Source organism: Microcebus murinus, chromosome 3, assembly GCF_040939455.1.
Source record: "Microcebus murinus isolate Inina chromosome 3, M.murinus_Inina_mat1.0, whole genome shotgun sequence".
Lineage (NCBI taxonomy): Eukaryota > Metazoa > Chordata > Mammalia > Primates > Cheirogaleidae > Microcebus > Microcebus murinus.
Window position 1 is genome coordinate 98,827,660 of NC_134106.1, and position 1,153,433 is coordinate 99,981,092.

The window sequence follows — 1,153,433 nt, forward strand, 5'->3', positions numbered from 1 at the left end:
GGTTTGTGTCAATATTTACACTTGTGTGCACTTTAACAAGTGCACACCAACCCTTTGTGGTCTCTCTGACACACTGCTAGGCACGAGGGCTATAGACATAAGCATGGCAGGGCCACTTTTTCCAAATAGCTCACTGTTTAGTAAAAGAGACAGATTTTTATGCAATTAATAATAGTGCAATGTGATCATTGTTCTGCTATTTAATACACATGGTTTCCAAATTTTTATCTTTTATGTATCTGTCTTGGAGTTAATGCATTTCATGGATTTTACTAAGTTCACTTGCCTTCAGCCAAGAGCTCTCAAATCTCATGGATGCCTAGTGTTCTCTATTTAAAATACAATGAACATTTCTATCTTGCTGCAATCCACTGTGTATGTGATTTTACAAGCTTTATCCATATCCACCTTTCAATACTAAGAAGTAGTATACTCGATAGTTTCTGCTACCTCTATTAATGTATCCCACAAACATTTGCTATAGTGCAAGGTAGTATGCTTGGAGAGGTATAAATATGGATGAATGATAGTTTTTGCTCCAAAGGACTATGAGTCTAATAAAAAGTTAATAATTCATAAGAATTTGTGGTTCCAGGTGAGTGACCTGCAAGTATGTGACTCTGTGTATGTGTGTGTGTGTGTGTGTGTGTGTGTGTGTGTGTGTGTGTGTGTGTGCAATTCTTAGTTCTACTACTGCTACTTTGGTGAAGTTTGTAAGCTGACAGCTGAGTCATTTACACAAAAGGAGGGATGTGTATACGTGGGAGGGTGTGTTGTTACTTCGTGAATGACTGTGGTTGCTGAAATCAAGTACCACCTTTCTGCTTAGATTTCACAGACCTACATATCATCTAGGATTGCCAAACTGGAAAAATAATAACTAGAGTAAATTTCTTCTGGTCACATTTTCATTCCCTTTTCCTTAATCATCGTCACCCTGTGTCTGTGCTGAGCCACCCTGCCTCTGACCGGGAGCAGTCATGTGCCCTCCCTTGACCTCCAAGGACTCACAGGAATCTGATTTTCCTACTGCGTCCAGCCAGCTGCGGCTCAGGGAATTTGATACGCTCTTGGATCTTTCACAGGCTCTACTGTGGCATTTCGGAGTAGGCGCCACACAGATCCCTGCCTCCCTTGTGCCACAATATATGCAAGGACACTGCCCAAGGCATTTCAAAGACCAGCTCTGTCCCTGGGGAGGCTTGTTGTCCCCAGGAATCTGGCTACCAACAGCAAGACGAGCGCAGTGAAGAGGTAGCTCCTTGGGTTGCTTGGCCAGTGGGGCCCCAACGGTGCCTATTAGAGCTGTGCATGGCTGACAGATCAAAGTTCAAATTCGGCTGGATAATTATCTGAGATTTACATGAAAGGGGGTTTCTAAGTCTTCTCTTCTTCTTTCTCAAAGTGTTGATAATCACGCGATCCCCTCTGTACAAAGGGGAAGAAATGAAATAGTCCCTGAAATCCTGACTTATCTGTGCTATACTGGAGCTGACATCTGCTTTTTTGGCTCTCGATGATGTTTTAGGAGGCATCACAGTGGCTCCCTGTCCCTCCCTATGATTCACAAGGCCTGAGACTGAGCCTGGGAATCTGCATTTTTTAAAACTGCACCATGGTTTTCTTAGGCAGCCTAAATGGAAACTACTGATTAAAGCTTCCTCCTAACATCCCACCCTGCGATTCTATTATCTCCAGGATACAAAAATGTAAGCCTGTCATACAAGGTCAGATAAGAAGACAGGAACAGGGCCAGGCTTAGACCTCGGGTCTCCTGGCACCTCGTTGACTCTGCACCCAGCTGACTCTGACAGAGCCCAGCTCCTGCCTCCTGAGCTCCAGATGAGGAACGGCGCCTGGACCCTGCACGGGAAAGGCAGGCCGGCGCTTACAAAGCCTCCACCGGGCTCCAAAAATAACAAGTCATTGTTAAAAAGTGTAAAAGGAGAACCAGAGAAAAAAGGAGTCATGAGTTCTGGGAGTGAGATGATAAAACAATACAGATTTCTAAAAATGAAGGGAGATAAAAGAAGAATGAAACAAGGGCGGAGGGTTGAGGGGTGGGGAGTAAGCCCTTGGTGGAATCAGGTTATGAAGATTGTGAAGAACAACCATGTTCAATCTGTGAAGTAAGTTACCAGGCCTGGGCCATTGACCAAAGAAAGCAGGCTCCTGGAAAGGATGACACCCAACAGAAGGAAAGGGGGTGGGTGGCAATAAAAGTGTCCTGAAGACAGGAATGAGCTCCTGCATCCTGCCAGGTCATCCATTGCTCCTATGTTGAAAAACGTATCTATAGGTCACTGTCAAGATGACACAAGGCCAAAGATAGCAATGACGATGATGGCTAGTTATTTAACATGCCTGCTGTGCCAGGAACAATTCTCCAGCTAGCATGTTCTCCAGGCAGCAGAAATGATTTCCTACGAAGCTATGAGGCTGACACTTTAGGGCCCTGTGGTCCTGAGAGGGAGTCCTAGAAATGCTGTTCATTCGGTCATATGTTTTCTAAAATTTGCAAAGGAGCATATTTTTCTATTCTTTTTTCATGAATAATTAAGCTCTGGGCCCCACAAAACCTGTCCAACCTTGGACTTTGGTGAAGTGTTGATGGTGGTTCTGGTGCTGATGCTATCACAAAGGGGCTGCACTGTCTGAGACTGATGGCATTTTCTCTGAGTCTCACTGTTCTCATCTATAAAATGGAATGATCTTCCTTATACAGCTTTATAGTCACTCAAAGGTTCAAATTGTATCATAGTAATTGGGGAACTCCAAGAAGCATAAACCACAGTTTTTTTTGTTTTTGTTTTTTGTTTTGTTTTGTTTTTTTTTTTTGATACAGAGTCTCACTTTGTTGTCCAGGCTAGAGTGAGTGCCGTGGCGTCAGCCTAGCTCACAGCAACCTCAAACTCCTGGGCTCAAGCAATCCTCCTACCTCAGCCTCCCGAGTAGCTGGGACTACAGGCATGCGCCACCATGCCCGGCTAATTTTTTATATATATATCAGTTGGCCAATTAATTTCTTTCTATTTATAGTAGAGACGGGGTCTCGCTCTTGCTCAGGCTGGTTTTGAACTCCTGACCTTGAGCAATCCGCCCGCCTCGGCCTCCCAAGAGCTAGGATTACAGGCGTGAGCCACAGCGCCCGGCCTAAACCACAGTTTTATTTCGGGATTCACAAAACTATCAAAATCTATGCAAGTAACTATTTAGTCTCAAGTGCAAAATAATATCCTGCAATGGAGTTGTAAAATTAATATGTATGTAAAGACCTGTCATCTGTGCCTTTGGATGGGCCTGGGTCTATCTCTGAAATGGAACAAGTACTGACAAAATAGTCTTTAATATTAAAAATTATTTATCTGAAAGTGAGCAGATCCCATTGCCATCCCCCGAGATGGTCAAGTTCCTCACTTCAAAACCTATTTTACCAACCTCTCTGTGCACGAGAGGGTGCCCCTACAGAAGGAATTAGACATGAAATAGCCTGCTCCATTTGCTATATACAAACTCTTTATGGCCCAGGACCAGTGGAGAAGGCACAGCTATGACACCAGTTTCAAGTCATCAAAGCCCTTCCCACGTGGGTGGCGAGATTAATGCTGATGTTCCAACCTCACTTTGCAGAGGGAATGCCACTTGGCCTTCTCCTGTGTGGTGCTTTGATGATGAAGAAACACTCTAAAGGAAGCATCTTCCTCCCATTATGAGCCCCCTTAGTGCACAAGGTGTTTCGGTTGGCCCAGGTCCTCAGTGGTGTCCTTTCTCCTGTCTGTAGAATGTCTATCCTTGAAGGTAAGATTCAGATACCTAACTGATAAATGTTCATTTTTCCTTGTCTTCTACCTTTTCTTTCAGAAAGGTCTTCAGGCCTCCCTGATAGAATGCCAAGGATGTCTGTGCTGAGCTGAGGAGGTGAGGAGGGCACAAAGAAATAAATGGTAAATAAGAAAGAAATACAGTCTAAAACCATAAGATATCCTGAGTTCCTATAATGCAGCAGATACTTTATGCATATCTTCTCATTTAGTCTTTACTAGCAGAGCGAAGGGAAGATATTATGTGATACTTGTTTGCAGAAGAGAAATCTTAGTCTCAAATAAAGGAAGTAACTTTCCAAAAGTCAATAGCTAATGAAAGAGAAAGTCAGCATTAGACCTTGGGCTTTCAGAATCCAAAGAGCATGTACTTTTTCCTTCACAAAGCCACCTCCTTTAAGCAGAGGAAAGGAAGAAAAACAATGACAGCATTTTTCTTGCCCTCAAGATTACAAACTGGATTACACCAAGTGGAATACAATCAGATTCCAGACCCCTTAGTTTGTTTTTAATTCCACATAATCACGATGGCTGCTTTTTTCTAATCCCCCCAAAGGATGTAGTGTACATTTCTGGTTCCATGCCAATCCCGGAACCCAGGCACTGTCTGAATGCAAGAAAGTGACTCACACGCTTTGAAAAGTGCCTTGACTTACCCTGTCAGTGACTTTCAGTCATGGTTTGTTATCGAAAAGTTCTGCTCCGGGCAAGAATCTCTCAGAGTGAGGGTGGCCACTTCAACGTCTACACAAAGCTTTGGTTGTGGGTCCCCACAGCCCCCTTGTCAGAAGAGAAATGGTCACAGGTGAGGCACCATGAGGAGATCCAGACCGTTGCCAGGCACTCCAGCTGCGTTGCAGTGTTTTGAGTAGCTGGTGTTTATGAATAACAATCTAGGGGAGCATAGTTATTTGCTTTAAAGTGGAGCGTAGTGACTTTATACTGGCTTAAGGGGCAATGCCAGCCTCTGAGTTGTGTGCCGTTAGGCAATGCTAAGTGAATATTTCATGGTTACCTATACAAAATGGATTTTTCCCCCCTACTTTTATTCACCCATCCATTCATGTAATAAATATTTATCAAGCAACTACAACAATCCATGTACTATACTAGGAACATGGAAAACAAAGATGAATAAAGCATCCCCTGTGCTCTCTGTAATTTACAGTTCAGACAGGGAGATACGCATGTAAACAGAGGCATGTGGTAAAGTGTTCTGCGTATTATAGCAGCAGCATATGCAAGACTTAAATGAGAATGTGTTCTCATTTGAGGATGTGGGAAGGAGGGAGAGAAGAGTATTCAGATACATGTTGTGGGGGATGCCTTCCTTGCTAGGCAGCATTTTCAGCAGGAAAATAAGGGCTGTTGAATTAGATCAACATGAAATTAAATCTTAGTTCTAGTAACATTGAGCTATGTAATCACAACCTTGATTTCACCTCTCCAAGCCTCATCTATACAAGGAGAATGACATTATCTATGCCCACTCAGAGACTTGTGAACATTGAATGAATTAATGTTGGGCAACTGTAAAAGGATTTTTGTTGTTGTATATAATCCAGTACTTTTCCAGGGAGACAGTCCCTCTGGGTCAGACAGATGATTTTCCTAGTCACGCTGTCTGAACTTTAGTATGGGAATGTTTCCTTTTACCCATCTGAGATGTGCCAGGAACAGAGAACCCTGACCTAAAAGATTAGGAATGTGACAAACAAACATACTTTGTGACACCCAGGTACACGAGGTGGATAATGATCACCATTGTTCCCTAGAGGAATGATGATGTAGTTTACAACTTAAAAGAATGTGTTAGCCATTACCTCATGCTGTCTTTCTGGAACAATGGGAGTGTCATATATTCATATGTGGAAACCTGAACAGAAGTGAACGAATATGATTTATTTTGCAATCTTTGCTTTTTTGGACTAGTCAATTATAGTATATATTGACTGTCTTTTCAGACTTAACAACTAAACTATATATTTTCTGGTATATCTGAGAAGTTGATGCTGCTTAATAGACTTATCAACTATTCAATAAAATATAGAAGTGATGCTTATTACTACATCAGTCAAGTTTCCATAGTATAAGCAACAAAAGCTGACTCTGGCTTATTAAGAAAAGGAGTTTGTTGAAAAGTTAGTGAGTATCCCACAGAATCATTGGGCAGGCTGGGAAATCAGGCTAAAAGCTAAACTTTCGGGAGCAGGTCTGGTGAGAAAAGTAAGGAAAGCCCCTACATTGAACATTTATATGCTACTGTACTGCCCTCTTCTTGAAACTTGCAATTCTGAGAAACTTGGCTTGATTTCCACTATTAAATAGGAAGAAATTCCCCATCCCTTCCTTTATGTGTCACTACATCTTTGAGGCCTCTCATTGATAAATCCTGGATCACATGGCTGCACACTGGCTATAAGGGAAGCTAAGCTAATTTGGCCTTTTGTTTTGAGAAAGCAGACTCGACTCTATAGTATCTCTATTATGTAAGCAACTCCCAAACTTAGAGTGTGAAAAAGGTGTCATAAAACCACAAACAAGATAAATATCCATTGTAATAGTTAATTATTGTCACCATCATTATTGCTGCCTCTAGTGATTCAATATATGCATTTATTGATGCACAAGCAAGTGTGAGCTATTATGTAGAAGAATAATTAGGAGGGTAGAACCCATCCCATCAACCAGTTTTCACTTGTGAATAATAAGACATATATCTCAAATATCTAAAATCTGATTCTGTTAAAGTCATTGTAAAAGGAAGAGGTTGATGTAGGTGTGAGTATTACAAAGGGCATCATTTAACCATCTAGGAAAAGTTGAGTCTTTAAGGGCATGTTAAATTTGGTTAGGACTGTCTTCTCAATCCAAGAAATTAGAGCAAGTTTTCTTAAGCTTTAGCATGCATCAGAATTACCTGTTTTAATCAACTTGTAAAAACAGATTGCCATACCCCAAGACCAGAGTTAGTCAAGGAGGACAAGAATTAAAATTTCTAGCAAGTTCCCAGACTGTGATCTGAGGACATACTTTGAGAACCACTGAAAAACTTTATGGACTAGAGTCATGGAATAAAGAAAAATACACCAGTGGGATTCAATGGAAAAGGAGACAGCTACATGCAGATGATAATTTGTGTAAGGGCAATGTCAGGAACAAGGTTAAAAAAATAAATTTATGCCAGACATTAAGGGGTGGACTGTATTTGAATGCCCTGCAAAAGGTATGTGGAGTTAATGCTATAAGCAGGAGAAAATGCTGGAAGCCACTCAGCAATGTATTCCAAGTAACATGTAATGGAGACTTTGTTGAGCCTGATACTGTGCTAAGTGCTGAGAAAAACAGAATCAAATTCATTTTTTTCAATAAGACAAATCATTTCGTTATTCTCAAAAGAAGGGAACACCAATATAAATGTGAAGTGGGCCTTGTATGGTGACTTAGCAAAGGGGAATGAAGGACCAAAATGATCGACAGTTGAGAGAAGGATCTATAAGATGTCAAATGAGAAACCACTGCTTTTGCTACTAGTTTTCTGTGTGGGCTTAATCAACACATGGAACCTCTCTGATTTTCAAATTCATTAGTTCTTAACAAGTGATCTATAAGGATTCTGCTATCTCTAAAGGTGCATGAGTCTATGATTAGATGGCTGAAGAAGATAGATGACTCAATGGTGATTTCAACATGATAAAACTGAAAAACTGGAAGAATCGTGAATCCAATGAGAAAGATAAAAATAACATTAAGATTTTTCATATCAGCCGGGAAACACTATGACCTTGCCTCAAAGTGGAACAACAACAACAAAAACTAGTGTGTCAGAATGCCTTTGTTTAAAAAGTTACATCCAATTTTGGAGGTTAAGAATAGATAATGTATTGGGAGGCAGCAGATATGCATATAGATGAATCCTAATTCAATGCAAACCTGTTAGTTTATTTATGTTATTAATATGATACCCTAGAGGATATAAACCAATTAAAAACCCATTTCAATTATTAATTGGGTCCCCTAATTGAAGGGACATAATAAATTAATTAAAATGTCCTTAGCTCTATCCACTAAGGAAAACACCTACGCCAGGGAATGGATTGGACAAACAGATCTATATTAAACTCTTAAACTGGGCCCTATTCAACTGATAGAAAAATTAGCCTAATCCACAGGAGGAGGTGTTTGAATGAGAAAAAGAGAGCTAGAGAGAGATTTTCCACTTCATTACAGGGCTGTGGTGTCTTGGACATGCCATGTAAATATGCCAGGAGTCAGTCTACTTAATTATAATATGAAAGCCTTGAATCAAATAATTTAAAATGTTCCTCTCTTGTTCTGGCCATTATAAGTCACAATGAATACTTGAGCCAAAAATGTCAATCCTAAAATTTCCAGCAATAACTAACTATTAATCAAGCATTTACTTAGCAGACTCCAAGCATCATCTTGTGCTCCAACTAAAGAAAAAGAAGATGAAAAGATAATTCTTGATCTCAAGTAGCTCACTATTTCAGGGTGTCAGAAGGAGGTGCCGAACCTGTGAGGAAGAGGGTGAAGTACACCTTTACACAGGCTTGGAGTAAAACTACCCTGACCTCAAATCACAACTCTGAAAATGGATGGCCCACAGTTTTCTGTTTCCTGGAGAAAAAAATGGCCATCCTAACATCCCAGAGAGTAAGTATGATTATTAGATATCATAGATGTAAAGACCTGGTAGATGGTAGTACTCAATAGAAGGGCTGTATTACTTTCCCACATCCTTTCCCTATAAATCAAGATGTGAGGTCAATTCAAGGAGGTCCTTGGAGAATATCATGTTACTGAAGGAAAATGATCTTTCCTGTTGCTGTGTACTGAACTGTTAGCTATTGCTTAGAAAGCTACGAAACAACAAACGGTTTTGAAGATCAAAGTTCATTAAATCAAAAGAAGCTCTGGTTGAACATAAATTAGTATTTTTAATTTTATAACAGGTAAATATAAAATACATACCAATGAGGGTATAAAAATATGCAAATATATGTTAAAAAACCTCAATAAAAATGAGTAACATGAACACCCCTGTGTTCAAGCTTAAGAAATACCTTGAAGGCTCCATATGTCCCTCTACAAACTATTCCATCATCTTCAGAGGTAACTGAATTTTTGGTACTAATGATCCCATAAATTTGATTTACATTTTAATCACATATATATATGTAACCCTAAAGTATATATAATTTGGTTATAGCTGATTATGAATATTAAGCAAATAGAATGTTATATTACATTATATCTATTCAGTGATGACTTGTTTCTTGTATATAGAAGGTTTTTGAGACTCATCCATGTTGACATATTTAACGTTAGTTTATTCATCTTTACTATTATATAGTATTCTAATGAATCCAAAACCCCAAATTTACTTATATATCCCACTAGTGATGAACAGTTTTGGCTATTATATGTAATGTTGCCATAGATATTCTTTTACATTTTTCTTGATTATTACATGGAAGAGTTTCTCAGGAATATGTATAATAACAATGGAATTGGTGGGTCTCTAGATGTGTTGAATCTTACTAAACATGCTCAATTGTTCTCCAAATTGTTGTTTAATTTTGGACCCCACAGGGATTGCTCCACTTGTATGAAAGTAGTTGCTTATTTTCAGATGTTACAATGGTTTCCAATCTGGTAAGTTAAAAATGGTGGTTTTAATTAGTTGTTCTTTGATTATTAATGAAGTGGAGAATATTTTTATGTGATTTTGGGTTCATTTGTGTTTTTCCTATTCTGAAATCTTTTCTGTTCACATGTTTTGCCCATTTTTATATTGGTGGTCTTTTTCTTATAGAAGTTTTTTTTTAAATCTATTTCTTATACTAATCCTTTGCTGGTTGTGTGTATTGCAAATAATATTTCAGATTGTGCCTTCATTTCAATCTCTATATGATTGCTTTTGAGAAACAGAGCTGAATATAGCTATTTGTTATGGTTTGAGCATTTTTATCTTGTTTAAGAATTTTTTGAGTCTGAAAGCATAAAGATATTCTTGTATCTTCTCTTTTAAAAATGTAAAGTTAGGCTTACACATTAAATACTTGCTCTATCTGATTTTCTATTTTGTAGATGGTATTAGGTAAAAATTTATTTGTTTTTCCCCCTTTTAAATAAGCATACTATACATCATTTAATAATTCATCTGTCTCACAACACTGATATGCAATGGATGCTCTGACATATATCAGATTTCCATATATGGGTGGATACAATTCAGACCTCTCTATGCCCATAAAATATTGTCTGATTTATAAATATACATGTACATATATATCTCAATAGTAATTTTTTTTTGTCTATGTGAGTATGAATCCTCTTCTGGTTCTTGTTTAGAAATGTCTTGGCTATTATTGGCCCTTTAATCAACCATTCATATATAAGTTTATCAGAAAATTATTTTAGATTTTTTTTAAAAATTACTTTTACTTTCTAGATCACATTGGGAAGAAGTCATTTTTAATATACTGAATGTTTTTACTCATGAACATGGTGTTCCTTTTTATCTGTTTTAGATTTTATTTTCCATTTTTCTGTTAAATTCTAAAATTTTCTCCTTTAAATTCTTATATTAGCTCCCAGGTATTTGATGTGTGTGTTTCTATTTAAAACAGTACTGGAATATATAAATACAATCAAATTTTATTAATTTAATTGAGTTTGTGTATTGGTATTGTATCTGTGAAATTATATATCTAGAAAATGTCATTGATATACAGAAAAAAATCAATTTTATGTGCTGATATTTTATCAGGAAACACAGCTAAATGTTATTATTTATTCCAATAATTTGTTTGAATATTCTTTGGTTCCCTTTAGCAGGTTAAGGAGATTTATTGTTATTCTTAGTTTGCTAGGAAATTTCTTTTTATATATAACAAATTGTTGTTGAAGTATAGCACAGACTTATTTATGCCTCTATTGAAATGATTACTGCTTTTGTGGAGAATTGCATTGTAAGTTTGCTAATGTTGAGTTCTATTTTCATTTTTGAAAGCAGATTCATTATGATGTAATATCTTTTTAATGTATTTCTGGATTTGGGGTTACTAATATGTTGTCTAGTATTTTCAATTCATATTCCTAAGTAGATGAGTCTGTAATTTTCTAATTCTGCCACTTTCCAGACTTCATATTAGATTTACACTAGGCTCATAAAATAAGTTGAATATGTTCCCTATTTTATTTTCTAAAATACTTTGTATAAGATTGAAATTATCTGTTCCTTGAATTTTTGATAGAATTCACATAGAAAAAGATTTAGGCATTGTTTTCATTACAAAATGTTTTCTATCCATTAACTTCATTCGTCAGTAGTTACAGGAGAAGCCAAGTTTTTTGTTTCTTCTGCAGCAGTTTTAGTTATCTACTTCTTTGCTTTTTAATTAATAATATTATTTGCTTTTGTGCTGCATCCTCACATTGTCACTATATATATATATATATATATATATATATATATATATATGTTTTCTATATTTGACATGTTGTCTCCAATGCTTTCATTCAGTTCCATCAGACGTCCTTCTGTTCATTTCATTAGCCTTTTTCAATGAACTATCTTTTATGGTTTTAAATCCTCTATAATAGTATATATTTTTTCTATTTTATTTCTACTAGAATCACTATTATTTGTTTCATTATTCTTTCCTCGAGTTCCTCTTTCTCTTTTTCTAAATTAGGATAAATACTTAATGTGTTAACTTTCAAGCTTCCTTCTTTTCTAATTAGTACTTAAAACTATATATTAATATTGCTGTATAATTACTGTGAGATTTAACTGCAGCCACAAAATTTGGTGCACAGTATTTTATTATTATTTTTTCTAAGTACTTTTGAATTTCCATTACGATTTACTTTTTTGCCCTGAGCTTTTCAGAAGTATATTTTTAAAGTATACTTTTAGATTTCTAAGATAGATAAATTGGGGGTTATGTCTTTTTTATTTCTAGTTTAATTCAATTTGATCAAAATTTATATTTCAAATAATTTTAATTTTTAAAAAACATTTTGAGCTTTGCTTTTCAGCAAACTCCATTCATTGTTTTATAAATATTTCATTGGTTTTTAAGACATAGGAATTATAAGAATTATGAATTTATAATTGTTATTTTTTTTCATTTAGTGAAAATGAAACTATAGTTCTGTATCAATTCTCCTTATGTTTTGTAAATCTTGACTTAAAATTATTTTGCCTTCTATTAATATAGCTATATGGTCTTCTATGATTAGATTTGGATGCATAATTTTTCCGGAATTTACTTACAAATTTGCTGCATTCTCTCTTTTTTCTTTTCTTTTCTTTCTTTTTTTTTTTTTTTTTTGCTGTGTTTATTTTAAGTAGAACATAAGGGTCATTTGTTTATTTTAAGTAGAACATAAGGGTCATTTGTTAATCCAGTAAGAAAATCTTTAATTTTTACTGTATTAATTAGTCTACTAGCTTTGATTGTGGTGATCCATATATTTTGTTTTATTCCTAAGAGTAATTTATTCTGATTTATTTATCTGTTTATTTTATACCCCATTTTTTCTTTTATTGATTGATTTTGATGAGATATTTCCCCCAACATTTTATTTTTTCCTTTTAAAGTTACACGTTTGTATTCTTTTATGTTTAATCCTTGAAATTTTAAACAATACAAATAATATGAAATAAATCAGAGTGTATGAACTCTAATTACCTCTTTCCTATTTATATGTTATTGGCTATGTGGCTGAATTTTTATATTATCTGGATTTATTTTTTAAACCACTCTCATTGTGCAGTATTCTTACTCTTTTTAATAACTCACAAACTTTTTAATTTACTCACATAATTGCCTTTTTTAAATGATAACCTTAAATATCTGATTTTCCTTCTAAAACTATTTTTCTTCTTCCCAATGTACATCCTTTATTCTATGAAGTAATCCATTTTCTAAGTTTTTTGTGTGTGAAAGTGTCCTCTTTTTTGCCACTATTTTTTTGAAAACCAACTTGTGTAGAGACTGAATCTATATGACTATTAGTTTTTGTAATCCAGATCTTTAAGGTCACATTTTACTATGTTCTGACTTCCCACCCCAAGAACTCAGATTGGCTCTTATTTGTTGATGATGTTTTTCTTCTCTGTATGTTTTAAAGATCTTAGGTTTGTCTTTAGTGCATTGCAGTTTGGAAAAAAAAAATGTCTATATGTGATTTTTTAAAATTTATCTTAGTTAAGATTTGTTTTTTTCCTGAAACTAAAGACTGCTGATTTTCATCAGTTCGATAAAATGTTCAGATATTATCTCTTTAATTAGGATCTTTGCCCCATTTTCTCCATATTCTACTTCTGAAATTCTAAATAGAGATCGTCTTTTTTTAATTTTTTTATTCTTCTATGCAGATTATGTTATTCATTCAGTTATATTTTCAAGTTCTCTACTTATTTCTTAAGATTAGTCCAATTATATATGGTAAACTAATTTGCCCTGTGTGTTACAGATGTTATTCCCCAGTCTTGTTGGCTTTTTTTTCACTCGCAGTGATTTTCATACAGTTGAATTTATCATCAATTTCTTTTATGGTGTTGGTGATGTTTTCCTCATAAAAAGTATTATAAACTCCAGGTATATGTACTAAATATCCTGTTATATTTAAAAGTGTATTTAATTTTATACTTATATTTGAATCACCTAGATTTCAATTTGAATGAAATAAAGAACACTACACAAACCCAGATTTTATTTTTTCTAACTGGTAAATATATTTGAAAGTACAAATGCCTTTAATGGGTTAAGTAGATTGAGTTCCTTCAGGGTGGCAACCCCTTATCATCATTTCACACATAGAACTAACTTCTGGTTAACAAATAAGAGTTGCTTTATATATTTCGAAGTAATTTTTATAAAGTAATTAATGACTCTCACTGATGCAAAAATTAATAAACTATATCTAAATTTCTGATGTCAGAAAATATATGTAAAAAAGTAATACAGCCTAAACTATATGTAAATTATACATAACTACATACCTTTTATGCTGGAATATGGCATCATATGTTTACATATTTTATGTAATACTAATAATTGTTATATTTTATGTTCCTTTAAAAGTTTTAATAATTACTATGTTAAGTTTTCATTTTGATAACATCATCCATTCTATCATGTTTATTTACCATGTTTAATTAAATATCCTTTGATGTTGGCCATTTAGATTATTTCCAATTATTTTCATTGTAATAGATGATAGCTCATAAACTTATTTCTTTAGCTTACAACGTGCTATATGTGGCATGTGTGAGTATCCTTGTACTCATAAAGGTATGTCTCCAAAGCTAACTCTACTCCTTACTTACTGGCAAGTTACTTGACCACTCTGGGCCTCATTAGGCCAAGCTAACAGGGTTTTCATTAGGATTAAGTCAAAGAAAGAATGCTGGACTTCACCCAGTGTAGACTCAACAAATATTAATTGACCATGCTCTGAGGCTTTGTGCTTATAATAAATACATTTCAGTAGAATTATTTAGTTAAATCTATGAACAGCTAATGATTCTTGCTAAGTGTTATTATTTGACTGATAGCAACTGTCTGAATCAATGACTCACTCATATTTAGCCTGGAATTGCATAGGAAACATGAGCAACACTCACTTCACCTTTGAATAATGTAGCCCCACTTTCCCAATGGGGGAATGAGATACAGAGAGTGTAAGCAATTTTCTAAAATCACACAGCTGATAAGTGACAGAGAAATTGCAGATTTGTATCCAGATTGTCTAATTCCAGAGATCATGTACTCAATTTTATGATGCCTGAAACTTTTACAAACATCTCCCTGATACTAATTACTTCTTTTATCATGGCACATTTTAACAAGGTTTCTTAATTTAAAATTGCACAAGATATAGGGCAGCCCCTATTTTTCTTTACTAGTCATTTTCCACTTAGTCATGCAGTGCTTCAATGTTATTCATTTCACACATATATCTCTTTCCCCAGCTGATTTTAAACTTCTTTAAGTTAGACTAATTTCACATTCTTCTTTTTAATCCTCTATAACATCTCCATAGCGGATAATCAGTAAATACTTATTACCTGATATTTAGACAGTCTAAAGATATTATTTCTCTCTGAAACATTTTTCTTCTAATTAGGCATTAGAAAACACAAATTGTCACAAGAAAATGAATCCAAAGAGAAAAAGCAGTGCCTAAAGACAATGTGATATACAGAATGCTCTAGATCAGGATCTTTAGCCATTTTTTTTTTTAAAAGAATCCCACTACATTTCCCTGGAGATCTTAGAATAGAAGAGAGTATCAATGCTAGAATATTCTTGGCTAGTAATTTTCCCAGTCTTGGATGTGGATAGGTAATAATCAGCCAACCAAAAACATCTATTAATACCATGTAACACTTTATAATCTAATAGTACATCTTAATCGGTCTTACAGACCTGGTCTAAAATTTGATCCATGACTGACGTGGTGGATGTTTATATTATTGTTTCTGATTTGAGAGATGAAAGCATTACACCAAACTCAAAAGGTAGCAGGAAATACGGAAAGAAATTCAAACCAATTTTGATGATTAAATTTGCCACCAACAGGTTGAATAAACTGAAGCCACTTTCCCGATACATGGAGCTTCAGTAAAAGGTGCAGGTAGCTACCTCCCTTAACCTCACAGAGATGTTGTAAAGATTAATGTGATAATATATTAGCATTGACCCTGTAACAGGCACTTAGGAAATGGTGCTGTTACCATAATTAAAAGATTAGTTATGAGGAACACCTCTGTTCTATTCCTTCTATAGCCATCTGAGTTTTGAGAGCATACAATTATTACAAATATAAAATTGAGATATGTTTAAAGACATAAAGTATAGATATTATTTGTTCCTCAGATCAGTGATTACATCCTTACACCACTGCCACTGTGTCTAAACCCATAAAATCATACAAATACATGTGTATGAATTAACAAAACCCTAAAGTAAATCAATTATAGTTATTTATTATATTGAATCTCAAAATAGATTAACTTTCTTTGAGATACCCTTAGAAAAATTATTGGCAAGGCAAAATTGCCTAATAAATTTTATTTTTACATGTGAGGAAAACCTTTTCTCTACTGGATAGTTATTTTTTTTCAATGAACTTAAATAGTAAGGCCATCACTTAAAAAAATGAAGTAAATGAGGGTCATAAAATTTTCCCCAAGTCGGCCAACTAGGTGACTAAGTGAAAAGAACTGCCTGATACCTTTATGTGTCAGTAATTTTAATACTGTCATTGATAAAACATTGATATATACCTAATGTTGATCTACTACCAAAGTACATATGTTAGGAGCTGTGTGGTTTAATTTCAGCAACTACTCCAAGTTGGGTTGCATTCATGCTCATGTTGTATAACATAATTAAATGCTTACACATGATTTTTTTTCCCTGAAAACCAATCCACTGAGTCATCTACACTGGTTTGAAGTACACAGATATGCACACTGTTTCCTACCCTTTAACACAAGTGCCACCAGACTCTCAATACCACACCCTTCAGCCCTGTCACTCACTCTAAGATCTGAAAAGAAGAGGAAGACATGCTAGCTTCCATCAGCAGTTCCATGACAACATTCACCAACATCTTGGTTCATCGCATCTTGACTGAAGGACACAAGGGACAAAAAATGCAGGCTAGAAGGTTCCCTATGCAACAACTGAGGCAATGAAATAATGGCAACGTATTTACTCTAATTTTTCTGCTTAGATGGTTCTAATAGCATAATTCAAAGATAAGAGACAATGAAGGTTTAAGGCCAAAAACTTATCTCTGAGACTCTGCAAGTTGCCACCTGTGATGTGCAGAAGCTTTTTACATGGCCTTAATTATTTTCAAGTGAATGAACAAGAGCATTATAGAGAGACATATGACTTTGTTTCCAAGGACATTTCATCTGCTACTATGGTAAAGTTACGTCATCCACATATTCAACTCAATGCAATTTCATCATATGTATTTGAATGAAAGAGAAGGAGAAAAAGAGAGAAGCTAAAGGAAAAATGAAAAGAAATGGAGACAAAGACAAATATCCATTCAGTTGACGCTGACTATTCATCTTATACAGTCATTCAGTGTGCAAATACTCCAGAACTAGCATAAACTGGAAGTGCAGAATCTGCCTTCTGCCAGCATCCTAGTTGCCATGTGCCTCACAAAGCCTTAGCATCACATCCTATTAAATGCATTTAAAGACTTCATTTTTGAATCAGCAGGGCCTATACAAAGAAGCCAACTATTTTATCAGCAGTTCAGCTGAATACACAGTGTTCTCTTCCAATGCTGGAGGAGACACTGACTTTACTCAACTTAGTTAGAGAAGGTTTCCTACCTGCCACCTACAAAATGCAGCTTCAGGGGTAATTTAAAAATATGCAATTTCTTCTTATTTATTCTCTGACCTTATAATATAGCCCTCATATAAGTGGCATCTTCATTTACTTCCAGGTACCTTTAGTTGATATAGCCTTTTGTAGATGACAGTAGTCCAATGACAACTGATAAATGAGAAAGAGCTGTGAGAAGCTAACAGACGCAGAGGACTATGCAGAATAAGGTGTGGAGTAAACGACAAAGGGTGCAAGAGAAAGAAAAAGCAACACCACTGAGTGGAAAGCATAAAAAGGGAAGCTAACAGAAAAAAGTAGACATGAAATGAATTTTGTAGGTCTTCCAGTACCCTGGACTCGTGTAGCAAATAGAATTGTTTAAAATATACATTTTATCTGTGTCTATGGTGGTACTTTAATGTCTTAACTTGTAGTACTGAAGTTGAACTGAGGTTTCAAATACTAGTCTCTCATTAGGCTAACTGAACTCCCAACATTTAAATAATTATTGAAAGGACCCATAATTTCTCCCAAGTTGAATCATACTTTGACTAAAGGACCTCATACTTCTTACTTTATTTTGGCTTCTATTAATGAAATTATATGGGAGGCAATAGTTCATTTATGAGTAGGAAGATGTGAAAATAGTATGCACAATTGGATAGCACATAAAGAAAGAGATGGAAAATCTTGTAATATTTTCATTTTGAATTAATACGCCCATTTATTGGTGGGTACTTGGGTTGTTTCCACATTTTTGCAATTGTGAATTATGCTGCTATGAACATTCTAGTGCAGATGTCTTTTTTATAGAACGTCTTTTGTTCTTTTAGGTAGCTGACCAGTAATGGGATTGCTACATCAAATGGTAGTTCTACTTGTAGCTTTTTGAGGTATCTCCATATTACTTTCCACAGAGGTTGTACTAGTTTGCAGTCCCACCAGCAGTGTAAGAGTGTTCCTATCTCTCCGCATCCATGCCAACATTTATTGTTTTGGGACTTTTTGATAAAATCCATTCTCCTGGAGTTAAGTGATATTATTTCATTGTGGTTTTGATTTGCATTTCCCTGATGATTAGAGATGTTGAGCATTTTTTTCATATGTTTATTGGCCATTAGTCTATCTTCTTTTGAAAAGTTTCTGTTCATGTCTTTTGCCCACTTTTTAATGGGGTTGTTTGAATTTTCTTGCTGATTTTTGTGAGTTCTATATAGATTCTAGTTATCAGTCCTTTATCAGATGTGTAGCATGTGAATACTCTCTCCCATTCTGTAGGTTGTCTGTTTGCTCTCATGATAGTACTATCTTTTAAGTGTAAATATATGTTATATGCATCCTTATAAGTTAAATTTTAAAATAAAAACTTTATACAATTTGACAAAAAATTTCAATTTGAAACATTTTAATATTTTTAAATAATTTTCATGATTTTTTTGTTTGTTACAGTAATTTTTTAATTTACCATATGTTGGCCCACCCAGACAGCATCAACCAAGGATAGACTGCTTGGCTGGATCCGCTAATGCACCAGTACTGATTCTCAGTAGTGAATTTTTCCTGGATAACAAATGGTTATTTTAAAGACTGATGCAATGTCCTGGCCATTAACCAAATGCTAACTGAGAAATTAGTAAGTATCTAGAAATAGGTTACGTGGAGTTTAGAAATATACGAAAAATAAATAGCACATTTTCTTTTTTTTATAACTCAATGGAAATCAATCGGGAGGTAGGGGGAAGGAGGGATGGGTGAAAACCTACCTAAATGGGTACAGTGAACATTATCTGGGTGACAAGCACATTTATAGCCCTGATTTAAGCATTACAAAAGTGATTCTTATAACCAAAATCATTTGTACCCCCATAATAACATATTTTCTTTACCATAAGAATTTCCATTATTTTAGGGGGGAAAGCAAAGTGAAGATAGAAAAAACAGAAAATAGAAGATTACTGTCATGTTGCTGTATTATGCTTTTCTTGCCATGGGCTACAGGACTACAGGATTTCAGAAATGGGAGATCAACATGTAGGCTCCAAGATCCAGAATCAACTTCATAAAAAAGGTGGAATTTTAATTGGGCGTTGATGAAATATGAATAAGCAGTGGACTGAAGCCAGGGGTTTTCCAGACTGGGGCACATGGCTCAATAATGACAAGATGGACTGTTTATATTTTCTAACTGAAGATTAGAGGAACTATACGTAGGTATTTGGGAATATGAGAACAGAATGAAAAACAATCTAAAATTGATGTATATGACTGTTAAAATTTTTCAGCCATCTCTACCTCAAGACATCCTCAGAAATCCTCATTTTTGCTCAGAATCTAGATGGCCACAATTTCCTGATATGTGCGTGCGTGCGTGTGTGTGTGTGTGTGTGTGTGTGTGTGTGTGTGTGTAATGTGCTTGTCTCTATTTCCATATTCTCCCAGGTCTAGAATACACCAACCATTACTCTCACCTTCAACACCAGCAGGGCACAAAAGCAAATTTCTTAACACTTGATAATGAAAGGTAATTTTGTTCTTTTGTCTCCACTCCCATCCTGAATCTGAACCAGTTTTGGGGACTTGATTTTATATAACCTAAAAAATCCTATTAGTAATTTTTCCTAAAAAAAAGAGAGCATCTACTCCAGAGATAAATTATGCTATTCTTCTATAATGTAGAAAACAGCTGCACCATTTCTATTTTTTAGTGATATTTTTTTCCTATCTGTTACCTATTATTTAAGCTTGATTAGCTAAGCAAATCACTCAGGTTCAGGGGCAAGGAAGAGGTATAACAAACAAAATGCTTTAGGATGGCAAAGCTTATGTGAAGCAGGCTCTGGGCAGTGCTTGGTTAATACTTGAGGGTAAAAACAAAGCGAGCTAGCTTCTCTTTCTTTTGTTTTTTAAAATTTTTTTGTCTTTCCTCCATATTCAAAATAAACTCTGGCAAATAAAAAGAAAATCACTATATAAAAACAAGGCAATAGCACTTAAAGTGCGGAGTGGGAAAAACTGGCTACGTAGATAGCATAGTTCTATTATTTTCACAAAATATTTTGCCCTTCACTGGTGACCTTTTGCATCTGTTGCATGTGGTGCTGAGCCAAGGACATTACGAGAGTCAATGGGGATAAAGTAACAGACTCCAGTTCCCTAATGGGAAGAGAAGCCCTCATCTATGCTATGTAAGTGTGCATTCTAAAGACTTAAAAACCTGTTTGGATTTTTTGAAGCTTTTAGATTGCCCTGAAAATCACCAAACTGCCATCTTAATCTGTGCAATTAGTCTGTGTTTAGAAACCGTGTTTACAGCAGTCTTTTTGGAAAGGGAGGTCTGTGTGAGTAAATGGTTTGATTTGTCCTTTGCTGGTCTCTGGGAAGAACATTCGACAGTGAGGTTGGTTTGACAGAAGCTGTGTTAAGGGTGTTTTCCATTAATGCAGCTGCAAGATCAGGACCTGGATATAAACCCAAGAGTATAAAATATTCAGCTGCCAGCAGGCACCATACCTAGGCAGGGTCAAGCCCTAGACAGATCACACTGTGCCAAGTCCATCTGCCCCTCTCTTTGTCACTTGGATAAAATCTAGGTAAGATGAACCTTGCTGGCAGCCTTGATCAATGAAACTGGAGCACAGATATCACAATCTGTTATCAGTAGACAGAAGTGGTTTTGGGTCCAAGCCAACCTCTAAGAAGAGTCCCTGAGATTCACAGACTGATGGTAATTTTTATTAATATACTAGTGACCAGGTAGTTATACCCTTTCCCTTTTCCAAGAGCTCAGAATCACAGACTCTACTAGAGCTAGCTCTATAGTTGAGAATGAATTTGGCATGAAACTTTGGCCACCTGTTACTCTCAAGGCACAGCCAAGGAAGCAAAATGTGGGAAAAGACTAAATGTCCCTTGCCATGATAAGACCTTTCCCTATGGACAGCCCTTGACTTTCCTCATCAACAGTGACTACATCCAGCCTGCTTTGTCCATTTTTCAAAGCAGAATATCAATTTCTACTTTTTGCTCTCCTGAAAAGTCACTCTCCTCGCGATGCTGATGTGTATCCGGTGCTTGGCTGTAAATGAACAGCTTTTGCTACAGAGAAAGAAGCACTGCCTTCCACTCTTACTAAATGTCTTGGTCTGCCTCTTGGTGCACACTACTCATGATGGATGCATGTGTAAATTTAAACTGCATGTCTTTTATGAGTTGCATGCTGCTTCTCCAGCCTTTTTTATACAACATCCTCCTGCTTGCAATGAAACAATCGTATTGAGTTTTACACGGTTATTAAATCCCACATAAGACAAACTATATAGAGGCCTTTTTATGTAGCTTGAGACTCCTTCAAAATACCTCCCCCCACACACACACACTACTACCATAGACTCTACCTCCCCATTCTGTTTTCTTCTTTCTTTCTCTGATCTTGAGAGTTCTTATTCAAAACATTCTGGAGACTTCCACTTTTATTTTTATATATGCTTTTATGACTTGAATGTCTGGGAATCATTCTTTTTAACTATGGGGGAGCACATGGATGAAGGTCTGTGATGACAACATCTGTCTTTCTTAAACAGATGTTGAGATAATGCCTTGTTGTACACTTAGTATGCTGGTCAGTATAACCCAACATTCAGCCTGACAGTGAGGATCCTCTGGTGTTCTTGGGGGAAAGGCAGATATTTGATCATCTAAATTATATGCTGCCCTTAATGACAAATTTCATTTATGAATAAAATATGTAAGAATATAACAGTGTTCGTCTATTATCTACTGCAAAATTCAACTTAGTTATATGTCTTATACTCTAAATTATGTAGCATAGCATACCACTACCCGTCGTGGAACCTGTTTACAAAATGACGTTCATAGGCTCTGCATTGCCTTGAGGTATGGTTGCTTATGCAACAAGCCCAGATAAACATTCCACTATATTATGTTCTATCCTTACTAACAGTAGTCAAAGATTCCAAAAGCCTTTTTTGAGTTTAAGTTAATCCATAATTAATCATGACCTTCAAATGAAAACTTGTCTCTAGTATTCTCCTCACCAAGAAAAAACAAACAAACAAACAAACTTTCAATATTAGCCATCCTTTGCCAGCACCAGAACACTTGCAACAAGATCAACAAGTTGCACATATACTCTTACGGACAGAAGGGTCAAAGAGTTATGACTTCGATGGCAGGCTGGGAATGTGTTATCATGGAGAATGTAATTTAAGATGCCTGGGAAATATGAGGAACCAGTCTTTCCAAACTGCATACTCAGGAAAAAGAGCCTTTAGGGAGAAGTGACACTTGAACAGAAACCTGTATGAAAGGAGGGCACCAGCCATTCAAATATCTGGGGAAGAGGAAAGAAGCAGAAGGTACAGCAAACACAAAGGACATAATATGGGAATGTGCGTGGAAATAGGAAGGAGGCCAGCATTCCTGGAGGAGAGTCAGCTGGGGAGAAGATGGGAGGAAATGAGGTCAGGAAAGTAGCCAAAGGCAAGATCATGGCCTTATAGACCATTGAAAGAAAGTTGAATTTTATTCTAAATGTGGAAAGCACAAAAAATTAAAAGCAGAGGACTGACAAGTAAGGACTAAAATAATGCAATAATAATGTTATAATGCAATAAGTAAAAGCTATTTAAAAAATAAGAACCCAGAGAAGGAAATGCCTAATATTTCTTAAGATGCTAACAAAAATAAGTAAAATTGGCTTTTGGTCTTTAAGTACTTGGCTGACAAAGGAGAAAAGGCATTTCAGACTGAAGTGACACTATGTGCAGAGACAACAACTTGCACAAAAGTAGGGGTGAGAAAAGTAGCATGATGAATTGAGACAACCCTTGAAATGGTCATGGCATAAATGGTACAAAGTGAGGTTAGGATCAGATCGTCAAGGTTCCTGCCTGTCTCCCTAAGGAATCTAGACTTCGACCAGTAGGCTAGGGAACCACTGAAATATTTTAAGCAAGGAAATGATGCAACCTGAAGATAATTTTATTTTGAAGTAATGAATCTGTCAGTAGTGTGAAGAATTAATTGAAGCTTAAGGGAGTATCTGAGGTCAGAACTCCCAGTTAAGTAACTTGAAATAATCTGCATAAGAAAGAAGAAATGAACTAGGGCAATGGCAGGAAAGAGAAATATATTGGAGAGTTATTTAGAAGGAATGGTTTCAAACTAGACATGAGTGGTAAGATTGAAGGCTGTCAAGGATAATTTCTTAGCTCACGGTTTGAGGAATTCAGTCAATGGTGATATCATTACCCAAGATAGGATGAGGGATCACGTTTGAGACTAGACATTATTTTCAGATTTAATAAAACATATAATCTGTGGAATAAAGGAGACACTTAACGGAATGAAAACCTATAGAAGGTGAAAGAAAACAGGTAGAAAAGTATAGGTCTAACTATTAGCTTTGGCAAAAGGATGAGGGACAACTTATTTACAAAGTACAAAAAGATGTAATGATTGATGAGAACTTGGATAAATTAGGAGGTGGAAGGGGAAAAAATGTTAAAGAAGTTCACTCTAGATTACCTGTGTGTGTGTGTGTGTTTGTGTATTCATGTATTTGTATATGAATATGTATGAATATATACATGTGTGTATATATTAATATATACAAACATCATTTAGTATATATTACATATATATTAATATAGCAAACTATACATACATATAAAAGATTTTGTAGAAAGGGCATTGTAAAAGATACATAAAACAGGTTTAAAAAGATGGATAGACATTACATAGATGGAGAAGAATGAAAAAAATGATGCTGAAATTTCAAGCATAGGTGAGTAAAGTATGCTATTATTTGAGGAAGCTGAGGAAGCAATTTGGGCACCAGTTTATTGGTAGGAGAAGGAGAAATGATTAATTTCAGACATGTTGAATTTGAGATTATGGTAAGAACCCAACATACATATTATGTCCACTACAAAATTTAAATTATACTGTTGGAGCATAATGAGTAGTCTGAGCAAAAGGAACACACTTGGAAAAATCCTAATGATTGAAGTTATAAAATTATATGGATTATCAGTCACAAAGGTAGAAAATGGTGGAGGAGAAACCCTTGGACAGTGCCTTCCACAGACAGCAGGAAGAAAAGTTCTAGGAGTGGGATATGACTTGTCCACAGAGCCAAAAGCCATTGCCCACCAAAGAGTCTTAAAATGGCTCTAAACCGGTTAATTATTTAGGAAGGAGAAACCTTCCCTAGGAAGCAAGTGTCTTACACCTAAATAATTCTATAGCAAGAACTGATGAAAACAGGATGGAGGATGCCTGCTCATGGGAGAGTATGTTAAGAATATCACTAGGATGGACTATGCAGGACAATGCAAGCAGGAAATAGAAGTTGAGAAATTTTGAATAGGCAAGACGAGAATATGTCAGATATGTCCTGGAGACTGAGGTGGTCATAAACATTGTAAATTGCTGAATTTTGCAAGAAGACAACAAAATACAAACCTGACAATCTCTGGTAGAAGATACATTGTGTAACAGATAGAGTACATTGATCCTGCTAAAATTAATTATTTGCTTGAAAATTTCTCCAATCCAAATTTAAGTTTACAGATTCTGGAGTTCAGAAAAGACAACCAACCAGTGTTCCAGTGATGCTAACACCAAAATTTTATTCATCCACTGTCATTACCCCAATGCCACCAAGTCTCTCCGTGGTCTCTGGCAACACTGATCTGGGTTCTTGGAACATGAGTTTGTCTGGGACAACAGCCCTTGAGGAAGAAGGTTGGCTCATTCCCCAATTTGATGACTGTGAGGTCAATACGGTGGACATCTCTTGTGTCTCATTAATTCTCTATAATCTTTAAAAGGTTAGAAACATCACAGCCTTGAAAATAAGTTAACATATCTTATGAGACTCTGAAGAAAGTACACAGAACTTTTTGAAAGACAGTCCAAGTTACAGCTACTGATGAAACCCCAGTGCCATTAGGCATAGAGAATATCTCCGGCAGAGAACATGAAGAATATGCAACCATGGAAAGCTAGATTCTTTGAATTTTAAACAGAGATAAAGATAATTTGATTTGGGGCTTTATTTATTTATTTATTTATTTTGGTCTTTGACTTTAACTTGCAAGGGGTTGTTATATTTGCAGTTTTATTTCTCTTCATAAATTTATTAATGAGATAGAGTTTATGTTCAGGTTGAGATATTTCTACATTTTTAGTGTTGTAGTATTCGACTGCCCTTTTTATTTAGCCATTGTCCTATCCTAATGCTGTCATTTCATCTGATTAATGAATTTCTGATGTGCTCCATCGACAATGTGACTGGCCAAAATTTGGGGTGAGAAATAAAACAGGAAGGGAATGTTAAACTCTGGTTAAAGAGCAACCCTGAACTTTATTATATAATGTATAATTCTGAACTATTTCATAACTTTACAAGGACAGTCTACACTGGACAGTTAGGCCAAGGATAGAACCATACAAAACTTCTGGTTGCTGTTGAAGTAACAGCTTCATGATGGTGAGAGCAGAGTAATCCTGGCAGAGGCCAGACTCCCCTCACGCAGCAGATAGAACTTTGTGGGTTGTGCACAGGCTTAATGGTTAAGCTCAATGGGCTAAGTAAGAGAATACAAAGCTGGGGAGTTTTAGGGAAGATCCCATCGTGTCCACTTTTCCACTCCTGGTTTCCATTAAAAAAAAGGGGGGGGAGGGATGTGGAAAGCAAAATATTACCCTCTCTCACCTCAAAGATGCTCACATATGAATCCTGCAAACCTGTGAATGTATCACCTTACATAGCAAAAGGGACTTTTCAGGTGCGATTTACTTAAGGATCATGAAATGAGAAGATTATCCTGGATCGTTCAGGTGTGCCTAATGCAATCTCAATGAAAGAAGGAGGCAGGATAGTCAGTGCAAGCGTCAGAGAAGGAAACGTGATGGAGGAGGCAGAGTTGCAATGCTGTGGCTGGTGACTGGGTGTCGTGAATCAAGGAATGCTGGTGGCTTCAAGTGCATAAAAAAAGGCAAGAAAACACATTGTCTCCCTATATTCCTCTAGAAGGAATATAGCCCTGCTGACACCTTTATCTTAGTCCATGGTATCCATTTCAGACTTCTGACCTTCAGAATTGTAAGATGATACATTTGTTGCTTCAGCCACTAAGTTTGTGGTGATTTGTTACAGCAGCAAGACAAAACCAACACCGGATGTTTTTCCTAAAGGTTTATTGCTTCTTTCTATCCTTGCCCATACTTTCTGGGAGAAAGAATGCCTTGCTTGATTTCTATTTAGGAAGTAAAAAAAAAAAAAAAAAAATGGTTTGTCATAGCTCTTCTACTTTTCTTTTGGGGATTGTGCCTGCACAAGCCCCTCTGTGGTTCTCCATGTCATATGTCTTAGCTAGGCACGTGGGTGGTCTCAGGCTGGGTCAGCCAGTCTTCAATGTCTGGAGCTCAGAGAACAGGACCACTTGGTTATCAAACTTAGTTTTTTTTTTCAATAGTTAATATTATATTTTGATTCAACTTGCCATTTATTTCTAATTTTTCATTTTTTAAAATTGGGTGAGGAAGCGGGCTATGATTTGTTGGGTCCTCCCTCTAGGACCCAATAAATATCATATAGGAGATGGCAAAACATTACAAATATTGTAGGAAAAATTGAAACTGAGAAGGAAGACTAAGACATGCTTTTGGATTTGGTAATGAGAAATTTTATTATATTATAATATAATAATCCTGCTCAATTAAGAAGTGCTAAAAGCATTTATATTACAGTCAGACAAAAGACATGTGTATCCCCTTTCATTTTTGTTACAAAGAATTGTTCTTGAGGTTTTAGCCAACTTTATTAGACAAGAAAAATAAATTAGAGGTATAAACATTGCAAAATAATAGCCATTTCTAGATATAATTATATACCTAAAAATCCAAGAAAAATGATTTGAAATCATATTTCTTGACAATGCTAAGTAAGGCTAAGTGCTTAATAAATATTACCATTATTATTTATCATGGTTATCTCATTGTTTTTCTCCCCAAAATGTTTAATTTTACTAACATGTATCAGATATATTTTCTAAAGTTAAAACAGTGTCTGGCCCATGGTAAGCACTCCATAAATCCTTTTTTTTTTTTTTTTTTTTTTTTGAGACAGAGTCTCACTTTGTTGCCCAGGCTAGAGTGAGTGCCCGTGGTGTCAGCCTAGCTCACAGCAACCTCAAACTCCTGGGCTTAAGCAATCCTTTTGTCTCAGCCTCCCGAGTAGCTGGGACTACAGGCATGCACCACCATGCTCGGCTAATTTTTTCTATTTATATTAGTTGGCCAATTAATTTCTTTCTATTTATAATAGAGACGGGGTCTCACTCTTGCTCAGGCTGGTTTTGAACTCCTGACCTCGAGCAATCCGCCCACCTCGTCCTCCCAGAGTGCTAGGATTATAGGCAGGAGCCACCACGTCCAGCCCATAAATCCTTTTTAATAATTTTTAATGAGATTAAGTTATCACTTTTGATCTAAATAAGTCAATAAACACTACAAACAAGTTATTTTATTCATTTTTCTAAATATATAGACTTAAAATTATATTTTTTCATTGTTTTTAGAATAATTCCAGTTTTGTTGGAGAATGTCTTTTCAAGTTTTCAACCATTTGACATTTGTTCATACATGCTATATGGCCCAGCATATAGTAAATTTTGGTAAATGTTCTATGTGCGCTTGAAAATATAGCATATTCTAAAGTTCTTGGGCTCAGTGTTCTGTATTTGTTAATTAGGCCAAATATATTTCCATATATTTACTGATGTATTTTGTCTATTTGTTCTTAGTTAACAAGAGATGTATTAAAATTTCCACTATGACATATATTTCTGGATTTCCTTTTAGTTCTGTGAATTTTTATTTTATTTCATTTTATATTTTTAATCTGGTGACTGGAGCATGAAATTTTAGAACTATTATATTTTTCTGATCAATTGACCATTTTTTCAATGGAATGTCCCATTATCTCTAACGGGGTATGTTTTCATGCTAAACTTGTCTCTGTCTGATTTTTGTATAATTAAACCATAATTCTTTAAATGGTGTTTAGACAGTAGGCTTAGATTATATATGTATATGTATATTTAAGATTTTGCTATTATTGTTATCATTTTTCTTGAGATTATAACATGAATGTTTGCTTTAATATATTCTAATGTAAATTAGTACTTTCACCACTTCTAAACCAATGTAACTGCTTTAAAACACTTTAATTCCATTTTCCCTTCCAGATTTATGGGCTAATATTGTCATGCTTTAATTCTATTTGTATAACCAAGAATATTTATTGTTAGTTTAAATGGACAATATCCATTTATATTTACAAACATTTCTAGCCATTTTATTCACTTTTATTTATTCTTTGGATAATTTTTTTTCTGACTAAACACCTTTTAGTATTTCCTTTACTAAATGATTGGCGTCCAATTGGTAGCCAATTCTTTTGTTCTTTGTTTGTCTGAAAATATCTTCATTTTTTTCAAAGCTTCAATATCTGAGTATTGAATTTTAAGGTTTACAGCTATTTTCTTTCAGAAACATGAAGACATTGTTCCATTGACTTCTGTTTTCTGTTTTTCCTGTTGAGCTTTTAGTCATTTGTTATAACATTATTCCAGTGAATGGCACATGTATTCGCTGGCTTCTTTTAAGATTTTGACTTGGTTTTCAATAATGTTACTATGATATGCGTGAGTATGGGTTTCTTTGTTTTTGTTTTTTGCATTCATCCTCTTTGAGGTTTATAATTCTTTTATCTGTGAATGATATCCCTTAATACTTTTATAAGATTCTTAGCCATTAAGAATGTTAATTCTATATCAATCTTTTCCTCTTCTTCAGATTATTTCAATTACGTGTATATTAGAACTTCTCACTGTATCACGTTTATCTCTAATGGCTTTTTCTCTATTGTCCATCTATTTTTCTCTTCACACTTCAGTCTATATTTTCTTCTGACTTGTCTTCCAGTTCACTGATTTTCTCTTTAGCTATCTAATCTTCTCAAAGCATCCACTGAATTATTAATTTTAGTTATTCTATTTTAAGTTCTATAATTTTTATTTTATTTTCAATTATACTTTTCTGTTTCCTGAAAAAGTACTCCACCTTGTTATATAATTACTTGAACTGAGTAACCATAGGTTTTTTTAAGTGTATTGTCTAATAAGTTCAATCTGTACATTTCCCATGAATTTATTTTTCCCATTTTATTCTCTTGATATTACAGTATGCTCTTATCTTTCCATATATCAGTTTACATTTGATTGTCAGATATTGCATATAAAAATTATAGTAAAAATAATATTATTGATGATATTACATTCTTCATTTGATTTATATTTTCTTCTCCCTGATGCTATATATTAAGGGAAAATCATCTTAATACAGTGTGAGCTCTATCTATCTATCTAATAATACACACACATACACACTCATGTATAGCTTTAATAATCTCCTGTAGTAATATGCATGACTAGAAAGATGCTTCTATTTAATCCTGTGGCTTCTCATCCTCTACAGCACACTAAATCATACCTCCAGGAACCAAAATATCCCATTTCCAGAAGTCAGCATGGGGTTAATTGGGCAATAAGCACGTTCACCTCAAAGTGTTGCAAAGCAGTTTTATAGTTCAGAAGCAAGTATTAGAGAAATGAAAAAAGATCCAACTACTTTTTTTCTCTGTAAATATTATCATTTTCCACATCTTTTCCTTGTATTAATTGATTCAGATGTCTACATCTACCTAATTTATCTACTTCTTGCACTGACCTAGGAAGGAGAGAAAATCCTGGATTCACAGAGCCTATAAGAGAGAAATAGAATGTAAATAAAAAATTACATTAAATTGAAACATATGCTATGATAACCAATGTTAAGAAAAGTGTGGACAATCTACAAGATATCATTTGCTATATTTTACATAATGTATTAAGTTAATTCAGTTCTAGATGTTAGCACATAAATAACTGTGCCATTTTTTAAATGCTTGTAAGTATCCTCTGAATGCAAAAGGGAAAACTGAACAAAATAAATGATCTAATATGGTGATTTCCATAACAAAGGACATGTGGTTTCAGAGTATTATAATTAAATAATATTAAATCATAGACTAAAAGAGTTATTGCCTTTAAAAAGTTTTTCATTATTGATTATTTCAAGAGAAAATCTTGGTTTGATTTTTGTCAGTTTTAAGACATCTTTTCACTTGTTAATATCTTCTGTTAACAAAAAATGTGCAGACTTCCAGCTCTGAGCATTTGGCAGGCAACAGTATCTATCTAGAATTTAATAACATTGCCCTTTTCTGTTGTTTTGTTGTTATTGCATTTGTTTGAATCGTTACATTCTATTTATCACAAGTGGTACAAGTTTTCCTTTTGTGTCAGTGAATTTTTTTTCTTTCAAAGATAAAATGTTAGATAAAAAGTGAATCAATAGAAAACGTTAACTCTTAAGTTGAATTATATGAAAGTCTCAATATTCACTCATTTTTGAACTACATTATTCACAATATTATATGGTAGAATCTAATTACAATAATATATGTAGTAAGCAATAGGGTAACATTTGTGATGATGTATGGGAATGTCTGAAATATGGAAATACAGATAAAATAATGAGTACCTTTGACGGGAACTCATATAAGAAACAGTTAATGAGAAGAACCCCTTCTTTTGCCCTCTCCTTTATGTGTGCAAATCATTTTTCCTTTAACAAGGAGAGTGACACTGACTTTGATTCTAGCCTTCAAGCCAGCAGTGACCCATATACTGTCATTCTCTAATCTAGCATATTAATTCACCAGATATTGAAAAGAACTAGCAAAATTAGAGGCTGAATGCTATGCCATGGGCCATGAGCCCAAACATGACTTTAATATCTAATTGGCTGGCAAATCTAAAAGTTTGAGATTATTGAGAGAAAGGTACTTTGTAATACAAAAAAAAAGGCATTATATTCTAATCAAAACCACGATGTGAACTGAGCAAGGGGGGGGGTATTGGTTAGCAAAGTGGATCTTAATCAATTACCAAGCTTCCACAGACAAAAGCTTTATTTCTATTATAATTCAGCTGTTTAGTCTTATTGCTAGATGAGTTATATCAAGAAGTTGTAGGAGGAAATTGTTCACAACTAAAGGGCTGGCACAGAGCACAAATGAAAAAAATTCAGAGCTATCAATATATAATCTCTGAAAGTGAGATTTCAGTGCTAAAAATCAGAAAGTTATGAGATGAAAAAGAAAATTACAAATGCATTCCAAAAATGTGAGAAAATGAAAACAGAAGAGAACTTGAGGGGAAGCTTTTTAAGAGGGAAAGAATTAACTCCTCGGAGTTCTTTCTTGGTCAGAGAATTCACTCAGCCCTTTCCTGTGGCCGTGAAAATTGATGCCGTGTTACATATACATTTCAAATGTAAAATGAAGGAAGAAAATAAATAATGTGGCCACAATTTCCAAACCAAGAGAAAGAGAAAATGGAACATCATAAAACTATACAAGCAAAGAGGAAAATCAATAAAATTCAATGCAGCACATCTTCCCGCTCACTTCTAAGCACACAAAGTCCACTCATCTGGAATGCACCAGGTATAAGGTATGTGCTATAAATCTTTCAAGTCTTCAGAAATATGACCTATCATTAGAAGCCTTGAAAAATACCAGTTGGCTTCACTAATTGTGTTTTTTGCTTTCTTTCAAACCTGGGTATTGACCAGCACCCTAAGTGTTTTGTAACCATATTAGTCAGAGTTAGCAGGTAGATACTAAGGGCAGAGTTCTTAACATAAATTGCTAGCTCTCACTTTCTCATTCCTGAGTCAGAGAATATGAGAATGGGTAGTGTCTTTTACTTTTCCTCCAGGTACAGAAATCCCCTTCTTATATCAGGGCATTAAGATACCACAATGTTATTCTATCCTTGATGATTGACTGTTTTTATGCTTTCAAAATTACTGAGAAAAGTCATTCTCAGGATTGACTTCCCATCAAAATCATCTGGGAGGTTTTTATTCATGCAAATTTCTGAGCCCCACCTTCAGCCCTTCCAGTTACTTAAAAATAATGCTCCCTGGGAGTTTTCATGAATCTTTATTGTTTAAAAGTAGGATATTCTGATACAGCCAGTCATAGAAATACATTTGGGTGCCATTGTGTAAAAGTTCTCATTCCTCCATTTAATCTTTATGACAGGCAAGATTTATATATACCATTCTGCCATGTCTTTGGACAAGAAAATCTTTATAAAATATTTCCCCATTCTCCCCACCAAAGGTGTAAGAATATCCCCACCTTAATTAAACTTGCCTTTGCCAAATATTTTCTTCAAGTGTCTCATCCATTTCCCTTTAATCTCTTCCTAAATCCTAGTGTCTTATGTCTACTAAGTTTCAACATAAATATTGTACTATTTAAAATCATTCTGAAGGCTGCTTAGCCTTTAATGGCAGCACATTTCTCCTAGCCTGAATTTTTATCTAGAAAACTAGAAACATATTTCTACTATTGAGCCTCATAGGTTGACACATACACACACACACAAACAAAAAATACTTGTTTTAAAATTCTTAGCCATCAAGCATTATAGAAAAAGCAGACTATATTATTGCAAATTTCCCCAGTGGCTCATTATAAGCATTTCCTCATGCTATTTAAAGGCATTACAGAGAATTACAATAAAGTTCCAGAGTTTGGGTCAACATCCTAGCAGAGTTTACCACACTGCTCTGGTTGGCTGGAATTGTGTCTGAGGAAGATAATCTAGTGGAATGCCCTGTTGTACAGACTATGGTGATGGTGCTGTCTTGGTCACTTTTAAATTCTTGATCAAACTTGTTACTTCTATGTTACCCCTTCCTACTCATCCCTATCTTATGGATATATCATAATGGGTTCAGGATGCCAAGGCATATTTTTATTGCATGTCACAATATATGGATTCCTTGGCTAGGTAGAAAGTGACATGAGCAAGTCAGGTGGCCTAGACTCATCTCTGCTAGTGGAAAACCATATGATAACGTAGGCCTTTTATCTCTCTGATCCTCAATATATTTAGCTACCTATAGAAGGCATTAGTCAAGACAGATAGTTTTTAAACTGCTTCTCAGATATATAAAACAATATAACAAACACTCCTAAAATAGAATATTAACAAAACCAATAGCAAACTCTTTCATATTAAAAACTCTTTCTTCCCAACAGGATGGTAGCAGACGTAAACGTAATCTATCTTGAATTACTATATATCCTTCTCTTATTTGTCTTTAGAGTCTTAAAATATTTGTTTGTATCTTTAAAAATAGATATTCTTAGTTTCATACATGGTTAACATTTATATAAATAGTTTCATAAATTATATTCTTATGAGATTTGTTCTTATTTATTACTATTGCATAGATAGACCAAAATGTATATAATGTATATATTCATTCTCCTGTTGATGGATATTTGGATTGGACCCAGGTACTTCTATAAAAATTCTTATACACCTCTCTTGGTGCCCATGTATAAGAGCTTTTTAAGAAAACAAATTATATGTATAAACATTGTAGAATCTTTTTTTTTTTTTTTTTGAGACAGAGTCTCACTTTGTTGCCCAGGCTAGAGTGAGTGCCGTGGCGTCAGCCTGGCTCACAGCAACCTCAAACTCCTGGGCTTAAGCGATCCTCCTACCTCAGCCTCCCGAGTAGCTGGGACTACAGGCATGCGCCACCATGCCCGGCTAATTTTTTGTATATATATTTTTAGTTGATCAATTAATTTATTTCTATTTTTGGTAGAGACGGGGTCTCGCTCAGGCTGGTTTCGAACTCCTGACCTTGAGCAATCCGCCCGCCTTGGCCTCCCAAAGTGCTAGGATTACAGGCGTGAGCCACCACACCACGCCCAGCCAACATTGTAGAATCTTAAGATATATTCATCTTCCGTTTTATGAGGTAATGTCAAATTACCTTTAAATGTAGTTGTATCAATGCATAATCCATCTAACATTGTATGAAAATCCCTATTTTTCCAAATTGTATCAATACTTACTATTCCAGATTTTTATTTTTAAAATTTTATCTCATCTTCGCTACCACTAGCAGTTAAATAGGGTTCAATTGCAAAAGAAGACTCACAGAACCAAAATTACAATGCTTACAAATCTACATTTCATTGCAGGAAAATAATACAACATAGTAACAGATCAATGCCAAAGACTGCTTCGTGGCAAGAGGTCCAGAAATGGTAGGCATGAGTTCCGATTGTCCTTTCTCTGTGAGGGCACACTCAATACATTATTTTTTCTCAGTTGGGAAGAACTATTAATAACATGTACCTGGCACACATCAGAAACAGGGAGCCCAATACAGAGTTTTATCCCAGTCTTCTTATACATTTTGGTCACATAGGCACATTTCTTACTACATAACCAGTTCCAAAGGCAGACCTTTCTGGGTGTTTCACTGAAACCAGATGAAAATCATCACTGCCTTGTTACTAATAATAAACAATGGTGAAAAGCTATTACAAATAACCCAAACTCCTTGACCCCATGATTACAAAACCAACACTCTTAATCATATGTTTTATGCCTTGTCTGGGAATCAACTTAGGACAATACCAATCTCTCTACATCACCATTCTTATAATTTGCCATTCTTTGAAGATTAGTGGAGAAACTTACACAGTTATTGAGCAGTTGAAATTTCTTTCATATGAAATTTCTTTTCATACTTTTTGATCATTTTTTTCTCTTAAGTTTTTTTTTTTTCTTTTTCGTGTTGATTTTTAGGAGTCATTTATATATTTAGTATACTAATTCTATACAACAATCTCTTTCATCTGCAAATTCATTTGGTCATTTCTACATGATCTCTATCATTCATAGTTTTAACTTTTCTTTTATGTTCTTTTTCTCTTTGTATGTGTAATATTTCAAATGTCTTACTCTAACCCATCTTCTAATTCACTAATTCTATTCAAAATTATGTTTAATTAACTGTATTAGTTAATAATTGCTATATAAAAACCTTGCAAAACTCAATAGCTTAAATAAGTGATCATTTATTGTCATCCATAAGTATATGGATCGCCCAGGGATTGGCTGATGTGGGCTGGGCTCAGCTAGAAGCTCTGCTGATCTGAGGTATCATTTGGTCAGTTGGGGATTGGTAGATTTAGGCTTGGAAGTTCAAGTGAGATGACTCTGCTCCATGCGATCTCATGACATAGGTTTTTTTCATGATGTTGGCAGAGGCATAAGAGACCCAATGGAAACACAATAAAATCTCTTAAGGCCTGAGTTCAAAAGTGGCACCCATTATATCCATCTCAGTATATTAGGCACAGTAATCACTATGGCTGAAATCAAAGTTCAGATACACAGAAGTATACCACAACGCATGTGAAGAAACTACCAAGTCTCATGACAGATAGTGTTGATAAAAGGAATAGTGAAAAATGCAACTATCAATGCAATCTATCATATTTATACAGAGTTGTGATGATTAATTTCAAATGCCAACTTGGCTGGACCACAACTCCCAGATATTTGATCAAACATTATTTTAAATATGAGGTGAAGATTTTTTTTATGAGATTAACATTTAAATCAGTGAATTTTGAGTAAAGCAGATTACCCATCAAAATGAAGATTGGCCTCATCTAATTAGTTAAAGGATTGGACAAAAGGAAAAATTGTCTCCGGCCTATTGACTTACCCAGCACATTTTTGACTTGCCAGCCTCCATGAGCATTCTTTCAAATACATCTGTGACTCTATATACACATCCTATCTCTCTCTCTCTCTGGAGAACTCTAATACATGAGTTTTCAATTTCAATTAATTTTTTTCTTTATTGTAGAATTATTTCTGATTATTTTTCAAAATCTGCTTAATCAGTTTGGTTCTCTCTTTAAATACATATTTATTTAACTATAGTTAACATCAAACATATTTAATATATTTAACTATGTTTAACATTTAATTATATTTAAATACAGAAAGTGTATCACCATTAAATATATTTATCATTATGTATTTAAATATGTATTTATATATATTTAGCATTCATTATGCTATAATTCTGAGATCTGATGTATTTATCTGATTCTATAGATTTTTTTAATTGACCTTCATTGTGTCTTATTTCTTTTTTTACTGTGTTTTTATGCTATTGAAAACAATATGCCAAGGTGTAGATATTTAGGGGGTATTTATCTTCCTTGGTGTTCTCTAAGCTTCCTGGATGGATCTTTGTGATTTAATGTATTAACTTTGAAAACTCCTCAGACATTATTACTTCAAAAATTTCTCCTGTTCTTTTCCTCTTCTTCTAGTATTCTTACATATATTTATACCTGCTATAATTGTCCCACAGTTCTGAGAACTATCACAAGAGCAAACAGACAACCTACAGAATGGGAGAAAATATTTTGTTGCATTTTTATTATATTTTTTTCTCTTTTGCATTTAAGTTTTAGATGTTCCCATAGAACTTACTTATTCATTCTTTCCTCGACTGTTTCCAGTCTATGAGTAAGCCCTTTAAAGGCATTCTTCATTCTCCATTCTCCATTTTTGTTACAGTGCTTTTGATTTCTAGCATTTTCTTCAGACTCTTTCTTAAAGTTTCCATCTCTCTGCTGACATTATCTATCTGTTGCATGTTGCCTGCTTTTTCTATTACAATTCTTAGTATGTTAGTCATAGTTATTTTAATTTCCTGGTCCGGTAATTCCAAAATCTCTGTTATAGCTGAGTTTGGTTTTGATGCTTGCTTTGTTTTTTTAAACTGTATTTTTAGCATTTTATCATGACTTGTATTTTTTTTTACTGAAATCTAGATTTTGCATATCACATAAAAGTAATGGAGTAATTAGTCTTTTGATGTGAGGAGGTTTTGCGTTTATCTGGCTATGAGTTAGGCTGTCTTTACTATTTTGCTGTAGCTGTAGATGTCAGAAATTAAAATTTCTTCTAATGCTCTTACTTTTGTCTATTGTCATCATTGGGTTTCCCTAGTGACTCTATCTTAAATAGGAGCTGAGGCTTCTAGTTTTTTTTATTAATAGCTACAACCCACTGTTATTATACAGGAGCCTGATTGATGTGGAAAGGTGTGAGGGGAAGAGAAATAGTCTGTTATGCTATGGTTAGTCTCAGTCTTTCAGTGAGCCTGTGCCCTTGGCTGTGATCCTTAAATGCGCTTTTCCTCTTCTTTCCCCTCTCTTAGGTGAAACAGGAAATGAGACAGGAAGGCTAGACAGAGCCCCAGGTCAGTCAAGCTTCAGTAAAACCCAAGTTGATTAGGTTATGGTAAAACAGTTCCTTCTGAGGATTGAATGCAATCTTTTGTTAAGGATAAGGAATGCCCTGGACATATTTCAAAATGGTTATTTTTCTCTTTCCCCTGCCAGAAATATGATAGGAGTTTTCTCCAATCTTTATCCTGAGAACCCAGTGGGGAAGTTGGAGGCAAAACTCACAAAAGTATAGAGGCCTTCCGAAGGCTGGATCCCTGCAGCTTTTAATTCTCAAGCTAGTCCACACTGAGCCTCTGGCAACTAAGTGTTCATATGAGTACTGGTTCAAGCAAAGGATATCTGATTTGGGCACCTGCTCCATGTAAGCAGAAGGTAGTGCAATTCTTGGTATCCACCCCTCTCTCAAGGGGACAACGGTTTGCCTGTGCCTTCAATTTTCGGTGGATCTAAGAAGAGATGTAACTTTTCAATTTGTTCGCCTTTTGTGTGTATGTATGTATGCGTGGGTGTGGTAGGAACTGGAGTAATGACTTCCAAACACTATATGTGTTAGACCATTTATAATCAGTGACATGGAACAGGGAGGCCACATATCACTCATTCATCTCATAAGTGTGATTTACCAGTTTTACAACATGTGCTGGGTGAAGCACTTGTGATACTGTATTAATGAACACACAATCCCTCCTCTCAAAAATGTCACAATCTAGCAATGAAACTCACACAGAACAAGAATATATGTCACAGCACTGGGATGCAGGGATGCACAGGGACTATGGAGTTCTATGGTACCTACAGGGAATGAGTGGAGGTGGTCCTTGAGCTAGGTCTTAAAAGCTGAGAAAGAGGCTACCTGTTGTGGAGAAAAAGGATGGCATTCTAAGTAAAATGAATATTATTTGCAAATGATTACGAGTTAGTTGTTCAGAACTGTATGACAGACTTGGGCTATGGTATAGGATATGTATGGGGAAAAAGTGCCAAAAATGAGACTGAATATTATTTGGAGAGCAGAAGTCTCATATACTAAAGTTTGGTGCTTCATCCTTCAGGTAGTAGACCTGCACAGCAGCATTAAGCAGAGAAGGACATGATCATGTCTGTGTTTAAGAAAAGAGTAGTGTGGCATGAGATAGAGGGTTTTCATGTTGGAGGCCACTTAGGTGGCAGCTATGGTGATCTAGGAGACATAAAATGGTCTGAGCACAGGCAGAAGACAGTGAGGATGGAAATAAGGGGACTGATTGGAAAGACATTCACAGGCAGAAATGACAGGACTGGGTGAGTGATTATAAATGAGAGATAAGAAAATAACAGGGCAGGGCTTAAGGAAGATTTCTGGCTTGGATGGCACATTTAACAGACATAGGGGACACATAAGTGAAAGCATCGGAACACTAATTTGTTTGCAAATCTATACTAGGAAAAATTACGCAAGGATTGCTTAAACAAGCGCACAGGCTTTGCCCTCTGAAGCCTCTGCACAGCAGCTTGCTGCTCCTGTGTCATTCCTTGGAGCAGGCCCCAGGGACTCCACCCACTCTCTGCTCTCCAAAGCCGCCACCTCCAGCTCTGTCCCTGGAGGCTCCTCTCTTCTAGAGCCTTCCGGCACAGAGTGGCTGGCTGTCTCCCCAGCTTCCTCCTTCGTTCCAGTCCCCAAAGACAAGTACACATGACATTGTTTTAAAAAAGTTACTATTAATCACTACAAGGAAACAGAGAAAAGCAAGAATAACAAACGCAGAGGAATTTCAAAGCTTATGAAACCTTAACATAATTCTTTATTCCTCTCTTACAATGAGGGTAACAGGAGCCGGTCTCCGCTCTTACCCCTTCATTTGTTAACCTTTAATTGCTAAGGATCGAGCCGGGCAATATCTCCAACTCGTTCAGGCCAATCCTTTAAGAAGAAGGTATGCTGACTCCTTTCTCAGGAAAGTCCTTTTCTTTAACTAGCTGACCCGAATTCCCTCATATGTGGACATTAGTTTGGCAAATATTTATCGAACACTTGCTCTCCTTCAGGCACCGTGCTAGGCCCTGGATATACAATGGTGAAAATGACACAGTTCCTGCCCTGGGGCCCTCATCCAATAGTGGTGGAAGAACTGAATACATATGCATGTAATAGACAGTGCCCTTTTCCCAAGTGAATAGTGAATAGTGGCATCCATGGTGGCAGCGATATTTAAACATGTTTTATTTACTGCTGTTTCTCCATCGCCAAGAATAGTGCTTGGCATATAGTTGGTGCACAATATATATGCTCTGAATCGTGACAAGGACTCTGTCAAATGCAGAAAGGACTTCAAACATTTCCTCAACAAAGAACAGCTTCATTTTATGATTAAAATATTCAACAATTGCCCTCTAAAAATTATATTCTTCCTATTCATAAAACAATTGTAAAAGAGAAATTCATTTGTTAGGATTTATTTTACTTCATTTGCAGCTTCACTTGTGTTCTGTGAAGTGTTCTAAATATATCATTAGTGAATTGAACTAGTATTTATCCTGCGTATTATGGGACCTACACATGAGGGTAGGGAAGGGAGGAGAGGGAACAATTGATTTAATGACTTTAAGATATCACCAGGCTTCTTATATTGAGGTTCAGTCTGATTTGGATCCACGGTTGTGGCAGATGGTGTTTTCCAGCATTATCTACCAACACATGCACTCTCAATTCAGCATAATTTTTGCACCACTGCCATTGAGATGTGGGGTCTCAGTCCCCTCCCCTGGAATCTGGGTGATCCTATGACTGTGGCTACAAGGATGCTATGTGATTTCTAAGGCTAGGCCAGAAAGCCACATAGCTTCTGCCTCGTTCTCTTGGGGCATTCATCTCTGGAACCCTGAGACAACATATTGTCAGTCTGTCTTCAAGCCACCAAGGAACCTCAAACTTGCCTAGTCGAGAGACTACAGGGGAGGACAGACCTAAAACTATTTGAAGAGAGGGAGATGCCCATGCAGCTCCCAGCTCCTTCACCTGCAGTTGTTCTGGCACCAGGGCCCTCCTGACAGCAGCCACACAGGACTAGAGCCAGAACGACCTAGTTGGGCCTTTCTCAAATTCCTGACCCACAAAAATCTTGAAATATAATAAAATAAGTATGGTCATTTCCCCTCACTGTGTTTTCCCGTGAATTGTTACACAACAATAGGTAACTGGAACAACAGCAAATATTGAGTCATTTCTGCTCAGGACTCGCTGGTAGGTTGTATTGTTGTTTCCCTGTTGTTTCTTATTGTGTTGTTAATAGCACTCAAATATATTGTCTCTCTCTCTCTTTCTCATTTTCTTTGTTTTCTTTTCTTTTTTATTTTCTTTCCTCTCCACCTCCTCCTCCTCTTTCTTCTCCACCCACTTTTGTCAACTTTCCCTTGATCCCATGCAAATGAATTTTCTGTGTAAGTTATCCACCATAAGCTTGATATACATTCTTTAAAAAATTCAAGTTGAATTTTGAGTCTTTATATCCAAATTGATCAAGTACACAAATAACGACAACAAACTAATGCTGAATCTCCACGTCTTGCTCCAGAGAGATTATTTTGGTCCTTGACACCTTTTGCTAGGTTTTGGATGTGGTTTTCCCAAACAAAACTTATATTGAAATTTGACCCCCAGTGTGGCAATGTTGGGAGGTAGGGCCCAGTGTGAAGTGTAGCCCTCATGAATAGATGAATGTCCTCCGGGGTGTGGGGGGGTTGTGTGGGGGGGGTTGAGTCAGTTCTTGCTCCTGCAGGAATACATTAGTTTTCATGGCAGCCTGTTGCTACAAGAATCTGGCTTCCTCCATTTCTTTCTTTTGCTTCCTCTCTTCCCACATGGTCTTTTTGCACATGCTGCTTTCTGCCATGAGTCGAAGCAACATGAAATGCAGCTAATCAATCTTGAGCCTTCTGACCACCAGAATTGCGAGCAAAATAAACCTCTTTTCTTTATAAGTTGCCAAGCCTCAGGTATTATGTTATAGTGGTTATAGTGACACTAAATGAACTAAGACACCTTTCTTACATTTGATATTCCCAAGCCAACTTGATGTTCAGAGCTTACTCAGGGCAGAACTTATTTTCTCTCTCTCTCTCTCTATTATACTACTTATGTTAACAAATATTTATTCCTCATAGAAAATTTATAAAATAATGATAAACCATATGGAAAAGAAAAGGAAAAGAAGAAATAGAAGTTTCCATATTACTAACAATACACAGTTGCAAATTAAGCAATGCCTAATTTGAACTAATTTAAGAAATGCATTGGCTTATGTCACCAGATCGCAGCCCGGACAACAATAATGCTATTCTCAAGGATGACTGGATATAGGAATTGAACATGTCAAGATTTTCTCCCCATGTTCATCTCTGCTTATCTATGTGGGAAAATTTTACTTTCTCCTACATGACATGAGCTTTCTCAGACAGCTTGAGGGTGGAGTAATTTAACCACAGGCAATTTCAGGCTAAGTCTAGCATGAATGCTCATAGGTGACTTCCCAGGAAAGAACTATCTCATCCAGCTGACTCTCTGTCTTTATTTGGAAGCAGCAATCTTCAAAGGTCCTGCAAATTCCTTTCTGAGTGTCACACAACTTGACCAGCCCATATAAACCAGTTGGCATCTGTTTTGTCCCTCCGGCCACTTGCTGTTGCACTGCCAGTCAAGTGTTTGACTCTTAGGTAGATACTGGCACATGAACTCCAACTTCATCTCAACTGCCATGAAAAGGTGGGTCTCATGATGACTCTCAGTTATGTCACTAGAAGTAAAAATTCTCCCCAGCGTTGGCTGCCAAATTCACATGATGATTCAAAAGTCTCTGATATTCTTAACACATAGGATCCTCAGTTTTGGAACACAGGTTATCATCAAAAATCAATTCCAAAGTCTCTCATTTTCTGAGTTGGGGGGGAGGAAGTGCATATATTAAACATTAATTATGTATCAAATACACGCTAGTTTGCTTGAACACACTTCTCATGACTTTCCCTCAACAGTGTAAGCAGCTGCCCTACCGAATATATTCCAGGTCACCAGGATACTTCCATTCTTGGGGTGGGTCCAAGTCTCCCATTACAGCTGTTGGGGGTTTAGAGAATCAAAACATAGCATGTCTATCCCTCACCATCATTTGGAAACGTTTAAAAGATAGACACAGAACGGTGGGAAATCCATCGTTAGCCTCATTACTGAGTAAAAAATTAGATTAGCAAACCAGACTTTGATTTGCAAACAAAGAGGGTTCCTAGCTTTTTGTTCCATGCTCATTCCCTGACATCCCCTGCAGACCTAGGTTTCAGATCAGCCTAGCTGACAGATAGTGTGTTCCCACCAAGCGCATGTGAAGTCTGGGGCAATAAGAGAAGCAAAAAGAACAACTCCTTAATATTTTAGTCATTTAACGTTTTATCTTACTGTAGAAGAAACTGTGGGCTGATGATTGTTGCCATCCATGGGAAAAGGTTGAAGAAATAAAGCAGGAATCAGAAACAGGAGTATTATTCCTGTGGTGGTAACTTCACCTAAAATATGAAGAGAGTGGGATAAGTGGTTCCTTCCTTCCTGGCTGCCACAAGTACAGTGGGGATGGATGAGAGTAGTAGTCTAGACTAGTCCAGAGGTTTCTGCCCACACTAGGGGAATCCATGTTCCCTCCAGGTCACATTCAGTAACCCTAAGGTTTTCCCACGCTGATGATCAAGAATCCCATCATGCATCACTCTCTATCCTTCCTCGGGTACCACTTAAGTCCTTCACCTGGAAGCTGCTCTCTCTGTCCCCACATCTGAACTTATCTCCAAGCCCTCTCAAACCTTGTCACGTTGCCCCAGGCAACAGCGATCCATCTTCAACAAAATATCCTACCTGTATCCTCAAATTTTCTCCTGAATGCTCCTGTCCCTTTTTTTCCTAACTGAAATATAAATGTCCCCCTTAAAACTCTGCTTCTCCACATCTATGTCAATCACAAGCTAAGTTTCTTCCAATTCTACATGCATTATAACTATTAATTATTGGTGTTTTCCCCCTTCCTAACTCCCCATTGTTTCTTGTAAAGTCTTCCTTCAAAGAACTCATATTTTTTAAGTGGATATAATCATACTTCATATACCTCTGCTTTTTGGGGTTGTCAGTCATTATTTCAGTATTTCAGCCCTTCCTTCTCATTTATAGATGACCATAGACATCCCTTTACACTATCACTCACTCTCATTTTTAAAATTCTCAATATGAACAAATTTAACCAACACGTTGGTTTCTCACATCTTCTAAGTCCTTCATTCCAAAAATACCTTCTTCCACAGCACTTCAGCCCCTTATGTGACCATACTCTGAGGTTTACACTAGTAACCACACACCCCTTTTCCCCACCCCACTTGTCAGGCTCTCTCTCTAACCTAGATCTTCTTTCCTTCCAGTTAATTTTCTCTGAATGCTCATTCCAGAAATTATCTAGTGTCATTGAATTCTCTAATCCATTGACGCTATGATATTTACCCTGTCCATGACCTCCCTTCTATCCTACTTATATCCTAATTTAGCCCCATTTCCATAGTCTGGCATTATAATTATTTTTTTAAATCACTCTTAACTTCCTCGTTTGTATTTACCACTTTCATGGTCCCTGTATTATGTTTTTCTAGTCTGTGTAACAAATTACCACAAACTTTGTGGCTTAAAACAATATCCAATTATAATCTTACAGTTTCTTTAGGTCAGAAGTTTGGATATTAGAGCTGGAGTCTATGCTTAGGGTATCAACAGGTTGAAATCTAGTTGTCATCCAGCCTGTATCCTTTCCTGGAGGCTCAAATAAAAAAGAAACCAGCCATGTCAGGTTGTCCGTAGAATTCATTTTCTTTTGGTTGTAGAGTTCATAAAGCTTGTTTCATCAAAGCCATCAAAAAGAGAGGGAGAATCTCTGTTGCATTAAGTCTCTATCTTTAGGGAAGGCTAGAGGCCACTTTTAAAGAACTTAACCAATTAGGTCAGGCTCACCCAAGATAAACTCCTCTCTGATTAACTCAATTCCAGATAATTAGGGACCTTAAACAGACATCTGTAAAATCTACCAACTTTTTCCATATTCTATTGGTTGGGAGTAAATCAAGAGAAGACAATTAGACATGTGACTCATTGAGGTTCAATTTAGAGTGCATCTACATGGTCTTTGCAAAACCTCCATCCTGGTTCATGTTAGTTTAAATTCAACTCTTTCTCAACTCTACACCTGTATGCAAAAATACAAATATTATAAATAAAACAAAATACACACTTTTCTGATTGGTCACTTTTCAAATACACAATGACAAATCTCAAATGGGTATTCAACACTGATAGTATTTCCCTGGAAAAATCATTTTCACTTCTAGAAAACTATTTTTTTATTTTCTCTGCTTCTTTAAAACTCTAGATCTTCTCACTCTTCACTGTAGCTGATGACCATGCCTAGTAATTAATAAAGAACTCATCCTTCCACTGTCAAATCTACCAACTCCCCATCATCTGTACCCACTCTGTCTTCCACTCTGTCTCTATTTCCATGTAGTGCAAAACCTCCCAACTTGTATGGAATCTCTTCCCTGTGGTTCACCTCCTCACATATCTCATTATCTCCTGTAATTATCTCCCTTTATTGCTGCACCCATTTCTCCCTCTTCTTTATAAATTGCTTGTCTTGAAACACAATCTCCATGAATAAGCTTTACTGTTTTTCTGTAAATCAAAAATTATTCCAAAATAAAAAGTTTACGAGAACAATAAAAAATACCTCCTTTGTCTCCAGATTTCTTTCTGGAGACAACCTTTCAGTTCTCTGTTTCTTTCTATACCAAAATTCATTAAGAGTTGTCTCTCTTTACTCTCTGTTCATCCTCACCTCCCATTCTCTCATTTCCTCTCCCATATGGACATTTGTCATTTTATTAAGAATACTGCTGACTTTTCTTCTTACTTCAGGTAATATTCAGTACCTCAGAATTAAGTGCTTTCTTCTTCTTGAATATCTTTTTCTCTGGGATTCATAGGTACCATACTCAACTATTTTATCTCACACTTCACTGGTATCTCCTTCCTATACTCCTTTTCTGCCCCCTCAAAATGATGGAGTACCCAAGAACTCTCTCCTTGGCCCTGAGTTTTCTACCTCCCCATTTTCCCTCGGTAACTTCATCAGTTTTACAACTTTAAATATATTAACCCTCATAATGTTATGTGTGTCACAGGACATTCCTTAGAGATCCAAACCCAACATCATACTTCTTATTATCATCTCTCTTGAATGTTTAAAAGGCATCTCAAATTTCACATGACCAAAATAGAACTAGCTTTTTTCCCACCAAAATTGACTCTTTCCCGGACACTTTCTATTTCACTCAATGATAATGTCATCCACCTAGTTGCTTAGTTTAAAAACTTATAAGTTCTATCCATCTTTTCTTCCCTATTCCATATTCAAGCCACTTGCTCTTAATCAAAATATATTCAAAATATGACCACTTCTTTTTTTAAAATTGCACTTCTCTGAATACCCCTACTAAAAAGCACTATACCCTCTGTCATTTCACTATTTTTAGGGGCTGTCTTAGTTCATAGGGACTGCTATAACAAAATACCTTACACTAGGTAATTTTTAAACAAGAGAAGTGTATTTATTTATCACAGTGCTGGATGTTGGGAAGTTCAAGATCAAGATGCCAGCAGATTTGGTATCTGGTGTTGGATCTCGGCTTCATAGATAACCCCTTGTTGTTGTGTCTTCACATGGCAGAAGGAGTTGAAGTCTCCCTCAAGCCTCTTATATAGGGTATTAACCCCATTCATGAATTCAGAGCCCTCATCGCCTAATCAAATCATAAAGTCTCTACCTCCTAATACAACCACAATGGAAATTGAGCTTCAGCATTAATTTTCAGGAGACACAAACATTCAGACCATTGCAAGGGCATTCTGCATTATGTTTTTTCTTATTTATGTCTTGTGGAAGAAATGTGAGAAAAATTTTTTTCCAAGGTGAATATATAAGTTCTTTTTATAATTATTTTTTTATTTCAGTATATTACAGGGATACAAATGTTTAGGTTACATATATTGCCTTTGCCCCACCGTAGTAAGAGCTTCAAGTGTATCTATCCCCCAGAAAGTGCACACCGCACTCATTAGAGGTGTATATACTCATCCCCTCTACCCTTCTCCCATCTGCCCAACACCCGATGAATGTTACTACTATATGTGGACATAAGTGTTGATCAATTAGCACCAATTTGATGGTGAGTACATGTGGTGTTTGTTTTTTCATTCTTGGGATACTTCACTTAATAGAATGGGCTTCAGCTGTATCCAGGATAATACAAGAGGTGCTAGATCACCATTGTTTTTGTGGCTGAGTAGAGCTCCATGGTATACATATACTACATTTTATTAATCCATTCATGTATTGATGGGTGCTTGGGTTGCGTCCACATCTTTGCAATTGTAAATTGTGCTGCTATAAACATTCAAGTGCAGATGTCTTTTTTATAGAGTGATTGTTGTTCTTTTGGGTAGATGCCTAGTAATAGGATTGCTGGATCAAATAGTATTTCTACTTATAGCTCTTTGAGGTATCTCCATATTGCTTTCCACAGAATTTATACTACTTCTTTCTTTTAATTTGACTGGAGTATCTCAAATCACATGATGACTATCTTGGTTTAATCACAGATGATCATAAAATTTGTTTAATAACTATGCTGGGACAACAGGCATAAACCAGGACAGATCAAAGTACACTTGGTCATAGGTTCACTCTATTTATAGTCGCTAAATCAATGTTATATGCTAATTTTAATCCCAACAATACCAAATATATTTTGCTGTGCTTTAGTAAAATATTCTAGTTTTCCTCTTTTCTGTTTTCTCCTTTAAGGTCTTTTTTGTTTGTTTGTTTATATCTTAAATATTAACTTTTTAAAGATTTTGCTCTAAGCCTTTCTCACATAGCATCTCATCTCTAGATAATCCAATCTAATCTAATGGCATCATTTATCATCTCTGTGCAAATAATACTGAATTTTTATCTCCAACCTACCCAATTCCTATGAACTCCAAATGCATACTTGTGTATGCAAACATATGTTGGACATCAAGAAATGAACACTCCACAGATGCCTCAATAAAATCTAACATTTGAGTAATCACAGTGTACCAGGTAGTATTCTGAAATGTTTACATGTATTATCTTATTTAATTTTTATAATAACTCTGTGGGTTGGGTACTGCTATTATTGTATTAGGATTCTTCAGAAAATAGATTCAATAGGATATATACATAAATAGAAATATGTACACACACCCACAAAGATTTATTTTAAGGAATTGACTCACAAGATTATGGAGGCTGGTAAGTTCAAAATCTGCAGGGTGTGCCAATGGCTGGAGTCTCAAAGAATAGCTGATGCTCCAATTCAGTTTTAAAGGCCATCAAACTGGAGACACAAAAAAGAGCTGATGTTGCAGTCCAAGTCTCAGTGCTGTCTGCTGCTGAAGACCCTCTTCCTTGGGATATGTCAGTCTTTTGTTCTATGTAGTCCTTCAACTGTTTTGGCCCACCCACATTATGGAGGGCAACCAGCTTTCCTCAAAGCCCACCAGTTTAAACATTCATATTTTAAACAACCACACAGAAATATCCAGAAAAATGTTTGATGGAATTTCTAGGAACTTTGGCCCAACCAAGTAGACACATAAAATTAACCATCTCAATTATCTCATTACATTCTTAAATATGAAGAAACAATGTATCAAGAGATAATTCACCCAATGCCACTCAGCTAATAAATGGTGAAACCAGAGTTCAAAATCAGGCACTCTGGCTTCAGACCAATTTTCTTAATGACCCTATTATTTCACTTGTATCATTTCCAACACTAGGTTCACTATAAACCTGGGTCTCCTTCTGTGTCCAGTATGTCATTGTAAGCAATGATTTTGCACAATTGATCACATTGTTTAATTCAAAGTCACCTTTAACTACTCCCTCATATCTAGTCAATTTATTCAAACCTAACCAATTCCTATTGTTTCTACCCTCTAAATATATTTCTACAACAAATTTCCAAATCTGGTACCTTCATTGGAAGCTCTGCTTTTCCTCAGTACTATTTCTTCCATGGCAATGTTGCAGCAGAAATACCTGGTGAACTCCAAAGTCCAACTGCAGGACTTTGCATATATTATTTTCTCTGACCTGGAACATATCTCCACCCTCCTATCCCGGTACATTCATGTGTGCACGTGCACACATATACACACAACACCTGTCTAAGTCCCAGTGGTTGAATAGGCCTCAGATAGAAATCATTTTTCTCCAGTATTACTAATTTATACAATAAGAGCTGGTAAATTGGTCTCTTTAAGGGCTTTCCCAGCCTCGTGTTTTGATGCATATCATCTGTGGTCTTATTACCTGGTTCTATGGTCTAAATGTGTCCCCCAAATATCAAGTGTTAGAAACTTAATCCCAAATGCAACAGTGTTGGGAGGTGGGGCTTAATGGAAGGTGTTTGGGTCATGAGAGCTCCACCCTCATGAATAGATTAATACCACTATGAAAGAACTTGCAGGAGTAGGTTCATGCTCTGTTGCCCTTCCACCTTCTACCCCATGATGACATACCAAGAAAGCCCTTACCAGATGCCAGTGCCTTGATCTTGGACTTTCTAGCTTCCAGAACTGTAAGAAATAAATTTCTGTCCTGTATAAGTTATCAAGTTTCAGGTATTCTGTTATAGTAGCAAAAATCAACTAGGACAAAAATTGGTATTAGAGGAATGGGATGTTGCTATAACAAGTACCTAAAAATGTAGAAGCAGCTTTGGAACTGAGTATTGGGTACAGGATGGAACACTTTTGAAGTGAATGCAGGAAAAAGCCTGTGTTTCCTTGACAGAAGCATTCCGAGCAAGTCTGGTAAGGGCTCAGAAGAGGACAAGAGCTGCTGGGGAAGTCTGAAACTTCTTAGGGACTACTTAAGTGGCCATGACCGGAATGCTCATAGAGAAATGGACAGTAAAGGCCATTCTCATGAGATCTCAGATGGGAATGGGGAACAAGGTGCTGGAAACTGAGGAAAAGGCCATCCTTGTTATAAAGTGGCTAAGAACTTAGCTGAATTATGTTGGTGTCCTAGGACTTTATGGAAGGCAGAGTTTAAGTGTGATGATCTAGGATATTTGGCAGAAGGAATCTCTAAGCAGAAAAGTGTTCACAATATTGTGTGGCTTTCTCTTAATGGCTTATAGTAAAATTCAACAAGAAAGAAATAATTTAAAGACAGAGTTTATAATCTAACGGGAAACAGAAGGTAAAGATTTGAAAATCCTTCAGTCTAGCCATGTAAATAATTTAAAAAGACTCTTAGAGAGAGAATACCAAGGGTGTGGCCAATATTCTTGTGACTTTTTGATAGGAGATGAATACAGACAGACAGAAGTCAGGTGCTATTCATCAAGACTATGGAAGAATCTTCCAGGAGGGAGCCCCTTCCATCACATACTCATAGTACTAGGGTCTTTAGGGTAGAACTGTTTAAAGGGAGGGGCTTAGGGCATTCATGAGATCCCAGTACTCCCTTCTCAGGGCTGCCTTGGGTCTCTGCTCCCCACATTCCAGTACAGCTTCCCTAGATGTCCCCAGCTTTGCTCAAGTGGCCCCAGGTGCATCTAGACCACTGCTCCAAAGGGTGTGAGGGGTGAGCCTTGGGAACATCCAAGCAGTGCTCATTCTGCAGGCACACAGAGGGCATGCCCTGTGGAGGCATGGTTTCTCCACCGAGATTCCCACAGATGTCTTGGACAGCCTCAGGGCCCAGCTAGAGAGCTGGGGCAGTGATGGAGCTGTCACAGAAAGTCCACTCCTCCCCCCAGGGCAATGCTCAGCAGAATTATGAGCTTAAGGCCACTGTAGAGCCCCCACAAGGGCAATACCTACTGGAACTGTGGAAGCACAACTGCCCCTGAAACTCCATACCTGTAAAGGCACCAGCATGCAGTGCCCACCTGGGAGATCCCCAAGCATGTAACTCCAGCCCATGAGGGTGGTGATGTAGGCTGCCCTCAGCAAAGCCATGCGGGTGCAGCTGCCAGGAGCCTTGATGACCAGTCTCCACCCCAGGGTGTCCGAAATGTAGGTCATAGGGTCAAAGAAGATTATTCTCAAGCTGTGGAATTTAATGATCTTTGTCCTTTAGGTTTTGGACTTACTTGGGACCTGTTACCCCTTTCTTCTTTCCTATTGCTCTCTTTGGAATGGGAATGTTGATCTTATGCTGTCCCACCATTATATTTTGAAAGCACATAAATTGATTTCATAGGCTCACAGATGAAAGGGAATTTTCCTCAGGAAGAGTTGTGCCTTGAGTCTCGCCCATATCTGATTTAGATGAGATGTTGGACACAGACATTAAAGTTGATACTGGAACAAGTTATGACTTTTGAGGCTATTGGGAGGCAATGAATGTATTTTGCATGTGAGAAGAACATGAATTTTGGTGGCCATAGGCAGAATGCTATAGCCTGACTGTGTCCCCCAAAATTCATATGTTGGGAACTTAATCTCCAATGCAACAGTATTGGTAGGCGGGGCTTAAAGGAAGGTGTTCAGGTCATGAGGACTCTGCCCTCATGGATGGAGCAATATCGCTGTAAAAAGGGATTATTGATATGTGTTCACCCTCTCTTGCCCTTCTCCCTTCTACCATATGAGGACACAGCAAGAAAGCCCTCAAAAGATGCCAGCACTTTGATTCTGAACTTTCCTAGACTCCAGAATTGTGAGAAATATATGTATTTTCTTTATAAGTTATACAACCTTAGGAATTCTGTGATAGCAGCACAAAATGGACTAACACACCTGGTTATTTGATTTCTCCTCTACATAACATATTCCTTGAAATCCTCCACATTTGATACAGTGCCTATGTATAGCAGACACTCAATAAATACTGGTTGGGTAGATGCATCTCTGCATCTTTTTCTCTCCTATCCACCTCATCTTTCTTGAATGTGTAATACCAAACTCAGGCAAGCTATACTGAAATACAGGACCATGTTAAGATATAGCATCATGAAAAATGTATAGAAAATGCCTACTGCCTCTTAATGTTTAAAAATATACTCTGAACATTTTAGTGACCAGGTCTTGAGCCATCAGTCAACACTTTCCCACATGGAACTGATGATTAACCAGATCATTCAGGAAGATATTGAGTCTCACCTTGATAGGTGAGTAATGGACCCCCAGTGGGAACTCTATCCAAAGTGTCAACATTATCCAAGATTGCCTTAGTAGGTGGGTGGCATGAGCTGTGGAACTGGGAGTCCCCAGGCAGAAATCATGGTTTCAGTTCATATTCTGTGAGAAGAACACAGAACCAGAGTCCATGGATGAAGAGAAGAAGTAGAAGAGATGAACACAGAGTAGGTCCAAGGTTTGGTCACATGGGCAAAATTATTTTTGTTATTAGAGAACAGAGATCTAAACAGCAGCAAACTCCAGCAGTTTGGTAAAAGTGTGTCTTAATTTTATAATCATATGGCTGCCCCATGCTATGTGTAGCTATGTTGTATCAAATACCTTGGTCAGCACTTTGGAGCTACTGTTTGAGGACTAACACTGGTCACAACTGACTCAGGAAATTTTGAGCCGAGATTATCATTGATAGAGAATAGAAGGTACTAAAAGGAACAGTAGATATTTGACTTTCTTTGATGATTTTTGTCCACAGGTTATTGCTGATCAGAAATGCAATAGAAGTCATTTCTTACCGACTTTTCTATAGAGATTTCCTATTGCTAAAGCCCAGCTGACAACAGCTTTATGTAGGCACAGAACATTGTTCATTTTTTGCTTCCTTTTTTATGTTATTTCTTTAGGATACCCTCTTATCTCACCCAGGTCTACACTAAAAAATAGTGATGAAGAGCATGAGCCTTGCAGACAATGTCTGGTATCAAATCATACCCGTACCACATACAGGTGAGCTAAGCGAGCATGGGCAACTTACTCAAGCTCTCTATACCTCAGTGTCCTTCTCTGTAAAATTAAGAAAATAATAATATGTGCATATCAAGATTGTTGTGAAAATCAAGCAGTTAATATATGTAAAGTCTTAGAAGGGTACATGAAACATAATAAGCTTTGTATAGCGTGAGCTATTAGTTTTCAGAGTTAAATACACTTTCTCATGATTGAATAACACTTTGTGCATGCCTCTATCTCAGCTCTAATCACATTATATTCATCGTATTTTATTTGTATATCTACCCTGAGTCGAGAGGTCTTTGAGGGCAGGTATTATATCCTCTGTGATCTTGAGTGTATAGCACAATGCCCAATATTGACCAAGTGTGAAATGTATTACATGTTGGCGAATCACTTAATTCCCATAAGATATGTCATTTTCCTAATGTCTTCCAAAATGAAAAAAATGATAAGTCATTTAACAACTTCTTAAAATCTTGGAAAACAAATGAAGGAATACAAAATTCATTCCCAAACTCCTGGGTTCCTGCCACCAAGAGCAAAGGAGTGTGGTTCAAAATGTGATTCTGAAGTTGCTTTTGCTTTATTTAAAAAAATCTCAATGTGTTATAGTAATTAAACCACTTCATGACCTCATCGAAATTCTGTAAGGCTTAATTAATGTTTGTAAAGCCTTTTGCAAGCCTCAGATGAGAGACACCAGAAAAGCATAAGGAATCATTATTGTTATCACTGATGCCATCTTAAACGATTGCAAGCAGTTTGCTTCACCTGAATTTGCTGATTAAATCCCAGCTATGACCATGCAGAAGCACAAACAAATTATTTTCTACGGTGTAGCTCATCCTGCCTTATTTAGAAGGTTGTAGACATATAAAAATAAAGTTTTCCCATGGTATCCATTCAGGATTGGATCCAAGACCCCCTGCAGATATCAAAATCTGCAGATGCTCAAGTCCTTTATATAAAATGGCTTCGCATTTGCATATAACAGTGCACATCCTCCACTATACTTTAAATTATCTCTAGATTACCTATGATACCTAATACAATGTAAATGATTGTCATACTATATTTTTATGTGTTTTATTTTTTATTGTTGTAATGTTCTTCTTGTTTTCTTTTTTAATATTTTCCATCTATGGTTAGTTGGATCTGTAGATGCAAAACTTGAGAATACAGAAGGCTGACTGTGTATGATGTTTCCATGCAACTGTTTTTCATAGGGATGACACATAAAAATGATGATAAAGAAGAATTAAAGGCAAAAGCATGAGAGTGAGCCATGGTTCTCATCCCTTAGCTGGACCACCTGGGATCTTGCCTTTGCAAAGTATCTTCCCATGAACCTTGAAGTCAAGCAAACCTGGGCTGGAAAACTGTCTCTATAACTTACCTTCTTTGTAACTTAAGACAAATTACTTAGTATCTCTGCCTCACACACTAATATGTAAACTTTTGGAGTAGCAAGTGTTGTATCTCTCAGGTATAAGACTCTTAGTTTAGTATAGGGCCTGGCATATAGTATGTGCTCAATATATACAAATTTTAATGTATAAGTGGTTGTATAACTACTCATATAAAACAGTTAAAAAAGTATAATATCACCAGCATTTAAAAGATTGATCGCCTCTATCTTTTGAAGTGCCATCATTCTATCATCCAAAATGACTTATTTCCCAAGAGTTCTGGATAACAGGATTTTGCCGTGCTGTTTGCATGACTAACAATTCTGATTTTGAAGGGCACTCAATCATGAAGTCATATCAAAGGTTTTACCAAGATGTTCTATTTATCTATTGCTGCATAACAAACCACTTCAACAAGTAGTGGTGTAAAATATCCCTTTTATTAAGCTCACAATTTAGACAGGGTAAAGCGGGAGGTTCTATTCCCTGCTTTGTGATTACTGGTACCCCAGCTGGGATGGTTCAAATGTCTTGATTTATCTGGGGCAGTTCAACAGAGGCCATAATTCAAGGGCCTTTCTGCGATCAGCTGCATTCTTCAATTCTCCACGTTGAGTCTCCTTGGGCTGGAATATCCAAGATGGCACTTTATTTTAATTCAAAAGTTTGGTGCCTCAGATTGGGTGGCTGACACAACTAGGACTGGCAATTTATCCCTCTCTATATATACAGCTTTTCACGTCACTAGCTTGACCTTCTCTAAAAAATGGTACTCTCAAGGTTTCTTACCTGGCAACTGACTTCTTCCAGGATGAGCATTTCAAGAGATGTGGACAGAAATTACACAGGTTCTAACGACCTAGGCCTAGAAGTCCAGAACATCGCTTCTACCACATTGTGTGAATCCTGCAAGTTACTAAGAACAGCCCAGATTCACAGGGAGAATCACCTCTCTGTGGCAGGAATGGGGGAAAAAAAATCTATACATCCACTTTTTATCTTCCCCATAAGAAAAAAACAGATTTCTGCCTTAATTCTCTAGAAGTCATCAGCAAGAATTTTGTTTTGTTAGACATAATTCCTTATGCCTGATTCACTTCAGAGGTTAGAAGAGATGAGCTATAAACTTGGTTTTGTCACTTATTAACTACATGACTTTGAACACATCTCTTAATCTCACATCTTGGCTCCTCATCTATCTCAGAGAAAAATAATGCCTCTTTTATCCATATCACTGAGTCGTTGAGAAGGTGAGATAATGGAAGGAAAAGGTGACAAAAATTTAGAAAGCCTACACAACTGATAGGAATCACTGTTAGTAAAACATAGTGGGGAAGCTATAATATAATCACCAGGATTTACAAGTCTAATTAGGAAGAGTTAGTTGCCTTGTGTTCCTGAATTTATTAAGACTGAGGCGTGTAGGAATCCAAAGACCAAATAACAGTTCATTCAATCAAGAATCAGATTTCAGCCTCAGTGGTTTCTGGGTCTGATTCTTTGTGCAAAGCTCTTGCGTCTCCCACATGGGCTGTATCTCTCTCACGTGAGAAGATAAATAAGGTGGACATTTGCCATGTAAGTACCTACTAAACCATCTAACATTTTGTATCTTTTTGTCAATTTAAAGTTTCCTTGATTATGAAAATAAACTCAATCATTTGTTTATTAGGTAAAAAGAAGACCTGCAGGCTCTAATTCTTACTAACCACCATCTGGGGAAAGAAAAATATATCTGAGCAAGCCATTGAGCAAAACAATGTGGTGTAGCTATCTATGGTTCTGATCTCTAAAGCCTACATGGCTTAAAGGTGGGTTCCTGTTACATGTGGTCTTCAAAAATCTGGGTCTTCCCTATATTTTGTACTTCTGAATATGTTTAGTACTTTTTTTCAAAAAAAGTGCATTTCTGGAATTTTTTTCTAGAAAGATAGAAGTTTCCTTTAGCAATGTTTAAACATAACATTTGAACCTAGTAAGGCAATATGGTACCGAGAGAACAGCACCAGTCTAGTATATGTCTATACTGGGGATATAACTGTTTGAGCTTTCTATTGAAAACAATGAGGTCAGACTAGTTGAAATTGCTGGAATTTTCCCCTATCATGATTATTTAGTTTCGTTTTTCAAATATGTCACCATTATAAAGTCTGAAAATATATAATTAGTAACTAAGTATAATCTCAAACTCAAAACAGTGAGGTTGTCTCTGGCTAATTTCTACTGTGAAAGAACCACAGAGGCCCTGACTTGACAGAGGTTTCCAAGTAGTAAGTCTTCCTAGAATCACTTATGATCTGAGAAAAGTGGAAAATGCTAAATTTTAGTAAGCACCCAATATATAGATTATCTCAACCTCTCCTTAGTTCTTACTGCTCTTCATGCTTCAAAATGATTCTCAGATCTCTTTGCCATTAAATCCCATGTCTACTTTCTAAGTTTAAACTTCCTTTACTTTTGACAGTATTCGACCCTGGACCAGGGTCTCCTCCTAAAACTTTCATTTTCTATGATTTCTGAGACACAACCCTCCTGGTTTTCATCCTTACTGCTCTGGCATATTCTTCACAATCTCCTTTATGACATTTTCTTTTATTTCCCCATCCTTAAATGTTTAGGTAATACAACCCTTTTCTCTACACATGCTTCCTGAATGATCTCACTAATACTCAAAAACCTAATTATCATCAGTTTAACACCCAGCCAATAAATATTTATTGAGTGCATCTTGTCTTCGAGGGACTATAACCTGATTTTCTGAATCTAAATCTAAATCATCCTAGTGCTTTATACTGAGCTCCAGACATTCATCTGTAGCTGCTTACTAAATATATTCACTTGCAGATACATGACATAGTAGAACTCCAGAGTGCAGTGGCCATGGTCCATGTGAATGGTCCTCCCTGGAGTCATGCAGCTCTCTTCCTTTCTTAATGTACGACTCAAAGTCAATTTGTCCAAAATTAAACTCATCTTCCATTCCCAAAATGACCATTGCTCCTCTTGTGTTTTCTAGCTCAGTGAGTGAGACTCTAAATTGACAAGTTGTGCAATTATTCTGAGTCAATAGGATCTTTAACTTAATAAAAAGAGAGAAGAGCATCAACTTTAAAGGAATGTATAGAAGATTAAGTGAAATAATAAATGTAAAACACTCATTCTAGGATGTGGCATATATTAAGTATTCAATATTTATTACTCTCCATCCTATTAGTGTTCAAGCCAGAAACAAGAACCTTGTCATTGATTAAAAAAAGAAAATGCTTTTCAACTCCTTCAGCAAATTCAAACAAAGCTACCTATTTTTATATATTTTTTTATGTTATCAATTCAATCCATGCATTAACACTACCCATTTAAGGGTATCATCATATTTCTATTTCATCCTACTAACTGGTCTCCCTAATCTTAGCCATGCTCCCCTTCTCCATCTATCTTTTTTACCTTTTCCTCATTGAACTTTCAAAATGCTGTTAAATATCCTGCTGCTCTGTTTGACACTTGGTGCAGGCTTTCCACAGCTTTTAGGGCAAAAGTCCAAACCCCTAAGCTTGGTGCGCAGGCACCTCATGACTTGGCCCCTGTTTAGCATTCACCACCTCCCCCTTACACTCTGGTGCAGACAAACACAACTACTTTCAGTCCCTTGTCATACGCTGCTTTTACTGCTGGAAATGTCCCTCCTTCTTTCTGTAATTTACTTCTGCTTCTCTTTAGAATTGAGCTCACAGGTCATCTTTTTAAAGGAAACTTTTCCTGGACACCGAGACTGGATGAAGTGCCTGTGTTTCTTGCACCTGGCCGTGATATGAGCTCCCTGACAGCAGAAACTGCATTTCATCCACCTTAGTAATCCCAGTGCCACCCGAAAGGCTTATGCATATGCTTATGAAAGCAATGAATGAATAAATAAATGGATGAAAATTTTAGCATTCAGCTGAGTGCTATCTAGACAACGATCATAGCTGTTACATCTGAATAGAGAGGGAATTGTTCAGACCGCATGAGATTGGTGATAGTGGATTTGGGGCAGCCCAAAGCCAATTGGTGTTTCTTCCAGAGATTTTGATGGTGCTGGTCATGTCTATAGGACAATGGGAAAGCCAGACAGAAATCTTTTGTACAGATACTAATTAGCCTCTATCGGGTAACACAATCCTGAGGCAGTGTTTCTCAAACACGGCTTCAAGAATTTTGAGATGTTTTTGAAAGTTTGATATTTCATTTGGATGATAATATAAGTAAATACAATACATGATAAGAACATGCCAACTTATAACTGAACAACACAATAGTTTTCAGTGTCAGTATTAATTTTTCTATAATGCTATTTTAATTATCATATGCTAATGAAAAGAGAAAGAAAGGAAAAAAATGTTTAATATATGAATGTTGTTTTAACATAAAGCAGAAGCCAAATTACATCCAGTCTCATCAAATAAAAAAAAGAGTTCGTGATATAGTGAAAAGTAGAAATTGGTGGAGCAATTTAATACATGGTCACTTCAAAAATAAGAAAAAAAAAACTGTGCCATAGCACATCAATACCATATTCACATTATACAAATTTAGTTTCAGAAAAACAACATCATCCATCACAGTACATTAATGCCGCTATCTTTAGATATTTTTTCTGTTTTTGTTTAATTTACAAACTTACTTTTGCTTTATATTATATAATAGCTTTAAACACATAAACATGTTCTTAAATGTATAATAAAAATAACTTAGTATAATGCTAGAACCCTGAGAGATTATCTTCTTTAAAATAATTTGTAGACTATTCAGGATGGGAAAAGACTATATTAATGAAGAAAGGATCAAAGTATAATAAGACTGACTTTGGGAGTAAAAGCTTCTTTGTCAGAGTAAAGTGTTTTGCCTCTTAGCCCAACATATTCACACATACATATACACACACCACACACACCAACACATATGCACACACAAACAATGCATTACCAAGCAGCACACACACAGCTACTAACTTCCACACAAGAACACACACATTCAACACATACTTAAACATAGTACATACATAGTAGCATGCATGTGACACACATACCCATATGTATCTACATGCATCACAACCCCATGCACAAAGGAAACACATACACACACACACATACACACACACTCTCTTTCCATGAATTTATGTCTATCTGCATTTTATGAAGAAAGGGACAGGATAATGAATATAAACTGAGATTTCAGTTCATTAGAGTTTAGTACTGCAGTCTTAAGAACAAAGCCCCTGGAATTAGACTGTCAAGCTACCAACCCCAGCTCTGCCTCATCCTAGCTGAATAGCCTTGGGCACGTTCCTCACTGTTCTCATCATTAAATTGGAATGGATAGCGTGCACTTAGCTCACAAAATTGTTTAGAGAATTAAGTGCATTATTGCATGTTGAGAACTTTAACACTATGCTTGGCACATAGGAGGAAATCAATAAACAATGGCCTGCTTTGGTAAAAGTTCAGATTGATGGACAGAGAGTATTGCTTTAGATCCTCTATAAGTTGCAGCATTAAAGAAGGGTTCTTTCTTACTTTGTCTGAGAAAATGAGATAACTGGGAGTCAGTTATCTCTTCCAGTTCTTCACTACTCATATTCAATCGATAGCCAGTCTTGTTGAATTTTTCTTCCCTCTGAAACCCTCTCAGCTTGATGCATTTCTCTTCATCTCCTGTGGGCTGAGTCAAGAGGCTTATAACTGCTTCCTCCACACCCACTCTTATTTTCCCATTTACGACCAAGCAGGACTTTTGACAAAAGCAAATCTGATCATTATTCCTATAATACTTTAATGGCTTCTCATGGCTTTGAGGATAAAGCTCTGCACAGTGGAGCCCCTCTCAAACTCTCCATGCTTCCTGCTGGGTCAAGACACTCTTCTCTTTTGTGTAGCATTCTCCTACTAGAAAGCCTAACAAGAACAATGACTTGTGTATTTCTATTGTTAACTATTGTCTCCTTATCACCTACTAGAAGTCTCTGTAAATGTTGATTGGATGGATGAGCAAAACACAACACTACTTTGACAATTTCAAGCCATGGTTTACCAGCAGAGGGATGTGAAAGGGCGGTGCCCAACAGGAAAAACAGCAATGCCCAATATGGTAGGGAAGCACTCTATGGTACATCACAGTATCTGGTGAAAGTTGGTAGCGCACAGTGGTGCCATCACTCAGTGTCACTGACTGTGTGCCACTGATGGTTCACCATCAGTATATGTTAGGAGTGAATGTAATGAAATTGTCAGAGTGCCCAGTGAACATACTGGTTTCCAGTAAAGGGAAAACAGATAAAGAGAAGCAGTATTTTGTTGTTGTTGTTGTTGTTTGTTTTTAATCTTTGGTTTCTGAACATATTTCTTTGTGAATGCAAATGATATTCCTCCTGGTTCTTTTTAGCAATACATAATGAGATCATTGTAGAAAGATGAGGGGCCTGTAAAATCCAGGGGAAAAAAATGGTTGTTACATAGCTGTATCTCACTTTTTCTGTTTACAAATGAAAAAACCTGTGTTGGTCCGGTTCTCTGCCTTGGGTGCTAATGGGAAACTCTACACACATGTCACAATTTTATCCACACCCAGCATAGTCTGCCTAACTCAGGCCACAATAGGGAATGAGGATGAAGAAAATGTCCTTGGCTCATTAACTCTAGTTTTCCTTGGTGCCATGTAGACACACATGTCAAGGCAAGGTGGTTAAGGACGTCTAAAAACCTTGCTAGATTTGATATGCTGCTTACAAATTTTCTCCTATATACCTTTTTCCGGAAACGAAAGACACCAGTGGTCTCTGATAATTCAGAGCATATCCGAATGTGTTCAACTAAATAGGATATATATTCAATGAGACAAACCTTAGCTTGCTTATATGTTTGGTTCAAGTATCTCCTACACAGGTCCCCTGTCACACTAAATCCTACCATAGATGTCATCTTATATTATTACAGATATATCACTACAGATATTATCAAAAACCCAATTTTTATTAAATATGTGCACTTCTTCCATTGGCTTATATTATCTTTCCCAAACTCTTAAATCCTTATTTATTAAATATCCTCAATTCAAAGTAGTTCCAATACTCCATTCTTGAGTATTAACTTCATTTTCTCTCCAGCGTAACCTCATCCTATAAAGTAAATGACCTGATCACTAACAGTTGAATGCACTAGTTAACTCTGATATTTCAATAATTCCTCTGTGAACTTTTTGGTAAAGTGAACAATCTCTCTGTAATAGAAATGATCCTCCCCAGTTATTGTTTTATAGATTTTCAGAGACAAGAAACCTTTTTTTTTAAAATAGTGAGCAAATTGTAAATTTTCTTTTATGGATATATATACACTTATTAAATAAAAGTTAAAGTGAACATTATACATAGGTTACTCATTTGCTCAGAATTAAAATATTTTTTTCCTTAACACTAAAATAGCAAGAAAGAGATTCATTTTCTTTCTTTTGTCACTTAAGAATTATGCAGTGTTTGGGGATCGGCATTCACATTACTATAAATAAAAAAATCTTTTGTAGTTCTGTCAGATACTGACAGATACATCAGATTTTTTTTGAAACAGGAGAGTATTTGAGGATTTGCCAGGAATGAATTTGTGATGTGATCTTGGTATTTTTCACATGCTTTAACTCTTCTATAGATAATGCTGGTCCATCCATACTCATTTCATTCACTCAGCCATTTATTCCTTCATCAAAACATTTACTGTGTAATGTGTGTAACATTTACATAGTAATGTGTTAGGTATTTTTTTTTTACATTTTTATTGAGGTATGATTGACAAACAATAAACTATATATATATATATATATATATATATTTCAAAAGTGTACCATTTGATAAATTTAGACATCTATTTTTGTCTGTGAAACCAACACCACAATAAAAGTAAGGAGTATACTCATTACTCCCAAAAGCTTACGTATGCACATGTCACCCACCTCAACTCCCATCACCAGGCAACCACTGATCTCCTGTCTGTCCCTATAGATTAGTTACATTTTCTAGAGTATTATTTGAGTGGAATCATACACTATGTAGTCTTTTTTGTCTCTCTTCTTTCACTCAGCATAATTACTTTGGGATTTCTCCATGTTGTTGTGTCTATCAATAGCACAGTCCTTTTTATTGTTGACAAGTAGTTCATTGTATGAATATGCTACAATTTGTTTTATCTATTCATCAGTGATGGACATTTGAGTTAATTCTAGTTTTAAACTTTAGTAAATAAAGATCATATGAATGTTCAAGTACAAATCTTTGTATGAACTTATGCTTTCATTTCTATGGAATAATGTCTAGCAGTAGAAGGTCATATGACATATGTGTGTGTGTGTGTGTGTGTGTTTAATCTTTAAGAAAATGCAATCATTTTTCCAAACTGGTTATAGTAATTTACATTCCAAATAGAAGCGTATGAAATTTCATTTGCTCTGCATCCTCGTCAACACATGACATGGTCAGTTTGTTTTCATTTTAGCCATCTTTAGCCAATACATACGTGGTTGTATATCATGATTTTAATATGAATTTACCTAACGAATGATATTGAAAATGTTTTCATGTGCTTATTTGCCACCCCTCCTTTTTTAAACATTTTATTTATTTATTATTTGTAAGGATTTATGTACTACATGTGAAAATTTGTTACATGTATATAATATGTAGAAATAAAGTTGGGATAGTCAAGGTGTCCATTACCTTGGTACAATATACTTTTGTAAAGTATAGTCATCTATTCTTCTATCTAACATTGAACTCATTTATTCTATCTTACTGTATGTTTGTACCCTTCATCCTCTCTCCTCCCCCACACTCAAACTTCCCAGTCTCTGTTATGTCTTTCAACTCAACCACCATGTGATCAAATTTTTAGCTCCTGCGTATGAGAACATGAGATATTTGCCCTTTTTTGCCTGGCTTATTTCACTAAAAATAATGACCTTCAGTTCCATCCATGTTGCTGCAAATGACATGGCTTCTTTCTTTTTTGTGGCTGAATAGTATTCTATTGTATCTATCTGCCACATTTTCTTTATCCATTCATTCATTCATAGACACTTAGATAATGCTATAATAAATATGCAAGAGCATGTATCCATTTGATATATTGATTTCTTTTCCTTTGAGTTGATACCCAGTAGTGAAATTACTGGATTGAATGGTAATTCTATTTTTAGTTCTGTCAGAAATATCCATACTGTTTTCTATAGTGGCTGTACTATTAATAGTTTACTTTCCCTCCAATAGTATATAAATGTTCCTCCTTCTCCACATCTTCTCCAACATCCGTTATTTTTTGTCCTTTTAATAATTGCCATTCTGACGAAAGTAAGATAATATATCTCACTGGAGTTTTGGTGGTGAAGTATCTATTCAAATCTTTTTTCCTTATTTATCAGTGGGTTGTTTTTTTCTCTTATTATTAAGTTTAGAGAGTTGTTTATATAGTCTATACACCATCTTTTACTGATATATAATTGTCAAAAAGTTCTCCCAATATGTGCCTTGTCTTCATTTTCTGAACAGTGTCCTTCAAGTTCTTTAATGTTAATTAAGTCCAATACACTATTTTTTCTTTATCTGGATCATAATTTTGATGCTGTTTTTAGAAACATTTGCCTAATAAAATGTCACAAATATTTTCTCTTATGTTTTCTCCTAGAAGTGTTAAAGTTTTAATTTTTATATTTAGGCCCAAGACTCATTTTAAGTTAAGTTTTGTATATGGTACAAGGTATGGAAATTAGTTTCTTTCAATACATTAGATATTGTTCTCCAGTCTTCTCACATTGCTTACAGCAAGAAATCTACCACCATCCTTATTTGTGTTCTTATGTACATACTTGTTTTTCCTTAATAGACTTTTTAGTTTTAGATTTACAAAAAAAAAAATTGTTAAGATTGTACACAGAGTTTCTATATACTATTCACTCAGTTCCTTTGTTAACATCTTATATTAGTATGATACATTTATTATAACTATTGAACAATCATTGATACATTATTATTAACCAAAGTTAATATTTTATTCAGATCTCCTTAGTTTTTACTTAAATATCCTTTTTCTGTTTAGGGATCCCATCTTGGCTATCACATTATATTTAGTAATCACTTCTCTATAGGTTTCTGTTAGCTATGATAGTTCATATGTGTCTTTTTCTCCCCTCTGACTGATTTTAAGACTTTCCCTTTACCTTGTTTTGAGCAATTTGATTATGATATATTTTGGTGTAATTTACTCCAAGCTTTTATTTTAAATTTATTTTTAATTTTGTTTTAATACTTGGGGTTTGTTGAGCTTCATGAATCTGTTGGTTTATAATTACCTTCAAATTTAGAAAATATTAGGTCATTAATGCTAACAATTATTTTATGTGCTCCTCTTTTTCAGGGACTCAAATGAAATGTGCACTAGACTGCTTGATATTCTTTTTTTTCCATTCTTTTTTATTTATCTCTGGGTTCCTTTTAAGTAGTTTTTATTGCAGTATTTTTTGAGTCCCCCCCCCAACCACCATGGGATCTAATTTTCCATTAATCCCATCAAGTATATTTTTATCTCACACATTGTCATTTTCATCTTTAGAGTTCCATGGGAGTCTTTCTTACATATTCTACATCTCCATGTAACACTTTTAATCCTCCTTTAGTTTTGTGAACATATGGAGTACAGTTATAATAATTGTTTTATTATCCTTGTCTGCTAATGCTAACATCTGTGTCACATCTGTGTCAGTTTTAAGTGATTGATTTATCTCTTTATTATAGGTCATGTTTTTCTGCTTCTTTGCATGCCTCTTAATTTTGATTGAATGTCAGGAATTATGAATTTTATCTTGATGGGTGCTGTGTATTTTGTATATTTCAAAAAATATATTTATTTTTTGAGCTCTGTTTTAGGACACAATTTATTTATTTTGAAACAGTTTAATCCTTCCAAGTCTTTCTTTTAAGTTTTGTTAGGCAGAACCAGAGCAGTATTTTATCTAGGAATATTCTTCACTTCTGAGAAAAACTCTGGTGAGTATTCCACATAAGCCCTGGGCATGATGTTACTTATTTATTTATTTATTTTCACAATTTGTCTGTTAGAAATAGGCATTATTCCCAGCCCTGTGTGAGTGCCAGGCACTGTGCCCTCTATTGCGTCAGGAGAGTTCTTTCTCCAGTCGTGATTAGTCCCTCACGTGCATGTCTTGAGTTTTACTTTGCTGAATCCCTGAGAGGGCATCCTTTGCACATATTCAGAGTCTCTTCTCCTTGAAACTCTCTCCTCTTTGATACTCTACTTTGTGGATTCTTGCCACCTGAGTCTCCCTCCCTCAACTCTCAACTAACCCTGGCTCTTTAACTTCGATTGTCCAACAAGGCTGCCTGGGTTCCCATCTCTACCACGGTCTATAAACTCTCGCCTTGATTGGTTTCTGCCTCATTGATCACGCTGGATCCCCCTGATCTACTGTCTCTCTTTCTATTGAAGGACCCACCTGGGAGAGCCTCTTCTCTCTTCTTTCCATATTCACTTCCTGGCTGTTACCATTCAGTCTCATTTATATGCTAATGACTCACAAATTTATATCTCTAGCTTGGATATCTTGTCTAAAATACATATTTTAATGTTTAATATATTGCTTAAATGTGTATCATAAACCTAATATAGTAAGTTAATAAATCCGTAGTGGAGTCTTGATCCCATCTCAGTTAATAGTAACACCGGCCTACTCAGTCTCAAAACCGTGGAGAAATCCTTGAAAATCAGCAGTTTCCCTCATATCCTCTATGTAATACTTCAGCAAATCTGCTGATTTGATATTCAAAATATATTCAGAAACTAACAATTTTTCATCACTTCCTTTGCAAACAACATCACATCTTACCCAGTTATTATCTATTTAGAGCCTCAATGTTATCTACTTACAATGTAAAGCTGCTATTTGTACCTTCTCTAAACAGAAATATAAGTAAACTAATTGATGAGGAGCATATACAATAATAAAGTAAAAACAAATAAATTTTGTTAAGTAGATAGCAGCTAAAAGACTAATATGACTTAAGATCCAGAGATTTGACAAAACTTTTTTCCACAAGAATATGTTTGCTTCAAATATTTTGAATAAAATTTTTATATGGGGATAATATTATATTTATGGAAAAGTTACAAAAACAGTTCAGAATTAAATCTTTATACTACTTGCCCAGTTTGATTTCTCTTAAAATTACCATTTTACATTTGTCAAAACTAAGAAACCAACATTATTATTTAACTAAACTCCAAACTTTATCTGGATTTTACCAGTTTTGACATTACTCTTTTGTTTCTGGTCTAGGACCAATTCAGAATACGACATTGTATGTAGTTATTATGTCTCCTGGTCTCCTCTGGTCTGTGATATTTTCTCAGTCTTTCCTTGTTTTTCACGATGTTAACAATTTTGAAAAGTATTGGTCATGTATTTTGTAGAATGTCCCTCAAATCTAGTTTGTCTGATGTATTTCTCATGATTAGAATGGGCTTATGGGTTTTTGGAAGAGACATCACAGAGGTGAAGTACCCTCCTCATCACATTATTTCAGGGAGTACCTGATACCCACATGACATCATTGATGATATTGATCTCGATCACAGGCAGTGCTTGCCGGGATTATCCACTGTAAAGCTACTATTTTCTGCTTTCATACTCTAGTCGTTGGAAATGAGTCAGTAGGTCCAATTCACACTCATCAGTGAAAGAGTATCTACATTCTCCTATAAAAATAATTTATCTATTCTCTTACATTTTTATATTTATTCAATATTTGTTTATATTAGTATATGTATGTATGCATGTATATTTCCTTTATACTTTGGGTTATAATCAATATTACATTATTTATTTTCTTGTCTAAACTTTTCTAGCTTTGGCTGTTGGAAGCTCTTTCATATTGCTTCCTATATCCTTTGACATAATCCCACACTTGTTTTTTTTTTTTTTTTGACCAGTTTCTTTCTAGTGTTTTCTAACATTTCACTTTCAAATGAAAGAGAAAGTAATAAAAACTGAAAAATGGTTGGGTTTTTTCTAACACTATGCCCTTTATGAAAGCAAAACATTTGTCATTGGTTTCAATTACTTGCTACAGCAAGATGCCTGAGGATAGCTATTTAATTGGGTTAAGATGCTCTATTAAAGTGTTTCTCTTCAGTCTAGCTCAAGGCTGGTTGGTGCTTCTGAATTTCCCAAGGCCAATATACATAATTTCTTTGAATTTGTTATTCTATCATGGACACCAATGATATCTGCCACAAAATAAGCAAATGTGTCTAAACATGGCTTCTCTTACATTAATGTGCATATCTCTCCTTATACCTAAAATTTTTATATTCAGTTGTACTATTCTTTAGGGAAAATACGGTCCCCAAAATATTTTCATTTAGCCAATCAGAGGTGGATGGCATATGAGGCACATATAATAGATACATTATAATAGAGGATGGAAAACTGATATGTATATTTGAATATTTATAATATAAATATTTGTATGGATAGGACCACCTGAAGGTATTACATAGAAAATACAATATAATATTTAAGATTAAATTAAGTTAAAAATTAGGCTTTGTCACAGTTATTAAATTTTTTTATAAATTTAGCAGATTTGCCTTTTAACTGTTACCTATGTTAACATCACACAATAGCTTCAAAATAGACCTTTCTCCCACATCATTTTATTTAGTTAAATGCTTTGGTTAATATTAACAGTAACCAATTCCAGATGTCAACAATTAAGTTCAATCCAACAAAACATTTAGTCAGGCACTTTCCTCTGACTGAGAATAAGAAGACTTTACATAAACATGTGTACTGGATTTTTAGTCTATCTTAAGATAAAATAGTTGTGTTTAGTGACTAAACATATCATTACACAGATGCCTGATCTCCTTTTGCAGCTGTTCTTGCTGTTTCGGTTCTACATAGTCCCGTTGCTTGTCTTCCTTTCGTGTGGCATTCTGGGGGAAAATCTGCAGATGAGGGGTTCTGGCTGATTTTGTAATGTTCCTGCAAAAAGCTAAGCTTGCATTGTAATGAGGTCAGATTTCATTTCTAAGCAAGGTCACGCTCCAGGGTTGGTAGAACTCCAAGGAAAATCAAAGTGCTGACAGAAACATCTAAAAGGTGGTGATTCAGTAGGTGGCAGCCTTTCCTCCCCAGAAATCCTGATGTGAGTGGCCAGGTTTAGGCTGTCTCTCAAAGTAGATTTACAGCATGTCCTCTTTTGACCATAAGGGGTTCTATTGTAGAGGGTGTTTTTTGGGGGGGAGGGGGAGAGTGATTGTTTGCAGTTTCCCTTAGAAAACAAGGATGTTTCCTTTAATCTCTGTGTCCCAGGCAAACATAAACTCTGTATTTTTGTTTTGCTTTACCTGTAATCTCAACTTGATAAACTGAGCTAATGCTGCAGTCACATATGCTTCTGAAAACCTTTATTCTGCTTGGGAAACATCTTCTTATCTACATATGAGTTTTCTTTTTTCTGATTAGTTATGAAATTCTCAAATAGTCCCCAGAGTTGCACAGACCTCAAAATTAGCCTGCCCTGGAAAAGCTTCAAATTTTAATAACTACCAAAAATATAAATACTGATTTCTCTGCTCTTTCTTCATGAGCTTGAGAAACAGCACTCTGAGAATTCTTTATTAAAGTGGATGTCAACCAGGGTCCAGGGGATAGATTTATTAATGAATTACTCTTCCTTCCAAAATTCTTTTTTTTCCTCCTCAAGTGTAAAATTAAAGCAAAATAATAGAGCTGGTACTTTTCCATAACAAAAACCAGCATGAAGACAACATAAATGAAGATTCAGGATAAACGTTAAGCATGTATACCCCTACTTTATAAAGAACACAATGCAACTATCTCCAAAAACTATTTAGGATACTTCATTTAGATGGAATATCAGTAATGGAGAAATTGGAACTCCCTCCCTTTCCCTCTGCACTAAATAATGTGCTAGACAATGACTAATGATCTAATATTAATTGAAAAAAATATATAGTTTACCATATAACATCATTATCACACGTTATTTTTTTTCTTTTAAAAATATCCTCTTTTTTTTTTTTCTTTCCTGCTTACATTAGCCTTTTGCTGGCAATGTGACTTTGCTTTTGTTAAAATGTATAAAGAATGTCAGGTGTGACTGAACTCAGGATTTACCAAAGCAAAGGAGTGTAAGTAAATTCATTTGAGGTTCCATTAGTTCAACCTGAAAAGGTTTCCTAGTTATGATGGCTTGACATTTACTCAGTACCCACAGAATGTTGTGCAGAAAGGAAAAGAAAATCACACACACTGGGAAGCGACACAGGCACACATACGCATACGCAGACACATACACACTGTAAGGTCCCATTGAGTAGAATCAATTTGATTAGCTTCAAATAGAAATGAAAGATAAAAATTCCCCAAGAATATGATAATGATATAAACCATCTCCTTCCTCTATAATGTTGTTTAAACCCCTTGAATAGCTTCATTTAGACCCCCATGAATCCTCCCACCGATTAAGCTTTGACACACCAACCTGTGCCAACTATAAACTCTAGATATAAAATTATATGATCTGCAAATCTCCCTAAACTCCTTTGGCTCCTATTCCTAGAACAATACTGTGCTGTACATAGTATTAATTGTTTCTGATGACAGGGATAATTTTAGAGAGGACTTGGCTGCCTTTTCTGGTCTCCTTATTTGCACTTCTTTGTGACAAGTTCTGGAAGAAGCCAGGCGTAGACACTCTGAATGCTCCTGCAAAGCTAACTCACAATCTGGAGGTTATTTCCCTCGATGGGAATCCTACATTCTTTCTCTTAAATAGGTCAGAAAACGCAAAGCAAGATTTAGCCTGCATTGTTTGTGCTTGTTTCTATATGGTTTCAATCATCTTCTTAGGATCTTGTGATTTAAGGATTTCAAACAAATTTTGATTGCAAATAAGAAATAACCATAGCTGTCTGAAGCTAGAGTGGATAAAAAAAATTATATCAATGATCATATAAAAGTGTATTGGATTGTCACCTTCATACCCTCTGGAATTTTATATTCCAGCAGATTTTTCACCTATGTTTCACATTTTTGTAGTAATATGTACTCTTCTTTCTCACCAGCATGCCATTCCTACACCAAACTCCTCCATAATCTGCTTTGTCTACCAGCGAACTTTTATTCATCTTTCAAAATCCAGTGCAGACAACAACTCATTGGACTAGCTTAGTTTATTTCCCAACAATGCAAGCTGAGTTCATATCTCCTTTCCCTGTCCAGTGACCAGGCTTCATTAATTGAGTCTCCAGGGCCATACATTGCTTACTTCTGGGGGGATGATGGTTTTATATGCATGGTATCTTTGAAGGTAGACAAAGAGTTAGAACTTGCACAAGCTACCACAATGCCTACTACATAGAACCTACTTGGTAAAAATTGATTGAACTGAACTTGTCTAATGAAAACCCAGGAATTTCAACCATGAACATGCTGGAGTTTAAAAGAACTTTAAATGGGATTTAGTTCAATCTACCTAAGTAAAGATGAGTAAACTATACCCAAAGCTGTGACTCAACCAATTTATTTTCCACTGCTAGGTAGTAGCAGATTGACTTGGATTGGAACTCAGTTCTTATGTAGCCTTCTTGTCCACAGCAGCAGGCTACCTCCCAAATCCCTGAAATGAAAAGCTCCTCTTCCAATGGGAAAATATTGACTTTATAAAATCCTGACCTTGGAAAGCATCCCTATGGAGAGACTCACATTTTCTTCCAGTGTGTTGGATGACTGTGACTCTAACTAAATTGAGCAATTTTTTCATCCATTTTTGGTTCTCGGGTTAAACAGCACTTTGCACTCCTTTCTTGGTAAGATCACAGAGTTCTCTACAGGTACTAATTAGGCCTTATGACACTCCCCTGTGGAAATGATCTTATTATTATGACTAAAATGGTACTAAAGATATTTAAGGTGTTTAACCTAAAGTGAAGAAAAGGCATTCAGTAGTCCAACCCCAAGCCCCAGGTACTGAAAGCACTCCAATGCCAAGAACCTTGACAGCATGGCCTGAGGCCAACTGAGGAAGAAGAACAAGACTGTCTATGGGGTGCATCTTCAGGGAGACCACCCTCCCCACCTGGCTACACCTTCCTTTCCACTCCACTTGTAGCCCAACCTTTGGACTTTTTTCCCACAGCTTCCCTTTTACCCTTTCAGTCTCCTAACCCTCATAATTGGCTGCTTAAGACACAGACTACAATGCCTGCTGTAGGTGTTCTTTTGATCACTATTTTGTTCTGCCTTTAATTCTACAGCGTAGGGTGAAAATATATATCCTAAATCTTTTATTTATCCAAACCAACTCTGACCTACTGTACGCACCTATCCAGGTTTGCTGCCTAGAAATTTATTCTGAATGATTTAGGGCTTTTTCTTTGCCACTCAGTGCATGGGATAGTCCAAAGATTCTTTTGTAGGAAAGGCGTTGTCTCATTCAATTAAGAATGCTTATAGATAACATTAACTTTGTACCACACTGGTCTTTAATGAAATAGTCATTGATTAATTCCTCTGAGTCTCTTGAATATATAGGACACGTTTCTTCTGAGCCTACTGTGGGCATGGTAGTACTGGCTAAGTTACCATGTTTCCCCGAAAATAAGACCTACCCATAAAAAAAGAAGCCCTAGCAGGATTTCTAAGCATTTGCACAATATAAACCCTACCACGAAAATAAGACCTAGTGATGGGTGTGGCTACACAGCGTATCTGCACAACTCATGCATTTTGTCCCGGAGCAGTAAAGAAAACGAGAAGCTTTTCTCATCTGCTCCATGAGAGCTGCATTGCTCCACATGAGAGATTGGGCCCAATGGTTCTAAAGGAAATAGAGTCGCAAGAAATTCAGGATGGAATTCAGGGTTTGGAGAGTTATGATGAGGTTCCAGAACAAGACGACTTAACTATATTTGAATAAATGTAGATGGTTGTACCGTACTTAAAAAAAAATAACACATCCCCTGAAAATAAGCCCTAGGATGTCTTCTGAGAAAAAATAAATATAAGACCCTGTCTTATTTTCAGGGAAACATGGTAGGGAAACAGGGATGTTGGTCCAGCTTTTGGTCTCTGAGATCATTTAGCCTCCTTGTGATCCAAGAAGGTATCAGGGTTCTAGACGCTCCTGATATAGCTGGTCCCCAGGCAGAAGATGCGTTGCAGAAGATGGGAGAGACAAAGACAAAGGCACAAAAAGTGGGGTGAAAGGGTGCAGGGAGGTCAGGGGACCACCAGCATTGAGCCAAGTGGTACTGACAGAAGTGTAGCACCGTTTTTATTCTCTTTTTCATGTTATGGATTACGATGATTTCATGTGAAAAGCTTGTGGGTTAGCAGTAGAGCCTATAATCTAAATGGGAACAAAAAGACCAAGTACTCCTTTTTACTTTATCTAGTTCCTCATTTACTGAGACTGGAACTCAGGAGAGAGATAGGAACATTGCCTCAGGCTTAGAATAGCAAACTGCTCTTATCTGCTGGGCTGACATCCTTTGATCATTCTCCCTGCCTCAGATTACAAATACCTCCCTGCCCCAGGTCCTTTTGGGGACATCCAGGCTGTGGCCCTCAGGCTTCAAGGCGGGGTCCTGTTTGCAGACCTCCCTGATGGGTGGACTGTCCCTCTGAAGGTCTAGCTGCTTTTGTACAGTGAACTGATATGTCCACTGGTTGCACTTTGGCAAAGTCCTGTCCCACTTCTGGGGTTCTCATGTCTTGACCTTAACCCTCAACAAGAAGGGACTTTGGGAAGATCACCAGAACTCATATAACCAGTGCTTTTTACAGTGTTTTGGGAAGCTCTCTTCATCTCCTACCAGAGTTCAATTGCTTCTGCTTTGAATCCCAAGTCCTCCATTCTCTTTCCCGGGGAACACTCTGAATAACCTCTTCTGAACGGGCTATGGAAGCCGATTTTGTCCACTCTTTGGAAAGGATAGAAAATGATATCATAGGTATGGTTGTTTTCAATTATTCGTTCTTTTCCTTTTTTTCCTTCCTTCCTTTCTTTCTTCCTGCCTTCTTGCCTTTCTGCCATTTTTCTTCCCTTCCTGGTAATATCTACTCTTTTAACTCCTTCATATACCTTAATATGCATTATCAAACCTAGCTTCCAAACTGCCCTTATGCAATGCTGTTTCCTACTTCTTTAAGTGTTTCCTTTGCTCCAACAAAGACCAGCATAAATATCACCTGATTTAATCATTTAGTAACTATTTTATAATTGAGTGATTCTAAGCCCTATGGATATTTTAGCAAAAAAAAAATGCTTTAGAAAAATTTTAAATGACTAATATTGTATATATTTATGGGATGCATTGTGATATTTTGATATATACACACACACATATTGTAGAAAGATTAAATCAAGCTAATTAACATATTCATCACTTCACCTACTTATCTTTTGTAAGAAATCTACTCTTCTAGCAATTTTGAAATATATGATACATTACTATTAGCTATAGTCATCATGTTGTGCAAAAGATCATTAAAAGTTATTCCTCCTCTCTTACTGAAACTTTGTACCTGTGGTCCATCTCTCCTTTCCTGTCCTATGTCACCCCTTTCCCCTACCCCCAGACTCTGGTAATCACCCTTCTACTCCCTGCCTCTGTTATTTCAACAATTTTAGATTACACATAAAAGTGAGATCATACAGTATTCTTCTTTCTGTGCTTAGCTTATTTCACTTATCATTGTCTATCAACAGATGAATGAATAAAGAAAATATGGTACTTATATACAGAATGGAATACTATATAGCCTTATAAAATAAGATAAAAGATGTTTTTATGATGCTTATCTTCCTTGTAAAGCATACTCTGCCATTTTCCATGATTAATATTTACCTTCTTATTGTATCAATGATTCTCAATCAAGGTGTATTATTGCTACTATTGTGCTATATTTTAGTTATTGGTTTGCATATCTGTATTTTCTATAACTGAAAATTCTTGAAGGCACCACTGGTATCATTGTGTTTTTACCCCTTCCCCATTCCTTAGCATAGATCCTGGTGTATATTAGGTGATTATGAAATGCTTATTACATTTTGATTATCTCTAATCTCTTGAGCATCTACTATCCAACAGCACTATATATATAATAATTTGTTTAGCAATTATAAAGACAGATGAGACAGAATTTGATACTCTCAAAAAAACACTAACAGGGGAAGTGGAGAGTTGATGTTTAATGGGTTTCAGATCTCCAAGAAGAAAAAGTTCTGGATATTGGCTGTATATCCATAAGCATGTATTTAACACTACTGAACTGTACACTTAAAATGGTTAGAATGGTAAATTTTGTCTTATATGTATTTTATCACAATTTTTTAAAAAACTAACAGTACAGTTGAGATAATTTTTACTTAGATTTGATAGTGATATCAAATAAAAGTTGGTTCTCAGTGGTCCTCCTAGGAGATGTACCAATCTGACTGGAATCCAAGAGGGTGAAGTAAACAAAAAAATCCATCTCTTCTCAGAGATCTTGCCAACCCTATTCCTAGAAGACGAGAGTTTCTTGTGTGGAAAATCATAAGATATAAAAAGACTTGTTGTATTTTTTAATTTTCTCAAAGAAGTAATAGAGTTTGTAGGAAAGGAAATATAAGTTAATATTAGTTGAATTTGAGTTAACTCAAAGCTGGAAGGTTTTCTTAGGTGAATTTGTCTGACAGATAGTGAGACATGGAGAATATAAGGTTAGGAAACACGTCTCCATGGAAGATACTGACTGAAAATTCACTCCCAACAAGGCTCTGAACCTGATGACAGTTGTATCAAGCCTAAAAAGGAAAGAGGGCAGGAGTAAGAAATTAGAGAAACCTGAGAACTAACCTGGTAGCATAACTAAGGACATGAGAAGAAACTGAAATGTAAAAGAAGGAGACGGAGAGGAATGGTAAGAAGAAATGTATACATACTAATATGTTTTTTAATATTCTAATAATTAATGCTAGCTTTTGCTGATGTTTTATTGTTTTAAAGGTAAAGATATAATACGTAGTCTTTAACTACCAAATAGCAAGCACTAACATTTGCATGATGCTTTACAATTCACAAAGTTGTTCCTGAGAACATTCTTTTGGGGGAAAAAAATCCATTCCATTCATTTTGCAAAAAATAAACTATGACACACAGAGCTTAATTCAGCTACCAAATAAGTAAATAACAGAGACCATGTTTTCAAACACCAACTTTCCTTCTCTCTTTCTCTCTCTCTCTTTCTTTTTTTGGTAAATTCAGGTACCTTAGAGATACTGATGGCTGCTCTTGGTAGTTACATGGATAAAGTAGCCTGAATAATCAGGAAATAGGCTGTAAAAAGACCTTTTGTATTTTTTTAATTGACAAATACAAATTGTATATATGTGTGGTGTACATAATTTTTTACATGCATACATTGTGAAATGGCTGAATAAAGTTAAGTGATATAACCAACACCAGAAATATTTATCATTTTTTGTGGTGAAAATAATTAAAAATCTCCTTTCATTAATTTTCAAGTATACAACATATTTCTATTAATTATAGTCACCAAATTGTGCAATAGTTCCCTTAAACCTGTTCCTCCTATCTAACTGGGAGTTTGAATCCTTTGACCATCTTCCCAAGTCCCATCCTCTAACCCCTGGTAACCACCATTCTACTCTTAGCCTCTATGTGTTTGGCTTTTTTGGATTCCACATATGAGGTCATTCAATGTTTGTCTTTCTATGCCTGGCTTATTTCAGTTAGCACAATATCCTACAGGTTCTTCTATATTGTTATAAATAATAAGATTTCCTTCTTGGTTAATACTGAATAGTATCTTGTTGTATATATACACCATATTTTCTTTATCCATTTATCCACTGATGAACACTTAAATTGTTTCCATATCTTGGCTATTGTGAACAATGGTGCAATGAACATGGGAGTGAAGTTATCTCTTCCACATTTATCTCAGATATATACCCAGAAGTGGAATATATGTCCACTTCTGATGATCCAGCAACTGGATGATCCAGCTGGATCATATGTAGTTCTAGTTTTAATTTTTTGAGGACACTCCATAGTGTTTTAGTTCTAGTTTTAATTTTTTGAGAACACTCCATAGCGTTTTTCACAATGGCTATCCTAATTTACATTCCTATCAACGGCGTACATGGGTTCCCATCCTCCCCAACATTTATTATCTCTTATTTTGATAACAACTATATTAATAGGTGTGAGGTAATATCTCATTGTGGTTTTAATTTCTTTTTTTAATTTGTATAAAACTTTATTATTAAACTATTAAACTTTGTATTACTTTTAAAGAAACAAAATGATTTTTAAATTGGATTAACTCATTTTTTAGAGTAAATGATTAAGACATCCTAATAAGTGATAATGTTACATTCTCATTTTTTTGTAAGAGTTAAACATAATAAACATTTTAAAATATTACAGTGCTAAGAAATTACAGAATCATGTGAATGAATAATTGTTTTTTGGGTAGGTATTCAACTTTTATATTTCAAAATATTACTGGGGTACAAGTTTTTGTTACATAGATCACTTTTGCTATGTTGAAGTCAGGGATATAAGTGTGCCTATCACTCAGATAGTGTTCATTGTACCGGTTAGGAAGATTTTCACCCATCTCCTTCTCCCCTTTCTCCTCCTACTTAATTTCCAGTGAGCTTTACCTCCCTCTGTGCACGTGTGTCAACCAATTAGTTCCAATTTCATAGCAGGTACATGAGATGTTTGTTTCTCCATTCTTTCGATACTTCACTTAGGATGATGGTCTCCACTTCCATCCAAATTGGTGCAAAAGGCATGAATTCATACTTTTTATGGATGAATAGTATCCCATGGTATACATATACATCAGTAGATAGATAATCCATATAGATCAAAATAGAAAGTTCAGAATTACACCCATTTATCAGGTAAATGATAAAGATGGCACCTCAAATCAGTGGGTGTATTAGCTGCCTTGGGTTGCTGTGTTTAATGAAAAAATGTATCCAGAACTGTGTGGCTTATTGTTTCCTGGTTCTGGAATACAAAAGTTAGAAATAAAGGTGTTGGCAGGGCCATGGTCCCTCTGAAGACACTAGGGAAAGATTTGTTCTAGTCTTCTCTCCAAGCTTGTACTGGCCTCAGGCAGTCCTTGGCTTGGGGATAGTCACCTTTTCCCTGTGCCTCTTTACATAGGCTTTTCCCCTCAATTTGTATCTATTTCTGTGTCTAAATCCCCCCCCTTTTTTAGGACATCAGTCATATTGAATTAGGGCTCACTTAAATAACTTCATTTTATTCCAATTGCCTCTGTAAAGACTCTACTTCCAAAAACGGTCATGTCATGAGGTACTGAGGTTGATGTCTTTAACATTTGTTTTTAGGGGACCATAATTTAATCCATAATAGTGGGGGAGAGGGAAGGTGTTAGTAAAAATACTCATGAGGAAAAAAATCAAATCACTTCCATACTTCACATTGTATACTAGGATAAAATCTAAATGAATCAGAGGTTTAAAAGCAAAAACTGAAATGATAAATGTCTAGTAAAACACACGAGCAAATACATTTAACAACTGAGATTGAGGAACACTTATAACTTTAACACAAAATATAAAATAACAAAAGATAATATTGATTTGTTCAACTATAAAAAATGTTTTTTGCTATTATTTCAAAATATCGTGGTGGTACAAATGTACCAATTTTGTTATTCTGCATATGAGTATTTATTTTCCTGGCACTATTTATTGAAAAACCTTCCCTTTTTCCTTTGTGTGTATTTGGCATCAAAGATCAGTTGACTATATATGTGTGTATTTATTTGGGGTCTCACTATTCTGTTCCATTGCTCTATATGTCTGTTTTTGTGCCAGTTCATGCTGTTTTCATTACTAGAATATGTTGTTTATTTTGACATCAGAATGATACCTCCAGCTTTGCTCTTTTTCCTCAGAATTGCTTTGTCTATTCAGAGTCTTCATGGTTCCATAAGAATTTTAGGATTTTTGTTTCTATTTCTGCGAAAAATGTCATTGAAATGTTGATAGGGATTACATTGAATCTGTTGATAGGGATTACATTGAATCTGTAAATTGGTTTGGGCAGTATGAATTATGATTAATTATTCCAATCCAAGAACACTGGATATTTTTTCCATTTATTTGTGTGTTCTTCAATTTCTTTCATCAATGTTATATTGTTTTCATTGCACAGATGTTTCATTCCTTAGATCTATTTCTCTATATGTTATTTTTCTTGATGCTATTTTAAATAGGAGGTGTTTTTTTTTTTTCTTTATTTCTCTCTTGGATGGTTTGTTACTAATGTATAGTATGCTACTGATTTTGTTATATTGATTTTATCTCCTGCAATTTTTTTTTTGGTGACCTCTTAAGCGTTTCTATATATAAAATCATATCATCTGCAAATAGTGGTGATTTGACTTCTTTCTTTCCAATTTGGGGTGCATTTTATTTCTTTTTCTTGTCTAATTTCTCTGACTAGTACTTCTGGCACTATGTCAAATGGAAGTGGCAGGAGTGACAACCTTGCCTGTTCCTGATCTTAAGAAAAAAGCTTTCAACTTTTCATTGTAGAGTATGGTGCTTGCTATGGCTTGCTATTTATGGCCTTATTGTGTTGAGGTAACTTCTTTCTATGCATAATTTGTTCAGAATTTTTAAAACTTTTATTCTAATTTTAAAAACTATTTGATAACGTCTTGTTTTAAATATCAATTCCAAATTCTTTCCTACATATCTTTTCCTTAAAAGGTATTACATCCTAGAGAAGGGTAGAATAGCTGACTTTATGATTACTGATGACTTTGAAGAGAGAGTTGAAGAGCAGACATCTCAGCCAACTCCCAAGGAGTGTGTGTATGATATGAAAATGGAGACAGAAAATGTGCACTATTCATGTAAGCATTTCGATAGTGAAACAAAGCAGAGTTAGGCCATTTTCTCCAAAGCTATAGAATTGGATAATACTTTTTTTTTTTTTTAACATATAAAAGACTTGAGAACCTACAAGCAGAGAAGCCAACATATAAGAAGAGAAGGGAAATGCAAGAAGAAATAGAAATAGTAGATTCAGGAGGTTCTTGAGGAGACAAGAGAAAATGGAAACAGGAAGTGGTAGGATTAGCCTGAAAAATGAGGAGGGACACCCTTCTCCCAGACACAGAAGGGAAGGTCAAATTCTACCTAAACATAAAGAGAGATGTAGAGTGGGCATGGATAGCAGGGTTGTTGAAAGGAAAGAAAGAAAGAAAGAAAGAAAGAAAGAAAGAAAGAAAGAAAGAAAGAAAGAAAGAAAGAAAGAAAGAAAGAAAGAAAGAAAGAAAAGAAGGAAGAACAATTGAAATGATGTCAATTGTCCCAAATAATCTTACTCTTTTCAGAAAATAAAAAAAAAAATGATCTGAGAGTGAGGAAGAAAACAAATTTACACTGAGTTATAGGAGAGTTTTAAAAAGATTATGTTACAAACATTATACAGCACCAGCAGCAAGTGATGAATAAAATAAACTTGAAAAGTAGAATGTTGAAATAGTTAAAAATTAGTTTTTAATGGGTTCATTATTCCCAAATCTTGGTTTCTAAGTCTCATTTCCCTCTAAAAGGGAATATGATTTCTTAGAGAAATGGCTAATTCCATGGATGGGCAACAATAATACAATGTAAACTAGAATATCTTGTTGAGCCTGAAAATAAAAAGTGCTCAAAAAATAATGAGGACATATAAAAAGTACAAAGGGACCAGATTGACATGTTTTCAAGAAGGCAAATCTGAGACAATTTGAGCATCAAAATAAATAATGATGCTAATGAGTTATAATCTATTGAATAAAATAATAATACATGAACCCATACTGGTAATAAGTGAACAAATAAGCATTTGAGGAGAAAGCACAGTAGAATGCCAGCTAATAAAAGTAGAGGAAATGAAGCAGTTAGCAAAATAACCATCGTGCAATCACCATAATAATAATTAAATCGGGCAGGAATCAACAATGAACACTAAAACTAGTCTGTGAAAATTTCATGAGGAAAATAGTATATTTAAATATTTCCCCAAAAATGATTTATCAATTATAAAAAGAAAATAGTAACTAAGTGGGAAAATGTGGCAGTTGTCACTTTAATCAAGAAATCAAAGTCAAAATTACCAAAAATGGGACAAATCAACTAACACTATGTGCCTCTTGATATAATGAACTGAGAGGGACACAAAATTATGTTTATGACATCCCTGCCTAGAAATGCATACTTTTGATCTAGATATTAGAAAACTCCAGACACACCAAATTGGGGAGTATTCTACAGCATATCTGGTTTGTACCCTATAAAAATGTTAATATCATAAAAGGGAAAGAGAAGCTAAGAAAGAGTTCCAGATTAAATGAAACTAAAGCAAGGTAACAAGCAAATTAAGTGAATGATCTTATCTTGAATTCTCAATCACAAAAAAAAATCTATAAAGAATTAATTTTTAAAAATTTGAATATTGACTGTAAATAAGAGTATTTATTAATGTTAAATTTCCTGATTCTTATAATTTTACTATGATTACCTACAATAATGTCTTTGTTACGAAGTATATACCAAAGCTTTTAGATGTAGATGCTTGATGTCTGCAATTTGCTCTCAAGTGATTCAGAAAAAAAAGTATGTTTATATAGAGATGGGAAAAAAAATTATAAGGCAAATGTGGCAAAATGCTAACAATTGATGAATCAAGAGAAAGGAAATATGAGAGTTCTTAATACTATTTTTGAAACTTTCCTAAAAGTGTAAAATTATGTCAAATATAAAAAGTGAAAAACAATAAAATTTACAGCCAAACAAGTAATAAATTAGCACCAGCTAGATACCAGGCCTGGTCCAAATGCTGGACACACAGAACAATAAGACACAGTTCCTGGTTTCCAGTTGACAGGAGGAAACAGAGAGCGAACCCAGCACTCAGGACACTGTGAAATCAGCGCTAAGGTAAGAAAAGGAATGGATGGTTTTATAAACAACCCTTCAGCTGCAAGGTAAGATCAAAAGGTAGGATGGTTCATTTAATTTTCCTCCTCAAAACTTTCAGAGGGCTGTCTTTTGCCTACTGAAACAACAACAACAACAACAAAACAACAACAACTTTTAAATGTGTTAGCCCAGTGGGTTTAATCTTCTTTGCCAAGCTCAGCTGAATGTCGCCGGTGCCTGTGGATTGTGTTAGGAAGTGTTCTGAGGCCATGATGTGCACTGAGGTGCTGGGGACAACATTGCCCACAGCCTCATGGAGTTGGGGTCATGGCCGGTATCAGCCTCCTAGGGCTGCCGTAACAAAGTACCAAAAACTGTGTGGCATGAACAACAGAAAAGTATTGTCTCACAGCTCTAAAGGGCTAGGATTGAAGGTGTTGGCAGGTTGGTTCCTTCTGAGGGCTGTGAGAAAGACACTGCTTTATACCTCTTCCCTAGCTTCTGGTGGTTTGTTGGCAAGCTTTGGTGTTCCTGGACTTTCTGATGAATCACACCGATCTCCGCTTCATGTTCACATTGCATTCTTTCTCTCTGTGTGTGTAAGTCTCTCTGTCCACATTCCCCTTCTTTATAAAGTTATGGTCATATTGGGTTAAAGCCCACGTCAAAGACCTCCTGTCAGATCGTCAGCAGCGACCCTATTTCCAAATTAGGTCACGTTCATAGGTACTTGGGCTAGGATTTTTTTAGATGTTGTTTGTTCAGTCATAACCTAGAAACCAAACTCATCGGGGACAGAGTGCCTAGGGTCCCGTTTCACCTGGGTTTCTCAGACTCACATTGCTAGGCTGTAAGGTTATCCAGTGTGACTCAGCTGCTTGCTGTGCTGCCAGTTGACAGAGTCACATGGCCAATCAATCCCTCACTGCAAGGAATGTCACCATTCCTGGTTTAGTCACCTGTGTGCCGGTGAAGCAAGAGGGCCCCAAAGGTAAAATTGCAGTCACACTGATATAATTACTCAGCTGCTCTGTCCAGGTACTGGATAGCAAAAGACAGCATGCCACCAAAAAACAGACCCAATGTGACACAGAAAAACAGGTCTTAGTGGAAAATGTATCACAAGATGATAAGCAGAAAAAGTATGTGTCTTGAGTTTGATTTTTAAGCAGTGTCTGTCAAAAGCCCAGTGGCCATATGAGTAATTAGATATAGTCAAAATATATTTTAGTAATAGCATGTTTGTGTAAAGAGCAGAAGGTAGACTTTCTCATTGAGTTGACGGATGATAACCTTGAGAACGGTATAAGCCACCTTTTAGGGAAAAGAGGAAAATGCATCTCCCGTCAACAAAACAAGATACCCATGGTCTAATATAAGCTGCACAGGCAATGACATATTTATCATCCCTTTCCTGCCATCCATTCATATCTCTCCCCTTGCCTTCTTGGTGGCCTTTTGCATAATGGTAAACGATGTATCACTTACACACTCGAAACAGAAATATATACTTTTTTAATATGCAAGTCTAATGGTTCCATTTGACAAAAGAAATCCCAGTGATCTATATCGTCTCTTAAATTGATCCAACATATTGTGGCGTTCAGGCCGAGTTACTTCCTGCTAATAATTTCTTAAAAGAAAATGGAAAGACAATAGCATTAGTAAATCAAACCAAACGTGTGATTAAATGCTGCTTGAGTACCAGGCATTCATTTCAGTTGCACCAGCCCCGACTCTGTTGCAGCCCAGGCGGAGGAGGAGGAGGTCGCAAAATTTGCATGCTACAGCAAGGTGCATTATACAAATCACCCTAAATTATCGACTGCTGCGAGGGCACTGGTTGTGGGTATATAACATTCGTATATCAAAGGCAAACCTCCAGTGAGAATACACCTTGGTTTCTCATTTAAGAGAGTACACTTTGTTGCTGTAGCAATACTGGTCTTTTCCCAAATCCAATCATACTAATTTCCTTTCAGATTTTTTGAGACTTAACCATCATGGCAAACTCACGGTATTAACCTCTTAATTAAAAACTTACATTTTCTGCATTTGTCTCAACACTACAGGCAATTCTGTAGTGCCCACCTGCATAGAATTCTTGGTTTCAAAGCTGGCTTTCATTCTAAACTACAGCTTTAAATCACACTAGATCTAGTTTTTGTCTTGCCTGTGCTTCCTATCTCTGCTTGAATAATTATTCTAGCTCTTTTCAGTGTGCAGTTTGGACTACGTGTATCAGGGGTGTATCTGAATTCCACAGTGGTACCTAGGTGCTGCTGTGCGCTGTGGAGCATCTTGCTGTGAGTGACACATCCGTACATTAAGTGTCTGAACTGTCAGGAATGACAGGAGAAATGCAGGTGCTGGTGAAGTGTGAGAACTCACCGTTTCCTTCTGTGGTAGAGTGCCCTCCAATTCTTCATGTGGCTCTCTGCCTCAGGGTCTCATGGAGAAAGTCTCAATTCAGGGCGAGAAAGGCCCCTTATGTGGGACTAAAAAATATCTATTTATTCATTTATTCAACACATATATTTGTGAGTATGAAAAATGTAAGACATGTATCAATGGACATCAGTGCAAAAATTGATTTAATTATAATCCTTGGTTTATGTTCCATTGTCATTTTTTTTGCATGACCTTTTCATAATTTATTTATTTTAGTTAGATATTAAGATATCAAGCAGTTGTGAAGTCATCACCTAATATCTTACATTTACCAATTCGTTTCTACCCAGTTCCATTCCCTCTACCCCCACAAGATAATCACTACCCTAAATTTAGTGTTCCTTTGCTGTAAGTGTTTTTTTCTAACAATGTATTGTTTAGTTTTAGTTGTTTTTGAACTTTATAAGAAGGGCATCATGAAGTCTTCTTGGGATATGCTTTTTTCATTTAGAATTATGTTACTAAAATTTATTTAGTAACAGTTGCTACACAATTGATGCTCATCATTCTCAGTGGTGATGTTATATAAAGTTATATAAAGTCACTGTGAACACTGAATTAGCCAATACTAAACTATTGCTTTTAGGAGAAATATAAGGTTAGGTTCCTATGAGCCTCTGGTTACAACATTTTTGTCAGCCGATCAATACATAACCTTGCTTTATGTATGTTTCTATTTAAAGACAACTTATTTAATATGTATTGCTGACTCATTAGCATTAAACCTATGGCCAACAGTACTATCATATCTGAACAAAGCTCTCCTCACACACATATTTTCTCCCTGTGTTACATCACAGCTTTCTAATACTTAAGAACACTAGACAGCACTTCAGCATTCGTTTAGGGTCCACTTTAAATAATGAAAACACTTACAAAAGGAACAAAAGTGAGAAAAATGGTACACTAAACAAACCATCAAAAGGCTGTTTACAGTGTGAGAGCTGAAATAAAATGTCAGAGCATCTCCTTGTCCAAACTCAGCTGGGAATGTGCATGTCATAACTCAAATTTTTCACCATTCTGTGCCTGGCCACAAGCCAACCTAAAAACACCAAAAGTATTTATTTTGAGGTTATAGATAAATTTTAGCAGGTAGGGAAATTTGCAATTACAGAATTCCTGAATAATGAGGATTGAGTATAGTTCTATTTCATTCATTTTCACTGCTGTATACTCTTCCATTGTGTAAACATACCTTATTTATAATTCACTATTAAGGAACATTTAAGATATCTGTGAATTTAAAAAAAATTTTAATTTTTCATCAAACATTAATTGAACATGTTATTGAAATGATTGTGCAAGGGGGAAATGCTATTTTCTTGTGAATATAATATCTATATTAACAATGACAGGATGCCAACCTCCTTCTTCTATCAACTATTACACATATTTAACTCTTGGCTTTGTAATAGGAACAGAGGTGCATTGGAGTCAGATTCTGAAACCAGAGACAAAAGACATGTTTATTGTCCCCCATGAGTCACAAGTGTAGAGACATGTAAATGGTAACATAAAATTATAAATACTACTAATGTAGTATGGACACTACAAGACCCAGTAAAGGAAATGTTGACCTCTGCCTGAGGCTATCAGAAAAAGATTTCAAGAAGAGGTGGACATGATTGATGTTGATGTTTGACATTTAACTATACGCTAATTAGAATCCTTTTATGGTACTTTCCAATGAAAAATTAGTAAATTGCCTGGGCCTTGCTATTACTTGATTTTGAAATACAGAGAGACCTGGTTTGGCCTTTACACATGATCATTTTCCTCAATTTCATGCAGCCTTTTCTGTTGACAGTAAATAAGGGCTTTGGATGTGTGAGCTAGTTCAGCTGCTATGGGTTTTGACGAAATCGGATTTATCTTCCTCTATACTCCCTTAATCTGTTGGTTACATGCGTATTACATTTGTGCTATTTCTGAACCCAGTGGTATCAAATACCTCCCTTATCCAGTCAGTTCTTCACAGGCATGCAGACCTTGCTGCTGTAAGGCAATGGTTCTCAAAGTGTGTTTCTCAAACCAGCAGCAACACCTGGGCCCTTGTTAGAAATGTAAATTCTTGGCCCTCAACCCAGACCTGCTGAATCAGCACTCCCTGGGACAGGATTCTGCAGACTGTGATTTAAAAAGTCTTCTACCAATGCATGCTAAAGTTTGAGAACCAATGCTAGAAGAAAATCTTTATTTATTTAACTTGTCCCTGAGCACCAGGTTTTGTCAGGGCTGCAAACTGATCAAAGGGTGTATTTTGACTCTATTTTAATTATGGAATTAGGGTAAGAATTTAGGGAGTAATTGAGGAGAGGGCTACAAGTTATAAGTCACAAGCAGTAGGGTACGAATACATTACACAGGTGGTAATCAAAAGAGCCCTTAGAGAAATGAAGACATTTGCCATTGTAACCAAACCCAGATGTCTGTACCTGGAGGCAGCACTTAAGCCTGTTTCTTTTAGACCCACCCAAATGGATTTATAGATCCATGATATAAGTATCTCTGCCCATTTTTATATAAAATGTGGTCCACTGACCACTAGTATTGGCATCATCTGAAAATGTTAAGGACTAAAAACTCTTGTATCTCTTTCCCAGACTTATTGAATCAGGATCTGCTTTTGAAAAGATCCCTAGATGACCAATATGGACATGAAGTTTTGAGAAATGCTGGTCTAATCTCTTGCACATGGTATGTGGTGTTTGGTGCTCTGTATGGTGTTCTTAATTTTGAATGGATCTGCTGTAGGTCATTCAGCCCTTAGGCATTAGGCTGAAACATTCCTTATAAGAGCAAGTACTTGTCTAGCATCCACTGTGTGCCAACCCTGATTTAGACACGTAACTTATGTTGATTCATTTAAACCTCACAATGACCCTATGAAGTAGGTACTATAACTATCCAGATTTTTCGCAGAGAGGTTATGTCTCTGGCTCAAGACCATTTGGTTAATAAGTGACAGAATGAGAACCCAAATCTCACCAGTCTGGCCCCTTGTCTTATAATCCTGAGACTTTCTGGACTTTCTCCCTGATTCTTGAATGAGAAGAGAGTGACATTGTGGCTGATTAGATTTAGGAGTTGTGTTGGTATTATAAATTCTCATGCCAGAACTCATGGAAAATGAAGCTTATTCTGGACAGGGCCAGGTTATACATCCAGTGGGAACCTTTATTCCATAGTCTTCAGGATTTCTTTTGAAGGGTTTTCAATAGAGAAACACTTCTGGCCTCTTGGCTGTGGGGTGAATCTGGGATAAAGAGCTGGGCCCATATGAATTAGCTGCTTCTGAGCTCTCTTGAGATTTTCCTATCAGTAGGGAAATCCAATCTCTCTCAATATACCTGGATAAAGGGACTACCTCCATTTCGTCAAGCCTGTGGTTTTCTAGCCCTACTTAGTACTGAGAGTTAAACCCTGCAACCTTAAGAAATCTATTGTTCCCGTTTGTCTGTGCTACATCCTGCAGTCTGCCCATCATCATCAAGAACAAAGATATTTTGATCAATATCTCCTCACCCTATTCAATGGATATGGCTAAAGCAGGGAGGTAGAGGAGCTATTATATTCCCTCCTTATAGCCGTTAAGGCATATACCCAAAAGGGAGCAAAACGGCCTGTTCAGAATTTTCATAGCAAAAATGTTCAGTCATCATAATAGGTATATGTGAAATCTAATTAAATTGTTGCCATATAATGAAGTGCCTGGACTTCTGTGATATTGTACATACTCTTCCTTTCTTTCGCCTTGTCCGCCTGCAAAAGTCCTGCTCCTCTCCAGAAGTTCCCCCTGTTAGGAAGCTTTCCTAGACCTCCCTGAAAAGCATTCTGTGCTCCTCCTCTGTGTTCTCAGAGACCTGTATTGTAATACTAACTAACCCCAGGCTGAAAGGCCTTAAGGATAGGGGCACATCCTACTCTTCTTTGAAAATATAGTACTGGGCATGAAATGAACATGTACTAATTTTTTATTCAATAGGTAAATGGGTGAATGAATAACTTGGATTTGGAAGGCAAATATATTTTGAAATTAAATGGGTATAAGTACAATCTTTGCACACAAAAATAAAGAAAACTATCAGAGAAAGTCATGAAAGAATATTTGTTCTGACCTGGTAAAAAGCCCAACAACCAAACTGATATATAATTGTGCAATTTTATAATACATACAGAAATTATGGTGCATTACAGCTCAAATGTCGGAACAGTATCATGCTGATAAATTTAGGCCTTTGGCCCAATAAGCACACTCGCTGGGATAGATCATAAGGTCATAGCAGCAACTCAAGGTAGTCTTGCACTGTGGCTTAGTGCAGGGCTTTAGGGAGTTTGGTGAGATGGCCGGTGACAGTGCCTGCACTTGGCCCACAAATAGCTCTGTGGGAAAGTGCACCTCTGATATGGCCCAGGAAAGGTCAGCTCCCTCGAGCATTTTGAATTATTTTCTGAGCCCCTCCCCCCTCCTCTTGTACCAATTTGTCTTAAACTGGCACAATCAATGAAGAAAGGGTTGGTTAAGCAAATCCCTGTCTGAATTATCACAAATTTCAAATTGGCAGCGTCTGAATTAATGAGATTTTTACCCTACTTCCTTCCCTGTCCGCTCTTACAGATAAAATGTACTGTGGCAAATTTGGAGGCAGGCCAGCAGACAGCAACTAAAATGATTAAAGGTTTGACTAATATTCCCTCTGAGGAAAGGCTGAAGGAACAGAGTTTATTTAGCCTAGAGGAAAGAAAGCTGAATAAGGAATTAATAATAGTTCTCAAGTATATGAAGAAGTGTGTGAGTGACAAGAAACAGATTCTCCTTCTTCTAATGAGTCCAGAACAGGAGGAAAGAGACTGGTACAGAGGAGCGAACTGCACTTTATCCTTAGAAGGCCTTCCTGGCTGTGCAAGATTCACAACCCTGGGGACCTTTAGAGACTGCTCCCTTGAGCAGAGGTTTTCTGAGAAGGTGAAATGCTTCTTATCTCCTCCATGAAGTCATATGACGTCTTGCCTGGATGCAGGTGAGTTAGACTAAACGGCCTCTTCGTGTCTGTCCCTTCTCACCTGGTGATTGCATTTGATAAAAGGTCATCCGGTTGAATTGATTAGAAAGTTGAAATTGCACTCTTGGATCAGTGAATTTGTAAGGGAAGAGAGAACTTCCCATTCTGAGTGGTCAGTTTGAATTCCATCGCCCTGGCAGTGACCCAAAGTCACACCACGCTGCCAGCGTAGAATGGACGGACAGCAATATCCAAAGTAATAAGCCTTGTTGGCATTGCCCTGAGAGCATGCTGTCTTGCCTTTGAAAAAAAAAAATGGTTCAGGGCTGCACCAAGAACCAAACTGCAGTATCTTTTAGATTTGCCTCAGGCATTAAGGCAGTGAAGCCTGTACAACAAAGCATTGTGGTGACAGAAGAAACGAGACTGCTTAGGCTTTAACCTCTAAACCCCAGAAGCTTCAAAACAAATGCAATGGGATCAGAGTAGGGATTCCTAGGACATCAGTGTCCAAAGATAAACCTGAGGGACTTACAGTTCCCATATTGCCTTCTGAAAGATAGGATAATCGCAAACTAGAGACCCCGAGGAGCTACTATAGTAAACATAACAGCGAAAAGACTTCCTAAGAAATTCGAGAACTACCTTAGAGCAGAAGTCAAGGTGAGATTCTTGACTCCTTTCCTCTTTAAAACTCTCTCAAATTCACATCCAATTACTCATCCAGCCCTGAGCTTCTTTATTCCATCATAGCGTCTGCATGTACCCCTCTTTTGAATTCTCATTGCAATTCTCTGATTCATTTTCTTTTCAAGTTTTCACTGAATTCTTTTACGTGACTTTCTTACCAGTCAGTCTGCCTCTCTTGTTCAGCCTCAAATCACTCTACAGGATAGAGCAGATGTCCTCAAACTATGGCCCTCAGGCCACATGCGGGCCGCCTAGCACATTTATCTGGCCCTCCGGGTGTTTTTGCCATTGCTGCCTGTCCTGCTTAGCAGCCAACTCGTCCCGGGCCCACAGTACACATTCTTCAACGATCTGAGGGATAGTGAACTGTCCCCCTGTTTAAAAAGTTTGAGGACCCCTGCTAGACAGACTTTCTAAATTGCAGACCTGATCATATCACATGCTGCTTGAGGATCTTCGGTTGCTTCTCCTGCATTACAAAATAAAATATAGACTTCAAGACTTTATTACGGTGAGTCACAAAAGTTGTTTATAGGCTTTTTGGTGTCCACTTTTTAAAGCCATATTCAAGGGGATATTGCCTATCCAAAAGTCTCCCTTTGATTTGGTGTGAATAAATAATTTCCCACTCCTTTAATGAACTATGGTCTTTCAAACCTCTATGGCTTAACTCATGTTACGTGATCTGGCCAAATTCTTCTTGTCTTCCCACCCCCTCTTCCCTGCTCTCTATAGAGAAAATTTGTTTTCATATTTTCATTAAAGCATCACTTCCAATAGGAAGATTTACTAAGCTCCTCAGGGTTATTCCAGTGCTAACACTATACACTTCTATGTTCTGCTGACATAGGCTCTTTTAAAGCTAATTTTCTGTTTCTTCTGCTCAGAACCCATGCCCTCTTCCTCTGATTTTCTTTCCACATGATGTGCATCCTTGGGTGGTTTGCCATCCAGAGTGTCCTGCTTTTCCCTAGACAATTGGTGAGTTGAGATAAAGCTAGGCCAATTGAGCTTACTCTCTTGGAAATTGAGATCTTGAGTGAAGAGGTACCAGGATGGAGAATGGTCAGTGATGATTAATATCAACAGTGGCAGTCTGACAAAAACACTGATTGGTTCCTGCCTTTTATCACGGATCCCCTCTGGCTAATGTCCACTTGAAAAGCTTAGGTACTCCAATTTTCTTCAGTACTGTGAGCAACTCCATAGCCTTCAAGTATGTTTCTTTTTGAATTAAATTAGTTAGAGTTGACCTCTATTGATTATAACCAAAAAATTCTAATAGATACAACTTTCTAGGACTTATGTCTTTATTTGTCTGGCTTATATAATAGGCTGTCTTCTCTTTAAGGACAGGAGAAGGTACTAAACATTCTTATAAGCTCATCATCCAGCATAATGCCTGCCTTATAGCAGGTGCTCATAAATAAATGAACACACGGTTTACCTAATGGAATGAACATGGACAAGGACTAATCATGAATGCCAATATAAAGGAAGAATATTAGTGACATATAAAATTATCTTTGTCCTTAGCTCTATTTGGATTTAAAATATTTATCAATGATTAGGATGATGGTCCAATGACATACATATCACCTTTACAACTGGCATTTACTGAGAGGGATTGGAAATACTATATTAAGTGACAAAATCCAGTCCCAAACAGATATAAGCAGGCTAAAATGATGAGTTACATTTTGAACAGTTTTATTGAGATATAATTAATATACCATAAAATTCATTAAAATATATAATTTATAGGTTTTAGTATAATCACAAGAGTTGTGAAACCATCACCATAATATAATTTTATAACAGTTTCATCACTCCAAAATAAAACCCCATCCTCATTAGCAATCACTCCCCGTCTCCATTCCCAGGTCTATAATCACTCCTCTATTACCTGGTTCCATATATTTGCCCTGTTTTGGACACTTTACATGAAATTAAGTAATATGGAGCATTTGTCACTGGCCTGTTACACTTAGCAGAATGTTTTCAAGGTTCATGTACTTCATGCCTTCCTACTGCTGGACAATATATTCTATAATGTGTAAATACTACATTTAGTATGTTCATTTCATCAGTTGATGGGCATTTGAGTTGTTTACACTTTTTGGCAGCTATAAATAATTCTGCTGTAAATATTCATGTGAAAATGTTATGTAAATAAATTTACATTTTCCTTTTTCTTTAGTGTATACTAAAAGTGGAATTGTTGGGTCACATGGTGACTCTATGTTTAACTTTCTGGAGAACTGCCAAAATGTTTTTTAAAGTGTCTGCACCATTTTACATTCCCACCAACATCGTACAAGGGTTCCAATTTGTTCAAATCCAAATTGATTTGCATTTCCCTAATGACTAATGATGTTGAATATTTTTTCATGTTCTTATTATTCATATCTATATCTTTTTTGGAGAAATATCTATTCAAATTTTTTACAAGTTTTAAACTAGGCAGCCTTTATATTATTGAATTCTAAGAGTAATTTATATGCAATGAATAAAAGTCTCTTATCAGAAGTATGATTTGCAAATATTTTCTCCCATATTGTGAGTGGGTTTTTCACTTTTATGATGGCATCATTTGCTGCACAAATATTTTCAAATTTCCAAATTTATTTTTCGTTTCTTGCTTGTGTTTTTGGTGTCATGTTTAGGAAATCATTGTCTAACACAAGGTTATGAAGATTTGCTCTTATGTTTTCTTCTATGAGTTTTAAACTTAAATTTATGTCAATGATCCATTTTGAGTTAATTTCTGTATAGGGTGTGAGGTAGGTGTTCAGTTTTATTCTTTTGCATGTAGATATCTAGTTGTTCCACATCATTTGTTGAAAACACTGTTCTTCCCCCATTTAATTGCTGTGGTTCCTTTGTCAAAAATCAATAGTCCCAAAATGCATGAATTTATTCCTTGATTGTCAATTCTATTTATTGATCTACATGTCTATCTATATACCAGTACCATATTATTTTGACTTTGTAGCTTTGTAGTAACTTTTGAAATTGAAACGTGAGTCCTCCAACTTTGTTCTCTTTCAAGATTATTTTGGCTCTTCTGGGTCCCTTTCACTGCTATATGAATTGTTGAATGAGCTTGTAAACTTCTACAAAAATAAACAACTTGTAACTGATGAGTTTACATATAACCTATTTAAGTACGTTAAAAACCTTATCAATGGTGGATGGGCTGAGGGGGATTCAAGATACTTGTCATTTCTGGGATACCAGGGTTCTGAATATTAGCTATGTTAAATTGGAATAAAATATCTATCAAAAAGTGGCAAAAAATATTAATTACTTTAATTAAATTCTTAAAGTGGTATTTCCTTTCCCTGCTTGCTAGCACCAAGTCTATGAGCCATCTTCTTCTTTTTGTTTGTTTGTTTTCATTTTTTGAGACAAGAGACTCTCTCTATTGCTCCTGGCTAGAGTGCAGTGGCACCATTGTGGCTACTGCAACCTCAAACTTCTGGGCTCAAGCGATCCTCCTGCCTCAGTCTCCCAAGGAGCTGGAACTACAGTTGCACACCACAATGCCTGGCTAATTTTTTTTTCTATTTTTAGTAGAGATGAGAATCACTTTTCCTTAGGCTGGTCTTGAACTCATGGGCTCAAGCAATCCTACTGCCTTGGCCTCCTGGAGTGCTAGGCTTGCAAGCATGAGCCACCTCACCTGGCCTCTTTGAGCCATCTTCTTATTTGCCTATGGTTCATTATTGCCATCACCATCAAACATTAACATTTCTAGCTGATCATGGTACGGCTTGACTTCATGTTCTGATTCAAGCTAACTTAAAAGAAGAATAATAATTGTTATTACATGAGAGTGACAGGTAAGATTTCCAATCCTGAGAGGACAGAAATCATGATCTATTTCTCTTTATAGAACCAGCATGTAGCATCTAACATTTAGTGCTAGTAAGATTCTGATTTCCCAGGGTAGATCTGAGGTATGAAAGGTTGGTTTATAACAGCTCCCAAGTAGCATTTATCTACTGTTCCGCCATTGGTTGTTGTGATACCACTAAAATTTTTCTTAAAATCCTTTCTAATTTCTTTAACAACCTTTTCTGAAAAACCCGAGAACATGTCTCACAAATGGCCACAAGGACTATCTTCTTTGTATGTAAGTATCATCTGGCATTTCCCTATTGTCCAGTTCTAATTCCATGGAGAAGTGACTGAGGCTTCAAATGCATAGAGGTTGAAATGGCCCCATGGCTCTGATGACAGTGCTATCATCTCAACCCCCACCCCTACCTATTCTCAAGGCTTCCATGCCACATTCCATTGAAGTTGTCTTCTACTTTTCTCCAGGCGAGAAGTGTTAATAATAGTAATAAAGATGTTAATGCAACTATTTTTTTTTTTTTGAGACAGAGTCTCACTTTGTTGACCAGGCTAGAGTGAGTGCCATGGTGTCAGCCTAGCTCACAGCAACCTCAAACTCCTGGGCTCAAGCGATCCTACTGCCTCAGCCTCCCAAGTAGCTGGGACTACAGGCATGCACCACCATGCTCGGCTAATTTTTTGTGTATATATTTTTAGTTGGTCAGTTAATTTCTTTCTATTTTTAGTAGAGATGGGGTCTTGCTCAGGCTGGTTTCGAACTCCTGACCTTGAGCAATCTGCCCGCCTCAGCCTCCCAGAGTGCTAGGATTACAGGCGTGAGCCACCGCGCCTGGCAAATACAACTATTAGTAATAGTGATTTGTTGATTTTCATTTCTTTTGTTTTTTATTCCCATTTTTTAACTATTTTTTAAAGGACCTCTTCCATCGTTTTTGTTTAATTTCAGGAGTTTCTTTTATATTAAATATTGTTGGCTCTTGAGGTTGTGAATAACTGTTCCTAATCTATTATCTGTAATAAACTTTAGAAGTGGTTTCCTTCATTGAGCAAATATCTTTAATTTTAAGTAGTCACAATTACTAATGTTTTCCTTTATGTTTTTGCTTTTGCCATCTTGTTTAAGAAGTTCTTCATCACTCTTAAGGGACAAATATTTTCTCCAGTTTTTTCTAAGAGTTGCATGGATTTCTTTCACATTTAAATCTGTAAGTCATAAGGGGGAGAGGCTCTCTTTCTATGGTGTAAGGTGGGAATTAAGGTTTCTTTTTTTTTTCTATAAATTGAGCCAGTTTTCCTGCCTTAATGGTTTAAATCAAATTATGATATATAAATGGGTCTTATTTTAAGTTCTTTTTCCTGTTATAGCCTATTTATCTCTTCTAATTTTGGTATCAAGTTGTTCAAGGTCTTTTTTATTTGCTTTTTCTTTCTTTCCAATGTTTTTGCAATATATATTTCTACAGGGAGTTTTCTTCCATTACCTTGTTTTTTTAAAAACATTATGTGTAGCATTTTCATTTGTCTTTTAAATTTTGGAATAAATGTTTCAATTTTGTCAAAATGTTAAGTTGAAATTTTCATTAGGATTTTGTTGAATCTATTGGTAAAATTTGGAAACTATTGGCCTCTTTATAAATTAAGTAGAATTATCCAGGAACATATTATAATCTTTCTATTTGTTTTAGATCTTTTAAGTCAACTGATAAAATTTAAAGTTTCTCTATGTAAAAATATTTTGCAATCTTTGTCAGATTGTTTCCTGGATACTTTATAGTTTTATTTTTATTTGAATATTATATGTTTTATAGTATTTTTTAGATAATTATATTTGCTAAAAGGGACACTATTGATCAGATAATCTGACTATTCAGATAAATCTAATATTTTATCTTGGGAGTATGTTGGACTTTCTATATAGATAATTATCTTGTCTAAATCCTAATTTGTATTTGTTTTCTCCTAATCTTTACATTTCTTATTCTTTTCTTTTCTTTTTCTTTTTTTCTTTTTTCTTTTTGCAGCATTAGTCAGGAAGTACTATATTAAATAAGAGTGATTATAAAAGACATCATTATCTTATTGATGAAACTAAACTAATGTGGCTGAAATGTTTTCATTAAATATGAAGTTCTCGTAGGTTTAAAAGAACTTATATGACCTTTTTTAAATTAGGGAAGTTTCATTCTACCATTGATTTTCTGAGTCTATGTCAAAAATAGAGATTGAAATTTAGTAAGTGAATTTTTGAACCTATTAAAACATTTGTATGGATAAAAATATTATTTTACAGACAAAGGAATAAAGAAACTATGGAATGCATATATGTGTATGTGTGTATATGTATGTGTATATATGTATTAATGTGTGTGTATACACACACACACACACACACACACACACACACACATACAGTTGAATATTATTCAGCTTTAAAAAAGGAGATCCTGTCATTTGTGACAACATGGCTGAACCTGGAAGACATTTTGCTAAGTGAAATAAGCCAGACACAGAAAGAAGAACACTGTATGATCTCACATTTATGTAAAATCTTTTATCATAAAAGAGTCAAATATGCAGAGATGAAGCATAAAGCAATATTTATGATGATGGGGGAAGAAAATGGGGACATATAGATCAGAGGATACAAAATAGCAGATATGTAGGATGAACAAGCCTAGAAATATAATATACAACATGAGGGCTGTATTTAATAAAATTGTACTGTATTTGAGATTTTTATTAAATTAGCAGATTTTAGCTGATTTTGCCACCAAAGTATAAAAGGGGTGCGAGATGATGGATATGTTCATTTGCTTCACTATAGTAACAATTTTACTCTCTGTATCCAATAACATCATGCTGTATTCCTTAAATATATGCAATACAATTTACTTTAAAAATAAAAAATAAAATATACACTGCAAAACTATAAAATATAGTTACATGATTAGTCCTTAATGAGATGATAGATAAGATAAATCAATAAATGTTTTCTTTTGTATTCTACTTTTCCAATATATACTATCCTCATCAAAACTTGGGTGTCTTTCTCCATTTTGTTAGTTTTCTGAAAAGTCTTTTATAAGTTAGAAACCATCTATCCATTGAAAGTATCAGAGAACTCAGCTATGGAACTATTTGGACCTGAGGCATCTTTGGAGGAGAGCCTGAAATTACCATTTCAATTTCTCTAATGGTTATTGGTCTATTCAGGTTTTTATTCTTCTTGTTCCAATTCTGGCTTTTTATATTTTTATACAAATTTCTCTCTTTTTTCTACATTTCAGATCTATTAGTCTATAGTTGTTATAATAAAATTTGTATTATTTTTAAACCTCTTGTGTACATATATTCATTATATCTTTTTTATTCTATATTATGTTGATTTGTATATTCTCTTTTATTTTTATTTTTATATCAGTCTTGCCAGAAATAACCTTACCATATGAATCCTTTTAAGGAACAAAATTTTTGCTAATATTCTCCACATATTGTTGGAGTCTAAGTATTCATTCACTTATTAAATATTTATGAACACATGGAATGTGCTTGGCACTGTTCTGGGCACTCAGATATAGCAGTGAATGAAGCAGACTAAAATCTCTGCCTTCATGGAGGTTGTGTGCCTGTGCTGTTCTCTAACTACAGCTAAGAGTTTGGTTCATTCTCTTGCTTCTTTGGTTTTCTTCTGTTGGCTTTGTTCAAACTTTTCATTGGATGCTTATTATCTTTCTTCTTAAAAACGCCTTTACATTAATCACGCAATGCTAAGTCTGTTATGTTATAATTTCCTTTATGATTTATTCTCTACATACATTCTAAGATTTCAGTTAATTATGTTTAACTTATAACTATTAAAATATCATTTTAAATTTATTAATAACTGTCTTCCCCTATACATGTATAACAACTGAGAATATGCTCAGTATTCTTAGATATATACTGTCTTTACTTCTTTAGACAATATATATATATTCTTTAGACTATATATATATATTGTCTTTGCTTCTTTAGACAATAAACTTGATTGAACTATTTACTCATTTCTATTTCATATTTCATGTGCATTTCATTTACGTGTATGTACATGTATGCATCCTTCTTGCCTGAGGACTTCTCCCAAGAATATTCTCAAACAGGGCTGTGTGGGGTAAAACTAATGAGGATTGAAAATAGCTTTTTAAAAAATTTATCTTATTAAAAACATTGTTTGAATTTTTTCAAAAGTAAAAATATTGCCCCATTAGTTTTTTTGTTTGTTTGTTTGTTTGTTTGTTTGTTTGCTGTGGAGAAGATTAATATTAAATGATCTGCTCTTTTTGTCTGGAAATTTTAGTGTATTCTTTTGGCATTTTTATTCTTAGCATTCACAAATTGTCTAGGTGTGTATTTTTCTTCTCTAACTTTTCAGCACACTCTAGTAACTTTCAATTTGAGGTCTTCCATTATCCTCTAGCCTACCAAATTCTCAGCCCTTACTTCTTGAAATATGTTTTTACCTCCATTTATGTCCTTTTTTTCTCTATGGAATTTTATCATGTAAAAGTTAAAACTTCTAATTCACTTCTCCATATTCCCCAGCTCTTACTTTTTATTTTCAATATTTCTGTTCCTTCCTGTTGTCCTGTGATAGTATCCCCAAACCCTATATTCTAGACTAGCAATCTGTTTTAGCTGAATACATTTTACCATTTATCCTTTATATTGAATTTTTAATTTTAATTCCTGTCTTTTTTCCCTGTGTGCCACTTAAATCACTTTTATTAACATTTGGTTCTCCCTCTTTTCTTCCAATATCCACCCTTCTTCCTTTGATGATATGTCTTGTTACTGCAAACATCACCCCTTTAACTCACATAGCAAAATCTCTTTTCTGCCCTGTTTCCCCAGTGTGGATGACAGTGGGGTTCCCCCCACCCCTTGTCTCCATTTTCTCCTTTTATTGGTCAAAACTGTTTTCAATTTCCCCAAGATTGTGTGCATTTGTAAAGTTGCTCTTTTCTATCTAAACACTTCTCTCTCTCCTATGTAGTATTGCCAGGGAAAACTTCAGGAGAGGGACATATGCTGTATTAATTCACAATCTTGTCATGAACTCAAAATCAAGATTATTCTTTTTTATGAAGGGTAGAAAGCAGGGGAGGCAGGGAAGTTGGAGAGTGAGTCCCGGCAGGAGACCCAACCAGCTTGGTCTGTTCCATGAATGTCCCAACCATCACAACTGCCTTGGACTTGCCAAGACATTGACCATGTCTGAAGAAGATTGAAGACTTGGGGAGAGTGATATAAAAATCAAGCAACAAGGAAATAAATTTAAACAATGAATAACATTTTGACTAAGAAACTGTTATCCCCTTCCAGTGATCGATATTCTTATTTTATATCTATAAAGGCAGTGATAGAAAGATAAAAGAAAATATTCTCTGCTCTCACCTAGGCAGTCCACCCTGGAGGGTTGTCTGAGTTATGTGGATTAATCCTTAGCAGCTGGAAGCCTTCAGAGTTTGCTTTCTTCTTCCTGCTATCTTCTTTCTTTTATTTGCCTTTGTTTACACACACCCCCCAACACACACTTCTTTCACCTGAATTCCACATTACTTGAAAACCGACTATCCATTGACAGGTTGTCACTACTGATTCTGCATTTTATCCCACATTTTCTGCCACCTCATTGTGAAAAGCACCTCACCACACATTCTACAGGAATATGCAGCAAACATAGATTAATATATAGTTACTATATTATAATAAAGTATTAAACAATAGCATAGACTACTATCCTATAATAAATTGTATGTTATATGCTATAGTATATAATAATGCTAATATGTGATATATTATTCAACATTTTACAATACTGTATTATTATTCTGTATTATATAGTATAGTAAAATTTAAGGGCACCTGTTTTTCTTCTGATGAGTTTTCTAGGGGTCTTTGGATATCTGTAAATGTATAATATAGAAAAATAGTATGTGGAATTCCCAGTAGTTTTTGGATGTTAAGAGTGCTATTGTTAAAAACTGCCAGTCTTGTGTCTTCAAAGCCCAACCCAAGAATTCATTGTTTTTATGGAGTGTAAGAAAGACATAGGGAGAAAACATAGGCAGAATCAACTCTTCAGCCACCAGTATCAAGTGATTTTTACACAGGTTTTATCATGTTCTGCCAAAATGATAGATCCTTTTTTTCATGTGTTGTTGAGGCAGAAGAAAAGGCAAAAGACTGAAAAGGTATAGGTAGCCAAGGGGAGACCCTGTGCTGGATGTGGACTGGTATGTATTAATATTTGGTCTCTGTACAAGCCAGACACTTTATGAACATTATCTCATTTTATCTTCCCAACTACACTATTAGATACATGTTATTAGGAACTTTTTACAGGTGGCAAGACTCAGCTCAGTGAGGTTCAATACTGTCATGAGCAGGAATGGGGAGAGCAGAATTTCTCCAGAACCACATCTGAACATAATGTTTATACTCAGTCTACGAAGACACAAGAGCAGAGAAGAGGGGATTCTTGGTCTAGGACAAGGCTTGCTACTCAGGGTTCACCCTTGATTAAATAGGAAGCAGCCAAAGCTTACCAGTGATAACCACTGGGAACTTTACTTTTCTAGCCCTTATTTTTCCCTTGCAGTTCCTAGTCCCCCACCATATAGACATTCAGTGCTCTCAGCTTATCTGCATTTCCTATAAAAGGACCGTCTCTGATAAACTAATTCTCACTTTGATATTAGCCACAGAGTTATTTTTGGTTATTATTGCAGTTGTTTTTTGGGTGGAATGCCTTATCCAGAGAACCACAGAAAAAGAATAATTTTCTAAAAATATTTGCTATTGTTTAATTTTTAAAAAACTTATTTTTAAATGTAGAGTTTCCATTACTCGAACCGAAGAAAGTAACATATAGATATTAAATTTGTTATGAATAAAATGAAGTGAAATCTAGCCAATTATCAATGTCACATGGTCTGGTTAGCACCAGAAGGCCTAATATATGCGAACATAACAGAAAACAAGTCAAGTAGTCTTTAAAAAACATTCCCTTGGGAAAATCAAGGCAGAAATAAAGAAATCTCAAAAGTTTAGTGGGTGGATGTTTATCTTGCTAGATGCTGTCAGTAGTTTTCTGTAGCTACTTTTTGAGCTAGCTAATGTTTAATTTGAGTAACCTTGTGGAAAGAACTATTTAAGTGGCACTATCAAACAATAGTAGCAAGAAGAGAGATAAGAAGAAAGTATAAAAGGATTATTAAAGAAATGCTGGGGTTGGAATTTATCTCTCCAAACAAATCAGGGTGTGCTGGGCTTAATAGAAAAATCCTATAATGGGCTGACAGATAGGAAACTGTTATTTTCCAGAACTTAGTAGCATATCAGTGGTTTTTACTCTGTTCTGGTGGCAGGGGGGTGGGAAGGGGTGGCTATGACTTTTAGATCATTAATTTATAATATATTTCTTAGGATCCTGACTTCTTAAAAAACACTACGTAACAAAGTGGTAAAACATGAAACTGAAGGGGAGGGACAGAGGTTTGAGAATGTCCACCCTAAGCTTCTATCCATAATTTAGCTACATAGAAAGGACATCTCTTCTGATCCCTTTTGCTACCCTAATACATCTAGTGGTCTGTAACATTGGAGTTGTTTCAGGTAGCCAGAGTATAAAAAAAGAGATAGAGAGATAATAATAAATAGAGGCTGAGTTTGTCTTTCCGTGTTGCTATTATTTGTCTAGACCAGGCTCTGAGTTTAGATGCCGTAAAATTTTCAACAGGTGTTCCTTGCATTTCCTCTATCACAGAAGACATTAACATGCATGTATGAATTTTTTATTTATATAGTTGTTGAAGGTAAGGGGTTGAAGTAAAGAATTCAAGATTCCATTTGCCCAACTTTCTTGTATTTGTCTTAATAAGCAGCTGCATCTGAGGAGATTTAGAGAAGGGCTATCGGAGACAGAGTAATTTCCATTCAGGTGCTCACAGAAGAGGGAGACTGACAAGATGTACACAAAACAATCAGATTCGTGGAGTAAAATGCTATAGCTTTTAATTAGTTGAATGTTGTCTTCTCTGTGAAATAGCAGTATGAAATTTCTTGACTTTTCCAGAAAAAATAAAGGGCTAGGACAATAGTTTGAACAACTAGCTGCTGTGTATCATAATTACCTGTAAAGTTTTAAAAATTGAAATAGACTCCACTCTAGATGACATAAATCAGAATTAGAGTTTATAGATTTAATCATACTATGAGTGAAATCATGTTCTCCCTGGCCCCCCTAAAACAAGGATGTGTTGGAGTCCTAACCAGCTAGAACATGTCTTTCTTTAGTGATAAAAGCTTTACAGAGGTAAGGAAGTTAAAATCAGGTACACAATTGGTGTTGACACTATATAAAACAAAACAGCAAAAAACAGCAGTTTCCCAATTGAGGGTAAAAAACTTGTCCAAGACTATCACAGTTTTAGTAATTCAGATATATTCACACACAGAGCCACATTTTCCTCAATATACTATTCTGGGTTTGCTGGATTATTGGAAGTGGAGTTAGGACAATAAGAAAAATTGAGGTGGAGTGAAACAGTGACTAGCACGTGTAAATCCCTATAATTGAAAAATTTATAACACATTCCAGTACACAGGTTCTCTCTTGGGCCTCTTTTATATGAACATGAATCCCATTCGTAAGGACAATATCCTGATGACCTAATCACTTCACAAAAGCCCCACTTCCTAATACCATCACCTTTGGGATAAAGATTCAACATGTGAATTTTTAGGTGGGCACAGACCTTTGGACCACAGCAGGTTGTGCACTGAAAGGAATGACAAGAGTCCCACAGCCTGAGCTTGTGCCTTAATCAAAAAGGCAGGCTTCAGGTACACACCCTTTGGAAGAATGAGTATAGATTTGCTCTCCATTTATTTAGCTGAAAGGACATAGTGGTGACTCTCTTAGAACAACAGAAGTATACTGTAAAAGAGGCATCTAGAAACAGAAAACAGCCAGTAGTGCCCAGAAAGCAACTCTCTAGCTGAATAAACAAAGTTGCTTCTCTAGAAGTGCCATGATGCACACAAAGTACCATCAAGCAGCCTTACCACAAAAGGGTCAAAGGATAAATTTTCTAGAAAATTCTTTTATTTTCTTTCCTTGCACTGTAGTTCAATTCTTCACTGAAGCCTATTTCAAGCTGAGGATGGAAAAGAATCACCCAGGAGATCAACGTAAACATCACTCATATAGAACAACCTTCCTGAGCTTGCTACCATTGTATCCTTCTATTTTGCATTTTTTTTTTGGTCATACTATATAAATAACTAAAAATTTTTGCTTTAAAATTCCCCGCTGGTCTTCAAGCTGAATGTAGGCATTAACATAAATAGCTATAGGGAAAATACTCAAAATAATATGGGCTCTGGTATCAATAGAGCTGTATTTGAGCTCGAGTTCCACCACTCTTGTGCAAGATACTCAGCCTCACAGAGACTCAGTCATATCCTCTGTAAAATAAAGCTGATTGTATCTGACCTCAGAGAGTTATTAGAAGGAATGCACCAGATTACACTTGTAAAGCTTTAAGCATAGTGCTTGGCACAGTTGATCATGAGTAAAATAAACATTTACTATTATAAATAATAACAATGTATTTGAATACAACGCCAGATAATACGATAAATAAAGAGGGCTGAGAAAAGGGAAGCATGGACCTATGGCACAAAATAATACATTTCCTGTTAACCACTCCATGAGCGCAATTTATAATTGAGAGGAGGATATGGTTTGATAAAGAAATTTGTGGAATAAACAAACTTTAGTGCTCAAAAGAACTTTAGAATCAAGTATTTCTTAACTTCAGAGGATCATCAAACTAAGACACCAAAGATGCTATCTCAGTAAATTTAAGCTGCAATAACAGGTGCTGTAGACTGGGTGACTTAAACAACAAACATTTTTTCTCACAGTTCTGGAGACTAGGGAGTCTAGGATCAGAGTGCCGGTAGATTGAGTGTTTGGTGAGTGTTCTTTTCTTGGTTTCCTCACTTGAGCGGGAGTGAAAGAGAAGAATCAAACTGTCTCCTGTGCCTTCTTATGAGGGCCCTAATCTAACCAAGAGGACTCCATCCTCACAACCTAAAGTTTTCCCCAAAGCCTCACTTCCAAATACCATCACATTAGGGCTGATGAATTTTGTGGGGACAGCTGATGCTCTAACTTGTTCAAGGTCAATGATCGCCAGGCAGAGCCAGCACTAAAACGCCTTTCTTGTATCACTCTATTCCAATCTGCTAGACCTCGATTCATATTTGCTGAAGGAGTGGCTCAGTTTCTGTTTATAATTTTATACATTTATAAATTTATAAAGCTGAGACAGGACAATTAATTCCGTGTAACGTGTGCCCAGACAATTGAGTATTGGTTTGCCAAACAGCATTTCTGTCCATCAGAAAAGTTTATGTTGATGCCTGAACATATTCCAGAGACACGAAAGTAAAGCTTGAGTGTTTTAAAAGCAAACAAACCTTAGGCATGTTGTTAAAGGACACTTGCTCTGGAATGGAACTCTGGAGTGTTTAATTATCAACATGTGCCTTTCCATCCCTGGCCTATTAAATCATCTGGCCTGCTAATAATAGCCTGTTTAGCCATCAGGAGAAGATGGATGAGTTTTAGTTCCCATTTTCAAATCCAAGGGATCTGCCCTGTTTCTGAATTATCTGCAGATGAAGATTAGTCACTGAGGCATCTGTAGGTTGTGCAGAGGACACTGGAGTCTCGGCCAGCACATTTATCCTCAGCAATGTGCTCCTCCCTCTCCTTCAGGCTTCCACTGGTGGAAAAGAGACTGAAAAAGCCAAACTTAAAATGTGGGGATGGGAACCTTATTGATTAGATGCTCTTTTTAGCACCCTAAACTGAATTTAACTGCTTCCTGTGTTTAAACCATCTGCGAATAGATCACATATTTAGCTTTGCAAAGAAAGTTTTACATGTAATGTGATGCTTTCACAAAGCCAGTTGTTTCTGTGTTTGTTTGTTTGTTTGTTTTAATCGATATCCAGTGTTCTCATTATCTGTAGATATGTAACGAAATATTCCAAAACGTAGTGACCTGAAACAACGATTTACCTGGATAACGATTTTTGTGGATAAGGATTTGGGAAAGTGCTTAGACACTGCGTGTCTGGTCTCTGATCCCTGAGAAGTTAGCTAGTGTGGCAGAGCTATCGCTAAAGTATACGTCTTCAAGATAGCTCGCTCACACGGCTGGCGAATGGGTGCTGGGTTGGGTGACAGCTTGGCCTCATCTTTTGTCAGGATGATTTGGTGTGATCCAGGAGAGCCTAACCACAGGGTGTTTAGATTCCTCACAGCAGAGTAGCTGCGTTCCTAGAGTGTGAGTTCCCTGGAATAACAAGATCTAAGTGGTAAGAATTAAAAGTAGGAGTAAGAGTAAGGATCGTTAAGTGTTCTTTTGCCTGAGTGTAAGCCGCCTGACTTCTTCTGACCTAGCCCCAGAAGTCCCAGAAGGCCACTTTCACTGCATTCATTGGTCAGCCAAATTATTTAAGAAAGCTCAGATTCACAGGAATGGAAAATTAATTCTTTCTATCAATGGTAAAGTAGCAAAGATATAGCAGACATCTTTAATCTAGCACATCAAGGAAAACAAAAATTGCTGGATTTTGACACTCCTTTCACTCCCACATTATCTGATGTTTCTCAGAAGCTACGACAGATCTCCCTCCAAACATGATATTTGATAAATATTTTGTGATGCCTTGAAACAATGGTTCAATCAATCAAATTCCATTTGTTTTTCTGATGACTATTTCTTTACTTTCCTAGCCCATTCAACCACATTGATTATAATACTTCAAATGCCATTCTGGATCCTGAATAACTAATCTAGTCGGTAACAAATAATGGAAGCCTCAACAGAACATTCTTTCTGAGAGAGAGCAAGGCAGACAATGAAAAAAAAACACAATTAAAAACCACTTTCCAAGTGGTAGAACAATATTAACAATGGCAGTGCTTTTGAGATATTTAGGTGGCTTTCATGACATCCTTTCTTTTTCATGCCTCAAGGAGTAAGGGGATACAAAAAAAACAACCAGTTTTGCAGATCTTATCAGTATATCCAAAAGCAGAAATTAACTAGTAGTGAAAACCTCTTACTTTTAGCCCCTTTCATTTACATATATTTGCATATGAATACTCAACTAATTGTTTTGAAGTAACAATTAAGAGAACAATAGAAGAAACAAAGAGGGCTTGAGGCTGCAACAGACACCTGGGAGACTGTATTTAAAAAGTCTTTTACATATTTGATTTTATTTTTTAAATAAAGAGAAAGGTACCGAATCATGCACACAAAATGCTACCAAAAGAATTAAAGTGGGAGTAGATTTCTGATTTAGTGGTACTATTTTCTGATAGACACACTTCTAATTCTTACCTCTTAAATCTTGACCTTCTAATGTGTTCAGAGCCCCAGGTTCTACAGAAGGCCCTGAAGCAAATTCTGAGTTCCCCCTGGCAACCTCATAAGTTGGTACGGACTCCCCTTTAAATTAGTATTTTTTTTTTAATTTCAGAATATTAAGGGGATATAGATGCTTTAGATTATATGAATCATTTTTGTAATGTTTGAGTCCTGTCTATAGGTGAGTCCATCCCCAAATAGTATTCATATTACCCAGTTGGTTTCTTCTCCTCTTCCCTGGATTCTTTCCACTGAGTTTTTCTTCCCACCATTTACTTCTGTGCTCATCAGTTAGTTCCAGTTTAACAGTGAGTACATGTGTTATTTCTTTTCCTACTCTGTGATACTTCACTTAGGAGAATGGTCTCCAATTCCATCCAGATTGTTACAAAAGGCATTAAGTCATCTTTCTTCCTGGCTGAGTAAGTATTTCATGGTGTACATATACCACATTTTATTAATCCACTTATGAATCAATGAGCACTCAGATTGATTCCATATCTTTACAATTGTGAATTGCACCACAATAAACATTCACATGCAAGTGTCTTTTTAGTAAAATCATTTCTTTTCCTGTGGATAGATATCCTGTAGTGGAATTGCTGTATGCAATGGTAGATCATCTACTTTTGGTTCTTTGAGGAATCTCCATACTTTTTAATGGGATTGTTTTTTCTTTTATTGCTGATTTGCTTGAGTTCTTTGTAAATTCTGGTTATGAGCCCTTTATCAACTGTGTAGCTTGTGAACATTTTTTCCCCTTCTGTGAGTTGTCTATTTTCTCTTTTGATTGTTTCCTTACCTGTGCAGAAGTTGTTTACTTTAATAAAATCCCATTTATTAATTTTTGTGTTTGCTGTGGTTGCCATTGGGGTCTTTTTCATAAATTCTTTGCCTAGGCTAATATGTAGAAGAGTTTTTCCTATGTTTTCCTCTAGAATTCTTATGGTTTCATGTCTTAGGTCTAAGTCTTTTATCCACCTTGAATTAATTTTTGTGAGTAGTGAGTGATATAGGTCCTGTTTCATTATTCTGTGTGTGGCTATCCAATTTTCCAAGCACTATCTGTTAAATAGGGCTTTTTCCCCCAGTGTACATTGCTGTCTGCTTTGTCAATGAACAGTTGGCTGTAATTAGATGGTTTTATGTCTGAGTTCTCTGTTCTGTTCCTTTGATCTATGTCTCTATTATTGTACCAATACTATGCTGTTTTGGTTATTATAGCCTTGTAGCATAGTTTTAAGTTTGGTAAACTGGTATTTTTAAATAAATAGTTTAACATTGCTTTAGTGAGGAGCCTATATATATTATCACTGGGTTCAATTGGTGTTCCTTTGCTTTCGTTTGTGGTCTTGAACTTCCACTGAGCAAAAGAAATGCCCTGTATTTAACTCTTCTCATTCTACTTGCAATTTCAAACATCTATGTTGTCTTGAGCATGCTCTTTGGGTATTTACTCCCACAATTAAGTTTTTAAAAAATTTTACCTGCCTAATATTTCTCTCCTTTCTGACAATAGCACCTTAATTTTTCCCTTATTAGTGTCCTCCTAAGTATGTATATTTGGTAGATTTCTTGGAGTAACAAAATACCCAAATCTTAGTGCTATATAAAACAAAGTTTTATGTCTTGGTCATATTCTATGTAGGCTTCAGGCCAGCTAAGACTCTGCTCCCACCATGGCTCAGCTCCATCAGTTTTCTCAATTAGACTTCTAGGCTAAAGAAGCAACTTCTATTTGAAAGGTGCCATTCTCAGAGTGGAAAACAGAAGCAAGAGACTAAGTTGAACCATGAAATACTATTTAAAGATTTTATTCCAAGATGACATATACCATATTCACTCAGATTAGACTGGACAAATCTAACAGCAGTACAGGAAAGCACATGCCACCTACACAGCTGTACTGGAAGTTACAAGACAAAGGCAGGGACCTATACATTCTTAAAATGATAAGGGTGAATTATTTTGAACAATAATATTATTTGACACAATAGAAATGTACTCTCTTTAACTAGCTGCTGTCTATGCCAACACTATGGCTTAAGTCAAATACCCAGTTTTTTACTGGTGTTCTAAATTCACAAATGTAAGAATTTACCTTCAAACTATAGGGCCAAAGAAGGAAAGCTTCCCCTTCACCCTCTGAAGGCTTGCTGAAAAAAAAAAAAACCTTAGAGTAGGCATATTCACATAAGAAAAAGTCATTTAAAATTTGTTTAATATGCAAGGAGAAAATGTCACAGGAGAGTGACTATCCAAAGCTTATTTAAAAGAGAAAACCACATTCTAGTTTTATATCAGTGTACTTTTTTAAACACTTTAACAAACTCATTTAGTTTGAGCCACTTTAACCATATAAGAATTTCTATTATTCTTTTTCCTTTTTCTAACTTTTTATATCCACTTATGTCTACTGATAACATTTTTTCTCCATTAATTCAATTTGAAATAATTTTTAAATACCTCTAAAGTACACAAAGTTACTTTTCCTCCAACAAAACCCATATCTTCATGCCTCCCTTATAAACTTTCTCACCAAAAATATATCTTGCTTTTCTTGCACACTTTACATACTGAATTGATTTTTTTTATTATTTTAGTAGTTGTAATGAGTTATATTAATTAGAAATTTAATCCTTAGCAATGTAAACCAGAATTTTATAGACTGACACCATTTTATAATTTCTAGAAATATATTTCTTCATGGCAAAAATTTTTAATTAGAACAGGGGATATTTACTAACAGATCCAAATATATATATATTTTCTTTGTAATTAGAGGCCCATAATGGATAAATTTTAACCTCTTGTCAGTGTTTCAGTATTTTATCTTTTCTGGAAATAATCTAGAAATGTGATGAATACTTATTTAATTTAACTTAAGAAAACTTTAAGGGTATTAGTTGTTAAAGAGTTTTGGGGAGCCTTTTAAGTGAACATAAGCATGATTATAATTTTAAAAAGTATATTTGTGGAATTTTATCCCACTTAGAGTTACTGATTTATTTGTCCTTAACGATTATGCTTGGAAAATTTTATGAGATCTTAGCTACAGCTTAGTTATCAGTTCAAGTTGTTTTTCTATTAATTGTTTTATAATAAGTGTATGTCAGGTGGTAACCATCTAGGCAAAAACTATATGGGTATTTTACTGATGACTTAGAAGACAAAGCTGTTTCTTTTAAATCAACAACATTTAAAAAGCCTCATTTCCTAAAAATGTATCTAAGTCAAGTGAACTTTGAAACATATTTAAGTTTATTTATTTAATTTATGAGCATTAATTTTATCCCTAAGTCAATTTGATAGCATGTAGATAATATACAAATACATATATAGACATCTAGACACAATAAACAACACACACATTTATATACATGTATACATACAAAAGCCAAAGAAATTAAGGCTTTCAGTGCAAAAGAGGGCAGAGTTGCAGACCTGAGATAAGCCCACCTATAACTCTTGGGGATTCATGAGGAAGGCAGAAGACCCCAAAAAGGAGGTCAGTGGTACATTTTTGCGTTCATCAGGGAGTATTGTGGTGGCTAGAAGTCTCTTTTAGGTCTATTCACATGATAGTCAGAATGCTGATGTTTCTTCTTAGTAGTTTTCCATCCACCAACCTTCAAATGGAGAAATTAGGCATGACAAAAGTGGCCAAAGAAAGAAGGGGCAGAAGAAAAGGAAAGAAAGTGTTCTAAAGGAACAAGTTTAGAAGGGCCTTAAGTTTCCCTAAAATACTAATGAAGTTCATAGTTAGCAGGGGTTCAAGAAAAAGGAGTTCGGTCAACTGAGAAAAGAATTTATGGAAGACAGAGGATCCAAAAAATAAAAAGAAGAGAGGCCTTTAAAATACATTATAGTCTGGATGCCAGCTTTTAATTAAGCTCACTTCTAATCATAGAGGTCTTAAAAAATTATTATCAGATATTAGCCAGACAAACAGCAAACTTTCATGTTTCTTGGATTTTTCTTCCTAAAATTTGCATTAAGGAGTTTTCCTGGGGTTGGTATGAATGGGTGGACTTAGGAAGCAGTAAGCCTTCCTCTGCAACTGAGGGGCCAGGGACTGGTCTTTTCAATGGAAGGAGTGGCTGTGGAAAGAGCAGTGCCTCCCTATACCACCTAGGAGGAGCCCACTGCCCCACTCACTGCTTAGGCTACCAGCAGAGGCAGGGGGCTTATCTCTCTCATTCAGTTTGTGCCTGGCCTTGGGGGCATCCCCAACACACTCTTAAGAAAGACTGCATCAAAATTCTAATGAATGAAGAAAGACAGAAGGACAAAAGAACTTCCAGAGCCATATTGCTGTTTAGTCTTAATTAACCAGTTGTTTTCTTTCGAAATATATAATCCCATTTTTAGCTCAAGAGATAAGGCTAAACAAATAAAAAGTTTATATCACACTCTGAATATAAACCAAATTTTAATCCAAAGATGTACTTGAGTAAATGACTTAAAACCAAAATAAATAAGCACACATGTGACCAAATCCAAGAAGTGTTTTATGACTTTAAGCAAGGTTTCCCGAGAGGAAGTAAAAAGCTGAAGACTTTCCAATATCCAGACCACTTATAATGTAAACTCTAAGAAAAGATAGTTTTGCTAGCTTCAAATGGGGGAGAAACCCACATTTCTAACCAGTCAAAATTCTTAGGTCCCCCAACCCTTTGGTTGATCATCCACTCACAAAGGCCAAGCAACCAATGTTTCCCCAAAAGATGGAAAATCAAAAAAGATAAGCAGTTGATAAGACAAATAGGAAATCAAAAGCTGTTCATAGGAAGGAGAGGGTACCTAATTAAATAGGTACCCTAAAAAGTCAGGAGTCACAAAAATATAAATTCAAGCAACGGTTTACAAATAACTCAAAATAACTCTTATAAATGTTTCTCTCTTGAGCCAAGGGAATTTAAAGGGATTGGTTCCCTAACCAGGAACTGAACAAAGACAAAAAACACTAAGATTGCAAATCTTAACCACTAGATTGCAGACGGAACCACCTTTTTAGCAAATCCTATAGAAAATCTGAAGCAGAAAATTTGAGAGTTAAAGAGTTTGTTAAATCTGATTTTTTTATTTTTAATATTGCCAAGAGTTTTCAGGCTAGTATTAATAGTTATATTTCTTTTGTAATTTTTTATAGATACCCATTAGGCAGCTGTTTAAAGGAAAAATTTTCTTTTGAGTACAGCAAATTTATTTATTTCAAATGTGGCCCAGGCCAGTAAGTCTTTTTCATAGAAAGTCCCAGACAATACTAATGTTGCTAATTTTTGTTTTTTCACTCTTTTTAGGCCTTGCTATCTGTTTCTCAATTTTATTGATCTTTTCAAAGAATTAGATCTTGCTTTCATTGAATTTTTCTATTGTTTTCCTTTTTTCAAGTCATTAATTTTCTGCTCTTATGTTTATTATTTCCTTTCTCTGTTTACTTTGAGTTCATTTTGTTCTTATTTTCTAGGTTTTGTTTTATTTTGTTTTATTTTTGCTGGATGAGCCAGTGTGTTTTTCTAGGTTCTTGATGAGGAAGCTCAGATTATTGATTTGAAACCACTTTTTATTTTAAATTTTTTAATTTGTTTCTATAAATTTCCCTCTGAGTACTGCTTGAGCATTGTCTAACAAATTTTTTTTTTTTTTCTTCTTCCCAAAGTAAATTCCAAGTCTAACAAATTTTGATGGGTTATATTTTCATTTCTTTCAGTTAAAGAATACTTTATACATTTTTTCTTGAGACTCCCTTTTTGACCTATGGATTATTTACAAATATACTATTTAGTTTCCGTATGTATGGAGAGTTTTTCTGCAATCATTTTCTTATACATTTCTAGTTTGATTCCATTGCAGTCAGAGAACACACTCTGTATCATTTCAAGTAGTTTAAATGGTTAAAATGTATTTTATGGCTTTGGACACAATCTACCTTAGAACATGGTTCATGAGCCTTGAAAATAATGTGTATTCTGTGTTTGTTAGATGTTCTAAAAATATTGAGTAGATACTATCAGTTGATGGTGTTGTTGAGCTCCTGTATATCCTTGATATTTTCTGTCTAGTTTTTATATGAATTGTTGAGAGAGTGGTATTGAGGTTTCCAAGTATAATAATGGGTATATATTTTAATATTTTTTGTTTCAGTTCTATCAGTTTCTGCCTCACACATTTTCAGCTCTATTGTTTGGTACATACACATTTACAATTTCTATCTTTTTGGAGGGCTTACCATTTCATCAGTATATCATGTCCTGCTCTCCTCCTAGTAATTTTGTTTGTGCTGCAGACTACTTTATCTGCTATTAATATAGCCACTCCTGTACTACTTTGATTGTTTGCATAATATATCAGTTTTTTAACAGTTGGGTCATGTCTTATAATTTATTTTTCCTATCTTTGTCATTTAATTGGTGCAATTACACCACTGACATTCAATGTAATTGGTAATATGTTAAGCCTGTCATTTCACTTTTATTTTCTGTCTGTTCTTCTAGTTTCTCATTTCTCTGTTTTCTTTTTCCTGGCTTTCTTCAAGTAACTTTAAGTTTGTTAGAATTCTATTTTGATTTATCAGTAGTGTTTTTGAGCATAGCAAATCACTATAGGTAAGCAGCATATAAAAGTTTGTATAGCTTTTTTAGTAGTTATTCTTGGTATTACATTGTGTGTGTGTGTGCATCTTATCAAAATCTACTGATGTCATTCTTTTTTAAGTTCAAATGAATAATGAAAACATACCTTTCTTTAGTTCTCTTTGCCTTCCCTTTTTCATAATATAAATATCTTAAGTATTTTCTATACATTCATTGAGAACCACATCACACACTGTTATAAATTTTGCTTCAACTGTCAAAAAACATTAGAAAACTCAAGAGAAGGAATGGCTATTGTATTTTTCTATATTTTTCTTATCGGTTTCTTCCCTTTTCCTTGATACTACAGGGTTCTTTATCTTATACTTTCTTTATGCTTAGAGATCTTCCTTTATTCATTAATTTAGGAGAGTTTTCAGACTAAATAAATTTTTCAAGTTTTTTTCTCATTTTAAAATATCTCGATTATTCCTGAAAGTTATTTTTGGTGGGTATAGGTTTCTGGGTTGACAGTTTTTTCTTTGAGCCCTTGAAAAATATTATGCCACTTCATCTGGATTCTATCATTTTTGATGAGAAATCAGCTATTATTCTAATTGATTTTTTTTTCTAAAGGTAAGGTGTCAATTTCCTCTGGCCAGTGTCAATATTTCTTTCTTTGTCTTTAGTTTCCAAGATTTTACTTATAATGTGTCTTTGCATGGAATTGTTGTTGTATTTTTTTGTATTTGAGGTTCACTCATTATTTTGAATATAGGTTTATATATTTTGCCAAATTTTGGAAACTTTCAGTCATTATTTATTTGTGTAGTTTTTCAGCCTTGTTCTCTTTCTCTTCTTCTAGGACTCCAATGACATGAAAGTTATATCACTTATTATAGTCCCATGGGTCTCTAAGGCTCACTTCATTTTCTTGTAGTCTACTTTCTCTTTGTTATTCATATTGGGTAGCTTCTATTATCCTAGCTTCCAGTTCACTGATTATTTTATCTGCCCCATCCATTCTAGTATTGATCTCAGTCACTGACCTTTTTATTCCAGGAAATACATCATTCAGCAATAAAATTTTCATTTGGTTCTTTTTATGACTTGCAATTCTTCATTGGGACTTTCTATTTTTTAATTTGTTATAAGAGTGTTCATAATTGCTCATTAAAGCATTTTTATTACAGCTGCTTTAAAATCTTTGCAAGATAATTTTAACATCTCTGTCATGTCAATGTTGGCATATCTTGATTGTCTTTTTTTGATTCCAATATAGATCTTCCTGCTTTTTGGTATGACAAATGACTTTTGATTAAAACTTGTATATCTTTGTGTTACATGATTCTCCATCTTATTATATCTTCTTTTATAGCTGCTTTTTTTTTTTTTTTTTTTTGATATGACTGTGATGGGGAAAGGGGAGGGCACCACCTTTTGACTGCCAGGTTGGGATAGAATTCCAGATTTCCCACTCGGCCTTCATTAACACCCAAGTTGTATTAGGCACCTCATTACTTCCAAGCAGAAGTGAGAGTTCTAATTCCCATGTTGTCTCCACTGACTGCAATAAGGATGTCCTTCTTACCACTGGGTGATCGGGAAAGATCATAGTCTCCATGGATCCTCCTCTGACACCACTTGAGTGAGGAGTGGGAACATTATTGTCAGGCATGAGTAGAAGTCCAGCTTCCTGCATGTTCTGCACTGACATTGTGGGTACAGGGCTCACTATTGGCCAGCAGGGATTGCAATCCTTACTTTCTCCTGGGCCTTCTCCAACACCAGCCCATCAGGAGTATTGGCAATTCTTCTAATAGCCTCAGCTTTTGCTGGTAGGGTAGAGTCAGAATTTCAGCTAAAATGGAGCTGTTATTGTCGAGAAGTTTTCTGTCTTACTAGGCTTCCCCTTTCATTGTTTGGCTAGGTTTTCATTGAGACATCATATGTCTGTGCCAATTGGTGTTTTCAGGTTACCAGTTTCATTAGCTCTGAGTGGAGATCTATGAGGCAAAAGGAAAACCCAGGTATCTAACCACCATGCTTATTCCTTAGATCCTAAAGTTTCTTACCAGTCTACCTTCTTCTCTTTATTAGAGATATCTTATGCTTGTTTTTTATATAGTGTTTTGTATTCTTAGTTTTAGTGAGAGGGATGATGAGGGGAAAATGTCCACTCCGTCTTCTGGAAGCAGAACTCTCATTAGTGATGCTTTTTTTTTTCAAAAATTGTACTTATAGTTAATTTTTAAAAGTTTTTTCCTGAAAAAAATCACAGTCTACTTGATGGGAGATATTGCCCAGCAAGTGACAGAATCACGAAGAGAATATTTCTACTGTGGTCTGCTTATCCCAGTGAATGAATTCAAAATGTGCGTAAAATATTGGTGTCTATACAAGCCCCAGCTCTCAAAGAGCCAGGCTAATAATGTTATGTGTGCTTTCAGCTATTACACAGGGGCAGTTTTTGAACCAGACACACCCAGCACAATCTTGGGACAAATGTTAAGACCAAGAAAGAAATAGTGGTCACAGGTTGTCAGACAGACCTGGGAAGAGAACAGGCACGCCAGTAGTGTTAATCTCATGTTATCTCGCTTTATCCTGAAAACAGTCCTAGGAGTTAGGTACTATTATTGATTTCCACTTTACAAAAGAGGAAAGAGGATCTTAGGTATTAAATAATTTTTCCAAAATTTCACAGCCAATAAATGGAGGAGCCATTGTTCAAAATTTGTCTGTCTGATTCTAGTATCTAGGTTTTTAATATTATAGATCAGAAATACTCAGACGTAGTGACTAGAGAACATAGCAAAGATACCAAGTGTCACAATAATCTCTAATCCCAGAGATCCTGATATGGGGCGTGATTCAAAAAGTAGCTAGAGATTTTTAACACGCATACTGAGCCCCAGTAAATGGAATTCTAGCACAAATTCTCTGCAATTGCTGGTGGAGAATAATACTTGTAGAATCAGAAAAATAATAAGGAAGAGAAAAGCCTGAGTTCAGGGACCAGAGATAGGGTGAAGATTTCTGGACCTGTTTGAAGGGACTTGATGGAAATGTGAGGAGTGTGCATGAGGCTCAAAGGGAGAGGGGGAGACTGTCCAATTGTCTGGAAAAATGACTAATAATCAATAATCATATTGATAATGATGACTACTAGTTATTGAGTGCTGGTCATATGCCAAGGGCTATGCTAAACACTTAAATATGTTTCAGCAATTGCAACATGTAACAAAGGCTTAGGCTTGACTTAGGTGCATTGGGCTCCCTTTATCACAATGGATCACCCTAAAGAATATGCCTGGGATTCCAACAGTCAGCTCCAAAGGCTTAAGAGCCCTTGCTAGAAAAAAACAGCTTCATAAGAAATTCCTGCATAAGAGAATGGGAATTTTTATCCCCCTCCTGCCTCAAGTTAGGATTGGTCCAGAACATAGGATGCAGCTAAGGCTACAATTGAAGAGATCAGTAATCTATGAAGATTAGAAATAAAAAATTCAGGGATGAAGACTCTCACCTTCATTAGGAACACACACATTGTTCCAAATCCAAGGGTGGAAATCAGTAAAAGAGAGCATCCCTGTAATCCATCCACCCATCAACCATTCATTCATTTGTTCAGTGACTAATTACTGACTGTCTGCTCTATGCTTGGAATAATGCTAAATCCTCAAGATACAGAAAAGAACAAAACAGGCCTGATTTGTGCTTTTATTGAGCTGACTGCCTAACACAAGAGCATACATAACACAATGGATTGATTGGTTAATCACAGAGAATACATGAAATAGTAGATTGACTGCTTAAATATAGAGGTGTTCCTTGCGATAGGGGTGTCATAAAAGTGTGTAGCACAGAAACATAACCTTGCCTAGGGGAATAGAAAGCCTTTCCAGAGGAAGTGACATTTAAACTGAGTCCTTGATTTTGAGTGGGGTGAGGAGGGTCAGTGTCAAGAAAATCCCAGGCAGAGTGAATAGCTTGTGCAAAAGCCCTGAGTGGGGAAGTTACACTGCACACTGAAGAAGCCAAGAGAAGGTGGCTGCTCACCCCTGTGACCACAGAGGCAGAAGAGAATATCATAGAAGTCGAACATAGAGTACAGGCTGGTGGGCTCCCTAGGAAATATCTATGAAGTGGCCAGCTCAGTTTAGTTACTTCATGGGTGACAAGAACCTCTCTAACTCTCTGCTGCCTTTTCTGCTTTTGTACTAAGCACAAAGATCAAGGATGTGAAAGGTGCTCCTCTTATGTCTTGAAAACCTCATCTTCTCCGCAGCAGGAGTTTTCAAACAGCCCTGAGTTGGTATTTGGAGAGCGGTTCTAACTCTATCATTGTGAAGAAGTGATCTATGAGCAATGGATATTATTTCTGTGTCAACTCCTCGGGGCAGAGGCAGCTGTGCATCCTAGATCCTCATGGCCTGGTCCATGTCATCAGGTAGCTGATGAGTAGGGGGATAGAACTCTGCCAGCTACAAGCTCTAGGACCAAGTGCTAAAGGGTGTGTTTTAAGCTACTTCAAAACCTATAGGATTTTCTTTTTTCCTTTTTGAAGCTCATTACAGCACTGAGACAACTATTAGTAATCCTGCTAAAGTCTAATACCAAAGACCAGTAGAGAGGTATAATTTTCCAGCCCATTCAAGCATTCTGGTTTGCTAAAACCCTTCTCATTGTAAAACTACAAAAGGGCTTATATCGTGCATTCTTTCTCCATTTATAATTGGAATTATTTTAGTCGGATTTTTGTTTGTTTATTCGTGTAAAGGATAGGTTTCATAATTTTGATAGAGTCCCTACCAATCCCATGTAGTTAGAATAATTAAATACATAGCTTATTTCATTTATTTAACAAATATTTATGGATTCCAACTATCTGTGAGGCACACTTCTGGGTTCTAGAGATGCAGTGTAAAAGAGATCCACGAAGTTCCTGTTGATGTGGAACTCAAAATCTAAAAAGTTGAGATGATAAACAGGTAACAAAAAAAAAAAAAAGGAAAAAAAAATAAAGAGAGGATGAGAGAGGAACATTTTTAAAAAGAAAAAAGAAAGGAAGGAAGAAAGGAAGTAAGGGAGGTAAGAAGGAAGGAAAGACATTTCAGTCAGTGAAAAATTAAAATTAATGTGATAAACCCTACTTAACAGGTATTAACAACTAACTATCACTATGTAACATACTAGTCCAAAACTTAGTGGCTTAAAAGCACATTTTGTTTTATTTAAAATTGCTGTGAGTTGAGAATTCTGGAAGGATTCAGCTGGGTGGTTTGTCTTGATCCACATGGTGGCAGCTAGGACAGGAAGAGCCACTTCCAAAAACCATGTACAGGTCTAGCATCTCAGAACCTCTTTGTATATGCGAGTATGTTTCTGTCTCTCTCTCTCCTTCTCTTTCTCTTCTGTCCTCTCCCTTTCTCTTTCTGTCTGGCTTTCTCTATCCACATGGCATTTTATACTCAAGAGTCTTTCCATGTAGCTTGAGCTTCTTAAAGTATGGTGGTCAAAGGGGACAACTTGCTTGTAAATGTGAATAAAAATTGCAGGTGTCTTAAGACCAGAGAATAGGACCTGACATGGCATCACTTCTACCATCTTCTCTTGGTGTGAGCAGTCACAGAGCCCATCCAAACTCAGAAAGGTGCTATATGGAGCCCCTCATGGCGGAAGTGCCAAGGCATGCTTGGACATCCTTAATCTAACCACATGGTTCCCAACATAATGTTGAGTGATTGAGGATGATTTTCCCCAGGAGATGACATTTGAACTGAGCCCTTAATGACAAAAATAAACTAAAACTCTGAAAGCATACCATACTAGGCAGAAGGAATAGTAAGTATAAAAACTCTGAAGCATCAATAATCGGTGTATTGGAGAACACTGACAGCTAGTGTGGCTGAAGCTTGATGTTTGTTTGAGAGGGGAGCTTTAACGAGATGAGTTGTTCTTCTGGTAACTTGTTGATCTTGATATCCAAGGATTCTCCACATTGGGTGTTCTCATGCAATAATAACCTCCATTTTAATAACTTAATCTCATATAAGGTATTTCAAATAATACACAGATATCCCTTGCTGCACATGAAAACCCTTTTGTTGGCATAGTCATTTTATCACAGTCACATATTGAGCATTCTATAACAAACACTACACACAACCACAGCAAAAAACAAAATAAAGAAAATTATGAAATAAGAAATGTTAAACAAAATGTTTCTTTCCCTAGTACTAGTCTAAAAAGAATGATCTGTGTGCAACCTTCTCAATGAACTCTGGAGTATGGGCTATTCCACTGTTGAAATATTGCCATAATAATCTGTGCCCCAAATAGTTGCTTCTGTAATTAAGTATTCAAAAATGTCCAAAGTCCTTTATTTGATTTTTTTTTTTTGTCTGCCTCCAACACTGAAAAATCCAGCATTCCACAAACAGCTCATCACATGCTATCTTTTCATCTTTCAATTTAAATATCACCTCTACAGTCAGGCTTTCTTTGGTTATTTGAAGTACAACTCCCCGAATATCTCACAGAGCATCTTCTTTCTTTCTAAATACCACATGCGATTATCATACTTACCTGTTCATGGGTTTATTTTCTCTCTTCCTCTATAGATTAGAAGCTTCATGATGACAGGGAATGTAGTTGTCTTGATCATCAGTCTGTTCTTGGTGCTTATAAAATGACTGGCTTATAGTGGATGGCCAACAAATTTTCTGCATGTATGAATGAATTTTGCACTTACACCATGGAAATACAGTGAGTGGTAAGTTTACACTACCAGCTTCCAACAAGATAGTGGCAAATCCTTTCTTTTCATTGTATTCTCCTTTGATCTTTTTTTTTTCCATCGCTCTTTGACTAATGCCAGGCCCTTTGGAGTAAGATCCCAGATATGAATTCCATCTTGACAAGTTTATGCATTAGCTCATCCACCCAAATGCCAGGGATAATAGTAAATATTGGAGGTTGCTAAATAATGATAGTGCATAGTAAAAATTGGGCAGCTATAAGATTATAAAGAGACTTACATACTATTACTTATCAAATTTTCTTGTTCAATAGAATCCAAGGGGCTTGTTAAAAATATAAATTCAAGCCGGGCGCGGTGGCTCACGCCTGTAATCCTAGCACTCTGGGAGGCTGAGGCGGGCGGATTGCTTGAGGTCAGGAGTTCGAAACCAGCCTGAACAAGAGCAAGACCCCGTCTCTACTATAAAAAAAAGAGAAATTAATTGGCCAACTAATATATAAAATTAGCCGGGCATGGTGGCGCATGCCTGTAGTCCCAGCTACTCGGGAGGCTGAGGCAGAAGGATTGCTTGAGCCCAGGAGTTTGAGGTTGCTGTGAGCTAGGCTGACACCACGGCACTCACTCTAGCCTGGTCAACAAGCGAGACTCTGTCTCAAAAAAAAAAAAAAATATATATATATATATACATATATATATATATATATAAATTCATAGCAACTCACCCTCTCCCAGATCTCATGAGATTGACTCTCCAGGTGTGAAACTTAAAAACCCAGACATTTAGCAAGAACATATTTGTTACTTAGGATTAAGCAAGTTTAGAAAATAGGAGTATATTTCACACTAGAGATTTTATCCTGAAGACTCAGAGAAAGCAGTGAAAGAGAAACCATCTTTTGGAAGGATTTGCTGGTGGCTGAGTGTAGCAGTCAGGGTGGAGAGGAGGCAATGATTGGTATGATATTAGGTAGAAAAATGGAGTTGGGATTTGGCCAATGCTTAGATGTGTGGGCTGAAGCTTATGTTTGGGAAAAACCAGGTGAATAGTATTGCCTTTCTTTGAAGTAGGACCTTGAGAAAGAGGATAAAATTAAGAGCAGAGGGGTGTACATGTGCATGTGTGTGTGTGTGTGTGTGTGTGTGAGAGAGAGAGAGAGAGAGAGAGAGAGAGAGAGAGAGAGAGACAGTGAGCGAGAGGAGAGAGAGAGACAGAGAGAGATTGGTGGAGTTTAGGGGTGGGGACTTGGTCTATGAAAGAATTATGAGTTAAGTTTGGGACACATCAATTCTGCAGTGACTGTGGTACATTCAGTTCCAGTAGGAAGTTGGGAATATAAGTCAGGGTTCAAGGAAGAGATTTGGATTGGAAGTATTGATATGAAATGGTCAGCATAGAGATAATAATTGAAGTCATTAGAGTAAATGAGAGTTGGGTGTGAGATTGTATAGACAGCATAGGAAAGGAATGAAGTTAGAACTCTATGGAATTACAATATTTAAAGGACAGATAAAGGGAAAAGGATCCATGAAACAAACTAGGAAGAGGTAGAAGGGAATCCAGGGATGAATGATGTTATGGGGAAAATTAGATAGGGTCTCCAAGAGAAAAGTTATTACAGTATAAAATTTTGCCAAGGTCAAAGAAGATTAGAACTCAAAATGCTCATTTCATTTATAAATAAGGAGATCACTAATGGCATTTACTCGTGAACTTTCAATAGATAGATGACAATAGAAGTCTGATTATAATGAGCTGCAATATGTATGAAATAAAGATTCATAAATCTATGATATTCAGTTTCCTACTTATAAAATGGATACTGTAATACTTTATTTGAAGGGCAGATGTAAAGATTAAATGAGATCCCTGGCTTCTGACACAAATACTAACCACCAAGTAGATACTCCAAATATTTTGAAGAAATATTTTTTCAACATAATTAACACAAGGCCAGGGATTTCATACTAATTCAGTAGAATTTAGTTTATCTTTATTTGTTATTGGCAACTCTAAGAAGCAAGGCATTGAGTTATGACCATGGCTCAACCTCATAAACAAATGGCTATAGATTACATACTGTGGACATAGTACTCTGTAAAATATGCACATTTCAATGAATATAAGACATTGCCCTGTGTTTAATTAAAGATCAGTGAAATGAATAATATTCACCCTCAAGGGACTTATTATTAGTTAAGATTTATTAGTAGAAGTATATACATACAAATGAATGAAAGTTTTACACATCTTTAATATCAAAAAGTTTGGAGACTGGAGTTTTATCCACATTTCAGTGCATCTTCACTCTTGGGCATTATTTTATGTGCAGAGTTGGCACTCAATATTGTTTATAGGGATTAATAAATTAGTAGAGATGTTGTCTTAGTCTGTTCCTGCTGCTATAACAAAATACCACAGACTGGATAATTTATAAAGATCAGAAGTTTATTTTCTCAGAGTTCTGGAAGCTGGGAATTCCAAGATCAAGGTGCCAGCAAGTTCAGTGTTTAGTTAGGGCCCTGTCTCTACTTCCAAGATGCTGCCTTATTGCTGTGTTCTCACATAGCAGAAGATCAAAGGACAAAGAGCCCAGCTAGTTCCCTCCACCCCTTTTAAGGAACTGATGCCATCCATGAAGGTGGAGCCCCCAAGCCCAATTGCCTCTTAAAGGCCCCATTTCTTAATACTGTTGCATTGGGGATTAAGTTTCAAAATAAATTTTGGAAGAGACAAAGATATTCAAACCATAGCAGGTGATAAATTACTGTGGTACCTAGATACCAGAAAATCTATAAAGCCAAGGGTACAAAATGTAACTGCTCTTCCATTATGACTGGAGCCAGAGGGTAAGGAGTGTTTGCCATTTGTGAAACGAATGGGATATATTTTAAGATATTTCAACAGGGAGGGTACTGGTATGGGTTTGTTAATTATTTAAGCTATATCCCAAATTTAGATGGCTGATCTAATGAGGAATTTATACCCCTATGGTATCTAGCTAGCATTCTAATTAGAAAACTCATGCATCACAAAATAAGTTCTGGAGACCTACCATACAATATAGTGCCTACAGCTAACAATCTGGTATTGTATACCTAAAATTTGTCCAAAGGGTAGATCCTACCAAATTATCAATAATAACAATAAAAGAGGAAGGAGAAAACTTTGAAAGGTGTTGGATAATTTATGGCCTTGATGGTGGTGGGTGATGGTTTCATGGATGTACACTGAGCTCCAAATTCATCAAGACACATGTATTAAATATATACACCTTTTAGTTGTATACCAATCATACTCCAATAAGGCTGTTTTAAAAAAGAAAATGAATAAAATAAATATATCTAGACTTAAAGCTTAAAAACAGAAGAAAAGTCTTATTCTAGAATTGGTGTCTACCTATGCTTCAGCTCCCCCTATCTAGATTAATAACAACAATGATTATCAGGAAAAAAGTGTCAAATTAGGAATCCTGTTAAATATGATGGTTAATATTATAAATGAATTATCTTTGGTAAAATTATTCAAAATATATGAATTGGCAAAAATATTTTAGAAAAAATTTCATCATTGCCTTAACTGGGTATACAATGCAAAGAAGTCTCTATCTTATACTTTAGCGAACAATTCCTAAAAGTTTCTGGGACATGCCACCATTAGTTAGGAAGATTTTTGGTTACCTAATAACAGACCATGAAGGACACAGATTCCTTCTTCTAACCTGTTGTTACATCTGCCTAAAGTGAATGTTTCATGCAAGATGATGTGAAAGTACCTAAAAAGACATAGGGCTGGAGTTCCATCAGATTACAGACCCAATCATGTGGACTTTTAAAGCCTGCTTCCCAATAAATGTTTCTAAAAACTGAAAACAGTAGTTTATGTGAAAGATATTGGTCTGAAATTTTCTGTTATTATAACCAGATAGCAAGCTCATAGAGGATTAGCCAGCCTGGCCCTCTTCAAGCTTCTTGGTTGTCCTGTTTTTTACCAATAGGAATTTTTAAGTCGTATATGTCTAGACTGGCTCCAGGCCATGTGCATAATGTGAATACAGGTGGACTAAGACATAATGGGGATAGTTAGAAAGTCATAGTTTTCTATAATAAGCTTGCTATAATAAGCTATAATAAGCACCATAATCCAGCCTTTCTTCACTATGTTTCCTTTAGGATCACCTTTAATGCTCACAGAATGTATCTCTTGCATAGAGTTTAGGGTTCCAGAGAACATCGGTATAGAAAAACACCCATTTTTAAATGTTTTTCAAAAGCAGCTTGCGTTGTAATGTGCGCATATTAAAAATACGTATCTTAAACAATTTGACGCTAATTTTCCAAATTAATATGCAAATCTACAGTGTCTTATTCTGTGTTAGATGCAGTTATAAATGGATTTTTAACAGAAATATGACCACATATGTTATGGTACCTCATGTTTGTTTAACATTGCATCCCAAGGCCCATTTGTAAAATAGATTCTACAAAAATTGATTCTACAAAACTAAAAACTATACCCTTTAGATAAGCATATATCTATATCTATATAATGTTTATATCTATATAATTTTTAGATTATATCCCCACTCCATCTACTGGGAACACTGATTATCAATATGGAAAGAATATTTGCACTCAGAGTTTATTTCATAACATTTAGAGGATAAGCATAATGGAACATGGTTCTGAATCCTTTCGAAAAATGTTTGATTGGAGTACATGCTAATTCTCTGTCTTTAATTTTGCATATGGATAGCATGCACGGTGCCAAGGCAACTCAAAGTTTCATTTTTGTGTTAGAGAATCAATATTAGTGATTGAATAGGACAAGTTAATCTGTCTACCCAATGTTGAAATATGACTGATAAGGTAAAACTACATCTAGTTGTAGGGAACATAGATAATTTGATAGCAAAATAACTGGGATCTTGCCAACGTTATTTTTCCCCTCTTCTTCCTCAATGACATCTGGAGCAGATGCATATAAGAACTATCATGTTTCTGGAATATTCCAAGGTCATCCTTCTAGGATTTGCTTCTATTTTCTACCTTAGATGCACATTTTCTACCTTATATTCACATGGGTTTCATCTGTGGAATAATTTTTAATACAATTCGTGCCTTTTAATACAAAAATATGTAATTTAATAGGATGGAGAGGAGAGTTAATTTTTATAAGGCACTATTTCAAATTTCTCTAGTCCTATAAACTACTTCTTCATTTTGGTGGTATCCTTGACAGAGCCTGAGGTTAGCCTCTAGGAATAAATGTATATTTTTAGGGAAAAGGTTTGCATCCTCCAATGCAGATTTGCATGAAGAATTTTTTTTTTTTTTACCTGCAAAGGGATAATTTCTTAAAATGCTGCATCAAAAGTCCTTGACATAGCAGCAGATGAAAATGGTGAATGCAGGCATAGGCACAGTGGATGGCTAAATATATCTCACCTCAGTGGACTCTTTGGTATTTAGGTTTTCAGTGATCTGTTAAATGCTCTGCACATTTTAAAAGCTGTTTGCAGGCAATTCATGTAAGATGGCATACAGGCAATGCATTGGCTTTGCAAAACATGTGTATTTAACGAATTCAGTTTTGCTTCAGTTCCATCCTTTGGCATAGTGCTTGTATGTTTTTCTCTTACAGGTTTGGAAAACTTTGTTTAGTAGCTTTCCAATTTTTCCTACCAATAATAATAATAAATGCTGCCTTTTTTGGTACTCTTTTGAATGGTATTCTCATATGATTATCAGAATTCCTTTACCTACTATAGAATCCTGAATCAGCAAAATTTGCAACTTTGCTGCATACTTAAAATAGGTTTGCATGAAGCTAATATGGCATTGCCAGCCTGTGTCACTTTTTTAAAAAAAATCTGTAGGGTCTTCAGAACTTGACTGGTGTATGGAAAGAAAGAATCTATCCTCCTGAAACACTGCAGTGCCTGTTCCTTTTCTATTGCTTTGCCTCTGTGCTTCTAGAAGACATGACTAATGATTTTGCATTACAGTGACCTGGTGACTTTTCTGTGACAGATGGAAATGATGGGCTCCTGCACTAGCTCAGTCTTCACAACTGCCTGGTATTGGTTCCTTCTTTGTCATTCATGATCAAGAATCAACATTCTTTTTTTTTTTTTTTTTTTTTTGAGACAGAGTCTCACTTTGTTGCCTAGGCTAGAGTGAGTGCCGTGGCGTCAGCCTAGCTCACAGCAACCTCAAACTCCTGGCTCAAGCAATCCTGCTGCCTCAGCCTCCCAAGTAGCTGGGACTACAGGCATGCGCCACCATGCCCGGCTAATTTTTTCTATATATATTAGTTGGCCAATTAATTTGTTTCTATTTATAGTAGAGACGGGGTCTCGCTCTTGTTCAGGCTGGTTTCGAACTCCTGACCTCGAGCAATCCGCCCGCCTCGGCCTCCCAGAGAGCTAGGATTACAGGCGTGAGCCACCGCGCCCGGCAAGAATCAACATTCTTTTAGTGACTCTTACATCTCTAGATAACCCCTTTAAGACAGGCAGCTATTGGAAACTGGGAGAGGATATTGCCATGTGGTAGAAACTACAGTCTTTCTGATAAAATGGAAGAAAGCTGGGCTCAAGGCATCTGGGTAAAACAATTCAAAGACTAAAGAAAATCAAGAGCCACTCCAGAGGAGTCTTCATTTGTTTCATTTCTGAAATACCCTTTTGATACTGAATTCATAATGTTCTTCTCTCAGTAGAACTTTTCTCTACGAATCCTGGCAGCTTTGTGGTTTGTGTGTGCATGCATGCAAGTGAGTGTACACGAGTTTTTGACTTTCCATTTTGCCTCTTACTCATTGTCTCTAAACCATAAAAGTTAACACTTTGAGCTGCTTTCACAGTTTTTGTTCTTTGAAGATGGAAAGGACTACAAGGGACGGTAACCAAAAGTTGTGAATATTTACTGTTCCAGCTGTCTAACATCCATGGGTGCTTTCCAATAGCCTCTAGATTTCATTTTATGGAACTAGCCCCCCTTCACTGATTGCAGCTTTGATGGGACTATAAATCATTCACGTCCTCCATCACAGGAACTAAAGGAGTCCTTGCAGGCACTACAGGATCCTTAGAACAGGTCTTTCCTCTCCAACTCAGTATCGCCAAGGGGTAGGTTAGCATATGCCTTAAGCTCAAGCAATCAGATTCCTTCTCTTAGAACAGTGCAAGATTCAGGATCTGAAAATACGTTTGGTGTTCATTTATCCTAACTCTGGAACTCTGGTGTCCTGGCTGAATAGTCTCTTCTGCCCTGATTGTTCTTGTTCTGTGTTGAACTACATATATCTATTCTAGTTTTCTGATCTATATGTTGATTTTGTGAGCTACCCAATATCTTTCCAGTAAATATACTTTTGCTTACATGTTTCATTGTAGGTTTTTATTGTTTGCAACTAAAAACAAATACAACTTAGAGGACATATTTGCCCTATAACATTTCTGGAACAAAGTTAATTAAGTATAGACACAAGATTTGGACATAATATTTTGGACATAATTCAAAAGCTGGGACATTTATTAATACTGAATCTCCCTTTATAAGACAGCCATATAGAAATTTTCAAACAGTGATTTTATTTAGTTTTGACAAAATGTAGTAAGCACCTATAATACATCACATTCCATATGAGATTAGACATGGGAGAAAAAAACAATGAAGAAGGCACTGTTGAGCCATTTATAATCTATCCTAATAAATGAACATGTAGAGATGATTTCAAAAAACACCAAATTAGGACATTACAGTGTGTGCCACTATTTCCACTCATGTCAACTTGGACCTAATACATCTCATTATTTAGACAGAATCTACACAGACCAATGTGTTTGTCACCAATATAAACATTCATAAAAATGTGTTAGACAGTAAAATGAAGGATTTTATAATGCAATTCCCATCTCAGGCTTACATATGTGTGTTCTACTCTCCTTCCTCAAGCCTCTTGTTTTTTTTTTTTTTTTTTTTTATTTCGGCATATTATGGGGGTACAGATTTTAAGGTTTCAATAAATGCCCATTTCCACCCTCCCCCCCAAAGTCTGAGTCTCCATCATGACCATCCCCCAGATGGTGCACATCTCACTCATTATGTATGTATATACCCGCCCCCCTCCCCCCTCCCACCTGCCCAATACCCTATTACTGTAGTACCTATGTGTCCACTTAGGTGCTACTCAGTTAATACCAGTTTGCTGGAGAATATATCTGGTGCTTGTTTTTCCATTCTTGGGATACTTCACTTAGTAGTATAGGTTCCAGCTCTAACCAGGAAAATATAAGATGTGCTATATCACCATTGTTTCTTAGAGCTGAATAGTACTCCATGGTATACATATACCACATTTTATTAATCCATTCTTGGATTGATGGGCACTTGGGCTGTTTCCACAGCCTTGCAATTATGAATTGTACTGCTATAAACATTTGAGTGCAGGTGTCTTTTTTGTAGAGTGTCATTGGATCATTTGGGTAGATGCCTAGCAATGGGATTGCTGGATCAAATGGTAGATTCACTTGTATCGCTTTAAGGTATCTCCATATTGCTTTCCACAGAGGTTGAACTAGTTTGCAGTCCCACCAGCAATGCAGGAGTGTTCCTCTCTCTCCGCAACCACGCCAGCATTTATTGTTTGGAGATTTTTTGATAAAGGCCATTCTCACTGGGGTTAAGTGATATCTCATTGTGGTTTTGATTTGCATTTCCCTGATGATTAAAGATGTTGAGCATTTCTTCATATGTTTGTTGGCCATTCTTCTGTCTTCTTTAGAAAAATTTCTGTTCAAGTCCTTTGCCCACTTTTTAATGGGGTTATTTGAGTTTTTCTTCCTAATTTTCATGAGTTCTAAGTATATTCTAGTTATCAGTCCCTTATCGGATGCATAGGATGCAAAAATTTTCTCCCATTCTGTAGGTTGTCTATTTACTTTCATGACTATTTCTTTGGCTGTGCAGAAGCTTTGTAGTTTGATCATGTCCCATTTATTTATTTTTGTTGCTGCTGTGATTGCCTTTGGGGACTTCTTCATAAACTCTTTGCCAAGGCCAATGTCTAGGAGAGTGTTTCCAACTTTTTCCTCTAGAGTTCTAATAGTTTCATACCTTAGGTTTAAGTCTGTTATCCAGCGTGAGTTGGTTTTTGTGAGAGGTGAAAGGTGTGGGTCCTGTTTTAGCCTTCTACAGGTGGCTATCCAGTTTTCCCAGCACCATTTATTGAAAAGGGATTCTTTTCCCCAGCGTATGTTTTTGTGTGCTTTGTCAAAGATTAGATGGCTATATGAGGATGGTTTTATATCAGGATTCTCACATCTGTTCCACTGGTCAATATTCCTATTTTTGTGCCAATATCATATTGTTTTAATTACTACAGCTTTGTAGTACAGTTTGATATCTGGCATATTAATACCTCCCATTTTGTTTTTGTTGCCTAGAATTGCTCTTGATATTTGGGGTCTTCTTTGGTTCCATACGAAGCGTAAAATTATTTTTTCTATATCTGTGAAGAATGCTGATGGGATTTTAATAGGTATTGCATTGAATCTGTAGATCAGTTTGGGTAGTATAGACATTTTGACGATATTGAGTCTGCCGATCCACGAGCATGGTATGGATTTCCATCTGTTTACATCCTCTGCTACTTCCTTCCTCAGTGTTTCATAGTTCTCCCTGTAGAGGTCTTTTATGTCCTTGGTTAAGTATATTCCTAGATACTTTAATTTCTTTGTTGCTATTGTGAAGGGAATTGAGTCTTTGATTTGGTTCTCAATTAGATTGTTGTTGGCGTATATGAATGCCTCTGATTTCTGTGTATTGATTTTGTATCCTGAGACTTTACTAAATTCATTGATCAGTTCCAGGTGTTTCTTGGTTGAATTCTTGGGGTTTTCTAGATACAATATCATATCATCAGCAAACAGTGAAAGTTTGATCTCTTCTGCCCCTATTTGGATACCTTTGATTCCATTTTCCTGTCTGATTGCTGTAGCCAAGACTTCCAGTACTATGTTGAACAGAAGTGGAGATAGTGGGCAGCCTTGTCTGGTTCCAGTTCTAAGTGGGAATGATTTCAATTTTTCCCCATTCAGATGTTGGCTATGGGTCTGTCATATATGGCTTGTATCATTTTTAGGTATGTCCCTTCTATGCCTATTTTCTTCAGTGTTCGTATCATGAAAGGGTGTTGAATTTTGTCAAAAGCTTTTTCTGCGTCTATTGAAAGAATCATGTGGTCTTTGTTTTTGCTTCTGTTTATGTGGTGAATTGCATTTATAGATTTATGTATGTTGAACCATCCCTGCATCCCTGGAATGAAGCCCACTTGGTCGTGGTGGATTATTTTTTTGATAAGTGTCTGGATTCGGTTAGCTAAGATTTTGTTGAAAATTTTTGCATCTATATTCATTAGGGATATTGGTCTGTAGTTTTCTTTTTTTGTTGCATCCTTTTCTGGTTTTGGTATCAGAGTAATAGTCGCTTCATAAAAGGTGTCGGGGAAGTTTCCGTTCTTCTCGATGTTGTGGAATAGTTTCTGCAAGATAGGTACTAGTTCTTTGTAAGTATGGTAAAATTCAGGTGTGAAGCCATCTGGACTGAACTTTTCTTTTTAGGGAGATTTTTAAATGCTGTTTCTATTTCAGCTGTTGAGATTGGTCTGTTCAGGGAATCTATTTCTTCCTGGTTGAGCCTAGGGAGGCTGTGTGTTTCTAGAAATTTGTCCATTTCCTCCACATTTTCTAGTTTGTGTGCATAAAGATTTTTGTAGTATTCATAAATTGTATCTTGTATCTCTTTGGGATCAGTTGTGATATCTCCTTTTTTATTCCTGATGGAGCTTATTAGAGATTTCTCTTTTCTGCTTTTCGTTAGCTTAGCCAATGGTGTGTCAATTTTGTTTATTTTTTCGAAGAACCAACTTTTTGTTTTATTAATCTCCTGAATAGCTTCCCTGTTTTCAATTTCATTTAGTTCTGATTTGATCTTGTTGATTTCACTTCTTCTGCTGGGTTTGGGGTTGGTCTGTTCTTCTTTTTCCAGCTCTTTGAGTTGTTTCATTAGATTGTCTATTTGTGATCTTCTTGTCTTTTGGTTATAGGCATTTATGGAGATAAACTTTCCTCTCAGAACTGCTTTAGCTGTGTCCCAGAGGAGTTGATAACTTGTCTCTCCATTGTCGTTTTCTTCATAGAATTTTTTTATTTCTGTCTTGATTTCTTCATTTATGAAGTAGTCATTTAGTAGGAGGTTGTTTAATTTCCATGTTTTTGTGTAGAAATGTGAGTTTCTGTTAGGGTTGATTTCTAGTTTTATTCCACTGTGATCTGAGAAGGTACATGGTATGATTTCTATTTTTTTAAATTTCTTGAGATTTTCTTTGTGTCCTAGGATATGGTCAATCTTAGAGAATGTCCCGTGAGCTGATGAGAAGAACGTATATTCAGTGGATTTTGGGTAGAATGAGCTGTAGATGTCTGTCAGACTCAATTGTTCTAGAGTTTTGTTTAAGTCCATTATTTCTTTATTAATTTTCTGTTTGGAGGATCTGTCTCGTGCCGTCAGTGGGGTGTTGAAATCTCCGGCGATTATGGAGTTGCTATTAATCCATTTGCTTAGCTCCAGTAAGGTTTGCTTTATGAATCTGGGTGCACCTAAGTTGGGTGCATATATATTTAAAATTGTTATCTCTTCTTGTTAAACTGTGCCCTTCACCATTATATAATGACCCTCTTTGTCTTTCACTACTTTTGTTGGTTTAAAAACTAAATCGTCTGAAATTAGAACTGCCACACCAGCCTTCTTTTGGCTTCTATTTGCTTGGAATATTGATCTCCACCCTTTTATTTTTAGTCTATATGCATCCTTGCACGTTAGATGTGTTTCCTGAAGACAGCATATACTTGGCCTGTATTTTCTTATCCATTCAGCCAGCCTATGTCTCTTGAGTGGAGAGTTTAAGCCATTCACATTTATTGAGAGAACTGATAGGTAAGGTAGATTACTGATCATTCTGTTGGGTTGGATGTTGTTGCTATGATTTATGTCTTGAGCCATTGTAGTATCTGGCCTTTAATATCTTTGGGTTTTGGTTGTTTTTATATTCGTGGGTTATTATTATGATGTTCCGTGCGTAACGCTGTTTCAAGTACTTCTTGTAGAGCTGGTCTTGTCTTGGTGAATTCTCTGAGCCTTTGCTTGTCTGAGAATGTTTTTATTTCTGCTTCATATACGAAGCTTAGTTTTGCAGGGAATAATATTCTAGGCTGGGCATTATTTTGTTTCAAAAGAGTGAGAATGGGGCCCCAGTCTCTCCTTGCTTGTAAAGTCTCATTAGAGAAGTCTGATGTTATTCGAATTGGCTTTCCCTTGTATGTTACTTGCTTCTTTTGTCTTATAGCTCTTAGAAGGGCCTCTTTAGTTGATACTTTGGTCAGTCTGATGACTGCATGTCGTGACGTCTTCCTGTTTGCGTTGAATCTCCGAGGGGTCCTCTGAGCTTCTTGAACTTGTATATCAAGATTTTGAGCAAGGCCTGGGAAATTTTTCTCTATTATATCTTCAAACAGCTTGTCCAACCCTTGAGTGTTGTCTTCTTCCCCTTCTTATAACCCTATGGTCCTCACATTAGGTTTCTTCACATAATCCCACATCTCTTGTAGGCTTTGCTCTTTTCTCTTGTTTCTCTGCTCTATTTCTGTGACTGATTTATTTAATTGGAGGGTGTTATCTTCAAACTCTGAGATTCTTTCTTCTGTTTGATCTACCGTGTTCTTGAGACTTTCCACTGTATTTTGTAGTTCCTTGAATTGATTCTTCATTTCCAGGAGTTCGGTTACACTTTTCTTCATTGTGTCTATTTCTTTTCCCATATCCTGGAGACTTTTTGTGGTTTCTTTGTGTTGGTTATTGAGTTGTTGTTGCAGCTGGGTGAGTGTTCTTATGATCCACATACGAAATTCCTCTTCTGTCATATTGGTTGCCTGATTTCTGTTGGTGTCCGTTTCTAGGGGGCTGGTTCTCCTCTTTGGGGGTGTGTTTTCCGTTTGGTTCTTCATATTTCCTGAGTTCTTTCTCTGATTTCTTCTCATGTCGATCAGTTGTTGGTTCTTTCCTTAAGTTATTGTTTGGGTATTCACACACCTTGTTTAGTTTCTGAGGCCTTTGGTGGTGTCTGTGGGTGAAATTGGACCACTCCCTGTATATTGAGTCAGTGGGTGCCGTGGAAAGGCTGTGCAAGATGCCGTCCCTGTCAGTAGGTGGCGTTTGCTTGGAGGAACAGGCTATACTGTTGATTTTGTGTCCTGTTAACAGCTCTTGTTCTGGGCGGAGCTGGGTTGGGTAAGCCTGCCCTCAGGCCATTAGCAGGGATCAAAGTTCTGTTCTCTGCTTCCAGGGAAAGCTGTCAGGGCAGGGCTGGAACGGTCCTGCTCAGCCAGAAAGTCTGTGTGTGGGGGTGGGGCTGTCTGAGACCCGCAGTTTGGAGTGGGCCTCGCTTCTTTCCACCCTCCCCAACTCTGCAGCTACTCCTGGACCTCTGCCAGCAGGCCAGACCACAAGCCACCAGGCCTCCCTGGACTGTGATGCCGGTGGGGAGGTTCCCTGCACAGGAACACCACCTGGGTGGGGCGCACGGCCTCCTCCTGGGAGGAGGGTTGCCCTCTCTGACGCCGATCTGCCCCTAGAGGCACACAGACCTCAGTAGGCTGTTCACGTATAACCCTTCTGTGCCCTGGGCAATGCTAGCCCTCGGTGCAGGGGATCTTGTCTGCAGGTCCGACCTCTGGGTCCCAGAGTTCAAACTGTATCCCCACCAGGGAGAGGATTTCCGGTCCCAATTCACCCACAGGGAGCCCAAGCTGGGTCTGTCTCTCAGCCTCTGAGTCGGCACCGTTCTCCTGGGAACACGGTGCCAGCAGCACCTGGGAGGGCAGGCGGGTAGGGAGCTCACAGTCTGAGTTCCCCTGAGTCAGGTGTAGGGTCCCAATCGGGAAGGTCCCGTTCCCTGGAGGTGCCTCCGGCTGGTGGCTGTATTGTCTCTCTGGGCAGCCGCGGGTAGGGTCGGCGGAGGGGAGGAGGAGGCAATATGGCGCCTGCTGCGCGGCTCGGGTCTGTGCACACAAGGTGCCCGGAGGAAGTTGGGAACCTGGTGCCACGTCTGCTACAGGCTCACTGTTGGCAGGCAGCGGCGGTCTCTGGGCTGGTGTTCGCAGGTCTCTCCACCCGCTGGGGAGCCCACCAGCAATCCCAAATGCAGGGGAGGGGAAACAGAAAATCCACCTACCCTTGCCGCTGGTCTCCGGGCTGCTCCGTTGGTCTCAGCCTCCAGTTCTCCTCTGCAGCCTCCTCCCGTGGAGTCTCCCGGGGTCTCAGGTACTCCTCCTTCCGGCCCTTGTCCGCTGTATGCTCGTCTTCTTGCTTCTTTCCTCTAAATTCTGCTAGAATCTGTCTTTTTTGCAGAGACACTCTGTCTGGCGGTGTTATTCGTCCGCCATCTTCAATCTGAATTTTCAAGCCTCTTGTTTTTTAGTCCTTTCCCACAACAATCTTGGCCCATTCCCCTAACTTGCCAGTAAATATCTTCCTTAACATTTCCCCTTCTCTCACCTATATCCAATTTTTCACTCCTCAAAACTTGTTTTAACTTACCCTTCACTCTTTCCAACTAGCCAAGAATCTTCTTGTCATAGGATCCATCATACTTAGAAGACAATGAAAGAGTATGAAGAATTTTTTTTTAAAGATGATGATATCTGATTTGGATTTTATTCTTTACCTAAAATTTTCTAATTAGCATGAGTCTACACAATTTGTATATTCTTTCTGAATTTTATTTTAGCCAAACCAGCCTAGACCTACTTCCTTCTGAGGTCTGTTGTGAAGATAAACTATGTTCTTTGTGAAATATTCTATACCATGGATGTGTAAGAAAATAAAAGTCCATTTAGGTAAAAGTTTGAGATCAAAGTTAAGTTATCTTTTCTCGAAATGTCATCTATTACATGAATCATTGCATAAAACAAACCCAAGTGAGGATAAGTAAACAGCAGTGGCACCAACATTTTTATCACTAAGAATTCCAAAGCAACTATCTTTGCCTTGTGAAGTTACCTGTTCTCATATCACTGCCGAGTAATCTGATATTCTCATTCCAGAGTATTCTTGAATGGACCACATCAGATTATAATCAAGTGCTCCTACTCATCTTTTTCTGATTTTTTAGTGGAACCCAGTCTAGAAGGATGAGTTTATGGGCAGGGAGGCAAACTCACTAGGCACTAAAAATGCTGCATTATTATAAGCACTCTTCCAAACAACACACACACACAAGTACGCAAACACACTTCTGGTTTCAGAAAAACCTGCTCTACTTGGATTTTTTTTTTAGTAGCTGATTACAATAAAAAATAATGTTTCTCTTCTTTCTGAAGATTCACTCTCTTCCCAGAAGAGCTGGCTTTCTCAAGACCCAAGCAAAACTCAGCATAGGAAGTACTTAAAAGTTCAGCTGAAGATCCACTAGATTTGTAATATAGGGCTATCTCTGTGGCAACAGATATTCCCTTTCACTGTTAGCGGTTCCAAAATCTCTGAGTGACATCAGATTCTATTAAACAATTAAGTATAGGACAAAAGGGGTTTCCCCACCACTGGATTTGGTGGCAGGAGCATTAGAATCCAATGGTCAGATGAGATTTGATCATGGATCATCACATTGCCTTGTCATTGGTGTGTGTTTTAGTGATCAACTCTAAGCAATCAATTTAATCTAAAATGGGCTTCATGGAGTGTTAACAGATATTATTGTATTGAAAATATAGGCAATGTCCTTCATATCTTCACTTACCTAAGACAGTAAAAAGTGAGGCATTTATAAATCTCTAAGATAGAAATTCCATGAGAACCAGTTGCTTTATAAGAAATAATGATTACAGTAACCTATGGCCCTAATATGGGGAATAAAACAAGAAGCATTGCTTAAACTTAATCCTACATAGAAGCTCCCAGAAGGCATGTCTAAGTAGGCCAGGGCATTTTTTTCAATTACCTTGCCCCAACCTGACAGGCTCAACCTTGCCCTACATAACAGGTCTGTGTAATGCATAAGAGAACTCTGCCTTTTGTATATTTAAGTCTGGCAGCTGCACAGCCATCTATCATTTGTGCAAACAAGACTTCCAGTGCAGGATGCCAGGGAGTCATGTGAGGATAGCCCTGGCTGCTTCCTCCTCACTGTGTGACCTACCACCCCAGAGCCACCAGATCCCCTGAGGGTGTTGTCATAACTAATTGACAGAAAGCCTCAGACAGAAAATGTGGCTCCCACACGTTGAAGTCACTTACATTTGTGACTTTAAGTTCAAACAATTCAAGACTTCCCAGGTTTTCAAAGAAGGGGCACCCTGCTTTCCTGAATTTTCATTAAATGACAATATTTGAAAATATATTTTAAGCCCTTAGGGAGCATTCAGGCAAAAATCAATTTAAGAAGTAACTAAGATATGCTTCACACGCAACTCAAAGTTAGATGAAAAGGCTCGTCACTCCCTTCTTTCTCAATTCCCACTACATTCAAGTTTCTAAGTACATAGACTTGAACTTGAAGCAATCCAATGAACATGTCCAATTTAGCCAATTATTATAGTTACCTAATTTCATCAGAGATTCTGATGGTTAGAATCAGGAGAGGGTCACACTCAAAGGTTATAAGCAGCAAAATGATTTTTAAACTAGAGCTAATGCTAACACTAAAGTTTTCATTGCTTCATATTAGCAAACATGCAACACCTTCCTGTCTAGCATAAACTTTCCCAGAAAGAATAAATGTACAACATAATGAACTACCAGCACATACCCTTAAATGTGCTTAAAAAACAATAGCATGTTTTTCTGTTGTTTCCAGAATTAGCTCTGAATTAGAAAAAAATAAGTTTCACATGACAGCATGAGTCATTTTGCAGTGGTCCTCCTCCCCAACCCTCTTCCAACAAAAGGATGTACTAGGAAGAGCAGAATGATACTTACAGATCAACATGGCCAAATTGGCCTGAGAATTCGATATGAAAGTGACGGTTATGGTTATATTCAGATGATGATGCTGGCACAGCAGATATTTCACTCTATTTTTAGGCATCAAATTAGGTTTACTGAAATGAAGCTTCTTAGGCACCCCACATTCAATATATGTTACTCTTTCTGGGAAGTGTTTTCCAACCTCACTCTTTAGTTTTGGAGGGGGTGTGATAGGGAATTTTGCTGGGTTACCAACTCATACCTCTCTATACTCAGCCATTCTGGTGTCTCCAACTGCAAACAAACTAGGCTTGAATGCATTTGCTGTGTGGAATGCACTAATTAATTACATTTGCTTTACATAATTGGCATTAGGGCTTTTTGAACAAAAATGCAAATTTATGGAAATTGGTTGAAATACTTATGCAAAATAAAATAAAAATGGACCTCTAAATTATTGTAAAAAATAAGGTAGTTTTAATTGAACAGCTAAAAGATTTGTACTTCGTTATATGATTACATCTAGTAAACTTAATTTAAAAAGTAAGTTCATTTGCTTTTATCTAACTCTTCCATATCTTGCTCAGCGTTGTTGGTATAATTATCACCAATAAAGGACCAATCTTATTTTCTATCTTTTTTGCATCAAGTGTTAGTTCTGTAAACAGAAATGGAATATGTTATTCTTTTGAACAGAGCCTCGTGCATTACAAATTAGGAAGCACTGGGCCAAAGACTTGCAAAACAACCAATTATTGCTTAAAGGGGACAAGATGCAGGATCCTGCTTATGAGCTGTTTTGCAGGTGTAATGACCTTGCTATAGAACAAGACTTTCCACAAAAGATTGTTGCAAGGCAGTTATAAGGTAGATGGCCTCACAATCAATAGAATGAATATATCTGGCAATGGTGGCAAGGAATAGGTAATGTAGATGAATATGCAGTCAATGGTGCAATAAAAGCAGTATTAAGATGCTCATGACATAGGAGTGATTGCCAATAAATGGGTGCTTAATAAAAAAATGTGTTAAGAAATGTGGAATATAGATGGATAAACACTAAATGACAAGAGTGAGAAATAAAACGTTGCCAAGTTAAGCAACATAGACATTTACATACAATTAACAAGCTATTAATTATTGATGGATAACTCTCAAAATTCAAAGAGATACAACTTAATATACATTCAGCTAATCGAGAAATTAGACTGACCTCCAAACTCCAAGGATAAAAAAGTAGTTTTACAAGATTCCAACAATTATGGTAATGTTTTAGCTTTCTCACTCAGTACTTTTCTTGGTTACTGTGAGACTGGGGGTGCTCTTACTATTCTGGTGCTATTTTAGTACCTCCACTTGGGTAATTATTTCTTAAAACATCCTCAGGATTTCAGTTGAATACTTTATTCTCTTTAAGTTTCTACCATAAAATGTAATGGGAGTTTGCCTGAAACTATTTAAAGCTTGTCAGGCTCTCATCAGGAGAAGGTAGGTGAACTGATCTTTATAAATAGAGGGTTAGATCCTTACACCTTATTCCTCAAGAGTGACAAACATCTAAAGAACAAATCTTCTCTAGCAATTTGAAGTGGAGAAATGAAATTAGTAAGCCTTAAACACCATTACCTGAGATATTCAGATTTATAATGCCAAAATGGGGTTGTGATCTTATGATTTCCATCATCTGTTTTCTGTGTGATGATACATGTTTTCTTTTGTCTCTTTTGTTTTTCAGTTTGATGCATGACATGTTTATTTTGCTCCTACTCTGTACAAAATGGTACCATAATCCCTGAGAAGAAACAGAGATATAATTCATGGTTCTTGCTTTTTCACATAGACACATACAAAATAACCAGCAGGGTGTGGAAAGGGCTATAATGAAAAGAGTAAAAAATGAAGTTTAAAGATAATTAACTTAGTTATTGCTAGATGAGATATAAGACAAATCTGACTTAAAAGTGTATCTCTCGTAAATTAGTGATTGATAGCATATATTTCACTTTAACTAGTGTTATTGTAGAAGGCATTGGAATCATTATACTATATTCTCTTCCTTCCTTCTTCTTGTCTCTCTTTATTCATTATTCATCCTTAAGTTAAAATTATTTGGTTGCTCCATGTAAGATTTCTATGAGAACTATTCTTTCTCAAAACTACAAAGAGTGCAAATTTAGAAAGACATGGTAAAAACCACTGAGTTGTTCACTGTAAATGGGTAAACAGTAAGATATATAAATTAGATCCCAATAAAGCTGCTAAAAAAATTACTGAGCTAAATAGTAAATTTGTACTAATAATATCATCAAAATGATTAGAGTCTGAGCCCACTCTTTCATTCACAAAATTTGATGTTCTAACCAAGATGCAGTCATTTTCTTATGCTGATCCATGTGGCCAGCTGAGAAGGAATCAACAAAAGAACTTGAAAAGTATAAGGGAACACCAGATCTTTAGCAATGGAAACAAAGAAAAACAAAAATATTGGAAAGGAAGCCTAATGAAATCTAAGAGAAAATAGAAATCCAATTAAAGAAACAAGAAAAACAATTTAGGATATGAATAAAAATTTCACCAAAGAGATTGACATATTAAGGCAAATCCAAATGGAACTCCTAGAAATGAAAATTCATTTAAGGAAAAACAAAACATAGTGGAAAGTTTAAAAATAGACTAGACCAGGCAGAAAAAAAATCTCAGAGCTTGAAGACAACTTTTTTGTATTAAATCAGTCAGTTAAAAATAATGAACAGAGAATTAAGAGGAATGAACAAAGCTTACAAGAAATTTGGGATTATGTAAATAGCCCAAATATAAGAATCATAAGCGTACCAAAGAGAGAAGGAAAAAAAAAAAAACACACACACAAGGGCTGGAAACTACATGAGTTTATAATTGAGTAAAACTTCTGTGGTCATCCAGATACAAGAAGCTCAGCAAACTCTTGGGAGATTGATTGCAAAGAGGCCATCACCAAGACACATAGTTATCAGATTGGCCAAAGTCAACATGAAGAAGGAATTCCTGGGAACTGTAAGGCAAAAATGTCAAGTTAATTACAAAGGAAAACCCATCAGGCTGACTGCAGTCTTCTCAATTGAGACCTTACAAGCCAGAAGGGACTGGAGCCTATCTATAGTATGCTTAAACAGAACAACTGTAAGTAGAGAATTTTGTGTCCTCCAAAACTAAGTTTCATAAATGAAGGAGAACTAGTCTTCTTCAGACAAGCAAGCACTGAGTGAAGTTTTCAAGATCAGACCTGCCCTGCAGGAAATACTCAGAACTGCATTATATACATGGATCAGCACAATGGTCACACTCCAGTGTAAAACTACCCACAAGCTAAAGTTCAGAACTCAAATGAAAAATCAAATAGTATAAGAAGTAAAATAAAGTAATAAGGTACTACCCAACAGGATGAACAGAACAGCATTCCACATATCAATTCTAATATATAAATGTAAATGGTTTGAATTCACCATTCAAGAGATATAGGCTTGCTAAATGGATAAAAAAATAAAAACCAAGTACCTGCTGTCTTCAGGAAACACGTCTAACCCACAAGGACTCTTATAGACTCAAAGTCGACGGATGGAAAAATATTCCATGCAAATGGAAACCAAAGGAAGCAGGTGTAGCCATTCTCATGTCAGATAAAATTGACTTTTAAACCACAATACTAAAGAAAGACAAAGCTGGTCATTATGTAATGGTAAAGGGAGAAATTCAAAAAGAAGACATAATAATTCTAAATATTGATGCACTTAACACAGGAGCACCTAGATTCATAAAGCAAACCATATTAGATCTAGGTAGATAGAGAAAACAGCAACATTTTAATTGCCAGAATATTCAATACCCAACTGACAGAACTGGACAGACCATACAAGCAGAAAATATATAAATGAACACTGGATCTAAATGAGACTATAGAACAATTAGGCACAACAGATATCTACGAACATATTATCCAGAAATTACTGAATATACATTCTACTCATCAGCACAGGGAACATTCTCCAAGGTTGATTATATTTTAGGCCACAAAACTTGGCTCAACAAATTAAAAAAAAAATAGAAATCATACCATGTATTTTCTCAACCACAGTGAAATAAAACTAGAAATCAACTCAAAGAAAGATACCCAATTCTACAAAAAGTCATGAAAATTAAATGACCTGCTGCTTGCTGAATGATTGTTGGATGAAAGATGGAATTAAAATGGCAATTAAAAGATTCTTTTAATTCTAAATGGCAAACAGGACACAAGCTATCAAAATTTATGGGATAAAAAAAAGTTGGCCTAAGGGAAAAATTCATAGCTTTAAATGCCTACAACAAAAAGACAGAAAGATTACAATTAACAATCTAATGACACATTTCAAGGAACTAGACAAGGAAGAGCAAACAAAACAAATCCAGCATAAGAAAAGAAATAACTAAGATGAGAGCAGAACTAAACAAAATCTAAAACAAGAAAATTATACAGAAGATCAATTAAACAAAAAGTTGATTCTTTGGCCAGGCATGGTGGCTCAAGCGTGTAATCCTAGCCCTCTGGGATGCCGAAGCAGGTGAATCATTTCAGCTCAGGAGTTCAAGACCAGCCTGAGCAAGAGTTCAAGACCCCATCTCTACTAAACTAATAGAAAGAAATTAGCTGGACAACTAAAATATATATATATATATAATTAGCTGAGCATGGTGGTGCATGCCTGTAGTCCCAGCTACTCAGGAGGCTGAAGCAGTAGGATCGCTTGAGCCCAGGAGTTTGAGGTTGCTATAAGCAAGGTTGATGCCACTGCACTCTAGCCCAGGCAACAGAGTAAGTAAGACTCTGTCTCAAAAATAAATAAGTAATAAATAAATTAAAAAGTTGGTTCTTTGAAAAGATACACAAAATTGATAGACCTCTTTCTAGATTAGCCAGGAATAGAAAAAAAAGAATTCAAACAAGCTCAATCAGAAATGAAAAAGGATATATCACAACTGATACCACAGAAATATAAAATATCATCTGTGATTACTATGAAAATTTCTATGCACACAATCTCAAAAACATAGAGAAAATGGACAAATTTCTGAAAAAGCACAACCTCCCAAGACTCAATCAGGAGGAAATAGCACTCCTGAACAGACCAATAATGAGCAGCAAGATTGAAGCAGTAATAAAAAATCTTCTAACAGAGTAAAAGCCCAAGACCAGATGGATTCACAGCCAAACTTTATCAGACCTACAGAGAAGAGTTGTTACCCATTCTTCAGAAATTATTCCATAGCATTGAGAAGGAGGGACTCTTCCCCAATTAATTAATTCTAGGAAGCTGGTATCACCTGGATACCAAAGCCCAGAAAGAAAAACAACAAAACAACAAAACAAGAAAACTAGACCATTATTTCTTATGAATATAGATGCAAAAATCCTCAGTAAAATACTAAGAAATCTAATTAAACAGCATGTAAAAAAATAATCCACCATGACCAAGTGGGTTTCATCCCAGGGTTGCAAGGATTATTCAACATACATAAATCGATAAATGTGATTCACCACATAAACAGAAGAAAAAACAAAGACCATATGATCATCTCAATTGATGCAGAAAAAGTATTCAACAAAATGCAACACCTTTTTGAGATAAAAACACTCAAGAAACTAGGCATTGAGGAAACATATTTCAAAATAATAAAAGTCATATACTACAAAACCACAGCCAGCATCATACTGAGTTGGCTGTTATACAAATAATAAATGCAAATGATAGAAGAAATGTTTAAATATAGAAGATATAAAACAATTTTTCTTGCTCCACTGATTTATTCCCTTCCATATGCTCATTGGATAATTACTATAATAATTTATTTCAGTTCAAATGAGGACCACTAAATGTACAAAATAGTTATCAACATTACACAGTTATCTTTTGACTTTCAACTTGAATGTTCAGATGTTATTCAGCTACACCAACCTTATTTCTTCTCTTTTTAACCAAGTACAGCAATAGTGTTACATTTACATTGTCAAGGTTTGCAAGAGGTTTTATTAAATTCAGCAACCATAATTATACATCTAACTTTGTCTGAAGTATTGTACTAAAACCTGAAAATTAATAGTGTTTAGCTTGTAACTAGGTAGTATAAATGGATCTGTAAAAATATTAAACTACATCACTTAAAAGAGTATATTTTGTAAGTATAAATCAAATAATCTTTTCTCAATTACTTATGTTTATGGAATGATTTTTATTACTCTTATACATTTATTTGATACACATGCATTTGAATTCTTCAATACATGCATTACATTATGATTACTATATCTATTCACTGAAATAACACGATTCTCAACATGAAAAAGAAGTACAACTTTTAGAAACTTTCTCTTATGCCATAACATTTTATTTTCTTAATTTTTGGACTATGATTTAGTTTTGGATACAGTTTGATCCTAAAAATTTTAAATTAAACCATTATTACCATATACATATCATTTACTGATCAAAATCATATTTTCTCCTTATGTAAATTATCTTTTTTGGAGGTTTCCAAGTGTCTCTCATTTTATTTATTTTTTATAACAACTTAATACACTCATATAATTTGTTTTTGACAACTTGATACATTAATATAATTTTTAAACATTAAATCAGTGTAATTGAGAAATCCATCACCTTAAATATTTGTCTTTTCTTTATCGTAGAGACATTTGAACTATCCCCTGTTCACTATTTTGAATATATAATAGATTATAATAAACTATAGTCACCCTACTGATCTATTAAACTGTAGATCTTATTTTTTTTATTAAACTGTATATTTGTACCCATTAATCAACCTCTCTTCATTCCCTCTCTCCCTTTCCTCTTCCAGACTTCTATCACCAATCTATTCTCTATCTTCATGAGATTAACTTTTTTGGCTCACACATATAAGTGAGAACATGTGATTTTGACTTTGACTTTTGTGCTTGGCTTATGTCACTTAACATATTGACCTTCAGTTTTATTCATGTTGCTGTAAATGGCAGAATTTCATTCTTTTTTTGGATGAATAATATTCCATTGTGTATATATACCATATTTCTTTATCTACTCATCTATTAATGGGCATTTCAGTTGATTTCTTATTTTGACCACTGTGCATTCTGCTCCAGTAAACACAGGAGTGCAGGTATCTCTTAGATATATTGATTCCTTTTATTTTGGATATGTACCCAGTAGTGGAATTGCTGGCTCCTATGGTAATTTTCTATGTTTAATTTCTTGAGGAAGCTCCATACCGTTTTACATATTGGCTGTATTAATTTACATTCCCATCAACAATGTATGAGGGTCTTCCTTTCTCCACATCCTCATCAGTACCCATTATTGCCTGTCTTTTTTTAAAAAGCCAATATAACCAGGGTATTATGATATCTCATTGTGGTTTTGATCTTCATCTCTCTGATGATAAGTGGTATTGAGCATTTTTCTCATACACCTGTTGGCCATTTGTATGTCTTCATTTCAGAAATGTCTATTCAGAACTTTTACCTGTTTTGTAATTGGATTATTTGGGTTTTTTGGTATTGAGTTGTTTGGGTCCTTAACTGTTCCAGTTATTAATTCCTTGTCAGATAAATAGTTTGCAAATATATTCTTCCATGTTGTTGAATGTCTTTTAATTTTGTTAATTATTTTCTTTGCTGTGCAGAAGATTTTAGCTTGATGTAATCCCATTCATCTATTTAGTTGACTTTGCTTTTCTGGTCTTACACACAAAAAAAATTCTTTACCAAGACCAATGTCAGTTTTTTGGTGAAGTCTTTAGATTTTTCTAACATCATGTAATCTATGAACAAGGCAAATTTGATTTCTTCCTTTCAGATTTGGATGCACTTTATTTCTTCTCTTGTTTAATTGCTCTATCCAGTACTTTGAGTATTATGTTGATTAAAAGTGGGGAATGTGGACATCTTTGTCTTGTTCCAGATCTTAGAGCAAAGGCTTTTGATTTTTCTCCTTTGAGTATGATGTTACCTGTTGGATTGTCATATATGGCCCTTATTACTTTCAGATATATTCCTTCTATACCTTGTTTCTTGAGGGTGTTTATCGTAAAGAGATGTTAAGTTTTGTCAGATGCTTTTTCAACATCTATTAAAGTGATCATATGGTTCTCTTGGTTCTCTTAATGTGATGTATCATATTTGTTGATAAGCATGTGTTTAAACCAAGCATTTTTGCATCTCTGGGATGAATGTCCTTGATCATGATGAATGATCTTTTTAATGTGTTATTGAATCTAGTTTGCTGGTATATTTTTAATGATTTTTTTGTTTGTTTGTTTGTTTTTGAGACAGAGTCTCGCTTTGTTTCCCAGGTTAGAGTGAGTGCCGTGGCTTCAGTCTAGCTCACAGCAACCTCAAACTCCTGGGCTCAAGCGATCCTCCTGCCTCAGCCTCCCAAGTAGCTGGGACTACAGGCATGTGCCACCATGCCCGGCTAATTTTTTCTATATATATTATTTGGCCAATTAATTTCTTTCTATTTTATAGTAGAGATGGGGTCTCGCTGTTGCTAAGGCTGGTTTTGAACTCCTGACCTCGAGCAATCCACCCGCCTCGGCCTCCCAGGGTGCTAGGATTACAGGCGTGAGCCACCGCGCCCGGCTTTTTAAATGATTTTTACATCATAGATTTTTACAGTTCATCAGTGATATTGCCCTATAGTTCTATTTCTTTTTGTTGTGTGTCTGGTTTTGATATCAGAGTAATGCTGGCCTCCTAGAATGAGTTTGGAAGTATTCTCCCCTCTGCCATTTTTAAAAACAGTTTGAGTAGAATTGGTTTTAGTTCTTTAGATGTTTGTTAGAATTCAGCAGCCAAGCCATTAGGTCCTGACCTTTTCTTTGATAGGAAATATTTTATTACAGCTTTTATCTTGTTATTCATTATCGGTTTGTTGAGATTTTCTATTTCTTCTTGGTTCAATCTTGGTAGGTTGTATTTGTCCAAGAATTTATTCATTTTTTCCAATTTGTTGGCATACAGTTGTTCATAGTATTCTTTAATGATTCTTTGTATTTCTGTGGTCTCAGTTGTTATTTCTCCTTTATCATTTCTGATTTAATTTATTTGGGTCTTCACTTTTTTTCTTAGTCTAGCTAAAGGTTTATCAATTTTGTTTCTATTTTCAAAAAACTACAACCTTTTATTTCATTGATCTTTTGTATTTCTTTTTAGTCTCAATTTAATTTATTTCTGTTCTAATGTTTATTATTTCTTTACTTCTACTAATTTAGAGTTTGTTTTTTTATTTCTTTAATAGTTTCTTGAGGTATACAATTAGGTGTTTTTTTTTTAAATCTTTCTGTTTTTATGATGTAGGTATTTATTGCTGTAAAATTCCCTCTTAGTACTTCCTTTACTTTGTCCAGTAGATGTTTTATTTCAATTTTCATTTGTTTCAAAAATATTTTTAACTTACTTTATTTCCTCATTGACACATTTGTCATTCGGGAACATGTTGTTTATTTTTCATGTATTTGTGTATTTTCTAAGGTTCTTTTGTCATTTTTTTTCAGCATATTATAGGGGTATAAATGTTCAGGTTACATATATTGACTTTGGCCTGCCCAAGTCAAAGCTTCAAGTATGTCCATCCCCAGATTGTGAGCATATGTCTATGTCTTAGCATTGAAGAATTAGTTAATTATTCTTGTCTTTTCTGCCTGCCTTATTTTGGCTTACATTGGATATGTTTGCTTAGAGATTCTTTTCACTTACCTGCTGATTTTTTCTTTTTTTATTCTTCATTAGGTTTCTGCCTTCTTTTCAGCACTAGATGGCACCTTTAGTCCAGATTTGCCTTGGTTCTAGTAACTACTCAGAGAGCTGACCATCTAGGACGTTCCAATGAGTATATCCTAGTAGTGTGAGAAGAATGGCTAGAAGTTCATGCCCAGAAGAATGAACTTCCTATACTATGATGCTAGCGAAAGCCATTCTGATTTTGGATCTTCTTTTGCTGAGTTACAGAGCACAGTTTCCAAGGCTGGAGTGGTATTTTTACCTCTGTTCTTTGTCTCTGGTGGTCCTCAGGGATATTTCTCCCTTAGGCACTTCTTGTGGGTTGAGGCTGAGACAAGACTCCTGCTAGAAGTTCTATTCTCTTTCCATTTGCACAAGTTTTTTTTTTTTTCCTTTTCTTTTCTAAAATACTACTCTTTATCTTTAAAATTCAGTTACTTCACCAGTATGATTCGGTGTTGACAGTTTAAGGAAAGGAGTACTTTTTCTCATTCACAAATACAAGCTTTTCTTTACATTTCAAGATGGCTATTTTCATTGTATATTTTAATATATTTTTATGTTCCATGTGTTCTATTCTTATCTTCAGAATAAAATATTATTTTTTACATGGGTGCAATTTTGTTTTTCTGTCTTCCACACTGGATATATTTTCTATAATCATTTGATAATGTTATTCTATTCTGTTCCATTTTTGTGCAATTTCCTCAAACTCACTTGCCATATTCCTGACAGCTTTTTCTGTTGAAGTTATGTCTTATTGTTTCTTATGTGCTTTTGCTCTCTATTATGTTTTTATGGTTCTCGCACATATTGTAATTGAGCTCCATATGCTTGAATTTTATCTCTGACTTTTGTTTTATAATTTCTCCTTTAAATCCTTGTGTCTTTTGATTGACAGCCTGTTTGTATCTTTATTTGTTCTTTAAATAGATATACAAAGTCTGGTATGCTTTTGAGTCTAAGGCTAACTAGTTGGCTGAAGCCATTTAGTGTTTCCTTGGCTAACTTTATTTGTCTATAAAAATTATTTTCTTATCAACTTATATTTTTAAAAAATTAGTCCAGATGATAGTTCTAAGGGCATTGGTTGAAAAAATTTAGGGGAAATCTGAGGAATTCCTCTAAATCCACACTTCTTATATAAATTACTGATGTGCATATGGCACCAAGATTCGGCACTCAAAGTTTATATGCTTCAATTGCAGGACAAAGAATAAAGTTTTTCTATCTTTCACAAAATTACACACTATTCTCTCCCTCGCTTTGGTTCAAAGTTTATCTTTTCACTACCTAAATGGATATAAGACTCAACATTATAATATAAAAAGTCACTTTAACAAAGTGTCTAGTCCATGTGTAAAAAAGTATTGTTAAAGTATAATGTTGTTATTATTATTACTGCAATAAGCATTTGAATGATTGAAAGGAGATATTTCTTTATTGTAGCCTATAGTGATTTTCTTCTGCTCTAATTGTAAGAACTAGGAATGACATCCGAATTTCTTTTATATCATTTTGAACAAGAGTTTGTCCAACTTACTCTTGATTCCTCCAACATTGCAGACAGAGATTTGAGCAAATTCAATGTTGCCCTTGGCTAAAGGGAATAGCATGCAAAGGCCCTAAGGTGGGAGCATGATTAGTGTGTTAGATCTCAAAGAGGCAGTATGAATGGAGCAGAGGGAGGTAGGGAAGGGGGGAGTCAGGCATGCTGTGGGAAAGGGTTATTCAGGGCCTTGTAAAGGTTTTGGCATTTACTCTGAATGAGGTGGGAACCACTTAAGGGATTTTAGCAGAGGAGTGTCATCATCTGACCTATGTTTCAAAAGGATTGCTCCAGCTGGTCTTCCAAAATTAGACTGTAGAAGGGTGGAAGTGGGAAAACCAATTGGAAGGCTCTGGAACTGATCCAGGTGAGAGATGGAGGCTGCTCATACAAGAACATTTGCAGTATCAAGCATGAGAAATGGTCAGATTCTAGATATAATGTGCAGCTATAATCAAGAGAATTTTCATATGTAGTAGAAGTGAGCTATAAAAGAATGACAATAAAAAGGCATACTATTAATTTTTTAGGCCTGAGAAACTGGTAAGATTCCATTGTTATTTAACGGAGATAAGAAAGATGCTGGGTGGAATATGTGTTTTGGGATAGAAGATCAGGAGTTCAGATTGGACATGTTAAGTTATAGATTCCTTATAGACATATGTTACCTGAAATGCAACTTGGGATCCTAATGTACTGTGGTGAATAGTGTCCCTCTAAAACTTATGTCTACCTGGAACCTTTAAATGCTATCTTATTTCACAATAGGGTCTTTGTTTGTGTGTGTGTGTGTGTGTGTGTGTGTGTGTGTACATATGCTTTTATTTTTATTTTTTTTTATTTTAGCATATTATGGGGGTACAAGTGTTAAGGTTACATATATTGCCCATGCCCTCCCTCCCCCCTCAAGTAAGAGCTTCAAGTGTGTCCATCCCCCAAACATTGCATATCTTACTCGTTGTGGTTGTATATGCCCATCCCTTCCTCTCCCATCCCACCCTCATGACACCCGATAAATGTTACTCCTATATGTCCACTTAGGTGTTGATCTGTTAATACCAATTTGCTGGTGAGTACATGTGGTGCTTGTTTTTCCATTCTTGAGATACTTCACTTAGTAGAATGGGTTCCAGCTCTATCCATGAAAATACAAGAGGTGCTATATCACCATTGTTTCTTAAAGCTGAATAGTACTCCATGGTATACATATACCACATTTCATTAATACACCATGTATTGAGGGGCACTTAGGTTGTTGCCACAGCTTTGCAATTGTGAATTGTACTGCTATAAACATTCTACTGCGGGTGTCTTTATTGTAGATTATCCTTTGTTCTTTTGGGTAGATGCCCAGTAATGGGATTGCTGGATCAAATGGTAGATCTACTTGTATCACTTTAAGGTATCTCCATCTTGCTTTCCACAGAGGTTGAACTAGTTTGCAGTCCCACCAGCAGTGTAGGAGTGTTCCTCTCTCTCTGCATCCATGCCAGCATATGTTGTTTGGGGATTTTTTGATAAAGGCCATTCTAACTGGAGTTAAGTGACATCTCATTGTGGTTTTGATTTGCATTTCCCTGATGATTAAAATTATTTCACAATAGGGTCTTTGCAGATGTAAACAAATTAAGATGAGGTCATACTGCATTAGGGTGGGCCCTAAATCCAATATAAACCGTGTCCTTATAAGAAGAGGGAAATTTGGGCACAGATTCACAGAGGAGAAGGCCAAGTGAAAGCAGAGGCAAAGATTGAAGTAATTCATCTATTAATAGAAACCAAGGAATGCCAGTGATTGCTGGCAACCAACTGAAATTAGATGAGGCAAGGAAGGATCCTCTCCTAGACTCTTCAGAGAGAGCTTGGCCTTTCTGACAACTTGATTTCAGATTTCTAGCTTCTAGATCCATGAGAGAATATAAATTTCTGTTGTTATAAGTCACCCAGTTTCTGGTAGTTTGTCATGAAGCCTAGAAAACTAACACATTTAGCGAGACCTGACTGGCTCTCAGTAGTACAGAATCATCATCTCCCATATTTGAGATTCTCTAATTCTCTTCGTACAGCCATGGATCATGTTCACCCCACAGAGCAGGTGCCTAAATGGCTGCCTCCCACTGAGCTAACTATCCAAAATCCCTAGTTGGAGGGGCCACAGACTTAGTTACTCTCATAGCTAGTTTGTCACGACCTTGTCTTTATGCAGATGATTTTCTCAATATGAAATCTGTCTGAGATTTAATATCCTCATGTCTATAAGAGATGGGTACTAAGAAATACAAAGCCACCATATGATGGATTTTGGAGTTATACAGATGAGGTTAAAAAACTTGAAGAAAATGTAAGAGCTTGCTTTGTATAGTAAATACTCTGGTTCTAAAGAGAATTTTTATGTATTAAAGAGATCAGTAATTTTTTAAAAAAAATCAGTTAACATTTTCATGTTCAGATATCCTAAGTCATGGTAATTTGATTAATGATATTATATGTTAAAAATGTTAGTTCATTAAGCAATTCAATATTGCTTTTTAGGAAATGAAAACTGCCTAATTCACCTTATGTTTACAAGAAAGGTCTAGGTTCTAAAACTACAAGTGGGAGCATCTTATCCAAAAGGCCTTTCGTGTCCTCTGTTTTAAAATCCTGCATTTGAATTTGCTTATAGCTGGTAAAAAATAATGCATGCTTGTCTTTTGTCATGTGTACTCATTATTTTATCTTTTGTCATGTGTCCTCATCATTTTGAGTTACATGCAGTTGTGGAAAGAATAAAATTGGGGAAAGGACCCAGAAGCTGCAGAATTTTTTCAAGGGTCAGAAAGACAATAGGCTTTTTGGAAAAGTAATGGGGGCTTCTTACATGGTGCAGATACGTTGATGGGGTTGAGCGGAAAGCTGAGCATCTGGCTTATGAAAATTTTTGCTGTCGCTGCTGGAGCTAGTCAGCATTATATAGTTCCTTGATCACTAGGGACTTTACGATCTGTCTTAAGCTATTTGTGCACTAACAATAACTCTAACTGTTCATTCCATGATTTCTACTATTTGTAGGGGAGAAAAAGGAAATGATGTCTGAAAAATCTGAACATAAAGAGATGTTAAAATAAGGAGATTGGATGTTAAAAAAATGCAAAAGAACACCAGGAGATGCAATAAATCCAAATGGTTTTCAAAACAAGAGGAAAAAAATAGTTAACGCAAAACTGAACTGAAAGATGCAAATAAATAAGTAAATTTCTCATTCAGGATCCATTTGGAAGCTGTATTTCTTGGCAGAGTTACTGCTTATTATTTTCATGTTTCTAGTTTCCCATCTCCTTTTGTCAGTCTATTGAAAGCTTGTTAAAAGCTTATTTGCTTTTGCTGTTCCTTTGTTGTTGCTTTTGCCTTAACTTTAATGCTAAATCATGTAGAAGTAAGGTAAAAGGGAGAAAAAAAATGAACACAAATAGTCATTGTAGCAGCCTAGTTTTATGGATACTTTATATATTGATCAGCTTATGTTTTATTCAGGCTTGATGGGAGAACAATTGGGAAATAAGAAGGAATTTCTCCCTTAAATAGTAAATTGCAATGCTGATGCAAAATGTCTAAGGGTTTCCTGGAGAGACTGGTTAGATTCTGAAAGGCGCACTAACATATAAAAGAAATAACCTGTCTGTCCATGGGGATATGCCAAGAAAAACAAGAGGCTCCTACACTAATCCCCTTCTGCTTGCTTTGGAAAAGATGCAAATGTGTTTCATATGCATGTGTGTATGCTGTGTAGAGTTCTTGGAACATATTAGACCTCCAATAAATAGGTAGTAAAGATAAAGGAATTATATAAATTAAGTAATTGGTGATATTAAGTACATCAACCAACCCAATTAAAAGCTATACTGCTCCACAGAGGTTCTAATGGTTAGAACAGTTGTGTTGTCCAGATTCAAACCAAGGACCATGTGAATGCGAATCCTGTGCTCTTAGCCACTGCTCAACATGATTCCAAAGTACTAGCTGCATGGTCTTGGATGAGTAGCATAACCTTTATCAGCCTATCAGCCTCCATTTCACATACCAAGATAGGATATCTCAAGACATAGCTTTGAAAACAAAGAGTTATGATATGTATAAAGGACTTAGTGTTGTACCTGGCAGGTAATTAACATCATTGGCAATGACGACAGTATGTGTGAAGGTACAGTTGTACTAACTGCCTTCTTTTCTGTTCTCAACTACTCCTCTAACACTTTATTGATTTTCAACATACTCCAGAGAGTTTCCAAAATTATATCCATCATTGGCTGCTTTTCGCAATGCTGTCGCCACATCATGGAGGACCATCGTGCACATAGTATTTGCTCATTCACCTCTGGTAACTATTCTACCAGGCCCTGATGTCAACCTCATTGAATTCCATGTTGCACTAGGCACCACAGGGACTACAGTGAAGCCTTCCTGGCCATTTTAATCACACAGGTGGAATCCCAATAGAATAACAGTGCCTTGAATGTGGTGAGCCTATATTGAATATTTAGTTTTTTTTAAGTCTCCTGCTTTACTTTCTTCTGCTAACTACACTCTCTAGCAAAAGGCAAAGTTAGGCTCACGGGATTGTTTTTTACTTTCTTTCTTTTTTGCCCTCCAAATCTGAGTACAGACTTCAGCAGATCAAATCGAGAGATCCATTCGCCCCCGACGCTCATATCAAAAATCACAGTGATCCCAGCCAAGTTTCGTGAGGACATCAAGGAAATCTCTCACAGTGAGGTTAATTATTTTTTCAGGAATATTCTGTGATGCCTCTTTCGAGAAAATGCTATGGTGAACATTACTCTGTATTGGAATTCTAAATTAAGTTAGGACCAGTATTCTCAAAGGAATGGAAGAAAATGAACCTCTTAAAAATTAAGATTACTTTCCTCTCTCCTTTTCCAACACCACTGCCCCTACTCGAACCTGTTACACTGGTGCTAAATATAATAATGTCTTACCAGTGTGTGCTCTGAATATCTGAAAGTAATGCAGTGGTGATCCTCTTGAGTGCATTACTTTCTTTCTTTATTAATGAAAAGGTTTTTATTTGTGCCCTCTGTTATTCCCAGAAGAACAACACAAAACAAAATGGGAAACTATGATTTATCTTCTATTTGATAAAAACATCTGCAGAATAAAATGAGCCTCTTGATGCCAGAATTGTCATCAATGATGACTTTGACAAAATGAGCAATACATAATTTGCTAGCTCTCTTGCAAAGCTGAAACAGATTGTCAAATAAAACACTGGAGGAGATGCATATGGGCTGAGTAGACCAGCTTTGAATAGGAACACACGCAGGTGGTAGCTTAGTAGTGGCTCTAAGGAGGAGGACTGCCCTAATTTGGAGGGTCATTTGCATTTGAAAATTGCTCGTTACTAAATAGTGAGTATTCCCTATAGGAAAAGAGAATGGATCCTGCCAAAACTGCAGCTATTTTTGTTCCTTGGTAACTTAAATAAACCAGGAAGCTCAAGGCAAAGGAGAGTAGGTTACACTCAAGCCATCCTTTAATGATGGGCTTATAGGATACAAATCAGTAATATATGGAAAGTAAGCTTTTGAAAATCAATTGCTTTATGGTTAAAAATGAATTTTGCATCAATACAAAGCATGGAAAGTGTACTGATGGGTATACTCAATATACATTTTAACAAATGACAATCGAATGCTTTTATCAGTCTTTATCTGAAAAGTATGGCAAAACACAATTATTTTAAAACTGATTTCCTTTTTTTATTTGAATGGGCTAGAGAATTTTATTTACTCTTCATTGATACATAATAGTTGCACATATTTTGGGGGTGCATGTGATATTTTGATACCTGCATATCATGTGTCATGATCAAAACAGAGTAATTAGGATATTTATCTCCTCAAACATTTATCTTTTCTTTGCATTGGGAAGATTACAGTTCTTCTAGCTATTTGAAATATACAACAAATTATTGTTAACTATAATTCCACTACTATACTATTAAATGCTGGAATTTATTCTTTCTATCAAACTGTATTTTTACACCCCTTAGCCAGCTTCTCTTCATCCCCGTCTTCCTGTCCCTTCCCAGTCACTAGTAACCACCATTCCACACTACCTCCACGAGATCCATTTCTTTATCTCCCACATATGTTTGTCTGTCTTTGCCTGGCTTATTTCACTTAACATAATAACCTCCAATTTCATCCATGTTGCTGCAAAGAACAGGATTTTATTCCTTTTGTGGCTGAATAACATTCCATTGTGTATGAATACTACATTTTCTCTATCCATTTATCCGTTGTTAGGCACTTTGGTTGATCCCTTATCTTAGCTAGTATGACCAGTGCTGCAATAAACACGGCAGTAAAGATATCTCTTTGGTATACTAATTTCTTTCCTTTTGAATATATACCCAATAGTAAAATACCTATGTAATATGGTAGTTCTATTTTTTATATTTTTTTAGGAACCTCCATACCGTTTTCTATAATGGTTGTACTACTTTACATTCCCACCAATGGTATACAAGTGTTTCCCTTTCTCCACATCCTTGTAAGCATTTGTTACTTTTTGTCTTTTTGGTAGCCATTTAACTGGGGTAAGATGATAACTCTTTGTGGTTTTGATTTGTATTTCCCTAATGATTAGTGACATTGAGCATTTTTTCATATACCTGTTGACCATTTATATGTTTCCTTTCAAGAAATGTCTAATCAGTTCTTTTACCAATATTTCCATTGGCTTATTTTGGGGATTTTTGCTACTGAGTTGTTTGGGTTCTTCATATATTCTGATAATTGAGCCTTTGTTGGGTGGATATAATTTTCACAGGTAGGTCCTGACTGCCCAGATAGACAATGAAAGCTATTATGCCCTAAAGATTTTGGTCCTTTACCTGAAAGATCCTGCCTCTGGAAATTTCAGTTCAGTTCAGTTCTTTAATCATAAGAAAGAAGCAATGGACGCTTTGCCAAAATAGTTACATTCTTCATTAAAAATATTATTCTCCTTTAGTAAATTAATATATATTTTATTTCGTTTTTTGTCTTTTTTCTGTATATATTTTAAATAAACTTTTGATCTTAGAATACATTTCGATTTACAGAAAAGTTATGAAAATAATAGAGATGATCCCTATGTAGCCCACAACTCATTTCTCCTATTATTAATATGTTATATTAGTATGATATATGTGTCTGAATTATCAATATCAATATTTTTGTATATATATATATATATATGTTAATATATATATTTTTAGAAACAGCATCTTGCTCTGTCACCCAGACCGGTGTGATCATCATAGCGCACTGCAACTTCAAACTTCTAGACTCTAGCAATCCTGCTGCCTCAACCTCTGCTGGAGTAGGTGGGACTATAAGCATGTACCATCTTGCCTGGCTAATTTCCTGATACATTTTTATTAACTTAAATCTACACTTTATTCAGATTTTCTTAGTTTTTCCCTAAGTATAATATTTCTTCCTTAGGCTACTATCCAAGATACTGAATTACATTTAGTCATGAAGTTTCATTAGGTTCCTCTCGGTTTTAACAGTGTCACAGGCTTTCTTTGTTTCGAGTGATCATCACAGTTTTGAGGAGTACTAGTCAGATGTTTGTAGAAGGTACTTTGATTGTGGTTTGTTTGATATTTTTTCTTTTGGTCAGAGTGGGATTATGGGTTTTTAAGAAGATAATCACAAAAGTGAAGTGTCATTCTCTTCACACATATTAACAGTATATGCTATCAATGTGACTTATGTTGAGGTTAATTTTGGTCTCCTGTCCAAGATAATGTTCATCAGGTTTCTCCACTGTAAAATTCTTTCTCTCTTTCCATACATTGGTCTTTAGAAACAAGTCACTAAGTGCAGCCCACGTGCAAGGGGTGGGGAATTAAATTCCACCTACTTGAAAAAGAAGTGTCTACATCAATTTTTTGCAGTTCTTCTCTATGAGAGTGTAGTCTCTTCCATCCCATTTATTTAATTATTGGTTTATATAACTGTGTAATTATAAACATTTTTATATGTGGGATTATAATCCAATGCTATCTGTATTAGTAAGGTTTCTTCAGAGAAAGATAATCAAACACACCCCCCACACATATACATAGTTTACTTCATATATATATTAGTTTATTTTATATATAATATTATACTGCTTTTATCATTGTTATCATTATTATTGTTATTTGCTTAAGTTCTTCCAGATTTGGCTATTGGAAGGTCTTACAGTGGTCTCCCATAACCTTCTGACTTGGCACATCATTTTAGGGTATTTGTTGTAGTTGTTTTTGTTTTTGTTTTTGTATTTTTGAGAACTTCCTTACTTTCTGGCACTATAAGCAATTCAGTTTCATACTGCATACTTTATGCCACAATTCCTAATTAGCCATTTCCCCAGGCATCCTCTTACTTTTTACTGGAGAAACCAAGATCTTGCTGCTAAACATTCTCGATGCTCCTGGGGTGTTTTTGCTTCTAGACCTTCTTGGATGTCACATCAATGAAATATATGCATTTGTATAAGCATTTCCATGTATATTTCCATTATGTGCCTATATTAAGCTAAAAATGAGTTCATACTGATGTCTCTAACTCTAGCCCATTACCACTAATGATACTAGCCTTCTTTTCTTGCTTATCTCTAATCTCCACTCCAGCAATGAGAACACTGGCTCAACCATCCACCACTCATTTAGCTAATTCTTCAATTTCAGTGTACATATATAGCAGTATCATTATTGTTAACACATATCCCAAAGGGAACAGCTTTATCAACTAGAGTACACTGTTCATGTTCAGTTAATTTTGCCTTTAGTTTTATAGACTACAATCATTTCAAAGTTCAGTGGCTTCTCTTCCACCTCCACTCCCTTTAATGAGTTTATTTTGTATGTTTATAATATAGTTAGATCTTTTCTAACAATACGCAGTCCCTTTTAGTTTGTATACATTAAGGTTTGGTCTTTATGTTGTGACATTCTATGGATTTTGGCAAATGCATGATGTCATTTATCTCCCATTATAATGACACATAGAATAGTTTCACTGTCCTAAAAAAAATTCCCTGTGCTTCACCTGTTCAACCCATCCCTACTCCCCAAATCCCTAGTGATTACTGACAGAATATCATAGGAAATGAATTATATAGTACATACACTTTCAATCTCCTTTTATTGACTTAAATATGCATGTCTTGAATTTCAGTGGTTTGAATCCTCCAACTGTCATTTTCTTCAGTGTTGTGTTGATTGTTGTAGGACTTTGCCTTTTCATGCAAACTTTGGAATCAGTTTGTATATGCCTATAAAATACTTTGCTGAGATTTTTATTGGGATTGTATTGAATCTATACATGAAGTCGAGAAGAATTATCCTCTCAACAATGTCAAGACTTCCAATACGCGGTCATGAGCTACCTCTTCATTTATATGGTTCTTTGATTTATTTTGTCTATATTGTAGTTATTGATATGTGGGTCCTGTACATAATTTGTTAGAATTATTCCAAGTATTTTAAATTTTTAGAGTGACATTTTGTTTGTCAATCTCCTTGTTTATTCTGAAACTTAAGAAAGTAATTGAATATTGATGTTGTATCCTACTATCCTACAGACATTCTATACAAGCTTAATAAATTCAGGAGTTTTTTTAATTTAATTCTTTATTTTAAATAATAGATTGTTTAGGATTTTCTAGATATATCATCATGTTATCTGTAAATAAAGACAGTTTATTCATTTCCAATCTGAGTACCTTTTATTTCCTTTTCTTCTTTTATTGTAATAGGTAGGCTTCCCATATGATGATGAATAGGAGTGATAAGAGAGGACATCCTTGCCTTCTTCCCCATCATAGGGGTCTCTCATCATTATGTATGATGTTGACTGAAGTTTTTTTGTAAATATGCTTTATTAAGTTGAGGAAGTTCCTTTTATGCCTAGTTTGCTGTGTGTTTTATCATGAATAAGTGATGGATTTTTTCAAATGTCTTTTTTGTATCAATTGATATCATCATACGATTTTTTTATTAGTTTCTTGATTTGGTGAATTACACTGATTTTCAAGTTGTGAACTGGTTTTGCATCTCTGAAATAAATCACATTCCTTCATGATGCATAGTTTTTGTAAATTGTTGAGGACTTTTAAATCTATGTTTATGAGTGATATTAGTTTGTAATTTTATTTTTCTTGTACTATCTTTATTTGGTTTTGGTATTAAGGTATGCTAACTTGACAGATTTGAGTTGGGAAATAATTCCTCTGTTTCTATTTTCTGGAAGAGTTTGTAGAGAATTAGTATCATTTCTTCCTTAAATGTTTGGTATGATTCACCAGTGAAACCATGTTGCTCTAGTTCTTTCTTTTTTAGAAAGCTATTAATTATTGATTTAATATATTTAGTAGATAAAGTGCTATTCAAACAATAAAATTCTCCTTTTTTGCATTGAAGTAGTTCATATTTCTCAAGGAATTGATTCATTCATGTAAATTGTCAAATTTATGGGCATAGTATAATTTTATTATCCTTTTAATGTCCATATGATCAGTAGTGATGATATCTTTTTTATTTGTAATATTAAAAATGTGTACATTTTTCATTTTTTCTTGATTAATATTGTTAGAGGTTTATGAACTTTATTGATCTTTTTAAGAACCAGCTTTTGGTTTTGTTGATTTTTCTCTATCATTTTCCTGGTTTTCAATTTCATTGATCTCTGCTCTAGTTTGTATTGTTTCTCTTCTTCTGATTGTTTTAGGCTTAATTTGTTCTTCTTTTCCTAATGACATAACATAGGAGCTTAGATTATCAAATTTAAGATCATTATTATTTCTAATATATGTATTTGGTGCTATAAATTACAGCAGTGCTTTTTGCCCCCCCCCCACATTTTAATTATATTTCCATTTTCATTTAATTCAAAACGATGTTTAAAATTTTCTTGTGACTTCTTTAATTCAACAGTTGCTTAAAAGATTTTCAAATATTTGTGGATTTCTAGCTATTTTTCTGTTACTAATTTCTAGCATAATGCCTTTGTGGCCCAAGAGCAAACATTGTATAATTTCTATTCTCTCAATGTAAAGTGTGTCTTAAGACCCAGAATGTGAGTTTGAGAAGAATGGGTATTCTATTGTTGTTATATGAGCATTTTATAAATGCCTATTAGATCAAGTTGGTTGATAGTGCCATTCAAGGCATGTATATCCTTTCTGATGGTCTGCCTGTTCTGTCAATTAACTACAGAGAGATCCTGAATTCTCCAACTATAATCATGGATTTCTCTATTTCACTTTTTAATTCTATCAGTTTTTGCTTCATGTATTTTTATGCTTGATTATTAGATATATGCAGTTTTAGTATTTTTATGCCTCCTTGAATAATTGACTTTTCATAATTTTGTAATGCACTTATTTATCTCATATAATCTTACTGGTTCTAAAATTGGCTTTTTCTGAAATTAATATAGCTAGTCTTGCTTTTTTTAATTAGTGTGCACTATGTATCTTTTTTCTTTATTTTTAACAAATTTATGTCTTTATATTTAAAATGGGTTTCTTGTAGATAATATATAGTGGGTTTTTTAAAAATTCACTTTATTAATCTCTTATTTTATTGGTATATTTGTAACATTTATATTTAAAGTAATTTTGATATAGTTGTATTAATATATGCCATGTTTCTAACTTTTTTGTAACTTTTCCATTCATTGAACTTGTTTTTTGTTTTCCCTTCTTTATCCCTTCTCTGGTTATAATTGAGCATTTTATATGATTAGTTTTATCTCCAATCTTAGCAAATCAATTATTTTTTTTTCAAATTTATTTTAGCTATTGCCTAGAATTTACAACATATGTTTTTAACTAATAAGTCCACTTCCAAATAACACTGTAGGAGACCACATGTGGGGAAGTATCGTGCTTCCTCGAAAATAAGACAGGGTCTTATATTTATTTTTCCTCAAGAATACACCCTAGAGCTTATTTTCAGGGGATGTGTTATTTTTTTAAGTGCGGTACAACAATCTACATTTATTCAAATATAGTTAAGTCATCTTCTTCTGGAACATCATCATAATTCTCCAAACCCTGAATTATATCCTGAATTTCTTGTGACTCTATTTCCTTTAGAGCCATTGGCCCAATCTCTCATGTGGAGCAATAGAGCTCTCATGGGGCAGATGAGAAGGGCTGCTCATTTTCTTTACCACTCTGCGACGAAATGCATGGGTTGTGCAGATATGCTGCGTAGCCACGTCCATCACTAGGTCTTATTTTCGTGGTAGGGCTTATATTGCACAAATACTTAGAAATCCTGCTAGGCCTTATTTTATGGGTAGGTCTTATTTTTGGGGAAACACTGTACCTATTACAAAGTATTTCTAATTTCTCCCTCTTGTCCCTTGTAACATTGCTGTCATTCATTGCACTTATCCATATGCTATAAACACCAAATACATCATTGCTATTATTTCCTTAAACAAATAATTACCTTTTTGATCAATTGAGAGTAAAAAAAATAAATAATTTTATTTTAACTTCATTGATTACCTTTCCCACACTTTTCCTTTTGCTGAGATTCAGAAACTGATACCCAAAATTATGGCACGTTGACATGTTTAACTAAGGAAGCAGCCACAAGGTCTCTCTCTGACCTTTCCCTACCTCTATTTCTCTTTGATCCTCTTTTTCTGAAGCATCTGGAGAGATCCTTTTTGAAATTTTCTTATCTAACAAAGAAGTCTTTCCAAAAGATATGCAACTGTTTCAAGACCTCCCCCTCTTCCTAGGAATCTTATCAAACAAGTAGGATAGAGTAACCACTGGAGAAGAGAAGAGACTGGGAACTGTCACCATAACCAGACAGATTCTCCAGCTATTCCTCCAAGGGCAGCTCTGGGAGATTATCTTGGAGACTTTATCTGCATAATAAGACAATCTGTTCCTGTGCAGTTCCAATAACCTTCCAGCTACATGTAGATCCTACCAGGCTTCCAAAGAGAATCATTCCCCAAACAATGTCTGTATCCCATGTCCATATATCTGATAAACTTTGTATGTGGCTTTCATATTTATGTACATTAAAATAAATTTGTATGCCTTTTCTCTTATTAATCTGCCTTTTGTTGGTTCATATTCAGTCAACATTCATGGGAGAAACAGGAAGTTTTACCTCTACCCCTATGCTTTGCTTACATAGATTAGAGTTTCTGACCTATATTGTATAGATCTGCTGGGGCTACCATAACAAAACACCACAGACTGAGTGGCTTAATCCACAAAAATATATTTTCTCACAATTCTGAAAGCTAGAAGTCAATGATCAAGGTGCAAATTTAGTTTCTGGTGACAGCTCTCTTCTTGCCTTGTAGATGGTGAGCTTTCTGCTATATCCTCACATAGGGTGGGGAGAAGGGAAGAGAACGGAAGAGAGAAGAAGAAGAAGATGAAGAAGAGAGAGAGAGAGAGGAGAGAGAGAGCATGAATGTGAGAGTACTAGCTCTCTGGTGTCTCTCCTTATAAATACTTAGAAGGACACTAATCCTATCAGATCAGGGCCCCACCTTTATGACTTCAATTAATTTTAGTTACTTCCCTAGAGGACCTGTATCTAAATACAGTCACACTGGTGGTTAGAGGGACACAAAGATTCAGTTCATAACATATATTGTTTTTGCTATGCCTGAAGAACTTCTTTTGATAATTATTGCAGGGTAAGGTCTCTAGTGATAAATCTTCTCAGGTTTTATTATTCTGAGAAAGTTTTATTTCTCGTCTACATTTTTTTTTATTTCAGCATATTCTGGGGCTACAAATGTTTAGGTTACCTATATTGCCCTCGTGCCCCCCTCCCCCTTCAGAGCTTCAAGTGTGCACAGACAGTGCACATTGCACTCATTACGTATGTATATACCCCTCCCCTCCCCACCCGCCTATCTGCCTGACCCCTGGTGAATGTTATTAGCATATGTGCACTTACATGTTAATTGGCTAAAACCAATTTGATGGTGAGTACATATGGTGCTTATTTTTCCATTCTTGGGATACTTCACTTAGTAGAATGGGTTCCAGCTCTGTTCAGGATAATACAAGAGGTGCTATATCACCATTGTTTCTTAGAGCTGAATAGTACTCCATGGTAAACATACACCACATTTTATTAATCCACTCATGTGTTGATGGGCACTTGGGTTTTTCCACATCTTTGCAATTGTGAGTTGTGTTGCTATAAACATTAGAGTGCAGGCCGGGCGTGGTGGCTCACACCTGTAATCCTAGCACTCTGGGAGGCTGAGGTGGGAGGATTGCTCAAGGTCAGGAGTTAGAAACCAGCCTGAGCAAGAGCGAGATGCAATCTCTACTAAAAATAGAAACAAATTAATTGCCCAACTAAAAATATATAGAAAAAATTAGCCGGGCATGGTGGCGCATGCCTGTAGTCCCAGCTACTCGGGATGCTGAGGCAGAAGGATCTCTTGGGCCCAGGAGTTTGAGGTTGCTGCGAGCTAGGCTGTCGCCAGGGCTCTCTAGCCAGAGCAACCAGAGTAAGACTCTGTCCAAAAAAAAAACAAAACCAAAAAACTCCCAAAAAACACATTTGAGTTCAAATGTCTTTTTTATAGAATGTCTTTTGTTCTTTTGAGTAGATGCCCAGTAATAGGATTGCTGGATCAAATGGTAGATCTACTTGTATCTGTTTGAGGTATCTATATATTGCTTTCCACAGAAGCTGTGCTAGTTTGCAGTCCCACTAGCAGTATAGGAGTGTTCCTATCTCTCTGCATCTATGTCAACATTTATTGTTTGGGGACTTTTTGATAAAGGCCATTCTCACTGGGGATAAGTGATATCTTATCGTGTTTTAGATTTGCATTTCCGTGATGATTAGAGATGTTGAGCATTTTTTCATATGCCTCTTTACTTTTAAAGAATAATTTTGTTGAATATAAATTCTAGGTTGGTTAGTGCTTTTCTCTTTCAAAATTTTAAATATTTCATGTCACATTCTTCCTGCTTGCATTGTTAAGACAGTATTTTGGTATTTATCCTGATTTGTGTTTTCTGAGCTTCCTGGATTTGTGGCTTTGTGTTCTTCATTAATATTGAAAAGTTCTTAGATTTCATTACTTTAAACATTTTTCCGTTTTATCTTTCTTCTATTCTTATGTAAATGTTACACCTTTTGGTACCATCCCACAGTTCTTGTATATCTATTCTGCTTTTAAAATTCTTTATTCTTGCTGCATTTCAGTCTGGAAAGTTGCTATTGGTGTGTCTTCAAGATCACTGATTCTTTCTATGGCCATGTCATGTCTACTAATGTACTTACCAAAAAGCATTCTTCATTTCTGTTACAGTGTTTTTAATATCTAGTATTTCTTTTTGATTCTTTCTTCCTCATATTATCCATCTGTTCTTACATGTTGTTTACTTTTTTTTATTAGAGCCCTTACCATGTTAATTATAATCATTTCTGTCTGATAATTACAAAATCTGTGTTATATTTTAGTCTAGTTTTCATACTTACTCTGTGTCTTCAAACTGTTTTTGTTTGTTTTTGTCTTTTGACATGCCTTATAATTTTTTCTTGAAAGTTAGACATGTTGTATCAATTCAGAGGAATTGAGGTATATTGGCTGTTAGGTTGATGATTTCAACTAATCTGCCTATGAGTTGAACTGTGTTTAATGTTTGCTGTAGCTATAGATGCTAGAGGCTTCACATTCCTCTAGTGTCCTTGTTTTGGTCTTTCTTATATATTTCGTTCATTAGAGATAGTTCATATCTTGCAGCTTTTTCAGTTGTAATCCACTGTTATTATACTAGAGCCCTGTTTGTGAAGTTGCAAAGTGAGAGGAGGAACAGAGTACTTCGTAATTTTCCAATAAAATCCCATTCCTTTAATAGGCTTTCTCAGGGCTGTGAACTTTAACCCCTTTAGGGCTATGTTTCTCCTTTAGTATAGTTCTTTCACTAGCCATCTGCTTCCTTCCTTAGCTAAATTCTTCCTATTTTTTTTACAGCATTGATCCCTGTTATACTATGATACTTGCCACTTCAGGTAAGACAGGAAGACTGAAGGAGCGGGTGTGGTAGGAATTCTATTTTCCAGCAAAGCCTTTCCCCTAAAATAGGCCTTTGTATGGAGCAGGCTCTAGGTGCATCTCATAAGAATTATTCTTCCCCTCCTCTGGCCAGGGTCCTGAAGGAAGGTATCTTTCTTGGATCTTTACTATGAAAACCTGATGGATCTCCTAAAGGTAAAACCCGTAGACTCGAGGGCCCCTGCAAAGACTATGCGCCCCAGAAATGTCATACTCAAACTAGTCCACACTCACTCAGCCTCAGCAATTTCCCAAAGTTACCACTTGCTATGGTCTAAATGTCTGTGCACCTACAAAATACATATATTGAAATCTTAACACCCAAAATATGGTATTAGGAGGTGGGCTTTTGGGAGGTGACCAGATCATGAGGGCAGAGCTCTTATCAAGGGATCGGTGTCCTTATAAAAGAAGCCTGAGAGACAACCCTCATCGCTTCCACCACATGTGGAAATGGTGAGAAAGTCACATCTATGAACCAGAAAGTTGTTCCTCACCAGATACCAAATCTGCTGGTGCCCTGATCTTGGACTTCCCAGCTGCCAGAGCTATAAGAAATAAATTTATGTTGTTTATAAGCCACTCAGAATAAGGTATTTAGTTATAGGAGCCTAAATGGACCAAGACACTTCTTAAGTATTCCTACCTGTTTATGGCTCTAGGGCTTTTGTTACAAAAGCAGATACAGCCTATGTCTCTCTAAATGGACCTACCTCTAGAGATTTCTGAGTGTGGTTTGCCTTGAGGCCTCAGTTCTCTGATTGGTCCAAGCAAAATTAATTTTTTCTCAAGCTGTCCAGTTTTTTCTTATTGTAAGGATTGTGGGTGATGACATTCAAGTACTTTGTATGTCAGAGCTAAAGCCAACAGTTTATATTTTTAAAACTTTATTTAATTTTGTACATATAATTTATAGTACTTTTTTATATTAGAATTTCTGAATGACCATGTCATGGAAATTGCCTTTTTATCTTCTTCTTCAAATATATTCTTATGTGTGCATTGTTATCTAAAGATATTCTATCTTCACCAATTCACCATGAGGAAGCTTTGCTAACTTCTTTTCTATTCCTCATCTACTACATGAGTCATATCAGTTCTCCACCGAAGACTAAAGATTAAAAGATAGCAAATCTTATTTTCTTAGGACAAAAAATAGAAGTAATCAATCAGAATAATTTATGACTTAAATATAACTCCAGGTATCATTCATCAAGGGAACACACTACCTGTAATGGCCAAAATAACATGACAGGCCAAGAATAGAGTCTTCAAAATGCAAGGCACAAATTTTGTTGCCTTTTTTCTTCTTCTTCCATTCACTACTTTAACTATTTTGTGTGTGTGTGTGTGTGTGTGTTACTTTATTTATTTATTTTTTGATACTACTTTATAAATCCTGTAATTGAAAATTTAAAGTTTGGGTTAATGAATGTGTCAAAGCATAGGACAAAGTGCAACCTGGTGCTTCCTGACAATAAATGTTTAATCCTGCTTCCTTGGAGACTTCAGAAAACTCCAGCAATTGAGGAAACAAGAATATGTAACCCAGGAGTACAACTTTTTATGAACACTGTGTAGTTCATGACACACAAGGGATCTTTTAAAAACAGACATTGGTGTTCAGTAAGTTTACCCGTTGACAAATGATTGCTTTACAGTATACAATACTCCCTACAAAACTTTTACTACTATTACACAAAAGAGAAATAAAATGAGATACACCTTTTCCCCTCATCCATTTATGTATCTCTCTCATCTCTGTAACTAAGCCTAATGTTTGCTTGAGAGAGGAAAAAATAATAATTCCTAGGGAACCCTGTGCAGTGTTAATGAAATGAGCAATGAGACAAGCTAAGAAGCAGTGAATAGTTTCCCATGGAATGATCTAAGCATTGTCCTGCAGCAGAATACCCCACCCTACCCCACTCTACCCCACCCCACCCCATATTCAGCTAATCCATAACCAGTGAGACAGACACAATGATCCTTCCAAAAGAATTTTCAACCAAGCTTAATAAGCAAATCTCTCTATAAAGATGAACAAATATTCCCCATTTAATTATTGATGTTTTCCTGTGCCATCCTACTGGGAAAAATGTTCAATATGAATGCAGAAATTTACAAGTGTCCTTTCTTGCCCCTTCCCACCTCCCACCTCCACACTATGTGCCCAAAGAGAAATCCTTCCAGAGATGATATCATATGGAAATAAGAATACACCCCATTAATTACTCTCTCTAAGGAAGAGACATGTGACACATCTTACAGAATCAGCTCAAAAGAAAGAAAATCCAGAGTACTCATTATATATTTTCTCCTGACACAGCACATTAAAATTTGAAGAAAGAAAACCATCGTATCATAAAGTCAGCAAAAAAGAAAACAAAACAAGTCTCCCATTTGCACATCTCTGGCCATTTTAAAGATTATGCATAAGGCTACAAATATTGTTTTCTAGAGATCCCACATGGTATAGCAGGGGGAACACGGAATTGCTAATTAAAAACAAATTAAATCCCTGTGACTTCCAAATCCCTGTGATCATCTAAGAGTTAACCTTTCTGTTTCTCATACTTAATATGTACCTATCTCCAAAGGTTGTAGTGAGAATCTTTATGAAATAATGAAAGAAAAAACACGATAAAGGGTTGGCTGAGAAAATAACTTAGCAAATGGTTATTTTTTCGGGCAAAGATCTTTAGATCCCATAGGCAAAAGGAACCTAAAATGTATCCACAGAGCCTTAATTCCTTTTGTCACTGTAGGTTGGAAGATAGTTCCTAGAAGTATCAGCTGTTTAATCTTGTTAACAATCCTTTATGCTTCATTTGTTAAATGTTTCTTTCTCCTTCTATAGGTTTTAAAGAAGTTGCCATCTTAGATAACCATCGTTCTAGGTACATTTGGTGGGTCAAAGTTAGACCAATCAGAAAACACTATTTCCTCAGCCAAAATGACTGGACTAAGGATTAATGAGGAAATACAACCCAGGTAAGCTGGAATTTTAATTTTTCAACAGGTGTTTTCCTATAGTTGCTGGAAAGACAGAAATCCTTTCCTATCTAAAGAAAGATGAACTTGGAAATTGGGTGGAGCAGTGATGTTCTCTGGCTGAGGAGAAATTCAAGAAGGAATGAGACCGACAAGCTCAAGGAAACTACAGGGACTCCTATTCCTAGTCTCTCAAAATGACATGGTTAACCTCTTGAAAATTAGTCATTCAAGATTCAGCCCAGGTGTCTCCTCTTCTAGGAATGCTGTCATGGTTTTTCCAGTCTACATTTAAGACTCTACCCTCTGTTCTTCCATAGAACTCTGTGACTACTTCTGTCCCAATACTGACCACTTTATAATGACTTATCAATCACTCTGCCTGTCTTCACTAGTAGTCCATAAGAGTCAAGAGTGACTTTTTTCAACTTTCAATGCCCAGCACTTCTCTTAATGCTGAGCGTATCCTAGTATCTGGGACACAGACATATTGTATGATTTTTAACCAACTCTTCTGATCTTAGTTTAGTTCTTTGTTTCCTAGAAGTCTACAGCTGTGCCACAACATTTGAAATTCATCTTGATGTGTCTTTATGGTTGTTTTGATTGCTTTGGTTGAGATTTGATGATTTAAATACATCTATGGCTTTATTTTATCTTCTTTTTACTACCACCACAAGCAATCGGAAATCTTTCAGCAAAACAATCCTGGAAGAGAAAAAATATTATCTTTCAGGGAAAATATTCATATTATGGTAGAAAACCCTGTTCATCTACATATAAGTGAATTTTTTTTTAATTTTAGTAAAGAAAAAAACCACACTACTATTTGAAATTTGTCTCATTTTTTAAAAGATATCCTTTTTGTTTGTATTAACTATGAAGAATACTTCAGCTCACAAACAAAATATCACATAAACGCCAAGATTTGGAAAAAATCACAATCTTTTCACACTTTAATTAAACAGATTTTTGCTATTTACTTATTTAGCTTCTCAAGCATCCAGAGTTCTTAATTGAAGTGAAGCAAAACTAAAGTAAAATAATTTTTACTTTTCCTAAACTTTCCTCCAGGAAACAGTAACCAGAAGCCAAAGACAGAGATGTCCCCAGGCAAGAAGTGGTTTGAAAATAAATAGGAAAAGTTTCCAAGAGAGGCAGAAAAACATGGTTCTAATTGATGCTTTTCAAAGTTTTTACTAATTCTCCTCTACAAAGTAATTACCAAGTGCTTGGTACTTAACAAAGGTAGTTAACATATTGAGGTCTTGCTCTTCGATTCCAGATTCCAATTTCCAAAAAATGCCTCCAAGCCAATCCATGTTCAATACAATTGAGAGGGGATTTAGGATTGACCCCTTCTTTTAGATTGTTCATCCAGCCTCAATGTTGGGGGACAATGGGTGCAGCCCTGGCTTTAGAGCCAGGGAGACTAGTGTTTGAATCAGTTTTCACTAAGTTCAAGCTGTGATCTTCATCAAGTTTCAGTGTCCCTAAGCCTCAATTTGATTGTATGAAAACTGTAGGTAAATGATACCAACCTCTTCAGGTTGTTGTATGGAAAAATGTGATTTGTCCATAAAGTATGTAGTATAGCATATGACATAGAGTAGGTGTTCAACAAAGGTACTTGTTATTCAACAACATTAAAATATTTTCCATCTGTTTGTGCCAGGTATTGTACTGGGTAATAGTAAATAAGAGGTGAGGGTAAGTTCTTTCTCTCTGAGAGCTCACCTTCTGTAGCAGACAGAACTAGTTAACAAGTAAATTAAAGATAAGTGAATGAATGAATGAATGAGTGAATAGATAATTAAAAATCATTAAGAAAATACCATGAAGGGGAACAAAAACAACAAGAAAGATATTTGCAAGGGATAGAGAGATGATTTACATTTAAATTGAAAAGTGATAAGAATTGGGGTCTAGCCAGGAAGTCAGGTGGAGAAGAATGTTCTGGGCAGGAAGGACATATGCAAAGGCCCTGGTGTAGGAAAAGGCTTGGCTTTTAGGGAACTGAAAGGAAACTGGCATAGACAAAGCTTAGATAACAGGTAGATTTTGGGATAGGATTAGTTTAGAGAAGGGCAATTGAAACCAGGAAGCAATAGTAAGTAAGAGTTTAAATTTGATTCTGAGTGCATTGGAGAAGGAAGTCTTGAAAGATTTAAACATAAATGGAACTTGCTCTGAGTAATCTGGTATGTTTTGACTAGACTACAATAGGATAAAGGCTAAATCAGGGTAAACCAGCCAGAGGGTTAGCAAATAGTCCAATTAGAAAAGATGATAATTTGCATTAAGGTGATAGTTACGGAATCGAGGATACTTGGAGTGACACATCATATACGTTTGTCATTTATGATTTTATTATTAGTAACATCAGCTATACCACATCAAAGCACCTACATTTAGCATTGGCTCCAGCTTCCTCAAGGCTTCACTTCCTCTACTCTCTGTATTTGTTCACATCTGTCTTGCCCCGGGTAGATCCAAAGTTCCCATGAAATTGGGGGTTCCATCTCATCTGTCCTGTGTTGGATGCCAACTCTTCTCATCCCTTTATTTCTATCCTAGGAAAAAAAAACATATAACATTTGTACAACAACAACAACAAAATATGACCCAAATAAATAAATGATGAACATCACAGAGGGCAATGTGCAAATATAACAATTCTCATGAAGTTCCATTCCTTTCTAGAAAAGTATTGCAAGTCTCCTCCCTCTGAAATTTGAGATGTCCTGACATTCTTCAGAATGCTACCCATACCAATGGTGCAGAAAATTCTGCCCAATTATCTGACTCAGAAATAGTTTCTTTGAACATCCCATCATAATCAGAGTTGAGTTCTTGGCCCTAGCATTATTACTGGCCATAATTAGCTCTAGTTAAACCGACTCTGTGCATCCTGGCAGGCAGATCACCTACATCAATACTGCTACCAGCTTAAGTTTGCTCTGGGGAGACATTGTGTGAGACAGACTTTATCTTCAGGGCAAATTGCCACTGAATGCAGTTGCAGAATCCATTGCTCTGCCCAGTTCAGCTAGAACTGTATTTGATCGATGGACCTTATGGGAGAGTGTCAGAATAATAAGGACACTAATCATTTGTAACTGCGTGGCACCATTTATCCAGGGATCTCAGAGAATTTTGCCTGAGTTAATTAATTCTGACAATGCCTCTGTGAGCTAGGTAAGTGTTATTATTCCCATTTTACAGATGAGGAGACTGAGTAATGGAGAAATTAAGCAGCCTACCCAAGGTTGCTCAATAGGGAGATAAAAACTCAAAAAATACCACTGAGCCCAATCAGGCTCTGTCTGCCTTGTCAATTAAATCCCTCAGCTCATCATTACTTGCTGCTTCTTAGATGATCATGTTTTATTAATGAACACTATTAAGCAGCTGCCACATTTCACCCAAGAGGTGGCCACCTTTCAATCAAGGAAAGAGTACTTTTTGGTTTAGAGGAACTGTGGTAGCAAATGCTAAGGGAAAGTTAAACTGCCTGCTTTCCATTATATAATATCACTCACCCTCCACCCTAAATGACTTCTTGCTGGGAGAAAAAAATCTGGACAGAAACTGATAGGTTATATAGTACCTAAAGATAATTGGGGGCAATTTTTGACATAGAAGGGAAAGACATGGCAGCCAATTATTCAATAAGAGGGAATAACTTGCCTTGATGTAAAAAAAAAAAAAAAAAGGATTAAAGAAATCACAGCAAAAACTCTCGTGATGTTACATCCCAACAATAGAAAAGTTACTGAGATAAACATATGAAATATCCCACATAATGAATCTGAGGGGAGACTGAGATACTTCGAAATCCAAACAAGAATATCCAAGTCGAAATTTTTAAAGTCCTCACTTTGGTCAGAGTGTGATAAAATGTCTGTTCTTTGCAGGATTGCAGAGTTAATGGAAAGGTGAAGGGCAAAAGGGCAAAGAAGCCAAGCCCGAGACAGATGTGCAGAAAGGGAAATTTGTTTTCAAGGCCCTCCCATGACCTTTTCTTTGCTTCCTTGCACTGTAGCATGTAGCTGTGCAAGAATGTGGGCTTAGAAATAGGAACATATTTTGCTTCTTTTAGTTGAGTAACTTTGAGCAAGATTTTTAATTTTTCTTAAGATCCGTTTCCTCATCTGTAAACTTTGGGTGTTATTCATCTTGCAGGATTATAGAGAAGACAAAATGTAACAGCCTATATAAGAGTCTAGTTTAGTGCTTAACACTTAATAAACTTTCAAGAAAAGGTACTTCCCTTACCATTCAGTATGCTTGCTGGTAGATCAACAAGAACTGACCCTCCCAAATGCTGTCTCCACGTCCTGCTTTTCCCTCCTCACTACTCTTTCCTTGTACAATCCAGTCCTTTAAAATGTCCTTGAGCAGCCAATTGACCATCAGAGCCTCAGATTCTTCATCTGTTAAATGAGAATAGCAGCTTCCTCTGTCTACCTTATCTCATGAGATTACTGTAAGAAACAAACAAGAGAATAACTCAGTTTGCACTGTAAACTCTGGCATGCAATAAATTTTAAGTTTTTAAATATTGCCATTATTATTTCTTAAGGCTTAGCTGAGGGAAGAAACCTCATTTTAATTATTCACAGTAAGACATTAATGACAAAGGGTAAGTAGTTTACCCCTGTTAGGTAACATTGGTTCGTTTTAATAGATGCCTTGATTGCCTCAATACAAAATTGGAAATATTAGTGTAAATTCAAGACAAAAGAAAGAACATGGAAGGGACTTCATTTGAATGAGGGAATCCCTAAAATTACCCTCTATGTGTTTAACTTTTAAAGGAGGACTGGATTCTGGCACATTTTTTATATCTCTGGCACATCTTTTATATCTCGGAGTACTAAAAGGTGATCTTGATGGAGGAATTGTAACAGAAAGAAGTTGATCATCTGATCAGCAAATAGCCAGTATTCCCCTTCCCTGTTTTTGCTCTCAATACTGAAAAAGTTTCCCTGTATGACAACATCAATTTAAGTCCACCTACACAACCCCTCTGCTGCTCCACAGCTAAGAAGAGTTTTCTGCTGCAAGTGTTAATTGTTTTGACAAGGATATCTATCGTCTTACTTTGCCTCCATGGCTTGCTAAATGATGGAAAATATACAAAGATCTATTGTTACGCGCCCCCAGTAGGAAATGTTATGAAGAAAAGGTCTTCTTGTCACATAAAAATCCCTGCTAACTGTTTCAGAAGTAGAAAAGTAAGCTCAATACAAATACAAAATCCAAGTGCCAAAAAACTAATAAAATGATAAGAAGATCCTGGCACTGATTTTCAGTGCTTGCAATGATGTGCTAAAATATGCCAAGTCATGCTCAGGAAGAACATTAGGTTGTTCCCATAAATGGAACCTACAGATCAGCTAAGGCAATAGAGTCTAATTACTATTATTAATAATAACAAGAGTATATTAATCTCTTCTATCAGCAAGCAGGTATAATATTGACCTTTTCTTTCAAAGACAGCTCTAATGCTATTATTTACTATGCTAGGTATTTTATTCTGCAGTAATAGTTACCAAATGATTAACACAATGATGTCCTCATACTGCACTGTCAAAATTCTCTTCAATTCTGTTGGGCAGAAAGATGATCATGCCCTTCAACTAAAGAGCATAGGGGTCAACTGATAAGAAAAATAAGGTAGAAAATAAACACCAGCCTAGCTAAGATCTGCTGAAACAATGATAACCAATGACATATCTCATATTTATCCCTCCATCTCTTTTAAACATATGTTTTATGTTCTGCCAACACCACAAGCATATATTGATGATTACCCATTGATAGTAGATCCAAAATTCTCATGAGGGTTCAGGTCTGGCAAAGATAGTCTGGACCCAATAAATTTCATGCATTCTTATACATTTATTACACATTGGGACAATAAAACTTGAATATGACAACGACTTGAGAGAAAACGGCATCTGTCGTTTCAAGGGCAAGGCAATTAGAGCCAGTACATATCCTTCACATCTCTCTTTTCCTTCTAGAACAATTTGGAGGCAACATGTGCCAAGTAGCATACCTCCAAGATGGATGAAGACCAGCCCACATCAGTTTCATATGCAAGAGAAAGGATGTCCTTTTATTGTACTAAGCCACTGAGATTGTGAGAGTTTATCTCTTTTAACAGTTAGTGTTTTCCTAACATATAAGATCCCAGCATTGTCCTAACATGCTCAGTGAATTTGGGCAAGTCATTCAACCTCTTGGAGTCTATTTTCTCAAGATGAAACAAGGAATACCCTTCTGTCTAGCATTCTACAATTTGTAATGAGTTCCTTGACTATACAGGATAAAAAAAAAAACAAACAAAAAAAACCAAATAAATAGCTATTTAATTGCTCGGTTCTGTCTGTAGCTTTCTTTTACTTTACAGACAAAATATATTGATATTCTTAGAGTTTTTTTATGTCTATCTCTTCTATAGTATTTATTCCATTGTATTATCACTATTTGTTTGTGCATCTCTGTTTTTTATTTTTGCTTTTTTTCGTTTGTTTGCTTTTTGGCACAGGCCTGTGAGTACCTCTGGGGGCAGGAATTGTCTTTTTGATCACTTTATCATCAGAACCTGGGACAGTGCTTAGCAATCAATACCTTTTTTGGTTGAAATGTAATTATGAATCTTGAAAAGAAAGCTTGCAATAGCTTATCTGTGTTTCCCCTGCCACCACTGAGGAAAAATTGTCACATAGGATGTGTAAGGAGTGTCAGAGAATGGAAGTGCATACAAAGGAGGGACAGAGGCTGAAATAGAGAGAATGAAAAAGCAATTGAGAAGACTAGGGACGAGAACAGGAATAACTTATTGATGTCAAAGGGGACACAAAGAAGGTATAAGGGAGTTAAGCCAGATAACATAGTGAAAAGTTCAGGTCAGAGCACAAAGGCCATCTCTAGCAGAGCACATAATCATTTCTGAAGCAGAAAATGAAATGTGACTGAGAATTGGGAGTTCAGTGATGGGATGATCATATATCCAATATATATATATATATATATATATATATATATATATATATATTCTTTCAACCAGAGACATTGCTGGAACTTGGAGGGAATGAAAATTTGAGATCTGATGGTAGGGCGTCAACTCTCCAGATGTCTGGGGCCAGGGAATACGAGGCAGGGTGAATTGGTCAGGATACTGGTGACAGTTTCAAACATGTTTGACAAGTAGAACAAGACAGGATGATACAACTAGATGCCAAGTGGAGTATCAGGCCTCTGGTATTGTCTTAACTAATGTAATCATGGAAAGAAAACATTCTACTCTATTACTAAAAATGTCCAAACAAGGATAAGAATATCAACAAAGCAAACACTACTGTACAGCATGTCCCCAGGTTCCATAAAGGCCATTTGTTCCACGATTGGTTAGCAACTGGTCCTTACCTAAGAGCTTCCCACTGAAGTGAGGGTCCTTCCTCTTTCAATATGACATCTCCCGTCTCTGAAACTGATCTTGGATATATCATCCCCAATCTCTAGGAAAGTGACAAAGCATAGGTAAGAACACTTGACAACAGTGATCTGCCTGCCTCTTGGTCTAACCCCACCTGGACTGGGGCTGAAGCGAGCCAGACCAAGTTGCTAGCTGCATAGAACCAAGTCCAGACTGGGGATTAAATTGCAGAGTGCCAAGATCTAAAGGGCATCAGGGAGCAAAGTGTTTAGGGGGTGCTGAGAGTCAAGTATCTGGAACCCAGAAAACAGCAGCAAAGGCAAAAGTAAGAACTCAAGTCTGAAATCAGGTGACAGGTTACCACCAGAATTAGATGGGAGAGGGTGAAGATTAATAGGATAATGTTTCTACACAGGAAATTACAATTCCCAAAATGTATGCAACAAAAATGTAGACCTCAAGAAGTTCTGCCTCTATACCTCAGTTCAAATACATTATGCCCTATCTTAGCACTTGAGTTCCAAAACTTATGCCGCAGAATAATTCTCCTGTACCTAGACTCTTTCTTAGGTTCCATCTAGTATGCTTCAGCCTCCAGCTTCACCGATTGCTCTTGCTACAAGGAGGCCTTCTACAGGCTACAACTCCACTTGTGAATTTCACAAACTCAGAGGCATAAGCCTTTCAGCTTCCCTGTGTGTTATGCAGCAGGGATTGTCTAACTTCTGCCTGAGTCTCCCTCTACTGGGTGTGCCCTTATTCCCCTACCTGTTTCTTCCATGTCATCTCTGCATTAAGTTCCAGGACCCTCTTCACTTGCTCCAGAACTGCTGTGGCACTACGTTCAGAATTTCTTCCTTCAGTGCAACTAGGTTAATGTGTTGTCCTTTCTCCAGGTCCTGACCCTTAAATTTCTCAGTTTTTAGCTGATTTCCAAATTCTGATTTTGATTGCTGTAGTCCGTTGAAATTGCTAGTTGTATAGCTCAATGTGTGTGGTATTCCAACCAGTATATCTAAGCCATTAGCCTCATTTTGTCTGCTTTTCTTTCATAATTTAAACATATTTTGGGCCAGGTGTAGTGGCTCATGCCTTCAATCTCAGCAATTTGTGTTCAAGATTAGTCTGGACAACATAGGGAGACCCTGTATCTAAAAATGAAAAAATAAAAATATTAGCCAATTGTGGTTGGGTGCTTCTGTAGTCCTGTAGTCCTGGCTACTTGGGAGGCTGAGTCAGGAGTATCATTTGAGCCCAAGAATCCAAGGTTACAGTGAGCTATGGTCATGCCACTGCACTCCATCCTGGGCAACAGAGTGAGACCCTATCTCTTAAAAAAATAATTTTGCATTTAATCAAAATTAACACTATAATTTTATTTTCTTTTTTAATTTGGGAAGCCACAAGCTTCCTAATTTCTCTGCTGTCTTATTATCGAGAACTGGGTGACATATCTGGCCAAGGGGAATGATATTATGATGATTGGATTACTTCAGTCATGATGCACTTTGTGGCAGAGGTCTAAATTCCATGCAATCAAGGAACCCCCACTTACTACTTGAACAAATTCGAGTTTGATGTCAGGTAACAAATAGGAATGACTGTTGTATAGGCAATGCATAATTTCTGCCATATTTTTATTTATAACAACATCATCAAGTTAATTGAATAAGAAAAATCAACAAATTAGAGCAATCTAACATTCCAATGAAGTCTTGAATATGTCCCCTGGAAATTTCCAAGGAAAGGTCATTTAACTATCTGAAAATCTAGATGAAGAGCTGGGGCAGATATTAATTTCCCTGTCCAACATAGCAGGACAAGTCACTAAACAGTACTGAAAAATCATGAACACAGTGGAGGTGAGGACAAAAGGAAAGAGGATGACTTTCAAAAGCAAACTTGGCTCAATTCACAACTTTGCTGGGACTCATAAATGTATGACTCCGGACTGTGGCATAAAATGCTGTTTTTCTCCAATTTCCATTTTCACCTCCCTATTTTACAAAGGAATCATTAAGTTTCAATTGTACATTTGACTGCCCAGATGATGACTTTTATTCCCAGCTTCCTTTGCAGCTGAGTGTGGCCATGTTGAGTTTTATATAATAGACAGTGCAGAGAAGTGACTTGTTCAACTTCTTACGAGTGGCCTTAAAGTCAGCAGATGACCTCTTCTTCTGCTCTTCATCCTTACTCCTATTGCCTGGAATGTGGACATGATGGTAAGTAATCTTGGATAATGTAGGTGAGGGCATAACACTTGAGACAGCACAGTAACAAAACAAAAAGGGTTTAGTTCCCTGAGAGTATGGGGCCACTAAATCAGTCTGCATTGCTTATGCTCAGATTATAAATTTCTTCCTTTTTTAAGTCACTGTTATTTTGATCCTTGTTACATGAGAAGAATCGTTATCCTAATAAAACATGGGCCCTTCTCCATTTCAAATAATAGCGTTTGTAAAATTTTTATGGGTATCTAATAGCTCAAGACTAATCTTAACCTCTCTAACTCTGTAGATGGCCTCATATCTCACTTGTAGCAATTCAGGGGAACTGGCTGAAATTTTGAGCCCTCTGTCTCAGTCAGTTCAGGTTGCTATAATAGAATACTATAATGTGGGTTACTTAATCAAATAAACAAATATTTATTTCTCACAGTTCTGGAGGCTGGCAAGATCTGGAGGCTGGCAGACCCAGTGTCTGGTGAGGACATTCTTCTGGGTTTGCAAATGGTCATCTTCTCCTTGTATCCTAACATGGCTGAGAGAAAAATCATCACTTGGTGCCTCTTCTTATAAGGGCATTAATCCTTTCATGGAAACTCCATTCACCTTACCTAAATACCTCCTACAGTCCCTTGTTTCTAATACCATCACATTGAAGGTTAGGATTTTAATATAATAATGTGGGGAATCACAAATCTTCAGTCCACAAGATTCTGCCTCTTGTACCTCCACATTTATGTCCTATCTACATGGAAAATACATTCATTTCATCCAACAACTCCAACAGTCTTAATTCTTTTCAGCATTTACTCTAAAATCTAAAGTTCTAAAGTTCAAAGTTTTCACTAAATATCATCTAAATCAGATATGAGAAAGACTTGACATAGAAGTCATCCTCAGGCAAATTTCTCTCCAGCAGTGAAACTGAGACCCAAACAAGTTCTGTGTTTCCAAAATACAATGGTTGGCAGGCATAGGGCATACATTTCTATTCTGAAAGGAAGACATCAGAAAGAAGAAAGACTTGAGGAGTCTGAAGAATTTTCAAAACTCAGCCAGTCAAATGTCATGAGAATTTATGGCTTGAGAATAGCCTTCTTTGGCTCAGCTCTCAGCCTTCCAGGCCTACTGGGTGGCAATGCCACCCCCATGGCTTGGTGAGCTGGGCCTGCTCCTTCTGCCCTATTCTGTTTCTCTCTTCAAGGTTCCCCTTTGCCTCCACCTTGAAGCACAGGGTGGGAGCATCCTGGTCCTCCAAAGCCAAACAGGCAATCCCACCCTTAGAAGCCAAGGAAGAACTATCTCTTCTCCAGGGTCTGTGGGAGAGGCATCCATATTGATCTCAGAATCACCTTTGGGTCCTCCTTTTCTTTTGTTGAAGGATAGCATGTATTCACGGCCTTCCTATTGTTTTCTCTGTTTCCTTTAGTCCCAGTTGCAGTGTTTCTGCTGGCACAATCCCAACTTTATTCCTGGCTCCTGCTGAGATGGCTGTTCAGGTCCTCCTTTCATACTCCCACTCATCTTATAAAATGATCCCTCAGCCACACCCTTAAAGCTGCCTTCAGAACATCCTTTCTTATTTCTTGCAATATTCATTGGCTCAGAATTTTCTAAATCTTTAACCTTTGGGCCTTTTTTGCTTAAAAATTCCCCTTTCAAATTCTTTCTCTCCTCTTGCTTTATACTATGAGCAGTTAGGAGGAACAAAGCCACTCTTCCAACACTTTGCTTAGAAATCTCATCAGCTAAATATCCAATTTCATTGCTTGCAATTCCACCTTGCATGGAACTCTAGAACATGAACAAAATTCATCCAAGTTCTTTCTCACTTTATAACAAGAATTTCCTTTTTTTCAGTGTCCAATCACATATTCTTCATTTCTGTCTAAGATCTCACTAAAATTATCCTTATTTCTACAAACAGTCTGAACAGAATTATTTATGTGTTCTCTAAGAAAACAGAAGCTTTCTCTACAGCTGTACTCTTTTTTTTTATCTGAGCCCTTACCACCAGAATCACCTTTAAAGTTCCTTTTTAGCAATGACAGCTTTTTATAGCATGTACCTCAAACTCGTCCAGCCTCCACTTGTTACCCAGTTACAAATCTACTTCCACATTTTTAGTTATTTGTTAAAGCAGCACACCAATTCTTGGTACCAATTTCTGTTCGGTCATCCCTCTGTATCCACAGGCTCTCCATCCATGTATTCAAGCAGGTGCAGACACAAAATATTTGACAAAAAATAAAAAAAAACACAATACAACAATAAAAATAATACAAAGAAATATACAAATAGTATACCATCTTATATAGGGTGTGAGAATCTTCAAATTTTAGTATACACAGAATGTCCTAGAACCCTCCATGGATACTGAGGGACAACTGTATTGGTAAGGGTCCTCCAAAGAAACAGAACTAGTTGTGTGATATAAGTAAAGAGATTTACTTTAAGGTATTGGCTTATGTGATCATGGAGGCTAAGTCCCACAGTCTGCAAGTTGGAGACCCAGGAAAGCCAGTGGTGTAGTTTAAAACCCTGAAAGCCAGACAGCCAATGGTGTAGACTCCTGCCTGAGTCCAAACACCTGGAGCACCAAGGGCAGGAGAAGATCGATGTGACTCTAATCCTCCTCCACCTTCTTGTTCTATTCACTCCCTCAATGAATTGTGTTATGTCCACCCACATTGGGTAGGGCCTATCTGCTTTATTCAGTTCACTAAATTAAATGATAATGGTTTTCCAGAAACATCATCACAGATATCCCACAAATTATGTTTCACTACATTCTGGGCATCTCGTGACTCAGCCAAATTGACACATAAAATTAAGGATCACGTACTTCAATGCACAAATCTTTCTGCATCTATATCTGTTTTGACTTTAGAACCTCTCATCATCATAGAATAAATGTTCTCCAGGAACATACTACATTTTTTTCTCTAATATAAATAATATTAACACTACTGTTTGTGTCGTTATGTTGACATTGGCATTAATATATGTTCAGGTTCCCCAGCACTGTGTGTGTGTGTGTGTGTAGTTGGAAAGTGGGGGTGGAAGAGAGAAGCTTAACAGGGTATTTTAAGAGCATCCTCTATCTCAGAATTTGTGATTCTCATGATAAAATATCTAGGAAAATACAGAAAGAAATGAGAGTGCATAATAGACCCAGAAACTAAGATTGACAACTAATCTACTGCCAAAATCTTAAAGGAATTTCGTCTAATTATAACTTCATGGAGTGGAAAAGAGAAACACAATTGTCAGATGACATTAATACATACCTTGTCACTTGCAAGAGATCAAAACTGCCAATGTGAAGGACAATGCAAAGGCATATAAATACATTTGCCTTAGCTCATAAACACAAAATATGTGACAACTGCCAACCACAGATTGATCTCATAGCCACGGCTCTACCAAATAAAATGTTAAACACACATTCTAAAGTAGTAGTAGTGTGTGTATATACATATACACACACACACATATATTGCAAATGAAAAGGATTACACACACACACGCACGTATTCTATCCCAGATTTCTTCATTTGAACTTCACCTTCTAAATATGTTCAGGGATTACAATTTTCAGGAATGCTACAGACCCCGAGGCAGAGGAGTTAAGCTGTGGCATACTTGCATCTTATGATATAACCTCAATAGCATGAAGACATGAGAAGAGAAAAAACCCACGTAAGTGAAAGACTGAATATACCAGCAGAAAAGAACTACTCACTATGTTACATCATCTATACACACATTACTCTCTAGTCATAATAATAGTAAACATTTATTAAACATTAAATATGAAACACTAACTAGAAAGCAAGTTGCATGAATTCTAATCCTAATTCTATATTTTATAAGCTATGTGGCCTTGAACAATTTACTTAAGTTGCTGCCTCAATTTCCTCACCTGTAAAATGAGAACAAAAATGGTTGGGAAGATTCTGTGAGTTAACAGGTTTAAAGTACTTTAGTTCTATATATGTCTGATATTAGTATCAATCTTCATATGGCACAATGAGGTATGTGTTATTATGGTATTATAGTGAAAATTTCACAAATAAAGTGGGTCTTCAAGAGGTTAAATTACTCTTTTAATAATTGGTAGAGCCAGAGTGCTAATATCTTAATTACTACAGTATATTGCCTCCTCACAGCAAGTCAAAAACATCTCAAGAAAAAGGAGTCTCTCCTAAGATCAACATCGTCATTTGATAAATGACTGCTACACACCAGAAATGTTGCATTAATCCATGGCTATCAACCAACCTTCATGCTTGAGATCTAGGGCTGAGTGGAAGGGACTTATATAGTCTATCATCAACCATTGAAAGATACACTCTTATTTAAAGATAACAATACTGAAAACAGGAAAAAAAAGGTTCCTATGAAAATACTCTGCCCATTAAAAAAGGAAAAGGCAATTATGATCCAGAAAAATTACACTTTAAAAAGTCACTAAAGAAAACAGAAATTGCAGAAGTCATCTGTTTTAAAATCTCAATAGAATATAAAAAACTACAGTCTCTGAATAAAGAGAGGAAAGATGAGATTATATGAAAATAGGTTAAGATAAGAAGTGCGTTGGCTGAGAGGCAGGTAGAAATAAAAACAGAAGTTTGCCATGATAAAGAAAGGCTATAAGGAGATTAAAAAGGCAGTAATAGAATACGTTAAAAGCAATGCATTAAAAGCAATACAGAGCAACATTAACACTGCAGAATTAGTGATGATGAGTTTCAACTCCCAGAATCTGTAGAAGAAATGCAGAATGAAGAAGAAAAACTCAAAAGATGCAAACACTGATTGTAAGGATGAAGGGGAGAGAATGGTAGGTCAGGTATGGGGGATATCTGGTTTCTTAGGAGCACAAATCACAACAAAAGCAATTATTGAAGGTATGTTTGAAGAAAGATACATAGTATGTGTTTAATGAATTTGCAGATCAAAATGGATTACTTATTACGTGGGAAATGTATGACTGACTTTTTTGTTTTTAATGTGTTTATGGATCAGTGTTACTGCTTATTATATGACTATAATAGGCAAATTGAGGGAAATTGAAAAATGCAGATAAACAAGAAAATACTTTCAAAGTTGCCTACAACTCTAGCACTTGTAAATACTTTTAACTGTATACTGTATGTTATTTCAGACTCCACATTTATATTGAGATCGTTCAAACATATAAAACATGCATGATGTTTTATAACATATGTTTACTCCATAGTTGTATTATACTTTTTTTCTTCAAAAACATTTTTTTTTCACCAGGGAGAAAATTATATTCATCCTTAAAATTTTCAATCAATTGAAGAAAGTTATGAATAATAGAAAATTTTAAAATCACCCCAAATCTTATTGATCCATAAATAAACTCTGTCACCATTTTGAAGACCATTTGGTAATATATTTATCTATGCAAATGGGAACATATAAATATAGATTAGATATGAATTTTATCAGAGGTAAAAAAACACAGAAGTAGATTGAGATAGAAATAAATATGAACATTTTTTCATAAATAAATCATACATCCAATGCTATATTAACAATGAAATTTTCACTTCAGAATGAATTAGACATATTTCTATATCAATTAATATATATTTATTTTATCATGTTGATCCCATTAGTTTATCATGTATGGCAAGCTATGGTTTATTCAATGTATTTCTGCCTGATAGGCACTTAGATTATATTTAACCTCTCTGTAATTTAATTTTCTTATCTGTGTAATAGGAATAAATAGTAGTACTGTCATATTACTTTAAGGGTAAACCAAGTTAAGGGTACAGAGTTTAGAAAAGTGTTTAGTACATAGTAAGAGCTATATAAGTATTTGACATTATTTTTAATATATTTATATTATAATATATTCTTTTTTCAACTATAAACATAAGTATCTTAAAGAAAAATTCATATAGATACTTTTTACAAATTAGTTTTATTGTATTCTAAACAGGGCCAGAACCAAGTTTTGGGGAGGCTGAAAATGCCTTCTTTAAAATAAAATTAAAAATTAAGCACAAAAATATAATATCTTGGAAGGAGGTCACACAAACAAAGAATTTTACAGCTTAAGCTTTGTTAACTTCTTGTAAAAATATACCTCATTTCTGAATAAAATATTTTGAGTTTATATCTGGTCCTGTATTTTTAGACAAAATCTAGCAGAACAGGTACAGATTATATCTTCGATAAATATTGGTTTTATAGCCTAAGGAGAGTTACTAGATCAAAGACAATGAACATTTAAAATCTTGGTATAATGGGCAAACTCACCTCCCAAAATTTGTACCAATTTAAGCTTCTCTCCCAAAATGTACATGGGTGCCCATTTAACCATGCTAGGTGCTTTGTTTGGTTAAATTTTGTTTCATTTTGCCATGCTGACATTTTTAAAACATGGATTCAAATGTATCATCTTTTTAAAAGATAACTTTTAGGTTTTATGTTATGTTTAAAAAGGTCTTCTAAAAAAAAAAAAAAAAAAAAAAAAAAAAGGTCTTCTATGTTCCAAGAGGATGAAAATGGTTACCTATGTTTTCATCTCTATATTTTATGAGATCATTTTTGTACTTAAATATTTGATCCCATTAGGAGGCATTGTATGAAAAGGAATTATTTATAAATGCTGTGGTTTAGATGCTTAGTCAGTTTTTCCTCTGAAATTTTTGATTAATTCTTATTTCCTCCCATATAAAATGCCATCTATATTATGTACCTAATTTCAGCATCTGGGCAAATTAGTATCTGGATACTCCATTTTGTTTTAATGATCTATCAGGATTTCAGCTGAAATTGCTTTGGACTAATAAATTGTTAGAAGAAAATGATATTTTTACAATATTAAGCCATCCTACTCAAGAATAATATATGTCTCTCCATTTATTGGGCTCATCTTTAATGGCCTTCAGTAGACTTTTTAGGTTTCTTCATATAAATTTTGCAAATTTTTTTAAGTTTGTTCCAGAGATGCTATGATATTTGTAATTGTTGAAAATGCAATGTTTTTTCTTATGTTTCTTAGTTGGCTATTATTTGCTATCTTAAGTCAGTTTAATTTATATTTAATTTTGTAAGCTAAATTCAGCTTACATCATCAGTTTACATACATACAGGTCCCCAGCTACATTAATACATATAGCCAAGATTTGTAGTTTTTGTTATATAGCAGTATTGAAGAAATTGGTAACTGCTATATTCACCTTGATAATCGTCTGAGTAAGTTTAATACCATTTTTTTAAAAAAATTTCATTTTCTTTTGGTATCATTTTATTTATTTTTTTCTACTTTTTATGTAAACTTTTCTTACTTTTATTTTCCTATGAAATTGTATACTTTTTTTTCAGGTTTGTGCAATGTTATCTTACAATTTATTTAACATTCTTAAGATTACTTGACCTGATTTAGTTTGGGGTTTACTTACATTTTCTATCTAAAGTGTAATCATTTATGTGTTATTATGTAATGTTGCTAAGAAGTCTGTTTTTAAAAAAATCTTTATAGTAACACACTTGTTCAGTTCTTAGGAACACAAGGTTATTCTTTAATAATTTCACCAGGATATATGTTTCTGTTGGTTGATATTTTATAACAATTTTTCCTGATATCTAGTTAACCCTTTTTGCTAATATACATATTTAGATTTATTTTATTCTCTTTCTAGTTTAATTCAATGCTTAACTCAATTGACTTAATGCTTAATTTAATTGACTACTTGTAAAACTAGGTAACTCCTGGTTCCTGTACCTATTAGTTTTTTTGTTCCCACCTGTTACTTAAAGGAGGTAGTCTTTTCAACCAGCAAAGCCAAGTCAGCAACTGTACTCTCTGTTGCATTTTCTTTCTCTTTTCTCAGAATATTTTGCTATTAATATTAAGTTAGAAATCTACAATTCTTTTTCCTTTCTACATTCTTCTGGTCAATATTTTAGCATGGTCAATTGTCTTTTATCCCCTAAAAAGTAAAGACACTCCTTAGAAGCCATAATACTACTGACCCACGAGCATGGTATGGTCTTCCACCTGCTTACATCCTCTGCTATTTCCTTCTTCAGTGTTTCTGTATACCGTAGAGTACTACTACTCAACTATAAGAAACAACGGTGATATAGCACCTCTTGTATTTTCCTGGCTAGAGCTGGAACCCATTCTATTAAGTGAAGTATCCCAAGAATGGAAAAATAACCACCACATGTACTCACCAGCAAATTGGTATTAACTGATCAACACCTAAGTGGACATATAGGAATAACATTTATGGGGTGTTGGGCGGGGCAGAGGGGATGGGTATATACACACATAATGTATGAGATGTGCATTAACTAGGGGATGGACACGCTTGAAGCTCTGACTCGAGATGGGAGGGGTGCAAGGGCAATATACATAACCTTAACATTTGTACCCCCACAATATGCTGGGAAAGATAAATAAATAAATAATAATTTTAAAAAGTAAATGTTTTTTTTTTTTTAAAAAAAGAAGCCATAATACTGCTTTATTTCTCTGCTCCCTTCTACAACCTGAACTATGGAAAATGTTGGATAGTTTCTCCACTTCCCTGCCTCTCTGACATTCCTGAACCCATTCTAATAAATACTGCATTATGTCACTCCACTGAAATAGATTACACAAAGGACACAGATGACTAACATGTCCGTAAGAGCATTTTTACTTATAATACTTTTCTTCTCTCTGCCTTGTCATTGAATTGCTCTCTTTAATTGGCTATCAAAATGCTACTCATTAAAGACTCTTCTACCTCAGAAAATAGGTGTCTTTTACTATTCACCCTACTTCACTTAAAATATTTAAAATATTAAGATTATTATTTATAATAATTTATTATTATTAAAATATTGAGGTTAAGCCCTCTTTCTCTTGTCACTCTATTCTCACACTAAGAATTTTTGTTAGCATGTATGACTTCAATTGTACTTTATTTATCCATAGATCTCATATTTATATCTCAAGGTAGATAGGACTCTGTGCTGAGCTTACAGACTCTGGGCTTCCTTGACACCTTTATGTAATAATCTCAATTTCCATGTGTGTAACATAATGTTTTTTCCCATAGTCACTCTTCCCTCATTCCCTCTAAAACCCAGTCTTCCTCCATGATCTCAATCTGGGTGAATGTCACCTTTACCACATTAATTTAATATAAGTTAGCCAAAAACCTAAGAGTCTCCTTGATATATCTACCTGTTTCTCATGCCTCTAGACCCAACCAAACATTGGGTCTTGTTAATTTTTTCTTTCTATAGTCCATGCATTGTCTGAAATACTGTCTTCTCACACCAGGAAAAGTTTAAAAGCTTCTTAATAGCACATATCTTTCTTTAAACAATTTGTCACTAAAACATTGACTAGCTCTTTATACATTTATGTTGTAATTAAAAATGTGAACAAACTTTATGAAGCCTTGGATTATTTGGATATTTGACTTATCTTTAAGATTTCAACTCAGATATAAGATTCTTAGACTTAAGAAAGTTCAGGTATCCTTCTGCTACTTGTTCCTCCTCTCTATTTGCCCCTTTTAGTATTCATTATGTTATAATTTATCACACTTTTGTGATAATGTGATAATATTTATCTCTCCTATATATTGGAAACTTTATAAGGACAAAAATATTTTGCCCTCACCACTTCTCACAGTGGCTGGCATATCGTAGAGACTAAATAATATTTGCTGAATGAATAAATGAATAAAGCATACTGCCGAAGCTTACTCCAAATGATTTTAAAAGATCTGCCTAAATCAGAAGTGTAAAATTACAAAATGTAAATTTTTTCTCTGTTAATTGATAAATTATTACATTAATTTAAAGGGGACCTTAAGTGTTATACTTATTTGTTTTCTAGTTACTGATTATAAAATCTTCAAGTTAGACTAACTAGAAAAGAAAAACAAAGAATTTTTTTTTATAAATAATTGGCTCAATTATCCCTTTGAAGGTAATAAATTATATTAAACAAAAGAGCACGTCTGTGACCTATGTCTAGACCAATAGGTCAATGGGGATAAATAAATTGCAAGAAGAACTCAGATATAGAGATCTCTTAGGCAAAAGTAGGCATCAAGTTTTATTGAGCTTGATCAGACCAATTTTTATTTTTATTTTTTAAATTTCAGAATATTATGGGGGTACAAATATTTCAGTTACATGATTTGCTTTTGTGCAATTTGATTCAAAGTTGTAAGTGTGCCAACATCAAGGTAGTGTGAATTATACCAATTAGGTATGAACTTCCCCATCCCCTTCCCCCCCACCTGCTTAGTTTCTGTAAAGTTTTACTACCATATGTACACGTGGGTGTTGATCAATTAGTGTCAATTTAATAGTAAGTACCTGTGGTATTTGTTTTTCCATTATTATGATACTTTGCTTAGAAGAATGGTCTCCAGTTCTAATCAGGTTTTTACAAAAGGTATTATTAATAGTTCACCATTTTTTAATAGCCGAGTAGTACTCCATATGTATATATACATATACCACATTTTATTAATCCACTCATGTATTGATGGGCACTTGAGTTGTTTCCACAACTTTGCAATTGTGAATTGTACTGCTATAAACATCCTAGTGCAGATGTCTTTTTTATACAATGTCTTTTGTTCCTTTGGGTAGATGCTCAGTAATGGGATTGCTGGATCAAATTGTAGTTTCCTGCTTAGACCTGGAACCAGACAAACCATTCTATACAACATAATGATAGAAATCCTAGCCAGAGCAATCAGACAAGAGAAGGAAATGAAGGATATCCAACTGGGGAAAGATGAAACTATCACTCTTTGTTGATGATCTGATCTTATATCTAGAAAACTCCGAAGATTCTGCAAAGAGATTCCTAGAGTTGATAATTAAATTCATCAAAGTCTCAGGTTACAAAATCAATGTACACAAATCAGTATCATTTATATATGGTAACAACAGTCAAGCTGAGAATCAAATTAAAGACTCAATATCTTTCGGAATAATAACAAAGAAAATAAAATACCTAGGAATATATTTAACTAGGGAGGTGAAAAACCTCAAAAGGGAGAACTATGAAATGCTAATGAAGGAAATTGCAGAGGATGTAAGCAGAGGTAAGAATATATCATGCTTGTGGATTGGCAGAATCAACATTTTTAAAATGTCTATACTACCCAAAGTGATCCACATACTTAATTCAAGCCTCATTAAAATGCCAATGGCCAGGCCAATTTTTAAAGAAATTTAATTCAAATGCTATTGGGTGAAACAGGTAATCTCAAATTTTGCAATAGATATTTACCACTTCCTATTTAACTATACTTGTCTTCTTTACTTATTTAAGTGACCTATATAGACTCTGATGGCAGTTAAGTTTGTTATTTTTGTCCTTATTTCTAAAGTAATATATTATTAGAAAAAAAAATGAGCACCACAATCAGTTAGAAAATGGATTATTTTGTGAATGTTGTTAAAACGTGCTTCAGAAAATGATTTACATATTTTTATAAGGGACTAATGTATTTATTTTATATAGAAAAATTACAAACCAATAATCAAATATAAATCAACATTTAAAAAATGTTGGCATGGCATATCCACATAGAAGAATATTATATGACCATTAGGAATAATGATGTAGAAAAATGCTTAATAATTTAGGAAAGCAAAAGTATATTATCAACTCAAGAAAAAGATTAAAAACAATATGTCGCATATAATCTTTTGATTGAACAGAAAGAGAGGAGAAAGAATAGGTGGAGTAGTAATTGTCGAAGTGAGGAAGAGACAAAGGGAGAGAGGTGTAAAGAATGAAATGATGTCGAAGTGAGAGTTTCAGTCCCTTGGGGCTTTTATCAAGGTTTGGATTTACCTCTTAGAAGCATGACTTAGATCACGTTACTTGACCTGTTTGTCTTAGTTTCTTTATTTGCCAAATGGAAATGATAATAATAGAATGTCTCTTATAAGATTGTTCTGAAATCTAAGTGAATTAGTATGTATAACAAATCAGTCATACTTGTTTCCAAGACATATTTTAAAATTATAATCTGCTGTTTCAGGGTGAGAAACCGGGAATACACATGTCAAAGGGGTAGAATCTTTGGATTGTGGAATTACGTTTACCAGTTAAGGATTCATACTCTGAGCTAAACTTCTTGGGTTGTAATCCTGCCTCTGCCTGTCAAGAGCTTTCTGTTTCGGGACAAGGTATTTAACCTTTCTGTGGCAGTTGTCACATATTTCAAGTGGGATACCAATAATAACTATTTCAGGAAATTAATTTAGTTAATGAATGTTAAGTGTTCAACACAGTGCTTGGCCCCTAGTAAGAGCTTCAAGAAAGCCCCTCATATTTAAGCACTTTCTCTTTAAGGATAAAATGAGGTTTTTGACTCTATGTGTAGGGTGGATGGATAGAGAGAGTGCATACATGTATTTTAAGAATTTTAACCGGGCTATGTAGAGAACCTGAAAGGTTTAGCAAAATTTCATAATAATATAAACATTTATAAGTTCTTTTCATTTTTTTGTAAAATATTGACTTATATGACAAGTTTTCATTATAGAGTTGTCTCTCTTTCATAACACATAAAATCTTTTTTGCAGTTTGAACTTCCCTTATTGTTAAATATTTATTCATTTGCTCATTCCTCAATTCTCTGGAGAATCTTGTGACTCAAAACTCTAAGGCCCATGCGGCAGTGTTAAACATCTATGCTTCTCTACATTTTAGTTAAAAGTTTACAGTGAGAAAGTAGATATTCAGGTCTACATCTTCTATCTAAGATTTATGCGGCATCTGGAAATCATGTAGTCTGAACACAGGATGATCTCTCTGGCCATGAAAAATGTACTTTGCACTGAAGTCTGACACTAGCCTGTATAAGTTTTCCATTCTAAGGTAAGTTCTTATTAATATCATTGACATAATTCCTAGGTAAACCATAGCACAACTTTCTTATTTAATTTTTCCTGTTTTTCTGCTGGATACTACTCTGAAATCTGAAAATACAAGAGTGAATAGCATAAACAAGGCCCCCTGTTTTCAAGGTTCTTGCAAGTCAATGAGGAAAAGACAACCATACCAATAGAAAGATGAAGAGTACATATAAAGTACAAATTCCAAAAAAAAAAAAAAGTCTGAAACACATACATATTCACTTTTAAAGTAGTAAATAATAAAATAAATCCCATTTTAAAATAAAATATCATCTTTACCCATCAAATTGGACTTAACAAATAATAACAACATGAATTTTTTTGTAGAAGCAAAGAAATGAAAATAACCAAAGTATCCAAAAAGAGAGAAATGTTCAAATGAATTATGGTGTCTTCAAACAATGAAAGATTATGCAGTCCTCTGCTCTCAGGGAACATGAGATTAAGTAGTCACAGAATTCTACCCTCTGGGCATATCAATAGTAGCATTATGAATTGGATATCATTTCAGCGCATTTAAGACTGAAAGTAGAAATAGATCTTCTCAGTTAGCCACCATGAGTCACCTGATCCTATTTATAAGGCTCTTGAACACTAAATGACTCTTTGAAAACAGTCTTTTTATACCTTAAGTGCAACTTGAATCAGAAACATATATATTTTGCAGCTATTTGAATCACAAAAATGATTGAGTTTTTGTCAGTTTAAGAGGGATTATCAACTCTGCATATCATATCTGTGAAATGCCAATGGGCTCTCTTCTTCAGGATTTTTACTGAAGAAGCACACATTTTCAGATACAACTAACTTAGTTTTGCATCTCAGCTTTGACCATGCATTACCTTTTCAAATTTCTGCATTCTCTTTAGTCTATTTTACTTACCTGTATAATGGGGATTACAATGAATAGTTTTAAAGTATTGAATGGGTTCAAATTTATAGAGTATATAGAACTGTATTTGTCTCACAGTTGACATTTTAAAAATGAGCTCATTTCTTCTTTTTTCCTTTTGTTGCTGCTGTACACTAGATGGGGAGACCCAAAGATGTCTAGTTTGGGTTGGGAAATTAAATCTTCAAAAAGGAAGAGGGCAAGATGAAATCCTGGGAGTGGGGGGAGTTGTCTTTTGCAGTGGCAGAGAATGTTAGACCTGCTTCAACCAGAGATGTTACATAATATCCAAGATGTAGTTTAAACTAGTCCACAGAATATGCTGGGGCAGAGGAAGTTCCTAGTATTAAATAGTTAATGAGAATGCCAGGCAAGTGTAAGAAGACAGACAATTTGGGGCACAGATCATCTGGGTGATAGAGAATCACAATAAAGTCAGAGAAGAAATGAGAACCTAAATTTATAATTCAAATAATCTGGAATTTAAGTCAAGGATTCCAGTCTTTTTCAAAATAATCTAGAGATTCAGGCCACTGGTGACATATAATGTAATTTTAATTGATAATAATTTCAATTAAGCTACTTTTGGGGACAGGAAAAAATGGTTTTATGAAATAACATTTTCTTTTATAAAAATTGGGAAAAAATTTTTAAAGGTACATTAATGTCTTCGTCTGTTTGGGTTGCTATAGTAAAATATGATAAACTGGATAGCTTTTAAACAACAAAAATTATTTCACACAATTCTGGAGGCTGGAAAATCCCAGATAAAGGCACTTATAGGTTAGGTGTCTGATGAGTATCTGCTTCCTGGTGCATAGATAGCCAACTTCTTGTGTCCTCACATGGTTCAAGAGACAAGCAGCTCTTTGGGGCCTCTTGTATAAGGCTACTAAGCCCATTCATGAGGGCTCTCATCAACTAATCACTTCCCCCAAAGCCCCATTTCCTAACATCATCACGTTGGTGATATTTCAACATATGACTTTTAGGGGGACACAAATATTTAAACCATACCAGTTGATTTTAGAAAGAATAAAAATAAATAGCAGTACAGATGGTACACAGTTATAACCAAAGCACTAAAGGGAGTACACATGAATGTTTATAGTTTGGGAACTTCTACCCTAGTCAAAGTCAAGATTTAAAAGGTGAGTTTGTGGGATATTCCTAGCCAGCATTCAGTTAGAGCTGCCAGGCATTTATTGCTCTACAAATTACATAAATCTGACCTAGCACCCAGCATAGTATCATGCACACGATCTATTATCTACGTATCTATCTATCTGTCTATCTATTTAGAGAGATATATAGATATAATACATATTAGACATTAGTTCCTTTCTCAGACTTTTGACCCTTGCCATATTCCTTGGTATTTTAAATGCCTTCCATTGGTGATTAGACTCTCTCATCATGTCTGGCAAAAGGGCCATGGCTGATATCTAAAATAATTTTTCCCACATATTCTTCTACAATTCTTATGGTTTCATGCCTTACATCTTGAATAAAGTTTTGTGAGTGGTGAGCAATATGGATCCTGTTCAGTATTCTGCCAACTGGAGACCATTATCTTAAGTGAAATTTCTAAAGAATGGAAAAACAAACACCACATGTACTCACTATTATTGGAACTAATGAATGAGCACACCTGTTCCCAGAGGGAAGTAAAACTCAGTGGAAATTAAACAGGAGGGAGTGGGAAGAAAGGAATGAGTGTAAACCTACCTAACAGGTACAATGAACACTATCTGGGTGATGTCCACACTTAAAACTCTGACTCAAGCATTACAAAAGGGATTCATGTACCCCCATAATATGTTGAGATTTTAAAAAAAGATGGCCCATGACCACACAGACTAAATTCCATGACCTATCTTGGTCCTGACTGCCAAGGACTTGACAATTCAGAGAAGTGTCAAACTTCGTCAAAAACTTTACTAAATTGCATACTTTTCTAAACTTCTGGTAGGACATGCAATTCTCTGCTTCAATCTTAAACAGTTTACTCTGCAAGATCTTAGAGAAAATCAGTGATACTAGGATTTTTCCATTTGAAGAATAAGGAAGTCAAGTGTGCCTGAATATCTTCCATTTTAGTTGAGACCATTAAGTCCATTCCATTGAGTCACAACTGGCAAAATGATAACTACCAAGAGAGACACTATTACAGGCTGGAAATTCAATTGTGAAAAGCAAATGCTGAGATGCAGAGTTTCAACTAGCATCTGGAAAGCAAACATTCCAACATAATTAGACACATGAGCATCCCCAGAACCTAAGTAATTAGCATGACTAATGACAAGAAAGGGGCATTTAAAAATGCCGTGACCTCTAGTCAATTCAAGTGCAGAATGGCCTGCGTTTACGAAAAATACTACCCAAAACAGTAAGTTCAACAAATGTAATCAGATTATTTAAGTCTTTGTTAAGCAGAGTTCAGAGAGTTAGTATGTAGGGAAGGAACAGAGTATGTTTTGCAGATGTCTTCCACGCGACTGCAACAACAAAATATTACCGTTGTCGACTAAATGAAAAAGAAAGATGACATTCATTAATCAACTATTATGTGCTAAGCATTTTACACGGATTAAGTCATTTAATTTATTTATTTAATAAATATTTGTTGAGCATCTAACACATTGGTATAAGCCAGGGGATATCAAAGTGAAAAAGATAACTGCATCGTTTGCCTCAAGGAGTTTAGATTTCAGTGAAAGACATGACAAGTGGAATGCAGTATAATGTCAGGTATAAATAAGTACTATGAAGATAAATAAAGCAGAATAAGGATTAAGGAGTAACTGGGAAGAAAGGCAATTGCATACAGAGTAATTATAGAAGGCTATAAGAAGAAGAGCTTTTGAACTTACTATTTAAGGAAATCACATAGTAAGCCAGGTTAAAAAAAAAAAAAAAAGGAAGCTAGCAATGAGAAGGGCAGATGAACAGTCCTTAAAACAGGAATGAGCCTTGCTTGTCAAGGAAGAGCAAGGAGGCTAATATTGTTGAGCTGATGGAGCAAGCAAAGAAAGGATAAAAAAGAAACAAGGATGGTCAGGCAGAGACCAGATCACAGAGAGAGAGCTATATGTCTCAGTAGGGAATGTGGATTGTCTCATCCTCACAAAATAATCTGACGAGGGAGGCTTTCTGATCCTACATTAAAAAATGCAGAAGACTGGTTTCAAAGTTCTTAACTGTTTTAGAACATACAATTTTGAATAAAGCAGAAAGATAGATAGATTAGATAGACAGACATAGATAGAGATAGAATATTAGAACCCAGGCTTTAAGATTGCACATGCAGCCCTCATTTCACTGCATTCTGCTACCTAAATTACATCCTGAGGTCTTCAGCAGTGTGAGATACAGAACATTTATAATAATCCTCTTAAAACTTTAAAATGGGCATTTATGTAGCACAATTCTACTCAATATATAATTATCATTTCATTATCAAAACTAGGTATGAGTCCAGGAGAGTACTCTGAAGAGCAGGAAAAACTTTTAAGAGAGCCATTGCATCCAAGGAATTTTCGATCTGTGGAGAAAATATTTCAGTAACAGCTGGAACCCATTTCTGAATTCAAAGCAACTGTAGAGATGAGAGAGACACTGACGCTGGAGATAGGGCTTTGGAGGATGGTTAAGACGCTGGTTTGTGTTAGAATAGAAAATATTGCAACCCCAATGAAAATATCAACTTCATTTTCCTACTATTAAAAGGCCTTAAAAAAAAAACTTCTCTATGAAAAAATAAATAAGAAAGGGTATGAAGTAAAATTGCAAAAACAAAGAGAATACAGGGATGGAGAGCTCTACCAGATATCAAAGCACAGTATAGACGATCTTTATTAAAAGACTGTGCTGTTGATACATGATTAGATAGATAATCCAAATGAAGCGAAATGAAAGTTCAGAAGTGCACCCAAATTACAGGTGAAAATATGGTAAATGATAAAGATGACACTCCAAATCAGTGGGTGTATTAGTTTCCTAGGGCTGTTGTAAAAAATGTATCCAGAACTGTGTGGCTTAGAACAACAAAAACTTATTGTATCCTGGTTCTGGATTCCAAAGTTAGAAGTCAAGATGTTGGTAGGGCTATGATCCCTCTGAAAATGCTAGGGAAAAATCGATTCCAGCCCTCTCTAGAAGCTTCTGGTAGCCTCAGGGAGTCCTTGGATTGCAGATGACCATCTTTTACTTGTGTCTCTTTACATGGTCTTTTCACCCTCAATGTTTATCTATCTTTGGGTCTAAATTTTCCCTTTTTCATTGGAACATCAGTTATATTGAATTAGGTTCCACATAAATGACCTCATGTTATCTTAATTGTCCTGTAAAGACTCTGCTTCCAATAAAGGTCACATTGTGAGGTACTGAGGTTGATGACTTTAACATCTGTTTTTAGGGGAACACAATTTAACTCATAACAATGGGGGAGGGTATTATGTTGGGAAAAATAGATGATTGTGAAGAAAAAAATCAAATCACATCCATACTTCACACTGTATACTAGGATAAAATCTCAATGAATAAGAGGTTTAAAAGTAAAAACTGAATTTTCCAACATTTTCTTCTAACATTCTTATGGTTTCATGCCTTATATTTAAATCTTTTATCCATCTTGAATTAATTTTTGTGAGTGGTGAAAGATATAGACCCTGTTTTCTTCTTCTGCTTATACCTAACCAATTCTTCCAGCACCATTTATTGAATAGGGTTTCTTTTCCCCAGTGTATATTGTTGTCTGCTTTGTCAAAGATCAGTTGGTTGTATGTGGATAGTTTTTTATCTGGGTTCTCTGTTCTGTTCCATTGGTCTACGTCTCTAGTTTTGTGCCAATACTATGTATGCTGTTTTGGTTGCTATTACTTTGTAGTATAGTTTGAATTCTGGTAATGTGATGCCTCCAGATTTGTTCTTTTTGCTTAAGATTTCTCTGGCTTTTGAGGCTGTTTTTCAGCTCCACATTAAGTGTGAAATTATTTTTATTAGATCTAATATTAATATTAATTTGGTATTTTGACGGGTATTGCATTGACCTGTAAATCATTTTGGATAGTGTAGACATTTTAACAATGTTGTTTCTACTGACCCATGAGCATGATGTTTTTCCCTTTGTGTAACGTGCTAGTTCTTTCTTCTGTTTCATAGTTCTCTTCGTAGAGACCTTTCACCTCTTGATTAAATGCATTCCTAGGTATTTTATTTTTCTTGTGGCTATTGAGAATGGTATTGAGTCTTTGATTTGACTCTCAGTTTGACTGTTACTGGTGTATAGGAATGCTACTGATTAGTGTAAATTGATTTTGTACCCTGAGACTTATTGAACTTATTTATCAATTCCAGGAATCTCTTGGTGGAGTCTTCAGGGTTTTCTAGATAGAAAATCATATTGTCATCAAAAAGGAATAGATTGACCTCCTCTTTACCAATTTGGATACCCTTATTTATTTTTCTTGTCTGATTGCTCTGGCTAGGACTTGCAGCACTATATTGAATAGAAATGATCATAGTGGGCACTCTTATACTGTTCCAGTTATTAGTGGGAATGCTTTCAACTTTTCCCAATTTAGTATGATGTTGGCTGTGTGTTTGTCATATATGGCTTTTATAATTTTGAGCTATGTTTCCTCAATGCCTAGTGTGTTGAGGTTTTTTTATCATGAAATGTTGCTGAATTTTGTTGAATGTTTTTTCTGTATCTATTGTGATGATCATATGGTCTTGGTTTTTGTTTTTGCTTATGTGTTGAATCACATTTATTGATTTACATATGTAGAACCACCCTTGCATCCCTGATGAATTCCATGGATAGTGAATAATTTTTGGTCATGGTGGATAATTTTTTTGATGTGCTTTTGAGTTTGGTTTGCTAGTATTTTACTGAGGTTTTTGTATCTGTATTCATAGGGGATGTTGGTCTACAGTTTGTTGTTGTTGTTGTGTCCTTTTTTTGGTTTTGGTATGAAGGTGATACTGGCTTTATAGAATGAGTTGGAAAGGATTTCCTTCTTCTAGATGCTATGGATAATTTCTGCTATATGGGTACCATCTCTTCCTTGTAAGTCTGGTAATATTTAGCTGTGAATCCATCTGGTATGGGAATTTTTTGTTGGAAGCATTTGTATTACTGCTTCAATCTTGTTGCTCATTATTGGTCTGTTCAGAAGTTCTATTTCTTCCTGATTGAGTCTTCTGAAGTTGTGTGTTTCCAGGAATTTGTGCATTTCCTCTATTTTTTTGAGTTTGTGTATGTAGAGATTTTTATACTATTCAAATATGATATTTTGTATTTCTGTGGTATCAGTTGTACTATCTCCTTTTTCATTTCTGATTGAGCTTATTTGGGTGCCTTTTCTTCTATTCTTGGTTAATCAACCAAGTGGTCTATCAATTTTTTTTATCCATTCAAAGAACTGACTTTTTTTTTGATTGATCCTTTATATTTGCTGTTGCTGTTGTTGTTATTATTGTTATTCATTTCATTTAGTTCTGCTCTGATCTTAGTTATTTCTTTTATTCTGCTGGCTTTGAGTTTTGTTTTCTATTTCTTTTATGGTTCCTTGAGAAATGTCATCTTTCTGTCTTTTCAATATAGGCAAAGTTTTTCACTGTGATATTAATGATATGGCAAATGTCTTTTAATAGGGGGCTGCTTTAACAAACCATAATACACAGTGCAACACTACAAAGCCATAAAAAAGGAATGGAAATGATCTCTGTACACTGGTATGTAGAGATCTTCATGATATTCATTCAGTGAAAGAAATAAGGTCTAGAACATGATATACATTGTGATTCTTTTGTGTAATAAAGAGAAGAAATATGCATTTGTTCTTTTTTTCAAAAAGAAAGATAATAAAGATAAATCCAAAACAAGTAAAGCCATTATCATAGGGGAGATGAAAAACAGAGAGTCAGGTATTTTTAGAAAAAAAAGTTAGATTTCTCTGAATGTAGTTGTTATTTTTATATAAATGCTGATGTTTACATACTCAAAAATGAAATTAAATTTAAAAGCCAATTGCTAAGAATTGTAAATAAATTGAAGTGAATAATTGTGTATCAAGTTGATGACATAATACTAAATAATTGAATTAAAGAGATTTTAAAACACAGTACACTATTTTGACTGTACATCTTCTGTAGCCAATATTCAAAGAACAGTAAAAACTGAAAGGAAGTCTTAAAATACATTTAGTGACCTAGTTGTAGCAGTGTTAATATTATTATTTTGAAATTATTTTTTATACGTTGTAGGATAATGCAAGTAAGTAATTTTGTTAATGTTACTAGAAATTAAGCATTTTAATGTAAGAGAAAAGAAATACAAGAATATACTTGAAAAAGTAACCAATAAAAACCTGTAATAGTAAATTTGGAAATATCAGTACATAATTGTAATATTTGCTGTTAAAAATATGTATTTTATAGCCCAAAAGCAATGAGTCTAACTACCATCTAGTCTTGGTTCCAAAATATTATTCCTTAAAAAAATCAGAACACTTTGGAAGATAAGGCCAGAATACCTTTTCTGTGCCCCAAACAAGAAAGCTAACAAAGACTAATGAGTCATAACAAAATAAACAAAGAAGCAAAATAAACAGCATTTTTCATTTTGTACATCAACAAGAGAATATATGGAAATAATTGAACCGTATAAAATATTCTTAAAATGAGTTTAAATTGAACTAAAAAGATAGTGAAATAAATTAATGAAAATACATGTATATCTGCATATATATAAGATACATCTCAATAAATGTCCTAAAGAAATTAGAATGTCAATTCCTTTTTCTTAATATTGGCAATTAAAAAGAAAAGAGGTTAGCATTAATCCTTTTTTTTCTGTAGAAAGTGTACTACACGATAACCATGTAGTCATCAATGAGGTAGAGAAATTATTCTTTAAATAGGAATTCCAGTTACTAAATGTTAGAATAATGACAAAATTAGAAAATCACCATATCTTAATGTCCAGTGACATAACTGATTCAGACTATCATTGTCAATGGATGAAATAATTAGATGAAAATTTAGTGGGAATACACCCCAATGACCAGATTGCTATCACCTGAACCTACTGATCAAACTTAGTATCATGAAAGGTGGGGAAAATCAGACATTTTTAATCTCCCAGTGTAATGCAGTATAAAGCACAGCACTCAACCATGAAGTACTCCCATCAAAAAGTTGAATCTGAATCTAACCAAGAACTTACTTCCATGTATGACTACTCAGGAAATAAAAAGGGCAAGTTAAATGCCAAAAAAAAAAAAAAAAAAAAAAAAACCTCAGCAAATAAATACATCATGTGTTGCTGTCTGCATGACAACTTACCAGTTTCTGCAGCAAACAAAGGGCATGAAAATCAAAATGGAAAGGCTATACATGTGATTACAAAATTAAGAGTTGCAACAAAAAATCTAATGGTATCTTGTTTGTCTCATAAATTCAGACAAATTGTTAAAATACTTTTTTAGGTAATAAGAGGAATTTGACTAGGTACTATTGTATGATATTTAAAAATTACTTTTCCTTTTGATAGATATCATGAGGATTTCTTATCTGGTATTTTCTTAAAAATACATAAGAAAAAATTGAGAAAAAAGCAAATTTTAAGCAAATTTTAAGCAAAATTGTGATAATTGTCATTTTTCAATAGTTGGTACTTGGGAGATTACTGTATATTTTTTATCATTATAAATATATTAGAAATAGTTCATTAACTTTAAAACAAAAACAAATAAAGAAGAAACAAGGTCTCTGCTTCAAATTTTTTCCCCCTTAAACTCTTATTAATTTGTCACTTGCTTACACTATTGTTTTGTAACATGCAACCAAGAACTCTGACAATAGAACAGTGATGGCAGCAAAAGTGAAGGAAAAAAATATATACATATATAGTTTTTCAGACTGCATTTCCAGAAAGTTTTTCCCTCTGGGAAATCTCCAGACCATACATCACAGGTGTTTATATACATGATTTTATTTACAGCTGAAACATTGGGGTACAACTAATAACCAACAAAAATAGTGATCAAAATACACCATAATCTTTACATCACAAAGGATAAACCTTAATGTATGCAAATAAAAAATAATTCAGGAGGCCAAAGGATCCTAGAATGGAATGCAGAATGTGACAAAACATAATCAAATCATATTACAAGTGTATGTAACTACTTTACTGACCAGTACTCTCTAAACTATCAAAGTCACCAGAAACAAGGAAAATCAAGATAGTGTCACAATCAAAAGGAGCCTCAGGAGACATGACTACTAAATGTAATGTGGTACCTTTCCTGGGATCCTGCAACAGAAAAAGAAAATTAGGCAAAAACTGAGGAAATCTAAGTGAAGTGTTGATTTTCCTTAGTCATAATGTATCAATATTTGTTCATTAATTATAATAAATGCACCTTACTAATGTAAGATGTTAACAATATGTGAATTTTTTAGTCTATTGTCCCAGGTTTTCTGTAAACCTAAGAAATGTTCTAAAATGAAAACTGTATGTAAGAAAACAGCCCATAGTTGCATAGGTGTATATTATTTTAGAGCTAGAAGAAATGTAGAGATATTTTAATAGGATCCTATCCTCTTATTTTGTATTAAGGAAAATTGATCTCCAAAGAGGCTAATTGACATGTATCAGAGCACATAGCTCAAAACTTGCTCAGAATCATGACCATTTCACTTTATCCTGAATGATGATGCAAACTAAGATACAAGCTCAGAGTGACGTGAATCCAAATGGTTTCTTTTGAATATGTTTGAAATAATGTCTGGTCCAGTAATTCTATCCAAAAAGTTCATAAAATTACCTAAATTCTACAAAGAGTTATCAAAAATTGATGAGTCTATTGAGGTGACATTTAGTACACAGAATTCATAAGTGTTTCCAATGAATATCACCAACAGGAAAGCCAAAAGATCTCACTCATGTGGTACAACAGTTCAGTTTAATTCTTAAGGTTTTCATATGTCCAAAAGTCTCAAAACCCAGAGTTTTCAGGGTTTCAAACTAAGCAGACTTTGGGAGTTTAATTCTATTAATCAATCTTAGAAGAGACTAAAGTTAATTTAAGAAGCCATTTTATTGATTCATATGTAATGAGATAGGTGAGTATCTCATAAACCAAAACTCTGGTGTTAACGTGAACAACCTGCTCTTACTCTGTAGTAAGATCAACATGAAAAGCCATGCTATAACCGAAAGCATGCCTGGTTAGAACCAGGGCAAGGAAGTGTAAGTTGACTGATTTGAATTGTAAGTGAAATTAAACTCAGATACCCACTTAAGTCCATCTTGCCACTGAGAACTACTTCCTTAGGCAGTACTAGCAGTACACTACATCTCTGTCCCCTCGGTTCATCTCTCCCAGGGTTTGTCAACCTGGCAGCACATTAGCGTCACCTGGGGAGCTTGAAGGCCCCACCCCTAGAAGGATTGACTTGGAATCTGTGTGGGCAGGACTTAATCTTTGCCGCATTGGCCCTTGTAAATAGCTCCTCAGTTTTGTTCAATATGAAGCCACAGCTGAAAAATCAGTGATCTATAGTCCATAATCCCCACCCTTCCCCACCACACCACTTTGAAAGCCAAACTGTTTTGTTCCGGAGCTTTTATTTCAAGGAAATATACCAACTAGAATGACCATGTAAACTTCATGCTCTAGCAGACAACTGCTACCATCATAGCAACACATATGGCGATGAATTTTCATGTTCAATTCAAATAAAGCATGTCTTTATTTATATACATTTTCAGAATCACTCTATATAAGAAAGGGAATTATATTTCTGTCAGACACTTTCTTAAATCAGAACACAACTCCCTCCAGCTCTCCTGGGTCTACTGTAGGGGTAACCGTCACCGGAAATACGAGAGAGAGGTGGCAAGCAGTGAATTCAGTATTCATTAGTCGGTAAATTGTTGCATTATTACTTTGTAAAGTGTTATTATTCCTAGTTTTCTGTACTTCTAAACAGTCAATTTTTTATGCTGTTCCTTCCCTCCAATTCCCAGGGCAAGAAGTGGGGTTTGGAAGTGGCAAGAGACATTGGCTATGACTCATTCATGGGCTTGTACGTATATATTAACTTCTCCTCTTCCTCCCTGCATTACTGATGGTATATAAAAAATTTATCAGATCTTCACTTCAGCAAAAAGAGAACAAGGACACAGACAAGGGTAAAAACATAGCCTTGACAGTTTTCGTTGTTGTTTTTGTTACTAATGTTTTCTGTTTCAGTGTGAGAATAAACAGGTATGATGTTTGAAAATTAAGTTTTTAATTTTGTAAATATAAAATTACAAAATATTATTTCTTAAAATAAAAACGTTAAGTTTAACAAAATAAATATAAATTTACAATTATCATTAGTACGGAAGCATAGAAGAGGAATATAAGATTTTATAATAAAAACATAAAAGGCAGTGGTTTAGTATTACTAATTTGGCAGCTGTCCAGTATTGTTAGGCCCAACAACTAGTTAGTCTCTTTAAGTGGTTTTGTATGTTTTATTCATTACTTGTGGATTTTATGGTTTAGCATCCAAAGAACAGCTGTATTTCACCTACATCTAAATATTGGTGGCACCTTAGTCACCATCCACAATTATGTGTAATTCACTTTCACCTTTCACTTCTTACTTTCAAGTCCTTGGCTAGGAAGACGTATGCACCTGACAGCTTTTGTACATCTGGCTTCATCAAAAACATCTGCCTTCCTTTTTATACATATATCTATCCTAAATACATCTGCTTGCATCAAATGCATACAGCATTTTCCCCAGAAACACAGGTTTTCATGAAGTTTATGTTTAAAAATGTTTCAGAAATAAGATATGGAGTCTGGTTTTCCTCTACCTTTTTGCCTTTGTTTTGCTTTCAGTGTCCTTTCACGATTTAATCTCTACCCTATGCATAGTGGCTTGGAAAGTATGGTTCTCCCTTTTCCAAAACTCATTGGGAATAACTTCCATTCCAGAGCTGACATCAGAGTTTAGCTCTGAAGTTCCCAGAATCTGAGCCTAGCTATATTTCAGGACTGGAAGGAAAGAAAGAGAGAAAGAGAGAAAGAGAGATAGAGAGAAAGAGAGAAAGAGAGAAAGAGAGAAAGAGAGAAAGAGAGAAAGAGAGAAAGAAAGAAAGAAAGAAAGAAAGAAAGAAAGAAAGAAAGAAAGAAAGAAAGAAAGAAAGAAAGAAAGAAAGAAAGAAAGAGAGAAAGAGAGAGAGAAAGAGAGAGAGAGAAAGAAAGAAAGAAAGAGAAAGAAAGAAAGAAAGAAAGAAAGAAAGAAAGAAAGAAAGAAAGAAAGAAAGAAAGAAAGAAAGAAAGCAAGCAAGCAGGCAAGTAAACATACAGTATTATTGTTTCTGGATTTCTTTGTTTGCACAAGATACTCTTCCATAAGCTGGGAAAACGCCAAAGGAATATATAAAAGGAAAATATATAATCTTTAATTACTTGTAAATGTGACCTGCTTTATAGATAAAGGAAAAGGGCAAATGGAGGCTTGAGTTGTTGCAGTCGACAACCATTAAGGTGCCTGCAATGTCTATCCTACCCCCAGGCACACCTGGCACCATTCATTTTTTTTATATATATTTCATTCCAATGGATAGTTCAGAGAAGGGAAGGCAGAGCAAGCAAGCCGAGGTTACATTGTATGTACATGTACTATAGATTCATGACATGGTACTGCATGCATGCATTTGTTTTTATCTGATTTTTCTCCTTTTCGGTTTCCTCCATGCATACACACCACCATCATTGCTCCATTCCCACTGAGTTGGTTTATTTTAAAGTAATAGCAAGGCTCTGTATGAACACGTGGCTAAAATACCTTAAGAAACTTGAACACTGTTGAGGCTTAAACATGAAAGAGAAAATTTTAAAAACAATAATGAACTGCTTTGACCAATCTGTCAGTGGCAATCTCAAGAAGCTAGATACATTCCAGGCTACACCCATAATGGTTCCAGAAAAGTCCATTGAGGCAGCTAGGAGCAATTAATTCATGCAATATATTGTCTGCTCACTTCTGTCTCCCCCAGTTCTCTAAGTTTCAAGGTTTTGTAAGAGGTAAACATGCCTCAAATACTGGTGCACTTATACCTGCTGTCAGTCAGTCCAACAAAAATTCAGTCGAGTTGAACACTTTCTATTTGTCAAGCAGTGCTCCTGTGTCCATTTTTTTTTTTTTGTACTCCAAGTACCATGAAGTAGAGCACAAAAAAAAAAAAAAAAAAAAGGACACAGGCTCTGCTCTCAAGGCATTTATTGTCCAAGAGGAGAAAGTAGTCATATAAATATGTGAATTCAATATGATAAGAACTAATAAAAGAGCTGTATGCGTGAAACATTAGAGTAACACAAGGGGAGCTCTTGGCTATACCTAAGAATTCAGAAAAGAAGAGGAGATGACATACAGATGGGATGAGATTTAGGGGAATAAACATGGGAAGCCTTTTATAGGTGGAGTAAAATGAATAAAATAAGAAGCAGAATGGTAAATGTGGTTAACTTCAACATATTGAGCAGTATAAGCACTTCAACTGTAGATGATGAGGGACGGAATTAAAGCTATAGAAGTAGATTGGAGATGGTCCTGGGAGACTAAGGAATTTAGAATCATTCTGTAGATAATAAGGAGTCATTTAAAGGATTTAAAGCTTTAGATGATTTCCCAGTGTTCTGACTTGAGTGTCTAAAAAGGGGGAGGGGCAGGCATGGTGGTAGCAAGCAGCTGAAATCTCAGCCACTCAGAAGGGTGAGGCGGGAGAATTGTTTGAGCCTGGGAGTTCAAGACCAGCCTGGGCCACACAGTGAGACCTTGTCTCTAAGAATAAAGAAAGGGATGCCACTAAGGGAGAGAATCCAGGGCAAGAGCAGACAGAAGAGTGAGGAGGGGATGATGAGGTCAGCCTTCAATATGCTGAGCTGGGGCTGGGGAAGGCTGGGGAATATCCAGTTGGATTTTCTCAGCAAGTTGTCAGTTACATGTGTTTGAGGGTTGAATTAGGGTGCAGATAGAGATTCGGGAGCCATCAGCGTATCAGTGGTTATAAAAATATGAAGATGGAGAATACTGACCAATGAAAACATGTGGAAGGAAATAAGGCAGTGAGATAGGAGTGGAACCTTGGAGAACACTGTCCTTTGAGGAAAGCATATCATCCCAGAAGAGACTAGATTAGGAAGGTACTTCATTTTGAGGAATGCCCACTAGAATCACTTGTGTTGCTTTTTCAAAATGCATGTGCTCTGGTCTCACTTCTAGACTCTGCGATCCAAATCAATACCTCTTAGGTAGGGCCTGGCCATGTGTGTTTTGAAAAAGTTCCACATCGATTCTTATTCTTACTTCTAGTTAAACACTGAAGTAAACACTTTTAAAAAGTATTGACAGAAATGTCACCGGGAGGGCCCATAAAATAAAAACCAAAAAGATCCATTATACTGGCAATAGGGAGGTCATGTGGCTTCTTCTAGAATTAGAATAAATCAGTGGAAGAAAAAGAAAAGAAGGTGGATTGAGCTCAAATGTTGTATTAATTACCCACTACTACATAGCAAATTATCACAAATTTAGCAGCTTAAATGACACACACTTTTTATCTTATAGTTTCTGTGGGAATTTGGGAATAGCTTAGCTGAGTCTTCTACTCAGGGTCTCACAAGACTACAATCATGGCATCAACTGAGTGTGTTCTCATCTGGAGGCTTGAATGGAAAGAATTCATCTCCTAGCTCACTCGAGTTGTTCTGAGAATTTGTTTCTTCAAGGTTGTAAGACTGAGGCCCCAGATTCCTGCTGGTAGTCAGCTGGAGGCCACCCTCATGTTCTAGAAGTTGCCCACCACTCATTGCAGTGAAGACTTCCCCAACATGGCCACTTACTTTATAAAGCCAGCAAGAGGAGTCTCGAGAGTCTGCTCACAAAAGAGCATCTCACATAGGATCACATAGTCACAAAAGTGATATCCCCTCACCTTTTCCATATTCTACTTGGTAGAAGTAAATCACAGAAGTACATCACAAATCCTGCCTACATTCCAGGAGAGGAGGTTATATAAGGACTGAACATCAGCAGAGAGGTCATGGGGTGTGTCTTAGAATCTGCATGCCACCAGTGTCATCATTAACCATCTGTATGTTTTCGGTACCATGGTTTTATGCATTCACTATAGAAAACAGAGCAACCAGTGTAACACTTGTGGAGAAATGGAATCCATGATAGCAAATGAACTACATAGCAAATGAACTACTTCCATAGAAGTCTGTAGGTTTTCATTGCCAGCACCATCGGTCTTTTGCCTGATGTTCTTCTTGAAAGAAACAGAATAAAGTCTAGTGAGCTATCTCAAGTCTTCCTAAAGTAAGGATATTTTCCCATCTCTGTTTCTCTAAATTTCCCATCTCTCCTCTGCTCTCCTCTTCTCTTTCTCTCTCACACACACACAAACGAAACACACATGTCGCACACAGATATATTATCATATTCTTTCTCTCTTGAAATTAAGCACTCTGTAATCAATAAATCTGGTTCAATCATCAGCCCAGCCATTTCATTTATTAGCTGGCTCTTTCACTTAAATTCTTAGAAGGAGGGATGCAAAGAATACTTTACCTCAGGGGGTTATTTTGAAAGTTCAATAATATAATATGGGACATGCGCTAAGCACAATGACTGGTACTTAGGAAGCATACTGTGAATGGTATCCATGATAATGATCATATTGATAATAGTGACAATGATTATGACATCAGGCATTACAGATATAATAATGGTAGCTTCAACACATGGATTTTGCATTAATTTTATTAATTTGCCTTTGAATTAACTATTTTAGCAAGAAGGGAAGCTTATCAGATACCTGGTACGTGATGTCCTAACCCTTATCCTAATCTCAATTAAATAGGAAGTTCCAGGACAAATGACGACGAGCAAAATCAATAACTCACAGTGTGAGGTACTTGGTGTTGCTCAACAAAAGGAGTCAAATAAGGTTCAGAGTAGATTCAGCCAGTGTGGTAACTTTTGATTCTTGTTTATATTTTAAAGGAACATCGATCAATAGATTAGTCAGGAACATCACTTGTGGAAGGCAGTCCTAAAGGCAATGAAAGAGGATGCCTGGAATGCCCTGTCTTTAGGCATGTTTGATTTAACTGTCTGGGGGCACTGGGCCACTCTAAATTCACGCAAGTGAAGGAGATTACACATGTGACTAATACTATCAATTCCAAGGGAGTGCCAGGAAGGCAAGTCTGATTTGGAGGCATAGAGAAGAGAGATTACTGGTGTGACCACAGGAGTAAAAGAAACCAGGAGGGACTCATGTAGAAAGACCAAATGAGCCATTACAATGATGCTTTTGAAAGCTTTAATGGTGTGAAACAAAGTATACAGTGCAATTTTAAGTAGAAAAAGATGCAGTATTCAAAATTGTATATACAGTAAATAATTTGAAAAATATAAAATTTAGCATATCTCTACATTATACCTCCCACACATACCCCCAAGATTAGAAAAAAAGTGCCATAATTTTAATGGTTAATGGTACTTAAATGGAAGGACTAAAGATAATTGTTTTTCTCTTCTTTATCATTTTCTATTTTTCAAAAATTTCACAATGTGCATGAATTAACCATACAGCTGACCAAAAAAGAAGAAAAAAAAAGCCTGTTTCCCTGGTTTATTACAGCCACCTACTTCACCTTGCTGACTCCTAGGGCTCATTTAGCCCTTACTTAATCCAGGAAGACATCCTGATCCCAGAAATGTCAGTTAAAGGCCCTGCTCTTATTCCCATTGGATCTGTGTTTACCTCCACCGCTTGTCATATGCACTGTAATTAACTTTCTGTTTCTCTACTAGACCGTAAGCTCTGAGGACAGGCACCATGTGTAACCTCATCATTCTTGTGGAACTCATTCAGTGCTTAGAATATCTGGCACATAGTAGGGACAGAAAAATAAAAACTACAAGGAATTAATGTAAAATTTTATCTACAAAAGAAGGCATGAAAAGGTCTCACTTTAGTGTTGAGTAGAAATTGGGGTGGAATATGGTTAAGTAAAAGAAATCCAGAGGGATGATGCCTCTGAGTCAGAACACAGTGGAACTAGGGCAGGGAAGAGAATTGTTTCCTTGAAATGGTCATAGTGGGCTAAGGGCAAAGGAAGGTGGAGAAAGGCAAGTTGGAATCCTACTATGACCACTGAGGTTCAGTAATAAAGTCGTCACCGGATATGTAGGGACAAACAGACACTGTCCAGGGTTTGGAAAAAGGAATTGTCACAGCTAGGAAGAAGTAAGGAAGAAATGTTTTATCCCTGGGAATAGATAAAATTATAAGTGGCCATAGAAGGGGCACTATCTGTGCTCTAAAAAAGAAGCAGAGGTTCTCTGTTTCTCTAGAGTCCTGGAAGTGCTGTGTCATCCTCCTGCTGTCACCTGTTCCGAAGGAATGCTGGAAGCAGCTCCTGCCATTCCCAGTTGAGGTGAGCTGGGACAGGAAGGAGGACAGAAAGCCTGGGATGGGCTAATGGTTAACACAGACTTCCTCTGCCTGTCACCCACCAGGAGCCTCCAGTCCCGCCCCACTGTTTTTGAAGATACCCTGGCTTTATTTGTATTCTTTTGAAGAAATATAACCTAAGTAAATAGAGCCAAAGAGAAAAAAAAATCTCTCTTCAGGGACAGAAGAGAAAGACAATTATGTCAGTTTCTTAATTTAAAAGCTGGTTTGGATTCTGGATTCCATAAGAGGACATTTGCCTCATTGAGTTAAAGCTGCTTTAAAGATCTGAGTGTCATTGGAAATATTATGTAAAAGTCTATAGAAAATAGGCCGATCATAACTTGAGTCTTCTTATTGGCTGTGCTGTCATGAGAGTTATTACAAATCCAGTGTACCACTTCAGAAAGATTTTAATTAGAAAGGAACTGGAGAATTAGCAGGTTGTCTCTGGAACATTGAGACTAGCTTAAACAGGCCAAAGAATATGTCCTTCTCAATAAAAGATCTTGAAGAACATCCAGTGTAATAAAAAAAAAATAAAAAAGCAAAACTATTCAAAAGCATAGGATGATTAAAGAATCCACAACAAAGTACAGTGTTTGCTTCAAATTGAAAATGGACATTTTTTTCCCCTGAGTTCAACTATTTCTGGCCACTATGAGAATTAATTCTTAAATCCTAACCCCTAACCCCTAACCCTAACCCTAACCCTAACCCTAACCCTAGTAATAGTAAATCTGAATGGGAGATTGAAGGATGAATAAAATGATATTAGAATATGGAGAGAAGGGCAAATTAGCTGATCCTGAGCAGTGTGGTTCCAAATGGCTCCTGGCCATTACAAGTCCTCTTATAAACTATTAAAATTCTAAATATAGCCAATTCAAATTATAAACATAAAAGTTGATACATTATTGAAGTAATAATTCTTAATTTTAAATTTAGTCCTTATTTCAAAATATATTGCAAAGGTATAGTAATCAAAACAATGCAGCACTGGCATAGAGAAGACATACAGATCAATGGAACAGAATAGACAGCCCCAAGATAATTCCACACATATACAGTAAACTGATTTTTGACATGGGTGCCAAGAATGCACAATGGGGAAAGAATATTCTCTTCAACAAATGGTGCTGAAAAAACAGGATATCAACATGCAAAAGAACGAAATTAAACTCTTATTTTACACCATACATAAAAGTCAATACAAAATAGATAAAAGACAAGTGTAAGACCCAAAACTATAAGCCCACTAGAAGAAAAAAATAGGGAAAACCTTTATGACATTGGTCTTGGCTATGATTTTATAGTTATGATACCAAGAACAGGCAAAATTAAGCACAAGCAATAAAAACAAAAATAACCAAGTTTTAAACTTGTTATTATTGTTATTATTAATTCAATGGAAATCCATTAAATTAAGAAGCTTCTGCACAGCAAGGGAAACCATCAACAAAGTGAAAGAGCTGTCTACAGAATAGAATACAATATTTGCAAACCTGATATAGGGTTAAATAAGAACTTCTACAACTCAATAATTTTTTAAAAACTATTAACCTGATAAAGTACATGAATAGATATTTTTCCAAGGAAGATATACAAATGGCCAACATGAATAAGAAAAAATGCTCAAAGTCACTAATCATTTGAGAAATGCTAATCAAAACTACAATGAGATATTATCTCACACCTATCAGGGTGGCCGGTATAAAAAAAAAATATCAAAAGATGACATAATGTCAGTGATGATGTGGAGAAACTAGAACCTCTTGCACTATTGGTAGGAATGCAAAATAGTGCAGCAACTATGGAAAACAAATTAGAGGTTCTTCAGAAAATTAAAAATAGAACTACCATAAGATCTAGTAATCCCACTTTGGGGTTTTTATCCAAAATAATTGAAATTAGGATCTCAGAGACATATTAGCACTGCTATGTTCATTTCACCATTGATCACAATAACCAAGATGTGAAAACAACCTATCAATAAATAGCCATGACAGATGAATGGATAAGGAAAGCATGGTATATACATACAATGGAATACTACTTAGCTTTAAAAAAGAGGGAAATTCTGCAGTATGTGACAACATGGATGAACCTTGAAGATATTATGCTGAGTGACATAAGCCAGTCCCCAAAAGACAAATACTGCATGATTCCACTTATATGAGGTATCTAAAATAGTCAAATTCATAGAATCAAGGAGTGGTTTCAAAGGGCTAGAGAGAGGAGGAAATGGGAAGTTACTAATCAATGGGCATAAAGTTTTAGTCAAGTAGATGAATAAGCTCTTGAGATCTGTACATTTTATTCACAGTCAAAATAATATGTCATACACTTCAAAATTTTTAAGACAATACAATCTTAAAAAATGATATAGAAAACAAAAATACAAGTGAATTTTAAAAATGGAAAAGAAAAAATCCTCTAAGCTTCCCAGCATTGGAAAAAAAAAAGAAGAGAAAAGGGAAGGAAAATGCATCCCTGCCTCTCACACTCAGACTATGCTGGTCAGTGAAAAACTGGTAAATTGTTATTCTTGTTGAATGGTCATAGGAAACAAATGCAGAAAGGAACTTTAGAGATCATCTAACGTAATCCACGTTTGGCAGTTTACATAGCCAGGTTTCCAGATTTCAAGAAAAAGTGCTAGTCAGAATATCATTTTAGGGCACCAACTAGTTTAATCTGGCTTTGAAAAATACATTTTTCATATTGTAAAGAATAAACATCTGGTTTTAAATTATAAAAAAAAGATCATCTAGGAAACTTTCAAAATGCATAGAAAGCAGAAAGTAAAATATACCATCAATCACAATTCCACAACTCCAGTTATTGATAAGATTCCATTATTTATTTATATTTTCTTTGTAGGAATATTCCCCAAATGTATTCCCCAAACTTATATATTCTGCATTTTCTTAACAACATTTCCCATGTTATTAAAAACACCTCATAAACATTAGTTTAATTGTTGCATAATATTCCATTTCTTAGTGTAGCCTTAAGTCAGTATACTCTTTGGAAAATAATTTCTTTTTAATCACCATTAAAAATAATTTTCAACAAACTTTTTTTTTCCATTTTAACATTTTTTTTTATTTTAACAGTGGATTTAATGGATGAAAAGATACGAAACTTTTCAAACTCTGCTGCATGCAAACTTTATTTGATTTCCAACTCGTTTGGGCCAATATACAACCCCAGTAGGTAGGTATTAGAATGACAAATCTTACATCTTTTAATCTGAACATTGTAATTTTAAAAATACATTTGCTAATTTAATAGTCAAATGGAATCTCTATATTGGTTTAAATTATGTTTCCTCATTTTGCATTTCCTTGAATGTTGGTGAGCTTTGGAGGGTTATCAAGAGATATAGTAAAAGGAGTGTCAAACAGGGACCTAATTCTCATGCCTAGTGTGACCATTTATTATCTGCATGACTCTGATTGAGTCATTTAACCCCTTTAGGCCTTTTCCCTCATTCACAAAATAGAAAAATAACAATAATTGTCATAGAGTGCTGTAAAGATTAAAGTCATCATACATAAGATTGTTTTATAAAATATAAAGCTATTTACAAATCAGGGATTTTCTTAGATGTCAATACACTTTGGAAGTTTCCATGACAGTTGCCTACAAAAAGCTCATCTAAGTATTCACCTACTTTCACATAAATCCAGCATCTTCACATAAAGTATGGAAGTCCTTGCTGTTTTTCTCTATGCCTAATCTAATATTGCTGTCATCAAGTCTGATTGAAGTTAGAAATTCTTTCCTCACCTGAGAATGTAGAGGCAAATTAACATTACCTGATAGTTTAACAGGCTTACATCTACTTCTCAAGATTTTACCAGTTTCAAAACTGGGTTGCCACATTGCAAAAGAAGGAAGAGAAGTCCTACTCCTAACCTAATTGCATCTCCCTCAGGATGTTATGCATTGAGGATGTTCTCCAGGAGATCCTCCACCCAAGATTGTCTCCCTCCGTTTTCCTCAGAGTTCAGGTTAAATTACAACAACATTCATAGTACCATGCAATTAAAACATTGTAAGGGGCAGATATATAAACCAAGTCACCTCTAACAGTTACTGTGAATGCACCTTCTCTCTCCCAGTATTATATGCAAATTCAGTCAAGAGGCTCATTATGATGAGAAGGCCAGGAACTTTACTATAGCATCAGCATGAGGAAAATGGCAACAAAATACCATTTTTTTTCAGATTCTAGTATGCTTTCATTACAATAAAATTGAGAGCTCCTCAACTTCAGGATAAAGCTTGTCTGGATTAGGATGTGATCTAAAAGAGATGGGGAGCCCAGGAAGAATTCAAGTGTATTCTTGCTTTTCTATTGTTTTAGTAAGAGTGTGTATAGTTCCCAAACATTCATTTTCCAAAGGAATTAATTACAGTCCCTCCCACATCAAGGTGAGAGAGACTAGGAAAATACAGTTAAGGTTTTCCACGATGTTGTATTTTAAGAAAAAAGGTATTTGATAACCCTCCTTGTAGGAGTATTGGGGAATCCATCTAAAATATGATTTGTAAACACTGATGCTAATAGACCAAAGTGTTTCTAGGAAAATCATGTGTTCCAAAATAACATAGTCCAGGCTATAAAAGACCAACTCATATAGAAGGCAAGCATTGTTAGAGTTCTATATTCTATGTTAGCTTTTCCTAAAGAACTATGAGTAGTAATATCAGATGGTTAATAAACAGCACAAGTTCTAGAGTCAGACTACCTTGGTTCAAATGAAAGCCTCTCTATACACAAGCAGTGTGAACCTGGGAAAGATGATAAATATATAGAAGTGTAGTTTTTGTTCCTATAAAATGAGGAGAGTAATAGATTCTACATCTTAGCCTTGTCATGAGTATTAAAAGAGACAATTTGTGTAAACCAATTCCTGCAGTTCCTACTGCATGTAAAATGCTCAATTAGTACTTGTGGTATTACCGTAAGGATTAGTCCTTCAAGAATCTGAGTAGAACAAAAAGGTTTCCTTAGTTAAGTAAATTTTGTAAATCATAATAATTTCACCTTTTTAGATAGTCACAATAAAAATTAACTTTTTAAAGGCTCTGAAAAGTCTTGTGTATATTTAGCACATTTTCTAAACCTAATTAGCCACACAATTATTTTAAGCTTTTTCTGCTTTATGCTGTTAACATCTCTCCTCTCCACCCCCTTGAAATGAGTATTTAATCCATTTAGGAAGTAAAAATTTAAGTTTTCCTTTTAGATGCAGAAACCTTAAGACTTTATTACAAATGGGAAATCCCACTTCCTTGGGAGTGTAAAGCTGGTCTGGCTATAACATCTGTCCTGTCTGTGGTCCATATTTGGGATGGATGGGCATATGTTCTTCTTACATATGCTCTGAGGGAATAGCTTTCTTAGATAAAGGAGGCATTTTCTTCAGACCAGATTTATGTGGAGTTTTACTTGTTTCTAGAACTTCCACTCCATTCAGGAAACCCTAAAAGCCTCCCATGAAAGAGAGTCTACATCTCTGGGATTTTGCATGTATATCGTAAGTTACCATTGTTTAGATTGCCAAAATGAGTCTCTTTAGTCTTCTTTTGCTTTGAAAATGCCAGGTTGGACCAATGATGTTTTTTTGGTGAAGTAAGTGAATACAGCAGTGAATTGGACTAAGTCAGTTTGCAAGGTCTTTGGATGATATTGGTGATCCTGGCATAAAGAGTTTCCTCAAGGCTCTTCCCAGGGTAATCAGGGTACAGACCTGCCCTGTGGTATTCATACTTCCTACCCCTACTCCCAGGTGTAGAGGTCTCCAGATTTATTTTTATTTTTTTATTTTTTTTTTTTGAGACAGAGTCTCACTTGTTGCCCAGGCTAGAGTGAGTGCCATGGCGTCAGCCTAGCTCACAGCAACCTCAAACTCCTGGGCTCAAGCGATCCTCCTGCCTCAGCCTCCCGAGTAGCTGGGACTACAGGCATGCGCCACCATGCCCGGCTAATTTTTTCTATATATATTAGTTGGCCAATTAATTTCTTTCTATTTATAGTAGAGACGAGGTCTCGCTCTTGCTCAGGCTGGTTTCGAACTCCTGACCTAGAGCAATCCGCCCGTCTCGGCCTCCCAGAGAGCTAGGATTACAGGCGTGAGCCACCGCGCCCGGCCTTCCAGATTTATTTTGTTGTCACTTGCAGATATTGGATACTTTCTACCCTCCCTTAGACTAATCTGTAAATATGCAACATGGTGTGAGGGTGGGTGGTATCTCCTGGACATTCTTGTTCCACCTGTACACTACTGATTGCTTAGGTACAGTCCAGGCATGACTATGAGGGCCCAGGTGATCCTGTTCTATTTCTTTGCTCATAAGTTGCTAGTATCAACAAACACAAAATTACCGGAACTCTATGTCACCGATAACTAATGACATGTGGATTTACCATGTGTTCTTTGCAATTGTAAATAAAGAAAAATCATCAGAAAAGAAACTTATTGGAAAATCCCCTAGATCCACTAAGAGCAATAAACTATGACCTAAAGCAAGGGGTACTGTGATTGACCTACTTTGGATTATGTGCATCCCCAAGATCAATCAACAAGAGTCAGCATGTTGTGATGAGGTTAGGAGTATCATAGTAACCTCATGGTGGGCAAAGAGCAGTTCCAAATAAAGAAGTAGCTGGTAGAAAATCCCAGAGGTCCACTTTGGAGGAGAAACAGAACAAAAGAAGAAATTTTGGAAGTAGGTACAGGACAGATAACATAGGACTTCACGACTGAATTAGTAAATGTTAAGCGTTATCAAAGATGTCAACAAGCTTTGAACATGGCCCAAGATGGCCCAAGGCTTATTTCACTGGGCCCAGTTCTCCAGTTCAGACTCACCTTGTGCCAATCCCTCTGGTCCTTATGCTTCAGCCACATGCCAGTATAAATCCTCAAATCACCAAATTATCATTTTCCAATCTCTTTTCAGAGCTATTTTGCACACTGACCAATTATCACCTTCCCCAGGGAAGCCTCCTGGGATGACTCCAAGAATTTTCTTTGCTAGATCTTGTGACTACTTGCAACTATTTATTTGTGTGTATGTGATGATTTGTCTATGGTGTGTCTCCACCAAAAACTTCAAGCCCCTTGAAGTCAGTGCAATGCCTAGCACTCTCGGCATCCAATAAATGTTTGTAGAATGGATACATTAAAAAAAAACAACTCACATTCCAATCACTTCCTGAATACATAATGCTATTTCACACTCCCGTGCCATGTGCCCCTTTTCAGGTTCTCTGAGTGGAAACCATTAGCTCAGGTGTTATGACAACTCAGTATCCTCTCTGCTACAATTTTCCAGACTTGCCATTTCCTCTTAGACAAACAGATCTTTTCTTAATATGACCCTAATCACCCTAGGAATTCTACCAGAATGGTGAGCTATTGTACTTTATTGTAAATTATGTTTCTATGACCCACTCTCACTGTGAGTTCTTAAGACATAATAATGTGATTTTGCATCAGCAACAACTAGCAAAGTGCATGAAATATAGTAAGCATTTAATAAATATTTGTTAAATTGGTGAATAAAGTAAGAAAATAATACTTTTATCACTGAAAGGGACTACAGAGATTCCCTTATTATATAAATGAGAAAGTAGGAGTATAAAATATTGTTATTTATCTTCCAGATCATCCAGAAGGTGAACTGTGTGTTTATTTTGCCCATTATTATATCCTTAATGTTTAGCCCACTATATATGCTAAACATTAAGGATATAATGTTTAATGAATAATGCTTAAGTGTTGTAGTTTAAAATCCCATAATTAATTAGTGATAGTGCTAGAAAATAAGATATTCAAATGCCAGATTCATCTTCTATATCTCCCTGTGTGCCCCATTAGAGAGTGCAGACTGCCCTCTTGTAGCTGTTCTCAAAAGGAAGATTAAAACCTCTATGCATTTCCAACTCAATTAAATAATCTTTCTTTGACTCTGTTTCCTCCTTTTTTTCATTCTAAATTCAATCTTGCTCTCTTTAAAGACTGGCATAATCCAAACCCTCCAAAGATGCAGTTCAAATCCAAATCAAATAGTCAACCATGAGCAGCTATAGCTGTGGTTCTTGGGGTGCAAACCAGGTCAGTGAAGATTGATATAGAGCTGGCATAGAAACCCTACGTTCCCTTGTCTGTTTATAAAATACCCTCACATCTCTCAAAATTATCTCTAGCATCATGTGTTAAAATTGGTTAAATAGATTATAGCAGTTCTTTACAAGATATTTTGCAGCCATTAGAAATCTTTCAAAAAATTTTCAATGTATTGGGGAAATAGTATATAATGTTATGTGATGAATCTGGAAGAGAATTGTGTCTGCCACATGATCTCGATTTCGAGATAAATGGATAAGAAGAAAAAAATTGAATAACAACATCAAAATATTCCATGGTTTTCAAGAGTGGTAGTTTCCTAGTGACTTAAAATTTCTTCCTTCTATTTTTCTCTATTTTCCAATTTTTTTTCCAACAAGCACGTAAAACCCCTATAACCAGACAAAAGTAGTGTTGTAACATTAAATCCCAATCCACTTTCATGAAAGGAAGTGCAATTAGTCATTTGTGCATCAGTGTGGTTTTATTTTATTACTTTGCCCCCTTCAGAGGCATTTTCCCTCAGGCTCTCTTTGTCATTGTAAAATAAATGGCTTTGTCTCCAGTTAAAGGACTTCCAAAAATAAGAGAGAGAAGGATACTGTGGGACAAATTAGTATGGTGAGGAGAGTATGAAACTTTTGCAATCAGCAAAATTTAAGTTGAATCCTGAATTGCCCCTTGCTAGGAAGATGATCTTCCCCAACTTCATTGAGCTCTCTGAGATCCATTTTTTTCATTTACAAACTGTAATTGCTCATGAGGGGAAGAGATGGACACAATAAAAAGGAATAGATATGGTATGTTGAAGATTTTATGTACTGGGTTGTTTAGGTAAATTGTGAGTAAAAAGGAGGAATAACCTGGACTCCAGGTGAGTAAGAAACTACTGGAGTTTTATTTAGTGTCTATTATGTCCTGCAGTGTGCTTTGCTTTGATTATACACTGCGCTGCAATGAACTAGACTTCAGTGACAAGTTGTACAAGCAGTGTGGTAAGAGTAGTTAGCTTGGGGCAGGGAATTCAATGCTCAAATGCTTCAGGTGCCAGGTTATATAAATAGTGATCTAGATTAGGACTCAGATGGGTAGATCTTTCTTCTACATTAGTATTACTAAGGAACCTTTAAAAATGTCAGATGCCTGAGATCTTTCTCAAATCAGTGACGGGGAGGAGATGAGAGCCAAGATTCATCCTTTAAAAAAAAAACTTTTCAGGTGATTCTAATTACAGACAGGTTTTCGAACCACTGAGCTAAGCTTTACTTCTCTCCTATTTTCCTAGGAGTGGGTGGCTCCTGGCTAGCTTTCATTTTCCCATGATGTAAGGATGTCTATAGCAAGAAACTTCAACTGGAAGATGAACCTCATGGATGCTGTTTCAATAGCAACTGAGCCTACACCTGTCTATCAAGGGGGCAATAGGGAGGGTGGAGAATGGGATAAATTGGTGAGCATATACACTGTCTCAAGGAGCATCTGCTACTCACTAAGCTCATGACAGTTGTCAGACGGAATGTCCACTTAGTGCTGGAGACCTTCATCTTTTTAGAGAGAAATCAGAATTCAAGATTTTGTATTATATCTCTCAATTTTTAAATGTTCATCCAATTTTTAATAACACCTGTAGGGGCCAAAAAAAATATTCATCGGCAAGTCCAACCTTCTAGCCACTGGTTTGTGACTTTTGGCTTGACATAGAACATAAGCATCTACCACAGGACCTCTGAAGGACTACAGAAACGGGCTATTATTTTAATAAAATATACCAGCTATGAAACAAGAGTCTGCCTTCAGGCTGTTGAGGAGGTGGCTCTGGCCTTTGAACAAAAGAAACTGCACCTGCACTGATGTTGGAAGTGTTTAGTTCTTACACAAAGCCTGCTCACCTGGTTTGGTTTTGTGCCCAGAGACCTAATCCAATCCCTGCAGGGGCCATAACGATAATTCCTAACACACTAGAGGTAACATATGTAAAGTGCATATCACAGCAGCTGGACACAGAAGACATGTAGTAAATATTTACTTCCCTGTCACTTCCTGCTTTTCTGCCTTCTCTCATCTCTCCCTCTCCCTCTTTCCTTTCTTCTTGAAATCTAAACATTTGACATGTCACCTTCTGCTCCAGGGTAGCCTTGGTCAATGCAATTGATGGCTGTGCTGCTGTCATCATCTTCAGAATTTTTGAATTTGTGATTAAAACATGTATTGAGCCTCCTTTTGTCCTCTCCTCCACCCGAGATCAGTAAGTGATTCTTGCAAGGCTGGCTCTAAGGCAAATGTGCAAAATATCTATAAAGAAGGGCAATCTGGTGATAGCTATAGAAATGAAAAGTACACATCCCCTTTGAGGTGAGGATTTATCTAGGAATTTATCCTACAGATAGGCTTATCCATCTACTCAAACACATGGATTTGGAAGATTCGTTGCATCCTTTGTTATGATCTCAAAAGTTGTGAATAATCTAAATGTTTATCAAAAGGGAGTATATATTTATGCATAGTTATATATTTATCCTATGATACTCTATAGCAGAGTTTTTCAACCAGGGGATGCTCCGGGGGACATTTGGCAATGTCTAGAGACATTTTTGTCTTTCACAACTGGGGAGGTGTAACTGGCATGTAGTGGGTAGAGGACAGGGATGCTGCTAAACATCTTGCAATGCACATGACTGCCATTCAAAACAAAAATTGCCTAGCCCAAAATGTCCACAATGCCAAGATTGCAAAATCCTGGCTCTGCAGGTACTAAAGACAAAGAGGGAACCCTGCATATGCTGATAAGGAGAAATCATGAAGACATATTGTTAAGAGAAGTAAGGTACTGTTGATTCTCATTTGTGTGACTAAAAATTGAACACACACACACACACATGTGTACACATATACACACATAATATTAATATGTTTGTATACTAGTATGTTATATATGCATATGTGCTTATATATTCTGAGAATATTTCTGGGGAAATGTATTTTAAAATTTCCTAGCAATGGTTGCTTCTGGAGAATAGTTTAAAGACTGGAGATCCACCCTAACAGTTCTATCTTATGTTATATACTTCTGTGCCATTTGATGTTTTCAGTAAATCAATGTATTTCATTTCCATGTAAAAATTTGACCTTGTGCTTATTGTTGTTCTTGAGTAAAATGGGCAAAGGTAAAACAGGAGAGTGACCAAGGTGTCTCCTTTTTCTCTACCCTTCCCCTCCCTCCAAAAAGGCATCCTCCAACTTAGGATATCCATACTTTTCTCTGATCACAGTGGTCTCTCAGGAAATGCACAGCTACCAGTAATTTTTACTTTAATAAAAATTTAATTGAAATGTAAACTCTGCCAGGAAGATTTATGTTTTAAACCTTGCTTTTCAAATTCTGTTAAGTAATAAAAGATTGTGTTGCGTGTAGTGGGATTTTAAATATGAAACATTCCAAAGACAGGAAGACAATTTTTGAGCTTCTCAAATAATGCCACATATGAAAGTGTCTCCTATTTCATCTTTTTTTCCTTTAAATAGATTTTATTGTGCATATTTAAGATGTATAACATAATTTATGGGATACATACAGATAGTAAAAATATTACTATAATGAAGAAGATCAATAATATATCCATTATCTCACATGTTTACCTTTTTGTTTGTTTTTGTGTCAAGAAGAGCTAAAATCTACTCATTTAGCAAAATCCCAAATACAGTGCATTTATACTACCTGTAGTCCTCATATTTGTATATAGACATTACATGTCTAAATTATTTATCCTACATATTTGCTGCTTTGAATCATTCGACCAATATCTCCCTGCTTTCTCACCACTTCCCTGACCCTGGTAAACACAGTCTTTGTTCTTTCTGTATATTTAAGTATTATTATTATTATTTTTTTAGATTCCACAATAAGTGAAATCATGTAATATTCTTCCTTCTGTGTTGGTCTATTTCATTTAGCATAATGTCTTCTGAGTTCATCCATGTTGTGACAAATAGCAAAATCTCCTTCTTTTGTAAACTTGAATAATATTACATTGTATATATGTGCCACAATTCCTTTATCCATTTGTCCATGGACAAACACTCAGAGTATTTCCATATCTTGGCTATTGTGAATAAAGCTACAGTGAACATGGGAGAGCAGATATCTTTGCAAGGTGGTGATTTCATTTTCTTTGGGTATATGCCCAGAAGAGAAAGTACTGGGTCATATACTGTTCTATTTTTAATTTCTTTAGAAAGCTCCATAATATTTTCCATAATGGCTGTACCAATCTACATTCTCACCAACAGGTTACAAGAGTTCCCTTTTCTTCACACCTTCACCAACATTTATTATCTTTTGACTTTTTAATAATAGCCATCCTAACAGGTGCAAGGTAGTATCTTACAGTGGTTTTGATTGGCATCTCCCTTCCTCCTTGCTCTTGGGTTAAGTCTTTGAGCAATTTCTTTTTGGAATCATACCTGATTACCTGCATGTTCAGAGAAGTCAAAATTTTACAGCAGATTAGCTCAGCAATGTGTACTACAGGCTCCAGAGAAGCATGAAAATTTGGGGCTTGCTCTTTAGAGTCTTCTTTTCTTTCCAAAAGAAAGAAACCCTAAAATTAAGAACTGTATCCCTAATTCCATAAATCAATCATGACATTTTCTAGTTAACTGATAGTCATTCTGTATGACAAGAAACACTAAAAAATTGAAGTCTTGTTCTAATTGGAAAAGAAACACTCCAATACATAAATAAAGTTAACTAGAGTCTTTAAGTTCTATCAATAAATGATAAAACAATCTGAGACTGGCACAGTTTGTAATTTAAAAGAAAGTCCCAAAGGATGGAAGTGTGGGATGAGAACTAGAATCAGAGACATTAAATAACACTGACATATAAAGGGTTGTATGATTCCATCAGTATTTATGTTGTACATATTTAAAATCTTTCAAGTCAGTAAATACTTTTTTTAATAGGCTACTTCTTTACTATGTAAAATAGTCTTTTATGGATTGGCCTCTTAGTTAATATCAGTCCTTCCAATCAAGCATTCAATTGTAATACTGGCTCCTTCTCTTGAATCAGTTTTCACTAGTTGTATATTAAATATACAGCCAATACCATATAGTTATGATCTCCATCTGCAGAGTGTGATATTTTCAATGGCCCCAGCATGATTTCCTTTGGGTACTTTGAACAGATACAAAATAGGCAATAGACTATCCTGAAGCAATTATAAAGCTGGGTTGTTCAATTTTGTATGGTGAGAATTCATTTGCCTTACTCCTAACCTAACATCACTGCATATAAACGCAATAAAAACTATAGGCTCTGACTCAATCCTGGCATCACACATCAGAACATTGTATCTTATCAAAAACATTTCTCAGGCGAAATAAGCTGCATATAGTTACAGAAATGCTTCAGCCATAAATGTGATTGCCATAAAAGAATCACATTAGCAAAAGGTCTACCATTTACAGAGTCAAAAAATCCATCTAACATGCTCTCCAAAAAGAAATTTGCAGTTTCTGCTGCTCTATCCCCAAATTAAAATACTTTTCAGTTTGCCAAATACTATGGGTAGCATAACTATAATTACTTACCTCGTGTGACCACTACAATAGCCTCCTAATTGTTCTCCTTTAATGGAGAATAGCAAACCCTTCCAAACTAGCCTTGAAACTTCTGCCAGGATAATCTGTCTAAACCATAGTTTCATCTGGTCACTCTCCTGTTTAAAAGTGTGTCTCTTCTCTGTATCCTCAGGGTAAAGTCTTGGAAGATCTTCCTCAAAAAACAAAACACTTCTCATGATCTTGCTCCAGCCAGTTTTTCTAACTTCCTCCTGTAATGCTTCCACTTTTGCATTACATTTCAGCAATATCTCACCCACTGCAGTTCCCTAGGAAGTCGTGCTCCTTGATGCTCAGAGTGAGGAATTAGGGTTAAGAGAGTGAGATCCCAAGAACAGAAAAACAAGCACCACATATAAATAATGTTAATACAATGTTTTTTAAAATCAAAATTAATGTAAAATTTTGTAATGAGTAAAATATTATAGTAAATAAATATAATATTGTAAGCATCAAAAATATTTTTTATATGCTGATAATCATTCATCTTGCTTTGTATATGTGTAATGTATTTGTTAATTTTGTTAATCTTACACGTCCTTCAAGAAAGACCTCTTGAAGTAAGCTCTCTCTGATTTTTCTTTTTCCAGAAAGAACTGTGAGTTCTTTCCAAACTACCATGGTACCTTTTACACACTTCTGTTTTTGCACTTTTCACCCTGAATTTGTTTGTTTGTTTGCTTGCTTATTTCTACACAAGCTTGTGTTAGAACACATCTATAGAGACACTGTGCTTTTTCTGCCCAACATGTCTTATACAGTTTATGGAAAGCGGAATCCTAAGATAGTCCTATGATTAAGTTACATTATATGGCAAATATAAGGGGGTGTTACCCCCTTGATTAGATTACATTATAAAGCAAAGGTACGGGGATCTTACAGGCCCAAATAATAAGGCCAAATAAGTTGAAAATAATCAAAAGGGAGATTATCCTGGATGTCTTTGACTCAATCAAAGCCCTTACCAGAGGGTTTTGCTTTTCCTTGAGGTTAGAGACTATTCTGCTGGCTTTGAGGAGCAAGTTGCCATGAATTCTATGGTTGTAAGGAAATAAGAACTTCCAAAAGACTGAGTGAACTTGAAGGGGAAGCTCAATCCTCAGATGATAAAATAGCCCCAGTTAAATTCTTGACTGCAGCTTTGTTGGACCCCGAGCAAAGGACTAAGGTATTCTGGGTTCCAATCTCTGCTCAGGCAACTGACCCTCAAAAACTGTTTTAAGTTGCTATACTCATACATAATTTTTTCTGAAAATAGAAAGATAATACAGACAATATTACAGTAACTCCTCAAATAAATTCCCTGTGTACACTTTATCATTAAACCTTTGATCTGTTCTACCACATTTAGATTAATCTTTCTGAAGAAGAGCTATGATTGCATTATATTTTGCTTAAAGACCTTCATTCAGTATCTCCTTATTTCTCACAAAATAAAAAAAAAATCCATGTTTTGTATTCTTGGTGATCTTCTTCCAACCTGTCTTTCAAATACCTCTCACTACTCTACAAAAACATTACTCCAGTAAAAAGAACCATTCTCTCTTCTGACACATAGCCTAGGCAATTCTTGCCCTGTAGTTTTGTTATATCTACTAATTGTAACCTTAAAATTGATGAAAAATTTACCAATTATTTGGCTTTCAATCCTAATTCTTACCTTTTTTTTATTATTACTATTACTGAATGTGTACTTTCTCACTGTTAAAGATAATATAAGAGCTTCAAGTTAAGTTGGACAAAATGAAAGTGTTTTATCCCAATTCTCCCCTGTGAAGCCAACTGAAAACAACAAAGAACATAAAAAGAGAGTGGTAAATGCCTTTAATAATGAAATAAAAATATTTCCACCCTGTCAATTCATAAACTATAAATAATAATTGTCAAGTATTCTGAAATGTGACTAAATTGAGAAAAGAATTTGAAAACAGATAAATCCCCCTACAGAACTTAGAAAGCTAGAAGAGATCTCAATAGTTGGGTTGCTTATTCTCAGGGATGAATTTAATGAATTCTCATAAGGTGTATGATAGCACTATGAGAGCCTCAAAGAGCTTTTTTTGAAACTACAGGCACAGAGGAGAGAAGAGCCCAAATGAAGACAAGAGTACTATGTTAGTCAGGTTTGAGATATATATACATATATTCACAGTCATGCATTGCTTAACAATGAAATACATTTTGAGAAATGCATCATTAGGTGTTTCTGTTGTTGTGCAAATATCATAGAATGGCCTAGTACACATCTAGGCTATGTGGTACAGTCTATTGTTCCTAGTCTATAAACTTGTAGAGAATGTTACTGTACAGAATACTGTAGGCAACTGTAACACAATGGTAATTATTTGTGTATTTAAACATATAACAGGTGCAGTAAAATTGTGCTATAATAGATAAAATATGGTACAATGGTATAGGCCTCTTACCACGAATGGGACTAGAAATTGCTCTGGGTGAGTCAGTGAGTGAGCAGTGAGTGAATGTGAATGTCTAGGACATTACTGTGCACCATTGTAGACTTTGTAAACATTATATACTTAGGTTACCTTAAAATTTATATAAAAACCTCTTTCTTCTCAAGGAACCAACTTTTGTTTCATTGATTTTTTTCCTGTAGTACTAGTCCAACTGCTATCACTGATCTTTTGTATTTTTGTTGTTATTTGTTTGTTTCCATTTCATTTAGTTCTGCTCTGAGCTTTATTATTTGTTTTCTTCTGCTGGATTTGGATTTGGTTTACTCTTTTTTTCCTAGTTCCTTGAGATGTGACATTAGGTTGCTAATTTGTGATCTTTTTGTCTTTTTTTTTTTTTTTTTTTTTTTGAGACAGAGTCTCACTCTGTTGCCAGGACTAGAGTGCCATGGGATCAGCCTAGCTCACAGCAACCTCAGACTCCTGGGCTCAAGCAATCCTTCTGTGTCAGCCTCCCAAGTACCTGGGACTACTGGTGCCAGTACTGGTGGCATGTGCCACCATACCCAGCTAATTTTTTCTATATGTTTTTAGTTGGCTTATTAATTTCTTTCTATTTTTTTAGTAGAGACAGGGTCTCGCTCTTGCTCAGGCTGATCTCGAACTCCTGACCTTGAGCGATCTTCCTGCCTTGGCCTCCCAGAGTGCTAGGATTACAGACATGAGCCACCACACCCGGCTTCTATCTTTTTGATGTAAGCATACAAGGCTATGAACTTCCCCCTTAGGACTGCTTTTGCTGTATCCCATAGATTTTAATAGCTGTGGCCCTTGTTGTTAAGTTTGAGGAATCTTTTGATTTCCATCTTAATTTCATCATTGATCCAAGGATCATTCAGCAGCAAGTTGTTTAATAAACAAAATGGATAGACCATCCATTAACCAGAAATAGAAGAGAAATGACTCAAATAAGCTCAATCAGAAATCAAAAACAAGACATCAGAAATTAAAAAGGAGACATTACAACCAATATCATAGAAATTAAAAATATATCATTCATGAATACTATGAAAACCTCTATGCACACAAACCAGAAAAAGTAGAGGAAATGGAAAATTCCTAGAATCACACAACCTCCCAAGTCTGAAATAGGAAGAAATAGAAATCAGAAACAGACCAATAATGAACAGCAAGATTGAAGCAGTAATAAAAAATCTCCCAACCAAAAAAAAAAAAAAATGCCTTGGACCAGATGGATTCACACTCAAATTCTACCAGACCTGCAAAGAAGAACTGGTACCTATTTTACAGAAATTATTCAATAACATAAAGAAGAAGGAAATCCTCCCTAACTTATTCTATGAAGCCAGTATCAACTTGATACCAAAGCCAGGAAAGGACACAACAAAAATAGAAAACTACCAACCAATATTCCTTATGAACATAGATGCAAAATCATCAACAAAATACTAACAAATTAAATTCAATAGCATATCAAAAAGATAATTCACCATGATCAAGTGGGCTTTATCTCAGAGATACAAGAATCCTTTAACAGACACAAATCAATAAACATGATTTACCACATAAACAAAAGCAATGACAAAGATCATATGATCATCTCAATAAATGCAGAAAAAAGCATTTAATAAAATCCAGCACTGTTTCATGATAAAGAAAAAAAGCCATAATGAGTGAGATGTGCACCATCTGGGGGATAGTCATGCTGGAGACTCAGACTTGTGGGAGGAGGGGGGGAAATGGGCATTTATTGAAACCTTAAAATCTGTACCCCCATAAAAAATCTGTACCCCCCCATTTATGCTGAAATAAAAAAAAATAGAAAAAAAGCCCTCAACAAACTAGTCCTAGAACGAACAAAACTCAAAATAATAAAATCCATATATGACAAACTCACAGCCAACATCATACTGAATAAGGAAAAGTATAAAGCATTCCCCCTGAGAAATGGAACAAAAGTGCCCACTTTCATCACTTCTATTCAGCATAATAAGATGAAAAGTGAGATAGCAACATTTAGAAAGCAACAAAAGAGAAAATTAAGAACAACTTTAGTTATTAAAATTAAATTAAAAGCAGCTCTAACACCTGCACTCGAATGTTTATAGCAGCACAATTCACAATTGCAAAGCTGTGGAAACAACCCAAGTGCCCGTCAATTCATGAGTGGATTAATAAAATGTGGTATATGTATACCATGGAGTACTATTCAGCTCTAAGAAACAACGGTGATATAGCACATCTTGTATTTTCCTGGATGGAGCTGAAACCCATACTACTAAGTGAAGTATCCCAAGTATGGAAAAACAAGCACCACATAGACTCACCAGCAAACTGGTATTAACTGAGAAGCACCTAAGTGGACACATAGGTACTACAGTAATAGGGTATTGGGCAGGTGGGAGGGGGGACGGGGGCGGGTAGATACATACATAATGAGTGATATGTGCACCATCTGGGGGATGGTCATGCTTGAAGCTCAGACTTGTGGGGGGAGGAGGGGCAAGGGCATTATTTGAAACCTTAAAATTTGTACCCCCATAATATGCTGAAATTAATAAAAAGCAGCAAATATAAGAGTAGACATTGCTAAAAACACAGTCAGGGACACAGAGATAGGCTTCAGAAAATTGAACAAAATAAAATAGAAAATAATATTTTTTAAATAATCGCAGAGAAAATGATAGACCTGAAAGACAGTCAAAAGATCTATAATGAACATGGAATTATTTTATATGAAGTAAAAAGTAAACATGAAAAAGGAAAAACATTAAAAGATACAATAACAAAAAACTTTCTAAAAGTAAAAATGATCTAAATCTAAAGAATAAAAGGGAAAATTGTGCCCTAGGAAAACTTTATACATGATAAAAAAAAAAAGAAAACATAAATGATAAAGAATAAATAATAAAGGGGTTATCTAGGCAAACTATTCAATTTATGTAATTAAAGGGAAAATTCAGGCTGCCCTCAGACATTTTTTATTAAATTTAAAATTTATTGTGAAATATGAATAGCAGTGTTACATTCACCTCAGAATGAGAAAATGTAACCCAAAAGTTTTATACAAAGAGTTTTATGAGTTCTTATTGAAAAAAAAGCTGAAGTGCACTTTCCCATAAGCCAATTAATGCAAGAACTAAGCTTGAAAATAGTAACAGGTAGTAAATATATAAATGTATGTGTGTGTGTGTATATATATATATATATATATATATATATATATTAAGAAGGCTGGTCACAGTGGCTCATGCCTATAATCCTAGCACTTTGGGAGGCCAAGGGGAGGAGGATTGCTTGAGGTCAGGAGTTGGAGACCAGCCTGAACAAGAGTGTGACTTCCTTTCTACAATAAAATAGAAAAATTAGCCAGGCATGGTGGCATGTGCTTGTAGTCCCAGCTACTCATGAGTCTGAGGCTTGAAGATCACTTCTGCCCAGGCTTTTGAGGTTGCAGTGAGCAATGATGACACCAATGCATTCCAGCCAGTGAGACAGAGTAAGACCTTGTCTCAAAAAAAAAAAAAAAGATGTGGAATTGTGGAATACAATATAAATGTTATTTGTATTGCAGTGTAGAATTATTATATAACTAATAAAATCCCAAGTTGAAAAAAAGAAATTAGATTGGAGAAATTTTGCGTGCTGCTTTCCTCCTTTGTTTTAATAACTAAAAATTAATTCAGTACATAAATCAATTAATGAAAGTTTTAAAAATTAAGGGTGTCAAGTAACAAATAAGAAATCATATAATTATAAAACCAAACCAAACTTGAGGTTAGTGTAGAGAAAATAGACATGGTAGGCAGGAACTGGAAATTAACTAGTTACCTCATTTTTTTTTAATAAGAAATCAATACACATATAGAAACATATAGAAAAAGAGATTTAAATCTAATATATAAAAATTGAAAGGAAATTATTGGAAATACTAAAAAGAGCCCACAAGCTTATTAAATGATGAGAAAGAAAATTCACTAACATATCCCATTATAGAAATGTTCATTTCAGAATCACAATGTTAAGTGAATAAAAGCAAACATGATTAACATGTTCTCATTTCTGCATATCCACATTGATACATATGTATATTCATAGAAAGTTTCCAGAAGTACAACAAGTAGTGGTTAATGTTGGTACCTTTCTGGAAGGCTAAATTAATAGAAGAAACATTTTTATTTTGTAAGCTTTTGATTTGTTTGGCCATTTTATTATGAGTATGCATTACTTTTCAAAAATTAATACAAATATATTTATTATATACAATATATATAAATTACATAAATGTATACAAACTCATATTTATACATAATTACTATATGTTTATAACAATATAGACCTTCAAAGAAGAAATATAATCATATTTGTAATATAATTACATTTCTTTCATTTAAAGGAAAAAGGAAAACCAAATAATACATGGACATCAATACAAGATGATTATTATTATCTTCATGTATTTTCATGAGGTCTTGCCTCATATGCATATATTTTTCTAATATATTTTATTGTATTTTACATAGCATTTTGTATCCCATTTTTTTAAATTAACTAACATAACAAATATTTATTGAAATTATTCTGTAATCTCCATAAGCATTAATTGTGATGTCTGGAAAATATTTCCTAAAGAATTATGCCGTACTTATTTAATGACTACATCATGAGCAGTATTTAGGTTGATTTCAGTTTTTCATCATTGTAAATGATATTACAATACATTTTTGTAAAAAAGATTTTTTATAAGATTATGTAGCACATTTTTATTAAGGTAGATTCCCAGATGTGGAAGTGTATCAAAGGTTTCAGTTACAGTGATTATAGATTTTCTTTACACTATTTCCCATGGGCTAATGTAATCTCTCTCTAATCAAAGACATTCTAGTACATTGGTCTAATTTGGCACACTTGCTATCATCTATCCTTTATTACATACTGTATATATTCATATCTCATAGGTGACTAATATCCATCCAATACATGAACATGTGAAGTGGATATTATCAATGAGGGACACTCTGAGTAGGCTGTAATGACATGAAGCTAAGGGGAAGAGATTTATACTAGAGCTGTTCAGTCTGTCATACCTCTGTTTCATGTACCCCTAGTAGTACACAAAGATTCCCCAAGAGATTCTGAGTCCCCCACTTCCTTCCTTTCTTTCTTTCAGTAGTCTCCTTGGGAACTTACTTAAGGCACTGTGTAGATTTTTTTTGTTTCCACCTCCTCTGACAAAAATTACTTTCTTTTACTTTAGAAAAGAAAGAAACAGCTCTCACCAATCTAGATTCTACCTCTGGTGAGTGCTCTGGGAGCTATAAAGTTCTACGACACCAAATGAAGGGACAAATATGGGAGGAAATGCTGAAAAACTGAGTGACTCTAATGACTACATTTTTGGAAAGTCAGGTGGTTTCCAAATCTTTGCTTTCAGCAAAATTGAGGAGGACCTAATCAAGTTGTCAGCTAAGAGATTAAAAATAATTTATGATGCTAGATGACTATGTGAATTTGGGCATATATCTCCAAAGAAGATCAAAGAACTGAGTGACATTGCTCCTTCTATTCCCATCCCCTTATTTATGTGAATGTGATTTCTCAGTGCTTATATCTATAAAAACCAAAAATAGGAGCAGAACTCAGGCAGCAATTAAGTGATTCTAGTAATAAGTAATATTCATCCACAGATATATGAGAAAATGAAGGAATAAAAAGACATTTACCTCATTAGAAGATGAATATCCAATAAAATATTACTTTTATGCTTAATAATTATTAATCAAATTTGAAGAATATTATGCTATTTTGATCAATGGTGTACTTATGCCAATTACAGTAACTCAATGTAGAAGATATTTTTAACATTTAACAGTCTTACTGTTCCAGGAAACGTTTAAAAAATTAAATCTCAATTTATATACATGGTTTATTATAGAAAAGTATGTTAAGGTAATCAATAAAGTCCTTCCAAGCATAAAACATATGACATTAGGATAAAAATTTTTAGAGGAAGTAGAATAAAAATACCAGTTTGAAGAGTAAAATTAATGCTGTTATATTTAAAACCGTTCATGTATTTTAAATGAATAGTGGTGAGTATTTAATCACAGGATATTTACATTGTATTGGAAAAATTTAAAGCATGATCTAACAGTTTTATTTTTAAATGTCAATATTTGCACTATGCAGAAAATGACATATTTGAAAATGTTTAAATATATGATGAAAAATTTCAGTTGCCAACTGAAAAATGTAAAAGTGTATGTATAGTTTCGCTAAATTATTTTAGGTACATGCAAATAAAGACATCTCAAGGATACTCTAGAAGCTCCATTTATTAAACTTGATGTTTTATCATAATTATTATTACCAAGTGCCATGCACAACAAACAACCTCACCTCCCCCTTGAGCCCTACTCTGTTCCTGTGACACAACTCATAACAGAGTCACCACAAAACTCTACTCTCTTTAAGGCTCTGAAACCATCTCTGACAAGCACCAAAACAAATGAGTTAAATGGCACATATTTAACCAAGTTAACTAATAAAGTGTTAGTTTTCCATTGACATTGTCACTTTGCATCTTTAGTACAAAGGATAGCCAAGTGCATTCAAATGAGCTCAAGCCAGTTGCTAAGCCAACCATCTCCAGGAGATCTAACTACTGAACTCCCTTGTCACTCCTGCAGCTCACAGCCACAGCTATTCCAGACATTGCCTCTCAGCCTCCCAGACTACTCTACATCCAGGAAGGAGCAATGAGGTTCTTGCTGTCTTCTTTTAAACATTTAGCATTTTTCTTTTCTTCTTCTTTTTTTTTATTTTTGTTTTTTACAAAGTAAGATGTTCCAGATGTGATTTAAAATACTTCTTTTCATTTAAAAATATTCTTATGAAGACTTCTGGCTTTCCATGATTGTGGGTTATTTGGAATTTTATCCCAGGGATTTTTTATTGGTTCTGGACTCAAACAATGGCTAGGATGGTAATGAAGTTGATTTGAAAATACACATTTAACAATTAATATGGAAGACAGAGATAAGATTAGGCATACCAGGTTGTGCTCCATGTTTGTCACACAAGATAAAGCTCTATTAAGATTCGCCTCTTATAAATTGACCTCTTGGGAATTTAATGTTTTTATTCTCTCTATGAGGAGAAGGAAATAATACATTTCCTTTACAAAATGGAAACGCACTGTTTCTCAAAACTGAACACACAGTTCAACCAGGGCATAACTCTCTGGCTCCTCACATGCCTTACAAGCACACCAGATTAGAAGAAAATTATCTATAGTACAACATACCAGATTTTGATTGTTCTGCTTCCTTTCCACCTCTCCAAAATGTAGTCATTAAAAATGCAATTAAACAAGGTAATCCACTATGAAATTATAGTGATTTTTAATGTTGAATTGAAAAGATGTTTAAAGAAAAATAATGTTACCCATTTCTACCTAAGGCACACTTATAGAATTTGAACTCTCTACCTTTACAGTATAAAAAAGGCACTCATACTTTTACAAAATTATTTGTGCACTAAAACATACCAAGTGGTGTTCAAGGTATTAGAGATTCAAGATGAATAAAAAACAATCTCTCCCTTCTAAGAGCTCATAATATGTAGGGAGATAGACCTATAAATTGTGAATTTATAATTATAAACTATAAAAGGTAAATTTATAAATTGCAGTACATTAAATATTTTAGTGAGGGGAATAATAATCATCCTATACCACTGATTCTGTTCCTTCTATTAATAGTTGCTATTGTGCCAAGCACGTGACTTATTATTTTTCTTCTCCCAGCAATGCCCCAAAGTCAATCTTATTATTTATCAATACTAAAGTTGAGAAGGAAAAATGTGGTCCTTTTTACATAATAAGTATGAGATTGTAGCATAAGAGATAATACATGCATGTAAAATGCCTGGTGTAGCTGCTGATAGGTTTTATGTATTTAACAAATAGCAGACACTAATGGTTGTACTTGTAACCAAAAGTGGGGCACAGGAAACAAAGGAGATTGTAAGACAAGGCATTCTAGAAAAGGGATGCTGCAGTAACAGCTGAACTTCACATGGAGGGCCACACAGATGGTAAGGATTAAGGTATGAAATACTTTCCTCGTGAATTCCTTGAAAACATTTGCTGCTAGTTGTCCTTCTGCCTCTTTTATTGTACTTGTTTCATAGTTTTTCTTAGCAGGATTTTCTTCTTCTACTCACTAGCTAATTCTAAAATGTTTCTGGGGTTTAGTCTTCAACCCACTTTGTTCATCCTTATACTCTCTCAAAAGTAATCTCCTCCATTCCTGTGGTTTTAATGCTACCTTCATATAGATAACTCTCAAATTCATATTATCCCAAGAGTAGCATTCTCTCTAAGCTCAAGACCTATGTACCTAAAACATACTTGTTTTCTCCATTTGGATATCTCAAAATTATCCCGAAACTTGCCTGCTCAAACCGGAATGTTTGTTCTCTCCTTAACCTGGATTTTCCCCATTCATGGTCATGAAAGTTTCTGCCACTTATTGGTTTCTGATGCCACAATGGCTTCTTTTTCCCTACCCAACATCAAATCCGTTAAAATTTCTTACTGGCTCACCTCCAAAGATATATTTTGATTCTGTCTCACTTCTATCAACATCATCATCACTCGACTTGTACCACAGTGAAAGCTTCTCTCTTGGTGTTTCTGTTTAGCATAGTTTGAATGTGTTCCACAAAAGCACGTGTTAGAAACTCAATCCCTAATACAACCGTAACAAAAAAATGGAAACCTAAAGAGGTGATTAGGCCAGGGAGGCAGAGCCCTCAGGAATGAATCGACGCCATCATTATCTCCAGAGTTGGCTTCTTATTTAAAGGATATATAGCAACAAAGCCTCTCTAGATGCTGCCCCTGAATCTTGGACTTCCTACCCTCCAGAACCATGAGCCAAATGAATTTCTGTTTATTGTAAATTACCCAGTCTGCGGTATTCTGTTATGACAGTACAAAATCAAGTAAGACAGAAAATTGATAGCAGAGAGGTGGGGTGTTGCTATAAAAAATGCCTGAAGATGTAAAAACATATTTTGAACTGAGTTGGGCAGAAGCTGGAAGAGTTTGAAGGAGCAGGCTAGGAAAATGTGTATTGCTCTGAACGGAGCATGAAGGGTGATTCTGGTGAGGTCTCAGAAGAGAAGAACTGTAGAGAAAGTATGAAAGTTCTTAGGGATTATTTAAGTGGTCATGATCAGATTGGTAGAAACATGGACAGTATAGGCAATTCTGATGAGGTCTTAGATGGATATGAGGAGTATCTTATTGGAAACTGCAGCAAAGGCCATCCTTACTATGTAATCACAAAGAAGCTTGGCAGAATTGTGTCCATGTCCTCAGGCTTTATATAAGGCAGAATTTAAGAGTGGTAAACTAGGATATCTTGCAGAAGAAATTTCTAAACAAAACATTGAAGGAGCTTCATAGCTTCCTTTAACCACATACAGTATATAAGACAGAAAAAAAAATAGCTTACAGACAGCATTTATAATTAATAGGGAATCAGAATTGTAAAGATTTGGAAAATTTGTAGCCTGGACATGTAAAGAATAAAAAAAGAACTTGCAAGAGTACCACCAAGGAGCACATTGATAAAGGGGCTAGTGCGGGTAGAGGAGGCCAAGTGCTCTTCATCAAGACAATGGGAAAATGGCCCCAAAGGCACTTCAGAGATCTTGGAGGCTGCCCCTCGCATCACAGGCCTAGAGCCATTGGAGGGCAGAATGGTTTGGGGAGCCAGGGACAGGGCACTCTTCACAAGCTTGCTGCCCAGGGCCACCTTGGGACTCTACTTCCTACATTCCAGTATGGCACGTCTCAGTCACCCCAGCTGTGGTTTAAATGGTCCCAGGTGCAGCTCATGCCGCCACTCTAGCAGGTGAAAATGGTAAGCCTTGGCAACATCCAAGCAGTACTGTTGTTTCTGTAGGTTCACAGAGTACGTAAGCTGTGGAGGTTTCAGGACATGTCATACGGACTGTGAACCCAGACAGAAACTTGCCACAGGGATAGAGCCAACACAAAGAGTCCCCACTGGGGCAATGCTTAGTGGAGCCATGAGAGAGGGGTCACCCCTAAAACCCCAGAATTGTAGAGTTACATGCATGCAACTCCATCCTGGGAGAGCTGCAGGCGTGAGCCCTGCTGCAGGCTGTAAGAGCTGCTACATGGGCTGAACAGAGCAAAGCCATTGGGGCAGAGATGCCTGAGGCCTTGGTCTTCCAACCCTCACCCCAGTGTGCTGAGAAGGTGGGGCATGGAGTCAAGGAAGATTACTCTGGAGGCTTAGGTTTACTATTGGGTTTTGGACTTAAGTAGGACCTATTACCCCTTTCTTCTTACCTATACGTACCTTTTGGAACGGGAATGTCCAGCCTATGCTCGTCCCAACATTGTACTTTGGAAGTGGATAACTTGTTTAATTTCATAGGCTCACAGCTGGAGAGTAATTTACCTCAGGATCAATCATGCCTTGAGTCTCAACCATATCGATTTAGATGAGGCGTTGGTCTTTGGACCCTTTAAGTTGGTGCTGGAAGGAGTTAAGACTTTGAGACTATTGGTGTGGAATAAGTGCAATTTGCATGTGAGAAGGATATGAATTTTGGAAGCCAGGAGTGCAATACTATGGTTTGAATGTGTTCCTGCAAAGCATTTGTTGGAAACTTAATCTCCAATGCAACAGTGTTACAAAGAGATCAGACTTTTAAGAGGTCATTAAGTGAATTAAGTCAGTCTCTCTCTCTCTCTCTCTCTCTCTCTCTCTCTCTCTCTCTCTCTCTCTCTCTCCCTGTCTTGCTCTCCTACTCCCTTTCCTTTTTCCTCTCTTCCTCTCAAATTCTGCTATGGGGTGATGATGCAGCAAGAAGGCCCTCAGCAGACATCTACCCTTTGATTTTGGATTTCCCAGCATACAAAACCATGAGCCAATAATTTTCTGTTTATTAAAAATGACTCAGTTTGTAGTATTCTGTTATAGCAGCACAGTATGAACTAACACTGTGCTTTCATTCTTCTTTCCTCCCCAAACCACCCTCCATCTAACCCTACTGCTACAGCCAACACACTTTTTTAAACCATAACTCTGATCCTATCACTCTGCTTAAAACCTCCAATGGCTTCCTATGTTGTGTAAAATAAAGTCAAACTTCTTGTTGTGACCTGAATCTGAATGATGTGACTTCTGCTGACTCATTTACCTTCTCTTGTAATATCGTTCTTATGCTCTAGAGACATCAGCCTTCTTTCAGTTTCTCCTAGAGGTTAAGTTTTTTCTTCCTTAGGACATTTACACACACTTAATATTTCTGTCTGGAAACACCTTCACTCATGCTTTGCATGGCTAGTCCCTTCTCCACATTGATCTAAACTTTAAACACCATCTTCTCAGAGTGGCCTTCCCTGATTATCTTAACTAAGAAGAACACTTGATGACAACGTTTATATTAATGTTTTATCCAATCCCCTCCTCTCTCTTTACTCAATTCGCAAACACACATTTTTTTTTTACTTGTTTATTTCCTATCTACCCCACTGAAATGTAAGATCCACAAGGACTGGGATTGTCTATTTTATTCATTAAAGTATATCTAGATCCTATCAGAATGTTTGACACATAGCTGATACAAATATTTGCTAGGTGAATCAATAAAAAATGAATGTTTTGTTGAATGCATGAAGGAGGAACAGGGATAAAGTAAATATCATAAGAAAGAAATAGATATGGAAATCTGGAAAGTGAAAACCATCAAATAATTGTCTTTGATTTAATTTATATTAATTTAATTTAATTGATTTAATTTATATTTAATTGTTATTGTTTTTATTACCTTGTCATTATCCTTGGTAATGTAACTTCTGATTATTGATAAATACATGCCAAAAATGTGTCTTTTAAAAATAATTTGTTAGTGTTCTAGTGCAAGTGCATGCATACACAAGAGTCTTTATGTTAATAAGAAAACTGAGTCAACATGAATTCATGGGCTAAAAAGACTTAAAAGAAAAAGAACTGCCATACTCCACTCTCTGCCTAATGGTGAATTAATGTGTAGCGTCAGGAAAATTGTTTGACATCTGTGGGACTCAGTTCCTCCATCTGTAAAATGGGGCCTGCCTTTTAGAAAGGACTCTGAAAAATAACTAATTAGAAAGCAATCACTAATTGTTGAGAACAAAGTTGGAAATGAGGTGCCATCTGCATGTTAAGGGCTATTAATTCCAATAAAGCACAAAGGTCACTAATTTACATCTTTCTCCTTCCAGACACTCAGCCAAATGGATTTGGAGCCCTTTTGTAGAAGTCTTTATTAGGACCTTGCATTGCGCTCACAGTGTTCATTGGGGTCGGAAAGGAGAAATCAATCGTTCACAGTAATAAGTGTCCTGCAAGGCTAATGATATATTTCAACCTTATTTTTATGCAGCTCTTCAATAGTCCACAGATGATGCTTGGCAAATAACTGTCAAGATAAAAAGTTCCGTATTTTAGTAGTTTTCCTTCTGATCACCAAAGCACAATATTAGTGTGACAGCAAGCCAGTGTTCGAGATGCCCTGCTAATGGGCTGGACCCAGACAATCCTTGAGAGTCTTAGTCTCAGGAAGCTTCCTGCTCTCTCAGCCTAATTCATCCTCTGGAAATACTACTTTCAACAAGTCACTTTTCTGCATGAAGACCCACAGGTCCAGTTATCTCCGAGGTCTTGCAGAGATATTAAAAAACCAAGCAAAAAACAAAAACCCTCAACTGACATTCAGGGCTCTCCTGCATGTCAGTGATGGACATGGTGCCATCAATGATGCCCCCATTCGGATATCCTAGCTGCTCCCAAACTGAAAATTGGTTTCTGGTGCCTCACTCCATACATGCTGATGCTACTGGACATTCATTTACAGCTAAATAAAACCTTTTAAAGCCCTCTATAATAAAGGATTCACTTAGGGATCCACTTCCTAGAATTCTCTTCAACCATTCATTCATTTGATATGTGTTTATTAAGCACTTACTATCTACCAGGCCCTGGGCCCAGATCAATAGAGACAACAGACAAATTTCTGAACTCATGAAGCTTAAATACTACTGAGGAGAGACAGTCCATAATCAGACAAGATAATAGCTTGATAAATACTAAGAAGAAAAATAACAGGTGTGAAGGGGTGGCAGAGAGTAAGGAGTTGGAAGAAGAATGTTCTATATGGTGGCCATGCACAGCCTCTCTGAACAGGGAAGAATTAAGTGGAAACCTGAGTGAAGTAAAAAACAAAAATAATTAGGTGTTTATGGTGCTGAAGGAGGGGATGGAGGTGTTTTGGGGAAGGAATGTCGGGAAAAGGAAATGGGAAGGAAAAGTACCTGTATTGTTTGAGACAAAGCTTGGAGGTTCAGACGCTCTGAGTAACTCAAAATGAATAAAATGTGATATATATATATAATGTGATATATATATATATATATATATATATATACCATGGAGTACCATTCAGCTATAAGAAACAACGGTGATATAGCACCTCTTGTATTTTCCTGGATGGAGCTGGAACCCATTCTACTAAGTGAAGTATCCCAAGAATGGAAAAACAAGCACCACATGTACTCACCAGCAAATTGGTATTAACGGATCAACACCTCAGTGGACATATAGGAATAACATTTATCGTGTGTCGGGCAGGTGGGAGGGGGAGGAGGAGATGGGTACATAACAAACACAATGAGTGAGATGTGCAACGTTTGGGGGATGGTCATCCTTGAGGCTCTGACTCGAGGGGGGAGGGAGGGCATGGGCAATATGCGTAACCTTAACACTCATACCCCCATAACAAGGTAATATACACAAAAATGAGTGAACCCAGGGCAAGGAAATAAGGAGATGTAGCGGCAGGGTGTGAAGCATTTCATGCCTAGGAGATGTTTTATTGCTTGGAGGTGGGAGGGCGTGGATGGGTGTTTGGGGAGAAGGAGTGACATTTTTCCACTTAGTATTTCAGCCGTCCCTCTGATTAATTTCTCCTCCATTGAGACTGCTGTTCTGGGCTAGACAGTCCCTCCCTGCACTACCATCCAGAAAGTGCTTCCCTGTAGAAATCTGGGCCAATTGTAGAGCTCATATCCATTGTTTCTCTCCTCTGTCCTACACTGCCTGTTTTCCAATGCCTCGAGATAGTCATTTTGTACATTTTGACCTGTTTTTTTGTGTTATTTACAGCAGGAGGGCAAGTCCAGTACCAATTAAGAAGAAGCTTTAAGTGATTTGCTTTTGAAATTATTCTCTTTATAATTTGAATGTTTATAATTATGTTGTTGTCTGTTTTAAGGGGAACAGGAAGAGTTGGGAGGAAAATGTTTCAATTGTTCAGGCAACCTAGAAAAATTACAACCCCAAGAGAAATCTTATAAAAGATGTGTCCTAAGTCCAGGACACATTTGTCCTTTCTACCTACAGTGGTGGTGGTGGGGGGATACATCCGATCAGCTATTTCATTTATGCATGTGTAGGTATTGTATTGTATGCAATGTCTGCTCCAGCAAGTCTTCCTCAGTCTTTTTTGATTCAGTGCTGACACTAAAATGACTTCCAGATCACACACCCTCTGGTGTGTACATTGTCCTCTTGTTGGTGGTCAACACCGTCTTTCTTATTGTTATTTTTCACCTTAGTAGTGGATCTTGAAATAAATTTTGATTGTAAAGGGAGCACAAAGTGTTAGATGATGGAAAAATATCAAACCATGTGTCTAATACCACCAATTATTTCAAATAATGTTGGTATCAACTCATCTGCTAAATGTCCTGGGCCACAAATCCTATGCTTTCTACTCATACAAACACACATATTTTGTTTTCCTTCCCTTTGTTTTTAGCTTGCTTTCCTCAATCTACACATTATTCTTCTTTTAAGGCTCAATACATACCCAACTCCATTAACAAGACTTTCTAATTGCTAATATTTCGTGGCATGTACATTTATTGTTTGTGATATGCATTTGGCCCTTAATCATATATTCTACTCTGAAATGGGTTGTTTCATCAGATGAATCAACAGCTTTCCACCAAGCTTATGTGCTCCTTGGAGTATTTTATATTTTTATATCCTTCACAGGTCTAAAAGCTAATAATGCTCAGTAAATATTTAATGAATTGTTTAATATAATTATATGTAATTCTGTAGATCAATTAATTAGTCATCATGAATGTCTTTGTTTGGGTTGCTATAACAAAATAGCATAGAATGAGTGGCTTAAATACAACAGAAATTTATTTTGAACAGTTCTAGAAGCTGGAAAGTCCAAGATCAAGGCACTGTCAGATTTGGTGTTTGGTGAAGGCCTGCTTCCTAGTTGATAGACAGCCACTTTTTCACTGCAAATACACATGGCAGAAGGGGTAAGTGAGCTCTCTGACATCTCTTTTTTAGGGCACTAATCACATTCATGATCATCTCCCAAAGGTTCTACATCCCAAGGGTCTCACCTTCAAATACCCTAACAATTAGGGAGATGTATTTCAACATATGAATTTGAAGAGGACATAACTACTCAATTTATAAAACTGAAAATACAGGACAATTTTTAAAAGGATAAAGGCATTTAAAATATTAAAGCAAAAGACATGAAGCAATAATTCATAGAATATATATGAGTGTGTATATATAGACATGTGTGTATGTGTGTGCATACACATATATATACATATATATATATACATATATATATACATATATATATCCAACAACTCCAAAAAACTATTAGGCATTATTGGTTATCAAATAAATGCAAATGACAATGGCAATGAAATGAGTACTTTTAATTTTGAAAACAGGCAAAGATATTTTTAAGAATAACATTCAATGTTGAAGAAGTTGTAGTGAGAAAAGGACAACTTTTAACTGCTACAAGAAGTGTAAATTAGCACAACCTTTCTGAAAGTCAATTAGCAATATGTATGAAGAGCTTAAAACAATTCATATCTTTTTATTCTTTTCCTAGGAATCTACCCTATGGGAATAATCAGAGATTTGCCCAAGAAATGTATGGGAAAGTATGTTTCTCAGTATTATTCATAACAGCACATAAAAAAGCAAATATCAACCAATAAGGGAGAGGATAAATAATAGTACATATAATGAGATTTTTATGTAGCCATTAAAAATGATGTTTCCAAGAATATTTAATGGCATAGAATATGACATGAAGTGAAAAGTCAGGCTACAAATCTATATATAAAAATGTTAACAATTTTGTTAAAGTCTAACCACACAGGCAGCGAAAATAAAAAGAATAAAAGGAAAACAAAGTAGATGTACCAAATTTAAAAAAACAAACAAACAAGCAATAAGATGATCTTTTTATTTCCACATATATCAGTAATTACATTAAATGGAAATGGATGATGTTCCCTCCTCAATCTTACTCTTTCTGAATAGAAGTGCCCATTGTGGTTATCTTCTCCCCATTATTTACTATTCTTTTAGTGGCTACCATGAAATTATAACCTACATTCTTGACCTTAAATTAATAATTTTTACTGTCTCTCAGACAATGCAAGTAATAGCACTTTTAACTCTACTTTTGTATTTTGAGCTGTTATGATTCAGTAAGCACTGGTAAACATTTGGCAATCAGTTATCTGGAGAAAATGTATGCATATATACAGACTTGAGTTTACTATGTTCTTTCCTGATATAAAGGATAAGTAGCAAGAAGTGTACAAATAATAATAAAATATACAATACTTTCTATTTTAATTCCATGTAGCCAATTGATTCTTACATAATGCTTACATTGAATTTTTTCCAAACTCTTGTATCCTTATTCAAACAATGATTGTAATTGATGAATAAGTATAGTTATGACACGAATGAGTTCATCTTAGTTATATTAAATAGCATTATGAAAACGAAACAATAAAGGTAAATGTCAGAGCTTGACACATTGACGTGAACAACTTCTTTGCAAAATTGGATAATGGTTAATCTGCACAACTAACTTTTCCTTCATCACTTTCTGGACAATCAATAAAAACAATAATAAATCAAGCTCTGAGTTATAGTGTTTGCCAATTTTCTGGTGTAAATACTTCAATGGTGGCCAAATCTAAGTTACAATATGACATCACTGAATGCATGTTGGAAAGAGATGTGTTGTAGCACATCATTGTGTAATATTTCCATTATACAGATATAACAGAGTTAAATAACCTTGGGAGTATAAATATGATAAAATATAGTAAAATAATTAGGGATTAATGATATTTAAGCATTTATTTTATTTTTTTTACTATTTATTTCTCATTTAGTTATAATTTTATATAATGGAATTTTGCATAATGTTTAAAATAAGGCATTTAACAACCAGCCTTCAGAAAATTACTGAAAATTTGCTGTAAATTTGTACAAGCTGGTGCTAGCTGGCTGTGACACATGACTAGAACCTATATATACTTCAGCTCGTCAAGATATTATCGTCTTAAACAGTTATGCCTATTCAAATATTTACTGTTGTTGGTGATTTTTGTTTCTTACTACACTATCATGTGTATTATTAGAATAATTTCTCCTTTTCCTGAAGCTCTCCCTTTAATATGTATGTTAGTGACAGTTTTCCAGTAACAAAGTCTCAAAGTATTTGTCTGTATTATAGGCAGAAAAAAAGGCCCCCAAAGATGGTTACACCCTCATCCTCAGAACCTGTGCCTGCATGTGTTACTTTTCATGACCAAAGAACTTTGCAGATGCGATAAGGGCATGCTCCTTGCGATGAGGAGATTATCCTAGATTATCCAGAGGGTCCGATCAAATCACATGAGTCCGTAGAAGTGAAGCACCCTTGACAGCTTCAGGAAACCAGAGGGATGGCAGTGTGGGCAAGATTTGGCCCACCATTGCTGATTTTGAAGGTAGAGAAAGAAATATGGATGGTTTCCAGAAGCTGGAAAAGATAAGGAAATGGATTCTCTCCTAGAATCTGCAGAATGTAATGCATCCCTTCCAACACCTTGACTACAGCCCAGTAAGACTATTTGGGGGTTTCTGATTTATAGAATTATAAGATTATTAATCTGTATTATTTGTGCCACTGAATTAGTGATAATTTGTCATGGCAGCAATAGAATACTAATAAAATTTGAAATGTCTTTATTTTACCTTCATTGTTGAGGCATGTTTTTGGTGACATTTGAATTCTAGTTTGGCAATTTTTTTTTTTCAGAATTTTACTGTGAAGTGCATAGCTTCCTTTGTATTTATCCTATTTTGATTTCCCTATGTTCTTTATATCTGTGAATTAATATCTCATTGGTTTTGAAAAATGATCAGTTTCTTTTCAAAGTATTTTTGTTTGATTCTTTCTTTTATCTACTTTGGAACTTAAGTTTCAGGCATGTTAAACATCTGTATCATGTTCTAGATATCTGTTATGCTCTTTTATTGCATTTTGTATCCTTTTCTTCTTTCTGTGCCTCATATTGAATATTTCCTACTGTTCTATCTTCTCATTCTCTAATCCTATCTTCCATTCTGTTTAATATTCAGTTAAAACATCTTTTCAACTCTTCCTATCAGTTATTTTCTTTTTCAATATTATGTTTTCAATTTGATTTCTTCTCATATATTTAAGTCCTATGGCAATATTATCCTTCTGTCCATTTATTTTTAACACATTAATATTGGTCATGTTAAAGTATCTATTGGGTAATTCCAATAAATGTTTCACCCAGGTTGAATATTTTTCTATTTTCTACCTTTTTTCTGTTTGTGGTCATTTGGTTCTATTTTATAGCATTTACTTAACTGAATACTAGATAGTGCATGTGAAGAATTCTAAAGATTCTGAAGTTGTTACCTTTCAGAGAGAGTTTATTTTTCTTCTGACCAGTAGATAGAAAATAATCATAGCACTTTAATCGCTCGTGGCCATTTATTTATCCTTTGCCCTCATCCTAAGGAATAGCCCTTCTTGGCACTCAGGAAAACTTGGACTGTTTACCTAGATTTCTCTTTCTTCATTGCTCACATTCTATTTTTATCTCCTAAACACTACAAAACTACTGATTTTTTTTCTATATTTAGTTTTTTAGCCTCTTAGAACTATCTCTCTGAAATCTTGTCTCTCAAATCCTGGTTGCCTTGGTTACTCTCTATATATTTAAATAATTGTTTTTTCTTTGTATTTTATCTGGGTTTTATAGTTGCTTCTGTTGAGACGTTTAGCCCGATACCGAGTATTTCATTCAAGCCAGAAGCAAAAGTAATTAAAGGACTATGTTTTTATTTCTTATATGTACTAAAGGTTTAAGTGAATGTTGTCAAATAGTTAATAGTCAATGTGAATTGATGAAATGAATGAATTCATGACTGGAACATATTATTTATGGTTTCAAGAAAGAATTGGATATTTAGACCCCTTTACACAACACTTATTAATTTAATGAATTATGCTTTAATTTTATGCCAGCTGTTTACATTTTGGGACACTAAAAATTAATAGTTCTGTGGAAAGTATTATGGTATTATTGTTTTATATGTTGTTGAGGAACATGTTCATTAGGATAGCAGTGTTCTCTCTAGGAGGACACTCTGAAAACACAGTCATTTAGCAGCCATAATGCCAAGAATAGCTGTGCTTTGCCATATCAATTGGCCTGTTTTCACTCTGAATTTACTAGGTCATATAACCGCTCAAGGTTTTGTTTTGTTTTTCCATTTAGTTGATAGAAAGCTTAGAGGAAATTTTGCAGTCTACCCATATTATGTCCACATGATATATGATTTAGCTTTATTCCTCACTACGCTTTATGTTTCTGACATGATTTTTGTTCCTATGGCACCTACTTTGAATATTTTATTTTATTTTATGGATTTTGGGTTGTTACCTCAGATTCTTTATGGAACAAGATAGAGTACAAGTAAATTATTTGAATTTTTTACAAAGTGTTTTTTATAACATGTATTCTCTCTCAGAACTGTGCTTGGCCATGTTTACAGTGATAAGAGGGCTTTGGTAAATATGACATGTACATATATAACAGATATTTTATACTTTAAATAGCATATTTGGCATTTTATTTAGTTATTTAATATTTAAGAAAATATTAGAAGTTTTAATTAACCTTTCTACCTTTTTAACAGATGAGGAAACTAATGCATAGAATTAATTAGACAGCATGTGAATAAGTTAGAATTTAAGTCAAATATCTATATTTCAATACAATATGAGTAGAAAATAATAAATAGAAGACCTTGAATGCTTAGTACCTCTGTCTTTCTCTCTTGCTTATCAGAGTCTTCAATTAAACAGTACAAATATTTTCTTAAGTATGATAATACCATTTTATTTTAGCTTAGTACTTACAAATCCTTTCTTTGCTTATCACCACACTTTCTGTAAAATAAGAACCCTTTAATTCGCCTTTCACACATTTCTGCTTAAAGGTACACCTTCAAATGGATCAAACTTAATTGCATTGTGGCCCTTAGCTAGTTCAAATTCCTCAATCAATTCACCTCAGACTCATCTTCTTTCAAGACTAAACAACCCCATTTTTCTTAATCTCTTCTCGTATGTTCAGTAATCCCTTCCATTCCATTTATCATTTCTGTTGCCCTATGCTCTCTCCAATTTAGCTATAATGTTCTTCAAATAAGGTCCTCTATCAGATGGGCAAATGCTTAAAACTTCCCCTTCTACATTCATATTAGGCCAACTAAGAAGCTGCTCTGGTAATTTCAGTTTGCATGGTTATTATAACTCTTGAGTCTATGGAATGTTAAAGGTAATATTCTAAAGAGGTGGGAACAAATGACATTTCCTTGTGTTTAATATTTTGAGATGATATGGTGTTTTGCCTTAAAACTGAAATGGTGAGTCTTCAGAGCCAGAAGAAGGAAGTGCTTTGCCGGCAATGTGGATCTTATGATACCCATATTAAAGAGCTACTTTGTGTTATCAGGAGATAATGTCATAATCGTAAATAATTAAATATAATTCCTTTTTCCAAAATGCTCCATGACTTTTTTCGAGAGGTTATCTGTCATTACCAAGGAGATGAGTTTGACGTGTGAATTCAGGGTCTTTGTAATAATAAATCAAATTCATCATAAGACGATATACGGTTAAAAAATAAGTAAATTAACTAAGAAGCAAATGTTACCTAAAGAAGTAATGAGATGCTCTCTGAGAGAGATACTCTCTGAGACATCTCTAAGGAAAAACAAGACAAAACAAACAAAAAAATAACACTGGTATGAGAAACTTTAATTACAGAAGCCCCTGAGTGATAAACAACTACTTCCATATAAGGAGTAATTACTACCTCCAGAGCTGACCCAGAGATTCTCTGAAGGGAGTGAATGGAATTGCGTAGCTGGAGCCATATGCCATGGGCCTCTCTATGCACTGATAGAGAGGACTCATTCGGGAATGACTTGGAAGAAGTCATATGTGTTTGTGCAGAACAATCTTTCTGTTCTGTTATAAAGAGCTCAACTGGTGTATTCAGATTCTTATGGGAAAGACGCAGTGGCAAGACCGGAAGTTGGACAAAGCAGGTCACTGGTTAGATCTTGGGGGCAAGCACTCAATAGAGAGGGGCATGAAGAGCATGGCCGAGCAGTCTGAAAGGCTTGGAACGTGTGCTGCCAGGGGCGCTGAGCACTTCTGATGCATTTGGCAGTTCTGACACTTGGAAGTCAAGACAACAGTAGCTTTGTGTTGTTTAGTGGCAAGTGACAGAGTATCAATTTTACTAGTTTAAGGGGAAAAAATGATAATTTGTTGGCTCTGGTAACTGGAAATGTTGGTCATGTTCTGGTTTCAGACACAGATGGATCTACAGGAGATCAAATGGCATCCTCGGTACTCAAGTCTTTATCTACCTCCTAACTGTGCTTTCCTTTGGTGGGTCTGCAGGACCTCCACTCACAAGAGCAAGACAGCTACCAGCGGCCCCAAAGTTATATTTATATCCTATCCTCTCAGTAACTTAGCAAAAACAAGATTTCTCCCCTAATAGTCTTTTTTTTTTATTTCGGCATATTATGGGGGTACAAATGTTTAAGTTACGTGTATTGCCTTTCTCCCCCTTGCCCCCAGAGTCATAGCTTCAAGCGTGTTCATCCCCCAGTTCCCTAAAAGTCTTAAAAGAAGTCCGGAATGAGTCTCATTGATTCTTGGGTGCCCTGACTTGGGCCATTGACCATCATGGGGCCACCCCTAAGCCCACTCAAATCACCCTCTTCAGGCTAAGAGCAAGATGATAACCACCCCTCCCCCCATTGCATGTAAGGAAAGGGGCTGATTGATGTTCTCTCAGCCGGAAAATCATGGTCTTGATACCAGAAAAAGAAATGTAAGAAAACAAAAAGGAAAAGAAGACTTTAATTCACTGTAGAATTAAAAGGAAAAGAACTATTCTGAAAAACCCCAAAGGCCTATAACAAGCGAAGAGTGAAATCCTTCTCCTTATTTAAATACTGATGCATATTTCTAACCACTATGTTGCCTAAGAAATGATTAAAACATGTTTAAGAGCAAAAGTACTACTGGATGTCTTTGGTCATTTAAGGTTAGCTGTATCACTGAACAGACGTAGGGTCAGTTACTCCAGCAATCCTACAAATCACTAATGTTTCCTTCTTTGCTTACTTGTTTGTTTCTAGTAAGGCATGCAGACACTGTGCTAAGTGATTTACAAACTTTTTCCCACTTAATTCTTGAAGTGGTCCTGAGAGGCAGTAATACTGACAGCTTGTACATGTGAGAAAACTTGGCCACAGGAGGCTCACTGGCTTGCCTGTGGCTAAACAACCATTGATGGCAAAACTGGGATTAAAATACCAATTCCTTTGATGCTTTTTCTACATAAAGCCTCAACATTCCAAATTAGCAATACCATTGGAAAATCAGAGAAAGAAAACTGCAGTTTTATTGCTAAATGTTAAGCTCTTTTTGCAATAATCACGTATACTACTCCAGATCCTTGTCTTCCAGCAGTTGCTAACCCTTGCATAACCATTCGAGGAGAACCAAAGTGTACTCAGAGCTCCACAGATTTGGGTGTTGTTCAGTTTGGCAGTCATTACTGCCTCCTGGCATGTGGTTCTGAGTATGGTCAGAGAGATTGGATAGTGTAAGTTCAAAATCCATTTCAACCACTTTCTAGGTGGACCAATTCAAAGGTTTCTTTTTTTTTTTTATTATTATTTCAGCATATTATGGGGGTACAAACATTAAGTTATACACATTGCCCTTGTCTCCCTTCCCCCCTCAAGAAGGGCATAACTCTAACCCTTGCTAGGGAGAGGCAAAGATATAAAATGTAATCAAAATGTCAAGAAAAAAAGAAAAGCAAACATTTGTCGGGTGTGGGGCAGGTGGGAGGGGGAGGAGGGGATGGGTGTATACACACACATAGTGAGTGTGATGCGCACTGTTTGGGGGATGGACACACTTGAAATTCAAAGGTTTCTTAACCTCACTCTGTTTTCAATTTTCCCAAATATTATAAATGTCTGATATTTATACCTACTTCTGATAGTTATTTTGAGGACTAAATGGACTATACAAGAAAATCCCTTTCAACAGTACCTTGTGCACAAAATTTACTTGCCAAATGTAGTTTATTATTATTATTGTTGTTGCTATTATTGTTGTTGAAAGTAACTCCCTGTAACATAATTACCAAGAACCCAACAAACCAGGAAACAGATTCTATGTGTTCTGGTTAATAAAAAGGTGAATATAAAAACAGTCTTTTGTTGTTATTGAAGTTGAAATATACAAAATCAATACACACCTGGGGAACCAAAAACTATAATTCATTCTCCAGTCATCAAGAATAGATTATCAGTGAGGAAAGGAGTTGAACAACGGTATGAATAAAAGAATCAGTCATTCAAATATTATCAACTCCGTGAACTTGTCTAGTTATTTTAACTTCCTGAAAGTTCGGGTTTCACATTTGTTCATTTGCAATCATTTTTCTATGCCCAATTACTTAAGGAACCTTAAATGAAGCAATGTGAGAGTTAGTGATATATGCTAAGTGCACAACATTAATTCATATCCGCATGGATACAGGATAATCCTATAACCATAAGGTTAACTCAAATCCTCGTAGATACAGGATTCTGTCTGACTTTCCTGACCCTAAGTTGTGCTCTTTCCATTAGCACTGTGTTCCCCCCTCCAAAAAAAAAAAAAATCACTATTTTCCAGGTAAGTAAGCTGAACTTCAAAAAGCTTCTAACTTATTTAAAATATATATATATTTTTAAAAAGCTACTAAGTAACACTGAAATTCATCATTTCCTTTCTCAATTACCTATTCTAAATTTTTCTCTGTTTTGGCTAGCACATTTGACTGATGTGGGCAGTTTACTGAATGGAATGAGCCAAATTCTCATCCTTGAGCCTTGCCATAAATTCCACACAGTATCTGTTATGGACCAAATATTTGTGTCTCACCAAATTCATACGTTAAATTCTAGTGCCCAATATGGTGGTCTTTGAAGTCAGGGTCTTTGAGAGGTAATTAGGCCAAGAGGGAAAAACCCTCAAAAATGGGATTAATGCCCTTAGAAGAAAGGTTGTAGGGAGGCTCTCTGCCCCTTCTACCATGTGTGGGTGAGAAGTCAGCCATCTGTTGTTCTGGCAAGTGTATAGCAAATATAACAGCAAGTGTTAACAGCGACTGACCAGGGAGAGAACCGAGTGGCACACAGAGGGTAGGAGAATCAGCCTTTATTCCACCAGCCTTTATTCTACCGTTTTCTTGATCTCCTCCAGTTTTATACACTTGGTGGGACCAAAAAGCATCCAATCAGCAACAAGCTTTAATATCCAATCAGCAACAAGCTTTAATATCCAATCAGCAACAAGCTTTAACATACAATCAGCAGTGAGTTCAGCCATGCAGCCAGGGTTTTTCCCTGTCAATATGAAACAGGAAGCGGGCCCTCAACAGACACCAAGTCTGCAGGGCCTTGATCTTGGACTTCTCAGCCTCCAGAATTCTGAGAAATACATCTCTGTTGTTTATAAGCCACATAGTTTATGTGTTCTTGTTATAGCAGCCTGAACTAAGACTGTGTCTTTTACCAGCACTAATAACATTAATGCCTTTGAGTTAGCCGTGATCCAAACAGCAGGGTCACTTGAGTTGGAGCCTGAACCTGCTGCAGAGCCTTTTTCTGCTTTGGTCCCACTCAGATATGTCTGTCTTGCAGGTCATCCAGGACATGGGCTGGAGCAACATTCCCAAGTGTGGAATTAGCTATTTTTCTTCCTTCATCACCATCTGAGGTCAGAGAGGCAATCGTTTGTCCTTGAGTCTGGGAGGTGTGTGCCACAGCGTGTCTCAGAGCACTGAAATCCTAAAAATTTCGCTGATATATTGGTCCCCCGAATCTTCATCGTATTTATCTCCTATTCTCTTGAGGGATTGTGTCTTACTAAAGTCTCTAACACACTTGCCACTTCATGCTTGTTACTATCAATTAGCATGATGTCATTATATGATAGATAATTGTGATGGTCTGAGGTGTGTCAAGACAGTCCAGGTTTCTTCAGTCTGTATTTTGACAGAAGGTAGGAGCATTTTCACAAGGTTTGGGAGCAAGTCTATAAATGTATACTGTTAGTCTCTTTTATGTGAATGCGAACTATTTTTGATTCACACATTTAATAGGGATGGTAAAAAATAAAAAATCATTCACCACATCAACAGCTGAATACCGTGTACTTGAGGCCATTTTCATCTGCTCTCACATACGTGCTACATCTAATACTGCATCTGCAATAGGGGCACTACTCAATTGCATAGGCATTAGCCTACTTCTATCTTTCAGAATTTGCCTGCCTTTTACATGCTATAGACTGATGAATCAATGCAGATATGATAGAAACCATTATCCTTATATTCTTTAGGTCTTTAGGTGACACTAATTTCTGTCATTTTCTGATGTTTTTTCCTGTAGCTATCTTAGCAAGAGAGGGAGGCTCAGTTTCAGAGACTTCACATTTCCTTCCTCACTACAATAGTTCTTATTCCGTGAGTGTAGGGACCTATAGGGGAATATAACTACTAACTATGTCTATTCCAATTATACATTCAAGCCCTGGAACATGACCACCATATGAGTCCTTGGACCCATTGGGCAAACTGTGAACCACACCTGGACCAGAACACCATTTACTACTTGGCTGCCACATGCTTCAACTTCGCTAGGGGCACCATACGATGCTTTGGATCCCTGGAGTTCAGTGTTAACTCAAACCTTCTGTTCTTGAAATATTTGCATATATTATACTTTCTCCCTTTTGTAAATGGCTGAAAGCCCCTTTAGGAAGTATTGGGAAAACATTACTTCATACTTGCTATAGTGTTCTAGGATGCTTCCTTCTGAAGATCTGACCTTCCTTCTTTCAGTGGATTCCAGATATGAAAATTGGCCTTCAATCTAACAGCTGGTCAGAAGCTCATGACTTTTATTGGGTAGATACTGTCAGTCTCCCCATCCTCCAGTCTTGATTTCTTTTGTTAGCATAGATCACAAAGTATACATCTGGCTATGGTTTGTTTACAACATTCACAGCTCTCTGTAGGTCATGTCCTCTCTGTAGGTCATGTCCAGTCCTAGTGCTCATTGTGATAGTTATACCATCCTGGCTTTTGAGAATTAGGCAGTGCTACCTGCCCTCTTTCATTTGGGATCCCATTATTCCCAATGCTGTAAGAAGCCAGATTTTGTAACAACATCTCCCAATTTTGAGCATAGCCCTTAGAGGGCAACCATCACTCAGTTTCTCAGTGACATTGATGCTGTTCTCACCAGTGAACTCTTTATTGCTTTGGTAAACAAATGTCCCCTGGGCTTGCCCATGGAACACAATCACCCCAGTGGGTTTTTCAGGCTTACGCAGTATATCCACTCTAACACGCCCACTTCTTGGAGCATTTTGAGCTCTTCTTCCATAGTCTGCCATGAGAATTATAGTATTTCTACATCATTTAATGTGGACCATAACTTTCTCCAAGCCTCTAAGAGCCATCCTAGCAGCATGTTAGCACTGCCTCCCGTGCCCTTGCCGAGGTATTAAATCCTGTCCCCCAGAAGTACACTGAGGGCTGACATGCCATTTACAGCCAGGCTACCCTGATGTCAGACTCAGTATTGTTCTTTGATCCCTTTCCCTTATGTTAGCAAGTTTTGCCTTTTTCTAATTTACATAAGTAATAAACAGTTTAACACCCTTTTTCTTAGCTGTAATTCATATCTTTTAACCTAAGATCCTGGTATAAACGGTGGTGAATTTGGTCCAACAATGATGAAAGAACAATAGTAGGAATACTCATTTTCCTAGGTGATTTCTGTGGATTGCCCTTATATGCATACGGAAGAATACAATTAAGAAACTTTTAGCTTTATGAAATTCAATAGATTCCTCCAAATAGAATATCTGAAATAGATTAAGAGATTAATCAGTTTTATGGATTAATAAATGATTTAATAGTCATAATTATAAGTAAACAAATTATTGAGCTCAAAATCTATTTTATTGCTTTTGTTGATTGATCAATATTAACCATCTAGAGCAGTTCCTGGCACATCGTACTTTCTCAACAAATATTCATTGGATGCATGATTGTTAGAAAATAGTTATTATATGTTTGCGTATGTGTGTGTATATGTACGTATGCAGTTTTAATTTATATCATTTTAATACAAGTAAATGTATGCTGATTTTAAAATATTTAAATATTAACAATATAGGTACATATAGTAAAAGTTGTATTTTACCCTAACTCAATTTATTTAATTTCTTTGTACAAAAAGTAGTCTTTTGTGTGACAATGCCTGCGCTATGTGAAGAAGATATAATACTTAGTAAAAGCAGACTTTTCCTCAGAGTAACCACTGTTATTATACTAGTATTTACCTTCCAGATATTTTCTTATCTATTTTCCAACACACACATACACATTAACATATTAATCACACATTCTTTAATATAAATGAAATTATAGTCTACATATGATTTGGTAACAAGCATTTTAGGTTGAACTAGGGTATCACAAACTTCTATATATCATGGCAAACATAGAAAATAATAGTATTACATGATTTATCAAGATATACAGGTTATAACTTAACATATAATGGACATTTTTATTTTTAAAATACTTCTTCAATAACACTACTGTATCATGAAATAATCTTTTAATAAATTATTGGATCTAGATTGCTACATTTTTATTCAGAATTTTTATCTGTATATTTATAACTATGATGGAACAATATTTTTTAATCTTTGTTTTTAAATCTATCCTTTTCCATTGTTAATATAAGGATCATAGCAGCTTTATAGAATGACTTTGAAGCTCTACAATTTATCCTAAGATTTGGGGTAGTTTTTACACGAATGAAGGACTTATTTGCTTATGACATATTTATGATTCTCGCCTGTAAAATTGTCTTGGTTTATTCCTTTTCATGGGAGCAGGGGAGGTAGGGTGGTAGAATGAGATCTCAATTTTTCCTAAGATTTTCAGTCTGTTTAGATTATTTCCCTTCGTCGGAATGAATTTTGGTCATTTGCATTTTTCCAGAAAAATCATTCACTTCATCTTGACTTTAAAAGTCTATCTTTTAAACTTTTCTCTCTGTAGTATAAGTCAACTTTCTCACTTAAAGTGCCTTTCTTTATGATTTCTCTCCTTTTATTGTCTTGACTAGACTGCTACTGCAGCAAGCCCCTCCCTGAGTGAGAGGGCTGGCTGAGGGACAGGGTGCCTTTACTCTGGATGAAACATATTAATGTGTTCTACACTTTTTTTTTTTCCAGTTGAAATTTTTAATTAAAAAAATTAAAATACTACAATCACATGGTTAGAAAGTTACAAAATAACAATAGCATTAGTATAGAAGTAATGGTACTTGTAATGTTCATATATATTTTTTATTTCGTCATATTATGGGGGTACAAATATTGTTATATTGCCCTTGCCACCCCTCCCCCACCTTCTCCCCCACCCCGCCCCTTCCCCCACACTACCCCCACCCCGCCCCTCCCCCCCACCCCTCCCCCCACTCGCCAGTCAGAGCATCCATCACACTCATTACTAAGTATACACCACCCATCTCCTCCCCCCTCCCATCTGCCCGACACCGGCTAAATGTTTCTTTCTTTTTTTTTTTTTTTTTGACATTTTGGTTACACAATTTTAACACAGGGTGGAATTGCCTTTTCTTTTAAAATTATCATTATTATTATCATTATATCTTTCCAATACAAAGGTCTAAAATCATAACATACTTTGGTTACCAGCGCTGCCTGACACACAGCTAAGAGCTCTCACCAGGAATATTTCTTCCTTTCAGCTAAGGGTCCTATGATGCAAGATGCCTCTGTTATCCTGCAGGAGAAGTGTAGGATAGCTGGATGGACTCTTCCCCCAAGACTCCATACTTCCCGCATAATGCCCCACTGTTCGTGCTCTCTCTACACATTTATTCTGAGCTAAGCTTCCTCCTGGTCCACATTGGTAAAAACTCCTCTTGCCTTCAAAGTTATGACTTTCTCTGTTCTAATTTCTTTATTTTTTATTTTATTTTTTTACTTTTTGACAGAATCTTGCTCTGTCACCTGAGTTAGAGTGCCCTGGCGTCAGCCTACCTCAAAGCAACCTCAAACTCCTAGACTCAAGTGATCCTCCTGCCTCAGCCTCCTGGGACTACAGGTGTGCATACAGCTGGGACTACAGGTGTGCATCGTCAGGCCCTGCTAATTTTTTCTATTTTTAGTAGAGACAGGGTCTTGCTATTGCTCAGGATGGTCTCAAACTCCTGACCTCAAGTAATCCTCCCACCACAGCCTCCCAGAGTGCTAGGATTACAAGCGTGACCCACCACGCCCAGCCTCTCTGTTCTAATTTCTATGTCAATCTGATTCCATATGCTTTCTGGCTTCCAGAATTTTTCAAAGTTTCTATTTTGCTGATGACATCCCTTTCTCTTTTCCAGGTCTGTTATGAATAAATACAAGTTTTACAATATTTACCTTGTCCTTGTAGGTTGTCATGAATGGTCACTTATTCATTTTGATGAGTTAAAAAAAAAAAAAGAAAATTTTCGAGAGCTAGAAAGGTGACATTTGTATCATATTTGTTTCTTAAATAAATCTATTCGTGTGGGAATCATAAGTGATTTATAGTTGTACTTATGCAACTATGTAATTTATATGTAATTTATGAATTTATGATTATAAAGTAATTTTAGGTTGTATGTAAAGTTGTCCTTTTCCTTGCTTTTTGAAGAATCATTTTCAAAATGTTCTGTGCTATAGTAAAAACTGCCATTTTGGCAGCCTGGTATGGACTTTGTTTGGAGACAGTTATTAGAAAGCATTTCCACCACCATGCAAACAGTTCCTGATGTATGTCAGCACTCTCTGATTTTAAAGTATGAGCATCTTTCGCCACCCAGATTCCCGCTCATGATAAGTGACATGTGGACTTTTAGTGCTCCCTGCTCCAGGGACTGTCTTTCCTGCTCAGACTGTGAAGTCCTTTTAGATTTCGGCAGCATTACTCATCTTGATTATGCCACCAGTCTCTTTGATGGGAGGCTCATCCGCTTCCTTTAAGAATAAGGATGCGATTTGAGGTTTAACTTCCAACATTTAAGGCACTTAAGGTGCCAGGTCCAATTTATTTACAGCTTCTGATCGATGTCTACTTTCTTCGTGGAGCATGCACTTCGGATCCGGATTACCTCTTTTCGGTTCCCTCCCCTTTCCTATGCACATGCGAAGTCAGCACCCTTCTCTAGAACTGCCTAATTCTATAGTCATTGGTTGGTGTCTGATCTAAGCAGATCTTCGACTTTTTTATTTTTTTTGGAATTCTAATAGTCTAACTGTGGAGAGCTATTTGGAGAGCATATGCAGGAAAGATGTTAACACTAGAGCCCCTTAGGGAAATTTATTAAGGTTTTTAAAAATTCTGTTTAATCTGGTTTGGGGGCCAATAAAATATGTAAGCCAAAGTAGTTAATAGGAGGTATAAGATTTTCCCCCTTTGGCCACTATTGGTGGTGTTTTGTTTATGACTCTTGCGGTTTTTAATACAATTCTCCTAGGGAGAAAGCATGGTGCTTTGTGGCGCAACGATGCCTGGGCAGGGAGATATGTGATGTAGCCTTTAATCCTCAATCTATCAGGAGGAGCTGTCTGACCTTTGTCATCACACCTATGTGGCTGTGAGCTTCCACAGTTCAGAAAATCTTTAAGTTTCCTTTTATTTCTAAGAATCTGTTTTCTATGCTACTGATTGTGTTTTTTGTTTTATGATTAGGCTCTGAGAAAGTTATGAACATTCCCATACAAGTAAATAGACAATCATAATAATGACAAAAACAAAAATTAGAATCCGCAACTTCATTTTTCCCCCTTAGCAAGTCTGTAGTTATTCCAGTATTGTCTACAGGTATCTGATTTTATGGGAGTTCCATATTTAAACATTCATTATCAACTCATGCAATCAGACTTAAGTGCACCTAAGTACACCATCTGTCTTTTTCTTTCTCATATATTCCTCTGTAGTCACACATGGATATCTGCTATTCTAGTAGTGTCTGGAGCCTATTTAGCTGTACCAGTTACAGTGCAATCAGCAGAGAAGGCATTCCCTTCCAAGCCCTGATTTTCAGAATTTAACAGCACCAACGTTTATAATGGCTCTACCCTTAAATGTGATACATTCATACTTTAATACACAGGTGTGTATGTGTGTGTGTGTTCCCCCCCCACCCACCCAAAGCTCCAAAGGCAAAGTCTATCTTTGAAGGAACAGTTCAAAGCTTGGACCTCTTTTTTAAAACCAAAGCATGACAGAAAATGTTTTGCAAATGCAAAAGGTTTCTCTGGTCAACCTGCCCACCCATGCAAACCATTTCAAGGCTACCGTGTAGGCAGAGAATGGCTAGAAGGCTACTGGCTGTTCCACCACTATAATTCCTGAGGCAAGAGCCTGAGCCTTTGGATAGGGTTCTACAGCCGAATTATTCAAAACAGTGCCTGATCCTTGCCCATAAAGGCATCAGTTCATTTTCTACAAAGCAAAACAAAACACACCTTTTCAACACATCAGTGACATCTTGACAGCAATGGGACCCAAGTGTACAGAACACCCATCCTCAGTGGTAGGTCTTGCATTTCAGCAGCCTCCAGCATAGGAATGAATGGGACACAGGGCTAGAGTTGAGATCTCAAAAAAACACTGAATAAGATCCCGAGGATATATTCTGAGATAACCATGTATCATTGAAATAAAATTCTCCAAAGTATGTTGACTCTGGACACTCAGCCTTCTTGCTATATGTGGCCTCTTGGGATATAGATATCTAATGAAACAGGGTGGTTGTACTTTGAAGTCAGCCAGCATTCATTTTAAGTTCTACTTCTGCCACTTATTAATTATGTAGTTTTGATCAGATTCCCTAACTCTTGTTAGTCCTGGTTGGCACATAAGTGGCATGGGAATTGCAATACCCATTGTTCATAGTTGTTGGAAAGACTAATAAGACAAAACACAGTGGATATGAGTAGGTCTGCATAAATGAGAAAAGAAAAAAGTAATGATATATAGCACTGACTATATGCCAGGCTCTATTCAAATAACTTTCGTATATTATTTCAGTCAATCCTTACAACAACCAAGAGGTAGACACTATTAGTATCTCCCTTCTCTAGACAAGAGATTTGCAGTGAGGCTAATTAGTTGCCTGAGTATATTCAACTGGTTCTTACTAGAATCAAGGTTGGAACCCAGGAACTCTGCCCTCAGTCCATGGTCTCCCCTATAATATTCCTCACTGCTTCGAAGGAAGCCAAGCAGCCAGCCAACTGGCCACCCACTTTTCCTAGTGCATAAGAATGTTAAAAAATAGCATTTACTATGCCTAGCTATCCACAGCTCGGTGGGGATAACAATGCCTCTCTTGCCACAGCTGGTTGTCCAACCAGAAAAAGGCCAGCAAGTGATGATTTGTTCAAATGCATAAAATGGGACAATAAGATTTTCTCACTAGGGAATTTGAATGAGGAAATGTAGACAGAATTTGTCCCTAAGCAATGGGAATTATTAATAGCATGGAAACAAGAAAGAGGCCAGGTTAGTGAGATGAGTAATGTTAATATCAGTTTAATATGCCCACCTTGAATGCACCATGACACTTTTAAGTGCAAAAACACTGGTCTTTTTTCCTATGATATTGTTACTTCACACAAATCTCCAAAAATCTGAAATCTGAAGCATTTAAAACTTTAGACGCACACAAAGAAATTAATGGAAGCAAGTGGTATGCTGAAAGTGTTCTAACCATACCCTTTCCTTGTTTAAAAGACTTTCCAGGTACTTTGCTGATATCTTCCATTCTTCTTTCCAACAAGAGCCTCATTTCTTATACTTACAAATCATTTGCATACACGTCAAGACAAATCTGAGTTCCTAGTTACTTCTGGAGGCCCTGATGGGGTTGGCTTGGAGTGGTAGCAGGTGCCTTTAGAAGACAGCAGGAGGGTAAGGTAATGAGATTGGGAGAAAGGAGGACAGAGGCTCTCCTATACCCAATTTCTAGCTCTTTCTGTAGCCTAAGCATAGTCCTCTCCCAGTGCTGGGTTCTTTCTTATTTCCTACTTTATCTTAAGACCAGATCAATTTCTTAGGTTCTCATCACTGCCATTCCTCCAGTCCTATGAACACTGTTATTTATCTTATCAAAGGAACTATTTCCCAATAATCTTCTCTGGGGATACTATAGCCAAAAGATCGGAATAACCTTAGCCCTTTCTACGGTGGAACAGTCTAAAGGCAAAGTGTAGGCCTGTATTGCTCAACAGAGTGGCCACCAATCATATGTAGCTATTGAACACTGGAAATGTAGCTAGTCCAAATTGAGATCAGCCACAAGCCTCAGGGACATTCTGAATTTCAAATAATTTGCACAAATAAAAGAATTTTAACATTCAATATATTTATATTGATTAGCTGCTAAAAATTTTTGGAACTAGTTTAAATAAAATACACTATTAATATTAATTTCCCATGTTCCCTTTTGCTTTTTTAAATGTAGCTTCTAGAAAATTTAAAATTATATATATGGTTTGCATTATATTTATGTCAGGAAGCCCTGGTGTAGAAGATGATAGCAATCATATTTCATTTTTTTATTAAAATACCAGAATTAATACTAATGTTAATACAAGCGTTTTGAAGTTATACGGAATAAGTGCCAAAATGCTTGGATGGTCATTTTGCTTTACAGCAAACTCTGTTATGTACTATATGCAAATCAAAATTGTGAGAAATGAGTCAGCAAAAACACTGAAGAAAGAAAAATGTACAGAACAAGTAAAGGGTCAGGAACCCAAGCTGTATAAAAAACAGATGACAGAATAGAGACGAAGAAGAGAATGGCTAACAGCACGAAGTCATGACCAAAGGACAGAGGTCCTGAGCTCCAGCTCTTGAAGGTCTCACCTTGGTTCTGAGCCATCACCATCTTTCAGTTTCTGTTCTTTCTAAGGTTATGCATGTGTGGCTTCAGAGGCAAACATTATTATTATTATTGTTATTAAGCACTTTCAACATGCAAAGCACCTTTCTCCTGCTGGGGATGGAATAGTGAACAAACCAAGCAGATCTTTGCCTTTGCATAGCTTTCACTTTGGGGAAAGAAACAAATATCATAGAAGTAATCAGTATTTGAGAATAGCTAAACTAAATATAAACTCAGCTAGAAAAATTGATGTAGTGAGAACATCTCTAAAGACAATAAAACAGGTTGATGCCACAAAGGTTTTTTGTTGTTGTTTTCATTTGTTTGTATTTTTGTAGGGAGATGACTATTCCTTATTCAGGAAGTGACATTTGAGCAGAGACATGGAAGATGAGAAAGATCCAGTCATGCAAAGATTCAGGATTAAGGAGAGAAAGGCGAGAACAATTCTGGCAGGAGCTAACAGCAGGCGCAATGTTCCTAAGACAGAAAGATTTTTAGTTTGTTGGAGAAACGATGATTGGAACTGGAGGGAAGGACAGTGTGTGAGAAAACAGTAAACATTAGACATTAAACATTAGACAACACACCAGGTCATATAGGGTCCTGTATGCAATTTGGCTTTTACTCTGAATTCTGGAAAACTATTGAAGAAAGTCATGGAATTGCATGCGTGATTAGGAGTTTACTGTGATGTTTCAAGCAAAATGTGATAGAAGTTTGGATTTAAATAATCCCTGATTCTTTTGAATCATGTTATATAGGGTTGGGCCATTTTACTGATTTTGCTAAGAAATAATAATGTTCAGCTGGTTTTTTAAATGTTTCATTTTATTTTTATGAATTAAGAAGTTATATACATTCTTTAGAGCAAATTTTGAAAATACAAATAAGCACCCAAAAAAGAGAAAGAACCAGTATTTCTAACACAGAAATAAGCATAGTTGACATCTGAGAGTTCATTCTTTCATAATTTATAATGTTCAGGTGTTTGTGTGTATACAGAAATAGGATCACATGTTATATACTTTTCAGAAATATTTTTTTACTTACACTGGGGACATATCACTATATCATTAAAAATTCTCCTACAACATGACATACTGCATGGTAATTCAACTGTATGGATATTTGAGAATTGGCCTGAAACACTATAGTTAGAAATTGATTTGCTTCTAATTTATTATTTTATTATATATTTTAATAATATATATCATGATAATTACCATCCCCTTATAATTAAATATTTGTGTTCACTATTAATTATTTCCAAACAATAAATTTTAAATCATATAATAGTATCACCAGTTCAAACTATTTGCACATTTTCAAGGTTTTGATACAAATATTTTGTTTTATCCCAGACCAGCTGAACCAATTTACATTTATACTAGTAATGCATAAGAATACAAGTTTCTCAGAATTATATGGGATATAATGGATATTATAATATAAAAATTCTTTTTTTCCTATTTAGTAGGTAATTAAAAATGTATCTCATTGTTATTTTGTTTAAACTAGATGTTTTAAATTTGTATTCCTTTCTGTCTAGTAAGTTTAATTTTTTTTTTCATATTCTTCTTGGCCATTTACATTCATTATCTTACAATTGCCTATTCATATCCATTTTGTTATGGAAATGCTCACTCAGTATGGTCTTAAAGTAAATAAAAGAAGAGAGAAATGGATTTTGAGATGTTTCTGAATCATGAAATAGAGTCAGGAAAAAACATTAATTAATCAATGGCACAGCTAATATCCAAGCAATTCTTGCCAAAGTGATAGCACCAGAGACTGCAAAGGTTCCAAGAGACCTACCTACGAGAACATGGTTCAATATAAAATTTCCTTCTGTTCAATAATGTTTGCTGAGAATATTCTCAGAGGTTCCTAAAGATTTCAAAATACTATACATGTTATGTTTCACATACTGTTATTTATAGGAGGCTCTGTTTGTAACATTACCTACTCAACTTGTTCAATGTTCTCATCTCCCAGAAATAAGGCTCAAATTAAAATACCATAAATTGGAGAAACTCACATACCTAGGGAGTGAAAGAATAATGTCCTACCAAGTGCAAAAGCTAACAGGCTCTGTTTGGAGGTAGGAATTTGAAATTGGTCATTTTGTTAACAAATCAAGTGTCCCCAAGAAACTTCCTAGAATTTTTCTCATGGGTCAGAATTTTGCACTATGTCTTGATTCTTGACCATTTCTCACATAAAACAAATCATTCCATTTATGACATCGAATGCTACTCCTTTGGGCTCCAAATAAAGGACATTTACTTCACCTGAGAGTTTTATGATTGCTTTCAGACCAGAGTTAGCAGGACTCAGTAGAAAGGCTAGGTGATTGAGTCAAAAGGCTTGGACTTCTGTTCTGGCTTCTTTAGCTACTGACTTGTCTTCTTGGGTGAGCCACTTAAACAAAGTCTGTTTATTTTTCTGAAAACTATATTTATTCCAGAAAGTTGTTGTGAAGATCAAGTAAGCTCAGACATGTGAACTTATTACATAAACTCAAAAGCTGTATATGAATACAGGAGATGTTATTAGAGCTCAAGTCACCAACCCAAACATCTACAAGGGCCAGCCTGGCTTCTAAATGCATGGAAGTGGGTTATTTGGGGCTGTGAGTAACATAGTGTTTGTTCCAATTCTACAAGATTGTTGCCACTGTGGAAAAAGAGACCATTATTGCCTTACATTTCAATTTCTTCAAGAGAAAACTATAAATTCTGATTTTTATGCTTCATTCTCCATTGTAAAGTATTGACAGCTAATTAAAATATAATTTAAAATAATTTTGTTGGCCAAGTAAATCATATCTATGGACCAAAGTTGGACCATGGCTAGCTAGTCTGTAAACTGTGTTATTGTCTCTGCTTTACAGGGTTTATAATACCCTCAAACTTCCATATTTGCGTCTTTAGTTAAGAGTATTTATCGTACCGAGTGCATCAAATATAGTCCAATCTTGTAGTAACCAATTATTTGTAATTATTTCCACGATGAGGGTTTTTCCCTTCAGGTGGCCAATTACTTCCTATCAAATTATCACTGAAAACCATTATTTTCATTTCCATTTGTAGACATCTCAAGACTTTATTTTCCATTTGGTACAAGTAAATGAAAAGGAAATTATAACAGCCAACGCAATTATGACTGTGATCTTATCTGTCTGGATTGATTAGAAGTCCTTACCCTAATCACCCAAACTCTTTATTAATGTTAAGTTTATTAAAACTCAGGTTCAGATTTAGATTTTTATTAAGGATTTCATTTATTTTATCTTTTTTATTTTTATAAGATGGTAGGACATGCAGGATGTGGAAACCAAAGGAAAGTCTGGTTACCAAAGGGACCTCATCTCCCTGCAATTTGGCTCGGCCACACTGATCTCTCCTAAAGCCCTTTCTCCATTTATCAAAACTCTATCTCTGGTGAATTACAGTGAATTACGGTGGAGTGTTGCTAATTCATACTAATGACTGGAATACCCAGTGCAGATTATTGAATTCTGAGAACTAGCAAGTGAACAAAAAAGGCATTTAAAAAGTGACAATAAATTGAGGCTCCTGCATAACAAAAGTATCATTTGTTTTCTTAATTATAAGCTAGTTTTTTATTAATTAGCTTAATGTATCATTGATACTAGTATAAATTATATTCACAGAGCTTTACAACATTAAATATTAGTTAAAAGTTAGGTGCAAGTTTATTTGGCAATGAATGGAAATAAAACAGTGGCAGAATAGCAAGACAAGATGCAAATTGGTACTAAATTTACTATATTTCTACCTAATATAATATTCATCTTTTTTCTTTTCAGCCTTGGAATCTATAGTCGGTATTAAACATGCCTTTTTGATTCTCATCCAAGAAAATTGACCCAGAGAAGAGTTATTCATTGTTTAATACTCAGTCTGCTTAAAGAAATGGGAAATGGACATTCACAAGGAGTTGCCATGGTTGCCGTCCATCCAGGTATCCCATTATTCCCACAGACATTTCTAGATGAAGAACAACCATCCCCCAAACCCCCACCCTCTTTAGGAAAACAAAGGAAGAAAGACTGGGTGGAATAGAGTGAAAATAGAATTATCTCTTTTTTAAAGGCAAGTCTTGGGAAGTTCCTTATTTTGTAAGTTCCATAGAGAAAGACTGGTTTCATGCTCCTTTGAATATACCTCCTTGGATGCTGAAAGATGCCTCACATTCCTCCTCCTATTTCTTCATTTATTAGTTTAATGAATAGGCTCCAGGACAGTCCAGACCAGGGTTCACATGTGTTTTCTGCTCACACTGTGCCCACACAACTTGGCAGAACTTTACTGGCAAATAGAATCCGTCAGTAAACATGCCCTGAGTGACGGAATGCTTACGCTCTGCTCTGCCACCAAGGAGTCCATGCCACCAAGCATACGGGGTTATGGACCTTTCCTTCAGGGAGCACACGTGCTTGAAGGGAAAGAAAAATCAGCAGATGACTGTTTCTCTGATGGAGGGTAAACTCAGATTTCCATGAAAGCACAGGCTATGGGAACAGGACAGCCCATGGTGGTAAGGTCACGAAAGGCCTCCAGTGGAAAATTTTGTGCTGAACTTTGAAAATGATGAATGATTAGCTAGGTGGAGAAGGCAGAAAGTGATTAGGGAGCTTTGCATAGTTCATAGTGGAGACGGGATATAGAAGAAACTAGAAGGTAGATGGGAGGCTGTTCATAATAGGATTTGTACACCATGTGAGCTGCTTAAATTTCATTTTGTTGTCATCAGGAGCAGTGTCAAAGGAAAGGTGGACCAAAGGGGACACAACTAGTGGCAAGAGGTTCAATGAGGAGCTTGCAATACTCCACCTGAGATTTGATTGGGGACGCTTACGATCCGTTGTTGTCACTCTGCATATATTAACATTTCCTTCCCTCCTGGTCAGCAACATTTCTGGAAAACTACCCTTCCACCCACTTTTAGTTTGCACTTTGAGTGAAATGATTTCATCCTCAGCTCCAAGGGTGATTCTTAATTAGCATAAATTAATCAGCAAAGTCCAGAGTAAAGCCATAGAAATTGGATGGGAAACAGGCATGTGATTCAAGTGGAGCAAATGAGGACAAAGACTATCTGGGCTGGGGCTTCTGAGAGAAAATCGCCTTTGCGCTCTGGGAGAAATGCAGAGAGGGGCCTCCTTTCTTCCCAAACCAGGAAACATGTAAGCCAGATGCTGCTGGCTGCCATGTTGTAAACAGAAAAAAAAAATCAGACAACACTACAGAAAACAAACATAGAAAAAGAAATACATCAAACCTTACTTTAAGCCTATGCTAATTTGGGACCTTAGAGTTATGTGGAATTATAAGAGCTTTTCTCTTTTATCATTTATGCCATTTATTTTATTTTTTTTTTCCTATAATTGGACATTTCTGTCCCTGGAAGTATCTTAACTGCTGAAAACCTGGCTATAGTAATGATGGTCAGGATAAAGGTAGAGAGACAATTAGATGACTTCTTCCAGTCTCTTTGTTCTCACGTTTCCCTTTCACTCTTAGTTTATCAAGAAGATACTTACAAACAGCAAACTGATAACTGAAGAAAAATGACAAGAACATCACAAGAGTCAAATTATTCCTCCTAAGTCCCGTGACAGCTCTTCTCCCTTCCTCTGTTGCCTGCCTGTCTTTGGCTGCCAAGAATTTGCTGTTTGCTTCTCACTTCCCTCATCCAATCCACACTGAGAAGATAACGTGCCCAGCCAGCTCCAGAACACAGAGCTGGATGTCGCCACACATTTTGCCTTGAATGAAAATAACCTACCAGTGCATAGTAGCCTCTGCTATCCAGGGCTGAGAGCATATTGGGTTTGGTGATTAATTCTTCAGCCTTATGGTCCTGGGATTTCAGCTAATGGTTTTGGGGTTTTGCACAAGCCACATGCCCCTGGCTTTAAAGTTGCCACTGTGGATGAGAGCTTGTCATGTTGTATAATATTACACAGTTACTCCAAAGCAGTTTTCTGGCTAAGTGACAGCATTTGACGTGTCTCTAATATTGACAGTAGTGGTGACTTTCAAGTGTTCTATTTATGTCAGGTAGAAAGGAAGCAGAGATTTTTAAATAAAATAAACATGTGCAAAGAAAACTTCTGGTTGAGTAGATAAAATTTCAAGTACAGTCTAAATACATGTTTTGCTAATTTCTTGCCATGGACCCTTGGACAGGTTTAAAAGACTCAGTGTCTCCATCTATAAAATGGAAATAATGATAATTCCTACCTTGAAGGGCCATAATTATATTATCCAATGTGCCTGAAGTGTCTTGTGTTATGCCAGGCTCATCACAGCATTCAATAATAGTACATATATTAATTGTGATTCCTGACATTCCCATAAACCTTTTGAAGTAAATAGCTTCAACCAAGCACTTGACTCTAAGAATCATTAAAGAACATTGTTTCTAACATAAGGTTTTGATAATTCGATGGCTGGTAGCCAGGCCAAACATGTGTCTTATGAGGTAGCTAGGAAATTAAGACCTACCCTGGTGTCAAAATGTCGGCAGGATCCAAGAGGCTGATGGACTTTTGCTTGAGTCATGAAAGAATCAGAAAGTTTGTAGCAAAGACAGAAACACAAAGGATTTATGGGGAGAGGTCATGATGGAGGGCCAAGGCATGAGCGGCCAGTGAGCTTATGAGAAAGGAGAATGTAAGCGGAGTCGTCAAGTTCAGAAAGATTTACAGAGAGAAAGAATGAATGAGTTTATGGTGAGAGAAGCAGATAGACTTGGAGAGAAGCAGATATATTCACAGGGACTGAGTTACATGAATAACAAAGCATAAGGTTGAGGCCACCAACCCCTCTGGTGAGGATCTGCAACTTCCAGTAGGTCATCTGGAGGCAGCATGGTCCCAAAGGAGTCTGTATGGTGGCACTGTTAGCAATCCTGCTCTGGGATAACAGTGCTGCACTCAAACTTTGGCTCTGTCATTTACTAGCTGTGGCAACTTGAGAAAGTCACTCAGTCTTTCCATTGCTAAACAGTGGGGAAAACTCTGGGAACTACCATTAGAGCCATTATGAATATTAAATAAGTTAATGCATGTGACGAGTTTAGTGTTTTATTGGTACATAGCAGTTTTTCAGCAAATAAATATTAGCTTTTATTTAGTTGTCATCAAGTATAACATCAATAACCATGAAACTGACATATACATCGGCCCCTCAGCTCCAATATAATTCCTGTTTCCCTGATGTCCAAATGTATCATATAATTACCATCACTGCTAATCAAAAGATTCTAATTAAGTAAATATGTGTTATTTTTATCTGAAGAATGAGATGAAACAAGAGAGACAAAAAGAAAATCAAATGTTAAATACAGTAACATTTACCTTTATTTTTGTCCCAGCACTTTTTTGTGCAATTCATTCATTCATTTGTATAGTTGCTCATCCATTTATTTATTTTACAAAGATGTACTGAATTCCGACTGTGCTGAAATTTAATTTAAAAAAGGAAAACAACAACAAAAAAATGCAGTCTCTGTACTTGTGGAGTTTCAAGGTCTGTGGCAGTAAAGAAATAATGAAGGAGAATCATTTCTAAGCTGACATATAAAAATGAAAAATCTGCTTATTCCCTCACCTCATTTAGATAGTGACTCAAAGTCACCTGCTCAATGAGTTCTTGTCTACCCAATCATATTGGCCAGGGTAAGCTAGGTAACGTGGTGGTAACAAATTAACATCACATTACTGGCTTAACACAACAAATACATATTTCTTGCTCATCCTGTATTATGTGTCCAAAGTGGGTTGGTCAGGTAGGTTGTTTTCCACACAATCACTGAGGGAGCCAGGTGGGTGAGGGCTCTGCCATCTTTTGTTGGCACTGTCTGGAGTAGCCTGCCTCTGTGTGTGCAGTGGCAGAGGGAGAGTGGTTATGGAGGAGGCACACGCACTCTTAAATGCCCTGATGTCACTTTTACTACCAGCCCGTTAACCAAAACTACTAATGTGGCCCCATCCCACTGCAAGAAGCTGGACATTCTTCTAGGGCACCAGGGAGTATAGAGCAATACTAATCCTAGACTTGACCATCTCGTTTAAATTATAACTTCAACCCTAACCCTTTCTATGCCCATCTTTGCTTATGTCTCTCTTTCACCTTTATCACCATTTAACATGCCCATATGAGGCTATCTCCTCTGAATAGAATGTAAGCTGTAAGAAGGAAAGCATTCTTGTTTATATTCTACTCTGGTACATCCCCTGTACCTTAAACAATGCGTGGTACAGAGAAGACATTTCAATAAATATCTGTCATATAAATGAATAAGTAAAAGTTGTTAGTGGCAAGAGGTGGCAACATAGGTGGTGGTAAAGAGCATAAAAAAGACCCTCAGACAGGAAAGAACTTGTCTTGTTCAAGTGAGAGAAAGAAACTAGCATGGCTAGAGCAGAATGGATAAAAAGAAAATGGACCCAGTGTTAATATGCACTTTCCCTAAGGTTTGCAAGAAACATCAAAGTCAGAACTGTGATAGTCCTGGAAAACAAATACATTATTGAAACTCAGAAATACTGAAACCCTTAGCTTATATTCCCAAGGACTGACAGGAAATTGAAGAACTCAAATCCAGCCTCAGGTTATGCATTTTCTACTTTCCCATAAAAGGGACACTTTGGCTGATTCAAACCAACCTATAGCTGCCATGCAACCAGACCCATAAAGTCATTGTTACGTGACCAACTAAGAATAATATCTACAATGCCGGCTACATACCTATCATCTTAGGCAACTCCCTTTAGTAATGACTAATAGGTTCCACATGGTGATGTTCAGTTACTAAGTCCTAACAATCTATACATGTATTCCATAATATACACTAAGTAAAGCCAAAAGCTTAAATCAAAACTCAGAAGTCTGATATCAAATTAGTTGCTTGAACCTATTGAGATAAACCACTTGTTTATAAAAAAAGTGGTGAAAACTGAAAATCACTCATAATTAACATGAGTACTAAAGAGAGAAATAAAACAAAACACAAAACCAAAGAGAAAATTTCACTTTGAGACCATTCATACTTAAAGGAAATACTGCTAAGTTTTTGTAAATTCTCCAGAAGCCACAATCCAGAGACAAAAACTGAATTTGGGAACTAGTGACCACAGTTGCATTGGCCTTTGGCATTTTGGTATGTTTCATTTCTAAAACCCTTTTCAATGATTGAGAGATTCCTATGTCTTAAAGAGAGGCAATTTAGCTCCATTAGAAATGTCAAAAAGGGCCATCTGTGCTCCTTTCCTCATGGGGGCTCAGTGTGCAATGGCTGCAAACAGCAGCCTCCTTGGCAGTGTATGCAGCCTGTTGCTTGTAGGGATTGCTCTAAGGGACCTTGGAGACAGTCCCTTCCAATATGTGTGCATGTGTCAGACCTTGTGTTTCCCCATCTAGGCTCCAGACAGGTATGCGTGGTGCCTTTGGAAAGCCCCAGGGCACTGTGGCCAGGGTTCACATTGGCCAAGTCATCATTTCCATCTGCACCAAACTGCATGACAAGCAGCATGTAACTGAGACCCCACACAGAACCAAGTTCAAGTTCGCCAGCCGCCAGAAGATCCACATCTCATAGAAGTGGGGCTTTACTAAGTTTAATGCAGATGAATTTAAAGACATGGTGACTGAGAAGCGGCTCATCCCAGAAGGCTGTGGGGTCAAATACATCCTCAATCATGGCCCCCTGGACAAGTGGCAAGACCTGCACTCATGATGGCCTCCACTGTGCTATCCCCTCATTTGTGCCCACCAATAACTCCAACTTCCTGTCCAAAAAAAAAAAAATGTCAAAAAAGTAGAAGTCAAAATTCACTTCTTCAAAACTCTTTTCATAAGCATGAGACCTATGCTCATTCAATTGGATGTACCTGCTAGGGATTTCTACCAGGAAGTAGCTGAAGCACTGCAGAATCTATTCAAGTTGGCGCTGTATGGTGGAAGCAACATCCAGCGTCCATGCTCCCAAGTCAGAGGCAACAGTAGAACAATAGTAGCATTGAGCATTCAGTGTCAGTGACATCAGTACCCTTGGAATTGATGATTTCAAAGTTAAATTTCCTGCTGCTATCCTTAACATTTCCTGAGCCTCATTCTCCAGTATTTTTCTTTTTATTAAATTCTTTTTATGCTTCAATCCAACAGATTCATTTCTGTTGCTTATCACTAAGAAACTCGAGTATTACAACATTCAAATATTAATGACCAAGTGTGGATCTGGCAAGGAGGTGACAAATAAAATCTATGAAAGATTATAGAAGATAGATGATGATAGATAGATAAAGGTGATGGCTAACACTTATTAAATAATGACTATAAGCCAGGAACTTCCCTAAACACTTCAAATATTATACATTATCCAATATAATGGATTTCCATTTGCATTGAGTGCCTTTATTTCCCTGTTTTCCAGGGGAGTAATCTGAGGCTGAGAGAGAATAAGCAAAATGCCCAAGGTCACAGAGCCAGTGTGGTATATTAGGTTATTGTCCCTCAAGCATTCACCCCTTTTTGCCCCAATCAACCTTTCAGTGGGAGCACTGTGCTTCCCTGACCCACTGATGTTGGACTTGGCTGTGTTACTTGATTTGGCCTCATTGAGTGAACTACCCCTGAATTTAGGACTTGGCTGAGTGACTTGTCCCAGACAATCGTGAGTAAGTAGACTTAAGCAAAGCATGAAGTGTGCTTTGTGCACCCTTGCATGCTATCTTCACTAGTTCAAGAACATGATGCAAGCAGCCTGCTAGTATCAGAGGGATGAAAGATAAATGGAGTACATCTGAACTGAACTAATGGTCTGATGCCATGACTGGATGAGTTCAGGCTAGATCAGTTAAACCTCAGCTGTCTCGCAGATACCTGAGTAAGTAAGATTCTATTTTTTACATGCCTCTGAGTTTGGGACTGATTTGTTATTCAGCATTGTTATGGAAATAACTGACTGCTACAGCTAATAAGACATTCAACCAGGATGTAACCCAGGCAATTTGACTCTTCAACCTCCTTCCTAATTACTGTGCTATATCATCTTCCTTATGAGATCTGGAAGTTTACACTGAATGAATACAAAGTATTGGGGCATCCCAGTCCCTGACACCTCCATGGGCAGAAGAGAATGTCTTAGCTAAAAATGTCTATGGTGATGTCTCTGTCTTTTTCTGACCAGGGCCACATTTTAGTCCATTAATCTTGTTCTATATGATTTGTGTTTGTGTTTCTTTGTCCTATGCTGGTCTCCACAAAGCAATATTTCCTTGTGCCAGTGGCAACATACAAAGTACAAAGATTCTCAACCCCTTAGACAGTAATATCTCAAAGTTCTTTCTTTAACTCATGTTGCTCAGCAACAAAACCTCAATTTCCTTCCCTGAGTCTTCTGTTTCTGTCCTGAATTCCCAGTTCACAAAGCTAAGTAAAACAAGAAGTATATGAGTGAGAGCATTTTATGGATAACTTGTGGTAGTTCCTAAATATCTTTATTGACTACTCATTCTTCTAGTGATTGAGAGTTTTGTCCTCTTTGATTTAAAAAGCATATCTGTGCCAAATAGCCCCTAAAAATGATTTTCTCATTATTCAAGTACACTTTCCATCATGACTGTATCTTGTCTTGTTTCTTACAGGGTATTGCATGGCCAAAATATTGCCTTCTCTTCCCTGGTCTTGGGTATAACTCTTTCATGGCCCCTCAACCACTGCCCAGAGATTTATACCAGCACATGCACCTCTTGTCTCTTTACATTCTATTGACTTTGTGTAACCGAGGACCAGATGATTAGGTGAAGGCAGCTGACCTTGCCTGGTTGTTACCTGGAATGAGAGATTTGCAAGACACAGTTGATAATGTTAGAGCTTCAATGCTGATAATCACCAACCATTTAATATCCTGTCTTCCATATATTCATCAAAGAAGAAACTAAAAAAAATCTATAACTGGTTTGTCTCATATAAAATGGAGCTTAAAAGCATAATATTATTTATCTTTAAAGAAGAAAGGGTTTTTGATTTCCTGAAAGTAACATTTGAATGTGGTAAGAATGGGATTCTTCATGCTTCTACCTTTCAGATAATACACATGATTTATTTCCCACAAGGATATGGTAGGCTGAGCCAGATTAAATACAAGCTGATCCAGCTCCTTTCCATTAAGGAGGAACAAGCCAGAACTGAGTCCCTCCTGCTCTTGCCGTCACTTAGTCTTTGTTCATAAGGCTTCCTGCTTTCTCTCTGGACAGACTGCCTTTACCCTACAGATGCTAAGGGTATAAGAGTTGGGAAAAAGAAAATCAGATAGAACTCCCGTATGGATCAGCAGTATTGAACCTGGGCTGGTCCTAGGCAGGTGAGAAAGCTGGTCAACAAAATCCTTATCTAACTACAAATATTTACAAAGCACAGAGTATGGATACCTCGGATCCATGAAATGAAGATAAAACCACTAAGTGGCAGGATCTCTACCTCCTGCTAAGGGTACCAACTCTTTCAGACAGTGATTTGTTTAAGTAAAAGCACTTTATGGAGCCATACACAAGGTCCTAAATTTCTTGTGCTATTGAAATTATTTTAAAGACTAGGCAGAGCCTCTGAAAACACCTAGTTTGAAGGAAAGAGGTGAGTCTACTCAGTGGTGTAAATACGAAAAGAATCTGAGGCTCACAGATGCATGAAGTGTTTAAAAACAATGTCTTCCTCCACATGTGAAAAAATTGGAATAAAAGAGCCCCATATTCTTTCTAACCTTAAATCCCTAGGGCTATCATTATAAGATTATTTTAACCTTGCAGAACATCAAAACCAAATGATAAGTGAAGACAACTGAACTTGTCTGGTTGCTACCTGCAGTGGGGGAATGATGAGTAATTCTCAGAACTCAAGGATCTCAGTGGTGTCAGGTTTTGGTTTTTCCTCTAATCACCAGCCATACCATATCCTCATTTCTTATTGAAAAAAGAATTGAAATCAAAGGTAGAGGTTCAGGGTTTTAGTACCAGCTGTTACTTATTAGTCATATGACTTTGGCCAAGTCACTTAACCTTTCTATTCCTCAGTTATTCCATCTTTAATGGACATAAAACCCTTTCTCCCTTTTACCAAAAAGACCCTCCACTAACTGACACCTCTGTGAACCTTTTTAATTTTACAAGGTACTCTTAATACAGAAATTTATTTTTCTTCTGTAAACCTTCCAGAAGTTAGTTAGCAGTAATTCCTCCCACTCCAACCTCCCACTACACACTACATGGATCTGAGAACTGAGAGGCAGAGAAACGAGGGGACTTGCCAAGTGGCACAATGAGATTCATATCTCATATTCAAATTCCAAGTCCATTGTTTTTTTCTTTTACACCACAAAAGCATTTGTAAAACGTAAATGTATTTTAACATTGCGATCTGGCCTCTGAAAGAGAAACATTGGTAGAGGAAATTAAACCAAATGCCATTTTCCTGTGGCTCTGTCAAGACAGAAAACATAGTCTTGGTTGTGTGCCCACGACTAGTCCCACAGTGGCAAAGCAAAAGGAAGCTGCATGGCCCAACATAGCAGGGATACCCGAGGAGGAGGAAACAGCGGCAGCACTGCACTCCCTAGAGTTAGCAAAGTGCAGTGAGGGAGGGTTTCGGAAGACATGTTCCCAGTGGCTTCTGCACACTCATCCCTAAGTAGCAAAGCATCCAGTGTCAGGGAGTGAAACATTAGACCAAAGAGATGACCCCAGCTGGTGCCAAGGGCACACTTCATCTTGAAGAAAGGAAATTGCTGGCCTATGGGGACTGAAGCAATTCCTATAAATGAGGACTCTTAAAGAACGGCTTAGGCTGCGTGGTGGTCAAGGCCAGCCCATTTGGATCAACCCTGTCTTGCCAATGAAGTTGACAATGAACATCACAATGTTACATAATATGGGAAAGGAATAGGAGCAACGGGGAATTTGGAGAATGGGGAAAGTTAACGTTAGCCAAAGGTCAGCCAGAAAGGGGAAGGCAAGGGTCTGCCTGATCCTTCCATTGTCCCACAATTAGGCCAGGACCAGGGCGTGGCCGTGCAGGCAGCGTGAGTATGCATTCCAGGGAGGGGACCGTGCTCCACGCCTCACTCCCTACTTTTACAGGCAAGTGTGAGAAAGCAGTCCTGTCTGTGGAGAATGCACAGGCTGCTTGGCACCAGTCTGGATGTGCATGCCAGCTGTTCATAGGCATTCTCTGCACCTGGAGTCTCTAGCACCATGAGATCGCAGTTTCCCTACTGGAGGGGTGGAGGCCCTGGTCCTTGGAAAGCTGGACTTGGGCTCAGTCCCTCCCACTGGGGAAAACGCTGGGGAAGGAGGAGCTGCCCCCACTGTGTCTTTGCCTAAGCATCCCAGAGCAAGCACCCTGGGTCGCTTTCCAACAACTCGGCTTCTCTCACCACATGTGTCACTAGCCTAGTGTCTCCCAGTGTGCTGGAGAAAAAAGTAACTAGGCAAAGAGAACTGTGCAAGACTGAGGAAACTTCATCAATAGAGATCATTAATTAAAACAAAACCTGAATCTGACTTGTCTTTTTTAAAAAAATTAATTGAATGAGATGTAATTCATACTGATTTTGGGGGGTTTTGTTTTCCTGCTATTTTTAAAAAATAAATTCCAAGGCTGCATTCCATAAAGGCATTTCATTAACCAGTCAAACGTAAATGACTTAATTGATGTAGTTAAAGTGCTAACTTTGCTGATAAAAAATAAAATGACTCAGGGCAAACACACTGTCATATTGTTATTATTTAACACAGACTGCAAAGCCCTAGCACAGGAGTTGCTGCCTAGCACATAGTTAGACACGGTCCGTGTCCCAGGGGCATGCAATCCCAGCAAGGTTGTTATATGGTATTCATTGCAATTTGATGAACTTCATTTATCTAGACAGCCACTTATTTAGGATGAATTGGAACCTACTGAATCATCTTAATTCAGAGGCTTCCACTGCACCATGGGTCTGCAGCAGCTATTAAACTTGGGAAGATTCGATGGCCATGACACAATGAATGTATTATTCCTGCAGAATTATCTGGGTGTGATGAATCATCAGCTTTATGGACAGGTGTTGGCTGATACCTGCTATCACCTTTCTTCCCCTTTAGGTTTTAAGTATGATATCAGTGCTGCAGTCACTGTTACTCATCTTCCCCAATAAAGAAGTTATCTGTCACAGATGATGCTATTTCCCCAATAGCACAATCATTCAATTCTTGGGGAAAAAAAAAATCACACAGCCTGAAACCCTGGTACAAGATGAGGGTTCCCCCAGGCACTGAGTTCTCTGAAGCGATGAGTTAATGAGGAGAGAAGAGTTCTTTCTGGAACTGATACAGCCACTTTATGGCATTCTATTACTAATTGAGAGTAGGAACTCCCATAAACTATACATGGAGGATTTATTTGGGTTATTTACAAAGCCAAGGGATGGGACATACAAACAGAAAGACTTGCATATAGAATCAATCCGATTGCTGAGCAATTGTAAATTCTATTTATGGATTTAAAGGGCTTTTTCAGAGACAGGTGATATGCAAGATTTGAAAAAAAAATCTGAGGGTTGAGAGTCCCCAAATTCTTGGTAGCTCTTTAAATTCAGTACCAGAGACTCTTGTAACATAGAGAGCAAGTCTATATTGTCTTTGATGATGAAGCTTGGAGATTAGAAACTAAAAACTAAACAGCCAGGTCTTATTCCAAAAAATCGCAGCAATTTTTTATCTTTTTAGTCTTGTAGAAACAGTAAGGGCATTATATCCATCAAGATTCTCCAGAGAAAGAGAAAAAATAGGATATATACATATATTGTAGGATTTATTGTTAAGGAGTTGGCTTACTCATGATTGCGTGAGCTGGCAGGTCTGAAATCTGTAGGGCAGCCAGGCAGGCTGGAAACTCCAGTAATATTTTCTGTTACCATCATGAATCAGCATTCTCTATCTCTAGGAAAATTGTTTTCTCTCTTACGGACATCAGCTGATCGGATAAGACCCACTCACAGTACTGCTACTCCCTCTTAAAGTCAACTAGTCAACTGTAGATAATTATCACATCTGCAGAATACCTGCACAGAAACAGATGAGTGTTTGACTACACAACTGAGCACCACAGCCTAACGATTAACACATTTTTTTGTTTTGTTTTTGAGACAGAGCTTTACTCTGTAGTGCCTGGACTAGAATTCAGTGGCATCATAAGAGCTCACTGCAACCTCAAACTCCTGGACTCAAGCAATCCTCCTGCCCCAAACTCTGAAGTAGCTGGGACCACAGGTGCACATTACCACACCTGGCTAATTTTTCTATTTCTTTTGTAGAAATGGGATCTTGCTCTTACTCAGGCTGGTATGGAACTCTTGACTTCAAGTGATCCTCCTGCCTCAGCCTCCCAGAGTGCTAGGATTATAGGCGTGAGCCACCACGCCCAGTCTGCCAACCCTTGTTATAACCCAAATACTTTCTCATGAAGGGAAGTCCTGAGCACCCCACCTAGCTATATAGAGCCCTGTTGTAACAAATTCTTCTAATTCCTTTCTTAATATCATAATTCCTCAAGAAGAATTAAAAATACATTTTTTAAATAAAAAACCTATTATCTTCAAGCAAACTGTAAAAAAAATATGAGTTTTGGTGTTTAGTGAAAGAAACCACATTTAAACCTAATACAATTAACCAGGCAGCAGACTCCCAAGGCCCACCATGACCTGGACCTTTGTCATTCATTCTCCCACTTCACCTCCTGGGCCTGTCCCCTTCCTCATTCCACTCCAGCTACCTTGACCTCCAGTTTGTTCTTGGAATACTTCCACCTTGTTCCTACCTCAAGCCTTTGTACTTGTTCCCTTTGCCTGGAGCACAGTCTCCAGAGAGCTTCCCATGCCTGGATTCTTCCTATGATGCAGATATCAACTCAAATGTGACCCACAGAGATGAGCTGTCCCTGACCACGCTTCTAACCCACACTTTCCATTCCTCTCTCTAACTCACTACTCTTTAATTTTTATACAGCGCTATCTAGATTAGTTATAGATTTGCTTATCTTTCACTAGTAGAACGCCAGCTTCTAGAGAGTAGGGATCTTGTCTGTCTTGCTCATGGTGGTAACCAAGTATTTGAACATTCCAGGGCCCATAGAAGGTGTTCCTGTAATATTTGTGGAGTTAGCAATTGGAGAGACAGAACACTGGCCAGACTGTGTCAATGCGTCATTCTTCCTAATGATACTCTTCCAATTAGGTCACCATTGGGATAAGAAAGACCTGGAAAGTACTTAATCTGACTCTTCCTTCATTTAACTAAAGTGCCTTGAGCACACAACTAAGTTCCAGGTAAAGTAATAGGTGTTGTGGATACAAAAATTAAGAAAAAAAAATGAGGTCCCTGCATGCAGAGATCTCACAAAATAATACATTTGGAACAGAGGAATTTGGGGATCATGCCATACTCCTGTGATATTATTAAATATGTTTTGTATGTCATTGAGTGTGTTTTTTCTTACCTGAAATGCATTTCAAACTGATTTAAATCAGTATTTTCTAGCTTTAATGTATTTGAGCATTCACATGTGGTTCTTCGAATAGGTAGGTCTTTGACACCACATCAAAGTTACTGATAAGGAATTATAAAGATTTAAGCTAAAAATTAAAGGAAAGACAAAATGATTTGTCTTGTGTGCTACAAAACACAGTATAGAAATGAATTAGCTTACAACTTTCAAAAACATTGATCATTTGACTTTGTGCCTACTGGTTTGATGTCAGAGATGAAAAATTTCTAAAGATGTACATGATGCTTCTTCAGTTGTTCCAATTAATGACATTCAGACACTACAACTTATTTTTAGCCAGAAAGAGGATATTTAACATACCTACCTTTACTTCCTTTTTTTAATGATTCTTTATAAGAGCTTATTTTGTAGCTTAAACATGACCTGACCTCACATTTGATTTTAAAAGTGTCAGGTGACCTCCAAAACCCAGGGTCTCTATGTTGAGAAGGATCAACAACAAAACTTAGCAAAGTGTCTAATAACATCTCAAAAAAAGAATAAGAATGAAATTAAGGACACTGGATATGCATGGTGTGGTTTATGTGTTAGCTTTCTTCATGGAGAATTTTGTATTTTTAACTCAGCCAGCACAAGTTTATTAAATAAAAAAAAATCAAGTCCTATCTGATAAATCTTTCTTTATGTTCCTGCCAATATCTGTATGGGTATACCATGACCTTATTCCTTGGACTGTATCCTTCTAAACACCCGCACACACACACACACACACACACATACACACACACACATAATTAAAGGAGAATTTGAGGGCTTCTCTCTTATTTACTTCCTAGTAAATTTAGTTAGAAAATTTGCATTTAAACTGGACCTTAACATGATATTGAGAATTGTTTTCCTTTAGAGTTTATTTTCTGTCATCAAGACTGAAAGTTACAACTAGGAATATATAACTGTCACAGAACTAAAAATCAGGAGACCTTCCAAGGCTATATCACTAAAAATCTTTTACCTTGAATGAGTGTCATCACTTCCTTAACCATCAGTTTCTTCATTTGCAAATAAACACATCTTATGATATCATTTCTAATCTGCTTACTTCCAATTCTAGGTTCTACCATAAAATTTAGTTTATATATACATGTAAATATATATATATATTTATATATATATAAATATGTTTATATATATATATAAAACAGAGTTTCTTATCTTATTAAAATAAGCATAGTCAATTTTAAGCAATAGAATTTAAAATGAACCAGATTTTTTTTTTGGGTGGGGGGAATATCAGGATTGAAGCTGTAAACACATGTCAAAACATATAAAAATGGAAACTATAAATATGTGCTGTTTATTGTATGTCAACTATACCTTAAGAAAGCTCTAGGGTAAAAATGAAAAAAAAAAAAAAGAATGACACTTTAGGTTGCTATCTAAGAAGAATTAAATCAACAACATTTGGAAAGGAAAATAAGAATGATATATATTTTCATATGAGGTTTTGTTTTTGTTTTTTAAACTGCTGCTTGGACAAATACAAAGCAAAATGAGCCCTTTAACAACCACTCCTATCACACAGCACCAAGTAGCCTTGTCTACACAAATAAATGGCTTTGAGACAAAGTCCCTGCTGGTTGAATTTTGTTTACCTGTATTATTACTATTTTTTAACAACCCCTTAAATTCAGCTGGTACATAGTTATTCATCATTTTCAAAATGGCCAGTTGTTTCCACCTCCCTGCCGTCCTCCCTCCCCTCTCCAGCCTGGGTAGAAGCTGGGGCACAGAGACTCTCTGCCAGCTGGTGAGTGGAAGAAGGCAGATTTGTTTACCTGCCAACAAAGGCCTGAAATAAGCATGGTACTTAGCTCTATTGCCTCAAAGCAAAAACAACATGTTAAAAGAAAAAAAATCACTCAAACTGAAACGAAAAATAAATTTCTCTGAATTCCACTGTATTTTAATAGACTGAATTCAATGAAACCAATTAACATAGGGTCAGGCAGCTTTAGGAATAATGAGGAGAAAGGAAAAATATAGGATGTAGAGAACACGCAAGGAGAAGAAACGAAAACAGAAAAGAAAGGGGGAAATTGTAATTTGCAGTTTCAGCGTCAAAATTCATGCTTTCTTACTCTTTATTTAAAAAAAAAAAATCCTTTCTAGAATTCCCAGGCACAATCTACACCAGCATGTCAGCTCTGTAAAAACAGAAAGGAAAAGGGAGGAGTGAAGTAGCTATGCAGATATTGAAAATCAGTCTTTACTGAACATCAAGGAGATTAAAGCAAATCATTTTCCTTTACTCTGAATTATCCAGAAAATTATTTTAACGCTTTACTTTCAGTGTGTTGTAAACAGAGCTTAAGTCAAATGAAAAGCTGGTCTAGTTCTTTCTGAATCTTTTACCTCTCTGCACAACTCAGGGTAAAAAAATCTGAATTACACACATATTTGCAAATGTATGAACCTTCTATTGGAGAGCTCCATAGGGTGGTGTCCTGGAAAAGCAGGTAACACAAAAATGCTTTGTGGTATTATCTGAAATCTTGCCTAAATGGCCAGAGATATTTTAGATAAGGTTCTGCTTTCATTAACACTTGGGCACTGTTCCCTTCCCCAACACTGAAATGACATTCTAAATAGCATGTCTGAGTATTATAACTAGGTCCCAATTTCTTCCCGCTTTTTGCATCTCACATCAAAAGTAGGAAAGGCAAAGGCTGGTCTGGACAATGCTAAAGCAATGGAGAAATGCCTTTAGTTATTATTACCAGAGTAAATGAAGAAACTGCACACCAGATGGGTGTATATTATCTATCCAACTAAAAAGGTGTCTTGTTAACAGAGATAAATGGTCTGAAATGGCAGAACATTTTCTTGCAATTTTAAAAAATAATAGCAGCAATATTTCAGGGGATAATTCTGCAATTTTTTTCAAGGTTTCTGTTAAAAACCACATTTGATATTGATAGATACATTCTTAAAGTGTTCATTGGCACACTCATAAATATGTGAAGTTGAAAGGGGATTTTCTTTTTTAACCCCAACTACAAAAATCTGTCTTGGAAGTTTGAGGACATGGTGCGAATGGCCTGTAGCGTCTAGTAGGGCTGAACATGTCTCATTTATTCCTGAATCAGTGTTGCCAAAACAAAGCAGAGGCAATGTGGTATGGTGGGATATGCCAATTCCTACATTGGCGACCTCGATTGTGCCAAATAGTGTTGTGAATTCGCAGTTTTTAGATCTGTAAGATGTGGATAAAATCAACCACATGGCATTGCTTAAGAATTCTCAAAAGAACCCATAAGTGCCCGGTCTGATATATGCAAGATCCCATCTAAATATTCACTTCTCGGCCGGGCGCGGTGGCTCACGCCTGTAATCCTAGCTCTCTGGGAGGCCGAGGCGGGCGGATTGCTCAAGGTCAGGAGTTCAAAACCAGCCTGAGCAAGAGCGAGACCCCGTCTCTACTATAAATAGAAAGAAATTAATTGGCCAACTGATATGTATATAAAAAATTAGCCGGGCATGGTGGCGCATGCCTGTAGTCCCAGCTACTCGGGAGGCCGAGGCAGTAGGATCGCTCGAGCCCAGGAGTTTGAGGTTGCTGTGAGCTAGGCTGACGCCACGGCACTCACTCTAGCCTGGACAACAAAGTGAGACTCTGTCTCAAAAAAAAAAAAAAAAAAAAAAAAATATTCACTTCTCAATGAGCAATATTTGTACAAAGTATTTGATTTTTTCATCTCTCTTTACAGAAAAGAGCTTCTAGCTTTACACAACGGGAATGTTTTGTTTTCTTTTAATGTTATGGGTGCATCATTTCACTTTGGATAGAGAATAAAACAAGATCTCTGGCAAAAAATAGGTAATAAATGTTATCCCCCTTCCATAGTCCTTGGCCTAGTTAAATCTATGTTACAGGTAAACTTAAAATCCATTATGAATATGAAAACACCACCTTCATTTGCATTCAGCCATATCTGTAGGCAAAAAAAGGTTATTTACTAGAAGAAAAATACAATTAATTTCTGAGATGTTTTATTTTATTTGGAAAGCCTCCTTTCTCCAGGAACATAACAATGACTTACTGATTTATAAAGTGCTATACTTTAGAGGCAGTCAAAATACTTTTCTAACAATTACAATACTTTGTATTTCTAATCTTGGTAATACCTAGCTAGAACATAAAAACTGTCTTCGGAGAAGCTTTGGGCCTTTTTTATTTGTGTCACCTCAATTGCCCTTGTATCCACACAGGAGCCTTGATTGGGTTTTAATCTTTCCACTTAGCATTTGGTTAGTTGGTTTGTTTAATTACTAGGAGTACTGAAAGATACAACTGCCATTTGCTCATCAAGCCCAGGAAAAACCACAATGCTACATGCAATGCCTCAGGGATAAAACAGAAGATGAATATGCCTCCCCTGGAACTTGCTGCCCAACTTTATAAAGTCTGCTGTAGTGGGGCATGGTCAAAGGAGTCTCCTCCTACCTGGGGATTCAAGTCAGAGTCCCAGGTGATGGTCACATCAAGTCAAATGGCTCTTGAAAGAAAAATCAGAAAGTATCATGCATAAGACCCACACAATATCATCATTATAGTATGTTCCAGCATTTCCTCTGTTCTTCAGTTGAGAGGAAGGAGTATTTGATTTTTTCATCTCTCTTTACAGAAAAGAGCTTCTAGCTTTACACAACAGGAATGTTTTGTTTTCTTTTAATGTTATGGGTGCATCATTTCACTTTGGATAGAGAATAAAACAAGATCTCTGACAAAAAATAGGTAATAAATGTTATCAAATCAAATACTTTGTACAAATATTGCTCATTGAGAAGTGAACATTTAGATAGGATCTTGCATATATCAGTTGAGAGGAAGGAGTTTGCTTGGATTGAGAAGGCTTGTCATATAAAAAGACATAGCTCATCACAATGTGGAAGCTGAGATAAATGGTGGCGATGTCAGATTCTTCTCCCTTCATTCATTACACAAGAGATAACCTTGTGGCACCAAGTGGACCTGCAGCTTTATTCATGTAATTCAATGTGTTATTCAAGTGACTTCATCACATTAGTTCTCTGTACAGGAAAACTCTTTTACTAGGACCAGCTCCTTCTCTCCTCCATCCATGCACTGGTCACCATGTTTTTATACAGTCTCACCTCCTCCCCCATTCTGGACCAATCCCTGCACTTTCCTGAGATATTTTAAATTGCAGAGCACAGAGAGGGTGATACAGTCTCCCTCTTGTGGCCAAAGCCAAAAAATGCAAATCTTGTTTTCCATATGCCTCCCCAGAAATAGAACATGCAGTGAGAAAAATAATAATAGTAAAAAGTTGGAATGCAGATAGATACAGCCACAATCAGTGGAGGGTGGGTCTACAGCATTCAAGCCCCTGCTTCCAGTAGTCCCTGAAGCTCGGCTGGATGCCCCCCTCCTCCCCTGCTTTGGTTGTTCAACTCTACCATGATTGTGTAAGTTTGGAAATGACCTCTCTAGCCAATAGTGTGCTAGGGCTAGGTTTTTGACACTTGCCACCAAACTAATACAGTCACCAAGTATTATTGACTCAACTCAGTGTTCTCTTAAGAAAAGATGGAAGCAGGGTGATAAAAATCCTTATTATTGCTACAAATGTATAGCAGCCTTACCTTTGCAAAATACTTCATGTTGGCAGTCCAACAGACTTAATGTTCCTTCATCAGTGAAATGGTAGGAGTGAACTAGATCAGAGGGACTAAGGGAGGCCCGTGTGCCACTTGGCTTCACTGCAGTGAGTGTATGCTGATCTTGCCATTCTTTCACAGGGACTCTTAAGTTTTGCCTAAGAAGCTTTTCCAACACAGTATGCAGGAAAATAATTTACTTTTTACTCCCAGAACTTAAATGATCTCAAAATACCAGTATAATCTTCCTAACAATCTCATGAACGAGACCAGGCAAGTATCTGATTCCCATTTCACAGGTGAGAAAATTGAGGCACAGAGAAATTTATGGTTTGCATACGCCTATTCAGCTTGCTATTAACTCCCTTCCCCTGTACCCTTTCAGGTCTGGGAAGGTGGAAGGAGGACAAAAACTGTGGCTTTCCTTAAGTATAGTGAGTTTCTTTACTTGGAAAGGGGGCAGAGTGGGGCAAGCTGCTCCAATCAACGCCTTCTGTACTGTTGCATTGGAAATTATCCTCTTCTCTTCTCCATCCCTTCCTGTCTCCTAACTTATCCCATCACATCAGCACCAGCTGGCTATACCCCATAGCAGAGGAAGATGGGGCCCAGCCAATTACTGCTTCTCTGCACTAAGATGTACCCTGGTGAGCAGCACTCCCAAAGGGGTTTAACTTATGAGTGGGAAATAACAGAGACGCTAAAGGAAACTGGCTCAGAGACTCACTTTTGAACCCAAGCAGAGATGCAAATTTGGGGTCTAGGCATGCCATTTAGTCAACCATGCAAATTAGCACATGCTCACTTGCCTGGGGCCCCGAAAAAAAACTAGGAGGGGACCCACAAGGAATTCCAATCTGTTCTGTTTCTCCTTCAATTGACTTTTGGTCATGATTTGGTTGGTATTTGCTTCTGTGGATTGCTATGGCTGAAGGTGAATGTTTGTTTTCTTAACCTGGGTATCGAGAAGCAGAAAAGAAGTAAAGCAAATGAGTTAAGATTGAATGTTAATTATGGTACATTTTAGGAGCAAATTAGAAAGAAAAAGTGTACACACACAAACACTCACACACATAGGTTTGAAAGTCTTGTGCAAAATGCAATCCCAATCTAGTCAACTACTCAGTATCTAAGAATCTTTCATTTTTTCTTTTCAAGGTCATCATTTACAATCATTGCTTATGGGTGCAGGGGTTAGAGCGACTGTATTTAGTTGCAACTGTTCAAATATAGTTCTTCATGAAAGCAAGTGTCTCACTCTGACAAGGGTGTCACCCCCATGCGTTTCCTATAGCTCTAGCTGAATTGCAGCTATTAGGTGCTATTCACTTACACTTTCTCAGCAAAGATTCCATTTCCCAATTATTGGAACAGTGAGTCAAATAAAAGCAAATGCTGCTAAAGAAAACAACATGAAAAGAGTCTTTCAATATCTAAGGAAAGCTGGAGATTGATTGAAACTAAGTAGTTGGAAACACATCTCCATCCAAGCCATCAACTACAAAGGTGATTGATGGTGCTAGAGGGTGGGGATGAGGACAAGAGTGGTAGAAACTTGGAGCCCAGGCGAGGAGGAGAGAAAATTCATCCAAGTAATGAAAGAGAATTGGTATCTGGAATTTCCTCTGCAATTTAAGGCTGTCAGGCCGGCATCTTGCACATCTACCCAGATTGAACACATTGCCATTACGGAAGCAGAACTCTCTTCTAGGAGAGATTAAAGAGCTAATAGGTGAGACCAGCTGCAAGGAGCATCTGTTTTTTCATTTCAGAGCAAGAGTCCTTACAGAACTAACAAAATACAGGTTCCAGAGTTCTTAGGGAGGTGTATCCCAGGAAGAAGTTTCTATAACTTCCAATCTTTAAAGTACCCCAAGCTTAATGGATCCCCATGAATCCTTCTAAAGTGTGAGTTGTCATAGCAGTTTCACCTTCCAAAATATCGCTGTTATGGAGAGACCTGGAGAACCACAGCACCACTTTTACCTAAGATATTTCCTATCCATTGCCTTATTCTTTCCTTAAGACCTGGGGGTGTGGGGGGCGTATATTTGCAGATCTTGCATATTGGGCTACCTTGAGTAGTTGCTGCATTACTTATTTGCTAAAGGAACAGAAGACCTACTTCTTCCCAGTCATCACAGCCCAAGCAAATGGTTTGAAATGAAAACTGCCAAATATCTTGGGGTCACAGAGAAAGCTTGTGGAGTTTTCAGGAATTTCTATTAGTATGGATTGCGGAGGGTGTCAGAGAAAGAGAAGTCACTCAGGAGAATATCTGTTAAGCATCAGTAGTCTGTCGAGCAATTTAAATTCAATATCTTTTCATGATAACCCTGCAAAGAAAACCTGATTGTTCCCATTTTACTGAGAAAGCATGAGACTTGTCAAGAATCTCCAACATCCTTGCCTACAGACTTGAGTGGTGACCTCAGTTATCTTTGACTCCAAAAGCTCATGAACCACAGAAAATGCATTGACTTTTAAAGTTTTATTTCCACCACTCAGTAGCCCATTTTAAATAGCAAACACTTCTGGGATGAAGTATGGATTCCTACAAGTTAATGCATTAGAGGGGTTTCTATGGGTTAGCAGCAGTGTTTTTTAAGTATTTTTGATCATGGTGCAAATAGAAAATGAATCTTATATTATAATTCTATACACATACACCTAGTATGTATCTATGAAAGTATATTTATGACTGAAAAAACTTCATAAAACAATATTCTCTTTTATATGTGCAATGCATTCTGATATGTTCTAATGTATTTTGAGACTATGTTGGTGTGAATCCACTAGCACAGTGATCATGAGTGCTCACCATGGCACAAACCCAGCTGAGATCACATCTAAGCACAGATACTGGCCAGTTGTGTGAACTTGAAAAGCTACTTAACCTATTAATAGCAGTAATACCTCATAGGGATATTATGAGGATTACATGAATAAATATTATATAAAAAGCACTGACATAAAACTTACCCAATAACCGTTAGCTCTTATTCTGTTAGGACCTCAGCACTAAGTGATGCATAGATACATGGACTGATCACCTTTGCAATGATTGACATATAAAAGCCCTACAAAATGTTTGCTATTTGTAGTAGTATGTACTTATTATGCTTAGTAAATGCAGGACAATAGGATAGGAGTTATGGGAGCTAAAACAAAAGAAATGGGAGAATGTCTAAATAAATGAGAAAAAGAAACTGGAGCTCAAACAACATAAAGACTTCATGGAGGTAAAAATATGTCTTACATTGTGATCAGAACCTTAGCCATTGCCTTTTATAAGTTAACATAAAAAATGTGGTACCTGTATTAGTCTGTTTTCTTATATTAAACTATTTCTCTCAAACTGTAAACTCTTTTAGGACCGAGACCATGCCTATTAATCCAGCACTATATTTTCTTGTCATGTCTTTTATAAAGAAGTCACTCAAATTACTACTTACTGAATTACTTACTGAGTGGATGAGCACATCAATGGGCCAGAATTATCAATCCATGTGTCCCCATATGCTAAGGTAACTGTTCAACTTAGTAAAAAATACAGTCTCATATTAGTCATCAGTGAAGTGAACAGAGCCCCCCATCCTGACCTTTATTCACTTTGTAAAGTCATGTTCTTATCCACACAATATACATTCACTGAGTACTTGCTACATGCTTTTCCAAGCCCTAAAAGAAAAGTCAGAGTTGAAGAAATTTCACCTTTCTCTGCAAAGCACTTCATTCCAGGCCTGTGGCCTCTCTCAAGAACGCCACAGGCTCTGTGACGGGGGGCTGCCAGGGGAGGCTGTGCGCTCCAGGTCCCTAGGCTAAGAAGCTGGAAGCCGGTGAATTTCATCCACCCAAACAGAGAAAGGAGAGAAGATGAATGAAATGATATCATCAAAATCTTGTATTTATAAGGTTTTTTGGGTTTTGTTCTGCTTTGTTTTGTTTTCACTTTTATTGATCTGGGCAGCAGCACAGAGGAAACTGGCAGTAGGAGAAAAGCCCTGAAATCCAAGAGGGAAAAGACCTATGAGATTATGACACATTGTTTCCTCTTGATCTTTCCAGCTCCTCTCCATGCCCAGTTGTCATTATTCCCTTAACCACTTCTGTTAATAGAAGCACATGGAATTCTCCAGAGCATTGAGGGATCGTGATTCAAAGTAGAACGGTCCCAATTCACCTCTCCAAGTGGGAGACGGTAGAAAGAGCAAGTCCTGAGGTGGATAAGCCAATTATGTGGGATTGTTGAATACCTATTGCTTATCTAGTATTGTGCAGGGCAAAACAGAGGAGGAGAAAGTGAAGACTCCGTTCTGTTCAAGGACCTATCAAGCTTTGTTTCTAATAGGAAAGAATTGACTAAAATCTGAAAGGCATAAAACCCTGAGGGTAAAAACTTGCTCCTTATTGATCTTTGATTCCCTATTCCTAGCACACAGTAGGTAAGTGTTGGTAATTAATCAGTGAGTAGGTTAAAGTAGAATAAGCTTAACTCTTGGAGTCAGACAGACCCTGATCTCAGGTCTCTCATTTCCTAGATGTGTGATTCTGCACAACTTGCTTGATCTAAGTGGTGGCTTTTATAACTTTCTTCATCTTATCTCAAAAATAAAAACTGTAAAGATTAAGTGGATCAGAGCTAAAATATCTAGGACAGTGACTGACAAAAAGTAGCTGGTCAAGAAATGGTTATTGCCTTATGATTGCTGTTGAGATCACACCTCAGCTCACACTCAACACAGATGTCTCCCATATGAGATCTCTGGACAAAGGACTGAGCAGAGCACAGTCCCCACATCTATCCAGAAGTAGTCTATGAGATGTCCCCAATTCAAACATGCTACCCAAATTTCTCTCCCACTCACATTCTACTGATCTTAATCTCTATTCTTAGCTATTTCTGGGGGATAAACTGACCCCTGGTATTATACAAAGGTAGCCTAATTTATATCCTAGACAAGTGAACAAAAGGGCCAGCCCCACCAGAATGGGATTAGCAGGCAGACAGGTGACACTACAGGGTTAAAAACCATGAAGAAGAAAACAAGATTTACAAAAAAGACACACACTTTTGACACTTTTCTGACAATTCCAAGTTGTGAGATATACTAAGCTATATGTCTCTCCTAGGGTGAATTATTTAATCTTTCAGATCAACAGATTTGAAATTTACATGTTATCTACAAGGTTGTTGTAGAAATTACATGACATAATGTTTGATGCATTTAACACAGTTCCTGACACAGACTAATTACCCAATAGCTCATTTAATGTTCTTTCCTCCTCTACACCAGACAGTAGAACCCTACCACTGGGTGAAGCCATTTTCCTGCACAGTCATTATGCTATTCTAAAATATTTCTAAAAGTACTTTAATTTCACACTGCTTTGTTGAACATTAATATTTCTCGCCCTTTTTAATCATAAGCCTTTTTAGTTTGTGAAGAATTGATCATTTTTGTCATTGGATTCCACAAACTCTGAACTCCTGAATAGTAGCTTTCCTTTTTAAGCTAAAAAAACGTCATCAACAGCTATTACCAACTGTGGCAAAACTTATTCTTTCAAACCCTCTAGAGGGCAAGATGGCTATAATTTGCTCCTAAATTTTATCTGACTTGTGATTCCAATTTAGCCAGAATTATGAAATGTCCCTTCGAATTAAGTAAACCACAGCAGCTCTTGCACAATCTACAGGATGACAATATATCCCATTAGCTCTGCTCTACAGATTTCAATGAAATCCAGACTCATCTGTAATGGCCCCACAATTGGCACCACTGCCCTTAATCAGCACCAAGAAACTCTTTTGATGGAAAGGAGACATTAACAATCAATAGACAGTGTTAACTTTTAAAAGTGCTTCTGTCACTTGCAGATGGGAGTAGTTACTTATTGGGATGTTGACAGTTCCAAGTCGTGAATCAAGATATAAAAAAGAGAACGTTAGAGGACTGTACCACCATTTATGAGGTATCCCATGAGAAAGTAGAAGTATGATATAAGTACTATGACATTCTGTGTTCTTAAAAGGAAATAAATGGATTTAGGGGTCAAACAGTGAAGCATTTAATATCTTTCTCCAGGAAAGGTTTTCAGGCTGGTTAGTTAAAGAAGTGGCTAGTGCTCTGTTAGTGTTAGGGGAAAGGCCTGGTGCAGTGGTTCTCGTGCCCATAATCCCAGCACTTTGGGAGGCTGAGGCAGGAGGATTGCTTCAGGCCTGGAATTCAAGACCAGCCTGGGAAGCATAGTAAGACCTGTCTCTACAAAAAGTTTTTTTTCTTTTTTAAAAAAAAGTTGGCAAGGGAGGGTGGCATCCACCTATAGTACCAGCTACTTGGGAGGCTGAGGCAGGAGGACTGCTCGAGCCCTGGAGTTCGAGGTTACAGTGAGCTATGATCAAGGCACTGCACACCAGCCTAAGTGGCAGAGTGAGATCCTATCTCTTAAAGAAAAATAAAAATGAAAAGAAAAGAAAAAAGAGAGAGCAGAGAAAGGATCTCGTACATCTACTTTATGCCAAGTTGCTAAGCATTTATTATTTATATTATGTAATTCTTTCTACAACTCTACAGTATAAAGAAAATATTATCTCAATTTTAAGAATGAGTGAGCTGAGATTTATAAAGGTTCAATAACCTGTCCAAGAGCGCACAGCTACTCCACAAAGATGGAGGAATCCAGGTGGGAAGACAAATCTGTCCAGCATTAGAATCCACACTTCAGGTTGGCTCCTAGACTAAAGGTGGATAGGTAAATTGCCAGAAACATATTACCTAGAAGACAAGGTCTAGAGAGGGATGGTTTTCAATTAGATTTTGAATTCAATTCAGTTCTATATTTATTTAGTGACTTCTAGCACAGACTTCTATCAGCTGCCCAAAGGAAGGTTATATACACTAATGGTTATACCTGTGGGTTCTAGAGTCAGATTCTCTTTGTATTGAAATTTCTGCTTTGCCACTTCCTAGCTATGTAAACTCGGGAAAATGTACTTAACTCATCCTCTAAGCCCAGATTTCCTGATCTATAAAATGTATATAATAACAATTACTGTGCATAGTTTCCATGAAGATAAAACAAGATGGCATATAAAAGCAAAGTATGTTACTTGGCACAATGTGTACTCAATACATGGTAGCTATTGCCCTTAGTCTTTTATTACAAAGCTACTTTATAAGTTAATAGAATCTAAATAAAGCAGTTGAAATATTCAGTGGCGATACTATTTTTTAGAGGAAAACAGAGTGAGAGTGAACGTAACACTACTTATTCAGGAAAAGGGAAATGTTGAACTCAATCATCATACTTCATCTAGAGTTATGAGGGACACTGTAGGGAACAGGGCTATTATGTGGGCTAGCCCCATAGCACTGCGGGGAGCCATGCAGCACACAGATGCTCAGAAGGGCTGTTTCTTGCCTGTGCTAAACACATTTTTCTGTTATTATTTATTCAAAATATTGCAGGGCAAAACTTCTGCTAGAGTTTGGGACAATTAACATTGGCTAGGGAAATCTAACAAACAGCAGATGTCCAAGACCACTTTGGAGATGTGCATCATCCCCAAAATGTTATTGTATCTGATTCTCCTAGTCTTCAAAAGTCTTGTTTAGGTGCTAGACTAGGGGCATTGCACCCTTTTTAAAAAAGATAGTAGTTCATCAAGGATAGTTTTCTCAATTCTAATGGTTTTGTTGGAGGAAAAACTTGCCACTAATAGCTACAGAAATGCATAGAAGTCACTGGAAACACCCGTAACCCATATTTCCCACATCTTCTGGGCATATAATCCAGATGAGCTGAACCTGGCTCTATTTTATCCAGATGCAAGAATGCTCAGGGTCACAGCAGTGGACACAAGGCAGTGATGAGCTCCCAGAACACTGAGAGGTAGACCCTGACACTCTCACCCCCATCCAGCCCTGTCGCCTGTTAAAGATAAAACATTCACATGACCTCTCTGGCCACTAACTCTCCATTCAGTCCTGTAGCTTCATTTTCCAAGCAAAACGTATCTATGTGGACCTCTACCAAGCCAATCTATTTCTTGAAGAAGTCACTCTCATCTTCCTTGGGGACATGCTTTCTTGATGTGCGTGCAGGAAGAGGAAGAATCACTTTTGATAGATTTCACCTAAGACAAGGACAACTGAGATCAGCCTGCACTCTTCTGTCCGGGAACTTCTCCAGAGACACCCTTGACACCCATCCCTGGAACCTTCTGCACTCTTACTTCTCCCCAGCCCGAGACTGCTCCTTTCAGCCAGTGATTTCTCACCCTCTTCTGGGATTCTGTGTTTATCTTATCATTTGTCCTCCGCGCCCCTCTTCTTTGCTGCAGACATCACAAGCCTCCACCGGTTGTCAATATGCTTCCTATACTGTACCCTCTTAGCCTCTCTTCTTCCCAGTTTTGGCCTCGGCCCTTTTTTCGTAAGCTTCATTCTTATTGGCATCTTCTCCCCATGCAAACCTCTATTTGGAATCTTTCCCAAAGCAATTTTTGGTTTTTCAAAACTCTTACAGGAAGCAAGGTGAGCTTGGAAAACAAGTCTTGACATTCAAAGAATCCTATAATATTCACTCCAACTGGGTTCTTATTCCCAAGATGTTTGTCTTTCTTTTCATGTCAGCAGAAGGCTGGAGTGAAGAAAAGGAAGACACAGTATGCTTGCTGATATTGGTCTTATGAGACTGATATTTTCAAGGGAACAGCCTGTTTGTTTACAAATAAGGCCCTGGAGGCGGTTACTATTGGTGGTTGCTGTGGCAGCTTCCACACCACCATCAGCAGGGATTCGCCTCCCCCCTGTCTTTTTCTCATACCCCCTTTCCCTCTTCCCTTTGCCCAGATCCTAGTTACCAAGTAACAACAGAAAACCAAAATGTTATGTAGACCTCTGTGTCAATAGAAAAGCTCGTTTGCAGTAGTTAAACCTGTGTTTGCAGAATTAAAGTCAGCCACTTGCCTCCGTTTCTAAATACCTCGCTCTGCCAAGCCCGTGATAGATGAATCTGCTCCACATTCAATCAGTCTTTATTCTGATGATGTGCTTGACACCATACAGTCTCATAGAACATGCCAGTCCCTGCCTTTCCTGATCAGCTGATGGCTCAGATAGCCCTGCGACTGATACCAGGGCAAGTTCAGTGTGATACGGGTTGTCATGAACAAATAGTCGGCTGTCACTAGGTACAGTGCCTACTTTCTAGTGTGCCCAGGGATAAGATGAGTCAACCATCTCACTACCTAACCTTGAAGGCAGAGTCATACCATCTGACTGGCTTTATCTTCCCTGCTATTCCTTTCCAGTCCTGAATCGCAACCTAGTTAACAGCCTGGTTCTATTCATCCAGAGCAAACCTTACTTTCATACTCCTGCATCAGTAGGAACTGACCTCTTGTACTTGAGATTATAAACCTAAAGTTCACTATGCCACACCTGAATCTTTCTGTACTTCACTGCTGGGATATTGGCAACAGCTGAATTAGCCTGAAGATAGCGCAACTTGGACTGACATTAAATATACCCTGAATTTGATGCTTTGGACTCTGGATATTCATAGAAAGAACACTTATCCAGAGGCATTTGACTTCTAACACTTTTTAGTAGCTTAAGGGAATATAAGTAGAGATGCTTTAAAACAAATCACCACTTTAGTAGGTCAGAGTCCCCGGAAGCTGCACCTTTGGTGTCGTGATCTGAGCACTCTTTCCCATCACGTGGAGAAGATGGGAGGAAGGAGGAAGGTCGCAATGACTTCATGCCAGTAAAATATAATGACTAAACAATTTAAAGACAATCACAAGGACCCAGGAGGCCGGGCCTCTCAGTTTTAAATGACTGTGGACTCATTTAAGCGTTTGTTCACAGAAGGCCAAAAGTCTATGATGGATCGCACAAGTCAGAGCTAAGTAATGGTTCACCACGGTCTGGTTAATAGTTAGACAAGCTGTTCACGTTTGATTAGGCTTTTCTTTTCCATTGCTATAATTGTATGATAATTAACTCAACAGACTTACATCTCATTTGGGGGAAATATGTACATTTGGAAGTTTCAGGAATAACAGATTCCACATGCCAAGAAAAAGTCTGAAATTACACTGCAGGTCTCCCACACAGCCATAAAGATTGGACTGTAAGGTGTGTGCCTTGTGAGTTTTTGTCTCTAAAGGAGCTGGTGAGTTTCCTTAGCTCTGACTTCTTCCAAAGGCTCTAGGCACAAAAGTGCCCTACCAGACATCTGTTGATAGATTAGAATTGCCAAGTGGCAAACAGCATGAACATCTAACGTAATCTGACTCTGGAGCTCGACTGGAGATGGAACACATGAGGCTTCCCTAAAAGAAAAAAAGCATCTATTAATACAGGCACCACCCCATGATCAGGTGTTTTACATAATGAAAGGAAAATTTTTTAAAGCAGATGGCAAAGTATCAGAGTGAGTGTCCAAATTAAGTCATTTATAAATTGGCCACACTGATAACCCTGGAGATCTTTTCTCTCCTCTGACCTTCTATAAACTTTACTCTATCACACATTGCAGCTAATAATTTACAACCTCACGGCTATCCTGATTTCTAGAGTTGCTTATATCTTCAAAAAGATGGAAGACACTTTAGAGAGGGAACTCATCTTTGTTTCCTCCAAATCGCACTACTTCAATGTCAGCCCATGGTGCCTAATACATGCATAAAATCATGTCATCTTTTCTAAGAAGCCACCCTTGATCATCAGTATTGGTAAGTTGTCTCTACTCTGAAATTCTAGAGTTTTTTTTTAATTTAACTTACCAAAGCATAGTATTCATATATTAAAATTGTTTTCTCTTTCCCACTACCATTTATGGAGAGTAAGGATTGTACAAGTATAATTGTATGCCTAAACTCCAGCAACATGCCTGGTGTACAGTTTATTCTCAATGAAGAGTTTTGAATAAATAAATGATCAAACACATTTATCTTTCTTTTTTAACAAGCAGTAAGAATGATGCCAGTATCCTTGATAAACTAGGTGTGACTACCAATTTATTCTCTCTAAAACTTAGAGTTATTCTCCCTCAAAGTTGTAGCAGTCCTACCACATCAGGATTTAGAAAGCTAAACATACTCCCTTAGGATGTCAGTAATGAGCTCTCAGAATGGGGCTGGGGTGGGAGCTGGGTGAGATGGAAGAGAATGCTAAGACTTCTGAAAAGCCAGAATAATTTTGCTTGATGAGGCAGACAGCAAATGAATTAACACCAGTAACAGTGTCCATGACTAACAATGTCTCCTTTTCCGGATATCTTTGGATCATAGTCTCACTGATTGGATTGACAATCAATACAAGGTTGGTTTTCCTGTTCTTTGTCTATGGGGAAATTCTAGAGCCCTAATGTCTCTTGCTGAACGCCTCGGTTTTGGAGTAGATGAATGTTCTGAAATCACTGGATGGTATTCCCTAGTCTGCTACTACCTTGCTACTCCTGCTATCACACTGTGAATTTGTCTCTCTCCCTGTGAATATTTCCTCTCTCTTACTCACTTGCACCTTATCCCAGCAGAGAAGGTCTTCTCTTATCCCCTATCTAACTGAATATAAATCCCTCTCCCTGTTTCTCTTGAAAATACTGGGAACAGGCCGACATTTTGAACAGATATTTAAAATTACGGCAGACTGAGTACAGGCTATATAGTTCATCTTATTGAGCATATTTTTTATTTTATATATCCTAGGAAATGCAGTCAAGAGCCTTCACATCCCAAATTCCCTGCTTCTAACATAATTACATTCTTGAAAGTGTTTGGCACAGCTGTCACTACGGTTCCTCCTTCCCAGCCTGGCTGTCAGCCATGTTGCCTGAGGACGCCATGCTGCCTCTCTAGCACCCACATGTAGAACTACTTATTTATTGTATCCTTCCCAGGATAAATGGCAACAGATCTAATGACAGCATGTGCTCGTTCAAACCTTGCAGACACTTAGGGCCTTTCCATTCAGCACCTCTGTCCTGATGGAGAAACTACCTGTTGCATAAATAATTTACAAGGAGGTATATTTTACCTGTGATTCTCTTGAGTAACTTGATTCTTCCACTCTGAATTATCATCAATCCTTCACCTATCTAGAGAATTTGAAATGACTCACTAAAGGGAGCACCATTATCATTATACCCCAGGAAGTGATGCTTTACTTAACCACCTAACTGTATGGATATTATAACATACCTATAGTAAGCACGACCACTACTTTCTTGAGCTATATTTGGTTTATAGACAGGTAATGGTGCTTGCAATGTTCTAGTGATCATTCTACTGAGTTAAAGGACTATAAGTATTAAATATATGACTGCCTATAATAGTAATCATTATTCTCTCTACATTCTTGTTTATGTTTATGTTTCCCTGAAATCCAGGACTCTCTTGAAGCCAGAGATTATGTCTTTTTAAAAATTTTTCATTCCTTCTCACCAAGCACAGTTTGACACTCAGCCTTCAGTAAATGTTTGATTGATTAGCAAATGATCATGTAAATTAAATCTGATAGAAGGTAATTTTGCTTTCTATGGCTAAGATTATTTGAACTTGGATTAAGAGAAGACATAAGGAGATTCAGGTAAAGCACAGTGCACAGTGAATAAGTGTGTAAAAGTATATGGGCAGGTAGCATTGTCTTAGGAGCACAACCTTAAGGATGAAAACCCGGGTTTGAATCTTGTCCCCACCACTAAGTAGGGACACCATCGTAAGTTTATTAACTTGGCACAGTTTCCTTGTCTGAAAAAGGGGCATAAATATTTTTTCATAAGGCTGTCAATATTTAATAAAATAATGCTTATAAAGACCTTAGCACAAGCCTGGCACAGTCAGCATTCACAAAACGGAAGCTTCTGCTGTTGTCATCATGTTGTTTTCTGCCTTGTAACCACAGCAGGCAAGACACTGCCAAAGAGGCTCTTGGTTAAGAGATGCCTGAAAGTCTAAGCATATCATTGTCTGAGGCATCCGTCTACAGATAGCTGAGCTCCAGACCATGGATTAAAGTTAACTGTTAAATATCTAATCTCCAGATACATTGATAGCAGCCAAATATGGTCCCTTAAGTAGAAACAAGGGTTTCGAATGGACAGTGATGCATGGTGAACTCTGCAATGGGACCAGAATAGAAATATTATCTGACCACATAAAACCTAGGCCCCATAAGGACAAAAGGCTGTGACTCATGGCCCTATAGAGAGGTCTCATGATCAGAAAGGGACACTAAGCCCTCATTTACAGGGCAATGGCTTTATTTATAATAAGCCTCATTAGATATAGGAAGTGTTTGGAGTATTGGGCCAATCTCGGAGGAGCTACGAAGCAGAGACGGGTCAACAGAGAGCAGGACTGGCACAAAGCATCCAAAGCCTAAGGAATGACAATGGCATTAGGGTGATGGTCTGTAGCTAAAGTTGTCCTAAGAAAAATCATTTGTGGTCAGGCCCTACTCATATGACAGACACTTTGAGCGTCTATCAAATTGAAATCATGTTCAAAGTGAAGTCGCGTTTGCATGACCAACAATGCATCCATCAAAATGTACACTCCGGGCCCAGGATAAAGTGAGAAATCAGAAGTATTGTACATGATAGCATTACATGCCTGTAGCAGAAAAGCCCGAGAGAGAAAATTTTGAGAAAAATGACACAGAAAAACAAAGTTATGGACATATATCATTCCTCAGGGCTAAGTCATCCTAAAGAGGCATGTTCCAAAATGCCTTGTCCTTCCTGGGATTAGGCTTGTGAGTAGCTCCAAGAAAGAAATTGCTTCTGGGCTCAAGTAACCGAGAAACGCCACATGTTGAAGCCCTTTTAGAGAATTATATCACATTAGCATATGAATGACCTGAGAAGTCTTGTCAAAATGATGCTTATATTTATTTAACCTAACATTTCCCAATCTTCTGGGGCCACCATTGTCTTTTAATAAAATTTAATATTCTGTGAAATAACTTTAGAAAATTCTGGCCCAGGACCACTCATATTATAGTAAATACATGTTTTTGATCCTCGATTTCCTCACTTGAATCAGAGACACCAGCAACACAATGGCTGATGTGAAAGGATCAAATAGAGTACTGCATAGTAAGAAACTAGAAAATCACCTGCTATATGCTATGTGATATTTAGAAACAATGGAAGCTAACAAGAACTATTGAGAGTAATGATAGCTAAGAAGAATAATATTGCTATTAGAACCAATGTATTTTTGAAATATCAGAATACTCATATATGATGTTAGCTAATATGTTTTTCCCATGTTCCTTCTTTGAGAATGTTTGTCTTAAGCACCTCTTACTGAAGTCTCACATTGTAAAACATAGTATTAATATTAACCAGTTCTTGTTCCCTCTTAACAACAAATATTTCTGATCACTATGAATTCTCAGTTTAGTTCTTCCCCTCTGCGGTCACTCAACTCATATCCTATTTTCTTCCAAAAGCAGCACCATTCTGAGTGCAAACTGAAAACAAACAAACAAAAACCAAAAAACCAAACGTAACTTTTTAGGTTTTTTTCTTTATTCAGATTCTCAACAGGAGGGAAGAAACAGATTGAACAAAATAAAATCTTGAAACTGAAACTCGGAGAAGAATAAAAAGGAAAGACACCCGCCCAACCATACAGTCTCATAGAACATGCCAGTCCTTGCCTTTCCTGATCAGCTGATGGCTCAGATAGCCCTGCGACTGATACCAGGGCAAGTTCAGGGTGATACGGGTTGTCATGAACAAATAGTCGGCTGTCACTAGGTACAGTGCCTACTTTCTACTGTGCCCAGGGATAAGATGAGTCAACCATCTCACTGAAGTTTTTGCAGGTCTTGCAGGTTGAGTTCTAGAGGTGACACATCCCAGTGACACTGAAGTCCTTGCAGGTCTTGCAGGTTGAGTTCTAGAGGTTCAGTGCTGAGTTTGCAATAGCCCTGGGCTTCTCCTTGAACTTGAGGCTCTTAAATCCACCTGCCCTTCTGACATCTCCAGTTGGATATCAAAGCAAATTCTTTTGATTGAGCCCCCCAAATTCCTTCCCCCATAGTCATTCTGTAAATGTAGTCAATGGCAACCCAGTGTTATTGTTCAACCAGAAGCCTCGGGGTCATCTTTGGTTTCCACTCACTCTCACACACACCACTTCTAATTATGCAGCAAAGCCTGTCAAATCTATCGGTAAAATACACGCCTTTGACAACTGTGCAGGCCGCTGTTATCTATTACCCAGATCACTACACTATCTTCCTAACAGGTATATCCCTGCTTCCACCCAGTGATCCTCCTAACATGTTAGTCTTCTCGTGCATCTAATGCGAGCCTTGCGGCAGCCTCCTGGCTCACTCACAGTACTATCCACATCCTTCCTAGAGCCCCCGAGGGTCTGTGTTCCCTAACCTGCCACCCCTCCTGGTCACATCTCCGACTCTACTCTCACTCCTTTTCCCCTCCATTCATTGTCCCTGGTTCTCTTGCTCTCTCTAGAACATTCAGGAAGGCTCCCATCTCACAGTGAGGATTAAATGGTTCATACAAACAGGGAGCTCAGAGCTGTATCTTACTCACAGTAGGTCTTAATATTGTATCACTACTACTTGAAGCCCCTGTGTATTTTTTTCCTTCTGTTTATATTTTTACTACGTCATGTGCCATGGTACTATTTTATAAAGAGCAAGTAGGAATGCGCCCACCTGAGGACACGTCTTCTAACTATTCCCTCTGCCTAAATATTCTTCCACTAGAAAGCCACATGGTCTGCAGCTCCACTGCTTTCAGGTCTCTGCTAAAATCAGTTTATCCATAAGTCTCTCTCTGATGACACTGTATAAAATAGCACCCATGACACACAATGCGGTGAAAAAATAATGAGGCAAAAAAAGGTCATGGGCTTCAAATAGTTGTGAAAAAATATTAATTGAGACTTATTATAAGATATGGCTCTGGTACTTTACATGAATTGATCATTTAACCCTTACAACAGTTCTGTGAGATAGATAACATTGGCAGTTCTGCTTTTTAGATAAGAAATACATATAATTTACTAACCTGCACAAGGCCACAATGCCCAAAACGGATGAAGCCATGATTGAGCCCGTGCACTTTAAATTGACAGTCAACGTGTTTATCCACAGCACAACCTGTATGTCCTGCTGATCTTTCTATTTTAGTGCATTGAGAGTCCATCTTTCACTGACTTGGCAATGTTTTGTTGAGCACCCACTGTGTGGCATGCAGTAGGTATAGGAAAACTTAAATGGTAAGAAGTAATTTGGAGAGTTATCCAGGGCTCAGATCATACCTGGCCCTCCAAGACACTGGTTAGAACCTTAGGTGTTGTTCTAAGTGTGATGAGAAGCCACTGGAGTGATGCGGTCACATTTGCAACACGCTGGTTGCTGAGGGACAAACAGACTGTAGGGGGCAATAGCAGGAGCTGAGAGGCCAGGAAAGAGGCCATTGCTAGGTCCTAGCCCACAGGAATTGTGACACGACGGGCATGGATGAGGTCTGCCCTGGAATTGGTAAAAACCGATCAGATTCAGGGTGTATTTTAGAGGAAGGACTAAGAGGATTTGCAGATGGATTGGACATGTGTCTCCCACTTTCTTTTAAATTGCCCTGTTACAGTCCACAGTATGAACATTCCATTGCTTATTTAGTCTTTCCCTATATTTAAGGCATTCCTCTCCAGCCCTTAAAAAAAAAAAAAAATTACGAAGTGTGCTAGAACATTTGTTCATATTCATGGTATTTTATGCATGAGTGATTGTTTCTATAGGGCTATGAAGCAAAATTGCTGGGTCATAAAGTGCATGAAAGTTTAATCTTAATAGATACAGCCAAATTAAGTCCCTAAACCGGGGGTGTACCAATCAGCTTGTGCCAACTGATATTTCTTTAGTCCACTCTTTACAATGTGTTGCTAATGTGATTTCAATGTGACATTGAAAATAGGCCGTTGCCCTGTTTTTCCAGTCTGTCTGCAGATTATGCTGGGATGCAACTTCACCTGTAAACTAGTGACAAGATGGTCCTTGTTACATTGCTATCCTCCCCTTGTCTGGTAATTGCAGTGCCCAAGCAAACTCCCCCTTGCTACTGTCTTTTCTGGGCAAAGTTGAGAAATCAAAGAGAGAGAGGAGGTGTGGTGAGTTTCAAAGGAAATTGTAACTGCTGCATTAAGCTACCCTTGTAAATACCTGAATACACAGAGAGCCCTCACAAGTCCGGTTATTTCCTTGTCAGGAAAGTGTCTTTTCACGGCCTTGGTACAAGGTCAGGTAGTGCCTTCAGGGGCTGTTAAGAACAAGTTGCCCCATAATTAACTGATTTGCTACAGTACAGTAGTAAGGCATGTGTTTCCTCTAACCTTGAATATCACCCAGTACATACGTGCTCATTGACCTGTAAGTTGAGGGCTTTCAAGGAAAAGAGATAACCGTGCCCAATAATCTTTCTTACAAAGATTTCATAACCCTCTACTATCTTGCACACTCACCCGCAGATTGCCTATCACAAAAGACTGTAGACTTTCTGATAAACACTGCTTTGAATACTTTCTAAACTTTCTCCTATTAACCCTTTCAACCTCACATGCCTGGGAGCCAGGCAGGCAGGGATATATTATTCTAAGTTTACCAAGGTCAACCTGAGAAATGGAAAGGTTAATTGACTTGGCCAACATCATAAAACAAGCTACAAAGAGAACAGAATTCAAATCTCTGAAAATGTTTCCAATCTAGTCTGGGAAACGGGAAATGAACTATGTTTCTCTAACTCTGTGCTATTCTTTTCTACAATCTCATCCTCCAGGAGCAATTGTGCTTTTCAAATTTTTCTGAATTATATTTTCACATGACGGTGCACACAGTAAGTGGAACTACTTACATGAATCAGGAGAAAGGGATGATGATTTCTGTGGTCTGAGGTGACCAGCTCTGGGCTCCAGCCACCCCAGGTCCTGCCAGAGTGTCCCAAAGGATAAAGGCATCAGAATCTCTACCAACTACCATCTATTTGGAGCAAGCCAATGAGGAAACATTCTATATTCCTATAAAGCTCAACTTCATGAAAAGAATAACCTCCCTCTGCTTGAGGAAGGATATGAAAGCACTGCAGTCCCTCAAGAATTGAGATTTCGTGTATGCTGAAGGATTTTCAAGGCCTAGGCTTTGTAGTGGCTTCTGACTTGAACCATGAGAGACCAGGGCTTTAGAAGAAATAGCAAGAAACTACATAAGGATGAGTTATGGGACCATGAAAATGGCAGTGTGACAAAGAGCAGGCACCTAATGTGAAATAAATATTTTTAGGAGTTGATGACCATCTGTGTGGTGTGTTATAGGAAAAGTCAAGGATATCTTTAAGACAGTGTTTTAAAATTCTCCCTAAAGCTTCTTTCTCAATACTTCAACATATCATCTAACATCTATATAGTTATCTTCCTAACACAAAATTTAATCACATTTCCTGTGAAAGTTTTAATGCTTTCTTATCAGGCATAGGAAAAGGTCCAGATTCATTTCCTGGGAATCCAAAATCTTTCAAAGCCAGTATCCAAGAATAAACCAACTGATTCCCCTTTCTCCACTGACGATTTCAAAACTAGACCTTCAAGCCACACAAAAGGATGGTTTTTTTCTCTTCCCACATTAAAATTTTATACCTTCAAGATGGTCTTTGTTTTTTCCTTTACCTTGTTCTTTGCCTGACAAACTCCTAGTCAAGGTCTTCCTCAAATGCCACCTCCTCTCTAAGATTTTTCCCAAATCTATCAAACATCCATCACTCTCATCCTTTTCCTCCCATAGAATCTTGTAATTCCCAAATATTAACTAATGACCACTGGACGATGGAATTTCCCCCAAAAACAAATGTTAAAACTTACACTGGCATCTAGCATGGCATAATATCTGGTATATAATGTGTGCTCTACAAGTGTTTGTTAGAAGATTTGAGTAAATATATTCTTAATGTTTAACCATATTTAAGTACTACAAAAATAATGACCCTTCCATTCTTCAACATCCTACTAGAAGTTGGCCTCCGTGGTGCAGTGGACAGACTTAAAGTCACATATAATTTTGAATCTCTTGTCTGTCTTAAGACTTTAGGTGAGGTACTTAATATCTTGGGGCCTCCTCTCTCTCACCTATGAAATGAATACAATAATGCCAACTTTACAAGGTTGACATGAGGATCCAGCGTGACCCTAAGATTGGCACATTCCAGGATGTTCAGTAAACCCTTCAAGCTTTTCTTCATTGAAGCTACTCTGAAAAATAATAAAAATGCTTCTCTTACAATGCCAGTCTTCATTCACATTTAAACCTCTTGTATAAAGTGCACAAATTTACTTTTGCAGTAATTTATCCATGTGAACATAGCACATTTAAGTACATACGAATAGCTGTATTTTTATGTATATAAACCAAATTTTTGAAATAGCATCCCCAAGAAATATGTTATTGTTGCTAAATAAATACCCTTATAGCTACCATGTGTGAATGGCTAACACTGAGATAATATTATAGTAATAAACTGAGAAGTAATATAATATGGGGGGTTAGAGCCTAGCCTTAGAGTAAGAAATAAGCCTGGATTTGAATTCTGCTATGTCCCTAATAAGATAAGACTAACTTGCGATGCTTCAGTTCTTGATTATATCATGGGTATCATAAACATTATTTAACTCAGAGTTCTCACGGGATCTGAGACACTGAATGTAAAGCACTTGGCACAGCGCCTAGTGCACCGTACACTCAGTAGATGTTATTTTTATGGTTCCAATTATTACTATTATTTCTCTGGCTTTCACCCAAACATGCTAGTGATGATGTTCAGGCCCCTGATAATCTCATCCACTTTTTTCTAAGCATTCCTGTAGGGTGTCCCCCATTTACCTGTGAACATGATGTCTCAGCCTTCACCAAACAGGGCTTGTAGGACAGGGGAACAGTGGCTATGGGTAAAGAAAGAGTATGGCAGTTATACCATGAAGTTGTGTGGCTCTCTTGATTGGTTCTTTTGGTGCCAGTAGTGAAGGCATCCACCCTTCAACCCTCTGCTACCCTTCTGCCCTCACTCAGACATCTCTGGGCACTGCCACCTCACATACCTCTGCCACCTGGGCCCTGGGATTTGGTAGTTTACAACAGCTCCAAGAGACACTAGGTTCTGTGTAAAAGTGGAGCAAATACTTGGCCGCCATCTATTGAGTTACACTTGTGACAAAGGCACAAAATTGGTTTTGTCTTGTGCAGCATCTTATAGAGTTTTTAGTGTGGGAGAGGTGCAGGTTAGGGCTGTAGGTTGGAGCAGAATCTGAATGATTGACAGAGTCCTATTAGAATCACTATCATTCCCTTTCCGATAACAGCATCCGATTACTAGACACAGCCAATTTGCTTGTGTTCCTCTTCTCTTAGAAGAGAAAGTCCCTCTTGTCTGCTCCAACCCAAGTTCCATGCACGTGACTCTACACCTTTGTGTTTCTGGGAACAGAGCCCCAAATGGCCTAACACAAGCACAAAATCTCTTTGATGTCTCATCTTTTATCTTAGAAGAGAAAAACATAAGAATTTGCCATCTTCTCCATGGTGGTATGTGAATATGAAACAATGGCATTCTTCCTCTACATCTTTGAGTCCAAGTTCACAGCTTTGGCGACCCTCTGTAATACCAACCCTCCTCTAGAGAACTAATATTCCCCAGTTTGGGATCCCAGATCAAGCTTGCAATGAATGAGTTCTCTTCCAGGAGATGCCTCTTTTGTTAGTACTTGGTAGGAAAATAGATTTTTGGTGTACACGTTCCACCCATTTTTCAAACATGCCCTAACATCAATGAACACAGTTTAAGGTTAAATTTGATGCTCCATCCTTCAACAGATTTAAGCACTGCTTCAGGGCCAGCATCAAGAACCTCAAGTTTTATTCTACCGTCTGCCTGTATAGTTGCCCGTTAAATGTGAGGTTCTGTTGGCCAAACAGTCAAGAGAAGAAGGTTTGCTGTGCATGATTGTGGATGGAAACTACATTTCTTCAAAGTGTGGGCATGCACAAAGGAAGTATTTGATAAATTTGTCTTAAAGATAATGACTTGCTTGGAAGTATAGCTTTATATGAAGAAATGTTGGGTCATTCAAAGGCATTCAGGGACTTCCAGAAAATAAAACCCATTCAATTAGTTCCCTCCATGTACTTCAGCATTTAAAAGTAATGGATCCATATAAATTATTACATTCCATATTCACACCAATTAAAAATTTCTCAGATGGTTCAGTCAATGGCCCATATGTATTATAGTTCTAGCAACTCTCATCTGTTTCATAGTTGCAAGTCAACCATATGCAGTGACATAGGCTGTGCCAGAAGTACCAAAATAGTTTTTGGAAATGAACGAATGTCTCTGCATTGTGGCTCATGAAAACACCTGTTAATTATACATACAAGTTGACTCAGCCCGGCAATAGTTGAATGACACAAAGTTAAATTCTTAACTCTTGCTAAATCAAGAGCTAAACACAGTGGGCAGAGACTTAATGGAAAAGTGATAAGGTTAGGCAATGTTACCATTACTTCCAAATTCATATGGTTTTTCATAAAAACACATGGATTTCACCGTAAGCCTCTGAAACACAGAGGTTTATGGCCCTCAAGTTGATTCTGCTTATAAAGGCCAACCCACCATAAAAAGGAATGAAGTACTGATGCATGTTACACCATGGATGACTCTTGAAAATACTAGGCATAGTGAAAGAAGCCCGTCACAAAAGGCTGCATAGTATATGATTCCATTTATATGAAATCTCCTGAATAGGCAAATCCATAGAGACAGAAAGGTTAGTGACTGCCGGGACCTGGGGGAGAGGGATGGAACTGACTACAATGGGGGTACAAGATTATTTTTTGACGATAAAAAGTTCCAAATTAGATAGTGGTGGTAGTTGTATAATTCTGTGGATATTCTAAAACCCACTAAATTATAGTGGATATATTTTATGGTAAATGAATTATATCTCAACCAACCAGGATGTAGTAATAAGTAGAGCCTGAGAACAGGGAAGGATGAACCATGACAAAGAGAGCGCAAGGACTGGTCACAACCAAAACTCTCGGAAGAATTATACTGGAATTATCCTTCTGTACAAGCTTCTGGAATAAAGTCCAGAATCTTTCTTGAATCTCATCGTTTTCATTCCCAAGATCCAAAGAGTGACAGTTTTCAAGTCACTAAGATGTTTGCATTCCTTTTCTTTCTTTGTTTCTTTTCTTCCCTTCCCCTCGTCCTTCCGCTTTTCTAGTAATTTTGACTCAGGTGGAAAGGAGTCCGATTTGCTTGTGCTGTTCATTATGGAAATTGATTTGACCCTCATTTGCATCTATTTGCACCGCCATCAAGCTGATTTAGAATCCGAGGGTGGTTGCAACCTCCTCTGAAGCTGGCAGATTTGCTCTAAAAACAGAGCCCTGGAACTTTCCAACCAGCTCTGAAGAACTTGTTCTCTTGCCCTTTTGATTTCTGCACAACATGGGCAGAGTTTCAGAGAAATACAACTCGTGGTAAATGAAAGAAAGGAAACCTTTGTTGCCGTCTGCTATAAATAGCCTCCATTCCCTTGCCTTCCTTCCAAGCAGCTAGTCAACCCAGCAATCCTGGGTTGCACATCAGAAATAAATACATTGGTCTGGTGGAGCAGGTGGCCCCAGGCCAGCTTGCAGGCTGCCAAGCAGAAGCGAAGGGGTTAAATCCAATATGGCCAAAGCACAGCAATGATCCCTGGCATACTGGATCCCTGAGTTCCTCAGTAGTCTCAGGAAGCCACAAAGTGCAGAACTGCAACCCCAACCCTGGGAGCTAATGTGCCAAGGTGATAAGAACGCAGGAAAAAGCAGGCTCTGCAGGGCTTAGCTGTTCTTCCTTCTCTTCTCCCTTCCTTTACCTGACTCCACTTCACACCTGCTCTGTTTGTTCCCTCCACGTTGCAGCGGTAAACATCATCCCCAGCCCCCCTGTGCAACCCGCACCCTCTTTTACTGTCAGAATGGAAATAGCATTATTATTTATGATTGTGAAGTACTGAATTCTCATTATTAAAAAATTCACTTTATATAAAAAGGGAAGAAAGAAGGCATAAAATTTAGCTGTACTCTCACCATGTAAAGAAATTCACTGATACTTTTCAAATGCATGGTCTTCAAAATCAAAGGGAAGATTTTCTTTTTCCAAAATGAAATCTAAGAGACATTTCTAATTTTCACTTAGAAATCCATCATGTGCATCTTTCCATTTCAATAAATATAGATCTGCACTACCATTTTTAGCAATCTCTATAAATGTATCCATAATTTGGACACTTGGTCTGTTTCTTCATATATATATATATATATATGTATATATACACACAGATAATATACACATTTACAGTTTTTTTGGTATCTCCAAATTTATCCATGAGGCTCTCATTCTGTGCCCAAGTTCTTCACGTTTTCTCATTCGCACCTGACATCTGTGCCTCTCGCTGCCCCTATCTGCTCATCGAAGTCACCCATCCTAGCCCCTGTTCCTGAAGACACCATTCTATTTGATGATGACTGGAAGACAGTAAGGAATGTGAGCTAATGGGTTAATTGGTACAGTGGCCCTTATTTAGTTTCCAAGATAATTGGAACAGGAATGGGCTTTAGAAATAACCTGATGTGGCATTTCCCTAAGTTGAGGGTTCCTAAGAACTGAGGTTGGGTGTGGGGCCTAGGAGAAGTATAAAACAACCAGCTGGCCTTTACCCCAGAGATAGAAATGTGATTGGTCTGGAACGGGGTCTTGAAAGCTGTCATTTCATAAGCATTCCATGAGATTCTCCTGACTGGTCAAATTTCAGAAACCCTGATTTTATTCAATCTGTTTTATCTTTCAAATGAGGTAAAACAGAACCAAATAGATATTTGTCACATCCGCATGGTCTATTAGGGGCAGAGCTTGAGGTAGTGTCTACATTTTTCTAACCCTAAGCCTGTGAACTTTTCACTGCATTGGAGCTACTTATTCCAAGGAAAAAAAAATTATTAGAACAAAGGACTTCTGATTAGAATATTGCAGCAGAAAGAATTTTTGTCTGGTATATATTTATAATTCTGAACTTAAAGTGGACTAAAGAGAGATTGATTCTGAAACATGAAAGAGTCTTTTATTGATACTAAAGTCATATATCATGCAAATAGCTATTTACATCCTATGTGGGTGTGGGTGTGTATGTGTTTGTGTGCTTCCATGCACATACACATGGCTCTATGCTGGTCTTAGAAAAAAATAATTAAATTTAAACATGACTATAGAACCAATAATATAAGAATGGAGCCTTTGAAAAGCTATTTCCAGAATTTTCCCCAATAAAAAAAAAATACCAGTGCTAATGCAGAAAGACTGGATCTAATCAACAGCAAAGTTTACCTTTTATTTGAGTCTATCTTCATCTGTGCAGAACTGCTTCATAAGATTTTCAACTCTCATTGAAAATGTATGTAATACAGCACACGAGACAGAAATAAGAATCCTTAAATCAATATGCAATAGGGAGCTACTTACCTGGTCTGGTGGTCAATTCAGCCTTAGTATTTATATATAATGAGTATCTGACAGGATTCTTTAATTCAAGACCTTATAAAGATAACGAAAGTGGCCATTTAACATGCACTAACCTCATGGAGTAGGAACTGCTATGGAGCTTTTCCAATTTTTTAAAAGACTGTAGTTCTTCCAGTGGGTACAATTTCAGATGTTATACCCTGCTGAACATTTTGTGTTGAAGGAGAAATAGCCTTACTAGCATGGTACCTGTTAGGGGTTGAATTGTGTTCCCCCAAAGTTCATATATGAAATCCTGACTCCCTATACCTCAAAATATGACCTTATTTTGGAATACGGTAATTGTAGCTATAATTTGTTTAGTAAAATGAGGTTATACCGGTGTAAGGTAGGCCTTTACTTTGTCCTTAGACAAAGGGGAATTTGGACACAGAAGCAGACACACACAGGAAGAATGCCATGTGAAAACTGGAGTTATGCTACCATAAGTCATGAACTACCAGAATCTAGGAGAAAGGTCTGGAACAGGTCCTCTCCTGGACCCTTTAGAAAAAGCATGGTCCTGCTGGAAAGTTGGTCTTGGAATTATGGCCTCCAGGTCTGTGAGAAAATTCTTTTTTTTAAGCAACACAGTTTGTGGTTCTTTGTTACATCTGCCTAGGAAATTAATACAACATCCTTCAGAACATGATCTCTACCCAGGTGACACATTTTAAGGCAAGGACAGTGCAATGACAGGCTAATACTGATAACATTCAGTGGTTTAACCACACAAAAGCTTACTGGATTTGCAGATCATAATGCCAAAGGAGAAACACCTGCAACAGGATAGTCAGCTTGATTCCCTCGAAATAGAAGTTAATTCTTCCCCTCAGCCATTTTATGTTCCTTATGCAGTTTCACCAACAGTCAGAAAAGGTACTTCTGTACTTGCAGAGATGATTGATTCTGGATCGTTGGATTGCTACTATTAATGAATCCAAGAGGACTATGGTTGAAATACAGAATGTCCACAGGGATACCTCTTAGTACCTTCTTACCCAATGGTACTAATAAATGGAAAACTGAATCTACCCAACATCCGCCTGCAAAAGACACGATCACTAAGGATACAGATCTATGGGAATAAAGATTCAGGTCACCACTGATCCAGCCAAAGTGCTCCAGAAAGTATGAGAAGCTTGAACCAGGTGGAAGAACTTGATGGCTATGCTTGACAAATTAGGCCTCATGACCAGCTACTAAACCAGAACCAAAGCAGTTAAATGTCAAGATTATTGATGGTTTCTCATTCTCCACTAATCTATAACATGACCATTGGCTAGTATTTTACATTTTACATAGACGAATGAAGGAATTGACATCACCTCCACAATGAGATAGTAGCAATTGTGGGTGTTTGGGCTATCGGTATTTCAATAGGTAAAGGACAGTGTGGTTGCCATGGGGCTAGAGGGCTTGAGTGTACTGCAGGTAATCTCTTTGTCTCTCTGGATCTACTCACTTCTATTCTTCACTTGGCTCTTTGCCTTAGGAGGCTGACCTATGAAAGTTGCATCAGTGGACTCCCATACTCTCCCTACTGGGGGAAGCCAATGGGGAACACTGGCAAGAAGCCAAGTAAAGGGAAAAGAAAGAATTCATGCTATTTTCCTTACTCTCCCATTAAGTCATTGTGCTTGACTGGCTATATTCTCATCAGATAAGCTGGCCTATCAAGTGGTCTTCATCTCATATTTCTTCTCTTTTGGTTCTCTGCCCCTTTATGCCTAGAAATGGTAATGGGTACCCTCTGCCCACACTTCAATAGCCCCCAGTTACTGATCTCTATTCCCTGTGGTTTTCTATATCCTTGAAAGCACTTTCTCTATTAAATACTCCTCAAATTACTCGATTTGTGTATGCCATCATTTATTTGCTGGGACCCTGACAGAATAGAAACTCTTGTTTAATCATATGTATAATGTAAACAAAATTATTTAGCAAATTCAAATTATATGTAAATGAAATTCTCCTTTTAATTTCCAATTTTCTCTCCCTAAGAAGTTGATGAAAACCCCTAGCTGGCCGTGGGTGGGTGCAATCCAGTGTAGACTTTTGTTCTGTTAGCAGTGGCTATATTTGCCCAATCCTCAAGGGTGAGAACTGGGCTGCTCTTGTCCCATCACAGTCTGTACTAGGTTGTCCCTTTCTTATTCCCAGATTATTTTTATAACCACATTGATTTTTCTCAGTCAACCCTCAGCAGTTTAAAGCTCTGGTAGCTTAAATATCACTTGGACTATCTACTTCTTTATCTATGGTATTTCTAATATTTGATATCCCTCTAGTATACTTTGAATAATTCTGGCCAGGTATTATCTTTACCGTGGCAGTGGCTTCATGTCCACATCACTCCCTAAATTCTTCTTCTTCCTTCCCATCCTCTCCTCTCCTCTAAGTACTCTATAATTGCACAGAGAGGTGGTGGGAGACCATTTCATTCTCCTTCTTTTGTTGAAAGAGTAACTTTCTTATTGAGAACTAAGGTCAAAGGAGACATGTCCTATTTAGCAGTGACTTTAGCTTCTTGGCGGTGTTACTATTACACTATCATATGTGTGGTTTCAGGTGAGATAACTACAATCTTCCTGCTACTGATTTTATGTAGGAGGCTTTCACAAAGCATGCCAGCTGTTAGTAAGCCTTTTTGGCATAGAAGCCTTTTTGGCATAACAGCAGATATTTGAAGATTAAAAGAAACACTATGGCCCATGAGGTACCTCATCATCACCATCATCAACAACATTTTAAAGATACAATATTTTTGGGAAAAAACCTTTGGCTCATGTCTCAGAACCATAGACACTTGTAGGGTGGATTCCTGAGTTTCCATGATGAGCAAGACCTACTCTTTCAGAGACCATGACTCAGAGCCTGCTCTCTCCTCTTGAGTTGAAGCCATTCAACTAAACTCTACTCAATTCACTTTGATTCATTTTAATTCAAACCTGAAAATATGTATGGAACACTTTACTGTATGTGCTTGCTATCATGAGAGATTCAATGATGATAAAATCGCTATCCTTTTATTCTTAGCACTTTCGCATTCTCAATTTGACTTCCTCTTGTTGGTCACCTGTATTTTTCCCTCCTCCATGTGCCCAGGTCCTTCATGTTGGGAACTAATTGGCCAAAGCTTGTGCCCCACCCATGATTGGACTTCAGGAAACTAGAGCTCTTCTATCATTATTCTCAAAAAAAAAAAAAAAATACCCCTACTCTGTGTGCATTCCAAGCAAGACATGCTTTAATCTGTGCACTAATCTAATAAACTCATCTTCACTATTGTTTTCTAAGGTGAAATATGAGCAGTAAGAACTAACTTGATTACTTCTCCCTGGTGCATAAGTTTGTGTTTGGTTATGATGCTATAAGGCACTGGAGTACATTATTAATACAACTCAAAGTTTTAATAAAAAATAAGTTGGGAAAAAGACTCTAGGTAGGAAGGGTCCAGATGTTTTCCACTGATTTTCATCTTGCCAGTAGGGTTCTTTCTCCCACTGTTAGCACATGGAGATTCTCCTTCCAGGCCTCTTCTCAGTAAAAACCTTAAGGGATTCCGTGCTTTGCATCTGTAATTGAGAAAGTGGTTGGATCAAAGAGAACAAACTCTATGTGAAAGGTGATGCTGAGGAAAAAATAATCCAAAACCATTTACACAATTGTCCTATCATTTTCCTTACAGAGCACTTTCTTGTAGAGCTTTGTGCTCTATTTTCTCTTATGTGTATTGAGGTATATAATTTACATACAATAAGATTTATACTTTTAGGTGAACAGTTCCATGCATTTTGAGTTGTGTCAAGTTTTTGACAATTATGAATAAAGCCACTATAAACATTCACACAGAGGCTTTTGTGTAGACATGCATCTTTATTTCCCTTTGGTAAATACCAAGAAATGGATTGATGAGTTGTATGGGAAATAAATGTTTAACTTCATAAAAAACTACCAAATTGCTTTATAAAGGGCTGTACCATTTTGAATCTGTACCAGCAATGTATTAATATTGTAGTTTCTCCACATTACTGCTGACATTAAGTATTGCCACTTCTTTTTTTTATTCATTCTAATAATTATGTAGTAGTCTTTTTTTGTGGTGCTAATTTTCGTTTCCCTAATGGTTAATGTTGTTGTATTTTTTTTCGTGTGATTATTTATCATCCATATGTCTTCTCTAGTCAACTGTCAGCTCAAATATTTTATCTATTTTAGGTTACTTGTTTTATTATTATTGAGTTTTGAGAGTTCTTTATATATTCTATTAATTCTTTTCAGATATGTGCATATATGTTTCTATGTGTGTATCTTTTAATATAAACAACTTCCTTACAAATATTACAAACAAAAGAAAAGAATCAAATCTTCATTATTTCATCAGATTTTGAGTTTTATTCAACCACAATTATTATACTCCTTCTTCAATCTTTAATCTTAAAGTTTTGATCACAGGACACTTTGAAAGTTGTGTGAAAACTAAGGACCAGCATTATCTCCATAAAAATGCATATAGGTACAAAATTTTGTATTCCCTTTTAGGAGTCCACAAGGTACCTAATCCTGAAGTGGCACATGGACTATAAATCATGGATCTCAGGTTAGAAACCTATGTGCTACCCTGTTAATGCCAAATCGCATCACTGTAATTATCTGCCTTCTTTATCCTAGGTTGACCCAAGCTATTTCCTGATGCTGAGTAAATCATGCAACTGTGAAAATCAATACACAACAGATATATGTTCATCAATTTTAGCAAGTTCTGCACAAATACACAATAATTGTATCACTCAGTTTAGTTCCATGTTTAATTCCCACAGAAGCCAGTGAACAGTCACCATTTATTTACAAGTTCTCTTTCTCACCTCTATCCTTTTCTCTGTCTGCAGACGATCTTGCTACCAACCTACTTCCTAAAGAAAGAGGGAAATCAGGTGTGAATGACTTCCTCACTTCATTCAAACTCATGCATGTACTCATCCTTCCTCCCTCTAGTCTCAGAGAGAGAGAGATGACTTTCCTTCAGACGATATCAATTCTTCTGTTTGGGCTCTTGCTCCCATCCCATCCTAAACCTGTTTCAAGGAACGCCTCCTCAACCTGTATTTTTGTTTCCTTCTCAAACCACTGTTTATTTTCAAGATAAAATCATGCTTCTTTTTGCTCCATTTGAAAAAAAGGATCTTTCTCAGCCACTATGTAGCTCACTTCTCACTTTTCCTCATTCTCTACCCCATGCATCTCTCTCTCTCTCTGTCTCTCTTTTTTATACAACCAAGATTTTTTAGAAGAATATGTTACACTGGCTCTAATGACTCCATTTTTCAATCCACTATGAACTCTGTAGCATCCCCAAGACTCCATTAAAATTGATCTTTACAAGTAATAAATAACTTTACAAAGGGTCTAAATACAAAATTTGAATTGATTATTTTCAACCCTTGGGAAATATTTGATACTGTTGACTATTTCCTAAAACATATTCCCTCTTGTCTTCTACAGCAATACTCTTTCCAGACCATGCTATTAACGTCAACCCATGTGCTATGGATCTTCTTGACCTCTTCTCCAACAAAGGACCACCATGCTGGTGATCCTCAGGCCTCTCCGTTAAAACTTTTTTATTCTCAGTGTACCCAGTATTCCTGGATGACTAAACTGCATGATATTTCAGCCACCATCTACCCATAAATCAATAATTCACAACTCTTCACCTCACACCAGATAACTTTGAGGAGTTCTTCTCATAAGCCATTCACATCCAAACTGTCCCAAATAGATAGCATCATTGCTACCTTTCCCAAACTATTTTCCAGACTTAGTTCTCCATGTCTTATTTGTGTCTCTGTGGCTATTCCCACCATTTTCCTTGTTATCCAAGCAGAAACCTGAGAATCTGGATAAATTATTCTTTTACCTAAAATTCTCATTTCTGAGTAGTGATTTAGTTGCTCATACATTCATTCATGCAAGAAATACTTATTGAGTATATACCATGTGCTAGTCACTCTGCTAATAATTTGCCAGGTTGAAACAGACATTATCTTAGCTCTCAAACTGCTAACAATTTAATGTTGCAGAGGCTACATGCTATATTCAGTAAGAGCTTAAAAGAGATAGCATCTTAATAAAACCAGGGTGGAAGAGTAAGAGAGAAATTGCAAGAGGCAACCTTTCAATTGAATGATAAAGGATGCATGGTAATTAGCTAAAGAAAAGAGAAAACAATAATCCAAGAATGAACAGCATATTTCAAACCTCAGCAATATGGTTCTATCTCCTAAACCACTCATAATCCTTTCACTTTTTCTCTAGATATACTGCCAGAAACTTATATACAGCGGATCTACCATATTTCTCACACTTTTAATACAATTAAAAAGTCTCCTTAACAGGTCTCATTGGCCTTGAACATTACTGTCCTCCAATCTGTCTTCCACACTGCTGCTAGAATGATCTTTCCAAAGTACCACACTGAACATATCTCTCTGCTACCTAAAATCAATCAATAACCCCTAATTTTTTTTTATTTGCATCAAAAGACACAATGATTTCACTCCTCACTAGTCTGACAGGTTCAATGAGTTACCATCATCAGACAGTTTATTGACTATTCAGCTTACTGGATATGCCAATGTTCTCATCAACTTTTGATCCTTTGTATATGTTGGTTTCTACTTTTAGGATTCACTTCTTTCCTTCTGTTTGACTGATACTCTCTTACAAATTCATCAATTCTCAGTTATGTGGCACCTCTTTAAAGGCTCAGGTGGACTTAAGCACCATTTTTTCTATGTGCCATAGCAACTTGTGTATATAGTTATTATAACACATATATATATATTATATATATTATATATATGCAATATATATATATATTATAACACATATATATATCACATCATATTACAACTATTTACTTCTCTATTTCCCCCCAAAAATGTGGAGCTTCTTGAGGAAAAGAAAACTGTCTTATTCATCTCAATATCCTCAGTGCTCAATATAGTCCCCAGAATATTTATAGCTGTTTAAAATATTTATTGAGTGAGTATGAATGAATGAATGAGTTAATATTAGATATTTCCATTGACTAAACAGAGAAATTTCTGTTATGCAGCTAAGAACAATTCTTTCCTACAACCCTAAATAGTCAACAAATATTTAACAAGCTCTTCCTATATGGTAGGCACCATGCTAGATGTGGATGATATAAAGGTTAAAAATACAGTCCCTGCTGTCAAGGGGCTTATAGTCTATGAAGGAAAAGAGATATACAAACAGGCAACTATTTAACAGAATTGTTAAGAGATTTGATAAGGAAAATAAAGAGCATTATCAGTTTCCCAATAATCAAAGGTTTCCAGAGCAAATGAGGTTTAAGCTGAGACTGGAAGAATTGATAAGAGTATGGGATGACTATTCCAATGTTTTCGCATGAACCTAAAAAGCTCCTGGATAGCAAAGGAAACAAATAACAAAATTAAGATACAACCCACAGAAAGGAAGAAAATATTTGCAAACTATCCATCTGACAAGGGATTAATAACCAGAATATATAAGGAGCTCAAGCAACTCAATAGCAAAAAACAAATTATAATAACCAAATTAAAAATGGACAAAAGACCTGAACAGACATTTCTCAAATGATGACATACAAATGGCCAACAGGTATATAAAATAATGCTCAGCATCACTAATTATCAGAGAAATGTAAATGGAAACTACAACATGGTGATAGTATCTCAACCAAGTTAAAATGGCTTATATCAAAGACAGGCAATAACAGATGTTGGTGAGGATGTGGAGAAAGGGGAGCCCTTGTACATTGTTGGTTGGAATGAAAAATAATTCAGCCACGATGAAGAATAGTATGGAGCTTCCGCAAAAAACTAAAAATATAACTACCATATGATCCAGAAATCCCACCATTGGTTATATATCCAAAAGAAAGATAATCAATATGTCAAAGAGATACCTGCACTTCCATGTTTACTACAGCTCTATTCACAATAGCCAAAATATGGAACCAACCTAAATGCCCATCAATGGATGAATAGATAAAGAAAATGACATATTAAAAAAAATAGAACTTCTAGAAATGAAAAATCCATTTAAGAATATACAATACACAGTGGAAAGTTTTAATAATAGACTAGACAAGACAGAAGAAAAAATCCCAGATCTTGAAGGCAACACTCTTGAATTAACTCAGTCAAAAATAAACAATAAAAAATTCAGAGAAATGAACAAAGCCTACAAGAAATATACGATTATGTAAACTGGCCAAATATAAGAAAAAATATAAGCTCTGGACCAGATATATTCACTGCTAAATTTTACCAGACCCACAAAGAAGAGCTGGTACTCACACTGCAGGAATTATTCCACAACATTGAGAAGGAAGGAATCCTCCCCCAAAGCCAGTATCACCTTGATACCAAAGCTAGGAAAGGACACAGCAAAAAAATAAAACTACAGACAAATATCCCTTATGAATATAGATGGAAAAATCCTCAATAAAATTCTAGCAAAGCAAATTCAACAGCACATCAAAAAAATAATAATAATCCACCATGACCACATAGGCTTTATCCCAAGGACGCAATGATGGTTCAATATATGGAAATCAATAAATGCAATTCACCACATAAACAGAAGCAAAAACAAAGACAATATGATTATCTCCATAGATGTAGAAAAAAGCTTTTGACAAAATTCAGCACCCTTTCATGATAAAAACCCTCAACAAACTAGGCATAGAGGGAACATAGTTCGAACTTATAAAAGCCATATATGACAAACACACAGATAACCTCACACCAAATGGGGAAAAGCTGAAAGCATTCTCACAAAGAAATGGAACAAGACGAAGGTGCCCATTGTCACCACTTCTACTCAACATAGTGCTGGAAGTTCTAAGTATAGTAATCTGTCAAGAGAAAAAAAAGAAACAATACCCAATTCAGGAAAGAGGAGGTCAAACTATCCCTTTTTTCTGATGATATGATCTTATATGTAGAAAATCCCAAAGATTCCACCAAGAGACTCCTGGAAATGATAAATAAATTCAGCAAAGTCTCAGGTTACAAAATCAATGTACATAAATCAGTAGCATTCCTATACACCAATAACAGTCAAGCTGAGAGTCAATTCAAAGACTCAATATCATTCAAAATAGCTACAAAGAAAATAAAAAACCTGAAAATATACTTAAACAGAGGTGAAAGATCTCTACAAAGACAACTAGGAAATACTGAGGAAATAAATACAGATGACATAAACAAAGGGAAATATTTATAATGCTTATGGATCAGTAGAATCAACATTATTAAAATGTCCATAGTGATTTACAGATTCAATGTAATACCCATAAAAATTCCAATGTCATATTTCACAGATCCAGAAAAAATTATTCTACATTTTGTTTGGAACCAGAAAAGAGCCCAAATAGCCAAAGCAATCTTAAGAAAAGAAAAAAAAAATCTGGAGGCATCATGTTACAATTCAAACAATACTACAAGGCTATAGTAACCAAAATAGCATGGTACTGGCATAAAAATAGAGCCGTAGATCTATGAATCAGAAAGGAGAACCAAGATATGAATCCATTCTCATACTGCCATCTGATCTTTGACAAAGCAGGCAACAATATACACAGGGAAAAGAAGCCCTGTTCATTAAATGGTGCTGGGAAAATTGGATAGTCATATGCAGAAGGATGAAACAGGATCCGTATCTTCTACCACTTACAAAAAATTAATTCCAGATGGGTAAAAGACTTAGATGTAAGGCATGAAACCATAAGAATTCTAGAAGAAAATGTAGGAAAAACTCTTCTAGATATCAGCCTAGGCAAAGAATTTATGAAGAAGACCCCAATGGCAATCACAGCAACAATAAAAATAGATAAATGGAACTTTATTAAATTAAAAGGCTTCTGCATAGCTATGGAAATAATTAACAGAACAAATAAACAAGTTATAGAATGGGATAAAATATTCAAATATTCACATAAAATATTCATGCTATATATCCAATAAAGGGCTAAAAACCAGAATTTACAAAAGTCTCAAGTGAATCAGCAAGAAAAAAAACAACCCCCATAAAAAATAGGTAAAAGAAATGAACAAAAGCTTTTTCTAAAGGAGATAGACAAACGTCCAATAAACATAGAAAAAAAATGCTCAATGTCACTAATCATCAGGGAAATTCAAATTAAAACCACAGTGATATATCACCTTACCCTAGTTAGAATGGCTTTTATTAAAAAGTCCAAAAACGATAGATGCTGGCTTGGATGCAGACAGAAAGGATTACTTATACACACTGTTCATGGGACTGCAGGTTACTGTGCAAATTAGTGTATCCTCTATGAAAAACAGTATGGAGATTCCTCAAAAAACTAAAAGTAGATATACTTTTGGTCCAGCAATTGCACTACTAATTATTTACCCAAAGGAAAAGAAGTCATTTTATCAAAGGACACCTGCACTCAAATGCTTATTGTAGCACAATTCATATTTACAAAGATGTGGAATCAACCCAAGTGCCCATCAGTTCATAAATGGATTAACAAAATGTGGTATATGTATATTATGAATACTACTCAGCCATAAAACAGGATGAATTAATGCCTAATACGACAATTTGAATGGAACCGGAGACCATTCTCCTAGGTTAAGTATCCAAAAATGGAAAAACAAACACCGCACGTACTCACTATTAAATCAGAACTAACTGATGAGAACACATGTGCTCAGTGGAAAGTAAAACTCAGTAGAAATCAAGTGGGTGCAGGGGGGGAGGTGGTGATGGGCCAAAATCCACCTAACGGGTACAACAAACACTACCTGGGTGATGGGCACACTTATAGCCCTGACTCAAACATTACAAAAGTGATCTATATAACCAAAATATTTGTACCCCCATCATGTTTTCAAATTTTAAGAAAAGCCAAAACAATTTAATAAATACATAAATTCTTAAAAAGAAAGAAAATGTGCTATATATACACAATGGAATATAATTCAGCCATAAAAAGGAATTAAATCCTGTCATTTTCAACAGTTATGAATGAAACTGGAGCCTACTATGTTAAGTGAAATAAGTAAAATACCAAAAGACAAATATTGCATTTTTTACTCACATGTGGGAGCTATAAACGTGGATCTCATAAAGATAGAGAGTAGATTCATGATTATGAAGGGCCAGGAAGGAGAAGGGTGTGGGGAGGAAAACGTGGGAAAAAGTGGTAACCCACTGAATGGGGGTTACCTCAAAAATGGTAAAGTATATATCCATGATTTACCTCAATGTAAATAAGTTTAAAAAGAATTCCCTTTAAAATAAAAAAAAAAAAGGAGAGAAAATATAAGTTATGTTTAAGAAAAGCCCACTGGCTGTAGCTTGGAGAATGTATTGGAGGATAGTAGACGTGAAGGTGGAAAGATCAGAATACAGGTTTCTCCAGTCATCCGAGCAGAAGCTGACAGTGCTATCACAGGGACTGTCTACTCCACCATCCTTTAGGCAGTGCTCTGTGATGATGGATTGAGAAAAGCCCCTGTGCACCAGTGGACCTCTATCCTCTCTCCCTGGGAAATCAATGGAACAAGAGCCACAACATACTGGCAAGAAGAAGCCCCTATATCTGGCTTCATCTGGATGCTAATTTTAAGTGAGTGACGGAACCCTTTAGGAGACAAGGTATGAATTGCTTAAGCTCAGAAATGACAACAGCTTGATCATTAGGCCTGCGCCAGCCACACTGTAGAAATAAGAGCAGGCTATAGAATCCAGCATGAAACAACAACAATAAAAATATGCTCCACAAAAAACTGCTCTCGATAGTCTGCTGAATAGCAGCTGGGATGACTGGCAGTAAAATATGAGTCTTTTCAATTGGATGAAAGTTAAATTCAATAGGGAGGCAATATAATTCAAAAAAGGAGCTTCTATTCATGTACTTCCTGGTTATGAAATGGATGAAAAATGAGGCTTTTCTGGTTTTACATCACAGCCTAGTGTGGGCACCCAGGCTGAGTTCAGACTCTTCCAAGTTGCTGCTGTCATTTTGCTTTCTTAGAATCTGTCTCCAAGTCCTTCTTCCCTTAAAGAAAAAGTCACTTGTAAGGGATGGTAGAATTTCATGGTGGCAGGAATGGATTTTTCTACCATATTTTTATTTCATAATAAACCACTGCTGTCAGGAAGATCTTCTCCAAACCCCCCTCCCCAACTAGGCCCTATATTCCAATGCCTCACAGTGGAGTTTCCACTCGGCTTCACAATTGTAGGAAATTAGTTCAAGTGTAAGCCAGGCCTCCTTGATGCTCTAATACAACCCACTTTTTGCCATAAGTATTGGACCTATGTAATGAAAATGAGAAGTTCTCTTGTCCTGTATAACTAAGTATGATGATATACATTTTGTAGGCACAGGTTTTCCATAAGCTCCCAGCCACTCCATTAGAAATATGGCATGAAATCTTAACTCAGTCATATTTGCTCCAGGTGAACAGCAATATATACATTATATTACAAATTCCATATGGAAGGCCTATGGCAACTTCTGCCTAACTCTACTTCTTATATCTCTCTCCATCCCATCCACTTTTTCTCTGTCTTAATGGCTACTGCCATACATAGTTCAAACCACCACCATCTCTTGCCTGGAGACTGTAACTCACTGTCTTCCAGATTACTTTTCCTGTAAGTCTTGCCCCATCCAATCCACCCTCCATACTGTGGCCAGAATGATACTTCTACAGTGCAAAATAAATAAATCATGTCACTCCTCTACTTAACTCTAATCAAAGGCTTCCCAGTGCCATTAAAATAAAGTTTAAGTCCTTCAGAATGCCCTTTGTAGCCAGGCATCCTACCTTCCTTTTGTTCCTAATCTCTCATCCTCTTGTCCTTCCCACTTTGTGTTCCACTTAGGAAATAATGTACCTTTCTGGTTCTTGAACTTAATTTTACTCCTACTCACTGAACTCTTACTGATCATTTGTTTTTCACTTTAGATATCATTCTTGAAAGCTTTTCTACCTCTTGATAAACAACGTTAAGTACTCCTTCTCTGAGTTCACATTGTATCTTGCATCTTATTATTGTACCTATCACACTTTATCACAAGTGATGATTTAACTGTCTGATTCTCGTGCAAGACTGTAAACTTCCACATAGAGAGCTTGTCGATCTTGCTTACCATTGTATTCCCAGTGCCTAGCATAATAACTTGCACATCAATTTGTTGAATCAGTGAGTGAATGGATTGATATATAGATGGATGGATAGATGGATGGATGGATGAGGATGAGCCAGGTAGAGAGCTTGCATGGAGCATGTAAGAAAGTGAATGGAGGTTTGTATCCCTTCTACAAAATGAGGATCATTAAAAAAAAACAACCAATAACCTCATGTCATTGCTGTGAAGGTTAAATGAGATATTTATTATATATTAAGCACATAGAACTATGCCTGGCATGTTGTAAGCACTCTCCCACCCCAAAATCTCAGCTATTATTAATAGTCATAATGGCATGGTCTCAAAAATATGATTAACATTTTTTAATAGATAAAAAATTAGATAGTAATATCTAGACAAGTTCTCTCTGACATCTCTGTCCTGGCCTAACTACAAAAAGCCTTTGATATTTTTCTGACAATGCCCGACATCTGTGGCCCCAACTCATCTACATGCAGCAGGTACTAATAGACTACAGCAGGGCACTTTCTGCCCTAGGATCCAAGTTCAACCCTTATTACTACAGCTTTTTCTGCCAAATTCCTAACCTCTGAGACTCTAGACCCTGCCCGTGTTCTGAATCTATGACCCCTACTGGCTTCCCCTTGTCTTAGCTGACCTTCCAATCTTTGGTCCCTTGCCCGCCTACACTGGGGGTACTTGATTAATTGGGCTTCTGCTTCTGACCCTCCCTTGTTTGGCTTGTATCCAGGATGGGTCAATGGCTTTAAGGACAAGTCCCAGGGCAGTGCACTGTGCCAAGACACACAGGAGAGGAATGCCAGAGCCGTTGGTCTACATTAGCATAATTATTTCCTGAATCTGCTTTCTACCAATTCATACTTTGTCTCTAACCAACCTATTTTTGACCTTCTCGTTATTTTTATTACCTCTTTACAAGTGTTTCTTACAACTTGATGTCCTTTTTAAGGCTTTGATTAGCATTCTTCTAATGTGACATTTCCTTGGAAAATGTTTGGCTACTTCCCAGAATCCCCCATACCAATAAACATCCTTCTGTACTGCCCTAACTGAGGCTAAGCCAGAGGTGATATGTAAGATATTTAATACCTGGTAAGGCAGAGGCAATGAGGAATCAAAATGAACGGTTTGCAACAGGGCTGGAGGAGGCCCCTATACTTTGTCAAGTATTAATCCCTTGGTAGCAGGATTTTGGGGTATAGCCTCCTGATATGGGTAAGCAGCTACTCACCCAGCAGTATAAAAGCACTTCAATATTTAATAACCACTATAGCTATACTTTAGCAAATATTTTAACTAGCATGGTATCTTCCAACACAAGCCTGTTTTTTTTTAATTCTTTGCAATGCATTTGTCCATTAGACAAGTCCCTAAACTTAGGCAGTAGGAAACAGGATTTTTCACAATTACAGACTATGCCTACACATACACTGGCTTTTAGTTACCCCATATGGAAATTACTAGAAGCAAAATCATTTCCAAGTTTACTATATTTTTGTGGGGATGATATTTCGCTCAAGAAACCCAAACTTCAACTTTTAAGCCCATAAGCCCTTGAACCTACATGAATAAGAAGTAAATTAGGAAAATCACACATTCCTCAGGGGAGCATCTTCTCCCAAGTCTACTTCAGATGTTGCCATGAGCATCATTAGCATAAATTTCTCCTGAATCTTCCCAGATACTAGAGATCCTCCCAGAAAAGGCAGGGATGGGCAGGTTGACTTATAAAGGAATTTATTCCACTTTCAGAGACTTTCAGAGCAAAGTCTTTGCTGTTTGATGCATGTTATAGACCAATACTTTGGCCACAATTCCCATTCTTCCCTTTTCCAAGACGGTCATAATATTGTAGTTATCCTGTCCCCCCACCACCATTAAATATTGGATAAAGGGAACAGAAAGCTTGTTTTGTAGCTACTGGTCACTAAATCAGAAAATCCACATCTGGATCCAATAGTGAGGAGTGTACATCACCCAGTGATGCTGCACTTCAAGCTAGATTCTAAAACAAATGTTATGTGGGAATACTTTCTATGGAAGAGAGAGTAAGTAGACTCTGTGCAACATATATATAGGAAAAAGGATGTGTGTGGATGTCCACTAGTCTAAGAGATGGATTGTGACAGATGCTAGTGGTTGGCTAATCAATACGTACCCCCAACACATTTTTTTCTTGCTTTATCCACCACAGAGGGCAGAAAATCTAAATACGCGTTTTTCTAGTCTCCCCTGCAACCAGGGTGAGCCATATGACACACTTCTAAACAAAAAGATGTAAAAGTCACAGGTCAAATGTGAAAGCTTTTACTTTATTGATAAAAGGAGATGTCACTGACTTTTTGCCTTACCCATTTCTTTCCTGACCTAAAAGCTGGCATGCAGCTTGGTGATGTGGCATCCAGCTGATAGCCATGAGAAAAACCCCAAGAGAGATAAAGAGGTGCAAATCCTGACACTAAACAAATGTTAGCTGTAATCAATCTCCTGATTCTTCTGACATGAAAACCAGTTATTCTCATTACATTAAACCACTGACTGGGTTTGCAGTTATTTGCAGCTGAAAGCATCCTTACTAACAAAGTCCTTGGCAACATAGTTGAAGTCTTTCACATCACTGCCATAATAAAAAACAATAGTGAATTCTGCACTGCACATCTCTATGCGTTCTTAGGTCAAAATCTCTGTTTCTTCACAGTCCATGTGGGATATCTGCTATCTGCTATGAAATCTGTGAGATCTTCACAGTCCATGTGGGATATCTGCTGTATGCTATGAAATCTAGCCTCCACTGGGCAAACGATACAAGGGCCAGATGGCTATCATGGTACATTAATCTTTCCAGAAGCAAATTTTATAATATCAAATTTAGAAACCAAAAAAATATTGGAAGAAAATGGAACAAACTATCAAGTAATAACTGTTCATAAATCAACAATGAAAAAAAAATCATAGACTTTAATGCTACCACTTCCAAGTACCATGCCCACAATAGACATTGCTGCTGATGATAGCGTATTCTCCCACGGATACCACTTGATACTGGAGAATCCCTCCTAACACAAAGTCTAGGCAGCCACCACCTAGCAATTGGAACTGGCATGTAATGTGAACCCTAACTGTATTTCTTAACAACTGCATAAGTATGTTATGTAGGGATGATTCATGATTCAAACACAAATCCATGCTCACAAGGAACTGATAATATCCTTTTGTTGTTGACTGATCTGGTGTGGTGGAGGGTACTAACTGAGTGTTTCAATTTTGTTTTGTGTCCTTTTATTTCCCTTAATTCTTAGTTTCCTTTGTTATCTTCATGACGACATATTCAAGAAGACAGAACCTCATTGGATTTATTCAGAGCTCCATTATTATGATACTTGTACTCATCACAGCCAGACAACACTCATACCTTTTGCATTGATAATTGATGACTTTTATCTCTGTCCTTTTGTCTTTGTAGCTGAACATTTGAAATTTAGTCAAAATTGTGTTTACTGTTACGTATAAAAAGATGCCTCTATTACTCCTTTACAAAAGATTATTTATATTTCATTTTGGACAAACTATAGCTGTCATTGGAAAGAATATGCTTCTAGATATGGCTTTTGGAAGACTGCCTCTCCCCTGTCCAGGAAAAAGGGATCCTTGTCCGGGTAACTTTCCATTTCCTACTTTAAATCTGCCTTAAAGGACAGATAAAAAAGAGTGGGATAGTAGGAGTTAATGCTTAATGCTTTCTTGCCAGGTTCATGGAATGTACTTATTTGATCCAGGCTATATTGAAAGAATGCTAAAATATACTGCAAAAGATACCAAATAAAGAGAGATGTTATCAAGAAACTCAGGCAAATTGCTGTTTGGTGACTTGAAAAGAAAGAATTACATATGAGAAGAGCAAAGGAGAAGAAACATAGACAATAAAATATAGTTTGTAGACAACAAAATAAAGCATAAAATTAAGTTTAATGACATTTTAGAAATAAGCATATATATGTAAAAATAATTTAAGAAAAATAACCTTCTACTTAAAGCAAAACCGGAAGTAGAGTGAAAAATAAGGAAAGATTGACTTGAAATCAGCTAGTGTCAGTGAATGAGCATAGAAATCTCAGCTCCTTGTGTTAAAATGATACAATCTTGAAGAATAACTGTAAGTCTCTCATCATAGGTGACACTGTGAACCTTCCCCAAGGGAGACACCAAAAGCCTTCATGAAGCAAAGGTAGGAAACAAAGAAAGAAAGGTGTTTTGACTTTTTATTCAGCCACTGATTTATTCAAATATTTGGTGAGTGTCTACTAGTGCCAAGCACCACTCTAGCTGGTGGTATCATCAGTTAACAAAAGCCTCAAAACACTTGCCCTCTTGAATCTTACATTTCTAGTTAGGGAGAGAGATGATACAGCAATAAGAAAACAGAGGTAACATCATTCTATATTATATATTATGTACAATTAAGCCTGAGTATTCAGCAACTTCTCAGATACACAGACATGTGGTCTAATGAGATCAGCATAAGAGATAAGTCATGTGTTTGCATGTACACATCACCCTGCTTGTACTGTGAGTCAGAATCTCTTCCTATAAGAAACCATGGCTTGGTAAAAGGTAGAAGTCCAATTTCGTAATGAGGAGGTATGTTTTACTAGGCAGGCTGTTGCACTGCATATTGCACTCTCTGGCCTCAGCTTCAGTCCAAGGAGGGTTAAACCCAAGAAGAGAGGGGAGTAAAAAACAAAAGTGTAGAAACAAAACAAACAAGAAACTTCAAAGAAATTAATAACCATAATTAGGCCATTCATAGATTGCATCTTTTTCAAAGCTAAGAAAATAAATATAACAATGAGTGAAAGAATTATGTTTTTAGGCAGGGGCTTCTGTTCTAGATGATCCATCCATCCATCCATCCATCCATCCATCATCCATCCATCCATCTGTACATTCTAGAAGGAGTGAGCAACTCATGCAAAGGTACAGGCAAGTTTATCCTCAATAGGAAAGAGTTGCCCTGATATAAGTTTGCTTGCAAACTCATAGTGAAATTTCATGGCATATTCTGTAGACTTTGTCAATAGAGCTGGTTCTTAGGAAAAGATTTAGAAAAAGTGTGACATAAGCCATATTTGTATTCAGTCCAGCCTCTTTTTCTTCTTACGGTACATAGCCATATCTTTGCATTTCCCACTTAACACACAGACTTAGGTGACCGATTTCCCAAAGTGGCTGGATGTCCCTGTCCAAGATGGACAAAGTCACACCAAAATCCTAAAAAGAGAAAATTTGCTTCCTGTCAGAAATCTGACATACATTTTTTTTGTTGTTGTGCATGATGGAGAAAGATTATATAAAGCATTAAAGGAAGCCCTGGGAAATTTGTTAAATACAATCAGTCTTCATAGACATGTATCTTTAAAGTTGACTTCTTAACTTTGTTTTCTTAAGACAAATTAAATAATGACTCTGCAAAAACATTAAAGGTCTCCTTTCACTGAAAAATAAAAATAAAAACAGCAAATTACAGGACAATTCTTAGGCTCAACTTCTGTTTAGCCCACCTTGAATTCCTTTGACACACTTCCAGGTCTCCCTTCCAGCAGTAGGAGAGATTCCATAAACTAGAGATTTATAACATATGACAAGTCAACCCAGATCCTTATGAAACTAGAAATGAGTCAGCAACATTATAGCTGCTTGAAATTCAGGGCATTTCAGAATGAGGGGGAGAAATCTTCAAGAATTTCACAGAGAATGTTTTACTCCCTGAAAAATTGCTGAGAATTCTTCAGAAGCAAACTGGTGCCCGGGGTTTTATCTCCATGGCTAGGTGGTAAATGAACCAAGGCTCTGTAAGCCAGGATCGGACAGCTGACAGTAAGAATGGCCACATCATCACTGGGCTGTCTAATTGCTTCCACAAAACTTTTCCTAAAGAGTGATTAACCTTTAATGACTCTCACCCCCTTCAAGAAAACAATCTCTACTCCATAATGCAGAGTACAAGGCCCGTGATGAACTGGCTCCTGTGCAACTTCCCACGTGTCTCCTCGCAGATTTCCTACTGCTTCTCTCTGCACCCATTGCCCAAATCAGTCAAACTGAAAGCCTTGCATTGTTTTCAGTGGATCATGTTCAAGTTCTAATTATTACTGAGTTGATCCTTGATGAATTCGTAATAAATAGCAATTACCACACATAATAAAAAAGTTGTATGTATTGAGTACCTACTTATTGTTGGACATAAGTCTAGCACTGACACAGAAAATTATATTGCTAATTTTCACAAAAAAGCCTTTAAACGAAGATAATCTATTTTAGAGCTCAGGAACCTGCATTTTGAGAGGATCTATAACTTGTCCAAAGTAACATTGCTAATAAGTGGCAGAGACGAAATTTTAGCCTATGCCTGTTTGATGTCCAAGCACACTACTTCCTATGTTTCTTCCCTGAATTAACTGATCCTTGACTTTCAAGATTCACTACACTGCAACTGTACCTAGGAAGGTTTCTCCTGATGTTTTCTGCCCCTGTGGTGGAAGCAGGTTCTTCTCTTGTAATTTGAAATCAATGAAGGACACTATGACTCATTGCCTTAACACTCCTCCCTAACTTCCTTGTCTGTCTCCCCATGGAGCCTGGAACAGCAGCCTGGGGCTCATTCTTGTCAGCAGTCACATTGCCTAGCACATGGTGGGTGCTCATAAAATATTTCTCACATTTGACCTACCAGAAAAGAATGAATGATTTAAAAGATGCCACAGGACAATTCAGGGAGTAGGCAAAGGCCAGGAAGGACCTTTCTCAAGCCTTTCCCAGGTGACAACATCAGAGGCTACCTTTCTTGCTATAATAATTTGCTGCAAAAGGTAAATGGAATAACTATATGTGGCTAAAAGCCCAGAGCTCTGTTTCCTCAGCCCTCGCCATCACCCTCCCAGCCCAATTCAACTCCCAAATGATCCAGAGAAACTAAAAGACAAAATTATCGCTCTACAAGGAGGGTTATAGGGGAGCGTGGAAGGCACTGCTGAGGGCCTGTGTGAAGGGAAGTCATGATAAAGGCCATTAGGAGGTTTATTGAATTGTAACCCAGGAGAAATGTGGCTGGATCCATCGGGCTGTGGTTAGGAGACCTAGGAGCAGATTTTACAGGCCGACCTTAACTACACAATTGATTTTTCTTTTCTCACAGATCCTATAACAAGAGTGGAACAGAGAAAAGACTGGAGGCCAGCGGGGATGGAGAGAAGAGACAGCAGTTCCGGGGGGGCAAGCTGAAGAGATGATTCACTTCCTTCTTCAAGACACATGTGCTTTCTGCAGGGCGGAGGCCTGGGGAGAGAGGCCCTTCCAGGACTCTGCCATAAATGAAATGCATGCATCTGTGCGTTCTGCTAGGTTGGGAATTTCCAGGCCAAATCAGAGAACAGGTCACAGAGTCAGGGTCACAGGTGGGGAAAATGTGGTTTCCTGCTTTGTTTTCAAGGGTCCCCAGTAAGGCATAAGGCAATATTCTCTCTCTCTCTCTCTGAGTTTGATAAGGAATCACTATTGCACATAAGCACTCTACACACTTCTTTACTAGGTAGTATATATTTTCAGCCAACTAAATGTCTGACTTTCCTACTGTCCCGAGAGGACTCTGTGGGTGTTGGAGGCAGCGCTACCTTATTGAGTGCAGGAGCTCTTCCAATGTATATATGCCACTTAGTAGACAATGAAAACTCCTCCCTGGCAGTGATGATTGTCATAGATGTTGCACAGCCATTTGTACTTTCAAAAGATAACTATGATTTTTTAAAAAATATCACCTCTAGTGGTTTCTGAGCTATGAACATGATTCTCCATGATAACATTAATAAATATCAATGGGTGTGATCACACTCACGTCATAGGGAGCATGAGCACCCAGTGAGGTGATGCAGCTCCAGCATGGCAGCGCCTCAACTGAGAAGTAATCACTTCATCATTATCTGATATTATCATTTATAATATTACTATTATCCCCATTGCACAGATGAAGAAACTGAGGCTTAGAGGAGTTACATACTTGCTTAAAGTCACACAGCTAGTAATTAAAGGAGATAGGATTTGATTCCAGTTTGGCTATGGAAATAATCTACCAATGCTTCTTGACAAAACAGAAATGAGTAGAGAATCAGAGAAGCAGAGAGATCCATGTGGCTGCCTCCTTCTCTGGCTTAACTCACAGGAGAATGCCAAGAGATGCTTTCCAATAGGTTAAGTAAGGAGGGTCCGACACTATTTTGTGTGATGAGAAAGCAGTTGTTTCCTGGGCCATTTTCACCAAAGGCCTCCCTAATCATCATCTGGCAACAAATTCGCTCAAGTTTTGTTTACTGGGGAACTTGCTGTAACTCCTTGGAACTCAATTGCATTCTGACACCCTATTCATCTTCCAGCTTATTTCCCATCACTGACCCTGATCTTATTAGAAAAACCTTGGAGAATATCGGTAATGACAACTTTTCTGTTTTGTTTTTTTATGACAAGTTAGTCTAGAATTTATTTAATATCTTAAAATTGTCATTGATTGAAACTAGTAATTCTAAATGAGCAGTTTTAAACTAATGTCCCTTCTTTTCTTTCTTAATCTCTTTTTCCCTAGCCACATCCTTGATCATTTCAACGGTGTCTTCCTAAGTGGTCAACAAGCTACAAAATTGTCCAAGGAGAGAGGAAGATAGAGGGGAAACTTTTATGATAGGTTGAGCAACCCAAATCCAGATATCTGAAATCCAAAAAGCCCCAAAATCTGAAACGTTTTGAGCACTGACGTGCTCAAAAAAATTCTCATTACAGCATTTTGGATTTTTGGATTAGGGATACTTAAGGCAATAAGTATAATGTAAATATTCTAAAATCAAACAACAACAACAAAATTCAAGCACTTATGGTCCCAAGAATTTTGGATAAGGGATACTCAACCTGTAGCATGGACTCTTCACATGGGCTTGAATTTTCCCCCTTGAATCTCCTACCTAGAACAGGGCTTAGCATATAGTAGGTGCTCAAGAAATATTTAACAAATCCAAGAAGGTCATTCTCAACTAAAACTTACTATTCAGGAAATTTGAGGCTTGGATCTGAACACTTGTTTTTTTAGTGGGGCTTTTGTGAGCAAGGAAATGCCAACATGTAGATACAATGGGTGACTGCTACTCAGTGAGATTTGAAAGGCAATGAATTTTTTTGTCTACTTCAAAAAATTTCTCTCAGCAACCTTTTATTAGCTGAAATTTCCAACTGTGACTCTGCACTTAGTATCTCAGGAAGGGCACTGACTTTGGAATTAAGAGCTATTAGGCAAGATAAGTTTATTTAATTAGCTCATTGAGACCTTGAGCCCCTAAAAGGACAGAGGTAGGGCTAGTGACCTTCAATCGCAGGAGATAACCAAAGGCTGCCTGACCAAAAGAGTGGTTTCCCTGATTGCTGTCTGAACACAGAGTGGGAAGGAGAAATCCAAAGTGAAGTCCACCCGAGACCTAATGCACCAATTTAACTAGCCCTGGCTCCTGGTGTCAAATGACCAACATGTATTATATATTTGCTCCAAGGAAGCACATTTGCATGGTCCATGAGAAAAATGTAGCAGCATAAAAAATCATGGGTTTGGAGTCTGGGAAACCTGAATTTTCATTCCAGCCCCATCTCTTTTTAGCTACAAGGGCAAGTGAGTGACTTTGTGTTAACTCAATTTTCTCATCTACAGAGTGGGTATAGTTTCCCTACCATTCTCAACTGCAATAAGGCATAACTGAGACCATGAAAATGCCTACTGTAGGGTCAGGTGCGGAGAAGCCATTTAGAGGTAGTACATGATGGCTATCGTCATCGACAATAATCCTTTTGAAAGTGATTTTTATCTTTCTTAATAAAGCAAAACTTTAAAGGGGCTAGGGAAAGAGGCAACAAGTAATTGAGGAGAAACAAGAAGTGCTTATGAGGCATCTAATACATGCCAAATATTTACTCAATTATTTTTCACATACTGACACTCTACGAGAAAACAAAATTTGTATCTATGAATGTTGTCTTCTTTAACCTTTTCCCCCCTCACTTCACCATATCCCAAAGACCTAAATTCTTCAGGTTTCACAACATAGAGAAGCACTGATGAGAAAAGAAGAAACATAAAAGATAGGAAGAAGAAGGAAGTTCTATATGAACCAAATGCTTACCTGCTTGGGTGCCAAACCATGCCCTTTTATCTTAAAACTCTGAGCAGCCCTTCATGCACCACACTGCACACAGGAGGTGAACTTATAAGAACAGTAGGCCCTATATCAAAAGGAAACCTGGAGTGCCCTGCTCCTAAAAATTCCATCCTAAAATGGGTTGATCAATCATAATCACAGAGTAGCAGACTAAGGCAACATTATCTCATAATCTTGGGATATTATGGAACAGAAGAGGTTCCATCCTCCTGCTATTTTTTCATCACCTCTTCAGAGGTATTCAAATGAGTTGAGACAACTGCTTCACTTGGCATTTGGATCCATCTATTACTACTCCAGGGCTCAAGTGCTTAGTCATTTCTTAGCTCATGTCACTGCCACTTTGTTCTCGCATTTGACACTGACTCCAATAACCTTGTAGCATCTGCCCTCCCAATTCCCCTGAAAACCCTGAGCAGCCTGCTTCGATGAACGCTCCTTTGAATGTCCTTTCTTTTTTCTTTTTTTTCTTTTTCCACACACTCTCTCTCTCTTTTTTTTTTTTTTCTTTTGACAAGGAAAAGAGCTATCAGGTTTCTGGAACATTCTTGAATAGCTAATTTTTGGAGTCCTTGTCCTCACTTCTTTCCCTCTGTACCTCACTGGCATTTGCTCCAAGATCTGCTCCTTTTCAAACAACGACCTGGCACTGAGCTGAGATTTCCAAATGTTAACTCCCTGGCACCAGTCCTGTAGGTGCTGAAAGGATTTTTCCCTGATTTGCACACAAACCCTTTCATTTCAATGCATATCAGGGTCAGCTGCCTTTTTGCCTCGCCTACAAGGTGGTTTGGAGGCCATGGCCCAGAGAACAGATGAGAGAGGTCTTTATCTTCCTTTTCTGACCATCTCTCAGCCACTCTCACCTGGGCATTTGGAAACACACAGTCCTTCCAGGCTCTTGTTTATACCTGTATGGGCAGAGTCCCAGGGTCGACACTGACCTACATACTAGCTTTTCAGACTCCTTTCAGGAAGGTCTGCAGAGTTCCCCAGCAGCTTGTCTGTGCTGTTCTCATGCCCTTGCTCAGGGGAAAGCTCGTCTAAAGCTCCTATGATCGGTGAACCTTTCCTACCCGGGTGCCACCATCAAATGCGATAATCTCAGCAGAACACCAGGGGGCTGTCTATAACATCTACTCTGGATGAAGCAGTGGTCTCGCCTGCCTGACATTCATTGGTTTCCACATTTCCTGTCCGATTCTTAGAGACAGAATGTAAATGGAGCATTGTAGGATGGGGGGGGGGGGGGGAAGAAACACAGGTGAAAGCGAGAATCCATGCATCCATCACTAATCCAATCCAGTCATTCCTCTTTCACTCATTCGCTTATAAAGGTTTTCTTGATTGTTACTAACTGGAGCTGGGAAAGGTGTTGAGGATTCAAAAGTGTAATTGACACAGTCTTTGCCCTCTAAAAACCTCAAGAGTCCAGAAAAGAAAAGAAATCATTCCAATAGTGTATAAGCAGAGCCTATTACTTAAGAGAAGTAATCAAACTGTGATGAGGGCAGGTTAGGGGTTCAATAAAAGCTGCCTAAAAGAAACAGTGTCTGAGTTAAATCTTGATGGAAGCAACATTTCTATGGTGTGCCTGCTGTGGGTCAGACACAGTGACAAGTGCTAAATAAATGTGAACAAAATAAACTGTCTCTGACATCCTGGAGCTTAAATTTATGACCAGGACACAAGAGGTGTGGTTGAGGGAGGAAAAGAAGAGCTTAGAGCCTAGTTGGAAAGGACAAATATGAGTTACCAGTTACAGAATGTTCCTATGTGCTAGGTGCCACACTAAATGTATCATACTTAATCTTTACAACAACATTACGCAGCAGGTATTATTATTTGCATTTCCAAAGTAATACTACTGAAATATGGATGGTAAGCAACCTGCCTACTGTCACAGAGCTTATAAATACTGGATCTGGGATTTCATCACAGGTCTGTCTTACCTCAAAGCATGGACTCTTAATCACGATGGGAAAGATATCCACAGCTTCTCTGATGGAGAAGGTGAGTGCGGACATTCCAAGCAGGGAGAACAACAACAATTTTGAAATATAATTGAGTAGGATCTATTCCAGAAGCTACAAAGGATGCAGTAAAAGTGAAGCTGAGAGTGTGGTGAGAAGAGTCTTTGGAGAGGAGGGTGGGGGTCATTCAGAGGGAAACTTTTACTTGATGCTAAGGACTTTGCCATTGGTTGCAGGGAACTATGTGAAACCCAGAATAGGCTCTAAATAAGGGTGGGGGTGGATAAAATTAGAGTCTTTGAAGCAATGTTTTGACTGCAAATTTGAAGATATAGAAAAGTTGGCTATCAATGAAATAATGAGGATGAAAGGGCAATTTGAGGGCATTGAAAGAAATAACAATGAACGAGACTTGGTGATCAATGAGATATGGTCATGAACAGAAGGGAGGGCTAAGGAGGACTCCTGTGTTTTTGGCCAGGGCAGTTTGAGTTGACGACAATCCCTAAAGATGGGATTATAAGTAGACTTCGAGGGAATGAGATGATATGTTTAGCTTGGGACATATTGTGTTTAAATTTTGGGGGGAAACCTAAAAGGAGATGTCCAGTAGTTAGGTATCTATGAGTCTGAAGTCTGGGAGAGTTATTTGGGTTGGGGAAATAGATTTAGAAGTCATCTTCCATGGTCTTAGGAAAGTCAATGTTATTGAAGTTAATGATGCATCTTAAGGAGAACAGGCACAAAGAAAAGAAAGACGATTAAAGAAAAAAGCCAAAGGAGTGTCTGTATGAGAGACACAAGTAGTAAAGAAGAAACTAATGAAAAAGAACATAAAGGACTATCCTTACTGGCAAGGAAAAGATGAGAGGGTAATGCACAAAGGACATTTTTCCATTTTCATAGCATGTCAGAAGTGGAAGTTCTCTGCTCCCTTCACTTTACAGATGTGGCCATGGAGGCTGGACAGGTCACCCACACTGGCAAAGTACTTACAGCCAGAACTAGAACCCAGAGCTTCTGGTTCCAACCTATCCCAAGGCTTTTATTTATTTATTTTTTTGTTTTGTTGTTTTTGTTTCCCATAGTATCACTGTCTATAATAGTGTATAAGGATTAAAATAAAACTGATTAAAAAATACATCATTCTTTCGACCCCAGAGTTCACAACTTTTCATTTTTCAAAGGCATTGACCACCTTGGCCACTCATAGAAGAAGAGTGGTTTCCATTGTTTTCCAGGTTCCTTTAGATAGATTACCCCAGGAATGTCATAGCAATCCCACCAAATTGGGTTTATTTTCCCATTTTCTATTGAGGAAACTGAAGCTAAGAGATATGAAGAAACAAATGCCCTTCAGTCACATAACTAGAGTAGAGTGTTAATTCATTGTCAGATTGTCCTAATAATTTCTCATTTTGTTAACATTCTTGAGGGTTCAGTGCTGACTCCACGTGAATACTACCCATCAGAAAACATTTTGCGGGGGTGGGGGAGCTACTATTAATAATAATTACAATGGGTGTAGCTTGATTAAAAAAGCTTTGTTCTCTGTATTGGGGGACTAAGATGACTTCTAAAGTGGAGCCACAACTTTGGGGAAATTAGCAATATCTTTTAGGAAATTCCAACAATTGAGAACTAGCTCCATAGTTATTAACAACAGCCATGCTTTCTACTTTCAGAGCAAGTCTATCGCTGAGCAGGGGCCTCAGCCTCTTGTGTTGGAAATGAGTTAATGTAGTCACAATATGACATGCTATTTTTATTCCTTACCCAGATCAGCCATAGTCCAACAATACATTTCAAAGTACTGCTGATGGAGGCTCCACCTGAAACCTGTTCTCCGAGATAAGTATCTTCATCCCATTCATCGTTTCAAGAAAAAAAAAAAAAATCTTACTGCACGGCAGCATTTTCATCTGCTTTGGTTTCAGCTAGAGATAAACCATGCCTGCTGCAAACTAATTAATATAAGTCACCTGGAAAGCAGAAATTGGGATACAACAGGCTCCTCTTTCTTAATAAACAGATTGCTGGGTAAGGGATGCACATGGATGTGACAATTCATTTGGCAGTAGAAATAGCAGGAATGAGACATTTTTAGACAGATATTTGGAAGGCATGAGCAAATATCCCCAGGCTTCATCCATTTGAGCTCAGATGAGTCTTTTGCACTAAGTTTCAAGCTCCTCTAAGTCCCTAGGATCAGCAGAAATCTCTGGCCCCCCCAGGGAAGTGCCCCTAAAACAATAACCAGAATTGTTAAAATAATGGCCAACTCCTAGGAAAGCTGGCTCTGCACTCCTGTCCTCAGCCCCCTCCCCCTTGCCTAACCCAACTTCCCACTTGGGTAAAGAATCAAAAACTTGGCCTGGGTGATGTATAATCCAAGGAATCCAAAATTATAACCATGCAGCTAAGAAAGAAAAGAAAAGGATGTCTAGAAGCAAGAAGCACTAGACAACTTTCTCAGAGCTAGCCTGTATGGGGAGAAGTCAAAAAGCTCTCAGGAAAGATATCCCACGTTTTGCACAGACCAGGTGGGGCAAGCTCACTGGGACTGCCCTCAAAGGAAGAAATCACCTTTCTGCGTTTCTGTCATGGCAAAATGGTTGTGTCCTGGGCTGCTCCGTGAATGAGCCATGAGAGGAAAAATGCTACCACACAAGTATTCCTTCCACTCGATTTCTCTGAGAAGGCTTGAAGGATCATTGTCCCATCTCCAGAATCATAAATTGCCATCTTTATAGGGGCTTGAGAAGAATGATATTCCAGAAATGATTCAGAGCCAGGGAAGGTATTTGGAGATTCACTTAGGTAAACATGAAAATTCTGTCCATTTTCATTCATCCTTCCAGTCAGCCAGCCAACATCCTTACAAACTCAAAGGGCAAAATAAAGGTAAACTGATAACTTAGAATATGATATTATCAGTGCTACAATAGGCATATGTGGAAAAGACACAATAAAGAAGGAGTGAGTTCTACAAGTCTGAGGACAGATAGTGGAGAGAGATGGGTCAAGGAAAATTTTTATAGGGAAAACACTTGATCGAAGTCACTGAGAAATGGTAAGTGTCCATAAATAGATAGATTAGTAAAATCTTGAGTAATCTCAACTCCAAGAGCGATCTGGGAAAAAAGAGAGTTTCACTACTACTTTGTCCAACTACCTAATTCTACATGTCAAGGGACAGCCCAGGCAAGAGAGATCCCATGGAGTTTTCACTCTCCTTCCTCTCCTGAGTAGTGGATTTGTTGCCCTCTGTCTTGGGACTTTTCTTAGTCATATACTCATTATGTTGTGTATATCTACTAGATTGCACATTGGTTGGGACAAGGTCTCTTGTTAATTCATTTTTGCTGCTTTGGTGATGAAAAATGTCCAGGATATAGTTGGTATTTTCTCTAAAGTTTTCTGAACACTATATATGTCTACATACTTGATTAGTAGTTTCTTACAGGTAAGAACTATATGGTTTATCCTTTTGATATCTGGCATAGTGTTCAAAGTTGGGGTTTAAGAAGTGTATGATGAAACAAGGATCCCACTCGAAGCTCACTACATGTTCTTCTGAGCACCTAGTGTCACTGTACTTTCTGCCTTTCTCCAGTCAGTAAGGTCTTGGGTATCCAGATTTCTCTCATTTTCTGTCCTAATACAACTAGCTCTTGGTCTTGAAATTATCTGAGCAAGGATATGCTAGAACTAATAATAACTACAGTTTATTATTTTTTCTGGCTTAATTAAAAATATGTGCATTACCAAATGTTGAATTTCCATTAGGACTTGCGAGCTGTAACAGAGATATTTTGGAGAAAAATATCAACCCTGAACTTTTAAACTCATTGTATGGATACAGCTACCTAATCTGTAATAAGACTGATTCTGCCTTCCTTTGAGCTACACCTGACTGGTCAGTCATTATCCCTGCTGTCCTTATGGACTCAGTTCGTTCTGTATGAGTTTGTTCTTGCCAGTGGGTTGCTGGCTTATGTTCCAATGTTAAATGGTCGCAGGTAATTTGTGGTGTAACTGAAACAAAACTGGCAGCCTATATTCTAACCCAACTCTACCATTGTATGACCTGAAGCCAGAACTCCTCACCAACTGTGACCCTCAGCATCCTTGTTTGTGTCCTCTAAGACCCACATCCTGATGTTAGTCCTAACCCTTTGAGTTCATTTAATTTCTCAGAAAGAGTCCATGAAATCAATTGATATGTTATTTCACTTCATCTTCTTCTTAGATCTCCTTTATGAGTTTGTTTGGGAGAAGGAGGGGGAGGGATGACCTGGGAGGGATGTGATAATTGTCATGGATCTCATGTGACTTGTTACTCAAGAGGATGCATTAAGCTGCCAAGAGGTTCACATCCCATCTGACCCTCTCAAACAACCCATTCAATCCCAGCCCTTGACCTGATCTATATAGAGGGCTGGAAAATCCACAGCAAAAGAAAGCTATAGAAATAGAATATCATCTATATATGTGTTGGATGGTGAGGGAGATATGAAGAAGAAGGATTTGGAAGACAAGAAGGTAACATCTTTTGCCAACCAGATTTTCCTGAGGACCACTCCCTTCCTGAATTTAGACATTCATTGATTATGTACAGTGGCCCTAGAATCAGAAGGGCAACCACCCCAAGGAAAACTATGTCCTCCAAATAGACTCATAAACCAAATTCTAACCAGATTCTCCCAAAATAAAATACAATACTTTCTCCATTAAGCTCAACCTCCTTGCAACAATTCCCTTTTTACTTGGCCCATGAAATGAATCATGAAGAGATTATTTTCTGGGCAAATTGGTAGAAAAATCCTGATGCAGATAGTTCCCTTTCTGATTGCACCTGACTTCCACTTATTGAATATCACATCAAGCAGTGGTTCAGGGGTTTCCAAGGAGAGCTCAGCAAAAGAAGAAAAAGAAAAAAAAAGCCCACAAAGTTTTCAAGGTACCTACTACAAACTTATCAGATCATAGATCTAAATGTCCACACTGTATGCCTGATTTGTACATTCCAAAACAATTGGTAATTTTTTTTTCATTTTTATCTGCACGCATGAAGTGCTTTGGAATACTGAAACAATTTAGAATCATATTTAGTGTGCAACAGTTCAATTAACTTAAGTGCTGGAACATGCTCTCCAGCTGGTAACTAGTTTAATCAGTTACTATTACAAGAAAATGATTCCTTCAGTGCTGGGGCTTCCCAATGTCCTCCCTGGAGAGGGCATGGCCATGCACAGGTATGTGGAAATGGAAAGGTGAAGAGTCTGACAAAAATCTCTGGCTTAACAAAGAAGAAAAATCAAGAACCTATTCTCTTACCAAAAAATAACTACCTAGGATGGCCTTCCATTTTCTGCCATGACTTTATGCCCTTGTGTTTCCTTGGATCGACTTCAGTAAGCAAGATGAGGGTGTGGATCAAGGGTTGAAGGGTTTTAAAGCTATTGCATAAATGCACTTAACTATGAGCCAAAGTGATAAATAGGAAACGAAGATGAATACTAGGAACGCTGTGAAGAATGAATAGTTGGGACTGTTAGAGCAGCTGCCAAAGCAACTCCAAACACCTGGAAAGAAGGATTTCCTTCTGGATTATCCCAAGGCACAATTGTTCTAGTTGCATTTGCATTAAAAGGTGATACTGGAAAATTACAAAAGGATACTTATAGTAGAAAAACATTATGTAAATATTTAAAAGACACACAATAATACTGCATCTTACTTTTGGATATATGGAAATGTAGTTAAAGAAAAAAATGGATAGGAATAACGCATACTAACCATTAGAGAGTGATTACTATTGAGAGAGGAAGGGGGAAAAAGGGATGCACAAGTGATTTGTTTTAAGAGCAATCTGAAGCATATTGGGTAAAATGTTAACATCTCATAAACCTGGGTAGTAGATATACGGGGCTCAACTCTATTAGTTGATGCACTTACATGTTTATTTGAAATGTTTTCTAACTAGCACTTATAAACATTTTTAAAAAGAGTCTGTGACAGTACCTGTTTTGCAGCCATTGTTAAACCAGTCATTTCTCAAAAATTCTTTTCCCACTATGGAGATTGCAAACCCTAGACTATTTTGATTAGGTTCATAGAATTCTAGAGATCAAAGTCTATGACCAATGTCCCCTCTTCCCCACTTCATAACCTTAACTGACCTTGTTTTCACTGAGCACGGCCACTGGATAAGAGATGGGGCCCAGGTAATGCAATGTTAGAAATCGAGTCCCCTTTTCCCCTATTACTGGTGCCAGGTGCAGCAAGGACACTACCCCAAAAAGGCCATCCACAAACTAGGACTGAGAGTGTCTCGTAATCAGTGGCCACAGTAATCCTGAGACTCGACTGGAGAGAGATTGGCACTGTCGAGAGAAATCCAGATAAATACATTTGAGAAATCTTAAGAAGATCCTCTATCATGGACAGCGGATGATCAAGCTAGCAGCATAACAATGAAAAAGGAAGCATTTGGTCAGAAGGCGTCTTCTCAATGTACCTATCACTTGTCACATATCCTACCTTTAAGCCAGAAATATTTAAATAGTGCTTGGAAAACCATAAAGAGCTCTTAAATATTAATTGTGTGTGTTATTTAACTCCTCCATAGTAAGGATATACCATCTTAAGCCTCCAAACACATTTCAATGTAGGAATTTACATTTTTTGTAAAGTCAGTTAACAGTGCTTGCAAGTCAGATTGTATACCTTGGGGTCACAGCGCAATGCCATTTCTGCCCATTTAGTATGATATCTCTGACCTCAACCTTCATAGATATTGGTTATACAGCAATTTACTTTCCAGAAAACACAGTATATGTAGATAGGTTCTCAAAATAAGTGTTGTGGTGAGAGTAGCCTACTGCCACTATTAGGAAATACATATTTTGATTTTTCTCTTACTATATTGCCAGCTGGATGTAGAGTATGATCCATGCCTAGTGCCTAGTGTGGTTTCTCGTACAATAGAGGAGTTTAAAAAATGTAGAATGAATAAATGCAATATATGCAGAGCTTGGCTCCAGTCAGATGGTAACAACAAAACTGCACAACCTTTCAATAACCGATTACCTCTCACAGAAAAAAAAAAAGTTTTATTTTGAACATTAATATTTTATTCCAGAGACATTATATATGTTGCACAATAGTTGGGAAAAGTTCGGGGGTCCACTGGACTTTGCCCAAATCTGGGCAGTTATGCAGTTTCCCTAAAACTCCATTTCATCATCTGTATAATGGGAATTGTTGTATACCTATCTCATCCTTTGGTTAGGAGGGTAAATTAAGGAAATTCATGTAAACAACTAAGCAAAGTGACTAGAAGATAGTAAATCCATCATAAATGTTAGCTGATATCACCGTCATCATTGTCATTATCTTTACTGTTTTAATCATAGTCTAAATCTACTGGACTTCCACATGGAGGGCAGCTTTTCATATTTGCTTGCTTACTATGACAGGAAGACTTAACTAGTTTTAAAATAAGGATGTCAATGGAAAAGAGTCAGAGCGAGTCACATAGATACCTGAGGTCGAATTGCTGGGAAACAGAATGACCAGGTGTGTTACTGAGCACTGATTCTAGGGGAAAAAGTCCCCAAGTTGATCAAGTTTCTAAAGGGAGTTGATAAACTAAGTTTGTCGGAGAACAAAAGCAAGTAAATAATGCCTCTAAATCATTGCAGTGCCATGAAGTTACATGTCTCCTCCGTGGTTTCTAGCAGTTATGGCTTTTGAGGCGATTCAAGTTTAACCTTCAAAATGCTAAAAGTCTGTGAAGGCTCCTTGCTGCAAATGGCTACTTTGAGATGGTAAAAGTGAATCAATTGGAAGAAAAAAGGGAGGCCTTCCTCAATGTATCACTGAATGTTGAAAAGCCCTTTTTGCTGTATGCATGGAAAGTCATTTTTTATCATTCCACAAAATTAAAGCTTAAAAGTCTTCCCCCAAAACCTGGCTATGGAAATCCCCATGGGTCTCCCATCAATCTAGCAACCAGACTGTACAGGATTTTAATCAACCCTGCTGGGCAAACACCAGGCTGGTAAAGGCCAGTGGCTTATATATGACACAGAACCGCCCACACACATGGAATCAGTACGTGAGGTTCATTCTCTTCTTCTCAGTTCCACAGCCCTAGGTGCACAATTGCCTCTTTTGTGTATGTAATCTCATGGAATGAGTCGGCACAAAAGGCAAATAAGAAACCATGGGAAATCTTTGCCCAAACCTTGCTTTGTACCTGAAGTTCAAATGTGTTTGGTTAACCTTTTATTTATTCCTTCTCTTTCCTTCAGGTGACTTTTCTGGTCTTAGTCCTTGCCATGCCAGACAGTGGATCAATGGGACCCTGGCACCATGTGACAAAGAAACTCTTATGATCTGTCTATGAATTATTTCATTCATCAGGTGCATGCACTGGTACTGCCTTTGTATGGCACCACCCCTGCACTGGAAATGGAAAAATGTCAACCCAATGCACAGGTACTTCCCACCCTCTAGACATGGAAGCCAAATCATGGATGGCAAACTCCAATTTTTGCTTTCTTTCCAATTGTTTTTCCGTTGGGTAGTCTGAACTGCAATTCAGATGGCTGACCCTGGAAAAGGCAGCTTATTGAGTCAGTACCAGGATGCCTTTCCCAGGAATCCAGATAAGTGGAGGAGAATTAAGCCATGCATTAACACTTGTGATCATTAAGTTCCCTGACATGAAAGTAACACGGCCACATCACACATTGTGTGACCAGTTTACTAACTTACCCTTCCCTAGGAAGCAGAGTAATTAATCATCATTCTGTGAGAGTGTACACATATTCCCGCCAACAAATAAAGAAGTGCTTACAGAGGGCAATGCTTCTAAGCTCTATCAAACATTAGTCATACATTTGATTAAAGGATATAGCGATCAAGCTCAAAAACCTGCCTGATGGTTAAACTAAGAACAAGCACAGCCTCATTTTCTTTTAAGAATTAAGTCTTTCAAGAGCACTGTGAAGCTATGGTAGGAATAAGCAAGGGACCTGGTTGGAAGCAAAGTGAGAAAGCAATGATATGAATGAAGACAGGACTTGATTTTCAACAACACCAAAGTCAATCAAAGGAAAGTACCTGTGAATTTTCTTAAATGGCTTGCTGGAGGGTATTGTGTGGTAACTATATTACTATAGCCACTTTTTTTCATCAATTAGTATTGTTAAAGAGAGGCTTGACTACAGAGTTCCTAACAGCAGCAAAAAATAAATTTCCTCCAATTAAGTAGTCTAATAAGCTATTTAGGATTTTACCACTTAACATTCTTTCCTTCCCATTTAATTTTGGCTTTCACTTGGATGTCATCTTGTTGAAAATCCATCACAGAAAACTATGTGGAAAAAAAGAGATAATGTTGCTAAGTGCCCCTGATGTTCAAAAACGAGCATAAGCACAATATTTTTTTCTAAATCACCCTGGGATTTTTTGTAATAATTCGGCTTCTTCTTACTAGAAATTAATATATGAAAATATATGAAAATGGTCAATATGCAGATTCAAATATCACACTACCTACTTGCCTTCAGTAAGTGCTATATGCATAAATTTGAAACAATACAATATTTTAAGGTTCTTGATTATAATAATGCCTTGGTGTGCATATGTGCATGGATAATTATGTTCATTTAATTTAATCATGAGAATATTACAGGATCATTTGGTTTTCTCCTCTAAAAGTTCTCTCACTTTTTAAAATTAATTAATTCCACTCTGCCCCTTCTAGAAGTCAGCTGATGGTAAGGAATGAGTTTTGAGCTAAAACGAAATATGGCTGCTTCCCATAGGAAATATGGAGAGCAAAAGGTCATGAGAGAAGGTAGTAGCCTCTGGCCCTTAGCACACATCCTAGTCATGGAACAGTGTTAGGCTTTTCAGTAGAACCTGGTCCTCAACATACCCACATTTTATGGTTATTTCTTCCTAGGAGTTTACCAACGCTGAGAATTTGCCCAGAGGCAGTCACCTGATTACAACAGAAGAGACCTGGAGACCAGTCCATGTGACCCCACATTCCACATGCTTGAGTAGAGTGGAATTTCTGAGACTCTGCACAGTTACTGGAATCACATGGAATACATTGAAAGGAACAGGAGGTTGAGGACATTTAACTTAACCATGCACTAGAAGAACAGATAATGCCACAGTAAGTAAAAAAAAAAACAAATCACTCATTTCGAATGGAAGGGACGAAGCATGAAATGAAGGTTATTGCGTATTATCTTTCCCCCACCAAGGAAATCTTATTTCCTCTCTTTCCTTCTCACAGAAAAACTATGTTCTTTTCCCCCCAACATGTTAACAAAGACCAAGGAAAAGAAATAGGCTGCTTTGTGCCCGTCAATAGAATCTATATACCATCTTTTCCCCCAGGGATTAATTCAGCTTTTGATTAAATCTTTCTGAGATTTAAATCATGATATTACAAACCTCCAAGGATCTCCTCTATGAGTTGTGACCTTCTTTATTACTCTCTGCTGTTTGATAAAGTACAAAATTGATTTATAATGGTATATATTGTGTTTGAAAACAAGGACTAACAACTAGAATGGCAAAATATAATATTAAGTATTGTAAACAGTAAGCTTGGTTCAAACATTCTATAATTAATACTGAGTTACAACTATGTAGCTAGTAACACTAGTGTCAAGTGAGTATAATAATGTTATTAGGGCTGTAAATTCTATCCAAAGATTAGCTAAATAACCACACAGAAAAGGGAAAACTGGCAATGTTGAAAAAGAATTTCAACTCAATAACATTGTATGTAGTTTAGACAGATTTAGTTTGGAGGACTTTTGAAATTGAGACAAGCTCCTTTTAAATAAATATTCATATCAAGTGTTCATTTATTTTTGTCAGCTTAATATTGGTTTCAATAATTATTTTGCCATTAGTATCATCAAGGAGGGATGATGTTTTCAAGACAACATGAAATGAGTCCATTATCTCTATCGGGATTTCCCAGTGCCAAACTAGTGGCTGCTACTTCTGCTTCTTAAAATTCCTCCTTTTCTCTCTGCCCTCAAAGGGTAAAAAATTAACCCTCAAATGAAAACTTGCATTATTATAATGTCTCTGCTGGCTCCAGCCAGAAGATTAAAAATACCCTATGGAATTTAAGCATCAGTAGAAGACAAGTGAGGATCTGAGACGTATCTACTGAATGTCAGGAGTGCTTAATATCCACAATTGTAGGTGAATGCAATATCTGGGTGAGATAATGGTAAGTTTTTATTTTCTATTTTGATAGAATAATTGACAAATTTTATGTTAGTATAAAATAGAAATAGAACCGTAGGGAGTACTTCTTGTGTTATTTAGCAGATTTCAATGCACTATTGATAGCTCTTATCGTATTTCCAATATTTACAAATTATTTTTCTCTAGGAGAAGGAAGGGGGGCTGGGATATATTTAGCTACTTTTCCCCAGTGCAGTTTATGTTGAGTCCTGCAATGCAAGTGGTTGGAAGTGGCAACAACCATCTGAAATCTGGCATAGGGGTGGGGGGGGGCGCCCTGGATAATACATTCTGTGTCATTAGGAACATTGTCACCTATCAGGCACACTGGACATCCTGACAGCAAGACTGGTCAGCAGCTACCAGCTCATCTCATATTTAACTGATGACTCACATATGATGGGGGACTGCATTTTGCTACAAGTCTCCAAAAAATATTCAGTCCCTCCAGAGTGGAATTCCTTCTTATACTGAATATTTAGTGGGTTTCTCCCTAGAGGCAATAGCTTGTACTTAAAAATACACATTTTCCAGGGTTAAGTGCAAAAGTAGAGCTAATCCATTTGATAAAATCCCATGCCACTTTTCACCTTCAAACGTTTATTATAGAAATCACCACGTCTGCCTTTTGCCATTTGAAAGAAGACAAGGTAAGACACAGAAGGTTCACGTTACCTTAGAACTGAAATGCATCCATGAATATGGAAAAGCAGGGAGAAAGGGAGAGAGAGCCAGAGAGGAAGTAGAATAATAATAAGCAAGTAATGGGCACTGATCTGAGGAACATGCTAGGAGTTTGGGTACGATAAATAAGAAAAGCAGAAGTAGATTTGAAACATTCGTTTCCCTTTATTAGCTCAGTGAGGCTGATGTGTACTGCACATTAAAAAAAATCACAGGAATTTTCATACAATGAATAAAACCACAACAATACATGAAGAATTGGCAGGTGGAAAAAAGGCCCGGCAAGGGCTCAACTAATCGCTCACTTTCTCTCTTCAGCATAGTTCAACCAACAGTATTACACTTTCACCTACAAATCTTAAAGTAGCTCCATCAAATCAGCAGTTCACATTATTGAAAATGTCTGTCACATAGGTACAAATTTAGAATCATCACATTATATTACATGGCTATTCTAGGTCATCTATAGATCAGGTCTTAGACTACAGTGATTGAAGTTCTCGTTACAGCCATCAAAAAAGGACACATAATCATTACCTACTGTAAGCTCACGTCTAAAGGCATGAAAAGGTTTCCTTTTTTCAACTGACCCGAACATCATACCCCAATAGTGCAAATTCCCTCTCTGCTGCTTTGAATGTTGACAGCCCAACCATTGTTCTTGGAGTCGTTTAGCAAAAATTGATTTTGTTGCACTGGAAGAGTTATTTGGCTACATCTCTTTTAAAAAAAAAACAAAAACCATATTTCTAAAGCACCAGTTCAGTTACCAAAATTGTAGATGTGGTACTTACCACAGCATGAAGGCAATGGCCCACGGTCATCTAAAAATCCTACAGATCTATGCTGAAATTTGCCTCCAGTGATGATGGGGTGTATGTGTTTATTCGAAATATTCTCTCCCACAAAAACCAAAAATAAAACTAAAGAGGACACAGTTTACATTTTGATGGGCTACCCACAGTGTCTGCATACGATACAAAAGCTCCACTAATTTTGGATGCAATTTGAAGTCCACTGAGGAAAATTATCTTCATGGTAACAATATTTGTCAGGCCAGAGGGGGGATAAATTAATCCTCAACATGATATCTGTGGTATTGTCTTTTGATAAGTAAGAAAAGAAACCAAGTGTTCCACTCATGTCAACGATCCAGGGCAAAAAGGAGAATGTATTTAAAATTGGATCACAAAAATTTAAAGGCAAAATAGAGAACGCACTGGTCCTTGAACACATAATAGGATTTACTAAATATTGATTTCTTAAAAATAATTTATTGCTCTTAATAGTCTTTTTATTATTATTCTACAACAGAAGATACTCAAAATTCAGAAAGAAAGACTGTAAACTTTAGTTTGGCGTTCACACAGAGTTAAAATACCTGCATTTAACCTACAGAACAACAAGAATTAGGCGGATTAAAGATGTGTTACTGTTGTAACGCAGAACCTGTGAACAAGTTCTTTTATTTCATAGTATTTTTATTGCTTTCTATCTACTTAGAAATAAGAAGCCAAAAAATCAAGCAAGCATCCGACAGGACAGACAGTGGATTCAGTCAGAACACAATATGCTGGTGATAAATGAATGCAGCTATCAAAATTAGCTGCATTGGCCTGGGGGTGAAATCCATCTTATAAGATCGTGTAGGGTGAGAGAAAGGAAAAGAACAATTAAGTAGTAGGGATAACATGTCTCCCAAAAAAGTCATGTCAGACAAACAGTAATCAAATCTCAATTTAGAAACTTGAATACACACTCCAAACTTTACTGAATTCCATTCCCGGGACTCCACACTCAGATGAAATCCTGATGCTCAAAATGGAAGTTTTTCTGAAGTTTTTATTGAATTTAGCAGAAGCAATGTCATCAAGAACAACATCATGGTCACGTCAGAGGCCATGCTAGTGCAAGTAGAAACACTGCTTCTGCAAAAGCTGAATTTCCCAAATGAAGCACTTACACTCCAACCTGACAATTGTCATGCATCCTAGGTAGAAAATTTCCACTGGCTTTATTATTTTCATCATCTCATAATTTATAATAAATAGGCTATCTGCAACTGATAAATATGTCTCTTTAGTAAACAAAGGAATGAAATATCAGTATTTATACAGGATGCATAACTGTAAAAAATACAGATAAATACCATCATCATACTCTGCCAAGGGAAAGAGATACTGGCTTCAAAGATAGTCTTCAGACACACATTAATTATTGTAAAAATCATACTGTAATTATTACCTCAGCATTTTGTATCAAATTAAAATCACAAAAATTAAAACAAAACAGCATTTTAAAAAGATTTTTGACCTCTAGTTTCAAAACTACTGTTGATAGAGAAAATAAAAACATTTCTTAATGGTTACCCATTGAGACTTTACATAAAATCATGATATCGTCTAGAAAAATTTTAGATGAGAAAATTTCATTCCCCTAACAAATCCAGTGTATAAAACTTCAAAGAAAAACAAGCAACAAGAAAATGTGGAAAAATATCGCAGAAGTGGTTAATACCTTTAGGGACTAGGATATTTCTTGACAAGATGCTTAGATCGAAGCTCACCTAAGAAGAGATGGATGTGCGTAAAGCATCATTTTGTTGTTGTTGCACTCAACAGACACACACACTGTCTTGTTTTTTTTTTACAATCAAATATATATAAGCAGTAAGTTCAGCTTCTAAATATGTTAGTGTACAATAATTGTTTCACCTCATAATTACATTTGAATATTCTTGATTAAGAAAAATTTAGCAGTTTTGAAAAGAAGGCTGCATTTACAGTGCATAGCTGTAACAAAAAAAGAACATTGTTGTATAGTATATACATAAAATAAAAATACTCCATTTAACATCTGTAAATACTTAACTACATCAGAGAATGTAGCAATTACACTATATGAACACATCCCAGAGAGTTCTACCCAACTCTCATTAGTAATGTAACACCATGTCCGCTCTTCAGAAAGAACCGCTGAACAAGCTGCACGCTTGACCATTGACAAGGCTTTTGAAATTTGCAGTGGAAGATCAACATTTTGGACATTTACATGGGTGTCAGGATAAAGGACGAACTACAGAAACTTCAAAATGTTAGGAAAGTTTAGCATTCTGGTGCCCGCAAGTATCCTCTCCCACCCAGATTCCATGGCAAATGGAAAAAGAAAAAAAGAAAAAAGAGAGAGAGAGAGGATATTAGTTCTATGGAACCTGTGGTTTCTTCAGGATTGTCATATAATCACTACGTTACGAGAGAAAGCTTGCATCGAGTTGATTTTGCACTTTCTTACAGAACAGAGTACGGAGGCTGATGCCCGACATCAGCGGCTGTCGTTTTAGGGCGGTTTGTGGTTGGTTGGTTAGTTTTCTTTCCTTTTTAATTTATATATATATATATATTTTTTTTTCCTTTTGAATAGAATATGAACATTTTGAAGTTCTAGGTTTTAAGTGTGTCTTCATGGAACTGCTGCCATTTGAAGTGGTTTTGCCCTTGCACATTCTGGTCAGGTGCTTCCAGTCCCCACGTGCACACACATATACTTCCCCTAAACCAGGCTTGCACACGCACATGTGCACAGACACACACACACACAAGCACACACACACACACTCCAAGAGACTCCAGGGAAAGCAAAGCTGACACCCATGAATAAACATGTGCTTACTGGATATCATTCTGTCTCTTGCCTCTTCAGCAGCTGTGTTCATGTAAACCATTGTTATTGTTGTTGTTGTATTGTTGTTGTTTTGTTTTGCTTTTGTACAGAGAGTGTAAAGTAAGGAGAAATTCCTAAGTATGACTTGCAATATAGTCTGTTAGGGAAGGACGCGCTGTCCCGTGAGGTATTCACCATCCCTCTGTCATCCTCAGCCAGGGAACATGTTACCTGCGCAAGCTTCTTTGAGCTTCTTTCAGTAAACTATCAAAATCCAGAGAGTCATACTTGCTCTTGGTGGAAGCAGGGTCAAAGTCATCTGAGTTTGAATCTGAAACAAACCCAAGGCAGTTTAGATGCACACTTTGCTGATGAACATTGACTCAATCATTCCTATTCAAGTTTATCTGACTCATAACAACTTATCCAATCAATAGACTTGAAAAAAAAAAAAAAAGAATGTCCAGATTTTATTGGATATATACAGATGTACAGGCAGAGCATAGGGAGTAGTGAGATTTCAAAAACACTCACCTATTGACTCATTTTCGTTTAAACACTCCTGAGAGGTAGGCAGAGCAGACATTAATGTCTGTTTTATAGATATCCACCCTGCCCTTGGCCTGGAGTGTCAGATGACTTGCCCACGGTTCCTCAATAACTCAGATGCACAGGTAAGAGTAAAAGCGGCAACTAATTTTCCTATTCAATGGGATTAATTTCATTGAGCACAAAATCCAGTTGAGTAGGAGAGAGAATCATCAGAACTTTTCCTAATCTCCAAACTGCTGCTTTCCTTTGAGCCAGGAGGGGCATATGATCCTGTCATCTACTCCAGTACCTCCAGGGAACTTAGCAAGAGTGGTACAAACTCTCCCCGTATTGGAAGGTCAAGGGAAATGCTTCACATCCCAAGAGTATAAATTCAGAGGGGGGAAAAAATATGTAGGTATAAATAAAGCCCTGCTCTTTCTAATACCCTTAAACTAGGGCAGGTCAGCCTTTGTGCCAAGTTTCACATGCTACTTCAAATAGCCCTTAACAAAATAGATTATGTTTTAGTAATATTGAATGCAAAGTGCCATTCTGTTAAATATTTCTGATTTTTCTCCTTTGACACCTAAGGAAAAGTCAGATATTTCTGCTGGTCTTGCAAGTGAGAAAGGAGAGCTTTCAAATATAATATAAAGCCTCTTACAAAATACGTTCAATCTTTTAAAAAATTATTTGAAGGGAAAATAAAACTATTCTGGAAAATATTAACAATCCTGCTAAAATATAAGCATTCCCCTTATTTTTCTCACAGTAAGTTGCAAAATAGAAATTCTCAAAGTGACAAAAGACTGTAATACTGTTAATTACACGGAGTCATAATCGTTGCCCTCACAAGTTGTTTTGCTGAAGAGACTTCAATGCCCCAAGCTCCAGCCTGACTCCTCTCTTCCTTGAGCTTCACTCTACCTTCAGATTCTTAGATTTACAGACAATTAAATATCTTTACTTATTTTTTTCACTCATTCTTAGCATTCCTTGCCTTTACTGACTTTATTTCAGCAAGTTTTTCTAGGTAAGAAGGACAAGAAAAATTACAGTCGTAGATATAAAAAAATGGGGACAAAATGGTCAATCTTTCCTTGATAACACCTTAAATAGCCAATTCTTAAATTACACTGGCTTCGACCCTTCTCTTCTTAGCCTAATGAATGTTTTGCATGTATTACTATGGCCTCATGAGCAGCTACTCTTCAAATCAAAATCATTTTTGTAGAGACAAAAAAAGTATAGATTATTGCTAGAGATTAGCCTGAAATCAGAATTCCACTTTGATTGGAGATCAAGATGGAAGATTCTCCCACCAATGGAGTCTGTGTGATAAAAGTCAGCCTAGAACCATCAAGAACATATATATGTAATTTACTTTCTCTGGGAGAAGATTTTAAGGATATTTTACATTTCCTAACTTTTTATTATTCTAAGTGAAGCACAGAAGTTCAGTGTTTCTGTATTTTGCCTGGAAAATATTAAAAATAATGCAAAACAATAGTTCTCAAGACTTTCTTCCCTGTGAAATATACTGTTTACATGCATGCTTACTTATACAAACATACCATGGTACCGAGTAGGCAACCAAAAAAGTCTTTTGTGTTGCATTAGATATAATGTGGTTACATGGACTTTCTGAGGCAATAATATCCATTCTACTCTCTCACTAATGAAAGGATACTGAAACACAGTAAGATATCATAAAATTTTTATAGAAATATCTCAAAAAAGCCACTCTATTTTTCAAATCAAATTGTCATAATGATACTGCATTAATAGAAACAAAACACATCACATTTGTATTCTGAGCACCTGGAAAATTGTTGGCACAAAGTAGGTACTCAAATTAACATGTGTTGGATGAAAGTATTAAACACCAGAATATTATTAAAACTGTCATTAAAAATATTTGTATTGCGATCTGGGAATGATTTGCCAATGAATGGCAACAGGATATGTAAATTAAGTATATGTTCAAAATGCTGATAAAGTATTAAAATAATAAATTTTTTCAGTTAATAAAAATTAGTGAGAATGTGTCATTTACTTCATTTTTATATATTTAAGTTCCTAATCAAAATTATTGCATTCAAAATACTTAACTATCTTTCTGTTCTGATCCTATAATCCTACCTTAATTTCTGTCTTTCTTCTTTAATATTTTGTTGTTGAGGTCCTTTATAAAAATCCATTTGCTTATATGACAATAAATAGAAAGACATAGACTATAGATTCACAGAAACCAGGACTTAACTCCTGGCTTTGCCGTTAACCATGATCAAGTCATTTTAAACTCTCAGTCTTATTAAACTTGCTCATAAATAGTAGCTAGAATCATCATGTTTTACTCTAATAATATTGTAGAAACCATGAACTAGTTTCCATAGAGAAATTGGATATGTGAGCTAACTTAATTTGGGGGAGCAAATAAAAACAGAAAACAAAATTCGTTAAATTTATCTATTAGTAAAATGAAGTGACAGGTCAATTCACTGTCTTGGTAAAATTAATCTGTGTCACATCATTTATGCTTTACTCTTTTTTTTTAATTTTAGCGTATTACGGGGGTACAAGTGTTAAAGTTACTTATATTGCACATGCCCCCCTCCCCCCTCGAGTAAGAACTTCAAGCATGTCCATCCCCCAAATGCTGCACATCTTGCTCCTTGTGGTTGTATACACCCATCCCCCCTCCCCCCTCCCACCCTCCCGACACCCGATAAATGTTACTCCTATATGTCCACTTAGGTGTTGATCTGTTAATACCAATTTGCTGGTGAGTACATGTGGTGCTGGTTTTTCCATTCTTGAGATACTTCACTTAGTAGAATGGTTCTAGCTGTATCCAGGAATATACAAGAGGTGCTATATCACCGTTGTTTCTTAAAGCTGAATAGTATTCCATAGTATACATATACCACATTTTATTAATCCACTCATGAATTGATGGGCACTTGGGTTGTTTCCACAGCTTTGCAATTGTGAATTATGCTCTATAAACATTCGAGTGCAGGTATCTTTTTCATAAAGTGACTTTTGATCTTTTGGGTAGATGCTTTACTCTTGACATACATGTATACCTCAAATCCCTCAATGAAACCAGTGTATTCTCAAGCTCACCAGATTTAGTGTCCTTGCATGCCCTGAAACATTAATGTGAACTCTTCAGGGAACAAATACAGGATACATGAGAAATTTGTTAGTGTCCAAAGCTGGCCCTACAGTTGATTATTCTATTTTATTTAATTTTTTTTATTTCAAAATATTAAGGGGGTACAAATGTTTTTGTTACATGAATAGCTTTTGATAATTCTTAAGTCAGGGCTATAAGCATACCCATCACCCAAATAGTTGATTCTTTTATTTAAAAATAACTTTAAAATTTTATTAGTAACTTCTCAGTACCATTATTTTAAATTACGATCATAGACACTATTTAATAAGAACCTATGTTCTGCCAGACACTGTGCCAACAACTTCACAAACATTTAATCTTCAAAAAACAAGATCAAGTATTTCACAAATGAAGAACCTAAACCTGAAGGAGAAGTTGGACTGTTTGCCCAAGGTCCATGGTAAGCCAGGTTTCAAACCCAGGTCTGCAGGATTCCAAAGCCAGGGCTCTTTTGACTACACTGTATCTACTCTCAGAAAAAACAACCTCCTATGCCATTATAGAGCTCGAGGGGATTGGAAAAGCCCATGCTACTACCATGCACATCAAATACACTTTTCAGCAAATACAGAGTGAGCTTAGCAATGGCAAAGTTTCTATTGCTGCTGGCTAGGCAGGCAGATAACAAGAGAGGAAGCATTCTTCTTAGATATATTTCAGGGAGGCTCCGGTTCAATTTGGAAATACCATCTAATCCTCCCTCTACCAGTGATGAATCGTGATCTAAAGGCCCCTCTAGGTAGCTTATTTTAAACTGTAGATGTTTTGAGAGACTAGAAACACCCTGGCCTTCATCACCGAAGAAAATAAGTCAAATCAACTCAAGACTTCAATCTGTCTTGACTGTTTTTATCAGCCGACATTTGAACAAATGACTTGCCACGTTTTATATTTTCATCCCTGGGCCTCTGTCTTTCTACCAGTCAGCTGCCTCTCCCCTGCTTCTCACTATCTATTTAGCGTGTGGAGTGAATTATAGCATATTCCCTCTGAACAATCCACACCACCTGTATCAATTACTCTAGGAAGACATCACTTCATTGGAAAGAATGAAAAAAAAAAACAAACCTGTATTTGGTATTCATTTCTTTATTTATACCAAGCAAGAGCAAGTACAAACAGATATCTAATAATGCTGAGGAATAAATGTCTATGTTAACCTTATGATTACTGTTATAAGTGAATTTAAGATAATTATGTCATATATATAAGACATTTGCCACTTTCCTTTGTTCCTTTCTCAAATATCTTAAAGGCTTACAATACACATACTAGGTAGGGAATGTCATGTTAAGGAACACAATTAAAATTGGAAAGGAAATTAAGATGTTCATTGTACCATTATTTATAACTTCAAAAAGGTAAAAATTGAATAAATGTTTAGCTATAATGGAATGACTAAATATAATGGTACTATTCACCCAACAAAATACTGTGCAATCCTCGAATGTTTATAGCAGCACAATTCATAATTGCAAGGCTGTGGAAACAGCCCAAGTGTCCATCAATCTAAGAATGGATTAATAAAATGTGGTATATGTATACCATGGAGTACTATTCAGCTCTAAGAAACAACGGTGATATAGCACATCTTATATTTTCCTGGTTAGAACTGGAACCCATACTACTAAGTGAAGTATCCCAAGATGGAAAAACAAGCACCACATATACTCACCAGAAAACTGGTATTAGCTGAGTAGCACCTAAGTGGACACATAGGTACTACAGTAACAGGGTATTGGGGAGGGGGGAGGGGAGAGGGGGACGGGTATATACATGCATAATGAGTGACATGTGCACCATCTGAGGGATGGTCATGCTGGAGAATCAGACTTGTGGGGGGAGGGGGGAAAGGGCATTTATTGAAACCTTAAAATCTGTACCCCCATAATATGCCAAAATTAAAAAAAATACTGTGCAACCATTAAAATATGTTGATAAATTATTTTTAATCATGTGAATCACAGTAAGACATGAATTTATATGTTAATTGAAAAAAGTAGAATTTGAAAGTTTTGTATATATATTAATATATATGTATACACACATCTATATAACCTTAACAATAAAAAATAAGACATTCTGAGATGAAATACTGGAAGGCAAATTATTCAGTTGGTAATAATGATCATCTCTGGATGACAGGCTAATAAAAATTCTTCTTAATTTTTTTTTATATTTTCTAAATTTTACCCTTTGAGTCTATACAGTTTTGTAACCAAAAAACACCATAATTTTTGTATGCTTCAGTTTCCTTATCTGTGAAATAAGGATGATAATAATAATACCCACCTTCTAGGATGTTTCTGGTAACTGACTGAGAAAATGGTTACAAAGCTCCTGGCACAGTGCCTATCATATGCAAGCACTCAGCAAATAATAGGGGTTTTTTTCTATTTTGTTTTAAAGAAAGTATAGTGTGATTTAGCATATGAAATTTTATTTTACCCTCTCGTGTTATAATTTATAGACAATGATATTTCTAAGATTTTGTGAAATAATAAGGAAAAAAAGCAAGACTTTTACATATTCTATTCCATAAAACAATGATAGTGATGCTATGGTTTGTACAAAAGGATTCAGGGTAGGCACAGAAAGCAAAAGCAGATTACAAACACACATACACACACACACATGCCATAAAAACATGTAGATAACCATAATATTCATACACATAAATACTACACGTGCATACACAAAATATAATACAATACATATATAAAACAAATGTGTTGACACACATACCATCTACACACATACACGTGCACACAACACACAATACCACAAACAATACACACACAAATCATAAATACAAGCAGACACACACAATATCCACACGCAACACATGTACACATGAAAGACAATACCACACACATACACAAAACATACACAGTGATAAACACAATATCCATACACAAAACACATATGCACACATGAAACACATACATACAATACACACAAATCACGAACACATGTAGATACAACATCCACATACATACAACAAACACAAAATATAAAAGTTCAAATGTACACACATACACACAAAAAACATATGCATAGACACATACAATATCCACACACACAGAACACAGACTAATCATAAACACGTATATATACACAATATCCACATACACACTTATGACACATACATACACAAAATACAACACATATACACACACGCACGCACACATAAATGGTGTAGAACTGTAGAATTTTAGCACCTAGGCAGACAGCACAAAGAATTAATTTATGCCCTTTATTGCCAAAACCTGAGCCCCTTTCTTCTGAAACTGTCTCATACATTAAAAAAAAATCTGTATTCAAATAGTCCCCTCTAGTAAAATAAAGTGATGGCCCAACCCACGTTGCCTACGGATTATGTTTGCTCCCATTTTGAGTTCTACATTATGGATTCCTCATTCCACGTACAATAAAATCCATACCTAGGTCTGCATAGTTAGACTTGAAAAATTGCTTGCGTCCACAAAAGTACAGCTCGAAATCAGTTTCGTTCGACCTGCGCAAAGTGTATCCATTTTCAAGAGCAGCAAAAGCATCACAGGTATAACGGTAGGTAATGAAACCATAGCTGTCTCTGCAAGGGACAAAGAAGAGAAGTTCGAAGCTGGTTAAAAGCATTAGCATATAGGACTGTAACCCTTTCTACTTTGGGAGACTTCGCTGGTGCCAACGTCTGAGCCACTGCATCCATTTATCAGTGTGATTGTCCTGTCAAGCAGCTAAATACTTATTTCTGGGACAGGAAATCTCAACTAGAAAGATTAATAAATAGGGATGAAAGAAAATAAATAAGGTTCTGAACTCAACATGTCATCTGTCAAAGCACTTACACTGGCAACTCCCATCCCGGTAATCTTATGGCCATAATTTTTTACATACGTCAGCTTCTAAACAAGAAATAATCTTGAAGATTCTCACCCATCATCCCGTAGATTTACTGTGCACTCCTCAATTTCACCAAAAACTTCAAAACGGTCCCTCAGTTCTGTCCGTGTTGTGTCAGGTCTGATTTTACCAACATAAATCACTCGGCGTTCTTCCTGTGAGGGGGGAAGGAAGAAGAGACTTTTGCTAGCTCTGGAGCTGGGAAGGAAGTTGAATCTCTAGAACTATTCATGAATGTACAATCATGCAAAATGAGAACTCACAGAGGATGCCAATTAGAGCAAAACAGACTACAACTGAAGGAAAGACGACATTTGGGCCAAGTGCTACTTCCCATTGCCTCAGTAGCCTTCTCTCCTTGCTCACATGCATTCTTTCCTGCACCTCTACTCTTTTTCATCTTTCTTATCCACCTCTATTCTTCACTCAGATAAACTCTTACATGTTAGAAAAGAAATCCGGGCAAAGTAATCTCTTTTTTAATCCCTGAATAGATGAACAATATCTATTAAATATTTGAACACTTGTGACTTGATTATTAATCTTCAAAATTGGTATGAAAATGACCTGGCTTTCAAAACTATTTAATTTCTTATTAACTCAGAATCCTAATAATGAGATGTACAAATTCTGACATCCTCAAAAGAGTGGTTCTTAAAAAACTCTAGTACAAATAAAAATTACTTAGGGTGCTGGTTAAAAATGCAAAGTATTTGGGTTTATCCAACTTGCACTAAAATAAAATTGGAAGACAAGGTTCAACAACTTTCATTTTTTAACAAGCACACCCCAGTGATTCTAATGCAGGTGGTCCAAAGACAATAATTTAAGAATACAGTCTTAAAATGTAGGTCATTTTAAGCCATGGGTCTCTGAAGAATAAGAGCTAAATAAAAGAGGCTATAAATTTCACTTTGCCAATAAAGCTAGTCTTATTTTAAGAACAGAATAGAGGGGTGTGGCCTAATTTTCACAAGTGGAGTCAATAGCATCATAATCGGAAAGTCATGGGCACTTTATAACTTACAAAATATGGGAAGAATATTTTATAGCCTGAGGATAGGTTCCTTTTTTAAAAACAGGAATGTTTTCTTAATGTAAGAAGCAACCTTGTATCTGTGTTCCAAGAAGACAAGGCTAAAGGTGATGATGTCTCTCAAAATTGAGGAAAGGTTTTTAAAGAACATAAGAAGTTAATATAAAGAATGCACTGACCAACGAGTATGGATGCCTACCAAGGACAAACAAGAATGAAATGAATTTAAGGTTTGAAAGATTTAAGTCAGATTGAAGCAAGCACTAGAAAACAGAAGAATAAGGTACAGGTTTGGCTTGCCCAAGAGTTTTCTCTGGATGTACTAAGAGTCCTTGGTCTTGGATGATATAAAAAGCAAATTAGGCTGAAGACAAAATGATGCTCTGTGTTATTTACTGAACATCTTTCTTTATCATAGGCTCAGTATTTAACAAGGGACCCAGGAAAGAGTAAGCACTCAATAAGCACTTGTGAAATGTAACCCAACAATTCACAGACTCTGTATCTTCCTAGGTGATCTGGTCACCTACGCCTGCTCTTCTTTTACCACATGCAACACTCCTGTCTCTATTTTCATCAGGGAAGTAAGTTCCTCTTAGCTTCAGACTCAGAAAACCAGCTATCTACTTGACATCTCAGTTTGGCTGTGCCTTAGGCACCTCCAACTATACTAACCTTACCCAAACCGAACCCTCCTGTTTCACCCTCTTCCCGGCAGATCCGTTTCCTATGCTCTTTTATCAGTGAAGTGAACACTATCTTGCCAGTTATCCACGCACTCAGGTTTTTGTCCTGAATAACTTGCTAGGCAGTGTTCACTTCACTGATACAACGACATTGGGAAAAAAACAGCCTCCCTCTTGGTCCTCTTCACATATCCAATTATTCATTAAATCCTGATGATTTTTACCTCCTAAATCTTCTCTTTGTTCTGTCTCCTTTATTCCATCTTTCCTAAGCCACCTTTCCAAGCTGCCAGCTCTTTCTGGACTAGTATAACTGTCTCTTAATTTGCATCCCGTGTTCTTGTTTATCCTCCTCCAATCTATTCTTTCACTGAAATCACAATGATCTTTGCTGAGAAAAAACAAGAATCCAATCATGTCAATTACCATCTAACGCATTTAAATGGCTTTGTATAACTTTCGACTAAAGACCATAATCATTAAAAAGACCTAGATGGCCCTGCGTGGTCTGGAATTGTCTTCATCAAGGGCTTTATCTCCTAGTTTCATTATTTCCTTGGCTCTATTTTCCAGCCATACTGATCTTCTATCAGTCCCCAGTATAGACTGTGCTCCTTTCTCCACAAGGCCTTTGCACACACTGTTCCCCTGCTACCTGGAACATACTATTCACTACACCCCTTCAAGTCTCTCTCTTTCTCTCTCTCTTGCACACACACACAATCTACATTAAACTCAACAATCATTTTCTTTCTGAGACTTGAAAAGAGATCAAACATCCTATTAGCTGCCCTTATAGAAAACTCTATTTCTCCTTTGTAGGTCTACACTTAATTGTAATTAATGGTTTATTCATTGTTCAATGTCTTCCTCTCCAGCACAATGGAAGATTCATGAAAGTAGAGACCCTATCTGTCCTAGTCACTACTGAGGGTAACTGAAATATCACAGAGTCTTGAATATTTATTGTAAAAACAATCCATTGCTAATCAATCCTTTTTAACACTTAACCCTGTGCCTTTCTTTACATCAAGGATGCCTAAGTGTGGTTCTTATTCTCTGAGACTCTCCATGCAAAAGAGAATGAAACTTGGGTTTGGTACTTTACCAAAGGAAAAACCTTGCTCAAGTAGCTTAGCTGAGTGAATTAACAAAGCTTTGCATGATTTGTTTTCACAGGCTTAAATGTAAGAGGTAGGGAGTAGCTACGTGTTTGCAGGACTCTCACTCACAAAAATCACCTATGAAAATCAGAGATGGGACTCCATTGAAAAAGCTGGTAACACACAACTCCTCTGACAATAGCTATTGGGCCTAAATAACTGACCAGTCGAAGCACAGCAAACGGAGCAGGCTGCCTGACTGGCTTCCATGCAGATTACATGTCTCAGTTGCAGACTGTAATTGTGTTGTTACAAAGCACCCAGCACAACCCGGCAGTCGATAAGTGCAAATAGACGAGGCACAGGCTGCAGCAGCCTAGTCACACAGTTTAGCAAGGGAATCACAACACTGCATTCCATTCTATTTCCAAATCCAGCTCTAGCCAAACAGCCGAATGTGATGGGACTGTTATCCAAACTTAAACTTCCTGGCGCCTGCCTGCATGGGTGTTATGGATTTTATTTTTTTAATAGACTTTTAGGAAAGTTACTACTGTATAGAGAGAAAGGCGGGGAAATGCAGAAGAGAGAGAAAGAAATTGAGCAAAGAAATTGCTTGACTACCATTATGGGAATACACACAGCCTACGTATTCAAGGAAATTTGAAGTTAAAGCTAAAATCGACCATATGTACGCCCATATGCAGACATATTGGGATAGTCTCTGAATTGCAGCTTTACACCAAGTTGTATGCAACAATGATCCCACATAAAAGATAAACCAGAGGACCTTTTATACCGGATACTGATACATTCTGCAGTAAAAAAATAAAAGGCAAAACTTAGAGCGGAAAAACAGGAGACCAAAGAGCTGCTCCATAATCACTCACATTACCTATTTGTCTATCATTTCCTTTTAGGAAACACAGGAATGGGACCATGCCTTGCTACCTTGCAAAGATCAGAAATTGAATACATGTTGAAATTCTCATTTGAGAAAATTATTGAAGTGCTTGATTTTCCTAACACTAAAAATGAAAATAAAAAGCATCCCAACGTCTAGAAAGCAAAGACAAAAAAATCTTTCTAAGATTGGCCAACATGTCTAGCAAAGAACTGATTCTTTTAAACATGTTGCAGTTGTATTAGACAGATGAATAGATTTCATATCTTTAAAAAAAACCTTAACATTTGCAGCCAATTTTTCAAGACATTAATTTCTAAACAGGAGATGAAAGGAAAAGAAATCAAAATGCTTAATAACATTTCCAACTTCTTAAAGGCTTGGAGGAACTCTAAACCTTTGGAAACAGCTCCTTGAAAAATGATTTTCAGACCAGTTTTCACTGTTGAGGAGGATGGCACATTTATCAAATAACTTTTAGCTTCAATTTTCACAAAAGCTAGTTTGCTGATGGGGTGGATAATAAAATTCAAGATTTATGTTGCATTAACAGCTATAGTAAATCCTCATTATACCAAAACACAGGGGATAAATTAAAAAAAAAAAAAAACTGACTGAATTAACTGACTCTGCATTACCAAAATCTTTATCTACTAGAGTACAGAGCTTCCCACTTAGCAGAGGAAAACATAAAATGGTTGTTTCCCATCAAATAATAAGCTACTCCTGGTAAAAGGGGTTCGACTAAGAAAAAGACAGAAAATGGTAGCAATATTAACATTTATTGAACTCTACCCTATGCCAAGTATTATGTTTGGTGCTTCTTTATGGGTCCTCTCTCTAAAATGTCCTGCAATGCTAGGTAACAAGGAAGAGCCTAATATAATTTGCATTTTGGTTCCCTCTATATCTCCAAGTCAGAATAATGTAAAAATTCCTCCTCCTACTAGCTAAGGAAACTGTATATCAATTTCGGCAATGGAAGATTTATGTTCATTTCCAGATTAGCTACAATCTAACTTCCTCCGAAGTTCCAAAGATATAAAAACAACGGGAATGAGTGAATGATATACCTATGTGCTCCTACACATAGAAAAGGTGAGAGAAGTGGAGGGCCATGGAAAGGTACCAATGGCCAGAAAGATATATTAATATCAAAACTCTAAAAAATGCTAAAAATGTTTTTTTTTCTTGCCCTTAATATTGATTATTCTTATCTAATTTAGTAGGCATTCGATATGTGCCTACTGCTAGGGGGTGTTCTTAGGGAAGAAACAAAATTATAGCATTAAATTTCCCAAAGTTACCCCCATCGAAGCACCACCACCCAGGAACGTTCCTGCTTAGCGTGTAAGGCTGGTTAACGTGAACAAATCCAGGCTAGTCTTCTTAAGAACTAAAAGGCAAATAAAAGCTAAAATGCAAGCAAACATATTGATAAGCCAGAAAACTATAGACTAAGTATGCATAACTCCTATTTTTAAAGCATCATTGACATATAATTGATATACAAAATTTGCTCATTTTTAATGTATACATTTTGATGAGTTTGGACATATTCATACACCTTCCTAGGATACTATCATACAATCAAGCTGATCAAGGTACTTCATGTATCCATCACCTCCAAAAATTTCCTTGTGTTCTTTTCTGTTTTTTTTCCTGTTCCTTTTTTCTCTCTCTGTATGTGTGTATGTGTGTGTGTGTGTGTGTGTGTATAAGAACAATTAACATGCGATCTGTCCTCTTAACATAATTTAAAGTGCAAAATACCATATTATTAACTATAAGTACTATGTTATACAGTAGATCTCTAGAACTTACTCATCTTGCCATGAAACTTAATATTTCTAAATATTGAACTTAGAGTCCTAATATAACATACACTTACCCACATCAAATATCTCTAGAAAGCCTTGAAAAGAAAACTATTTTCTCCAGAAAGAGTAACTCTGAGAAATTCTACAACTGTTTTTCTTTCTTTTTCTTTCTTTCTTTTTTTTTTTTTCATTTGGAAGAAGTTTAAAATTATCAGTGATAATACACTGTTCCTGGCTCCTGGGCTACATACTGACCGACAGAGAAGAGAAATGAAATAGCCCAGTCACTGCCTAAGCACATCTGGTTTTGGTTTTAAGCACTGAGCCATATCATAATGTCTAGATTTGCCCTTTAAATTAACATCCCATTATCATGTTTTCTGGCAGGAAACTGTACAGATTGCAAATGGAGTTGGACTTAGAACTCCACAAGAAATTAGAGCAGTGACAGTTTAGACATTAAATACTAAACTCTGGCTTGCAGAGTCCCAATATAACCTGAGTTATTTCAAGCTATAAGACTGAGAAAGGCAGAGAGTGAATTGGTTTCTGAGAAAGAGTTTAGATGGGAATTGGAGGAAAGCAAGAATGGATACAACAGCAATATTCAACCACAATATATGATTCTGTGTTAGCAATTATTAATTACTAGTGTTCTCTTTGTTCTCTGACTTGGTGCACTCAAATTGGGCTGGATTAGGATTTTTTTTTTTTTTTTTTTTGAGACAGAGTCTCACTCTGTTGCCTGGGCTAGAGTGCCATGGTGTCAGCCTAGCTCACAGCAACCTCAAAATCCTGGGCTCAAGCAATCCTTCTGCCTCAGCCTCCCGAGTAGCTGCGACTACAGGCATGCGCCACCATGCCCGGCTAATTATATATATATATATATATATATATATATATATATATATTTTTTTTTTTTAGTTGTCCAGATAATTTCCTTCTATTTTTAGTAGAGACAGGGTCTCACTCTTGCTCAGGATGGTCTCGAACTTCTGACCTTGAGCAATCCACCCACTTCGGCCTCCCAGGGTGCTAGGATTATAGGGGTGAGCCACCGTGCCTGGCCTGGATTAGGATATTTAGAGGCATAAGCAATGCAAAGTTTACAGACCTTCTAAAGCACCAGCTTCTTAGGGAACTCAAAATAAAAGCGATACAGACAAAGGTAGAAAAGAATAATTATAAAACATCAATTATTAACATTTTTAAGATTTTTTTCATTTCCTTTTGGAGCCTGTTTTGCTAGTCCCCTAAGTATATGACTGCTTCAGTTAACACATAATCCAGCACTGCATCCAAGGCATCCCAAATGCAGTTTGCTTCTTATTTATACTTTATGGGTGTCTCAAAAATTTAAAGAAAATCACCCACCAGACAAACTTAGATAGACTGTCCTAGCTCCCTTAGCTGTTTCGTGAATGACTTTTCAAACTAATTTTGTCAAATGAGTCAAAAATCATTGCATGTATCCCTGCACCCAAGTCCATAAAAATACACTTTGCAAATGCATTATGGCAAAACAAAGCCGACCATTTGTAGGAAGGAAATCACTCAGGAAATCTTCCTGTGGGTAAACTCATTAAATATTTCCACAACGCCCTCAAGATAGATTTCAAAATCTTCAGCATGAGTTACAGGACTCTTCAGGGTCTGCCTTCCACTGAACCCTCTAGACTTATTTCTTGTCCCTCTTGTGACCCAGTGTTCTAGTTAAATGACTGGTGGTTTCTCAATATCCCTTACTCTTTTTTAGAGGCTTAGAATGAGCTCTGCCTAGAAAAGCAATGCCCAGTAGAAATATAATGCAGCATATATAATTTTAAATTTTCTAATAGCCACATTTAAAAAAGCAAAAAGAAACTGAAAATTCAATGATAATGTTTTTGGCTCAATATGTCCAAAATACATGAACTGGCCAGCCGCGGTGGCTCATGCCTATAATCCTAGCACTCTAGGAGGCTGATGGATTGCTTGAAGTCAGGAGTTCAAAACCAGCCTTAGCAAGAGCGAGATCCCCGTCTCTACTATAAATAGAAAGAAATTAATTGGCCAGCTAATATATATAGAAAAAATTAGCCGGGCATAGTGGTGCATGCCTGTAGTCCCAGCTACTCGGGAGGCTGAGGCAGCAGGATTGCTTGAGCCCAGGAGTTTGAGGTTGCTGTGAGCGAGGCTGACGCCATGGCACTCACTCTAGCCTGGGCAACAAAGCGAGACTCTGTCTTAAAAAAAAAAAATACATGAACTTGTGATTGATATAAAAAGTTAATAAGGTATTTTACACTATTTCTTTGTACGAAGTCTTCAAAATCTAATCACACAGTGCATCTTGATTCAGGCTAGCCAAATTAGCTATGTGGCTAATGGCTACCACATTGGACATTGCAGGGTAGAAAACCTTTGTTTTCTCTCCCCTCAGTATTTAGATCAATCTCACCCTCCCTGGAGATGGCCTCTGGCATTCCCAGGTCTGGGTGCCCATCCACATACTACCACAGTACCATGGTTGTACCCTTGGTATTTAATAATAGTGCTTATCATATCCTACCACCTGTTTGAGTATCTATCTGCCAGTAGATTTAGAGCTGCCTGGATACGGGGACCATGTCTTTCCTAACTTGTTTATCCCAAGCACCTGGCAAATGTTTATCACAGAAAGAACTATGATTTTCATTTATGTTAAGCAGAAATAACACATAATTGTCCAAGTGGGAATTGATACAACAGTAAGTACCAAATCTTTATTAAATACTTATTACCTGTAGGTCACTCTGTTCGTAAAAAATCTCTATGTCTTAGGCTTTTTTTAAAGATCCTTTTCAAAAACAAAGACAATCTCAAAGCCAAAATTTTCACAATAAAGGTAAAATGATTTAATATAAGCCAAGTTGACATTTGTACTATTGTTAGTCCTCTTTCAAAGAGAACCGATAGAGATTGTCTTACTCAGAGAATTAACTAAGGAACTGGTCAATATTTTTTAAACAAAGGGCAGCAGGGTGACATCTTCTTCGAAGCGCAGGCTGGTGACTCTCAAGGTGCTTTTGGTTCACCGAGGCCAATGACACGATTTGATCTATTTGAAAAGGGCCAAACTAGCAAAAAGACAAAAAGACACCTTCCTTCCTTTCTTCACTCTAGCTATGTAACTGGTACTAAATCATCTCTGGGAAGTATTAAATAAATACATGCCATTTATCTACATATTTTTGATTGAAATATTAATCTGGCTTTGGTTATAACTCTTTGTGTTTTTTCCCAAATAAGCAAATTTATCATGAAACTGTTAATCTCTCTCTGTAATGTCCTATTTTTGAGGGGAAAAAAATGAAGAATTTTATAAACTATGAGTTTGCAAATACCAAAATAACTATTTTCCTACACACTTACTCAACATGATTCTCTTTTGTAATAATTAACTGTAATGTGCCATATTAAAAGGCTTTGTAAACTATATGGCACTATATAAATGTGAGTTATTATAATTATTGAATAGGCCATTAATTAAATACAGCAATATCAGAAAAATTGAATTTTTAATTTTCATTAGTCTTTGTAAGTGTTAACTAATGATACTCTGGCAAATCTTAATATCACCGTTCATTTGAAAGTTGAGAAAAATGAGGGAAAGTGTTGTAATTTGCACACGGCTTTTGATTCAGGCTTAGGTAGATTCAAAGTTAAATGGCAGCAAATCCTCCAGAACTTTAGCCTAACTGTTCAATTACTTCTCATTTATTTCTCCTTGATTGCTTGTGATTAACAAACCTCTCATTTAACCTTTTTCCTCCAACCGGTAACTGAAGGCCAATGCTTGATTCTGATTCCATTAGTCAGCTCTTTTATATATAATAGATTTTTCAAAATTTTGTTGATGTTAGTGGGTTTTCTTAAAGGTACCCTATAAATCTAATACAGTCAAAAATTATTTCCCTAAACCTTAATTAGCGTATATGCAAGATATATGCGAAGCTGAACTTCACTGAACCAACTCAGTGGCTGGCACAGACAGGTAGCAGCTGCAGTGAATAGAAGCCACTTGATCATCCACGGCTTCCTGGAGCACCATGTTAGGAATGACCCTAAGGCTCTGCATGGGCTCAGTGGGAAAGAGTTCCATGATCGATTAGCAATGTCTGCCATGGGCATGGACTGGACATTGACAACTGGACTGCCTTGTTTTTACCATCCAAAGTCTAAGTTCATAAGAAGCAGTAGGGGGCTGGGGAAAAGTCTAGTAAGTAGCTGTTGAAAAAGACCTTCAGAGACCAGACAAGTGTAACATAACCTGGATCTTTACACGGAATGGTCAGCACGGTGTACACGTCAAGTGAATATAACACCCTCTAGTAAGTGGTGCTGAAAATCCATACAAAGTTATTGAAAAGTAGTTCATAAGAAATGTGGACGTGTCAGCTACCCAGTTAGGGTTTGACCCATCACAAGTAAGAAATGATGACTTTCTTAGCAAATCTTCCCCTACTGCCTCCTTTAAATCTAACTTGAACCCAGTCTCCTCGTGGACAACTTAATTCTCATGTCTGCCAAAAAGATAAAAACTGAAACCAAACAGTAATATGTCCTCATTTTCCACTCTGAGAAAGTAGTAACAGGAAATAGAAAGAAAAACTCATCCTGTGATCAGATGAAACCAATATCTAACCGAATAAATCTCTACTCCCTCCATTTTTCAAAACAAAAGTTGAAAACAGTAGGAAGTTCAAAGTGAAACTGTGAATGAGAAATATACTGACTTAACACTTTGTTTTCCAACAAGCAGGGTTAAGAGGGGTTGAAGACTTACTGACATTTTTAGGACAAAAGACTGAAAATGGCCTTTTCTAACAAAGACTTAGCTTTCGTTTGTTTTCTAATCTACCAAAAAAAGAAAAAGCACACAGGAAAAGCAAAAAAGAAACCCTCTTTTAAAATGAAAGTTAGCTCCGAGCTGCTTACAATTGCCTTCTGCCTCTGCCTCTCCCTTTGTTTGGCCCTTTCAGATTCCCGCTTCTCATACTCTTTGCGGTATTCTTCCCTCTTCAGCCTTTCGTGCTGATATTCCTCGTAGCTGTCATACCTGGGAAACACAACTTCATCGTTAAGTCAACCACCTCAATTTGCATGAGCAACATGAATAATAATTTGGGGCCAGGGGTGGGGCTTTCCATAACATCTTGTCATCTAAAGGAGGGGATGAAAGGAGCCGAAGGGAAATGCCATAGCTCATTACCTGGGCCTACGGCTGTAGGGCGATCTCGAACGTGATCTCACATACAAGGGAGAATTTCGGTGCGTGCGGTGTCTGTAGTGGCTTGACTCGTAGTAGTAGCAGGATCTGGGAGAGAGCAGAAAAACAAAAAGGGCATTTGTAACTGCCACTTAAACCGAGTTTATCAGCGCTACTGAACATCGGCTGGAACACCGTTATTACATAAAGCGGCGTTTTCTTTCCAGCTACTAGTGAGATTTCCCAGTGACAGTTTGTGATCATCTCGTCAGCTCAGAGGTCTGGGAATGATGTGTTCTCTCTCAGCGTCCCTTATTGATGCTAACACTGAGCACCGGATCTGGTACACTGTCAGCTTTATCTTGCGTGGATCTCAACTATCCTGGCACAGGGCAGCTCTCCAGGTAATGGAAAAAGTTAGATGAGCAAGTTTCTTACAAATTGCTCTCTCTGATCTGACTGGCTCAAGGCACGGTGTTCAGAGCTGACAGATTTAAGGGAACAGGGCGAGGGTTGTATGTGTAACAACATTCTCGTTAGTTCCAGCGTCACTGGGAGTGCAGTGGTGAGGGGATAGTCTGGCTGTGGGTTTTGATTACTTTTTTTTGAATTCCTGGGAACATCTTGTGCATTGGGTGAGAGTTTTGCCAAGGTTTACCTTGAAGAGGATCTACTGCCTGGAGACCTTGATCTTGACCTGGAATACGGTGATCGGGAACATGACCTGTGTCTAGAAAAGGACCTTGAACGAGAGCGCATCCTTTGGGGTCTTTGAGAAAATAAGGATTTGGGTGGTGACACGGAATCTCTACACGGAGAGTTAAAAGAAGAGCAAGAAGGAGACACATCGAACAATGAATAGGATTGCGTGCCATCCCAAGGGTAGCTCAGTTTATCACTTTCATCTTCGCTGTCATCAAACAGGCCATCCATGGCTAGTCCTGAATTTATAAACATAGGTAGTTTGGAGAATTGTTCATTACTGAAATCACTGTCCCTCAGTTCACTGGTCTTGTCTGCTTCGTCGTCAAAAACAGCTTGACTGGGATGACCGAAGTGCTTGTTCAGCTCGGCTCGGATTTCCTGGTCTTGGAGCTGTTTTCTGGTGCTGCAAGGAGAGACCTGCTTGCTGGCCTCCGAAGTCTCTCTCAGGTAGCACTGGTCGGAATCTGTGGAAGAACAAATCTGCCCCTGCCAATCAGAGGAGGCATCTTTATATTCTAGTTGTCTAGAGTCTTGGAACTCCTGTGATATATTAATGAGTATTTCCGCTTTGGAATTAATCGACTGACAATAGTCATGGTCACCAAACAGCCGTAGACTGGGCCGCTTGGACTTCCTTTCCTCGAGTCCGCTGGTGAGCACAGCGGACTTGCTGAGTTGTGCATACAACTCGGATTGCTCGGGCCCTTTCTTGGTGGAGTTATTGCCTTGGGTACCAGAAGACTCACTGTACCGGGGCTTCTTTGTTGGTGGCGGCACCACAGTCTTGCAAGAGGACTTCAGCTTTGGAGAAGCCCTAAAAGGGTTATCTTGGTTGGCTTTATGAGGAGGAGTTGTGGGTGGAGTTAGGCCTAAGGCAAAAAAAGGAAAAAAAAAAAAAAAAGAGAGAGAGAGAGAGAAAGAAAAGAGACAGAGATAATGTTCTTAAATGCCAAGATACGTTTTCTAACTTTTCCAAGATTTCAGACAAGGGTTCAAACTGAGTGAAGAAGAAGGAAACTAAAATCATGGCAAGACCTGAAACACTGAGTCTTCCCCTAAGCCTCTGTCATCAAGAAAAGATGGTTCTATCACAGCGAGAGCTGTGATCTTTTCTGTTTCAAACACCAATGCTAACATACCCGGCTTCCCTGAAAACACGAAGCCGTCACCCCTGGCTTGCACAGCACCAGCCATTACCAAAGGGGACGGTATAGGCTGATGTATGGAAAATTAATACAGTGAGGGTTGGCAGTCACAGAACAGCCTTGGTGGCATTTGTCTGCAAAGAACACTGAGGAGGATCCAAGCGGCTCAGGGTTCTTTGTTTAATCAAGAAAATCTACACTTGGAGCCAAGAAAGTAATAGCAACTTACAAAAAAAAAAAAAATATATATATATATATATACATATATATATATATATATATATATATATATATATATATATATATAGGATGACAGCAAATGTGGGGCAGGGTGGGAACGACATAGACAACTTCAAAGTGAGTTCTGCAAAACACGACAGACAAATGCAGAGAACCTGGAGCAACGCTATGACTTGACGTCTGTGATTCTTTGTCTCCACAGTTCATTAACTTAGTAAACCATGGCTAATGTAGGTATAATGCATTCTTGTAAGCATAACTAATACATTCTGTATAAAATATGGTTCTGCAACAGAAACCCAAGTGAACAGTAACACTAAATATCGCAGTGCCGGTGGACCATTTTATTTAGAGCGCAACATCCGCGCGGGGCGAAGAGACTGAGGGGTTGAAACGAACCCAAGCTTCGGCAGCTAACTAATTAAATAAATAAAAAGTAAAGGAAGAAAAGGGAATAGCCCTCCGCCGTTGCCTTTCTTGCTTTTCTACGGAAGGGCAGAAATTCCTTCAGAAGCCGCTGTGAGAGAGTCTATACAGCGTGGTAGTTCTCTCTGCTAAGTTTCCCCCCTGAGTAAGTCCTACTTATCCCTTTGTGTGGAGGAGGGATCACTGTGAAATGGCTCCGGAGTCCAAGGAACTTTGAAGAAGGGCAGGCTGGAGTTCAAATGACTTCATGCTTACAAGGGAGCATTTTAGTTTACAATACACTTTCTATTTAGGAGGCTGGCTGAACGCTATTCAGCAAAAAGAACTTCAAGTCTGCTAACAAGCCTGGGGTTAGACTTAAGGCAAGTTTCAAGGAAAAAAAAATCCTACCTTGCTGGAAAAAAAAAAATTATATATATTTATATATCAAGAACCAAGTAGGTCACAGAAAGCCACATGAAATTTTGATAGGAACAGGAAGATGCTACCTCTCCTACTTGACAATAGAGAGATGGAAAAAAATTAGTGCTTTCCCTAAAATGACATGCTGTACGCCAACATTTGGTAATTTTTATTATTCATAGCGAATTCTCCCTAACTGAGGGGAGAAAGGGTCCAAATATGCTAAGTGGTTTGACTGTGGAATTCCATCCCAGAAAAATTCAGAGAAACAAGGAGAGGAGGACACTGCTGTCCCTCCATGCCATGCCTGAGTCTCAGCAAAGCTCCTTTTGGTGGCAGCTGCCCTTGTATGCCTGCCCACTCTGGAAGCAAGGCTGGGTGACTCACATCACCAAATGAAACGTGGGCACACTCTCCTTTTGTTTCCTCTTTCATTGGCGAATTTGTCTTTTCCTCAATGGAATAAATTCCTATATGATCAATCGTTTCTTTTTTCCCTTTATTTCCTTTATTTTTTGCACTGCCCTAGCCATACATTCTGATTTCTAGCACACACTACCTTCAATTACCACTACAGTAAATTTAAGGATATTAATTCCCAGTAAAGAAATGGCACATTCTCAAATATTCCCCATAGGAGCCTGAGATGCTGAAAGAAATAATGATGAATAATCTTTCTTCGCTGAGTAAATACCAGTCAGATGTGTTGAACGACATAGCCCTTGAATCGGAAGAAATGACATTCACCACCCTAAAATTCAACTTCATAAATCTTTCCATGATCACCTCAATTTAGGGAATTTTTCTACTTCTCCAATAATTTACTGTCAGAATCACCCTCTTGATATCTATCACATACTGCTATATATTCTTGCTTATCTCTTTCTGAATGTGAATTATATCTTGTCTCTCCAAATAGATTATAAGGTCTTTGTGGGATGTTGCTTGGGCTTATTTGTTGCAACATTATTTTACTCATTTCTTTTTTTTTTTTTTTAATCTTTCTAGATTCTCCTTTAGTAATGGTCTCACATTTCAGCAGCCCAAGAATCACTTGGGAAACTGAGTAAACGTGTGTGATGAGATGATTCACAGACCACGTTTGGAGAACCACAGTCCTATGGTGTCTCTGCAGCACATTGCTTTGTACTCTCAGGTATCATGTTTTGACTGACATTCTCGATTTATAAAAAGAAACCCTAAACTTCAGAGACACCAAATTAGGCCACTATTAAAGAGAGACTAGTTCTAAAAATAACTCAGGTATCTAGGGATTTCAAATATAGAAATTCCTTTTAGTCTTGAAAATTTGAAACCCCTGTCCTAGCACCTAAGCTCATTATCCCTTAAATAACTGGTTCTCAAGTTCCTCTTGGGATTGGCAACACCCTGATTGTACTTTCTTTGAGTTAAAAACAAACCCTTTTACCTCTTACACATCTTAGACAGACTGTGGCCGCTTAACAGACATTCACTGAACACCTAGAATGTGCTAGATACAACACCAGACGCTGGTATTTCAGGGACTCAGCCTCCAAGGACTTCACAGTTCAATTTAATAAAGAGGCAATTCTTTCAAATTTGACATAAGCATATTTTCCTGCAGCCATGCTTAAAATTTACAGAAACACTCAGAGACCACCAAACCAATACCAGGGCTGTAAATTTCTGTTGGCACCACTTGTTGAAATGAATACTTACAGGATGAAAGACATTTTAGGATTAGTGAGGAGGTGGATGGGGAAAATAATTTAGATAATTATCTAAACTTTTTACTGTTTACTAAAACATCTTTCAATGGAGAATATCTCAGAGCAAGACAGAGAATCTCACAGATGATAAGGCTTCATATCACCAAGTGCCTGAAGGTCTGTCTCCATGTATAGTCGGGACCCAAAGCAAACCAAAACCAAACAGAAGTGCAAGGAGGATGTTTTTTTTTTTTTCTTTAAACATAGTGTCAAACTTTTAAGAGCTGCGAATGGGACAGACAACCCCTTTCTGCTGACCCTGAAATAGAGGCATTTCTCTAACCTCACATCCTCTACCCAGAACTTTTCCCCCTATGGTAGGAGGGGGTCAATACTGCATCCCTTGATGCCACTATCTTTGCTCATCTTCCCACTAATCGCCTGACTCTCGATTTCATGCCACAAACCTAAATCAACAGTATTAATGCCTCCCATAACCTCTGGATTATTTCCTGCGTGTTGATTTTCTGGGGAATGTGTACATTTTGGTGTTGACAGTACAAGGTATATTCCGTGCTCTCTCTTGAACTTAGCAGGTTTTGACAGATTTATGTGAGGACAGATGGCCATTACAGGCTGAGGGCTGACAAGAGGCAGTTCAGAGCATTGTTAACACACTTGCACAAACTCTCAGCAGTGCAGCTCGGTGCAGAATGTAATTCAGACTATAGCTTTTTTATTGCTGCCTATTTTCTTTTGTCAAAAGAGCCTGCTGTGCAGAGCAACAAATGGCTGCTATTACCCAGAATGTAATGGGTGTCAGACAAATCACGTAACACAAACAATCAAGAGTATGTAGGTCATATTTCAACAGAGCACAACCTTAGCAATATTTATGATTACTGCATTGAAATGTGCTCTATAATAAACAAGTACCTCTACATCACTCACACTTATGCACTTCTGCACAGCAAATCTGGGAGAAGTGGTACACACTCTACAGTCATCTTTTTAAATAGCACTTTTGTTTAAAAAAAAAAAATTCAAAGACAAGTTTTGTTTTGTTTTTCATTATGTGCTATAAAACGATTTTCTTTGAGGAGTTCCCTTTTGGGTTTGTTTGTTTAATTGAATGACTCTGATAAATGGTGAGGCCTCTGCTCCATTTCTCGTGCTTCACTATGCACCCAATGACTTCTGCAGGACTTTTTTTTTTTTTTTTTGGTAATGGTTTATAACATTTTACAGAATCGACCAAGAAATCTGCAACTTACTTTTGAGTTTGTTTAACAGTGGGAATTTGCTTGCATTGCATACCATTTCGGGTATTTAAGGGAAAACAATAAGGAGATGAGTTTCTAGGAGGCTTAAAAACACACCAAAATAAGAAGAGGGGCAAAGAGAGGTGTGTCATTTGTCCTACTCATGTATTTTCATGTATTTTCTTGATACCTACTTGGAGTAGGTATCAAGAGAGCATAGGGAAGGCTGATATTCACTTGCTACCACCTTTACTTCCCTTTACCGCCATAGCAAGTTGTTAAAATATTTAGTTGATAAAAGCTTCTCTGGTGCCTTCCAATCAATCCTCCACCTCCACTTCCCCAGGACTCACTGGAGCTCCACAGGGTCCAGCAACTCAAGTGTCAACCCTTGACACAGAGCAGAGAGACCGCCCCAACCTTCCTCTGGTCCCCTGGCTGGCCTCAGTCCACTGAGACTGGGACTGGTCTGCCTTTCCTGCTTTTTAAGTATTTCTCATATCAACCCTGATTACTGGGGAACAAACTGGCCTTGCAGAAAAGCTTCAGAACATTCCTATGACCTGTGCCGAATTGCCCACCTCTTACTCATGGAAGATGAAGATATCATTAAATGGCCCTCATGCACATTCTCACAGAACTGAGACAGCAGATGGAGGGAGGGAACCTGGATTTCTAGGGGTCTACCACCAAATCCCAAAGCTGATGTGGGAGAGGAAATTGCTTTGATATACTTGGTTTAAAAGAAATGAGCTAGTTCCATCTCAAGGAAAGAACACTAAAGAACAAAGGAATCATCGTTACAGACATTGGGTCAAGAAGTCTGAGATTGAAAACAGAAAATGAAGCCTATGGTTGAAATACGGAGGAAATTCCTGACAGTGAGAGTTGCCAGACACTGGAATAGGCTGTAAAGAGAATTTGTTGGGTCTCCCTTTCCTGGATTATTCAGGCACAGAAATGGATTATATGACCTGTCAAAATCACTTTCCAGTTCTCTGATGCTAAGGTTTTCCTTTTAAAACAACCAACTACTTCTCATATTTTGCTTTGGTCTATTTCCCCAAAGCTATGTCACAAACAGAAGTATATATCAAAAGGCTACAGCAAATTTATGCTGTTTGTCAATATTCCTTCCAGCAAAATGAACTTTTTAAATGGGAAGTCCAAAAAAGACAATATAAAAATTCACATAAAAGAAGTTATAAATTAATTAGTTAATGAATGTTTTGCATTTTTTAATTGCAAGTTCACTAAAGTACACTTTGAATGATTGCTGACTTAAACCTAAAGAAGAAACTAAGTGAAAATTCAATAATATCAAATCACACATTCATCATGACTAAAGCCACATGGAAAAACATATATAAATGGAGAAAAGATGCTAAGCTCTAGTTGTGTTAGGATGATAAGAATGCTCATTATTTTTCTCTTCTTAATTTTCTTAATTAGTTATAAAATAGTTTTATTGATTTTACAATGTTTACAGCAATAATAATAAAAACTGCATCTACAAATACATGACATTTTAGGGTTAGTCACTCTGATCCCTAACCAAATTCCTTCATGTCTTATGGTTAAAACCATCACCTTGTTCAGCTGACATTGCTTTGCCATCATTCCCATTTCAGAAACAAAAAAGTGTCGCACTCTGAAAATCTCCATATGCAATAGATTTAAATGCCTTCTGCCAAAAGAGCATTCTCTTTTCTCTCATCTTGCTTTACTAACAGCTATTTTGAAATCAAATTAGTTTTTACACCTGTAAAAGAGAAGAGGTTTTTTTTTTTTTTTTATCAGCCAAAATGAGCTAGTTTGGGACAAGCACAAAGAAGTCAGACCAGCTGGCAATACCTAATAAAGCAAACTTCCTATCTCATCCCTCCTGTTTCCCAAAGACACTGCAGATGGGGCGGAGGCATTATTCTGGAGGTCTTAGGATTTTGTTGACTGTTTACATTTCTACTTAAACATTTGGAAAATTTCACTAAAATTTGTGAGAGTAGAAAAAAAAAAGGAAGGCACCTGAAGGCCTCAGCCATAGCTTGATCCACTTCTGCTGCTGCTACCAAACAGATTAAGCCTGTAGACCAAGGATCAATAAATCCACAGCAGGAATGCTGCTTCTACCCTCCCCCACCCCCACCTGCTGCACCTATGGCAGGCATCACTAACTGATCGTGACGTTCCCACTGAGCACAGACTTGGCTTACAACTACTCCTCAACACAATGATCCTGGCAGCCAATACTAATCAATGACATAGACAAGTGAAATGAAGCCTGTTTAACACAACAGATGTCAATTACTATCTGTAAAATTCAGACTTCAGGAAAGAGACATAATCTCTTTTCAGACAGACCTGCTTTGAACCCAGGATGCACCAGGTACCTGGTGTCAATATGTAGCTTTGTCCTCAACAGTGAAGTGGGCAGGGAGTCAGAAAGACACGACATGGAAAGTACTTTTGAGAGAGTGTCTAACCGCTAGAATGTGCAGTAAGAGAAGGAGCTGTTGTTGAATATCAAAGAGATGATTTTTCTGCCTTATTTAGGTAAATCCCATACCCTCATCAAAAACAGTATTTGCTCAATTTTGTGGGGAAATTGATGGGAGGCGGAGGTTCTACAAAAAAGAATAAATAACTTCAGGAAGAGGAGGACAAACAGGATAGAGCAGCAAGATCAACAGAAAGGGAAGAGGTGAAGACAGCCAAAAGTTGAAAAGAAGAGAAAAGAGGCACAATGACTTCAGTGGATGAAGTCAACTCAGGATTAGTAATTAAATATCTGATATTTATTGAATACTTATATAATATACAGGCACTCGTGTTTTATCTCATTTAATCCTCACAGTGACCCAGTGAGATGTAGGTAGGTACTGTTACCATCTTCATTTGGTACATGAAAATCTTGAGTCTTGGCCAGGCATGGTGGCTCAATGCCCGTAATCCTAGCACTCTGGGAGGCTGAGGCAGGAGGATCTATTGAGGTCAGGAGTTCGAGACCAGCCTCAGCAAGAGCAAGACCCCTGTCTCTACTAAAAGTAGAAAGAAACTAGCCAGACAACTAAAAACAGAAAATATTAGCTGGGCATGGTGATACATGCCTGTAGTCCCAGCTCTTTGGCATGCTGAGGCAGGAGGATCTCTTGACCCCAGGAGTTTGAGGTGGTTGTGAGCTAGGTTGATGCCATGGCATTCTAGCCCAGGCAACAGAGTGAGACTTTGTCTCAAAAAAAAAAAAAAAAAAAAAAAACCTTGAGTCTTACAGAAGTTAAGTAAATTGACCAAGGCTATACTTTAGATGGGAGCAGATCTAGACTTTGAACTTGGGTTTGTTTTGTCTAATACCCAAGCCAAGGTTTTGAACACCTTTTCACTATGCTATGCTGTCCACTCTTAATAAATCACGATATACTACTTTTATTTGGAGCTTTGCCTCTTACAAAGTGTTTTAATTCAGATTGAACCACATGAAATTCCCTTTTTTATGTCAAAAATAGTTGAATACTAGCAATTTTATATTTCAACCTATATTTTAGTCCTTTGAGTCAGACAGTAATGTCGTTTGGTAGTTACAAACATGACTTCAACATTGAGGAAACTGAAGCCAAGAAAAGACCATAAATATAGAAAAGAGTCTCAGCAATCGACTGATCAAGGAGGAAAAGTGTGTGTTTCGTTCTGTAGTTCCTTACTGATTTCACTACCCACGTCGACTTCATTGCCATCTGAGTATCTCTTTTATTTCCTGCTTTCATGCTTCTGCTCCCTCAATATCCTCTCTCCATTCCACCCCATGCTTCAAAATCTGGTGCAAATATTTTTTTCCCCGAAGGCTCCACAAGTCAGTCTAGCTTATGGAGAGCTCAATTTCCTCCAAACTCTTTTGCACAGATCACCTTTCATTCACTAAGATGATGGCCTTAGCCTCAATGTTTCTTTCAATCCTTGAAATGCCTTTATAATTCTTTATAATGTTTTGCTCATTGTCTTTAAACTTAAAGCCATGCTACGATTTTCCCTTTGATAACTTTGTTTCTCCCCTTGTGATTCTGTAGAGGTATAATCCATGTTTGTCACATCCTCCAATCACTACTAAGCAACAATTTTTCCTGAAGATATTTAGAGGAGATGGAGAGCATAGACAGCTTGCACTGCATAGCTTTTCAAACCCAGAATATTCTACCCAAAAAAACATCTTCTCCCTCAGTCTCTCCTTACACAACTCTCCAAGCAGATTCCAAACTCCACTTTCCAGCCACCTTCAGCACCCTTCAAGTTCCTCCTCATCTCCTTGGTTTCCTATAGCTCTAAATCCATTCTCTTACATAATGCAATTTAGCTCTATCTCAGCTTCTCCAATTTATAGCCTCGCAGTTACTACCATTGCACTCAACTAAAAAACTACCCCAGGGTCTACCCTCCTTAGGACATTATAAAACATTATATCACATAAACAGTATTTTCCTTTCATGCCACTTATCAATATGTGTTGTTTTCCCAACAAACTATAAACCCACATCTTAAACACAAGAACATTTATTTAGCACCTATAAGGGCAAGCACTATGCTCCATGCTTTACATGGATTATTCTCTGTCTCTTACACTTGCTTGGGACCACCAGAACCTACTATATTGCTAGCATAGAGCAAGTATTACAAATGTGTTGATAAATCGATTTCCATTACCAAATCATCTTTCAACAATACCAAGAATAAAAGATTTAAACTATGAATATAATGCTGATTTGCTGACCAAAATAAATCCACTGTATACAATTTCTAAGATTCTTATTATTAAGTAAAAAGTATTTTTTTATAAATCTTTAACTGTCTTTCAATAAAGTAGGCTATTGACCTTTAAAAATTATAACTAAATTATTTAAAACTAAATGTCTACCAGTAAGAAGAAATGTTTAAATTTCTGTCAAGAAGAAAATAAAAATAATTGCTTTTTTATAATACCATATTATTCATAGAAGAAATGCAATGTAAAGATATGTTCATGTTCATAAATTAGAAGACACTTTAAAAGCAAAGATGCCCAATGCTGGCCAAGATGTAATAAAGTAAGTATAGCAATACAGTGCTAGTGGGATTATAAATAGAAATAAGTCTTTTGGAAAGCAATGTAGTAACATATATAGCAGATATTTATATATCCCCCAAGAGATATTTATAGATATCCCCCAATTAGATATTTATATATCCCCCAAGATATTTATATCCTCATTTTCAGAATTAATAACTATTAGGATTCTATTTTGAGAAAATAAGATTAGAAAATTTATGAACAAAGATTTTCATTGTGATGCTATTTCAAAACAGTAATACTTTAAAACAACCAAAACATGTAACAATGAGTGTATGATTAAATAAATTTTGATGTGCCTACTCAAACTAATATTATACAGTACTCTAAAAGCCTTATAATAAAAGGTTTGTGATGATACAAAAATTCCTTATTAAAATGTTAATTGAAAAATTAGGATGCAAAATAAAATATATACACACAAAAGTTATTGCAAATATATAAAAATATCCATAGAAAACAATGCTATGAATATTTTTTATCTCTTACAGCTATGAATAATTTTTTTCTTCTAGTTAATGTTTTTGACATTTTTTAGAGTAAGCTTACATTGTTTATAATCAGAGAATAATATAAAGTATTTTTTTAATGGAAAGCTTGGTATTGGTATATACAGTGGAAGCTGTCATCCCTCTCCCAGTGTAACTAATGCCCACAACATTCTGAACAATCCTAGTTAATAGATCATTTCAGATGGCTTTTACCAAGAGCCACAGTGGTATAATTTCCCAAATGAGTTAATGTCCTTTGGACTGGTGATTGAAATTATATAATATGGTAAAATATTATGTAAATGAATGAAATATGAGTATAGAAAATCATTTTTATGAAAAGACCCAATAAAGATACCTTTCTAAAAGAAGTGCTGTCAAATTAGTTATGGATGGGTGGCATTGGAAAACATTGGGGAAAAAAATCATAAAAATCTAGACTTTGGACTCAGACTGCCATACAAATGTCTTTATTCTTTTCCTTCAAAGAGGAAGAAGTAAATAGTGGATATCACCTATAACTGTGGGCCCCAACCACGGGCCCATGGACTGGTACCAGTCTGTGGCCTATTAGGAATCGGGCTGCATAGCAGGAGGTGAGCGGTGGGCAAACAAGCGAAGCTTCATCTGTACTTATAGCCACTCCCCACCACTCCCATCACCGCATACGCTTCACACCTCCTGTCAGATCAGCAACAGCATTAGATTCTCATAGGAGCTCAAGCTCTACCATGAACTGCACATACGAGGAGGCATCCAGGTTGCAGGCTCCTCATGAGAATCTAATGCCTGATGATCTGAGGTCAAGCTGAGGGGGTGATGCTAGCGCTGGGGAGCAGCTGCAAATATACATTATCATCAGCAGACTGCACAGTAAATGTAATGTGCTCGAATCATGCCCAAACCATACCCCACCCTAGGTCTATGGAAAAATTATCTTCCATGAAACCAGCCTCTGGTGCCAAAGAGGTTGGGGACCACTGATCTATGATATATCATTAGTGTGGTTTTTACAAGAAAGGTGAATGGATCAATCCTCAGCACAGTCAAGCTCAAAATAAAAGTCTCTGTCCTCTACCAAAAATCTAACATTTAAATGTATATTTATATGTTTTAAGCAAAAGTAAAATGATAAAACTATATATGCTCCAATCAACTTTTTAAATAAACTCACCAATTACTGGTCCTCACTAGTCAGATAAGAAAACTTCTTCTGCATACATTATATATACACTAAAGTTACTTCTAATCATATAAGATGTAACTTATTTAAGAAACAGTGTTGTATCTGATATATTTAAGAAATTATGTTACGTATGTGCTTATAAGGAATATTTGTGTATATGTATATAAAGATATATTTGTATATATATGTATATATGTGTGAGTCTGCACACACACACACATATATATACACACATGCACACACACACACACACCATGAAATTAACTACTCTATTGCTTGACCGAATCATGCAATCATGCAAGAGACCTTTCATGAGGAGATAATTTAGCAAACTCAAAGTGTGAAATTAAACTTAGCAACAATGACCACCATGCGTGTAGGCACCATAGTTCTGGTTGAAAGCATCTTGTTTAACTTACTGTTTCTTTATCCTTATCAGCAATAGCCAGAGCCAAGGAATTTCTTGTTCAGACATCCTAAGATTCACTTTCTGGTAGGGTTCAAGTACCTAAACCTAAAGCACTTAGTGCAAAAGCACCATTTACAACCAACTCAGATGTCTGCCTAGGAACTCTTCAGTTAGTCCAAGTTTTTAAAGCACTTCAGTATTTTTTTTTTAGTTTGTTTTTTTAAAATAAGCAACTGAAAATATTTACAGGTAGCTTCTTACCCAATTTTGTTTGTACTCTTTGGTAATTTCATTAATCACATAGAGAATACACTTTATTATCTCATATATATTTCACACACACACACACACACACACACACAGTTGCAAGGGAAATGTAAGGCTCACCTGCAGTTCCAGAGAGTTCCACACTTAAGGTTCGTTCAATAGTCTTGTTCTCAAATGGGGAACCCTTGGGGTCACTGGAAGATACGGCACATTTATAAAAACAAACTGAAATGGAGTTGCTGTAGCCAAATGTATTAGAACCCCCTTCCCTTTCTGAAAATGGTTACATTTCTTAATACTTACTTTGGTGACTCTGGGGTCAGAGGAAGAGATAAAGTTGTTGGTTTGGCTAAAGGGAAAAAAAGAAACTAATTATGAAATATTGATAGTTTTTTAGATTTATTTTCTTTCTACTATAGTCAAGTTGGAGACACAACCAGGAAACTGTAAGACTAAACTAAAGAAATCTCTGAATATTGGATCAAAGTTAGACAACGGTCCATTATGCTAAAACAAATTCCAAACAACATTTGCATCAGTAAACTATCATTTGAAAGCACATACGAAAACAGAATTTTCCCTAAAATGTACCTTCCCTGTTAAGGATACAAAATTTGCATCATACCATCAGAGAGAAATAATGTTTTCTGTTTTAATTTGGAATACAGTACACGGTTTGTTTAGACAAGAAAACAGCAGAGTAACTACATGGTGACAGAACGTTATGAATATTCAGTTGATTTTACTCCTAAAATGTATAATTTTATATCTAGCCCTGAGAATAGGTTATTTCTATGAGGCCAAAGCTCAAGCAATAACCATTCCACTCGCTGAAAATTAATTGAGAGATTATAACAAATCCTGGGCATTGACCCAGATGGCTTAAAAGGGGTTCTGATCCCCAAATCTGAGACACAACTGAAGTAAGATATCATGTATACTAGCTGAGAGATCTATACACTTGCAAAGACAGCTCACTATTTCTTTTTGTGCTTTCCTAAATCTTACCTCCTACCGGAGGCATTTCCCAATAATGAAGGGTGGAGTAAGAATCTTCTCACTCCAAAATTTCAATTGCTTCTCCATGGCAATCTTGTTTTTGAACAGAAGGAGGGGAAAATATAATGAGAAACGTACTTGGGATATACATCCATGTATTAAGTATATATATGCTTCTATATACAGAGGTAGATACCTTTATACGTATGTAGCTTTTTTCTCCTTAAAATAACTACTTTCAAGAGGTCAAAATACATAGCCATTAATGTAATGAAAATCATAGAGGTGAAACCCAAAAGATTTTTAGAATAAAGTTTCTTATTTTATGGATGAAGAAACTGAGACCCAAAGATGCTAAATGACAGAAATTTCCAGGGCCATAAAACTAGTTACTCACAGAACTGGCCAAGATTCTGTTTCCTTTCTCCTATTATCAAAAGGAATTGCATTCAACAGACTTTAAAGTAAATTAATCAACTCCAGTAATTAAGGTCCTTTGAAATGTGAAAAAACTATTTATGTCCGAATTAGCCTGAAATTAGGTACTTTACTTGGATAAATAGTATTAGCATATTTAATTTGTAGATTTAGATTTAGTTTTTAAACAAGTAAACAGTGTACCATCTATCCAATGTGCATCCAGAAATATAAAGCTCATGATGTCTTCTGCAAATTAGATACATTGATTGATTGGATTTTATATATACTGATAAATGAGCTGATTTTATATTAGTTTTTGAGTATGTCCAATGTAAAAAGTCTTTCAAAAAGAATAGTTTTATGAAAGAATTTTATCAACTTTCCTGGTACTTAACTTAATAATTAGGATAATTCATATAGGTTCTATAGAAAACATAACCAGACATGAATTATGTGCCATGTCACACAATAAATGTTTATTGAAAATCAGTCACTAGAATTCCAGTTTTAAGGAGGTAGGGTAGGCTATCTGAATTGCTCAAAGGAAGACTCCCAAAATTCTGATAACTGGGTACAGGTAAAGCCAAGGGCAATGGAAGAAGAGAAATCATCAGGAGTCATATTTAATGGAACCAAAGGCAAACAGGGCATGAGAGCCATAGGAAGGGTACAAAATGCATGCAGAATCTAATCCTTGAATAAACCCAGGCTCTCAAATCCTCCTAGGAATATTTATTTAGTTTACTGGGAGTTTAATCCACACTGTTCAGATGACTGGTGGACCAGAGACTGGCAGGGCACTTGAGGGCAGGAATATATCTTTTTCATATAGATTATGGTATTTGGGGATGTAGGAGTGAATAAATGACTACCTGGAACACCAACACATGCCAAAGGCTAGACAATCATCCTAAGGAACTGAAAAGAAGCTGACTCTGCAATGTTACGGAGTGCATACATGAAGTTCCATGAGAAAAAAAATACATTAAGAAAGGTAACTTCAGTAGATCCTTAGTTATTATCTCTAGTTATTCATATATTCTCTACTGTTTTGTTTTGAATAATAATTCAAATAATCTCTGAAGCACAGCATTTATTGGTTATTAATAGCTAGCTGTGTTTCATTTCTTTTAGGCTTTTCCTAACTATAGCATTTTTTTTTTTTTTTTGGTCAACAGACTTTGTTCTAGGATAACCCTTTTATGCCTTGCCATAGATATATGCCTTTAAAAAATCCATATAGAACTGGTCTGGTCTAAAGAATATTTCCTCGAGAGGCCTATTTAATTCTTAACTGTCATGATTTGTAAAAGTGTACAGTTATATTTATGGTAGAGTAGATTTAAAAAATAAAAAGCCCTCAAAATCAAAGAAGGGCCAACTATAAAGAAAACAAAACAAAACAAAAAACCCCAAAGAGCTTTAAAACATATGCTACCAGGCTGGGGTCACGGATTACAGGGTTTCATTGAGCTGGGGACTTTAAATTCAGCTCTAGAAAATGAATGCATGACCAGGATGAGGTGGAGAGTAGCCCCATGAATTCTTCCACTCGCTCACGCCAGCGAGCCCAGCTGGCTTCCTGCACCTGCAGCCTTCTGCACCGATGAGGCCCGCAGCACAGCGGTTCTGCTCTAGGAAAAAACTGTCACAGTGCTTGTGATGAAGACCCAATCAGGGGCAAAGAGAGCTGCAAGAGAATTGGGCCCATTTTGCTAAATATATTTTCCTAAACCGACAGAAAGCAGTGGACGGTGAATTGGATATATCTACCAGGAAAAACCTAAGTGAGAGCCAATTTAAAATATTAGAGGAATGTTCCTGAAAATCCTGGGCTAATGGTGATATAAGGATAAGGAAGGGAAATTCAATACACTAGAAAAGAAAATACTTATTCAAATCAGCAGCCACGACAGCATATCTATGTGAAATAATCATGGTTCAAAACAGGGACAGAGGCTACTCATCTGCAGCTAAAGGGGGAACTCAGGGAGACAAAAGGAAAAAAAAGAGGTAGATATTGATAACTGCTACTTTGGAATTCACCTACTTTTACTATAAGGTTGGCGGTAGAGTTAAAGTAGCTGGCATGTTTTAAGGCAACGACTACTTTCTACAAGTTCTCTTTGGGCCTCTTAGACTACAACATTTTGAGGAGGAGGAGCCAAAAAGAAAAAAAAATTATATCTTTTCTGAGAGAGGTTTTCCCCAAATCACCCTGTTCTGCTTCAGAAACATCAGCCTTCTAGCAGTCTATGGGGATAATAAAAATCAACCCAGATGTTTAGCTTAATCTAGGCAATTTTTTTTTAAATAGAAAGAAAAAGAAATCAGGAATTTCCAAATCCTTATTTACAAAATAAAATCTGTGAGCATAGCATGTGGTCTGAAAAAAAAAATGAAGAAGAAGAATGCATTTAATAATCAGGAGAGGCCACATAAATACTATTTACTACTTCTTAAGGTATATACAGCAAATCAGCAATGCCTCATTTTTTCCATTACTGAAGGAGAAAAAAATAAAAGCTCTTTAATGAATTGGTTAGCTCAGCTTGCACATAACTTCAATTATCTCAGCAATTCAGAGATTCATCTAAACCTCATGTGATGTTGCAATTCCTCCCCACCTGGCTAACATTTCAGGTGTCTTTTGGTGATTGCGAATTAGACTGCCTATCAGCTGAATAGGATATGTTCAACCTGTGTCCAAGGAAGGATTTTTTTTCCCCCCTCTGTAACAAAGTGCTGAATTCTCGTTCCACAGAGAGACACCGATGGATGGAAGCTAGAAGTTTCTGCATTCTCAGACCTTGAGCTTGCTTTCTTTGCCTAGGGCGCCCTCACCAACAGCCCGCGTTGGTCCCCAGCCTACCTTGTACATGTTGCGATTGCGATTGTGTGTGGGGCTTCTTTTTGGAGGTGCATTTGTCTCTGCTGCTGTTTCTGTTCTCTGTGGGTTTGGTGTGAGGAGGGTCATCGTTTGTGGTCAGATACTTGAGAAGCTCTGAGCAGGGACGTCTTTGTGGCTTTTGCTGTTGACAAATGCTCTTCGCTTTATTGCTCCATGAATTCTCAGTCTTAAAAACAAGGCATAAAGAAAGCTAAAATTAGTGAACTGAACCTTATCAGAATGGATATAGGTTTTCTGAAGAGATGAGATTTTCAATGAAGTGTTCAGTCTAAGTGTACTAGATCTATGAGCTGTGAATAATTGTTTGCAGAACAAGGAAAGAAAATTACATTTAAAATTCCTAAATGACATTTATGCAGCTTTTTATTTCATTTCTCCTACATTTCAATGTTCACACTCAGCAACATGTAACTAACAAGACCCTACAGCGCCTTTACTGTGAATAAAAAAAAAAAAAAATAAGCCGGTTTAAACCTTAATTTGCTGCTGAGTGCTGAAGCCCAGTACTCACAACTCTCTTAAGTACCCCTTAACGCGCCGTTTTCACTCACAGTGAATGGCAAGACAAACATTGTTTAAAACGGCCTGCTAACCGAATTATGTCATTGCCAGCATTCCATCCAATTAATGGCACAGATAGATCTTTTGCAGTGATTCCAAAAGCAATCTTACTCAGGTTAGACAGCTGGCAAAACAGTAATCCTGCATCTTAAAGTCACTCACATAGCTAATACCAGCCTATCAGCAAATTTTATTGTAGCCCAAACTGCTGCATGGATTAATAAAGTGGCCAGAAGTAACAGACAGGGGCACTTCCATTCCAAACATCCAAAGACAATGCGTAAATGAGCTCTGCCTGGTTTAAAGTAGCTCAAGTGCTGTTTTTGGAACCCTATTTCATAATCTGATTCACCATTATGAAGCAGCTGCAGGGTCCCAGATGAATGAGCGCATATAAACCTATTGTTCGTTTTACAGCTTCAAGCAAAACCCTTTGTTACTTCCCCCTTGCATTAAAAAGTTAACATTTGTACCTTAACAACTGCAGCGTTTGTTCTGATCCTGTGATTGTGGTTTGCATGGTTCTGGGTACTGAGACCGCTGCATTCATTATAACTTAGCTGAGTGTTGGCCGGTGCCAGTAAGAGCTTCTTAAGCTAGAAACATTACCAGGGAAAGGGAAAAGCAAGAAAAGTTATGCATCTTTTAAGCATGAGAATAAATTACTGAAATTTTAAACTTAAAATTAATTTATTATAATTATAAAAATTAATTCTATCACTCTTTAATTATATCACACCTTAGCACAATAGTGCTAAAGGAAACATATTTTTAATACAGTCTGAAAAAGTTTGGCATACTACCAACTATGAAATATTTTCTTTTTTTCCAATTCTATTTCTAGAATTATATGCATAAGAATAAAAATGTAAACATGTCAATTATTATATACTTCATAATGCTTAAAAATAAAAGGAAAAAAACCTAAACATCCAACCATAAGGGATTCTTAATAAATTAGACTAGGTATTATTTTCCTAAATTTTTTTTTGATAAAGCAAAATATCTTCCTAAATCAATTTCTAAATCACTACGAGGTGAGAAAAGCTGCCTTGCTAAATGAAGTCTTGGGAGTGAGGGGTGGGGAACAGATATACATTTTCCCTTCAAAAACTCAAATAAATCAAGTGACAATAAATGAAAGACTTTGTGATGCTTTAAACCATATTTCATAGCCAAGTATATAAATTTGCTGATTCAAAGAATGTTTGGGATAAAAGAGCAGCTATCACTGATATTAGAAAAGAAAAAAGGGATTTGTAAGTAGATAGAGTCCTGGCTGGTACATCAGGAGATGTAGATTCTGACTTACCAAAGCATTTACTGTCTCCTGACCTCTGTTTCTTAATTTGCCTGGAGGACTCTTAGGAAACCCCCTGTCCTGACATACAGTATGCCTCTGGGTCAACAACTCCTCCCAATTAAACAAATTGTGTATATGGAAACAATCCAGCATCAATGCAAAGAAATCAGAGTACTAGACAACAAAGCCAATGACACTGACAAACAGAGAAAGTAGAGAATAAATAACAACTATTTATGAGATATTCTCCTCTAGATCAGAAATCTCAAAATGCAAAGCAATACAAGTAGGTTCTCCATATAGTTTCATGGAGTTCTTTTAACATTTAAAAACTTAATGATATCAGAGAAACAACCTCTAAATGGCATGCCATAGCATAGTATTAGCATTTGGAGAATGGCATTCCATAATTTACACAGTGTGCTCTTAATTCAAATTTATGGCAAATGACAAATGGCTATTATAGATGAGAAGGTAAACTGTGTCTTAGAACTAATGAAATTCTGGTCAAGCACTGCATTGAAAAGAAAATTAAGTCTTCATTGCCAATCAATTCAGTCTTCATTGCCTACCATACATTTAAGTAACTTAGGTTGCAAACATGCTATTATTTTTCAATTTTTATAGAAAATATGTATCCAAACTCTTAAAATATTGCATACCCCTTCATCTACTATTTCTGTATCTAGAACTGTATCCATAAGAATAAAAATGAAAACATGTCAATTATTATACAATTCATAACAGTGAAAAACAGAAGGGAAAAAACTAAATATCCTAACATAAGGGATTGATTAAAAAATTAGAACATCACCATATGATAAAATACTGTGTAACTGTTAAATATTATGCATATATTTAAATTTTTACCAACATGTTCATGATATATCTTAAATCAAAAAGAAATTTCAATCATTTTTATATTAAAGGCTATTTGAAATCACAGGTAAATTTTAAGTCTCTTCTTTTTAGTTGTCTACATTTCGTAAGTTTTCATCCTGAACATAAATAATACTAAGAAATAAAAATACACATAAACAGCAAATGATAGTTTTAAAAAATCCAACTAACTGCAGTAAGACCACACGAAGACCTGTATTATCAACACTTTTAAACAGAGAAATCACAGAAGTTGCAACTCTGAGTGTGCTTGGGGATTGTTTTGGCATCAGTCTAAATTAAAAATCCAAACCTTATTGTTACTACATCATACCCATGCAGAGGGTAGCCAGAGGCAACTCCAATTCCTGCTAAACAGTAGGAAGGGTTCTTACTAGAGATGGCTCTTCTGCCTCCTGAGGCGGAGGGGTGCCCTCAGGCATGGAGGAGGGACTAGCCTCGTTGTCAGTGGTCACGTCTCCATCTGTCAGTGCATCAAATGAGGGCAATCCGTCTTCATCCACAGGGAGACTGTCCAGTGTCTCTGTGAGGACTGCTAGCAAGTTTGCCTCATTCTCTTCATCTATCTTCTGCAGAAACAGAAAAAAAAAAAACAAAGAGCACAAAGATGATGGGAGTGAATTGACATCAGGAGGTAGGTAACACTATTTATCAGCATAGTCTGAATCTGTTTAACCAAATGAGTAAACCGTATGTCAAATCTCACGTGCCCACTCCAGAACATGAAGATCATGGCTTTGTCCAACTGCAAACGCATTTGTGGTCCCAATCATACAATGAATGAATATCTCTAATGTACCAGTCTCTTGATTGTTGAGCTGTCCAATGTAACAATTTGTTATGTCAGTGCTTGAAACTGCTGTAGAGGACTCTGTCTTGTTCCTATTTTCCACCTGCTCATGTCTTTTTTTTCCCTAACTAAAAGAGATGAGTTAGAGACTCTCAGGGCTTGAGAGAATTTTAACCATCATCTATTTCAACTTCAGATATAGTGTTGGAATCTCTTGTACAGCATACCCTCCCCCAATGGGTTAGATAACCCTCTGTTTGAACAGCACCAGAAACTGAAACTATACTAAGAAAAACTATACACTTTCATGGTTTCAATTATAATCTCATCACTGAACACTTCCAAATAATTTATTTATTTCTCTCCCTGACATCTCTCCCAACTTTAGTCATAAATCTCTGACTGCCTACTGGACATTGCTACTCTGTAATAGCTCCCTCATCTTTAAAACTGAAACTTAGGACCTTTCACTACATAACTGCTGTTTTTTTTTTTGAGTTTGGTTTGTATAACAATTCTTCATACTTAAACTCTAGAACTACCGCAACTCCTTTTTATTTGGTCAGTCACTAAGTAGAATCTTGCTTTGTAGCGTCTCTTAAATACATTCATTTAATGCATTGGCCAGGAGTCCAACACCACTTCTGAGGGCTCCAACAAATATATTCTAACTTGTTTTCTCACCTCCTAGACTCATTTCCACCACCACAATCTTAGAAAGTGAACCTTCCATCATTCATCCCACAGGCATTTTTGAACATCTGCTCTGTGCCAGGGCCATGTGAGGTGTTGGAGACACAAAAGAGAAGCAAGACAAAACTTGCCCTGCCGGGGAACCCTCCAGTGGAAGGGAAGAACCTATATGCAATTTATTATAAAAGACAATATTTATTCCAGTACTCTGTGCAAAATGGTTCAAGGACTGCCAAGCTGGAGCTTATGCACCTTGTTTACAGGGCAATGTGTTATATTCTATGCATATTGACAACCAGTACCTGGGCTGGGCACATGGTATAGTCAGTCAATGATTACTTGCTGAATAATTCATTGATCTGCATTTATTATCAACGATATATTCTGTACAGACCACTTTCTTTTCCTTCTTTTAGCACTTCATGTTGTTTGTCCAATCCAAAGTCTTCTTTTTTAAGTTCTGTATGCTATGACATTAACAATATGGGCTAAATTATCCCACACAGATTTTATTACAAAATGCACCTAAGCTTCTGACATCTAATGAAGCCAGCAGTGCCCACACTTCCTTTCTCTCTAGCACTGAACTCCAGTTAATTGACCTGACAAAATTACAAGAATCACAGAGTAAGACAGCTAATCAGAAAATCAAATTGTATTACTAGAGAAATTAGGCAGGCCTTTATCACGTATACATTCTATTTTCACATAAAAATTGTTTTCCCTCATTACTGATCAGTCTCCATCCAGGAGTAAAACTATAGACTTCTTTCTCTTTGGGATTCAAGAGGCCAAGAAGAGCCATTTGTATTCACGGTGGACTTTAATCAGCATTTTTTACATTTGCATAACACGTTCCCATAATTCAAGTTGTTTGGGCACAATGTGGTGTGACAACTATATGGAGTTTAAGACTCTAATTCAGGAGATAAATTTTAATTCGAAGGGGTAAACTGTTAACTTCAAAATGGTACCACCTACTTACATAAATTGACCTTAGAAGGCCTTAGAATCCAAATTGCACAATTCGATAACTACAGTATATTGAACACCCCGGGGCCCTAGTTCTTCAATCTACCATTTTTCAGCTGTGTCTTTTGAAGGCCCCTGTCCATGTTATCATAATAATAAAGATACTGCAAGTATTTTCCCTTATCTTCTGCTCAGGTTCATTAACTGGTATCCAAAGATTTCAATCATTCCCATTTTAGATTCTCCCACATTTCAAAAACCAAAATTATTCTGAATAAAATTATATTTAAATTAAATATGTATTCTTTTAAGCATCTCAAAATCATGAGATTTGTATTACTATAAATATTTCCATATAATCTAATAAAATAATCCGAAAATATATCAAACACACATGCACACACAGACACACACATACATTTTTAGTAAATTGGACATTTTTTCCAGGTATCTCATTCTTAACAGGCTTATTTCACTGAAGTTCAAAATTAGCTCAAGAAAAATAGTTGAGAATGTTTACCAATAAATGGATAATTTTGTTTACTCTGATTTAAATTTTGTGTTTGGCTTTCCAGCAATACTACAAGCTGCTATTTGCTTTCAATCACATAATACAATAGTTCCTTAGCTCTATCCCTAGTGTAAACAAACTACGATAATTCCAATCAAGTCAAAATAACAAAGAACCCTTAAATTAACTAGTTTTCTCCAATTTCTTTAATAAGTCTGTGTGGATGTATACCTAATACAACGGCAGAAATATTGGAGCTTGATAATGTCATAATTAATTTATAAGATCTGATTAAGCCACCAACTATTTTAATTCTCTCTACTGGAACCACAACAGGAGGGGAGGATTTGTGGGATAAGAGATTGGCCTGGTGGAGATGTGTGTGTGTGTGTGTGTGTGTGTGTGTGTGTGTGTGTGTGTGTGTCAGTGTATTGGGGTATGTGGGTAGGACGGGCTAGTATTCAACTAGTATGTACCAGTAGGGCTATAATCATTATTTACACTCAGTGTTTATTAGAAATGATTATTAAATATTTTTATTATCATCCTTGTACTTGGGTGACTCAGAGAGATGTTCCAAGACCATTTATTTTAGCGAAGTTTTTTTCCTGCATTAAGGAAAGACAAAATGTTATTGTTTCAAAGTTTCTGTGTTTAATCACAGAAGACTGGAAAGAAATCCTGGTATTTACTGATGATACTTGTGTAACTGAAGCTCAACAGATATCCCTATACATAAAGTTGAATGGACATTGCCCCTCATTGTGGCAATTTCAATTAGTTTCATATGAGTTTCAACAATCAAATGCCCAGAGAAGGTAACGGATGTGATAAAGAGGACTCTGTTAAACAATTAATGTCACTTTTCATTATTGCTTCGGTCCCAATTTACAGAGCAAATAAATCAAAGTCACTGCAGATGAAGCACACTGGCCTACTCACACATGTCTGTTCACAGGTGACAGCGTATGGAAACACATTAGTCAGTAAAATGACATTGCAAGATAACCTTTCAAAGACTTGGCTCTGATACTGCTTTCTAATTGTTTGAAATTACTATTTTACAAAAATAGTACTTCTTAGTTCCATCCAAGTTTACAAAAGAAAAGAAAAGCAATGTAGAGAGGTGAGGAAGAAAGGGCAGATCACCAACTGGGCAGTGATCTACAGCTACACAAACTAAGCTCGGTTTTGAAGCTGGCAGCAGAGGAAGAAGGAAAGGTAGAAAACAGGCTAACAGGCATTTCCACAGTTGAGCTCCCTGGCTATCAAACAGCATTTCCCATGGTGGGTGTCAACCTTGGGTTCTCCTTACACAATGCAATTCTTCCGACCTAAATAAAGGTCTGTGTGACTGTAACACCTTATTCTCTAAGGGCCCTCCAGGAAGAAAGAAGGCACATCAATAAAAACTCACTCAAGGGGTAAAGAATTTCCAGTGACAGATAATACACAGCATTTATACTAACAACCCCAAATTTAGAATCTGCAACAATTTCTAAGCGATGCCATGTCACTAATAAATGATGGTTTGGGATAGTCAACAAAATTAGAAGGTTCATCAATGCTCTTTGAGACTGCTGGGTCCCTCTATGACCTGCACTACTCTGACAATTTAAAAGGCATAGATGAAAGAAAATAGATTCTGCCCCTACAGGTGCCCAGGCTGGCCTCAAATTACAATTCTGGACCCAGTCTAGACTATCTGGGTCTTCCTCCTCTGTGAGCAGTTGCTAAAAGAATCTTCCAACTGGTCATACATAGTGGGGCAGACAGTGCATTCAACTCACCCAAATGCACACAGAGGGTGAATAAATCCACTAAATTAAGGAGGAGATAAGGGACTCTGAGATTCTAACCAACACCTGAAAGGAGAAACACCAAGTAAAAACTGCATGTGGTATCCCAAAGATTTTTAAATGCAGGCTATTATGAAAGGACCATGCCCTGCTTATGTTAGTAATTTTTTCTGCATCTTGTAGAATTGCAATTAAACTCTGCGTCCCCAGATTCTCACACTCGCTTGATCTCTGTTTGATAAAAATAGTTTAATAGCTATTTAATCACAGCTTCATTATCTTGGCTCTCTTAATGCGAATTAGGCCAGGAAAATTCTCACTTCGTCATTATTCAAATCATCAATAAGAAGGAAACAGTGGGGTCTTCTTATCATTCATTAATCAGTTTCAGTGTCCTAGGTACTGTTTGCTGAGAGATCCATCTGTGTGAGAAGTCACTTAACCTCTCTGAGCCTCTATTTTTTCCTAAACAAAATTTCACATTATTATTTACCTAATTCCTATTATGGAATTGTTTTGTACTCATAATTAATAGAAAGAAAAAGAATTGATAAATGTCCGAGAATTCTTTAGGAAGGTGTTTATAAGCATTTCTGGTGTATGTGCCCCTCCCGGTGATTACCCATATTTGCATTTCATTCTTGGAGCATGATCTACTGCCGACTTTTAGCACTGGGCCAACTTCCTCCAAATATCCAGCATGCCCTGGGCTTCCTCCTTACCTCATCCTGCTGATTTGGAAATAGCTAATGAAGACGAAATTAACTCCTGCTTTAAGTGAGGCCTAATTAGGAAGGGAAATCTGCTAGAGTAACATCTGGTAATGTATTCTGAAGCCAAATATAAATGGCATTTTTGGATTATCCACTATTTGGGATTATATGTTCCACTGGGGCCTCACCAGGAGTTCAAATAACTAAACAGGGAAGTGACTTTTCTAATAGATTCAGGAGTTCAAGTAAGAAATACCTAGTTGATCATAGATGTCTCTTTCCAAATCTTCATAACATAAATCTCTGTACCTTGGTATCACATACAAACTGGCAAAAACTGTTTACATATACATATTAATCTTGGTTTTAATGTATAAAGTTTGAAAGAAGCTGAGTTTAAAATAAAGAAAAACTAAGCATCTTTCTGAAATGAAATTAAAAATAACAATCTAGACTAGACCACTGAAATAGAATTTGAGGTTTTTAGCTTTGTTTTCATTTAAACCATTATAATCAGGACAGACACCACTTCACTGATTGTTTATTGAACACGTGTACTGGGAATGGTCTGAGTCTTTGCCCAAGAGGTTGTTAAATATTTTGAATATCCACCTTCAAACAACTCTTTTTCCTTCTTTTGTCTCTTTCTCTCCTTAAACTCTCTACAATCCACTGCGGTTTTTCTTGCTTCTCTTACACCCAAGTGTGGGCACCAAGAACATGCCTGCCCTCCTGCTCACACACCCAACAGGAAATCCATGGCATTCCCACAGGGCACCACATACAGGTTCCTAGCTCTTACCCCATCCAGTAGGAGGAGTCCCTGAAATAACCCACTGACATTTTGTTTATCATATGGAATACAGGGGCTTTGAATGAGGTAGGGGCACTTGACAGCGAGGAAAACAATGACCTTAAGAAATCTCAAGCATAGGCGTGCAACAGAAAATTCATCCAGCCAGTAAATACTGCCTTGCATTACATTACACAGTATAAAGTACTTTTGTATCTATCCATTTCTTACAAATGCCCTGTAAGTTAGCTTATTCCTGTTTTGCTCCCAGGAAAGATAAACATACTATGTGGAGGAGGGGATGGGTATATACACACCTAATGGGTGTGGTGCACACCGTCTGGGGTACGGACACGTTTGAAGTTCTGACTCGGGTGGGACAAAGGCAACATACATAATGTAAACATCTGCATCCCCATAATATGTTGAAATAAAAAAATAAACTTTAAAAAATACTGTGTGATACTGTGTTTACTTCCTTGGATGCCAAAGTTGCTGGAATTTATTTAGGGGCTAGTAGAATGAAGACAAATTTTAATTTCACTGCCTTGGGTAAGTCCTCATGGGCATATAGGCTACTTGAAATATCATGTATGTAAATGTGCCTATGTGTACTATACCCCACAACATGCACAAGTTTATATCTCAAATGCACATATTTAAAACATAATCTATGTATATGTATATCTCAATGTCTTGCGTGCATTCTCACATATTTAACTACAGTTGAATATGTAAAAGCATACAAGCAGCACATACACTCTTCATCCCAGCTATCCGCTTTAACTGAGGAAAGTAATGATCAAAAACTGAAGATGATTTCTGCAGAAATAAAATAAAAATCAACTGGAAATAAAATGCAAGAAAAATTAAAGAATTCTCTCCACAGATATATTTAGACCTGTGGAAAGCCATTTAATTCCCATTAATACGTATGTTCCTATTTAAGCAGGCATAAAATTTATATTAATATTCACATCTGTACTTAGACTCCATTATAACTTATCAGTTTATATTGCACATTCATGAGTTAACAAGCATGTACTGAACATGTGAATTTCATTATTCTGGAGAGTTATGTGAGCCACAAGTGTAAATACTGAGGTTCAATAGAAAGGCCTAAAAAGTCCTAGTTATTATATGCAAAACGAGCTATTTCATGGATCAAAAAAAGGGATGTTTCATGTCTATTTCTCACAATGGGAGGACAGAAACCGAGTTGTGCCATCAAACGGGAGAGTTAATAGACCTGAATAGAACTGACAAGGCATCTGTTCTCAAGTTTAAACTCAGAGAGAAACTGGACACTGTGCAAAGAGGCAGGAAGTCAGGCGAATTGATCCTCATTCCACTTCCACCACTGGCTAGCTGCGTGTCCTCAACTCTGGCTGTGTGGAGTGTTCTAGAATGACAATCCTATAGGCTCCTAACTCAATATTCCATTCTCAGCACAGAAGACTAAATGATCCTGATAAAACCTAACTCATATCTTACCCTTCTTCTGACCAAACCCTCCATGGCTTCCCATATCTCTAAGAGTAAAAGCCAAAACCCTAAGAGTGACTTACTAGCCTACAATCACCAAAAAATTTATCATCTAAACTGGAACACTTTTGAGAGTGAGGGGGGATATTGCCAATAATCAATTTCTCAGGGGTTAACCCAGACTATCCCAGGCTAACTGGGGAGTGTGTTTGCCCTGCGCTAGGTCAACATCATCTGACCTTGTCAACGCCCCATTTACCTGTCTGAACCCTTCCTGATGACTCTGACCTCCTCACTTGTCTACGGGGATTCCAGACATTCTCCCGCACCACGGCCTTCACGCTTGCTGTTTTCTCTGCCTAACAGGCTCTCCTGCCAGATGGCCACATGGACAGGCTCTATGAGGTCTGTTTGATTATGGTTAAAATACTTGGTATATAGGAGATACTTAATAAAAATGAATAAGAATAACTAAAACATCTAACCAGTCCTAAGAATATGTGACTTTCATTCTTGTTGTTGTTGTTGTTGTTGTTATTGTTGTTGTTGTTATTGCCTCTGTAATCTCCACCTCCTCCCACCCCCAGTAGATTTATCTTCCTAATAATGTTTAGTTTAAGCTATGATTTAAAATTAGTTTGTATTCACTTCACATATACCAGCTGATGGGCCAGGCAAGCAGCCAATATATTCTTGTTGGAAAAAGAAATATGAACAGTTACAACTACAGAGGGACTAATTCTGAAATTAAACCCTAGGCACTGAATCTATAGGAGTGAATGTAATGCCCACCTCTTGTAAAAGAAGGGGTTTCCATGAGTCTTGTAAATGCAGAGGTTAATTTACCCCAACTCTGTTGTTTGGGAGGACACTGGAGCACATCATCAAGCAATCAGTTTACAAACGTGTTGAAAAAAGTCAAGATAATTTTGTGAAGAGAAAATCATGCCAGACAAACCTACTATCTGATCATGCAGGAGTGTCAGCTCACTAATCAAGAGAAAACGATTGATGTAATCTATCTGGACTAGAGTGAGATTCTTCATTCTATACGGCATAACACACTCATCTACAAGGTGGGAATATATTTTAATCTTAGCCAGAGGTTTTTGAAGTGTGTTCCAGGGAACCCTGGACATTAGAATAGTTGTTGTGAAGACTGATTGTAAATATTGTAATATAGGATATATTTTGTATATTTATATATAATAGTTAAATTCATAGCCAATGTAACTAATTTTTGTAGAAAGCACACTCCGAAGTGTTATTTATCTTATAAACTCAGTGGAGACCCCCCGTTATATTAACCAACCAAATTGAATCATTTTGTATTGGTTTCAGGATTAAAAAAAAAAAAAAAAAAAAAAAAAAACTTGAGACATGAGAGTGACCAGTTTAAAACCTGGAGCCACTTAAAAATATTCATTTCAGTGAAGCACAGGTTTTTTTCAATCCTCTTCAAAGCAAAATAATCAGGTGCTAAGATTGATAATAAAATGACAATCATCATCTTAAGCCCAACTTCACTTTTTTTCTGTTCATTTAAATAGTGCCATAATTCTCTTAATGTAATTTTAATAAGAAAAATAATAATTGTAAAGAGCAGGTGACCTTTGCTTAGTGCTTCCTATGTTCCTGGTGCTGAGTTAATTTCTTTACTTGCATTAGTTCATTAAAACCGCCCATTTAATAACCCTATTGTTAGCTCTAAACTCACATGCCTAATAAGAGGAGTTGGATATCAAACCAAATATAAAGTAATTGTTCTCACTACCTTACATATTTTAGGTAAGAGATTATTAAGAAAAAAAGAGAGAGTGGACATGAGCTATTTTAATTTGCCTTCATATTAGGGACTACAAAATGAGTTAGAAAGGCATATCAGTTATTTATTGACAGATGCAGTTACATGCCATGAAGCAGCGTTGGCCTTCCATGCCAAAAGAGGGGGTTGCTTTGAAATTGATTCTATTTATTGCTGGGTATTGTTCCTAGCCTGTTTGGTCCCAGGGGGTGTGATTTGCTCTTCTATTAGAGTGTTCTCCCCCTTTCCCTTCTTTTATTCATTTCCTATCCCTACCTCAAAGCCTACTTTAAGCATTATCTTTTCCATAGACGTTTTTCAACAAATCCAGCTCCTACTGACATCCCCAAGCTTCTAAATCCTTTATCAGAATAACTTGGATCCTTAGACAGAAATGCAGATTTCCAGGTCCCATTACGGACCACTAAATCAATATCCCTACATGTAGGTTCCTCAACTTCAGCACTGCTGACATTGTGAGCCACATACATAATTCTTTGTTGTAGGGGCTGCCTTGCACATTTCAGGCTGTTTAACAGTGTCCCTGGCCTCCACCCACTAGATGCCAGTAGCTCCTCTCCAGTTAGGACAACCAAAATGTCTCTAGATATTGCCAAACGTCGTCCAGAGGCAAAACTGCCCTTAGTTGGGAAAAACTGGAGAACAGTCCAGGATTCTGCAATTTTGATAAGAACCTCAGGTGATTCTGATAATCAGACAAGTTTGGCCAATTTGCTGTTTTGTGGCTGTTGAGTAGTGTCTAAAGCAAGTTGGAATTTATGATGCCATGCATGCTAGATTCATCCTCTCTAACATGTGCACTTCCAGATCTTAATAGTTATTAATGATATGTTTTATTTATTCCATGTGAATTCTTATTCCCAATATCTTACATTAATGTGCCTAGATGTTTTATAGTCTATGCTTCCCTGTTGATTACAGTGCATTGGTTATTCACTTCCTGAATTTCTTTTTATTAGTCCTGAGACATCTCAGTCTTTTTATTGACAGTCATTCTCTTTCTTCAACGTTTTCTGACCATCACCATTATCATAAAGTTCATTTTGGTTTTGTGGTCTATTTTATTATAGAGACTACATGCTAAATGATTCCTAAGGATTTTCTTCTTTATACTTACACAGAGTTCTTAAGCATTTCTAGACTTCTCAAGATTTTTTTTTTTTTTAAATCTCAAAATGGGCCACAAGGGCCTAACGTTTTTATATTCTTATGAAATAGGCAGTGAGGCAAAATATCGACTCCGAAGTTAGACTGCCTGGTTTTGGATCTTGAGTACATCATTTGCACAATGTGTGACCTTCAGCAAGTTACTTAACTTCTCTGTGTCTCAGATTTGGAAGTGTATTATCATAATACAACCTACATGGTAGGGTCGCTTTGAGAATCAACTGCGCTAACCATGCAAATCGTGCATAAAAGTGCCTGGTATATGGTGAGGGTTTACGTTTACTATCATTAATATTACCATTATTATTGCCTCCATGCACCAGACTGAGTTCAAAATAACTGAGACAAAATATGGATTGGTTGTAAAACATCCCACAATAGAGGGAAAACTTAAGGTAGACTTTGAGGTAAGGATAGGATATGAACAAATGAAGAGGAAAGGGAAGAACATTTTATATGATAAAACTGCACAATATAGAAATTGTAAGCAAGAAATCAAAATTATAATGTTAAGCACATGATTGCTCAGAAATCCTTACAATTAGTATGAAGGTCATTACCTACCAGTTACTTGTTAAGGTTGAAATACTGGTGTTAATAGGCATGGTTAGACATGATCACTCACTGCTTGTAAGTTATTGCATGGAGTGATCACCTGAAATCCTTACCAAGCTGGACTATGATACCTACACTTGACACACACGCCACTTGGGCACATACATGCAGACTTAGATCATATTAACAGTCACACATATATACATATATATTTACATGCATATTTATAAATATTATATATATATATGTCATTACTTACACACATTTATTGAGTGCCTACTATGTGCCATAACTTGTTTTCCAGGAACTTACATTTTGGTTTGGTGGTGAAAGCATGGCAGATAATAAGCCAATAAGCCCCTTCTAAATATACACAGACATAAACATTTATATATGCACACATAAATACAGAGGGAGTATATGCAGTGTATATATGTATGCATATATATAATATATACACATACAGAAAGAAAAATACACACACACACACATATATACAGAAAGAGAGGTGACATTTGAAGCAGCAAGCCATGACAGCTGGGAAAGAAACATTTAGGCAGAAAGAAAAGAGTAAGTGCAAAGGCCCCAAGGTGGGACTTGCAATGAGTAAGAAATTAATTTTTCATAGTTTGCATATAGGCATATGCAAGAGGGCGTGATAGTCAAAATATTTAATGAACATTACACATGAATGTTGATCAATCATAACAGCAGCACTAGAACTTCAGAAAGAAGGCCTCCTGCAAATAACTCACAAAGCTTTACTGTTGCAAATTAGCAAACTGTATTAATCCTAACTAGGGTTTTATAGATTGACTATGCTAAGAAACAATAATTTCCTACGATAACCTATAAGTCCTCTACAAGGTAGTACATTTTCTGCCTAAAAGAAGTGCTTAGAAGGCACCATCCCAGAGGTCAATACTATTTGTTCATAAAGAATTAGCACCACGAGATATGTGTGAAATTGTGCAGCTGCAGAATCCTGACACTTGAATCTATATGGTATATTAAGGTGGGGGATGCTAAGATACAGGTGATGTCAAATGATCTTATTACTGCAAGATCTTGGCAATAGCGTTAGAATTAGAGAAAATTGTTTCAAGGTGGTTGGGAGCTATTCAGAGGCAAGGTGTCCTCTCTGTGAGGCCATCCAGGGTGAAGGAAATAAAAGTATGCTTCATGATAATCCCCTGTGCCTTTCCTGTACTTTCCTCAAGAAACTAAGAGCCACTTAGGGTTTGGGATTGAGTCTTTGACTCTTTAAGCAACTTTCATATTCCACTAAAGCGCTCTGCACAGAGTAATGGGTTGTCAATAAATGCTTGCCAAATAAATACAATCTGAGAAGTTCATCTTTTCCATGACTTTGTATCTAAGTATTCTACATGGGTTTAGGTTTCCAATCCATCTGAGTAAGTTTGCAATCTCCTAGGATTTAGATATTGAGCTTCTCGTAATGCCAGACTGAGTGCACCCCTCATAAAGAATCTTTAAATATGTTAGACTGAATCGGTTCCAAATGCAGACTCACTCATGATTATCAGTGATTTATGTGCATATGTGGTTAAATGTACAGTAGAGTAGCATAAGACCTTGGGTTAGACAAAGTAGCAAATAACCCCAAAGGGGGCATTTTTTTAAAAGTGAGGTTGATAACAGGATTAAAAGTGCACATGTCTTTGTAACAGCATGGGAAATGACAAGAGAGTTAAAAACAATCTGGAAAAAAATTTACAAAATGATGAAAGGAAAATAAAACAAGTCATCCAATGACTTGTCATTTAATGGCTCCCATAATGACAGGATGTGGTAACATGAAAACACCAAATAGTAAGAGCTACAAAGAGTCAATGATCCAATGGGATGATTGTGGAGATGGGAAGACTGACATTCTAAGAGCTAAACAGACTTTCTTGAGGTCAATTAGTAACTGATCCAATTCCATATCTGTTTGGGCCTATTGACTCTTTCGTTTTTCTATTATACCAGGTTCCTCACCAGGAGAATAAAAGGAAATAATAGTAAAGAATTGTTCTCTTACACTTGCCATTTTTCTTCTTTAGGCCTCAGTGTTGTTTAAACATTATAAATGTGAAGTTCCGATATTCTGACCTTTATAGAAATACTGGACTATAAGTATTAATTTTCATGCCTGTGTTTTCCAAATGATCATAAGCTTCTTGGGAAAAGGAATTATGATTTTTGCATCAAAATTAGTGTCAAAAATGTCAATAAATATTTATTAAATACCCATTATGTGCCAGGCATTCTTAACAATGGAGATATAGCAATGAACAAAATAATTAAAAATCTCTGTTCTCAAGGAGCTTATTCTATTGTGGGAAGACAGATGATTGACAAAATAGATTACTGTAAACAAAATAAACAACTATGAAGAATAAATGAATGGATAAAACAATAAGAACTCTACTTGCATTTAAGAAAAGGCAAATATATTTAAAGAGCAAACTTATTTGCCAAAGCAGGGCATGAATATTTTTCTTAGAAAAAGTTTCAAACTGGGATAACTTAGAAATACTTAAATCTCTAAAACTGTTGAAAATATAATTCTTAGTACAAAAATTGAACTCAAAGCAAAGTTTCCTCTGTCTTTTACACAAAGTGAAAGATACCTGTAAATAAGTCACTTGTGCAAGGCTGTGGAAACAGCCCAAGTGCCCATCAATCCAAGAATGGATTAATAAAATGTGGTATATGTATACCATGGAGTACTATTCAGCCCTAAGAAACAATGGTGACATAGCACATCTTATATTTTCCTGGTTAGAACTGGAACCCATACTACTAAGTGAAGTATCCCAAGAATGGAAAAACAAGCACCACCAGCAAATACTCACCAGCAAACTGGTATTAACTGAGCAGCACCTAAGTGGACACATAGGTACTACAGTAATGGGGTATTGGGCATGTGGGAGGGGGCAGGTTATATACATACCTAATGAGTGAGATATGCACCGTCTGGGGGATGGTCATGCTGGAAACTCAGACTTGTGGGGGGAGGAGGGAAAAGGACATTTATTGAAACCTTAAAATCTGTACCCTCATAATATGCCAAAATAAAATATATATATATATATGTTAAAAAAAGAAGTCACTTGTGACTTTGGCTATATATTTAATCGTGTGTGCATTTGAAAAAAATTATTTACGCTTGGGCTCCACCCCAGAGCAATTAAATCAGTACCTTTGGAGGTGGGAGTTGGTATTTTTAAAAGCTCCACAGGTGAGATTGTAATGGAAGCCAGGACCAAGAATCACCTCTATGAAAGATTGAATGGTAGAGTTTTTGAGGAAAGGTGAAAACATTTGTTATGTGCTATCTTGTGGGCTGAAGCAAAGAAGTTTTGCCCATCAGTGAGAAACAGCTGCCCCGCATTAAGATGCCCCAAATCCCCCGTGTGTTCCACAGAATGTGGGTGCTTTATCTTTGCCCAGTGCACACAAAGCCTGGTCACTTTACTGGAGGGGTTTCGTTTCCCGGAGTCTCAGTTCTCTCTTCAATTACCCCCATGTCCTATTTAAGTATTTACAAGCCAATCAAATCCATCTCTTTGGTGTATAACAGGGACACCCATCAGCCTAGAGCCTAATTACAATGAATACCGCCATCACCTTGGATCCCTTCAACAACAGCAAAATCATTATAGATCATGTAAGAGTTGCCTCTGACTATAGGCTGATTAGGCTATGACAGCTGAGGTTTAATCATAAAAATACAACCAGGTGAACCCATACAGCAAAATTCTTCACAGCCATCAAAAGGATGATACAGGAATGCATTTGTTAAAATGAAACATACCCATTAAATATTATGAAATAAACCCAGAAAATTAGCACATAGTACTTGTGCAGCCCAGATCTACATGTACTGAGAAACATATGAACGAATAAACACCACAATATTATTAATACTAAGAAGTGGCTTTAAGTCAATTTGTCCTTTTCGGATCTTTCTGGGTCATGGGCAATTTTTTTACTTATAAAATAAAAATATAAAATTAAAAGGTCAAAGAGTATGTTTCTGTGTGTCATACGTGAGAAAATGGACAAGAGAAAAAACTTAAGTGTTATGAAATAATAAAGTTCAGTCCAGGTCTACACAACTTCATGGCTCTGCCCTCAAATTTGCCTTCCATGGGCCTTAATTTTTTCATCTGTAAACAGGCAGCAGTGAAATCAGCCATGGACGTCTGATAAGCTTATTAGACATAAAAATAGCAAAATAACCATGTTCTTTGAGGAAGAGTTAAGAAGCATTATATAAAAATGTAGTACTAAATATTCATGCCCCTCAGATAAGATCATTCAAACAATATTTACTGAATTTGCACTGTATTTATATAGTTGAAACTTGACTTCTACATATTTTTTTATAGCATCTAACCATAGCAAGTAGACTATAACAACCTGTATAAAGACAATGATAGCATTTGTCTGAGACTCCACAGCAAGAAATTATGATGTCCCGGAGCTAACCCTCTCCCAGAGTTCGAGTCACCTCAGCTGATACCAGTGGTTGTTTTTGTTTTGTTTTGTTTTGTTTTGAGACAGAGTCTCACTTTGTTGCCCAGGCTAGAGTGAGTGCTGTGGCGTCAGCCTAGCTCATAGCAACCTCAAACTCCTGGGTTCAAGCAATCCTGCTGCCTCAGCCTCCCAAGTAGCTGGGACTACAGGCATGCGCCACCATGCCTGGCTAATTTTTTCTATATATATATTAACTGGCCAGTTAATTTCTTTCTATTTATAGTAGAGACAGGGGTCTCGCTCTTGCTCAGGCTGGTTTCGAACTCCTGACCTCCAGCAATCCGCCTGCCTCGGCCTCCCAGAGTGCTAGGATTACAGGCGTGAGCCACTGCGCCCAGCCGGAACACCAGTGGTTGTAAACAAACTTTCCAGGTCTGTTTTTCGGGACAATGTCAGCCAGCTATAATTTGTTTAGGGGTGAAAGAGTGGATGCTATCAGTTAGAGGTGGCCCTGGAGTAGATCCATGCACAATATGAAAACATCAGGCTTTAGCAATTGATAGCAAAATAGTTTGGTGCCATTACAGTGTCAACTGCTGCTCAATTTGTCCTTGGAAGAGCATTCAATATTCCTGAAATATTAACCCAGAGACTCTCATTTTGCTGCTTATGTCCACTGTGGATATTTCCAAAGTAGTGGCGTCAAAATCTTATGGGATTTGGCCTTAGAAGAATGGGGTTCAAGTTCTAATTATATCATGTTCAGCCTGTGCCCTTGAAGAACGCATTCAGGCCCTGTGATCTCAGGACTGTCAACTGTAAAAATGCAGATAGCTGCTTCATAACATTGTGGTAAGGACTAAATGAGATATTTGGCATAAAGGGCACCGTAACGCACCATATAAATATTTCCTACTATTTCTGCAATGATGTTCCTTATATAAAATGATTTTCAAAATGTTAAACTATCAATAAAAAGGCAAAAGTTAGGAAGGAACCCTAGGAAACCTATGCCATGAGAACTTAATCTATTACATAAGATGAGCCATATCACAATCTTTAGCCCTGACTACATGGCCTTGCTACTTACATAATAAATTGAGTTTAGTATAGCTGATAAAATGCTCACAGATATTGCCTTCAATTTGGAATAGCTGAACTAGGACAAAAATGTCATTTAAAAAAAATCAAGAACCACTGAATCATAGGAAATATAAATATGGGATATATATGAAAAAGAAAATTTTATTGTGTTTGAAGATGATAAGGAAAAAATAAATTAATTCATCTTATTTAAAAATAAGACTAGGGAAAGTAGAGTCTTCTGTCAATATAACCAGTATTTTACTTAAATTCTTTATAATAAAAAAAGAGAAAGAGGTAGTAATACAGGCTTAGGCTGTGTGAAGGTCATAGCCACGTTTTATTTGGCTTTACTCATTCATTCCTTTTTTTATTCATTCATAGATTTAGAATATTTTTTTTGGATGGCACATATTTCAGGCACGTGGGGAGCACAGTGCTACACCAGCCGACACTGTCCCTCTGTCCCTGTCCTCATGATGTTTACAGAACCATGGCTGCCCAGCACACTCATCTACAATGTAATATAATTATTAATATTTAAACGTTGAAGGAAAAAATAGACTGAAAAATAAAAAAACAGAGAAAAATAAAAATTAGAAAAGGGTTTTTAGAAAGAGAATGGAATAATCCATAATTTTATTATTTTTATTATCAATTTTGTAGCTGGAAATGAAATACTCTTTTCATATTATACTGTTCGTTTGGGCTGTGGGCTTCAGAAAAGAATAACTATCCTCCAAAGATGAATTAAAGTTTTAATCACCACTCACAACTCTTCAACTGTTCTTTATTCTTAAATATTGTCAAGATCATCTTTAGGAGCTATCACTATAATAAAGCATTAGAGAAGCAAGATTTCCCTTTGAGCATCTATGACAGTGATCAGAGTAATTTTGCCATAAAAAGCCAAATGAAGACAACCACAATCTACCGGAGAACTAAAAAGTAAACTCTTGTTTTGGTAGAAAACGTCAATTTCTATTAATATAAAGTACAAACATGACAGCAAGACACGGCCTTCTTTCTAGTGAATAATATGATGGGTTACATGCTTTTTGATGATGACTTCTTTAATCTTGAGAAAATAAAATCAAACATTTCAACACAAAGGTAGGAGAAGAAAAACTCTAAGTTGACAATTAAAAGAGTGACACAATTGCAGTCATGACTGAGTTCTTGTTATGTGCAAGAGATATTTTTGAGCACTTTGCACATGCTATTGCCTTTTAGGTGTATAACAATCTTTTGAAATAGCTGTTATATTACCATTTGCACATGAGAAGACCTAGGCTTAAAGAAGTTAAGTAACTCATCAAAGGTTATGTAAACATACTGGCAGAGTGGAAAGTCAAACCCGAGTTAACCTCTTCTCAGTAACCCTAAATTTTCCAGAGTATTTTTCAGTAGCAGAATTCAAAACTCCTATACTTTCCCAGGTATAAATTTAAACCTAATTGTTGATTTTATTTTTAAGATATCTTTGAGGGGGAAAACACAGTTTACTCGATATTCTAGGGAAAAAAAAGTCCCATGTTCCCTTGCATATAATGAGTTGCTGCAGTTCAGAAGTTTCATTACATTTTGACAATTAAGTTGCTAATAAACTGAAGAACCACTAATTGCCTTATCCATCTCGCAAACTCAAGATCCAGCTAGCAAGCTAGAAGACAATTTGCAGCATTGGCCAAAATCATTCATATTTTGGAATACTCGTAGTGATTAGATTTGATTTGGGTAAATTGCATATTGTTTCTGTACTTGACATGAAGTTCTGATTGGAAACACACCCATGCACGTGCTCACACACATACACTGTTAGTAACAACATGTTGTGTTGGTGCTGACGGTATTATCAGAACCAACGATAAGATATTGTTATGCTGGGGCCAAATGCAATAGCTGTGGACCCAATATCAAAAATTTATGCTAACTGAAACCACAGAATCTTAGGAAATGCACTTCAATTTGATAGAGTATCAAAAGGTCACTCTATTCAATTTATACTTGAGGCTAAGCACAATATTGAAAAAAAATACGTGAAAGCAAATGATCTTATCAGTTGTCCAGGATTCAACAATTTACTGACAATATAAGGTAATTTACTGATCACCAAATAAATCCATTACCCGTGTTGAGCCTTGTATTTGATTCACCAAGTTCTTGCAAGGAACTTAACGCTGTGAACGCATTACTAAATATGTCAATATTACCATATTCGCTGCTCTGTTCAAGCTTCAGTAAGAGTGAATCTTTTTCTGTCCCATGTTCCACTGGTAACACTGCAGAGACTCTGAAATTTTGCTATCTGCTCTAACTTCTGCTACATGATTTGTCTAAGTACACTAAATTCAGTGCTTCTCGAACATCAATGTGTATACGAATCGCCTGAAGATCTCGTTAAGATGCAGTTTCTGGTTCAGTTAAGCTGGGTGCAGCCTGAGATTCTGAATCTCTAACAAGCTCATAGGCAATGCAGAAGTTAGTCCACAACCAGAGCCTGGGCAGCAAGGTTCTAGTTTTCTTTATCAACCCATACATTTTCACAAGTACTTATCCCCATCGTGTAGGACAGAAAACCACAAGGAATCTGCACTAGAGAGGCAAGCCACCACATTTTGAATTAAGACTTGGATGTTTATATTATTTCATCTTTCTAGTTCAAGTTGCAAACTGGAGGTGTGCAGGAGGAACAAGCCCAGGCATATGTTTCATTTGGCTAACATGGCTTTTGCCTACAAAACATTTTAAAACATTATTACATTAGTTAATGTTTATTTAGCTGGGAATTTCATTTGAAATTTCTGCTTTGTGAAAATAAATCAGGAGCTCTGAAAAGACTGGGATTTGAGGAGCAGCTAGCTGCCCGCTTTACACAGGGGCTGCTCTTCTCTGGGTCTCCACTCTCTCCTCCACCTTCCAGCCCTTACGTTGAGTTTCCGTGGCCATCCTCACAGGGCTTGTGTCCCCACCTAGCCACGCCACTCATTCACGTTCCTGCCTACCTCCCGTCAACACTGGAGTCACCTCCTCTTCTGATTGTCCTTCATAAAAATTGTTTTCCCATATTCCCACCTCCTCATTGTGGTATCTTTGATATAAAATGCTTTTCCAACTTTTATGTTCTCATAGAAATCCTAAGGTATAAGATCCTATTTGAGTTCTCCTGTCCCATGAAATACTGGTTAAGCACACCAAGGTAACTCACTCTTTTGAAGTGTTTTAGTGCCTCACACCATTATAAAACCCAGTTTTTGTCTATTCACAAGCACATTTTATCAGCCTTTATCTATATAGTAAAATAGATATGTATATGATACATGATATGCATATACATCTGCGTGTGTGTGTACCAATTATGTCAACTTTCAACTAACTAGATTGTTACTATCCTCAGGGAATTTATGATGCATTGTGGGTGGTATTTGTGGGTTAACAGGATGATCTAGATGAAATAATACCAATCGAAATTATTTGCCAGTGTGATTCTGGAGTTATGAGAGATCTCCTTTCACGGATTTTCCTTTTTGTTTAAGGGATTTGTAAAGAATTTTTTTTTTAATTAAGCATTCAGCACTTAGGATATTGGTTTTCTATATCAGAAGAAGGTTTCCATTATAGAAAGCAAAGATACAGTTGAAACTTTTAAATTCCTAAAACTTCACAGTTTGATTAAATGTAAGTACAGAGAGGGGATCTTCTTTAGTAGAAGATATTCTCTAAAATATCTTTTACTGTGGAGAAAGAGACATTTAAGACAGAAAGATGGGACAGAGAATTAAGCATGATGCAATATTTGCATTAAGGTCCTTATATTAATACTTTATGTGCTCTATGACAATGGATCAAAGGATTATTATTATTTATTAAACAAATGAAAATAAAGCCTTCCTAAATTATATCTACTATGTTGCCTCAGATCAACGGGATGCATCTTGATGAAGGAAAATGTACTAGATGAATCTCAAGTTTGGATGTCTGACGTGTTTCCATATCTGAACCTGAGAAACACTTAGCCACTATTCATTTTGGGTGGTGATAAAGAGAAGAGAAGTTTCTGTAGAAACAGAATTCTTTGCTGTACCTGAAATAATCCCCAATCTTTAATTATATTCTCACCAAGAATATTAACATAATAACAATTGCCTTATATCTCTTACCCAGAAGCATATAGAGAAATTTTATAAAATTATGAAAGCATTTAGAAAATTATTTGATAAAACAATGATTTAATATTTTTGGAGTGTCTCCCATACTCAAGTCCCCATTCAGTAAAGCACTAGATATCTAAGAACCAAACAATGAAGTAGCTAAGGGTGCATGTTCTAGAGTCAGACTACTTGAGCATGAATCCTAGCTCTGCCACTTACTAAGATCGTGTACCTTGGGCAAGCTACTAAACTTCTCCAAGACTTAGCTCCTCATCCACAGTGAAGAGAATAATAAAATACCTACCTGTCTTATAGGTTGTTGTAAACATTAAATGAATCAAAACATGGAAAGTTTTTAGAGTACTGCCTGGCACATAGAGAACTTCAATAGACCTTCAATAAATATTAAGTATTGTCTATGTTATTTTTTTTTATCCTCATAGAGTTCATAACTTAGTCACAGAAGTGAGACAGGAACAGTGAAAATATAACTAGCTCCACAAGGCTATGTGTGTATGACAAGTGTCAGATAAGTCATTGAGATACAGAGTGTTAGTTCTGAGAATGGAGAATCATTTTTAGTCTTAAATACTGTTGCCAGGAATCTAGACAAGGGATTTCTTATCAGGTCATGGAATTTTTAGCATAGTTATGTTATTTTGTTCATGGAAATCCCTTCAACAACTATTTTTAAAAGACCTCCCCTAACCTTTTGGTGTATTAAGGAATCCAGATTTCCCCTCTGACCTGGGGCATGAAGGCACATGGTGAGCACATCTAGACTACACATAAAACTTGATTATGGACCTATCCAATTACCAGAAATTTGTACAAGTTTCTAATGGCCTCCCAGCTGTGTCTGGTCTGACTGAGAGGCCAACAGTCAAATAGTCCCACAGGTTTAGCAAAGAAACATAGCTTGAGAGAAGGAATAAAAACTCTAAAAAACCAAGATGGCCTTGCCCCACAAAGACAAGTTTTATACTGAAAATAAACATTGTACTAAAATGTTTGGCTCATAGGCAAAACTCACCTTTAAAAAGTGTTTACTATTGTGTATTTTCTGGAGAGGGGTGTGTCATTTATTTTTATATTCCAAGTATTTAATATGATACTTGGAATTTGGCAGATGTTGGATAAATCCCAGATGGATGAATGAACAGATATGAAGGAAGAAAGGACACACAAGGGAAAGAAAGGCCTTTTTTCAATACAAACTAGGTTGAAATATGTTATCAACCTCTTTAGGTAATTTTTCCACCCATGTCTCCCCTAACCCCTCCTTATCTTATTTGAACCCTTCTTTGGGCACTCAAGATAAACACCTTTTAATATTCATTATATTTTCAAATAGTCATCTTTACTTCCAAATAGATGGTAAGCTGGAACATACTAGGCATTCAAAAAGCGCTTGTCAAATACATGAGAATGGTTGAGTTAACTGAGTGCTCTCCTGGGACAAGCAAGTACCTACTGTGCCTGATGCTTCTTAAAATACCTGGTGTTGTACACTGTATAATGTCGTCCAAAACTAATTTCACGTTTATTTAATGCCTTATTCTGCATTCATTTAACATATGCTTAATAAGCTTTTACTATGTTTTAGACACTGCACTGAGTAATGGTACTTGCACTAGTGACAGTCACAGACCAGACCCTCAAGTAGCTTCTCATCCAATGGGAGAGGCAGAACAGATTACAACAGGCAGATTAAGAAATCATGGGGAAAGTACAGTTGCCACAGGGTACCCGGTAGAGGCAGCTAAGCTATATTAGGGTGCTGGGGGTTGATGGTTTGGAAGAAGTGATGTTTCTTTGGAAAAGGGGAGGCTACATCGTAATAAGTAATTAGGCAAGCAAAGAGATGCATACAGGGATATGCTACAAAACAAAACAATGCAACTTAAACACAGAAAAACAGTGTTACCAGATCCAGCAAACAATAAATAGTCAATAAATAAGCATCAAATAAATGCATCATTGCACTACTGTCATAGCGTGAGAACCATCAGACATGTAACTATCACCAGGTTCAGCCACCCCAAACCAAAAGAAAGTAAGGTTTTGAAAGTTTGTTGCCATAGTTATAATACAAAGCAAAACATTTAAATCCCCTACCCCCACCCCATAGAACTCCCAAAAAATACATTAGAGCCTTACTGCCTTTCCAGAATGTGCCACCACAACCACAAAGAAAATCACACAGCAATCGTTGAAAATGTCAAATGCTAAACTCTTGCAGCCAGTATTCTGAGCAAGGATTCTCTGTGCTGACATTTTCTGTAGTGTAGGCCGCTTCTTCTTGGTTTCTTCTTACCAGGGACTCATTAGTCATTGCAAACATCGTTGACTAAATGTGGTTCACTGTATCATACAAAATGCCTTTGCTTGTTGGCTCTCAACAGCCACATCAGAGAGAGGCCCAGGCCCTGCTCAAAGCTGCAGGGCACGCCGAGAAGTCACACTGTGGCTGCTTGTCTTCCCTCCAAAGGTTACATTTCACGACAGAGATTAAACATCTTGCTCGTCCTAGGATTGCTTTTGAAAATTATGCACTAATGATAGCCACTCAAGCAAGTAGCTTAGTCATTTTCCTTTGGCCTCTGCCTAGAGCTTCCCGATTTGGTCATTTCTCCAATAAATATTTCTTAGGTGCATGGCATGTACTAAGTAGAACTATGCTAAACCCGGGGTACAGTGGCATATATTAATAAAATAGACCTGGCCCCTCCATCATGGACTTTACCTTTGAGTAATGGTACACATGGGAGCCACACTGGGGAGCCAATAAGCAGAATGTCTACTCTCTCCTCGCCACCAACAGGCCAGCACAGAGCCCAGGGGCAGGCGGTTGGGAACGCCCTCCCTGGAATTCCAATCTTGACCAGAATTCTCAGGCAGTTTTTTCCCAAGGACATTTTTGGTTTCACAGAACTATCAAAGGAAGTTCAGGGTATAGGATAGTCCTATAAATTGCCATTTATTGACTATCAATTAAGTCAATTAAGCGTTGAACTCTGCACTTCCCTTATATTATTTCTCCATATTTTATTTGAAAACTTGAAAAAAAATGAAAAGGCTAATGTTTCTTGGCAGAGACACATAAATGATTTCTCAGGGTCGGCAAACACATGTCAATATAGGATGTAATGTAACAGGTTCCTCCATAGTCTCACAGCCAGCATACCACTGGGCTCACAAAATACGCTTGTTGCTGATGCTCCATGTTTCTGGAATTGCCGTGACAATGTAAAAGGCAAAGGGTGCACACAGACCACAAAATGGAGGACTCACCTTTGGAAAATTAAAGTCCAGGATGAAATTTCACAAGCTATATTTAGTGTGTATATGTATAACATATACATATATATGTACTGATAAATATATACTTAGGTATATATTTATGTTTTTAAAGCAAAAATTAACTAAAGCCTAAGACAGCTTTTCAATTCATGGAATTTCAGAGGATAGCCACTGGGTGGTAGAATTCCCACTGTTTAGTTGGGAACAAGAACCCCATTCCTTTACTTAATGTCAAGCATGTGTGCTGATAAGGTCCCCCATCCAGCTTTAAGACCCCATAGCTATCATGGGTTATTTCTTGACTATAACAGAACCACAGTGTCCTTTCACAGAATTATTCCTTCTCCATTGGATATACACTGACAGTCGATAAGCAAAAGCCTCACTCTCTTCTTGCCCCCAGGGCTGGCAGAGAAACAGGGAGAACTTATTGAAATCTGAATCATGCTCAGAATTCCCATGCAGTTTAGTTCCCAGGCTCCAGATCTTTTAGTTGCTAACTGTAGTTCAACACCCTCTCATCAATTTCATCAGTCATGGACAGCCTGCTGCCCTTCTGCTTGAGGAAGCTAAGGTTGGTTATTTATTATTATTATTATTCTGTTGTTTGCAACCCAAGAACTCTAAATTCTAAAACCCAACTACTATGGCTAAATCCTGAGTGCGTTCTATGGAATGAAATGGTTCTTGGAAAAGGAAAGGGTTGGTTAATGTTACATTTACTATTTTTATACATGCATTTATGGATGGAAGGCAAGTGACATCACCTCCAGGCATTCATAAACGTCATATTAATTTTGTCAAGAAACATTTATTGCAAACCCACTCTGTTCCAGAAACCATGGAATGCATTTTCAATGCGTTATCTCATTTAATCTTAACAATTATCCACCAGAATGTAAGCTCCATGAAGGCAGGATATTTTACTCCCTTATTCACTATTGTATGCCTAGAAGATTTTCCCCTGTCATAGGTGATCGGTACATGTTTGCTGAAAGAATAAATAACCCTATTCGGAAGGCACTATTTTACAAACGAAGAAACGAAATCGTGGTCCCACAGCAAGTAAGTGGTGAAGCTAATATTTGACAGGCAGGCCCGTCTAACGAACGAACCCTAAGGCAGTGTAGCAAGATGGTTAGGCCCAATCCCCTAGCCATCTTGTACACTGCCTTAGGGTTCTTATGATACAAGGGAAGGATGCTAACCTCAGGCAGCTGGGGCAAGGCCCTGTGAGTCCTAGTTTCCTCTTTATTAAGCAGAGATATGGCTCTTATTTGGTTCTTGAAGGCTTAAGGTAGTCCCGTTGCATATATGAAAAATGCCATGTAAAGGTAATATGTTAAAATAAGGAATCTGTTTAATGTTCGGGAAAGGAGGAGACTGAGAGTCAATTCTCACCTTTGTCATCACTAGCTTGTGTACCAGCAAGGCTCTTAGCTCTGAGACTAAGTTCCATCCTGCAAAATATTTGCTTTTTAGTCCTTTTAGAAGGATAGGGAAAAAAAAGTGACAGCTGTATGGACTAGCTCTATGAGTTGAAATATAAGTATAAACCAATGTATTTAAATATATACTTATATAAATTAAAAGTGTAAATTTGAAAGTATATTTCATAAAGTAAAATAAATACAAATATAAAGTAAGTCAATATAAATAAAATTCATATAATGTAAATAAAAATGTATATAATGTATATAATATAAATGTATATAACCATAAATGTATATAATATAAATAAATATATTTATCAATATCAATGTAGATAATATAAATAATATATTTATAAATATAAATTAAGGTGTCATTATAATAATCTTTAACACTAGCTCACTCCTCTACATGATTCAAATGAATTATCAACTCCATAGACTTCTCAGGGAATATTTCCAGGGAATACAGTAGAAGACTAGTCAGGCATCATTTCAAAAACTGCCCTTCCTTGGGTTGCTTCTGTTAATTAGAGAAGAGTGGTATTGCTTAAAACACCAGTTCCAAAGTTAGGTCACAACACGGTTCTTAACTCAAGATGATGTGAACAGAATCAGACACAGAGCCACTGGTGAGCCATTTCAGACATAATCTTTGGCTTGTCCAATTAGCTCTAGTCTGCTTGAATGCTGAAAGTGTAAGAGAGATAGGTATCTTCAGGATCTTCTAGCAAAGGAAAGAGAAAAAGACTTCTTCAAAGAAGGAAGAAAATTTGGAGACTGCATGGAGGAACATTAACAAAAACTCAAAATATTTAAAATAAAACCCCAAGGGAGAAAGAGTTTCACTATAACCTGGTCAGTGGGGAATATTCAAATAGCACAGAAAATTCAAGATGAATGGGGATCCCAAAGAAAGACCTTTAAATTAGACGGTTAAGAAGGCTCTGAGTAGAATGGTGATTATCAGGGGCAGGGGGCAGGGAAAATAAGTGGGGGGCTAAAGGTCAACGGGTACAGAGTTGCAATTGTGTAGAACAAGTCTAGAGATCTAAGGTACCACATATGAGAACTATAAATAATATTGTCTTGTGTTCTGAAATTTGCTAGTAGAGTTGCTTTTAGGTGTTCTTACCACAAAAAAAAAGTAAATGTGTGAGGTGATGGATATGTTAATTTGCTTGACTGTAGTAATCACTTCACTATGTACATGTACATCAAAACATCATGTTCTATGCTGTAAATAAATACAATAAAAATAAATTTAAAAAAGAAGTCTCTGATGACAGCAGAGGAAGCTCCACTAATCTCAACAGCAGCAGGATAATAAGCGATGATCTTGTTTCCCCATAATCCCTCAAAAAAATGGATGGAAATATGAGACTTTTAGAAAAAAAGAAAAAAGAAGTGGGTAGCAACAGAAAAATTCTAAAAAGTCAAGGAATTCTAAATAAAGAGCATAAAGGATGGATGCAGGGAAAGGGGCAGAATCCAAATGATGTTGAAAGGAGAGAACTGGGTACCACTGGCTTGCACTCTGCCTAATAAGACTCGGTAATATTCACCTACTAACCATTGTTCTAAAGTTCCCATGGGATGACCAGGCTCCCAGGAAAAACAATAAGGCCAGGTAATACCAGTTGTATTCTTGGATATTTATCTTTATCCAATCAGCACTACAGCTGTTACCATAATACCCTGATCAATAATTTGCTACCCAAACCAGAGCACTATGACCTCTAAGTACAATATATTTCAAACTAAGGGCAAAGCCACATAACAGCCCTTTCTCAGTGTGCTGCAGTGGGAGTGGTTGTGAGCACTCTCATGTTTAGACAGCAATAAAACACTGTTTTGTAAACGTAACCAGAAATGTAAAAGAGGCACCACTTTCTCTCCAACATCAATGCACAAAAACCTGTATTATTTGAAACAAAGAATGAACAAGCTGAAATGAAATTACTGACCTATCTGAAGATTTTGATATAGTCACCAGACTCAGCCCAGCAGCTACTCAACAGATCTTGTTACCCAGGTAATTTTCCTACTCTCCTGAAAACACTTCTAGGATGGTTTACAAAATCACAAGTTATATGTCATTCATTCATTCATTCATCAGCTACTGAGTGCCTTTTGTGTACATAATTTTGAAATAGAAACTTAGGAGTTGCTAGGAGAATGCAGGAATCCAAAGAAATAAAAATCATGATCCCTGTTTATAATTTTTACTTGAGAAAATTACATGCAGTCTTATGACATGTATTTATTTGGCTCCTATTATGTGCAAGGAATTATATATGAGAAAAAGACAAATAAGGCATGATTTTACTCCTTAGTCCAGTAGCAAAGAAAGCCAAAATATTAAGAAAAAAATGCTTAGCCACAAATGCAAAATGATTTGGTGCCCAATAAGGGAAGGAGAATGATCATAGCAAGTACAATTTATAAGAAATGGTTTATTTGGGAAAATGTGCATATTTTCCATTGCATTTTAAAAGAGTCATATTCCCCACTAAACTTGTCTCTCAGGAGACTTATCCAAGAGGCATATTCTACTGAATCTAGTTTAGGAAGACGTGCCAAAGAGTGAAGTACAGGACTTCAAAGCTAAGTTTAGGGTACATTATAAATACTTTGTAATTACCTTCCTTCTCAATCAAATGCCAACAAAAACCTTAGTCAATCAGTTAACAAGTATCAACAGCATACACACTGAGGACAAAGAATATCACTAACAATTCCTTGCTTCACAACTCTAACATATGCTTTTAAGTACAATCCTCTGCAAATGAAAATGTCTACCAGCTCTATGGTCAGTAGGGCATGAGCTGATCTGTTGACCAGTCTGTGGCAGGAGGGGGTCATGCTGCTCTCCTCACTAAATAATACAAAATCTACTCGGATTAAATCAGCTCGAGGCTCTGCTAGCTGTTTAGATAGAGGTGGAATTAATCAGAGAACACTTCCTGAATTTGAGAGGTTCCTGAGATTTTTAAAATGCAGGAGGATTGAAAACAAGAAGACAGAAATAATTCCAGGCATTTGGAAAATTTGAAAGAGGCTGGGAGTAGGAGGGCATGAGCAGCTTAGCGCCTGGCAATAGAGGTATTAATTAAGAGGCAGTATAACGGAGTGGTTATGAACTTAACTTTTGGGCTAGGTAATCTTAGGTCTTCTGGTTACTTTCTGTACCTTGGCCCTGGGCAAGTTACTTATCTAAGCCTCCCTTTCTGAACTGTAAAAATGGGTTAACGCTTTCAACCCATCATGGTAATTATGAGAATTAAATGAGATTAGTAATTTATTTTTTATTTTTTTTAAATTGAAGTTTGTAAAACTGTGCTTTTTTACAGTAAAATATCATTTTTAAATGTTTAGAGCTAGTGCCTGGCACACAGAAAATACCCAAAGCTACTACAATATTATTATAGGCAAAAAAGCAGCCAAGCAAATTATTGACCTCAAAGCAAAAAATGAAAAATCTTTACTATATGGGGCAAAGGGAAGCCCTGGAATATCTTCTCCAAGTAAATGTGTCCTTTAAGGTACCTCTCTTCATCAAGCCTTCCGTGCCTTCTCCAGAGCTCCATTATCGTGATAGTTTGTTCGCAGGCTTGCTCTCAATAGCAGCCACCCCATGTGCTTTATGAGCTACACGTGTTTCATTCTGGATCCTTCCTCTTTGCTCCTACCCTGAACCACATTCTCCCCGAGTCCCTTCTTTTTAAGAACTGATCCGCAGTTCTCCAAATCACCCAAGCTTGAAACCACAGCCATTTTTCCTCCCTTTTCTCTCACCGCAGCATTGAACCAATCCCTTAATATGATGAAGGTATTATCGATTCTTTCTTTGCAAAGTCTCCTACATCTATCCCTTCCTTTAACTGTCACCGTCACCCCCTAATTCAAGCCCCATTAACTCCTGCTCAAAAACCACAACAGCTTCCTCACTGGGCCCCTGCCTGCAAGTTCTGTCCAAGGTAACTCTTCTCACAAGATGCCTCCTGATAACCTTTAAGAGTCCCTGGTCTCTAACAAACCATAGAACGTCTTCTTTCTGCTTGTCCCGACTTAACACTGCTACTTCTTATGCAAGTCGCTTAACACGCCTGGTCCACAGTTTCCCTGCTGTGAAATGAGCATGCTAGACTAAATCTCTCCTCATATTAAATTAGTACAATTCAAAGATTCTACTCACCTGTGTCTACGTTCTCTTCAGCCCAATTAGATTAGTCCTATTCCCCAATCATCTCCTGGGCTTTCCTCACTATTGTGGCTTTGCTCATACCATTGTCTCTATCCTATTCAGTTTTTTATTCCAACACCTGACATAAATCATTGCACATAGTAGGTGATAGGTGTGTGCTGAAATAATCAATTGGATGAAAGCTGATGTCTGAAATACCTATTTCTCCACCTACGGAAATTCCTCTCTATCTTCAAGATCTAGTTGAGGGGTGAGGTCCCTCTTTACCCAGGGCGTTATGGATCTCCTCCCACCTCTAAAGCTCTTAAAGTAGTTTGCTAATATCCTATCAATGATCATATTCCCTTATGCAACAACTAGTTTTTAAGTACACTGAAGACAGGGGTTAGTTCACTGACTCTTACGTAGCGTCTAGATCAGGGCTTTGTCGTTCATCCACTGTCTGATTGCATCACCTGAGAAAGTCCTGTCTCCTCATAAAGCTGTGCATCCATCCCCAAAGAAAGAGTATCTCTAAAGTTCATATACTTCTTCCGTACGTGCCACAGTTTCTGGCAAACCTCTAGGCACACAGAGCAGAAGCTGAAAAAATAACGGTTGCTTTCAAAATCTAGTACTGTCTATGTGGGCCATGAATCCTGCAGGAGTAGCAGGGAACAACAAACACTGACAGACAGGAGGGGGAGGCTGGATCACTGACGCACAAGTTGGTGACGGTTCAAAAGAAATGATAGAGGAAGATGAACATTCACCAAAAAACAAGAAGAAAATCTTTAGCAGCAGACTATACATGGAGAACAAAGGACAGAGAGACAGAGACGGTGACGCCAAGGCCTGTGGTTTGGGGAAAAAACAGCAAACTGGTTTCTGATCCCTGGGAGCACACAAACAAGAAGTTAGGCAACCCGGGGTGCACTGTACTGCAGAGTCAGCCTTGTGCTAAAGATTAACAGTCGTCTTAAAGGGGACTAAAGATCGGCAGCAAGCTCGCAAAGCACCAGACTCCTCCTTGGCAGCACGCTGCAACTGCAGGGCGACGACTGCCCGTTTACCACCAGTTCTCTGCAGAAACGGCCACCATTTGATCATTTACCAGTCAGCAGATCATCTCAGTAAAGCAAATACATCCTTGGAGAGGCCTATGTGATTGGCCAGTGTTTCTGGGGCTTTCTGATAGAAAATGCCAATATCATCTTCCTGACACTGAAGAGAAGCAGTGAGAAGCAGGAAATTTGAGTTTTGGTTAAAGGCTAACTCTTAAATTCCTAATCTGTGGGAAGACAGAGACCATGCATAAGCAACGGTAGCACCTGGCACTTGGCAGGGCTCAGGTAAAATGTCCATGAGAAGGCTGGTAATTCAAGTAGAATCAGACTCTGTAAGAAAGAAGACTTAGAGACATGGTGCCTGGCACATAGTAGGATCTCTATAAATGTCCTACACTTCCCTGACTGCCACTGTATGGGTGTGGACATCTCATTTCTGCAGTTCAGCGACAAGTCTGCTCGAGGACAGAAGCCCTGAATTAGACAACTTTTGACCATCCACTGTCCCTGGCACAGCACCTTGCACATAATAGGAGCTCTAAATACCTGGCAATTAATTGCCCCACAGGCAGCAAGTGTGGCTGAAACCCATCCCATACTGAACTGGCAAATGCAGTCTTGTGAATTTAGGTAAACCGGCCAGCCTCGGAACAATCTTAAACTTTGATCGACAGCATTGTTTCTGATGAACTGAATAGAAGCTAATGTATTGTTAAGTGTTGTAATCCACACATGTTGTTGTACGGTTTAAACTGAGACAGCTCACACCTAGACTTACACACACACACACACACACACACACACACGTGTACACATGCACCAAGAAGAAGGTAGTGAACAATAAAGAGCTGATAAAGTTGTTTGTATACACTATATAGAGACAGACAGACAAGAATTGACATAGCAATAGTCTCACACTGAGCTGTTAATATGGAAGACAGAGAGATACCAGGAAGAGCCAGCCCAGTGTTTTAAAACTGCATTTTCTTTGCTTTCTGCTTTTAAATTACACACTGCAAAGTCACTGAGGAGAAAGCTTTAAGAAAACTTTCATTTGCTATGGTACAGCTCGCCGGTCTTTCTTTGCCTAAAAAAATAAATAAATAAACCCCTGGAAACGTTTCTTTCTTCTCATAGACATTAATAATGATAGCTTGAACTGTAAAGATTTGGTTTTACTGAAGGTAATAGAGTAATGTTTATTTCCATTAGACTGGGCCTATAAAATCCTCTTTTTATAACCATGAGCCTACAATTTCAAAACAGCAAAGCTTGACATTTTGCTCTCTGACAGGCAACACTTAATATTGGGATGTTTTAAAAATCTATATGAAAAAAGCTCTTAATACAAGATAGGCCGAACATTTTCCCCGCAAATGGTTTGTTTTAGCTATCTCTCTTCCTCCCTGATGGACGAGGAAAATCAGACAGCTTATTGGCTTAGTTTGTTAGGCCAGGTTAAAGGGATGCAACGCCAAAAGACTCTTAAAGGAGCTTACCCTTGGGCTAAAAATAGCAGGCACTAGAGAATTATCTTAAATATGACCAAACTTGTTCTGTACTGTGAATGCAGATAACTGTAATATGTTTCCATTTTGGGTCATTTCAGAGCTTTTTCTTTTTCTTAGTTTGGCTTGCTGTAGCTGACTATTTAATTCATTTCTGATTCTATTTGTCACATTTGCTCTCAGAGATACAGCCTGCGGGTGTTTCACAGAGGAATCCTTCAGATTTAGCCGTGCTGCTTTTGTTAAAATCTAATGAGCTATTGGCTGCCAAGCACAATGTAGACAGGACTTGTTAGAAGGCAAATTCATGGGAAAATGCTATTAAAAACCTACTATGTGTAATTTGCTTCTTGTCTTCCTCCTAAGAGCTGGGAAGTGCAGTTTACTACATTTTATAAATAAATGAGAGGGTGTTTAACTTCTCATTTGTTGAAGACTCAGGAGTAAATAAGCTACCAACGGTTATCAATGGTCCACTCTTCTCACTCTCTTCACAGGCATTTTCCCTCCTCTGCTTGTGTCTTCATGGTACTTCATTTCTAACTTTACTAGAGAGTTCATCCCCTTATCTTATAATGACTTAAGTCTGTCTTTTCCACTAGACAATGAACAACTGAAGGGAAAATCCTGTGTCATACATATTATGTATACAATACATCTTTGTATTATGAGCACTTATATTAGTGCCTGGCATGTAGTTGTTTCTCCTTAAATAGTTGACAAATGAGTCAATTTAAGCATGAATGGAATCACTTTCTGTCCTACAGCATCCTGCATAAGAACACACTGAATTGTAACATACGAGTCGGACTGAAGTCGTGGATTTGGTAAGCTGTTCCCTTCTAACAAAGACAGCTCGCTGAGGCCCTTGCTAAAACAGCAAAGATGACCATGAACTCAATTGCACTACAGACACCAGGGGAATAAAAGAGGAATTAAGGCAAAGGGGAGCCTCTCTTTGCTATTTTAGCACCCTGGTTCCTATAACCACAGACTGTAAACGAAAGTAAGGCCCAAATCATTCACAACTTCTGAAAGGCCAAATGCCTTGAGAAATTAGCCATCTTTGCCTAGATATCTTTCTAGCCCCTGCACTTGATTCTTTCAAGAAATAAGATAACATCATACAACTATGGCATAGTAAACCTGTGCAATCACACATCGCTTTTCCACAAGAAGTAAATCCTTTTCATTGCAATTGTTAATGAGGAAACAACAACAACAACAAGAACAAAATATTTGCAAAATTTTGAAGTCTGACTCCATCAAGAACATCAGAAGAGTCCGGGACACATGAGCACAGTGTTGGAAACAGTGTGTTGGGAATCTGAGGCCATGCATTTTCATGGTACCAGCTAGTTCCTCATACAGAGGCAGACTTACTCTGATGCCCTGGAACCCCTGAAAAGTACCAATTTCTTAGCTTTTCATTGAGTATGAGAAACGTCCCCCCTTTTATAGAGAAGAGAAGTGAATAACCTACATCCTCAGTAGACATACAGCTACAGGGCCTTTTTATGCCTTTGCATGTTGGCTTAACATAGCCTCGTGTCTCCTAACTGCTGTTAAAACCACATATGTATCTTAATCTGAGCAGCAAGACTTCTCAGTAAGTTAGAAGGTAAGTTCACAGACACCCTGGCAGGCACACAACATACTGCTGTCACTGTTGGCTGTGTTTACAAACCATCTCTTGGAAAACATGCACTCAGATCTTTGATATGTCTTATTTTTAGAATGATTGGTCTGAATGGTGGGGAAGGTCATTTTATTCTCTCTCTCTCTGTGATTTTGGTAGAACCACTGTAAATCCATCCATCAACAGGCACTAGAGAGAGTATTTTATTTTATTTTATTTTATTTTTTTTTTATTTTTTTTTTTTTTTTTGAGACAGAGTCTCACTTTGTTGTCCAGGCTAGAGTGAGTGCCGTGGCGTCAGCCTAGCTCACAGCAACCTCAAACTCCTGGGCTCAAGCGATCCTCCTGCCTCAGCCTCCCGAGTAGCTGGGACTACAGGCATGCGCCACCATGCCCGGCTAATTTTTTATATACATCAGTTGGCCAATTAATTTCTTTCTATTTTATAGTAGAGACGGGGTCTCGCTCAGGCTGGTTTTGAACTCCTGACCTTGAGCAATCCGCCCGCCTCGGCCTCCCAAGAGCTAGGATTACAGGCGTGAGCCACAGCGCCCGGCCTAGAGAGAGTATTTTAATGTGCATAGTTTTGTGCTCATCACTGAGGACGTAAGGAGGTACCAGCTTCCCTTCATATAGCTTATAATACAGCATGAGGGATACAGTCCAAAACTATCACCTAGGCAGCTATACCATAATTCAGAGGCCTTAAGAGAAGGAAAAGATGCCCTTTTGCACATGTGACAACAAAAACTCGCTTTGTGCCAAAGAGGGCCACACATACCTTCCTAAATTTAGGGACTTAATAGTTTATCCTGTGCCTGGTAAAGGCTCCATCTAAACACAGACTAAAACAACTAGACTTTAAAATAGCACATTGTTACAATACCATTTATGGAAATGGAGTCTATGGAAAATCTCCTTTGGATTCTCATTCCTTAAGCCTTATTTCCTATGGCACTCAAAGGAGGACAAATCTAATTTCTGATGACCCCGACTGCACACCTTACTCTGTCCCTGCCTCTGCACTTAATTTGCAGTGACACTCTCCTTTCCACTGTGTGGCTTCAGGGAGGGCACAGAGATGGCAAAGCAGCCAGCCTTGCACAGCCTGGAATCAGCTTTTGTACCACTGGATGAAAGGGCGGGTGGAAAGGCTCACCACTGGCACAATTAATCTGGTCACTCAGGGACCATCCACTGGCTCCAGAATAGCTTGCAGGTGAGTGATGGACAGGGTCAAGTCTGTCTGGCTGTATCAGGGGCCATTATGGTAGCCATAAATAGAAAGAAAAAAAAATTGAACAAGGGGAAGAATTATTCCTGAAAGAGACATGAAGAGAGACACAAATATCTTCGTACAAAGGGCAAGTGGAAGAAAGTACCAGAAGAGCTGGGATGCTTACAGTGGTCGAGGAGGAATGCATTCTTTGAAATTGCCAAATTTGAATATTAATGAAGGATCATGGCCTAACCAGAGCTCTGAGTCCATATGGAGAAACCCAAGCTGCCTATTCTCAGGTGAAAGATGTCAGAGCCAGTCAAGAGAGTTTGGATAAAGAAAACACAGCTAGAGCATTCCCTGGGTTTCTGGGCAAAACTTAGATTTAGAGAAATCAAAATCTAATAGTCCTGTATATTATCTGAATTTTTTTATCCAAAACCAAGTAGCACGTTTTAATGATTATTTTGTAAGCCCTAGGGTTGATGATTTATTTACAAGGGTCACCAAATAAAAAGGGGGAACACAGGGGATTACTCTCAGTACCATCATTACAATTTGGTGTATTCCAAAGAAATGTTTACAAGTGAACTGTTCACTGATGGGGGGGTACTTACTGGGGGGTGGGCAGGATAAAGATGGAAAGCGATGAAGGGGAGAAGGATGGGCAGTTTCATTCTAAAGTAATGTGGGGAATTGCTTACCTAATGATAACTCTGCTAAGCTGTATTTGTTTTAACTGATGTCCCTGTAGCAAAAGAGCTTCATTGTCAAGAAAAAAAAAAAATCAGTGGTCTCTTGATTCACGAAAATTTTAACTTTCTTTTTAAGGGGGAAAGTAATCTAACATTATAGAATGAAGTTCAACATCTCACAGAGCATTTTCTTCTTTAGTGCTGCTCCATGGGAAAAACTTACAGGGGAATATCAAGACTCCAGGAAAATCTTTTAGACCTAAAACTCTGTGTGTGTGTGTGTGTGTGTGTGTGTGTGTGTGTGTGTGTGTACAGGCCTCATTTATCTCTCACATCATCAGGCCTTAATTCACATAGGCACTTGTGCAGATAAATCAAAGAAGTTGACTTGCTTAAGCACCAAACTTTTTATTAAACCATTTTAATGGAAAGATTTCAAACTTATTTACATATTTTCCCTGTCTTAAAAATTATGAGGATTGATTTCTGTAGCACTGAATGCTATTGCAAAATGACTGTAGTGAGCTTCAGAGGAATGCAGGGTTATTTGCTCTCAAACTAAATGGCCTCAGACAGTTATATTTTGAGTGTTTGTCTACTTTTTGTAGTTTTCAGTCTGGTCTCTTTGCTCAGGTGTCACTTTTCCTATGATTTCCTTGCCTCTACTATCTCATTAACTTTCTAAATCATTTCTTCTAATGTCCTATGTGCCCAGAGAACAGATAACGAGATTCATTTAAACTGTAAATAAAACGAAAGGAAGCAAGTGTTAAGTGAGGGCTGAAGAGGCTCTATCTGGGAATAAAATGCATTAAGCTTAAAGGAATTTTTCTGAATCCAGTTTGGCTTGTCAGAGACATTTTTACAAACAGTGTATTTCTTAGCTTTGTTTCAGACAATTAATAATACTAAGTTAATAATGGCCAGAGAAATGAAGTCTTCAAGTATGAATTATAAAAATAAGCACCATGATTAAGTAAAAAAAATGCATCCTGTCTACAAAATAGATATCTTCTTCTCTTTCAGCTGTAAAATATGTGGCTGAAAGTAAAATTAAACCAGAAACTAAAGGGAAAAAGTAGGATCCTTGTTTTTTTGTTTTTTTCCTATACCATAAAAGCAGCAGGGAGGTCACACAGTCTTGCTGGAGGGTGTCATCCCTTTTGCTGACTCAGAAAAGAAACACATTTGCCATTGAAAGACAAATTAAACAGGGCATGGCTTGCACTATATGGATTCCCAGACTTAGTTATCTGCCACGACCAGGCAACGTTTAGTTACCTCCAGATGCATCTAAACAAAGAACATCCGTTGCCTCTGTGTAGATAGAATATCTTTGTCAACATTTTCAGTTTGAACAAATATTGCAAAGTGGTCCATACTAGATTTGTCCCAGGAGAAACTGACAGAAATTCCTTTAGGATGGGGGCAGCCATCTTAGCTACATTGCTGGGATTGCCGGGTGATAGGATTATAGGAGCTAGACAGTGGCACTGTGACCTAATGTAACTCTCAAATCTGCTGCACGCAGAACCCTGGAATTGGGGAGCAGCAAGGGAAAGAAGTTACTTATCCTGTACAGCATAGCTGTGTTCAAATTCCTAGGCATTAGCCCAGATCTTCTCCTGTGGGAATAGGAGGTGAGCCTGTCCACCAGACAGGCACTGCCTAAGTAGGGGAAAAAAACAGGCTGAAATAGGCAGCTCAGAGGAGAGAGCAGGGTGTCCCTGCTAAGCATGGGCTGGCAAGACACAAGAGGATTCTAACATGAGAATATATCTGGACAGAATCTGAGTTGGCGGGGTTCCCTGGACACCCAGGAGAACTATGTCTGGAATATAGAAGCTCCAACTTCACATCTGAGCAAATGAGATGGCACCCAGGGAAGCTAATGCCCTCAGGCCAAGAGCCCATGGAAAAGCCAAGGGCATTCCTATAATAGAGGCACTTTTTCCCCTATGCAAGAGCCATTCAAAAGCAGAAATAAACTTCTCAGAAAGGACTGGGGAGAAGAGGAATGAAACCAGAGTATTACGGGGAATCTGAAAGAGATATAGTTGAGTACGACCCAGCAGAAGTGTAATTCTTGGTACCTCCAGAGAAAGGAGGAGAAGAGCAGATAGCATTCTTCCTGCGCAAGCATGTCTCTCCTAAGGGGGCAGGACAGCCCCTAGATAACACTACCCCGTGAAGAAGGGAGCTATCACGCAAGGGCAAAGTGTCCAGGACAGAGAAAAGCCACATACACAGCATGTCTCCAATGGGCAAAAAGCATGTCAGCCCTTCCAGCTGGACCAAAATATCATTCTCAAAGAAAAAGGTCAACAAACCTAAAATGGTACAAAATGGTTCTCATCCATAGGAGCCCCACACACGTTGCCAGGGGAACAGCACTCTGGTCACGTCAGACTTGCACACTGATTAAAGAACTTTCTGCTGACAGTTTCACTCTCTTCCCTTATGTTGGATTCCTCTTGTTTCCCATCCCCCCACCCTGGAAACCCAGTGAGCAAACTGTTGTTCTAATACACTTTGTGCAGGACATCAGTGATCCCAGGTCTCCCAATCTCAAATATCCTGTCCCACTGCCCTGCATTTGTTGGACTTTATGCTTGGGCTCTTGGTTTGGAATAGAAGGTTCTTCTAGCTAGAAGAAATGTTCTCCAGAAGAATTCTACTTCAAGGTGAAGGCATTTCTGAAGATAAGAAGTGAGAGAAGGGCAGCATTTATCTGTTATCCTGATGAGAGGATAACAGATAGGTGGAGAAAGTCCCTGCTTTGCTTTCTCTATCAGAGATCTTATCTCACTTGATTTTAAAGGTTTGTCTTCATCACTAACCATGAGCTTCACAGAGCCAGGCCTTATGTCTACTCTTAACCACAGCATCCCCGAAACTGGCAAGAAACTAAACATGCTAATAATGGTTGACAATTATTTTTTTTGATGAATGGGTAAATAACTAACTCAGTGAGAGAATAGATGAACTTTTAAAATCCACAAGCATGAAGAAATGTGAAAATGTGCAAAAGTTGGAAACCGAGAGCTTTGGCCAGTGAATTACTTCTTGTATGAGAAAATGTGACCACCCATACCCCAAGTGAAAAGGGATGAAAAGCACAGTGCTAGCAGTAGTCCTTACGAACATGTGCATTGGGCTTTAGAATATCCATAGCGCTGTCCTGAGGTGTTGGAGTTAGCAGCTTTAACAGGGCAAGTCAAAATGATTGCAGACGCAGGCTGCAATGCCTTCTTGTCTTCAGGCCATTTTAAGAAAGATGGGGAGGGTTGAACACATCTAAGAATTCCTCAAAAGTGAAAAGAGACTTGCATTGGTTTCTACCCATGCCTCCGGTGCAGAACTATCAGCCACTGTGGAAACTGGTCTCTGAATTGCTCCCTAGCCACTGGCAAGTACATTTCATTCATCCTTTCTCCTTTCAGAAGTCACAAACTCAGTTCAACAATTTTTTTTTCTGCATCTCTCTAAATTTTTCATCTCAGGAAAGTTTGAACAAAGTGTCCAGCTCTCACTATTTCCTAATGCTCTGCTAATAAATGAAGAGTTAACTGGAGTGCAAAGGCAATGAGAAAGCTTGCCAGCCTACAGTTAGAGAATTTCATGACAATTAGCACTGGTTTTTGCTACAAGAATAGAGACAGAAAAAAAAAAAACAAAAAAAAAACCTCTATAGCCCCCCCCAAAAAAAGTTTCCAAAAAGGAAAAAAAAAAAAAGCTATTCACACATGCACACATGTACAACCAAAAAAAAGCCTATAAATACTGGCTGAAAATGATACTATGGGATGACAGAAGAAACACAATTAGCATTCACCCAAGAAAAGCTAGTGCTTCAGAGGGAGGGAAGAGAAGGAACTCATCAACAGTAATATCAACTTTACAACAGCCCTGATGGTTTATCTACCCAAAGGAAGTGCTACCTCCCCACTTTTTTGTGACCCTCTCGACGATTCTGGGGGGAAAAAATGTTAGTTCAACATTATCACAAGCCAGAATATGACTCTATTTATGTGACAAGTTGACAACATACAATTTCATGCTTGTTGAACTGATCGGTGTTATATATTCACTGTGAATATTATGAAGCCACACCATTATAAATATGAAACAGTATACACTTATTCAAAATAACTCCAGCAGTGGCAATTTATAGCTTGGTTGTTTGTGTTCTTATGAAGTCCAAATGCCACCTTAAGAAGCTGCAGCTCGCGGAAGCAGATGTGCAGTGTGACTGCGACCGAAATGGATTGACGATGACCTCTGTGAAAGCAGGCCATTACATTTTGGTCTGCATGGCAGCTGACACTGGTTTGTATTTAGATATGTGGCTGTTGGGAACACTGTGTCCTTAAAGCTCTGTTTAAACATGGGCCAAGACATTTGTCTACTGCACTAATTATTTTACCACTCTTCTATGGCAAAGATCACTTTTTTTTTTTCCCTTTAAAAAAGAATGTGAGTATATATGCACACACACAGGCTCACATTCTCACCGCGCTCCATAAAGTTACAGCAAGGACTTTAAACCTTGGTCATGTCAGGTGAACGCTGGCAAGGTTTCTGGAATGCCTGCTAACAGGATTGTACCACTCTCTTGATCAGGTGCCTGGGAACAAGACAAGGCCACAAACCATCAAACCATAAGCTGTCACAGCAACTGTTTTTGGTCAGGTTTTTTTTTTTTTTTTTTTTTCCTCCTATTTCCTACCCTCCCTCCCTTTCTCTCTCTTAGCGAGCTTAAACCAATTTGCAAGTATTCGCTTCCACAAGGACAAATTTGGAATGGTGAAGAACAACACAATTTATCCAAATGTGGGAGGAAATGAAGGAGCCAGGCACCTTGCTGAAGCTAGATATCAAAAATTTGCATAAGTAGTTTCCCAACAACAGAGGTGCTATTTGGAACAAAATAAATTGCTTGTATTGTATGCAAGGGCACAAACCTTGACCAAATTTGCGGTTGCTTCCCAGCTTGTACGTTTCTAAAGTACAACCAGATAGTCCTGCTCAGAAGCTCAAGTTAGTAGCCCTCAGTAGGTAGACCTAAAAAGGTAACTGTTTATAAACTTAGAAGTCTTCAATATCTTTGTTTGACAATGAAGAAACATGAAAGCAAAATATTTGAAATATGAAATTAGTTTTCTCGAGGATTTTCTAGTAATTCTTTTGTTTAACTCTTTTGTTTCTTTGTTTAATATTAGGTAATACCCCTAGCTCTTGTTTTGAGACCTAGAGTCTGGAATCCTGGATCTTTTTTGAAACATTTTCATTAGTTAGTGTTTTGGAACTTCCTCATCCCAAGAAAGTTTGCTATCCAAAGTCTGCATCTCTTTCTACTTTTCCTGTTGGGCTAACGTGGAGGTGGTGTTGGTCTGTATGGTAAATCCAACCCATGAGATAACATAATCACATACATTCATTTCTCAGGGACCTTGGCAGCTCTTATCTCCTTGCTTTTATGATCTCTTATGAGCAGCCAGGAATAGCAATTTGCAGGCTGTTTGTAAAGCCATCTTAGTCTGAACCTAGCCTTCTCCTCCTTTATCACACAGTGATATTCTGCAGCTAAATCCCATTTGCCATAGCAAAATTTGCTCTGAGCTCCATTTTAGAATAACGTAAGTATTATCTGTGGGTATAGAACATATCAAACATGTAATGGGGACAATTATCAATTCAATGAACTATTTATTAATAGAAGGTGTTTTGTGTGCTTTGCTTAGATTTATTGATATGCTGTCCACTGTACATTGTAGCCTGAAGCTATTTAGTTCATGTTCATCAGCGTCTCTGGGAAGCAGCTCTGCCATTCACACAGTTCCGGTTCTCCTGTGTGCTTTGCTCAACTTTATTTTACCGTTATATCACCTACAACATTAAACACAATGCTCGAGTTCCATGTGTTAAATCACAATTGTTTCCTATTAAATGTTCCAAGCTACCCATTTTTATTAACAGTTACTTTATTAAATCCTTAATAACACAGATAGAATAGTTAGTTAATTTGTGTGTTGAGCCATGGATGTTAATTTGTAAACATAATAACATACTGCAATCATTTGCATAATAGCATTTTAATCTTTTTAGTAAAAGCTGTAATTCCCTACAAAGTACACTGCAGTAGAAACTAAGTGACTATTGGTAATAATACAAAAGGCCTTAAAATTCTCATCCTATTATAGTGTTGGAACATACCCAAACTGCTTCCATAATCTCTGAAATGTTACTGTTCTCTGATTTAGGTGTCTGTGTCAAGAATAAAAATGAAGTATAACTGGTAGCAGTAGACTATTTCCTAAATGTAATTTAGTATTCACTAAGCACCAGCACTTTGCAAATAGCTCTGAGGCTTTCCTTCAAAGTTCAGAGCTCCAGCTATGCATATTGTGTGAGGAACACCATGGAACTCACTCTAAGCTCGGCTGTGCTGGAGAGAAGGCTCTGATAAATCATGCTGATTTGGCACCGGGGAGGCCATCGCATGGGCCACCAGGGATTTGGCTACCGAGTCTCCTCCTCCTCGCTGCCTTCTCAGCCTGATTGCATCTCCTGGAACTGACTATTTCTGAGTAGAAGTTCTGGATAGAATGAAAAAGTAGGGGAATGCTTGAAGAAGCTACTTCAAAAACAATTTTAGGGGGGGGGGCGAAGTCTCTAGAGCCCATTAATACCAATCATAAAATGGGCCGAAAGAAAAAAGAAAAGCAGTCGCTTAAAAGTCAGGCCAAGTCATTTTACGCAAGATCTGGTTATTCATTAACCCATCTGGCTACAAACCTTGAATGAGTAACTTGCAGTAGTAATGGAGATGAGCAGGTCTACAAAATATGAGTGTTCAGAATTTGAAACTGTGCAAATGACTCGATCATTTTGGAGAGGAAAAGGCATAAAAGTATCTCTTATCATCATTTTGGGACAAATGGCTTAATGGATAAGAAGTCATTTCTCTTTGAAAACTTTTGCCCTTGCCAAGAATAAGAGTGCGTATTTCATTGTGGATCTCTCTCTGCCTCGCCTCTGCTCTCATCCTGGATGCGGGTAAGTCAGCATCTTTCCCAGCCTACAGTAAAACGCAGCGTCCTGCTCTGCAACTCAGAGCGCACAGTCTTAAAAGTAACCTCAGAGGTTAAGAAGAAGAAAAAAATAGCCCTTACGAAATTGTTTTACATCACAGGCAATTCATTTTATAAAACCCACAATAAAATTTTTCACCGCTAAAAGAATAGGCACATAATTATAGGGGCAAATTAACCTTGTTAAAAATGTGAAGTCTGGGATAGGGAATGCTGGAGGAATGAATTTGGCTCTCTGTTTAACAATGCAGTCTTTAATGTTCATCTTTTTATCTGCGTTGTGTGTTGATTTCATTCAGAGGTGAGCCATCTGCTGGGCTGTGCTTCCACGACATTGTCATATAGATAGGGGTACATGGACAAATAAACACGGCATATGGATAAGGTTACTACACAGGCACACACAGTTGCTATACAAATAGACAGTTCGTCCAATGCAGCATCCTGAAACTCAATTAATTTCTAATATCTCTGAAGTTAATCTAAAAAGCAATGATTCACTTTTTCCTGATTCTGCCCCAAGATTTCCTCCTTGTGAATTTGGGTCTCTACTTTTTTTGGTCCCAAAGATATCCAGGTAAAGTCTGTTTATTAATATGAACCACTTGCAACTCCAGGAGGTTGAGAAAGCCTAAGACAAGCCCAGAAAATGGCTCACCTTACTTCTTGGAGTACCCAGACTATCTGACATGAAATCATTGGTCCCTACCCTTAAAAAAAAAAAAAAGCACAAAATTATACTTTCTAAAATCATTATGCCTAATCAATCATCTAGATTCTCACTTTCCAAATAGCAAATGGCTAAGAACTAGATCAACTTCCTTGATAAACAGCAGCCAACCTCATCTCTTGTAGCCACAACTTGCATTAACAAAAGCTGCCATCAGGTAAGTTAGTGCTGGTGAAAGATGATCAGGTAACCTGCATCCTGTGACTTGCTATTTATTAGTAGGGGTTGACGCCAGGAGACAGAGCCCTGTGGGGCAGAACTCCTGAGCCATGTTTTTCCAATGGTCAGCATAATGGCAGGGAGGCAATAGGGTGATAAACCAGATGTTCCTAAGATAAGCTAGATGTTATCAAGTCAAAAAGTCCAAAACGGAGGTGTGTAGATGAACACACACATACACAAACAACAGTATTTAGTCTCCCTGCAAGATAAGCCGACCACGGAAGCTGAAAATTAAGCAGCACACAGACTGGGTCAGATTGTTGCTTCCTGATTTGTGACTCTCTGAGATGAACATCTAACTGATTTATGCCCAGAATTTGGAATTTTGTGGTAGACTACAAATGCAAAGATAAGTACAACATAAATTTTTAAAATACTCCATAAGTCTCCATGAGTTTCAACATTCTTCAATGTTCTTATGTTACAGCCAATTATCTCCCCACTTAAATGGCTATTATTTTCTTACTTGAAGTCTATGTTCTCGGTAAGTGTCATTACCAAGTGTGGCAAAAGTCTGGCTGTGAGCCGTAAATTTAATTTAAATGACAAGCATTTATTGATTGCAAATTGGAAATTCCAGAAATCTTTAAAAAGTGATTATTGTAAATTAACTCAATCTCTCCACATAACAAAGGAGAATTTATTCTCTCAATGATAAAATTAAGGTGAGGTTGTTTTTGCACACTTTTTTATTTTTTTCTGGTCTGTTTGTTTTGTTAAAATTCCATGAGGTTTGCCATTCATAGAAAAGTCTGTCTGACCACAGGCACAATCAGAAGCAGGAATTTGTTACCATGGAAGGCTGCAGAATTTCCTCCAAGGAGACAAGTGAGAAAAAGCAGACATCACATAAATTTGTGGATTGGGTTAAATAAGCTCTGCCCCTGAGGCCATGGGGAGATCCAGAGCCCCCTTTTAAAATGACTTACAAGTCTAAAAATGTACTCCAGCTCCTAAAGGTGAACAGAAACTTAACCTGGGATGATATCCATGAAGTCCCGATTCTCTGGAATATTTTGGAGTTGGCATTCCTTGCCATCCCCTTCTACCACTTAACTCACAGTTATCAGGGCTTATGGAATTTTCCTTCAAGGTGCTTCGAGTCTGTTCCCTCATGTCATCCCCACTGCTATCACCTTGTCCCTCTGCACCTGTGTCACATTGGGCTTGGAATGCAGCATTGCCTGCTATCTGGTTTCCCTGCCTCCTACTTGCCTATGTCTCTTACCACTGTCAGCATCCTCCTCCTTAAATACCACCTCCATTATGTTGCTTTCCTGCTAACAATCTTCAGTGCCATCCTACTTTCTACCATGTAAACTCTAAATGCTTCCAACTGGGTTCTACACGGCCCACCGTAAGTTTGTACCTGCCCTATAGACAAACTTACAACACCTACTCTGAAGTTCCCATTAGTATATATTTTACTTTGAATAAACCAAGCTCCTCACCTCTGTACCTCTCTGTGAAAACACTTGGCTCTTATTCTCTTTGCAGCTTTGGTGAATTTATTCCTGGTTTACCTTCTTAGCTAGAAACATACATACATAAACACACACACATATATATCATACACATGTATATATGCATGCATGGTCTCATAAAGTTTTCCAATTGTGAATATACAAATAATCTTATGTATATACATATATACATAAATATGAATATACAGTCTTATATTGTTTTTTAACTACTAAACATAAAAACATAATGCATATATTTGTGTGAGAGTGTGTGTGTACACACACACACACACACATACACACACATATAAATCTTGCATGGTTGGCTAATTGTTTCACATTTCTTCATTTTGCCTCCCAAACTAGTTTAAAGTTCATTAGGAAACAGACCTTCTTTTGTGCTTTGTATATAATCTTTGCATTACCTTACACAGTTCACAGCATTAATAATCCCATGATGGTCAACTCATTCATTATGCTACAAATATTTGAGTTTTGCTTTTCTGCTGTTTTCTAAGAAATTGTCTAGAAAAACGTCAGTGAATAAGACAGGCAGATTCCCTGCTCCCAAAATGCTCATGGTCTGTTGAACTGCCAAGATTTGTTATTTTAACTTTTTGATAGGTACTAATATATGCCCATTTTTGAAAAATTCAGAATATAACTGAAAGCCAAATAAAGAAATGTGAAATCTTCTGTATTCCTACCAGAATGATCAAGTGGTACTGAAAGCTTCCGCTATTCATTTCCTTGGTGCCATATAGCAAGATAATCTTAAACACAGATAGCACAAAGCCACCACTCACCCTTTTTCTCCTACAAAAGTGCACAGTCCCAGACCTGCCTGAGAGTTCCAGTAATTACCAAACATGAATGCTGGCTACAGCTGTGAGTCCGTCTCTCCCCATTAGCAAAGGCAGGCCTCAGAATGTATTATGAGTAATGACCGAGACAACTGCATTCTCCCTTGCCACCGTTCGAAAGAACCCCAAGTAGCTGCATTCAGAAGTAACAGACGAATGAATGAAAGATGCCCATTCAGTTGTACCATAGAGGCATTAAAGCAGGTGTTAAAATAAATCAGGGACAAGGTGGCCCATGGTGACCTAAAAAGGCCAATGTGCTGTTTCAACTAACCCCATGCCACCCATCTTTATACACTGCTGTGCTGTAAAAGTAGTCCTTTATTCTCTTCCTTCAAACAATGCACAAAGGCAACAGAGGGAAGGAAGTTGTGTTGCAATATTCTGAAACATAAATCTTGCTACCAGCCGGTCCAGGGACAGTATCCTGTTTTCCTTACACATGGATCAGATTCACTGGAGGCTGTGCCTATAGGCCTTGTGCCCTGTTATTTAAAGTGGCTTCTAAATCATACCCGGTCACCTGCATTTACACGTCTAAACACAGGTTGTGTGAGGAGAGATCCTTATTTGTGTGTCCAGTTACTCGACCAACATATATGGTTGCACGCTGGCACACTGTTGCCCCCACTCAGAATCCCCTCTTTCTCAAGTTGTGACATTCAACTCATTCTTTTTTATTATCGTGTTTGTGCAGGTCAATAAAAATTAAACTTAGATTCAAATGTACAGAAGAAACAAAAGAAGAGATTTCTATTTACTTCCAATGTTTAAACATTCTGCCATGCTATTACGTAGCCTTAAGTCCCACTTTCTGCTTGGATTAAAATCCAGAAAACCCATGGCCGGTTTCCAGCGGGGTCATCGACGTGTTACTTGAGTCAGGGAAAAGTGTTTAACTACTCAGTGCCTGATTTTATTCTGGGAGTTTGAGGTGCATCATGCTTGTTACGGGCAGAGCAGAGATGGCAGAGCCCGTGACTGCCTGGCTAGCTCAAGCACAAGGCCTTCTCAAATGCGATGAGGCAGGCCTTTGCAAATTGGAAGGTGAGCACAGGTGAAAAGTCCACCGTGAGAGGTTGGCTCTGGGAAAAGACTTCGGTGAAACGCTGCTTTGGTAGAAGCAATACAAAGCCGTGGTCGTGCAAGGATTATTTTGGGCCTTCTTCACAGGGGAAGACCCAATTTTAGAATTTCACTATGCTCAAAACAGCTTTCATTTCCCATTATAGAAAAGATGTCTGAGTTTAACACTAGAGGGCAAAGAGTAGAGGCGTCATCACGCTATGCAAATGCCTGCGAGGCTGCTGCTGTTTGTAACAGCATTGCCACATCTGACCCTTTGCCTAGACAAAGAAGAATGGGTTTTGTGACATCAGGGAAAACTGTTGTGGGGACTTATCTAAACAGTCGCTTTTGCTCTCTGTCACTAAAAAGAATACCTGACTTATTAGTCGTGAGGCCCCGGGCATCTCAATAATTTTACACGGCTTCTCATTTTTTATATCCCATATTGTACTGTTTTCTCTGAGAAATCAACTGATTCATCTTTAGCATTTCATACAGGGGAGTTTTGTGACTTAAAAAACCAACAACAGCGTTTTTCAACCTCAGAGCTATTGTCATTTGAGACCAGATCACCATTTGTTCTGAGAGCTGTCCTGTGCATTGTAGGATTTTGTCAGCATCTCTAGTCTCTACCCAGCAAATGCCCACAGCATCACCTTGCCGCCGGTCCTAACAATCAGACACACCTCCAGACATTGTCAAATGTCTCCTGGGGAAGGGGAAGGCAAAATTGCCTTCACTTAAGAATCATTGCTTTAAAATGACCTAATGAGATATGAAATTAAATGAACCTTGTGTTTTAGAGTGTTGAAAACAATTCTATCAGCAGTAGAACACTAGGAAAACAAAAAGGGTATCATTGCATAAATTAAGCATCTGCATGGAGATAACTGGTTGTTTAACCAAGTCTCCTGAAATCCTTACCCAGGTACCACAGCACAAAATACGGGAACAGAAAGTTATCTTTTTCAAAACAAGTCCGCCAGGGAGGCATTGACAACCAGGCCACCTCCCCGCCAACCTGTAAATTATTCTCTAATCATCCTCTACAACAGCAATCCCCAACCTTTTTGGCAACAGGGACAGGTTTCATGGAACTTTTGGAAGACAACTTCTCCACCGACCAGGGCAAGGGGGCGGGAGGGGAGGCAGAACTCAGGCAGTACTGTGAGCGATGGGGAGTAGCTATAAATACGGATGAGGCTTCCGAGGGATGAAGCTTTCCCTTGCTCGCCTCCTGCCATGCAGCCCAGCTCCTGAGTTTCATGGAAGACAATTTTTTCATGGGGGAAGGTGAGGGGTGGGGGGTGCGGGGTGGGGGTGGGAGTAGGTGCCGAGATCGGGCCGCGGTGCAGCCTGGTTCCTAACACGCCATGGACCCGTACCGATCTCCCCGGCCCCGGGGGTGGGGGCTGCAGCACCAGTGAATGCATGCCTTTCACCTGATATGGAACAGCTGATTCTTAGATAAGAGGTCTATGGAGATGGACATTTTTTAAAGTACTGTTTATTTAATGCAGCATGACTTAGAATGGGCCTGTAACCTGACAAGTGTACTGATGAGGAATGTTCAATTTACCAGTTCTAACCAGCCAAGTCCTCACATGAACTTTCCAAGACCCGGCTGAGAAGCCTGGGAAAGTATAACTAACCACAAGCATTCAGCATTTCCTCCACCTGGTTCTATCTCCCCAGCCCCAACCCCACTACCTTAAGCATTCTTCTAAGACCCACTTCATGCTCCAGCGGTATTACAAAATCTTAGCCGTTGGCAGAAACTACAGCCACCTCTGCCTCTATGTCAACCAACACTGAAAGGAAAGGAAAGATTCTGTTCTATTTTTAAATATATTGAGCAAAGAAGCAGCTTGATATGTCTTTGTAAAGGATGGCTGTCACCCAAATTTATGGTTTCCCTATTTTTATCAATGATATAGATTTTGAAGTCAGATAAATTTGGGGTTCAAATCCCAGGTCTTTATTTGTCAACTGCGGGTGATTTTGGAAAATCACTTAACCTCTCTGAGACGCATTGTCTGCACATATAAAACAGGAATGATAATAATAATACTGAAACAATAGGTTGTTTCGAAGGATAAATGAGATGACATATATGCAGCATGAGTATTCGAAAATGTTGGTCATTATTTTTGTTACTATTGTTGTCAGTTATTATATTCAGCATTCACTTATGAATCATCAATCATTTATCCAGCACTTTCTATGTGTTGGGTGCTGGAAAACTCAATTAATATTGTCAAATTGGCTTTCTTAAAGACTCAGGATTTCAACCAAATAATACTGAAGCATAAATGATGTCTTCACTGGTGGATAACAAAAATTTTGTATGGAGCCCGGCACATAGTAGGTGCTCAGAAAAGGAAAAACGATGATGATGATGATGATGATAGTGCTGGTGGTTGTGATATTGAAAAATAGTTGATTTGGCAATTCACTTGCCAAAGTACTCACTAAATGTTTGTCCCTAGAATAAGAAATCATTTATTTTCAAGTAAATGAGTACTGATCTTGTGAGAAAGAATCTCTTTTCTCAGAGTAACACTTTAATAGTAGTAGATTAACATTCTTTATTATAGGGTAGGCTTATAATGAGAGTCTAGAGTCTGGGAGGTATTTCTTACTAATGAAAGGTAAGTGAATTTTGACTAATTTATAAGTATATATTAGATTAGTTGAGTTTAGAAGTTTCCATTACATAGAGAAATTAGGGGCATGAACCAAAAAAAAAAAAATAATAATAACAATTAAAACAGCTCATCTACTTTGTAAAACAAATAAAGGTAGACATCTAGCCCTTTGGTTAAAAAGAAGTGACTTCTTACTTTATTAATTTATATTAAGCACCACTTATTTGCTACTCAGTCTTTCTGTGGGAAATAGGAATAAACAGGTTTAGACTTTTGTTCTTCTTTGTCACTAATTCTTTCACAACCCCTTAGTATTTCAACACAGTTGAATGCACTCTGTTGTCAGTTCTTAGCCCCTTAAATCTAAAAAAAAAAAAAAAATCCATTTGTTTTCCAAACATTGTTTTTCATAAAGTAGGAAGTGTCTAACTGCGATGAAAAATCTTTTGATGACAACAAAGTAAGAACCCATTATGCTTGCAGGCCTATTGCCATGTTAGTCTGGCCCAAGCCAAGGTCAATGAGAAATTAATTTCTCCAAAGGATGTCCTTACCTCAAATATGTTTGAAGGCTCATTGTTGTACTGATTGGATATTATTTCTGATTGGTCACTGCACCACTTGAGTCCACCCAGAAAGCTGTCTGTATCCAAGTCATTCACATCTAGTTCAGAAAGATCAAGTTCAGGAAGATCTGGGCAAAGAGGCTGGTCTTCACCAACCAGAGCAGCACACTGCAGGAGGCAGGAAAAAAAAATAGCTTTCATTAACTTCAGGAATTTATTAAACTGCAATAGCATGTGATAGGAATTAAGCCTGGTTAATTCAACGACACCACCAAAGCTGGTCTTTGGGGCTTTAATTACCAGAGAAAACATCCTAAATTCTTTACTCACTTGGCTCCTAAAGAATACTTTGCCTGATTTATACCATCCAAAACTCTAACTTGAAACCCACAGTAAACGCCACACTTCCATGAAGCCTTCTCTGATTTGTCCAGTTAGAAATCAGCGATATTATTTTGTAGCTCTTTGACAGTTAGCACTTACCAAGTTTCAAATTGTTTTATGGTTAACTGTATGAAAAATTTTAGTCTGCCCTTAGAGTATAATCCCTTTGAGGGAAGGACACAAACTTGGTTTTACACTGGAATTTTCATCACACATAATAGAAACTCAATAAACAACTGCTAAATGAAAAATTGAACAAAGGAACTACACTAGGAAAACTTTATCTCCATTTTTATACATCTTTTAAGCATTACAATCCATATAATTCACGTAGCTAGCAGCTAATGAGGCAAAGCCCTTTGACTCATCCGTGGTTCTCTTGAATTGTTATTTAAATCATTTATTCTTACTTGATTCTTCATGAGTTTCTGGCCTTCATCCTTAACAGGGCAAAAGCAAGTTCCTTCAGATGAAGGACAAAAATATCACTATATTTTTTTCTATCTGGCTTTTATACCTTTTACTATGTGTAACTTGCAAGTCATGCATTGATGTGTGTGTGTGTGTGTGTGTGTGTGTGTGTGTGTGTGTGTGTGTGTGTGTTCATGGCTGGGATCACCTGGTACCTGGAAAAGAAAAATCACAATAGCACACCAAAACTGTATTTTTGTCCCTTATTTATGTATACCTAAACAATGCTTCAAAAAGTTAATTCAAAGTAACTATTTTTGTTTAGAGTTTTAAAATGACTTCAGTATATTGAAGGGTTTAAAATATCTTCTATGGAGCCTGTGCTGCTTATCACCAAGGCTATTTTAGGTTGCCATAGTCTTTCACTTCTTGCATGCTATTCCATGAAGCCTTTTCATGGTCCCAGCCTGTGGCTTTCCAAGGCAAGTGAACCCCCTATACCAATGAGGTGGTCTCCTCAACTTGAACTGACTACCTAATTTCCAATTCCAAGCTACATACTGCGAAGAACCCTGCAGAAACCCCAGACTGCAGGAGTCTGGCGATAGCAAAGCAGTAAGGACTTTATCCACCTGTGAGCCAAGGTGCGTAAATTAGGAGGCACACACTCTGGAGCAGGACCCTCAGAGCCCTACCTTCCAAGGTCAGGAGAGATGGTGTGGAGCTGTTCACATCCAGGCAGCAATTAGGCATGAAGCTAAAGATACTCCTTGACATTTAGATTTTGAATGAAATAAGTTTTATGCAGATTTTTTTTTCTCGAGCACCCCAGTTAGCCTTGGCAGGGATCCCTGGCAGGCTACATTGCATGGGTCATATGCAGCAGCGTGATCATAAGCAACACACTGAGAAGTAGGTACTGGGTAATGGAGTCAGCAGTTTGTAAGGGGCGCTGGGAGGAGCTTGCAAATCATTGCTAAGACCCCCGGACCCTTGTTAGCTCCCAAGCAGCAGGCTCAAGGGAATGCAAAGAAAGGGATGTCTTCTCCATCAAAACTCTTTCCTTATCATTTTATTGGTCTTTCCTTTTTATTATCTGAGTTAGCCCAAAGTTACAGTTCAGGCTGGGCCGAAGAGGAGACCTTGTTCTGGTACAATGTTCGCTTTTTGCTGTGGGTGTAACACTTCCCAGCCTCCATTCTTGCCCTCATGGCATATCCTCCAAGTAGAAACACAGTATTAACCCTTCCTCAACACCACCAATTCAGAGACAAGAAGAGAGCTTTTTCAATTGTGTGAAATACACTAGGATTTATTGGGGGATAGTCCTTAAGAAAAAAACATAAACAGCAAAACTAGCAACAAAAAGAAAAATAATCTAGAAGACATAGTCTCTCCACATCTGGCTTTAGTTCCTGTTATGGAATTTAGGAGCCGTGTTTTGGAATGCTGAACTGTCATCCTGGCTTGTGGACAGCTTTTTGCTGTCTCTCTCTTTAACTGCCCTCCTTTGATATGACTTTTTTTTCAAAATCTCTTAACCTTCCAGAAACATATATTTTTAAATAACTTTTGAAAACCATTGAACAGACCAGATGATCAATTTGTTGGATTTTACTATCCTATAATTTACATATTCTTTTCTTTTCCTTTCTCTCTCTCTCTCTCTCTCTCATTTTTGCTTTTATGTTCTGGTCTAAAAAATTGCACGTGTTCTTGCCAATGTTGACATGCTAATAAAATCAGTGCTTCTGAATGCGGTAGTATCCTGCTAATCTAAAACACATTAGTAGTAGCAAGTGTTCCTGTTATTAATTTATATTTGGCCTTTGGACGATGCCAGGCTTAACAGTCCGAGCCCTGTAACTGTCCTCATCTGACATGTGGATATTTACTGCTTCCTATACATCTGTAACAGGTGTGCTTTAATGCAATTACACACACACATTCTGCTGCTTCTTTGCAACTATGACAGCTATTTCACAACTGTAGCCTTAATTTTATAATAAGATTTAAGAGGATAAAGCAGTCACTAAACACAAAAGGCTAATTATTGTATGTTATTTCACCCCAACAGACTTTTCTCTTAGTTAAGGAGCAGACAATAAATTAGCTTAACTGCACTGATGATAATGAATCATTATAATTAAGTATAATTCTCCATTAACCTTTTGGAGGTTTTCGTGCCATCGATGGTATATTTTAAAGAGAGAGAGAAGAAGGAGTGGACTTGGCCACATTAATTATATTAATGAAAAAAAAAAAAAAGAATCTTAATTCTTAAAAAAAATTAGCCAAGACAGGGGAAGGGGGGGGCAGAAACGAATGGCAGTCTTAGTGGAGTTTATGTCATGTGAATTGTCTCTATCAATCTTAGTAACCTTATTGTACATCACCTTCATTAAACTGTGAAACGCTGGGGACTCAGTAGCTATAGTGATATAGGCCTTTATTAACCAATGTGCTGTCCTGTCATTATGTGCAAAAGGGCATAATACGTTTCAGGATGACAGCAAACATTAATGATTCAAAAAATGAAAACTGCCTACGCTACCTGCTGCTCGTAATATTTTAGACTGGCTAGAGGTGATTCCCAGAGCTGCCACCACGAAGGCACGGCCTCTAGCAGCTAGCTGCCTACGGTGCCACAGAGAAGACACTGGCCAATCTCAGCCAACCGATCGGCGACTCAATCCACGGCTGGACAATTAGCCCAAGACCTCTCTCCTCCTTAAGAAAAAATTTAAAAGGCCACTGTTCTAAATGCTTCTGAAGCTTATGTGAAAATGACTGCAGGAATTCCAATGATGAAAGTAAATCTTTCCTTATTTCCATCTGATCTAGTTCCTCAATCAACTCCTAGCAGCATCAGGAATAATACATGATGGAAAAATGAAACTACAGCAGCTGAAACACACAGTGCCAGCCAGACAACCATCCACGGGACACTCCGGCTACTCAGAGACAATTAGGACTTTGAAGCCACTTAGAACACTCACTCTTAATAGCTACAGGACATATGAATTATCCATATCTATTCCACCTTACTAAGAAATCACAACAAGATAAGAACAATTATAATCCGCAAATGCGATCTGCCAAGGAGAGGGAGGGCCAAGGGAGCCAACATTTGCAAACCCAGCAAAGAGTTAAGAACCCAGGGCATGCCTCGCTAGATAGGAAAAATGCATTCGCGGGCAGCCTTGGCCAAATTATTTTCACTTTAGATGTGTATCGCTGCACCACATGGACATCTTATTTAATCAAATCACGTGTGGCACTCGGTCCTCCCCCTTACCCTGCGTGCCCCCAGCTACCCAGAGGAAGCACTCGCAGTCTTTTGCCAGATTCATTGTTAATAGCTCGGAATCCTCCATGCAATTCAATTCGGGTCCATCTCACCAGAGTCCACAGAAAGTTTCTCTTGTTTCCCAAGTTGCCCAAACTTTCCTTCGGAGAACATTCCATTGTGCTGAATGCAAACACGCCGAGGTCCTCCGTCTCCCACTAGACTCCAGAGATTACGAGGAAACCACTTGCGTTTTTTTTCCCCCCGGTATGAATTGTAGCCGGCAGAGACTGTGGAATTGATGTATTGCCGTCTATTTTTACACAAGCAGCGAGCAGCTCCACACACAGTCCTGCATAAACTCTATTCTCTCTCCGGCTTCAGGCAGCTCTCCGTGGTACAGGGAGATTTAACCATTGGCTTTCCTGCCACCGACGCAAAAGGAAAACCTTGCACTGAAAGGCTTTTCTTTTCTTTCTTTTTTTTTTTTTTTTTCATTCGCTGGCCAAATCTTTCTACCACGTTTAGGAGTTTTAAAGGAAGCAGCATCGTTGTTTTGTGTTCTGTGGGAAAAGCAATCTAAAATAGCCCAGGAGGATTATTTAGGATTTTGTTAAGTTCTCTGTCTGATGAACAGAGAGAGAGAGGGGGAAAAAAAATCCGGACTAGAGTCAAAACCAGCTATATTTGAACACATGCATTTTAATATTTTTATCTTCGTCTTATTATAAATAGAAATGGCATTTTTCCAACCAGGCCACTAAACACCACTGGAAAGACTTCAGCTTCTGATTCATATCAATATCTGAGAGCATAAATATTGCATATGAGTAGAAACAGAGCCAAAGGCACATGGAAAGAGTTTCTAACTGCAACAGATACTGATGACAGCAGCTAAGCTTTGATTCGCTCAAGGCATCTCAGAACCACCTTAAAATAGCAAACTTATTGGAGTTAAGATAAGATTGAGATTCCCTTCTGAAAGCTCCCGCCTGGACTACTTTTCTGCCTCCTCTCCTTGCCCCAGCCCATCCCCCCGTACAGGAATAATAGCATCTGAGGGAAGCTTCAGTCCTGGCTGCAGTGCCGAGCCCAGCCCAGCTCACCTCGATGTCACTCCACACAGAGTCCGAGTCCTGGTTGCACATGTCCCACGCCATCCAGCTCCTGAATGACGCCAGTCAAGCTTGTTCAGCTCCAATCCACAGTGACACAGAGCACACACTCATGCAGGCAACCAGCCCCTTACTGAGAGTGAACTGAAGGCACCTGTCTTACTACAGTCCCCAGTCACATGACAAAGCTATTAAAAAGTAGGCTGGGCTGTCACTCACCCAGCCTCCCTTCCCCTGTGCAGCTAGCTGCTCAAACTCGTGACGTCACTCAAAGGCAGCCCTCTGCCTCAGTGAAGTAACGCTTAAAAAAAAAAAAAAAAGAAGAAGAAGAAAGAAAGAAAGGAAACACTTAGACTTTTGGAGGCTTCAAGCATCATGCTGTGATTAAAGCCAGCTTTGAATGCCACAGACTCTGAACGGAGCCCTGGCCATATAATAACCAAAATCCCCTGCAATCTTTTTTTAATTTATTTTCCTTCCCAAACAAGCAAGTGGTAAAGCTCCCTGTCTCATGATAGAGTAACTATATTCTCAGCTAAAATGTGTATTCCCTAAGAACTCCTTGATTCTAAGATCTCCAAGTGGACTCAGGCTTAGTTTGGGACTAAAGCAGGAGCTTATCGCATGATGCATCTTTATGAGACATTTTCTAATGGGGGGAGTATTGGAAAGCAGCGAGTGGGGCATTTTTTGCTTGTTTAATCAACAAAACAGCCTGTATTTGTGAAGGTATAAACAAACTCCTCCACCCAGAAGTCAGCTGTCCCCGTGGCAGTCGGGAATACCAGCTCCAGAAGTGTTACTGCAGTTTGCTTTGCTCCATATAAGGAGAACAAACCACATAATCCCATCCTTTCGGCTTCCTTCTAATTATTTCCATTTCTCTCATAGGCTCCCAGAAAACAAGTGTTAGTAAATACAGTCGCTGCTGCTGTGCCCAGATCAGCTTAGGTTCCCGGCTGCTTTTTTCCATACATGTAACATTTCCTCCCTAACTGCCTTAGGGTGCCTTTTTGAATAAACACTGGATTCCAACTCCAGTGCCCTAGGTTGTGCAGTTTGCCTTTGCAATCAAGAATGTCCGTGAAGTGAGGGAAAAATACCAACACACTATTAGCAGAAATATTCATTTCTTGAGCCTTTCTTTTTATTATTTTCCAGCTCGTACCTTGAGACAATGAGGGCTAATGCAGGTGCAACTGTTTTATGATGACACTACATATTGAATACATAACAAACTCAAGGTACTAGATACAGCAGAAAAACACTTCCTGCAACATTACAGTGGTCTGACTTAACCCTTCCAAGTTCTGGGGAGAAGTACACATGTATATATCTTTGTAAATAAACATGTTTTCATAACATTTTAAATCCAGTATACTCTTATAATCAGCTTCATTCTTTTACTTGATAATAATTTATCTGAAAAAAATTCCCCAGGTATCTAAATATAATCTGTGAAGCACTATTTATGTAAACTCCTACTGAGGTTAATTTAATGTGTTCTTTATTGTCCATCTCCTTATAAAGAAAAAAAATGGTGATTCTGCTCTAACACATATTTTTTTAATATTAAGCTGCTCATATACTAAAGTGAAAGAAAGATATACAAACAAAACAAACAAAACCCACCAGGCTGCTGCTTCTTTCAGACCACATATATTACTATAGGAGAGATTTGTCTACCTCTTATATCGCAACAAGTTGCTAGTAAATTCCTGAATAAAATAATAAAATTGACAGTTTGTCATTATTGGACATAAAAAGATGGCAAAAGCTTTGACATTTTAAATACATTTAAATACATTTCACTGGTACATTTTTCCTCTTACAAACAGCAGAAAATTACTGTAGTTTTAATTTTCTAAATCAAGAAAGGACAGGAAAATACAACCTTGAGAATGTTTTCACATACACAATTTATGGCATTACTCTGCACTCCCCACAAAAAATTACTAATTTTCTTCCCAATTATCTTCTGATGTAATGTAAAACTTCAGTAAATTATTAAAATTCAGGACAAAGGTCATTGGCTCTAACCTCAACACGGTCAACTGTGAAATAACATTGGTCACTTGGCAAAAAAGAGTCAATGTTTATTAATTATTATCAGGTGATCCCTGAGTTGTGCCATTCACTGATGCTTTTATTTGTGTCCATCCAATGCTGGGCATACATTATATGTATTTTTAAAATCCTATTCACACCTTTCAGAGACATTCTTTACACTGGAACATGTTATATTACTGTTTTTGATATTTTAACCTGCTCACATTGTGTTCTTGGGTTTTTTTTTTTTATTTGCTTTTTGCCACCTAATTCCACTTAAAAAATAGCAAATCAGCATATCCACTGAAACCAGAGGTGATTTCATATATTCTTTTTTTTCTTTTCTCTTCACTATCACAGAAGGTGATTTAGAAGCAAAAACATTTAAAGGACTTATAAACTACAGGAGCATATTGCATTTTCCCCCCTCAAATACCCTCAAATATCTACTACTGTACTAATAAAACTTTAAAAAGATTCTTGGAACAAATTAGAGGACCTCCCACTATTTTTTTTTTTTTTTAAGTCTCAAAGTTACAACTTTAATGATAGGGATATTTTAAAGGTCTTATAATTTGGTTAATTAACTCTTCAGATTAAATTTTTTCTTCTGTCCAGTTTTTCTTTTTTCTTTTCTCAGGAGAACTTAACATTGTTAGTTGCTCACCAACCTTGGTCATTTCTAGCTCTCCGGACAGTTTCTATATTTAATTCTCTCTCTGCCTTGACTGTTTCTCTCCCTTTCTCCTCTAGCCCTCTTTCACGCCTTTGTCAACGCTGCCTCCAAGATTTCCAAATGTTTGATTTCAATCAACAAGGATCTGTTGAAACCTTACTGTGTGCACAGACATGTATCACAAGGGCTGCCAAGAAGGCATATGACATGGACACAAGGGAGCACAAGGGAGCTTACGATTTTAGGGGTATGACAGCCCTTAAAAACGGACAATAATTTGATATGAAAAAGCAACGTCATTTGCTCAAAACCCAGATTCTTCTACTCCTTAAAACGCACCCTGTTTAGGTACAAAGTCCTTCGCTGACCACCACAATTCACACCCAAATCAATCTCATTTTATCTCAACAATAGAAAGAGGTATTTATTAACATCTGTTGAGTGCCTGCAATGTTCTGTATCTACACAGAGCCTAGATTCCAACCTGATAGAATTTCTTTCCTCAGTAATTCTGTTAACGTTTTCCAAGGCCCTAACATTGGTGAGGCAGGAAAATATATCCTTCATGGTGATAACAAGAGAAAAAGAAAGAAAGAAAGAGAAAAAAAGAAAAAAAAAAACCCTCAGGAGAATAATTTACTTCTACAACAAAAATATGTAATGAAGGGTATCACCATTTAGGTTTCCTTCCTCATTCCTGCCCCAAATTACAGGCTTTTCCCACCCATATTTCAGACAGTTGCCCACTGAAAAATAAACACAATCAAATTCAAACTCCCAAACTCCAATACCTCAGACAATAGCAAAAACAAATGGTTTTGGATCTGTATATTGTATACAGTGGGTACAGAAGTAAACTTAGAAGCAAAAGCTATTAGTATAAGTATCTTTGTCTACTTGTTTTTATAAGCTTACAATCAACCATGTAAGAATAAATTTATGCAGAAACTTTTTAAGGAAAAAAAGTAGAAAGGAAAACATCTACAGCAGGACGTACATGGGCTTCTAGACACTATGATCAGCACTTCATATACCATATCTCCATCAATTTAGTTTTCAAAACTATGCAGTAAAGATGATGTCTACCCATTTTACAACTAAGAAAAATAAGGCAGGGCAAGGGTTCAGATAGCAGCTGAGAAGAGCATACAGATCTCTGAAAGCCCTTTTCGGAAGAACTGAAGTTTCATACCTAAGAATAATCATCATCCCCAAATCAAAGGCACAAGCCCCCGAGGCAACTTTATATCCGAGAGAGTGTCTATGTAACTGGAAACCAATATTCCTGGGAATGCTGCCTGCCTAGAGCATTCTTCCAGAAAGGAACAGGGCCTGCCCATAATTGCTAATATTCTTAAAGTTAATCATTGCTTACAGGCATTCAGTTGCTTGCTTTTAATTCCTAGAGGGACTAATTGATCCTGACACCCTACATCAGTTTCTAAGCACATGTTTCCAACCGTCTCTGGTTAGAAGCTGGGACTGGGGAGGGCACAAAAGTTGATAGCAGAGTAGGGTATGACAAAGACTTCTACAAATACTCTAAAATTAACCCTTATTTTACACAAAACTGCAATGGTGATGTCCATGTGAACAAGAAACCTTTGGGGAAATAACTAGAGGAAAATCAGCAGATATCTTTAATAGCTCCTAGCCTTTCTTTCTTTCTTTCTTTCTTTCTTTCTTTCTTTCTTTCTTTCTTTCTTTCTTTCTTTCTTTCTTTCTTTCTTTCTTTCTTTCTTTCTTTCTTTCTTTCTTTCTTTCTTTCTTTCTTTCTTTCTTTCTTTCTTTCTTTCTTTCTTTCTTTCTTTCCCTCTTTCTAATAAACAAGATATGACAGACCACCTCAGCAACACATCTCTCATCTCCAGGAAAACTTCCTGCAGATCAGCTCTGTGCAACTGAATCAGCCTCTATTTTAACTTGGACCCCAAAAGGTGCTTTTGGTATTTTTCATATTAAAATAACAAGTAACATGAAAACCAATCTGAGTTGCAGTCAATTGGACTAATCTGAACATAAAGCAAGAAGGGTACTTATTAAGCACACAGATAAGAGATAATAAAAGAATAGTTAATATCTGATTTTGTCTGGTGCTCAACTCTGTTATAATTCTGAATCTACAGACATTTTCATTTACCTGAATTATTTCAGGTTAATTCATCTATAATGCAGGGAGTTATAGATTATTTAGACAAGAAATGTTTGATAGGATTATTTAGCAATTTTTTTTAATGGAACCCAAAGTAAGGCATATCACATTTTATTAAATTTGATATTATTTAAAAATTTAAACTACTACTAAACTTCAATAACATAACATTTCACTTAGTAAGAAGAGTATTTTATTCTATTAGCTAAAGTTAGTGAGGGACAGAGGAAACTGAGGTATACAAATTGTTAAATTGAAAAAAAAATGATATTCAACTGTTTCCCTGGTAGTTATTTCTAGACCTTGGGTCCTAATTAACTTAATTTTTCTCAATTTTAGGGGAGAAAATTATATTTTGCAAATAGTCTCAAATGGGAAGAATAAATAAAATATGTCTTTCTTTTTCTTTTTCCTTTTTGGAATGCCATCAGAGTCTTGAAAGGATTTTTGATAATTTGGCTTTTATTTCATTATAGGTTTGTCCAGTGCTTTGATATTTGATTTTTACTCTAGCAGAGTAAATATATATACCAAAACTGTGGGAGAGGTAGGAAGGAAATAAATTCTCATTTTAAGAAGCAAGTAGCTTTGAGGTCTAACTTAAATTTTATGGTGACATACAAAATCTTCCTCTATATTTGCCAACTCAATTGGAGATAAGATTTTTGAGGAAACATCTTTAACTAAGAAGACCAGTTCTAGGATCAACCTCCACATTTAGCAGCTCCATTGAAAAATAGATGTCAAATACTGCTGATAGGATTATAAATGGGTACAATTTTTCTAGAGCACAAGCAGGCAATATGTGTCAAAAACTTTAAAAGTGGGCAACTCCATAGACCCAGAACTTCTAATTCTAGGAATTCATCCTAACGAAATAATAGGGGTATGTATACAAAGATTTTTGGTGTGAGCATACTCAATGCTACATCATTTACATTATTAAAACTTTAATGCAATGTGAATATCCAACATTAATGGGCCTAGTTAGATTAATGGACCTAGTTAGATATAGCAGTGTGTATACATAGACATTCAATGCTATCATTCAAAACTGTTACAAAGTTTATTTAATAGCATATGAGAAAATTTTCAGAATATATTAAGGTTTAACATTAGGCTTGAAAAAGCTATCATCTTAAAAAGTTCCCTATATTTTTATATTCAGAAAGGAAGATGAAGAAAATATATAACAAGCTGTTCATAGTGGCTGATGACATTGTAAATACTTTATAAGGTATCTGTATCTTTCTGTAATTTTTAAATATTCTGTGATAAACACATATGACTCATATTCAGTAAAAGAAGAATAATTATTCATTTTTGAAAATAATAGAAAGATTCAGTATTAAAGTCATTCCTTCTTAGCATACAGGGAATGTAGTAAATAGATATAGGCCCTGACATTCAATATTCATCATATATTCAGCATATATTTAAAATGAAGCCATTTCTGTCTGTCATAACAAGTTCAACAGCTCCTCCACTCAGGATGCATAGCTCATAAGCAACATTGAGAGAAGTTACCACTTGGTATTCTTAGAAACCCCTAAGCCCTGAATTTTAGGGACAGAGAAGCTATCCATTACTATTAGCTTGTCTCAGAGGAAGGCCCAATCCACTGGCCCCCAGATGCCACTACCATCTTCACTGTGTTTCTCAAATTGAAATGTCATCAATTAAGTGAAACAAACATCCTCCCCCCCCCCCCGCCCTAAATTTAATTCTCCTTGGTGGAGTTAAAGGATAAAAGAATTTCAATCATTTATATAAAAGTATCTATTTGTTGCCATATTTTTTTCTCACCTTCTAGCATCTAATAGAGTTCAGATACATACACCAGGGAAAAAAAGAAGAACAGTAAATGTCTTGAGAATGGTACGACCAAACTATTAGGAAAATTTGTGAAGAAGAGATTTTACTGACTGAGGAACAGAGAAGGACTAGTCCGCAGAGGCTTAGGGGAAGAGCGGTTAGAGACGTGGCTTCCTCTGGAGACAACTGAAATTGATTTGAGGAGGAAAACGCAGTCCAAGTTTCAAGCCAGGGAGGTACAAGTAAACTATTGGAATGCAGCCTCATGCCTAAATGTGGAGCCACCTGTGTAAATGCAGTCATGTTGCAGCCAACACTGTTCTGGGATTGGAAGCTCATTCCAGGCCTTGCAATATCTCTGGGGGAGCTGACCCACCTCTTTACCCTGGAGGGCCAACTGTGCCCATAGCAATGGAAGCTTTACTGTCAGCCAGTTCAAATTAGTGTTCCCACGGCTTCCTGGGCCTTTCCTGCACATCGCTCTTCCTACACTGGGAGATCATTATTTAGACCAGTAAGAATTTTTGTAAGAAAAAGGGTAATAAGGTTCAAACCAAGGCCAGCCAGCCTTGTGAATTTAAGGTGAGTACAGGAAGCTCAAGTCTATCTGGTAAGTGGAGTGACTTTGTAGATCTTGATTACGCTCAAAGTAGAGGGAAAAGGATGACAGGAAGAGAGCGGGTCCTCTTGCAGTTGTGTCACTAGCCAGCAATTTGACTTTGGGTAGTTCGCTTAATGATTCTGAGCCTCAGTTTCCTTATCTGTCAAAGGAGATGGCCAGATTCAATTAAATCTAAGATCCTTGCCAGCTCTGAAATGCAGTGGCGTGCCTGCCTTGACAGAGATAGGCAACTCAGGGTGAATCCAAATGTCTCATTGCACAAAGACACGGGAAAGCAAGGATGATGGACAAGAAAGGTAAAATTCAACTTCGCTGAAAGAGCACAGCTTCATCACTTTCCTTGAAATACAGATATTTAGCCACCTAGCCATTTTAGAAAAAGAATACCAGAGAACTTGTAGAATATAATAATTTCAACCACATGTATTGGCTATGAGAACACCAGCTTCTAGAAATCTGGATTTCTTACAAAGCCCAGGTAGTTGCCCAGAGAACTAAATGCTCTCATCTTATTTATCACTAATTCTGGCAAGTGGCACAAGTCCTATGTAAGACCGAGCTCCTGCTTGCCTAGTAGGTGTGGAAAACACACAACTGATATGGTAGTTACTATGTACTTATATCTGTATATGATGAATGTAATATACCACACTAACATAGAATTTGGTTTTATGATAGATTAGAAATGGTGTTACCCAGAGACAGATTTAGAAAAGAGGGTGGAGCCTAAATTCAGAGTTTTGTAAATAGGAATAAGGTCTATTGCACCTAGAGAAATAAGAGCTTAAAGTAACACTTTCGCCTCCTAATATTGGACCACCTTCCTTAAGTAAGAAGCTCCTTATATTTGGTAAAAGAAGATCTTACATCTTTGTAATTTAGGAGGAATAAGCTGAGCTATTCCTTCAGGATGTGGAGGAAGGAAAGAAGGTCATATGTCTAATATTTTCTCATGACATTATTAGCATTATTAGCAAATGCACTAAACCATGGCCATATCACAGGAGAGCTAGTCTATGTATCCCTGGGAGTTACAGAGTTTTCCCGTTCAACTGTTTCCTTTGGACATACAAACAACCCTGTTTAGCAGGAAGGAGAAGAGTTGTGCTTTGGTGCTGTCTAATACTAACTGGCTTGGAGGTTTCTTTTAGGGTTGAGTGAATAGCCGCAGGCACACTAAATTCCCCACCAGAAAATTTGGAGAGGGAGCACCAATGACATAGAAGTAAGCAAAATAAGACCAGGTAAATGATAAACTTCAGCCAGGACAATGCCTTGATAAGCCTCCAGCTATTCCCACACAATGCTGGGTCCTCACTAGCAGTGTTCACTAGCATGGCATATTTAACTTCACATTTGCCTGCAACCAGAGAAAAGAACAATAAGAAAACTCACCTAAGACGCTTGACTTATGTGCCTGTGAAACAATGTGCAAGAAAAGGCTGACAAGAATTCCCATTTTAAACAAGTCAAAAGCTCTATTATTCTTTAAAAAGCCCCCGGGTTCTGCGCCGGATGACCAGAGTAAATTCTTTTCCTACCTCTTTTCAGAACAAAAATTTCTAACTCCTGAGGTGGAACTTTCTACCATCCATCTTGTATAATAGATCCATTTCCACGCAGGGCACCTAAAAATAGGCCACACCTAACCTTTTGCACAGCCATACAAAGCCTCTAAGGGGGAACTCCAACCCGACACTCTCCTCTGGGTATTTTCAACTCGGTGCATGCTTTGTCTTCTCTGTTACGCCACCCGACGTCACTTATTACGTAAAACTACAGGACAGGAATGGTTTGCAGGGATGTGTTTCGTGTTGCAACCACTGAGGCACCATAGTTCAGCCTTGTTATTTTGTTTCAAACTGAATCAAATGAAACCACAGTTAATAATTTTTTTGGGGGGGAAGGCAATTTAAATAATACATAATGTCAAATAAACCTATTCAATCCGCTTAGAATATTATGGTCTTTGGGGCTTTTATACTTCAAGAGTATTTCCAAATACACTAGTGAGGATGAAGGAACTTCTGCTATACACCAAAATGTTTGTACGTCACACAAACATAATGTGAAGCAAAAGGGCAGACACACATAAAACGTGCATACCTTATGATTCCAAGCACAGAATATACCTAATCTACGTGGCTGAAAGTCAGGAGAGAGTTGTCTTTGGTGGTGGCTGGGGGCTGAGAGGAGGCCACAGGCAAGGGGAGGAGGGGGCTCCAGTGGGGTAGTTTGGGTTTTTTTCTTGCTGTCAGTGCTGATTACACGGCTATGTTCAGTTACTGAAAATTCATCGAGCTGAACTCTTATGATATATGCACTTTTCAATATTCATGTACTTCAAAAAAGTTTAAAATGCATAGAGAAGAGAAAGAAAGGAATGTCTCTACACTACAGATTTTCAAAGTTTGTACCCTTTCTGTTAAAAAAGAAAGTTCTAAATATTCAACTTATCTTCTTAAAGAGGCCATTAAACCACTTAGACAAACAGCAGTGGAGCAGGAATCAAGGGACCTGATGTCTAGGTCTGTTTGTCTGACCTTGGACAAAGCCACTTTAACTTTCTAGATCTATTTTCTCTTCTAATCAAAAGATGGGGTAGGATTAGGTGTTCTCTGCATATATTTCTGTAATAAATGAAAGGAAATAAGTTTCCAACTCTAAAATTTTAGTAGTTTGTCCTTGTTTCAAAATTCATTATTGGAAGATGTCATTGCCTTGGTTTGAAATTGTGGACCCCTTCTCTAAGAGCATAGGCTTTGGAGTCAGACAGTGTAGATCTACCACTTATTGTCCATCTGTGTGATCTCAAGTGAGTTACCTAAACTATCTGAACCTCAAATAATTCATGAAAATGGAAATATAAATACCCATTTTATATAGTTGGTGTTAAAGCTAAAGGAGATATGTATGAGCCCAGTGCTTGGCATTTAATAAGTATTTAGTAATAATATCTACTATTCATATATTAATACAAAAAACTCAATTTAAAATCAAGCAACATTTCAGTCAATGCATGAGTATGCTCTTTGCCTGGCTTCCTCACCTAAAAAGTAATAAGATCTGGAAACAAAGATAGCAAACTTTCTCTTTAAGTTCTCTATTAAGCTGACTTTCTATGAGCCATTACAGATTGTAGGGATGCCAAGTGCCTGCTGGTTTCTCTGCTTACCTGAAGAAAAGCAAAAACCAGCTTCATACTAGTCCTGACCTGGCTCTGCCTCTAAAGAGAACAGAAGCAGCACATGCAGAGAGCAGTTTTGTTTTCCTTCGGCCAGCCACAAAGTTATTTGAGCCAAAAGTCGTTCGAGAATTTCTCTGTTAAGAGACACGACATCCATATGGTGCATGGAAACTGACAAGATAGCATGAATTTGCAAGTGTGAGAGGAACCGTGAAGTATCAGACCGTGTTTTAAATGATGGCATCTGAAATACACACAGAGGAAAGAAGGGAAAACAAAGCCACCAAAACAAAACAATTCAATACAAAGTCAATTTTGCCATGAGCAACCTATCAACCACATTGTCTTAGCTTTCATACTTTCTGCAAGTTTGTGATCAATCATATGATCACTTTTTTAAATTGATAAAATGACATGAAGGATATGTTATATTTTATCTTAGATATTTATGTGGTTTTCTTTTTTTTTTTTTTTTTTGGTCTTGAAAGTAATTTTTCTGTGTAACAGAATGCTGGCAAATCAGTATATAAGTCTAAGACTGTGCTGGCCAATCAGTATCCACTAGCCACATATGACTACTGAGCACTTGAAATGTGTCTAGTCATAGTTGAAATGCTCTGTAAATATAAAATATACCTGGGGTTTCAGAGTGTTAATATAAAAAATAGAATGTAAAATATCTAACTTATAATTTATAAATTACATGTTAATATTAACATTTTGGATATACTATGTTAAATAAGAGATATTATTAAAATAAAATTTACCTTTTTAAAATGTAGTTACTATAAAGTTTAAGATTACATGTGTGATGTACATAATATTTCTATGTGACAGTGTAAAACTTTTAAAGTTTTGCATTTAGTCTTCAAGAAAGTGATATCATAGATGCAAATAAAATTAATGAATTGTGAACTTCAGAATTACTTTAGAGAACTTTAGAATTACGAAGGGAAGTAGAGTAGAGCGATAGCAGTGCACAACTCTAGGGGGCGCCACGCACATCAAAGTCTGTGAAGAGTGTCCCTTGTGGTTTCACAGGGCTCCCCTTGCAGGGCCTTGTAATGAAAGCTGTATAATCCTTCTTCCTATAAAATCAAGAATCCCTTCTAGAATATCCCTGGAGAGATCCCATAAATCTTTTTAGCACTCTCCACACCTTTTCAAAACATATAAGTTATGTTTCATAACTTATATGTTTCATATGTTTTCAAAACAATAATAAGTTGCAAATGTATAAAGTGTGTGGAAAATAGGGCTGAGCATACTATATAACTCTAACAGAAGACCGAAGATGGCTAGAGCAACACCAAGTATGCAAAGTCTGAGATATACACAGGAATGCAATGTTATTGAGAAGACTGCTTTCCTTCTAAGGTCTACAGGCGTTTTTCAGAGGGTAACATTCACTTTAATTACAAAATGCACCCACCTCTCTCTTCCGACGAGAAAAGCCTGTTGTTGCATCTGTAATGTAGCTTTAGTTTTGATGCAAAAAATGATTCAGTAAACACAGTTATGTTATGGTATACTATTTCTTATTCAGTACTCAAATTAATCTCAAGGCAGTGCTGACATTAATTCAGTTTGATGCCTGTACTTAGGATTTCACATAGGTACCTTCATCTAACTCTTCTTCACAGCTAATAAAATTTTAATTCATGGTAATATATTTATTTCTAGTTCAGTTCATGTTAAGGAGTGCAGTACTTTACAGAAAACTGATTAATATCAATCACATATTATAACACTTTTAATGGTAGATAGGAAAATCCTACACTGGAGGAAAGATTAGATGAACCAAGGGGTCTTAGCCCATCCCATTTACTCTATTTTTAGGATTTGAGAAAAAGATACTAAGCATCATATCAAATATAAATTTAATTGAAGGTATGCATCATAGGAAGTCTGGGAATTAAGAACCTTGGTTCTGATCCCTAATAGGGCATTGATTTGATATGGCCCAAGAATGTAATTTACACCCTCAGACTCTGTTTTCCACCTCTTTTGTGTAATAACCATATAATTTGCAAGTTGGTAAAGATATTTAAATTGAGATGCATGGCACTATTAAAATAATGAACAGCTTCACTCATAGCAAGACTTCTGCAATTGTTGGTAACAATTCTATTTTCATATAATGTTTTCATAATGTTGACAGCATCATTTTCCTGGGATGGTATATACATACCCAGCAGGAGAGTTTGAGTGTGAGTTCTTAACCATGAGTGCCTGGAGTCATGCAAAAAATATTGTGGCCTCCCCATTTCCTTTAGGAGCTAGATTTAAAAGGCCTAATTTTCCTCCAGCCATAAAGAACTGGAGCAGTGGATTATACAACTCTGAAAATCTTCAAACAAACAAACAAAATCTAATGCAATAGATCACTTGAAATGCAAGGTCATAATATCCAGTTTTTCCAATATTAGGCGTTTCATTCATTCTACAACAATTTTCCACACTGACACTTTACCAGCTTTAAAAAGAAAAAGAAAAGATAGAAGCATACTAATTTTTACACACTAATATTTGGGGGGGCATTTTTAAAAAAATGTATACATAAAACCTCTAAATCTGAGACATATATATTTTAAGAAAACCCTCATCACTAGAAATAAAACAAAATCTCAAATATCAACAGCATAATGGCTTCTAGGTGCAAGCATAAGGCCTCCTGATACTCACTTTCAAAATTGAATCCATAGATAATAACCCCAAGACGAGTATCATTCATTTTACTGCAGTGCAAATACTTGTATCGCAGGATGAGGGAACACTCACAACAGGAGTTTAAACACGCTACTTTTTAATTCACAAGGGCACAGTGACGTGGGAGGACACCTCAGAGTCACTGCTCAATGAACTCCACAATAGGGCACAAATCTGAAAGCCAATCTTAGCCAGATATGGACGTAAGAGCAAATATGTACAGTATCATGTGCTTTCCAACAGCCTTGTGTCTCGAGGGAGCTCTCTGACATCAGCAGTTGAGACAGGTGGTTCCCTTTCCAACTGTGGAAAATAAAACCCTAGTGCAGAGGCACTAAGTAAATATAGCAGTACTGTAATTTTTCCTTGGTGCACTCTCCCTGTGATTTCTGTCCTGTGATGATACTTTATCCAATGAGCCTATTCAGGACACCCGTCCATGCCAACAACTGACCAGACCTTTGCAAACGGCTTGATACTGGCATTAAAGACAGTGTAGAGGACTCTGTTTTGCTGCCTCAGTTGGTAAAACTGGGATTTTCTTCCTTGAATACATTGTCAAGTGGTTGCCCACACCTTTGCTGGACTATGACACACTTTGTCCTCTGTAAGTAATACTACCCAACGGAATGGCAGACAAGAGTCAGACCATCTTAAAATCACATGCATAGAGCAGGTCAATACCAATCATATCCAGTTTGAGTCTGAGAGCTAAAATCAGCTGAGATGTACTAAGCCCTTTGTGGTCACAACTATTTGCTTTTGAATTTAAGAATTACTAGCAGAAGGGCACCCTGTAACGTGTGTATAAAATTACTTAATTCAGCTTCTATTTCCCTTTCTGAACATAGATACTTTTACACTCTGACAGCCGCTGGCTCTTAAAGCATTCTCCTTTTTGTTGTATCTCCTTAGAAACACAAATCTTGTTCCCTGGCAGCAGCGGCGCTAAGTGCTGTACCACATGCCCAAACTAGTTCTCTCTCGCAGCTTTAATTCACAGTAAGTGGCATGAAAGGAGGTCAATGCTTCTCAAAAAACACTCGGAGTTCTTTTCGACTTCAGAATCTATTTCAGAAAGCCATGCTCCATGGTATGTAAAGAGTGGCTTCCCATTTTGAAATTCTGGCCATAACCATTAACAACTTTATGGAATGGTCCACAAAGGGGCAAACACAGGAGGTTGGTCACAGTTTCAACTCTCGATCACAATTCTCTGTGGATTCTGGAAAATGTGAGACAGGGAAGTCAATAACTGCCATCCCGTCCTTGCTCTCAGATAGCCCGTTCATCTGAAAACTACTTATGGCATGCATGCACACATGCGATGGCCTTCCTTTCCTGAGATGTACACAGAATGCTTAACTCAAGAATGCCATGTTAATCCTGAAAGTTTCCATGGTAACCCACAACTGTAATAAACAAGTCTAAAGAATGGGAAACAAAGCAAGGTCCTCTTGTTTCTCTCTATCCTTCTTCACCTTTCAAAGAACGGGGTCTTCTTTGCATCTCTAAGTTTACTGTTCACAGATTTGGGGGCCAGAGTAAAAAAAAAAAATAAGAAAATGACATCCAACATTTGGTGAACACTTAGTGTACGCCAAGCACCGCTCTGAGCAGTTATGTGGATTATCTCATTTAATCCCTACACTAACAGGAGTAAGTACTATTATTATGCTGATTCTAGGGATAAACTCACTGAAGTTTAGAGAGGTTAAGTAACTTTTCTATATATAAACAGCTGGTGAGTGAGAGGCCAGGAAATTGAAATCAGTTCTGTTTGACTCCAAACATTTTGCTCTAAATCACTAGGCAATGCAGAAAAACTGTATTTTTCTTTGTGCCCAATAGTCCTATCACTTAGACATCTAGGATTCTCCCCACAAATCAGAAAGGAGGCACAGATCCGGGTTCAGAAGGAAAGTGAAAAAAAACCACACACATCTAGCTAAAATCTTCAGGGAAATTAAGAAAAGGCAGGATTCACACCAGGACACAGACAACACATTGCACCCTGCTCCGATCAAAAGAAGCCTTACTGCCTGTGTCTCTAAATTGGATCTGACATATCATTTAAAAGAACGCACCTTTCTGTGCATATCAACCTCTAAAGTTAGCTTGGGCTGTTTGATTCAGGTCACTGAAGAGCACCCCCAAAGGAGAAGAAGCCCTTATTATAATGCTACCTTTCTCCTTAAATGAAATGAAGAGTCCTTTTGAAGATAGCAATTCCACATAAAGACCAGAGTAAAACACATATTATGAACACATGGAAAATCATATTAGTAAGATGTGTTTCATGTTACAAATGTGTTCCTATGCATGTCTATACCAGGAAGTATAAAGAGTATGTTTATCTAATCTGGAATAGAACTCAACAAATAGACTTTAACTTTGCATCTTAACATCAATAGTAGGATAAACTTCCAGTAGATATTTTAGAAAGCCAATGCTTAGAAATGCGATCAAATATGAAAAGGTCACATACATGGAGTAGGGTCCTCCAAAAGTCACTGTGGTGCCAGTCTTCAGAAAGGGCAACTAAATATGCAGTTTTCTAATCCCTCTGACTTAGGCAATTTGAATAAACAAACTCCACTGAAGGCATTTCCAAAAAATGTAGACTTTGGAAACTTTGTGGCTTCCACTTTGAAGTAATTACAACTAAGGTCCAAAGTACCTGAGTTACCTGGAAGACTGGTGAGCCATCATTCAAGGGGACAGTTTCCAAAGAAAATGCCCCAGAACACAAAGGCAGAATAGGGTCCCTTCTCTGATACCTTTATACTTTCTGGAACCTAGAAGAACAAAGGCAATCAGGAGTGGCCTATGGCCATTTGGAGAAGTAGGCCTGCAAATATTAATTCTGAAATCCCCACTGCTGCCATCACTACCACACCTAAGAAACAACAACAACACAAAGCCCGCACTGACTACAACACAACACAGTAGGAATGAAAGTTGCATGTTTCGGATTATGGAGTATTTATAAGGTTTGATAAGAAGGAGATGATTTACAAAAAAAGGAACTCACTTTCTAAAAGAACATTAAGCCATGTTCACATTCACCACCCCTTTCTCGATATGCAAATCATGCTGTTAGGAACAAACACTTCAAAGCGGAATCAGAACTCGGGATGCATGCAGAATACATTGGCAGCGAAGGCTGTGTGTTCAAAAAGGAGTACCAGAGACACAAACACAAGTGAAGTCCACTCCAGTCCGCCCTGCCTCGATACCACTGGTTGAGCTCCTAACTTCTCTGTCTTAGTTTTTCTATCTAGAAAATGGGGTTTATACCTACCTCATAGGTTTATATGGGAATGCATCAGGATTAACTAAAGCGATGCAGATAGGGAGGCTTTCAGAGTGCCTATCCTGTGTGCACCACACAAATGCCCATTCCCTACTCTGTTCAAGTGTCTCCGCTCCAACTAGTTTCTCGTCCTTCCAGCCTTTCCTCTCCCTTATCCATGTAGTGAATGGTGAGATTTATGAATGCACAAACATGCATGGGAAAGAATGGCTCATGTTTCTCTCTGTGGGTGCATTGCCCACATAGAGAGGGAAGAAAGGACAACTCTAGTTGGAGCGTAAAGTGAGCCTTCAAAATGAATGTGTAAGAAAGGCATTTTTTAAGACCAAAGATTTGTGTGGAAAAAAAAACAACCTTGAAAACTTTGAAACATAAAAACAAAATGATATTTTAATTCACTACTAATGCTTAGTCATTGTAAGTTGGGGCACAGGGTCTGAGGAAATATACAGTGCAAATTACCATCAAATGTAACTTCTTGAAAGAGCTAGTGACAGCATCAACACTTTCCGATTTCAAGTGTCTCTTTAGGTATTTATAGGCAAAATCATCAAGAATTAAATAAGAAAAATTAAAATTTTGAAAATTCTAAAAATAGGTGAAATGCAGTAATTTCCAAGTCAGAAACTAAAACTACTCTATAAATGCCTAGAGTTAGAAATAAATAAAATAAATTGGCACCATAAGAAAGGAAAAGTGTAGCCACAGAATTCACACATTATTTTTCTAAATATTGTTAATAACTACCACCAGTCAAAAGGGGAATAGTGACCATGAAAGAAATCATCACCCTACTTGGACAATTATCCACAAGGGACCAATCTCTTCAATTCGTGTGTACAGTGGTTATTTATGGTCTCAGACAGAAACTTTAGACATGTCAAAGGGTACAGAATGGACTGCTTTCTTCCCTGCATGAGCTTTGCCTAGGAAATACTAACTGCTCACAGTCTTCCTACTTTATAAATGTAACAAAGTTGATCCTAAAAATGTAAAATTAAAACCCCAAATCCTTGATTAAAGACTCCACTAGGGTCCAATAATTACTTCAGCTGCACAATGCCATGGCAAGGACAAAGCACACATCACAAAGCCCCCATCGGGAATATGTGGATCTATCAATGTGTAGAACACAAGACTAAAGGGGAGACCTCAGTAAGAATTCACTATGCTCCAAAAGATAGTTCAGCAACACTCCAGGTGCTTAAATTGTGTAAGATTTTATAACTGTCTTCCTTGAAAGTGCTTATAGTCTAAGAGTAAGTGGAAGACCTGACACAAAATCAAAATATCCACGTGTTAACACAGCAAGAGCAAGTGTGTGGAGAGAAGTGGTGGGGACCAGTAGGGTCTTGCAGATAGAGCTAATCACTCTCATACACACCCTGGAATGAGCGTGCCAGCCGGGCCCTGAGAAGACTGCTACAGGCCTCTGTCCCCTATGTAATTCAAAGCAAATATTAGACTCATTACTAAATTATGTATGTATAGAAAAGCCTGATAATGTTCTAATTTTTGTCATAGCAGCTACTTCAATGATTACTCTAAAAGATTGAATATAATAGTCTTTTAAAGAAAAACTTCTGTGCCCTACCTTGGGGTCCTGCTCTGCTGGGTGTCCTAATCACTAGGTTAGTGCAGTGTTGGGTGATCCTGTGTGGGTGCCAACATACAGATTCAGGAACCCAGACATGGTTTGCCAGAACCTTTGCCATCCATTTGTGGGTCCTCTAATAAACGTTCTGAGACCCACAACAAAGGGTTGCAAGCATGCTTGGCTGGAGAAGAGCAGGTGGATTCATCTGGTTTGGGGCAGGTGCTTGCTGGGACCCTAAGAACATGACAGGCACAGGGAGGATAAGGAAGGAGAGACAGCATGGGCAGAAGATTGACCTGCAGGCAGAATCAAGTTGTGATACTTCCTAACTCTTAGAAATGGGTCAAGACACTTCATGTCCCTGGGCCTCTATAAAATAGAGATGGTACCACTATCCTCATGACTGTGAAAGGACCAGATACCTACCTTGGTACCTGGTAGATATTTGCTAAATGTTTGTTCTCCTCCATACCCAGTGGGCTAGAAAATAAAAAGTCCTAGTGACAAATGACAAATCACACATGGTCCGGTGTTAGCTGCTGAAGGAAATACAAAGGAAGGCGAAAGGTAGCAAGAGCCGAGACTTGGCTCTTAACCAGGTCGTGGCATGCAGCTGCTAATGTGATCTTATCGTAAAACCCGTCTTTAATCCACAAAATGCCAGGGAGTCACTAGAAGACCAGAGACATAAAATCAAGAGTAGTTTAAAATGGAAACAGGCATGCATTTTAAATGTAAATCTAACTTACAACATGTCCCCCCTACTGTTCTAAGTGCTTTACACATAGTATCTTATGAAATGGAAACTAATTGTAACCCTCTTTTTTCAGATGCAGTAACTGAGACACAGAGAGTTAAGTAAGGTGGGACTTGAACCTGGGCAGCTGGGTTCCACAGTGCATGCCCTTACCACTCCCCAGCCCCACCCCAAACTGCCCCCCTGTAGCACTTGCCAGAGTTTTAAATCTTTAATGCTTAAGACTTTGTGAAGTACTAAAGCTACACAGTTGAGTAAGACCTGGCTCCTGGTCTACAGGGCCCACAGTCTGATAGAGAAAATGGAATCTATGAGTCTGGAGGATAGCAGAGGAATCCACAGGACATGGTGAATAAAACACAAAGGAGAGAGTGGGCAAGGAGAAATAGGCATTAGCAGAACAGAATCTTCTCCTCTTCTCCCCTGCTTCGAAATCATCCCCGTGTGTGTCTATCACAGCACTGGGCATGCTCAGTAAAGATCATCACCTTTGTCACCTTTGGGTTATCAAGATAATGATAGTTCCCACTGATCCTATTTACAAATACGAATAAAATACAGTCTATCCCCATAAGGCATTTACAATCTTGTGGGGACAGAAACATGGACACAAATAATTCTAATATGAGTTCCCATAACTTATGGTTATGACCCAAGAGCTTGAGATGACAGACACAATGTACAATGAGAGTCCTGACACAATCACACCACCAACTTTTGATACGTACCTGATGATCTTCCTAAGGGGCCACGAGTCTGACAGTATTTGGCATTAACTGTTGATCAACTCAGATAAACGACCATGACTTTCACCAAGAAGCCCATGTTAAACTATTATTAGTCAATAACTTTCCAATCAGACAAAAAAATCGACAGTGTCCACCAAGGACTAGAGAAATTATGATAAGTCAATATGAATTTCATCCAGAAATACATACCAAAATACATATTGGTGGCTTTCAAAAGGCAACTATTTTTTTTTTTTTTGGTAAAAACCTTTAACATGAGAGTTACCTTCATAACAAGTTTTTACATGTACAATACTGTATTATTAACTTTAGGCACAATTTTATGCAGCATATCTCCAAAACAATGTTGCATAACTGAAACTAAAAAGCATCCATTTTTAAATAAGTATGATCCTGGGAGCTGTTTGGGAACTGCATGTCCCCAAATGCAACCAATTACAAACTGAATAAATACAAAATGAGAAAGTTGAACCACAAAGAGATCAATAAGATTAGTTTGAAAAGATATCCCAAATGGGAAACTAATGTTTTAAGTGAGAAATTTTCTTAGAAAAGGAGAGAGAGAGATCCTATCTCTTTGGAGAACCCTGAATGATACATGGTCTTCCAACATATTGAATTCTCTCTATACAACATCAGCGCTCTGACCACCTTAAAAACTTTAACTCAGAAATTCTCTCTCTCGCTCTCTCTCTCTCTCTCTCTTTCTGTTTCCACCTACCCCCCCTCCCCAAGTTATAAATGAGCATATGGAATGGAGGCCCTTCATCAGTAGTAGAACAACTTGGGAAATGTCTAAAAGCCCAGAATTGTCCTTTTTTTCCCCTTCCTCCCCCTCCTCTCCTCCAGAATTGTAATTTCTAATGTGATTTCAAAAGCAAATCTAGAACTCTCTGGAGAGAGGCATTGTGAATAAAATGAGACTTAAAGATATTTAGAACACAAGCTCCATAAAGACAAGGACATTGTCTTGTTCCCAATCATGTTCTTAGGTCCTCAGATGGTGACTGAGTGACTCAATAAATGTGTGGAATGCATGAATGATAGAGCTCTATAGCTACTGTGGCCAGTAGGAGTGTTTTCCTGATACATGGTATCAACCCAAACTTTTTTACTTCTCATCTAGCAGCATAACCTCCAGAGGAGGCACGTGTTCATCCATCCCTCTCTACGTCCATCCATGCACCTCACATATGCTGGATGCCTGCCACACTCTACAGGCTGTACTGGCCTCAGGACCATGAGGACAAAGACAAAAGTCTTCCCTTTGGAGCACTCACAAGCTAGTAAGTGAGCAGATGAATAAGCAAGTATAATTATATTAGTGCTATACATTGGAGCACAGCTATGCAGAAGGTTCTCTATGTCCAGAGAATGGACACCTAACTTCTTCTGGAAGACACTCATTCATCCATGCATTTCTTAAAGAATATTAAGGTGAGGTCTGTGGCAAGCACTATGCCATGCCCTGAGAATACCCAGATAATATATGTAATATTAATAATGGCTAAATTTTATTGAGTGTTTTAGGCATTGCTGTAACCCCTTTACATTTATTTACTGATTCTCTTCATACCACTAGGGAATCTAGTGTGTATTTTTTATATCCTTTCCTATAAGACAATCATACAGGCATAAATTCATGTATTTACTCTTCAAACACTTATTGATCACCTGCTATCTAAAAGACACACTGTTAGGCACCAATTTAATCAATACATAATCTCTGCCCTGAAATCTAGCATAGGAAACAAACATTCGCGAAGACAACCTCAATCTCAGGCTGTCTGACTCCCACAGTCTTGCAAAGACCTTGTCACAAGCATAAATATGTCACCTCCAAAACTTCCCCCAAACTTGAGAATATGATTTTGAACACAGCCAACAGAAATATGTTGAGAGTGTTTTGTCCCATCCTATTTTAAGAAAATAAACAACAACAAAATACTGTTAACATGCATGACAGATAGCTTCAAAATTATATTTGAAAACAAAACTCTTTCTTTTTGTGACTAACCATCTCAACTGCTGGTCAACATGGCTCGAATCTGGTGCAGCTACTTCAGATGTCAGTCAACATGGGTGTTTTTGATTACCTTCCAGCCACTGATGGCATAGAGCACTGTTTCTCAAGATCTCAATGTTAAGAGTGTGAGCACAGCAACAGAAAAAAAATGATATCAATATCTTGCATTACTGATAAATCAATTATCAATTATATCAATTATCAGCAACTTTCTATTGCAACAACTTCTAAGTGAAGCCTTATAAATAACTGCTGTTTTAATTACCTCGAGAAAACTATAGCATCCATCAACATTCATGGCTCCTACTAAGTATCAAGGAGGTTCTAGAAAGTTCCACAGTCACTCAAAAAGGATAATGGCAACTAAAAAGTAAAGATTTTTGTATCTCAAAGGAAAAGGACTAACTCTATTCTGGAAACACAATCTTCTTCGAAATGAAAATTAGCAAAGAGCGTGCATGCTCTCGTGTGTGGTGTGTGTGTGTGTGTACACACCAGTTAAATTGCAGAGAAAGTAATAAAGAAAAAGGAAGATTTCCCAATCAAATCAGAGATGATATTACTCAACAGCCAATATGGGTAAAAGAAGAGAGACTCCTTTGTGGTACAGAAAAATGGACTATCTCATTTATTTTATATTTTGTATTGACTCTATTTTTTAAATGTTTAAAATTTGTATCCTACTTGTTTCTAAAAATGGGATTTTTGGTTGCATACAAAGTTAAACTCATGAAACAAGATAATAGAAATAAAAGCCAGATCAAACCAGCTTAAAAGGAGCAAGGAAGTAAATGCTAGCAAATACCTAGAATACACTGTTTTTTGTAACTGAATTCTGAACTTAGCTCTGAGTTTCCTGGCAGTTTGGACAAAAATTAAACATGTTGAGTTAAATAAATATTCATTATCCAACCAAAGGAAACAGGACTTTCCTGATATCTTTAATTCAATTGTAATCCCATCCCAGATATTAGTATCCCATTTTCTACTATATTTTTCTTCATAGCTTTTGTCCGTTTTCTAAATTCTGTATATTTTGCATATTTTCTGTTTGTTCCACCAGAAGGTAAGATTCATGAGGATACGAGTCTACTTTTTTGTTCATTATTTTATCTCAAGTTCCTAGAATAATGACTGGCACATGGGAAATGCAATGTATAGGCAGATATATAGATATACATAGACATAGACATGTATAGAGAGATTTTATTCCCAATGCTAAATTCAAGGAAAAATTCATCATGAGGTCCCATAAATAAATTACACCAGGCTATGAGGCTATGTCGAGGTGGAAAGATAACAGCCTGACCATCCATGACCAGCATAAAATAAAAGCCACATGCAAATGTGTAGTGACAAAGGAACTGAATTTGGAGCCACAGATCTAAGTTAAGCTACCAAGACCATCACCTCCCTCCTGTGCCTTCTGTCAGACAGCCTGGCACAACTGTGAAGCGTGCAGACTCTGGAGCCTGGCTTACAATCCTGGCTCTGCCATTTATAAGTTTATAAGCTGTGTGATCTTTAACAATTTACTTAGCCTCTCTGTGCCTTAGTTACTTCATCTGTAAAATGTGTATAATAATGGTACCTACATCAAAGGATTACTGTGAGAATGAAGAGTGTATATATGTAAATCAATCAGAACACTGCTTGGCACATAGTAAAACTAAGTACTTGCAGTTAATGTGGACTCACCCTTTGTTTGTAAAACATGGACAATAACTACTCTTGGCATAGTTGTAAAGATCGAGTAGTCTTAATATGTGATAATGTGCTTATGTTTTGAAATGGATGACTTTATTATTGTTTTATTTTCATAGAAGGCAGAAACATTGAGATCTTGCAGAAAATGAAGAAAGATAAATAGGAGAAAGCAAAAATCCCCTGCATCCCAGAAAACAATAAGAACCACTGTTAGAATCTTCCTGTATAAATTACTAGATTTCTTTCTATGCCATAATCACATTCCTATCTGCGTGTATGTTTATGAACATATAATTTTTAAACAGTTAGTTAGATATATACAATGTACTGCTTTGAAATCTGCTTTTTAAATAAAACTTATGAGTGTTTTATCTTATATCTCATATGACCAAATAAAGATTTATATCATTCTATATAATAGCTGCCTACTATTCCATTGTATGAAAGTGCCTTGATTTATTTAGCCAATACTCCATTCATAGACAGTTGGGTTGTTTCCAATTTGTGAAAGTGCTTTGTAAACTACAAAGTAATATACAAATGTTAGTTATCATCACCAACATTTTTAAAATAAATTCCAGACATTATCATTAAGCTCTTGAAAGGTCTTCTTTCACTATTTCTTTAATCCCCTGGAAGTGACAGTGCATCTAATTGAATTCACACTATCATTTAAAAAACATGACATTTAGGGATTTCACATTTGAACACAAGAAAACATATGAACTACTGAATCAGAACTAGGGGGAGACATTGGAGAGGATCCCCAAGAGCCTGTTTCTCAGTATAAAGACCGTGTGCTTGTTTCTGGCACAAACTACCTCACTCTCCTTTGATCGTAGACTGATATCACTCACTGACTCCTGCTCCTTCCCCCAGAATCTACCAATGGCCTCAACATTTTTCACAATGAACTGCAAGTAGCCATTATGAAGCAATTGGAACAGGCAGGAGAAATGAAACGTATTTGCTAACCCTGCATTGAAGATATAAAGAATGGGAAAAGGTAGTATCTACTGGTACTTACTGAGTAGCTACCATGGAATGCACACATACTGTGAGTGGCAGATGTTTGCCACTGCCCCTCCTATATTCTCAGCTCCTGGAGATTAGAAACCATACCCCATCCCTCTCTGTATCCTCACCTTTACCTAACAGAATACCACATAAGAGTAGATACTTAATAAATGCTGTTAATTTGTGTGTGAGCAGTTGACATGATGAGTGAAAGCCCTGATCCCATCTGTTTTACAAACTCATTGATTAATAACTGAAATTAAAAGTGCCAATGTAGTCTCTGAAAATAAAATCAGTCACAGTATTTCTGGTAGGATGGAATTTGGTAAGATATCCAAAGGCATGGAAACAAGCAAATTAAAATTGCTACTCTTTTTTTAAAAAAAAATAAATTTTCTCAATTAATTAATGTTGTGGTTTAGAGCAAATGTGCATGGCAGGTAACACAGGGCCCTGCTTATCCCAATTTTACAGAAGAAGGTGGTTTGTGCATCACGATATACTGTGGATATACTGCTCCTTGGCTCCTGTCTCAGCAGGAGCTGGATGGATACCGCTTATAAAACTCCACCTTTTTACATCTTCAAGGCTACAATGAACTCCTCTGTGAGTTTCATTCATTCAACAAACATTTAGTACATGCCCAATATGTACCAGGCACTGCAGTAAGTGCTGGATTTGGTGAGGTCCAACATGAAAAAAAATACTTTAAATCCAAAACAGATCACACATCAACATTTTGAGTCAACGATTGGTCATCATGACAAATGATTACTTATTACTACCAAAGGTAGGGCTTGTACATTTTTATCTCCTAATATTAAAATATGAACCCATCAGTTGTGCCAGAAAGATCTTTTTTCCCAACATGGAAGTTAGCAAATAGATTTCATCCTTTCCTGCCTGTTCCAACTATTTCAAGTTGACTACCAGAAAGTGTTAAAAAATAAAATAAAAAAAGGTTCGATCATTTTTTAACTCTGGAAAAGTACTGCAATCAAGTGATGTCCACCATGAATGAAGATCGGGTCAAGAGGCCTATGTGCCAAGGATCTGCCATTCCTGTCCCATATATTTCACACTAACCCTGCTTCTCTGTCCTCAGCTAGTCCCTCTGCATAACTCTATTCTACTGGTTCTGTGTGACTTATGTTAGGACCCATTTATTTTATAAACCATGACCCCACATGGTTAATATCAAATGCTGGTCCTAACCACACTGCACCTTCTAGCACTTGAGTATAAATCAAGCCTCACCCTTCTCTAATTTCTTCAATTGGATATGTCCTAATTTTTAAAAAAATCATCAAAGTTCTTGAGGGCAGCAACCTTATATCCACATTCTTTATAGCCTGTATAGCATCAAGTGTACTGCTAGCTATACTCAACAAATACATTTTGTACAATTGCATTAGAAAAAGATCAACCGCAGAGCCTTGAAAATCTGGCTTCAAATTCTCCACTCATCATAAACATGAGTTTGGATGAATTCATGCAAATACATTGGGCCTCAGTTTCCTCGTTTCTAAGATAGACGGATAGTGATAGAAAAATCCCCAAAGTCCCAAATCTTAGAGAGTATCATGATGCAAGGAAGACTTTTGCAGTTTGAAATATCTCTTCTCATCTAATAAAATGAGATGTTTTTCTTTTCTTTCAATAAGAAGTGAGTTGTGAAGCCCCTTGAGAGGCAGCTCAGATTTTGCTCACTCTCTATTCTAAGTTCCCAATAAATGAATGGTCATTCTCTCCTCTTGCCTCAGCTCTCAAAAAGTCCATCCTCTTGCTAATAGAAAATAGGATTTGAGTGATGGCCCTTATACTAATTGGTCAGGAGCCCTAGATAAAATATTGTTATTGACGGAATGTTCTCCCTTTTTCATGCACTGATAAAGTAGCTTAGCAGAGCCCACAGATAGAGAGCAAATGGAGGACAAAGAAAAAGTACTTGAAACTTGGATCAGACAGGAAGAACCCAGTCAGCACAGTAAGTTTCTCACTAATGAAAGATCCCACTAAGAGAACATAACAGAAGCCAGCACCTTCAACAAGTCAATGAGACTAGGTAGGGGAGAGGCTAAGAAAAGAGCAAGGATCCCAAAGGTCTGGTTGGCTCTGTTTGACCCTTGAGGTCCACATAGGACCAAATCTAAATGAAATCATTTTAGAGACTGTAATTTTTAACTCACCAAAAAGAGTGGCATGCATGAAGAAATCCCATTACAATCTGTCAAAAACTATCTATTGATTTGAAAAGATAAAACATAAGATGTTCAAAGGAGCATCATAAACATAACAGTATTGGCTCAGATCAAGTGGAGAGAACCTTCTACCGGTGGGATGTATTTTGCCATGGCAAGTGATGAACTAACTCAGTGATCTACCAGGACTTTTCCTGGAAAGGAGCCTCTGGCTGCTATGATTTATCTAAATTCTAAAAAAAAAAAAAAAATGGATCCCAGGTTAATGTCTGTATTAGTTCTCATGCTGGTAGTTTGTTTATACTGTGGTCAAATTTCAACTTGCCATCAGGTACCACTAAACCACTACATTGCAGAAAACTCTACACGGCCAGTAGCTTGGTAATGCATGGAGGGAAACGGAACCCATGAGGAGGCCAGCAAATGCCTCTTGACCCTGGGTGACTTGGTTCAGATATAATCCTTGGATAAATCAAAGCTTCACTTTTCCTGAATCCTAAAGTTGTCTATGAAGAGCACTGAAATTATTACTCCTCTTATCTTTTCTTCTTCCCACTCCAACTTTCCCCCTCCTCTGTCTCCAATCCCAATCCTCCCCCAACCCCAGAAAAGGGAAAATTGTGGAAATTCTTGATGGAATTCCTTTATGTGGACTCCCATTTTCTACAGTGCCATCCCTCAATTTCTAGAGTATTCCTTTCTGCTTGCCCTGCTACTGAAATGATCAGAGCCAGGCCTGACACAGGTTCCTGTTTGGAAGAAGCAGAGAGGTTCCTCCTACTCTACAAGCCAGTTGGAGCTGTGGGGAGGCTGCCCCAACCAGATTCAATCTCTGCGGAGGATACACCAGCCACAGCACCCGGCCTGGGCTTGCCCACCCAGTAAGCAGCAAGGAGCCAGGAGGGCACAACCCACAGGACTAGGGTTTCTCCCATAAAAAGGACAATTGAGTCCCCCAGGGCACCCACCCACCCTCCTCCTACCACTCTTCTCAAAGGAAAAGGAGTAGGCTACACCACTTTGAGCACCCTAGCGAGAACAATTCCTCTCTCCCACACTCACCCCTTTCTTCTGAGGAATGGGGCTGACTTTGATTCTTCAGATTACATTCACAATTAAACTCTTCAAGACTTTGTACCCTGGGAAAACAGTAAACAACCCAACTCTTGTCCTCAGATAACCAAGCGTGTGTGTGGCGGGCGGGGGCGGGGCTGCAAAGAATTGAGCTGAATGAGAAGGGATTCTTCCACTCCCCAGAAAGTCTCCACAGAGAGAAACACATGTAGGTGAAACACCTTGTAATTTAAAACTACGTTTCTTCCGGCTTCTCCAGTGCTCAGCCTGAGCCAGGCGTGGGATTTGATTTGGCTGCCCTCACATCAAAAACGCACGACACAGCAGACACCAGGGTGCCGTGCAGCTCGCGGTGGAAAGCCCCCAGGCACACGGAACCCCGTTTTGTTTGACATTTCACTGGTGACAATAGAGCTGCCTGAAAATGCTCATATCCCATCAAGCACAGGCAGGTGGCAGGGGAGGAGTTAACAAGATAAGCACCCCCTGTGTGGGGCTCTTCTGGAATTTATTGGAAAAGGCAAACACACGGAGCCTATTGAAAGCCTGTGAGGTTTTCATGGTGCATATTGCTTGGATTAGTTGTGTGTGTGTGTGGGGGGGGGGTTACTATCTGGACTCAGCTTTCAAATAGAAGCTGAATTCTGAAAAGAATAATAATAATAATTCTGGGGGGTTAAAGAAAATATGGCATTCACCTAAATAGAATACCTCTGCTGGCCTAAAACCAGAGTGTGGTGCTAGAGTTATTAGAGAGCACACTCTACATGTTCGAGCCTTGCTCATTACCCAGCGACAGGATATAATATCATTCATCCATCCCACAAATATTGGTTGAACATGCACAATGTTCGTGAAATGTTCCTACCGTGTTAGAAGGAGGTCGGAACAGGGAACGACACCCGGATAATCAGAGATGGATTTTGACCTCATGGAATTTGCAGTCTGATAGGGGAAACGATGTACAAACACCTTGGCCCCTTCGGTGAGTGCGAGACAGAAATGTTAGGCGTGTTAGAAACAGGCCTCTGAGGGCCTGGGTGTTTGGCACTTGAACAGAAATTGATTCCAGCTGGGGCAAAGTATATTGCTTGGCTTTGGTCTCCAACAGAAGACGGGGAGCTCTCAACATCCCATCACATCAAGAAAGGAGCGTCTCCAGGACAACTTCACTTTCTCGCCAAAATATGCAGGTACACATCCATGTGTGGTCTGAATTTCTATAGCTGTCAAGGGGTTCCTCCTCCTTCCTTTCCGCCGGGAATAGCAGTGGACTAGGTGTGTTCACACGATCGCTAAGTTTGTTGTTTTTTTTTTAAAAAAAACTGTATCATGTTTTAAGAGGATTAGTTTTATTACTTCAGCTAGTTCACTTTTTTTTTTTATTTTATATGGTTGAAAACAAAAGCGAGCAAAAGCTGGAGTTTACTTTGGTCGAGTCCATGGCGAGGCTCTGAACTCTCCGGGTCTGAGATGGAGGCTTCTGCTAGCGTTTTAGCTCCCTGTGTGTCGGTTTGGTTGACCCCTGACAGATACAATGGAATGTTTCAATGAAAAGCGCCCAACTCATTTTCCATCTATGAATGAACAGAAGGCATCCTGTGGCTAAGGAGGGATAAACATTCAAGGCCACCTGAGGCCTGCTGGCTTGCCTGCACTCCCCCGGTATTGTCCCCTCTCTGGCTTCCACACGCAATTTACTGAAGTTTGTGCCATTTCATGGCAAGGTGATTTATCACTGACACCTCTTTGCCACTTCAACTGGGGGCCGCTGCAATGGGGCAAGGTTCAAGGAAGTTGGCCAAAACCGAAGCAGACATTTTATCAGCTAACTATTGCGTTTTCTAGTTCTTGACTTTTCCCCAGGAGCTTTTGTTTTTCATTTTGTTGGCTGCCTTTAACTCCTCTGGTGCTGTACAACCCCAGGTTATTTGTTCTGAAAATAATAGAGCTTTCAGTACTCTGGGTTTTGTTGTTTGTTTTAGTTTTTTGTTTTTATTTTTTGTTTTGTTTTTTTTTGGCAAAAGGATATCAGGGCTCTTTACCCCTAACAACTGAGTCTCATCATGGCTCAGCGTGTCGGGGAAGTGTTACTGACAATATTGAATAGGTGGGGAAAATGAGGTATGGAATCATGTCGAGAGCCTTAAATTGTCTGCAGGTCAGCAGAGGCAACTGAGGAAGGAGGCGGTACACTTAACTCACTCACTGGAAAACAATCTTATCCCATTATCTGTTCCATTCATAACTTCTTCACATGCTCAGTCACTCATTTATTTATTCACTCATTCATTCACTCATTCATTCAGTGTGCTCCCAATATGAAAAATATTGCTGTCCTGTGACTAGAACATGAGTGGTGCAAGCAGAAAAGTGAATAAGATATGGGTGCTCCTCTCAAGGAAGTCACAATCCCGTGGGGAAAACAGTCAGCAAAAAAAAAATAAACCACAAAAAATAAATAAATAAATGAAATGACTGCTAAAATAAAGAAGTACCATCATAGAGCTATCAGAAGGAAGGAAGGGAATGTTCTCTGATCTGCATATATTTAGAAATAGATTCCCAAAATGCTCCAATGGCACCGAAGTAAAATTTTAACTTGACCTCCTGAGATGGAAAAGGAAGAGAACCACTCCGTTCTTTTCCCTGAGATAAAATAGTTCCCAAAAAGTTCACCTTCGGGATACTTTGCCAACCTCCTTTCCCTTAACTCTACTCCCACCCTCAACACCTTCTTCAGATGTTTTCTCTTTGTTCCTTTTGAAGCTACATCATTTTCTTTGAGAAGACCAAAACCTAAAGTGCAAGGAGAAATCATGACAGTTCCTGCCCCGGCTGGCCGACATGCTCACTCTTTAGGAAGGAGAGAGGCCATTTCTGAGTGCAGGGAGCAAGGGCAGTTCCATCTCAAGGCTGGCTCCGTCCTGGCCTCTCCTGGGCACAGGTAGGAATGATACGAAACCATGCTGAATCACTTACGGTGGTTCCATAATGAAGATAATCATTCACAGGCGATTGGTTTGGCCATCAAATTCACTGCATATTAAAAACAGGGAGAACACTACGTGGGCCAGTCTTAAAAACGTCTTGGCCCCTCTCTCTGTCCAAACAAATGCTTTGCCCTACCTCTCCTAGGACATTCCCTACTCCATTTTTAGGGATGGCCAAGACTGTTGGAAGGAAGGGCTGCTCAATTAAAGTTCACAGGAGGTGTCCAAATGTCTATAAGGCAAAAAGTAAAGGAAAAGTCTTCTATTTCTTTTCTCAGACAGGCATCCAGTCAGAAGGTGCTGGGACAGTTTGCCAGTTTTGCATATGCAAACCTCCATACAGATTCACACCAGGCAGGACCAAGTTTCTCACCTAGTTAGTTGCTCACTGAATTCCTCCCCTCGTCCACATCACCAAGGTGTGCCAGGGATGTGGCTGCCTGTCCTAGCTCACCAGTCACACACAGTTTTCACGTGAGACTCTCCTGCCTCAGCCCTTCCATACACCGGACAGAAAGAAGTGGTTTGTTCCTCTCCCTTTTAGAAATGTGATGGATTCATGGTGCCTAAGATCAGAACACGCCAGTTGCAGGCAAAACACATTATCTTTTGAAAACTAGGAACCACTTGAACAATTAAAAGAGTTTAAAAGACAAACCATCAAGCGTCTCCAGAAGAAATATATATGCACTATTTTCTCCTAAAATGCAAACCTAGAGAACTAAATATGAGCCTGAAAGCATTTTGCTTTTAATTAACTTTTCTAAAAATCCCCTCAATATGAAGGGTCTTTCACTGACCCATCGTTGACTGGAGGAAACAATGATTTTGGTCATTGAAAGAGTCGTTTTTACCAATGAACTGTCATTATCAATCAATCTAGGGTATCCTGCACTAAATACAAAAATGAATAGGAGAATAAATTTGTAAGTGAATAAATTGTCTGCACACCAGTCCCCTCAGGCCATGTGTTTATAAGTCAACAGCTTAAAATGAAAACATCTGATGAAGGTAATACACCTGTTAAAGGAGCATAAAATTCCAAACCCAATGGTAAAATATAAAGATTATAAAGCCTCTTAAAGGAGCCATCAAAGCAAACTATTAAATGAATACATCTGCTCTGTGCTAGACTCTAGTTTATAAGTGCCACTCAAAATAAAAGAGATTTAGGACAAACATTTCATAAAAGGATGTGAAAAGCAGTGAAGGGGACATATTTTGAGGATGATGAGAGAAAATGGAATGGATTCAGTTAAAAAGAAGAATTGACCTCAACTCAGGCCAGGCATCAAAGGAAAGGTTTTATGAGTCTAGTTTTCATTGGAAGGGGTGAGCTGTGAGGAGATAGAGCAAGATCATTTTTCATGTCCAGCTTTATACTTTGGTTTAGTCTACAGGCAAAGGGGAAAAAATCGGTTTAGTACTAGATACTTACCTGTAGTAAAATGGAAGTAAGGAAGAAAAGGAAAAGAGAATACTTAAAAAGAAAGAAACTTCCAGTAAAGGAAGTTCCTATAAAATTTCAAACTATAATGGTACCAAAGAAGCGTGGTAGGAGAGTGGTATTAATTGCGCATGATTGCATTTCTACCTGACCCTCTTGACTTTGGTTTTAGTCATGCTGCATTTTCCTGGTTTTTCTGCCTCACTGGGTGCTGTTTCATGGGGTTCCAACCTTTCAATGTTGGTGTTCCCTGTAATTCTGTTCTCAGCCCACTTTGCATGTTCTTCTCACTCTTCTTGGCTAATCTCATTGCCTCTCCAGGTTTTATCTGCCATTGCTACAAGAAGGAATGTCTCCAGCCCAGACTGCCCCATCTCCGCCTCAGAGCCAGCCACTTGCTGATCTCCAGCGTCTTGCGGGTCCAGGAAACTCAAAATATGCAAAAATGGACCTTAACATCCTCCCACAGCTGCTTCTCTGTGTTCTCTGTCTCAGCTAGAAAGTAGGACTCCAATCCACCCAAACCAAAATCATAGTTGGCACCTTCAGTTTCTCACCATCCTTAAGTCTGTTCCTTCCTTTATGTTCTGCTATAAATGCCCCAGTTCAGGCCAGTGATCTTTCTAAAACTTGACTCTGGCCACACTCCACCTTGGCATCTATCATTTCAGCATCTCCACATTTACCTAGAGGAAGGAAGGGCTTGAACATGGAGGAAAGGGCTTCGGTGAGCCAGCCCTAGCCCATGCCTCCAACCCAACCTCTTCTCACTTCCTGCTTCCAGGTTCTAAGAGAATGCCCTGCATCTGGCTCCTTTTAGCAGGATTTTGCTCAAACTCTACCTGAAATCCCTTCCTGGGCCCTGTGTCATTATCTAACCTTCTTCTTCTTTTAAGAGGCAGCTCAGACTTTAGTTCTTCCAGGAAGTCTGACTGGCCCCTTAAGGCCAAGCAGAAGTTAGGTCCTTCTGCTCAGGGCTCCTAGAGTGTCTGGTGTGCCCGGCTCCTACTGCACCCAGAACATTATAATCACTGGTTTGTGCGTCTGTTTCTCTGATAGACATGAGCTCATTGACAGCAGGGGCTCTCTGTCATTCATCTCTTCCATGCACATAACAGTATAACAAATAAATAATTATTAAATATATGATCCCTCTCACGAAAACACTTATACACATACAGATGCTCCTTGACTTATGATGGGGTTACATCCCAATAAATCCGTTGTAAATTGAACATATTATAAATCAAAAATGCATTTAATATACCTAACCTACCAATCATCATAGTTTAACCCAGCCTACCATAAAAGTGCTCAGAATACTTATATTAGCCTACAGTTGGGCAAAATCACCTAACACAAACCCTATTTTATAATAAATGGTGAACATCTCATATAATTTACTAAATACTCTACTGAAAGTGAAAAACAAAATGGTTGTATGGGTACTCAAAGTATGGTTTCTACTGAAGTTGTATCATTTTTCACATCATCATAAAGTCAAAAAAATCACAAATCGAACCATTTTAAGTCGGGTACTATCTGTATCTCCTACACAGAGGTATTTTAAAGATCTGTGTTTTCATGCCAGTAAAATAAGAACCTCATATACATTTTTTTGACGTCCATTAAGAAAAGGATTCATCATTCCTTTCTTATTTTTGTTTTGAAGTTGGGAAACATGGTAATTGGATCTGTTTCACCTTTTCTTAAAAATCAAATTTGAACTTGAGTTTAACCAAATTTTTAATAAAAATAATAAAGAAGTAATCCTTCCTGAGCACTTATCACCTTAAAATATTGTTCTAGGTGCTTTGTGTGTCTGAATTAATTTATGCCTGTATTAGCCCCAGGCAGCCTGGGGTCCAGGCATTACCATTCTTCCCATCTACCCTAACTAAAGTATTTAGGATGCCTTATCCAAGGCCACACACATCAGAAGGGATGGAATTTTCATCCAGCCAAGGCTCTCCTAATATACTACACTGTCTTCAATCAAAATTCAGCTATGATTGACTCTGATACCATGGAACAGAATGGTGCTATGACTCAAAACCATGTATACGCTTAACAACTAGCATGGAAATGGACACCAACCAATCAGAATGTGTCCTAGGAGACACTGCTCTGACAAGCATTAGTTCTTTGGTCTAGGCAGCAGCCGCTGCCCGACTAGCATTTCAATATTTTGATAATGGATACCGCCATAGTGGTGCACCCCAGCTGAATATCAGCTCTGATCTGACCCATCAGAGCAAAGACACTTCAAGAATAAAGTGCAGGACTATTTCAAAAGTTTGGTGTTTTTCTCTCCCAAGGGTCATTTTTCTTGCATGCAGCTGCCATTAAGCAGACTTTCCTTAGAGGGAAAATCCACAGTTTCTGGCAGAAGAATGGAGGCAGCAAATTTACTCTAGGCTTCAAGGCTCTTTTTCTCCTGTATTCCTAGGCTCTAGAAGAGTACCTGGCACAAGATGGGCATGCAGTAAGAATTGGTAAGTTAATAAACTGGTAAGTTAATAAATTAAGTAGCTCACCAAAACTGGTTTAAATGTTAGGTCAACCTGAGGGGGTCACAGAGCACCAATCTGTAAAAGGTGCTAAAGCATTGCTGTAGACAAAATGAGACAGAGTGTGCTTGCTATATATGATAGAATGAAAACTTGTGTAACTTGATCAAGGCGGAAAGATGAAATCCCCAAGGATATGTCACATTATAATAGATAATTATCTTCTATGTCCTTCAACCACCATCTAAGAATGTATCCCTAGTCAACCACAAGTGTTTTATATAGTTGAACAGTGTATGCAAGTTTGGGGCCAGAGCTGAATTGCTTGGAACAACAGGAGTGAGGCTGATGGTGCCTCCTAGGGTCCTCCCACTCACACTTTGCTGGAAGTGGTTCTGGTTCCTCTGCAGTAGCAAAGTATGAACACTGTTGAATGCAGTGACATGCAGTGACAGAACCAGTGATAGGCACTTTACTGAGAAGAAGAAGTGTGGCACCCCTTATGGTGGGGAGATATGGTTGAGAATGTCTTTACCCTTAGTGGGGAAAAGTTGAAATCAGGCTGGAAATGCAAATATTTCAAATCTGTGTTCAAATTGTCCTGCCTTCTGTTTCAGAGTTGCCCACAAATAATAACAATAACAAGAATAACTACTAGCATGATACCTGCCAACCTTTAATAAGCTCTCATTGTGCCCAAGGCCAGACCTTTTAGAGGCTCTTCTCATTAAATTTTTGTAAGGACCCCAAGATGAAGGTTTGCAGCTGATTGTTACCAGGACCTAAACTCACAAAGGAAATCCTCAAAACACGGCCATTGTCCAACATCTCCGATAGGTTTGCAGACTCCGTTGTTTGTCACTCAAGGGTACCACAGTGAACATATTTATATCTTTAAATGATGTCATCTGAGTTTTCGTCCAGATGCTCTGTTTTACTTACTTTTAAGTCCCCATATGAGGTTTGAAATTCCTTTTTCACACAAATATAAAGAATATTTATGTGGCCACCCATGGCTTCAAGCAGGACAAAATCCTTCTCCACCATGTGACTGGCTCTGAATTGGATTTTTAGTGTAGCAGCCCTCACGCAGCTGCCTACCGTTGTGCCATTCCATGTATACTCAGCGCAGCACATAAATAATAAATAATAGCATTTCCTATGTTTGCTTTGCACCATGCAAGACGTCAATCATATTGTGGGGAGTAGCGCCTTCTCACCGCTGACATTTAGGTGCAACGCTGAAGGACCATATCTCTAGCTCGGACTTCAATGCGGTTCTCTAATATTTTAAAGATCAACCTTAACAACAACAACAACAGCAACAAAGGCATAGAATTTTATCAGTACAAGGTGTAAGAAAAGAAAGGTTTTGAAATATGAACAACCCTCATCATTGATTTGATTTTTTTTTTTTAAGCCAGAAGAGCATATGCCTCTCAAGCTATGGGGACAAAAATATACCATTGCTGAGAGGACATCCAAATGGGAACCAAGAGCACCCTTCAGGGTTCAATGGTTTTTTTTTGTTGTTGTTTCTCTTTCCTCCCCTCCCTACCCAGACTCTCAAGAGGACAAACTCATGCATGAAAGTGATCCTGGAAAGAACAGGTTAATCTAAGCCACACAGCGCACTCAGTGATGCCTTAAATAATCATCACATGGCCCCTATAATCTGTCCTGGGCTGTCAGCACTGGGTTAGTCATAATAATATCAGATAAGAGCTGTTCAAAGTGACACACTAACCAACATGGGAGCCACATGACTTTCTGGCTTGGCTACTGCCCTTCAGCTGAACTTTGGCTTAGAACGAAAGGCTCCCAGAGGCAGCCCGGCACATGCCGCCTCGTGGAGTGTCCGGTGGCATTTTCCGTTGCTAGGGCCTCTGTTGCTCCATAGTCCCAGTGAGGGGCAGCTGAGGCTTGGTGACAGGGAGTCGCCTGCTCACCCCCACCTCTGGGGCCAGCGAAAGGGAATTTGCTGCTGCGGTGGCCGCTGCCTTTCTGAGCTTGTGCTGGGACTCCCTGTCCCTTCCACAGTTGATTAGTTTTGCAAATGTGTGTGTCACACGTTGTGCCAAGTGCCACAGCAGGGAAACTCGGACCCCCAAAGGGAGTTTGTGCTGGAAGAGGTAGAGAAGGAATGTGACTCTTGGCTAAGAGGACACAAAGGCAAGGGCAGGAAAGGAAGGAGGGGGGAAAAAAAGGGAAGGAAAGTGATTACTCTCTGGGTGGAAGGTTATTAAGAACTGGCCCTGTTTTATTTGTGCTTTTCTGTATACCCTCATCTTTTTTTCTTTTTTAAAACCTCCAGCGTGTTTTACATTTTTAATTTAAAAAAGAAAGCCATATATAAATTTTAAGAAGAAAGAGAATAAAGGAAGCAAACACTAGTGAAAAGAGAAAGAAAGGAAGGTGACCCATTCACTCACTGATTCATTCACAAAGCAGAGAACAGAAAGGAAGCAAGAAGGCGGTCATCTGACATTGGATTTGAGAACATTTATTGGCGGTGTGCCCCTGGCATACTTACCTAACGTCTCTCTCTAAGCTTTATTATCCTCAGCAGTAAAATGGAAAAATAATACCTGACTTACAAGACTGCTGGAAGAATTAAAAAGAGGTGATATATGCTAAGTGGCTAACAAGTGGTAGGTGCTCAATAAATAGTAGCTCTTGGTATGCCATGAAAACTAGGATGGTCTCTGGAGTCAGAGGGACCAGGTCCGAAGTCTGGCTGCACTACTTGTTAGTGTGTGGTTTCAGGCAAGTCAGTTGCCTTTGCTGAGCCTCAGTCTCCCATGGACAAAATGTGGGTAACAATAACCCCATTCCTGAGGTCATGTTTTACACTAAGCACAGAGTCAGGCACATGGGAGGTATTTAGTAAATGGTAAGAGGGGTGGCGAGAGTGGGGGTGGTAGTGGTAGGTAGGAAGATAGAAAGAAAGCAAATCCATTCTTTTATTCAACAAATGGAAATGGCAAGATGTACAAGTAAGAATACTCTTTAGACAAAGGTATAGGGAAGAGATAAATAAAAACCAAAGATACGGATCGATAAAGATCGAAAGAAATACAAGAAAAGACAGAGAATGCCCTGAGTGAAACTAATCCCAGCTCCCTTAGTTGGGAATTATTTAGTCCGTCCCCTTTCTGCCTCCAGGGAAGTAATGCTATTCTCCCATTTCACAGATTGAAGCCCAGACACGTGTAGTGACTTTTCTCAGATCACATAGCTAATAAGTAGCATAAGTGGGTCTGAACTCGGGCATGTGTCCCTAGCATGCTCTTTTAGAAATGACATTTGAGCAAGGAAAAGCATAACATATAGGTAGGGAAGCATTAGCAACTTAAAAAACAAAGTAATAGATGGCAGAAGAGGAAAAAATATCTATTTACATTGAGGGGAAAGGGGAAAAAAACTACTGATTTTTTAAAATAAAAAGAAATGATATTTTGACAAAATTCTTTAAATGAGAAATTGTATTTAGTAGGATGGCATCTTATTGGAGATAAATCACAGAAGCTAGAATTTCATAGAGAACTTAAGAAAGAATTCCAGTGGAAAAAAGCAAAGTCAGCCTTTCTTGCTAAGGTACTGAAGCCTGATAATTCAGGATACTGCATGTTCTAAGATTTCCCTGACAAAGGCCTATAGGAATTTGCTCTGAAGAGGAGAAGGCCACAAACACATGGGGTCTAAGAATCGGAGTCTCACTGCTCCGGGCTGTTAACATGAGGCAGGTGCTTCAAGGAGAAGAAAGAACACTTGTATTGGCCAGTTGAGCAGACTCTTCCCCTACACGTGGTGACTGTAGTGGGATAAAAATTAGAAAACCCTAAAGGGAAAGTGAAGCTTGGTAGGAAAGAATTAAGGTCATTGCCTGGAGTTCCTTCTCAATTATTCTGGTGCCAAAACGTCTGAAAGCTCTGTGAATTTTTTTTAAAGTAGGGGCCATTCCCTTTCCAGAAGCCAGGCGGAGTGCTGGAACAGAAAACCACCACAAAGGATGAAGTCTGCCTCTTGTATTTGCTACTCAAGAGCTGTGTGGACTTGGGCCTGTCCCTAAAGCTCAGCATCTTCCTCTCATTTCCTCCATGTAAAAAAAAAAAGTCCTGAGTTTGTTCCAAAGATTAAATGAGATAGATAAAGCAGGCATGCCTGGTGCATTGTAAGTGACTAATACTATTATTTTCACTTGGCTTCCAGGAGTATGTGTTTGCAGCTTTCTCTTCCTTAGCATGCAAATGGTTGGTTTGTTGGACTAACTCACCTGCTTACCTCCTTCCTACCTGTTGGAAGCTTATGACGCTGAAGCACGAGAAACTGATGTGAAAATGGGTGACAGAGGCACATGGAGAATGGAAAAAAGAGAAGAAACATGATTTAATATTAAGAAAAATAGCCTACTGGCCCGGCACACTCTGAGAGGCTAGAAAGCATGTTATTTCCGACAGCTTTCTGGCTATCACCTGAAGTTTATAAGAGCTAGCCTTGCCTGGGCCCTGTGTATAAATCATCGCTGCCCATTTATTAATAATCATAATGGCTTACTTTTATATGGGTTCTTTAGTTTGGAAGGCTGGTTTCAGATGCATGACTTAATCATTCATGTGCCACAGGGTACCAGCAACCACAACTGCCAGCCACTCATCTGTCTGGGATGGGCAAAGCAACTCATTCTTTGGTGATGTAAACATGAGGCCCACGGGCACCAGTTCCTTCAGGGAAAGAAGTAATCGTGAGGCCAATATCCTTTGCTATGCAGAACTGCCCACTAGGGAGAGATGAACAAATGGGCATAGAGGCTAAGGAGACCCCTGGAAAGAAAAATTGAAAAGGTCATATTTGATGTCCAGTGTTATTGGAATCCCTCTGGTAGAATGGGGCAGTCTCATCTAAGGTCCAAAAGAAGGACCCACAGAAAGGTAGGGGAGCCTAAATGGGTGACATGGGGAAAGGCAGGCTTGGCTGAGAACAGACACTTGCCTAGAACCTATACCCTGTCCTTGGTACACTGCTATGAGGAGCACTAACTTAGGGTGCGAGTGGGACAAAAGAAAGTGGTAACTTGGAGCCAAAACAAGGGAATATCACTGGGTCTGCATAGATACCTGCAGCAGTGAAGGCCCCTACAGAGCAGAGGACGAGCCTCCACTATGCTATACAGGATCAACATTCAACAGTGACACCGTGTGGTGTCAACTTACGCAGCAATGGCATGGCATCCACTTCTCCCCTCACAGCCTGGTGTTAAAAAAAAAAAAAAAAGCTGAGTTCTCTGAACTAACTCAACCCCAAGTTATTTCTGGAACAAGTAGGATTCTAATCTGTAAGATGATGGACAGACTTCATGGATATTTTGACTTCCTGCTAATAATAGCACCTGAGACTCTCTCGACTAATCAGAATAACAAGAGACATAACTAAATTCATGGCCCATGCTGGTGAAGCCCAACATATTGGCTCTATTTACAACTAATGTTGAGCAACAACTCTGGGCCTGACACTAGGATATAGGTAGAGCAGTTGTTATTAGTCCCAATTTATAAATGAAGAAACTGAGGCTCATCTAGGTTGAACGGCTTGCCCGAGACCCCAGATCTAGAAAGTGGATGAGCAGTTGAGCAGTTTCTCTTTCTAATGGAGATGATTCTATGTAAACAAAAAACAATTGCTACTGCATTTCTCTCCTTTGGAACCAAGGCGGAGTATCCCACCAGACTTTGTGGGATTGTCTCTGCATGTGAGCTGTATCATTTCACAAAGCTTCCCTGTCTAAAACACTCCCCTACATGTACTTGGGCAGAAACCAACCTCGAGGTTCTGCTCACATGCTTGTGGTTTGGCTCCCAGCTGGGGATCACATTCTCTGCTCCACAGGCAAAGCCAAGGATCCTTCTTGCAAAATACTACTGGTGTCCTGGTGCCACCTCCTGAAAGAGCTGCCTACAATACCCGCGTGCCTGGGAGGTGGGGCGGGCAGGACCAAGCACTGACAACCAGGACATGCAGCAAGAAAAGATTACGCCTGCCCTTTCTCCCATTAAGTTTCATAAGGGTCACAGACCTGATCATTAATAAATGCAATACACACTCAGGAAACCTCTCAGATATAAATTGCTGAAATTAAAGTGAGACAACATCCGGTAGTATCTAATATACCAATTTTGGCCATTTTGTTTCTGCTTACACACTTGGCAGAGAAAGAGCAAATGACCAAGTATTTTTGGCTCACAGGTACTTTTCCTAGCTGTATCATCATAACGATAATGTTAGAAGATATCAATTTTTGTGTCAGGACCACCTATTGCACAACTCCAAGTTATGCAATGTGACTTTTTCTATAGAATACTTTCCTCATTCCAGGTATCAAAATTATTTGCATGAAGTATCTAATTTTACCATAATTATAAACCATGTGATAAGCATTAGTATTTCTGTTTTATAGATGAGGAAACAAATAGGCATTGGGAGCTTAAATGATTTGCCTCTGGTAATAAAACCAGTAGGTTTCAGGACCTGGATTCAAACTCAGAGCTATCTGAATCTAAAGCTCATTTTCTTAAATACTGCATTATACTAACTATGCCCTAGTATAAAAATTAGACATGAACCTTCAAAAAAAGTTGCAAAGTTGATTAAAATCTAAATGCTGATCGCATATAAATGCAAGACTTTAATTCTATTTTTTCAAGAAGATAATAAGGCAAATGGCTTATGTGTTCTTATCTTCTTAACATGTAAGACTTTTTGGTACATCTTTATTAACTTAATGAATATTAAATATTGACATTATTGCATATTAATGTATGCCCACATCCAGAAAAAAAAGGGTAATCAATTTTATTTAATTTTAAATAAACCAAAATCATTGCAAAGCCTTTAGATACAAAAGATTCACAAAAATGATTCCAAAAGGTGAAATTGCTATCATGTTTTGAGTACTTACTATGTAGTGGGTACTGTTCTAAGTCATTTTCATATATTAGCATGTCTAATCCCCAAGACACCCATGGGCACTGGTTTTAGGTCTACTTTATACTGATATGTTGAGGGACCTGTGAAAGATCACACAGCTACTAAGTGACAGAGCCAAAATATGAACCAGGCAGTCTGGTTTGGGGTTCTACTCTGCTACCTCCAAGAACTGAAGCTTGGCAGCCAACAGGACGTGGAAAGCAGCAGAATGAATGAGGATGCTGAATTATGCAAATACAAGCAAAAAAAAGGCTCCCCAAATGAGGCAAAGCACCAGCCCCTGCATGTAGCAAACATCACAGGCATAGACTTCTAGGCAATGCTCAAGAACAAAGAGGCCCTTCTGAGCAAAGTCACAAGAAGACTAGAGACCATGACAGGTACCATGAGGGGCATTTGCTGCAGCAACAAACCACAACTTCATGGTCGGCAGAATGATGCCTCTTTTTTTTTAGAACAGAGAGAGAGGAAGATAGGAGATACTATAAGATTAAAATATCCCCAAGGTTACTGTGTAGCTTCTCCTGGTTTGTCTTGCTTTTGCTACCTCCTTGGTATTTTCACAAGTAAAATTCAGCTTTCATTTATTTAATGTCTTTCTTCTACTGACATAGGGAGCTGAATACTCTTCAAAATATCCTCATGCAATGTGTGCAGATGCATTCAAAAGTGCTGTTGATCCCATCTGTACCAGGAAATTGGGGCAAAAAGTTCCACCACTTCTGCCCAAAGTAAAATTGGCCGTAAGCCAGAGGTAGAACTGTGGATCATTTCCAAGAGTCCCTATTTGCAGCCTCCAACTTCCTTTTTCTTTTTGCTGGGGGAAAAAAAAAAAAAAAAACTAACCCAGGGAATAAATTCTATTGACTCCCTTCAACACTTTTTCCTACTAATATAAGCAAAATTTCTGCCTAACCTTAGCAGGTCTACTTCATCCAGAAAGATAAAAATGTATAGTTGACTTTCCAATCATTGAACATAAATTCACTTGTTGGGGTATTAGACTCCCACTCTACACCTTGCAAGTCTGAAAGCATTAATACATTTCTACCAGGGGCAGAAATGATCTCTCTGCTTCTCTCTCCCCTGGAGGAAGAGCAGAGCTTTAGTATAGTGATATTTTCTGCCTCATCATCACAGTCCATTCAATTATCCAACTTTTTATTATTTAGGATCAGTCCCTTTTCATAATGTCCCAAAGGGAAATGCCTTGACAAATATCCTATTCATCTCAATAGGACTTTGCAAAGTCAGAACAATATGCATAAGTACAGTTTGGGCTGGAGGTGGGTCCAAAAGAAACTATCTAATGCTTCTGTGGCACATAGGAGGCTTGGAGTGGCCAAAATGGGTCCTAGGAGATCTAGAATCAAGACATCGGAGAGGTTAAAAAAATAAGTATGCTGAGGAAGTGGAAGAGTTGCAAAGGGACAAGAAAACCAGTAAAAAAAAAAAAAATAGGTTTCTGCTAAGTATTTCTTCTGGTTCTTATCTTGCATTTAATTTCAGCACCTTTGAGTATCCTGAGTAAGAACTGTTATAGTAAATCTGAGGAACCATGAAAAGTCCCTCCTTGGAAGGTAAAGGCAGCAAGGGACACTTCGGAAATATTTACATCTTTTCCTAGGCCAACAACTTTCCAGGTCATTCATTTATGCATTCTTTCATTATGTCATTGTACTCCTACTCTGCACCATAGGTTATACTAGGTAGCTACTGGAGGATAAAGTAACAAATAGGACATGCCTTCAGGGAGATGGCAGGAGAGACAGAAAAACAGACTCTAGGAGACTGATTAAGATGTACACTGCTAAGGAAGTGTGGAGCAGTGAAGGACTAACTCTGAAGATGACAAGGAAGGTCCCCTTGACAATGTGATGTGCAAAGCACGATGAACAAGGGATAGGAGTGCAAGAGACCTAAAGAAGAGAAGGATACTCCATGGAGTGGTAGTAGCACCATAACCCCTTTCATTAGGCGGGGATCACTTAGAGAAAACAAGGAGATATGAGCAAGAAGTTTAGAAACAAACAAACAAAAAAGAAGGTTAGAAGGTCAGAGAAGTGGTGAAAAATAATGGCAGGGAAGTAAACCTTCCTTGCATCCCTCCAGGACATTACCTTCATATAGGAGAAATAAAAGCTGCTAGGAGACAGTGTCTGCTGCCCAGCAAAGGTCGGCCCTTGGCAGCTCTAAGGCATCCTGTGGCTTCCCCGAGGGTCCCCCCTTGGTATCAGGGAGAAGCCTCCACAGCTGCTCTTGCTTAGATGCTCAACGAGGCTATTTGGGGCTGGATGGGGTCCACGGTAATGATTGCCCAGCCTGGGCAGCTTACCCAGTGTTGCTTTTTAGCATTCTGTTTTCCTTGTCATTTAGTTCTCTACCATACAATTACTCAAACAAGAAAAAAAAAGGGGGGGTGGGAGAGGAAGAAGAAAATGACTACATCTTATTTTTAGTACTCAAATCAATGGTGGCAACCTCCTATGCATTTCAATAGGAACTTTGCATATCAAAATCCTCCAAAATAAAGCATAGTAAACATATTAAAATCTATAATGACATTTTTCTGTGCTGTTTCAGAATACGTTTGTTTGTTTTGAAATACCAAAATGGCTCAGCCCAAATTAAAGACTAATTCATTGACAGATGGGCAAAAATAACATATAAATGCAATGAGCATCCTAAGAAATGTGTATCTCACCTTATTACCCTCTGGGTCAAAGAACATTTAGAAAATAACAATAACTATTTTTTTTTATTTCAATACATTTTCCTTCTAAAAAAAAAATCAAAGCTCATTTCAAAGATGATCATGGTCATAGGATTCTATGATGGTAAGGAATCTCAGAGTTTTTACTGTCTTTGCCCATGTTTGAACATTCTCTGGGAAATGAATTTCCATCTCATTTGAAAAGATAGAAAAAGGAATAGGAGGTAGCTCACTGATAAATACCACAAATCTAGGAGTTAGCGACATCTCTGATTCAACACTAATAATGGCTACCATCTATCTAACTACATGCTGGGCACTTTGCATACAACATCATCATTTAACCTTTGCAATTCAAAAAGAAGGTGATATTACCCTAGTTTTATCTATGAGAACGCTAAGACTCAAAGACACATAACTAGTAAGGCAAAAACAGAATAAGAACTTTCAGAGATTGGTCTTTTATTAAAAAATGGCATGTTACTTCTCAACAACAAGAAAAAAAGGGTCACTCTCACTAGTTTAAGCCATCTCTTCTCATCTTCCCTCACTTGGAAGTGTCGTGTCCAGAATCTATATATAATAACTATGGATTTTAAAATATGTTTTACATCCTTTTACTTCCCTAGAATCTTCCCTAGAACCCCAAGTTCTTAAGACTTCTCTAATTTATCCAAATTTCTAAAATGTAATTAGTGATTTACTAGAACCTATAACAATTGTCTGGGTCTTCATTCATTCAGTAATTAATTTACCAAACATGATGTATTAAGTGCCTTCATTTGCCATGCACTCCTCCATTTATCCACAGAGGTAAAAAAAACAAACAAACCAACAAAAACACCCTTGTCTTGTGAATCTCAAGTGATATGTAGTAAATAGCTGCAGCAATGTAACAAACCCCACCTTATAACAAAGAACTAAGGAAAATACTACAAGGAACATGGAAGAGAAAAAGTACCAATTCTACTATTAGCTTCAAGGAAACTCCAGAAGGAGGTAACATTTCATTTAAGTCTTAAAGGATGAGTTGGGATTTCTCAGCTGACCTCAATAGGCAACTGCCAAAGGAGGAAGAACAGACTAAAGCACATCCTAGATTTCCATTTTAGAATATATTATAGTTCCTTCTACCATGTAAAAGACAAATAAGCAAACAAAAAAGAAACATCTCATCTTCACTGACTCATTAACTCTACATGGCAATGATAATCTCAAATGAACAGCAATTGTAAGGTTAATAAGAGCAGCATCATGAAACCAGATGACATCAACAAAGAAGAAAGTGAAAAAATTCAATTAATCTATTAAATGTTTGTACTTAGTTCACAGAACTGTCTTGTTCTCTGGGCTTTCTGACAAATGAGACCCAAGCCTCACAAAGACTCGGTCTATGGGTCCTCATTCTAATTTACCTGGGTCCTTGGTTGCTCGCTACTTAAAACCCTTAGCCTAAGATTATTCCCTTGCAGACTGTACAACACAACTTAGCTGAAAAGGAAATAGATGAACTTTAAAGCCCCAGATGTAAAGAACTGTCCACAAGCCATAGGCTAAAATGTAGCTTCCTAGAATAGCTCATAATGTTTAATGTTTGTTAAACAGGGACTGTGGCAAAAACAAAAGTCTGAATCACTGAAAATAGATTTTTTTTCTAATGATTTATGTCTAAAATGGATTAACCAATCCATTTGTAGGAGGGAAAGTAAAAACTCAACTTTCAGATTAGAGTGTGATACTCATCAGATTGGATCTGATGGGCTACTGATATAAACAAAGAATTCCGGGATCACCTTCTAAAATGGAAATAAAGACCCACCTTTAACCTCATCCCTAAAGGGACTTATAAACTCCATAGATAGCATACATATTCCATTTCACATATACTCATTTTAGAAAGGAGAATGGCGCTGGTGACAGATTTCTATGTCAGAGGGCACCTAGTGCTGCTTTTTGAAGCAGGAATTCTGATGTGAGACTGTTCTAGCTTTATGGGGGCCATGTATAGTCCTGGGGCACAGTGTCACCACTAAGTGGGCTTCATATCCATCGATCCTTTCAGGTGTTATTTCCCTGGATACATGTTGGATATTGTCGCTAAACAAACTCACTGCCTGAACCCAGGCTACAATACTGACCACCACTACAATTACCTCATAAAGAAAGACTATAATATTGGTCCTTTTCCTGCTTACCTGTACTACTAAGAATGATTTTTAACTAGATTTGGAAACTAAAAAACTGCCATCATTTCAGAGAGCAACCAGAGCTCTTTGTCCTCTGTACTTTACACTGGGCCAAGACTTTAGCTCTTAAAATCAACAACCCCAAAACATCACATAATACAGATATAGTCTTTCTGTTGAAGAAGATAGTGCATTTCCAAAAAGCAAAGGATAAAGAAGAAAGAGAAGAACCACAATCTTATGGGTTTTTCACTCTAATGGAATGACTTTCAAATTTCACCTCTTGCCATCCTGATACAAGCATGTTCTAAAACTGTACCATCAACAGCACAGTCCTCTGTGCAAGGGAGACACAAGGAACCATTGGGAAAAAACTAGGAATAAGTCTTTGTATTCACTGAACAACATCTGAAAATGTCTCTCTGAGAAAGGAATTACAATCAATATTGAGATTTTGCTTGTATCAAAATTATTCCCAATTTCTTATCAATTCTTCACGATCTGGTTCAACAAAACTAGTAGATTTTTGCTGTTAATACTGTACACATTTTTTCTGTTTTGTTCTGGTTTAACATATCTAGATATAGTACTTTATGATCATCCCCAACAGGTATAGAGTTTAGAACAAATCCCAATCTTCTGAAATACCCACATTTCTATTATTTATTTAAAATTCATTTCCATACTTATTAAATCTGTGTGGTTCTGTTTTCACCATATCCCATTTAGCACTCAAACACTTAGTATTAGTAAATTGGTCCCTTCGGGAATCTAAACTTAGGTGCACATAACACTACCTTTTGGAACTCATAATTCTTTCATAATCACCTCCCATTTGGCATCTGTGAACTCACAAAGGCAGGTTTCCTCAGTAAAGATCTGTTCAGAGTCCAATATTTACATAAACAATTTCTGTTTGGAGTATGAGTTTCTTCATGCACCAATAACCTCTCCATCTATGTAGGTCTCTAAATTTCATGTTAAATAAATTTTAGCACTACAGAAATACTTCAAGCAATCGTCACCGCCTTTTTTTCAGCATAAAAAGTCATGTAGACAGAGTCTAAAGAGGTGTTTTGTGAATTTTTAATGGAATAAATGTAAGTACAATTTGAATTGTAAGTATTATTTGACTTGCAGGAATAATTTGAGCTTTTTCCTGTTGAATAATTTGAGCTTTTTCATGTTGCCTTCATCCCTAGGCTTAAATATCTTTGGGAGTAGGGACTATTTACCTACTCATCACATGGCCCAGCAAATACCCATTGAATTAACTTTTTAGTCAACCTGAGTTTGTTTCATTATAAAATAAGGAAGTACAATTTTGATTTCTTAGTCAAAACAGGACTTTGGCTCCGTGTTCTTCTTTTAATTGTAACCCACTACATGCCTAAATTCTCTGCTTATTGAATCATTAATAATTAAAAAGAATAATGTAAAATATTGCTATGGTTTGATGAAGCTGATAGTCATGGGTACCAATAGGTATTACCGTTCTGCAAAGTAATTTACCAGTATAAATTTAAAGCTTTTTTTCCTTAAATGTCTATACTTTGACCCAAATTTATATAGAGGGGTTAATTCTAAAGAAGACAATTTGAGGGGTTTAAAAACATTTGTAAATGATGTTCATGTGACTTTGTTTGTAATAGTTGATAAAATGGAAAAATTGCAATGTCTATCAATAGGATATTTGGTGAGTGAGTTGTGGAACAACAAGGCAATGTACAAATGCAATCCTGCCCCACTCTAGGAAATGGAATATAACTCCCTACTCCTTAAGTGTGAGCTGTACTTTGTGACTTGCTTCTAAAAAGCACATTACAAATTAGGAGAGTAAGGAATAACTTCTCAGTACAGAAACCTGACACACATGACTTCAGCCAGGTGATCAAGACTAACATCATCATAATTCATGTTGATAGCATGGACTCTGAACATGATGTGTTGAGAATGGCACTTCACCTGTGTGGTCTTTATTCTAAAAACCCATAACTGCAGTCTAACCATGAGAAAAACATCAGACAAATCCCAATCGAGGCGCATTCTACAAAGCACCTGACCAGTACCCCTCAAAACTGTCAAGGGTTTCAAAAATAAGGAAAGTCTGAGAAACCGTCACTGCCCAGAGAAGCCCCAGGAGACATGACAACTAAAGTTAACATGGTGTCTTTGATGGGATCCTGGAACAGAAAAAGGACATTAGGGAATAAACTAAGGAAATCTGATTAGAAGTGTGGAGTTTAGTTAATAGTCGTGTACCAATACCAGTTCCTTAGTTATGACAAACAGTCCATAGTAATATAAGATAGTAAATTACATGAAACTGAGTACAAGCCTAGAGGAATTCTCTTTACTTTCTTAACAACTTTACCATAAATCTAAAATGATTCTAAAATAAAAAGTTACTCGAGAGAATGCAGTCATGAACAACGATGATAAATAAATATGTGGACTACCTCCAGATTAGATTAGGCGCTGCCCTGGGCCCCCTCAGTCCCCAGAACTTCTCCCATCATACAGCGCACATCACACCTATTTGCTTTTTTAATTGTCTCCCCACCTCCCCACTGCATGAGAGCAGAGGCTGATACTATTCTGTGCAAAATCTCCCAACACCAGGCGTGATACACACCAAATATTAATAAGCACCAGTTAAATAAAGGAATGGATTATCATGTTGTCCAGTAGGAAAAAAAAATCCAGATTGCAATATACTACGTTTATCATGTGGTATCACCTATTAGCTATATGACCTTGGGCAAGTCACTTCACAGCTCTGAGCCTCAATTTCCTAATCTTTACAATAAGGAATGTCATGGCACATATCCTATAAAGGTAAATATATATAAAGCCGGTAGAATAGTGCCAGGTACTCTGTAATATCTCTTTCTTTCTCTCTCCCTCTCCCTGCCCCCATCATTCAGATGGAGTAATAAAAATATACATATTAGAACTGATACACCCATGTATGGAAGTAAAACTCAGTGGAAATTAAGCAGGTGGGACAGAGGAGAAAAGGATGGGTAAATTGACACCTAACGAGTACAGTGCACACTATCTGGGTGAAGAGCACTCTTATAATTCTGACTCAAGCTGTATAAAAGCAATCCATGGAACCACAAGGTTTGTACCCCCATAATATTCTGAAATTAAAAAAATAAAGAACTGATACACCTAACACGAACAATGGTTGCCATTTTAAGACTTGTATTTTCAATTATTTTAAATTTATTTTTGCTTATCTCTGTTCATAGTTTTTAGGTAATGAAAATATATTATTCTTATTAAAATCATTAATAAACAAGAAAATAAACACACACACACAGGCTACATAATCAAGATGCACAGGAGATCGTTCTATTCTCCAGAGAATCTACCATCTAGCTAAAGAGACGAGGGACAAAACCACTGCTGAGAAGTTGAAGAACCGCTTAGGAAAGCAATAGAGAGGTGCCTTAAAAATGCCTCTGATGAGGTGACAAGGGCCCAGAAGAAGCAATCATGAGGGTAGAGTTTGAGAGACGGAAAGGATGGGGTGGTGAGATGACAGCTGGGCCCAGAGAAGGGGAAGGAGAGTAAGGGACAGGGACGAGGGGGTCCTGCCCAGACGGCGGCCTGAGCAAAAGCGCAGCGCTGGGGAAGCCAGGGGGCAGAGAGTGTGATAGGCACAGAGCGGCTTTTTATATCTCCACTTCAATCTGGGCCTTTTCAGCGTCCCCAAGTCCCCAAGTTTGTTTCTTCAAAACTCCTGATTAATAAAACGCTCATCAAACCTTCCTACTCTGCTCCCATTGTAAGGAAGGAGGAACAAAAGAACAAAAGAAGCCTAACCTGATTTCTGAGTTTGTATTTCCAGCGCCGCTGACGCAGGTGTCATCATGGCCAGCCTCATGTGACCTGCAGATGTGAGTCACAAGCGGCCACAGATTCAGAACTGGCACAAACCAGAACAGCTGGAGGTGGACACAGAGTGACAGGCGGGACCCTCCCTCCTCCCCAGGGCAGAAGCCACCGCCTCCATGGCATAACTGTGCCTGCGTGTCTTCAGGATTCCCGGAGGGTACTTGAAGCGCAGGAAATGACTCTCGCTTCATTAACTTGGCAGCACATCATGGGGTATACATTCTCTCCTTTTTCCCCCAAAAAAACAGAGCACCCATTTTGTCTGCTGGTAGCATTTATAGACTTTTAAAAATAGATTTTGCCAAACAACCGTGTGGGCAAATGCTGACTTGCAGTCTGGGAAATCTCTCTTCACCGGGCCGGGCAAGATGAAAGCATGTTCTATTTTCTTTGAGAGAGAGAAAGCCTCAAATGGGGGCACAAGAAAGAAATTCACTTTTTGTCTACATCAAGTAGCGCCCCTCACAAGCCAAGGCAGGGCTGGATCTAACAATTGCCAAAATACCACGCACCGGAGCAGAGTGGCTTCAGCTAGAATGGCCTCGCGTTGCTACAAATCCAGGACAAGAGGATTTCCCAGTGCCCAGCTCAAGCTCAAAGTACAGAAAAATTCTTTCCTACTCTGGCGTGCCAGGAACTTGACAGTAGAATAATATTAGTAGGAAGAGCGGCAAAGGTACAGTGCAACACAGACATGCAGAATGAAAAGAGGACGCAAATAAATCCTGCTCCCAAAGTATAGGGGATAGAGTGTCGGGTTTTTCTTTTCTTCCCAGTCTTTTTTGGTCTCCCCCCCCCATCTCCCACAGGATGAATTTGGCCTTCAAGCTGAGGGTAGTTTTCAGGTGGATATATTTCTTTCTTGGTAGGGAGGTTAAAATACACATATATGTATAGACACAAACACATATATACACACACATATATAAAATCATTGTTATTAACTGCTACAAAGATGGTATTTTTTAATATTCTCATGGCACCTCTAGTGTAAATATCTCTTTACAACAATCAAACTGAACCCACAGAGCCCAATTGTGTACTATCTGCCTCTGGCAGGTTAGTGAGAAATTTGATTTATACTAATCAGCCCCTGGCTATTGAAGCATGTAATATACTTGATGTGACAATTCCCTGTCTTACAATATCTACTTTTCCCCCTTGGAGGTTTCCTGGTGCCAGCTATATGGAAGCAATCACCTCATTGACAGAATTTGGTATAAGGAAGGGTCAGGTTCAAAACCCTTTGATAATGAAGACGACAGTGAAGATCCTACTAGTGCTACCACAGAAAGTAGCAGCTAATACCTATTGTGTGCCTACTATGTGCCAAGCACTGTGATAAGTACCTTGCACAGCTTATCTCATTTTACCTTCAAAATAATCCTGCCAGGTAGCTATAATTGTCATTATTGTTTTATAGATGGGGAAATGGACACTTAAAGAATTTGATCAGACTGCTCAAGGTCACATTGCTAGTAAATAGTGGAACTGGGATTTGAACCTGGGCAGTGTAACTCCAGAGCCTGCAACCTCATCTGCTGCTCAGATTATACCCTTATCCTCACCAAGGATATCTGCTCATGCCCCACTCCCCAAAGCTCGCTTGCAGCCCTATAGGACATACAGGAAACCTGTAGCCACTAAGTCAAGTTTCACAGCCATTGCATGTGGAGAACACCCTCCTCTGGGTCCAGTGTAACAGCTGCCGTTCTTAGGTTCCTAGGTCTGTCCATTGCACACTGGGCATGAGGCAGCCTGCTAGAGCAGCTACATAATCGCCAGGGCAGGAGGCAGAGTGCAGGCACAAGGGAAATTACATGTGTTTCTTCCTCCCTGCTGTGCTGGGCTCCATACTTGCTTTCTGTCCATTTCAGAAACTCAGCAGGAACCAGGAAGCCAAGTGGGAACAGAAGGACCCAGTTCTCCCTCAGTTATGACAATCTCTCAGGAAAAGCCTTCTTATTTTGGTTTAAGTTTCGATTTGGAAAAGACCACTCTGTGTTCTGCTGCCTGCTCAAGTCTGACCAGCCAAGAATGCAGCCACACTTTCCCCCATCTGCAAACACCTGCTCTGGAATGACTGTAATTCTTCTGCTCTTGAATTCGTTCATCTATTCAACAGATGTTGACTGAGTAGGTACTCTGTCCCAGGAGCCATGTGGTCAGGATAAGTGATTAGTGAAGCACTGTTGCTACCATCAAAGGGCTCCGCATTTAGTAGGGAATACAAAACTATCACCCCTTCCTTTAAAAAGGTATAGTAATGGTTTTCCATATAGTCCTATTGTCTACAAGAAAGGCAGAGGGACAAGACATTTACAAAAGACAATGCCTGTGTGACACTCATGGTCATAGATGCTTTGCACATACTTAATCCTTTCTAAAGTTCTGAGAGGCGAGTACTGCAAGCCCCTCTTTAACCGAGGGACAGAGAGGTTCAACAACGCATTTTCCCAAGGCAATGAAGCCTTCAGACTTTCTCTGTAGGCGTCCCACAGCTGAAATCTAGTTGGAAAAGGGAGCACTTAGGGACTTGGTCTCAAACTTGCATTTGCAGAGCGAGCACATTGTCCTTGCTTAGGGACATCACACATCCCAGTGTGCCCAGAATAGTCCTGCTTCATGCCTGTGGTCCCTGAGTAATTACTGTGAATTCTTCTTTTCACTCTCAAGTGTCCCATTTTGATGATAAATTATATGGTCACCCTATTTTTACTTCAATTTTACCCTTATTTGAGGTGGCTTGGAGAAGATTAGCAGATACTGTTGGAACTAAAGGCTGTTTCCCAAGCCAGCCCTTGGGATTTTCCAAGCCACAGGGCTGGTGACCATCATGAATGTGATTCTTCCTCAAATTACCAGACTCCAAATCCAGTGCTCTCTCCCTTGGTACACCTGCTTGCTATGAGAGGCATAGCTGGATGTGGGCTCAGAACTCCCAAACCATGTCACTATTTGCTAAACTAGTTTTCTCCTTCACTTTTCAAGTCATAAGGCAAATAGATAGTTCAATGGCACAGCACTGGTTCAATGAGGATCATTAATGAGTTAGCAACCCATTATTAGGATATCAAAATAAAGATCAATTAACAGGCTACTCAGAAACTCAAAGAGGCCACATACATACACGGACCAAGTGTAGCTTCACTTTCCTGCAAAAAAAAAAAAAATCAATGCAAATTCTAGTTTTTCAACCACATTTGGAATACTGTGCACAAAAGAAACAAGAAAACATCACAACACTTGCAACCGTCGCCTCTCTGTGCTGGGCTGTTCCATTATGGACGTCCCAAAGCACTAAGCAAAGCACTAAATTACGTACAGGTAGTGGCTGGCTGTGGCTGCCAGCCGGCTTTCAGCAACATCCCCCATATGGCTAGGAACACTTGTGCCAGTTAATTAGCACTGGCATTAATCGAGAGAAGGAACATTGACCAGGACATCGAGGTTATCCTTAGACTATTTAAATATGTCATGTGATCCCTCGTTCCATCTGTTATCAACATACTTCACACTTAATCCAGTAAATAAACTCCCTACCATTTTAAGCAAATGGATTCCATTTTGCTGGGCCTCTTTAGACTTTGCAAATCTCAAGATGTTTTCTTCCCCTAGAATCTATATAGTGAAGAGTCACAAGGTTCAATGACACTGCCTGATGTGAATTCAAGGACAAGAGCTACCCCTTCCTCCCCATCCATGAAACTCTGGGGAAGTATCCACAAGAGGTAGGGGAATTAAAAAAAAAAAAAAAAACAGGCCATCACTCATCCAAATGTATATTTTTCACTTTGCAGCTACCCTACAAATCTGCCTTGTTTTCTTTCCTTGCTCACAATTCTGCTGAAAGCACATAGAAAATAAAGCCTATTATTCAAATGAATTTCACCGTGCACTAAAAACGTGGCTGAGTTTAGATGGAAACCCATTTTAAAAGTGCTTGCCTCTAAAATGTATGATGCCTGGGAAGGTATAAAGTGCTCGGGTACTTAGAAAGGGAGATAGGAAATAGTCCAATCCCAAAACACTTCATTGGCAAATTGCCTCATCATGGGTACAGACCCAAAGTAGATTTCAAATCCACTTCTTAGACAGGTATATATTCCATGCATCTTGAAGAATATTGATATAAATCTTCCCTGAAAAACGTATTATCTTCATAGAGTCTGTTTGCTTGCCCCAAGAAAAGTTATATATTCACTATCTCATCAATCTCTAGCATTTTTTACCCACCTCTTCTATAAACTCCCTTCTTCTCCAACACCATCTCCAAAACCAACTCTCAGGAAATTGGCAGAAATGTACATCATTTGTCCAATGCACAAGATGGCCATGAAAGAAAAACCAAAACCTCATCAAAGTTATATAAGGTAACAAGCATTGGTTGATGAAAGGAAAAATAATGCCTGAGCATGATGGAGCCTTCTCCTGGTACCATAAGTCATCTTGTGATAACGGAAAGAAAGCATGGACCTGACTCAGGAAGACCAAGGCTTAAATCCTGTTTCCTCCAGAATAGTGACCTTGGGAAAATTATTTGATCTCTCCTGGCTAAAAATTGGAAATTAAAATCCCAGTGCTCTTTGCATCAAGAGTGGGTATAGGGATTCGGCATGATAATACGCACATTGTCATTACCACCTTATTTGTTGTGGACTTGGTGTGACAGCGATAATCATGGTTAGTTCCCTTCCCTACTACTTCATATAAAGGAGATTACCTAATCTGCCCTTTACTCTTAACAAAAAGTACAACTCACTCTTTCAGGTAGCTTAGTGTGATGAAACAGACACTTAGTGGTCTAATTTTACCCCAAGCACAGGGAAAATCCAAAAGTCATCTCAGGAGCCAATTAATCAGAGAGAGATAATTAAATTTTACACATTGGACTAAGTTTTAACTAGGACACTAGGGCTACCTTGAGGATTAAACAGTGCTCTCTGCTTTGGGGAAAATGAAATTTTTGCAATTATACAATTGTTCAGTTCAACAAATACTTATTGATGACTTACTACATGCCAGAGCCTGCTCACCCTGGATACTAATAAGAATTCGACACTTCCCTAACCCAGAGAGCCCTCTAGTCCAGTAGGCTGAGTCAAACACACAGATTTTGATGTGAAGTATGACATATAAATGATCAGACAGACGAACACAGAGAATCAGGGAATGGTTTCCTATTAAGGATGCCGGGACTGAGTCCGGATAAGTAAGACTTAGGTCTGAGTGATTAGAAGCAGGAAGAGTATGCCTGGCAGAGGGAACGGCACCAACAAAACTCTCTAGGTGTTAACAGGGAGGTGCACACTGGTCGTGTTTACTAGAAAGTAAACATAAAAGAACAATGTCTGGAAGAAAAGGCTAAAGAGTATGAGCAACAGATCACAGATAACAGGAGACATGATGCCATGCATTATCAAAGGGTTCTCTGCTTTACCATCTTTACATCACATGGTTTTTCTTAAAGATCAAAACATGAAAGCCAAATGTATTCCAGTTTGTAAAACCCAGACGTAACGACAGGTTTCAGAGAAAACATCAGTTACCCAAATAAGAGGCAGCAGGACACATGCAATGACAGGGACGATAGTCTCAGGGAAGCGGAAAAGCTGACTCCCTTTGAAAGACGTACCCATACACACACACACACACACACACACACACTCATACACACACACACTCATACACACACGCCCCACATCAGAGTTTGGAGGGAAAATTTAGACTTTAACAATCCCTCTCCTAACCGCCTCACTTTATTGACTTGAGTAACTTACAGTCTCTCAATCAGAACCCATTCATAAAAAGTAAGTTCTCTCCTCTCTGCCCGACCAGAAAAAGCTATTACTTTCACCTCCGAGAAACCGCTTCAGGAGTTTAATGCTCATACCCATTCATCAGTGATATGTGTAAATATTTGAACAGTTATTAATGAAAGTTCATGATGAAAGGTAGCTGTTCATCTGGAAAGTGTCTGTTGATTGACTAGTTCTGTTTCTAGCTCATGGTCATTTCCGTCCACTTCCCCATCACACCGACTGCATGGGACACACCGGCCCACGGCCACTTTGTGTCTTCTGTGACTTGTTCTGACTGAGGCTGCTGTGCACACCAGCGTCTGGGGTACCACTTTAAACACTATATTGCATTGTATTCTTCTCAGAGTCGACCATTAGAAGAATCTCCCTGGCTTATAACCTGTTCAGGGGGTGAGGGGAGGGTCTCTAAAAGAGAATCCAAAATGCAAAATTGTCTCTTTGAACCATCTGAATGAGTAAACAGGTCACAATGGCAATTTTCTTTTCAAAATTTTACCGGTTATTATTTTGTTTCTCCCTCCCCACTCCCTCCCCTCCCCACTCCCTCCCCTCCCCATCCTCCCTCCCACTCTCCATCCTTCCTTGCTCTGCACTTGGGATGTCCTGTGTGGTCTCACCCGGGCTTGCCTGTGGCTGCCTGCTGAATGCAGCCAATGGGGAGCAGCATTAGGGAAAGAGAAAGTGGAGTGAGACAGGGCTTAAAGTATTTCTCTTCCACTTCCTCCTTGCTTCTGGGCTGCTTTTCCAGAGGCATCTCCGTCTTTCTACAACTTAGGTTTAACTTGAATCTCAACTTTCCTTCTAAAAGAAGTAAAAAAATAAAATAAAATAAAACTAGGCAAAACTAGAAGGAAACAGTTTATTCTCTTATGAGCTTTTCCAGTGTGTTAGATATATACTAATTAAATGTGTAAAAGGAATAAGATGCTATCCTTTCAAAGACATGTTTGGTCAACTACAATTTTTAGTAGCTGTAACTGCAATGTAGCTGTCTAGCATTGCTCAATCACTCCCTGATGGTCCTCTTGACTAAACCTTTCAGTAGCCACCCAGTACAAGGTATTAATGTCACAGAAACAGAGAGAAGAACTTCATTATGGCTAAGGTTGGCTTGGCTTTAACCATAACAGTACACAGTGTGCAGGTATTTGATGCAGATGTTTGAATGATCAACCTCTTAGACTCGTAGAGTAATATCCCCAGGGAAGTAGCCAGGGCCTGGTTGCCCTGAGCTCACTTAAATTAAACCTGCAATAGTGTATCGCATGACCTGTGGAGTCTTTTCAATTTTCAGAACCATGTCATTACTAATGCCCACTGACAAAATAAATAGTGACCATTTTATAATTGATTCAAGTCGTCAAACAACTTTACCTTCCAAAGTAAGGAACTCTAAAAGATTGCCAAGAAGAAAACACAAGGCTGCATTGTCACATGTGGAAATATACAATGGTATTCCAGGCACCGCATATGAGAAAAACACTTCAAATTAAAACAGTACATTCATTGTTTCTAAGATTTTAGTAAGACTATACTGTCCAGGAGAAAACCTTCAGTTAAATTTTCTTTGAAATAAGGCATTTTTTTCTCTACATCATAACTTAATGCACCTAAACCCTCATAGTCAGTGAGTTTTTATTAATTACACGTAGCAATCTCACAACTAAGAGTTTAAATTGCTTATGGATACTGGCTACCTTTCTCAACCAAAATGAAATTTATATTCTCACATTTTTAATATATTATTTCTCCAATGAAAAGAAAAATTATAAGAGGATGAGATATTCACAGCAAGTTCACCAAACTAAATGTAATACAGATATAGCATGTTAAGATTTTCTATTCTAGCAGTTTAGTAATGCTAGGAGTGGTAATATCATTTTCATATATTGCAAATTTACTAATAGGTTGCCCCAGGCATATGTTAGTAACTAAATACATGTTTCTTTTATGAGATGATCATTTTAAAGGTTCTTTGGACAATTTTGTATTATTTGTAATTTAAATATAATATATAATCTTATATTAAAAATAACTCTAGGGAATTCTATACTATGTTACAACTTAAGGTCTTCTAGAAAGAACTTAAATTTAAAAGTTTAATTTGAAGAAGTTTAAATGAAAGTTTGAAATATTCTCAGGAATTATATAACATAATTTTAGCACAATTCTAGTAGATGTCAGTCTGAAATATAAATGTTTGATTTATATTTTATTGAAAAGACAAATTAAGATGGAGAATAACTATAAATAGAAAACCATATATGGATTTGTCTCTGCAAAGTTGTGAAAAAATAGATTGTTTCATATTAAGGGGCAATATTCTGTTCTTTTTATTTTTAATAATTATAATTTGCTTGAAATTTGAGTCAATTTCTCTATTTCCCAACTCTTAAAGGCTGTATTAGGAGAAGATATTTACAATAATTGAAGATCTAAGGAAATTACCTGGTACTTAACACCACAGCCCAAATATTATATTCACAAGCAGGAAATAGCAGCACATAAATCCTCAGTTTTACTGTTGTCTTTCTCTTTGCACTAAGCATTGCTGGACATCAGTATTTTTAGGAGAGATATCAGAGTGTAGCTAATAAGAAAAGGCGAGGGAAAAAGGCAGTAACATTCAATTTTTCTTGAAATGATATCTTTCTTTTAAGGAAAAGTTATACTTCAATTGAAGAGATAACCAACATGTTTATCTACATTCAATTTAAGTTCAAATCAAGGTCCAAGCATTAAATACCAACATGGTTATTTGCAGCATTTTCTCAAAATGGAAAAATATCTATGGCAGTGATTTCTTTATTGCTGCTTTCAAAATGTGTTCAAAACGCCCCATGCTTGTGTTACTATTAATAAATGTTAATTCTTTACCCTAGAAAACCTCTGGAAATACACACAGCATCTGCCTAGAATACAAAACAACATTGATTTATGCCTTGAAAGTAGAGTTACAATGAATAACAAACAAATTCATTATGATGGCATAAAAATATCAAAATAAATTACTCCCCAGTATCTACACCACATTGTAGCTTATTAGTTATTAATATCATTATTCATGACAGGCCTAACTACTGTTATAAAGGAGCAATTTTCTTTATTACTACACATTCTTCTAAAATCGGTTAGTTAGCAAGGGCAGGAAACAAGGTAACTTAGAGTGAACATTCAGGAAGGCAGCAGTGTTGGATGTGCATAAAAAGAAATCTGCAACAGAGGAAAATACATAAGATTAAGGCAAAAGACTTGATCACTTATTAACATTTTTTTGGTAATAAGAATAGCAACTAATATGTATTGTGCATTTATTATATGCTCAGCTTTGGGATAGCTACAAAGATGCATTTTTCCTATTTATTCTTATGATCCTATGAGGTTGAAATTATGTCTTCATTTTACTAGTAAGAAAAATCAATGCATAGAGAATTTTTTTTAAGTAAATACATGTCGGTAAATAGAAGTGTTAGGACTAGAACCTAGGTCTTCCTGACTTCCAAATCCTTTCTCTACATCAGAAGTCAGGAAACTTTCTGTAAAGAGCCACATAGCAAGTATTTTCAGCTTCAAGGGCCCTACACTCTCAATTCTCCCATTGTAGTATGAAAGCAGCCACAGATGGTGTGTCAATGAATGAGGCGTGGCTATGTTCCAATAAAACTTTTTTTATGGACACGGATTTGAATTTCATATAATTTTTATGTGTCACAAAATATTATTATTCCCTTGATTTGTTTTCAACTTTTTAAAAATGTAAAGACCATTCTTAGTTCATAAGCTATACAAAAGCAGCCAGTGGGCTGGATTAAGTCAGAGGGCTATAGTTTGGCCAATACCTGCTCTGGACTCCTGCTTCTCTAACTGTAATGTATGTGCACATCACCTGTGGATCTTTGTAAGGTGCAGGTTTTGATTCAAGAGGTCAAGCTGGGGTTTGGAAATTCTGAATTTCTAACAAGCTCCCAGCTGATCTTTGGACCTGAGTAGCAAACCTCTGCACAGTGATCTTAGGCATCCCTGAAAATGATGATGATCCAGAGTTTGCTTAGTGACTTTGCCTAACCACACCCCTGGGCTGAGCTGGGAGCCATGAAGCCCACTCCTCCCATCCTTATTTTTCTACCTGAATCATCTCTCCCGCAGCTCTGCTCCCTCTCCACCCCCAAAGTCATCACCAAAACACATCCTCCAAACAGGTCTCTAGTCTCCTCTTTATTCAGTCCCTCCCCTTTGAGGTTCTTCTTCCATTTGACTCTCTGAGAGTTCTTTCTCTCTAAAATAAAATCTAAATATTTCCATCCTGATTTGTACCCATCTCAGCGTGGCCCAATACATACAGAATAAAATTCAAATGCTAAGCTCTTCCCAGTCTCATCTAACCAAACTTGCCAATTTTTTTCTTGCACCATTTTCTAGTTATAATAATGAAACCATAGCCACAAACTTTTGTTAAGCTCTTACAAGGTTAAGACTATTTAATTTAATCTTTGCTTCAGTCTACTGCATGAGATAGATACCATTATTTCCATTTTACAGATAAGGAAACTAAGACACAAAGAATTTAAGTTGCCCAAAGTTACAGTGCTCATAAATGATGAAGCCAGCATTTGAACTCAGGCACTCTGACTCCAAAGCCCATGTTCTGACCACTACGGTGTACTCCTTCCCAAAGTCATTTCATGTGCTCAAAACAATCAATTATTTAAGAGACAGGACATGTCATTTCTTGCCCTCAAGTCTTTGCAGTTGCTCATCCTCTGCCTACTACCCTCTTAGTCACCTTCACTTGCCTCCTCTTCCTCTCTCAACAGACAACTCACACATCACCTCCTCTAAAAGGTTCCCTTTGTCTCTCTCTGCCCAGGGTATGAAAATGCCCACAGAGTCATTGTGTTTTTTCTGTCTGTTTCCCCTACTAACATTGACCTCCCTTAAGGCAGGGTCTCTGTTTTATTTTTTTCTGGTAATTCACATCAGTTAATACTATGCTTGGTAGATAGTAGATGTTCAATAAATATTTAATGGATGAACACAAGGAATTAATAATAAATGAATGGATAGGCAATCAATTTAGCAAACCATCTTTAGTCTAATTTCTACATCAAAGAAGGAATTGAAACAGACGAGTTCTAAATTGTTCTCATCAAGATCCATTGTGCATTCCTTCATTCGTTCACTTCAGTACTTATTGGGTACGTATAGCACATGAGGCAGCATTCTGGGTCCTGAGCAAACAACAGCAAAGACAGCAAAGTCCCTATCTTCGTGCTATTTACAGTCCAATGGGAAAAAGAGAACCATGTGGACTGGTGAGCAATGCCATAGGGAAAAATAAAAGCCCACTAAAGGAGTACTCTTTTATATAGATAGCCACATCCATATTACAAACATATAGCTATTTATAGGTGACATTTATAATTTTATTAATCAGCTCTTTTTGCACAATTGAGAAATAGCTCCACTGGTCTTCAAAGAATGTGAATGACCAATATGGAGAGAACCTGGAATATTGACTAAAGAATAGAGGGAGACCTGAGTTTAGGTTGATTGTACACTCCACTTGGGGCCTAACTATTATAGTAGTTTTGCAATTAATATAATTAATTGTTAGCAGTCCATTCCTGGATGTTCATTTAAATATGGATACTGCAACTAAGAGAATAAAAATAGAGAGATATTAAACAAAAACTTCTCATAGTTTAAGAAACAGTATCATTTTTTTAAATGTCAGAATATTACAGGTGTACAAATGCTTTGGTACATATATTGCCTTTGCAATGTCCAAGTCAGAGCTACAGGTGTGCCCATCCCCTGACAGTGTGCACCATACCTATTAGACGTAAATTTACCCATCCCTCCCCCACCACCTGCCTGACACCCGGTAAATGTTACTTCCATATATGCACCTAAGTGTTGAACAATTAGTACCACTTTAATGGTGAGTATATGTGGTGTTTGTTTTTTCATTCTTGTGATACTTCACTTAGAAGGATGGGCTTCAGCTCCATGAAGGATAATACCATAGGTAGTTCACCACTTTTATGGCTGAGTAGTACACCATGGTATACATACACCACATTTTATTAATCCATTCATGTATTGATGGGCACTTGGGTTGTTTTCACATCTATGTAATTGTCAATTGGGCTGTTATAAACATTCGAGTGTAGATGTCTTTATTGCAGAATGTCTTTTTTTCCTTTGGGTAAATACCAAGTAGTGGGACTGCTGGATCAAATGGTAGGTCTACTTTTAGTTCTTTGAGGTATTTCCCTATTACTTTCCATAGAGATTGTACTAGTTTGCAGTCCCATCAGCAGTACATGAGTGTTCCTATCTTTCCACATCCACACCAACATTTGTTGTTTTGATTTTAGAGGAATGAGAGTTATACTTGTTTGATTATATATAAAAAGTACAAATAATTTAACTCCACTCAATTCAAGTTCAAGTCAATTAGAGTCAAACTAGAGTAGACTGTTTTAACAATAATTATCATTTTACTAACTTTTCCTTTTACTTATTGGTCATTTTTATTATATGCAGAATTAAAATTATAATATAAATATAAGCATAACTATGGAGGTGGAATCTGAATCCTTATAAAATATTCAGAAAACCTATAAATTTGTATAATGAGATTACAAATGGGCAATAACTTGACTTCAGATCTTCCACAAATTCATAACAAAAATAGATTGGTGTCCAGGGGCATAAATAGTTTCCAAGTTTATAATTCAGGATTTTCTTTATATTATCTAAAACTCTATTTAACTTTAAGTAAGTATATCTGTATTAACTTTAATCTACTCTAACAATTCATTTAGTCTTAATGGTATCAATATTTCTTAAGTGCAAGGCACTTTGTAAATAAATGGTCCTGTGTGGATATAAATAGATACCTATGTTTATAAACATAATTTAGTGCAATTTCTTTTTAAAAAACAAAAATAAACCAAATATCTAATGTAAAATAAAGTATTTGTACTTATAATGTTTATAGTAAAATTACTTCTAGACAGTGCTGAAAATTATTTCTGAAACAATTGTCTTTAACTCAGACTCAGACATAGAATAAAAATAGATTGATATGCCCTTCCTACTAAGAAATATTAGAAAATATTAGTGGAGATACATCCAAATAGAACACTATTTGCCTTAATTCCTTAAAAAATGCATTGATTAGTATCATTTGTCCCCAAAGGGTTTATTCATATTGACAGAAGGAGTGGAATTTGGAATGTATCCTAGAACTTTAGTATATAAATAAATGACTTTAGCTAGTACTCTACTCTTGATTTATTTACCAAAAAAAAAAAAATGTCCATCACATGGAAAAAGCAAATTCCACGTTCAGTTCTGCTCCAAGCACGGAGAGGTTCTCTGAGTGGGAGAGGAGTCTCCCCTTACCCATCTCATCAGAGAGCGGATGCGAATGTGACTCCCTGAGTGAAGGGGAGGCACTGCCCACCATATGGTACTCTTCAATGGAGCCCACATGAGGAAGAGCTCTTTGCTGACAGAGAGATAAGCAGGGAACAAAGTGAACACCTGGTCAGATAAAAATCCATCAAGATATATCCACTGGCTGCCCAGTCTCCAAATTATTTGCAGGCATCGAGGCCAAGGTAAAATGAAATGTGCCCCTCTTGCATATTTCAGTAATTATTACGGTGTTAGAATGTGTATGACATGCTCCTGAATGGAGAAAGCTCCTCAACTGGCTGCTATGATTTTTAACTCCACAGAAGGTAATAATAAGACGTAGCAAACAGAGTGAGAGTGATTAGAAGTTACGACACTCCCTGTTTCTGCAGTGGAGACACCCCAGCTCAGAGCGGCCTTGGGAAAAATCACTCCCTCTGCCTTCATCTAGCCCATTTGGAAAGATGCCAACATAGATGCAATGACTCTTGCTGCCCTTTGAAACCTCAAGAAACTGTGAGCTCTTGGACTGTCCTAGGAAAGTGAAAGGAGGATGGTATTTATGACAAGTCAGTCTTCCTCCTTCTTAGCTATCCAGATCACCTCTTATTTGTCCTTCTCATTTCTAGAGCAGAACTTCCATATCACCTGGCAAGGTGATGGTGGCAGATTTCAAATAGTTGGATGCACAAGTGAAGTCTGCTTATCGGTAAGTGCACCGGGCCATGGTAAACTCAGCAAGCTCATGCAATAAGTGATCCCAAGAAGAGGGGAAACCTTGAGTCTGTAAAAAAGCAACTCGGCCTACAAACTTGATCCGCCTGGGCAAGTGCTCCAAATGGCAATTTCAAGGCCAGACTAATGAGCTAATAAATTACAGTTACTTCACACGCAACATGGTATGATTTTTCCTGCTGAGTTGAATCAGGTAACAATCTAGGCTAACCTTTAAAAGCTGATTTGAAATCTCCTGACAAGGTAGGCAGATAGAGTCAGCCTCTACTTTAGATATGAAGGCCTAAATTCTCATCCTTTTGTGTCAGAAATACCTCTAGAGCAGTAGCAATGTTGTCACCCTGGGGACACTTGGCAATGTTGGGGAAACATTTTGAGGTGTGACAGCCGTTGGGGTGGGAAGGGGAGAGATACTTCTAGCATCTAGTGTGTGGAGCCCAGGCATGCCACTAAGCTTTCTACGTTGCACAGGGCAGCCCTCTGTAACGGAAAATCGTCAGGCCTAAAATGTCAATAGTACTGAAGTATGATCAAGAAACCCTTCTCAAGAGCATATAAAAAGAGGTAGATCACAGCTGGTTAGGCCAAAAAAAGTCTTTGGCTCTTAATTTGAGAGAGAGGAATGGGCAAAACCCACTAGTCCACTTGCATTCCACTGAGCACTCCTTGCTCAAGTAATCCCTCCATAGAGTCCCGTTGGGCATAACACATTTATCCTACGAAAACGACTACAAGGAAAAGGGAGGAACATTATCATTATTTCTGGCAGAGAGCCCCTGAATCATCCTGAATCGTGTGATGTGTCCTGCAGATGGGTGAGTTTAATGAGCAAGCTCAATTAGCTCTCTTACTGCCACCTAAGGCAAAGCCATCACATTGTTACATGGCCCGAGGCCGCAGGCTCCCCTTAATCTGCCCAAATTCATAACAAAATTAAGCATCACTAACATAAGTCTTTCCAATTTCTCTGGGAACCTGATGGACTAGTTGGGCTTAAATACACATGGTCCAACTGTGGTAGTTAGATTACTTCCTCTGATCAGTGGATGCTCTCATTGAGTTAAGAGTTATCAAGGAAATAATCTATGAATAATTACATTAATTATGTGTCTATGTTTTAATTTAGTGGAAAAACAAAATATGGTGGAAAAATAAAATATGGTTAAAAGAATGTGTGTATACTTTTCTACATAGTGCACTTTAAAAACATCACACCTGTAGGTAGCTAATAATAATGTTAGAAAAGGGATAGTTGCACCATTTTACTATTTTCATCTCCTAACAATACCATCTCGCCATGAAAGTTCTGCCACCGTAGCAAAACTTCTGATGACAGAATAGTGATTTAGATTTAATTTCCCTCTGATCAAAATTTCATCAAACTTGAACAAAGAAGGTCATTATCTCCTGACTGGAGGCCCAGGGCATGGTAGTTCCACTTGTTGAGGATTTCAGGGATGCAGCTAAAAGATATGACATAATTTATCCTTACGCTTCTGTAGAAACCACAGGATACTGGGAAATTCTCAGCATGCTCAGAACTATTGGGGAGACCGAACATCGCTCTGCTGAGTCCACACCTGACCCTTCGTACAGCTGGTATGAGCACGTGTGGGTAATTCCAGCATGAATCCAATTCCCAGAGCAACACACGACACCCAGGCTGACAGGCAAGGACATACTACCCACACTATTTCCCACCCTCCCATGTCACATGTTATTATAACCACGTGGTGCCAGAACTGTCCTTTTTCACTATGGTAATTGGGACAGGTATTAAATGACCATATTCTCTGCTTCTCACAAGCCCCCTGTGCATGTTAGGCAGTGATGAGATGCTCGTTGCAGAACTCTTCTGAAATCATCCTTGTCCCCATAAGGTGACAGCAACCCACAAGGTGACACCAGCCCTAAAGGTGTCGAAGTGAATATTTTAACTAATAAGCTGTATTGAAGGCAGTGGACAAAGAAATGGGTTTGCGGATCACGACCAATAAAGATAATGAGCATTTGCACTGTTAGGTGCCATTTCCAACTAAATCAGACCCTTCTGGCCAGTATGTAAAGAGATAGGGGGGAAAAAAATCAAACAGCAAATCTGCTGAGAAGGCCAAATGGGCCAATTTTCCATAACCCCTCCTCTCATTTTTATTTTTTTTAAATAACACCAAGAAGAAAGCAGAAATAACGAGGGTGCAATTTCTTTTCCTGGATAAAATATAGTGGGATAGAAAAGTCTGAATATCAACTCCATTATTGTTAAATTCAGTTGTGCCTTGTGGAGGGAAGTAAAACAACCCTGAAAGAGACCAAACCCACGTTATTCACATAAGCATATCACGTTAGGACCACAAGGTCATCTAGCCCAACACTGTCGTTTTACAAATGAGAAGGCTTTGGCCCAGAGACGGGGCTTGGGGTACTCACAGTCAAACGACTCTTCACTAACAGCACCAGGACGGGAAACCGCCCACCTTCCCATGCTGCCTCGCCTCTGCTCCACCAAGAAGGTATCTCTAGAGGCTACCCTCCCTGAGTTCAAGGCTGCCTAAGACAATGTGACAGTCAGAAGCAATCAGCGCTGCCTAATTCCCAAATCCAAACTGGATGTTGGAACCTGACTCTGACTCTTCCCAGCCAGGAAGATATTTGTCTGAGTCTGAGCAATCCCCAAAGTCAATACAAGGCTCCTGTTGGCCAAGGGTTTACCGCATGAACTTGGTCTGCTGGGAGCGCAGGGCCTGGTGGGAGCCTGCACACATATAATAGATTATAACCTTGACTGAAGCCCAAGTGGAGAAGGTGATAAACACAACTGCCATTAGTCTGTGCCTTTTACCTCTTCCGTTTCAATTGTCTCCTACTCTTACCCGAGCCCACAGGAAAGCGGCACAGCAAGAAGCACTGCAAAAAGAAGGGAGGCCTCTTAAGCTCCAGGGACTTGAGCTCCTAGCTGCAAATTTCCTTTCATTCAAAAGAACACTCTCCCCCGTTTTTCTCAGCACAACACTTAGCATGCCCATGAGGGGGGGAAAGTGTTTCTCACCAGGAATAAGCTGTAAGGTATATTTGAAAATTGAGATTTTTGAATTGCAATTGGCATCTCTCGGTGCCTTTCCGATGGGGGCCATCTAACTGCAAAGTGACATTTTGTGATCCTGATGTGGTGGAGACCCTGTGAAAAACCACAATCAATCAGTTTCTAAAACACGGGCTGAAGAAACAGGGACCTAGCATTAAACCTAGAAGATTTTTTATGATTGTTCATCAAAGGAAAATAGCAAGGGACATTCATTTTGCAAATTATTCTCCCTCACTACCCTCTCTTATTGCCATTACCATGAGCAATATCATTCTTTATCCACTGCAGGAAACTTTTGTGAGCAAAATACCATTGAAAATCTTTACTTTCAAATCCATTCACTCCTGGCAAGAAACAATCCTGGATGAACTTTCAGAGTGCCCAGCTGAGTAAATGAGTGACCTTTGGTTGATCTAATTTATGTGTCTCTTTTTTATCCACATATGATTTCTATTACATGGGTATTTAAGTAATGCCTTTGTCTTCTAGCACCTATAAATGCTTCATACTCATTAGTTAAGCTCACAGTCCATTTGAAATAAGAGGTGACTTCTCTTTATAGAGGTGGAAAAACTCTGGAAGGATTGAAGGTCCACATAAGGGCAGAGTCTTAACTCAAGACCTAGAAGGAAGTCAATATATTGGGGCAATTTAATTGTCCATAAATATGTGGGCATAGGTGAAGTCACTGCTAACTGTGTAATTGCTTTTATGAACCCTTCCATGGCTTTCCTGCACTAGCTCATGGGTGCTCTTGGAAAGTTGGCCAAGCAGATGGGAAACTGGCACCAAGGGATACCAACTTCATTCAGGGAAAAATAGTTAACATGCAGGTGGATATGCATCTGGAGCTCAAAGAGAAGTTGGGACTAGTGTTACAGATTTGGGGGGCATCTTAAAATCCGCAGGAGCTGGAGTCATGAGAGGATGACATGACACAGGACAGTGTGTGCAGTGAGAAAAGAAGAGAGTCTCCTTGGGGAAGAGAGGACACCCACATATAAAGGTTGAACAAAGAAGGATCCTTCAACAAGAGCAGGGAGGAGTGGCTGGAAAAGTAGAAAGTGCTTGGTGGAAGCCAAGGGAATGCTTAGAGGAGCATTTCAACAGTCTTCCTTGAGTTTAAAAGTATATTTTTTATTGATAAATATATTTTGTTTTCCTCTACCTACCTCTTTAGGATACTATCTACCAACCAAATATAAGGAATTTCAGAGACAGTGTAGATGGATTGGTGCCATCCCACGTATTTCCCAGGAAAATAAGAGAGCTCACATCAGCTAACGGGAAGTCAGTTGCACCGCCCTTCCCCCCATTTCTGACCGTTAAGGTCCCATCCATTCTGCAGCTCAGAGACTCTCTCGTCCATGGAGCTGTTCCATGTGCTTCGGTTGGGATTGAGCCCATTATCCAAAGTGAGGTGACACAAGATCAGAGGGATGGGCTCCATATGTACTCACCATCACATTGGTACTGACTGATTTTCAATATGGTGCTCAAAGGGGGGTGGGTGTTCACCAGAGATTCAGGGGGATAGATCCACATCTGAGAGACACGCCGAACAGTGTGGAGCGGAAGGGCATACCTCTAACCTTTGCTAAGTAAAGGCAAAATTATAAAATCTAATCAAAATGTTATAAAAAAAAACATTTACTGGGTGTTGGGCAAGTAGGGGGGAGGGATGGGTATATATATATATATATATATATACATATATATATATACACACACACACACACATCATAAGTGCATTGTGCATTGTCAAGGACATGGACATGCTTGAAGCTCTGACTTGAGGGGGGAGGGAAGGCAATAGCAATGTATGTAACCTTAACATTTGTAACCCTTTATTATGCTGAAATAATAAATAAATAAATAAATAAAAATGTAGTAGGCTTTGAAGGCATGAAAATGTCAGAGTCTTTTTCCCCTAAAATAGTCCATGATTCTGGTCACTACTTTGATCATATAGCTTTCAGTCTATATATTAGCAATCCCGTTAGACTATACATTTCTAGAACAAGCTTATTTAACTATACATTTAGGCATAGATTTTTTAGGTAAATTAAGTAGTATAAATATATGATTAAATTAACTTGATAATAAAAAAAATAAAAATAAGGAACATCCTTGTAGTCCTAGAGAACTCCATACGTATCTATGCCGTATCACTTTTTGGGGGCTGACTCATATCACAGTTGTTTGTATATCAGTTCAATCACTTGCTAGAGTAAAAATTCACTTATGGCAGGGCCCATATCTTAGCATTTTTGTGCCACTAGTGCTTGGTACTATGTCTGGCACACAGGAAGTGCTGAATAAATGCTTGCAGACTATGAGCAAATTTAAGTCTTTAGTGAAAGCACAGTAAGTTCATTCAAGTCAGCCTCCACCTTTATTCTAGCCTCACTTCTTATTTGCCGTAGCTCTTGGTACAGAGGTACAGTACAGAGTTTTCACATCTATAAAATGATTAAAATAGCAAGAGCTAGTGGGAATCAAATGAGATTATACATGGGAAGTGCTTAAGACATAGCAAGCACTCAGTACCCGTTAGCTATTAAATGCCAGTTCCTCAAGCATAAGGGCTAGCCAAGCCCCACTGTGGAAGGTTCTAGAAATCCTCTGCCTCGTTTGGCCTTCCTGTGGGCCTCTCACAGACCCAGGGGTCCTGGTTCCCAACCCACTTCTTTTAACTCCTGTCCTACAGGATTTACAGCCTGACTGTGACAACTAATTTTGGAACTGTAATGCCTACTGTCATCTTCCATAAATTTGACATAAATAAATCACAAAATACCCTTTTTATATCGCTTTTTATCTTGCCACGCTTCTTGTTTCTTTTGGAAACAGTTTTTATGGCAAATGCAGAGTGTAAATCCACCCGACAATAAAGCATGCCAAACAAGCGTGCAGAACAGGCACCTGAGAGGAAATTACCCACCATTTGCAGAGCTCTCCACAATTATCAGCAGGATGTTCTGGAGTGGGCCTATTAAACGCACCGCACTGTATTGCTCACACACGATTTGCATAGCCCCGATGTAAACAATATTGTTAAACAAAGGAAAGTGGGCACACATCGGTCTGTGCCTTCACCCTGGCCTCTTCCTGTGGCAATGCAGCGTCTAGACTTTCCCTGACATCTCCCCTCTCCCTGGCCTGTTTCCTCGGAGAGGCCATCTCTGCTAAGGCCTCTCTTGCTAAGTCCAGGAGAACTCTCTGCAACGATGCAAGTGTTCTGTATCTGAGCTGCCAGGCATGGTAGCCACTAGTCTCATACGGTTATTGGACATTTGACATGTGGGTAGCAAGACAGAGAAACCAGAATTTTAATTTTATTGCAAGTTAAGCCATTTAAATGTAAACATGGACAGGCAGTAAAGATTGTTTGATACACCTTTGCTTTCAAATATCTGGTCCCCACACATCTTCAGTTTCAAATACCAGGAATCATAGTAAGTCTCCCCCTGAGTATTTTCTCCTTTTACTTTAACAGTGGCCGATGGGGTAGTTGTTATGATTGCCATCATTTAAAGGAGGCACCTGAAACTCACAGGGTTAAAGGGACAAGTCTGGGATGTCTCAACTAATCTCTGCTGGAGCAGCGATTGGAACCCAGGTCTGTCTGTCAAAGCTTTGCTGCTTCCAGAGTAGTTTTGAGACCAGGCATTTTGGCTTGAGGTTATTATGCCCGAGTCATTAGAGCAACCTGTGAAGGAATTTGCAAGCACTGTGAGCTCAGCGTTTGGAGGACAGGGCTTCTGTCTGGAAATGGAGAGAGCTGGCGGCTTCTCATCACGCCTTACTGCCCACTAGCTGTCGGTGTGAGGCCACGCATTTCCCACTGCGCTCTTCGTGTGCGAGTACAGGAAGAAATGTCTACCACTGCCTACCGCTCAGCCTTGTTGAGAGCATATGCAAGATTCATTTGAGGATGTGCTAAACAGCAAAACTGCTGCGCAGATGTAACACCTTATTATTAAAGGAAATTCTAATGAATCCTACCGCACCCTATTTATTTCCTGCCTAAGTTGCCACAAAATCCATGTGCAATATCATTACCCACGTCGATACTTACAGAACACCCCTAAAAGCCTACACTCTGTGCAGCAAAATTAAAGGAATGCATCCCGTGGCCTTTTTGTAATACCAAATTAAAGCAATGACAATCCACCGCAGAAAACCCACCCCACCGTGTGCTGATTATTAACATGTTAATTTCTACGTCCCAGCTTTTGAAAATGATTCTGGGAACTACTTATTGAATTTTTAATTTGCAGATTATCGACCAAATTGGCTGCAATGGCTCTGAGCGATGGGGCCGCGTGTCAGCTGGGAGGTGAAGCAGCCGCACTCAGACAAGAGCCGCTCGAGTTCCGACGGGATCCGTCTGCCTGCTCCGGAACTGGCTCCCTATTGGCTCCTGACAGCTTCAGGCTCAAAGGAAAGAATAAAATATTCCCTGTGTGTGTGTATGGGGAGGGGGTGTGGAGATACAGGAATTCTTCCCTAAAGAAGCTTCTAAAAATCATTTCACAATTTGAACCCCCAAAGCCATTACCAGGTTTATCTTTGATTATATAATCCCTCCTTTCTTGCCTCTCCTTTCTTCTGTGTCCCCCTTGCTCCATCCCCTCTGCTTCTCGAATACTGTAATGAGCAAGGCAGGCTCTGTCTCTGCTCTCATGGAGCTCAGTCCAAGTGAAGCCCATTGACACAGAGACAGTGCGTTACGCAAAGTGTGGCAAGGGCCGTTTTGGGGAAAGCGTAGCCCAGAAAGAAAGGGCTCGGCAATACCGTCCACATGACCAGGTCCCCTCTCTGCCCCCTTTGCTCATGTGGAGGCAGTAGAGTCCTCGTGGTTGAAATCTGAGTCGTCGGGCAGAACAGCACCCAAATCCCGTAAGCACCACGCGTTAGCCATGTGGTCTCAAGCGAGTGACTTAACCTCTCTGACCCTCGGTCTCCACATCTAAAAAAATGGGAATCATGATAGTGTTTTTGTGAGAATTAGAGAATATGTTGAGTCGTGCATGTATGACAGTGCCTAAGAAGGGCTTCCTATATACAAAGGGATCGCTACTTTGTTGTTATCATCATTCTCTTTGTTCTCATGAAACTGGCCTTAGGTCTCCTCTTGGCTGACCTAACGCCGTCCCTTCCTTCTCATCCCCGTGCTAATCCCACTGCATCCAGCCAGCCCTCTCGGATGGCTTTTGAGTAAAGATACCCAACATATCTTTACCACTCTTTCCTTTCCCATTCATTCTCTACTCATGCTGTCTTACATAGAAAGTCATCTTTTCCTCCTAAATGCCTTCTTTCTGCAGCTGGATGATTGAAACTAATTCTTAATAATCAACACTTTATTAAAATAAAAACTACTGAGACTTTACACTTGTCCAGAACCTTATAGCTTGTGAGGGGCTTTCACCAGAGGGATTGTTACGGAGGTCTGCCAAGTAACACTCTTGGTCCACTGGGCCAGTGATAAGATTCTAGTTTTACTGACAAGAGCCCTGCACCTCAGAGAAGCACAGAAGCTAAGTGACATGTCTGAAGCCACACAGCAGCTTCCTGGTTGACCTGAGACTCAGACTCAAGCCTTATAGCCACAGTACCAAGGTTAGAATCTTGAAAAAAATGGCTAACATTTATGAAGTGCTTACTTTGTATGCTGTTCTAACAACATTATCTGTGTAAAATACATTAATCTTACAATGATCTCATGAGGCAGGGAATAACATCATGCACTTTATTGCAGACAAGGAAACTGAGTCACGGAGATGTTAAATAGCTTTCCCAGGGTCATTATACTAGGAAGTTATCTAGCTGTGGCATACCCAGGCCAACGCGACAGCGCACATCCATAACCACTATGCCTCCTCTTTTAATGATATGGAATTTCTTTTATACTTTTTGGGATGCTTCCAGTGCTAGGAAGAACACAACGAATATGGAAGTGTTCAATGAATATTTATTAATATTTACAACAGTTTACTCTATCCTAGGAAGTATTAAATCTTTTGGAAAATTGGAAGACTTAGGTTATTTCCTTCCAAAGTTCCCATGATGATTTCAGCTATCCATGAATCAACTTTCTCTAATGTCTTTTTTTTTTTTTTTTTTTTTTTGAGACAGTCTCGCATTGTTGCCCAGGCTAGAGTGAGTGCCATGGCGTCAGCCTAGCTCACAGCAACCTCAAACCCCTAGGCTCAAGCAATCCTTCTGCCTCAGCCTCCTGAGTAGCTGGGACTACAGGCATGCGCCACTATGCCCGGCTAATTTTTTCTATATATATTAGTTGGCCAATTAATTTATTTCTATTTTTAGTAGAGACAGGAGTCTCACTCTTGCTCAGGCTGGTTCTGAACTCCTGACCTCAAGCAATCCGCCCACCTCGGCCTCCCAGAGTACTAGGATTACAGGAGTGAGCCACCGCGCCCGGCCTCTAATGTCTTTTTAAATTCAGTCCCACCCTAGACCTCTGGAAATTCTGATAGTTTATTTCTTTCTGCCACTGGGTCGTTCACTGGATCCACCCACACTGGGACTCCCAGACACATGCCTGCCTCAAGGGCAGCCGCTGAGCATAGATTACACACGCTCTGCAGGAGGCAACTTTAATTCTACTTGCTTAAAATATCCCATTATGTCCCTTAATATTTTCTCTGGGGTGAGTGAGGACTTGCCTCTCTTCCCTTTTCCTTTTCCCCACTTAGAAAGGAAGAAACAATTACATTCAACATTCCAAAAGCAAACATAAGACAGCAAGACCATGACACAGATACAGATACATAGTAGTTACCATAAGCATTCTATGGAATGGTTTAGAATAGGACGACCCCACTCCTCATTTACTAAAAGCAATGTGGATTTACTAACACTTAGATTTCTTATTTTATACTAGCTATTCTTTCCTCTGTCTATAGATTCCTGCATCAGTCTGCAGAGGACTGGAGAAAGCATTTGAGCACAACAAAGTCCAACTCACCATTGTAGCAACCATTTGATGAGACAGGAAACCAAATGACACAAGCAACCCTTTTCCTGCCACTGCAAAGGGCTGAGGTATTCCGGTGCAACCTTCTTGGGTCTTGCTGCGAGAGCTGAGGCCGAATGAGTTAATGAAAGGCTCTGAAGTCAGATGAACCTTGCAACTCTGAGCACAGCCCTGCTATTTTGCAACTTCGCAAAAAACAAGCTGTTAGCCACATGTCCCAGTCTAGTCCCTCCAGTTTTTCAAATCATGATTTATATGCTTGGTTGCTTATGTCTGGTAAAGAAAGGCACTGTAACGTGTGGTTAGTGAGGAGGTAGGACAGGGAGGGGAGGCGCTACCTGGAGGCTTAGTGCAATTAACGAGCTAGAATTTGACCCTTGGAGGATGGTGGATTCAATTCATGGAGTCATATGGGATGTTTCTTGCCTTGATCAGTTAATTCTCGTTGTGAGTGTTTGCCAGTCATTACAAAATATATTACCCGCAGCTAAGGGACTTCAGGCCACTACCTCATACCCTTTCTTCCTGCCTCAATGGAAACAGTACCAGGCCGGTATCTATTCTGAGTAGTCAGTGATGATAATTTTGGCTAAAGGTCAAAAGGCCTTTATGCCCCAGATTTTTGCTTTCTTTTGCAATTTTTCTAACATGAGAAAAATAGTACCAACTTCTATTTCCTAGTATCCTTCTGATGACACATGCAGGCCTGATGTTCAGCATAGTACAGCTGCTTCCTTTGTTAAAATACTAGAACATTTCAAATGCTGCCTACTCAGGCACTCCAGTGCCCACGCTACGATCTGCCAGACCTTTCTAGAATCCAAGAACTGAAAGGGGAACACCTAGCATAGGACGCAGAGGGTCTCGAGCTCTGACTCCTGGGATAGACCCAGGTCCATTTTGATCTGCCATTGCCCAAGTGGTATATATAATATATATAATATATATAATGGGTATATATAATAAATGGGTATGTATAATAAATATTCTGAGTATCATCCTTAAATAGATAGGACACCAAATGCAAGAATATTTAGAGACTTCTGTGAGTGTCCACACATATTTAAGGCAATGTTTTAGTGACATCTCATGTAATCAGTATGTTTGGAATTACCTAATTTGCCATTTACTGAATGCTAACCCACATCTGCAGGGAAACTTCCCAAAGTAAGGTCTTCTCCCCAAAAGATAGAGATAGCACTTTGGTCCTGTTTTTCAGGCATCTCATTTTATTGGGCGAGCTTTCTCTAGTTTATATTTTTTGCAGAAAACAGCACTTTTTAACCAAATCTAAATACAAAATCTATCTGCTGGACCATCATCTGCACTTAGCAACGGCATGCTGTAGCTGCTGAGTTGCTTATCTCCAATGATGTTGGTTAAACGGGATGGGAAAGAGGAAATTCATTCTTCCCAAATGACACAGGAATAAAGGCACAGACATTTAAAGAAATAAGGTAAAATTTGAAATGTAAAACATCAGAGGTGGTGCTTAGGAATAATGAAACTGTAAGAAGTTAAACACAATCAGCTTTAAAGAGATAATGATAAAAATGAAAATCTGAAATCTCTTGCCAGTAGAATAAACCTAGGCTAGGAAGATGAATTCAATATTTCCTGCAAATAAACAGCAGTTTCTAAAATTAGAAAGCACAGATGTGCAAGGCAGAAAGTTTCAGAGACTTGTAGGTAGAGACAGCCAAAATAGGACTTTTTGTTACTCATTGGGATTACAGATGAGAGATTGCAACCCCTCAGGTAACTGAGGTTTTATTAAACTGACAGATCATAGTTTAACACATCTTTGATGGAATATACATGTGCTCATTTTTCAGACATAATCTGTATGAAAGTGCTTTGTGAAACACTAAACAAGTGTTTCTTCAAATGTGTTCTGAGGAACCAAAGGCCTATGAAATATTTATTGAAAAATCCATCTACTTTTATAGTATTTAATGCTATGTTTCTTTCTTATATAATCACAGCACTCATAAATACATGAAAGGCTCTGAAAAGTCCTGCAATATAATTACTTTGTTTTCTTTCTTGAATCAATATGTCCCAAACTTAGCTGACTGAGCACAGAAAGTATTTTTATTTGTCACAATCTGGTGAGTGTTACTTTGGAAAAAGGTAGGTTATTATCATTATTCTGGTGGAAGATTCTTGAAAGACAAATTTTCTGTGCATACCTTTAGGTGTCCTACCCTGAGGGTTCTCAGAGGGACCATGTCAGGCCTGTGACTTCCTATGTGGGCCAGGGATGTTGGTTTGAGGATCCATTAGCTGCTGGTTAGGCAAAGATTAACTGCATTATGATTCATTATTATTCAATCGCAGGGATTCTACCCACACTGTAGGATCGGATTGGCTGGAGTCTCAGGCTGCAGACTTGCAAACTTCACTATTGCATCACCCTCTCCCTTCCTACCCAACATTTTTATTACTGACAAGTGTTTGCACTAAGGGCAATCCTGGGGCTGGAGAAGGAAAGAAAATTTAGAGCAAGTGCCTTCTTTGAAGGAGAGCAGCCTTAGCAAAAATGTCACAAATTAGCTACAATATCAAGTTCTTAATTCTTTCCTGATTTCCTCAGGTGCCTGCACTTGGCTCTCCAAAGGCTTTCAAACTTTATTTTCTTTTCTTTGATTATGCTGGTGGAAAGATGGAATTCTAAAGGAAATGCATCATAAAATTTATATTTGGGCAGTCTTATCAGCATTGGACATGCATAATCTTTCCTTGCAAAGTTTTTGCTATGAAATTGCACACAAATTTGTTTCTTAAAAAAGAGAGACAGAGAGGAAACCCTCTATGTTTCTATGGTGTTTGATGTCTATTTATATGTTTCTTAAAGATAAAGCATTTATTCTATGCATGATTTGAATTTTATGCATCTCTTCTCCTTGCCTTAACGGAAGTGAATTCTTATTGCATAGCCAAATTTCACACTCAATTTATTCTGCAGAGAAATTCCCTCCCTCCAGATGGAACTGTAAACCAGTAGAAAGATTTTTTTTAAGTCTTCCTAATTGAATATATGGGATCTACTTCTGAAATGAAATCAAAAGCTCAGGGGAAAACACAGGACATCACTGGTAGAGGACGCTAATACCCATAAAACAAAACAAATTTGTTGGTGCCAGGATGAGGGGTAACCTTTAAGGCTCCACATCACCACGTCACAGAAAGGGCCAGCAGATGGTGGGATACACAGGAGGAAAGAGTAACTCATGAGGCCCAAATAAGCTTTTTATAGCTGCTTTGCAAGCTATTGGAGATCAAAGAGAGGGACTTCTAATGGCCTCGCAAGATGAAAAGGGAGAAGAATAACTACAAAGCAATAGAGAACAGGCCCAAATATTGGGGAGAATTAGAGCTAAGAATTAGTTGCATCATGTTCAATATTTGAGGATCTGACAATTATAACATGGGAAAAAACTGAAACTGTTCCCTGGTTAAGAATGTGCCATGTGTGTGTCACCACAAATCATCTGTGATGATGCTATATGCAAGCAGAACAGACATTTACCCTGGGATCCAAGATGATACTAATACCCACAACAATAATAATACCACCCAGTAACAATTGCTGAGTGCTTGCCATGTACCAGGAAACTGTGTTAAGTCTTTGCATGCATTATTTAATTCTCACAGTGACCTTTGAGTTCAAAACCCTGTCTTTCCTGGTCATGGTCATGTAAAAGGTGCTAAATAAATACTTATTGAATGAATAAAACATGGCCTTGGTGTGGTTACCATTATTTTTTCTCTTTTACATAGGAGAAAATTGAGTCTCAGAGAACTTTGAAGAGATTTAGAAAACTATACAATTAGCAGCTGCAGAGGCTGGCTTCACCCAGGACTGTCTATGTCTGTGTTTTATTTAGGTAGATACTGCTTAAAGTCGGATAGCTGTGGAGCCTGGGATTGAGACCCACAGCTGTGGGCACACTGCAAATCCAGGAGAGAGGAAAGAGCTTGGTTACAATGCAAAAAGCCATCAAGTTAAAGCTTTGAGTACATTATTAACTAACTGTGTGATTATTTTAAACTCTGCTGACCTTGGCTTTTTTTAGCTGTAAAACCGAGGGAATTAACATCAATCTCATCCCATTGTGAAAGTTTGACATTATATGGGTAAAGTGGCATTTTAGTGTTCAAAACTGGCAAGTATTTTGTTTATTATCTGTAATAACAATAATAATCGCAGTTGCCTAGAGTTTGTTGGGCAGCATTTCATTGTATGACCATGTGAAAATAGGAACACTTGGGACCTTTATTTTTTTTAATAGTTTAAATAGTGAGTTGAACTATGCAGAGTTTCTTGGGACTCTTCCTAATTTAAACTATGCTATTCACTTTTAACAACATAGCAGTTAATAAGTGCAGGTGCTAGAATTAGGCTTCCTGAGTTCAAATTCTTGTTCGGCCAGTTACAAGTAGTGCAATCCTGAGCGACTTCCTTAACTTCTTAAGGACCTTCATTTCTAATTTCTAATAGACAAATAAGTTTTCCACATCTGTTACACATGAATAACGATAGTAATCGCTGGATATAGTTGTTGCGAGGATCTACTAAGTTGACATAGTTATATCAATGGCTGCTTGAAAAGTATTAGCGATGGTAATGAAGACAGCGAAGAGAAGTATGATTGATAGTCCTTTATCAGCCAGCTATTGGAGTTTGAAATTCTCTCCACACAAGCAAGTCAGGTTTGGTTTAGCAAACATGAGACATCCAGAAATACAAAGGGAGGAGTGTACAAGGAATAAGCATAAAGGTAGATAAGCTTTGGTGTAGGGCAGGAAAGAGGAAGCATGGAATTTTTATTTAGTCATTAATTAAAGAAGGGTCTTAAAATCTACTGGCTCTGCTATAAACATCTTGACAGCTCTTTGGGCTTGGGACCCTGAAAATGAGGATAGTTGGTCTCCAGGGGGGCAGAGATGCCCTGAAAAGAGAACTGAGATATTAAAGAAGGGGTGGGAGTGGAGGTGGTGGTGTTAACACTTTCTCAGCGATTTCTTTAGGATGTGAAATGTATAACCTGCACTCGCTGTATTTTCATATAATAGTCTAAATGAACTATTTATCCAGGCAAACTTTACAGGAATTATTATGGTCTGAATTGTGACACCCCCCCCCAATCTCACCCCACCAACACTTATGTGTTGAAATCCTAACCCTCAGTGTGACTCAATTTGGAGATAAGGCCTTAAAGAAAGTAGTTAATGTTAAACGATGGTGGCGTCCTAATCAAAAAGGACTGATGTCCTAATAAGAAGAGGAAGAGACACCAGAAATGCAAATGCACCCAGACAATAGGCCATGTGAGGACACAGCGGAGGGTGGCATCCTGCAAGCCCAGGAGAGAGGCCTCAGGAAACCCACCCTGCTGGGCACCTTGATCTTGGACTTCTGGCCTCCAGAACTGTGAGAAAATAAATTTCTGCTGTTTAAGCCCCCAGGTCTATGATGTCTTGTTAGGGCAGCCCTAGCAGACTAATGCAGTAACTATAAGAACTTGAAGAGTTTGAAGAAGAAGAGGAAAGGAAGAAGAAGAAAGGAAAGGGAGAAGTAGGAAAAGAAGAGAAGAAGGAGTAAGAGGGAAAGTGCTAAAGGAAGAGGGAAAGAAAAGAAGGAAGAAGAGAAGAGAAGAAGGAGTCAGAGGGAAAGAGCTAAAGGAAGAGGGAGAGAACAACCATGTTCCTCAGTGTGTACCCTGGACCACAATATTGTCAACAATCATCACTACTGAAAAATCTTCTCATGACTCTCCACTGAGGATGCAGAGTGTGCCTCTGCCCAGGGCCGGGGCCCAGGCTCGGTGCCACATAGATCCCAGCATCCTCTGCACATTCACTGAAACCATTAGCGTGCGCCACCCAGTAGCTCTCCCTGCCATTGCATTCACTGAAATTGAGCCTAAAGCAAAATGATACTTAAAATAAAATTACCTCTACTCTAAAGAGAAAAAGAATAGAAGCTTAGCTACCTGTAAAACTTCTCATTATAAAAACAAAACAAAACAAAACAAAAAAACACTAAGCAAATGCTCAGAGAAGAAGCTGTCCACCTTGTATATGGCAACAATGAATGAAAAATTAAAGTGTCCGAGAAATGGAGAGCTCTGCGATAAATACGAACATGGAAAATAAAATATCTTTTCACTTTCATTCAACTTTCATAACCCTCACCCCTTCTGCCCTCAACTTGGAAAACTAATATGGTACCTGTTTGTTAGTAAGTTAGAGGTAAAAAGTAAATGTATTTTGAGACGTTCTTATTATAAGCCATCTGATATATTTGCATCATGATTTATATTCGTTTGCCTTCCATTCTCACAGACAGTGGATGCTACGTTAATACAAAAAACTATTGAGTACATTGTACAGCAGGGCAAAGAATCACATCAAAATAGCCATGTTTTCAGTTGGCATTCACAGAAGGACGCCACTAAGGCAGGAGTGGCCATAGAGTTAGCACCTCAGCCCCAGCCTCTAAGCATCCAATTTGCATCTCCTTTTGCTTACTTACCAGCTAAAGAAAGGAGTCTAGCTTTACATTGAACCCACTTCAGCATGACAGGGGAGGACCATTTAAAAGGAAATAATGTATTCAACAGCAAAATTCTTGCCTGTTGAGGTCACCTCACCATCCTTCCCTATTCTGTTTGAGTTTACTGGCTGGAGACTACGTTAATTCATTTTACAGCAGAACAGTTAGATTATGCCCCATTTATTATAAACATTTGGTTTGCATAGAAGATTTGTTATGTTTTATTAATCCATCACATAGTCTTTCTAAAAATATGATGAACGAGGTAGCATAAAATGTCACTCTTTATACACTTTAGGTGGTTTGGCAATTAACGTGTCGAGCCTCTGCAGCTCTTCTGAATCAAAGGCCGTTTTCTGATATGGATCCATCTTGCCCACCTCATCTATGGAATTACAAAGCATATGATAAATCCAAGCATTTGACAGTGTTATTTCTATCAGGTTATAACCCTATTTGATAAACTCAAATCAGCAGCAAACTATACCAGATTAATGAAAACCCATCAGAAAGTGCACCGTGCCATTTCATTTCTGAGGATTTACAGCTAAAATACATTCTAAAGCATTCACAACAAATGGGGCAGGCTTTTTAGAAGTATATTTTATTTAAAGTGACTGGAAAAGAAAAAAAGAAAACACCCGCAGGATTGTATGTTCGTCACATCATGTCCAAGAAGCTGCGGCAGGAACAAAATAAAATGAAATGTGTTTTTCACCAGATGAACAAAAGCAAGTAAACTGATAATAGAATCCCAGAGACAAAGAAGTAATATGAACACATGGCTCACTGCTTACTGTATATACAACATGGAAACAAGTTACACCCTAGTGCATATAGAAAGAGACAGGGGAAGAGAGTAAACTAGACAAAAAATGGAAGAAGAATTATAAGCCGCAAATTGTACTACACTTAGCTCACATTATATTCAAAACATAATTTCATGTCTAAAAATAGTTTAACCTAATAATATAGCAAAAATTCTGTCTTGGGTGTAATCACTGAAGAATGCTAGCACCATGTTTTTTTTTTAAGAGGATAAAATTGTCATATTCAGATCCTGACCTTTCATCATGCCATATAAAACCATTAATAAAAATTTACTTTAGCATCAACAAACCCAAATGCTTTGAAATATCAATTTTAAAGGATATTTTCTCCTGTATCCTTTATTATAAATGTTACACAGACAAAGGCAGAAACCAAAAATCAATTTTTAATATATTTCTTCCTACCACAGGGCATGAGAAACATTAATGGTTTCTGCATCTACATGGTTGCAATTATTAGCTTTGCCTTTCCAACACAGTGTTCATAAGGTATGCTCAGCTTACAATTTTGGGGATGGGGGTGCTATTCTCAAGGTTTTTCTGGATGTAAGTTAATAAGCAATAATACAGGATCTTGAGAGTCATGCCATTACTTGCTTCTCCCATCCAGCATCCGATATTTACACGATCACTTACACGGAGACAGCAGAACAACCTAAAACTTAATGATCCCAATTCACAACCCTGCAGGGGGGACAAGAAGCTGCTGTAAACCTATTGAGAGATGTTGCCATGGGTCCTTGCTGTGCAGGGAGAAAAAAATAACCACTTGGATGGTTCTGCTTCACCTCTATTCAGATGGTCTCAGTACGTGTGTCCCTACCTCCACCCTCTAGCGTGCAAAATCTTTAGGGCTATGGCTGGGAACAGGTGCAGTGAACATCTCCTCTTTTATCTGCTCATAGGACCTGATCTCTCTGTAAAACAGTCTCTCTTTCTATGGGTGGTCTGATTGGGGCTGTTAATCAGGGTGCATGGCTCTCTCCTGGCTGTGGGATAAGCACAAGAAATAACCCTGTCGAAAAGACTGTTTTATAGTTTCTGGTGCCTAGAGAATACTTGGGCCCTACTTTGCCAAAGACTGGTTCTTCAGGTTTTCCTTTGATCCCATAGCTACCCCATAGCCTTTCTTTTCTGTTTTGATTAATGTAGCCAGCAACAGTTCCTGTGGCTTGAATCCAAAATACCAGCCCTTGGAAATGGGAGATCGATGGCTTGGTCTTCATTTTCTTCCAAAGTCACATTCAGTGATGCCATTTATCTGCTTGGTATCTTCAGTAGCTCCCATTTTTTGTGGTTTTTAAATCGTCATTCCTATGTGAGGCATTCAAGGCCCCTGTCACCTGGTCCCACCCTGACTCTCTTAATTCCTGCTCCCTGCCACAAGGAACTCACTGTGTGAATTCACTTTTCTTGCTTAACTCTATTCTGAGAATATACATATTCTTTTGGTCATTGTACTTTACAAATCTCCTAATCTTTATGAGCTGTGATTCTTAACTGGAAACAACAGAACTCATTTGTGCCAGTTTAAATGGAAAAGAAAAAAAAATGATCAAAGCATATAAAATAATTCCCAGAAACTTCAAGAAGAGTAGGAAGAGTTGTGCATCAGGCTGGAGGCTAAGCACCCAAGAGCAATACCCAAATCATTCCCGGGCAGCTCAGTGGGGACTCAAGGCATCTGGAACAGGCCACAGGCTTCCCACCAGACAGGAGGAAGACTTCCACTAGATCCTCTCCTGCTGCCTCTGATAGCTGGTTCTGAGTTGAGCCTATGCTTCCAGCTAATTTGCTTCCAAACTGAAGTTTCACAAGGGTGCAGAACTTAGATCTCATGTCTGTACCCTTAAATCAAAGGAACCTGGGAAACAAGTTTCTATCTTCTGCCTTCAGGGAAGCATGAGTACAAAAAGAGCTGGGTGACCATGAACTTGATAAATGTCCACTATTCTAGCCCTTATGGTCCCACCTCCTACATAAGACTGTCCTCAAGTTTTTTAATATGAAATGTTCTCCCTTGTCTCTGAGCTCCTTTTAACTTATTATCTACATCTCCAATGTTCTGCTTGATTTAACACATTTAAACCACATTATAATTTGCAAAGCTCTTCCATACATATCTCTTTTGATCTTCCCAGTACTCTGTCAGCTGGGTATCCCTAGTGGTCCCCTTTATAGAGGAGGCAATGGAGTTTGAGTCAAGGTGAGTGACTCGTGTGGCTTTCTACTTAAAACACACTATACCCATCATCCTCATTAAATACACCATGAGGGCATACATGAGGAATCAGTCTTTCTTGGGTGTCTATTTTCCCAAATTGCTAGCCTCACACCTAGAAAAACATAGATAACACACAGAGAATATACTTAACCAAGGAGGTGAAAGATCTCTACATAGAGAACTACAAAACACTGAGGAAAGAAATCACAGATGAAAACAAACAAATGGAAAAACTTATCATGCTCATAGATTGGTAGAATCAACATTGTTATTAATAAAATGTTCATACTACCCAACGTGATTTATAGATTCAGTGCAATCCCCATCAAAATGCCAATGCCATATTTCACAGAGCTAGAAAAATAATTCTACATTTTGTTTGGAACCAGAAAATAGCCTGAATAGCAAAAGCAATCTTAAACAAAAAGAATAGGTCTAGAGGCATCACATTACCAGACTTCAAACTATACTACAAGACTATAGTAACCAAAACAACATAGTACTAGCACAAAACTAGAGACATAGATCAATGGAGCAGAACAGACAATCCAAATATAAAACCATACACATACAGCCAACTGATCTTTGACAAAGAAGACAACAATATACACTGGGAAAAAGAAGCCCTATTCAATAAATAGTGCTGGGAAAATTAGATATCTACATGCAAAAAAATGAAACAGGATCCATATCTCTCACCACTCACAAAAATTAATTCCATATGGATAAAAGACTTAAATGTAAGGCATGAAACCATAAGAAAGAAGAAAATGTTGGAAAAACTCTTCTAGATATCAGCCTAGACAAGGAATTTATGAAGAAGCCCCCAATGGCAATCACAGCAACAACAAAACTAAATAAGTGAGACTTGACTAAATTAAAAAGCTTTTGCACAGCCAGGAAATAATCAACAGACCAAATAGCCAACCTACAGAATGGGAGAAAATACTCACAAGGTATACATCCAATAAAAGGCTAATAGCCAGAATCTACAAACAACTCAAGCAAATCAGCAAGAAAAAACAAACAATTCCATTAAAAAGTGGGCAAAGGACATAAACAGAAGTTTTTCAAAAGAAGATAGACAAATGGCCAATAAACATGAAAAAATGCTCAGTGTCACTAATCATCAGGGAAACTCAAATTAAAACCACAGTGAGATATCACCTTACCCCAGTTAGAATGGCTTTTATTAAAAATTTGAAAAACAATAGATGATGACATGAATGCAGAAAGAAAGGAACACATATTATGTACTGCTGGTGGGACTGCAAATTAATACAACCTCCATGGAAAACAGTATGGAGATTTCTCAAAGAACTAAAAGTAGACACACCTACCTTTTGATCCAGCAAAAAACTACTGGATATTTACCCAAAGGAAAAGAAATCATTTTATAAAAAACACACCTGTACTCGAATTTTATTGCAGCACAATTCACAATTGCAAAGATGTAGAATCATGCCAAGTGCCCATCAACTCATGTGTGAATTAACAAAATGTGATATACATATACCATGGAGTATGACTCAGACATAAAAAAGGATGAATTAACACTTTTTGCAATAATTTGGATGGAACTGGGGACCATTATCCTAAGTGAAGTATCTAAAGAATGGAAAAACTAACACCATATGTACTCACTATTAAATAGGGACTAACTGATGAACACAAATGTGCATAGAGGGAAGTAAAACTTAGTGGAAATCAAGCAGAGGGAGGGGGGAGGCGGGGTGGGGGAAAACTCACCTAACAGGTACAATGAACACTATCTGGATGATAGGCACACTTATAACCCTGATTCAAGCATTATAAAACTGATACATCTAACCAAAAACATTTATACCCCATAATATTTTTAAATAAAAAAATAATAAAAGAGCTATTTCCTTTTCAAATTACATAACAAAGTTAAACAGCATAGCCAACCCTGGGACATCAACTTTCTAAGGAGGAAGAAAAGGAAGTCTCCCAAGCATACCACTGCTATAGAAATTCCCCCTCTGAGTCTTCTCTTATAGCCATTGGAGCCAACTAGTCAGCTTGAGAGAAATTAGGTGTGGGATGGAAAAGGAGCATCCTCTTCCATAAGCACCATCTATCAAAGAGAAGGAGTCAGGAGAAGCAAAAAGTTTCATGGTACAGAAAGAGAGAGTACAGGTCCACACCTCTTCAAAGCAGAGTCAATAACCAGAGACCAAGTCCTCCTAAATGCAGAAATGCTATAAGCTTTTTCGGCTTTGTAATTTCTCCATGTGTGTATTATTTCTTAAATTATTATTATTATTCTTTGTTTGGTTTTGGTTGTGCTTTCCTTTGTTTTGTTTTTCCTTGACTTGTTGGGTTACAAAGTGCTCAGCAGTAGAATCCTCTGCACTTTTCTTTGAGGCCACAAGGAACGAACGAGGAAGCTAAGGAGGTGCTGGGCTTGGTGGGAAGAGAAAGCCCAGGGCTGGATGGAGTGCCTGTGTTAACGGAAAAGAAAGCAGAAGAGCTTGGGCTCTGATGCAAGAAAAAATATATAAGTCCAAGATAAAGGGCCAGAATTAACCAAAAAAGAGCAAAATGTTTGCACTCATACACATCAAGAAAATGACACCTTTTCATCTCACTTCTCCCCAAACACTGAAAGAGTATCCACTCCTACCCGCAAGCAAGAGATACTTTTGAAAATCTCCTCAGAATACATTCCCTTCCCCCAAATGGGCTTCTATATTAGTCAGGATACAGGTCTAGATGCTATAACAAAGATCCTTAAAATAACAGTGGTTTAAGCAAGAGAAAAATTTGTTTCACATAACAGTTGATATAACACACAGTCTTGGGCTGAAATGCTAGGTCATTCCAGGTCCCTAGACTGAATGATGCGCTGTATTCAGCCATCCTCAATACACTGCTTCCGACTCATGGTCTAAATGGCTGCTCCAGAGTCTGCCATCATGACAGCATTCCAGCCAGTGGGGACAGAAATAAGACAATGCAATGGCCACATACCTTCCTTCTATGGGCTATGATGGAAGTTGAAAGCATCATGTGCACTCGCATCCCATTGACTAAAACCATCACAGGGCCACTCTCTATGACAAGAAAAGCAAGCAAATGTAGTCTCTAACTAGGCAGTTGGTAGCTCAGCTAAAACCTAGAGATGCAAAACTAAGGGAAAGGAGAAACGATGGCTATTGAGAGACAATCAGCAGTGTTTATCACCAGCCTACAAACAGCTCTATCACTGACCAGCTACTTCACCTTAACCTTAATACGTAACAAGTTACTTATTCTGGTTTAGTTTTAGTTTTCTCATGTATAAAGTGAAGACAAAAACACTCACCATAGAGAAAAGTTGTAAAGATTCGGTAGGATAATATATGTAAAGCAATTGACCCACAGAATGGTAGTTGGTAGCTAAAACTAATTTTAAAATATCTTATTATTGTTATTGTTAACAAGAGTTGGCAAATTACAGCCCATGGGGCAAATTTTCGGCCACCACCTGTTTTTGTAAATAAAATTTTATTAGAACAGAGCCATGCTATTGCTTACGTATTGTTTATGGCTGCTTTTGTATTAGAACAGCAGAGTTGGAGAGCCACAACAGGAATGATATGGCTTACAAAATCTAAAATATTTACTATCTGGTCCGTTACAGAAAAAAGTTTGCTGACCCTTCCTTCTTTTCTTTTTCTAGGTCACATATGTTCTGCTTCTTCCATTGCAAAATGGAGCCATTATACCTACTTTACAGCATTATTTTAAAAAGAGAGAGATAGAAATTATGGAAAGTATCTAGCACCTTGCCATTTGTACAGTAAACACTCCTACAGCTTTTAATCCTGTTTTATGTCCCTTGGTGTATGGTCATCATTGTTTCTACAAGAACAAACTGCACGCAGGCCATCAAGTCTGAGACAAGCTCAAGTCTCTCATCACGATGTGCTCACATGTTGAACTCAAGTGTGGTGCCTTCCAAACAGGTCCGGCCACCCAGGGCTCAGGCTAGTTAGGTCAGGGATTGCTGTGTGCACCGTTAGGGATTATCTGAAGTACAAGTAGGAAGAACAGTGTCCACCTACATGGAAGGGAGAAGTTCCTTACATAACTGTGGACAAAATAAGGGTTTGAATGGGAAAATGCAAAATCTAAGCCAAGAACTTCTTGAAATACAGGATATAGAAAAAGATGGAACAATGCCTTGTTCATAGAAATATTAATTAGAAAAGAAGAGAAGGAAGGGAGGGAGGGAAGAAGAAAGGGATGCTTCAATGGCTTTCTAGTGTTTTTATGATAAAGAAGAAAATTCTTCCTGGCCTATCATATCTCCTCTATGGCTCACCACAATCACCAGCTACTCTCATCTTCTTTGCTCCAAACAAAATGTACTTCTTGAAGTTCCTTAAAATTGACTATATCCCTCCTTCTTTCACCATCCTTTATGCATCCTGTTCTATCTGGCTAAGACAGCATCCTTTTACCTTCCTTTATTTTTTATATTTTTATTTTTAAGACAGAGCCTCACTCTGTTGCCCGGGCTAGAGTGCCATGGCATCAGCCTAGCTCACAGCAACCTCAAACTCCTGGGCTCAAGAGATCCTCCTGCCTCAGCCTCCTGAGTAGCTGGGACTACAGGCATGTGCCACCACAGCCAGCTAATTTTTCTATTTTTAGTAGAGATCGTTCTTGCTCAGGCTGGCCTTAAACTCCTGACCTCAAGCTATCCCCCTGCCTCAGCCTCCCAGAGTACTAGGATTACAGGTGTGAGCCACCATGCCTGGCCTCTTTTACCTTTCTTGACTGTACATTTTCTCTAGTAAAAATATCTTGACGTCCATTCTAATACATGGATATTTAGTCATTTACAAATTATACTTATATATATAAACATTTACAAATTATATATTATATTCTTCTCAAAAATGCCAAAAATAAAAATTCAAAGTCTATACAAAAAGATATTATAAAGCTCAATTTTAATAATTTCCTCTGTTCTCTGGATGTGCACACCCAAATTTCTCTCCTCAGCCTCTACGCTCCCAACTCCTTTTTCATCAGGTTTCATCTGGAAGGTCACTGCCTCAGGGAATCCTTCCTACATAAGGAGATTCTTGCTCTTTTCTGATCTTTCACCTCTTTTTACTTGTCCTTCATGGTACTTACCACACTCTAAATTATATGCTCATTTATATATTCATTCGATTAATGTCTCTCCCTCTCTGTCTCCCAGTCTCATTCCATCACCAATTCCAGCATCTATTCAAATGTCTATTCTAACCTCTAATGATGGTAATTATCATGTCTGATTTACTTACCAGGGTGTCCTCATCCTTTGTCCTTTGGTACATGGTAGATACAACTAAATATCGATTAATAAAATGAATACATAAAACTATTCTGTAAAAAAAAAAAATAGATGCTTAAAAAAGCCTTAGTGGATAAATACAGAAAATAAGAAATATTTGATCAAGAAGATAGCTGATAAGATAAAACCAGGTGAATAATCACATATCACTTTCCGGGGACATCTGCATTTAAAAAAAAAAAAAACTCCTTATCTATCTGGAATTGTATCAGATTCTCCCAACACCTCTTCAAAGTAAATGAGGTTAGAGATTTTTGTCCCCATTTTACAGATGAGGGAACTGAAACACAGGGAGTTGGAATGATTTTCCTAAAGCCACACAGTTATGTGGTAGCAGGACAAGACCTGAAACCCGAGTCTCCCAACCTCAAGTTCACACCGGTCATGGTCAAGCAGGATGTGGGGAGCAACTTCCCCAGGCAGCGGGAAATTCTTGGTACCTTTGGGAAGATGCGAATTAGAGCTGTCAGAAGGACCCGCTGTATGCAATGCCGTGTAACAGTGACAAACATTTCAGAGTGGCCAGAAGACAGAAACAGAAATAATTAAAGCTCTGGGAATTAAAACTGAGAAATATTACAGAGTTGCGGTGGAAGCTGGGAGGATAGAAGCTGAGAGATGAGTTACTAACAGCCTTCAAGTCCATCAATGTTTATTACATGGTGGTTGGGTAGCCAGCTGTTCTTCAGTTCTGAAGGCTACCGAACAATTGGGAAATTGTTTTAAATTATACAAGGACACACACTCTATTCATGATGGAGACAATTGGGTGAGAAAGTAGTTGTTAGACTGCAGAATCCGTTCACTTCTGGTATCTCATTCCCTGATGATTAAGAGGGAGAATGGCTCACCCAACAGATGTCTGTTCAGATCATAAGCCAATGGAAGAGGAGGTCTCGCTGATTCCCGCTGACCAGTGCTGTCCAAGGTACAGAGGTGGCTATTATGCACAGGCCAGAAAAGGCCAAGCAAATTAGACACATCTCTGCAATTTTTCCTGCTGACCACACCTAAACTGCAGGCATTGATTCTTAGGGTCAACTTTCAGGAGAAAATATTTTGGCTAAACAGACATATGGAAGCAGAGATAAATGCACATCAATAAGTGTGGTGATTTTGACTGATTACTTATCTAAGTAGGAGGTCTTTTCAAATTTGAGAATGAAGGAAAACAAAAACAAACTCTAAGGTCGTACACAAAGCACAATTCTCAAGGGTTTTTTAGAGAGAAAGGGAAAATTTAGGTGTTTCTATTTTATCTTCAAATTAATGAACAATTCATTTACATATCTATAAAATGGCTCTTACTGGGGCTATTTCTCATGAGGATCAATTAGGCCACAAGTGTGTCACACATCACACCATAACCAATTTTTTATTGAGGAAATGATAGCACAAAATGGTAAAATAACTTGAAAGGTGCTGGTCAAGAAATCAGAAAACCTGCCCCTCTAGCCCGACCTCTGAGACCTACGCTCCAGTAAACCACAATTTCCAGTGTGACCCTGGACAATGACCCTTCATCTCTCTAGACCTCAGTTTCCTTATCTGTAAGAAGAAAAGACTTGATTTGGCATTCCCTAAGCCCTTTGCTGGTTCTAAAACAACCTGACTCTCTGATTTAAATCCCTGAAGAGTTATTAAAGGTAAGCTATGTGTTGAAGTCCTCCTAGTGTCAACCTGAAAATTGGAGAATTTCTAGTAAACATTTGGAGAATAAAGTGTTCACTAGGATGCATCTCAGTATTAATTGAAATGCCTTGAGGCAGAGTAGAAAAAAATAAAAGTCTCTAAAATATTTACATATACTTAATAGAGATTAGCTAGGGGAGAATAGAAGATTTCACTGAACTTTGTGGCATTCTTTATCAATTAACCTTAAATGTTTAACATTTTTGACTCAGGTTCTCAAATTAAAATGATTTATATATGACTCCAGGTAACATTCAGTTAAAAGTAATAGTTAACAAGGTTCCATTTACAAGGACAACAGTGCAGTATTTATCCTATGTACACAGTCAGCACTGAAGGCTTCTCAACAAGCTCTTAGCAATTGAGTTTTTCTTGCAGGATTCAGGGGCAATGCTTACAGAAAAAGCTTCCAGAAACTTAGACTACATTAGGCATTTTATATACATGATCTTATTTCATCATTTTGATCTCAGGATAATAATTGGTAGTGGAGTCTCTACATTTTACAGATAATGAAATTGAGGCTGAGAAAAGTCAAATTTGCCCTAAGTCACGTAGCCCAGTATCCAGCAAAAACAAAATTCAAACTCAAGGCATGTGAGTTCTTCTCTCTAGAGTGTATTGTTCAACAATGAGGCATTATTGAGTCTCCAGGTTAAATAAATGACATGTTCAAAGAGATAACCACAGAGAAACTCACAAAATGCATATCAAACATCATCAAGAATATTATTTCTCTTTCTTATCTTTAAATTCTCCTATATAACTTGGCAATTACAGGTTAAGAGTATTTCATTATTAATTCTACTGTCAAGAGAATGAACATAGAACTTGTTATAAAAGCAAACCCAAGGTACCTAGGCTTACTTTCAGGTTTAAAGTCCCATAACACTTCTCAACGTATGCATTGTAGATATTTTATGGATGCAAAGCAGATCTTCCTTCAAGATAGTCCACGTGGCAGAAATATCAAACCAAAGGCACAGAATTGCAAAATCATTTTATAAAAATAAACCTAAACATTTGTATCCCGTAATATTCTGAAATTAAAAAAAAAGGAAAAAGTTATCTAGTAAATGGAATTGATTGAACAAACTACAAAACATAAAATGTTATGTAGACTTTAAAAAAAAATAAAAGAAAAAGAACCTTGGGTTTTTTCACCTCACTTGGTTTCAGGCAGGTCTGCATTTAAATCACAGGTAACTCACAGATTTCCTCCAAATCTAAAGGACTGCAGAAAGTGATTTCATTGTTGCAGAATTTCTTCTGCTACAAATGCAAACCTTTGCTTGCTTATTAGCACTTATGTTAACATTCATCCCTCACTAATGCACCCCCCCTAAATACATTCCATCCTTTAAGAACTACTTTTGGTTTCCTAAGCCCCTCATGCTATCCATGCCTTTGATTCTTAGCAGATGCTGTTCACTCAGCCCAAACAACTCCATTCTCCTCTCTCTCCATGCAGCTAACTCCTGTCTCTCTGGCGTTAGGGGTGCGTGTGTCACTATTTGATGAAAGCCTTTCCTAACTTCCACCCAATCTGCCATGTCCTTGAGTGGCGCCTTCCCTGTATGTTACAAGAGTATCTGATCATCTCTGTGTTCTAGGCACTTTTATGTCACATTACCTGCTACCTGTCTGATTTCCCCACTCAACTATAAGCCCATGAGAGTAGAGCCTGTGTTTGTCCACCATGCTATCCATAGCTCAATGTTAGCACGTTGTAGGTTATCTATAGGTGCTTGTCAAATGAACCAGAATGAAGAGCTCTGGTGTGGGCTATTGTTGGAAATGTCCATACATAAATAGTATCCTCAAGCAGACAAACCTTTGAAAGACAAATTTGTTAGCATTTCAGTGTCCTGAAGATTAACACCTTTTCTTGCTCTCTTAAGTATTTAGAATATATCCATGTTTTGTATTAGTAGAAATCATCAAAACAGCATACTTAGGCCTACTTGTTTTTATAGAAAAAATTAAATGAAATATGTGCATGTGAATATTTATATGTATACATATTCTATATGCATTAAGTACATTATATATAACACATAAAAAGTATTGATCATGAAAATAATTTATGCCCCAAGTTTCTATGTAAATAAAACATACACGTAGAAGAAATCCTGCTACAATGAAACCACTTTCTGCAGTCCTTTAGATTTGGAGGGAATCCCATGTGTTATCTGTGCAATATATATACACACACATACAAACAGATAAATATATACATACCTAGAGGTCAATGAAATAGTGTACTATTTTTTATTTATATATATTTAAAATACTATATATTATTACACATTATTTTATATAATATTTACCTATACTATTATTATATTAAAGTATAATATATGATGTATATTTATAAAAGTATAAATATAAATATATATGTGCATATGTACACAGATATAATAATATCCTACTTCCTTGACCTTTAAGGAAGAAATCTTACATTTGAGCGTTTCTGATACAGACATGGTTATGCAGAAAAGCAAGGTTGGAAAGGTTGCCAGCGAGTATTATATATATTTATCAAAGTGTTTCTAATGTGCCCATCATTACACCACCTAATACCTTCTAAACTTTCAGATTAATGGCTTTAGAATTTGGGGTGGAGTTTTCTTTTAATAATGCACATTTCAATCCTTGGTTAACAAGAGGTCACGTCAATAATTAATGGTTTCTGTAGCAGTTGAACACTGTATCACTTTCTTGACAGATTTTTTAACTGTATGCTTTGTCTCCATAACTAAATGCAAGTGGGTAAGGGAATAAGGGAAGTGCGGCATGATGCATTTGGGCTTTACATTTTTAACCTGTGCTCTAAAATGTTATTACATATCATCCCCTTTGACAGGCACAGCAATCCTGCAGGGAAATTGTGGTGAGAAGAGGGACAGGTAAGAAAAGTGGAAGGCATTATTATCTGTGTTTTATAGAATTGGAGAAACCAAAGTGTAGAACAGTTATATAGCTTACCTAAGAGCATAAGCTTCAGGAGAACAGGGACACCGTCTGCTTTTATATTTTCATCACTTTACCGCTAGCATGGCAGTGGCTCAAGAAATATTTACTGAACTAAATAATGAATAAGTAAATGAATGAGTAAATGAATACTAACGTTTTCTGTAGAAAGAGGACCCCGACACTAATTTCCTGACTCTCAGTATCATGAACTTAGCAATATATGAAATCTTTTGTTCTCAGGCTATTCCTTGATAAAATTAAAAATGATTTAAAGGAAAATAATTACATATATCCAAAACAAGCAACCAATAATTTTTATCCCCACCCCAAAAGACAAAAAACAGTTGAATATTTTTTAAAGTTTGCTTTTTAAAATAATTTGTCCCTACCAGTAATGCTCACTTCTATTATATACATGTATGTATATATATATATATATATATATATATAATATAACATTCCATGGATAAATGGATAATAATATATATTCCATGGATAATAATAATAAAAAAGAATTGGTTTTTTTGTTCCTAATTTACCAGGTACTCTGAAGACATGGAATAACAATACCAACAATAGTAAATTATATCATATGAATATTGCATTCACTATACTGTGTATTACTTACTATCAGTACAGCAGTTACATAGCCTCACCTTACTATAATAGCAGTGCACCCTAGATTGTGTTAGGCAGAATTAATGCACATTAAGATAGATCATTTTCTTATAGTAACTACTAGAATACTGCATTATCCATATGAAAATATCCACATGCTTTCAAGAAACAAAAGGAGCAATATCCATCTCCCATTTTGCCACAGTAAGAACTCAGCCAAAGTCTCTGGAGACTGAATTCCCACGGAGAAACATCCAGCATCTCCTGATCACTGGAGAATTGAGTTCGTGCACTCAGGCCCGGCTCCCCACTCAGAGGTGGATTCAGCCATGCTGCCGCGTGGGATTTCTGGAGGCATCACTAACTCAGAGGCAAGGGAAGAGCATCCAAAACACACACACAATTTTCGATCCATTTGATCTCCATCAATTTTTAATCAATTCTTTTAACTGGGGGGGAGTAAAGCATGACCACCTGACAAAGCAGAAACAAAGTCAAGTAGGAGAGGGAGAGAAGCCTCTCCTTCTGATGCAGAAATTTGCATCTGTGGCTAAAACTGCTCCCCAAAATGCTAAAATAGAATAAGAGTATCTAAACATCTCACCCTAGAGAGTTTGGCAGCTGCGATCAAAGTATTCTTATAAGTAGGAGACTTGTTTAAATTTAGATTTCACATAACCACTTAGAATGAGAAAGTAAAGAGCTCTGCAGAACCATATCATCAACCAGGAGGGAGGGCCCTTCCCAAGTCCACACGTTTGTTGGTCACAAAAGGGGAGGTCCCCTCCACTTCTGGAGATGACAACTGCTCCTCCATGGCCAAGCCGATTAGGAGAGAAAGAAAGGCAGATGGCTCTGCTGCTTTGGAGAGTAGGGATGAAAAACTACAATGACAGTTCTATAAAATTAGGAATGATGTCTTCTCCATCCCTGTAGCTCCAGTGCCAAGCACAATACTGCTCAATAAATATTTGTTCAATGGGTCAAATAATTGATTAATCTAGAATTAACAAAAATTAACCAGGTAAGAGCTGCATGTGACCCTGAGAAAATCACTCAAATTTGGTCTCTGCTGCTTTTCCCTCAGGCCTGGGGGGATCCTGCGCTTTGATCCCATCGAGGCAGAGTTCCCTCCCCTCCTGAAAGAGCTTCAGAAAAGAAAAAAGAAAAATTGGGAAGGCTGAGGCAGTGACACACAGGAGCCTACAATGAATCGAACCCTGCTCTGGGAGCTTGACCTCCATCGTCTCGGCTTATCCCCTCTAACAACTCTGCAAAGTAATTTCAAGAGCTTCATTTGACCAATGAGAAAGCTGAGACCGAGAAGGCTTAAAATCAGTTGTTCAAAACTCCACACTCACAAGAGGCAGAGCAGAAATGTGAGCACAAGCTCCTGAAACCCTTGCCACGTTCTCTCTGGCGTTTCAGCAACTAGACTGAAAAATTAACATGTGACAAAGGTCAGAAGCCAAAAGGTAAAGAGAGAGGAATGGAAAAAAACAAAAACAACAACAACAAAAAAAACATAAATCTTAGCTGAGGAATTCTGTAACATAAAATCACAAAATAGTTGGCACTGATTTTCTTAGCATCTAACAAATTCCCACTATCTCATTCTGGGCAAGATCTCAGTTCCACAGAACAAAACATTTTCCAGGCATTGCCTGTGGGAAGGAATTTATCTTGTGATTCTTTTTATAATGTGCACTAAGCAGTATAATAAATAATTCTTGCATCAACAACTGCTTGGTGATTTTTTCCCCTCCTTTTGATTGGTCCTTAGGAAGAAAGTTTCAATCATATTTTCTTGTGTCTGTTTCATGGAAACTAGAACTCTCTTAGTTCTTTCATTTATGCTATTCCACTAGTACAGAATATAGGAAACATCTGATTGTATTGTTATTAATATTATGATTGTTATCAAGTAGAAGTATTACTATTGTTATTAAGTATGAAACATCTGATTTCCTTAAGTACTAAGTTTGACAGTTGATATCTCTGACATTTCACTTTGACACTTTTATTTTATTTTTATCATGAAGGTACATCCTCAGTCTTTCAAATGCATGTTTTGGCTTGTGATTATCTTTCAAAAAAAATTTTTAAGCAATTTTTGTGAAACCGTGGGTAAGTCAAAAAATTCATGTTATTTTCAAATATGAGTTGCATCGTGGAACCAATGCAGCACAGACAGCCTGAAATATCAATGAGGTGTTTGGAAAGAATGTGACTAATGAAATCTTAGTACGTCAGTGGTTTAAGAAGTACCTTTCTGGTAATTTTTTTAATTGTGAAATTGAGCTACGTGGGCAACCTGAGACCAAGGCAGATAACGATGAGCTGAAAGTTGCAGAAGAAGCAAATCCATCTCAACCCACACGTGAATTGCCAGCAAGGTTTGACGTTACTATCCCAACAATATTGGACCATTTGAAACAAATGGGCAAGGTAAAGAAGCTGGGTAGACGGGTCCCACATGAATTGAATGAGCATCAGCAGAGAAATCATCTCAAAGTTTGCCTTTCTTTGCTGTCATGACATAAAGGCAAACTATTTCTAAACAGTATTGTTCCATGTGGCAAAAATGGTTTCTCTTTGACAATCGCAAACATTCGGCACAGTGGTTGAATAAAGATAAAGTGCCAAAAACACATTCCAAAACCAAATATTCATCAAAAGAAGCTAATGCTGTCTGCTTGGTGGGTCCGGCGCTAGTATCCACTACAGGTCCATGAAACCTGGTCAGTGGGTTACAGCGGATGTTTACTACAAGCAGTTAGATAAAATGATGAGGATGCTTGCGATTAAGCCGTTGAGATTGGTCAGTACAGACAGGTCAATCCTCTTATAAGACAATGCTCAAACACGTGTCACAAAAAACAACGCAGCTCAAACGACAGAGGCTGGACATGGAAACTCTCGGTCATCCACCATATTCACCAGACCTTGCACCAACTGACTACTACTTCTTCCAGGCTTTAGACCACTTCTTGCAAGGAAAACATTCAGTTCTCCACAAGCCATGGAAAACGGCTTTCACGATTTCAGAGCCACTCACTCTCCAGTCTTCTTCACTGCTGGCATAAACAAGTGACCATTAAGATGGCAAAACTGTGTCGATAGTTTAGACACATACTTTGATTCTTGTTTGAGATAGAATAAACTACACTTGTGATTCGAAATCAGACATTTACTATTTAATGACCCTAATATCATGTTCTGTTCTTATTGTGTACTAAGCATTGCTCAAAGCACTGTGTACATTATTTCATTCAGCCTATATAACAACCCTATAAAATGGATATTATATTTCGTATTTAAAAAATCAGGAAACTGGGAGTGTGAGTGGTTACATAACTTGCCTACCAAATTTGCAGCCAGAAAACAGCTGAGTTGGGATTTGAACTCAAGTCAGTTTGACACCATGGCCTATCATCTTAGCCGCAGCTAAATGGAGGATGCCTGGCTTTGGGAGTATTAATCGTACCTTTTGACAAGCCTCATGTTCCCATTTTAAAAGAGTGATTGAAAGGCTCGATATAGCCCATTAATTTTATACCCACTTGTATCAAAATCTCTTCAATTCCCTTTGCAGCTTTTCTGCTTTCATTTTAAACTCTTCTTCCCTCTGCTGCTCTTGCCCTCTATGTGCACACATGGAAATGAAGTCTAGAGGTTCTTTCTAGCCAGAACTTTCAACATTTGAAAAGCCAATGAAAGCACAGCTTCTACGTTCAGTTAAACAATATTTAATTCACACGGCACTTTCTTTCTGAAAAATTTAAAGAGCCTTAGATACTTTTAATCTGATATTCTTGATAACTAAAATAGTGCTTATATTTAATTGTGACCCTTTTAGATGACAAATTAACTTCATCCCTAATACTAGAATATGAAGGAAATTGGCCCTAGTCTCTCTTCTATTAAGAACAAAAAGCCAGTAAAAACAAAGCAAAACAAAAAAGCAAACTGTATACATGGTAATAAAAAAGATTTAGAAAAAGCTATACTCTGTTACCCCATTATAGAAGCTAATAAGAATAGTGATGGTATTTAACAATTATTGAGGATAAACCATGTGCCAGGTAGCACACCAAGTGTCTCACATGGATTATTCCTTCTTTCAACCCTGAATCAGAATAATGTCAGACCTGACTTGTTGCAAAAGGAGTGGATTTAACCCCTGCAATGTATAGAGAAGATGACAGATGAGGACGGAGGAGAAAATAGGATCAACAGAGTAGAAAGAAATCACTGACATCTAACCATCTCCAGTTAGAAAATATTTACCAACCTCCTCCATGAAGCAGGGTTAATGGTCAGAAATACAGTCACAGTTTCAACAGTATGTTTGAAATTAGGCATCGTCTATTTATTCTGTTCATGGTTTAACTCTAGGATCCAGGGGCTATTATCATCAGCTCCACTTTACAGATGTTGAAACTGAGGTTTGGAAAAGGTCAATAATTTTCCTAAGGAGGCACAGCTCCTCAGGACTACACACAGGGTTTCAACCAAGCTCCCAAGGTCAAGCTCTTGACCACTAAGCTCAAAGGCTCTCAGGATTGCTCATCACCTACCTACAAAGTCACGGGACTATTGGAAAGGAGGTGAAAAAATGTAAGTAAGGAAAGTCAGCAAGCATGTGGGGGACAGAAGGAAGGAAGCAACCTTTTTTCTAAACAGCGCAGTAGAGGCATAATAGTTTCTTGAGTAACTAGGATGCCATTCAGTACCCTTCAGAGTAATTTTCTCAGTGGTATCCTAGGGGCTTAAAACAATCCATCAGACACTTTCTCCCTTCCTAAAGGGACTTCAATAGTAAAAAGGTTGTCATCTGTGTTTGACAATTTCTCCTGAGGTTAAATAAAGAAAGAATAGACATTTCCAGGTAATGTCAATTGTAGGTAAAATGTCCCAGCCTGTTCAGATGCCAGACCATCAGGTAGTAATAAGCTGAGGATTAGAATCCCGGCAATCTCATTTCCAGGCAAAGGTTCTTTGTACCAACGTTGTGGACATTTCCCTCTGTCCTGCATAACCAGCCTGCCCTGCCCCATCTATGTAATCCCTGTGTTGTAGGCAGTAACCCATTAAAGGCTCCTGAGAAGATTTAAAATGTTCTGAAGCTCTAGGAGTCCAGAGTTGTTTTGATCCTGCCTGGAATATTCAGTAGAAAGACTTTCAAGTATACCAGTCAGAAAGAACGATAAAAAGGGGCTGTTTAATTTCCTAGGGCGAAAGTCTTCCAGGGGATTGAGGGGAGCAGTGGTCTGTGGGGAAATCAGTCTTCCTGCTCATGAAATAGGCTTTTCTGGTGGAAATAAACACTCATACGTTTTGGGAAGAGAAGGGCAGTGAGAAAAACACTACTACTAATGAAGCACTAAAACCATCATTTTCCAGGCATGTAAATTGTAGCAGGCACAATAGTAGGCACATGACACATGTCCAATTTAAAACTAAAAATGACCTGCAAGTAGACACTAATTATTTCATTTTTATAAATGAAGGAAAATGAGAGAACTTAAGCATATTTTTTCTAAGGTCACAAAGATAATAAGTGACACTTTCAGGTTTCCACCTCAAGTCAGATTTCAAAGCCAACATTCCTTGCAATGTTCTACCACCTCAAGACCAGGGGTGAAGCAGCAATCTAGGGGAAGGGACGTCAGAGGCTGGAGCACACAGAAAAAAGTGTATAAAATATCACAGGAAAGAAAGAAGCCTATAGGGCAAGAGAGGAAAAGTTGGTCAGGCTGTGCAGCATCAAATATTGTCAATTACTGCAACATACATAGAAGATGACAACAGAAGCAAAGAAGAAAAGAATTCCCGTCAATCAACAGAGTAGGAATGAGACCCTGCCAAACTTAAAATGTTTTCCAACTCCTTCCATGAAGAAGGATTGCTGGCTAAAAAGAAAACTCATTGACAAGGGTATGTTCGAAATTGATAGTCTACTACCTAAGTTAGCAGTTTAATATAATTTAGTGTGAGTCAAAATCATGTTATATAATCAATCTCTTGTTGTGGCAAGTTCCAGCTAAAAAGTCCCCAGTGGTGTTGATTGTATCAAAACTCAGGTTGAGGTAAAGCCTGCAGACTAATGAAGTACCCAAACAGGGACAGGTGGGTTCTTGTTGGTTCTGTGGATATCCTGGGCTGCACAGTGTGTGGGGACATCATGCAGAGATAGATTGACTCCCTGCAAAAGAGAAACATATGTCTCCGTCCCCACACACACCACACCCCCTCATATGGTCAATCCCTGTATCAGATTTTCTATCTTCCCGTGGGCTTGTTCTCCTTGTAAGTATCCTATTTCAGTTTTGCAGTTCTTCTCTGACCTCCACAATCTGGTCCTCTTTTAAAGACTTGTTCACTATTTGAGCATGTCACTGCCCTGCTTAATCTCCATTGGTGGGCCTCAGTAGTACAGCAGATAGAATTCAAATTCCCTTAGTTTTGCACATAGAAGTCTTTGTGAGTTCCTGCACGACCCCTCCCTACTACTCTCCAGAGACATCCAACTGTGTGTGCCTCCTCTCACGTTGATACTTACATTTTTCACCTCCTTACTGTGCACAAGCCTGGAACCCTCACCTCGACCCTCGTCCATGACACAAAATTCTACACCTCTCTCAAGACTCAGCTAAAGAGTTCACTCTGCGGGGAAGTCTTAGCTGCCCCCCCCCCCCCCCCCCCGGGAAGGAGCCAGACACTCCTGGAGCCTCACCATGGGCCCAGCCCTTCCTTCCTCATCCTAATTGTTGTTTACCTGCTTATTCCTCTAGTAGTCTATGGAGAGGAAATGAGTTGCATTTAGTTTTATTTCATCGATTAGCTGAATGAAACAATGAAAAATCTCTTTTAGCAATATAGAATGCTTTATAAGGCGAGATAAATTCTCATCAGCCTTCCAAAGTACACCTGCCATTGAGCCAAATCCAGAAGATCGTCAAAGGCAAGAAAGCATGTAAGCCCGGAACTCTTAGACACACTAAGGAGAAAGCACACTCTTCTTATCTGCAGGGGACAGGAGTGAAAGGACAGTTCACAGTTGCACGGATATTGCAGTGTGCAAGCCATCTTCACAGCTCTGATGGCATCTTCTACCTTTGATGAATGGGAGGTGATGGAGAGGAACAGTGACTGAATCCTTACTGGCACTTCTCATGCGTGACGTGATATCACCTAACAGCCTGTTGAGGCAAGGAAGACCTTCATTTAGAATGCAAAGCCCCAGGTCACAAAGGAAGTAAGCAGTGGCCATGACACCAACTCAGGTATGATGATGGGGAAAGCCTAAGATCTCTCTGCAATAGAGCAGCTTCTGCAGATGATAAAAGTTCCTCTATCCAGTGGTCTTATCTGCTTTCAATCCAAAGGGATTTCCCAGTTGGAATGGCTGAATAGGATCCCCCCGGAAGCAGGCTCACTGCTTCTCTTTCCAAGTGCCAGTCAGATCTGATCAAAGCCTAAAAGATCATCAGTTCAGAGGGTCGAGTCAGGCAGTAGGCTTTGACTTCCCTCTCTACTCCATACTTCTCTCACTCTCTCCTCCTCCTTCTCCCTCCCCGCCCCCGTTTCTGTTGAAAGCACTTCCTGACATGTCCGTTCCTATAAAAAAGGAAATCCTAGACACAGGAAACCTGGAAAGATCTAGGCCACAGGTCAGCAAAACTTTTCTGTAACAGGCCAAAGAGTAGACATTTTTAGGTAAAAAATCATAACTACTCAACTCTTCCATTGTAGCATGAATGCAGCCATTGGCAATACATAAATGAATGGGCATGGCTGTATTCCACTAAAACTTTATTTACAAAAACAGGTGGCCAACCAGATTTGGCCATGAGTTATAGTTTGCCAACCCCTGGTCTAGGTCAAGGGCAGTAATTAAATTTCATCTCATGTGTCACATGTGTCAGTTTTAAGTAGTTGGCTTCCTGAAGCTTGATGTTCACGAAAAACCCTAAAGCTATCTATGGGTTCAGTAGGAAAGATGCTATGATCATTAGTGACATCTGCTATAGGTGTCAGAAGAACCATAGTGTAAATGTGCCATATTTGCCATCGTTTGGTTAAAGTTTGAGTGTGCAAATGAGTTTACAAAGAGGCCGTTAAACAATGTAGTTTTCAAGTGGTCTGAGATCCACCAAAGCTGAACAATCACCAATTTAGCGCTCTGCCACTGCCTCTTTCCCTAGTAAATTGCATATCTCTTCTATTCTAAATGGGTCAAAAGTCATGGAAACATGACTTAGAAAAAGAAGAAAGTTAAAACGTCTATCTATAGACAAAATCTCAAAGTAAATCACATGTTGAGAAGTTGGATTAGGCAAAAATCCTTATTTTATCTAAGGTTTGTATGTCAGATTACCTAGGATTAAGAAAGTATCCTTTTCTCTCTGTAGCAAAAGCAACTGTAGCAGGTGGGAATTGTTTTTCTTTTTTAAAACAGTCTCACTATTAATAACGGTCAAGAAAGCCCTTTCTACAAGCAATGTTATAGTCCACAATAGAGATGGTTCAAGAAGCGTATTTTGAGTTAATATTAAACTTGCAAGTAAATACATAAAGCTTTAGCACCATAAAGCTAATTTAAAAGGGACGTTTCTCTTTATAGTTCCCTGGAGTATTACAGACTCTGTGATATTCTTCTGCCATAATGTAGGATTCATTAAAGAACCGAAGCCATAATTGTCTACATCAGTACATATGAGTCAAGTGGATAAATCGTCCAGATGAATTGGCTAATATAACCCCAAGTCCTTGGTATGAAGTTCTCCACCTGACTTATGGCAGGTGGACAGGAAAATCAAGGCTGAATTTTAGTTGTGAGAATATTCGAGAAGGGAATTCAAAGGGAATTTCCAAAGCATGATAATTTTTACACAGAACAATTTCTGCAGGGGTGTATATTTTTAAGATTTATGTAATAATTATATTGTTTACTGTGATCAGTACTATCTTTCTCATTATGTCAATAATGGGCAATTTAAATTTAACTTGAAAAGTATGTATCATTTGATAGCAAATACATGACAACTTTTTATTAGCAGTCATCTTTCTATAATTTCTGTAAAATGTCAGGGTGAAAACATAAAATAAAAAAGAGAGAGTAAAGTAAGAACTATGCAAAATGATGTCTTCTTAATTAACCAGGGGAAGGTCATGTGATAATAAGAAACAGAATAGCACAACTTTTACACTAAACTCAGCACCAAGTTTACTGACAACAATTTTGGAAGAGTAAGAAAATGCAGAGTACATTGCCCAGATATAGATATAATTTTGTCTGTTTAAGATTTCTGTGCATTATCATTCATAAAATATGTATGGCTTTATTGACTTCCTAGGGAGAACAAGAGGTTGCTTCCCTTTAGAATATAAAAAGTCAGGGAAAACTTGAGGAGTCAATAGCTCTCATACTAAATGCTGTGGTAGCTTGGTGAGTGGCCTATATTTGAATGTTTTGATCTCTCTTAGTTGTTGTCAAGTTTGAGGACTTTCAATGATTAAAATTCCAAATGGGATACTGTGACTGAAATCAAAAATGTAGATGCTTGATTCATTATGTACCATGCACACTGAGATCAACCTACCAATACATATTTATTTATTACAATAAAAAGAGACATCTATGATTACAGGGAGCTCTGGAGATTCTTTTGCCCATGGTGTCGTTGGGCTAGTTACAGACAACAAAGGAAGCAGCATATGCAGTACTTCTAGCAAGTGTATATCTACAAGAATACCAAGGGCCTCTTCCCGAGTGCCCTTCTAAGCCATGGTATTCCCTACCCTTTTCTGTGGGAGTTACCACTGTATTGGATGTTGTTGAACATATTTGATATGAAAGCATTGTCTGTTTGCTACCAGTATCTAACGAGTCTCTCCCCCAGAGTTGCCAGCAAGGTGCTGATTAATTAACTGAAGTAGTGAAGCTGAATGTACAACAGCTGTTTAGAGAATTGTCATTAACTTGGTCTCCTTTCCTGTCTATTAGCTTTCTTGCAGCGATCCCACTAAAATGCAAATCTGGGAAACTCAGCATTAGAATCTACCTTAACCTCTGTGCCCTCTTTGATGCCAAAAAAGAAAAAAAGGTGTGAATGGTTGGAATTGATTTTTTTGTTTGTTTGTTTGTTGAGGGAAATAGGATAAGGGAGCAGGAATGGAGAGAAGAGAAGCCAAAAGAAGTTGAAGAAGGCGTTTTAGAAACTTCCTAGAAGTCAGAATTTGTCTTATCACTTGTCATAGGTGACAACAGGATAGTCCTTTGGGCTGAAGGTCAAAATGGGAATTGCATATATCCTAAAGGTATTGAATGGTCCACTATCTGACTATCTTTTCCTGGGACCGCCTTTGCACTGGGAAAAAAGCCCACACTCTCCAATGGAAGGACTGCAGAAAGGAGCAGGGTGGAGAGGCAGATGCAGCCGCTCCTCTGGAATGATGACAGTTGGCGAAAGACTCCAACCTGTGGACCTCAGCCGCCCCAAGAACAAGGATGATTATTCAGAGGAGCAGAATCTATATTAAGTGGCAGATTGGAGGGAGGGCCGAGTTGATGATGAGACACAAGCTTGTCATTCAAATGCTCAGGGGGTGAAGTGTGACTCAGACCACATAAAAATAATAGGATTTTTTTTTAACTTCCTTCCTTCCTTCTTTTCTTTTTCCATTTTTCTTCCATATATATTTTTAAGTCTACCTGCAGATTGTGAGAAAGGCAACAGTGTCTTTCACATTCAGGCCAACAAAATTAATTCATAACAGAGGCTGTCACCATTTCATCCTAGGTATCACCTGATAACCCCACTAAGCTTTGCTTATTCCCTCTGACATGAATGGCAGAGACTTGGTACCAGAGAGCTCAGATGTTAACACCTTCTGTCACTGTAACAGTCACCCCTTGCAATTTCCTTTGCCGTGTCACCCCTTCATATTGGCCTCACTTTATAAAATAGCCGAGGAGTGTTCAACTCATAAAAAAAAAAAAAAAAGTAGAAATTAAACATGTGCTTAAAAAGCAGTTAATCAGGTCATCGGGGCATATACTAAAAAAGGCAAATACATCTAAAAAAATGCAGCAGGTGCTTTTTTTTTAATGAAGCAGATAAATGCAGAAATGAGTGCACTGATACAGACAGAGCATCTCCCTCATGATGAAATTAAGTCTTGAGACAGAAATAAATCACTGTGGGGGAGAATGTAACCCATTATCCAATAGAATTTTTTCTTTTTTTCTTATGTGACAGGACTTATTGGATTCTCTGACGCTAGGCAGCTAAGTGCATCCACAATTTGAAGATAAATCAGAAAGACTGCAGGATTTGAAATTTAACAACTACTTATTTTTCTGTGATGTGGAGATAAGGGAAAAATTTCAGTGAGTAACTATTAAATTGGGAATCTCCTTTTTTTTTTTTTCTGATAATCTGATCTTCTGGTACCATGTCATATCATCACACAATGCCAACAACCAGCAGTGAGTAAAATAGATTTTGGACTAAGATGAATAAAGGGAGCTACTTATCTCCCCCTTTCTTTCCCAATATTCAGTTTTATCTAAAGAGTACCATAGAAAGGTTACTTTTGACACAAAAATATACTGCTCTTATTACACTTTCCTTTTTATCCCCTTCAATACTTTTTAAAATGGCAACAAAAGTGTGTTTTTTTCCTTTTTAAAACATTTTCACATTTGAACAATAGAAAGGGAAAATCCATATATCATGTTAAAAAATACACAGAGACTAATAGAGCTCAAGATTCTTTACCATGTTTGATAAATGTGACTTGCAAAAACATACCTTCATGTTTTAATGATTTCCTTTGTTATAATATGCTATTAATTAGTGGGAGTTGGGGGGGAAATGATTCATCTCTCCAAAATGTACCTTTATTTTTCCACGTTGAATCTTTGCAGTATCTTGAGTGCTCTGTTAATTGCACCGATCATGAGCCCTCTTACCCAACTATATAGATTGCTCTTGTAAGAAATGGAGAGAGAGAACTCAAATGATTTTTTTCCTCCTAGTAATTTTTTTAAGTGAGAACATGGTACATTTTCAAAAGGAACTTGATCTATTGTGTAAAAACATAGTAACAATCTAGCAACTGACATCCCAGCAGAAATAGTATGGTTTTGAGCTTAGGTATATTTCAAAAGCCAGACAAGAATCAGTTTTCTTACAAACTAAATCAACCTCACTATAAAGCTGCTATTGCTGATTTTGTTATTTTTTTCCTGCATTGCAAAGGGGCAAAGGTGGGGCTGGATGGAGCGGCATTAAACATTGATCACTGGTAATTACGGTAATCTCCTTGAGGAGCTTTAACTGCTACATACTCAGCCTGTCTTTAGAGAGAGCTAACTCTATGTGACAACACAAGAGAAGCTGTTAAAGAACTGTAAACTCCTACAGCTGGGCACCAGCCTTTAATTAGAGTGTGACACCAAAACAGACGCTCTTCATGTACCCAGAGAGATATAACAAATCTATTAGTCCAAAAAGCAAAAGATATCACCAGCCAAATCATACATGTATCACAAAACATACTAAGAAATGGAGGGAGAGAACCAACAAGAAGACAGTCATTCAGTGTGGCTTGTTATTTAGTTTTGCTCTTTCACCCAAATTGGATGATAAAAACAAAAAAGGAAAACTTGAATACAAACATTTCTGGAAATGCTTGGAAATTTGGAACACCCCTCTATGCTTTAGAAATTCAATTTGACCTGATTTGTCATTTCTAAAGAACAGGAATCACTGGTCTCTTTGCAATTTGCTATCGAGACAGTGGAAAAAGTCAAAAAAAAAAAAAAAAAGCAAGAGATGCTGGCATAATCCCAACGTTAATTATGGTTCTGAAAAGTGCATGCTGCTTTTTTTTTTTTAACAACCATAACAATATTTTCCCAGCTTTGTTTTCCACAAAAACACAAACAAAAAGAAATAGATGCAATATTGAATTGGCAAGTTCTCCATAGGAACCTCAAGATAAAGGACCAGAAAATGCACCTCGGAGTGTCCTTCATTACATACCACTTTCTCACAGTTTGGACTCAGCTGCTTGGCATGCCACACATGCCCACAAATGTCCCACTTTCTTTGCTGTGATTTGTTCCAGTCACACATGCTAAACACAATTCTGGAATGGACCCATACTACATGGGACTGGGCCCATCTCACAGGGTCTCAAATCTTTCCCAAAGCATAGGAATAGTTAGCAATGGAAAGCTGTGTTCATTTTAATCTTGCAGGATTTATTTAGTCTGATTTCTCTCTTAACCACCACAGAGAAATCCACTTTCATGATCACACAAGGAATCATGGTCACATTTGAAAACTCTGGCCATGAATAAAAGGAATAAAATGGAGTCAAAAGCTTCTCATTTTCCAGAAGTGGAAACTACAAGGCCCAGAGAGGTACAGGTGTTACCTGCACACACATAGCTGGTTGGCAAGCAGGCCAACCTAGAACACATATCCTCTAACCCAGAGTCCAGTATTCTTTCTGCTACACTGTCAAATCTCATGTCTTCCTACCCTCCAGGTGAACAGATAACTAAAGGGGAAGATCCCAAAGAAATCAAAGATCTGCCCCTTTAGCCTCTGGAAACTTAGTTGAGCATATTTTCAGCAGTACATAAGGCCTAAAATAGATGTAGAATAGATGAAAGAACAGAATTAGGATGGAAAAATGTGTAGTCAAAGATTTTCTTGAGGAAGAGGGTTAGACATTGGGCTCAGAAGTCAGTAAACACCTACCTCCCAGAGTACTACCCAGGCCACGAAGACTGATTCAGCTGACACCTATTTCAGGTGTCAAGGAGCCAACCACACAGATATCTTCACAAAAAAGCATTCTAGGCATAGGGAAGAACAAGTGCAAAGAAGGTGAAGTGAATTCCAGGAATAGGAAAAGTCCAGGATGGCTACACAGAGTAGGTAGGAGATAGAGAAGAAAGAAAGGCAGCGTTGGGCAACTGTAGGAACTTTTAAATGAGGGAAAGGAGTTTGGAATTTGTTTTGATGGCAACAGGAAGCAAATGGAGGGTTTTACACAAGGGTATGATAAAATCAGATGGATTTTTTTTTTTTTCCAAAAAAGATCACTTTGAGTGCAGTGTGAAGAATGGATTGGAGGATTGAGATAACACACATGAAAGTCCTTTTGAAAAAAAATGTAAAGGCAAAATCTAAAATGGAAACTGTGGCTGTCATTATATAAACAGCAATGCAATCTTCAAAAATAATAATGCATTGATGTCTTTCAAAGAATGTCTTAAACTTTGGCACTAGTCAAAGGCATGTGGGTTGTCCATGTTCTGAAACACTGAGTGATAGATCTTTGAAACAGAGGCAAGATGAAATTGGCGTCGGGTGTCAGTGGGTTGAGTCATCATTGGAATTCAAGCCATCTGTGTTGCCGTAGCAGATTAAGAAAGCCCAAATTCTAACACAGGCAGGTCTCCGGTGTTCAGAGCTGTGACTATGTCGGAATCCTGCCACCTAAGCTTTCTCAGTTGAATAGAGAGGAAACAATACTTTTACCAAGAAAAGCCCAAAGATCTTCTTGTTTCAAAAAAACAAGTGGCATGGGGAACAGAAATGCAGCCTTTGAATTGAGAAGGGACCACACTCCACAACTTTAGAGATCAAGGTCCAAATCAGTGGGATGATTAAAATACAACAGTGACTTCCTGCAATGAAGGAATAGCAGTAAAGTCCTGCACCAGGAATGAATTAAACCGATTAATTTCATTCTGCCAATCTCCTTTCAGTTTCGGTAGTGATTATGCACCATTAACCTAAGGCAGATTTCACCTCTAAGGTAGCTGCTTGTTGATGATAAATTCCCAGGGAGAATGTTCAGATAAGACAGAAAATGAAAAGGACAGTTTACATATATCTTTAAGGAAATCACCAGATTTCATTACCGGTCTTCAGTAAAAGTTTAAAGATACAACCAACCATTCAAGAACAATAGCTGCACATTATGAAAAACTGAGGGTTTATTTTGGATTTGAAAGGCAAATTACTAGAACACCAGGCTTCATAAAGAGAGAGATTTGGGGTTGAATCCAAGCTCCACCCATTGCTACCTGGGTGACTTGTGGATCTTTATCTGAAAAATGAAAGTCACATAGACCAGCAAGGTTGATTGATGGGAGTATAAAAATGAGGTCATGTTTGCAAGGCCCATTGTAGATACCCAAGAAATGTTCACCCCACACCCTTTTGCCTTGCACTTTTCTCCCTTGAGGACTTCCCAACAGCATTCATGACTTAGAAAGACTCCACCTGCTTACAAACAGAGATGAAGTCTTCAAGGGAATGAGACTCCTTAAGACAGGACCTTGAAGAAAGGTCCTGGGTCCCTAGGTTATTCCTAAGAAAGAGAATTTAAATTTAAAAAGCACCAACAAAGAGTCTTGAAGCTGGTGCCTTAAAGAAAATTATAAGCACTAAACTTGTAAGAGAATTCATAATCATATTTTTTAATGCGAAATAAATGCAGAGCTTTTGAAAAAAATAAGATACAAGTCTTTTTCAAAAGTGGCTTTCAAAACTCAGAAGGCAGAGTAAATAGAAATTTAAAATAGGGTACAGGAGTCTATTGTCCTGGGCATCGTTAAGAATGAAGTCAGCTTGGTGTACTAGAGAGAGCTGGGGGTGGTGCCTGCGTCGCCTACCCCACCAGCCGAGGAACCTTCGGTAAGTTGTCTCCACCCCCCACCCCGGAAAGTATGCGTATCTATTAAATGAGCTAGTTAGTGGAGACAATTTCTACACATACTGTCGGACCGAGAATTTGTATCCTTCTATAGGCCCGAGATCACTGGGGACTGAGAAGACAGCGTTAAGTGTCACATTATTCAGATTTTTATTTCCTGAGACAACTGGATTTGGGGTGCTACACCTAAACTGATGGAAAAGAGAGAGGGTTACACCTGCAAAAAGAACAAATACCAAGAGTGAGGAAAAACCAGAACCGAAGGGGAGAAGAAGGACAGGCATTTTGGCATAGTGACTGCCTCTGGAGTGAAATGAAGGGAGGAATATGGGGAGGAGAGGGCATACCTATCCTGAGAAAGATTTTATCACATGGGGCAAGGGGCTCAGATTAAGAGTGGGAGTTGGAGGGTTCTTGGAGGCATGCAATCCCACTGAGGCTCACATGGGTGACACAGCACGCCCAGGTCACTCACTTAGTTATAGGCACAGAGATAGGCACAATATTCCTGATTTTTGACCAGTTGGTCTTCTTTCCACCGGCAGTTCCACAGATTGGATTGTAGAGAAAAAGCTACAGCGCCCATGTAGGGAAGGACAACTGGGAACATCACTGCCGGGGAGCAAGAGCAATGACTTCGCAATTTATGGGTTTGCCCCTCAATGTCGGCTCCAACCACTGTTAATCCATTCCCCTTAGAGTAGCATGCTGGCAACAGGATCTCGGAGAGATGCATAAATATGTTCCTCTGTAGCAGCTCAGGGAAATGATAGGTTTGGGCAGCTCTCTGGACTAGGGTCTGCCCCTTGCTAGTCCTCTGGTTAGTGCACACCACTGACAGCCGTGATGCCTTAGACTGCCCCTGGTAACTCCAATCACCTGAAATGCAAGTGCTACTTTTCACCAGACGACCAAGGCACTTGTGTGACTGGATGTGTCTCAGATTCGTGTCATATTATGAGACAAAAATAAAAACATACCAAAAAAAAATAACACTTCTGAGGTTAAACTTCAAACTTGTGTAAGTAATAGCACCAATCCACATGGCTGGCATTCTTCCACCCACCTCATATCCATTTGACTGTCGATTTAGCTCATTTTTCCCCTAGATTTAATATAATTGAATTCTAACGTGCATCAATCCTAAAATGTACATCTTTTCACAATTGTCATCTGCTATTTTGATGTCTAAAGTAGGGAGGCATCTTGTAATCAATAGTACGTCATACCTTAATTGGCAGTGCTTTCTCTTAATTATATATAAAGTGATCATGTGTCATACAATTATGATGTCTTAGACTCAGTGAAATATGGTGTTTACAGTAGAAATGAAGAGTCATGCCATCACTATCTTCCTTAGGTTACAGGAGAGTGAACTGCCCATCTCTCTCTCTCTCTCTCTCTCTCTCTCTCTCTCTCTCTCTTTCTCTCATTTCTCATTCTTTCATCCCTTCTTTAACTAAGATTCACCAAATGCCTGCTTCTGTGATAGGCACTATGCTAATTAGGAGATGAAATGATAAACCCAAAGAGAAGTGGCCCCTGTGCTCATGAATTTTATCATCTACTAGGGAGAGACAGAAATCAATCAAATAGCACATAAAAAAGCCACAAGTATAGTGAAGGGCTGCAAAGGAGAGGTGCACGGTGCTTTGAAAGAGCACGGAACAGGGCAATGGCCTATTTAGGAAGACTTCTCTGAGAAAATGAAGAGAGAGCAGAGATACCATGCTGGAGAAGCGATGGAGGTTGAAGGCAGGGCGTTTTGTGCAGACGGAATTTCATACCCAAAGGTCCTTTGGAAGATGGAAGTAAAGCTTTGAGAAGGCTATGTCACTGGAGCCCGGGGAACAAAGGAGGCACGTATGTGAGGTGAAATAGCCAGGGAGTCAGACTACGGCAGGGCTATCTATCTCAAGAGCAATCTAGAAGCATTGGAGAGATAAAACCGAGGTGGGGGGTAGGGGGTATGATGCTCAGATGAAAATCAGCATTCTAGATGCCATGTGGGTTTCTTGGAGGGTGCAGCTTAGCACACTGCTGTAGTAGGCCAGGCGAGACCTGATAGGGAAAATAGACTCAGGGCTCCTCTCCTGGCTCAGCCACACAGACCTCAGCTCTGCAGTGCAGCCCTTTCTGTCATCTCCTACTCTATACGCAGACCTTGCAGTGACATCCTGGGAGCAGTACCCAGAGAATGAGGTCAGAATATTCAATAGAGGTTCCTGCTGCAGATGGGAGAGAACCGTTAATAAAGCATGACGGGGAAGGGGGATTGGGGAAAAGGAGGGAAGGAAGGGAACAGAGCACACCCGGGCTGCCAGATCTCACCCAGCTGGGCAGTCACATGACCAGGCTGGACTCTGTCCCCCCAGCTCTCCAACGCTGAGTCAACTTATTACACCTCTGGCTTGATCCTCATTAAATGCACCGAAGACCTCACCACCAACTTGAGGAAGATAAAACTTTATTTGAAGCCTGAAGAAAAAGAGCTCTTTATTTAAAGGGAACACAAAAGATCCTTAGGAGCTTTTTTCCCCCCACCTTGGCAGATATTGACTTACAAACTGATCTTATTCCACTGGTTGGAATATATCTATTTCCAGTCCTTGTACATCTACCCTATGAATTGCGATTTGATGAAGCCATACGAACAACAAATAAAGTCTCAGTGTAAAAATGCTATATGTTCTTAGGAAGAGAAAACATAAAACTTCAATCCATGGTTTATTAAAATCCCTAGGTAAGCACAGTTTACAAAGCTAAATGCCAATACCTATAATTCACCCCCATGATAACGTTAGCCGTAGAGTCACTGCTATCTCTAACGGCATTCAAGTTTGGTTGCCCTTCAGAAGTACTGAAGACGTAACTCCTAATGGCTTTTTATATAAAAACAGTCTTTGATTGACAGAATCTAATCACTAGAAGGGCAGCAAACAAAAGCTGGGAAAAGCACAGTTCCCTGTGAATTTTTTTTCCCTTGCAACTTCTATAGGCATCTGATCACACAGTTGTGCAATTATTTGCTAACTGAAGATGTTATTATTCTGTTACTATCTTAGAAAAATAGTAACCTTTCTCAGCAAAGATAAAAATATGTGGGTTCTTTTCCCGCAGTTTATATATCTTAAATCTTAGGTCATTTTTACAGCCGCTTTCTTCTCAACTCTCCCACCATTTATCTTTCCATTCTCAGCAAGGGCTAGTTTACTTAATACAGGAAGACCTTCACATAACTTTCTGGCATTAATTATTATGGTGGCACAAACTCCCGTGTGAAATATTTGCTGCAATGTATCCCGCAGCCTATTAAAAAAAAAAAAAAAAAAAAAGTGAAGGGAAAAAAGAGAAGGCAAAACACTCCTGATGATTATTCACTATTTCTCAAGAATTTTACATAATTAATTGAGGTTTTAATAGTCAAGCATGGGGCCTCTTCTATACGGCCTTGGATTAATAAGCTTATATAAACATTTTGAAACTGCATTTGCAAGGAAGAGAAGCAAGGAAGAAAAATGGTCAAGTTTCTTCTTCTATAGGCTTCATTCTGAGAACAGGGTCTGAGTTTGCTTTTGTTAGAGGTGCCTTCTAGCTATGGCCTGAGGGTTACGAAGCCATGTGAGTGACGTTAAAATGATACAGCCCTAAATAAAAACTAATAAGCAGTTCTGCAGAGTCCATCGGCTCATTGGGGTGACACGCAGTGAGACGCTGTGCCTTTCAGGGCTTCCTTCTCGTTCCCCTCTCTCGTAACTACAAACAACTTTCTGTAAACTTCCATTTAGAGAAGAAGTCAAGTGGATAAAACACAGGCCAGGTTAAGAATTTAAGGGACAGCTTTGGGTTTAGCGTGACTGGAGGAAACTGACAAGCTCTCAATTTCAAAACAGAACACTGGAGTCTACTTTGGAATCAGTGGCAACCTCCTGTGGATTGTCACTGTGGCCCCAGCCATGGACATTTCACTGTTCATTACCCCCTGTGTGGGGAATAGCCGTGAAGACAATTGGCTGAGGCTTGTTGGCTTAACCTATTAGTGCATGCAGATCCATCTACACCACCTTCCCCAGTCCCTTCCCTGACGCTCCCCTCAACCCGCCTTAGCGTGTGCACAAGGCCCGGGCCATGACACCAGGCACCCAACACTGTGCCTGGCACATAGAAAGCCTTGACAAGAGGAGCTTAGTTGATTAGTTGGCTGAGTAAATGAATCAAATTCAGACACTGGGAGACAGTGGGAAGCTCTAGTGGTTAAAGGAATACCTTTGGAATTAATCAGACCTGAAGTCAAATCCTGGCCACTCCTATTATTAATCTCGTGTTCTTAGGCAAATCCTTAATTTCTCTCAAGTTCAGTTTCCTGGTTTACAAAATGGATATAATCATAATACATACTTCATAAAAATTATACATGAAATGACTCATTCATATGTTCAACAAACTAGTTATCCCAGTACCTGGAACACAACAGACCACTCAATAGATGTTAGTTTTTGAAGTGGCATTGGTGCATTTAAAGGAGGGAGTAATTCAGAAACACCCACAAAAGTGGAGCTTACCATTACTGCCAACATTTGTTCACTCATTCAGTCCCCATGAGTGATCTGTTCATTTAATAAATATTATTAAATGCCTATTTTATTTCTCTTCTGAGAAAACATTCAATTGAAAAAAAAAAACCCTGCCCTCATAGAACTTATGTTGTAGTGGAAGAGACAGACAAAAAAAAAAAAGAAAAAGAAAAAAAAAAAAAAACACATAAAAATTTGTAAAATATCATGTAGTAATTATGCACATAAATTATTAATTCATTCATTTACTGTATATTTATTTATGACTGCTTGGTACAAAAATATACATTTTTTTCTGATCCTAGGGTAATAACTTTTGACAAATATATGCCTAAACTATCAAGAAATGGAGAGAGATAACAAATGAGAACTATCTACATAGCTGCCTCCAAGCAGACATCATCCCTAAAATATTTGCCTATAAGGCATAGAAATGCTAAAAATTGTGACTACTGACACATTCCAGGTTGGGGCAGGGTCTCCAAAAACCAAAACTGAGATCTTGGTTTTAGAATAACAGAAAGTCCCCATGAGTGTTAATTTTCACTTGGCATCATACAGAAATTCAGAGAACTGCTCGGGACCATCTGTTCAACTATGGTAATGAGGGATAGTGGGTTTCTTTGGGGACTATGCCGGGATATATGAAGAATTGGTAGCAGAAGCAGGACCTTTGCAGTGTCAAGAACAAATGGATGAGACTACCATCATCCTGTCTGCTACCTGCAAAACAACACACTGCCACCCCTTCTTTCTCTTGTTAGTTACAAAATAAGTCATCTGCAAAATAATAAACTTTAAAGGTCATCTTTTTGAGTGAAGTCAAAACTTTCTATTCCTTCTTTCTGGAGCTCTTGGGAAAATGTATGTAAGACTTTATCATCAGCCTTCAGGACATTTGCTTCCCATTTTAAGGGCTTAACGGAAACCAGACAGCACCAATTATACATTTATTGACTCACACATACATACACACAGACTCATATCTATACATGCAAACACATGCTGGATACTCTCAAAGAGTTTATAGAGCATTTCACTCCTATGCCTGGAGAGCAGACAAGACAGTTGGAGCCACAAGGAAACATGCTAACGTTGCTTGGCTTTCCAATCTGTGATCTCTGGTGAGAGTCACTGGCACTATCTGAAGGCTGCCCAGAGAGCACTCTCCTGTCTTCACAATGTCCTAGATTTTCCTTCTCACCAACTTCCCTAACCCACAGGCCCTGCGACCAAATGTAACAACTCTAGCTCTTTATTCCCATGACCTGAATTTAGTCAGCCCAGAACCTACAGGAAAATGGTGGAAAGAGAATAAATTTCATCACAAGCTTGTGGCAGCAGCTGCACATAAAATCTGAGGCAACCTATACCTTTTGTGAACATGCATTGCCTCTTTAAGGACAATTAGGTATTAGGTGCAATATAACATTTATTCTAGAGGGTACTGGTTTATGAAGGTATGGGAAAGCTGCCAACTTGCCATTGGAACTGCAGTTATGAGTAATAACAAGGGTTATAATTTACATTTGAATTCTGTTTTTAAGTTAATGAGGTATCTAACGGGCATCCCAGCAAAACGCTTTTTGTGCACATAACCTCCTGCTACCTAAAATAGAAATCTGGTCATATATTATTATATAACTTTCATACTCCCTGACCTCCTCATAGGAGCACTTACAATATCTACTTAAGACTAGTGATAGAGCAACTTTACAAAATGGGATTGCCATCATGTGCCCACTGAGTCTTAGACACCAAGAAACATTTTGGGGGAAGAATATCCAGAGTAGTTAAAGCTAAAACTACCTGTGTACAAAGAAGTGAGGCTTTGGGGAATAAAAGTGTGCTGTGGGTCACCAGACCTCCTAAGATGACCACAGAGTTGGTGGTTTCAAGGTGAGGATGTTGCTGTTAGGAAAGTCTGTTGTCAAGAAGTATGAGTCTTCTCCTAATGGTTGACCTGAGCTTACTATACTCCTGATCCATCATTCAGATTGGACATTTGATTCCTGGATTCAGAGTCTAGAGTGCTAACCATGGAGCCCTTTACACGACGTGACTTCGGCTCTTCACTCTTGGCCTCTCCTCCACCAACAACCTCTAGCCTGGACATCTACCTTCTGCCTTATGCTGTGGCCATTGCCAGTCCATGTGGATTGCTCTCTCTCCTCTGCCCCAGGTCCTTGATGGACTACCTAACTCAGACCTGCTCTTCTGCCCTGAAGCCCTGCTTTGTAACACTCTCCAGGTGTAGATCACTAGGTCTAGATCACCGGCTTGAACTCAGGCCTGTCTTACAACTCGGCCTCCAAACCCTTCATTTTATCCTCACTCTTGATAAAACATCAAAGAGGAGAGCCTGCCAAACCCTTTACTCTGAGTGAGTAAAGGAAATCTTTACTCACTCAGAAAATCAAATGGAAAGGAAGACTAACGACTAGTTTAGGAGATGCTGGTTTTGAAAGAAATGTATATTTTTGTGCCTTCAAAATATACAGCAAATCCAACTGGGCTATCAATGGATTCATTTGCAGTATCCCTTTGGAGCTCTGTTTTAATGAAGGAGAAACATGTTTCCATATATTTTATTTCCATATAAACAGTTTGCTCTTCTCACTTTTTTGCAATCATCGAATTAATTTTATTAGTAAACTCTTGTAATACGTTTCTCATGGTAAGATTCATCCATTTCTCAGAGGTAAGATTCATCCATTCTGCCCCCTACTGGCAAAGATCTCTGTTAGACATCATCGATGCAGCAGAGAACAAGATGGTGATGACGCCTACCCTGGCGGCATTAACATGTCACAAACTCTAAATTAGCAGAGCATTAATTAAGTAATTATTATTTTGCCACACATTGAGCATTTCAATTTTTTTCCTAAAATTATATACGCAGTTTCAAGTCCAAATTCAATGTGTGCTAAAAAATTAATGCATCCATGCCCACAACATGCTCTTCTTCTGGCCAAATTCTCCTTATTCTTTCCATTCTAGTGCAAATACCACTTCTCAGATGGCTTTTCTACTGCTCTGGACACAGTTTTGTGTCCCTCTCTCCTTTTTTCCTTCATGTCTTTGTATTCGTGGCTACACAGTCTATCAAAAGTTCACAAATGGTCATTTTTGCCTGCCTGCTCCCCTAATAGACTGTAAACTTCCATACAACATGGTTCAGGTTCCTAGAAATATCTTTTGCCAGAGCTCCAGAACACAACATTGCAAAAGGAGGGATTTAAAAAACTAAAGTCTATGTTTTCAAGGATTCCCGTGCTGTCCTCATGCGAATTCCGTCCATACTCTCCTCCACACCCAATCGCCATTCCCATTTCTGCTAGGGTGAGTTCAATAAACAATTAAATTTTTGGCAAAAAGGAATGCAATAATTGCACATGTCCCATGCCTGGACATTTAGTCAGTCAATTCGTACCTAAGGAAGTCACAGTTGTGAAGCACTGCTACGGTGCCAAGAATTAATTACCCCCAAATAAGTTCTTGGGGAGGAACCAAGTTTCCCTCATCAGCATTCAAGGCAAATGCCACCACACAAAGGGGAAGGGGAAGAAAGAGCCCAGAAGTCTGAACAGGAAAGAACATTAAAAGAGAGAACAGGGAAATAAAAGAAGTGGATTACAGCAGCCACACGCCTTCTTCTTCACACAATGCTGGAGGATGACGTGTCTACAGGGAACTCTAGTTCACATCCAAGACCCCATTCCTAGCATCGAGTGTCTGATATTTCCAAACTAAGAGCAAGCTAAATATTTTTGTCCTGAAAGGAGAACTCCCTGTTGCAGTAATGAAATAAAGCAAAAACAAATAAAGTTGAGTTCACAGATACAGCTGCAAAAAGCCCCAGCTGAAACCAGAACGAACAAGAGACTCTCTCTGCACCTCGGACTTTCACTCAGACCCCTTCCTTGGTCGCATTTGTCACTGGAGGCGGATGAAAGAAGATGCTAAAGAGGCAGGTGGCAGCAGGTGCCATCAGATCCATTGTCCGAACATACAGATCTTTGGATGTTTTTATTCATTTTCCATTGTTCTGTAACATCAAAACTCAAGTGGCGTAAAACCACACGCATTTATTATTTCATGGTTCCTGTGGGTCGGAAGATGGGCACACCATAGCTGAGTCCTCTTCTCAGGGTCTTGCAAGGCTGCAGTCAAGATGTCAGCCAGGTTACGCTCTCATCCAGAGCACAGGGCCTCTTCCAAACGCCATCAAGTTGTTAGCAGTATTCGGTTCCTCGCAGTTGTAAGAATGAAGCCCTCAGCTCCCAGAGGCCATCTGTCTTCGCAGGCAGTTCACCACATGGTTGCTTTGCCACGGCCATGAGGAAAGCATCTGTCTCTTAAGGAAGACCCGGTCTTTCTTTAAGGGTTTTCACCTGATTAAGTCAGACCCACCCAGGATGACCTCTCTTTTGATGAATTCAAAATCAACTGATTTACGACTTTAATTGCATCTGTAAAATCCCTTCACCTTTGCCTTATTATGTAACGTAATCACAGACGTGACATTCCCTCATAGTCACAAGTCTAAAATATTCACGTCTTGACCACACTCAAGAGGAGGGAATTATATAGGTCATATTCACCTGGGGTAGGAATCTCAGGGCCCGTCGCAAAATTCTGTCTACTACAATGTTGCAATTCTCACTTGACATTTCCAACTCCTGGTCATTTCTGTAGCACAAAAGGAAATAGGAAAAAAGGAGTGGGGAAGGGAGGAAGGAACCGTTTCTGTGGTCAGAGTTTTTGAACTGAACCATACGAAATTGACAATAATTCATCATATTTTTGGTCAACAAAAATAGACAAAATAGAGTGGGATATATACATATACATTATATATATGTATGTATATATACATACATAAATATAATTTAGATAGAGATACCGTTGTGGATAATACAGAGATAGAGCTAAAGTTGGTCTCTAAGTCATTCTAACTCACTCTGTTTCTGGGGTGCCCATGAATACAATTTTCAGTTTGGTTTATATTATTTGTATTTAAGTTGATATTTCAGTGATTTGATGGGTAAACCAGTTACTATTTCTTCTCCATTCTAACAGGTCCTCTTTTTCATCTTCTTTTTTGTAGCAACAATGAAGTCCCAGGAAAGGAAGAAATAAAGGAAACTCCAGAGCTGGTTTTCATTTCCAAGTCAAGCTATCCTCAAGACTGCCTGGATTTTTAGCAACTCTGAGTTGATGATGCTGTTTTCAGTTCATCGTGATGCATGTGTGTGTGCATGTGTGTGTGTGTGTGCGCACGTTTGTGTGCGTGTGTGTGTGTGTGTGAGTGTGCTCCTGTGTACAGCCACTTGGGAGACTCTAGAAGGAAATGCCTTCAAAGTACTTGACATTTCTGATAGATGCATTAAGTCATACAACATACCACTTGTACAAAGGTGCACAGAAAAAGCTTTGCCCAAATCAGGAAAACAAAGCAAAGTTAAACTAAACGAATATTCATTTTATAAAATGGAAAAACTTCAAGAAGACATCATATATTCACTGGGAGAAAACATACTTGCTTCATTATCACAGCTGCTAAAAGAGGTGAGTTTGACTTCCATGGAGAATCCCAACAGCACAAAGGCATGAGTTCTTTGCAGGTTGATAAGACATGCACAAATATGAGACTGTGTGTACTTTTGTCTGATAAAATCACTTTCAATAGAGAGGTGCTTAGGCTGCAATATTTGCAATATGAGTAGGAAAATATAAGCCCAAAATGTCAGAATTCCAACCATTGTTTAAGCAAGGAAACAGTTTGTAAATGTTGTGAAAATCGAAAACCATTATTTTAGTATAATTCTGTTGGAAGCACAAATTAGAATCCGAATCACCAATACATATGATCACTTCAAGGGTAAGTGAAATTGAGTATTTGTTGAGAAGTTGGGCCACAGTGTAGTGTGATGGGAAGAGAGAAGAAATGGGAGGAAGGCAGCATTTTTTCACTTAAACAAATATTCAAACTATTCTGCCAAATCTAACCTGTTTTCTCAGTGACTTTGTGTATGACCAAAGGCAATTATTTTCTCCTTTCCCTGCCTCAGTTTTGCAAACATCTACATAAATGTTCATTCATTCAACAAACATCCATTATTAGGCACTGGTGTACTCTTGGCATATTCAGAAAGATCACTGCAGCCAGAAGGAGCAACACCAGGGAAAAGTTACCATACATTTGTAGGGGAAAAGGAAGACTCGGGTATGATCCCATGAAAGACCTTCTCCAAAGCCTAAAGGAACCATGAATAATATTACCTGTATCATTGAAGCTAGACATGCAACAACAGAATTTCTAAGTTCTTTCAACTTTCGTTACTGTTCAAATGATGATAAAAATATATTTAGGTTTATTTTATTATCCCCTAAGCTTAAAAATGAATAACACAGCAGAAAAATACCAGAGGATGAATTATACCAACAGATCTAGATGGTTAACTCAGACATCATTGATCTCAAATGACATTAGGAGCTGCTTCATAGCAATTCCCTTATCAACATTCTCTTTCTTGGGTCTAGCCATAGTAATTGGAATTTCTATTGTTTTCATTCTTTTTGGTAGAGGGGACATGGGGGTTCCAAGAGAGAAAACTGTGGGATCAGGAAGGAAGAGAACAGGGCAGCAAAGTCAAATGCCTACAGAGATCAGGATACTAACATTGATGAATGAAGACTCCAGGGAGTAAGGGTAGGGCTGTGATATACTGGGGAACATGGGCAGTTACTTCTCCGATTCAGTTCACTATTGACTTGTGAAAGGTACCTAGAGTGATTAAATCTTCTGATTTCTTTTTAAGAAAGTCCACATTTTCATGTAAAATTTTAGAACCCTTACAACCAATTTTTTTTTTTTAAGTAAGCAGTGTTTAGATCAAAGAAAACAACCAGGTAGTCAGTTGTGACCTCTACAGTAGAACGTAAAACATTAAGACATTTTCATCTCTTAATACTATGCATAAAATTATCCTAAAATAGTAATTCTTGACCACTAAAAGGGCACTGAAGAAATGAATGATGAGGGTAAGTTTTGTTGAGAAGGCTAAGATTTCCACTTGGCAGAGGAGGGTATTCAAAGAAAATGGGGAAGGTTTCGTATGTAAAAATAGAGAGAACATATGAAAGATGAGACATAGGAAGAGAAGAGAGACGCAAGCACACAGAGCAAGGGGAGAGAAAGCTCCTAGGAACAAGGAAAGAGCAGAACTAAGGCAGAAATGGGCATTACACAGAAGTAAATATAATTCATCTGAATTTGCATTTAGCCTTCCCAGCAAAATAGTTTTTAGCAATTTTTAGTGACAACAATGTCATCATTATTTATAGCATTCGGCATACTTTATGATGCCCAACTTTTGGTTTGTGTTAAAGATGAATGGGACCTTAGAAGAAAACTCGTTATTCCTGGAATTAAATACTCAACAGATAGCAAAAGCACTGGAGATATTTTTGAGACTATGATGGCTCTAAGACAAATATAATTTTTCCCTGCAAAAATCTGGTGTTTAGAGGATAAACTATTCATAAATGTGTTTTAACCCTTTGGAGGAAAACAGGCATGTTCACAAGCAGTCAGGTACAGCATTATACGTGAACACATTTACACCTTGTCTCAAAAATACATATTCAGCTGCAAGCCCTGAAAATTCCAGAACTCTAAGGACCAAGTTGTATCATCATAAAAATGATAAATCTCCATTTGAAAATAATTTTCCATTTATGAAGAAAATTAAGAGACCTGGCCCACTCCTGAGGTATGAATATAAATAGATATTTATAGCAATCATGTGCTCCTTCCAAACATTATTTCAATTTTTACAAAATCCATTGAGATTTAGACCCAACTATTTCAATAAAGACTTGATATGAAACTATCCTCAGTTCTTCATGTGGTTTTTTTCTCTGAACGGGTACAATTTCCCTTTTTCTGTAATTTTTTTTTCTTTTTTAACAAGAGTCAGTAAAAGTGTTTAAAATGTCAGAAGTTACTTTTTCAAATTTCTATCCAGATAAGTCATATTTTCAAAACGACAACTGGTCTTTCTGCACATAGCCATTTTAGAAAGTTTTATAGCTTATGCAACTTAATTCAGAGGGTGGGTGGGTGAGGGTTTGGATGTGGGTGAGGGTGGTTAGAGGTGGGCAAATCATGCCTTACCCTGCCCATAAATGCCAATCAACCACAAGCCGGTGGCACAGGTCTCCATTTTTCAAATGTCAGTAAGTCTTCTAATAAAAAAAAATATATGGGGCCAAGCGACTGTATAGTTCTCGTTCCTCATGATCTCATTTTCAAATGTTCCTGATCTTTCATCCCTTGCTTATGTTCTCTGATGGAGTGACACAACCTCCAGCACGTTCAGGTTTACATCCTGAAATCTCTGATAGAGCCTTACTAATACTCTGACCTTTATTTTACCATTAAACGGGATCTCTCCCAACTGGGAACCTCACCCCATTTTAAAGTTTTCTTTTTTACAATCAAAAATAAATTTCAATCACGTGCAGCATTGTAAAATAATGAGGATAAGCAAAACTTTAATTAAAACATTAAGAAGTTGTATTCCCATCACCCAGGGATATACCTAGGTATTGTTTTCTATGCGTCAGTATATATTTATGCTTGTACTGTTCGAACAATGGAACAATATTATTTTTCAATCTAACATTTTGCTTAAATTATTGCGAATACTGTTCATAAATGTCAACCACATGATTCTTAATAGCTAAACAGCACAACAGCCATTTTATATGTATATGCAGTGTTGTATTTAGTCAATCCAATTTTTAAGTATTATAAACAATGCTGTGACGAACATCTTTCCAACTAAATCTTTCGACATATCCTTACATATGGTGTGATTTCTAACAATAACAACAGCAATAATAATAGAAATAATAATTAGTTTGTGTCAGGTCTAACTAAACACTTTTCATGCATTAACTTATTTAATCTTTGTACCAATCCCAGTTGTACAGTTTAGAAAACTGATTATGATGCGGATAAGTAATTTGTCTTAGAAAGTACTATTTTAGATTTTGCAGATCTGGTTGAATCCAAAACCCATTTTTCCAAACACCCACTCTTTTTTTTCTTTTTTCTTTTTAATTATGATTTATTTATTTAATTTTATTTCAGCATATTACGGGGGTACAAATGTTTAGATTACATATATTGCGTTTGCCCCACCTGAGTCAGAGCTTCAAGTATGGCCATCCCCCAGACTGTGGGCACCAAACCCATTAGATGTGAGTATACCCACCCACCGCCACCTGCCAGACTCTCTATGAATGTTACTACTAAATGTGCACATAAGTGTTGATCAGTTAATACCAATCTGATGGTGAGTACATGTGGTGCTTGTTTTTCCATTCTTATGAAACTTCACTTAGTAGAATGGGCTCCAGCTCTATTCAGCACAATACAAGAGGTGCTACATCACCATTGTTTTTGTGGCTGAGTAGAACTCCAAAGTATACATATATCACATTTTATTAACCCATTCATATATTGATGGGCACTTAGGTTGTTTCCACATCTTTGCAATTGTGAATTGTGCTGCTATACACATTCTAGTGCAGATGTCTTTTTTATAGAATATCTTTTTTTCCTTTGGACAGATGACCAGTAATGGGATTTCTGGATCAAGTGGTAGTTCTACTTGTAGCTCTTTGAGGTATCTCCATAGTGTTTCCCATAGAGGTTGTACTAGTTTGCAGTCCCACCAGCAGTGTATGAGTATTCCTACCTGTCTGTATCCACGCCAACATTTTTTGTTTGGGGACTTTTTGATAAAAGCCATTCTCACTGGCATTAAGTGATATCTTTCATTGCGGTTTTGATTTGCATTTCCTTAATGATTAGGGATATTGAGCAATTTTTCATGTGTTTGTTGGGCATTTGTCTTCTTTTCAAAAGTTTCTGTTCATGTCCTTTACCCACTTTTTAATGGGGTTGTTTGGGTTTTTTTCTTGCTGATATTCCTGAGTTCTGTATAGATTCTAGTTATCAGCCCTTTATTGGATGTGTAATATGGTAATATTTTTCCCATTACATAGGTTGTCTGTTTGCTCTTGTTATAGTTCCTTTGGCTGTGCCAAATTTTTTTAATTTGATCAGGTCCCATTTATTTATTTTTGTTGTTGCTGTGATTGCCTTTGGGGTCTTCTTCATAAATTCTTTGTCTAGACCAATGTCTAGAAGAGTTTTTCTAACATTTTCTTCTAAAATTCATATAGTTTCATGCCTTAGGTTTAAATCTGTTATCCATCATGAATTGATTTTTGTGAGAGGTAAGAGGTACAGATCCTGTTTCAGTCTTCTACATGTGGCTATCCAATTTTCACAGCACCATTTATTGAATAAAAATTCTTTTCCCCATTGTATGTTTTGTTGCTTTGTCAAAGATTAGATGGCCATATGAGAATGCTTTTATAACTGGGTTCTCTGTTCTGCTCCATTGGTCTATTTCTCTGTTCTTGTGCCAATGCCATGTTGTTTTAGTTACTATACCATTGTGGATAGCTTGAAGTCTGGTAGATTGATGCCTCCCAATTTGTTCTTTTTGCTTAAGATTGGTTTTGTTATACAGGGTCTTCTCTGGTTCCATAAAAAGCATAGAATTATGTCTTCTAGATCTGTGAAAAATTATGTTGATATTTTAGTAGGGATGGCATTGAATCTGTAGATCACTTTGGGTAGTGTAGACATTTTAACAACATTGATTCTGCCAACCTATGAGCATGGCATGGTTTCCCACCTATTTATGTCCTCTGCTATTTCCTTCTTCAGTGCTTTGTAGTTCTCCCTGTAGAGGTCTTTTACCTCCTTCATTAAATGGTATTTTATTTTCTTTGTTGCTGTTGTGAAAAGTATTTAGTCTTTGATTTGGTTCTCAGTTTGACTGCTCTTGGTGTACAGGAATGCTACTGATTTCTGTACATTGATTTTGTAACCTGAGACTTTGCTGAATTTGTTTATCAATTCCAGTAGTCTCATGGAAGAATCTTTGGGTTTTTCTAAATATAAGATCATATCATTAGCAAAGAGTGATAGTTTGACCTCTTCTGCCCCCATTTGGATGCCCTTGATTCCCTTATCTTGTCTGATTGCTCTGGCTACAGCTTCCAGCACTATGTTGAATAGAAGTGGTGACACTAGGCAACCTTGTCTGGTACCAGTTCTAAGCTGTAATGCTTTCAATTTTCCCCTGTCCAGTTTGATGCTGGCTGTGGATTTGTCATATGTGGCCTCTATCATTTTTAGGTAAGTGCTATCTACACCCATTTTGTTAATTTTTCTTATCATAAAAGGGTGATGAATTTGATTGAATGCTTTTTCTGCATCTATTGAGAGGATCATATAGTCTTTATTTTTACTTCTATTTATGCGTTGAATTACATTTATAGATTTGTATATGTTGAACCATCCCTGCATCTCTGGGATGAAGCCCATTTGGTCATGATATATTATTTTTGATAAGCACGTGAATTCAGTTTGCTAGGATTTTGTTGAGAATTTTTGCACTTCTATTTGTAAAGGATATTGGTCTATAGTTTTCTGTTTTTGTTACCCCCTTTATGGGTTTTGGTATCAGGATGATGTTGGCCTCATAAAACATGTTGGGGAGGATTCCTTCCTTCTTGATGTTGTGGAATAATTTCTACAGGATTGGTATCAATTCTTCTTTGTAGGTCTGGTAAAATTCAGGTGTGAAACCATCTGGTCTGGGACATTTCTTTTTAAGAAAGGTTTTTGTTTTTTTTATTGCTGCTTCAATTTCAGTACTTGACATTGATCTGTTCAGAAATTCTATTTCTTCCTGATTGAGCCTGGGGAGGCTATGTGTTTCTAAGAGTTTGTCCATTTCCTCTACGTTTTCAAGTTTATGTGCATAGAGGTTTTTATAGTATTCATAGATGATGTTTTGTATTTCCATGGTATCAGTTGTAATTTCTCCTTTTTCATTCCTGGTTGAACTTATTAGAGTCCTTTACTTTTCTGCTTCTCATTAATCTAGCAAGAAGCATATCGATTTTCTACCACCATGGAGGTGAAGTTTTCAGCTCAAACAATATTCATGTTTCAAAGTATTTTGATGAGACTCTCCAAAAGGCACTCCAGTTAGACCAATGCTCACTGTCTCTATGTATTTAAAGGTTAGGTTTTCCCAGCACACTCCAGAAACATCTTACCAACACCACCAACACCATTTAAACACTGCCTTTAAGGTAGCTTTAACACCTCAGAAAATGATGCTATAAAAATAAGCAAAAGACCTGGGACTCAAATTGAACATAAAAGTTGTTACAGATATTGTTTCTTGACAAACAGCCTCTCCAAACCACATAAATTGTCCAAAACCTCTTAAACCTTTGCTCTACATCACCCACAGAGGACTGCAAAGGGAATACTGCAAAGGAACTGCAGGCTAATTGAAAAATCATTCACTTGAGATGCAGTAAGAATCACGCTCCATTTCTATGGACATACATAGAAACTAGAAACACATGGAATCCTCCCTAAACTGAGCAATTGGCTAATCAGCACACTCATAGGGAAATCATCCCCTCTTTTCTCCCTTGCGTGGCTGGATTTTTATTTAATAATTCATGAGAGATGCAAAAAAAAAATGTCTGCAGGGGAGATCAGGTATCCAAACTCCATCCACTCCTTCATCCTGCCTGTTCGCCTTTCAAAGAAAAACTTCAATATTGACTGAGAAGCCAGTCTACCACCCAAGAGCTGATGTTTCTAAAACCTATTGTTCAAAGATCATTATCATGGTTTTCCATTAGCAGGAACTAAGTAAACACTTTCCTAAATAATCCTGTCAATGGTTAAAAAAAATATATTTATTTTTGGAAGAAAGGCTCAATACAGCACTGGCAAGGGGATTATATTGATCCTCATTTTGGAGGATTTTCCCCCTGCTTTTTTGGAGGGACAATTAATATTGACTGTACCTATCATTAATTTTCTACAGTCAGCAAGGGCTTTTAGGTTTTATAAGTATAATATCAATATGGATTGTCTTAGAAGCTCTTATTTATTTTATGTTTTTCTCCTGCATTCAATGTTCTCTGCTCCCACAAGACAATGCTTCACAGGTTTAAGGCAATCTGCTACTAGAGGAAGTCACTTGATGCTTGTAAAGGGATGGGCTCTCCTTATCTATCCAGAGGCATCAGCTGTGATTTCACAGGTCCTCTGTCTTGGGGACTGCAGAGTGTGCTGAGATGCTGAGTGCAGAGCTGGGCAAAAGAAGGGGGCCGGAGGAGGTGTATCAGCCCCCTTCCCCATCTTCTTTCCAGAGCTCAATTTCCCATCCCCTTGTCTCTCTGGATCCTCTCTGGAGCACGTGTACACCTGGACATGCATTTTTTCCTCCACAGTGAGCATCAGTATTTTGGGTGTAGTTTTATTCTGTGATCACCTCTCTTTGTTCTTTGCAGAATCCCTATGAGAACATCACCAAAGATGCTGATAGGAGTTAAGACCCTGTCTCCCTGGCCCGGCTCAAGCCAGAGCGCCCTGGGTCATAGGTCCTGCCTTCTGAGGCTACAAAAACAAAACAGACTCTAGCCATTCCCTAGACTTCTTTGCAACAATCTGTGCTCCTTCTGAGCATCTAAGCCACTCATAACCTTTGAAGCCACCTGAAGGTGTCAGCCTGAGGGTTCCCCTCAACTGGCCTCTTCCCTTCTATATGCATGTGAGAAATTGCAGAGTTCTGCTGCCTGGGCATCTGCCTCCAAGGGGAATAATCCATCCATTGCCAAGAGCCCCTCACCCAGGAGCATCCCTCTCCTGGCATCCTGTGCTCTCCCAGCAGGCTTATACTGGATGATGGTCACCCGGGTCTTCCCAAGCAATGACTAAGAAGTGCACAGGCCACTTGCTAGCCCTCTCATTGTACAGCTATTTTAACAGTGATACATTCATTCTGTCCTCAGTGACTCTCTGCCTGGTGCAAAGATGTGTACCAAAGATCCTTGTCCAGTCCTCAAGTAGCTCACTGTGTGCATTGGGAGAGTGAGGAAAGAAAGGGAGGCATGGAAATATCACAAAAATTATAATATTTAGCTTTAGGATTAAGTGCAACATGCACATATTAGAAGAGCAAACTGCTCTGCTATTTACAAGCTGGATTATTTGGGGCAAGTTCCTAAACCTCTCTGTGCCACAGCTTCATCACCTCTACAATGAAGCCAATAATAGCTATCTACCTTAAAAGATTGATAGGAAGGCCGGGCGTGGTGGCTCACGCCTGTAATCCTAGCACTCTGGGAGGCTGAAGCGGGCGGATTGCTCGAGGTCGGGAGTTCGAAACCAGCCTGAGCGAGACCCTGTCTCTACTAAAAATAGAAAGAAATTAATTGACCAACTAAAAGTATATATACAAAAAAATTAGCCGGGCATGGTGGTGCGTGCCTGTAGTCCCAGCTACTTGGGAAGCTGAGGCAGGAGGATCACTTGAGCCCAGGAGTTTGAGGTTGCTGTGAGCTAGGCTGACGCCATGGCACTCACTCTAGCCTGGGCAACAAAAGTGAGACTCTGTCTCAAAAAAAAAAAAAAAAAAAAAAAAAGATTGATAGGAAGATTAAATAAAGTAATACATGAGAAGTGCTCAGCACAATGCCTGGCCCTTAGTAAGCATCTTATGTGTTATTAATAACTGGCTTTAGCCTCAGCAAGTGAGAGCCCATAAAAGTGGGGCCCCAACACAGACTGGAGTGGGTAGCTTTTGCAGAGATGACGTAAGGGTTCTGTCCCTAAGGTTCTGCCCAGTTAGGGAAATGGGGCCAGCCAGGGGTGATGGCAAGAGCTGAGACCAGAGAGGCAGGGAGTAGCTTGTGTTAGGGGTGGACCTTACCCTGTGGGCCGCAGGAAGGGACTGGAAGACTTCCAAGCAGGAGTGTGATGATGAAATGATGAGCTGTGGACAGCCCAAAGGTGGCAATGGCAGGGGTATGAGAAGAACCTGGAGCAGAGGCCAGGCTGCCTGGAACATGGCTGGCTCTGTCCTTGCTCTTGTCCTTCTGCCTGGCTCTCTGTGCGTCTCACTCTTTCTGCCCATCTCCTCACTGTCCCTCAAAGTCTTTGTCATTCCTCTTTCTCCCTGGTCTCTTGTTGCCCATCTCTGTCACCGGGCATGTGTATCTCTCCTCTCCTCTCTGTTTCCAACTCTGCCTTTCCCTGCATTTGTGCTCCCCCTCACCTTTTCCCATAGCATTTACTGCTTCCCAACAGGTATTTATTGTGTTTGTCACTTCTTGTTGGTCCCCCTTCCCTGTCCATTGGGGTATAAGTGCCACAGGCATGAGATTTTCTGCCTGTCTGCTCCCTGACAGATTCCAAACACCTAACAAAGCACTCGGCATATCAGAGACACACACTCCACAGTGAATCCAGCATTTGTTGTGATGGAGCTGAAGATGAGACAGGAGTGTGGGGTGCCTCCCTCCGCAGGAATCAGAACACTTAATCGAAGTTAGCATCACCAGCAGCCTCAGATGGGGAAGCAGCCAGAGTCCCTGGGGCAATGGGGTAGGGGTTGGGTAGCAGCCCACCTGAATGCCCAGTCCTGCTGGGCTCAGGCCGAGTGTCCCTTTCAACCCCAAATGGACATGAAGCCTAAGCTAGGAATAAACCTTTGCTGTTTTAAGGCATTGAGATTGGGGAGGGAGGGGTGTTACTGCAACAGAACCTAATCCATCCTGACTTATATAAATCTAAAAATATTCTAGCAACCATGTTTGAAATTAGGATTAATAAGACATGTGCCTTAAGCTGTAGGTGTTCACCATTTTGAGAAATGATGAGAAGAAAAATTAGAAGGCAACACAAAATGTTAATTAAAAACTTAAAAATATTTTATATTTTACTCTTAATTTCTCTAATTTGGAAATAACTATTATTAGTTAATACTATTTTATGATATGTGTGTGTATATATATATTCATGATTTTTATATAGTTATTATATTGAATATACTCTGAAAGGTTTTACTTTGTTATTTAAGAGTATTGACAAACACTCACTACAGGTTTGCATTAGTCATCACTGTTATAATGAATGTGCAAGATACAATTAATTTTGATTCTTCTAGATTCTTTTGGCAGTGAGTTACAGGAAAAACTCAACTCAGGCTTACGTTATAAGAAAGTGTAATATTTCACATATATGGGAGTTAAAGCCTAAGTTAACAGAGAATAGACATGTTTACAAAAGAACAGATAAGGACCAACCAGGACCCTCGCCAAAAAGTAGAGAAAAATGGAGACCCTTGGTGCTGTACGTGGAGTTTCCTGCTGTAATGTTCAGGGCGCTCTTGTCTTTGGACTCCAGAATTTGCTAGCTATGATACCCCAAGGATATGGGAGTTGATAGCACAGGAAACATATATTCTTGGAGTCATAGACTTAAGTTTTATTTCTCTGGGACACTTACATTAGAGATGACATCATCATCACTGGCCAAGAGAAACTAAAACACGTAATAAAATCATCCCACTACCTTTAAGCAAACGCTGGTTGAACTCCCATGATAGCGGGAGAATATACTGGATGTGCTGGCTGCATCAAAGGTGGATCACGCGAAGATTTGGTCTAGCAGAGATTAAAACTCCCCAAACACTGGAATACAAGGTAGAAATACGTGGCATAAGAAAAGCAAAGAATAAAGCGTGAGAGGTGATCGGAGCAGGTGGCAACCCTGACAGTTGATAGCTGAGATTGTTTTGTTAACAAACCTTCAAAGCAGATGGGATCTGAGCTTCTCTTAGGAGTGCATTGCAGAGTGTAGCCAACTGAAGCAGCAGATTACAGCTAAAATGCTATCCTGGGGTGTCCATGCTGCAAACAGGGCCATGATTCACTTGTTTCTGCCTTCCTTCCGAGTGTAATCAACAGCTGGGGGCCCAGGCAACACACACCTACCAGGCAGACTAGAATAAGAGATGGCAAACAGCTGCTCCGTGTTCCAACACGACTCACTAATGGACACCTTATTAAATTCAGGGTCAGGCTTCTGATCCTGCCGAGATCTGCATGTACAAAGCACACTCTATGTGCCAAGCCCTGACCCAGACACCTTGCATGATTTATCTCACATCATCTTCCCCATGAGTCCACTTTACAGACAAGGAAACTGAGGCCGAGAGGTTGTCAAGTCACACAGTGGGTGAGTGATGAGACCGTATTTAGAATGCGTGTGTGTCTGATGCCATAGGCTCCGTTCTTTCCATGACATTAGCAGCCAGCTCTTTCCAGGCTTAGTTCACAGGAAGCAGCGCCTAGCTCCTCTTTCACTGCCTCCTTGCATTGTCCCACTTGACTCAATTCCTAGTTTCGCCTTTTCTTAACAGCCTTGTCACGTTGCTGCCCACATCCAGTGTGACAGTCCTTAAATTCTGATGGGCAGTGACTTAGCTACACTTCATCCTGTCCTCATCCTTCTCAAAGACAGACTTCAAGGGTTCTCTGCAAAGCACCAAGCATCATGGTGTCTAATGGCCATTTAAGCAAGCCAGCCAGTGGTCAAGCTGTCCCACTGCCTGAGTTTATCAAGTTATCCACACAGAAGTGAGTGCTAGATCTCGCCACAGCACAATGCAAGGGCGGGGAAGCATTGACAAATAGCTGCTGTGCTCTGCAGTTCTGTAATATTTATCTAATAGCTAATGTAATATCAAGTGACAGTCGAAACAGGCTACTTTCACCTAATCTGTGCATGCTGTATGCAAAACAGCTCTGACCCTGGCTTGATTCCTTAAAGCATGTAGGATTTAATTATCTCCCACTGTTATTGAAGTAACAACATGTTACTTAGTACTTTCAATACTGATAAATAAAGTTTTTCTGACAAGTGAGCTGTAAACGCACCATGTTACAGAGTTGCAGTATAAAAATGTCCCTGTTCCCAAACTCCGAATTTCCTTTCCTAAAGAGGAAAATGATTCCTTTAAAACTGATCATTCTGGACTTTCTTAAATATGGTACACCTGGAGCAATGAGTTATGCAATGCCTTTTCTGAAAAGGAGAACTCTTCCAGCACTCAGTGGGACAAATTTACAAAAAGAGAGTGGGAGCATGAGGTGAGAGAAATACAGAAATGCATCTGTGTATTTTATTAACACAGAACTTCAAATAAACACCGGTGGGAGTCTCAATACACTTGACTACACACCATCATCTTTATGTCATAGCTAAGGCCCTGGATTTGCAGAGTACAGTAGAGATTTATCTGCAGTGATAAAATCTCCAGTTTCTCTCAATTCCCATTCATTTCTCCCATCTTTCTTGAAGGAGTACTCTCTCCTCCCTCCCCAAGAATCACGGATCTGTTCCCTCTGCCCCCCTTGCCCCTACTAATCTCTTATTTAACTGAGTTTGACATTTCTCTAATACTTATTTAGAGCTGTCTGTCACCTCTGTCCAATGCCTCACCCCCTCACAGATGGGTATTTGCTGCTACACATTGTCACCAGGAAAGAAGGTCTGGATATTAATACAGGTGGCACAGAAGCCAGCAAGGCCTCAAGTGCAATAGATCTACGGAGATGGAATGAGAGGCGTTGTCATAAATACATGCAATGCTCAGTGGAGGAGGAGTTGCTCTCAACTGACCTAAATATAACTCCAGGTGTAGGTGACTTTTTTAAATCATCATTTAATTCAATGGAAAAAGAAAGAGGAGAAAACTTGTGTCCTGAAGCTGTAACTTTCATTCCCTAAATTGTTGTTTCCCTGTGTTTTCCAGACCATGGTTCCTTCTGAGAATCTTATGAGAGTTATAAATCCATATTTGCAAATGGGTAGCCCACGATTTGTACCCAATTCAAAGTAACGCTATGTTTGGCCTGCACTATGTCTTAAAAATCTTTGAATGAATTGTCAACATTTAAAATTAAAATATTTTACATAAAATTCAGAAAACTTGCTTCTCTTGTAAAGTTGAGAGGTCCGGCAGTCCTGGGTTAGCACTGCCTTGTGGTAGCAACTGCCTGATGCTGTGCAGTAACTTTTCCTACCAATGGAATATGTAGCGTCCATTTGGCCACACTCTCCACCAGTCCCAATTGCCCTCCACCTGACTATGTCACTCATTTGCATGATCTGTGGGCACATGAGTTTCTGATCCCTGCCATAGACCCTTTCTCCAGACAAATGCTTATACATACAAAATTCAGAATAAAAGTTCATCAACGCATAGAATCTTTAGTATAGATTACTCATTATCCAGAGCTTCATGAGCTTGGCCAAGTTACCGCTCTGATCTTTGGCTTTTTGTCTGTAGAAGAAAGAGTGTACATAAACTTCTAGGTCCCTTTTTCCTTTTGCATTTAAGGGAGGAGACAAAACCTCTTTTTAAATGAATACTCAAGGGTAGAAAGCCTAGAGTATCAAAGCAAAAAAAAAAGGTGTTTTTTTTTATTCTGTAGACCAACAAATGAGCCAGCACCAAGAGCATAGACATTCAAAGACTCCATGGGGGAAAATTGGCAAGTCTTTAGACACACGCTTCTACCAAATAATCATCCATCCACCACTCTGAACCATGGAGTGTCCACTTTGCACAACAGGCAATCATCTGCAGTTTGTGTAAGGAGCGAGGTGTATAGGAAAGCTGTGGGATAAGAAACGCAGCCCGAGAAAGCTCTCCATCGGCAATGCAGTTGTGTGTGTTTAGGAAGAGAACCAGCGCCCCAGGACTAAGTCCCCAGTAAGAAGCTGATAACATGCCTTAAATTGCTCTGTTGGGCCTCCCATCCTGCCTTCTTTCCCCTAAACTTTATAAATAAGGCCTGGGTATAAATTAAGCCATTCACATGATGGCTATTTTCTAACAGGTCAGTAATGTGGTGGAGACACACAAGGAAAGCTGTATTTTGTCCTCTTACTTATACAGTCATAGGCTTTTAGTGGCAGAAAGGACTTTCGAAAGGGCCGGATGTCTCCTTATTTTACAGAGAAGGAGATCAAGAGCCCAAGCAGGGGAAACGTTCAACCCAGGAAACAGGATCATGCACACCTGTCCCCAGACTGAAGTGTGTATTAATACATGCACTTTTTCAATTGAGAGTCACCCCCTCCCAACTGATAGCAAAGAGTGGGCTATAGAACCAGACTTTCTGCATTCAGGGCTTGGTTTCATTCATACTACTCCTGTGTCCATATTTCTCTTGACTCCATTTCTTCATAAAAATGAAGATAATAGTAGTCCTTATCTCATAGGATTGTGTGAGGATAAAATGAGATAATTAATGTAAACTACTTAGAACAGGGCTGAACACATAGTTAAGAACTAAGTAAATGTTAACTGGGTCATTATTATCAGTCTTACTTCTTATTAAAATTAAGTGAAAACAGTGTGGGATACAGCCAGGTTTCCCGTGGGTTCAACTTGTGGGGCCTCTCGGTACTCACTATGGGACACCAACTAAGTAACCACCCTGAGATTCAATTACTGGTCAGCAAAGTGCCGAGAGAATTTAATGAATAATGTGTTTGGAATTTGTCAGCACCATATCCAACATCTAGTAGATGCTGAAGAAAAATAGGTATAATAATTATCCATTAATAGTATCATTAATTTGAACCAATTATTTTTTGGTTGAAGTCTGTGGGTCTCCTTATACAGCAAGTAGGTAATGTCTTGCAATACCACCCTTTCCCCACCCTCCAGTATACCAATCAGCATCAATAATAATGACAAATATTTGCTAAGGGCTTATTTTTTAGGAGACATTGTGCTAAGTGCGTTGCATGTATTGATTCATTGAACAGTCACAGCAATACTCTGAAATAGGTCATATTATTATCATTCCCATTTTATAGATGATGAGACTGAGGCTTGGAAAAACACGGTAACTTAGTCAAAAGCATACAGCTAAAATTTAAAGAGCTGGAATTTAAAACCAGGCCTTGGGCTCCAAGCCTCCCAAAGAAAGCAAAATTTATTCTCATAGTAAGATTTATAGCTGGCCATTTCTGCCAAGGTTTAGAGATAAATAGGCAGAGGATTAAAATGATAAGATAAAACTTAATTTCTTCCATAGAATTTAAAAAAACTGACAAACATGATAGTTGAGAAACATTGGCAAATAGTTGAGAAACTGTGTCAAATCAAATAATCCACCTGAAATCATTATCAAAGTGCCACTTGGAATTTTGTTCTTGTCAAAATGAATGGCTTCTATTTGTTGAGTTCTTACACCATACCAGGGACCATCTTAATCCTAGTGCCATACAGATACTAAATGACAAAGTCAGGACTTGCTCAGAGTCCATCCCATTCGAAGCCCAAGCTCTGTGCATGATGAGTCAAGGCAAAATGTGGAGAAGTTAAAAGGGAAGGTTCTGGAATCAGTAAATTGCCTGGCTCCCAATGCCAGCTCCTCATCTCACTAGCCCTGTAGTTGTAGGAAGTTACTTCTTGTGCCTTTGCCTCCTCTCGTACAACATGGGAAAAATAGACCTCGCAAGGATGATTTCATGTAAGTTTCTTAGAGAAGGGCCACTCAAATGCATGCTAGTCTACATGCCGTAATGTTTCCAGTTCATGACCAGATAAGTACTCAAATAAGCATTTGAGAAGGTGATTTTTTGTGCCCATTGATTCTAAAAATAATAATAAAACAATGGGGCTTGTATTTTCTATGCCATTTTTTATTTCATTATTCTATTAACTGATTTTATCATATTTTAATAAGGCAACAGTCCATGACAGATTGAAATTTTTAAGAAAAAAAAAAAGGAAAGAAGAGGAGCCTTTCCCACAAGTACTTAATGAAGCACTAGTTTCAATGCTTACTTGTAATGCATGAATTCTCAATAAATGTTAGTTACTAATGTAATTATGTGCTACCCTGTTCTTCCATGTCCTTGTCAAAGGGAGCCAAAAATTCAAGCAGCATCAAGATGATGAATTCAGGGACACAGGATACCAGTAGAGCTTGACTCTCCCCAGGATACTCACCAGAGCTTGACTCTCCCCAAATTCTGGTTCATGATCTGTGAGAAGAAGCTATGAGAAAGTTCTGAAGGTCTTGCTGGACCAGACCCATGGGCTTCCATGAAGCTCATTAGTGGAAATGGTGGAAAATAATTCAATCCCTCAACTTTTTCCCTCTATAGATATTCAATATTCACCTGTTTTTGCAGTTATAAATCTCTTTTCTTGCCTGGCCTTAACCTTTCCTTGGTCCTTCCCTTCCCCTTAGAGGTGGTATCTGATGGATTCATCAGGAGGTTGGAGCGAAGACCAATCTGGATTGAAAATCTCAGTTCTCCACTTAACCTGCTCTTTGATTTTGGGTGTTACAAATCACCTTAGAGCCTTGATTTCCCCATCTGAATAATCGGTATGATATGCCTACTTTAGAGGAAGGGCCAAATGGGATACCATGTAAAAATGCCCCACAGACCCCATTCCCCTTCTACACTCTCCTTTGCAAGGTGAAGCAGTCATTGATAGAGGTAGGTGGGGAAGGGCAACTGATAAAGTCTGAGAACAGAGTCCCTTCAATGCTTAATATTTATTTAAAGTGAAGACTCCAAAATGTCTGCTAGACCACAGGAAAACAATTATAATATGAAAGATAGCACTTTTATATTATTGCCAGAAAAAAAAAATATCTCAAGAAACAGCACTATTTGACTGAAAATCTGGAGAAATATCCTATATTACATAATTGCTGGGCATGGAATATGCTGCCAAGGCCCCTCTGCACAAAGGAGGCCTGCTGGCCTGTAAAGGGGTTCACAAGAAAGAACCCGTACTGGGAAGAGGTTCCCCATTCAACCATCAGCCCCTGTGCAGGCAGAGTGCTTTCACTGGGGAAGTGGAATAGAGAGACTGCACTGTAAATTAACACTAATAACCTGTTGACGAGGACAACAGACCATTGACTAGCTCGAGTGATTCTAAAAGAACTGGATTAACTGCTACACAATAGGGTTTATCAATCACAGCCGGCATGCGATTGGTTGCAAATGTTTTTGCAGTGGGTCAGAAATTCTGGTTTCAGTGAGGGTTGCAGGTGACAGAAGATAAATCCATCTATAAAAAGATATCTAATGCATCCAGAAACTCCCTCCCCACTCCCATCCCCTAAGAGAAAAATACAGTTGCTACCAGAAAATACAGTTCACATTGGGAGCACCATTTATAATGGCTGGTGCCAACAGTCTGAGAAAGGTTTACATTCAGTGTAAATAAGTTAGATTTGAGAAATTAATGAGTTCCACTACCCAAGCTGTTCCTTATTAATTCATCCAACTCAGAGATACCTACTAAAAAATGATACCTTTTGAGCTATATACCATCTTTATGAAGATCATTAATATTTCTCTATAATAGAGCAGTTAGTGGTCCCATTATTTCCCTTGATCACCTTCAAACTCCTGACCCATAACACCAGCTCAACCACAATTCCTACTTGTGTTAAAATGCACTCAGAGCCCGTGAGCCTCCCTTTCTCCAAGGGACTGTCACTTCCATGCACCCTTATGAGACCTCTGCTAGAAAATTGGCTTCCTCACCTTTCTCATCTTTTTCCCAGCTGAGATACACAGAGTAAGTAGACTGGAATGAAAGATGGAAGGAAGAAGAACTCTTAAAAACTGCATGAAGACTGGCTTTTGAAGTGCTGCCTCAGTCATTCATTCACACATTCTTGCAATGAACACATTGTGGGTGCAGGTATGAGGCAAGATGCTCCCGACATAGGAAGCAGTAAGACGTGGTCTCTGCAAAGAAGCAGAAGAATAGATGATTGGAGAATAGGAGGCAGAAAAAGGGGAATCTCTGAGCTGGATCTGGAAGGATTAGGGGGCCTTGCTTGGGGGGTAGAAAGGTGATGGGCATAGGAAATCTCATATTAAAGAACAGAAACATGCTCCATTTTGCCCTTTGCTATGTCATCAGTGCCAGCATGGAGCCTGGCACACAACGGTCATTCCATAAACAGTGGGTGAATGGAATGAACAACATGAAAGGATTCCCACAAGGATCTAAGCACTCATTGCCCATCAGTCCATTAGCAAGACAGAAGGACCCATTTCTGTTCCCTTTCTGGTTCCTTTATGTGGCCAATTCAAATGATCAAGATGCCTAATAAAATACCTGTGCATGGGGACACCGATACGTTAGCAATTGCAGCTCAGCTGAAAACACAAGGTAAGCATTAAGGAAGGGGTGCTCAACCTCAGCACTATTATCTTTCTGGCCAAGTCATTCCTTGTCGTAGAGGTCTGCCCTATGCATTGTTAGATGCTTGGCAACATCCCTGGCTTCTATCCACTAGAAGCCAGTAGCACCTGCCCCCCAGTTGTAACAACCGAAATGTCTCTGGATGTTGCCAAATGTCCTTGAGGGGGAGAACAGTCAGAATCACCCCAACTGAGAACCACCGCATTAAGCTGTAATTAACAGTAGATGATAGGTCCCTTGGTAATCCTCCCCTGTGAGAGCCTCCAATAGCCAGATGTGCGCTCCCAGAAGGCAATCACAGAATGCCAGTATTAGAAATGACCTTGAAAGTCATCTAGTCCCACTGCCCCACTCGGATTTTGTCTGTGGGAAAACTGAAGCCCAGAGAGGGGAACTGACTATCCTGAGGCCACCCTGCCCATGGTAGCAGAGCAAGCCCCAGGCCTCTTGCCTTGCAGACCAGCAGCCCCCAAAACACCATAATCCTATATGGCATTCTTTTTCTTTTTTGAGGTTTCTAAGTAGAAAGGAAACTAACATTGATGTAGCAAAAACGTAGATGCTTTCTTACAATAATAAAGTTATAATTAATGATGATGAATAACAATAATAATAATAACTAACATTCACTCAATAATTGCAATGCACCAGGCACTTTTCTAAGAACCTTTTTGCATTTTCTTATAACCTTTTGACATGAAAAAAGTCACAGAAATCCTGCTGGGTACATATTACTACTTCTATTTTTGTAAATGAGGGACAGAAGCTCGCCAAGCGCAAGAACCTTATCCAAAGTCCCAGGACAGGCCAACAGCAGACGCAGGGCTCACATGGGGGCTCCTTGGCTGATGGCACCTCTTGCCTTCTCACGCTCTCATGGCACCCACAGGGCTCACGTTTCTCCTGGGGGCCCAGCTCCCAGATGACCACTGCCCTACCGCTGCTCCTGACTTTCAGCGGCTGTAGTTCCTGCTGAGTCAGGCCTGTGCTGCCTTCTACCCTCTCAGACACGCTTCCATCTGACATTTGCGTTTTTAAGCCACACTTGGTGCTGCTAGTCTTTCGCTGCTGATGGACTCCATCTAATCCAACAAGTATTTGCTGAGCTTCACCTATGAGGCCAAGCCCTACGCTCAGCACATCTAGGAAAGATAAAAGGAGTTGGTTTCTTTTATAGCACTTGCCAAGATCTGTCATTGCTTGTTGATTTTTGTCTGCCTTCCCACTAGACAGGAAGCTCAGAGGGCATGGACCATGTCTGTCCTGGTCATCCTTATACCCTCTGTGCCTAGCACAGACGACATGCTCCACTCATGCTTGTGAAATCAAATTGACTTTGTGGAACATCTGAGCTAGGTCACGCCCTTTTAGATACTTAATATTATCTTATTTGACCTCAAAAATCCTGATATGAGGTACATCTCCATTTCAAAAATAAAAATATAGGAGCAGAGGCTTTTAAGGGATTTGTTCAAACATCACACAACTTGTATGTAGAATTGTCCCTGCAACAGTTCATAAGGAGTATGTGGTCCAAAGTGAAGATATATATGTGATTCCCAAGAGGCTGAACAGAGCTCTTAATAGCAGAGGTGCAGGAGCCAGATTTCCTGGGCTTATACCCCTCATTTACCACTTGCTATTTGTGTGATCTAGGACCAGTGACTTCTCTCTGCCTCAGTTTCCTCTTCTGTATAATGGAGGTCATTAGAACAGTATCTACCTTGAAGAGTTGTGAGAATTAAATGAATCGATCTACACAAAGTGCTTTACACATGGACTTATGTACAATAGCTAACACTTACTTAGCACTTACTATTTTCATAATAAAGGAGAGACAAGTAATAAACACGTACATAGCTATAGACACATACACACACATATACACACCAATTAAAGAACAGAGAGGAGGACAAGAGAGAATCAAGAGTGGCACAGAGGAGTGGTGTCACGGGGGAAAATAATCTTTTCCTGCCCCACAGGAAATAACACCTTGCATTCAGGTTTTTGCTATTCCATTTAGAATTGAAAGAACACATCCTTGTCTCTGACATAAGCCACCCTTTTTACTATCACTGAATTCAATTTAGCTTTATATGCTGTTTAAAAAAAAAAAAGAAAACACAATTCGAAAATGCCTTTGAGTGAATGATAGAGGGGAGAAAGGCACATGTACAGGCATACAAAAGCAGTTATTCCTGCCTCATGCTGCTACCCTGTGTGAAACTGACTAGGTGAAGTTCTGCAAAAATGGCTTCAAATGGCTGGAAGAGATGGGGGCTGCGTGGAGCCAGTTGACGGGATGCTTAACTCCAACTCATATTCATTTACTGCTACATTTAATTTGCTTTTGAGCCAGTTTTCCTTCAAAAATACCATTCATATCAAAATGGCAAAGTTCTGGCTCAGAAGCCCCAGGATGCTGAGTGATCCGTTTTGCCTTCATCTTCCTAAACACGTGGGTGAGCAGAGTCTTGGATAGGTCAGCGGTGCTGTAGCACCATAAATAAATAATTATGTAGGTATCTGCTGGACCTGCAAAAGATATATTCCTAAACAATGGAGCCTCATTATTTCTCCCAAGGTGTAGCTCAGAAGTCAGTCCCCAGGTTTTTTTCTTTCAAGATACTTAAGATGGAGAGAAAAGAAACTCCTATATCCATATTCCATTTTATTACTGTAAACTCAGGAATTGGAAAGGATTGGTCTTTAATAAATAAATTACAAAGGAAATCAAAAAGATAGGCAGATCTCTAGATTAAATGAAACTTAAAAGAACCATTATCAACAAATTATGAACCATTATCAACCAATATCAACATGTGAACCTTATTTAGACCCTTATTCGGACAAATTATTAAGACATATGACATTTATAAAATAATTGGAAATTTTAACACTGACTAGATATTTGATGATAATAAGAATTATTGTTAAGTTTTTCAATGTGATAATCACATGAGGATTGTTATTCATTAAACATACTCAATGAACTATTTACAGGAGAAATAATATCTTGGATTTGCTTCAAAGTAGTATGGAAGAAGGAAGTGGATTGTGGTATTAAAGAAAAAAGATTGGCCACGAATTGTTAATTGTTGAAGCTGGGAAACAGGTATATGCTGATTCATATACTAGTACAATACATTTTTTTTTATATGCTTGATGATAAAAGTGGAATGGACTGATTAATTTTTAAAGGAGCAAGAAGGAAAAGATTTTTAAAGAAAGTGATTGAGAATAGATATGGAAAGGCTTTTTCTCCCTCTGTTCAAAAAGTGGCACAGACAACAACAACAAAAACACACACACACAAAAAGCAGGCAAGTACAGTCATCAAGGGCTGGTCTCCACAGTGTGCTGGGAAGCGGTCTATTGGGATGATACGGCAGAGCTGAGCAGCTCTGTAGCACATGGCAGATTCTGCCTTCCAGTACAGAAACTTATGGCCACAGGTAATTTTTCCTCCTCCTCCATCAGATTGGAATCTCCATGAGACAGCCCACTAAGCCTGGGTTTTACTCCTTGCTCTGCTTCAGGAAAGCCATACATAATATCTGGGAGAAAGTAAGTGAGTGGGAAATACTTGTTGAAACTAATGAGACAATTTGTGTGTGGCTGTAATAGGGCCAATAAATTGAATTCTTTTTCTATTTTTTTGGAGATGGGGCCCTCACTATATTGCCCGGGTTGGTCTTGAACTCCTGGCCTCAAACATTCCTCTCAACCTCAGTTTCCTGAGTAGCTGAGACTACTGGCACAAGCCACCACATCAGCTTACCAGTGGAATTCCATGTTAATCTTTTTATCATTATTATAACAATAAATCAAAAAAAATCTTTGGGGATATGGGTAATTTCTGCAGGTGGATATTCACATAACTTAAATCAATATTTCCCCAATTATGAGTAGCACAATAGTACACAAGGCAATTTTGTATGGTCCACAAACAACTTTTCTTTGGGAGTTGTACATTTATTTTTAACATTTATTAAGACAAAAGTAACTGGCATATGTAGGATGTAATAGTTTAAGAAGAGACTACAATGATTTATATTTTACCTTATTAAGTAAATATTAGTACTGTTGGTAAAGAACTATGGCAAAAATGCTAGAAGTTACTATTCATAGGTTTTAAGAACATGGGTTTAAATGACATTATCCCAGAGAACAGTTACATATTTACTTCTCATAAGAGCCCCCATTGGGTACCAAGGTGTTTTAAAATGTGGACTCTGAATCCAGAGCACTTGAGTTCCAAACCTCTCTTTGCTACTAACTAGCTTTGTAACCTTGGGCAAGTTATTTAACATCTCTGTGCCTCAAATTCCTCATCTGTGAAATAGGGACAATAATGGTGCCTATCTCATGGAGTTACTTTGAGGATTAAAAGAAATTAAAAGAAAAAAAATTACTACCATATATCCACCAGAATGGCTAAAATTTAAAAGGTTGACAATGATACAAATGTGGAGAGACTAGAATTCTCATATATTGCTAGTGAGAGTGTACATTGGTTCAACCATTGTGCAAAACCACTTGGCAGTAGCTACTAAAACTAAACACATGCTTACCCTGTAATCCAAAATTCCACTCCTGGGTTTATATTCAAGAGAATTGAGTATATATGTCCACCATCAAAGCTCATGTACTAAAATATTTCTAGCAGCTTTAATTATATTAGACCCAAACTGAAAGCAAAATATCCATCAAGAGTAGAAGCACTAAATAAATTGTGGTAAATTAATATGATAAAATATTACACAGCAATAAAAATAAAAATTACAAATATATGCAAGAACATGCAAAAATATTACAGACTTTTGTTAAGTAAAAGAAGACAGAAAAAGAGTAAAATATTGTATGATTCCATTTATATGAAGTATAAGAACAGACAAAATGAATATATGATAGAAGTAAGCTAGGGAGGTGATTACCACTTGAATAGGGTATGGACAAGGGAACCTTCTGGAATGGTGGAAACATTGGATACACATATAAATATCTGTTGAACTGTATACTTAGGATTAATGTGCTTTATACACTTTACTATATTTTTATATGTATCAGAAGTAAATTTTAATGTACAGTACTTAGAACAATGTCAGATACATAGCAAACACTATGAAACCATTTACTATTATTATTTACCCTTATCTGCTAGTTACCTACACACTTCAAAGAGTCTAAAAGTATTTCTTGAGAGCCAAATGTGTTATATGATGATACAAACATTATCAACTACAGTCCCCATCCTAAAGAGTAGACAGTTATTTGAGGAGTTCTGCTAATCAGTTCCAGTCACCACTCCAGAAGCATCATGGCATAGAAATGAAACAAACAACCTTGGAAGTCAGAAGAAACTGCCTTGAGTCCTTTGCTCTGCCATCTTTGCTCTAGCCTTGGCAAGGTTCCCCAACATCTAGAATCTCAGTTTCTTTATCTTTAATATAGAGCTGATAATAGAAGCTGCTTCATAAGGTCATTTCAAGACGCTTATAAAAAGTTTGCTACTTTCACTATTATTAGATTGATTTAATCTTTAACTTTCAGAGAAAAATGATCAGGGCTAAAGCTGGAAATTTTGGAGTCATTAATTGCAATTGAGTTAGCTACGCTCCCAGGTTCACCTTCATTTGACCCATTTCAGAATGTTTATGTAGACATCACCTAAGAGGGGCTACAGGATCTTTCCAGATCACACAGGAGTATCAACTCCAATTGATTTACAGCCACGCTTGTGGAAACCTGTCAATATGGCAGTCCATTATGATTTTATTTTTAAGTATTATCTCTATTACCAGCAGAGAAAGCAGGGCGTCCCTTGCTGTGCATTTATATTTGGCTCTTGATTACTGACAGATTCTCCAATAACATAAAAGAAAAAGTCAGCACAGGCAACTGCACATGTGAGTGTGTAGTAGACTCGCACTTGCACGTGTGCCTCTGTGACCCTGTCAAACCTCTCTGTATCACGACATGCCGTGTGTCCGTACTTTTATCACCGTGTCAGTCACACCATAGCTCCTACATCCATTGGCCTGGCTGACCTCCCCACCAGAACCTAAATACTAAAAGGCAGAAGCCACAGCTTGCTCATCCCATATCCACGGGAGCTTCATGTGGCAGCTGGTACAAAGTAGGTTCTCAACAATTTTGTGTTGACCTAAATGTCTAGAATGATCCAGGCTGCTACTCGTCCAAATGGCAACTTTTTAAAAAATCAAAGAAGACACCCCCTTTCCTCCAGCACAATCAGCTCCACACCGGGGCACACGGTTTAGCAAGCTCTCAGCTGCCACTGGCCCTCTCAAACCAAGTTCCCTTGTATGGTAAAACAACCTGCCCAAATGTAAGTGGATGGCCAAGGGTATGTTAGGACCTTGTAGAGCAAAATAAAATAAAGTGCCTGTGGCTTCACTGTGCATAACTCTCTTGCTCAGGACTACCTGCAGCCCCATCTGCAAAAACCAAATCTGAATGTCATTGTCACCTCTAGGTAAGATTACTATAACTCAAAGGTGACCCATCTAATAGGGAGATTGCTCTGGGTGCAGCAGAGGTTACCTAAACCTTCCTTTAATGGGCAGAATCAGTAGCACCCACTCTCTATTACCTTGATACCCTCTGAGCCAATGCAATTAACTCACCATTGGATTCAAAGTCTGTAAATGATATTTATAATTCAGAGACCAGGTCCTAGAGTGATTGCCTCTTGTGACTCTGATCCTCCAAGGTTATTTGGATCCAGCCTGCCATTCTCACTCTGTGCCATCTGAGTCTAGAGCAAGAACATTCTCCATCCAGGCCCTGACACCACTCCCAGTGCTCTCCTGAGGGTGGTATTCCCTCTGGGATCCTCAAGGTTGGGGAAGACTCTTTCTATATGGGTTGCCAGCTTGGACTTTTCCTTCAGCTCTTTTCCCCCCTTCCCTCTAGTTGGGTTTATGAAAGCAAATGGCTATATTCAGCAATAGACCCATCTCGAGGTTAATTTCTATTTAAACCTTGTAAGTTCACCCCAGACACTACACTGAGACAAGCATTCAGAATTCAAACAGGGCAAGCGATCTATGGCAGAAGCTAGCAACCCCTCCCTCTCGACTCTGCAGGCTTGGTATTTCCCCACAGAACACTGGCAGCCTCACCTCACGTCACCACAGAGATTTAATAGCTAAGAGCCACAGTGAGGTCTTGTCTTACACAATTTAATTATACCCACGAATCAGACAACAGTGCATTTACTGGCCCTCCATTAAATATTATCATAAGTAATTTAAACTCAACTTCACTTGTCCAAATATATGGACAAAATACATTCTGTCATCCCGAAGCTTTAATGTTCCCTCCATAACTGTGAATCATTGACAAATCCACAGTAATTTATTCTGCTTTCCAATTGGAAGCATATCTTAAAGGGAGAAAAGTCAGAATGTGCAACACTTCTGATAGTAAACTTGTCCACCTGCTATACAACATAAATTAAGGAGCCATACTTTAGTGATTCAATTACACCACTGAGTAATTGAAAATACGCAATTACAGGAGTTGAGGTTCTTATGAGAAATATAATGTCTGCATTCCAGATTCCCTAGTATTTGATTTATAATAGGAATATTGGCATAATATTCTACATTTCAGAAGAATTGCTCCCTTCTGGATAGTTCTAGAATCTGAATATTTAAGGCTACACAGACCCTTAGAGTTTATCTTGCTTAATCCTTTGCTTTATGCATGAGGAAATGGAGCCCAAAGATCAGGCAGCTGATAAAATGCAAAGGGAGGTCTCAAAAAGAAGCCTCTGACTCCAAGGCAGAAATTTTAGGATCATGGTCAAATCCACAATCTCGGAGTTGCACAAAACTCAGCCTCAATGATGCACAAGCCACTGCTCTTTCTGTGTCGTTGTTTCTTCCCCTGTTAAAGAGAGGTGGTAACTTCTCGAGCAACTAGACAAGCTATTGTCTAGTTAAATAGAGATGTCTTTGTTACTTCTTTTCTTTAAGAGAGATGCTAATTCCTATGACTTCTTAGCCTTTTGGCTAAGATCAAGTGTGAAGAGAGATGATAACTTCTAAAGCAACTAGCAACAAACAGAGAACAATTTTTAGAGTTGCTCCCATATGAAACACTTAGTGGTAGGTATACATAAGTACTTAATAAAAAGGCACCTGCCATCCCCTGCTATCATCATCATCATCATCACCATCACCATGTCTAGTGCTTTTTTAGTGTATCATTTTATAGTCTTTTATTTAAATTCTATTGATGCTCTCAATATCTAACCAACAATTTGGCCACAGCATAGCATGGTTATTGTTGTACAATAGCCATTCTACCCTGAAGACAGTATACATTATAGTACCTTTTGAATGTATACAGTACATTTTGAATATAATAACTGGATTTGATTAACTGGATTTGTTTAAGTAACTGGATTCTTGTTCATTTTGAGGACAATATGCTAACTAACCACTAAACATTTAATACTTGATTTATTTCCTGTGCTACTTCCTGGGCTATTTCCTGACTAGGTACATTTGAACTATGTACAACACCATCAGATCAGTTTTCCTATGCTACCTGTCCCAGCTCACCCACATATATACACAGTTGTGGGCTCTGCATTTTAATATGCAAATATTTTTAAAAGCATAAATGATTATTCTCATCACTGACCTCCATTCTGTCTCTTGACAAAAGAACCCATAGCCTCATTGAAACCCAAAATAAGCACATGTGATCAAATGCTAATTTATCAATAAACAGAAAATTGACTTCAAATCATCTCTCTGTCACTCTAATTGATTAACAGTCACATGAAAATTGATAACATGATTTTCAGCAAGAGAGCGTGTGGCACAAGCTCTTCGGTTCTATTGGCTTCGGATATTGACTTCCTTCCAAATAAAGCTTTTTAAGAGTACATTAGTGAGTCCACTAATAAACTTAAAAAGCAGTCTAATTACAATAATGAACTCTATACAATGAGTTAATGCAATATGGGAGCTTACAGATCTGAGTCTCTCATTGAAATAAAAACAAAGTACAAGTTCTCTTGAATATAGTGCAACCATAGTTTTGTTTCACTAGAATGAATAAATTACTGTTTTTCCTCTTTGCGTCTCTCACATTCTAGCCAAATATGCTCATATGGTATCTACCTGCCTTAAAAGTTTTTCTAACATTCATATTAATTGTCCTAACATGAAATTAATTTTAAGCTGCTGATTCTCCTATGTTCACATGGCTTAATTAGAAACGATCCCTAAGAAGTAGAAGATTGAAAAAATATGAATAGAAATAAAGCTGTATTGGTCTAGGTTGTAAATATTTTTAAACTGAGCAAGTTATTATAGCAGAACTTGGCTACAGTTCACGTTGGCAGTAAGAGAACCGACTTTGGGATTATAAGGAAGCGTGCTACGTGCTAGCTAGGTTTCCCTGTGCTGGGAATTCTCTATCTGCTCCTCTAAATCCATGTTTTACCCTTCTCCACTGCCTGTGCCCCCCACTCCCAGACTGACCTTTAAAGATTGTTATCAATGGGCTTCCTTTCCTTCCACTGCTGATTAGGTGGAGATATTGGAAGACACTAACAATACATCCCAAGTCAGGAGGAAAATGAGGAGGGATGTTTTCCTCCCAACTCCCTCCCTTCTGGACACAGTCTGGAAGGGGCTACATTCTTCCACCAAAGGCTGCACTCCTGAAATATCCCCTCTTTAACAACTATAGCTACAGTTCTCTGGGTTTCAGAACCGGCCTCCACCCTTGGCATCCTGGGGTCTAAGGGTGGTCCTGGCCTCCCATGCTGCTAGCCCTGGGGGATTCATCGCTTGTTGATTTCTTTAACCCTTCCCACATCTTTGAAAATAGTCTCTTCATTAAACTCTAACCCCATTTGAGTGTGCCATCTGTTACCTGCCAGAATCCTAACGGATTATGTCTACCTTCCATTAACCCAGTGGTTCTCTGCCTGTTGAGGGTTATAAACCCTTTTGAGAGCCTAAATGAAAAAAAAAATTATAGAGACCATTCTCTGTGCAAATGCACATAGTCACATACATGTGAATTTTCTGACACAGTGTCAAAGAATTGACAGACACCTTGAAGCACATACATGGATCACAAAGTATGAGCCCCTACTATGGCAAGTTTATTTTTTTTTATTTTTTCATATTATGGGGGTACAAATATTGTTAGGGTTACATATATTGCCTCTGCCATTCCTCCCCACGCCCACTCCCACCCCCACCCCTGCCTTATCAAAACATTTATTTTTAAGGAAACAGTTTTTATTTTCAGAAGTGAATTATATGGGTAACATGTTGTTCTTTAAAGAGTCCTACTTTGGGGTATTAGATTACAGGATATGAAGTTATTAGAAGGCACACCATCAAAAAAATCTCTGAATAAAGAATCAATATAAAATTACTCTATATGGAATCTTTAATTTTACTTCTTTCCTAATTTCTTCCATCACGTTTAAATATTTGTCATAGATACACTCAGAATGTTTTTCCATCAGCCATGGTTTTACCTTCTTGTAAAGTTTATTATTCATCATTTCAAGTGCCATCTGGACTACTGATAAGTAAATGTCTTTAAAAATCTCTGAAAGAGATTTCTTAAAGTTCTACTGTCTACCAGCCCCACTCAGCATTCCAAAGCCTGATCTCCAAGGATGCCGATATGTATTCAGCTGTTTTTTATTAACACTGGTGGCTTCATAATATTAAAAATGTATACACCAAGTTACCCCAATAGAAAACATGCATGGATTGTGATGAAAAATAAATTCCACTTCAAATAGTCACCCTCTCTGCCTAAATGCCTTCCCCATGGCATGCAAGGAGCATCTTTCTATAGAGAGAAAAAAATGAAAGCTGAAGTCCAACACTCCAGTGGGCTCGAATCTCTTGAGGTCTCTATCAGTGGCTATTAAAATTTAAAGTGCACTGCATAATCTTTGACTCCTGAAAACCCATGCTACTTACATTCCTTAAGCTATTGGCAGCTTAAGCTATTCTGTGTGGTTCAGAGGGGAACAAAAGAACCAATGCAATAGACACCGGACCACATAAATGTCAACTGAAGACCATGTGAATAAAACCTTAGTTGATGTCTTCCTTCTAATGTCAGTCATCTTAATGACCTTGTATTTAAAAGTCACCTTTTTCAAATATATAAACCTGTTAAAATATCATGATACAGTGTATATAAACATGTATGTCAGCAGTCCCCAACCTTTTTGGCACGAGGGACTGGTTTTATGGAGGACAATTTCTCCACAGACTGGGATTTGCCGGGGGGATGGTTTCAGGATGATTCAAGCACATCACATTTACTGTGCAGTCAAACCTCTCTGCTGATGGTAATCTGTGTTTGCAGCCACTCCCCAGCACTAGCATCACTGCCTCAGCTCCACCTCAGATCATGAGGCATTAGATTCTCATAAGGAGCCTGCAAACTAGATCCCTCACATGCACAGTTTACAGTAGGGTTCCTATTCCTATGACAATTTAATGCTCCTGCTGATCAAAACAGGAGGTAGAGCTTATGTGGCAATGCAATGATGGGGAGTGGCTGTAAATACAGATGAAGCTTTGCTCCTTGCCCAGCACTCAACTCCTGCTGTCTAGCCAGGTTCCTAACAAGCCACAGACTGGCACTGGTCTACAGCCCCGGGGTTGGGGACCACAGATGTGTGTATCCTATAGGTATATAAATTATTCTCTCTTTTTTTTAGACCAAAACATAAATTAATGTAAAAGATACCTTTGATGTTCTGAATTTTAACGAATGCATGGATATATAAACTCCATTGCTCACATAGTTTATTAGTAGTAGAGCACCTCTCTTTATTATCCTACATTATTTTCTTTGGTAACAAAGAGCTTCTTGATTATTTTGGTGATTGTCATTACCACTGTCATCAACAGTACCAAAAAAATGGTCTGCCCAAAATTGTGTCTTTGTCTCTCATGACTGCCTAATTTTCCCCGAAGCTACTGATCTTTGCAGGCAGCTATCCAGGGTCAGCAAACTGTGATGCCTTCTCTTCATCCTTTACTGGCCCTCTCCTACTGAATCAGGAGATGACTTCTGTTTAATCTTAAAAGAGTAAACATGCAACTGAATCCAGAAGTCCAGAAGAGAGTTCTCTCCTTATTGTCTCCAGCTCACCTATGTACCCCACCCCTGATGCCATCCAATATACTGCTGCCAAATTAATCTTCCTAAAAGCACAGGCCTGAACATCCCCCCTCCAACCCATCTTGTTCAAACCCTTCAAGTGCTCTTCATTCCCTACTGAAAGCAGAAATTGTTTGAACTCTCTAGCCTGGGACTCAAAGCCCTTAATAATCTGGTGCTGGCTTTGCTCTAACTTCCACTCTTCTACTCTGTGTTACTGTGGGTTCCAGATGAATTACATCACCATTCCTTGAAGATACCATGTCCCTTATAAACAGGCCTTTGCTTGTCTTTTCCTCTACCAATGCAGAACGCCTTTCCCAAGGCAGTTCAAATGCTGCTCCATTGATGACATGTCACGACATCTTTTCTATGCCTTCCAATCCGCTACTGTCCAGCCCAACTCCAATGATTTATCTGGCAGTAAATCCTTGCCTATAGTAAACTACTAGATTCACTTTACCTATTTGTAAAAGAGGGTTAATTATAACAGCTAATTATGAAAATTAAATATGGGCTATACTTAAAATACAGCTATGGTTTTTTGTAGTACTTGCTTTTACTTAAAACAGGTATTATATAGTTAGGAAGTTGAAAAGTTATTAAGATTTTGTTCATTTTTGTATGTTCCACTGCCCCTACCTACCACAGTGTAGACAATTTAGGAAGGAATAGAGGAAGGACATAAAGAAACCACACGTTCTCAATGCTGGGGCTAAGAAAGAGCCAGTAGTTTCAGATTCTGAGTATATCATCTATGTAGATGGATTTGGCCTGGAAATGCCATACATGTACATTGGCTTTCATTTAACAAACGGTGTTAAATTGGGTCACTACACTACCACTAATTACACTCTAAGAGTTGTTGACCATAGCACCTAGGCTGAAGAGCTTTTAAACAAGATGGCAGCTGGGTGAGACAAGGACCCATGCTGCCTTTACCAAAAGAACTGTGCCTGGCTTTTCCATTTTCCTCCTTTTCAGCTTTCCTGAGCCCTCACTTACATAGAAAGCAAATGAGATGCCACTTTGTCATCTTGGTCACAGTTTCTCACAAATCCTTCGTCTTTTAAAAGACCTTGAGGGCCAGATTCTAATCTCAGTTGTACCATGATGAGTCTTTTAAAAGAACCATTCTGATGCCTGCGAGCACAGCAAAAGTATTAGGAAATACAGCATCATTAGTCAAAATCATGGCGGGCTCCCAGAAGCCTCACGGAGGGTCAGAGTGGCCATTTTGGCTGTGGTTTTAGGAAAGAATGCATGCCTCCTAACTACCCACCCAGCGATAACAGGTTCCATTCTGCCAAAGGATAGCGTCTTTAATCCCGAGCTTGGCATGAAAAATGTGAGCTGAGGCATATTCAAGTGCTCTGAGATATTTTAGACATCGTATACATTCAGCTTGCAGAACCTCTGAGCCTTAAGAGCACTGGGTGCATATCAAAATGACATGCAGTGACACAGAGTTCTACCAGAGCACAGGACACCCAGTTAATTGGCAAGGATGGTCACTGGACAGCACGCTCCAGTCTCTAGCAGCTGGGAGGCCACTTGGGCAACACCCAAAGAAACATTTTAAATGGGCAAGAGTCCTTAAACTTCCTTGCACACAGCTCATATGACAGCCAAGGACACTCTTATTTGCACTTGTCTTTTGCACTTCCCGGGCAGTGCTCGGAGAAGGGGAAAGGTAAGCCTTTCTGCCCAGGCAAGTATTTTAAGCCCTACTGAGCACAGAAGTTCTTCAGGGAACTACCCACAGCCCGCAGGGTCACTGCTTCCTAATTTCCCTGGGTGGTACCTGATGACTCAGCAAGAGCTACATCCTAATTCTTGCACAGAAGGGACCACCTTAGTTCCAGAAATGCATCTTGGAGCCAGCAGACCTCAATACCACTCACCAGCTATGTGAACTAGGGCAAGTTCCTTAACTCACTAAGTCTTTGTTTCCTCTTCTCTACACTGAAAACAATGTAATGTAAGAATGAGAATAGATACAGAAATAGTCTTACAATTTTATAATATAAAAATATGTTTAGATTCATAATTAGTTTAAATGCTGAGCAAAGATATGCCACTCCTCTCTGCCAAAACACCTCCTTTTGCTTGGTACTGTTAGATACAAGACTATATTAGTCCCCTTTGTGTTGCTATAACAAAGTGCCACAAACTGAGCGACTTAAAGCGACAGACATTTATTCTCTCATAGTTTATGAAGGCTAGAAGTCCAAAATCGAGGTGTTAGTAGAGCCATGCTCTATCCTAAGGCTCCAGGGGAGAGATTATCCCTTGCCTCTTCTAGTTTCTGGTGGTTTCCAGTAATTCTTGGTGTTACCTGGCTGGTAGAGGCATCACTCTGATCTCTGCCTTCTTCTTCATGTGGCCTTTTCCCCTGTGTGTCTGTGTCCAAACTTCTCTCTTTTTACAAAGACACCAGTAATTAGATGAGAGTCCACACTATCCAGTACGACCTCACTTTATCTTGATGAACTATGCAAAGACCCTATTTCCAAATAAGGTCAGATTTATAGGGTCTGGGAGTTGAGACTTCATCGGATCATTCTGGAGAACATAATTCAACCCATAACAACCACATTAGGAATCTCCTGACCTTGTAGCCTAAAACCAATATAACTACCAACACTGGGCTAGAGCACATAGCTCAATCAACCAAAAGACCTCTATTCTTTAGCATCAATCACTAAGCAGTGCAATTACTTGTTTCTGGTGATAGGGGCCATGATTTAGCTGCAGGAGCCAAGCACAATTCTTAGCACATGTTAAGACTTCAATGAATGTCAAATGAACAAACACCGTGAATGAATGAACATGGACTATGGAGTACAGCAGAGAGTAACAGTGCACCCTGGATATTCCAAAATAACCCTGATTATAAATATGCTGACTCCACAACTGCATTTATGCATGTCAGAACATATGTTCCAATACTGGTTTGGAAAACAGGCTCACTAAAAGACAAGAGTTAGAAAAAAAAAAAGGCAACAGAGGTCTTTTGTTCTTCAAACTCATCATTTCCCCCTCACGAATTTCTGCTGTTCTTATGTTTCCTCTCTTGGTAAATGACAGCCTGAAGTTCATGATCTTTCTCCACCAACTCCATCCTCTCCATTCCCATCCACTAATGTGGAACCTTCTCCAAACTCTTCCACATCTCTGCAAGCCACCCCTCTTCCCAACCCCACCCCCACTCCTTTAGTTGAGGCCCTCCTTTGTGCCTTACACTATTCACTTTGTTAACTTGAAGTTTGGGCCCTCCAATTCTTTTTCCACCAGACGGATTTTTCCAAAATGCAAACTTGATCATTCACTAGCTTAAATGACTTCAGTGACCTTTGCCCTCAGGATAAAAATCCAAGATCCTTAGCATGTCATATGTGGCAGACACTGCTGGCTCTGTGTTCATCAGAACTCATTTCCTCTTCTCCTGGGCACACGGCTGGAGTTCCCTGCCTAGTCTTCATTGCACTTAGGTGTCACCATGTGAGTGAGTTAATGAAATGGTATGTGAGTGAAAATGACATGTGCTTTTTCTGACCTGGTTCATAAAAATCTCCCATGCCACCTCTCATGCTCTGTCTCACCCCCAGTCTTCCCCTAGATGCAGAAGGTCCACTATAGGGCTCTGGGGCCCTGGGAAATGGTATAGCCACAAGATGGAAAGAACCTGGGATGGGGATTAAAATTTAGGACTACCTGATACACAAGTGAGAAGTTCATTTCCATTATGTTAAGATGCCTGAATTTTGGTGGTTGTTTAGCACAGCAATGAACCTACTTTGACTAACACACCATTGGAGGTTCTCAATTTTCTGGCCCCTACCTACCTCTCCCACCCCATCATTTGCTCATCACTCCTCTCCATGCTATACCATCTTTTCAACTTAGTGATCTACACCAGCAGTCCCCAACCTTTTTAACACCAGGGACCAGTCTCACAGAAGATAATTTTTCCACTCGGGGGTTAGGGGAGAGGCGGAGCTCAGGCAGTGGTGTGAGCAAAAGGGAGCAGCTGTAAATACAGATGAAGCTCAGTTGCCTGCCGCTCACCTCCTGCTGTGTGGCCCAGTTCCTAACAGGCCATGGACCACTACTGGTCCATGGCCCACAGGTTGGGGATCGCAGATCTACACAACCATTACAATTTCCCAAACTCTTCATTTGACTTTGGCCCCTTTAGAGTGATGTTCTCTCTACTTATTAATAGAATAGTTTACTCTCCTAACTATCTGCCTGATTTATTTTTCTTCCTTGTACTTAATACTACTTGACATGTATGCACTTATTTGTTTATTCTCTCGTTCTCAATTAAACCCTTTAGATAGGATCTTCCATCACTTCACTATTGTACCTGCAGCACCTTGATTAGCCTGGTCTAAAGTAGCCTTTGAATGTTTTTTGAATAAATTACAACTAACAATTTCGAACACAAAGTGCCTGGCACTGTGCTAAGTGCTCTATGTGCATTAAAAGAGTTTAACCCTCACATGAATCAATAGTACGATTCTTTATCCTTGTTTTTCATAGAAGGAAACTAAGGCTTAGAGAGCTTAAGTTCCTTGCCAGATTGTACAGCTAGTGTGTAACTGAGTCAGGATTTGAGTCCAGGCAGACAAGACCCCTTGTACTTCAAATTGTCTTCATGAAGCAGTAAAAGCTTTGTAAAGAATTCTTCTGGGCCAACAGCAGAAAAGTACCCAGGGTCTGGCAATCACCAAAGAAGTAAACCAGGCAATCCCAGGCCACTTTGAAGGCTGAGACACCACCCAGAAATGCTACTCATGAACATACGCAGAGAAGCTATGAAATTGTCCATGCTTAATGTCACTCTTAATCTTACAGAGCAGAAAGTTATTAATATCATTCCTTGAAGGTAACATAAACACTTAAAATGTTTTCTTTCCAATTCTTTACACTTCACTTCTTGCCTTTTCTGGTTCAGCACCATTGAACTCAGTTGGTAAATGGTCAAATATATATCTCCAAACCATACTAAGCATGTCTTTTGATGTGCCCAAGTTCCAAAATGAATGTCACTCATGTTACAACCTCTCAGGTGCTTAGAAGTATTAGCAATTTCCCTTTTCCTTTGCTATTTTTTTCTCTAGGCTATCTATGCTATATTACTTCAATCTCTCTCTGTACAGTAAGTCATGCCCTCTAATCCATTTATCTTTCTCGTCACCCTTGCTTGCAGTCTTTCCTTTTTATCGTTTTTTAAAAGCAAGATAGTGCTCTAACAAATACACAAAGACACACAATCCACAATCTCAGGCATTCCAGGACCACTGCTTCTACCAGCATCCTCTCCCCAAAACAGCTGATGTAATATTTTGGCTTTTCTCCTCCCTAGATCCACTCTTTGGTCAACATTTTACTTCTCTTTCTCATTTTTGCTCAATTTTATTTAATGGTCACAACTAGTTTTTTGATCTGCTCTGAGATACATAAGGCCATTTCTTCAATGAACACAGTTTATGAATCAATTTCTTAAAACTCAGGAATTCCAAAGAATTATGAATGTGAGCAACTATAAATGAACCCATATAGCCTCCTGTGACATTAGGCTTCAGACAGGATTCAAGCTAGTCCTTCCAAAGCTGATGAAATGCATCTTACGCCAAGTGGTGCCTGTGAGAACATTGTCTCTACCCAACCTGAACCTATGGAGTGTATAAAGAAGGGAAAACTTTGTATTGCTACCTTCATGCCTTTTTATAATTTCCCCAAGCCGTCCACAGACCTCATTTTCCCCAGTCTTCCAGCACTCACACTCCAAGCTTAGACACAGACCTCTTCCCAACTATCAGTCAATTAATTAGATAAAACAATCCCAACTAATGGAAATTAAGGAAATATCTTCCTTTAGTCAACATATGAAATCTCTGGACCTAAGTTTCTTTATGTGTAAAACAGGGATGATATTCTGCTTTATATATGTCTTTATGTAAGGAACTCTGAATTATCCATGCTCTTGTTATAAAATCAACACATTCATTTTTTATAACCTCTTCCCTTAACTCCTCCTCCCTCAAGAAGAATTCTGGTATTAGTATGTTCTCCTCCTCTTCTCTGAGCTCTTGGGTCATTGGGTCAATAGACCATATATGCCTGGTCTATTCATAGAACTCTATTCATTAGGATAATCAGGGAAAGGCAGAACGTTAAAAGGACCAAAGACAGATGATTTCTTCTGAGAAAGGTAAAAAAATAATAATAATAAGTTCAAGAACAGAATGAAGGGATAAGTCAGTAGAATCCTGAGGTGCATTTGGGGGAAATTTAGGGGATAGAAAGGAAAGTAGAGTGAGTTATGAAGGGTATGGCTATTATCTATCTGAAAAATATGAACAGAGGAAAGAAGTTGTAAGTATTATACATGGTCTACTTCCTGGAGCATGGATGGAAAAAAAAATTACTACAATGAAAAAAAAATTAATGTTAATGACTATTTTCTTTTGACTTTGATCCTTGCCAAGACTGGTCCATGAGGGTTTTTGGATTTCTAAAGGTTATATGTAGTATATTTGCTTTTCTATTCACAACCACAGTTGGTTCCACACTCCCAAATCCAAAACAGCCCACTTCCACTTCTGCATGCCCTTTTGAGACACTGCACTCCGACCCCAGTTGGTGCCACCTAGGGGTTCTAGAAGGACATCAGAAAATACAGTAGAAGGTATATTATCTTGCTGTGAGGAGACAAGCACAAAAGCAAAAGAAAGAAAGAAAGAAAGAAAGAAAGAAAGAAAGAAAGAAAGAAAGAAAGAAAGAAAGAAAGAAAGAAAGAAAGAAAGAAAGAAAGAAAGAAAGAAAGAGAGAAAGAGAGAAAGAGAGAAAGAGAGAGAGAGAAAGAGAGAGAGAGAGAAAGAGAGAGAGAGAGAGAGAAAGAAAGAAAGGCAATAGTTTGAGGATTATCCACAAATTTGATTTACTTGTATTCTTCTCCATTAGTTTGCTTAATCAAGAATTGTGTAAAGAATTACATGTTTCCATGGTTTCTAATGCTCATTCTGTGATTTTTCTGAAGTTTTTTCATGAATTGCTTCCCTTGTTAGCTTTTTAAGAACCCTTATAGACAATATGATCTTGCTGATTTATATGACTAGACTTTAGTGGCTAGGGTAGTCTTTTGTTTAGCCTTTTATGTAACCTTCTAACTCTCCCACCAAAATCCTTCTCAACTTTGGCTTCTCTAACCTTCTCCTCTCTATAATTTTAGTTAAAGGGGTAGACAAGTAATTGTGAATTAATCCCCTCACACTATAGTTCTCTAGTCTGGCTTCCCTGTTCACATGAAGTGGCTTGTCTGGCCCCTCATTCTCCTTTACTTTCTAAATTCTATTGCTTAAAAAAATATTTTGCTTGTGATTGTTCTTTGGCATTGTGGAATCTATTTCTACTAAATGCAGATTGTCCAAGACAAGTCTAAGCCTTAAATACTCATTGACAACTAGCTTATTTCAAAAGCAATTTTATCAGCCTTGCTACCAAATCCAATCAACATTTTATTTAGAAGCCAGTCTATTAATAGAACTCTATCCGTTCATTCAGATATTTTATAGAATGCCAGTTACTCTCCTGAGAAACAGGAACATGATAAAAGACACGGTTCCTGCCCTCTGGAAAAAGGAGTTTCAGAGGAAATATCTTTATATTTGAAAGAAATGGGACACATTTAAAGAAAACTATATTCTATCATAAGTGATATCAATAATAATGACAGCTATTTATTGTGCACTTACTCTATGTGAGCTCTCTCTATGCTAAGGCCTTTATGTTCATTCTTTTAATGCTCACAACAGCCCTAAGAGTTAAGTACTATTTATCCCCATTTTGCAGATAAGAGAATAGAAGCTTAAGGAGATTAAGGCACTAACCCCAAATCGTACAGTTCATAAGGGGCAGAGCAGGGACTCACATCCACATTGCCTGCACTTTTAGGCCCTTCCCTAAAAACAGAGGAATTAGCATGAGAGTGTCTGGCATGTTGTAGGTACACAATGAGTGCTTGCATAACTGTTGGTAGGAAGAGGGGCTGGGAAGAAAGTAGTGTAGCTTAAACAACAAGTTTGAGTTGAGGAGCAATGAAAACTAAAAATTGACAGGCATCCCAAAGGCATTGTTTGGAGCCCTGGTTATGGAGCATGAAACCTGCAGGAATTGAAGCGGGCACTGAAGGCTTTTGAGCCCAGAAGATATTTGGTGAATGCGTCTGTCAACTTGGGCCAGTTATTCGCAGCAGTGGTGTGCACAGAAAACTAGAAAGTAGAGGCCTCAAAATCAATTAGAAGAAAATAACTACTCTAGGCTTGGGATAATAATGAATTGAATGAAGAGAATAGCTACAGGGTCATCTCACACACACACAGAAAAACAAGAGGCGAGATTTGAATATTGGACTTTGTTGGAGAGTATAAACAATGATCCTGAGGTTCTAAGGCTGAGGTCAATTATTTCTTATGGAAAATCATGTTAAGAAAAGTTGTCAGTTTGTGCTTGACAAAATTGTTGGTATGTAGTAGGCACTCAGATGTTCTTACAATGAATGAGAGTATGAATGAATGGAGAAATGAACGAACGAATGAGTGAATGAATTATTTCAGAAAGGGTGAGTTTGAGGGTGATGGCACAATCTCTCAAGTAAAATTGGGCCCCACAGAATTGTCCCTGGAAACAATCTACAATCTTGTGCTCTTTAATTTTATTTAACATTTTTATTTGCTCGTGTGGCCAAGCATACCAATTCCGCCTCCTTTTCTCAATATCTTCTTTAAAACTCCTCCTCTGAGTTATTATAGATAATGTGGTAAATAAACATTCTGATTTATAAAAGTGATTCCTAAGAAAATCTCCCATAGTGCAGTCAGATTATGTTTTAAGTACGGGAGGATTTCTCATTCTCCAACTTGTCTGGTAATAAGAAGACCTAACCAACACCTCCATCCAGTTAATTTAGGGTTTTTAAACTCTCATTCAGAATATAAATCAGAAAATCCAAAGGGTTACCCAAACATTCTAGGAAATTACTCTGTGAAAAGGACAAAATAGCAGAGGAAATGGGGTAATATGGGTGAAAAGTTATATACATAAAAGGTTAGGCATCAGCTTTGCTGACCACCAGATCTGTTTTTTGTTTTGTTTTGCTTGGTTTTGTTTCCTTGGGCCTTAAGAATATCCTAAAGAAAAAAGACAAATAATAATAATAATAATAATAATATATGAGGGGCAACAACAAAAAAGAAAGACAGGGTTCATCCATCCTAAATTTTTGTGATCATTAAAAATGGAATTTTACTTTGTTTTTCCCCAAGCCTCTTCTATCACATCTGAAAATGGAATTTTAGATGAATTCCTCCATCTACACAAATATTCCATGTATAGTGAATAAGAATGAAGGCTTCAAAATCAGGCAGAGCAAGGTTTACATCTTAGCCACTTCTGCCATGCACTGAGGAATGAGATGCAAGATACTGCACTTCTTGGTGCCTCAGTTTCCTCATTTGTAATATGAAAATAAAGCCTCAGGGTAGTTGTGGAGATTAAATGAGATAATGTGCATAAGCTCTTAGCATCTGCCTGAAGCACAGTAAATTGCTCAATAAACCACAATTATTATTTTAAAAAGTATTCTACTGTGCTAGGTACTGAAGCAAATCAAAAGATATCTAAGGCATCCTCCTTCAACCCCCTACTCCCCACCAGCCTCGGCCAATCAAGTCTCTGGATGTAACTAAAGCTGCTTTAATAATCGAAATGCCATGAAGTTATGAAGGCAACAAGAAAATTTGTGAAGTAAATTGGAAAAATATACACTAGCTACTGATCTAACATTACCGTTGCTCTGGATTAAGGAGATTTGGGTCATCAGCTAACCAGTGTTGCTCAAAGTAGTGTTGAAATCTCTAATGGAAAAAGGATTAGAGGACAGAACCAGCTGTTTGGGGCACTGGAATTATAAGAATCTGAGTGTGATTTTAGGAACAGGTATCCTAAAGGGAAAAGAAATGCTCATTTTTATATATGCCTTATTATTTGCTACTAAGGAGAAGTGGTGTCTGGGAGGGGGTGAAACACATCCCTCTTAATATCTTCCTTGTTAAAAAGAAAACACAGCGGTATGTGGGCACTTAAAACACATGTTTGTTAGAGGAAGTAGCCCATCTGAGATAACAGCCCATCGTTGATGTCTTTCTAAAAACAGAGAGTATTTTGGAAACGTTTATTCCACTTGAATTTTTCAACTTTACGTGTGTGCATGTCTATTTAGGGTTTTGAAATACTATTTTCTTCTCCTTGTCACTAATCTTATTTGTACTCTGGAATAAGTTATGCTGTAGTATAGTAGGTGTTTAAAGATATCTTTTCAACTGAGTAAAAATTTTACATAATTTACATTTTACATACATATTTAACTCTCACGGTAAAAACACAATCTCAGTCGACTGGCAAATTAGTTAGTATTAATATACTTTATTAATAATATGAGAAGTCCTATTTAAATAAAGAAATGCAATCCCTTTAGAACATACTGTCAGTACATAACAACTAGCAATTGTGCTTTAAGGTATATTTCACAGGATATATCTGAATCCAAGGGGCGTTCATGAAATGAGTAATACTTCTAAGCAGGGAGAAGAGTCGATCATAGCAGTAGTAATAACTAAAGGGGTAATAATACTAACCATAGTAGCAGTAATAATCATAATATTACTAAATTACACTAAGTGTTGTTCTAAATGCTTTGTGTTATTACATTCAATCCTCACAAAAACCCTATGAATTAAGTTCTATTTATGCTCCCTTTTTACAGATGAGTAAGTTGAGGCATAAAAAGAAGGTTAAGTATTGCCCTAGGTCTTGCAGCTGTTAGGGAGCAGAGCTAGAATTTAAACTGATAAAGACCTGAGAACCTGAGATTTTTAACAGTGTTCTAGAATACACCTCACTTAACGTGACTACAAGGAGGAAGAACTCAGATTCCAGCTCATGTCTGTGTGATTCTAGAATGCACTGATTGCAAAACCACAGTTCTGTTCCAAAGGCTTCTGTGTCTTTTGGGCAAATATTGTCCTAAGGGACTTATTTCATCCATGCTGAGTACTGTATATGACCAGCCATCTTCATTCAAAAAGTAGCTGCAAATTAGTTTGGATATGATGAAATATAAAATAAGCACGCAGCAGGAAATGGTTCCATAAGCCTTAGTTGAGAACCTGACTCATTTCCAGAGTGTGAGTGGGAGGGATGGAAGGAAAGAAGGAGGGAGAAGAGAAAGAAAAGATAAGATGTTTATTGAACAACTGTATGTGTCGAGAAAAGTGTTAAGCATTTATATATAAGAATTCATTTTATGGGAACACAAAGATCAGAAAAAGAGCCACAAAAGGGACAAAACCACAGAATTGTATTAACTCTACAGAAAGATTAAGAAAACTAGATTGACTTATTAGGAAAAGCAAGCTATTAGCTTTATAGAGATGAACAGGAACTTCAGCTGAGAGCGCTTTGGTGGCCTGCTCCAAGTCACACATTAAGTTGGTTAAATCTGAGACCAGACCTGTCCCCTGGATTTCTCTCTGCACCAGTCTGAATGTTCTCATCCTACTCCAGAGAGGGTGTCCCTGCGGTGCCCTCCTGCTTCCTATAGCCTGGCACCAGCTCACGTCTCAGCTAGGATATTCCCAGGATTGTTTAGTGATTAAGTCAGTCTGAATCATGGAAACTCTTTGTAAAGTGGAACCAATGGGAGCAGTGGTGGGAACCAAAGTTTGTTTTGTTTCTTCTCACTCTTTCTTTAGAAGAAGAGGACACCTGTTATGAACTCGATATTTTTATTCCCATTTTATAGATGAGAAAACTGAGGTTCAAAGAGGTCAGTAAATTTGCTTCAAACGGCTAAGCGAAAAGGTGGAAGATTTAGGTCTCAAATATAGGATTACTAAAAGAAAGTTTTATAGGTGGCAATCAAATGCATACGTTTATATGTCTATGCTTTTGACCTTGGATCTAAGACAAAACTCTCTGGGCTTTTCTTTGAAAAGAGATTCTTCTTTTTAAAGGCATGTTTTGCTTAGGCTAACAGAAAATAGTCATTCTGCTCCTGACCCTAGGAGGAGTCACTAGGTCAGTTCTTACCTACCCAATTAGGAAAGTTGTTATGTCATGGAGAATAAATTGTCACATTGCTATTTAGCTTATTTTTTCTTTGCTTTGCTTAGAATAATAAAGGAAGAATGTCTTCCCTGTGCTCCTATGCAATGAGCAGAACAAGTGCCATTTCCCTGATAAGGCATGGGGCCATTAAAAGTAAAAAGAAAATCCCGATTCATTGTTGATATGTTGTCAGTATGGCCAGCACATGGAATAAGGACTTTATTTTTCCTAGAATGGCTCTAAACCAGCTAGATTTGAATGAAACCAGCTGTGTGCTCTTGAACAATTTGTCTTTTCTAAGCCTTAATTTCCTGCTCTATAAAATGAGGAATATAACACTATCTACTGTATAGAGCTGTTGTGAGGCATATAAAGTACTTATCATACCACTTTGCACCCCTTAGGATGGCTACTAATTTTAAAAAAAACCCTGAAAGTGACAAATGCTGATGAGGATCTTACAAAACTGGACCCCTTGTGCACTGTTGGTAGGAATGTAAAATAGTGCAGCCACTATCGAAAACAGCATGGTAGCTTCCCAAAAAATTAAAAATAGAATTATCATATGATCTAACAATTCACCTCTAAGTATATACCTTCACAGAATTGAAATGAGGGTCTTAAAGAGGTATTTGTACACTCTTATTAATAGCAACATCATTCACAAGCTCCAAAAGGTGGAAGTAACTTAAGTGTCCATAAGTGAACAAATGGAAAAGCAAATTGTGGTATATACATACAATGAAATATTATTCAGCCTTAAAAAGGAAGGAAAGTCTGACACATGCCATAGCATAGGTAAAACTTGAAGACGTTAGGCTAAGTGAAATAAGGTAGTCTCAAAAATGCAAATACTGCACGATTCCACTGATATGAAATATATACAGCAGTCAATTTAAAAGACAGAAAGTAGAACAGTGGTTGCCAGGGGCTGGGTGGAGGGCAGAAATAAGGAATTATTGTTTTTAATATGTACAGAGTTTCCGTTTTTTAAGATGAAAAGAGTTCTGGAGATGGATGGTGGTGATGGTTGCACAACAGTATGGTTGTACTGAATGCCACTGAATTGTGCACGTAAAAATGGTTAGGAGGGGAAGGAAGGAAGGAAGGAAGGAAGGAAGGAAGGAAGGAAGGAAGGAAGGAAGGAAGGGAGGGAAGGGAAGGGAAGGGAAGGGAAGGGAAGGGAAGGGAAGGGAAGGGAAGGGAAGGGAAGGGAAGGGAAGGGAAGGGAAGGGAAGGGAAGGGAAGGGAAGGGAAGGGAAGGGAAGGGAAGGGAAGGGAAGGGAAGGGAAGGGAAGGGAAGGGAAGGGAAGGGAAGGGAAGGGAAGGGAAGGGAAGGGAAGGGAAGGGAAGGGAAGGGAAGGGAAGGGAAGGGAAGGGAAGGGAAGGGAAGGGAAGGGAAGGGAAGGGAAGGGAAGGGAAGGGAAGGGAAGGGAAGGGAAGGGAAGGGAAGGGAAGGGAAGGGAAGGGAAGGGAAGGGAAGGGAAGGGAAGGGAAGGGAAGGGAAGGAAGGAAGGAAGGAAGGAAGGAAGGAAGGAAGGAAGGAAGGGAAAAGGAAAAAAAGCCATAGGACAGCCAACTGGAGGGAGGAGGAGAAATGACCTAAGTCACAATGTCTGAAATGAAAAAAAAAGTATTTAGCATAGTGCTGGCCCACTGTAATTGGTTAGCGAATGGCGAATTCTTGGTAAAGATGGCAGGAAAGGTGTTGGTAGAGGTGGTGGTGGTATGATGTGTGTTAACACAGCATGCACAGCCCTGTCCTCCTTAGAAGAGGTCTGCCTCCTGAGAGAAAGATGCATACCTTGAATTTCAGAATGCAAAGCAACGTTAAATGGATTCACTTCTCTTGCAGCAAGATGAGCCTCTTTGGGAGCTGAATACAGGTAGTGAACGAAGCAGACCCAGTGTGGTGGAGGCAAGGCCCAGCATTAGGGGAATTGCTCCAGCAATTGGAAAAATGTGTTTTAATTAGGTTGGTTGGTTGGTGGTTCCCAGAGCGATGGGCTCTGAGCAGAAAGCAGGGGGTGTGCATGCCTGCGTCTCGGCGTGCATGAGCATGGGAGAGAGACAGAGAAAGAAGAGAGTGATTGGAGAGGAGGACACAACCTGCTATAAACAGCCCTTTATCCTCTGAGCATAGCATTCATTTGAAACATGACGAACCATTGGATCTTAAAGGCCAGTGGCGTGTTCACATGGCACCCCCAGTGAGGAGCCCTGCCCCAGCGGGGTGGCCTGGGGGGCCGGCCTGTCACTCCTACACTTCCTTAGCTGACTCTGCCTGCTGTGTGAAGACTAGGAAGGTAGGCGAGGTGAGTATCTCATGGTCCAAGGCTAATCACAATAATAAACCTCCAAGAACAAAATTGACTGAAAAGAATAAAATTTTTAAAGTGAGACAGTTCTCTGTCATTTCTGTCTTGGATTATGTTGGGGAAGGTTGAACTCAATTTTATTGAGAAATCAATTGTAATTTGGCACTCTGCATGATCCTTGGCAGAGGACGCTGATAACAGCCTCTCCTGAAATCTGCAAGCTAATTTACTTCTGCTGCCTACACACTCACAAGCAAGCCCGAATTAAGGCCCCTCTTCCCACCACACACCCAGGCAGCCATTGATTTGCAGTCCCCTCCTCTTGTTTATGCGATAAACAGTAAATTTGGAAAAGGAAACAAAAGGGAAGAGTTCAGGTCAACTAGTGAAAAATGCAGCTGAGCAACAAAGATAAAACTGAGGATGAGAGCACGTGCTCAGGACCATGAGTTCCTAGGATGCAGCTCACAGGAGAAAAGAAGGAAAAATGACTCTGTGTGTGTGTGTGTGAAAGAGAGAGAGAGAGAGAGATGGAGGGCAAGAATTAGGGGGTGGTGTTATTATTGTGCTTTACCAGTGAAACTCATCCAAAGATCTCTTAAGCTCGTTTCCACGTTTATTTCAATCAAGCTCCATAACTTTAACCAAAGAGAACATGCCAACAGCGCTCTCCAAAGGGGAAAAATTTAAATACAATGCATAATGAGTTACCAGGAGCAAAACAGAAAATTGTGCTTTTTAATGTAATGCTACCCTGACCTTTTCAAGGAGAGCAGCAGCTGGCCTCACCAGACTCGTGGATTACAGGACTTTTCTCAGAATTTATCCAACGTATCGATGCAAATCCACCCAAAGTATCATTTATTTAGGTGGGAATTACAACGTTGGGGGCTCAAGGCTCGCCCAAGTGTGTACGGCGGACCGCTCTGGCCCCCAGGCAAGCCCGAGCGAGCTGTTTTCGAATGTTACTCTAAACAAGCGAGTGCTTTCCAGACTTCATACTTGGCAATTCCTCTTACTGACAAGCACCCTGAGCCTCTCGTGAGGTGTTCTGGGGTGTGGGAGAGAGAAAGGGAAGGACAGCCACCGAGTTCCGCTGCACTCGACTCTGTGCCCGGGCCCATCACCGCCCCTTCCCACTCCTGAGCTCGGCTGTGGCTATCACGCGCTCTCGACAGGGGTCACTTCCCCGAACGGTATCCCAGCATCTTCAAGACAACCCCCAAGGCAGAAAAGCAGAGAGATGTCATCGGTTTCCCAACTGCACTCGCAGTTCTGGATTTGGCAGCCTAAGGGAGAGTTTTCTTTCCACTCTCCCCTGTGGGGTCCCCAGCTTTTTTCAACCTCTATCACAAGGATCCCTTTTCTCCATGTTATTCCCACAGCCACCAAAATCTAGGGCAGTGTGGCCTAAAATTATCATTTCCTTAAAAGCCACAGCCCTCCAGAGCCGCCTGGGTCTCTGTCTGTCCCATCCCTGCTCCAGAAGGGATAAGCTTCAGAGTCGCCGCTGTATGTCCCCACCACCGACTGACACACACAAGCACGCCCGCCCCCCCGCAGCAGGCACTGGGCGCTGGCTGGACAGCACTCAGCATCGGCCTTTCCAGAAAGGCTCATCACAAAGCTGTTTTTCCAGACTCACAAGAGCTTACCTGCAGCACAGGTAAGGCTTTAGGCTCTGACGATGTGAACACAGAAAGACTGAAATTCATGGGACTAGAGCCCAGAAAGTTAAAAAACAAAACCAAAAGACACAATAAACAAACACAAAAGTTGACAGAGTGTGCTGGCGATGTGTGCTGCCACACAAGCAGACCCTGGAAACCAGCTTTCTTTCATTTTCCAAGCAAGCCACTAGGAGAACAATTTCAGGAAATACACACCGTTAAAGAATATTACAAGCAGCTTACTGCAGTAATACCTATAATTTTTCATTCATTTTAATATGCCTGTTTTTCATGTTTAGAATTTCTAGTAACTCTACCTTATTATGTTCTCTCGGTTGATGTGCCTATATAATCGGATAAACATTTGTCTAATACGGGGTTGTGCTATTTTTAAAGGTACTTTTGTGGAACAAAAACAACAACAAAAAAATCACTATAAAAACAAAAGTGTCCAAGCACTGCATTTTAATATTTAAGCCTTTCTAAGGTTGGAGAAAGATGTTACTTTAAAAAAAGGGAGGGATTTGAAGGAAATGCTTTTATATACATTCAAACTGACAGTTTCTTACAATGCCCTGGCCACTTGGATTTTTCAAATGAAATATTTCTTTTTGCTAGGTGAAGGAGAAAAACCAGTGTACATTGAGGTCCTCCTTGGAAATCCTTATATTAATTTATAAAAATAATAGCAATGAGTATGTATTAGCAAAAATAACATTTAATGAGTGCTCATTACATTCCAGGCCCGACATGCCAGTGTTTTACATCAATTAACCACTTAATCCTAACAAAACCCCTGTGAGATCTATATAATATTTAACCCCATATTACAGATGAGAACACAAAGGCAACTACCACAAACCAAGTACTATGCTAAATATTTGCATACATTATTACTGTAATCCTTGCAGCTCTTATTATTATCCTCAGGCCATAAACATCTTTATTTGTTCTAAAAAATGAAGAAAAAGAGGACCAAAGATTTATAAGGATGTGTCAAATGTCCCACAGTCATCAATGTAGAGCCCTCTCCTAGAATCCACACTCTTTAACTCCCATGCTAAGGCAGAGCTGATAAACCTTCTCTGCAAACTGAGCCGGTTCTCACTGTTCCAGTCTTAAATGGGTGACTGTGGGTTGGATCCAAGGTGCAGGAGAACAGCCACCTCGCTGGGAGCCAGGTGTGGCCTGGTGACTTAATTCCATTCATTCATGTAAGGCTGGACTGGCTTCCCTGTGCACGTTGAACTAGGCAGGTTTGGCCAAAGAGAATGCTGGGCAAGTGTCTTAGGAGGAACTGTTTAAAATTTATGGCAATAACCATCCTTTTTCTACCTCCGTAGGGTTCACAGCAACCACCAGAGGAAGATAAAGATCCTTTATCCTTCCAAACGCTAAGAACTCTTCTCAATACAGTAAATATTTGTGGACAGACTCACTCACTTTTCCCTCAAAAAGGAGTTAGGATTAGGAAAAGGATCATATGTACTGAGCCATAGTATTATGGGGGCAGGTGTTTGGGTTTGATGAAAGAAGAGACTTCAAGTTGTTGACCCAGCTTGTTGTGGTTCCTTTGAATCCAGGTTCTTGGGTATCCTGGCCTCTGTGGCCTTTCTCTTTGAACTGTTGCTCTACACTGATGTTCACATACAGTAGATGCTTTAGGATAAGCCTGGAACTGAAACAGAAACCAGGAGAAAGGAGACCATTTTTTTCTATCCAGTGTGGGTAAAGAAGTCCTCAACCACCATCTCTTGGTCCAGCCAGCTACCAAGAGCTTGGGTTCCACAGAGTCTGAAAGGGCTGCAGACTCCATTATGAATTTAATGTGGTTTACTTTATCTTGTCCATCACTATAATTTTCCTCAGGCAGGCACTTCAAGGAAAGAAGTAATGATGGCTACAGCACACCTGGTCAAGGCTTTTGCACACAGGACCTGGGACCAAACCAAAACTGATCCTACTGTCTATTTACACTCCTAGCAATAAACAAAGCTTTTTGCAAACTCAATCCTAAAATGCTATTCTGATATCACTGATAAAAACTTGAAAAACAAGGAAATGGCATGACTTGGCCATAAGAGAGCAACTTTGATGTCCTTCCCTGATGGAACTCAGAATGCACTACAGGTGACAATTACACCATTGTAATACTGCAGCATTAGACACGAAAATCTCAACTCTTGGTGCCTCCTGAAATGCCATAGCATGTTGAACTGTATTCAACTGGGTCAAATGTTTTAGAACAGCTTTTGTTTACCCATAAAATGAACCAGGTGGTCACCATCTAATTCTAAATAGGTAAAATGTGCCAACCTCATCAAGTCCAGTTTAGGAAGAATGTAACCGGCAGGTAGAATTTCCCCAACATGAATCATCTCTTCCACTGTGCTCCCACAGCCCAGTATCCATTCTTGTGGCGGCTCATCTCACAGCTCCGCAATTATTCATTTGCATGTCTGCTCCTGCAGCTACCCCGGGGGGCCCCATCGGCAGGGCAGAAACTCTGTTCTCTGCAGCCCTGAATCCCTGGTGCCAGGGTCTATGGCCATCATCGGAGCTTCACAAATGGTTAACAAAGGAGGGGTCAGTGGGCAAAGCACCATCCCACCTCTTGTCCAGTTTCCTTCCTTAACCAGAATACCACGTGCTACAAACTAAAATTGCAGTCTTCCTATTACCAACCCAAATAGTCAGATATGTGCCTTCAAAAGGAAGGCTTCATCCATGAATGTTCTTAAATCATTTTTTAAAATTCATGTGTTTTCCCAGGCATAGAAAGTCTCATGTTAACACAGAAAAAATGTAGAACTACCCTTTATCCTTCCTGAATAATTTCAAGTTAAAGAAGAAAATATGCCCACAGTTCTAGAATTCTGGATCTAAAACCAATAGTTCATCTTCTCTAAAACGGTCTAAACTCCTTCAATTCGGATGATCTTCTCTTCTAGGTCTCCATCTTTCTACACAGAGCCTTTTCGTTGTCTTTCTGTGGCAGGTCACCTTCTTCTTGACCACTATAGACATCTCTGTCCCAAGCGGGCCCTTTCATACTTCCAGAAAGTTCTATAATGGAAACTGTCCAACACGCTCCAGCACAGGTTCTGAGCTGGCAGATTTATTTGGCAAGGTTGGCAGAGAAGTGAAGGCCACGAGAGTCAACCCCCTCAAGCCTGACAAGAGGGGACTAAACGTCAGAGGGAGGAGATGCTTGCTTGTCTTGCCTTCCTCCAGCTTATTCAGGGCACATTCTGTTTTCTTCCGTTTAAACAAAGGGCATTCTCCCATCCTGCAAAGGGCTCAGCACACTTTTCTGAGATCTGTCCCAGGGCACGGCCCCACCACTCAGTAGGTAGAGAGTGACTTCTGCCAAGTCACTTAACCACCTAATCTCAAGTTCTTCATCTGTAAAATTGGGATAATATTTCTCAACCGACATCCCAGGTTCCTAGCGATAAATATTAATGTCCGTAGAGGGCTTTGAGATCCCGGGGTGAAGGATGCAGCAGAGTGTTATTTTTATGACGTTGCAGCTTCCATAAAGCATCAAATTCAATGAGAAAGAGGAGAGAGGGGCACTGGGCTGGAACCAAGAATAATGCAGGCAGATGCTGTTCGAGCTTCCCCCTACTGCTAATGCATCTCGACAGTCACCTGCAAGTCTGCTGCTATTCCAGTCCTGGGGCTTTCATTTTCACTGGTGACCTCGTTCAATGCTTCCCCATCCCCCTCTTCCAAGAGCTGGAACCCCTATTTAGCATCATATTAATATGGAACTTCATAACGCCGATATAGATCTGTGTATTACAAACATCAGGGGGCCCGCCTGGCAGTCTGCTGGCTTCAACATGCTACTCAGCAGGCACTCTGTGTTTGAGACTCCGGAGTGGGCCAGCCTTCCGGAGCTGGCCAGACGCCCACATCCAAACTGCCCAAGCAGCACCTTCCCCCCCACATCTTTCCCTCCCAGAAGAGACTTTCCAGGCCCCCAGGCTCAAAAAAAAAGGAGAGCAGAGTGCTGTGCACAGGCCTCTGTGACCAGAAAAGAAGCTGGTTTTATCTGGGGATAAAAATTTAGAAGAGGAATCCAGTAAGGAAAAACACAATTGGGAAGATAAGTCAATGGTAAGAAGGAAGAGAGAGGGGGGTAGTGACGATGTGATACCCTGACTCTATAAGAAGTCAGTGGTCAATCACTCCTGACATGTCTTGAAGATCTTGGAGACGTGGTTGAGGGGAGGGGACCAGTGAGGCCTGTTATACTGTTGGGCTCAGGAGGCAATGAGTCCCTCAGGTCGATTGCAATATTTCCATTGCCTAGGACGTGGACCACTGACCAGGAGGGAAAGCATCACTCTTCCCCACATTCCCCTGACATGGGCAGAGGAGTCAGAGCTGTCCCAAGGACTGGAACACTGGGACAATCAGCTCTGGTTAGAGTTGTCAGGGAGCAGTGGGCAGTAGCCCGGGTTGGGAGAAGATGCTGCGAGCTAGTCTCGGCCAGAAAATGAGACCAAAGGCCCAGTTGGGCTGCTCTTATGCAGACACACAGAGCACTGACCTCCCACATGGGTCATCCAGCAGCCCCTTGTCCTTTTGTCACTACTCCTCACTCTCAAAATACCCAGTGCACCTTCCTTTCATTCAGATTTTTCATCTACATAAAGATGCTGCCCTTTCTGGGTATTTATTTTTAAGTCCAGTACATTCATCTTGCTAACTGCCTACCCATCACATGACTGTGCTTTCTGCATTTTTCCTTTCTGATCATTCAGTTCAGGTTAATGAATATTGGGGTTCACAAAATAAGAAAAAAATCAAGATAATCATTCTAGAACAAAATGGCATCAGGGACTTACTTTGTCCTAACACACCATTAAGAAAGTTGTGCATAAAGCCTTTTAGAGAATGGGTTCAAGGACACCTTGCAACTTGCGACATTTAGAAAAACATTTAGGGGAACATTTAAGGGGGAATATTTATTCCTTACTCCTTTTGTTTCCATGGGGAAGGCACCATTTGGAGTAACATTATTGGCCTTCCCCCACCTGATGCCTCCCTCCTTCAGGGTTAGGGAAGGGACTTACTTGCCTGACAAGTCTCTGTCGAACGAGGAACCCAACCTGGGCAGCACAGTCTCACCAGGGTCCCCTCTTTAGGACCTGCCTGCCTGCATCTGCTCCTCCACACAGGAGGTTTGCTCTGCCAGTGTCCAGGGGAGTCGGTTTAACCCTGGTGTGGGGCCTTAGCTACCCCCTCCCCGCAGAGCTACACCCCGTCCTCCACGCAAGCTCTCATCAACAGTAGCGCTGACGTTCCTGTCTTTGGTGGATGGCCTCCCGTGTCCACCTAACTCGGGGAACGAGATCTCCAAAAACCCTAATGCGGCCCGGCTTGTTCTGTGTTTGGCTATGTCCTCAACGTGGCTAAGAAAGAAGGTGCTTTTATAGAAACAATTTTGAATGGAATCCATTGTGTGCTTCTGTTGGGCTGCTGGTAGGCCGACTTAGTGCTGCAGTTTGTCGCTGCTGAGAATGGCCCGTGGTCTGCAGAAGTTGTATCAGAAAGAAAACTACTTTCAGCAAGAAACACCTATTGAGTGCTCACTCTTGGTTAGGCACTGAGCCAAAGAAAGCCTTTGCGTGCTTTAACGCCTTGAGTCCTCAGGAAGGCTCTACGAGGTCTGAGCAAATTGCTCTCCCTACTAGGTTGCAGGGGAGGAAGGTAAGGCTTGGAGAGGTTACGAAGCCGGTAAGAGGAACAGACAAAAGCCAGTGTCTGTCCTACCTGGCCATCCTCACCTCTGCTCACTCATCACGCATGCGCTGAGGGACCACTGTGAGCTGGGCCCTCTGGAGCCTACAGAGAAATGTGGCCAAGCCCTATGCTTCCTTCTCGGAAGCTCTGGGGGAGCTCGCCTGTGGACTGCTGGGTTCCCACTAACCTTGACAATCAGGAATCTGATCTCTAATTCAGGTGGGCTTCAGCCTGCAGTTTCCACAGAATCTCAAGCTCCTACTCCACTTTCCCTTGCCTCCAGTCTCCTCGGGTGCCCATGAAGCTTTCCACCGAGCACCTCCCTCATCATATCGGCCCTCTAAGTCTCACTACCAGCAGAGCCACGCAAGGGAGGACGATTGAAGCTGAGCCCTGCGCTTGGAGCCAGTCGGGTAGAAGGATGTCTAAAAAAAAAAGCAAATGGAGTGAAAATCGCCCGCCAAAAACGATATTGTCAGGTGAGTAAAATGGTCATTTATTTTTTGTGCTTGTGATTAGTGTTCCTTTGCAGCAGCAGCAGCAACAACAGCAACAGAAAGCAATATTAATATTGAAAACTTTGTTCCAGCTAAAAGAGAATTTTAAAAGTAGAGTTATGGCCCTCTAAAAAAAGAGCTGACACAAATCTCTATTAGCATAATGGCACCATAACACTATCAAAGCCCGGTTAATGCAGCCCTCTGTCCGGCTCCAAACACCAGATAAATGTGGCAAGAATATCAGTTAGGGGTCTTGTTTCTCCATCAGTGAGAGGACAGTCTGTGTGCGGGGAGCACCCATTAGTGCTAATGGGAGCTACAGATGTCAGTCCCCAGGCGCTGGAAGGGGGAAAGGTCCCCTGGGGTTTTCCGCCAGGAACCCATTCACTGTGACAGGTACTTGGGAGCCAGAGAGTCCTCACTCTTTAGCACAGCTCCACTCCCGCGGGAGTGATTTGTAACCTCTCCCCAGGTGTGAGAGATTGAACTAGTCTCTCTTTGCTGTGACATCTATAAGCCTTCCATGTTTTCTGCCTTTAGATACCGTGCCACGGAAACCTTGTCTAAGACAAATGCCATTTTAATTTGCTTTAGGCGGCGAAGGCCAACACACATTTCAGTGGAGAAAGTTATGTGTTTTAATTGCTTTATGAAGACATAGCATATGCCCTGACACAGTTAAATGATTAACAGATTACTCCAAATGCCTTTGGCATAGAATATCTATACGTTCATTAGCCAGAACAATTTATCTTCTTGATAAAACTAAAATTACTTATACAGCAGGTTTACTTTCCATGATTAATAAATGATAAAAATCTAAATTATCCATCCGAAATGTCTCTTTTTGGCCATTAATCTCACATTTATCAGCTTCTATAATACACATTATTAATATAAAAATTCAATTTTCCAAGTATTTTAATTTGCTAAGAAAAACAGAATACATTTAATGTAAAGAAACACCTCAATTAGTAGGAAATTCTATAGTGATTCCTAAATAGTCTGGGAGTAAACAGACAGTGTTAGCTTTAAATATGCTTTATAAAAAGAGATAAACAAAATCCATGGCATACACAGGCAGTTAAATGTCCCTAAAGGGACCCCTCTCTCAAATATATTTCCAGTAGCAAGACATCAGAATTAATGGAGAGTTTGGTATCATTCTGTGTGTGCTCAAAAGGACGAAATTAAGATCACGCTCAGAAACAGAGCCAGAACACAGCGATCTGGAATCTGCTAAAGGTCAAAATGCAAGCATTGCATGTGGCCAAGAAAGTGAGCTTCGGAGGCACAGGTTTAGCTAGAGGGGAAGCCTTGGGGATTAGATCCTTCTGTCAGCTTTTTTAAATGTTTAAGACCGTCTGTCCTCCAATTAAACTGATCAAGGGAGTCCAGGATGGTTTGTTAGCGACTCTGCTCTGGAGAACACTCATTAAAAGTCCCAAGGCTGATTACGGACTTCCCGTCTCAGGCACTTCACTTCTGCTGTCAGCTGCTGATTTCTCTGAATTCCAACTGCCAAAGTAACTGTGGAGGCCGAGCCTTGCTTCCCGCTGCCAGAAAAGGAGGAGAGAGACATCTGCCACTGTCCTGAGTCACCTGTTACTCACCTTGGTGACTCACTCCCCCAGAGGGACCAGGACAGAACAGGCCCTAGAAAAATATGTATGCATGTGCATGTGTATGTGCCTGTGCGTGGATGTGGCATTCAGACTTACTCAGGCTCACAAACAGGTCCTGGGGCTTCCTAGGAGGATGACACTCTGCTAGGCACAGGGCACATGGTACTGAATAAGAACCCTTCCGTCTCACCCTCCAGGAAGCCACCGCTTAGTGAGGTGGACAGAGAAATAAAGAGGGAACTGCAATACAGTGTGGTCAATGCCAAAAAGGGAATAACTATGGCTTCTACGTACACATAACTCAGGTTTTAAGAAAGGGGTGGAAAGAGGCAGAGCATGCCTCAGGAGGAGGTAACCGACAAGATAACCAGAAGGTGAGGACAATCTTCCAGTCAGCGGGAACAGCATATGAAGGAGACCAGACCTCATTTACTCATCACATCAGCTCACTTTTTCATCAATCAGCAACTGAGCATCTACTATGTACTAGGTGCCATCCTAGGTAATAGGGTTACAGTAGGGGCATGACGGACATTCTAATGGACTTCGGGAATTGCAAACTCATTCTGTATGACTGGAGCACAGTGGGGGATGGGATAAGGCTGGGAAATTATGCATGGCTCAGCCCAGGCCACATTTAGGATTTGTGTGTGTGTGTGTGTGTGTGTATGTGTACAGATGTGTGCATATTATGGAAGTTGTGTGATATCAGAACAGGACTTGCACAGACCTGGCCGGAATTAAGTTGAAGGAAAAGTTATGTAGTGATATTTACCTAGTCATAGCTTAGCCTGACACTGGTACTTCCCCCTACATATCCAACTTTCTCTCATGTCACTCACCATCCCACATCCTCTACTTCATCATGCCACTCTCACCATGGACCCTCAAGGTACCACCGTGGTACCTCCTCCTGCACCCCAGCCTTGAGCTGGACCTGGATCCACAAGTACCATCTTCCGCAACTGGGCTGTAGTAATACGAGCAGGGAAGTAGGGTCAGCCCTGCATTCCAATCTCAGCCCTGTTCCTGGACAAGGTGCTTGGTAATGACAACAATAATCATACATGGGGTTTATTGGGCATTTAATATGTTTCAATCACTTTATGTGCATTAACACATTCAAACTTCACAAGAAAACTATGAGGAAGGTATTATATTGATCTCCACTCTACAAAGAAGGAAACCAAGGCAATGATAAGTTCGGGGTCTTGCATATGGTCACATGGCTAATAAAAAGACAGTTCCCATGAAACTGGGCTCCAGAATGCATGCTCTTAGCCACTGAACTATCCTATCTTTCTTGGGTGTCTTGTGTTCTTCAAATTCAAAGTGGATATAGTAATAGTGATATTTGGTAGGGATTGAGAGTAACTTCAATGCCCAACACAGTTTGCATTCAAGAAATATTGATTTCCTCTACCTCTTCTGATCCTACTCACTTCTAAAGCTTAGGTCAAATCTGTGCTATTTCATGAAGACTTTTCCAGACATTGAGCCTACATTGCCATGTTTTTTCAATGTTGTCCCCTCTAGCTTAGCATAACACGAATAGTGGCACTGCCGTACTGTGCTACATTGTTCTTGAACTATTTCAAGCTGTCTTGATTTTTCCAACAACTTGTGTGTTCCTTGGGCCACTAATCAGGTCTCGTCTTCCCCTGATACCTTCCCCAGAAGCCACTGTTAAGTGCATAGGTTTTCAAAACAGGTTGGAAGAATAAAGAATGAGTAAGAATTATAGGCATCCATATGTTGAATAATATATATTGGAAAGAAAATCAAGTAATTTGTAAATAAATTGAGAGAGGGGGAATTTGTATGTGTTTCTACTCATCTAGTAGACTCAAAGAAAGTTAATTTTCAAGTTATGTTCTAAACTTCTAATTAAATTCTCCTTTTTCCTTAAGTACCTATTTTCTTTTAAAGTCCAAAGTCAAAAATGTCCAGGTGTCAACAGGAAGAAAGAGGAGCTAATTGCTCAACAAATTTGAAAGTGGGTGTTCATCTTTCATTCTCTAAGGCATAATATGCTCTCCTACACTCAAGTCAATGACTCTAGCTTAGAAGAAAGCAAACATTAATAAAATGCATAAATGCTCTCTCTGACAATAAATTTTAAAAATAATTGACCTTATCACATCAAAGTTTACAAGTGGCTTTAGATCCCAAGCCCTATAAACTCTAAACTAGAGGCAGGCTGCATGGCTGAGCAGAAAGAGCAATGCAGCTAGAGTCCAATTTGGCTTTAAGCTATACTTCCACTACTTTCTACCTGTGTGACTTCCTTGAGCATCCTTTTGCCATCTGCATCACAGTTTTTATATGGAAGATACTTTCCACCTTGAAAGCATGTCATTAGTATATGGTATTACATCATAATAAAGGCCAAGATCAATCAAAAGTATAAGGATTAGAAATAAAAATGTTTTTAAATGCAAACAAGGGTTGTCAGTGGCCCTTGAGGAATGAAGCTGTACACTCTTCACTGGGTGCATTTCTGGGCTTTATTAGCAAAGTAGAGCCTCTTTGACATATAAGAGGAAGTTAGAACCCAAAGGTCACTCGGAAAGATTTTCCCACCATTGTACATACACCCTGCATAAAACTGCATGAGAATGCAGAATGCACTTAAGAACAACAAAAATCTTTAGAAGTGTACTGGTCTGTACAATGCAGTAAAGAACGCTCTTCGTTTTATCCACTGGGGTGCTTGGTAGATCAGGAAATGGGGTATTAAAGTGAAAAGATCACACAAAGACCTTGCTCTGTCTTCTGTCAAGACCTCTAGTCTGTGAAAAACAAACCAAAAACACAAAGTACTTTCCAGAAACCACAAAATTAGAGAGAAAGGAAAGTGGCAGCTCATCTCTATATATTTTCTGGGATAGAAGAATCATTTCTCAAATGATAGGTCCTAACCCTTTATTAATGTAGGCCAGTGGTCAGCAAACTATGACCCATGGGTCAAATTCAGCAGGCCATCTGCTTTTGCAGTCCATGAACTCAGAGTGGTTTTTATATTTTTAAATGGTTTAAACCATTTAAAATTATAAAATTTAAAAACATAAAAGGGGAATAATATTAAAAGAGGGATAATATTTAGTGACATATGAAAATATAGGAAGTCCAAATTTCTATGATCACGAATAAAGTTGTATTGGGCCGCAGCCTGGTTCACTGGTTTACGTATTGTCCATAGCTGCTTTTGTGCTAGAGTGGCACAGCTGAGTAATTGCAGCAGAGACCTTATGGCTGGCAAAGCGAAAATATTTACTACCTGGCCCTTTACAGAATAATTTTGCCAATGCCTTGTCTAGGCCAATTATGTTTTCTTTCAGTTTGTGAAACTGACCTAACATGCCCCAGCTGCTACCGATCAAACTCTTTCTGACCTCAAGATGAGATTTCAAATGTATCAGCCTCTATTAAAGATGGTTCCTAGAATGTCAGGACATTCTACTGACCCTTGCTTCTAATTTATTGTCACTGTTTCCATATACATAATGCGCACATATGCACACACACATGCATACTCAAACATACCCCAAATTCTGATTTCTATTTCCCTAATCTTTATATTCTCAGATTTCCTCTGTCTTGCTATATATGGTCATCCATAACCTCTGAAGCACCAACACCCTGTTTCCTCATCTAATGACAAACTAAAGGAACTATCACATATGGAAAGATATTTACTGGAACTTAATATTAGCACTGGAAAGTGCCTACCAATGATAATTTCTAATATTAAAGAATTACCCTTATCAATAATGCTTTATTTTTCCTATTCCAAATTGCATGTTTCTTTTTTTCCTGCCAACTTGGGTCAATTTTATGGATGCATGATACTTTTTATAGGTACGTTATACGTTGCACTGAAAAACACATTGCTCCTGTTGCATTCACATTAACTAGCATTTTAAATAGTCTAACTTTCTAGGGAAGAGGCCTAGCTTATCAAAGCACTATTGAGAATGTGCCCGAATTGTATCAGAACAATTATCTGACTGCAGAGACACAGTTTGATAGAAGGGAAAGGGCATCAGATCCAAGTTTTACTCCATAGTGTCACAAACTAACTGTTTGCCTTTGTACAAGTCCCAGCACCTCTCTGGACTTTGGTTTCTTCATTTATGATATAACATGAGTTTAGGTCATAAGGAGCTTTCCCTTTCTCACATTCCCTAATTCTAGGAAAATAACTTACCCATCAATTCTAATTAGTTATTTAGCATCTTATAAAAATGTAAAATACTATGCAGCACTTTGAATTAGGATTCAAAGTTTAGTTTTATTGTGGCCTGAAGAGTAAGAGGAGTAATGCTATTTGCTTCTAAGAAATAGGGCTCAAAGTGGACAGAGGTAGGCCAGGGAACTATTGCTTTTCATTACAAGTCCTTTTGAAAAATGTGTTTTAAAATTTTATATATATATATATATCATAAGCACACATTTTTTATTTTATTTTTTTAAATGAAAGCTAAAAGAGACTTTAGATTACTTCCAAGTCAAATTTTGATTGATGAGGCTAGATATACTATTGAATTTTACACGTGCATATTGATTTTACACAGATTTCTCAGGGTTATTGAAGTGAGCAAGTGAAACTACATGACCCTAAGGTCCCTCTGATATCAGATTCTATACTTCTGCTTTCTCTTGATTTTTTTTCCATTTTTCTCTCTGGACAATTCTCAGTTCGTGGGCAGTCTCTCCTCACTGAGAAATAAACAATTGGAAAGTTTCAACTTTTAAAGTTCATTTATGGTTGAGTCCTCCAAGAACAGCAACAACCAAAAAAAAAAAAAAATGAGATTAAAATAAAAATATTTTATTTCTTCAAAATCTCAAAAATCATTTAAAACAGATCTTGCATGAGATTTATCCCTTTAGGCTAAAATAAAGCATTAGAGTTTTTTGTTAAGGAAAACATTTCCTCAAACTGAAAGGAAACAGAGCTGTAATGGAAATACAAATGCAGGCTTTGCAGTTGCAACCAACTAATATAACATTAGAATTCTGCATTTGTGAATTGCTCTAATTTTATGTACATATATTATTCAGCAAGAATAGTGTTTCTTTAGTTTTATAGATTTTTTTTCTCTCATTTAGTTGGTGATATAATTACTTGCTCTTATAAATCTGAAAATTAGGAATTCCAACACACACACAAAAAAAGAAAAACTTGATTCTTAATGACTTAGCCATTTCCCCAATACACTGCCATCCCTCAGGCCCTGTGCATCCAATGATCAAAGATTTCTGGACTACCCTTCTTGAAACACACATATAAACGTTTCCAGGCAACCTCCTGTGCACAAGCATATTTCTTCTTTCTGCTTTTCGTTCTCTTGAATTCTGACCCCTTACCTTGCACCTACTCCTGTGAATCCAAACTTCCAATAGCTGAAACCAATCTCTCAGGTGAAAAAAGCCAACACTAATAAGCACCAACTCTGTGCAGACTCGTTGGGGTGATAGCGAGATGATGATGATGACTATGGTGATGATGATGATGTGATTTTCCTATTTAATCTTTTTGGCATCCCTATGAGGCAGCTGCTGTTACTATTACAGAGGGGAAAACACAGAAGTTAACATGAAAAAGTAAATTATCATGTTCTTGCAGTTGCTAGGTGATAGAACCAGGATTTGGACCACGTAGTGCTACTGGCTAGCATTAAACCAGGCCTCCCCTCTTTGCAGGCGTTCGGGGGAACTGTCAGCCAGCTGTGTGTCTCGGTGTGTGGAATGTGAGCATGCTGGGGTGCAGGCATGAAGGCGGGGTAGAACTCCGATGTCTCTGGACCAGACAGCCCCTGGTGGGTGCCTAGCTGTGTGGCTACCTGTCGCCTTCTGGCTCCTTGAGTGCAGCCTTTTGACCGAATCCAACTTTTACAGAACAAATCCTTTTATTAAAAGGGGTGCAGCAGAGAAAGATGAAGCTTTTCTTGCCTCTGTTGGTGCTTAAGAAAGAACAATCTTGAAATCAGAAGGCCACAGGTTCCCCACCCCTGGCTGAGGGACAGGGAAGCACCACCCAGCGTGGGTGGCCCGTGTCCACTCGCTGTCCCCTGTATAGGGTTCAGTACAAGCAGATAGTTACCAGCAGGAAAAGTAGATTGGCCCAGCAAACACAGGTGTGGAAGGATCGCAGCAGAAAGGATTTCTAGTCATCAGAAAATGCCTGGAAATAAAGAAATTAACTTCCCTGTCATGTGAGGGAATGGAAATGGTGGCCTTTGGGGCCAGAAAGACCTGAGAAGACGCCACCTCCTGCTACCTGTGTGAGCTTGGACACCCTACAGAGAACCAATTTCTCCATTTCCTCATCTATGAATGGGTATAATTATACATTCCTACCAATTTCCCTTTCCTCATCTGTGAATGGGAATAATTATATAATTATACCTACAATTTTGCCACGAGAATTAAATGTAAACCACCACACACACACATCAGCACTTCATGACCTAAGTTGCCTTGCCCCTGCTCACAACATCGCTTTTTGTTTAGGCTTAACTCCTTTTTTTTTAACCCCAGCTTTATTAAGGTATAATTGACAAATGAAACTGTGTAAATTTAAGGGGCCCAATGTGATGATTTGATAAGCAGAGCATATTATTTCCTTATTTATATCAACTTTCTTCGTGGAAGTCACTTGCCTCACACAGCCCTTTTCCTTCCCTTCCTTCCCTTGATCTTTCTAGAGCAAAATCAGCCTTGCCCTTTCATTGTTTCGAGGAATTCTCTGAACCTGTAGATAGTGGGTTCTTCCTGTGATGACTCTCTCGGCTGAAAACATTTGCCCCGTGCCTTAGGATGCAAACAATTGGGTGTTTTGGACCTAAAGTATCCACCTGGCCAAGTGTTTCCTACACACCTAATGCTGCGCAGAGAGAGCTGTTTGTGTTTTGGGAACCACAGCATGAACACAGTACCATAAACAGGATGTTCCTGTCTGCCCTAAGTGGCAGAGGGTGCTTTCCCTGGCAGCAGAAGGAAGATCCCTCTGTTGTCCCTCACAGATTCCATCTTTTTGCTCTGCAGACACCTACGCAAGCCCTGTGCATGTCTTCCTTCTCTTCAAGCCTGAGAAGTCAAGTAGCAGCGCTGAGTGACAGAGAGAAATGCATTGTTTCCCGAGAGGGTAAGACAAATTCTTCCCCGTTCTGCAGAAACCTTCAGGTTTATGTGAGCCCATCTCTACCTCATAGATAAGAGAACAGCATCTGTCACTGAATCATATGAATGTTTTGAAAGCACCCTGTACCAAGAGTGGAGTGGTTCTTAAAAATCAAGGAAATTGCCACATGGGTTTTATACGGTATACTAAGCAAGCTAGTGGTCCATCCTGCCTCCTTGTGAAAACATAGGTGGTGGTGACGTCCCCCATCTTGACAAAGGGAAAGGTCATCTTGACAAAGGGAAAGGGTCAAGCCCACATATCTCAATTTTGCTTAGCAACTTCTCAGAACTATCACCCATGGAAGTTTCAAATAATTCTCCAACCTATTTTGATACTCAGAGGTGTCCCATGGGGAAGCATCCTGTGGATACCTGGAAGAAATAGCAAACCTTGTAAAGTGTTGCTACTGCTAGTTCTATACCAGCTGTTAAATACCACCACCAGAGCACGGGCTGGGTTCTGACCCATGCCAGTGGCTGGTGACAGCATGAAACCTGAAAACATTTCCATACCACCAAGACCAGTGTCTCTGCATATCTTCATGTTCCTCTCATAGTTTTATGCCATAGTTCCCAACAGCATACCATGTAATTTTACCACTACAAATGTGTTCAAAGGCATGTATCTGTAGTGGTTTCCCGGGATCAACTGCTCTCTGTCTCCTCCCTGCCTGCTACGGCAACCATGATCATGAACATGCCTTAAGCTCCTCTGTGAGCCAGGCACCGTGTTCATCCCTTTACATTCATTATCTTATTTAATCCTGTGATTTGTCTACCATTTTTAGTTCCATTTTACAGATGAGAAAACCAAAGCTTGGGAGAGATGAAGTAGCTTGCCCAAGATCAGGAGCTAACCCGCGGAGGAGTCAGCCCTCAAACCTAGACTCATAATGAATGAGATGTGCACCATCTGGGGGATGGTCATGCTGGAAACTCAGACTTGTGGGGGGAGGGGGGGAAAGGGCATTTATTGAAACCTTAAAATTTGTACCCCCATAATATGCCGAAATAAAAAAAAAGAATAACAACAAAGCTAGCCCACTCAAATAGCAATTTGCATATGCATTCTGCCTATTCCTAAAAAAATATCCTTAACAGCATATTTCCTGCCTCTTGGAATGAAAGTCACATGGAACACAATAAAAATGAATGGTTACCTATTTTAACCTAAATGCAAGTTTATTCAGAGGAGAACTTCTATTGAGTCATCCAACTTGGAGGTTTGGGAAGAGCTAGAGCAAGGCAGAGGATGGATTTGGAGCAACCTCTCTGGCACACCCCAGTACCAAGCCTGGGGGGAACATACAGCTAGGTTGTAGTTCTGGCTCTTCCACTGAGGCTTGCTGTGAAACTTTGAAAAAATGATCCAACCCTGGTCTCATTTCCTTGTTTTCAAATTATACGAGCCCCTCTCACCAGGTTGTTGCATCAAACCTTATCCATTGACTTTTGAATACAGAAGATGAGGATTAAGTCTTGCACACCCTCACTCGCATATATATTTCCTCTCTCTTTATCTTCCTAATATAGTTACCTCATAGTTTTTTGTTAAATAAATATTCAATGTTTTTGTTATTATGACTAAATGTTTGTTCACTGCTGAACTATATAGTGTGTCATAATTAAACTTTCTTTCTAACATACTTTTTTTTTGTTTTCCCTGGAGTTAATACTTGTCTTATTTCCTTTATTTATTTTTGACCCCATGCAAAACTCTTTGCGAGAACTGAAAATTTTCTCTCAATACACGCAAGCATGTCAGACAACCAACCAAAACCAGTTCCATTTGTTCCCCCCTGGGAGACATCTCCCCCAGGAGAGCTCAATCCTCCTCCTCTGATCTAGAACCAGCTTTTCTCCAGGCATTCTGCACAGCCGACATTCCAGAGCTCCCTTCTGCCATTACCCTAGGAATATCTGTGGCCTCTGCTTGGGTTTGGACTTAGTTCCTACCTCCCCAAATTTTCCTCTTTCCTGGTTTACTCTCTTGTTTTTAAGGCATACGCCCTTTAGTAGCTTTCTGAGAAATTTGCAAAGAACTTGCATACCTGAAAATGCTTTATTCTATTCCAAAATTTGATCAACTTTATCTTCATTATCTTATTTAATTTGATGAGATTTCTAGCTTCAAGTAATGTTTTTCCAATGTGACCCTCAATCCTTTTGCATGGGAACTGGTATGGGATTTTTCCTTCTCAAAATCTTTTAGTATGTTCTCTCTAATCCAAATGTTCTGAAATTTTTCAGTGATGTGTCTAGGTGTGTGTGTGTGTGTGTGTGTGTGTGTGTGTGTGTGTGTGTGTTGCACTCATTATGCTGATATTGAATGGTATCTTAGAACACCTTCTAAGATACCTTATATAATAATTTGCAAACCCATTTCTCTTGGTTCAAGAGAACTTTTTGTCTTATTTCTTTAATGGTTCTCTTTCCCCTTTGTTATCTCATATCTCTTTCAGAAACTCCTATGATTTGGGAGTTGAACTTCCTAGGCTGATCCTCATATTTTCTTGTTGTTTTTTTTTTAATTCCTATTTTTCTCAGAGATTTTTTTCTTAAATTTGTTTTAAACTATTCCATTAATTTTAATTTCTGCCTTCATATTTTTTAATTTCTAAGATTTCATTCTGGTTTTCTAAATATCCCTTTCCATGAGGGTCTGTTCTTATATCATAAATGCAACATACTACCTTACCTCTCAAAATAAATTAGAAATGTTTTTATGTTTTCCCCTGCCCTGCATTGCCTCAGTTTCCTCCAATTATTTTTTTTTTTTTTCTGTTTTGGTGTCTCACTTTCACATTAGAGACCTTCCAGGAACGTCTGGTCATTTGCTGTGTTTAAGAGCAGAACATCCAAGGCTGACTAGAAGTTCCAGAAGCACGGTAGGGGTTACAAGTGGTGGCCTTTACTGCAGTGTCCCATGGAACACAGTTGGCCTTTTTATCAGAGGCCTTTTTTAGACTGTTCAGTTTCCCCAGGAAGGAATCTTTTGCTCTCTCCTCTGGCAAAGTATAAGGCAAACTGCCAGCACTTTGGAAGAGAAGAGAGAAACTGATTCTCAGAGTTAAGTATGCAAACTTTCACTTGAAACCTCCTTGTTTTCATTTTTCCATATTCCCTGTCCTTCCACTGCACCTGACTGTTCCCTAGTCCAGATCTCTGGCTCAACTTCATTAGAATACAGACTGTTTTATGCCTTGGTCCAGTGGGACAAGGGATCTATTTGCTCCTTCTGTAGACCCGTTCACTTATTTTCCACCCTGACCCACACCTCACCTTCTAAGATACCTGTTACCTCCAATTCCTGAGCATTTCCAGAATTTGGCAGAGCAAATTCTGTTGATTCTGTCCCCTGCAAGCTTAAATTTCACTATTATTTTAATGCTGTGCCAAGTCAGTTACCATTTGTTTATTCTCCTTTGAGCTTTCAAAATGTAGTTGGCACTTCTTCACCGATGTCATCTCCTCTTTCATTCTCTTTGCCCTTTGAGGTTTAAACCTCTTTTATGTCTTTGCTGCCTTTCTGTAGGATTTCAGGTGCCAAGTATAGTTTCTACTCTTTGCACTTAAGAGGACATCAAAAACATTATCCCCTATACTAAATATTGAAAACATCATTTTTGATGGCAATCTCATAGTAGTATATCTACCCATTAACTTATGACTGGGAATTTAGAATGAATCAAATTTTATTATTATAAACAATATGAAAATAATCATCCTTTTACATGAAGTTTTATCTCTTATAATTTCCTTAAGATCTATTTCTAGAATAATTTCAAGTCAAGTATTTAAATAATTTTTGAGCTATTGATACATGCCATCTAATTGATTTCCAGAAAGGGCAATAAATCACTCCTCTTCCTCCAAGGAGAGGCAATAGCTATGTGGGATTGATCCCACCAACACCAACACCATTGTTTCTCAAAATCTTTATCAGCTGTGCCCCATTATTGTTTTAATTTGCATTTATCCACTGATAAATGTGACAGACAACTTTTTTCATATATTTATTGGTAAGATATATCTTCTGTTAATTGTTTATGGACCAAAACCATTTTTTTCCTAGTGGAATGTTAGGTTGTTTCTTATTTGTTTGAGCTCTTCATTTGTTAAAGATATCAAGCCTTTTCAGCTACATTTGTCAAAAATATTTTTTCCATTTTTTTTATTTGCTGAGGGATTTTTGTTTGTTTATTACATTTCTGGTATAGAGAATTTTTACATGTTTACATAATCAAAATTATCACTTTTTTTCTTTATGCTCAGAAGCCTTTTCATCCCACAATCAGATAAATGTTACCCTACATTTTCTCCTTTTTAAAACATGTTTTGAATATTTTACCTTTTCTCTTTTCCTTCAGAATTTAACGTGTAGTATTTTCTCCCAATCAGTTAACCATGTGACTCAATACCTTTGATTACATAATTGTTAGTTCCTCGACTAATGCATAATGTAATTTTGACCACATTTTAAACTCTTATTTTTAATAGAGTCTGTTTCTGAGCTCATTCAACCCCATTTATCTTCTGACTCTTACTCCAAAACAGCCTGTTTTAATTACCATTAACTTTACAGTACTTTACAACATCTACCATAGAAAAGCCTGCTTTACTGCTCTTTTTTTTCTAATTTTTTTTCTTAGTGCTATCATTCTATTTATTATTCAAGATGAACTTTAGAATACTTGGTCAATTTTCCAGAAAACAACAGAGGCAACATGATTTTGATTAGAACTGCATTAAATATGTACATATATTTGAGAAGAATCAAAGTGCTGACAGTATTCATTCCCCCTTTCTAAGAAGATGACACCTATATCCATGTATCCAAATCGCCTATCTCCTATTAAAATTTTATTGTTTTCTTCATCCAGAGTCTATATAATTACTCAATAAGTTTATTCCTAGATATTTTATGTTGGTGCTATTTTAAGTATGTTTTATGTTCATATTTTCTAAATGGTTATCACATCTATACCAGAAAATTATTAATTTTTGTATATTTATTTTATATTGGATCAGCTAACTCAACTCTTATCATTTCTAATAATTTTTCAGTTTTTCTAAGTATTTTTGCTTTACCATGTAAATAATAATTTTATCTGATAATATAATTTTCGTCTACTCTTTCATGTATCTTACTTTGCACCAGGTATTAGTAGGTTGGCTTGAGTGGACTTGTGGACAACATTGTCATGATCCTGGGTTTAATGGAAACACCTTTGCAAGAATAATAATAATAATTGTTCACTCAGCACTTTCTGTATGCTAGCCACTTTTCCAAACGATTTAGAAGTATTATTTCTTTTCATCCTCAATCATTCTAGGAGAAAGTTATTATTGTGATCCATTTTATAGATAATGAAGCTGAAGCTTTAAAGTAAAAATATATCCAAGGTTGCCCAACTAGTCAAAAGCAAAGCAGGATTCAATACCACATTGGTTTGACTCCTGAGCTCGTGCTTGTAAATAATGTTATATTTTAGTATTTCAAGTAAGTATAGCTTGCCAATATGAGTTTATAAAAATGACTTTAAGGTTTTTTTTGTATTTTTCTTATTTCTGTTTTTTTTTCTTGTTTCTTTTGGGTTTTTTGTTCATTTGATTGAATATCTGAGTTGAGCACTTAGGTGGGAGAGACGTGAGTAGGTTGATTCTAGGCAAATAGAGCACATACATGAAGAGTGCATTAATGACAAAAGAAAAGCAACAGAGGATGCTTTGACATAGTTCCTAAAGTTATGTGTGAAGACTAAGATCAATTACTAAGAAAAAGAATATATTTCAAAGGCAAAAAAAAAAAAGCATCTAAGAGTTTTAATATTATCCTCACACAAATAAGACTATGTCATGTAACTCCTTGACCATTTCAGTTTTGAAAAATCTCACAAAGAAACATTTTGATCTCATTAATTTGGAACTTTGATTCAATGAAGAGTTAAGCAAAATGTGGACTTAAGGTGATTTGTGCTATTTAAGTCACATCTTAGCAAGAAGCTGAGTTGAGGAAGATGGTGTACCTCCTTTTCCAATGTGGAGAAAAGGAACTGAGCAATGCTGAAAATAAAGTCTTTTGGAGTGTTATGCACACTTATGTATTTCTGCAGCATATCCCAGGATTACTGACTGTGCAATGGCCCCGCTGGACTCCCCACACTGCGAGAAGCCCATTGGGATCAGCACGGGAAACATGAACGTCTTACTTTTTCACCAGACAATTTCATTGTTGGAGTTGGTAGAAGAAGCTCTTCCTTAGAAATCATTACCTAGAAGTTTTTAGATTTAAATGCCACACTCTTAAGGAAGGGATCACTGATTGGGGCTAATTAGGTATTTATATAATAATATAATTTTTTTTTACAAGCTTTAGAGGAAAACTTACTCTTGACCAGTGAACAGAGAGGCAACTTGATCTAAGCAAACAAGCACAGGATTGCACTTCAGACCCAGGTTCTAGTCCTGGCCCTTCTGGGCGAGGCTCTTAACCTATCGGCAGTGGGTCTATACATGTGACCATTGGTCATAGTACCATTGCTGCCATTTCCTGTGCATGGCTTCCGTGAGATTGAAAAAGAAGTATAAATGGAGAAGGGCCTTTGAAAACTGAAATACACTTGACGTGTGTAAGGAAAGATCCAACGGTTTCCAGGACACTCTCCCTAAAGAGTAGTCATATTTATTGCTCACCCGAACTCCTCTGAAAAAGACAAACGGTCATCAGCAGTAATGGAGCTCTGCAGAGCCAGCCCGTTTCCATTTCAATTCAAAGCCCTTGAGGCAGCAAAGTTTCAATCCCAGCACTGCCACCCCCCCCGCCCCCCCCAGTCGAGTCTCTCCAATAAATTTGTCTGTTTCCCCCATATATGTGTTGAGCATTGAAACAGATCACATTCTCCTATCAGGAAGTGATAATCAAAATGTAAGGCTAAAGGGGAAATGACCTATTTTACATGGACATTGTGACAGGCATTAGAGAGCAGTGCCACATGATCCTGGGACGATTTGGTAACTCAAGCTTTGGGTCACCACATGCCTCCTCCTTTCCCTCAGTCCCTTCAGCCAGTCATTTCTTTATACACTGCACAGTGGCTCTGTGTATTGGGGACTGAGCTTAAATTGAGCTTGAGACAGGGGCCATGGAATGATTGAGTAGTGAATTAGATAGAAAATTGCGGCTTTTGCGCCCTAAGTGAGAGAATTGCCGCATTCAACCAGCTGCTACGACTTGAGTATTTCTCACTTCTTCTGACATTTTTTCAATGGGGGAACTTGATGTAAAACATATTTGTCTCTTTGGATACTCAAGAGCTGCTTTCTGCCCTCAACCTTCTTTTAAAATCTGTCCTCCACATCTTGAATGTCCCTTAGCCATCGTCAGCATAAATTGTGACCTATGTAAGTCAATGCTTAAGAAAGAGTTGGAAAAGGGAAGAGTATAAGTCTTATAAACCCACTCAAGGTTCACCGGGCCCCAGTCAGAACAATCAGCCATAAATATGGCACGCAGGAATACAGGAAAGCTGAACATAAAATGCAGAGATACAAGGAGAATTAATCTATTGCATAGGCTATTTGGGTTTTGCATGAAACGGTTCCCTCTCCGAGAGGTACTTGAAATTGAGTCAAATTTGAAAACTGTAAAATCACTGGATTTGTTTATTTGCATTTGTTCATTCATGCGTGAGCACAACTAGTTGTTCTAGAACAGGCAGATGAGGTCACTGGTTATATATGGCAAACCTGATTTCAACACACATGAATTAAGCCCACTGTGTGCCTGGAACTGTGCTGAAAGAAATAGGCGAATGAATAAGATTCATGCCCTGGCCTCCAGGGACTGACACATAGCTCTGATTCCAGACAGAGTAAGGAAACTACCAGAAGAGAAACATCAAATGCTATGGCAGTAACCCCAACTGAGCTACAGCCTTTCACATAAAACCCACGAGCACGGGTTAGGTTGAAGCAAAAGCAAACACCTCAGCAAGGGCTCCATGTCCCCTCATGAGCTGATGCCCGCTCGGTGGAAGGACGTCTCCCCACTGCCTGTCACACCCCACAATCCAACCAGCCGTCATTCTTCAAACACAGGCCTAGGTCTTTTGTTCACAAGGCTCCCTCTGCCTAGAATGCCCTTCTGCTACCTTCACCAACATAGACAGCCCTTACTCTTTCCCCTAAGGCCCAACTCAGAGTGAAAATGCACAGTGGTATGTCATCCGAAAGCCTCTCCCAGCCTTATGAGTCAATGATATGCAAATCAAAGAAATACATCAGACAGTTCACCTTCCTTGAACCATGAATCCATTCCTGACACCACGAGGCATAATTTCTCTTGGGCCTTTGCACTTCCCTCCCACATGTTTCTGCTACTAGAGCACTTAACATACTGCATTGCAATTAGTCATTTATTAGTCATTTACTAGTTTATCCTTCCAAGTAGAATGGGTCCGACTCAAGGACAGGGTCTGCGTCTTATTTCATTTTTATCCTATTTAACAATCAGTTCCATGGCCATAACTATATGCCAACCACTCTGCCAAGTGCATTCCATGTATTTTTTTCATTTACTCCCCACAATAACCTATGAAATAGAAACTATCATTATCCTATTTTGCCCATGAGGGAATTGAGACTTAGAGAGTTTAAGTAACATGCTCACCATCGGTAGTGATGCAGGATGTGAACCAGGCTCTTCTCTGCTCCGTTATGCTGTCTTTGACGTATTTTTATACCTTTCAGGCTTAACTCAGAGCTCTAGTTTGTAAAATGTGGAGCTCGATAAATGTGTATTAGCTGATTAATGAATTAGCAGATGATCAGTATGGGTTAGCCCTGGCTAGATCCTCCCGAAAAGTTCTAAACTATAGAAGTTAAGAGTAATGAGCAGATTTGGAGAAGGTTCAGAGAAACTCAAGAAGATGGAAATGAAGAATTATACCTAAGGATTTAGGTTGCTTAGCCTTGAGAAGCAAAAGCTGAAGGCTGGTTTCATAAGGATCTTCAAGGCCAGGAAGGCTGATTCCTGAGGACAGTGACTGAGCTGTTTTTCTCCACCTCCAGGGAGGATGAAGGAGCAGAACTGTGCCTAAGCTGCAATGAGCAGAGTTTAAATCCGCTACATAGAAGAATTTCCTTAGCCTAAAAATTGTTTGTTAGACCTAGGAATGAGTTATGGAGAAAGGCTATATTAGGTTATCCATCTTCAGCCTTTTGGATTTGCTTCTGCTCAGAGTAAGGAGCATGTAGGATGAAAACAAACAATCCCAAGGTCTCTCCCAGCCTTGTGAATCTATGATATTTGAATCTAAAAACATACATCAAATACTTCATTTTCTTTGATCTCATAAATGAGCAAATTATCCCATAAATGAACAAATGACCCCATAAATGAATAAATGCATGCATGTGTCCCACCTTTAAAAAGAAACAACAAAAATTACAACCAGCAATAAAAAAGGGGTCTTCTCAGAATACACTATTGTGCCAGAAATGTCACAATAGAAGAAAAACAGAACTTGTTTTCTGATGAATCTAAACTCCTGTAGCTTCTACATTCGATCTAGGTCTTGTGGGTCCATCCTACTCTTGACATAAAGTTAGAAAAGGTCGATCCATATCCTCAGGTGCTGATTTTGACCCATCATCACCATTTATTCCCTTGAAGCATATTTCTGTAGACATAAATTCAAAATATAAATCGCTATTCCATCGATGCCCAATGTAAAGCACTTCAAGCAGGAAGAGACAAGCCCTGTCCTGAGAGCAGGAAACACCACCAAACTTACTTCTTTTTTCTTCTTATATGAAAACTGAAACAGGAAATAGTAATGGAATTGGCAGGGAAGGTAGAAAGTACACGAATCTATTTTTATACCTGGTATTATTTAAAAAATATGATACTGCTTTATTTTTGGTTAATAAAAATAAAACCGTGCACTTGCAGCATGCTTTACAGCTGCGGTCCCCAACCTCCAGGCCGTGGGCCGGTACCAGTCTGTGACTTGTTTGAAACCAGGCCGCACAGTGGGAGGTGAGTGGCGAGCGAAGGAAGCTTCATCTGAACTTACAGCCACTCTCCATCGCTGTCAACACCGCATAAGCTCGGCCTCGCGTCAGATCAGCAGCGACATTAGATTCTCATAGAAGCGCAAACCTCACTGTAAACTGGGCACGCGAGGGATCCAGGTTGCTGCCCCTTATGAGAATCTAACGCCTGATGGTCTGAGGTGGGGCTGAGGCGGTGATGCTAGCGCTGGGGAGCGGCTGCAAACACAGATTATCATTAACAGAGAGGTTTCACTGCACAGTAAATGCAATGCACTCGAATCATCCTGAAACCACCCTCTGGAGAGTTTAAGTGACATGCTCACCATCGGCAGTGATGCAGGATGTGAACCAGGTTCCAGTCTGTGGAACAATTGTCTTCCATGAAACCGGGCCATGGTGCCAAAAAGGCTGGGGACCGCCAAGTATGCAAAGTTCTTTCAAACACACATTATTTCACTGAATTTGCACCTGAGAGGTTAGTTAGTATTTTCCTTCCTATCTTGCAGAGGAGGAAATAGCTCAGAGAGGTAAAGGGCTTGCCTGAGCTCACACGCCTAGGACAGGTAGATCTCCAGCCAGGCCCTCTCCTTTACAGGTTGACTGTTTCTAGTACACCTGCCCTGGACACAGACCTGCTGAGCTCTGGGCCAGCCTCACTGAGGGCCTCCTTTACCATTTTCTGCCTCTACTGGGAGCTGTGGAGCTGCTCTACACAGCTACGAGGAATTCAGCTGGTCCAATAAGCTTAGGAGACCTGGTATAAAAGAGACTACGCTATCTGTCCCAGGTGGAGAATAGCCACGATCAGTGAAGCCTGCATTCTGACTTAGGCTTTCTCTGCTTGCAAAGTTCTCCCCCTCCTGAAAGGCCTGGCCCAAATGCCATCTACTCTGTGAAACTGTCCCTCCGTTCTCCAAGTAGACGGACATAATCCTACAACTCCAGGTCTGGGCTGCTTGGGTCTCAGTCCCACATCTACTTAAGTGACCTTATCCTCACTTAAACCATCTCATCTACAAAATGGCAATGCCACTAGGATCCCCCTCATTTGGAGATGGTAAAGATTCAGTGATTTAGTATAAGGGAAGTATTTCCAACAGCTCTCGGCACAGAGTAAGCTCTTGGTCAATCTTAACTACTCCTAATGTTAATTACCCTCTCACAGACTGGGGTTCTGTTATCTCCCCAGTATAAAATGCTATATATAACTCATATTTATTATAACTCTTGCCACTATTTTGTCAGTTATCGTCTATCACGTCATGAGTCCAGAGACTATGTTGTCCTCCAATAATCTCTTTTTCAGATGGTGGCACCTATAGCCACTGTAGTTGAAGCTGTTTGGTCTCCCTGTGCAGAACCTCTCTTCTGGCTACCTCTCTGTACCCATCTCCCACGCTTCTGCCTCACCCTTGGTGGCTGGTACCATAGGACGACTGGATGCTTCCTTATCACACACTCTTGCATCACTCTCTTTCTTATCTCTGACATGTTCTTGCTCCTGGCCTGGAACAATTTTACCAGTTCTTCGTCTGGCATAACTCCTTTACTTGGTTTAAAAATTAGCTCTGGTATGACCTCCTCCATGAAATCCCCAAGACAGAATGAAGGCTGCTCCTCAGTGCCTCCATGATATGTGCGATATTTTTTGTTTGTCCTATAAATATAATAACCTCCTGTGCTCTCCCACCATTGACCTCGAGTTCTAGGACAATGTCTCTAGTCACTTCCTCGTCTAGTTAAGTCTACATGTACTTTGCACATAGTAGGTACTCAAAAAACATCAAATAGCTGATCTCATTAAATAGATAATAGATAGATAATGGCTGCCACATATAACGCATACAATGGGTCACTAAATAGTACTTATTGAAGTGCTCTTCTAAATGCTTTCCATAAGTTAATTCATTTAATCCCCACAACTATCTTATTAGCTACTGTAATTATCCCCATTTTATAGGTGAGAAAACTGAAGCACAGAAAGGTTTAAAAACTATACCAATGTTACACGGCAAGTAATCGAGGACACCGAGGTTAGAACCCAGAAGTCTGGCTCTAGATCCCACGTTCCTCACTCATGTGCTATAGTAGCTATTCAGAGAGGGGTATTGTAATAAGTAAAGATACCTAAATAGACACAGATAATATGCTCTTCTTCCAATTATACAGATGAGAACGTTGAGGCATAGGAAGGAAGTATATGGAGAAGCAGTCCAGGAAACAGGTAGAAAGCTGAATTGGGGGATTATAATCCCTGATCCTGGGCTGGGCATAGTGGCTCATGCCTATAATCCCAGAACTTTGGGAGGCCAAGACAATACGATCACTTGCAGCTAGGAGTTGGAGACCAGTCTTAGCAACACAGCAAGACCCTATCTCTACAAAAAATTGAAAAAATAAAAAATTAACTGGGTGTGGTGCTGTGCATTTGTAATTCCAACTACCAGTACTTGGGAGTCTGAGACGGAAAGATCCGGAGTTTGAGCTATGAGCGTACCACTGCACTCCAGCCTGGGCAACAGAGTGAGACCTCGTCTCTAAAATAATAATAATAATAATCCCTGCTCCTCACTAGCCTGCATTGGAACTTGAGGCAGTCACTTATTCTCCCTCTCTGAGTGTAAAATCAGGGCCTCAGGGCTAGATCATGTCTCTGCTCCCTTCCAGATCAAATATGTAATTCCATTCAGTTGGACAAACATTCACACAGGGTTTATTGTGTGCCCGGCTCCGTGATGCACCTCTGCCCTTGAGGAATTCATCTTCTTGTGGAGAGACGGGCACAGATAGACAATATTGATAGACCAGTTCAAAATGGCCACACTGCAGTGACATGGGTTATTTTAAAGGAAACCACTCCAAGATAAAACATTATGCAGAAATGAGTCCTTGGCCCCTCCATAATGTCTTCCACCCGACAACTGGCCAAAGCAATGACACATAATCAAGTCTCCAACCTGTCTTTCCTCCAAGGCCTCCCCCATGCGTCATCACCTCAGTGTACAAGTGAAGCAGCCAGACATCAGGTTAAGTTTGCCAGGGGTCATATGGCTACCTGGTGGCACAGGCCACTGCCACTCCTGTTCCTGAGCTTCTCCCAGAGCTGAAGTGGGCTAAGGAAGACAGGACCATTAACTTTGACACAGCTGCTGTGGGTTTTCCAGTATGGGTTATATGCTTAAATGAATTTTCAGATTTACAGTTGACTCTAGAAATTGCATCTAGTTCATTTCCAGCTCCATGGGTAAGCTGGTTCACTTAAGGCAAACAGCATCCAATTAAAACACATTCTGAATAAGTGAGCAAGGCATTTTGCCCAACTCTTCATCTATTAAAAATAAAAAACCTATTAGGGGGACTTTTCAAGGACCAACTCGTCACATCATGGTGAAGAGGTAAAATATGTATGATCAAATGTAATTTGAAAATATGCTCTGAGAGGCAGTCTTGTATAAGAATATAGGCTTCAGGGTCCACATCTGTTTTCAACATCCCAGTAGCTGTGTTACCTTGGACATGTTCCTTAACACCATGGAGCCTCAATGTCCCAGTCTGTAGAATAGAAATAAATAATATCTCTCTGTCAGAGTGCTTGTAAGAATTATAAGTTTCGTTTAGTGCCTGGTATAGAGTAAGAGTTAAAAAATAAACTACTAAAAAACATTTTATTAAAGTCTTAATGATTCAGAGATTGATTATTCCATTAGAAGATCATCATGCTTTTCCCCTTTCTTCCTCTTGCTTCCTGCCTGCCCACGTCACAGCTGCTTGGAAGCTATTATTCCATGAGATTAAAAAATGAGATAAAATTCAATTCTGATGGCACAGCATCAGAAGCAGGAAAAGGACAGGCATTGGAGTCAACCAGGCCTAACTTGGACTCTGGATGTCTTTGAGTGGTTTACATAACTACCCTGAGCCTTTATTTTTCTCATCTGTAAACTGGAGGTAATTATATCTACCTATCATGCTTCCTCTAAAGATTGGAGTGTGTGTATGTATGTTTGTTCACACACACACACACACACACACGCCCCTAGGACTGTGACTGGTAAACAGTAGGTAGGAAAGCACTGGATCAGTTCCAGATAGAACTGTAGTACTTGGCTATGCTAAAACTTCAGCATCCATCATAATTTATTTTGAAATGCTCTTGCCTTCTCTCATCTCCCTTACTACCATGGATGGCTAGAAGAAGTCACTCTCAACACAAAGGTCTTGCATCTTGTGCCATCAGGTTTAGTTTCCTCCCTTGGGTAAAGCCTGAATGTCAACCGAAGTGGGGTAAGTCCATGCGTGTGGGGACCCAGCATGGCAATACAAATGAATGGAGAGTGAGGGCAGCAGGCAGACCTTCTGGGGTGCCGAAAGGGGGTCAGAAACAGATGAAGCCACAGCTGACACCCTATGACATCCTTTCCACCCAATGCCTTGCAGAACCAAGAGTCAGGAAACTAAATCAGAGACTAGGACGCCCTTCTTCTAACCACTACCTCCACTAGCTGTAAGGGAGCGCTTTGGCTATCACAATGGAAATGACAGGGGTTGACCAGCTGTACAAAATCACATCTTTGGAGGCAAGTAGCAGAACATTTTCATTATCAGCCTTTTGGGAAATTAATAAGCTAAAGGTTCATGGGATGCTGACAGTGATATGACACATGCATTTTTACATAAACATTTGGACTTCATGTTTCTAGTTTAAATATTTTATCCACAGAGATGTCTGAGTCATCTCCTCACATCCTTCCTCCTTTCACTCTCCTTTGAAATGCAGACTATATATAAGATGCCAACTTCCTAAAGAAAAACATATAAACAAAAGAAAAAATTCCAAAAGTCACATTAACATACCATAAAACATCTGAATATTCGTTTGGACTCCTGGAGGCCCACCACGTGTCATCTTTGAAGCAGCATGCAGAGATTTATTTTGTATTCCTTCCTACTTTCCAAATAATGCCCCCACTCAAAGTAGAAGGACTCTAGCTTCACGACAGGTAGGAGCATGTTTCTACTGAAGCTTCTTACTTGACATCACATTGCACAGAACAGAACATACTTGTCAATACCAGCATTACATTTCGCTAAAATGCCTATTGCAGGAGGAAGAAGAAATCTTATGAAAAGGCTCCTCTTTTTTATAAAAAGGGACAATTATTTTAAAAATTGATGTTAAAAAACAACTCCTTCTCAATTGCCCATTTTATAAGAAACTTTCTGCTATAGACAAAAATGGAAAATCAGAGTTTCACTTTATCCAACACCAGCCATAAGAAATGTTTCATACGCAGAAGTGTTCTTTTTTCCACAAGGCAGTAGCATTATTGAAAAAAAGAAAGAAAGAAAAAAGCTCTGGCATCGCTCTTCAATATTGTTGTCTAATTAAATGGCAATGGAGTGGATGCGTAAAAATATGCATTAGAGGTGTGTAATGTGAAGAAGAGTAATCAAAGCCATTCAACAGGATTTAGGAAGGGATTTCAGTTGGCAGCTTACGAGACAGGAGCATATAATTTTGCTAATTTGAAATAGGTATTGTAACATATAAACATTACTGCTTTGCATATTTTAATGAAAACCGCCTCTACACCAAAATGAATCCGTTAGCTTGAACTCTCTGCATACCACAGAGCTTCTACCTATTATGAGTTCAGCATAAATAAGGAAGGCACGCAAGCTGCATTAAAAGAATGGTCACCTCATTAAAATAGGTTAAAACCGAGCCCCTATTCCAAGCTACTATAACACCATAAAGTAAGTCTGATGACAGGTGTTGTATTAAATTTTTATATTGCAATGAACTTGTACTCACACAAACCAAATCTGCCTGTTTCCTCTGATATACACCTGCAACTTGTTAATTCAAGGGCCTTTATTAAGAAAGTATAAATTTAGCAACATCTATAGATTTGTAAAACCCCATTAGCCTGCTTGAGAACCTAGAGTAAATTCATTTAGAGTCTTATTTGCATGGTTTACAAAGACATGGAAACTAATGATGACTTTTCCCAAAAGGATGTGCCTGCAGATGATACAGTTCTGCAAATCGACAGACGCGTATTACCTCGACTTGGGGCTAAAAGCATGGAGAGAGATTTGGGTCCCGTGTGGAGCTGAGGACATCACTTACCTGCCAGCCTGCTTCTCGCTGAAGTACTTTTTTCCAGTCTTCTTCCAGCCTGGGGGAGGTCTCATCCATTGCTGATGCTGCTTGCACAAACTGGATTCGCCAGCGGCTGTTACTCGAAATTTCCTTGCAAGCCTTTACCAAAGCAGCAGCGAGGGCAGTTCGGGGGCAGACTGTCATGGAGAAAATGCCATGCCAGAGGATGAGGGATCGGGCAGGAAGAACCCACCGGGGAAAACATTTGGAATACATGGGGCTACCCCGATGGCTGCCAACTGGCCAGGCTGAAGGCCAGCTCAGCCACTGAGCATCCAGATATTGGGAACGGCCAAGCGCCAGGGCCAGTGGACAACGGGTCATTCTTATGCTTCTGGTGTAAAGGTCAGTGGAAGCCCGTGTGAAGGCATGCTCTATGCTCTAGAAATACGCCTTTCTATGTGCGCCCCCATCTTCTCCGTGCCCTGACACACACACACACACAGCAGAATTTGCACTGTTCTGCAGAGTTGCATCAGTGGGCTGGTATATCTTAGAAGAAATAAACTACTTTACATAGTAGCAACACATTTCATTTAAATACATCTCTCCCCAAAAGCACCATATGAATCACTCAGCAGCCAGTAAACATGAATAATAGCAAGCTCCTTTGCGTGAAAATAGGCTCTTTCCCATAGTTGAATCCTGAGCATGGTTTCAGATCATTTCCCCATTCTGGTTGCTGGCCTCAAAATGCATTCAGATCTTGAGCATCCACAGACCCTCTCTCCTACCCCTGTAAGATGTTCTGCAGCCAGAATTTCAACCCGAGCGAGGACTTCAACCTTCTTCTCAAATTTGCATTCGAAATGACGAATTTGGATGGACTCCTCAAAATTTGGAACTCGACCAAGCCTAACCCAACCAAACTCTGTTCTCTTCTTTACCATTTCTCACAAAGAATGATGTTCTCTCCTGCTGTTCAGAATCAAGCCTCCTACTCCTAGAAGGTCTGATTTAATTAGTCTAAGGTAGGGCCCAAGACACTGGTAAGTTTTTAAAGGCTCTCCAGATGCACCCAGGATTAGAATCACAAAGCTCAGTGTTGAGTATCAGCTAAGGTTTCTGTGATCTAAATCTCTCACCTGTTGCTTGAATCCCTGTCACCTTGTCAATATTCATCCAAACAATGCCTACACCATCAGTGACAGCAAACTCAGTACCTCCCAAGACAATCCTGTTCCATGGTTGGTAACTTTGTCCCAAAATGAATTGATATCGTCTCGCTGCAAATTCTACCCATGGATGTACTGCTTCTGAATTCCATAAGGAATAAGACTAAAGCCTATTCTACAGGACAACCGTTCAGAAATCCAAAGACAGTAGTGCCCCATGCCCTCACACTTCTACTAAAGTGTCAATTTTCCAGGTTAAAAATTGTTAGATCCTTCAGAAAACCCTGTAAGATGGTTTCAGATCATTTCCCCATTCTGGTTGCTGGCCTCAAAATGCATTCAGATGCTCCCAGAAGTGATCATAATATCCTTGCTAGGATCTATCATTGCACACAGAGCCAAATAATCACATGCCTTGCTTGAAAAACTGTCACAATATCAACCATAATAATAATAGCAGGAACAACCAGTAGTTATTGAGCATGGGCCTTGGTGCCCAACATTGTGTTAGTGCTTTATTAACCTTATCTGGCTTACCCTTTGCAAACATTCCTTGAAGTCATCATTATGCTCTTTACTCACAGATGAAGAATCCAAAAGAGATGAAGACATTTGCATAGGTAATGAGGCCAGAAGTTAGCCCAGATCTGATTCCAAGATCTACTTTATGTTAGTCAATGCCCTTTGGTTGATGCAGTCTCAGATCCCATTGTCTCTTTCCACAATCACACTTCACTGATACTGCCTCACAGTCAACTACTACATTTAAGTTTGCTCTTATCTGCAGATTATATGGGAATGTGTTTTATAGGCTGTAAATTGCTACACAAACCTAACTTGCCATTATTATCCTTTTAATAATCACAAGACTATACCTTCCACCTCATCTTTAGCAAAGCAGACAAATGCAAAACCCTTCTTTTACTTCCTTGGTTCCTCTGTTGTATTGGGAATACTCAGATGCTTCTCGGATGTTCTTCCAAAGTGTAAGGAAGGCCAGGGGAGGTCCAGGAAATTTCCCCAGTGGCTATTCGCAGTGGAAGCCTCAGCAACCACCTGGCTCTTCCTCTTCTCCTCTGAATCCTTATCAACAGCTCCCCATAGGAAAACTTGTAGCAATTAGTTTTACCATTTGAATCAAATCATCTGCAATGTGGTTACATCTGTTCTTGTGGAAGGCAGCACACAAAGTGTTTGGGAGCATAGTCTTTGAAGACAAACAGGCCTAGATTTGATAAGCAGTTCCATTATTTCCTAACATGGTTTTCTAACTCTGTGTCCCTGGGCAGGTTATTCAGCTTCTCTGAACCCTGGTTTCCATGACTGTAATGGGTAAGTATGTATTATAGTCTCAGGCACATTATCATTCACCAATATCTCGCCCCTTTCTGCTGCCTGACACACAGCAGATTGCATTTCCCTAACTCCCTTAAAATTAGGCATAACCACACGACTGGTTTTGACCAAGGAAATGTAAGAGAAAAATGATGGGCATTACTTCCTGGGGGAGACCTTAATCACTGGCACTTGACTCTCAGGCTGCTCCTCCTCTACTGCAGCAATTACAGAAGCATGTGTTGGTAAGACAAACCTCACCATTGAAGCAGACAAGAATGTTCAGCCAACTCACACAGAGCAGTTGCCTTAGAGAGTCACCTGGACCAACACAAAGCATTATGTGAATAAGAAATAAACTTCTCAGGTTGTTTGTTACCACAGCATAGCATAGCCTATCATGAGCAATACACTGTTCACTACAGAGCTGCTGTAAAAATAAAATGAAATAATCTAGCTAGAGCATAGATCCCGAGCATTGGGTAAGCTTGCAATATTATTTGAAGTAGATTCCATTACTATCCCAGTCTGTTCTACTGATGCCTCTCACACCCCACTATTTCCTCTTTGTTTTGCAGTCTTGGTTTTCCCCGCTCATAAGATAGCAGCATTAAGTGTGGCAATTTCTAAAGGTGATGAAGAAATATGAATTTTAAAAGAAAAGAGTAAAAACACTCAATAATATAGTGTCCCTCCATCTCAGAATGCAAACTCAGAATAGCATAACTTCAATGCTACTGATCACTTAGCAAGGAAATTAATGAAAGCAATGTGAAGTATCAAATAGGAAATGTAGCTCAGTGTGAATTCAGTGCTGATAAAACAAAGTATGTGACTTCAAATTATAAACATAATGAGAACATACATGAATACAAGAGTTTATTAACTAGCATAGCTTTTATCCACCATTCTTAAATCAAACAATCAAAAAAAAAGGAATCAGTGTTGTTTCTGCCTTTGTTACATGGTTTCACTAAATGAAGCATCAACTATGAAAATAAAGTGGAAAGAAAGTATGGATAACAATTCTGGTCAAATCATGACACTGATTATTTCAAGAAATCAAAATTTTTCATTTCAAGCTCTTGTACCTCTTAACACCATAAAAACTTAAACCTGTTCTGGGAACCACTGGCAGATTCTTCTCTTTAAAAAATGCTTTCAGTGCACCATCTGGGGGATGGTCATGATGGAGACTCAGACTTGTGGGGGGAGGGGGGGAAATGGGCATTTATTGAAACCTTAAAATCTGTACCCCTATAATATGCCAAAATAAAAAAAAAAGTTTGCCTAAAATGGCACTTACAAAAAAAAAAATGCTTTCAATGCAAGTGCTAATAACTATGCCCTCTGCAATGAGTTAACTTGTATCCTCCCAAAACATATGTGGGAATTCCTAATCCCAGTACCTTAGAATGTGGCCTCTTTTGGAGATACGGTCTTTACAAAGGTAATTAAACGAAAACAAGGTCATTAGGGTGGGTTTTACTCCAATATGATCAGTGTCCTTATAAAAAGGGGAAAATCTGGTCCCAGAGACAGATGCCCACGGAGAGAACGGTTTGTGAAGATGAAGGCAGAGATCAGGCTGATGCATCTACAAGCTAAGGACTGCCAAGTGTTGCCAGCAATCCAGCAAAAGCTAGGGAGAGGTAGAGAACAGATTCTCCTTCACAGCCTTTAAAGGGGACCAACCCTGCTGACACCTTGATCCTGGACTTCTAGCCTCCAGAACTCCCACCCCAGTACTAACCAGGAACGACTCTGCTTAGCTTCTGAGATCAGATCAGATCGGGTGCATTCCGGGTGGTGTGGTCATAGACAGAACTGTGAGACAACGCATTTCTGTGGTTTAACTTTAAGCCATCCATTTCGTAGTACTTCATTAGGGCAGCCCTAACAAACTAATACAGCCTGAACTAAAAATAAGATAAATTTTAAAATAAAATAAAATGTATGGCCAGAACATAATCTTTAAGTAGAGGAAACTAGGCACTTACAAATACTTTTTATCCACCCTCCCTATCCTCAGAAGAAACAATACACTTTCAGAATACTGGGAGCATGAGCCCGTAGTCAAGTGGTTAAGCTGCCTGTCTACCATATGGAAATGAATATCAAATTGATGCCAAAAAGTAATAGAAAGCCCTTTCCTCACCTACTATTTTTCCCCCAAGATAAGCAGCATATTAAGAATATGCTGACTAATAAGAAATCGAAAGAGTTTCAGAATTTGTAACATTTTCCTTCTGTAAAAGTTATATATGAAAATAAAAAAGGAAAAATCTATACAAAATGCATCAATCAGTCCTCCTTTGATTTTTAAGGAAAATCCCTTTAACTTACAGAATAAAAATGAGTTAATACTTCATTTTAAGAATCAAGAGACTAGAAAATAAAGAGTTTTCCAGGTGAATTAAAACATGCACTCCGCAGTGCTAAGTGCTGGCAGATCGCAATATACCCTGCTCTGTCACGTAGATACTCAGTCTAGAGGAGAAAACAAAAAGAAGCACATGGTAGCAGGTGCAAGAGGACACTGAAAAAAATAAGTACAGGAGTCCCCAGGCATGGAAGAAATGCTATGATCTTTCATCAACCCATAGGATTTTGTACACACTCAAACTTAACATCCATGCTAGAATTTTTATGAGTCCCTACTGCCCATATCATTATACATCCCCACCTTAAATTCATTTCAATGAAATTTCCCCGGACTTAAATCTAGGGCATTTTTTCCCACAAACTTTTGTTTTTGATTTTTTTTTTATTAGCTGCAAATAGTAAGGTATTTACCTTCAGAAATTTGCTTTACCAACAAATTCTAATCATGCATCTACTCCACACCACCAGAAGTGTCTGTATATTAATTCTATAATAAAACAAAGGAACAAAAAATCTCTGTCATAAGAGTGATAAAACCAAAAATACGAATGCTGGCACTATAGTCCTTCTATGTCAGAAGGGGGAAAATACAGCACTGGTTTCCAGGTCACTGTCTTACTGGAATAATTATGCCCATCGTTTTCTCTGTAAAATACGTCTGCAGTGACACCCATGACTTGGTGGCCAATAGAATGCTGGTGGCTGGTAGAATGAATACTTCCTAGTGTACTCTTGTCCTCTGGGGCCCATGTAGCTGGGCTGTATGCTTACCAAGATTCAGTTGTATCTGTTCCCAATCCTGTTTATGCCAGCTGGACCTATTGATATAATTTCATAATTTAATTAAATAGTTAAATCTATAAAATATAATTTTCAATAGAAAGAGAGTTGTTGCTTTTATGAAACAAGTCAAATGCTTTGGAAAAACCTAAAGGAAAGTTGCTTTTCAAAAAATTGCTATGGGGGTGGAACGGGGATTACAAAACTCTATACAGACTTGACACTCAGGTTGTTGGTCACGTCTTTAAATTCTTAATTCATTTTAAAGAAACTGAAGCTGAAATTTGTAGAGGTTCCTTTAGAGATATTGCTTACATAGGAAAGACTTTGGAATTCCACTTTATGAACCCAAACTTAGAGAAAAGACCTCAGCTCCACAGCAATATAGTGGTGAATAAATGTGATGTGTTTTAAACGAAAGTCAAATGTTTTGTGCATGTATAAGATTTATGATTCCCCAATTTAATCAACTGATGTGATTAGTCAGTCAACTGCCATTTCCAAGTGTATGGAATAAGAACGTTTCTATTATAAAAAAGAACATGGTAAACCAAGAACTTTTTCTTAACCTACACAAAATGAACAGAGATAGAAAGCAATAGACTCCAATATTCAAACCAAAAACCAGAATCCATTTCAATACCTAAGTGTACTTACATCACTTAAGTGAGAAACAGCCTGGCTGTAGCTATCAACATTAAATTTTGTATAAATCTGAGCCATGTAGATGCCAATTAATTACTGCACGGCATTACCGTGTCTTTCTATAACTATGTGATAATACCAACTGACTATAATCGGGAAGATTTAGTAGACACTTATTGATGGAAATCAGATGATTTCATCCACAGTGTCTGAATTACTTTGATATGTTTGAGCCCGAAGCAAAATAATGTAATAAAAAAACAACATATAGAAGAGAACCTCAATTTTTCTCTACATATGAATCTGTCTCCGATTTGTGAAGAATCAAATCTAAGTCCAACCAGGTGAAGACATCCCATACATCATCCTTCCCAATTCAGTATAAAAATCATATTTGCCTTTCCAGTATGTTTATACCCTGTTCCTGACTTTGTGATATCCTGGGCATCAAGAGAGCCCAGAGACACAGAGCAGTGCCTTAGCAAATGTTCAACACAGCAGAGATGAATTACAGAATACTGTCTGCAAAACGCTTCCTTTCAAGACCATCGCAGGGCATAAATCCCCAGCAATATACCGACAGACTAATGAGTAGAGTGGGAAGGCAGATCTTACGAGTAGGCTGAATGAGAAATAGACTACATGATACATTTGAAGCAAGCTGGAATCCTCTTCTCCTCTTCCCTTTCCAGGCTCCCAAGAGTCCCCCAGCAGTCTAAAAATTCCACCAGTCATATCTTTTGGTTTTAAAAACTTTTCTGTCATTGTCTATGAAATTGCAAATACTCCTAGAGGGGGATAACCTAAATAAAGCTTTATCTTCTGACTTTTGTTACAAGTTAGTTTCCAGCTCAGCTTGGAGAAGGAGACTTCTTGCACCCAGGCAAGAAATAAGGATGGGACAAGAGGAAACTTAGAAGAGGCTACCTGAGAGGAGGTGCAGCACTGCCAAACTCCCCCAGGCACAAATTAATTTAGAAAATATGAATTCAAAGACTTATGAAAATTGACTTTATGAGACACTAAAATCTTTTGATTGCAGCTTATTAAAATTACCCAATTGGTTTATATACTTGTAACACAGAACTAGGTTCTGATGGCTGTTATAAAATGTCAGTTGTAGGGGGAGACATTTCTTCCCTCTCCATTCACTTCTAAGGTTTGAGAATTTCAAAACAGGAGGGAATTAAGATGGCAATTTGGCTGAAAGGTGGGCCAAGGCCTTGTTATCCAAAGCGTACAGATCAGCATCACCTAGGAGCTTGTTTGAAATGCAGATTCTCAGGCCTCACTCTAGACCTAGGGAATTTCACTTGCATTTTAAACAAGACTGATTTGTTAAGCCTAAGAAGCAATGGGCTAGGAAGACTTACCTTGAAGGTCTGTTTGCATAGTTAGCTTTATGTTTATTTATTAACTTAAAGCATAGGTTTAGAATGGATTCGATAAAGAATGACTTATAAACATTATGAGGAAGAATTTAGCTTCCCACCAAGAAACTGCTTGCTAATACCCCCGGGGAACCTTCTAAGTGATCACATTTTCAAAATCCTACAAGGACTTTATAAGCATGATCCAGGAGGTGTGAAATGGCAGGACTCCAGCCCTTAAATCACCCATACCTTTGACATACGTGGCTATTCCACTTATTAGTTCTGAAAAACAGCTGATGACAAGTGAACGACGCCCCCTCTGGACATTCAGATGACTGATTTTGTATAAATCAATATCGAGTGCCACAAAATGTCAGAAAATACCAAATGAGGAGAAAAGAATCAATAGATAACCTTGGAATTAAATGAGTGATGAATAATCTTTACCAACTAAAATAAATTAAACCATGAAAACCAAGTTAAAGTAACATCGAGGGTCTGGCTTAAAAACCACAAAAACAATATAATTTAGAGGTAAGGCCACTTTTGACTAACGTGACTGTTCATTTTTTTTTTTCCAGGAAAGTATTATGACAGGAACTACAAAATAAACACTGAATTCAATTTCCTAGCTTCTATCTAAGCAGCCGTAATTTTTTAAGGTTCTACAACAAATAAACTGTAATTTACAGGTGTAGACCATGTATTAACCCATCATCCATGAAATTGAGCATACATTTATTTAACACTTTCAGAGAGGTGGTAAGGGCAGAGAAACAAATTCTATCATTTATTTAATTTACTTCACTTTAGATTTTAAGTGTTCCTATCAAAAATGTTCCCAACACAAAGAAATGATCAACGTTTGAGGTGATGGATATCCTAATCTTCCTGATTTAGTCATTACACATTGTGTGCATGTATTAAAACATCACGGGTATCTCATAAATATGTACAATTATAATGTATCTATTTAAAAAAAATAACCATAAATTTATAAACAGACCAAACTGGATTTCAGAATTCAAACTCAAATATTTTTCTGAGTCCTAAACTGGCATCATAGATGTATTCAGTCCTGTAACAGAATTCAAGATAAATGTCTTTCTTCATGAATAAACAGATACAAAGGCATGTTTTTACATCATTTTATTGCCCCAGAATACGTTCATGGATTCATAAAGCACAAATTAAACACCTACTATGTGCTAAGTATGGTGCTGGATACTAACAAGTGAGAGATGGGGAAAACACATTCATGCCCTCACCACCCCATGACAGAGATGGCCACATGGGCAAATCATGACAGCTGTGAGTGGTCCCTGAGCTCTGGAGAGGGGACTAGGCCTGCCTGACCCAGGGATCACCCCATCCCATACACTGCCCTGACACAGCTCAACTGGTGTTGCATAGTGTCCTTGGGAAAGCAGCATGGGGACTCTGCCCCACCTTGAGTGGGCACCACTGAAACTAGATTTATAGTGGTAGTGTTTTTAAATAAAATGGTTTCTGAAATGTCTTTACACCAATACAGACCACGGTACCAGGAAAAATACCTCACAGTACTCTAACCTATGGATTCCTTTCTTCTTTTCATACTCATTTCCAGATTCAAATACCCATGGATACCTACAAAACACTGATGTCTGCACAGACTAATAAAGTCTCCTCTGCTAGATTTCAGTCACCGAACAGCTCCTGAGGCCCAGTTTCTCCAAAGGTTTCCTGCAGAGGGAGGACACCCGGAGATCAGCTGAGATGTTAAGTCTTTTGAGTTGCATTTAACAGCAAAGAGATGCAGAAGTGCAGCTTCTTTTGGAAGGGTTAAGGATTGGGTCAGGACTGTATTTCTTGGACTTGGGCAGAAAGAGGGCATCCTGAGAACTTTCGATTGGTACCTCATTGGAAGAAATCCTCAAATATTTCCAGCTGCAGCTCCAGCCCTTAGGCAGGGTTTGTGGGCTGTTCTTATTCACTGCGGAATGGCAGGGGAGGCAGACGGGGGGAGGCCTCTTCTCCAGGAGGTGGCCCACATGGAGCACAGATGCAACACTTGTAGATACGAATTCTCATCTGAAACTGAGGCTGTCATCCTACTGAAAACAACCCTGGGAATCGGGACGATGAACAGATTTAGAAACAGAACTAAGCCAAGTCCGCCCTCTGGATGGTTGTTAAAGCATAGTAAATATATCGAACCGGGGGCATGAAATCATGCCACTGCTCCAGAAAATTCCCTGGCCTCACCCTTTGTTACGATGGTCAACTCAGAGGCTCGAAGACGTTGGTCATCTGCTACATGCCACTCACTTCAATCTTTACGACAATTCTGTAGGAAGTCATCGTCATCCCTGTTTCAGAGATGAGGATACTGAAGCATGGCAAAGAAAAATAGCTTTCCAAAGTCCCCATGGCTTTAAAGGAGAGGAGCCTAGGCCAAGTGGATGGTTGCAGAGGCCGCTCTGTTAGCCACACTCCCAACTGCCTTCCTTCCTCATCAGCCTTTGCGACAACGGGCTAAAGGTGGTGCTGGCACCTGGCACCAGAGTTAGGACTCACCCCAGGGACTTTTCCAAGCCACGTCCCAGCTACTGATAATACCTGGGTCCACCCAAAATGAATGGCCGTGATGGAGCCCAAAGGCATGTGGGACACATAAAGGCAGGCAGGACAGAGCACAGGGATGGAGAGCAGAGCCCTCCAGCATGGAGCCTGGGGCTCACAGCTGCCGCAAGAAGCCCTCGTCTCTCCTTCTGGTCCAGTGGGTACTCACAAAGTCATTTGCTTTTAAGATACGCCTAATGCCTTCTTTAAAAAAGAAAAAAAAAAAAGCCTCGTCAGTATAAAACGAACCGGAATTAGAGCTGCTGCTTTGATGCCGTGTGTTATTTTTGGCCGAGTGTCCTGCTCCTCTGGATTCCGTTGGTAGGATGCTGAGGCTTACTCTAGTAACACAGGCTGACTGCTGTCCCCAAAGGACCCCGAGGAGAACAAGAGGAACTATCTCGCAGTCTTCAGCAGACAGGGGAGGTTTAACATAAATAAACTCCCACTTAACGTTTTCTCCAAAAAAGAACCCATTCATTATCTTTATTTCCGACGCAGCATTTATGAATTTCCTTTCCGCAGGGCCTGTCAGGGCAAACGTCACAACTCCGGGGTGCAACCTTGTGTGTGTGTTCTCTTCCTCCTAGGAGGACTAAGGCCAATGACGAGAAGAAAGGGGGATGTGGCCCCTATATTTAGCTCTCCTTACAACATCATGTCTCACGGGTATTAAAAATAGACCCACATCACTTGAAGACATACCGAAAAATCAAAGACAGAATGGCTTTCCAAGAGGAAGGTTTAAATGTTGTCTGCTTTCTTGCCTAGTCGAGTTCCACTAGGGAGATTTTTAAGAAGCAAAGGCTCCTTAAAAGTTGGGTAGGGTCCTTTTTGGTAGGAGTCCCTGCCAGGGTGGCTCCAGGGGTTTACAACGTGCTCTATCTCCTACTCATCATCCCTGCAGCGGTGGTTCTTTGTGGGCTGTCCTGCGAGAGAAATCTGGGCTGGTCTTTGGTAAAAAGTGTGAAATAAGCTGCGTGGGGAAATTCTCCTCTGTCAATAACCTCCCCTCCCCTCACCCGGGCGCTGACATTCCCAAGGTCCCTGTCAGAGAGAAAGCAGCTCAGATTCAATCCACTGAACAAATACGTGTTATTTGTGATGTGCCAGGCACCGTGCCAGGCAGGGCAAAGGGAGCAGAGGGGAGCAAAGGATGGCTTGTCCTTGTTGGAATGGGTGCCAGGTAATTCCACAAGTAAGGAAGGCCTGCATTGGCCCACAGGCAGCACAGTTTAGAGAGAGATGACATCTTGTCATAAGGTATCAGAGTGAATGCCAGGCTGGAGGCAGGCAGCATTCAGAAGAGACACTGAAGATGAGGGTGGAGAAGGGCACTCAAGCTACCTGTGCCCAGGTGTGGAGGAAGGTCAGCAGCGTGCTTAGCGTAACACCTGTCCCCAAATATACGTGCCTGGTGGACCCTGAGGAGAAAGCGTTTTAGAGCTGAAGGAAAGGAATTTCCAGTTGGAGAAATCATGTAGTGCTTAAAAATGCAGCCTCTTTCAAACATCGCGATTTACCACCTGTGTAACGTTAGGCGATTTACTTCCCTTTCCTGAGCCTCAATTTCTTCATCTGGAAAATGGGGACCACACTTCAGTGGGCTGATGTGCTGATTAAATCATGCCGTGCACGGACCACGCGCATGGATGGCACGTGGCTCGTGGCGAGCACTCGGAATGGCCATTGCTCACTCACGTGGAAGCTGTTTACGTCGGAGCACATTTCTCACATGCCTCAAATCACACGCAGCAGAAAGGCTTAATTAACATTAGAGCAGAGTGAGGGCAAGACAGCATGGCCTTTGCTTCTGGAAATGTCTAATTTCTAGACCTTGTGGTTCATCCCGCTTTGCGGAGTGAGAAAACCCAATGGCCACCACCAGCTTCCAATCACCAAAGCCAACAGGCAAGCTTGAAGGAGATTATCTTTTAATGGGACTTTATTTTCAGCTCCTCACACATAAGGGTCACTCCTAAACAGTGATACAAAGTTGGGGAAAAATTAGGGAGTATTTTCTAACCTATGGTAAGAGAAACAAGGGCCTGCTAGAGAAAAGAAAGAGCAGGGGTAGAAGCCAATGTCTGGGAAGAGCGCGGCGTTTCTCAAACCCCCCTGGGAGCATATTACGCCAGTGCAGACTCTTGAGTCAGTAGGTCTGGAGCGAGTCTGGAACTCTGCGCTCCGTACGCGCCCAGGTGGTGCCTGTGCCGTTGGGACAGCAAGGGAATGATGTCCTCTCAGGGGCTAAGAAAGGGCTCCACAGAGGAACCAGGAAAGCCCCCAGTGAAGGAAGGGAATGTTGAAAACAGAAAGATATTCAATCAAGATGGCAAGAGTACTGGATGATTTGAGGGGCAGCCAAGCCAGAGATGTAAATACAGAGACACGATGTCCAAGGGGAAGGTTTTCAGAGAAGAGGCCCCAGCTCACGAAGTTCCAGTGCATTACTCACACTGGCTGTGAGTCAATCACAGCCTTTTAGAATTGTTGATGGCAAACATTTTGGAGAGTGCTGCGATAAAGGAATGTGCTCACAGCCATTAACTATGAAGCACTAACTCATTTCAGCAGCCTGACACAAATTATGCTACGCACTTGAAAAATAGCTATTGATCAGTGCCTTCTTTCTCGTGCCTTCCAATACCCCAGATCAGCACTTCCATTCAGTCCCCTCCCCCAGATGTCCTCACACACCTCGTTAGATCCTTCCCAAACCAAAAAATATGTCCCCAAACTTTACTTTCTTCTAGATTTTGCCTTTAAAAAAAAAAGCCACTCAGAAAGAGGCAAACCAAAAGATATCTCAATTTTAAGTTTCTCCACATATCTGCTTCCTATGAACTTCCCAATGTCTTTTCTCCTCTCTGCTCATTATAGACACAAAGGCACAAATCAACTGATCTATCATTTCCTGGGTTAGAAGATAAGAAACTAAGAGGGCACACAAAGGACAGAATGTGGAATTAGCCATTAAAGAATTGAATCTGCTTCAGGGGCAGGTTGAATGGTAACACTTTGAGCACGTTCAAGTAGCAGCTCCAGTCTCATGGAGGAAAAGGAAGCCCACGGTCTTTCAAGCATCTTCCTCAATCTCCTTTTTAATCTCAAGAAAAACTAATGAGGCATGTAGATCTGCTGTGGCAGACTGATTGCAAAGATGTCTCCAGATCTCTCTCTCCCTGTATGCACTTCCACTGTCACGTGACTCTACAATGCCTGTCAGCTGAGTCTATCTCCCCACCCCTTGAACCTCGGCTTCCTTATCTCTTGTTTTAGCCAATAGAGTGTGGAGAAGGTGACAGTGTGTGATCTGAGCCTGGTGGCCTTGCACACTTCTGATCCCTCCCTTTTTCCTTTGCCTTCACTAAGAGAAAAAGCCTGAGACCACTTAAAGCAAAGCCAAGGTTATCCTTGCTTGGTCGACCTCCCGGCCCCAGCTGACCCACCAGCTGGTCTGGACACAAGAGTGGGCCCAGCTGACATCAGCAGAGCCTGGCTTAGACCAGCAGATCTGCACGGATCACCCTCAGACTTGTGAGAAATAATAGAAATAATAAATGATGGTTGTTTCAAGACACTAAGTTTCCGAGTGCTTTGTGATATAGCATTATTTGGCAAAAAAACAACTGACATAGCTTCCTTTGGAAAAGCCATGATAAAAAGTCCAGGTATACAAATAACTTCAACAGGACATTGGCTTTCCCCTGACAAAATTAGTAATGAACACAAATACATTGTCATAGCTTAATTGCATCATTTATAAAACAAAAAAACATATTAGGGAATTAGGTAATAAAAACACATTTCTATATTAGTTTTTCATTTTTTGAAAAGTTTAATCTATTAATTAATAGACTATATTAACTTGTGTATATTGTTTAAGTTTACTAGACTTCAAATTCAGTTATTCTTCCCTTCTTTTGTGCATTCATTTGTTGAAGATTATGATAAACAGAGTTGTGAGCTGGGTACAATAGCAGCTCTGAAGATGAACAACACATTGGTCCCTGATTCCAAACAACTTCCAATCCAGTAGGGTTGACATAGGCCTGTACTCAAACACTCTTAATGAATCACAGTGGGTATGTCACGTTCTTGCTGCCATCTCTACCATTTTAAATTTCACCCATCTTACCAGGTCCAGATGAAAGGGGCCTTTCGCTTTTATATCTTCTCTCATGCCATCCTAATTTTTTCTTTCCCCAGCCATAAGTGGACCGTCTCAACTTTAAAAACACAGTTCGGGAGGCCTAGGACAGGTTCAGATAATAATCTAGAGCGGTCACAAAATTTGAAATTAAAAAAGAAGCTTAATATCAGATAGATCAAGAAGGGCCTTAAATAATGGTTGTATTATGTGTAGTTCATTCTACAGGCAATAGGGAGCCATGGGAGGCTTCTGAGAAAGGGAGTGAAACAATCAAAGCTCTCATTTAGAAAGCATTATTGGGAGGCCTCAGGCCCTTACTGTAGGATCATGGAAACCCAGGGTGATGGAGTTTCAGAATGGATGAGATTGTCACTTGCAGATGCTGCATAGAAATCAAAGGGGATGAAAAATTCATTGAGTTTGCCAAGTATATAGCCGCTGGTGACCTTGGGAAGGAAAAATTCAGTAGAACACAAGGGGAAGGGAATGGAACAGGTAGGGTGAAACCCTCAGCAACTCCTGGATGAACCCCAGGCTCCACCCCCAATTCTTTTTATGGAGGAGGCAAGGTATGATTGATTGTTTACAAAGAAAACTGAAAGATGCATAGTACTTGAGAGAAGATCAGACTCAGCCTCCCTCCCATGTTGATAGATTGTTTTGGTTGGTCTAAAAGACCTAAGAAGCTCTAGTATGTCCCAGAAGGGCTTAGAGGCTGCTATTGGGAGAGTAGAAAAAGTTCAGATCTCATGCAGCTTATACCAGTGGGCAGGATCCAGACTTCCTGCTCCCACTTCAATAAGATTAATCCTATTTATCTTCCTTTCCTACAGAGGTTCCATGCTGCATTTCATTTAGAAAAAATAGGGTTCCTTCTATTGATTAAAAATAATAATAATAATTTGAAAACCATTAGACCAGATAATTTCCACAATCCATCCTGGTTCTAAAATAGCAATCCCATACTAATTATCTTTCAAAACTTAGAATGAGGAGAAAATTAGGAGGTGAGCACCTAACACCGTTTGAGTCTATTCTATGTCAGGCAATGTGCCGTATATGCGGTTCACTATCCACAGATCCACTCCCTGAAGTCACACCGCAGCTCTCTGCAGGAGAAATCATTACCCCCATTCTGCAGATGAGGAAACTGAGTACTATAAAGATCAAATAATTTGCCCAAGATATCAGCACTGACTCCACAGTCTGGACTCTGGCCCATTTATTTCACAGCTGTGCACATTTTTATGTATGCCCTCTAGAACCTGGGGTTCATCCATGAGTCCCCAAGGGTCGCTGAATTTGAATTTCTAGGAGCACCCACAGGGGTAACTTTGGCCAGAAGATGCTACTAGACTTAGGGAACAAAAGGAATGCGTTGAGAGGAAAGGATCATAGGAGGAAGGTTGAAAAAACTGGGAAGAATTGGCAAAAAGGATCAGTGAGTTTTTAGAACTTAGAAATATTGATAAAAACAAATCCTAACTCTGAAGCTGTAAAAATCATAAACATACACACACACACACATACACACACACATACACACACACACCTGCAACCATAAATGCTGTGACTAGGAAAAAATATCTAGGTAACAGATAAGGTATTCTTTACCTCAGATTGAAATAGATTTTAATTTGGAAAATCTAAACTTGGTAAGAATGAATTATTAAAATATGGTCTTAGCAAGGCCTTATCCAGTGCACCCCATTTAAAATTTCACCTTCCCTCAACTCCTTATCCCCCTCTCTGCTTTATTTTTCTCCGTAGCACTTACTGCCATTTGTAATACTATAGATCTTACTTATTCGTTTGCTATTGCCTGTCTCTCCCCATCGGCACGTAAGACCCCGGGGCCAGGGTGCAGAGTCAGTTTTGTAGTCGGTCTCTCTGTTTCTCCAGCACCTACCATAACGTCTGGCTCCTAGGAGGCACTCGATAAATATTTGCTGAACAAATGAATGTGTTACTTTGTCATGATATTTATGGAATAAGCCCTTATATCTATTCATTCTCATCCCAGCTTATGGTATCTGAAACGTTACAGTCCCCATCAATTACAAGTCTATTTAGCATTTATGTGGCACTTCATATTTAAAACTCACTGTTCAATTATTGATCCCCACAATCGACCTTGAAAACAGATGCTGAGAAGTGGGTGTCCCACACCTCTCTCCCTTCCTCGGCTTCCACACAGACATGAGCAAGAAGGCGGGAGGGAGGAACAAGTTCAAGCGTGTGGGAGAAGGGGGAGGGGCAGGGAGGCAAGGCTCGCGTTGCTGTTAGAAGCACACTCTCTGGTCTACCTTTGCCTCCTTAGAAGTGGTGGCACAAAGCCAGAGACCCTCCCCTCCAGCTGCTGCAGATGAGCTCAGCATCCCTACAGAGGAGGCGGACAAGGAAGACGCCCCAGGAGCCTAGAGATGTGAGGCACGAGGGGAGGAGGGCCTCGCAGCAACCGTCTCCCCAGCAGGGCTCTCCGACTCTGCCCTCTGAGTGCTCCATCCTTTTACAGGTGGTGACCAGACGGCACTTCCTTCCACACCGCTTCTTTGCCATGCCCCAGTGCTCGGCTGTCTACCCCAGCAAGCCTGAGCTCCTTGGCCGGGATTCCAGTGCCCTGACCTAGCCATCTGGTCTACCCTACCCATCTCGAGCACATGACTTAGCCTTAGGTGAGAAGACCAATGGACACATTGTGTATGGAGATGACCCAAATGTGCTTAAAAGCAACATCGGATTTTAACCTAAGCGTTCAATACACTCTTGAACTTCACTTCCAAATATCTCAACTCGTGGTTATTAGGAAGAGATTACTCTGAGCATGAAAACGGACACACGCTATTCTGTTGCCTGAACTGCACATACTAAACCGAACACTGTCTAAATCACTAATTTAGTGCTGCGGGACTTACAGTCTCAGCTCCAACTCTAGCAACTCCGTCCAGCTCTGCCAGAAGATTCCCCAAATCACCAGAAAAATAATCAACAGAAAAGAAGGTCCAGGTGTTGGCAGCCAGATGGGCATTTTCGGACAAGGTTAGAAACGCAGGTCAGAACAATGAGATCATTTTCGTGAGCTCGGTACAATAACATTGGCAATTTCTGGAAAATTCCTAATATACAAGGTGCAAAAAAAGTTTTTTCTTGATGTAAAAGGGAAGGGAACTAACACTTGACAGGCACATTAAACATCTCCAATGTGCCCAGCACTATGTGCGCTCTACACATTCATCATCTCACTTAAACTTCTCAAAAACCTGATGAGATATATGTTACATCTATCTTCATTTTTAAAAAAGAAGCTGAAAAATGCTCAGAAATGGTTGGTAGCTTGCTTGAGGCCCCACAGTTAAAAAGTAAAATAATCATATCTGAAAATCAAGTCCTCTGACTTCTAAGCCCAGCCGGTCATTATCTATAAAGAAATTAAATATTGTTTTATTGGTCACTGACTTTGACTTTCTGATCATTTCTCATTTGAGGGGCTAAAGGGAGAAAGCACTTAAGGTATTTCATCTTTCTTTGTTGTTGCTCTGAGGTCACACATCTTGCATTGCTCTAGGGAAATCATTACAAACATTACTTAATGCTGTTTGATCTCTGGGTGTTTATTGAGCACCTATTGATTGTTAATAGGGATTCCTAGTTGATGAAAAGGCTGGGAGAGCCAACTTTCTTTTTACATTGTTGTGTATATTGACTTCATTATCTGAAGCCTTCAACTCAGCCTCATGAACATTCTCCAGACATATTTGATTCCAAGACATGTTCTCTCTCCTGACTTTTCTAATCTTTGGTAGGTCATACATTATATACACATCAGCTAGTAACTACATTTAAAAAAGATATTTTTGGCACACATAAATTCACACTGCAGGATATTTCATGCAAGAAACTTTTGAACAGCTAACTTGCTACCAGACTGTTAATAAAAATGTTGTGGAAACGGCTTCTAAAGGATGGCAATTAGCTACAACGATTAGACAAAACATGGTTTCACATTAAATTAAATTGATATTTAAATGTAATTGTTTTTAGCTCCGTGGTGTCAAGGTACTACATAAATCCATTATTACTACTATTTAACAGCAATAGTAACAACTGCAATAACTCAAACCAAATTTCCAAGCTTGTAAATTGCAGTGCCCCAAAGAAGTTAATTGTGTACTTGGGAGGTGGGTTAACTCTTTCAAGCCACTTGGGATCTTTTAGTGATAGTTCTTGAAAGAGTTAATTGCCTTCCAAAATGGATCTCAATGGAGAGAATTTATACACACACACACAAACACACAGCTACACACATAGATCTCTGAAGAAACACGTTAATTTACATTTATTTAACTCTGCCCAAGTAGTTTTACTTCATTTAAAACTAACTGAAATGTTAACACATTATTAAGAAAACTGTTAGCAATTCAAAGATGAAATTATTCTTGACTTCAGACAAAATAAACAAAACAATAAAACTTTTAGAAGACAGCAGTAATCTTTGCTCTGAGGAATTTGAAAGATAAGAAAAGTAGAATAATTTCTAAATGGGTTGAGTTTCTCAGCTCTGTTTTGCCTAAATCTGAACCGAAACCTCAAAGTCAGGGATACCCAACTCCAAAGTTTCCATTGTCAGCCAGGGAATATAAATGAGTCATGAAGTGCCAGTGTAAGACAATAGGGAATGGTAGTGATTGCGGCAAACTGAAAAGGGCATGTCCTGTCTAGAGGAATTGGGACTTCTTGGTTCCAGGTAATTATTTCTGTGTGGGAACGTGAACCCAGACTTCCTGTATTTTTCTGTTTTTTAAAGAAAAGCCAGAAATATGACTTTTTATCTTTTTTTTTTTTAATTTCATGATTTAAAAATACTGTGCACACCCAACAAAATGTGACCACAGGCTGGACTTGACCACAAGCCTCAAGTTTGCCCCTCTGCCTTACATGGTTTCTGACATCAAGTCTAAGTTGGCAGGTAGGCCATTTGTAGATGTACACCCAGGAGCTATTCATGTCATTTTGCCTTGGAAATATAGGCAAATACAGGGCTTCCTGCTTCCAAGAGGAAAAAAAAATTAGACAACATCAATCCCATGATCATTCATCACCGTTAATGTGGCTGATGATTCCTATTTCTTCTCTTGGTTTTTGCCGTAGTGATCTCGCCCCGGATGCATCACTCGGAGTCACTGGTGACATAATTCCAATAGCAATCTCATCAAAACCAGCCGCCCAATTCATCCACAAATTCAAATGCTCTCATTATCAAGTGAGGCAAAGCGACATCAAGACCTGTCTCTTGCCCTAGTGCCACTCCTTTCTCAACCAGGGACCACTCTGCCGCTAGAGGTGTCACCAGCCGCTGCAAGAAGCTGGGGCAAGAGAAGCAGTCAAAAATAACTCGAGAGAATCGTGGAAATTTTTTTTCCAATGAGAAAGCTGCAGAATGGGCTACTGTGTTCAATACAAGTGTTGGATATAAAATGCTCAAACCCCATTTTATTCCAGAAAGCTTCCCTGATGTTCCCAGCCATGAACTCCCAGGTCGAGGCCTGCTTTCTTTCCTGAATCACAATCACTTGGGCATGTGTATATTCCCTAAATATATTAGGGTTCCTTGGAGAGCACAATCCATGTCTGATTTATTGCTCTATCCCACAAAGCAATTAAAATGTACCTAGCAAGTGGCAACTATGCTTCAAACATTCAGGAGGTGGGTGGGTGGATGGATGGATGGATGGATGGATGGATGGATGGATGGATGGATGGATGGAAAGAGGAAATATAGATGAGAAAAAACCTTGTCTATTTTGATCCAGAAACCATGATCACAATTGTGACTAGCAGGAATATTTACTCTGCACACACTATCTTATAAATTTTGTGGCCAACAGAACAGACAACAAATATTAGGTATTCAATACCTGATAGCCATAACTCTGCCTTCTCCCTGCAGAGAGAACCCTGATGTTAGGGAACAGGGATCTCTCTCCATGACCTGGACCAATCGTGGTCATTTGATTGCTCTTTGTTAGTAATTTGTGAAGTGGTAGAAATGGTCCAGTGACCCAGTTCTGGCCAATGAAACTTAAGGAGAAGCCTGCAGAATTTGAGAGAGGAACTTCACTTCTATGGAAAAAAAAGACAAGACAAGACAAGACTTTTGCCCCTGCTCTTCCCTTTCTGCTTGCAATGCTCAGTGTGAGGATATGATAGTTGGAGCTGTGGCAGCCATCTTGAGACCATGCGACAATAAACATGAAGAGAAAAAGCTGAGAACAACAGAGAAGAAGGTGGAAAGAACCTGGCTTCCAAATGGCATTGGTGAGCTAATGAATAACCCCTGGGACCACCTATCTCCTATTAAGTAAATAATAAATGCATTTTACTTATATAATTAACCATTAGTTAGGCTTTCTGAATCTTACAGTGGAAATCATTCCAAACTGCTACGGCCTTTTGGCCAAAGACAGATGACAACCACAGACAGGATGGTAATGGAGCAGAGAAATCAGCGGCGGGGGCTGGAATGCTTCCACTCTCGCCCCCTGCAGCAAGGCAAAGTTCGGGAAAAAGCAGTTTAACAGCAATAGCCCAGTCTCCTTGCCCCCCCCCCGCCCCCCACTAAGCGGCATGATAAGGAGGGGCAGCCCGACACTCTAAATGAGTTTCCTTCCCGAGACTGACAACTCGGGGACTCATTCTTTTGTCCCCATTTGCCTCAAATCACATCCCCCAGCATGCCTTCCGGATGATATTTACGCAGGGTTGAATATATGGCTCACATTAGAACAAGCAGAACTTCCTAAATTGGGCAATTTGTGACTTTGCACCTCAAGTTTCACTCATCCCTGATTCGAAATGCACTAAAAGCACATTATTACTGTTTAAGATGCAAACTACTGCCCTGAAAAATATTGCTTTTTACCTGAGGTGAAACAAGTTATAAATTAATGGTTAGTCAAGGGTAAGGTGCGTGGGTAAATAGAAATTCCTTAGAACCATGTGTAGGCCATTCTGTTAATATGATGAGGCTATACTTGCTGGTGGATTAATTACTCTTTTCTTCTAACTTAATTTATTTCATACTTTAAGAAACCAAAATGTCCAGTAGCCACTATGCTTGTGACAAAGAAACACAATAAAAGCAATTTCTCCAGTACAAAAAATAAAGCGTTCCCGGTAATGCATTTTTGAATCCAGCATACCTTCCTCTAATGAGGTTTCAGCATGCTATAAATAACACTAATGAGACTTTGTCTTGCCCACGTAATATATTTCCTTGATATAGCCTTAGATTCTCCATGTTGCGTGGAAAACTAACAGCCTCAGAAAGAAATGTCGTCCAATAGCACATTAAAACGAAAAGCACAATTAAATATAAATGAATTCAGTAATTTAATTGCACAATTGCCGCTTTAAAATATTCAGAAGAAAAGTAATGATGTCATTTTTTTAAATCGGTAAATAATAAAAGTGCTTGTGGGGATGGTACAATATTTAAATAAACATTTTTCTGGTAAGGGCACATGCTTAGGAGAATCTCATGGCTTGCAAAAAACTGGGTGCCATGGCATACATCATTCTGCCCACGCGATGACAGAAAACAAACATCTCAATTTCAATTTTATCTTGAAAGTTTATCCCTTATTTGGAGGGTTTTCTGATTCTTGAGCATTTTCTACCAAGCATTATATTATTCCAATTAAAATAGAATGCAAGACGGCAGTGTACCTAGGAGGCTCTCTAACCAGCTTCTAGTAAAATGAGAACTCTATATGGCTACCAGAAATTGTTTTCATATACCAATGACATAGCACTTTAATGCTGACAAAGTATTAGAAAGTCATTAATGGCTATTCCTCGGTTCTCTCTAATCCAAAGACTGACCCAGCACATTCCTCGCTTTGATTGTTCCCCCTGATAAGATCAGAGACATGAAACTTTGTCTAAAGGAAGATCTAAAGGTAGGCTTTGGGCTTCACTTTACATTGATTTTTATTCAATTCCAATCAAGAACATATCCAAGAAATTTACTTACTCAATTCCTGCATTATGGTGAGGATAATGGGGGAAGAGGCTTTTTAATTTTAAGTTAGCTATTATCTTGCATTCCAGTTATTGGAACTGACACAAGCAGATGGGAGAAAAGACCTCATGCAGCCACCTAAGCAAGTTTTCTGATAGAGCAACCTGGTGCATTTAAACATCCTAAGCAAATCTGCCCCTTTGTTTTCCCTGTATTTGTGCTCGGTAGCTACAGTCGTTTGCACATAAGTTTTGTTTACTTTATCTTGGATAACTCTCCAATTAGATAACTCATTTATTCATTTTTTCTCATTCATTCTTTCAACGAATATTTATTGAGTGCCCTGTCTGCTCCAGGCATGGTTCTAGGCACTTGGGATTATAGAGTGAACAAGACGGTCATGGGTCTACTTCCAGGAGCTAACACTCTAAGAGTTGGGATCACGAACAATCAACACATAAGCAAGTTAACAGATTGTTTCTAAAAGTGGTAAGTGCTATGAAAAATATGAAAAAAAAAGAATGTAATAGAGGCTTGAGAGTAAAGGGCTGCTGCTTTAGTAATGTGGTCAAGGAGGATTTCTCTAGAAGCTGATTTGTGGGCATGATGAGGGACAACCAGACAATGCAAAGATCTGGGAAGGGCATTCCTGGCAGAAGGAACAGCACACGCAAAGGCTCAGACAAGGAACCAAGGAACACGAAGAAACAGGCAAGACAACTATCATGGCTTCTATTTTAAAAGGGATGAAACTAAAACCCAGACAAGATTCTGTGAAAACTCATCAGAGTCTCAAACTCAGACATTCACACTCCTAATCCTCTCTCTCCCTCACACCACAGCTTTGCCCTTCTTAGGTTAAATTATTCAGTTGCATCTTTTGGGGAGTCCTGTTATGTTGGCCTCCCTTGGGGAGTCCATGCTCAGAACTATGCTACATTCTCCAACTGGGTTCTCTTCTGGCCTTCGTGAAATTAAAAAAAAAAAAAAAAACATCAATGATCAGGAACCTACACAGTAAAGTTAGGTAAATAATCATTGGAAAAAAATACATTTCAGGTTCTTCTAAAAGGATTACATTTGTACTGAGCAACAAGATTCCCAGAAGGCTTATCAAGTCATAAAGTAATAATATCCCATAAATACAGAGCTTCAGGCTTTTCCAGAAAGACCAAATGGTCTGGATTCATGTCCTGCCAATGCCTTTACCACTTGCATGGCCTTGAACTCATTGTATGCCTCAGTTTTCTCTTTGATAAAACAGAGCTAATTGTAGTATCAATGCTGTCTTGGTTCTGTGACCATTAAATGAAGAAATTCATGCAAGGCGTGAGACAGGACAGGGCAAGGTACATAGGACAGTTACTAGGTGTAGCTGTTGTTGTTTATCAACATTATTTCTTCAGTAATAAGTCCACCCAGATGAGCGAAAAAAAAAAAAAAAACCCGCTCCCCCTTTTTCCCTTATCTTTAAAGAGCCTTTTGGAGGACAGCTACTACATGTTCTGCATATGCAGTTTTCTCATCCCTCTTGCCTACATGTGCCTAGCGGGCAGAGAATGTGTCTTTCCAATTAACTTTCAACAGCACCTGGCACACAATGGCCCTTACAAAAGGAGTTCAGTGACTCCCCCAGAAAGATTGCCACCCTCTCCATAAATATCTGCCACTTGGTAGGAGGCTGAGACCAGGTGACAGATAGAGGAGCACTGTGGAACTAAAAAGTCCTTTGCAGGAACAAGACATAATTGCCACTAATAATAATTAGCAATAATAAGGAAGATCAATACATGTTGGATGAATTAGCCTCATGCCCACTGCAATTCTGGAACAGTAACCTAAAAGCTCCAAGCATTCCTTACACATCCTCACAAAAGTCCCCACCTTGTCGTACCAGTTGGGCCTCATTTCTAATTCCCAGATCTCTACAGCACAGTCTCTTTTTATGCATCCTCTGGAATTCCGCACGACAGGAGCAACAGCTGTGTTAGGCCAACCCATCATTCATCTTGGCGCTCCTCGCCGTAACTCAAAAAGCCTGTGATCACTTGGAAACTACCTCTGATCCGTAGGAGGCGGCAGCAGACTGAATTTACAACAAAGCCCTGCCTGCAGAAATCTTCCTGTCACCTGCAGGCCACATAAACCATTAGCATCCCGGCCATAACGTGCGGTCAATGAGCTACACAGGCATTTCAAAACCGAGCACTTTGCCGCTATTTATGGGCCAAGTCAGGGGACTCCAGCAGCTCTCTGATTTTCTTGTCGGCCTGCCAGAAGAGGAGCTGCAAAGAACAGCTGCCTTACCCACCCTCCTACAGTTGGAACGTTGGAAGAAAATTAAAAGAAAAAGCCCCAAACGTTAAAAGGTGCTGCTCCAACATGCAGTTCTCATTGCGGAGTTTCTCTGGACCTGCAAACACTTTTAGCTCAATTCCTGGTCACAGCCCTCTGCTAAGAGGAAAACGGCAATGGGATATCATTTTTGTCTAATTGCCCTACACAGAGCTCTCACCAAAGGCAAGCCACAGTGGAATATTATTATTTTTAGAACACTACCCAGCTTTAACATTTTAGCAGCCACGTGATCTCTAGAGCCACAATGGTTCTTAAATGAACCATTTTCCCCCATTCTCAGAAACAGATAAATATAGACACACACACACACACACATATTTTTAAATAAGCCCTTTACCCTTACACAGGCTGATAAAAATATGCTCAAAAGCCGTATCCACATCTATTTATAAGCATAACGTATACACATGGGATATTTAAAGTGTTGATTGGTCCTCCGTAATAGTTTTTTCCACTTGCATAGAAAATTAAGTAGAGGTCAACACAATGAAACATTTTCTAAGTCACTGCTGTTTATTAGGAAGTTCAAAATAATAGGTTCCAACCTGAAAAAAAAATGTCAATGCAATCTAAAAATAACAAAAGGTGCATAACAAATTTGTCCTCATTTTGTTCTTAATAGAAGGTGTTTCTAGCGCATCGGCAAGAATGACCTATCAAACGCATCACCTTGTACAGTCAATTTATTCCTTTATCAGGCAGTCATTGGAGAGGGATTTTGTTTTGCATTGTCTCAACATAAAATGGAATGGCAAGCCTGCTTTTCCCCACACAGTGAGGGAGGCTCTTTTGTCAGGAAACCTTTCTAAAAGACCTTTGATCAAAATGAAGAAGATGAGACACGGAGACTTTCCTCCTCTCTCCCCCAAATCCTGCCCCCACCTTTGGATAACAAAACCTCTCAAGCTAAGATGTAAGACTCAAGCCCAAAGCAGGACCCCTTTGGCTTCGATGCCACCGTTTCACCAGAAGCACACTCAGAGTGTTTCTCAAAAATTAACTATTTCACTAGACCTGAAAGCCCTTGTCTTAAAATGCAGCCATTTTACTGCTAATTTCTCAGTTGTAAAAACTAAAGAGAGAAAGAGGGGCTTCTCTGTGGCAACTGGGCCATCAAACTGTCAGGAGATCAAATTAGCATCTAAGGAGGGACCTGAGATGGTCACTTCTTCATTTGCACCTCATTATTTTAACAAGCCTAAAGAGAAGCTGGAGACCTGCCCAACTTCACAATAATATAGTATATACACTCGGCAAAGAAAAAAAATTATAAAGAGCAACTGATTGGAGGATTTTAATTTGGAAAATATGGTGCATGCTTTAATAGGGAGAGACAGCAAAGAAGAAATGAATGCAGTCACTTATCTGGGATGACTGAGGAGACATGAGTGACTGCAAGAGCCACCCTCTGCCTACCGCCTCCCTGCAAAACCCACCCCTTATTTGCACACTCTTAACCACCTCCAAAATCCTCATCTTATACTTATAAAAGGTGCCTGAAATTCCTCCACCTGGAACATAGTTCTTGAATCTTAAATGCTTTTCTGGTCCTCCGAAGTCCCCTTCCTAGGTTACAAATATCCCTGGGACAGATGATGCTCTAAGAGGCCTGGGCACAATGTAAGTACCAGAGGAAGACAGCTAAATGTAGAGGAGGAAACAAAAAAATCTCACAGGCATAAAATTCCTGCAATGCACAAGCAACATTACACATATCGTCTCATGTAATCTCTGTAAAAAATCTCTAAAAGTAGACACAAGTGTTACTAATTTATAGTGGGGAAACTGAGGCTCCAGGGCTCAGCCAGTTGGTAAGTGGGATCTGAATGTGTGTCTGTCTGGTTCCCACACTCCACATATCAGGGCCACTGTGCAAGGAGGGGTAAGAAGACAGCCCCCAGACGCCGCCATCTGGTTCCTCCCAGCCAAGCTGGCTGGCAGGGAAGTGGGGTTGGGATGGGTCAGAGACGGCAGGAACACAGCAACTGCACAGACCCTGGCAGAGGCAGCAGCGCGGGATTCATGACCAAGATTTATTGTGCGGCTATGTACTGATTCCCACCCGTTATGTGCAGTATCTCATTTAATCCCCATAAGGACTTTTGAGATAAGAATTGTCCCCATTATACAGAAGACAAATTCAAGATCCAGAGAGAGTAAATAACTTGCAATAGGCTATTAAGTGGCTTCTATGGTTTGAGTGTTTGTATCACCCCAAAATTCCTATGTTGAAATCCTAACCCCTATGGTGAAGGTATTAGGAGGTGGGGCTCTTTGGAAGGTGATTAGGTCATGAGGGCTGAGCCCTGCTGAAAGGGATTAGTGCCCTAATAAAAGAGGCCACAGAGACACCACTTACCCTTTCCACTGTGTAAGGACACAGCAGGAAGGTGCCAGTTGTGACCTAGAAGGCAGCCCCCCACCAGACACTGAATCTGCCTTGATCTTGGACTCCCCAGTCTCCAGAACCGTGAGGAATAAATTTCTGTTGTTTATAAGCCACCCAATTTATGTATGGCATTTCGTTATAGCAGCTCAAATGGCCTAAGACAATAGCAAAGCAAGGATTAAAGCAGGTCATCAGACTCCTCTGTGCAATTCTGCTTGCCCTTCTCTGGCAGCAACAGGCATGAAATGGTTCAGCTTGCTAGTCACCAACCCAGTAAGCAACTAAACCTCTCAATTCCCTCTGAAGGACAGGGGTGGCAATAACTGCCTGCCCGGGTCAGCAGGAGGAGTCAGTGTTACACAGCTGGGACGTCCAGCGGGGCTGAACTGGAAACCCGAGCGTCCGGGTGGCCGGGGCGCAGTCCGTGACAGCAGTCAGCGCCTTCAGAGAGCCAGCAGTGAGCAGGAAAAGGCGACCAAGAACACGGGCTCCGGGCTAGTAGAGTGAAGACTTCTCGCATCCCTGTTTCTCAGACAAGTTAGAACACAAACCTACCGAACCTTCAGGAACCTCTGACCATGCTCGTGGGTCCCAGGGGTCACTCTCCCTAGAATGTGAATCTGGTCTTTCCTGCCCCACCTCCGCATTACAGGAGCTGCCAAGCACGACTGTTAGGGGGAGAGCCGCGGCCACAGGAGGATCACTAAGGACGGAACAAGTGCCACGGAGTGAGAGACGCTGACCACGCCAGAGAAGAGACCCCACTGGCACCTCCTCAGTCCCGGGGGACATTCCTGCCAGGCCTGGGCACCTCTGACCCACCCTCCACTTTCTGAGCAACCCCCCGGGGACCAGGGGAGAGGGATGCAGAGCAAACCACAAGCCCCATCCAACAGTTATATATTTTAAATAGCATCTCCTCTCTGCAGCCGTACGTGGGAGGGGAACATATGGTCCTACATTCATTATACTCCTGAGTTTAGGTTTGAAACATCATATTTTCATTACAAATAAGCTTTGATGACACTGCCTATTGCAATGATTTCAACGCATGGTTAATTTTATCTGCGGCAGTGGTGAGAGTGGCATACCAATTTGCTGCCAGAGGAGAACAATCTGATTTTAGCATCTTAACCCTGAACTCGAGTTCCCTTTGTTCCCGAGAACCTCGTTTTAGCAAGACTCAAGACTCGCAGTGCCTGGGAAGAACACGTCACTGATGCTGACTCAAAGGGAGTGGAAAAGTTGCGAGAGAAAGGGGCGAGCTGGAGAAACGCTGATACGCGTGGAGGGGGGCAGGGAAGAGGACCGCGAGGCAGAGGATTGGGGTTTGGTGTGACGGAGCGCTTAGAACTTCAACAGGCAGATCCAGTCTTCACAAGTTGGCTGGCGATCTGGTGCGAGCAGACCTATTTGTGAGGTTCTTTTCTGCTGCATCTGACTTCAGGCCAAGCCAGGAAGTAGCAAGAAAAGCTTCACTCACGGAGCTCTTTGTTCTGGGCCAGGAAGTTTAGAGAAAAACTAAAATGCAGAATAATGTCCCTGGTGGACAGGGCAGAAAGGAAGGTACTCTAAGGTGCTCTAACTTCTTAGCCCCTCTGTGTGTGTGTATATATGTGTGTGTGTATATAAATATATGCATATTATTTATATATATATATATATATATATATACACACACTAGAGAGAGAGAGCTCTTTCTATCTATATAAACTTTTTGCTTCACTGATACTTGGTAAACTTTTCTGCAGCCATTTGGCTACATTTTATTTTAATTCTTCCCATCATTCAGCAAACATTTAATGAGCAGTTGCTAAGTACCACAAGGTCCTGAGAAAAGAAAAACATATTGAGAACATGATCCCTGTCCCCGAGCAACTCAGAATCAGCCTGGGACATAGAAATGGGATGAACCCATTACAGAAATGTGATAAGTTGTTCAGAGGTACTAAGAATTCTGAAGAAGTACCTGATTCCCATTAGGGGCTTAGGGAGGCCTTCAAGGAGATGGTGAATAGGAGTTGAATCTTAAAAGACTAAGAGGAGTTAATTAGAGTGATACCACCAGAGAGAACAGCCCTTAGAAAGGGCCAGAGGCTAAATGCACCCCAGTGTTGGTATGTGAGGAACTACAGGTCCAAGAAGATCCCAAGGTAACGTGTCATGCAAAAACGTGAAGACAAGTATAATGAAGAATTGGCTCTTGCTCTCTGTTCAGTCCCATTTCTCAAATGGGGATGGTAAAAGTTCTTTGTTCATATGTGCATGTGGGTCTGTGTGTGTGTATGTGTGTGTGTGTGTGTGTGTGTGTGTGTGTGTGTGGCTGACAGCGGGGCCTCACACACTGAGTATTGTCCCAACCCAACTACTCCAAACAAATGACAACTAACTAGAGATTCCCAGAATCACTGCAGCTATCCTGAAAGTCCTAGCCAACCAGAATGGTTCTGTTCAACAGCTAAACCAGAACAGACCTCTGTCACCAGGTGGTACCAAACTACACTTGGGACTGGGATGGATTTGGATCTTGTAGCAAGCTCCCCAAAGCCCAGGAACCTAGCTTTTCATAGGAACCCCCAGTCATTTCGTGCACCTCATGGCTAATGCTTCCTCCCCACCCCCCCATCTTACATAGCTGACTTTTTGGAACCCACTTGTTGCAGGTTTTACTACCGTGGCTCAGTGTGACTAGCACAGGGAGTAGTACAGACAGAGCGTAAGGCAGAAGGTAAGCATGGAAACAAAGCCCTGATTATTGAGTTGCATATTTCATGTTAAAGAATCTGGACATCATCTTGAGGCCCAGTGGAAAATCAGCACATAACCATAAGTCAGTAGTTCAAAGTCGAGGCTGTGCACAGATCTAATTTATTTGGCCTGTGTAAGATTTTCAAACTCAGTCATTCTTGCTTAACCCTGGATCTCAGACTTCCTTAAGAAGCTGGGCCGACTTTTCATTCGCTCGAGTAGCATTGCTGTTTTTGGATGGAGTGTGCTCTCCTGGTCTCCACAGACCCCCACCCCACCCAAGCAGCTTCCTGCCTTTGTTAAGCCTAATCCTATAGGAACCTAAGCTTGCTTTACAAAAATAAAAATAAAAAAAGAGCTGTGACAGAATCAAATTTGCATGCTAAAAAGTTCACTGGAGCAACAGCATTGAGAAAGGGTGACAGGATGGGAAGAGATTAGAGGCAGGAGAAGCTGTTGGAGGGTTATTATTCTCATCAAGGCTCCACATGCAGAAAACCCAAGGAAAGACGTCAGAAATGGCTATGAACGCCACCTTCAAAACCAAACTGTAGCTGGATACACTATCTCACGATGCTAACCCATAACCCCATAATCTAAATGCAAATGTCGAGGTGTCATAGCAGCACAGCAGTGTGACAATACTGATGGGAAGCACAATAAATACTGAGGCAAATACACCAGTCAGAAGTAAAGCAAATTAATAGTACAGCTTAGCTGGGATCACAAATGAATCACTCCAAAAGCAATTTTGTCCTGTTGTAAAATGAGATAAACACCTACTTGCCAGTTATTTTAGGAATAACACAAATCAGCCCATCTGTCTTAATTCAGTGGTACTCATCATGCATTTTTAAAGTTATCACTTCCTGAAGAGTCGCCCTATTGATGCCAACAGACACTTTATGTTGATAGTCTGTGGCATGACCTGCAATCTCGGTGTCATTTCAGAGCAGCATGAAAACCCTGAGCTACGCCGTGTGCGCCGGAAGTGACTTGTTCTCCGGAAAGCAGAGGAGGGGGGAGCCCTCAGTTGCTGCCCAGGTACGGTCTTAAAATGACACTGGAGAGGGAGCTGAAGGTAGAAGCGCATTTTTTAGGAAGGAGATGCAAATGTTAGCGCAGAGAACGATTTACTGCAAACTAAATTACTAATCAATATCTGGTATTGGGCAGACTGTCCATGGTGCCTGTAAGAGTCATATCCAATCTATGATGGGAGATGCTAGAAAAGGAGACTGCTCTGTTTAAATTTTATTCGTGTTTTGTATTCAGACATAAATAAGCTTGCTGATCATATCACTGTCTCAGATTTATGGTAAACACAAGAGAGCACAGGAATTTCAGAAACCCTCCCTAGGTCTTGCGATTTCTCAGAGTAAATACTTCACACTCCCTTCTTGAACATAAGAAAACATGGGATGAGAATTAATCCAGAAAACTCCTGAAATTCTGGGTTAGAAATTTAAGGATTCGCAGAAAATGCTGGATTAGAAGAGCCCGATGTGGAGAGGAAGTAGGATTGTAAAAAGATCTCAAAATATGTTTTACGACCAACACACCCTGCGTGCAGAATAATGATCCCCTGTTATAGAGTCCAACAATGGTATTTTACACATCTTAAATTAATCATGATGGGGATCACATAATTAACTCCCACTTATCATTATCATTCTGGGCTCTTGAGACGCTTGCCAGGTCCTCTCCCCATGAGAGCTCCAACAAAATGCCTATAAATTCAGTTTTGTCACAGACAGCAAGTACACAAAGAGACTTCCTTTCCATCCACTGCTCCAAGGTGGTCTCCATGCAAATGTTCACCGCCTTCCTGCTTATGCGATCTGGAGCTGTGGGCCCCTGGCGGAAGACTCGCCACACACCCCAAAGCAGCTGTCATTAGTCCTGAAGTTACGTAGCTGGGACCCTCTCTTCTCACAGAAGCAGTTTCGCAAGTCAAGCAACGAGTCTACTCTCATGATGACACTAGGCTTCATGGAAAACTCCACTCCTGCCTTCTTCCTTTCTCCTTTCCCACTTCCTATCCCCTCTATTTGCAATTATCTGTATAAGGGAGACCAGCAATTTACAAGTAATGGCATCAAACCTGCAAAGTTGCTGACAAGTTTTGTAGAGTATCAGAGGTTCATGTAAGAAGAGTTGAGAGAGAGAGAGATTTCATACCCCATACTTATTACACATGATTTATTTCCATAGCAGGGCAACTGGGTTGCCCTGGGTTCCTTGAGGTAAGGGGTGAGGCTGCAAGGAGTTGTGTGTGGTTCGTATATCTGACGCCAGAGGGGTCCCACAGGGCTCCTTGCATAAATCAGCGAATATCTTCCCTTGCCTCTATGACCCTAAAGCCAAACCAAGAGGACGATGAGCTCAAAAGTGTGAATTTTTAAAACCTTTGCCTGGCTTTGAAATGAAGGCTGCTCTTTAATCTTCACAATGACCTAGTGAGGTAGTCATTATTATCATTTACAGATCAGGAAAAGAAAATTGAGGATCAGAGAGTTAAGTAAATTGCCAAGGGTAGTGACTGTCCATTGTAAGTGAAAAAACCAGATTCAAATCCAGATCTTTTTAACTCTATAATGCAGCATAGATGCCAACAGTGCATCATTTGATGATAACTAACTCATCCCTCCTTGGTTAGTGTTAAAATAGTAATTTAAATCATTGACTTGGCCTGGCTTCTCACTGCATTCACACACACACACACACACACACACACACACACACACACAATCATTTTTTACATGAGTAAATTAACTCAAAAGGTCTTTTAAATCAACAAATCAGTAATGCCCTTAGCAGTCTGAAGTTACACAAGGAGACAAAATCATTTCTCTAGGTCTTTGGCTTTACATGAGCTACACCACAGTGAGCAATTTAACTGGGATGTGTGACCCCAAGAAAATGAGTAGAAGCCTGGGAACAGGCTGAGATGGGTGCTTTCCTTAGTCCCCCAGGACACCCGGGTGTCAGAGATGGCGAGGCAGGACTGAGGTGGGCTTCCTGCCCTTTCCCCTGTCTGATGATAATGTCTCAGAAGCTGTGTGGCTGTGATGGCCGAAAGCCCCAAAGGTCACCCCACGTACATCGAATGGTCGGCAGGGTAGGAAGAGAGTGAGGCGCACTCGGGGTCTGGCGCCATGGTTGATGTTAATTACGACTTCCCAAGGGCCGCCTTCCAGCGGCCATAACCTGGAACCTTCGATTCTGGAGCCCAGGCTCTCTCTGCTCCAGTGAAAGAGGCATAGCAGAAGCTGGCTGGCCGGCCAATTTCTCAGATACAATTACTTTTTTACGATGAGGTTGAAGGAAGCTCAGGGCATCAGGAGGACTTCTCGATCCGCACATCACGTGCACAGCCCTTGTCTCCAGCACCCATTTGTAAAAGGACTCGTCAGCCTGGGTGGCCAGGTCCCACCCCTGAACCAAGCCCTGGGTCAGTGGCTGCTGTGGCTTCCTTTCACACTGCAGGTGACCTCCCCAAGTCCTGGATCACAGCTGACTAAATGAACCGGATAATTAAAAGGGGATGAGCCATGCCTTGCAATTTTGTCTGCCTCATCAAGAACACCGTGCCCTTTTTATCAATCTACTTCGTTTTTTTGTTTTTATTTTTTCCCCCTTTTGAAAAATGATTAGCCTTGAGAAACTTCTTAACCATGGCACCATCCACCATTAGCTGCCAAGGCCAGAGTATTTGAAAAGTTTCCAGTTGCCCAGCACTTAGAAAGTTCAACTAATAAAAACTGGGAGGGAGGGGGAGGATTAGTAGTAGCCTTTTCACACTCTAAACCAAAGCACCAAGTTTTCTTCCAAAGAAGAAAAGATTTTCTAACACATCAAAGTATTTGTTTAGAAACATTATTATCTGGTGGGGCATGTATCCACATGCATGTGTACATGTACATATTATATGATCTATAGAGACAGAGATTGAAATTCATAAATATTTAACCCTGTATGTTCTATAACAATTTTCGATTTCTTCCAAGAGAAAATTTCCATAATCGAGGATACTGACTTGGGCCTGGAGGACAGTTATGCCCTTCCTCAATGTACAGTGTCCCATAAGTAACAGGATATAGGAGTTCACAGGTATCTATGGAAGAATGACATAAACTTGACTAGTACAGCCAGGTGCAATGACTCATGCCTGTAAGCCTAGCATTCTGGGAGGCTGAGGCAGGAGGATTGCTTGAGCTCAGGAGTTTGAGGTTGCTATGAGCTATGATGATGCCACGGCACTCTTCCCAGAGTGACAGAGTGAGACTCTGTCTCAAAAAAAAAAAAAAAACCATCACTAGTATACCATCAGGAGGGATGCCATTACCAAAAAAATAGTAATAGTAAAAAAATGGATAAAAATCCAACCAAATCCTGATTGAGTCCCAGAGAATAGAAATGGACAAAGACTAGTTTCCAAGTTTTTGTCTAGGCCCATGGGCTTTGTAACTAAAGTTTATACGAAATGCAAATTCCAAATGCTTCTATTGAACTTCTCACCCAAGTCATTGTGTCTCCACACCTTACTGGAATGACCTTAGCATCCTGCATATGCATCTATTGAAAGGAAGAACAGATGTCCAAGGCCAGGGCTACTGCCTCTGTGAAGTGCACTGTGGTCCACACCCCTGGCTGTCTTGTGACATGCCAGCTTACCGCTCACCAACTCTGGGCCAGGCACTCACCTGCCCTGTGGCTCAGTGTTCCCTTCTTATTCATGAAGATGATCGTGCTAGGCTGTACCTCACAGGGGGTGCTGTGAAAATCAAATCAATCGATGTACATCTATAAAGCCACTGAAATAGTGCTTCATAAATTCTAAGTACTGAATAAGTGATATTATTATTTATGATTATTATCTGGTTGAAAGAGGCTGCATGTCAGTAACAGAAGGAACTAAAGCTGATGATCTGAACTCTCGGGGCCAAAATCAATGTTCGAGCCTGTCACACGTGTGTGTGTGTGTGTGTGTATGTGTGTACAATGATAAAGGCATAAACTAAGGCCAGGCGCGGTGGCTCACGCCCGTAATCTTAGCACTCTGGGAGGCCTAGGCGGGCAAATCACTCAAGGTCAGGAGTTTGAAACCAGCCTGAGCAAGAGTGAGACCCCGTCTCTGCTAAAAATAGAAACAAATTAATTGGCCAACTAATATATATATACAAAAAATTAGCCGGGCATGGAGGCGCATGCCTGTAGTCCCAGCTACTCAGGAGGCTGAGGCAGTAGGATTGCTTGAGCCCAGGAATTTGAGGTTGCTGTGAGCTAGGCTGATGCCACAGCACTCACTACTCTAGCCTGGGCAACAAAGTGAGACTCTGTTTCAAAAAAAAAAAAAAAAAAAGGCATAAACTAACCAAAATCAGTATATGTGTGGGTTTGAAATTATGGGTGATTTCTACTTTTATTTACCAAAACTTTTCTTAGTATATTAGATTAGATTTATAGCAATCAGAAAAACAAAACCCATTCTCTCTTAAAAAGCAGCTTCATTCTGGCAAGGTGAGATTCTTGATGATTTCCTTATAGCCCAGATAGGATTCTTCTCACTCATAATGTGAGGAAAGTATCTGAAGTTTGGGGTAAAATGAAGTAGGACCCCCTCTAACAATCAACGAAACCTCACCAAGAGAACGACACAGGAGGCAATAAAACACCCTTCGCCCTCTGAGTGGGTGGGGGCAACCAGAACACTCCACCAGGAAGAGCACAGTACTTCAACGAGGAGTCAGAGTACACTGAACGACAGAAACGCATCATGCAAGTAGAGCAACAATTTTTAAAGAGACTCCATATTTTAAGATCTCCTATATTTGTACCAAGGTTAAAATGAACTTCCCGGGTGTTCTTGTCATCCGAAGCATACATGGAAATGACAAGACCACATCTCACAAACAACAGCAGTAATGAGGAAGGGCGCGGTGGCAGGTAGAAGATTTGATCTTCCAGATTTCAATTCTTCATACATCCACGGAGACCAAGGAATGCACAGGTAATGAAGCTGACCTTAGCTAACCCTACAATTGAGCTAAAGGCCTCCATGAATAGCTAGGTAAAGATCTACCGACGGTGCCCCAGTGCACCACAGAGGGTTAAGACTAAACAGCCAAAATCCAAATACCATCACCTAGCTGATGGCTCATCATTGTAACACCTAGAACAGACATCTGGTCAATTCCGAGACCTCGGTGGCTTTGGAGCTGTCATGGAGAGGGTCAAAGAAAAGCAGCATGGTATATTGGAGATATTACTAGACTAATAATAATAAAAATAATAAATTAACAATGGACAGCATTCATTAGGAACTTGTAATGTGCATGGGACTTCACTTAACCTGCATTATCACTCAGGACTCACAATAGCCAATGATGCAGGAAGCATTTTTATGTCTCCATTCATACCCTAGAAAGCTGAAGGGCAGAGCGGTTAAGCTGCTTGCCCCACCTTGTCCAGTCAGAAAGTAGAGCAGCCACACCTCAAATCCAGGCATCCTGAGACTAAAAACCTGGCTTTCAACAAATACCACTCCCATTTCTCCAGCACGCCATGCTCTCAAAGGCCTTCAAATGCATTGCCTCACCCGAGCCTTGCATGATACCTGCCCACTTATCTGCATAGCACATTGACTTGCTACCTCCATTTTAAAGATGAAGAAACTGAGGTTTAGAAAGAAAAGCGACTTGCTTCATGAAATGCAATTAATAAGATGGCCAGACTCATTAATTTTGCCCCTACACTATCTTCTTAGAAATCACCCCACTGATCTTCTATTATACACTATCACCTCCAAACCACTTCACATCTCCAGGCCTGAATTTCCTCATCTGACAAGTGAGGAAATATAGAGCTCTAATATTTGATGCTTCTATAAAGGAAAATCAACTCAAGCCAAAAGCTACTCAAGACTCATCAGCCACTCGCTACCACAAGATATCCAGCCTCCTTAGTGCAGGGCACTGGCCCCTTTCCACCCCCAGCTCATCTTGCAACACTCGCCCCATTCCTGTGCCCAGCCATGCTGAGCTATGCGGTCTACACTGTCCCCTCAACCTAGAATGTTCCCCACCACCTCTGTGTGCTCCCAAATCCTGCCAAGATTTCCCCACCTGCTTCCTGCAAGAAATGTTTCTTATCCCTTCCAGATAGGACTGACCCTTTCCTTGACAATAGCCCTGCATCACACTGCTCCACTTTATGGATTTCTGTATTGATATGTCTTCCTTCTGCTGCTGAAGTGTTGGCCTGGTGCCAGGGGCCACATCTGTCTTTAGTACCGAGCACAGTGCCAGGCACACAGCGCTCGTTTGATAAATATGTGTCGAGTGAACGGAAGAAAAATATGAGAATCTAAAGGAGTGTTTAAAACAGTTTCAATCTCAGCACCAAGGTTCTACCTAATACCACAAACACAATCCATTGGTTGCTCTCCAAGCGTTAGAAACTGACTTCACTAATTCCGTGAATTCCACTAATTCGTCACCCTACCATTACAACTTTAGTCAGTCAACAAAAAATAAACGAGTGTCTAATAAGGGCAAGCCATTGTTCCAAGAGTGTATCCTGCACCAATAAGACATGGCCCCTGCCCAGGTAGAACTTGTATGCACACTGGGAATACAGGTATGTAGTAGACCTCAGCAACTATACTGCAAAAATGGAACATGCTAAAATTGAGAAACTTTATACTGTACCACAAAAAAGGGAAGGTTAAGCATCCTTCTGAATATTTCTCCAACTAATTAGATTGAAGAATGGGAAAGAAACCACTTACTGTGACTCTGTATCTTTTCCCTCCTGCAATTTATAAAATTTAGCCAAACAAAATAAAAACACATTAGTTAAAACATCACAATTTAATATATAAACCAGAATGTGAGATATTCTAAAGGTGACTTCTATTCTTCAAAAAGGAGCTTAATAAGCCAATTAGTATGGAAAACAATATCCGAAAGTACTCTTTTAAGCACTTTAGAAGAAACCATTTTGTCTACAAACACACCTCTTGCGACAGAAGCAGAGGCCAGCAGGTCTGATATGTGAATTACGAATCATTCCACCCGGAATGTTAAGGCAGCACTCTCTAGATGGCAGAGCACAATTCTCACGCACACTCGAAAATAACGAACCCACACTTATGTTAAAATGTGGCATAGTGTAGGCTTTTCACTAATTCATACCGGCCTGCCTCTGAATTTGTGCTGAGCATTTTCTGAGTGCTGAGGAAGGCATTTTGCACGCGTCATCCTATCGAATCCTTCCAACAACCTCACAAGCGTGGTGCTATCACTGTCTCCATTTGGACAAAGAGGGGACTGAGGCAGGGACACGAAACAGGGAACAACACATCAGACGTTCTGCTCTTATAAGTGGTGGAGCCAAACTCATTCTCGATTCTTTCTGACACCATATCCTCCCGTCATCGATATGCCATGGTACCTTTCATGGGGCTTTATGTGTCAGGGGGAAAAAAAAATCCACTATCAAAATCAATTATCAAACCTCTTTCTGTTTCGTGCGAAAAGCGATAACTGCTGTAAAGTTCATTTTGAAGACTGCCTGGAGTCCACATGACTTTGCTGGGACAATGAGCAGTGTTTCTCTTCCCCGTAGTTAAACAGCGCAGAGCTCTCCAGCAATACAGCAGCTGCTAACAACACTGTCACCGTCACATTGTTTAGTCAGCGTTTGTATTAATACCTCAATGACTTTCTTCTCTTGATATGTGCTTAGGTTACCAAGAGAAATCTGAGAGCCTGCTAATGCAAAATATACCTAATGCAAAATGTTTTCCCTCCGCCCTCTGCTCTTCCAAAACTGACCTTCGCTTTCGGGTCCCGAGGATAACCCTTCCTGTGATTTAAAGCTCGGTGCAAAACCTGGTGTAGGCGTTTCCCAGGTATTCATGTATGAACATTTGCAGTTTAGATTTTTTTTTTTTCTCAGACAGACAACATCCTTTCAAAGGGTTCCTCTGGTACCTTCTTCACTTGACCTACCTAATTTAGAGCAATCCCTAGTGCTGTCTTGGTGGCGACATTGCTCTGTGATAGCTAATACACTCGCATACATTACTGCTGACATTTAAAAACATTCCTAACAGTTTGTGTGAGTACATGGTAAACAGATGCTATGGGATTTTTTACCCATTATCAGTCATCTCTGAAGACTGCAGTCAAGTGACAGGTTTTTGAGACTTTTTGGTCTAACAGTGAGAGATTTATTTTTAATAGAATATTGATATTATGGTACAAAATGGCATTTGGTGTTTATTTCTTTCCCCCCCCCCTCTAGCAAGGCAGTTCGGCTTGGTGGTTTATTTTGAAGCCCTAGCACCCTCTATTCTATCTGTTACTCTAGTGCCCCCCCTTTGAGGGTTGGGGGGGGGGCTTGCAGACTTTTATGAACTGTCTGATTAAAGTACCTCCATCTGAATGCAGATTAAAAGTTCCAACACCTGAGAGCTCAAAACCAATGAATATTTATACCAAAAACCAGCAGATGAATACACTCTAAATCTTCAAATGCAAGTCTAGTCATGGGTTTTATCTTATTTTAGGACTTACTTTTTATTAAAATGAACTCTTGCATATTTACACTACAGAAATAAATGTTATTTGCAAGCACAATACAGTAGAGATCTTACAAATGCATTGCCACTGGGGAAAGCAACTTTGCTCCTCCAGCAGATTTTATTTCTTTATCCGGTCTTCGTTGAAGAGAGGTTTCGTTGTATATGATTGGCATAATTTGGGACCCAGAAAATATATTCATTGGAGGACATTATTCACTTAGTGGCCAAGATAATTGTATGCCCCTCCCTAGATGGGGATTTTCCTTGATTTAACAATTTTCCTCCTTTCATTGGAAACTTCTTTCCGGACTGCTTTTCTAGAGGGTAGAGATTTGTACGGGCAAGCACGAAGGAACATTATTTCAATAACAGGTTTATTTGCCTCCTCTGTCAGGTGGCTTAACACATTTTGGTTTTGTAGTTAATGTCCCAGTTACCAATTGCTATGTGTTCCGTCTGCCAGAATGAGGAGCAAACTTGAGGTGTACCCTTAAATCATAATCTGCCTCTTCAGAGAACAGAGTGTACAAACACTGGCCCTCAGAACGATTAGCTCTAAGAAGTGGTGAGGGTTGCACAATCAGGCCAAAGTCTGAGGTTGCCCAGACCAGAGGTTCCTAACTCATCTCATTCAATAACACAAAGGAACATAAACACTGTCACCAACTAACATCACAGGATAAGCAAATGACTCCAAAACACATAAAAAGTGATCACTTCAAAGACAGAGAAATGTTCTATTTCAGCTCATTCCTTCCCTAATCCCCTTGCAACCTCTTGCTGTTCATTAAATTGCAATAAACCCCACATGAAAAGCAAAGTGGGGGTATCAGAATTAAGGGAAAGTCAAATTTCTCGTGAATGTACCACACAACTTGGGATGCTCGTGCCCTTAGATTTTTTTGTGCAAATGTGCCATCATGTTCCTCAACTGATTCCTTCCTTTTCATAAAGTAAGCTCAGAGATAAATGTTTACAAATCAACCCAGTCATCATTTCTTCATTTTAATGCTTAAACGCTTCATTTTGATTGCTGCCTTTTTGACATTTCACCAAGGAAATATGTTTGCGTGTTCGCAATGCCATTGAATCAGCAATTAGATCTCCATATTCCAGATGTCATGAGAGTTTTCAATGCATCTCCCAATAAAATTTATTTCTGAACTTTGGGAAAAAAAACCCAAAAGTACTTTGTATAAATTAAGCACATTACCCTTATTTTTCTAATTGCTACATTTAACACCGTGAGGGCTTCTGAATTTATTAATTCAAAGATTCTACCTCATTCTACATAATATTTTTTTCTTGCAATGAATACAATTTTGGATTATTTATAGGCACAACTTGTGCGCTTTGATTCGCTAATTTTTTTTTCCAGTGGAACATGAGACACGGAGATGAATTTGTGCTATTAGCAGTATGCTATACTCTCCATCCTTAGGAATCTCTCTTGCACCTTGGCACCTGGCTAGCACAGGAAAATTATCATCAAAAATGGACAAAGACAAACTTAATTCTGATCTCATCTGTGCTTCATTAAGACTTTTTTAACTTACCTCCCTTTCTGCAGACCTCCAATTTCTCTGATTCTCCTTTTGCTCATAGGGCTAGCTTACAGAAGTACTGTTTCAGTGGTCCTTTGACCATTGTGTGTCACTCCAGAGCAATTCCATGCCAACCTTTTCCTCTTTTGCCCCTTGGCAAACTGAATATATGGCTTCCCAGCTCACTGCAACAGACTCTAATCAACTCTTCCAAAAAATACAATAAACCAAAATGGCTGCCCAAAGTGCAATCTGGCACCACTGTAACACTTACGTGGAAGTGCAGAGGCACTTCCCTGAGGACCCATCCTGGATGACTTCAGGCATAGTTGTACAGGGGGGAAAGAATTTTCTCCAAGATTCTGTTCCCCTGACCTGGAAATGCACATCATATCATCATCTTCATCAACGTAAGAGCATGGCTAGCTAGACAGAGTAATCCTCCCCTGGGCCCCCCCTTGCAGGGCATGTCCCTGACCCAGAGCGTCCAGGCACACAGCTGAGGTTCTCCTCCCTCTGTTCTCCCTGAGTCAACTCTTCGGCATTTTCTCCTCTAATCTGAAAATGACACAACCCAGTGCTCCTTCTGATGGAAGGATTTTGCTTGGTATTTACCCAGTTCCAAAGGATAACGCTAGAAGAGTTTGACTCCCTGTTCCCCTCCCACCATGAAATGTTTGCAGATGCTGCCTTCTAGCCCATCCCACTTCCTGAAAAATGCTCCCGAGCAAAAACTCATCTGTTAGTAATAGAACTGAAAAATGCCTCATTCCGGCTAGAAGTGGTACGAGAGCTGCTACTGCTCCAGCAAATTTATTTTGCCTTTCAAGGGTTTAATTGCACACAACATGGTGCAGTTTTGATTAATCCTTCAGAATTTAATATATACTCTGGGGGGGTCAATATGTTGCTTCTTCATGCATCGCTATCATGGGAGTAACTGGAATGTGTTTAAACACCACAGGAGGTACACTTCTCAAACTTACCTGGCCCTGCCAAGGGTAAAAAGTGCTCATTAATGACTCAATCCAGGAGGGGAGCCAGCAGAGGGGGTATGCTTCCTCCCTGACACTATTTCTGGTTTGCTTGGCAGGCACGTTTCCCTTGGGGAGGTCCCAGGTGAGGCACACACTGGAATCTTCCAGGTTTATGCCCTGATCATTTTAATGAGAAAGCCGTGTCGAAATATTTGCACCTTGCATCCAGCCAACATATGGAGGTGCTGTATAGGCACTTCATTGAACTGTTTTAAGATTATGAAGGGTATAGTCAACTGGGTCAATGAGTGCTTACCTTGTGAATGTGGGCTATAAAGAGGTTATTCAAAGGTAAAGGTCAATTTGCCACTTACACAAAGAATAATCTTTTACATTCTAGAATCCATGTTCCGTAGTTGAATTTCTGACGGGGCACAGGAAGACTAAGAGTTGCGATGCATTACTAAACATGTGAACATGTGTAATAAGATCTCGAGGTTGGCACATAACACAGGCAGGCTCTAAGTTATCCAACCCTCTCCAGAAAGACAGAATCAGAGGTGAAGAACCACAAGAACAGTGCTATGGAAACGCTGCACTTGTGAAGTCATTGTACCAAATATCCCCAGGAGGGACGTCTGCTTCAGCAGAAGCAGAGAAACAAAATAGAGCACGAAATATGTAGAGTGAGAGAGGGACTCACATCTTGTCGCTACCTCACTCTGTGTAATGTCACAGAGCCTTTTCCAGCCTATTTTCTTTCTTGAAAATTGTAATCTTAGACCCATTTCAAAAGGGCCGTGTTATGTGGGCTGAATTGTGTTTTCTAAAATCCTTATTTTGAAGTGCTAACCCCCGGTACACCTCAGAATGTGACTGTCTTTGGAGATGGGGCTTTTAAAGAGTTAATTAAGGTAAAATGAGGACATATGGGTGGGCCCTAATGTAATAGGACAGGTGTCCTTATAAGAAGAGGCAATTAGGACATAGGCAGACATACAGGAAAGACCATGTGAGGATGTAGGGAAACGATAGCCCAACTACACAGCCAAGGAGTGAGGTCTCAGAAGAAAATCAACCTTGCCAACACCTCGATCTTGGAATTTTAGCCTCCAGGTCTGTGACTAAATAACTTTCTGTTGTTTAAGTCACCCAGTCTGTAGTATTCTGTTATGGCAGCCTGAGCAAACCAAGACAGGCCATTGGGAATCTCCAGTGCAATCAGATATAATAGGTCCTTAGCATAGCACAGGCCCTCAAGGAACATTAGTTTCCATTCCATTCTCCCCAGCCTCATCTTACAGATGCACCAATAGAAAGAGCTCAATGAAGACAAGTTGCCTAAAGGTAATACAGTAAGTGAGGAAGGAGGAAGTCACCTTCCAAAAGTCAAGAGACCCTTGCTCAGTCTACTGGTCCACACTGCCTCCCCCAAGGAATGGCAGCATAGTGGGTGCAGAGAATCACATCCAATAGGCTACCTGACATGCCTGGCCTCTGGCCATAGGAAGATTCATATCTCGATGTAACCTCAATGTTTCTAAGCCACAAACCAGGGGTCAGTGGCAGATCATTGTGTACAAGCAAATAACTTTTTCAAAATTCTTTCCCTGAAGTGCTAGCCAAATAATCAAGAGATGTGTAACCCATTTTTTTTTCTTAATACACAGGCAAAGCTACCAGATAACTCTGTGATGAAAATGAGCCCAATTACTAATCGCTACCCCTGAAAGGCCATCTCACATGATTGTACAAACCTTTTCCAGTCACATTTATGGGCTGTCATGCAAGCACAGAGGGGCTCCTTGCCAAAGGGGAAACCAGGACACCAGAAAGCCAGGGGCAGCTGGAACCCAAAGTTCTCAGTATACAACTGCCCACACCCCTGGTCTGTGTGCTCACCAGATTAAACCAGCTACAAGATGTCTAAAAGTTAGAACAACAAACACACTGCCAGCTTTGCAGTAAAACTGCAGTCAGATAGGGCCACCATGTCATGTGTGCCCCTCTTAATTGCCCCTGAAGGTCGGGGAACTCACCCACAACTAAGGAATGTGCGTATCCACCCACAGCCTGTTCCAATTCAGTTTCTCTAGTTAAGTCAGGTCTCACTCAACCTTCAATTCTTGGCAGTTTTAAGAACCAGAACGAAAGGGACAATTGGACGCAGTCCAATTGCAGTGAAATTAGAAGCTCCCTTAGATACACCAGGGTATACAGAACAGCCGCTTGTTTACTCAACATATAAGTTAAGGTCAACAAGGGAAGGTACGCTTCCTGTTCACAAATCCTTCAGGGCTGTTTGTTTTGGGGCCTCTGGTTGTTCCTGGTGAAATCCCAGAGTCTGTGCCTGGGAGTAACCAACTTGGTCATGTGAAACGCGCACTCTTATTTTGCAAATCACCGAAGTCTTAACAGGCTTAACAGGATTCAGTTCCTGCTTGTTCCTGTTAAAAAGCAAAGAGAATTGTCTCTTCTCACAGTGACAAACGCCTTTGGCAATTAAAATGGTCAGCTCCCGATTTAGCCTAGGAACCCAATCCAACTGGAAGCATCAGGAGAAATCTGTGGGAATGCAAAGATCCTAGTGTGCGCATATGAATACGTTTCACCCTGTCTGAAAACACACAGTGATTGTCTGTTAAGCGAGAGTATTGATTTTGAGACCAGCTCCTTTAACCTACAAGACACTCTGTGGTCTTTGGCCAGCACGTCCTTTAACTTCTTGTGTTTGGGGCCATATATTGTGATCTACAGAGGGAAGCTTGTTTCCATTAGCAGTACCTCCTTTGCAAACTCCACGGAGTTCTCCCATGCAGTTTTTCTTCCTTTGAATCGATGGTGGATACAAAGTGTGTTAGACTATTTCAGCTGAAGACAGTTACTACGTTGTTCTACTCCATCATCAGAAAAATCTAATGACACCTTTGCTAGTGAATTTTTGCTGAATGGTTCATTTTAAAAAATAAAAAAAAAATTAATTTAGAATTAATAACTCTAAGTGTAAAACACAGATTGTTTGAGTAAACAATGTTTTTTAAAAAAAAAAAACACAGAGTATAAGTGAAGAGAAAAACAGAGTTTCCCTATTAATTGATGCAATGTCATCTAAATGATCCCATTTAGTGAAAAATTCACAAAATCCCAACATAAAGATTACTGTCACCTGATTTTTTTCCCATTCTCATGGATCCTCTCATAGGATTCCTGACCATGCACATCAGCCTCCTGTCCCATGGCCCCATATTAGGTTCCATCTACTTGCCTCACACGTGTTAATAAGCACTTGAGCCCAAGCACCAGGCACACTGCAGACTCGATGACTCACAAAGGAAGTGCTCATTTGTGAGCTTAAATGCTGGAACTGAGTGCACCAAAAAAGAGGTCTGTAAAACTCTGGTCCATTACGGCTCAATTATCCACAGGATTAAACCCCCTGAAAGGCAGCATCTCTGAAACAAGTTCATCTGAAAACTCAACTGGAAGCCTTTCCAAAAAACAAACAAACAAATGAATGAAAACATGCTTGCTTTTTCCCCCGTGATGAATGGAGTGGGGTGTCTGCAGGTACCCAGCAGAGGTAGGCCCTTCCTCTGCCCTGCTACTCCAGAGATTGCCTGGAGAGTGTCACTCTGTCAGGAGCCCAAATGGCCCTCAATGTCTGCTTGCCATTGGCCGTGTGAGACACTAGGCCACAAGGGTATGGGTGAGAGAATGCAGTCGCCCTCAGCACCATAACCAAGGGTAAACACAAGGCATGGTGGAGCCCAGCACTGGAAATCCATCTTCAAATGCAAAGGACACAGGCAGAGATAAAGGTGGGGACAGGTAGAGATAAACATGAGTTATATTCAAGAAAGCATCCATCTTGGGTCACCTATCTGATCATGGGCACTGTAATCACATTGCTTTAAGACAGGAACAAGGAATTTCTTTTGTTCACAAACAATGCCAAGGATCTGTGATTTCGTGACCTGGTCGCTGGACAGTGCTACATTGAAAACTTTCCGAAAATAGCACTCTCCTCCAATGTACCTGTCACTAAAAGAGGGCTACAAATAATCCGCTCTACCCTCAACTGAGTCAGGCACCATGCAAGCCTCTAGAAATTCCTAAAGTGAGTGCCAGGAGCCAGTTGTAAGAAAAGCTGAATTATATGCCAATGGCCTAAAAATAGGATTCTGCTGACAAAAAGGGAGACAAAGAGAGGTGAATCTCTTTCTTTGTGCTCACATACCTGAGAAAAGCTTGACTTAGGAGGATTCTTTCAAACGGTTCCTGATGAATGTGCTGATCCTCAGAAACATTCGGGAGACATCTGCCCTTTCAGACAGTAGGGGACATATCCCCCACCCCACCTGGCTCCTCTCCAAAGAAAACAAACAGAGAGAGAGAGTCCCACCCGAAAGTGATGAAGAGGGTGTTCTTGGCAATGCCGGTGTATCTGTTTTCCCTCCTCTCACCCACAGTGGATAATTCCCCAAGTAACAAAGGGACTAATAGAAGCTAAGGGACTCTAGGGAGAGCTGGCCACCAAACACAGGCTTCAAATAGCCATTAGGGCCCCAGGAAATGCCTCTCTGGGATCATCAGAGCAATGAGTCAGGGAGAGAAGTAGGGAAACCTCGTGCAGAAAATGTCCCCGCTCCAAAGGAACTTCAACACAACTCGGACAAAACGCCTGCTGTGGTTCACAAGGTGGTGGGCACATTGAGGAGGCCCGGAGAGCAGGGCCCATCCATCCAGTCCCCTGCCTATCCAGGGCTTGCCCACCCCTTAGGGAATTCATTGCTAGAAGCATCCGTACACAGGTGGAGGTTGTGAAATCTCTTTGACATCCTCCGTGTTGACCATACGCCCAAGAATCACTGGGCTGATAGAGTTGAACACCAGATCTGGGGTTTACTAACCAGCTCTGCCACGTTATACATTTTTCAAGCTAATGAGTAGGGACTATGAGCAAAGTGGCTAGAGGTGGAGAACATGCCATTCAAGAAAGCACTTTATCAAGCAAAAGCAGGAGCGCCTAGGGAAAAGGGTGCATGTTTTCCCCCTTTCAATGCCGCAACTGTCGCACTACGAGCTCTCATCCCGAAATGACCATCACTGAGGCACCGAAAGTTCAAATGAGAGAAGGGCCGGTGAAGGAAAGTTGCTTGTTTGTATAGCATATCTTACTTGCTCGAAGGCAAAATCTGTTGCTGCATTTGGACTCCTGAGAGAAGGGACTGCATCTCTCCCTTCAGGATCTAAAGATGTGACCATCTGAAGCAAAGGAAGAAACATTCAGTTTCCCTCAGTGAAAATAAAAAACACCGCAGATTGATAGTTTCTAAGAACAGCTACCAGGAAATGGGACCAAGCTTCTAATTGGGATACAAAGTCTTCTACAAAAGAGTGACTCAAAAACCATGGCACCATCGTACAAATGATCGCCCATAAAACTAATTTATGAACTTTTTCTGAGGCACTTGAAGAACTATTTAGCTTTCATGATATTATTCCATTATAAGAGAATAGGCATGTGGTATTACATACACTCAAGAAATCAAATCATAACCGGGCGAGGTGGCTCACGCCTATAATCCTAGCACTTCTGGGAGGGCGAGGCAGGTGGATTGCTCAAGGTCAGGAGTTTGGAACCAGCCTGAGCAAGAGCAAGACCCCGTCTCTACTATAAAAATAGAAAGAAATTAATTGGCCAACTAATATATATAGAAAAAAAAAAATAGCCGGGCATGGTGGCGCATGCCTATAGTCCCAGCTACTGGGGAGGCTGAGGCAGGAGGATTGCTTGAGTCCAGGAGTTTGAGGTTGCTGTGAGCTAGGCTGACGCCATGGCACTCACTCTAGCCTGGACAACAAAGTGAGACTCTGTCTCAAATAAAAAAAAAAAAAAAAGAAAGAAAGAAAGAAAGAGATCAAATCATGTGGCCCACTCAGTCCAACCTTCCCACCTGACAGTGTCAAGGGTAATACTTTCTGCAAACATTTATTAAGACCAACCTCAATAAAGCATTCTAGGTCCTGGGGTGGCAGCAAAGAAGAAAACAAGGCAAAATTCCCTGCTCTTGTGAGGCTTACATTTTAGGACAGGTGAAAATGGAGATCTAATACATAAGTAAAATATATTTATATCAGAAGACGATAAGTACTACGGAGAAAACAAAGCAGAGAAGGAAGAAAAAAGAGTTCTGGGGTTGGCTTTTAAAAATGGGGAGGGAGTGGTCAGAAAAGATCTCACAGAGAAAGTGATAGGGGAACGAGATCTCAAGGAGGTAAGAGCATTGGTCGTGTGGGTCACCAAGGGAAGAGCTTTCCAGAGAGAAGGAGTAGGATGTGCAAAGTCCCTGAGGCTGGATCAAGCCTGGGGTGCTCAGGCAACAGTAAGGAGGCCCCTGTGACTATAATAAAGTATTAGTGTGCTTAGTGATTGAAATAAAGAGGGGGCAGAATGTATGATTGTTATGTAAGTAATAAGGCAAGTAAGAAAAGTATCAACATGGAGTGAAACTATGTTTATAAAAATATGTATATATGTATCTTTCCAAAATAGAAAAACATACACCAAAAAAATCATAAAAACATTAACAGTGGTTGTTGTGAGTGGGAAGAATGATAAAGATTAGGAATGATGTATATTCCTTTCTTTTTCATCCCTTTAATTGTTCATTCGGCAAGTGTTTATGGAGAGTCTGCTGTGCACCAGGCTTTGGGGACATAATGGTGGACAGACTAGCAGACAGACAGAGCCCTTTCCCTTCTAGACTGACATTCCAATAGGGGAGAGGGCAATGTAAATATCGGGAAATAGGCCAACTGTACCACAACCTGCGGCATGTGCTGTGAAAAACCAAACAACAGCTGAAATAGAGAATGACAGGTTTGGGAGAAAGTGGTAAAGGAAAGTCTCAGTGAGGAGGTGACTCAGGTTGAAGCCAAAAGGATCAGAAAGAGCAGAGCTGACCAGGCAACAGTATGAAGAGCTTCTAGATTGGTATAGCATGCGATGAAATGAATATGAATAGCTTTTGTAATAATGAAAATAAAGCCTAAAGATTAGATAGGTAGCTAGATCTGTAGTCTTGGTTATATGACTGTATTTTGATCACTTGTTCATTCGATAAGCATTTATTGAACATATATTACGCGTGAGCAACTGTGCTAGGGATGAGGTTATAAATAACACAGACATGACATGGTCCCTGTTCTCAGGAAGGCTTAAGTCAAGTCAGAGACAAAACCAGGATCTCAGAACTGCCACTTGGCATTACAGCAAATTGGGGACGAGCCAGTGACGAATTTCAGGAACCTGGCAGTCTTACTCCAAGTTTGCTGCAAGCTTGAAGCAAAAATAGCAGCTAAACTGGTTTTCTTTAGCATGCTTCTGACTGAAGGAGTATATGTGCTTTTCACTTATTCGCTCATTCATTCTAGCAGCGCCTACTGGCCACATGCTCCGTACTATCACAGCGCTAAAGGGGAAAGGAGTAGAGACAGAGGAAAATTTCCCCTGAAGGAGCTTATAGCCTATTTGACAAGAAATGCAGGTAAACAATAAATACAGAGTGTCCCAAGAAAGTCCCTGCACTTTGATGATTAATGTATATTTTAGCAAATAAAGTGGACAGATGTTAACTGTTTTGATTACCCTAAAGTCATAAATGTTCAAAAAGCCATCGACCAGTGCCAACGTGTATGATTTACGATGTTAACTTCAGAAAGGCATTTGTTATCATTAGGACAATCCGTGACCTAAGGAAACCTCTGAAGACGACACACATGGATGTCTGAGATTAAAAACTAGGGAAAGGTCCACTTGATAACTTTAAGGACACCTTCCCAAGAGAAGTGATACTGGAGATGAGTTTTAAAAGAAAGTGGGGGTTAGCTGGTAGCTTGGAGTATCCACATACAGAATTGCAACCTGGGATTCTCAGCTGAGGCCCTTCTCCATGCCATTTCTAGCCTTATGTGCAGACCCAGGGGATGGTGCTGATGCCTGCTCCTTGCTTTGCAGGGCTGCATGGAAGGGAAACCCAAGCTTAGGTCAGGTGGGGAGACCTATGCAAGGTGGCAGTCCCTGAGGAAGGGCCCACTCCCTTTCCTTTTTGCCCCCCCCTAGCCTTGTCCACTCTCCCTCCACCCCCTCCTGTTCTACCTGTCTTCCTCTGAAGCTTCAAGTCACTAGAAGGACAGAGCAGTGAGCATCCCTGCAAAATAGACACTCTGTTCAAATAGACCTTAGCCCTCCTCTGTTGCTATTATTTCACACCAAAATACCAAAGTGGTATCTCAGCCAGATATTTTGTATCTCATGCGTGTCTGTGCAGGCAATAAATATCTGGGGGCTTTCTTTTTACTTTTAATAAAAGTCATAACTTTTTTAGTCAAGATTCTAAAAATACTTAATGTCTCATGACTTTCTATATTCTTCTACAGTTTCAAGCACATTGTTTTATGTAAAAGCTAGTATTTGCTGAGAGTGTGTGTGTGTGTGTGTGTGTGTGTGTGTGCATGCCAGACACAGGTCTAAGAACTTTGTGTGGATTTACATATTTAATCCTCACAACTCCCCTAGTATCAGCTCCATTTTATAGAGGCATGAAAAGATCACTCAGCTAATACCAGCAGCCATGACCAGCTGGTCTGGCTGCAAACCTACCCTGCACTTGTAACTCTTGAAACACGGTGCCCTGGGCTACCCTCCATGGTGGGTAATACCGTCCCACCATCTCTGGAACAAATAACGGCATGTAATGCAACAGGTGTAAGTATCTTGCCAAGGTCAGGCCATCAGACCCTTCACTTGCTTTCCTGAATCTATTGCTGGTTTTCTTCTGTAAAACCCTGGTGCTCTGAAAGGTCTTGTGACCAGAATGGCAGACACCACCTTGGAAAATCTGAGGACAGTCCTTCCAAGGTTTGGTAATCCCACGTGTAGGAGAGGGGATATTTAAAAATCACCTCATTCTTGTAAGTTGAACAGAAAAACAAAATAATACTACATTCCACTTAGGTTTATAAACACTCAGTATGAGACAGCGAGAGACAGCAGGATAATTCCAGACGCATAACGAACAAATAGCAAATTTAATAGTGTGGGCCTTGTTTATACTTCTGCCATCAACTTTAATGATGAGCCTATTTATGCTAAACTTCACTACATTATTGGAGTCATTAGTGCCTGTAAGTGAGTGATAATGTACTTGAAACTTACACAAGTACGTGTGGCTTTCTCTGAGTCCTATATTTCAATGTCAAGAGATGCCGGCCCAATGAGTATTTTTCGCAAATACACCTGAAACAACTAGAAGGTCTTATGCTCCAGAAAGTGGATGGGTGGCCAGGCAAATCTGGGAATACAAGTTAAAGAGAGTTAAGCAGGTTTATCTTACCTCAAAATCTCTAACAAAGTAGGAGATACTAAAGTGTCTTCTGAATCTCCAAGATGGGCATACAATGTCAGATTTTTCTGAAAGTATTGACCAAAGAAACTTCTCAAAAGGTAACTTATAATCACCTCTCTGACTATCAATCCATTAAAACACTAGTTTAATAGATGTTGAATCAAAGAACCGTACCAAAATTTAGTATTTAACGCAAAGCCAAAGCACAGACAGAACATGCATCAGTTCATGACTTAGCATTAGCCACACGCATGCCTGGGCACTGGAATGCACATTTTGGCAAATGTGAAGTCCTAATTAAAAAGGACTTGATAAAGTTAGAATCAAAACTTCAACAAAGAAGCTCCAAACTCTGGGTGAGTATCTCCCCTCTGCCAATGTGAGCCAGAAGTTTCATGTAACCTCAAGTATCCCTACACTTGGGACCCTGGGCACCTTCTTCCACTGACTAGGGAAGCACAATGTCATTGGATCCTAATAGGAGGCGTATATTAAAGATACTGATCTGCATCAGCATTTTTCCCAGAGATGTGCTGTTATTAGCAGACAAGCTGCAGGCAGCCTGCATGAAGCCTGAAAGGTAAAAATCAATGCAATGGCCACGCTGGACCTTAACAGCAGCTCAGAAGGGAGCCTGCTGGAATGGGGCACTGGGGCTATTCTCATGCAACAGATATCAGCACCTTCTGCCAATGTCTCCTCATCAGAGAAGTCTTCCCTGACCACCTTTCTGATCAATTACTCCCAGTGGCTCTTCCTATTATTGTTCCCTGTTATTATTTTTTTTTACAATACTTATTGTCCAAGATTATCTTATTGTTGTTGGTTTTTTTTCTTGGTTTTTTTGGTCTCCTCTCACTAACATGTAAATTCCACGAGGTCAGGAATGTACCTGTCACAGTGATCAGATAGCTCCCCTGCCTGGAACAGTGCCTGCCACGGAGCAGGCACCCAGCACATATTTGTGGGACATTGAAGGGATGTCTGCTTTTGGGGAACTTTGTTTCAGATGGATAGATACTTTGCCTTGGAGGTGACAGTCTTAGGTTTAAATCACACAATTGTCACTGCTCTTCACAGTCATGTTAGCCCCAACTTAACCTAGGGCAAGAGAAGTAAAGGAATTAGGAGAGCCAAGGTGAGAGGGGCAGAGCTCTGGGGAAGAGACAAATTGTCATGTATATCCTTGGGCTCATACTCTAACCAGGAGGCCAGGGTCTTCAAGAACTCAATGGTAGCATGAACTGTGAAAAGGTAGTTGTTTCCCAGCTTCCTGAAGCAGAGTGGACAATGCCAGCCATTTGCACCTGGCCTCAGACCACAAGTGCCTGTCAAAGTCTTTAAACACTTGAGAGGACCCCTCCCTGTGCCTCTTCTTATTCTCCTACCCAGTCGCACCAGGCGTATCTTACTATCTGTCCTGCCCACAGCCCTTTCTAAAGAACCCAAATCACTCAATCACTCTGGACAGCTCTGCCTGCCCCTTCACCCAATCTTGGCCAGCTGAACCTGAAATGGCCACAAGGTCACAGCAAGCCAAACTCATTGACTAACCAGTAGCCAATCAACTCAGATTCTTCTGAGAGAATATCTAAGAGCCACAGAGACCAGCACCTGCAGGTCATAGGCAATAGAATCGTGAGGTCTTATCAGTTTCAGGCATGCACCCATATTGGCCGGTGAATGAGCAAAAGAAAACCAGCTGACATGCAGAGGACCTGGAGAAAGCAGAGATGAGGGACTGTGTGGCTTCCACAGTTGGAGACATTTGAAAACCCAGGCTCACTCCCTCCAAGACAGGGAGAGAGGCTTCCCACTCCTGACAGATGCCTAACGCCATGTCACTAAGGTCTGACCAGCTTCCATTTCCCGGATCCTGTATCACTTTCCCCCACAAACAGCTTCACATGAACTAGCCTGTATGGATTTTCTGATCTCACAACCAAATATATTCTTGGCTGGAACACCTACTTTGGGTTTGAGACTCACTGGCATTCAAATCCTTGAAATCTCATCCCTGTATCTGTGTTCTGTTACATGTGACATGTATTCTGTCTTCTACCCTTCCTTTGTGGTCCTGTTCTAATCCTGCCTGTTCTTTAAAGTCTTCTTTGAGCCCCAATAGAATTATCACTCCATCGTATGAACTCAGGTGTGATCTCTAACTCCATATGGCACCTACTGAATTTTCTTTCCACCTTTCCCTGTTTGTTGAGCATCTACTATGTACTCTGCCAGGTTCCAGGTATTATAAGATGAAGGAGACATAGTCTCCAACCTCATGGAGCTCCTAGCAGGAGCTAGGTAAAAGAAACTGGTACATCAGCATGAACTGCAGAACAAAGTGTTAAGAACTAAACATAACAACAAATGGGCTGAGAGCCCTGAGATCCCTGGGTAGGGCAAAGATCAGAACTGGTACCGTGTGTCTGTGATGGATCCTTAGTTCAAACAGGCTAAGTCAGGGGGAATGATCATTTGCTCATCATATATATCAAAGCTAAAGATATCTGTACAACACAGAAAAAAATATACTGAGATAGGCTTCTATCATGTAGACATGGACATGATACATGTTTGTCAAGGCAGATGAAAAATATCTCTTCTTCATAAGTAAGGACATTCACGAACAGTAGCTGAGACAACCCATTACTGACATAAGACTAAATGCCTCTCTAAATGCAATGTAAACACATGTGCTCGATTTATCTGTCAAAACTCCAACATGCTCACCAGCATCAAAGGCTGCATTCAAATCATGCTGTGTCCAAATATTAATCTCTGGGTGGTCTTCCCTTTCACCATGCCCATTAAAATTATTACCCTACTTATCTTTAAATGGGAGAAATAAACATGCTTAAATGAATGACAAAAATAAAACTGGCAAAATACAAAGAGAATGCTCGCAACTGCATGGGAATAAAGAATAAAATACTTCTGATCAGGAGTTTTCTATACGAGCAGAGTTATTATTAGCTCTATCTATCTTACACAGTAAATCAAGAATAATGAAGATATGCCACCTGTATATATTCCCATAATTCATTATTTGCTCCTAAAGCCAATATTTCTAAAAGACAAAACCAAGGTAAGCAGTATTAATGAGTTGTTGGATTCAGAAGTTTTAAAAAGATTTTAATATCCAGCATCTTTTATGACAATCTTCTAATATAAAAATAAGTTGGCAGTGAAAAGACAGAACCTGTATCTACAGAATTAGGCTGAGGTTAAAGCAAAGAGGCCTGTTGGATTACCATTTTATTACTAATTTACTTTATTCATTTAGGGAATCAATTTGTGGCCATTAAAGGCTTGGGTTTCATATATTTTACAATTTACACACATTTCCTGATGTGAATGAGCTGTGCAGTTTGTAAGGGCTCAGACAAGCTCTCCTCTAATGGTCCAATAGATGCACGTGTTCTTAAAATGTGCTTGCAAATAGAGTGGAAATGCCACGATAAATGGGACAAAATACTAAGCAGTGTGGAAGCATTGTTTAGCAGTCATATATATTTATAGATCCTCCTGCAATAAGCCAGTTATGAAATAATAGAAATTAAGAGGGGCCTTCCTAGCCATAACTGTTTTCATCTACATCTAAATCTAATTTTTCTCTGATTTACAGCAAACCTCACAGGAGAAGCTAAAATTCATTGATTTGGAATAGGATGAATGACTATCCTTCCAAAACCCTTCAGGAAGGTGGAGTGACCCCAACTTTTGGGACAAAAGAGTTTTTACAGATCATAGTAAATCAATAACTCATAGATGGTATGACAGATACAGAATATTCTTACTTAAGATGAAAAACAAATTATGCATTGAGATCTTTAATCAATAAAAAGCTAACAAATCAGTAGTGCAAACAAGACGAGAGAATCTTATTTCCTCCTCAGTCACGGACTGTAGAGATACACCAGGCTGTGTTTTGTGGTTAAAAATTGCTCCCTGGATGGTGTGCTTGCAAACTATTGAGTAAGAAGGTCAGTAGAGACCAATTCACTGTGGGATTTGCAATGCAGAAAGGACAAGTGGGCGGAACATAAAAGGGCACTCTGTACAAATGTCAATTAATGTATTATTCTTCTACAAACTTCCTTTAACAAGTATTTTGGTGGCTTTGAAGCCTCTGTTCTTCTCATGGGAGCAAGAATGAGACCTCTTGCTTTAGATTTTGATTAAATGATGTTCAGGAAAAAAACCTATCAACAAAGACTAAACCCTTCACATTAAAACTAGAGGGCTTGACCCACCCCAATTAGCCCAACTCCTTTGAAATTTTACAACCAAGAGGTCCTTTCTTTTCTTGTGCCAGTTAACTCTAAAAGATTATTGCTTAAATCTAACTCCTCAACTCCAAAAAACACACTAATAGTAGCCATCTTTTGAGTACCTTGAGCATTATGACACGTGTAAATTATGCTCCTTTGACAGATGAGGATGCTGGCACCCAGAGAGTTACAGCAACACGCCCAAGGTCATACAACTGAAAGAGGCAAAGCTGGGACCCACATCCAAGTCAGGCCGATCCTAAACCTAATCACTTCCCAAAAGCCTCAACTCCAAATATCATCACATTAGGGATCAGGGCTTTGACATTTGAGTATGGAAGGGACCCAGACATTCAGTTCATAGCACCTAGCTAATATTTACCTACTGCATGTATTTTGTGCCAAGTACTGTTCTAAGATCCCTATACTGATTAGCTATATTAATTCACTTATTCACCACAATGATCTATTCACAATAACGGGTAGGTAATATTACTATCCCTATCCTGCCAATGAGAACACAAAGACGCAGAAAGGTAAGTAACAAAGCCCATCTGTTCTGGAGCTAATAAATGAACCCAGACCTTCTGGTTCCAGACATCACACTGTCAACAGTGTAGCATCCCCACGTAGGTCTATATGCCTCTAAAACACCACCCAGCCAAGTGCCCCAGACACAGGCCGGGACAAATAAATAATTGCAGAGTGGTGGGAGTAATCAGGCTCAAAAGAACTCAGAGTTTGCGGTCTTAGGAAGCATCTGGTTCATTTGTTTAAACAATGATGCACAGGAAGGGGAAATATGTTGCCTGGTGCTAGAGTGGGCTTTTGTTAAGTAAACCAAAGAAGAAAAGTGCTGTTCTTCAAATGAGGGAATTGTGGGATACTTTGAGGTTTTTCTTTCTTTCTTTTAAGCCACTTCCACCCAAAAGAAACTTCTTCGTGACCACAAAGTTCTGGTAACTGTCTCACTTTTCTATCTGTACTTAACAGACTTAAAAAGAAGCGGCTTTAGGAGCAAACTATATCCTTGGTGTTAAAATCAATGAAACTCTGAAAATCAGCCTTCCATTCACCCAAACACTTATGGGGCACCTGAAATATGAGAAGTACCACAAGTGATCACAGGACAACAAGAGGCCTAAGTCAACACCACTTAGGGAGAGAAGGGTAGCTTGCCATACAATGCAAAGTATACCAACATATGAAAAGCATAAATAAGGAGTTATGAGAGAATACAGAAGGCACAGAGGTTGGCTTGGGCCTTTGAAGTTGATCATAGTCCATAGCTACATTCGTCCAGTACTACAACAAGAAATACGATAGAGTCTTTGCAAAATATTTAAATAGTTTGCCATTTATTAGTAGTAGTATGAGTATTAGTATCAGTGATAGCTAAGAAGTACTTTCCAATCACTACAAAAGGCATTAGCTGATTTAATTAACTCTGCATCAAGCATTCCCAAAGTTAACTGGGAAAGAGATTAAAACAATTTTACCTTAACTCTAGGTCTTAAACAAATAAATGTCTATTTACATATCACGAAGAAGTTGGAATTTCTTAAATCTCACCTTGTTTGCCACTCAGCAACACTTCCATGTGCTAACACTTCTGTTCAAGACAGAAGACATTAATTAAATAATTAGCCTTGAGCTCAGACATGTAAACAAACACAATTGATGAATTTGTTAATTGTTCTTCCCTGCTGTGGACAGGAGCTATTGTTAGCAACCGTAATAATAGCACTGATGTGATTTCAGAGAGACACTTTGGATACAGGAAGCAAAATGCAGAACTCAGATTCAGAGAAGGTAGCTGCAGAGGAGCACAGGGTGTTTTCAGAAAGCACCAATTGTACAATTGCTCTATTTATATGGTTATGTGGAAGAGGACCGGGAATATCGGTAAACCGAAAATAACCTAGTCGATGGATATTTGAATTTGCACCAAACAGTGGCAATTCAATTATTTTTGCTGGGCTCCCAGAACTCAGAAATAAAATAATCTAGAAAAAAATGGCATGCTTTGAAAAATATATCAAGCATTAGCACCTCCCTTTCTTTCAGCAACAAGATTTGATCTGAATAAAAATGAAACTAGATGGTGCGGATTGGTGTTTCAATGTTCCTCCAGGATTTCTTTATAAATGAAGTATAAATAGCAATTATCAGCAGACATGTGTAAGCTGGGCATGGAAGACATACGCCAGTTAACAACAGGTTTCCGATAGAAAATATGAGGATACCTAGAAAGCAAAGCAAAATATTTTTCTGCTGTTTATTAACAATGTTATCATCAGTCCTTAGTCCATAAAAATTTCATAAAATGGTGTAGACATTTCCCCATGTTCTTCATTCACATGACAACCAGATGATATAATTTTCTGTGCTGTGTTAATAGTGGTTAACAGTGACTCTGTTAATGAACAGAAGTGATATAATCTGTTTTTTATGGGCCATACTGTAGGGTTTTTTTTTTTTGCTGTGAGTCAGAAACAAGACCAAATTGAAACCAAACTGGGCCATCAGCCTCACAGGGGAATACTGGGCTTGCCAAACAAAAACAAATTCCTCTGAATGACAGACAAGGAGGAAAACAAAAACAAAAAATAAGGCAGAGAATGTAAGTAACAAGGAGAGAAGGGGGAAGAGAGTGTAGGACAAATTGTCTCAGAAGAGCGGATTTTGTCATGAAGAAAGACAGAGGACCGTGGGCAAAGAAAAGGAACGCAAAAACTCAGACTCAAGAGCCACTTTTCCCATTAAGACACTCAACACTGACAATCACTGTTATTTTTAATTTTGTTAAACTTCGAGGACCCATTTGAGTCCTGTCTCCTCCAGGAAGTTGTTCAGGGCCACCTGAGTGATGTTTTCCCCTGACCCCAGAAACTCACACACCTGCAGCACTTACAGGTTGCATTCAGCCCCAGTAACAAATGTGTCTGTCTTGGCTCCAAAGCCGGACTGTGAGCTCCCGGTGGGCAGCAGCTGAGCTTTGCGCTCCCCAGTCTCCCCACAGGACCTGGACAGGAGTGTCCTGTGCATTGTACATGCTGGAAAAGTGCTTGTCAAATGAATTACTCAAGCAAATGACTTTCTTCTAATATTCATAGAACCTGGACATTTTTATTGTCTGGCAGAGCTTTAATAGTTTTGAGAAAAGACGGGAAAAACGCTATGGAAGAGTCTGGTGCAAGTCCTGATGGTCTCGCACTTGAATAAAACTCAAAATATATGGCCAGCTAAGCCAAGTAGAGACTTCCTCTCTGCTTTCTAGTGCCACATCTTCCCACTGACTTCAAGCCAGGTGAAGTGTGTGTCCCTGTCCCTCCATGGTCAAGACACCGCTGAGCCCAGTCATCAAACCTTGAGTGACTGAGGGAATGCGGGAGTGAGCAGCCACACGAGAGCCACCGTGTTTCCCCAAAAATAAGACAGGGTCTTATATTTATTTTTCCTCAAGAAGACACCCTAGAGTTTATTTTCAGGGGATGTGTTATTTTTTTTTTAAGTATGGTACAACAATCTACATTTATTCAAGTATAGTTAAGTCGTCTTCTTCTGGAACATCATCATAACTCTCCAAACCCTGAATTCCATCCTGAATTTCTTGCGACTCTATTTCCTTTAGAGCCATTGGCCCCAATCTCTCATGTCGAGCAATAGAGCTCTCATTAAATGAGCAGGGCTGGCTTATTTATCAGAGATCCAGTGAGCACTGGGTCCAATCTGCTCAGTGGAGCAGAAATGATCTCTCTGGGCTCAGTAGGAGACTGCTTGCTGAAGCTTTTCCCCTGTCCCCTGGTGTTTGTGGGGGTGAGAGAGGCCCACAGTGCTGAGTAAAATGGCAGCCACAGCTTTCCTTCCTCCCACTGGGGACACACAATACCTAGAGCTGAGCGTCCCACTCCTCACTTCACTGGGGAGAATTTCCCCTCAAAGCCTCAGCTTGCAGCACACACAGGATGGCCGGGACCTGACAGGGGGAGCCGACCTTGTTGGTGGGGCTGCCTGCACCTTTCGGGTCACCTCTGGGATAGTAGCTGTCACGATGGAGCAGATGAGAAGGGCTGCTGTCTTCTTTACCGCTACGCGACGAAATGCATGGGTTGTGCAGATGCGCTGCGTAGCCACCCCTGTCACTAGGTCTTATTTTCAGGGTAGGGCTTCTATTGCACAAATGCTTAGAAATCCTGCTAGGGCTTATTTTATGGGTAGGTCTTATTTTCGGGGGAACACAGTAGGAATTCAAAGGTGAGGGAAGCTCTTGTCTTTGTCCTCAGGATGTACACAATCACTCAGCAGACACGAAGCAAGACACAGATATAAAAATCCATATTATACGAGGCAGGAAAGATCAAATCTCAAAAACCAAGCAAACAAAAAGAACAATGTTGACTCAATTAAAAGAGAGACTCTAACAGGAAAGGGCACTAGAGACAGCCCCCTGGAGTAGTTGCTAAGCCTTGAGCTAGACCTTGAGAAATGCATCAGGTATCCTCTGCTCAAGTGAGGGGCAAGGGTGTTCCCAGACCAGAAAGCGAGAACCAGCACGGTGCAGTGATGAGAGTCCTGGCTCTGTCCAGTGAGAAGGCAGGTTCCCGTCTCGGGTCAGCCAGTGATAAGATGGGGGGCTTGAGTGAATCCCTCCCTCCTTTGAACCTCAGTTTCTTTATCTGTAGGTAGAAAGGTCACTGCTAACCTCAACAGACTCTTGTATTGAAAGTGGTAATGTAGTTGAAATTGCCTGGCAACGCATCTTGCAGAAGGCAGCTGCTTAGGATCTTAGGGTGCATTTGGGAAATAAGTCAGTGAGATATTTATAAGAGGGACATACTATGGACCAGCACTCACTGCCAAAAATACAAGGGGAATATGATCAGTATGTTTCACTTCCTGTGCCCTCGTGAAGCTTGTAGTCTAGCTGCAAAGACACAAAGTCCGAGGCAAGTGTCACCCCAGGCTTAATGGAAACTAGGGTGACCAATCCTCTAGGTTTGACCCAAACTGAGAAGAATATGGGGGGTTTCTTGTGATAAAATCAGAGAAGTCCTGGGTAAACCATAATGAGTTGGTCCCTCTAGTGGGGAGGTGCAAGTTACAAGTTCCACAAGAGATCCAAGAAAGAAGCTGGCACCAGGATCCGCATGATTGGGGAAGATTCTGTGCAAATTCGGACTTTTAGACCCCTCTACCCAACCATTTTTGTCTCTCTTCCTATTTACAAGATCCTGAACATTTTTTGAAAGAAGATCCACTCACCTTAAAACTCAAATTTAAACAGGACCCTCAGCTTTGGAGACGAAACCTGGCTTTCTGTTGGGTATAGGCGAATGCTGTTTTTCTCATTTCGAAGATGGATAAACTGAGATCCACAGACAGGTTAAACAACTTGTTCAAATCAACGACACAGCTGGAAATAAAACCCAGTTTCTTTACCTCCTGGTTCAGTATGTATTTTGGGATATATAACATAGGCTTCAAACAGTGTTTAAGTTCTATTTAACCTTAGTGGGGAATATTCCAATTAACATATCCACCCCCGGGCATTTCTCCCAGTTGAAATTTTCTTCCTCGTTCATAAACTGAAGGAAACGCTCTCCCACCCCCTCCCCAAGCCGTTCTCCTGACTACAGCTGGGGAGTGTCAGCGGCTCCTTTGCTTCTTGCTCAGTTCCACTCAAGAGAAGCTTGAAATGTATTCCATTTTTTGTAACACTTAGGAAAGGACTGTTAAGGGGTGGGAAAGATCAATCACTCGTGGAAAATGCTAGGTGTCCCATTATGGTGTGATAAGTTCAGCTGCATAGTATATGCATTTTTTTGCTCTCTGAATAAATGGCAGAAGTCAGTTCTCCATAAATTCAAAATGTATATTAGAACACGAAATCATATTTTAAGTGAATTTCACATATTGCTTCTCTTCATCATTCTAAATACCAAAGATTAAGCTTGCCACTTGGCTCTTGCGGTCTTTTCTCTCTCTCTCTCTCTTTTGACTTTTGTTTAATCAGATATGAATAGTGGTTGGTGGCCTTTATTGTTCAGAGCTACCTGAACAGGAAACAGAGAAAACGAACTCTGCCTGCTCTCTCCATCCCAAACAGTGTTTATTTTCATTGTAACTATTTCTAGCCACTTTCAGAATGGTACTGTTACCCAATGGTGACAAAACACCTTTTCACTAAGCCTAGCTACAGTTCCCGTCCCTCTGCTTCTTTGATACAAGACACTCTTTGCCCCTTCCGTTTAATTTCTTCAGGGATCCCACATAGAGGCTGTACAGAGTGGTGGGTAAGGACCCACGTGCTGCAGAGAAGATCTCTGGGCTCGAACCCAGCTCTATCACTTCTGTAACCTTGGGCAAGTCACTTCACTTTTCTGTGTTTCTGTCAAACGAAAGACAGCTGCTCCTCTGAGCATCATCAATAATTGTTCCCAGGAAAAGTCCCCGTTGACCACACTCCCAGCCCATGATGCGTCAATCACTCTGCCATTACACACAACCCAGCACTCGGCACCTTCCGCCCTTTGTTTACTTTTCTTCTCTCCACTCATCTGCAAAGCTCTTCACCTTCTGCAGGGGTCCTCAAACTTCTTAAACAGGGGGCCAGTCCACTGTCCCTCGGACCGCTGGAGGGCCGGACTATAGTTTAAAAAAAATTATGAACAAATTCTTATGCACACTGCACATATCTTATTTTGAAGTAAAAAAACAAATGGGCAAAAACCCCCGCATGTGGCCTGCGGGCCGTAGTTTGAGGTCTCCTATTCTAGGGACACCACCCTCTATGGGGGCCTCTTCTGGGTCTCCCTTGTGTACTCTGGCTCCTCTTCCTCTAAACGTCTTCTGTACTCTATCTCTGTTCTTTCCCTGGAAAATCTCACCTGAGCATTAAATAATACCCCAATTTATATCCTTAGCAGTGACTTTTCCTCTGAACTCCTGACTCATGTCTCTGCCTGTTCTCCACCTCTCTTGGAAGATCAACAGCTCTTAACCACAGGCATTTCCTGCATGTGCTCCTTGCGGCTTTTTCCCAGCTCAATAAACAGCATGACCATCCCATTCTGTTGTTCAGGCCCGAAGTCAAGGAGTAAGTCTTGGTATTTCTCTTTCCTTCACAAATCCATACCCCAAGAGCTCCACCTCCAAGCCTGCCCCAGTTGGACCCCATCTCTCCATTTCTATTCCCGCCATGTCTGACTTGGTCTGGATCTCTGTGGAATGCTTCCAACCGGGCTCCCTGCTTCGATCATGGCTCCCTAGCCCTCACCCCGCAACTCTCTCTCTACTCTGCAGCCAGAGAAATCAGAAAAAATAAAAAGCAAAGTAGACCTTATCACTTTAACCACCCCTCCCCCACCACACATTTCTTCCTCTTTCTTTGTCTCCTTATCAATGCCCCTGCCTATCTCTCCACTTTCCCTTCCCCTTCACTCCCCTACTTTTACTTAACTCTCCACTTCTTTCTGCTATTTAAATGGTCCAAGCCCATTTCCACCTTAGGGGATCCTTGCAATAGCTATCACCTCTGACTAGAAAATTCTCCTTCCCCTCCTGTCATCCTGGTGCACAATAGTCACCTCCCCAGAGTAAATTCCCTACTGCATCAGTCACTTTTTATCCCATTATCCTGCTTGATTTTTGTCATAGACTTCATCACCACCAGAAATATTATTTTCTTTGTCACTCATTTATTATCTGTCTTCCCCCAGATTCCACAAGAGCAGGGAACTTGTCCCGTTCACTGTCCCAATCCCAACATTTAAACCAAGACAAGGCACACATCAGTCTCTCCTTTAATATTTGTTGAATGAATGGAAGGCCAAATTATAAAATGTCTCACTTTCCTGAATTCACCCACATTGCATTGGAGAGCTGTTTTGCAGGCCTAGATAATTATATTGTAATTAGTCTGAAAGAAAGGCTTTTAAGTTATAAGTGAGCAAGCAGATGAATGGCCGTGCAGAGGACACTGACCAATTCCTCATTACCTCTGGAGTGGAACAAACAAGCAGAAGCTGACTTACATTGCTGTGGGACAGCTTGACTTGATGTAAGGAAAACCTTTTTTGATTTTGAGGGTCATGAATAATTGAGAGAAGCTATAAAGAAAGGTGCCAGCATTTGATTTCTAAAGCACTTGGCAAACAATAGCCAATTATTTGCCTTAGATGCCTCACTAATTTGTTAATTTATTGCCATTATCAATGGGTTACATAACCCACAATACCTACAATATTTCAATCATACCAAAATGCACATTTTCCCACATTTTACCATCCCTGATATCGGAATGTATCTTACAATTGATAGTGCATGATAGTTGAACTGACAGCATTTTCTCTTAGTGGTATGCATAATAATGATACTTATTATATTGCACCCTAGACTCAATAAAGTATAATCATTTACGATAAGTCGCATTTATTAAATGCTGGCTTTGGGCAAGTATTTATGAATGTTTCCTTATTTTATTAATCCTCACAATCAGCCTATGGAATAAGTAACACTAGGCCTATTTTATAAGTAAGAAACTAAGAACAGGGAGATTAATAACTTTTCTAAATTCATATAGCTTTTAAATGTGAAAGCCTGTAATTAAATCCAGATCTATCTGATCCCCAAACCAACACCCATCACCACTTTCCTAAAATAGTTATTGTTAAATTAGGTTTTGTACATAAAACACAAATGCCCATCACAAAGAAGCCACCCAGTAGGCATTCCGCTCTTGTCACTTCTCTTCCTCTCTGCTCCTTCACATTTGCCTGAATGTAAGAGCATGAGCTGTGCTCTGATTCCATGATTTATGTAAAACCTCTTAGAGGGCAAGCGTTGGCAGTCAGAGTTTGAGGTCTGCCTTTTGAAAAGATCTGAGCCCATATCAAAGGCAGCAAGTTAGCTCCGAAGTCAGCGGGACGGTATAAGGATCACGCTGCTGAAGGGACACTCCCTGACGAACAGGAGAGAGCAAAACAGCCAAATTAACTCCCTGCCTCAGTCTTGACGACAGGAACGCTAACGAGATTAGACTTCGGAAGCAGGTGGGTCAAATGTGCTAGACCACGCCAGCGAGCCAGAGCACGGTGGGAATTGCCTTGCTTGTCAAGTCTGACGGTCTCGGCTCAAATCCCAGCTCTCCTCCTTACCCACCTGAACCACTTAGCCTCTCTGGATCTTCTAATCTTCCCCTTCTAATCTCTCAGTTAGGGAAGGCACTGCTTCCTCTGCGGGGTTGCAGGAAGGAATTGTGTACCTCACAGAGATTTATTAAGCACGTTCTACGTGCATGCAGGATACATCACTGAACAAAACAGATAAATGGCCCTGGCCTCGTGTGGCTTGTATTTTAGCAAGCAGGGCTAATGCAGGTGGAGTGTCTAGTATATTACCTGGTGGTTATTAAAGCTAGAGTGCTGCATGGCTGGCTCCTCCTTGTGCCATAGTCAGTCAAATATCATCTCTTCAAAGAGGAGAAGCTTTCTAAATTCGCCTGTTCCTCCTACCTGGCACCTCCCTCCAGCACTACAATTTGGTTATTTGTCTCATAGCTCTCACCACGATCTGAAATTCTCATTTTTAAATGTGCTTGCTTATTTACTGTCCCACCCCCAACTGGAATACAAGTTCCCCGAGCACAGTGACGCTTGTTTTTTATACCTAGAATAGGTCCTGGCACCTAGCATTTGCAGGAATGAGCAGCCACGATATACCTTCCATTGCTAGAACCAAGCTGAAAATTATAAATATACTTTGAACTCGAGGGCGAAATTGGAAGCCTCCTGAACAAAGCACTCAAACTGTTGCTACCAGTAGCCAACGTGACGCTGGCTTGACAGGGGCTTCAGAGGCCCAGGCCCTGGGAAGATAAATCACTCAGCTTCATTCTGGGACCTGCAAACTCTTGGAATCAAAGTTTTCAGATCACTGAACACTGAAGACAACAAAACCAACAGGAGAAAAGGAATAGAGTTGAGGTAGGAGGCAATGAATTTGAGTCTGCTTGATCACAGAGTCCTTTAAGAGGGCAAGCATAGGAACAAGGAGAAATGAATTCATATAGTTGACTTAGCCTCCAAAGAGACTTTTGACAATATTTCAGATCCAGGACCATTAAAACACCGAGTCATTGTGCGATTGCGGGAACTAGACTGACAAGGAAAGGGGATCAATGAATGAATGAACAAGATCCACACTCACTATATACCTGACCGTGTCAGGTAAGTCAGTTTAAAGATAAGACCAAGTGCAACAAGAGGAAGCCCCAGAGGCTCCGCCAATACTGGCCTTCTTTAATATTTTTATAAATGCTCTAGATAGAGGTATGCACCAGATCCTCCAGCTCTGCTGAATAATGCAAACTCTTTGGGTTCATAAAACGGTGATCTGATTGAATAAGAGGGCAGAAAGAGTTCACAACTCTACCTGATGCTCAGAAAAGAAGCGGAGGAGTGGCTCTGTGAGTGCAGAAAACTGTCATTGAACTGGCATGAGTCCCCAAAGGAGAGTAAACTGAAACAGGGACCTTATCTCTATATTGTTTGCCACTAAATCCCTCAGTCTAGACTAGAGCCTACCACGTAACAGGTGCTAGTTTTGCGAAATGGAAGGGAAAGGCACTGGGCAGCTGAGATATGCCTCCCACTGTGTTTTCAAAGAACTGGTGGGGGTAGACCATATTGGATAAGAGGAAAAGGAGCTAAAATTGTGCCCGTGGCCAGCATTGCTTCTTCATTCCTGGGACCTGAGCAGATAGCGGACTGTTCGCCAAGAACAACAATGTTGCTGATTCTCATGACAAGTGGGAAGTAGTGAGACAGAGAGGAGAAGGCAGGTGACTTTCAGCATGGACAAAATGGCCAACACGGGCAACCCCTGTCAGATGAGAATATTTAGAAACTAAAAACTCTCCCTCTTCCCTCAGCCTAGCAGTGCAAGACCTGAACAGCGAAGGATTTTCCTTTCTTGTGTGATCTAAAATAAACATTTGACAAGTTTGATATCCCTGGGCTTTCATATTATACCACTTTGTCATGGGAGCTCAGCGGTGACACTGTTTATGGTCTAATTTTTTTTAACTTCAAGAGGCTCCCTAGACAGAAACCTAAAACTTAAACAACAGCATGAGAGAAGACAAAACAAAACTGTCTCATCAGGAATGAGCCTTTGAGAATCCGGGCTCTGTCAAATGCTCTCCCTTCTAGTGCCAAAAACCAGGTGTTGGGTGAAAGGAGTAGGCCTGGAAGGTGAGGTAGGAGATGCCCGGTGAAGATGTTTTAACCAGTGCGCCCTGCTGAGCCTTGAAGCGGGGAGTGATCCTCATCTCCTCTCCGCCTGCAGGAAAGCAGGAACAGGAAATGTGTGGGTGCGCATCTCTCAAGACACGAGGGAGGCAGCTGCTGGCTGCAGGATGAGTGACTGGAAAAGGAGTTCAGCAGAGGACTAGAGCCACCCTGCAACAAAATGACTCTCGAGTCCTACAGGCTGAGTCTAAATAAGGAAGAGCATGACTCAGGATTGCAATGGTCTAGAAGGAAGAGTACAGCGTTGTGACATGACTGAGGTCCCCCTTGAGTAAGCAAACCTAAAACACCTGAATCCCCATGACTTTATCCAAAGGTCCCTCTTCTCGGGACTGGCTACATACTCTCCCACCTCTGAGCTTTGCCATAATTATGAATTCTAGCCTGCCCCACCCAGAGCGTTCAACTCACCACAATTCTACCCCTGCCTTCAAGACCCAGCTGGGTTCCATGTGGAAGGAGCCCAAGCATGGAAGTGAGGCGGATTTGAATTCAGATAACAAGTCTGTCACCTGCAGGATGTGTGCTGATGGAAGGTCACTCAGCTCCCCTGAACCCCAATTCTCTCACCTGGAAAATGGAGCTGCCAGGATCTACCTTATTCTTAGGGTTCTCATGCGATGCTATGACAGGGTTACTAGAAAGAGGAACAGAGGCTGGACAGGCTGCAAATTATAAATGAGCACTGCAAGAGGGTTTTGATTTCACTGGAGAGAAAATACAAAGGGGCAGCTAAGGAAGAGGCGGTTTGCAGATGTTTCGATGATGATAAATTCAGAGAAGGTCAAGGAAGGCATGGGAAGGGAGCTATGGCTCTGCAGAGTGCCAGCCACTGAATCTGGCACTAGGAGATGCAGATATGAGCAAAAACGGTATGATCCATTCACTCATAAAGCTTCCTTTTTAAATAAAAAGAAATGGGCTTTGAAACCAGGCTGATCCGAGTGTGAATTCCAGCTCAGCCATATTCCTATGATGGGCCTTGGACAAGTGAGCCAACCTCCCCAAAGCTGTCACCTTTGCTCTAAAGTGGGGTTAATATCAGCTTCCTCGCAGAGTTCTTACAAAGATTAACTGGGACACATACATAAAGAGCCTTTCCCACAGGAGAAGGTGCTCAAGAAATAGATGTTCCTTACTAGATGCCGGAAATGTCCACGTGTTTTGTTACATTTTCTTCTAAAGGTAATAAAACAAAATTTATAAAAGAAAGACTTCAGGTGTATTTTCCTATTATTATATCCTTTTCTAAAAAATAATATTTTACAACTATTGTTATGTGCATATTATTTTGGGTGAGCATCATGGCCCTAATACAATATTCTTTATTTCTTCCTAAAAAAGAAAGGATCTCATGATTTGAATGCTCCCCAACCCCTATGATCAACAGCAATGCCATTTGTGTATGTTTCCACTAAATTATGTGCCATACTAGATAAAAGATTTGTTTTGAAAAACAGCCACTTCCAAAAATAAGAGAGTTTATCAATTCCAATCATTCTTATCCAAAATTAGTTGTCAAGTTTCAATGGCTGAAATGAATTTAACAGCATAAATTCGGTACCACTGCTGAATGTCTAATGCAACCTCATAGAGCAGCCCTGTTGGGGTTCACCAACTACGTTTAAAATATCAGCACTTTCGTGTTATGGTAGAGCCTATTAACAACAGTTGACTGACATTAGATGTAGTCAAACTAAGCATCAATTAAAAAAATATGCTGACCTTTCCAAAAATTAAGAAGCACTTGTCCTATACTCACCAAAGGGAAATCAGAATAATTACTGTGGCATTATGAAACCGAGTTACTTGACTAATAGACAGCAATATTTTTTCACTGCCACAAAAAGCCAGCAAATACATTATGGTACTGTAGCAATATTGATATTCATAAAATCTCATTAAGCCAACTGGAAGTCAAACATTAGCCAATCATACTCCTGATTCCTACTTACAGATCAAAGTTAAATACGTGTTTTAGCCAGTTAGAAACAAAATTGAATCTGAGATCTGCATCGCTCCCATTAAGTACCACTCTATTAGGCTGTGTTTAAAACGAACAGTCCATAGGGAGCTTTTTCCAAACCAGTGAGAAGTCCTCCTGCCCATATCAGACTTGAAATACCATGACTGTTAATTTACATAAACACATTTTTAAGCAGTCTGGACTTCCACTACCCTGCCTTCTCTTTTCTTGGCCACTTTACCTTAGGCTGGTTTATTTACAGCAGAATGAAAATCCTGTTGGAACCAAATAATTCTCATTCTCAGAATGAGCATCTCCCTACTGGGGCCCATAGTAAAAAATAGGCAACTACCTTCCTCGCATGTGTATTTCCTCCCTCTCTCTGACATTAGCACTTAATTAAGAGGAAAGACAAGCTGACATAAACAGGCCTTAGGAGGGAGCTGAGCTCCGTGCAGAGGGAAAGGGAGTTGGGTCAGTCAGTAGCAGAGTCGACCGGATGCAGAAGCAAAGCCTCAGTGTTGTCGCTGCTGGGATGGAGCAGGGATGCCTTTTTCTGGAGGAGACCACGTGGTTTTAAAATTCCACTAAGCGGCACAAACGCAGCAGCGCCGGCAAAACGTGTCTCCCTTCACGCTGAGACGGTTCACCGCCTCGCCTACATCATTTATAGCCCACAGCTGGAGGTTATCCACAGGGTCGCCCCGGCCGGGGGAGCAATACCAGAGACTGACAGCTCCGAGCTGAGTCTCCCATCTGCAATCTCTATCTCCATGGTCCATACAGACATACGTGACTACATAGAAATACATATATGTATGTATCTCCCACCTAGTTGGTTTCTACAAGGGACAGCAAACAGAAAGGAATTGATTTGATTTTGCTTTACCCTTTCAAATTAGTTGCCTTGGAGAATCTCTTTTAAAATTCCCTTAAGCGCTGCCACGTTACATATGATGCACAGCCTTCATGGCTTGCAGAGCATGGGCAAAGTATGATTTAGTTAGTCTTCGCTTTGTTCCTAGTGCACAGACTGGAGAGTAAATAAAGGTTCTGGCTATACACATTGGCAGACCTAGAATTTCTATGAGGAAGAGGAGGGTAGACCAGCAGATTGGGATGGGAGGTAGAGGGACTGTCTCAATGTGACATTCTGCGTAGCAAGTGCACCATTTTCACTTAGCACATTTACTTGGTGTGGGTAGGGAATCTGCCAAGGGGAGAGGTTCCCTCCAAGCCTCTCTGATGCAACTACTGGTAGCAGCTATAATGATCTTTTGGTCAGTATATGACTTACTTGACTCCTATTTAAGCCTCTTAAAACATGAAAGCATTTGAGGAAATGAAATAATGTAAGTAAAATATTAGGGCCTTTTTTGTCTATAACATAAACTTGTAATGGACATATTAACAACTGAATTCCAGAGTTGAAAACAAAAATGATAATTTTTATTTTAAAAAACTGAATGCTGGTATTTAGGATTCTGTGCATGAAAGTACATAAAATTGGATCAAATTAAAATTACAACAGTGATAAGACCCAATATATACAAAAGTATTATGATAATGAAAATAAAACAAATCTTACTATAGAATTTTTTTTAATTTGCAAAACTTTTTCAAATGATATAAACTCTCTGGATCATTGTTGCAACCCTCTTAATGAGGTAAGCAAGATACCAACGTCCCCATTTTCTATAGGAATACTTGGTTTTACTGCACTTTGCTTTATCACACTAAGCAGATTCTGCGATTTGTACAAATTGAAGGTTTGTGGCAACCCCATGTCAAGCAAGTCTATCCACACCATTTTTTTTCCAGTAGCATGTGCTTACTTTTTGTCCCTCTGTCACATTTTGGCATGTCTAACAATATTTCAAACTTTTTCATTATTATTGTATCTGTTATGGTGATCTGTGATCACTGATATTTGATGTTACTATTGTTACTGTCTTAGGGAGCCATGAACCACACCCATAAGAATGGTGAACTTCATTAATAAATGTGTGTTCGGACCCCCCCCCCACTGACCAGCTGTTTCCCATCTCTCTTCCTCTCCTGGGGCCTCCCTGTTACCTGAGACACAATATTGAAATTGGGCCAATTATAAACCCTTCAGTTGCCTCTAAGTGATCAAGTGAAAGGAAGAGTCACATGTCTCTTCACTTAAAATCAAAAGACAGAAATTGTTTAGCTTACTGAGGAAGGCATGTCCAAGGCAGAGACAGGCCAAAAGCTAGACCAATTGTGCCAGATAGTTAGCCAAGTTGTGAATGCAAAGGAAAAGTTCTTGAAGCAAATTAAAAGTGTTAGTCCAGTGAACACATGGATGATAAGAAAATGGAATATCTTTTAGCTCTTATGGAGTAAATTTAGTGGTCTAGATAGAAGATCAAACCAGCACAATATTCCCATAAGCCAAAGTCTAACCCAGAGAAATAAGGCCCTAACTCTCTTCAACTCTATGAAGGCTGAGAGAGGTGAGGAAGGTGCAGAAGAAAAGTTGGAAGGTAGTAGAAGTTGGTTGATGAGTTTTAAGGAAAGAAGCCATCTCCATAACATTAAAGTACAAGGTGAAGAATCAAGTGCTGATGGAGAAACTGCAATAAGTTATCTAGAAGACCTAAGATCACTAATGAAGGTGGCTGCACTAAACAAGAGATTTTCAGTGTAGAAAAAACAGCCTTATAATGGAAGAAGATGCCATCTAGGACTCTCATAGCTAGAGAGGAAAAGTCAATGCCCAGTTTCAAAACTTCAAAGGACAGGCTGACTCTCTTATTAGAGGTTAAGGCAGCTGGTGACTTTAAGTTGAAGTCAGTGCTCATTTACCATTCTGAAAATCATACAGCCCTTAAGAATTAGGCTAAATCTACTGTGCCTATGCTCTATCAATGGAACAACAAAGCCTGGATGACAGCATGTCTCTTTACAGTGTTGTTCACTGAATATTTTAAGCCCACTATTGAGACTTATTGCTCAGAAGGAAAAAAAAGATTCCTTTCAAAATATTACTGGTCCCTGATCACCCAAGAGCTTTTCGGGAGGTGTATAGATTACTGTTGCGTTCATGCCTGCTAATACAACATCCATTCTGCATCCCATGGATCAAGGAGTAATTTCGACTTTCAAGTCTTATTATTCAATAAATACATTTTATAAAGCTAAAGCTGCCATAGATAGTGAGTTCTCTGATAGATCTGGGCAAAGTAAATTGAAAACCTTCTGCAAATGATTCATCATTCCTGATGCCATTAGGAACATTTGTGATTCCTCGGAAGAGGTCAAAATATCAGTATCAACAGGAGTTTGAAAGAAGCTGGTTCTCACCTTCATAGATGCCTCTGAGAGGTTCAAGACTTCAGTGGAGGTAGCAACTGCAGAGGTTGTGGAAATAACAAGAGAACTAGAACTAGGTGTAGGACCTGAAGATCTGATTGAATTGCTGCAATGTCGTGACGAATCTTCAAAGAATGAGGCATTGCTTCTTATGGATGAGCAAAGAAAGGGGTTTCTTGAGAGGAAACCTACTCCTAGTGAAGATTCTGTGAGCATTATTGAAATGACAACAAAGGATTTAGAATATTCCATAAACTTAGTTGATAAAACAGAGGGAGAGTTTGAGAAGACTGACTCCAATTTTGAAAGAATTTCCACTGTAGGTAAAATGCTATCAAACAGCGTCACATGCTACAGAGAAATCTTTCCTGAAAGGAAGAGTCAACTGACGCAGCAAAATTCATTGGTGTCTTATTTTAAGAAACTGCGACAGCCACCCCAAGCTTCAGCAACTACCACCCTGATCAGTCAGCAGGCATCCACATTGAGGCGAGACGCTCCGTGGGCAAAAGATTACAACTCGCTGAAGGCTCAGAAAGAAGATCCCTAGCATTTTTTAACAATAAATGATTTTTAAATTAAGGTATGGAAGTTTTTCTAGACATAATGATATATCACACTTAATAGACTATAATATAGTGTAAACATAACTTTTATATGCACTGAGAAATCAAAAATCCCTGTGACTCGCTTTATTGCCATATTCACCTTATTGCAATGGTCTGGAACCAAACCCGCAATATCTCCAAGGTGTGCCTGTGTATCACAGAGGAAACTGAGGCTCACGGGGAAATGACTTGCCCACAGTCACATGCACGTTTGCATGAACAAGTGCAGGCTAGTTCCCCGAATATCAGCTTCAAGTTCAGAGCCTCTTCTTCCATATCTCAACTTTGTCTCCTCAATAAATGTTTGTGTTAAAGATAACTTCTCTGGGCCTAAAAGTAACCTCCCATAACATTGAGCACTCCTAGGGCCCAGTTTTTGTTTTCTAATACCATCTTTCAATAAAGTTACCAGGGCTTCTTGCAGAAATGGTTGATTCTTGGACTCAGGCAGGAAATATACAAAAATGATCCCAGAGCATCTTGTAGTGGCAGAAAGAAAAGAGGTGCTCAAACACATACACATGAGATAATAGGAGCATGTCAAATGGCCCCAAGAGCCAACTGAAAGAACTCTCCCAATGGCCAAAGCCAGAACAAGACAAATAACATAGTATTGTATAATGACTCAAAGTATAAAAAAAAAATCATGATTCCACATTATATAAATCCATGATTGAATAAATAAGTAAATGATGGAGAAGAGATAAATTTCCCATGCAGCAAAATTCCAAATATATGCCACCCTTGAGGAGGTAGCATATAACTACAACTTTTTAAGTGAGGGCTGTGCATAGTGACTTCCTTCCCAAGAGTAGGGGGTGAAAAAAGGGAAGATAAGAGAACAACTTCACAGAGGAGAAACCCAACCAACACTACTTCAGCCATATGATCAAGTTCAACATCAACAGTGATTCGTCATGTTGATAGTATGTATGTGCCCTCAGTCGGATGTGATGAAGATGGCACTTGAACCCTGTGGTCTTCCTCCCCCAAAAAACCCATCATCCCAAACTAACCGTGAGAAAAACACCCAACAAATCTCAGTTGAGGGGTGTTCTACAAGATACCTGCCCAGTCCTCAAAACCCGCAAGGCCCTGAGAAACAAGGACAGTCTGACATACTGACACAGCCAAGAAGAGCTAAAGAAAACATAACAAGCAAGGTGGTAATATGGTATCCCGGATGGGATGCTGCAACAGAAAAAGAATATTAGATAAGAAAATAATAAGTAAGCCGGGCGCGGTGGCTCACGCCTGTAATCCTAGCACTCTGGGAGGCTGAGGCAGGCGGATTGCTCGAGGTCAGGAGTTCGAAACCAGCCTGAGCAAGAGCGAGACCCCGTCTCTACTATAAATAGAAAGAAATTAATTGGCCAACTGATATATATATAAAAAATAGCCGGGCATGGTGGCGCATGCCTGTAGTCCCAGCTACTCGGGAGGCTGAGGCAGTAGGATCGCTTGAGCCCAGGAGTTTGAGGTTGCTGTGAGCTAGGCTGACGCCACGGCACTCACTCTAGCCTGGTCAATAAGCGAGACTCTGTCTCAAAAAAAAAAAAAAAAAAAAAAAAGAAAATAATAAGTAAAACGGAATTAAGTATGGAGATTAGTTAATAGTAAAGTATCAATATTGGTTCGTTAATTGTAACAAATGTACCCTACTAACGTGAGATGCTAATAATAGGGGAAATCAGGTATAGAGTTTATGGGAACTTCGTATTATCTTCATAATTGGTCAGTAAATCTAAAACTGTTTTAAAATTAAAAGTTTATTTAAAAAAAAATAAACTCTCTGCACCAAATCCATACACATGACACATATACTATTTTACATGATCCATAGAATGGTCCTTAATTCAGGGTAAAGAAGGCAACTTAATTTTGATTTCCATACACTTGTCATCATGACAAATCCGAATGCCCGATCACCTGAATGTTTTACAGTGAATATTTAAAAACTCATAAGACCATCCATAATCGGTGGGCCATCTTTTGCTCACCACTGAGAAAACTGGAAAAAGAGCAGAGGCAATAGCTGCTAGAGAGAGAAAAAAGGAATGATATTAAAAAAATGGATGGCAAATGGTGCCACCTGTGCTATCTGATTTTCTACCCAACAACCCTCTACTGGGTGGTAGTGAAGGGTAAAAAATCAGTTCGTCTCTCACAGTTGGGGGTGTACGAGGCAACAGCTTCAGCTTGAGTGTGTCTGTATCCAGTGTGAAAGAGATCCTAAAATTGCAACCTTAAATGTCTTGGGTATTGACATAGCAATCCATGTGGCAGCTAAGTGGACATTAATGTACTATAAAGTACCTGTTGGAGCCTCACAAACTAAATTATTTTCCCTCCTACCTATACACCAAGAGGGTATAATCTACTGAGGGGAAAAAAAGGAATTCTTGATTTTTAAATTGAGCTAAATTGCAATGCCATGGCAGGGAGGGGGCCCAAGCAGGATTCCTGTTGGTGAAATGAAATGTGCTGAGCTTCTCCGAGCCTGCTCACTTCCCGTCACGCGCCTACGCAAATGCCAGGGCAATATTCCATCAGCGTGTGATAGAGCCGAGGCCCTGTGGCTCAGATTTCGCTCACTGGGACACCCCAACCACTTGGTACGGAATAGTCATTTTCTCTCCCATAGAATCATGGTGACGCCTCAGTTTTACAAGAGATCTGAAAAGCTGCTGTACACAGCTGGTCATTTGACACCCGATCCATCACCATAGGATCTCTGCCAAGGATTTCTGGACTAAGAACTTCACCATCTTGCAAGGCATGTTCTGAGAGTGACATTGTCCCTGCCTTATCCCCTTTCTCTGGGATCATCTCTTACTCCCTCTGCTTCTACTTCATCCATGGGACCTCCTCACTGTTGCTTGTGCACGCCATGCACACTCCTGCCTCAGGGCCTTTGCACTTGCACTTTCTTCCAGCAATGTGCTTCCTCCATATACTCACATAACTTGCTCCCTCACCTTCTTCATGTTTTTCCCCAAATGTCATCTTCTCAGTGGAGCTTGCCCTGACCACCTCCAACCCCAATACTTTGTCCTCCTTAGCTGCTTATTTTTTCTTTACAGAGTTTATCACCATCTAACATACTATGTATTTTGCTGATTTGTTTTATTGTCCTATTCTCCCCTCTAGAGAACAGACGCCACGAGGCCAGGGCCCTTTGTTCACCACTGTCCCCTAGGACTCAGAAAAGTGGCTGGCATGTGTCACCAAATATAAATTCATAGATGAATGAAGTCTTAACTAGTAGACAAACTTTCTATTTGATGAGAAGATCATATTTGCAGAAAACACATACCCCACCCCTGAAAACACATTAATTCATGATAGGTGTATATATGGCATGCCACCTTTATGGTACTGACTTTTGGTGTGGAAAATACAATAGCTTTACATACCAAAATTGATGCTAATATCACAGGTTTCTTTTATTTCTTATTTAGGTACCCTGTGGTAAACTTTTTACAAACACATGTGCAATTCATTTCTCATTTATCTCCACCCTCTCTCTTCTACTTCAAGCCTAGCAGAGTGCTTTCCATACTGCAAGTGTACAGGAGCCAGCCAGGCACTGTCTTCCCACTGAGTTCTGAGTCACTACAGAAGACAGAGGCAGGAGAACAGCCTCCAACAGCAGTCATCTACTAGTGCAAAAACTACCCTCTAGTATTATCAAAGGAGAAAAAGACTGAGACCAAACCCTGAGGCCTCCCAAGATATATTACAACATCACAGCAAGGCACTGAAAAAGAAGTTTAAGAGTGGTGTCTGCCACTCTGGGTATTTCCCAACTGGAAGGAAATGAGATGTTCAGATAAACTCCCAACTCAAGAATATGTTACTGCCTAAGCTCCCAAAGAAAGAGAACAATTCATCAGGCAATCATTCATTTGTGTTTTTTTTAAAACAATTTATTGAGCATCTACTTTGTGCAACTACATGCTGGGTGTTGGGGACACAGAGATGCATCAGATACAATGAACCTCAGAATAGTCCTGGTACTGTCACTCAGTGGCTCGGTAAGATCAAAATGAGAGCCCGACCCTCTCTCCCCACAGCCAGGATTTCCTAAGAGGAGAGTGGAGGAGACTCAGGCAAGCCCACAAATCTGTCTCCCTCCAGGATTCCAAGAGAAGGATTAAAAGCCCTGGAATGTACCCAGGGGTTGAACGCAAAAGGATTGAACGCCTGGGGTGTTTTATATGTAACTCCCTCCCTCCCTGGAAGGGCTCCGGTCTGGGTTTCGCCTGCACTGTCAGTCTCCTTTCTCTCGGGCAGACAGTTCATCCGTTGAAATCAATAGGTAGGAAATCAATAAAATGCAAACATGGCACTTTACCCTTGCTGGTTTAGACTCTCCCTTCATCCTGAAAACACCGCAGTGTCTCCTTCACAACAGCCCCCTTGGTGACTTGAAAGCCTCTTCAGTTCTTGCCATCTTACCATTCTACTTGGCTCTCATGTGAAGTTGCTTTGGCATTTATCCAAGGAAGACAATCTTTCCAAAACCAGGGATCCTGTGTCCTGGATTCAACCAACAATTACTTTCTGAGCATTGTATTTTAGTACCTTTGAGCTTCACCATTGGACCAAGAAGAGAAGACTGCATGTGGAAGTAAATGTGGACAGGTTGTGATGCCTTCCACAGCTGTCAAAGACAGACTACAATGGTAGCAAGTTCTCTGTCCCTGGAAGCATTCAGACAGAGGGTTGATGGTGTGATATAGTAGAGTCAAGACTCTGACATTGTCAAATGGTTGGCCTAAATGGCCATTAATGCCCCTTCTAATTCTGAGACTCTAAATGAAGGTGATAAATCCATAAGATATTATTAAAACAAAATAGCAGTGGCCAGTATTAGCCTGAACAAGAAGCCCCCTCCCTGCAGAAATTGTCAGAAACTTATTGAGAAGGCAGATCATCAAAATTCAACAAATTGAAGTCAAGAACATGGAGCCTGAGGTGCATTGATATCAACAGGACTACATCTGAGCCCAGCCCCTGGAAATGTCTGAAACATCAGTGTACATTGCGAGGAGAACATCACAGCACAACGGTGAGGGTCCCAGTAACATTTCTGCTACTGACTATCAGCAGTCATGTGCAAGTTATACAACTTCTTTCCAGACATCAGTTTCTTCATCTGAAAAATGGGAATAATAACTCAGAGAGTGGTTATGAACATTAAGTGGGAAAACATTTGAAAAGCTATCACCACTCGTCACCACTACAGCATTGTAATGCCAGCCCCCTGCCATCCAAGGGCCAGCACCGACCCTGCACAGAACAGGCTTTCTCACCTCGGTTTCTATCTCTTTGGGGAACCATGATTCTTGAACTGATATTCATCTGAGATTAGGCTACATTTAGGTGATTTGCGATTTGGAGTTATATCAGCAATAAAAAAAAACTTCAATCTGTCAAAGAAATACAGCCAAGCTACTCTGAGACGGTCATGACGGGATCACAGGGCACATCTGCAACAGAGACCTGAACCAACACGTAACTGCCCGTGATGGTTTGGTTATGCTGCTAATTGCAGAAATCAAGGGCCATGTGAATGGGACGGATAATAGAATCACTCATACACCTGACTCAGCGTTACAGATAACAAAAAAAAAAAAACAAAAAAACAAAAACCATCAAACGAATGCTTTGCACTTTGTCTTCACTACTGTTTTCCAATCTAGTCTGGCCATAGAATTATCTGAGATGCTTATTAAATACCCAGACATGCAAGAGATGTTCCCAGGCCTCTCTTTCAAAGCATCTCAGTTAACAGGTCAGTTAATAAGCCTGGGAATCTGTATTTTTACAAGCATCCTGGTGATTCATGGGAGCAGGCAAGTTCAGAAAACACTTGAGTTAGTGGCCAAACCATTTACCATGGGTTTGGTTTCTTAACAAGCACCCCTTGAGGACTCAGTATACACCAGGAACCTTCCCCTCTTAATCCTGCCAATCTCTGTGTGACGTGGACACGGTTATCACCCTTTTAAAGACAGACACCAAAGCTTTGCTCCTAAGTGTCAGAGCTGGGTTCCAACCCATGTCTTGTGACGGCTGCTCGGGGCGTTTTTCCATGATCTCATGGTTGCCTCGGTAATCTAAATCACTCCTCCATCAACAACTCCAAGGCCGATGATCCAGGTGGCCATATGGGACTAGTCATGGGAACTTCCCAGACTAATTTGAACATGTCTTTCATAGCAACAAAGAGCAGCTGCATTTCCAGTGGAATGTCACTGCCCGGAAATGGCACCCTGCCCAACACATGGCCTCTCTAGGCATCTTGTGAAAATGCCCTAAGAATGCTCCTGCAAAGTGTTTATTTTCTCTGGTAATACTAAATACAAACGTTGTCTCCCTGGAATCCTGTAGCTCGCGGCCTGGTGTAGAACTATATAAAAGTAACTACTGCCTCCCCACAGTCCCCCACAGAGGCCTCTCTGTATATATCATTAGTTCACAAGCTTCACTGTTGGGTAAAAATGCCATTAGAAAACATATCATTTACCCAATAGACTGAAATGGATCCCAAGGAGCTTTTCTAGTCTATCAGGTAATTATGGGGGAAACCTTGTATTATTTACCGGAGAAAATGGAATGTCACCCAGGGAGGCACGAAGTCCCATCCCTGCTCTCCGTGATAAAGAGATGGTCCCATTTTGTGATAATAACTATTGAGCTTACTCTGATTTCTGGTGGGATTTTTTTTTTTAATCGTTCTGTTGCTTTTCTCTTATTTTATATATGTCTGATGGCTCTAGGCGAACCACAAATAACAAAATATCTTTACAATTCATTTTCATCTCCAGTCATAGCTTTACTTATCAGAAAAGGGTGCAAAATCCTCTGGAATCTCATTTATTTTACGAGGACAGTAATGACCACTTACACAGGCAGCATATGGCATGCTCTCGTCTCACGGGGCCCTTGGAAGCTGAGAAGCCATGGGCACAGAGTCAACTGACCCATCCTCAAGTGCAGCCACTCTGGGGATCCCAGCTAGAAACACAACGAATAACAAGGACTTAACCTCCACTCTACCCGTCGCAAGTCTGGAGAATCACCGGGCTGGGACTTTGCCTCTCTCCCAAAAAATCCACGTCTAAGAGCCTTAAGACTGGAGCATGGCTGTATCTCCAGGACCAACCATCCGTTCCTGGCATTCTGAGGATATGCAATACATGTGTGCTGCCTAAAGAAGGTCTCCCCCTCCAGCTCCAACACTCTATAACTCATCACTGTTATTCACTGCTTTGCCCCAGCCTCTGGAACAGTGCTGACACAGGAGAGAACTGCCTTTCTAGCTCATGATTTTTTTTTCCTTTTTGCAACATGCCTCAACTGATTTATTACATGGCCTTTACCTTTTAACCCTCCACGGTGCCCCATAGTCCTGCCACACAACAAAAAAATGCATAATGAGAAGAGGGGGAAGGGCTATAACACAAAAACCATGCTGGAACGTAGAACTGGGTAAAGGCGGGCCAAGAGATGCTATTCAAAGGCCGGAGAGGGTCATGAAAATTATAGTAAGGAGGGGCAGTAAGGAACTAATAAACAGCTAAAAACAAAAGATAGAATCTATTCATTTAAAAATATATTTCCTGGACACTCGGAGTGTGCAAAGCCTTGTGCTGGCCAAGCGCCTGTGCAGCCTGGGGAAGAGCTATCACTTCCTGGCCCAGAACCCACAAAACTCTAGTCAACTTCCTCGGAAAAGCATAACCCCAGATTAAGAAAAATACTACTACTAATAATGACAACTCAGAGAGCCACATGGAAACCTCCAGGACTGGGGACAAGGATGCAGAACCTGGAGAGAAAGGCTGCAAGGGCAGGAGTGCATGCAACATACCCCAAGACACCAGCAAGATGCCAGCTTGCCCTGTTGCACGCATTCTGCACAGAAGCCAGTTAAAGGCTCTCATGGTTTTTGGAAACAGGTCTCATAACTCAACCTTTACAATTCTCTGCTGCCTCAACACTGGATGATAAGCTCCCTGAGGGCAGGACTTAGGCAGTGTCTTCAGTCCATCGAAGAATTCTTGCACTTCTCATTGCCTAGTAGATACCGGGCATTCTAGTTGGTGACAAGCATACAAGTGACAAGTCAAAGTTGCTATGTCTTCAAGGAGTTAGAAGAAAGGAGACTAATAGGAAGAGTGGTCATTTTAATTACATCTGAGATGTCTTAGGATGGAAGGATAGAACAAGTGAGCTACCACTTATATGGAGTGATATAGATTCTTTTTCCAGGAAGTCATCTGCAATCTTGAAGGTCACCTTGTAAGGGAATTGGTTTCTCTGTACGTCATAAACTGGTTATCTTACACTACTATACTGCTGCGAACAGCATGCTTAATTGCCTCAGCAGGAAGACAGCACAACTGGAAATACCCTTGGTAGGAAGATTTGGGTTAATAGATGGCCTTTGAGAATATTGTATAAATAAGATACAACTGTTCTGCATAAGCCACCCTTCCTTCATTCCTCATTATAGTATGCATTGATTAAGCACCAACTGTTTGCAACTCGCAGATATTTAAGTAAAACCAAATCTGTGCCTGCCAGAGCTTTGTGCAGGAAACAGCAAGCAAAGAAACAGGGGGATACAGGCTATTATGATATGTAGGTGTGTACTTTAAAGCAATGCCTATAATGAGGAGAAGCCACAAGTTCTAAATGGCACGCTACTATTGGTGCTGTTTTATTAGCATTATTCAAATAACACCATAAACATATGTAGGGCTGTACAGCAGAAAAAAGTAAGCAGAAAATGTACTGAGTTCTTTCTTGGGAAAGCTAACAGTTTGAAGATCTTTGTTATTATTCTTTTTAATCTGATTTTCTACAACATCACAGCATGCTCTACAATCTTACATGAAGCAGTTAACTGTAGGGGGAAAATAAGTTGAATATTTCTTGGAAAAGACTGTCCATTTCTACCTGCTAATGCACCATCTAAAATGACCATTTATATGCACACTCATTTACCTGATGCATAATACTTAACTCGAAAATTATCACTGAGAGGTACTGCCAGTGCCAGCGTTTGAGCACAGAGTTTTGGTGCGAATGCTAAAGCATTTCTACAGATAATGAAGCACTCAACAAAGTGCCCTTTGTTAGACAATAAAAATAATTGATTTCGAAAGCCATCAAATGGTGATGAAAAAAATACATTTTATTATAGCAAAGCAGTTGTAGATTTTGGGTAAACTCATATATCACTACAATAGGTTTGTTTTGTCTTTTGTTTTTGTTTCTTTTTTAATCACAACCTACTCAGTATTCTCCACCTATAGCCTATCTTCATTTTTTTTTTATTAATAATGAAAGAGCAACTGCTGTTTATGGGATCTTTCTTTGTTCCAGGAATGGGCTAAGCAGTTTGTACTCATCGTCTTATTGACTCCTTCACATCTCTCTATGGGGTAAGTTCTGTCGTTATGTCCTGTTCTATAGAGTGATGGGTGGCTGGTCTGATTCGCGTGGCATGGTTGCAACTGTGAGAGCTGAGGGGCTAGTCTATTATCTCCTTTTTACACAGAAGGACGCCAAGACCTACAGAAGTGAAGAGACTAGTCCAAGGTGACATATTTGCCAAGTGGTTATAACAGATTGCAAAAAATGGCCATAGCACTTCCCTCCACTGCAGCAATTCCCTTTCATTGTGTAACCATGCAGCTCCTCCGATCTGAAGGTAGAGTCACTTTTGCCTTGCATTTGAGCTGGCCTTGAGACTTGCTTTGACCAACCCAAGGTGTCAGAAGCATTATTGTGCCAGTTCTGAGGCTCAGGAGGTCTTGTACTCTTCTGTGCTCTCTCTCTCTTAGGATCCTGCCTCTGCCAGGAGAACAAGCCCATGCTAGACTGCTGGGTGGTGAGAGACCTGTAGCCCAGCTGCCCCCATAACCCAAGTGACAGCCTGCCAAGCCCCCAGTGCAAAGCTGCCAGGCTAACCATCAGCTCACTGATAAGCATGCATGAGCCCAGAGGAGACAGGCCCAAACTGCAGAACCACAGAATCATAAGCCAAAGAAGGGTGTTTTGTTACACAGCAAGAGCTGGTCAATACAGTTGCCATTGCTAAAAACAGAGTTCAGATAGGCGAGGCTGTCTTAACTAACATTTTGTTGTTGTTGTTACCAAAAAACTAGAATTACTTTATAATTAAAAAATAGAAGCTGATGGTGGAAGGGTTAAAAGTAACCCTTAAAAGACACTAAAGTAACACTAAAAGACAAAAGCAGGGGATTATTTGATTTAAACAATCGGTAACAATTAATTATTCCTGTGTAGGTGTTTTACTCTCAGGCCCTACTCACCATCTGACCAAGGAGTGATGTCTCTCTAGGATTTACCACCACCGTTGCCTCACCTCTATCTATCAGCCCTTCCTCCCACAAAGAACGACTGCATCCACTCTGAAAACATGTCAAATCTGAGCTCTAAAAATGTAATGAGCATGAAAAACTTTCAGTGTCATTTACATACAGAACATTTTTAATTAACATTGCATTAGCCCAATATTCTCCAAACCTTATTCATTTACATATCCCTTTCACAATCTTTGCTAATCTGCAAACTACCTATATTGTTATTTACTGAATATCTCCCTTTAAATGAAGTTCAAATTGACTCTCATTTTTTTACATTGCCTAATCCTAAGTGATAATAATCATGAGATCGTTTGTTTTATAAAGTAGTTATATTTTTTCTACATAACTTAAAATAAAAATGTATGTATTCATCTGTGTACCATTTAAAATCATCCTTCTTGCTACACTCTGAGAAACATTGCTTTATCCATACCTGATAGCCTTCAACTCTTTACCTCTGCATATCACCAAAACACAAAAAGGGCAAAGGGAACTCTCATGTTGGGAACAATTCCACTCGTCATTTTTCCATTTTTTTGTAGAGACAGGGTCTTGCTTTTGCTCAGGCTGGTCTCAAACTCCTGACCTCATGTGATCCTCCTGCCTTGGCCTCCCAGAGTGCTAGGCTTGGTACCACATTTTAAGGGGGATTAATTAGCAATATCCTGCCATCTGGACAATCAAGTGCAGTGCCCTAACCCTGGGCATAACAAGCAGACACTATGTTATTTGTCCCCACTGAGTTTGTGACTCTTTTCAGCACTCCTGATTTGAATAAGCAATTTGAGGTTGGGCATAGTAAATATTGCCAGGCTCTTAGATGGCTTTGAGGCTATGAAACTGGTCATTCTCAGCCATGTGGACTAGAAGATAAATGTGCAAAAGGTGTTAGACTATTTCCAGTGCCCCACAGCATTTCTGAATACTTTTGATCCTCAACATAAGCTTTTAAGTAGGAGGATTTAAAGCCATGGCTCCTGTGTCATTCACAACATCAAAACTCAAAACATGACCCTCTGGGACAAGGAAGTTTACCTTATCTAAGCAGGTAGCTGCAAGTCCACAGTAAACCAGCTTCCAGCTTTGGAAACATATTTTTTCCCTTTCAATTATTGCCCACAAACAATATCAAGAAAATGCTACAAACAGAGTAAATCTTAACTTGTTCACAACATTGGTTAAATGCTCTGTGGTTTCTTTGAGGATAAGATGGCACACTTAGGTGAATCACTAATAACTAAAAATCACCGTACCCAAGAAGTATTGACTAAGGGGTCAGTATGTGCAAGAATGATCATTGCCCAGTTGTGTTAGCGTGAAAAACACAAGTGCAAATCTCCCCCTGATTGAATCCCAACTCTGCCTAAGTGACTGGGGTAAATTGTTTAGTTTCTTTCATTTTATTGGTTATTTAGTTTCTTCATGTATATATAGGGTAATATTGGTGGTTAGCTTGTAGGGATTTTGTGATGATTAAATGAACTAATTCATTCAAAACTCTTACAACAAGATCTCACATGTCCTAAGTACTTAACACCAGCTATTACCATGGTAGGTAATTCTGATAATTTTTTTCTGATAAACATTAATGTAAGAGGTCTATATTGCATGCCACAGACTTTATCCAGATCCACAGGTTTGCCTGTTCCTTGAAGGAGGGTGTGTAAATCACACAGCTTAACTAGGTGTTGGTGAAATGAAGATAAGAGAGAGCTCATACAATAGACTTCAGAAGAAATGTTCCAAGGTACTTTGACAAACAGAAACTTGGGCACAGAGCCAAGAAAATTTTGTTTAACAAGGACAGAAGTAAAGTCCTGCATGGTGAATCACAACTGTGCAAGGAAAATCTTGCTTCTAGTTGGTCTACTAGGAGCTAATATGCACTACTTGGCTAAAAGAGCAGTGAAAAAGACATCGAAATCACACCCTGAGAAAACAAGATGGAAGTCTCCTTTCCTGTGAAGAAATGGACCCACACTTCTCTGGGCTGACAAAAGTCACATCTGGTTTATGGTGCTTAGTTCTTGGTACCACTTTTTTTGTTTGGGGGTTTTTTTTTGGTATTGTTGTTGTTGTTTTTGAGACAGGGTCTTACTTTGTTGCCCAGGCTAGAGTGCAGTGGTGTGATCATAGCTCACAGCAACTTCAAACTCCTGGGCTCAACTGATCCTCCTGCCTCAGCCTCTTGAGTATCTGGGACTACAGGTGTGCACCATCATGCCCAGCTAGTTTTTCCCTTTTTTTTTGTAGAGACGGGGTCTTGCTTTTGCTCAGGCTGGTCTTGAACTCCTGACCTCAAGTGATCCTTCTGCCTTATCCTCCCAGAGTGCTAGGCTTGGTACCACATTTTAAGGGGGATTAATAGCAGGCTGGAAAAAATGCAGAAACCAAGACACCTGAGAAATGGTGCAAGCTCTTGAGGAGAACTCTGCTGAATAAGAGGAGCAAGTTGATCAATGCCTATGAACATCTACAAAGTAGCAGGCTGTCCCGGGCACCAGAAATAACTCGGTGGGCCAGACAGACACCTCTGCCCTCAATAAGCTTACATCCCAGTGTGGAGAACAACACAGCAAACACCACACCATAAATGACTTCTGGCTCTGAAAAGTCCTGTGAGGAAGATAAAATAGCTTATGGGATGCCTTTCTAGGGAGGCAACCCCAAGTGGAAATGATGTAAACAGGACCAGATGGAAATAAGGACATGTTTGATGTGAGGCATTTACCAGAGTGCCTGGCACATAGCTGGTGGTCAGGACAACAACACAAGCAAATGCTTCTGCAGAACTTCTAAGGGCCAGACACTGCTTTAAGCACTATACATATGTTGCCATCCCTTTCATGTGGGAACCCTTATTACCCCGTTTTACAGATGAGGACACCGAGGCACAGGATATTTAGCAAGTTGCCTCGTATCACAATAGTTATAAACTTGTGAGATTCAGTCTCTGGACCAGGCAGCCTGGCCCCAAAGCCTGAGCTCTTGGCCACTCTGCCTTCCAACTACTGAAGGGTTATCTCATCTCATCGAAAGGAAGTGTCTATGTTCTGAGATGGGCCAGAGGGCAGAAATAGAATCAAAGTTAGGAAGACTTCTTTAAGATCCTGAAAAGAGCTTTGTGATGGTCCTTGGACACGTGGAGTGTTTCCTGCACCCTGCTGGGCACTAGATTATGTCAAAAACCAGGTTGATATTCAGAACAGACTTGCAGCAAATGGGACGGCCTTCCTGAGATATAAAATAATCTTATCGTGTGCACTGGTTTTCATTCCTTACTCTGCTCTTTCATTCTCCCTTCAATGACCTTGTTACCTCTATCAGGAACATCTGATCTTGAAAAGGATCTACATGTGATAGAGGAAAAATGCAAGATTCAACTTAGTGCCTTGCCTTGCAGAAAAGTTTTGTTATTGAAATGTTATGGGAGTCTAGCTTCTGGGAAATGGTCACTTTGCAAGTTGAAGAAAAGATATAAAACTTCATGTACACAGGCCTGGTGTGAAAAATACTTGCTTAAAAAATACACACACACACACACAATCCTCTTGAATCTTCCCTTGCTACATTTCTCTAAAAAGCGCAGTTCCAGCTCTCTTATTGCCTTTCCATCCTCTGATATCATTAGGTGGGTGATGTGCAATGTTGTAAAAGAATTGCTGAGCTACCTGGAATTGGGGATGAAAATTCTAGGAAGACAATGGTCTTGAAGCCAACAACAACAACAATAATAATGGTAGCTAACAATTATTGAACATAGTAATATGTTTGGTACTGTTCTAAGTATTCCACCTGGAGTTTGGTACTTCTTTCATCCCAAATTGAAACTTAGGAAACTGACTCTTAAGGAAAATATGCAAATCTACTGAAAAAAAAATAAAAGAATATTCTATTTTCTGGTGAGACAACAGATGGTCCAGTGGTGAGCATTAAACTCTACTTTTTCTCTCCCACCTCCCATGGTTTTTTTTAAGACATCTGAAATCAATGTTGAAGAGGTGTTTAAGAAATTAATCCACTAATCTTGACCAGGTACTTAATCCATACCTGGTATGCCTAGTATGGTGGGATACACCTTAGTTTTGCAACAACCAATCCCATCAAGTCCCCAAAAGCAGGGAGGGTGCATATTAGGACCTCACTGCATGCCTTACACATAGCAGTTGCTCAATACATGCCAGCCAGTTAACTGGCATCCATCCTCCGCACCCAGCCTCACCCTGGGTGCATGAAAGTGATGACACTGTTCTTGGTGCTGGTGGCTGTTCCCCCTCCTCATTTGCAGCCTCTTCTTGGTCCTTCAGAACCAACTTGAAATTCCACTCAGCTCAAGAAACACAGAGTGAGTTACTAAATCCCAATGGGGCTCAAAGACAGTGTAGCTAAAATTATTCTCTAGGGCCAAGAAATAGCTTTCCCCAGAAGAGAAATGACAAAGAAGAAGGAGAGAGGGATGAGAAGAGGCAGATAAAGAAGGAAAACAAAACAGACAGAAGGATGTATGGAAGAGAAGAACCAGAAAGAAACAGGAGAACTGTCACTACTCCCATCCCGGCTCGGTGGTGCTGCGAGCTTGGTGAAAGGCACTGTTTTCTGAGAAGACGGTTTCGTTCACAGTCTAACAGGTGTAGAGGCTTAATTATTATTTTAACAGTGTGTTGGAGAAAAGCACAGACACGGATCTATACAATTACTCTCCTCAAATACAGGCACTTGCCTCTGTTTTCACACATATAAAATGAAATCATCAGATGTACCAAATGTTGACATTTTCCTTCATGAAATACCAGATCTTTCCTGAAACTTGAGTAATTACGTCCTTCACCACCCTCCACAAGAAAAAAAACTAAAAAAAAAAAAAAAAAAAACCAACCTGCCACAATGTAATTCCAAAATCATTAAAATTCTCAACTCATACCTAAGAAACAGAGATGGTTTTTCTCATCTTAAAACTGTAGACTAAATCAGGCTCATATATACGAAGCAAACCCTAGAATTTTCCAAAAGAGCTAAGATGAGCAGGCTCCCGTATCGCAGAAATGCTCATCTGTGACATCGCAGAATTCTGAACACACACAGTCAATATGTAGCCGCAGTTCCTTCTTGAGGGCAGAGACGGACGGCAGGCCTTGTATTTCTTCCCCTCACCAGTCCCAGAAGCGAGTCCGAGCAGCCGCCAACTTTCGGTTTCAAGATTAGGCTCTTTGTATGGGTGATTTATTGCATGTTTATAGCTGGAGAGAACAGATTTTTTTTTTCTTTTAGTTGAGAATATTGCTTTCTTTCAGGGCTTTGGGATTTTTACCTTTTTCCTCTCCTAAAATCATTATAGATATGAAGAATCATCCCTGGGTCAGATTCTATTTATAGAAATTAGAGAAGGAGGAGTAAGAAAAAAAATGTCTTAAACTCATCTTTGGACACTCCTGTACAGCAAGTGCCATTTCAATGTTCATGGATTTGTGGCTTGTTGATACCTCCGCTGAACGTGTCGATTATCAGCCACGCAGACTGTGTGCTGATTGGAAAGTTTAGCCTTGTGTGAGGCAGAAAGAAGGTGGGGAAATGAGGAGGGAGGAAGAGGTAGTGAAAGAGAGCAAGACAGAGGTAACAGACACACAGATCAAGGCAGAGAGACACACAGAGACAGAGGCATAGTGCCAAGCGTCCCAAATGTCACAGAATGCAAAAAGGACCCTTCCGTGAATCTATTAAATTAGAGTCAAGTGACCTCGGAGGAGTAGGTATTTCCATTTCAAACAACCTCACCTATCCCAGCTGCACCCCCCATGAGGCAGGGGCACCCACGTATGGGTGAACATGGGCTCTTCTGGATCAGACCACCCAGTTTCAAATCCGTAACATGCCACATCCTCACTCTGTGACCTTGGGCAGTTCGTTCACACTCTCTGAGTCTCAGTGCCCTTCTCTGCAAATCCAGCCTACCTCACAGGTTGTTGGGATGATTAATTGAGTACAAATGCAGGTAAAGGGCTCAAAGCAGGGCCTGGCAGGTGGTAAGAAGGACTCAATAAACATCCTGCTGCTATTACGCACACTTTATTATGGCATTACAGTTGCTGAAGGTAGGTTGCAAAGAGGTGAGTACCCACTGGAGGACTGGGTTCCTTTGCCTGGGGGGCGTGATGGCTCTTTTAACCCATTCAGCGCCACTGGTAGCCAGAACCAAGGCCAGGGCTGCCAAAGAAAGAGAACAGCTAATTGCCAGGAACAATTGTATTCCTGCTGTGACCACTGAGACTGCTTCCACACTCCCAGTCCGAGGTATTTCCCAGATGAGCATCTGTTTGTAGAAAAACCTTATGTACCTTTTCTTTAAATACACTTTTTATTTATTTATTTTTTAAAAACAATTTTTTAAATTGCCAAACAATGCACTTCCTACAGAGAAGATCATGCAACTGCAGCTCCTGGTGCCTCTTTAGGGACTTTTGGCTTTTAAGGCAATAGGAAGCCATGAGTACTAGTCCCTGTTGGCTATGCACCTTAAGATGGTGTCACTTGTCCTCTGCAAATGCCCTCCTTGGCAGTGGTGCTGGTGATGTAGTGATGATGGCACTTCTCTGAGTGCTTCACCTAGATCATCTCATTCAACTTCTCATCACCACTTGATGAGGTAGACAGTCTTTTTTATGCCCATTATATAGATGGGGCAATTGAGGTGCGTAGGAATTAGGTAATTAGCCCAGTCACACGGCTAGTAAGTGCTGACTCTAGAATCTTCACTCTTGACCACCATGTTAAGCTGCCTATAAAATTATCTAAAAGTAAAATCACTGGTTTGAAAATTCAAGAGCCCCATTTTCTGGGCCTGGTTCTACCACCAACTACCTTTTTATCTATGTCACCTGACCTGGCTTAGGTTGCTTCACATCTTTGGTTTCAGTATCTTCTTCTAACAAAGAGAAGCTTTTACATGAGAGATTTGGTAAGATCCCTTCCAGATCAACAGTTGTATGATTTACCTGTTTATTAATTCATCTAGCAGAAAACAATTGAGGATTAAGCATCTGCTATCATATAGGCACTGCATTGGTCCATATTTAAGAGAGATAAAAAATACAGGATATGTTCCCTGCCTTCATGGAGCTAGCTCATAGTCTAGCAGAAGAGATAATGTTAGGTACTTACACCAGTAAATATATAATAAAAAGTGTTTGATAAGTGTCCTAAAGCAGCAGTCCCCAAACTTTTTGGCACTGGGACTGGTTTCATGGGAGACAATTTTTCCATGGACTGGTGGTGGCTGTGTGGGTGACCGTGTTGGTGGGGCTCTGCAGCCAGGTCCCTAACAGGCCAACGACCGGTACCAGTCCACGGCCCAGGGGTTGGGAACCGCAGTCTTAAGGGACACGTGGCAGGGCCCCCTGAAAGTGAATAACATGAAGGTTCTCATTTATATTGTGGATATTTAAAATAAGGTCAGCAGGGCGATTGGAAGTTGGCTAGTTAAGGCATACAAGGAAAGATATTCCAGGTTGAAGGAACAGCATAATGTGAAGGCCTGAGATGGGGAAGAACATGGTGTATTCCAGGAACTAAGAAGAAGCAATGTAGTAAGACGCTGTGAGCAGAGAAGAAAAGTGGTACCAGGCAGAGCTGGGAGGCAGACAAGTGCCGGATCATTCACGTTTGTCCATCCATGTCCTGTATCCTAAGGCTACCCCAGAGTTCTATTACTCTGTACAGTGGAGAAGCCTTCCCTCTTCCCATTCCCAAGGCCTCCATCTCATCATAAGGTTTTCCACAAAGAAATGGAAGGTGACTTTGGAGATCTGGCAAAGGCACTAACTCTTAAGGAACCCCCAGAAACAGTATGAATGTATTCCTATATAACAGCACTGAACTATTAGTGCCTTGAAAACATTTACCTAGATCATTCTCCTCATCAACAGTACAGTCCTAGGGGAAGTGTTGAGTAAAGAAGGAAAAAATTAGATACCTACGTGGTTCATTCAAGTAAAGGCTCCAACAGGATCTTAAAAACTGATCTAACCACCTCACACCCATTCAGATGGCTACTATCAAAACAACAGAAAATAACAAATGTTGGTTAGGTTGTGGAGAAATTGGAACCCTTGTGCACTGTTGATGGGAACGTAAAATGGTGCAGTAGTGGTGGGGAAAAAAGTATGGCAGTTCCTCAAAATATTAAAAGTAGAATTACCATATGATCCAGCAACTCTACTTCTGGGTATATGCCCAGAAGAATTGAAAGAAGGGTCTTAAAATTGTATTTTTACACCCATGTTTGTAACAGCATTCTTTGCAATAGCTACAATGTGAATGCAAACCAAGTGTCCATCAACAGGTGAATGAATAATCAAAATGGTGTGTGTCCATACAATAAATATTGTCCAGCCTTAAAAAGAAAGGGAATTCTGACACATGCTAAGACATGGATGAACTTTGAAGACATTATGCTAAGTGGATAAGCCAGTCACAAAAAGACAAATACTGTATGATTCCACTTTATGAACCACTTAGTGTAGTCAAAATCTTAGAGACAGAAAGTAGAATGATGGTTGCCAGGGCTGGGGTGGGAGGAGTGGGGAATGGAAGTTCACTTTTATTGCACACAGAGTTTCAGTTTTACAAGATGAAAAGTGTTCTGGAGATGGATGGTGGTAATGGTTGTGTAAAATTATGAATATATTTAAAACCACTGAACTATACACTGAAAAATGGTTAGGATGGTAACTTTTTGTGTTATATGTATTTTATCACAATAAAAAAAAATTGGGACAGGGGCCCAATCTGAATGATTCCAAATGATCCTGAAATAGATATCTGGATTCTCCATTTCACTTTGCACATGTAGGCAGAATCATAAACTCATCAAGAAGTTCCACTGTACCCCTTAGAAAGCTCTAAGTAGATGCTTTAGCTCACTCTCTGGCAAGGTATGAAATAGGAAGCACTTTGCAATTGTCCTCTTCAAACTTTCGGGCCTTTTTAATAATCACCTCTTCCATGAATCCTTCCCTACTTGCCTCCACTACAAGTGAGAACTTCCCCCTTTGGCCACCTACAGCTCTTGCTTCATTCCTAACACAGGTTATTCTCTTACCCTGACCTGCATTCACAATTTTTGCATGAGGTTGGAAGTACTTTGAGAACACAGGCCAACTTTACTCTAAGGTCTAAACACCTGGCACCTTCGCTTTTCATGTATGTAGTTTAGTGGACTTAATCCTGGGCAGCCCTAACTCTCTTTCACTACCTACTGGGCCCCTCTGTGTCCCTACCACACTCCCCTGAGCTCCCCACCAAAAGGTTGCACCTGGCAGCACTGAGCCTGCCTGGCATCCTCACCCCAAGCACATCTGCTTTGTATCCCATGTCTGTAAGACCCTGCCACTTCCTGCTAGGTTACAAGGATGGGAATTATTTGATCCAATAAACAAATTCTTGATAACATGGTACCTAGCTAAGAAGATTCTCTCTCACGTACCATGATACCGTAACCCAAGTGAAATGCCCAGAGTTCCAAAAGAAAACAATAAAAATAATTATCTGCATTATTTCCTTTGTCCCTAAGAACTCTCAGGTTCTAGTATTCTTGAAACCCTATAAACTAGGTTTTTGTTAGTCCCACTTCACAAAGAGGGAAACTTAGCCTCAAAGAGATGAAGTGACTTCCCGCCTGTCAGACAGTTATTAATTGTCAGCACCAAAGGCAGGAGTCAGCGCAGGTCTGGACTGTCACAACTCCACCGCCTTGTTCCTCTAGAAATCAGGGCGAGCTGCGGCCAGAGCCCAGCTCTCGCTCTGTCCCCAGGCTCACACATTCCCCGCTGCGGGTGGAAAGAGAGAGGCAGCGGCAGCCCCCTCAGGAGGAAGATAGGCCTGTCCTTCATTAGAAAACGTTTCAAATGAAGAGAGAGAAGGCTCCAGCGTGGCTCCTGAAGACGGACCCCTTCTGTGAAACGGGGCACTCAGTAGTCCCCCGATCTCATCAGCTGAAACCACCCAGCGGCCGGGTGAAGAAGCAGGGCCCCTCTGTTTGTGCTCATCCCGGACAACAGGCAGCGCTCCACAGTTCTCAGGACAAGCCAGTGACATTAACAAGACATTGAAAAGTTATACGATCCCGCATCCGTGAAGAATTGAGTTGTCTGTGTTCTCTGAGCAGAAGTTACAACTCATCTAAACGAGGTCAGGGTCAGCTTATACACAAATGCAGGAAGAGAAAGGCCAGTAGGAGCCAGATACCAAGTGAGGTATTTTATTAATCCATGCCTGATTTTATGTCCCTTCAGAGGGATGCACTTACTAGAGTCTTGTTGTATGGAAAGGTAAACTGAGGCTCAGGGAAGGGATTTGCAAAGGATTATATGGCTAGAAAATGACGGCCTTTGGAGCCGTGCCCAGGTCTGTCTTGCTCCCAGGCCAACGCTTTCTCCATTATACGATAATGTCTCGCTTTCGCATGTTTTCTGGACTCCATTGGTTGTGATTTTCAGATGCTTGGATGGATTGCACACTTGGACACCCCCCAAAGCAGTCCACGTAAACGCTGGGCCAAATTCCAGCCACCTTTTAAACAAGAGACTTCTCCAGCTTGGGTAATGGGGCTTTGAAAAAAAGAAAGAAAAGCAGAAAGGCAAAAAGTAATTTCACCTCGCAGAGGAGGCCCGTGTGACTAGGACGGTGTGGGTGGCCGCAGCTGGCACAGATATAATCACAGCCCATCATGAGGACAGTAAGACCATAACTCCAACTTCTGAGGAATGCCATTCATTCATTCAGCATTTTTTTTTTTTTGAGTGCCTCATTTGAACATAGCAAGATACTGTGGGAGCGAAACAGGAGCAAAAAAGCTTGGGCCCAACCCTTAGGGAGAACACAACACTCCCATCCAGAGTTGGGAGAGAGGGGGAAGTGTGCAACTGCACTGAGGATATGAAATTTTTCAGCCACACCTACATAGACACCACTGGCACGAACTTTCACCCCCTGTCTCTGAGCTTATATGTTTGAACCATGGACCCGCTAGTATTTCCTCCTAATTTTCCTGCTTGCTCTTTCCTACTCTTCTCATCCTATTTCTTTACTTTCTGGTAGAATATGCAGCAGAGTGGAAAAAAAACATTGTCCTGGAGACAAAAGAACTATGTCCCATCCCAGCTCTACAAACCTCTAGCTGTGTGACCTTGGACCAGTCTTCAGGCTTCCCTGAGCCTCCAATTGCTTTACTGGTAAAAGGAGTGTAACAATCCCTGTCTCAAGGGTCACATGACGATTAATTGAAACAATAATATGTGAACGTCCACTGAAAACAATAAACGGCTGGAAAAATGTGCATGTTACCACCAGTGCTAGGCGTTATCAGATTACCATGTTAATAGTTAATATTTAGCTGAACAGAAAACCCTGCCAATTGGCCATTATTCCTTTTGGTTTTCCTTGGGCAAAGTTGGCTAAGCAAAAAAGGAAAAGCAAGACAAAGAACACTACTTTGTGAATTCCTCCCCAAAAGGACAGCATTATAGGTCTGCCGTGAATAAAGAGTGTAAATTATATTCAGCATGATATAAGTAATGACATATCAATTAACTGTGTCAACAAGGTCTAAAAATATGCAAATTACTGTACTTCAATTAGAAAAATCTACATCCTTAGAGAATATTGTAAATCAGGAAATTTGGGAGACATTAAGAGTAATCAGTGAGGGAAAGCATGTACTTTTTGCCGTATCCTATTTTTATACATACATAATGAAATAATTATAGCTACACTGTATTTATGCCTCTGCAAAAATATTAAAATCTTAAGATCTTTACAATGATAAGTTAAATCTGTATTATGTTTTCAGACAACATTAATTATAAGAAAAAGAAATCTATTATTATTCAATGTAAGTAAGTTGAAACTAATTTGGACATGTAAATTAGAAATGTTGTTTTTCTCAGCACCAGAACATTAAAAAAGAGAAAGCAAGAAGAGATATCTAGATCAATTACTGAGCCTCTAAATGCAAAAGCGTTAGCGTATTTAAGTTGTAATGCAAATTTAAGGATGTTTCGTCACTTTTCTCACAAATATCAAACTATTTGGTGTTTTAATTTTTTGGAAGCCTTCTGGGTTTTGTTGATTAAAATGCATCAATCTATCTGTTTGGGGTGGAGTCACCTTTACCTGAGCTGTCCTCTAGCTGCGACTCGCAAACAGCAGGAGGCCAGGCTGGGGATGGATAAGGTGATGCCAGCTTTCAATGACTCAGATATTCACCACAGTAACAAGGAGTGGTACCTTTGCTTTGAGATTCAATTTGCATTAATTCCAGAGATGCCAGAAAATGCAAGAAAGAGGGACACATGACTCAGATCGGCAGCAGCGCACCTCTCCCTGGCCTTCCCCAGAAGCGCATTGTGGCAGGGATGTCCCGCCATGAGACCCCTGGGAACTGATCTCTTTTCCCCTTACTAAAACTGCAAGCTATACGACACTTCATCAGGACCTGAAAATTCTGACTCCAGAAAGATACTTCCCTAAGTTTTCACTCCCTGTCCTTTCCACACATGGGGATGCCATTCGTGTTTCAGGGCCAAGAGTTCAATGACAACTGTTTAAAAATCTATCTCAAAAACTCCAGGCCAAGTCAATCCCTGCTTGAGCTTCATGAAGCCCAAGGCCTTTGACTACTTAGTGTGTCCCCCAGGCTGGGAGCTCTGTTAGGACGGACTGTGTCTCTTCTCTGTGCAGCACCAAAGTCACCTCCTACAAAGGTGGCACATCACCTCCTACAAAGCAGAGACTCAATCAAGAGGGCACCAATAAACAGGAAGAAGGAAGAACTATGATAGGCTGGGAGAAGAAGCAACTCGTTCCAAGGAAGAATGTATTTTCTTAGTGCTAAGTATGGGAACTTCCATTAAAGGCAGCTGGTGCTAATTCAACTCAATTCTCAGTTAATCCAATTAAATGGCCAGAATTAGAGCTGGTTAAATGAAGAATGGGGAAGAAGGTATTTAGCTTCTCACCTTAGCACCCCCCTTCTGTTCTCCAACCCACTGCCCCTCCCCAGTTCCCACAAGATCTTCACTCTCATGCTTTCCCTACCTGCCCTCTTCCGAATCTGCTTCTCTAGAAAACATCTGATAAGATTGTTCAGTGTCAGGGTTTACCCTAGCACCCCTCGCAGGAGTTTCGTCTTTGAACATGGAATAGAATGGCTTGCCAAAAGAACTGAGGTCAAACAGAGGAATTTCAGACACCAGTGACCCAGCAATGTATTTTATGGAATAAGGCTCATTTCTGTTCTCCCTTAAAACACATTTTCTCCCATACAAACACACACACACACACACACACACACAAACACACACAGCCCAAAATAAAAACTATTCACTTTTCCTCTTTGAATGTTGGCTCCGATGGGTGCAGATATTTCTTAAAATAAGGCTATAATGAAATGCTTTTAAAGTGACTATTTTATTCATGGTGGGAATGGAGCAAGACAGAGATTGTTATTTCAGCTGGAAAGAGGCTAATCTACAACCTTATAAATAAATACCAACCAACCAAAATCTTTTCCAGCATACTTTCTCCCCTAAGTAGAGAATATGATGAGCTGTTGAGATTGAAAACTAGCGTCTTTCCTGGTTTTTCCAATATAAATCCTGCCGTATAATGGAAATAGCTAAAGTATCCAATGGTCATACTAAACAATCACAAGTAAACCTTAATCTATCTATCTATATGCATACATATACAGATAGAGTTATGGATATAGACACAGCTATCCTACCTACTCTTGCCAATGAGTAAAGTATGTTATATGTAAATAGTTAAGAGCACAGGCTCTTACACTTGTCTTATATAGACCTGGGTTAAAATCCTGGCACTGCTAACTAATAACATTCTGGGCAACTTGTTTGAATTCTCTGAGCCTTAGTTTCCTTACATGTAAAATCAAAAGGATAATAATTTTACCAATAGGGCTATGGTGAATGTTAAATAAGATACTTCGAATAAAAAGCCTAGTATAGTTGGTGGCACAAAGTAACCCTCAAACAGTTGCAAATTTTAAATATCTTCATAATACTAATTACTACGTCGGACAGAAATTTTCATTGTGAAGGTGAGTTAGTGGACTGATGACATTTTACAAGCTAACACGTACCTCAGATTTTTTGTGGGCATATTGTTCCTACTCTATAGCTCTAAGTAATTCATCTGCCTGACTTGTTTAACAATTTAGGGAGGTAAATACTTGGGCCAGATTTGCTTAATCAAATGAATTTCCAGAAAAATGAGAACATCAAACAGCAAGCAGGATTTTAAATAGCAATTTTAAGACCGTGAATTCAAATATGTGTTCATTATGCAAGTCATCATGATGTGGTCATGCTTTTTTCTCTGTATTATCAATTAATCCATATTTTTCTCTCCATTTTCTTCAGTATTTGCCATTCTCTTCACTGTTATGCCCCGCCATCCATAGTTTTGTATAGATACTCTAAGATTTATAGCAGAAGCACAAGGTTCACATGTGGCTAAGGTTCTACTGATTGATTATGTTAATAAAGAAATAAGCTCAAGCTTTAATCACCGAACTGTAGCTTGAACCTCAGAGCATTAAGGCCCATAAGGAAAGAAGTTCCAATCAACAGCTTATTTAAAAGTTGAGAAGTCAGGAGGAAAGAGACCACACTAAACCTGCCTGCTTCATCCAAAAGAGACCAGAGGGTTTCTCTCTAATCCATCTCATCTGCTTTCTCACTTTCAGTCTTCAGGAATAGGGAAAGAATTTTCCCACCATGACTTCTGATTAACACAAGTTAGCTTTGTCGAATGCCTCCGTCCTTATCCTGCCGGTTGTGTAGGATGGTTATCAGACCGGGATGAGGACAGATTCTACAACGTTGACTGAGTCATCAGTGTATGTAAAAATAAAGGGAGAGCTAGGGAGGAAAATCAGTCACCCCTCACCACTCCCAGAGAAAGAAGGAAAAATGAAAACAGGAGAAAGAAATGCGTGCTATAAACACAGCCCACCTTTTATTGCAGAGCTCTTGTTCTGTATCCAAAAAAGGCTTTGCAATTATTTGGCTATTACTTATCTTTAAACATCAGCTAAAGAGATCTAGCATTTTGGAAAGGTAATTATACCATAATGCAGATGGTAGTAATAACAATTACCCAAGATAAGCCCTTGCAATGATCTTTACGAAGCAGAGCAAAGCAAAAGTAGTACTGACTCATGAAGGGCCTCCGGTGGAGAGGGCTGCAATGCAGTGGCCAGGCTGTCCCCGGGACAGAGACAGGCAGGTGTTCTCACTCTCATCCTTGGAGACACGCCATGGAGGTTAAGCACCTTAAATTTAAATAAGTAGAAACAATTCCTGACAGTCTTTATTTGATGAGAATCTTAGCCCACCTCAAATGCTAGAAGAAAAGATTTCTCTTTCCCTGCCTTGTGCAGCCCACCTTTGGCCTCTATTCTCGTATCTGAAACTGCCTGCCACACGCCTTTCTGTGGGGAAGGATTTATCCTACGACACGATAGTTGTTGAAACAGGGGAATCTAATTGCTTAGAAATCATTAATTGCTATAAATAGATGACTTCTGGGAGTCAATGAACTATAAGCAGAAGAGACAGTGTATTTGAATGTCACGCTTATGCACTGGGTATTTTTATGACTTGTCGGTGGTTCCGTGAAGAATTCACACCACGAAAGGTGCCTAGTCAACCTGTACTGATGGAAATTGCCAGTTAGAAATTGATCGTTCTTGCCTTAAACCTTGACCACCCTTCTAACAAATCAGGATGTGCATTCTTGACGCATTACTGAGGAAAGTTAGTATCAGCCATCCAAGAAGGGGTGGTGGGGAAAGAGGACGCAGAGGAAGCACTATCTGATCTTTGCTATTTTCTAGGGCATAAAATAACAACCTGTCATCTACCTTTTGCAGGTCATTTTTATCACATTGCAGGCCAAAATGAAATTTGACCTCCATTTTCCAGCTACGCCAGTGATGATAAATTTAATACACACAGAGCAAATGAACAGGAGGCCCAGAGAAAGTCAGATTAGTGTGGGATTATTCATTCCTGAATTTCCGCAAGGGAAAAGGGCATCTCCCTCCTTTGAGGGGTTATCATCTCCCTTCCTCGGGGTTCCACCCTGGTGCCCACAGCTTGGCTACCTGGCCTGAGTGATTACATATACAGACTCTCTGAATTCCTGCATCACTGGGCCCTTTTGCTCCTAAGACCTAAAGAGGAAAGGAAATCATTTCTCTGAATCATCCCATCCCATGACCTGATCACGGTACTCATATTTCCACAAAGCAATAAATAAACACCACAAATGCTTTTTTTAAAAATCCCAGCAATAAAGGAAGAAGGTGCCATCTTGCAAAGAAGAAAGTGCTGGGGAGCCCAACAGTCCTACACAGCTTCACCAGTGAACAGCTTCTTATTCACAAACCTGATGAATTAGCTAACATCCCCTTTAGCTGTGGGGTTTGCTTTTGTGGAGAAAGCTTACCTTTACTTGCAGTTCACTTGCTAGAAAACATTGCTAAGTAGTGGACACTCAGGCTCAAATCAACCCATCACAAAGCAAAGAGTAGTCTATGACCTCTTTGCAGCCACAAATACCATTTTCAAACTCCTTAGTACCTGGTGAAATTATACCTGTCTTCAAATTCTTATTGCTGCCCCCTACTTCTCCCTTTCTTACAGACTGACCAAAGCAGAGCAACTTTTGAGAGCAGCTAACTTCAGGGCTGTCTAAGTGTGGAATCAAATTGGTCCTGACCAGAATAGTTGGTGGATTCGACACTGTCTCACGAAATACAATTGCCCATCACATCTGTGTGAATTGGAACCTCTGAATAACCAAATTATTTAGTTAGGTCTGTTTTGGTCATAAGTATGCATGCACACATTCATTCATTTCCAACCTCAGTTGTGTCCTGCCTCTGCTCTGCTCCTATCCATCCAATTCATTCATTTGGGATGAATTGTAAATCCCCTACCTTGGCTTACAGGGTCCCTGCTCCTGCTCCAGTCTCCTCTCCAATTCTCTCTCTTGCTCACCTCTGCTCCAGCTCTTTCTCCTAGCTGTTTCTCAAGCATATGCCACCTCAGGGGGCCGGGCTGGGGTTCCACTTGCTGCTCCCTCTGAGACCCCTTTCCTATGGGTGTCCATAAGCTCACTCTCTTTTCATTCAGGTCCCCCAGTCAAAGCATCCTTTCCTAATGACCCCTCATTTAGCAATTAGCATTCTCTGTCTTAGCTTGGGTCCCTCCTGCCTAAGGCCAGCACTCGGGCGCAGAATGTTTATTTGATAGGTGGTTTTAGGAAGCTGGAGTGAGGGAATGGGGAGGTGAAAAATAGTAGGAGAGAAAATCAAGAAAGAGCAGGAGATTGAGCTGGTGATCGCTGTGGGCCATTGGACTCAACCTGCTGGAGGGAAGGGCCAGTTCACTGACAGGCTGCTCCTCTTGGGACAAGCCAGTGCCTCAGTGTGGGAGTAGACGTGCCAGAGGTGGAAGGAGTCCTAAGCAAAGAACCTCTGCCTCAGCTGCAGCTGAAGTCAAGGTGGGCTGAAGGGACGTGGTGCAGGACAGCATTTGCTGCCCTCTCTGCCACCTATTCTACCTGCTTCTTCTGCCATTTTCACCCCCGACATAGTTGATTTGATGACTTATGTATTGTCTATTCCTTTTCCCTCTCCACCTCCACTCCAATGAACACATACACATTAAGCTCAAAGAGAACAGAAAGTTAACAGGTTGCTTCTCTGCTACATCACTAACACCTAGAAACTGGCTTGGCAGGTTTTGTTGGGTGACTTTATTAATTTATTTACCCGTGTATTCCTATAACAAACATTTACTGACCTGCGCCTGGGCTAAATGCAAGGGTGTCAAAAGCGAACATGGAGCATATTGTCCCTGGCCTGGAGAACCTCACGATCCAGTGATGGAAACAGCCACAGAAAGTAATAATAATGTAACATGAGAAGTGCAACAAATGACATCCACACAGGGAGCTCTGAGAGCAAGAAGAGGGAACCAGACATGATCTAGGGGACTCAGAGAACGTAGCACAGAGAACGTTGTGATCCAGACTTGAAGAATGAGTAGAATGAGTAGGAGTCTGCCAGTCAAAGGCACAAAATGCATGCCAGCAAAGGGAATGGCTTTAGCATGGTAGGATGTCTGTGTGATATTACACAAATCTGGAGCATAAGGCACACTGGCAAGAGCTGAACTTTGTAACAGCCATTACCGGCCAGAAATAAATTCCCATTAGAAAAATAAAAAGTGAACAACTCTGATGACACCAAGTGCTAGTGAGAATATACAGAAGCAGGTGTTCTCCACTCTGTTGGTTGGGAATGTCAATTAGTACAACCTTCTTGGAGGACAATTTATCAATATCCAGTAAAGTTGAAAATATAATTCCCCACAGTTGAGCCATTTCACTTCTAGGTACATGCTCAAGAGAAACACTCTCACCAGCAAAAGGAGATTATCTATGTGGGTGGTGTTGACAGCTCTGTTAGTGTGTGAAAGATGGAGGGAAAATCTAGGTATCCATCAATAGGAGAAGAGGTATCTATTAATAGGCAATAAATAAATAATGGGACACTATGGAGCAATTAAAATGAATGAACAATATTTATAGTATCAAGAGGAGAACATATAGTGAGATACATTATATTTAAAATATAGCCAAATAATAAGTATTGATATTGAGAGAAGAAAGCAAGCACAGAAGGTATGTGCAGCATGCTGGCATTATGCAAATTTTAAAACTCACAAGACTCTTATAGCTTCCTATAGAGTAGCAGCTACCTCTGAGACATAAGACAGGGAAATGAGATTGGAAAGTGCACAAATAGAGCTTTAATGTAACAGCAATGTTTTATTTCTTAAGAAAGAAAAATAAAGTCAGATGCAAACATGACAAACTCTTAGCATTTGTTAAAAATGGATAACAGACACGTGCGTGTTTCTTAGACATTTGCATTTGTTATATTAGTCTATGTGTTTTTCTCACTTTTCAGAAAGATTTCATATTTTTAAAAATGACCCAAGGAATTTTGATAGAAAGACAGTCATATTATATTAATATATGGTTTTCAATTTATGGCCTCATTTATATTGAGTGGACTCTGTTTTCCATATGTTCCTTATTAAACCCATAAGTCAGAGACTATTTACTCCATTCATTAATCCCATCATTTATTCATTCAACAAGCATTTATTAAGTGTCCATTAGGTAAAAAGGTACCATTCTACATAACGATAGGGGATACCTACGAGCTAAAAAGATAAGATCCCCGACTTCAGTGAGTATATAATCTGTTAAGAAAGAAAGAACATGCACGTTCAAATAGCTCCTGAGCACTTAAGTATTTAGAAATTATATGCCATAAAACTACATCACCATAATGCACCCTATTTTTTATTAGTATGTGGCTGGCATCATTGTAAAATAAAATTGGAGCCATAAATACAGTATCAACTCTTCCATATCTCAGCAGTTGTCAAGGTCTAAAAATGTAACTGCAGAAAAGGACCTTAAACAGTCATGTTATGACTTTCCGGAGGACAAGGAGCCAGAAGTTACACTGCCAACCCTCACCCCCATTAACACAAACACTTTGGAGCGAAGGAGAAAATGAAGACAAATGGTGGGTCCCTCCACCCGGGTGTTGTTCACAAGCAGAGTCAGCCATTTTTAAAGTCATATTGATTGTTGCGGCTACTGCCCAGGCCTGGCCTGAGAAGAAGCACTCCAGCCAAGTTCCCGGTCTTTCGCTCAAGGGAGATAGTGGCTCAAAATCCACAGAGTCAAGAAGGAGCTGTTCACTCCATCCCTCAGCTCTGTCCCTCCTCTCTTCTGATCACATATCATCAGGTACTTACTTCCTTATTCATTTTTTAGATTACATAAGTAATACATGAACACATTATCCTTATGAAACAAACACAAAAGTACACATATAGAAATTATGGAAGTCTCTTTTCAATGCATTTATCTACATTCATGAACATACATAAGTACTTTTAATATACGGCTCATAGTGAAAGTAAGATTATTTTTATTTTTCCACTTAACAAATATTCTTGGCAGTCCTTCAATGTCATCGCCTATAGTTCTGTTTATAGAATTCTTTTTAACAGGTGCAGAATATTCTACCATTTGGTTCTGTCATCATTTTTAAGCATTCCCATTCTGATGGACAACAAGAGTACTTCTAATGTTATTGCGATTTTAAATAACGTTGCAAATTCATTTCCCTGTGAAGTTCATTTCTACTCAGTCGGGCACTGTTTTCTAGCTGCTTCCTGTGTCTCTGCTTCGGGCCTCAAGATGAGTCAAGTGACACTCGGGATGGAGAAGTATATCACTATGTCATATACTTCTTTGTTGTGGTTTCACTGAACCTAACACAGAGCCAGGCACATGCAAAGCGCTCAGAGATGCTCATGAATTAAGTTCATTTGTGGCCTAGGTACTCCCATTGTCTCCGGTCTTCTGATGAGTGGGTGAAAGCTGACAAGTGGCATCTCAAACAGAGCAGACATGTTAATAAATATTAAACGACCCCACCAACTTGAGTAGATCGAAGCATTGTGCCAAACAGTTGGAAATTGTCCATGTTAGTCAACTCTCTTCTTCCTTTGCCCTCTGGGGCCACAGAGGACATGGCCCTCCTTTCTTGGGTCAGACAATCAGCCTATGCATCATTTTGCCAGGCCCCTCAAAGCAAGACACCTGCCAGCCTCCTCTTGTCCCCGGTTCTCCCAACTGAGTCCAAGTAAGGTCATTACCTGGCAATAGGAACTCTCCTTATCTCCCTGGCCTCGTTTCAGAGAGTCATGGACAGCAGGAATCCAATCTCCCCTCTAAAGCCCTTTGCTGTATAAACAAGCTCTAAAGAGTCCACAGTGCCCACGACCTTTTTGGAGGGCGAGTCATCAAACTTGCGGGGATGAGATCTGAGAGGTGTCTGCCCACCGGCCAGGAAGAGGCTCTTTCTCCAGAAAGGTTTGTGGCCCCGGAAGGGGCTTACAAGAGCGACCAAGAATCCATAACCAGAGAGGCAGCTCTGAAAATGAATCATTATCAATTTAACAGAGCTACGGCTTTTAAAGTCCAACCTGTGGTCCACAGATGGGAAGGTGAGGAGTGCTGGGGGAAAAGACTTCCTGACGGGAGGTGATGAATTGCCAGGCAAGTGACAGCACAGAAACCCCTCCCGTGGTTGTTTTGCTAAGAATGAGCAACACTTGAGATCCTTTCTTTCAATCCAGAAATAACAAACTACTGGAAGACAGTGAGGGAAAGAAAAGGAAGCTGAAAAGAAAGACAGGTGAAAGAAAGAAAACGAAAGAGAAAATGAAGAAACAATAAAGAAGTATTTACAAGCTCATCTTTAACATCCAAAAGCATAAAACATCTTTGAATATAAAAATCCATCCTTTGGCCTGCAGAATCACAGAGAACAAGGCAATGATGAAAGCCCATTGTGAACATCCGACGCAAAAGGTGAGGATCAAGGCGACGAAACACACAAGTCCCTCCCTTTCTCTCTTTGAGAGAAAAGAATGTGCCAAGGAACTTCCTTAGAGTGGTTTAAACTCTGGATGGCTCAAATGCGGTGGTCTCGACTCTATGCCTAAAGGTGCTTTGAAGTGTTCATTTGAAATGTATCGCTCATTGTTACTATGAAATCAAGTTGCTAGAGTAGAACATAACCTCCAGAAATAAATATTTAAGGAATTTGCTTATTAGAGATGTTGAACTGAAACCACCATTGAGTCCATTTCTGTGTAGCCCCTGCCTGAAAATGAGATAAGAGTCAAGATGTAGAAAGCCAAATTCTAAAGGAAAAGTAGGAAATTTGCAGAATCGGCCAACTGGCCAAGAAGAATGCAGCATGGTGTTAATTAAACACACTGGCCAACAAAGAGTTAAAAGGCTTACAACAAGGAGCCAGAAGGGGCTTCTCTGCTAAGAGGGCAGCAGCAGTGTTTGACTGTAGCTGGAGTATTTGGGAGTTGAGTGTTGGAATTTGGTCCTTGAATCAGTGCCAATGGGCTGACCCACTGGTGTATGAGCTCTCTGAGGGCAAGAACCTTGTCTGTGTTTGTCCCCTTTGTAGCTCCAGCCTGGTAAATAGTAGCTACTTAATAAGTACTTGTTGAATAAATTAAATAATAAATGAAAGGATGAGAGGAAGGAATGAAAGGAGAAAGGAAGAGAGGGAGGGAGGAAGGGAAGAAAGGAAGAAGGAAGAGAGGGAAGGAGAGAAAGAAGGATCCTTCTAGAATAATTTTCCTGGAAACTATTCCTGCTCATATCCATATACCCCTGAGCATCCTGGAAGGTGGAGGCAGAGAATACGAGCTGGCCGGAGAGCTGTGGATGTCAGGGTAAGTGCCAAACGCGTCACCCTTCCTTTGCAATGCCATAACACTTCTTCCCCCTCTTGCGCTTACTACTCTGGACCATATTAGCAGTCTGTTTACCTGACCCTGCTCATGGAGACGGCGCCCTAACACACACATATGTAGAGGCTGTGCACGTTCAGAACTGACTACTAAAAGCAGGAAAACTGCATGCAACGGAAGCCATGCTTTCCTCTTGTGTGTGATAAGGCAGGCTCCCGTACATCTAGAGTGATTTTGATCCCAGGGCTTCGTAAACCATCATCCAGCCCTTCATATTTCATATTAGGTTATTTTACTCATCTTAGAACGTAGCACTTTTTTGTAGGTGAAAGGAAATATCTGTATGTTTTTTAAATTTTTTTAACTTTGAGCAGCTTTATGGAAGTATAATTTATATCCCATAAAAATTCATCCTTATAATTCAAAGATTTTGGGAAACTTAGAGAGTTGTGCGACCATCGCTACAACCCAGTTTTAGACCATTTTTATTTTAAATGAATGAAAACTTCCTTTCAGACCAGACTAGCAGTGGTCTCCACCAGTGTGGTCAAGAGAGCCAAGATAGAAGGAAGACATAACCAGCCAGACAGCTGCTGGCGGAAAAACTAGAGCCTCCCCAACCAAACAGAGAGACTTTGGGTATCTAGATACACATGTAATATAACATACAATACATAACATTTATGAAAATTATAATGTGAAGTTAGGAGAAGGTGTAACTTAAGGCAGATGTTCACCCACGTGCCCTGACCCTAACCTTCCCACCTGGACGACAGTAACCATAGTTTTTCTTGACCAGAACATGATCAGTGTATGGGGTAGTTTTTGCTCTAAGTACAAGACCCATGTACAAAAAACTAAAGTCAGAGTCAGGACATTTAGGATTCGTTCTGCTGAAGGTTCATATTGGGAAGTGCATGACTATGGTTCAAAAAACCATGAATTTTCTGTATAAAATAACCCATATTCCATAAGCACAGTAGATGGCTAAACATAAGAAACTTCTGACAGTTCAAGATTTCAAGTAAGTTTGGGAGGAAGCAAACCTTGAGTTATTAAAACTCAGCTCCAAAAGGCAAGGCAAAATCCAGTCATGATTCCTCTCTTGGCTGAAGGCAGCTATGTCTCCATTCTTTGGGTGGAGGACAATAATGTCTCCATGTCAGAGTCAACAGTCGAAGGTGAATTGCAGTAAATCACCTGGATTCCTTATGCCTGACACCAGCCCTTGCTAAAGATATAGAAATTTTAAGGAAAATATATATAGGGCCAAATAGCCCACCCAGGCCATTTTGCTTGGTGAAGAAGCTGAGGGTAGGTGAATCACATAAGTATGAGACCTAGAATAGGTACCTGGGCCAGAGCACTCTCGCCTAAATGAAGAAGTCTGCAATTGTGTTTAACAAAAATAATGAAAGCAACCTAAAGTTCTAATAATAGAAGATTCATTTAATCAAATTATCTTGCCAATGAAGATACTAAACTGCTCTAAATTTGCAATAACACAAAAACATGACAGAAAAATTAGGATACAGAAATGTTTGTGCAGTATTATCTCAACTCTTTTATTTGAACTATCTGCAGAAAAAAGCCTGAGACCATGTAAAAATTGCTAACACTTGTTACAATGATATGGCAGAACTTTATATGTAACTTTTAAGTCTTTTTCTTTAGGCTTTTTAAGAATGTTTCTATGTTTTTCACATATTTTTATAATTGATAGGGGAAAAAGAAACTGGAAACCCTCGGTCTCTCAGTTGTTTACTTTCTTTGAATCACAATGTCCTTTCCTGCACGCAGCAGGAATAATGGGACTAGCCTTGCTCTCAAATTTTTCTAAATATTTTGATGTGGCAATTACATATAATTTAACATAAAATCAGCCTTTGAGTGATACCAGACAAGGCAAAATGGAAGATCCTATTCACTTATTCCATTAATACCTAAGGAGAGGTTACTCAGTGAAGTCGAGAGGCAATATGATTTTTGAATACATGCTTTTTGAACAAAAGGAACATTCCGCTTGCATATCTCATTTAGGTTAAACGACAAAAAACAACATGCACACTTATGTACCCACCTTTTCTAACACATTCCCAACACCTATACAAGCACAAAAACAAGCTCAAACTACTAATTTCACTTTTATAAGACATATTTTGAAAATTATAGGTTTGAGTGCTGAAAATTTGACGAACATACAACATCCAGGAGTCAAAAAAATGGTGGAAAATTTCCCCCTTTTTAATGTAAAGATGCAGATCATCAACAGTCATTTGCTGAAAAGAAACTTGCTCATTTTTAAACAAGACAGAAATTAAAACTGATGTTGCTCCTGTGTTTGTTTGAGTAATGACGCAACTAAGCATTAGTTTAAATCAGTTATTGCTGCTGCAATCAATTTTCCCCTAAATTTATCAAGCATTATTATGCTTGATTTATTGATGGTTTTTGATGTATTGCCAATAAAAAAAAAATTTTCCTCAACCTCATAAGTTATTTTTTTTTATGTAAAGCCACAAAAGAGTTCTAATTTTTCTAAAACTAGCCAGAGGAAACAAAGAATAAATCATAAACCTGAAACCAGATAAGCCAAGTTGCATTATGAAGTGGAATTCAGGAAAATGCCATGACAGTAAGCATCGTAGTCAAATCCAAAAGAACAATTAGACAATCCTGATGATTAAGTTTCTGCATTTCCATTGACTAGATAAAATTATGAAGAATTCTCTTTTTGAGCTTCAAATCATCAGAAGGAAAAATTTGAGCTCTTTCTCTCCCTTCCTTCCATGGTTGTAGTGAACATATTCATTCCCCCAGCTGCACAGGGTGAAGTGGGCCAGAGAACTTCTGTGGGCATTACTTAGCCAGGGCCATCATGTGTGATATTAAAACAAACCAAAAGGGATAGAGATCACACATTCTTGAAGGCTTACAAGGAAGAACACACCCATTCATGGACTCATGACAGTTATTGAGCACCTGTCACATGTCAGGCTGATCTAGGCAATGGAGTTCAAGTGTCAAATGAGACAGGTCTGGTCCCTACCTCCTGGAATCTGCTATCAAATTCACCAAACCAAGAAATATATATATGTATGTTAGACATTATGATAATATGTATAATTCATCAAGTGCTTACTATGTGCAACATAACAGTCTGTTTTATATAATCATCATAATCAAAATAATAGCTATTACTAAGAGCTAAGAACAGTCACTGTGTAAATACTGAAACTCTACAATACAAGTCGTCACCAGATAGCTGGCAGGCCAACCTCAGGAGCTGACAGATACAGGCTGGAACTGAGACTAAGGGTCCTCTAGAAAGATCTAAAATGGGCTAGATAAAATGTCATCCAAGCAGGTGCCACATGATGCCTTCTTCTTTGGGCAGAAGCAAGGAGGAGGGGGGACACTCCTATTGATTACCATAAAGCAGTTGCTCCCCACTGGAGGCTCCCTCAAAAGGAAATATTTGGTAATATCTGGAGACATTTTTGGTTGTCACAATTGCAGAAGGGGTGCTACTGGCATCTAGGAGGTAGAGGCCAGGGATGCCACTAAACGTCCTACAATGCAAAGCACAGCTCCTCACAACAAATAATTATCTGGTCCAAAATGCCAGTAGTACTACTGCTGAGAAACCCTTCCCTAAGGCATCCCTGTGCAGTCAAGTGGATTTTTCTAAGAGCCATAGATGTGAACTTTGTGCCCCTAACTTGCCAGGAAAAGAGCATAACCTAGATTGTACTCTTCAAAATGGGGTGCAGAAAGATAACCCCGTGTCTTCTACTCATACCTCTGCATCTTTAAGGTTTTGTTTCCTGTGCATGTTTTATAATGCTCTAAAGTAGTAGCACATGCATATAGTTTGTATATAAACAACTATGCATTTATTGGAGGCACATGCTCGGAAAAGTTTACTGATGGGAACATATAATCAAGGAATGCTAGAAACACGAGATTAGAAAAGGAGCTGTAGATTGGAATCAAGGAGATCTAAGATCGAGCCACCAATTTAGCCTCTCATTAGCTGTGTGACCTTGGTTTAACCATCTGTAAAATGGGAATAAGAGCACTCATCCCCCAGGACTGTGTGACAGATTATATTCAATAATGTACTAAACACCTAGGACATAATCATTGCTCAATAAATATTCATTCCCCTTCCCTTCTCCTAGGTTTAAGGACTTTGGGCAAGTCAAAAATTCTCTGTCCTGAGTGCCATCATTTACAATCTAATTATGAATACTCCACCTACTTTGCAGAGTTGGCATGAAGCATTAAATTTGATAACAGATATTAAAGTGCTACCAAAAATACAAAGAATGTATAAATATAAAGTTGTTTTTCTTAAATCGCAATCATCCAACCTTTTATCAAGATATTCCTGATAATTACTCCTTTGCCCAATTTGGAAACTCAAAGGTCAACATTCAAAAAGGAAAGAGCTTGATTCAAGCAAATATATGTGGCTTTTATTTTCTGCTTACCCTATTTCACTGTCTTAGCTGAGAAAGTGCTTAAATATTGCAAAATCAGGAATTTCAACAGCGGTATATACAGCTAATCAGCATGGTGTGATTTTTTTTTTCTTTCCTAGAGGGAATTGATTCACAGGTTGTGAAAACACATTGCATCACAGACTGACCACGCAGAGGGGCACAGACGCCGTGTGCCTCCTGGTCTGTGCTGACGTCAAGTTGCAGAGGCATGTGGCCCCGTGCGCGCCCAGATCAGCACAATTCCTGCCCACCATGGCCTGGGATTCGTGCTTGATCATCTACAATTCCAAGTGCGTATTTTTAAACTTTTGAAAATGAAGTGTGTTCATGCAAGCACTCTCCAGAAAGGTCAAAAGCAGGCGGGAGCCATGGCGCCTCCATCGGAGGGGCCTGTACTCTTGGAACCTCTCCCAGTGGGAGCCTAGGAGACGCAGGGAGCTCAACCCCAACCCAGATTCCTCTGGCATTTTCTGACTTTCTCCCCCCACTCTCCCTAATAGAGTTAATAACAATAATAGCTCACCATTTTAAGGCACTTCAGATTTTCAAAAGCTGTAATGAACATTATCTCCTTGATTCTTTCAGTTGCAATTGCTTATTTACTTACTTGTATCAGCCACTAGACACTGAACTTCCTAAGGGCACATACAGGGACGTTCTCATGTCTTGCTGTCCCCACTGGCTCCCTAGCATGCTCATGGCTCACTGTAAGTCCTCAATATTCACTCCTTAAACTCATGACTGGATAAATAAATATTATCATACTCTCCTGAATGATGAGAAGTCTGAAACTCAAGGACGTTAAGCCACGTGGCCTAAAACATGCTTTTATAAGATACAAAGACAGTTCTGAACTCAGGTCTCCCGATTTCAGCGTCTTTAGAGACTCCAATATGGAAGGTAGTTTTTACCTACGTGAGGTAAATAGAAAGAAAGCTTTAATGTCACCTCCCTGAGTCCAGCTGTGAAAGAGCTATCAGGATATAGAAGGGGGCACAAACAGAACCATCAAGTTCACATTTATTAACACAAATTCCCTTCCCTTGCACCCCAGATGTATCTTGTCCTGGGTAGACAGGTGTGTCTGCCCCTATGTGCGTGCATTGCTGGAGTGTCGAGATAAGTTGGACCCTCACGTTCCCCTGGGATCCAGGGTCTGATGCCATGCTAGCCAGGTCTCCAGATCTGAGACAGACTGGGATAGAATCCAGGCTTGGCCACTTATAAACTCATGTTTCTTGGGCAAGTTTATTGACCTCTTTATCCCACCATCTCCTCATCTATAAAATGGGGAAATCAATATGACTTCCTTCATAGGGATATTGTAAGGATTAAATGAGTTCATACATTTTTTAAATGACTAAAACAATGAAAGGTATATCGTCATAGCGTACTAATAAATATTAGCTATCACAACTCTTGTTCTGGCATATTCAACCTCCATGACACTGTTTCCTACTGTTTCATCACCCAAGCTGGTCAGCATCTTATCACCCCTCCCTGGATTGTTCCAAAGGCTTCCTAACCAGGATTGCCCATCCATTGGCTCATCTTTCCCTGAAACATCTCTTTCTACATCCTTTCTAAAACTCTCATCTGAACATGTAACTCATCTGCCTGAGCACTCATGGCTTCCCACAGCCCATAGGACACTGTCCAAACTCTTTTGTATGACTATCAAGGCCTTTCTCCATCTAATTCCAATCTCTCATTCTAGCCCCATCTCCCATGCTTTTTCCAAACTTTACTTCCTTGATCTTTGAGCACAACTCATGTAAAATCAAGGATGTGCATTGTTTACTTATCATGCACCTTTGATACCAACACCATCCTCTAAAAACATTCTAGGTGCTAAAAAAAAAAAACAATGTTCATTGCATTAACTTTATAATATAACTGAATATTGAATAACGTCACAGTTAAGAGCCTGGGCTTTGGTGACAGGCAGATTGGAGTTTCAATATAAACTCTGGTATTTATTAGCTGCGTGACCTTGAATAAGCCACTTAACCTCTCTGAGTCTCTATTTCTTCACTTGTAAAATGCAGATATTCTCTATTTTATAGAATGTTGTGAGGAGTAAATGGAATAATATATTTATTCAAAATATTTCTCACAATGCTTGGTGCCTGGTACAATCTCAAAAAATGGCAACTAAGACTAAAAGTGTCTAGTGTACATCAACAGTAAAAAGGCTCAGGGTGATAATTGCACACATTGTTGGGAATCCCAGAGTCTACTTGCATATCGAACGAAGCCCCCTAATGTGTAAGCCCCCAGCAAGAACCACAAGGCCTGTTTCTAGAAAAACCAGCAAGCATATGCTGTGAGACAGCTTTAAATAAGCCCTAAGCACTCTGCAGCCCACACGTATTCTCCTAGTCTGTTTGTACTCAAGGAAAGCTGAGACAACAATGGTCCCCCGTCCTCTCCTACTCTCTTAGCAAAAATAAAAATGACCGTGGATTTAGGGGATTTAGGCAAGTAAGAGAGTGGTCATTTCCAGGCCTACCGCAATGACCTGTGCACAGCCCCTCCGGGCTGGCGGTGAGTCGGAGACGACGGTGCTGAAGGTGGACCCCTGACATGACAAGGCTGGCCCTTGCTGGTGGCTGCCTGCCAGCCTGACCCAGAGCAAGGTTCCAGCAGCAGCCGCCAAAGAGGCTTCATTCCACACTTCCAACCACACTTCCGTGCTTGGTGATCCACAGGCCCTACTCCCTGGCCCGACAGTCTTCAGCGACCAAAGCACCAATGGTCGGCTGAGTATTCTACTCTGACTGCCATGTGAGCTGTGCGAACACTTATGTAACTCAGCCTACTTCGGAGGGACAGTCCCTGATGTTTAGCTGTTCAGACAGGAATGACATCACATTGTGGCTTGAGAGCTGGAAGCTGAAAAATAATCCCCTTTTATTAAGCAACTTAATAAAATATGGATGCTAACTAGAAAAGAGTGCATGGATGTGCACACATACAAAATCACATGTGTGGGTATGTGGGTGAGCACGTGTCCGTGTATGTGTGTGTGCACTTGCATGTGTATGACACAGAAGGAGAGAAAAAGAGGCAGAGCTTGCTCTGCCTCCAAAACTTCTCCATCGATTATCCAACATGGCATGTTGGCTCAGGTAATTTAGGAAATTGAAATTATATGTTTGTACAGAGATAATCTACACTTAAAAAATATCTGGCATGGTAGGAGGAACACTGATGAACAGTTTTAACACTTGCGTCATGCAGGCTTAATATGGGGCTAATTCAGAATTACTGAGTTGGAGAGTTATGAGAGCCGCAGAAAGCGTACCAGCTCAGTGAGCACTGTGGCGATGGGGAAAACACACATAAAAATTCCGATAAGAATGGAATGTGAGGCAAAAGCACAATTTCCTCCCAATCTGGAAGATCAGCAGGATTTGCGCTTGTTGTGTGTGGTTTTCGGGGGTAGATGGTACATTACAGTGGAGCATCAGCACTAATGCTACATGGCAGCTCCTCAGAGTACCATCTGCTTCCCCGGGAACTGTTAATATAGTTGTAATTATCTACTTCTAAGCACTTTATTGGGAATATCATTTGCAAATTAATCAACTACAGACCGGTAAAACAAATGACGTGCTTCCCCGAAAACAACAGCATTATTTCACATTCTTTTCCTAAGGATTTAAGAAAGCCAAGCGAGTGAGGTGGTTTTACCCAAACCTCGAAAGCCATGCTCTCTGTACACGTCAGCCAGAAAGAATTACCACGTAGGGTTCTCTAAAAGATATCTTGGGAGGATTTGGGCAACAGGGAAGAGGAAGAAAACATAAAAGCCTAAGAGATGGGTAGTATTACCACGTGAGAGACAAGAGCTACGCACCGGCCCCGCCAACCACTACACAAAGGTGGAGGCAGAGATTCCCAGAGACCTCTGCGACTGCTCTCATGACCAGAGTGAGCCTGGTGCCCCCGTCTTGCCCTGCGTGTCCTCCCTGCCGCCTGTCGTGTGTGGGTGGCCCCTGCAGCTGAGGCCGTTTCCGTCCGCCATAGGCCAAGCAGCAGGCACGTTAAGAGGAGAGAGAGTGAGCGCCGGAACGCTAATCCTTAATTATCCTGCCATCGCTGAAATGCTCACTCCAAAGAAGGTAAAGATGTGAAAGCAGAAATGCAAGGCAATCGCTGAGACCAAAACAGTGAAACATGTGGATGGCAGAAATGGCTCAGGAGAGTCACCAGTACTTGGAATTTATACAAACGCCACGCCTCATGCTCTTTGTGACCAACAAAATGGCTCTAAATCACGGGTCTTTAAGTCTGCAGCTGCAACCCACAGGTCTAGTAGAAAAAGCGAGTCCCAATCACCACTACAGAGAGCCCTGCGAGCACCTTCCATTAGCAGCTAATCTAAGAGCCAAAGGACAAGGAAACGCCACCCTGCTCTCCTTCCAAAGGCTTTGCCTCCCAGCCTGGCTCTCTCCCCAGGATATGCTGAGGCTATAAATACACAAATAGCCCTTCTGTGACTTCACCTGCATATGTCAGCCCATACTTGATACAGCAAAAGAGAGTCCACATGCAGAGAGAATGGGATTGCGCACACAAACATGGGACGTGGAGAAGGACTGTATGTGATCGGCGTAGGGAGACCCGAGCTGAATTTCACTGATTGAAGTGATGGCTTATTGGCCTCATTAAATGGTTTAAAAAAAAAAAATTACTGAGATCTTTTTTGAGAGAATGAGAAAAAAGAGTTTGGGAATCAAAGAATCCTGGTGGTGAAGCCTGCCTCTGTTAATGACCAGTTGCTCAATCACGTTGTACTTCAGTTTACTTTTTTAGTCAGTGAGGTTTGATATTTCCTTAAAGGGGTTTACATGAAACTTTGAAATAATGCCATGCTTATTATTATGGAAGAAAAGGGAGACATAAATGAAGATGTTTTAAAAGGAGCTGAAAGAGAAAATAAAAGAATACCAGGAGACCGTCCATGGTTCTCCTTCCTGTTGGAAAACTGCTATGGGGAGGTGTCCACGTTGCATTAATGCAGAAAGCGTTCGTTGAGCATCTACTATATGAAACACGTTGGATTGTCATATCTTGGGATGTGTCTGTGAGAATGTGCTATCCTATGGTAAGGACACAGCATATGCCTTATTAGTTCTTATAGGCCAGCCCAGACTAAAAAAAAGTGGCATAAATAAATGCCCTAGACATGGGGACAGGTGCTGTGAACAGTGTGACTCAATCAACTTTTTCCCATCTTCTGTTTAAATTTGTGTGAGAATTTCTGAGGTAGGTATGTTCACCAGGTATATGTGAGGCAGGTATTATTTATCCAGCCTGACCACACCTCCCTACTGGAACAACTGCCCAAGACAGGCCCATCTGTTTTGCAGCTAACTTCTTAAAAATTGGGGCATTATGGAGCTAACTTACCCCAAATCAGCTCTTCTTTGGGAGGAGATAATGAGATTCTTTGATAGTTGAAAATATCCACTGAGGATTCTTTTTGCTGTTCAGTTTTTCATTTTGTTTTTTCAGCCCAAATTGTTTCTTCCACAAAACCTAGCTTTAAAAAATAAATAAAACAATCTCAGGGGCCCCAGTCTCTTCTTTATTTAAATATTTGAGTTGGATTTAAAGGAACAGTTTCCAGAACCTACAAACAAACCTTACTACAAGACAATAGGTAGGAAGAAAATCTTATACAAGAAGAGATTAAGTTAAGAAGTAACCTTAGATTTTCTGATCATCCAAGATTCTTCCTGAGAAGAGAATATATAACAAGCATTGAGACCTGGTTTTGAAAACTGACATTGGGTGCATAGTTTAAGCTCCTGTGACTATACTTCACCTTAAAACAACCACATAATATACCCACCACTGTTGTAAAGACCACATAAGAGATAACATATGCAGAGCACCTGACACATAGTAGGTCCTCAATATACTACATCTTTATCTCACTTACATAGTCTGGGGCAGCCTTCAGCAGGCTCTGGAATAGAAGTAATGTGTGAATATATGCGTGTGATGTGTTGAAGCAAGGAGAAACAAAAATGAAGGATCTAAGGGAAAGAAGAGTCTATTCATCCCTTAGGTATTCTCTCCCAGAGATCTCAAGCAAAACTTCAGCTGGCTTGCACCACACCTGTATTCTTAAGGAATTCTGGATCACTAAGTTGGTTACAGAATTGCAGCCCTGCCTTAACTGCTAGAGATGTGAAGGTAGAGTTAACAGTTGGTTGAGTAAATGTAGGAATCTAACTTTCATTCCTGATCGTATGGTCTTCTTAGACCATTCCACACCTTCACAGAAATGGGCCCCAAGGACACTAGAATGTGGAGAGTTGGAAGTGTCCACTTAAAGGCTACTGCCATTGTTCAGGTGCAAGAACATGAAGGCAGAGAGGTGCTGGGGGGATGCCCATGGGAACAAAAGAACTTGGAAAGGCAGAAGAAGCCTCAGAGCACGGCAACCGATTTGAAATAGCAAGTGATTGTTTTAGCCCATTTATGGTGAACGTGCATTCTTCTAATGTTTCTACAACAAGTGTGTAACATTTATACAAAAATAACAGAAGTTTTTAAAAAATTGTTAAAGTAAATGATACATTCAAAAAAAGGAAGGCATTAGTGATTCCTTTAAGGCTTCAATCTTGAGTGCCTGGGACAGAATGCTGGCACCATTCACACAAAGTTAGAAAACAAAGATAAACAAGTTTTCCAGAGTGTAGGTTTGAGAGTGGTGGTGAATTCACCCAGAGACCTATTGAATCTAGAATGTTGGTAGGGCACACAGCATCCACTGGCATACAACAAGTGTTCAATAAATACTTGCCAAAGGAATAAATAAAGGGCATACACTGTCTGCTCTGAAAATTAAGGAGCACTAGAGAAAACAGATGAGACTCTTACCAAGCCTGGTACACAAAAGACAAAACGGAATGATCATCACAGGAGAAAAGAGTCTCCATGATGAGTTTGGAAAACCCTGGACAAACCACCCACACAGTTTCTTCACACCTGGGAGGGCACAGGGAAACTAGCAGTCAGCTCGGAAAGAAGGAGATGGCTCCCGTCGGCCAGTGCTAGCAGGGATACAAGGCTGTCCCCGTCATGCGGGTACCCCAAGCAGACTGGCCATCTGGCACCTTTTACGAAAGGCATTCAAATGTTAGTTAAAGATGTATTTAGAAGAGTGGCAAAGAACTTCAGACAGGAAGGATGCAGGAGGTCATGGTACCCAATCTCTTCTAGAATCTTCCCAGCAATTCAGCTCTGCCCCAGACTTCCACATCCTACTGAGTAAACCAGTTAACAGCTTCCCTCCTCTTCCAGGAAGTAGTTAGGGGACATCCACTGTTACCCAATGTGCCCCTCGAGGTGACCAATCTCCACCCCAGGCAGCACAGTCTTGGAGAAGACAACCACATTCAGTCTTTTCTCGGAGTGGAGAAATTCCACATTGCTTTCCTTTCATCCCCAGTGATGTTTTCAGGTCCCTTTGAGATTTATGCCCCAAGGACCTTGATTCTGCTTTGCCTGGGGTGCACATTCATAAGGTCAATCCTTTCCCACTACCATCACCGAGTCCAAAATGGGGACCACAAAACCCTCTTCCAGTTAAAACAATGAAAGAGAGAAAAGTACTTATATTTCCCTTAGAATTCACATTTTCGGCTGATTCAGAAGTAGTGATGGCAGAAAGGTGAGCACACAGGGTAACTGGTACCAGGCCAAACCTCTTGGAGACATTTCATGGCCCCATGACCCTTGCAAAAGGAGCCAGGGAGACTGCTCTGCCTTTCTGCAAGTGCCAGCACACAGCCGGGGGCATCACACCTGGGCCAGCAGTGTGCTCTGAACTCTTGTTATCTGGCAGCAACCAGAATCTCTCTCCAAGGCTGAGAGCAGCTGTCAGATCAATGCCTGCAGGCTGGGATTGCAACCAGGTTATCTGCTCCGTCACACTGGGCTCTTGCTTTCCCCGAATTCTTTGGTGAAGCAGTCATTTTTTCTGTCACCACCTGCGTCACTGCCTCCACCCTAGGAGAGCCACCATCAAGATAAAGCCTCATATAATGCCATATATAGATGTTTGTCACCACCATTATCATGTCTCCTGCTCAGTTAACAATCAGTCACTGAGTTGTGTCCATTATTCCTTTAACTCTTGTCTATCTTCATGAAACACCCACAACCACTGGCTGGACTCCAGAGGCCCATCCTTCCCTCCCCCAAACAGGGACACTCCTGGAACCAGTTACAAATATGGGAGTGGGGAGGATGTTTGGACATGTGGTGCTCAGTGCGTGGTCCCTCAGACCTGGTCTTGGAGGCCATTCAGGCATGAACCAACACAAAGGCCATCTCCACATGCTGGAGCTCACAGCCCCACTGGCCAACCCTCCTGTGGAGAGGCCCCGTGGAGGGGTCCTTCCTGGTGATAACACCCAGTTACAGGCTCCCATCATTAAGGAGAAGGAATTTCTCTCTTTGGACCAATTTTAGACATGAATGTTGAGAATTTCTCTCCTCAGATATAAGTCCACTTGTTTTACAATCAGTTGGTACAACTCTAGAAATTACTAAAACAAATAGCACATCCCACTTCCCTCCTCCCCCAAAGATGATGAAAAAAAGAAATGAGGATGTCTCCAAGGCTCACAAAAGAAACCGTGACATTATATATATATATTTTTTTTTTTTTAATTTCTGCAGACAAAATAAATCTTAATTCATTCTTCTTTTTAGAAGAAATTTTTGGAGGACAAGAACTCACAAAATTGAACAGTGAACGAGGCTAAGAGTCATTGATTTAGATAAAGAGAAATAGGAAAAAGATAAAATGCTTTTTCCCAAAGAGTTCTGAGTTTGGATTTTTCCTAAATTTGTATTACATATGTATTAGTATTAGCTAATTTATTATGACACACATGCTATGTGTCATGTGCTATCTGGGCATTTTATAATATTCAGCTTGTTCATTTTATTTAATCTTTGCAGCAAAGATACGAGATACATGGTATTATTCTCACTTCATACCCAAGCAAATGAGACAACTTATCCAAGGTCACAAAATCAGAATTGCAGAACTTGGTTTTTATACAGGTCTATCTGACTCTAAAACCTGTACTCGGAATCATTCAGTTCAATTAATTTCCAAACAAGAAAAAAATTTTCATTTAAATAAAACATACTGCTAATTCTTCACAACCAGACATGGAGGAGATATTTGCATGTACGTATCAGCACAGAAGAAATGTATAAAGTAGTAAGTTTTGAGGCACAATGGATAGTCATGATTGAATTAGCTAGTCGAAATGGTTTGGTTTGTTCCAATAATGAGAAGACCTTTCTTCACTCAAAATTCACCATTATTTCCAGTAGGGAAATAAAAATGTTCTAGAAACATCCCAGCTACTGCAGCATTTGGAATGTTTGCGTTAATTTTAGCAAGTCCCAGTGTTCAGAACATCTGCCTCACTAAGAGATACCCATTGATAGCACAGGGGGGGAGATAAAGGGTACAGGAGAAGAGTATAATTCAGGGATCATCTCCAAGGGCAAAAGATGTCATCCGGGTGTTTGGCTCTGGACTTGAGTCAAAAAGCAGACAGGAAAATGTGCTTTCAGTTGTCAAGAGAATAAATCTCATCCTCCCATCCCAGAGGTGGAAAGGGAGGCTCATTAGCATAGAGTAGAAAGTCCTTCAGAACTCTTCATCAACCTCCTGTCCACACTGCAGTGCACTGCATATGTAGAAGACAGTATCTTGAGGTGGTTAAGAAAATAGGCTCAATGCAGACTGCATTGCTTGATATCTCAACTTATTAACTTACTAGACACATCAATTTCTTTGTCTCTCAATTTCCTCATCCATCAGTGGGAAATAATAATAATACTTATGGAATTATTGTAAGAATTCAATGAACTAATATATGAAAAGTGTTTGCAGTGTCGACCAGCAAATGGTAAATGCCATATATAAATGTCTGTTACTATCATTATCATGTATTCAGAATGATTACACCAAATCCTTCCTTACATATGCAGTAACAGAAACAAGCAGCATCAAAGTCCCTAACAAAAATTCTTGAAAATCCCAAGGTTAGCCTGTAGTATGGTACTTTCTCTTAAAGGTCCTTGGGAAATGGCAAAAGTCTAATTAGATTTGGTCTCAGAAACAAAAATTGATTTTCTTTTTCAATAATTCTATTCATTGAATCTTCTCCTCTACCTCAGCCAAAGGCCAGGACTTTGAAGAACAAGTCCCAGTCTTCGTCACCTAAATAAGATAGTCTTATACCACCTTGTCAATAGTAACGCCTTTTACTGGCAGCATAAACACATCATTAGATTTGCTACTAATGTGTCTTTCGCCACCTTCCAAAAAATCAAAATAATTATAAAACAAAAAATTATAATACCTAATGTTGGCAGTGTTGCAATTAAGCCCAGATAGTCTAGCACAGATTTTGGGTTAACTGTGTGAAATGCTTTAAGCCTTTTAGAAAACATCATGGCAATATGCTTCAAAACAATCATAAGACATTTGTACTCCTGTGAATGTATACCAAGGAAACCATTCAAAAGATGAAAGCTATAGGCACGAAGATTTTCCCAGCAGGGTTTTTTTTGTAGTAAAGGTAAATTTTGAAATATACATACAATGAACTACTTTATTTCCTAAATTTTAAGATACCTTTTGGGTAGTAAATTTTTAACATTTCTGAAATTAGACTATATCTTGTATTCGATGCATACATTTAACATGGCGATATTTCTTTTCTTCTTTGAAAAACTCTTATGAAAGCAACACTGCAACTTAAAATCAGTGGCACTTCATGATCAAGAAAATGCAGTAGCATTCCACCATTAAAAATGGTAAATACAGAGGTTATTTGGAATCATGAAAATATAGAACGCAACCACATTTAATTTTGTATGATTAGAGGCTAGAGTAGAAAGGAAATACAGACAAATACAGTTTGATTTACAAGTAATATTTTTGCTTCCTTTCACTGAGAGCTCCATTAGTGTTACTAGGATATTATGCATGTGTTAACATTTTTTCCCTTTTTAAAAAAGAAAGAAATATGCCTTCTCTGAGATTCAATTCCCATGAAACACTGGGTAGAAATATCATAAATAGGATGGGAGTAAAAAGCCAGCTCAATACCATTATTCACCATAGAATCAAAAACTCTAGTGTTTTATAATATTTTTTTTTTCCTGAGACAGAGTCTCGCTCTGTTGCCCAGGCTAGAGTGCCGTGGCATTAGCCTAGCTCACAGCAACCTCAAACCCCTGGGCTCTAGCGATCCTTCTGCCTCAGCCTCCTGAGTAGAATAGCTGGGACTACATGCATGCACCACTATGCTCGGCTAATTTTTTCTATATAGTTTTAGTTGGCCAATTAATTTCTTTCTATTTTTAGTAGAGACAGGGTCTCGCTCTTGCTCAGGCTGGTCTCGAACTCCTGACCTTGAGCAATCCTCCCCCCTTGGCCTCCCAGAGTGCTAGGAGTACAGGCGTGAGCAACCACACCTGGCCAATGTTTTTTTAATCTTTACCACCTCCTTCTACTCCAGTAAGGGCTGATAGGATTCAGCAGGGGCGTTGATGGGAAGGAGCATGGCGGTGTGGCTACTGAGTACATCCACCCCTGTCTTGACACCCTGAAAGCAGTAGTGGATTGGGAGGAAGTCTAAAACCAAATCAAATCCTCAGGGCGATTAGGGGATCTGTTCAGACTGCACACCTTCTGCCACATCGAGGAACTGGGATCCATAGAAAGAGGTGGAGAATGAGGATAAGACATTAGGAACAAGACAGGCACTCAAAAATGAAAAAGGGGTCAGAAGGTTGCTGTGGAAGTGAGAAAAAGAGAGTCCTGAAATGAGAAATGAGTTGAGAAAAGAAAGAGAGGAAGTCCTAGAACATCCTCAAGCACACATCATATGGGTGTTTGCTCAAGAAATAAACAGGTGAAGAAATGACTTAGATAGGCCTAAATGCTAACACCATGCCTGGCCCACACGAGGTGCTAAATAATTCATCCAATCACTTTCCATTCATTCTTTCATTCTACAATATTTACTGAGCATCTGTTACATGACAGGTAATTGTCAAGACAAGGTAGATAAAGCATTGAACTAAACAGACAAAAATCCATGCCCTCAAGGAGCTTACGTTCTGAAGAAAACGTTGGTAAGGTGGAAGGGTGAGGTAGAGACGACTGACTATAAGACACAAATATATAAAGCAAAAAAACATTGGATCATGACGTGCTGTGGAAGAAATGCAAGAGTTCAGGGGGATGGAGATATTTAGGGGTAAGAGAGAAGCTTGCAACTTTAAATAGGGTGCTGAGGGAAGAGCTCCCTGAAAAGATGACATTTGAGAAAAGACTTGAAGGAACTATAAGAGCAATTCATGTCAGTATCTGAGGAAGGGACAGGAATGGCAAGTGCAAAGGCCCTGGGGTAGGAGTGTTTCAATCATGTTCAAAAATCAGCAAAGAGGCCAGTGTGGGTGGATGAGTTCAGAGAGGGAGAGGTTGGGACTTCACAGACCATTTTAACACCAAGGCTATCACTCTGAGTGACATGAAAGCCACTGAAGGGCCTTGAGCAGAGAGAGACCTGATCTGACCAGGTTTAGCAGGGTCTGCAGCTGTTGAGAAGAGTCCACAGGAGAAAGGAAAGAATCAGAGACCAGCTTGGAGCCTATTATAATAATCTGGCCAAGAGACTGGAACAAGAGTGAGACCCGAAATGTACTAAAAGGTGATTGGACCCTGAGGATGTTTTGCAACTGGATCCCATGAGATTTACAAATGGATTGGATGAGGTGTGTGACGGAAAGAGAAGAAGAGTCAAGGTCGTGATCCCAAGCTTTTTGGTTTGAGTAAGTGGAAAATGGGGCTCCCAGGTGCAGAGATGGGCAGGGCTGCAGGAGGAGTAGGTTTGGACGGAAAAGAACAAATGTCTCCTTTGGAGTCATAATAAGTTAGTGAAATGATCAGATATTCAAGCAGAGTTGTCCAGTAGACTGGAGCTTAAGTTGAATGAATATCCAAACCAATGATCAAAGAACAGAAAAAATGAGAAACTAAAATTGAGAATGAGATCAAAAGAAAGAGTCAGAAAGATAAAATAATGGTACTACTAATAAAATAAAAGACAGGGAGGCAGAGGAGACTGTTTCTTCATGGGCTTCCCTGTCTTTTATTTTATTATTAGTGTTATTATTACACTAATAATTATTAAGAATGAGAGGGAGGCGAGGCGAGGGCTGGCTCCAAGTGCCCACGTTGTTAGGTAACCCTCCAGTCTCCCATCCCCGCTTTTGCCATTCCTGCTAAAAGAAGAGCATGTGTCTGACTCTGCCGCCGTCTGACACTAAGTACCAGTGACATGATGATTTCCCGCACGTTTGTCTCCAATGTGCTCATTCCGGCCGGGCTGCGGGATCATAGGAAAGTGGAAATCTGGCAGCGGCTCAGAGGCACCCAGCCTTCTGCATCACACGCCGACCCAGCCTGCGTCCTCTTTAATAGCCGGGTGCCTGTGTGGAATGAGAATTGCTCCCAGGTCCTTCCTGGGCACTCCTGACAGGGGCAGGCTGGGGGAAGCTGTGCACCATTAACAAGGAGGATTAGGGAGCCGTGAACACAGGGAGGGCGGGAGAGGTGGGGGGATTCCCCGCCGGCAGCTTCCCCTGCTCTTGCCTGCAGAGTTAGCCGGGAAGGTTGGTTTAAAAGCAAAGAATTAGCTCCTCTGGAATAATGCCGAGAAAGGTATCATCTAACAGCCTTTCCTTTGAGGCTTATTTCTTTGGCTCTGTGTTTCCACGGCAAAGTCGGGGGAGCTGAAGTCACCCGGAAGTCCTGGAGCCCGCGTTACCACTTACTGGCTGTGTCATCTTGGGCGAGTCGCACACCCTGTCAGCACTGGGCGGTGGTATTTGGAAAAATGGAGATAATTAGCAGTTGCTCTGCAGAAGGCAGGATGCCCGGCCAGATGATCTGGCTCCGGCTCTTCCAGCTCGCAGGTCTGTGACTGTGTGATGTTTATAGATGTTGAAATGCACGAGGGCAGAGGCGGGGAGATGTGTGCTGGGGAACAGATGAGCTTGGTCACCCTCTCGCTCCCCCTCTACGTGGAACTTCTTATGGGATCTTTAGCTAAAAGAGAAAACCCCTATCTTGGCTCTTTATCCTGTGCAGAGTAGTGAGACATGAAACAATGGGGAAAAGCTCATACTTTGCATTCAACCAAAGCTGGGTTTGAATTCTTGGTTCCAACCCTTCTTGAAATACAACCTTGGGCAAATGACTTAAACTTTCTACGCTTCAGCGGACTCATCCGCAAAATGCGTATAGAATAATACAAAGAAATCCAGGTTGCTGGGAATGTAAAGAAGATGACACGTGTAAAATGTCAACTCTACCAGCCACAGTCCAGTCAGAAAAGCAGAAATCACTCTAGGTATTTTAAATAGGAGGGATTCAATACAAGGTGATGGAAGAGCTCCCAGCAGCCCCTCACCTCCAACCTCAGCTTGGGCTCTAGACCTCCAGACCCCAGCTGGGCCTAGGACTCCAGGGATCCTCATTACCTGGGAGAGAAAACTGGACATTAATGAAAACTCTGAGGGCAGATTCAAGAGAGGAGGGTACCAGTAACCTGAGTTTTAAGGGTACAAAATGGAAATTGGAGGCAAAAATAACTTAGCGGGTTGCCTAGTGATTGAGAGAAACATGGCTTTCCTTCTAAGGATTTTCATGGGGAAAGGATTTCCATTTCTCTAAGAAACAGCTGCCTTTCACATTCCATATAGCGAGGGAGTGGAGTGGCTCATTTGCTTGAATTTGGGAAGAACAACTGAGCGTGCCCAGCTCAGCTCAGGCCCCATCCTTCTCATCTTGGGCGTGAGCAACTCCCAGCAAGTTGGAATTCCTGGTGATTCCAGAAAGCGCCAGTGAGATGGCACAATATCCTGCAATGACTGGATGGATAAATCTATCAAATCCTGGGATTATAGCGATTGGCCGTTGGCTTCTAATGGCCAAACCTACTATCTGCTCCAATAGAAATAAAGATGATTATATTGCCTTTATTTGGACCCTTTCATCTCTCAGTTTGTTCAAAATCCAGGTAGAAAATAATGGCAGGACCCCTCAGAAGCCCCTAGCCATGAGGGTCAGCCCTGGTCTTTGATCTAATGCTATTTAGTTACACCCATTACGATTAGTAAGAACTATCACGAACCCATTAAGGCTGTAAATTGCATGCTATCAAAAGTTGATATTTATCTGCCAAAGTTCATCCTTTTGTTTGCCAATGGATTTATCTTCTTTCTCCAGTTGGTGTCAGGGTCGTCTGGGGAATTTGTTTAAAATGTAGATATGCAGGCAGGCTTCAACCCTGGGATTCTGAGTTAGTAACTGTGTCTTTTACAAACACCCTAAGTGATTCCCATATTTTGGGAAGCAAGGGCTTTAACTAGTGGTTCTCAACATTGGCTGCACATTGGAATGACCTGAAAAGCTTCAAAAAAAATACTGAGGCCTGGGCTCCACTCCCAGAAATTCAGATTGAATTGGTCATGGGTGAACCTTGGGTATCTGAACTTTTTAACAGTTCTCCTGGTGATTCTAATGTTCAGCCTAGGTGAGACCCATTAGTATGTCCCCTCAAAAGAAATCTTTCTTTAAATTATTTGTTACTGTTGAAGGCAGGAAAGCCTTATGTTCATTAGATACCTCCTGGTCTCTGGAGCTCCTATTTCTCTATAAGGGACAACGCGGTAGCTGAAAGCATTTTTGGAAATGCAGACCAGAATCCCAAAGTCCCAGCACCAGCATCAAAACTCATTACCACTCTGTGGATGCCCAGCTCCTCCTCCCACACTGCTCCACTGTGGTTCTAACCTGCTTTCAAGTGAAGTGTAATTCACATCTCTTTAACTAGACTATTGGGGTTATTACCATTGCAGTCCTATTGATTGCAGCCCTGTTCTTAGCAACACTTTCCAATTTGATCATCCTTAGTCACTCTTGCATGACTACATGTGTATTAACAAGCCCTGGTATTTAGTTTAGCACACATTTTGGAGTGATAAGTATCATCTTCACATCCCTAAACTGCTCGTGAAATGAACACAAAATAGTAAATCCCCTCCATTCAGGGATTCTTCTCTTGATCTTCTAGATTTTTCCTTCTGAGGAAGGAATGGTAGGACAAAGATCTGAGACCCAATTTCATAGGGATCAGGTCCCATCTTATATGGACTGCTTCCTTTGAAAGATGAGAGAAAGGAGGACAAGAGATATGAGTTAATTTGCCTGAGATCATCAGCTGGTTCCTGCTAAAGGAGTGAGCACAGCCTACTATTCCTTAATCCCTGCCTGGTTCCCTGGGAACCACCTCATACAGCGCCTTTCTTTGTCCCAAGATTAGGTCTCCAATTTGGACCATGAGTATACCTTCTTTTGGAGGAAGGAAATCTGGGAACAGGAGACTAGGCTCCAGAGTAGAACATCTCTGAGCAATGTGAGAAGAGGGAAGAAACTGAGGCTGAGATCAGGAAAGATCTAGAAGTGGAAGAAAGCATGCAGGGCTACTTGCATCTTGTTAACTTGAGATAAACATGGTTAGGCTTGACAAAGACAACTGCCAACCAAACACGTCAAATAAGTTGGCTCAGTGTTGATTTCAAAGTAAGCTATAGAAAAACGGTGGTGGGGGTGTTGACCAAGGAACTATATCCTTCTGAGGAAGAGGAGGGAACCAGACATCTCATAACATTTATTTAAAAAGAAGAAAAGGTTTTATTGTTTCATCAGGGATAACATCACTACAACTTTTTAATCTGACAGCTCTCAATGGGTATGGAACAAGAATGGAGAAAACTAGAGAATGATCAAAACCACGTGATAGGGAAAAAAGGGGCTCCACAGTGCTTCGAAGGGGAAATTCCAAGTCCGTAGCCTGAAACTTAAGGCCCTTTAAGATTCAGACCCTGCCTGTCTGCTCGGTCTCGTGTTCTGAAACTCTACAACCAAAGTTCTCTCTGCAGCTACAGACGCTACGAGAATGAGGGGCAGAAGAGGAGGGTCTATGGGAGCAGGAGTCTCCGGGTTTAAAACCCAGCTCTGGGCTCAGTCATCCACTCATTTTGCAACACCAGGGTAGCTACTTTACTTCTCTTTACATCCTATCTCTTGAAATTTTAACCTATAAATTCCACTAAAAATCCCAGACCATCCAGAGCCCTCAGATAGTCAGTATTTCAAACAGATGTAAGGTACTCTCCAATCTGGTCCAGTTTCTCTCCTAAGGGCTCCCTATACAGAAGATTTGCCCCAGGACTCAGAGTGACACATCCCAAAGGGCTCCATCCCAGAAATCTTAGAAGATGGAGTTCACGTTTTGGCACTCAGGCAACCAAGTTCTCTGAATGGGCAGTCGTAATCCTTTCCAAATTAGCTGTCCAGCTGCGGTCTGTAGAGGTCAAACATCTACAGAAGCATCCTCTCAGGAAGAAATTATATTTCCTTATGGGAACACAAAGAATGGGGGTGCTGCTACGCATTAGTTGTGTATTTATTTGGGACATGTGCTTTATTTTTCTTTTTTTTTCCAACTCAAACTCCAGCCCTTTTCTTATCAAATATAATACTGCCAGAGTGGAACTGACAAGACATACAATAAAGTTGAGGTAGAGAAAACACAAAGACCTAGATAGTAACCTATTTATTTTCCAGGGGGGGGGGGGAAGTAACAACTATTCTAGCAAAGAAAATAGCCCGGCATTTGGCCATTGTTTTTTCCAGTTTTCCCTTCAATTTAAGAGAAAAACTTTTCAAATTCACACAAAATGGTATACACTGTCTACTTTTCTGTGGCCGTTTTCAAATACATAACCTTTCAGGTCACTATGAAACATTTTTTTTGAAATATGTCTCAATCTGTCTTTCAGTGTGACAATGAAATTACCAGGCAGTTCAGCATGTGACGTGACTGAATTAGTCTGCAGCTGACCAACTGCTATCATGATCAGACTCTTGTTCTTTACTTCCTGGGAGGAGGGCAGAGAAAACCCTGGAACAGAATCACACCTGATTCTTTGTACAAGGAAAGTGACCCCGCGAAATTACATTGTTCCCATCTCTGAGAGAGCAGAGATCATCTGTTAGATCATCAATAGTAATATGGATGCAGAACCAGGTTTGCTTAACCTCCGTCAGTCACCACTTTGCCAGCCTCCGATTCGTGACTCTGTTAGTTCCATACACCTGTCCAGCTCCCTTTGGACTGGCAGGGGACATATTGCAAAGCCCGCAGACTAACGTCGTATAGAAGTACTTGACCTTTTTAAGAAACACTGATCAAATTTGCCTTGAATATTTCACTCTATCACGGGAACAATCATAAATGGCATATAAAAATTCAACAGCTGCTGGGATCAATAAACTGCCCACCCAGAAATATACATGTACATAATACATAAACATACTTTAAAAAAAAAATTCACCAAGACATGCTGCTACTGCCTTAGGAGAGTTCGTTTCATTCTTATGCTAGTGCAGAGAACCTGGCTTCAAGCCTGGCCTGACTGGGGGACACCCACAGGATCAAATGAAATTCTTACCAGGAGCACCATCCTTCTGACTTAACACATTGTCCTAGAAGGATTCTCTTAAGATGAGAACATTTTATCTAGAAGGGATAAAATTTTGGCTAATTAGTAGCTTCTAACCTGTCTGTATGAATATGTCTATTGACTGAGCTGGCAGAAAGCAAATCCTCAAAGCAAGGGGTCAATGACAGAAAAGTGTGGTGAGGACGTGGATGGAAGAGAATTCAGGACAGGCAGCAGGTAACTAAGAATGTCCAGTAGCGACTAGAATCCCCACAGCAGGTGTCCCAAGCTGCACCAGGGCCCTGGACCACAGCAGCCCAGCATTGTCTGCTTGTTCAGCTGGCCCTGTGCCCCCTTATTCTTAGGGAAAGACCAGATGCAGCATGCCTCCAGGGTGTCCTTGGAATTTGTAAGAGCAACTGAAAAAGTCTCACTTAGAGGCATATGCAATTAAAATGAGATTTGAGAATTTCCTCCCCAAGTTAAAACAAAGAAATAAAATTATTTTAACAAATCACCCCAATAACCAGGCAAATATGATGTGATATGTTGGCCTGTTCATGTATCATAAGCCTTTCATATACACATTCTACTAAAGAGTTCTCTCTTTCTCTTTCTTTCTCTGTCTCTCTCTCTCCACATCCCTTCTTCTCCCTCTACCTCTCTCCTCCTATGTGGATTTAGAGGAAACTAAGACATCGTCCCATTGAAATGGCAACCACACAATAAAGAAGTGGCAGAGGAAATGCATGGATGGAGAACGTGTGCACACGCCAGACTCTGGAAGCTCTAATAGCTACAGATTTCCTCGTTGACCTGCATCAAGGAAGCACAAGCACACACACACACACACACAAACACACACACACACACACACACACACACACACACACACGAGGTTTGGCAAACACTCCCATTTGAAGACCTTCCAAACATTCCTCTTCTTTCTCCAGGATAGAGCTACTTCACTGTCAATGAGATTTTCTATAAATTTGCTTCAATGGTCACACAGGTTAAAAAAAAAAAAAATTAATAGCCTAAGAAGCTAGGGCTAAAGACCAAAAAGTTAAAGCGCTTACAAGGCAAATAATTTGAAGAGGCAGGATAAAATCAAAAACAGAATTTAAATGGTCCCAGCCTAAGAATTTATAAAAGACCAAGTCCTGACCTATGACAGAAATGAGAACTTTATTGGGCACGTAATTCAGAAAGGCAGGAAAAGCTGATACACAGAACACAATGAATGTCAGGTTAAGGATTTAAATCTCCGTCTGACAGGGTCGGGAAAACCAATACAATAATGCCAAGGAGGAGAGACGTGCTGTGCAAATCCAGTGCGGTTTAGAACTTTGACTGCATAATTAGCCTGTGTTGTAATTAAGAATCTAGAGGGCCTATTGAAATGAAAGCACAATGGGCAGATTTGGATTTTGCTGCATCGAGCCAGAATACTTAACGCAGTAAGAGTTTTCCCCAATTTTGGCTGGACGCTCCGCTAGCTGGCAGCCAGCGAGGCTTATAAACATCTTGCACTACCTGTTTATAACAGACGTGACTGACAGAAGGGAAATATTTTAAAAGTCCTTAGATGATGGTTGCATCTTTGGGTTTGCTATTTAGCTTCAGGAAAAATACTTTTTTGGGTTATGGTTTCACTATCTGACCATAGGAAACTGAGTTAATTACAGGCATGAGGTCAATGCTGAGTTGATCTCTAAGCCAATGATAAACTGGCATTGCAGGCTGGCTTTATTTATAGAGACCAGTGATATCAAATTAGATGGAAAGGAAGAGACAGAAGATTTTAGCTCCAATTAGAATAAGTGTCTCTGGAAGGCATCTACTACCAGTTTTCTAAAAATACAAGACAATGTCATATTTTCTTTCTTTGTCTTTTAAAAAATCAGAGAAGAAAAGTAAGAAACTTACACACTACTGTGGTTATGTGCTAATTCAAAGGACTCATCTTCATATAAACATAAAGTAAGCTGAGGAAAATAATGCATTCTGCTCATTTCCGCTGCTCGTTCACATAACCCCATAAAGAGACCCCAGTGGTCACTGGCCCAGCTTGCCATACTGATTGGGAAAAAGGAAACAAACTAAGATAGTTTTTTGTCTTTTTCTTCTCTTTTCTTTTTCTTTTTTTTTTTTAGCACGCCCTTGATCGCAACAATTTGCAACATGAAAATAAAGCATCACATTCTAGAGGAATAATGGAGAAATGTTAGCCTCCACAAGAGCCCACAACACAAATTCTTGGTTCTTAGGGTTTCTGAAATACTTATTTTGGGAAGATTTTTTTTAAGGTAAGATAAGATGCCACCAATAATATCATTTTAGTAATGATGCAGCAAGAAAAAATCCCCACTGGCCACTTACCACCCACCACGGTACCCGGACTAAAAAGAAAAAATGTCAGAGAAGCATGCACTCTCGGGTTCAGAATCCTTAATCTAAGGGAGGTGGTGACTTTAAGGAACTGACATTTATAAGAATCAAGAAAGGAAACCTTCAGTAAAAATGCGGTGAGGAGAAGCTCTTGGGCCCTTAATATAGTTTATCTTTCACATAAAGGTATCTTGAAAACCTTTACACAAGTCCTTTATGAGGGAATAATTTCAGAGCTGGGGCAGACAATGGTCTTTCAAATCCATTCTCAGTTTAGAAAGTATTTGTAAGGAGGATTTTTTCCCAGCCACCACATGAGAAGTGTGTGATATGCCCTTGGAAATCTCTGTAATTAACAATAAGCCTCTTTCACAATTGAAAGTGGACCCTCATACCCTAAAGTAGCACTGATGTTTCTATTTCTGATCTACACCCTTCATTTTATGCAATGTCTTTGTAAAAACCAAGGGCAAGAACAACCTGGAGAGAAATTTTCAAATTTTGGACCAGAGCCACCAAATCAATAATGGCGGAACAAAATGAATTATCAACCTCCACTGCTTCAATCACAGGGAAAGGCAAGGAGTTAGCCAAAAGAGAAACTGCGATCAATGTTAAGAAACAGAATGAATTGACTTTGAGGTAGGCTTATATCTAATTAAATGAGACTGGGGGCAAAGGTAAGGTAGACTCATCCGCAGCTGATAAGGAAGTGATCGGAGCAGGTGACTCAGTTCCATTGAACTGCCTTTTCCAAGCAGAAAGGGATAGCAGAAAGTGTCCTAGGGCTGGGGAGGACCCATGGGGAGAAACTGCAAGTTTTTCAGAGGTGTGTTTGCCCTTACTGTGACTGTATGGATTAAATATCACAAACTCCCACCACCAGCAATTAAGTTACCATCAATATCCAAGGGTTCCCTGTGAGCCTAAAGGAATACAAGCCTTGCTGTGGGTGGGGTAGCATATCAGCTAAATGGAGGAGGAAAAGAGAACTGGTAAGGTCTGCCTGCTACTGGTTTCTAGTAGTGAGCCAACTGCTTTGAAACTTTTGCCATGTTTCTGGAAGCTTTGGAATGAGAGTTCCGACTCCTGGATCGTGACCTCAGCGGCCACCCATCTGGTACTATGTGGGTCTCTGGTAGCAGAGATACATCTCTGCTTAGAGGTATCTGAGCAAGATACATCTAAACACAGAAGACACTCCTGGTGGCCTCTCTATGGATTCCCTTGTGGACTTGGGCACTAAGACAGCCATCAAATGGGAACAATCTGAAGTCGACCCCACCCATGACGACACCCTCCTTTTTTGGAAGATAGAGGATTTCCATGAACCTGGTGCAGTGCCTTGATTTGTGCATGGAAATGGCATGGAAGCCCAATAAGGCATCTGCTTTTAGCCTAGAGGCCTTTTCAGGTACCAAGAGCCTAAGCAGAAGAATGAAACCCCATCTCTCCCATGCCACTTGCCACATCAACACTGCCCTCTAGTTCTACCTGTACCCTGTGCCAGAGAAAACTGCACTAAACTTTTACAGCACACACTCCAATCAGAGCAGCAGCATTTTTCTGCAGTGCCCTGAGCCTTACGAACACACACTCACATTTCCTGCTCCATTTGCAAACACAGAGTGTTCTTTAAATGTGTACAAGTGACACCCAGTGCTTTCGAAACACTCCTAAATAAGCCCAGATGACTCACCATTTTTCTGGTCTTGTACAGCTAATTACATGTTCAAAAATCCCTTTAAAAGTCACAAAAATCTATCTCTGTACTTTCAATGTTTTTAAATGGCAAAAAGGTTAGACACGAAGGAGTGGGGCTGGCAAAGCTAATAAGAAATTAATGTGAACACTGAAAATAGTGTTTGGCCCTTCTATAGAGCTAAATTTACAAGAGTTGTGCACACGCTTATCAGGAAATTATGGATCTTATTATTGGGGAACGGGTGGCAGGTGCCAAAAACATTTAAATTCACTCCATTTCCAATTCATGAAGCCCATTGTAGCTTGGTATTATGGTTTTATTAGATTTGTACATTCAGCCAGGAAGCTATTATGATAATAAAATACAAAATATAATTATTGTTTTCTTGCAGTGAGAACCTCGGAATTATCTAACACTTTATTGTTTCCCCATGAAAAGAAATTCCAAGTTTGGATTTTTTTTTTTTTAGATTTTTAAAGAAATGCTGCTTCCTTTATCTACTTACCATAACAGTTCTTGCTTCATGCTGCTTAACAGGGAAAGAAAGAAAAAGGAATAGAGATGAAGGGCAGAAGTCACATCGGTTTTTCTTTAATTACAGTATTATACTTATATTTCTCATATTTTCTACTGTTATCTCTGCCCAACCAAATCTCCACTCCTCATTCAGTGCTCATTAATTGAGATGGTGTTTGGGGAAAGTTGATATATAGATGTGAGTTTCATATGGCCACATGCTCACCTACGATTACACACCAAATGGAGTTCAATACCCATAATGGCCAATTTAGCTACTTGTCATATGATACCCAGCCCTTCATCCATCCCCGACTGATGCTCTTACAATTTCTCTTTTCTCCTCTCTCTCTCCACTGCACGTTATTATTTTCTCTCTTCATCAGAGAATGAAAACTTTTTAGAAATACTCAAAGGAGTCACACGAAATGTAAAACACCACAAAGCTATGCTAGGACGGCTCGCTATAGAATTGGAGGGGGCCTTATAGATCACATCTCCCAGCCTGTCATTTTCTAAATGAGGATCGTGTGACACAGGAAGATCACACTGCTGTTAGGGCCAGAAGTCAGGACCGGCCACACTACTTGTTAGGTAGCAAAATCATTGAGCCCTGATGATGTGCCTGGCACTCAGCCAATGGCATCATCCTCCATAACCCTCGAGACGCCATCATTAGGGAGCTGCAAATACTGCTTTCACTTAACAGATGAGGAAACCGATGCACAGAAAAGTTAGGTCACTCGACAAAAGCCACACAGATAATAAGTGGCAGAGACAAGATTTGAGCCAAAGTCTAATTACAGAGCCTCACCTCTAACCACTACATGCAGTATCCTCCTGTCAATACTACCATGAGCTGGCTTTATACTTGGTTATTATCATCTATCCACGCATGATAATACATTGGTGATGCTGTCTTGTAATAAATAAAAGAAAGCATAGACTTTGGTGGATTTGACTCCAGCTCTGATATTGATTAGCTAGAGAACTTTTACCAGGATCATTAACTTCTCAGAGTATCTGATTTGCCAAATAAAGAGAATGACAGTACATACTCACAAAGTTTTGCTGAAAGCCAAATAAGATCACTCTGCCTACTCTGTGTCAGCACTGACACATGGTGCCAATGTCCTGGGCATGCAGCATCAAGCCAATCAAGTCCCCGACCTCAACTGCTTTGAAAGGAGTGATCATTTTGTGAAATGTAAAATGCAAAATGCTTCACAAATGTAAGTTATTACGTTGATCAATTGGAGTGATCAAATGTATGAGAAGGCTTCTGCTTCTTAGGAAAATTTTCATGTCCTTCCACTGGGTATTTATTTCTCCAAAAGATCCTTTCAGTGAATCAAGGTTCTCTGTGTGTGTGTGTGTGTGTGTGGTCACGCATACATGCATACTCGGGCATGCATCCATGTGCACATACAAATGTATATGTGATTACTCATTCCCCATATTTTGCTGGTTTAAACACTCTTTGGAAATTTTTACAATACAATGTATTTTCTATAGACATTTTACTACAGTTGGGGCACTATCGATGGTGAACTTGAGCCATGGCTGTGTTGCAGGCACTGTGCTACCACAGCACATGTAGTGTTTTCAGACACAACTGTTAGTGTAGTAAGTTGGATATCAAGAAATTAAGCAGAAATTTAGATTCCTTACTTTAAAGAAGTTTGCACTGCAAAGTCAGGTTCAAGGTTCAACTTCTATTATTTTGTTCATCCACCCAGCAATTATTTCGCTATGCAGAAAGAGGGCCTGCTCTCTCTCGAGGAGCCGACAGTCCATGAGGGAAACAAACATGCAAGTGGACCAGGATGACACAATTAGGATGTGCTATAACCAAGGCAAAGCGCTGTGGGTGCACAGAGGAAAAATGGTCTTCTCTCTCTTGGAAAATGAGGCTTCCCTCCCATGCATGCTCTGAGAAAACAAACTGCCGGCATTTAAGGGCTGGGTATAGCTCCAGTTGCCTCTCTGTCACTAACTTGCTGTGTGACCTTGCACAAGTCACTTGACTTCTGCAATCCTTTGGGTCCTCATCTATAAAATGAAGTTAAGGATATAAAGCAGGGCTGAGGCTATCCACTCTTGCAGGGTTACGAGGAGTACAAACTTAGGTAGGAGTTAGAATCTGAAATCTACACACGTAAGGGGAAAATAGCGTGTGGGCAGAGTTCACGCTGAGCTCCAGCATAAGTAATTGGCTTGTCTTTGGGAGTAAAAACTGTGCTATGAAAAATAAACCACTTTTCTTTGAACTCTAAAATCTCACTCAGGGTGGCACAGCCTCTCGAACTCAAATCCAAAGCAGCAAAAGAGATGCTTGGTCAGGACAGAAGGTGAGGGATTGGAAGGGGGCAGCTATTGGCTATAGAGGGAGGGGTTCCCTCTGCCCATCTCACTTTTTCTCTCTCTGACCCTTGCTATCTTTGTGTCTCTGCATCTCTGCCTCATCCCCTCCCGCTGCATCCGAAGTGCCTCTGCAGTTTTTATACTTGAATTCAGGTAACTCAAATGAGCATAAGGTGAAACTCACTCTGCGTTAACAATGCTTTGCACAAATGGAAAGTGTCGTACAAACGCTGGTGACTGCTATTAGTTCAAGTTAATACCCTTAAAAGACTACCCATAATTTTCCAAAAAGGTATGTCTTATGCAGAGGCCCACAAGGAATATACAATAGACTGTGGAATAACAAGAAGCCAAGGAGATGGAGTCTTAAATCAGAGACTTGGACACGCAGAAGTCCTTAGCAAGTTCTGTTTGTCAGGTAAGCGGAGGACTTGAATGCTTACTTCTCTTTTAATTATCTGATGCTCACGCTACCCCCCTTTGTTGCCGTCAGCCAGCGCTGATAAGAAAAGGCACCAACAGACATCCTGGTGGTCTGAAGGGAGAAGCCATGTTTCACGGGACTCCCTGCTTCTACAGCTGTTGTTAAAATATTACTGCTAATTAGCTGGCTAGTTATATATAAACCCTTACAAAGGAGTATTTTTACACAATCATAAAATAAATTAAACTACCAAAAATTCACGCTGTTAATTAAAATAACCCCTGTAGGAGGGGGGAAAATCGCTACAAGGCTGAGGTAAACAGGAGGCAATTTCACAAGCACAAACTGATTAATTTTATTTCCCATTACATGTATTTGCTAATATCATCAAAATTAGGAAATAAAGCAATTTTGCCTTGACAGTAGTTCAAACGGAGGTTGTTCTCGCAGAGGAATGGAGCTAGTCGGATATACCCTTGGCCCTAAGGCAGTTCTCCCTCTGGAGGGGGTAAGTGGTTTTTCAGCAAAAACTCCTTCTAGGGAGGGACACCCAAGAGCTGGACATGGGGGTGGAGGGAGGAGGAAGGGAACATCTTCCCAGCGCCTCCCAGCAGCCCCATGGAACTCTGCGATCACTGACGGCATGACCTGTAACAGACGCATCCCCCCACATCCAAAGATAAAAACACTTGAGGACACAAGTAAAGCTCTCCATGCCGTGAGGGTGGCAGGGAGATGGAGAAAAACAACCAACCTGCCCCCGGTTCCAGGACCGGTCAGGACAATGCACTTTCAACTTAAGAACACGGTTTGTGTATTCTTTCCAGCATGTTTCTCCTGCCCTACGTTTTAAAATAGCCTTCCTTTTCCAGAGTTTGTGCATAATTTCTATATTTAAGTAATTGTCCAAACCCCTTGTGGATTATTCTTCTGCAAAAGGCCACAAAGGGGTTAATCAGAAAGACTGAAAAATACTTTTGTGACAAAAAAAGTGCTATTTAGGAAAGAATGAACTCAACTTTCGAGGCGTCTGGCTCTTGTCTGCCAGCCAAGTTAAGCAATAGACTCTAACTCAGCTGGTGGACCCCTCCATGGGCGGAACAGTTTACTCTCCCCCGAGGTCCTCATCCCTAGTTGTTCGAAGCAAATATTCATCTGAAAAAAAAATGTTTCATAAAAGCCCAAATACACTATTTTACCTCCCTTTTGGTCAACCAGAAAAAATTCCCAAAATCCCTTTGGAGCCATAATTACTTTGGTTATTTTATAGCACCTTTGTGTGGGGTTTTCATTCACATACCCCTTAAAATGCATCTGCAGACTCACGCCTTGTTTAGCACCTAGTTTTATGAGAATGGCTCTTCACAAAGACCCCACAGGCTTTGTCAACAGGACACCAAACATCTGCGAGAAGAGGCGAAAATTCGGGCCTAAATCCAGATGTTTGATCTGCGCAACTCCAAATACCCAGATGTTCCAGGGGGTGTGGGGAAACTGTGTTTTATAAATAGTACTTCGTTTCTGACCAAAAAAAAAAAAAAAATGAACAGGTGTACAAACAATCCAAAAGAGCAGATGAAATGGGAAAAACTCACTGTTGCTTCTATACCTGGTTGAGTATGTTATGCCTGTCTTTTTGCCCCACTGTAACGTTTTCTTCCAAGCCGTATTTTGTGCAGATTAATGGTAGGCGACTTTAGCCAGCATTTCTCCAGCTACTAGGAAGGAGATAATAAATACGGGTGTCTGTGCTGTGCTAGAGCCCCAACACCAAGTTCCATTGATTCTCTCCTCCTTGATAACTCTGGCCCGCCATTGCTGCCCTAATGAAAGATCTCCTTATTCCTCCCGCTGACTGCTGCGTGACCTCACACTGCATGGCCTGGCCTCCAGTCTCCACCTCCACACAGTAGCCAAGCGACAGTTCTAAAACTCCAACTGAGGACCTCATTCTCCCACTCAAAGCTCCCCGCAAAGCCTCACCTTCAGGTCGGAGCCCAGCACTCTCGACCCGCTGGTCACATTCACACCCTGATGCTCGCCACCAACACTGGCCCTGTGCTCCAGGCCATGTAAGTTGCTGTGTTCTAGAATATTCCTGTGAGTCTTCAGGCCTGTCCCTCTCCTTCCCTATAGTTGCAGCTTCCCTACCTATAACCCCTTTCCCTCCTTGCTAGCTTAGAAGACGCCCACACACGCTTCACAAGCACTCAGATGTCACTGTCTCCATAAGGCCTGCTATGACCTCCCCAGCGGCGGGCTGTTCATCCTCAGTGTCCTCGTGGCATTTATCTCAGTGTGTCCCTCCACCCACTCATCCGATCTGTTCCATAGCCAACCAGGGCCAGGGCTGTCCATTTTACCACTAGACTGCTCTTAAAATCCCTTCAACAGCCTTGATATTAAGATAAAGACCAAAATCTATAGCCCCTGCAGCCCTGCTGGGCCCCCACCTCGGCTCCTGGACCCCGTCCCGCTGGCCTATGTCACTCCCAGAGTCCCCGAGTGTGCTCCTGCCACAGCCCTTCCATCACCTGACAGGGAGATGAGCCCCTTCCCTAGCCCTAGAACCTCAGCAGTCCCCTCTTTTCCTTCACAGCTCAAAGAAAACAGTCTGTTTGGTGGGGAAACCTTCCCTAAACCCCCTTTTCCACCTAATTTGAGCCAAATTCCATGGTTATATGTACTCAAAGCCATGCCCTGTTTCCTCATTGCAATCTTATTACATATTCATTAAGGTGAACTTCTGATTAATGTCTTTCACTCCTGTTAGTAGCTTCCATGAGAGTTAGGAATGGTGCTCTTGCTTCACGGTATTCCCACCCATAGCAAGGTACCTGTTCACCAGAACTGCTCATAAACGTTTGTTGAATGAATAAATGAATGATTGACATCCACTCAACACATCACCTTGACCATAATCCACATCTTGAATATAGAAGCTGGATATATTTTGTTCGTACTTGGGTCCTGGCACAAGGTGGGTCCTCATTATGCACTTGTTGAAGGAATACTGCTTGCAGATGCTACAGATTGTGGTTCAGTTGCAGAGCATCCTGCCTCGGGTAACAGTGAGCTCCTCATCTCTGGAAACACTCAAGGAGAAGACAGCTAGAACATATCAGGAATGCTCTAGAAGTAATTCAACCAATGAACAATATTGATGATCACTCATTTCCCTTCCTACCCTTGTATTCTACAGTACAACCAGAAAAGACTAGAAAGTAGATGAATATAAGGGAACAAGAGCTGCAGAAATGAATGAAACTACAACACCCCAGAAAGGAGAGTTTCAGGACAAATAGGGAGAGTAAGTTTTTTGCCAAAGTTTTCTTAATTGCCGGCAGATAGCGGACTTGAGAGACTCTGTAAAATATAGGTGTGAAGGCTGCAAGAGAGATGTCAAAGATTATAGTCTTAACTAGTCATCTGATGGCTACTCCTACCTCCTTAGCTTGGTCTTTATTGCTAGAGTTAGATATAGCTCAAAAGAGACTCAGTCTTTGACGAGCCAGGCAGAAAATTGTGCTAGTCACATGGAACCATTTTGACTGTTTTCTCAGCTGTTTCCTAAGAAAACAGATTTAACATTTGTCACCCTCATTCTTGAATAAGGAAAGCAATTTTCCTTTCTCCTAAAGCAAAAGATACAAGATGGAGTTAGTGTTTGTTGATGAAGAATGGGGTTCAGATTAATGACATGTTGAGCGTTCCTTTGTTTTTACAATCTCTCTATATTTTCACACTCAAGAAACTAAATGAATTGCCCTTACCTCCCATGGGGCTTCCTAATAGAATAATCCCACCAGGAAAATGTTCTCTTCCATGCCCCTCATCATTTCTTTTTCCAATCTCCCAGTCTCATGGCTTTGCCCATCATTAATCTGGTTCTGTAATATAAGAATGGCTGGGAGTGAGAGTAGAGAGGAAGAGAAGAAGGACAAACCAGAAATGGGCAACATATGATGAGAGGGGCCCAAAGGACTGTCTTTTATTTCTCTGCACAGCTAAGCTGACAATCATAATATTTCATACACCAGGTCACATAAGTCAATCATCAATTTTTGAGCCTATATCATGTAACATTCTTTGCACATATTAGTTCACTGGTTTTTAATTGCCTTGTAACTTGTGTATCATTATCTCTATGTAATAGGTGAAAAAGTTAAGGCTTAGATAAGCTAAATATCTTGCTCAAAGTCACACAGCCAATAAATGTTAGAGCTAAGATTCAGACCCAGGTATTCTGCCTACAAATACAGATCTAATAACCACATCTATACAGTCTCAAAGAGAGTCAGTGAGACTTTTCATTAACAGAGACCCAGTAAGCTGTCACACTAAATCAACCCGGGCCAATCATGCTCCCAAGAGCAAGATTGGAAATGGTCTGGAGACATGTTTAGTTACCACAAATGGGTAGGTGCTACTGGCATCTAGTGAACAGGGGGCTGGGATGTCCCCAAACATCCTACAATTCACAGAATAGCCCCAACAACACAGAAGTGTCAAGTCCAAAATAGCAATAGCAGTGAAGTTAAGAAATCCTGCACTACATGCTCCCGGAGTTATGTAAAACAGGTTCTCCTGCTGCCAACTGGTGACCTTCTACGCCGAAAAAGGAAATAGCTCATAACTTCTCGATATACAGTCACATGCTTAACAATGTCTGGCATTGGCCCAGGTTCTTTTTAAGAATGGAGACTAGAGAAAGGAAGGAAAGGAAGAAGAAAAAGAAAGAAAAAAGAAAGAGAAAAGGAGAAAACTAACATCAGAAACTGACAATCTGCAGCATTCAACAGCTGGATCACATTACATGGAAATCAGGCCCAGTGAGAGCACAACAGGCTGCTTTTGTGTCTTCGTGAATAACGCGATGTGCTGGGTAAATGATCTTCCCCATTTAGAAACAGGTAGTTAATGGGAATCGAAGTGATCAAATACCGTGTACCCCAAGGTTACGTACAGCATGGGCCTGGGTGGCCCCAAGCTCATAAATAAAGCATCGGAGAGTCTTATTTTAGGCCTGGTCAGACAGGCAAGGGCTTGCATCATGTGAACGGAGCCCACAGTGCGATGTGACACTGAGCCTGGTAATTCCAGGACCTCTCGGAATGTGACATTTCGAGCACAGTACACCGAGTTCATACCCTGTGGAAGCTCCGGGGCCCACCATGCCTTAATTTTCCATCATCTCCTTAATTCGGCTGCTGAGCGAGAGGGCTGTTGCTGAGCCGGACTTTAAATTACGCCCAGCGCGTTCCCTACTATGCAGAAGTCAATTTGAGGCACATTTGCAACTTATAACTCTGATTTACTCATTTGCTGGTATGAGGACCACACACAGCTTGACAACCCGCCAGCTCGCATAGACCATTCTCTCAGAAAAGGTTTGGCCCAAGTCGTGACCCAGCTTGGCAGCTCAGAAAACCAGCTGCCGGACAATGGCGGAATGTGGAGTTGAATGTAAGGAAAAAGAATCTCTTCTTTGCCTCAATTTTTTTTTTACATATAATTATGTAATCATATCTCCATTCAGTCCTTTGACATAAATTATGCTTAATCAAATTGTTGCTAATTTGTTGTTTTGTTATTAGTTCCTGACTTGTTTGTTATGTATCCGTGTGTGCACACACACACACCTCAGTGCTCCGTCACAGCGGTGGTGTTGTTTTGGAAGTAATGAAAATGTTCTGTATGAATAATTTCTCTATTTGACAGAATAAGCAAAGATTTCGAAGAGCGCTTGTTCACAGGGTATACAAATGGCTACATGAATAACTCTAATGTGATAATTTTCTGGTGTTATTGTTTTTTACTCATAGATTTCCTATAATCTAATAATACCAATCAAATAATATATCTTTGGCATGAAATAAATTCTCCCTACTGTTAAAAAAATAAAAGAGCAGCTCCTATAATAAATACATTTCCTTGTGATTTGTATTGCACTGTTTCTTGTTCTGACCCTGGGATCCCAAGGAAATGTCTTCAATAAATGTTTGTAAACGATTTGGGGTATGACACAGGGTCTGAATTTCCTACGAGATTGTGTAACTAGTTGTCATCGACTAAAAGCCAGCACCACATCACCCATGGAACCACCTTCTGGGAGCTGGTTTCCTCTAAATACATACACTCTTTCCTGCTCCACAGGGAACCTGCTTAGGAGCCAAAGCTTCTGCCTCTGACACTGTTTCTCAAAGTGTGAGCCATGGAACACCGGCTCATTAGAAATGAGGATTCCAATATCCTTGTTCGGGTACTTTGTTAGGAAAACCCATGGTGATTCTCAGACATGAAGATTCCTAGATGCCACTCCAAATGAATCAGATCTGAATCTCTGGCGGAATCAGCAGTTCCAGCAATATTTTCAGGTGAAATTGTCTTTCTTCTTTGAGTCTTGAGGCATACGGATTGGGTGTAGAGGAGAGAAAGTAAGATTGTAAAAAATGTGCTCCTAAACTCTCTGTATTTGAAATGAACTAAAGTCACAAATTCCAAGCTAAAGATCATCAGTTGGCTAACATCTCAACCTACCAAAAAAAAAAAAAAAAGATCTTCAGAATGATAACTTCCTGAGATTCTAAAAAAAAGAAAAATTGTGTTTATACTCATTATATCATGTATATTTAGACAGGAACATAGAGAAATCAGCATGTTTCCATGATATACTTTAGAATGAATTTTCAACCAAAAATATTTTTTTTTAAGTTTTCTCTAGATAATCTGATGAAACTCCACTTACCTCCCAAGCATTCTAGTTCATAAAGGTTTTGTTATATTTCACTAGATAATTATCCCTTTGGTTTTCTATTCTAGCTTATCATCATTATGATGACAGAGGAAAGTGACTTTAATTCAAAATTCCAGAAGATTCTCAGAAGTAACTCAGTAACATAATTTACACCAAAGAGATCAGCTATACACTCAGAATTACATCCCCACCTCACCTGGCACACACGGGCATTGCCAACCCCAAACACCCTTGTTAACTTCTGTCCAGGTAGTTGCCAGGATTGGCTGAGTAAGTATATGCAATGTGTTGATTTGGCACATTGCAATAATTCATTATTATTGTGTTTGAGGCTGTGGTCCCATGAATGTAGTCACAAGGCCCGTGTCACCTACCATAGGTTTCTATCAGCCCACAAACGAAGGGATCTAGGGATACAGATTGGCATTCAACCATTTCTACCAACTAAAATGTAAGGAATGTAGAGGGAAGAACTGAGGCTCCTGTTTCTATCTACCCTCCACACCACCTCACATCTGTCCAGCTGGGCAGACAGCTGCTTTTCTCTCCCACCTCACAAAGATACCCATGGCATGATAACCATCCCATGAAGGTCAGCATCCAATGGGATGAAGAAAGTCCTCAAACTTAGTCTTTCGAATCTTTAAAAAGACCAAACAAAGCACATGTTTTGCCAAAACTCAAGGGAGCCCTCTGTTTCCTACACAGGGACATGGTCTTCTTTCCCTAAAAGACTCAGAGATAAAATGGCAGCCTTGCCAAGCCTGGGGAGAAAGTGGATTATCGGCAAGCTTTTTGCAAATTCAGGTCCTTTTACTCTGTAACTACAGAGAAAGAAAGTGTCACACCCTCACTCAGGAACCATGACACCTCTATCTGGAACCCAGCTGTATTAGAGATTTACCGTATGGCCTTGGGCAGCTCATTTAACCTCGCAGTGTCTTAATTTCTTCATCTGGAAAATGAAGACGCTACCTACAGCATGGGCACAGCATTTCAAGGTTAGTGCATGAGGCCGATATTGAAATGCAACTTAGCAGGGGAACGTCTAATGCTAGGGAGGAAGTCAGGCACAGCAGTGCCCTTCTGGGGGTTGCACCATGTGCAGAATCACAGAGCTGGGCCCTAAGGTCGGTAAGGCACATGACGAGTGCAATAAGCCATTCCAAATATACCACCTGGCGTCTTTATTGTTATTGCCGAGTGGAGTTGATAAAGCGAACAAAGAAAAGGGTTGGGAGCCCTAATTTATCAAATGTTATTGATACAGATCTCATATTGGCAGGCAACAGGCCACTTTTAGATTTGGATCAATAAATCCATTTTATAATATAGTCCAATCCCAACATTTCACCCCCAAATCCATCCATCTAGATATTAGAAATCCATCCTGCTCTGCCTGCAGTCTGTCAAATGTCACCACGGGAGTGCAGAAGCCACCCTGCCAAGTCTATATCCTGAACTAAATCCCAATGGAAACTTCCCAGATATAAATAACCACTATGAACATACAGGAAAGAAAAATAGCTATGAAGTTTCACTCTTACTTTTTTTTTTTCTTTCTAGCCTGTGACAAGTAAAAAAATCATAGAGTTACTCACTCTCCAAAAACCATCTAAAACCAGAAAGTTTAACCAATTCAATTTTCTAGTCACTGTGACAACTATTTTAATCTGCGAGGCAGCGGTCGGGACACATACACAGACCTCATCCACGGTGCTTTCACAGGCAGCCCCTGCTGGAAACTCCAAAGGCGGCTTCCGTTCCCGGACTCACTGCAGGCAGTGGCATTTGATGACATTCAGGGTCTCATGGCATGAAGACAGAATTCTCTATTTACAGTCAGGGAGGGAGGAACATTCCTTCCACTTGCAGGTTGATTAGTGAGAGCCTCGGGAACTGATTGTAAGGGAGCCCCAGTTTAATAGCGGGAGGAGAAACTCACTCAGTTCGCAAGGCACAAAAAAATAACGTAAAGAAATCAGAGGACTGAGCCTGAACACCGGGGATACCCGGACTTGAATTGCACAGAGTCAAGAGTGTGTGACTTTGATTAAATCATGTCATCTCCCTGAGCCTTGGTTTCCCCATTGTCAACATGGGAGGGCGGCTATTGTGAGATCAAATACAATAGTATGAAAACCCCTAGCACGATGCCTAGCACATAGTATGTGATCAATAAATATTTGCTAAAACATAATCTGGATCAAGAAATACTAAATTATTCATATCATTCATTAACCAATGGGCAAAAGTTCATTTAATAAATGCATACCATAGTCAAGGAGAACGCTAAATGGTGGGAATAGATAGATAAGAAGAAAAGATTATGATGCTCTTCCTCAGGATAAGACAGAAGAAATGGGCCAGGCTAGATAAGGAGACTGACTGTCTCTAGATTTGAGCTCAGGGCGGGCACCCCACACCCGGGTCTGGGGGACTGTGAACCATGCCACCCTTCCTTGCCCAAAGTGGCTGGTTACACTCTGGTTTCCTGCAATTTATGGACTAACACCTGTGCTCATTTGCTCAGAGAATGCAAGCCTACTGTAATATTAGCCTCAAATAGGTTGTTACAAAGGTAAATCTGCACATGTAAAAGCCTAAGCATGGATTGGTTTAGGATTATCTGAGCTTTTAGATTCTTCTGACCATATGCAGAGGGGAGATGCAGGGGCAGACACAGGTACCATCCTGAAAAGCTGAAGGTAAATTAAAATGTCATCCAGAGTAAGAATCTCCTTTTCCTATTGAATTGCCTTAGGCATTTGCATTCTTGAGACACGGCCTCTTTGAAGTCTGTCTTCATGCACAATAAAAAAGAGAGGTGGAAGAGGTAAAAGATGAGAAAAGAAGGAAGAGGAAGGAGAGAGAATGGGGGAAGAGGAGGAGGAGAAAGTTAAAAAAAAAAACTCCAAAATAGCCCAGGTCTCAGTCTGGCCATTCAACAGTCAGGGCCCAGGAGGGATTGTTGCCCCTTCCCGATGGGAGGAAGGCAGGACATAGAGTGAACTCAGCAAGCTATGGCGTCTTTCCTCCACTGAGCCGTCCACCCTACACTGAATCCATTTGCTTCTCCCCCAGAATTTAAAGGATTTGTTGTTGTTTCACACAGCAATGATTTGGAGGCAACAATCCTCCTGGCCGCCCCCATCTGTCCCTGCCACTGTCTGCACTGCCCCAGAACTTCCCAGGCCAAAGTCATCTGGAGACCACCGATAGGATTGTTGTCATATTTGATTTAAATCAAGTCGCTTTTTAAAACTTTACTAATGTTCTAGGCAACAATATTGGTAAAACTATGGTGTTACTGTGCTAGTTACATTTTCCTACTATACGTTAGCATAAGTCAATATTATTTTTTAAAAAAGCGTAGCATAGTGATTAGGAGTACAGATGCTGAATGTGTTCAAATCCTGGCTCTGCCACTACTAGCTGTGTGATCATGGCCCCCAGGTTCATGGTCTATTAAATAAATGATATCTACTTCACAGAGTCACTATAAGGATTACATCAGTTCATATTTGTAAAATGTTTGCACCATCTAGAACCTTCTATGTGAGCAACACTTTTGAAAACACTGCACTATGCACAATAGTGTACCCCATCCCTCCTCTCAAGGTTGGCTTATGCTGGGGCTCTTCTTTGGGATACCCTTTTGCTTCCTTCCCCCTGCCCCAACCAAAACCCAAAGCAAAACCCATAAATGCACACTCATTCCTCTTAAAAGCTGACCCACTCTCAGGTCCATTCTAAGTAAATATAATAGTAATTACAGTCACTTATGGAGCATCTATTATTCTACAGTCCCTGTGCTCAGTACTTTCCAAATATCATCTAATTTAAGCTTTATTTCTGATACTATGAAGAAGATCCAGCTTAAAGAGATTAGGTAATTTTCCTAAGGTCTTACAACTAGTAACCAGGCGAGTCAGAATTCGAACCCAGGACCATCTGACTCTCCAGCCTGTGTATATCCCATTAAACCACGAGGCATGACCATGAAATTCCCCCTTCCAAGAGGGCATCAGAGTATCCAGCTAGACATGACTCACCTTCCTCTCCCACTGTGTACCTCTCCCATTGGACTTACAGTACATGCCACATCGTAATGTAATATAATCGTTTATTCATCTCTCTTTCCCCCCTATTATTCAGGATATGTCTTTCTATTTTAAGCACTTTGGAAGGAAATCATTCTAAAAATCTCCCTGAATTTGAAAAAGGGTTACATTATACTGGACAGAATTTAACATTTTCTTTACAAATTCCAGTCATCTTTATCAACACCAAGTACTGTAATGTCCTATGACGTAACCACGACTTTAGGGCAATTTTTTTTTTCTGTGTGGTATGGGCTGACTGTTAAAAATTCAGACTCTTGAGCCCCGCCCCAGATCTGCAGAGTCAGAATCTCTGCGTGAAGGATCAGGAATCACTCGAGCTTAAGAACCACTGCCTTAGGGTGCGTGTGGGCATTTGACCCTGCTTACCACTCTCAGACAGTTTTTTAGTTCTTGTGTCTGCTTCTCACCAACTTCTCCCACCCTTCAGGCTGACAGCTTTCACTTCTCACTGCCAACCAAGATTGCTGGATGAATGTTTCCTATTTCCTTCTTTCTACCCACTAATGCTATGGTTCCTAGACTATTTCTTTTTAGCTTTAGAACCTTTGTTGAAAACTGATCTCTAGATGCCCAGTATAAAGCATATAGTACCAGAGCTATTCCAATGGCACGTGAGAGAGTGTCCTGGGTCCCCAATGCTTGTCTCACTCCCCTTCACCCCTCACCCCTACCCCTCCCCTCCCCTCACCACCACCCATGCTGGCCCTGAGAACCCTCCTCAGATTGAGTCCCTAGGCTTCTGTAGAGACCATGCCCCAAACCACTGAGATAACACAACCTTCAACAATACCACCTTCTGGCAAATCTTCTTGTACTTTTATAGTGACGGATACCTTATTTTTTTATAAATATTAAGATCATCAGGAAAGGGGGTTTTTTTCTTGTAAATTTGTCAGTCCGTATAGTCCAAAATCAAGTGTGTAGTCCTTTCTACTTGAGAGCATATCACCAAGTTTATAATATAGTCTCTCTATTATATAGTCCAGGCATCCTCAAACTACGGCCCGCGGGCCACATGCGGGTATTTTTGCCCATTTGTTTTTTTACTTCAAAATAAGATACGTGCAGTGTGCATAGGAATTTGTTCGTAGTTTTTCTTAAACTGTAGCCTAGCCCTCCAACAGTTTGAGGGACAGTGAACTGGTCCCCTGTTTAAAAAGTTTGAGGGCCCCTGATATAGTCTTTATATTATATATGCAAAGTTATCCTTACAGTGAATATTCTTAATGTGGAAAATGATGATCTCGTTGCATTAACAATTGGAATACCACCTACTTTGGAAAGGCTCTCAGAAAAAGTGGACAAGGGAATTTGTCTTTTCACAATAAGCTCTCTTCTGTGAAAGAGAATGTCAGAGCATCCAGAAAAACTTTTGAACTTTTAAAATTTTAGGCATCTTATATTGACCATATTCTAAATATATTAGTATATTAATTATCTAAAAATAAGGTTCAAGCAGCAGTTTTTAAACTTAAATATATATAAATAAGAGCAAATTCTTTGTTGTTTTTTTTTTTTTTTTTTGAGACAGAGTCTCACTTTGTTGTCCAGGCTAGAGTGAGTGCCGTGGCGTCAGCCTAGCTCACGGCAACCTCAATCTCCTGGGCTCAAGTTATCCTACTGCCTCAGCCTCCCAAGTAGCTGGGACTACAGGCATGCGCCACCATGCCTGGCTAATTTTCTGTATATATATTTTTAGTTGGTCAATTAATTTCTTTCTATTTTCAGTAGAGATGGGCTCTCACTCAGGCTGGTTTCAAACTCCTGACCTCGAGCAATCCGCCCGCCTCGGCCTCCCAGAGTGCTAGGATTGCAGGTGTAAGCCACCATGCCCGGCCTAGCAAAATTCTTTTAATGATCTTTTTTGGCCTTTTTCTTCCAAAATTTATAGTTTTGAGACTCAGAATTTAGGAAGTAAATTTAACATTATGTGCACTAGAGGCAAAGGGGTGGGATTCTTGTGTGGAAGTTACGGTATGATTTCAATAGTGAATTAGGACAAGGTTCAAAATCCTGTATTCAGAGAAGGATACAGTAAATGTGGCAAAACATCAGCAACTGATGCACATAAGTAAGAGATATGCAGAGTGTTCTTTACACTAGCCTTCCAACTTTTCTGTAGCTTTGAAATTTTTCAAAATAATATTTGGGGGGAAAAGCTCTAACATAGGTACAGATAGAGCATAGTCATGAATTTAATTCAACAGGGCCTGGTCCTGGGTGAGAAAAGTGAAGCCCTAAGGCACAAAATCTAAGTAAGCGCTTGTATGACCCCAAGAGCGAATGCCTCTTTAAATTCAGCCCCTTATCCCCTCACTTGCCCGAAGCCAGGCCAAGGATAGCAATGTATCTGTGGTCTCAAACTGACCCTAGTAAACTCTTTTGACTCCTAAAGAGAAGACGCTTAAAGCGAATTTTATCCACACATTCATTTGCTCATTTATTCTCCAAGCACGTATATGCTAAGTGACTCCCCTGAGTGTCGCCATGGACGTCTTGGGTGCTGGGGACACCGGTGACAGACCAGTTCCAGCTGAAATGCCTCAGTATCTGCCAGACACTGTTTCGATAATATTTTTATCATCATCGTCATGATCAAACATCATCATTGTAACCATCACCCATTTGCATGTCTATTTTCCCAATTCAGTGGAACCATGAGAGGGCAGGAAATCGGTACCATCCATCTTTGTGTTTTCGACACTCAGGATAGTTGCACATAAAGTACACAATGAGCAGTTCTTGAATGGCTGAAACCATAAGAAACCATAAGAACTGATTTGTTCTTACTGAAAGATTTGCCAGAGTTCAGGTGAATATGAAACTTCCCTCTGGAGTGCTTAATAATACTTGCTAACATTTGCTAGATGCTTACAAGCTGCCCAGTATTTTCTAAGCTCTTTCCGTATATTAGTTCAATTAAGCCTTGCACCAACACTAAGATGTAGGTGCTAAGATTCTCCTTTTACAGGTCAGCAAATATTATAAGAAATTGAATACTTTTTCCAATCTCACACAGAGAGAGGCCACGCCCAGTGTGAACCCAAGGAGCCCAGCTCTGAAGCCTGCCTTCTCAGAGGCTCCACGAAGCCATCTCACACTTGCTACCCAGGGAAGGGCTGCCCAGTTCCAAACAGCCCCCATCTGCAGGTTGCTTTTCACCCTTACCACGTAGAAAGCTCTAGATAGCACCAGAGACACTTCCGGCAAAGTGATCCTCAGCTCCCATGGCCTGGGCAGGCATTTCAGACTTTGGGGGACTTCCTGTTTAATTTCACCTTGTCTAAATACAACCAACTAAAAATAACCTGGAAGGGAAGAGTCTCAGAACTGCGACAGGAGCTGCAGAACGCTGCAGAGGGCGTCATGTGAAAGAATGACCCTGGCCTCCAGAAAACGCTGCAGCCGCGTCTCAACATCAGCAAGTTGCACATTGTGATGAGAAAATAAAGTTTCCAATTATTGAAATTCCATAGTGTATTTAATCATGCAATTATCTTATTGTATTAACAAGTGCTAGAGCACATCAGCAATTGCTGAGATTTTTACAATTTGGAAGTGCAGAATTTATTCTTTCCCTCAGCTGATTACTTCTCATAAATCTGTCCATTTTTGTGGGATTATGGAAATGATCCTATTTTTGGACTGCTTCATTCAGAAATTCAAAGCAAGGCAGACCCCCAGATCTTGCCACTCCAACTTTGAAGTATGACCCCAGTACAGACTGAGCATATTTCAGGGGAAAATGTCTGCAAATTAACATCATTTTTGTTTCCTTTAATCACTTTAGGCTTTTTTTCCCTTTTGAAATTCAAATAAATATAGTGTAAATATAAATTTAAAAAGCACTTGTACAAATTACATATTTTCAATGATGCAAACACAAATACATTTTTGTTCATTTGCTTAATAAGGATTTATCCCAAAGCGTTCATATATCAGACTGTAAAACCCAGAATACTCCATCAAAACATCTAAAATAGGTATGCCACGATACTATTATGCATTTCCATTTGCCTCAGTTACTTCAGCAAATATGAAATGTAATCATGCAAAATTAAACATTCCATACATTTTCTATTCATTCTCTAACACTCTCCCCATATGCTGAAAATAGGCTATCACACTTTCAAGTTTAAGGGGACAAAAAATGAATCAAATTTCTTGCTTCTGAAAGCATTATGACTATAGGTATTTTCATGTATGGCTTTTCATCTAAGAATTACCAGGCTTTTTACACATAAAACATAATTGCTCCATATAGCCCACCATATCCCTACCCAGTGAGACTCCTCCTTGCTGATAGAGAAGCCATACCTGCATTTTCTCACCCTAAATTTGGTCCAGGCTTTTAGGAATATATTTCATTGTCTTGTGCATGACCAAGAGGCAGAGGAGGAACTTGGCCCACTCTCCCAAATAAGTAGTAGTTAAGAGCACAAACCCTGGACTCCAACTGCCTAGTGTTTGGATCTCAGTTTTGCAATCTTTTAGCTATGAGATGATGGAGCAAGTTGCTTAGCTTCCCTGCGCTTTAGTTTTTGAAGGCATAAAATTCAAATAATAATAATAGTACCTCTCCTATAAAGTTATTGGATACATGAAATCAGTTAATACATGTACATCATTAAGAATACAGCCTTAATAGCATTAGATATTATTGTTTTGTCCTGCTCACATATGACACCTGATAATCTTTCAGAGTCAGTTCCCAACAATTACCTCAAGGGATCTATCTCTTTGCCTTCCTGCAAAGTAGTGGAAGTAGATGCTATTGTTCCCATTTTACAGATGAAGAAAGTGAGATTCAAAGAGAGCTACCAGTAGTCAAGATTTGAAGCCTTGGAACCTAGACTAGTAGATTTTCACTATGCCTCTTTACATCCAAAACAAACTGACTCAGTGGCCCAGGTAGTTCCCTGCTTGTTTTGTGGGAGAGGGAGGGGGTCTTGTTTCTGGGGAGACCTGGGAAGCACTCCTTTGCCACCACGGCTTGTCTTGCATAACAGAAAAGACCCTGAGCAGCAGGAGACAAGTCAACGAGACTGCCGTAATCATGATTTCTGCTAACTATGAAATGAAAGTTAATTTCATGCCTTGCATTCACAGACAAAAAGGTTCAGAACTGTTTAAATTCTCTTCAGCCCAATGACAGTTAGTAAACAGGAGGCTTCGTGTTCTAATGCTTGAAATCACCCTTCGTATCTCAATATATTATTTATGCACTCAGCTTAAAATAAACAGCAACTCTGAAGTAGGTGAGCGGTCTCATTTAGTTCGAACTTTTTTTTTTTTTTTCACTCTGACAGTTACTTTAAAACATCGGTAAACAACCTTAATTCACTTCTAACGAATTAGTAAGCTACTGCTGTGTCTACAGGAGGCAGGTAGATTGTATTATTAACCAAAACAACTTTCTCCCTGTCAATCATCTGCACCTCACGGGGGGCTGTGGGCTTTGCTGTCTCGTTACTCAAACCGATCCATGGCTGCCCGGGATTCCAGACGATTTCTTCCGAGGCCATTCTCTTCCGTGCCTTTCATTAGATCTCTTGACTCTGAGATGCTGAATGGGGCCTGGAGAAGGCAGATTATCAGTGCTGCTTGTTAAGAAAGATACAGACAAATGAGAACCTTTCCAGAGGGGTAAAGAGTTTGGAAATTACGCCAACAAGCTCTCATTGTTAAGAGAACTGAACCTGATAAAGAAAGCACTGTAGAGGGACCCAATAGGTGTCACCGAATATTTGAAGGGGTGTCACTGTGGAGGAGGAAGACTCACTCTTTTTAAGTATGAATAGTAAAATTAGGACCCAAAGGTGGAGATACATAGAGGGTAGGTTTGGGTCCAACTAGAGAAAGAATGCTGGGATGGCAAAGGACTGCCTCATTAGTTTGCGGATTTTCTGCCTCTAGAGGCTCTCAGGCACCTGGCAGATGGAACCCTTAAAAGTGGACAACAAATAAGGACTAGATGAGACACGCAAGGCCCCTTATAAACATAGATCCTGTAGCTCTGTGGATAGCACGTTACTCACTAAAATGGGTTCCAATAAGCAGTCCCAATCCTTTTTAAACTTCTCTGTGTTAGGAGGTTTTAAAGGGTGGCAGCCACCCTTTAAAAGAAAAAAATAAAATTCATGGGTTAAGTACTGCACCTACAGCCAGCCAATCCATGGTTGTACACACAATTCCAGGGCCTTGGTTGGCCTAGCAAAATAAAAAGATGCACCATTCAATGGACACAGTCGATGGAAGCAGTTGCTTTAGGACTGAACAGTTGCTGCTCTGTTCTTTGGCTGTGTGGTTTGCAGCTTTTGCCATTCCATGGATAGGTGGTAACTTGCAAGTCACCTGCACCGCAACCTAGTTGAAGAGCAGCGACCCACACTTAGCTCACCATTCTGCTCGTCTTCCACCCCCAGGCCCCAAATCTGGAAACACAATACTTAGCAAACCCGTCTAATCAACTTTCATCATCAGCAAAGCATCGCTCACCTCATCGAAATAGTCAGTCTCTCCCTGAAATCAACCACCTCTCTGAGACACAAACTGACTGCTCAAAACACAAGTTAAATACAAATCAAAAAGAAAGGGAGAAAGAGGTGGGGGAAGAAATAAAGACACCTTATATTTACATTTACATTTATACAACATTTTTACATAATATGCAGACATATATTCTTCAAATTATCTAGTAAACATTGCCTGAAATTTTTTTTTTGGGGGGGGTAGTTTTTATACACCCAAAGTATTGATAAAAACATTAGAAAATTCAGAAATACCCAATTCCTCAAAGGAAGTCAGATTATCAATATGTAGGTGTGAAACACAGTGTTACCAATTTCCTGATAACGGCAAGAGCAGACATCTGGTATTTACACTTTGGAATAACAGAAAATAACATGACAATAATGTGTTATACTTACAAAGTACCCTTCATCCATGGGGCTCCAATTTTACCAATATTAGTTCACTGATTTTCGCAAAAAACCTGAAAGGCAGAGGGTAAGTTTGTGTTACCCCCACTTTGCAGATGGGGATATTGAAATGCAACAGGAACAAATTATTGGTGCATTAAGATGAGAACTCAGTAATGGGAGGGCAATAATTACAACTGTGGTCTTCCCCATCACAATGCATCTTGAGCACCCATCTTTCCCTTGGGGACTGATATTTCCCATGTCATTTTCACCACAATCTCAATGTAATTAAACATGTTTTAGGGTAAGACAGTGAGGAATGTAACCTCTTTTTCTTATGAGCCCAGACACCAATATTCCTTCAATATCAGAGAAAAGGTTAGAAACATTTCCCATATCCAGTTTAAAACATGGAGAAAAAATTAGATTGACAAAATTCAACCATCCAACTAAAAATTTGGCCTGAAAATAATGTTACTACTGTTCAGTTTGTTATATACTTATGTTCACATTTCAGCATATGGACTTGTCTTTTAAAAATAGGGAAGTCAGAATACTTCAGAAGTAATTTTACTAACAACATTTTTAGAAGGGAATATTTTTAACAACCTTTTCTAGGACACCCCATCCTTTCTACCATTCTCAGGCCATTTATTCATGCATTGAAAAAATAATCAATATTTATTGCATTCTTACTATGTGTGAGTTTAGTACTGTGTGTGGTTTCCTGGAGGACACAAAAATGTGTATGACACAGGTCCTACCATCAAGAGACTTCACAATCCTGTGGTTCAATAATTTTATTACTGGGACAATCACTCTAAGCAAAAACTCTCCAGGAAGACCTAATAGTTTCTGGACGTTCCTAGTAAGTCACAGACATCAATCCCAGAAGAATGGCACCTCCAGAAAATATTCTCGAAAAAGATGAGTTTGGGTTCTGTTTATGAGCCATCCAATTTGGGATTACAGAAATGCTAAAAGATAGGTCTGCTTAAAAATTGTAAGCCCCGGAGTGAGTTCTCTCAAAGCCCATGATTTGAGGATCATGGCCTCCTACTATCTTTTCCTTACTCACCTCTGCACCCACACTGACCTCATCCTCAAGTACCCAAGCACATTCCCACCTCGGCAACTTTGTCCTTCCATTTGTCCCTTTGCTTGGGAAAATCTTGCAGTTCTTGCATGGCTTATTCCATTCCTTTCATCAGAGCTCTGCTCAAATACCTGCTCACTGAGCTCTCCCCAACCACCTATCTAAACTACAGTCACACGCTATAAATAACAACATTTTGGTTGACATTAGACCACAAATTTGATGGTGGTCTCATAAGATTATAATACTGAACCATCTTTATACTGTACCTTTCCTATGTTTAGATACACAAATACTTACCATTGTGTTACAATTGCCTACAGTGTTGAGTACAGGAACATGTTTGTAGTTTAGGAGCAATAGGCTATACAGGGACTTTTTGTTGTTGTTGTTCACTGCGAAATTCTAGAGTGAAGACACTCCATGTATATTGATTTTTTCTTTTTTATAAGAGACAAAGTCTTGGTCTCTCATCCAGGCTGGAATACAGAGGCATGATCATAGCTTACTGCAGCCTCAAACTCCTGGGCTAAAGTGATCCTGCTGTCTCAGCCTCCCAAGTAGCTGGGACTACAGGCACATCCCACCACAACTGGATAATTGTTTTTTAAGAAATGGGGTCTCATTATATTGCCCAGGCTGGTCTTGAACTCCTGGCCTCAAGCAGTCCTCCCACCTTGGCTTCCCAAAGTGTTGGGATTATAGGCCATAAATATTGATTGCATCCATGAATCACAAGGAGCACATGGGTGCTCTTTCTTTTTTTCTTTTAATTTATCTTTTAATTTCATAAAATTACAGGAGTACAAACACTTTGGTTACATATATTGCCTTTGCACCACCCAAATGAGAGCTACAAGTGTGCCCATCCCCCAGACAATGCAACCACTAGGTATGAATATACCCATCCCCTCCTCTATGGAGAGTAATATGGAGAGAGACACCTCAAAGAACTAAAAGTAGAACTAACATTTGATCCATCAATGCCACTACTGAGTATTTACCCAAAAAAGACATTCTGTAGTAAAGACATCTGCACTTGAATGTTTATAGCAGCACGATTCACAACTGGGTGTTCTTTCTTTCTCCTGTATCTCCTTTTACTCTTGCTGAGATACTGTTATAATGACTAATAAATGAATTTCAATACTGGATCATAATAGATTTTTCCACTCAAAGGAAAAAATAAAACCTCCACTAATTCTCAGTGAAATGTTTCTGAAAACTATAATACATGCCAGTTTTTACCATTTTCCCTTTCTTAATTGCTGCTTAAACAAATGTTAAGCGACCTTGCTCATTGGCCAGCTCACCTGTGAGCTCTTACCTTTCCTACCCCTGGGTGTTCATTTCCCAAGGGTGAAATAAGAAAGCTTCAGAAGCTTATTTCCAGGATTCCTTCTAGTTCAGAAACTATGGAGATCAGCATATAGGTGATAGGCCAAATCATTTTCATAGTTTCATATCTTCTGATTCAATAGGACTTACTAAATATAACTTATCCCCAAAGTAGCAAGGTCATCATCTCATACTAAGCAAAGTATGAATCCTGAAGGGAAGGATTTGATTATCTACAAATGTACCAATTTGGGACCAATACCACAGGCATCCCTGAAAGCGTCTCCCCCCACGCCCACCCCCACTCACACCAGCAACACACGACAGACATGCAAAGAAACATGCCCCATCAGCTGTTCACAGCCCATCTTGAGTCACAGACACTTCACTCGGGTCTCTAAACAGATTTCTTGTTCACGTGCACATTAATAAAACTCGCACCTTCGCCAGGCAGAAGTTTTTCCCCAAGCCTCTGAGCCTCCGAAGAGATTTAGACGCAATTAACATTCACGAGTAACAGAGCAATCAACATGGGAATTGCTAATGGAACTGGACAGAATCCAAAAGCTGATATGAGGATAATAGTGAGTCCCTGACATAGGTTGCGGTGTTAATTCTGGAGGGCAGAGTCGTGGTATGTTTTCAACAGCTTTGTGGGGCTGCTGTCACAATCACAAATGCCTCTTCTATATATGGTTCCTTACCCCCTATGACAAACCTATTTCTTAAAAAAAAAAAAAAAAAAAAAAAAACTGCTATGGAAAAGAAGGCATTTTGCATCATTATAACACAACCTCTAGCATTAATGGTATATATTGAATTCAAGTTTATTTTTAAATTGCCTACCTGACAAAAATGTTAAAGTGTCATTTTTTTCCTACTCTGGGTCTCTAGACTATCTTCACCTGTTAGCTCTTGTAGCTAGAGGCCACAAAAATAATAGCTATGAATTTCCACCTTGACGCTTCCCCAATAAGTTGTGCCACTGCCTTGTGTGCACATGGCTTCGTACATCCCCTGTAAACAGAAAGACACGGACATTCTTATTCTGACGAGCTCTACACTTGCATCCTTGTCAGTTCTCCTGACCTGTTTTCAGAAAAATCACTCCAGACATCAGCAAACCACCACCCCACCCCCACTGCTTCTACCCTACTGGGAGTCTCTGGGTAATAGAGGATGTTCCCACTGTTCCTCTTCCTGCCTTCCATCTTCCTTCATGGCTCATCACTACAATCCATCAAAATTGCCAGCCTGTTTTTCCCTCCTCTTGGGCCACATTCTTGAAGCCCTGCCCTGGCTGCCCTTCTCCCTGAGCCTACCGAGCGATCGGCTCAACCTTCAGAGCCCCTGACCTCCCCAGACCCACACACCTCTGCGTCCTCAGCCGCCCCCCGCGCCCCAGCCCTTCTCTTGGGCTGTCTGGTTTCTCTCAGGACCAAGGCCCTCACGCCCAGTTACGGGACACCTTCCCTCGCTGTGTGGACTGTCAGCCCCCCGCAAGCAGAGAACCTGGTCTATTTCCATCTTTCGCTTTAGGTGTAATTAATCACAGCCTATTATGACTTGCTTTATTCTGTGTGGCCTAAGAAAATAAATTTGCCCGCAGGAGGGGCTTTTAATTTTTTCAGCCATGTTAACATTAGACACCAGTATATATAATTGAATAAACACCATTTCTTTCTATTATGTTTCTGGTTATTCTATTTCATTCCTGCTTTCTTCCTTCCTTCCTCCTTCTATTTTGCTATTTCTGGCTATCAAAGGATAGCTTCTTTCTTGAAGACCCAGCTTTTTCATTTTTGTCCTCCCCCCTTCACCCCCAACACGCGCCCGTTATGCGAGTGTATTCCTTCCTCAAGCTTCAGTTTATTCTCCAAATACAATCAGCCACTGGTCCCCAATCTGCTGCCACCAAGCTGCCTGTGCTAAAAGCCTCTTTTGACAAAGATTTTTTTCTTTACAACAGGATCCAAATTAAAGGAAAGTTATCAGCAGACTCCTATTTAAGAATTTAAATCTCTGGGACAAGCAGTTTAACATTCCCAGCAGACTGGGAGGCCCCAGAGCTGGGGGACTCAGCCTCCAAGAACCCCCCAACACACACGCCCCTCACTCTATCACCGCCTCCCTTCTCCGACCCCTCCCACCCTAAGTAGAGGCCGTTGAGATTAAAGTGCTTCGGGGCTGTGGTAATCCAATCAGGGCCTGGCTGCTTCGGTTGCTCCTGTCCTCAGAACACACTTGGCAGAATGACTTTCAGCCACAGCCACGCTCTGCATTCCACCCCAGGGTCCCGTGCTCATTCCCGTGGCTCCGCAGAACAGAAGGTGGCCCTGCCCGAGGAGCCGGGCACACCTGCCTTCTTAAACTGCAGGATTTCAGAAGCACTTCTGCCACGAAGGCATGAGGGGCATGCGTATGAGCTTCTGACTGCACCCCCAAAAGGGGAGGAGGGGGGAAAGCAGACACATATATTGAACAAACCCATCTTTTTTTTTTAACTCCCAAGATTAAAAGAAGCCCATTTTTTTAGTCCTTTGCCTTTACCCAGGCGCCAACCAAAATATTCCATATCCTATTTATTAGTCAGGGCTTTTCCCACACCCTTAACCTTTCCAGATCCCTTCGGCTAACTGATGAAATCTGTGGACCCCTTCCAAGAATGGTTTATAAAGGATTGCAAAGGAGATTAATTATATTGAAATGCCTTTCCATCTCAGGTTAAGAAGCCCAGCAGGGTGTGGTTTCAGTGGGTGGGAAGGATAGACTCTATCTGGATTACCTTTTTTTTTTTTTATTTCAGCATATTATGGGGGTACAGATTTTAAGGTTTCAATAAATGCAATGCCCATTTCCCCCCCCCACAAGTCTGAGTCTCCATCATGACCATCCCCCAGATGGTGCACATCTCACTCATTATGTATGTATATACCCGCCCCCCTCCCCCCTCCCACCTGCCCAATACCCTATTACTGTAGTACCTATGTGTCCACTTAGGTGCTGCTCAGTTAATACCAGTTTGCTGGAGAATATATCTGGTGCTTTCAAACTTGGGATTTCTGCAGGAGAGAGCTGAGCTGGGCCAGTGATGAGCTGTGGTGGAAAACATAAAGTGGTGACTTCCCACACTGTCCCCGTGGCTGGACACCTTCCCATACGTCAGACTTTGTAGCTGGACCCGCCTTGCAAACAGCCCTCACATGTTCACACAGAGCCTTCGATGTTTGCTACGCGGGCATAGCTAAGACGTAGACTTCCTTTATTTATAGTCCTAAGTAGATTTTAACTACTCCTGAGAGAGAAGTTGATGAATACAAAAAAAGCAATTTCGGGAGTTTTTGGAAAGGAGAAGTGCTGGTAGAAAACTTGTATTTGGCCATTTATTCTTTCACTAAACGTTTCCCGAGAATCTACTGCACGTTCACAGTAGTGAACAAGTGACCTAAAGACCTTTCCCCACAAGGAGTTCACATCTAAATGTGGGGAGACACCTTGTAAGCAAATAAACAAGTAAATGTAAAGCAAATAAACAAGTAAATATGTGTCCAATGGTGATGAATGCTATGGAGAAGAGCAAAGCAGCAGAGGCAAGAGAGCGCAAAACGGTTGTCGTATTTCAGGTAAAGTTTCTTTCCAATTGCATGTCAATAAATATTTATCACCAAGCTCTTATGTTTCAGGCCCTGGAATGGATTCTGGGGAAGCTGGCATATACGCACGCGTGCACACACACACACACACACACACACACAGTTTAACAACATGGATTTGAACTGCACGGGTCCATTTATACACGGATTTTTCTCCACAAAAGTTACACCGAGTGTACCTGCCTCCGCTACATCCCCTTCCACCTCTGCCACCCCTGAGACAGCAAGACCAGCCCCTCCTCCTCCTCCTTCTGCTCAACAGACTCAACATGCAGAGGATGAGGATGAAGACCTTTATCATGATCCACTTCCACTTAGTGAATGGTAAATATGTTTTTTCCTTATGATTTTCTTAATAAAATTTCTTTCATCTGGCTTACTTTTTAATAAGACGTCAGTATATACCACATATAACATATGAAATATATGTTAATTGACTATTTACATTATCAGTAAAGCTGCCAGTTAATAGTAGGCTATCAGTAGTTAGGTTTTGGGGGAATCAAAAATTATACTCAGATTTTCAGCTGTGCAGGGGGTTAGCACTCTTAACCCTCCGTGTTGTTCAAGGGTCAACTATACAAACATACATATATGTATTAATACATGTATACATACAAATATTACATGCTTAGTTTCCAGCTATCTGCATAGCAGGGTGTGCAAGCTCTCCAGCAAGAGAGCTCTCAGTGTGATGCCACACTGCTGAATGCAGTTTCTTTTTAAAAGGGTGACCGATGAATACCACTAAAGGGCCATGAGAGTGGAAACGGTGCAGCGGGCACTGTGCTTGCTGTGCTGAAAGGCCTGAGTGTTAGAAGCATCGAGAGCCTTGGCAGCTTAGCCACAGTGACCCTGTGCTCAACTCCACCCTTTACGTCACATCAAGTGGCCCAAGGCAAGTTACAAGTCACCTGTGAGCTTTATTTAGGGGTCTTCATCTGCAACATGAGGACCTCCAGATTGCTGTGGGGTTCCAATGTAGTAGCTCAAGGAAAGTGCCCAGCACTGGACTTGGTACTAAGGAGCAGGTAGATGAGTCCTTGCCTCACTCATCTTCTTATCCAGGAAAAAAAAAAGACAATGGAAATGCAAAAGCCCCAAACACCCAGAGCAGATATACAAAAGTTGCTCTTGCTTATTAGTTTTGTTTTTGTTTCTGTGGCCAAATAGATCTGGCGAATATTCGCAAATGTTACTTTAAAAAAAAAAAAAGGAAGAAAGAAAGGGCCAGGCACAGTGGCTCATGCCTGTAACCCTAGCACTCTGGGAAGCGGGAGGATCGCTCAAGGTCAGAAGTTCAAAACCAGCCTGAGCAAGAGCGAGACGCCGTCTCTACCAAAAATAGAAAGAAATTAGCTGAAAAACTAAAAATATATAGAAAAAATTAGCCAAGCATGGTGGCGCATGTCTGTAGTCCCAGCTACTCGGGAGGCTGAGGCAGAAGGATTGCTTGAGCCCAGGAGTTTGAGGTTGCTGTGAGCTAGGCTGATGCCATGGCACTCTAGCTCGGGGAACAGAGCAAGACTCTGTCAAAAAGAAAGAAAAGAAAAAAAGAAAAAAGAAAAGAAAAGAAAAGAAAAGAAAAGAAAAGAAAAGAAAAGAAAAGAAAGAAAAAGTCCATGGTCAAATAAGTTTTAGAGACAACAAAGAAATGAAGTAGCACAGTTCTCTTTACTTTAGGCCTTCTCAAACTTTAATATGCTAATGGTCTTCACATATCTCCAAGAAATGTCAAAAATGGTGTGTTTCCTCAACTTATTTGACAATGGAACCCTTTGGCATGAAAAAATTCTGTGTAACAGTTATTTTATGGAACAGACTTTAGGAAACGTGGGTTTGTTATGAGAACAAATGAATCAAAAGATAAGGAATATATACTCAGTTCTGTTCTGATGGGATCTTTCTTTGAAAAGGCAGACTGGGGCATATTTTCTGCAAACCCAGAAAGCCTAGTACCAGTGTTTCATATTCACTGAACCATGGCAACTTCTCCTCCTTTTCTGATAAGAAGTCATTATTCTGGAACCACAGTGCATTTGGGGGAAATGTCAGCAACATCTGAACACTTCTCATTCCCTTGGACAGGTAATTCCCCTATTTTCTGCAATAAATGGGCCCTTAAAATGAGTTTTGCTAATTATTCTCTTGAAAGCCAAATCCTCTTCTGGATATACCAGAAAACCTTCTGCTTAAAGCCAGGCTGAGTTTTTCTTTATTATCCAAATGCTTCGCAGTCAGCGTGCATTACTTTCATAACCAGAAAAATCAATGCTGGAAGAAAAAAGAAAAGAAATTCCATAGGGATGTGTTGATACACCAATGATTAGTCCAAAAACTGCCTACTTGTACATGAAGATTTTTATCTATGGGGCTTTCCAAGACCTTACTTAATAACAGAATACTAGATACATCTGAGGTGGAAGAGGTAGTGAAAGAGAAAACCACGGACAAAATTGCTCCTTACGTGTTTAGAATTCAATGGCAAGAAGAGAAAATCCCGAGGACTCACCACATTCTCTGAGGCAAAAGAAGAGGGAGAGGAAAAGACAGAAAGAGAGAAAGCTCATAGCACAAAAGAAGGGGGAGCAAGCTAGACTTGTTGAAAAGCCTAAGGAGCAAGGGGGACAGGGTCCATAAGCACACAGATTTAAATTGACCCAAGTCAATACAAAAGGCTTTGTGCAAGGGCTCCGGCATTAATGGGATTTGGACTGCTACGACCTGCAAACTCAAGTCCGGAACATAATCATAGATGCCAGAGTTATTTTTGAAATGGAGGTCTTAAGTAATTCGAAGCTTAACTATCAGGGACACTCAGCAGCATTTTGCATGACTGCCCGCTTGTGGCCTGGCTGAGAGCCGGAGCTGCCCAGAGAGCTGCAGCCTCCCACCTGGAACCATACGGACCAGGTGAGCCTTAACCCTTATGGATGCCACAGGAGGAGCGGGTTTGTGTTGCAGGTGCAGCAGGGAGACCACAGCTGCTCCGTGGAATTGCTTAGCAACGCAAATGCTGTAGGTGGAGGTGACCCTCTGAACCCTTGCCATCTTGGGGCCAAGGGTTTAGAATCAAACATTCATTCAGTGAGTCAGTCTTTGATCAGTGCCTCCAAGACTGGAATTGTTTGGAGCCTTGTGGATGCTGTGACGAACACCACCAAGTCTCTGCTCTCAGGGAGCTTACGTTCCCCCGGGGGGAGGGTTAGTAGGCAAATAAATAAGAATTTCTGTTGGATGTTGATGAAAGTAGAAAAGGAAAAGGGGATGAGGATATTGTGGCTTAGGAGCAGGGAAAATGTGCTCAGGAAGGGTGTTTCTGAAGCAGGAATATGTAAGCTGAGACTTAAATAACAAGGAGACCCCCCACCTGCAAAGATCTGTGGGGGGGACACCAACCCTCAGATCTCACGTAGGTCACCATCTCCCATCCTTCACTTCCAACTAACTAAGCTCTTCCTAATACTACATTCAAAAGCACACGGATATGTTTAACTTTAAAATCTTACATTGAATACTATACCGCTAGGAAAATATATCCTGAAACTTAGGTATTTTTAGAATGGTCCACTTCAGCTTCCTCAAGTACTTTCTTCCCTTGTTCAACCAGAAGACCCAAATAGTCCAGGTACATCAGCCTCCTCTAAATACCTGAAACTGCATTCATCAGCCACTTTCTAAAAATTGGATCTTACTTCAAAGCTGAATGACTTGATTACTCCCATAACAGAATACATTACACTGATTACGGGATTATTCACGTGCCATTTCCAAGAGGTTGGGCAACATTTCTCAACATTGCACCCATCAACAAACAGAGTAGTGAAAGTGGAAAATGCAATGCAAATATTCAAATGCCCTCCCTGTCCTGATACCATGATAAAATCCCTCTCCACTCTTCTTTTTTTTTCTTAACTGATGTTAAAAAAAGGGAGACGGATGGTTATTTCGGTACAATGTAGCCCACAGAGAATAAAAGGAAAAAGCCCCAGCAGGGAACCAAAGCTGAGATTGTTTCTATGACCCGACACACACTAACCACTCAGTAAATATAGGATTCTTCCCCTTTCTCAGTGAATCCCGAAACCCTGAGGATTAATTTTTATATCAGTAATTTGCCAATAATATATTCATTGGCTTATTTTTTGTGTAACTGTCAATCCAGTGCTATGTTTTTGGCTTTCTGGCAATTGTTTCGGCCTCAGCAATTCATACCACGAAGAATGACTCAGGGTGAGAAGGGGGTGAGGAGGTGGAAGCTTTATAAGCATGATTCACTGCTAATCAATGATTAGCATTTTATGCTCAAGACAGTCAAATTCATATTACTTTACATTTTTAAAGTTTTAAAAGGAACACTTATTAAAAACCAAGATGAAAACAGGGCATCACAAGTTCAAATAAGCCACAAATTAGACCAAGAAGCATAATTTTACTGAAACCATTTTATTAGCAAATCGACGTGTCATTTTTTTTTCTGGCATCTACTTACTGTCATGTAATTTCCATAAGAGCACCATCTGTATTTATAAAAGAATTATCTTTGTGGTGATCTAGCAATCTACAAACAACGGTGATATTTGACTTTTCTTAGGGGATCAATTGTAGAATTGGGCTGAAGGATTTATAAGTCTCTTTTTCATGATGAACCCTAAAAGGACTTGTCCATACATCTCTGTGATGTTGAAAGCATTTGAAACAAAAAAAAAAAATGTAATTTTGATTTATTAAAATATAAGGTTCTGGATCTTGACTTGTACAATTTTTAATCAAGCATAATGAGTCTCTATTATAAAGCCCAGGAAACAATCATAAACAAAAAAATATTTTCTTTTTACCATTTTGGCTGGAAGTGTGAGTTAATTTTCAATGTGATCTGGTTTGATGCCCTATGGCTCAGACAGAACCCAGTATTAGCCAAGGTTGCTGCTATGAGTTCAATCAGCTAACTCAGTTATGAAGGAAGGACACATAGTTAACCCGTCCTTGTTCAGTTCGTAGCGATGGCCTGGCAAATGCAAGTCACCAGCCCAATCATGGCTAAGCAAGTGAGTGGGGATGAGCGTAAACCCCCTATCACTGATAGAATCAGGAACTCATAATAGATACTCTCATCTATCTGTTGGGCACAGACTTCACAGAAAAGTGATACAAGGGGCCTACAGGGACCTCAGAGAGAACAGTCTCTGGTTGTACAAAAGGTATGTTACTTCAGCTTTGAGTCAATCCAAGAAATCAAGATGCAGTTTGAGAGAATCAATCACAGATGGAAATCTCATTCTTTGTTAGGATGCAAATTTATCCATTAAAAATCAATTACTTTGTGGATTTAATTTTAAGCAATATTTAAAAGGATTAAGATTAAAATATGTAGACATATTAACAAAATGAAAAAGCAAAACACAAACCAATATTTATACTTCATTGATTGATTCTTTAATTTGAACATATTCCTGGAGTTTCTACCACAAATCAAATACTATGGTGAGAACCAAGTACAATAAAGAACAAAATGCACGTAATCTCTGTCCTCACAGAGCTTCCTGGCTTTAAAAAAGTATGTACAAATGAACAATTGAGTGGAAATTCACCAAATGATATTAGTCATGGAATTAAGATGTATAACAACTCTATTCTCCTTTCTCTCTTTGAATACAGTTTTATTGCCTTAAAATCTAAAGCATTTATTTCTTTTAAATAATTTTATAATGCTCCAGGACCAAGAAGTAATCTTTCTGGATTTTGGTTTTTTATTTGTTTGTTTGTATGTATGTTTGGTTTTTGGTCACCAAAATGTCAATAGATGACATAATAAATTGAATAAATGTTGATGATCAAATTTTCAAAATATATTAACAACATGAATAGTCTTCAGGGAAATGTAAAAAAGAAAAAAATTGGGTCTTCTTGGGAAGGATAAGGAATTGGGGTCATTTATCCCAAGAAGTGACTTGATTATTATCTCAAGGAATGAACATGAGGAAGGAATGAACATGAGGAATGAACGTGAGGAATGAACATGGAAGACAATGAACTCTGGAATCAGACAAGTTCTATATTCAGTCCTAGCTCTACCACTATGTAGTGAGATTATCTCCACATCTCAGTTTCCTTATCCATAGAAGGGGCATAACACAAGGATTAAATGAGTATAATAAAGGTAAATAGCTTAGCATGTAGTCCTCGAGCATGGTTAGCTGCCTTCATCATCACACTACATCATCATCATCATTATCACAAAAAGAACTCAAGGTTGTTTTAATAAAGGGCAGCTTTAGTCTCCTGCTCATAACCACAAAGGAAGCTGGTAACAATCTGTCCTGAGAAAACATGAATTTAACTCAGAAGTCCTCAGCTCAAGTCCTGACTCTTCCAGTGTTTACTTGTAGAAACTTGGATAAAGCTCTTAAACTTCAGACTCTCAGTTTGCCAGCTCTAAATTGGACCTAATAGAACTTATTTATTGGAACTTATTTATTTATTGGACCTAATAGAACTTATTTATAGGATAATATACGCGATCATTAATTGTATGTGTCACCTTGACTTGGATTAAACATTATCCTGGTGTATTTCTGAGGGTGTTTCTGGATGAGGGTAACATTTGAATCAGTAGAGTGAGTAAGGCAGATAGATAGTCCTCCTCAATGTGCGTGGGTCTCACCAATCCACTGAAGGTCTGAAGAGAACAAAATGCTGAGCAAGGAAGAATGTGTTCTGTCTGCCTGGTGGTCTGTGCACTGGGACGTTAGTATTCTCCTGTCTTCGAACTCAGACTGGAACTTCCACCATCAGCGCTCCTGGTTCTCCTGCCTTTGCCTTCGATAGAACTCACACCCCTGGCTCTCCTGGTTCTCAGGGCTTCAGACTGCAGATCTTGGGACTTCTCAGCCTCCGTAATCACATAAGCTAACTGCTTATAATCTCTCTCTATATATATGTATATATCCACACACATATATGTGTATAAATGTGTGTGTGTGATCTCCAATTGGCTCTGTCTCTCTAGAGAACCCTGACTAGTACAATATATACAAAAGCACCAGCATACACGTTATCTCATTACATATGACATATCGGACACTATTAATTTTATAGGAATGCACATTCTGGCAATAGTCTATCACAAATGATGATCTCTTATTTTAACCACCCAGGATTAAAACTCACAGAAAGATCGTGAACTTGAATTTCAGCTCCACCATTTACTAGATGGATAGCATCTTTTAAATTCTGTGGGTTCCAGTTCTCCAGTCAGGAATATGTGAAAAAATAGTATATTCTAGCACACTAGAAATATCCACTGATCAGTAGCTTCTGTCCCTTTTGGTGAAACCATGATTCAATATATTCCACTTTTGGTATGTAGATTCCCACACTCTAAAACTCTTAAAATGAAAAGCATTATAAATAACCTTTGGGATATCTTTGAATAATTCTTTATGGTTTAGAAGGGGAAAAATCTATAGAAACATAAGATATCTAGGGTGTCAAATATACAGTATAATCATTTTGTTTGATTACTGCTAATACAGTTCAATCTAAATTGCAGTCTCATATTTGACATAATTATACATAACCAAACACTAAAAAAAATCGCTGCCTTATATTTCAAATTGGTAATTATGGTAGTAAACATTAACAACATGTCAGATATAAGATGGTGATTTGTTCTGAAATGTATTAGAAATCATTATACTGTATGATAATTTTAATTACAGTTTGGTAGCAAGAGAGCAGGCAGCGGGCAACTGCTCTAAGTGCATTCTGGGAACTAGTAACTCTTTAAGCCAGCCCTAGCCCTGCCTCCCATTGTTTGAGTTCAAGAAATGCACAATTCTTTCTCTACCTTCAAAGGGTGAACTCAGTTCCCTCTGGACAATCAGTACATCATGAGATTTGGAGTATTCTTCCAGGATTTAAATCCCTGTCCTGTCACTTTCTAGCCATATGGCTAAGAGTAATTTCTCTGTGCCTCAGTTTTCTGTTCTTTAAAATGGGAATCATAATAGTTCCTACCGCAGAGGGTTATAACAACTGGAATAGATCAGTCTGCATGTAACGCCCAGCCGAGCACCTGGAACATGGTAAGTCATTCATGTATGCTAGTGGCTGTTACTAGCATATTACATTAATATTCAGATCATTCATTTTCCTAAACTTTTAAGATTATGGTCTTAATAATAGTGACCAATATCCTATTTAAGGTAGAGATGTGCTGAATGCGAGCTTCTATCTCTCAGGATATGACATTCTTCAAAATTTCATTTTTCTCCCTTCTTCTCTCCTCCCTGTTTTCGCCATTTCTTACTTACATTTTCACCTCTCAGGAATGTCTGGCTTTGGCTCATCCTCTCTTGGCTCCTCCACATGGGCTCTAACTATGGCTTTTAAGCGCGGCTCCAGGACACACCTCCTGTTCCATCGATAATGCTGGACAACCACTCCAAAGGCTCCATTCTCCAAATGGTGGGCACAAATGCCATGAGATCCCCACCTCTACCCACATTACACCTTGCTGTATCTGATCACTATGCCCTAACTTAGGAATGAAATGCCCCCTCTGGCAAAAAAAAAAAGAAACAAAAACACCTTGTGAAATTTATTATTCTAACCTAAGAACCCTTTGTTTATGCAGAGTTCCCTATTTCCACTCATTTTTTAAAATCTCTGGGCCTTATGACATCTTCGTACGAACTCACAACTCTCCCAGTTCCAAGATCTCCATACAAATTGGGGAAGAACTCCCAACATCATGATAAAGCACCTCTCCTTTCCACATTTCCATACTGTTTCGGGTAACATATTCAGGGGAACAGACTGGACTGCTAATTAGAGACCTGTCTGAAACCACCACAAACCACATTTCCGCTGGTGCAATAAGCAAAGACTCTTCATTAAAATCACTGTCCTCCGTAAGGGAGAGCTGTTTCCTGCACAATAGATCTAATTCACAGGTGTGACCATGCAGACCCAGGTACAGTATTCATTATTAACTTAAAAAGTATGCCAAATCAATTAAAAACCATTTTAAAGGGAAGGAATAAAATTTAGTTCTACCTAACTGCAGCTCAGCTCTAATTTATCTTCCAGCCACTTTCAAGGGATTTTACTTGGTTCTTAATCTAACATTCATGGGAAAGGGTAATTCTCGTGAAATTACAATGGCATCTCTTGCATCGTTTAATGCAAATGTTCCCATTCTTCGGAAATGGAGAGCAGATTCTCCAATAAAGATTCCCTTCAAAGTGTAAAGCAGGAGAGCTTGGGGAGCTGCCTGGGAAGAATAAAACATCCTATTTCAGAAGCTGCTCAAATTTAAAACTCTGCCTGCATCCCTATGACAAATTGTATTCCAAATATAGGTTATTCACAACATGTTTGTTATAAGGCGAGGCATATGAATTCCTGCCGTGTCTTTCTTTACAAACATGTCAAGACTTGTGAACCCTTAATGAAATGCAGCACTTTAGAGGCAAGGGGAAGCTATGAAGACACCAGAAAGAAGAGGCTCTCGTTCCTGGGACTGGGACCTTCTTACGCTAGAGATGGCTCCCATTATCGGAGACAGCGTATCATCTCAGACCAAATGGGGTTTTCGAGGCCACTGAGACCAGCCACTTCAGCTTGCAGATGAAGAGATGGAGGCCTGGAAGAGAATGAGATTTTTTTTTTCCAAAGTGTCAGGGCTGGTCAGATGCAAAACAACCAGGCTCAGGTTTCATCTGCCCAGTCCAAGGCTGCCTTCCACTAGCATGCTATAATCTATGACACCCTAAAATAGAGTTTGCCCTGTTAGGCCACTTTTTAAAAATCCTATGGGGCACTAACCTTCTGGTATTCAGACAAAAGTGTCATAAAACTTGGAAGTGAGCTTATCCCAGTAGGATATTTTTAGTCATGCTACAGAAGTTAGTTGGACTGACTTTTCATTTAGCATCTTTTTTAACCAAGGCCCAGGGTTACAATCCTTCTCGCTCGTCAATTCACATTCTCCCTTTAAGTAAAGCGCCACTGTTCACCAGTCTCCAGAAGTCCCAAGCAGGGCATATCTACTTCGTCCTCTATCTGTCACCAGTACAGAGCTTCCAGATACAGCCAGAACACAGAAATCTACCCTGCTTTTAGTTTAGAGAATTGGTTAGCAAAAGTATTCTGTAAAGGACCAGATAGTGACTATTTTACACCTTGTAGGCCACTTAGTCTCGTCTGCAACTACTCAATTCTGCCTCTGTACTACAGAAGCAGCCATAGACAATGTGTAAACAAATAAGCATGGCCATGTTCCAATAAAACTTTATTTATCTACACTGAAATTGAAATTCATATCATTTGCATGTGTGATGCAGCATTATTCTTCTTTTGATTTTTATGCTACCATTTAAAAACACAAAAACCATTCTTAGCTGGTAAGCTATGCAAAAACAGGCATAGTTTGTCATAGTTTGTCGACCTTTGGTTTAGAGTAATGAAAGAGACTACTATCAAGAAAAATTCTTTTTGCTACCCAGTCCTAGAAAATCCACATTTTTTTAACTAAATGTGCATGTTTTCCATTTGTGTTCAATGGGTAATGAATGGTTCACCACGGTAATACCCTGCTTGCTGAAGACTTCAACAACCACGCAATGTTCCTGGTCAGGGTATCTTCCTCCATGCGAAACATAACAGAAAGGACTAACGTGGTCACAAAAAAATAGCTGTGAGATTATGTCATTGTTACACCAATCGGATGAAAAAGAAACATCCTTCCACGGGACAGTGGCTGTGCTTTCAGCAACCAGGATTCTTAGCCTTTATATGTAAGTACTGCTTTAACTTTGGAAATAAATATTTTAGTTTCACATGCGGCCAATATTGGCACCAACAAATCAATCATTTGAAATTATTATCAATCTTTTGTCTGTACAAAGAAGTAAGCAGGAACGCACACTATTTAAATACCTTTACACACAGCACGACTCTACTGGCATCAGCATATTACAAAAACCAATTTTCTTACATCAACTTCTATCTACTTCTAATTCTGTAGCATAGCTCTGGGGAGTTGCTACAAGGTCTATGTAAACTGAAAATCTAAATAACATTATGACGCCTATTACAGAACTAATTTATAATCTAATACCCCAGTTGAATTTAATATCCTATTTATTTATTCAAGCAAAATATCTGGAAAAAAAATATGTCACATCATAATGTAGTTGTTATGAAAATGGAAAAATAAAACAGAATTTTAGAGAAGGCACGATAATTGCTAGGGGCAGGTATGAGCAAGAATTTCAGAGTCCCTCACATGAAGAAGAGGCAGGAGCCCTTTAATAAATAGGATTTTTGCTTTATAATGCAATTATTGTCAAATTTAGTATTTTACATCAAATTTACAGCTTTAAAATGTGATTCCTATTAATGTTATCTGCTCAGAGCTACTGCGGCATAAAACTGTTGGCCAACAGATGCCACCTCATCAACTGTCTTTAACAACTCCATTCTCATCCTGGATGGAAGAGCGGGGCTTTATGGCAGCATTTATAAGCATGCGCTGCCAATACAAATGCGCAAGCGATGCGCGTATATATAACACGTATAGGCTGATGGAGAGAACTACAGAGCTGCTTCCAGGAATACTAAGTGTCACGGTGATTTCTGTACCTGCAGATAAAAGGAGGGAAGGGAGAAAGGATGGAAGCAAAGGAGGGAAGGAAGACATGACATTTGAAGAAGCAAAGCCACAGAAAGCATAAATATCAAAACACCGTCAAGTGACCATTACACCCTATCCACAGACGCTTGCAGCCATCCGGTAAGCAGAGGGAGGACTTAATGAAAGTTCAGCGGGACTCAGCAGGACATTCACACCAGAGTTTCCAAGACTCAAAGAAAGGGAAACAGCCACCTTCGGTCCGCTGAATCTCTCCAGTCAATGAGGAACATGCCTACTGCTTGCTTTCTCTTGAGATGGAAGCCCTGTTTATAGCTTAGGGGACAGCCCAGTGTCACCTGGCCAGAAAAACAACTACAGACTCAGAGCTGCAGGTCCTAAAGTACTTGTGCATTCAGGACCACACCCCCACAAACACGTGCACACCCCGCTCACACTGGGGACTTCCATTCCCAACAAAAGAGCAGAAGCAGCAGCTGTCTACATCACAGGGTCTCAGACACTGAGGTCCTCGAGTCTTATTCCAAACCCGCATGCCTGAATTGCCAGCCCTGCTCTTGAGCTCCTGTATTTTTAATATGCTCCGAGTTATTCTGATGCGCTTCAAAGTTTAGGAGCCAGTGGCCTCTGTGTCCATATTTGAAAGGCATCTGGGAAGAGCCCTCTGCTCCCAGAATTATTATAACATTACTGTCTCAATACCCTGGAATCCCATAATTAGCAATTCATTCCTTTGCCTCTTAAAGGTTTCCTGGTCTCCAAGGGTACCGAAATTAAACTCAAATATACCTAAGAGAAGAAATAGCTTAAGTCCTCTTATCAGATGATGTCTCGTTAGATACTGAAGCCCTGCAAAAATAAAGTGAGGCAATCCCTCAAGGGCAGAGAAAGGACTCATAAAAGGAAGGTGTCAAACACACAAGAGGCGGTGCAGTCCTGCACACATAAACACACATGGGCTCTGTGATCACATACGACCCCTAAGCAAAATGATGCGTATCAGTGTCAGGCATCTCAGCTCCATCTAGTTCTGCTTAGACAGTCTGACATCAAAAGGAATTCACATTCAGGTTCCTAAGGTGTTCCCGGAGGTTCTCAGGTCCAAGCAGGGTTCCTTCGTGGGTATGCATTTTTAAAAACATACACATGGAGACTGTGATGTGAGAGTCGTGCCTTCTCACAAATGAGCCTCCTCTGATAAGTCAGCTTCTCCAAACACAGAGCTGGCCTCCCACTATTTCCCAAGCATCCCTCCTGGTAAAGATTCAGGCTCTCTCCTCCCATCCCTCCAACAGTGTCGGCTCAGTTAGGATGCTCGGGAACTATGAAGACTGTCTCTTCCTTGGACCATTTTTACCTGCTCTTTGTGGGAGGTATACGTGTGCAACAGAAACCCAGCTCAGCACTCTATTGATTATTACCTATAAATCTAGCTACTCATAAAAAGGTTCCATGAAATACGATCCAGGGACATAAATCTCTTTACGCAAGATGAAATCTGATGGGAAATAAAATTCCCTCATTTCATTTATTCCCTTGTTTAAAAGGCTGATTTTCCAATCAGCTATGAACATTAACATGAGCCGGCAGGGGGTTGGGGATAGAGCCCAGGTTTAGGGGTCACACAGGCAGGAGGGAAAACCTACTCTTGCCACTCAAAAGCTATGTGTCATCAGTAAGTCACTTACCTTCTCTGAGCTTCAGTTTAGTCATCTCTAAAAGAAGGATAATAAACTCTTTTTCACAACAGCTGCTGTGAAATTAAATTAGACACATTACAATGTACCAAGCATGTCTTAGGAGCTCAAGGTGGTACAAACTGCCCATCTCTACCTTTAAAAGAAAATTATTAGCTACCAAAAAAAAAAAGTCTATACCTTTTTCCTATAAGCCCAAGTGATGGGCTTATAGGCCGATAAGATATATTCATTTATTCAACTAACATTTATTGAGCGCCAACTATGTGTCAGGCTTTGTCCTAGGTACCAGGAATTTGTCCAAGCTCAGCCTCTCATCGTAAAAGGTTATGGTACCAACACTTAAGCTACACACAAGGGAAAAGAGCAGGCAAATAATTGTTTTGCAAAAGTTCATGGAAGTGTGTCCAACCCCTTAAAGCCTCAAGGTCTCCATGCCAGCAACTCCCATTTGCTTTAAGAGCTTCTAAGCAAGGGTAGGTATCTGAATTTCCACACTGCATTCCTATTTTGACTTAACGAACTGCAAAACTCCTGCACTATGAGCTTTGTAAAGGAAAGGACAAAGTTTAATTAATTTTTTTTTTACTTCCAGCCTCACCAAAAGAGTGCCTGCACAGAGTAGTCAAATCTCACCTCTAAACCCCTGCTTCCAAAACACAAAGCTTCATCATCGACATCCTCCTCTCTGTCACTCCTGGTCACCAGGAAGTCAGCCCCTGACCTGAAGCAGCTGAGTTCTAGTTACATTTTCCCACAGCAGAAATGACAAATAGAAACTGTTCCTAAACAAGAAGAAAAGCTTACAAGGCTGAGAAAAATGTTGGCATTAGCATTCCCACTTCAACTGGCCAGCAAAATTTGCCACCCCTTTTCTCCATTTAATCTTTTTGGCCTCCCAACTCCACACTTCCATGATCTGACCACATGACAAAAAAACACATTCCACTCTCTTCCCATATGCTTGAACAAATCAAATGGTCTTTGGCTTGAGTGACCAACAGACTCTTGGTTTTACTTTTCTCCCCCTATAAATATGTGGTGCAGATGAATAAGAAGCCTTGAAACTGACCAAATACTGGACAAAGAGCTACACAAGATTTAGTGATACTAAGCATGCTAAGAAAGACAGAATAAAAACCTACTTAGTGGTCCTTGTTCCACCCCATTCTTGGGTCGCATGGAGGAAAGTTTGGAGCTGGGGAAAGAGAACATGGTGGTGGTGAGGGGTTGTTCAAGATGACCAAGAAAGAAGTAACAGGGAAAGAGAGAAGAAAAAAAAATCCTTCTATCTTGAATCCTGTAGAGTTAGGCCAAGCATTTGTTATCGTTGTGTCTAGCTCTCTAAACCAAAAAAGTAAAATCAAACAAACAAAGAATTCACCAGCCAGAACCAGGCAGACTCTCTGCGTTGATTCACACATGGTCTCCTCACTCCGCACTCCTGCCACAGATGGTGACAAAACTCCACTGACTCACGCAGCACCCTCAGGCACTGAAGCTGCCTCTGCAGTCCCCCTGCAAGGGTGACTGGCTGTCACGCTCCCGGCTGGCACGGGGCAGGCTCTGCCTCCCCCCTTCTTGTCTCTTCTCCCCATCAAAATGGCACATTGTTAGAAATGTGCTTGGGATGTGTGATTTGGGGCAGATAGTTGCTGGAGTTCCCATATGCTTAAGGTACATAACTGGGCCACTGAGAAAAAGGAATTTAAGCATTCTAGAAAACAGCAGGAGAGCAAATTGGCCTTTCCCTCTGAGAGCTATTATTAGAGAGCCCAGCCCAATTCAACCAGAAAGCCAATATCTAGCCCATCCGCTCCTGCCCGCAACAATGCCCCTCGCATCCCGCCCCCTTTCAAATAGGGTGCCCTGACACATGCCACCAGACATGCGTCTCATCTTTAATGCCGACCACTGGCTTGCAGAGATCAGTGGAAGTGTCCCCTCTCTCACAGGGCAACTCGACAGTCCGACGTTTAATTTCACATAATACCGAGAACTCACAGAACATGGCATTACATTTGATCTGTACTCGTGGAATTTGGCAGCCTGCTAGCTCTTCTCTCTGTGTACCTGCTGAAGTCACAGCTGCTGCCTAAACTTTGTAAATAAATGCTAAACAAATGCCAAATAAAGAAACCAACTTCCCAGGAAACAGAAAGGGCAGGAGATCACAGATTTTGTTCTCAGAATTATGCTGTGACCGGCTTCAGAGCTGCATCCTGGCAGCTTGGGTGTGTCTCTGCTCTCCTGCGTGTCAGATACTCTCTTCCCCCCGAGAGAGAGAGAGAGAGAAGGAGAGAGGGAGGGGGAGAGACAAAGACAGAAGGAGGGAGGGAAGAAAAAAACTCTCTATTATTTGTCTCCCAGCTAATGAGTGGAAAACATTGGTTGGGAAGACAACACACAACCTTATTATTTCGTATAGCACACATTTCTATGAAAATTAAAAATTTTAGAGTCAATTTTTTCCATGGACTTAATCTCCAATGGTGCAATGAAAGTTAATGAGAAAATAGGCTTCGTTTCATTTGATTCTCCACTTCTCGGGCATGTCTCCCTTGCGTGTGTGACAACGCTGGACGGGCCTTTCTGTTGCTCCTGGTCCTTCGGCCCTCTGGGCCATGCTTCTCAACAGCAACTTCTTGACGAAGCCTTATGGAGTTAATCACGCAAGATATTCCGGCACATTGCAGTCCGTGTTCTCTGGGGTACAGGAAAGGCATGATTGTGTCAACCAACCAAAGCTGGAGAAGCCCATTATTTTGCTTCGTGGGTGGAAATATACTTCATGAGTGGGCTGTCAGGCAGCCACCTTTGTTTCCCTGCCTATCTCAAAGGGCACATCCATCCCACACACAAGATGAGGAACTGGAAGGAGGTGTAGTCATGCCTTGTGGACTGCACATGCCTTACAGTTCGCCTCTGCCTTTCAGACTGCGGCTTCTAGTGACTCAAGCCGAGTAAATGCAGTAACAGTGATGAAATGCATAGCTACCTGTCTTGGTCCATTTTGTGTTGTCATAAAGGAACACCTGAGGCTGAGTAATTTATAAAGGAAAGAGGTTTTACGTGGCTCACAGTTCTGCAGGCTGTACAAGAAGCGTACTACTAGCATCTGCTCCTGGTGAGGGCCTCAGGCTGCTTCCACTCACAGCATGAGGTGAAAAGGAGTCAGCATGTGCAGAGATCACACACAAGAGAGGTAGCGAGAGAGAGAGAGAGAGAGAGAGAGAGAGAGAGAGAGAGAGAGAGAGAGAGAGAGAGAGAGGAGATGCACCTGGCTCTTTTTAACAGCCAGTAGAGTGAGAACTCACTCACCCATGAAGGATAGCATTAATCCCCTCATGAGGGATCTTCCCCTGTGACCCAGACATCTCCCAGGAGGCCCCACTTCCAACACTGGGGGTCAAGTTTCAACATGAGGTTGAGAGGGACAAACATCCAAACCAGAGCACTACAGTAAGTGCTATAGTTCATAGCACTATAGTAAGTGTTTGTGGAAACTTACTATACACGAGGCTCTGTGCAATAGCACTTTATATCTTGTTTTCCTCCAGTAAACCAGGACTTCCATGAAAGACAGAGATCTTGCCTCTGTTGGTTTTGTTTTTTTTTTTCCTTTTGCTTTTCTTTTGGTTTGCCATTTCCCCCTCAACACACACACACACACACTAATGACTAACACCTGCATAGCACTAACCAGGCACCAGGTACTATCACATATGGAAACTCATCAAATCCTCACTACAACCCTATAAGGTCGATACTCTTTTTATCCCTATTTTTTCTTCGAGATGCAGCAACTGATGCTTAAAGGCTTCAGCAACTTGTCCAAGTAAATACTGAAACAAGAATTCAAACACAGATAGTCCGCTTCAAGAATCTATGCTTTTAACCTCTATGCTATTATAGGATATTTATTGCATCAGTAAACATTTTTTGAATGCATGAATGATGTCACATAAGCAGTACAACAACCATAGTGGCCAAATATGACTATACCTATCTGCAAATTAGGAAACTGAGACTCAGAGTGGCTAAGCAACTTGCCCAAGATCACACAGCTAGTGGTACAGAATGAGGACTCAACACAGAGGCCCCTGTCTTTCTGACACAGAAGCCCATGATCTTGAAACAACTGCAGCATGTAAACCATGTGGCCGAGCAATTCCCTGCCCTATGCTTTCATTCAGTGGCTCCACTTCCCCATCTTATCGGTAACAGCATCTATTCTTGCACACAAAGGAACTTGTTTACGATAAAGTAGATATACTTTTTATGGGTTGGCATGTGTTGTTTTTCTTTCCCCCAATAACCTGAATAACAAAATAAAGACTGATATTTTAGGAGACAAGTGAGAAATGGGTCAATCAGCTCTCTGATTCCCTGGGAGTCTGTCCGCCAGAGCTTGTCACTGACGAGAACCTTATCTATGTGGTTAATTCTGTAACGAACGTCCCCGTGTGCTGGTCTGGACATTTCTTACTCAGTATCGGACGCCTAATGCCAAGTGACACAGAGCCGAGCAGTGCTGGTGACGCACCCCAGCTAAATCGAGGACGCAGACCCTCTCTTTCACGGAGACACAGTCCTGAGGAGTCTTCCTCAGCCGTGGAAAACTTTTGCCTTTTTCCAGCACTTGCTCCGACTGCTTGCTCCTAAATGATTGTTCTTCCATCTGATTATTTTTCTTCCATACACACCTGTCACCCAACTTCTCATTTTTTAAAAAGTTTTAAAAATTTATTACTCCTGAAGCGAGAACCTGAGAATGAGCAGGCGATTAACGGAATCATTTGACTGACCTTCAGGAGACCCAAAGGTGGGTGATTGATGAAACGGCTACAGGTTTAAGCAGAAGGTCAGCTTCAATAATACGGCTGTTACTTCCCGTGGCCCTTCCAAACCCACTCAGTCGCTGGCCTTCACTTCTCCTTTGCAACAATTGCAAAGCAAAGACATATGACTGCCTCCACCACAAGCCACCCTCTTGTGATGCTTGTTATGTAGTGACAAAGACATGGTGGTGGTGTTTGGTCCAAAAAGATCGTGATCTAACATCAGACATGAGTGTTCTCAACCACTAAAGTTCACTACTAGTGACTTTTCCACCATCTCTACTAGTGACTTTTCCACCATCTGGGGTCCAGCAGGAGGTTAGCTGGATGGGACTTCTCACTGCACCACTAACTGGCCATGCAATCCATCACTGCCTCCCCTTCCCATATTTAAAACGGGGGTCACACAACCCACCCTACCCAGCTTCAGATACATGAAAGGTCTCCTAACTGGTGGCATTTGAACTTGCAAGAGGGAACAAAAGAAGGAAAAAAATCTTCATTTAAATTTTTTGTGGCAACTTCCAAGCATCAATAAATAGACAACCCTTTAAACCAATCAACCTTTAAGAACGTATTTTAGATTTTCTTTAGAAAGTAGACTAATACATGTTATAGAAAATAATAATCACTATCACCGAGGGGCCACTGTATCATTTTGCCCGCATCATCTCAATAAGTACTCAAAGGAATCCTGTGAAATCAGAGCAGTGGCGTGTTAGGAGCAGGGACTCTGAGCCCATTCCACCTGGGCCGAAATCCTGGATCGCCCACTGAGTGGCTGTGTGACCTTGAGCAAGTCATTTAACTTCACCTGCCCCAGCTCTGTGCACACAGAGTGGGGATAATGACAGTTGGCAATTAAGACTGCAAGAAAGATTAAACCAGTCAATGTGTATAAAGCGTTAGAACACATCTGGCCCCCCATAAGGGCTCAGATAAGCATTGTACATTATCATTACTATCAATAACCCAGTTTAACAGATGGGGAAACTGAGGCTTTGGGAGGTTAATTAAATGACGTGCTCAAAGTCATGACTACTGAGTGGATGGAGGCTTGGGAATTTGAACCAGGCAGTCTAACTGCAGAGCCCAAGTTCTTAACTACTCCATTCATTTCTTCCTAGGTTCTATAAGTTCCACAGCCTTGTGAAATATAATTAAAATGGATATTTTTAAGAGAAAGGGTCTCAAAAGGCAGTGACAAGTCACAGCAGGAATGGAGAGGGGTATGTTCCTCAGTGTTTGCCGAATGCCAGGGGGAACGAGGTTCCCCAAAGCTTTACAGACATGGGGACAACTCTGTCTCGTCTCCTCTGGCCCTGTACAGCATGAATGAACTCTCCCGATCTGTCCCTGCCCTGAGCAGAAGGTGTCAGAACAGTATTCACCCCTTAGAAAGGAAAGAAGAAATTAACAGGTCAGGCCCTGAGGCATAGAGGGCGTAAACCGGGATTATAGGCAGCCCTTTCCTTCTAACGGGAACTTTGCATTGATAAAGTTAGTCTTAGGCAGAGTAGGAAGAGGCTGTTGCCTACACAGGGTGATTTAAGATGCCACAGAAAGACACAGCTCCCCAAACCAATGTGTTCCCACTACTGTCTTACTAGTCATGGTTTATGCTTTTCCATTAAGCCTGAATCCATCTAGTCCTCCTCTTTCAAAATGCAAATACACCCGAGATAAGCAAGAAATTAAATTCCAGGCTCTGGTAGTGCCTGTGTTCTCCAGATCTCCCTTCCATGTGGTCAGACACACAAGCACAGGGATAAAGGGGGTGAGGAAAGAAAAAAGAAATAAACAAACTTGAAAATTCTACCAAACAGAAGTGACTTGACTAGACTTTTCATGGAAGAGAAGGAAATACTGTGCGTACTGTGCTATGTGTTTACATGTACTACAGATTACGGAATTGAGCCTCCGAGAGGCTGAATGATTTGCCCAAGCTCACACAGCTAATAAGCAACAGAGCTGAGATTTGAACATGTTTACATCCCAACCCCACAATCTGACCCCGGCACCCTCCGCCTCCCTCAATTAAACTGCCTTGGGTCTATTTCTCAACCAGAATTTGTGTTCAGCCATTCCTTTGCAGGTCATTGGGTTTACAAACTTTTCTCCCTCATACGTATTCTTCATTTCTCCACCACTTCCAATGCAGTCATGAGGATAAAATACGTGATTTTGTTTCTCCCCATAATTTCTCTTCTAGAAGGCTGTGGTCACAGTCGGAAGCAGCAGGGGTGGCACCGAAGCTTAAGGAAAAGCAAAACTATTAAACCACAGTTCATCCCTCTTCAACTACTCTGCCCAAACTTTCAGAGGAAACAGTGCTCCCTATTACTGCAGCAATTCCCTGAGGTTCACCCAGCAGCCGAGAGCAAAATGCCTGAACCAATCCCTGCTTTCTCTCCCTTCTTTACCAATTCCCCGCATGCAAGCATGTCTCAGTGGGAAAATAACTGCTACAAGGTGAATGATACATACAATTGTCTAAGCAGTTGGTGCCCAGACACTTAAATAGATTCTTAGAGTCAAGATATGGCTATTGCCACCAAGGGAAAGTTGGCCAAAGCAGGCTTCAACTTGCGGAGGGAAAGGTATGGGATTGTCTCTCCCTCGGTCTTGCTCTTCTTTCTTGTTAATTAGACCCACGACAGAGATTGAAAATACCTTATATTTACTTTCCAGGCTGGCTTTACAACTAGGACATGGGTATATGTCTTCATCATGACAGGGATCTGAGGGGAAAGGCCTGTAGGTGGGTCCTGAGATGTTTTCATCCTCAATAAAAAGATGCCCAAGTCTCCTTCCTGCTTTTGGAGTTGAGTGCATGATGCCTACAGCAGGCATCCTACCATCAAAAAAGGAAAGTGCAAGGACCAGCCAGTGCACAGACGGTGGCTGAGTGACGGCCTGGATGACGTCGTTGAATCTCTGATCCTGTTCTGGCACCACCGTGCCTCCAGACGTCTTGTGTATTAGTTATCTATTGCTGCGTAACAAATCAGCCCCAAAATTTAGCAGCTTCAAATAACAGACATTATCTCACAGCTTTGGAATCTGAGAGTGGCATGGGTGAGGGATCCCAACTCCAGGGTTCCCCACGAGGCAGCAGGCAAGGTTTCGGCAAGGGCCACAGAACTCTTAAGGCTCAAATGGGGAGGGATCCCCTCCCGAGCTCCTCAGAAGATCTCCCACAGGCCGCTCTATGAGGCTGCAACAAGAACCTGCTCTCCCCAGAGTAAGAGAACACCAAGATGAGAGTAAGAAAGAGCATCCCAGATGGAAGACACAGTCTTTATAACACATTCTGACAAGTGGCATCCTTTTATTCCTGCCATACCCTATTCTTTTAACTCAGGGATTCTCAACCATGGTACCATGGTCATTAATTTGGGGTTGAATAATTCTTTGTTATGGGGTGGTCCTGTGCATTGTGGGGTGTTTAGCAGCATCCCTGGCCTCTACCCACTAGATGCCAGTATTACCACCATCACCACCCCCAGTTATGACAAAAAGAGAATAGCTTCTAGACATTGCCAAATGTCCTGGGGGCACATACCATTCCCAATAGAGACCAACTGGTTTATGATGAGTCACAAAATCCAACCCACACTCCAGGGCATGAATGCCAAGAAGCAGGGATTATCAGGAGGCTGCACGCTTCATCTTGCTCTATAAAAGAATCAACTTCTTTTCATCAAGCCACTTGATATTGCCCCTTTGGTTATTTGATGCCAAGAGCACCCTAACTGATACGAAGGGAAAAAGCCACTTATTTCATCTATTAAAGCTGTTACTTTTTCTATCTTTCAAGAGTGCTAAGTAAAAAAGTCAAGCAAAGCACCATGATTACCAATAAGGTAACCCACTGGTGCCCTAGTACAGAAACAGTATCTCCCATTCCCATTTCAGACCAATAAAATGCTCAACACCTCACACACACACACACACACACACACACACAGTTTCTAAAGGAAAAGCATCACTGCCCCACCCTGTGCATTTTCACTGGATAGAGAAGACACAAAAGTCAGAACACAAAGGATAGCAAGTAAAATGCTACCACTTCAAAAAAGGAATGAGCATATTATATCAATTGGAATTCTTTAAACTTGTGGTGAAGACCATATGCTCCCAAAAGTACTGCTCCTGACCTGCCTGGGCATAGAGTTGAAACAGAGAAGCGTCACCTACCATTTACACACCTTAAGCTTCAACTATGTAGCAGAGGAGGACAGCCACCTCATATTCGTGTCTGCTCACACCCCTCCCCTGCAACTTTTCTGGGTACCCTGCAAGTTAGACACTCCTTAGGGACCTGGCAACTCCTGGATTCTTCCTCGTCGTCTACATTCACTCCTCAAACTTTCAACCCACCCCCCAACTGGTCTTGCTGGTACACCCCAAACCTGAACGTAGCAGCAGCCTATGCAATTTACCGACAACCCTGGCTTTCATTCTTCAGCTACTTGAGCAGCTGACCACCCCTTAGTCTCGCAGGGGCTCCTTTCGAACTTATTATGACCCTAGCTGAGTTTCTCAACCTTCCAGGCTTGGAACACATGGTCCTAGGGAAAGGCCATATGGTGATTTTTGTTCAAAAACTAAGGGTCTTTTTATGGGTCTAACTCATCCCTGTACAGAGCTCCCTCAGGAGATTACAAAGTCTGTAACAGGCATCCGAAACCAATTATCAACTAAGGGGCAGCAGTCCCAGGAATAACTATGGAGTTCAAGATGAAAGGCTCAAAATGAAAGCTATTTCCAACACAAATATCTCTTCGAATGGTAGAAATAAACCTTGGGGGGAAATGACATTATTGTAAAATGTGTTTTATGACATTGTAATGATTAATGGCATTTCACACTAATAAAGTTGACAGGAAGAGGATGTGAAAGACTAACGAAAGTGCAAATACAAATTTCCTTTTAATATCACCAGCATTTTTCTATAAGAACAAGACATGCACCAACAGGATAAGAGGAATGGCTATTTTTTAAAAATCTAAAATAAATAACTAAACAGCAGTAGACATCCACAACACAACCAAGTGAAGAGTAAGTTCCATGTGATGGACTCCTCAGAGAGACTACTGCAAATATTCCTCCCTCTTTTTTGTCACCAATCCTTTCTGCTGATCGAGACTTATACCTGTGAACATGAGATCTTACTGCTTTGGGAGAAAATATTAGTTGTCCGAAAAAGAGTCGGTGATGTTGCTCCATTTCGGCAAATTCATGCCTTCTGTCTCCTCTCTCCCCTTTCCTGTGCTCAGAGAAAAGCTGAGTCCTGCCTCCCAAGCCTGGTCCCTCCACCTGGCTCTCAAACCCGCCTCCTCCAGCTGCCTGGGACCTTTCTTTTTCTCTACCTTGCCAATGCCTCATTCTTCCCTCAACACTTCCCCCTGCAGGAGTTTTCTCCACATAGAAAATACCTTCATGTAGTCATGTTTGTTAACTGCTATTTTATTTCACTTTTTTCTCTCTCTCTAACCCCTGGGAGGAGCAATCTCTGTCCATTTTCCCACTAGACATTCCTCGATCTAGGGAGGAATCTGGAATGCAGCATCCACTTGCTCTCCTTGGGGAGACTGACCACTGAAACGCCATCAGCAGTGTCTCTCTGGCCACATCCTAAGATCTTTTCTCATTTCTTATTCTGCCAACCTTCCTGGGGCACTTGACAATGATCACACTGCCGCTGCTCCTGACCTCTCTCCCACTTGTCTGACCCACCCTTCCCTTCTTCCTACTCCCATTTTGCCCTCCATTGGTGAATACCTGCAAGCTCACTCTCAAGCCTTCTGCTTTTCCTCCTGTGTTAGCCTCTCTGAGCTTCCATTTCCTCATCTATAAACAGAGATTGTAATATCTAGCTCACGTAAGGAATAAGTAACACAAAGAGTCCAAGTAAAATGCCGAGCACGGTGCCATCCTGAACTCAAGGTGACTTATGACCATGACTTCCTCGAGTGCCCACTCCGTCTCACACTGGAACATAAGCGCCAAGAGGGCAAGGGCCTTGGTTTATTCGCTCCTACATCTCGCTCCTAGAACCATGCCTGGCACATAGTAAGCACTTCATAACTATATGGCAAAGTGATGAAATGGAGAAACATTTCCATTAATGACCCAGTACAATGCTGGTGATTTCCAAATATAGCCCCTTACTTCTGACTCCATTTGGTTTTGATTTTGAAAATCCATTTGATGTGACATTAGAGTCACAGTCTGCCTAAACTTTAATTCAGTGTCTCTTTTCCCACAGATTCCTTTTTCCAAAGTCCTTACTTTTATTAATTTGAAACAGCCATTTCCATGATAAATGCAGACAAAATCTTGGTGCAAGTTCTACTCTCTCCTGCCCTCCACAGCACCCCTAGTGTCTCATGTACCCCGGTCACCCCTCCTCTCTCCTTAGGCACTGCCGTCACCTTAACCTGGCACTTTCTGCCCCTCAAACCATCACTGTGGCCTTTAGGTGCTTTCCTGATCTCCGATCTCCCGAAAGTGTTCCGTCCAATCGCCCAGTGAGTGAGCTGGAAATAGGTGTCCCGTATGACCATATCACTTTTTTTTGTCTAAGAAGCAGGTTTCCTTTGCTTTTTATGACAAATACAAACCCCTGAGCCTGACAAAACAACCTATTTAAAATTCTCTCTTTCTCTCAATATCTCTTAATGATGTAATAAATTAGCTTCCTCCTACCGAAGAACCAAATTTCTCCCATTTCGGGTTTTGCAGTGAACAAGAGGTCATGCACAGACATTCTGTGTAAATGCACGCAAGATAAAAGGTTAAAAAGTCCTCCTTGAACTTGAACTTGGATGGCGTTGACCAATGACTAGCCCGTGGCTGCCATTCACTGGGCTCTTGCTCTCTGCCAGGCAAGGCTCAGAGTGCCACACGCATACCCTGTGATATTGTATTTGACCTTCAGAAAAACCCTAATTGATAGGTGGTTTTACCATCACCTATGAGAATACTGAGGCTCAGAGGGCTCAATACTTTGTCCCCAAAGCACACGGCTACTGAAGCCGTGCAACTGGCTTCTATCCCACATCCAGCTGAGTCCAAACCCCCGTGCTCTTGACCGGCCTGAATACTGAAGCTAAACTCAGGGGCCCGAGCGCACAGGGTGAAGACCAGCGAAATGAAGAATAAATAAATTAATTAAAAGAGAAAAGGAGCAGGAAGAAAGCAGTAAGTCAGAGAGAAACATCTGGTGCAAAGTCAGTGAAGAGTGGAAGCGTTAGAGGAAGAATTCATTGGAGAACGTGAGAAATGAAGACTTAAGTGAATTTGAGGAGAAAACGGCTAGAGCAGCTGGAAGAAAATAACGAGGACTCCTGTGAACGCAGAAGAGAAAAGGGCCATCACTTTGGATGCCGGGCAGCAGCGAGCGCAGGAACCCTGCGAGCGGGGCCTGGCTTCCTGGGAGACCGGAAGAGGCGAGTGAAGGAGGAGGCGGAGAGACAGACGGAAAGGAGGACACAGGCTGGGAGGACTAGGCAAATGCAGCCGTGCTCGGGCTTCTGGGACACTCACCTCCCCTGCGGGTGTCGTCTTCAGCAGTCCGCCCCTGTCCTCACCGCCCTAGGAAAACACATAAGAATCTCCAGGTGCAAAACAGCCACTGACCAAGCACTTCCTGCACTGCAAGAGGGGACTGTTGCGAGTGGCTTGGAATGGCCTGATTATGTCGATTCTGGTCGCTTTAGAGAAAAGAGGGCCCTGAGAGATGGGAAGGCAGGACTGCTGTCCGCTGCTCTGCGGAAAATGTCAATTACAAACACGCGGGTAGCCGAGACCATCTCCGACACGCCCTTTCCCAGAGAAGCATCGGAAAGGTCCCCTCACGCCTGCCTGGCTTCCTTTCCCAGGTGTGTTCTCCTGCCACCCCCAACACCCGAGCTCCTCCATCCTTGTTATCACTTCAAAGCCCGGCCTCTCTTCAAGGCCTAGCAGGGATTACAGCTTTACCCAAGGCTTTCTAGAATGATCTCCTTCCCCAAGCACCTTCCCCTTGCTCCGAATTCTGGTATTACGAGTCACCCTAAATTGTTTTCTCATTGTTGCAGGCACAAACGCCTTCTCTTTTGAACTTAAATCCAGGTCTTTGACTATACAGATTGTATTTTCTCCACCTCTTCCCCACTGCATTTTCTTAGACCTGGGCCAAAGCCGAGGCTAAATTCATGGTATGAATGAAGAGATGGATAAATATATAAATGCGTCGAGTTAATTTACATAAAACTTTTGAGATGGAATTTGGCAGATAAAAAACCTATGTAAGTGCTAGTTATTATTATTATTATTTTAATAGCCACAGTGCCTTTCCTGGTATATAGTTGATGCTCAGAAAATATGACTTGAATCGGTTTAATGCCAATTAATACACAGGTTATGTCCCTAAAATGTATCTTACAGTTCCCTTGAGGCAGGCTTAATTTTTATGAGCTTTCATTTCTAAAGTCTCTCTCTGGGAATAAATATTGCTTATCTATTGCTACAAATTCTCCCTTTTCTAAAATAAATAGGAGGCGATTCAGAAGCACAGTTAGGTCACAAATTAAAGAATAATTGAGAATGAGCCTAAACCAGCCAAATTACCAAGAAAGCCTAGTGAGGTCTAAACAGCCTCTCTGTACCCCAAAGAAAAGTCGAGCTATCTGCAGGTAAAGAATCATTGGCCTTTGGCGATGCCTAACCACAGTCAGCATGCATATGGCTCTTTTCACCCATGGATGCCAAATGACTGCACAGTCAAATTTAAATCTCTTCTTTTGAAAGATGAGAAGCCAGGCAAAGTTTCCCTTTTTATTTCATGATTCCCCAAAGATGTAATGACAAGGCAAGAACAATTCCCCAGTTCTTCCAGGCTAATCACATCTCTGGCTCTGGATGGCACCTATCCGGCTTTTTGAGGGTCAGCAACTCTTGCTACGAAGCCAGTGCAGTGCCAGGGCACAGCCCCAGCCCCTCGTCCTTCTGGCCCTCCCCAATCCTCCCCGGCACCAGCGGGCTTCTGAGGACTGAGCTTCACGGGCGACTGACCATGCTGTGGTCAGTCACAGGCATCAATTGCCCGCCTTCAGCCCAGCTGCCTCTCCAATTAATGCAAAGCTGTTCAGTGAGTGCCTTGAGAGTTGGGGCTAGAGGCAGCCTCAAAGAATATGCTAGAAGAATTCAAAGCAAAATCTTTCCATTTTTTATCACAAGATGTTTTTGTGTGTTTGTTTTCATTTTTCAAGTTTACCCAAAAAGGAAGAGAATGGTAATAATCTCCTTCCCTCCATCACAACTTTGAGAGATGTTTATTTGAAGCCAAAACCTCTCTTGACGTTTGCCAGTTGCTAAATAGGAGTCGCTTTTCCTGCCAAATATACCCTCTCTTTCTCAGTGCTTATAAATAGATTATATATAAATAGGATGAGTTAATGCTGTTCATCTGATGAAAGGGATTAAAATAGATGAACACAAAATTAAGGTAAAACAGGATGCTATTTGATTTTGTGGGAAAAGCATCAGAGAGAGCATTGGATTAGAATCCTGGGCACCAGACTTTGGGGCAAAAAAATCCAACGTTTTCCCGAAAGGCCTGTTCTTGACTTTATCAGCAAGATTAACAGGGTAGTTGCTATGTGGCCCTCAAATAAGGTTGCCAGGTTTAGGGGAGAAAAAAAGTATATACATACACACACACACACACCCCCCTATACACATACACATATATACATATATAAAGGATACCCAGTGGAATTATTATGCCAAATAAACAAGTAAATTTTTAGTATAAGTATGTTCCAAATATTGCATGGGACATACTTATGCTAAAAATTATTCAGTGTTTATCTGAAATTCAAATTAACTGAGGGTCCTATATTTTACCTTGCAACCCTATCTTTGGAGAATTTAGATTGATCCTCAGGAGACAAGGAGTTAAATCTTTTTGGCCAACTCACTGAAGAGCTAGCATCTTTACCTGTATCAATTAGGTTAGCCAAGGATTTGCTTGAATTATTCACAGATTCAGGATGTAACCTTCCCTCCAATATGGGAGGTTGGTGGCCATCATGTTTGTGAATTTTACCACTTTGACATTCTTGAGTGGTGGGTCACAGTGACACATCCTTTAACCACTTGGGTCCGGCGCTCACCGGCAGCGAAACCTCGCCCAAGGCCGGCACTCACAGTCCATGCGACAGCCTGTGCCGTGCATTGACGACGGGTCCGTTTTGCTCTTGTGTGATGAGGAAAGCTTAAAAACACTGAAAGCTTGTTTTACTTTACAGGCAGCTTTACTTGTAAGTCAGAATAGGTAACATATACATATATGTTTCATTACGTGATTTTTAAATGTTCACAATTTTATTTTGGTAAATGAAAAATTAGAAAAGTCATATCAGGGCTGTCAGCTAAAGTCGGACGCTCGGCTGTGGGCCTTCATATCATGGCTATCGGCTAAAGTCGCTGTGCATGTTCATCTGTGGCTATGAACTATAGTCTACGCTCATACCAAAGTGGTTAAATTGGCAATCCCATTCACATTTCACGCAAAAAATGACACTGCCATTAAGAACGGCTTGATTTTTGTGCCCAGACTCTGTGCTAGGACTTTATAACTCTAGCTCATTTAATCTGCACATCTCTGCAAAGCTGGTATTATTTATCACTTGGTGAGTTGCAGAAAACCGCCCCGGGTCACGCAGCTGGTAAACGGAGGTGCCAGACTGCGTATGAAGGTCTGTCTTACAGCCAAATGTATAGATCCTCCTACCTCGCCATTCAGATCAATACATTATTTTTTTCCAATTGCAAATGTATAATATTCAGAAGACTGCATTAGAGATTGGCGATTAATTGAGGTAATAGTGGGGAAGAAGACAAAACACAAAGGACTCAAGTGTTGTTAAGAAGGTAAGACAAATGTATTGAAGCACAATAAATAAAAGACAATAAAGAAGTGTCAAGGTGACTTCTCACTTGAAACTAGCACATTAGGAGAATGTTTTGGGCATCAAATCAATGTTGCTAATAATGAATATCATTTCATAAACACCTATTATATACCTGGTACAAGGCACGCATTATAATCTGGATAGCACAAATGAGGAACTGAGGCAGAGACTGAATAGCTTTCCTAGAGCCACCAGGTAGTAGTGCTAGGAGAATCACACGACATCCCTAGGGTCTCTCTCCCACAAAGCCCACCCTTTGAACCCCTAGGCTGTAGATGCTTCTATATATATTCTTCTCAGAAAAGTACCATCGTTTTTATGCCCACAAGCTTCTCACAGCCTTCAGCTAACCTCAAAACATAAACATGATTTACCTTCATGAGCCATCATGGGAATGTATAACATTCCATAAAGGCCAATAAACAAATTACATTCATCCACACATAAACTTTCTATCTAGAAGAAAAGGGTCAGTGCAAAAAATATTTTTTTACCGTAAGGTCAAGAAAAGTCAACCTCAATTGTTTGTTGCCATCCCAGAAAACAACTAGCACCTAGAGCTCATCATGAGCTTTGAGGAAAGTAGAAGAAGTGAGATTCCTCACACTTTTATTAAATTCGACCGCCATTTAATAAGAATCCCACTTGTACACAAGGAAAAAGTAGCTACAACAGCCTATTTAGCCATTGTCCAAGGCCGCTACTGGTTCATGCCCAGAGGTGAAGACAAAAATGGTTGCTAATACATAAACACGCTCCTGTCAGCTCTGCTCTAGGTCCATCAGGGTTCTTTGGTTGCAAGCAACAGAAATTACCCTTGGCTAATGTACACCCAAATAATATTTTACAAAGAGAAAATGAGAGAACATGTAGTAACCCACAGAACCAAAGGAAATACTGGAGAGACAGGCTCCAGAAAAAGCAGGGACCAGAGCAGATGAGGAGCTCAAGACGGCAGCAACTGATAGAGCTCCTCTCCAGCCATCTTCCTGTTGGCACATTTTAGCTCCAGTTAAATTCAGTACTCAAGTTTCTGTGAGAGAAACTCTAATTGGCCTAGTCTTAATCACATAGTGGGTTGGGGGAGAGAAGCAAAACTCAAGGGCTATTACCAAAAAATAAGAGAAAAGGAAAGAAAAAGAAACAAGAAAAAAGGAAGAAAGAAAGAAAAGGAAGGTAGATGCCCAGGCAGACAAAAACAGAATATGGTTACAAAAATCTTATGTAGCAGTGATAGGCTCAGACTCTGAAACCAGACTTCTAGGGCTCTAATCTTGGTTCTGAGTCTTATTAACTGTATAACGTTAGGTGAGTTATTTAGCCACTCTGTGCCTCTGCTTCCTTATCTATGAAATGGGAATGAGGATAGCAAACATCTCATTTGGTTGCTATGTGATTAAAAGTGTTGATCCATGTAAACTCATTAGAATAGTGCCTACTCTGTTGTAACTACTGCATAAATGTCGCCCATCATTCTTATCATGGATACATGTGATTGCCATTGCCCACCATGACTTGGGGGCTGTTTGTTACTGCAGCATAATCTACCCTTCCCTGGCTATGGTATTTTAACTCCATAACAGTTTAGTTCATTACAACTGACACATACTAAGCATCTACATGTACCAGATTCTGGCTTAGGAATTGAACACTCATAGAAAAAGGCACCATCTGAGCTTAAAATGTAGTAGAAAATGTATAGTCCCAATATAACATGACATTTATTTATTTATTTATTTATTTATTTAGAGATAGGGTTGCACCAGCTGGACTTGAACCCCTGGGCTCAAGCAGTCCTCCCACTTCAGCCTCCTAAGTACCTGGGATTACAGGTGTGCACCACCATACCCGGTTTAAAAAAAAAATGGCTTTTTGTATGTTCAATTCTACATCAAAAGCAAAACCTAGAAACAGATGTCCAAGAGGCACAGTTTTCATAAAGTGCTTGGGTTTTACTGGTATCTGTTGTACAAATTTACTCCTCAAAATGTAAACATCTAGAAGCACCTATGCCTCCCTTCTGTGAAACAGCATTTATACTACATATGTGTTTAATAAATGTGCTTACTAAATGTTTAATGATAAGAACCTAAACAACTCCTCTTGCTGCAGTAATGTCACAGCTAATAGGCCACCAGTGGGCTGAGTGGTAACAACAAGTGCAGAATTGAGTCAACTAAATCCATAGGTCTCATTACCAAGAAGGGGATAAAATACTCTATACCAAACTAGTGCATAAACACTGCCAAAAGTCACAGCCAAATACACAGATTGAACACAAAGAACAGCTGCAGTGAAAATTTTATGCTCTTTATTATACGACTTCTCTAAGGACCTGAATTTAAATTCAGTCACTGATTTCCTCATTTGTCAGCATGGATCGCCACGGCCGACCACAGAACCTAGTTGATGAATGAGACTTTTGCTATTAAAAATTATTCACTAACGCCATAATTTCCACTTTAATAAAAAATATATTGACATCCCAGTGTTAGAAGTCTATGTCTTATGCATAAGCATTATTGCCTAAGCAATTGTGACATAGGGACAGACAAAAGTCAGTATATGGATTTTCAAAGGTTGCAGAATGCCCCAGAGCAGTAATTTACTAAATAAAGCCTATTCTGGGGCTTCTGAAATAGTTAACCACCTTGCTTAGCTCTACTAGGGTTGAAGAACTATTTGCTATTTAGAGTCTGAAAACTGTGAACCCCAGTTCAATCTTCCTTCTCCACATAAGTCAAAATATGACTTCAATGATCATATGGACATGGAATGGCATCCAGTCAAATCTCTGGCACAGACCATGACAAACCGAAGACTAATTCATCCCAACCTTAATACATAAATGACTCCAGTCTTTGGGCCAATGAAGGGAGACAGTTCATTAGGCTGTTTGGATCATTCAAGAAAGGCCCATCTTACATTAAGATAGGAATAATGTCACTAGAGCCAAGATCCAGGCCACAAAGCACCATTTTCAGAAACATAAAATCTTTTTATTTTAATTGTATATTAGTCAACCTCATCTATAAGAACCGTGTATGTCGAAATTATAGCCTGCATTAAAAATCATGTGGGTCTCTGTTTGTGATGTGCAAATTAAACATTTCCATATTTGCAATTTAAGCTTTCACTTAATTCATCATTTCCAATCTGATGAGGGTCCCACGCCTTGGGGCCTTCTAAAGGTCAGGGCTGATTAGGTGCGAACAGCCTGAGATAAATGTAAAAACTCTGGCATCCCTGCCTTCGTTATCTACTCTCAGCTTCCTTTGCAGAAACAGTTTGCATTCGCTATTTGTGTCTTCCTGATATTTTTACACCATTGTTTGATTTGCCACATTTTGATATATAAGACCTCATTATGTAGAAATAAGGCAAAATCACCTTACTACTGCTTTTATGTTTCTTTCCTCCTTTAAGCAATGGTATTTCCCTGTACTATAGCACCTTTTGCTCAAGTTAAAAACTTGCATGATATGGGCATATTGGTATGTATGTGTGCCTGTGTGGTGAAACATCTCATAAGCATATATCAAAATACGTGGCTGTGTAAAAATCAGTATGTGTAGATACCCACATACTTAACTATAAATGGATAATATCAATTCCACTGAGATAAACTTATTTACCTTTGGCATCTGGCAGTAAGCTGATGTCTGCAATAAACTCGTAATTAAAATTGACCCATCAGTTTATACGTAACAGAGAACATCTACCAAGTATCTATTAGGTAAGTTGCCTACCTAATATTCATCCTCCCCTCTCCTTAATAATGAGGCCCCAATTTCATTTGGAGCACCAGTGTACCCAACTGCTTCAACATTTCATAGCTTCCTTTGCAGCTAGATGTGGAGAGGTAGCTTCTGCCCAGGGAAATGCAAGCAGAAGTCATTGACTTGCGTGTCCAACAAACTACTTAAAAGATGACAAAACACTGAAATTCACCCCCTTTTTGGCCCTTGCTCTTCCTTTTCCTGTTTGAAATATGGAAATAATGGCTGGAGATCAGCAACTATCTTTTATCTTGAAGATGAAAGCCCATACTCTACAGATGGAAGAGCAGAAAGACAGAAAGCACCTGCGTCTCTAATAGATTTTTAAAGCTACCACACAAATATTGAAGAACCTATTTCTGGTCTTTATTCATAAAGAGAACAAAAACCAATCCCTAATTTGTTTCAGCCAAAATGTATTTACTACCAAATTCAGCATGTATAAAGGCTACCATATTAAAAGTCAAAATAATAATTTATGAGCCTATAATAGTGAATAAATGAATACAGTTTCAGATTTTACCTTAATACAAGCAGATTTTTTTTTTCAACCTTTACTTTAAAAAGAGGCACAGGATCTTTCAGACCCCATGATTTGGAAGGATTTTATCTGGCAAAACCATCCAAGTCCAGGGTTAATGAGGTTCATGTTGATGAGAATTGAACTCTAGCTGTTAAGTAAATAATAACACCAGTAGTGATTTAGAGCCTTTCATCCCTAAAATTTGTAGCAAATTACAAATAGCCCTATGGGGTAGGTAAAATTACCCACATAATTTTATTGACAGAGAAACTGAGTCATCAAGTTGTTAAATAGCCTGGGGCCTACTTAGTGAATACCCTGATCAGTAGAAAGCGATTACAGTCAGCTGCTAAGGCCATCAAGGAATATTCTTTTAGGGTCAGCATTTGACTAAATGTTTAAAATGCACCCCAACACCTATGGCCAAAAAAAAGTGTGTGCATATGGGGGTTTTTTTGTTTGAAGACTTTTTAAATGTATTCTTATTTTTTTAAGTTTTATTTTAATTTTGATTGAGTAATAATAATTGTCTATATTTATGGGGTACAATATGATGTTTCCATACCTGTGTATACTGTGGAATGGTCAGTTTCTTGGTTCTTAGATCCAGTGAATCCCTCAAAGGCAAAAGATCCCATCTGAAGACGTTTTATTCTCTGCCCCCTTAATCTAGCACAGTGCTGGGCACATGCCAGGTGCCCCATAAATGTTTACTGAAGGAATTGTCATTTTCTAAAATCACCCTGCTGTGGGAGGTGGGGGGAGTCACACTGCTCCTAAAATTAAACATTCATTTCGAAGCAATGTTGTTCCTGCATTAGGAACAGCCTCTTCCTACTCCCTTCATTCCCCTTCCCCCAAGTTGCTCCTCTTAGGGCAGACACTGCATTCTCTGGACTCCCTTGCCACTCGAGATGCAAGCCACCTCCGAAAATCCATCTTCCTTCTTGATTCATTTTTCAGCACAAACAAGGAAATGGTTTGATGATAGAATAATAATTGATGGCTATGATATCTGATGTTTTATAAAAGGTTTGATTTCATGGCTGCATAACTGTTTACAAAACATCACATGCCAAAAAAAAAAAAAATGTCCCGAGTAATGTCCTTGCTGGAAACCTGTATTTCTAGAGGAGAGCTGAGCTGCCCACGGAGACTGATGGGCAACTTCAAAATTGGTAGGTGCTGAAATGTCTGTTCCCCGCTCTCAGGCGGTGGTTATGAACAGTCAGCGCCTGGCCTCTCCCTTTTTTGCCCCTGCCCTGCAGGCCATGGTGGCTACTTGTCTTAAACCAGGGCACTTTGACAGGGTGTTTGATGGAAGTGGCCCTGAGGCAGAGGGCTGGCGTTATTGAATCAAAATGCTGTAGCTTCCTTGAAGACCTTTCATCCAGGCACCGTGGAAGGCCACCCAGGCCCTCGTTTACAGCAGGTGGATGAAGCCAACTTCCCACGGTCACTTAGCGAGTCAAGGGCCAGGCAGGGCATTCCATAATCAAGTCCAACGGCCGTGAAACCTCCATTCGTGCCATTTGTCACGCACACTGGGTATTTCTCAAATGGCAGTCAGGAATTATCCTTCCGAAGGGGTTTCTGGGAAAGCAAGGGGTCTAAGGAATAAAGTTAAAGGAAGACAAATGAATTACTGCCTGGGGAGATAGGCTCAAGATCTGATTCCAGCTTCTCTAAATGGAAAAGAAAACCATCTTAATGAACATTCTTTCCCATTCTCAGTCCACTTTAGATGTCATTATATTCTTGTACAGGGGAGCGAGAGCCCTCTTGGGCAGGACTCAGATACAGAAAACGAGTAGCGCTGAGTAAGAGGAAGCCTCCCTTCCCTGACATAAAAACCCTGGCTCCTGTTGTGCGGAACTACTAGTAGCCACCTTCAAAAGTCGCCCTTTCACACAACTTCCACCGGCCCTGGACAAGGCACCAAGAAATGTCAGCTAGATGGAAACAGCTTAAATCCTCGAGGAGAACATTCACTTTATTTCCAAGATAGATGTTATTTTTGAACAAAAGGGAGGGACAGAAGACAGAGATGAGGTTATTTACAGAAATTAGTTGCAGAGGAAAAAAAAAAAGTAAGTCTAAATGGAGAGATTATCAACATAGAATGATGTGTTAGAGCCTAATCAGAAAGACATGATGCACAAAGTACATCTGAATATAACCATTAGCAGCATGGAAGAGAGGCTGTTTACTGTATTAAAGCTACCTTTACTGGTTGTATAAAAACAAAAAGGGATTGTATTGGGGCCATCACACTCCCATCTTTTCAATTACAGAGATAGAACAATCTCAGATTCCGAAGCTAACTACAAATCAAAATTGTGTTATGTTATCTGCTGAGACACAAATGGAAAATAAATACTGTTAACTGTCACTTTCCATTAGGTAACAGAAATTCAATTACATTTCAAACAAGCCTCCATGTCAACAGAATAAATCTGTTTCATAAATGAGCAGGTAACCATTTTTGATTCTAACTTCCCAAAGGGAAAAAATCAATTTTAATCACAATTCTTCAATTTTTTTTTTCCATATGAATGTTTTGGAGTAGAGTACATCATCTGGTCTAATAAACAATGTTGTACAGAAGAAGAAAAAAGTTAAAATTGGTTGTTGTTTGTTTCTGGTGGCTTTTAAACCAGAGACACTTCATGTCTGGTTTAACTGAACTCTGTATTGTTCAAATGCTATCACTTTAAAAGCAAATGTTAGAAAAAGGAGAAAATGTAGAAGGGAAATTCTTTCTGCCGTGGGATTAGTCCCAATAAAAAATGTACATAGAGAATATTAACCAGTTTTAATGACAGACTTCTCGTGGCAAGCCCCCATCCCAATTCCCTTGAAATGTAAGGAGAATCTGGCAAGACGAATTCCTGTTTTGCAAGACTCAGTAAATCAGAGGCTGACAAATCTAGGATGACTGCTAGAACTCAGAGTAAATTATTCACTTGGTACAAAGGTATTTTGATCTAATAAACAATTACTAATGACCTGCTTGTGTTGCAATGGGGCAGCCTCATGGAGGGACAGTTTACACACTTAGCTTGACTTTTGGTGAGTACTAAAGAATAGATATTTCTAATAAAAGGCCCTCAAACTTATTATAACTTGTTAAAAGGGTGATTATAACTTATTATAACATGTTAAAGGGGTGACTATAACTTATTATAACATGTTAGGGTGCAGTACTCCTAACAGCAATCACTAAGAGTCCTTATGATGGATGACCCAGGAATTGTCATGAGCACTTTGCACGATTATGTCATTTAATCCTCACCAGCAATCCTGTGAAGTAGGTCTTAGTACCAAGAGGAAGCAGAGGAACAGAAAGGTTAAGTTACTTGACCAACTTGCACAGCAAGTCTATGGCTAAGCTGGGATTCAAACCCTGTGGTCTGGCTCCAGAGTCTGTACTTACTACCATCTCTCCACCAGACCTCCAAATTCAATGCTTTTGTGCTGAGCAATGATTCGTCAACCAAATCAGGACACTTTTGAGAGTGACAGAGGGACTTATTAACAGTTGTACCAAAACAATAGGAGCAAACTGGAACTGTCCACAGCAAATAAGGAAACATGGCCTCGTTAATTATCACGAAGGTGTTACATGTTATAAAAAGTGTTCAAGTGATAGAGGATGGTCTAAGGAAAAGTCATGGGTTATTGGCTTTTGAGAAAAGGTAAAAAGGGATAGAAATGTGACCTGCTGATTCAAGAGAATATTACTCAGCACTTATTATGTATTTATCAAACCTTGTGCCACTTCTAAGATCATTGCAGGGAATAAGTCAGACAAAGTCTCGGCCCTCTTGACGCTTACACTCTAGTAGATTGTTATAAGGATCAAAATCAATCAAATAAGATAATACACACGAGAATGGTTGTCTGAGGGAATCCTAAAGTGGAATACTTATATGATGTCCTATCACGAAGAAGCAGGGTGTTATGGTGGAAAGAACATGACCTTAAAAGTGAAATAGACCTGGATTCCCATTCTGTCTTTACTACCTACTATCTGTGTGACTTTAGGCACATTAATTAACCACTCAGGCTCCATTTCATGATCTATAAAATATGAATAATAACATCTTCATTGCAAAGTGGTGGTGAGAATTGTAGAGTCTGTTACCTGCCTAGCATGATGTTTGCTACTGCTTAAAAGGTGGTGGCCATTACCATTTCTGAGATGTGCAGGTCCTCATGCCTTGGGTAGATTCACAACCCAACAGGTATATAGAATTTAAAGGATGCATTTGTGCATCTGAAGATGGCCTAAGGAGACAAGCATAGTGAAAGCAAGGATGTGCCCTCATCCTATTGAAGAAATCTGAATGACATCAAAAGCAGTGCATGTAGGGAGGAGTCAGTGCCCATAAATTAAGAGAACATAATCCATAGAATAGGCTAAAAAGAGGACAAGGCCAGTATGTCCACTGGGTTCTTGACCGGGTCATAGATTTACTCCAAGACCTTGGGCAACACAGTGAACATCCAGCATACTAGTTCCCTTATTTGCAAATTCTGAGTGATGAACTAGGCCAGAGGATAGCAACCTTGATGATAAAGGACTTCACTGTAAATATTTCAGGCTTTTCAGACTATACTGTTGCAACTACTCAAATTGTCATTGTAGTACAAAAGTAGTCAAAGGCAATACATAAACAAATGAATATGGAAGTGTTGTAATAAAACTTAATTTGCAGAAACAAGAGATAAACCAAATTCCACCTGCAGGACACAGTTACCCAGCCCTTGATTTAGACTCTCCATAAAGAAGGGAGTCTAAATCTTCCACTTGGGAAGAAACCAAGTGGAATAGAGAAATATTGGCCACAACACATCTAGAAATCAGAAAGCACTTTCAAAAAATGTTCTTCTTCCTACATTTCAAACAAAATCTTATCATTGCTAGCAAACATGCTTTGAATGGGATCCAGGACACAGAAAAATTGAATTACTTTCATTGATATTAGCATTACCTTCATTAAAGCAGGAAACAGGAGCCTGTGCAAGCCTTAGGAGAAAGCTGCAGAGCTCCATGGAGCTGAACTTTCTCCAGTTTGGCCATGTATGAAGAATAATGAAATCAACTTCAACATTCTCCAGTGGAGTCTCATTGAGTTTGAGACTCACTCAAACCTCCTGTGTATCGAATCAAAGTCAACCTTTTACCTCTGCTTCTAGGCCATTTTCTCCCTCTGAAGATATTCACCAACACAGATACTACTACAAAATTCAGAGTTGGGAGAGAATTCTGAACTCCAGTTCCAATTCAATGGCTAGTCAGGCGTCACATATCATAGAGCAGATAACAAGTAAGATAGGAAAGTGCTATTTTTTAAAAATTTTTTCTCAAGGGATGGAAATTTGGGGGAAGAAAGATACATAAAGATCCCCCCCCCCAAAAGTCATGGAAATCATTGTGGAAAGAATGTCATCAAGAAAGGACAAGAGCTAGACCACCAAGGCAACAGAATTTATGGTCTGGCTGCAGGTTCTCTGAAAACTAGGACAATGTCTTACCATCACTGCCTCCCAACACCTAACTCAGTGCTCAGTAAGAATGAATAAGCAAGTAAGTGAGCAAATGAATAAATACTAAAGTGAAGTTGAAGCTCTCAGTGTCAGTGCTTTAAATAATGGTTATTATTTTCAGGTTATTGATGGAGAAAAGAGAAGGAGAGAAGTGTCAGCAGGACTTAGCATCACCAATAAAAAGGTGAGCATGAGCCAAAGTGTAGGAAGTGGGAAGCTAGCAAATGGTTTGGGGCAGGGGTATCGTATAATTGGATCAGTGTTAAAGAAAGATTACTCTTAGGTATCATTCGGGAAGGGAACAAGCCTAAAGACAAGGAGAACATTAATCTAGGCAGAAAAGAACAAGGCCCTAAACCGGGATAGTGGCAGTAGTGTTGAAAAATACAGTCAAAACATGTTAGAATTAGAATTGACAGAATTTGATGTGGAAAATAAGAAGGATGTTTGTACTGAAGATGCTCCTGTGGTGTTAAGCATTAGCATCCAGAAAGGCACGGATGGCAGTAGCCAGACCAGGCTTCTGGGTTGAAGGTTAGCAACCTGGTGGCCATGTTAAGTTTGACATGTCAAAATCTGGCACATAATTGGTGGATCAGCAATAAATTATTCAAACTCTGAGTGTCACCCTCCAGTTCTTCACCTTAATCACCATTCCCCAATAATAAAAGTAGAAACAATAATGATAATCTTAACAGTCTTGGTCAAGCACACCAGTGAATCCAGTATTCATGCCAACTATAGCACGTCCTGGTTTATCAGTCTAGAAGTCCATCAGAAAAGAAATGATGTTAGCTTGGCTTCTTTTTTTGTTGACTTTTGTGATCTTTCTTTTTTTTTTTTTGTCCTTATTCCATAACTAGCTATTTAATTCTCCAGAGTTTTACTAAAATTTCTCTGATTGATTGACTATTCATAGATTGATAGACTATTCATAAGGTTGTAGGATTTCCAAAATCTACTTAATTCTTCTTTTTAAAAATTTAAGCCATCTACATAAATCTCCAGTCGTCTGGCCTGGCTCCCTTGCTGTGGGCTATGCCTACAATCACTAACAGAGGTCCTGAAACACATACCCATGTCGTGACAGTGGTGCCAGGAAGGGGACCTTAGAGCCACCCCACAGGTTTCCTAATGCAGATTTCACCCAACCTGTCAAGACATTTGAGGCAAGTGACACTTGGAATGCCCTTCTTTCTTTCTTGCTGATATTAAATTGTCCACAATAAATATATATTACTCTTGTAAAGAGGAAAATATGCCTTTCTAAAATTTATCTGTACTGAATGCTGTCAAAGGCACACAGTGTGCACCTGGCATGGTGCGAGGCACCCTCGGGAACTGGAGACAATTCTGACGACTGCCCCCTTGGCCACAAGAAGCGTATGTTCTCCCTAACTTAAGAGGAGGCACGGAAGAAGCTGAAAACAATTCTGTTTTGCTATTGGACAGGGTTCAAAGGAATCAAGAGAGCTAAGAGTCCTTTTGAAGCACTTAAAAGACTAAAAAGCTACCGTGAGTTTATAAAGGCAGATTCTCTGAGGAACGCAGGTATGGAAGGAGAAAAGGAAGTCTTGATTTAGTACGAGCAGAGGAGCTGGTTCAGAAGATGAAGTGTGTTTGAGCCATTAATTAACAGTGACTGGAGTCCCAGCAGACTCATGTGGGAGCCCACCCTCACATCCAGTCCTGGCTTGTTCCACGACCCTGCCCTGCCTTTTTTAATGAATACCCAAGACAGCACTAGAGCAGCCATATTCCCTGCCTCATCCTTTGGAGACTGGGGAGGGACACAGCCCCTTGCCCTGGAGCTGTGCTACCTCAACTCCTGCCTTTCCCAACTAACAGGGAGCACAATGCTGCTCTCAGGAAATTAAAAAAAAAAAAAAATCAGAAAACATCAGTTTGGACAGGATGTCTTCTCAGAGGTACATTTAAATCAGGTTAAGTTTTATTTAGTTTGCCGGGTTAAGGGCCATATTTTCTTGCCCTAATTTTTTTTTTTAACAAGTGCAAATGTTTTTTATGTGTGTACTACAGAGGGATTAATTATACCTTTCACCACAGTGGACAGTATGGGATTTATTTACCTAGAGTTCATCTCATAAAAACTGATCATGTCATAGTCAGAGGCTGCTTGAGCTGAAAGGCCCAGGCTTTCCAGGCTGCATTTCCAGAACCTCAGGTGAGACACCAAAGGTGCCTCAGGGGTCAAGCTGAGGGGGAGAGGAAGGGCTCTAGGCCTCCCACCTTGCTCTAATTAGAACTATTTGAAGTCCTGCACAATACTTCATTTGAAATAAAAGAGGGAAAGGTCTCCTACTGCTTCAAAAAAAAATTGTAAACCCCTGATTTTACTTCCTCATATCACAGGTGAGAAAACTGAGCCCTTTCATGCAGATCACACAGGGCAGAAGAGAAACAAACTGAGCCTCAAGAAGGTGAGAGACTTACCCAGGATCACGCAGCTAGTCAGCAGTGGGATGAGGGTAACATCTCAAAGGAGACTGATTCAAGTAAGGAAAATCACAGTCATACCATAGTCATATAAGTGACTTTTTTTCAACCTTTCAGTATAAGGTGTTAGAAAAGAGAAAAGGTTTAGATGAGTTAAGGAGTTAGTATATCAAAGAAGGCTAGTTCAGAACTCCTAGTTTCATTCATAATATTCATTCAATAAATATTATTAAGTCCCTTCTACATGCCAGTGCTATGCCAAGCACTCAGGAAAGACACCAATCAAGGCAGAAAAGGGTTCTGCTTTCATGAAGTTCATACTTCAGTATGGTAAGAAAAAAAAAAAGATGACAAACTAATAAATAAGCAAAATAATCATAAATGTGACAAACACCATGAGACAAATAAACAAGATGATGAGATAGAAAGTAACTCTACTGATGGATTCAGATAGGTCACAATAATAAGGTGATTTTTAAGCAGGAGGAGGAGCCAGTAACACAAAAGGATTGGGGAAAATAGCAAGGATAAAAAATATGCCAAGTGTGAAATCCCAGAAGCGAGCAAGATTGGGACCTGTTCAAGCAACAGAGAAGGAGACAGTGTGGCTGGAGCCCAGTGGACAGAGTGGACAAGATGAGGTTGCAGAAGTGGATGGGAACTAGATCACATGTGGCCATGTGGATCATGGTAAGAAATTTATATTTTATTCTAAGAACAAGAAATCTAAATCATTGAAGGGTTTCTAGCCACCAAGTCACATAATCTGATTCATATTTGAAAAACACCCTGGCCTCTGTGTGATGAAGAGTTTGAAGGCAATATGGGGTAAGTGCAAAGAAGATCAATATTAAGAGGATGTTGCATTTGTCAAGGAAAGAAATGATGGTGGTAAAGGTGGTAATATCAGAGATGGAGAAAGTGGATGAATTCAAAGGATATGTCGCATGAAAAGCCAATAGGATTTGCTGATGGATTGAGTAGGGAAAATTAGTGAGGAAAAGTGTATGAAAAGTGACTCCTAGTTGAACATCAAGGAGGATGGTAATCCATTTATTGAGAATGAGGGTGGGGAGGATATTTTGCAAAGAGAAACCAAAAAAAATGCTTTTTAGGTATATTGTGTTTGAGATGTCCATTATATTTCCAAATGGAAATGATGCATAGGCCATTGGCTGTATACACATGGAGCTCAAGAGAGTGTCCTGGGCCGGAGTTGAAAATGTGGCATGCATGAGCATAGAGATGGTATTTAAAAACATGAGTTTGGGGAGATCCACTTCCAATATGTCTGGAAATGCTCCTATCAGATTTACTGTCCTGCAGGTAACAACTGTAATACACTCTGGACAAAATACCAAAAACAGCTACATGAGAGCTCTAGAAAGTAAATAAAGCAGGCAGACTCTAGAGGAATCAATACCTGCAAAAAGATACTGTCACAAGTGAGTTTCCCATTTTTATGCTTTGTAGCCGATTTAAGAGAAAAAAAAGCCTATCCTTCACCTGAAGAATCAGAGGATAGCAAATCTCTGGTGACCCTGAACCACAACTGCATGGGGCCAACTGAAAGCAGATCAGCTAAGGACAAAATAACTGAACTGAAATTTCAGCTGCCACCCAAAAAATAGTTTTCTGTCTGAGTTCAACTGAGTAAATTGCCTGCTAAAACAAAAAATATCAACACTCTTTGAGGAGCATAACAGAATCCAGAGTCTCTACAACATAAAATTCACAATATCTGGGATACAATTTAAAATTATTCAACATATTAAAAACTAGGAAAGTGTGACCCAGAATTAAGAGAAAGATAATCAATAGAGATCAACCACAAAGTGGCCCAAATGTTGGAATTAACAGACTTTGATTTTAGAACAACTATTAGAATTTGGCTCAATGAGGTAAAAGAAAATATGATAGTAATGAATGAGAAGATTATATATGTCATGGCCGGGCATAGTGGCTCATGCCTGTAATCCCAGCACTCTGGGAGGCCAAGGCAGGAGGACTGTTCAAGGTCAAGAGTTCGAAACCAGCCCGAGCAAGAGCGAGACCCCATCTCTACTATAAATAGAAAGAAATTAATTGGCCAAATAATATATAGAGAAAAAATTAGCTGGGCATGGTGGTGCATGCCTGTAGTCCCAGCTACTTGGGAGGCTGAGGCAGAAGGATTGCTTGAGCCCAGGAGTTTGAGGTTGCTGTGAGCTAGGCTGATGCCACGGCATTCACTCTAGCCTGGGCAGCAAAGCGAGACTCTGTCTCAAAAAAAAAAAAAAAAAAAGGATTGTATATGTCACGAGGAAAAATAAATACTATAAAGAAGAACCAATAGAATTTTCACAACTGAACAGAGAACATCTGAAATTCTTTTTTAAAAATCACTGGATGGGCTTAACAGCAAAATAGAGATGAAAGAAGAATGATTCAATGAGTTTTAATTTATAGATCAATAGATATTATATTAATACAATCTGAAGAACAGAGAAAAAATATTGAAAAAAAATTAACAGAGCCTCAGTGCCATGTGTGATAATATCAAAAGGTCTAATATCTGTATAATCAGAAATGTTAGATAACACCACTCTGAAAGTTGAAGGTACCAGGATGAAATCACTTTTGTCAGACCCAAACAAAATAAGTCCAGAAAGGCACAAGGAAGAGGAGGCTCATGCTTACAGGTCTGAGATAAGAACTATTTCCAAGGACTTCCTAAAAACCCCACCAGAAATCCCTTCCCACTTTGCATGGTTTGAATGGTGTGTGTGTGTATGTGTGTGTGTGTGTGTGTAGTATAACATTCTTTAAGACTGTAGTAATTCAGATAAAATGCAGTTGAAAGAACACTTGCCCAGCAATGACATCTCCACCGATAAATTGACAATAACTCTAGCTTTGAGCCTTTGGAACCAATGAACTCTATTTCCTAAGCAGCTTATGTAAACTTCTCCCTTTCTGTCAATAACAACTTCCTTTTACCCCTCCCTCACCAGATGCACTTGTAGCTTGCCATTCCATTCATCCTGGATTGGAATCCTCATTTCTCATTCCTAAATAAACTCAACATATTTGGAGATATTTTCCTCTAATTTTTTTTTAACTCTACATCACTTAGGTGGACAAAGAAGAGAAAGGACCCAAGGACTCAGCCCTGAGGCACTGCAATGTTCAGGGGGTTTTGTGGAAGAAAGAATCAATGAAGAAGATGGAGAAGGAACTCTTTAATTTTCTTGTTGATCAGAAAAGCAGCCTTCATGTTTTGCTTTTCTCTTTGTGTTAATTCTATTAATTCATCCGCTCCCAAAAATAAGGTGGGGGAAGATTTCATGGATTAACCAAAGATAAGATTGCAATTTACTGACCCATTATAAAGATGTCTCTCTCTGTTCTGTAACTAGGACCTAGAACTAGTAATACAAAATGCAATGGCTTCTTAAAACATAAAGAAATTCACTTTCTTATAAGTTTTTTGTTTGTTTACTACTTCATCCCACAATGAAACACTGTGTAACATTCTTCCAAGAATGCTATCATTAAAAAATCCCCTGAAAAAGAGATTCTAAATTTTAAATCTATAATCAGAACAAAAGTTACATTGGAACAAAAAATTAAAATAGTGGCCAAAAAGGGGGCAGGAGGAACCTTACCAAGGTTCAGAAGCTTATTGAGACCAAAGAAAAAGGACCTTTCAAAAAATGGAAATCCAATCCAGTGTGAGACTTACAGAAGAATAAACTTTAGCAGGTGAGATGTAAAATGCAGATTAGAAGGGATTAAAAATGGTGTTTGAAAACAAACAGCCAATGATAACACAACAAATAATATTAAATTCTTTAAGTACATCAGAAATGAGACTGCTGCAAAGGGATCAGTGAGTAGGCTAGACAAGCAGTGCACAAAGGAGATATTCAAAGGGATAAGGAGATTGCAGGGAAACTAAATAATGCATTTGCATCGGTTTTCACACTGGAGAATAAGGCAGTAGAGGAAAAGGAGGAAAAACCTTATTATGTGAAAGAGAGGCCCAGCTCAGATTGAGACATCAAAGGGAACTAGGAGTCAATGAAACAGTGAAAGAAGGTATTTGCCATGCTCCGGCCAAAGCAGGAGGCATTCACCAGAGAGGCTGGAAGCACAGAATGCCTGTAAGCTCTGATTCCTTATAGCCTTATCACTTGCCATTTAAAAGGCTTCATACTGTGATAAACTGGAAGGCAAGTTACATTTCTACCATGGTTGGAAAGCTGACTCAGTCTCTATGGTAGACTGATCTCCAAACTGCAAAACCTCCAGCCAGTATATTATAACCCAACTGACATGCTGATCAAAAGTCAAATGAGAAGAGAGATTTAACCCAGCCTATTGGAAAAAGTAGGGAATCAGAAATTCTCACATGCTGCTAGTGGGAGTAAGCTAGAAGCACCAGTTTTAGAAGACATTTATGTTATCTAGTAAAGTTTAAAATGTGTATGCCAAATGAACCACCAATCTCACCGTAGGTATATAAACGCTAAAGAAACTCTAGGAGAAATTACAAGATCCTTCATTGCAAGATTATTTGTAGAAGTGAAAAATGGGTAACAACATAAATATCTATAAATAGGGAAATGGATAATAAAATATATGCATATAACAAAATACAAAAATGTTTTGAACTAATTAACTAGATTTATATGTATCAACGTGGATAGGCTTCAAAATTGTAACATTTTGAAGGAAATGTATTTGAGGGAAAACCAAACATTTTTCAGAGATTCATACATATGTAAACAAAAGAGTAAAAAACCACCAGTACAACATACAACAAATTCATAATATGGGACACCTCTGGAAAGACTGGGAAGGGCATGGGACTAGGAAGGTCCTGAGTATTTTACTTTATCTGTGAAGATTTCTGCTATGGTTTGGATGTTTGCATCCCCTCCAAAATTCAGTCTCCATTGTGGTGGTTTTAAGAGGTGGAATCTTTTGGGAAGTGACTAAGTCATGAGGGCTCTGCTATTGAGATAAATTAGTGCCTTATAAAAGGGCTGGGGGGAACTAGCTTATGCCCTCTTTGCCTTCTTAGGCCTCTGTCCCTTCCAACATAAGGACACCTAGACAACGCCATCTATAAGGAATGGGCCCTCACCAGACCAAGCCCGCTAGACCTCAACCTTGGCCTTTCTGGCCTCCAGAGCTGTGAGCAGTCAATTTCTATTATTTATAATTTCCCAGTCTCAACTATTGTGCTGCTATAACCAAAGCAGCACAAATAGACTAAGATAATCTATTCCTTAATTTAAAAACAAAAAGGATTTGAGGTAAATATGACAAAATGTTAACAATGATCATTTCTGGGTGGTGATCATAGAGTTTCACTTATAGTACTTACTGGATTTTATTATTTATTTTTAAATTTGCAAAAAAAAAAAATATGTGTTCTGTCCATCATATGGAGACAAAGCTTAAGTTTATTAAATCAATACCATTGAATGTACCAAGAGCTATTATTAACTCAAGATTTGCCTTTGAAATACAGAGTAGTGGCAGAAATAACCTCTTCTAATAACTTAGACAGCATGTCTTCAGTCCATAAGGCTATCTGCTTTCCACTACCTAACAATACAAGAAGGATAGTTAACAGCTCTTATGACACTCCTGTTTCTGCCAGGAAAGGTTTGAATCCATTTTATAGAACAAATAACTGAGGCCCACAGGTGTTAAGGGAGGAAAAGAAACCAAAACGGACTAGAAATCAAGGGTCTAGACCCTCTTATGCCAGGAAGGCTCTTCCACCACCCTTTTAACATTTGGCAGTTCTCTTTGCATTGTTTCACAGAGTCAAGCCCAGACATGATAAACAGGTTATATCTTGCTTACTAATTCTAAACAATGATAGTTTCCTACAGCCTGTGTTGAAATGATGGTGAAGCCACGAAGGTCAGTAGGAAAGAATGTTATGATGGATTTACAATGTTCGCCATCAGCATGAGTTGGGGTGTGGGAAGGAAGGGGCTAAAGGCGTGTCTCTGCTATCTCAAAGGTTTAGCCACTTGAAGACAATGACCTTCTTCAACATGCAAAAGCTGGAAATTCATGGTGTTTTATGCATATAGTATTAGGCTCTAAACATCTTCCATAATTCCATCCATGAGGAATAGATTTTGCATTAGGTGCTGCACATTCAAAATTACACGTGGGATATGAGATATGTCAACGAACCAAGTCTTCACTAACTAGTTCTGCCCAGGCCAAGACTTTCCACATCCAATGACCCTATAGCAGTGGTTCTCCACCAGGGCCAATTTTGTCCCACTCTCAGGGGACATTCAGCAATGTCTGGAGACATTTCAGTTATCAAAACTGGGAAGATGCTACTGGCATCTAGTAAACTACAGGAGATGCATTGCTACAGTGCAATGCACAGGACACCCCTGCCCCAACCCACAGCAGAGAATTATCTGGCCCAAAATGTCAGTACTGCTGCAGTTGACAAACTCTTCCCTAAAGCTCAGGCCATTTTTAGGTTAGACTGCCAGGTCCTCCCTGGCCATTGAAGGCCAGGCCAAACTGGACCACATGGGACAGATTCTGGATTTGTTCTTCATACAGTACAGTTCCTATCCAGGAGTCCTGGCCTGCTTGAAAAGCCACAGGCCAGCATGCCCCCAATGCCCACATAGGCCGAGATAAGGGAACAGCTTCTGAACCCAGCACTTTTTATCCTGACCTTTGTGGGCTGAGGGTTCTGCTCAATTTGTGTCTGCTCTCGGATTCCAGAATGATTCTCAGGATCATTAGTGCTTTCATCTGCCTTGGTCCAGCTGGAAGATCACAAGTTCTTTTGATGCAAAAGGGCCAGGCAACGTGATGCTGAATTTGTCAAGACCAAATGTGTCTGCCCCAGCAGTTTCTACCTCAGATGGGCAGCGACAGCTATGCCAGGATAGAGAGATACATGGGCCGAACGGCCCACCACATCTCAGTAGCTGCTGGGTCAGAATAGTGTCTGCATCAAGACTCCAAACCAGACTTTCTGACTCCAGTTAGAAAGTCCAAATGCTTTACTGTCAATTACTACTTAATGGCTGTTGTTCAATAACCTGTAGCCCTATCACCCCTTTGAAGCAAAAGTGAAGAGGCCTCATTATGCTGCTGAGAGGCCTTAGCTGCAAATGAACTTTTCCTAGAACATTAGTTAAATGATACTTTTTTAAAACCCTCCGCATTCATTTTTGTAACAGCATCTTTCAAATCCGACATAGCTGGTTGTATAGTCCCAAAGAGGCAGAGACAAGACCCTAAGTCCACCCTTGGCCCTTCTGTTTACTCATGCAAGACCTTGTCCTGGACTTCTCTGAGCTTCATTTCATCATCTGCAGAATGGGAATAATAACACCTACCTTTAGAGACTTGTTTTGAGGAATAAATGAGATCACATACATAACTTGCCTGGCACATGGTAAGAACTAAGAAAGTGGTAACTAATTTTTAATAGTCATCTGAGAAGCTAGGGCATTCTTGAAGCCACCATGTCTTGGTCTAATTCAATATAATTATGGCTGCAAATGTCCCTATGATTTCCACAACCCTCCAGCAGAATCCATGTTCATTTCTGCCTTGTGTGTAGGTCAAAGGAAAGAAAAGTTACTTCTTTTTGATCCAGGAATAAAAATTAAAATAATATCAAAATGCAACTGAGAATTGTTCAAAGAATTTTATGGCTTAATCTTCACCATCACCCTATGAAGAAGGTAATATTATGCCCATTATACAGATGAGGAAGATGAGGCTTAAAAATCCTGGGTAAGCAGCTAACCCATGGTCACATCACTTAGCTAGTGGAGAGCATATTACTTTAACCCTCTTCTTTCAGTTATTTAACCCTCTTCATTTATTTATTCATTCATACATTTATTCAAACATCAATGGGATCTTCACTATATTCCAACCCTACACTAAGCACTGGAGATACAGAGTTTATTCCATGAATAGACACTGAGTGAGCACTCGCTGTATGCTAGTCACTGTGCTAGGCTCTGGCATGCAGCAAGGAAGGAAGATATGACTAGTCTAGTAAAACCCACAGGTAAATAAATGAATGCTAAGAGCGCTACAGCTCCACGGTAGAAGTTTGTAGAGGGAATGAGAGCTCTTACTTGCTTTGGGGTCCTGAAGGAGGGATTGGGATGAAAGAATGGAAGTCCAAAAAGGCTTCATAGCAGAGGTGACTTTGAGGAGCCCAGTGTTCAGAGAACTTAAGCAAGAAGAACCAACTAACACCACCAAAAGGGCTGGCCCTAAAAAAATACACAGTGAGACCGGCCACCTAGCATCTCGTAGACAGAGAAATCGGTTGCATGGCTGAATTTTTTTCACTTCGGAGCTGCTGCAGCATGCTCCACTGCCCAACCCCAGCCCCAGACAAGCTTCCATCTTTACCCAAGCACAAGAAAAGAATAAATTCCACAGCAAGGCATTTCAAAGCACCTACCAAGACGAACGTGCCCTCTGGCCTGGTTTTTTGTTTGGGAAAATTGTGTGCTAAAAACAGCAGATAAAAAGGAATCCGTGGGCATAATTTATTTAGACTTTCTAAAGGCTGTTGAGAAGGCCTCTCTCATAGGAGGCTATTAAAGCCAGGCAGGCAAGTCGGTAACTATGGGGTAAAAGGTGAAGTTCTGTCGTGATTAAAGCCTTCTTAACCGAGAGGAACCAAAGCGCAGGAATAAATAGCCAGTTCTCCACATGGGAAGCTAAAAATAATGGGGCCGCTCAAAGATTAGTCCTGAGGCCAGTGTTGTGCTATCTATTTTTAATGATTTGTCAAATGAAGTACAGTAAATAGAAAAATGCGGGCAGCGAATGACAAGAGAGCACATAGTATAGTAGAGGGAGCACTAGGCTGGGAGGACACGGGGGAGCCTGGCCCAGCCTGGACATGTTACTCTATTTCTCTCGGCCTCAGTTTCTCCATCTGTGGAAGGATGAGATTGCACAAGGTATTTCTACGGTCTCTGTTGCTAAGACCTTCTGTGAACACAGTTCAAATACTTCAGCTTGAAGTTAAGGTAGAACTAGAAGGAATAAAACCAATTAAAGTTGAGCAATCCTCGATCAAAAGGAACATCGGAAAAGGCAAACTAAACATTTTCACCCTTGCTATTTTTGTGTGGCTTGATTAGTTCAGAGTAAGTGATAACTTCTCCGGAGGAAGCTAACAGCGTCGCCGCGGACAGCTTCGCGAGAGCGCCTGCTCTTTCTTACTCAGCATCGCCCAAAGTGCCAATAATCCGTATGCAGCATTTTTTTTTAAAGCACTGAAAAATGCCCAGAGAAGTATTATCAGGCTGTCACCTAAATCAGCCTTACATCCTGTCTCTGCCTTAGATATCGTCAGAATAGTCTTTATGTAAATCGAACAGCAAATACTGATTAAGCCGAGGCTGTGTAATACGGGCATCCCTGAGTGCCTACTGCCGAGACCCTGCAGTCTGGCTGGTGAATGCATAAACGCAAAAGAGATATCAAAGTGTAGCTGGCTGGGCCATATTAACCATCCGTCGAGAAAGTTTAAAGAACTTCCCAGACAAGGTAGGATGCCAACATCACCGTCAAGGATGGATACTATAATATTTCTGTGGATGGAGACGGGAACAAGGAGACCTTCCAGATTCAAAAAAAAGTAAAATGAATTGATGAATTGGGTGCAGAGAAGTAAAAAGAGATCAGAAATAAAGAAACTCGTGCATTTGAGAAAAGACCTAGTTTGTCCTGAGATGAGAGTTAAAATAGAGAGGTGTCCAGAAAGGTAAAAAGTATGAACAGAGTAATTAATAAATGAGGGTTCGTGAATATGCCAGATGGATATTCTTAGTTAGCTCGGGCCACAAGGCAAGACCAAGGAAACACTCCATGAAATTAGAGAGAACAAAATAAATGGGTTTAGGACGTGCTTTTAACATAACACAATTAGCTTTTGGGATTCAATGCTGTAGATACTACTTTCCCCAAGTAGCTTAGTGAGCTTTGTTTTTTAATAGAATCATATGTTCATACCAGTAACAGTCCTATCTGCAGTTATGGCTAATGTTATTGATACTCATAACTCAAGGCGGACATTTGGGGTCCAGAAGAAATTTTTTCCTCCCATTACACCGCTGCAGAATGAGTTGAATGCACTATAAGAAGGACATGTTACTTTTCTCTAAAGTACCTGTTTATATCCACAGGGATGTCTCTGATTTCATAGTAATTTTTTTTTCCTCCTTATTTGTTGCCAAAAAGCTGGCTTATCAAAGAGAAAATCAATTGCCTTCGAAGAGTCATACTAGACATGGCTATGCCTCACATTATAAAAGACCTCCAGAAAAGACCAATATAAGACAACTAGAATAACTAACATGGAAATGAATGGTGCGCCAGGACAAGGCACCATTTAAAGGAGTAAGAGAGAGGATTTCTTCTCATTTATTTTGTAAACTTAAATTTCTAAATCGTGGATTTCCTCAGAAAATTTTCACTTGCTGTGAACCACTGCCACAATGCTCTTAAGCCTTCCTGAGGCATTTTGTTTCCTGGAGATATAAGCAATGTTTTCTAAAATTATCATCTGTCTTCTGTTTCATATCACGAGAAGGGAGGAAGGAAGAAAGGTTTGTATCTCCTTTTTTTTTTTTATTCTCGAATAAATAATGTAGTTTCTTCACTGAAAATAAATAACACGCCATTAGTTATATGCCTCATGGATTCTATTCTACCAAATTTACATTTACTCAGCCAGGCCCAAAGGAAAGTAAACAACCTCAGCATTCAATATTTGTCTTGATATACATACCCCTTCTCTTACTCCTTCTCTTTTCTCCATAAAGCAATGCATTTAAAATAAAGGCTTGATTTTCACTCTTTTTGACATCTCCCAAATATATGTAAGCATTAGGAACTTGAAAATACAGTATTTTGCCAGGTAATGAATGTCCTTTGAAAACAAAGAACATCCTTATATAAAAACAGAGAGATGGATTCTGACACCCAAGCCAGTTAACAGGTGTCTCCCTTGCAGAAAGCTCAGCAAAGCTCCTGGGGACGAGTGCAAAAGCTCTACATAAGAGCACCTCTCAGCGCGTCGTGGAGACCCTCCAGATTTACAGATTTGAGTCAAGAGAAACACATATAGACGACTGTAGGAAGCTGGTAATAAACTTCTGAATACCTGTTTTAGACAAAACTTGTGCAAACAAGGTCAAGAGTGAGAAAATAACTCCCAGAAAGCCTGCCCTAATAGTCCTCTGAAATTACAAAACTATTCTAGCAGTTTCCAAAAATCAGCCTTACAAGGCCATGAAAGACAGCCAGGCCCCTGTTTTCTCTCACCTAGTCCCAGCTGTACTAATGGAGAGTTGCAAAATGTAGGGCCTGGCTCTTCGTTGTGCAAGCCTGAATTATCTAAGCAAGCGCCTAGGAAGAGGAAATTTATTTCTCTGCTAAGTCATCATGTAAAGCTTCCAAAATAGAGGTGCCCTTCGAATTAAATTTGCTGGTGTCGATTCCCTCATCCTCAACGATACTGTGTAAGAAGGATCAAGTGATTAAAATGAAGCAAAAAGAAACAGAGGTCACCCAACACCTGGCTTTTAAAAACTAGGTACATTCCAGGCCTCAGAATGCTTGGAAAAATAAAATGTGTGTGACGCAACTATCAAACCCAAAGGCCTGCGAACTTGTGTCCCATTAAAATGCATAATCCTATAATGATGAAGCTGGCAGTCTCTCAATAGTTTGACTCATTTCCCTGCTAAATATAACTGAAGACAGGTTTTCCACTAGGAGCTACTGTATTATTTTCTCCCAAGTGGGAATCAGAAACTAATTTTGATATGTAAAGAAATCAAGGCAAAAAAAAAAAAAAGATGAAACAAGTTATTTCTCTGACTTTAATTTCTTCACAGCAGTACCCTGCTGGAACCACTTTTCCAGAACCCAGAAAGGCAACAATAGAGATGTTTATGGATGGATAGGGCAATATTTGTCAGAAGCTGTAGAATGTGAAAATCACCATCTATCTGCTACATGCAACTTGACTGAAATGATTTAGTCGTAATGTGCGATGATGGACGTTGTTTGTATTGTTTAGCTCTGCAAAGGCCACTGCCAAAGAGACCAGTATTTCAGCTGACTGCTATTTCTTTCCAATTCAAATGGAAAGAGACTTAAGAACAGACAACAACCCAGCAGGATGCCTATTAGAATTCTTTGTAAGGACTTCACTTGCAAAGAGCAACTCTGGACTTGTTCATAAAAAAGAAATAATCGGCCTCTGACCAAGGTGTTCAAATCAAAAATCTCACAGGCTGCACGGGATTGTTTTTTCTTCCAAAATAGATCATGGATTAATGGAGAACACTGACCTAATAGGGAAGCATCAACCATTTTTAGAACATAGCTGCCCAAGAAGCCTTGCAAGGAATTATTCCAGTTATAATGCTGTAGAATTCATTACCCACCGAGTTAAAATCACCTCAAATCCATTTGCTCTTATGCAGAATTTCCTGATTATAGCCTCCACTTATTTTGCCCACATACCAAATCTGAAAATGGTTTTTTAAATTGGTGACTTTCGAGCTAGCTTCACTGGTGGCCAGGGTATAAAATTATTTTCTCCCCTCAATTGAAGTATATTTTAGAAAAGAAAAAAAAAAAGCATTTGGTGAGAAATGCATTTTGAAAATGAAGCTTGCGTTGCAGCTTCACTACAATGGAGAAGCAGAAAATAATCAAAGTGCAGCTTTCCTCTTGACAACCCTGATGGCTCATCTGGTAACACTTTAGACACTTTATTCCCAGCTGACTTGTTCCTGTATGTCATTTATAACTTCACATTTTTTGGAGGAAGAAAAGTATCTCTTGGGCCGGGCGCGGTGGCTCACGCCTGTAATCCTAGCTCTCTGGGAGGCCGAGGAGGGCGGATTGCTCGAGGTCAGGAGTTCGAAACCAGCCTGAGCAAGAGTGAGACCCCGTCTCTACTATAAATAGAAAGAAACTAATTGGCCAACTGATATATATAGAAAAAATTAGCCGGGCATGGTGGCTCATGCCTGTAGTCCCAGCTACTTGGGAGGCTGAGACAGAAGGATCGCTTGAGCCCAGGAGATTGAGGTTGCTGTGAGCTAGGCTGACGCCACGGCACTCACTCTAGCCTGGGCAACAAAGCGAGACTCTGTCTCAAAAAAAAAAAAAAAAAAAAAGTATCTCTTGGATGCAAGTGTATCTGGGGAGGGTGTGTGTATGTGTGCATAGGGATGACGAGGGTGGTATGTACCTGCTTCAGACAGTGGTGCACTGGAACTGGCTTATGTTGGCTTTGCAAGAGCCAGTTGTTAAATTTGCAGGAATTCTGCAAGCCAACTGATACCACATTGGTGGCTTAAAATGGGCAGTGGTGGGAGAATTAATATCACAAAAATCAGAGTCGGGGCTTTATGGGGTTTTTTTTGAAGAGTCAGGTATTAAGCATATACAAGCCCACCAACCGGCTACTAGGGCACCAGCTGTTTACACTAGCATCCATGCTGACTGGCTGCAGTGTCTACATTGGTTGTGCTCCTGCTGTCACCATCATGCGATATTTGAAATAGCACCCAAATATCGTGCAACCAAATGATATAACTGCACTGCCTACGCTTTCTTTGGATGTAATAATTGAAAAGCAGCACATCCTATCACATCAGCCATGATCAAAAGAATACACTTTTGTGAGCATGGGGCTGGACCTCAGGTACTCTGCTGAATAAATTCTGGGCAGCTTAACTGCTGGGAGATCCCAAACAGATCATTTGGGAAGGAAGAAGCCATGCTGGGCCTTAGAGAAAAACAAAATGAGTCAGTTCTCACTGCTGCCTTTGGCCAGTCCAAAGCCTGAAGTCATACAGCATGGGGCAGATTTTCTAGTCCAAGGAGTCACTTATCTGTTCAAGCACACTCTGAAGATAAATGATGGGGAGTTGCTGCTGACACTGAAGGCCACCCCCTCCCCACAAAAGGGAAATTAGCAGGCCCCCAAATCAGAGCATTAAAACAAAGATCCACCAACATGTGATTTTAGTAAACAGAGTAATTTAGGCTTTTGGAGAGCATGAAAATTCTGTCAGGATTATAATGTCTTTTACCACAGACCTTAATTTCTTCTGTCATGGAGAATATGATTAGGCTCAGTCCCATCTGATTGTAGGGAATGTCAGTTCCCATTAACAAAAGAAAAGAGGCACTCAGAAACACAGTCCACATTTTTAACCCCTTTGGGCAAAGAGGATTTTTTTTTTCCCAGCCCAAACTGCTCATTTGAAGTATTTAAAGCATTTAAGCACGCGCAGCCTCCCCAGCAGACAGTTAAAGGAGTCTACCTACTAAAATCATCTCCCTTCCCTAGACAGGCTATTTCTGATTCAATGTTGGCATCAAAAAAAAAAAAAAAAAAAGTGAAGGCCTTGTGTATTTCTTGTTTTGTTTTTGCTGTATAACTTGAGGATTTTTTTTTCCACACCACCCACCCCAATAGCTAAGAAATCTCACTCCTTACATGAATGTAGCATGTTCTAAATGGTCCGATTCTCTGAGGGCAGCGGTGGAAAAGCACCTTCCTTCTTGGCTGCCTGCACTGCTTGGCCATGCAGCCCAGGAACTGGTCAGCGCAGGAGGTTGTCATGGGCTCCGGGAATTACAGTCCCAGCCCCAAACCTGTATCAGCAAACAACACCGTCTCGGACGGGCCACTTCAATTCCGTCGAACCTTCTGCAGTTCAAACAGGGCACCTGGGTCAGTCTGAGAGCTTAGCAGGCACAGCTGACCCTGACTGCCCAGCAAACAGTTTATGTTGGGGAGCAATCTAGAGATTTCCTAAGATAAGGATGCTATTACAGGCTGACAAATGTGGAAAGGAGCAGAGTGGGCAGCTTTTGTCCAGACTGACCCAGGGTGAGAATGCTGGGATTATTGCTGATTGGGGATAAATGGCAACCGGTGATTTATTTGTTCAAGTGAAACCAGCCAAGTTCATCCCTCAACACCATCTCCCATCTCTTAAAGCTTTCTTTTTTTTTTTTTTTTCTCCTCTTCAGGCAAAAAGACTTAGCAATTTTGGAAACTCTTCAAATACCACCATTCCAGTGAACCCCATTACCCTTAGGATAAAATCTGCAATACTTAAGGAGCCTTTGAGGCCTTGTGTGATGGGCTCCTACCCGCCTCTCCAGCCCAGCTCCTGCCACCGGCCCCAAAACCTACTGCACGCAATGCCACGAACTCCACTCGGTTTCAGACTGCTCGGTCTCTGCACCCTCGGCCCGTGCTTGTGCTGGGCCCTCCTCCCGGGGCTCCTCCCCTCTCTTTACCTGGCAACTCCTCCTTATCCTTCTTGTTCCAGGTCGAATGTCACCCACAGAGATGAGGCTAGATTCCCCGTTACGGTCTCATTGATTTTTCACAGTCCTTAGCACAACCACAAATAATTACTTATTAGTGACTATTGGTTTAAAATGTTGCTCCCCCACTGGCAGGGGCTGTGTCTGTCTATACACTTGGCACTTAGCATGTGCATGCACGCATGAAGTAGGGACACGAGAGCTACTGACTGCCTAGGAGAGAACCTAACAAAGCAAACTCAATAGAACAAAAATCTCCATTTTAAATGTGCGCAAACTAGGAAGTGAGTTTTTCCTCCAACCTGTCTCTTCTCCTACCAGTCTAGCACAAGGATTTCAGATGGCCCTGCCATCCCATCAGGATTGTCCTATCAGATCTCCCGCCTGCGCTTCAAGATCCTCCATTATCATCATCATCATCATTAACATCACTGAATGTGCACTATGTTCCACGTACATTGCTAAGTGTTCTCTACTAACCTATTCAATCCTCCCACAACCCACAAAACAGTGTGGTGGAATAAGGATGGGCACAGATGCACAAATTCTTTGATATTCTCCCATCGAGAGGTGGCGTCTTTGTCCCCTGCCCTTGAATCTGAGCTGTCATGTGACTGCTTTGACCAGGAAATGATGCCATGCCCTGTCCACGCTCACTCTAGGGGAAGTCAGCTGTCATGTAAGAGGTCTGGCTCCCCTGAGACTGCAGGGGAGAAACCCAAGCTGGTCACAGGGAGAGGCTGTTGCCACCATGCCCACCAAGGTGCCAGGCATGCACATGAAGACACCCGCGTGCCCATCCAGCCTAGTCGAGCCTTCAGCTGACTTGGAGCCTCCCAGAAGCTCCAAGCCAGACCACTCAGCTGAGGCCAGTTAACCCACAAGCTGAGAGACAGAATAACAAATTAGTGTTTAAATCACTAAATTAGGGGGCGATTGTTAGGCAGCCATAGCTAACCAAGACACATAGGCACTATTATGACCCTGACTTTACAGATGAGAACCTGAGACACAGAGCACAGCACCACATCATTAGTAAGGGGTGAATCTGAGAGTCCAGCCAGGCAGCCTGGCCACAGGACCTAGGCTGTCACCGTCCCGGCTGTCACAACTCTGCATGGTGGGCCAACCTCTCTGCTTGACTCCCAGATGTAGTCTCTCCTGCTGTTGCCTCTTCTAGCAGGGTCCCCTTCCCCTTTCCTCTGTCCATGTACCTAATCCCCTACCTCTACCACATCGCCCGTCTGAACCCTCTGCTGATATACCTCTTCTCCAGATTCCTTAGCACACTAAAAGATAGGCAAGTAGTCTCACTGCTAACTGTTCTGGTATTATTCTTCATGCTATTTTTTATGTGACTATATGTTATCTTCTTGAAGGCTGAGACCAAATCTTTTATTCTGATCTTGCCCACCTTTCAAGAAACAACCTTGGCTGTCCCCACACTGCCCAGCCCAACACTGTGCATTCAATAAATACACCCTCCAGCCACACTGGCCAAGCTCATGTCCTTCTCGAAGCCACTATATGTGCAGGTGCCTTTCCCTGGGATGCTCTTTCTTAGCTATCACAGCACTGAGGTCTCGGCTCCTGTTTCCCCTCTCCCAGAGGCCTCCCCTGGCCACCCTGTCTAAGGGAGCCAGCCCTCCCCACTGGCCACCTCCTTACTCCGCATTATTTCCCTGAGCTATTTGTTTCTTACTTCCCTCAGCTAGAAAACAAATTCCAAAAGGACAGAGAACGTGCCTGTCTTGCTCATTCCCATGGTCCCAACCCCTTGGACAATTTCTGGCCTATAGTAGCCCCTCGAAAAATAGTGTTGAGTAAATGAATATTTGTCTACCGAATCTTTACTTCATAAGAACTTCTACCACGGAGCAGGCTTCCTAATGTCCATAAAGCACTTTTTCCGAACATGTCAGCTGCATTTCTAGTACAGTGCGCATTACTCTTCCATCTCTTATGTAAAAACACCTATAGTTGGCTCTAAGGTAAACTTGCTATTTATTTATCCAGTTGTTGAAGTTGGGCGGTAATCTCCATGTTGGTGTATTGTCCAAACCACCACTGACCATTCTTCATGACTGAGGTTCTCTGACGCTCAGTCATTTTAAAGCTGGTCCTAAGAGATGCCTCCAGGATGACCCCAAGAAAAGAGGAAGGCTAAACAGGCTTACTCCATGCATTGATAAAGGCCACATAGCTGGAGATGATGAAATGAGAATATTAAATCCAATGGGGCTCCTTTTTACTCACTTACAGTAAACACAGAGATTCAACCCAGTATCTGGAACTGAGCAAACCTTTCGAAAACATCTGTTGAATGAATGAACAAACAAATGAATGAATGAATTAAACGCCGTTGCCACGTGTCTTATTATTTCAGTATGTATAAGAACCCAGAGTACGTCTCTTATTTTGCGTATGTGAAACTTACCAAAAAACAGTAGCTAAAAAGTTGGAAAACTTACAACTAATTGCCACAAAGCAAAATCAAAATATAAATGAACATCTTTCTCCTGAAAATACATAAAGTACAAGCAGGAAAGTCTGGAGAGGAAAGGCCACAGGCTCCGGGAGTTAGTAGGTATGATTAATTAACATTAATTATATTTCTGAAGTGTATATTTCAGAAATTTGCTCAGCTTCAACAAGCCTCAGTTTTCTCATCTGTATACTAATCTCTTACCTGTTTACCAACCTGAAATATTCATAATGAGTCTAAAATGAAATAACAGATAAGTAAATACCGTAAAGAGTTAAGTATGGTAGACACATGAGCTAAGTGACATTTTCTATCTTCCCCTCTTTCTGACATTTCCAACACTTAAAACACATTCACAAGTTTAAAAATCAGTTTAATATATTTTTTACTATTTCTAAGTTCCATGATGCATTCGCAAATGACTATTACATGTGTGTTCCAAATGTTCAATCTGCAAATTTTTTTTCTGATCATCTTATAAACCTTCGCCAATATTTTTATTCTGTGCTCCCCCACTTTTCAGCGAAGGATCTTGTGTTACAGAGAGCATCCCAGTCTTGCTAGAGGCAGAAAGTAAGTTAGCAATAGCAAAAGGAAAACCAAACTCTTGAGCCTCTAGTCTGTGGCTTATATTATGGAGTCCAAAACCACTGAGCCTGTAAAGGAGTTACCAGGAGAGAAGTCGTGCAAAGGGAACTAACCCATTGGTTCTTGGTCCCCAAATTTAGGAGGGCACCTTGTTAAAACACAGAGGCCTTGTTAAACCTCGGACTACTGAGCCCCCTCTCTGCGCCCCACCCTGAGTTTCTGATTCAGGAGATCTGGGGTGGGGCTTAGGGTTCTTTATTTCTATCAAGTTCCCATGTGATGCTGATGCTGCTGGCCTGGCGGTCACACTTTGAGAACCAAGCATCTCACCTCTTCATGCATGAGTCCCTTTGATTCTCCCCAACAATCCCGTGAAGTAAATATTAGTACACCCATTCCACAGATGAGGAAACTGAAGCCCAGAGAATAAGCTTGACTCTAATTCCAGCTTGGTGATTAAACAAATCAGGATAACCTTTAGAAGGTCAGTTAAGCTCTCTGTGGCCCATTTTTTTCATCTACTGAAAAAATATTATGAAAGATCTTGTGAGGATTAAAAAGGCCTGATGTCTAGGAAGTGCTTGGCAAAGTCAGAAGCAGATACAGCCCCTAAAAGCTCCTCAGTTGCAGAATTCAACATGTTGGAGAACAACCACATGCTGGAGAATCCTACATTCTTACTAAGGAATTCCAGAAATCACACTCAGCACATGTCCACATTTTCCTTCCTTATTTATTTGCGTAGGAAATTTTTAACCGTCATGCATGCATTGCTATCCATAGGGTTTTTTGTTTGTTTGTTTTCCGTTTTGTTTTGTTTCATTTTTAATTACTGAGTTTGTTTTTCTAAGAAATTCCCGTATGGGCTATAAGGGGTTGGTGGCAGGGGTGAGGGGCCGTGAAGGTGGGGAGTTATCAACAGATTAAACATTTCTCTTTCTGAGACGACTGTTAACTGGATAGACAATGTTCCCTAAAGCATGACACACAATTCTGTTGGAGAACAGTGTGGACACATCCTCCTCCCTTTGTGTAAGGTTTTCTGATCTGGCTTTACGAGGATTCAAGGCATTTTGATTTCTATATTTAGAAACCCAGGGCTTTTTGGTATGCTACAAATCATGCCCAGGCAAGACTAATTGTAAGCACTTGTACTTAAAAATTAGTTTCAAGAATAAGAACCTTTAGAGGTTTCCATATTGTATTCCACTGGAGTATCATTAAGGGAAGCAATTACTTATCAGGATATACTCAAAACAACTTTATTGCATTCGGAGGAAATAATGGGAGTTGTCTGTCTAAATTACTAGGCAGGGGCCCTGGAAATCACTTAGCTTAATTCTTGGCATAAGGTAGGCAGTCAATAAACGGAACAGGGCTGCACATAAATGATCACATAGTATGTGTATGGTGCTTGCACATATCATGATACTTAGCCTTCATATTAACCCCTAGGTACAGCTACCTCCATGTGCAGCTGGGGAAACTGAGACTCACAGAAGTCAGGTGCTGCTTCTCAGGTCCTCAGGGAAGTAGGTGAGGGGTGGAGTTACGATGCCGGCCCACAGGTGCTTGATGCCCAAGACAATTTTCTTTCTGCTATCCTAAGTTCTTTCCTTCCTTGCTTCTTTCCTTCTTTCCTTTTTGCCTTCCTTCCTCTATCAAGTTTCCTTCACAGATATCAGACGTCTTTGTAAATGCCAGCCAGGGACCAATGCCAGCAAGGTATTCCCATATTATTCCCATATTATCCCATATATTCCATATTATTCCCATATTATCGGTTCCTAGTAGGAAAAAGTGATTTCTCAAAACCCGCCCCGAAAAATTTCAGAACAAAATATATGGAATTTATGCCTGAATCCTATCCCTCATCCCTCAGCGGTGAGCACCGGGGTACATTGCAGAGGATCCTTTATCTAGGAAAACAAAGTGTTCGTGCGTAGACAACAGCCCCACAACAGTCCATCACCTGGGGCCTCGGTTCCCAGCACAGTACGAACCAGCTGCTCAAGGTGACAGAGATACATGGGAAGGAAAATTGGTCTTGCTTCCAATTTGAATTACAAATGCTCCCTGGAAACAGAAGCCAGGTGTATATGCCCACGTATTTATTGCCTAGTGCTACAATTGCTAAATAACAATACATAAATAAAAGCAAAACACCTGTTGATCTATTATTCATACTATAACGGAAGCACAGAACAATAAAAAGGGCTCATTGAGGGCTTTCTTTACATTCCTCCCAAAACACCAGTTTTCTTTCTCTTCTATTTCTTCCTATTTCTTTTCCTGCTCCTGTGGCTGCATGCCTCTTTCCTGCTCATTTTTTTCTGTGTTCTCCACATTCTTTCTCTCCATCTCTCTTTCTGTCCCTCTCTGCGAGGAGCTACCCCTTCATCTCCTGAGAACCTTCTCACTGGTATTTTGTGTCTGGTTCCAAGGGGAGATGTCAGAGGGGTAGGGTTTTCACCTCCCATTTGGCAAGAGTTTTGTGTGTCACATTGTTATTTAGGACACTCTGGTCTATCAGTCTCTTCTGCTGCTGGAAAGAGACAGGGTTGGTGAAGGGGCAGCTCATTTCCTACTGAAATGCTCACTGAAAATTGAACCCAGTATCTAATGTAAATGGATATGGAAACCAGATTTTTTTCAGGGATTTTTTCTAATTATAAAAGCGATAAATATTTATTCAAAATGTAAAAAAATATAAAGAAAGTCATCACCCATTCTTATTGTAGTATAGAAACAATTATTACATGTGTATGTGTTTTATTCCCGTATTTTAACAAATATCATAAATTTGCATATATCACTAACTTTACATATATATGTACCTTGTCCATGTTGTTACAATTCTCATCGATATCAATTTTAATGGCTACATCTTATTCCAATGTGTGAATATAAAAAAACACACTGACTCATACTCCTTTTGGTAGATAGTTGCCCTTTTTTTCAATTTTTTGCTATTATAATTAATGCTACCATGAATGACTTCAAGCAAAAAGTTCTTTCTGTAATTTTCAATTATTTCCATAGGAAATAATTCCAAAAGTAAAATTGTTAGGTCAAAGGTTATGAACACTTTTAAGCTTCTTTAAATTGCATTCCAAAGTTTGCGCTCTTTCCAAATCACTTATCAAGCAAAGAATCTTTTTTTATGAATTTTATAAAGAAGCGTTGTAAAGAAAAAGATCACCTCCTAATTTGTCATTTGTGAATAGGGCAAAACACTGAGGTTCATCCTTGCTCTGACTCTCACCGCCCACCACCCCACCTACTAAGTGTCACCAGCTTGTGCTTTCTAGCTTTTGTCCCTCCCTTTTTGCAAGACAAGCCAAGTAAAGCCATTCTCTTATTCATTTATTCAACCCATCGTTGAACAGTTATTTGCCAGGCCCTGGGCCCGTGCGGAGGACATGAAGATGAGTAGAACATCGTGCCCAACCCACATGAACCACAAAGGCCCCATCAGCCCAGACAAAACTCCCCCAAACTGGAGTTCCAACTCTCCAGCTCCAACTGCCGTGACACAGAGCTGCTGTCCCTGTCAAACCCGCCTCCTCCACAGCAACCTCCCTTGTTTTGTTCTGCAAGGGAGCGGGTAGCTCACTCCTTTCCACTCCTCACCATCCAGCGTGGTGCTTCGCCTTGCCTTGCCTTGCCGTCTCCTTGGCTATAAAATGTGTTCTAACTGCCAGAAAACTGATGGAATTATAAAAGGACCCATGATGACTCTCTGGGCCCCAACTTCTTTGCTTCTGAAGCACAGTGATCAGAAATGATGATTTGTGAGCCCCTTTGTAATTCTCCTGGTGTAAAACCCTGCGAGCTACTGAACCACACCGGCAGCATTTAGAGTCGCTATTAGAATACAAAAGCAAAGGTTTGGTTCAAATTGAAAAAGCAGACACTTGTGGCCTCTTCCAATGAAGAAGAAAGGAAAAGAAGTATTTTAATGATGTTTTTTAATCATTTCCTTGGAGCACACAATGAGAATATATTTGCTGGGGAATGAAAAGGAACACAACATCAATTCAGTGCACAAAACTACTCTAAAACCTAAGGATCTATTCTCACATTTTTCATTAATTCCAGGCTGATAACTTTCAACATTAAGCCTCGGTGCTTCATCCAACTTGAATTTCCTAGAAGCACGCAAACAAATCAAAATTCCTTTGGGGTTGCCAAGAAGTCTTTCAAATATGGGATACCAACCTCGGTTTCAAGTCATTTTTCGATGCCCCAATTCCAATCTCAACTATACATTCTCCGTTAGAAACTTCCATCTATCAACCCTGTAAATTTTATCATAAAATTATAGAGAATGAGGACTCATCTTCCCATGTGATAGCCGTAAAGATGGTCTCAAACACAGCTTCCCCAAAAAAGTACAAAGCTTTAAAAAAAAAAAACCAATGGCTTAATTCCAAATGCTCCAATTGGATCTTATCCTTCCTTCCACAGGGACTTTTAGTGCCTCCTCATTGTTTACAAAATTCAATACAGTACTTTTTTTTATCTTTCTTATTGTGGTAAAACATACACAGAAAATATACTATTTTAACCATTTTTAAGTGTATAGTTCAGTGGCATTAAGTCCATTCACATTGCTATGCAACCATCACCACTATCCTGTACCCATTAAAAAATAACTCCCCATTGCTCCTTCCTCTAACCCAGCCCCCCACCCCACGCAAAACCTCCATTCTACTTTATGTCTCCATGAATTTGACTAGCTGGAATCATACACAATTTGTCCTTTTGTGTCTGGCTTATTTCCTTCAGCATAATGTCTTCAAGGTTCATTCATGTCGTTCATGTATCAGAATTTCATTTCTTTTTAAGGCTGAATAATATTCCATTGTATTGAATTCAGTCCCTCTTGCATGATGTTTTAAGCCTTCCACAATCTGGGCTGATTCTTTTTTTTTTTTTTTCTTTGCCTAACTTATTCCCCATCACATAGGTCTGTATGCCCTAGGACAGAGATTAGTCAGGAATTCATCACCTTTTCCCCGAGGTTTTATGCTTTTTTACCTTCTCTCACGCTGCTCCCCTAACCTGGCACACCCCCCACCCTGCTTTCTCTAATCTAAATCCTAGTAGTTCCCTGAGCTCAATTAAGTGCCTGCTTCACCATGGAGATCCACACACACTGTTGAGCACCCTCCAATTACAGTCTGAGCGGCTGCAAAATGTGTGCTTTCATAGCAGCAAACGGGAGCTCAGTATTGCCTTCCCTAAGGCAAGACAGTTCAGAACACATTTGTCAATTCTTTAGCAATCCCTGCTTTAGTTTCTTAAAAAATAGAAATTTTTTAATGTATGCCCAGGAAAAGAAAAAGCAATATGACTAATGTATATTGAGTACAGATGTATAATCAAATATCTCCATTTTAAAATGTAGTCATGAGTAGCCTTTTGGGGTACTAGACTATTTCTAATGTAACCATTTTTTTTTTTTTTTTTTTTTTTTTTTTTTTTTTTTTTTTTTTTTTTTGAGGCAGAGTCTCGCTTTGTTGCCCAGGCTAGAGTGAGTGCCATGGCATCAGCCTAGCTCACAGCAACCTCAAACTCCTGGGCTCAAGCAATCCTCCTGCCTCAGCCTCCCGAGTAGCTGGGACTACAGGCATGCGCCACCATGCCCGGCTAATTTTTTCTATATATATTAGTTGGCCAATTAATTTTTCTATTTATAGTAGAGACGGGGTCTCGCTCTTGCTCAGGTTGGTTTCGAACTCCTGAACTCAAACAATCCGCCCGGCTCGGCCTCCCAGAGAGCTAGGATTACAGGCGTGAGCCACCGCGCCCGGCCTAATGTAACCATTTTGAACTATAGAGAGATATCACTTTGTTCAAAGAATAGTATAAATATTCATCTCCTCTCAATTTTCCTTCCCAGTTAATAATTTAAAATATATTAAATGACATAAATAAACTGACAAAAAAGAAGGCACAACTTCACCTCCACTATTTAAACTGCTTATTGAAATTTCTGACTGGCTATTTCTCTTTAAGATTTTCCATGGCTTAGATTTTATATATTCTTTTTGTGGTTAAATTAGTGATAACAGCATTAAAATCTTAAGAACTGTATAGTACTCTATTTAATTATCTTCTCCCATAATTACACTGATTAAACACAGCATAAGAGACCATAAAGATAGATAAAACATTATGGCTACAAAACTTTTTTTTTAATGTCCATAAAATGACTATTAAGCCGTAGGTGACTAAATTAATATCACCCATACAATTTTATAGGGTTTCCGTCCACGTCCAACAGTATCATTTGCCGTGGTGGCAGATTTTTTTTTTTTTTCACAGCAGTATTGAAACTTGATACTAACGCTTTTCCAAAAGATGGAAACACAGTGGGCTGGCTTAGTTAACTTAGGCAAAAAGAAGAGATTTCTGTTTGCACAACGCTTCGAGCTCTGATCGGCTGTATGCATTTAAACCCAACGACCACCATCCTCCCTTTCCTGTCTACCCGCCACTCCAGCAGGCAAACAAATGGGGAACATTTGTTCAGTGAATTTTCCATTGCTTCATTTTCTTCTAAAAGTTATCTCCAGAGATCTGGGTTTACACTGATGGCACAGGCAAGCAAGGGAGCAGATTTACATTTTCCATCTGAAGAATGAGCCTCTGAAACTCCCAAGGATTTTCATTCTGAGTGACCCGTGCTATTACAAAGATTAAAAAATGTGACAAAATCCCAAGAAAGTATCACTCCAAAAGCTCATCCTATGGGAAAGAAAAGAAAACTATTTGGAAGCTTTTGAGATATAAAGAATAGCACCCTGGGATCATAGTTTAGCAATTACAAAAATTATATATACATATATGTATATATAAAGTGAGTTAGCAGAACCAAAATAAATTCAGATCTACTGATCTGAATGCATTATCACCACTAAAAATCTGCACAAATTTTCCATCAGTGCTTGTAAAATGAAAATGTATTTCAATACTAGGTTCTTTTATTAAATCAGCAGATATATTTTCAGAACCTCTCTGGAGTCAGCTAAGTCCTAGATGTGGCGGATAAAACGCTGAGCAAAATCAGCCCAGGCTGTGACTCATGGAGCTTACAGTCAAGTGGATGAGGCAGTAAATAAAGACACAAATAAACTGTGAGAAATGTTTCGAAATAAAAGTCAAAGATACTTCAACAAAGGATAGCAGCAGAATTTAATTTAGATTGGGTTTGGGGATAGGAGGTCAGCAAGGCTTGTCTAAGGAAGCATAATTTAAGATATGAAGGATAGATGGAAGTTAATGTGAGGAAGGCATGGAAAAAAGAACATTCTAAGCAGAAGAGATGCATGATTAAAGGTTTTGTGGTGAGAAAGAGCTCAGCATGTTTGAGACACTCGCAGCACATATGTTCCATAAAAGCAGGTCCCAATCTGCCTTGTCCACCACATGGAACAGTGTCTCGCTCACAGAAGGTGCTCACTAAATATCTACTAAATGTTGAGTGAGTGAATGTGGTTAGGGTCACTGGAGTTTAGTGAGGCCGTTCATGCAGGCAGGAGCAGGACCACAGAGGGTCTTGCCACCATATTGACGGTACCTCTAGCATCTCACCACAACACCCAACAAACCCATACCCAACTTGCTTCTTCTTTTATTGCTGAAACTCACAGACTTCCCACACCTTGTATCTTTATTGTAAGGTCCATAAGGAAGAAGCCATCTCTACTTCATTTCTGTGGCCTCTGTTCCTTTTACACGCCTGTAATAAAAAGGCTTTGATAAATACTTATTGACTGAACTTCCACTTACTGAGTCCTTATTATGTGCCAGGTAGTGTCCAAAGCACTTTGCATGCATTGGTTCTTTCAAGTTTTATAAAAAAGAAATCTTCAAGAAGTATACGTGCCTGTGAAAGTGTGTGTTTGTTTGTGTGTGTGTGTAATTTTCATCATTTTTGTCTCCAATTACACTTGATAAAACTGAAGGTGACAGAGATTAGGGAAGTTGCCCAAGATCATGTTGCTGACAATTACCACATTTTTTTATTCCTAGAATCTGTTCTCACTATCCTGTCTCCCTCAACTAATATATGAAAATAAGAACCCCTCTGATTTCTCTTGCAGAGAGAAATACATATCATGACTACCATATGATATAAAGGGATTCTTTCCTGTGTTATATTACCAAGATTGAAATTAGTCATGCAAAATGTATTTCCTTCATTAGGGTATGGTAAAATTGAAGGGATTATTCTTTAGAGCAAATGGGCAAAGTGATTAAAAATAAAACTATTTTCTTTTAATTAAACAAAGTTTCAGGACAATTAAAAAATTTTACAAGGCCGGGCGTGGTGGCTCACGCCTGTAATCCTAGCACTCTGGGAGGCCACGGTGGGCGGATTGCTCGAGGTCAGGAGTTCAAAACCAGCCTCAGCAAAAGCGAGACCCCATCTCTACTATAAATAGAAAGAAAATTAATTGGCCAACTAATATATAGAAAAAATTAGCCGGGCATGGTGGCACATGCCTGTAGTCCCAGCTACTTGGGAGGCTGAGGCAGAAGGATTGCTTGAGCCCAGGAGTTTGAGGTTGCTGTGAGCTAGGCTGACGCCACAGCACTCACTCTAGCCTGGGCAACAAAGTGAGACTCTGTCTCAAAAAAAAAAAAAAAAAAAAAATTTTACAGATTCTGACCTTGAGCCTTGGACTTCTCCTTTGGGCTCCACTGTAGTCATCCAAACCAGTTTGATCCACTGGGATGTCTTGCTTTGCTAGCAGACAGGGTAAGCCCTGACTTCCTGCAGATAATTTTATGGTAGATCTCTGTCATATATTCCCATAAGACAACACTTCCTCCAATATTGGCGATGAGAAACTGGGCTAGAGAGACCAGAAACCTGACCCACTGGGGCATCCCCATTTTCTGATGTTCTCAGTGAACTTCTAACGAAGCTCTGAAGGTCAAGTGGCTTGTGGGACTTATTGGAGGAAAGGGGCCAGGGAACCAGAATACAAAGTTTCTAAATGGCAAAAACTAACACTAAAACACTCTGCTTCTACAGTCCCGATTCAAACCAAACTCATATCCCTAAATGGGTTGCCCTATGCCCACACTTCCCAAGCTAGTGTCAATGACATGGCAATAAATTCGCCAAAAGTGTTTGCTATAGTTTGAATGTTTGTGTCCACTCTGAAATTCGTGTTTAAACTTAAGCACTAAAGCAACAATATTAAGAGATGGGGCCCTTCAGAAGGTAGTTAGGCCACAGGGACTGTGTCCTCATGGATGAAATTAGTGCCTTATAAAAGGGCTTGGGTGACGCTGCCTCCCATCCCTTGGCCATGTGAGGACGCAGGCTCGCTCCCTCCACAGGAGGCAGCAGCAACGCGCCCTCTTGAAGCCGAGAGCAGCCTTCGTCAGTCACCAGACCCGCTGGCACCTCCATCCGAGACTTCTCAGACTCCAGCACTATGAGAAATAAATTTCTATTGTTTATAAATTACACAGTCTGTGGTGTTTTGTTATAGCATTGGGAATAGACGACAACAGTGATTTAAACCTAAAACTTATTTGACTTTCTGGATTAAAAGCAATACCTCATATGCATATGCAAATAGGGAGAAGGGTCAAGCTTTGGTGTGGGTGCTACTTTGGGAAAAATTCCTTAGTTGGTATATTCTGAACCAGCAAAGGTGCCCCGTGGTTAGATACACTAATACAAAGAGCATCTGAAAAAATTTTTTGTTAATATTCCAAATGGTATGCAGATTTCAGGTTAAATCTAGTAGAAGGATTCATACACCTGGAATGTAAGGACAGAAATACTTCCCTTACCCAAATCACCGATCCCCTCGTGAGGGAGTGCTGTAATAGTTCACACCTATTGAGCACTGTGTGCCAGAAAGCATTTCACATGTAAGAATGCGTTTAGTCCTCATTTCAACCCTAGGAGATGAAACTGAATCAGACAAACTGTGCGAATTTCCAGAGTCACACAGCTGATAGACACGACTTGAACCCAGGAGCTCTGGCTCCAGGGCCTTTAGCACTAACTGTAACACAACCTCTCATCCAAAAAGAGCAGAACACGGACAGGGCACCATGAAAAGACCTGTTAGAAAAGGAACGGGCAAGAGGCTTGGGTGCAGGAAGACCTGGAAGGCCAGACACTGAAAGTTAGAAAGTTAGATTAGAGGGAAAAAGCGATTAGGAAACAATACTCAAAATTTCCGAGCAGAGGAGTGACATGTTAAAAGCAGTATTTAAAACAGATATTTTGAGTACAGATGTTTTGCTTGAAGCGGAGCACTTATAAAAAACCATTACGATGTACATTAAAGGATTCCATCTACCAAAAACAAAGTTTACAAAAAATAAACTCAGATATAACCCAAAACCCTTTCCAAAGAGACACTAACTTTCCAATGTAAGAAGTGTTTAGCCTTGAATATTTAAAATTGTTTTAAGAGTTGAGCTAAGGGGAAAAATACATTCCATGGTACAGGAAACATACAGCATCCTGATTTGGGCCATAGTGTACTCTGACACTATTTTCTAACCTAAAAATCAAAGTTGTGTTTTGGGAGTTTTTTTTAAACATAGTCTTCTTTAAAAAGGCCTCCTGTAGTCAACAAAGAAGAGAAAGGTTTTTTGCTTTTTTGTTTTTTATTTCAGTAAGAATTTTAATTCCATCCTGTTTGGCATTTTCTGTGAGAAGTTGCAGAGCTGGGTGCCGCGTTCGCTGGGTTCTAGCGGCACAGCGAGAAAGCCTCAAAGCGGAGTTTAAAACCCTGACGGGTGTAGATGAAGGGAGCTCTACAGGGGTTGACTTGGGGTCCATTCTGCTGCTCTTCCAGCTCCCGGATGGGGCATGCCAGGACTTTAACTGTACAGAGCCACCAGGGAGCGGAAGGCAAAGGCCAGGAGAAGCTGGGCTATGAGGAACAGGAAGGGAATGGACACTGACCCAAATACCCACATGGGGAGGGGGAGAGGACTTGGAGTCTGAAGAACGAGGTGCAGGCTGGGGCAAACAGCACGAAGACACGATTCCAACACAAAGCCCAGAGATGTGAAGGGCCGTGCCCTTGTCAGAAGCAAGGTGAGAGTGCAGTTAGGCTAGGAATGGACAACACGAGTGGGCAGAATTCTAGCTGTTGGCACGAGAGAAGGTTCTAGAAGCTCCGGGGAAGGGAATTCCGAAGGGCGAAGGGGCTAGCTATCACACAACATACCATGGGTGAGGGTGCCCAGAAGGTGCCCAGTTCACCACCACATCTCAGGGGTGGAGTCCAACTGGCCGTGGGGACCTTGAGCCTTGAGACCCAGCCATCGAGGCCTGGCCAAGGTCTGAGGACTGGGTTCTAAAGCTGGAGAGGGTGCTGGGGCTGCTTCAGGCATCCTCCAAACTGACTCATGAGTAAGCACATCCCCGCAAACACCCAGCTGCCTGCCTCAACCCTGCGCGTGTGCCCAGGTGATATTGGAGTTTCCTTTCCACCTGCAGAGCACAGGACTGTTGTTTACCAAAACCTGCCCAGCTTTGCAATCAGCCTTCTCCCTCCCTCCAGACTAGATGCTTCTCGGAAGCAGGTAGCACTTTATATGCTTTCTTCCCTGCTCTTGCGGAACTTAATGCTGCGGAGTGAGTGCTTTAAAACCGCCTATTAAACAAATCCTGTCTGGAGGTCTCTACCAGTAAGTATTACAGCTGAATTCAAAGAAGCCCTTCTCCCGTGGCACCGGGGGCTGGCGTTTGTTAACAGATAGCCAACGTTCTCTCTGGGTGACATGTCAGACTATTGAATGGCTGGCAGGGAATCTTGGGATTTCGGGGGCATGTTGCATCCATCTAATCCAACCGGCATTGCCAGCAATCGAACCAAAATCTGGCTTAATGCAGTAGGATCTGCAAAGCCAGTCCCAAGTGACCCTTTTAAATAATCAATCATTTTTTTTAAAATCCTCTTTTGTCTTAAATACCAACCTGATTCCTTTACTAACAAACTAGGTGCTTATTCTGCAAGCCACAAAGCATTGCAGATTAGTAATCAGGGAAGCTGAGCACAGAAAGGAACTGAAGTGGAGAGATAAGCCGTTCCATGTGGGTCCCCGCTCACCCACTGTGGGCTGTTGGGGGCAAGGTAGGGACAATGTTCTCCATCTTCGTCAATGTTTTATCAACTGAGGAAACGTTAGGGAGAGACTGGCAAGTGATTCCATTTTCTTCTGTTCTATATCAGAAGACTCAGCTACTAAATGTTGATTTCCTGACTCCTAAGTCTCCCTGAGAAGAATGCAAATGTTCTTTCTCACCAGAGAAAGAACATATTCTTTGGAGGTTAAGAAACTCACTATGTCACTTACCGCTTCTGTAAGCTCAGGAAAGCCACTTAACTTCTTGGAACCAGTTTCTCATCTGTAAAACATAGTATCCACCTCACGGACTGTTGTAAGGGTTAAGATCATGAAAATACAGCACAGTCAGGAACACAGGGGTGCACCATTAATATTCATTAATTTCTTTCTGCTCCTCCATCATCCAAAACTTTTGACATTCTAGCACCCCAGGACCACAGGTGAGAATTCTTGGAAACACACAAGAGCCAGAGCTTTTGATTTTGATAGGAAATGATTCAGCCCTTCCTGATTGCAGGGTACATAACACTAGCTAGGTTCAGAAGCCACTTCACCTTAGAAGAACTCTAGAACAAAAACAGCCACGTACTGGTTTGCTATTGCTGCTGCAATAGACTATCGCAAACTCAGTGGCTTGTACCAACACAAATCTGTTATCTTACAGTTCTGTTGGCCAGAAGTCTGGCGTGGGTCTCATCCGGCTCAAATCAAGGCAGGGCTGAGCTCCTTCCTGGAGGCTGTAGGGGAGGATCATTTCCTCATGCATTACAGTTGCTGGCAGAATTCAGTTCCTTGCACACAGCCCCCTACATCTCAAAACCAGCAATGGGGCATCAAATCCTTCTCATGCCACCATCCATCTCTAACCACAATTAGGAAATATGCTCCAATTTTAAGGACTCATATCATTACATTGGGCCCACCAGGAAAATCCAAGACAATCTCCCCATCTCAAGGTGAGTAACCTTAATCATATCTGTGAAGTCCAGGGCGTAGACACTCTAAAAAGAGGTAGGCATTATTCTGCCTACCGCACATGAGTACTTGTTGAATGCTAATGATTCATAAATGCTCATCCATTTACACCTAGAATGCTGGGACCTGGGCCATGGAAAATGATTTTGGGAGTAGTTCCACCATTTATTTTTCTTTTATTAACCAAAATTGGGTTTACCGAGATAGTGTTAAGAAAAAACAACTGTGACAAGTATAATTTAAAACCACCCTTTTGTTGTTGGCTTGGACTTTTAATATTGAGCATTTTCTTTGGCAGATTCAGCTAAGACCAACATGGGGAAAGTGTGTAGGTAATCCGCTCCCGGCAAAGAGAGGCCAGGGAATGCTTTCGGAGCTCAGGACCGGCTTCCATCAGAAAGCTGAAGTGACTTCCCAAAGCTACATTTGTCACGACCTCATCTCCGCTCCTATTTTACAAACAGCAACAACTCACTCTTAACCATTCATGACTGATGGAGTACGAAACAAGAGCCAAACAGATTTTAAAAGCCTTGTCCATCATCCTTTCTACAGCTTATGAGGCATGGCCGAGCATCCACCTTATTAGTCAGGGGACATGCTAAGCAACTTTCCAACAAAGCTAAGCAGGCACCAGCGCCAGGAAACAGGCAAGAAGGGCTGGAGAGAGAACAAAACAGACGCAAAAAACTCCATGCCTTTTATTGCCCAAAAGAGGAGCTGCCACTCCTATCTTCTTCCATTGCAAGATGCCTCTCCAGTCCATGCCCTCTCCCCTTCTGTAAATTGGATTTATAATCTCCAGCCCCTTCTACAGAGTCCCAGGTGTGGGTCAATGACTGTCACTGTGAAAAAGAAGACAAAAGTAAAGCTTACCACTTCCTAATGCTTTTTAGCCCCAAGGCACAATGCTATATATTTTACTGTATTTTTTTCTCTAATAAATGCCTCAGTTTAAATGATAATGTTAATTTTTCTGAGATTATTGGCTGGAAAAGAGCAAAGTGCCAGCACACACCAGTCACAAACCAACAGGGTGATACACAAAAGAACACTGCAGGGCTTAGGGGGGTAGCGGAAGGACTGGTATTTGCACTATTATATTAGGATCCTGTTAATATTTTGGCTAGCAACTTAAAACAGGCTAGCTGGAGCCAAGCCTCCTAAATTTACTGTAGTCCTCACTACTGTCTCCGTAAGAGATAATGAGTTTACCAAGCATGTGTGAATTGTACGGGGGAAGCTGCGGGGATTCCCTCTCAGTCAATATTTTCATAGAAAGTCACTTCACGGGGAAGGCCCAGGTCCTGACCTAAGCTAATAAATGATTATCCTTTGCTACTAAAATCAGGACCCTAATTAACTTGCTAATTGTTGGTCTCTGTTCACGGACATTAACCTGAGTTATCCCACCATATACACCTGTAAGTAAATTACAGGCTCCATACTCAGGATGAACCTTCTGTCCAAGTGGATAAATGTGACTTCGATGTGTCGGCCACGCATAATTCTTTTAAGTGACCAAGTGTATAAGATTCTATTGTGGGCACTTCTCCAAGCAAATTAAATGGATGCGAACTCCCTCTAATAATTTATTTCCTGAGCAGTATCTCTGGGCACCTCCTCTGGAAGGCACCGTCACCTTGTTCATGCCATCCATTCTTTTCCGTAGCGAAGGTAGCTGCCCTCCCTCGCTTTCCGTGGGCCACACAGTATCAGCCAAACATTATATGTTCCTCATTTCCCTTAGTCTCTGCAAAGACTTAGGAGGTGTACGTTACGACTCTTCCTATTTTGCGAAGATGGCCACTGAGGTTTAGAGTTCAAACGACTGGCCTTAGCAGACATTATTAGTGCTCTCTCACTCCTTCCTATAAGCCCAGGGAGTCTGGGCCTGAGGCCTTGCTCTGGTCCCAAGAGTACCTGGGCCCCTGTTTAGGGCAGTGTGGGGGTGGGAAGGAGTTGACCTTCTTCACCCAGGAACAGCCCTCAGATAAGGATCCGATGGGGGCTGGATGATACGGGAACTCCCTTTCCCCGAGACAGGTCTCCACTGTCACCCTTGTCCTCTCCCTGGGAGCATCCAAATAAATTTGCACCCACATAAATAACTACAACTCAAGTCCAAGACTCGGGGTCGGCTTCTTGGGGAGCTTGCCCAAGGCTGGCTCTAGACTCTTACCCGCCCCCTAGATCATACTATCTCTTCTCATGACAGGCTGCCTGGTGTCCTCATCAAAAATGTGCCATCCCTTACATCCCATATTATGCCATGGCATAATAGTCAACCAATACAGTCAAGTACTAAATTGGAATTCGACTTTTTCACATTTTTATTTTTATTTTTCCCTGCCCATTTAGCTTCTAGCAGCTCCACTTGCTAAAACAGTCAAGGTTGAAGGCTCTAAGCAGCATTAATTCCCACCTTCCTTCTACTGCAACCATTCTGTCTTCTACCCCTTCAGAAATGGCCACATGCCTGTCATTCAAGCCATCTCTAAGGATGTTTGAGTCCTTCCTGTTAGTAGACAGCTAACATTTATGAGTGTCCGTGATGTATCCAGTATGTTCCAGAGATGTCACGTGTATTACCTAACTGATCCTCACAACAGCCACAAGCAGGTGTTTATTCTCCATTTTACAGATGAGGAAACTGAGGCTGGTAACTTGTTCAAACTTATGCAGTTCACGCAGTCAGTATGTGGCAGATTCTGAATTGAAACCCAGGTCTCTCTGACCCCCAAAGTCTAAGCTCTTTTTGTGTAACAAATAGTGCTTACATGTGCCAGGTACTACTGCAAGATCTTTAAGTACTACTTGATTTAGTTTCTAAAAGAACCCTCTGAATTAGGTACTATCCTTATCCTCATTTTATAGATGAGACAACTGAGGCGATGGGACGTTGAGTAACTAACTCGCCAAGGGCACACAGTAAATGGCAGAGGCCAGATTGAGACCTAGGCGCTCTGGCTCTCAGACACTACTTTTTGTTAACTCTTCACTATGACGCTCTATATTGACCCAAATGCTTATGCTACATTTAAATGTAGCACAGCACGATGTGAAGAGGACCTCCCGTTCCCTGATACAAGACTTGGGGTAGCGAGGCCTGAGGGTGGCTTGGCCCTTTTTCCCAGTTCAGTCATGCACAGAAGCTCAGCAAAGAAGAGACGCCCTCTTCACGGCCCACATATGTGCTCCTTCCATACCACGCAGATTGCAGGGATGACTGCAAACACACTGGGCTGCCAAAGTACAGGCCAGCACCCCCATTTCTGTTGGCGTTGTCTCGCCACAGATGCTGTACCTTTATTTACGATTTACAAACTTAAAGAAGCTTCACTGTCTATTTATTTAGCAAATATTTATGGTGAGGCTCTCAATGTCAATCTCAGGGCCCAAGCTGGGAGTATGACAATAACTGCTGATCTCTAGGAGCTTAGACCCTAGTTGAGAAACAGATACACAAAACCAGACCTTTTCCATCCAAAGCCTCTTCCGCTCCCTCTCCTGACCTCTGAACACCCGAGCATCAGACTCAGTCCTTAAACCTCTTCCCTTCAGAACATGAACCGTTCTCCAGCGGCCCCATTCGGTCCTGTGGCTTGAACTACCACCTCTACAGAGATGTCCCCACCACTGTGACCATATTTGGAAACAGGGTCTTTGCAGATATAATCAAGTTAAGAAAAGGTCATACTTAGATGAGGATGGACCCTAATCCAATGACTGATGTCCTAGGAAGAAGAGGGACATTTGGACATGGACACAGGGAGGATGCATGTGACTACGGAAGCAAAGATTGGAGAGATTCCTCTGCAACTCCAGGAACACCAAGGACTGCAAACACTAGCAGAACATGGAAGAATGCTTGCCTGGAGCCTTCAGAGAAAGTGTCACCGTGTTAACACCTTAACTTTGGACCTTCAGCCTCTAGAGCTGAGACAATAAATTTCTGTGGTTTTAAGTGACCCAAGGTAGTGGCAATTTATCACAGCAGCCCTAGAAACTAATATACCCCCCCAAAAAAATCCTGCACCTTCCATCTGAGTAGAAGGCAAATCCAGTCTCTCTGTTGAGCGAGCCAATTCTTTGCTTCTTTTGCTCTGAACAGCTCATATTCAATCCATCAGGAGATGTCACCAGCTCGGTGTTGAAATACATCCAGAATCCTGACTTCTCACCACCTCCACAACTGCCACTCACTCCAGACACCATTGACTCTCCCATGGATTGGAGCAAAAGCCTCCTAACGGGTCTCCCTGCCACCAATCGTGGCCTGCCAAGTCCATTTTCCACACAACTGTGGGAATAGATCATAAAAAACATAAATCGGATTATCTCACTCCTCACTCGACCCTCCTCTGGCTGCAGAATAAAATCCAACCTGCACACCATGGCCTGCACGGCCTCCTCCCTGGCACCCCAGGTCTGTGCTGCCTGACCTCCTCCCCTGCAACTCAGCCTTCACTCTGCTCCAGCCAGCTCCCCCCATCTGATCAGAGGCTACCCCGATAGCACCGCTCCCTCACTCTGTCCCTTATTTGTCTTCTCAGCCCTCGTGGCCATCACTGCCTGGCATGTCATAGGCCTGTCTGTGCACAGTGGAACTCTCTGGGAGCAGGGCGTGGTGTTAGGCACCACTGTTTGCCAGGCACTTAGAACAGTACCTGGCTTGCCAGAGACCTTCGGGCCATCTGCTGAAGACAGGAAGTGCTGGGAGACAGCAAACACACAGCACTTGTAGTGCTGAAAGGGGCAGTGCCTGATTCTGCCTTAGAACTCAGTGTTTTCTTTTCATCTCTAAAAGGGGAATAATAAGAATAGCATCTAGCCCATAGGATAATGCGATGCTTAGATACCGCGTAAGCTATAGCATAGTTTCACTCAGCTCTGTTATATGGCTTAAATATGGATATACAGATCCATACCTTATATATGGTGTAAATATAGATAAGGAGCATCTGGTGCACAGTGTCTAGTTCATGGTAAGAATTCAATAAAATGTTAGCTAGCGCTCACGTAGGCACAGAAAAGTCTTCACAAGGGAGGCAGCCCTTGCACTAGCTCTTTGCAGGTGAGGAGAAGGGGATGGAAGGCAGACGAGAGCAGATAACCAGGCAAGGGCTTGCGTGAGGGATTCAGGCGGCCACTTGCTCCAGTGTGACTGGGTCGTGGAAGGAACCATGGTGGCAGCAGAGGGGCAGGACAGAGGAAGGAGGGACAGGCAGAGCACAGGGTGAGAGATGTAGCAAAGGCTGGATCCCAAAAGGCTTCATAGGAAAAAGGGAAAGACATTATCTGAGTCAAATGATGAACAGAAAAACAGCATATGTGAACCACATCAGGGATTCAAAGAGAGCCTAGAACTCCCTAGTTTGACTTTGAGAGGCAAACTGCGAAGTTCCCATAGCAATAAAGTCAACAAGGCCTGAAACAGAGACTTTTTTTCCTTTCAAATGCAGCATTAGCAAGAATACCATGAGCATTCCCTCAGAAGATACTGATTCATCCTTTCTACTCTCCCTCTTTGACTCTCTGTCTCTGTCTCTTTCTCTTTCTCTTCTTCTCAAGCCACATTGCTTTATATATCCTTTTCTATAGATGGGATGTGTACGTAACACCCTGAGTTTGACAATCTAACGTTGGAATGCCTCCATTTTAGCTTTTTAGCTTAGGAAAAAAAAATCCAAATCTGAAAATCAAAGAGCAAAATTTAGTGTTATGTTTAAATGCAAGATATCAAGGTGAAGGTTCGAGAAATTTAAATGCAGAACCCCAACACAAAGAAAGCAGCAGCATTCATGCCCCATGTCATAATGTCCACGTTCCGTGGCTGGGTGGGTGAAGTCTGCATGCTCAGCTAATAAACCTTGTTCTGACTTCCAGAAAGTCACAGTGCGGTAGAGGCTTTGGGCAGGAAGAACATAGAGTCTGATCATTTCCTTACCCCAAACAGTCTCCTCAAACACAAATCCATTGTCTGGAAGAGTTTCCCATATGGACAACAAAGACAAAAGATAAACTGGACATCAGCCCAATCCTGACATTCTCAGAGAGTTTTTCTGTCACGATAACACTTTAAGAATAGCAAGGCAAGCCCCATGCAAGACTTACATTCATTCTGTATTTTATTTTCTGTCATTTTATCCAGAATATTCTGCACATTCCTGTCTCTGGTATCCTATTCTGAAGTGACTCTGGTCATGGGTCCCCACCCCCCTTGCCTGCCCTTTCAGAAGTTCACCAACTTCACACACTGGCTGTAACCATCTTTCTCTTTCTGAGTATATGTCTCCCACCGTCTCATTTTGCTGCCCCAAAGGAGAGGATCCAGATTCCCATGTCAACTCCAGAGCCATGCACAGTTCTTGAGACCAAGCAGGCAATCAGTTTGAGTGTGTTGAGCAAGTGACTGAATAAATGAAGAAAGGAATGGATTCATTTACTAAGAGATCCATCATCTGTCCGTGGGGTTAGAGAAGACATAAATATACTTTGAGATTTGGGGTTCTTTTTAAGCATGGTACAGGCGGAAATCAAATGATTACATTTTTTCCTCCTCAACCTAAATTCCACAGCCAAGAAGTTGCCAATTACGAGCCATGTTGCCTTAAAGTAAATCAAAGTATTTATTGGCCTTCTCTCTGCACTTTCAGAAAATGAATGAGATCCTTGCCTCTAACTTTCCAATCAAGGTCTAGAGGTTGATTTGTAAGTCTGTCCATCCAGTTATACTACTTCATTAGCTGGCATCACTGGGTTCAGTGAGCTCCCGTTTCCCAGGAATCCAGGGTAAGCACCACCACTTGAGTCCACCCTTGGATTTGAGGAGAACGATCTCGAACGTACGATAACCTTCCCTTAGTGAGACAAAGGAGACATTCAGACACGTACAGAAGTGCCTTTCAAATGGCAAGCTTGCAACAAACACCAAGACTTGCTAAAACTCACTGAAAAAGAAACACGATAACGATCTTATTCCAAAAGGCCCTAGCAATCATTGGGAATTTATATCCAGACAATTCCAGGTACAGATCTTAAGACACCCCCTTAACTTGATGTCATTCTGTCCCACACTCACCTCCAGCTTTTCTCAAACATTGGAGTCTTTCAGGAAAATGTGTCCAGAGATTATTCCTTTATGTATTTCCCTATTACAATGTGATCTTCAGTGAATGGTGTAAAAAGTCAACCTCGTTCACATATTCGGAGCATTTATAAACCGTGAATACACTCCAGTTATATAACACATTTCACCAAAGAAAAATTGGGCTGACTTAACCTAAGCCCCGATCTTCCATTCAGGGACAGTTCCCTCATAGGTTGAGACCTAACATTCATGTTGGTTCAATATAAACATTTGGTGCCAGTTTGAAGTAATCGTATCACTAATTACTATTGAATTACAGTGGAAATCATATAGAAGTACTTATAGCATTCAGGCTAGGACAAGAATGAGTCCATGTGATTAATGTTATTAACATAGCATTCACTTCAGTAATATACCATAATGATCCGGCTATTATATTAAAGTGTTACTAAATATTCACTTAGCTCCAAAAAACACAGTGGGTGCGAGGTTTCTTTGTCGGATTTGGAATTGAAACAGCACTCTTTGTCAGATTTAAGCCTGGTGTAAAGCCCCAACAAACAAAATCTGCCTCCTGAAGGAATGTTTACAGAGGCACAGAAAATACCCACAGAAGGAATCAGTTTATCATAAACAATACAAATATTTACTTGATTATTTAATGGGTGCCCAGCATGTCTGTCCTTAATGTAGCATTAGCTGACATCAGGAACACACCATATGTGCAAATAATTAATTCAAATTATGCTTTTCTTCCAGTGAGTTCTCTTATAAAGGAGCAGAATTAATATAGAGACATATTCAGGAGCAAGGACTTGGAGGCTCCCCTTCACGTCTGCCTCTAGGAGGACCTAGTTTTTAATACTTCATCTTCATTGTCATTCTGCCGCCAAGAGCTGATGGCATTTGAAATGCTCCTACAGTGTTCCTTATGTAATCAGTAGGATGACTAACATAGCGATTAAAAACCTGACTTGGCTAAAGATTTTCTTATGAGATTAAGCTTTAGGTACCCAAGATCGCAGAATAAGTACACCGCTTTTAACAACTGCCACCACTGCAAAATAAATAGCTTGCAAATATCCACAGAGGAGGATCCGGCATTCCTGGCTCACAGGAATGGAAAGGAAAGCAGGCCATTCGGATGAATATAAAGTATTTCCAGTTAAGGTGCTTGAGGCTTACATATAACAAAGACATTGCATGACATTTCAAACGGCAAAACCCTTAGTAGAAGTGATGTTCAGACACAAAGCGCTACGTTCAAAGTTGCAAGCACTGAAACCGTATCCTCCTGTCATGCTGCTGCTAGTGGAGGTTGTTCCTTCAGTCACCTTCCAACCCTGCAAGAGGTGAAGGTCTTGGCTTCCTCTCCCCTCTCGTGACATCACGTTCTTACATGGTTTTTCTGGAGTTGCTTGGATTAGTAATAGTCTAATAGTCAAACCTTTCTTCTTTCTAAGAAGATCTTTCCTGAAAGCAAATTACTCTGCTTCGATTAGGTAATTAATTATTTATTTATATGCCTCTGTGTGGATATATATGTATTTGTATATATGTGTATACCCATATACATGTATACATTGTAGGGTTATGGAGGTTGAATTGGACATCTCACATCAAATGGGTAGTGCAATACCCAACAGCTAATAAACTCCCAGTAAATGTTAGCTGCAATTACTATCCTGATTGAATTATATCCAGAGCATTTAGCACAGTGCTTGGTAGAGTGTCCGCACTCAATAAATAGCAGATGAATGAATGATTACTAACCCTCACTAAGCCTCTATATAAAAGGAAACTAAGGCTCAGAGAAGTTTTGTAACTTACCCGGGGTGACACTTTCAGCAAACGCTAAATCTGGAATTTGCACCAGATCTGTCTGAGTCAAAAACTCTGGCCTTTTCACTACTCACTGCTAATCCTCAGATATCTACCACAACCAACTAATGCAGAGATGGCACTGAAAAACAGAAAGGTTAATTGACTTATTTCACATTTCAATGGAACTTTTAAAGACAATAAAGCCTACTACCAAAATAAAGAAAAAAAACTTCCAAACTATTGAAAAATATTCTTCCCAAGATTTCTCAGTATTTCACAGCTGACTGTGAAAAGCTAACATTCAAAAGCATAAACATATTCTCTGCCCGGTGACATTTTCTTCTTTTCTAATGAATCTGTATTTAAGAGGAAAATTCCAAAATTGAAACAATGGCAATGATTGAGTAATTCATGGCTCAGTGCTATATTAGCAATTAATTAAATCTACCCAGCAATATAGAGAAACCAGTCATCTAGCCCTGTATTTATTTTATTTCATTTCATTTCCTTTATCTTGTATATTCCCCCAAAGCAATTCTTTGCAGTAATTTTACCTTCCATGCACAAATCTAATAATCCCTCTTGTTCTTAAGCATCGCAGGTGCTGCAGCATTGTTATTATATTATTAAATGTACATCAGATAAATTCTAGTTGGGCTGCATTCCCCAAAATACCTTTTTTCTCAATCATATATTTTCTATTTTTTCATAAGTAAACATTGAGGTCTTTATTAGCAACCGATTTTTTTTATTTTTTAATGTATGCTTCAACTTTTCTTATACATTTTGTTGCTAATCACAGGATTTAGTCAGTCTCCTATGCACATTCATGACACTGTAATCTTAACAAGCTATATGCAGATGATTGACAGATACTACTTGACAGGTTCAAAATTAGAGAATATACAATGAAAAATTTAGAACAGCCAGATCACTTAGTATGCTAGACTTTTCCAATTTTGGCTTCTCTCCTAATCATCAGCTTGGGAGTGAGAGGGGGAAGGCAGAGAAAGGAGCTAAACGTTTCCTCACGCTCTGACCAACAGGATGAAAACCACTGGGCTTGAACCAGTCTGAAAGAGTCATCAGTCAGAAATTACCTCGCCAAGAGGTGAAATTCACACCATCAAAATACTAAGTCAAAAATATGATTCTTTGGCACTTAAACCAAAATGCCAGCATCTCCTACCTCAGAGTCAGCCAAAATATTCTTTTCACATATTTTATTCAGTTTCATTCACTGACGAGAGTTACAGTTTAAGTAGCATTGCTCCTTAAATCATTAATGAGAAAAGAAATCATGTCATGTTTATTGAAATGATTAGGCCAATTTTTATTGACTCTGTACAATTTATGGGAGAGCTGATACCTACCTGCAGCCTTTCTATTCCGGATAGGATTGATTAGTAACTTTTTTCCTACTGTAATAGTTAACTCAACTACCAGCGATCTAGCTAAGAAAAGAAGTTTGTTTCATTTCCTTTATCTTCTATGTGAAGCCTCCCACAGCATGGCCAACAGCAAGTGTTCTTCTCCTGTTTCAGAAGAATTGGGTGACACAACACTCATACCAATTAAACTAGTAGCATCAAATATTTGGGAAGTTCCAATGGCCATGCCCACCCAAACAGAAAACACTCAGAAGATGTGAGCCTGGTTCAAGGCTTTCTACTCTGTCCTGCCCAAGACCTAAATTCTTATCCTCTTGTCAGTCAACACCCGCATAGTAATGACTTAGGAGCCAGCCAAGCCTAACACGGCAGTCCTTTCTAGATGCCGTCCACCAGAGAACCCCACTGATACCAGCCATAGATAGGACGTCTCGTTTTCTGAAACACAAAGAAGTATCTTCCACCCCTTTTTTGCTAACTTCCAACTCCGGTGATGCTCTCAGGATGACAACTACACTGGGATTCCATCCAGGAACATTTTAGGAGGGGAGAAATAAGTGACTGAGGGATTGTTATTTTATGAGCACACTTGTGGAGGAACCGCAAGGCTGGATGTTTTTAAACTCCTGTTCTCTTCTAGTGTGTACGTTCAAAATAGATCATAATGGATAAAATTGTTCAAATGTGGCTTTAGTCCTTTTGAAAAGCAATTGCTGTCAAGAGAAGCATTTGGGTTAATGGTTGGTAATCACCAGTAAGAGCCCCAGGGCGAGTAACCACTACTGTGTAAGGAAAAGTGGGCACCCCAGGAAGAAATGGGGGGGTCATCAGGAAAATCACAGGGGAAGAGAATAATACTGCATTTCCATCATCAGAGAAATGTATACTAAATAGCCATAACTGGGCCAAATTAGTCACGGGAATCACATTGTTTAGTCTAGAATCAAGATTGAAAGAGTAGACACAGAAAGAAAAGTTCTGATCCTCCATGCCCAATTTGACTTAAAAAGCATTTATTTAAAAGCTTAAGTGTAATGGGTTCACATGCTAGAAAATTTCAAATGAAATTACCTGATATTACTCTGATATGTCAGGCATTTGGTCATCTAAGCCACCCCAACTGCAAACAACTCTGGGACCTTCAATTATGAAAGATGAGAGTAATTCAAGATTACTGCAAATAATAATAAGTAATTTCGAAGGAACAGTAAGAAGATATAATGGACATCCTAAAATACCTAAGGTCGTTTTCTTTCTTGCTTACTTAGAAATAGAAGTTAATTGCTATAAACATTCTTATTGAGTAGGCATGTATGAATATCCATACTGCCTTAATGAAGATGTTGTTGTTCTTGTTGTTGTTGTTTTGTTGCTAGAGAAAAAAAAATAATAATAAAGCAAACCTGGCAATTTTCAAGCTCCTTTTGTGCTTGATGAGGTAGGTGGTGCTTTGGAATGAACCAGCATTACTAGAAATTGTAAAACACTCCAATGGAGAGCGACAATTGCTGCAATCATATGGCAGTCCCTCCCAGAGTGTAGCTAGGAAATGCAACCTTTTATTCGAGGGACACAAATACCATAGCTCTCCAAAATACCATACATGCGTGCACTCACCTATGGTTTCTACATGGAAAAGAAAGGAAAAGACATCAAAATTATATAAGGTTTTCTAAAAATACCTTCCTACGACTTGCCAAAATGACTGAGATATTTCTAATTCACTTTCAAATCACAGAAACCTAAATGCTTTGCTGTATGTTAAGATGAGAGACGTGAATCGTCTTAACCAGCTGAGTCAAATGTGAACCGCAAAGGACAGGAAGAGGGAATAAATTCTGAACACCATTTGCATCAAAACTGGACTCATCCAATTCGGACTCAGCAATCTGTTAAGCGGGCAGTTCTGAAGTACTATACAATTTTAAGGTAGCAGTCGTGAAATATAGCTATGGATGGGACAGCCGCAGAAGGTTAACAGATACTTTCAATAAGTGATAAAGATATTTTGTAGTCATGGCAACCTGCATGCAAATTTAAAACATTAAAAAAAAAAAACCTTCTGTCCTCTTTCCCCTGGTATCTATCACTTACAGTTTTCTCTTTTCTATATATTCTTATCTGAACCTGGGTAGCTAAGATTCTGATAATAATGGAACTGAATGTGGAGGTTTCTCTCTTCAATGTGGACGTCATAATTGTAAGGCAGATCCCCTGAACAAGGGCTTTTAGATTATCAATCTAGTACTCTATGCATTTGGACCATATAATTTATACCACACCAAATGTGAAAAAGACCTTTAAGTGTCCTGTTTCCAATGGACTGTGCAATAAACTGATTAATATTTTAATTAATTTCCTAAGCACGACGCTAAAGGGAGGTACTTGAAACCTAGCAGGCATGAAAGGCAGAACTTTCCCTGGAACAAAAACTAGAAGGAGTCACATCCACCAGGAGATGCATAAGAAACAGAGAGGCAACGGGCAGGAGGTGGCAATTTTCTTGTGGCCTGTTAACTCAGTTTCTTTCAAACCGTTTTATTCTCTCCTTTGAAATGAGCAGGCACCAAAGTCTCCTGACAGCAGAATACAGACGAGTCAGAGGTCCTGGGGCTCACTCTGCCATGTCTCCAGCCTCCCACCAGCACCCCATCTGGTTCTGACAACCGCCATTTCATAAGAGGGCGGAAGTCTGGGCAGGCTAATTATCTCTTCCAAGGCCACTGAATTTGAAGATATCAGCAAATTTGGGGTCAGTGTTAATGGAGAAAGAAAACTGGAAGAGCAGGGTGAGAACATGGATAATCATTACCTCCTTCATTTTGCATATTTCTGTTTTGTCAGTGTTTTAACTGACCAGGTCTATCACTTCCATACAGCTAAGAAGCCATCAAAATTATTTTGTAAAAACTATTAAAATCTAACAGCTTCCCACCTCATGTTGAAACTCTGAGAATAGCCACTCAATGAGGTATAAGGAAACATTTTCCCCCAAACGGTTCATTTTCACTGATTGGGGGAGATAGTCTCAGTGGCATGGAAGTTACAAGAAATTAATCTGAATTAGAATAATAGCAGATTTTTGCATTCTAAATACACCTTCCTATCACTATCTCATTTGTCCTTATTATAATCCTATAGGTAAAAGAAGAGGTACAATACCCAATTTATATGTTAGAAAGCTGAAGCTCAGAGGGAAGAGAAAAAAATGCTCAGGGTCACGCGGAGGAAGAAATATAATACATCAAACTCATTCACTTTGTAAAAACATGGGAGCGGCGAGCGCACCATGCTTTTTAACACCCTGCAAAGCTGTAGCTATAAATGCAGCAAGAAGAATGCTGGCATATTTGCTGTTGCGTAATTATTCAAGGAGGCACAACTGCCCCGTCAACACATTCGACTAAGTCACAATGGAGAAAAGCAGCCAAGACGTTTGTGCCCGCCAACCCACTGGCTTCGCAGGGGCTCAGCGCATCACGATCCCATCCTATGGCTCCACGTCACCCACGGTGTGAGAGGGCTCCACCAGCAGAAAGCCAGGGTGGGACGTGGGCACACACAGCACTAGGCAATGTGCTCTGTCCTTTCCAAGCACTGTGATCCCATCAAAGACAAAAGCTTGGCTGGGGGATAATAAGCCTCCACATTAACCTTCGAAGACTTGATACTCCTTTTCAACAAAGGAAAAACACATTTCAGTGTCTAGCTAAATATGTGGACTTTTTGGTGTTCTTTTATTTTATTTTTTTTATGTATCCTTCTATTTATAGCAAGGAATGCTGGTTTTCCATTTAAAATGGTAGCAAAATTTTTATTTTTATTTTTCTACAAATAAACTTGTAAAGGTAAAAAAAAAAGTGAAATAGATTAGTTTAAACCATATGAAACCACTAGTATTTAAGTCAAAAATGGTTAAAATATGGCACTTTCATATGGTTTGGCCTAATGGATGGATACAAGATAGGCAGTAAATAATAGTGATGGTGTATAGACAGGACAAAATATATACATATATTTATATAGATACATATGATATATATGTAGATTTGATCAAAAAAGATAGTAGATGAATCACTTCAATTTGAGAAGCCTTATTATTAGAATGGTCATAGTGTTAAGTTAAAATATCACTGTAGGCAAGGCATGGTGGCTCACTCTTATAATCCTTGCACTTTAGAAGGCCAAGTTGTGGGAGGACCACTTGAGGCCAAGAGTTCAAGACCAGCCTGAGCAACATAGCAAGACCCTGTCTCTACAAAAAAAAAGAAGAATTATCTGGGCATGGTGGCGCACACCTGTAGTCCCAACTACTCGGGAGGCAGAGGCAGAAGGATTGCCTGAGCACAGGAGTTTGACGTTGCAGTGAGCTATGATGATGGCACTGCGCTCTAGCCCAGGCAAGAGAGTGAGAACCTGTCTGAAAAAAATATATATATTTCCCTTGTAGAGAACAATACCCTCAAGCTCTGATGATTAGACTCTCAACTCAATGCAGGCAAAGACATCTGGTTTCACTGTGGACTGGATCTCACTCTGGTCCAGGGCCAGTCCCAAAGGAGAACCCCATGCTCCAGACTCTTAAAGAGATCAGCCAAAGAGCAGAAACCAGGCTGCAGGACATGCCTCCCCACCATCTTCCTCTAGGCTTCTCTCATCTCTTACATAGCCTGTTACACCACCTATGAAATATACCGTCTTTAGTCTACCATAAATCCTTTCATCTGACCTCCAAGCCTTACACACCTTTCTGTACCCAATACACCTCCTCCAAAATAAGTGAGTTGCTTAGAGCCCTGAAAAAGGTCTGAATGGTGGCATCTACCTATGGTGTACATGCATAGTCCCCAACCCCAAACCACTGCCTCCCCCCACAAAGAACTGACAGAATATTCCTGGAAAAAGAGATCTAAAAAGTCTTAGAGGAAAAAGAAAAGGGGAAGGTGAGAGTATGTAAGTCAGGTGTGAAGACAGGAAACTGCTCCTTCCATAAAGGGGACACGGAAAGTCATTCGAATGGATTCATTTTTTCCTTAAGTCGCCTCTCTTCTGAAACTGCTCCCTGGGGCCACTTACAGAAGGGGAGCTAATAAAGTTACACGTCTCTCCTGGCCTCCGGAGTTCAGGAGAGTCTGTGTTCCTGATCTGATCAAGCTTTAACAGAGAACTCCAGGCTGATTCCATCCACCCTGAGGCAGCAGCTAAATTAAGGACACCGAACTACACTCTACATCCAAGTCTTACCCCAACCAACTTTGTGCCTTTGGGCATGTCACTTAACCTGTTGGCTCTGAGTTTGCTGAAATGCAAAATAAGGGAGGTGACCTGAATCAACCGATCTCAAAGTTGGTTCCACATTAGAATCACCTGAAGAGCTTTATTAAAATGCCCACACCAGGACCCACACCTAGAAACTGTGGAATGGTTAGCGTGTGCCGGGCATTTGTACTTTGCTGAGTTTCCCGGGTGGTTCTAACGTGCAGCCACGGTTGAGAATTTCCAGCCAAGGTGATCTCTAAGGTCTGATCTAGCCCTAACAGTCTTTGGGTCTCTGATCCTAACTTAGAGGCAGGCGGCCTTTTCTTGTTTCCATTTGCTCTACACAACCTTTATCAGTAAATGCTTTTGCCTTTGCTATAATTGCAGTTTTTAGCCTTACTCCAAGAACTGCCAACACCAAAGAGCTGAAAGTTTATTTTTCTACAAAAAAGGACTTTGTAGTTTGATGAAAAACACAGGCTTTGTAGCTGCACAGACCTGGTTTTGAATCCTAGTGTGGTGGCCTTGAGCAAGCCACTTCATCTCTCTAAGCCTCAGCTTTCTCATCTTCAAAATGGGATAATAACCCCGATTTCATGGATCACTGTGAAGAGTAAATGCACACAAAGCACAAACGCCCAGTCCACGTTAGTACCACTCCCTTCCTACAACCTGGAGGTGATGCAGGTTCTGTGCTCACAGAAGAGAGAGCTGGAGGAAAGCCTGGCTGAATTTCTAGAATCCCTAAGAGCAGTCTTTGGCTGAGCAGACCAACGCCAGCCCGAGAGACACTCTGAGCTTCAAAGCTCTGCCTCCCTGCAGCCGCGCCCTCCCTCCCATCGGCTGCTCAGAGAAGCAGAAACACAATCCAGGTCTACATCCTGGAAGGGAGAAGCTACAAGTGTGAACTGACAGAACTGCAGGCCACGAGATAAGTAGGCCAGTCCCGGACTCCTGCAGCCAAAACAGCAGGAAAAAGGAGGCGAATGGTCAAAGGGACCTAATGAGGGAACAGTCGGGACTGGTGATACTGGGGCAAAGAGGTGTCTGCAGCAGATGGAGGAGGAAAAAAAGATGAGCAAAATAAAAGATATTTGCCCTTTCCAGCTTTGGCAGGGCCATGGAATGAATTTCTCAGACCACTGAGAATAAGCAGCAAGGAAAATGTTCAGCACTGAAGCTGTAAAATTGCTGTTAAAAATTAGCTTTGCCCTATCAATGCCTGTATGGGCATGGGAAGAAGGCTGGAAGGAAACATGATGAAATACTAATATTGTTTGTCTCTAAATATTGAACTTGTGGGTCATTACTAGTCTCTTCCATGTATATTTCTGCAGATTGCAAATCTATAATGAATAAAAATGTCTTTTATTATCAGAAAAAATTGAAAGGAAGAAATGAAGCATGTTATACATATTTGTAAATGAGAGACAAGGGACAGGCAGAAGAGGCATGTGGCTGAGGGTAGGGGACAGGAGAGCTCACGATTAAGATATCAAGAGACAGAGCTATGTTTTTAAGAACAGATCGAATGAAAAATTGATGGGTTACCCATCAATGAGACCATATTTTGGGGGGTGCTGGGATCAGAATTTGCCCCTGCAAATAGCAAATAATCTGCAGTCTGTATTTTCCCCTATTTTGCTTTCAGTGCTGACACTGGCTTTTCTGGTGTTTTGGAACCTGGGAATTGCTCTGTGATAGCAAAGACAAATAAATCACTGAGGAATGCCCATGCAAATTCTCTAGCAAAAGAACCCGCACTGAGCACAGGCAAACGGAAACCAAAACAAAACCAAGGAGGTACTTATATTTCTTAAAAATATCACCTGTCAGTATTTTTCCAATCTAAAAAATACATGAAACCTCATACGGGATGTCATGGGTTTCTAAAAGGCGATCCTCGATATTAGAGTTAAAATTTTCCTACAATGTTCAAAATGCTTCCCATGGCAAACAATACGCTTGTGAGCGTGCCTGGGGAGGGACAGATTTTCCAGGTAGAAAAGAGTCCATTTCACTGACCCAAGGTTGCTATTTCTTTTCTTCTACCCCTAGCCTGCTGGTACAGACTCACTCAGGGAACTCTAGAGAACAACCCTGCCCTGTTACTCTATCTTTAGAGACCTTTCCACGTGGCCTGGCTGCCAGGAGTCACTAGGAAACCTTGTGCCCATGATCGACCCTGTCAGCTTGGGGCAGGTGAGGACTTTCAGAAAAAATAAATAAATATCCACTATCAAAATTCCTTGTTGATTTTCACCTCCCAAGACATTTTTAATCTAGCTTCCAATGTCAGGTTTTGAAGAAAACAGTGTCATTAAAGAAGGAAAATTGGGTTGGGGTGGGTTAAGGTTAGGGTTAAGTTTCGTGAAATTTAGACTCCACACATTTCAATTAAATGGTACATCGATCCATGTACCAAACTGTACTGAAATCTGCTCAAAGTCCCATTTGTCAAGTTTTATCTGCCACCATTTGGATTCAAGATGACAGTCTGAGTTATAAATCCAATTCAAGATGGGACTTACACTGTGCAGTGTACCAAATTTTATCAAAATCAGTCAGCTTCTTTAAGAGTTGAACAGGGGATAGACCAAAAAGACAGTTAAAAAGGAAAATGTCATGTCAACTAGTTGAAGCAAGAATCGTGCTTAAATTGGTCATTTGGGCATCAAATCCTTCATTCAACAAATATGTATTAAGCACCTACTCTATGCCAGCTAGTGCAGTAAAAACTAAAGATATGGCAAATCACAAAGCAGATGATAGAGCTTATTAATATTATGGTGGGAAGGTAGGGGGATAATGAAATAAAATTATTTAAAACTGAAACTAGAGCCCTCAAGGAAATATATAGGAGATTGTAGTAGAGAAAAAATAGAGATATCCTACATTAGACAGGGCTGACAGGGAAGCTCTCTCGGAAGGGAGTTATTTCGGGTGAGATGGAAGCAGCCCTGTAAGAGTCCCAGGCAAAAGATAGAGCAAACCCATGCTCCTGCGTGGAGCCTGCCATGGCCTTGGGCAGACAGGGCATGGGAGGGTACAGAGGAGAGGCAAAGCAGGCCCTCAGTGACTTGGCTACTAGCGGTATTATGGGCGACACTATCAGAAATTATTTGCATGGACTGTGCAAAATGGGAGACGTTATACCTGAAAGAAAACTGCACATTTTTCTTTGCTTCTCTTTAAGGACTTTCCATTCGCCACATTAAATAATACCTAACAGCCCATACATTTTACTTTCCTTTGGGAAATTATCATTAGTAAGTATTATCATCAACCTCATTAAGGAAACTTTAAGTGTGATACAAAGTTTGCTAATGCACCGAGCAATCACACGCATATAAAGTTCCCACCATAGACAATGCGAGAATCTTCCAACAAATAAGTTAACTCCAAACGCAATCAGGTATTTACTGCAAGTCCTCTGGAGCAAATGACATTTCCGAACTTCAGCCCTGTAAGAGGTGACGAGGAGGGACTGTAGAACTGGTCAGCTCACCATGAACCCATATATACCCCATCAGCTCCGTGGGCAGGCCAATCTTCAGGCAGTCGAGAGAAGGTGCCCCGTGGTGCAAAGCATTCTTCCATTTCCCAATCACCAGAAAAATCATAAATTTCATGAAATTCCAATCTTAACGTTCTCTGGACCACTTTTAAGCCATTTGGAAAATAAAATGGATTGCAAGAGAGTTTTCCTAACTAGCTCACTGGTCTTTTCCTTGTCATGTCAGGATGAAAGAATTCACCATTTGACTAAAGGTCAATGTTCTAGAAATATTTATGGATGACTAAAAGGGGAAGACTATTAGGGAAATACTTATTCATTACCTTCGCTGCTGCATAGTTAGCTGCATGAAGGACTAGACATACCTATGCTACAAGCCTACCTTCCTTCCATGCCCACACCTATCTGTTACATACTATGTTTCTAGACTGGAGGTTCTCCTCATGATGAGTTTAAAGATATTCCTTTCAAAGAAATGACTAAACGTTGGTTACATTTTAAATTGTGCATGATTTTAATTCTCTGTGAGTAATGTTTGATGGATAAGTCTAAAATAAAATGGTCAAATGGCCTAACCTTTTAGCAATAAAATCGTGTGCAATAAAAATTCTGGAGGGCACCAGTTACTGAACTGTCATAGACTGGAGAATTATTAGACCCCATAATTCTGTACTGCAAAGCCAAATTTGTAGATTTTTTTTCAAGTAAAAAAAAAAAAATCCAGGAAATTAAATGGAAAAGCCTGTAGTAATGAAATATTAAATGCAATTTCAAGTGCACAAAAAGGTCAGAAGCCAAATAAAAAAAAGAAAGATTTCTAGAACAACATTAATTTTGTCAGACTTCATGTATGCCTAGGCTTAAATACCCCTAGAAGCCAAGCAGGCCTAGACTGGGGCCAGGGTAGGGATGCAGGGAGGAAGATAAGAAGGAGGAGCCCAGGAATAGGGGCAAGTAAGAGTGAAGAGCAAAAAAAAAAAAACTAAATGTTGGATAGAAAATATTCTTTGGAATTGTTTCCAATTTCCAAAGTTGAAGTCATATTGCATAAATATGCATCAAGCCCAGCAGAAAGACATAAAAGCAAAAGCAAAATTACTGGACTTCAACCGTGACATGTCAGTTGTACCCGAAGTTCAGCCTGACTCTTGGTTCCTTGCATGGCTGCAATTCTGGGCTCCTGTTCTGAATTTCACCATAATTGAGCTTCAATCATGGTCAAAGAGAGCATCTCTCACAGGATGGTGTGGTGAGCGCATGGAGTCAGTCAGCTGAGATGTGTCTGTGAAGAGTGTTACTGTCATTACAAGAAAACACTGAAAATATACAGCTTCAGTTTCAGGATGCAGCAGTAATGCTTCATTTTAATAATATGTCTGTAGGAGGGGGACGGCAAGAATCCAGGGAACTTCAAAGGCAATATTTTAAAATCGTTGTGTCAATAAAAGGGTCAAATGCTAACATTGGGACACCTTGAGTTTGGGGATGACACGTTACCTCTGTGGAATATTGTTTACATCTGCACACAGGGAAAATCTTCATTTTAACACTAGCTAACTCTCCAGGTTCATTACTCACACCGTCTGTACACTCTTTCTTTAAATATGCTACAGAAATAAGATGATCTGCAATTTATGATCGCTGCAACTTTACAACCTGAACAACACATGATGAAATCTTTTTCTTTAAAATACCAATCTGTGCGCATGTAATGTTGGATAGCAGAAAGAAAGATTTATATTTATGGCCAATTTTTACTTATCCTCACCTATTTATAAATTGTCCTACAACTTCAATAACCATGGTTAAAAAGAATAACATCATTCCTAACCACCGCCTTTGACTGTAAAAACAATTTCACCGTAGCGGGTAACACTAAAATACTCCAGGAATAATCTATAAATGAATCCTGGATTACTAGTCTAAAGATGGTGGTTATAAATGATTACATAAAAGAGTTGATGTTACTTTGAAAATCTTAGAGTCTGTCTATGGATTTTTGTATCTTATATGTAACATTTTTATGAAGTGATTTTGCCCTTACATAATAGCTTTCATCTTCAAAGCACTTCACAAATACGAACTAGTTACATAAAAAGCTATATTACTGCAAAATCAGAAAATGGAAAAGCTGAAGTTTTCTCTTGGCAACACTCACTCTCACACATTCTATATGACTAACCTATACCAAGGATCAGGTTTTCTTAAAACATGTTTAATCATCAATACTGATTTTAAATAGACATCCAAAGGGTTAACAGAGCTTCTTCCACACCAGGCAGGCCTTAATGTTCAGAGAAATCTGCCTTTGACAGAATTTGAACAGTGCGAAGAATTAGACTTGTATTATGGGAGATCTTCTTTGTCCCTTCTTCTATTTCATGAAATCTGTTAAATATCAACAAAAGCGTTGTTCAATAAAGTTTTATCATGTTAAAATTGAAAAAAAACATGCATCAATAGGGAAGGATTAAATAAATTATAGTATATCTACATGATATATTATCAAATATAGTATAGCCATTAAAAATTATGTTTTTGAAGTTGATCTTATGGAGGTAGAGAGTAGAATAATAGATTCCAGAGATTGGGAAGGGTGTATGTGGGATGGTTGAAGAGAGGGTGGCTAATGGGTACAAACAGACAAAGGGTATAAGTTCTCATGTTCCCTATCAGAACAGGGTGACTATAATTAGCAATAATTTATATTTCAATATAGCTAGAAGAGAGGACTTGAAATGTTCTCAACACATAGAAATGATAAATACCCAATTACTGTCATGTGATCATTACACATTCTATAGCATGTAAGAAAATGTCACATGTACCCCACTACTGTGTAAAATATTATACATCAATAAAAAGTAATCATAATAATTGTTATTGGAAAATATTTTAAAACACACAGAAATTTTCACAATATATTAGTTTTTAAGAAGGTCACAAGATTATCTATAGCCTATGATGCCGATTTTGTAAAAGAAATAATTATATATAGACAGATAAGCAAATCACATAAAACAAATATGGGTGGTGGGGGTATGTGTGGTTTTATTTCCTTCTTTGGACTTTATTGTTTAAGTTCTTAACAATAAAATACATAGGTTTTTAAAATCATGGGACATAAATGTTATTTAAAGAAAAACAAAATCAAAATCCTTGCCCTTAAGAACTCACACTCCACTGGGAAGGTGGAAAATGACAGCAGGGCACAGAGTAACTGGAGGTAACTCAAGGTAGAAGTACAGAGGAGAAGGAAGAGAGTCTTGAAGTGAGTCTGGCAAGGAATGCAGATATTCAGTAATAACAGATATGGCACTCTAGACGGAGGAAATATACACAAAAACACAGAAAACAACGAGGAAATTGAAGCGCTTCACTGGGGCAAAGAAGACGGCCAGGAATCATGGAAGATGATGATGGGGATGGCATTTGCCAGACTATGGAAGACCTTGACTACCATGGGGAAGAGGCTGGCTTTATCCTTTTTGGATAATGTGCAGAATCATCCAAAATGATAAGTGCATGAGAAAGGGCTAGATCAAAAAAGTAAGGAGAAGAGGAGTGGAGGAAGGCAAGACTAGAGCCAGGGATACCAGTTAGGAGATTCTGGCAGGTTTATCCCAGGCAGGTACAGTGGACACAGAAAAGAAAGAAGGAGTTTCAGAGATAGCGAAGAAACAGCACTGACATATCTTAATGGCCAGTTGGATGTGGGTGAATGAGAAAAGTGTCTAGGATACTTCCCAGGTTTCTAAACTGGGTAATTGAGTGGACTGTGGGACCATTACCTAAATGAAGTGGATCTGGGCAAAAAGCCAGTGAATGTGATTTGGGATGTCTAGAATTAAAGGTGATGAGGATAAACAGCAGGCTGCATGGATTAGCGTACACGAGTCGTAAGTGAAGGGTAGAAGAAGAGATTTGAGAACACTCAGCACATAGCTGTGTGTTTAAAAACAGGGTGGCCATGGGTGGAACCACCGTAAGAGACTGGGTGAAGCGAGGAGCTCAGAAATCCGAGACCCATCAACATTTGGGAGCAGACACGCTGAGCCAGCAGCAGGAACCAAGATGCAATGGTGGGAGAGAGTGAGGTCATGGGCGCTGGCTGCAGAGATTGGCAAGAAGGGAGTGATCTAAGCAATCCTTACTGACCATTGCTGGAGCAGTTTCAGTGGGTGGTGTGAACAGACGCTCATGGACCAAAGAATAACTCAGGTTTAAGGAGAAAGGGAACTCCTTCCACACACTTAACCAGATACTGAAGAAAAAGTGTACTAAAATTAGAAGTGAACACAGGAACAGGAAAGAAAGGCATTGATTGTCTATTCATAGGTGACTAGCTGCCATTGCAGTAATGATTACCACAGAAATGAAGTCATCATTTTTTACCTAATAAACATATATTCATAGAGCCACGAAACAATGATATGGCAATATATGTCCAAATGTTTGCTCTTAAACCATCTGCATTATCTAGCTAAAATTCACACTCACAAAATCTTTTGTTAGTATGAAAAAAACCTTGAGATGCTATTTCCAAAGTCCCACCTTAAATTTTCACATTACTCGAGTAATTTAAAGAGTTGGCTAATATAAAGGACACAGTTGATAGCTACAAATAATTTGAAACCAGGAATGAATTAATTTTGGATAGATTATCTACTGAATGGCCAAGATGTTTTAAATTAACTGAATAACTCTTTCAACATTAAGTAGACTTGAGGATGATTAAATGAAAATCCATTTATATATAGTATAAACTACTTGAAGAGGTTTGCATAGAAATTTAAGAAACTTCATTTTTGTTGTGGTTCTCATTGGGCTATTTAATCTTAGAAACTTTAGCCCACATTGGGGTCAAAGTCTATATCATTCTTTCCTTCTATTCACCTAGAAATATCAAATTCATTTTATGTATTAAGATCTATATAAAGATTTATTATCTTTAACCCAATAATTCTGCTCTTAGTAATTTATCATATAACAGGAGAAAAATGCTATATGCACAAAAATATGCACTAGGATATTATCTGGAAGAACAAAACTTAGAAACAACCTAAAACTTCAACTATGAGGGGGAAACAACATAAATTATGGACACATCAGGCTAATGGAATAATGTGCAGTCACTAATTGCATGAAACAAAGCTAAATAAAATTGTTTTTTCAGTTTGACCACATATATAATTATAAACTATATGTACAAACCAAAAAATTCTTAACGATACTATAATACACAAACTCAAACTTGAAAAATAAGAAAACTATGATGTAGGAATAAGAATTGGTTTTTGTTTCTTTTTTCAAAATTTTTTTTAATGTTCTTATAAGAAAATTCAGAATTTAAAAAGAAAGTAAGAAGGGGAGAGAATGGGGACCAAAACCAATGGAAAGGAAACAGTGCAAAGTAAGAAAAAAAAATTCTAAAGTGTACCTCGACATGTTTGTAGACTATTTCTAGGCTGTGAGTCATCTGTAGACTCTGAAGCTCTGTTTAGAACTGATACAAGGTTAAATGGAGTTATCCATTTGCAAGTATGATTCATTTAAGGTACTGGCAGGTACCTTGTTATCTATATAGTTAGTGTCTGAAAATATAAAAGTAAAGCAGTTTTCACCAATTTTCCTGAAAACAAAGAAATAAAGATGGCAGACAGCTCTGGCATAAACTATCAGTGGCGTGCTAAATTATTAATACCAAAGTTCCCTGCATTTTTAGTTAAATACTATTTATGATGAACAATTTTATTTTAAAAATGGTTTCGGTAAAATTTTGAATGTGCTCAAATAACAACAATAGTAAGGTAGAGATGAATCAGTCTGTTTTTAACAGTCCTTGCTTCAATTTTAAGTGATTGAGATTAACAAAGACTGTTTCTCAACATTTCTATGAGAATTAAACTTCTTACCTCCTGTAATAATGCCTCATATAACAGTGATTTATTTTGCTTACTATTTCAAAGCCAAATAATGGTTACAAGGGGCTCCAGAGTCAGAGGGGTTCAAATCTGAGCTCCAACATTATTAGCTTGGAGACCCCCCAACAAATTACAGAAATGCTCTGCCCTTCTGGTTTCTCATTTGCAAAATGAGGATAATAGCATATATCTCATGAGGTCTTGTAAATATTAAGTATATATTAATATTAATTAATGTATATGTATGTAGAGTACTTAGGCATCTGCCTGGCACACAATAAGCACACAGATAATGTGAGCCATTATTATTATTATTAGACACTGCAGGGATACCAGAAGAATCAGATTTCTGGCCTTGAAGGAGCCTAGTCTGCCTTTATTGTGATTAATAAAGATAACATAAATAAGGATAATAGTAACTATTAATTATACCTTTCTTATGCATGCCACCATTTGCAAGCATTAACTCTTCTCATTTGACTACAACTCTGTAAGGCAGGTCTTAAACCCATTAGACAGCTCAAAAAGCTGAGGTCCACGAGAACAATTCAGTTGACAAGATTCCCCACAAATAGAGAGGTTAGCTAAGAGCTAAGGGAAGTTGTATTCTAAAGCTGCAAATTAGAGGGAAAGGTTTCAACAATGGCAATCCTCACAATATGATCAAAGGAGGGGAAAACTGGTGGAGAGTTTATGATCTGCCTTTTGGTTGACAAAGTAATTTAGATGGGTTTGGAGTTTTTAATGGTATAGTGAAACCTGAGTAGTCTTTAATCAGGGCATGAATTGTAAGAAACTTTTTTTTTTCCAGAGAAAATGATTGAACAAAAAAGTTGCAAAAAAGCAGCCCTATGAAAACTGTGTTTTCATAGCCATATCCTGAATTCATGAAATATGATTATTCCTCAGACAAGTCTGTGTTTCTACCTTCAAAATAAGATCAGAGTCTGAAGACAGGAAGGTAGCACATTTTTCCCCCTCAAATACAAATTAAGAGAAGACCACTATTTGAAAATACTATGCTTGCAACAAAAAGGTAAGATTTTTAGTAATATGTAATAAATTCTGGCCCCTTTTCTGCATTGCTTTACAGAAATAGACTTTTATTCATTTTTGGTAATATGTAAAAACATTTTTAAAGTGAAAAATTATGAAAGTGAAAGTGAAAACCCACCCTAAATTCCACACCCCCAAAATAAACATTCTTAACATTGCAACATTCGGTGTATGCGTGTTTATGCATATGTGCACATACACTCATTTATGAGTCCCCAACACAAAATGTTGTTTCACTTCTTGCAGTTTATATTATAACAATATCTTTTATGTCATCAAAAACTGCTTCTTCTCATCACTGGGATGCTGTATATGCTATTTTGTCATATTTGCTTTTCATTTAACATTATACCAGGAGCATTTCCAAGGTTATTAAATATTGTTTGTAGCAGTATGTTTAGTGGCCTTTAGATTTTTATCTCTCACTTTTTTAAAACAGTAAGTGTATTCAAGAATTTTCTGCATTTCAAACCCTCCCTGGCATGAAGATGTAAGTTTCATGACCCCCTGATAACTCCAATTAGCACATTAATATTATCTAAAGCAACTTAAGAATGTAATTAATTTTGCTTTAAAATATCAGGGAAAAGCTTTTAGTTAGGGGTAATTCCTTGTGTTTCCATTTTAACAAATCTTTTTATGAAACCTTTCCTTAGTTGTATGGTTTTCCCTGCTTAAAAAGTAAAGGTAAAAGTAAAATATTATTATGAAGCTCTTAAAAATCTAATTGTACCAAACAGTTATTACTTTTCTAAATGTTTCTCAGTCAAGATTGTCCATAATAGTGTATTTTGAAACCAGTTTATAGTTTTACATACACACAACAGTGATCTCTCCAAAATTTGAGTTTGTGCCATATCTTTGCTCACAAGACATGTGTTACATATATATCCAATCCACATACATCTCTGACTACTCATCCAAATAAAGTTGGGTCCTCTTCATCAAGAAATCATTTCTCCACTGGGGTAAATACACATCCAAACCCACGAAAATTCTAGTTAGCACCAGTTAAATTGTAACACAGTGATGTATACTTTCTTCTAATTTGCTAGCTCCCCAACTAAAAAAGGCTTTGCTGAAATCCAACTTTATTGGTTCTGGTTGGCAATCGAACTATAGGTGGTGGATATGCTGACTTTAAAAAAATAAAGAAAGAACTAATGGTAGTATGGTCTCCTGAGAATACATTTATTTCTGCAGTATAAAACAAAATTAAATTCTTCAATCTCAAACACTATTAAAAGGTTGTATTTAAAATGCATGAAGCATTAAAAAGACATCAAAATTAAAATAATCTCATAAATCTCTTCATTTAAAAGACTTATTAGAATACAGATCGAGGCAGAAAACAGCTGCCCAGCACTCCGGAGCAGTAAATTATAACTATTTTAACTTTTTTTCATTTTCATCATTGGAAATTCTTTTCCAGAATAATTGTATTGCTGTAGCAAGACCAACTGTCCCATATATTTAACATGTGAATAGTAAATTGCTTTCAAATGAACTCTGAAACAGATATGCTGTATATTCTTTTAAAGATCAGCCGACCACAGGGTTGTGCCCTGACAAAGGATACAGAAGTTACAAGCAGAAATTAGTTTTTAATGTAAAATTGATCAAATTAATTATTATTTCAATTCAGTTTGCCAGTGCACTAGGGAGACCCTAGGAAAAGCTAATAGCATGAGGATTTTATTGTCATCCTCTTCTTCCCTGGATCTGCGAACTAAAACCCAAGGGAAAAATCAGCCCAGGAAAGACAGTTAGATTTGTCCAACTGCCATCAATCATTAAAACCTGACTCTCTTTTGTAAATGACTGACAACTAGGTAAAGGGTTTTTTTTTTTTTTTTAAATAAAGATTCTCATTCCAAAGGCCATCATATATCAGTCTTGATTGCACTAGAGCATTCCTTGGAGTACAATTAAACTAACATGTTGACTGCACCTCAGCACAGTGGAATCCTAAGAAGAGGGAAAGAAAAACCAGATGGCTAACGGTGAGGCCGCCCGCCTCTTGCCCCCTCTTTCATACTCTTTAAGAGCATACTACGAAATGAGCAGAGCTATTTTTGATAGAAAGCAGCCAGATATGCTTTGAAAGTCACGTCAGAAGATAAAAGGTGTGTACCCATAAAGCTGCCTTCCGTTTTATCACCTTCCCTTCCAAAGGCACGCTCTGGCATCGTTCCTCCTCAGCAAAGATAAGATTAGTAAACAGCAGGCTTTATTAGGAGCTGCTTAGAACACCATTAATCCAACTTAATTGATGGCGTAGTAGGTACCAGATCTTTCTCTGCTCTCTCTTTCCAGAAGACAACACGGGTAGCAGAATCAGACTTCTTTCCAGAAACGGCATCTATCTTTGTAATTCTGCACACTTTCCCATTGCTTCAGCTCGTACAGGCTGAGCAAAGCTCCTTATCTAAGACTCTGAAAAGGATAACAGGACTGCTCGAGTATAAAAACTGCAAGTATTTTATTTATCTCTCTTTCTTTCTGCTTAGATTACCATTATCTTTGGTCACTGAATTTTGTCTTTTGGGCTTCAAATGAAGAGCGAAGTCAACCAGAAGGTACAGCTCTAAACCCAATGGATTACTGCTCCATGAACACACACACACACACACACACACACACACACACGCACACACACACACACATGCACATGCACACCTCCTTCTGGGCTTTATCCTGGGGTTAACTTCCTCATGAATGGTTTCAGATGATTCTGTGACCTTCCTTGCAAAATATTTATGCTGAAGAACAATGCGGGTTCTACAAATGCCTTAATAACTACTACTTATGCTGATGCTTCAGTGTAAGCCAAGCAAATGAGCTGTCTAAAACCAGGTGAGGCATCTTCAGGAGGAGGAGAAATTGCATAAAATTATTGCTGACATGGATTCCAACTCCATCCAGTCATTCTTTCCTACAGCCACATATGAGGCATTGAAGAAGCCATAAAAATGGACTGAGAAGCGGTCCCTCCCTGTAAAAGGCTTCCAGTCCCAATAGATACAGGCATGTGAATATCTATGATAAATAAGAATGACAAAAGTCCTAAATCAAATGTTAAGCAATGTCCTGTGGGCATGCACAGTTAATTCTGACTAGTGGCATCAGGGAAGGCTTCTTGGAGGAGAAAGCAAAAGAGTTCCATTATTAGTGAGTAGGAAGAAGAGCATCCAGGATGAATCAAGGAACAGTTTGACCAAACACACAGAAAAGTACTTGGGACAGATCAGTGCTGTCCCTACTTCTGTCCTGTGAGTACAACATGCACAATTCTCGCCATATCCACATATCATGTGTATTAGTATTTGCTTAATATTCTCTTTTTAACTGACTCCATTTGTACTAGAATTTACCTTTTTAAAAGGAAATTTTATGGCACTACTATAAATGGAAACCCAGTATCACTTGCTGCACGTATAAGATAACTATAAAGGTAAATAAATGAAAATAAAACCATGAGATTCCAGCTAAATACTGTTGTCTGAGCCAGTGCTCACTTTGCTACAAAGGGAAGCCTGGGTGTCAAGATGTTAAAGGCGTCCCAGTCTCCAACTAAGACTTCCTCCTCAAGAGGTTCCAAAAGGATGAGAGAAAATTCTAAACTGCACAAATTGCTCATGTGGTAGCTCAGGGTTATTCAATGCCGCGTTAGTGTACCACCTAAAGTCATTCTGAGTCATTGTCCTACACTCTGGGATCCAAGTCCCTCAGGAGCTGGCTGAGAGAAGGAAGGAGAAAGAAGGCAGAAAGCAGATTTGGGACTTTGAAGTTCATGCTAAGATGTCTGACCTTCACATGAGGTGCTGGGAAATCATTGCATGTAGGTAGTTCTTTAATGAACAGAGAGGAGATGAAAAGGTAAGACATCAGCTCATTTGAGAGAAGCCAAGCGTCTTAAATAGAGTAATAAGAGAAAGGATAGAAAATAGGTAATGATACTCTCTTGCACTCTCTGTGACTGTCGGTATGTTTCTCCATACTGCTCTATCCTTTATATGAACTAAATCATTATTACTGCATTTCATCAAATCTAACATGCTATCAATTGTGAGATGCACCATTATTTTATATGCCACTAAGAAAGAAAATGCTGCCAATTAAATGATGATACAACATCACTTGTAAGAACCATCCAATTTCAGAGGTGCTAAAATGTGGAGGGGGGGATGCTTATCTTAGAATCAATGAGACACATTATTAATCACTATTGCTTAAAAGCAAATAATACAGAGCTTGGAAGTTAATTGGTTTTCAGAAAACAATAAAAAAGCATATCTGCTACAATGTCTTGCTTGATGTAACTAGAGCAATAAATCGTTTTCCTCTTAAGATAAAATGATACATTAACAGAACAATGATTCAGAACTGAGCCTGAAGGATCTGGGTTCAAATCCTGCTTCAGTCACTTACTACTAGCTGTGGTACCTCAGGTGAATAACAAACTCTCAAAACTTCAGTTGGCTTATCTGTAAAATCCTCTTTGTAGTTTTCATTATTTTAAACACGCCCCCTCAATGGAAAACTTTAAGGACCCTGAGCATTTTCCTGCTCGGATTTTTCAAAACTGATTTTTAACAAAAGCTAACTATCATTTGCATCTAATATTATCCATGGTAATGTAGTTAGTAAAATTGTTATTTCTCTTTTACTTATCAGACCCAAAGAAGCACAGTGCCGTAGTCTTAGATTAACATCGTCGTATGCTTTACTGATGTTCACTTAAATAGATAGTGCATGAGAACTAGTCAGTCAGAAATAGAGTAGATTCATTTGGCTTAGATTCAGTTTAAAACTCCAGGGTCAAGCTCTTTGTGATCTACTACCCCAAGACTCCTCCTGAACGCTAATGAGTCTTAGAAATGTGAATCATCAGGAAGAGAAAATGTGGAATCGTCTACTCCCATGCTACCCCTGGGAGCAGAATCCGCTCTTCCAATTGGCAGAGCATCGTCTCTTTAACTTGTGGATTTCTTGACCAGGCGTTTTCAAGCTGGGACACAATCTGAGCCTCGTACCAAGCCTGGGACTTAGACATGGCAGGCATTACTGTTCCAACTCATGGAATAGGAAATTGAGATTCAGGGAGATCACAAAGGGACCTGCCCAACGTCACACTATTGTCAGTAATGGGACCTGAAAGGAAGCCCAAATCTGGCTCCAAATGTGGTTCTCATCCTGCACACTCCATGCTTCCACATGATTAAAAAAGAAAAAAAATCAAAAGAGAGTAATTACACTGTTTTGGTCTTCATCTACATTCTACCTTCTCAGTTTTGGTTGGTGTCTTATTCTTCGTTGGTCTTCCAAGCTTTCACACTGGCCTTCAATCTCTTGCCCACCTTTTTGTAGTGTTCTGGAGATGAAACAAGCTTCTGAGAGACTCAACCTGCTTTTGTTCCTGCATTTTCTGGGGCTGATCAGGAAGGTGCGGGGGACAGTGCTGTTCTCAGGTAGATCCACCAGGGGGCGGCGTGCAGTCCCAACCCTAGGGGCGGGCGCAGGGCGAGGGTGAGGGCTCTGACAGAAGGCTTCTCTCCCTCTGTTGTCACATGACCTTCGGAGCCCAGTGCTGAAGGACTCTGATGGCTCTTCCTGTGGGTGGGCTGTCCGCGCAGGTTAAATGAGTCGATGTCTACAAAATGCTCTCAACTGGAAGACAGCAGGAGCGGCTGTCTGTGGGGCGCCCTCTAATGGACAGGTGGTATCATTGCAACCTTCTCAATCTAAAGAATTCCTATCTTCTAGTATGTCTTTATTTTTTTTTTCCTCTGAGCCCTGTTAAACCAGGATTCAGGAAACCTTAGCAATCAGTTCAGGGGTCAAAAGGCCCTGCATTGATTCTCACAGTCCGTGCTCCAAACACTGCATGTAATTCCCTTCATGGTACCGCTTTCTCCAAGCCCTTTCTGGTTCTTCTGATTTCTCATGGAAAGTTTCTGTAATGTCTGCAATTAAAACACTACAGAATAAAACGCACTACAGAACACTACAGAATAAGACGCAAACATAGAAACTGTACAAATCCTAATCTCCTTATGGTGCGAGGAAGACAGCTCTTCATTACTCACCACCCATACAAAATGGTACTCTCATGCATCCTGACCCTCAGAAATGTCATTTCTGCTTTGCAATTAACATGATAAAGTCACTTTATGACTTTACTACAAAGTGATTGGTAAACAGTTATGAAAAAATGAATCCAAATTACTCCATGAATATAAGATGTGAACAAAAAATTCACAGTAGATAAAATATAAATTGCTAATAAACAATAGAATAAAATGTCAAACCATACTAGTAATCAGAGAAGAGTAACTTAAAACACGGCATAATTTTAAGTGACTGACAATATTATAAAATTCATTCTACCAAGTGTTGATGAGGGAGACATAAATGAGGCATCTGAAAGCACTGTAACTGGTACAATCTTCCTGAAAACAATGTAGCAGAATATATCAAAAGCCTTATGTTTCGACTCAGATGTGCAAAACATGAGTGGGATTTATGATGTACGGTGGTCCTTCAATATTCATTCTCCTCTTCCTCTTTAGGAATAAAATCCCCAATTTTTTAACTGGGTACATGGCCATTGGTAATGAAGATTACATTTCCTAGTCTCCCTTGTAACTAACTGTGGCTTTGTAAATATGTTCTATCCTAAGGAATGTAAGTGAGAATGACGGGTAAAAATTCCAGGTAGTTCCTTAAAGAGGGACATACTTTCTCCCCCCAACCCTTTTCCTTCTTTCCTTCTGGTTGGAATGCAACTGTGATGGCCAGATCTCCAGCAGCCATCTTAGATGTTGAGGTGGTTTGAGAATGGAAGTCACGCATGATGGAGCAACAAAATAGAAAGAGCATACCTGCTAGCTCCAAACTTTTTAAATTTAGAAGACAACTGCTATTTTGTTCAAGCCACAGTAACTTGGAGTTTACTTACGGCCAAATCTAAACCCAGACAATATAGGTATTAATAGTGAATGTACTGCAAAATATTTGATTGAAAACAGCAAGGTACAAAACAGTGTATAAAATACTACTACTTGTATAAAAAGAGGAAAACAAAAAGAGTGTGTATATGATAGCTAGAGCTCTACTTAACCATGCCTCCAATTATTCACACCCCTATACCTTATACAGTCCCTTCCTGCACTGAATCTGAGCTTGCCACGTGACCCACTCAAACGAGTAGAATACTGAGAGCGTGACACTGTGCCAGTTCCTAACCTAAGCTTTAAGAAAGCCCGACAGCTTCAGTAAAGATGCTCTTTGCAGTATTGTTTGTAATAGCAAATAAATACTAAGGAGTCCACCAGGCCTCAGACATTTCTGGCAAACTTGGATGCCCCAGATTCTCCGAAGTTAGAGACTATCAACATGATTTGGTATGATCTACCAAATTTAAATATCTGAACTGAGTTTTGGAAAAAAGATATCAAGAAAAGTTTCAATAGTTTTGTTTAGCACCCAAAAAAAAAGTGAATAAATAAGTAAATACAACTTTAAAAGAACATTTACATTACAGTATTTCTGTGTTAACATATATAGCACAATGATGGGAAAGTGCTTATTATACAGAAAGAAAATGACAGCATATAATGTTATACTCATATAGAATATGATGTCTATCCTGTAAAAAATGCATAGAAAAAAAGACTTTAATTATATAAAAAATAATGAATTGTATAAAAAATTAACATTGCTTGCCTCTGAGTAATAGAATAATGGTTACTTTGTGGGGGCTATTCTTTTCAAACATCTTACAAAAAGAATGTTTTCATTTCAATCATTCTATTTCTATTTCTAGAGGTTTGTTTGGTCTTTTTAAAAATCTTCCTAGTCTTTTTGATAGATTTTTGAAACATTTCTTACTTGGGATTAGTCTATTATTTTGCTCATGTCTCCCCTTCTCATATTTCATCAAACATTTTAAGCTTATTTTCTGTGTCCTTTTTTCTGTATCATCGTAGCTCCAACGCGTGAAGTAACGGCAGGTCTCATTCTGCCATTTGCTGTTTCACTTGACTCTTAATATAAAGCAACTGAATTGTCTGTGTGTTTGTGATTCCTGATTGTGAGGTCGCAGGGGGAGGATCTGTAACTGGGGGGCGGCAGAGGGCCTGGGGTAGAGGAGCACTTCTCCAGGGGGCATTTGTAACCACGTCTGCTAAGCACTCTGAGCACCAGCAATCCAGGACCTCCCACGTTACTATTGTTTCTAGATCACTCGCACAGTACAGTTTCAACCTCCAGAGCCAAAAGAGGACAAGGCCGTTGTTAAAATCCTGGGAAGGAGATCTTTTTCCCCACCCAGAGCTGAGGCTAAGATGTCTCTCTTGGCCTACAGGGAGATTTATGTTTCTAACCCAATTTTTTTCATAGAGAATGTAACCCTTTGAGGGTCCCAGCTTTTTGTGAGGGTCTCAGTTTCAACCTCCCACACTGCAAAGGCCCAAGGCGTGGATTCTGGTGCCCAGCAGAGCGGTCAAAGCTCAAGAATCTGACTTTCTGCCCTCAGAACACAGCCTCAACTTACGGTCTCCACCCTCCTATTTGTTTTTAACCCCCGGAAATTTCATTCATTTGTTTTGCATATATCATGAAAATATGTTATATTTCGGCCAGCATTCTTAGGTTCTTTGAGCAAGAAGAGGTATCAGAGTATCTGGTCAACCCACTAAATAGTTACAGCTGGAAGTTGAGGATGATATTTACTTTTATAATCAGAAAAATTTTAAGTACGAAAGAATCTATCACTATAAAGTGGGGGAAATCTCACCTATTATCCATCCTAGAAACTTCCCTGACAGGTTGCTTTTTCCATCACTAAACATGATTCAGCATTGAGAGGCAGCTTTAGAAAAAACCTTGTATCTCACTGAGGCTGAAATTAACTAATTCATTACCACAGTGAAAGGACATGATACGTAAGACAAGGACCTACCACAGATGAGCAGGGAAAGCGGGGTGTGGGATAACACTCAGGTGCCGGAACAGAGTAGGTTTTCATTAAACTTTTATATAAACAAAATACGAATACCCATATCCACTCGACAATATTTTGGAAAGGGTGCCAGCAGAGCGCCAGGATTTTGATATTCATATTTTATTATTCTAACCATATAGATATTTACACCAAAGGAATCTCTTCAAATATTCTATGGAATAATTCTTAAATATTCAAAAATCTGAGATACCCTCCTCCCCCCACCCCGTATTGTGAATACTGCCAGCAATGATATTGATACATTTGCTTTAATTTGCTTAATTCGCAGAAACCTTCATTTTATGTTCTAATGTGAAAATTCAATGAGATGGCCCAGGCAAAGAAGCGCTTAGCACCTAGTGTCTAGTAAGAGCTTGTATGACGATGGTGATGAAAATGATGACGAAGATAGTGATGATTTTTAAAAGCGCCCATGTGAAACACCAGGCAGATGTGCCAAGTGATTGAAATCTACAATCATTGAAGGGCAAAACAAACACATTCTTTGTTTTGGACTTACAACTTTAAAGGGGGGTGATTGGAGGTTGCTTATTTTTATCTGGAACATCCAAAATTGCATCAGGGGTAACTAAGAACTTAATAAATACTTCCTATTTGCAAGAAATATGAGTACCGCCATGAGGGTATCACAGTAAGTCTTATTATGGTGCGACACATGAACATTAGGTTTCAAACTTCCATTGTGAGGCCAAGACGGACACACACGCCCATGAGGGTGAGCTCTCTGAAGAACACCCCACTTCGGGACTCCGCGTCCTCAGGCCCTGCTTTCTACTGCTCCAGAGAGAGGGGCACACCCACTTTCAGAGCTGAGGATGATGGCTGGTACTTACTCAGCACACACTGTACCATGTGCCAGGCTGAGCGCTCCCTGTGTTTCCTGCTTGTCTCACCCAATCCTCACAAAAACCCTCCAAGGTAGATTGTTATTATCCCGCCTTGCTGGGGAAGGAGCAAAATAGAGTGGTTCAGAGCACAAATCACTGGAACCCCAGCTGTCATTTACCTCGAGCAAAGCGACCTAATCTCTCCGTGCCTCAGTCTTCCGATCTACAAACAGAAATGACAATAGTCGCCAACTCAGGGCTGGTGTGGGGTGGATAAGTTGGTATATGTGAAGCGTCTGGAACATGGTAAATACATACGTCCTGGCTATTATTATCCTTACTGTTCAGATGAAGAAACTGGGGTGTGAAGAGGGCAAGTTGCGTAGCCTGTAGGAAGCAGACTGGGACTCAGACCAGGCAGCTTGGCGTCAGACACTCAAAATAGAAAGGAGCTGGACGTCCAGCCCCTTCTCTGTGGCTGCTATGAAGCGTCACCCTCCAGGTAAGTGCTCTCGCCCCACCCCAGCCGAGGGCGGGACTGCTGCCGACAACTCTGTCGGGTGGCAGTGGAACCAGCACATACCAAGGAAAGGCTTGGCCGACTCCATCCAATTGCTGGAATTTGCTAGGCTTACCCCACTCCGTGACCTGCACACTTTCCCCATGAAGGGTGTGAAGGAACAGCTGCGAGGGGAGGGGGAGAGTCCACAAGCCTCTCAGGCTCAGCAACCGCTGCTAAGTTCCGAATCCCCAGCGCCAGGAAAGGCCCCGAGACAGGAGGAGGAGGGGCTTTGTCTTTCCCACCAAACACATCACCATGTGCCAGGCGCGGTGCTGGGTACCTCACAGGAACTTCGTAATCCGATCCCTGTGACCATTTGATTGTTGTCACTTCACCCTCTCTGCAGATGAGGAACCTGAGAATTAGTGAGATGGGGGAAATGGTCCAAGGACGCACAATTAAGCAGCAGTGCCAGGGTTCAGCCCAGAACTGGGGCATAATCCGTCTACCCAACGCTGTCCTAAGACAGTGCGCACGGGAGATGATGATGCAAATCACATGGCTCAGCTTGCAGTAGCAAGGCACTCCCTTTCCCCAGAGGACCAGTGGACAGAGCCCACCAGCCAAAGACTTTGGAGACAAAGACTCCAACATCTGAGCTCAGCTCCTCACTCTGCTCTATATTCACCATGTGACTTCAGGCCAAACATTCCTAACAACCTCCATTTACTGAGGAACTACTATGTGCTCAGCACTATGCTTCTTGTTAGATCATAAGCCTCACTGGGGCAGGAACAGGGTCTGTCTCGTGCTCTAAGGCATCCTCAGAGTCTAGGACAGTGCCTGGCTCTCAGCAGGGAATGAACGAATGAACGAACAAGCAAATGCATATTCGCTCTAATCCTTACAGTCACTCTGCAAAGTAAAACTCGAATCCCCTGCATGCAGGGAAGGAAATTAAGCTCAGAGTAGTCAACTCCCCCATTCAAGGTCACACAGTTAATGAGCAGTACAGCTGGGACTCAAATACAGCCTATCTGGCTCCCAAATCCTACTCTTTCCACTGTGTTTCTTTTTTCCACAAGGAGACAATGCCACTCTCCCACCTCACAGGGCTAACTGTGAAGATCAAACGAGATAAGGTAAATGAATGGGTTTTGCAAGCCTTGTACTTGGAAAGGTTGCTAACTGATTTTTAACACAAAATCAAAGCCTAAAGTCAAAACAGCACAACTTAAGTGGAATTTTAAGCACTGAGAAGAAATGGGAGTATCTGCAGGCAAGGGCACTCTCGCTGGCTTTGAAAATAAATCACACCGTGTCCTCACAGCACACACCTTCTCGGGAGGCGGGTGAGGAACAGAATCCCCAGATTTAGAATTGTGGAATTGCAAAATTATACAAAGGGCCCCCAGAACAACACTGCACCCTGTGCGAGACTCTGGACAGATTGTCACCTTAACTCCGACTGAACAAAACCGTGACAGCATAGCACCAGGAAGAGGCATCAGAGACGCAGAGCTCCGAACAAAATGCCTGCTGGATATAATCCCTTCCCAGAAGGCCTCCTAGGCCCCAGTGTTGTTTTTCAATTCCTAGGTGATCTGTAACTCCCGTGGTTAAATCACATGATTTAATTAAGCTTCCACAGTCAATGAGAATTTAGCAACACCTTACAGCTAAGGAGTTTTCGCAGCCATGCTCATCTCTCTTACCTATTTCTTGTGATAGTCTTATCCGCATTTTCCTAATAAGAACCTAGAGACAGCACGGAAATCTGCCCACACGATCAGGAAATCGAGGCCCAGGTGCAAAAGTGAACGCTGCATAGACTTCCACCTTCGCACTCTTCACCCCCCAGAAGGTGGCTTAAAACAGATCGGAAGACAGAAAGCAATCAAAGAAAATAAGAGCCACGAAAGCCTTCTTAAGAACCAGAGTAGACGATAGGCCTACAGTGGTTAGTAAAGCAGAAATCTTCAGCGGGTCTCCAAATCCTGAATCATCGGGACTGGGAATCCGCAGGGCACAATCTTGCCAACTTTTGTTTAAAGCTGATAAATTGAGGCACAGGAAAAACTAAAAGGTTATTTTTTAAAAAGTGTACAAGTGTTGCTCCCATAACAGGGCACTCACATTCCTATTTTCTCCCAGAGTCAGCAAAGTGGGGAACTCAAAGCCTTCTGGGTCCAAAGCTGGTAACTTAAATAAGTGACCTGTGGGGCATCAGGATGTGACAAGCGGTGGCCATTGCCCACTCCGTCTTACCCTGATGGAATACATGCTTGGTGTTGCCAGATTTTATATTTTTCAAGAGAGGCCAGAAGTCCTTTCTTTTTGTGGATGGAGGTCGGGAGAATAAAACCTTCTGATTTTTAAATGCTGTCAAATTAAGAAGTTTGGCCAAGTAACTGAAGGCTGCCAATTTGCACCTCCAACCTTTCCCCTCCCGAGTGGTATCCGGGTAGCGCACAAGCCCAACCAGGGTTCCAGTCCTCAATCCTTCGACTATCAGTTATGCGCACTTTCCAAAGGCCACTTAAACTTCCCTGGGCCTCAGTTTCTTCATCTGTAAAATGGCCCCAATGATGCCTGCCTTATTCATTTCATACAATTTTTGCAGGAATCCAATGACATAAGCTTTTCAAAAACAAGAGCCCTTTATCTCCCCGGGACCTGTGCTCAATCAAAATAAAATAAAACAAAAATTTTAAAAAAAGTTTGTTGAACTGAAAAGCACTTTGCAAACAGTAAAGTATATGTTAAATGTGAAGTGTCACACAAAATGCTAGTCCTCAAAATCTTTCTAAGTTGTACAGAAAGATTTTTTGTGGCTTCTTTTTTCAAAAAAAAACACTGCATTTCCCCATCCCCCCAAAAAAGTTCTTCCAACAAAAGTAATTGACAGTATCTGTTTAGTAACTTGAGAGAGAGAGAGAAGAGAGAGCGCTTTTATGCAAATTTGATTTCCCTATAATAATCTAGAGCTATTCTGCTAGAAGGAATTATCTCCGCAGGCTGGCAGCTGTGGTAGGCAGTGAATTAAAAATGGCTCTGTATATGGGAAAATCTGTTCTATAATCAGTGCTATTCTTGGAGAGGACATCAATCTAGCCCAGCTCCCATGATGCTCCACGTGTGTGAATGACACACCAGAGTGAGGTAGAAACTCCCATTACATCACGGCTGGGGATTCTGCCCCACCTGAGACGTTGAACTGCTGTCCCAAGGCAAAGACAGACACAAGTATGGCCTCCAATTGGTTGGTGTGGCCAATCCCCTTAATATACGAAAGAAAACACGAGAAGACAAATCTCTCAACAACGGCTTATTCAACGCAACTCTAATGAACTGCCCAGTCTTGGGGTTACTATAAGGCTTCCAACTTCTCTTTCCTCTCCCCACTCATTCCCTTTCTTTTCCTTCCTTCCTTACTTTTTTCTTTCTTTTCTTCCTCCCTCCCTGTCTCCCTCTCACCCTCTCTTTCCCTTCCTTTCTTTCTTTCTTCCTTTTCCTCTACGCCGTTCTGATACAGAATACAAGGTTCAATTCTCAAGTCACAAGACACCGGGCAAGGAAACGCTTGCTGCACAAGGGCTCTTTGTCCATGGCAAAGGCACATGCTACAGGAAAGTATTTTAAGAAGGAAGCAACCACCACAGTGCTGCACGTAAAATGTCATCACGTTTTTAATGAGGCAACTGCTTGGTCAGTAAAAATACCCTCTCCCAGAGTGGCTGATATGTTCGAGTTAACTTGGGCACTCCGTGTTACAGCCACAGCCATCTCCCCAGAAAAAGAAGTTCGGCTGCACACAGAGCCATTACATAACCCCCAAGTGAGTCCTAGCTCTCCTTCATTGGACCATGGAATTTTCCTGAGAACCTGTGTCCCTGTATTTCCCCTGAGGTGTCCTCCTTCTCTCCCTGAGTCATATGCACCACCGTCGTGTCTGCTTGGAGTGACGGATATCAAAATTAAACTGTGAGGGTGTATCTGCATGTGTGTGCCTATGTCTCCGTGTAAAGGGTTTGGACTTATCCTGATTTAAGTCACTCAGCGTCTTTTAAAATAACTATAAGCCAATGCTAGGAATGCTAAGAAATTGCACCTTCTAAGTTGGAACCGATCAGCTTTCCCTTCCAAGCACTGTAGAGAAATGGGCTTTGTCAACGTGCAACCTCCATGATCCCAGAGACCCAAAGAGCCGGGCGCGCACACACCCGCAGGGGACGCTCAAGGCCTCCGAAACGGTGAGTCCTCCACCGAGGATGGCGGATTCGGCTCCAGCGGTGTCCGAGCATCTGCTTGAGAAGGCAGGGAACAACCCCACGAGGCTGGCAGAGCATTGAATCTGTTTGAGGCCACATTGAGAATGAACATCCAGCACCTCGACGGCTCTAAATAGCTCTCAGAGATGCAAGAAACGCTGCCGTGTCCTTCAAAAATGTTCCCTGGAGAAAGGCAATTGTTCCTGCCACCAGACAGCACCCCTCAGGGCTCAGCTATCTGGCCCGGGCTGCTCATTCTCGGGCAGGAACCATTTCGCTGTGCTCTTCCTGGGTTCTGTCCTTTTGGGCTTTTTCTTTCTCACTGTGGCAGCCATAGACACATAGCAGGCACTGTAGACATGCACGTATCTCTTAGCCCCTCTCCACTCTCTCTTGGAGGCTCTGGAGGGCTCCAAAGTCCTCACGATCGGCACAAAAGCTGCCTACATTATCCCTTCGGTAGGAAAGCAAAAACAGGGTGGCACTGCAGGGTTAATTTAAAAGACAGCTGCATCCATTTTGCTCATTACTCTTCATGTATAAACTGCAAATTGCATTTGAAAATATTTTCTTTAAAATAAAATTGTCATTTCTGAGCTTCCTGCAGGCACTCGGTGTCTGGGGAAAACAAGTAGCACTGACATAAAGCGGGCGTCATCTGCATGCTTTGCAGAGGTAGCAGGCCACACCCTGCTGACCCCATTCCACAATGAATAATGCAATGCGGCGGGGTGGGGAGGGGTTCCTGTTAAATAAGTCAGTCTCCTACTTTGGGAAGCCGGGGAAGAATTTGACTCACAAGCCCCGGCATTCTCCCGGATCCAGTCCACTGACACTCGGTTTTAAGAGGAGGCAGCTAACTGCGTGACTGCCTGGTTTCCTCCCATTGGCTTTGCTCTCACTTTCATAGACCTAAGTTGGTTTCCCCCAGAAATCCTGAAAATGAGAACAAATCCCTTTTATAAATGAGAATTAAACATATGGTCTCCACTGTTTAGCTATTGGGCACAGAGGACCTGTGCCTCAGTCTCCTCCTTTGTAAAATAGGGATAAGTGCCTCTTTTATTGGTTTATTATGAAAATATATCAATCATTTCATGTAAAGTATCTGAAATGATGCCTGGAACATAGTTAGCACACAGTAAATGCAGATATAGATGTATTAATATACATATCGACCTACCTCAAACTCTTTTCCTGAACCCACAAAATGGGAGGCAGCTGCCTAAAACCTTTTTAAAAGGCTCAACTGGAGTAAGGGGCTCTGGATTCAACACTTGAACCCACAAATCGATTTTAACATCATCAAAGAGAGACACACTTGATCTTGCACCTACTGGTATGATATAATCAGAAGCGCACACCACCACGCACAAGGCGTTTCTACCAAAATCTTGAACCTGAACTTGAGCCAGTTCTGGATCTAACAGCTACAAGACTAAAATAAAAGGCACAGAGAAGCATCATGGGTGCATGCAACAAAATCCAGACTGTGGGACATTCAACAGGACAAACTACTCTGCTTCTTCGACAGATAGATTTCAAGCAAGAAAAAAAGAGAGAATATCTTACAAGTAGAGAAAACATAAAAGTCATAACCACCAAATAAAAGGTATAGACCTTATTTTGATCCTGCTTTGAAAAAAAACCAACTGAAAAATACCATTAGTTCAAATTGGGGCAATGCAAACACAAACTGGGCATTTGTGATATTAAGGAGTTATTCTTAATTTTTTAGCTACACCTCCCTTTGAAAGGGGGAGTCCAATTCCCCTGCATTGGATCTTGGGTGGCCCCAGTGACTGGCTTCTCCAGTGGGATGCAGTAGAAGTGGTGGTCTATAACCTCCAAGGCTAGGTCACAAAAGCTTTGCAGTTTCCACACAAGTGTCTTAGAACTCTTGCTCCTGAAACAGGCCCTCTTGGAACCCAGCAATCATGCTGGGTAAAGCCTAAGCACTTGCAAAGACCATCCGTACAACCTAAGGAATTGACACCCCTCCGGAGAGTCCATAGCTGATACTTATATGAAAGAGACACTTTGCAGATCCAGCCATTCATACCTTCAGATGACTGTAGCCCCAACTGAAATCTGATTATGATCACATGATACCCCAGTCAGCCCACAAAACCATGAGAGACAACAATAAACTATTGTTTCAAGCCAATAAGTTCTGGAGGTGGTTTGTTATGCCACAAAATATAATCAGAAAACTCTATCTCTTAGAGACATATTCTTAAGTATTTACAGAAGAAATTTTCAAATTAATCCAGTTGAGGAGTCGGGGGAGGGGGGAGTATAGTTGAAACAAGCTTGGCCATGTGCTGCTAATTGTTAAATCGGGCAATTGGATCATGGGGAGTAATTATACTCTTCTCTCTTGAATATTTTTTAAATGTTTTTTAAGATCTCTGGGTTTATTAACAAAATTTGAAGACTACAGAGAAAAGAATACTAGCTGTTAGAGGATTCCATATGGTAGACATCCATCAATGTTATTCAAATGTGCAGTATTGATAAATTCATTATTACTTGTCCAACCACAGGACGTCCACCTTTGAGAAGGCAGCAAATAGAGTTGAAGGAACCTGGAATGAAGAGTGAATTCAAATCCCAGCCCCACCTTCTTTGAGCTAGGAGTCCTTGGGCACATTCTGCAGCATCTCTGGGCTTCACTGCTTCGTGTACAAGGAACATTTTTCCTGATGAAGTAGCCCAGTGCTTAAATAGTTAAAGGGACAGTGTACACTATAAAGTGCTATGCAAGTATAGGTATTATTGTTGCAAGCTGTAATAGAAAAGAAATCATTTACTCTCAAGGTTCTGACAATATTGTATCACTATAGATCATCTGCTTACCAGTGTAAATGATACTAAATTTCTGTTCTTTTACCACATTACACTCAGGAGCTGGACAGATCCTTTTTCACCCAGGAGGATGTGCTCAGGATGGCCTGATTAAAATATAAGCCATGCAGGGCGTGTGTGTAAGCTCCATTTTGGAGGTGGAAGGCATCTTGAGGAGATATGTACTCAGCATCCAAGGCATCAGTAATGAGGTTTGACACGAGAGCATGTGATTATTGTGATTGTCAATCTATAGAGATGCTGCTATGTTTGGACCAGAAAACCATGTTACTCCAAACGAGAGGTCTGCCAAGCTGCTTCTTGCAGTGGGCAACTCTACGTAGGGGCTTACAGAATGAGCATCCACTTTAGAATAATTGATTATTCTCCCAAACAACACCAAGGAGGCTAGCAAGTCATTAATTTCACTAATAAATTAAATTAATCCACTACAATGTGTGCTACTATATCAAGAACCATAATTCTATATACACCTCTCTTTAAGTGGTGAGTTTCGAAAAAAACAAATATCTGTAACTGAAGCAAATTCTTCCATTAACTTGTCTTTCCATTTCAGTGGTCTGTCACTATTGAAAAAATTATGAGAAAAAAAAAGCTAATAAAATAATCTAAGAATTCAGCTTAAATACACACATTTGCCAAAGGCTCATAACTTCCTAATAAATTAAAACATCACGTTAGGTAGCATCAAATAGCAATAGAACAAATATCACTCTAGGTCCTTGCCTTTTCCCTCTACCGGATTTTGAAGCTTCACAAAGATAAGTTTTGTGTGTGTTCATCTTTTCTGTGGCATTAATTGAAATGCCTTAGGCTAGCATTTCCCAAAGAGGGTCTGCAAACCCCCATGCCACTTAATTTTAATGATTCTATATTTGCTAATGGTCTCTGAAGTCATGTGTGTGTTTGGGAAATGTTGGGTTAAACAACCTTAATGAGGTTTTTGCATTTGGTGCCGGTTGTTTTTAATGACAAGTCTTTTCACAAACGTTAATGTGTACATTGCAAATCTCCAAGAGGTACCCAGAAATGTTTTATTCAAGAGATCTCTCTCCATACTCTTCTTCTGTGAAACACCCCAGGGGAAAGAAAAGAAGCTGACTCTACTCAGTAACTAACATTTGAGCAGCAACTTCCTGTTTGCTCAATGTTTTAAAATTAACTCATCAGGTCTGCTGGAACACTGGAGTTAAGTTGAGCAGGCATCACTAACATTATTTTTTTAATTTTTGAAAATAATTTAGAGACGAAAAAAAATAAGCCTTGTCACCCTGCCTGGAGTGCAGTGGCATAATCATAGCTCACTGCAGCCTTGAACACATGGGCCAAGCAATCCTCCTGCCTCAGCCTCCCAAGTAGCTATAGCTACAGGCATGACAACGGTATTTTCTTACGAGGCTTTATTTTTCAGAGACATTTTAGGGTCACAGCAAAACTGTGTGAGAAATACAGGAAGGTTCCATATCTGGAACCTCTGTCCGCACCCACATGCAACCTACTCCACTATACCTCTCCAAAGTAATGCATTCGTTATAATCTATGTGCCTACACCGACACATCACAATTTCCCAAAGTCCATAGTTTACATTAGGGTTCACCCTTAGTGTTGTACATTCCATGGGTTTTGACAAGTGTATAATGACTTGCAATCACCATTATAGAATAGTTTCACTGCCCTAAAAATCCTCTGTGATCTACCTATTCATCCTTCCCTTCCCCCTAACACCTAGCAACCCCTGTTCTTTTTACTGTCGCCATCATACTGTCTTTTCCAGCATGTCATATAGTTGGAATCATACAGTAAGCAACCTTTCCACATGGGCTTCTCTCACTTAGTAACATGCATTAAGTTCCCTCCGTGTCTTCTTATAGCTTGATAGCTCATTTTTTTTAACACTAAATAATATGCCATTGTCTGGATATAACACAGTCTTTCCATTCACCTACTGAAGGATGTCTTGGTTGCTTCCAAGTTTTGACAATTGTGAATGAAGCTGCTATAAACATCGTATGCGCACTTTCGTGCGGACATACGTTTTCATCTCCTTTGGGTAACTATCAAGGCGCGTGATTGCTGGGTCATATGGTAAGAGTATGTTTAGTTTTTATGAGAAACTGCCAAACTGTCTTCCAAAGTGACTGTACCATTTTGCATTCCCACCAGCAATGAATGAGAGTTCCCGTTGCTCTACTTCTTTGCCAGCATTTGGTGTTGTCATTTAATCTGCCTTTTAAAATGAGAAAACTCAGGCTAGCCTCCAAATGAAGCAACCAGAAGCAAGGTTTTCCAACTGCGGTCAGTGTGCGCCCTCCATCCCTCTAGGGCAGGGTCAGCAAACTCCCGCCCTGAGGTCAAACCCCACCCACCACCTGTCGGTTCTTGTTCAACCTATGAACTAAGAATGGTTTTCACGTTTGTTAATGGTTGGGGGGAAAAAAATCAAAAGAAGAAGAAATTTAATGACCTATGAAAAGTATATGGAATTGAAATTTCAGTGTCCATAAATAAAGTTTTATTGGTACACAGTCATGTCCGTTGTCTACTCGTTGTCTATGGCTGCTCTTACACTGAGCCAGCCAAGTTGAGTGGCTGCCAAACGGACAGGATGGCCTGCAAAGCCCAAAATATTTGCTCTCTGGCACTTTACAGAAAAAAACTGGCCAACCCTGCACAGCAGATTCAGACTCAATTACAAGTATCATCTCTATGAAGAAAATCCTAGGCTTTCTAATGGTTTTCTACCAACAAACTTGAAATATATTCAAAAGCAGTTTCCTTGTCAGGCACTCCTCCTCCTAGAACTCCCTTTCTTACTGTTCCCAGACATCTTAGCATTGTAGAGGTGGTGACGCTACAAGTACAAAGTATTGAATTTTGACTCTGCCAGCAGTAAAGTGTACTGTCTCTAAGATTTAGACTGTGTTTTCCCCTTCAAGGGAGTTAAGCAGCATCCTGCCTGGCTTCATTTTTTTTGCCTTAAGGTTTGTTTACACTCAGCAGGAGGAAAGGTAAGGAGATAAAAGCAATGCAGAATGAATAAAGGAAGACAAGACTACAGCAAAACACGGAGAAGGCAAGATTAGAGGAATAAGCCCCGGGGAAGAAAGTTTACAAGTTAGCAGCTGAGTGGATGGAAAGGGAGATTACACCAGGAACATAGCGGCTGGAGGAAGAAAGAATCACGGAGACAAAATCGCCACAGGCAAAGGTTATTTCAAATGCACAAATCTCCCAACATGTGGATCAAGTCACCGAAATAATTAATTTAATTCTGGCTATTAGTTTCTTTAGCCAGCTGGGATCCCCACCGGTATTTTAGCCCAGATCCTTGTTGGGGGGTCAGTTAGGATGGGGGTCCATGGGAAATGGGAAGACATTTTGAATCTCAGTTCCTTCTTTCTGCTTCTCTCTGCCCCGCCGGAGAAAAGAGGAGAGAGAACCCATGCCCAACGTCAGCCTGAGGAGACCCTGACACGTGAAAGCAGGAAAGATGACCTTGATCAGCATCCTCTGAAGTAGTCTCAGGAATGATAATGAGTAACCAATTATTGAATGTTTACTATATGCCCAGTCCCAAATTAAATCCTCTCCCTATGTTAATGCCTTTGATCCTCATGACAACCCCTTGATTCAAGGAATACTATGGGGACTTTGAAAAGGAGATTTTGAGAACTCAAACAATGAGGAGCTGAGGAGAAATTTGAACCCAGGGCCCATGCTCCAGTCTCCAAAGCTCACGCTCTAAAACTACCATGAAACACTGTCTCCCAGTGAGCCTTCGTTAACAGGCAAATGACCTCAAGGCAATAAATTAATCAAATGAGCTAAGAGAATCCAAACCAGGTTCCTTCTAGCCATCCCATATATTTATTTGTACTGAATTATGATAATATTTGTGAGCACATCTTTGAAACACTGCAGATTACAAAGTGATTTCATGTACATTTACCTTACTTAGTCCTGCCCGAAGGAAAGCTGGAGTAGGAATGGAAGGGAAGAGTGGGAGCCCAACCAGTATCTTCTCTTCCCTTCTTTCTTCTCCTTCCAGAGCAGCAGCAGTAGAAAACCACGTGTCTACCCTTATAGGTCAGGGCAGAGGGTCACTGTGTGCATGAGTTCACCTGGGGTAGGCCTAGTTTATGCCAGTTGTCCCCCTTTCACTCCAGAGTCTCATTCGGGTTACCAGGTATCTACATGGTCACCCTAGCTCGGCGGTCCTCGATCTCAGCCATGCAATTGGATCACCTGGGGTCATTTAAAAATACTGAGTCCTGACTCCAACCATAGACATTCTGACTTAGTTTGCAGTGATTTAGTTGGCAGTGAGCCCCAAGTATAGGTGCTATGTGTTTCAAAAATACAGCTGGGGCTGAGAAGCACTGCACCACCTCTTGTTGAGTTGTTGAGTAGAACTTCTGGGAAACCTGTTTTAAAACTGTTTAAAGAGAGCTTATTCGGGAGGAGGCAGTGACCTTGAGCCCTTCCTCCTTCTTGCTGGGAATAGTAACATAATCGCTAGAGCTCAAGCAACCACTTTGGTCTGAGAGAGGCTAACCTGAACCATACACCAAGGGGCAAAACAGAGAATAGGAGCAGGAGTCATTGATAACTGTGGAACAATGGACTATCTCCACACTTTATTTATAAGAAAAAAAAAATCTTTCTATTTTCAAGCCATCATATCAAATGTCTGTTACCAGCAGCCAAATACAATGCTTGAGTAATACAGTAGGTAACACTATGATACAAATGAGAAAAGTTGCCCAGGGTTACATAGTTTATAAGTAGCAGAGGCCAAATGTTTTGACTCTAGTCTTGTGATCTTTCTGCTAGAGGGCATGGGGCAGAGTATATTTTAAGGACAAAGAAAAGGGTTCCTACTTACAAAAGTAGACCTTTCCAGCCAACTCTACTGACCTTCTAACTGGCTATTTTTGAATCCCATTCATATGTGTTGCCAGGACATTGAGCAAGAAGAGGTTTTAATAAGTTAATAGCTATTATGAACACATAAAAAGTTGGTTTTGCATAAAGAACAGTGAGCTCTTAAATTTTGCTGTACACTGTAGCTGTATTTCTGATAAATTTATGTAAAATTTCTTACATCCCAAGTTATTTTAATTTATTTACTGAACAAATAATTTTTGAGAACCTGGTATGGAAATAACACTTATATTGAGGGGACAGGGTGAGATTGCAGGGATTTGAGAAAGATACATGTTCCTACGTACAAGGAGATTAAAATGTGAGATGGGCCATAAACTATTAATATGTACATGAATAGCTACAGTGGATATTTAGGACTGCCAGCAAAGAGTTGCGATTAACCCAAGAAGGACACTGTGGCTTAAGGACACAGGAAAGTCTTCATAGAAGAGGTGGCATTCATGTTTTAAGATCTTAGAAGGCAGATGGGGACAGGTACTTCAGGCCCAGGAACTGCCTCAAATAAGGCTCAGAGCCAGTTATGTATGACCCTGGTGTGTTAAAGTAGTATCGAGGAGTCCAGATTGACTGAAGCACAATGTCTATGCTAGAGAAAGAGGGTAGATGAGGCTAAGAAAGTAGTTAGGGTCAAATTACAAAGAGTCTTAAAGGCCAGGCTAGCAGCTTTGGAATCTGTTCAGTAGACAGTGTGGATCATGGCAGTGACCTCAGAAGATAAATTTGCCCAGCCTGTGCAAGACCAATTGGCCATGGAAAGAAGACAGGCACAAGACCACATGAGAAGCCACTGCAATAGTCCTGGCAAAAGGTCACAAGCACTGGAATTAGGGCAGAGGCAGTGGGAATGGAAGAAAAAAGGGCTGAGTGCTAGAAACAGAGACCTGACAGCACTTGGCAAGATGTGGAAGACAAGACAAAGGAATCAGACAACTCAAAACTCTGGCGTGTGGAAATGAGAGGCTTTAATTATAAGTTCCTGTTCCAGGAATGCAAATGTCTTAACAGTCAATAGGAAGCACTGAACCAGCCTATGGGAGAGGCACCAGGACTGGAGTTTCAGATTGGGGAGTCATTTGGAAACAGGAGATGAAGTCATTAAAATAGGGAAAGAGCAGAAAGAAGAGAAATTTAAAGACAAAAACTCGAAGAATAATGACAATGGATAGGAAGGGGAAGGAAGGAAGGAAGGAAGGAAGGAAGGAAGGAAGGAAGGAAGGAAGGAAGGAAGGAAGGAAGGAAGGAAGGAAGGAAGGAAGGAAGGAAAGAAGGAAAGAAGGAAAGATGGAAGGAAGGGAGGGAGGGAAGAAGTGGAAGATGGAAGGAAGGAAGATCCAAAAAGCAGGAAGGAAACTAAGAAAATACAAAGTTATAGAAGAAAAAGTTTCAAAGAAAGATTTCTATTAACAGTGTTAAAACAATAAAGTCACCTTATCTTTTTTTAATTTGACTTTTCCTTTCTGGGGCTAGCTTAGCCCTGCTGCTGAACGACTGCCAGCACATGCCAGCAATTCCTTTCTTTCCGTGGGAGGAAATGGCCACAGCTACCAGATAGGTTCTGTGGCCTCACGATGTAACAGAAAAAGAGCTGTCAGTGACTTAAGAGCCTGAATTCTGATCCAAGTTCTGCCTCTCAGGTAAATTTCATAACCTCTCAGGGTCTATGTAAATTCGTCTATAAAATGATGGATCAAGATTAACTGCACAAAGATATATATTCAAGGATGTTCTTTGTAATACTGCTTTATTATAGTAAAAATTTGGAAACAACCCAAATGTCCAACAGCAAGGGATTGGTTGAATAAATTATGATATGTTCATCTAGCAGGTCATTTTGCAGCCATTAAAAGTTATGATATAGAAATAATTTATTGACACATAAAGATGGGTATAATATATTAAGCTTTGAAAGCAAATTATAAAACATGATCTCTTTTTAAAATATGTATATGCATAGAAAAAAGTATAGATGTTATAAATGTTTATTCTCTAACTCTAAAAAGAAATAAGTGGTTTTCTTCATTTCATTTTGTTTACCTGTACTTCCTAAGTTTTCTAGAAACAACATTTATCATAGGTAAAAGTTTAAAAACAAGTATTTTTAAGTGAAATGGCTTTTATATGTCTATAATATTACCCCCCTCCTCATCAGACTATTTATTTTGGTTTTTCTGTAGGAATGCTTATCATATATACATAATAAAAAACAATAGGAATGTTATTCATTATGCATAATTTTAATTTATAAAAAATTATGTGGGCATCCATGGAGCATGGGGCTGCCTTACAGACCCTAAGTCTAGAGTCAGAAAATCTGTACTGTACTCAACAAGTGCAGCCTCAGGAAGGTTCCTTAACCCGAGAGCTCCAGTTTCTTCCATTAGTAAAGTTCAATGATACTCCTCACCCCCATGAGCTTGGGGTCTGAGGTTGGGTTGAATGAAATAAAGTATGTTCCCATCCTTCTAAACTATAAAGAGACACCCAAATCTAAAGCTATCATTACATTCTGTACATCAAGGGTTAACTTGTTTTCTAATTAACACCATAGAATACTTCTAGTTCTGTGATATTTGTCTATTGGTTGAACTAATGTATACCAAAGTCCTACATGAGCCAGCCAGGCACTATAGCGGGTCCTGGAGATGCAAGGAGAAGCAGTGTAGACATTGTCTCTACCCATATGTTCCTATCAAGTCATTGCCTACACACCAAGACACAGTGTTAGACCCTCACAGACCTAATTCTAAGTAGAGCTTTTGAAGGTGTTAGAACCCAAGCCAGGTATTAACCTATCTACACTGCCATTTCTTTCTGTGTCAGATGGGTTGATAATACCCATTTCATAGAATTATTTTAAAGATCAGGTGACTATACAAAGTGTCCGGCACACAGTAGGGCCTCCATAAACATAGCTATTGCCATTTCCGTTATTAATCCTATTGTTTACTGATTTAAGTACCAATATGCCCTCAGCAAATTTTTCTTCCAGTCATTTGACAGTGAATTTTATTTTACCAGATACGATTCAATTTCAATCAGTATCATGTCTTTCACTATTTAGGGCATATTTTGCTAATTCTCTGCCAAAATTCTTGTATTTCAAGAGCAACTTGTGTTGCTGTTATTCAGTTTTCACTCTTTGCCATTGTTACTAGATTTCTCATTGGTTTCTTTTCTTCTCTGAGGCCATAGTGGGGTGTCTAGGTTTCAAATACTTGGCTTCTGTTTGAAAAGTAAAAACAAAAAATACTTTTGGATAATGATTTTTTTTTCCTCAGTGGTTAAAAATAAAGAGAAAACAACTAGAAGAGGAGGCTGGCATAAAGAGAGATGCTATGACAATTACCATCTTCCAGAATTTCGGTCATCTCTCCTAAGAGAACATTTCCGGCAGATGAACACTAAAGAAAAGGGCACGGGTCAGGGCACCATCTGTTGCTCAGTTGGAACAGACCATTCCGCTCAGAAACCACAAGAAGTGTGATATTGCCCTTCACGTCCCACTCTCTAACCTACACCAATCCCAGGCAAATCTTCAACTCTGTGTGTGTGTTTGTGTGCTTGTGTTTTACAGCCACAAAAACACAGGAAGCATCACATCCTAACCAAATAATCCTCTTCTCTTTCAGCAACATGCTAGATACACGAAGCATAGAGTAGAACCCAAAGAGGCCTACAGTCCTGAAAAAACAGAATTAAAAGGCTGTCCTCTTCCAACCTCAGCCTTGGATAACTTCCTTAATGCCACAGCCGAACTGTGTAACTGTGACCACACTTCCTTGTGGCTGCAGTGCCACCTAGCGGCCAGGTGAGCTGGGGTGCACCCGTTCTCACCAGCCTGAAAAAGCAACTTCGATCCGCTGACTCCTCAATCCTTTCCAAAGAGAAACAGAAGTGGCTGGCACACAGGATGGCCAGAATTAGGAATCCTCAGGGTCCTATCACATTCAAACTATTTCCTGATTATTATCACATCCAAATCACCCAGAAGACACAAAAAGGGATAGAAAAATTCCTGCCAGCTTTAGGTTTTCATGTCCAAATGCATCCTCATACAAACTCACAAAGTTGCACAAATATTTAGTCTAAATCAAGGCAGCCTTGTGTCCTTTAAAGTCTTCAAGGCATGCAATTGTATAGATTAGATTATTTCCAAACAAAAAGGAAGATGAAAAATAGGCTCTAAAGACCTGTAATGAGATTCCTCTTTTCCCTTTTCCATAAACCGGCTCTGTCGAGTTGCTGAGATTTCTGATGCCGTCAGACTCACACAACTGAGCTGCAACTTTGCCCTACATAGAACAACCGAAAACATGTATGCACCTTCTAAAGATGACCGTTTAAATAATGTAATTTGTTTGGGACTTAACCTGGGGGTATCACAACCTAATTCAGTCATTTTAAACCCAAATTATTCTAGTTAATAGCCTGGCGAAGCTCAGAACAGACTGTGTGCACCACTGCTAAGTATTCCGCATTAAAAATAGTTTGTGATGGGATATGCTTTTTTTAATTAAAAGTTTAATGTACATTAACATTTTTAGATGAAAAACTGACAATCCGAGAACAGTTCTAAATTCTCCTTTGATTATTTTTCCAGAGCATTGAAGGCATGATATAGCCTACATAAATAGGCTAATAATCAGGTTCTTTGAAAGATTCATTTCTGTCCCAACACATGCCCTTCTTTATAACCCTCCAGTGGGTTTTTTTTTATTATTATTATTCAGAAATGGATCGTGTACAAACTCCTGGCTGGGATTCCAAGTCACAAAACCTGCCTTAATTTCTGACCCATACCTCCTGGTCAAGCCAATTTAGTCCTTGTTCCCTGCTGAGACCCACCACAGGCTGAACTCTCAGCAGGCCACGTTGATGCTTCCCTGCCTGCACTTCCACGCTCACCCCTACCACTTGGCATGTGCTTGACCTGACCCTTGCTGCTGGGCCATGGTAGGGTTGCCAGATGCCTTGGTCTGTTTGCGCTGCTATAACAGAATACCTTAGACTGGGTAATTTATAAACAACAGAAATGTATTGCTCACAATTCTAGAGACTGCTGGGAGGCACCAGCAGATTTGGTGTCTGGTGAGGGGCTCATAGACAGCACCTTCTATGTGTCCTCACATGGCAGAAGGTCAAAAGGGCTCCCTCAAGCCTCTTTTATAAGGCCACTAATCCCATTCATGGCGGCAGAGCCCTTGTGAACTAACCACCTTCCAAAGTCCCTCACCTCATAATACTAACAAATAATTTTTTAACATAAACATGTCTCACATATTGCACGGGACATATTTATACTAAAAAATTATTTGTTGTCTATCTGGAGTTCAAGTTTAATGGATGGTCTGTATCTGATCCAACAGCCCCAACCCCAGAGCCCTCTTGAGGTACCACGTAATGCCCTGGTATTCTACTTAACAGTCCCTATCCCCAGCTCTCCCTCAGATCTTCACAATGCCTACCTGTCGACATTCTTTTAAGACATCTAGGTGAACAGTCATCAAATTTGAGAGACTAATTTCAAGGCATCTTGTTTAAGGGAGAAAATTATGTAGGCAATATTACAGATACTACTCAGATTAAGCCATATCTTGACAGCGGTACTAAAAGGATTAAAGTTCAGGAAACAATGACCTAAAGTAGGGGTCAGCAATCTATGGCCCACAGGCCAAATCTAGCCCAGTGCCTGTTTTTGTAAATAAAGTTTTATTGAGACATGGCCCGACCATTCATTTATGTATCATCTATGGGTGATTTCATGCTACAATAGAGTGTACAGCAGAGTTGAGTAGTTGTAACAGGGACCATATGGCTCACGAAGCCTAAAATATTAACTCTCTGGTCCTTTACAAAAGAAAAGAAAAATTTGCTGACCCTTAACCTCAAGCATCACTCATCTTAGATTGTCAAAGGAAAAGATAAGACTTTGAAAGTCCCCATCATGGAGATATTTTGGACAGAGTGGCTATATGGCACAGTATAGCCTAAAGCTGACAGCGTCCTCAGTTTCTATCTCAGATTCTTTTCATTGACCTTTTTCCCATGCCTGGATCTGCCTAAGCTCTCCATCTTTCATTCTCATGCTTTAAGATTCAGAATAAAATCTGCTTCTTCCGGTAAGCTTTCCCTTATTAACTCAGACCCACCTACACCCTGAACTACATAATGGCAAGTGAAAGACACCAACATGCCTTTTATTGTGTTCTCCTTAAAAATGGAAGAAAAAAAAAAAGGGCCATCTGTTCTCATAGAGAACTATGGCCATATAAGGCAAATCCTTTTTAATAACCCAACAACTCAATACTTTAGTATAGAATTTGTTAAAGTTAGCATAAATAGGTAATACAGTAACTTCCATAATCATGCACAAATTACTTCTGGAACAATTGGTAGGCTCTGGAAATAAAGCTTTAATCAGTTGCAAATGCCTGAGTAGGCATAACTGCACCCCACTAGTTAAGCATCCTTAAGCATGATAGCATTCTAATCCAACAGGTCAGCAGTATTGCAGCATCTCAAGCCAATTCACTAAGATGAGAAGACAGACACCTTAGGTTTAAAATAAAATTAAAGTACAGCCCCCATTACGCTGTAACAGATATTGAACAGTTCTAGAAATTTTCCCAACCTTGGAAAACACCATATATATATTTGAATTCCAGCTCCATGTCATCTCCTTCATAAACCTTCCCCCACTGGTCCAAACAAAAATTGTTGTCCTTCCCTCTGGAGGTCTATAGGTATAGGTTGCTCTCACAAGTCCAGAACTCACCAATTTGCCATAAAATCCTGTACCTGATGACAAATCAGTGACCTTCTTGCCTCCAAACCAATGTCCATGTTTGACTTACTTTCTCCAGAGCCTAACACATGATAAGGCTTGACATATCTTTGCTAAAAGAAAGGATAAAAACCCCCAAAGTTGTTCCAAATGAGATACAAGAATATGATCACACACGTCTATCAAATTATCAGAATAAAAAACAAAACTAAGTAAATATTTCTCACTAATCAAACAGACATTCTGTTTGTAATCTCACTTGGTTGACAAGTTACGACTATCAAGGCAAGACATAGAGAGCCATGTTGGGGTGGGGGGTGGTGATGTTCAATGACGCCCAGCTCTCCCCTTTTTCTTCCATTGAGCTCTTATTATCTATTTATTGATGCTGCTTTTTCTCTTAGGAAATAAGCCTGTGTCAGTCATTTGCACATTAGTATGAATAAGACAATTATTCCCAGCCTCACTTCTAACAGAGACTGTAAAGACATTATTCCAAAATTTTAAAAACTGACAACCTGAACGACAGGCCAAGGAAAAGTCAAACACTACCCAGCTGTGCCTACAAGTCAAGCCCATCTGGATGGAATGTTACCTTGGCTCATTTTGTATGGCATGAGACATACAAAATGGTGGCCGGAATGGTGGAGACTGAACAACATGAAATGATCCTTTTGAGCAACTTTTCCAGATCTTAGAGTCTCACTTTGTTGATTTAAAAACAATAATAATAAATTATTTTAAACTACCTGGTATGTGCATAAAAGTAAAGATCTTGAGAAGAGATGGAAAACCTCAGGGAAACTTTCACTGTTTTCGTAAGAAAGACTAAAACATTCTAAAAGATGTTTCGCCCCATGTGATTTTTTTTTCCAGCCTTTACACTTTGAGAGCTGACTTTTTAATTTTGGCATTATTTGGGGAGCCTCAGTGATTATGTGATTAAGAAAGGGGGAAAAAAAGTACTAAGAAATAGCCATGCTAGGCAAATTTTTAAGTAATCACCTACAAATGGGAGAGTGAAGGAAGTGCTACATCCAGTGGGGACCACATACCGTGCGCTCCAGCGTCCATTCCAGTTAGAATGCCATAGCCCCCAGGGAGATGTGCTATAAAAAGCATAATTTGAGTATCATCTCTCATCATTCAATATAGTTTTTCAACCCTTTCAAAATTACATTGAAAAATCTATATAATGTGTGCTTAGATTAATGAACTGTTTGAATCTGGATCAATAAGCACTCGAGGCTGTGCACCGTTGACACCTGCCGGGAACACGTAGAAGAATGCCTCATCCAGGGCAGAGCCAGTCGGCACTTTGTAACGACAGGGGTTCCACTTAATAAACAAGCAATCTAATATATGACCTCTACAGATTAATTTCCTGAGAGCAAGTAAATAATCTAGATTCAAAATTTCCCTGATTGTGCATATAATTACAGCATCACTCACCAATTAAGACACTGATTTAAACCTTCTTGGGATCATGTATTTACGAGAGCCCTCTGTCGTCACCCGAATAAACCCTCGGTGCCCCTCTGGTTTGGCAAAGAATCACATGAAGCGCAACTTTCCACTCATCTGGTTTCTCTTATGGGAGGAAAAACTAGGATGGTAACAGATTATAGAGGATACCTTAAAATATCACGGACCATAATTATTGTCTCAATAACTGGACCACAATGACACACATTATAACATAATAACAAAGTCTTGGGGAAACTTCATCATCTCCTGAAATATTTCCATAGACCCATAGATTTATAAAACTGCTTCTCTAGCTTAGATTATTATTATTTTTTAATTTACTGCAGTAACCAGGGTATAATTTATCCACCATTAGACAGTCACATAAATAGACAAAGATATATGGTGGAGATTCTTCTCTACTTTAGACAAGTATAATAATTAATGTTAGTTTTTTCTTATTCCTACATAAAATTTCCCATTAAAAATGTTAATATGCGCCTTCATAAGTCCACATAGTGGTGGGAAAAAAAAGATACAAGGGAAATTGCTACATAGCATGCATACATATGTAAAAGAAGTTAAAAATAATAAATCAACATGGCAAATATAATGAAGCCTGCTGTCCAACAGTAAAGCTGTCAAAATGAGGTTTCATTATTAAGACCTTTATATCCAACTGTTCAGCTGAATAAAATCATTCATATCACTTGTGCACTTTCAGAGAGAGAATTCACATCTGGGATCAAATTGTCACGGTGCTGCATTCCTCGTTCCTCCTCCCCTCTCCCCCCCCCAACATTACTTGCTGAATAATTATTTGAATCTCTGCAGAAAATGAAAGTTGACTGAAGCTAACAACGAAATAACGAGCTTTTACACACAAAGAGACTACTCTGCGGTGTTTCATTTAACAGTAAATATTTCGAAAAGGAATGCTTACACATTAGAAAAATAAAGATCTTATTAATACTAATTCAAACTCCAGCACTACTGTTTCCTCGGTAAGATAAGTGACAATCAATCACAAATATGATTTGAAATTACAACTCCAGGGACAGGCTTGCAATCCTTTAAGTTTGGGCCCCATTCTTCTTTCTTCTTACAGAGAGTTAGAGCCCCCTAATATGATGCTTTGTAATCCCAGAACATATAATATTGACATTGAGATTCTTTCTGAGACATAATAACTAATTATTCAGAAAGGGTAAGAAAATAAACAAATCTAACCCCTCCTCTAACCTTAATCCCTAATTCAAAGGGGGAGAAAAACATGGCTTCCTAGAGCAAAAAGTCCCAAGTGCCATTTAAAAATGAAAGGAACATTTTAAATAAACTTCAATCTCTTTGACAGCATACAACTGAAAACAGCAGCTATACCCTAGCTTCTCCCCAAAACAAAACCCAGTGAAATTACTGAGAATTTCAGCTACTGTAATCCAACTCTGTGAAACTCTGGGGGTGTCAACAGCTACTCAATAAAAAGGAAAACTGAAAATAGTACAAAAATGGCTCCTAATAGCAATAATGTATAGTTCTGTGGTCATTACCGGTCAGATAATAACCGGCAGTGACCTTAAAACCATGCATTATGGCTTAAGTATGGTCTAGTGCCCATTGCAGATGTGTAGCTTAGAAATCAGCAATACAATTTTGCTGTAAAAGCTCAAACCGTTACAAGTCTGGCTTGCATGCATGGATTTTTCCCTCTCCAGTGTTATCACACCAGGAATCTTATAATGATGTGAAAAATATGTACCTTAGGGTAATAGTGCTATACTGAAAAGATAAATACCCAGATGGATGTAATCGAAAACATACACAGAAAGCAGGCTCCTGTAAGGCAGGTGAATGTTTTTATAACACAGACTTGGGGAGAACATTTTGACCTTTTTAAGGCTCAGCTGTCAGGAAAGCTGCAAGATCTTAGTTAAAACAGTCTTCGCCTCTGTGAAATGATGTATCAATAGTCCCATTTTGCAGATCAAAACAGTGAGGTGTGGGTGAACCAGAAAACCTATTAAGAAGGAAGCAAGGTACGATGCTGAGAATGAACTGCTTTGTTGGGCAGGCTGAGGTTCCCATATTAAGGTAAATTTTTTCACCATTTTCTAATGTCTTCATCACAAATCCTTATATTTCTTTCCTGACTCCTGTAAACTGAGGGATTTTGCACATTTAAAAAATTATTTTTGAAGGGCAGGGGGAAGAAGGAATCGAAGAGAAGATGACTAATGAGTACAAATATAATGTTTGATAGAAGAAATAAGATCTAGTGTTATATAGAACAGTAGGCTGACTATAGTTTGCAATAATCTAGTGTGTATTTCAAACTAGCCAAAAGAGAAGAATTTAAACGGTTCTAGCATAAAGAAAAGACAAATATTTAAGGTGATGAATATCTCGAGTAGTACTGATTTGATTTTTTACAAATTATATAAATGTATTAAATTATCACATGTATCCCAAAACTATGTGCATTTATTATACATCAATTTCGTGAAAGTTACAAAAAATGCTATTGGAAGCAGTTTCCCCTCATTTTTAATGGGTTGAATAAAATATTTGAATAAAAATTGGCAAATGTTAAAAAATTTTTTTTCCAAAAGTACAGAAGATGTTGCATCTATTTTCTTCCTTGTAATTTTTCCGCTGAACCAATTTTTTTTTTTACATGAAATAATCTTTGCATCCCTGGCCAAGGTGGAAGAAACTGAAGGGTCTGAGAGCAACACTTGCTCTAAAGCCTTTTGGGTCATTCCATTCCAAAATTTGAGAAAAGAGTTCCACTGCTTTATCAAGAATGCCCAGCCCTCTGAAGAAGCCCACTGGTTATTTCTTGACAAAGCAATAGGGAAAGAATACAGAAAATTAAGTACTTCCTACAAAATAGATGAAATAAGTTACAGCAAGTATTTTTTTTTTAGTTCTTTGAAACACAAAAGCAGGGTAACAATGACACAAGGTCTCCCCACTCTTCTTCCATTATTCCAATGAGCTATTTCAGCAGAAACCGACATCTGCCCGGTTCGTGTGGGTCACAGGTAAACCCAGATCCTCAGCCCTTGATCATGAGGCTGTGTCCAGAAGCTACGAAACAGCTCACTAAAGGCACTGGGGGAGGGGGAGTTGATCCTAGTTTTCTTAATACTCACTTTCTCATTCTCTCCTTGCCCATCTGGAAAATAATTTCACTTAACTGATTTTGGTAGGATATTTCCTGAAGGAGCTAAAAGTCAACTTTCTTTGAAACCTTTATCCACTTCCTTTTTTCGGGTGAAATGTCCAGGGTCTGCAAAGCCAGTGGTGACCTGCCCAAGGGCAAGAGATCTGCCTCATGGCTGCAGAATGACGCAGGCAGTAGGCAAATATCTCTCTAGAGCAGCAGTTCTCAATGGAGTGTGATCTGGCCCCCTCGAAGGACATTTGGAAATGTCTGGAGACATTTGGGGTTGCCATAACTGGAGGAGTGAAGGGTGAGGATAGATACTGTCTCCTAGTGAGTAAAGACCAGGGAATACACAGGCAAGCCCTCCATGATAAAGAATTGTCCAGCCCCGATGTCAACAGTGCCAAGGCTGACACACTCTAAATTCCTTGCTGTTTAGAACAGGTATCTCCCCAATTCACGTGTGCACGCCCAGCACCTCTTCTGATGTTTAGTACACAGAAGGCACTCAATCAGTGCTGGTGGAGAAAATAACCATTGACAATCGGTGACAAGAGGCCCATGAGACAGGCCAGTCTTTTCCATCCCACTTGAAGTCTCATTTTCTTCTTTTTGTCTCTCTTTCTCTCTCTCTTCCCATGTCTCATCCCCTCTCTCTTTGTTGTACTCTCTGTTCTTTCTCTTTGACTTCAAAATGCTACCCTTGGAGAGAGTTTCACAGTTTCCAAAGCTGGTTTAACCTATGTGAGCTTCAAAACAGCCTTATGAGGGAAGTATTATTATATCCTTGCTCCACACAGAGTGAAGCTGAAGCTCACAAAATACAAGTGACTTCTGAAAGGTCATCTAAGTTACTAAGTTGTAAAGGTGGATCCAGATGTGTGTCCCCTCCAGAAATGAGTGTTCTCTCCAAGTAAAGGAGCCCCTTGGACATTACTTGGTCTTGCTACAAGGAAAGGAGGTAGCTGGCAGGTGTTCTAAAATTAATTCAAAAGTAGTCATGAGTAGTTGAGGAGTAAGAATAACATAACAAAAAGATACTCAGGCCAACATCCCTCCTCCTTTTCCGGTGCTGATAGCAAACTAAATTCATTCAGGGACTGGAAAAATAAACTTGTGTCTTTCTTACCATTAGGTATACAAATGCCTTTATTTGAAAGGCTCAGGCCAGCGTATAATCTCAGGCTTTTTGAAAACAGAATGTAATTGACATTGGACGCAATACTGCAAGGCTTTGACCTCTAGAAGTGATGAGAGACCCAACACAAGGTCAGAGTCTGGTGTCAGGTTGCTACCAGCCCGTGACAAAATGCACGTGAAATTTTCCTGGAACAGTGGCAGAGAGCACCCCGCGGTCAGTGTCTGGCCTCAGGGGCACTGGGCGAGGTCGTGAATACACGAAAGTAGTTCAAGAACTCAGAAGTGCGCTGTGTGTACACACACACACACACAGTTACAACTGCCATAAACACACATGCCCTCTCTCACACGCGCATGCGCGCACACGTTCACACGCGGTTTCCTACATTTCCTGAGTTCTTTAGTGAACCTGTGCTAGATGCCAGAGACACAAAGATGACTTGGCCTCTCATTCCACCCTCCACGTGGCCTAATGAGGGAGACATGACCTGTCAGCAGGTAATCCCTTAACAAAAAGGTCAGTGCCCCACAGATCCGCAAGTCTGGGGGACGCCCATGGAGGGAGGGAACAAACAGCCCTGCCTAGGAAGGGCCAGGGAAAAGACATTGTCACCGAGACATGAAAAACAAGGAGGAGTTCACCTGCAAAAAAGCAAAGCAGCCAGAGGGCCGGAGTTGCAAGGCATGGACTGGGCAGAGAGCCAGCTCAGGGACAGTGAGAATTTATTTACACGTGACTTGAGAAGAGCTTTTCTGTGATGGGGTCCTATGTAAGAACCTGTTGAGGAAGACTGAGGCAGAACTAAGAAGGGCCTTATATGCCAAGCAAAGGAATTTAGATAATCTCTGAGAAGCCAGCACTTTTTAAAATTTTTCTGATGCTGCCCAGAGATGACATATATTTTACATCACAACCTAGTGCATACATACACACATTGACAATGGCAACAAAAGGTTCACAAAACACTTATCCTTTCTCTGTGAAATTCCCTCTGATCACTTTCTATTTCATATTTTTGAATGTTTGTTGCAACCCCCTAACATGATCTCATAAGCCATAAATCAGTTGTATCCTACAGTTCTTAAAACCCTGCTACCGGCCACAGGGTGACAAGAGAGCTTTGTGGTTTTTTTGTTTTGTTGTGTTATGTTGTGTTTTGCTTTGTTTTTCTTAATTGGGAACTGGCAAAACCAGGTATATTTAGAGTGATAATTTTGGCAACAAGGTGAGAGGTGGGGTGGGGAGGCCTGAAGTTAGGGAAGCCTGCTAGAAGGCAGGATCCCAGAAAAAAAAAACATGATGTGAGTCTGAACTAAGGCACAGACCCTGAGATAGAAAGTAGGGCAGAGATCCAGCCTTGAAGTCACAGAATCGACTGCTCTTGGTGACTTGTCACAGTAGGGATGAGGGAAAATTTTCTAGATCGAGAGACTGATGGAACAATGTCAACACTGAGTGGAACAGGGAACACAGAGAGTAGGACAGGTCTGGGTTATAGAAGGTTGTCAGCCTGGACTTGGTAAATATGAGGTGACTAGAGGACACCCCAGTGGAAATGTCCAGTGAATGACTGGATAGAAGAATCCAAACATCGGAAGATATATATGAAATGGAAACGTGGATGCAGATGTCATTAGCAGAGATATCATTAAAGCCTTGCAGTGGATGAGATCTCTTAGAGGGTCTATAGAAAGATCAGGGAGGAAGACAGACAGGTCACTCTGGGGATACGAACATTGAAGAACCAGAGAGAAGAAGAAGCAGAGAGACTGTCAAAGGCACTGGAGGAGAGTGTGGCCAGCAATGGAAGGGGCTTCACGGTCTCATTGTTATCTGACTTGACACTTTAGATGCATCTCTGTTTGTATTCATTGCCTGCCTCCTCACTAGAGTGCAACACAGTGCTCAATCTCCAGAACCTAGAATAGGGTTCCTAGCACAGAGTAGGGATCAATAAATGTTTATTGAGTGAATGAATAAATAAATGAAATCAAGACAAGGAAGGAATGTATTTCAAAATATGGGAAGTTGTCAACCCAGGCCACTGCTTTAAAGAAGCAGGAAAGAAGACCAAAAATAGGTCATTAGATTTGAAAATTAGGTTATTGGTAACCTGAGCAAGATCCACTTCAATAACACGGTGGGACAAAAGCTAAATGGTTGTGGCTTCAGAAAAAGTGGGGGCCAGGGTACCAGTTGCAAGGGAATAGTAAGAAATGTCAGGAGAAGGTTACTTTGGAGGAGGAGAGATGGGAGCAATCTGAGATCATACGCACAGACTTCGATGAATAAGCCAGAGGAAAGAAAGTGGAGACAAAAGAGGGGAAAGGCATGGAGTCAGGTAGCAGGAAAGGTGGAAAGGGTTAGGGAGTCCAGTATGCAGGTGAAGAGGTCGACCTTAATGAACTCTGCCTGTAACAGAGAAAAGAAAGGGAGGCGTGACTGCCATGGGCACATATTTAGGTACATGCAAGGAAAATCAGAGACTCCTCAAGAGATAAAACTCTTTTTTTCCCCTATGAAAGATGAAGCAAGACTGTCTGCATGATCTGCACAGGGTGAAGGATGAGCTGCCATGAGGAATCCAAAAGTGGCTAACTAGGGGAAAGCAAAGAGACTTCCAGAAGCACCGAAGACCTCACACAAATTGGAAACCGTATCTGTGTGTGGTGTTCATCAGCATAAGTCATGAAACTCCCTTAGTGATGCTTACAATCCCAGAGCAGGAGCAGAGAAAACACAAATCGGACTCACCCTGCATCCAGCGCACGGTGTCAGAATTACCCTGCAAGAAAATCTCCCTTACTTCTCTACCAACAGCTCCAGTTTTAGCCCCACCAGACGGAGCCGTATAGTCCTGAGCGTGTCCTTATACCCGTGAGCTTCTTACCAACACCCGTAGATTGTAGCATCACTCCAGTGTCACTGGATTGTGGTAGGGCTCTAATAGGGTAATTTATTCGAATCACTTTCGTCAACTCCTAAATGCTGTTCAGGTCCCTGCCACGCCATCCCTCTTACCCAGGCTTCTGCCATCTTTCCAATGCGGTTCTGCGCAGGCGTTTCCAGCATCCACCAGGCACCTGGCAATCTCACTCCCCTCGCCCCATGGGAGTCACATTTTTGACCCATAAAATAAGAACAATTTACAGAGGAGACCCTAAACTCATTCAGTATCTATTTAAATTACTTCCCCATGAAAAGAACTTCTGCCAACTCCAATGCCTTAGAGATGGAGCCAGGGAGAGAGAAATTTGCTTTTGTTAGCAGACTCCATAATTACATGGAGATATGTCCAACTGGGTAATAGCTAATGGGATTTTTTTTTAACTTTTTATATAAATATTTCAGTTTCTTACCTTGCTAGATTGACTTTTTCTCAATATTAATTGCCTCCATAGTCTTAATCTATAGCAACGTTTTTAACCAGTGTCCCTGTACATTTTTCTTTCTTTCTCAGGAGGCTGCTACTGGATGACTTCATTTAAATTTTTTAATACCATGAATAAATATTATCTTACTTTGCTCTGGGGGGACAAGTGATTCTCTGGAGGGTGACTGTCAACTCTTCAGCAGTTTACTTCATGAAATAGGTCACTGGGTTTTAGTCTGGCCTACAAGTTTCATAAACTAGAAAAATCCACATCTCCTTTAACCAATGCTAATTACCATTATCTGCAGAAGGGACATATAAACCCTCACCTTAAAAGCTCCTTTCTATGGACATTGAGTTTGTGAATGAGGTCTCTTGCCTAAAGGATTATTTGATAGCCTTTTTCATAACGAGCTTCCTCTTCTTGTTAATTCACAGATCCCAGTCTGCAGAGTAACCCAGTCTGGGATGCTAAGTTACAGCCATAAATTACTCCTTTTTGCATCATTGGAGCAGCTGCTCTGGCCGCTCAGGCCATCTCTCTCCTCTGCCAATGCAAAGGGTTATCCTAGGGCCCATCGGTTTTGAAATAAGCCCTAACTCCTCACCATTCCTGAGCACATGTTCCGTTCCCCGGATAGCCCAATTTTTACTGCTAAAACTCAAGAAGCTATTAAGTCTCCTCAACCTGGCAGGGCCCCAGGACCAGATGGTGTTCTCCTGGTTCTTATAAAGCCTTTATTAACAAAATGACACCAAGCCTCAGTAGCCACCATAATGACTGCTTTTCCCACCCACAGAAGACCCTCAACGGAGAGGACAACCTGTTGATTGCTACTCTTGTCACGATTGTCAAAACACCTGCCACCTCCGAGTTGCCCTGGATCGTCACTTGAGTCCCTCTGATCCCTTGCAGGGTACTGGTTGGAACTGTTCCCTGTACCCAAAAGAGGAAAGAAAAAAAAAAAAGGAAAGAAAGGAAGGAAGACAGCACTTAAGCTAATGAGAGACATAAACAACAGACGACAGAAGGGGCTTTGCTATGAACTCACCACCTCTCATATGGGCTTTCTAACAGTTTGGCAATAATGAACCCCCCTCAAGAAAGTCAGAGCTGCTCACTGCTAAGCTGGCATCATGGGATTTGCATGTAGGATTTGCTTTCAGTCCGGAGTAGCTTTTCATCACGAGCCAATGCAGCATGCCACACATGACTCTAAGCGTCACAGCTATATCAGGATGCCTGGGAGAGCTAAGGGAGTCAATAATGGAATATAGAATTTCTCACCTCTGGAGCACTAGTTCAAATGCAAAAGGCCATGAAAAGCCCTTATCTTCTGCTGGACTCAGTGAAAGTTTCCAGGCGCTATCAGTTGCCACAAATGGTTCTCGCGTGACAAACACTGCACAGTGTCTCAGGGCAGAACTTGGAAACTCACACTCTCTAAGGTCACGCTCTGCTTAGGAAAGCATAAGGCTGAGGGACAGAATTAGTGGCTTTATTCCACCTGTTTTGTGTCCTACAGGGGTAATGACTCTGCCAATACCAAATCATTCATAAATGCAGATTTTCCCTCAACACATCTCTGCAATTACTTTTAAAGCATAACAATTTCACTCTTGCTCTCAACTAATTTTTTTTTGTCCATTCAAGACAAGCCCATGGAAACATGGTACCAGTTGAAACTGTTAAGATTCCTCCAAAACTCAACTTCCTTGTGGGGAAAATGGGCGCTGCCGATGACAGCTGCCTGTACATTTTGTTCAGAAATGTTAACACACCAGGGAATTTTCTCAGCACCAGCACTTTACAGCTCAGGACCTTTTCTTGCTGAATACTTAAGTTATTTCTGGAAAAATAACTTTTATTTCCAAAGAAATATGGCAGGTGACACAGAAACGTCCCTTCTTGTTTATTCACTGTCCGTGTCCGTTGTAAAGTTGGCTCTTTTTAGTTTAACTCTTTTCCTTCTTTCTTCACTTTATTAGGCTTCTCCTGCCCCTTTTTGGAACCCTTTCTAGAAATATAGCTGACTACCTGTACCTCAGTCCCTACCTTTAAAGGCAGAACTGTTCTTGTCTTGGGTGGTATTAGGAGGCCAGTGAAGCTTCTGGAACTCATCCTCCCCATACCACCCAGGGCCCAAGAGAGAGGCTGATAGAGGTAAAATGACAACATAAATTACATAAATTAATGCTCTGCCCTCCAGCTGCACCGGCATTTGTTCACTTCTGCAGATAAGCCACACCCTTCCCCCCACCGGACCTTTGCCCAAGCTTTTCCCCCTGCTTGGAAGGCCTTCCCACTTGCACGGCCTACTAACCTCCTGCTCTCCTTTAAGGTCTTATCTAGATCCATCACTCCCTTGAAGAAGCTCCTCCCTAGCCTCTCTTAGCATGGGGACTTACCACATTTGTGCCCCAGATGAATGCCCACCTTTCCCAGTAGACTGCAAGCTCCAAGAAAGGTGAGACAACGTCCCCATTTCATGTCCTCACCTCTGAATCCCAGAGCCAGGCAAAGAGCTGGCCGGTCTTGAACACTCAGTAGATAGGTGTGGCATGAATCAACCACTTCAGGTAATGTTCACAACAATCCAAGCAAGAGGTGGTTTTTTAAATTTCCATTTTACTAAAACATGCTGAGGCTCAAGGAAGATAAATCAATTGCCCCAAACTGCACAGCAAATTAGTTGGCAAAAGCAAAATTTGAACCATGAGAGGCCCAAGCCCTGCTTTTTCCACCATTTTGTTATAACCCTGCTCCCCAGACTCCGTCAATCCTGGGCTGTTAAAAAACAACCGTGTGAAATTTCCTAGCCCAGGATGTGCACTGTTCTTGTCTGTCAGTTTAGCTGGGTGGGCAACTCGGTTGCATCCACCCAGGTCTATACACGCTGCAACGACGTTACTCATCGGTCACTTTTCTGCTCGGCCAAAAATAAGGCCTCTGATTCCTTATACCGCGTATTCCTTATGTATTTCTAGCAAGATAATGTTCCTGCCAGGGCCAGGATGAGGGAGAGGCAGGTGAGGCACCTGCCCCAGACACAAAACTGAACAGGGCATCGAAGTCTCCGTAAGCAAGGTGGTTATCTTTAATCCAAGGTCAAAAAATAGACGCCAAATATTGATGGGCAAAATGTCGAGATTTTAAGGAAAGACAGGATGGGTGATACTGATTTTTCCACTGCCTCGTGCTCCAGGCTGGCTGGGCAGGGGTGCGGGATGGCAGCCCGGGGCGTGTCTACACCGGCCCAGCGCGCAGGTCGGCGGTGAGGACGAGTGTCCGGCGGGGTCTACGCAGATCTCGGCAGAGCCCCTGCGCCGCCGCGCGTCCCACTGCCAGTGCGTGCCTGTGGCTGCCTCAGCCAGGTGAGGGGGTGTCAGGATAGCTGAAAACCAGAAGACGGACAAACAGGAGTGTCCAAGGGCTGACACCCGAGAATCAGAAGGGAGACCCAGGTAGAGAAGTGCATGGGACGAGGCTGGCCGTCCCTCAGGACCCTGAAGACCGTGTGAACGAGTTTAATGGTTTAACTCTGCACGGGAGGGAAAGCCACAGGAGGGTGTTAGCTGGGACCAGTTGACCCAGTGACCCTATATGGCAGTGCTCACTCCGGGGACGAACAACCAGAGAGAGCAGTACAGGCGGGGGTCGGCCCTGTGAGAGTATACAGTGGCGTCCAGGATTGGACCAGGCAGAGGAGATGAAGAAAGATTAACTGACTCAAGACATAATCCAGGGGTAGAGCTGACAATAGCACTTGGGGACAGGTTTGATGCAGAGGAAACTGAGAAAGGGAGAACGATCCTTGGGTTTTGAGTTATGCAACAGGATGGAATTGCTGAGGTGCTATTAATAAAAGACTGACTAAGAAACACATGTGAGAGTTGGGGTTGGAGTGAAGGGAACATTACCCCATTTTCTCGAGAGCAGGGATTTTTCCACCAGAAGTGAGAGTATCATACTAGAGAAAAGAATACATTCCTACGGAGAATACTCAAACCACCGGCTGAGAACAATTACCCAAAATTTTAGTCTCCATCAATCCTCCCACTTGTGTCTTACTCATGGCAATAAAGTTTATTCTCAATAATACTGCTGCAATATTTTATTCATCATCCTGGTGTTTTAGAATTACCATAGCAGTGAAATTTATATTCAACAGCATTATTACAATTTTCGGCTACTAATGAAATTATTGTTTCTGTTTGTGATGTGTTTTGGCGCTATAATGATAAACATTTCCTCTCAAAAATACCACTGCAATGTTTATGTCCTCAAAACCTGCCATAAATGACAAATTACAGAATGCCTGTGAGCAGTTTAACTCTCTTCTTAGAAAAGCTGGGCTTCTCTTTTCTATCATGGTGGGATCTGGGTCCTTCAGGAGAAGTGATTTGAAATACAAGAGGTTGAGACTCTCAGTGTAGTACAGTGATCTCCAAACATTTTTAACCCGGTATCTCTTTAGTCAAAAAAGTTGAGCACATACCCCCAGAATGTGCTTTTTAATTTATAATATAAAGTGATAGAATCTATAATGTAATTTAATTACAAATTGTTCTACTACACTAATATATTATGCACATTGTAATACATAAACCAAAAGGAATTTGAAAAGGATGAGATACAAAATAAATCGACATAGAAATTCTAATATCTCCTTCCCTCTCCCCTGGGGAAATGCCCTGCGGTGCTAGAACATAGTCTTCCCTGCATTTACACCCCCATCTCTGATTCTTCTCCATCCTTCTCATTTTTTTAAGAGAATAACTGATGCAATAATGAATTTCCAACCCCTGGAGCTAAACGCAGTACCCTAAAGAAAGGCTTAGGTGAGAGGAGGTGGAAGAACCATTTTCAATCTGTTTTAAACTAGGGGGCTTTGAGTGAGAAGTTCAAATGAACAAAGGGCTTTGTAGTTAATAAGATCAAGTTTGAAAATCACTGCTCTACAGAGCAGCTAGGACTCCTGCATGCCAGTTAGAAGTCATCTGTATGCTCCCTTCCATTCTCTGCACTTGCTATAATTTTTCCTATAATCTTGACTTCTTCCAGATTCAAGGCCAGGAGTCATTCAAGTAGTCCTCAATGACTACTATCATGTTCACCTGGTATTGGGCAGGCTCTCATACCTGGGGACTACATGGCCACTATCTGGGTACTACCAGCAACTCCTTTCACACGAAAAAAGATTTCCAGAAGAAATGGGGGAAATTCCAGGACAGCAATGGATAGCTCCTAACCAGCAGGCACAGGGACTCTACAGTCGCTCTACAGAGACTTCCGCTATAACCATTCTGATCTTTGCCCAACAAAAATCCAAGATAGAGCCGAATAAAATGACCAGTGGATGGTTACACAAATAGCCCCTGGGGTTCTAGGCCTGGATTTGCCTTGAATGTGAATTTACTGTGCGCTCATGGGCAAGTGACTTAACCCTTTGAGCCAAATCCCTTACCTCCAAGGAAGAGACTTTTCCTCCAAAAGGAATTTTCCCCAAAAGAGAAGCTGCCTCAGTCTCTGGCTCTGAATTTCTCTCTTCCTTATTCAACCTGTTTTGGAGAATATTCCTAATCTTTTAATCCCTGCTCAAATCCCTCGCCCTATTTCAAGCCCAAAGAGAGGTCTCCCTCCTTTCTCTGAGTCTATAACAATGATTATCTATGCAATTCATTTGACAATTAATCCTGGGTGGCCTTGAACTGTTATTTAAATATCGTGGTTGTGGTTCGCTTTTCATACATCATCGCAGGATTCTGGGGTAAACTAACATTCTCTGCAGGAGAGAAACTCTTGTGCATCTTACCGCAGGGAACCACATAGCTCTGGCACATAGTAGGTGCTCAGGAGACATTCATTGAATTCAAGTTTTCTTTCAAGCTCCTTGTCAGTTTCTTCCTTTAATTCCTACAAAAGGGAATAGCAGTAACAACCTGCCCATATTAAGTGCTCAGCACATAGCAGACCACGGCCATAAACTGGCAGATTCATCTCACTATCGTGTTTATTTGATAGTGTTAATTAATTTTTAATTTTTTATTCAATTGTCAACATTTAAAACTCAGGAAATTTCACACACATTAAAAAAAAAAAGAAAAATTCAGGGCCGGGAGCAACAGCTCATGTCTATAATCCTAGCATTTTGTGAGGCCAAGGCAGCAGCAGAATGGCTTGAAACCAGGAGTTAGAGCCCAGCCTGAGCAAAAGTGAGACCCCGACTCTACGAAAAATAGAAAATTAACCAGGCGTGATGGCAAGTGCCTATAGTCCCAGCTACTTGGAAGGCTGAGGCAGGAGGATCTCTTGAGCCCTGCTGTGAGCTATGATGAGGCCACTGCACTGTAGCCCAGGCTACAGAGTGAGAACCTGTCTGAAAAACAAACAAACCTGGAAAATCCACTTCTGTTGAAAAATCAGAGCTCATCTCTGGGGCTGCATTCCCACATGGCAACAACTGGCAGAGAAGCGGCTGCCTCCTCCAGCAAAGCATAGGTTTCTCTGGCTTACACGGTCCCTCCTACTGCCAGGCAACCTAACACAATATTAAGCTAAAACCTAAGATTACAAAAAAGTCACTTTTCCTCAAGAGTGGTCATTTATTTGTTAGAGAGATGCTATGGAAGGGTGGGGAGTGCAACAAAGGGGCAAGTACAAGCTCCAGTCACCACACGCCCAGAAGCCATCCTGCCTGGCTCCGACAGTGCTGGGATAGGTGCTTAGGAAACAGTGGTTTCCTGATTCAATTCCCCTACCCTACACTCTCCTTCTTGCTTTGATTGATTTTGTCTTGTAATAACCTCATTGTTTCTGTGTCCTTTCCTTTCCCTTCCAGATTTGTATTCCCCTGCCCCTTCCTGCCCGTGGGCTGCCGCTGGTAGGACATCTGAATCAGACCTTACCTCATTCTTGCAGTCTAAGCTACTGCAGCCCGACTGCCGAAGAGCAAGTAAATGAGCAGGCCGGTCGGGGCCAGAGGCAGGGGAGAGGTGCCACCCTGAACGAAATGAATTCCCCAAGGCTCGCTGAGCCGGGCCGCATGGGGAGCCTCCCTCAGTAACAGGCCCAGAAGACACTTGAGGTAGGATAAGGGACAGTGCCCTGAACGTGCAGTCTGCTGCCTCAGCCCAAGGCTGGCCTCACATCTGTCATCCCCACAGCCCTGGCTATTTGCCAAAGAAAAGAAAGAAGGAAACAGGGAGGGAGTGGAGGAGAGAGGGAAGAAAGAAGGGAAGGAGGAGGGGAAAAGAGAGAAAGGGAAAAGAAGCAGATGGGAGGAGATGAGAAACTCCAAGATCTCAACAACATGCTCCTCAGGGAGATAGTTCTTAGCCCACGAGTATGGTGCTACCTGATTTAAGTAAAGCTACAAATGCAAAATGCAGCTTGTCCTTAAAATTCAGTAGCGCTGGAATGAAAAAGAAATGCTTCGCCGAGTTGTGACATTTAAGTGGTCATGCATTTTTCAACGTATCAGTTATGCAAAGATGTTTATATTCATTTTCTACTCAGTCATGTTTCATTTAAATGGAGTGGCAAAAAGTCTTCCAAAAGTTTAATTAAATAAAATAAAATCATGGAAATCAAAGTTAACTGAAACAGACTTTGGAGTTCAAAAAAAAAAAAAGACTAGAAATATAAATTACATAAATAATAAGGAAAAAATAAAAGCAGGAGAGTAAACTAAATAAATAGTCTTGTTATCTCTACCTCTTGCTGTTTCACCTCCAAGTGTATTTTTATCTTGTATCATATTTCCAAAAATCGAGAAAGAAAAATGTCAGTAGATGACAACATGAAAAGGTTCATGGGATGCTGAGTTAATCTAAAACCTCTAGCAGTAAAGAAAAAAAAAAATATTCATTTAAAGAGGCAATTTCTTTAAAAAAAAATGTGGGCCCGCATGGATAGTTTTAATTCATAATCTTACAAGCATGCAAATTAAGTTCAAAATGGTCTAATAGAAGCCCGAGATAAACTCAAGATCATCCATTTCATTCCCATGCTCATAAATAACAGCTTTAATATGTAAGATAATGACAGCAACAATAATGACCTTAACTTGGGTAATCCATTTGTTGACAGCAGGTGATAATTCGGCCTTCCTGATAGTAATCTGTTTTTTGGCAAACAAGAGAGGAGGTTATTTGCCACATACATTTATTTTTATGGGGAGGACATGTTTTATAAAGCTGGATACGGGACAGTACAGGTGTGGAATTAATTGTCCAAGTTGCAAAATATGTTAGAGATGGTATGTTAAATCTATGGCACACAGTGGCCCTGACATGATGAAATGTTCACTTCTATTAAGTAACCACAAGCCTGTATTTCCAATTATGGTACTGAACTGCTTTCTGCTGAGTGGATTAGCTCAGTACTTCATTCTGCTGGTAGTTTTATGATCTGAGATCTTTAATTTTCCCAATTCAACTGTTAGGGCTGCGAAGACAAGCTGCCTGACTTTTAAATAATATATTCCCCTTTTAAATTTCTGCCTCTACCATTTCCTAGGAGCGCCATTTCCTGTCACCATAATTATAATAATTTGTATGTAGTTTCTGGGATCACATTTCTAATTGAGTCCTAAATTGGTTAACCTCATGAAGTTATTAATATGCTTTTTTAACCTATATAAATCATATATTTGTCTGGTTGGTCAAATAATGTGCATTATTACACACATTCTTTACCTCTCTTCCTTCAGTTTTAGCATCACTATTTTAGTTCAAAAAATGTATTTTTTATAATGTGCTAAAAAATTACAGAACTGTTAAGAGTAGGAAAGGAAGGTCTGGGCAAGAGACCAGTGAGAGCCAAGGCTCGGTGGAATGAGAGACCACATTGCACTTGAACACCAAGAAAGAGCTCGTCTGACTCTAGCTTTGAGGAACGGAGAGGGTTGGAGCGAAAGGTGGAAACTGGACGCACAGCCAAGACCACCCAGGACATGGAGGGCTATATTGAGGCATTGGAAAGCACACCAAATGCAAGTGGACCCACTGAAGGGTTTTCAAACAAGGGGTTATCACAGCCAGACTTGTGTTTTAGAAACTTTATTTTTAGGTCTTTCAATTAAGAGTCTACTGCAATAGTCCAGGCAAAACAGCAACAATAAAACCATGAAATAACATCGTAGCAAAGAGGACAGGTCAGTTTTGAGAGTCATTTCCACCCCCAAGGAGCATCTGGATTGGAAGATGAAACGAACGCAGGGAAACAGAGAACAGTGCAGGGTCGTTCATAAGCCACTGCTGACTGTGTGAACATCACAGGAGATAAGATCAATGTAAATTAGAAAGTCAGGATTAGCCTCCTGGAGAAGATCAACTTAAACTTGGGAAGAAGTGATTTTGGGATGGTGGCCGGGGTGATTACTCAGCGAGCAGCCAACTGAGTCAGTATCTGCCTGGGAGAAAAAAGAGCCAAAAAAAAAAAAAACACAGGTACTTGAGCAGCCTCCCACCAAGCTGGCAATACTGCAGGGCTTCCTACTGAAGCAGTAGCTCAGAGAGGTTCTGCGATACCCCCTCTGAGAGACTTCAGAAAAACACCCCATGACTGAGTGACCAGGTCTACACAAAGCACCCAAAAATGTTAAGCCAATCATCCCAAACGTCAAAGACCATCCCCCCGCCCCATGGTCAGTGGTATTCACAGGTATGCGCGTTAAATAAGATCTCAAGACTGACTGTCTCTCTATATTGAAGATGTATCTAATGCCCTTTCTCTGACTGGTCTTTCATTTAAATGTTTCCTAAATCATGTGTCAGTAAGGCTGTGTTGATACAAAATCAATACCTGGACAATTCCTTTTTGTCTATTCTGATGATACAACCAGACTGTCAGTACCGGATCAGTAAATATTACCCAGGCCCTATTCGGAATACCAGCAGTGGGTTTTATTATTATTATAAAATATAACAATTTGCAAGTGGAGTACTCAATTCTTCCAAACCTCTCAAGAAATGTGTTGGATCTGGGCACGGCAGCTCACGCCTGTAATCTGAGCACTTTGGGAGGCCGAGGCAGGAGGATTGCTTGAGGCCAGGAGTTCAAGACCACCCTGAACAAGAGCAAGACCCTGTCTCTATAAAAAATAGAAAAATTAGCCAGGTGTGGTGGCATGTGCCTACTGTAGTCCCAGCTACTCAGGAGGGAGACTGAGGCAGGGGAATTGCTTGAGCCCAGGAGTTTGAGGTTGCAGTGAACTATGATGACACTACTGCACTTGAGCCACAGAGACAGAGCAAGACCCTGTCTCAAAAGAAAGAAAGAAAGAGAAAGAAAGAAAGAAAGAAAGAAAGAAAGAAAGAAAGAAAGAAAGAAAGAAAGAAAGAAAGAAAGAAAGAAAGAAAAAGAAACATGTTAGTGTTTGTTATGCTTTGAACTATAAGCATTTCAGGGGTTAAATTCAGGATACACCGTAGCTCCTTTTAAATCTGGGTTGGCCCAGAGGGGACATGAAAACAATTGGAAAATCCCACCATTATGCATTTCTGGGTTCCCTGGGCAGGAGGAGGTTGCCCATCTTTGCCAAATGTATTCTGAGAATCCAGAGAACATTGCTGGTTAGAAGATATCCATTCAGTATCACTGAAACCCTTGGTGATGAAGCAGGTTTTCGTCAACACACCCAGCAGGCACCTTGTTCTGGGACCTGGCGTACCGCAAAGCCAGGATAAGAAAAGGAACAGTTAAATGTCTCTATATCCTCACCAACAGTTGTCTTTTGTTCTTTTGGTTTTTGGTTTTTTGACAATAGCCATCCTTACACATAAGAGATGATATCTCATTGTGGTTTTGATTTGCCTTTCCCTGGTGATTAGTGTCTTTGAGCATCTTTTCATAAACCTGTTGGCCATTTTTGTGTCTTCTTTGAAGAAATGTCTCTTGAAGTCTTTAGCCCATTTTTTAATCATTTATTAGGCTTTTTTGCTATTGAGTTGTAGGCATTCCTTATATATTTTAACTCTTTCAAGAGAAGGGAAGAGATAAGGATACTTTAGTATAACAACAACATAGAGGGATGCTAAGGGAAGCTATTTCTGGAAGGAAAGATGTAACTATCATAGAGTAAATAAAGTGGGAAACGTTGAACTTACTAGAGAATTGTCTCCCATCTTTTCTTATTTTAGAAGTGAAAATCTGCCCACCTTTTTCAAGAGAAGGGTGGCAACCACTGCCAGCATCTTGTATCTGCTGCTATTCCAACACAGCCTACCTCCAGTACTCGTTTAGAAGCACTCTAGAATTTTCCAGAGTTCTCTGGAATTTTCCACAGACTAAGCCAGCTGCTGAGAACAAACAGTGTCTTCTACAAAAAGTGACCCTAAAGAAGCTCCTCCTCCCTTCACTTCCAAGTAATCCCAAGGCTTTGGAGAATCAGAGAACGGCTGTTCTTCACAAAACAGCAACATTGTACACGTCTAGCACTGCCCCACCCAGCACTGCTGAGTAGACAAGAGACACCACTGAGTCAACAAGCCCCAGGTCACCACCACTAACTAACCAGGATAAGGCACATGGGACTGAACCAAACAGAACTTCCCTCTGGACAACGGAACTCAGTGGAGCAGAGACAGGACATCCAGTTGGGACTCAGCACCAGAGCTGAGAAGGTGGGGACGTGAAATCAGAACTGGCGGTCATTTGGGCTGAATCTTAGGCCTTTTGTGTGAGGTGGGTGTGTTTGTTCAGTGGGTTTTCTTCCTGGCAAGCAAAAGGGCTTGAACAGAACAAAGGATAGGGCCCACGTCCCTGGGCTCCTCAGTTGTCGTGGTCCTCTCCTCACCTATCCCATATACACACCCAGTCCAGCCTACCTCACTCAGGTGGGAAACATGAGGAGGAGACGTTGGCATGACAGAGTTTGAGAAGTCATCCTTTCCCACAGAGCAGCAGGCAACGACTGCAACTTCTAGAGACTTCATCAGCAAGCCCTGCAAATTGGACAACTGTCATGCTCCATAACCAACAAAACAGAGGTCTGCTTATTTAAACATTTTAAACATTCATTTTTAAAAACATATTCATTTTCTGCACACGAGTACGCAGAATACATCCCTCAGTGGGACCATTCACATCTACCACTGAATTCCAACTCCTCACAAAGAACGATGGACCTCTGTCCTTAACATGCCACTGAACTTCCGTCACGCTAAATTGTCCTAAATTTCTCCTTTAACTGAAGCATTATTTTCCTATATAACTGGATATAGTATTGCTCAACACTATACAGTAATCTAACTTAACAAGAGCAGCCTGTGCCTTGGCCCAGAAGGCTGTTTGTCCTCTGTTTAATGTTTGAGGAGCCCACGTCAGGGTGATCATTTGCACTTCGTACCAAACAAGCAGATGTTCGTAGAATTCTGGTCGGCAGCAGGCAGCTGTCCAAACCCTTCTTTGTTTAGGTTAATGGCTCCCCCACCTCTCTCACCTGCTTTACCCAGCAGCCCCGGACTCTCCTGATTCATTCTCGCTGCTGCTGGAGCTCAGCCTCCTCAAAGCGCCAGAGAGATCTTTGGAAAACATAAATCAGGCCATGTCCTTCCTGTGCTTAAAAATCTCCACTGGATTCCCATTATCTCTGAGAATAAATTCCGGACTCCTTATATCATCCACAGTGGGGTGGGGGGGGGGTCTGGGCTCTGTTACCTCTGACCTTATCTCTGACCACCAACTCTTACTTTCCCTGGGCAGCCACATGAGAAGTGTTTCCCACCTCGGTGCCGCCTGGAACCCCACCCTGACACCAAGGGTCCACCAAGACCCCCAAGGGATGCCTCATCCCTGTCACTGGTCATTGTCTGTTCATTGCTCCGTCATTTTGTGTAATACTCACTTGCAGAAATTACCTTGTGACTGCATTCCATTTTATTGCTTTTTTTCTCTCTCTACCTTTACCAGATTATAAATTCCACCAAAGCCAAGGCCTTTCCTTCTTGTTGACTGCTGCATATCCTGGCTCTAAAAAACAATGCCTGGCACGTGATAGAGCCTCCAAAAATATTTACTGAAAAAAACGATACTCTAACTTGAGATTGAAAGAGTTACAATTTTTCAGGCAGTTTTGCTAAAAAGATGTTTTGTTCCCCATTTATAAGCCCAAAATACTAATTTCTACCTTAATATTACTTTTTCCACTGATAATGGAAATAATAGTCACCATTTGGTTTTGAAATACCACTCTATATTAAATACCTAAGCAATCTGCATTTATTATAGGTCAACCAAAAAAGAACTGGATATTACCTGTCTCCTATAATTGGATTGTATTTTCTGAAGAATCATGTTATTCTGGAGTTTTACCTTCTAATTTTCTTCTGTATTATATGTTTTTATTTCCTGCAAATAAATGGGCAATTTTTCCCATTTTGTGTGCAAATCAGGAAAAAAATATTAAAACCTAAATCAGACAACGGACCTTCTAGAAATGACCTGACTGGTATATATTAGGGTGTAAGGCTTCTCAACAATGAAATAAATGTTTGTTCCTAGACAATATTTTACTGAAACTTACCTCATCACTAACATGGTCTGGGGAAGCAAATGGTCAAACAAATGAGTGAGTCAAGTGAACATTATGATTTCCCAAAAATGGTCTCTCGTAAACCTGGTTAGCATCTGTTCACAAGTGCCACGTTTGTCTCAATTAACTCTTAAAATAACCTCAGATGGTAAATGTTACAAAGTTCATTTTACAGATCAGAAAACTGAGGTTTAGTGATGTGCAGAGCTGACTGCAAAACACAAGACCTTCATCATCACACTATACTTGGATTTCCTTCTAGAACTTTCATATGGATAGATTTTAGAGACGTCAAAACTTTAAAGCAATGAAGAATTCTTACACAAACCTGCCTGGGAAAATGTAACTGTTTCAAGGATCCTTTTCTTCCCAGTAAAAAAGAAGGAACCTGAAGCTAGGATTATACTCACTAGCAAAAATGATGACAGTATTAATAACCACCTCGTGGAATTCATCATTACAAGTAACCTCCTCTCTTCCTGTGATTTCATAAGCTCTGCACATTCAGTCTGGGGCAGATGCCTACAGACATCTTTGAAGACAGTATTTCATCATCTGAATATTTGGCCATTTGAAGAAAAAAAATAGCTTGTTCCAAATTCCTACTTTTATACATGTTTTCAAGGCTCCATGGAAATTTGTCCCTCAAGTGACCACCCACAGACACCTCTTCTATGAAAGACTTTCTCGGAAACCAAAAACTGTCTAAGAAAACAATTATCTATTTTCAAAACTCTTCTGAGTCTGCTCAAAGGCAAGAAACTACAGGGAATTTGATTAGAATCACAAACAGATCTAAGAGTAATAGTAATGGAAGATAACCACATCAAGATAATCCGCACTGCGGCTTGGGTTCCTAATCAAATAATTCTTTGATTTTCATTATTTTGTTTAATCTATAAAACCCCTTTCCCAGCATATACCATAAACTTTGATTTTCATGTCTGCATAAAAATGAATACTGTTTCTATATTTGTGTTGTATCTTATTAACTGGAATTAAGTTCACCATCAAATAAAAATTTTAAAGTTTCCTCAAACACTCAGAGTTTGCCATAGTTTCTATCCTGGTTCTGACTATTCCTTTTCAGACTACCTAATATATTTTCAAAATGCTAGCTGACCTCTAAATTAGGCAAGACCCAATGGCATTTTCAATCAGACTCTCTTCTCCATATGTACATAGGTCTTAGGCTAATTTATTTTAGCCCAATCCTGCCTATGTTACAATCATTACATTCTATGCCATGAAGTGGCCCCCCTGGGACCAGAAGGGCTGGAATGGGTGATGGTTAATTTTATGTGTCAACTTGGCGGGGCTACCAGTGCCCAGATATCTGATCAAACATTATTCTGGATGTTTCCATGAAGGTGTCTGTTGTATGAAATTAACATTTACGTTGGTGGACTTTGAGTAGAGCAGATTATGCTCCCTACTGTAGGTGGGCCTCATCTAATCAGTTGAAGGCATAAATAGAATAAAGGCTGACCTCCCGTGAGCAAGAAGGAATTCTTCTGGCAGAAGAGCTACAACTCTTCTCTGAGTCTCCAGCCTGCTAGCCTACCCTGCAGATTTTTTACTTACCAGGCCTCTACAATTACACGGGCCAATTCCTTAAAATAAATCTCTTTCTCTATACACACACACACACAAACACACACACACACACACACCACTCTTATTGGCTCTGTTTCTCTAGAGAACCTTGACTAAAATAGACTGTTTCATGTTTCAGAAAAGTCTAACATTGTTGTCATTTCCAATGCAGCTTCAGTTTCCTCCTTTAGTTAACAAAATGTGTTCTAATTGCATAGATGGATCTAAGAAGTTCCACTCTCCCAGCGCCATCCCTTCCATCATTCTGCACGGCTGATGGCTTCCAATAGGTAGAGGCTAGAATCGCTTGGCTTTGTCTCTGATGGTCAGCCAAAAGACATGAGGCCGCACATTCACTGATCTTTTCTAAATTATAAATCATGAGATCAATGTGTTTCTGAGGACCATCTCTCCAAAGTTGTTAATTTTACTTTTCTTCATAAGCAGAATTTTTTTTTCAAAATTCATTTAAATTAATCACTGTTTTGGGGGGGGACCTGCTATTCCATGTGCTAGAGACACAAAGACAAATGTACTACTTTCATGGAGTTCACAGTTTGGTAGGGAGACAAAAATAAGTGGCAAAAAAATAAATAAATAAAATCACTTGGCACTAACAAGCCTAACAAAGGACCTAATATTTCAATCCTATCACTATAATGATGCTATTTTAGAATGAGGGAGAGGATGGAGGTGTGGAGGGTTGTAATGGGCTGAATTGTATCTACCCCTGAGAAAAATCACGTTGAAGTCCTAACACCCAGTACCTCAGAATGTGACTGTACTTGGAGATGGTGTCCCTACAAAGGTGACTACATTAAACTGAGGTCATTAAAGCGGGCCCCAATCCAATACGACCACTGTCCTTACAAGAAGAGGAAACTTGAACACAGACATGCACAGGAGGAAGACCATGTGCAGACATAGGGACAGGGCCACCCACAAGCCAAAGACAGAGGCCTGGGACAGGTCCTTTGCTCATGGCCCTGAGAAAGAACCAAACCATCTGATACCTTGATCTCAGGCTTCCAGCTTTCAAAACTGTGATAAAATAAATTTGTGTTGAGTGAGACACCCAGTCTGTGGTGCTTTACTTCAGCGGCCCTGGAAAACTAGTACAGAGGTTACGCTTCAGGATGACGTAGAGCAGTGGTTCAAGATAAGAACAAATAAGAGTTTTCTCATAAAGGCATCATCAGCCTGACTTGACAACTAACTAGAAGTGGGAGGAGAAGGAAAGCACGAGATGTAGGTTGACTTGGGTTATGGGTGTAGGAAATTATAAAAGTGGCCACAAATTCCCTCCCCACCCCTTCACCCCCCCCACCCATCCCCACCACAAACCTGTCCTTATGAAATGGTCTTGAAGATCCTCCAATCAAAAGGTAGAGTCTATTTCTCCATTCCTAAATCTGGGCTAGCCTTGTAACTTGCTCTGACCAATAGAATAATACAGAAGTGATGTTTTATGAGTCCCAATCCTAGGCCTCCAGACACCTTGCAAGCTTCCTCTCTTTCTCTTCTAGGTAGTCCTGTGATCAGTACTATGTGGATGAGCCTGGGCCAGCCTGCTGGATAGGATGGAGACATAGATACATGACTCTGTTAGCCCTAATACCCCAGCCAGCAGCCAGCCACCTGCCAGACATTTGAGTGCGGCCATCACCTGCCAGCTGACTGCAGACATAAGTGAACCCAGCCGAGTCCAGCAGAAGAACCACCTGGCTGACCTCAACCCACATTTCTGACCCATATAATGGTGCTCTTATACATGGTTACTCTTTTGTTTCTTTCTAACACAGTATATGGTTGCTGTCTTAAGCCACAAAGTTCTGGGGGTGGTTTTGGTATACTGCAAAAGTTAACTGGTATACAGGATGAATACTGTTGCCTTTGCCCAGAAAAGAAATTCAAGAGCAAAGCAATCCGGATGAGAAATTGTGTCTATGACATATTGTGTTGGGTAGATTGTCATAAAAAAAAAAAAAAAGCAATAGTATGGCAAAGAAGAGATGCAAGTTAGGACCCCAAGAAGGTCAATATTTAAGGTCAGGCAAAGCAAGAAAGTCAATTAGGGAGGGGAGGAAAAAGGATGAAAGAGAGGAGAGAAGTCAAAGGAAGTTCTCAACAGACTCAGAGTCATAGAAATATCTAAAAAAAACAGGGCTGATAAGAGTCCCCAACTTTGGGAATTCTGAAGTCATAGCAAAGTGTTGAAGGCTGAACTCTTATCAGAGTCATTAAAAAGTGAATGGGAGGGGAGATCTGGAAATGAGTATAGCTGCTATGGTTTGAATGTGTCCCCCAAAGTTTATGTGTTGGGAACTTAATCCCCAAGGCAATAGTGTTGGGATGTGGAAGCTCTAAGAGGTAATTAGGTCACAAGGGCCCTGACCTCAAGAATGGGTTAATGCTGTTATCACAGGAGTGGGTTGGTTTTACGAGAGCAAGCTTGTTGTAAAAGTGAGCTCAGCCCCTTCTTGCTCTGTCTCTCCTGCCCTTCCACCTTCAACCATGGAATGATGCAGCACGAAGGCCCTTGCCAGACGCCAGCACCAGGCTCCTGGACATCTCAGCCTCCACAGCTGTAATAAATAAGTCTCTGTTCTTTATAAATTATCCAGTGTGTGGTATTCTGTTAAAGCAACACAAAACTGATCAAGACAGTAGCAATTCTCTTGCTTACTTCCGCAAATAGGTCACCCTGCCTTGGACGCTACCTGCCTCTTTGTTCAAGGAATCTGTGAGCTACTGAGGGCAACCAATCTCACACTCCTGCAGATTCACACCATTAAAAGGTACAGTCCCCAGCACCAGCTGGGCCTTTCATGCAACAAAGGGAAGAGGAGGAAGACAACCCCTAAAGGGAAGTGAAAAGTTGATAGAGGAATTTTTCAAAATGGGAGAGATTCTGATACAGTTATTCCTAACTTTATTGAGTCATAAAGGTGTAACTGACAGATCAAAGTGCTGGAGAGGATGGGAAGGGATATCCGTATCACAGGTGGAAGGAAGGCTGGGGGTGGAAAGATAGAGATGTACAGATATGAGATGAGGTTCTCATATCTGGAATCCTCACCTGGGTGGGGGCTCACTGGTGGGCAGGGGAGCTGAGGACAGTGGGCTGTGTTTGGAGTTGCAGATACAGACAGGGAGTGAGCTTGATGTCCCACACAAGACTTGCTGAATGGCACTAAAGTTGAGGACAACAAAATTACAGCGGCATTCTTTGTCATGGCTAGTATTCTTCTAACTGCAGGAAACAGTGTGCATTGCAGAAGCAAACAGGACAGTTGGTTGCACTGACCCAAGACTGGGATTTTGTGGACAGACATAGAAGGGTGAGAGATTATGGGCTTTGAGGTTTTGGCTAAAAAGTGGTTAAAATGATGTAGTATGGACCCTCTCGGCTGGTTAAAAAAAGGAGTGAAGGGAAAAGGATGGTTGATAAAGTAAGAAGAAAGGTAGAATAATAGGGGGACCAATGATCTTGGAAGTAAGTGGGTGAGGGAGCAAGTGGAAAGGCAGTGAGGCTGTAACCAGGTGTGGTTACACGGGAGTTTAAGGATGAGGCCAGGGTGTGGGCAACGTGATTGTACGGCCGGAGTGTAGCCTAGCGGGGATGATGGGTTGCAGTTCTGGAGCTCAGCCACTGGATGTATTAGCAACGCATGGATGCTGGAGCCCCCCTCCTGGTGGTGGCAGTCGAGGTGGGGAAGAGAACACAGTCAAGTGACTGAACCCTCAGGGGACCGGGGTAAGTAACAGGGAGATGATAAGGCAGCAGGAAGAAAGGCAGGATGAGGTCTGTGAATTTCACAGGGGGGTTATGGGATCACACGGTTTTGTGTAATGGTGACAAAGGAATGTTCTGGAAGCAACAGTGACCACAGCTCCTCTGGGCCTAAGGGGTATGGACAAATGAACAGCCACTGCCTCCGCAAAATGCACTTTCTTAGGAAAAAATCAGGTTGTAGTAATGGGGAGATTTGGGGAAGGAGAGTTTATATTGCTAATGGACCAGGTGTCCAAAGGCACCGTTGAAAAAGTCAGGAGGAAGTCAGCCGAGAAAGGAAGAGGGGAAAGCCGGAGAAATGAGAACGACCTTCATTGTGGAACTTAACCATATTTCATCTTGAATAAGAGTTTTCTTTTCACAAATATCCTTAAGATTGTCGAGGCTGGGCCCATACCAGACCCGTGATAATGATGCATTAGTATATCGCCACATTCCTGTTCTCTTGCAATTACCCCAGGAATGACAAGAGATACTGTTCAGAGTCCAGGCTTACGCCTTGCTTTGAAGTTTAAGTAGTTCAGTGAATAGAACGAGAAAGATTTTTCTCTGTAGATCTCAACAGAACATAAGCCGTTAGGTATTTGCAGAGACAGGATGCCCTGCAAAGAAAGAATAAACGCTCATCTGACAACCAGAGTTAAACTCTTGACATAAACTATTTGCTGAATCATATAACCAATGTTTTTTTCTAGCATCCAAAAGAATTTGCAAAAACCAAAGTTAAAGGAAGGTCATCAGGGTTGTAGACATGACCTCTTGACTAATATATAATGGTTGTTAGAAAGACTTATTTGGGGTTTTTCAAATGGACAAAGAAAAAAATGTAATATGAGGACTCATTTTATAATAGCCTCCATCAGGTATCCTTCCTGTAGCTGTCTGGAGTATAAGGTGGTGCATCTTTTCAGAGAGATAATTAAATTTGTATGCCCTTTAACCCAGTAGTTAGTTCTACTACTGGTTATTATCCAGTTATTATTATAACTGGAGATATAATAGTTATATCTAGAGACATAACTCTATATCTCTATAGAGTTAATCATAGTTAAGAGATAATCATAGTTATGCACCAGGTTTAGTCATAACTGGTGACAACCTAAATACTCAATAATAAGGCTGGCCGCGGTGGCTCATGCCTATAAGCCTAGCACTCTGGGAGGCAGAGGCGGGCTGATTGCTCAAGGTCAGGAGTTCAAAACCAGCCTGAGCGAGACCCCATCTCTACTAAAAATATAAAAAGAAATTAATTGACCAACTAAAAATAAATATACAAAAAATTAGCCGGGCATGGTGGTGCATGCCTGTAGTCCCAGCTACTCGGGAGGCTGAGGCAGTAGGATCACTTGAGCTCAGGAGATTGAGGTTGCTGTGAGCGAGGCTGACGCCACGGCACTCACTCTAGCCTGGGCAACAAAGTGAGACTCTGTCTCAAAAAAAAAAAAAAAAATACTCAATAATAGAGGATGGTTAAGTTAAATGGTCCTATACAATGGGACATAACATAGCTATTAAAAATGATAGAGACATATGAGCTATAGCAGAGCATGTTGGTGATGATTTATTGTGCTAAAATTCGCTTATAAAAATATTTACATGTGATATCAATTTAAACATACAATATGCAGGCCTAGAAAAGACTGGAAGAACACATATCAAAATATCATCTGTGATTACCTTTAGATGTTTGAATTATGAGAGGTTTTGATTTCCCTCTTTTTTCTCAACTTTTTTGAGAAAAAATTCCAGAACAAAAATGTATCATATCTATAATAAGAAAAACTAATAATATGCTTTTATCAGTTTCTTGGTATATGATTTTGAAAAACAGTGCTCTAGAAAACCAAGTTTAAATATATTTTTTAAATAGTAAAATATAAAGGAAGACAGTATTCCCTATACATGAAAATGGAGAACAAAAGATGTATTTGTCCTAATTTCAAGGGGAGAATTCCCTTTTTAGCAAAAGTCCTTTTGAGGAGGTGCTTTAAAGGAATGTTTCTGCTCCTTTAAGTTCTGATCCGGTTTTGCTCATAATCACGGGGCTATTAGGGGCTGATGTCTTTAAGTTCCCAGAATGACTTAAAAGATTATTTTTCTAGTCAAATGATCAATAAATATTTTAGTTAGCATCTGTTCATGCCCTATACTATATTTTGTTGGTGGTGCAAATAAATGTTTAAAAAAAAAAATAACTCAATGCTGGGCGCAGTGGCTCACTCCTGTAATCCTAGCACTCTGGGAGGCCGAGGCAGGCGGATTGCTCGAGGTCAGGAGTTCGAAACCAGCCTGAGCAAGAGTGATATCCTGTCTCTACTATAAATAGAAATTAATTGGCCAACTAATATATATAGAAAAAATTGGCTGGGCATGGACTACAGGTGCATGCCTGTAGTCCCAGCTACTCGGGAGGCTGAGGCAGAAGGATTGCTTGAGCCCAGGAGTTTGAGGTTGCTGTGAGCTAGGCTGATGCCACGGCACTCACTCTAGCCTGGGCAACAAAGCGAGACTCTGTCTCAAAAAAAGAAAAAACAAAAAACTCAAGGCATTTAGAAATCAATTAAGAAAAATAACTGTAACTATTTACTCTAAATACAATAGACATAAAAGAACTAATAACAACAACTAGCATTTAAGCACTACTTAATATTTATGAAGCCTTCTTCATTATTATATATGCCCACATATAAGATGAGGCATTTTCCCAAAATTCTCTGGAAAGGAGAGATATTTGCACATTTTTAAAGACTCATATTACAGGACATTCTCATTGTTTTATCTGAACAACTAAATGATGCTTGGGGAAGACTCGTTAACCTGAAATGACCTCAGAATTGGTTACAGAAAGGACAAAGCGATTTAATATAGATTTAGTCATTATTCCTGGGGCAAGGCCCCACAATGCAAATGTTAAATATCATTGTAAACAAGCATTTTAACATAACCACCTACATGTATAATGTATGTTTATTTAATATCTACTTTATTTCTTGGTCTGTAGTCAACGCTAATGGCTTCTCTCTTCAGCAGGCAAACTATCTGTCCTTCCACCATAATGATAATGGCCAAGAGGGCACTTAACAGTTTACAGACATCCCCCCAAACACTACCATACCTGATTGCGCTGGTGCAGTAAAAGAATGAACATGACCAAAATTTTGGAAAAATAAACCAGTATTTATTTTAATATAGGTAAACAATGAATCGATCTATTGTTTTTCAGCAACTTGTTCTTTAGGACCAGTTTAGTCACAGGAAATAATTTTAAAATTATTTTTAATGCAACTGTTACTATCAGTGTCAAAAAATCAATTAGCAATGCAGTCCTACTTCCTAAAACAACAAGCCTTTGATAACGATTCTATAGATGATTCCATTCTCTTTTACAATTTGTTTGGCTCTTTTCATCAAAGCTATGTAACCCTCTTAGCTTGACATCACACAAAGAAAGACGTAAAGGATTTCATTAGCGCTGCTGCCTGGGCCTCAGAGAAGTCCCTGGCTTCTGATGCTATTTCACTTCCTAGCTATTTCACTTTTCTCCAGGAAAAGTTTAGTGATCTACTGAAGTGCAATAAATCCAAAATAACACTTCACGTTTGATTTACTAATTAAACTGTTCTTTTGACATTGTCAACAGAACAGATCTCAAATGATGCAAAGATCCTAACTTTCAACCAAGTTGGAAAGCTTTTTTGCCTATGGCAGAACAACAGGGTGGAGAGTAACTCTCCAATCTATATTACTGACTCACATGATCCCAGCTCTGCTAGCTCCTTCCCTTTGCTAAGTAAGAGATAGGGAGGGGGACTGCTGGTGGGAAATCAATAACACCAAAGGACTGTAGATTCATCCTTGAGAGTCCCTACTTGGAAATTTCCAAAGTCATAACGATGACGAGGGCAGACTCTACCCCACCCCCACCTGTTCTCTTAACACACATTCTTTATTTTTCCTTCTTGGTAATTCACAGAATTTAATAGAGATGAAGATAGCTAGATAATAAGTAGGTAGGTAGATAGATAATAGATAGGTGTGTGCGTGTGTATATGGATAGATGTATTTATACCCTTTTGTATACATATGCATATATGTGTACATATCCTCCATCTACTTATCCATCATACATATGACATATATAATATGATTTATGTCTCTCACTAAATTAAAGCTCCTTGAGGGCAGGGACAAGCACATTGTAGGTGATCAATAAAGTTTGTTGAATTTAAAAAAAAAACCTGAACAAAACCACCCCTGACAACTATTCCTTGATCAATTCCTCCTGCCTTTTCCCTCTGCCTGGAATGCACCCTCTGGCCCCATTCTCACCCCCATTCTCATATGCTCACATCCTCTCCATTTTTCCAAGTCCAGAGCAAACGCCACTGCCTTGTTGAAACCTTCTGTCATTCTTCTGGCCAAAAGTAAACTTCCTTTCCTCCAAAGGAGGATGACCATTGCACTGTCATCTCTTCCTCCGGTAAAGTACTGATCATTTTCTATCTTCTCTGTATCCAGGTGAGGCTCGCCTTGTAACCCATACCTATGTGGAAGGCAGCATATTTTATTCATCTTTAATTCTCCTCTGTCTATCCACCCATCAGAAGGCAACCTAGCATGATAGTTGGAACATGGGCTCAGAAGCCAGACACGCTAGATATAAGCCTTGGCTCTACCACTTACTAGCTGTGTGATCTTGGTTAAGTCATTTCATCTCTCTGTGCCTCGACTCCCTCATCTGTAATATGTAATACTAATAATAGTACCCTCCTCATAGGGTTATTTTGATGACTAAATGAGTTGATACATATAAAGTACTTTAAAAGTTTTCTAGAATGTTATAGTGAGTATTCAATAAATGGATTCTGTTATGATTGACACGAAATGTATTGAGAATCTATTATGTACCAGGCACTCTGGTAGACTGTCACATCAGTAGGTACTCCATAAATATTTGAGGAATGGCTGGTGAGACCTAACATTGACTCAGACCTCTATTAGTCAGTCACAAAGGTCTTCCAGGTCCAAGGTTTCATTTAATCCTCACCACCATTCCAGGGGATGATATCCTCACTCCTACTTTCACACAGGAGCAAAGTCCCTTCTGCTCTGCACTGCACAAGCACATAGTTGGTGGGTAAAAAGTCTCCATAGTGTTCACCTCACAAGCCCTCCAACTTCTAGAGATTTTTTTCCATTCCCTCCTGCAGCTCCCTCGACTTCACATGGAGCATCTTTTTTAGCATCTGTTCAGCCTGACTCCCGTCATTAGATACATTCTTATGTGTTTATAATGCACCACTGATTTGTTTCACACTAAAACGTTGGATCTAAAAATAAAGTGATGTTGAACATATTTCTCTGCATATTAACTTTAAAGAAATAGATTAATCTTTTAGAAATAATCAAAAATGAATGATCCACTCAGCATGCAGTAGTTACCAAAAAATAAAATAAAATCTTCTTGGATTCCCACTTTTCCTTTTTTCCTGTTTCTGAACTTATTAATTTAAGTATATACTTCACAATTTTTTTGTTTTAAAAATTAAGCAGTTTAGTGAGCCTGTGGTCACCCAATCATGTTATTCCCCGGGGACATTTAAATGGAAGCAGAATTCATTCATTCTCCAAGTCAAATTCTCATTTTCAAATATGACATTGCAAAATTGTCCTCATCATCCTAAGAGACGGAACAAAGAATAATTAATAAAGTGACATGTAACGGTAGCAAAGTTGTCTTCTGAAATTTCAGCCATTTATCCAACACACATTCTGTCTGTCTACTACAGGCCAGGCAAGCCGAGGGATCCGGGACTGAGGAAGGTGTGGCTCTTTTCCAAAAGTGCTTCCTTAGGAGGTAGTATAGGAGATGAGACTTCCACATAAATAATGACAATACAAGACAGAGAGAGTTCTGGAAAGGAGAGCAATGGGAGCAGGAAAGAGAAGTCAATTCTTGATAAAATAAAAAAATGATTTGCCTATTTGATAAATCATTTAAAATGTTTTCCCCTTCAATATACATGTACACACACCCATTTTGACTATTTACTTCTTTTATGTTCTTGGAACCTGAAAATACTCTCAATCAGCAGAGCTTGGGTGTTTACCTGTCTCCTAGGCTTGGTGACACCATTTCACTCACTTCAATGTTTTCCTATTACTCAGAAAGGGTTACGTGTGCAAATAAGTACACATTCTGGTTGCAACGCTAAATAATGAGGCAAACTGCAGTTTATAAAATGCAGTTGTTCCATGCCACATTTCATTTCGGAAGAGGGAGGGCTACAGCCAACTGTGAACAATTACCAAATTGTCAATGGAATTCAATAAATGTTGTTTAAAAAAACTAATTATTTGTTACAATAACCAGCTACTACTGCCACTTTGTATTTGGAGGTTTGTAAACTGCTTCCATTTGAAATGTAATTGATTCCATTTTTATCATTTGTTCAAGTTTATGTGGTTGTTCACATCCTAAGAGATGATAACATCTATTTTCAGCAAATTATACATTATAATTCCTCATTCAAAAGCTGTAACAGAAAACAAAATGCTAATTTATGCTGTAAACAAAACTACAGAATCATAATCACTCATTGTTAACATTAGGGACTAAACTGCTAGTGGAAATAATAAATTGGAGCAAAATGTGGTAGGGGTTGTTGGTTAGATTTTTCTTTCTTTTCTTTGCATCTTTTTTGCTTGTTTTGTTCTGTTGTTACACAGCCAACACACTTTTTAATATTCTTTCAGGCCAGAGATTACATGGATGTCTTGTCTTCTTCCAGATAGAAGGCAGACATTCACTTTGGTCTGCAGCTCCCTATTTCAAATCTACGGGAAGATATGCTCACAACACAATCAGAAGTGCATGCTAAAGAGAGGAAGCATATAAGTACCATACACCTGCTTTTCCACATTTCATTAAGTTTTCACACCTACATTTCTCTTTACATCAGCAATCTAACCCTCCACCTGCCTGCCTACCGCATGCATGCTTCTTCTGTATAAAATCCCTCTGCAATCCCTTCTGGTCGAGGTGAGCCTTCCCCACTGGCGAGCTTCCCCTCTGCTTCAGGGAATGCACCAAAGAAATAAATAAATGCATGCAAACCCAATACCTTGCAATAAATCAGGTCAGTCCTTATTAACAACAAATAACAAAAGGGTTGGGGCAGATCTGGTACCATATCCCAATACTCTGCTTCGAAACATTAAATAACTATCTTCAAGTGCAAAAACTGTAACATCACCTACTGGCATTTTCTCCTTTCTTCTTCTTTTTTTTTAGAGCATATAATCCAAAAGAAAGAAACATTTAAATATAATTATTATATCAAAAATGTGAATTCTCTGAAGGGACCAAAAAGTCACAGTACCTTCTGGAGTAAATCACTTTTCTGCTGCCCTTTTATTTAATGCCGTCTGCTGTACACATTTACCTCTTTGCTGGCAAAGTGTGATCATTGATTTCCTATGGTCTCTCTGGAAGGAAGTTCTGCTTCCCTGATGATGACTACAAAGGGTAGGTGACCCCATTCTCATTCCAATGCAAACCCTGCACTTTTACATTTCTACTAGGGCCAGAGGAATGTGAAACCGGTGAGAAAATCCTTGCCCTCTTTGTAGAGACTGTCTTGCTGTAACTACTGACATTTAATGTTTGCCCTTCCCTTCCCACAACTATATTTTGGAACATCACAATATAAGGGCTGAACCACTAAAAGGCATTAGTTCATGATGGACATAAATGCTAGGTGCATGATTTGGTACAGAAGACACCTGTTATAACATGGCCGTGATGAGAAAGGTAAATTTTGAAATAAATCTCAAAAATAACTTTATGTAGTACAAGCCCCAAATGATATGGGTTAGTTTATAAAAGGAAAGTGAGTGTATGCCTCAAATATATATATATATGATAAGGTTTTGATGTATCTGAATGATTATAAAGTTATTCTATTAATGTATCTTAAAATTACATTTCTTCTGTAGAGTATTATTTTACTGATACATGAATTTGGAACAAGGCTCCCAATAAATCATAATTATTCCACTTTAGAAGATCCTGTCTATCTCTCAAGCAGGATCAATCATCCAAACCAAAAAGAACGGTAGGCTCAAAAACCTTGTCCATCACCAAAAAAGTGCATCAGGTGGTTACGGTTGATTCTGTCAAAATAGACTTCACCTCATTCACCAAAGAGAATTCTATGTGATTACACAAAAGAAAGAAAAGTGGGCAAACTTGGGCAAGCAAAGGGGTTCTTTGCTACTTCATGATGCCAGCAAATAAACGACACCACACAAACTTGCTAGAAATGTGCACATGGCCACTCAATGTCCTTATGTTGTGAGAACAGTGGGGATGACATAGAGGAAGCTGGCACAGACTGCCTGGGGGAGACCCGCTCCCCCCTAACTAGCACTGAGACCTCAGGCAAGATGCTTGGCTCTCTCTGCCTTGTTTTCCTTATCTATAAAATGGGAATAATAATAATAAACGCACCTACCTCATATGCTGTTATGGAGATATTAAATGAGTCAAATGCATGTAAAGTGTTTGGAATAGCAATGACAACTGGCAGTTATTATTACTGTCCTTTAGTTCCCCAGTTTTAGGTTCACTGAAATTTACAAAGAAAAGTGAACAATAAATTCAAGCCCATGTCTTAAGGAAGCTAGCTTGACTGGAAGACCCACAGTAAACCAAAGTTATTACAAGTTATCTACCTAGGAGAAACCCAAAGTTTAAAAAACCAGGATTATGTGAGCTGTATTCACAGGTGGATTTCTACAATTTATTTAAAGGGAAATATGTAGAAATGCACTTAAAAACTATTTCACAGTTCATACACGCATCTTCAGGAAAATGAAAATGTTTAAAATGTATAGAAGCCCAGTTTATGTTTTCTGAACTGCTTTCTAACAACTGCGTAAATGGAGGACATTCCCAAGTCGGGGCTCATCTCCATGGATGCAAACGTTGTCACCGCTTTAAGAATTATGAAATATCCAGAGAGGAAGAAAAAAAAATATTGAATTCTTTATGGTACTTGGCCTGAATGGAAAAGAAGTGTTCATCAGTGGGCTGCTTTCTGCTTTGGCTATCCATATTCATGGAAGTAGTGCCAAGCCAAAAAAAAAAAAAAAGGCAGTCAGTTCAAGCTTTCAACAACTCACCCACATCCATTAATGATTCTGCACTGAAACTTCTACCCTGCCGGAAGAGATACAGTATAAAGAATTACAGGTACTGGCCAACAAAAGTCCAGAGCTGAATCCCAAATAGTCACTGCCTGCTCTGAGAAGACAGTGCCCTTACAGGGATGCCATTTTATACTCCTAATCTGGAAAATCTAACGTAATGGTGGGGATGGGGAGTACAGAAAGAAAAGTTAAAAAGCATAGTGTCTAGTTGGTAACGTCGTTTTCATAAACTCAAGTTAAGCTACCCCGTAACCACAGAACTGATCAATCGGATGAGTAAAGTCAGATGCCTATCCTCGTTGGACATCCAAGCAGTCAGCTAATTGGCTCCATTTTTCACTTTCAATTGATTGCTTCAATATCATACCAACCTGGCCTGCTTCAATTTGGGCTTACATAAGTGACAACTAATAAGGTGACCTACGTCCAAACTGCGCGCAGTAATGACCACTCCACAGTCAGCTTCATGATGGAGACAGAAAGCTTAAACACCTACAGGAGAGCATCACAGGTTGAAAAGCACAACGTGAAAAAGATAAAGCTCAGTTCTGGAAGCTTGCACTACTGCCATCCCTAGGCGTGAAACTGTAAATTAAAGAATGGTCTGCTGTCTGCTGCACTGAGCCAAATCAGAGACATTTCACATACACACTTTAATTGGGGGTTTCATTCTAATTGAAGAAATAAATTCTACCTAAGCAGATGCTCCCCCCACACACACACTTGCTATGGTATGTTTTGCACATTGGCAAGTGGGTGCAAAATATCTGCAACATGGTTCTACTCGCATATAGGCTAGAATCTCCCAGTTTTTAAATGGTAACAGATGTAGTTTCGGCTCTAATACACATTGGGCTCTCTCCAAAAAAATCACCCCCCCCACCTCCCCAGCTTTAATAATAAAATGTCAAAGAAAAACTAAAAACCTCCCGGTTGATGACAATAATTTGTGGTTGGTTTTTTGTTTGTTTGTTTCTGTTTGCATTTTTTAGTAATGAATAAATGGCCTAGTTGTTTCCAATCTTCCGGGTCTATATATCAAGAACCTCCATCTTCATTATTTTTTTCACTTGCTTGTTTATAACAAGAGGTGTCATAATCATGTTTCTTGTGAAAATGAAAGTAATCAAAATGCCTTGTGATTCCAGGAAAAGAGCTTCTTAGGGGGACATGCCTGCCTGCTATTGATGTTGCAAAAAGGCTCCTTTTACATGGTATTAGATGTTGAGAGCACAGCATATTGATCTAGAAATAAAAAGCTTGATTTTTTTTTTAGTACAGTCAACCCTACCTTCATAAGCATTTTATAACACTAGGAAGAGGGTTTTATTTTTAATTGAGGTTAGAGTAAACAAATTATATTTGAAGAGCCCGGCTATTTTTAGGAAACAGAAGATATGTAAGCATTTTGGCAGCAATTCAGGTGAAATCATGAATAAGTCTCACTCCCTCAAACTTGGCCCAGGCCTCCCTATAGCAGCTCTGCCCGAATCCAAGATGAGATTTAAAGTATTGCCTTTGGTTTATCCTTTTTCTTCGCAGGAACAGTTAGGAGCAGGTTCCTCGGACATTTGTCGATGCTCCAACGCTGGAAGTGCAGACTGGAGCTCAGGAAGGCACACACAGTCTTCTTGCCTGAAAATGGTGATTGTAGCTGCGCTGGAAACCCCAAATCCTGGTTAAGACTCGCCGCCCGGCTGCATTTACCGCCGGAGACTAAAGCCTCGCTAGCATCTGACGGCACCTTCTCCTAATGATGTACATCCCTCATTTGTTTCTGTACTTTATCTTAAAGTTCATGCCGCATCACTGGAAGAGGAAATCAATACCTCAAATAATCCCCCCTTCCCCATCACACAATTTCACTGCACTAAGAGTAGCACGCTGCCCAACACGGCCCGCGAGCCACTCATCCCCCACAGAGCAGCGCCGGCTGCGTTATCAGAAATTCTTTCGATTTTCTTGGCAACACGAGTCTCCCTTTCTGGAAGATGTTGCCTTTTGGGGAAATGCTTTTCCACCTCAAGTCAAACTAACTTTCCCCGAAGAAGCCGTTAGTTTTCAGCCCTCCTCGCTGCCCGCCCTTGCGCGGTCCTGTCTTCACTGCACACCTGGCCCCTTCCCTCTCGCCCACCTCCCCGTGTGCCGAGGACTCGCACGTGCCTGCCTGGCGGGCTCGGCCGCAGCCTGCCCTTTCCAACGCTCTGAAACGACTCGCTTCTCTCTCACTGAAGACGCTGCGAAAGCTCCATCGCTGTGAAGCCGGGGCACCCGGTGCTCCCTTCTCTGCCTTCGGAGGAACACCAAGTGCCCGAGCGTCGCGGCCCCAGGCGCAGGTGGGAGGCACGCGCCTGCAAACTTATCCCGACGCCTCGGACGCAGGACTGGGGGCGCGGCGCCGCCCAGGAATCCCGAGGTCGGCGGGGCTTGTGCCGGCCGCGCGGTTCAAGCCTTTCGTACCCGCCTCGGTCCTCAAAGGCGAGCTGGGGTTGGTTTCTGACTCATCGAGACACACACTCATCGACACACACGCACACACACTCTCACACTCACACTCACACGCAGGCGCTCAGCCACCCGCTCTCGCAGAGCTGGAGTTTGCCGAGCCGGAGGGGCGGTTGGCTCTCGGCGATCGGAGCGGGCGCCGGGAGGCGCGGAGAGCACCCAGGGCCCGCCGGGCAGGGCAGCCTGGGGAGAGCCCCAGCGCCGGCCACGGGCAGCCGGGGCGCCCCTTGGGGCCCCGCTTGCGCCTCTCCAGGGTCCCCAACTCCAGCGCGGCCTGACCCCCTCGCCAGCTTCTGCAAGTTTCTACTTGCAGCGCGGCCTCCCCTATCCCGGCTGCCTCGCCGAGAACCCTCACTTCACGCGCCCGGGCTGCCCTCCCGCCCCACCGGGGCTCCGCGCCGGGCGCGCGGCTGTCGTTCTTCCCGGGGGCGGCGCAGACGCCCCCGCCAGCGGCGGCGGCCGGGCGGTCTGGCCAGAGCTCGCCGCCGCCTCCCACTGCTACTGCCGCGGCGGCGGGAGCCTCTCCAAGGCTCCCCGGCAGCCCTTATGCATTATTCACTGGGGCGCCGCGGCGCTTTCTGGAGAGCCCACGCCGGAGAGGCGAGGTCTTCACCTGGCACCTGCTAGTTTGGCGATTTGTTTCTTGGAAACTTGGGGGGATGCGGGGGTGGCGGAGCACATTTTTCGGTTGTTTGCTTTGGGGATTGGCGTTTTTGCCGGGAGCTCGCAGGAGCGCGCTGCGCCCGGGCCCGGGAGGGAGCGCGCCAGCGCCGGCGAGCGCGGCGGGCAGCCCCGCGAGCGGCCGAGGCTGGCTGGCGGGCTCCCGGGGAGAGGCGCCTCGGCGGCCGAGCGAGCTGGGCCAAACAGAGCTCGGTTCCTCGACACCCCCCGGCCCCCGCCGGCCGCTCCCCCCGCGGCGCGCCTGGCGGGGCCCGGGAATCCCCGGCGCCCCGGACCGCCCACCGAGTTGCCGCTGCCTTTCACGGCTGCTCCGCCACCTCGCCTCTGGCCCCAACTTTCCCCAGCCCCGACACGCGCGCGCGCGCACACACACGCACACGTACACACACCCCCTCCCTCGACCCCAGCTCCACTTCCCCGTGTAGTTTGGAGATGACAGATGCCTGTAGACTTTCACCAAACAAGCGGTGGGGGCAGCAGACTACAACAGTTATTTAATTAAAAGGCATTTTTCGTCTATTTCTCGCTCCAGCTCCCGGAATAGCTTTTTCACCCCTAGACCCTGAGCACATGCCTGTCTCTCCAGATTGCCAGTGGCCCGCTGACACCCATCTCCTTCCACGCCCCCCCTTCCGGCGTGTACCCCCAGCTTTCCTGGGCCCCCCGAGTCACACCGACACGCACACCTACAGGCCGGCGGCGGGGAGCGTCTAGGGCACGATGCAGCGGGACTGCATTGCACAGTCATCAAAGTTAAGTGTGTGTGTTTGTGGGGTGCTCGTGCGCGCCGGGGGAGGCGCGGGGTCAAGAGGAGCGGAGCCTCCACTCTGCACCCCCCAACCTCCGCGGGTCAGGGGACGCCTCTACTTGAGATTGCAGCCATTTTAGGGAAAGAGGTGGCTCGGAGCCCGAGGGGAGTGAGGGGGCACAGCACCTCACGGGGGGCTCGCGGCTCCGCAGCCCCTCGGCGCAATTGGAGGGCGAGCAGGCGCCGGGCGCACAGGGGCGCGGCGCCCGCGGCGACTTGGGGAAGGTTGCGCTCGAGTTCCCTGGTTTTGCCTGGAGTTGTTCGGGGTAACGCGCCGGCTCCTGCCTCTTTCTCGGGTTCCCGCTGGGCTGAGAGGTGGGGGGGAGGTGTCGATGGCAGCCTGGGCACGGGAGGGACGCAACATACCCCGGGGGACTGGAGAGCTAGCGCTGGGGGAAGGGGACACCTCCTCTCGCCGGTTGGCGCTGACCCAGACAGTGCGACCCACTTGGCCCCCCATCCTCCCCACCCCCTCCCGAGCCTCTGCCTCCCCGCCGAGTGCCAAGTGAGCGCGCGGCGGGGGGCGCGGGGCGCGACGCCGCCAGGCACCGAGCCACCCTTACCTGGTTGGAAGGGGTTTCCCAGGAGGAGCCGTAGTTGTAAAAGAAGGAAGAGAAGACGGTGTCTTCCGACAGCCCGCAGCCCGCCATGCTCTGGATGCAAATAAAATGAGGAAAGAAAAAAAAGCACACACACACACAAAAGCAACCCAAAATTGTCCAAATCAAATTAAACCAATAAGCCAAGAAGAAATTCTCTCCAAAATAAAGAACAGGAGGGGGAAGGGAATGGCCAGGGGAACGGAAACTCTCGGCGGTGCTCCCTCTCCGGGCGAGGAGGGATGCTCCGGCTGCCGCCGCCGCCGCCGCCGCCTTCTCAAGACGGTACCTAGAGAGGTTCGTCCTGACTTGGGCAGCCGCCGCCGCCGCCGCCTGTGCCGGCTGCGTGTGTGCGCGCGTGTGTGTGCGTGTGCGTGTGCGGCGTGTGTGCGCGCAGAGCGAGAGACCGCAGGGGAAGCGAGAGGGCGAGAGAATGAGCGAGCCGGGCTGGAGGGAGGGCGCAGCGGCAGAGCGGGCGGCGGGCGTGTGCGCGCGGGGGTGCGTGCGTGTGTGTGCGCGCGCGCGCGTGGGGCTGGGTGTGCGTCTGTTTGGGGAGCTCACCGGAGAGCCGGGGCCGTCACGTGGGCGCGCTGCCTCCGCCGGCTGCCGGGGACAGCCTGTACTACAGCCCCGGCCACTAAATCAGCCCGAGCCGCCAGACCTTCGCAGCCCGCGGCCGGCCCGCCGCCCTGCCCGACCTCCTCGCCATCCCCGCTGGGCCCTGCGAGCCCCGGGACGGCAGGGGGCGCGGGCGGCGGCGGGCAGGTGGCTGGTGGCTGGGGAGGGGGTCGCCCTGAGCCCGGGAAGGGAAAAGAAAGCTGCGCACAGAGACACACAGACACCCCCCGCGCCGCCGCCGCTACACCCCGCACCCTGCTAGCAAGCCTCCCTCCCACCCTGTTTGAAGATTTTTTTTTTTCTAATTCCCAAAATCGCTTTCCAGTGCTGAGACCCCTCTTCCAGCCACGGGAAAATTATTCTCACACAGTTGCTCTGTCTCAATTTTCTTTCTTTCCCCGTGCCCCAGACCCCCGCGCGCGCGTACACGCAGGCAGACACACACACACACACACGCACACGCACACGCACACACACACACACACACACACACACACCGGTGGCCGCCTCCTCCCATCCCGAATGCAAACCCACTTCCTTTTGCCGGTTGCTGTAGTTAAGCTAAGTCAATGCTACATCAAACTAGGCTAGGCTGAGAGGACTGGAAAGTGGATTTAGGGGACAATACTGCCCCAGCAGGAAGAAAGGCTCTCGTTTGGCGTTCTGTTGATTTAACAGTTTAAAACGAAAACGGATTTTGTAGCTTCTGCACGAAAACTCAGGCCCCTTGAGTCACAATTCTTTAAGGGGAGCTATTCTCTTAAGTCCATTATATGAAATAAAAATGAAAACGGTTATAATTTCCTCCTCCTTTCCCCTCAAGGTGGTATTTTAGAACCAAACCTTTCTCTCAGTCTTAATTATCTGGTGGCTGGAAGTTTTTTTTTCTGCAAAAGAAATTCTTTACCTCCTCCCCCTTACTCTTTATATAGATATTTATAGAAAGTAAGATTCAAATAAAACCCAGCCTATCTGTGTAAGATGCTCTTACAAGTATTCAAGTCCTCCCAGGAAAATTTGGAACAATCTCTTGTAGTCAGTTTATATTGTTTTCATTCTGAATCCTTTTTCCAAATGCTGCCCATTTTTATTCAAACCAATTGTGTTGTTCCAAGAGTTCACACTTCCTCCTGTAAATTCCCCACTTGAGGTTGAAATCCTCTGTGAAATAAACATTTCCACAGCAACCCAGTGATGTCAGCAACATCGGCTCATGATTTCAGAGGGGAAATGAGGCAGAAGGAAAGGATGGCTCTAGAAAGACAGTTCCTCTTTCCTTGCAAATAGCATGGCTCCCGGTAGAAATTCAGAAAACATTTCTGGCTAAACACCTGTTTTTCTGAGATTGACTTATTTTTCAAAGATATGTCAAATGACCTTTTGTAAAAAAAAAAAAAAAAAAAAATAGGTCACCCATCCTCTTTTCTTCTTTTTTTGGATTCGTGAAGAATAGTGTTTCAAATCAGTGGTCCCTAACCGCACCGGCCACTATAGATTTTAATAGAGGGAAATAGGATTTTTTTCTAAAAATTGATGTTGGAAAGAATGAGAACATTGAGAGATGAAATGTAATGTACTAACTTCAGAAATAATGTACTAACTTCAGCAAATAATGCTGACTGACCCAGCTTCAAAAAACACAATAGTTTTTGTGTTTTTTTTAAGTATTAGGTTCACAGAAATTCTATGCAGTTATCAAAATTAGTGCTGATCTCACCAATAGTGAATAGAGGGGCTTCTCCTCCAACGTTCCTTCTATTGTTTCCTGTGTCCCCTGGCTAGGAGAAAGAAGGCAATCATTCTTCATGCTGCCCCTACTTCAATCCCCTGCAGTCCCACCCCTATAAACATTAAATGTAAAGAGATTGGAAAATATAAAATAGGCCCAACTTCTGGGTTTTCTTGGGCTTACTGTCTAAATAAAGTTCTTTATATACAGAGCACTATAGAAATCTACAGTTTGTAGAGTGCATATATATATATATATATATATATGTAGTGCTTGTATATATATGTAGAGTGCATATATATATATATATATATATATATATATATATATACCCAAGTTAACATTCTGTTCCTGGGACGACTCATTGCTTCCTTGCTCTCAGTTCAGGTCCCACTTCCACGCCAATGGATGTTAGTTCCATTTCTGTTATCGCTTCTCTTAGTTGTTTAATGAAGGCGTTTATGCTTTACAGCAATCTTGGGAGAATCAGGACTTCTTATCTCCATTTCACAGGCATAGAAATAGGCTCAGAGATGCTAAATAACCTACCTGCCATGACCCAGCTATAAATGATAGACATTGAACCCCAACTATGTGACCGCATCTGCCTCTTTTATCCGTATCTAACTAAGCCCACCATAGTGCTGCTCTCGAGTGACCATTTCACCCACTCACCCCCAACAAATGGAGCAAGTGAGTGTTTCTAACGCTCTAATTCCCCCCAAACTGATGGCAAGTGTACATTTGTGCATGTGATAATTTAAAAATTGATTGCATGTTAATTAGCTGATCCACTCTTCACGAGAGCCCTGTTAATCAGCTATTATTATTTTTGTTTTATAGATAAAGAAACTGAGGCTCAAGGAAACATCCCCAAACTCCCACTCCTACAGCTAGTAAGTGGCAGAGGTGGGTCTTGAACCAAAGACTTCTGGCTCATGACTTCCCTATCCCTGCAAGTTAGTCTTTCCCATCGCCGGACACACGGGGAAACAGTACGTGGACCCCCTGAGCGGGCGCCGGGCCTGCAGAGGCAGGAGGGAGGGGCAGGAACAGGTGAAAAGGATCTCCTCTGAGCACAAACAGGGGAACATTTGTAGAAATGAAGTCTGGCCTGCAGCCCCAAACATTTGGCTCCCCTCAAATCTCCAGTTCTTTCTTTTTTAAACAGGAAAGCTCCAAAGAAGGCCACCTGAGTAGTTTTCTGATAAAATCCCTGCCCACCTTGCCCCTCTCCTGGGGCAGCCCTGCCGCCCTGAAAGAATCCTGCCATCCTCGGTAGATTTGCTCACCTGGCATTAGCACAGTAACATGAGGGTTTGTTTGCTAGTTCCCAACAACATAAAAACAAGCCGCCGCCCCCCCCAATCCCCTCTGGGGCCCAGAACAGATGGAGACAGCCCCTCGGGAAGCAGAGGGAGCCGCAAGCTCATTGAGAAAAGATCACTCCAGCCACCTTGCCAACTCCTTGCTGTGCAGCATCAGAAGTCTGGAGATGGAAACCCAAAACAGAAAGCTTTTTATTTCCAAATCTGCTGTGGTTGGTTCTCTCAAGACAAACCAAACTTTCTTCTGCAAGCATTCCTCTAGCATATTGCCAAGTCATGGTTTGTCACACCGAAAGCATGTGTTTTGTTGAGTGGATATTATCCCATTAATGAGAAATCCATCTTTATTCATAAACACTTTCCCCCCAAGAAATAAGTTTTGCATTAATCCCGTAATGGAAATGGTTAATAGTCCAAATGATCCCAGGGTGTTTTCCTTGTTTATAAATGAGGTGCATTAACACTCTTATACCATCAGGGTATCATTTAGTGAATGGCTGCTCTGCTTTGCAGATGCGAGAGGCCAAATTCTTGTAGATGTGGATAAAAAATGATCGTTTTGGCTAAAACTGCAGATGGGAAGCAGATGTAATGTACAGTGGAAGTAGATTTCATTTAGTCTCCTTCCTTTATTAAAATAAAGTCTGCTAATCTGTCTTGTTTCAAAAAGCCCTCTGAATACAAACGTATGTGTTAACTCAAGGCAAAGTGAAAAACCAGTATTTTTCCTGCCTTCAATAAGTGTATAGTCTCCACAAATGTTGTTTGGCCTATCAGGTTTTTTGGTTGCCAGTGTTTCTTTGTAATTGTTTAAAGATTTACATCATCTCATCAAAATTATAATTACCCTGGGGAAAGGTTAAAATTAAGAAGAAGTAGTGAGACACGGAAAAGTCAAGAGGGCAGAAGGAATGCTATAACAAAAGAGGAAGACATCTTCCATGGAAAGCACAGATGACAAGGGCCGGGAGGAAGATGCAGAAGTTAATGAAAAAGAAACCAAGGCAGAAATGAACCTCGAAAGAGGTATGGCAATAGTAATAACAAACACTTATCGAATGCCTCTAAAGTGCCAGACATGATGTTAAGCACATGACAATCTTTCTTACTTTGGGCTTCCCAGAGACAAGGATTGGAGTGCAAGTTGTTTACTTGGGAGGTGGTCCCAGGAAACACAGAAGTAAGAGAAGCGAGAGGAAGCAGTGGAAGCAGCTGCCGAAGGTGCAACCGCAGGTAACAGGAGTTTAGTCCCGCTTGGGTCTCTCTGGAAGCCAGTGTAGAATGCACACTGCCGAGTGGCCCTACTCAAGGGGCAAGGCAGCTGGGGCACTTATTGATCCTCCAGCTCCTCGGCAGAAGGCTGCTTCCAGGTATTAATGCCCCAGCACATCTGGCCTGTGGCCAGCGTGGGTGCAGTGGGGTCCGGAAGCCAGAGAAAGTGGTCAGGCAAAGCGATGCAGCTGCTGATGTTAGAACCCGGGGCCATGCATGGAAATGGTCGGGGCGGTGGGGGTCTGGATGGGGCACCAAAAGCATCTGGGACACAAACATTAACTCATTTAATTTTACAAAAATCTTATGAAGTGGGAACTATTACATTTCCAGTGTTTCCCAAGAGAGCACAGTCTAAGAGAGTGAGGAGTGGCATCTGTTGTTTTTATCCAGCTAGCATCGGTTCCTTCTTCTGGGAACAGCCCCCCACGTGTCCTTTGAGAAACATTCCCTTCCCCGTCTCAATGATCTAACCTAACTCCCTCACTCCAGGGATGGGCCAGGGACCCAAGTTGACCCGACGAGAGCTCTGCCTCACATTTTCACTGAGAAAGAGAGGTGTGCTTGCCAGGAGAGCAAAACTGGGAGAATGGAAGCCTGGCTGTCTTCCAGGCCATGTTACTCCCACAAGAATGAACCCAAGTGCTTGAGAATGAAGCCAGCCCGTAGGAAAGAGAGCCTGAGAGGGAACACCACAGATTCCTGACTTAATATCTCTAGAGCGACTGGATCCAGCCCAACCTGAAGCTAGGGACTTCCCTGGACTTTCTGGGAATGCAAGCCAATAAACTTTCATTATAACCCGGTTTGAGGCTGATTTATAGAAGTTAAGAACCATGGCCAAGATCACATATCCGATGAGTGTGGAGTAATATTTAAACCCATATAACTCTAGTTCCATATGCACTAAGGTTCATGTTCCTAACCACCATGCTCTAAGTGGCACTTAGCATCTATGGCAGGACAGAGAGAGCTCAGAGCCACATCACCCTTCTCATTGCCTGGCCTTCACTTGGAGCCTCTTTCCTTCCAGAAACAGCTGCCAATTTATTTCAGAGGGCAATGGATCAGGGTGCATCTCAGCTTTATTTGAATTTTTTGTTCCCTCAGATCATTAAAAGTGTGGTCATGTTTTGATCACTTGGAAAAAGGTTGGAGTGGAAGTGAGAAAAAGCTTAAAAAGAAAATAGGGAATTAAGACCTTCAACTCTTGCCCTTTTTTTGGTGAGCCAATCAGAAGATATTTATGGGCAACCCTTTTATTAGTCAGGACTCTTGGTTGCAAGTGACAAAAACCCAACCCCCAGTGGCTGAAACAACAACAAAAAAATTTTTTAAAGAACTTTACTGGTTCACTTAACTGAAGAGCCCAAGAGGAGGGCTGTTTTCAGGCAAGGCTGGCCTATGTAAATTTCAGTGTCAAAAACACAATTTCTTGGCTTTGCTTGCCTTTGGGTTGACCTCATTCTAGATCCCATGTGGAGCCCTCAGCATTTCCTTTGGCTCACTCTTTCCTTTTGTATCAGTGATCCTAACAGAAAGAGAGATAGGGGTCCTCAAACTACATCCTGCGGGCCACATGCGGCAGCCGAGGACATTTATCCGGTCTGCCTGGTGTTTTTGCCATGGCTGCCTGTCCTGCTTAGCAGCCGACTCGTCCCGGGCCCACAGTGCGCATGTGTGGAATGTCCGCCGCACTCTCCAAGGGCCCTCCAACGGCCTGAGGGACAGTGAACTGGCCCCCTGTTTAAAAAGTTTGAGGACCTCTGGAGAAGAAGATAGATGTCTCTCTCTCTCAACAGTCCAGGCAAAAATCCTGAGGTTCCAAATCACTGGCTGCACGCTCTGGTTGGGTTACATGCCTATCTGTGCCTGTCTTTACACTAATTGCACTCGCCAGTGGGATGCGGTATTCTAACTGGCCAGGCTTCAGTCACACACCCATCCCTGGCTCTAGAAGTCAATGCCACCAAACCAAATGAACTACGACTGGGGAGGATGTGGCTCCCCAGAGGAAAACTGGGGCACAGTATGTTAACCTTCTGCTTTGGGAAGAATGATGGTTGGACACCAAGCAGGCAGAAATGGCCGTCATACCCATCATCCGCATCACACCTACTGTGCGCTCAGCGCTGCGGTTGACATTACAGAGGACGCATGACCTCTTTCCTGTCTTTAAAGAACACATACTACGTTCAGGAAAAAAAGTGTCAATACACGTAGAATAACAAAGAAAATATATAATTATGGGCCCAGCACGCTTCTGCTGCACGACTCTGCTACCTAGAAAATATATAATTACAAATGAAGTTTTAATTGATGCACATATTGCAGGTTGTTATTTGCAGGCAACAGAATTCACTTTAGATACTTTAAGCAGAAAGTCTTAAGTAATTCATATCATTCCTGGGAGTCAGAGAATTGGATTTGGATGCTACAAATAGGAGCAAAGCCTCCAGGAATAAAAGCTGTATGATGACACTCGTCGGGACTGGACAACCAGAAACTCTACCAGCCACGGTCTTGGAAGAACAGGAAGTTTGATCACTTCGTTTGCCAGGACATTTGATCTATCTCCCTGCACTTAGCAGCCACCATACATTTCTCACTGCCGCCTGTAAGACTGGAGAAGGTGTGTTTGCTTGGGGGCACCGTGGTCACATGGGTGACCTTACCTGCAGAGGAGTCTGGGAGATGTAGTTTTCAGGCTTTCTGGCCTCTAAGTACTAAAGGGTTAATTAGGAGTGCGTTGCAATGGCTGCTGGAGTGAGTTAATTTGAAATATCTGCCACGGAGCAGCCACAGGCGTTCGGTGGCGAGAAGAAGATAAAGGCTGGGCTCGAGAGCTGATCATCCGTCACACTGGTGGTCTGACTTGGCTCTGACATTTGCTAAACAATTAGAGGACACAGATGCCAGGGGCTAAGGTGTCCACAGAAACCACACCTGTACCGTACATGCTGTAAGTCCTGGATGCCATTTGAAGACAGATGATGGCAAGTCATTTGTCCATGGGAGGGCAATCAGGAGGAACTCCGGGCAGTGTCATATAAGCAACCTTGACACCTCCTGCCCTTCAGTGTCCATGTGCAATGTCTCTCCTTAAATACTCCACTTCTCCCTCTTTCCACTCCGTCACCTCGGCCAGGCCACCCTTCCCTGCTGTCAGGCCCTAACAGGTCTTCTTGCATCCATTCTTCTCTACTCTTTACCCTGCAAACAGAATAATCTTTTCAAAGCACAAACCTAATCACAGCTTCCCTTCAGTGGCTTCCATTGCTCTTTGGAAGAAAACCCAAATCCTTAAAATGACCCCTTCCAATTATTCCAGTCTAGCCACCTGCCCCCGACCCCAGGCCTGGCACAATTTTCCCCCATCCCACGTGGCCTTCTAAGGAGCCACAAGGCCCCTCATAATTGAGTTCCTGCCACATGGCCCTCCAGTCTCGTCCCAAGGGACTTTCTTCTCTGCTCTTCTCATGGGCCTCCCAACCCGCAGGAGGCTTCCGTGTGGCCACCAGGCTCCGGGGCTCACAGACGTGGGATTCTTCCGCATCACCTGGCTTTGCCCCTGCTGTTTCCTCTGCCTAGGGTGCATTTCCCAGCCTTCCTGCCTGGCAAAGACCCTCTCACGCTCCCGCGTGGACGTCACCTCCTGGGGGAACGCCCCTCGTGCTGTCCCAGAGGAAATCCTAGCATCTCTCTTCCCCTGGTTTTCCCTATTCCCCCGGTCCACTCCCCACAGCCCGTCTTGTTCACCTTAGTTCTCCTCACCTAGCCCAGGACCTCCTCAATAAAAGTTGACTGAACAAGACTGAATAAACTTTAAAAAGAAGAAAAAAAAAATCCCCCTACACAGAAAGCAATAATAAAGAAAATGTGTTCTACTACCACCTTGAGACCTCAATTAATGTGCTTTTCTCCTTGTGAATCCTTGCTTCCAAACAAACAGAATCTGACAGGCCGAATTAAATCATTTATCTTTCTGGTTCTCTGCCTTGGCTCTAATACTGGTGAAAAAGCCCTGATATTTCATAAAAGATTGGCAAAAGCAACAGCTACATCCCGGTACCTCGACTTTAACTGGTTGTGCAACCCAGATATACGTACACACAGGAGAAAATGTTCATTACCAATGTTTCTTTGGACTCAAACGCCAAATTACCATTTTTAATCAGTTTGTTTTCTCATATACACCCCAAAGATCCTGTGTGTGTATATACGTGTATATGCGTGTACTCACCAACTGTGTTATTTACTCCATACGTGGCTAAAGGTGTGAATTACAGAGTGCAAACAGCCTTAGCGATAAAGAACACAACCAAAAATGCAAAAAACTTGTGCTAAATCAAAATGCATTATACATTTTAATGCCTTTTGATTTTGAGTGACCTATGGATTTCCAACCATGGGCCAGCAAGGAAACAAAAGATCATTTCCGCTCTGCCCTGTATAATTAAATGCCCAGATGAAGTTTTCTCTGGTTCTACTTTCAGAGACAAACAACACTTGTTTGCATTCCATCATCATATATAAACACGCACGGGCCGGGATAATTTACCTTTGCTGTTCTGTCACTAGACCCTTAAATCAGGGCACCCTGAACTGCATTTAAGCATATCAGAGAGGCCCCTGGTTATGAAGCCTGCAGTATTTATTTTTCTTTAAATAACAAAAATATTCTATTTACCGTCCACTATTTGCAAAGGGATAACAATTCGGGTAACACTCCATAGGTAATCCCCTCCTGGGGTCTGCAGATTTGAACATCCTTTTTTTCTTCAAGCCTTTGTCTGAGAGCTGCTGAGTTGTCACTAAAGAGAGTGGTTTACATTCACTTCTGCTCACTTCTCCTGCCGAGATCTGGAGAGTGAGCCCCCCCCTGCCCCCCCCCAAGCCCGTGTGATGGCTTCAGGGTCAGGCAGAAAGAAGGAAGGCAGTGGGGAGAGCCTGTGACTAGTTGGGGACTTGGTATAGCCGGAAACAGCCTGAGAGACATCGTACAGCCTGGTGGTTCGGACCAAGGCCCCTAGAGCTTGACCGAACGCACGGATCCTCCAGGGATTTTGTGTCAGTGCAGATTCTGGGTTGGCAGGGCTGCGCTGAGGCCTGGGATTCTGCATTTTCTAGCAAGCCTATGGGCGGTGCTGATCCTGCAAGCCCAGGGTCTACCATTTGAGCATTGAGGAGCTTTAGACCTCAGGCTCGAAGTCAGGCAGTACAGGCTAGCAACGCCCTTCTTGGTAGCTGGGCGATCTTGGGCAAATTACTGGACTCTATTGGCCCTGGATTCCTCATCCATGCACGAGCAATGATAGTACCTGCCGGGCTGGTCTGCACTAGAGGGGTTTGCAGTAATGTCTGACATGTCAGAAAAGAATTTGTCAAGTGTTTCTTACTATTATTTGATAGTGATGGAATGGGGACCAGGGCCTACCTTCCTCCTCTCCCCAGGGGAGTGTGCCTTGCTTCTTTTTATTATTTCATTATTTTTAATATTTAGACTTTTCTTGGTTTTATTTTCTCATTGCACAAGGTAGTACACATTCATGAAAAGAAAAAAGAGGAGGAAGATAGAGGGGTAAAGATGGAGGGAGGAAGGAAGGAAAGAACAAAATAAAATGAGAAAAGACTTCCAAGGGGATCAAGTGACATTGAGGTCTATATACTTCCATACATATGCACACATACTCTGCATAATGGAATTATGCTGTACATACTACTCCACAATATTTTATTTTCATTCGATACACCACAACGACAACAGGTGCAATAGTAGTAACGGCAACAACAACAAGAGCTAGTCTTTATTCGGTGCTCACTGTGTGCCAGCCAGCACCCCTCTAACACACTGCAAGTGCATTAACTCATTAATTTTCATCACAGTTTGACAGGGACTCTTATCCTCCCCATGTTACAAATGAGGAAATTAAGGCCCAGAGAGTATGACTTCCCCAAGATCACACAACTAGTAGATGAGGAACTCAGGATGGAAACCAAGTAGCCTAGCAGCTCTGCTCTTCCCTCTAATCTCCACGTTCTGCATCCTGATCACTTCCTACCTATCATACCCTGAACATCTGTCCTTGCCATTCCGTATTTCTTGCACATCCTTTTTTGGTAGCTGCATTTGTGGTCTATTAGCATCTATTAGTATTTGTGGTCTATTAGCATCTATTAGTATTTGTGGTCTATTAGCATCTCCATTTTACAGATGAGCAAAGTGAGGCTCGGATGATCAATAGGTTATCAGAGAGTAAGTGGAATGACCTGCCAGTCTAGGCTCTGTCTACCCAACAATGCTCCGTCAGGAACAGAGACATTGTGCACCTACTATCCACACAGGGGCCTTGCTGATCTCAGTGGAGAATGGAAGGTGATAGAATTCTTACTGTTGTAGCACTTGCTGTCCGGGAGGTCAGGACATGCAATAAAATAAGTAAGCAAGTACACCAACAAGATGACTTGAGATACTGATAAGTGCTAGGAAAGCGATCCCACCCTGTGATGCGACGAACGTGAGTGGCAGTGATAATTCAGGAAGACCTTGAGGAAGTAAGAGTTGAAGTGACACCCGGATGACAAGAGGAGGTAATCACACAGTCATCTAGAGGCAGATTTATTTAAATCCCTCAACGTAAAACAAAAGCTAATGGTAACCCTCAGGAATGGTGATCACAAATATCTTTCACTTTAAAAATCCTCAGGAAGAACATGTGAGAGAGGGCAGGCAGAATGGACATGGAAAAGCAGAGGCTGGTGGAGGTGAGCCAGGCTCTGTCCTCTGTGTGACCTTCGACACAGTCTCAGTCACCATCTGTAAAATGGGCCTGTGATTCCTACCTTAGGGCAGGGCTGCCATCAACATGATATGTGATAACCACGTAAGGCAGTGGTCCCCAACATTTTTGGCACCAGAGACCGGTTTCATGGAACACAATTTTCCCACAGACCAGGGGGTTAGGAGGGGAATGGTTCCGGGATGATTCAAGCACATTGCATTTATTGTGCAGTGAAACCTCTCTGCTAGTGATAATCTGTATTTGCAGCTGCTCCCCAGCCCCACCACTGCAGATCGTCAGGCGCTAGATTCTCATAAGGAGCAGCAACCCAGACCCCTCGCATGCGCAGTTTACAGCAGGGATCAAGCTTATGAGAATCCAGTGCCGCCACTGACCTGACAGGAGCTGGAGCTCAGGTGGTGATGTGAGCCACGGAGATTGGCTGTAAATACAGACTCACCTCCTGTTGCATGGCCTGGTTCCTAACAGGCCAGGGACCCAGACCACAGATCAGTACTGTCACCGCCATGAGTAAGATCCAGGTAAGACTCTGCACATCCTCTGCTCAGTCTCCCACCCTCCCCCATACCCCCCTTCCCCTGGGCAAGTTGGACGATTCAGAGTAGTGACCTTCGGTTTCTCAGTTCACCTGTTTTACTCTGATATACTGAGGGAGGTGACTAACTGGGCTACCTGTAGCCACCTTTGACCTTTCTAACTGTCAGGTGGTGCCACCTTTGAGGGAGAGGCCTCTGGGGAAATCTTTCTTCGCCCACCCATGACAATTAACCACCTACCAATGTGCCGGGCCCTGGGCTAAGCACTTTCTAGCCATCAGCCCACTTCATCCTCCCACTCCCATTGTCCCCATTTTACAGACGAGGGGACTGAGATTCCAGAAGTTACAGAGCTTGGCTGAGGTGGCGCAGGCAGGTAAGCAGCTGGCTCGGCGCTCGGTCCTTTTGTTATCCACGCACTGAGTTCTCACAGCAGCCATCAGGACTTTCTGCTGCAGAAACCACTTATTTCCCCACGTTCCCAGGTTAGCTCCGACCTCGCCTTCTGCCTTCAGATCTCGGTTTGTGCCACCTGCTCAGCGAAATGCCCACGCTATGCGCTCGGCAAGCTCTGCGTGCTTCGTCCCGCCTGTGCCCGCTGCCACTGCACAGGTGGCTGTCCGAGTGAGTCCACATGCAACCTCGGGTGCAGAGCCCGGCTCAGACGTCAGGTGGCGGGTTGGAAGCAAGTGTCACGGCTCTCCAGCTGAGTGACTTGGGGCAAGTTATTTAGCCTCTGCCCCGGTCAGTTTCCTGGTGAGCAAAATGAGAATTGTAATAATACCTACCTCATAGGGTGGCGGTGATGATGGAATGAACTCATATTGCCAGAGGACTTGGGGAAAATGCCCAGCGGGTAGCGTGCAATGCACAGTGCACACAGGGAGGGGCTAGAGGCTGTCCCCAGCTGCACCACACCCCCACAAGGGCAGGACACTGTCGGGCTTGGCAGAGCAGGCCTTCCACAAATATCTGTGGAGCTCAGTAAAGCGCTGTCATGACCTTCGTTCTCATTTTACAAGCGAGCAGTTGAGTCCTTCGTCCAAGCCTACCCAGCTGAGGCTGACCCCGAATCCTACGCTCACTGCACATAGCTGCTCTGCTGGGTGACATAGGGTCTTCTGGTCTGCAGTGGAAAAGAAGAAACCCCCCAGGGTCCAGGTGGGAGAGGTTAACAGGGGGTCGCAGAAGATTAGGGAGGAAACACGCCCAGGTAGGTGCATCTTCACGCCTTCTCCCAAGCCCCCGTGCCTGCAGATTTTCACTCGGGGATGTGCTGTCCTGAGCAGCTGCCCCAGCCAGAAACCAAGATGACAGCAGAGGGGCCAGAGGTCACTCCACAGAGGAGGAGGAGAGGGGCCTGGCTGTGCCCAGATGCACTCGCACTGGGCAGCGGGATCTCCCACCAGGCTTCAGCTTCCTGGGCACAGAATGAGGACTCTCAAAAGCCCTGGTGTTTTTAACTTGTTCCTTCGTTTCCCCAGGGGACTTGCATTGTGCCCAGGGCCTAATGATTTCCTGTGAACATTCGACTTGGGGTGTTTTCCTGCGTCTTCAGAGGAAAGACTAATCCAGCCAGACAGGCTCCATTCCCCTCCCTTTACCCTCTCAGACCAGACCAATTGGGAGGGTTTGTTTTTTTTCTCTTGAATTTAAGAGCCTTGCAGACATGAAGATCCTTTTAGCTTTTAACATATTTAATAATTTATTATTTATCTGATATTTTTGTAAATGTATTCCTCAGATCGTGTCTTTGCATCTCCAGTTTCCAATTTGCACCTACCTGACATAGTTTATATTACAATCCCTTGATGCTCTGAAGGCAGGGTTTCCTCTTTTAACACTTTTTTATAGTCCTAATGAACTTCTATGCTTCATTTACTCAAGAAGACGTCTCTCTCTCTCTCTCCCCCTTTTACATTTTCCTGCTCACAGGCATACAAATCATATGTGTCACTAATACAGTGTTGATTTTCCCTGGGTTGGTTCTTTTTTTAAACATGTTTGCCCTTCAGCCTGCTATTAACCAGTTTCTTCCTACTTTGAAAAACTCACTCTTTTAAATTTCATCATTCAGTACTTCCTCAGGGATTTTACCCTTTATTAAGAAGTCAAAACCAATTTTGGAGCAATCATAGATACCAAATAGTCTCATGCGTCTTTCGAGCCCTCCACGGGTCTGGCACAAGAGTGGGCTCACAGCAGGGACACAGCGGATACCTGTGGGTTGATCCTGGTGGTCGACAAGCGGCATTCTTACGGAGGCAGCTGGGAGCACTGGTTAAGTACATGGGTGTGAATCGAGCTTCATGGGTTTCCACACTGGTTTTAACCCACATTGGCTGTGTGACCTAAGCAAGCCACTCGAATGCTCTGTGCTTTGGTATTCTCAGCTGCAAAATTGGAATGTCCAGTCATTTCGACCATCTTTCAAGGCTTTACTTCAAGGATTGAAACACTTATGACGATACCTGGGAGGGCAAGCTCTCAAAAAACAAAAACTTTTGTTATCACCACCCACCAAGTCTTTGCAAGGTATTCAGATCACCTTGAACCAAAGCCCATGTATACCTCTGCCTTCCCCCAAAATTAAGAACCATGTGTGATAGAGACAATAAAAAGATCTTGTTCCTGGTTGTCTACACAGCATTCAGGTGTGTGGAAATGGCCCATTCATGAGTCCCAGTGTCATTCTGTCGCTTCTGTGGGACCTCGAGGTCGGCATCAGCAAACTGGGGATGGTACTTTGACCCTTGCTGGTAAAAGAACCCACGACCCCTGCTCTCAAACCTATCCCCTTCATTTAAATAATTTCTTGCCTTGTTAGTCTGAACTGCATTGCCCACACAGCAGTTCCAAACACGTGGTTAAGAAGCTACTTGGACAATAGAAGCTGTCCAGTCCTCAGAAGGAAGTGTGGGCTCAGGAGGCAGAGGCAGAAATGCCCACTAGGGGGCGAGCGCGCTCATTCATTGTTCCCTGTGGGGCTCAGCGCTGGAACTAGGTAGGGAAACCTCGCGTACTGCCGGCACCATCCTAGGCCCATCTCTGTGTGCACTACCACATATAATCCTTCCCCGGCCCCAGCGCGGGAAGTTGTGTTTTCTCCATATCAGACCTAAGAAATCTGAGGCTCAGAGGGGTTGGTTAACCTGCCCAGGATCTCAGAGCTAAGAGGAGAAGCTGCAAAGAAACCCACACTTCTCCTCCTCTACCAGGCCCCCTCCAGGGTCCCAGGAGAGGGATCGGCTTTTGCCTGTGGGAAGGGAAGGTGTGCAGATCCCAGAAGTGTAGACACTGACAAAACGGTGGGCCACATGCATCCTCCCCGCAAAAGGAGCGCAGGTTGTGTTTCCCAAAGTGTGTTCCCACAGAACATAAGTCTTGGGAAGTGCTCTGTAAAAAGGACCCGGGGTCCTGTAAGTCTGTGAAATGTGGCGTTCACTAACTATTCTCTCTGAAATACAAAGTGCATGCCAGTTTGTTAAAGGTCCTGAGAAGTCCTGCTGTAAAGAAACCTGTTTGCTTGACTTGGTTTAAGCCAGCCAGCATTTCCCCGGCCCATCTGACATCCGTGTTGTTGTATACCTATGACGTCTGTCCATGTTCGCTCTGAGAAATGCTCGTTTCGGAAAATGCAGACATATAGGAAGTGAAAAAATGGGACTTTACACGTGTGAATAAGGAAAGTGTGCCAAACAAGGTGCTTAGGCAGAGTCTGAGTTAAGAGACAAAAACAGACTCAGAACCGTAAAGAAAGCCAAAGTGTCTACGACATGAAGAACCATTTCGGCGTTCAGGAGGACTCCCAAAGGTAATCCAGAAGACAAAATATCATGGCAACCAAGATGTTTCACACCATGGGATACAAAAATCTCTATTTTATGAGTCCTCTCGATCTCGAAAATATGCTCAGATCTAGATATCAGCATGTAATGTGAGTTTATCCATGAACCTGCTGTATTCAGCAACACACACACAATCAAAAAAGGTTTTGCTATGACTGCATTGAATGGCGTAAAGAGCACAGTCCACAGGACAGATGGTTAGACCTGTGGCTGGCTCCGATGGCTGCATTCTTCAGTTCAGCGAGAGGCCAGCAGAGACAAGTAAAGGGCCAGCTGCTGTTCGACAGCTGGAGCAGCTGCAGGGACTGACCTTGAGTCACAGTGAGGACAGAGGCCCAGCGGCTCCAGTGGACCTCATGCCTTAGGATAGAGTGCTCTGAAAAAGAGCACCTTCTTCTCCAGAGAAGATGAGAAGGAAAAAAAAGAAAGGAAGGAAAAGAACACCTACTATTCCTAGAGGGTTAAAGATGGCTGCAAATCTTCTAACACCCCTCCCTTCGATAGGTGGAGTCAGTCCCCCCTCCTCTTGAGTCTGAGCTGGCCCTAATGGTTCACTTGGCCAAGATAAGGTGGCAGTGGTTCTATTCTGGGACTTTTCAGGCTAAATCATAAGAAGCAAAGCAGCTTCTGTCACGGTCTCTTGGAACACTCAGTCCTGGAACCTGGCCACTCTTGTGTGAGGAAGACCAGGCACCGCTGTACAGAGGCCTCATGGAGCTCTGTGGCGCTCCAGCCAACGGCCAGCGCCATCTTGCCAGACATCTTGGAAGTGGATCTGCCAGCTTAGACAAACCCCCTCAGCAACAGAGCCCCAACAAGACATCCAGCCCCCGCCCCCGAATAACCTGGTCCTACAGTTATTACATGCAATACAATTGTGTTTTAAGCCACAAAATTTGAGGCCATTTGTTAAACAGCAATAGCTAACTGGAACACAATTTTATTCAGTTACTGTAAGTGACAAGCACCAGAGTAGGTGCTTTATCTATATATTACCTCATGTACAATCTTCTTTAATTGTACAAATGTGAAAATTAAGAATGAGACCTCGGATAAATTGTGAAACTCACCCCAACTCACACAGGAACACTGTTTTGTCTGTCTCCAATGTCTTTAATGACTAGGAGACTCTTTAGGAAAAAAAAAATCCATGAGATATGCTAGAGATAAAATTAGTACTAGAAAAGTAGAGTGAATGGTGAGTCTGTGTGGGTGCAAAAGGATGCACCTCATATTCTGGCCTAAAATAAAACAAATGTAGACGATTGAGAATTTTCATGAAAATATGCTCTCCCTCTGGCTTCAGTTGTATCACTGCTATAAGACTGAAGAGGGAAAAGAGAAGGAGTATTTTCACAGTGTGCAAGATTTTTCCCTCTAAATTAGCGAAGTTAGCGCACCAGCTGGGCCCTTGACATTTGTCTTTTACTAAGAGCACTTATGGATTTAGCACCTACTATGTGTTGGGCATTGCCTCAGGTGTTTCACCTGTCAGGTAGCCACATTCCCTTACGTTTGTAGGGGCTTTAGAGTTAGCAAAGTGCATTTACCCACATGCTCTCACTTCATCACAAGAGCAGATGCTTTTCCTGAGGAGTAAGTGGAGCCAAATTAATCAACAAATGATTAATATTTAGCAGGCATCACCTATGTGCTTCAGAAAGAAAATCCTTCCTTGCTTCCTCCTCCCCATGGGCTGGCTTGCTCCTCTTTGCTTTCTTAACAGTTTGTGTTGTCATGGTTTGTACCTGTTTCCCTCATGAGTCTATAAACTTCTCTTGCATACCAAGAGCCTAAGTGCAGTGCTTGGGGCAGAACAGGCAAGTACTGCTGGTGAGATGGATGGATGGGTGGGTGGGTGGCTGGGAGAGTGGGTGGTGGTTAGTGGATGGATGATTGGGGTGGGGGGGGAGAATGGTTGGATGGGTGGGAGGATAGATGGATGGGTGATAGTCAAGTGGTTAAGACCTGTGGAATTCAGGAATTATTACATTCCTGGCTATGTATTTGTGGGACAGGTATTTAACCTTTCTGAGTGGGGATTGTATTACTTACTTCCATAGAGTTGTTGGGGATAAAACAGAGACAGTGTATACAAAAGGTCGGTCACAGAGGCTGACTCACGTGTTGTGTTTGTTTGTTTGATTTTGGTTTTTTCCTGAGTCATTGCTAACTGTTGAAAGTGGTATCTAGGAAGAAGAGGAAGAGGAGGAGACGGATGCTTAAGAGAGCAAAGAGCCAGAAGAAAATGAGGATGAAGAAGACAGCATAGGGAAAGTCATCAAAACAGGCACAAAGGATGGGAAAAATGCATTTAAAATATTGACATTGTGTAGTCCTCATGGCGCCCAAAGCCTATTTAAGGAGAGATCAAACAAAGACAGCAAAGCATCCAGTGTCGATTGTTGGTGCAGCCACCAGTGGACCGGGCAACAAGGGAAGGTTTCGAGAAGGAGGGAGGACAGGTAGGATGTGACCTGCTGGGGCCGATGGAGGCTGTGCACGCGTTGGGGAGGACAAAGAGCAGCGTTAGACACAGGCAAGGACACTGAGTGACAGGTGCTTTCAGGTGCAGTGCGTTTGGGGATCAGGGCGTGTGCCACCGTGGAGTGCTCACAGAGGGCTGAGAGGAGATTCGGGACGGGCCTGCTGTGCAGGCCTCAGACGCAGGCCAAGGGACACAGATGTTGACTCGAGAAAGAAAACACGGGGGCCGGAGTGGTATGCAGGCATCACGGCAGGGACCCCCCAGGTTTCTGATGGCTGTCGTGTGAAGGGATAGGTATCAGCCCGTCACAGTGACTGCTATTAATGTGCCAAGCAGTCTGCTAAGTTACTGCATGCATTATCTCGCTCAGTCCTCACCCCAAACTTATTTAGCATGTACCATTATTCCCATTTTACGGATTAGGAAACAGAATTGAGACATTAAGTTGCCCAAGACCACCAGTTCCTAAGAGATGGAGCTAGCACTTGAATCCTGATCTGCCCAACTCCAGAACAGGAGGATGTACGCTGTATCAAAGCCATTTTCTGTGATGCTCAAAATGAGCAAAAAAGGTAGAAATCACAGGGGCACAGATCTGGGCTGAGTACACACATTCCTCCCAGAATGACAGCTGGGCTAGAGGGTCCCCCAAAGAAAGTAGCTCCCTGCACTGGGGAAATCCAAGCAGAAGTGGCTGGCGGGGAAAGGCATCAGGTAAGAGCACGGCGTGGACACCTGTCATGTGTCCTTACTGCCCAGCACCTTCTGAACACCTGCCGATGCCAGCCAACGGCACCTCCGCATTGCGTGGCTGCGCTCCTGGAGCCAGAGCCTGCACGCGCGCTTTCCCAGCCTCCCCTGCAGCGAGGACTCGGGCGTCTGGGCCGGGCTCCCCAACCGGAGCACCCGCAGACCGTGACTCAGCAGAGCGTGGCATGGAGTCCGCTTTGCTGGAGGCTGGTTTTTCGAGGCTGGCAGTGGCCACGAGGGCTACTTTCTGCCACAGAGCTGGGGACAGTGACAACTCTGATGACAGCAAGTTCCTGACAGAGACTCGAACTCGCTGCTCAGCGGCAGCATCCGTGGCGGTTTCCTCATCAGCCCGGGTCAGCGCTTGCAGGTGCGGCCCCCGCGCCCTGAGCCCGACCTCTGGCACCTCCGCCACTCTACAAGACCCGACGTGGCTCGGTGACTCCTTCCACAGCCTGGCGAGCTGAGTCAGCCCACTTCTGTCGCCCACCACTGAGGACGCGGACCAAGACCAGTGCCCCACAGGGGTTTCATGTGCAGAGTTGGACGCGAACGACTCTTATCCCTGTCCAACGTGGATTCCAGAGTCTAGAGAATTGTCGTCAGTCAGCCGGACAGGCGATTTCTAATGACTTCAATACGCCAGTGAAATGGCCCTACTGGGGGGTACTAGTCATGGCTCTCCAGAGAAACAGAACCGACAGGAGAGAGGGAGAGAGATTGATTTTAAGGCATGGCTCCCGTGACTGCAGGCTGACGAGGCTGACGTCTGCAGGGCAGGAAGCAGGCTGGAGACCACGGGAAGGGCCGCAGTTGGAGCCCACAGGTGGACCTGCTGGCGGAGTTCCCCTCCCCCGGGGAGGTCAGTCTCTCCTCCTCTTAAGGCCTTCAGTGGATTGGATGAGGCCCAACCGTATTACGGAGAGTGATATGTTTTACTTGGAGTCCACTGTTTCAAATCTCATCTAAAATACACCTTGACAGAAACATCTAGAGCAATGTTGAGGCACCGGGGCCTCGCCAAGCCCACACGTAAAATTAAGCATCACGGCCCGTACCAAGCAGTGTAATGATTTGATGGGGGAAGGGCACCTGGCAACCAGCGCAGAGGCGGGAGCCACCAGGGGACCACAGGTCAAGCCAGGTTTGCTGCTCATCCCATGGCGCCACTCGGGTGGGGAAGAGCCAGCACGATGCTTGAGCGTGTCTCAGAAAATTATGCACAAGGGCCAAGAAGTAATTTTTCTACTGTGTAATGTATATTTTAAGAGGTTTTTGGTCAATTTGGGGCTGTGTACTTTTGAAAAACATGAAAAACATTGAGAAAATGAAGAGAATTTTTAAAAAGGCCATCAAAGAGCTGGATAGTAAGACCGACTACGTACCACCCATTCACCCATCCACCCCTGAGATGTGCATCCAGAACCTTCTTTGCGCCAGGTGCTGTGCTAAGTGCTGAGACTCACAGGAGGCAGGAGCAGTGTTTTATAAGCCACGAGTCTCAGCCTGTCAGTGCGCTGTGAAAGGTGTCGTAAGTGGATTGGGCCCAGTACTTTCAAATAAACAGAATAGAGATGATTAGTGTAAGCGTGTCACGTGAAGTCAGGACACTGAGTGTTTCCTCAAACTTTGCTTCCTGTTTTCTGTTTGTACAGTCATGCACCGCATAACAACCCTCCAGTCAACAGTGGACCCATGCAGGATGGTGGTCCCATAAGATTATAATACCCAATTTTTGCTGCGCCTTTTCTATGTTGAGATGTTTAGATTCACAGACACTTCCCGCTGTGTTCCAGTTCCCTGTGGCATTCGGTGCAGTGCGTGCCGTACAGGTGAGTAGCCCTGGAGCAGTTGGCCATAGCACCCAGAACAGGTGCGTAGTGGGCTATGCCACCTGGGTTTGTGTAAACACTGTGATGGTCACTCAATGACAAACTCACCTAATGACACATCGCTCAGATCATACCCGTGTCATTAAGTGACCCATGACCGTATGTGTACATGAGCGTGTACACTGGAATACTGTGTAAAATGTATCTGTTTTTGTAGGTCATTGTCAAAAAAGTATGCAAGCCGCTGGAATACAGCATGACCCTTGCTCACCAGGAGCCTATAGTTTACTGACCAAATAACTTCCCTGGCATGGTAGGAGCTATAATAGAGCCATGAACCAAGTGGCACTGGCTGGCAGGACAGGTCAATTTCCTCTGCCCCGGGTAAGGGCAGGGAGCGGGGCGCTGGCCGAGCCACACTCTCTGAGGCAAGTGTCCCCCACAAGCAGGGGTTGGCGGGTGATCAGCAGCAACTGCTGTGGGGAGGTGAGGGGTTCAAAGGGCACATGCCCACGGGGAGGGAGCAGTGTGTGCAGAGAGCAAAGGCAGGTACAAGCACAGCACTGTCGCGAAGACACAGAGAGTTTCAGTGTTGTTGGTTTTGTGGTTCTTGCTTCTTTTAGTATCTCTGAGGAAAAGCCACGGACAGGGGGTTTAGCCTAGACAAGGAAAACGTGAGCTCAACAGGAATAGCCTTAACACGCGCAGGAGATTGCTGGAGAAGAAATAGGTTGCAAGAGGAGGACAGTCTGATGGGAAAAGGCCACTAGTGTAGCAAAACCCGGGCTTGTGCTGCGACACTGGAGCTCCGTGTGGAGTGCTCTTCCTTGGGAGGCAGCAAGGAGGAAATGACCAGGACTGACTCCCTGGGAAGCCAGATCCGGTCACTTCCACCATCTTATAGATGATGTTGGTGCAATGGATGGTGCTCCATCCATCAGAGTGCCCCGCCCTTCCAGAAAGTACCCCACAGATTGTGTTGGCTACAAATACAATCAACTATTTGGTCAGTCAATGGCTGCGGTCAGCTGGGCTTGGTGGCTCGGGCCTGTAATCCCAGCATCTGGAGAGGCCGAGTAAGGAGGATACCTTGGGGCTAGGAGTTTGAAACCAGTCTGGGCAAAATAGCGAGATCCCATCTCTACAAAAAAGATTCAAGAATTAGCTGGGCGGGTGGGAAGGCCGTGGTGGTTGTGCACACCTGTAGTCCCAGCGACTCGGGAGGCTGCAGTGGGAGGATCACTGGAGCCCAGGAGTTCGAATTCGAGGCTGCAGTGAGCTATGACCTAACAACTCCAGCCAGGGTGACAAAGCGAGACACTGTCGCTTAAAAAAAAAAGAAAAAAAGAGTCTACATTCTCTACAAACTTTGCTGCACGCATCTATTTCCACTGACGTCTATTGCCAAAGTGTCATGCGACCTCATCCCCACGCACTGTCCCCCATGGTCAGTCTAAAGATTGGCTTTACTCCTTGCGTGAAGCAGTTGTCCGCCAAATCCCACCGTGGAAGTAACCTTGGGGAAGTACACCAACAGAGTCCTGTTGTGGGAAAACTATTGCTATTTTTTTAAACATTGTTTTTCAATATTTTAAAAGATGTCTTCTTTTGTTAAAAAACACAAATTACATTTCCCAAATCTACACCTTCATAGCTAGCGCCCTTAAGGAGTACAGTTTTTATTAACAATTTATTTCCTCCCACGATTGTTACTGAGCAAGGACAATTTGTCAGGTGCTGGAGGTGACACCCCGTGGACCTGCCTACCTTCATGGGACTTACTATAGAGAACTGCTGCGTCCTTTGCATATGCTTCCACTGTATCTTCTTGAGCTTTGCTCCTTATAATTTGTTATGAAAACAGTAGGTATGCAAGCATATTTTCAAATATCATTATATTAAATAGGTTTTCTCAAACTATATATGCTCCTCATTCTTGCTGGAGTAGAGATGCTGAAACTCCTCCACCCCCTCCCTCCTATCAAGAGAGACACCCCTGCTTACCAAAACAAACAAGCAGACATTTCTGGACTCTTCCCTTATTTATTTTCACATAATGTGGTAGTAGCTTTCCAAACTGACCATCTCTTAACTGACTTGCTGGATTAACTATAAAACATGCTGAAGATACTCATGGCCCATGAAAATGCCAGAAGCTGGTAGGCTCCACTTGAGTGTGCCCATATATTCCCACATATCAAGTCAACCCTTGGTGCCCCAATCCTGTCAGTGCCAGTCTATTCGTTCATGCACCAGACACCTGAGCACACGTGAAGTGTACACAGTGTTCTACATCTGGAGGGTAAGACAGAGGAGTCCTGCCCCCAGGGAGCTTCCATGCTCATTTTACTTATTTGCTTCTGTGGTTTCATTACATATTATGAAACCTATTTAAAATGAGTGGGCAAAGAATTTCTTGTTCCTGTGAAAACCAAGTGGAATGTTTTGGCATGACTGAATAGATGCAAATTGCTAAAAAAAAAAAAAAAATGTTGTTGAATTTGGCATGGGCCAGACAACCACAAAGTGTTGGAGAAAATGGTGAGACCAATTCTGCTTTGCAAATGCATTTAAGTTCTTCTTGGATTTTTAAGAAACTGAAACTGGAGGTTATAGGTGATGAATTGTTTCACGGTGTGGCTTATGCAAGACTGACAAGAAATGTCAATCATGCCAATCAACAGACTGAGATGGCAACATGGCAACTTGGGTGAGGTGAGTGAGGCGCCTAACTGCAGGAGGTTGAGGGTGGAAACCTAAGGAGGCCCTGCTCTCAGGACCCTGTGAGGGTGGGATCAGAACCTGAGAGTGAGTGCCTCCTTCAGTGTTGTGTCCTAAATTCCTTATTGTCCTCACCGTCATTCCAGCCCTGCCAGATGCCCTCAGACCTGTTTATACTTTAAGTTAAAATATGGAAAGGGTATAACATTTTAAAAGATTCATCATTTAACCAACTCACTGGTTCCAATCTTGTTGGAAAGGAGAGCTTCTACACTATCAAAAATATTTATCGAATTTGCTGCACCGATCATGTGCATTTATTGAGTAGTTTGCCCAGATCAGGCAGTGCTCTAAGTGCTCCACGTGCACTCAGTGCTACGGTCTGAATGTTCGTGTCCCCTGCCCAAATTCGCATGCTGAAATCTAATCCCTAAGCTGGTGGTATTAGGAGGCGGGTGGGGCTGTGGGAAGTGAACTAGGTCATGATGGAGGAGCGCACATGCTTGGGATTAGTGCCCTCATAAAAGGGACCCAGAGAGCTAGCTTGCCACTTCCACCACATGAGGACACAGTGAGAAGGTGACATCTATGAACCAGAGAGCAGGCCCTCAGCAGACACCCAGGGTGCTGGTATCTCAATTTTGGACTTCCCAGCCTCCAGAACGGTTAGAAATAAATTTCTGCTATTTATAAGCTACCCAGTTTATGGCATTTTGTTATAGCAGCCTGAAGGGATTAAGATAGGCACAACACTGCACCGCTCTCTAGTAGGCACTATTATTACTCCAATTTTACATATGAGGAAGCAGGCATTGTGAGGTGAACTGTCTGGGAGCCACTGTCTGGCTTCAGGGTCTGAGACAGCATTACTCGAGGTTCCTTTGAGGATCCCTTTCTCCCCCACTCTCAGGTCACGTGAGTCACGTGGGCTCCACCACCACACCCTGTCCTGGGGCAACATAGAGGAGAGCAGAGGCCAGAGGAGGAGAGGGGCGGGGTCCCAGTGTCATTGTTCGAGTCCTGGCTGAGTACTGCCTGAAGCCAATCCACCCTTGGTCTTTTCTGTTACATAAGCCAACACATTCCCATTTTTGTTCAACCCTGTTTGAGTTGGGTTTTCTGTCACCTACAACCAAGCTTTTTCTGACACCTCAGTCATCTTTTCTGGATACTTTAATCATTGAACTCATATTTATTGAGACCTTATTAGGTATCTGGTCTAAAAGCATAGGTTCTAATTTACAAATCTAAAACGTAGCTGCTACTATGAAGGCATGGTCTCATTAGGAGTGATATGTACACCCCACCCGACTCCACTGAAAGTTGACTAATGTTAGCACGGCCACATGGCAGCCAACAGGAGCCAATGCAAAGAGGGCTGTTGATGGCTGAGGAGGGAAAAGGCTGGAGCAGTTAGAGAAGGTGAGGATAGGTCTTGGAGGACAGGGAAGATGCGGCTGAAAGATGGGTAGGACCGTCTTTGTCTGGCAGGCTGAGAAGAACAATGGCAGATGCTAGCAATGGGGAATGGCACAGGCAGATGCTCAGAGGTTGATGTGGGCGGGGTCATGGAGTGAACCAGCTGGGTTCCCATTTGGGTTCCCCTAGAAGCAGACCCTGAGACTAAAATTTGGTGGAAGGTTCTACTTGCAATGATTCCTGGAAATGCTGGTCGGGAAGTGCAGGCAGCCATTTAAGGGGGCACTATCGAGCACGTTACTGTGAGGGCAGCTGGAGCTCTGTCCTGCCAGAGAACACTGTGGAACCTTCCCAGCCCAGGAGGAGGAGGCCGAGGTTCTTACCCACAAACTTCCTGCCCGATTTCTGCGTCCCCAATGGCATCACAAACCCTGCTGAAGACTGGGAAGTTTGGGGCCAGATGGGGGTGCGGGGTACTATTTTTTTTCACCCTAGAGCCCAGGGACTGTTTCAACAGTCACGTGGCGTAGGCAGGGAGTGAATCCAGATAATCTCCGCAGCTCCTTCCCAGCTCGGCTGACCTTGGATGGTGAATTAGGACTCGGTGGTGCTCCAAATGACTCTGCTCCTCATGGAAAGCCCAGGTGAGCCATTTGCTCAGAGCCACCGGGCTCACCTTTGCCCTCAGCCCAGCACAGTGGCTCAAATCCCTACAATTACAGTTTTAAAAAGCTGTTGGCCTAGGACCAGGCACTTCTGTTTTGCTCATTTGCAGGGCAGAATGAATGCCGATTTCTTGTTGGCAACCTGCTGTGTGCTTGAAGCATTCCATGATTTAAGCAGTGTCCTCATTTTACTGAGAAAGATTCAAGGAAGAAATATACAAACGACACTACAAATGTCGAATGTCAGTGAAGTGGGAATATTTATTCATTTAGGAAGCCCTTAAGTTAGAGGATTCTTACCAGAAGCAAGATCTTTCCTTCCTTCACTCTGTCAGCAAATATTGAACGGAGCCCCTACTTCATGCCAGGTAAAGTGAGCAAAACCAAACCCTTGCTCTTATATATAATTAAAAATAGAGACTTTCTGGTAACATCAGGTTGTCCTCAGTGCTATGAAGAAAGGTAAAGCAGGGTAGGGAGGAATACGGTGCTAGGGTGTGTTTTGTTTAAAGTAGGCATCTCTAAGTAGGTGGCACGAGTAGAGACCTCAGGTGAAGGGGGTGAGGAAGGAAGCCAGGTGAGTATCTGGGGGAAGGGCATTTTAGGAAAAGAGAACCAGAAAATATTACCGGAGTGATTTACAGCTTTTGCATAAAACATGTGACCTAGGTTGTATTAGTTTCCTGTGGTTGTTGTAATAAATTGTCACAGATGTGGTGGCTTGAAACGACACAAATTCACTATTTTACAGTTCTGGAGACCAGAGGTCCAAAATGGATTGTGCATGCTAAAATCAAGGTACCAACAGATCTGCGTTCCTTCTGTGGGTTCTAGTGGAGAACCTGTTTCCTTGTCTTTTCCGGCTTCTAGAAACTGCCTTCACTTCTTAGCTCATGGCTCTTTCCCCATCGCTCCAACCTCTGCTTTTGTCATCATACTTCCTACTCTGCAACCCTCCTGGCTCCCTTTTGTAAGCCAACACTTGATTAGTCACGATGTTGGGACCTCAGTCTTCAGGGCCACAAATGTGCCTACAGGTCAGAAGCCAGGCTTGAAGCTAAGTGACACCACGAGGAATGACTGGTCAGATCCAGACAAATGAGGACATCCGAATGCGGGCATTACAGGGCGATTGTCAGTGTCGCTAGTTGGCATCATGATGGCATAAGTGACGTTTTAAAAAATGTCCCGAGCAGGCATAGCCGGAAACCAACTCATGAGTGAGACAGCATGTGGCCTGGGATTGGCTTTACAACTTTGCAGTGACAACAACTAAACAAGTGTCACGGAGTAGCTGAAACAAGATTGGCAAAATGTTAGCTGTTGGTGCAAGGGGGTAGATAGATACATGGGAGTTCATTATAAAATATCTATTCTTTTGCGCATGTTTGAAAAATCCCATTAAAAAATCTGAAGTTCTTTTGGGGAAAACCAGCTAAGGTTTAGGGGAAGGAACCTGGCTTTTGAATTAGAAAACTAGGACTTATATACACATGAAGATGTGTTCAAGCTCATTAGTAATCAGAGAGATGCAAATTAAAGCACTGAGGTATTAACTTGGCAAAAAATAACAAAGTAAAATAATACCAATTGCTGGCAGAGATGCAGGCATCGTGAAGGGCAATACGGCCCCACTGCTTACATAAGCCCACCCTGTGATCTGCATACAGCACAGAGTCTCACAGGGAAAACGTGCAAGAATGTGTTCACTGCAGCTTCACTCACGGCAGTGGAAAGCTGGGGACTACTTGTGTGTTGGTCACTGGGAGCGTGGGCCGTTCAGACGTGGGGCTGTGCCCACGGACAGTATGGAGCGGCCTAAAGCAACAGATCAGATAGTACCCGTGGCGAAAATAGATCTTAAGGCATCAAGTTGAGGGAAAAACTAAAAAAGTAAGAAACAAATGATATCAAAATGTAAACCTAAAATACAGCCCCGCAAAACAAAACATTCATTTGGAAGGACACATATAAACAAGAAAATCCGCATGAAGCGCAGAACAGTTATCTGAGAGCAGACGTCAGAACACTGTGGCTCTCAAGTCAAGTCTTCCCTTAGCCTGTTTTTGTAAATAACATTTTATGGCAACACAGCCATGCTCGTTTGTTTATGGATTGTCAGAGAAACTGTATTTGAACAAGTAATGATGTGCCATATACAAAAGGATATGGAGGATTAACTCAATCCTCTGCATCTGAGGTTTAGAAAAAAAAAGGAGGTAGGAACTTTAGGCTGAGTTTCAATAGCTAATAGAGCCTTGGGAAGTCACTTTTCCTGTTTGAGCCTCAGTTTCCACAGTTGCAGATATAGGGTAATAACGTCCCTCTCAGAGATAACATACCTGCAGTTGCCTTGTGATTTAGAAACGGCTTTTCAAACGTGAAGGTTTCTTATTGTCAGGGTAACAAGGTGGGAAGGGTATGGCAAATATGCATCCCCCCAACCCAGCGATGTGTTCTCCCCAGACTTCTAACAGTGTCTGATCCCTTACTTCCTTGCCCACTTTCTACGGAGAAGCCAAGGGTGGGAAGTAGCTACATGGCAAGGCAAAAAGAAGGGAAGCTGGAGATGCAGACCAACAGGATCCAGATGGGAAGCACGTCGGAACCAACTTAGAAAAGCCACAGAATGAACTCAAAGGGAGACAGAAATGGGTTTTCCATGAAGTGTGGGATGGGCCTGACTTTGTGGCCACTGTCTGTCAGCCCTCAGAGGAGGGAGCAGCTTCATGAGGGTGCTGTCACCCCACCCATCACATCTGATGTGAGGGATGGGGAAGTTGGCAATTTCCTTCGACAAGGTACGACCATTCATTTGGGTGCTGGGCATGTACCAGGCAGATGCTGCACATTTCACAGCCATGTGATCTAATCATTACAAGAACCCTACGAGGCAGGTACAATTATCATCATCCCACTTTACAGGTAAACATATTGGGGGACCAAATATGGTAAATGAGGTATCAAAGGTTAAGTAATTATCCCAAGGTCACACAACTGGGAAGAGGCAGAATCAGTAGAGTCAGCCCTACTCACAACCCTAAAAGGTAGGTATTGCCATCGCCATTGACTAGATGCAGGCAGGGAGTCTCAGAGACTTGAAGTCACTCAGCTGGAAGTGTGGAGCCAGGGCGTGAACTCACAAGTGGTGACACCAGTTGTCCCTGCCATTGACGGATGCATCGTGATGCCTCCAAGGCCCAGACTACCATTTACTAGAAAAGCCCTTTCCTTCCCCCAAGCCCTGAGCTTCGTCATCCAACTCAATATTCTTAGAGGTAAATGCAGACTGTGTGCAGCCGGAGGCAACAGGCGCAGGGGCTGCGGCAGCTGAGTGCTTACCTTCCCTCGTGCAGACAGACAGACGCCCACCGCGGGTGAGGGAACGCTGTCTTGATGTAAGCAACAAGCTGACACTTACAGGGGAGACAGCATGAAACGAAGACAAGAAGATGAGGTTAGGAGGAAGAAACACGATAGTAGGCCTAGATATGAGAACTTGGGCACGTTATTTCTCAAACCTTGTCAAGGTTGGGTTTGCTGTATTAAAAATGGAGTCATTCTTTCCAGCTCTGACCTATGATTCAGACCTAGACTTCCCACTCATTTTAAAAAAACACAGTAATAACTTATTGAATAGTTGATAGTGGCCAGGGACTATGCTGCTTATGCATGTATTACATAATTTTATACTTGATACAAACATATAAGAAAGTAGATGGCTGTCCCCATTTTATAGATTCTAAAACTGAATGAGAGGGTAGGTAACCCAGAATTTGAATCCAAGTCCGATACCAAAGCTCATGATTTTAATCCAGTGGTTTTCAACCCTGGATTCACACTGGAACCAAATGGGGACCTTTGAAAGAAATACTGATACTTGGGCCTCAAATTTCAAAGAGATTTTTATTTAATTGGTCTGAGGTGGGGGGAGTGAGTTGGGAACCACTCCTTTAAACATATTATAAAGCAGCTCCCCCTAAACTAGCCAACTGCTAATTTTTCATTTCATGTCAGTGCACAGAAATGCACAAAGGTGAATTAATACAGCTGTATAATAAACCAGGATGTTTCATAATATATAGTAAATGATGATATTCCTAAGCAATTAAATGTTAACTCAGCTATTCATATTAATTTGTAGTAAATGCAAATGAATATATTTGGCTTTGCAATGAAAAAAATATATCTGAATTTGAAAGGTGTATCATTCTGATAATGCACCACATCACTTTAGGTTGCTAAAGGTTTTTTTTTTTCTTTTTTAGAGAAGATACAGTAATGTAAGTCAGGAAAATGAATCAAGCAATAAAATAAAGCACTGTTAAGAGTTCAGCCAACACTGCCACACAAACAGGAATAAGCTAACTTCCAAATTGCAAATGATGACCCACCAGAGCATTCGAGCTTTGTTGTGATGAGGTTTAGATCTGAGACTTTTCACAAGGTCAAGGTCATTGAGAAAGGTCAAGGTGCAGTGAAGAGACGTACACTTTCCCTTTTATATCCAGAATAAGAGTAATTAACCCTTACATTGGGCAACTAAATTCCTGCAAGTAGGTATTCCTAGCACATGTCTAGGTTTGAGCTGAAACTGGGGCTGTATATTGAGGTATCAGTTTTGTGGCACTTAGTGCTCTAAATTTTCATAGCTTATTGGCTATGTGACCTGGGACATTTAATATCTCTTATCCTTATTTTCTATATTGTACAATAGGAATAACATCCAGGATTCTTCCCAGGGTTGCTCTTAGAATTGAATGAGCTCATTTGTGCAAGTAGGTGTAGCACAGTGCTAGGAACAGAGAAGGGGCTTGCTAAGGATCAAATCTCCCTTTTCTATTAATGCTCACGGTTAGGTTAGTGGATATGGAGCTTGATTCAAACATACCCTAGAAGGATCTTGGCACTATCTTCTTGTGGCAAGAGTATAGAAGATTTAAATACAATTCACAAGTGTACCTTGACCATAAGCCTCACTGACTGGGTTAGGCCTACATGCCAAATAGCATAATACAGCCTAAGACCTGTGTGTTGTACATCAGCCAGGGTAAGCTAAGTTATACTGCAATAACAAACAGCCCTCAAACCTCAGTGGTTCCTACAAGTTGATTTCTTGTTCATCTCCTTCTTGGGCCCACGGGGAGTTTTGCTCTGTGGTACCTCATTCTGGAACGCTGCCAAGACAGGGAGCACTGTGGACTGATTGCACAGTGTGCTTTCGCAGCTGCCACCCAGTTGTGATTCAGGTCACTTCTGCTCAATCCTGTTGGCCTAGGCAAATCACCTGGTCATACCTGACTTCAGGGAGGCAGTGAAAACCTACCACATGCCCCAAATCAGAAATATTTGGAGAACTGCATTAATGACTACCACAGGGATCTTACAGTTTACAAAGCATCTGTCACAATGATTACCCAACTTAATCCTCACAATTCCGAAATACCAATTAATTCATTAAATGTGCTAATTCAATTATAAGGCGTCAGCAAACACCAACAAAAACAGAGAAAACCCAGTGTAAACAGTTTGGGCAACTCTGCCCACTGCTGAGTGAAAGCATTTCGAGTATGTAAGATGGGAGGTGTGAGTCTGCTGTTTGCTCATCTTGAGACCTGCCTGCCTCTTGATGTGTGTTTTCTAAGAGTGGGATTCTGGGTTTTGTACATGGCCTCTGAATGAAGGCCAAACATGATTCTCAGTTCAAAAATTATCTTTCAATGTTAGAGGAAAGAGTGGCCATTCCCCCTCCCCCACCCCCCACCCCCGTGAAATAGTCCAGCATGCATCTCTAACACAACACCTCCCATGGGAGATTTAATTTGGACTGTATCATGATCTCTACCTTACGGACTGACTTCAGAGTCTGGCCCCTTGATGAGAGCTGAGACTCCACTTTATCCCTCTCTAAAAGATGAAGGAATGAACAAAGGCTCAACAGTCAAGTAATAAAGAAGTGGCTCTTTCAGGCAGGTCCCCTGTGAAGGGACAGCTTAGATGCAGCGTTAGGACTGTGTGGTTCTCCCCGTCCGGCCTCTGGCTCAGTATTTCAGCTACATCTTTCACAAAGGAGATGGAAAGTATAAGGCAGGAGGCTAAGAAATAGTCTTCACTCTTCATCGTTAACTCCCACAGGAGTGTTTTAGTTCCAAAGCCTGACCACTGGTGTCAGGCTTTGGGGGAAAGAACATAGAGATGGTTTATCAACCCCACTTAATTATAGCAACATATAATAATTCAGGTGAGATTTACAAAAGGCTAGAAAACCAGCTAGCTTATGTCAATATGTCTGGAAAAGCTTATTCAACTTTATCTGACTATACCAATAAATATTTATCTCTTCTACATCTGTACAAATAATTCATTAGACAGCAGTGATACTGACCTCATTACTTTCTCTTGATTTAGAGATTAAGATGGAGTGGTTAACTTCTATATCCAACAATTCCTAGACAGACAACATAAAAGCATCCCTCCAACAAAACACCTGGAAATTCATAAGGAAATAAATGTAACATCTTTTTAAACGCATAGCTGAGCTTACCAGGAAACAGGAAAGCCCTGGGATGGGTGGGAGGGATGATAACTCAGTCTGCATGGTGTGACTGGGTATGCTTTGACATTTGAGACAAAGACAGAGGAATTGGGGAAGAAGTGGAGAATTGAGACTTCTACATAAAGCCTGGACCTTCCAAAAGGCACACCCCAAGAGGCACAGGGATAGAACAATCATGTTCTTTTCTGCACTTGCCAGAAAGGACAGGGTGAACTAAGGGAAACAACATGCCCTATGGATGACCTTCCCCACTTCTGCCTGAGGTTTGGAATCCCACTCTCACTTACTAGCCCTAGACCTTGGGCAGGTTATATAATCTTACACCACCTCATTTGCCTTGGCTAGCGCCTATTGTGAAGAATTGATAAATTTAGTGCAAGTGCTTAGCACAGTACCTGGTTCATAAAAATGTATGACAGTAGACCAACTGGAAATGTGTTTTTCCCCTAGAGTTCAACAGATTTTTCCTTAAGAAAGTCAAGATATGGTTATGCATTATCTGTAAATTTAATGAAAAAGAAATAAACTTCATCTTTAGTTGTAAAGGACCAGAATTTCACAGCCTTTTCAGATGCTAATCAAATGATTAGGAAAAAATAGTCTAAAATTAGCAAAGGTTTAAAATTTCCTCCATAGTTGTATCACTAAAATAATGGGAAAAAATGTTCTTTTGATAACTATCATCAAGTTTTATATCCTCATTATCTTAATGCCACTGGATAGTTCAAAAACAGTTTTTATTTGGGAAAGCAGGAAACCAAGTGGGATTATTAAAAAAAAAAAAAAAAAAAAAAAAGCACCAGGTATTGTATGTGCTAATCGGGAGGAAATGCCCTTGCTTGGAATGATACAAAATAAACTGAATGACCTTGAGCAGAACTTGGTTATCTCTGGGCCTTGATTCTTTTGGAAAATGAAGGTTTGAAATCAATGACTTCTGGGGTCCCTTCAAGCACATTCTCTGATTTTATGAGTAATTCCAACTGTAAAAGAAACTACCCATTTGGCCCTCTCATTCCGCAAAAACAAAACACACGGTATCATTTTAAGAGACAGAGTCGGATTCTTGTTTAGAATTTTAAAGTGCTACATGACTACTAAGGTTAAAACTCCTCTTTCAAAAATCGAAAAGGTTGAATCATCAGAGGATAAAACCCATCACCACAGCAAACCAAAGTGGATTTTCAACTCAGTAGAAAATTTGAATTGACAAAGCATGCAAAAATTAACTCAAATAGCTGCAAACTTCCTCTATGAGTATCCTGGTAAGTGCTTAGCGGTTTAAGTGTTTATTGTTTATGCTGCAAGAAGCAACAAGGCTGGAAGCATGAATGTGGTATGTCTAGAAACTAGAGTCTTCATTTGACAGGAAGAATCTTCAAGTAGAAACAACACAACTAAAGAATTAGAAATTCTTAATCTGAATTGTTTTAATTGTTTTAACAACATGGAAAGGGAGTATGAGGATAAATCACCAACTGTCAATTATGTTTCTGTGAACTTCCAATTTTTCACAACCACCAGATTTACATACAATTACAGGTTATGCTTCTCCATGTTAACATATGGTGAAAGACATTTTCCAAATAACTTTTGATGTAAAATGGAACTTAAGAAAAAAAATCACTTAAAAATTATCAAATCTTATATAATGGAAATACTTTAACCACAGCATTCACACATTTGACTGTGGATTCCAAACCCTTATCTAAACAGAGGCAACACAATTAAACTGCCTTCACTCAAAATGGTGTCAGAAGGCAACTACCCCATTTACCAGCCACTGATAAGTTATGACAACACTATTTTATAGCCTGTCACTGTATTTCTTTTAACTTCTCCCCACCCCAACATTGGGATTTAGGATTTCCTCAACTAAGGGCTTATCTCAAATGCTTTAGTGCATGAACAGTAAAAAAATCAGAGTTGCAATGCCATATTCAGAAACTAGATAATGACTTGGAAATAAAAAGAGGGGAAAAGTGAAGAACTGCCACTTATCTGTTTTTCTAAGTTTCCTATTTTCTAATAAAGAGCAAAACTTTAAACACTGAAAAATAAATCTAATAGGCCTAGAAATTCTGTAGGTAACCCAAAGAGCATAGAAAACTTTTAGATCACTAGTAGGTCTTTGTGTTGTTCAGATATAACAAATAACAATAAATATAAGAATAAGACTGATACTGTTTCTAACTACTAACTAGATAAAATTTGTCATAAGACATCTAATACTCCTTTTTACAATGAAAATCATTTTAAAAAATGATTCCCTAGATCTCATACCTATAAAAAAGTTATACTTTTTAATATAAAATATAATAAGCTAATTATCTTACATATGCCATTTAAGTATTATTTTTCTTCCATGACTGGAAAAAAAAGGTGCTGCACAAGAATAATAATAGTTGTGTGCTAAATAGTTAAAAATCTTCTGTGAGCTTAAGCACCCTGCTCCTGCTGGCTTAGTCATGCCTAAACCTCCTCATGAGACAAACTAGGAAGGTCAGAATATGACCTTTCCCTGGAAACTTAAACAGTATCCTTAGAAAGTACATGCCATCCTTAGCTTCTCTTGTGGACATTGGTCATTTATTTGTAATCAGATACTGACTTCAAATTATACTACCTATAAACATTATCACAGACATCACACTGTTAATTCATAAATGAAGTGTGGACTATCCATGAAAAGCTTATGGTCCCTTTCAATATATCCAATAGATCCATTCTGGACACTTCCCTTCAAGCATTTACCTGGCATATAATCAGGAAAACATTCAGGTTATTTAAATCCTCTACTCATAAGCATTATCAACATTTACATAGAGGTCCCTTTGCACATGACTTCAACTAAGAAGCCTAAGAGCCAGGAAGTTAAAAGGCAGACAGATCTCTGGAAGAGATCAATAAGTGCTCCAAAATCCATATAAAGACTGAAGCTTTGCTTTACTCAGGCCCCACATCTATTTTAATCGTATCTGTCACAGTGTTACAAGAAAAAGCTGCCGTTTATGGGCAAGGGCTGGTCATGCATTGCTTCTTTTAGTGAATCCAACCACTCTGGCAAACTATCATATCCAGTCCTCCTTTTACAAATGAGGAAGCAGGTTAGGTATATCTCAAATTCACATCTCTTGCTGTTAGATTAGAGCAGAGGTCAGATTTAAAACAGGGTTAGCTCATGCTCGCTCATTATGTCATATGCATACCTCATTTCATTACATACACTTAGACAATCTTATTTCTAGCATAGTGAGTAAAAAACAAACAAAAAACTAGGAGGTCTAAGAAGGTAAGAAGTTCTACCACCACCAGTGAGAGGAGAATGACACTATAAAAAGCAAGCACAAGAAGGCCACATCAGTTATATTTTAAGAATATTTGCCAAAAAGTTACTGCATACCAAGTGTTAGGTACTATCAACACAGCGACACGGTTCTAGCCCTTAAAGAACTCAAAGCTTAGCAGAGGAAAACAGCCTTAAATAGTTGAACAGATTCCAGGAACAGAGATGGAAGAGACAATCGATCATCATGATGGCTCCAAGTCATGGAGGAGTGTAAATAAGTAGGAGAGAATGTATGGTTCACCTTGGAAGTAGTTTTAATCCCCAAATTGAGGAAGTGACTTTTGGATTATGTTCAGTTCAGACTAGTCTTATCAGTGCTCTATTTTAAAAATACAACCAAGAAATGATTGTACTGAAAACCAATATTATAATAAAGAAGCAAGTCACCAGTTAAAAAAAAAATCTCCTTGTCAGACCCTTGTATTACCATTCAAAAGGAGGACCAAGAGTGCAAGAAAGTCCCATTTCTTGTAAACATTAAACCAGAATGGAAAACAAATATTACAGACCCAAATGATCCACGTAGGTGCATTAACTTTCTAAACTTAGGATAAGCATCACAATCTTAGAACTATGCAGCTGACCAAGGACTCCAACCAGGCTTTATCTATCCAAGCTCCCCTGGTATCCAGCTCAGGGAAAATGGATAAAGTACCTGAGGAGTGCTTAGCTAGCCAGAGTGAGGAAGGCCAGCTCTGCTGCTAAATGGCCATGTGACCTCAGGCCTCAGTTCTTTTGAAATAAGAATACAATCTACCCTACAGATTATAACCTACAACTCTAAGGTTCAGTTCTGATTTAGGATGAAGGGTTCCTTCCCACCAATTTTAAAAGTTGCTATTGATTGCTGCTTTCTCTTTCCCTCCACCATGCTGAGCATTTTCTCCATTGCCTTCGGTCTCCTTACCATTTCCAGGTTAAGAAAATGACTGTTAACTGTCCAAGAGCTACCTGTACTGTTTGAAAGTTCTCTCTAGCAAAACATACCTAATATTACATTTCTCTATGACAATGAAACAAAAACTGGGGGAAATTTGAACTTCAAATGCTTTCCTTATCCCTGACATAACTTTCAAAGTTGACATGAGCAGACCCTGATCAGTTAATTTTACATTACTTCAAGGAGATAGCTCTAAAGCAGTCAACACGCTTTGTAGAAGCTCCCCTATGCTTCTCTAAGATAACTAAATATCTCTAGAGAAGCACGAGAAGTACAGACTCAAACATGTAAAGCTTAGACAAACCCAGTCCCTCTTAAATGTACAAAGGTAAACATAAGAAAATAAAATATAAGCTATAATTCAAATTATAAAAAGTTTCAATATAATTAATCTTGGGAAGTAATGATTACACAAAACAACAAGATATAAACCTTTAAGAATTTTTAATATTTTTTAGTCTTCAGTATATTTTTGTACTAAGAACTGAGTGCATACATAAATACACTAAAGCTATCACATATACTCATCACAAATCAAAGATGTAATTTTAACCATTTTTTTTTTTTAAATTACAAGTTTATAATTCTTCTTCTTCTTCTTTTTTTTTTTTTTGAGACAGAGTCTCACTCTGTTGCCTGGGCTGGAATGCAGTGGCATCATCATAGCTCACCGCAATATCTGACTCCTGGGCTCAAGCAATTCTCTTGCCTCAGCCTCCCAAGTAGCTACGACTACAGGCACGTGTCATTATGCCCAGCTCATTTTTTTCTAATTTTTAGTAGAAATGGGGTCTTGCTCTTGCTCAGGGATGGTCTCGAACCACACTGACTTCAATCAATCCTTCCCGCCTCGACCTCCCAGAGTACCAGGATTACAGGTGTGAGCCACCTCGCCCAGCCTATAATTTCTTAAAAATCAAAATGTTTCCCTTTTTAAGAATATCAGTACTGGTGAATTCTCTGGATTTAGTACTAGGTTTCTGCTAAGGCGCTAAATATTGCTAGGGTCACAGAGCTGAAATATTTCCCAACATCTAATCTTTGCAATTCTTCTTAATATAATAACACACCTATCTGTAATCATTAAAATAAATTTTCATCCCTTATTAGTTTTAAATAAGTCATTCTTTCAAATTGATAGTATGCTTCATTTCACTCTGACCCTGCCTCAGATTTGGCTAAGCCAAAATTTCTACTTCAAACTGCCCAATAATTCTTTACACAAAAGTCAAATTACTAGCTGAAATGAGGACGCCTCTCCGAGAAGTCAATGCTATTAATGAATGTAAAATGTGTTCACCAATATCATGAACCAAAAATCACAGAACAAGACATAAGGAAAATCCATTGGTTTTAGGTGAGTTTATGGGTATAAGTTGCCATGCAAATCTAAACACACTAAATGCATTAAACGCCAAGTATAAATTAAGATCATTTGCTTTGCCTGATAATTCTTTCAAATGGCAAGGTCTTAAAGACTTTACCACTTTCTCCGTGCCCACTATTATCCACCATCAACCAGGGGTAGCCTTCCCTTTCAGTTCCCAGACTACAGAGTGAATTCACTATCAAGTTCATAAGATCAACACACCCAAGATTCTAAAGTATCCCTTTGATACTCTTTTGCTTACTAACAATCAAAACACTTTCATATGATTTCCCTCTCTCAAGCCTGAACTTGATCCACCTAAGATTTAAGATACATGCTTTCCTACACCAAAGTAGAAGAAGCCATTTGAGCTGACGTCCCCTAACCTTCCCTTCTATCTTCACCCTGATCTAAGAAATGTTCTCCTGATTTCCAAGGCTAACATCAGGATGTCTGATCTCAACTCTTATCTCAAGTGTGGTCTTAAACCCAGTCTCTCCTAAAATATTGGTAAAAGTTTTGCCTAAAATATGTCAAGGTGGCCTCTTATCTAAGTATCTCTTTTCATGGTCTCAATCCCAACCATGCAAATTTTTATAAAAAGTAGTCTTGGCAAGGTTTTTCCATTTCAAAGCCCTTTCTTATTCAACAATGCCTATAGGAACAGATAGGTAGACTAAATGAAGGCATGCAAGGGGTTCTGGCAAACTGAAGAATACGTGTGGATTCACAATTCTCATCCACCATACCTGTCTTCAGCATGAAACCATATTATCTAAATGGTTTTATTTTCTGGTCTCCCCTTCACCTCTCCCAATTCCTTATTAAAATGTTTTGTGCTTATAATCCCTACCATTTTTCTCTCTAGGTGGTAACTAGGATCTCAATAATCTGATTTGCAGTCCAGATTCACAACTGCCATTCCAAACCATGACCATGCATTCACATATATCCTAAAGCAACTACTTCCGTTGATGATTCCTTTGTTTTAATATCACTAATTAATCCCTTACCTTTCATTCTTATTCTTCTGTTCTGGTTCAATCTCATTACCTGGGTTACTGTAGTATTTTTTTCCTAAGTGACTTCAGTTTCCTTTCTTTCTGCAATCTATCCTCTATACTGATCTCAGATCTACTCTTAAACAAACCTTCAGAAGTGCTCCACAACTCAATCCCAATCTAAATTCATAACCTCATCTGTCCTTACTTTGTAATACACATATTACACTCCAGCCAAATCATCCTTTTAACAGACCACCAGAACTGGCTCTGACACAAAAAGCACAAACCATTTAACACATACACCCCCAAAAGCCACGTAAATTGGACTTCATCAATATTTAAAAGGTCTGTTCTTCAAGACATTCTTAAGGAAATAACAAGACAAACCAATAGGCTGAACAAACACTTGCATGGATTCAGAATACACAAAAAATTCTTATTTTTTTAAAGCCACAGTCTGGCTATATTGCCACAGTCTGGCTATACTGCCCAGAATGGTCTCAAACTTCTGGGCTCAACCAATCCCAAGTCAGCCTCCCAAGTAGCCGGGACTACAGGTACAAGCCGTTGAATACGGCTGAGAATACATAAAGAACTCTTAAAATGCAAGAGTAAAATTAACTATAAAAATGGCAAAAGATGTAACTAGTCACCTAATATGAATGGTAAATAGACACATGAAAGATACTCAACACCATTAGTGATTAGTTATGAGTAAAATACAAATTGAAACCGCAATGAAGTACAACTACACATCTGCTAAAATTTAAAACAAACATATGTAATTATGAAATGTTGGCAAGGATGCAGAACCATAAAAACACTGTATATTGCTGGTGGAAGAGCAAATAGTACATCGCTTTGAAAAATGAGCAGTTTCTCATAAACATGTGCTCATCATACAACTCTGCAATCTTGATTCCTATTTACCCAAGAGAAATAAAAACCTACGTGCACATAAAGATCTGTATGCAAATACTTTTATTCACGTTAGCCAAAAGCTGGAAATACCCTACTTCCTAACAACTGGTAAATGCATAAACAAATATGGTACAAATAATGGAATATGACTCAGCAATAAAAAAGAACTCACTGATATACGCAAAACAGATGAATCTTAAAAGCATTACGCCAAATCAAAGAAGTCAGACACAAAATACCACATACAGTAAAGAGTCCATGTATGACCTTCCGAAAAAGTAAAACAGGACAGAAAGTTCAGCGATTGCCAAGCACTTGGAGTAAGAGGCAAGGTATTAGCTACAAAGGGAGAGGGGGAAGTTTTTTGGGGTGATGAAAATCTTTTATATTGCTTATAATGATGATTATATACAACTGCATACATTTATCAAACTTTATCAAACTGTAGATCTAAAAGGGTATAGTTTGCTATATGTAAATTATACCTAAATAAAGGAGAACTTTAAAAAACCTAAATAAAGGAGAACTTTAAAAACTGTTTCTGAAGCATGACTCTTGTCCTGAAAGGCTGTTTAATAATCTAAGATCCTTAGAGCCTGTTGAAATCCTAATAATTGAGGCCCAACCGAAATACTACTCCCTTTACAAAATTTTCCCCGATTACCTATCTCAGAAGTTACAAATGGCTCCTCAGAATCCAGCTTTAAGAGTTAAAAATCTAAAATTTCTAGTTGGGAGATTTCACATATAGATTTAGATTTCCAGCTTTGAAATACTAGGAGGCATTCTAACATGGCAACAACTGGCTAGAGCCCGGGATGTGAACTTAACCTAGCCCTCACACCCCTGAATGGCTCACACTTGACCATTTAATTTAACTTGCTGCTACTTCCATCACTTTTCTGAAAGCTGTAAGAATATAAATTTTTAAGACTTGCCTGATCTTATCTTTCATTTATGACTTCTGATAGCTCTTTGTACTTTCTTTACCATATTAATCACAACTTGCTTTATATTATTATAAATATTTGCATGTAATTTTTAAACCAAAACCAGAACATAATTTGAGAAGGTCCCTAGTTTACCTATTAATCTTTGTATCATCACACAATGCTTTTACAGACAGTTGGAGCTTAATAAAACAAACAACGGTCAGTATCATGAATCAATTTATACAAAAATTCTACTAAGGAATACTACTAACAAGTAAAACTGCCATCAGGAAAAAATGTTTTTCGAAATTATCAAATTATGTAAAGTGGTTTTCTGACATTTATGACTTGAGTTCTCAATTAGGTTCAATTCACAACAGTCTATTAATTACAAACTATAAAAAAACAGAATCTTTTCAAACAGAAAATATGCCCATAGTAATAAAAAAATTCTAAGAAACTCACCAAACATATGCAATCCTAAGGTTTGTTATAACATAACACATAACTAATAACAGAGGTGGCTAAATAAGGATACTTTTGCTAGATTGAGTCCAAATACCCTAGAAGTGAGTCCGGAGTTCAAGTTAGAATTCACAATAAGCAAATCACAAAAGTTCCAATAATTTTGCCATTGCTAAAGCAATAGCTATTAAGTGATTAAAAGTCATTGCAACTAGTAAGTTCTCAACAAACGTGTTTCATGTTTCCTTTGTTGGTGATGGGATGAACTACTTGACTACTTGTACAGTGATTAGTTACCTACAAAGCATTTTATTCATAGGTACACAGTAGCAGGGAACAAATTTTTTTAGAGACCACTAAAAATGCTCAAGAGCAGAAAATATCCCTCACCATTTTCTCTAATAAAAAAGAAATCTGCAAAATTCAAATCAATGCTTATATACAAGCATCTACCAAACCTGTCAACTTTTTAAACTTAATATTGACCTAAAACTGCACATGAAGTAATGTGTAGGTTAGTTTCACAGTATAGGAATTCTGGAACTGTTAGAAACATTTATAATTAAGATATTTCTATCTTGCCTTTAATTTTTAAAAATGTTATTTAATGAACTATGGATGCATTTAAACATATGAGGTAAGGTCTCCAAGATTAAAACTCTCATGTAGTAATTAGGTACCTTAAAATTATAAGATTAATATGAGCCAAAAAGTATGTCATGGTTGCTTGAAAGGTTAATGTAAACTTAAATTACGTTCAGAGAAGCAATGGCAGACCTGGTCCTCTGGAAATACAAGTTCAACTGCAGTCTGACTAGCTTAGACCACAGTACTAACAGCAATCCAGAGAACACCTGGCAGGGGTTAGCCAGGAATATTCAGGATATCTAGAAACCATCTGAAATAGGAAGGCTGAGAGGAAAAGAAAACAGGCTACTAAGCCTTTAAATAAGAGTAAGGGAAGATGACAGTTAAATCTAAATATCTAAATGGCCACCATGTAGTAGAACAAACAGCCTTATTTAATTAACTATGCTTTCTTGTTCTATACCACAAAGGGATTATTTGATACCCACTACCCTATGTGAACAAGGGAAATTATAACTCTGGTGTTCAACTGCCAAATCTAAGATTAAAGGGTTGGAGAAGACAAGTTTTAAAAGCCACACTTTGTCAGTAACATCCATGGTAAGAAACTCCCAGCTTTGGTCAGATGTGACCAGCCTAGCACAACTGTAGACAGTCAGGGATGGACATCATGATGGGAAATAAAAGCTCAGCTTGCTTTCCTCTTTCTATGTGGCCACTCCTGATACACATTCATGATTCCTAGAAACTCAGCCAAATATCAAACTTTGTTCTAAATATCTGAAAGTCTAAAAGTTAAGGTTTTCTCTGTAAGAAAACCTAAAGGTCTAACTTCAGATTTTAAACAGCCCAAGATTAAATAATACATGACACCACACTGGGACACCTATTTAAAATTGGATACACAGTCAGATTATAAAGATATATGATGGATTTACAAATTCCACACTTGTAGCATAAATTAAGTCAATATATTCCTTTGACAAGAGCTGCCTTTATAGTGAAAACAGTCTGACCAAGTGCCTAGAGTTTAACATAACTTACAAAGATTCCAGCAAACAATGTTGCCAAGATTTAATGCTGAATGAATTTCTAACCAATGTTCAGATGTAACCACTAATATTCGAGCATGTTAATTATTCCATGGGAACAAAATTAGGCACTTACAGAATTATATGAACTCTTTCAAGCCACAAGGCATCATTAGTAACAACAACTATCTACACTAAAAAGCATTCTTGTAGTATGAAACATTTAATTTGCCCAACTCCCTATAGAAGACATGTGCTTTCAAGTATATTTAAATCCCAATGACACACACCTATTTATACTCTTTAACGTTTAAAAATTTTAAAGGTGAGAGGGGGAGGGCAGAGGAAGCCCAGATATTAATAAGTACAGTATTTGGTCTTCAAACAAAAAGAAATGACTTATTATAGAATCTTTGATGGGCCACCACCTCATTTTGTGTTCCAAAAGGGTTTTTCACTTATCTACTGCCTGTTTTAGAAAATGGAAGATCAAATGTACATTTTAACACACTATACAAATTACTTTGTACACTGCATACAACTTCCAACACTAAAAATATAGTAAAACTGATGGAGATCTATGATATTCCTTCCCTTTTATCTAATACTTTAAACATGTTTCGTGGGTTAGAGTGCTTAAAATGTTTATGTAAGTATAATGAAAAGATCTGATAAAAATGTAACAAGATAATAAATTAACAGCCTTATGAAATAAACTTTAAGACAGATAAGAAAGCCATCCTTTCATTATTCTGGTCTTTTGGGATCTAATTTCAAATGAACACTTACACTTTATCCCATTAGATCACATCCTGATTGACCTAACAAAGTGCTATGCTATGCTTTTAAAAATATTGCTTTAATGACTATTTTATGTAAGGAATACTCCTCATGGAAAAATGTTAAATATGTAATAATAGTATAATTATAATATAAAAAGAAAAAGCCCCACACTTGGGAAGAGTCTATACTTAGGGACTAGAACAAAGATACCAAAGGGCTCTGGCCAAAATTAGTATAAATAGACTTTATTGAAGTCAGTGCCTCTGTACTGAGACAGAAGATTGTGTCTACATAAGCACAAGTTGTAACATTTCACAACTTCTAAAAGGAATGTCAACAATTACAACGATCATGCATACCATGGTCGATAATCACATTTTAGAAGCATTTTCAACCATTTCTAAAGAAATGCTTATAACATTGTTATATATAGAACTACTTTCAATAAACTGCAAAACATTGATCGACTTTTCCAGTATGAGCTACAGTGTCAACACAAAAGGGAGGCATAAATGTTTAATTTATGAAATCAGAATGGAATATTTACTGTAAAGAAAAATTAAAAAGCTTTCAAATAAAGGCCATTATTGAACCAATGTGAAGAGCACAACTTGAACTTTTGAGTTCATTCATCTTTTAAAGCTGTCCTCTGAAGAGCTTCAGTTCTAAGCATTGAATTCAGTACTGTGAATATTCCTTGGATTGAAGTTTGGCAATGATGCGATCCAACTGTCTCTTTGCTTCACACTGTGGGAAATTGCTCATGTCATAATATTGAGGGGCAATTTTCACCAACCTGTCCAGAAGAGGGGAAAAATTACCACATTAACATTTAATTAATGTTCAGGAGTTAACAGGATAGGCATCACTTATTAATATACTGATGAACTAAGGCAAATCTTCAAATCCAAAACAATGATAACAATACAAATGCCTAATCCTTACAAACACCACTCTTAGAAATGTTAAATATTTTAATAAGATGTAAATTTTCTGATGTTGAACTTACCATAAACTTTTCAAAAAAACTCAAGATATATTCTTTTAGAAACCTTCTCTTTACATAAATATAAAAATAACAACACATAAGGTCACTTGACTTCTTCACTCTAGTGCACTATTTTAACCTGTCTTTCCCAGGTTATAGTAATAACACAGGTTCTGTGTAAGAAACACCATGACACTGAAATGATCGGATCTTTTCCTCATTTCCAATGTTTTAATAACTGTAAATATAACTCTATACTCCAAAAATACACTTGACTGAAATCTTTCATGAATTTTACTATACAATTTTTTCTCAACAAAGACTTTTAGATAAAATGGTAATATACTACACAATCGAAGTGTCCAAAGTCACAAATCAGTGTAGGAAAAAAGCAAGCGACACCACCTAAAATAGTGCCTTCAGTCCCAGTACTCTTGGCTGACATCTTCCATCTAAGTTACAGAATGTATTCTGGCAAAAATAAACAAACAACCTCCCCCCCATAGGAGTGGAGGTGATTTTGCTTAAAATAAAACAATAAGTTCTAATTACATTTTGTTAAAGCTAATATGCTAAAATACAAAGAGCTGTAATTTTTATGCTTGCACAGGTACTAAAACCAATATATAAATAATAAATAGTTGAGAGATAATTGTCATAAGACAAAATATACAAAAAGACTGACTTCTAGAACCAGGGAACACATAACAGCCAGAGAATGGCTCCAAAGAAACTCCTGATGCTATTCAATTGTAACTTTATCTGGCTCCAAATTCAGGCCACACTAACAATCCCACTGTTTTCTTATCAAAGGAAAGAAGAAAGAGATCAACCATACCATCAGGCCAATTGCCCATACCTACACACTGGAATATACATCCCTAGCTGAGGAGAGAACTGAGTCCCCAAATTAGTAATTGGAAGGCCATGACTCCAGCAACAGAGTGACATTCCATTCTAAGCAAAATACTATTAGAACAAAAGGCATGCTTACCACTCTGGCTTGATATCTGTACACGTCCGGATGTAATTCTTTGTTGTTAACACAAACTCATTATAAAGCACCCATTCAGGCTTGTGGTCAAGAACAGTAGAGGGATGCAATTGAACCACCTGGTTATCTTTCACAGTTAAGTAATGCCCTGTTCGTTCTAAATGTGCCACCTGAAACCAAAACCCAGTAAATTAATACAATGCTTTCTGATGTGCTAGTTACAAAACAAAAGTGGTGTAAAGTCACCTATATAATTAGAAACGGGTAGGCCTCACATTTTGCTTTTTATTCTACGGCTATATTTATTTATCCCTACTTTATAAAAGCAGGTATCAGCAAACTACAACCTATGGGTCCAAGTCCAACTCACAGCCTTTATTTGTAAGGCCTGTGAGCCTAGAATAGTTTATGTCTCTAAATAATTGGAAGGGGAAAAATCAGAAGAAAAAACATTTCATGAGGCATGAAAAATCATACAAAATTCAAATTTCAGCACCCATAAGGAAATTTTTATTGGAACACAGGCACACTCATCTCTCTATAGCGACGGTCATGCTACCAAGTAGCTGCATAGTTGCATAGTTGTGACCTAATGGGATTAAAGAGCCTAATATACATTATTTGGTCCTTCCTGCCTTAGACTACCTACAGGAGGCTCTTTAGCACCACGCACCAACTATGAGAGTAGGTGAACAATTATTAGAAGATTCATGGCTAAGGTAGAAAACTAAATTAGAGAGCAAAAAGAAGAAGAAAAACGTAAGAAAGGAAGCAAAATACAAAGAAAAAGAATGGGAAAAAAGAAGTTGAATGTGCTTCTCCTTCCTATACTTCTTTTTCGATAATAAATGCCCTGATTGGTGATACACATCTAATATTTAATTAACAAACACTGAAGCAGAAAATTGGCCCTTTCCAATTCTAGAACTATGTAAATAAAGATTGTGTGTAAATAATAGAAAATGAACTCAATTTTGCTGAATAAATGGTACCAAGTGCCTACTAGGTGTCAGGCACTATACTACATGCTATTCCTAACATTTTTTTTTCTTAAAGAGCTAAGTTTCATGCTATGTTAGAAGTCTGACTCCTGGGTTCAAGACATCCTTCTGCCTCAGAGTTCCCAGAAGCTGGGACTACAAGGCATGCTCCACTGTGCCCAGCTCTGTTCCTTAACAAATTTTAATCCAAGGAGAGAATTAGGAAACTATAATGCTTGAATAAAGCTTTATCAATCTCCCTTAGATTGTTAAAAGCAAATTAAAGCTAGTATATATTTAAAAATTTTATATTAAATAAATGTTAAGAATATAATTAGAAGTCTAGAGAAATAATTTTCATACCTAACTCTATTAAGCATAGTATCTTAAAATAAGATGCCATAATAGTCTTATTATTACTCAGATTCAAATACAGACAACCTCACAAATCTCCTAATTTTCTTGACTTTTTCAAACATAATTTCTGAGTTTTAAACACCTTAAAGTAAATATTCAGAATATTTATTTCAAAAATTTTACTTCAGTTCATATAGCCTCCAATACAGCACACACCAGCTAAACTAAATGAAGCCTTTTTAGATTATGTTTCATCTTTATTGCTTAACTCGAAAGACATTTTTGGCTTTTACAGCACCTAAGAGGCTTAATTATAAATGCCTAAGATTACTCTATAGGATTGTAAATGAAATCTAATTATTTGAATATTTGAATATTGGGGTGCTCAGTTTCTAGAAAGAAACTGAACTGTACTTCTGGATCCACCCAGACCATTGCTTCCTTTTAGTACTCTGCTGTGACAATATGCTTCCAATTAAGATCCAGATTCAGAGAAACTTTAATAAGCTTATCAAAAGTCAAGGGTTGAATTTCACATTCCTGAAGAAATAAGTGCCTAATCACACCTGAAAATGGACAATGTGTCCATTTGCCATAACAAAGGCTCCATTGATAAAAAGGTAGTTTTAAAATTGATTACTACATAACTGTACTAATTCAGCTATTTAAGGTATTAATTTGTTACTTGTCAGACATACAAAAGTTCTTAGAATATTAATTCAGTCAAAGAAACTGGATGTAATAGCATTTAAGATCAATTTTTATAGGCATTCTTAAACTCGACTTTTCCTTTATGTGGATTCAAAGGACCATAATAGAAATCAAACAATATCATGTGAATACTTAATAATGCATTCCAGTATTATCCACATACCTGCATAAAATACCCAGTAACCAAAGCTTTTCTTATATTAATATAATAGTCCCTGCTTGTAAAATCAGTACTTCGACGAGGCAAATTAAATCTGTCCATAATTCGAGATAGCTGCTGGCGTACATTGTCTGCAGACATCAGGGACCTGTAGTTAATGAAGTTGTCATAACACCACTGAACCGATTCATGATCTAAAAAGTTAGATGGGGGTGGAGAAAAGGAGAACCATGAATCATACACATAGGAATATTTTCTAATTAGAAAGGAAACTGTTACAAAGAATAAGCTAAATAAATATAAAGCAGATTTACAGACATTTTCTTTAAATTAACTGCAATGTTACTGACTTTCAAAAAAATCCCATAGTGTGGTTCAAAATCACAAACAGTAACTAAGATTTTTGGTTTTGGATGTCAAAACAATGACTTTGAGTTAACTGTTTTTAGTGTATTGAGTTATTTTATCCATTAACATCCACCTGCTTGTTTCCAACAGACAGGGTGATTGGGGAAATTTAGTAAAATGACGTATCTTACTCATTTTCAAAGAAAACACAGCCTTACATTAAGATAATCAAGTACAACAGCAAAGTTATGAAATTGTACATCAAACAACTATTGTATATTGCTATTTTAGTACATTGTTCTTTATGCCTGAGCTACAGTGCCCCAAACCTCAAGAGGCTGAAATTTTATTGTGACACATGTGCCTCTCAGCAATTTACAAGCTTTGAAATACAAATGATAAAGTTTACAAGGATGTCTGAAATCTCCACTCATGTTTAATAAAAAAGACCTATGTCTAAGCACTTCAAGTAATTTCACTACATGTATTATCAAAAGAGCAATATTTTTCCACTGATGAATCCTTGATAAACTCTCAGCTAACCCAGTGTTGCTCATCTAAAGAAAGAGCTCAAACTGTAACATCATAAAAAAACATTACAGTGACATCTTTATGTCCCAAAGACAGTCACAGCAAAAAACTGTATCATTTACTTCAGAGGTCCTTTGATAAATAAAACTAAAAGTGTTATTGTGAAATGGCAGAAGGAAAAAACTACAAAAATTAAAATCGTGTTGATCCTTCTCCAGCAATGGTGATATATCCTTATCTTTTACACATTGTTTTCTCTTTGATTCTGGGATTCTACCAATTGTAACTTACAACTCTATCTTAATGCTCTTGAGAAAAACAATACAGAAATTTTTATCCATTACAAAATGTATCCTTTCAGAAATTAGAGTGGATAGGGTGGGGTCAGAAATAGATCTCTGAATTAAAGAATATGACAATGATCATTAATTAACCCATCTGGAATGAGAAATAAAACAAAGCATTGAACATCTGAGAGATGAAACAAGGTATATTTTGGAGGTACTTTTGCTTATGCTGATGCCCTGTAGCAAGTGAAAGGCAATAAAAAATACATAAACTGGACAATAAAAGGGTGAACTTTTGAAAAGGACTGTTGATTTGCAGACTCTGGTTTGAAATGCAATCTTTTCAAGGTCTTCAATTTTTATAATTCATAAGCTAGAGATGAACAAAATGGCAACTATAAGTTATTCATCCAGGTAAATAATACCTGATAGTTCTAGTATATTTCTAAATTTGTATGAAATCATTTGATAAACAGGAGTAATAAATCTAAAATTAAGAACATTTTATTAAAATTCTAGCTGTTTCTTATCAATACAGTAAACTACTCATGAGCTCTAAAGCCAAACCATTTGTAAAATTTAAAGATACCTCACACAGATTAAAGTACTGCAAAATAACTTAAACCTAGTTTTGTTTCTAAAAAGTGTTATTTACATAAATAGTACTAAGATGACATTTTATCAAGGTACCATTTCAGCTTTACTATGCAATCAACCATTGTCTCTACTACTGAAAAACATCTTGACTAGTATCTAAAATATATGTGCTATTTTTGAAATACACTTGATATCTCAATAATATAATTTAAAAAGCATTAGTGAATATATTTCAAATTCAATAAATGGATACAAAATATCCAAACAGTAATGTGTGAGGGTCTAGAAAAATTTGATTTTGTTTTGAAGAGCTCTCCTTATTTGAAAAGGCAGCAGTCACTTACTAAAAACTAAATCCTCTACCTCTGACTAAATTGGACATTTCTATAAAATGTCAAGTCATTATCCAACCTAAAATCCAACCAGTGATCTAACATCCCTCTGGCAGTAAGAAGTATTTATTAGAAAGCTTCACACATCTAGTGAGTGGAAGCTACCATTCTAACTCATTAAATTCCCCCTCACTGCTGGACCTTTTCAGAAGAGGATAAAGTTTTTGTAGATGTTTACTATTCAGGATTTTCATAGAAAGCTTGCAAGTACCAAATATGTTCATAAAGAACAAGCATTTAGTAATTTTATCATTTTAAATATTAAATCCTTCTAAATTCAAATATTGTAGTTAGATTTATATTTAAAATCAAAATACAGCTCTTAAACCTATCAATCCTAAATTTCATTTTCAAAACACAATTATGAGCCGGGCGCAGTGGCTCACGCCTGTAATCCTAGCACTCTGGGAGGCTGAGGCGGGTGGATTGCTCGAGGTCAGGAGTTCAAAACCAGCCTGAGCAAGAGCGAGACCCCGTCTCTACTATAAATAGAAAGAAATTAATTGGCCAACTAATATATATATAAAATTAGCCGGGCATGGTGGGGCATGCCTGTAGTCCTAGCTACTCGGGAGGCTGAGGCAGCAGGATTGCTTGAGCCCAGGAGTTTGAGGTTGCTGTGAGCTAGGCTGACACCACGGCACTCACTCTAGCCTGGGCAACAAGCGAGACTCTGTCTCAAAAAAAAAAAAAACAAAACACAATTATGAAATCCAAAATACTACTATGCTTAGTTAACAAAAAGTTTAAATGACAAAATAACACAATCTCTAATTTTAAAATAATTCGTTAAAATGCCTTGTGAAAATAACAGGGTAGGTATATGTATAAAATCATGCTGCTCCTTCAAAAATCTTTTAATTATCACTTAGACGTTATCACAATATCATCAAAGGAGATTTTGAGAACCATGAGGAGTGTGAACCTGCTCATTCTCAAGGCATTCCCTCTTACAGCAGCTATCATGGTTTGTTAATAGGTTATATTAATATATCTCTTGGTCACCCAGCATGATGTTTGGCAGACAACAAACAGGAATATAGTCTTGAGTTGACCTATCTTACCAGGGCAAGTCTTTAACATTATACACTATCAATACTATGGTCACAGAGGAATAAAATAAAATGTTCTGAAGTAAATCGTGTACTGGCCCTCAGCTCTTGGTTTCTCAACCATGTTTCCTTTACTTCCCTTATCCGCCCCCAGTTTTTGAGACCTGGGCAGAGAAGGACTCCACCCTTTCTCTCCTGGTAGCTATTAATACTATTTGACTCACACAGGGTTCATGAGTAAGAAACAGAGATGTATGGCACCAGAGGTGCTACATTCTTTTCCACATGCTGGCCCTGTAGAATTGGGACACTTAGGCAAATAAGTTTTACCACCACCCCCTACAGATGTGCCAAAGTCAAGAGGCTCAATTTTAGCAGTGTAAATAGAATTTTTATAATAAAAATGAGTCACAAATAAAACAACACGTACAAAATTGAAATTAAGGAACTACTCATGAGAAGATACCAAAAACTTAGAGTGACTAAGAATCCCTCATTTTTGGTACAGGGCGATAATACAGGACTATCTATCAGTCTTTAATTATGTTATCATCTTTAGGTCAGCCTACTGATATGTAGAAATCAAACCTTTTCAGATCATGTTGCATTCATTGCTGTTATTTATTCTCCCCCCTTTAAAGTTTTCCTCTCACTTAAGTTTTGGAAATGGTACATTCCAACAACAGCTAAAACAATAACTTTATTATTACTATGATTCCTTCCTCATTTTCAAATACTTGGCAAATGGCTTTCAGGTCACTAAATATTTGCTAATGTAATTTAAAGCTAGAACAGTATTTTATCATGTGTCTTCAGCATAACTCATTGAACCACCTTTCCACTAGTGGGCATTTGGGTAGCTTCCGATTTTTATACTGTCACAAATAATTCTGGGATGAAAAACTAATTCTACATCCACAGAATTTCAAATAACAGCTCTCTAGATTATTTCTGGGTCAAAGAGTATGAAGTTGTTATGGTTCTTGGTACCATAAAAAAATCTGATTTTCATAAAGACCCACATCACTTTATATCCCTACCTCCAGTGTATGATTGTTCCACTAACCCCACTCCCACACAACTAAGGGATATTATTCTCTAATCTTGCCAATTTTTTCGGTGATAAAATGATATCTCAACATTAATGCAACTCTTGGGCTAAGAGGAGAGTTTAACTTCTCTCCCATGATTACAGACCACTTGTAGCCTGAGAACTGTCACATATGTTGCCCATTTTTCTATTTTGCTAATCTTTTTTTTTTGAGACAGAGTCTCGCTTGTTGCCCAGGCTAGAGTGAGTGCCGTGGCGTCAGCCTAGCTCACAGCAACCTCAAACTCCTGGGCTCAAGTAATCCTTCTGCCTCAGCCTCCCGAGTAGCTGGGACTACAGGCATGTGCCACCATGCCCGGCTAATTTTTTTTTTATTTATATATATATATATATATATATATATTAGTTGGCCAATTAATTTCTTTGTATTTTTTTATAGTAGAGACGGGGTCTCGCTCTTGCTCAGGCTGGTTTCGAACTCCTGACCTCGAGCAATCCGCCCGCCTCGGCCTCCCAGAGTGCTAGGATTACAGGCGTGAGCCACTGCGCCCGGCCTATTTTGCTAATCTTAATATTAAAAGCTCTTTATTAGTAAAAATGTTAAGGGTAATGATTATATAAACAATACTAATCTATTCACAAAAAAATGTTAAGTGCATGAAAATAAAAGAGTAGAAGTATATAAAAATTTGTAAAGTTCATGGTAGATTATATATAAATCTTTCATTTTTATCACCTTGTATTTTTCAGGTTTTCAGTAATTGGTGCTTCCCCCCCAATATAAATGTAAACAACTTTTGAAAAGGATTGGCAATTTCTTTTTAAATGCTAGTCAGGAGTTTTTCTAAAGTACCTCTGGGTTTTTAATGTAAAGTTGTCACAGATAATAAATGAAAGTGAGATGAAGAAACATTTTATACACTGCAAGTGACATTTAGACAAAAGAATACCTTCAATCTAATTTACACTTACTTTGTTTAAAAGCATGGTAGACATTCAGCAGTGTCAGATGATCTCCATCTATGTGGGCAAATCTCATCTTGGCCTCATCTGCGGCTTTCTTGGCCTCCGTGGGGCGAACAAAACACTGTGGGACTAAACAAGGTTGGTATGGGCCCAACACAAACGCCCATATCGATGAGTCACGCATTCACAGATAGAGGAACAAGGCCTAGCTAGGTCAGTTCACAGAGCATAGGGCAGGGCAGGATGGCCTCCAACTGCATCTTGGACTGTTTACTACCTTGATTAGGTACATCAACACCTAACCACATCTGTAAGACAAGAGGGTTTCAAAGCTACAGAGTACCTGATTATTTTAACTAGATCTAAAAGTAGGCATCAAAACAGCTATTCTGAAGGCCATCAAGATACTAGAAAGCTCAACTTATTTCAAAAAACCAGTGCTGATAGCTCTACCAGTAACCAGAATTATGGTGTCAATAGCCTTTTAGCTAATTCTAATTTTCCAAAAGGCCATACATAGTGAATCCACTGAATGGCTGTGAAAATTAGGAAGCTGTACTTACCCACTGCAGAACTAAAATCAACTGTGCAACCAGTCTACTGCCACATTTCTATTAGAATCTTCCCTAATACTATGGTTATTACCAACTGGTGGGTATCACTATTAGCACCGGTGAGCAGAAGCATATGTAAACATAAAAATATCAAGTCTTGGGTTTTGATGATAGCAGTAGTGGTGGAAGGTTAACCGCCTTTTAATCAAGGAATTCAAAAAGGCTGTGATACTCAGCCTATTGTTCCAACATTTTAATAAAATTAGTAAATAAAGTCCCAATTTTTTAAAAAAAACTTACGTGAATCAAAACCTCAATATAAAAGCAAATGCCGATACTTTAAAAGGTGACAATTAGTCTGAAACAATCATTTCAAGGGTCATCGAAATATTTAACTACAGTTATTTGTTAGAGCCTCAATATTAATTCACATAAAACTGTAAGTTGTTACAAAGCGTATACTACATTTTTTGAAATACAACTTTCCTTAATTTACTTTAGCAATTCCATAGTCATAATAGTAGTATGAAATAAAAATACTTAACAGCTTGGGACTTTTTCAACACATTTTTAAAGCTCTTAAAAACCTTGTCAATGAAAAAAATCATAAATTATCAGTTCAGATAGAAGATAATGGGAATAATTGACAACGAGATCAAATACAGTATTAAATTACTCTTTCCCACACAGTTTCCCCTTTAAAAAGATGCCAAAATAGCCAAACAAAGACAACAAAACATGATCACAGTAAATATTAAAAGTCTTGCTTAATGTAACTGAAGCAAGGTAATTTATGAAAGTACAGAAACTTCTCATAGCTGTGCACGTTAATGTGAACTAGCCACCAGAGTTAAGTAGGAATGAATAAGGCCCCTGGGTTTGCACTGTTTATATCAGGACCTCAAAACGCCAGAAACTATTTAAATGGCAAACAAAGCATTACAAGCTCAGCAAACTGTTTTTATTCCATGACTTCTTTCTTATCCATTATTTCAACTTTTCCCATAAATGGACTGTTTAAAAACTACTGCACATAAATGCTTATTTTTCTTGATTTGCTGAAGATGACCACCAGCAAAAGCCTATGTTTTGCATAACTCCTACTACAGATAAGACTGAGATGTAGCTGGAAGATTTCAACTGCACCACAGTGACAAATTTTTTAAAGGGCTAATCCTCTAAACTCAAACAATGGTAATCATATAGTATGTCTGATTAGACAATCTAAAGAGATATAAACAGGGCAGATAACAGATAAGTGAATACACAGAGAATCTGTTAACACCTGCCCCACTTTCTCTAAAAACTAAACTCTCAGGAGAAGACAACTGGGAGAATCTAACAAAACACATAAGAAAGGCAGACAACAACCTACCACCACCTCCGCAAATGAGACTACAATTTAATTTAAATAATTCGATACTGCCCTGCCCATCTGCTCTGAGTCTGATCAGTCATAACTCTGCAAGAAAACATTTTAGCTAGTTCTTACATAAAAACTTCACACCATTAGAATATACCATACATCTAAACTAAGCCATAATTTTATACTTAAATATTTTTTCAACTTATCCTTTAATTCCATGGAAGATTTTGAATTATTTGCAGCATTAAAAGTAACTAAGACCAATAAACCACTCTGTGATTAGAAGTTAGTTCTCCCCAGTCCTGAAATTAGTAGCATAGAATACTAATTGTCAGTAAAAACTTGTTTTTCTATTTTTAGCTATAAGAATCATTAATTTGTTTGTTAACGATATTTCTACTCCTTTGGGAAAATCTATTTCCAAGTTACTATTCATTTGTGGATTAAATTTTACTACTACTAAAAATAGCACTATATCCTCAACCTAATGTTCCAATTTTACACAATTAGGAATTTTATCTATTAGGTATGTTTCTTTTACCAAGTGTTTCTGCTGATGTAAAAGAATAACATTACCAGATTAGTTTTAAAGCCTGAAAGTACATATTACTGCTTCTATTTATTTGATGCTAAGTTTGAAATTTATGTTTGATTGCCACAGGAATACATATTTATACATGTAGATAGATATGGCTCAACTTAAATGTAAAGTTTAAGTCTGCCACAGGCTCACTTAGTGCCAAGTACTAGAACAAAATTCTTCTTCTACTTTCAATGATAAACCGCAAAGATAGTACTGATGGACCTACCAAAGAATTCAGTAACACTTGCGTTCAAACTTATTCTCAATGTAATTTTTATTTGCACTCAAGAGAGCCAATGTTTTACTATGTTTTGTGCACAATGACTTACTTTAATTTGTAAATATTATGTCATTATGAAGCTATTTACAAGGTATTTAGGAAACAAAATGAGTTCCTTAAAACGATCTATATAATCCACTACCATACTAAATATTAAAAAACAAAAACAAAAGTGAAGTCCACCCAAACTTTGAAGAGCTGGGCTTTTGTTAGTTCCTTTCCCTCTATTACCTGACAACATAGCAGTAATAGATAGGACCTCATTAGAACAGTTGTAGTCACAACTTGCAATAACCATTTTAGCGAGCTGTGGATCTAGAGGAAACTCCGCCATCATGGATCCCAATTCAGTAAGATCTCCATCATCATTTAAAGCAGCCAGATAATTCAAAAGTTCTAGAGCTCTCATCAGAGTTTCAGGAGCTAGGGGAAAAAGGCAATCTATTAGACAAGTTGCCTTAAGCAAGCAAAAATGTGACAAAGTACTATCATAAGCAATCTCATTTGTCATTCTACAGTGGACCAAACACAAATTGTCATCAAATTCAATTATACAGATCTAGCAAACAATGAATCATACAAAATTGCAAGATTTTCTTGTACGTAAAACTGTTTTCTTTCTAAATATTTTAAGTAATTGCTAATTCATCAATGTGCTTATCAAACTATTTTCCCCAAAGAAAAATCAGAAGGTTTATTCTCACATTTTCATGCCCAGAAGACAATTCAATTAAATTGAACACCTAGAATAAATTCTGAAGGAAAAAAACCCTTATTTGCTCATATAATTCTCATCCTTTTTAGGTTTAATGCTGTAAGATCACTTATCTTGATGCATACTAGAAGAAAAGGGCAAAACGTATTTAATTACATAAATTGAACAGGATGCAGATATATAGTTAAGAGTCCATTTTGTTTAAAAGACCTGACAAAATGTGCTATCTTAAGTCCTACCTGGTGGATCCATAAAATCGAAATGCACCAAATCATCAATACCAAGTTTCTTCAACTGTAACACAACCGATCCTAAATTAGAACGCAAAATCTCAGGATAGGTGTTATCCTAGCAAAAAACAAAAACATTTGTTTGTTGTTAAACATTGCTCAATCACTGTGCTCCAGAAAATAAAACATACCTGTTCCCTGCCTCTTTAGGTATTTACTTTGGCATTATTTCTATAACACTGTCTGAGGAGAGAAAAACACTTATGGGCTACAGAAATCAGAAACTTTTCTCCAACAATCTTTAAAGTATTCAAAGCATTTGCTGCTGTCCACCCCAACTCAGAACGGTTAAAAAAAAAAAAAAAGGCTGTGCACTAGTAGTCCCCCTTATCCAAGGTTCCAATTACCCACCATCAACACCTGAAAATATGAGATTAAAAGTACCAGAAAATAAACAATGTATAAGTTTTATATTGTACACCGTTCTGAGTAGTGTGATGAAATCTCACTCGGTCCCACCCAATCCAGCCCAGAATGGACATTAAACTCACTATCATGGTACCTCAGTGCTTGTGTTCAAGTAACCCTCGTTTTTTTAGTAATTGCCCTAAAGTGCAAGAGTGGCGATGCTGCCAATTCACATACGCCAAGGAGAAGCCTTAAAGTACATCCTTTAAGTGAAAAGGTGAAAAGCTCTCCATTTAACAAGGGGCAGGGGATCACACACTGCCATTACTATGATCTACAGTAAGAATGTATCTTCAGTGAAACTGCGAAAATGGAAAAAGAAATATATGCATAGTATATGTGAAGCTCTGTACTATCTGAGGTTTCAGGCTGGGAGTCTTGGAACGCATCCCTCTGTGGATAAGGGGGGAGGTACTGTTTTGGTAGATTATACCAAATCTCACTCAGAAAAACAACTAAGGAACTTTGGTCTTTAAAAGGGAAGATAAAGTAAATGAAGCAATTTTCTTCTGGTAACAATTCAACCTAAACTTCCAAACACACAGGAAAAATATAGTAATACCCCTTACCTGCATTTCTGTTTTATAAGCTTTCTCTGTGTAAAGTCTGAAGCATTTCCCAGGTCTGGTACGTCCAGCTCGACCAGCCCTTTGTTGAGCTGAAGCTTTACTAATAGCTGTCACCAAAAGGGACTCAACCCTGATTCGAGGATTATATACCTATTGCAATGGAAATAACGCAAAAGTATTTCTTCAGTTAAACACAAAACTGTGATCCAGAGGTACCCAAAGCCCACAGTAAATCCTAAAATAAACAAAGTAGTATTGATGAACACCATAAATCATGTTGCCACAATAATAGATAATTCATCACCCCAAACCTTAAGTTTCTACACTTCACCATTGTGAAAGATTCAAGCTAACATGAAAAACTTCTTATCCAACACACAGATGACTTACATAATCTTTACTACTCCTAGTTTAAAATAATTTCTGTTCTATCAGTTTACCTTATACCTTGCTTTTTATATGCTGGTAGTGAAGGATTTTGCCTGAAAAGAAACCTGCAATTTCAACACCTGATGTTCAGAGTGGACATCAAGAAAAACACTTTGAACTTAGTCCCAAAGAAGTCAGTAATGTATTTTCTGTTTAAAAGGAAAATTTTCCATCAATAACATGATATACCTACAAGATATTGTCAATTCACCCAAAAGATGTTTGAAAAATAAATTAGACTATTTACTGAGTAGCCATTTCATTGGTCAAAAATGTTTGGTTGTCAGCACTGCTAAAACAGAGGAGTAACACAGTACCTTTTTTCAAATAGTGTGCCCAGTACATAGAACTCTAATGTTGGATAAGTGACTGGTCTGCAGAGATGACAATCCTACTCTTTTATTACTTCACCTATAGTCCTTAAATGAACATACAAGCCAAAACATCCCCTACTACAACATTGAAACAAAGAAACCAAAGCAATCCTAAATGGGAGGGGGGAAAAAAGCCATTAGGACTAAACATAAAATACTGCCTTAATTTCTGAACACAAAGGGCTCCTATGGCAGAAATCTGAAAATGAAAAAGAAAATAGAAAAATATTTGTGAAATGTAAATTTTAGCCATTAAATAAATGGGTAGTAAGTACCATGGAGCTAACACTGATTTATAAGGTATTCAACTAACACACTAAAACACATACCTTTTGTTTTGCAAATCCAGGATCAATCACAAACACTACACCATCTATCGTCAAAGATGTCTCTGCAATGTTAGTTGACACAACTACCTGTTAAGAAATACAGTATACAAGTTACGTTACACATTAAGTAAAACTAACATGACAGTAAGTTTAGCTATTAACTTTCACTAACACAAGGAATTTCAAACCAGTAAATAAACTACTTCCCTTCCCAACAAAGCTATTACTCCAGGTTATCACTCAATCACATTACATGGTGATTATGCAATAAAAAAATAGCATCAAAATAAAAACATTGATAAAGCTACACAACATACTTTATAGAATGTCTCACTGATAAAACATTCCTTATAATTAATATCCAAACTTCCACACGTGTATTTTCAATTTTTTCAAGCAATGTTTATTAAGGAAAACTTCATATTTATATCACTGAAACTCAATTCACCATTTTCCAGAAATGCCCCAGGGAAAAAAACTCAAGGTACAATCCAGTAAGAACTGATAAATCATCACAATCAAATGTAAACGTGTTGGTAAGTGTACAGTCTCAAAGGGAGACTGTTACTGTACACAAGCAACTGTTAGGAACCATACACTGAACAAAGTTTAAAGCATTTAAATACTGATATGTATGCCGGCTTATTTTTATATGTGCACATTTAACCATGTTAGATATGTTTTAGGAAATTGGTTAAGGACCTGGAAATGAGATGTTACATATAATTTTTTCCTTTTAAAATGATGGAAATGGGTATTCCTCATTTGCATTTTTACCCAGAACATCTGATTTTCAGGAACAGATTACTAACATTAAGTTGGAGATGTCTGTGTATGTAAGCAGTTGACATAGAAAATGAATCAGATAAACAGTCTGGGCTTACAGCTTTTACAGTTTGTAAGGGAAGGTTAGGCATGGATAGAAAGGGTAAATGATACCAAAAATTCACTGTGAGATTTTAAAAAGGGTTTACTTCCACAGTGAAGACAAGGCTTTACTAAGAAAACAGCATTTAGAATAGTCCTTGAGGGTAAAGTAAGATCTACTCACAAGAGAGAAGGAAAGAGCATTAGCATTAGAAAATTCAACTTAAACAGCATATATGGGCTAGAACATCTATGGGCACATATAAGGAGTTATATTTATTCCTATTGTTTTATTTTTTTAAAGCATTTTATTTCATAAATAAAATGACGTAAATAATTCATCGGCTTTTGTTCCATTAGCTGTTTTATTTAAAATAATATTAACATTTTCATTTTCTGACTTCACACCTACTCAGGAGACCTCCCAAGATATTGGCAGGAAACCTTGGAGGTTTAAAAACTTACTAGGAATCTAATAATAGGGTATTTCAGAATCACTTACATGTCAAAAATCAAAATATTTCATTTTTTTATTGGTCATGTGAAAAGGCAGAACTAGCAAAGGGATAAGAAACCACAGGTGGTTTGATGCTGCTGCTGAAATTCTACAGGACATTTAGATAACACATACAATCAATAAAAAGAACTGAAGCAAACATAAATGGGGTATATAAAAGTTGACAGGTAGACTTGAGTAAGTATAACCTGAGATTAATATTCTTCTAGAAAGTCAGTTTTTTATAGTGGAAGGATCAATGAATTCAGGGGTAGGTGGAAGAACCAGGAGTCAAATCTGAGTAGCTAGGTAACTGTGGCAAGGTTTTAATACCTCCAAGCTTCAATTTTCTTTTACAACTCTTATTACTTAGTTAACACAGAGCTGTAGGGAATAAAACGGATATGGAAATGTCTTATAAACTATAGAGAAACAATTACATACTAGTAATTATTTAAGAGGTCTTCTGGTTTTCTGGGGTGAAAATCATGGCTCTGAATGTATGTAGGACCGTAGAGAAAATTACCCTCATTTATTCTTAAAGTTATTTTGGAAAAAATAATGTCCTATTTCTTCTAGAACAAAATACAAGCCGTGCGATAAAATTTCTTGAAGCGATCAACTCTTTAAAGAGATATCTAAAAAGTTACTTTTTCTCCAAAAAATTATTTCATTTGTGTACACATTTTGTTTGGGAGTGTGCATGAGACAAATTCTATCACACTTATAAAGAAGTGGATGTGTGATTCTACAAGTGTTTAAAAATCAAATGATTGTGCCACCTGGGCACATCTGATGTCATTAGTGATGAGTGTATTGCAGCTAAAAGTCAACTCCCAAAATATAAGTGTTAAATGAGTCCTCAGAGAAGCTAGAAGTTTTAGGGTTTTCCCAAGGACTAAAAACAGCTAAGGGGAAATAAACGTACACACGTACATAATGCAAACAAATAAATGAGATGATAAAAGTTGCCCTGGAACCCCAGCAGCTAAGTGAGGCAAGCCCTAAGCATGTAAATGGCACACCATTCAAGAGACAAAATGATCTTGAATTTGCTAAGGGACATACATATGAGCAGTAGGAATCGATTTAACTGTTACAAGCTTTCTAGACTGTAACTTTGCAATAAGTATTTAAAGAGCCTTAAAAAGCATTCAAACTTCACTAAGTAACTATTTCAGGTAAATATTCCTAATTATAGAAAATAAACGATATGGTGAAAACTTTGGCATCACTGCCAAGATGTGCTAAGAGTAAACTTCCCCCTTGATAACCTGCCTTCCAAGGGGACCCACTATGATTTACTCCAATAATTTCACTCCAAAGGAATAGAACTCAGAGTATCTGAGTTGCCCTATTTGAACACTGTTTGGACACAATAATGCACTCAGATTAAACCAGTCTGGATTTTTAGTCCCCGGGGAACTCTGGGGGAGAGGTGTTTACAATTCAAGGACATTAACTTATTTGCCTATAAACAATCCAGCAGCACCAAACTGGCTATCTTCATTAAGACTGTGGATCATTAAGTCTCTTTAAAACTACAGAATCATCTCAAGGGCCATTTCTCTTTTTTATCGAGCAAATATGCTCTGAACCACATTAATCAGCAAACTGTAGGATAAGCAACAGAAAAACCAGCTATTTGCATGGATAAAATTAATGAAAACTTAATTATTTTAAATCAAATAATCACTGCTGGACTTTAGTAACACCCAATCTATAAAACAGCAATTATAAGTCATAGTCAAAAGATGTATGGGAGAGTTTTACTGAAGAATAAACTTTAATGCATACAAAGAACTACTACAGCTTTTAGCTTAATCAAATACTTCAAAAAACTTCAGAAATTATTAGAGCAGATGAAAATATCTACCCTCATAAATACATGTGTTGCATTATGAACCTTTCTTGCTTGTTAAAAATTTGAAATAGTTCACCATTAGTGCTATTATCTGTATACATAAAAAGAAGATAGTAACTATTTATAAAATGAATGCTACTTAAGTATACAAATGCACATAAACCATAACCTTACATACAATCTACATTATAAAACTTTCACACTAAAAAGTTTTCATTTTACCACAATCAAGTTGAAAAATCTTTTTGCATCAATTAATGGAATGAGTGAGATAACAAATACAATACTGCCTTACAAAAGGTACTCAAATATAAAGTTACACAGAATTACAACTTGATGGAATTTAAAATATTGTATTAAATATTCTATTTGTTCAATAACTTCAAATATTTTTATATGTCTGCTCTATGCTATTATCCTTATACCAGGTACAAAGTAACTAATTTAACAAAAGTTAAATCAAATCATATTTTGTTTTTCACAATCAGAATCAGAGAGTAGATCTCTGTTTTTATTTAATTTTAATTAATTGTCATTATTGTGTGTGACAGAACTTTTGAATGAAAGCTCTACTCGAGTGCCTGGTGTGGTGTTTAGTTAGTGGCACTTAGGTCCTTTATTTTGTACAGGTAAACAGAATATTATAAAAGAGAAAAGCATTTATGTGCTGTTATGGGTAAAAAACAGAAATAAAAAACATTAAAAAAAAAATACAAAACAGCAATTGAATAGCAGTGCTTCCTGTTCTAGTGCCTAACCATTTTCCCTCACATATCCTTAATTCTCCCGCCATCTCTTTCCCCACAATGCCACCAGTCCTTTCTTCTTGCTAAACTGGGCCTGCCAGTTATCTCTTAGTGTCAGCTGACATCTCCATCTCAGACCAGACAGCTGCCCTGCTCATCAATAAATATATATGACTTGCTATGCAGGTCCTCCTCTATCAGCTACTCTTGAATGAAAAATTTCAATTTGTGCTTAAACATGCTAGATCTTACAGTGTTATTCCTCATAATGAGAATGATGACCCAAGTGCCAAGGAAGTCTTCCCTCACTCCCTCGGATCGTCCGTCCAGGGAGGCTCTTCTCACCCTTTAAGATGATGTTGATACATGGCAAGAGATAACATGATTTTCCAGCAAGAGGTCCAATAACAACTGAATGAAACACCATCAATGAATGGAAAAGCATCATTGTGGCCCTCAGTTGAGTTAAAAAAACGCAGGATCACTTCCCAGAGTGAGATCACATTAGCTGTGACCATCGCTGTATACCCAGCCACTGCTGAGTCATTCTTTCAATAAGACAAAATTCTCCTCTGCATCCTTAGGATTTATAACACAAAAAGCATACAACCACTATGACAACAAAAAACCTAATTCTACTCCACAGGCTTAAGTTATAGATAATACAAAATGTATCAAGTGTTGAAATGGCACCAGACTGAACCTACATATCCAATACATTAATAATAAAGAGAGCAAAGAACTCAGATGTGTAACTACAGTAAGTATGGGCCCACATCTCTCAATGTAACTCAATGCAATGAGAAGTACCCAAAAAGACAAACACAGCATATTTGCTGTATGCCAATTTCACTCAATGGTATACAAACAAGCACAACATTCTAAAAATAAAACAAATGCAGAAATACAAAGTTCACATGATTTCAGGACATTGATAATTCAGTCCTTTAAAGAGGATGCATTAACTCCTCTTTATTATAGAAATGTTTAAGAAATACATACATCTGTTGATGTAGAATCGACCTTAAAAGTCCAAAGAGAAAAAGTACTTTCAAAGTCAACTTCAAAATTATATACTAAAAGTATCATTTAAAAACATCACATTTTCTCTGCAAAGTCCATACTACAAAGTAACACGAAAAATGTTTTACAATGATCTAGAGAAGTACTATGGCAAAAAAAAAAATTGAAAGTTCAACACAATGAAGCTATGATTACACTATTTTTTAAAGTCAAATGTAATACATTTGATGATCTATGAAAAACTCTTCAGAAGCTGATGTTTTTCCCTATTAAGCTCCTATTAACTTATATTCCAACAGGCTGGTATGCATATCCATTCCATAAATTCTCTCAATGTGAAAAACATATTCAGTTCATTTAAGTTTTATACAGCCATGTAAAAAAAATAATTGGCCATGAGATAGTTAAATGTTTCTTTGTAATTTTTCAGTAATCATCAAAAAATATTAGCAAAAAGATTGGAAAAAATTAACAAAAGAAGTTGTGAGCCCTGAATAGATATAAGAAAGCAACAGATTCCGATTTTGACTAACAAGTAAATTATAAATGAGTAAAACTTTACATAAGACTTTTTTCTATACCAATAAACTGAAAAAATTTATAGTAGCTACCATGAGATAGCATGTTAGTTAGTACCTCATATACATTAAGCTTAATCCTTAATAATCATCTACCAACCAAGGTGATGAAAGTAATAAATCACATCCAGTTTAAAAAATAAAAAACACTGGGTTCAGAGATTAAGAATCTTACCAAAATTAACATGTTTCTATTATCTAACCTAACAAATAGCCAGGCTTAAAAGTCAAATTGACTCCATTGTTCTAGGGGTTTTCAAATCTTTTAATAAAACAGTACTATCTTATTTTCAAACAATCTGTTAGAACTCCAAAATCTTAAAAAATAAAGGCCTAGCTTCTCTATTTCAAACTGGTGCTCATCTCTCTTCCCATTCCTCCAACAAAGTGCCTCAGAGATAGGGCTGGAATAACCTTGTGCCCTTCCCTGTAACTGGGCACACATCTGTACCAAAAGGATCCAGACCAAGGTCCTGCCTTCAAGGAATCCATATATTTATGCAGTGTGATTAGTGCTACTGTTATTAAAGGTCTACAGAGTCAATATTCCACACCTACAGACATGACATTTGGTTAAGTCTTAAAGAAAATTCTAGGCAGAAGGCCAAGGCACTGAAGGAAGAAGTGCCTGCTTTCTGCCAAATGATTTAATGGGAGAAAGACAGCACTTGGGCAAAGTGTCCATCCCCCTTTTCTAAACCCACCCTAACTGACCTTACATTTGCTGTTGAGGACTGCCAAGGTGAGGAAATGCAGTACACATTCGTACTCTAGGACCAAGCATATGTAGAACCCCACCTCAACACATCTTTTTATCACTTTTAAAATGCAGATGATTTTGTTATATATAATCCAGATCACAATTGCCCAAAACACAGTCCTTTACAATTAAATATAATTTGGTATTTCAAAAGAACAATTCTTTCAATATTAATGAAATGTTTATAAAAAACCTTTCTAATGTTACCTTTCTTCCAATTGCTCCATTCTGTTTTTTTGGAGGCGGAGGCTCAAAAATACGCTGTTGCTGCTGAGGTGGAAGTGTAGAATACAATGGAATGATTTTAATGTCACCAACTTCAGGGCCCAAATCATCAACTTCACGTTTTATTCTCTTACAGGCTTCGTCAATTTCCTACAAAATAAAATTTTGAGTCTAAAAACAAAACAAACACTGAAACATTTTATTTTTGTCATAATCCTAGTTCTACGTAGCTTACCTTTTGTATACAATCTGCTTTCATTTCATGGATACCCTATTTTCAATTTAGTAACCAAAACAAATTTAGTTAACTTCAACTGGATTTCCATAACAATCCAAGAAGTTTGATTTTTGTATTCGAATGAATATGCAACTGCCTTATTTGCATTCTAGACCCCCTTCCCCCTTTTCTTATAGTCAGATTTCCTAATTAATTCTCAACAAATTATACTAAAATTGAAATTTCTCACCCAGGAATATTTAACTGCACTCATGACCTTTTCAATTTTCACAATCTAAAAGAAATTGATGTGCCAGACATTTTAAATAAGCCAATTAGGCTTTAATGTCACGTATCACTAATGCAATTATATGGGAGATTTGCTTCATTGTGCTTAATGAGAACAAACACCTTTACAGTATCAACATAGATATTTAAGAACTAGGCTAAACCAAATACCTTAAAAGCAGCTTCAAAAATTTTCCTACCATAGAAAAGTATTCACATGCTGCCTAACAACAGAGATATGTTTTTAGGTGATTTTGTTATTGTGCAAACATCAGAATACTTATACAAACCTACATGGTATAGCCCATTATACACTTAGGCTATGGTATAGCCTATTGCTCCTAGGCTATAATCCTGTACAACAAGTTCCTGTACTGAATATCGCAGGCCATTGTAACATAGTAGTTATTTGTGTATCTAAACAGAAAATATGCAGTAAAAATATGGAATAAAAGGTAAAAATCTGTACACCTACATAGGGCACTTTGCCATGCATGGAGATTGCAGCACTGGAAATTGCTCTGTGTCAGTCAGTGAGTAGTGAGTGAATATGAACACCTAGGACACTCTGTACTCTACTGTAGACTTCATAGGCTACACTACATCTACAAAAAAATGTATTTTTCTTTCTTTGATGTAACTTTTTTACTTTATAAATTGAATTTTTTAACTGTTTAGCTCTTTTGTAATAACATTTAGCTTAAAACATAAACACATAAAACTGTACAAAAACATTTTTCTTTATATACTTATTCCATAAGTATCTTCCTATTATTAAATTTTTCTTTACTTCTTATTCTTTCTTGTTAAAAGTTAAGACACACACACTACCCTAGGCCTACATAGGGTCAGGATCATCAACATCACTCTCTACCACCTCCATACCTTGTCCCACTAGAAGGTCTCCATGCAGCTGTCATCTCTCATAATAACAAGACCTTCTTTTGGAATACCTGCCTGAAGCTGTTTCACAATTAACTTTTTTTTAGTAAGTGGGAAGATACTCTAAAACAGGCGTCCTCAAACTACGGCCTGTGGGCCACATGTGGCCTGCCAGGTGTTTTTGCCACTGCTGCCTGTCCTACTTAGCAGCCAACTCGTCCTGGGCCCACAGTGTACATGTGTGGAATGTTTCATACTCTCCAACAGTCTGAGGGACAATGAACTGGTCCCCTGTTTAAAAAGTTTGAGGACCCCTGCTCTAAAATAACAAAAGATAGTATACTAAAGTAATATTATCATTTATTATCATTATCAAGCATTATGTAGCATACATAATTATATGTGCTATACAGTACTTTTCACAACTGGCAGAAAAGTAGGTTTGTTCACACCAGCATCAATACAAATGGGTGAGTAATGTGTGGGCCCTCTGATGTAACAAGGCTACATTTAGTTCAATTATAATTATGAAACCATGGCACTTTTGCCACCATATATGCAGTCTGTCAAATGACCAAAACGCCATTATGCAGCACATGACCATATTCCAATGCATTTGCATTCAAATCAAAGTTTAAAGGGAGAAAACATAATATGGGGGGGGGTGGAATTTTTAGAGTGGGAAAGAGATTTAAAAATGAGGAGAGGGAGCATGGCCGGCAAATGTGCTCTAAATTTAACTGAAGCATTAGTTCAACTAAACCCAAAAATATGTCAAACAGCTTGTTATAATATACACTAGGCAGCCTACCCAATGAACGACCCAATCAGAAGCTATCCTCATTAACAAATTACCTTTTGTTCAAAAGACAGAATGATACAAATGGGGTGGACGAAATTTTAGGTAAATTTATTCTACATTTTTAGTATATCAAATTAATTTTCATTTAAGTGATTTTAAATCAAATCACAATTTTGTTTCCATGTTAAACACCAAGTTCTTAAATACAGTAAGAATAAAAAAATTATTTCCACCTATTCTGATTATCAGTTTTCTTTAATAAATGTCTTGAAAATTGTGACACAGAAAACTGCTAACAAGGATCTGACTTTAATAGTTTCCCCTCCTGAGATCAAGTTCCTAAAAGAAAAGGAAAGTAGAATGCTATTCATCAAAAGAAAAAATATAGCAAATGAAACAAATATTTTTAGAAAAAAAAAAAATCACTTTGAAATGCTGCATCTAGATTAGAATGCCCCCTGCTGGCATGCAAATACAAAATTAAGAGTTCTCCAAATTAAAAAAAAAAAATCATATATATATACAAAACTAAATTACCAACATCCAGAGTATCTACAACTTTGTTAATTTTACCATATAAACAAGTGGCAAATATATGATCAAAAGTCACGAAGTATCCAGATTTCACATACTAAAAAATTAAGTACCCAAATCATATATCTGCTTTATGATTCTAGTATTATTTTAAGATGAAAATTCCAGCTTTAATGAAGGGACTAGACTACCAATCTGCTAACCATGCATGGAGATAAAATAAACTGACAACTGCATGGGATATAAAGGCATCTCTAAAGTATGGAAGAAAAATCCCATACAATGTGTTTATATATAAACAAGGTTCTAAACACAATTTCAAAACTCTGCAATAAAAATTGCCCCCTGAAGTTTACCAAACTTGCATAGAGTCAACATTAAAAGTTCAGAATGTCACAAAACTCACCTATATTAATCAGAATAGAAACACAAACAGGTAGAGAAAGAAACGGAAGGTTCACTTTCCATGCAGCAGTCATGTGCTTAGTCATCAGCAATACTAAGACAGAAGTTCTGGAATTTCTGATTTGAGGAAAGACTTTTAGCTCCCAAAGCATCAACATATGTTACTATATTAATTTGGACTTTACCTATGAACTCACTGAATGTTGAAAAAAATATTTTATTAAATAAAACTAAAGATAAAAGAATTTGTTGCCTAAGGAACAAAAGGTTTCAGCATCCTCAAGTACCTATTTTTAAAACAACTGATACTTCAATTATAATCACTCTTACCTAATTCAGTAGAGTAGCTTCCCTAAAAACGATTAGGCAACACTTAATTTTAAATATTAGGTCCAGATATTATGCATTAAAATAACTTAAAAACATTCTAGAATTCAAATCTTTCTCAACCTTTCACCAAGTTAAACCAGTCTCTCCCCTTCCCAAATTAACTGCAATGACTACAGAAGCAATATTGTGTAAACAGTTCACAACTACCATAGCCCTTTATTACATGAATGACATACACTCCAGCACACATTTGTAAACCATGTTGTTTACTTCCTCCTTTCCCAAGCTATGTCATTCAGTTGCCAAAATATGAATTGCAAAAAGTTTTATCAGCCAGGTGAGGTGGCTCGTCCCTACAATCCTCTGGGAGGACAAGGAGGGAGGATTGCTTGAGCTCAGGAGTTCAAGACCAGCCTGAGCAAAAGTAAGACCCCGTCTCTACTAAAAATAGAAAAAATTAGCCAGGCATTGTGGCGCATGCCTACAGTCTCAACTACTTGGGAGGCTGAGGATCACTTGAGCCCATGAGTTTTAGGTTGTTGTGACCTAGGCCTAGGCCGACACCAGGGCACTCTAGCCTGAATGACAGAGTGAGACTCTGTCTCAAAAAAAAAAAAAAAAAAAAAAAAAAAAAAAAAACCACAAAACTTGTCTCAGAGGAAAAACCTTTCAGGTCCTTACCATGAAGCCAACCACCTGATATTTCTGACAGAATTCCAATTTGCTTGGGTCATCTGAGTATGCTAACAATTTTAAATGATCATTAAGGAAATGAAAATATACTATGCAGTTTGGAAGAAGTGAAAAACCATAGAGATCAGACACAAGAGGACAAAATGAGCATCTCAACAGCCTCAATACTGCATCACAGTATAAACGTCATTTACATGCCATCAGAAAAGCATTTGGTGCTCTTGCTTACAAAATATATGAAAATTCTTCCATTTGAAATGGATAAAAAGGAAGACAATTACCAAGAGAGGGTAACTTTCTTTAAGTGGAAAAACAAATTCGCTACACATCTTATTTTCCCAAAGAACAAGTATGTTTCTCTACTGGGAATAATTTTGCACCCCCTGAGGGGACATTTGGCAATGTCTGCTAACACCTTTGGTTATCACAACCAGGGAAAGGAGTGTCAGTGCATCTAATGGGTAAAAGCTAGGGAGTCTGATCAATGTCCTATAATGCACAGTGTCCCTCACCACACAGAATTAGCTAGCCCACGGGGTAAATAGCACTGGGGTTGAGAAACCCTGCTCTATAAGAAAGAAAACCATGGCCAATGTGGCAAATCATTAGGACAATATCAAAGAAATCCAAGGATAGAAAAAATTATTTGATGCTTACAATATTAATTCAATAGCATTTGCTCAAATATCATGTACCAAGCACCCCTATAGAATCTAACACAAAGAGTTCGCATTCTAGTGTAGGGAGGCAGTTACATAGCATTGCTTTGATATCTGAGAGAGACCAGAGCAATTTCCAACAACACTGTTTAGGGTGTAATCAATGTATTACAGGCATCATATTGGCCAAAATACTCCTCTAAAACAGTGACCCTTAAAATAAAGGAAATATAAAAATGGCCCAAGGAGCTTGCTGAAGATATAGATTTCTATATTTCACTCCCAAATTTTGCCAGTTTCACCAAGTCAGGTAACAGAGGTAAAAAATTGCCTTGTTTTAACAAATTCTCTTCTCTCAGGCCAGCAATATACTGACCACACTTGGGGAAAAATATTCCAGAGCAGTAGTCAACCTTTCATTGTAAAGGATGCCAAAACATTTTAAAAGCTTTGTACTCATATACCATCCCTGTTGCATACATTTCCAGCATTACAGAAAGTTCTCTGCTCTAGAATCTTGCCATTCAACCCTTGAGGAGCACCAGCATTATCAAGATGTTTATTAGAAATGCAGAATCTCAGGCCACATCATCATGACCTAATGAACCAAAATCCGAAAGTTTTCTTTCTTTCTTTTTTTTTGAGACAGTCTTCCAGACCTCTCAAAGGATGAGAGACTACAATTGCTAAATCTTGAAATTCTAAAAGCATTTAACATTCTTAGGATAACGATCTATAACACAAACACTAGGGGTCTAAAAAGGTATTCCTAGAGTATATAGATAAAAGAGCTTATATATTTTATATATTAATATAATCGGGTTGAAGAAAACTATTGAGATAAGAAAAATATGGTTACTATATGCCAAATTCTTAAGTTTAAAGTTTCTGCATAATGGAAATAATATGCCAAAGGCTAAATAATGAAGCAAATAATGACAATACCTCTTGACCAGTTAAGAAAAGTAGAAGATCTCCCTCTTCCTCTTCACACATATGAATTTGGATCACTGTTCGAATTGCTGCTTCAAGATAATCCCTCTCTGGTTCTGGAGTGTAAAAGATCTCAACAGGATGTGTACGCCCAGGAATAGTTAAGAGGGGACAGTTATCAAAGTAAATCTGGAATTTTCCTGCATCTAGTGTAGCACTCATAACTATAACCTGAAAGAAAACAACAAATTAGTTGAAGCTGTCTGATTTCTTACATGGTCTTAAGTATAGCAATATATGTATCAATTAGAAAGACACCTATGAAATAAAAACAAAAAAATACAGAAAGGCTCAGCTACACAAAGTGACTTACATTAAAGTATATTATGTAGTATGATTACTGCTATATTCATTAAAACAACTTTACATATAGAGAAAAATGAGAAAATGCAAAAAAACAAAACTCTGTAGACCAGATATAAATTTTCTCCCTTCTTCCAAATCATCTTAAATGAGCATGACTTTTGAGAAGTTCTTAAAATAAATGTCATTCTATATTGTAGAAACTCACAGCTACAAAATGTTGTCAAGTACAGGGCTGCTAACCAAGTAGTCACCTTCCCTCTATGTAAAATAGTATATTACATAACCCATTAAAAATTTACTTAAATAGAAGATTCCTCCATAAAACATTTTACTAGAGTTCTTAATTTCTACTACTGGGTTTCTCCCTAAAAGCTCATAAAGTTTAATTAAGTAATGATAGCACATATAAAATTCATTAAATTTTAAAGCATAAATTTAATTTTTATAAGCAAAAACATGCTCACACCTTAGTTTTTAAAAAAAGATCCAGAATCTTTCTGCCCAGTACAGAATCCTTCTATAACACACATACCAACAAGGGATGAGGCTACATTCTAATGAATGGTATATACACACACATACACCGAAGCAAAAAGGAGAACATTTCATAAACTTTGGGGAATAAAAATGTCAGGAAATAGTTTTAAACCCTAAAAACCAAGACACTAGTGCAAGCAATCGCATTTCCAAGGTGCTGCTTGTCCTGGGTAGAGTTTTTCCCATTCTCCAGCATTATGAGTTATGTAAAGTGGTTGTGCTGGGATAAGGACATGGATCTGAGGAACAAAGATTAGATCTAGATCCTAAAAGAAGACTTCTGTACTTAATGAAGGGGAGGGTGAGTGGCACAGTTACAAAATATGTTACTGCATTATAAAAGAACTGGGTGAGTTAAAAATTGAGATTTGGCTTAAAAATACATCACTAAAAAGTGGGAGAAATATAAGCCCAAAATGAAGATATAGCAAAGTAGATTAGAAATGAAATTACTTCACCTTTAAATCTGATCTCTGTCTTACAACTTCCTTCAAAACACCCATGAGAATATCTGTAGCCAGTGTCCTTTCATGAGCCTCATCAAGAATTATTACACCATAACGCTCCAGGAGGGGATCATTCATAGCTTCACGAAGTAACATCCCATCAGTCATATACCTATATATATACAAAGAACATGTCGGTCAAGGTACATTTAAAACTAAACTTCATATCATAAAAATGAAATGCAAACACATTAGGTAAGTCAAAAATAAACTTCTGCCACAAACGAATGTGCTATTGGTTCATGATCAATCACAAATTTAAGCCTCAAGAAAATTTTCTAAGAGTATATAATCAAACAAGATATACATCACAAGTATAATTCTGAAATGTACTGAGAAAACAAGATATTCCTGATTATCGAATATTAATGATCACACGGTTTCATAAAAAAACCAAAGCAAAATCTGTCATTTAAATAAATTTAATAAAAATTTTTAAACATAAAAACATTCAGCCTGTAAAACAAAACTAATAAACGATCTTCAGTTGCCTCAAGACATCACATTACTAAAATGTTACCTCATGCAAATGTATATTTTAAAAAGCCTTAACAACTCCTTACTTAATAAGCTAACAACAGGTTCATGGTTCAAAAGGGCTGACAGAACATGAGTCTACCATCCTCCTCTCTCTGGCAATGAAATGACCCTAAAGAAGCACAAAAGAAATTCATTCATAAAGGCAAAGGGACTGAGGGCAGCATCAACAGTACAGAAATGCTGAATGTATAAATGGAAGATGAAAGGCAAAATGATATCAGATTCATCAATAAACCAAAAAGAGAGGGAAACCAGGCTTAGGGATGGCTCAAAAGAATGCAGCTAATATGGAATCCAGCCATCACAGGAGAGGTACCATGCAGACTCAGATAAAAATGGAAGCAATCAGATCAAAGGTGGTTTGCAGAACACTGTATGGGTCAGCCATTTCTTGTCTATTCCACTGTGGTTGCTGCTGTCACTAATACAAAACAACTCACCTCAGTTTGGCACCTGGACAAAACACAATATGCCCTTAACTGCTGAAGTCATAGCTCATTCAGTTAAATAAAAACCCATGATTTTATTTACAGATTTAAGTGGTACAAAAATCCGAAGTCATCATTTATAACCACCATTTTGGCTCTTTTCATGATTAGTCTAAGCTAGTTTTTCATGGACCAACTTGGTATTTTTAGCTAATGCCATCTGTTGGAGCATTAAGTTCAACAAATTGATAGTACACAACAGAAAGAAATGAATCCTTCTCTTTATTTCACCTAACTTAATTCTAAATTTAATAAACTTTTGATAAACAAACCCATCTTTATTCATGCATATACTTTGCTGCTTCTTCCATGGTCATATTTAAAAAAATAACCTATCACATTTCTGGGATTAACAACAGCATTAGTCACAAGATAATTTTTTGTAAGAACATGAAAGAAAAAACACTGCCAATTAAATTATGACGCAATTCCTTAACCATAGTTCAGCACTGTGCCATCAGTGACACAAGCCTCTAGCGGCTTTGATATTTCTTTCATCTGTCTGAGGACATTTGGCAATTTTACCTGCCTTCAGATATATAGGACATGAGATATGCAATCCTCTTGAACATTATCTCAGTAGCAACTCTAGTACAGTTTCATTAAATAGGGCTGTTTATTGTTTTGCAAGGTAAAAATATGGATTGGTTATTCTTCCAACATTTGCTCAAATACTACCAAATTTACCCCCTGCTGCTCCATATTCCAGCCTTTCTGGATACTCAATAACTATTAATTTCAACATGAAATCCTAGTGTAATATTTTTGAAGGCATTTTAATTAGTAAATAAACTCAGTATTTTTAGTCCCAACAACTCACATTACTATTTAAAGTAACAGTGAATATAGCTAGATAAAGTTGAAGCACTCACGGCAAACAATAATCATTAACCTGCCACCAATTACAAGACTGCCAGAATCTAAGATACATTTCAACTGCAGACATTATAAACACGGAAAAAAGTCACATAACTGACAAAATATCAGATTTTAATTTGAAAACTTCTTAAACTCGTTTAAAAAGACACTCTCAGGCCGGGTGCGGTGGCTCACACCTGTAATCTTAGCACTCTGGGAGGCCGAGGCAGGTGGATCGTTTGAGCTCAGGAGTTTGAGACCAGCCTGAGCAAGAGCAAGACTCCATCTCTACTCAAAATAGAAAGAAATTAGCTGGACAACTAAAAATATACATAGAAAAAAATCAGCCAGGCATGTTGGCACATGCCTGCAGTCCCAGCTACTTGGGAGGCTGAGGCAGAAGAAGCGTTTAAGCCCAGGACTTTGAGGTTCCTGTGAGCTATGCTGACACCATGACATTCTAGCCTGGGCAATAGAGTGAGACTCACTCTGTCTCATTCACATACATACATAAATAGACATTCTCTTTATTTTGATCTTTTCCCTCCTCCCATTCCTCCAGCTTTAAACACCCACAACAATATGGAGCAGGGCTGACCAAACAATGATTCTTTTTAATTTTTCTATGGAGAAATGTCACAGATGGCAGATTACAAATATTATTAATAATTAATGGAATTGTTATTTTCAAGCTTTATCAACTATGTATATTGCAAGTACTAAGTTAAATGGTCAACTAAACTCAAACCTTCTGCCTTCCAGAGAATTCCTAATGGTTTCAATGTTAATTTGATCATCCCCTAGTGATCCAATTCCATGAGATGCTAGTTAATTATTTCCTGCATCACCAGTTAATACAGGAAGCTTGCTATCTGTACAATAAAGAATTTTGAGAAAAATGACATTTTAAAAGTTAGAAGGTTTCAAGATAAAAATCTGTTTCTTTTCCAGTGAAGAAAACTTGAGTAATTAACACTTAACTTTTCCAGATTCTAAAAATCAGTTAAACAGCTTACTAAGACTATATACGGATTCCCAACCCTAGGTCCCTCTACACTAACATACTCTCAACAAAGTTCCAGATAAAATACACTGTGTTCACATACATAGCAAAAAGGTTTCCCAAGAAGAATATGCCTAAGTCCTCACCTCTAGTGCCTATGAATGTGAAGTTATTTGGAAATAGCACCTTTGTAGATGTAATTAAGTTAAAAAATTTCAGATGAGATCATCCTGGATTTAGCCTGGGCCTATATCCACTGACCAAGGGTCCTTACAACATGAAAAGACAGGGAAATTTGGAACACAAAAGACACACGGGGAGAAAACTATGTGATGATGCAGGCTGGAGTTATAAAACTACAAGCCAAGAAATGCCAAGGACTACCAGCCACACCAGAAGCTAGCAGAATCATGAAGTAATCTTCCCTCAGAGCCTCCAGAAAAAACCATCCCTGCCAACATACTGATTTTGAACTTCTGGCCTCCAAAACTGTAAGAGAATAAATTTCTGTTAATTTTAAGCCACTTAAAAAAAAAATAGTAGTAGTTGATGATTTGCTATACTGCTAAGATGTATGAAATCCTTTACTGGAAAAAAAAAAAAAAAAGTAACGACACAGAACACAGAAAAGGCAAACTGTGGGTATGATGATCCTATAAAAAACCATACTCCATTTCCCTTTACATAGGGAAATGGAGTATGTACATTCTCTTAGTTACAATGAAATATTTATCCAACCCAAAGAGTAGATCACAAGAATAAGAAGCTGCAATAATAAAACTATTACATAATTCTGAAGTTTCAATAATGAATTAGTAAACACAGATGCCACATATTAGCCAAAGTCTACATTTTACTAGGTACCCCATTATCTACAGTGTTCTTCCGACTGTTTTGAGGAACAGACTCACTTAAAAAGTCATTAGCATCACCTGGGAACTGATTAGAAATACAAAACTTGGGCTTCATTCCAGATCTACTTAATCAGAATTTTGAAGGCGAAGCATAGCAATCTGTGCTCTAACAAGTTTTCAAGTGATTCTGATATCCGCTAAAGTTTCCAATGCACTAGTCTAAATTAATCAAACTAAACAACAGCTAGATTAAGCAAAGCAAATACCAATGTAGAAAAAACATTTTTGGGAGTAAGTCAAAAATAGTACAGGTTTCTAATAGTGACTGTTTAATCAATAAAAAAAATAAAATAAGCCAAAATCCTAATGTGCTAGATAATATCAACCTAGCTTAAATATTTCTTGCAATAGGCACATCCAGATGGCATAGTAAAACTTCAAGCCATACACCAACTCTGATCCCAGCCAGATGACATCACCAATTCTAATACCATAGCATGGCAAAACATTATATCCTGCAAATACATTCTGTATTTATATTTTTATGTATATTCATAACTTTTAAAAACATCTCACATTTTCTGGTTGAAAAAAATCCCCAGGTAAAAACTTTTTCTAAAATGAAGACCATAAATTTAAAAAAATTTTAATAATAAACAATATATTTAAGTTATTCCTAACATTAATGCACATCAATGACTAATGCTCCACTTGAGTGATGAAAAAACTGTCTATGTAAAGCAATCCCAATAATTTAGTGTCATATTTGGTGCAGGGGAATAGGGAAATGGTGACAGGAACTCCCTAAATTCCTACCTCAAACCTTATGATGCTACCCTGCAAATTCCAGCTTGATCAAAAAAAATTTTAAAGCCATTAATAGTGAAATACACGGATTAAATTATTTAAGACCATTTGGGGCAGGGCATGATGCAAAACAGACATCGTAAAAGTAGTTAATTCAATTCCTGTGCAAAACAAATGACAAACTGGGCAAAAATTGCAACTTATATCCAAAGTGCAAATTTTCTTAAGAACTACAAATCAGTAAGAAAAAAGCCAACCACAAAGAGATGGAGAAAGAATACAAACAGATGTACAATTTCATCAATTCTATATGCTATATATTTTGTCAAATTTAACTTCTCTGAAATCGAGATGCATTTTTAAATAACACCTGACAAATGGCTGTCAACCACGTAGCAATCCTAGAAAAAAGTACCAGTTTCAGATCCCAAAAAGACACACAATGGCTAACGAATATATATAAAGATGCTTAATTTCATACAAAATAAATGCAAATTAAAGCCATAAAGAGATTCTATTTTTCACATAAAAGACCAACAAATATTAAAAAGTTTTATAATGCCACATTGGCAAGGGTACGGAAACAGGCGCTCATCTCTCATTTCTTACTGATGGGAGTAGATAAAATCTCCATGGAGGGCAATCTGGCAAAAGCTGATAAAATTCAAGCACACCCTTTGACCCAACCAATTTCACTTTTAAGGAATTCATTTCACAGATGTACATGTGTGAAAAAGTGTGTGTACAAGACTGAAAGAAGATATTGAGGACAGCAACCATTTTTAATAGCAAAACTATAAATTTTGTATATCTATCAATAGGATTAGTCAAACTAGGGTACAATCATAAATGCATTAAAAAGAATGAATCAACTTGATTTACTGTTCTAGAACAATTCCCAAGCAATTACGTAAGTGAAAGCAGTACACATATTATCTTGAGCCCTGGTATAAATGCTGGAGAAGTTAAATCTGTTATGAAAATCCTACCTGTGCTGTGTTATTCCAATATAGTTAGTTTGGTTGCCTTTCAAAGTGTAGGCTTTATCCTGCATAACTAAATATGCAGATAAGTTAAAACTATTTCCAAAGACTCTAAAACCTGACTCAGCATGACCCAAAGAAATTCTTGGTATCTGCTTCAGAAGGTATCTATTATAAATGACTAACACTTTTTAATCTGAATAATTAGATTTACTGCTTTCCATATTACCTAGGAAAGCTTTAATAAACTTACACTTAGAGAATTACATGGAGCAATGAGAAATAAGGATGAAGGAAAAGAATAAAACACACAATGATTAAGAACACATGCTCGTTGCAAAGACAAACTTGGTTTCCAACTGTTGTCTAACCTTTGACAATTTCTTCTACTTCTGTAATGCTCTTTTTGTAAAATGTTAATAGTGTGAAAATTATTTAAACTAAACAATGTACATATATAAAGCACTTAGTACATTAACTGCCTGGCACTTGATTAGGTATGCAATAAATACAACTCCTTACCACACTCTTAACTAACCTCCAAGTAAACAATAAATCCTTGGGATAACCTTTCACTCCAAAAATCATAATACATACAAACATATTTCTGTTCTTACCAGTTGGGTCAAGGCAATTACATTGGACATGAAATGATAAATTCTGGGCTGGGAAAAGAGAACTGAATATACAACCCCCAAGCTGTATGCTTCAGAAAATTTTGTTAACAAGATGAGTTACACACAAAAAACTATTAAATGTGTGAGACAATTCTAAAAGACCAGGTCTGGAATTCTAGAATTTCAAAAGACTAAATTCTCTTGAATTCCAGAGAACAACACCTGCTATTTTGCAAGTGTTTGAAGTTTAAATTTCACCTTAAGAACTGGAACTTCAAACAAAGGGCCCATACTCAATGAAACCTTGTTGGTCCAACTTTAACAAACTGATAAATGAATCTATAGGCTTTATTCTAAAATGTTCAAGGTATATATATCTTTTCTATTTGCCACAAATTTTAGACTAGTCAATTTGAATACAACTTGAAAGTGCCTCTATTAAAGAAAAGCTTACTTATGTCAATATGCCTAAACAAACAGGTTTGTAGTAATTTCTTCAAAGTTATAAGAGATTAACATTTCTAAAAGATACTATGATCAAAAGAAGTAGTACTTGTTCACCTTTATGTTTCTTATCATATAACTTTTGTTTAAAGCTTTTATCTGTGGGCCGGGCGCTGTGGCTCACGCCTGTAATCCTAGCTCTCGGGAGGCCGAGGCGGGCGGATTGCTCAAGGTCAGGAGTTCAAAACCAGCCTGAGCAAGAGCCAGACCCCGTCTCTACTATAAACAGAAAGAAATTAATTGGCCAACTGATATATATATAAAAAAAATTAGCCGGGCATAGTGGCGCATGCCTGTAGTCCCAGCTACTCGGGAGGCTGAGGCAGAAGGATCACTCGAGCCCAGGAGTTTGAGGTTGCTGTGAGCTAGGCTGACGCCACAGCACTCACTCTAGCCTGGACAACAAAGTAGACTCTGTCTCAAAAAAAAAAAAAATAAATAAAGCTTTTATCTGTGGAATACTTTTAGAATGACAAGAAGGTGGCACAGAAGAATGACAAAGCTAAAACAGCTTTCATTCATGGAATTGTATCAGAAGACAGAAGAATAGTATAGTATAGTAAGATTTTATTCAATATAGCTCTCCTCACTACTCAGTATGGTGAGCCTCAACACCCTACCCACCTGATATGGTCTCAATGTGTCCCCCCAAATTCACGCTGAAATCCTAAATCCCAAAGTGACAGTATAAGCAGTGGAGACTTTGGGAGATGATTAGGTCATGAGAACTCAGCCTTAGTTAAAAATAGGCCCCAGGGAGCTCACTATTCCTTTGCACCATGTAAAGACACAGCTGTGCCATCTATAAACCAGGAAAGGAGCCCCCACCAAATACCAAATCTGCCAGCACTTTGATCTTGGACTGTTCAGCCTCCAGTACTGTAAGAAATAAATTTCTGGGTTTTTATAAGCCACTCAATCGACAGTATTTTGTTACAGCAGTCCAAAAGGACTAAGACACTATCCCTCGCAATGCCAACATTATAACTTGATCAGTTACATTGCTAACAATTTTAAAACATTCTCACAGTAAATGATATTATACTATTCAATAGCTACAATAAAGTCATCACAAATTACCTTCCTCCATCAAAATAATTTCTTCCAGTATCAATTACTTCTGTGTGCCACAGGTACAAAAATAATAGTGTCCCAAAAGTTGCCATACATAGGGAAAAGGCGAAATTGTACATAAATGCACCTTTATTTACAAAATATTCACTAGAAAATTTTTCTTTTGTTCAAACTAGCATAGTTCTATGAAGTTATATAAAGACAACCTCAAACAAACCTGATCCACGTAAACAGCGCAGTTTAAAAAACAAGACTTTTTTGTTCAATATTAAGATTTCCTGAAGATTCACCTATGTACAATCTGCTAGCCATGGTACAGGCATTCAAACAATTCAGGTTTAGATTACTTCTATAATTTTAATGTCTATGCACATTTCCAAGCCAACAGAAGGTTTAAACTACTTTAGGTAGGTCACTCAAAGTGGTACAGTTAAATTGTTAATTCAATTCGTTAAATGTCAAATGATAACCTAGAATATGTTCTCAACTTAATGGTTTAAAACATAATTTTTACTATTTTCCATATTAACTGTAGGACACCACAGGAATTACTACTTCAAGGTAGTTCAAAGTCCCAAGAGTACATCATACATTCCTTTTGATGATATCATCTTGTGAAGCTAGATTTTGATAGTCACTGTTATAAAAAGTGAGTACCATGCAAAAGTAAGTACAGAGTAGGAAATGGGGGAGGTAGTGTGCAATCTGATTTCAAAGTCTAAGAAACCGCTGTACTCAAATGGTGCAGACATAGTGCTAAATAATGGTGGTTATTTAAGAATAAAATAAAAGGGGTTTTTCAATGTATGTGTATTCTTAAACTTAAATATAAGTTGTTAGGACCCAACTATGTAATAAATAGAATTCTGAAGTATCTCTTTAGACTTAGTGTGCCATAACGAGATTAGTGAAACATTAATGTCCGGTGAATCAATACAGTGTGACAATCTCAACCCTACTGAAAACCTAGCTCACTAACCTAGAATACCAGAAAATGATTTATACTATTTGCTGCTTCTAGTCCATATGCCTAACTCTCCCCATCCTTCAAGTAAGATGAAATGCTTCCTCCTCCGTGAAATCATCTATACACTCTAATTATCTTCCTAATTGCTTCACAGCTCACTACCCTGATGAACCAGTAAAAAGCCAGTGGTACTAGTACAGATTCCCTACATACTTAATATTCCTTTCACTAGTAAAGGAATCAACAAAGACTTATACAGGCTCAAGTTCAATTTGATATATTCCTGGCAACAATATTACACAGTATAAGCAACAATAATCTTACTATAATCACAACAGCACTATGTATCTGTGGTCCCCAACTCACTGCCTCCAGATCAGTTCTCCTACCACCAGCTCTAAGCCAGTTAGGAACAGGGCCACAAAGCAGGAGGTGAGCGAACCAGTAAAGCTTCATCTGTATTTACAGCAGCTCCCCATCCCTGCCCTACCCCCGGTCTATGGAATTGTCTTTCATGAAACTGGTCCCTGGTGCCAAAAAGTTGGGGGCCGCTGCTATACAATGAGACAAACTACTAAATGATGTAAATGGTCACATGGAAAGAGTCCAGTAAAATTACTTTTACGTAATTATGTGCTACACTTGAATTAGAACAAATCCTACCACAGAACAGATATTCAACAAATTAGTTTATAATTGTTTGTATAATTAATGGTCCTTAAAGTACCATACCTATTTGACCTCTTACCTTCAGTCCTGAGAGAATATATGGATTCATTCCACAGTGACAAGTATTATCAAAGTTTAATTCAAGCTACCACCTCCAATTATAATTCAATTATTATGTGTTAAAAGAAACTTTATTAAATTGTTTTCACAAGTTCCTTTCCTTGAATTAACCAGTAAGATCCAATAATTTCCCAAACTGAAAACCTACCATTACTACCAGCAGGAAGAATCGGCAATGCTGACTGAAGCACTTCTAATCTGAGTGCCAGTATGACTCGGACTACCATACTTGATCTCAGAGCCCTATGAGGTAGTTATTATCAGCTCCACCTTCTGAAAAAGCACTAAGCACAGAAAGGCTAATTAACACATAGCCAAGGTCACAGCTAATAAGTGGCAGAGCCAGGACAAAACTCAGGCACTGTATGCCTAGAGGCTGTGCACTAGGATTTATTTCCTTTTGGTTCCCAAGCCTTTATTTTTAAATGAGATTGCCCTCTCGGAAACCCACTCTGGAAACTCTAAGTAGTCTTTGTGCAGGTAATGCTTTTATAGTCTGTTACTTCCAGAGGCCCCAAGAATCTGTTATGGCAATTCTCCAGTTGTCAACCTTAGAGGTTCTATACCATCCAGCTCCTTACTGTAGCCATGTATGTATGTATTAGCCTGTTATATTCATGAAAATAATTTTGGATTCTCTTCCATCTTCTTATTTATCTATATTGCCTTTTTGAGATTAAAAACAGTCCTTAACATCTTAGAACTGATCTGGCATAGAAATGCTGATTTACATAAATCAGAAGGCTACTTAAAAACTATACAGACAAAAGTGCTGCTTTCTCAAATAAGTATGATTTTTCCCTTTAGAAAAAAAAATATTTTTTAAAAAAGCTGTTCTATCTGCCTGTAAAGCTCTCACCCTATATAATCCAATTCCTGTTCTGGACAACCATTATTTTCAATTCAAGCCTGGACTTAAATTCTAATGTCGAGCCACAAATCTAAATCTAATTCTTAAATCGTTCTTTCATATAAACTCCAATATTCTGTTTCAGAAACTTAATTGCAATTTGAAATTTTATATTTACATTTCTATTTGCTTTATGGGGACAGGGACCAGATTTACTGTTTTTTACTATTCCTAGCACTGCCTGACACATACAAGGTACTCAATTATTAGCTGACTGAATGACTACACACCGTTCAACTAACTGGATTCTCTCACTATCTCAGTAATTTTACGGCTAGGGGGGAAATCAAAGGGATGCATATCACCTAAAATAAAAGCAAAATTAGCTACCAAATCATCCAACATCAAATATTACAATGTTTTTCCACAGGTAAAAGATTAAACTGTTTTCTTCCATAAAAAATTATCAGGTCCGTAAAAAAAAGGAACAAATAATTTCTTAATATTTGTTACAACTCCAACTACAAAGTGCTTCTTAAAATCCACCACAAATGTGTTACACTAGTAGCTAACCTCATCTTCCGTAAATGAAAATGAATTAAGATATTTTATACTGACTGGTCATAAATACAGCAACTTTTCCTTCACTGACTGCTCTGTCCTTTAGCTACTTCATTGGGTTTTTTCATTAATTGCCATTCTGAGATACCAACAGGAAAATAAATATGGTGCAAAAGGAATGCTTCAGAAAAAAAAGATGGGGACAAGCAATCATATAAAAAATGAAATATAAGACCTCTACAGGGAGAACTATGAAACACTGAGGAAGGAAACTGAAGGGGATATAAACAAATAGAAAAACATATCATGCTCATGGATTGGCAGAATCAACGCTGTTAAAATGTGTGTACTAACCAAAGTGATTTATATATTCAATGCAATCCCCATGAAAATACCAAAAATCATTGTTTGCAGATCTAGAAAAAATAATCCTGCACTTCATATGGCACCAGAAAAGATCCTAAACAGCTCAGATTTCAAACTATACAAGGATATAAAAACAGCATGGTACTGGCACAAGGACAGAGACAGAGACTAATAGATTAGAACAGAGAACCCAGATATAAAACCATCCTCATATTGCCATCTGATCTTTGACAAAGCAGACAAAAACATACACTGGGGAAAACAATCCTTTTTCAATAAATGATGCTGGTAAAATTGGATAGCCACATGTAGAAGACTGAAACAGTATCTGCATGTCTAATTACCCACAAAAATTAATTCATGATGGATAACAGACTTAAACCTAAAGAATGAAACTGTAAGAATTCCAGAAGAGGTTGGAAAAACTCTTATAGACATCAGCCTAGGCAAAGAGTTTATGAAGACGAGCCCAAAGGCAATCACACCAACACAAATAAATAGAACCTGATTAAACAAAAAAGCTTCTGCTCAGCCAAGGAAACAATCAATAGAGCAAACAGACAACCTACAGAATGGGAGAAAATATTTGCATGCCATACATCTGATAAAGAGCTAATAACCAGATCTACAAAGAACTCAAGCAAATCACCAAGAAAACATCAAACAACCCATTAAAAAGTGGACAAAAGGCTGGGCGTGGTGGCTCACGCCTGTAATCCCAGCACTCTGGGAGGCCGAGGCGTGCGGATTGTTCAAGGTCAGGAGTTCAAAACCAGCCTGAGAGAGACCCCGTCTCTACCATAAAAATAGAAAGAAATTAATTGGCCAACTAATATATATAATATAAAAATCAGCCGGGCATGGTGGCGCATGCCTGTAGTCCCAGCTACTCAGGAGGCTGAGGCAGGAGGATCGCTTGAGCCCAGGAGTTTGAGGTTGCTGTGAGCTAGGCTGACGCCAGGGCACTCACTCTAGCCTAGGCAAGAAAGCGAGACTCTGTCTCAAAAAAAAAAAAAAAAAAAAAAAGTGGACAAAAGACATGAACAGAGGCTTTTCAAAAGAAGACAGACTAATGGCCAATAAACATATGAAAAAAAAATGCTCAAAGTATCTAATCATCAGGGAAATGAAAAACAAAACCACCATGAGATTATCACCTAATTCCAAGAGAATGTTTTTTATCAAAGTCCCAAAACAATAAATGCTGGCATGGATGCACAGAGAAAGAACACTTACACACTGTTGGTGGGACTGCAAACTACTTCAATCCCTATGGACAGTAGTATGGAGATACCCAAAAGAACTAACAGTAGGCCTACCATATGATCCAGCAATCCCACTACTAGTTATTTAAACAAAGGAAAAAAAGACATTTTATAAAAAAAGACATTTGCACTTGAATATTTACAGCAGCACAATTCACAAGTGCAAAGATGTAGAAACAACCCAAGTGTCTATCAGTACATGAGTGGATTAATAAAATGTGGTATATGTATACCATGGAGTCTTACTCAGCCATTTAAAAAAAAGCAATCAACTAATACCTTTTGTAACAACCTGGATGGAACTGGAGACCATCCTAAGTGAAGAATCACAAGAATGGGAAAACAAACACCGTATGTACTCACTATTAAATTGGAACTAAATGATCAACAGCCATGTGTACATATACCAGTATAATTCAGTGGAAATGAAGCAAGTGGGAGGGAGAGGATGGGATGAGTTAATTCATACTTAAAGGGTACAATGCACACTATCTGGGTAATGGACACACTTATAACTTTGACTCAAACTATACAGAAGTAATTCATGTAACCAAAACGTTTGCACCTCTATAAATGTCTGAAATTAAAAAAAAAAAAAGAAATATAAAAAGCATTTAGCAGTAGCAGCTTTGTAAGCTCACTTGTCCACTGAGATTGGGTAGCTATTTAAGGCAAGACTATGTACTAGTGTACACAGAGTGTACACTAACATACTAGATCCAATACTCTGAAAATAGCACAATATCAGACCTAGAACCCAGGATTTAGGCATAGGTGTCTCAAACACTAAAGAAACTATCTTTGGATCATTAATCTGTATGGGGACGATTTAAAGTTACACTAATTTAGCAGAAGTGCTCTCAAACAAGCTACAGCTAAATTCTGAGTCCCTTAAACAGAGTTCTATAAATTAGTCCTCTTTACTATCCTTCTATAGTGAAAATTAAAGTTTCCCCTGGCTACACAATGAAAACATGAGCATTTTAATATATCTATTTATGGAAACAGCTAATGAAGAGTACTGACAGTTGTCAGATGTAGTCACTCTTCTTACACAATTAACTATATAACTGATCTTCAGTTAAGGCTTTAGCTGTTTTTAATATATGGGTTCTCATATGAGTTGACAAATGACTATGTAAAATATACTTAGGGATTCATAAAACACTACATTTAACAAAGCATTCCCATTAGTTCAAACTACCACTAGCCTTTTTCCTATTAAACAGGAAAGTTATACTTGAAAATTTTACTTTACGTTAACTTATGGGTAATAAAACACTCTTTTATTAATATCATATAAAGACAACACCAGGTTATCTCTTAGCTCTTCAGCAGATTCTAGAAGGAATACCAAATACCTTACCCCGTCTGGAATAAGTTTTAAAGAAAAGTTTCAGCATAATCTCTGGGAATTGCTCCATCAGAAAATACAACAATGCCAAAAATACTTCCAATTTGAGCTATCAAATCTATTTATGTTACTTGTCATTCCCTACCAACTGAACCAAAATCTTTCACAAGCATACATCTTTTGAAAGCCTATCCTTTCTCTACTTCCCACTACACACACACACACACACACACACACACGGCCCAATATTATGTATAACTTTCTCACATTCCAATTTCCCAATTCTGTTCTCTCTACTCAACTAAGCCACACCAGGTGGCTTGCCAAAATAACTTTAATGCAAAGTGAATCAAATGTCACAATGATATATATCTTTTGAAGATGAGTAAACTCTGCCCTTTCTTATCCTCAAGTCCTTGACATTATGTGCATTTTAAAGTAGTATGAAACAATGAGCTACTATTTTGTTGATGTAATTCTTCTGCAATTAATGTAATATCACTAAACAATGAAAATTAGGGGTTAAGGCAAAAACATGCCTCATAAAGACAAGCTGACTTCAGTACTTTAAACTACTAATGATATTGAAAAGATTACATCGAAGAACTAGAAAAAACTGACACAAACTTGAAGAATAAGTAGATATTTTAATTACAGAATCTTACTTATAGTTGTGAATGAATATATTTTGATTATAGAATTTTACTTGTAGTTGTCATATAATTATATTTTAAGAAACTTTATCTCTGATACACACTGAAATATTTACATATGAAATGATATCCAGGAATAATTTGAGACAGGGAAAAGGCTGGGATATGGAAGAACAAGATTGACATGGTTGAAGTGCATGATAAATACATATGGAGTTCATCATACTATTCACCTTCTCCATACACTTGAACATTCCTACAAAATACAGTTAAAAAAAAAAAAATCAAACATTATGTAAGACTCATTTCATTTATACCATTAACACTGTATATCTCTCTGCCATCACAAACTCACATCACTGCCCACATAACATTTTGTCCCCAAATGTCTTAAAAAAAAAAACATCTCTAGGAGAAGACTGCATTGTGATAAAGAAATCATTTTATTTTTTAAAGAGATGGGGTCTCACTATGTTGTCCAAGCTAGAGTGCAGTGGCTACTATAAATCATAGCACATGTAGCCTCAAACTCAAGGCCTTAAGATCCTCCTACCTCAGCTTCCCAAGTAGTTGGGAATACAGGCACTTGCCACAGCCCCAACTCAAAGAAATTATTTCTAAAGCTAACTTACAGTATCACATAAACACAGATAAGCAGAAGCAACAAGGGGGAAGTGAGATTTTCAAGAGTGACCATCAGGCAGCAAATATCACTACTTATTCAGAATGCAAGTGTAAGATGAAGATAAAAATATTAGGAAAAGTTAAAACATCATAAAGAAGCTCAATATGGTTGTCAATCATGTGTACCATAGCTATAAAGAGGAAGGAAAACCTTCAGGAGGCTCCAAGAGTATATTATATAACAAAAGATTCCTCCTAAAGCTCATAACATATGCATGCTAATAGCTACACAATTAACATTAAAAGTACCCTCTCCCCTAAATAAATCATATCCCATCCTACACATCATTCCTTTAAAATCAGCTTTTACTAAGATGTATCACTTGACTTTTCCATCATATTTAAATGATATATAAAAGTGCATCCACTAACGACACATTTTACAGTACCAGTAACATTTCACCTATGATGCGGAACCAAATAACTGAAATCTAACCCTTGAACTTCAATTTTTACTGGATAGCTACATATATTATTACTACTAGGAAAAATAATCTATATTAAAAAGACATCTGGCAAGTCTATGAAAGTCTACTCTGGACAATTTTAATCTAAATTTGGATGACTTGCTCCTGCACTAGCAAAGTTCCCTATCTAGTGATATGAAACTATAAGCAGAAAAAGAAAAGCATCCATTTTTAAAGATATAGTACTTACTTAAGGATGGTTTTTGCACTACTGCAGTCCTCAAATCGAATGGAGTAACCAACTTCCTGGCCCAACATCACATCCATTTCATCAGCAACTCTCTGAGCCACACTCATTGCAGCCACTCTCCTGGGTTGGGTACAGGCAACTCCTCTCTTGGGTCCTGGTAATGATCGCATATACTCCACACACCACTGTGGAATCTATCAAATAATTTCACATTTAAATTAATTCTACTGTGCCTACATATCAAGTATATTTAAAATAAAGTACTTTATCTCATTCTAATAATTTAAAACAAAATTCAATCAGGCATATGACAAAAAGAATTATTTACGACTCAAACTTATAACAACACAAGCTCTCTTAATCCAAGGAAGAGTCATGTATAATATTGGTAAGACACAATTATATTCTGGAGTAGAGTAGGTCCAATCAGGCTTTGATGGATATGCTCAACAGTATAACTGCCCCATCATTAGATAATTCTCTGGGCAATGGAAAAAAATCCAACTTATAACAAATTCTACTTTATAATATTATAGCAATGTTAGCTTCCAAAAATATTCTAAGTTAAGTCTAACTTTTAAATTCCAATACAATTTGAGTTACAAAACACAGGTAAAATTAGAAATCATATCGCCTAGCTATAAAGCTGTGCTTTCAATCCAATTCAAATTTAGTTTATAAGCCAGCATAAACTAACTTCTAACACTAACTCTTTGGTGTTCCCAACCTTCTCCCCTCAAGAGCTGTTATGTACAATGGCAATACCTCAGATACCATCTTAAAAGCCAATTTTAGGAATTGCCAGTCTTAAAAATCAACATGACCCAGAGCAGCAAGCACTTCCCCAAATAAGGGCAGCCTAGGGGGAAGGCAGGAAAAAAATTCCAAGCACAAGTTGGTTGCCATGATGACATTACATTTCCTCCCTGTTTCATCATCAACAGACGCTAACAGATCCTCTAATTTTTTAGTTCTTCCCTAGTCATTTATCTGGAAAAGAACCATGGACAAAATATAATTGCTAACCACATAAAACAAAAATTCACTGCTAGGAGGAGGACATGACTGCTCTGCACCAAAGATTCCAAAAGCCTATTAGATTCTAATGCCACAGAAAACATGGGGATTTCTGGTACAATAACACTTGATGAAGGATACTGGTTGTTGCATTATCATCACATTTTAGTTAGGTTACTTTCACAATTTTGGGCTGTCATCACTGACAAACATCTGAAGGGGGGATGATTATGCTGCTTCTCTGAGAACAATACATGTCTCTAAAGGGTTTTAAATGAACAAAAATACTAAACTGAAATAGCAGTGTCTTCTTAGTTGTATAAACCCGCAGATCCAGGTTTAAGTGGTTTTCTGGTATGGCTTTGCATACATCTGTCTCTTTCTCTCTCTATATATATTTACCTCCTCATTTCAGCAACCCTCTTACCAAGGCAAAATGGATTTTTAAAAAACCTATCAAAATGAAATTCAAAAAGCATTCACTGGCAAATTAAAGATATTTAAAATGAATTCAGAATTCTCAAGGCAAGAAGGTTCACAGATTTTTTTTTTTTTTAATTCACTCCAGTGAAATGGATAGCTTACCCCCACTTTAAAAACAAAACAGTTTTGGTTAATTTAGCATTTCTCGAACTTTTGATCTCAGGACCCCTTTATACTCAAAATAACTGAGGATGCCAAACAACTAAGAGATTTACTGTGTTAGGAAACTAAAACTGAAAAATTGCTAAACTATTTACTAATTCCTAACAATAAAAGCCCATTCTATGCTAACACAAATAACACTTTTTATGAAAGATAACTACATTTTTTAAAAATAGGGATCGCTGCAATAAGGTCTTACAGGGGGGAAGAGAGTGGACTCAATTCCCCAAAATAACTGTATTTTTCAAACAAACAAACAAACAAAAAAATTTAGACCAGGCACGGTGGTTCATGCCTGTAATCCTAGTACTTTGGGAGGCTATGGCAGGAGGACTGCTTGAGACCAGGGGTTTGCAACCAGCCTGAGCAACATGGCAAGACTCTGCCTCTACAAAAATTAGTCAGGCACAGTAGCGTGTACCTACAGTCCCAGCTACCTAGGAGGCTGAGGCAGATCACTGGAGCCCAGGAGTTTGAGACTGCAGTGAGCTATGATGACACCACTGCATTCTAGACCAGGCAACAGAGCAAGATCCTATCTCAAAAAACAAATTAAGCTAGATGAGTGTACTGTCTTACATTTTTTACAAATCTCTAATGTTTAGCTTAAAAGAAGACAGTTGGATTCTCTCATCTGCTAATTCAATATGTTGGTAGTATTTTGTTTGTTTGAAGTACACAAAGAAAATCCTAGAACTCTTGAAAGGGTTTCAGAGATTTTTAAGAGAGCCCACACATATTTGGTGGAGAACTACTCAGTTAATGCATCTATCCACATTTCAAAGGAAAATAGCATTAGGAAAGAAAATAGGTCCTGAAATACATAGGCTACTGGCTTGTTCAAGACAGGGATCAGTTGTTCCAAGGCTATTCCTTCTTTTCAGCCTTTTCCCTTTCCCCACTTGAGGTCATCTTTTTAAAAACTGATCTTCCACCCTCTAATCTTATTTATACATTATCTTCAGTGGTCTTATGTGTTCTCCTGATTTCTAATACTACCTACAATACACTAATGTCAATCGTAACTCTAGCTCCCATCCCCAACCTAGTCATCATTTCCCACATGAAGAACAACTATTTCATTAGTCATCTCAAATTCAACATGCTCAAAAGCAAAACCACTTCTCACCTTCCTCCAAATACTTGTAATTCCTCACATATGCCCTACTCAGTAACAGTGACTCTAATACATCCCTTAATTTCCATTCCTACTGCCCTTCAAAGAGTCAAAACTTTTATTACGACCTCTTATATGGTCTGTAATCAGCATGCTCACTAGACAGGACATTTCTGTAGAAATCCTTTGTCACTCCCCTCCAATTTAAAAGCTCTGATGGCTTCCTAATCTATAGCAAGATATATTAAAGCCTATATAGTTTCAGTCTCACCAGGCCTACCTCCCACTCTACACACTCTCTACACACTAGCCAGGGCATACAATGCGTTCCCTTCTCTTAAACAAGGTGTCCTTGCTCAAGCTGTCCCTTTGGCTGAGCTAGCTTCAGTTTCTTATACGTGCATTTAGTATATGCATACTAAGTAGCAACATGAAATGTCTTTACTAGGGGTCTGTCAAAAGTCAGAATCATTACTTCAGATTTTGTCTGGAGGACTTAGGCACAAAGAAATAACCCAAAAAATGACTGACTACTCTTAAAGTTTAATAAGAGTATGTCAAAAAGCCTTTGAATGAAATTCACTTTTAAACTGGTTTCCCTTCAAATCCCCCAAATGCCCTGCAATCCTAAGTACCCAAGTATCCTAAGTAGCCCCCCAAAATCCAAATAACCACAAACCTTGTTTCAAGTTTACTTGATCTTTTTCTACACTATTAATAAACTAATCTCTGAAATAAGGTGAACCATATCAGACCAGGGAATAGCAGTATGAAGAAAATGTAACTTTAGCTACAAGACAAAGTTTTAAAATGTTGAACTCACCTAAATTTATAAACTATGTAACCTAGGGCAACCCATTAAAGTTTCTCATAAATGTAAGCTTCATTTTGCTCATCTGTAAAATGGGGATGAATACCTTCCTTGTAGGGCTGTACAATAACTCAAATGAAACAATACACATAAAGTACAGTGTCTGACTTTACCGAAGTGCCAATTAAATGGCTGCTGTTAATACCATGCAAACTGGGAAAACATGCCAAATAACCATTAAAAATACTATGATAGTAATAAGTTCAGTTACAGCCTTTCATGTATTTTTAAAAAATTCTTTAAATTTCCATACATTGATTTAAAAAACCCTACTGGCTTCATTTCCTAATAGCAACACTAAGTTTCTCTCATTAAAAAAGAAAAATCACACTCCCTAAAGCCCAGTCTTTAACAAAAGACTCTTATTTTGGTTGCTACAGTAGCCTTCAAAATTGTCTCCATAAAATACACAAACTGATCTGTGGCACATGTAACATAAATTATATATGCAGTATGCTTAATTATAAACATGTATCATAGGTTCATAAATATGAAAAACAGGCCATTAGGATAACACAACAATATTAACAGTCATCTCTGCACAGTAAGATAGCTTATCATTAAATTCATTTCAAAACTTTCCTGAATTTTCTACAATGGTCAGGCAATGCTACTTTTGTAACCAAAAGGAATTTTTAACTGATGATTCAGCATCAAGAAAATGAAAACATGGTTAACCTCTCACTCATGGCAAGAAAATGCAAATTAACAAGCACATCAAAATAGCACTTTACACCTGTCGGATTCATAAAAATTCAAGTTTAGTAGTATGTTCTAATAGTTTCCCACATGTGCTCTTATATATGCTCATGGAATAGCAAAGGATAAACTGATATGCTCCTTAAGGAAGGCTACTTGGCTGTATATATCACTATTACAACTTATCTTCTAACCCAGCAATTCCCACTTCCTACAGACATATTTGCCCATACAAAACACCCATTAGAGACAGCCTAGATGTCTATCAACAGGGATCTAGTAAATAATAGACCATCCATGTTTGAAAAATATCCTACATATTCCTAGAGATAGTACTAATGAGACACTAGTGACAGTGTTTAGTTCTACTGGAGTGGGGGTGTGACTAGATGGATTAAAGTCATGAGTAGAGACTATATACCTTCTAACACTTCATGCCTTAAAAAAAAATAGATAATATTCACATGGTTCAAAAAAATATAATAAAAACAAACAACAAAAACCACTCCAATGGTTTCTCCACCCAAGCACTGGGAAACAAATTTTGTGCCCCTAAATCTGTACTGTCCCACAGCAAAATGGGTAGCATCACTCTGCAATATTTAAGGTAATAAAATTGGAAAAACCAGCACTGCTATTTTCAGACTCAGGGAAGACAGGTACTCCCTATGGGATTTCCATTCTGAAAGTCACTAAAAAGTACTAAACATCAAAGCAGCATAAAAACAGCTATTCAAGGTGCTCTACAAGACAGACAAAGGGAATGACCACCAGCATCAAATAAGCAACATTTGGTAAACTCTGATGAAATATGTATCAGGATATACAATAACTCACCTGCGTTGTTTTACCAGACCCAGTCTCACCAACCAGTACAAAGGACTGATGTCTAACTAGAATATCTGTAAATCTATCCTTGTATTCCCAAACAGGAAGCTGAAGCCGTTTCTTTAGAATATCATAGTATCGAGGAGTATGGGGTAAATTGGTGAATGGATTAATGCACTGTGGAAGTGATGTGTGTCCTGCATGTCCCGTGTGTGTTGAATGAGCAGAATGTGTTGAATGTGCCGAGTGGGTTGAGTGAGCTGAGTGGGAAGCTTTTAAAGGTGGTAATCCAGCACTGATAAGCATTGCATTAGTAGAAGCTCGTAATTCCTTCTCTTTTTCTTTCTCCCTCTCCCGCTCTCTATCTCCTCTGTCACGTTCTCGGTCTCGATCTTTAGACCTATCCTCACGATCCCGGTCACGATCTCGATCCTTCCTAAAAACAAAAATTTAGAATTCAGATTCTGAATTTTATGCAAAATTTCCATGGTAGCATTATAGTTAAAAAGAACATAAATGTTTAACAACTGAATGAATAAATTGATATAAAATTCAATGGATTACATAACTATCAAAAATAATGAAAAAACTTATAATCAAGGAGTCCCCATGCTCCACCATAAATATCTTTCCCTTCCTTGATAATACTCAAATTTTTCCCACAACCTTTACCATGGGTGAGGTAATACAAGAACTCACTATCTTGTAAGTAACCCCCCCCCACTTAAACAGAAGTCACAGATACTAGAAATTGAGGGTAAGGTGGAAAAAAGGCTTAATTGGGCAAAAGAAGATGGTATCACAATCTTTACCAGATTCTCCTTCAAGTTATGTGAAGAAGTATTTTTTGCATTGAAAAAAAAGTTCAAGATTTAGTAGAAACAGTGCTACCGGATACAAAGACAACTCCACCTCACAATGTTACAGTAAAGAGTGGTGGTTTTGCTCAATACTTTTATTCATTTCTAGTAAATTACTTAAATACCCCTTTCCTTGTTGTAGGAAAATGTTTTGTGCTATAATGCTAAGTGAAAAGAGTACAGTACAATGTTATACATATCAGTATCTCAACTAAGTAATACAAGTATGGATTATAGCTAAGTTTATTTTCTTACTTATACTTTACAGCACTTTCCCAATTTGGTTTGATAAGTGTTTACTGTTTTACAAGAAAAACTAATATTAAAACACTTTTATTCCTTTTTCATTGTTCACTCTTACATTTTTGCCATAATAGCTATAGTAAAACATTAGAAATACTCTGTAAACCTATGTACCTTGGTTAACCATAAAATGAAATGTAGACAAATTAAAGCAAGCTTCATGAACAATACTTAGTTGTTTAAAATGTTCAAATTATGCACGGAGCTACTATATTAAACTTAGCTCAATTTAAAATAGCCAATTCTGGTATCTATTACATTCTAGTTACTAGAGATGGCCCTCCATATAATGGTAATTTTAAAACAATCTATGCCAGGAATCCTCACAAGCAGAATGGCTACAAGTTGCTCAAATGTCTGTGTGTTCAGGAAAAGGCTGCTGCTAAGACGGGCTGATGGTGGGCATAAAAACCTTAAAATAATCTATGCATATTCACTCTACTAATCCAGTTTACTCCAGATCAAGTCCTATAGCAGACGAACTCGTCACAGGGTGTTTAGACCCAGACTTGAAATTGTGTGGCAACATAGAGCTATGTTCATTTTTCCTTATCTGTAACATGTAAAAATAGTATACATTTTCCACGCTCCAAGTAAGTATAGTCATGCACCATGTTAACATTTCAGTCAACAAAGGACTGCATGTATGGGACTGCATGTATGATGGTAGCCACATTAGATTACAATACTGTAGTATTTTTACTGTACTTTTTCTACGTTTAGATACAAATATTTGTTATTGTGTTACAAATGCCTACAGTATTCAGTACAGTAACATGCTATACAGGTTTGTAGCCTAGGAGCCATAGGCTATACCACCCAGGTTTGTGTAGGTACACTCTGTAGTATTCACAGAACGATGAATTCACCTAAGGACACATTTCTGAAAACTTATCCCCATCATTAAGCAATGCATTACTATATTAATAACACAGTAGGAACAAGCATTCATTTTCTAGGATGGTTGCCCAATCACAGAAATGGTAAGCTAATCAATTATATCTGATCTTGTCCTTAAAATATATATTTCTATTTCATACAAATTTTACTCAAAGGGGAGAAAAGCCTTACATATGTATGTATGTGTGCATGTACATGTGTGTATATATATATACATATAAATAAGTATGAAAAGTGATTTTCCCTTCTTCCATTTCAATGTTCAGCTTCCAGATAATCACTGGGCTTGTAGCTAGAATTGAATGAAGCCTCGCATTCCACCTGGCATAAACAGAAAGGAAATCAAAGGGAAAGAAAAACTAAAGGATAATGTAATAAACATAAAATGAAGTTTTACAGTTCAAAACTTCAGAGTCCTGGCCTATCTCTGAAATATGTCATACCACCTTCTTTCTTTGCTTCCCTTGTTCTTTTTCCAATCTAAGGTGCCCATCAATTAAATAAGCATTTATATTGCCCCAAAGTGCAAATGAGTAGTTTATAATAGGGTACACAGCTTAAAGACCATGGAGCATACAGTTTGAAAAGAGCCCTTAAATAACATTTGGTCTATATAAAAAGGAGTACATTTCTAGTACTCACTCAACCATGAGGGAGAGGACAAAAAAAGTTTAACGAACTTCTATACTTTTAGCATAGTAATAGGCACTTAAGATACAGACCTAACTTTTCTAGAGTTACAAAACTTGGGGGAAAAGGGGTGATGAACAAAAGTAAATTGTATATATACACAGGCACAAACACATACCCACAAAGATAGTCTTGCTTTGTTAAAGTAATACCTATACTAACAAAAGTTTTTTTTTTTTCAGGGACTCACTTTATAAGAAGCTTCATTACCAAACAAAATACAGAAGTATAGAATACATTCTGAAGACATAAAGTTTAGTTGCTGACCCAAAAAATGGGGACAGCTGTGGTATAAGAGTAAAACGAGTACTCAGATCACAAATGTATAACCACAAGAAAGGCACAAGCATCAATTGCAAAGTGAAAAGTATTAATAAAATAGTCTCAGATTAAAATAAGAAAGCAACAGGGAGGATGCAGAAGATAAAGTCAACCACCCAGAAATGCTGCCTATGGTTCAAACTATCTACCTTCAAAGTGGAAAGAATTAAAGGTAAAAGGGGGACTAGAATCCTCTGCTTCCTAAATACGCACATTTCATTATATGTATGCATATATTCTTTTTTAAACAGGCATTTCTATTATAAAGAAGTTTTTATCTTGAAGATTTACTAATTGAGGCATAATGGTGTATACTCAGCCACAATAGCAGAAGGGACAGACAATATGAACGCTGATGAACACATGGTTCTGTACTGTGTCTCAGCTCAATCCTTAGTCAGGACTTAAGCTAACTACATGACCAGTTAATTCTTTTGTCATCTATAAATTGTGGTTACTAATAATTTATGGAGTATAAAAAGAATGAAATGAGTTGATATATGCAGCACATTGTAAATGCCCAGTAAATATTAGTTATCATTAAAGATTTTTTTTTAAAAAGTTACAATACAATGTTAAAATTCTACATGGAAGAATAACAAGCACTGAAATACTGCTGATGAAGATGTAAACTGATTATCAAAATAGGAATATTTTAAATAAGCATTGCTTTTTTACCTGGCAATCTTACTTCCATTAATTTCTCCTAAAGATATGGGTGCAAAATATATATCTATAAGGATGTCCATTATACTTTCCATTTATAAAATAATGACTGGGAAACTACGAAACATCAACTAACAGGATATTGGTTAAATAAGTTATGACACACCTTTACAATTGCAGAATTATGCAGCCAATGAAAAGGACAAGGATGTGTAACACACCCCCACACAATGGTTAATGACATTTCTAAGTGGGGGGGGGAATCAAAGCACCAAATGACAAATATTGAAAAATCCCACTGATAATTAAATAGTATAGCTCATATTTGTGAGTATATGCAGTGATCATATGCAGTGATCATAAAAAAATGTTCACCAAAAAAATATTCTTCAAAGACAGAGACAAAGATTTCAGGGAATTTATTGCCTTTTTCTTTATACCTTATTGTACAGATATTTCTTGTGTTCCCTGTGGAAAGTTACTTAGCCTCATCTACAACATATGTGTTTATTACATATAAAGCACCTAGAATAGCGTCAGGTGCATAGCACATGCTCTACACGTTATCACAGCATTAATATTATTAGCTTCACTTTCCTTCAATTAACAGGAAAGCACTTATCAGGAATATGGGAAACCAACATCAAATGAAAAATGTTCCTAATTTCAAAAAGTCTTTCTATACTTCAACAATTAGTTGTCTTTTGGTAGTAATTTTATGGTGAAAATTCTGTGGGTTGATGGAGAAAGGAATGACATCAGAATATATAACAGGAACCTACAATTTCTACACCTAACTTCTAAGTTAAAATGTGCCAGTAGTAAATAAAGCCTTATATAGTTTGGGAGAATATATGTGAGAATGAATATATGTGAAATCTCCCACTGAGTTACTCTCCCTTTTCAGTACTGGAGAAATGGGACAATCATGTTTGGCAGTGGCATTCAGGAGACTGACAAGCCCAAGCTCTCAGATAAAACCACCTGCTAACTGTCAGGGATTTAATAAAAACCCCTGAATACTAATAAACACTGTAAGCTAAATAAAACCATTTCTTTTAGAAATGACACTCAAATGACACAGAAATCAGCAAAAGACTTCTCTCTAGAAATTTTTCAGGACTTGCTCATTATTCTAAAGATGAACTCTCCTTTACCTACAGGACAATGTCAATATACAAGGCAATCATAAGGTTAACATCATAGATCCAAAAAGTCAACACTTATTAAGGAATCTGTTTTTAGAAGAGAAAGGAAAGAACCACATATACATATCATGGGACCACTAATACCAAGGAAAGCATTTTAAATGTTGTGCATATGCACAAATACAAATGAGTGAATTCATTCCCTCCCATATACCTTGTTCCAATCTGACCTCTTGTGAGACATCAGATGCATCTGAGCCAGATGAGAAGCAATTTATTTTTTCTTCAGAGGAATCAAGAACCAAGTGTTCCCTACTTTACTAATCCATAATAAATATCATTAAAATAGGCTGTCATGACTCTTAACTACATTATCAGGCTGAGCAATGAAGAGTGAAAATAGAGCAGGGTTCTAGATTCTGCAGTAAAATGTGTAAACTTGCACAAGCTATCTAATCTGTGGTCTCCGTTTCTAATTCCTTGAAAGGAGCTGATTACACTTTTTAAAATTGCTTCCAGCTCTAAGGATTTGTGACATATAACTCAAACCCATTTAACATTTGCTGGGGGTTATGGAGGATAGGGAGGACAGCCTAAGGAGAGCCTTACAATGCCACTGTGTGGTTCCAATGTCTAATTTTGTAAGCTAACGAATCTACAAAATTAAAATGTGACCAACTTCTGCCTTCTATTCAATATAAGGCAAGACATCAAAAAGTGCATCCTACCCTGGCTTATACTCCAAAATGAAACTAAACAGATACTTGGAAGTCAATTCCAATGAAGAACTTTAGTATAAAAAAAGTCACAAAAGCTACATAGGGGACTTGACAGAGACTGTGTCACATTCACACAATAAAATGAAATTATGCAAAGTAGCTGGATATTCGGACTTTTATGTTTTTTGACTGAATTATCCAAATAGATCTCTGCCTATTGGAATAAAAACATACACTGGACAAGAAATTACTTTTATGCATCTACTCAAGTCAACTGCTAAATTCCTCTGTGTCTTCAAGGAAAGGCTAAGGGAAAGGAATCACGAACATCATGAATATGTGTATTTCAACTCCCAAACTCCACCTGGGCGACTTATTGCCAAAAGTGTTAAAAACACTCTTTGAAGAGTCCCGGTATTGCAAAAGCTACTTACTAAGAAAAATGGGGAAAAGACGGAAAATAAGACCTTACGGGTAAAAAAGAATGCCTTCTAATCCCTAGCCCAGGGATGCTCAGTAAGCACTGCTTTAAACAAGGCAGGAAATAAAGGAGATGGCGGGAGCGTAGGTAGAGGGCGGAAGTTTGCCTAGCGTCTACTTTGAAGTATTTGAATGGACCGAGGCACGCTCTCTCCCGCCAAACTATAAACTCAGCCGCCCCAAACCACCAGCCTTCCAGCCCATCAGGTATACTACTCCACGTTTTCCTTTCTCCCAGCAGGCGCTCTACTCTCCCTTCCCCCGAGAACTACCCTTTCGCTCGCTCCACTCAACTCCCGCCACCCCCACCCCAGCCCACACAAGAATCCACACGCTTCTCACTTTCCACGCTAGGCCTAACCCCTTCCAGAGCACCCGGCCGCGCCCCCCACCCCCTCCCCACCGCCCGTTCCCCCGGTCCCTCAGCCCGAGAAGTACCTGGTGCCCTCGGAAGGGAATACTCCCGCCGCGCCCTCCCCCACCCGCACCCCAGGCTCCAGGCCTCACTCGGAAACAGAGGCCACGAGGTCCGCGGTTCACTCCCCGCCGACCCCATCGAAAGTGACTCTCGCTCGGCTCGGCCTTGCAGAAGAGGCGCCCTCGTGGCCACAACAGGCCTCTCCACCCTCCCGACTGGGCCGGACGGCGGCCCCGCCACACGCAAAGCCCCGCGCTCTTGCCGGGCCGGGCCGGACAGGGGCCGCTCTTCCCGGCCCGCCGCTGGTCTACCAAGCCCACAAGAAAACAAAGGCTCGGGCTCCGGGACCCGCCCGACCAGGCCAGCGCTGGCCCGCTCCCTGCCGGGACCCCAACAAAGCCCGAGTCGCCGCCTCGCGCCGCCGGCCTCGCTTACCCATCGGTCCCCGCACGCTTCTTGCCGGAGGGGTAATCCTCCCCCAGGTCCAACCGGTGGCGCTTGGACATCTTCGCACTCTTCGAGCGGGCGGTTATGAAGGAAGCAAAATAAGAAGCTACCTACTATATGGGCACAGTAGAGTACAGCTACTTAACTCTGGAGGACCCCCTCCCCTCCCGCTACAACAGCCCACACCGTGCGGCCCGAACCAGGAGCTAAAATGGCGGCGGCGACGAGGGCTGGGCCTGCGCGCGCTTCCGCAGCGTGCGTGCGTACGTGCGTGCGTGCGTGGTGCGCGCGCACGCTGCCCAGAGGCGGGGACTCCAGTCCCGCCAGCCGCCTCATTGGTCGGACTTCTCTTGGCCCTACCTTTCTCCAGCCTCCTTGGTCTCCCCGGAGCTTTCCACTCCCTTGAGCGGCTGCTGGTGGGGCCTGAGGCGAGTAGCCTTCAGGCTCTATGTCGGTCCCACTTTACCCCTCTGTTTTAGGAAATTGAGAAAGTCTAGTCCTAGTTAGGAAGTCCTATCCATCTGTATTACCCTGGCTTTAGGAGAATCGGAGACCCAGAGAAATTGAGAAACTAATGAAGATCATACAGCTAATAAGTGGAAGAGCCATGGTTGGAACATCTCTGTTTTATAAGTCTAGATCTAGAACTTGCAGTCACTCACTGCACCAGACACTTAATTGCAGTGAGAAAACTGAAGTGAGAAAATGTTTAGACTTGCCATGATCTATTTTGCCTTTTTTTTTTTTTTTACCCAGCGTGGACAACATGCACTCAAGCTACAGATGTTTTTACTGGAATTTAGAAAATTGGCAGTGAGGTTACAACTTGTTTTTGTTTTTGTTTTTGCTTCCCCCTCCCCTCGTGTGCCTACAATACGCTTTCACAGTGTTACCCCTAGCTCTGTCCTTATTCTTACAGTAACCCTGCAGGGTAGGTTTTGTGTTAGAGATGTGCACCCTAAGGCTAAGAAAGGTGAATAAATCACACCACCATCAGGGCTGTACCCTACAGCTTGTGAAGCGATAGCAAATTGATGGGGCAGGATGACCCTTATGACTTATGTGGCTCTCGCCCCTTAGAACCTATCTGTTCACTCAATTGCATTCCTTCTCAGAAGAAATGCACAAGAAAAAGGTCTGTGGACCATCCCGAGCAGGGTGATCTCTGTCTTTCATGTAATGGCTCTGTTTGGATACTCTGGAAGACCATACTCTGGTTCATATCAAATTCTCAGAACTGCAATGGCTAAAATTAAATGCAACTTAAAAATCGCAACTGATTAAGAGGGTTTCTATTTTTGGACCAAACCCATATTCCATAATGGTCAACACATAAGGTCAACACAAAGAAACAGGTATTTTTCACCTATAAAATATTTAGTACAACTTTCTACCCTAAATGTGCAATAGTCCTCGTTTTGTCCCTGGTTTTACTTTCTGTGGTTACAGGTACCCATAGTACTATACAGTAAGATATTTGGATAGACCACATTCACATAACTTTTTTTTTTATTGAGACAGAGTCTCACTTTGTTGCCCAGGCTAGAGTGAGTGCCGTGGCATCAGCCTAGCTCACAGCAACCTCCATCTCCTGGGCTCAAGCAATCCTACTGCCTCAGCCTCCCAAGTAGCTGGGACTACAGGCATGCGCCAATTTTTTGTTGGTCGAATTTTTTGTTAGTGGACCAATTAGTTGGTCGATTAATTTCTTTCTATTTTTAGTAGAGACAGGGTCTCACTCAGGCTGGTTTTGAACTCCTGACCTTGAGCGATCCTCCCACCTCAGCCTCCCAGAGTGCTAGGATTACAGGCGTGAGCCACCGCCCAGCCAACTTCTCCATCTTTAAAACAAAGTTAATCCCAGCTATCAGAACAGCAGTGAGAATTAAGTGGTGTAAGGCCTGCAAACTCTTAGCTAAACCAAAGTCTAGTAAGTCATGGTTATTAATAAAGCTCAGACTCCAGCACTGCTAATGGGACCAGACAGCAGGTTCTGCAAGACAGTGCCCAGCTCAGCCCAGAGGCCGGCTGCAAGTGGAGAGCCTGGGGCACAGGAGAGCAAGGCAGACTCACCGTGTTCAGATACAGGAGGCCTCAACTGCATTGATGAGCAGAGAGTGGAAGCCCCCACTCTCTAGAAAGTGCAGGGCATGGATGGTGGCTCCCCCGGGGGAGCAGACATTGTCCTTGAGCTGGCCTTGATGCTGCTCTGAATCCAGTAGCATCTTGGCAGCTCCCAGCAAGGCCTGGATTTTATTAAAGTATAGATTGTCTTCTACTTATGATGGGATTATGTCCTGATAAACCCGTTATAAATTGAAAATATTGTAACTCAAAAATTCATTTAATAAACCAATAAACCCATTGTAAAGTTGAAAAAAATCCTAAGTCAAACCCTCATAAGTCAGGGACTACTGTATATTGTTATAATTGTTTTATTTTATTATTAGTTATTGTTAATCTCTTACAGTGCCCAATTTATAAATTAAACTTTATTATAGGTATATTTGATAGGAAAAAACACAGTACACTCGACCCTCTATATCTGTGAGTTCCTTATCCATGGATTCAACCAACTACAGATAGAAAATATTCCAAAAAGAATGGATGGCTGCATCTATACTGAACATGTACAGACTTTTTTTGGTTCTTATTTCCTAAGCAATACAGTATAATAACTATTAATCTTTATATGGCATTTATATTGTATTAAGGTATTATAAGTAATCTAGAGATGCTTTAAAGTATACAGGAGAATGTACATAGCTTATCTGCACATACTATGCCATTTTATATCAAAGACATGACCATCCATGTATCTACAGGGGCTCCAGGAACCAATCCTTCACCAATGCTGAGGAATGACTGTACTGACTTTTGCCAGATCATAATGCATAATCACTGACTTGTAACCCTGGAAAAGGGTTTCTAGCTGATTTTCTCTTTTTGCTCCCTTATTTCAGATGAAGGAACCCGAACCCCTAGGTTTTGCCCAAGTTAACACAGCCAGTTAGTATCAAAGTCAGCATCAAAATCCAGATTTCACTCCAGCAATTGCAATCCCAGTCTTAAGGTTTTCAGTTTGAGGAGTAATATAAAGTGTTCTAAAATTTCAGAGACATAATCAGGAAATAAAGTTAGAACTCTACCTGTAGAAGTGCCCTGCTCTTAGAGATGTCAGCCTCATAAATGTGCAAGGAGACTTGGTAAAGGAGGAGCTGAAATCAAGGTGATGAGACCTTTTCCTTGGGCCAAGGATATATCTAAAGAGAAGTATAGCCTAATCAACTGTTTTATAACCTAAATGACTGAAGAAAGGCCTTATTTACCAAAGGATATGCCTTATTGGACTCCATAATAAGGGGAACAAAGGGCCAGAATCTGCCAGGATGTGCACATTTCCTAGGAGAAGGAGCAGAGTTCTAGATCTAATGCTCCACCCCAGGTATTCAGACATAATTATCCCTAGAATACAGAAGAGCCACCCACCAGGCCCACCACAACTTGCTGGGAATGTTTTCTTTATTTTGTTTTTGAGACAGAGTCCTCTGTTGCCTGGCCTAGAGTGCCAGGGGCTCAGCCTAGCACACAGCAACCTCAAATTTCTGGGCTCAAGTGATTCTCCTGCCTCAGCCTCCCGAGTAGCTGAGACTACAGGTGTGTACCACCATTCCTAGTTAATTTTTTTTTTAAATAGAGATGGGGTATCGCTCTTGCTCAGGCTGGTCTCAAACTCCTGACCTTAAGTGATCCTCCCACCTCAGCCTCCCAGAGTGCTAGGATTACAAGCGTGAGCCACCGTGCCCAGCCTCCAGAAAATAGTCTATTTCCTTTACTTTTACTTTTTGTCTACTAGATAACCCTCGGATCTATTATCTATTATTTAATATTTGGTCTATGGCATGGACTTACTCACCTGGAAGAAATGTCTTATGCAGCTAACGAGCTCCAGGTCTCAGCCACAGGTGTCTCCCAACCTAAATTAATAAATAATGATGATAATAGCAAACACATATAAAAACACATCCTCTGAACAAGACACTCTTCCTTACATATTTTAGCCTATTTGAGATTTATGGCAACACTGAGTTAGATGCTATAAGTTAGACTCATTTACAGATGAGGAAACTGATGCACAAAGAGGCAAAGTATTGTGGCCACAATGACAGTCCTGGGATTCAGCCCAGAAAGTACATGTGTTCACCTGCTGTGCTGTGCTGCTGCTGATAAATAGGTAATCTCATTCCACGTTAATCTCCTAGGGTGTTGTTATTGAGGATAAACTCTCCGACTCTGACAAACTCAACTTGACATGATAAGCAAGTTTCTACATTGTCCAGAAGGGAGAACTAGTTTACAGAGCTCTCAATGGACAAGTTAGGATTTAGAGGATTTGAACCCAATCTGACTCCAGAGCCATGCTATTAACCACTACAACTGTGTCACTGTTACCCATTCCTTAATTATGTCATTTAATTACTCACTCAAAAATATTTATTAAGTCCCCATCTCAGGCATTGAGTGAAGTGCTAGGGAAAGAGGAAAGAAGAAAATACCCATAGTTGCCTTCATGAAACATGTCAGAGGAAGAAAGACATTAAGCAGCTAAACACTTAAATAACTGTTGTTACAGCTGTGATAAGTGTTTGAAAAGGCCATCTACAGAGGACAGGAGCTATGAGACCCAGTGTCCTTGGTCTAGATTGAGGGTTAGGAAAGGCCTCTCTGAGAAAGAGACATTTAGACAAAGACCTAAAGTATGAATACAGATTGGCCAGGCAAAAAGGGAAGAAGGCATCCCAAGCAGAGAAAACAGCCTGTGCCATGGCCCTGAAACTTTAAAAAGTAAGGTGCAATCCATAGACAGAAAATACCATGGGATGAAATGGTGAAGCAATGAAACCAGAAAGACATGATCCTGCAGATGCAAGAAGGAACCATATCATGCAGAGTCTGAGGAGTACTGCTGAGGATGTAAGGCTTTATCCTTCCTAAAATAATAGGAAGACAGCAACAAGATTGAAGTGGGAAAACGATATGATCAACCTACCAATACCCTCTGAATTCTCTTTAGCTACAAAATGCTTACAAATTGAAAGGATTTTCAGTACTGTTTTTAATCACCTAATCCTCCCTACTATTTAAGAGATAGAAATGGTTACAAACTGTAGTGGATACTGTGACTTGTCATCAAAATCCCAATTCCAGAATGAGACATCCCTCAGCTACTGGGAGTCCTGCCTGCACTCAACCCTCAGCTGTCAGCTGTCTTCAGGAACTTTCTTGGCTAAAGAAACCTGACATGCCCAAGGACAGCCTGAGTACATGTTAGAGATACAAAGGCGTGGCCCCTCTACCCAACTCAGGACAACCATGAGCCTCAGACCATCTAAACTCACCGTGAGATCAGCTGAGGGCTTTGTTATGTTGGCATCGGATGTACCACACCACTATTTAGCCACTAACCCTCCAGAGTTACATCAGACCCCACAAGTTAAGGACAAAGTCTCCAACAGCATTTTAAATGCCCTCACTCTAGAAACCATCCACAAGTTCAGAGGGCCGCAAGCCACCTGCACTTCTTCCCAACTGGCTACAAATTCAGGGTTTCCCATAATCCCATTATATTTGATAATTTACTAGAATAACTTACAGAATTTAGGAAAGCACTATACTCATGATTAAAGTTTTACTATAAAGAATGTAAATCAGAGCCCCTGTGGAATTAAGACATGTGACCCTGCCATATATTGATGTTCTCACAAGCCAGGAACCTTCACTGAGCTTCAGTGTCTAGAGTTTTTATTGGGATTTCATTATATAGCTGTGATTGGCTGAATCATTGGCTCCATGATTGAACTCAATTTCTAGCACCCCCTCCTCCTTAAAGGTTTCATATCATGTGGTCAAAGCTTCAACCCTTTAATCACATGGTTGGTCTTTCTAGAAGTACCAGCCTCCATCCCAAGTTATGCCCTTAGCCCGAATACAGGTGTGGTCCAAGGGTCCACTATAAATAACAAAGACACTCCTATCACTTGGAAAATTCCAACAGTTTAAAAGTTACCTTCCATGAACCAAGGATAAAGGCCAGTCAAATTCTTTATGGTATAATAGCATCATGGCCAACTTTTCCCTATTTGATCCTACTTTTTATCTTTTGTTTCCACTGATGTTGATCCTATGTGTAATTCTTAATAAACTTTTTATTTTTTTTTTATTTTATTTTTTTTTTTTTGAGACAGAGTCTCACTTTGTTGTCCAGGCTAGAGTGAGTGCCGTGGCGTCAGCCTAGCTCACAGCAACCTCAAACTCCTGGGCTTGAGTGATCCTTCTGCCTCAGCCTCCCGAGTAGCTGGGACTACAGGCATGTGCCACCATGCCCGGCTAATTTTTTATATATATATCAGTTGGCCAATTAATTTCTTTCTATTTATAGTAGAGACGGGGTCTCGCTCTTGCTCAGGCTGGTTTTGAACTCCTGACCTTGAGCAATCCGCCCGCCTCGGCCTCCCAAGAGCTAGGATTACAGGCGTGAGCCACAGCGCCCGGCCTTAATAAACTTTTTAAATGCTAATCTTGCCTTAGAGTCTAATTTTCACAAAACCTAACCTAAAAAATTTGGAGCCAGAAATGGTCCAAGAAAGCAGACGTTATGATTGTATTTTGGACTTGGTCACCTATTGCTGGCTGGCAATGTATCAGTGGTGGCAGGTAGAACAGGGCTACCACAAGCAAACAGGCCAATTGTTAAAATTTCACCTGTAGTGTACTGGGAAAGAGCATGTGGTGTACAGCAAAAGAGCATGCACAGTTCTCAAGTATGGGAGAAATAGTAACTGTAAGCTCATTGGAATGCGATGGCTATTGTTGAATGGAATTAATACTTTGGAGAGAGATAACGAAAGGCTGAGAGTGATTAATCTGTGATTCAGAGCTAAGTGTGAATACCAGAAATCCTTCTGGGCAGCATATAAAAAGGTTCTTATCTCCTGCAGTGGGAAAGCAGAGAAAACTAAGGATCATTTCCAGGACTTAAACTTAAGTAGCAGAAGGCCAAGTGGAAACTTCCAAAAAAGATCAAACTGTCCAGCTAGGCAGGTGTGATATGTCCAGGTTGGGGATCTGGTTGGGAAAGAGTGAGACTCTGACACATGACATGGGTATATTCGGGTTGATGTACCTGAAAAATCTTGAATCCCTAGATTCCCCTCAACCTGCTAGGTTTGCCAAAGTGACCCCTCTCCTCCCTATTAAAAGCTAGCACTCCTCCTTTGTGAAACAATGAGAGGTCTCCTTTACCACTCTTCTCAGGGTATACCCCCTCTTGCCCTGCTGGCTGCTAGGCAATAGTTATGGTTAATTCACTGCGTATAATATTCCAGGGATATCATAGGACTCATAATATTGGAATGCAACCCTACCCCAAAGAAGCTGTAGGTCCTAGCCAACATGCACCAGCAGGGGCCAGGAAAGTATGCATGGGACTGTATTCTGAAAGTTATGAATGATTAGGGTGAGGTGGAATATAAAGTTAGAGAATTTATCAATTTGAGAATACTCTCCTAGGATACAAGATTTAACACTTATGCAAGGATTCCTGGTGATGGTGTAAACACACTTAGGATGATATCTAGAAGTATACAAAAACTAGTGGCCCACAGTACATCCAGTTAAGTAGAAATACCAGAACTGCTGTGGTTGACATTGTGAGGATTAAATGGCTCACAGAAGTGAGCTTGCTAGGAGTGAATATACTTATATAAAGCTGGGAAAACCTAACAGTTAAATATATTTCACAGGAAAGTTCAGAGGATATACCACTTACCAAATCAATAAGGAATTCTCTGGTGAGAGAGGCATCAACATCACTCAGAAACTCAGTGGTGGTTCTTCCTGTAGTCCAGGCTAAAGGTAGAAGAGGCTGTTTTTGAACTGGTCTCACTGACAGCAGTAAGGATGAAAGAACCTTGTAGCACAGAGGTCACCTGATGTCATTTAAACACCAGAAGCCAGGTGGATGCCATAAGGTAAGAGTGGCAGGCAAAGGGGCTTGACTCACAGGGGTTTTGGAGATAGTGAGTAGAATGGGGCATCTAGGGCAAAATAAATGGGCAGTCATCAAAGGAAGTCCTTAATCTGAACAAAAGGTTGAGGGCAGTTGCTCTGATACAAAGTCATGATCACTTCCCCAGTTTCTGGACTTGAACCAGTTTTTGTACCTGGAATAATACATTGATGGAGGGAAAGGCCAGGTGCCTAGGAGAAAGGACTCTGCAACACCATAACAAGTATGCCCAGTAATAATTCCCTGAGTCCTTCCTCCAAGTGATCTATAGCCATTTACTCAGGTAGCCATACACTGGGGAAAGGGGAATACCTAAATGTTTCAAGGACAATTGGATAGAGTGTGAACTGATACTGATACCTAGAGACTCAAAGTGTCATTATAGGCTCTCTCTTAGTGTGAGAACATATGATAGCCTAGTAAGAAGGTCTGTCCCAGATCTAGGTCACAGTAGGGATGCAGGTCCTCAAACCAAGTTGTCATGTCCCTGGTATACAAATATACATAGAATAGACATCCTTAGTAGTTTGTGCTACCCACGTACTAAATTCTTGACCTATAAGGGTAAGAGCCACCATAGTGGGAAATGCTAAGTGGAAATTGTACACTTCTCCCACGGAAACCATCCTCACGGGGTTAACAAGAATTATGTGTATATGTCTGTATACTGTCTATGGTACCAAATTGACTTATAAATAAATGAGTACTCCTAAATTAATTAAATAAGCCCAAGTGCTTTTCAAGTTCATGTGACTTTAGTAATCTTTGGTAAATATAGCTAGTTTTAAAATTATTGGTAAAGTAAAACAGAAACATCTTCAAAATGTAGACTTTTTCCCCTGGATCTTTTGGTCAAACAGGTTTGTGATGCCTCTGTTAGGTCTTTTAAGGTCATAAAACTGTTGCTTCTGTGGTATTTTTGATACTTAACTTAATTTCTTTGTGAGCTTATGAAGGCATGAAAATGTGGTTTTTGTTAAAGGAAAAGTAATTTGTCTAGTCCAGAGGTTTTAAAAAGTTGTTTCAAATTTAAAAAAGGAATGATGGATAAAACTGAATGGATATAAAAATGTGGGAAAGAAAAAGAATGGGAAAAATTTGTAAGTTGTTATAAAAAGTTTATGGAAATCTTATTTTGTGTGGTCAAAGCTGATTAAGATTGAATGGATTTGTTTATAAAGTTTTATTAAATTAGCTTTAGCATTAATGATATGCTATTGAAATGGTAAAATTTGGTTTTCTCCTTTGAATAATATTTTCATGTAAAATTAGTAAAAGATTTTTGTTTACCTTTTGAGCCAACTAAAAAAAGGGGGGAGAAGAAAGAAAGAGATAATTCAGTTAGTATTATGGTATATTTATTAAGTCTTCTGATTATTTAGGAAACTGAAACTCCTCTCTATTAAAAAGTAAAGTGTTTGCATTTTGAATATTTGAATTATCACTTTGGCTAAATGAATTTGTTATTTTTTTAGTGAACTGTGATCCTATTTTGTGGTAGGATAGTGTTTTAAACCTTTGGTGTTTGAAATCAAATTTCAAATTCTAAATTCAGTATTTTTTTACCTCATTCTAACTTTTTGGATATTAGTAACCCTGGAAGTTTAAGAAAGACATTATTAGGCTTATTTGGCAGGTTAAAATAATATGGGAAGCATTGTCAAATATGAAATGGTGTTTAACTTTGGGTTTTATTGGTATAAATGTGTTATTAATATGTGTTCCAAAATTGTATGAGATTCCTAAAATTCTGTTATATCTTGGGGTATGTTATCAGTAACAATTATGATTATTGTGTTAAATTGTTGTATGCCACAGAAATAACAAAATTTGCTTGCCAATTATGTCTTTAACCATGGCTATTCTAACATTTCTGTCATCGTAGATAATTATTAATTATTGTTTTACTTTGATTTTTCTCAGAAAGAAATTTATAGCCAGGCATAGTGGTGCATGCCTGTAGTCACAGTTACTTAGGAGGCCAAGGCAGGAGGATCATTTGAGCCCAGGTGTTATAGGTTACAGTGAGCTATGATCACATCACTGCACTGTAGCCCGAGTCATAGAGCAAGACCTGTTTCTAAAAAACAAAAACAAACAAATAAACAAAACCAAAAATGGTTTATAATCAACTAAAATTCAAAATTTGCTTCTGTGAGGGAATTCATGGAAAAGACTCTGGGATGTACTCTTGAATACAGATTTCTGATAACTTTGGAAATCATACTATTGGACTAGGAAAAACTTCTGGAACTCAAATTAAAAAGCTGATGCATTTATCAGGACTTCTAACCAAACATCAGGCAGAATGAGAGTTAATTACATGGGACTGAACTAATGGAGGACTGACATTTTTAAATTACTTTTTGTTTGAAACATTGCTGATTCATTTCATGTTTTGTTTTTCAGAATTCAAGAAAGCTTTTTTTCTTTTAAACTAGCTTACAACAAATTAGGTAAAGTATACTTTTATGAGCAAACTTTGAAGCATTTTTCTTTCTATCTGCCTGATTTCTCCAGACTTTGGAAACTATTTGTGAGGATTCTTAATCTTTGTCAAAATAGTTATTTGCATAAGTTCAATAAAAATCTGTTTTCTTTTGTAACAGGACACAGTTGGAGACACTGGTTATTTTACAAAGCTTTGACTGTGGCGGCATATTCTAGATATGACCAGACTGCTTTGAGGAATTGAGGTTGACTGTATACATCTGATAAAAAGTCTATTGAAAAGACTAGGCTGGTACCTTGTTTATACATTTCCTTTACAAGATTCCTGACCAGTGGTAAATAAAGGGTGTCACTTTCTAACAGGCCCAGGAACCTCAAGTTATTTTGAGACCTGGAAGAAAGAAATTTACCCAATTCACACAGGTATTGCAGACAGTCTGATGGCAAATCCTTGGCTTTGCTAGACTTGAGAAGCTTTTTAAAGTCTAATCTGAGATTCTATTTAAAAAAAAAAAAAAGAATTTCAGCAAAGCCAGTTTAAAAATAGCCTATATGACCAATCACTATTCTTGCTGAACTTAAAGCAAATGATCAGGCCAAATATAATCAAACTAAAAAGGTTTTTTTGATGCAATGTCTTGCTCTGTTGCCCAGGCTGGAGTACAATGGCATGATCATAGCTCACTATAGCCTCCAACTACTGGACTCAAGCAATCTTCCTGCCTCAGCCTCTAGAGTAGCTAGGACTACTGGCATGTACCACCATGCCTGGCTAATATTTTAAATTTTTTGTAGAGATGGGGTCTTGCTGTTGCCCAGACGAGTCTCAAGCTCCTGGCCTCAAGCAATCCTCCTGCCTCAGCCTCCCAAATTTCTGGGATTACAGGTGTGAGTCACCATGACTTCCTGAGACTAAAATTTATTTTGCAAATAAATTGGTCTTACTGTGATTTATTCTTGGTAGAAATGGGAAACTAGAGAGAGGATTAAGTTTCAGAAGATAATGAAAATACATTATAGATTTTAGCTTTGCTCATTGTTTTTGAGTTTTTATTATGTGCCTAAAATTTGGATTAAATCCTGAATTCTTTCCTGGCTACGAGTCTTCAAACTAACGTTTCCAAATTTTTCTTCCACTTTTCTGACTTGGACTCAGTGGAATTGCTACTGCCTTTTTCCTGTGGCCCTACAAGCATACCTTGTTACATACAAACTACAGGCAAGAAAAATCTGTCAAATTTCCACGGTCTACTTCCACTTTAACTGCCTACTTCAAGTCTAACGTCTAGACAACTCAACTGACTGCCCTTCAGACTCCAAGAAAACTGGTTTTTAGAGTGTTCCAAACATTAACCTTTTCTCCTGTCTGAAAGCCTGTCTCTAACACTATCTCCTAAAATGAGACACAACTGTTTAGTGGGACAGGCCTATTCCCAGAAATGGGAGACTGGTTTAATGGGATCCTTTGCCACTTAGCTATTAACTCAATCTTTCTCTCCACTGCCACCAACTCAGCTTTTAGTGTGTGAAACTTCTAGGGAAGTTAGTGAGGGAACCCCCACACTTTCATGGATATTACCTTCAGAGAAACCACCAACTTTTTACAATGAAAAGTCAAGGAAAATGCCCTCATGGTTCTGGCAGAGACAGAGAAAGAGGAACCATTGTAAAATATGCCTAGAATATTCTTCATGATGAAGGCCTCCTTTCCAGGGAAAAGACTTTGCCAGAACCTTGGCCCACCTTGGGAAAGGGTATTTCTCCCACACCTACTCCCCGGAGCCTTCTTGTCTCACCCAATGAAGTAAAAAGAAGCTATCAAACATTTATGAAGGTCACAGCTCAGGGACATAAGCCCATTAAAAGGCTACAGTTTAATTGTAAGATTACAACACTTCCCTGCCCCACTCCTTATCACCACACCAACAGAGCTCTAATATAATAACAGTGGGTTATGGCTGGAAAAGCTGCAAGACAGAGACTCTAACTGAGGAAGAGTTCTTAGGGAAGCCCAAAGTCAATAATGGAGACTAAATAAGGACACTAGAGGAATTTGAAGCCACTAGCACTTCCAGCTACAGCAAGCATTAAACATGGTCCAACTTCTCACCAGAATAAGATAAAACCTCACACTAAATGCCTATTTACTTAAGTTCCTGTCACACAATATGTCATGCTGGATTTCAAGAGAAACTTATAAGGCATACTAAGAGGTGAGAGAAAACGTATTCTGAAGAGACAAAGCAAGCATGAGAATCAGACTCAGATATGATGGATTTTGAAGTTATCAAACAGAAAATTTAAAAAACTATAATAAATTAAGGACTTTAATGAAAAAAGTAGACAACATGCAATAGCAAATGGATAATATAAGTGGGTGGAATGGATACTCTAAGAAAGAATAAAAAATTAAAAACATCGTAACATAAAAGAAGGTTGCCTTTGATGGACTTATTAGTAGACCGTGCATGTCCGAGGAAAGAATCAGTGACCTTGAAAATATGTCTACAGAAACTTCCCAAACTGATATGCAAAGAGAAGTAAGAATTAAAAGCAAGAACAGAACATAAAATAACTCTGACAATTCCAAAAACTGTAACTATATGTAATTGGAATAGCAACAGAAGAAGGAAGACAGAATAGAGAAGAAGAATATTTGAAGTAATAAACATTGAGAATTTTCTAAAGTTAATGACAGACATACAAGCACAATCCAGGAAGCTCACCAAACATGAAACAGGATGAATACTAAAAAGGATACAATTAGGCATATCATACTCATACTGCAACAAAGCAAAGACAAAGACAAAATATTAAAAGAAGTCAGAGAAAAAAAATCTTACCTACATAGAAACAAGGATAATAATCACAGCAGACTTATCATTAAAAACCAAGTGAGCAAGAAGAGAATGGAATAAAGCATTTTAAGTGCTGAAAGAAAATACTCATTAAGCTAGAACTTTAGATACAGTAAAATTGTCCTTAAAAGTGAAAGAGAGGCTGCATGTGGTGGCTCATGCCTGTGATCCCAGTGCTTTGGGAGGCCAAGGTGGAAGATTTTCTTGAGGCTGGGAATTCAAGACCAACCTGAGCAACATAACAAGACACCGTAGCTACAAAGAAAACAGTTAGCTGTGTGTGGCAACATGCACCTGTAGTCCCAGCTACTCAGGTGGCTGAGGCAGGAGGATCAGTTGAGCCCAGAAGTTAGAGGTTACAGTGAGCTATGATGATACCACTGTACTACAGCCTAGGAGAAAGAGTGAGAGTCTTTCTATTAAAAAAAAAAAGTAAAGGAGAAATAAAAACTTTTTAGTCAAGAAAAATGAAGAAATTCATTGCAGACAGAACTGGATGCAATAAATATTTTTAAAAATTTCTTTAAGGAAAAAGAAATGGTGTGATGAGAAACTGGGAAGAAGGAACAAATGAAGGTAAAAATAAAACTTATTTTCTCATTCTTAATTGACCTAACAGCACTTTGTTTAAAATAATAGTAACATGCTAGGAACTACAAGCAGCTAAGAAAAAAAAAATAAATAAATAAAATAAAATAATAGTAACAATGTCTTTGCATATTAGAACACTGAGACAAGTGAAATGAGTGACACCAAATATCATAAGGAATGGTAGGAAGGAATCAAAGATATTCTGTTATAAGTTGTTTGCTCTATATATGAAGCAATATAATGTTATTTGAGGGTAACTTAAATTAGTTAAAAATGTATATTGAAAACTCTAGGGAGTCAGATTGGGGAAAGTGGTAGAACAGGAAACACCAGGATCTGTCTCTCCACCTAGACAACAATTGCACTGACAAAATCTTTCTCTGAAGTCTATTGAAGACTTGCAAATTCCAGGGGAAGGTTTAAAATCTGATTTCCAGAGTTATCACATTATTAGATTCAAAAGTCCAGTTTAGAGCTCAGGAGTTTAAAACCAGTCTGAGCAAGAGCAAGCTCCTGACTCTATTAAAAATATTTTTAAAAATTAGCCAGACATGGTGGTGCATGCCTGTAGTCCCAGCTACTCCAGAGGGTGAGGCAGTAGGATTGCTTGAGCCCAGGAGTTTGAGATTGTCGTGAGCTAGGCTGACACCAGGCACTCTACCCCAGGCAACAGAGTGAGCCTCTATCTAAAAAAAAAAAAAAAAAAATCAATGTAAACTGTCCCTGGAACATACTTGATGGCAAATCTACTAAAAAAGACTTTAAAACAACTGTCATACAGAACTAAAGGATGATACTGAGAAAGTCAAGAAAATAATGTGTGAACAAAATGGAGATATCAATAAAGAGATAGAAAAACCTAAAAAGAAACCAAAAAGAAATTCTGGAGCTAAAAAGTACAATAACTGAAATAAAAATTTCACTAGAGTTATTCAAAGGTAGATTCGAGCAAGCAGAAGAAAGAATCAGTGAACTTGAAGATAGGAAAATGAAAATTATTGAGTTTGATAAACGGAAAGAAAAAGACTTAGGAAAAGTGACCAGAGCCCAAGGGACCTATGGGACACCATCAGACAGACCAATATATACACTGTGGGAGTTCCAGAAGGAGAAGACGAAAGGAAAGGAGAAGAGAGGAGCAAAAGGGAAAAGACAATATTTCAAGAAATAATGTCTGCCAACTTCCCAAATTGAACTTCATAAAAGTTTTAAGAAATTTTGTTCATTAAATGACAATACCAACACAATAAAAAGGCAACCCACAGAATGGGAGGAAACATTGCGATTCATAGTTGTGATTAGGGATTAATATTCAGAATACAGAGGAACTCCTAAAATTCAGCAACAAAATAACAACCTGATTTAAAATGGGCAAAGAACTTGAATAGATACCATATAATCCAGTAATTCTACCTCTGGGTATATATCCAAAGAATTGGAAGCAGAGATTCAAACATCAAACAGATATTTGCACACCATAGTTCATAGCATTATTTACAGTAGCCAAAAGGTGGAAACAATCCAAATGTCTATTGGTAGATGAATGGATAAACAAAATGTCATATATATCTAAATGAAATATTATTTTTGCCTTAAAATATGAAATTATGACATATGCTACAACATGGATGAACCTTGAAAACATTATGCTGAGTGAAATAAACCAGATAGAAAATGACAAATATTATATGAGTCAACTTCTATGATTTGCCAAGAGTAGTGAAATTCATAGACAGAAAATAGAATGATGGCTGCCAGTGGCTGGGGAGAAAAGGGGAATGAAGAGTTATTGTTTAATGGGTGCAGAGTTTCAGTTTGGGAAGGTGAAAAAGTTCTGGAGATGAATGGCAGTGATGGTTGCACAATAATATGAATGTACTTGATGCCACTAAACTATACACTTGAAAATGATTAAAATGGTCAATTTTATCTTAGATAAATTTTATCTTATATAAATTATTATATAAGATTATATATTATATATAATATATTTATATAATATAAATATAATATATATTTATATTATATATTTATATAATATATATAAATATTATATAATATTTATATATTATATAAAATTATATAAATTTTATCTTATATAAATTTTATCTTATATCTTATGTGTGTGTATATATATATATATTTTTTACCACAATAAAAAAATCTGGGGAGAAAAGGGCAAAATGGTCACCTCTTTTAAAGACCTAAAAGATAAATGTGGTTCCCATCATTCCTCCACTTAATTTAACAATCTGGTCTCTGCAAAATTCAGACGGATCCTGCATAATGGCAATTGACTATCACACACCTAACAGAATTGCATCCCCAAATACAGTTTCTGTGTTGGGTATATCTTTGCTAGAGTAGATTAGCATGGACTCAGGTACATGATATGTGACCAATGATCTGGCAAATCCACTCTTTTTCCATCCCTGTCTAAAAAAGAATCAGACACAATTAATATTCCTTTGAAATGCACAGCAGTGTCCATTTACAGCCTTGCCCCAGAGCTGTGTTAGCTCTGCTGTCCTCTGTCACAACGTAGCCTGAAGAGACACGGACCAGATGGACGTCCTACAGAATATCACACTGGTCCAGTAAACTGATGACATCATATTAGTTGAATCACATGAACAAAAACTGGCTAGGAAGTTGGAGGCCTTGGCAATTCACATGCAGTCTTGAGGGAAATAACCTAGAGATTCTGGAGCCCACTACATAGTAATTTTTTAGAGTCCAGTAAAATGCCAGGACATCCCCTGCAAAGTAAAGGAGAAATCACTGCATCTTGTAGCTCCTATCACAAGGATAGCAGCACAATGCCTGCTAGGTAGTCCTCTGCATGTTCTGGAGGCAACGTATTTCCAGAAGGACTGTTCCAGCTCACGTACTGGATGATGGAAAGTTGCCATTTTTCAATGGGGTCCACGGCAGGAAAGGACTCGGCATCAAGTCCAAGCTATAGGGCAAGCAGCTGGCCTCTTGGACCACACAACCCAGCAGATTCCATGGTATTATACTGGGGGTATCAGTGGTGGGAAAGGGGCACTAAAAAATTCTGTGTTATCCAACTGGTAGCAGCCAGCCTTTATCATCAACATGAAATTCCAGACACTATTATGTGAGACAAAGGAATTCACTTAATATTAAAGCAGACACAGGAGCAGGCACATGACCAGGAGATTCACTGTTAATATCACATACTGTAATAACAAGAAGGCAATGTCCTGGCTGAAGCACCAGCTCAGAGCCGATGCCTTATGAAGACGGCATGCCATGACTTCAGAGTGCAGTGCACGTTCTCAATGAATGGCCTTCCTATGGTGCCGTTTCCCCAGTAGGTAGACTACATAGATCTGGGGATCAAGGGGTGGAAGCAGGCATACCCGCACTTTCCTTTACTCCCAGTGATCTGTGTTGGGAACTTGTGCTGTCCATCCCGGAAGCTCTGAGTTTTTAATACTTAGAGAGTCCTGGTTCCTAAAAGGGAATACTTCCACAGTGGCTGCCACCTGGGCTCTTTAAGTTTCTCATACCAAGAGACTAGAGGGCAAGAAGAGGAATTACCATCCTGACAGAGGTATTTGGCTCTGAACATCAGGAGGCAGTAGGTTGCTTTTACAGAATAAGGGCAAAAAGGAAAAATGTATTTTCCTTCTGGTGACCTATTTGAGTACCTCTTGGTATTCTGTTGACCAATTTTGACAGTAAATAGACAAGTGTAGCAGCTACACCCTGAGAGGGGCATAGTGACCAGAGACTCAGATGCTGAAGAGTTGATGGTCTGGGTCATGTTTCAAGTAAGCCATCAGGACCAGCAGAGGTGCTAGCCAAGGGTGAGGGTAAGATAGATGGCCAGTAGAGCAGGGAAACAATGAGTATTATTTGCAGCACTGAAACATACTTGAGTGATGCCCTCTGCAAATGATCCCACTCACCTTCATTCTCTTAGCTTTATCCAGGAAAAAAGTGCTCCAGAATTCTGGAGGAACTCTTCCTAGGACTCGCATAAAGAAGTGGCTCTAGCAATGCAAGGGGTGGACTGTAATATATCCTGTGGTTTGCTACCCAGATTCCATTTCAAAAATGAAGGACTGGCTGGGCACAGTCCAGCACTTTGGGAGGCCAAGGCAGGAGAATTGCTTGAGCCCAGGAGTTTGTGATTAATCTGAGCAATGCTATCTCTACAGCAAAAAAATAAAAAATAAAAAATCAGCCAGGTGTGGTGGCATGTGTCTGTAGTCCCAGCTACTTGGGATGCTGAGGCAGGAGAATCATTTGAGCCCAGCCCAAGAGTTTGAAGCTGCAATGAGCTATGATGATGCCACTGCACTCTAGTCTGGGAAACAGAGTGAGACTCTGCCTCAGAAAAAGAAAGAAAGAAAGAAAGAAAGAAAGAAAGAAAGAAAGAAAGAAAGAAAGAAAGAAAGAAAGAAAGAAAGAAAGAAAGAAAGAAAGAAAGAAAGAAAGAAAAAGAGAAAAGAAAAGGAAGGACTTATTTCCCCAGGATCTGCAAGGAGTGAGACCAGCACACAACCCTCAGTTTTTAGCCTCTTCAGGAATTTCCTCAGCTGAAGAGAGCCACCTTACCCAAGGACACATCTCTAAACCAAGGTAACCTATGTCTAATGACTGGTCGATGACTCCCTTTGTAGTCTGGGCCAAATTGGAAGGACCATCCCGGCTTCAGAGTTCCCTTTGGAATCAGTTTAGGCCTTTTTTGTGACTGTACCACAGCCAAACTTTATCCTCTGTCTAATCCTGCTTTCTTCGCTTCTTTTCCACTGGTGTTGATCAAAGGAATCCTTTTAATAAAGTTTCTGCCTGCTGATCTCAGTTTCAGAGATTGCTTTCCAAGAAGCCCAACTTAAGATACTAGAGTAGGTTTCTTTCATTTCAATTTTAACAAGCTCCAAATTCCAGATGAATTATCAGAGTTTGAAAGTCTTATATATTCATTCATTCATTCAAGAAATATTTATTTTGCACCTACTATGTCTTAAGCACTGTTCCAGGTGCTAAGGCTTTTGTGATGGACAAAATAGACAAGGTAACTATCCTCATGGCATTTGCATTTTAGTGGAGGGTAACAAACAGTAAGTAAATAAATAAACAAATGGGATAATTGTAGATATTGGTGAGTGCTATGAAAAAAATATATAAGATAGTATGCTAAACTGGAAGTGCCAGAAGTGTGAGGGACTATATTGTTAAGGTGGTTAGAAAAGGCTTTTCCTAGAAGATGGCATTGAGATAAGATAGATAGAAATCCGCTTTTTAAAGAAGAACACTCCAGGAAGACAAAAAAGCAAGCATAAGGAGGGAAATGAGTATGAATATGTAAAGTATAGGAAAAGGATCAGAATTAATGGAGAGCAAACTGAAATGAGGTCATTGAGGTAGGCAGAGGCCAGATTGTTTAGAGCTTCCTGGGACATTGTAAGGAGTTTGAATTTATTCTAATTTCAATGGCAATCCACTAGATGATTTTAAATAGGGAGCAATATTATGTTTTACTTTTCCATAAGTCACTTCAGCTGCTGTTGGAGAATCTACTATGGAGAAATAAGGCAAAAGTGGAAGCTATGGAAGTATCCAAGTAAGAAATGAGGGTGACTGCTGTGGTCTAAATGTTTTGGTCCTCCCAAAATTCATAAATTGAGACCTAATGCCCAAAGTGATGGTTTTAGGACGTGAGGATTTTGGGAGGTGATTGGGTCATGAGGATGGAGTCCTCATGAGTAGGATAAGCGCCCTTATAAAAGAGGCCTGAGAGAGACCCCTCACCTTTCCCACCATGTGAGGACATAGAAGAAGGCACCATCCATGAACTAGAAAGCAAGCTATCGCCAGACACCAAATCTGCCAATGCTTTGGTCTTAGATTTTCCAGTCTCTGGAATTGTGAGAAATAAATTTCTGTTATTCACAAGCTACTAAGGCTATGGTATTTTGTCATAGTAGCCTGAATAGACTAAGACAGTGAGTAAACCTAGGACTGTGGCAATAAAGTGGGTAAGATGTGCTTAGATTTCAGATATATTTTAGAGGCAGAGACAATAGGACATACTAATGTATTGTCTCAGCAGAAAGTTGGGAAAATAGGAAAAGAGAAGAATATAGTATGTCTGATCAACAGGGTGGATCATGGAACAATTTATTAAGGTAGAAAGGATTGTGGTAAGTTGGTTGGAGTGAATGAATAAAAAGTTCTATTAATACTTTGGTCATACTAAGATTGAGATGGTTATCAGACATCCAAAAGTAGATATCAAGGATACAGCTGAATATGCGTCCAGAGCTTAGAGCTGGAGATGTAAATTTGGGAGTCATCAGAGTAAAGCTGTATTTAAAAATGGAAGTAAGCGAGATCATTTCATCCATATAGAGAATTAAAGTGAAAACCAGGCCCTGGTTTTCTCATGACCTTTCATTTGCAGTAAAGACAGCTGGGAAGCATTAACCACCAAAACCAGCAAAGATGACAGAATAACCAACCATACAAACCAGGCCCCTTAAGTGAAGAAAAATTAACATCCCAAGAAGGAAACGTTAAAGGTTTCTAAGAAACCAAGTATGTTAGGAAAGCTTTGGGCCCCATGATCTTTATCCCCTGGTGTTTTGCCTGTGATGTTATATTCCAATTGCAGATGGAATTAAGGTTACAGGCTTTAAGATAAGGAGATTGTCCAGATTATGCAGTTGGGCCAAATGTAATCACATGTACCTTTAAAAATGGAAGAAGGCAGAACAGTCAGTCAGAGAGATGTGATGAGAAAGAGGCAGGAGAGATTCAAAGCAAGAGAGAGACTCAACCTACCATTGCTGGCTTTGAAGATAGAGTAAGGGAGTCATGAGCAAATGAATAAATGTGGCCTCTAGAAATTGGGAATTACCCTTAGCTAATATCCAACAACTGAATATCATTTATTGAAGAGATTATCCTTTCCCTATTGTGTAGTCTTGGTGCCTTTGTCAGAGATTAGTTGACTGTATATGTGTGAGTTTATTTCTGGGCTCTGTATTCTGTTCCATTGGTTTGGGTGTCTGTTTTTATGCCAGTACCATACTGTTTTGATTACTATGATTTTATGATATAATTTGAAATCAATACTATGTTGCCAGCTCTGTTCTTCTTGCTCAAGATTGCTTTAGCTATTCAGAGACTCTTGTGGTTCCATATGAATTTTAGGATTGGTTTTATCATTTCTGTGCAAAATGCCACTGGAATTTTGTTAGGGATTGCATTGAATCTGTAGGTTGCTTTGCATAATATGGGTATTTTAATAATGTTAATTCTTCCAATTTATGAACATGAAATAGTTTTCCATTTATTTGTATCTTCAACTCCTTTCATCAATGTTTTATAGTTTTTAGCATATAAATATTTTACTTTGTTAGTTAAATTTATTCTAAGTATTTTATTATTTTTGTTGCTATTGTAAATGGGATTGTCTTAATTTCTGTTTTGATAATTTCTTGTCAGTGTATCAGTGCTGCTGATTTTTGTATATTGATTGTGTACCTGCATCTTTACCAAATTATTTATTAGTTTTGGACTTAAAGTCTATTTTGTCTGATATAAGTATAGTGCTATTCCTATGCTCTTTTGGTTTCTATTTACATGAAATATCTTTTTACCATCCTTCACATTTTCAGAGTATATGTATCCTTAAAGCTAAGATAGGTCTCTTGTAGGCAGAATATAGTTGAGCCTTGTTTTTTTTTTTTTTTAATCCATTCAGTCATTTTGTGTATTTTAATTGGGGAATATCAATTTACATGTCAAGTAATTATGGATAGGTAAGGACTTAATATTGCCAATTTGTTAATTGTTTTTTGGATGTTTTGTAGTTTCTTTTTGCCTTTCTTACACTCTTGCTATCTTCCTTTGTAATTTGATTATTTTCTGTAGTGGTAAGATTGGATTCCTTTCTCTTTATATTTTGTGTATCAACTATAGATATCTTTGTGGCTACCATGAGGCTTACATAAAAAATAACAGTAGATTTTAAGCTAATAACAACTTTAATTGCATACAAAATTTTGCTCTACAATTTAGCTCCCCATTTCTCCATTTTATGTTTTTCATGACACAAATTATATCTTTTTATATTGTTTGCCATTTAAGAAGTTATTGTAGCTATAGTTATTTATAATATTTTTGTCTTTTAACCTTTATACTAGAGTTACAAGTGATTTACACTCCATCTTTATAGTATTAGAGTATTCTGATTTGACTATATACTTGCCTTTACTAGTGAGTTTTATACTTTCATGTGCTTTCATGTTACTAATTAACATCCTTTCAACTCAACTTGAAGAACTCCTGTTAGCATTTCTTATAAAATAGGTCTAGCAGTGATGAACTCCCTCAGCTTTTATTTGTCTGAGAAAGTTTTTATCTCTCTTTCACTTCCCCAAAACAGATTTTCTAAGTAAAGTATTCTTATCTGTCAGGTTTTTCTTTCAGCATTTTGATTATTTTATCCCACTCCTAGCCTGTGAGATTTCTACTGAGAAATTCACTGACTGTCCTATGGAGAGGGGATTCTTTTATGTGATGAATCTCTTCTCCATTATTGCTTTCAAAGTTCTCTTTGTCTTTACTTTTTATCGGTTTGATTATACTGTGTCTTGGTGAAGTCCTCTTTGGATTGAATCTGGAAACTTTTGAGCTTAATTTACCTGGGTGACCATATCTCTTTCTAGATTTGGGAAGTTTTCGGCCATTATTTCTTCAAATAATTTTTCTTCCCCTTTCTCTCTCTCTTCTAGAATTCTCATAATATATGTATATAAATATATTAGTTCTTTTGTTGGTGTCCTATTAACACTATAGGCTTTCTTCATTCTTTTTCATTTAAAAAAATTTTTTTTCTAATTAGAAAATTTCAAATGACTTGTTTTCAAATCCATAGATTCTTTCTCTTGCTTGAATAAATCTGTTGTTGACATTATTTATTGCATTTTTCATATTATTATTCAATTCTTCAGCTCCAGAATTTCTGTCTTTTTATTTATCTTTCTTGAACTTTTCATTTTTTCATGTATTATTTTCCTGAATTTGTTGAATTGAGCATCTCTTTCTCCTGTAGCTAGCTGGACTTCCTTAAAACAATTATTTTGAAATCTTTGTCAAGCAATTCATAGATCTCTATTTCTTTGGGCCACTTACTAGAAAATTATTGTTTTCCTTTGGTAGTGTCGGGTTTCCTTGATTTTTCAATTGCATTGTTGTTTTCTAACTAACTAACTTTGGGAGAGAAGTACTTTCATCATTCAGCCTGACTAGGAATTCTGAAGCTTTCTCAGTTTTTTGAAAAAATGAATGTTCCTCCTCAACACCTCTTGTTACCTCTTGGGTATGGTGGATTCTTTTTTTTTTTATTTATTTATTTATTTATTTATTTATTTATTTATTTTTGAGACAGAGTCTCACTTTGTTGCCTAGGCTAGAGTGAGTGCCATGGCGTCAGCCTAGCTCACAGCAACCTCAAACTCCTGGGCTCAAGCGATCCTTCTGTCTCAGCCTCCTAAGTAGCTGGGACTACAGGCATGAGCCACCATGCCCGGCTAATTTTTTCTATATATATTAGTTGGCCAATTAGTTTCTTTCTATTTATAGTAGAGACGGGGTCTCACTCTTGCTCAGGCTGGTTTCGAACTCCCGACCTCGAGCAATCCACCCGCCTCGGCCTCCCAGAGAGCTAGGATTACAGGCGTGAGCCACCGCGCCCGGCCGGTATGGTGGATTCTTAAGATTCCATGCTTTCTTTTGAACCTTCAAAGCCAGGTATCATACTGAAAGCATTCCTTTTTTCTTTCCTTAAGTCAGTACCCTGAAATGCTCTAGTTTGTGTGCCTTGTCTCAATCATACAGAATCAGGTTGTCCGTCTGTGTGTGTTTATGGGCCATCTGCAAAGGCTCATATTTGCCATCTGTGGGAGCATGCATGGAGAGCTGGCCACAGCATTGAGGAGGGTTAAGTGAGTCATGCAAAGCACCTGATGCAAAGCATTTGGGGTGCCTGTGACACAGCTGAGGGAGTCTGTACCCCCAACAGCTCATGGAAGGGCTTCCTGATGAAATCTGCAACACACACATTTAGTAGAATCCATAGCCCTTTGTTGAGTTCTGAGCCCTGGTTGATGTGCATCCCTACCTCTCTTCCTGGCTCTCAACTTCCGCCAACTACCCAGCTGTGCCAATTACCTCAGTATTCTGGGTGGGTTGAGAAAGAAGTGGACCTCTTGAGCAGCATCTTGCATAGCTGAAAAGTCAGGCACTTGCTTACTATTCATTCACTTTCCCCTGTATAAGATTACAGCCTGAGGGTATCTCTCTTGGCACTGAGCTGTGCTTGCTGCCTTAGGGTAAGGGTGACACAGTTAAAGTGAAATTGTTCTTCTTACCCTTTTCAATGCATCTATCCTTAGATTCTTTTGCTCCAAGGTGTGCTGGAACTTCCAGACTCCTACAATGATACTCTCATCTGTGGGTGACTATCAAAATGAATGCTTCTATATGAAGATGGTGGTAGCAACTCTGTCTTCCTGACATTACTCCTATGCCTAGTAAACTTTTATTGGATGCCAGATACTTTGAATTTTGTCTTACTCAATACTGGGCATTGTTTATTTTTAAAAATATGTTGGGGCTTTTTTCTTGGACACAGTTAAGTTATTTGGAATAAATTCAGTTCTTTCAAAGCTTGCCTTTATGCTTTGTTAGTTGGGTCCAGAACAGCCCTTAGCCTAGAGCTAATTTTAGAGATTGTTCTGCTTGGTTCATTTCCGTGGTCTTTCCACCACTTCATGTAGTTTTCTCATACATATTGCTATGGACTGAATGTCTATGTCCCCACTCCAATTCATACTTTGAAACCCTAACCCTCAATGTGATGGTATTTATAGGTAGGGCCTTTGAGAAGTAATTAAGATTAGATTAAATCATGAGGGGGGCCCTGATGATGTGATTATTACCCTTATAAAAAGACGGGGAGACATGGCATTTCTGTCTCTCTGTGTGCAAGCAACAAGGTAGGCCATGTACAGACAACCAGAAAGGGGGCCCTCATCAAGCCCCTGACCATGCCAGCACCTGCTCTCATGCTGCTAGTCTCCAGATTTTTAGAAATAAATGTTTGTTGTTTAAGCTTCCTAGTCTATGGCATTTTGTTATAGCAGCCCAAGCTGACTAAGGCACACATACACTGATTGGGACCGAGCTGACCCCTCACAGGGAACCCTTTGCAGATCTTCAGAGAGCTTTCCAGTGTGGCTCTTCACTCTTTGGCCCTGCCCCACAAACTCTCGCTGCTTTGATGTCCTCATACTCTGCATGCTGAGTTTTCAAGTCAGCGGTGCTTGGTATGGGTATCCCTTCCATGCACTGCAGCTGGAAAATTCTTTCCTGGCAGTGAGCTGTGGCAACATTGGGGTTCACCTTATTTGTTTTCCTTCTCTATGCTGCCTGTTGTCCAATGTCTGAAAACTGTTATTTTATATATTCATATTTTATCTAGTAATATCATTGTTTAGGGAGAAGGGTTAATGTAGGCTCTGTTGCTCCATCATGGCCAGGAGCAGAAGTCTTATAGTACATTAGCAAAGAAGTCTATATAGGCTATAAACTCTTAGGGTATGCTCCAAAAACTGGTAGGGAAAGGCTTCCCTCTACTTTATTATTCTTTCAAATTTTCTTGGCCATTTGAGTCCATTTCTCTTTCATAGGAAATGTTTAACCAGCTTACTAAATTCTCTTAAAAGGTCCTGCTAAGATTTGGATTGGGATTGAATTAAATTATATACTAATATAAATATGACTGACATCCTTACATTTGATGACATATGTCATATGACATCCTTACATAGGATGACATCCTTACATCCTTACATATACCTTACCCTTGGATAGGAAAAGTTAATATCAAAAAATAAAACGTCTCATCTGATGGATGATATTGATGGCCTGCAATGGGAGGAGGCATGATACAGTTGGATTGTATCTCAATTTTACAACAATTCAAGGCTAATAAGAAGCTGAATAGAGTGGGAACTCCACTGGATGAAGCATTAAAATTCAAAAGATCAAGGACAGAGAGTGACCTCTGGGATGGTTTGTTAAATTAGAAAACAAGATGGAGAAAAGCACATACAGTTTTCTACCATTTAACTGAGAAAGGGGAGACACACACACATATACATACTATGTATGTACACACATGCGCATAAGTCTGTATCTACTTATATTTTAAAATGGTAAGTTAATTAACTATAAAGGCAGCTTTAAATGACTTCTTGTTGAGGAAATAGCAGAGACAGAAGCTAGACTATTCTGAATATATCTTGCTCATAGATTTTCCTTTAAAACCATGTACATATTATATGCTTATACAACAAACTTGACTATTTAAAAAGCAATCCCTGGAAATGGAAAGTAAAATAAAACAAATGAACCCAACCCAACTGGAATCAGGTTGGTGGCACAGCCACACAGAGAGAACCTATTTAAAGCAACTTGAAAGCACAGCAATTTAATAGCCCATCCCTAGTGGGATATGCCCTAAGAGCAAAAAGAATTGCAAAAATATCTCAAGCTGCTCTCAGAAATCTCATGCTCTAGTGGTAGTGTAAAGACCATTATTTTGAGATTGTAGTGTATACAGAATGGCCTAAAATAAACAAATAATTCTGTTAGGATTATTAACAACTGAGATTTTTTAGTGTGGGACAAAGGACATCAACGAGTTAAATAAAAACCCTGTAGCTGAATCGTTACTATTAGTATAAACTCATGGCATATATCATCTTATAAACAAATACCATTTTCTACTTTGTCCACTGAAGAAGCTCAGAAACAATGACAAAACCAGTAGTACCAAGTGCACAGATGGTGGTTCCAAATACAATTTTCCCTTGAAGATAGCAGGGCCCCTTGGATTACAGCCTTAACAAGTCTAGAGCAGGAAACACACAGCCTGCCCTGAACATCTGAGCTTTCCTTTCTCTGGTTCAACCTCAAAGACTCCCAAGGGCTTTTTTTTATGGTTGAGTAGTATTCCATGGTATACATCATACAACATCTTATTAATCCACTCAGGTATTGATGGGCACTGGGGTTGTTTCCACATCTTTGCAATTGCATCCTTTGAAGTGAAGTATCACAAGAATGGACAAAGAAGCACCACGTGTACTCGCCATCAAATTGGTACTAACTGATCAACACTCAGGTGCTCACTTGGAAGTGGTAGTCATTGGGTGCTGGGAGAGTGGGAGGGGAATGGTGGGATTGAGTAAACTCACAACTAATGGATGTGGTGTGCACTGTATGGGGGATGGGCTCACTTGTAGCTCTGGTTTGGGTTAGGCAAAGGCATTATATGTAACCAAAATGTTTGTACCCCCATAATATTCTGACATTTAAAAATAAATAAATAAATAAATACATGAGGAAAAAACCTCCCAAGGGGTGTGACCAAGGGACTCAAGAGCCAATCTGAAGAGACTGTCCCACAGCCCACTGAGATATAAAAATAACAACTATAGTAGATTGAAAACAAATCTACTATGTTTATCTCCACTAGGTTTTTCCTCCTCCACCAACCCCAATCTCCACTAGTTTGTAATGCAACAATCACACCAAGGAAAACACAGGAGCCACCTTTACAGGGTTCTAGGAAAGCAGCTCATCTGAAATCAATCCTTTATGTTATTTTCCTACAGAGTTTGCACCTCCAAGTACCAGATGGTTGAAGAGGACACTGCACATTTGTGTTAAATAGAAGAAACTTCTAAAGCTGCTTCAGTTAACAATGAGAAGGAATGATGGAATCAAAACATGCCCACCGTGCAACAATCAATGGATGTAAGAGTGCTGAACAACAAAGAGAGGCAATCTGACCTTCTGTGTAACCTTCTATGATGAATATTTGCCAGAAAATTAAACCTGAGTCTGATCAAACCTCTAGATCCAACCACCAATTACAGCAACTACAGCAGACAGAGGAATGCTTTAAATGATACCATAGAGGTGCAATTATCATAATTCAGGCTAGGGAAATACTACTGGACAAGCAACTTATTTTCTTCAGTAAATTGCAAGAAAACATGTGACAGAAGGAGAATTAACAGATTAAAAGAGATTTAAACACCCTCGACCACCAATGACAATTTATGGCCTTATTTAGATCCTGAGTCTAACAAATTAACTAAATAATCATGAGATAATTGGGGAAATTCAAATAGTGAATAGGGATTTAATTATATCAAGAAATTGTCGTTAATTTTTAAAAATGTGATAAATGGTAATTCTTTTTTTTAAAAGAAAAATACTAAAATTTTTACAGATTAAAAAAAAATAACTCTCCCCTAAATGAATATAACAAAATTCCATTTATTGTACCAATAGTTCTCCTTTTAGGGGCCTGAAGGAGTTGGATAAAATCATTTTAAAACCCACATGGAAATATAAATGCCTGAATAGGAAAGAAAACTATGCAGAAGATAAATAATGAGAGACTTGCCTTCAACTGAAAGCCACTGTAATAAAAATCACTGTAATACAATCAACATGGTATTGGCATAAGAGTAGACAAATCAGTGGAACAGAAGAGTGGATCCAAAAATAGATCTCAGTATATATCATAATTTAATATGTGACAAAGGTAGTATTTCAATTCTGTTGGGAAGAATGGCTTATTTAATAAGTCGTGCCGGCATAACTGCCTATTCATCTGGAACAAAATGAACTTCTATCCCAATTTCACAACAAATCCAAAAATAAATTCTAAATGGATTAAAAACGTAAATGCAAACAATAAGTTTTAGAAGAGCATTTAGGTGGCTATATGCAAATCTAGGAGACAGAGAACATCTTTTTAAACTAAAACCAGAAACCTGGAAAGCCTAAAAGATAGACATATCTGATTACATAAAATTTAAAACTTTTATTTACTGAGAGATAAAAAAACAAAGTCAAGAGTCAAAATGTATTTAGAAAAACGTGCAATGTAGATAACAAATAGAGGGTTAATATTTCTTATATACAACAATTTCTTATAAATTGATAAAAAAAAGATAAGCCACTCCAATTTTTTAAAAAGGCAACATGTATAAAAAGCTAATCCACAGAATGGCAAATCCAAATGGCTAGTAAACATATTAAGATACGTAAACTCACGAAGCAGACAGGGAATCGCAAATTAAAATAATGAGATATTACTCTACACAATCAGATTGACAAAATTTAAAAGAATGATATTATCTATTGCAATCTCATGCATTGCTTCTGAAAAGGTGGAATTGTTATTGCTTTTTGAGCAAAAAAACAAAGTCTAGTGGCATCTATTAAGATAAAGAATCTATATACACTTTAACCTAATGACTATACTCAAACTGTAGATGTGGAAATAAAAGAACCAATGTTGAAGGCAACATGTAAAGGTATTTACTGCAGAATTATGGTAGCAAAAAACTAAAAACAAAATGAATATATCCCTAAGAAAATGATGGAATAAATCGTGCATGTATCCGCATCATAAAACATTAGGTTGGTGCAAAAGTAATTGCGGTTTCAGACCGTGAATTTTAAATCATTACAACTAGGCTCAAATACATCTTTAGTAATCAAAATAGGAACCACTACAATCAACACATTTTTGCCAACAAGAAATAAGTTTGTTTATTCCTGTAGCATAAAAAGACATACGTCAGGATTCCACGAACTCTTGGAAAGCATTTTCTGCATCCTGCTGGTTGTGGAAGTGCTTTTCCTGCCAAAAGTCGAGATGCTTGAAAAAGCGGTAGCGGGTTGGCGAGAGGTCAGGTGAATATGGCAGATGAGGGAAAACTGCATGGCCCGATTCGTTCACTTTCCGAGTGATGGTTGTGCAAGGTGCGGTCAGGTGTTGTGGTGGAAAAGATTCGGGCCCTTTCTGTTGAGCAGTGCGGGCTGCAGCTTTTCAGATGGAATGGTTTCACTGGGATTCAGAAAGCTGTAGTGGATTGGACTGGCAGCAGACCACCAAACAGTGACCATGACCCTTTTTTGGTCCTAGTTTGTCTTTGGGAAGTGCTTTGGAGCTTCTTCTCGGTCCAGCCACTGAGCTGGTCTACGCCAGATGTTGTATAAAATCCAGTTTTTGTAGCATGTCCCAATCTGATCGAGAAGTGGTTCATTGTCGTTGCATACAGGAAGAGGTCACTTCAAAACAATGATTTTTATTTTTTTATTTTTGGTCAGCTCATGAGGCACCTACTCATCAAGCTTTTTCGCCTTTCCAATTTGCTTCAAATGATTACATGAGTTTTAGGAAAGAGTTTGGAATGCTCTATATTGGGTTGTGAGTGGAGGATTCGCCAAGTTGGGGGGGGGGATGAGATCCTGAAAAGAGAAGGGTGGAAGAAAAAAATGATCTAATTTTTTTAGCCACCATAATGATATCCGATTAATGTGTTTATACATATTAATATGTATATACATTATATGTATATATACATAAAATGTAATATAAAGGTATAGTGTGTGTGTAAATATGATATATATTAGGAGAAAGAGCTAGAACTGAACCCATATCTACATATTTGTAAGGATGTGCATGATATGGTGTTAAATTTTAAAAAGCTAGTAATCCTATGGTATAATTCTATTATGTCAAAGCAAAGCACATACAAACAAACCTCTATATTTGTGGGCTGTGTAAATGCTTGTAATATTGAATGAATCATTAAAAAGATGTGAAGGAATAAATGTCAGGGTGTTACCATCTATTACCTCAAAGGGGACTGAGGGAGGATGGAATGATGATTAAGTTTTTCTTTACACATCATCACACTGTTCAATAAGCCTGTATTGTTTTGTAATTTGAATGAAAAAAGAAAAACATATATAGGGTCTTGCATTTGAGGACTTGATATACTTCGGTATGTATTGAGGTCTTCTTTTTTCCTCAAATATAGTTTCTTTCTATTTCTAGCCTGCTAAGAATTTTGTTGTTGTTTCTTAATCAGAAATGAGTGTTTGAGCTTTACTGCATCTTTATTGGCCTCTAGTGAGATGATCATCTGGTTTTTTTCTTTTAATCAGTTGATGTCATTTTTCTCTTTCTTATCTATACCCTCCCATATAGTGATCTCATCCAGGTTCATGGCTTTAAACATGATACATATGCCAACAACTCCAAAACATATATCTCCAGCACAGACCTTTCTTCCCAACTCCAGACCCCTCTTCCCAACTCCAGACCCTGGATAACTGCCTGCTGACATCTCCACCTAAATGCCTGATTGACATCTCAAACTCAACACATCCAAAATGCAACTCTTAACCACCTTCCCCTGTTCCAGAGCCCACCAAACCTCACATGACCTTGGGGGAAAAGCTCATGTAGGACCTGCAGCTGCCCTAGTTAGATGAGAAAATGTGAGTCACCCGTGACTTTCCTCTGACACCTACACTCAATGCATCAGGGAATCCTGTCCCTTGTGCCTTCAAAATATATTCAGAATTGACCACTTTCATCACCTCCACTGCTTTCATTTTGGTCAGAGCCACCATCCACCCTCTCTCACCCAGGTTACTGGTCTCCCTGTGTCTATTCTCCTGCCTCCTATAGTCAATTCTCAGCACAGCACCTAGAATCAAGCCCTTTACTACATGTGTTAGATCACATCACTCCTTTGCTCAAAACCCTGCACTCCCCTCTCCTCCCTATTCATCTCCCTCTGCCACTGCCCTCATTTCTCACAGAGTAAAACCCAAGGTCCATAAAATGGCCTACGTGGTCCAACTTCTCATGATCTCTCAACCTCACCCGCTTCCACTCTCCTCCTGACTTACTCTCCCACAACCATTCTGGCTCCCCTGAAGTGCCTCGAACATGCCAGGCACACTCCCCCTACCCCAGCGCCTTCCACTCACCGTTCCTTCCGCTCAAAGTGCCCTTCTCCCAGATAGCTGCTCAGCTAACTCTTCCCAACGAGACCTACCCTGAGCACCTTATTCGATATCCTCCCTCCTACCCTGACACAACAAATCTCGCTTGCCCTGACCCACTTTTTCATTTTCCATAGCTCTCATCCCTTTCTGACACACTGCAACGTTTATTTATTAAGTGTTCCTTGTATTGCCTGTCTCATCCCACTAGGATATCAACTCCAAGAGAGCAAGAATTTGTTTTGTGCACTGACATGATGCAAACACTTAGAATAGCATCTGGCATATAAAAGATGCTTAACAAATATCCGTTGAATGAAAGAATAAATTAGTGCATTGCATTAGCCATGTATATGGAGCTTTCCCCAAACTGGTCCTCCTCTTGCTATGATTCCTCTCTTACATGTGTTTACAACTACGACGTTCCTTAGGATTTTTTTTTTCTCTTAAATATGATCCCTGCTGCTTTCTCTCTTTTAGGAATAATTCCAAGTTTCTAACTTATTAATAGAGCTTTTTTTTCTTTTCCTACACTGTTGTAGATTTATTCTTTCAAAAGTAACTCTTTGGTGATTTTATAGGATTTGGTGAGGAAGAAAAGGCAGATGTGTGTTCCACTCACCTATCACCATCCATCCTTGACCTCAGAAAATTGAGTTTGTTGCTGTGAGTCCGACTCTCTGAGTCTCAGTTCCTGGACTTTGGGTCCTAGTGACGCTACCAATACAGTGTGTCTTTTGAAGCCCAGCTCAGCCACCTGCTGACTTCTAATATCTCCCGCTCCAGCCCTTGAAGGCCAACACTGCCCATATTAAGCAAGACATTGTGAAGTATTTTTAAATTCAGAAAGGAAATGAATTGCATAAATGCTAGATAATAAAAATGAGGTCCTAATGCCTGATTCCACATTTCCTTCCTACTGATAGACTCAATCTTAAAATCAAAGATACCCACCCACATCCTTAGGGAACTCATTGAAAATCTTACGCGGCTGAAAAAAATTCTAATCTCCTTTTACCGTGGCTCTAGCAGTCAATTAAAGACTTTTCAAAATGCAAAATATGCATTTTTATGTCTGCTTTCAAAGTCACTAAAGGACCAGATTTTGACCATTGCTTTCTATGCTGAATATGCCTACCCTAGGAAAAGAAATTTGGTTAATTTGGGAGTGTGCTAAACTATTTTTATCTAACTTTCCTATCAGCATAGCATTTCTAAGCCATAGAAAAACATGCTTTTTATTCCCTCCTTAAAAAAAATTATATTCTTAATGTGCTTGGTTCTTTAATATAATGTAATTTTGTGACTATGTTGGATTTTGGGGGAAGTGTGTTAACTGTGAGGCCATTTGTCCCAGGCCAAACATGAATGAATACAGATCAGTAAATCACAAAGCTGTGACAAAAATTATTATTTTTAAGAATGTGACCTGCACTTTGATGACTACTATTAAGCAACAGTAGTGGTAGAAGAGATCTTGAGTTATCAGCTGAATCAGCACCCCCTTGTTAGCAGAAGACAGGATAATCTAGTTTTTCTAGATCTTTATGTTTAACCAATAGAACTATACCCTAACCTACTACTAACAGTCTTATCCCTTTCTCTTACCTTTCACAAATTCTTTAAATAAGAACTCCAATTTATAAAACAATGCTATAAATCACTAAAGCGAAATTGTTTCTATTATCTTAGAAAAATCTATGCAACTGAAGGTCCTCATCTTATTTTGGAGTTTACTCCATTTTTCTAGCACCCTGATAGAAAATGAGTTCTTTCTTATGTTCATCCAAACTTTTTTTTAACTTTGCTGTAAACACATTTTCTCTTAATCAAAATTATCGGACATGGAAAATCATTGCTCATCATCCTCTGTATTATTCTTGGGGATAATATACAAGTTCTCTCTTTGGTCTGTTCTATTTTAACTTTTACTTGTGAGAAATGGAAACTTTCTTTTCATTTCTCATCATTTTTAGATGCTATTCAGAAGTTCCATGTGACTACAGAAATGTGGTGGCCAAAATGAGACCCCATTTACTAGATCTTTGTAGAGACGGTAGCTTTTGAAAGATTGAAACAATAGGAGAAATTAGACGGGAAGTGACAGATTTAACTGTCTAAAATTTTTGAACTTTCATACCATGGACATTAATAAAGCTGGCTGGAAAGTATTTGCATCATACATAAACTTAAAAACTCATCATCTATACTATCTAAACAATTCACTCTCATATATGAAAATCTGCTTATATATAATGGCTGATCTTTAATGAATATTTTTGTAATAACAAGGTGTTAGTTTTAATTAAAGCAACTCGAGTAACACCAAGACTCCAGTAGATACATGAATGGAAAATACCCTTATTGGCCATCACCCACTTTTCCTCAAAATCTAGTTGACATGTCATGTCTTGGAAGCACTGGACAAACCCTTAGGAAAGTAAGCTCTTCTTCAAACTCCATGAATCTATATTCAATAACACACTGTACTATCCCTGTTATAGCAGTCGCTACATTACACTGACATTTTTTATGATTGTCTTCCTTGCCAGAAATGACCATGTGACAAGGAGGTGACAGATCAGGGATCATATATTTGCTTCATTCTTTTTTCATTGTCTAATATGGTGCCTAGTTCATGCAGTAGATGCTCTAACATTGCTCATAGAATGAATTTGTTTGTGTTAAGACAAATGTAAATGGTTATTATAGAACGTAGAAAAGAGCTCCCTCCTAAAGCTCTCAAAAATATACCATACGATGCAATATTATTTTGTTCAAGAAGACTTTAATATTTTGAGATATGTACCTTTTTTCTATGAATTAACAAGGCATGAATATTATTAAAAACATATTAAAAGATAGGAATTCTCCTGAAATTAATGTATAAATTCAGTGTAATGCCAGTCAGTATACAGGGCTTTTTAAAACTGGACAAAATTTTTCTAAAGTTAATCTAGAAAAGCAAACATGAAAGAAAAGCCAGGGAAAAAAATCTGCAGACATCAGGAACCATAAGGGGAAATATCTCTTTCAAATATTTAATTGCATTATAGTAATTAACATGCTACGAACTAGTATGGAGGCAGAAAGAGTCTATAAAAAAAAAAGAATGGAAAATTCAGAAATAAACAAATGTATACATGAACATTATTTTAAGATAAAGCAGGCCTCTCAAATAGTGGTACAAAGATGGCCTTTTTCACCCTTTTTCATACTTCATCAGTAAACTATGTTGTGAAAAATGGAAAGCCATTTGACAAAGGTCACCTGTCTCTCTGTCTCACTTCTTTCAACCAAGGAAAATTCAATGGCTCAAACTCTCAAAGAAATATCATTAACAGCAACAACAATCTTAGAAGAAAACACGGATTTTTTTTAAAAAAGTTTGGATTGGGCACAGTGGTTCACACCTGTAATCCTAGCACTCTGGGAGGCCAAGGCAAGAGGATCATTTGAGATCAGGGATTTGAGACCAGCCTGAGCAAGAGTGAGACCCTGTCTCCACTAAAAATAGATAAAATTATCTGGACATGGTGGCACGTACCTGCAGTCCCAGCTAATCCAGAGGCTGAGGCAGAAGAATTGCTTGAGCCAAGGAGTTTGAAATTGCTGTGAGCTAGGCTGATGCCATGGCACTCTAGCCCGGCAACAAAGTGAGACTCTGTCTCAAAAAAAAAAAAAAAAAGAAATTTGAATGGGGAAGGGCATACTAAATATGACATGAAATTGAGAAACCACTAATGATGAGATTGAATATTTAAAATATTTTTAGGCCGGGCGTGGTGGCTCACGCCTGTAATCCTAGCACTCTGGGAGGCTGAGGCGGGGCAGATTGCTCAAGGTCAGGAGTTCAAAACCAGCCTGAGGGAGACCCCGTCTCTACTAAAAATAGAAAGAAATTAATTGACCAACTAAAAATATATATACAAAGAATTAGCCGGGCATGGTGGCGCATGCCTGTAGTCACAGCTACTTGGGAGGCTGAGGCAGTAGGATTGCTTGAGCCCAGGAGTTTGAGGTTGCTGTGAGCTAGGCTGACGCCACAGCACTCACTCTAGCCTGGGCAACAAAGTGAGACTCTGTCTCAAAAATAAATAAATAAATAAATAAAATATTTTTAAAAACCCTGAAATTTCCATGTAGCAAAAAAAGTTCCCAAAAAACAAACAAAAACCCTCTATAGACAAAATCAAAAGATAAACAAGAAACAGAAAGGAAAATGTTTGCAATGCATGATACACAAAGGATCGATCTCTTTAATATGCAAAGAATTCATACCAATCCATATGGAACAGATCAATGACTCAATAGATAGATGGGCAAAGGATATGAACACAAAATTCACAGAAGAGCAGTAAGTGGCTAAAAATCTATAAAAAGATAATAAAAGAGTGCCAAAAGAAAATAAAATTATCTATCAGATTAGCAAATTAAAAAAAAATTAATGACATACAATGTTGGCCATGGAGAAGGGAAAGAGATACTCCCTGAACTGTTGATGGAGGATGAAAAACTACATAAAATATTTGGGAAGGTTAAGCCAGAGTTTGTGACATGTGCCTGTAGTTCCGGCTACTCAGGAGGCTGAGGTAGGAGGATCACTTGAACCCTGGAGTTAGAGGCTGCAGTGAGCTGCGATTGTGCCTCTGCACTTTAGCCTGGGCAACAGAGCAAGACCCTGTCTCTTAGAAAAGAAAATATTTGGGAAGGCAATGTGGCAATATTAATCAGAAATTTAAATTAGAACAAACAAAAAATATGTTTAGGGATTTTTGTTGTTATAGCACTGTTTGAAACAACAAATGCAAGAAACAACCTGAATGTTATTTAATCAATAGGGAATTGATTACATTATGACATAGCTATATGCTGTGGTCTGAATGATTGTGTCCTCCCCCCCAATCCTGTTAAAACCTAATCCCTCAAGGTAATGGTATTAGGAGGTGGGGCCTTTGGGGAAGTGATTAGCTCATGAAGAAAGAACCCTTATGATGGGATTAGTGTCCCAATAAAAGAGGCCAAGGGAGCTGATTTGACCTTTCCATCATGTGAGAACACAGCTAGAAAGTGCTAACTATGAAACAGCAAGTTTGGGCCTTTACCAGACACTGAAACTGCAGCGCCTTAATCTTGGACTTTCCAGCCTCCAGAACTGTAAGAAATAAATTTCTGTCACTTATAAGCCACCCAGTTTATGATGTGATAGCAGCCTAAATGAACTAAGACACTGTACAATGGCTTTCTATGCACTCAGGTAGAGCAAGCTAGAATAGAAGGACATGGAAAAGTGTCTGTTATATCATTAAGTGAGAAAAACAACACATTCAGAACAGAGGTATAATATGATACCATTCGTTTTTTTAAAAGGTAGATATAGCATGTATACTTTTCATGTATTTATAGAAAAACTATCCAGAAGGATACATAATTTATTAACAGAATACACAATTTATTCTGGAAATGGGATTGAGAGGAGAATAATACAGTAGACTTTTACTTTATGCTGTTTTCTATTTTTTCTTTTTTATGAGTATGCAGAATTTTGTAATTAAGTTAAAAAAACATTGTAAAATGTTTGTGTTTACATGTCAGTCATTAGAAGCAAAACCCTTTTTACAAATAATCTGGCAACACATGGGCCAGGACTAGGGTGAGGTTGGTGAGGCATTTGCCTTGGGCGTGAAATTTAAGGGGCCATCAGAAGATTCGGTAATTAAGGTAAGTACTATATATTTGTTAAGACCTTATTTTTTTAGAGCAGTTTTAGGTTCCCAGCAAAATTGAGAGGAAGGTACAGAGATTTCCCATAAACCCGCTGTCCTCACAGATGCAAGGCCTCCCACATTCTCGATACCCCCCACCAGAGTCGGACATTTGTTACAGCTGATGAACCTCCGTGGACTCCTCATTATCACCCAAAGACCATCGTTTACATTAGGGTTCACTCTTGGTGTTGTACATCTGAAACTGCATTCAATAATGGGGTACAAGGTGAGAACTATGGTAAAGGCCTAGCTAAAAATAATGATAATCAGTCACTGTCCCCTGTTTGCTTCTCTATAATTGCCATTCCAGAGCCTCGCAGCTGGTGTCCATAAAGGTTCTTAACTTGTCCCCATAGCTGGTGTCCATAAATATTCTTAACTTTCTCCCCATTGCTGGTGTCCATGAAGATTCTAAACTTTCTCTGTAGATAACATCACCTTTTCAAAACCTAAAGGTAGTTGTTAAGATATCTTCCAAACCCAGCATTCCAGTAGATTGATTGGGCCACCCAGACTGGCGTCCCATACCAAGAAATTGACTCAACTGGAATTGTGACCCAAGGGACGGGAGCAACACAAGAAGATGATTTCTACATCTCCATAATTTTGCCCCAATTAACAAACCTAATTGCCTAATCCTTTGCTTGCAAAACTATCCTTAAGCACCTTGCCTCCCAAATTCTTGGGGAGGTAGATTTGAGAAACTTTCTCCTGTCTCCCCACCTAGCACTGTGGGGAATAAAGACCCTTTCCCTGGGGTGAAACCTGCTGACTCAGCATATTAGCTTCTTTCTGGGCCATGCTCAAACAAACCTGGTTGGGGGGCAACACATTCTAAGAGTTTGAACGAATGTATAATGACATGTATCCACCATTATATTAAATCATATCATACACAGTAGGGAATGTCATGTTGCTAGAAGTTAAATGGCTTTTCTTTAACGGACAAGGAGGCTTTGAACAGAGAGACTTAGAGCCTGAGTGATATCCCTTCATGGTGCATGCATGGGGCACACTTGTCTCTTCCTGGTTTGAAAGCTTTATCAGCTATTCCCAAGACACCCCCTTTAATTGCATTGCCTATTGAAGAGAGGAATTTTTCTGTGTGCACAACATGTTTTTGTTTTAATGTTTCGTCATAACAATCTTTTGGAAGATATTTCAAACAACAAATCAGAGACCCAAGTTTTACTTAAAATTTTTGTCACCAATGCAAATAACTCACTAGGGTGAGAACAGAGCAAAGGTACTTGCTGAGCAGCACTAAATAGCCCGTGCTCAGGACTTACTACCTGTGTTATCCCAGGAAGTGGCACTTACTCTTCTACTTGGCAGCTGGTGGGAAAATAATGTTTGACATTGATTGTAAAGGCACATTCCGATTCCAGAAATATTAAAACTTAACAAGTGTTTGCATTCACAATCACAAAATTAAGATAGGTGCTTATGAGTTTGTTTCCTTTACAAGATTCTAAGCTCCTCAGTTCTGCTATTGTTTCTCCTTCATCTCTGTGTTCCTAGAGTCAAGTATGGTACTTGGTATATATTATGTGCTCAACAAACGCTATAGAGTGAATGAATAAAGGCAAACCGTTAGTTAGGTAACTAATAATACATGGTCATGAATTCAAATGGAATGAATTAGGTTTGAAGGGGATGGTTCTCATGAATTGTGATGGAGGTGTTTTTCTGCTCAGTTGGAAGAATGTTTTTCTCAAATTTAAGGGGGGAAGGATTACATAAATGAATAAAATATTCATATTTAAATTGTGTATGAATCTTCGGAACCTGCTTCTACTTCTCTGATAGGGAGTAGTTCACAAACGAATGAACAAGTAGCAAACTGATAACAGGACATCTCAGAACTGACTGATAGGCCTTAGGTCCAGAGACTGATTTTTCAAGAAAATGTGTGCTGAAAATTATGATTCTTTATTGCATATTTGTATTAATGTAGCATATAGGCTAGCATTAATAAAATTGTCTTGGTTCATATGATGGAATTAAATAAACCAATATTTCATGGTGGAAGGGCCTTCTTAAAAGTTCATGGATTAGGCCTAGGTCCACTGTCAGCTCAGAGGCCCCTCAAAAGGGAAGGCACGGAAAGTCTGTGAGTGTGGTGTTCCAGTTACCCATTGCTGTATAACAAACTACCCCCAAAATGTATTAGCTTAACCTGGTAACCATTTTATCATAGCTCATGACTTTGCATGTAAGGATTTTAGGCAGGGGTTGGCAAAAGAGCTCCAGGTTGCAGCAACTGAGATCACTTGGCTGTATTCAGATGGAGGCTGGGCTGGCCAGGGGGGGCCAAGATGGCTTTACAGCAATGTGGTAACGTGGCAAGTTGGATGAAAAGCTCAGCTGGAGTGTCCCCTGGAGTGCCTGTATGTGGCTTTTTCACTGTGGTGGCCTCAGAGTAATTAGTTTCCTTTTACGGCTGTTTATGACCCAATCTCAGAATCCTATGGTGGCACTTCTACCGTACTCTAAAGATAATTCTTGCCCAGATTCAAGAGGTGGGGACATAGATCCTATCCCTGGAAGGAAGGAGTGCTGAGGAACTGGCAGCTTTGTTTTAATGCTGCCATGGGTGTGGGAATGGGGAGAATTGAAGGGGAAGCCGAATTTATAGCGGAAGGACTGCGTGCCCTTCAGGCTTGCCTGATGATGAGGCTGCAAGCAGGAGAATGAAAAATAGGGTCAGCATCTAAGCAGCAAGAGTCAGAAACCATGTGACAGGAGGAACTGTTGGCATCAGGCATTCGGAAATTAGATCTATGAGCAGCAAGTGACGCCAGAGGGTCCCCTTTGTGACCGGCAGTGCCTGGCTAGCATGTGGGACACGGGCTGATACTGCCCATCAGAGGAGCACAGATGGCTGGACAGTTGCCTCTTTATGCTTGGATGTCACAGTAAGTCTGGCAATGTGGTCACCAGAAATCACTGTTTCCTCTTCTCCATGACTCAGTCTCTCTTGTATTCCCCAGGTCACTTTTCTAAACCCCGACCAAGTTTTCTGGCCTTTCCTTAAGCAGAAGCTTCTGTTCAGTCCCCAGGTCCACCCATAGCCTTAAACTAGGGGGCAATGGGACCCCGAGGGTGACTTGGGGCTCCTCTGGCATCTTCATCAGCAGGTCTCAAATCTGTCATCTGAACTGTGTCCTCCTCTGTTATCCCCCATATCCTTTGGTCCTCTTTCCTCTTCCAGTTACTCTGCACTTTCCACCCCTGCCTTCTGGTTCACCCAGCGTTGTCTTAAGGTTTTCTCTCAATCAGTGATATTTTTCACCAAAAATTTCCCTACCAACAACTCACAGGAGAGCTGTTGCGGCAATGTGTACAGCTAGTGTTACAGCTCTTGACCGGGGAAAGAACCGAGCGGCACACGAACAGTCAGAGAACAGCCTTTATTGTCCACAGCAGGCTCAGCACACCTAGTGTTACAGCTCTCTTCCTGTCTTGTGATCATCTGACCCTTCTGCCCCTCCTTCCTTGTTCTCCTCCTGCTTTTATACCCTTGGTAGGGCTCAGAAAGCATCCAATCAACTACAAGCTTTAACATCCAATCAACATCAAGCTTTAACATCCAATCAACAACAAGCTTTAACATCCAATCAAAAACAGTGGGATTCAAAAATTACCCAATCAGGATCACGCAAGCAGCGTGGCCGTAAACAGGCGGCAGCACGTGGGCCCTGCCGCATTCTGGCAGGAGGCCCCGGTGGCTCTCTGCCTCAGGCTGGGCCCCAGCAGCGTGCCCTCCTACTGGCCACACGCAGCGCTGGCCCGAGGAGATGCAGAGCCATGGGGAGGTGGCAAAAAGCCGCATCCCGGCGCCCGACATTTTCCGTATCAGAGCCAATGTTAAACTGTCAGGAAGTTTGCAAGTCGGTGGACTTCAAGGGGATATGAGGATAGATTGAATTCGGTCATGGTTGACTATTTATGGTACAGACCAGCCCCTCATCCCACATAGCTAGTGTGAAACACTTACCAGCACACCACAGCCTACCTCTATGATTTTTTTTCTATCCTCTTGACTCTCCCAACTTTTGTCTGAATTTAATTCAGAAATCACCATTTTCACTTGCCATGGAGTGACAGAACATTTGCATTGAAAATATAAAATGATCATGAGCACGTGGCTGCTTCTTGCTAAGCCTTCGAGTCCTGTCTGTAAAGCAGCGACAACGTCTCCCGCACAGGTGCGTGGGATGCGAGGAGGTCATGCACATGTCGGCTCAGCCATGCTCAACACGTGTTGGCTCATAGCGTTGGTCTCTTCCTCTGCATCCACCCAGCCCTGGGCTACGAATTTATCAACCAACACATTTTGGAGCTGTCACTCTTTGAATAGCTGGCACTGATGATTCATCAGTGAAGTGTGTTTTCAGTTGGAAAAATTGTTTTAATGGTGGAAAAAGCTCACAACGATCAGTCCACACTCTTCTATGTCTGTCGTGGACTGTGAAAACCAGGTCTCTTTCTGCGATGCTAGACCCTCAGAAGTTTGTGAGTATTCTGACTGTGAATTCTCAGATTGTTATCCAGGCTGGGCTTCTTTCACTTGGCCAAAGCTATTCTTCTGGGAGTACCCACCTGGCATTTTTCTCTATTCGACTTTGCCTTAATTTCATAGGACCAGCTTTCCTATGTGCTGAAGTCATTGTGCATTGAGGTCAGTTATGAATAGGCTGGGCACGGCCCTTATCTCCTCTGCTCCAGAGTCTGAAACAATGCAGTCCCTCCTGTGTAGCATCTGACATGGATAAGGGCTGTTAGTGTGTTCTTCCCAGTGGAATGCATATCTGATTCTTCCTGCAAGACTGATTTTCCTTGGAAAAGGAAATACTTTCATATGCTAGTGTTACCACATTTGATGAGATTAATTGCCCTCTACTTTTAAAAATGCATATTTTAATGGCTAACCAGGATCTCAAGAAATGCATAAAGTAAAAATAAAAGTCAGAAAAAAATAGAGGTTATTTGTTTGACTTTGGAAAGTGCCAAGGTCCTTTTTATGCTGCTCCATGGTTCTTACGGACTATTTTGTTTTAAAGGTAGGGTTACTGAGGTATAATTCACATGGAGTAAAATGTATTTATTTTAGTGTATAGGTCTATGCGATTTGACAAACACGTAGATTGTGGAACTACAACAACAATCAAGAAATAGAATATTTCCATTTCTTCCCCAAATTACCTAGGGCCTTTTGTAGTTGACCCCCTTCCCTCAACCTTAGGCCCTGGCAACCAGTGATCTTTTTTCTATCTCTACAGTTTTGCCTTTTTCCAGGAAGTCCCATTAATGAGAATCATAAAATATGTAGCCTTTTGAGCCTAGCTTCTTTTCTTAGCTAACGCTCTTGAGATACACCCATGTTTTACCTGTAGTATTTATTTATTTATTTATTTATTTATTTATTTATTTTGAGACAGAGTCTTGCTTTGTTGCCCAGGCTAGAGTGAGTGCCATGGCATCAGCCTAGCTCACAGCAACCTCAAACTCCTGGGCTCAAGTGATCCTGCTGCCTCAGCCTCCCGAGTAGCTGGGACTACAGGCATGTGCCACCATGCCCGGCTAATTTTTTCTATGTATATTAGTTGGCCAATTAATTTATTTCTATTTTTAGTAGAGACGAGGTCTCGCTCTTGCTCAGGCTGGTTTCGAACTCCTGACCTCAAACAATCCGCCTGCCTTGGCCTCCCAGAGTGCTAGGATTACAGGCGTGAGCCACCTCGCCCGGCCTACCTATAGTAGTATTAATACTTTGTTCTTTTTTATTGCTGAATATTAAGCCACTGTATCAATGTACCATTTGTTATCGATTCACCCATTGAAGAACATTTGGGTTGTTCCAGTTTTGGGCAATTATGAATAGTCATTATAGATATCTGCATATGCATTTTTATATGAACAGAAGTTTTCATTTCCCCTTGGGTAAATTCTATGAGCCATTTTCTCTGCTCTCCCAAACTCCTGTGGTTCACTTATTGTCCTTAGAAAACACCATCCCAGGGAGTTGAGTACCATTTTTTTATTTCCAGCAGAGATGTGTGAGTTCCCGTGCCAGGAAGCAGTTTCACTTCTTAGGTCCCTGGGCAGCCTGTATCATAGAGACATACCCTCTATAAAGAGAGGGATATAATCAATAAGCAGATACATAGGTGGGTGCTAAACTAAAGGAAAAGTGTGGAAAAACAAGGCAAGTAAGCACGAGACAAGGCTTCTATGTCAGGTGCTGTAATTAAGGGCTTCTTCTTAATTAGCAGCCCAGCTGCCTATAAAATTGAATTGTGCTTCTCTGCTTATAAACTGGAATCATGACTCACTGAATTATGATTTGCTTAAATCCACTCTTGCTGTTTGTGCACATGAGCTAATGTATTGCAGCTGATATCTTGACTAAAGTGAGATGATTAGGAGGTCTCTGGTCACCAGAGATTTCTATTAATAATTCTGTTTGAAAAACAACAATAGCTAACCCTGAGCGCTTGCTGTGTACCAGATACTGTTGTAAGGGCCTTACATATGCTAACTTATTAAATCCTCATGACAGCCTTAAAGCTAGCTATAATTTTCCCCGCTTTACAGATACTACAGACTCTGAGGCACAGAGAGGTGAGTGCAGGCAGCATGTGGCGAAGCTGGAAATACAAACACAGGCCGTGCGGCTGTCGAGCCCAGTTGCTCAACCACTAGTCTGCCCTGCCCCTACACACTTGCTATTATGAGCTAGACATTTGGAATCTCTTCTTTATCGCCATACTAGCTAGACAAGGTGATTTCTTATTGTCCCTATTTTACAGATGAGGGAATTGAGACTGAGAGAAATTAAATAACTAGGTCAAGGTCCCCCAGCTGATGGGTCGTGGAGGTGGGCATGGAATCCAAGTGCGTGCACGTGCTCTCCACTACCCCTGCCCGCCTCTAATAAAATCACCTGGTTTGCCTTGGACTTGACCTGAGTTGAGAGGCTGTCGAAGACATGAAATGAAGATGAATTTGTCTGAGTCTCTGTTGACCTTGCGGCCCAGGCTCCGCACATGCTGCCTGCGTGTTTCTGCCGAGAGCTCGCTCCATGCAGCCTGCCGGGCCCAGAAAGGATCTCTCCGGGGACCAGGAGGTGCATTGTAAAAACATTCTGATTTTCACTATGTCTTTTCTCAAACAATAAACTCCCCTTAGGAAAGTTGCGCTAGAACACAAAAATAAATACTTGTTAAGGATATATTTACAATACAAGTTCCTTTTGCATTCATTTGACTCAAATTTCCTTAATAGGCTGCTTATTCTGGGCCCCATGCTTGCTCTAATTAGTTTTTTCATCATGTGATGGTTAGTCTCCAGAGGGAGAGGGAGCCTGAAAGCTTAAGCAGCAGCCATGACTATAAAACTGCCAAATAAGCCCGTCGTTCCCTCGACTGCTCCATGTGGTGGAGGTGAAGGCCGACCTGGCCCTTATCCATCTTCCATGCAAATGCGCTGACGTGCGCGGTGCCTGTTTTTTATTATTTGCTTTTATCATTATTGCGGATCTTCGTTGTGCTAGCCCTGTGTTCAGCACCTTTGGACGTTTGCTATCTCCTGTGCCCACAACGGACTGTGTGTGCAGGTCTGCCTCCCTGCTGGAAGCTGGGCGCCCTGCATGCAGGGAAATGCGTCCGCAAGGATGAATTGGATCTAGTGTTCTATCAACCAGGAGCCCCTGGTTCAGTAGGAGAGACCGACATAGATCTACATAATCGGAGCACACGGCACACCAGGCTAGCGTGGTAACGGTGATAACAGTCATAGTTAACACTGAAGGAAAATAGATCACCATCCTGGCACTGTGCCAAGTCCTGCACCTGTTTATACTCTTCTTTAATTCTCAGTGGAATCGGTGCTCTCTATCAGTTCTCTATTATCATCATAACGCGGTGTAACGACCATAAAAGCTCAGTGGTATACAACAATATTTATCTTCTCTCGCAAGTCTGTGCTTTGCCTGGGAGCTTCTGCCTCCGGGGTAGCTGGCTGTCGGCTGAGGCCCCTCAGCTGGGTTCTCTCGAGCTTCTGGGCAGCTGGTGGCTGGGTGGCCTAGGAAGGTCCCAGACGGAACAATTTGCCTCTGTCTTATGAGGTCTCGCCTCCTCCAGCAGGCTTGCTCTGTCTTGTTCACTCGGTAAGAGGCAGGACTCCAAAAAGCACCCCGAAGTACACAAACCTTTTGAGGGCAAGACTCGAAAGTGGCGCATGGTCATTTCTGCTGCCTTTGCATTTGGCCAAAGCAAATTTACAAGGGTAACCTGACTCAAGAAACGGGGAAATGGACTTTGCTTCTTGATGAGAGGAGCTGCAAAATGACACTGTAAAGAGCACGGATAGCAGAAGGATGGAGAATCATAGCCATTTTTGCATTCTACCACAGACACCGTTATTGTTCGCATTTTATAGACGAGGAAACTGAGGTCTAAAGAGACATGTAAGCTCACACGGAAAGTGATGGCAGTATAGACACAAGAGCTATAGAATTATTGGCAAAGGGGGAGAGCAAAGTTTTTATAAAGGACTTGAAAGCTTCTTTCATGTGGACGAAGAGTGGGGATGACTTTGAGCTGGGGTCACTGTAGGGCATGTTGTTCACACCTCACCCCATGTCATACCAGGACTGCTTCTCAGTTCACTGGTAGCCATAGAGGACAGTTAAGGGACTCTGCTTCTCTGCTTAAGGCCTTCTCCAGTGCCATCCAGGTTTGCTCAGTCTACCTGCAGGGCAGCCTGCAAGTGTCGGACTTAATGCTCCCAGTGGCAACTCTCCTGGGAGCTGGTGAATTGCTGCCTCAGCTTCCCTGCTCCAAGGGAGAGTAATTCTGTGGCACATTTTACAAAGTTCCTCAGAAGACACCCTTAGGGATTAAGCCCCAGATTGCTCTGGGCAGTCACCTGCTCATTAGCACACACCTATTGTCTTCCTCTTTCAAGCAAGCCAGGTGCACTCAAGCCTCTGTCTCAACACACCTGGAAGAATGGGTAAGACATCCACAGACTGAGGAGGTCGGCGAAGTGTTCCGGGTGGAGGATCTTTTAGACACTTTTGGACACGGTTTCTTAATTTTATTTGTGCAAATAATACTCCACTTTCATAATGACATTCTATATTCATTTCAGATTTTTATCTTTTAAGATTGATTCGTAAAAATAGAGTTAATAGGTTATAGAGTTTAAACATCTCACAGGATTTTAGCCACCGGCCTCTTTACTTTGGCATGTAGAGTTTGCCCAGCATAGATATCTATCTCAGTACCTGAAGAAGTTTTTAATTATGAAATTTTGAGGATATGGGGGTTGTTTTTAACTAAGCACATATGCCCCCATTTAAAATTAAACATTAGCCAGGCACGGTGGCTCACGCCTGTAATCCTAGCACTCTGGGAGGCTGAGGTGGGGCAGATTGCTCAAGGTCAGGAGTTCGAAACCAGCCTGAGCAAGAGCGAGACCCCCATCTCTACTATAAATAGAAATAAATTAATTGGCCAACTAATATATATACAAAAAATTAACCGGGCATGGTGGCGCATGCCTGTAGTCCCAGCTACTTGGGAGGCTGAGGCAGGAGGATCGCTTGAGCCCAGGAGTTTGAGGTTGCTGTGAGCTAGGCTGACGCCATGGCACTCACTCTAGCCTGGGCAACAAAGTGAGACTCTGTCTCAAAAAATAAATAAATAAATAAATTTAAATTAAACATTAAACATCCCTATTCTAAAAGTCTGTTGACTTTCTTATACTACGATCTTTCTTTCTTTCTTTCTTTCTTTCTTTCTTTCTTTCTTTCTTTCTTTCTTTCTTTCTTTCTTTTCTTTCTTTCTTTGAGACAGAATCTCACTCTGTTGCCTGGGCTAGAGTGAGTGCCGTGGCATCAGCCTAGCTCTCAACAACCTCAAACTCCTGGGCTCAAGCAATCCTCCTGCCTCAGCCCCCCGAGTAGCTGGGACTACAGGCATGCACCACCATGCCTGGCTAATTTTTTCTATATATTTTTAGTTAATTTCTTTCCATATTTAGTAGAGATGGGGTCTCGCTCTTGCTCAGGCTGGTTTCAAACTCCTGACCTTGAGCGATCTGCCCATCTCGGCCTCCCAGAGTGCTCGGATTATAGGCGTGAGCCACCCCTCCTGGCCCTACTACGATCTTCTTACTGGCCAGTCTTCCATATAAAACCATACTCTAGCCCCACGTCCTTGTCATCTTTTTCTCACATCTTCTTAGCCTCCCCATTTTAGCCGACAGTCTGCAACCCAACCACCCTCCCTTCATGATATCTTCCTATGCCAGGCAAGTCACCCCTCCCTCTACTGCCTCAGGCCCGGCAGGCCTTCCACAACCCGAGGGCCAGTCTTCCATAATCAGAATGGCCCGTGAGGATTATCACTACATAAAAGACAATTTTCTCCCCCAGAGACCCCACAGACAGGCCACCGCCGGCTCATGTGTTTGTGGAGATGGGGTGCGTGGGGCAAGAACATCAGAAGAGGGTTCAGAGGATCGGTGGCCCTTGTGGAGGGGACAAAGTAAATATGGTAAAACTGGAGAATAATCCTGACGATTTTCTGCTCCTCCAAATACCCACCTCGCGGCCTCTAATTCTGTGCTTTGTTCTTTTGGACCCTGAAAGCTTTTGGTCTTCAATAATTCTCTATTAAAATGCAAATACCTACTGGGAGTTGTTAAGCCTTATCAGCTAATAGTTGACTGTCGCATGAGCATAAGATCCTGCTTTAATGGGGCAGAGAATGGCAGAGGGATGGGGCCCTGCTCTGGAAGGACAAATAGATTCAGGAAGAAGGAGAGAGGGCATTTACTGAAAGGGTCATTTTTTTTTTTGGTCTTTCTTGTATTTTGACCAGAATGAACTTTGTTCGCCATTATCCATAGTCTCGTTTGCCTTTTCAAGAGCAGCAGTTTGCAAAATGATTGGCTGTTTCTCTCTGACCTGAGCATAAGTTGAATTAAGAAGGGATACTGGAGCATCTCCGCTCTGCCTAAATTAGAAAGAGTAATCCAAGGAAATTGCTACAGAAGCCCTCTCTGGTCTAAATTTAGCTCCGTGTGATTGCATCCGTTCCTGTGGTACACACGTGGCACTGGTGGCTCTGTGGGTCACAGCAAAGCCCGGGGGTGGCCAGGGTGATGGTTGGGCTTACTTTGCGGTAGGAAGAAGCAGAATTCCTACCAGTAGACTTGCCAGAGTGTGCCCATCCACAGGGACCAAAAGAGAGCACGGCTGTACACTGCCAGGCTACTCGAATTCGCTGGAAAACTGTGGAAATGCAGCGTGGCTCACACAGGGAAGGCAAGCATCCATCAGGCAAGTCCCAGCCCTCGGGACAGAGCAGCTTCTGCACCACATGTAGCTCGAGCACGTCTTCCCTCCCCGCTGGGCTGTGAGCGCCTTTGCCTCCAGCAGGTGCCAAGGCTCCTCGGTCACTGAGGGCAAGCACAAGGCGCCTTCCGAAAAAATGCATCTGGCCGGGTGCGGTGGCTCACGCCTGTAATCCTGGCACTCTGGGAGGCAGAGGCAGGTGGATCGTTTGAGTTCAGGAGTCCGAGACCAGCCTGAGCAAGAGCGAGACCCCATCTCTACCAGAAATAGAAAGAAATTAGCTGGACAACTAAAAATATATAGAAAAAATTAGCCAGGCATGGTGGCGCATGCCTGTAGTCCCAGCTACTCGGGAGGCTGAGGCAGGAGGGTCGCTTGAGCCCAGGAGTTTGAGGTTGCTGTGAGCTAGGCTGACGCCAGGGCACTCTAGCCTAGGCAACAGAGTGAAACTCTGTCTCAACAACAACAACAACAAAAAATAGAAAGAAAGAAAGAAAGAAAGAAAGAAAGAAAGAAAGAAGGAAGGAAGGAAGGAAGGAAGGAAGGAAGGAAGGAAGGAAGGAAGGAAGGAAGGAAAGAAAGAAAGAAAGAAAGAAAGAAAGAAAGAAAGAAAGAAAGAAAGAAAGAAAGAAAGAAAGAAAAGAAAAAATGCACCTGTAAAGGATAAATGACAGTGCAAGGTCATTTCAAAGCAGGATTATAAAGTAAGTGCAGTCTTTGCTACCCTTCCATCCCTCTCCCCAGGATTCTGTTTTCCTATCCGGGTGAATTATTTGAAATATTTAAGAACCAGTAAGGCACCAGCACTAGACATTCAGGAGAGAAGCCAGCTCTTATGCTCAGATGCTGGGACCTGGGGCTGCCTGGTGTGCAGCATTAACCCTTTAATTAGCTCTTCAGGGGCATCAGGCCCTCCAGGGGGTTCCCAGGGAAGGGCTGGATTGCCAAAGTTACACCCAGTGGGCTCAGGATAGCTCGTGCTTACTGGAAGCATTCCAGTATCGTCACCCCCTCTGGCTCTCCTGGTGCTTCCTGCCCGTGGGCCGGCTCCAGCCCCATTGCAGCACCCAGCTCTAAGCTCCAACACTGCAACACTGTGGGGGTCCTGGGCCTGGGGATGTGCTGCTTGCATGGGGCCTGGCGCTTTTGTGGGGAGAGGCTGGGTCACTGAGCTCAATCCTGGGGCAGGAGTGGGGGTCCTATTGAAGAGGCCCAGGGCCTGGTGGCCCAAGAGGGCAATGTCTGAGTAGTTCTGAGCTGCCAAGACAGGCCACAGCCTGCCCTGAGACCCAGCATGTGTGGCCACTGGCTTTCATGTCCAGGAAGCTCGCTATTATTAATTATATGTTATATAATAACAAGGGAGTCTCTGTCTTTCCCTATCCCCTGACCTTCGATCTCCTTCCCCACGGGCGATCACTGGCTCTTGGATATGCTTTTAGGGGCATTCTATGGGAATGATGGGGTTCAGGACATGCTACCCCAGTGGTTTGTCTCAGCAGCCACTTACCACCTGTGGATTCTGAGTAGGGATCGGGTCCCCTAGGAATTGTCTTCATAGGAGAAGTGGGAAAAAATGGTCTGGAGTAGGGGACACTGGCCTGGCTTGTGCAGAATTTTAGTGGTAGGTTATAGATTAATATGATTCTCAACCTTTACTCCACTGAAGACCACTTCTTTTATCTTCTTTTATTTTATTATTCTTTATTTTATATATATTACATATTGTATATATTTTTTATATATATTCGGGAAAAGGCTTTCTCTAACATCAAGACATAAACTTTCCATTCTTTTTTGAACTAAAATAACATCTTAAGCCTCCCCAGCCAACCCAATGGATGCCCCCTTGGCATCCAAGGGGACCCTCAAAAAAAACCTTAAAGCTGAGCTGCTGGCCATGAAGATGATGGAGGTCAGACACCTAGTTATGCCATGTGCCTTTTGGAGTTATTTTTTCTAACAGTAAGATACAAAATCATTAACAAGCCTAAGGCCATGTAAGACAAAAGTTAAAACAGATCACTTGAGTCTTGGTATATGTTCAGTGGCTTTTCTCTGATTAACAGACTTCCTTATCTTAACTTAAAACATCCCAAGCCTTTACACAAAGCTTCATTTCTTTAATCCATTACAAATAAAATAATCTTTAAACCCACCTATAACCTGTAATCCCCGCTTCAAGATGTCCTGACTTTTCAGACCAAACCAATGCATGCCTTCCATGTATTGATTTATGACTTTACATGTAATTACTATCTGCCTAAGATGTGTAGAGCCAGACTGCAACCCAACCATGGGGAGACCACTTGCTCAAGGCTTCTTGGGCGTGGCTCTCTGGGCCATGGTTGCACATATTCAGCTCAGAATAAACCTCTTTATTTTACAGAGTTTGAGTTATTTTCTGTTGACACTTTCTAATAATATTTTTGCTTAGCTATTATAATTGAAGACAAAAATTAATACTTTCCCCTGCTTCCGCTACTTTTATTTCCTTCTCAAAAAACAGTCGTCACCTTTAGGCAAACCCTCTTCTGTTGCTTGCTGGAGAGGGAGGAGGAACTGTGTTTGCTGTGAGCATTGGTGGGGGTGAGGATGGTGGCTCATTTTCACTATGCCTGTCCTCCTCCGTGCCTCAGACTTCATCTAGTACAGGGGGAGGGAACTCTGACTCACAAGGCCTTTGAATATAATCATGCACATGGCAGGGGTGGGGAATGGGACAGGAGGAGAGCTAGGAAGTCAACTATCTTCAGTTTGTCAAAAATCCTAATGGAAATTCCAGATGAACACAGTGCTCTTGTGGGCAACTCAAGAAATTAAACTTGAACTAGCTTAGGGGAAAAATGCAGTTAATTGGCTCATGAACGCAATCCACAGGAAGAACTGGGGAGAGCTGAGTCTCAGAGACAGCTGGAGCTGGGGCCTTAAACGTCAACAGGACATTCTCTCATTCCATATCTCTCACCTGGGCTCTTCTCTTAGTGCGAGCTTCATGCTCTAGGCCAGCACTTCTTAACCACAGCAGGAGAGTGATTTGACCTCCCCAGGGGACATGTGTCAATATCTGGAGTCATTTTTGGTTGTCACAAATAGGAGGAGGGTGCTAGTGGCATCTAGTGGGTAGAGGCCAAGGATGCTACTAGACATCCTACAATGCATAGAACAGCCTCCCCAAACAATCACCTGACCCCAAATGTCAATAACAGCTGGAAAACTTTGCTCTAAGACCAGTGTCTTAGTCCATTTTGTGCTGCTATAACAGAATAACACAGCCTTGGTCATTTTTAATGAACAGAAGTTTATTTGGCTCAAGATTCTGGGGGCTGGAAAGGCCCAAATCAAGGGGCTGCCTCTGGCGAGCACCTTCTTATTATGGCATCCTGTGGTGGAAGGCATCACATGGAAGAAGGGCAAGAGAGGGCAAGGAGACAAAAGGGGGCCCAATCTTTCCTTTTATAAGGAGCCTAGTACTGGGATAACAGCATTAATCCATTCATGAGGGCAGAGCTCTATGCTCAAATCATGTCTTAAATGTCCCAGCTGCCAATATCACACTGCATTGGGATCACATGTCCAACACATGAACCTCGGGGACACACTCAAACTTTAGCAGCCAGCTTCCTCCTCTGGCCTGGATATTGGCTGCTCGCAGCTCTCAGGCCCAAATCTTACAGCTTTGGTAGCCCAAAGGGAACTGAGGTTCAATCACTCTGATCCAAATGTCATAAATTTCAGGGAAAGTCTCTGATTAGTCTCCTTGGTCCAGGGGCCATCCCTAGACTAATCACTGTGTCCAAGAGGTGGGGTTTTAGATCAGGAGAGCACTTTCTAGAGTCCATGTCTAGAATTGGGGAGGAACAGTTCTAGAAGGAGGAGGGTGAAGGGCAGGCCAGAAAACAGATGACAATAAGGCCACAAGAGCTCCTACTGAATAAGTTTAGTTTATTTGGTAGGAAACATCTTTTAAGACTGGAGGTCTGGGAAACAGGCAAAGAGAAGTGGTCTTCAGTGGAGTAAAGGTTGGGAACCATATTAATCTATAAGCTACAATTAAAATACTGCACAGGCCAGCCCAGTGTTCCCTACTCAGCCATCTTTTTCCCCACATATCTTATGAAGACAATTCCGGGGAGACCTGTTCTCCACTCAGAATCCATGGGTAGTAAGTGGCTATTTAGATAAACTAATTATCACTACTGTTTAGCTCACTAATGAGTTATTCCTTCCAGATGACATGATGCCTAGCCCCATTACAATGCACAGTTCCTGTAAAAGGTCTTTATAGGAGGAAATAGTAGCAGAACTTTCAATCAAGTGGGAGCTTGGTGGGAAGATATTTTTGTTTTGGAGGCTCTAGATTCAAGTTATTCATGTTAAGTAGATAAGTTACACTGTACCTGAATAAGACAGGTTCAAGGTCAGCATTTTCTGAAGTATGTTCCATGGAACACTGAATCCCTGGATGGTAGTAGGTGTTATTGGAAATAGAGATTTCATAATCAAATCACAGTTTGGGAAATGCTGATTTAGATGGCATATAGTGAATTTTTTAAGGACTCAGATCCTTTAACAGAATGAGTATTGTGACTCTCAATGAGGGAAGTATAGTAGGCAGACTACTGAAACTTACTGGCCCAAGGAACCCCTTGTGGGTGTGCATCTTAAATAGGGTGACCAGTCCTATTTTACGTCCCTTGTCCTTGCATAATTGCTAAAGGCATTTCCTTTCCTTTCCAGAAGTATATCAGTTTGGGGGATAAATTATATGATCACTCTATTCTAACAGGAATACTCTTTAAAAACTGCTTTTCTGTTGTTAGGTGTGTGGAGAACAACTTTTTATACCTTCTTAAATTAGTTTTAGGACTTTCTCTCTGTTTGATGGGCATCAAACTTAGAGTCAGTTCTTTCTAGATGAGCATAGAATGAAAATTACCTGGAACAATAATTTCCTATTGTCCTCCAGAACACTTTTAAATTGATACCCCATTAACATTAGCATTAGAATCCCCAAATCAAAGCATAGATTGTTTAAAATTGGACAAACCCTAAGGTCATTACATTATTAAGGAATTGTTTTGTTGTAAGAGACAGAAACACAATGCTAACAGGCCAAAAAGGAAAAAAAAAAGTAATTTGGGAAAGAAACTTAGAATCAGATGATAAACTTCAGGAACCAGAGCACCTTTGGGTACTCTGGGGGCTGGACCCACTTTCTTGATGCCTCCAGCAGTTTCTCGATAACCACAGCTGGCCTCTGCCTTAACCTCAATCCTTCCCACCAAGGACCACGCTGTATTCATAGATGCTGGTAATTACCGAAGCAAAAATTCATGACCTTCAGATATTCACCTAATAAGCATCAAACAAAACAAACAATTATTTTAAAATTATAACTACAAGCAAAAGCGCTAAGCAACACAGAGTGGTTTCATGGGAGAAGGAACCTAGGACAATGCGGTTTTTGTTCTAAAATCAAAGTATAGGACAAAAAATGATTCCGGTGAAAAATTTCCCTTGAAATTTCCTTCAATCACCTATAAAGTACAATATGTATTCAACTCTCAGTATATACAAATGACAAAGGTATGCAGTAATATAGAAAATATAATGAAGGGTGCATACGCAAAACATAAATTTCCAGATTTTCACTTACCTAAAGAGAGATGAGAAATGAAAGAATAAAAAAGAAAATAAAGGAAGTCTACAGGAGTTTTCTTCTAGCCACAGACAGGGAGAAGGGCTGTGTTCATTCAGTCTCTTGCTCCGGCTGGGGTGTGGTTCATTGCGTGGAGGGCTGGGATCAGTCATCTGTGTTGTGTCAACTGTGTGTGTTGACTTTCTCTCTTTCTCTTTCCCTTTCTCACTCTCGCTCTCTTTCTGTCTTCCCTTAAGCCACTGTGGCAGGAAATATAATATGGTGGTAAAAAACATGAAATAAGATTGCATAAAATTTAAATTTCATCACTGTCACTATGGAACCTTGAAAAAACAATCTGTCTGTAGCTCATATATAAAATAGGGGCAATGATGGAACATACCCTATACTTTTTTGTGTTAAGTAAAATAATGCATGCAAGGCATTTAGAACTAATGCTAGGCATCTTTAAGCAAAATTACTACTGCTACTGCCACTACTACTGTTGCAGCAATGTGTACAGTTAATGTTATAGCTCTTGACCAGAGAAAGAACCAAGCAGGACATGAAGAGTTAGAGAACAGCCTTTATTCCTCTGGCAGGCTCAGCACACCTAGTGTTACAGCTCTCTTCCAGTCTTCTGATCTTCTGACCCCCCCCCCTTTGTGCTCCTCCTGCTTTTATACCCTTGGTAGGGCTCAAATAGCATCCAATCAACTACAAGCTTTAACATCCAATCAACAACAGGATTCAAAAATTACCCAATCAGGATCCCTCAAGGAGCACAGCCAAAACAGGCAGCAGAACGGGGCCTGGGGGCATTCCCGCAGGTGGGACCCCGGGCGGCTCTCTGCCGCTGGCCCAGCCCCAGCAGCATGCCCTCCAAATGGCCACACTCAGCGCTGGTGACATTTTCCATGTCACTACTATTTACATTAGAAAGAAACCAAAAGTGTCTGTGCTTTCTGGGGGAGCTTTTATTGGTTTTCATTTTGTTCATTTCCTCCACACCTTCCGTTTTTGTTTTGTTTGTTTCTTTTGCTTTCAGTTAATCTTCTGACTTGTTTGTACCTCCTAGAGAGAAAGCTTTTCTTTTTAACACAGTTAAAAAGAATGTTGCCCAGATTTGTCTTGAACTCCTGGGCTCAAGCCATCCTCCTATCTCAGCTTCAAAAGTAGCTGGGACCACAGAAAACTCTTTTTTGAGTCCTTCTTCAGAAGTCACACTCTGTTATCATTCATTCATCAAATATTCATTCAGTGACATCTAAATACCAGGCACGATTCCAGGTGCTGGGGATGTAGCAGAAAACAAATGAACGCAGATGCCCAGCCTGCGTGAACTTATATCCCGGTGGGAGAAGGAAGCTATGGAGGAAAAAATGTCAAGCATCCCCTGCTCTGTAGTTTGTCCTCCAGATTATGTCGCCTCTTCCTGCTACAGCTTACTTGTATCTAATTTCTTGAGGCCTCCTCCTTGATGTCAACTTTTCCCCAACTTTTGGTTTATTTGCAAATACCTTGGGTTTTTCCAGAAAGGATTTCGGGCTGCTTCCTTGTCTCATGGCCTCATTGCTTCCAAGCGACTTGTTCCCTCCCCTGCCATGTGCTGTGATGTTTCTCCTAGGTGCTGTTCCCCTCTCCCAGGCTGGATCCATCTCCCGCCCCGTCCTTTCAGAGTCCCTTCCTTTGGTGCAGGCAACAAATCCCAATTTAGCAGCACTTGTGATTATAATTAATGTGCTGTTTACTCCTTCTTCCAGATCATTAATGAAGATGTTAAATGAGACCAAAATGAAACCGCGTCCCCGTGGCATTCTGCTAGACACCTTCCAACAACTTGACACTCTGCCATTTGCTGTTTCATTACCCTTTGTTTACCTTGTGAGCCCAGGCCCTCGCTTTTGAAAGAGGCAGAAAGCTTGATATTTCTACTGCTGCATAGACGCCACTTAAGGGTGGGGATATTAAAACCTAGCAGATTGTAAATGCGTCCTTTTGAGTTTGAATTAAATGTGGATTATGAATAGAGCATTGTCAGTAAATACTTTGTTGCTCACCCTCCTCTCAGATGCCTTTGTTTTCTCTTGACTTTTTGCAGCTGTTCTGTCTTTCTGGGAGCAGAGAAGGGTAGATGGTTGCTGTTTGCAAAGATGTTGCTTGGATCAGCTTAACTAGAACAGTGAAGTTACTCTGTTGCATGGGAAAGCTGTGGTAGGTGGATTGCCTTAATGGCTCTAGTTTTCCTCCCTCCTGTGTTCTTACCCTTTGTCTTGTAACTTTGCAGTGCCCTCCCACTCTGACTCTAGCCCAGCCATTTGACTTTCTTTGACAAACGGGATTTTAGTACACAGAACGCAAACACAGGCTTAAAAAAAAAAGCACTTGTGTGTCTCTGCTTGCATTCTTGTACCTCCATTGCCATGAAAACATGCCAGAGAGAGGCTTTTGCAAGACAAGACACAGAGCAGAGCTCAGTCCCTCCATTTGTCCAGCTGGGACCAATCTAGATCTTCTGGCACCCAGATGACCTCCAGGAGCGTCAGTGAACCCAGCAGAACCTCCGTGCCAACCACAAGATGCAAGAACAATACGCAAATGACTCCAGAGGTCTTGTCTGTTACACAGTGAGTCGGAAAATGTTGGGCGCCGGGTAGCGGCCGATTGCTGCCTCCCCGTAGTTCCGCATCTCCTGGGGCCAGTGCTGCTCGTGGCCAGTTAGAGGCACACAGCTGCCCCAGACCCCCATGTGCCCCAGGGACCCAGGGTGCCAGAATGCCCCAGGCCCTCGTGCAGCGGCCTATTTCCGGCCATGCTGCTTGCATGATCCTGATTGGGTAATTTTTGAATCCCACTGTTTTTGGTTGGATGTTAAAGCTTGTTGTTGATTGGATGTTAAAGCTTGTTGTTGATTGGATGTTAAAGCTTGTTGCTGATTGGATGTTAAAGCTTGTAGTTGATTGGACGCTTCTTGAGCCCTACCAAGGGTATAAAAGCAGGGACAGCCAGGCAGGAAGGGGAAAACATCCGAAGACAGGAAGAGAGCTGTAACACTAGGTGTGCTGAGTCTGCTGTAGAAGAATAAAAGCTGTTCTCCGACTCTTTGTGTGCCACTTGGTTCTTTCCTCGGTCAAATGAATAAGAGCTGTAACGCTAGCTGTACACACTGCCGCAACAACAGCACTAGCTGTGGCAAGGGATAGCTGATATGCTAGCACACATCTAAGTCTCATAGACTGGGAACCCAGTGATCTCCCAAAAGTTTTCCACATAGTGGGTCCCTGACATGATCCTTTATAAGAAAGAAGGACACAAGTTTTCTAAATAGATTCAGAAGTACAAAATAGGCGCCAGTGTCTGGCTTAGGCTTTAAAAAGCAAAACAGAGACTACAATGCCCAAGTGTTTTCTGCTCAAGATTGTTAAAGCATTTATTGAGCACCTACTGTGTGTGTAGAATGACATAAGAATTCTGACAAATACGGTAACTTTGAAGGGACAGGGGCAAGGGAGAAAACAGGCTCCACAGAGAGCCACAGAATTTGCAGTGTCCTGAAAAACTCCTTTTCCCAATGAAGGCGGAAAGGAGAAATGAAGGCTGTCCTAAAAAGAAAGAGAGTGTGCAGACTTCCCCCCAACCCTAAGCACTGGTTTGCTGCTTCCTTTTCAAGTATTTGCCTCCTGAAACTGCTGCATTCCTCAGCCCACAGCGGAAAAATGCTCCTTTGGTTTGTGGCAACACAGTGACCGGTAGCCTTACTGGGATAAGTAAAGCCCAGAAAAGGACCGTGGGTCCTACTTAACCTGAGTGGGAGCCACATGCTTCTGGAGAAGCAACATCTAATTGCTCCTTGGGGCTTTTCTTTCTCAGTTGCCCTCTAGGCTTCCTCCTCACAGCGACACCCAACCCTAGGACAGTGCTGCTCGAAGTGTGGCCCGGGGCCAGCAGTGTGGGTGGCGTCACCCAGGAGCTTGTATCTCAGACCCCAGCCCACACCTATTAAAGCCAAACTGACACTTTAGCAGAACTCCAGGGGCTTTGCCTGCACAGGAAAGTTCGGGAAGTATAGCACAAAGGTCCCGAATGGTAAAAAAGCAAACAAACAAAACAACAAAACAAAAAAATAAAGTTCAAGAAGCACTGGTCTTGGGGGGTTTAGAGCTCTTCTAGAAGAGCGAATCATTTATTTTGGGGCCGTCGCCTCTTCTCGGTGGTGAGTTCTTGAGGGCAGGACCCTATCTTACGGCATCCAGCACAGGACGCCTGACTGCAGAAAGAGCTCCAAACAAATTTAGAGCCACACAACTGAACTGCCACATGGGCACAGCTCGCTCCACCGCCTGGTGGACAGGCCTTTTCTCTGCGTGATTCCTGAGCCTCCTGGAGCAGAGACCACCTTGAATGTGCAAATTTGCCCAAATGAGGCAAGCCCTGCACAGACTCGGGGCAGCTCTGTACACCCCAGAGATTCAGGTTTGAACATTGGGATGTAAAGCACAACAGCAAATGCATTTGAATAAGCAAGTTTGGGACCAGCATTCCGCATATATTAGAATGTCAATGCTGAACCTAAATTAGGGTCCTAGTAAAATATGTGTTAGGCCTTCAACAGTGGACTGAGCAATAGAGCAGCAGGCAGGCAGGGAGGGAGAAAGGGAAGGAGGAAGGTATGTAAACAGGGAGAATGACAGTGGGAGAGAGGGAGGGAAGAAAAAATAGGCTAGGGCTTATGGGACCTAAATTTTGCCTTCTTATTTTCTAGTGGAACTTGGAATTTTTCACCCTCTCTCATGGTATCATTGACATTAAATATCCAATCTTCTCTGCCCCACATCAACTTGAGTAATATACCACAGCCAAGGTTGGCTGCATCCGCTCTCTTCCTCTTTACTCAATTCAAGTTAAGAATGCTCACACCATACATTACTATTGGGATTTTAAAAATGATTTATTTTGCTACACAATTCAGACCTTTGAACCATACTGGATGCTGGGTGCTTTGTTGACATAGTAGTTAGGGATAAAAGGGGAGTTTGGGGGATTGTGGAATTCTGACTTTCTATAAATCACTAATTTTATTGTAGTAAATAGAGGTCACCTACTGGAACTTCAATAGCCTGCCTTGAAAAATGGTATGAAACCATCAATGTCCATCAAATGAAAAAATAGGACAGAGTAGAGGGAAAAGGCTATTTTCTCAGTTTTAGCCAAGGCCACATCAAGGATATGGTTAACATGGTCAGAGATACTTTTAGGAGGTGGACCAGAAACTTGCCATGGCTTCTTTGAATGTATTGCCTACTGCTCCTGCCCCAGAAAAGAAACTGAAGACAAAAAACGGGCAAGGTAGCTAGGGAGTGTGTGGCTTGGAAGTTCAGTTCTGTAGTGACGAACTTAGCAGGCCTGGGCCAGAAGGGAGAAACTCAAGAACATGCTCCAGAACTGTGCCCGGCTTGGCTGAGAATAATAAACACAGAAACTATTTATGGCAGGGGTTGCAAACGCAAACACGTGCAGGGCCCACAGGGGGAAGGTAAATGACAGGGGAGAGTCTGTGCTCAGCTGAGATGATACTCCAGCTTGAGTTATCCAACACCTCGTCACCTTCCTTCTTTCTTAACTACAAAGGCAATAAGAAAATGCTCAATTTCCCAGCCCAACTTGCAGCAGGGTGTGGCCAATATGATTTGCTGCTAAGCTTTGAGATGTAAGTGGAAGTCCCTAGAAATTCTTCTTTTCTCATATAAAAGGGCAAAGTCTTGCTAGGAGAGATTTTGTCCTTAGTCCGTTTAATATCCCCACCTTCTTTTTCTGCCTGAGACACAGATGCTATCGCTGGATGTGCAGCAGCCATCTTGAAACCATGAGGACCAATCGCCACATGCTAAAGATATCAGAGTAGCAAGACAGAGGAGTCTCAGTTCCTGATGGCACTGTTCAGCCTCAGTGCCAGCCCTGGACGTCCAACCCCTGGACACCTTACTGCATAAGAAAAATTAACCCCTTATTTAAGCCTCTGTGTCAGACTTTCTATTATACACGGTGAGACACTGCCCCCTAGCTTTTAATCCATTGTTGCTGTGTAGGAAGGCTGGCTCAGTGTCACCAGATTTTCTTTTTCAAGAGAAGATATAAATCCAGATTTTTTTTTTTTTACATGAAATTTCCCAATTGACAGGAATTGATCCCAATAGAAAGAATTAATTGACTTTTTTGAGGACATACTTCCAATTTGTGACCTCTGATTTATACAAGGTTTACTCTGGCCAGATGCTATGCTAAGCACTTCTAATAGATTATCTCATTTAATCCTTACAACAATGCTGAAGCTAATGCTATTATTACTTCTATTTTATAGTTGAGGAAACTGGGGCTCCAAGGTTAAGTTACCTTTCCCAAAGCCATGTAGCTGTTGAGAAAGAGACAATAATGCAGCTCATGCCTGCCTTTGGAACAGGCATTGCGAATTACTATTGAGTCAATCCTCCATTGCCACGTAATGCTGCTTAACAAAACATTCCAGAACTTAGTGGCTTACAACCAGAATTTGCTCTCATGCTTATGGGTCTGTAGGTGGACTGTGGTTTGGGTGACCCAAACTGGGCTCATTTGGGGGACTCTGCTTTAGGCTGTGGGTCCTGTGGGGTAGGATCCAGGCTGGGAGTCAGGCTCAAGTCCGCTCCATGTGTCTTCATTCTGAAAGGGCCATGCTCTACCCTTGGGAGAATACCAGAATGTAAGAGCCAACCCACTGGGTGAGTGCATTTAAGGTCTCCTAGTCATGTTGTGTCTGCTAGCATTCCATTAGTCAAAAGAAGCTATAAAGCCGAGCCCAACATCTATGGAGCAGGGAGCAAACTTGGCCTTCAGAGGGAGGGAGCCTGAACATTGCTCAACAGCAATGGAAACAATTGCAACTATTCTACACAGTCTCCGGAAAAGCTGGCCTTCATTCTGATGAAACAAAGACTCCTTGTTTCCCCACTGCCTGTTTGCAAAAATAGCAAATGGTACAAGGACCTGGTAAGTAGGGCACAGAGCCAGCCAAGCCCTTCTAAATTTGGTTCATTTCGGAGATGCCATCATCCTCTGATGATGTTACATCCTACAAATGGTGGTCCAGCCCCAGCGTCTGGGAGGCAACTGGCAGAGGTGGGGAAGAGTTGGTGGGAGGGTAGCCCAGCTCCTCACTGGGCAAGAGCTTTCATCTCACTCCTGTTCTGAGCAGTTGAAGCTATGCTTGCTAACTTTGACACAGAAAATGTTGGGCGCTGGGACGTGGATGCTTGCCGCCTCCCTGTTACTCCGCATCTCTGCGGGCCAGCGCTGGCGTGGCCAATTGGAGGGCACGCTGCTGGGCCCAACCCCATGGCAGAAAGGCGCCAGGGGCCTGCTGGAATACACCCGGCTGGGCTGCTGCCTGCTTCTGGCCACGTTCCTTGCGTGATCCTGATTGGGTAATATTTGAATCCCACTGTTGTGGATTGGATGTTAAAGCTTGTTGCTGATTGGATGTTAAAGGTTGATGCTAATTGGATGTTAAAGCTTGTAGTTGATTGGATGCTTTTTGAGTCCCACCAAGGGTATAAAAGCAAGAGGAACCCAAGGAAGGGGGATCAGAAGACGTGAAGAGGCCTGTAACGCTAGTTGGGTTGAGCTTCTGTGGAAGAATAAGGACTGTTCTCTCTTTGTGTGCCACTGGGTTCTTTCCCAGTGTAACACTGGCTGTACATTTGTTGCAACAACTTCCAGGTGTCTCCTGACCTGGTTCCTGACTCGACCTTTTTCTTCTTTCCTTATTGTCATTTGAGTGCTCTTTCCTCCTTCTCCAACACTCCGCAATATTCTATCGCCCAGTTATTCAATCAGCAGGCATTTACTGACCACCCCTTTTGTGCCAAGTGCTGTTTTTCATGCTGCAGAAACAGCCAGAGTAGAACTGAACCTGTCCCCATTTTCACCTGAGCTACTTCTAGCAGACGTAGTTGGATAGATAACAAACAAATAAATGAATGGATGGGACAATTTGGGAGAGTGGGAAGTACTTCCAGGGAGGGCAGTTGGAGAGAGAGAAGAACAAAGAAAGGGAAGGAAGGCAGAGGAGGAAGCACCCGGCCTCCCAGCGCCCGACTGGCCCTTTACTGGGGAGGCTCGCCTTTCACCGAAGCTGTGAGCTACTTCAGGCAGGGGCCACATTTGATTCAGCCATGTCCAGGGACAGGAGCACAGCTTCCCCAAACACCGCCAGGCAGCGGAGGAACTCTCCCTTCACACATACAACATGCTGTCTTGAAATACTTACGTGGTGTCTGTGTGCAAAACCTCCTGCCTCCAAGTGTCCTGTTGGTTGTGTAGAACGTGTGTGGGAGGTGAGGGACAGTTTGCAGGGGGAGCCCATTGGGAAGGCCTGGAGAGAGAACCATAAACAGCTCATCCACTCCTTTTAACAGGTAGACTGGGTCTACCTTGGCGGTTCTTCCCTGTGCACAGGCTTCATGCAGAGATTTGGATGTGCTGCATTAGATTACCCTGCGGCTCAGTTCTTTAGAGAGATGCGATCCAACCTCTCTGGGTTCCATAGAGATTCTCAGCAGGGAGGGGGGGATTTTACCCCACCTCCACCCCAGGGGACATCTGGCAATGTCTGGAGACATTTTTTTTTTTTAATTATTTTTTTTATTTTGGTATATTATGGGGTGGAGACATTTTTTGATGATTATAATTCAACTGGGGGAGGCAGTGCTACTGGCATTTAGTGGGTAGAGGCCAGGGATGCAGCCAAATGTGCTACGGTGCACAAGGCAGAGTTATTATCCAGCCCACTGTTAATAGTGCCCAGGTGTGCTAGAGATGGGCTTGTTAGCCTCTCATGCATCTCTGCTCAATTTAATTCCTGTGTATCATTTTACTTTGAGAATGGGTGATACACACACATTGCAACATTCCAAAAGTGCAATAGAGTTCATACTGAATATACCCATCCCTTCCGATCTTCTAGTTCCTCTTCCTCTTCCCCACCAGTAATCCCAGTTCCTTGTGCATCTCTTCCAGAATATTTGAGCAGATGCTGCTAGTTCTCCACCTAAGAGCCTCTCATCTCTCCTCTCAACACACCAAAGGCTGCTTTCTGTGAATACCTGAGTCTTCCTGCCTGGGGGCTTTTTGTTCTGGCCCCAGGAGCACTTTCTGTAAGCGAGATTGCCCAAAAGTTCATGCTCCTGGAAGTAGCCTGCCACCAAAGACAGATGGAAGATTGATGACTCCCAGCTTATCCTGGGTGAGATAACTCAGAAGTGAGTTCTGGCTACATTGTTCTCCAGACTTGCCCAGCAGGATTGTGCCCCAGCTGCCCTCAGTGGGAACGTTCTTGATAATGCCCCTTAATTGATTGTCTTGCCTTCCTTGCTTTCTTTCTTCCCTCTCCTATTGGAAGCTCCTGAGATTGCAAACAAACATCTTATCCTTATACTCTTTACTGAGAGTTTGCTTCTGGAGGAACCCAAACTAAGATAGCTACAAATGTAATATATCTGTATCTGTGTATCTCCACGTGCATATCTAGCTATACCCATGTATGTATGTATGTATGTATGTACACAGACATACACACATATGTATTTTTTACTTAATTATATATTTCGGTGGTGTTCCTTATTAGAATAAAGAGCTACTTCATTCTTTTATTGGCAACATTATATTTCATTGTATAGATATACCTTAATGTATGGGCCTCTAGAGAGTTTTCAATCTTCTGGGCTCATCAGTGTTGCTGAAGTGACTATCATACAGTTGCTATAATTTCTTCCAGTGGAACTACTGAGCCAGGTGATATGTGCATTTAAAATTTTGAAGGAAATTTCCAATTATTCTCCATAAAGCCTATACCAATTTATATCTTATCAGCAAAGTATAAGAGTAGGAACTCAGTGCTGAAAAGATGAGGCCAATGGTTTTGTTGCTCTTGTCCCTGCTTTGGCCACTGCTCAAAGTATGGTCTCTTCTGCTCCTTGGAGGCAGACACGAGCATGTGACTCCCAGACTGTGGAAGCAATGAATGCAGCCCAAAGGTGTGCAGGCAGGTGTGCACACACGCGCACACAGCAAGCCCCGTGCTCATTCAGATAGTTAGAATCCTTGTTGGTTAAGTGAATGGAGCAAAGTTAAGTTGTAAACTCCTCAAAGGTGAAGCTTCCAAATCAGACTCAATGGTGAGATATTGAGAAGAGATAAACATTTCCCTTGAGAGAGCCCCTTGCAAAGCGACAGATACATTCTGAGTGCTCACCATGTGCCTGGCAGAGAGCTACATGCTCTCCTTGCATCCTCTCACCACCTCACAGCAACCCTATATAGAAGATGATGTTCTTATCCGGCTTTTAATGGGGATACTGAGAACAAAGATATTAATTGACTGCATATCAGAAGGGGGAAGCAATTCAAAGCACGGTTGGTCTCTACAACCCAAACAGCCTGGGTTCAAAATCCTGGCTCTCTCTCTGTTACTAATTGGGTAACCTTAGGCAAATTGCCCTTCCTCTCTTGGTGGCTTCCATTTTTTCCTCTGTGACATGGAGACATTGTTGTGAAGATGAGATAAGTTAATAGACAGAAAATGCTCAGTAAAATTTGGCTGTCATCATTGTCTATCTGGCTCTTCAAGTTGAAATTCTAATCACTATATTTTATAGTTGCCCAGTAGCCCAGTTCATTTTTAAAAAATAAAGATAAAACTTGTATTTTTAAAATTTTAAGAAAATAAGTGAAAGAGATACAAAAAAAAAAGGTTTATCCTAGAAATTCTCAAAGTATACTTAAAATTGTTGCTGGAGCCCCCCTCACAGCTGAGCAGCATGGCTGGCTGGGGGTTGGTGGTGGGAAGAGATTACACCACTGTGAGTGGCAGTCACAGAAGCAAAAGCCTGCACCGATGTTATGCTCATCTATGTAAATCCAGGCTTCTCTGTATTCTAGAATAATTTGATCCACACCATCTGGCAGCTTGAAAGACGAAGAAAAAGATGAAGAGGGAGAAGAAACAACAGCCATGTAGCAGGAATGTAATTCCTAATCTAAGTTATGCACTCATTTGCTTCATGCAATATGAGCCAAATTTAAACATGTCAACATCTCAACAATTGCTGATTTTTCAAGTGCTATATGATGCATCTGGTGGGCACTCACTGAATGTTCTTCAATGATGGTGACGTAAATCTATTTACTAAAATACAGTGTATTGAAAAAGTAAATAGTATATTGTAATGTCCTTTGGTTTGCGTTTGCATAAATTGGGACTCTCTGAAATAATGTGGGTTGAGATTTAAAAGAACATGACTATGTTTTTAAATGTTCAAAGAATCATAATTATAGAGCTTACAAATCATTGAGCCCATCTCCCTCATTTTAAGCATGAGAAAACAGCCCAAGATTAGATTTTGATGGCAGGAGAGGAGGGGGAGGGACCAAAGACCCTGGACCCCTAGCTGGGAGGACAATCAGGAAGAGCCAGTGAAGGACTGTGTAAGCTGGGCTGCCCCGGCTCCCGAGCTCTAGGACCCTGGAGCATCCTCCCCGCCTCCTCTCTCTGCTGTGGGTTCCCAGAGAGGTAGCAGTGTTGTCACTGCTGGCCAGGTGTAGCTTCTCTTCTCATAGCTTCTCTTCTTCTTCGCCTTTGAGTTTGCTCTGAGATGAAGGAGTGTGCCTGAGGGTTATTGTGAGGGGTCCAGTCATTGCACACCTGCAAGGCCCCGCACCCCCAATGAAGCCCGAAGCAACATCCGGCTTCTGGAAACTGTTGCTTGCTTGTCTGTGCCATGGAAACTGTTGCTTGCTTGCTTGCTTGCGCCAACTGTGCATTATTTGAACCCCTGTGTAGTGGGGCTACCAGCCAACCAATCATGTTAAAGGTCAATGCATGATCCACGCGTGAGCCACTGCATAGCGTATGCACCATAGGGATAAAAGGCACGCTGCAACCCCGGTCGGGGTCCTTGCCTACCAGAGTGGCCACTGCGTTGGTGCTCAAGGCTTGGACCCTGGCTAGCCAGAAAATAAACTCCTCTTGTGTGTTTGCATCCTCGGTGTCTCTGTCTCTCTGTTGGGTAGGGTGGTGAGAGGTAGTCGACTCCCAACATTATCACTGCCTGTAGGAAGGAAGGGAAGGAAGAAAGACTGGGCAGAGGGAGAAGCTGAGCTGGGGTGCAGTCTCAATGGGGCCCCCAGCCAACTCTGTGGCCTGTTCGGCAGCTACAGTGTCCCCTCTGAATTGCCCTAGCTGAGACGAGGGGGCTGGCATTTGTACCCCCCTCCTCCACTGATTAGTCATTAGATGTGGCCCCGACCCGGGGAGGCAGCTCCCCTTTGCTGAGGTGGTTGCCCAAGCGGGTGACAGCTGAAGGCCACATGCCAGCAGCCAAGGTGAGCCCTTCATGCCGGAAGGTGCCTTGGGCAGCACGCCACAGTGTCCCTCACACCAGGACAGTGCTCAGTAAACATCTGGTGAAAGGATGAACCTATCCAGAGCCTTGGGCCAGAACTATAAGGGACAGAATGGGTTGTCCACCTTTAGGATGTGATTTAGGGTTAATGAGAAGAGATCATTTCACCCAACGTAAAATAAAACTCCATAAACCTTGCGGCCAGTATCAGAAATTTCTCAATTCCCCTGGGCAAGGGAGCTGTTCCCGAGCAAGGGCTCAGAGGTGCACTCTAACACACAGCTTTTGGCACTACCTTGACTATTACTAGTTACATTCCCTCCTCATGTGGAGCACTAGGAAACTCAAAGCTAAATTTGCAGCTCATTGATAACAATGCACAGGACTTTCAGCTTTTAAAACTATGCTCTGTTTCCCTTCACCCCAAAACTTGACATTGCATTTTAATGTGTAGTTTCCCTGATTCTTACGTTTTAGCATTTATATATGTCTTGCTATTTTAATTTAGGTGTTTCCAATAGCTCTCTCTGTGAAGCTCTCTCTCAAGCATGAACACAGGCATGCTGTGTGTTTATTGTCTCACACTTAGTGATCTGGGACCCACTTTCCCTGACATTGTTTCTCTCATTCTGTGACATCAAGGATCAGGAATGAGATCAGCAGGCTACCCTGGAATCTTTGATGGGATCCCTTCACCTTGGAAATGCTCTTGTTTGTTTTAGCAAACATGTAGTATTCATATCTTTAGGCTATAGAGAGGACATTCCTTATGGGAACTAGTTGTGTGAATTTTCATGTAACGTATATAGCTTTATGTCCTGGATTTGGTTGTCTATTACATACAGGTTTTAAAATCAGAGCTGTTGTCCTTAAAGACATTAATAAATATTTTCAGTCATAGCTTTTAGTGATTTGGCTTGAAAAATGCCAACATTTGGATTCGTCAGGAGTGACAACTGTTTCCAGTCCCTGGACTCCACTGGGTGGGCAGCGCTGGTCTCTGTCCTTGAAGAGACAGCAGCAATGACATTGTTAGAGCAGAACTGTCCTTCCTGAAAAAGGATGCTCCCATCCCGGGTTCATTCAGGAAGCCAAGAAATTGAGTTCTCTGTCTACTTCAAGTTTGACAAAAATTTCTTTTCATCATGTTTGAGATGAATAATAAAAGCAAATCAAGAAGTCATTGACATTTTTGATGAGATTTAGACCAGGTGTTGTTAAAGGGGATTAAAATTGTGAGATGACAAATGAATCCTAATTTATAGCCACTGCCTTATATTGGGCTTTGGGGATTCCACCCCTGATAGACTGTGGTCTCAGGTGCTGTGGCTTCCGTGGGGTTTTGGCTCTGCCCAGATACATGTGTACCATTTGAACCTTGGGTCTGTATGTTTGTCTCCTAGAGCAGAACTAAAGTTCTCTCAGGTCCATAACAGGCTACATTTTTTTTCTTTTTTTTAGAGAAAGAGTCTTGCTCTGTGGTCCAGGATGGAGTACAATGGAGCGATCATAGCTCACTGCAGCCTCAAACTCCTGGGCTCATGTGATCCCCTCATCTTAGCTTCTCCAAGTAGCCGTGACTACAGATGCCTGCCACCATGCCTGGCTAGTTTTATTTTTTTTAACTTTTAACATTTTTTTGTACAGATGGGTTCTCACTATGTTACCCAGGCTGGTCTCGAACTCCTGGCCTCAAGTGATTGGCTACGTATTTTGAAGACCTTTCAATCATCAGAAGCATGAAAGTTTAATTTCCTCTTTTATTCATTCATTTATTCATCTATTCATTCAACAGATACTTACTGAAACTTTACTGTGACTTAGGCACTTCTAGTGGGAGAGGCAGAGAACTGGAGAAGAAAATACAATGGAGTGTGAAAAGCATCAGGATGGAGGAAGTGCAGGGCAATACAGGAGCCTGGAGAAGATCAATGAAAGTCTCCGAGGAAATAACAGCTAAGATGAGTGGAGACAGGGAGAATGTTCCAGGCTGATGGATAGTGTGCATGGAAGCTCTCCCGAGAATGACACAGTGGAGGAGTCAGAGGAGTCCAGTGTGGCTGGAACCTCGGGTGTGCGGGGCAGGCGGGGGAGGCAGGGAGGCGAGCTGTGGACAGTCTCACGGGCTAGTGAGGGAGTCTGGACTTCAGCATAAAGAAACAATTTTAAGGGTCTGAAGTGGTATAATGACATAATCGGGGATTGGTTTTTAACAGATCAATAATCTGGGGAAGAGACTATTGCTGCCTAGATTTGGGGGTGGCAGCAGCAGAAGTGGATGCACTCTGGAGGTGTTTAGGAGGCAGGATTGGCAGCTGGGGGGACCCTCCGTCCAGCCCCCAGTGCTGGGGAATTGGAGGTGAAGGGCTGACACGCTACAAATGCGGCCTCCCCAGCCTGGGGTGCAGGGTGTCACTGCCCCATGGTCCTGCTGTCACCACGGGTCAGATTGCACCTGAGGTAAGACTGTTTCCCAGGAGTGATTTGGGATGGGAGTGAGAACCAGGGGGTGGATTCATGCTTGGGGAAAAATGCAAAAAGGAAAGCAAAATTGCCCTGCTTCGGAACCTCCAGCATTTCTCTAAATTGGCCCAAGGCTGCTCCCACTCTGGCCTTGATTCTATCGCAAGCCAACTTGGTTCTGAGCCGCGGAGAGTCCTCGCTCTCGGGGAGCAGGCTAAGTCATCAGTTTCAGCCCTTGATCAGGCACTTAGCGAAGCAGCAGGTCGGCTCCGGGGGCGTGTGCAGTACCAGCCCTGTAACAGTCAGGGGCTGGACGTCGCAAGGTTGGAGGCTTCTCCCGGCCAAGCAGGCTTTCCTCCTCGTGCTGTGTAAGAAGGCGAGCCTCAGTAATTAACCTGTCAAAAATATATTTGAGCACCTGCTATACTGCATGCAAGGCACCACTGGTGGCAGCTCCTATATATTAACTCTCTTTACTCTTAATCCCTGGCAGAGGCCTGCGCGAGGCCGAGGTGTTTGCTGTGCTGTGCACTGGGCCGCCCAAGCCCGCAGGTGCGTTTGCAGGTGCGCCCCCTCCCCCATCTTACCTGGCAGTTCAGACCACGGGCTTTAGAGCCAGGCCTGGGTGAAAGTTCCAGATGGATCTCTCACTGGCTCCGTGGTCCTTGGCAAGTCGCTTCCCTTTTGTAAGTCTCAGTGACTTTATCTGTGAAATGGGGGAACCATTAGGTTGGAAGATACAAAATTACCATTTTGGTAAGTCATATGGTCGAATATCTGCGATCTCATGTGGTTCAACCACCTACATTAGAGGGGTTTTGGGAGAATTAAATGAGATTCTATATTAAAAGTTTTAATCCAGTCCCTATGACAAGGTTTGGAGCCCTCTTCAATCTCTTCCTCTCATTCTAATAATCAATAGTGATATTATTATTACTGATAATTATTATTTACGCCTGGGTAGGACAGTTCAGAATGTGGGTGTTGGAGGTGGACACTTCTCCAGCCCTCAGATCCCACGAGGAGGAGTTTTCCCTCGGCTCCTCGCCTTGGGGGTGGAGTTACCCGATGTAGTGACAGCCACCCATCCAGGCTGCTAGATCGGGAGGAATGGCCCAGTCAGGAATGCTAAAGGTGAGCGCATGCGTGTGCCCCTCTCTGCCCTCCTCCCCTCCACCCTTCTCCCCTCCACCCTCCTCCCCTCCACCCTTCTCTCCTGGGCCTGCGCCTGGCAGCTGTCTGGATAAGCCCATCTGCGCCACAGACCCCCTCTTTCTCTTGTAGGTTCCTGGCTTCAGAATGGGGCGTGTGGGTGGCAGGAGAGGCAGGGAGGAGTAGGAAGCCACCTCTGAGCCCTACCCTCCAGTCCAGATATCCGTCTCCTCATTCCTAGCCCTCTCATTTGATTCAGAGTTTGGGCACAGAGGAGAGCGGTACAGTCAATCAGTCTCCTCTAGCCCCCACGGAAGGGACTGGACCAACTGGCTCGGGAACAGGGTCGTGACAGAAACTCCGCTTGCCTGTGCTGGAAGAAAGTCTAGAGTGGCAGAAAAAGGGAAGTAGTCATGGCGTGGCGACAAGTTACTTGGGGGTGAGAGGCAAAATCAAGTAGGATAATCCCAATGGGACCTAAAGTTTCCTTGGCCATTTCAGCCAGAGGACATTTCTTCACCAGGGAATTTTTTTCCCTCAGGCCTCACCTTTGCCTGTGGTTTCCACATTTCTCTCCTTCCAGAGCCTTTTCCTCCCCATCCAGATCCCTGTTACTTTCTCATTCTGAGCAGGTTAGCTCCTGCCTTTCTGCCCTCTGCCCACCCTGTGTCCCGCCCCTACATCACCTGACCCTTCCTAAAGTTCTTCCAGTTTGCTGCTGCACAAAGAACACCAAACCTGTAGATCTGGGGCTTCTGAGCAGAGCAGACTCAGAGATCCACAAACCTGGACTAGGGAAAAAAAAATCACATCTTTATTTTCACTAGCCTTTAACTGAAAGCCAGCATTTCCTTTAAATATGAATGTTAGCAGTATTTATGAATTTGTTACTAATAGAAACCACAAATCTTTTCACATAACATTACAGTTGTTACAGATATCTTGAAATATCATTTATGCTCATCACAACTTTGAAATTATAGTACTAATAAGACCTGCTACTAGAGCTTGATAGATATTACTAAATTATAATTTAAACAGCTTGGTAACTGTTTCCATATTACTGGTTTCTTTTGTAATCTTATGTTTTTATTTTATGCACTTGAAAGCATTATTCTGAGGAATCCAAAGATTTTGCCATGATGCCAAGGGGCTGCATGGTACAACAAAGATTTAGAATTCTTACTTTGGCTGGAAAAAGCAATGCAGAAGTTGTGCAATTAGAGTTTTCCTTTCACGTGGTCAGTTCCTAGTTGGGGCTCCATCTATAGTCAGGACCTGGTCAGGAGGGTAGTGATGAGATGGTGGACACTTTGCCCATCCCTGAGAATGTGCGGCAGAAGAAGGTAGTTCCCAAGCTCTCTGATCCTGCACCCTCCGCTGTCAAGAACAGGCATTTGTGTTCCTCCTCATGAATTGGGGAGGCCTGGGACTTCTGTCTGTGACACTAAATGTGACTTCCCAGGCCAGATCACAAGAAATGTTACCACTTCCTCCAGGACAGGCCCCAGCTGAGGTCTTGCTGACAGCTGCACCAAACACTGGAGGGAGGAAGGCTTCCAGCCCTTTCCAGCCACAGCCGCCATCTGCAACTGCCCAGAGACCCGTCCTGTGAAGACTGTCTCACTCGGTCCAGTCCCCAGAACTAGGAGAGATAATAAAATGATTGTTGTTGCTTTAAGGTGCTAAGTTGTGGGGTGACTTGTTCCATAACAATAGTAACCAGAATAGAAGGTGGAATATGAATATATATATATATATAATTTAAATTATTTTGTATTAATGCATAGTATTTGTACATATTTATGGGGTACATATGCTGTTTTGATATAAGCATACAATGTGTAATGATAAAATCAGTCATTAGTGATATCCATCACTTCAAACATTTATCATTTCTTTGTGTTGGGACCATTTCGAATTTTCTTTTCTAGCTATTTTGAAATACACAGTATAATGTTGTTAATTATAGTCACTCTACTGTGCTATCAAACACCAGAACTTATTCCTTCTACCTAACTGTATGTTTGTTCCCATTAACCAACCTCCCTTCATCCCCACCCCCACACCCACGCACCCTTCCCAGCCTCTGCTAATCACCATTCTACTCTCTACCTCCATGAGATCAACTTTTTTAGCTCCTACAGATGAGTGAGAACATGTGATATTTGTCTTTCTGTGGTTGGCTTATTTCACTTAACCTAGTGACCTCCAGTCCAATCCATGTTGTTGCAAATTACCAGGGTTTTATTCTTTTTAAAGGCTGAACAGTATCCCACGTGTATATAATATATACCACATTGTTTTAAATCATGTTTCACCTGTTGATGGACACTTGGGTTGATTCCTTATCTTTGCTATTGTGAAGAGTGCTGCAATAAACGTAGAGGCGCAGGTATCCCTTTGGTATAATGATTTCCTTTCCTTTGGATAAATACCCAGTAGTAGGATTGCCAGATCATATGGTAGTTCTATTTTCAGTTTTTTGAGAAATCTCCATATTGTTTTCCACACCGGCTGTACTAATTTACATTCCCACAAAGAGTGTATCCGAGTTCCCTTTTCTCTGCATCCTTGCCAGCATTGGTTATTTTTGTCTTCTTGATAATAGCCATTCTAACTGGGATAAGATAATATCTCACTGTGGTTTTGATTTCTATTTTTTTCCTGGGGTATATTTTTGTCCTTCTTCCAGTTATATTTTTTTGCTCCGTAGCTATAAAGTGTAAGGTGTCTGTAGCCCAAACCTGAAACATATAACTGTATTATGAGGAAGGTATTTTACTAGTGATTTTGTATTTTTTTTTTCACGTTAGGCTCTAGAGCAGCATTGTCCAATAGAACTTTCTATTGAAAATGATGGAAATGTTATCCATCTGCATTCTCCATATGGTAGCCACTAGCTGTACGTGGTTATTAAGCCCTTCAAATGTGGCTAGTGCAATTGAGGAACTGGACTTTACATGTTATTTAAATCTGAATAGCCACATGTGTTACTGGCTGGTTTATTGGACAGTACAGCTCTGGCAGGACTGTTTTAGATTCTATTTACTCACGTGTCAATTCTTACCGTCGTCGTATACCTGTTTTATTCAATAAAGGAAAAAAGTACCTGGCAGGCATATTATTAAAGGCTAATTGATGAGTTTGCTTTTGGCAAACAAAACCGAACAAAAAAATACCAAAACTGAAAAATCGCCGACTCTATCAAATTGGCATTTTGGTACCAAGTGGCCTTGAATACTCTGAAGCTACGTTATTAGAGGGTTGGAAGCACATTCAGCCACTGTAAACTGAATGAGAAAGGAAGCCCACCCCAACCACGTGTACGGGACTCTTAGAAATCTTCTGCACCTGTGCGTGGAGACAGGTGAGGCGGGCTGGGGTGTGGACTTTCACTTTTTACTTTTACACACTTTGATTTGTTCACATTATTTTTTATTCGGTGAGCATGATTAATTTCTTAATACACACCCTATATTTCATAGCTGTATTTTTTTTGTTAGGGAAGAAAACATTTTTGTGTTTTTAAAAAGCATGTTTTTATTTTAAAGAGGGATATGTGGGGTTCTAAAATACAGCCAAATCTGAAAATTAGAAGTAAGAGTGTGAAAGCCCCACTCAAATTATTGAACAAGCTCTAAATTGGTGCTATTTGTAAGGATGTGTTACTTTCCATACTGACAAGTAACACAAACTAATACAACACAGGGTGATGCCAGGAAGAAATTCTGCCAAATGAAGTCAATTAATTATAATCATTTGTAACCAGTCCGTTAATTAACTGGGCACAAAAGGATGTTGTACAGAGTTCAAAAGTATTTTCTCCAGTAGGTTAAATATACCCCTCCCACCTCATCTTGTTTACATGGACACTTCACACTCAACAAACCCTAATTTTATTCAAAAGAAAAAAAAGTGAGTTTTAATCTTGTCTAAATTATCCAAATTTTCACAAACTGTAATTACCAAGGGTCCAAATAAAAGGCTTCTGCTGTAAAACAGGAAGAAAGAAAAAATAAAAGGAAGGGAAGAGAAGGGAAGAAAAGGAAAAAAGACAAGACCAAAGGGGTAAAGAGAAGAAATCAAATAACACTATGCATATTCATTGAGTACCACATACAGACATGGATTAAAGAGGGGAAAAAAGGACACATTTTCTGTTTTCAGGCACTTACATTTTAATCAGCAATTGACAATGTAATTATAAAAAGAAACAATATTGGCCAAATGCGAGTTTTTGGCTAGGATTTGTATTTCTCCATTCAGCAGTGGCTAGAAAAAATAGAGATGTTTCCAAATTCTGGGCCCTTAAGCAAAATGTTTCAGAAAGTATCTTTCTAATCATTCTAAAAATTACTCTTATAAAAAAAAACTAAAACAAAGTACTCAAGAGATGGAAGTGCATTGTTAAAAAATATTTATAAATACAAAGAAGCAAAAGAAGATAGAAATTACCTACAATCATATTATTCAAAGATACACCTTTTAATATTCTCTTGAATTTTTTATATGTATATTTGCCTGTGTTTTTATTTGCCAAAATAACATTTTACATATTGTTTGAAACTTGTTTCTTTGTGGCTTAATAATAAATCATCAGCATGTTTTCATGGCAATAAACAATGACAATATCTTTTTTTTTTTCTTTTTCTTTTTTAGATACAGGGTCTTGCTCTGTTGCCCCAGCTGGTGTACAGACGTACAATCATGGCTCACTGCAGCCTTGAACTCCTAGACTCAAGTGATCCTCCTGCCTTAGTCTCCCTAAGTAACTAGGACTGTAGGTGCATGCCACCACACTCAACTAATTTTAAAAAAATATTTTGTGGAGATAAGGTCTCGCTATGTTGCCTAGGCTGGTTTCAAATTTCTGGCCTCAAGTGATCCTCCCACCTCAGCCTCCCAAAGTGCTGAAATTACAGGCATGAGCCACTGAGCCCAGCTGACAATATCATTTTTAATATCTATAAAGTATTCCACTGCATGGTTTATTTAACCAACTTCTATTATTGGGCACTTTAGTTATTTTTTACATTCAAAACGATGCTGCAATCAACAATCTCATTATTGAATCTTTGTGCACAGCTTTATTTCCAGAGGAAATGACATCAATGGGGGAAAGAGCATGCACGTACATTTGTAAGAAAATGTTCCTCAGTTGGAATAAAATTCAAAATAATCAAATAGTATGGGTGGTGAAACCTGAGCAGTTAGCTGTGTGACTTCAGGCAAGTTGACCGCGGAGCCTCGCTTGAGTCTCTGGTGGAGACGGCGAGGACTGCCGTGTGGCTTGTTGGGGCAGTCAAAGGAAGTAGTACTGTATGCCTCAGTGTCCTGGACATGCCACAGGTGCTTCATAAAGTGCAGGTCCCTTCCTTTCTCCGTTCCCACCCAGGTATGAAACCCACGTCTGGTCTTGCTGTCAGAGTGGCTCCTCTGACAATCCTCACTGATCCTATTGCTAGAGAGAGAGAAAGAAAGGAGAGAGAGAGAGAGAGAGAGAGAGAGAGAGGAGAGAGAGAGAAGAAAGAGAAGAAAGAGAGAGAAGAGAGAGTGAGAGAAGAAAGAGAGAAGAGAGAGAGAAGAGAGTGAGAGAAGAAAGAGAGAAGAAAGAGGAGAGAGAGAGAAGAAAGAGAGAAAGAAAGAGAAAGAAAAGAGAGAAGAAAGAGAGAGAGAGAGAGAAGAAAGAGAGAGAGAGAGAAAGAAGAAAGGGAGGGAGGAAAGGAGGTATAAAGGGAATGAAGAAGGCGGTCTGCCAAACGAAGGATGTGGGCCTCACATGCCTTGTCTTAGGAGAAAAGGGCTCTTAGAGCTTTACACCTTTTTAATTTATTTGTTTATCTCATGGCTAGAGTTTTTGCAGCCTAGTGGAAGCTTTATAGAATCTCAGCCTGCCCTCTGGGTATTATGAAGGGCTAAACCCCACAGAACAGAGCGGAGTAAAGCTTGTTTACTATAAGATTCATGCCTGGTCTTGAAAGGTATTTCCTCCTTGCCCCACAACCACGATGGAAAGGAAGAGGGCTGCACCAAGGCGCAGGTGACGCGTGCAAATTGGGTTCTGCACGGGCAGGTTGGGTTGAGGACGATGTCTTCCCAGCCTGCGTGCACACCTGTGTCCCAGGGCCCAGGTGACGGGCAGACAAGCTCCTTCCCTGTCCTCATCTGCCAGCCCACTTTCTCTGGGGGCGCTTTCCTGTGCAGGCAGCCCCTAGGAGTCCCTTACACGCCAGAACACATTTCAGTCAACTGCTGCCTCTCCCAGGGGCATCTGCGTTTCAGGACTCACTGTGGGATCCGAGGGTGGTGGTGGTAGAATGTTTACTAATCATGCAGGCAGCCCTGCTTCCTTCCCTATTCTTCCAACATCACACCTGGGGCTGTGTCACATACCACAGCCGCCGCGGACAGGACAGACAAGCCCTCTGCCCTCTTGGAACTTGCGTTTTGGTTGAAAAGACAGACAGAAACCAAGTACACACGTACACACCCAGTGATGCGGTTACCAGAGGGCCTGCTCTGGCTAGGATGGTCAGGAAAGATCCTGCGCCTCTACCATGTGGTGACACTATTTAAACCTTGACTTCAAAGACGGCGATGAGTCAGCCATGTGAAAAGCCAGGGCGACAGAGCTTGCGCGTTCTTAGCGTCCTTTCAGTGACATGACTTTGATGGTACAGGATGAAGTTTTCCGAAAAGTCATGTGCAAGTTGATCAGATTGTTTCTGTCTGAGCTTTGCAAACCTTCTTTGTAATCTGGACATGGGCATATCAATTATTCACTATTAGCGAAGATGGATACCTTGGTCTAATTTAATAATGGCAACTTACTTCTTCCTCTAATGAAATAGACTATTTCATGAAATAGTCATGAAATAAAAAAATTTTAAAAATGGTAACTTACATTTATTGAAGGCCTACTATGTACTAGGCAGGCGAGCAGGTACACTATTGTATCCAGTTTTTACAACAAACCTTTGACACAGGCATTAGAGGTTTCCCCAAAGTCATTAGAAATAAGTGGCAGGGCAAAAATCTAAACCAAACTCTGTTTGGTTCCACCACTGTCATCTTTTCTGTAACACAGAGTCACCTCCCTTCCTAAGAGGTAAGAGTCCTGCTTGTGATAGCAGGTTGCCCTTCAAATTCTTGTTGCACAAAGGGTAAATAGTTTAATTTAGAATTCATTTAGATTCCATACAAATGATGCATTTGTCTTTTGCCCCATTGGAAGAGGCTACAAACCTTGAATTACTTCCTTTGTTCATTTCATTTCCCCCTGATTCTCTGTAACCCTTCCCTTTGGAGGAAATAAATCGAGTTTGATCAGTTGATGTTCACTTGTGTTGCCAGAGACACCAAACCCCTGGTACGAGGAAGCACTCGTCCCTGCCTCCTCCCTTCTCAGCTCCCCCATCTCCCCTTTCATTCCTTCCCTGTCTCTGAATTGCCTTGAATCTCACTGTCATATTGGCTTGTGTCTGCATATCCCTCCCTTATCCTGGAGCCTGTCATCATTACAGATTCAAACAATAGCCCATACTCTGGTCCCCCTGTGATGGCCTTTATGGAAATTATTGACATGCAGCTACTAGGACACAGGAACACTGAGCAGAAAGCATGGCTCAGAGAGGAAATGCCTGATATTTCACAACTAGGAATCTATTCAAAGCTTCCTTTCATAACACAGATACCCTCTGAGGAGAAATGCCTTGAATATTTTCAGTTAGAAATGGAACAAGGATGAATATCAACAGCATTTACATTTGTAGGGTACTTCCCAAAGTACTACAATTTTAAGTGCTGTGGTCTTCTCCCAAACCATGAGATGGGCCACTATAGACACGGGAGCATGTCAAACCTGCCAATAATGACAGGTACAAAGCGACTGGCCCCCGGGTCACCCAGCTGCTAAGTGATCCAGCTGAGACTCAAACCCAAGGCTCTGGAAGTTGAGGCCAAGTGCTCCTTTCCAAACACTCTATAGTCTACACTCTCTCTACATAGAGTATGGTAAACACTGTATAGGTCAACACATGAGGGCTTTACTAACTGCAGCAACTGGCTGGAAGAAAGGGTTTAGGGAAATGGGACAGACGATAAACAGAGAAAGAGTGTGAGGATTGACTGGTTAATCCACTCATTTATTCATAAACTTAATAAACATTTGTTAAACTCCGTCACCCGGTATGCCACTGTATGATACCAGGGGATAATACCTACACATGGCAGACACCAGCTATCACTTTTCCTCTTTGCCCGGGTTCCACAGGTGGACTACATCTCCCAGCCTTCCTCGTGCCTGAGTTCTGGCTAACAGAACGTGACCCGAAAACCTCTCTCTTCCCGGCTCTTTCTCCTTGATGCTGATGAGCATGGAGACCCTGGGCGCTCGGAATTATTGTTCCTGGCAATCTGGAACACCATCAGACACACATTTCTATTACAGCAAACCACTGGAAGTTTGGAGTTTACCTTTGATAGTGCTGAGATTCCACCTTTCCAGGGCTTCTTTACCAGGTTGCAGGAAAGAATGAGGCCCTAATGTCCTAAGTCCTTCGTTCTAGTTAATGAATTAACTTCTCTCCTTTGCATCTGAAGTGGTGGTACTAGTTATACGCCATTTTTGGAGGAATTGAGAAAAGAGTCAATCACATGATTTTCTGTAGAGTTTAATTCTTTTATGGAACCCTTATTGAGAAAGGCTGGATATGCTTGCACAGTCTCTATTCTCAAGGGGTTTATTACAACCTACTTGTACAAACTGGTGTACACACTTTTTGCAGGGGAACGTGAAAGAAGAAACTTATGACTTCACTTCAGCCTATGAGGATCCTGGGAAGGATTGCTTTGTAGACACTATCATCATCATTTTACAGACAGAGAGAGTTCAAGGTCATTGTTCAAAGTTGCTCAGTTAGGAGGTGGTGGAGGCAGGATTTGAACCTACGTTTGAAGGACTCTTGCTCCTGTTAGGACCACACACTGCAAAATAAGCAAGTTTAACGTAATCCGCAATTCTCCTTAAGGCTGCCACGATGACCATAGGACCCAAGACCGTTTTCCATTTTTAAGGTCAAAGATAATGGTGACCTTTTGGAGAAGGAAGGTCTCTCCTCCAGACCCAGATGACTTGGGTCTCAGTCATCTCTGAGGTCATGCATCAGAATTTTCCCACCCTGGGTCTGGTTATGGGAAAGTGATAATAATATAATTTTTTTTTTTAAAAAACCATTTATAGAAGTGGATGCGTGAAAAACAAGAGTAATCCTGCATTCTGACTCTAGGAAAAGGGGACTAATTTATGAAAAGTTGGGGAGATATGATGAGGAAAGGAAATGATAGTTTACGAAGAGAATTAGGTTAACTAACAACCATCTTCCAAAAGCTTAATTAAGTCTCTGAGCCCTCAAGTGAGGCGTGGAAATAATTGACTTCTGCATTGCTGGTGGGGAAAGTGAGGAAGGGAAGTAATTTGCCCGTGGCCAACAAGGGAACCAGAATCTGTCCTGGGATTAAAGTCTAAGATTTTTCTGGCTCTTGGTCCTTTGTTTTACCTTTGAATCTGGAAAGCTCAAGGCCCAGAAGAATTTTTTTTGTGTGTGTGAGAACCCCAGAGCAGGACCATCAACCAAGACACTCTGAGCAAATAATTAAGGATTCACTCTTTAGTAATTTTCTGTCCTTCAAAGAGGTAGCACAAACAATGCACCACTTGTGAGAGTCAAGGCCGTGTGGGTTTATTTTAATAAGCACTGGCACTTTTCATTATGAGTCCTGCCCATCACCCAGTGGAATTACTTGCAATGCTAGAAAATATTTGGAGATCCCAAAATTTAAATCAATGTCTGGAACAAATTAGAGAGAAAGAAAAATGAAGGAGGGAAATGAAGAAAAGAAGAATGAGTCACAGGGGAGGGGAGAAAAGCATTCTAGAAAAAGAATAAACACCAATTATTGAACTGCCTACTCCGTGCAAGGAGCTTTTAAATGTTTCCTTCCTCACAAGAACTTCGTGAGGTAGGCATTTCTTCATCATCATCATCATCATCATCATCATCATCATCATTATTATTTTTTGTTGTTGTTTTTTTTGAGATAGAGTCTCACTTTGTTGCCCAGGCTAGAGTGAGTGCCATGGCGTCAGCCTAGCTCACAGCAACCTCAAACTCCTGGGCTCTAGCAATCCTGCTGCCTCAGCCTCCCGAGTAGCTGGGACTACAGGCATGCGCCACCACGCCCGGCTAACTTTTTTCTATATATATTAGTTGGCCAATTAATTTCTTTCTATTTTATAGTAGAGACGGGGTCTCGCTCTTGCTCAGGCTGGTTTCGAA

The 1,153,433-nt window shown here is 39.3% G+C and overlaps 2 protein-coding genes and 1 non-coding gene across 4 annotated transcripts; 1 reads left to right on the forward strand and 2 right to left on the reverse strand.

Moving 5' to 3' along the window:
• The first annotated feature begins 267,513 nt into the window (after positions 1-267,513).
• LOC142870348 (small nucleolar RNA SNORA70) lies at positions 267,514-267,646 on the forward strand. Its single transcript, XR_012918759.1, has one exon. It is a non-coding gene; the product is annotated as a small nucleolar RNA SNORA70 (small nucleolar RNA).
• A 76,066-nt stretch (positions 267,647-343,712) lies between these two features.
• On the reverse strand, positions 343,713-971,877 carry PPARGC1A (PPARG coactivator 1 alpha). Of its 2 annotated transcripts, XM_012737483.3 has the most exons (14): positions 971,352-971,877; positions 795,077-795,141; positions 436,762-436,941; positions 386,422-386,616; positions 384,318-384,440; positions 383,245-383,449; positions 379,257-379,302; positions 379,074-379,147; positions 366,293-367,208; positions 365,638-365,742; positions 365,364-365,484; positions 354,889-355,010; positions 354,393-354,544; positions 343,713-347,562 (listed from the first exon to the last, which is right to left on the reverse strand). In XM_012737483.3, the coding sequence occupies exons 2-14, from the start codon at positions 795,092-795,094 to the stop codon at positions 347,459-347,461; spliced, it is 2,361 nt and encodes a 786-aa protein (XP_012592937.1). In that variant the 5' UTR covers positions 795,095-795,141; positions 971,352-971,877; the 3' UTR covers positions 343,713-347,458. The 2 variants fall into 2 exon arrangements, with proteins under 2 accessions (XP_012592937.1, XP_012592936.1); XM_012737482.3 differs by lacking the exons at positions 795,077-795,141; positions 971,352-971,877 and adding an exon at positions 441,964-446,406.
• Positions 971,878-1,011,578: 39,701 nt separating this feature from the next.
• Positions 1,011,579-1,072,606, reverse strand: DHX15 (DEAH-box helicase 15). The gene is made up of 14 exons (XM_012737478.2): positions 1,072,348-1,072,606; positions 1,065,417-1,065,843; positions 1,060,231-1,060,424; positions 1,044,309-1,044,468; positions 1,042,960-1,043,178; positions 1,037,187-1,037,354; positions 1,030,646-1,030,732; positions 1,029,514-1,029,663; positions 1,028,486-1,028,594; positions 1,027,763-1,027,954; positions 1,024,755-1,024,877; positions 1,019,528-1,019,718; positions 1,017,317-1,017,486; positions 1,011,579-1,016,130 (listed from the first exon to the last, which is right to left on the reverse strand). Exons 1-14 carry the CDS (start codon positions 1,072,416-1,072,418, stop codon positions 1,016,013-1,016,015), a joined length of 2,379 nt encoding a protein of 792 aa, XP_012592932.1. The 5' UTR covers positions 1,072,419-1,072,606; the 3' UTR covers positions 1,011,579-1,016,012.
• Between the last annotated feature and the right edge of the window lie 80,827 nt (positions 1,072,607-1,153,433).

Excerpts from the sequence above, each read along its gene's own strand:
- DHX15 (XM_012737478.2), bottom strand. The coding sequence starts at position 1,072,418 with ATGTCCAAGCGCCACCGGTTGGACCTGGGGGAGGATTACCCCTCCGGC. Across the intron at positions 1,024,878-1,027,762 it reads TATTACTGCTATGTTGTCAG|TCCCACAGTGTTTTGTTCGC; the intron begins GTAATAGAGGGA and ends AACCTTGTTTAG. Across the intron at positions 1,017,487-1,019,527 it reads TTACTGGGTATTTTATGCAG|GTGGCACATTTAGAACGAAC; the intron begins GTATGTGGATAA and ends TTTTGGTTTCAG.
- PPARGC1A (XM_012737482.3), bottom strand. The coding sequence starts at position 442,017 with ATGGCGTGGGACATGTGCAACCAGGACTCGGACTCTGTGTGGAGTGAC. Across the intron at positions 386,617-436,761 it reads AGCCTTCAAACATATTTGAG|AAGATAGATGAAGAGAATGA; the intron begins GTAAGGACATCC and ends CTGTTTCTGCAG. Across the intron at positions 379,148-379,256 it reads CTGACCCCAGAGTCACCAAA|TGACCCCAAGGGTTCCCCAT; the intron begins GTAAGTATTAAG and ends CGTATCTTCCAG.